This window comes from Triturus cristatus, chromosome 1_1 (assembly GCF_964204655.1).
Source record: "Triturus cristatus chromosome 1_1, aTriCri1.1, whole genome shotgun sequence".
NCBI classification, from domain to species: domain Eukaryota; kingdom Metazoa; phylum Chordata; class Amphibia; order Caudata; family Salamandridae; genus Triturus; species Triturus cristatus.
In genome coordinates, this window is record NC_140579.1 from 165082642 (window position 1) to 166236074 (window position 1153433).

The window sequence follows — 1153433 nt, forward strand, 5'->3', positions numbered from 1 at the left end:
CTTACGAAACTGCTTGAATAGAGGCACGCTCCAGGACGTGTGCTGAGTATGCCCATCTTACAAAACTGCTTGAATAGAGGCACGCTCGAGGACATGTGCCGCCTATGTCCATCCTACAAAACTGCTTAAATAGCAGCACGCTCGAGGACATGCGCTGACTTTGCCCATCATACAAAACTGCTTGAATAGTGGCACGCCCGCAGACATGTGCTGACTATGACCATCTTACAAAACTGCTTGAATAGCGGCACACTCAAGGACATGTGCTGACTATGACCATCTTACATGTGCCGACTATGACCATCTTACACAACTGCTTGAATAGCGGCATGCTCGAGGACATGTAGTGACTATGACCATCTTACAAAACTGCTTTTATAGAGGCACGCTCAACGACATGCGCTGAATATGACCATCTTACAAAACTGCTTGAATAGTGGCACGCCCGCAGACATGTGCTGACTATGACCATCTTACAAAACTGCTTGAATAGCGGCACACTCAAGGACATGTGCTGACTATCACCATCTTACATGTGCCGACTATGACCATCTTACAAAACTGCTTGAATAGCGGCACACTCATGGATATGTGCTGACTATGACCATCTTACAGGTGCTGACTATGACCATCTTACACAACTGCTTGAATAGCGGCGCGCTCGAGGACATGTGCTGAGTATGACCATCTTACAAAATTGCTTGAATAGCGGCACACTCGAGGACATGTGTTGACTACAACCATCTTACATTTGCTGACTATGACCATCTTACACAACTGCTTGAATAGCGGCACGCTCGAGGACATGTGCTGACTAAGACCATCTTACAAAACTGCTTGAATAGCGGCACGCTCGAGGACATGTGCTGACTTTGCCCATCATACAAAACTGCTTGAATAGTGGCACTCCCGCAGACATGTGCTGACTATGACCATCTTACAAAACTGCTTGAATAGCGGCACACTCAAGGACATGTGCTGACTATGACCATCTTACATGTGCCGACTATGACCATCTTACACAACTGCTTGAATAGCGGCATGCTCGAGGACATGTAGTGACTATGACCATCTTACAAAACTGCTTTTATAGAGGCACGCTCGACGACATGCGCTGAATATGACCATCTTACAAAACTGATTGAATAGCGGCACACTCGAGGACATGTGCTGACTACGACCATCTTACATTTGCTGACTATGACCACCTTACAAAACTGCTTGAACAATGGCACGCTCGAGGACATGTGCTGACTATGACCATCTTACAAAACTGCTTGAATAGCAGCACGCTCGAGGACATGAGCTGACTATGCCCACCTTACAAACCAGGTTGATTAGAGGCACGCTCGAGGGCATGTGCTGACTATGGCCATGTTACAAAACTGCTTGAATAGCGGCACACTCGAGTACATGTGCTGACTATGACCATCTTACATGTGCTGACTATGACCATCTTACACAACTGCTTGAATAGCAGCACGCTCGAGGACATGTGCTGACTAAGGCCTTCTTACAAAATTGCTTGAATAGAGGCACGCTCGAGGACATGGGCTGACTATGCCCCACTTACAAAACTGCTTGAATAGAGACACGCTCGAGGACATGCAATGACTATGCCCATCTTCCAAAACTGCTTGAATAGCGCACCCTTGAGGACATGCGCCGACTATGCCCATCTTACAAAACTGCTTGAATAGCGGCGCGCTCGAGGACATGTGCTGAGTATGACCATCTTACAAAATTGCTTGAATAGAGGCACGCTCGACGACATGTGCTGACTATGACCATCTTACAAAACTGCTTGAATAGCGGCACACTCGAGGACATGTGTTGACTACGACCATCTTACATTTGCTGACTATGACCATCTTACACAACTGCTTGAATAGCGGCACGCTCGACGACATGTGCTGACTAAGACCATCTTACAAAACTGCTTGAATAGCGGCACGCTCGAGGACATGCGCTGACTATGCCCATCTTCCAAAACTGCTTGAATAGCGCACCCTCGAGGACATGCACCGACTATGCCCATCTTACAAAACTGCTTAAATATCAGCACGCCCGAGGACATGCGCTGACTTTGCCCATCTTACAAAACTGCTTGACTAGCGGTACGCTCGAGGACATGTTCTGACTATGCCCATCTTACGAAACTGCTTGAATAGAGGCACGCTCCAGGACATGTGCTGAATATGCCCATCTTACAAAACTGCTTGAATTGAGGTACGCTCGAGGACATGTGCCGCCTATGTCCATCTTACAAAACTGCTTAAATGGCAGCACGATCGAGGACATGCGCTGACTTTGCCCATCATACAAAACTGCTTGAATAGTGGCACGCCCGCAGACATGTGCTGACTATGACCATCTTACAAAACTGCTTGAATAGCGGCACACTCAAGGACATGTGCTGACTATGACCATCTTACATGTGCCGACTATGACCATCTTACACAATTGCTTGAATAGCGGCATGCTCGAGGACATGTAGTGACTATGACCATCTTACAAAACTGCTTTTATAGAGGCACGCTCGACGACATGCGCTGAATATGACCATCTTACAAAACTGCTTGAATAGTGGCACGCCCGCAGACATGTGCTGACTATGACCATCTTACAAAACAGCTTGAATAGCGGCACACTCAAGGACATGTGCTGACTATGAACATCTTACATGTGCCGACTATGACCATCTTACAAAACTGCTTGAATGGCGGCACACTCGAGGACATGTGCTGACTACGACCATCTTACATGTGCTGACTATGACCATCTTACAAAACTGCTTGAATAATGGCACGCTCGAGGACATGTGTTGACTATGCCTACCTTACAAAACAGCTTGATTGGAGGTACGCTCAAGGGCATGTGCTGTCTATGACCATGTTACAAAACTGCTTGAATATCGGCACTCTCGAGGACATGTGCTGACTATGCTTATCTTACAAAACTGCTTGTATAGCGGCACGCTCGAGTACATGTGCTGACTATGACCATCTTACATGTGCTGACTATGACCATCTTACACAACTGCTTGAATAGCGGCACGCTCGAGGACATGTGCTGACTAAGGCCATCTTACAAAACTGCTTCAAGAGCGGCACGCTCGAGGACATCGGCTGAGTATGCTCCTCTTACAAAACTGCTTGAATAGAGGCACGCTCGAGGACATGCAATGACTATGTCCATCTTCCAAAACTGCTTGAATAGCGTACCCTCGAGGACATGCGCCGACTATGCCCATCTTACAAAACTGCTTAAATAGCAGCACGCTCGAGGACATGCGCTGACCTTGCCCATCTTACAAAACTGCTTGACTAGCAGCACACTCGAAGACATGTTCTGACTTTGCCAATCTTACAAAACTGCTTGAATAGAAGCACACTCGAGGACATGTGCTGAGTATGTCCATCATACAAAACTGCTTGAATAGAGGCATGCTCGAGGACATGTTCTGACTATGACCATCTAACAAAACTGCTTGAATAGCGGCATGCTCGTGGACATGTGCTGATTATGACCATCTTACAAAACTGCTTGAATAGCGGCACGCTCGAGGACATGTGCTGACTATGACCATCTTACAAAACTGCTTGAATAGCGGCACACTCAAGGACATATGCTGACTATGACCATCTTGCATGTGCTGACTATGACCATCTTACACAACTGCTTGAATAGCGGCGCGCTCGAGGACATGTGCTGACTATGACCATCTTACAAAATTGCTTGAATAGAGGCACGCTCGACGACATATGCTGACTATGACCATCTTACAAAACTGCTTGAATAGTGGCATGCTCGAGGACTTGTGCTGACAATGACCATCTTACATGTGCTGACTATGACCATCTTACAAAACTGCTTGAATAGCGGCACACTCGAGGACATGTGCTGACTACGACCATCTTACATTTGCTGACTATGACCATCTTACAAAACTGCTTGAATAATGGCACGCTCGAGGACATGTGTTGACTATGACCATCTTACAAAACTGCTTGAATAGCGACACGCTCGAGGACATGAGCTGACTATGCCTACCTTACAAAACAGCTTGATTAGAGGCACGCTCGAGGGCATGTGCTGTCTATGACCATGTTACAAAACTGCTTGAATATCGGCACTCTCGAGGACATGTGCTAACTATGCTTATCTTACAAAACTGCTTGTATAGCGGCACGCTCGAGTACATATGCTGACTATGACCATCTTACATGTGCTGACTATGACCATCTTACAAAACTGCTTGAATTGAGGTACGCTCGAGGACATGTGCCGCCTATGTCCATCTTACAAAACTGCTTAAATAGCAGCACGATCGAGGACATGCGCTGACTTTGCCCATCATACAAAACTGCTTGAATAGTGGCACGCCCGCAGACATGTGCTGACTATGACCATCTTACAAAACTGCTTGAATAGCGGCACACTCAAGGACATGTGCTGACTATGACCATCTTACATGTGCCGACTATGACCATCTTACACAATTGCTTGAATAGCGGCATGCTCGAGGACATGTAGTGACTATGACCATCTTACAAAACTGCTTTTATAGAGGCACGCTCGACGACATGCGCTGAATATGACCATCTTACAAAACTGCTTGAATAGTGGCACGCCCGCAGACATGTGCTGACTATGACCATCTTACAAAACAGCTTGAATAGCGGCACACTCAAGGACATGTGCTGACTATGACCATCTTACATGTGCCGACTATGACCATCTTACAAAACTGCTTGAATGGCGGCACACTCGAGGACATGTGCTGATTACGACCATCTTACATTTGCTGACTATGACCATCTTACAAAACTGCTTGAATAATGGCACGCTCGAGGACATGTGTTGACTATGCCTACCTTACAAAACAGCTTGATTAGAGGCACGCTCAAGGGCATGAGCTGACTATGCCTACCTTACAAAACAGCTTGATTAGAGGCACGCTCGAGGGCATGTGCTGTCTATGACCATGTTACAAAACTGCTTGAATATCGGCACTCTCGAGGACATGTGCTGACTATGCTTATCTTACAAAACTAGTTGTATAGCGGCACGCTCGAGTACATGTGCTGACTATGACCATCTTACATGTGCTGACTATGACCATCTTACACAACTGCTTGAATAGCGGCACGCTCGAGGACATGTGCTGACTAAGGCCATCTTACAAAACTGCTTGAATAGCGCACCCTCGAGGACATGCGCCGACTATGCCCATCTTACAAAACTGCTTAAATAGCAGCACGCTCGAGGACATGCGCTGACCTTGCCCATCTTACAAAACTGCTTGACTAGCAGCACACTCGAAGACATGTTCTGACTTTGCCAATCTTACAAAACTGCTTGAATAGAAGCACACTCGAGGACATGTGCTGAGTATGTCCATCATACAAAACTGCTTGAATAGAGGCATGCTCGAGGACATGTTCTGACTATGACCATCTAACAAAACTGCTTGAATAGCGGCATGCTCGTGGACATGTGCTGATTATGACCATCTTACAAAACTGCTTGAATAGCGGCACGCTCGAGGACATGTGCTGACTATGACCATCTTACAAAACTGCTTGAATAGCGGCACACTCAAGGACATATGCTGACTATGACCATCTTGCATGTGCTGACTATGACCATCTTACACAACTGCTTGAATAGCGGCGCGCTCGAGGACATGTGCTGACTATGACCATCTTACAAAATTGCTTGAATAGAGGCACGCTCGGCGACATGTGCTGACTATGACCATCTTACAAAACTGCTTGAATAGTGGCATGCTCGAGGACTTGTGCTGACAATGACCATCTTACATGTGCTGACTATGACCATCTTACAAAACTGCTTGAATAATGGCACGCTCGAGGACATGTGTTGACTATGACCATCTTACAAAACTGCTTGAATAGCGGCACACTCGAGGACATGTGCTGACTACGACCATCTTACATTTGCTGACTATGACCATCTTACAAAACTGCTTGAATAATGGCACGCTCGAGGACATGTGTTGACTATGACCATCTTACAAAACTGCTTGAATAGCGACACGCTCGAGGACATGAGCTGACTATGCCTACCTTACAAAACAGCTTGATTAGAGGCACGCTCGAGGGCATGTGCTGTCTATGACCATGTTACAAAACTGCTTGAATATCGGCACTCTCGAGGACATGTGCTGACTATGCTTATCTTACAAAACTGCTTGTATAGCGGCACGCTCGAGTACATATGCTGACTATGACCATCTTACATGTGCTGACTATGACCATCTTACACAACTGCTTGAATAGCGGCACGCTCGAGGACATGTGCTGACTAAGGCCATCTTACAAAACTGCTTCAAGAGCGGCACGCTCGAGGACATCGGCTAAGTATGCTCCTCTTACAAAACTGCTTGAATAGAGGCACGCTCGAGGACATGCAATGACTATGCCCATCTTCCAAAACTGCTTGAATAGCGCACCCTCGAGGACATGCGCCGACTATGCCCATCTTACAAAACTGCTTAAATAGCAGCACGCTCGAGGACATGCGCTGACCTTGCCCATCTTACAAAACTGCTTGACTAGCAGCACACTCGAAGACACGTTCTGACTTTGCGAATCTTACAAAACTGCTTGAATAGAGGCACACTCGAGGACATGTGCTGAGTATGTCCATCATACCAAACTGCTTGAATAGAGGCATGCTCGAGGACATGTTCTGACTATGACCATCTTACATGTGCTGACTATGACCATCTAACAAAACTTCTTGAATAGCGGCATGCTCGTGGACATGTGCTGATTATGACCATCTTACAAAACTGCTTGAATAGCGGCACGCTCGAGGACATGTGCTGACTATGACCATCTTACAAAACTGCTTGAATAGCGGCACACTCAAGGACATATGCTGATTATGACCATCTTACATGTGCTGACTATGACCATCTTACACAACTGCTTGAATAGCGGCGCGCTCGAGGACATGTGCTGACTATGACCATCTTACAAAATTGCTTGAATAGAGGCACGCTCGACGACATGTGCTGACTATGACCATCTTACAAAACTGCTTGAATAGTGGCATGCTCGAGGACTTGTGCTGACAATGACCATCTTACATGTGCTGACTATGACCATCTTACAAAAGTGCTTTTATAGAGGCATGCTCGAGGACAAGTGATGACTATGACCATTTTACAAAACTGCTTGAATAGTGGCACTCTCGAGGACATGTGCTGACTATGACCGTCTTACACACTGCTTGAATAGTGGCATGCTCGAGGACTTGTGCTGACAATGACCATCTTACATGTGCTGACTATTACCATCTTACAAAAGGGCTTTTATAGAGGCACGCTCGAGGACAAGTGATGACTATGACCATTTTACAAAACTGCTTGAATTGTGGCACTCTCGAGGACGTGTGCTGACTATGACCATCTTACATGTGCTGACTATGACCATCTAACAAAACTGCTTGAATAGCGGCATGTTCGTGGACATTTGCTGATTATGACCATCTTACAAAACTGCTTGAATAGCGGCACGCTCGAGGACTTGTGCTGACTATGACCATCTTACAAAACTGCTTGAATAGCGGCACACTCATGGACATGTGCTGACTATGACCATCTTACAGGTGCTGACTATGACCATCTTACACAACTGCTTGAATAGCGGCGCGCTCGAGGACATGTGCTGAGTATGACCATCTTAAAAAATTGCTTGAATAGAGGCACGCTCGACGACCTGTGCTGACTATGACCATCTTACAAAACTGTTTGAATAGCGGCACACTCCGAGACATGTGTTGACTACGACCATCTTACATTTGCTGACTATGACCATCTTACACAACTGCTTGAATAGCGGCACGCTCGAGGACATGTGCTGACTAAGACCATCTTACAAAACTGCTTGAATAGCGGCACGCTCGAGGACATGCGCTGACTATGCCCATCTTACAAAACTGCTTGAATAGAGGCACGCTCGAGGACATGTTCTTACTATGCCCATCTTTCAAAACTGCTTGAAAAGAGGCACGCTCGAGGACATGTGCTGAGTATGCCCATATTACAAAACTGCTTGAATAGAGGCACGCTCGAGGACATGCACCGCCTATGCACATCTTACAAAACTGCTTAAATAGCAGCACGCTCGAGGACATGCGCTGACTTTGCCCATCATACAAAACTGCTTGAATAGTGGCACTCCCGCAGACATGTGCTGACTATGACCATCTTACAAAACTGCTTGAATAGCGGCACACTCAAGGACATGTGCTGACTATGACCATCTTACATGTGCCGACTATGACCATCTTACACAACTGCTTGAATAGCGGCATGCTCGAGGACATGTAGTGACTATGAGCATCTTACAAAACTGCTTTTATAGAGGCACGCTCGACGACATGCGCTGAATATGACCATCTTACAAAACTGATTCAATAGCGGCACACTCGAGGACATGTGCTGACTACGACCATCTTACATTTGCTGACTATGACCATCTTACAAAACTGCTTGAATAATGGTACGCTCGAGGACATGTGCTGACTATGACCATCTTACAAAACTGCTTGAATAGCAGCACGCTCGAGGACATGAGCTGACTATGCCCACCTAACAAACCAGGTTGATTAGAGGCTCGCTCGAGGGCATGTGCTGACTATGACCATGTTACAAAACTGCTTGAATAGCGGCACACTCGAGGACATGTGCTGACTATAACCATCTTACATGTGCTGACTATGACCATCTTACACAACTGCTTGAATAGCAGCACGCTCGAGGACATGTGCTGACTAAGGCCATCTTACAAAACTGCTTGAATAGAGGCACGCTCGAGGACATGGGCTGACTATGCCCCTCTTAGAAAACTGCTTGAATAGTGGCACGCTCGAGGACATGCAATGACTATGCCCATCTTTCAAAACTGCTTGAATAGCGCACCCTCGAGGACATGCGCCGACTATGCCCATCTTACAAAACTGCTTGAATAGCGGCGCGCTCGAGGACATGTGCTGAGTATGACCATCTTACAAAATTGCTTGAATAGAGGCACGCTCGACGACATGTGCTGACTATGACCATCTTACAAAACTGCTTGAATAGCGGCACACTCGAGGACATGTGCTGACTACGACCATCTTACATTTGCTGACTATGACCATCTTACACAACTGCTTGAATAGCGGCACGCTCGAGGACATGTGCTGACTAAGACCATCTTACAAAACTGCTTGAATAGCGGCACGCTCGAGGACATGCGCTGACTATGCCCATCTTCCAAAACTGCTTGAATAGCGCACCCTCAAGGACATGCACCGACTATGCCCATCTTACAAAACTGCTTAAATATCAGCACGCTCGAGGACATGCGCTGACTTTGCCCATCTTACAAAACTACTTGACTAGCGGTTCGCTCGAGGACATGTTCTGACCATGCCCATCTTACGAAACTGCTTGAATAGAGGCACGCTCCAGGACGTGTGCTGAGTATGCCCATCTTACAAAACTGCTTGAATAGAGGCACGCTCGAGGACATGTGCCGCCTATGTCCATCCTACAAAACTGCTTAAATAGCAGCACGCTCGAGGACATGCGCTGACTTTGCCCATCATACAAAACTGCTTGAATAGTGGCACGCCCGCAGACATGTGCTGACTATGACCATCTTACAAAACTGCTTAAATATCAGCACGCTCGAGGACATGCGCTGACTTTGCCCATCTTACAAAACTACTTGACTAGCGGTACGCTCGAGGACATGTTCTGACTATGCCCATCTTACGAAACTGCTTGAATAGAGGCACGCTCCAGGACGTGTGCTGAGTATGCCCATCTTACAAAACTGCTTGAATAGAGGCACGCTCGAGGACATGTGCCGCCTATGTCCATCCTACAAAACTGCTTAAATAGCAGCACGCTCGAGGACATGCGCTGACTTTGCCCATCATACAAAACTGCTTGAATAGTGGCACGCCCGCAGACATGTGCTGACTATGACCATCTTACAAAACTGCTTGAATAGCGGCACACTCAAGGACATGTGCTGACTATGACCATCTTACATGTGCCGACTATGACCATCTTACACAACTGCTTGAATAGCGGCATGCTCGAGGACATGTAGTGACTATGACCATCTTACAAAACTGCTTTTATAGAGGCACGCTCAACGACATGCGCTGAATATGACCATCTTACAAAACTGCTTGAATAGTGGCACGCCCGCAGACATGTGCTGACTATGACCATCTTACAAAACTGCTTGAATAGCGGCACACTCAAGGACATGTGCTGACTATCACCATCTTACATGTGCCGACTATGACCATCTTACAAAACTGCTTGAATAGCGGCACACTCATGGATATGTGCTGACTATGACCATCTTACAGGTGCTGACTATGACCATCTTACACAACTGCTTGAATAGCGGCGCGCTCGAGGACATGTGCTGAGTATGACCATCTTACAAAATTGCTTGAATAGCGGCACACTCGAGGACATGTGTTGACTACAACCATCTTACATTTGCTGACTATGACCATCTTACACAACTGCTTGAATAGCGGCACGCTCGAGGACATGTGCTGACTAAGACCATCTTACAAAACTGCTTGAATAGCGGCACGCTCGAGGACATGCGCTGACTTTGCCCATCATACAAAACTGCTTGAATAGTGGCACTCCCGCAGACATGTGCTGACTATGACCATCTTACAAAACTGCTTGAATAGCGGCACACTCAAGGACATGTGCTGACTATGACCATCTTACATGTGCCGACTATGACCATCTTACACAACTGCTTGAATAGCGGCATGCTCGAGGACATATAGTGACTATGACCATCTTACAAAACTGCTTTTATAGAGGCACGCTCGACGACATGCGCTGAATATGACCATCTTACAAAACTGATTGAATAGCGGCACACTCGAGGACATGTGCTGACTACGACCATCTTACATTTGCTGACTATGACCATCTTACAAAACTGCTTGAACAATGGCACGCTCGAGGACATGTGCTGACTATGACCATCTTACAAAACTGCTTGAATAGCAGCACGCTCGAGGACATGAGCTGACTATGCCCACCTTACAAACCAGGTTGATTAGAGGCACGCTCGAGGGCATGTGCTGACTATGGCCATGTTACAAAACTGCTTGAATAGCGGCACACTCGAGTACATGTGCTGACTATGACCATCTTACATGTGCTGACTATGACCATCTTACACAACTGCTTGAATAGCAGCACGCTCGAGGACATGTGCTGACTAAGGCCTTCTTACAAAATTGCTTGAATAGAGGCACGCTCGAGGACATGGGCTGACTATGCCCCACTTACAAAACTGCTTGAATAGAGACACGCTCGAGGACATGCAATGACTATGCCCATCTTCCAAAACTGCTTGAATAGCGCACCCTTGAGGACATGCGCCGACTATGCCCATCTTACAAAACTGCTTGAATAGCGGCGCGCTCGAGGACATGTGCTGAGTATGACCATCTTACAAAATTGCTTGAATAGAGGCACGCTCGACGACATGTGCTGACTATGACCATCTTACAAAACTGCTTGAATAGCGGCACACTCGAGGACATGTGTTGACTACGACCATCTTACATTTGCTGACTATGACCATCTTACACAACTGCTTGAATAGCGGCACGCTCGACGACATGTGCTGACTAAGACCATCTTACAAAACTGCTTGAATAGCGGCACGCTCGAGGACATGCGCTGACTATGCCCATCTTCCAAAACTGCTTGAATAGCGCACCCTCGAGGACATGCACCGACTATGCCCATCTTACAAAACTGCTTAAATATCAGCACGCCCGAGGACATGCGCTGACTTTGCCCATCTTACAAAACTGCTTGACTAGCGGTACGCTCGAGGACATGTTCTGACTATGCCCATCTTACGAAACTGCTTGAATAGAGGCACGCTCCAGGACATGTGCTGAATATGCCCATCTTACAAAACTGCTTGAATTGAGGTACGCTCGAGGACATGTGCCGCCTATGTCCATCTTACAAAACTGCTTAAATGGCAGCACGATCGAGGACATGCGCTGACTTTGCCCATCATACAAAACTGCTTGAATAGTGGCACGCCCGCAGACATGTGCTGACTATGACCATCTTACAAAACTGCTTGAATAGCGGCACACTCAAGGACATGTGCTGACTATGACCATCTTACATGTGCCGACTATGACCATCTTACACAATTGCTTGAATAGCGGCATGCTCGAGGACATGTAGTGACTATGACCATCTTACAAAACTGCTTTTATAGAGGCACGCTCGACGACATGCGCTGAATATGACCATCTTACAAAACTGCTTGAATAGTGGCACGCCCGCAGACATGTGCTGACTATGACCATCTTACAAAACAGCTTGAATAGCGGCACACTCAAGGACATGTGCTGACTATGACCATCTTACATGTGCCGACTATGACCATCTTACAAAACTGCTTGAATGGCGGCACACTCGAGGACATGTGCTGACTACGACCATCTTACATGTGCTGACTATGACCATCTTACAAAACTGCTTGAATAATGGCACGCTCGAGGACATGTGTTGACTATGCCTACCTTACAAAACAGCTTGATTGGAGGTACGCTCAAGGGCATGTGCTGTCTATGACCATGTTACAAAACTGCTTGAATATCGGCACTCTCGAGGACATGTGCTGACTATGCTTATCTTACAAAACTGCTTGTATAGCGGCACGCTCGAGTACATGTGCTGACTATGACCATCTTACATGTGCTGACTATGACCATCTTACACAACTGCTTGAATAGCGGCACGCTCGAGGACATGTGCTGACTAAGGCCATCTTACAAAACTGCTTCAAGAGCGGCACGCTCGAGGACATCGGCTGAGTATGCTCCTCTTACAAAACTGCTTGAATAGAGGCACGCTCGAGGAAATGCAATGACTATGTCCATCTTCCAAAACTGCTTGCATAGCGCACCCTCGAGGACATGCGCCGACTATGCCCATCTTACAAAACTGCTTAAATAGCAGCACGCTCGAGGACATGCGCTGACCTTGCCCATCTTACAAAACTGCTTGACTAGCAGCACACTCGAAGACATGTTCTGACTTTGCCAATCTTACAAAACTGCTTGAATAGAAGCACACTCGAGGACATGTGCTGAGTATGTCCATCATACAAAACTGCTTGAATAGAGGCATGCTCGAGGACATGTTCTGACTATGACCATCTAACAAAACTGCTTGAATAGCGGCATGCTCGTGGACATGTGCTGATTATGACCATCTTACAAAACTGCTTGAATAGCGGCACGCTCGAGGACATGTGCTGACTATGACCATCTTACAAAACTGCTTGAATAGCGGCACACTCAAGGACATATGCTGACTATGACCATCTTGCATGTGCTGACTATGACCATCTTACACAACTGCTTGAATAGCGGCGCGCTCGAGGACATGTGCTGACTATGACCATCTTACAAAATTGCTTGAATAGAGGCACGCTCGACGACATATGCTGACTATGACCATCTTACAAAACTGCTTGAATAGTGGCATGCTCGAGGACTTGTGCTGACAATGACCATCTTACATGTGCTGACTATGACCATCTTACAAAACTGCTTGAATAGCGGCACACTCGAGGACATGTGCTGACTACGACCATCTTACATTTGCTGACTATGACCATCTTACAAAACTGCTTGAATAATGGCACGCTCGAGGACATGTGTTGACAATGACCATCTTACAAAACTGCTTGAATAGCGACACGCTCGAGGACATGAGCTGACTATGCCTACCTTACAAAACAGCTTGATTAGAGGCACGCTCGAGGGCATGTGCTGTCTATGACCATGTTACAAAACTGCTTGAATATCGGCACTCTCGAGGACATGTGCTAATTATGCTTATCTTACAAAACTGCTTGTATAGCGGCACGCTCGAGTACATATGCTGACTATGACCATCTTACATGTGCTGACTATGACCATCTTACAAAACTGCTTGAATTGAGGTACGCTCGAGGACATGTGCCGCCTATGTCCATCTTACAAAACTGCTTAAATAGCAGCACGATCGAGGACATGCGCTGACTTTGCCCATCATACAAAACTGCTTGAATAGTGGCACGCCCGCAGACATGTGCTGACTATGACCATCTTACAAAACTGCTTGAATAGCGGCACACTCAAGGACATGTGCTGACTATGACCATCTTACATGTGCCGACTATGACCATCTTACACAATTGCTTGAATAGCGGCATGCTCGAGGACATGTAGTGACTATGACCATCTTACAAAACTGCTTTTATAGAGGCACGCTCGACGACATGCGCTGAATATGACCATCTTACAAAACTGCTTGAATAGTGGCACGCCCGCAGACATGTGCTGACTATGACCATCTTACAAAACAGCTTGAATAGCGGCACACTCAAGGACATGTGCTGACTATGACCATCTTACATGTGCCGACTATGACCATCTTACAAAACTGCTTGAATGGCGGCACACTCGAGGACATGTGCTGATTACGACCATCTTACATTTGCTGACTATGACCATCTTACACAACTGCTTGAATAGCGGCACGCTCGACGACATGTGCTGACTAAGACCATCTTACAAAACTGCTTGAATAGCGGCACCCTCGAGGACATGCACCGACTATGCCCATCTTACAAAACTGCTTAAATATCAGCACGCCCGAGGACATGCGCTGACTTTGCCCATCTTACAAAACTGCTTGACTAGCGGTACGCTCGAGGACATGTTCTGACTATGCCCATCTTATGAAACTGCTTGAATAGAGGCACGCTCCAGGACATGTGCTGAGTATGCCCATCTTACAAAACTGCTTGAATTGAGGCACGCTCGAGGACATGTGCCGCCTATGTCCATCTTACAAAACTGCTTAAATAGCAGCACGCTCGAGGACATGCGCTGACTTTGCCCATCATACAAAACTGCTTGAACAGTGGCACGCCCGCAGACATGTGCTGACTATGACCATCTTACAAAACTGCGTGAATAGCGGCACACTCAAGGACATGTGCTGACTATGACCATCTTACATATGCCGACTATGACCATCTTACACAACTGCTTGAATAGCGGCATGCTCGATGACATGTAGTGACTATGACCATCTTACAAAACTGCTTTTATAGAGGCACGCTCGACGACATGCGCTGAATATGACCATCTTACAAAACTGCTTGAATAGTGGCACGCCCGCAGACATGTGCTGACTATGACCATCTTACAAAAGAGCTTGAATAGCGGCACACTCAAGGACATGTGCTGACTATGACCATCTTACATGTGCCGACTATGACCATCTTACAAAACTGCTTGAATAGCGGCACACTCGAGGACATGTGCTGACTACGACCATCTTACAAAACTGCTTGAATAGCGACACGCTCGAGGACATGAGCTGACTATGCCTACCTTACAAAACAGCTTGATTAGAGGCACGCTCGAGGGCATGTGCTGTCTATGACCATGCTACAAAACTGCTTGAATATCGGCACTCTCGAGGACATGTGCTGACTATGCTTATCTTACAAAACTGCTTGTATAGCGGCACGCTCGAGTACATATGCTGACTATGACCATCTTACATGTGCTGACTATGACCATCTTACACAACTGCTTGAATAGCGGCACGCTCGAGGACATGTGCTGACTAAGGCCATCTTACAAAACTGCTTCAAGAGCGGCACGCTCGAGGACATCGGCTAAGTATGCTCCTCTTACAAAACTGCTTGAATAGAGGCACGCTCGAGGACATGCAATGACTATGCCCATCTTCCAAAACTGCTTGAATAGCGCACCCTCGAGGACATGCGCCGACTATGCCCATCTTACAAAACTGCTTAAATAGCAGCACGCTCGAGGACATGCGCTGACCTTGCCCATCTTACAAAACTGCTTGACTAGCAGCACACTCGAAGACATGTTCTGACTTTGCCAATCTTACAAAACTGCTTGAATAGAGGCACACTCGAGGACATGTGCTGACTATGTCCATCATACCAAACTGCTTGAATAGAGGCATGCTCGAGGACATGTTCTGACTATGACCATCTTACATGTGCTGACTATGACCATCTAACAAAACTTCTTGAATAGCGGCATGCTCGTGGACATGTGCTGATTATGACCATCTTACAAAACTGCTTGAATAGCGGCACGCTCGAGGACATGTGCTGACTATGACCATCTTACAAAACTGCTTGAATAGCGGCACACTCAAGGACATATGCTGATTATGACCATCTTACATGTGCTGACTATGACCATCTTACACAACTGCTTGAATAGCGGCGCGCTCGAGGACATGTGCTGACTATGACCATCTTACAAAATTGCTTGAATAGAGGCACGCTCGACGACATGTGCTGACTATGACCATCTTACAAAACTGCTTGAATAGTGGCATTCTCGAGGACTTGTGCTGACAATGACCATCTTACATGTGCTGACTACGACCATCTTACAAAAGTGCTTTTATAGAGGCACGCTCGAGGACAAGTGATGACTATGACCATTTTACAAAACTGCTTGAATAGTGGCACTCTCGAGGACATGTGCTGACTATGACCGTCTTACACACTGCTTGAATAGTGGCATGCTCGAGGACTTGTGCTGACAATGACCATCTTACATGTGCTGACTATTACCATCTTACAAAAGGGCTTTTATAGAGGCACGCTCGAGGACAAGTGATGACTATGACCATTTTACAAAACTGCTTGAATTGTGGCACTCTCGAGGACGTGTGCTGACTATGACCATCTTACATGTGCTGACTATGACCATCTAACAAAACTGCTTGAATAGCGGCATGCTCGTGGACATTTGCTGATTATGACCATCTTACAAAACTGCTTGAATAGCGGCACGCTCGAGGACTTGTGCTGACTATGACCATCTTACAAAACTGCTTGAATAGCGGCACACTCATGGACATGTGCTGACTATGACCATCTTACAGGTGCTGACTATGACCATCTTACACAACTGCTTGAATAGCGGCGCGCTCGAGGACATGTGCTGAGTATGACCATCTTAAAAAATTGCTTGAATAGAGGCACGCTCGACGACATGTGCTGACTATGACCATCTTACAAAACTGTTTGAATAGCGGCACACTCGAAGACATGTGTTGACTACGACCATCTTACATTTGCTGACTATGACCATCTTACACAACTGCTTGAATAGCGGCACGCTCGAGGACATGTGCTGACTAAGACCATCTTACAAAACTGCTTGAATAGCGGCACGCTCGAGGACATGCGCTGACTATGCCCATCTTACAAAACTGCTTGAATAGAGGCACGCTCGAGGACATGCGCTGACTATGCCCATCTTCCAAAACTGCTTGAATAGCGCACCCTCAAGGACATGCACCGACTATGTCCATCTTACAAAACTGCTTAAATAGCAGCACGCTCGAGAACATGTGCTGACTTTGCTCATCTTACAAAACTGCTTGACTAGCGGTACGCTCGAGGACATGTTCTTACTATGCCCATCTTACAAAACTGCTTGAAAAGAGGCACGCTCGAGGACATGTGCTGAGTATGCCCATATTACAAAACTGCTTGAATAGAGGCACGCTCGAGGACATGCACCGCCTATGCACATCTTACAAAACTGCTTAAATAGCAGCACGCTCGAGGACATGCGCTGACTTTGCCCATCATACAAAACTGCTTGAATAGTGGCACTCCCGCAGACATGTGCTGACTATGACCATCTTACAAAACTGCTTGAATAGCTGCACACTCAAGGACATGTGCTGACTATGACCATCTTACATGTGCCGACTATGACCATCTTACACAACTGCTTGAATAGCGGCATGCTCGAGGACATGTAGTGACTATGAGCATCTTACAAAACTGCTTTTATAGAGGCACGCTCGACGACATGCGCTGAATATGACCATCTTACAAAACTGATTGAATAGCGGCACACTCGAGGACATGTGCTGACTACGACCATCTTACATTTGCTGACTATGACCATCTTACAAAACTGATTGAATAATGGTACGCTCGAGGACATGTGCTGACTATGACCATCTTACAAAACTGCTTGAATAGCAGCACGCTCGAGGACATGAGCTGACTATGCCCACCTAACAAACCAGGTTGATTAGAGGCACGCTCGAGGGCATGTGCTGACTATGACCATGTTACAAAACTGCTTGAATAGCGGCACACTCGAGGACATGTGCTGACTATAACCATCTTACATGTGCTGACTATGACCATCTTACACAACTGCTTGAATAGCAGCACGCTCGAGGACATGTGCTGACTAAGGCCATCTTACAAAACTGCTTGAATAGAGGCACGCTCGAGGACATGGGCTGACAATGCCCCTCTTAGAAAACTGCTTGAATAGTGGCACGCTCGAGGATATGCAATGACTATGCCCATCTTCCAAAACTGCTTGAATAGCGCACCCTCGAGGACATGCGCCGACTATGCCCATCTTACAAAACTGCTTGAATAGCGGCGCGCTCGAGGACATGTGCTGAGTATGACCATCTTACAAAATTGCTTGAATAGAGGCACTCTCGACGACATGTGCTGACTATGACCATCTTACAAAACTGCTTGAATAGCGGCACACTCGAGGACATGTGCTGACTACGACCATCTTACATTTGCTGACTATGACCATCTTACACAACTGCTTGAATAGCGGCACGCTCGAGGACATGTGCTGACTAAGACCATCTTACAAAACTGCTTGAATAGCGGCACGCTCGAGGACATGCGCTGACTATGCCCATCTTCCAAAACTGCTTGAATAGCGCACCCTCAAGGACATGCACCGACTATGCCCATCTTACAAAACTGCTTAAATATCAGCACGCTCGAGGACATGCGCTGACTTTGCCCATCTTACAAAACTACTTGACTAGCGGTACGCTCGAGGACATGTTCTGACTATGCCCATCTTACGAAACTGCTTGAATAGAGGCACGCTCCAGGACGTGTGCTGAGTATGCCCATCTTACAAAACTGCTTGAATAGAGGCACGCTCGAGGACATGTGCCGCCTATGTCCATCCTACAAAACTGCTTAAATAGCAGCACGCTCGAGGACATGCGCTGACTTTGCCCATCATACAAAACTGCTTGAATAGTGGCACGCCCGCAGACATGTGCTGACTATGACCATCTTACAAAACTGCTTGAATAGCGGCACACTCAAGGACATGTGCTGACTATGACCATCTTACATGTGCCGACTATGACCATCTTACACAACTGCTTGAATAGCGGCATGCTCGAGGACATGTAGTGACTATGACCATCTTACAAAACTGCTTTTATAGAGGCACGCTCGACGACATGCGCTGAATATGACCATCTTACAAAACTGCTTGAATAGTGGCACGCCCGCAGACATGTGCTGACTATGACCATCTTACAAAACTGCTTGAATAGCGGCACACTCAAGGACATGTGCTGACTATCACCATCTTACATGTGCCGACTATGACCATCTTACAAAACTGCTTGAATAGCGGCACACTCATGGATATGTGCTGACTATGACCATCTTACAGGTGCTGACTATGACCATCTTACACAACTGCTTGAATAGCGGCGCGCTCGAGGACATGTGCTGAGTATGACCATCTTACAAAATTGCTTGAATAGCGGCACACTCGAGGACATGTGTTGACTACAACCATCTTACATTTGCTGACTATGACCATCTTACACAACTGCTTGAATAGCGGCACGCTCGAGGACATGTGCTGACTAAGACCATCTTACAAAACTGCTTGAATAGCGGCACGCTCGAGGACATGCGCTGACTTTGCCCATCATACAAAACTGCTTGAATAGTGGCACTCCCGCAGACATGTGCTGACTATGACCATCTTACAAAACTGCTTGAATAGCGGCACACTCAAGGACATGCGCCGACTATGCCCATCTTACAAAACTGCTTGAATAGCGGCGCGCTCGAGGACATGTGCTGAGTATGACCATCTTACAAAATTGCTTGAATAGAGGCACGCTCGACGACATGTGCTGACTATGACCATCTTACAAAACTGCTTGAATAGCGGCACACTCGAGGACATGTGCTGACTACGACCATCTTACATTTGCTGACTATGACCATCTTACACAACTGCTTGAATAGCGGCTCGCTCGAGGACATGTGCTGACTAAGACCATCTTACAAAACTGCTTGAATAGCGGCACGCTCGAGGACATGCGCTGACTATGCCCATCTTCCAAAACTGCTTGAATAGCGCACCCTCAAGGACATGCACCGACTATGCCCATCTTACAAAACTGCTTAAATATCAGCACGCTCGAGGACATGCGCTGACTTTGCCCATCTTACAAAACTACTTGACTAGCGGTACGCTCGAGGACATGTTCTGACTATGCCCATCTTACGAAACTGCTTGAATAGAGGCACGCTCCAGGACGTGTGCTGAGTATGCCCATCTTACAAAACTGCTTGAATAGAGGCACGCTCGAGGACATGTGCCGCCTATGTCCATCCTACAAAACTGCTTAAATAGCAGCACGCTCGAGGACATGCGCTGACTTTGCCCATCATACAAAACTGCTTGAATAGTGGCACGCCCGCAGACATGTGCTGACTATGACCATCTTACAAAACTGCTTGAATAGCGGCACACTCAAGGACATGTGCTGACTATGACCATCTTACATGTGCCGACTATGACCATCTTACACAACTGCTTGAATAGCGGCATGCTCGAGGACATGTAGTGACTATGACCATCTTACAAAACTGCTTTTATAGAGGCACGCTCAACGACATGCGCTGAATATGACCATCTTACAAAACTGCTTGAATAGTGGCACGCCCGCAGACATGTGCTGACTATGACCATCTTACAAAACTGCTTGAATAGCGGCACACTCAAGGACATGTGCTGACTATCACCATCTTACATGTGCCGACTATGACCATCTTACAAAACTGCTTGAATAGCGGCACACTCATGGATATGTGCTGACTATGACCATCTTACAGGTGCTGACTATGACCATCTTACACAACTGCTTGAATAGCGGCGCGCTCGAGGACATGTGCTGAGTATGACCATCTTACAAAATTGCTTGAATAGCGGCACACTCGAGGACATGTGTTGACTACAACCATCTTACATTTGCTGACTATGACCATCTTACACAACTGCTTGAATAGCGGCACGCTCGAGGACATGTGCTGACTAAGACCATCTTACAAAACTGCTTGAATAGCGGCACGCTCGAGGACATGTGCTGACTTTGCCCATCATACAAAACTGCTTGAATAGTGGCACTCCCGCAGACATGTGCTGACTATGACCATCTTACAAAACTGCTTGAATAGCGGCACACTCAAGGACATGTGCTGACTATGACCATCTTACATGTGCCGACTATGACCATCTTACACAACTGCTTGAATAGCGGCATGCTCGAGGACATGTAGTGACTATGACCATCTTACAAAACTGCTTTTATAGAGGCACGCTCGACGACATGCGCTGAATATGACCATCTTACAAAACTGATTGAATAGCGGCACACTCGAGGACATGTGCTGACTACGACCATCTTACATTTGCTGACTATGACCATCTTACAAAACTGCTTGAACAATGGCACGCTCGAGGACATGTGCTGACTATGACCATCTTACAAAACTGCTTGAATAGCAGCACGCTCGAGGACATGAGCTGACTATGCCCACCTTACAAACCAGGTTGATTAGAGGCACGCTCGAGGGCATGTGCTGACTATGGCCATGTTACAAAACTGCTTGAATAGCGGCACACTCGAGTACATGTGCTGACTATGACCATCTTACATGTGCTGACTATGACCATCTTACACAACTGCTTGAATAGCAGCACGCTCGAGGACATGTGCTGACTAAGGCCTTCTTACAAAATTGCTTGAATAGAGGCACGCTCGAGGACATGGGCTGACTATGCCCCACTTACAAAACTGCTTGAATAGAGACACGCTCGAGGACATGCAATGACTATGCCCATCTTCCAAAACTGCTTGAATAGCGCACCCTTGAGGACATGCGCCGACTATGCCCATCTTACAAAACTGCTTGAATAGCGGCGCGCTCGAGGACATGTGCTGAGTATGACCATCTTACAAAATTGCTTGAATAGAGGCACGCTCGACGACATGTGCTGACTATGACCATCTTACAAAACTGCTTGAATAGCGGCACACTCGAGGACATGTGTTGACTACGACCATCTTACATTTGCTGACTATGACCATCTTACACAACTGCTTGAATAGCGGCACGCTCGACGACATGTGCTGACTAAGACCATCTTACAAAACTGCTTGAATAGCGGCACGCTCGAGGACATGCGCTGACTATGCCCATCTTCCAAAACTGCTTGAATAGCGCACCCTCGAGGACATGCACCGACTATGCCCATCTTACAAAACTGCTTAAATATCAGCACGCCCGAGGACATGCGCTGACTTTGCCCATCTTACAAAACTGCTTGACTAGCGGTACGCTCGAGGACATGTTCTGACTATGCCCATCTTACGAAACTGCTTGAATAGAGGCACGCTCCAGGACATGTGCTGAATATGCCCATCTTACAAAACTGCTTGAATTGAGGTACGCTCGAGGACATGTGCCGCCTATGTCCATCTTACAAAACTGCTTAAATGGCAGCACGATCGAGGACATGCGCTGACTTTGCCCATCATACAAAACTGCTTGAATAGTGGCACGCCCGCAGACATGTGCTGACTATGACCATCTTACAAAACTGCTTGAATAGCGGCACACTCAAGGACATGTGCTGACTATGACCATCTTACATGTGCCGACTATGACCATCTTACACAATTGCTTGAATAGCGGCATGCTCGAGGACATGTAGTGACTATGACCATCTTACAAAACTGCTTTTATAGAGGCACGCTCGACGACATGCGCTGAATATGACCATCTTACAAAACTGCTTGAATAGTGGCACGCCCGCAGACATGTGCTGACTATGACCATCTTACAAAACAGCTTGAATAGCGGCACACTCAAGGACATGTGCTGACTATGAACATCTTACATGTGCCGACTATGACCATCTTACAAAACTGCTTGAATGGCGGCACACTCGAGGACATGTGCTGACTACGACCATCTTACATGTGCTGACTATGACCATCTTACAAAACTGCTTGAATAATGGCACGCTCGAGGACATGTGTTGACTATGCCTACCTTACAAAACAGCTTGATTGGAGGTACGCTCAAGGGCATGTGCTGTCTATGACCATGTTACAAAACTGCTTGAATATCGGCACTCTCGAGGACATGTGCTGACTATGCTTATCTTACAAAACTGCTTGTATAGCGGCTCGCTCGAGTACATGTGCTGACTATGACCATCTTACATGTGCTGACTATGACCATCTTACACAACTGCTTGAATAGCGGCACGCTCGAGGACATGTGCTGACTAAAGCCATCTTACAAAACTGCTTCAAGAGCGGCACGCTCGAGGACATCGGCTGAGTATGCTCCTCTTACAAAACTGCTTGAATAGAGGCACGCTCGAGGACATGCAATGACTATGTCCATCTTCCAAAACTGCTTGAATAGCGTACCCTCGAGGACATGCGCCGACTATGCCCATCTTACAAAACTGCTTAAATAGCAGCACGCTCGAGGACATGCGCTGACCTTGCCCATCTTACAAAACTGCTTGACTAGCAGCACACTCGAAGACATGTTCTGACTTTGCCAATCTTACAAAACTGCTTGAATAGAAGCACACTCGAGGACATGTGCTGAGTATGTCCATCATACAAAACTGCTTGAATAGAGGCATGCTCGAGGACATGTTCTGACTATGACCATCTAACAAAACTGCTTGAATAGCGGCATGCTCGTGGACATGTGCTGATTATGACCATCTTACAAAACTGCTTGAATAGCGGCACGCTCGAGGACATGTGCTGACTATGACCATCTTACAAAACTGCTTGAATAGCGGCACACTCAAGGACATATGCTGACTATGACCATCTTGCATGTGCTGACTATGACCATCTTACACAACTGCTTGAATAGCGGCGCGCTCGAGGACATGTGCTGACTATGACCATCTTACAAAATTGCTTGAATAGAGGCACGCTCGACGACATATGCTGACTATGACCATCTTACAAAACTGCTTGAATAGTGGCATGCTCGAGGACTTGTGCTGACAATGACCATCTTACATGTGCTGACTATGACCATCTTACAAAACTGCTTGAATAGCGGCACACTCGAGGACATGTGCTGACTACGACCATCTTACATTTGCTGACTATGACCATCTTACAAAACTGCTTGAATAATGGCACGCTCGAGGACATGTGTTGACTATGACCATCTTACAAAACTGCTTGAATAGCGACACGCTCGAGGACATGAGCTGACTATGCCTACCTTACAAAACAGCTTGATTAGAGGCACGCTCGAGGGCATGTGCTGTCTATGACCATGTTACAAAACTGCTTGAATATCGGCACTCTCGAGGACATGTGCTAACTATGCTTATCTTACAAAACTGCTTGTATAGCGGCACGCTCGAGTACATATGCTGACTATGACCATCTTACATGTGCTGACTATGACCATCTTACAAAACTGCTTGAATTGAGGTACGCTCGAGGACATGTGCCGCCTATGTCCATCTTACAAAACTGCTTAAATAGCAGCACGATCGAGGACATGCGCTGACTTTGCCCATCATACAAAACTGCTTGAATAGTGGCACGCCCGCAGACATGTGCTGACTATGACCATCTTACAAAACTGCTTGAATAGCGGCACACTCAAGGACATGTGCTGACTATGACCATCTTACATGTGCCGACTATGACCATCTTACACAATTGCTTGAATAGCGGCATGCTCGAGGACATGTAGTGACTATGACCATCTTACAAAACTGCTTTTATAGAGGCACGCTCGACGACATGCGCTGAATATGACCATCTTACAAAACTGCTTGAATAGTGGCACGCCCGCAGACATGTGCTGACTATGACCATCTTACAAAACAGCTTGAATAGCGGCACACTCAAGGACATGTGCTGACTATGACCATCTTACATGTGCCGACTATGACCATCTTACAAAACTGCTTGAATGGCGGCACACTCGAGGACATGTGCTGATTACGACCATCTTACATTTGCTGACTATGACCATCTTACAAAACTGCTTGAATAATGGCACGCTCGAGGACATGTGTTGACTATGCCTACCTTACAAAACAGCTTGATTAGAGGCACGCTCAAGGGCATGAGCTGACTATGCCTACCTTACAAAACAGCTTGATTAGAGGCACGCTCGAGGGCATGTGCTGTCTATGACCATGTTACAAAACTGCTTGAATATCGGCACTCTCGAGGACATGTGCTGACTATGCTTATCTTACAAAACTAGTTGTATAGCGGCACGCTCGAGTACATGTGCTGACTATGACCATCTTACATGTGCTGACTATGACCATCTTACACAACTGCTTGAATAGCGGCACGCTCGAGGACATGTGCTGACTAAGGCCATCTTACAAAACTGCTTGAATAGCGCACCCTCGAGGACATGCGCCGACTATGCCCATCTTACAAAACTGCTTAAATAGCAGCACGCTCGAGGACATGCGCTGACCTTGCCCATCTTACAAAACTGCTTGACTAGCAGCACACTCGAAGACATGTTCTGACTTTGCCAATCTTACAAAACTGCTTGAATAGAAGCACACTCGAGGACATGTGCTGAGTATGTCCATCATACAAAACTGCTTGAATAGAGGCATGCTCGAGGACATGTTCTGACTATGACCATCTAACAAAACTGCTTGAATAGCGGCATGCTCGTGGACATGTGCTGATTATGACCATCTTACAAAACTGCTTGAATAGCGGCACGCTCGAGGACATGTGCTGACTATGACCATCTTACAAAACTGCTTGAATAGCGGCACACTCAAGGACATATGCTGACTATGACCATCTTGCATGTGCTGACTATGACCATCTTACACAACTGCTTGAATAGCGGCGCGCTCGAGGACATGTGCTGACTATGACCATCTTACAAAATTGCTTGAATAGAGGCACGCTCGGCGACATGTGCTGACTATGACCATCTTACAAAACTGCTTGAATAGTGGCATGCTCGAGGACTTGTGCTGACAATGACCATCTTACATGTGCTGACTATGACCATCTTACAAAACTGCTTGAATAATGGCACGCTGGAGGACATGTGTTGACTATGACCATCTTACAAAACTGCTTGAATAGCGGCACACTCGAGGACATGTGCTGACTACGACCATCTTACATTTGCTGACTATGACCATCTTACAAAACTGCTTGAATAATGGCACGCTCGAGGACATGTGTTGACTATGACCATCTTACAAAACTGCTTGAATAGCGACACGCTCGAGGACATGAGCTGACTATGCCTACCTTACAAAACAGCTTGATTAGAGGCACGCTCGAGGGCATGTGCTGTCTATGACCATGTTACAAAACTGCTTGAATATCGGCACTCTCGAGGACATGTGCTGACTATGCTTATCTTACAAAACTGCTTGTATAGCGGCACGCTCGAGTACATATGCTGACTATGACCATCTTACATGTGCTGACTATGACCATCTTACACAACTGCTTGAATAGCGGCACGCTCGAGGACATGTGCTGACTAAGGCCATCTTACAAAACTGCTTCAAGAGCGGCACGCTCGAGGACATCGGCTAAGTATGCTCCTCTTACAAAACTGCTTGAATAGAGGCACGCTCGAGGACATGCAATGACTATGCCCATCTTCCAAAACTGCTTGAATAGCGCACCCTCGAGGACATGCGCCGACTATGCCCATCTTACAAAACTGCTTAAATAGCAGCACGCTCGAGGACATGCGCTGACCTTGCCCATCTTACAAAACTGCTTGACTAGCAGCACACTCGAAGACACGTTCTGACTTTGCGAATCTTACAAAACTGCTTGAATAGAGGCACACTCGAGGACATGTGCTGAGTATGTCCATCATACCAAACTGCTTGAATAGAGGCATGCTCGAGGACATGTTCTGACTATGACCATCTTACATGTGCTGACTATGACCATCTAACAAAACTTCTTGAATAGCGGCATGCTCGTGGACATGTGCTGATTATGACCATCTTACAAAACTGCTTGAATAGCGGCACGCTCGAGGACATGTGCTGACTATGACCATCTTACAAAACTGCTTGAATAGCGGCACACTCAAGGACATATGCTGATTATGACCATCTTACATGTGCTGACTATGACCATCTTACACAACTGCTTGAATAGCGGCGCGCTCGAGGACATGTGCTGACTATGACCATCTTACAAAATTGCTTGAATAGAGGCACGCTCGACGACATGTGCTGACTATGACCATCTTACAAAACTGCTTGAATAGTGGCATGCTCGAGGACTTGTGCTGACAATGACCATCTTACATGTGCTGACTATGACCATCTTACAAAAGTGCTTTTATAGAGGCATGCTCGAGGACAAGTGATGACTATGACCATTTTACAAAACTGCTTGAATAGTGGCACTCTCGAGGACATGTGCTGACTATGACCGTCTTACACACTGCTTGAATAGTGGCATGCTCGAGGACTTGTGCTGACAATGACCATCTTACATGTGCTGACTATTACCATCTTACAAAAGGGCTTTTATAGAGGCACGCTCGAGGACAAGTGATGACTATGACCATTTTACAAAACTGCTTGAATTGTGGCACTCTCGAGGACGTGTGCTGACTATGACCATCTTACATGTGCTGACTATGACCATCTAACAAAACTGCTTGAATAGCGGCATGTTCGTGGACATTTGCTGATTATGACCATCTTACAAAACTGCTTGAATAGCGGCACGCTCGAGGACTTGTGCTGACTATGACCATCTTACAAAACTGCTTGAATAGCGGCACACTCATGGACATGTGCTGACTATGACCATCTTACAGGTGCTGACTATGACCATCTTACACAACTGCTTGAATAGCGGCGCGCTCGAGGACATGTGCTGAGTATGACCATCTTAAAAAATTGCTTGAATAGAGGCACGCTCGACCACCTGTGCTGACTATGACCATCTTACAAAACTGTTTGAATAGCGGCACACTCCGAGACATGTGTTGACTACGACCATCTTACATTTGCTGACTATGACCATCTTACACAACTGCTTGAATAGCGGCACGCTCGAGGACATGTGCTGACTAAGACCATCTTACAAAACTGCTTGAATAGCGGCACGCTCGAGGACATGCGCTGACTATGCCCATCTTACAAAACTGCTTGAATAGAGGCACGCTCGAGGACATGTTCTTACTATGCCCATCTTACAAAACTGCTTGAAAAGAGGCACGCTCGAGGACATGTGCTGAGTATGCCCATATTACAAAACTGCTTGAATAGAGGCACGCTCGAGGACATGCACCGCCTATGCACATCTTACAAAACTGCTTAAATAGCAGCACGCTCGAGGACATGCGCTGACTTTGCCCATCATACAAAACTGCTTGAATAGTGGCACTCCCGCAGACATGTGCTGACTATGACCATCTTACAAAACTGCTTGAATAGCGGCACACTCAAGGACATGTGCTGACTATGACCATCTTACATGTGCCGACTATGACCATCTTACACAACTGCTTGAATAGCGGCATGCTCGAGGACATGTAGTGACTATGAGCATCTTACAAAACTGCTTTTATAGAGGCACGCTCGACGACATGCGCTGAATATGACCATCTTACAAAACTGATTCAATAGCGGCACACTCGAGGACATGTGCTGACTACGACCATCTTACATTTGCTGACTATGACCATCTTACAAAACTGCTTGAATAATGGTACGCTCGAGGACATGTGCTGACTATGACCATCTTACAAAACTGCTTGAATAGCAGCACGCTCGAGGACATGAGCTGACTATGCCCACCTAACAAACCAGGTTGATTAGAGGCTCGCTCGAGGGCATGTGCTGACTATGACCATGTTACAAAACTGCTTGAATAGCGGCACACTCGAGGACATGTGCTGACTATAACCATCTTACATGTGCTGACTATGACCATCTTACACAACTGCTTGAATAGCAGCACGCTCGAGGACATGTGCTGACTAAGGCCATCTTACAAAACTGCTTGAATAGAGGCACGCTCGAGGACATGGGCTGACTATGCCCCTCTTAGAAAACTGCTTGAATAGTGGCACGCTCGAGGACATGCAATGACTATGCCCATCTTTCAAAACTGCTTGAATAGCGCACCCTCGAGGACATGCGCCGACTATGCCCATCTTACAAAACTGCTTGAATAGCGGCGCGCTCGAGGACATGTGCTGAGTATGACCATCTTACAAAATTGCTTGAATAGAGGCACGCTCGACGACATGTGCTGACTATGACCATCTTACAAAACTGCTTGAATAGCGGCACACTCGAGGACATGTGCTGACTACGACCATCTTACATTTGCTGACTATGACCATCTTACACAACTGCTTGAATAGCGGCACGCTCGAGGACATGTGCTGACTAAGACCATCTTACAAAACTGCTTGAATAGCGGCACGCTCGAGGACATGCGCTGACTATGCCCATCTTCCAAAACTGCTTGAATAGCGCACCCTCAAGGACATGCACCGACTATGCCCATCTTACAAAACTGCTTAAATATCAGCACGCTCGAGGACATGCGCTGACTTTGCCCATCTTACAAAACTACTTGACTAGCGGTTCGCTCGAGGACATGTTCTGACCATGCCCATCTTACGAAACTGCTTGAATAGAGGCACGCTCCAGGACGTGTGCTGAGTATGCCCATCTTACAAAACTGCTTGAATAGAGGCACGCTCGAGGACATGTGCCGCCTATGTCCATCCTACAAAACTGCTTAAATAGCAGCACGCTCGAGGACATGCGCTGACTTTGCCCATCATACAAAACTGCTTGAATAGTGGCACGCCCGCAGACATGTGCTGACTATGACCATCTTACAAAACTGCTTGAATAGCGGCACACTCAAGGACATGTGCTGACTATGACCATCTTACATGTGCCGACTATGACCATCTTACACAACTGCTTGAATAGCGGCATGCTCGAGGACATGTAGTGACTATGACCATCTTACAAAACTGCTTTTATAGAGGCACGCTCGACGACATGCGCTGAATATGACCATCTCACAAAACTGCTTGAATAGTGGCACGCCCGCAGACATGTGCTGACTATGACCATCTTACAAAACTGCTTGAATAGCGGCACACTCAAGGACATGTGCTGACTATCACCATCTTACATGTGCCGACTATGACCATCTTACAAAACTGCTTGAATAGCGGCACACTCATGGATATGTGCTGACTATGACCATCTTACAGGTGCTGACTATGACCATCTTACACAACTGCTTGAATAGCGGCGCGCTCGAGGACATGTGCTGAGTATGACCATCTTACAAAATTGCTTGAATAGCGGCACACTCGAGGACATGTGTTGACTACAACCATCTTACATTTGCTGACTATGACCATCTTACACAACTGCTTGAATAGCGGCACGCTCGAGGACATGTGCTGACTAAGACCATCTTACAAAACTGCTTGAATAGCGGCACGCTCGAGGACATGCGCTGACTTTGCCCATCATACAAAACTGCTTGAATAGTGGCACTCCCGCAGACATGTGCTGACTATGACCATCTTACAAAACTGCTTGAATAGCGGCACACTCAAGGACATGCGCCGACTATGCCCATCTTACAAAACTGCTTGAATAGCGGCGCGCTCGAGGACATGTGCTGAGTATGACCATCTTACAAAATTGCTTGAATAGAGGCACGCTCGACGACATGTGCTGACTATGACCATCTTACAAAACTGCTTGAATAGCGGCACACTCGAGGACATGTGCTGACTACGACCATCTTACATTTGCTGACTATGACCATCTTACACAACTGCTTGAATAGCGGCACGCTCGAGGACATGTGCTGACTAAGACCATCTTACAAAACTGCTTGAATAGCGGCACGCTCGAGGACATGCGCTGACTATGCCCATCTTCCAAAACTGCTTGAATAGCGCACCCTCAAGGACATGCACCGACTATGCCCATCTTACAAAACTGCTTAAATATCAGCACGCTCGAGGACATGCGCTGACTTTGCCCATCTTACAAAACTACTTGACTAGCAGTACGCTCGAGGACATGTTCTGACGATGCCCATCTTACGAAACTGCTTGAATAGAGGCACGCTCCAGGACGTGTGCTGAGTATGCCCATCTTACAAAACTGCTTGAATAGAGGCACGCTCGAGGACATGTGCCGCCTATGTCCATCCTACAAAACTGCTTAAATAGCAGCACGCTCGAGGACATGCGCTGACTTTGCCCATCATACAAAACTGCTTGAATAGTGGCACGCCCGCAGACATGTGCTGACTATGACCATCTTACAAAACTGCTTGAATAGCGGCACACTCAAGGACATGTGCTGACTATGACCATCTTACATGTGCCGACTATGACCATCTTACACAACTGCTTGAATAGCGGCATGCTCGAGGACATGTAGTGAGTATGACCATCTTACAAAACTGCTTTTATAGAGGAACGCTCGACGACATGCGCTGAATATGACCATCTTACAAAACTGCTTGAATAGTGGCACGCCCGCAGACATGTGCTGACTATGACCATCTTACAAAACTGCTTGAATAGCGGCACACTCAAGGACATGTGCTGACTATCACCATCTTACATGTGCCGACTATGACCATCTTACAAAACTGCTTGAATAGCGGCACACTCATGGATATGTGCTGACTATGACCATCTTACAGGTGCTGACTATGACCATCTTACACAACTGCTTGAATAGCGGCGCGCTCGAGGACATGTGCTGAGTATGACCATCTTACAAAATTGCTTGGATAGCGGCACACTCGAGGACATGTGTTGACTACAACCATCTTACATTTGCTGACTATGACCATCTTACACAACTGCTTGAATAGCGGCACGCTCGAGGACATGTGCTGACTAAGACCATCTTACAAAACTGCTTGAATAGCGGCACGCTCTAGGACATGCGCTGACTTTGCCCATCATACAAAACTGCTTGAATAGTGGCACTCCCGCAGACATGTGCTGACTATGACCATCTTACAAAACTGCTTGAATAGCGGCACACTCAAGGACATGTGCTGACTATGACCATCTTACATGTGCCGACTATGACCATCTTACACAACTGCTTGAATAGCGGCATGCTCGAGGACATGTAGTGACTATGACCATCTTACAAAACTGCTTTTATAGAGGCACGCTCGACGACATGCGCTGAATATGACCATCTTACAAAACTGATTGAATAGCGGCACACTCGAGGACATGTGCTGACTACGACCATCTTACATTTGCTGACTATGACCATCTTACAAAACTGCTTGAACAATGGCACGCTCGAGGACATGTGGTGACTATGACCATCTTACAAAACTGCTTGAATAGCAGCACGCTCGAGGACATGAGCTGACTATGCCCACCTTACAAACCAGGTTGATTAGAGGCACGCTCGAGGGCATGTGCTGACTATGGCCATCTTACATTTGCTGACTATGACCATCTTACACAACTGCTTGAATAGCGGCACGCTCGAGGACATGTGCTGACTAAGACCATCTTACAAAACTGCTTGAATAGCGGCACGCTCGAGGACATGCGCTGACTATGCCCATCTTACAAAACTGTTTGAATAGCGGCACACTCGAAGACATGTGTTGACTACGACCATCTTACATTTGCTGACTATGACCATCTTACACAACTGCTTGAATAGTGGCACGCTCGAGGACATGTGCTGACTAAGACCATCTTACAAAACTGCTTGAATAGCGGCACGCTCGAGGACATGCGCTGACTATGCCCATCTTACAAAACTGCTTGAATAGAGGCACGCTCGAGGACATGCGCTGACTATGCCCATCTTCCAAAACTGCTTGAATAGCGCACCCTCAAGGACATGCACCGACTATGTCCATCTTACAAAACTGCTTAAATAGCAGCACGCTCGAGAACATGTGCTGACTTTGCTCATCTTACAAAACTGCTTGACTAGCGGTACGCTCGAGGACATGTTCTTACTATGCCCATCATACAAAACTGCTTGAAAAGAGGCACGCTCGAGGACATGTGCTGAGTATGCCCATATTACAAAACTGCTTGAATAGAGGCACGCTCGAGGACATGCACCGCCTATGCACATCTTACAAAACTGCTTAAATAGCAGCACGCTCGAGGACATGCGCTGACTTTGCCCATCATACAAAACTGCTTGAATAGTGGCACTCCCGCAGACATGTGCTGACTATGACCATCTTACAAAACTGCTTGAATAGCGGCACACTCAAGGACATGTGCTGACTATGACCATCTTACATGTGCCGACTATGACCATCTTACACAACTGCTTGAATAGCGGCATGCTCGAGGACATGTAGTGACTATGAGCATCTTACAAAACTGCTTTTATAGAGGCACGCTCGACGACATGCGCTGAATATGACCATCTTACAAAACTGATTGAATAGCGGCACACTCGAGGACATGTGCTGACTACGACCATCTTACATTTGCTGACTATGACCATCTTACAAAACTGCTTGAATAATGGTACGCTCGAGGAAATGTGCTGACTATGACCATCTTACAAAACTGCTTGAATAGCAGCACGCTCGAGGACATGAGCTGACTATGCCCACCTAACAAACCAGGTTGATTAGAGGCACGCTCGAGGGCATGTGCTGACTATGACCATGTTACAAAACTGCTTGAATAGCGGCACACTCGAGGACATGTGCTGACTATAACCATCTTACATGTGCTGACTATGACAATCTTACACAACTGCTTGAATAGCAGCACGCTCGAGGACATGTGCTGACTAAGGCCATCTTACAAAACTGCTTGAATAGAGGCACGCTCGAGGACATGGGCTGACTATGCCCCTCTTAGAAAACTGCTTGAATAGTGGCACGCTCGAGGACATGCAATGACTATGCCCATCTTCCAAAACTGCTTGAATAGCGCACCCTCGAGGACATGCGCCGACTATGCCCATCTTACAAAACTGCTTGAATAGCGGCGCGCTCGAGGACATGTGCTGAGTATGACCATCTTACAAAATTGCTTGAATAGAGGCACGCTCGACGACATGTGCTGACTATGACCATCTTACAAAAATGCTTGAATAGCGGCACACTTTAGGACATGTGCTGACTACGACCATCTTACATTTGCTGACTATGACCATCTTACACAACTGCTTGAATAGCGGCATGCTCGAGGACATGTGCTGACTAAGACCATCTTACAAAACTGCTTGAATAGCGGCACGCTCGAGGACATGCGCTGACTATGCCCATCTTCCAAAACTGCTTGAATAGCGCACCCTCAAGGACATGCACCGACTATGCCCATCTTACAAAACTGCTTAAATATCAGCACGCTCGAGGACATGCGCTGACTTTGCCCATCTTACAAAACTACTTGACTAGCGGTACGCTCGAGGACATGTTCTGACTATGCCCATCTTACGAAACTGCTTGAATAGAGGCACGCTCCAGGACGTGTGCTGAGTATGCCCATCTTACAAAACTGCTTGAATAGAGGCACGCTCGAGGACATGTGCCGCCTATGTCCATCCTACAAAACTGCTTAAATAGCAGCACGCTCGAGGACATGCGCTGACTTTGCCCATCATACAAAACTGCTTGAATAGTGGCACGCCCGCAGACATGTGCTGACTATGACCATCTTACAAAACTGCTTGAATAGCGGCACACTCAAGGACATGTGCTGACTATGACCATCTTACATGTGCCAACTATGACCATCTTACACAACTGCTTGAATAGCGGCATGCTCGAGGACATGTAGTGACTATGACCATCTTACAAAACTGCTTTTATAGAGGCACGCTCGACGACATGCGCTGAATATGACCATCTTACAAAACTGCTTGAATAGTGGCACGCCCGCAGACATGTGCTGACTATGACCATCTTACAAAACTGCTTGAATAGCGGCACACTCAAGGACATGTGCTGACTATCACCATTTTACATGTGCCGACTATGACCATCTTACAAAACTGCTTGAATAGCGGCACACTCATGGATATGTGCTGACTATGACCATCTTACAGGTGCTGACTATGACCATCTTACACAACTGCTTGAATAGCGGCGCGCTCGAGGACATGTGCTGAGTATGACCATCTTACAAAATTGCTTGAATAGCGGCACACTCGAGGACATGTGTTGACTACAACCATCTTACATTTGCTGACTATGACCATCTTACACAACTGCTTGAATAGTGGCACGCTCGAGGACATGTGCTGACTAAGACCATCTTACAAAACTGCTTGAAGCGGCACGCTCGAGGACATGCGCTGACTTTGCCCATCATACAAAACTGCTTGAATAGTGGCACTCCCGCAGACATGTGCTGACTATGACCATCTTACAAAACTGCTTGAATAGCGGCACACTCAAGGACATGCGCCGACTATGCCCATCTTCCAAAACTGCTTGAATAGCGCACCCTCAAGGACATGCACCGACTATGCCCATCTTACAAAACTGCTTAAATATCAGCACGCTCGAGGACATGCGCTGACTTTGCCCATCTTACAAAACTACTTGACTAGCGGTACGCTCGAGGACATGTTCTGACTATGCCCATCTTACGAAACTGCTTGAATAGAGGCACGCTCCAGGACGTGTGCTGAGTATGCCCATCTTACAAAACTGCTTGAATAGAGGCACGCTCGAGGACATGTGCCGCCTATGTCCATCCTACAAAACTGCTTAAATAGCAGCACGCTCGAGGACATGCGCTGACTTTGCCCATCATACAAAACTGCTTGAATAGTGGCACGCCCGCAGACATGTGCTGACTATGACCATCTTACAAAACTGCTTGAATAGCGGCACACTCAAGGACATGTGCTGACTATGACCATCTTACATGTGCCGACTATGACCATCTTACACAACTGCTTGAATAGCGGCATGCTCGAGGACATGTAGTGACTATGACCATCTTACAAAACTGCTTTTATAGAGGCACGCTCGACGACATGCGCTGAATATGACCATCTTACAAAACTGCTTGAATAGTGGCACGCCCGCAGACATGTGCTGACTATGACCATCTTACAAAACTGCTTGAATAGCGGCACACTCAAGGACATGTGCTGACTATCACCATCTTACATGTGCCGACTATGACCATCTTACAAAACTGCTTGAATAGCGGCACACTCATGGATATGTGCTGACTATGACCATCTTACAGGTGCTGACTATGACCATCTTACACAACTGCTTGAATAGCGGCGCGCTCGAGGACATGTGCTGAGTATGACCATCTTACAAAATTGCTTGAATAGCGGCACACTCGAGGACATGTGTTGACTACAACCATCTTACATTTGCTGACTATGACCATCTTACACAACTGCTTGAATAGCGGCATGCTCGAGGACATGTAGTGACTATGACCATCTTACAAAACTGCTTTTATAGAGGCACGCTCGACGACATGCGCTGAATATGACCATCTTACAAAACTGCTTGAATAGTGGCACTCCCGCAGACATGTGCTGACTATGACCATCTTACAAAACTGCTTGAATAGCGGCACACTCAAGGACATGTGCTGACTATGACCATCTTACATGTGCCGACTATGACCATCTTACACAACTGCTTGAATAGCGGCATGCTCGAGGACATGTAGTGACTATGACCATCTTACAAAACTTCTTTTATAGAGGCACGCTCGACGACATGCGCTGAATATGACCATCTTACAAAACTGATTGAATAGCGGCACACTCGAGGACATGTGCTGACTACGACCATCTTACATTTGCTGACTATGACCATCTTACAAAACTGCTTGAACAATGGCACGCTCGAGGACATGTGCTGACTATGACCATCTTACAAAACTGCTTGAATAGCAGCACGCTCGAGGACATGAGCTGACTATGCCCACCTTACAAACCATGTTGATTAGAGGCACGCTCGAGGGCATGTGCTGACTATGGCCATGTTACAAAACTGCTTGAATAGCGGCACACTCGAGTACATGTGCTGACTATGACCATCTTACATGTGCTGACTATGACCATCTTACACAACTGCTTGAATAGCAGCACGCTCGAGGACATGTGCTGACTAAGGCCTTCTTACAAAATTGCTTGAATAGAGGCACGCTCGAGGACATGGGCTGACTATGCCCCTCTTACAAAACTGCTTGAATAGAGACATGCTCGAGGACATGCAATGACTATGCCCATCTTCCAAAACTGCTTGAATAGCGCCCCCTTGAGGACATGCGCCGACTATGCCCATCTTACAAAACTGCTTGAATAGCGGCGCGCTCGAGGACATGTGCTGAGTATGACCATCTTACAAAATTGCTTGAATAGAGGCACGCTCGACGACATGTGCTGACTATGACCATCTTACAAAACTGCTTGAATAGCGGCACACTCGAGGACATGTGCTGACTACGACCATCTTACATTTGCTGACTATGACCATCTTACACAACTGCTTGAATAGCGGCACGCTCGACGACATGTGCTGACTAAGACCATCTTACAAAACTGCTTGAATAGCGGCACGCTCGAGGACATGCGCTGACTATGCCCATCTTCCAAAACTGCTTGAATAGCGCACCCTCGAGGACATGCACCGACTATGCCCATCTTACAAAACTGCTTAACCCCTTCAGTGCCCGCCCCTTTCCCCACCCAGTGCCGGCCGTTGCATTAGCGGGCGGGGTCTATGACGAGCTGGACTCGTCATGGGCACAGCGCCACCGCGACCCATGACGAGTCCAGCTCGTCATGGGCACTGAAGGGGTTAAATATCAGCACGCCCGAGGACATGCGCTGACTTTGCCCATCTTACAAAACTGCTTGACTAGCGGTACGCTCGAGGACATGTTCTGACTATGCCCATCTTACGAAACTGCTTGAATAGAGGCACGCTCGACGACATGCGCTGAATATGACCATCTTACAAAACTGCTTGAATAGCGGCACACTCGAGGACATGTGCTGACTACGACCATCTTACATTTGCTGACTATGACCATCTTACAAAACTGCTTGAATAATGGCACGCTCGAGGACATGTGCTGACTATGCCCACCTTACACACCAGGTTGATTAGAGGCACGCTCGAGGGCATGTGCTGACTATGACCATGTTACAAAACTGCTTGAATAGCGGCACTCTCGAGGACATGTGCTGACTATGACCATCTTACATGTGCTGACTATGACCATCTAACAAAACTGCTTGAATAGCGGCATGCTCGTGGACATGTGCTGACTATGACCATCTTACAAAACTGCTTGAATAGCGGCACACTCAAGGACATATGCTGACTATGACCATTTACATGTGCTGACTATCACCATCTTACACAACTGCTTGAATAGCGGCGCGCTCGAGGACATGTGCTGACTATGACCATCTTACAAAATTGCTTGAATAGAGGCACGCTCGACGACATGTGCTGACTATGACCATCTTACAAAACTGCTTGAATAGTGGCATGCTCGAGGACTTGTGCTGACAATGACATGTGCTGACTATGACCATCTTACAAAAGTGCTTTTATAGAGGCACGCTCGAGGACTTGTGCTGACAATGACATGTGATGACTATGACCATTTTATAAAACTGCTTGAATAGAGGCACCCTCGAGGACATGTGCTGACTATGACCGTCTTACAAAACTGCTTGAATAGTGGCATGCTCGAGGACTTGTGCTGACAATGACCATTTTACATGTGCTGACTATGACCATCGTACAAAAGTGCTTTTATAGAGGCACGCTCGAGGACAAGTGATGACTATGACCATTTTACAAAACTGCTTGAATAGTGGCACTCTCGAGGACACGTGCTGACTATGACCATCTTACATGTGCTGACAATGACCATCTAACAAAACTGCTTGAATAGCGGCATGCTCGTGGACATGTGCTGATTATGACCATCTTACAAAACTGCTTGAATAGCGGCACGCTCGAGGACTTGTGCTGACTATGACCAACTTACAAAACTGCTTGAATAGCGGCACACTCAAGGACATGTGCTGACTATGACCATCTTACAGGTGCTGACTATGACCATCTTACACAACTGCTTGAATAGCGGCGCTCTCGAGGACATGTGCTGAGTATGACCATCTTACAAAATTGCTTGAATAGAGGCACGCTCGACGACATGTGCTGACTATGACCATCTTACAAAACTGCTTGAATAGCGGCACACTCGAGGACATGTGTTGACTACAACCATCTTACATTTGCTGACTATGACCATCTTACACAACTGCTTGAATAGCGGCACGCTCGAGGACATGTGCTGACTAAGACCATCTTACAAAACTGCTTGAATAGCGGCACGCTCGAGGACATGCGCTGACTATGCCCATCTTACAAAACTGCTTGAATAGAGGCACGCTCGAGGACATGCGCTGACTATGCCCATCTTCCAAAACTGCTTGAATAGCGCACCCTCGAGGACATGCACCGACTATGTCTATCTTACAAAACTGCTTAAATAGCAGCACGCTCGAGAACATGCGCTGACTTTGCCCATCTTACAAAACTGCTTGACTAGCGGTACGCTCGAGGACATGTTCTTACTATGCCCATCTTACAACACTGCTTGAATAGAGGCACGCTCGAGGACATGTGCTGAGTATGCCCATATTACAAAACTGCTTGAATAGAGGCACGCTCGAGGACATGCGCCGCCTATGCACATCTTACAAAACTGCTTAAATAGCAGCACGCTCGAGGACATGCGCTGACTTTGCCCATCATACAAAACTGCTTGAATAGTGGCACTCCCGCAGACATGTGCTGACTATGACCATCTTACAAAACTGCTTGAATAGCGGTACACTCAAGGACATGTGCTGACTATGACCATCTTACAAGTGCCGACTATGACCATCTTACACAACTGCTTGAATAGCGGCATGCTCGAGGACATGTAGTGACTATGACCATCTTACAAAACTGCTTTTTTAGAGGCACGCTCGACGACATGCGCTGAATATGACCATCTTACAAAACTGCTTGAATACCGGCACACTCGAGGACATGTGCTGACTATGACCATCTTACATTTGCTGACTATGACCATCTTACAAAACTGCTTGAATAATGGCACGCTCGAGGACATGTGCTGGCTATGACCATCTTACAAAACTGCTTGAATAGCAGCACGCTCGAGGACATGAGCTGACTATGCCCACCTTACAAACCAGGTTGATTAGAGGCACGCTCGAGGGCATGTGCTGACTATGACTATGTTACAAAACTGCTTGAATAGCGGCACTCTCGAGGACATGTGCTGACTATGCTTATCTTACAAAATTGCTTGTATAGTGGCACACTCGAGGACATGTGCTGACTATGACCATCTTACATGTGCTGACTATGACCATCTTACACAACTGCTTGAATAGCAGCACGCTCGAGGACATGTGCTGACTAAGGCCATCTTACAAAACTGCTTGAATAGCGGCACGCTCGAGGACATGGGCTGACTATGCCCCTCTTACAAAACTGCTTGAATAGAGGCACGCTCGAGGACATGCAATGACTATGCCCATCTTCCAAAACTGCTTGAATAGCGCACCCTCGAGGACATGCGCCGACTATGCCCATCTTACAAAACTGCTTGAATAGCGGCGAGCTCGAGGTCATGTGCTGAGTATGACCATCTTACAAAATTGCATGAATAGAGGCACGCTCGACGACATGTGCTGACTATGACCATCTTACAAAACTGCTTGAATAGCGGCACACTCAAGGACATGTGCTGACTACGACCATCTTACATTTGCTGACTATGACCATCTTACACAACTGCTTGAATAGCGGCACGCTCGAGGACATGTGCTGACTAAGACCATCTTACAAAACTGCTTGACTAGTGGCACGCTCGAGGACATGCGCTGACTATGCCCATCTTACAAAACTGCTTGAATAGAGGCACGCTCAAGGACATGTGCTGACTATGCCCATCTTCCAAATCTGTTTGAATAGCGCACCCTCGAGGAAATGCAGCGACTATATCCATCTTTCAAAACTGCTTAAATAGCAGCACGCTCGAGGACATGCGCCGACTTTGCCCATCTTACAAAACTGCTTGACTAGCGGTACGCTCGAGGACATGTTCTTACTATGCCCATCTTACAAAACTGCTTGAATAGAGGCACGCTCGAGGACATGTGCTGAGTATGCCCATATTACAAAACTGCTTGAATAGAGGCACGCTCGAGGACATGCGCCGCCTATGCCCATCTTACAAAACTGCTTAAACAGCAGCACGCTCGAGGACATGTGCTGACTTTGCCCATCATACAAAACTGCTTGAATAGTGGCACTCCCGCAGACATGTGCTGACTATGACCATCTTACAAAACTGCTTGAATAGAGGCACACTCAAGGACATGTGCTGACTATGACCATCTTACACAACTGCTTGAATAGCGGCACGCTTGAGGACATGTGCTGACTAAGACCATCTTACAAAACTGCTTGAATAGCGGCACGCTCGAGGACATGCGCTGACTATGCCCATCTTACAAAACTGCTTGAATAGAGGCACGCTCGAGGACATGCGCTGACTATGCCCATCTTCCAAAATGTTTGAATAGCGCACCCTCGAGGACATGCACCGACTATGTCCATCTTTCAAAACTGCTTAAATAGCAGCACGCTCGAGGACATGCGCTGACTTTGCCCATCTTCCAAAACTGCTTGACTTGCGGTATGCTCAAGGACATGTTCTTACTATGCCCATCTTACAAAACTGCTTGAATAGCGGCACGCTCGAGGACATGTGCTGAGTATGCCCATATTACAAAACTGCTTGAATAGAGGCACGCTCGAGGACATGCGCCGCCTATGCCCATCTTACAAAACTGCTTAAACAGCAGCACGCTCGAGGACATGTGCTGACTTTGCCCATCACACAAAACTGCTTGAATAGTGGCACTCCCGCAGACATGTGCTGACTATAACCATCTTACAAAACTGCTTGTATAGCGGCACACTCAAGGACATGTGCTGACTATGACCATCTTACATGTGCCGACTATGACCATCTTACACAACTGCTTGAATAGCGGCATGCTCGAGGACATGTAGTGACTATGACCATCTTACAAAACTGCTTTTATAGAGGCACGCTCGACGACATGCACTGAATATGACCATCTTACAAAACTGCTTGAATAGCGGCACACTCGAGGACATGTGCTGACTACGACCATCTTACATTTGCTGACTAAGACCATCTTACAAAACTGCTTGAATAATGGCACGCTCGAGGACATGTGCTGACTATGACCATCTTACAAAACTGCTTGAATAGCGGCACGCTCGAGGACATGAGCTGACTATGCCCACCTTACAAAACAGGTTGATTAGAGGCACGCTCGAGGGCATGTGCTGACTATGACAATGTTAAGAAACTGCTTGAATAGCAGCACTCTCGAGGACATGTGCTGACTATGCTTATCTTACAAAACTGCTTGTATAGCGGCACGCTCGAGGACATGTGCTGACTATGACCATCTTACATGTGCTGACTATGACCATCTTACACAACTGCTTGAATAGTGGCACGCTCGAGGACATGGGCTGACTATGCCCCTCTTACAAAACTGCTTGAATACAGGCACGCTCGAGGACATGCAATGACTATGCCCATCTTCCAAAACTGCTTGAATAGCGCACCCACAAGGACATGCGCTGACTATGCCCATCTTACAAAACTGCTTAAATAGCAGCACGCTCAAGGACATGCACTGACCTTGCCCATCTTACAAAACTGCTTGACTAGCAGCACACTCGAGAACATGTTCTGACTATGCCCTTCTTACAAAACTGCTTGAATAGTGGCACGCTCGAAGACATGTGCTGACTATGCCCATCATACAAAACTGATTGAATAGAGGCATGCTTGAGGACATGTGCTGACTATGACCATCTTACAAAACTGCTTGAATAGCGGCACAATCGAGGACATGTGCTCACTATGACCAACTTACAAAACTGCTTGAATAGAGGCATGCTCGAGGACATGTGCTGACTATGCCCATCTTACAAAACTGATTGAATAGCAGCACACTCCAGGACATATGGTGACTATGACCATATTACATGTGCTGACTATGACCATATTACAAAACTGCTTGAAAAGCGGCACGCTCTAGGACATCTATTGACTATGACCATCTTACAACACTGCTTGAATAATGGTACGCTCGAGGACATTTGCTGACTATGACCATCTTACAAAACTGCTTTTATAGAGGCACACTCGATGACGTGTGCTGACTATGACCATCATACACAACTGCTTGAATAGCGGCACGCTCGAGGACTTGTGCTGACAATTACCATCTTACATGTGCTGACTATGACCATCTTACAAAAGTGCTTTTATAGAGGCACGCTCAAAGACAAGTGATGACTATGACCATTTTACAAAACTGCTTGAATAGTGGCACTCTCGAGGACATGTGCTGACTATGACCGTCTTACAAAACTGCTTGAATAGTGGTATGCTCGAGGACTTGTGCTGACAATGACCATCTTACATGTGCTGACTATGACCATCTTACAAAAGTGCTTTTATAGAGGCACGCTCGAGGACACGCGATGACTATGACCATTTTACAAAACTGCTTGAATAGTGGCACTCTCGAGGACATGTGCTGACTATGACCATCTTACATGTGCTGACTATGACCATCTAACAAAACTGCTTGAATAGCGGCATACTCGTGGACATGTGCTGATTATGACCATCTTACAAAACTACTTGAATAGCGGCACGCTCGAGGACTTGTGCTGACTATGACCATCTTACAAAACTGCTTGAATAGCGGCACACTCATGGATATGTGCTGACTATGACCATCTTACAGGTGCTGACTATGACCATCTAACACAACTGCTTGAATAGCGGCGCGCTCGAGGACATGTGCTGAGTATGACCATCTTACAAAATTGCTTGAATAGAGGCACGCTCGACGACATGTGCTGACTAAGACCATCTTACAAAACTGCTTGAATAGCGGCACGCTCGAGGACATGCGCTGACTATGCCCATCTTACAAAACTGCTTGAATAGAGGAACGCTCGAGGACATGCGCTGACTATGCCCATCTTCCAAAATTGTTTGAATAGCGCACCCTCGAGGACATGCACCGACTATGTCCATCTTTCAAAACTGCTTAAATAGCAGCACGCTCGAGGACATGCGCTGACTTTGCCCATCTTCCAAAACTGCTTGACTAGCGGTACGCTCGAGGACATGTTCTTACTATGCCCATCTTACAAAACTGCTTGAATAGAGGCACGCTCGAGGACATGTGCTGAGTATGCCCATATTACAAAACTGCTTGAAAAGAGGCACGCTCGAGGACATGCGCCGCCTATGCCCATCTTACAAAACTGCTTAAACAGCAGCACGCTCGAGGACATGTGCTGACTTTGCCCATCATACAAAACTGCTTGAATAGTGGCACTCCCGCAGACATGTGCTGACTATGACCATCTTACAAAACTGCTTGAATAGCGGCACACTCAAGGACATGTGCTGACTATGACCATCTTACATGTGCCGACTATGACCATCTTACACAACTGCTTGAATAGCGGCATGCTCGAGGACATGTAGTGACTATGACCATCTTACAAAACTGCTTTTATAGAGGCACGCTCGACGACATGCACTGAATATGACCATCTTACAAAACTGCTTGAATAGCGGCACACTCGAGGACATGTGCTGACTACGACCATCTTACATTTGCTGACTAAGACCATCTTACAAAACTGCTTGAATAATGGCACGCTCGAGGACATGTGCTGACTATGACCATCTTACAAAACTGCTTGAATAGCGGCACGCTCGAGGACATGAGCTGACTATGCCCACCTTACAAAACAGGTTGATTAGAGGCACGCTCGAGGGCATGTCTGACTATGACAATGTTAAAAAACTGCTTGAATAGCGGCACTCTCGAGGACATGTGCTGACTATGCTTATCTTACAAAACTGCTTGTATAGCGGCACGCTCGAGGACACGTGCTGACTATGACCATCTTACATGTGCTGACTATGACCATCTTACACAACTGCTTGAATAGCGGCACGCTCGAGCACATGTGCTGACTAAGGCCATCTTACAAAACTGCTTGAATAGTGGCACGCTCGAGGACATGGGCTGACTATGCCCCTCTTACAAAACTGCTTGAATACAGGCACGCTCGAGGACATGCAATGACTATGCCCATCTTCCAAAACTGCTTGAATAGCGCACCCTCGAGGACATGCGCTGACTATGGCCATCTTACAAAACTGCTTAAATTGCAGCACGCTCGAGGACATGCACTGACCTTGCCCATCTTACAAAACTGCTTGACTAGCAGCACACTCGAGAACATGTTCTGACTATGCCCATCTTACAAAACTGCTTGAATAGAGGCACGCTCGAGGACATGTGCTGAGTATGCCCATCATACAAAACTGCTTGAATAGAGGCATGCTCGAGGACATGTGCTGACTATGACCATCTTACAAAACTGCATGAATAGCGGCACACTCGAGGACATGTGCTCACTATGACCAACTTACAAAACTGCTTGAATAGAGGCATGCTCGAGGACATGTGCTGACTATGCCCATCTTACAAAACTGATTGAATAGCAGCACACTCCAGGACATATGGTGACTATGACCATATTACATGTGCTGACTATGACCATCTTACAAAACTGCTTGAAAAGCGGCACGCTCTAGGACATCTATTGACTATGACCATCTTACAACACTGCTTGAATAACGGTACGCTTGAGGACATTTGCTGACTATGACCATCTTACAAAACTGCTTTTATAGAGGCACACTCGATGACATGTGCTGACTATGACCATCTTACACAACTGCTTGAATAGCGGCACGCTCGAGGACTTGTGCTGACAATGACCATCTTATAAAAGTGCTTTTATAGAGGCACGCTCGAGGTCAAGTGATGACTATGACCATTTTACAAAAATGCTTGAATAGTGGCACTCTCGAGGACATGTGCTGACTATGACCGTCTTACAAAACTGCTTGAATAGTGGCATGCTCGAGGACTTGTGCTGACAATGACCATCTTACATGTGCTGACTATGACCATCTTACAAAAGTGCTTTTATAGAGGCACGCTCGAGGACAAGTGATGACTATGACCATTTTACAAAACTGCTTGAATAGTGGCACTCTCGAGGACATGTGCTGACTATGACCATCTTACATGTGCTGACAATGACCATCTAACAAAACTGCTTGAATAGCGGCATGCTCGTGGACATGTGCTGATTATGACCATCTTACAAAACTGCTTGAATAGCGGCACGCTCAAGGACTTGTGCTGACTATGACCATCTTACAAAACTGCTTGAATAGCGGCACACTCATGGATATGTGCTGACTATGACCATCTTACAGGTGCTGACTATGACCATCTTACACTACTGCTTGAATAGCGGCGCGCTCGAGGACATGTGCTGAGTATGACCATCTTACAAAATTGCTCGAATAGAGGCACGCTCGACGACATGTGCTGACTATGACCATCTTTCAAAACTGCTTGAATAGCGGCACACTCGAGGACATGTGTTGACTACGACCATCTTACATTTGCTGACTATGACCATCTTACACAACTGCTTGAATAGCGGCACGCTCGAGGACATGTGCTGACTAAGACCATCTTACAAAACTGCTTGAATAGCGGCACGCTCGAGGACATGCGCTGACTATGCCCATCTTACAAAACTGCTTGAATAGAGGCACGCTCGAGGACATGCGCTGACTATGCCCATCTTCCAAAACTGCTTGAATAGCGCACCCTCGAGGCCATGCACCTACTATGTCCATCTTACAAAACTGCTTAAATAGCAGCACGCTCGAGAACATGCGCTGACTTTGCCCATCTTACAAAACTGCTTGACTAGCGGTACGCTCAAGGACATGTTCTTACTATGCCCATCTTACAAAACTGCTTGAATAGAGGCACGCTCAAGGACATGTGCTGAGTATGCCCATATTACAAAACTGCTTGAATAGAGGCACGCTCGAGGACATGCGCCGCCTATGCACATCTTACAAAACTGCTTAAATAGCAGCACGCTCGAGGACATGCGCTGACTTTGCCCATCATACAAAACTGCTTGAATAGTGGCTCTCCCGCAGACATGTGCTGACTATGACCATCTTACAAAACTGCTTGAATAGCGGCACACTCAAGGACATGTGCTGACTATGACCATCTTACATGTGCCGACTATGACCATCTTACACAACTGCTTGAATAGCGGCATGCTCGAGGACATGTAGTGACTATGACCATCTTACAAAACTGCTTGAATAGCGGCGCGCTCGAGGACATGTGCTGAGTATGACCATCTTACAAAATTGCTTGAATAGAGGCACGCTCGACGACATGTGCTGACTATGACCATCTTACAAAACTGCTTGAATAGCGTTACACTCGAGGACATGTGTTGACTACGACCATCTTACATTTGCTGACTATGACCATCTTACACAAAAGCTTGAATAGCAGCACGCTTGAGGACATGTGCTGACTAAGACCATCTTACAAAACTGCTTGAATAGCGGCACGCTCGAGGACATGCGCTGACTATGCCCATCTTACAAAACTGCTTGAATAGAGGCACGCTCGAGGACATGCGCTGACTATGCCCATCTTCCAAAATTGTTTGAATAGCGCACCCTCGAGGACATGCACCGACTATGTCCATCTTTCAAAACTGCTTAAATAGCAGCACGCTCGAGGACATGCGCTGACTTTGCCCATCTTCCAAAACTGCTTGACTAGCGGTACGCTCGAGGACATGTTCTTACTATGCCCATCTTCCAAAACTGCTTGAATAGAGGCAAGCTCGAAGACATGTGCTGAGTATGCCCATATTACAAAACTGCTTGAATAGAGGCACGCTCGAGGACATGCGCCGCCTATGCCCATCTTACAAAACTGCTTAAACAGCAGCACGCTCGAGGACATGTGCTGACTTTGCCCATCATACAAAACTGCTTGAATAGTGGCACTCCCGCAGACATGTGCTGACTATGACCATCTTACAAAACTGCTTGAATAGAGGCACACTCAAGGACATGTGCTGACTATGACCATCTTACATGTGCCGACTATGACCATCTTACACAACTGCTTGAACAGCGGCATGCTCGAGGACATGTAGTGACTATGACCATCTTACAAAACTGCTTTTATAGAGGCACGCTCGACGACATGCGCTGAATATGACCATCTTACAAAACTGCTTGAATAATGGCACGCTCGAGGACATGTGCTGACTATGACCATCTTACAAAACTGCTTGAATAGCGGCACGCTCGAGGACATGAGCTGACTATGCCCACCCTACAAAACAGGTTGATTAGAGGCACGCTCGAGGGCATGTGCTGACTATGACCATGTTAAAAAACTGCTTGAATAGCGGCACTCTCGAGGACATGTGCTGACTATGCTTATCTTACAAAACTGCTTGTATAGCGGCACGCTCGAGGACATGTGCTGACTATGACCATCTTACATGTGCTGACTATGACCATCTTACAAAACTGCTTGAATAGCGGCACGCTCCAGGACATTGGCTGACCATGCCCCTCTTACAAAACTGCTTGAATACAGGCACGCTCGAGGACATGCAATGACTATGCCCATCTTCCAAAACTGCTTGAATAGCGCACCCTCGAGGACATGCGCCGACTACGCCCATCTTACAAAACTGCTTAAATAGCAGCACGCTCGAGGACATGCACTGACCTTGCCCATCTTACAAAACTGCTTGACTAGCAGCACACTCGAGAACATGTTCTGACTATGCCCATCTTACAAAACTGCTTGAATAGAGGCACGCTCGAGGACATGTGCTGAGTATGCCCATCATACAAAACTGCTTGAATAGAGGCATGCTCGAGGACATGTGCTGACTATGACCATCTTACAAAACTGCTTGAATAGCGGCACACTCGAGGACATGTGCTCACTATGACCAACTTACAAAACTGCTTGAATAGAGGCATGCTCGAGGACATGTGCTGACTATGCCCATCTTACAAAACTGATTGAATAGCAGCACACTCCAGGACATATGGTGACTATGACCATATTACATGTGCTGACTATGACCATCTTACAAAACTGCTTGAAAAGCGGCACGCTCTAGGACATCTGCTGACTATGACCATCTTACAACACTGCTTGAATAACGGTACGCTCGAGGACATGTAATGACTATGACCATCTTACAAAACTGCTTTTATAGAGGCACACTCGATGACATGTGCTGACTATGACCATCTTACACAACTGCTTGAATAGCGGCACGCTCGAGGACATGTGCTGACTATGACCATCTTACAAAACTGATTTTATAGAGGCACACTCGATGACATGTGCTGACTATGACCATCTTACACAACTGCTTGAATAGTGGCACGCTAGAGGACATGTGCTGACAATGACCATCTTGCAAAACTGCTTCAATAGCGGTACGCACGAGGACTTGTGCTGACAATGACCATCTTACATGTGCTGACTATGACCATCTTACAAAACTGCTTACATTGCGGCAAGCTCGAGGACATGCGCTGACTATGACCATCTCACAAAATTGCTTGAATACCGGCACGCTTAAGGACATGTGCTGACTAAGACCATCTTACAAAACTGCTTTTATAAAGGCACGCTCAATGACATGTGCTGACTAGGACCATCTTATAAAACTGCTTGAATAGCGGCACGCTCGAGGACATATGCTGACTATGCTTATCTTACAAATTGCTTGCATAGCGGCACGCTCGAGGACATGTGCTGACTATGACCATCTTACAAAACTGCTTGAATAGCGGCACACTCATGGATATGTGCTGACTATGACCATCTTACAGGTGCTGACTATGACCATCTTACACAACTTCTTGAATAGCGGCGCGCTCGAGGACATGTGCTGAGTATGACCATCTTACAAAATTGCTCGAATAGAGGCACGCTCGACGACATGTGCTGACTATGACCATCTTACAAACCTGCTTGAATAGCGGCACACTCGAGGACATGTGTTGACTACGACCATCTTACATTTGCTGACTATGACCATCTTACACAACTGCTTGAATAGCGGCACGCTCGAGGACATGTGCTGACTATGCCCATCTTACAAAACTGCTTGAATAGAGGCACGCTCGAGGACATGCGCTGACTATGCCCATCTTCCAAAACTGCTTGAATAGCTCACCCTCGAGGACATGCACCTACTATGTCCATCTTACAAAACGGCTTAAATAGCAGCACGCTCGAGAACATGCGCTGACTTTGCCCATCTTACAAAACTGCTTGACTAGCGGTACGCTCGAGGACATGTTCTTACTATGCCCATCTTACAAAACTGCTTGAATAGAGGCACGCTCAAGGACATGTGCTGAGTATGCCCATATTACAAAACTGCTTGAATAGAGGCACGCTCGAGGACATGCGCCGCCTATGCACATCTTACAAAACTGCTTAAATAGCAGCACGCTCGAGGACATGCGCTGACTTTGCCCATCATACAAAACTGCTTGAAAAGTGGCACTCCCGCAGACATGTGCTGACTATGACCATCTTACAAAACTGCTTGAATAGCGGCACACTCAAGGACATGTGCTGACTATGACCATCTTACATGTGCCGACTATGACCATCTTACACAACTGCTTGAATAATGGCACGCTCGAGGACATGTGCTGACTATGACCATCTTACAAAACTGCTTGAATAGCAGCACGCTCGAGGACATGAGCTGAATATGACCATCTTACAAAACTGATTGAATAGCGGCACACTCAAGGACATGTGCTGACTATGACCATCTTACATTTGCTGACTATGACCATCTTACAAAACTGCTTGAATAATGGCACGCTCGAGGACATGTGCTGACTATGACCATCTTACAAAACTGCTTGAATAGCAGCACGCTCGAGGACATGAGCTGACTATGCCCACCTTACAAACCAGGTTGATTAGAGGCACGCTCGAGGGCATGTGCTGACTATGACCATGTTACAAAACTGCTTGAACAGCGGCACACTCGAGGACATGTGCTGACTATGACCATCTTACATGTGCTGACTATGACCATCTTACACAACTGCTTGAATAGCAGCACGCTCGAGGACATGTGCTGACTAAGGCCATCTTACAAAACTTCTTGAAGAGAGGCACGCTCGAGGACATGGGCTGACTATGCCCCTCTTACAAAACTGCTTGAATAGAGGCACGCTCGAGGACATGCAATGACTATGCCCATCTTCCAAAACTGCTTGAATAGCGCACCCTCGAGGACATGCGCCGACTATGCCCATCTTACAAAATTGCTTGAATAGCGGCGCGCTCGAGGACATGTGCTGAGTATGACCATCTTACAAAATTGCTTGAATAGAGGCACGCTCGACGACATGTGCTGACTATGACCATGTTACAAAACTGCTTGAATAGCGGCACACTCGAGGACATGTGCTGACTACGACCATCTTACATTTGCTGACTATGACCATCTTACACAACTGCTTGAATAGCGGCACGCTCGAGGACATGTGCTGACTAAGACCATCTTACAAAACTGCTTGAATAGCGGCACGCTCAAAGACATGCGCTGACTATGCCCATCTTACAAAACTGCTTGAATAGAGGCACGCTCAAGGACATGCGCGGACTATGCCAATCTTCCAAAACTGCTTGAATAGCGCACCCTCGAGGACATGCACCGACTATGTCCATCTTACAAAACTGCTTGACTAGCGGTACGCTCGAGGACATGTTCTTACTATGCCCATCTTACAAAACTGCTTGAATAGAGGCACGCTCGAGGACATGTGCTGAGTATGCCCATATTACAAAACTGCTTGAATGGAGGCACGCTCGAGGAAATGCGCCGCCTATGCCCATCTTACAAAACTGCTTAAACAGCAGCACGCTCGAGGACATGTGCTGACTTTGCCCATCATACAAAACTGCTTGAATAGTGGCACTCCCGCAGACATGTGCTAACTATGACCATCTTACAAAACTGCTTGAATAGAGGCACACTCAAGGACATGTGCTGACTATGACCATCTTACATGTGCCGACTATGACCATCTTACACAACTGCTTGAACAGCGGCATGCTCGAGGACATGTAGTGACTATGACCATCTTACAAAACTGCTTTTATAGAGGCACGCTCGACGACATGCGTTGAATATGACCATCTTACAAAACTCCTTGAATAATGGCACGCTCGAGGACATGTGCTGACTATGACCATCTTACAAAACTGCTTGAATAGCGGCACGCTCGAGGACATGAGCTGACTATGCCCACCTTACAAAACAGGTTGATTAGAGGCACGCTCGAGGGCATGTGCTGGCTATGACCATGTTAAAAAACTGCTTGAATAGCGGCACTCTCGAGGACATGTGCTGACTATGCTTATCTTACAAAACTGCTTGTATAGCGGCACGCTCGAGGACATGTGCTGACTATGACCATCTTACATGTGCTGACTATGACCATCTTACAAAACTGCTTGAATAGCGGCACGCTCGAGGACATTGGCTGACCATGCCCCTCTTACAAAACTGCTTGAATACAGGCACGCTCGAGGACATGCAATGACTATGCCCATCTTCCAAAACTGCTTGAATAGCGCACCCTCGAGGACATGCGCCGACTACGCCCATCTTACAAAACTGCTTAAATAGCAGCACGCTCGAGGACATGCACTGACCTTGCCCATCTTACAAAACTGCTTGACTAGCAGCACACTCGAGAACATGTTCTGACTATGCCCATCTTACAAAACTGCTTGAATAGAGGCACGCTCGAGGACATGTGCTGAGTATGCCCATCATACAAAACTGCTTGAATAGAGGCATGCTCGAGGACATGTGCTGACTATGACCATCTTACAAAACTGCTTGAATAGCGGCACACTCGAGGACATGTGCTCACTATGACCAACTTACAAAACTGCTTGAATAGAGGCATGCTCGAGGACATGTGCTGACTATGCCCATCTTACAAAACTGATTGAATAGCAGCACACTCCAGGACATGTGGTGACTATGACCATATTACATGTGCTGACTATGACCATCTTACAAAACTGCTTGAAAAGCGGCACGCTCTAGGACATCTGCTGACTATGACCATCTTACAACACTGCTTGAATAACGGTACGCTCGAGGACATGTGCTGACTATGACCATCTTACAAAACTGCTTTTATAGAGGTACGCTCGATGACATGTGCTGACTATGACCATCTTACACAACTGCTTGAATAGCGGCACGCTCGAGGACATGTGCTGACTATGACCATCTTACAAAACTGATTTTATAGAGGCACACTCGATGACATGTGCTGACTATGACCATCTTACACAACTGCTTGAATAGTGGCACGCTAGAGGACATGTGCTGACAATGACCATCTTGCAAAACTGCTTCAATAGCGGTACGCACGAGGAATTGTGCTGACAATGACCATCTTACATGTGCTGACTATGACTATCTTACAAAACTGCTTGAATTGCGGCAAGCTCGAGGACATGCGCTGACTATGACCATCTCACAAAATTGCTTGAATACCGGCACGCTTAAGGACATGTGCTGACTAAGACCATCTTACAAAACTGCTTTTATAGAGGCACGCTCAATGACATGTGCTGACTAGGACCATCTTATAAAACTGCTTGAATAGCGGCACGCTCGAGGACATATGCTGACTATGCTTATCTTACAAATTGCTTGTATAGCGGCACGCTCGAGGACATGTGCTGACTATGACCATCTTACATGTGCTGACTATGACCATCTTACACAACTGCTTGAATAGCGGCACGCTTGAGGACATGTGCTGACTAAGGCCATCTTACAAAACTGCTTGAATAGCGGCACGCTTGAGGACATGGGCTGACTATGCCCCTCTTACAAAACTGCTTGAATAGAGGCACGCTCGAGGACATGCAATGACTATGCCCATCTTCCAAAACTGCTTCAATAGCGTACCCTCGAGGACATGCGCCGGCTATGCCCATCTCACAAAACTGCCTAAATAGCAGCACGCTCGAGGACATGCACTGACATTGCCCATCTTACAGAACTGCTTGACTAGCAGCACACTCGAGGACATGTTCTAACTATGCCCATCTTACAAAACTGCTTGAATAGAGGCACGCTCGAGGACATGTGCTGAGTATGCCCATCATACAAAACTGCTTAAATAGAGGCATGCTCGAGGACATGTGCTCACTATGACCATCTTACAAAACTGCTTGAATAGAGGCATGCTCGAGGACATGTGCTGACTATGCCCATCTTACAAAACTGAGTGAATAGCAGCACACTCAAGGACATATGGTGACTATGACCATATTACATGTGCTGACTATGACCATCTTACACAACTGCTTGAAAAGCGGCACGCTCAAGGACATCTGCTGACTATGACCATCTTACAACACTACTTGAATAACGGCACGCTCGAGGACATGTGCTGACTATGACCATCTTACAAAACTGCTTTTATAGAGGCACTCTCGATGACATGTGCTGACTATGACCATCTTAAACAACTGCTTGAATAGCGGCACGCTCGAGGACATGTGCTGACTATGACCATTTTACATGTGCTGACTATCATAATCTTACAAAACTGCTTGAATAGTGGCACGCTAGAGGACATGTGCTGACAATGACCATCTTGCAAAACTGCTTCAATAGCGGTACGCACGAGGACATGTGCTGACAATGACCATCTTACATGTGCTGACTATGACCATCTTACAAAACTGCTTGAATTGCGGCAAGCTCGAGGACATGCGCTGATTATGACCTTCTCACAAAATTGCTTGAATAGCGGCACGCTTAAGGACATGTGCTGACTACGACCATCTTACAAAACTGCCTTTATAGAGGCACGCTCGATGACATGTGCTGACTAGGACCATCTTACAAAACTGCTTGAATAGTGGCACGCTCGAGGACATATGCTGACTATGACCATCTCACGTGTGCTGACTATGACCATCTTACAAAACTGCTTAAATAGCGGCACACTCGAGGACATGCGCTGACGTTGCCCATCTTATAAACTGCTTGACTAGCGGCATGCTCGAGGACATGTGCTGACTATGACCATCTTACAAAACTGCTTTTATAGAGGCACGCTTGACGACATTTGCTGACTATGACCATCTTACAAAACTGCTTGAATAGCAGCACACTCGAGGACATGTACTGACTACGACCATCTTACATTTGCTGACTATGACCATCTTACAAAACTGGTTGAAGAGCGGCACACTCGAGGACATGTGCTGACTATAACCATCTTATAAAACTGCTTGAATAGTGGCACGCTCGAGCACATGTGCTGACTATGCCCATCTTACAAAACTGCTTGAAAGAGGCAGGCCTGAGGACATGTGCTGATTATGCCCATCTTACAAAACTGCTTGAATGGAGGCACACTCGAGGACATGCGCTGACTATGCCCATCTTCCAAAATTGTTTGAATAGCGCACCCTCGAGGACATGCACCGACTATGTCCATCTTTCAAAACTGCTTAAATAGCAGCACGCTCGAGGACATGCGCTGACTTTGCCCATCTTCCAAAACTGCTTGACTAGCGGTACGCTCGAGGACATGTTCTTACTATGCCCATCTTCCAAAACTGCTTGAATAGAGGCACGCTCGAAGACATGTGCTGAGTATGCCCATATTACAAAACTGCTTGAATAGAGGCACGCTCGAGGACATGCGCCGCCTATGCCCATCTTACAAAACTGCTTAAACAGCAGCACGCTCGAGGACATGTGCTGACTTTGCCCATCATACAAAACTGCTTGAATAGTGGCACTCCCGCAGACATGTGCTGACTATGACCATCTTACAAAACTGCTTGAATAGCGGCACACTCAAGGACATGTGCTGACTATGACCATCTTACATGTGCCGACTATGACCATCTTACACAACTGCTTGAATAGCGGCATGCTCGAGGACATGTAGTGACTATGACCATCTTACAAAACTGCTTTTATAGAGGCACGCTCGACGACATGCACTGAATATGACCATCTTACAAAAGTGCTTGAATAGCGGCTCACTCGAGGACATGTGCTGACTACGACCATCTTACATTTGCTGAGTAAGACCATCTTACAAAACTGCTTGAATAATGGCACGCTCGAGGACATGTGCTGACTATGACCATCTTACAAAACTGCTTGAATAGCGGCACGCTCGAGGACATGAGCTGACTATGCCCACCTTACAAAACAGGTTGATTAGAGGCACGCTCGAGGGCATGTGCTGACTATGACAATGTTAAAAAACTGCTTGAATAGCGGCACTCTCGAGGACATGTGCTGACTATGCTTATCTTACAAAACTGCTTGTATAGTGGCACGCTCGAGGACATTTGCTGACTATGACCATCTTACATGTGCTGACTATGACCATCTTACACAACTGCTTGAATAGCGGCACGCTCGAGCACATGTGCTGACTAAGGCCATCTTACAAAACTGCTTGAATAGTGGCACGCTCGAGGACATGGGCTGACTATGCCCCTCTTACAAAACTACTTGAATAGCGCACCCTCGAGCACATGCGCTGACTATGCCCATCTTACAAAACTGCTTAAATAGCAGCACGCTCGAGGACATGCACTGACCTTGCCCATCTTACAAAACTGCTTGACTAGCAGCACACTCGAGAACATGTTCTGACTATGCCCATCTTACAAAACTGCTTGAATAGAGGCACGCTAGAGGACATGTGCTGAGTATGCCCATCATACAAAACTGCTTGAATAGAGGCATGCTCGAGGACATGTGCTGACTATGACCATCTTACAAAACTGCTTGAATAGCGGCACACTCGAGGACATGTGCTCACTATGACCAACTTACAAAACTGCTTGAATAGAGGCATGCTCGAGGACATGTGCTGACTATGCCCATCTTACAAAACTGATTGAATAGCAGCACACTCCAGGACATATGGTGACTATGACCATATTACATGTGCTGACTATGACCATCTTACAAAACTGCTTGAAAAGCGGCACGCTCTAGGACATCTATTGACTATGACCATCTTACAACACTTCTTCAATAACGGTACGCTCGAGGACATTTGCTGACTATGACCATCTTACAAAACTGCTTTTATGGAGGCACACTCGATGACATGTGCTGACTATGACCATCTTACACAACTGCTTGAATAGCGGCACGCTCGAGGACTTGTGCTGACAATGACCATCTTACATGTGCTGACTATGACCATCTTACAAAAGTGCTTTTATAGAGGCACGCTCGAGGACAAGTGATTACTATGACCATTTTACAAAACTGCTTGAATAGTGGCACTCTCGAGGACATGTGCTGACTATGACCGTCTTACGAAACTGCTTGAATAGTGGCATGCTCGAGGACTTGTGCTGACAATGACCATCTTACATTTGCTGACTATGACCATCTTACAAAAGTGCTTTTATAGAGGCACGCTCGAGGACAAGTGATGACTATGACCTTTTTACAAAACTGCTTGAATAGTGGCACTCTCGAGGACATGTGCTGACTATGACCATCTTACAAAACTGCTTGAATAGCAGCACGCTCGAGGACTTGTGCTGACTATGACCATCTTACAAAACTGCTTGAATAGCGGCACACTCATGGATATGTGCTGACTATGACCATCTTACAGGTGCTGACTATGACCATCTTACACAACTTCTTGAATAGCGGCGCACTCGAGGACATGTGCTAAGTATGACCATCTTACAAAATTGCTCGAATAGAGGCACGCTCGACGACATGTGCTGACTATGACCATCTTACAAAACTGCTTGAATAGCGGCACACTCGAGGACATGTGTTGACTACGACCATCTTACATTTGCTGACTATGACCATCTTACACAACTGCTTGAATAGCGGCACGCTCGAGGACATGTGCTGACTAAGACCATCTTACAAAACTGCTTGAATAGCGGCACGCTCGAGGACATGCGCTGACTATGCCCATCTTACAAAACGTCTTGAATAGAGGCACGCTCGAGGACATGCACTGACTATGCCCATCTTCCAAAACTGCTTGAATAGCGCACCCTCGAGGACATGCACCTACTATGTCCATCTTACAAAACTGCTTAAATAGCAGCACGCTCGAGAACATGCGCTGACTTTGCCCATCTTACAAAACTGCTTGACTAGCGGTACGCTCGAGGACATGTTCTTACTATGCCCATCTTACAAAACTGCTTTAATAGAGGCACGCTCAAGGACATGTGCTGAGTATGCCCATATTACAAAACTGCTTGAATAGAGGCACGCTCGAGGACATGCGCCGCCTATGCACATCTTACAAAACTGCTTAAATAGCAGCACGCTCGAGGACATGCGCTGACTTTGCCCATCATACAAAACTGCTTGAATAGTGGCACTCCCGCAGACATGTGCTGACTATGACCATCTTACAAAACTGCTTGAATAGCGGCACACTCAAGGACATGTGCTGACTATGACCATCTTACATGTGCCGACTATGACCATCTTACAAAACTGCTTGAATAGCTGCACGCTCGAGGACATGAGCTGAATATGACCATCTTACAAAACTGATTGAATAGCGGCACACTCAAGGACATGTGCTGACTACGACCATCTTACATTTGCTGACTATGACCATCTTACAAAACTGCTTGAATAATGGCACGCTCGAGGACATGTGCTGACTATGACCATCTTACAAAACTGCTTGAATAGCAGCACGCTCGAGGACATGAGCTGACTATGCCCACCTTACAAACCAGGTTGATTAGAGGCACGCTCGAGGGCATGTGCTGACTATGACCATGTTACAAAACTGCTTGAATAGCGGCACACTCGAGGACATGTGCTGACTATGACCATCTTACATGTGCTGACTATGACCATCTTACACAACTGCTTGAATAGAAGCACGCTCGAGGACATGTGCTGACTAAGGCCATCTTACAAAACTTCTTGAATAGAGGCACGCTCGAGGACATGGGCTGACTATGCCCCACTTACAACACTGCTTGAATAGAGGCACGCTCGAGGACATGCAATGACTATGCCCATCTTCCAAAACTGCTTGAATAGCGCACCCTTGAGGACATGCGCCGACTATGCCCATCTTACAAAACTGCTTGAATAGCGGCGCGCTCGAGGACATGTGCTGACTATGACCATGTTACAAAACTGCTTGAATAGCGGCACACTCGAGGACATGTGCTGACTACGACCATCTTACATTTGCTGACTATGACCATCTTACACAACTGCTTGAATAGCGGCACGCTCGAGGACATGTGCTGACTAAGACCATCTTACAAAACTGCTTGAATAGCGGCACGCTCAAAGACATGCGCTGACTATGCCCATCTTACAAAACTGCTTGAATAGAGACACGCTCGAGGACATGCGCGGACTATGCCCATCTTCCAAAACTGCTTGAATAGCGCACCCTCGAGGACATGCACCGACTATGTCCATCTTACAAAACTGCTTGACTAGCGGTACGCTCGAGGACATGTTCTTACTATGCCCATCTTACAAAACTGCTTGAATAGAGGCACACTCGAGGACATGTGCTGAGTATGCCCATATTACAAAACTGCTTGAATGGAGGCACGCTCGAGGAAATGCGCCGCCTATGCCCATCTTACAAAACTGCTTAAACAGCAGCACGCTCGAGGACATGTGCTGACTTTGCCCATCATACAAAACTGCTTGAATAGTGGCACTCCCGCAGACATGTGCTAACTATGACCATCTTACAAAACTGCTTGAATAGTGGCACACTCAAGGACATGTGCTGACTATGACCATCTTACATGTGCCGACTATGACCATCTTACACAACTGTTTGAACAGCGGCATGCTCGAGGACATGTAGTGACTATGACCATCTTACAAAACTGCTTTTATAGAGGCACGCTCGACGACATGCGCTGAATATGACCATCTTACAAAACTGCTTGAATAATGGCACGCTCGAGGACATGTGCTGACTATGACCATCTTACAAAACTGCTTGAATAGCGGCACGCTCGAGGACATGAGCTGACTATGCCCACCTTACAAAACAGGTTGATTAGAGGCACGCTCGAGGGCATGTGCTGACTATGACCATGTTAAAAAACTGCTTGAATAGCGGCACTCTCGAGGACATGTGCTGACTATGCTTATCTTACAAAACTGCTTGTATAGCGGCATGCTCGAGGACATGTGCTGACTATGACCATCTTACATATGCTGACTATGACCATCTTACAAAACTGCTTGAATAGCGGCACGCTCGAGGACATTGGCTGACCATGCCCCTCTTACAAAACTGCTTGAATACAGGCACGCTCGAGGACATGCAATGACTATGCCCATCTTCCAAAACTGCTTGAATAGCGCACCCTCGAGGACATGCGCCGACTACGCCCATCTTACAAAACTGCTTAAATAGCAGCACGCTCGAGGACATGCACTGACCTTGCCCATCTTACAAAACTGCTTGACTAGCAGCACACTCGAGAACATGTTCTGACTATGCCCATCTTACAAAACTGCTTGAATAGAGGCACGCTAGAGGACATGTGCTGAGTATGCCCATCATACAAAACTGCTTGAATAGAGGCATGCTCGAGGACATGTGCTGACTATGACCATCTTACAAAACTGCTTGAATAGCGGCACACTCGAGGACATGTGCTCACTATGACCAACTTACAAAACTGCTTGAATAGAGGCATGCTCGAGGACATGTGCTGACTATGCCCATCCTACAAAAGTGATTGAATAGCAGCACACTCCAGGACATATGGTGACTATGACCATATTACATGTGCTGACTATGACCATCTTACAAAACTGCTTGAAAAGCGGCACGCTCTAGGACATCTGCTGACTATGACCATCTTTCAACACTGCTTGAATAACGGTACGCTCGAGGACATGTGCTGACTATGACCATCTTCCAAAACTGCTTTTATAGAGGCACACTCGATGACATGTGCTGACTATGACCATCTTACACAACTGCTTGAATAGCGGCACGCTCGAGGACATGTGCTGACTATGACCATTTTACATGTGCTGACTATGACAATCTTACAAAACTGCTTGAATAGTGGCACGCTAGAGGACATGTGCTGACAATGACCATCTTGCAAAATTGCTTCAATAGCGGTACGCACGAGGACTTGTGCTGACAATGACCATCTTACATGTGCTGACTATGACCATCTTACAAAACTGCTTGAATTGCGGCAAGCTCGAGGACATGTGCTGACTATGACCATCTCACAAAATTGCTTGAATAGCGGCACGCTTAAGGACATGTGCTGACTAAGACCATCTTACAAAACTGCTTTTATAGAGGCACGCTCGATGACATGTGCTGACTAGGACCATCTTATAAAACTGCTTGAATAGCGGCACGCTCGAGGACATATGCTGACTATGCTTATCTTACAAATTGCTTGTATAGCGGCACGCTCGAGGACATGTGCTGACTATGACCATCTTACATGTGCTGACTATGACCATCTTACACAACTGCTTGAATAGCGGCACGCTCGAGGACATGTGCTGACTAAGGCCATCTTACAAAACTGCTTGAATAGCGGCACGCTCGAGGACATGGGCTGACTATGCCCCTCTTACAAAACTGCTTGAATAGAGGCACGCTCGAGGACATGCAATGACTATGCCCATCTTCCAAAACTGCTTCAATAGCGTACCCTCGAGGACATGCGCCGGCTATGCCCATCTCACAAAACTGCCTAAATAGCAGCACGCTCGAGGACATGCACTGACCTTGCCCATCTTACAAAACTGCTTGACTAGCAGCACGCTCGAGGACATGTGCTGAGTATGCCCATCATACAAAACTGCTTAAATAGAGGCATGCTCGAGGACATGTGCTCACTATGATCATCTTACAAAACTGCTTGAATAGAGGCATGCTCGAGGACATGTGCTGACTATGCCCATCTTACAAAACTGAGTGAATAGCAGCACACTCAAGGACATATGGTGACTATGACCATATTACATGTGCTGACTATGACCATCTTACACAACTGCTTGAAAAGCGGCACGCTCAAGGACATCTGCTGACTATGACCATCTTACAACACTACTTGAATAACGGCACGCTCGAGAACATGTGCTGACTATGACCATCTTACAAAACTGCTTTTATAGAGGCACTCTCGATGACATGTGCTGACTATGACCATCTTAAACAACTGCTTGAATAGCGGCACGCTCGAGGACATGTGCTCACTATGACCATTTTACATGTGCTGACTATCATAATCTTACAAAACTGCTTGAATAGTGCCACGCTAGAGGACATGTGCTGACAATGACCATCTTGCAAAACTGCTTCAATAGCGGTACGCACAAGGACATGTGCTGACAATGACCATCTTACATGTGCTGACTATGACCATCTTACAAAACTGCTTGAATTGCGGCAAGCTCGAGGACATGCGCTGACTATGACCTTCTCACAAAATTGCTTGAATAGCGGCACGCTTAAGGACATGTGCTGACTACGGCCATCTTACAAAACTGCCTTTATAGAGGCATGCTCGATGACATGTGCTGACTAGGACCATCTTACAAAACTGCTTGAATAGTGGCACGCTCGAGGACATATGCTGACTATGACCATCTCACGTGTGCTGACTATGACCATCTTACAAAACTGCTTGAATAGTGGCACGCTCAAGGACTTGTGCTGACAATGACCATCTTACAAAACTGCTTGAATAGCGGCACTCTCGAGGACATGTGCTGACTATGCGTATATTACAAAACTGCTTGTATAGCGGCACGGTCGAGGACATGTGCTGACTATGACCATCTTGCATGTGCTGACTATGACCATCTTACACAACTGCTTGAATAGCGGCACGCTCGAGGACATGTGCTGACTAAGGCCATCTTACAAAACTACTTGAATAGCGGCACGCTCGAGGACATGGGCTGACTATGCCCCTCTTACAAAACTGCTTGAATAGAGGCACGCTCGAGGACATGCGCTAAATATGCCCATCTTCCAAGACTGCTTGAATAGCGCACTCTCGAGGACATGCGCCAACTATGCCCATCTTACAAAACTGCTTAAATAGCGGCACACTCGAGGACATGCGCTGACGTTGCCCATCTTATAAACTGCTTGACTAGCGGCATGCTCGAGGACATGTGCTGACTATGACCATCTTACAAAACTGCTTTTATAGAGGCACGCTTGACGACATTTGCTGACTATGACCATCTTACAAAACTGCTTGAATAGCAGCACACTCGAGGACATGTACTGACTACGACCATCTTACATTTGCTGACTATGACCATCTTACAAAACTGGTTGAAGAGCGGCACACTCGAGGACATGTGCTGACTATAACCATCTTATAAAACTGCTTGAATAGTGGCACGCTCGAGCACATGTGCTGACTATGCCCATCTTACAAAACTGCTTGAATAGGAGCACGCTCGAGGACATGTGCTGACTATGCCCATCTTACAAAACTGCTTGAAAGAGGCAGGCTTGAGGACATGTGCTGATTATGCCCATCTTACAAAACTGCTTGAATAGAGGCACACTCGAGGACATGTGCTGACTATGCCCATCTTACAAAACTGCTTGAATAGAGGCACGCTCGAGGACATGTGCTGACTATGAAAATCTTACAAAACTGCTTGAATATGACCATCTTACGCAACTGCTTGAATAGCGGCAATGTTGGACTTGACCCTTTTTGCAGGGTCATCCCTGAAATTTTTACCTTCCTCCTGTATTTTTTCTGACCTGTTGTTGGCTGTTCTATGACTCTGGGCACTTTAACACTGCGGATCAGTGCTAAAGTGCATATGCTCTCCCTACTGTAAAATGTATATGTTGGATGGATTCCATGATTGGCTTATTTGGTTTACTGTCAGACCCCAGTAAAGTGCACCAGGAGTGCCCAGGGTTGGTAAATACAAGTGCTGTTGGTGGGCTTGCAGCACTGGTTGTGCCACCCACAGAAGCGGCCTGGTAAAATGTGTCTAAGGTCTGCCATTGCAGAACCTGCATGCAGTCTGGTACTGTCATGCTGACTGGGCAAGTGCACCCACTTGCCAGTCCCTAAACCTTCCCATAACTTCATATTAGTCACCCCTATGGTAGGCCCAAAGGCAGGGTGCATTGTAAGCATAAGGTAGGACAAGCCCTGATGTGTGTGGCATGTCCTAATAGTGAATTACAGTCATTTTCATTTGTCACTATTGTAAGGCTACCTGATCTCCATAGGCCAGAATGGGCTGTTAGAATTGTTACATTCTATGATCCTAACAGACCCAGAGAACATGGTAGAAATTCGAGTTCAGTATGCCTGAACTGAGAATAATAAAATACATCTTTTAGTAAAGTTTATTTTAATATTCTGTGTTTGCAAATACCACTTTTAGAAAGCTGGTATTTGCTTGCCTAACCATTTCAGCCCACCTCTGCTAGGATGTGTATCTGCTGTCTGGTTTCTGTGAGTGACAGGGCTGGGGAATTCCAGGAGACAGGCTGGGGCAGCCCGGTGGTGAATAGAGAGATGTACATCCAGATGGGTGGGAGGAGTACACCTGGACTCTGAATAGGGCTGAGCTCTGCCACCACAATGCTGGCTCCACCTCCTGTGGAGCGGCTGATGTCTCTGCCCTGCACCCTAAATAGAAAGTCAGAGTCATGTCAAAAAAGTGCTCAGGAACTGGTTTGGACTGGGCGAAGGCCCTTCTACCCCAGAGGAACAAAGGATTTAGGGGTATAAGTATTGGGACCCTGCTCCCAAGAAATTAGATCCTGCTTGACAAGAAGAACCTCTGCCTGAGGAGAAGGAACTGAGAAAGCTGTAAGGAGGAGTACTGTCCCTGACCTGGGGGATTGGCCTGCAGTGGTTGCCTTGCTGCTGAAGGAGAGGAGAAAGACTACAAAGACTTTATTTTAACTTGTGCTTAAAAAGATCTCCAAGGGCCTGAGTAGAGCTGGCCTCCTGTTAAGAAGTCCCAGGAACAAAAGGACTTCACCCCCAGCTTCCCCCTGAACTCTGCTGTGTGAGTTCTGTCCCTCCTAGAGTGCTGGAACCAGTTGTGGGGCCTCTGGGAGCTGTGCCTGCTGTTGGGAAGCTGGCCAAGAAGAAAGAAATCAAAGATCTCCACTTTTTCATGCACAGCTCGCTTAGCGAGAAAATTTCCGTCGCACCGCTCGTTAGCATGCAGAATTTTATCGCTGAGGACAACGTCGCAGAGCCTGCTACCGCTGAGCCCGATCAGCGCTGGGAAAATCATCGCACCACTCGTTAGCGGACCGAATTTGATCGCTACCAGCCCAAGATGCGCCCTCCGCCTGTTAGCGGGCAGAATTCTATCGCTGCGAACATCGTCACAGAGCCTGCTGCCGCTGAGCCCGATCAGTGCTGGGAAAATCATCGCACCGCTCGTTAGCGGACCGAATTTGATCGCTCCAGCCAAGATCCACACTGCGCCTGTTAGCGGGAAGAATTCTATCGCTGCAAACTTTGTCTCAGAGCCTGCCGCTGCTGTGTGAAATCGTCGCAGAACAAGCCAAAATCATCGCACCGTTAGCGTGAGTAACTTTATCGCTGCAAAAATCGTCACAGGCTCAATCAAGATAACCGCTCGTGAAATTGTCGCCCCGCTCATTAGCGGGCCGAATTTTGTTGCATTGTGCCTTAGCGAGTAAATTTCTACCGGATAAGCTACACCTTGATTTTCAACACTGAAGTGCCGCTAGGAACTTTTTATCGCATCATAAGGTACTGTGGGTTAAAACGGACGCTAAGGTGAGTGATTTTGTCGCTAACCTAAGAACTCTTTCTAAAATCATATTCTTGAACTGTGTATGTCATTTTTGTTGTTATTTGGTCTTGTGCTCAGCCTTTATATAAAAGATCACTATTTTTTATATAAATCTAGTGTGGTGTCCATTTGTGGTGTTGTCACTGGGTTACTGTATGTGGTCACAAATGCTTAATCTATAACGCTCTGAGATAAGCCTTGTCTGCTCGCGCCAAGCTACCTAGAGGGTGAGCAGGGGTTATTTTAGGAGTGTAACCCCTTACCCTGACTAGAGGAGAGGGTCCCTGCTTGTCACAAGTACTTACCTGTGCCAACCAGAGATCCCCAATTTTAACATTGGTGGTCAGCGGTGAGGAGCCTGTATTTGCATTTGTGATTCATGTACAGTGATTGGTGAACACCACTTAGTGAGTTCAGACCATAACGCAGCTACATACTTTTACTTTTTGGTTGCCAAGAAATCTCCAGTTTTTTAAATCATGCCTGGTTCAGTCATTGTGGAAAAGGCAGCTTTTATTTCTAGGCCCACTATGAGTCATAAAATGGGACTATTATATCTGACCGAGTTTACTTTCTTGTACTCTGCACTTTGTATAATGCCTTGCACTATATGCACTTTAGATCGCGGTCACCCAGCCCGATATCGGGAATGCCATCAACAGGGACTTTTTTGTTTCGGTCTGAGTTGCTCTTTTGCACCTTGCATTTTATAAAATGTTTTGTACCTCATTACATATTAGGTCTCGGTTTACTGCTTTGATATCAGAAATATTACATACCGGGATCCTCTTGGTACTTGACTCTGTAGGCTTTTTTTGTATTTGGTTTTTTATACAATATTTATGGTGGTTATTGGAAAAAATAAGGACTACTTGTACTTGAATGCACTTGCTCATTTGCACATCGTATTTTATATAATGTTTCTGTATACATTGTATTTTAAGGTCATGGTCATAGGGTTTGACACCAGGAATGCTTTAGCTTTTTTTAACTGTATAAATGAAATGCATTGTTGTATGATATGATCGCTTTTATGGCATTAAGTTGTCGAATAAAGCATTCTTGACTTGAAAAGGCAGCATCTGTGATCTCTGACCTTGAAGGAGTAGAATGGGAAGAGGAAAAATTAGAGGACTACACATTAGCCCTGAAGGGCTTCTGCAAAGAGTTTGGAGATTCCCCGACTGGGTGCAGAAACAAAGCCCAATTCCAAAAGGCGCTGAGGGCCTGGATTGAGTCCCGATCACAGGAGGAGGCAGACATAATTGAACTAGCAGTAAGCATCCATAGCTTTGGCAGAGGCCTGTCGCCAGAGGAGTTGGCGGACAGGAAAGAAACCCGAGCACATGAAATAGAGATGGCAAAATTGAATGGGGAGTTGGAAAGCAAAAAGCTGGCTCTGGAAGAAAAGAAAAGGCAAATGGAGCATGACTTGATTATGAGGGAACTTGACTTAGAGCTCGAGAGGCTTGAGACCATGAGTGTCTCAGCCCAGCAACAAGAAATGTGTGTAGCTCAGAGATTGAGCTTTGCTGAGTGGGAGGAGGAATCCAGCTCAGATGGTGGCAGCAATATTGAATTTTCTAGTGCTGAGAGAGTAGTACACACACACAGAGATGTTGCGCCTGACTTGAAGGAGGGGGTTAACATACACCAGGAGGTTCAAGGACATGAGGTAGCTCCAGTAGTGCGCAGTGTCCCTGAGGGGAATAGGGTAACTGGCGCAGGGGTTCATGGTCCTAGTGGTGGGAGGGACACTCTACTGACTCTAGATGAGAGGTGCAGGGAGAGGGGTTCCCCCAAAATTAAAGTCCTGGGATGTGAGTGTGAAGACTGCCCAGAAGAGTGTGGGTTGTGTGACAGAGACAGTCAGATACTGTCTTGCCAGTCTCAGGAGAGTGGTGTGGAGTACGTGTGCGAGGCACTGGATGGTGAGATGAAGGATAGTTTGGTTAACCCTGCTAGGGGGCTGTGTGATCCAATTGTGGGAGAGCATATTATAAGTCCCTGTTTTCCAGAGCTATGCCAACACTTGTGGGAGAGTGAGTTCTCTGACCGCAGGGAGCTCACATTGGAGGCAGACCTTTTGGTGGAGTCCAGAGGGTCTGGAAAGGCATTGGAGAGTGATCTCAAGATGAGTGGTTCAGGTATCTTCAAACCCAGTGTGGTGGAAGGGGCTCAGAGTAGCCCAACTAGGTCCTGTAGTAGTGAGAGGGGTGTAGGGCCTCACGTCCTGTCTTTAAGGGGAAGGAGTGAGAATGGGTTATGTCCCGGCAGTGCCCAACCTCAGTCTCAGAGCCTGGATGGTTCTTTAAGGGAACACCAGGTGGGGAGCCTAGTCTGTCCTGAGGGGCTGCCCATTGTGCGGGATCCCCTAGTGTCTGGTGAACGGGGAGTGTCTGTAAGCAGGCCTCCATCAGTTCTGGTGTCTGGCAGTACCGCTCCAGTTGGGAGGGTGCAGAAGTGCAGAGTGAGGGGTGAGAGGGGGAAAGAGTCCCCAGTGGAAGAACCAGTGGGTCAGGGGCCAGCCAGAAGGGCTGCGTCCCCAGTAAATGACCATGGTGACACCACTTCTGTCCTGGGGGATCTTTGCGCACTGTCAGATGGACAGGGGTTGGGAGATCTGCACCAGGCAGACTGTCACACGACACATGAGTTATGTGTCACCCTCCGGGGGGGCATGCGTGCTCCCCGGGAAGTCCTGGTGCGCCAGAGGAGCGTTCAACCGAATGGGTTGTCCCAGGGTTGGGAAGCCAGGTTCAGGTGTTGTCTGACCTGAAGGGTGGGACAACTCTAATCAGTGTCCTGACCCATGTTGCTTCTAGGGGTACCACTCCCGTTGGGAGTGTGCAGTACTCTGGAAGGGGGTACAGAGGGAGGGAGTCCTCGCCTCTAACTCCGGTGCAGCCTGAGGGTTTAGACCCTAGGTTGGAGAGCCAGGTTCAGGTGTTGTCTGACCTGGAGGGAGGGACATCTGTAATAAGCGTCCTGACCCTTGTTGCTTCTTGGTATACCACTCCAGGTGGGAGGGTACAGTCATCTGGAAGGAGGTGCAGAGGGAGGGAGTCCTCGCCCCTGACCCCGGCTCAACTGAAGGGTTTAGACCCTAGGTTGGAGGGCCAGGTTCAGGGTGTCCCCCCTGACCTGGACGCCCAGTTGCAGGATAGAACCCCTGAACTGGTGGGCGAATTGCGCAGGACACCTGCCACAGGTGCCCTGGCAATTCTGGAAGGGGGTGCCACTCCAAGTGGGAGGGTACAGAGCCCCAATGAAGAGGACAGGGTGTGGGAGAGGCCACCCCAGTCTTCAGTCCAGCTGCCGGGAACAGGCCTGGGGCTGGTGGGTCAGTGCCAGGATGTCATACCGGACCTGACAGGAGGGAGAATGGACAAAGGTTGCCAAGCACCTATGGCTACTGCCCCCCGCTCCCTGGCGCCACAGAGGTTTGAGAGCCCTGAGAGGCATACGGCCTGGGTCTCATCCCTGACTACTGTCAGTGGCCACTGTAACATTTTGCTGTCTGTCTGTTGGGACACACCTGTGAGCCAGTTACGGTTAGGTGCTGCACAGGTGGTGTCCACCGGTGAGGAGAAGGGTTCCCCATGGATTGGCTTGGTGGGCCCTGAGAGTGTGGACAGAGGGATTCCAATAGGTTCAGATTGGCATAGAACTGGAGTCTGCCCCTGCAGTTGCGGGCCAGGTCCTTGTTCTATCGCCCGAAGCAGGGAAGCCCATCACGGTGGTGATTGGGCTACCCTGCGTTTTGGCTGGAAGGGGGTGGTGTTGGACTTGGCCCTTTTTGCAGGGGCATCCCTGAAATTTTTACCTTCCTCCTGTATTTTTTCTGACCTGTTGTTGGCTGTTCTATGACTCTGGGCACTTTACCACTGCGGATCAGTGCTAAAGTGCATATGCTCTCCCTACTGTAAAATGTATATGTTGGTTGGATTCCATGATTGGCTTATTTGGTTTACTGTCAGACCCCAGTAAAGTGCACCAGGAGTGCCCAGGGTTGGTAAATACAAATGCTGCTGGTGGGCTTGCAGCACTTGTTGTGCCACCCACAGAAGCGGCCTGGTAAAATGTGTCTAAGGTCTGCCATTGCAGAACCTGCATACAGTCTGGTACTGTCATGCTGACTGGGCAAGTGCACCCACTTGCCAGTCCCTAAACCTTCCCTTAACTTCATATTAGTCACCCCAATGGTAGGCCCAAAGGCAGTGTGCATTGTAAGCATAAGGTAGGACAAGCGCTGATGTGTGTGGCATGTCCTAATAGTGAATTACAGCCATTTTCGTTTTCACTATTGTAAGGATACCTGTTCTCCATAGGCCAGAATGGGCTGTTAGAATTGTTACATTCTATGATCCTAACAGACCCAGGGAACATGGTAGAAATTCGAGTTCAGTATGCGTGAACTGAGAATAATAAAATACATCTTTTAGTAAAGTTTATTTTAATATTCTGTGTTTGCAAATACCACTTTTAGAAAGCTGGTATTTGCTTGCCTAACCATTTCAGCCCGCCTCTGCTAGGATGTGTATCTGCTGTCTGGTTTCTGTGAGTGACAGGGCTGGGGAAGTCCAGGAGACAGGATGGGGCAGCCCGGTGGTGAATAGAGAGATTTACATCCAGATGGGTGGGAGGCGTACACCTGGACTCTGAATAGGGCTGAGCTATGCCACCACAATGCTGGCTCCACCTCCTGTGGAGCGGCTGATGTCTCTGCCCTGCACCCTGAATAGAAAGTCAGAGTCATGTCAACAAAGTGCTCAGGAACTGGTTTGGACTTGGCGAAGGCCCCTCTACCCCAGAGGAACAATGGATTTAGGGGTATAAGTATTGGGACCCTGCTCCCACGAAATTAGATCCTGCTTGACAAGAAGAACCTCTGCCTGAGGAGAAGGAACTGGGAAAGCTGTAAGGAGGAGTACTGTCCCTGACCTGGGGGATTGGCCTGCAGTGGTTGCCTTGCTGCTGAAGGAGAGGAGAAAGACTACAAAGACTTTATTTTAACTTGTGCTTAAAAAGATCTCCAAGGGCCTGAGTAGAGCTGGCCTCCTGTTAACAAGTCCCAGGAACAAAAGGACTTCACCCCCAGCTTCCCCCTGAACTCTGCTGTGTGAGTTCTTCCCCTCCTAGAGTGCTGGAACCAGTTTTGGGGCCTCTGTGAGCTGTGCCTGCTGTTGGGAAGCTGGCCAAGAAGAAAGAAATCAAAGATCTCCACTTTTTCACGCACAGCCGGCTTACCGAGAAAATTTCCGTCGCACCGCTCGTTAGCGTGCAGAATTTTTTCGATAGCAGCCCAAGATCTGCGCTCCGCCTGTTAGCGGGCAGAATTCTATCGCTGTGAACATCGTCGTAGAGCCTGCTGCCGCTAAGCCCGATCAGCGCTGGGAAAATCATTGCACCGCTTGTTAGCGGACCGAATTTGATCGCTACCAGCCCAAGATCCACGCTTCGCCTGTTAGCGGGAAGAATTCTATCGCTGCGAACTTCGTCGCAGAGCCTGCCGCTGCTGTGTGAAATCGTTGCAGAGCAAGCCAAGATCATCGCACCGCTCGTTAGCGTGAGTAATTTTATCGCTGCGAAAATCGTCGCAGAATCAACCAAGATAACCGCTGGTGAAATTGTAGCCCCGCTCGTTAGCGGGCCGAACTTTGTCGCATTGTGTCTTAGCGAGTAAATTTCTACCGGATAAGCTACACCTTGATTTTCAACGCTGAAGAGCCGCTAGGAACTTTTTATCGCATCATAAGGTACTGTGGGTTGAAACGGACACTAAGGTGAATGATTTTGTCGCTAATCTAAGAACTCTTTCTAAAATCATATTCTTGAACCTTGTATGTCATTTTTGTCGTTATTTGGTCTTGTGCTAAGCCTTTATATAAAAGATCACTATTTTTGACATAAATCTAGTGTCGAGTCCATTTGTGGTGTTGTCACTGGGTTACTGTATGTGGTCACAAATGCTTAACCTAGAACGCTCTGAGATAAGCCTTGTCTGCTCGCGCCAAGCTTCCTAGAGGGAGCAGGGGTTATTTTAGGAGTGTAACCCCTTACCCTGACTAGAGGAGAGGGTCCCTGCTTGTCACAAGTACCTACCTGTGCCAACCAGAGATCCCCAATTTTAACACGCACGCTCGTGGACATGTACTGACTATGACCATCTTACAAAACTGCTTGAATATCGGCATGCTCGAGGACATGTGCTGACTATGCCTATCTTACAAAACCGCTTTTATAGAGGCTCCCTCGAGGACAAGTGCTGACTATGACCATTTCACAAAAATGCTTGAATATTGGCACACTCGAGGACATGTGCTGACTATGCCCATCTTACAAAACTGCTTGAAAAGCGGCACGCTCAAGGACATCTGCTGACTATGACCATCTTTCAAAACTGCTTGAATAACGGCACGCTAGAGGACATGTGCTGACTATGACCATCTTCCAAAACTGCTTTTATAGAGGCACACTAGATGACATGTGTTGACTATGACCATCTTACAAAACTGCTTGAAAAGTGGCACGCTCAAGGACATCTGTTGACAATGACCATCTTACAAAACTGCTTGAATAACGGCACGCTCGAGGACATGTGCTGACTATGACCATCTTACAAAACTGCTTTTATAGAGGCACACTCAATGACATTTGCTGACTATGACCATTTTACAAAACTGCTTGAATAGCGGCATGCTCGAGGACATGTGCTGACTATGACCATCTTGCAAAACTGCTTCAATAGCGGCACGCTCGAGGACATGTGCTGACCATGACCATCTTGCAAAACTGCTTCAATAGCGGCACGCTCGAGGACATGTGCTGACCATGACAATCTTACATGTGCAGACTATGACCATCTTACAAAACTGCTTGAATTGTGGCAAGCTCGAGGACATGCGCTGACTATGACCATCTCACAAAATTGCTTGAATACCGGCACACTTAAGGACATGTGCTGACAAGGACCATCTTACAAAACTGCTTGAATAGTAGCACACTCGGGGACATGTGTTGACTATGACCATATTAAAAAACTGCTTGAATAGCGGCACGCTCAGGGCATGCGCTGACTATGCCCATCCTACAAAACTGAATAGCGGCATGCTCGAGGACATGTGCTGACTATGACCATCTTACATGTGCTGACTATGACCATCTTACACAACTGCTTGAATAGCGGCATGCTCGAGGACATGTGCTGACTATGACCATCTTACAAAACCGCTTTTATAGAGGCACCCTCGAGGACATGTGCTGAGTATGCCAATCTTACAAAACCGCTTGAATAGAGGATCGCTCGAGGACATGTGCTGAATATGACCATCATACAAATCTGCTTGAATAGAGGCACGCTCGAGGACATGTGCTGACTATGCCCATCTTACAAAACTGCTTGAATAGCAGCACACTCAAGGACATGTGCTGACTATGACCATCTTACATGTGCTGACTATGACCATCTTACACAACTGCTTGAACAGCGGCACTCTCGAGGACATGTGCTGACTATGACCATTGTGAGAAATTGGCCTGGCATATGCTGTTCCTAGTGATAGGGACACCTTGCACCAGTCCAATTCGACTCTTACTGATGTTAGGTTTAAGACAACCTTTAAAGAAAGCTATCCTAGTGGTAGCTGTGGAGAGCAGTCTTCAGGCTAAGTCTTGAAGGAGTGTTAAGCTTATTGTTTTACCATAATAACCTCTTGAATAACCAAATGAAAGAGTAGCCCACAAAGGTATATATATAAAATATATGTATTTATTCTAGACAGAATCCCACAGTCACTTTATGTGGCTAGTGGCAAAGTTACACTTCAATCAAGCATTTATTATTTTTTTTTTGTTTAAGAATTTTATTAAGTTTTCAGAAAGAAACAAAACACAAAAAAATACATAAGAATACCGTCAATCAGGATTTCAAAAATATATACCTACATAGTATAAAAATCAAGTAATAAGAGCAAAAGTTCAAAATAGTAAGGATAGAAAAAAGAAAAGATAAGAAAGGAAAAAAAAAAAAAAAAGAGCGAAAGAGAAGGAAGAAAGAAATGAAGAGCGAAATTAAGGAATAGAAAAAATTAGAAATGTCCTAAGACTATGTAAGCAACCAGATAGAAGAAGAAAGATCAAAGTTAGGGAGAATGAGCGCATGAAGAAAGATAAGAAGTAAATGGTAACCAGAGAAGATCAGATTTGATTTTTTGTGAGAGGAGAGAAGAGGAGACAGAGGCAATGCGATGTTCATCACATATAAAATTCCACCACGTTAATAATGAAATTTTCAAAGTATCTTTCCATGAAGATAAAATAACTTTGAATCCCAATGCAATAAAAAGATCAAACAATAAAGAAATAGGAGTGGAATCATCCAATTCAGGTGATGAGGAACCAAGCAGAACATTATGAAAAGATAAACTCAAATTACAATTAAAGATGTTCATGCATTTTGCCCAAACCGACTCCCAAAACTTCATAACATTGGAACAATCATAAAGAAGATGTCTCAAAGTGCCAGTATAATTAGAACAAGACCAGCATAATGGAGACGAGGTGGGGGAAAACTGGGATATACAAACAGGAGTAATAAGAGCTCTATTGTAAATAAAATACAAGGATTGAGTTATACGAGCAGCAGCAGAGACTTTAAATAACTTAGACCATAGTTTGTCCCATACATCGATAGTAAATGAAAGGGATAGGTCTAATTCCCAAGCAAGTTCAGTGGAAGATTTAGGCCTCTCGGTTGAGTGAGATAACAACAATTTATAGACAAGGGCCGCTTTAGGTATATGCAGAGAAAATATACTATAAAGGGGTGTGGGAGGTGTAAGGGAAGGCATTGATATAGGTACGTCAAAGGAAGATAATTGGGATTGTAAGGCGGCTGAAATTAAAAGATATTCAGCACGGTATGAGTCAGGTAACTGAAATCGTGTTTGCAAATCAAGGAAGGGAATAATAGAATGCTGAAGGATTAATTGGTGTACGAAAATAATACCCTTCTCCTTCCAATGTTTGTAGTAGAATGATTTGCCTTTGTATCGAAGAAATTTATTATACCAAATCGTGGAAGAAAGAAAACATTGAAAAGGAGTTAAACCTTTAATAAACGTATTATATAGTACATTTTGGGAATATTTTATAATCGGATTATTAGAAATAAAAGTACAATTGGACATGTAAATCACATTTTGAAAAGAAAAGTCCTTTAGGGAGGATCGTTCAAAAGTAATCCATCTGGGAATGGGAGTATTCGCAAAATCGAAGGATAAAGCGAAGGATTGTTTGATAAGAAAGGCTGAGTGATAAGCCTTAAAATCAGGAAAGCGTATTCCACCTTCGGACTTCGGACGTTGGAGTTTTGCAAGGGCAATACGTGGGTGCTTCTTATTCCATAAACATTTTATACAAATAGAATTGACTTGCAAAAAATACCTAAGAGGAAAGCGAATGGGCAACATAGACAATATGTAAAGGACATGAGGGACAATCATCATTTTTATAGTGTCTAACCTGCCCCACCAAGAAAGAAACAACGGGGACCATGAAAGTAACAGCGACTGAATTTTAGTAATTAATGCTGCAAATGTAGACTTTATTGTGGCAGGTATGGATGCAGAAAACCAAATACCGAGGTATTTAATTTTTGTTGGACACCAAGTAAAATTAGAATTATGAAACATATAATGAGAGCATAACGAGTTCAGGGGTAGAACTTCTGTTTTAGATAGGTTTAGTTTATACCCAGAAATGCTGGAATATAATCGAACCTCATCCAAGAAGGAAGGAAGGGATGTGAGAGGATTGGACATACAGATCAAAATATCATCAGCATGAGCTGATAATTTAATTTCAACCGAGTTGTGAATAAAGCCAGAAACATGAGCATTAACCCGAATACGCTCAAGGAAGGGTTCAAGGCAAAGAACAAATAACAAGGGGGAGAGAGGGCAGCCTTGACGAGTCCCACGAGCTAACAGAAAGGACTTAGAAAAGTGATTATTCACAAAAATACTGGCTCGGGGACAGGAGTATAATAATTTAATATAAGAAATAAAAGTTGGACCAAAACCAAACCACTTAAGGGTTCTAAACATAAATTGCCAATTAATACGGTCAAAGGCCTTTTTCGGCATCTAAGGATAACGCTGCAAGAGGAGACTTAAATTTCTGTGCATGCGAAATAATATTCGCAAACATTCGAGCATTATCTGCTGCTAATCTACCCTTAATAAAACCAACCTGATCAGTCTTAACCAATAGTGGGAGAAGACTCTCAAGACAGGTAGCAAGAATCTTTGCGAATATCTTACAGTCATAATTAATCAATGAAATAGGGCGGAAATTTTTACATAGTGAATGATCCTTATCAGGTTTAGGGATAATGATTATTAAGGCATCCATAAAGGATCCAGAAGCCTTAGCCTCACAAATTAAGGAATTAAACAGCGTCATAAATTTAGGGACACATATCGATGCAAAGACGGAATAAAATTCGACCGAAAAGCCATCCGGTCCTGGAGACTTTGATTTTTTTAAGGAATTAATGGCATTATTAATTTCTTGAACGGTAATTGCACCCTCCAGGGCTTCAAATTCATATGGCAAAGAAGGAGGAGAGGGAAGGCCTGAAAAAAAAATATCAAAGTTTTGATCGGAGGGGTTCGTATCATCAGAGTAAAGGGCCTCATAATAGTCATGAAAAATATTAGCAATATCATCGTCTGAGGACACTAGGCGTTTAGTGGATTCATTTAAAATAGGGCCAATATTTTTACGTTCAGATTTGATTTTTAAAGAAGTAGCTAACATCTTACCAGCCTTATTCTGGCCACCATGGTATTTGGATTTAATTTTGAGGAGAATATTACAGGCTTCCACTGTCGCCAGTTTATTAAGCTCGGACTTGGCCTTAATGAGGTCGTGAAGTACCAAAGGTGATTTAGAGGTAAAATAGTTATGCTCCAGTCTCTTAAGCTGTTGTAGCAAAGCTAAGTATTCATTACGAGCAATTTTCTTTTTCTTGGAAACATAAGAAATAGTAAATGCTCGAAATGAGGCCTTAAAAGCATCCCAATTATTGGAAACAGAGGTTGCTAGGGGATCATTGAACATAAAGAATTCTTTAGCAAAGGAGTTAGCTTCTTTTATAAAAGTAGAATCCGACAATAAAACATTATTAAGTTTCCAACGAGAACATTTTTGGGAGGTTAATGACAGGTCTAAAACAGAAAGAACTGGAGCATGATCTGAAATAAAAATTGACCCAATCTCCGCAGATTGAATAGATGGGACCATGGATTTACTAACCAGAATATAATCAATCCTAGAACGTGTATGGTGAACATTGGAAAAAAACGTAAATTCAAGAGAGTCTGGGTTACATGTCTTCCAAACATCAAATAGAGGACGAGAGGCAATGGCCGACTGAAACGCTTTATGGGATCTGTCAGGATGAAACTTAGATTGAGATTGTCTATCTGAAAATGGGTCTAACCATTGGTTAAAATCACCAGCAATAACAATATTGGGGCAGTCGAAGGAGGAGAGTAGAACCTTGATATCTTGCCAGAATTTGGGGTCAGGCTTGACTGGGCCATAAATATTCAATAAAATCAAATCTTTGCCTTGTATAACTGTCCTGGCCATTACCCATCGTCCCTCAGCGTCATTTTGTGTAGAAACAATTTGCACAGATAAAGATTTATGAAACAATATAGCAACACCCCCTTTTTTACTGGAAGCAGGGGAATACACAACTTGACCTACCCATTGTCGTTTTAGCTTAAGTGATTCTGCTTCATTACAATGTGTTTCTTGAATGAAAGATACCTGAGAGTTTAATTTGGATAAATGGGAAAGTACCTTTTGTCTTTTGACGGGGTTGCCCAGACCACGAACATTCCACGTAACAAAATTACACATATTGAGGGAACGGAGGTGAACAATACGGAATAAGATGATACACTTCAGGAAGACATCTAAAAAAAAAGAGACACCAAAATTGATCAAAACAAGATGTGGAAAAAGAATATACAATAGGATAGAACACAATTCTAAAAAACAGACGCAATAAACAAAACATTGTCAGAATAATAATAGGACATACTGATGGAAAGAGTGAAAAGGAAAAAGAAAAAAAAATAGGAAATAGAGAAAGAAGAATAAGAAGATAGATCAAGGAAAGATATCCAGATCTAAAGAAAAACAACGATAAAGACAGATGCATGGGGCATAACAGCACCAACAAGAGATGGAGCGACAGAAAAAAAGGATAAGAATATAACACCAAGAAACAGCCGCATTAAAAGGTAGAACAAAAGGACACAAAGGGATTAAGTAGATGATGGAGAGCCAGATATAGAACGTGAAGACAGGTTTTGAAGAAAAGACTTCAGTTTAAGAGGGTCATCAAAAGACCGAGTGGTGCCTTCATGAGTGATTTTACACAGACACGGATGAAGAATGCCATAGCGAATATGCAATTGTCTCATGAGAGGACGAAGTGCCAGAAATTCCTTCCTTCTCGCATTGGTAGCATTAGATACGTCCTGTGAAATAAAGATGTTATAACCGTACCAAGTGAGATGACGCTTCACTTTGGCAGCTGAGAGAACACGCATTAGGTCCGTGAATTCCAAAAACAGCATGATGATACCTCTAGGCTTAGAAGCATTAGGTTGAAAACGACCAAGTCTGTGTGCATGCTGAATGTTCAAAACAGGCTCCGGGGAAATATTTAGAAGTTCAGTCAGAAATTTCCTCAAGAAGAGAAGTAAATCAGGACCCTCCAAATTTTCTGGCAAGCCATAAAGGCGTAGGTTGTTACGCCGATTGCGATTTTCCAAGTCCTCGGTGTGGAGCTTAAGGCGTTGAATTTCTTGTTCCATACTTGGAATTTTGGTGGAGATATCCTGCATATCACTAATACGTTGCTCCATATCAAACACCTTAGCTTCCATAGATATCCACCTGTCCTCAATTAATTGTAGTTTCTCATTAGTAGTGGCCATAAAAGATTTAAGACCCCTCACCTCGTCTAAAATAGTATCCAGGACAGGATGCTGAGAGGAAAGAATGGGAGATGGAGGGTCATTTTTGGCTCTTTTGGGCTTGGTACCTGATGAAACTGCTCTAGCCGAAGTAGAAGCCTCACTGGCCATCATGAGACGGTAAGGCGGACGAGAGGTGGTCTTCAACAAAGATTTCTGCCTGCCCATCCATCAGAAAGATACACCAAATAGAAGACGTCACCCTCCGTCAGCACTCTAGAAGTAATTAGCAGACATAGGCAAAACAGTCTCGCAATACGCCAAGTAAGTCACCAGAAGGCGAGGAAATGTGACATTGAGGGGATGAGTACATCGGCCGCCGCCATCCAAGGCAATTCAAAAATTAATAGTGGAAATAATTATGCTGCACGTGAGGCCTGTGGTAATTAAAAGAGGAGCATAGCACTTGTACACGACAGAACATGGTAGCAGACTGAAGAAACAGTTCATAAGGCAGTGTGGCGAGGAAAAAAAAATAACAATATAGAGTTCAGAGGAGGAAAAACGATGAAAAAACGTTGCCGCGCGCTCAAATTGTACAGCGCCGGATTACCTCACGATGTTCAGCATCCTTGCGAAGTGCCATCTCAAAATGGCGGCCGCTTCATCTCCAGCGCTGAAGAAATCACCGCCACAGCCACCGGGTCCGCGAGAAGAGATTACAGGGTCGGAACGGACGAAATCACCGCACCGACCATTCGTCTCCCACAAGCCAGCCGCAAAAGGTGTCCATATGTGAAGAGAGGCTGAAAATAACAAAAGACCCCCGCGGTTGAGCGGAGCTCAGAAGTCCGCCGCCATCTTCTCGTGGCGCGAGACCACGCCCCCAATCAAGCATTTATAAACACAATAAATAGCACATAAATCAATGGGCCCTGGGGGGGACCAAACCATATACTAAAACAGTGGTATAAGAACCACGACAATTCTACAGGCAATGCCTAGGGCATTCAGGATCGCCTGCCCCTTCAGAATCCACCCACAGTTATGAGGAAGGGGACCCACGGGAGACGCGTGCAGTGCAAAGAGCTGCTATCGGGATCGCAATGTTAGCCTATGGAGAATGTTGCGGTTTGAAATAAATAGATTAAAAACACTTCTAGCAGGAGTACAAAGTTAAAACTTTAGACTTAAGCTTTTGAGATGCCCACAACCCCGAGAGTACCGAGGTACCACTGTTACCTGCCCCAGGGAAGCCGGGTGCATAGGTCGTTTCTGCTGTCGGGTCGCGGGCTGATTTTCAATGGGAAAATAGTCAAAAGTTCTGCTAGCCAAAAGCGTCGCTGATGCCGTGAAGATCAACGATGTGAAGAATGTAGAGAAGAACCTAAAAGCAGAGGGGACAGAGTCTGGGTCACGGCAAAGTGACCAGGAGGCTCAAAGCAAGGAGTCCTTCGATGTCGGGTGCTTCAGGTGAGAGGTGCTGTTGCTTGGATCTGCAGCCACGGGCTCTGGGAGGCTTCAAGGGAGGCCAGCTTCCGGAGGGCGACTGTCCTACGCCGGATGAGGGTCGCTGCGGTGTTAGTGTCCGGATTGGATCCACTAAGCCTTGGCAAACGCAACCCACGAAGAAAAAACAAATCAGCTACACTGCAGACTCACGAGGTCTGGAAGAGGTCTCCTTCAAGGAGACTGTAGAGCAGGCCTGGAGCAACCAGGGGAACTCTTGTTTTCCAAGATAGACCTCCGCTAGGGCCCACAAGTCGAGAGACAAGGGACCGTGGGAGGCGGCAATTTGGAGTGCGTAAAAGGGCACCCACGGGCCACCGGAGGGGGCTAGGGTGCTGGTCTTTGGCACAATTGCTGTAGAGTGGTTGGCTCGTAAACGGGCCAAAGCACAACTTCCCCACTGGTCAGGGTCGTGTGCTATGCAAGAAGAGGCTGGGGTCTCGGGGTATTGGGGATCTCGGCACCCACGCGGTCCACGGTGCCCAAACTTCTTGAGCACACTCACTGGCCTCTGGGATGCGCTGAAAACCCACCTCAAGGGTTCTGGAAGGCGTCGAAGTTCATGAGAGCAGCGGAGTTCCAACTGGGTCACTTGCAGTGTTTCAGGTGCCTGCCAAGCAGGGGGATAACTCCTTTATCCCAAGGGAGATTTCTTCAGTCAGCTGGGCAGCAGCTTGTCGAAGGTCGGTTCAGTAAAGTTCCAAATTAATCTGAGGCTCTGGGGCCACGTTATTCACCTTTATCCCCAAGATTAGGGGAGTGTCCAGAGTAGTGTCCACCAATGGCTGGTGAGGCGGGAAAGGGTGGCTACACCCTCTCCCCTTTGTGTGGTTCCCGCCTGGGCGAGGGGCAGGATGCCCCTGAACCGGTTCCAAGCGGTGTATGCAGAATTAGGTCTCTGCAGCTGCCTACGTGCAACTCTGAAAGGACATTTGGTGCACCCACCCTGTTCCAATCCACATTATCCTGTCTGGGGAGATGCTAGCACCTCCCTGCCACAGGTGCCCTATTGTCCAGCTGGCGAGGCTGGGGTTTTCCCCAGCAACAGCCAGCCAGGGTCGTGTAGGTGGCGGGCAGTAGCCATTTTGTGTAACTTGTGTACTTTTAAATTGGTGTCTAAATTCTACCGCTTTTCCCATAGCGCCCTTCTAGCAAGGGGGAATCGTACCCTCATGCCCATGGCTGGACTGGGGGTATGATTCCTACATGTTTGACACCAAACACGATATGGTTCTGTGTAGCCATTCTCAAGTTATCGCGATATCGCAATAGACTTATAATGCGGTTAAGAGTATATGGTATGGCTACACTACAAACAACCCAGTAACGACTTTACGAAGGTTGCAGAGAGGCCCTACTCATGTAGGGGTCCCCCCACACACATACCTCAGCACCCTGCCCTGTAGGATTACCAGGGCCTGCTATAGGGGTGACCTATGCGAGTATATGTGTTGTAATGGGGTGGGATATAGGGTACCTATATCCCTGTAAGGGGTGCTAGCACCACCTTACCCAGACTACAGTAGTGGTCTGGTGGTGTCAGTTTGTATGGCTGTCCCAGGGTGGCACAATAAGTGCTGCAGCCCTGGTAGGCCTACTGGGGGACCCATGCCCTGGGTACCTAGGGTACCATCTACAAGGGACTGGTAGGGCATGCCCAGCATCCAATTAGGTTTGTACCTAGAGTACTCACATCAGTTTTAGGGAGAAAGCAGATAGGCTGGGGTCCTGGATAGCAGGATCCGAGCCAGACTAGTCAAAAACCACTCAAATACCAGGCAAAAAGTTGGGGGCAACCATTAGTCAGAATCCACTCTCCTACAACCATCTTACAAAACTGCTTGAATAGCGGCACACTCGAGGAGACGTGCTGACTGTGACCATCTTACATGTGCTGACTAAGACCATCTTACAAAACTGCTTGAATAGCGGCACGCTCGAGGAGATGCGCTGACTATGGCCATCTTCCAAACTGCTTGAATAGCGCACTCTCGATTACATGCGCCAACTATGCCCATCTTACAAAACTGCTTAAATAGCAGCACACTCAAGGAAATGCGCTGTCTTTGCCCATCTTAAAAAACTGCTTGACTAACGGCATGCTCGAGGACATGTTCTGACTATGACCATCTTACAAAACAGCTTGACAGTCGGCACGCTCGAGGAAATGTGCTGACTATGACCATCTTACAAAACTGCTTTTATAGAGGCACGCTCAATTACATTTGCTGACTATGACCATCTTACAAAACTGCTTGAATAGCAGCACACTTGAGGACATGTACTGACTACGACCATCTTACATTTGCTGACTATGACCATCTTACAAAACTGGTTGAATAGAGGCACGCTCGAGGACATGTGCTGACTATAAACATCTTATAAAACTGCTTGAATAGTGGCACGCTCGAGTACATGTGCTGACTATGAACATCTTACAAAACTGCTTGAATAGCGGCACACTCAAGGACATGTGCTGACTATCACCATCTTACATGTGCTGACTATGACCATCTTACAATTGCTGACTATGACCATCTTACACAACTGCTTGAATAGAGGCATGCTCGAGGACATATGGTGACTATGACCATCTTATAAAACTGCTTTTATAGAGGCACACTCGACGACAGGTGCTGGCTATGACCATCTTACAAAACTGCTTGAATAGAGGCACGCTTGAGGACATGTGCTGACTATGACCATCTTACGAAACTGCTTGAATAGCGGCACACCCAAGGACATGTGCTGACTATGACCATCTTACATGTGCTGACTATGACCATCTTACAAAACTGCTTGAATAGCGGCACGCTCGAGGACATGTGCTGACTATGAACATCTTACAAAACTGCTTGAATAGCGACACACTCAAGGACATGTGCTGACTATGAACATCTTACATGAGCTGACTAGGACCATCTTACAAAACTGCTTGAATAGCGGCATGCTCGAGGACATGCGGTGACTATGCCTTGTTACAAAACTGCGTGAATAGCGGCAAGCTCGAGGACATGTGCTGACTATACTCATCTTACTAAGCTGCTTGAATAGCGGCATGCTCAAGTACATGCTCTGACTATGCCCATCGTACAAAACTGCTTGAATAGAGGCATGCTTGAGGACATGTGCTGACTATGACCATCTTACAAAACTGCTTGAATAGCGGCACGCTCGAGGGTAAGTAAGTAAGTAAGTAATTTTATTAGCATAGTTACTTAAAACCATTGCTATACAAAGTTGATTAAGAACAGGTATGGTAAAAATACAAAAATACAATTCTAGGTAAAAACAGAATAAAATTGCGCGCTTCATGTTAGTAGGGTTATTTCTTCTTTCTCGGTTTCCTCATGAGTTCGTATGGTCAATAATGTCAGTCGACAAGCAGTGTTAAGTCGATGATACAGGGACCGTTATAGATTAATTTTTGGCATCTTTTTTTCCACTGCCTTCATACATTTTACAAAGCTGCAATTCATGCGAGGATCGTGGGAAGAAAAGCAAACAAGAACTGCCTTTCTACGTGTGCGGATCCCTTGCTGATTAAAGTGGTGTTTCAACAAGTGTTTTCATTCATCACGTAGTTTCTCACAAGAGCAGATCAAGTGCAGCATATCCTCTTGCCCCAAACCACATAGCCGACAAAGAGGATCAGCTTTTGTTTTGATCCAGATTGGAAGATTTTGAATGCAGGGGAGCAGGCCCAGCCTGTACTTTAAAAAGCACATTTTGGTGGATTTAGAATATCCCTCGCCAAAATAGTACTGTGGTGCCTTCTTTGAATACGAATTTAGGATCATCCAGCCATGCGTTCTTTTGGAAAGGGTTGCCTTGTCTTGAACCCATGATAGCTGTTTGATCGATTTTTTGACCAGTTTTTTGAAGGTTGTGTGGTTTGCTGGGGTATCCCAGAGCTGCTCTAATCCAGTGTTCTTCAGGCTGTCCCGTAGGAACTTGGCTGCTGCTGAGGACGGGTGTTGGGCTAACTCCATCCACAAATATTCATTTGATGTTCCTTGTATCGATTTCCTCACTTTGTCCCAGGCTATCATGTAGGCTCCCTGCCTTGCCAGGATCTGTTGGTCAATGCCAAATTCAAGCCTAATTTGAGCTGGTGAGGTTTGCTTGGGCAAGCTGAAGATGATTCTGTAGGCAGCTGTTATTGTATTATCAAGGGTCTTGGCGTCTCTTCCTCTAAGCACCTCGCTCCCGTAGGTAATCGTTGGGAGAAGTTTAGCGCGGATTACTTGCGTCAAGGGCAGGAGAGACGGGCCAGAAAGTTTGTTGTTTAGAGATTTTAGCGAAATTGCCAAAGATATCCCTTTCCCTCGAATGCTCGTTCTTTGGGCGGAAAACTGCCCTCCGTTATCAATCTTCACTCCTAGATATTTATATATTGGCGTGTCTCCGATTCTTATTTTATCCCAGTACCATGATGTTGATTTGTTTCTTTTCTTGCTGATGGTCATTGACTGGGTTTTCTCCAGGTTTATTGTAAGCTCATTTTTACTTGAATAGCATTGTGTTGCATTCAGGAGGTGCTGAAGTCCTACCTTGGTATAGCTTATAAGGACGATATCGTCAGCATAAGGTAGGCAAGGTAGTTGCAGTCCTCCTAATTTGGGGGCGTGGGAGTTGCAGCCATTTAAAATGGGGACAAGGTCGCTTAGGAACAGATTAAATAGGGTGGGGGCCAGGACGCAGCCTTGTTTCAGGCCCTTGTTGGTCGGTATGCGCCTGGACAGGACGGATCCATCCCCCACCTTTATCTGTACCCAGGTCTCTGTATGGAGGTTGATTAGCAGGTTCAAAAGGGGTCTAGGTATCCCCCAATCATTTAGTTTAGACCATAAAAGGTTCCGGTTTATATGGTCAAAAGCAGCCTTGTAGTCAATGAAGCAGAAGTGTATGGGCATTTTGTTAGATTCTGCCTTGTCTATTAGCATGCCCATGCTCAAGATGTTCGTCATTGTCCCTACTGCTTTGGCAAAGCCAGTCTGGTTTGCTGGGATTAAGGATCTCTCTGTTGCCCAGGCCATCAGCTCTTCTAGTAGGATGCCTGCAAAATATTTTGCCTCATTGTCAATTAAAGCCACCAGTCGATAGTTTTGAGGGAAAGCCTTGTCTCCTGCCTTGTGAATTGGGGAGATAATTGAGCCCTTCCAGGAGCTTGGCAGGATGTTATAGTATCTTATCTCCAGAAAAAGCGGTTCCAGGGCTGCTGCCCAGCCTGCCACATCTTGTTTATAGAGAATTGGCGGGATTCCATTCGGCCCTGGTGCTCCCTCTCTTCTTCCCTTCTTGATTAAACGCTGAATGGTGTTTTGTAAGTTCAGCAGATTCTCTCTATCATTTTGAATCTGCCCTTCTGTATAATTTGTGTTGTTGCTCATTAGAGATTTTTGAGTGTCAAACTCATGGTCCTGGTTATGTCCCGCAGCCTGGTGAAAATGGCTGCCAAGATAGTTTGCCCATTTGTCCTCTGAGATGTTAGATGAGACCCCATGGTGCATGGGTCTTATAAATGAGTTTATTTATTTCCAGAACCTTGCCCCGTCATTCTGTTTGATGTCAGAGTGTAGTCTCTCCCATAGGTTGTCCTCAGCGGATTTGTTTGCTTCCCATTTTGATTTTTTCAGTGTTAATTTTAATTTCCGTAGTTGATCACGCTTTGCTAGGTTCGTAGGATTCTGTTGAAGTTCTCTCATTGTGCGATAGATTGAGGTTTTTATGCCTCTGATTTTTCCTTTATGTTCTTGGGAGAATTTGCTCGATCTTTCATTGCTTAATTGTGGTTGTATTTTAGGTCTTGTAGCGTACATGGACATAGTATTTGTAAAATGTTCCCAATTTGTGATTTCGCTGTATCTAGTACAGCTCCCAAAATGCTGTTTTGCTCTTTCCACTAAGGCTCCGTCTATTACTGCTGAATACTTAATTTTTTTGAAGTTGACGGTATGGGTTAACTCTTTTGGTTCTTTCGAGAGTTCAAAATTGGGTTTTGCAATCTTAAAGATGGTTTCTTGGGGGCAGTGATTGCTGTCTCCGCTACGAACTATCTGATATGATTTTAAAAACTGAAATAATAGTAATGAAATGAAGGTATAGTCTAAAATGCTGCTTACTCTTGTTGAATGAAAAGTTGCAGCTGGGGGATTGTCTCCAGATGTCCTTCCATTTAAGGCCCTGATGTTGAAATGTACCAGATCTTCCAGAATCTTATTACCTAGCTTTGTTTGATTGGAAATCTGTGAAATCGCTTGTCTAGGAATGTCCCAGATTGCATTTTGAATTTGTGGGTCAACTTCTTGCGTGGCGCCCATGAGGTTGAGGTGGAAGTCCCCAGTGAGAATAACGTTTGTTGTAGGTCTTTCCCTAATGCAAGACTCCATGAAGCTGCAAAGGTTTTTAGCTTCTTTTCTTTTCTTTCTCGGGTGAATGTAGACGTTGATTAGAGTAATATCATTTTCGGTGGAGCCTATTATAAGTTGTGGCAGATGAATATTTACCGCCAACAAGGCTGTGAGAGTTGGGCCAACTTCTTTTGCCGTCAAAATGCTTGTGGCTGCTATATAAGTTGCTAGGCCACCTTGAAGGTGCCCGTATTTAGCTGTCCTTTTTGCAGCGGAGAAAAAGCGTGAGTAGCCATGAAGATGCGGGGGGTCTGCAAGCCATGTTTCTTGGAATGCCACGACGTCGAAGTTCCTGATGTATGTCATAAACTCTGAGTCTGATATTTTGGAGGCCAAGCCATTAATATTCCATGAGCATGTTCTTAATGAGTCGTGTGCGGCCTCCCCTGGATTGAGGCCGGTTTGTCATTCGTTGTTATTTAAAGTTCTGGCTATCCATCTTGGGTCGGGCAGTCCCGATGATTGTATGTGTTCGTCTACTATACGTCGGGCACTGTCATTATATTGATCAACCTTATTGCCCTCTGGCCCTGCCGCGCCTCTCAGGACCGGATTTCTGAGGCTTTTCGTAATAGTTAATTCTGCCTCTTTTTTCACCGGGGCAAGAATTTCAGGGTATCTAGGCTTTACGTATGGTTTTATTGTGATTCCCCAGTTTTTAAAGGTTTCAGCCTCAGCATATATTTTTTGTGAGATTGCCAAGGTTGTCCAAGTTGCTTTTTTTTTTCTCTTCCTGTGTGCTCATCGACTACAAATTCAATGGATACCAGGTCTGAGCTTTTTACTTCTGCCAAAGAGGTGACATGAGATAGCAGTCGTAGGATGTTACCCCTATTCAGTATGTCATGTCTTCCTTGCGAGCAGTAGTTCGGGTTGAACCAAACGACGCCTGTTGTATGTCCTTGTACGCTTGTCTGCTCGCTCTCTGTTTTTAGTTGGCTGGATCACATATCCTCTACTAGTCTTTTTACAGTTGTTTTCATTTGGCAAGAATTAGGTGCAGTGATTCTTAGCTCTCGGCCAGGTGTTTGGCTTCGTACCAGAGACTCAGCGATTCTTTGTTCATTTGACAGTCCTCCCTCTTTTTTGCAGGGGCTGAGTCGCATGTCCTCTACTAGTCGTATTGCATTTGTATTCGCCTGATTTGCGTTGAGTGCAGTTACTCTTAAGTCACGACTAATAGTATGCTTGTTCAATGCTAGTTGCCCGGCCGGGTGGCACATTTCGCCGGGCCTGGAGGTGTTGCGTGTAAAATCCGCTGACCCTATAGTAGATGTTGTTTCTTCTTCTCTCTTCGTGGACGGTGCTTCTTGGGTTATTATCAGTGAATTACTTGCTGGCTGCCCTATGCCTGTCTCTGCCTTTTTTGATCCTTGATTATTCCCAGGCTTCGCACCCCAAGTGTGTTCTTGGTTTTTTATTTGCTGTAAGTTGGTGCCGTGCTGTCTGCCACTTTTTTGTGCCTGATTCGCGCAGGATTCAAGGAAAATATTGCGAGCTTCACCGGTTTGGGGATGTAAATTTTGTGTTCCTGTTTCAAGCTCTTTTTGTATGCGAATCCCAGGTGGTTCCGTGATTTTTGTTTTGGGCTTAATATAACACCCCGTCTTAGTAGGAGTTTTTGCCTTAGTGGGAGTCTCAGATGTACTGATGGCTTCCTCAATTTCCGGTGGGCACAAGCAATGCTCGGATTGAGCTGCGCCTTGTTCCATAGTTGGAACATTCCCAAAGAGGTGCATAAAGCCTTTACGTTGAGAGACAATTTTGTGTTTCCTGCCTTTGCGTTTTTTTGCTCGTCTTTGTTTGGCGTTCGTTTTTGGGCTTGCTTTTTCTTCCTCAGAGTTTGCAGAGAGTGGAATTTCTGTTGTTCCGGATTCACAGATCCCTGTACTTATTGGGATTATAGATGGAGGTGCTCTTAATTTGCAATTGCCTTGTCTGTTGCTCACCGGCGTTTCTTTAATCCTTGAGTTGTTTGTGTCAGCCACAAAGGAGCTGTTACGAGGGTTGCATTGTTTGCACTTGGATGGCTTTCTAAGCTGTGTGCACAGATTGCTCAATATTGTCGGTAAAGTTGCCAATTTGTCAATGATTGGGCCGCATCCGCACCCTTCTTTAGTATTCCCAAATCCTTGATTCGGCTGAGCCAGTTTGTTTTGAAGAAGCGTGTTTAGCGTGCCCAACTTCCCGTCAATGGCAACCACAAATACAGCCAGTGTGTCAAGTAGCGTCAATTGAGTGTCCATTTTATCCGATTGATAGTTGAGGGCTTCTACTAAGAGTTGCATTGTTTTAAGCAGACTGCACCAGGCATTTTCGTGCTTTGGGATTTCATCATGATTGTCAGAAATTGTGGGGCTTTTTTGACCCATCTTTGGTGCCTCCTCATCCGTCACTGGATGTTCATGTGAGATGTCGCTTATTGTGATAGGCGTATTCAGCATTTTGATGATTGACTTGCTTTTGCCTTTGTCTTGAGTATATGCAGCTAGTAGATCTTCCCACTCTTCCTTTCCCAGGAGTGAGGATATTTCTATTGCCTCAAGTGGCGAAGTTGATGACCTATCTGTGCGGGCCATGTTCTTCCCAGGCCTTGACATGCTATCATGATCCATTACTTGTTCAATTTGAGTTAGGTTTTGATTTCTCAGAATTGGATCATTTATTTCCCAGCGCTTCTTTTTGGTATTTACATTTGCGTAGTTGTAGTTGCTGGGATGCTTAATTTGTTCTTTGTTTTTTGCTATACAGTTCATAGAACCGTTGGCTTCGTCTCCAGTACCAAATGTATTGCCCTCGCAAGAGGTTTCATTGGGATAAGTGCGGGGGTCTGTGAAGCTTTTGTGGAGTATATTTGTTGGCTCATCTTTTTTATTGCTGTTATTTGCCCTATGCACTTGGATCAGATTTGCTTCTAAGAGAATTTTTGTTCCTGGCTGAAACCCTTTGGTTATCGCGCCCCTTGTGATGCAGCTTTTATCACGCTGAGGGGTTGATGTCACTTGTAATGGCCCCCTAGCCGTAGGGCAGGGGCTTCCGTTGCTGTTATTGACTGGCTGTAAGCCAGAGTGCTGCGCGGGCTGAGTAGGCTGAGATGGTTCGATGGGTTGCTGTAAACCTAGAGATTCATTGGTGTTTGAGAGTAGTGTGTCCACCGCATTTTAAAAAAAATGAAACTTTGTGTAGATTTTCGGTTGGAGCAATGCAAGACTGGTTTTTGTTCTGCTGCTCTTTTTTTCCTGTGTCAGTTGCTCGCTACGCGGGCTATTAGAATTGATGTTTGTTAAGTCAATTAATGGGCCTTCCTTCTGGGTTGTTTGCCTGGATTTAGTCAGTGGCTTTTCTCTTATTCCATCAAGCTCTTTCTGCGATGTTTTACATTTCTTTGTGCGTTTGTTTGCCCCCCCTTTGTTCGTGGGGCAACCGCGAATACGCCCTGATCTCATATCACCAGGGCTGTCCGGCCGTCTGAAACATGTCAAAAGATGCCCAAAAACAAACAGCCAGGGGAATGTGGTATTAGTTGATGCTTTGCTACACCACCTCAGAGGACCGAGCAGTTTGAATGGTGCTTAGCAGTTAGCTTGACAAATACCCCTCAGTGGTATCAGTGGTATCAGACCACCTATCTACAACCAGGGCTGCTAGTGCCTTAGTTCGCTGCTCCTCTCTGCTCCTCCTGCTCTAGTTTGCCCCCTCTGCCGATTTTTTACATACTCCTCAACTCGCTTCCAATGACTGAGCGCGAGGGTAGAGGCAAAGACCCTCTTTGCTGCTCAAATGAGAAAGTTTCGCTGCGCTGCGCTCCCCCCTTTGTGCTCACCGTAAGTACAGTTTCACCGCTGTGCCTCCTCCATCTCCAGGCTCTGGTACTCAATCGCAGGTGGCAGCACAGGGGGAAGAGGGCCAATATCTGAAGTTCCCAAGGCTTGGGGAGCCTAAAGCCTGGGGGGTTCGTGGGTTGCTTGCAGCGAGAACGGCGGAAACGTTTTTTGCCTGCGGTTTCGCTGTGGTTTTCTGGCGATCACGGGGGGCAGCTCACTAGTGCCCTCCGCCACTGGTGAAAAGGTCGAGTGCAGGCTGGGCCCCCACACCAAGTTTTGCGGCTGATGTATGGCTGTAGAGGCGGCTTACGATGGCGACTATAGCTGATTGGTTTGTCTGTGGCTGTAACTGCTTAGTGGCCGCTTAATGCAAGTGCTGTTGCTGGTTCTACGGGGCGATGGTGCTACAGCTCTAAGCAGCAGTGATTGACAGCAGCTAGCGGTATTGGTAGAGGGCATGTGCTGACTATGACCATCTTACAAAACTGCTTGAATAGCGGCACGCTCGAGGACATCTGCTGACTATGAACATCTTACAAAACAGCTTGAATAGCGGCACGCTCAAGGACATGTGCTGACTATGACCATCTTACAAAACTGCTTGAATAGCGACACACTCAAGGACATGTGCTGACTATGAACATCTTACATGTGCTGACTAGGACCATCTTACAAATCTGCGTGAATAGCGGCAAGCTCGAGGACATGTGCTGACTATGCTCATCTTACTAAACTGCTTGAATAGCGGCACGCTCAAGTACATGCTCTGACTATGCCCATCGTACAAAACTGCTTGACTAGCGGCACGCTCGAGGACATGTACTGACTAAGACCATCTTACATTTGCTGACTATGACCATCTTACAAAACTGGTTGAATAGCGGCATGATGTGGACATGTGCTGACTATAACCATCTTATAAAACTGCTTGAATAGTGGCACGCACGAGGACATGTGCTGACTATGAACACCTTACAAAACGGCTTGAATAGCGGCACAGTCAAGGACATGTGCTGACAATGACCATCTTACATGTGCTGACTATGACCATCTTACAATTGCTGACTATGACCATCTTACACAACTGCTTGAATAGCGGCATGCTCGAGGACATATGGTGACTATGACCATCTTACAAAACTGCTTTTATAGAGGCACACTCGACGACAGGGCGGTGCTTCTTGGGTTATTATCAGTGAATTACTTGCTGGCTGCCCTATGCCTGTCTCTGCCTTTTCTGATCCTTGATTATTCCCAGGCTTCGCACCCCAAGTGTGTTCTTGGTTTTTTATTTGCTGTAAGTTGGGGCCGTGCTGTCTGCCACTTTTTTGTGCCTGATTCGCGCAGGATTCAAGGAAAATATTGCGAGCTTCACCGGTTTGGGGATGTAAATTTTGTGTTCCTGTTTCAAGCTCTTTTTGTAAGCGAATCCCAGGTGGTTCCGTGATTTTTGTTTTGGGCTTAATATAACACCCCGTCTTATTAGGAGTTTTTGCCTTAGTGGGAGTCTCAGATGTACTGATGGCTTCCTCAATTTCCGGTGGGCACAAGGCATGCTCGGATTGAGCTGCGCCTTGTTCCATAGTTGGAACATTCCCAAAGAGGTGCATAAAGCCTTTACGTTGAGAGACAATTTTGTGTTTCCTGCCTTTGCGTTTTTTTGCTCGTCTTTGTTTGGCGTTCGTTTTTGGGCTTGCTTTTTCTTCCTCAGAGTTTGCAGAGAGTGGAATTTCTGTTGTTCCGGATTCACAGATCCCTGTACTTATTGGGATTATAGATGGAGGTGCTCTTAATTTGCAATTGCCTTGTCTGTTGCTCACCGGCGTTTCTTTAATCCTTGAGTTGTTTGTGTCAGCCACAAAGGAGCTGTTACGAGGGTTGCATTGTTTGCACTTGGATGGCTTTCTAAGCTGTGCGCACAGATTGCTCAATATTGTCGGTAAAGTTGCCAATTTGTCAATGATTGGGCCGCATCCGCACCCTTCTTTAGTATTCCCAAATCCTTGATTCGGCTGAGCCAGTTTGTTTTGAAGAAGCGTGTTAGCGTGCCCAACTTCCCGTCAATGGCAACCACAAATACAGCCAGTGTGTCAAGTAGCGTCAATTGAGTGTCCATTTTATCCGATTGATAGTTGAGGGCTTCTACTAAGAGTTGTATTGTTTTAAGCAGACTGCACCAGGCATTTTCGTGCTTTGGGATTTCATCATGATTGTCAGAAATTGTGGGGCTTTTTTGACCCATCTTTGGTGCCTCCTCATCCGTCACTGGATGTTCATGTGAGATGTCGCTTATTGTGATAGGCGTATTCAGCATTTTGATGATTGACTTGCTTTTGCCTTTGTCTTGAGTATATGCAGCTAGTAGATCTTCCCACTCTTCCTTTCCCAGGAGTGAGGATATTTCTATTGCCTCAAGTGGCGAAGTTGATGACCTATCTGTGCGGGCCATGTTCTTCCCAGGCCTTGACATGCTATCATGAGCCATTACTTGTTCAATTTGAGTTAGGTTTTGATTTCTCAGAATTGGATCATTTATTTCCCAGCGCTCCTTTTTGGTATTTACATTTGCGTAGTTGTAGTTACTGGGATGCTTAATTTGTTCTTTGTTTTTTGCCATACAGTTCATAGAACCGTTGGCTTCGTCTCCAGTACCAAATGTATTGCCCTCGCAAGAGGTTTCATTGGGATAAGTGCGGGGGTCTGTGAAGCTTTTGTGAAGTATATTTGTTGGCTGATCTTTTTTATTGCTGTTATTTGCCCTATGCACTTGGATCAGATTTGCTTCTAAGAGAATTTTTGTTCCTGGCTGAAACCCTTTGGTTATCGCGCCCCTTGTGATGCAGCTTTTATCACGCTGAGGGGTTGATGTCACTTGTAATGGCCCCCTAGCCGTAGGGCAGGGGCTTCCGTTGCTGTTATTGACTGGCTGTAAGCCAGAGTGCTGCGCGGGCTGAGTAGGCTGAGATGGTTCGATGGGTTGCTGTAAACCTAGAGATTCATTGGTGTTTGAGAGTAGTGTGTCTGCCGCATTTTTAAAAAAATGAAACTTTGTGTAGATTTTCGGGTGGAGCAATGCAAGACTGGTTTTTGTTCTGCTGCTCTTTTTTACCTGTGTCAGTTGCTCGCTACGCGGGCTATTAGAATTGATGTTTGTTAAGTCAATTAATGGGCCTTCCTTCTGGGTTGTTTGCCTGGATTTAGTCAGTGGCTTTTCTCTTATTCCATCAATCTCGTTCTGCGATGTTTTACATTTCTTCGTGCGTTTGTTTGCCCCCCTTTGTTCGTGGGGCAACCGCGAATACGCCCTGATCTCATATCACCAGGGCTGTCCGGCCGTCTGAAACATGTCAAAAGATGCCTAAAAACAAACAGCCAGGGGAATGTGGTATTGGTTGATGCTTTCCTACACCACCTCAGAGGACCGAGCAGTTTGAATGGTGCTTAGCAGTTAGCTTGACAAATACCCCTCAGTGGTATCAGTGGTATCAGACCACCTATCTATAACCAGGGCTGCTAGTGCCTTAGTTCGCTGCTCCTCTCTGCTCCTCCTGCTCTAGTTTGCCCCCTCTGCCGATTTTTTACAAACTCCTCAACTCGCTTCCAATGACTGAGCGCGAGGGTAGAGGCGAAGACCCACTTTGCTGCTCAAATGAGAAAGTTTCGCTGCGCTGCGCTCCCCCCTTTGTGCTCACCGTAAGTACAGTTTTACCGCTGTGCCTCCTCCATCTCCAGGCTCTGGTACTCAATCGCAGGTGGCAGCACAGGGGGAAGAGGGCCAATATCTGAAGTTCCCAAGGCTTGGGGAGCCTAAAGCCTGGGGGGTTCGTGGGTTGCTTGCAGCGAGAACGGCGGAAACGGTTTTTGCCTGCGGTTTCGCTGTGGTTTTCTGGCGATCACGGGGGGCAGCTCACTAGTGCCCTCCGCCACTGGTGAAAAGGTCGAGTGCAGGCTGGGCCCCCACACCCCGTTTTGCGGCTGATGTGTGGCTGTAGAGGCGGCTTACGATGGCGGCTATAGCTGATTGGTTTGTCTGTGGCTGTAACTGCTTAGTGGCCGCTTAATGCAAGTGCTGTTGCTGGTTCTACGGGGCGATGGTGATAAAGCTCTAAGCAGTAGTGATTGACAGCAGCTAGCGGTATCGGTAGAGGGCATGTGCTGACTATGACCATCTTACAAAACTGCTTGAATAGCGGCACGCTCGAGGACATCTGCTGACTATGAACATCTTACAAAACAGCTTGAATAGCGGCATGCTCAAGGACATATGCTGACTATGACCATCTTACAAAACTGCTTGAATAGCGACACACTCAAGGACATGTGCTGACTATGAACATCTTACATGTGCTGACTAGGACCATCTTCCTCCTCCTTCAGTCCCGCCCCCCCTCCCTGCCCATTGGCCACCCCGCTCCCGCCTCCCGCTGACCCTCCCTCCCGGCTCCTTATTTATGACGCCCCCTCAGCGACCGCGCAGCGGACGCGCGCAGCGGGAGCGCCGACTGAGCGCCGAAGGTGCGCCAAAGGTAAGCCCGTCTGCGCCCGTCCGCGCCTGGACCGCGCCCAGCGCCAGACCCCCTGGTCCCCGCGCCCGCCAGCCCCCCCAAAGGACCTACGACTTCGCTACGCTCATCGCACTCAAAACCGCCCGAGCCCCCGGTTGCTACCGAGCGTCCCCGCGACGCACCCATGGACCCTTCGCCTGCCGATCCTGCAACTTCTCTTGCCTCCAAACAAGCACCACGCCCACCAAGACGGACAACAGCAACCACCTCATGTGCATCCTGCTCAACACCCGCTCCGTCCACAGACACGCCGTGGAACTCTGGAACCTCCTCGACACTGCATCTCCAGACGTCGCCTTCCTCACGGAAACCTGGATGAACGACTCTTCAGCCCCCGACATCGCCATTGCCATCCCGGACGGCTACAAGATCATCAGGAAGGATCGCGTCAACCAGACTGGAGGAGGCATCGCCATCGTACACAAGAGCACCATTCGCATCTCGACTGACTCCATCGACGTATTCAACGCCGCCGAATACCTGCACTTCCAGATCCACACCAACCCCAAGACTACCCTCAGAGGCACCCTCATCTACAGACCCCCGGGACCACGCGCACAGTTCTGCGAAGACATCGCCGACTTCATCAGCCCTCATGCCCTCCCCTCCGCCGACTACATCCTCCTCGGGGACCTCAACTTCCACCTGGAGAGCAACAATGACCGCAACACCACCGCCCTGCTGGATAACCTCGCCAACCTCGGACTTCAGCAACTGGTCAACACCCCCACCCACTTCGCCGGCCACACGCTCGACCCACTCTTCTCGTCCAGCAAGCACGTCACCTTCAGCCACTCCACCGGACTTCACTGGACCGACCACAGCTGCGTCCATTTCAGCTTCAGAAAGAACACGGTCCACCATCACCCGAAGCAGGCTCCCCACAGAAACTGGAGCAAGATCACCGCCGACCAGCTCGCCACCTCCCTCAGCCAGAGCCCACCTGTCAGGACCACGGACCCTAACACAGCTGCCCTCGACCTCACGCAGTGGCTGACCTCCTGCGCCGACGACCTCGCGCCACTGAAGAACCCCCTCACCAGGCCCAGAAGCAAGAAGGCCCCCTGGTTCACCGACGAACTTAAGGACTCCAAGAAGGCCTGCCGCACCCTCGAGAAGGCCTGGCTCCTCAACAAGACCGCCGACAACAGAACAGCACTGAAACTCGCCACTCGCAGACATCACCAGCTCATCCGCACCACCAAGAAGAAATCTCTGCGGGAACGACTGGACAAGAACGCCCATGACAGCAAGGAGCTCTTCAACATCGTCAAGGAGTTCTCCAACCCCAGCACCGGCAACAACGACATCACTCCCTCACAGGACCTCTGCGACTCCCTCGCCTCGTACTTCCACCGCAAGATCGCCAACATCCACAACAGCTTCGACATTTCACCCCCGCACCCATCGGTCGTACCTTCGCACCCCGCCGCCACCCTCCAGACATGGACCGAGGTGACCCCCGAAGACACGTCACGCATGATGAACACCATCCACTCCGGATCTCCGACCGACCCGTGCCCCCATCATGTTTTCAACAAGGCAGCCTCTACCATCGCACCCCACCTCCGAGACATCATCAACACCTCCTTCAACACAGCAACTTTCCCGGAGAGCTGGAAGCACGCCGAACTCAGCGCTCTGCTGAAGAAACCAACAGCGGACCCGACCGACCTCAAGAACTTCCGCCCCATCTCGCTCCTTCCTTTCCCCACCAAAGTCATCGAGAAGGTCGTCAACAAGCAACTGGCAGCCTTCCTCGAGACGAACGGATCCCTCGACCCATCACAGTCCGGATTCAGAGCCAACCACAGCACCGAGACCGCCCTCATCGCAGCCACCGACGACATCCGAGCCCTGCTCGACAACGGCGAAACAGCGGCACTCATCCTCCTAGACCTCTCCGCAGCATTTGACACTGTCTGCCACCGCACACTAGTCCAACGCCTCAACGACACCGGCATCCAAGGGAAGGCTCTGGAATGGATCATCTCATACCTCTCCGGCAGAACACAGAGAGTACGCCTCCCTCCGTTCCGCTCCGAGGCCACCGAAGTCATCTGCGGCGTCCCGCAAGGATCGTCGCTCAGCCCCACTCTCTTCAACATCTACATGAAACCCCTCGCTGCCATCGCACGCCAACACAACCTCAACATAATTTCCTACGCCGATGACACCCAGCTAATTCTCTCCCTCACCAGAGACCCCGACACCGCCAAAGCCAGCCTGCACGAAGGGATGACAGACGTCGCTGAATGGATGAACATCAGCCGCCTGAAACTGAACACGGACAAGACAGAAGTCCTCATCCTGGGACCATCACCCTCCGCATGGGACGACTCCTGGTGGCCCCCGGCACTAGGCACCGCACCTGAACCGACGGACCACGCACGCAACTTGGGCGTCATACTGGACTCCTCCCTATCGATGACCAGACAAGTCAACGCCGTCTCCTCAGCTTGCTTCCACAACCTCCGCATGCTCCGAAAGATCTTCCGATGGATCCCAACCGAGACCAGGAAGACGGTCACCCACGCTCTCGTCACCAGCAGACTAGACTACGGAAACACCCTCTACGCCGGTACTACGGCCAAGCTTCAGAAAAGACTTCAGCGTATTCAGAACGCCTCCGCCCGACTCATCCTGGACGTCCCCCGACGCAGCCACATCTCGTGCCACCTGAGAGACCTGCACTGGCTCCCGGTCAACAAGAGGATCACGTTCAGACTCCTCACCCACGCACACAAGTCCCTCCACGACCTAGGCCCAGGGTACCTCAACAGCCGCCTCACCTTCAACACGCCCACCCGCCGGCTACGTTCCGCTAACCTCGCCCTCGCCGTCGTCCCTCGCATCCAGAGAGCCACCGCTGGAGGAAGGTCATTCTCCTACCTGGCAGCTAAGACTTGGAACTCCCTACCCGTCCACCTGCGGATGACCCAGGACCACCTGGCCTTCAGGAAACAGCTCAAGACCTGGCTGTTCGAGCAGTAGCAGACCCCCTTCCCCAAGCGCCTTGAGACCCTTACGGGTGAGTAGTGCGCGATATAAGTTCCATGATTGATTGATTGATTGATCTTACAAAACTGCGTGAATAGCGGCAAGCTCGAGGACATGTGCTGACTATGCTCATCTTACTAAACTGCTTGAATAGCGGCACGCTCAAGTACATGCTCTGACTATGCCCATCGTACAAAACTGCTTGACTAGCGGCACGCTCGAGGACATGTACTGACTAGGACCATCTTACATTTGCTGACTATGACCATCTTACAAAATTGGTTGAATAGCGGCACGATGTGGACATGTGCTGACTATAACCATCTTATAAAACTGCTTGAATAGTGGCACGCAGAAGGACATGTGCTGACTATGAACACCTTACAAAATGGTCTGAATAGCGGCACAGTCAAGGACATGTGCTGACAATGACCATCTTACATGTGCTGACTATGACCATCTTACAATTGCTGACTATGACCATCTTACACAACTGCTTGAATAGCGGCATGCTCGAGGACATATGGTGACTATGACCATCTTACAAAACTGCTTTTATAGAGGCACACTCGACGACAGGTGCTGACTATGACCATCTTACAAAACTGCTTGAATAGAGGCACGCTCGAGGACATGTGCTGACTACGACCATCTTACATTTGCTGACTATGACCATCTTACAAAACTGGTTGAATAGCGCACGCTCGAGGACATGTGCTGACTATAACCATCTTATAAAACTGCTTGAATAGTGGCACACACGAGGACATGTGCTGACTATGAACATCTTACTAAACTGCTTGAATAGCGGCACACTCAAGGACATGTGCTGACTATGACCATCTTATATGTGCTGACTATAACCATCTTACAATTGCTGACTATGACCATCTTAAACAACTGCTTGAATAGCGGCATGCTCGAGGACATATGGTGACTATGACCATCTTACAAAACGGCTTTTATAGAGCCACGCTCGACGACAGGTGCTGACTATGACCATCTTACAAAACTGCATGAATAGAGGCACGCTCGAGGACATGTGCTTACTATGACCATCTTACGAAACTGCTTGAATAGCGGCACACCCAAGGACATGTGCTGACTATGACCATCTTACATGTGCTGACTATGACCATCTTACAAAACTGCTTGAATAGCGGCACGCTCGAGGACATGTGCTGACTATGAACATCTTACAAAACAGCTTGAATAGAGGCACGCTCAAGGACATGTGCTGACTATGAACATCTTACATGTGCTGACTAGGACCATCTTACAAAACTGCTTGAATAGCGGCATGCTCGAGGACATGCGGTGACTATGCCCATGTTACAAAACTGCGTGAATAGCGGCAAGCTCGAGGACATGTGCTGACTATGCTCATCTTACTAAGCTGCTTGAATAGCGGCATGCTCAAGTACATGCTCTGACTATGCCCATCGTACAAAACTGCTTGACGAGTGGCACGCTCGAGGACCTGTTCTTACTATGCCCATCTTACAAAACTGCTTGAATAGAGGCATGCTTGAGGACATGTGCTGACTATGACCATCTTACAAAACTGCTTGAATAGCGGCACGCTCGAGGGCATGTGCTGACTATGACCATCTTACAAAACTGCTTGAATAGCGGCACACTCGAGGACATGTGCTGACTATGACCATCTTACGAAACTGCTTGAATAGCGGCACGCTCAATGACATGCGCTGACTATGCCCATCTTACAAAACTGCTTGAATAGAGGCACGCTCGAGGACATGTGCTGACTATGCCCAGCTTCCAAAACTGCTTGAATAGCGCACCCTCGAGGACCTGCGCCGACTATGCCCATCTTACAAAACTGTTGAATAGCGGCACACTCAAGGACCTGTGCTGACTATGAATATCTTACATGTGCTGACTATGACCACCTTACCTGTGCTGACTATGACCATCTTACACTTGCTGACTATGACCATCTTACACAACTGCTTGAATAGCGGCATGCTCGAGGACATATGGTGACTATGACCATCTTTCAAAACTGCTTTTATAGAGGAACGCTCGATGACAGGTGCTGACTATGACCATCTTACAAAACTGCTTCAATAGCGGCACGCTCAAAGACATCTGCTGACAATGAACATCTTACAAAACAGCTTGAATAGCGGCACGCTCAAGGACATGTGCTGACTATGACCATCTTACAAAACTGCTTGAATAGCGACACACTCAAGGACATGTGCTGACTATGAACATCTTACATGTGCTGACTAGGACCATCTTACAAAACTGCGTTAATAGCGGCAAGCTCGAGGACATGTGCTGACTATGCTCATCTTACTAAACTGCTTGAATAGCGGCACGCTCAAGTACATGCTCTGACTATGCCCATCGTGCAAAACTGCTTGACTAGCCACACGCTCGAGGACATGTTCTGACTATGCCCATCTTACAAACCTGCCTGAATAGAGGCACGCTCGAGGACATGTGCTGACTATGCCCATCTTACAAAACTGCTTGAATAGAGGCACACTTGAGGACATGTGCTGACTATGCCCATCTTACAAAACTGCTCGAATAGAGGCAAACTCGAGGACATGTGCTGACTATACCCATCTTACAAAACTGCTTGAATAGCGGCACGCTCGAGGACATGTGCTGACTATGCCCATCTTACATCTTACAAAACTGCTTGAAAAGCAGCACGCTAGATGACATGTGCTGACTATGACCATCTTACAAAGCTGCTTGAATAGAGGCATGCTCGAGGACATGTGCTGACTATGACCATCTTACAAAACTGATTGAATAGCGGCACACTCAAGGACATATGGTGACTATGACCATCTTACATATGCTGACTATGACCATCTTAAAAAACTGCTTGAAAAGCAGCACACTCAAGGACATCTGCTGACTATGACCATCTTACAAAACTGCTTGAATAACGGCACGCACGAGGACATGTGCTGACTATGACCTTCTTCCAAACTGCTTTTATAGAGGCACACTCGATGACATGTGCTGACTATGACCATCTTACAAAACTGCTTGAATAGCGGCACGCTCGAGGACATGTGCTGACTATGACCATTTTACTTGTGCTGACTATGACCATCTTACAAAACTGCTTGAATAGTGGCACGCTCGAGGACATGTGCTGACAATGACCATGTTGAAAAACTGCTTCAACAGCGGCATGCTCGAGGACATGTGCTGACTATGCCCATCTTACAAAACTGCTTGAATAGAGGCACGCTCGAGGACATGTGCTGACTATGACCATCTTACAAAACTGATTGAATAGAGGCACGCTCGAGGACATGTGCTGACTATGCCCATCTTACACAACTGATTGAATAGCGGCATACTCAAGGACATGTGGTGACTATGAACATCTTACATGTGCTGACTATGACCATCTTACAAAACTGCTTGAATAGAGGCACGCTCGAGGACATGTGCTGACTATGCCCATCTTACAAATCTGCTTGAATAGCGGCACGCTCGAGGACATGTGCTGACTATGCCTATCTTACACATCTGCTTGAATAGAGGCACGCTCGAGGACATGGGCTGACAAATGACCATCTTACAAAACTGCTTGAATAGAGGCATGCTCGAGGACATGTGCTGACTATGCCCATCTTACAAAACTGATTGAAAAGCGGCACGCTCAAGGACATCTGCTGACTATGACCATCTTACAAAACTGCTTGAATAACGGCACGCTCGAGGACATGTGCTGACTATGACCATCTTACAAAACTGCTTTTATAGAGGCACACTCGATGACATGTGCTGACTATGACCATCTTACAAAACTGCTTGTAAAGCGGCACGCTCAAGGACATCTGCTGACTATGACGACCTTACAAAACTGCTTTTATAGAGGCACGCTCGATGATATGTGCTGACTAGGACCATCTTACAAAACTGCTTGAATAGCAGCACGCTTAAGGACATGTGCTGACTATGAACATTTTACGTGTGCTGACTATGCCCATCTTACAAAACTGTTGAATAGCGGCACACTCAAGGACATGTGCTGACTATGAATATCTTACATGTGCTGACTATGACCACCTTACCTGTGCTGACTATGACCATCTTACACTTGCTGACTATGACCATCTTACACAACTGCTTGAATAGCGGCATGCTCGAGGACATATGGTGACTATGACCATCTTACAAAACTGCTTTTATAGAGGAACGCTCGATGGCAGGTGCTGACTATGACCATCTTACAAAACTGCTTGAATAGCGGCACGCTCGAGGACATCTGCTGACAATGAACATCTTACAAAACAGCTTGAATAGCGGCACGATCAAGGACATGTGCTGACTATGACCATCTTACAAAACTGCTTGAATAGCGACACACTCAAGGACATGTGCTGACTATGAACATCTTACATGTGCTGACTAGGACCATCTTACAAAACTGCGTGAATAGTGGCAAGCTCGAGGACATGTGCTGACTATGCTCATCTTACTAAACTGCTTGAATAGCGGCACGCTCAAGTACATGCTCTGACTATGCCCATCGTACAAAACTGCTTGACTAGCGGCACGCTCGAGGACATGTTCTGACCATGCCCATCTTACAAACCTGCCTGAATAGAGGCACGCTCGAGGACATGTGCTGACTATGCCCATCTTACAACACTGCTTGAATAGAGGCACACTTGAGGACATGTGCTGACTATGCCCATCTTACAAAACTGCTTGAATAGAGGCAAACTCGAGGACATGTGCTGACTATACCCATCTTACAAAACTGCTTGAATAGCGGCACGCTCGAGGACATGTGCTGACTATGCCCATCTTACATCTTACAAAACTGCTTGAAAAGCAGCACGCTAGATGACATGTGCTGACTATGACCATCTTACAAAGCTGCTTGAATGGAGGCATGCTCGAGGACATGTGCTGACTATGACCATCTTACAAAACTGATTGAATAGCGGCACACTCAAGGACATATGGTGACTATGACCATCTTACATATGCTGACTATGACCATCTTAAAAAACTGCTTGAAAAGCAGCACACTCAGGGACATCTGCTGACTATGACCATCTTACAAAACTGCTTGAATAACGGCACGCTCGAGGACATGTGCTGACTATGACCTTCTTCCAAACTGCTTTTATAGAGGCACACTCGATGACATGTGCTGACTATGACCATCTTACAAAACTGCTTGAATAGCGGCACGCTCGAGGACATGTGCTGACTATGACCATTTTACTTGTGCTGACTATGACCATCTTACAAAACTGCTTGAATAGTGGCACGCTCGAGGACATGTGCTGACAATGACCATCTTGAAAAACTGGTTCAACAGCGGCATGCTCGAGGACATGTGCTGAATATGACCATCTTTCAAAACTGCTTGAATAGCGGCACGCTCGAGGACATGTGCTCACTATGACCATCTTATAAAACTGCTTGTATAGAGGTACGCTCGAGGACATGTTCTGACTATGCCCATCTTAAACAACTGGTGGAATAGCGGCATGCTCGAGGACAAGGGCCTACTATGCCTATCTTACAAAACTGCGTGAATAGCGGCACGCTCGAGCACATGTGCTGACTATGCCCATCTTACAAAACTGCTTGAATAAACGCACGCTCGAGGACATGTGCTGACTATGCCCATCTTACAAAACTGCTTGAATAGAGGCAGGCTTGAGGACATGTGCTGACTATGATCATCTTACAAAACTGCTTAAATAGCGGCACGCTCGAGGACATGTTCTGACTATGCCCATCATACAAACCTGCCTGAATAGAGGCACGCTCGAGGACATGTGCTGACTATGCCCATCTTACAAAACTGCTTGAATAGAGGCATGCTTGAGGACATGTGCTGACTATGCCCATCTTACAAAACTGCTTGAATAGAGGCACGCTCGAGGAAATGTGCTGACTATACCCATCTTACAAAACTGCTTGAATAGCGGCACGCTCGAGGACATGTGCTGACTATGCCCATCTTACATCTTACAAAACTGCTTGAAAAGCGGCACGCTTGAGGACATGTGCTGACTATGACCATCTTACAAAACTGCTTGAATAGAGGCATGCTCGAGGACATGTGCTGACTATGACCATCTTACAAAACTGATTGAATAGCGGCACACTCAAGGACATATGGTGACTATGACCATCTTACATATGCTGACTATGACCATCTTAAAAAACTGCTTGAAAAGCAGCACGCTCAAGGACATCTGCTGACTATGACCATCTTACAAAACTGCTTGAATAACGGCACGCTCGAGGACATGTGCTGACTATGACCTTCTTCCAAACTGCTTTTATAGAGGCACACTCGATGACAAGTGCTGACTATGACCATATTACAAAACTGCTTGAATAGCGGCACGCTCGAGGACATGTGCTGACTATGACCAACTTGAAAAACTGCTTCAACAGCGGCATGCTCGAGGACATGTGCTGAATATGACCATCTTTCAAAACTGCTTGAATAGCGGCACGCTCGAGGACATGTGCTCACTATGACCATCTTATAAAACTGCTTGAATAGAGGTACGCTCGAGGACATGTTCTGACTATGTCCATCTTAAACAACTGGTGGAATAGCGGCTTGCTCGAGGACATGGGCCTACTATGCCTATCTTACAAAACTGCGTGAATAGCGGCACGCTCGAGCACATGTGCTGACTATGCCCATCTTACAAAACTGCTTGAATAAACGCACGCTCGAGGACATGTGCTGACTATGCCCATCTTACAAAACTGCTTGAATAGAGGCAGGTTTGAGGACATGTGCTGACTATGATCATCTTACAAAACTGCTTGAATAGCGGCACGCTCGAGGACATGTTCTGACTATGCCCATCTTACAAACCTGCCTGAATAGAGGCACGCTCGAGGACATGTGCTGACTATGACCATTTTACTTGTGCTGACTATGACCATCTTACAAAACTGCTTGAATAGTGGCACGCTCGAGGACATGTGCTGACAATGACCATCTTGAAAAACTGCTTCAATAGCGGCACGCTCGAGGACATGTGCTGAATATGACCATCTTTCAAAACTGCTTGAATAGCGGCACGCTCGAGGACATGGGCTTACTATGCCTACCTTACAAAACTGCGTGAATAGCGGCACGCTCGAGCACATGTGCTGACTATGCCCATCTTACAAAACTGCTTGAATAGAGGCACACTCGAGGACATGTGCTGACTATGCCCATCTTACAAAACTGCTTGAATAGAGGCAGGCTTGAGGACATGTGCTGACTATGCCCATCTTACAAAACTGCTTGAATAGCGGCACGCTCGAGGACATGTGCTGACTATGCCCATCTTACAAAACTGCTTGATTAGAGAGGCACGCTCGAGGACATGTGCTGACTATGACCATCTTACAAAACTGCTTGAATAGAGGCATGCTCGAGGACATGTGCTGACTATGCCCATCTTAAACAACTGCTGGAATAGCGGCATGTTCGAGGACATGGGCTTACTATGCCTATCTTACAAAACTGCGTGAATAGCGGCACGCTCGAGCACATGTGCTGACTATGCCCATCTTACAAAACTGCTTGAATAGAGGCACACTCGAGGACATGTGCTGACTATGCCCATCTTACAAAACTGCTTGAATAGAGGCAGGCTTGAGGACATGTGCTGACTATGCCCATCTTACAAAACTGCTTGAATAGCGGCACGCTCGAGGACATGTGCTGACTATGCCCATCTTACAAAACTGCTTGAATAGAGAGGCACACTCGAGGACATGTGCTGACTTTGACCATCTTACAAAACTGCTTGAATAGAGGCATGCTCGAGGACATGTGCTGACTATGCCCATCTTACAAAACTGCTTGAATAGCAGCACGCTCGAGGACATGTGCTGACTATGCCCATCTTACAAAACTGCTTGAATAGAGGCACGCTCGAGGACATGTGCTGACTATGACCATATTACAAAACTGATTGAATAGAGGCACGCTCGAGGACATGTGCTGACTATGCCCATCTTACACAACTGATTGAATAGCGGCATACTCAAGGACATGTGGTGACTATGAACATCTTACATGTGCTGACTATGACCATCTTACAAAACTGCTTGAATAGAGGCACGCTCGAGGACATGTGCTGACTATGCCCATCTTACAAATCTGCTTGAATAGCGGCACGCTCGAGGACGTGTGCTGACTATGCCTATTTTACACATCTGCTTGAATAGAGGCACGCTCGAGGACATGGGCTGACAAATGACCATCTTACAAAACTGCTTGAATAGAGGCATGCTCGAGGACATGTGCTGACTATGCCCTTCTTACAAAACTGATTGAAAAGCGGCACGCTCCAGGACATCTGCTGACTATGACCATCTTACAAAACTGCTTGAATAACGGCACGCTCGAGGACATGTGCTGACTATGACCATCTTACAAAACTGCTTTTATAGAGGCACACTCGATGACATGTGCTGACTATGACCATCTTACAAAACTGCTTGTAAAGCGGCACGCTCAAGGACATCGGCTGACTATGACAACCTTACAAAACTGCTTTTATAGAGGCACGCTCGAAGATATGTGCTGACTAGGACCATCTTACAAAACTGCTTGAATAGCAGCACGCTTAAGGACATGTGCTGACTATGACCATTTTACGTGTGCTGACTATGACCATCTTACAAAACTGCTTGAATAGCGGCACACTCGAGGTCATGTGCTGACTATGACAATCTTACGTGTGCTGACTATGACCATCTTACAAAACTGCTTGAATAGTGGCACACTCAAGGACGTGTGCTGAATATGACCATCTTTCAAAACTGCTTGAATAGTGGCACGCTCAAGGACACGTGCTCACTATGACGATCTTACAAAACTGCTTGAACAGCGGCACGCTCGAGGACATGTGCTGACTATGACCATCTTACAAAACTGCTTGAATAGCAGCACGCTCGAGGAGACGTGCTGACTATGACCATCTTACATGTGCTGACTAAGACCATCTTACAAAACTGCTTGAATAGTTGCACGCTCAAGGACATGCGCTGACTATGCCCATCTTACAAAACTGCTTGAATAGAGGCATGCTCGAGGACATGTGCTGACTATGCCCACCTTACACAACTGATTGAATAGCGGCATACTCAAGGACATGTGGTGACTATGAACATCTTACATGTGCTGACTATGACCATCTTACAAAACTGATTGAATAGAGGCAAGCTCGAGGACATTGGCTGACAAATAACCATCTTACAAAACTGATTGAATAGAGGCATGCTCGAGGACATGTGCTGACTATGCCCATCTTACAAAACTGCTTGAAAAGCAGCACGCTCAAGGACATCTGCTGACTATGCCCATCTTACAAAACTGCTTTTATAGAGGCACACTCGATGACATGTGCTGACTAGGACCATCTTACAAAACTGCTTGAATAGCGGCACGCTTGAGGACATGTGCTGACTATGACCATTTTACGTGTGCTGACTATGACCATCTTACAAAACTGCTTGAATAGTGGCACGCTCGAGGACATGTGCTGACAATGACCATCTTGCAAAACTGCTTTTATAGAGGCACGCTCGATGATATGTGCTGACTAGGACCATCTTACAAAACTGTTTGAATAGCGTCACGCTCGAGGTCATGTGCTGACTATGACAATCTTACGTGTGCTGACTATGACCATCTTACAAAACTGCTTAAATAGTGGCACACTCGAGGATGTGTGCTGACTATGACCATCTTACAAAACTGCTTTTATAGAGGCACACTCGATGACATGTGCTGACTAGGACCATCTTACAAAACTGCTTGAATAGCGGCACGCGCAAGGACATGTGCTCACTATGACCATCTTACACAACTGCTTGAACAGCGGCATGCTCGAGGACATGTGCTGACTATGACCAACTTACAAAACTTCTTGAATAGTGGCACGCTCGAGGACATGCGCTGACTATGCCCATCTTACAAAAGTGCTTGAATAGAGGCACGCTTGAGGACATGCGCTGATTATGCCCATCTTCCAAACTGCTTGTATAGCGCACTCTCGAGGACACGCGCCAACTATGCCCATCTTACAAAACTGATTGACTAGCGGCATGTTCGAGGACATGTTCTGAATATGACCATCTTACAAAACAGCTTGATAGTCGGCACGCTCGAGGACATGTGCTGACTATGACCATCTTACAAAACTGCTTGAATAGAGGCACGCTTGAGGACATGTGCTGACTATGCCCATCTTACAAAACTGCTTGAATAGCGGCACGCTCGAGGACATGTGCTGACAATGCCCATCTTACAAAACTGCTTGAATAGAGGCACGCTCGAGGACATGTTCTGACTATGCCCATCTTACAAAACTGCTTGAATAGAGGCACGCTTGAGGACATGTGCTGACTATGCCCATCTTACAAAACTGCTTGAATAAAGGAACGCACGTGGACATGTGCTGACTATACCCACCTTACAAAACTGCTTGAATAGCAGCACGCTCGAGGACATGTGCTGACTATGCCCATCTTACAAAACTGCTTGAATAGAGGCACGCTCGAGGACATATGCTGACTATGACCATCTTATAAAACTGCTTGAATAGAGGCATGCTCGAGGACGTGTGCTGACTATACCCATCTTACAAAACTGATTGAATAGCGGCACACTCAAGGACATATGGTGACTATGACCATCTTTCATATGCTGACTATGACCATCTTACAAAACTGCTTGAAAAGCAGCACGCTCAAGGTCATCTGCTGACTATGACCATCTTACAAAACTGCTTGAATAACGGCACGTTCGAGGACATGTGCTGATTATGACCATCTTACAAAACTGCTTTTATAGAGGCACACTCGATGACATGTGCTGACTATGACCATCCTACAAAACAGCTTGAATAGCGGCACGTTTGGGGACATGTGCTGACTATGCCCATCTTACAAAACTGCTTCAATAGCGGCACGCTCGAGGACATGTGCTCACTATGACCATCTTACAAAACTGCATGAAAAGAGGCACGCTCGAGGACATGCGCTCACTATGCCCAGCTTACAAAACTGCTTGAATAGCAGCACGCGCAAGGACATGTGCTGACTATGCCCATCTTACAAAACTGCTTGTATGGAGGCTCACTCGAGGACGTGCGCTGCCTATGCCCATTCTACAAAACTGCTTGAATAGCTGCACGCTCGAGTAAATGCGCTGACTATGCCCATCTTACAAAACTGCTTGAATAGAGGCAGGCTCGAGGACATGCGCTGACTATGCCCATCTTACAAAACTGCTTATAAATCGGCACGCTGAAGGACATGTGCTGACTATGACCATCTTACAAAAGTGCTTGAATAGCGGCACACTCGAGGACATGTGCTGACTATGACCATCTTACATGTGCTGACTATGACCATCTTATACAACTGCTTGAACTGCGGCACACTCGAGGACATGTGCTGACTATGACCATCTTACAAAACTGCTTGAATAGCGGCACACTCGAGGACATGCGCTGACTATGCACATCTTACAAAAGTGCTTGAATAGAGGCACGCTCGAGGACATGGGCTGACTATGGCCATCTTCCAAACTGCTTGAATAGCGCACTCTCGAGGACATGCGCCAACTATGCCCATCTTACAAAACTGCTTATTAGCGGCACACTCGAGGACATGCGCTGACTTTGCCCATCTTAGAAAACTGTTTGACTAGCAGCATGCTCGAGGACATGTTCTGACTATGACCATCTTACAAAACAGCTTGATAGGCGGCACGCTCGAGGACATGTGCTGACTATGACCATCTTACAAAACTGCTTGAATAGCAGCACACTCGAGGACATGTGCTGACTATGACCATCTTACATGTGCTGACTATGACCATCTTACAATTGCTGACTATGACCATCTTACACAACTGCTTGAATAGCGGCATGCTCGAGGACATATGGTGACTATGACCATCTTACAAAACTGCTTTTATAGAGGCACGCTGGACGACAGGTGCTGACTAGGACCATCTTACAAAACTGCTTGAATAGAGGCACGCTCGTGGACATGTACTGACTATGACCATCTTACGAAACTGCTTGAATAGCGGCACACCCAAGGACATGTGCTGACTATGACCATCTTACAAAACTGCTTGAATAACGGCACGCTCGAGGACATGTGCTCACTATGACCATCTTACAAAACTGCACGAAAACAGGCACGCTCGAGGACATGCACTCACTATTCCCAGCTTACAAAACTGCTTGAATAGCAGCACGCTCAAGGACATGTGCTGACTATGCCCATCTTACAAAACTGCTTGTATGGAGGCTCACTCGAGGACATGCGCTGCCTATGCCCATTCTACAAAACTGCTTGAATAGCTGCACGCTCGAGGAAATGCGCTGACTATGCCCATCTTACAAAACTGCTTGAATAGAGGCACGCTCGAGGACATGCGCTGACTATGCCCATCTTACAAAACTGCTTGAATAGCGGCACGCTCGAGGACATGTGCTGACTATGACCATCTTACATGTGCTGACTATGACCATCTTACACAACTGATTGAACAGCGGCACGCTCGAGGACATGTGCTGACTATGACCATCTTACAAAACTGCTTGAATAGCGGCACACTCGAGGACATGCGCTGACTATGCACATCTTACAAAAGTGCTTGAATAGAGGCACACTCGATGAAATGTGCTGACTATGACCATCTTACAAAACTGCTTGAAAAGCGGCAAGCTCAAGGACATCTGCTTACTATGACCATCTTACAAAACTGCTTGAATAACGGCACGCTCGAGGACATGTGCTGTTTATGACCATCTTACAAAACTGCTTTTATAGAGGCACACTCGACGACAGGTGCTGACTAAGACCATCTTACAAAACTGCTTGAATAGAGGCACGCTCGTGGACATGTGCTGACTATGACCATCTTCCGAAACTGCTTGAATAGCGGCACACCCAAGGACATGTGCTGACTATGACCATCTTACATGTGCTGACAATGACCATCTTACAAAACTGCTTGAATAGCGGCACGCTCGAGGACATGTGCTGACTATGAACATCTTACAAAACAGCTTGAATAGCGGCACGCTCAAGGACATGTGCTGAGTATGACCATCTTACAAAACTGCTTGAAAAGCGACACACTCAAGGACATGTGCTGACTATGAACATCTTACATGTGCTGACTAGGACCATCTTACAAAACTGCGTGAATAACGGCAAGCTCGAGGACATGTGCTGACTATGCTCATCTTAATAAGCTGCTGGAATAGCAGCATGCTCAAGTACATGCTCTGACTATGCCCATCGTACAAAACTGCTGACGAGCGGCACACTCGAGGACATGTTCTGACTATGTCCATCTTACAAAACTGCTTGAATAGAGGCACGCTTGAGGACATGTGCTGACTATGCCCATCTTTCAAAACTGTTTGAATAGAGGCACGCTCGAGGACATGTGCTGACTATACCCATCTTACAAAACTGCTTGAATAGCGGCACGCTCGAGGACATGTGCTGACTATGCCCATCTTACAAAACTGCTTGAACAGAGGCACGCTCGAGGAGATGTGCTGACTATGACCATCTTACAAAACTGCTTTAATAGAGGCATGCTCGAGGACATGTGCTGACTAAGCCCATCTTACAAAACTGATTGAATAGCGGCACACTCAACGACATATGGTGACTATGACCATCTTACATGTGCTGACTATGACCATCTTACAAAACTGCTTGAAAAGCGGCACGCTCAAGGACATCTTCTTACTATGACCATCTTATAAAACTGCTTGAATAACGGCACGCTCGAGGACATGTGCTGACTATGCCCATCTTACAAAACTGCTTGAATAGCGGCACGCTCGAGGACATGTGCTGACTATGCCCATCTTACAAAACTGCTTGAATAGAGGCACGCTCGAGGACATGTTCTGACTATGCCCATCTTACAAAACTGCTTGAATAGAGGCACGCTCGAGGACATGTGCTGACTATGCCCATCTTACAAAACTGCTTGAATAGCGGCACACCCAAGGACATGTGCTGACTATGACCATCTTACAAAACTGCTTGAATAACGGCACGCTCGAGGACATGTGCTCACTATGACCATCTTACAAAACTGCACGAAAACAGGCACGCTCGAGGACATGCGCTCACTATTCCCAGCTTACAAAACTGCTTGAATAGCAGCACGCTCAAGGACATGTGCTGACTATGCCCATCTTACAAAACTGCTTGTATGGAGGTTCACTCGAGGACATGCGCTGCCTATGCCCATTCTACAAAACTGCTTGAATAGCTGCACGCTCGAGGAAATGCGCTGACTATGCCCATCTTACAAAACTGCTTGAATAGAGGCACGCTCGAGGACATGCGCTGACTATGCCCATCTTACAAAATTGCTTGAATAGCGGCACGCTCGAGGACATGTGCTGACTATGACCATCTTACATGTGCTGACTATGACCATCTTACACAACTGATTGAACAGCGGCACGCTCGAGGACATGTGCTGACTATGACCATCTTACAAAACTGCTTGAATAGCGCCACACTCAAGGACATGCGCTGACTATGCACATCTTACAAAAGTGCTTGAATAGAGGCACACTCGATGAAATGTGCTGACTATGACCATCTTACAAAACTGCTTGAAAAGCGGCAAGCTCAAGGACATCTGCTTACTATGACCATCTTACAAAACTGCTTGAATAACGGCACGCTCGAGGACATGTGCTGATTATGACCATCTTACAAAACTGCTTTTATAGAGGCACACTCGACGACAGGTGCTGACTAAGACCATCTTACAAAACTGCTTGAATAGAGGCACGCTCGTGGACATGTGCTGACTATGACCATCTTCCGAAACTGCTTGAATAGCGGCACACCCAAGGACATGTGCTGACTATGACCATCTTACATGTGCTGACAATGACCATCTTACAAAACTGCTTGAATAGCGGCACGCTCGAGGACATGTGCTGACTATGAACATCTTACAAAACAGCTTGAATAGCGGCACGCTCAAGGACATGTGCTGAGTATGACCATCTTACAAAACTGCTTGAAAAGCGACACACTCAAGGACATGTGCTGACTCTGAACATCTTACATGTGCTGACTAGGACCATCTTACAAAACTGCGTGAATAACGGCAAGCTCGAGGACATGTGCTGACTATGCTCATCTTAATAAGCTGCTGGAATAGCAGCATGCTCAAGTACATGCTCTGACTATGCCCATCGTACAAAACTGCTGACGAGCGGCACACTCGATGACATGTGCTGACTAGGACCATCTTACAAAACTGCTTGAATAGCGGCACGCGCAAGGACATGTGCTCACTATGACCATCTTACACAACTGCTTGAACAGCGGCATGCTCGAGGACATGTGCTGACTATGACCAACTTACAAAACTTCTTGAATAGTGGCACGCTCGAGGACATGCGCTGACTATGCCCATCTTACAAAAGTGCTTGAATAGAGGCACGCTTGAGGACATGCGCTGATTATGCCCATCTTCCAAACTGCTTGTATAGCGCACTCTCGAGGACACGCGCCAACTATGCCCATCTTACAAAACTGATTGACTAGCGGCATGTTCGAGGACATGTTCTGAATATGACCATCTTACAAAACAGCTTGATAGTCGGCACGCTCGAGGACATGTGCTGACTATGACCATCTTACAAAACTGCTTGAATAGAGGCACGCTTGAGGACATGTGCTGACTATGCCCATCTTACAAAACTGCTTGAATAGCGGCACGCTCGAGGACATGTGCTGACAATGCCCATCTTACAAAACTGCTTGAATAGAGGCACGCTCGAGGACATGTTCTGACTATGCCCATCTTACAAAACTGCTTGAATAGAGGCACGCTTGAGGACATGTGCTGACTATGCCCATCTTACAAAACTGCTTGAATAAAGGAACGCACGTGGACATGTGCTGACTATACCCACCTTACAAAACTGCTTGAATAGCAGCACGCTCGAGGACATGTGCTGACTATGCCCATCTTACAAAACTGCTTGAATAGAGGCACGCTCGAGGACATATGCTGACTATGACCATCTTATAAAACTGCTTGAATAGAGGCATGCTCGAGGACGTGTGCTGACTATACCCATCTTACAAAACTGATTGAATAGCGGCACACTCAAGGACATATGGTGACTATGACCATCTTTCATATGCTGACTATGACCATCTTACAAAACTGCTTGAAAAGCAGCACGCTCAAGGTCATCTGCTGACTATGACCATCTTACAAAACTGCTTGAATAACGGCACGTTCGAGGACATGTGCTGATTATGACCATCTTACAAAACTGCTTTTATAGAGGCACACTCGATGACATGTGCTGACTATGACCATCCTACAAAACAGCTTGAATAGCGGCACGTTTGGGGACATGTGCTGACTATGCCCATCTTACAAAACTGCTTCAATAGCGGCACGCTCGAGGACATGTGCTCACTATGACCATCTTACAAAACTGCATGAAAAGAGGCACGCTCGAGGACATGCGCTCACTATGCCCAGCTTACAAAACTGCTTGAATAGCAGCACGCGCAAGGACATGTGCTGACTATGCCCATCTTACAAAACTGCTTGTATGGAGGCTCACTCGAGGACGTGCGCTGCCTATGCCCATTCTACAAAACTGCTTGAATAGCTGCACGCTCGAGTAAATGCGCTGACTATGCCCATCTTACAAAACTGCTTGAATAGAGGCAGGCTCGAGGACATGCGCTGACTATGCCCATCTTACAAAACTGCTTATAAATCGGCACGCTGAAGGACATGTGCTGACTATGACCATCTTACAAAAGTGCTTGAATAGCGGCACACTCGAGGACATGTGCTGACTATGACCATCTTACATGTGCTGACTATGACCATCTTATACAACTGCTTGAACTGCGGCACACTCGAGGACATGTGCTGACTATGACCATCTTACAAAACTGCTTGAATAGCGGCACACTCGAGGACATGCGCTGACTATGCACATCTTACAAAAGTGCTTGAATAGAGGCACGCTCGAGGACATGGGCTGACTATGGCCATCTTCCAAACTGCTTGAATAGCGCACTCTCGAGGACATGCGCCAACTATGCCCATCTTACAAAACTGCTTATTAGCGGCACACTCGAGGACATGCGCTGACTTTGCCCATCTTAGAAAACTGTTTGACTAGCAGCATGCTCGAGGACATGTTCTGACTATGACCATCTTACAAAACAGCTTGATAGGCGGCACGCTCGAGGACATGTGCTGACTATGACCATCTTACAAAACTGCTTGAATAGCAGCACACTCGAGGACATGTGCTGACTATGACCATCTTACATGTGCTGACTATGACCATCTTACAATTGCTGACTATGACCATCTTACACAACTGCTTGAATAGCGGCATGCTCGAGGACATATGGTGACTATGACCATCTTACAAAACTGCTTTTATAGAGGCACGCTGGACGACAGGTGCTGACTAGGACCATCTTACAAAACTGCTTGAATAGAGGCACGCTCGTGGACATGTACTGACTATGACCATCTTACGAAACTGCTTGAATAGCGGCACACCCAAGGACATGTGCTGACTATGACCATCTTACAAAACTGCTTGAATAACGGCACGCTCGAGGACATGTGCTCACTATGACCATCTTACAAAACTGCACGAAAACAGGCACGCTCGAGGACATGCACTCACTATTCCCAGCTTACAAAACTGCTTGAATAGCAGCACGCTCAAGGACATGTGCTGACTATGCCCATCTTACAAAACTGCTTGTATGGAGGCTCACTCGAGGACATGCGCTGCCTATGCCCATTCTACAAAACTGCTTGAATAGCTGCACGCTCGAGGAAATGCGCTGACTATGCCCATCTTACAAAACTGCTTGAATAGAGGCACGCTCGAGGACATGCGCTGACTATGCCCATCTTACAAAACTGCTTGAATAGCGGCACGCTCGAGGACATGTGCTGACTATGACCATCTTACATGTGCTGACTATGACCATCTTACACAACTGATTGAACAGCGGCACGCTCAAGGACATGTGCTGACTATGACCATCTTACAAAACTGCTTGAATAGCGGCACACTCGAGGACATGCGCTGACTATGCACATCTTACAAAAGTGCTTGAATAGAGGCACACTCGATGAAATGTGCTGACTATGACCATCTTACAAAACTGCTTGAAAAGCGGCAAGCTCAAGGACATCTGCTTACTATGACCATCTTACAAAACTGCTTGAATAACGGCACGCTCGAGGACATGTGCTGTTTATGACCATCTTACAAAACTGCTTTTATAGAGGCACACTCGACGACAGGTGCTGACTAAGACCATCTTACAAAACTGCTTGAATAGAGGCACGCTCGTGGACATGTGCTGACTATGACCATCTTCCGAAACTGCTTGAATAGCGGCACACCCAAGGACATGTGCTGACTATGACCATCTTACATGTGCTGACAATGACCATCTTACAAAACTGCTTGAATAGCGGCACGCTCGAGGACATGTGCTGACTATGAACATCTTACAAAACAGCTTGAATAGCGGCACGCTCAAGGACATGTGCTGAGTATGACCATCTTACAAAACTGCTTGAAAAGCGACACACTCAAGGACATGTGCTGACTATGAACATCTTACATGTGCTGACTAGGACCATCTTACAAAACTGCGTGAATAACGGCAAGCTCGAGGACATGTGCTGACTATGCTCATCTTAATAAGCTGCTGGAATAGCAGCATGCTCAAGTACATGCTCTGACTATGCCCATCGTACAAAACTGCTGACGAGCGGCACACTCGAGGACATGTTCTGACTATGTCCATCTTACAAAACTGCTTGAATAGAGGCACGCTTGAGGACATGTGCTGACTATGCCCATCTTTCAAAACTGTTTGAATAGAGGCACGCTCGAGGACATGTGCTGACTATACCCATCTTACAAAACTGCTTGAATAGCGGCACGCTCGAGGACATGTGCTGACTATGCCCATCTTACAAAACTGCTTGAACAGAGGCACGCTCGAGGAGATGTGCTGACTATGACCATCTTACAAAACTGCTTTAATAGAGGCATGCTCGAGGACATGTGCTGACTAAGCCCATCTTACAAAACTGATTGAATAGCGGCACACTCAACGACATATGGTGACTATGAACATTTTACATGTGCTGTCTATGACCATCTTACAAAACTGCTTGAAAAGCGGCACGCTCAAGGACATCTTCTTACTATGACCATCTTATAAAACTGCTTGAATAACGGCACGCTCGAGGACATGTGCTGACTATGCCCATCTTACAAAACTGCTTGAATAGCGGCACGCTCGAGGACATGTGCTGACTATGCCCATCTAACAAAACTGCTTGAATAGAGGCACGCTCGAGGACATGTTCTGACTATGCCCATCTTACAAAACTGCTTGCATAGAGGCACGCTCGAGGACATGTGCTGACTATGCCCATCTTACAAAACTGCTTGAATAAAGGCACGCACGTGGACATGTGCTGACTATACCCACCTTACAAAACTGCTTGAATAGCGGCACGCTCGAGGACATGTGCTGACTATGCCATCTTACAAAACTGCTTGAATAGAGGCACGCTCGAGGACATATGCTGACTATGACCATCTTATAAAACTGCTTGAATAGAGGCATGCTCGAGGACGTGTGCTGACTATACCCATCTTACAAAACTGATTGAATAGCGGCACACTCAAGGACATATGGTGACTATGACCATCTTTCATATGCTGACTATGACCATCTTACAAAACTGCTTGAAAAGCAGCACGCTCAAGGTCATCTGCTGACTATTACAAAAGTGCTTGAATAGAGGCACGCTCGAGGACATGGGCTGACTATGGCCATCTTCCAAACTGCTTGAATAGCGCACTCTCGAGGACATGCACCAACTATGCCCATCTTACAAAACTGCTTATTAGCGGCACACTCGAGGACATGCGCTGACTTTGCCCATCTTAGAAAACTGTTTGACTAGCAGCATGCTCGAGGACATGTTCTGACTATGACCATCTTACAAAACAGCTTGATAGGCGGCACGCTCGAGGACATGTGCTGACTATGCCCATCTTAGAAAACTGCTTGAATAGAGGCAAGCTCGAGGACATGCGCTGACTATGCCCATCTTACAAAACTGCTTATAAATCGGCACGCTGAAGGACATGTGCTGACTATGACCATCTTACAAAAGTGCTTGAATAGCGGCACACTCGAGGACATGTGCTGACTATGACCATCTTACATGTGCTGACTATGACCATCTTATACAACTGCTTGAACTGCGGCACGCTCGAGGACATGTGCTGACTATGACCATCTTACAAAACTGCTTGAATAGCGGCACACTCGAGGACATGCGCTGACTATGCACATCTTACAAAAGTGCTTGAATACAGGCATGCTCGAGGACATGGGCTGACTATGGCCATCTTCCAAACTGCTTGAATAGCGCACTCTCGAGGACATGCGCCAACTATGCCCATCTTACAAAACTGCTTAAATAGCGGCACACTCGAGGACATGTGCTGACTTTGCCCATCTTAGAAAACTGTTTGACTAGCAGCATGCTCGAGGACATGTTCTGACTATGACCATCTTATAAAACAGCTTGATAGGCGGCACGCTCGAGGACATGTGCTGACTATGACCATCTTACAAAACTGCTTGAATAGCAGCACACTCGAGGACATGTGCTGACTATGACCATCTTACATGTGCTGACTATGACCATCTTACAATTGCTGACTATGACCATCTTACACAACTGCTTGAATAGCGGCATGCTCGAGGACATATGGTGACTATGACCATCTTACAAAACTGCTTTTATAGAGGCACGCCGGACGACAGGTGCTGACTAGGACCATCTTACAAAACTGCTTGAATAGAGGCACGCTCGTGGACATGTGCTGACTATGACCATCTTACGAAACTGCTTGAATAGCGGCACACCCAAGGACATGTGCTGACTATGACCATCTTACAAAACTGCTTGAATAACGGCACGCTCGAGGACATGTGCTCATTATGACCATCTTACAAAACTGCACGAAAACAGGCACGCTCGAGGACATGCGCTCACTATTCCCAGCTTACAAAACTGCTTGAATAGCAGCACGCTCAAGGACATGTGCTGACTATGCCCATCTTACAAAACTGCTTGTATGGAGGCTCACTCGAGGACATGCGCTGCCTATGCCCATTCTACAAAACTGCTTGAATAGCTGCACGCTCGAGGAAATGCGCTGACTATGCCCATCTTACAAAACTGCTTGAATAGAGGCACGCTCGAGGACATGCGCTGACTATGCCCATCTTACAAAACTGCTTGAATAGCGGCACGCTCGAGGACATGTGCTGACTATGACCATCTTACATGTGCTGACTATGACCATCTTACACAACTGATTGAACAGTGGCACGCTCGAGGACATGTGCTGACTATGACCATCTTACAAAACTGCTTGAATAGCGGCACACTCGAGGACATGCGCTGACTATGCACATCTTACAAAAGTGCTTGAATAGAGGCACACTTGATGAAATGTGCTGACTATGACCATCTTACAAAACTGCTTGAAAAGTGGCAAGCTCAAGGACATCTGCTTACTATGACCATCTTACAAAACTGCTTGAATAACGGCACGCTCGAGGACATGTGCTGATTATGACCATCTTACAAAACTGCTTTTATAGAGGCACACTCGACGACAGGTGCTGACTAAGACCATCTTACAAAACTGCTTGAATAGAGGCACGCTCGTGGACATGTGCTGACTATGACCATCTTCCGAAACTGCTTGAATAGCGGCACACCCAAGGACATGTGCTGACTATGACCATCTTACATGTGCTGACAATGACCATCTTACAAAACTGCTTGAATAGCGGCACGCTCGAGGACATGTGCTGACTATGAACATCTTACAAAACAGCTTGAATAGCGGCACGCTCAAGGACATGTGCTGAGTATGACCATCTTACAAAACTGCTTGAAAAGCGACACACTCAAGGACATGTGCTGACTATGAACATCTTACATGTGCTGACTAGGACCATCTTACAAAACTGCGTGAATAACGGCAAGCTCGAGGACATGTGCTGACTATGCTCATCTTAATAAGCTGCTGGAATAGCAGCATGCTCAAGTACATGCTCTGACTATGCCCATCGTACAAAACTGCTGACGAGCGGCACACTCGAGGACATGTTCTGACTATGTCCATCTTACAAAACTGCTTGAATAGAGGCACGCTTGAGGACATGTGCTGACTATGCCCATCTTTCAAAACTGTTTGAATAGAGGCACGCTCGAGGACATGTGCTGACTATACCCATCTTACAAAACTGCTTGAATAGCGGCACGCTCGAGGACATGTGCTGACTATGCCCATCTTACAAAACTGCTTGAACAGAGGCACGCTCGAGAAGATGTGCTGACTATGACCATCTTACAAAACTGCTTTAATAGAGGCATGCTCGAGGACATGTGCTGACTAAGCCTATCTTACAAAACTGATTGAATAGCGGCACACTCAACGACATATGGTGACTATGACCATCTTACATGTGCTGACTATGACCATCTTACAAAACTGCTTGAAAAGCGGCACGCTCAAGGACATCTTCTTACTATGACCATCTTATAAAACTGCTTGAATAACGGCACGCTCGAGGACATGTGCTGATTATGACCATCTTACAAAACTGCTTTTATAGAGGCACACTCGATGACATGTGCTGACTATGACCATCCTACAAAACAGCTTGAATAGCGGCACGTTCGGGGCGATGTGCTGACTATGCCCATCTTACAAAACTGCTTGAATAGCGGCACGCTCGAGGACATGTGCTCACTATGACCATCTTACAAAACTGCAAGAAAAGAGGCACGCTCGAGGACATGCGCTCACTATGCCCAGCTTACAAAACTGCTTGAATAGCAGCACGCTCAAGGACATGTGCTGACTATGCCCATCTTACAAAACTGCTTGAATAGAGGCACGCTCGAGGACATGCGCTGACTATGCCCATCTTACAAAACTGCTCATAAATCGGCACGCTGAAGGACATGTGCTGACTATGACCATCTTACAAAAGTGCTTGAATAGCGGCACACTCGAGGACATGTGCTGACCATGACCATCTTACATGTGCTGACTATGACCATCTTACACAACTGCTTGAACAGCGGCACACTCGAGGACATGTGCTGACTATGACCATCTTACAAAACTTCCTGAATAGCGGCACACTCGAGGACATGCGCTGACTATGCACATCTTAAAAAAGTGCTTGAATAGAGGCACGCTCGAGGACATGGGCTGACTATGCCCATCTTCCAAACTGCTTGAATAGCGCACTCTCAAGGACATGCGCCAACTATCCCCATCTTACAAAACTGCTTAAATAGCGGCACACTCGAGGACATGCGCTGACTTTGCCCATCTTAAAAAACTGTTTGACTAGCAGCATGCTCGAGGACATGTTGAGACTATGACCATCTTACAAAACAGCTTGATAGGCGGCACGCTGGAGGACATGTGCTGACTATGACCATCTTACAAAACTGCTTGAATAGCAGTACACTCGAGGACATGTACTGAATACGACCATCTTACATTTGCTGACTACGACCATCTTACAAAACTGGTTGAATCGCGGCACACTCAAGGACATGTGCTGACTATGACCATCTTACATGTGCTGACTATGACCATCTTACAATTGCTGACTATGACCATCATACACAACTGCTTGAATAGCGGCATGCTCGAGGACATATGGTGACTATGACCATCTTACAAAACTGCTTTTATAGAGGCACGCTGGACGACAGGTTCTGACTAGGACCATCTTACAAAACTGATTGAATAGAGGCACGCTCGTGGACATGTGCTGACTATGACCATCTTACGAAACTGCTTGAATAGCGGCACACCCAAGGACATGTGCTGACTATGACCATCTTACATGTGCTGACTATGACCATCTTACAAAACTTCTTTTATAGAGGCACACTCGATGACATGTGCTGACTATGACCATCTTACAAAACTGCTTGAATAGCGGCACGCTCGAGGACATGTGCTGACTATGACCATTTTACGTGTGCTGACTATGACCATCTTACAAAACTGCTTGAAAAGCGGCACGCTCAAGGACATCTGCTTACTATGACCATCTTACAAAACTGCTTGAATAACGACACGCTCGAGGACATGTGCTGATTATGACCATCTTACAAAACTGCATTTATAGAGGCACACTCGACGACAGGTGCTGACTAGGACCATCTTACAAAACTGCTTGAATAGAGGCACGCTCGTGGACATGTGCTGACTATGACCATCTTACGAAACTGCTTGAATAGCGGCACACCCAAGGATATGTGCTGACTATGACCTTCTTACATGTGCTGACATTGACCATCTTACAAAACTGCTTGAATAGCGGCACGCTCGGGGACATGTGCTGACTATGAACATCTTACAAAACAGCTTGAATAGCGGCACGCTCAAGGACATGTGCTGAGTATGACCGTCTTACAAAACTGCTTGAAAAGTGGCACACTCAAGGACATGTGCTGACTATGAACATCTTACATGTGCTGACTAGGACCATCTTACAAAACTGCGTGAATAGCGGCAAGCTCGAGGACATGTGCTGACTATGCTCATCTTACAAAACTGCTTGAATAGAGGCAGGCTTGAGGACATGTGCTGACTATGCCCATCTTACAAAACTGCTTGAATAGCGGCACGCTCGAGGACATGTGCTGACTATGCCCATCTTACAAAACTGCTTGAATAGAGAGGCACGCTCGAGGACATGTGCTGACTACGACCATCTTACAAAACTGCTTGAATAGAGGCATGCTCGAGGACATGTGCTGACTATGCCCATCTTACAAAACTGCTTGAATAGCGGCACGCTCGAGGACATGTGCTGACTATGCCCATCTTACAAAACTGCTTGAATAGAGGCACGCTCGAGGACATGTGCTGACTATGACCATCTTACAAAACTGCTTGAATAGAGGCATGCTCGAGGACATGTACTGACTGTGCCCATCTTACACAACTGATTGAATAGCGGCATACTCAAGGACATGTGGTGACTATGAACATCTTACATGTGCTGACTATGACCATCTTACAAAACTGCTTGAATAGAGGCACGCTCGAGGACATGTGCTGACTATGCCCATCTTACAAATCTGCTTGAAAAGAGGCACGCTCGAGGACATGGGCTGACAAATGACCATCTTACAAAACTGCTTGAATAGAGGCATGCTCGAGGACATGTGCTGACTCTGCCCATCTTACAAAACTGCTTGAAAAGCGGCACGCTCAAGGACATCTGCTGACTATGACCATCTTACAAAACTGCTTGAATAACGGCACGCTCGAGGACATGTGCTCAATATGACCATCTTACAAAACTGCTTTTATAGAGGTACACTCGATGACATGTGCTGACTATGACCATCTTACAAAACTGCTTGAAAAGCGGCACGCTCAAGGACATCTGCTGACTATGACCATCTTACAAAACTGCTTGAATAGCGGCACGCTTAAGGACATGTGCTGACTATGACCATTTTACATGTGCTGACTATGACCATCTTCCAAAACTGCTTGAATAGTGGCACGCTCGAGGACATGTGCTGACAATGACCGTCTTGCAAAACTGCTTTTATAGCGGCACGCTCGATGATATGTGCTGACTAGGACCATCTTACAAAACTGCTTGAATAGCGGCACGCTCGAGGACGTGTGCTGAATATGACCATCTTTCAAAACTGCTTGAATAGTGGCACGCTCAAGGACACGTGCTCACTATGACCATCTTACACAACTGCTTGTACAGCGGCACGCTCGAGGACATGTGCTGACTATGACCGTCTTACAAAACTGCTTGAATAGCGGCACACTCGAGGAGACGTGCTGACTATGACCATCTTACATGTGCTGACTAAGACCATCTTACAAAACTGCTTGAATAGTGGCACGCTCAAAGACATGCGCTGACTATGCCCATCTTACAAAACTGCTTGAATAGAGGCATGCTCGAGGACATGTGCTGACTATGCCCATCTTACACAACTGATTGAATAGCGGCATACTCAAGGACATGTGGTGACTATGAACATCTTACATGTGCTGACTATGACCATCTTACAAAACTGATTGAATAGAGGCACGCTCGAGGACATGCGCTGACTATGCCCATCTTACAAAACTGCTTGAATAGAGGCACGCTCGAGGACATGCGCTGACTATGCACATCTTACAAAACTGCTCATAAATCGGCACGCTGAAGGACATGTGCTGACTATGACCATCTTACAAAAGTGCTTGAATAGCGGCACACTCGAGGACATGTGCTGACTATGACCATCTTACATGTGCTGACTATGACCATCTTACACAACTGCTTGAACAGCGGCACGCTCGAGGACATGTGCTGACTATGACCATCTTACAAAACTTCCTGAATAGCGGCACACTCGAGGACATGCGCTGACTATGCACATCTTAAAAAAGTGCTTGAATAGAGGCACGCTCGAGGACATGGGTTGACTATGCCCATCTTCCAAACTGCTTGAATAGCGCACTCTCGAGGACATGCGCCAACTATCCCCATCTTACAAAACTGCTTAAATAGCGGCACACTCGAGGACATGCGCTGACTTTGCCCATCTTAAAAAACTGTTTGACTAGCAGCATGCTCGAGGACATGTTGAGACTATGACCATCTTACAAAACAGCTTGATAGGCGGCACGCTGGAGGACATGTGCTGACTATGACCATCTTACAAAACTGCTTGAATAGCAGTACACTCGAGGACATGTACTGACTACGACCATCTTACATTTGCTGACTACGACCATCTTACAAAACTGGTTGAATCGCGGCACACTCAAGGACATGTGCTGACTATGACCATCTTACATGTGCTGACTATGACCATCTTACAATTGCTGACTATGACCATCATACACAACTGCTTGAATAGCGGCATGCTCGAGGACATATGGTGACTATGACCATCTTACAAAACTGCTTTTATAGAGGCACGCTGGACGACAGGTTCTGACTAGGACCATCTTACAAAACTGATTGAATAGAGGCACGCTCGTGGACATGTGCTGACTATGACCATCTTACGAAACTGCTTGAATAGCGGCACACCCAAGGACATGTGCTGACTATGACCATCTTACATGTGCTGACTATGACCATCTTACAAAACTTCTTTTATAGAGGCACACTCGATGACATGTGCTGACTATGACCATCTTACAAAACTGCTTGAATAGCGGCACGCTCGAGGACATGTGCTGACTATGACCATTTTACGTGTGCTGACTATGACCATCTTACAAAACTGCTTGAAAAGCGGCACGCTCAAGGACATCTGCTTACTATGACCATCTTACAAAACTGCTTGAATAACGACACGCTCGAGGACATGTGCTGATTATGACCATCTTACAAAACTGCATTTATAGAGGCACACTCGACGACAGGTGCTGACTAGGACCATCTTACAAAACTGCTTGAATAGAGGCACGCTCGTGGACATGTGCTGACTATGACCATCTTACGAAACTGCTTGAATAGCGGCACACCCAAGGACATGTGCTGACTATGACCATCTTACATGTGCTGACAATGACCATCTTACAAAACTGCTTGAATAGCGGCACGCTCGGGGACATGTGCTGACTATGAACATCTTACAAAACAGCTTGAAGAGCGGCACGCTCAAGGACATGTGCTGAGTATGACCGTCTTACAAAACTGCTTGAAAAGTGGCACACTCAAGGACATGTGCTGACTATGAACATCTTACATGTGCTGACTAGGACCATCTTACAAAACTGCGTGAATAGCGGCAAGCTCGAGGACATGTGCTGACTATGCTCATCTTACAAAACTGCTTGAATAGAGGCAGGCTTGAGGACATGTGCTGACTATGCCCATCTTACAAAACTGCTTGAATAGCGGCACGCTCGAGGACATGTGCTGACTATGCCCATCTTACAAAACTGCTTGAATAGAGAGGCACGCTCGAGGACATGTGCTGACTACGACCATCTTACAAAACTGCTTGAATAGAGGCATGCTCGAGGACATGTGCTGACTATGCCCATCTTACAAAACTGCTTGAATAGCGGCACGCTCGAGGAAATGTGCTGACTATGCCCATCTTACAAAACTGCTTGAATAGAGGCACGCTCGAGGACATGTGCTGACTATGACCATCTTACAAAACTGCTTGAATAGAGGCATGCTCGAGGACATGTACTGACTGTGCCCATCTTACACAACTGATTGAATAGCGGCATACTCAAGGACATGTGGTGACTATAAACATCTTACATGTGCTGACTATGACCATCTTACAAAACTGCTTGAATAGAGGCACGCTCGAGGACATGTGCTGACTATGCCCATCTTACAAATCTGCTTGAAAAGAGGCACGCTCGAGGACATGGGCTGACAAATGACCATCTTACAAAACTGCTTGAATAGAGGCATGCTCGAGGACATGTGCTGACTATGCCCATCTTACAAAACTGCTTGAAAAGCGGCACGCTCAAGGACATCTGCTGACTATGACCATCTTACAAAACTGCTTGAATAACGGCACGCTCGAGGACATGTGCTCAATATGACCATCTTACAAAACTGCCTTTATAGAGGTACACTCGATGACATGTGCTGACTATGACCATCTTACAAAACTGCTTGAAAAGCGGCACGCTCAAGGACATCTGCTGACTATGACCATCTTACAAAACTGCTTGAATAGCGGCACGCTTAAGGACATGTGCTGACTATGACCATTTTACATGTGCTGACTATGACCATCTTCCAAAACTGCTTGAATAGTGGCACGCTCGAGGACATGTGCTGACAATGACCGTCTTGCAAAACTGCTTTTATAGAGGCACGCTCGATGACATGTGCTGACTAGGACCATCTTACAAAACTGCTTGAATAGCGGCACGCTCGATGACATGTGCTGACTAGGACCATCTTACAAAACTGCTTGAATAGCGGCACGCTCGAGGACGTGTGCTGAATATGACCATCTTTCAAAACTGCTTGAATAGTGGCAAGCTCAAGGACACGTGCTCACTATGACCATCTTACACAACTGCTTGTACAGCGGCACGCTCGAGGACATGTGCTGACTATGACCGTCTTACAAAACTGCTTGAATAGCGGCACACTCGAGGAGACGTGCTGACTATGACCATCTTACATGTGCTGACTAAGACCATCTTACAAAACTGCTTGAATAGTGGCACGCTCAAAGACATGCGCTGACTATGCCCATCTTACAAAACTGCTTGAATAGAGGCATGCTCGAGGACATGTGCTGACTATGCCCATCTTACACAACTGATTGAATAGCAGCATACTCAAGGACATGTGGTGACTATGAACATCTTACATGTGCTGACTATGACCATCTTACAAAACTGATTGAATAGAGGCACGCTCGAGGACATGCGCTGACTATGCCCATCTTACAAAACTGCTTGAATAGAGGCACGCTCGAAGACATGCGCTGACTATGCCCATCTTACAAAACTGCTCATAAATCGGCACGCTGAAGGACATGTGCTGACTATGACCATCTTACAAAAGTGCTTGAATAGCGGCACACTCGAGGACATGTGCTGACTATGACCATCTTACATGTGCTGACTATGACCATCTTACACAACTGCTTGAACAGCGGCACGCTCGAGGACATGTGCTGACTATGACCATCTTACAAAACTTCCTGAATAGCGGCACACTCGAGGACATGCGCTGACTATGCACATCTTAAAAAAGTGCTTGAATAGAGGCACGCTCGAGGACATGGGTTGACTATGCCCATCTTCCAAACTGCTTGAATAGCGCACTCTCGAGGACATGCGCCAACTATCCCCATCTTACAAAACTGCTTAAATAGCGGCACACTCGAGGACATGCGCTGACTTTGCCCATCTTAAAAAACTGTTTGACTAGCAGCATGCTCGAGGACATGTTGAGACTATGACCATCTTACAAAACAGCTTGATAGGCGGCACGCTGGAGGACATGTGCTGACTATGACCATCTTACAAAACTGCTTGAATAGCAGTACACTCGAGGACATGTACTGACTACGACCATCTTACATTTGCTGACTACGACCATCTTACAAAACTGGTTGAATCGCGGCACACTCAAGGACATGTGCTGACTATGACCATCTTACATGTGCTGACTATGACCATCTTACAATTGCTGACTATGACCATCATACACAACTGCTTGAATAGCGGCATGCTCGAGGACATATGGTGATTTTGACCATCTTACAAAACTGCTTTTATAGAGGCACGCTGGACGACAGGTTCTGACTAGGACCATCTTACAAAACTGATTGAATAGAGGCACGCTCGTGGACATGTGCTGACTATGACCATCTTACGAAACTGCTTGAATAGCGGCACACCCAAGGACATGTGCTGACTATGACCATCTTACATGTGCTGACTATGACCATCTTACAAAACTTCTTTTATAGAGGCACACTCGATGACATGTGCTGACTATGACCATCTTACAAAACTGCTTGAATAGCGGCACGCTCGAGGACATGTGCTGACTATGACCATTTTACGTGTGCTGACTATGACCATCTTACAAAACTGCTTGAAAAGCGGCACGCTCAAGGACATCTGCTTACTATGACCATCTTACAAAACTGCTTGAATAACGACACGCTCGAGGACATGTGCTGATTATGACCATCTTACAAAACTGCATTTATAGAGGCACACTCGACGACAGGTGCTGACTAGGACCATCTTACAAAACTGCTTGAATAGAGGCACGCTCGTGGACATGTGCTGACTATGACCATCTTACGAAACTGCTTGAATAGCGGCACACCCAAGGACATGTGCTGACTATGACCATCTTACATGTGCTGACAATGACCATCTTACAAAACTGCTTGAATAGCGGCACGCTCGGGGACATGTGCTGACTATGAACATCTTACAAAACAGCTTGAATAGCGGCACGCTCAAGGACATGTGCTGAGTATGACCGTCTTACAAAACTGCTTGAAAAGTGGCACACTCAAGGACATGTGCTGACTATGAACATCTTACATGTGCTGACTAGGACCATCTTACAAAACTGCGTGAATAGCGGCAAGCTCGAGGACATGTGCTGACTATGCTCATCTTACAAAACTGCTTGAATAGAGGCAGGCTTGAGGACATGTGCTGACTATGCCCATCTTACAAAACTGCTTGAATAGCGGCACGCTCGAGGACATGTGCTGACTATGCCCATCTTACAAAACTGCTTGAATAGAGAGGCACGCTCGAGGACATGTGCTGACTACGACCATCTTACAAAACTGCTTGAATAGAGGCATGCTCGAGGACATGTGCTGACTATGCCCATCTTACAAAACTGCTTGAATAGCGGCACGCTCGAGGACATGTGCTGACTATGCCCATCTTACAAAACTGCTTGAATAGAGGCACGCTCGAGGACATGTGCTGACTATGACCATCTTACAAAACTGCTTGAATAGAGGCATGCTCGAGGACATGTACTGACTGTGCCCATCTTACACAACTGATTGAATAGCGGCATACTCAAGGACATGTGGTGACTATGAACATCTTACATGTGCTGACTATGACCATCTTACAAAACTGCTTGAATAGAGGCACGCTCGAGGACATGTGCTGACTATGCTCATCTTACAAATCTGCTTGAAAAGAGGCACGCTCGAGGACATGGGCTGACAAATGACCATCTTACAAAACTGCTTGAATAGAGGCATGCTCGAGGACATGTGCTGACTATGCCCATCTTACAAAACTGCTTGAAAAGCGGCACGCTCAAGGACATCTGCTGACTATGACCATCTTACAAAACTGCTTGAATAACGGCACGCTCGAGGACATGTGCTCAATATGACCATCTTACAAAACTGCTTTTATAGAGGTACACTCGATGACATGTGCTGACTATGACCATCTTACAAAACTGCTTGAAAAGCGGCACGCTCAAGGACATCTGCTGACTATGACCATCTTACAAAACTGCTTGAATAGCGGCACGCTTAAGGACATGTGCTGACTATGACCATTTTACATGTGCTGACTATGACCATCTTCCAAAACTGCTTGAATAGTGGCACGCTCGAGGACATGTGCTGACAATGACCGTCTTGCAAAACTGCTTTTATAGAGGCACGCTCGATGATATGTGCTGACTAGGACCATCTTACAAAACTGCTTGAATAGCGGCACGCTCGAGGACGTGTGCTGAATATGACCATCTTTCAAAACTGCTTGAATAGTGGCACGCTCAAGGACACGTGCTCACTATGACCATCTTACACAACTGCTTGTACAGCGGCACGCTCGAGGACATGTGCTGACTATGACCGTCTTACAAAACTGCTTGAATAGCGGCACACTCGAGGAGACGTGCTGACTATGACCATCTTACATGTGCTGACTAAGACCATCTTACAAAACTGCTTGAATAGTGGCACGCTCAAAGACATGCGCTGACTATGCCCATCTTACAAAACTGCTTGAATAGAGGCATGCTCGAGGACATGTGCTGACTATGCCCATCTTACACAACTGATTGAATAGCGGCATACTCAAGGACATGTGGTGACTATGAACATCTTACATGTGCTGACTATGACCATCTTACAAAACTGATTGAATAGAGGCATGCTCGAGGACATGTGCTGACTATGCCCATCTTACAAATCTGCTTGAGTAGCGGCACGCTCGAGGACATGTGCTGACTATGCCTATCTTATAAATCTGCTTGAATAGAGGCACGCTCGAGGACATGGGCTGACAAATGACCATCTTACAAAACTGCTTGAAAAGCGGCACGCTCAAGGACATCTGCTGACTATGACCATCTTACAAAACTGCTTGAATAACGGCACGCTCAAGGACATGTGCTGACTATGACCATCTTACAAAACTGCTTTTATAGAGGCACACTCGATGACATGTGCTGACTAGGACCATCTTACAAAACTGCTTGAATAGCGGCACGCTTGAGGACATGTGCTGACTATGACCATTTTACGTGTGCTGACTATGACCATCTTACAAAACTGCTTCAATAGTGGCACGCTCGAGGACATGTGCTGACAATGACCATCTTGCAAAACTGCTTTTATAGAGGCACGCTCGATGATATGTGCTGACTAGGACCATCTTACAAAACTGCTTTAATAGCGTCACGCTCGAGGTCATGTGCTGACTATGACAATCTTACGTGTGCTGACTATGACCATCTTACAAAACTGCTTGAATAGTGGCACACTCGAGGACGTGTGCTGACTATGACCATCTTACAAAACTGCTTTTATAGAGGCACACTCGATGACATGTGCTGACTAGGACCATCTTACAAAACTGCTTGAACAGCGGCACGCTCGAGGACATGTGCTGACTATGACCATCTTACAAAACTGCTTGAATAGCGGCACACTCGAGGAGACGTGCTGACTATGACCATCTTACATGTGCTGCCTAAGACCATCTTACAAAACTGCTTGAATAGTGGCACGCTCAAAGACATGCGCTGACTATGCCCATCTTACAAAACTGCTTTTATAGAGGCACACTCGATGACATGTGCTGACTAGGACCATCTTACAAAACTGCTTGAATAGCGGCACGCTTGAGGACATGTGCTGACTATGACCATTTTACGTGTGCTGACTATGACCATCTTACAAAACTGCTTGAATAGTGGCACGCTCGAGGACATGTGCTGACAATGACCATCTTGCAAAACTGCTTTTATAGAGGCACTCTCGATGATATGTGCTGACTAGGACCATCTTACAAAACTGCTTGAACAGCGCACGCTCGAGGACATGTGCTGACTATGACCATCTTACAAAACTGCTTGAATAGCGGCACACTCGAGGAGACGTGCTGACTATGACCATCTTACATGTGCTGACTAAGACCATCTTACAAAACTGCTTGAATAGTGGCACGCTCAAAGACATGCGCAGACTATGCACATCTTACAAAACTGCTTGAATAGAGGCATGCTCGAGGACATGTGCTGACTATGCCCATCTTACACAACTGATTGAATAGCGGCATACTCAAGGACATGTGGTGACTATGAACATCTTACATGTGCTGACTATGACCATCTTACAAAACTGATTGAATAGAGGCATGCTCGAGGACATGTGCTGACTATGCCCATCTTACAAATCTGCTTGAATAGCGGCACGCTCGAGGACATGTGCTGACTATGCCTATCTTACAAATCTGCTTGAATAGAGGCACGCTCGAGGACATGGGCTGACAAATGACCATCTTACAAAACTGCTTGAAAAGCGGCACGCTCAAGGACATCTGCTGACTATGACCATCTTACAAAACTGCTTGAATAACGGCACGCTCGAGGACATGTGCTGACTATGACCATCTTACAAAACTGCTTTTATAGTGGCACACTCGATGACATGTGCTGACTAGGACCATCTTACAAACCTGCTTGAATAGCGGCACGCTTGAGGACATGTGCTGACTATGACCATTTTACGTGTGCTGACTATGACCATCTTACAAAACTGCTTGAATAGTGGCACGCTCGAGGACATGTGCTGACAATGACCATCTTGCAAAACTGCTTTTATAGAGGCACGCTCGATGATATGTGCTGACTAGGACCATCTTACAAAACTGCTTGAATAGCGTCACGCTCGAGGATCATGTGCTGACTATGACCATCTTACAAAACTGCTTGAATAGCGGCACACTTGAGGAGACGTGCTGACTATGACCATCTTACATGTGCTGACTAAGATCATCTTACAAAACTGCTTGAATAGTGGCACGCTCGAGGACATGCGCTGACTATGCCCATCTTACAAAAGTGCTTGAATAGAGGCACGCTTGAGGACATGCACTGACTATGCCCATCTTCCAAACTGCTTGTATAGCGCACTCTCGAGGACATGCGCCAACTATGCCCATCTTACAAAACTGCTTGACTAGCGGCATGCTCGAGGACATGTTCTGAATATGACCATCTTACAAAACAGCTTGATAGTCGGCACGCTCGAGGACATGTGCTGACTATAACCATCTTACAAAACAGCTTTTATAGAGGCACGCTCGACGACATTTGCTGACTATGACCATCTTACAAAACTGCTTGAATAGCAGCACACTCGAGGACATGTAGTGACTACGACCATCTTACATTTGCTGACTATGACCATCTTACAAAACTGGTTGAATAGCGGCACGCTCGAGGACATGTGCTGACTATAACCATCTTATAAAACTGCTTTAAAAGTGGCACGCTCGAGTACATGTGCTGACTATGCCAATCTTACAAAACTGCTTGAATAGAGGCACGCACGTGGACATGTGCTGACTATACCCATCTTACAAAACTGCTTGAATAGAGAGGCACGCTCGAGCACATGTGCTGACTACGACCATCTTACAAAACTGCTTGAATAGAGGCATGCTCGAGGACATGTGCTGACTATGCTCATCTTACTAAGCTGCTTGAATAGCGGCCAGCTCAAGTACATGCTCTGACTATGCCCATCTCACAAAACTGCTTGACTAGCGGCACGCTCGAGGACATGTTCTGACTATGCCCATCTTACAAAACTGCTTGAATAGAGGCACGCTTGAGGACATGTGCTGACTATGCCCATCTTACAAAACTGCTTGAATAGAGGCACGCACGTGGACATGTGCTGACTATACCCATCTTACAAAACTGCTTGAATAGCGGCACGATCGAGGACATGTGCTGACTATGCCCATCTTACAAAACTGCTTCAATAGCGGCACGCTCGAGGACATGTGCTGACTATGCCCATCTTACAAAACTGCTTGAATAGAGAGGCACGCTCGAGCACATGTGCTGACTACGACCATCTTACAAAACTGCTTGAATAGAGGCATGCTCGAGGACATGTGCTGACTATGCCCATCTTACAAAACTGCTTGAATAGCGGCACGCTCGAGGACATGTGCTGACTATGCCCATCTTACAAAACTGCTTGAATAGAGGCACGCTCGAGGACATGTGCTGACTATGACCATCTTACAAAACTGCTTGAATAGAGGCATGCTCGAGGACATTTGCTGACTATGCCCATCTTACACAACTGATTGAATAGCGGCATACTCAAGGACATGTGGTGACTATGAACATCTTACATGTGCTGACTATGACCATCTTACAAAACTGCTTGAATAGAGGCACGCTCGAGGACTTGTGCTGACTATGCCCATCTTACAAATCTGCTTGAATAGCGGCACGCTCGAGGACATGTGCTGACTATGCCTATCTTACAAATCTGCTTGAATAGAGGCACGCTCGAGGACATGGGCTGACAAATGACCATCTTACAAAACTGCTTGAATAGAGGCATGCTCGAGGACATGTGCTGACTATGCCCATCTTACAAAACTGCTTGAAAAGCGGTACGCTCAAGGACATCTGCTGACTATGACCATCTTACAAAACTGCTAGAATAACGGCACGCTCGAGGACATGTGCTGAATATGACCATCTTACAAAACTGCTTTTATAGAGGCACACTCGATGACATGTGCTGACTATGACCATCTTACAAAACTGCTTTAAAAGCGGCACGCTCAAGGACATCTGCTGACTATGACCATCTTACAAAACTGCTTGAATAACGGCACGCTCGAGGACATGTGCTGACTATGACCATCTTACAAAACTGCTTTTATAGAGGCACGCTCGATGATATGTGCTGACTAGGACCATCTTACAAAACTGCTTGAATAGCGGCACGCATAAGGACATGTGCTGACTATGACCATTTTACGTGTGCTGACTAGGACAATCTTACAAAACTGCTTGAATAGCGGCACGCTCGAGGTCATGTGCTCACTATGACAATCTTACGTGTGCTGACTATGACCATCTTACAAAACTTCTTGAATAGTGGCACACTCGAGGACGTGTGCTGAATATGACCATCTTTCAAAACTGCTTGAATAGTGGCACGCTCAAGGACACGTGCTCACTATGACCATCTTACACAACTGCTTGTACAGCGGCACGCTCGAGGACATGTGCTGACTATGACCATCTTACAAAACTGCTTGAAAAGCGGCACACTCGAGGAGACGTGCTGACTATGACCATCTTACATGTGCTGACTAAGACCATCTTACAAAACTGCTTGAATAGTGGCACTCTCAAAGACATGCGCTGACAATGCCCATCTTACAAAACTGCTTGAATAGAGGCATGCTCGAGGACATGTGCTGACTATGCCCATCTTACACAACTGATTGAATAGCGGCATACTCAAGGACATGTGGTGACTATGAACATCATACATGTGCTGACTATGACCATCTTACAAAACTGATTGAATAGAGGCACGCTCGAGGACATGTGCTGACTATGCCCATCTTACAAATCTGCTTGAATAGCGGCACGCTCGAGGACATGTGCTGACTATGCCTATCTTACAAATCTGCTTGAATAGAGGCACGCTCGAGGACATGTTCTGACTATTCCCATCTTACAAAACTGCTTGAATAGAGGCACGCTTGAGGACATGTGCTGACTATGCCCATCTTACAAAACTGCTTGAATAGAGGCACGCATGTGGACATGTTCTGACTATACCCATCTTACAAAACTGCTTCAATAGCGGCACGCTCAAGGACATGTGCTGACTATGCACATCTTACAAAACTGCTTGAATAGAGAGGCACGCTCGAGGACATGTGCTGACTACGACCATCTTACAAAACTGCTTGAATAGAGGAATGCTCGAGGACATGTGCTGACTATGCCCATCTTACAAAACTGCTTGAATAGAGGCACGCTCGAGGACATGTGCTGACTATGCCCATCTTACAAAACTGCTTGAATAGAGGCACACTCGATGACATGTGCTGACTAGGACCATCTTACAAAACTGCTTGAATAGCGGCACGCTTGAGGACATGTGCTGACTATGACCATTTTACGTGTGCTGACTATGACCATCTTACAAAACTGCTTGAATAGTGGCACGCTCGAGGACATGTGCTGACAATGACCATCTTGCAAAACTGCTTTTATAGAGGCACTCTCGATGATATGTGCTGACTAGGACCATCTTACAAAACTGCTTGAACAGCGCACGCTCGAGGACATGTGCTGACTATGACCATCTTACAAAACTGCTTGAATAGCGGCACACTCGAGGAGACGTGCTGACTATGACCATCTTACATGTGCTGACTAAGACCATCTTACAAAACTGCTTGAATAGTGGCACGCTCAAAGACATGCGCAGACTATGCACATCTTACAAAACTGCTTGAATAGAGGCATGCTCGAGGACATGTGCTGACTATGCCCATCTTACACAACTGATTGAATAGCGGCATACTCAAGGACATGTGGTGACTATGAACATCTTACATGTGCTGACTATGACCATCTTACAAAACTGATTGAATAGAGGCATGCTCGAGGACATGTGCTGACTATGCCCATCTTACAAATCTGCTTGAATAGCGGCACGCTCGAGGACATGTGCTGACTATGCCTATCTTACAAATCTGCTTGAATAGAGGCACGCTCGAGGACATGGGCTGACAAATGACCATCTTACAAAACTGCTTGAAAAGCGGCACGCTCAAGGACATCTGCTGACTATGACCATCTTACAAAACTGCTTGAATAACGGCACGCTCGAGGACATGTGCTGACTATGACCATCTTACAAAACTGCTTTTATAGTGGCACACTCGATGACATGTGCTGACTAGGACCATCTTACAAACCTGCTTGAATAGCGGCACGCTTGAGGACATGTGCTGACTATGACCATTTTACGTGTGCTGACTATGACCATCTTACAAAACTGCTTGAATAGTGGCACGCTCGAGGACATGTGCTGACAATGACCATCTTGCAAAACTGCTTTTATAGAGGCACGCTCGATGATATGTGCTGACTAGGACCATCTTACAAAACTGCTTGAATAGCGTCACGCTCGAGGATCATGTGCTGACTATGACCATCTTACAAAACTGCTTGAATAGCGGCACACTTGAGGAGACGTGCTGACTATGACCATCTTACATGTGCTGACTAAGATCATCTTACAAAACTGCTTGAATAGTGGCACGCTCGAGGACATGCGCTGACTATGCCCATCTTACAAAAGTGCTTGAATAGAGGCACGCTTGAGGACATGCACTGACTATGCCCATCTTCCAAACTGCTTGTATAGCGCACTCTCGAGGACATGCGCCAACTATGCCCATCTTACAAAACTGCTTGACTAGCGGCATGCTCGAGGACATGTTCTGAATATGACCATCTTACAAAACAGCTTGATAGTCGGCACGCTCGAGGACATGTGCTGACTATAACCATCTTACAAAACAGCTTTTATAGAGGCACGCTCGACGACATTTGCTGACTATGACCATCTTACAAAACTGCTTGAATAGCAGCACACTCGAGGACATGTAGTGACTACGACCATCTTACATTTGCTGACTATGACCATCTTACAAAACTGGTTGAATAGCGGCACGCTCGAGGACATGTGCTGACTATAACCATCTTATAAAACTGCTTTAAAAGTGGCACGCTCGAGTACATGTGCTGACTATGCCAATCTTACAAAACTGCTTGAATAGAGGCACGCACGTGGACATGTGCTGACTATACCCATCTTACAAAACTGCTTGAATAGAGAGGCACGCTCGAGCACATGTGCTGACTACGACCATCTTACAAAACTGCTTGAATAGAGGCATGCTCGAGGACATGTGCTGACTATGCTCATCTTACTAAGCTGCTTGAATAGCGGCCAGCTCAAGTACATGCTCTGACTATGCCCATCTCACAAAACTGCTTGACTAGCGGCACGCTCGAGGACATGTTCTGACTATGCCCATCTTACAAAACTGCTTGAATAGAGGCACGCTTGAGGACATGTGCTGACTATGCCCATCTTACAAAACTGCTTGAATAGAGGCACGCACGTGGACATGTGCTGACTATACCCATCTTACAAAACTGCTTGAATAGCGGCACGATCGAGGACATGTGCTGACTATGCCCATCTTACAAAACTGCTTCAATAGCGGCACGCTCGAGGACATGTGCTGACTATGCCCATCTTACAAAACTGCTTGAATAGAGAGGCACGCTCGAGCACATGTGCTGACTACGACCATCTTACAAAACTGCTTGAATAGAGGCATGCTCGAGGACATGTGCTGACTATGCCCATCTTACAAAACTGCTTGAATAGCGGCACGCTCGAGGACATGTGCTGACTATGCCCATCTTACAAAACTGCTTGAATAGAGGCACGCTCGAGGACATGTGCTGACTATGACCATCTTACAAAACTGCTTGAATAGAGGCATGCTCGAGGACATTTGCTGACTATGCCCATCTTACACAACTGATTGAATAGCGGCATACTCAAGGACATGTGGTGACTATGAACATCTTACATGTGCTGACTATGACCATCTTACAAAACTGCTTGAATAGAGGCACGCTCGAGGACTTGTGCTGACTATGCCCATCTTACAAATCTGCTTGAATAGCGGCACGCTCGAGGACATGTGCTGACTATGCCTATCTTACAAATCTGCTTGAATAGAGGCACGCTCGAGGACATGGGCTGACAAATGACCATCTTACAAAACTGCTTGAATAGAGGCATGCTCGAGGACATGTGCTGACTATGCCCATCTTACAAAACTGCTTGAAAAGCGGTACGCTCAAGGACATCTGCTGACTATGACCATCTTACAAAACTGCTAGAATAACGGCACGCTCGAGGACATGTGCTGAATATGACCATCTTACAAAACTGCTTTTATAGAGGCACACTCGATGACATGTGCTGACTATGACCATCTTACAAAACTGCTTTAAAAGCGGCACGCTCAAGGACATCTGCTGACTATGACCATCTTACAAAACTGCTTGAATAACGGCACGCTCGAGGACATGTGCTGACTATGACCATCTTACAAAACTGCTTTTATAGAGGCACGCTCGATGATATGTGCTGACTAGGACCATCTTACAAAACTGCTTGAATAGCGGCACGCATAAGGACATGTGCTGACTATGACCATTTTACGTGTGCTGACTAGGACAATCTTACAAAACTGCTTGAATAGCGGCACGCTCGAGGTCATGTGCTGACTATGACAATCTTACGTGTGCTGACTATGACCATCTTACAAAACTTCTTGAATAGTGGCACACTCGAGGACGTGTGCTGAATATGACCATCTTTCAAAACTGCTTGAATAGTGGCACGCTCAAGGACACGTGCTCACTATGACCATCTTACACAACTGCTTGTACAGCGGCACGCTCGAGGACATGTGCTGACTATGACCATCTTACAAAACTGCTTGAAAAGCGGCACACTCGAGGAGACGTGCTGACTATGACCATCTTACATGTGCTGACTAAGACCATCTTACAAAACTGCTTGAATAGTGGCACTCTCAAAGACATGCGCTGACAATGCCCATCTTACAAAACTGCTTGAATAGAGGCATGCTCGAGGACATGTGCTGACTATGCCCATCTTACACAACTGATTGAATAGCGGCATACTCAAGGACATGTGGTGACTATGAACATCATACATGTGCTGACTATGACCATCTTACAAAACTGATTGAATAGAGGCACGCTCGAGGACATGTGCTGACTATGCCCATCTTACAAATCTGCTTGAATAGCGGCACGCTCGAGGACATGTGCTGACTATGCCTATCTTACAAATCTGCTTGAATAGAGGCACGCTCGAGGACATGTTCTGACTATTCCCATCTTACAAAACTGCTTGAATAGAGGCACGCTTGAGGACATGTGCTGACTATGCCCATCTTACAAAACTGCTTGAATAGAGGCACGCATGTGGACATGTTCTGACTATACCCATCTTACAAAACTGCTTCAATAGCGGCACGCTCAAGGACATGTGCTGACTATGCACATCTTACAAAACTGCTTGAATAGAGAGGCACGCTCGAGGACATGTGCTGACTACGACCATCTTACAAAACTGCTTGAATAGAGGAATGCTCGAGGACATGTGCTGACTATGCCCATCTTACAAAACTGCTTGAATAGAGGCACGCTCGAGGACATGTGCTGACTATGCCCATCTTACAAAACTGCTTGAATAGAGGCACGCTCGAGGACATGTGCTGACTATGACCATCTTACAAAACTGCTTGAATAGAGGCATGCTCGAGGACATGTGCTGACTATGCCCATCTTACACAACGGATTGAATAGCGGCATACTCAAGGACATGTGGTGACTATGAACATCTTACATGTGCTGACTATGACCATCTTACAAAACTGCTTGAATAGAGGCACGCTCGAGGACATGTGCTGACTATGCCCATCTTACAAATCTGCTTGAATAGCGGCACGCTCGAGGACATGTGCTGACTATGCCTATCTTACAAATCTGCTTGAATAGAGGCACGCTCGAGGACATGGGCTGACAAATCACCATCTTACAAAACTGCTTGAATAACGGCACGCTCGAGGACATGTGCTGAATATGACCATCTTACAAAACTGCTTTTATAGAGGCACACTCGATGACATGTGCTGACTATGACCATCTTACAAAACTGCTTTAAAAGCGGCACGCTCAAGGACATCTGCTGACTATGACCATCTTACAAAACTGCTTGAATAGAGGCACGCTCGAGGACATGTGCTGACTATGCCCATCTTACAAATCTGCTTGAATAGCGGCACGCTCGAGGACATCTGCTGACTATGACCATCTTACAAAACTGCTTGAATAACGGCACGCTCGAGGACATGTGCTGAATATGACCATCTTACAAAACTGCTTTTATAGAGGCACACTCGATGACATGTGCTGACTATGACCATCTTACAAAACTGCTTTAAAAGCGGCACGCTCAAGGACATCTGCTGACTATGACCATCTTACAAAACTGCTTGAATAACGGCACGCTCGAGGACATGTGCTGACTATGACCATCTTACAAAACTGCTTTTATAGAGGCATGCTCGATGATATGTGCTGACTAGGACCATCTTACAAAACTGCTTGAATAGCGGCACGCATAAGGACATGTGCTGACTATGACCATTTTACGTGTGCTGACTAGGACCATCTTACAAAACTGCTTGAATAGCGGCACGCTCGAGGTCATGTGCTGACTATGACAATCTTACGTGTGCTGACTATGACCATCTTACAAAACTGCTTGAATAGTGGCACACTCGAGGATGTGTGCTGAATATGACCATCTTTCAAAACTGCTTGAATAGTGGCACGCTCAAGGACACGTGCTCACTATGACCATCTTACACAACTGCTTGAATAGTGGCACTCTCAAAGACATGCGCTGACAATGCCCATCTTACAAAACTGCTTGAATAGAGGCATGCTCGAGGACATGTGCTGACTATGCCCATCTTACACAACTGATTGAATAGAGGCACGCTCGAGGACATGTGCTGACTATGCCCATCTTACAAATCTGCTTGAATAGCGGCACGCTCGAGGACATGTGCTGACTATGCCTATCTTACAAATCTGCTTGAATAGAGGCACGCTCGAGGACATGGGCTGACAAATGACCATCTTACAAAACTGCTTGAATAGAGGCATGCTCGAGGACATGTGCTGACTATGCCCATCTTACAAAACTGCTTGAAAAGAGGCACGCTCAAGGACATCTGCTGACTATGACCATCTTACAAAACTGCTTGAATAATGGCACGCTCGAGGACATGTGCTGACTATGACCATCTTACAAAACTGCTTTTATAGAGGGACACTCGATGACATGTGCTGACTAGGACCATCTTACAAAACTGCTTGAATAGCGGCACGCTTGAGGACATGTGCTGACTATGACCATTTTACGTGTGCTGACTATGACCATCTTACAAAACTGCTTCAATAGTGGCACGCTCGAGGACATGTGCTGACAATGTCCATCTTGCAAAACTGCTTTTATAGAGGCACGCTCGATGATATGTGCTGACTAGGACCATCTTACAAAACTGCTTGAATAGCGTCACGCTCGAGGTCATGTGCTGACTATGACAATCTTACGTGTGCTGACTATGACCATCTTACAAAACTGCTTGAATAGTGGCACACTCGAGGACATGTGCTGACTATGACCATCTTACAAAACTGCTTTTATAGAGGCACACTCTATGACATGTGCTGACTAGGACCATCTTACAAAACTGCTTGAACAGGGGCACGCTCGAGGACATGTGCTGACTATGACCATCTTACAAAACTGCTTGAATAGCGGCACACTCGAGAAGACGTGCTGACTATGACCATCTTACATGTGCTGACTAAGATCATCTTACAAAACTGCTTGAATAGTGGCACGCTCGAGGACATGCGCTAGCTATGCCCATCTTACAAAAGTGCTTGAATAGAGGCACGCTTGAGGACATGCGCTGACTATGCCCATCTTCCAAACTGCTTGTATAGCGCACTCTCGAGGAGATGCGCCAACTATGCCCATCTTACAAAACTGCTTGACTAGCGGCATGCTCGAGGACATGTTCTGAATATGACCATCTTACAAAACAGCTTGATAGTCGGCACGCTCGAGGATATGTGCTGACTATAACCATCTTACAAAACTGCTTTTATAGAGACACGCTCGACGACATTTGCTGACTATGACCATCTTACAAAACTGGTTGAATAGCGGCACGCTCGAGGACATGTGCTGACTATAACCATCTTATAAAACTGCTTGAAAAGTGGCACGCTCGAGTACATGTGCTGACTATGCCAATCTTACAAAACTGCTTGAATAGCGGCATGCTCAAGTACATGCTCTGACTATGCCCATCGCACAAAACTGCTTGACTAGCGGCACGCTCGAGGACATGTTCTGACTATGCCCATCTTACAAAACTGCTAGAATACAGGCACGCCTGCGGACATGTGCTGACTATGCCCATCTTACAAAACTGCTTGAATAGAGGCACGCACGTGGATATGTGCTGACTATACCCATCTTACAAAACTGCTTGAATAGCGGCACGCTCGAGGACATGTGCTGACTATGCCCATCTTACAAAACTGCTTGAATAGAGGCACGCTCGAGGACATGTTCTGACTATGCCCATCTTACAAAACTGCTTGAATAGAGGCACGCTTGAGGACATGTGCTGACTATGCCCATCTTACAAAACTGCTTGAATAGAGGCATACACGTGGACATGTGCTGACTATACCCATCTTACAAAACTGCTTGAATAGCGGCACGCTCGAGGACATGTGCTGACTATGCCCATCTTACAAAACTGCTTGAATAGAGGCACGCTCGAGGACATATGCTGACTATGACCATCTTATGAAACTGCTTGAATAGAGGCATGCTCGAGGACATGTGCTGACTATACCCATCTTACAAAACTGATTGAATAGCGGCACACTCAAGGACATATGGTGACTATGACCATCTTTCATGTGCTGACTATGACCATCTTACAAAACTGCTTGAAAAGCATCACGCTCAAGGTCATCTGCTGACTATGACCATCTTACAAAACTGCTTTTATAGAGGCACACTCGATGACATGTGCTGCCTATGACCATCCTACAAAACAGCTTGAATAGCGGCACGTTCGGGGACATGTGCTGACTATGCCCGTCTTACAAAACTGCTTGAATAGCGGCACACTCGAGGACATGTGCTCACTATGACCATCTTACAAAACTGCACGAAAAGAGGCACGCTCGAGGACATGCTCTCACTATGCCCAGCTTACAAAACTGCTTGAATAGCAGCACGCTCAAGGACATGTGCTGACTATGCCCATCTTACAAAACTGCTTGTATGGAGGCTCACTCGAGGACATGCGCTGCCTATGCCCATTCTACAAAACTGCTTGAATAGCTGCACGCTCGAGGAAATGCGCTGACTATGCCCATCTTACAAAACTGCTTGAATAGAGGCACGCTCGAGGACGTGCGCTGACTATGCCTATCTTACAAAACTGCTTATAAATCGGCACGCTGAAGGACATGTGCTAACTATGACCATCTTACAAAAGTGCTTGAATAGCGGCACACTCGAGGACATGTACTGACTATGACCATCTTACATGTGCTGACTATGACCATCTTAAACAACTGCTTGAACAGCGGCACGCTCGAGGACATGTGCTGACTATGACCATCTTACAAAACTGCTTGAATAGCGGCACACTCGAGGAGATGCGCTGACTATGACCATCTTACATGTGCTGACTAAGACCATCTTACAAAACTGCTTGAATAGCGGCATGCTCGACGACATGCGCTGACTATACCCATCTTACAAAAGTGCTTGAATAGAGGCACGCTCGAGGACATGGGCTGACTATGCCCATCTTCCAAACTGCTTGTATAGCGCACTCTCGAGGACATGCGCCAACTATGCCCATCTTACAAAACTGCTTGACTAGCGGCATGCTCGAGGACATGTTCTGAATATGACCATCTTACAAAACAGCTTGATAGTCGGCACACTCAAGGACATGTGCTGACTATAACCATCTTACAAAACTGCTTTTATAGAGACACGCTCGACGACATTTGCTGACTATGACCATCTTACAAAACTGCTTGAATAGCAGCACACTCGAGGACATGTACTGACTACGATCATCTTACATTTGCTGACTATGACCATCTTACAAAACTGGATAATAGCCGCATGCTCGTGGACATGTGCTGACTATAACCATCTTATAAAACTGCTTGAAAAGTGGCACGCTCGAGTACATGTGCTGACTATGCCAATCTTACAAAACTGCTTGAATAGCGGCAAGCTCGAAGACATGTGCTGACTATGCTTATCTTACTAAGCTGCTTGAATAGCAGCATGCTCAAGTACATGCTCTGACTATGCCCATTGCACAAAACTGCTTGACTAGCGGCACGCTCGAGGACATGTTCTGACTATGCCCATCTTACAAAACTGCTTGTATAGAGGCACGCTTGAGGACATGTGCTGACTATGCCCATCTTACAAAACTGCTTGAATAGAGGCATGCACGTGGACATGTGCTGACTATACCCATCTTACAAAACTGCTTGAATAGCGGCACGCTCGAGGACATGTGCTGACTATACCCATCTTACAAAACTGCTTGAATAGAGGCACGCTCGAGGACATATGCTGACAATGACCATCTTATAAAACTGCTTGAATAGAGGCATGCTCGAGGACATGTGCTGACTATACCCATCTTACAAAACTGATTGAATAGCGGCACACTCAAGGACATATGGTGACTATGACCATCTTTCATGTGCTGACTATGACCATCTTACAAAACTGCTTGAAAAGCAGCACGCTCAAGGTCATCTGCTGACTATGACCATCTTACAAAACTGCTTGAATAACGGCACGCTCGAGGACATGTGCTGATTATGACCATCTTACAAAACTGCTTTTATAGAGGCACACTCGATGACATGTGCTGACTATGACCATCCTACAAAACAGCTTGAATACCGGCACGTTCGGGGACATGTGCTGACTATGCCCGTCTTACAAAACTGCTTGAATAGCGGCACGCTCGAGGACATGTGCTCACTATGACCATCTTACAAAACTGCACGAAAAGAGGCACGCTCGAGGACATGCGCTCACTATGCCCAGCTTACAAAACTGCTTGAATAGCAGCACGCTCAAGGACATGTGCTGACTATGCCCATCTTACAAAACTGCTTGTATGGAGGCTCACTCGAGGACATGCGCTGCCTATGCCCATTCTACAAAACTGCTTGAATAGCTGCACGCTCGAGGAAATGCGCTGACTATGCCCATCTTACAAAACTGCTTGAATAGAGGCACGCTCGAGGACATGCGCTGTCTATGCCTATCTTACAAAACTGCTTATAAATCGGCACGCAGAAGGACATGTGCTGACTATGACCATCTTACAAAAGTGCTTGAATAGCGGCACACTCGAGGACATGTGCTGACTATGACCATCTTACATGTGCTGACTATGACCATCTTACACAACTGCTTGAACAGCGGCACGCTCGAGGACATGTGCTGACTATGACCATCTTAAAAAACTGCTTGAATAACGGCACACTCTAGGAGATGTGCTGATTATGACCATCTTACATGTGCTGACTAAGACCATCTTACAAAACTGCTTGAATAGCGGCACGCTCGAGGACATGCGCTGACTATGCCCATCTTACAAAAGTGCTTGAATAGAGGCACGCTCGAGGACATGGGCTGACTATGCCCATCTTCCAAACTGCTTGAATAGCGCACTCTCGAGGACATGCGCCAACTATGCCCATCTTACAAAACTGCTTAAATAGCGGCACACTCGAGGACATGCGCTGACTTTGCCCATCTTACAAAACAGCTTGATAGGCGGCACGCTCGAGGACATGTGCTGACTATGACCATCTTACAAAACTGCTTGAATAGCAGCACACTCGAGGACATGTACTGACTACGACCATCTTACATTTGCTGACTACGACCATCTTACAAAACTGGTTGAATAGCGGCACACTCAAGGACATGTGCTGACTATGACCATCTTGCAAAACTGCTTTTATAGAGGCACGCTCGATGATATGTGCTGACTAGGACCATCTTACAAAACTGCTTGAATAGCGTCACGCTCGAGGTCATGTGCTGACTATGACAATCTTACGTGTGCTGACTATGACCATCTTACAAAACTGCTTGAATAGTGGCACACTCGAGGACGTGTGCTGACTATGACCATCTTACAAAACTGCTTTTATAGAGGCACACTCTATGACATGTGCTGACTAGGACCATCTTACAAAACTGCTTGAACAGGGGCACGCTCGAGGACATGTGCTGACTATGACCATCTTACAAAACTGCTTGAATAGCGGCACACTCGAGAAGACGTGCTGACTATGACCATCTTACATGTGCTGACTAAGATCATCTTACAAAACTGCTTGAATAGTGGCACGCTCGAGGACATGCGCTAGCTATGCCCATCTTACAAAAGTGCTTGAATAGAGGCGCGCTTGAGGACATGCGCTGACTATGCCCATCTTCCAAACTGCTTGTATAGCGCACTCTCGAGGAGATGCGCCAACTATGCCCATCTTACAAAACTGCTTGACTAGCGGCATGCTCGAGGACATGTTCTGAATATGACCATCTTACAAAACAGCTTGATAGTCTGCACGCTCGAGGATATGTGCTGACTATAACCATCTTACAAAACTGCTTTTATAGAGACACGCTCGATGACATTTGCTGACTATGACCATCTTACAAAACTGCTTGAATAGCAGCACACTCGAGGACATGTACTGACTACGACCATCTTACATTTGCTGACTATGACCATCTTACAAAACTGGTTGAATAGCGGCACGCTCGAGGACATGTGCTGACTATAACCATCTTATAAAACTGCTTGAAAAGTGGCACGCTCGAGTACATGTGCTGACTATGCCAATCTTACAAAACTGCTTGAATAGCGGCAAGCTCGAGGACATGTGCTGACTATGCTTATCTTACTAAGCTGCTTGAATAGCGGCATGCTCAAGTACATGCTCTGACTATACCCATCGCACAAAACTGCTTGACTAGCGGCACGCTCGAGGACATGTTCTGACTATGCCCATCTTACAAAACTGCTAGAATAGAGGCACGCCTGCGGACATGTGCTGATTATGTCCATCTTACAAAACTGCTTGAATAGAGGCACGCACGTGGATATGTGCTGACTATACCCATCTTACAATACTGCTTGAATAGCGGCACGCTCGAGGACATGTGCTGACTATGCCCATCTTACAAAACTGCTTGAATAGAGGCATGCACGTGGACATGTGCTGACTATACCCATCTTACAAAACTGCTTGAATAGCGGCACGCTCGAGGACATGTGCTGACTATGCCCATCTTACAAAACTGCTTGAATAGAGGCACGCTCGAGGACATATGCTGACTATGACCATCTTATAAAACTGCTTGAATAGAGGCATGCTCGAGGACATGTGCTGACTATACCCATCTTACAAAACTGATTGAATAGCGGCACACTCAAGGACATATGGTGACTATGACCATCTTTCATGTGCTGACTATGACCATATTACAAAACTGCTTGAAAAGCAGCACGCTCAAGGTCATCTGCTGACTATGACCATCTTACAAAACTGCTTGAATAACGGCACGCTCAAGGACATGTGCTGATTATGACCATCTTCCAAAACTGCTTTTATAGAGGCACACTCGATGACATGTGCTGCCTATGACCATCCTACAAAACAGCTTGAATAGCAGCACGTTCGGGGACATGTGCTGACTATGCCCGTCTTACAAAACTGCTTGAATAGCGGCACGCTCGAGGACATGTGCTCACTATGACCATCTTACAAAACTGCACGAAAAGAGGCACGCTCGAGGACATGCTCTCACTATGCCCAGCTTACAAAACTGCTTGAATAGCAGCACGCTCAAGGACATGTGCTGACTATGCCCATCTTACAAAACTGCTTGTATGGAGGCTCACTCGAGGACATGCGCTGCCTATGCCCATTCTACAAAACTGCTTGAATAGCTGCACGCTCGAGGAAATGCACTGACTATGCCCATCTTACAAAACTGCTTGAATAGAGGCACGCTCGAGGACATGCGCTGACTATGCCTATCTTACAAAACTGCTTATAAATCGGCACGCTGAAGGACATGTGCTAACTATGACCATCTTACAAAAGTGCTTGAATAGCGGCACACTCGAGGACATGTGCTGACTATGACCATCTTACATGTGCTGACTATGACCATCTTACACAACTGCTTGAACAGCGGCACGCTCGAGGACATGTGCTGACTATGACCATCTTACAAAACTGCTTGAATAGCGGCACACTCGAGGAGATGTGCTGACTATGACCATCTTACATGTGCTGACTAAGACCATCTTACAAAACTGCTTGAATACCGGCACGCTCGAGGACATGCGCTGACTATGCCCATCTTACAAAAGTGCTTGAATAGAGGCACGCTCGAGGACATGGGCTGACTATGCCCATCTTCCAAACTGCTTGTATAGCGCACTCTCGAGGACATGCGCCAACTATGCCCATCTTACAAAACTGCTTGACTAGCGGCATGCTCGAGGACATGTTCTGAATATGACCATCTTACAAAACAGCTTGATAGTCGGCACGCTCGAGGACATGTGCTGACTATAACCATCTTACAAAACTGCTTTTATAGAGACACGCTCGACGACATTTGCTGACTATGACCATCTTACAAAACTGCTTGAATAGCAGCACACTCGAGGACATGTACTGACTACGATCATCTTACATTTGCTGACTATGACCATCTTACAAAACTGGATAATAGCCGCATGCTTGAGGACATGTGCTGACTATAACCATCTTATAAAACTGCTTGAAAAGTGGCACACTCGAGTACATGTGCTGACTATGCCAATCTTACAAAACTGCTTGAATAGCGGCAAGCTCGAAGACATGTGCTGACTATGCTTATCTTACTAAGCTGCTTGAATAGCGGCATGCTCAAGTACATGCTCTGACTATGCCCATTGCACAAAACTGCTTGACTAGCGGCACGCTCGAGGACATGTTCTGACTATGCCCATCTTACAAAACTGCTTGAATAGAGGCACGCTTGAGGACATGTGCTGACTATGCCCATCTTACAAAACTGCTTGAATAGAGGCATGCACGTGGACATGTGCTGACTATACCCATCTTACAAAACTGCTTGAATAGCGGCACGCTCGAGGACATGTGCTGACTATGCCCATCTTACAAAACTGCTTGAATAGAGGCACGCTCGAGGACATATGCTGACAATGACCATCTTATAAAACTGCTTGAATAGAGGCATGCTCGAGGACATGTGCTGACTATACCCATCTTACAAAACTGATTGAATAGCGGCACACTCAAGGACATATGGTGACTATGACCATCTTTCATGTGCTGACTATGACCATCTTACAAAACTGCTTGAAAAGCAGCACGCTCAAGGACATATGGTGACTATGACCATCTTTCATGTGCTGACTATGACCATCTTACAAAACTGCTTGAAAAGCAGCACGCTCAAGGTCATCTGCTGACTATGACCATCTTACAAAACTGCTTGAATAATGGCACGCTCGAGGACATGTGCTGATTATGACCATCTTACAAAACTGCTTTTATAGAGGCACACTCAATGACATGTGCTGACTATGACCATCCTACAAAACAGCTTGAATACCGGCACGTTCGGGGACATGTGCTGACTATGCCCGTCTTACAAAACCGCTTGAATAGCGGCACGCTCGAGGACATGTGCTCACTATGACCATCTTACAAAACTGCACGAAAAGAGGCACGCTCGAGGACATGCGCTCACTATGCCCAGCTTACAAAACTGCTTGAATAGCAGCACGCTCAAGGACATGTGCTGACTATGCCCATCTTACAAAACTGCTTGTATGGAGGCTCACTCGAGGACATGCGCTGCCTATGCCCATTCTACAAAACTGCTTGAATAGCTGCACGCTCGAGGAAATGCGCTGACTATGCCCATCTTACAAAACTGCTTGAATAGAGGCACGCTCGAGGACATGCGCTGACTATGCCTATCTTACAAAACTGCTTATAAATCGGCACGCTGAAGGACATGTGCTGACTATGACCATCTTACAAAAGTGCTTGAATAGCGGCACACTCGAGGACATGTGCTGACTATGACCATCTTACATGTGCTGACTATGACCATCTTACACAACTGCTTGAACAGCGGCACGCTCGAGGACATGTGCTGACTATGACCATCTTACAAAACTGCTTGAATAGCGGCACACTCTAGGAGATGTGCTGATTATGACCATCTTACATGTGCTGACTAAGACCATCTTACAAAACTGCTTGAATAGCGGCACGCTCGAGGACATGCGCTGACTATGCCCATCTTACAAAAGTGCTTGAATAGAGGCACGCTCGAGGACATGGGCTGACTATGCCCATCTTCCAAACTGCTTGAATAGCGCACTCTCGAGGACATGCGCCAACTATGCCCATCTTACAAAACTGCTTAAATAGAGGCACACTCGAGGACATGCGCTGACTTTGCCCATCTTACAAAACAGCTTGATAGGCGGCACGCTCGAGGACATGTGCTGACTATGACCATCTTACAAAACTGCTTGAATAGCAGCACACTCGAGGACATGTACTGACTACGACCATCTTACATTTGCTGACTACGACCATCTTACAAAACTGGTTGAATAGCGGCACACTCAAGGACATGTGCTGACTATGACCATCTTACATGTGCTGAATATGACCATCTTACAATTGCTGACTATGACCATCTTACACAACTGCTTGAATAGCGGCATGCTCGAGGACATATGGTGACTATGACCATCTTACAAAACTGCTTTTATAGAGGCACGCTCGACGACAGGTGCTGACTAGGACCATCTTACAAAACTGCTTGAATAGAGGCACGCTCGTGGACATGTGTTGACTATGACCATCTTACGAAACTGCTTGAATAGCGGCACACGCAAGGACATGTGCTGACTATGACCATCTTACATGTGCTGACTATGACCATCTTACAAAACTTCTTGAATAGCGGCACGCTCGAGGACATGTGCTGACTATGAACATCTTATAAAACAGCTTGAATAGCGGCACACTCAAGGACATGTGCTGACTATGACCATCTTACAAAACCGCTTGAAAATCGACACACTCAAGGACATGTGCTGACTATGACCACCTTACCTATGCTCACTAAGACCATCCTACAAAACTGCTTGAATAGTGGCACGTTCGGGGACATGTGCTGACTAGGACCATCTTACAAAACTGCGTGAATAGCGGCAACCTCGAGGACATGTGCTGACAATGCTCATCTTTATAAGCTGCTTGAATAGCGGCATGCTCAAGTACATGCTCTGACTATGCCCATTGTACAAAACTGCTTGACGAGCAGCACGCTCGAGGACATGTTCTGACTATGCCCATCTTACAAAACTGCTTGAATAGAGGCACGCTTTAGGACATGTGCTGACTATGCCCATCTTACAAAACTGTTTGAATAGAGGCACGCTCGAGGACATGTGCTGACTATACCCATCTTAAAAACTGCTTGAATAGCGGCACGCTCAAGGACATGTGCTGACTATGCCCATCTTACAAAACTGCTTGAATAGAGGCACGCTCGAGGAGATTTGCTGACTATGACCATCTTAGAAAACTGCTTTAATAGAGGCATGCTCGAGGACATGTGCTGACTAAGCCCATCTTACAAAACTGATGGAATAGCGGCACACTCAAGGACAAATGGTGACTATGAATATCTTACATGTGCTGACTATGACCATCTTACAAAACTGCTTGAAAAGTGGCACGCTCAAGGACATCTGCTTACTATGAGCATCTTACAAAACTGCTTGAATAACGGCACGCTCGAGGACATGTGCTGATTATGACCATCTTACAAAACTGCTTTTATAGAGGCACACTCGATGACATGTGCTGACTATGACCATCTTACAAAACTGCTTGAATAGCGGCACGATCGAGGACATGTGCTGACTATGACCATTTTACGTGTGCTGACTATGACCATATTACAAAACTTCTTAAAAAGCGGCACGCTCAAGGACATCTGCTTACTATGCCCATCTTACAAAACTGCTTGAATAACGGCACGCTCGAGGACATGTGCTGATTATGACCATCTTACAAAACTGCTTTTATAGAGGCACAATCGACGACAGGTGCTGACCAGGACCATCTTACAAAACTGCTTGAATAGAGGCACGCTCGTGGACATGTGCTGACTATGACCATCTTACGAAACTGCTTGAATAGCGGCACACCCAAGGACATGTGCTGACTATGACCATCTTACATGTGCTGACTATGACCATCTTACAAAACAGCTTGAATAGCGGCACGCTCAAGGACATGTGCTGACTATGACCATCTTACAAAACTGCTTGAAAAGCGACACACTCAAGGACATGTGCTGACTATGAACATCTTACATGTGCTGACTAGGACCATCTTACAAAACTGCGTGAATAGCGGCAAGATCGAGGACATGTGCTGACTATGCTCATCTTAATAAGCTGCTTGAATAGCAGCATGCTCAAGTACATGCTCTGACTATGCCCATCGTACAAAACTGCTTGACGAGCGGCACGCTCGAGGACATGTTCTGACTATGTCCATCTTACAAAACTGCTTGAATAGAGGCACGATTGAGGACATGTGCTGACTATGCCCATCTTACAAAACTGCTTGAATAGCGGCACGCTCGAGGACATGAGCTGACTATACCCATCTTACAAAACTGCTTGAATAGCGGCACGCTCGAGGACATGTGCTGACTATGCCCATCTTACAAAACTGCTTGAATAGAGGCACGCTCGAGGAGATGTGCTGACAATGACCATCTTACAAAACTGCTTAAACAGCAGCACGCTCGAGGACATGTGCTGACTTTGCCCATCATACAAAACTGCTTGAATAGTGGCACTCCCGCAGACATGTGCTGACTATGACCATCTTACAAAACTGCTTGAATAGCGGCACACTCAAGGACTTGTGCTGACTATGTCCATCTTACATGTGCCGACTATGACCATCTTACACAACTGCTTGAACAGCGGCATGCTTGAGGACATGTAGTGACTATGACCATCTTACAAAACAGCTTTTATAGAGGCACTCTCGACGACATGCGCTGAATTTGACCATCTTACAAAACTGCTTGAATAATGGCACGCTCGAGGACATGTGCTGACTATGACCATCTTACAAAACTGCTTGAATAGCGGCACGCTCGAGGACATGAGCTGACTATGCCCACCTTACAAAACAGGTTGATTAGAGGCACGCTCGAGGGCATGTGCTGACTTTGACCATGTTAAAAAACTGCTTGAATAGCGGCACTCTCGAGGACAGGTGCTGACTATGCTTATCTTACAAAACTGCTTGTATAGCGGCACGCTCGAGGACATGTGCTGACTATGACCATCTTACATGTGCTGACTATGACCATCTTACTCAACTGCTTGAATATCGGCACGCTAGAGGACATGTGCTGACTAAAGCCATCTTACAAAACTGCTTGAATAGCGGCACGCTCGAGGACATTGGCTGACTATGCCCCTCTTACAAAACTGCTTGAATACAGGCACGCTCGAGGACATGCAATGACTATGCCCATCTTCCAAAACTGCTTGAATAGCGCACCCTCGAGGACATGCGCCGACTACGCCCATCTTACAAAACTACTTAAATAGCAGCACGCTCGAGGACATGCACTGACCTTGCCCATCTTACAAAACTGCTTGACTAGCAGCACACTCGAGAACATGTTCTGACTATGCCCATCTTACAAAACTGCTTGAATAGAGGCACGCTCGAGGACATGTGCTGAGTATGCCCATCATACAAAACTGCTTGAATAGAGGCATGCTCGAGGACATGTGCTGACTATGACCATCTTACAAAACTGCTTGAATAGCGGCACACTCGAGGACATGTGCTCACTATGACCAACTTACAAAACTGCTTGAATAGAGGCATGCTCGAGGACATGTGCTGACTATGCCCATCTTACAAAACTGATTGAATAGCAGCACACTCCAGGACATATGGTGACTATGACCATATTACATGTGCTGACTATGACCATCTTACAAAACTGCTTGAAAAGCGGCACGCTCTAGGACATGTGCTGACTATGACCATCTTACAACACTGCTTGAATAACGGTACGCTCGAGGACATGTGCTGACTATGACCATCTTACAAAACTGCTTTTATAGAGGCACACTCGATGACATGTGCTGACTATGACCATCTTGCAAAACTGCTTCAATAGCGGTACGCACGAGGACTTGTGCTGACAATGACCATTTTACATGTGCTGACTATGACCATCTTACAAAACTGCTTGAATTGCGGCAAGCTCGAGGACATGCGCTGACTATGACCATCTCACAAAATTGCTTGAATAGCGGCACGCTTAAGGACATGTGCTGACTAAGACCATCTTACAAAACTGCTTTTATATAGGCACGCTCGATGACATGTGCTGACTAGGACCATCTTACAAAACTGCATGAATAGCGGCACGCTCGAGGGCATATGCTGACTATGCTTATCTTACAAATTGCTTGTATAGCGGCATGCTCGAGGACATGTGCTGACTATGACCATCTTACATGTGCTGACTATGACCATCTTACACAACTGCTTGAATAGCGGCACGCTCGAGGACATGTGCTGACTAAGGCCATCTTACAAAACTGCTTGAATAGCGGCACGCTCGAGGACATGGGCTGACTATGCCCCTCTTACAAAACTGCTTCAATAGCGTACCCTCGAGGACATGCGCCGACTATGCCCATCTTACAAAACTGCCTAAATAGCAGCACGCTCGAGGACATGCACTGACCTTGCCCATCTTACAAAACTGCTTGAATAGAGGCACGCTCGAGGACATGTGCTGAGTATGCCCATCATACAAAACTGCTTAAAGAGAGGCATGCTCGAGGACATGTGCTCACTATGACCATCTTACAAAACTGCTTGAATAGAGGCATGCTCGAGGACATGTGCTGACTATGCCCATCTTACAAAACTGATTAAATAGCAGCACACTCAAGGACATATGGTGACTATGACCATATTACATGTGCTGACTATGACCATCTTACACAACTGCTTGAAAAGCGGCACGCTCAAGGACATCTGCTGACTATGACCATCTTACAACACTACTTAAATAACGGTACGCTCAAGGACATGTGCTGACTATGACCGTCTTACAAAACTGCTTTTATAGAGGCACACTCGATGACATGTGCTGACTATGACCATCTTAAACAACTGCTTGAATAGAGGCACGCTCGAGGACATGTGCTGACTATTACCATTTTACATGTGCTGACTATGATAATCTTACAAAACTGCTTGAATAGTGGCACGCTAGAGGACATGTGCTGACAATGACCATCTTGCAAAACTGCTTCAATAGCGGTACGCACGAGGACATGTGCTGACAATGACCATCTTACATGTGCTGACTATGACCATCTTACAAAACTGCTTGAATTGCGGCAAGCTCGAGGACATGCGCTGACTATGACCATCTCACAAAATTGCTTGAATAGCGGCACGCTTAAGGACATGTGCTGACTACGACCATCTTACAAAACTGCCTTTATAGAGGCACGCTCGATGACATGTGCTGACTAGGACCATCTTACAAAACTGCTTGAATAGTGGCACGCTCGAGGACATATGCTGACTATGACAATCTCACGTGTGCTGACTATGACCATCTTACAAAACTGATTGAATAGTGGCACGTTCAAGGACTTGTGCTGACAATGACCATCTTACAAAACTGCTTGAATAGCGGCACTCTCGAGGACATGTGCTGACTATGCGTATATTACAAAACTGCTTGTATAGCGGCACGCTCGAGGACATGTGCTGACTATGACCATCTTGCATGTGCTGACTATGACCATCTTACACAACTGCTTGAATAGCGGCACGCTCGAGGACATGTGCTGACTAAGGCCCTCTTACAAAACTGCTTGAATAGCGGCACGCTCGAGGACATGGGCTGACTATGCCCCTCTTACAAAACTGCTTGAATAGAGGCACGCTCGAGGACATGCAATGACTATGCCCATCTTCCAAAACTGCTTGAATAGCGCACCCTCGAGGACATGCGCCGACTATGCCCATCTTACAAAACTGCTTTTATAGCAGCACGCTCGAGGACATGCGCTGACCTTGCCCATCTTACAAAACTGCTTGACTAGCAGCACACTTGAGGACATGTTCTGACTATGCCCATCTTAAAAAACTGCTTGAATAGAGGCACGCTCGAGGACATGTGCTGAGTATGCCCATCATACTAAACTGCTTGAATCGAGGCATGCTCGAGGACATGTGCTGACTATGACCATCTTACAAAACTGCTTGAATAGCGGCACAATCGAGGACATGTGTGGAATATGCCCATCTTACAAAACTGCTTAAATAGTGGCACACTCGAGGACATGTGCTCACTATGACCATCTTACAAAACTTCTTGAATAGAGGCATGCTCGAGGACATGTGCGGACTATGCCCATTTTACAAAACTGATTGAATAGAGGCATGCTCGAGGACATGTGCTGACTATGCCCATCCTACAAAACTGTTTGAATAGCGGCATTTTCGACGACATGCACTGACTATGCCCATCTTACAAAACTGCTTGACTAGTGGCACGCTAGAGGACATGTTCTGACTATGCCCATCTTACAAAACTGCTTGAATAGAGGCATGATTGAGGACATGTGCTGAGTGTGCCCCTCTTACAAAACTGCTTTAAAAGAGGCATGTACGAGGACATGTGCTGACTATGACCAACTTACAAAACTGCTTGAATAGCGGCACCGTCAAGGACATGTACTGAATATGCCCATCTTACAAAACTGCTTGAATAGCGGCACACTCAAGGACATGTGCTGACTATGCCCATCTTACATAACTGCTTGAATAGCGGCACACTCAAGGACATGTGCTGACTATGACAATCTTACATGTGCTGACTATGACCAACTTACACAACTGCTTGAATAGCGGCACGCTCGAGGACATGTGCTGACTATGACCATCTTACAAAACTGCTTGAATAGCGACATGCTCGAGGACATGTGCTGACTATGACCATCTTACAAAACCGGTTGAATAGAGGATCGCTTGAGGACATGTGCTGAAGATGACCATCATACAAATCTGCTTGAATAGAGGCACGCTTGAGGACATGTGCTGACTATGCCCATCTTACAAAACTGCTTGAATAGCGGCACACTCAAGGACATGTGCTGACTATGACATCTTACATGTGCTGACTATGCCCATCCTACAAAACTGTTTGAATAGCGGCATTTTCGACGACATGCACTGACTATGCCCATCTTACAAAACTGCTTGACTAGTGGCACGCTAGAGGACATGTTCTGACTATGCCCATCTTACAAAACTGCTTGAATAGAGGCATGATTGAGGACATGTGCTGAGTGTGCCCCTCTTACAAAACTGCTTTAAAAGAGGCATGTACGAGGACATGTGCTGACTATGACCAACTTACAAAACTGCTTGAATAGCGGCACCGTCAAGGACATGTACTGAATATGCCCATCTTACAAAACTGCTTGAATAGCGGCACACTCAAGGACATGTGCTGACTATGCCCATCTTACATAACTGCTTGAATAGATGCACACTCAAGGACATGTGCTGACTATGACAATCTTACATGTGCTGACTATGACCAACTTACACAACTGCTTGAATAGCGGCACGCTCGAGGACATGTGCTGACTATGACCATCTTACAAAACTGCTTGAATAGCGACATGCTCGCGGACATGTGCTGACTATGACCATCTTACAAAACCGGTTGAATAGAGGATCGCTTGAGGACATGTGCTGAAGATGACCATCATACAAATCTGCTTGAATAGAGGCACGCTTGAGGACATGTGCTGACTATGCCCATCTTACAAAACTGCTTGAATAGCGGCACACTCAAGGACATGTGCTGACTATGACATCTTACATGTGCTGACTATGACCATCTTACAAAACTGCTTGAATAGTGGCACACTCGAGGAGACGTGCTGACTATGAACATCTTACATGTGCTGACTAAGACCATCTTACAAAACTGCTTGAATAGCGGCACGCTCGAGGACATGCGCTGACTATGCCCATCTTACAAAAGTGCCTGAATAGAGGCACGCTCGAGGACATGCGCTAAATATGCCCATCTTCCAAGACTGCTTGAATAGCGCACTCTCGAGGACATGCGCCAACTATGCCCATCTTACAAAACTGCTTAAATAGCGGCACATTCGAGGACATGCGCTGACTTTGCCCATCTTAAAAAACTGCTTGACTAGCGGCATGCTCGAGGACATGTGCTGACTATGACCATCTTACAAAACTGCTTTTATAGAGGCACGCTCGACGACATTTGCTGACTATGACCATCTTACAAAACTGCTTGAATAGCAGCACACTCGAGGACATGTACTGACTACGACCATCTTACATTTGCTGACTATGACCATCTTACAAAACTGGTTGAAGAGCGGCACACTCGAGGACATGTGCTGACTATAACCATCTTATAAAACTGCTTGAATAGTGGCACGCTCGAGCACATGTGCTGACTATGCCCATCTTACAAAACTGCTTGAATAGGGGCACGCTCGAGGACATGTGCTGACCATACCCATCTTACAAAACTGCTTGAAAGAGGCAGGCTTGAGGACATGTGCTGATTATGCCCATCTTACAAAACTGCTTGAATAGAGGCACACTCGAGGACATGTGCTGACTATACCCATCTTACAAAACTGCTTGAATAGAGGCACGCTCGAGGGCATGTGCTGACTATGAAAATCTTACAAAACTGCTTGAATATGACCATCTTACGCAACTGCTTGAATAGCGGCAATGTTGGACTTGACCTTTTTTGCAGGGTCATCCCTGAAATTTTTACCTTCCTCCTGTATTTTTTCTGACCTGTTGTTGGCTGTTCTATGACTCTGGGCACTTTACCACTGCGGATCAGTGCTAAAGTGCATATGCTCTCCCTACTGTAAAATGTATATGCTGGATGGATTCCATGATTGGCTTATTTGGTTTACTGTCAGACCCCAGTAAAGTGCACCAGGAGTGCCCAGGGTTGGTAAATACAAGTGCTGCTGGTGGGCTTGCAGCACTGGTTGTGCCACCCACAGAAGCGGCCTGGTAAAATGTGTCTAAGGTCTGCCATTGCAGAACCTGCATTCAGTCTGGTACTGTCATGCTGACTGGGCAAGTGCACCCACTTGCCAGTCCCTAAACCTTCCCATAACTTCATATTAGTCACCCCTATGGTAGGCCCAAAGGCAGGGTGCATTGTAAGCATAAGGTAGGACAAGCCCTGATGTGTGTGGCATGTCCTAATAGTGAATTACAGCCATTTTCATTTGTCACTATTGTAAGGCTACCTGATCTCCATAGTCCAGAATGGGCTGTTAGAATTGTTACATTCTATGATCCTAACAGACCCAGGGAACATGGTAGAAATTCGAGTTCAGTATGCCTGAACTGAGAATAATAAAATACATCTTTTAGTTAAGTTTATTTTAATAATCTGTGTTTGCAAATACCACTTTTAGAAAGCTGGTATTTACTTGCCTAACCATTTCAGCCCACCTCTGCTAGGATGTGTATCTGCTGTCTGGTTTCTGTGAGTGACAGGGCTGGGGAATTCCAGGAGACAGGCTGGGGCAGCCCGGTGGTGAATAGAGAGATGTACATCCAGATGGGTGGGAGGAGTACACCTGGACTCTGAATAGGGCTGAGCTCTGCCACCACCATGCTGGCTCCACCTCCTGTGGAGCGGCTGATGTCTCTGCCCTGCACCCTAAATAGAAAGTCAGAGTCATGTCAACAAAGTGCTCAGGAACTGGTTTGGACTGGGCGAAGGCCCCTCTACCCCAGAGGAACAAAGGATTTAGGGGTATAAGTATTGGGACCCTGCTCCCAAGAAATTAGATCCTGCTTGACAAGAAGAACCTCTGCCTGAGGAGAAGGAACTGAGAAAGCTGTAAGGAGGAGTACTGTCCCTGACCTGGGGGATTGGCCTGCAGTGGTTGCCTTGCTGCTGAAGGAGAGGAGAAAGACTACAAAGACTTTATTTTAACTTGTGCTTAAAAAGATCTCCAAGGGCCTGAGTAGAGCTGGCCTCCTGTTAAGAAGTCCCAGGAACAAAAGGACTTCACCCCCAGCTTCCCCCTGAAGTCTGCTGTGTGAGTTCTGTCCCTCCTAGACTGCTGGAACCAGTTGTGGGGCCTCTGGGAGCTGTGCCTGCTGTTGGGAAGCTGGCCAAGAAGAAAGAAATCAAAGATCTCCACTTTTTCACGCACAGCTGGCTTAGCGAGAAAATTTCCGTCGCACCGCTCGTTAGCGTGCAGAATTTTATCGCTGAGGACAACGTCGCAGAGCCTGCTGCTGCTGAGCCCGATCAGCACTGGGAAAATCATCGCACCACTCGTTAGCGGACCGAATTTGATCGCTACCAGCCCAAGATGCGCCCTCCGCCTGTTAGCGGGCAGAATTCTATCGCTGCGAACATTGTCGCAGAGCCTGCTGCCGCTGAGCCCGATCAGTGCTGGGAAAATCATCGCACCGCTTGTTAGCGGACCGAATTTGATCGCTACCAGCCAAGATCCACGGTGCGCCTGTTAGCGGGAAGAATTCTATCGCTGCAAACTTCGTCTCAGAGCCTGCCGCTGCTGTGTGAAATCGTCGCAGAACAAGCCAAAATCATCGCACCGATCGTTAGCGTGAGTAATTTTATCACTGCAAAAATCATCACAGACTCAACCAAGATAACCGCTCGTGAAATTGTCGCCCCGCTCATTAGCGGGCCGAATTTTGTCGCATTGTGCCTTAGCGAGTAAATTTCTACCGGATAAGCTACACCTTGATTTTCAACACTGAAGTGCCGCTAGGAACTTTTTATCGCATCATAAGGTACTGTGGGTTAAAACGGACGCTAAGGTGAGTGATTTTGTCGCTAACCTAAGAACTCTTTCTAAAATCATATTCTTGAACTGTGTATGTCATTTTTGTTGTTATTTGGTCTTGTGCTCAGCCTTTATATAAAAGATCACTATTTTTGATATAAATCTAGTGTGGTGTCCATTTGTGGTGTTGTCACTGGGTTACTGTATGTGGTCACAAATGCTTAATCTATAACGCTCTGAGATAAGCCTTGTCTGCTCGCGCCAAGCTACCTAGAGGGTGAGCAGGGGTTATTTTAGGAGTGTAACCCCTTACCCTGACTAGAGGAGAGGGTCCCTGCTTGTCACAAGTACTTACCTGTGCCACCCAGAGACCCCCAATTCTAACATTGGTGGTCAGCGGTGAGGAGCCTGTATTTGCATTTGTGATTCATGTACAGTGATTGGTGAACACCACTTAGTGAGTTCAGACCATAACGCAGCTACATACTTTTACTTTTTGGTTGCCAAGAAATCTCCAGTTTTTTAAATCATGCCTGGTTCAGTCATTGTGGAAAAGGCAGCTTTTATTTCTAGGCCCACTATGAGTCATAAAATGGGACTATTATATCTGACCGAGTTTACTTTCTTGTACTCTGCACTTTGTATAATGCCTTGCACTATATGCACTTTAGATCGCGGTCACCCAGCCCGATATCGGGAATGCCATCAACAGGGACTTTTTTGTATCGGTCTGAGTTGCTCTTTTGTACCTTGCATTTTATAAAATGTTTTGTACCTCATTACATATTAGGTCTCGGTTTACTGCTTTGATATCAGAAATATTACATACCGGGATCCTCTTGGTACTTGACTCTGTAGGCTTTTTTTGTATTTGGTTTTTTATACAATATTTATGGTGGTTATTGGAAAAAAAAAGGACTACTTGTACTTGAATGCACTTGCTCATTTGCACTTCGTATTTTATATAATGTTTCTGTATACATTGTATTTTAAGGTCATGGTCATAGGGTTTGACACCAGGAATGCTTTAGCTATTTTTAACTGTATAAATGAAATGCATTGTTGTATGATATGATCGCTTTTATGGCATTAAGTTGTCGAATAAAGCATTCTTGACTTGAAAAGGCAGCATCTGTGATCTCTGACCTTGAAGGAGTAGAATGGGAAGAGGAAAAATTAGAGGACTACACATTAGCCCTGAAGGGCTTTTGCAAAGAGTTTGGAGATTCCCCGACTGGGTGCAGAAACAAAGCCGAATTCCAAAAGGCGCTGAGGGCCTGGATTGAGTCCCGATCATAGGAGGAGGCAGACATAATTGAACTAGCAGTAAGCATCCATAGCTTTGGCAGAGGCCTGTCGCCAGAGGAGTTGGCGGACAGGAAAGAAACCCGAGCACATGAAATAGAGATGGCAAAATTGAATGGGGAGTTGGAAAGCAAAAAGCTGGCTCTGGAAGAAAAGAAAAGACAAATGGAGCATGACTTGATTATGAGGGAACTTGACTTAGAGCTCGAGAGGCTTGAGACCATGAGTGTCTCAGCCCAGCAACAAGAAATGTGTGTAGCTCAGAGATTGAGCTTTGCTGAATGGGAGGAGGAATCCAGCTCAGATGGTGGCAGCAATATTGAATTTTCTAGTGCTGAGAGAGTAGTACACACACACAGAGATGTGGCGCTTGACTTGAAGGAGGGGGTTAACATACACCAGGAGGTTCAAGGACATGAGGTAGCTCCGGTAGTGCGCAGTGTCCCTGAGGGGAATAGGGTAACTGGCGCAGGGGTTCATGGTCCTAGTGGTGGGAGGGACACTCTACTGACTCTAGATGAGAGGTGCAGGGAGAGGGGTTCCCCCAAAATTAAAGTCCTGGGATGTGAGTGTGAAGACTGCCCAGAAGAGTGTGGGTTGTGTGACAGAGACAGTCAGATACTGTCTTGCCAGTCTCAGGAGAGTGGTGTGGAGTACGTGTGCGAGGCATTGGATGGTGAGGTGAAGGATAGTTTGGTTAACCCTGCTAGGGGGCTGTGTGATCCAATTGTGGGAGAGCATATTATAAGTCCCTGTTTTCCAGAGCTATGCCAACACCTGTGGGAGAGTGAGTTCTCTGACCGCAGGGAGCTCACATTGGAGGCAGACCTTTTGGTGGAGTCCAGAGGGTCTGGAAAGGCATTGGAGAGTGATCTCAAGATGAGTGGTTCGGGTATCTTCAAACCCAGTGTGGTGGAAGGGGCTCAGAGTAGCCCAACTAGGTCCTGTAGTAGTGAGAGGGGTGTAGGGCCTCACGTCCTGTCTTTAAGGGGAAGGAGTGAGAATGGGTTATGTCCCGGCAGTGCCCAACCTCAGTCTCAGAGCCTGGATGGTTCTTTAAGGGAACATCAAGTGGGGAGCCTAGTCTGTCCTGAGGGGCTGCCCATTGTGCGGGATCCCCTAGTGTCTGGTGAACGGGGAGTGTCTGTAAGCAGGCCTCCATCAGTTCTGGTGTCTGGCAGTACCGCTCCAGTTGGGAGGGTGCAGAAGTGCAGAGTGAGGGGTGAGAGGGGGAAAGAGTCCCCAGTGGAAGAACCAGTGGGTCAGGGGCCAGCCAGAAGGGCTGCGTCCCCAGTAAATGACCATGGTGACACCACTTCTGTCCTGGGGGATCTTCGCGCACTGTCAGATGGACAGGGGTTGGGAGATCTGCGCCAGGCAGACTGTCACACGACACATGAGTTATGTGTCACCCTCCGGGGGGGCATGCGTGCTCCCCGGGAAGTCCTGGTGCACCAGGGGAGCGTACAACCGAATGGGTTGTCCCAGGGTTGGGAAGCCAGGTTCAGGTGTTGTCTGACCTGAAGGGTGGGACAACTCTAATCAGTGTCCTGACCCATGTTGCTTCTAGTGGTACCACTCCAGTTGGGAGTGTGCAGTACTCTGGAAGGGGGTACAGAGGGAGGGAGTCCTCGCCTCTGACCCCGGTGCAGCCTGAGGGTTTAGACCCTAGGTTGGAGAGCCAGGTTCAGGTGTTGTCTGACCTGGAGGGAGGGACATCTGTAATAAGCGTCCTGACCCTTGTTGCTTCCTGGTATACCACTCCAGGTGGGAGGGTACAGCCATCTGGAAGGGGGTGCAGAGGGAAGAAGTCCTCGCCCCTGACCCCGGCTCAACTGAAGGGTTTAGACCCTAGGTTGGAGGGCCAGGTTCAGGGTGTCCCCCCTGACCTGGACGCCCAGTTGCAGGATAGAACCCCTGAACTGGTGGGCGAATTGCGCAGGACACCTGCCACAGGTGCCCTGGCAATTCTGGAAGGGGGTGCCACTCCAAGTGGGAGGGTACAGAGCCCCAATGAAGAGGACAGGGTGTGGGAGAGGCCACCCCAGTCTTCAGTCCAGCTGCCGGGAACAGGCCTGGGGCTGGTGGGTCAGTGCCAGGATGTCATACCTGACCTGACAGGAGGGAGAATGGACAAAGGTTGCCAAGCACCTAGGGCTACTGCCCCCCGCTCCCTGGCGCCACAGAGGTTTGAGAGCCCTGAGAGGCATACAGCCTGGGTCTCATCCCTGACTACTGTCAGTGGCCACTGTAACATTTTGCTGTCTGTCTGTTGGGACACACCTGTGAGCCAGTTACGGTTAGGAGCTGCACAGGTGGTGTCCACCGGTGAGGAGAAGGGTTCCCCATGGATTGGCTTGGTGGGCCCTGAGAGTGTGGACAGAGGGATTCCAATAGGTTCAGATTGGCATAGAACTGGAGTCTGCCCCTGCCCTTGTTCTATCGCCCGAAGCAGGGAAGCCCATCACGGTGGTGATTGGGCTACCCTGCGTTTTGGCTGGAAGGGGGTGGTGTTGGACTTGGCCCTTTTTGCAGGGGCATCCCTGAAATTTTTACCTTCCGCCTGTATTTTTTCTGACCTGTTGTTGGCTGTTCTATGACTCTGGGCACTTTACCACTGCGGATCAGTGCTAAAGTGCATATGCTCTCCCTACTGTAAAATGTATATGTTGGTTGGATTCCATGATTGGCTTATTTGGTTTACTTTCAGACCCCAGTAAAGTGCACCAGGAGTGCCCAGGGTTGGTAAATACAAATGCTGCTGGTGGGCTTGCAGCACTGGTTGTGCCACCCACAGAAGCGGCCTGGTAAAATGTGTCTAAGGTCTGCCATTGCAGAACCTGCATACAGTCTGGTACTGTCATGCTGACTGGGCAAGTGCACCCACTTGCCAGTCCCTAAACCTTCCCTTAACTTCATATTAGTCACCCCTATGGTAGGCCCAAAGGCAGGGTGCATTGTAAGCATAAGGTAGGACAAGCGCTGATGTGTGTGGCATGTCCTAATAGTGAATTACAGCCATTTTCGTTTTCACTATTGTAAGGATACCTGTTCTCCATAGGCCAGAATGGGCTGTTAGAATTGTTACATTCTATGATCCTAACAGACCCAGGGAACATGGTAGAAATTCGAGTTCAGTATGCCTGAACTGAGAATAATAAAATACATCTTTTAGTAAAGTTTATTTTAATATTCTGTGTTTGCAAATACCACTTTTAGAAAGCTGGTATTTGCTTGCCTAACCATTTCAGCCCGCCTCTGCTAGGATGTGTATCTGCTGTCTGGTTTCTGTGAGTGACAGGGCTGGGGAATTCCAGGAGACAGGCTGGGGCAGCCCGGTGGTGAATAGAGAGATTTACATCCAGATGGGTGGGAGGCGTACACCTGGACTCTGAATAGGGCTGAGCTATGCCACCACAATGCTGGCTCCACCTCCTGTGGAGCGGCTGATGTCTCTGCCCTGCACCCTGAATAGAAAGTCAGAGTCATGTCAACAAAGTGCTCAGGAACTGGTTTGGACTGGGCGAAGGCCCCTCTACCCCAGAGGAACAATGTATTTAGGAGTATAAGTATTGGGACCCTGCTCCCAAGAAATTAGATCCTGCTTGACAAGAAGAACCTCTGCCTGAGGAGAAGGAACTGGGAAAGCTGTAAGGAGGAGTACTGTCCCTGACCTGGGGGATTGGCCTGCAGTGGTTGCCTTGCTGCTGAAGGAGAGGAGAAAGACTACAAAGACTTTATTTTAACTTGTGCTTAAAAAGATCTCCAAGGGCCTGAGTAGAGCTGGCCTCCTGTTAACAAGTCCCAGGAACTAAAGGACTTCACCCCCAGCTTCCCCCTGAACTCTGCTGTGTGAGTTCTGCCCCTCCTAGAGTGCTGGAACCAGTTTTGGGGCCTCTGTGAGCTGTGCCTGCTGTTGGGAATCTGGCCAAGAAGAAAGAAATCAAAGATCTCCACTTTTTCACGCACAGCCAGATTAGCGAGAAAATTTCCGTCGCACCGCTCGTTAGCGTGCAGAATTTTTTCGCTAGCAGCCCAAGATCCGCGCTCCGCCTGTTAGCGGGCAGAATTCTATCGCTGCGAACATCGTCGTAGAGCCTGCTGCCGCTGAGCCCGATCAGCGCTGGGAAAATTATCGCACCGCTTGTTAGCGGACCGAATTTGATCGCTACCAGCCCAAGATCCACGCTTCGCCTGTTAGCGGGAAGAATTCTATCGCTGCGAACTTCGTCGCAGAGCCTGCCGCTGCTGTGTGAAATCGTTGCAGAACAAGCCAAGATCATCGCACCGCTCGTTAGCGTGAGTAATTTTATCGCTGCGAAAATCGTCGCAGAATCAACCAAGATAACCGCTGGTGAAATTGTCGCCCCGCTCGTTAGCGGGCCGAATTTTGTCGCATTGTGTCTTAGCGAGTAAATTTCTACCGGATAAGCTACACCTTGATTTTCAACGCTGAAGAGCCGCTAGGAAATTTTTATCGCATCATAAGGTACTGTGGGTTGAAATGGACGCTAAGGTGAATGATTTTGTCGCTAATCTAAGAACTCTTTCTAAAATCATATTCTTGAACCTTGTATGTCATTTTTGTCGTTATTTGGTCTTGTGCTAAGCCTTTATATAAACGATCACTATTTTTGACATAAATCTAGTGTCGAGTCCATTTGTGGTGTTGTCACTGGTTTACTGTATGTGGTCACAAATGCTTAACCTATAACGCTCTGAGATAAGCCTTGTCTGCTCGCGCCAAGCTTCCTAGAGGGTGAGCAGGGGTTATTTTAGGAGTGTAACCCCTTACCCTGACTAGAGGAGAGGGTCCCTGCTTGTCACAAGTACCTACCTGTGCCAACCAGAGATCCCCAATTTTAACAGGCACGCTCGTGGACATGTACTGACTATGACCATCTTACAAAACTGCTTGAATATCGGCATGCTCGAGGACATGTGCTGACTATGCCTATCTTACAAAACCGCTTTTATAGAGGCTCCCTCGAGGACAAGTGCTGACTATGACCATTTTACAAAAATGCTTGACTATTGGCACACTCGAGGACATGTGCTGACTATGCCCATCTTACAAAACTGCTTGAAAAGCGGCACGCTCAAGGACATCTGCTGACAATGACCATCTTTCAAAACTGCTTGAATAACGGCACGCTAGAGGACATGTGCTGACTATGACCATCTTACAAAACTGCTTTTATAGAGGCACACTAGATGACATGTGTTGACTATGACCATCTTACAAAACTGCTTGAAAAGTGGCACGCTCAAGGACATCTGTTGACAATGACCATCTTACAAAACTGCTTGAATAACGGCATGCTCGAGGACATGTGCTGACTATGACCATCTTACAAAACTGCTTTTATAGAGGCACACTCGATGACATTTGATGACTATGACCATTTTACAAAACTGCTTGAATAGCGGCACGCTCGAGGACATGTGCTGACTATGACCATTTTACGTGTGCTGACTGTGACCATCTTACAAAACTGCTTGAATAGTGGCACGCTCGAGGACATGTGCAGACTATGACAATCTTACAAAACTGCTTGAATTGTGGCAAGCTCGAGGACATGCGCTGACTATGACCATCTCACAAAATTGCTTGAATACCGGCACACTTAAGGACATGTGCTGACTATGACCAGCTTAAAAAACTGCTTGAATAGCGGCACGCTCGGGGCCTGCGGTGACTATGCCCATCCTACAAAACTGTTTGAATAGCGGCATGCTCGAGGACATGCGCTGACTATGCCCATCTTACAAAACTGCTTGAATAGCGGCACGCACGAGGACATGCGCTGACTATGCCCATCTTACAAAACTGCTTGACTAGCGGCACGCTCGAGGACATGTTCTGACTATGCCCATCTTACAAAACTGCTTGAATAGAGGCATGATTGAGGACATCAGGATTTCAAAAATATATACCTACATAGTATAAAAATCAAGTAATAAGAGCAAAAGTTCAAAATAGTAAGGATAGAAAAAAGAAAAGATAAGAAAGGAAAAAAAAAAAAAAGAGCGAAAGAGAAGGAAGAAAGAAATGAAGAGCGAAATTAAGGAATAGAAAAAATTAGAAATGTCCTAAGACTATGTAAGCAACCAGATAGAAGAAGAAAGATCAAAGTTAGGGAGAATGAGTGCATGAAGAAAGATAAGAAGTAAATGGTAACCAGAGAAGATCAGATTTGATTTTTTGTGAGAGGAGAGAAGAGGAGACAGATGCAATGCGATGTTCATCACATATAAAATTCCACCACGTTAATAATGAAATTTTCAAAGTATCTTTCCATGAAGATAAAATAACTTTGAATGCCAATGCAATAAAAAGATCAAACAATAAAGAAATAGGAGTGGAATCATCCAATTCAGGTGATGAGGAACCAAGCAGAACATTATGAAAAGATAAACTCAAATTACAATTAAAGATGTTCATGCATTTTGCCCAAACCGACTCCCAAAACTTCATAACATTGGAACAATCATAAAGAAGATGTCTCAAAGTGCCAGTATAATTAGAACAAGACCAGCATAATGGAGACGAGGTGGGGGAAAACTGGGATATACAAACAGGAGTAATAAGAGCTCTATTGTAAATAAAATACAAGGATTGAGTTATACGAGCAGCAGCAGAGACTTTAAATAACTTAGACCATAGTTTGTCCCATACATCGATAGTAAATGAAAGGGATAGGTCTAATTCCCAAGCAAGTTCAGTGGAAGATTTAGGCCTCTCGGTTGAGTGAGATAACAACAATTTATAGACAAGGGCCGCTTTAGGTATATGCAGAGAAAATATACTATAAAGGGGTGTGGGAGGTGTAAGGGAAGGCATTGATATAGGTACGTCAAAGGAAGATAATTGGCATTGTAAGGCGGCTGAAATTAAAAGATATTCAGCACGGTATGAGTCAGGTAACTGAAATCGCGTTTGCAAATCAAGGAAGGGAATAATAGAATGCTGAAGGATTAATTGGTGTACGAAAATAATACCCTTCTCCTTCCAATGTTTGTAGTAGAATGATTTGCCTTTGTATCGAAGAAATGTATTATACCAAATCGTGGAAGAAAGAAAACATTGAAAAGGAGTTAAACCTTTAATAAACGTATTATATAGTAAATTTTGGGAATATTTTATAATCGGATTATTAGAAATAAAAGTACAATTGAACATGTAAATCACATTTTGAAAAGAAAAGTCCTTTAGGGAGGATCGTTCAAAAGTAATCCATCTGGGAATGGGAGTATTCGCAAAATCGAAGGATAAAGCGAAGGATTGTTTGATAAGAAAGGCTGAGTGATAAGCCTTAAAATCAGGAAAGCGTATTCCACCTTCGGACTTCGGATGTTGGAGTTTTGCAAGGGCAATACGTGGGTGCTTCTTATTCCATAAACATTTTATACAAATAGAATTGACTTGCAAAAAATACCTAAGAGGAATGCGAATGGGCAACATAGACAATATGTAAAGGACATGAGGGATAATCATCATTTTTATAGTGTCTAACCTGCCCCACCAAGAAAGAAACAACGGGGACCATGAAACTAACAGCGACTGAATTTTAGTAATTAATGCTGCAAATGTAGACTTTTTTGTGGCAGGTATGGATGCAGAAAACCAAATACCGAGGTATTTAATTTTTGTTGGACACCAAGTAAAATTAGAATCATGAAACATATAATGAGAGCATAACGAGTTCAGGGGTAGAACTTCTGTTTTAGATAGGTTTAGTTTATACCCAGAAATGCTGGAATTTAATCGAACCTCATCCAAGAAGGAAGGAAGGGATGTGAGAGGATTGGACATATAGATCAATATATCATCAGCATAAGCTGATAATTTAATTTCAACCGAGTTGTGAATAAAGCTAGAAACATGAGCATTAACCCGAATACGCTCAAGGAAGGGTTCAAGGCAAAGAACAAATAACAAGGGGGAGAGAGGGCAGCCTTGACGAGTCCCACGAGCTAACAGAAAGGACTTAGAAAAGTGATTATTCACAAAAATACTGGCTCGGGGACAGGAGTATAATAATTTAATATAAGAAATAAAAGTTGGACCAAAACCAAACCACTTAAGGGTTCTAAACATAAATTGCCAATTAATACGGTCAAAGGCCTTTTTCGGCACCTAAGGATAACGCTGCAAGAGGAGACTTAAATTTCTGTGCATGCGAAATAATATTCGCAAACATTCGAGCATTATCTGCTGCTAATCTACCCTTAATAAAACCAACCTGATCAGTCTTAACCAATAGTGGGACAAGACTCTCAAGACGGGTAGCAAGAATCTTTGCGAATATCTTACAGTCATAATTAATCAATGAAAAAGGGCGGAAATTTTTACATAGTGAATGATCCTTATCAGGTTTAGGGATAATGATTATTAAGGCATCCATAAAGGATCCAGAAGCCTTAGCCTCACAAATAAAGGAATTAAACAGCGTCATAAGTTTAGGGACACATATCGATGCAAAGGAGGAATAAAATTCGACCGAAAAGCCATCCGGTCCTGGAGCCTTTGATTTTTTAAAGGAATTAATGGCATTATTAATTTCTTGAACGGTAATTGCACCCTCCAGGGCTTCGAATTCATATGGCAAAGAAGGAGGAGAGGGAAGGCCCGAAAAAAAAATATCAAAGTTTTGATCGGAGGGGTTCGTATCATCAGAGTAAAGGGCCTCATAATAGTCATGAAAAATATTAGCAATATCATCGTCTGAGGACACTAGGCGTTTAGTGGATTCATTTAAAATAGGGCCAATATTTTTACGTTCAGATTTGATTTTTAAATAAGTAGCTAACATCTTACCAGCCGTATTCTGGCCACCATGGTATTTGGATTTAATTTTGAGGAGAATATTACAGGCTTCCACTGTCGCCAGTTTATGAAGCTCGGTCTTGGCCTTAATGAGGTCGTGAAGTACCAAAGGTGATTTAGAGGTAAAATAGTTATGCTCCAGTCTCTTAAGCTCTTTTTCTTGGAAACATAAGAAATAGTAAATGCTCGAAATGAAGCCTTAAAAGCATCCCAATTATTGGAAACAGAGGTTGCTAGGGGATCATTGAACATAAAGAATTCTTTAGCAAAGGAGTTAGCTTCTTTTATAAAAGTAGAATCCGACAATAAAACATTATTAAGTTTCCAACGAGAACATTTTTGGGAGGTTAATGACAGGTCTAAAACAGAAAGAACTGGAGCATGATCTGAAATAAAAATTGACCCAATCTCCGCAGAATGAATAGATGGGAGCATGGATTTACTAACCAGAATATAATCAATCCTAGAACGTGTATGGTGAACATTGGAAAAAAACGTAAATTCAAGAGAGTCTGGGTTACATGTCTTCCAAACATCAAATAGAGGACGAGAGGCAATGGCCGACTGAAAGGCTTTATGGGATCTGTCAGGATGAAACTTAGATTGAGATTGTCTATCTGAAAATGGGTCTAACCATTGGTTAAAATCACCAGCAATAACAATATTGGGGCAGTCGAAGGAGTAGAGTAGAACCTTGATATCTTGCCAGAATTTGGGGTCAGGCTTGACTGGGCCATAAATATTCAATAAAATAAAATCCTTGCCTTGTATAACTGTCCTGGCCATTACCCATCGTCCCTCAGCGTCATTTTGTGTAGAAACAATTTGCACAGAAAAAGATTTATGAAACAATATAGCAACACCCCCTTTTTTACTGGAAGCAGGGGAATACACAACTTGACCTACCCATTGTCGTTTTAGCTTAAGTGATTCTGCTTCATTACAATGTGTTTCTTGAATGAAAGATACCTGAGAGTTTAATTTGGATAAATGGGAAAGTACCTTTTGTCTTTTGACGGGGTTGCCCAGACCACGAACATTCCACGTAACAAAATTACACATATTGAGGGAACGGAGGGGAACAATACGGAATAAGATGATACACTTCAGGATGACATCTAAAAAAAAAGAGACACCACAATTGATCAAAACAAGATGTGGAACAAGAATATACAATAGGATAGAACACAATTCTAAAAAACAGACGCAATAAACAAAACCTTGTCAGAATAATAATAGGACATACTGATGGAAAGAGTGAAAAGGCAAAAGAAAAAAAAATAGGAAATAGAGAAAGAAGAATAAGAAGATAGATCAAGGAAAGATATCCAGATCTAAAGAAAACCAACGATAAAGACAGATGCATGGGGCATAACAGCACCAACAAGAGATGGAGCGACAGAAAAAAAGGATAAGAATATAACACCAAGAAACAGCCGCATTAAAGGTAGAACAAAAGGACACAAAGGGATTAAGTAGATGATGGAGAGCCAGATGTAGAACGTGAAGACAGGTTTTGAAGAAAAGACTTCAGTTTAAGAGGGTCATCAAAAGACCGAGTGGAGCCTTCATGAGTGATTTTACACAGACACGGATGAAGAATGCCATAGCGAATATGCAATTGTCTCATGAGAGGACGAAGTGCCAGAAATTCCTTCCTTCTCGCATTGGTAGCATTAGATACGTCCTGTGAAATAAAGATGTTATGACCGTACCAAGTGAGATGACGCTTCACTTTGGCAGCTGAGAGAACACGCATTAGGTCCGTGAATTCCAAAAACAGCATGATGATACCTCTAGGCTTAGAAGCATTAGGTTGAAAACGACCAAGTCTGTGTGCATGCTGAATGTTCAAAACAGGCTCCGGGGAAATATTTAGAAGTTCAGTCAGAAATTTCCTCAAGAAGAGAAGTAAATCAGGACCCTCCAAATTTTCTGACAAGCCATAAAGGCGTAGGTTGTTACGCCGATTGCGATTTTCCAAGTCCTCGGTGTGGAGCTTAAGGCGTTGAATTTCTTGTTCCATACTTGGAATTTTGGTGGAGATATCCTGCATATCACTAATACGTTGCTCCATATCAAACACCTTAGCTTCCATAGATATCCACCTGTCCTCAATTAATTGTAGTTTCTCATTAGTAGTGGCCATAAAAGATTTAAGACCCCTCACCTCGTCTAAAATAGTATCCAGGACAGGATGCTGAGAGGAAAGAATGGGAGATGGAGGGTCATTTTTGGCTCTTTTGGGCTTGGTACCCGAAGAAACTGCTCTAGCCCAAAGTAGAAGCCTCACTGGCCATCATGAGACGGTAAGGCGGACGAGAGGTGGTCTTCAACAAAGATTTCTGCCTGCCCATCCGTCAGAAACATACACCAAATAGAAGACGTCACCCTCCGTCAGCACTCTAGAAGTAATTAGCAGACATAGGCAAAACAGTCTCGCAATACGCCAAGTAAGTCACCAGAAGGCGAGGAAATGTGACATTGAGGGGATGAGTACATCGGCCGCCGCCATCCAAGGCAATTCAAAAATTAATAGTGGAAATAATTATGCTGCACGTGAGGCCTGTGGTAATTAAAAGAGGAGCATAGCACTTGTCCACGACAGAACATGGTAGCAGACTGAAGAAACAGTTCATAAGGCAGTGTGGCGAGATAGAGTTCAGAGGAGGAAAAACGATGAAAAAACGTTGTCGCGCGCTCAAATTGTACAGCGCCGGATTACCTCACGATGTTCAGCATCCTTGCGAAGTGCCATCTCAAAATGGTGGCCGCTTCACCTCCAGCGCTGAAGAAATCACCGCCACAGCCACCGGGTCCGCGAGAAGAGATTACAGGGTCGGAACGGGCGAAATCACCGCACCGACCCTTCATCTCCCACAAGCCAGCCGCAAAAGGTGTCCATATGTGAAGAGAGAGGCTGAAAATAACAAAAGACCTCCGCGGTCGAGCGGAGCTCAGAAGTCCGCCGCCATCTTCTCGTGGCGCGAGACCACGCCCCCCAATCAAGCATTTATAAACACAATAAATAGCACAGAAATCAATGGGCCCCGGGGGGGGACCAAACCATATACTATAACAGTGGTATAAGAACCACGACAATTCTACAGGCAATGCCTAGGGCATTCAGGATCACTTGCCCCTTCAGAATCCACCCACAGTTATGAGGAAGGGGACCCACGGGAGACGCGTGCAGTGCAAAGAGCTGCTATCGGGATCGCAATGTTAGCCTACGGAGAATTTCGCGGTTTGAAATAAATAGATTAAAAATACTTCTAGCAGGAGTACAAAGTTAAAACTTTAGACTTAAGCTTTTGAGATGCCCACAACCCCGAGAGTACTGAGGTATCACTGTTACCTGCCCCAGGGAAGCCGGGTGCATAGGTCGTTTCTGCTTTCGGGTCGCGGGCTGATTTTCAATGGGAAAATAGTCAAAAGTTCTGCTAGCCAAAAGCGTCGCTGATGCCGTGAAGATCAACGATGTGAAGAATGTAGAGAAGAACCTGAAAGCAGAGGGGACAGAGTCTGGGTCACGGCAAAGTGACCAGGAGGCTCAAAGCAAGGAGCCCTTCGATGTCGGGTGCTTCAGGTGAGAGGTGCTATTGCTTGGATCTGCAGCCACGGGCTCCGGGAGGCTTCAAGGGAGGCCAGCTTCCGGAGGGCGACTGTCCCACGTTGGATAAGGGTTGCTGCGGTGTTAGTGTCCGGATTGGATCCACTAAGCCTTGGCAACCACAACCCACAAAGAATAAACAAATCAGCTACAGTGCAGACTCACGAGGTCTGGGAGAGGTCTCCTTTAAGGAGACTGTAGAGCAGGCCTGGAGCAACCAGAAGAACTCTTGTTTTTCAAGATAGACCTCCGCTAGGGCCCACAAGTTGAGAGACAAGGGACCGTGGGAGGCGGCAATTTGGAGTGCATAAAAGGGCACCCACGGGCCACCGGAGGGGGCTAGGGTGCTGGTCTTTGGCACAATTGCTATAGAGTTGTTGGCTCATAAACGGGCCAAAGCACAACTTCCCCACTGGTCAGGGTCGTGTGCTATGCAAGAAGAGGTTGGGGTCTTGGGGTATTGGGGTTCTCGGCACCCACGCGGTCCACGGTGCCCAAACTTGTTGAGCACACTCACTGGCCTCTGGGATGCGCTGGAAACCCACCTCAAGGGTTCTGGAAGGCGTCAAAGTTCATGAGAGCAGCGAAGTTCCAACCAGGTCACTTGCAGTGTTTCAGGTGCCTGCCAATCTGGGGGATAACTCCTTTATCCCAAGGGAGATTTCTTCAGTCAGCTGGGCAGCAGCTCATCAAAGGTCGGTTCTGTAAAGTTCCAAATTAATCTGAGGCTCTGGGGCACGTTATTCACCTTCATCCCCAAGATTAGCGGAGTGTCCAGAGTAGTGTCCACCAATGGCTGGTGAGGCGGGAAAAGGTGGCTACACCCTCTCCCCTTTGTGTGTTTCCCGCCTGGGCGAGGGGCAGGATGCCCCTGAACCGGTTCCAAGCGGTGTATGCAGAATTAGGTCTCTGCAGCTGCCTACGTGCAACTCTGAAAGGACATTTGGTGCACCCACCCTGTTCCAATCCACATTATCCTGTCTGGGGAGATGCTAGCACCTCCCTGCCACAGGAGCCCTATTGTCCAGCTGGCTAAGCTGGGGTTTTCCCCAGCAACAGCCAGCCAGGGTCGTGTAGGTGGCGGGCAGTAGCCATTTTGTGTAACTTGTGCACTTCTAAATTGGTGTCTAAATTCTACCGCTTTTCCCATATCGCCCTTCTAGCAAGGGGGAATCGTACCCTCATGCCCATGGCTGGACTGGGGGTATGATTCCTACATGTTTGACACCAAACACGATATGGTTCTGTGTAGCCATTGTCAAGTTATCGCGATATCGCAATAGACTTATAATGCGGTTAAGAGTATATGGTATGGCTATACTACAAACAACCCAGTAACGATTTTACGAAGGTTGCAGAGAGGCCCTACTCATGTAGGGGTCCCCCCTCACACATACCTCAGCACCCTGCCCTGTAGGATTACCAGGGCCTGCTATAGGGGTGACCTATGAGAGTATATGTGTTGTAATGGGGTGGGATATAGGGTACCTATATCCCTGTAAGGGGTGCTAGCACCACCTTACCCAGACTACAGTAGTGGTCTGGTGGTGTCAGTTTGTATGGCTGTCCCAGGGTGGCACAATAAGTGCTGCAGCCCTGGTAGGCCTACTGGGGGACCCATGCCCTGGGTACCTAGGGTACCATCTACAAGGGACTGGTAGGGCATGCCCAGCATCCAATTAGGTGTGTACCTAGAGTACTCACATCATGTTTAGGGAGAAAGCAGATAGGCTGGGGTCCTGGATAGCAGGATCCCAGCCAGACTAGTCAAAACCCACTCAAATACCAGGCAAAAAGTTGGGGGCAACCATTAGTCAGAATCCACTCTCCTACAACCATCTTACAAAACTGCTTGAATAGCGGCACACTCGAGGAGACGTGCTGACTATGACCATCTTACATGTGCTGACTAAGACCATCTTACAAAACTGCTTGAATAGCGGCACGCTCGAGGACATGCGCTGACTATGCCCATCTTCCAAACTGCTTGAATAGCGCACTCTCGAGGACATGCGCCAACTATGCCCATCTTACAAAACTGCTTAAATAGCGGCACACTCGAGGACATGCGCTGTCTTTGTCCATCTTAAAAAACTGCTTGACTAACGGCATGCTCGAGGACATGTTCTGACTATGACCATCTTACAAAACTGCTTTTATAGAGGCACGCTCAATGACATTTGCTGACTATGACCATCTAACAAAACTGCTTGAATAGCAGCACACTTGAGGACATGTACTGACTACGACCATCTTACATTTGCTGACTATGACCATCTTACAAAACTGGTTGAATAGAGGCACGCTCGAGGACATGTGCTGACTATAACCATCTTATAAAACTGCTTGAATAGTGGCACGCTCGAGTACATGTGCTGACTATGAACATCTTACAAAACTGCTTGAATAGCGGCACACTCAAGGACATGTGCTGACTATGACCATCTTACATGTGCTGACTATGACCATCTTACAATTGCTGACTTTGACCATCTTACACAACTGCTTGAATAGAGGCATGCTCGAGGACATATTGTGACTTTGACCATCTTATAAAACTGCTTTTATAGAGGCACGCTCGACGACAGGTGCTGGCTATGACCATCTTACAAAACTGCTTGAATAGAGGCACGCTTGAGGACATGTGCTGACTATGACCATCTTACGAAACTGCTTGAATAGCGGCACACCCAAGGACATGTGCTGACTATGACCATCTTACATGTGCTGACTATGACCATCTTACAAAACTGCTTGAATAGCGGCACGCTCGAGGACATGTGCTGACTATGAACATCTTACAGAACAGCTTGAATAGCGGCACGCTCAAGGACATGTGCTGACTATGACCATCTTACAAAACTGCTTGAATAGCGACACACTCAAGGACATGTGCTGACTATGAACATCTTACATGAGCTGACTAGGACCATCTTACAAAACTGCTTGAATAGCGGCATGCTCGAGGACATGCGGTGACTATGCCCATCTTACAAAACTGCGTGAATAGCGGCAAGCTCGAGGACATGTGCTGACTATGCTCATCTTACTAAGCTGCTTGAATAGCGGCATGCTCTAGTACATGCTCTGACTATGCCCATCGCACAAAACTGCTTGACTAGCAGCACGCTTGAGGACATGTTCTGACTATGCCCATCTTACAAAACTGCTTGAATAGAGGCACGCTTGAGGACATGTGCTGACTATGCCCATCTTACAAAACTGCTTGAATAGAGGCACGCTCGAGGACATGTGCTGACTATACCCATCTTACAAAACTGCTTGAATAGCGGCACGCTCGAGGACATGTGCTGACTATGCCCATCTTACAAAACTGCTTGAATAGAGGCACGCTTGAGGACATGTGCTGACTATGACCATCTTACAAAACTGCTTGAATAGAGGCATGCTCGAGGACATGTGCTGACTATGCCCATCTTACAAAACTGATTGACTAGCGGCCCACTCAAGGACATATGCTGACTATGACCATCTTACAAAACTGCTTGAATAGCAGCACGCTCAAGGACATGTGCTGACTATGCTCATCTTACAAAACTGCTTGTATAGAGGCTCACTCGAGGACATGCGCTGCCTATGCCCATCTTACAAAACTGCTTATAAATCGGCACGCTGAAGGACATGTGCTGACTATGACCATCTTACAAAAGTGCTTGAATAGCGGCACACTCGAGAACATGTGCTGACTATGACCATCTTACATGTGCTGACTATGACCATCTTACACAACTGCTTGAACAGCGGCACGCTCGAGGACATGTGCTGACTATGACCATCTTACAAAACTGCGTGAATAGCGGCACACTCGAGGAGACGTGCTGACTATGACCATCTTACATGTGCTGACTAAGACCATCTTACAAAACTGCTTGAATAGAGGCACGCTCAAGGACATGCGCTGACTATGCCCATCTTCCAAACTGCTTGAACAGCGCACTCTCGAGGACATGCGCCAACTATGCCCATCTTACAAAACTGCTTAATAGTGGCACACTCGAGGACATGCGCTGACTTTGCCCATCTGAAAAAACTGCGTGACTAGCGGCATGCTCGAAGACATGTTCTGACTATGACCATCTTACAAAACAGCTTGATAGGCGGCACGCTCGAGGACATGTGCTGACTATGACCATCTTACAAAACTGCTTTTATAGAGGCACACTCGATGACATTTGCTGACTATGACCATCTTACAAAACTGCTTGAATAGCAGCACACTCGAGGACATGTACTGACTATGACCATCTTACATTTGCTGACTATGACCATCTTACAAAACTGGTTGAATAGCGGCACGATCGAGGACATGTGCTGACTATGACCATCTTACAAAACTGCTTGAATAGCGACACACTCAAGGACATGTGCTGACTATGAACATCTTACATGAGCTGACTAGGACCATCTTACAAAACTGCTTGAATAGCGGCATGCTCGAGGACATGCGGTGACTATGCCCATCTTACAAAACTGCGTGAATAGCGGCAAGCTCGAGGACATGTGCTGACTATGCTCATCTTACTAAGCTGCTTGAATAGCGGCATGCTCTAGTACATGCTCTGACTATGCCCATCGCACAAAACTGCTTGACTAGCAGCACGCTTGAGGACATGTTCTGACTATGCCCATCTTACAAAACTGCTTGAATAGAGGCACGCTTGAGGACATGTGCTGACTATGCCCATCTTACAAAACTGCTTGAATAGAGGCACGCTCGAGGACATGTGCTGACTATACCCATCTTACAAAACTGCTTGAATAGCGGCACGCTCGAGGACATGTGCTGACTATGCCCATCTTACAAAACTGCTTGAATAGAGGCACGCTTGAGGACATGTGCTGACTATGACCATCTTACAAAACTGCTTGAATAGAGGCATGCTCGAGGACATGTGCTGACTATGCCCATCTTACAAAACTGATTGACTAGCGGCCCACTCAAGGACATATGCTGACTATGACCATCTTACAAAACTGCTTGAATAGCAGCACGCTCAAGGACATGTGCTGACTATGCTCATCTTACAAAACTGCTTGTATAGAGGCTCACTCGAGGACATGCGCTGCCTATGCCCATCTTACAAAACTGCTTATAAATCGGCACGCTGAAGGACATGTGCTGACTATGACCATCTTACAAAAGTGCTTGAATAGCGGCACACTCGAGAACATGTGCTGACTATGACCATCTTACATGTGCTGACTATGACCATCTTACACAACTGCTTGAACAGCGGCACGCTCGAGGACATGTGCTGACTATGACCATCTTACAAAACTGCGTGAATAGCGGCACACTCGAGGAGACGTGCTGACTATGACCATCTTACATGTGCTGACTAAGACCATCTTACAAAACTGCTTGAATAGAGGCACGCTCAAGGACATGCGCTGACTATGCCCATCTTCCAAACTGCTTGAACAGCGCACTCTCGAGGACATGCGCCAACTATGCCCATCTTACAAAACTGCTTAATAGTGGCACACTCGAGGACATGCGCTGACTTTGCCCATCTGAAAAAACTGCGTGACTAGCGGCATGCTCGAAGACATGTTCTGACTATGACCATCTTACAAAACAGCTTGATAGGCGGCACGCTCGAGGACATGTGCTGACTATGACCATCTTACAAAACTGCTTTTATAGAGGCACACTCGATGACATTTGCTGACTATGACCATCTTACAAAACTGCTTGAATAGCAGCACACTCGAGGACATGTACTGACTATGACCATCTTACATTTGCTGACTATGACCATCTTACAAAACTGGTTGAATAGCGGCACGATCGAGGACATGTGCTGACTATAACCATCTTATAAAACTGCTTGAATAGTGGCACGCACAAAGACATGTGCTGACTATGAACATCTTACACAACAGTTTGAATAGCGGCACGCTCAAGGACATGTGCTGACTATGACCATCTTACATGTGCTGACTAGGACCATCTTACAAAACTGCTTGAATAGCGGCACGCTCGAGGACATGTGCTGACAATGAACATCAATCAAAACGGCTTGAATAGCGGCATGCTCGAGGACATGCAGTCACTATGCCCATGTTACAAAACTGCGTGAATAGCGGCAAGCTCGAGGACGTTTACTGACTATGCTCATCTTACTAAGCTGCTTGAATAGCGGCATGCTCAAGTACATGCTCTGACTATGCCCATCATACAAAACTGCTTGACGAGTGGCACGCTCGAGGACACGTTCTGACTATGCCCATCTTATAAAACTGCGCATAGTCAGCACATGTCGGCTTGAATAGCGGCACGCTCGAGGACATGCGCTGACCATGCCCATCTTACAAAACTGCTTGAATAGCGGCATGCTCGAGGACATGTGCTGACTATGACCATCTTATAAAACTGCTTGAATAGCGGCACGCTCGAGGACATGTGCTAACTATGACCATCTTACGAAACTGCTTGAATAGCGGCACGCTCGAGGACATGCGCTGACTATGCCCATCTTACAAAACTTTCTTGAATAGAGGCATGCTCGAGGACATGTGCTGACTATGCCCAGCTTCCAAAACTGCTTGAATAGTGCAGCCTCGAGGACATGCGCCGACTATGCCCATCTTACAAAACTGTTGAATAGCGGCACACTCAAGGACATGTGATGACTATGCCCATCTTACAAAACTGCCTGAATAGAGGCACGCTCGAGGACATGTGCTGACTATACCCATCTTACAAAACTGCTTGAATAGCCGCACGCTCGAGGACATGTGCTGACTATGCCCATCTTACATCTTACAAAACTGCTTGAAAAGCGGCACGCTCGAGGACATGTGCTGACTATGACCATCTTACAAAACTGCTTGAATAGAGGCATGCTCGAGGACATGTGCTGACTATGCCCATCTTACAAAACTGATCGAATAGCGGCACACTCAAGGACATATGGTGACTATGACCATCTTACATGTGCTGACTATGACCATCTTAAAAAACTGCTTAAAAAGCAGCATGCTCAAGGACATCTGCTGACTATGACCTTCCTCCAAACTGCTTTTATAGAGGCACACTCGATGACATGTGCTGACTATGACCATCTAACAAAACTGCTTGAATAGTGGCACGCTCGAGGACATGTGCTGACTATGACCATTTTACTTGTGCTGACTATGACCATCTTACAAAACTGCTTGAATAGCGGCACGCTCGAGGACATGCGCTGACTATGCCCGTCTTATAAAAGTGCTTGACAAGAGGCACGCCCGAGGATATGCGCTGACTATGCCCATCTTCCAACCTGCTTGAACAGCGCACTCTCAAGGACATGCGCCAACTATGCCCATCTTACTAAACTGCTTAAATAGCGGCACACTCGAGGACATGCGCTGACTTTGCCCATCTTAAAAAACTGCTTGACTAGCGGCATGCTCGAGGACATGTTCTGACTATGACCATCTTACAAAACAGCTTGACAGTCGGCACGCTCGAGGAAATGTGCTGACTATGACCATCTTACAAAACTGCTTTTATAGAGGCACGCTCAATGACATTTGCTGACTATGACCATCTTACAAAACTGCTTGAATAGCAGCACACTTCAGGACATGTACTGACTACGACCATCTTACATTTGCTGACTATGACCATCTTACAAAACTGGTTGAATAGAGTCACGCTCGAGGACATGTGCTGACTATAAACATCTTATAAAACTGCTTGAATAGTGGCACGCTCGAGTACATGTGCTGACTATGAACATCTTACAAAACTGCTTGAATAGCGGCACACTCAAGGACATGTGCTGACTATCACCATCTTACATGTGCTGACTATGACCATCTTACAATTGCTGACTATGACCATCTTACACAACTGCTTGAATAGAGGCATGCTCGAGGACATATGGTGACTATGACCATCTTATAAAACTGCTTTTATAGAGGCACACTCGACGACAGGTGCTGGCTATGACCATCTTACAAAACTGCTTGAATAGAGGCACGCTTGAGGACATGTGCTGACTATGACCATCTTACAAAACTGCTTGAATAGCGGCATGCTCGAGGACATGCGGTGACTATGCCCATCTTACAAAACTGCGTGAATAGCGGCAAGCTCGAGGACATGTGCTGACTATGCTCATCTTACTAAGCTGCTTGAATAGTGGCATGCTCAAGTACATGCTCTGACTATGCCCATCGCACAAAACTGCTTGACTAGCGGCACGCTTGAGGACATGTTCTGACTATGCCCATCTTACAAAACTGCTTGAATAGAGGCACGCTTGAGGACATGTGCTGACTATGCCCATCTTACAAAACTGCTTGAATAGAGGCACGCTCGAGGACATGTGCTGACTATACCCATCTTACAAAACTGCTTGAATAGCGGCACGCTCGAGGACATGTGCTGACTATACCCATCTTACAAAACTGCTTGAATAGAGGCACGCTTGAGGACATGTGCTGACTATGACCATCTTACAAAACTGCTTGAATAGAGGCATGCTCGAGGACATGTGCTGACTATGCCCATCTTACAAAACTGATTGAATAGCGGCCCACTCAAGGACATATTGTGACTATGACCATCTTACATGTGCTGACTATGACCATCTTACAAAACTGATTGAAAAACGGCACGCTCAAGGTCATCTGCTGACTATGACCATGTTACAAAACTGCTTGAATAACGGCACGCTCGAGGACATGTGCTGATTATGACCATCTTACAAATCTGCTTTTATACAGGCACACTCGATGACATGTGCTGACTATGACCATGGTACAAAACTGCTTGAATAGCGGCACGTTCGGGGACATGTGCTGACTATGCCCATCTTACAAAACTGCTTGAAAAGCGGCACGCTCGAGGACATGTGCTCACTATGACCATCTTACAAAACTGCTTGAATAGCAGCACGCTCAAGGACATGTACTGACTATGCTCATCTTACAAAACTGCTTGTATAGAGGCTCACACGAGGACATGAGCTGCCTATGCCCATCTTACAAAACTGCTTATAAATCGGCACGCTGAAGGACATGTGCTGACTATGACCATCTTACAAAAGTGCTTGAATAGCGGCACACTCGAGGACATGTGCTGACTATGACCATCTTACATGTGCTGACTATGACCATCTTACACAACTGCTTGAACAGCGGCACGCTCGAGGACATGTGCTGACTATGACCATCTTACAAAACTGCGTGAATAGCGGCACACTCGAGGAGATGTGCTGACTATGACCATCTTACATGTGCTGACTATAACCATCTTATAAAACTGCTTGAATAGTGGCACGCACGAGGACATGTGCTGACTATGACCATCTTACAAAACTGCTTGAATAGCGGCATGCTCGAGGACATGCGGTGACTATGCCCATCTTACAAAACTGCGTGAATAGCGGCAAGCTCGAGGACATGTGCTGACTATGCTCATCTTACTAAGCTGCTTGAATAGCGGCATGCTCAAGTACATGCTCTGACTATGCCCATCGCACAAAACTGCTTGACTAGCGGCACGCTTGAGGACAAGTTCTGACTATGCCCATCTTACAAAACTGCTTGAATAGAGGCACGCTTGAGGACATGTGCTGACTATGCCCATCTTACAAAACTGCTTGAATAGAGGCACGCTCGAGGACATGTGCTGACTATACCCATCTTACAAAACTGCTTGAATAGCGGCACGCTCGAGGACATGTGCTGACTATGCCCATCTTACAAAACTGCTTGAATAGAGGCACGCTTGAGGACATGTGCTGACTATGACCATATTACAAAACTGCTTGAATAGAGGCATGCTCGAGGACATGTGCTGACTATGCCCATCTTACAAAACTGATTGAATAGCGCCCCACTCAAGGACATATGGTGACTATGACCATCTTACATGTGCTGACTATGACCATCTTACAAAACTGATTGAAAAGCGGCACGCTCAAGGTCATCTGCTGACTATGACCATGTTACAAAACTGCATAAATAACGGCACACTCGAGGACATGTGCTGATTATGACCATCTTACAAATCTGCTTTTATACAGGCACACTCGATGACATGTGCTGACTATGACCATGCTACAAAACTGCTTGAATAGCGGCACGTTCGGGGACATGTGCTGACTATGCCCATCTTACAAAACTGCTTGAAAAGCGGCACGCTCGAGGACATGTGCTCACTATGACCATCTTACAAAACTGCTTGAATAGCAGCACGCTCAAGGACATGTGCTGACTATGCTCATCTTACAAAACTGCTTGTATAGAGGCTCACTCGAGGACATGCGCTGCCTATGCCCATCTTACAAAACTGCTTATAAATCGGCACGCTGAAGGACATGTGCTGACTATGACCATCTTACAAAAGTGCTTGAATAACGGCACACTCGAGGACATGTGCTGACTGTGACCATCTTACATGTGCTGACTATGACCATCTTACACAACTGCTTGAACAGCGGCACGCTCGAGGACATGTGCTGACTATGACCATCTTACAAAACTGCGTGAATAGCGGCACACTCGAGGAGACGTGCTGACTATGACCATCTTACATGTGCTGACTAAGACCATCTTACAAAACTGCTTGAATGGAGGCACGCTCAAGTACATGCGCTAACTATGCCCATCTTCCAAACTGCTTGAACAGCGCACTCTCGAGGACTTGCGCCAACTATGCCCATCTTACAAAACTGCTTAATAGTGGCACACTCGAGGACATGCGCTGACTTTGCCCATCTTAAAAAACTGCGTGACTAGCGGCATGCTCGAGGACATGTTCTGACTATGACCATCTTACAAAACAGCTTGATAGGCGGCACGCTCGAGGACATGTGCTGACTATGACCATCTTACAAAACTGCTTTTATAGAGGCACACTCGGCTTGATTAGCGGCATGCTCGAGGATATGCACTGACTATGCCCATGTTACAAAACTGCGTGAATAGCGGCAAGCTCAAGGACGTGTGCTGACTATGCTCATCTTACTAAGCTGCTTGAATAGCGGCATGCTCAAGTACATGCTCTGACTATGCCCATCATACAAAACTGCTTGACGAGTGGCACGCTCGAGGACACGTTCTGACTATGCCCATCTTACAAAACTGCTTGAATAGCGGCACGCTCGAGGACATGTGCTAACTATGACCATCTTAGGAAACTGCTTGAATAGCGGCACGCTCGAGGACATGCGCTGACTATGCTCATCTTACATAACTTTCTTGAATAGAGGCATGCTCGAGGACATGTGCTGACTATGCCCAGCTTCCAAAACTGCTTGAATAGCGCACCCTCGAGGACATGCGCCGACTATGCCCATCTTACAAAACTGCTGAATAGCGGCACACTCAAGGACATGTGATGACTATGCCCATCTTACAAAACTGCTTGAATAGAGGCACGCTCGAGGACATGTGCTGACTTAACCCATCTTACAAAACTGCTTGAATAGCGGCACGCTCGCGGACATGTGCTGACTATGCCCATCTTACATCTTACAAAACTGCATGAAAAGCGGCACGCTCGAGGACATGTGCTGACTATGACCATCTTACAAAACTGCTTGAATAGAGGCATGCTCGAGGACATGTGCTGACTATGCCCATCTTACAAAACTGATTGAATAGCGGCACACTCAAGGACATATGGTGACTATGACCATCTTACATGTGCTGACTATGACAATCTTAAAAAACTGCTTGAAAAGCAGCATGCTCAAGGACATCTGCTGACTATGACGATCTTACAAAACTGCTTGAATAACGGCACGCTCGAGGACATGTGCTGACTATGACCTTCCTCCAAACTGCTTTTATAGAGGCACACTCGATGACATGTGCTGACTATGACCATCTTACAAAACTGCTTGAATAGTGGCACGCTCGAAGACATGTGCTGACTATGACCATTTTACTTGTGCTGACTATGACCATCTTACAAAACTGCTTGAATAGCGGCACGCTCGAGGACATGCGCTGACTATGCCCGTCTTATAAAAGTGCTTGAATAGAGGCATGCCCGAGGAGATGCGCTGACTATGCCCATCTTCCAAACTGCTTGAACAGCTCACTCTCAAGGACATGCGCCAACTATGCCCATCTTACTAAACTGCTTAAATAGCGGCACACTCGAGGACATGCGCTGACTTTGCCCATCTTAAAAAACTGCTTGACTAGCGGCATGCTCGAGGACATGTTCTGACTATGACCATCTTACAAAACTGCTTGAGTAGCGGCACGTTCGTGGACATGTGCTGACTATGACCATCGTACAAAACTGCTTGAATAGCAGCACACTCGAGGACATGTACTGACTAAGACCATCTTACATTTGCTGACTATGACCATCTTACAAAATTGGTTGAATAGCGGCACGATCGAGGACATGTGCTGACTATAACCATCTTATAAAACTGCTTGAATAGTGGCACGCACGAGGACATGTGCTGACTATGACCATCTTACAAAACTGCTTGAATAGCGGCACGCTCGAGGACATGTGCTGACTATGAACATGTTACAAAACAGCTTGAATAGCGGCACGCTCAAGGACATGTGCTGACTATGACCATCTTACAAAACTGCTTGAATAGCGACACACTCAAGGACATGTGCTAAATATGAACATCTTACATGTGCTGACTAGGACCATCTTACAAAACTGCTTGAATAGCGGCATGCTCGTGGACATGCGGTGACTATGCCCATCTTACAAAACTGCGTGAATACCGGCAAGCTCGAGGACATGTGCTGACTATGCTCATCTTACTAAGCTGCTTGAATAGCGGCATGCTCAAGTACATGCTCTGACTATGCCCATCGCACAAAACTGCTTGACTAGCGTCACGCTTGAGGACATGTTCTGACTATGCCCATCTTACAAAACTGCTTGAATAGAGGCACGCTTGAGAACATGTGCTGACTATGCCCATCTTACAAAACTGCTTGAATAGAGGCACGCTCGAGGACATGTGCTGAATATACCCATCTTACAAAACTGCTTGAATAGCGGCACGCTCGAGGACATGTGCTGACTATGCCCATCTTACAAAACTGCTTGAATAGAGGCACGCTTGAGGACATGTGCTGACTATGACCATCTTACAAAACTGCTTGAATAGAGGCATGCTCGAGGACATGTGCTGACTATGCCCATCTTACAAAACTGATTGAATAGCGGCCCAGTCAAGGACATATGGTGACTATGACCATCTTACATGTGCTGACTATGACCATCTTACAAATCTGATTGAAAAGCGGCACGCTCAAGGTCATCTGCTGACTATGACCATGTTACAAAACTGCTTAAATCACGGCACGCTCGAGGACATGTGCTGATTATGACCATCTTACAAATCTGCTTTTATACAGGCACACTCGATGACATGTGCTGACAATGACCATCTTACAAAACTGCTTGAATAGAGGCATGCTCGAGGACATGTGCTGACTATGCCCATCTTACAAAACTGATTGAATAGCGGCCCAGTCAAGGACATATGGTGACTATGACCATCTTACATGTGCTGACTATGACCATCTTACAAAACTGATTGAAAAGTGGCACGCTCAAGGTCATCTGCTGACTATGACCATGTTACAAAACTGCTTAAATAACGGCACGCTCGAGGACATGTGCTGATTATGACCATCTTACAAATCTGCTTTTATACAGGCACACTCGATGACATGTGCTGACTATGCCCATTTTACAAAACTGCTTGAATAGCAGCACGCTCAAGGACATGTGCTGACTATGCTCATCTTACAAAACTGCTTGTATAGAGGCTCACTCGAGGACATGTGCTGCCTATGCCCATCATACAAAACTGCTTATAAATCGGTACGCTGAAGGACATATGCTGACTATGACCATCTTACAAAAGTGCTTGAATAGCGGCACACTTGAGGACATGTGCTGACTATGACCATCTTACATGTGCTGACTATGACCATCTTACACAACTGCTTGAACAGCGGCACGCTCGAGGACATGTGCTGACTATGACCATCTTACAAAACTGCTTGAATAGCAGCACGCTCAAGGACATGTGCTGACTATGCTCATCTTACAAAACTGCTTGTATAGAGGCTCACTCGAGGACATGTGCTGCCTATGCCCATCATACAAAACTGCTTATAAATCGGTACGCTGAAGGACATATGCTGACTATGACCATCTTACAAAAGTGCTTGAATAGCGGCACACTTGAGGACATGTGCTGACTATGACCATCTTACATGTGCTGACTATGACCATCTTACACAACTGCTTGAACAGCGGCACGCTCGAGGACATGTGCTGACTATGACCATCTTACAAAACTGCGTGAATAGCGGCACACTCGAGGAGACGTGCTGACTATGACCATCTTACATGTGCTGACTAAGACCATCTTACAAAACTGCTTGAATAGAGGCACGCTCAAGGACATGCGCTGACTATGCCCATCTTCCAAACTGCTTGAACAGCGCACTCTCGAGGACATGCGCCAACTATGCCCATCTTACAAAACTGCCTAATAGTGGCACACTCGAGGACATGCGCTGACTTTGCCCATCTTAAAAAACTGCGTGACTACCGGCATGCTCGAGGACATGTTCTGACTCTGACCATCTTACAAAACAGCTTGATAGGCGGCACGCTCGAGGACATGTGCTGACTATGACCATCTTACAAAACTGCTTTTATAGAGGCACACTCGATGACATTTGCTGACTATGACCATCTTACAAAGCTGCTTGAATAGAAGCACACTCGAGGATATGTACTGACTACGACTATCTTACATTTGCTGACTATGACCATCTTACAAAACTGGTTGAATAGCGGCACGATCGAGGACATGTGCTGACTATAACCATCTTATAAAACTGCTTGAATAGTGGCACGCACGAGGACATGTGCTGACTATGAACATCTTACAAAACTGCTTGAATAGCGGCACACTCAAGGACATGTGCTGACAATGACCCTCTTACATGTGCTGACTATGACCATCTTGCAATTGCCGACTATGACCATCTTACACAACTGCTTGAATAGCGGCACGCTCGAGGACATATGGTGACTATGACCATCTTACAAAACTGCTTTTATAGAGGCACGCTCGACGACAGGTGCTGACAATGACCATCTTACAAAACTGCTTGAATAGCAGCATGCTCGAGGACATGTGCTGACTATGACCATCTTACGAAACTGCTTGAATAGCGGCACTCTCGAGGACATGTGCTGACTATGAACATCTTAAAAAACAGCTTGAATAGCGGCACGCTCAAGGACATGTGCTGACTATGACCATCTTACATGTGCTGACTAGGACCATCTTACAAAACTGCTTGAATAGCGGCACGCTCGGGGCATGTGCTGACAATGAACATTAATCAAAACAGCTTGAATAGCGGCTTGCTCAAGGACATGTGCTGACTATGAACATCTTACATGTGCTGACTAGGACCATCTTTAAAAACGGCTTGAATAGCGGCATGCTCGAGGACATGCAGTGACTATGCCCATGTTACAAAAATGCGTGAATAGCGGCAAGCTCGAGGACGTGTGCTGACTATGCTCATCTTACTAAGCTGCTTGAATAGCGGCATGCTCAAGTACATGCTCTGACTATGCCCATCATACAATACTGCTTGACGAGTGGCACGCTCGAGGACACGTTCTGACTATGCCCATCTTACAAAACTGCTTGAATAGCGGCACACTCGAGGACATGTGCTGACTATGACCATCTTACAAAACTGCTTGAATAGCGGCACGCTCAAGGACATGTGCTAACTATGACCATCTTAGGAAACTGCTTGAATAGCGGCACGCTCGAGGACATGCGCTGACTATGCCCATCTTACAAAACTTTCTTGAATAGAGGCATGCTCGAGCACATGTGCTGACTATGCCCAGCTTCCAAAACTGCTTGAATAGCGCACCCTCGAGGACATGCGCCGACTATGCCCATCTTACAAAACTGTTGAATAGCAGCACACTCAAGGACATGTGATGACTATGCCCATCTTACAAAACTGTTAGAATAGAGGCACGCTCGAGGACATGTGCTGACTATACCCATCTTACAAAACTGCTTGAATAGCGGCACGCTCGAGGACATGTGCTGACTATGCCCATCTTACATCTTACAAAACTGCTTGAAAAGCGGCACGCTCGAGGACATGTGCTGACTATGACCATCTTACAAAACTGCTTGAATAGAGGCATCCTCGAGGACATGTGCTGACTATACCCATCTTACAAAACTGATTGAATAGCGGCACACTCAAGGACATTTGGTAACTATGACCATCTTACATGTGCTGACTATGACCATCTTAAAAAACTGCTTGAAAAGCAGCATGCTCAAGGACATCTGCTGACTATGACGATCTTACAAAACTGCTTGAATAACGACACGCTCGAGGACATGTGCTGACTATGACCTTCCTCCAAACTGCTTTTATAGAGGCACACTCGATGACATGTGCTGGCTATGACCATCTTCCAAAACTGCTTGAATAGTGGCACGCTCGAGGACATGTGCTGACTATGACCATTTTACTTGTGCTGACTATGACCATCTTACAAAACTGCTTGAATAGCGGCACGCTCGAGGACATGCGCTGACTATGCCCGTCTTATAAAAGTGCTTGAATAGAGGCACGCCCGAGGACATGCGCTGACTATGCCCATCTTCCAAACTGCTTGAACAGCGCACTCTCAAGGACATGCGCCAACTATGCCATCTTACTAAACTGCTTAAAGAGCGGCACACTCGAGGACATGCGCTGACTTTGCCTATCTTTAAAAACTGCTTGACTAGCGGCATGCTCGAGGACATGTTCTGACTATGACCATCTTACAAAACTGCTTGAGTAGCGGCACATTCGTGCACATGTGCTGACTATGACCATCGTACAAAACTGCTTGAATAGCAGCACACTCGAGGACATGTACTGACTACGACCATCTTACATTTGCTGACTATGACCATCTTACAAAACTGGTTAAATAGCGCACGCTCGAGGACATGTGCTGACTATAACCATCTTACATGTGCTGACTATAACCATCTTACAATTGCTGACTATGACCATCTTAAACAACTGCTTGAATAGCGGCATGCTCGAGGACATATGGTGGCTATGACCATCTTACAAAACGGCTTTTATAGAGCCACGCTCGACGACAGGTGCTTACTATGACCATCTTACGAAACTGCTTGAATAGAGGCACACCCAAGGACATGTGCTGACTATGACCATCTTACATGTGCTGACTATGACCATCTTACAAAACTGCTTGAATAGCGGCACGCTCGAGGACATGTGCTGACTATGCCCATCTTCCAAACTGCTTGAACAGCGCACTCTCGAGGACATGCGCCAACTATGCCCATCTTTCAAAACTGCTTAAATAGTGGCACACTCGAGGACATGCGCTGACTTTGCCCATCTTAAAAAACTGCGTGACTAGCGGCATGCTCGAGGACATGTTCTGACTATGACCATCTTACAAAACAGCTTGATAGGCGGCACGCTTGAAGACATGTGCTGACTATGCCCATCTTACAAAACTGCTTTTATAGAGGCACACTCGATGACATTTGCTGACTATGACCATCTTACAAAACTGCTTGAATAGCAGCACACTCAAGGACATGTACTGACTACGACCATCTTACATTTGCTGACTATGACCATCTTACAAAACTGGTTGAATAGCGGCACGATCGAGGACATGTGCTGACTATAACCATCTTATAAAACTGCTTGAATAGTGGCACGCACGAGGACATGTGCTGACTATGAACATCTTACAAAACTGCTTGAATAGCGGCACACTCAAGGACATGTGCTGACAATGACCCTCTTACATGTGCTGACTATGACCATCTTACAATTGCCGACTATGACCATCTTACACTACTGCTTGAATAGCGGCACGCTCGAGGACATATGGTGACTATGACCATCTTACAAAACTGCTTTTATAGAGGCAGGCTCGATGACAGGTGCTGACAATGACCATCTTACAAAACTGCTTGAATAGCGGCATGCTCGAGGACATGTGCTGACTATGACCATCTTACGAAACTGCTTGAATAGCGGCACTCTCGAGGACATGTGCTGACTATGAACATCTTACAAAACAGCTTGAATAGCGGCACGCTCAAGGACATGTGCTGACTATGACCATCTTACATGTGCTGACTAGGACCATCTTGCAAAACTGCTTGAATAGCGGCACGCTCGAGGACATGTGCTGACAATGAACATCAATCAAAACAGCTTGAATAGCGGCACGCTCAAGGACATGTGCTGACTAGGAACATCTTACATGTGCTGACTAGGACCATCTTAAAAAACGGCTTGAATAGCGGCATGCTCGAGGACATGCAGTGACTATGCCCATGTTACAAAACTGCATGAATAGCGGCAAGCTCGAGGACGTGTGCTGACTATGCTCATCTTACTAAGCTGCTTGAATAGCGGCATGCTCGAGGACATGTGCTAACTATGACCATCTTACGAAACTGCTTGAATAGCGGCACGCTCGAGGACATGTGCTGACTATGCCCAGCTTCCAAAACTGCTTGAATAGCGCACCCTCGAGGACATGCGCCGACTATGCCCATCTTACAAAACTGTTGAATAGCGGCACACTCAAGGACATGTGATGACTATGCCCATCTTACAAAACTGCTTGAATAGAGGCACGCTCGAGGACATGTGCTGACTATACCCATCTTACAAAACTGCTTGAATAGCGGCACGCTCGAGGACATGTGCTGACTATGCCCATCTTACATCTTACAAAACTGCTTGAAAAGCGGCACGCTCGACGACATGTGCTGACTATGACCATCTTACAAAACTGCTTGAATAGAGGCATGCTCGAGGACATGTGCTGACTATGCCCATCTTACAAAACTGATTGAATAGCGGCACACTCAAGGACATATGGTGACTATGACCATCTTACATGTGCTGACTATGACCATCTTAAAAAACTGCTTGAAAAGCAGCATGCTCAAGGACATCTGCTGACTATGACGATCTTACAAAACTGCTTGAATAACGGCACACTCGAGGACATGTGCTGACTATGACCTTCCTCCAAACTGCTTTTATAGAGGCACACTCGATGACATGTGCTGACTATGACCATCTTACAAAACTGCTTGAATAGTGGCACGCTCGAGGACATGTGCTGACTATGACCATTTTACTTGTGCTGACTATGACCATCTTACAAAACTGCTTGAATAGCGGCACGCTCGAGGACATGCGCTGACTATGCCCGTCTTATAAAAGTGCTTGAATAGAGGCACGCCCGAGGACATGCGGTGACTATGCCCATCTTCCAAACTGCTTGAACAGCGCACTCTCAAGGACATGCGCCAACTATGCCCATCTTACTAAACTGCTTAAATAGCGGCACACTCGAGGACATGCGCTGACTTTGTCCATCTTAAAAAACTGCTTGACTAGCGGCATGCTCGAGGACATGTTCTGACTATGACCATCTTACAAAACTGCTTTTATAGAGGCACGCTCGCCGACATTTGCTGACTATGACCATCTTACAAAACTGCTTGAATAGCAGCACACTCGAGCACATGTACTGACTAAGACCATCTTACATTTGCTGACTATGACCATCTTATGAAATTGGTTGAATAGCGGCACGATCGAGGACATGTGCTGACTATAACCATCTTATAAAACTGCTTGAATAGTGGCACGCACGAGGACATGTGCTGACTCTGAACATCTTACGAAACAGCTTGAATAGCGGCACGCTCAAGGACATGTGCTGACTATGACCATCTTACAAAACTGCTTGAAAAGCGGCACGCTCATGGACATCTGCTGACTATGACCATCTTACGAATCTGCTTGAATAACGGCATGCTCGAGGACATGTGCTGACTATGACCATCTTACGAAACTGCTTGAATAGCGGCACTCTCGAGGACATGTGCTGACTATGAACATCTTACAAAACAGCTTGAATAGCGGCACGCTCAAGGACATGTGCTGACTATGACCATCTTACATGTGCTGACTAGGACCATCTTAAAAAACGGCTTGAATAGCGGCATGCTCGAGGACATGCAGTGACTATGCCCATGTTACAAAACTGCATGAATAGCGGCAAGCTCGAGGACGTGTGCTGACTATGCTCATCTTACTAAGCTGCTTGAATAGCGGCATGCTCGAGGACATGTGCTAACTATGACCATCTTACGAAACTGCTTGAATAGCGGCACGCTCGAGGACATGCGCTGACTATGCCCATCTTACAAAACTTTCTTGAATAGAGGCATGCTCGAGAACATGTGCTGACTATGCCCAGCTTCCAAAACTGCTTGAATAGCGCACACTCGAGGACATGCGCCGACTATGCCCATCTTACAAAACTGTTGAATAGCGGCACACTCAAGGACATGTGATGACTATGCCCATCTTACAAAACTGCTTGAATAGAGGCACGCTCGAGGACATGTGCTGACTATACCCATCTTACAAAACTGCTTGAATAGCGGCACGCTCGAGGACATGTGCTGACTATGCCCATCTTACATCTTACAAAACTGCTTGAAAAGCGGCACGCTCGAGGACATGTGCTGACTATGACCATCTTACAAAACTGCTTGAATAGAGGCATGCTCGAGGACATGTGCTGACTATGCCCATCTTACAAAACTGATTGAATAGCGGCACACTCAAGGACATATGGTGACTATGACCATCTTACATGTGCTGACTATGACCATCTTAAAAAACTGCTTGAAAAGCAGCATGCTCAAGGACATCTGCTGACTATGACGATCTTACAAAACTGCTTGAATAACGGCACGCTCGAGGACATGTGCTGACTATGACCTTCCTCCAAACTGCTTTTATAGAGGCACACTCGATGACATGTGCTAACTATGACCATCTTACAAAACTGCTTGAATAGTGGCACGTTCGAGGACATGTGCTGACTATGACCATTTTACTTGTGCTGACTATGACCATCTTACAAAACTGCTTGACTAGCGGCACGCTCGAGGACATGCGCTGACTATGACCATCTTACAAAACTGCTTTTATAGAGGCACGCTCGCCGACATTTGCTGACTATGACCATCTTACAAAACTGCTTGAAAAGCAGCACACTCGAGGACATGTACTGACTAAGACCATCTTACATTTGCTGACTATGACCATCTTACAAAATTGGTTGAATAGCGGCACGATCGAGGACATGTGCTGACTATAACCATCTTATAAAACTGCTTGAATAGTGGCACGCACGAGGACATGTGCTGACTATGAACATCTTACGAAATAGCTTGAATAGCGGCACGCTCAAGGACATGTGCAGACTATGACCATCTTACAAAACTGCTTGAAAAGCGGCACGCTCATGGACATCTGCTGACTATGACCATCTTACGAATCTGCTTGAATAACGGCATGCTCGAGGACATGTGCTGACTATGACCATCTTACGAAACTGCTTGAATAGCGGCACTATCGAGGACATGTGCTGACTATGAACATCTTACAAAACAGCTTGAATAGCGGCACGCTCAAGGACATGTGCTGACTATGACCATCTTACATGTGCTGCCTAGGACCATCTTGCAAAACTGCTTGAGTAGCGGCACGTTCGTGCACATGTGCTGACTATGACCATCGTACAAAACTGCTTGAATAGCAGCACACTCGAGGACATGTACTGACTACGACCATCTTACATTTGCTGACTATGACCATCTTACAAAACTGGTTAAATAGCGCACGCTCGAGGACATGTGCTGACTATAACCATCTTACATGTGCTGACTATAACCATCTTACAATTGCTGACTATGACCATCTTAAACAACTGCTTGAATAGCGGCATGCTCGAGGACATATGGTGGCTATGACCATCTTACAAAACGGCTTTTATAGAGCCACGCTCGACGACAGGTGCTTACTATGACCATCTTACGAAACTGCTTGAATAGAGGCACACCCAAGGACATGTGCTGACTATGACCATCTTACATGTGCTGACTATGACCATCTTACAAAACTGCTTGAATAGCGGCACGCTCGAGGACATGTGCTGACTATGCCCATCTTCCAAACTGCTTGAACAGCGCACTCTCGAGGACATGCGCCAACTATGCCCATCTTACAAAACTGCTTAAATAGTGGCACACTCGAGGACATGCGCTGACTTTGCCCATCTTAAAAAACTGCGTGACTAGCGGCATGCTCGAGGACATGTTCTGACTATGACCATCTTACAAAACAGCATGATAGGCGGCACGCTCGAGGACATGTGCTGATTTTGCCCATCTTACAAAACTGCTTTTATAGAGGCACACTCGATGACATTTGCTGACTATGACCATCTTACAAAACTGCTTGAATAGCAGCACACTCGAGGACATGTACTGACTACGACCATCTTACATTTGCTGACTATGACCATCTTACAAAACTGGTTGAATAGCGGCACGATCGAGGACATGTGCTGACTATAACCATCTTATAAAACTGCTTGAATAGTGGCACGCACGAGGACATGTGCTGACTATGAACATCTTACAAAACTGCTTGAATAGCGGCACACTCAAGGACATGTGCTGACAATGACCCTCTTACATGTGCTGACTATGACCATCTTACAATTGCCGACTATGACCATCTTACACTACTGCTTGAATAGCGGCACGCTCGAGGACATATGGTGACTATGACCATCTTACAAAACTGCTTTTATAGAGGCAGGCTCGATGACAGGTGCTGACAATGACCATCTTACAAAACTGCTTGAATAGCGGCATGCTCGAGGACATGTGCTGACTATGACCATCTTACGAAACTGCTTGAATAGCGGCACTCTCGAGGACATGTGCTGACTATGACCATCTTACATGTGCTGACTAGGACCATCTTGCAAAACTGCTTGAATAGCGGCACGCTCGAGGACATGTGCTGACAATGAACATCAATCAAAACAGCTTGAATAGCGGCACGCTCAAGGACATGTGCTGACTAGGAACATCTTACATGTGCTGACTAGGACCATCTTAAAAAACGGCTTGAATAGCGGCATGCTCGAGGACATGCAGTGACTATGCCCATGTTACAAAACTGCATGAATAGCGGCAAGCTCGAGGACGTGTGCTGACTATGCTCATCTTACTAAGCTGCTTGAATAGCGGCATGCTCGAGGACATGTGCTAACTATGACCATCTTACGAAACTGCTTGAATAGCGGCACGCTCGAGGACATGCGCTGACTATGCCCATCTTACAAAACTTTCTTGAATAGAGGCATGCTCGAGGACATGTGCTGACTATGCCCAGCTTCCAAAACTGCTTGAATAGCGCACCCTCGAGGACATGCGCCGACTATGCCCATCTTACAAAACTGTTGAATAGCGGCACACTCAAGGACATGTGATGACTATGCCCATCTTACAAAACTGCTTGAATAGAGGCACGCTCGAGGACATGTGCTGACTATACCCATCTTACAAAACTGCTTGAATAGCGGCATGCTCGAGGACATGTGCTGACTATGCCCATCTTACATCTTACAAAACTGCTTGAAAAGCGGCACGCTCGACGACATGTGCTGACTATGACCATCTTACAAAACTGCTTGAATAGAGGCATGCTCGAGGACATGTGCTGACTATGCCCATCTTACAAAACTGATTGAATAGCGGCACACTCAAGGACATATGGTGACTATGACCATCTTACATGTGCTGACTATGACCATCTTAAAAAACTGCTTGAAAAGCAGCATGCTCAAGGACATCTGCTGACTATGACGATCTTACAAAACTGCTTGAATAACGGCACACTCGAGGACATGTGCTGACTATGACCTTCCTCCAAACTGCTTTTATAGAGGCACACTCGATGACATGTGCTGACTATGACCATCTTACAAAACTGCTTGAATAGTGGCACGCTCGAGGACATGTGCTGACTATGACCATTTTACTTGTGCTGACTATGACCATCTTACAAAACTGCTTGAATAGCGGCACGCTCGAGGACATGCGCTGACTATGCCCGTCTTATAAAAGTGCTTGAATAGAGGCACGCCCGAGGACATGCGGTGACTATGCCCATCTTCCAAACTGCTTGAACAGCGCACTCTCAAGGACATGCGCCAACTATGCCCATCTTACTAAACTGCTTAAATAGCGGCACACTCGAGGACATGCGCTGACTTTGTCCATCTTAAAAAACTGCTTGACTAGCGGCATGCTCGAGGACATGTTCTGACTATGACCATCTTACAAAACTGCTTTTATAGAGGCACGCTCGCCGACATTTGCTGACTATGACCATCTTACAAAACTGCTTGAATAGCAGCACACTCGAGCACATGTACTGACTAAGACCATCTTACATTTGCTGACTATGACCATCTTACGAAATTGGTTGAATAGCGGCACGATCGAGGACATGTGCTGACTATAACCATCTTATAAAACTGCTTGAATAGTGGCACGCACGAGGACATGTGCTGACTCTGAACATCTTACGAAACAGCTTGAATAGCGGCACGCTCAAGGACATGTGCTGACTATGACCATCTTACAAAACTGCTTGAAAAGCGGCACGCTCATGGACATCTGCTGACTATGACCATCTTACGAATCTGCTTGAATAACGGCATGCTCGAGGACATGTGCTGACTATGACCATCTTACGAAACTGCTTGAATAGCGGCACTCTCGAGGACATGTGCTGACTATGAACATCTTACAAAACAGCTTGAATAGCGGCACGCTCAAGGACATGTGCTGACTATGACCATCTTACATGTGCTGACTAGGACCATCTTAAAAAACGGCTTGAATAGCGGCATGCTCGAGGACATGCAGTGACTATGCCCATGTTACAAAACTGCATGAATAGCGGCAAGCTCGAGGACGTGTGCTGACTATGATCATCTTACTAAGCTGCTTGAATAGCGGCATGCTCGAGGACATGTGCTAACTATGACCATCTTACGAAACTGCTTGAATAGCGGCACGCTCGAGGACATGCGCTGACTATGCCCATCTTACAAAACTTTCTTGAATAGAGGCATGCTCGAGAACATGTGCTGACTATGCCCAGCTACCAAAACTGCTTGAATAGCGCACCCTCGAGGACATGCGCCGACTATGCCCATCTTACAAAACTGTTGAATAGCGGCACACTCAAGGACATGTGATGACTATGCCCATCTTACAAAACTGCTTGAATAGAGGCACGCTCGAGGACATGTGCTGACTATACCCATCTTACAAAACTGCTTGAATAGCGGCACGCTCGAGGACATGTGCTGACTATGCCCATCTTACATCTTACAAAACTGCTTGAAAAGTGGCACGCTCGAGGACATGTGCTGACTATGACCATCTTACAAAACTGCTTGAATAGAGGCATGCTCGAGGACATGTGCTGACTATGCCCATCTTACAAAACTGATTGAATAGCGGCACACTCAAGGACATATGGTGACTATGACCATCTTACATGTGCTGACTAGGACCATCTTAAAAAACTGCTTGAAAAGCAGCATGCTCAAGGACATCTGCTGACTATGACGATCTTACAAAACTGCTTGAATAACGGCACGCTCGAGGACATGTGCTGACTATGACCTTCCTCCAAACTGCTTTTATAGAGGTACACTCGATGACATGTGCTAACTATGACCATCTTACAAAACTGCTTGAATAGTGGCACGCTCGAGGACATGTGCTGACTATGACCATTTTACTTGTGCTGACTATGACCATCTTACAAAACTGCTTGACTAGCGGCACGCTCGAGGACATGCGCTGACTATGACCATCTTACAAAACTGCTTTTATAGAGGCACGCTCGCCGACATTTGCTGACTATGACCATCTTACAAAACTGCTTGAAAAGCAGCACACTCGAGGACATGTACTGACTAAGACCATCTTACATTTGCTGACTATGACCATCTTACAAAATTGGTTGAATAGCGGCACGATCGAGGACATGTGCTGACTATAACCATCTTATAAAACTGCTTGAATAGTGGCACGCACGACGACATGTGCTGACTATGAACATCTTACGAAATAGCTTGAATAGCGGCACGCTCAAGGACATGTGCAGACTATGACCATCTTACAAAACTGCTTGAAAAGTGGCACGCTCATGGACATCTGCTGACTATGACCATCTTCCGAATCTGCTTGAATAACGGCATGCTCGAGGACATGTGCTGACTATGACCATCTTACGAAACTGCTTGAATAGCGGCACTATCGAGGACATGTGCTGACTATGAACATCTTACAAAACAGCTTGAATAGCGGCACGCTCAAGGACATGTGCTGACTATGACCATCTTACATGTGCTGACTAGGACCATCTTGCAAAACTGCTTGGATAGTGGCACGCTCGAGGACATGTGCTGACAATGAACATCAATCAAAACAGCTTGAATAGCGGCACGCTCAAGGACATGTGCTGACTAGGAACATCTTACATGTGCTGACTAGGACCATATTAAAAAACGGCTTGAATAGCGGCATGCTCGAGGACATGCAGTGACTATGCCCATGTTACAAAACTGCATGAATAGCGGCAAGCTCGAGGACGTGTGCTGACTATGCTCATCTTACTAAGCTGCTTGAATAGCGGCATGCTCGAGGACATGTGCTAACTATGACCATCTTACGAAACTGCTTGAATAGCGGCACGCTCGAGGACATGCGCTGACTATGCCCATCTTACAAAACGTTCTTGAATAGAGGCATGCTCGAGGACATGTGCTGACTATGCCCAGCTTCCAAAACTGCTTGAATAGCGCACCCTCGAGGACATGCGCTGACTATGCCCATCTTACAAAACTGTATAATAGCGGCACACTCAAGGACATGTGATGACTATGCCCATCTTACAAAACTGCTTGAATAGAGGCATGCTCGAGGACATGTGCTGACTATACCCATCTTACAAAACTGCTTGAATAGCGGCACGCTCGAGGACATGTGCTGACTATGCCCATCTTACATCTTACAAAACTGCTTGAAAAGCGGCACGCTCGAGGACATGTGCTGACTATGACCATCTTACAAAACTGCTTGAATAGAGGCATGCTCGAGGACATGTGCTGACTATGCCCATCTTACAAAACTGATTGAATAGTGGCACACTCAAGGACATATGGTGACTATGACCATCTTACATGTGCTGACTATGACCATCTTAAAAAACTGCTTGAAAAGCAGCATGCTCAAGGACATCTGCTGACTATGACGATCTTACAAAACTGCTTGAATAACGGCAGGCTCGAGGACATGTGCTGACTATGACCTTCCTCCAAACTGCTTTTATAGAGGCACACTCGATGACATGTGCTGACTATGACCATCTTACAAAACTGCTTGAATAGTGGCACGCTCGAGGACATGTGCTGACTATGACCATTTTACTTGTGCTGACTATGACCATCTTACAAAACTGCTTGAATAGCAGCACGCTCGAGGACATGCGCTGACTATGCCCGTCTTATAAAGGTGCTTGAATAGAGGCACGCCCGAGGACATGCGGTGACTATGCCCATCTTCCAAACTGCTTGAACAGCGCACTCTCAAGGACATGCGCCAACTATGCCCATCTTACTAAACTGCTTAAATAGCGGCACACTCGAGGACATGCGCTGACTTTGTCCATCTTAAAAAACTGCGTGACTAGCGGCATGCTCGAGGACATGTTCTGACTATGACCATCTTACAAAACTGCTTTTATAGAGGCACGCTCGCCGACATTTGCTGACTATGACCATCTTACAAAACTGCTTGAATAGCAGCACACTCGAGGACATGTACTGACTAAGACCATCTTACATTTGCTGACTATGACCATCTTACAAAATTGGTTGAATAGCGGCACTATCGAGGACATGTGCTGACTATAACCATCTTATAAAACTGCTTGAATAGTGGCACGCATGAGGACATGTGCTGACTATGAACACCTTAAAAAACGGCTTGAATAGCGGCACACTCAAGGACATGTGCTGACAATGACCATCTTACATGTGCTGACTATGACCATCTTACAATTGCTGACTATGACCATCTTACACAACTGCTTGAATAGCGGCATGCTCGAGGACATATGGTGACTATGACCATCTTACAAAACTGCTTTTATAGAGGCACGTTTGACGACAGGTGCTGACTATGACCATCTTACAAAACTGCTTGAATAGAGGCACGCTCGAGGACATGTGCTGACTACGACCATCTTACATTTGCTGACTATGACCATCTTACAAAACTGGTTGAATAGCGCACGCTCGAGGACATGTGCTGACTATAACCATCTTATAAAACTGCTTGAATAGTGGCACACTCGAGGACATGTGCTGACTATGAACATCTTACAAAACTGCTTGAATAGCGCACGCTCGAGGACATGTGCTGACTATAACCATCTTACATGTGCTGACTATAACCATCTTACAATTGCTGACTATGACCATCTTAAACAACTGCTTGAATAGCGGCATGCTCGAGGACATATGGTGGCTATGACCATCTTACAAAACGGCTTTTATAGAGCCACGCTCGACGACAGGTGCTTACTATGACCATCTTACGAAACTGCTTGAATAGAGGCACACCCAAGGACATGTGCTGACTATGACCATCTTACATGTGCTGACTATGACCATCTTACAAAACTGCTTGAATAGCGGCACGCTCGAGGACATGTGCTGACTATGCCCATCTTCCAAACTGCTTGAACAGCGCACTCTCGAGGACATGCGCCAACTATGCCCATCTTACAAAACTGCTTAAATAGTGGCACACTCGAGGACATGCGCTGACTTTGCCCATCTTAAAAAACTGCGTGACTAGCGGCATGCTCGAGGACATGTTCTGACTATGACCATCTTACAAAACAGCATGATAGGCGGCACGCTCGAGGACATGTGCTGACTATGCCCATCTTACAAAACTGCTTTTATAGAGGCACACTCGATGACATTTGCTGACTATGACCATCTTACAAAACTGCTTGAATAGCAGCACACTCGAGGACATGTACTGACTACGACCATCTTACATTTGCTGACTATGACCATCTTACAAAACTGGTTGAATAGCGGCACGATCGAGGACATGTGCTGACTATAACCATCTTATAAAACTGCTTGAATAGTGGCACGCACGAGGACATGTGCTGACTATGAACATCTTACAAAACTGCTTGAATAGCGGCACACTCAAGGACATGTGCTGACAATGACCCTCTTACATGTGCTGACTATGACCATCTTACAATTGCCGACTATGACCATCTTACACTACTGCTTGAATAGCGGCACGCTCGAGGACATATGGTGACTATGACCATCTTACAAAACTGCTTTTATAGAGGCAGGCTCGATGACAGGTGCTGACAATGACCATCTTACAAAACTGCTTGAATAGCGGCATGCTCGAGGACATGTGCTGACTATGACCATCTTACGAAACTGCTTGAATAGCGGCACTCTCGAGGACATGTGCTGACTATGAACATCTTACAAAACAGCTTGAATAGCGGCACGCTCAAGGACATGTGCTGACTATGACCATCTTACATGTGCTGACTAGGACCATCTTGCAAAACTGCTTGAATAGCGGCACGCTCGAGGACATGTGCTGACAATGAACATCAATCAAAACAGCTTGAATAGCGGCACGCTCAAGGACATGTGCTGACTAGGAACATCTTACATGTGCTGACTAGGACCATCTTAAAAAACGGCTTGAATAGCGGCATGCTCGAGGACATGCAGTGACTATGCCCATGTTACAAAACTGCATGAATAGCGGCAAGCTCGAGGACGTGTGCTGACTATGCTCATCTTACTAAGCTGCTTGAATAGCGGCATGCTCGAGGACATGTGCTAACTATGACCATCTTACGAAACTGCTTGAATAGCGGCACGCTCGAGGACATGCGCTGACTATGCCCATCTTACAAAACTTTCTTGAATAGAGGCATGCTCGAGGACATGTGCTGACTATGCCCAGCTTCCAAAACTGCTTGAATAGCGCACCCTCGAGGACATGCGCCGACTATGCCCATCTTACAAAACTGTTGAATAGCGGCACACTCAAGGACATGTGATGACTATGCCCATCTTACAAAACTGCTTGAATAGAGGCACGCTCGAGGACATGTGCTGACTATACCCATCTTACAAAACTGCTTGAATAGCGGCACGCTCGAGGACATGTGCTGACTATGCCCATCTTACATCTTACAAAACTGCTTGAAAAGCGGCACGCTCGACGACATGTGCTGACTATGACCATCTTACAAAACTGCTTGAATAGAGGCATGCTCGAGGACATGTGCTGACTATGCCCATCTTACAAAACTGATTGAATAGCGGCACACTCAAGGACATATGGTGACTATGACCATCTTACATGTGCTGACTATGACCATCTTAAAAAACTGCTTGAAAAGCAGCATGCTCAAGGACATCTGCTGACTATGACGATCTTACAAAACTGCTTGAATAACGGCACACTCGAGGACATGTGCTGACTATGACCTTCCTCCAAACTGCTTTTATAGAGGCACACTCGATGACATGTGCTGACTATGACCATCTTACAAAACTGCTTGAATAGTGGCACGCTCGAGGACATGTGCTGACTATGACCATTTTACTTGTGCTGACTATGACCATCTTACAAAACTGCTTGAATAGCGGCACGCTCGAGGACATGCGCTGACTATGCCCGTCTTATAAAAGTGCTTGAATAGAGGCACTCCCGAGGACATGCGGTGACTATGCCCATCTTCCAAACTGCTTGAACAGCGCACTCTCAAGGACATGCGCCAACTATGCCCATCTTACTAAACTGCTTAAATAGCGGCACACTCGAGGACATGCGCTGACTTTGTCCATCTTAAAAAACTGCTTGACTAGCGGCATGCTCGAGGACATGTTCTGACTATGACCATCTTACAAAACTGCTTTTATAGAGGCACGCTCGCCGACATTTGCTGACTATGACCATCTTACAAAACTGCTTGAATAGCAGCACACTCGAGCACATGTACTGACTAAGACCATCTTACATTTGCTGACTATGACCATCTTACGAAATTGGTTGAATAGCGGCACGATCGAGGACATGTGCTGACTATAACCATCTTATAAAACTGCTTGAATAGTGGCACGCACGAGGACATGTGCTGACTCTGAACATCTTACGAAACAGCTTGAATAGCGGCACGCTCAAGGACATGTGCTGACTATGACCATCTTACAAAACTGCTTGAAAAGCGGCACGCTCATGGACATCTGCTGACTATGACCATCTTACGAATCTGCTTGAATAACGGCATGCTCGAGGACATGTGCTGACTATGACCATCTTACGAAACTGCTTGAATAGCGGCACTCTCGAGGACATGTGCTGACTATGAACATCTTACAAAACAGCTTGAATAGCGGCACGCTCAAGGACATGTGCTGACTATGACCATCTTACATGTGCTGACTAGGACCATCTTAAAAAACGGCTTGAATAGCGGCATGCTCGAGGACATGCAGTGACTATGCCCATGTTACAAAACTGCATGAATAGCGGCAAGCTCGAGGACGTGTGCTGACTATGCTCATCTTACTAAGCTGCTTGAATAGCGGCATGCTCGAGGACATGTGCTAACTATGACCATCTTACGAAACTGCTTGAATAGCGGCACGCTCGAGGACATGCGCTGACTATGCCCATCTTACAAAACTTTCTTGAATAGAGGCATGCTCGAGAACATGTGCTGACTATGCCCAGCTTCCAAAACTGCTTGAATAGCGCACACTCGAGGACATGCGCCGACTATGCCCATCTTACAAAACTGTTGAATAGCGGCACACTCAAGGACATGTGATGACTATGCCCATCTTACAAAACTGCTTGAATAGAGGCACGCTCGAGGACATGTGCTGACTATACCCATCTTACAAAACTGCTTGAATAGCGGCACGCTCGAGGACATGTGCTGACTATGCCCATCTTACATCTTACAAAACTGCTTGAAAAGCGGCACGCTCGAGGACATGTGCTGACTATGACCATCTTACAAAACTGCTTGAATAGAGGCATGCTCGAGGACATGTGCTGACTATGCCCATCTTACAAAACTGATTGAATAGCGGCACACTCAAGGACATATGGTGACTATGACCATCTTACATGTGCTGACTATGACCATCTTAAAAAACTGCTTGAAAAGCAGCATGCTCAAGGACATCTGCTGACTATGACGATCTTACAAAACTGCTTGAATAACGGCACGCTCGAGGACATGTGCTGACTATGACCTTCCTCCAAACTGCTTTTATAGAGGCACACTCGATGACATGTGCTAACTATGACCATCTTACAAAACTGCTTGAATAGTGGCACGTTCGAGGACATGTGCTGACTATGACCATTTTACTTGTGCTGACTATGACCATCTTACAAAACTGCTTGACTAGCGGCACGCTCGAGGACATGCGCTGACTATGACCATCTTACAAAACTGCTTTTATAGAGGCACGCTCGCCGACATTTGCTGACTATGACCATCTTACAAAACTGCTTGAAAAGCAGCACACTCGAGGACATGTACTGACTAAGACCATCTTACATTTGCTGACTATGACCATCTTACAAAATTGGTTGAATAGCGGCACGATCGAGGACATGTGCTGACTATAACCATCTTATAAAACTGCTTGAATAGTGGCACGCACGAGGACATGTGCTGACTATGAACATCTTACGAAATAGCTTGAATAGCGGCACGCTCAAGGACATGTGCAGACTATGACCATCTTACAAAACTGCTTGAAAAGCGGCACGCTCATGGACATCTGCTGACTATGACCATCTTACGAATCTGCTTGAATAACGGCATGCTCGAGGACATGTGCTGACTATGACCATCTTACGAAACTGCTTGAATAGCGGCACTATCGAGGACATGTGCTGACTATGAACATCTTACAAAACAGCTTGAATAGCGGCACGCTCAAGGACATGTGCTGACTATGACCATCTTACATGTGCTGCCTAGGACCATCTTGCAAAACTGCTTGAGTAGCGGCACGTTCGTGCACATGTGCTGACTATGACCATCGTACAAAACTGCTTGAATAGCAGCACACTCGAGGACATGTACTGACTACGACCATCTTACATTTGCTGACTATGACCATCTTACAAAACTGGTTAAATAGCGCACGCTCGAGGACATGTGCTGACTATAACCATCTTACATGTGCTGACTATAACCATCTTACAATTGCTGACTATGACCATCTTAAACAACTGCTTGAATAGCGGCATGCTCGAGGACATATGGTGGCTATGACCATCTTACAAAACGGCTTTTATAGAGCCACGCTCGACGACAGGTGCTTACTATGACCATCTTACGAAACTGCTTGAATAGAGGCACACCCAAGGACATGTGCTGACTATGACCATCTTACATGTGCTGACTATGACCATCTTACAAAACTGCTTGAATAGCGGCACGCTCGAGGACATGTGCTGACTATGCCCATCTTCCAAACTGCTTGAACAGCGCACTCTCGAGGACATGCGCCAACTATGCCCATCTTACAAAACTGCTTAAATAGTGGCACACTCGAGGACATGCGCTGACTTTGCCCATCTTAAAAAACTGCGTGACTAGCGGCATGCTCGAGGACATGTTCTGACTATGACCATCTTACAAAACAGCATGATAGGCGGCACGCTCGAGGACATGTGCTGATTTTGCCCATCTTACAAAACTGCTTTTATAGAGGCACACTCGATGACATTTGCTGACTATGACCATCTTACAAAACTGCTTGAATAGCAGCACACTCGAGGACATGTACTGACTACGACCATCTTACATTTGCTGACTATGACCATCTTACAAAACTGGTTGAATAGCGGCACGATCGAGGACATGTGCTGACTATAACCATCTTATAAAACTGCTTGAATAGTGGCACGCACGAGGACATGTGCTGACTATGAACATCTTACAAAACTGCTTGAATAGCGGCACACTCAAGGACATGTGCTGACAATGACCCTCTTACATGTGCTGACTATGACCATCTTACAATTGCCGACTATGACCATCTTACACTACTGCTTGAATAGCGGCACGCTCGAGGACATATGGTGACTATGACCATCTTACAAAACTGCTTTTATAGAGGCAGGCTCGATGACAGGTGCTGACAATGACCATCTTACAAAACTGCTTGAATAGCGGCATGCTCGAGGACATGTGCTGACTATGACCATCTTACGAAACTGCTTGAATAGCGGCACTCTCGAGGACATGTGCTGACTATGACCATCTTACATGTGCTGACTAGGACCGTCTTGCAAAACTGCTTGAATAGCGGCACGCTCGAGGACATGTGCTGACAATGAACATCAATCAAAACAGCTTGAATAGCGGCACGCTCAAGGACATGTGCTGACTAGGAACATCTTACATGTGCTGACTAGGACCATCTTAAAAAACGGCTTGAATAGCGGCATGCTCGAGGACATGCAGTGACTATGCCCATGTTACAAAACTGCATGAATAGCGGCAAGCTCGAGGACGTGTGCTGACTATGCTCATCTTACTAAGCTGCTTGAATAGCGGCATGCTCGAGGACATGTGCTAACTATGACCATCTTACGAAACTGCTTGAATAGCGGCACGCTCGAGGACATGCGCTGACTATGCCCATCTTACAAAACTTTCTTGAATAGAGGCATGCTCGAGGACATGTGCTGACTATGCCCAGCTTCCAAAACTGCTTGAATAGCGCACCCTCGAGGACATGCGCCGACTATGCCCATCTTACAAAACTGTTGAATAGCGGCACACTCAAGGACATGTGATGACTATGCCCATCTTACAAAACTGCTTGAATAGAGGCACGCTCGAGGACATGTGCTGACTATACCCATCTTACAAAACTGCTTGAATAGCGGCATGCTCGAGGACATGTGCTGACTATGCCCATCTTACATCTTACAAAACTGCTTGAAAAGCGGCACGCTCGACGACATGTGCTGACTATGACCATCTTACAAAACTGCTTGAATAGAGGCATGCTCGAGGACATGTGCTGACTATGCCCATCTTACAAAACTGATTGAATAGCGGCACACTCAAGGACATATGGTGACTATGACCATCTTACATGTGCTGACTATGACCATCTTAAAAAACTGCTTGAAAAGCAGCATGCTCAAGGACATCTGCTGACTATGACGATCTTACAAAACTGCTTGAATAACGGCACACTCGAGGACATGTGCTGACTATGACCTTCCTCCAAACTGCTTTTATAGAGGCACACTCGATGACATGTGCTGACTATGACCATCTTACAAAACTGCTTGAATAGTGGCACGCTCGAGGACATGTGCTGACTATGACCATTTTACTTGTGCTGACTATGACCATCTTACAAAACTGCTTGAATAGCGGCACGCTCGAGGACATGCGCTGACTATGCCCGTCTTATAAAAGTGCTTGAATAGAGGCACGCCCGAGGACATGCGGTGACTATGCCCATCTTCCAAACTGCTTGAACAGCGCACTCTCAAGGACATGCGCCAACTATGCCCATCTTACTAAACTGCTTAAATAGCGGCACACTCGAGGACATGCGCTGACTTTGTCCATCTTAAAAAACTGCTTGACTAGCGGCATGCTCGAGGACATGTTCTGACTATGACCATCTTACAAAACTGCTTTTATAGAGGCACGCTCGCCGACATTTGCTGACTATGACCATCTTACAAAACTGCTTGAATAGCAGCACACTCGAGCACATGTACTGACTAAGACCATCTTACATTTGCTGACTATGACCATCTTACGAAATTGGTTGAATAGCGGCACGATCGAGGACATGTGCTGACTATAACCATCTTATAAAACTGCTTGAATAGTGGCACGCACGAGGACATGTGCTGACTCTGAACATCTTACGAAACAGCTTGAATAGCGGCACGCTCAAGGACATGTGCTGACTATGACCATCTTACAAAACTGCTTGAAAAGCGGCACGCTCATGGACATCTGCTGACTATGACCATCTTACGAATCTGCTTGAATAACGGCATGCTCGAGGACATGTGCTGACTATGACCATCTTACGAAACTGCTTGAATAGCGGCACTCTCGAGGACATGTGCTGACTATGAACATCTTACAAAACAGCTTGAATAGCGGCACGCTCAAGGACATGTGCTGACTATGACCATCTTACATGTGCTGACTAGGACCATCTTAAAAAACGGCTTGAATAGCGGCATGCTCGAGGACATGCAGTGACTATGCCCATGTTACAAAACTGCATGAATAGCGGCAAGCTCGAGGACGTGTGCTGACTATGATCATCTTACTAAGCTGCTTGAATAGCGGCATGCTCGAGGACATGTGCTAACTATGACCATCTTACGAAACTGCTTGAATAGCGGCACGCTCGAGGACATGCGCTGACTATGCCCATCTTACAAAACTTTCTTGAATAGAGGCATGCTCGAGAACATGTGCTGACTATGCCCAGCTACCAAAACTGCTTGAATAGCGCACCCTCGAGGACATGCGCCGACTATGCCCATCTTACAAAACTGTTGAATAGCGGCACACTCAAGGACATGTGATGACTATGCCCATCTTACAAAACTGCTTGAATAGAGGCACGCTCGAGGACATGTGCTGACTATACCCATCTTACAAAACTGCTTGAATAGCGGCACGCTCGAGGACATGTGCTGACTATGCCCATCTTACATCTTACAAAACTGCTTGAAAAGTGGCACGCTCGAGGACATGTGCTGACTATGACCATCTTACAAAACTGCTTGAATAGAGGCATGCTCGAGGACATGTGCTGACTATGCCCATCTTACAAAACTGATTGAATAGCGGCACACTCAAGGACATATGGTGACTATGACCATCTTACATGTGCTGACTAGGACCATCTTAAAAAACTGCTTGAAAAGCAGCATGCTCAAGGACATCTGCTGACTATGACGATCTTACAAAACTGCTTGAATAACGGCACGCTCGAGGACATGTGCTGACTATGACCTTCCTCCAAACTGCTTTTATAGAGGTACACTCGATGACATGTGCTAACTATGACCATCTTACAAAACTGCTTGAATAGTGGCACGCTCGAGGACATGTGCTGACTATGACCATTTTACTTGTGCTGACTATGACCATCTTACAAAACTGCTTGACTAGCGGCACGCTCGAGGACATGCGCTGACTATGACCATCTTACAAAACTGCTTTTATAGAGGCACGCTCGCCGACATTTGCTGACTATGACCATCTTACAAAACTGCTTGAAAAGCAGCACACTCGAGGACATGTACTGACTAAGACCATCTTACATTTGCTGACTATGACCATCTTACAAAATTGGTTGAATAGCGGCACGATCGAGGACATGTGCTGACTATAACCATCTTATAAAACTGCTTGAATAGTGGCACGCACGACGACATGTGCTGACTATGAACATCTTACGAAATAGCTTGAATAGCGGCACGCTCAAGGACATGTGCAGACTATGACCATCTTACAAAACTGCTTGAAAAGTGGCACGCTCATGGACATCTGCTGACTATGACCATCTTCCGAATCTGCTTGAATAACGGCATGCTCGAGGACATGTGCTGACTATGACCATCTTACGAAACTGCTTGAATAGCGGCACTATCGAGGACATGTGCTGACTATGAACATCTTACAAAACAGCTTGAATAGCGGCACGCTCAAGGACATGTGCTGACTATGACCATCTTACATGTGCTGACTAGGACCATCTTGCAAAACTGCTTGGATAGTGGCACGCTCGAGGACATGTGCTGACAATGAACATCAATCAAAACAGCTTGAATAGCGGCACGCTCAAGGACATGTGCTGACTAGGAACATCTTACATGTGCTGACTAGGACCATATTAAAAAACGGCTTGAATAGCGGCATGCTCGAGGACATGCAGTGACTATGCCCATGTTACAAAACTGCATGAATAGCGGCAAGCTCGAGGACGTGTGCTGACTATGCTCATCTTACTAAGCTGCTTGAATAGCGGCATGCTCGAGGACATGTGCTAACTATGACCATCTTACGAAACTGCTTGAATAGCGGCACGCTCGAGGACATGCGCTGACTATGCCCATCTTACAAAACGTTCTTGAATAGAGGCATGCTCGAGGACATGTGCTGACTATGCCCAGCTTCCAAAACTGCTTGAATAGCGCACCCTCGAGGACATGCGCTGACTATGCCCATCTTACAAAACTGTATAATAGCGGCACACTCAAGGACATGTGATGACTATGCCCATCTTACAAAACTGCTTGAATAGAGGCATGCTCGAGGACATGTGCTGACTATACCCATCTTACAAAACTGCTTGAATAGCGGCACGCTCGAGGACATGTGCTGACTATGCCCATCTTACATCTTACAAAACTGCTTGAAAAGCGGCACGCTCGAGGACATGTGCTGACTATGACCATCTTACAAAACTGCTTGAATAGAGGCATGCTCGAGGACATGTGCTGACTATGCCCATCTTACAAAACTGATTGAATAGTGGCACACTCAAGGACATATGGTGACTATGACCATCTTACATGTGCTGACTATGACCATCTTAAAAAACTGCTTGAAAAGCAGCATGCTCAAGGACATCTGCTGACTATGACGATCTTACAAAACTGCTTGAATAACGGCAGGCTCGAGGACATGTGCTGACTATGACCTTCCTCCAAACTGCTTTTATAGAGGCACACTCGATGACATGTGCTGACTATGACCATCTTACAAAACTGCTTGAATAGTGGCACGCTCGAGGACATGTGCTGACTATGACCATTTTACTTGTGCTGACTATGACCATCTTACAAAACTGCTTGAATAGCAGCACGCTCGAGGACATGCGCTGACTATGCCCGTCTTATAAAGGTGCTTGAATAGAGGCACGCCCGAGGACATGCGGTGACTATGCCCATCTTCCAAACTGCTTGAACAGCGCACTCTCAAGGACATGCGCCAACTATGCCCATCTTACTAAACTGCTTAAATAGCGGCACACTCGAGGACATGCGCTGACTTTGTCCATCTTAAAAAACTGCGTGACTAGCGGCATGCTCGAGGACATGTTCTGACTATGACCATCTTACAAAACTGCTTTTATAGAGGCACGCTCGCCGACATTTGCTGACTATGACCATCTTACAAAACTGCTTGAATAGCAGCACACTCGAGGACATGTACTGACTAAGACCATCTTACATTTGCTGACTATGACCATCTTACAAAATTGGTTGAATAGCGGCACTATCGAGGACATGTGCTGACTATAACCATCTTATAAAACTGCTTGAATAGTGGCACGCATGAGGACATGTGCTGACTATGAACACCTTAAAAAACGGCTTGAATAGCGGCACACTCAAGGACATGTGCTGACAATGACCATCTTACATGTGCTGACTATGACCATCTTACAATTGCTGACTATGACCATCTTACACAACTGCTTGAATAGCGGCATGCTCGAGGACATATGGTGACTATGACCATCTTACAAAACTGCTTTTATAGAGGCACGTTTGACGACAGGTGCTGACTATGACCATCTTACAAAACTGCTTGAATAGAGGCACGCTCGAGGACATGTGCTGACTACGACCATCTTACATTTGCTGACTATGACCATCTTACAAAACTGGTTGAATAGCGCACGCTCGAGGACATGTGCTGACTATAACCATCTTATAAAACTGCTTGAATAGTGGCACACTCGAGGACATGTGCTGACTATGAACATCTTACAAAACTGCTTGAATAGCGCACGCTCGAGGACATGTGCTGACTATAACCATCTTACATGTGCTGACTATAACCATCTTACAATTGCTGACTATGACCATCTTAAACAACTGCTTGAATAGCGGCATGCTCGAGGACATATGGTGGCTATGACCATCTTACAAAACGGCTTTTATAGAGCCACGCTCGACGACAGGTGCTTACTATGACCATCTTACGAAACTGCTTGAATAGAGGCACACCCAAGGACATGTGCTGACTATGACCATCTTACATGTGCTGACTATGACCATCTTACAAAACTGCTTGAATAGCGGCACGCTCGAGGACATGTGCTGACTATGCCCATCTTCCAAACTGCTTGAACAGCGCACTCTCGAGGACATGCGCCAACTATGCCCATCTTACAAAACTGCTTAAATAGTGGCACACTCGAGGACATGCGCTGACTTTGCCCATCTTAAAAAACTGCGTGACTAGCGGCATGCTCGAGGACATGTTCTGACTATGACCATCTTACAAAACAGCATGATAGGCGGCACGCTCGAGGACATGTGCTGACTATGCCCATCTTACAAAACTGCTTTTATAGAGGCACACTCGATGACATTTGCTGACTATGACCATCTTACAAAACTGCTTGAATAGCAGCACACTCGAGGACATGTACTGACTACGACCATCTTACATTTGCTGACTATGACCATCTTACAAAACTGGTTGAATAGCGGCACGATCGAGGACATGTGCTGACTATAACCATCTTATAAAACTGCTTGAATAGTGGCACGCACGAGGACATGTGCTGACTATGAACATCTTACAAAACTGCTTGAATAGCGGCACACTCAAGGACATGTGCTGACAATGACCCTCTTACATGTGCTGACTATGACCATCTTACAATTGCCGACTATGACCATCTTACACTACTGCTTGAATAGCGGCACGCTCGAGGACATATGGTGACTATGACCATCTTACAAAACTGCTTTTATAGAGGCAGGCTCGATGACAGGTGCTGACAATGACCATCTTACAAAACTGCTTGAATAGCGGCATGCTCGAGGACATGTGCTGACTATGACCATCTTACGAAACTGCTTGAATAGCGGCACTCTCGAGGACATGTGCTGACTATGAACATCTTACAAAACAGCTTGAATAGCGGCACGCTCAAGGACATGTGCTGACTATGACCATCTTACATGTGCTGACTAGGACCATCTTGCAAAACTGCTTGAATAGCGGCACGCTCGAGGACATGTGCTGACAATGAACATCAATCAAAACAGCTTGAATAGCGGCACGCTCAAGGACATGTGCTGACTAGGAACATCTTACATGTGCTGACTAGGACCATCTTAAAAAACGGCTTGAATAGCGGCATGCTCGAGGACATGCAGTGACTATGCCCATGTTACAAAACTGCATGAATAGCGGCAAGCTCGAGGACGTGTGCTGACTATGCTCATCTTACTAAGCTGCTTGAATAGCGGCATGCTCGAGGACATGTGCTAACTATGACCATCTTACGAAACTGCTTGAATAGCGGCACGCTCGAGGACATGCGCTGACTATGCCCATCTTACAAAACTTTCTTGAATAGAGGCATGCTCGAGGACATGTGCTGACTATGCCCAGCTTCCAAAACTGCTTGAATAGCGCACCCTCGAGGACATGCGCCGACTATGCCCATCTTACAAAACTGTTGAATAGCGGCACACTCAAGGACATGTGATGACTATGCCCATCTTACAAAACTGCTTGAATAGAGGCACGCTCGAGGACATGTGCTGACTATACCCATCTTACAAAACTGCTTGAATAGCGGCACGCTCGAGGACATGTGCTGACTATGCCCATCTTACATCTTACAAAACTGCTTGAAAAGCGGCACGCTCGACGACATGTGCTGACTATGACCATCTTACAAAACTGCTTGAATAGAGGCATGCTCGAGGACATGTGCTGACTATGCCCATCTTACAAAACTGATTGAATAGCGGCACACTCAAGGACATATGGTGACTATGACCATCTTACATGTGCTGACTATGACCATCTTAAAAAACTGCTTGAAAAGCAGCATGCTCAAGGACATCTGCTGACTATGACGATCTTACAAAACTGCTTGAATAACGGCACACTCGAGGACATGTGCTGACTATGACCTTCCTCCAAACTGCTTTTATAGAGGCACACTCGATGACATGTGCTGACTATGACCATCTTACAAAACTGCTTGAATAGTGGCACGCTCGAGGACATGTGCTGACTATGACCATTTTACTTGTGCTGACTATGACCATCTTACAAAACTGCTTGAATAGCGGCACGCTCGAGGACATGCGCTGACTATGCCCGTCTTATAAAAGTGCTTGAATAGAGGCACTCCCGAGGACATGCGGTGACTATGCCCATCTTCCAAACTGCTTGAACAGCGCACTCTCAAGGACATGCGCCAACTATGCCCATCTTACTAAACTGCTTAAATAGCGGCACACTCGAGGACATGCGCTGACTTTGTCCATCTTAAAAAACTGCTTGACTAGCGGCATGCTCGAGGACATGTTCTGACTATGACCATCTTACAAAACTGCTTTTATAGAGGCACGCTCGCCGACATTTGCTGACTATGACCATCTTACAAAACTGCTTGAATAGCAGCACACTCGAGCACATGTACTGACTAAGACCATCTTACATTTGCTGACTATGACCATCTTACGAAATTGGTTGAATAGCGGCACGATCGAGGACATGTGCTGACTATAACCATCTTATAAAACTGCTTGAATAGTGGCACGCACGAGGACATGTGCTGACTCTGAACATCTTACGAAACAGCTTGAATAGCGGCACGCTCAAGGACATGTGCTGACTATGACCATCTTACAAAACTGCTTGAAAAGCGGCACGCTCATGGACATCTGCTGACTATGACCATCTTACGAATCTGCTTGAATAACGGCATGCTCGAGGACATGTGCTGACTATGACCATCTTACGAAACTGCTTGAATAGCGGCACTCTCGAGGACATGTGCTGACTATGAACATCTTACAAAACAGCTTGAATAGCGGCACGCTCAAGGACATGTGCTGACTATGACCATCTTACATGTGCTGACTAGGACCATCTTAAAAAACGGCTTGAATAGCGGCATGCTCGAGGACATGCAGTGACTATGCCCATGTTACAAAACTGCATGAATAGCGGCAAGCTCGAGGACGTGTGCTGACTATGCTCATCTTACTAAGCTGCTTGAATAGCGGCATGCTCGAGGACATGTGCTAACTATGACCATCTTACGAAACTGCTTGAATAGCGGCACGCTCGAGGACATGCGCTGACTTTGTCCATCTTAAAAAACTGCGTGACTAGCGGCATGCTCGAGGACATGTTCTGACTATGACCATCTTACAAAACTGCTTTTATAGAGGCACGCTCGCCGACATTTGCTGACTATGACCATCTTACAAAACTGCTTGAATAGCAGCACACTCGAGGACATGTACTGACTAAGACCATCTTACATTTGCTGACTATGACCATCTTACAAAATTGGTTGAATAGCGGCACTATCGAGGACATGTGCTGACTATAACCATCTTATAAAACTGCTTGAATAGTGGCACGCATGAGGACATGTGCTGACTATGAACACCTTAAAAAACGGCTTGAATAGCGGCACACTCAAGGACATGTGCTGACAATGACCATCTTACATGTGCTGACTATGACCATCTTACAATTGCTGACTATGACCATCTTACACAACTGCTTGAATAGCGGCATGCTCGAGGACATATGGTGACTATGACCATCTTACAAAACTGCTTTTATAGAGGCACGTTTGACGACAGGTGCTGACTATGACCATCTTACAAAACTGCTTGAATAGAGGCACGCTCGAGGACATGTGCTGACTACGACCATCTTACATTTGCTGACTATGACCATCTTACAAAACTGGTTGAATAGCGCACGCTCGAGGACATGTGCTGACTATAACCATCTTATAAAACTGCTTGAATAGTGGCACACTCGAGGACATGTGCTGACTATGAACATCTTACAAAACTGCTTGAATAGCGCACGCTCGAGGACATGTGCTGACTATAACCATCTTACATGTGCTGACTATAACCATCTTACAATTGCTGACTATGACCATCTTAAACAACTGCTTGAATAGCGGCATGCTCGAGGACATATGGTGGCTATGACCATCTTACAAAACGGCTTTTATAGAGCCACGCTCGACGACAGGTGCTTACTATGACCATCTTACGAAACTGCTTGAATAGAGGCACACCCAAGGACATGTGCTGACTATGACCATCTTACATGTGCTGACTATGACCATCTTACAAAACTGCTTGAATAGCGGCACGCTCGAGGACATGTGCTGACTATGCCCATCTTCCAAACTGCTTGAACAGCGCACTCTCGAGGACATGCGCCAACTATGCCCATCTTACAAAACTGCTTAAATAGTGGCACACTCGAGGACATGCGCTGACTTTGCCCATCTTAAAAAACTGCGTGACTAGCGGCATGCTCGAGGACATGTTCTGACTATGACCATCTTACAAAACAGCATGATAGGCGGCACGCTCGAGGACATGTGCTGACTATGCCCATCTTACAAAACTGCTTTTATAGAGGCACACTCGATGACATTTGCTGACTATGACCATCTTACAAAACTGCTTGAATAGCAGCACACTCGAGGACATGTACTGACTACGACCATCTTACATTTGCTGACTATGACCATCTTACAAAACTGGTTGAATAGCGGCACGATCGAGGACATGTGCTGACTATAACCATCTTATAAAACTGCTTGAATAGTGGCACGCACGAGGACATGTGCTGACTATGAACATCTTACAAAACTGCTTGAATAGCGGCACACTCAAGGACATGTGCTGACAATGACCCTCTTACATGTGCTGACTATGACCATCTTACAATTGCCGACTATGACCATCTTACACTACTGCTTGAATAGCGGCACGCTCGAGGACATATGGTGACTATGACCATCTTACAAAACTGCTTTTATAGAGGCAGGCTCGATGACAGGTGCTGACAATGACCATCTTACAAAACTGCTTGAATAGCGGCATGCTCGAGGACATGTGCTGACTATGACCATCTTACGAAACTGCTTGAATAGCGGCACTCTCGAGGACATGTGCTGACTATGAACATCTTACAAAACAGCTTGAATAGCGGCACGCTCAAGGACATGTGCTGACTATGACCATCTTACATGTGCTGACTAGGACCATCTTGCAAAACTGCTTGAATAGCGGCACGCTCGAGGACATGTGCTGACAATGAACATCAATCAAAACAGCTTGAATAGCGGCACGCTCAAGGACATGTGCTGACTAGGAACATCTTACATGTGCTGACTAGGACCATCTTAAAAAACGGCTTGAATAGCGGCATGCTCGAGGACATGCAGTGACTATGCCCATGTTACAAAACTGCATGAATAGCGGCAAGCTCGAGGACGTGTGCTGACTATGCTCATCTTACTAAGCTGCTTCAATAGCGGCATGCTCGAGGACATGTGCTAACTATGACCATCTTACGAAACTGCTTGATTAGCGGCACGCTCGAGGACATGCGCTGACTATGCCCATCTTACAAAACTTTCTTGAATAGAGGCATGCTCGAGGACATGTGCTGACTATGCCCAGCTTCCAAAACTGCTTGAATAGCGCACCCTCGAGGACATGCGCCGACTATGCCCATCTTACAAAACTGTTGAATAGCGGCACACTCAAGGACATGTGATGACTATGCCCATCTTACAAAACTGCTTGAATAGAGGCACGCTCGAGGACATGTGCTGACTATACCCATCTTACAAAACTGCTTGAATAGCGGCACGCTCGAGGACATGTGCTGACTATGCCCATCTTACATCTTACAAAATTGCTTGAAAAGCGGCACGCTCGACGACATGTGCTGACTATGACCATCTTACAAAACTGCTTGAATAGAGGCATGCTCGAGGACATGTGCTGACTATGCCCATCTTACAAAACTGATTGAATAGCGGCACACTCAAGGACATATGGTGACTATGACCATCTTACATGTGCTGACTATGACCATCTTAAAAAACTGCTTGAAAAGCAGCATGCTCAAGGACATCTGCTGACTATGACGATCTTACAAAACTGCTTGAATAACGGCACACTCGAGGACATGTGCTGACTATGACCTTCCTCCAAACTGCTTTTATAGAGGCACACTCGATGACATGTGCTGACTATGACCATCTTACAAAACTGCTTGAATAGTGGCACGCTCGAGGACATGTGCTGACTATGACCATTTTACTTGTGCTGACTATGACCATCTTACAAAACTGCTTGAATAGCGGCACGCTCGAGGACATGCGCTGACTATGCCCGTCTTATAAAAGTGCTTGAATAGAGGCACGCCCGAGGACATGCGGTGACTATGCCCATCTTCCAAACTGCTTGAACAGCGCACTCTCAAGGACATGCGCCAACTATGCCCATCTTACTAAACTGCTTAAATAGCGGCACACTCGAGGACATGCGCTGACTTTGTCCATCTTAAAAAACTGCTTGACTAGCGGCATGCTCGAGGACATGTTCTGACTATGACCATCTTACAAAACTGCTTTTATAGAGGCACGCTCGCCGACATTTGCTGACTATGACCATCTTACAAAACTGCTTGAATAGCAGCACACTCGAGCACATGTACTGACTAAGACCATCTTACATTTGCTGACTATGACCATCTTACGAAATTGGTTGAATAGCGGCACGATCGAGGACATGTGCTGACTATAACCATCTTATAAAACTGCTTGAATAGTGGCACGCACGAGGACATGTGCTGACTCTGAACATCTTACGAAACAGCTTGAATAGCGGCACGCTCAAGGACATGTGCTGACTATGACCATCTTACAAAACTGCTTGAAAAGCGGCACGCTCATGGACATCTGCTGACTATGACCATCTTACGAATCTGCTTGAATAACGGCATGCTCGAGGACATGTGCTGACTATGACCATCTTACGAAACTGCTTGAATAGCGGCACTCTCGAGGACATGTGCTGACTATGAACATCTTACAAAACAGCTTGAATAGCGGCACGCTCAAGGACATGTGCTGACTATGACCATCTTACATGTGCTGACTAGGACCATCTTAAAAAACGGCTTGAATAGCGGCATGCTCGAGGACATGCAGTGACTATGCCCATGTTACAAAACTGCATGAATAGCGGCAAGCTCGAGGATGTGTGCTGACTATGCTCATCTTACTAAGCTGCTTGAATAGCGGCATGCTCGAGGACATGTGCTAACTATGACCATCTTACGAAACTGCTTGAATAGCGGCACGCTCGAGGACATGCGCTGACTATGCCCATCTTACAAAACTTTCTTGAATAGAGGCATGCTCGAGAACATGTGCTGACTATGCCCAGCTTCCAAAACTGCTTGAATAGCGCACCCTCGAGGACATGCGCCGACTATGCCCATCTTACAAAACTGTTGAATAGCGGCACACTCAAGGACATGTGATGACTATGCCCATCTTACAAAACTGCTTGAATAGAGGCACGCTCGAGGACATGTGCTGACTATACCCATCTTACAAAACTGCTTGAATAGCGGCACGCTCGAGGACATGTGTTGACTATGCCCATCTTACATCTTACAAAACTGCTTGAAAAGCGGCACGCTCGAGGACATGTGCTGACTATGACCATCTTACAAAACTGCTTGAATAGAGGCATGCTCGAGGACATGTGCTGACTATGCCCATCTTACAAAACTGATTGAATAGCGGCACACTCAAGGACATATGGTGACTATGACCATCTTACATGTGCTGACTAGGACCATCTTAAAAAACTGCTTGAAAAGCAGCATGCTCAAGGACATCTGCTGACTATGACGATCTTACAAAACTGCTTGAATAACGGCACGCTCGAGGACATGTGCTGACTATGACCTTCCTCCAAACTGCTTTTATAGAGGCACACTCGATGACATGTGCTAACTATGACCATCTTACAAAACTGCTTGAATAGTGGCACGCTCGAGGACATGTGCTGACTATGACCATTTTACTTGTGCTGACTATGACCATCTTACAAAACTGCTTGACTAGCGGCACGCTCGAGGACATGCGCTGACTATGACCATCTTACAAAACTGCTTTTATAGAGGCACGCTCGCCGACATTTGCTGACTATGACCATCTTACAAAACTGCTTGAAAAGCAGCACACTCGAGGACATGTACTGACTAAGACCATCTTACATTTGCTGACTATGACCATCTTACAAAATTGGTTGAATAGCGGCACGATCGAGGACATGTGCTGACTATAACCATCTTATAAAACTGCTTGAATAGTGGCACGCACGAGGACATGTGCTGACTATGAACATCTTACGAAATAGCTTGAATAGCGGCACGCTCAAGGACATGTGCAGACTATGACCATCTTACAAAACTGCTTGAAAAGTGGCACGCTCATGGACATCTGCTGACTATGACCATCTTACGAATCTGCTTGAATAACGGCATGCTCGAGGACATGTGCTGACTATGACCATCTTACGAAACTGCTTGAATAGCGGCACTATCGAGGACATGTGCTGACTATGAACATCTTACAAAACAGCTTGAATAGCGGCACGCTCAAGGACATGTGCTGACTATGACCATCTTACATGTGCTGACTAGGACCATCTTGCAAAACTGCTTGGATAGTGGCACGCTCGAGGACATGTGCTGACAATGAACATCAATCAAAACAGCTTGAATAGCGGCACGCTCAAGGACATGTGCTGACTAGGAACATCTTACATGTGCTGACTAGGACCATCTTAAAAAACGGCTTGAATAGCGGCATGCTCGAGGACATGCAGTGACTATGCCCATGTTACAAAACTGCATGAATAGCGGCAAGCTCGAGGACGTGTGCTGACTATGCTCATCTTACTAAGCTGCTTGAATAGCGGCATGCTCGAGGACATGTGCTAACTATGACCATCTTACGAAACTGCTTGAATAGCGGCACGCTCGAGGACATGCGCTGACTATGCCCATCTTACAAAACGTTCTTGAATAGAGGCATGCTCGAGGACATGTGCTGACTATGCCCAGCTTCCAAAACTGCTTGAATAGCGCACCCTCGAGGACATGCGCTGACTATGCCCATCTTACAAAACTGTATAATAGCGGCACACTCAAGGACATGTGATGACTATGCCCATCTTACAAAACTGCTTGAATAGAGGCATGCTCGAGGACATGTGCTGACTATACCCATCTTACAAAACTGCTTGAATAGCGGCACGCTCGAGGACATGTGCTGACTATGCCCATCTTACATCTTACAAAACTGCTTGAAAAGCGGCACGCTCGAGGACATGTGCTGACTATGACCATCTTACAAAACTGCTTGAATAGAGGCATGCTCGAGGACATGTGCTGACTATGCCCATCTTACAAAACTGATTGAATAGTGGCACACTCAAGGACATATGGTGACTATGACCATCTTACATGTGCTGACTATGACCATCTTAAAAAACTGCTTGAAAAGCAGCATGCTCAAGGACATCTGCTGACTATGACGATCTTACAAAACTGCTTGAATAACGGCACGCTCGAGGACATGTGCTGACTATGACCTTCCTCCAAACTGCTTTTATAGAGGCACACTCGATGACATGTGCTGACTATGACCATCTTACAAAACTGCTTGAATAGTGGCACGCTCGAGGACATGTGCTGACTATGACCATTTTACTTGTGCTGACTATGACCATCTTACAAAACTGCTTGAATAGCAGCACGCTCAAGGACATGCGCTGACTATGCCCGTCTTATAAAGGTGCTTGAATAGAGGCACGCCCGAGGACATGCGGTGACTATGCCCATCTTCCAAACTGCTTGAACAGCGCACTCTCAAGGACATGCGCCAACTATGCCCATCTTACTAAACTGCTTAAATAGCGGCACACTCGAGGACATGCGCTGACTTTGTCCATCTTAAAAAACTGCGTGACTAGCGGCATGCTCGAGGACATGTTCTGACTATGACCATCTTACAAAACTGCTTTTATAGAGGCACGCTCGCCGACATTTGCTGACTATGACCATCTTACAAAACTGCTTGAATAGCAGCACACTCGAGGACATGTACTGACTAAGACCATCTTACATTTGCTGACTATGACCATCTTACAAAATTGGTTGAATAGCGGCACTATCGAGGACATGTGCTGACTATAACCATCTTATAAAACTGCTTGAATAGTGGCACGCATGAGGACATGTGCTGACTATGAACACCTTAAAAAACGGCTTGAATAGCGGCACACTCAAGGACATGTGCTGACAATGACCATCTTACATGTGCTGACTATGACCATCTTACAATTGCTGACTATGACCATCTTACACAACTGCTTGAATAGCGGCATGCTCGAGGACATATGGTGACTATGACCATCTTACAAAACTGCTTTTATAGAGGCACGTTTGACGACAGGTGCTGACTATGACCATCTTACAAAACTGCTTGAATAGAGGCACGCTCGAGGACATGTGCTGACTACGACCATCTTACATTTGCTGACTATGACCATCTTACAAAACTGGTTGAATAGCGCACGCTCGAGGACATGTGCTGACTATAACCATCTTATAAAACTGCTTGAATAGTGGCACACTCGAGGACATGTGCTGACTATGAACATCTTACAAAACTGCTTGAATAGCGGCACACTCAAGGACATGTGCTGACTATGACCATCTTACATGTGCTGACTATAACCATCTTACAATTGCTGACTATGACCATCCTAAACAACTGCTTGAATAGCGGCATGCTCGAGGACATATGGTGACTATGACCATCTTACAAAACGGCTTTTATAGAGCCACGCTCGACGACAGGTGCTGACTATGACCATCTTACAAAACAGCTTTTATAGAGCCACGCTCGACGACAGGTGCTGACTATGACCATCTTACAAAACTGCTTGAATAGAGGCACGCTCGAGGACATGTGCTTACTATGACCATCTTACGAAACTGCTTGAATAGAGGCACACCCAAGGACATGTGCTGACTATGACCATCTTACATGTGCTGACTATGACCATCTTACAAAACTGCTTGAATAGCGGCACGCTCGAGGACATGTGCTGACTATGAACATCTTACAAAACAGCTTGAATAGAGGCACGCTCAAGGACATGTGCTGACTATGAACATCTTACATGTGCTGACTAGGACCATCTTACAAAACTGCTTGAATAGCGGCATGCTCGAGGACATGCGGTGACTATGCCTTGTTACAAAACTGCGTGAATAGCGGCAAGCTCGAGGACATGTGCTGACTATGCTCTTTTTACTAAGCTGCTTGAATAGCGGCATGCTCAAGTACATGCTCTGACTATGCCCATCGTACAAAACTGCTTGACGAGTGGCACGCTCGAGGACCTGTTCTGACTATGCCCATCTTACAAAACTGCTTGAATAGAGGCATGCTTGAGGACATGTGCTGACTATGACCATCTTACAAAACTGCTTGAATAGCGGCACGCTCGAGGGCATGTGCTGACTATGACCATCTTACAAAACTGCTTGAATAGCGGCACGCTCGAGGACATGTGCTGACTATGACCATCTTACAAAACTGCTTGAATAGCGGCACGCTCGAGGACATGCGCTGACTATGCCCATCTTACAAAACTGCTTGAATAGAGGTACGCTCGAGGACATGTGCTGACTATGAATATCTTACATGTGCTGACTATGACCATCTTACCTGTGCTGACTATGAACATCTTACACTTGCTGACTATGACCATCTTACACAACTGCTTGAATAGCGGCATGCTCGAGGACGTATGGTGACTATGACCATCTTACATAACTGCTTTTATAGAGGAACGCTCGATGACAGGTGCTGACTATGACCATCTTACAAAACTGCTTGAATAGCGGCACGCTCGAGGACATCTGCTGACTATGACCATCTTACAAAACTGCTTGAATAGCGACACACTCAAGGACATGTGCTGACTATGAACATCTTACATGTGCTGACTAGGACCATCTTACAAAACTGCGTGAATAGCGGCAAGCTCGAGGACATGCGCTGACTATGCTCATCTTACTAAACTGCTTGAATAGCGGCACGCTCAAGTACATGCTCTGACTATGCCCATCGTACAAAACTGCTTGACTAGCGGCACGCTCGAGGACATGCACTGACTAAGACCATCTTACATTTGCTGACTATGACCATCTTACAAAACTGGTTGAATAGCGGCACGATCGAGGACATGTGCTGACTATAACCATCTTATAAAACTGCTTGAATAGTGGCACGCACGAGGACATGTGCTGACTATGAACACCTTACAAAACGGCTTGAATAGCGGCACAGTCAAGGACATGTGCTGACAATGACCATCTTACATGTGCTGACTATGACCATCTTACAATTGCTGACTATGACCATCTTACACAACTGCTTGAATAGCGGCATGCTCGAGGACATATGGTGACTATGACCATCTTACAAAACTGCTTTTATAGAGGCACACTCGACGACAGGTGCTGACTATGACCATCTTACAAAACTGCTTGAATAGAGGCACGCTCGAGGACATATGCTGACTACGACCATCTTACATTTGCTGACTATGACCATCTTACAAAACTGGTTGACTAGCGCACGCTCGAGGACATGTGCTGACTATAACCATCTTATAAAACTGCTTGAATAGTGGCACACTCGAGGACATGTGCTGACTATGAACATCTTACAAAACTGCTTGAATAGCGGCACACTCAAGGACATGTGCTGACTATGACCATCTTACATGTGCTGACTATAACCATCTTACAATTGCTGACTATGACCATCTTAAACAACTGCTTGAATAGAGGCATGCTCGAGGATATATGGTGACTATGACCATCTTACAAAACGGCTTTTATAGAGCCACGCTCGACGACAGGTGCAGACTATGACCATCTTACAAAACTGCTTGAATAGAGGCACGCTCGAGGACATGTGCTTACTATGACCATCTTACGAAACTGCTTGAATAGCAGCACACCCAAGGACATGTGCTGACTATGACCATCTTACATGTGCTGACTATGACCATCTTACAAAACTGCTTGAATAGCGGCACGCTCGAGGACATGTGCTGACTATGAACATCTTACAAAACAGCTTGAATAGAGGCACGCTCAAGGACATGTGCTGACTATGAACATCTTACATGTGCTGACTAGGACCATCTTACAAAACTGCTTGAATAGCGGCATGCTCGAGGACATGCGGTGACTATGCCCATGTTACAAAACTGCGTGAATAGCGGCAAGCTCGAGGACATGTGCTGACTATGCTCATCTTACTAAGCTGCTTGAATAGCGGCATGCTCAAGTACATGCTCTGACTATGCCCATCGTACAAAACTGCTTGACGAGTGGCACGCTCGAGGACCTGTTCTTACCATGCCCATCTTACAAAACTGCTTGAATAGAGGCATGCTTGAGGACATGTGCTGACTATGACCATCTTACAAAACTGCTTGAATAGCGGCACGCTCGAGGGCATGTGCTGACTATGACCATCTTACAAAACTGCTTGAATAGCGGCACGCTCGAGGACATGTGCTGACTATGACCATCTTACAAAACTGCTTGAATAGCGGCACGCTCGAGGACATGCGCTGACTATGCCCATCTTACAAAACTGCTTGAATAGAGGCACGCTCGAGGACATGTGCTGACTATGCCCAGCTTCCAAAACTGCTTGAATAGCGCACCCTCAAGGACCTGCGCCGACTATGCCCATCTTATAAAACTGTTGAATAGCGGCACACTCAAGGACATGTGCTGACTATGAATATCTTACATGTGCTGACTATGACCACCTTACCTGTGCTGACTATGACCATCTTACACTTGCTGACTATGACCATCTTACACAACTGCTTGAATAGCGGCATGCTCGAGGACACATGGTGACTATGACCATCTTACAAAACTGCTTTTATAGAGGAACGCTCGATGACAGGTGCTGACTATGACCATCTTACAAAACTGCTTGAATAGCGGCACGCTCGAGGACATCTGCTGAAAATGAACATCTTACAAAACAGCTTGAATAGCGGCACGCTCAAGGACATGTGCTGATTATGACCATCTTACAAAACTGCTTGAATAACGACACACTCAAGGTCATGTGCTGACTAAGACCATCTTACATTTGCTGAATATGACCATCTTACAAAACTGGTTGAATAGCGGCACGATCGAGGACATGTGCTGACTATAACCATCTTATAAAACTGCTTGAATAGTGGCACGCACGAGGACATGTGCTGACTATGAACTCCTTACAAAACGGCTTGAATAGCGGCACAGTCAAGGACATGTGCTGACAATGACCATCTTACATGTGCTGACTATGACCATCTTACAATTGCTGACTATGACCATCTTACACAACTGCTTGAATAGCGGCATGCTCGAGGACATATGGTGACTATGACCATCTTACAAAACTGCTTTTATAGAGGCACACTGGACGACAGGTGCTGACTATGACCATCTTACAAAACTGCTTGAATAGAGGCACGCTCGAGGACATATGCTGACTACGACCATCTTACATTTGCTGACTATGACCATCTTACAAAACTGGTTGACTAGCGCACGCTCGAGGACATGTGCTGACTATAACCATCTTATAAAACTGCTTGAATAGTGGCACACTCGAGGACATGTGCTGACTATGAACATCTTACAAAACTGCTTGAATAGCGGCACACTCAAGGACATGTGCTGACTATGACCATCTTACATGTGCTGACTATAACCATCTTACAATTGCTGACTATGACCATCTTAAACAACTGCTTGAATAGAGGCATGCTCGAGGACATATGGTGACTATGACCATCTTACAAAACGGCTTTTATAGAGCCACGCTCGACGACAGGTGCTGACTATGACCATCTTACAAAACTGCTTGAATAGAGGCACGCTCGAGGACATGTGCTTACTATGACCATCTTACGAAACTGCTTGAATAGCAGCACACCCAAGGACATGTGCTGACTATGACCATCTTACATGTGCTGACTATGACCATCTTACAAAACTGCTTGAATAGCGGCACGCTCGAGGACATGTGCTGACTATGAACATCTTACAAAACAGCTTGAATAGAGGCACGCTCAAGGACATGTGCTGACTATGAACATCTTACATGTGCTGACTAGGACCATCTTACAAAACTGCTTGAATAGCGGCATGCTCGAGGACATGCGGTGACTATGCCCATGTTACAAAACTGCGTGAATAGCGGCAAGCTCGAGGACATGTGCTGACTATGCTCATCTTACTAAGCTGCTTGAATAGCGGCATGCTCAAGTACATGCTCTGACTATGCCCATCGTACAAAACTGCTTGACGAGTGGCACGCTCGAGGACCTGTTCTTACCATGCCCATCTTACAAAACTGCTTGAATAGAGGCATGCTTGAGGACATGTGCTGACTATGACCATCTTACAAAACTGCTTGAATAGCGGCACGCTCGAGGGCATGTGCTGACTATGACCATCTTACAAAACTGCTTGAATAGCGGCACGCTCGAGGACATGTGCTGACTATGACCATCTTACAAAACTGCTTGAATAGCGGCACGCTCGAGGACATGCGCTGACTATGCCCATCTTACAAAACTGCTTGAATAGAGGCACGCTCGAGGACATGTGCTGACTATGCCCAGCTTCCAAAACTGCTTGAATAGCGCACCCTCGAGGACCTGCGCCGACTATGCCCATCTTATAAAACTGTTGAATAGCGGCACACTCAAGGACATGTGCTGACTATGAATATCTTACATGTGCTGACTATGACCACCTTACCTGTGCTGACTATGACCATCTTACACAACTGCTTGAATAGCGGCATGCTCGAGGACACATGGTGACTATGACCATCTTACAAAACTGCTTTTATAGAGGAACGCTAGATGACAGGTGCTGACTATGACCATCTTACAAAACTGCTTGAATAGCGGCACGCTCGAGGACATCTGCTGACAATGAACATCTTACAAAACAGCTTGAATAGCGGCACGCTCAAGGACATGTGCTGATTATGACCATCTTACAAAACTGCTTGAATAACGACACACTCAAGGTCATGTGCTGACTATGAACATCTTACATGTGCTGACTAGGACCATCTTACAAAACTGCGTGAATAGCGGCAAGCTCGAGGACATGTGCTGACTATGCTCATCTTACTAAACTGCTTGAATAGCGGCACGCTCAAGTATATGCTCTGACTATGCCCATCGTACAAAACTGCTTGACTAGCGGCACGCTCGAGGACATGTTCTGACTATGCCCATCTTACAAACCTGCCTGAATAGAGGCACGCTCGAGGACATGTGCTGACTATGCCCATCTTACAAAACTGTTTGAATAGAGGCACACTTGAGGACATGTGCTGACTATGACCATCTTACAAAACTGCTTGAATAGAGGCACGCTCGAGGACATGTGCTGACTATGCCCATCTTACATCTTACAAAACTGCTTGAAAAGCAGCACGCTAGAGGACATGTGCTGACTATGACCATCTTACAAAGCTGCTTGAATAGAGGCATGCTCGAGGACATGTGCTGACTATGACCATCTTACAAAACTGATTGAATAGCGGCACACTCAAGGACATATGGTGACTATGACCATCTTACATATGCTGACTATGACCATCTTAAAAAACTGTTTGAAAAGCAGCACACTCAAGGACATCTGCTGACTATGACCATCTTACAAAACTGCTTGAATAATGGCACGCTCGAGGACATGTGCTGACTATGACCTTCTTCCAAACTGCTTTTATAGAGGCACACTCGATGACATGTGCTGACTATGACCATCTTACAAAACTGCTTGAATAGCGGCACGCTCGAGGACATGTGCTGACTATGACCATTTTACTTGTGCTGACTATGACCATCTTACAAAACTGCTTGAATAGTGGCACGCTCGAGGACATGTGCTGACAATGACCATCTTGAAAAACTGCTTCAACAGCGGCATGCTCGAGGACATGTGCTGAATATGACCATCTTTCAAAACTGCTTGAATAGCGGCACGCTCGAGGAAATGTGCTCACTATGACCATCTTTCAAAATTGGTTGAATAGCAGCACGATCGAGGACATGTGCTGACTATAACCATCTTATAAAACTGCTTGAATAGTGGCACGCACGAGGACATGTGCTGACTATGAACACCTTACAAAACGGCTTGAATAGCGGCACACTCAAGGACATGTGCTGACAATGACCATCTTACATGTGCTGACTATGACCATCTTACAATTGCTGACTATGACCATCTTACACAACTGCTTGAATAGCGGCATGCTCGAGGACATATGGTGACTATGACCATCTTACAAAACTGCTTTTATAGAGGCACGCTCGACGACAGGTGCTGACTATGATCATCTTACAAAACTGCTTGAATAGAGGCACGCTCGAGGACATGTGCTGACTACGACCATCTTACATTTGCTGACTATGACCATCTTACAAAACTGGTTGAATAGCGCACGCTCGAGGACATGTGCTGACTATAACCATCTTATAAAACTGCTTGAATAGTGGCACACTCGAGGACATGTGCTGACTATGAACATCTCACAAAACTGCTTGAATAGCGGCACACTCAAGGACATGTGCTGACTATGACCATCTTACATGTGCTGACTATAACCATCTTACAATTGCTGACTATGACCATCTTAAACAACTGCTTGAATAGCGGCATGCTCGAGGTTATATGGTGACTATGACCATCTTACAAAACGGCTTTTATAGAGCCACGCTCGACGACAGGTGCTGACTATGACGATCTTACAAAATGGCTTTTATAGAGCCACGCTCGACGACAGGTGCTGACTATGACCATCTTACAAAACTGCTTGAATAGAGGCACACTCGAGGACATGTGCTTACTATGACCATCTTACAAAACTGCTTGAATAGAGGCACACCCAAGGACATGTGCTGACTATGACCATCTTACATGTGCTGACTATGACCATCTTACAAAACTGCTTGAATAGCGGCACGCTCAAGGACATGTGCTGACTGTGAACATCTTACAAAACAGCTTGAATAGAGGCACGCTCAAGGACATGTGCTGACTATGAACATCTTACATGTGCTGACTAGGACCATCTTACAAAACTGCTTGAATAGCGGCATGCTCGAGGACATGCGGTGACTATGCCTTGTTACAAAACTGCGTGAATAGCGGCAAGCTCGAGGAAATGTGCTGACTATGCTCATCTTACTAAGCTGCTTGAATAGCGGCATGCTCAAGTACATGCTCTGACTATGCCCATCGTACAAAACTGCTTGACGAGTGGCACGCTCGAGGACCTGTTCTGACTATGCCCATCTTACAAAACTGCTTGAATAGAGGCATGCTTGAGGACATGTGCTGACTATGACCATCTTACAAAACTGCTTGAATAGCGGCACGCTCGAGGGCATGTGCTGACTATGACCATTTTACAAAACTGCTTGAATAGCGGCACGCTCGAGGACATGTGCTGACTATGACCATCTTACGAAACTGCTTGAATAGCGGCACGCTCGAGGACATGCGCTGACTATGCCCATCTTACAAAACTGCTTGAATAGAGGCACGCTCGAGGACCTGCGCCGACTATGCCCATCTTACAAAACTGTTGAATAGCGGCACACTCAAGGACATGTGCTGACTATGAATATCTTACATGTGCTGACTATGACCATCTTACCTGTGCTGACTATGACCATCTTACACTTGCTGACTATTACCATCTTACACAACTGCTTTAATAGCGGCATGCTCGAGGACATATGGTGACTATGACCATCTTACAAAACTGCTTTTATAGAGGAACGCTCGATGACAGGTGCTGACTATGACCATCTTACAAAACAGCTTGAATAGCGGCACGCTCAAGGACATGTGCTGACTATGACCACCTTACAAAACTGCTTGAATAGCGACACATTCAAGGACATGTGCTGACTATGAACATCTTACATGTGCTGACTAGGACCATCTTACAAAACTGCGTGAATAGCGGCAAGCTCGAGGACATGTGCTGACTATGCTCATCTTACTAAACTGCTTGAATAGCGGCACGCTCAAGTACATGCTCTGACTATGCCCATCGTACAAAACTGCTTGACTAGCGGCACGCTCGAGGACATGTACTGACTAAGACCATCTTACATTTGCTGACTATGACCATCTTACAAAACTGGTTGAATAGCGGCACGATCGAGGACATGTGCTGACTATAACCATCTTATAAAACTGCTTGAATAGTGGCACGCACGAGGACATGTGCTGACTATGAACACCTTACAAAACTGCTTGAATAGCGGCACACTCAAGGATATGTGCTGACAATGACCATCTTACATGTGCTGACTATGACCATCTTACAATTGCTGACTATGACCATCTTAAACAACTGCTTGAATAGCGGCATGCTCGAGGACATATGGTGACTATGACCATCTTACAAAACGGCTTTTATAGAGCCACGCTCGACGACAGGTGCTGACTATGACCATCTTATAAAACTGCTTGAATAGAGGCACGCTCGAGGACATGTGCTTACTATGACCATCTTACGAAACTGCTTGAATAGCAGCACACCCAAGGACATGTGCTGACTATGACCATCTTACATGTGCTGACTATGACCATCTTACAAAACTGCTTGAATAGCGGCACGCTCGAGGACATGTGCTGACTATGAACATCTTACAAAACAGCTTGAATAGAGGCACGCTCAAGGACATGTGCTGACTATGAACATCTTACATGTGCTGACTAGGACCATCTTACAAAACTGCTTGAATAGCGGCATGCTCGAGGACATGCGGTGACTATGCCCATGTTACAAAACTGCGTGAATAGCGGCAAGCTCGAGGACATATGCTGACTATGCTCATCTTACTAAGCTGCTTGAATAGCGGCATGCTCAAGTACATGCTCTGACTATGCCCATCGTACAAAACTGCTTGACGAGTGGCACGCTAGAGGGCCTATTCTGAATATGCCCATCTTACAAAACTGCTTGAATAGAGGCATGCTTGAGGACATGTGCTGACTATGACCATCTTACAAAACTGCTTGAAAAGCAGCACGCTAGAGGACATGTGCTGACTATGACCATCTTACAAAGCTGCTTGAATAGAGGCATGCTCGAGGACATGTGATGACTATGACCATCTTACAAAACTGATTGAATAGCGGCACACTCAAGGACATATGGTGACTATGACCATCTTACATATGCTGACTATGACCATCTTAAAAAACTGCTTGAAAAGCAGCACACTCAAGGACATCTGCTGACTATGACCATCTTACAAAACTGCTTGAATAACGGCACGCTTGAGGACATGTGCTGACTATAACCTTCTTCCAAACTGCTTTTATAGAGGCACACTAGATGACATGTGCTGACTATGACCATCTTACAAAACTGCTTGAATAGCGGCACGCTCGAAGACATGTGCTGACTATGACCATTTTACTTGTGCTGACTATGATCATCTTACAAAACTGCTTGAATAGTGGCACGCTCGAGGACATGTGCTGACAATGACCATCTTGAAAAACTGCTTCAACAGCGGCATGCTCGAGGACATGTGCTGAATATGACCATCTTTCAAAACTGCTTGAATAGCGGCACGCTCGAGGACATGTGCTCACTATGACCATCTTACAAAATTGGTTGAATAGCGGCACGATCGAGGACATGTGCTGACTATAACCATCTTATAAAACTGCTTGAATAGTGGCACGCACGAGGACATGTGCTGACTATGAACACCTTACAAAACGGCTTGAATAGCGGCACACTCAAGGACATGTGCTGACAATGACCATCTTACATGTGCTGACTATGACCATCTTACAATTGCTGACTATGACCATCTTACACAACTGCTTGAATAGCGGCATGCTCGAGGACATATGGTGACTATGACCATCTTACAAAACTGCTTTTATAGAGGCACGCTCGACGACAGGTGCTGACTATGATCATCTTACAAAACTGCTTGAATAGAGGCACGCTCGAGGACATGTGCTGACTACGACCATCTTACATTTGCTGACTATGACCATCTTATAAAACTGGTTGAATAGCGCACGCTCGAGGACATGTGCTGACTATAACCATCTTATAAAACTGCTTGAATAGTGGCACACTCGAGGACATGTGCTGACTATGAACATCTCACAAAACTGCTTGAATAGCGGCACACTCAAGGACATGTGCTGACTATGACCATCTTACATGTGCTGACTATAACCATCTTACAATTGCTGACTATGACCATCTTAAACAACTGCTTGAATAGCGGCATGCTCAAGGTTATATGGTGACTATGACCATCTTACAAAACGGCTTTTATAGAGCCACGCTCGACGACAGGTGCTGACTATGACCATCTTACAAAACGGCTTTTATAGAGCCACGCTCGACGACAGGTGCTGACTATGACCATCTTACAAAACTGCTTGAATAGAGGCACGCTCGAGGACATGTGCTTACTATGACCATCTTACGAAACTGCTTGAATAGAGGCACACCCAAGGACATATGCTGACTATGACCATCTTACATGTGCTGACTATGACCATCTTACAAAACTGCTTGAATAGCGGCACGCTCGAGGACATGTGCTGACTGTGAACATCTTACAAAACAGCTTGAATAGAGGCACGCTCAAGGACATGTGCTGACTATGAACATCTTACATGTGCTGACTAGGACCATCTTACAAAACTGCTTGAATAGCGGCATGCTCAAGGACATGCGGTGACTATGCCTTGTTACAAAACTGCGTGAATAGCGGCAAGCTCGAGGAAATGTGCTGACTATGCTCATCTTACTAAGCTGCTTGAATGGCAGCATGCTCAAGTACATGCTCTGACTATGCCCATCGTACAAAACTGCTTGACGAGTGGCACGCTCGAGGACCTGTTCTGACTATGCCCATCTTACAAAACTGCTTGAATAGAGGCATGCTTGAGGACATGTGCTGACTATGACCATCTTACAAAACTGCTTGAACAGCGGCACGCTCGAGGGCATGTGCTGACTATGACCATCTTACAAAACTGCTTGAATAGCGGCACGCTCGAGGACATGTGCTGACTATGACCATCTTACGAAACTGCTTGAATAGCAGCACGCTCGAGGACATACGCTGACTATGCCCATCTTACAAAACTGCGTGAATAGAGGCACGCTCGGGGACCTGCGCCGACTATGCCCATCTTACAAAACTGTTGAATAGCGGCACACTCAAGGACATGTGCTGACTATGAATATCTTACATGTGCTGACTATGACCATCTTACTTGTGCTGACTATGACCATCTTACACTTGCTGACTATTACCATCTTACACAACTGCTTGAATAGCGGCATGCTCGAGGACATATGGTGACTTTGACCATCTTACAAAACTGTTTTTATAGAGGAACGCTCGATGACAGGTGCTGACTATGACCATCTTACAAAACTGCTTGAATAGCGGCACGCTTGAGGACATCTGCTGACTATGAACATCTTACAAAACAGCTTGAATAGCGGCACGCTCAAGGACATGTGCTGACTATGACCATCTTACAAAACTGCTTGAATAGTTACACACTCAAGGACATGTGCTGACTATGAACATCTTACATGTGCTGACTAGGACCATCTTACAAAACTGCGTGATCAGCGGCAAGCTCGAGGACATGTGCTGACTATGCTCATCTTACTAAACTGCTTGAATAGCGGCACGCTCAAGTACATGTTCTGTCTATGCCCATCGTACAAAACTGCTTGACTAGCGACACGCTCGAGGACATGTACTGACTAAGACCATCTTACATTTGCTGACTATGACCATCTTACAAAACTGGTTGAATAGTGGCACGATCAAGGACATGTGCTGACTATAACCATCTTATAAAACTGCTTGAATAGTGGCACAGTCAAGGACATGTGCTGACAATGACCATCTTACATGTGCTGACTATGACCATCTTACAATTGCTGACTATGACCATCTTACACAACTGCTTGAATAGCGGCATGCTCGAGGACATATGGTGACTATGACCATCTTACAAAACTGCTTTTATAGAGGCACACTCGACGACAGGTGCTGACTATGACCATCTTACAAAACTGCTTGAATAGAGGCACGCTCGAGGACATGTGCTGACTACGACCATCTTACATTTGCTGACTATGACCATCTTACAAAACTGGTTGACTAGCGCACGCTCGAGGACATGTGCTGACTATAACCATCTTATAAAACTGCTTGAATAGTGGCACACTCGAGGACATGTGCTGACTATGAACATCTTACAAAACTGCTTGAATAGCGGCACACTCAAGGACATGTGCTGACTATGACCATCTTACATGTGCTGACTATAACCATCTTACAATTGCTGACTATGACCATCTTAAACAACTGCTTGAATAGCGGCATGCTCGAGGACATATGGTGACTATGACCATCTTACAAAACGGCTTTTATAGAGCCACGCTCGATGACAGGTGCTGACTATGACCATCTTACAAAACTGCTTGAATAAAGGCACGCTCGAGGACATGTGCTTACTATGACCATCTCACGAAACTGCTTCAATAGCAGCACACCCAAGGACATGTGCTGACTATCACCATCTTACATGTGCTGACTATGACCATCTTACAAAACTGCGTGAATAGCGGCAAGCTCGAGGACATGTGCTGACTATGCTCAACTTACTAAACTGCTTGAATAGCGGCACGCTCAAGTACATGCTCTGACTATGCCCATCGTACAAAACTGCTTGACTAGCGGCACGCTCGAGGACATGTTCTGACTATGCCCATCTTACAAACATGCCTGAATAGAGGCACGATCGAGGACATGTGCTGACTATGCCCATCTTACAAAACTGCTTGAATAGAGGCACACTTGAGGACACGTGCTGACTATGCCCATCTTACAAAACTGCTTGAATAGAGGCACGCTCGAGGACATGTGCTGACTATACCCATCTTACAAGACTGCTTGAATGGCGGCACGCTCGAGGACATGTGCTGACTATGCCCATCTTACATCTTACAAAACTGCTTGAAAAGCAGCACGCTAGAGGACATGTGCTGACTATGACCATCTTACAAAGCTGCTTGAATAGAGGCATGCTCGAGGACATGTGCTGACTATGACCATCTTACAAAACTGATTGAATAGCGGCACACTCAAGGACATATGGTGACTATGACCATCTTACATATGCTGACTATGACCATATTAAAAAACTGCTTGAAAAGCAGCACACTCAAGGACATCTGCTGACTATGACCATCTTACAAAACTGCTTGAATAACGGCACGCTCAAGGACATGTGCTGACTATGACCTTCTTCCAAACTGCTTTTATAGAGGCACACTCGATGACATGTGCTGACTATGACCATCTTACAAAACTGCTTGAATAGCGGCACGCTCGAGGACATGTGCTGACTATGACCATTTTATTTGTGCTGACTATGACCATCTTACAAAACTGCTTGAATAGTGGCACGCTCGAGGACATGTGCTGACAATGACCATCTTGAAAAACTGCTTCAACAGCGGCATGCTCGAGGACATGTGCTGAATATGACCATCTTTCAAAACTGCTTGAATAGCGGCACGCCTGAGGACATGTGCTCACTATAACCATCTTATAAAACTGCTTGAATAGAGGTACGCTCGAGGACATGTTCTGACTATGCCCATCTTAAACAACTGGTGGAATAGCGGCATGCTCGAGGACATGGGCTTACTATGCCTATCTTACAAAACTGCGTGAATAGCGGCACGCTCGAGCACATGTGCTGACTATCCCCATCTTACAAAACTGCTTGAATAGAGGCAGGCTTGAGGACATGTGCTGACTATGCCCATCTTACAAAACTGCTTGAATAGCGGCACGCTCGAGGACATGTTCTGACTATGCCCATCTAACAAACCTGCCTGAATAGAGGCACGCTCGAGGATTTGTGCTGACTATGCCCATCTTACAAAACTGCTTGAATAGAGGCACGCTTGAGGACATGTGCTGACTATGCCCATCATACAAAACTGCTTGAATAGAGGCAGGCTTGAGGACATGTGCTGACTATACCCATCTTACAAAACTGCTTGAATAGCGGCACGCTCGAGGACATGTGCTGATTATGCCCATCTTACATCTTACAAAACTGCTTGAAAAGCGGCACGCTCGAAGACATGTGCTGACTATGACCATCTTACAAAACTGCTTGATTAGAGGCATGCTCGAGGACATGTGCTGACTATGACCATCTTACAAAACTGATTGAATAGCAGCACACTCAAGGACATATGGTGACTATGACCATCTTACATATGCTGACTATGACCATCTTAAAAAACTGCTTGAAAAGCAGCACGCTCAAGGACATCTGCTGACTATGACCATCTTACAAAACTGCTTGAATAACGGCACGCTCGAGGACATGTGCTGACTATGACCATCTTACAAAACTGCTTGAATAGCGGCACTCTCGAGGACATGTGCTGACTATGACCATCTTTCAAAACTGCTTGAATAGCGGCACGCTCGAGGACATGTGCTGACTATGAACATCTAACAAAACAGCTTGAATAGCGGCACGCTCAAGGACATGTGCTGACTATGACCATCTTACAAAACTGCTTGAATAGCGACACACTCAAGGACATGTGCTAAATATGAACATCTTACATGAGCTGACTACGACCATCTTACAAAACTGCTTGAATAGCGGCATGCTCGAGGACATGCGGTGACTATGCCCATCTTACAAAACTGCGTGAATAGCGGCAAGCTCGAGGACATGTGCTGACTATGCTCATCTTACTAAGCTGCTTCAATAGCGGCATGCTCAATTACATGCTCTGACTATGCCCATCGCACAAAACTGCTTGACTAGCGGCACGCTTGAGGACATGTTCTGACTATGCCCATCTTACAAAACTGCTTGAATAGAGGCACGCTTGAGGACATGTGCTGACTATGGCCATCTTACAAAACTGCTTGAATAGAGGCACGCTCGAGGACATGTGCTGACTATACCCATCTTACAAAACTGCTTGAATAGCGGTACGCTCGAGGACATGTGCTGACTATGCCCATCTTACAAAACTGCTTGAATAGCGGCACGCTTGAGGACATCTGCTGACTATGAACATCTTACAAAACAGCTTGAATAGCGGCACGCTCAAGGACATGTGCTGACTATGACCATCTTACAAAACTGCTTGAATAGTTACACACTCAAGGACATGTGCTGACTATGAACATCTTACATGTGCTGACTAGGACCATCTTACAAAACTGCGTGATCAGCGGCAAGCTCGAGGACATGTGCTGACTATGCTCATCTTACTAAACTGCTTGAATAGCGGCACGCTCAAGTACATGTTCTGTCTATGCCCATCGTACAAAACTGCTTGACTAGCGACACGCTCGAGGACATGTACTGACTAAGACCATCTTACATTTGCTGACTATGACCATCTTACAAAACTGGTTGAATAGTGGCACGATCAAGGACATGTGCTGACTATAACCATCTTATAAAACTGCTTGAATAGTGGCACAGTCAAGGACATGTGCTGACAATGACCATCTTACATGTGCTGACTATGACCATCTTACAATTGCTGACTATGACCATCTTACACAACTGCTTGAATAGCGGCATGCTCAAGGACATATGGTGACTATGACCATCTTACAAAACTGCTTTTATAGAGGCACACTCGACGACAGGTGCTGACTATGACCATCTTACAAAACTGCTTGAATAGAGGCACGCTCGAGGACATGTGCTGACTACGACCATCTTACATTTGCTGACTATGACCATCTTACAAAACTGGTTGACTAGCGCACGCTCGAGGACATGTGCTGACTATAACCATCTTATAAAACTGCTTGAATAGTGGCACACTCGAGGACATGTGCTGACTATGAACATCTTACAAAACTGCTTGAATAGCGGCACACTCAAGGACATGTGCTGACTATGACCATCTTACATGTGCTGACTATAACCATCTTACAATTGCTGACTATGACCATCTTAAACAACTGCTTGAATAGCGGCATGCTCGAGGACATATGGTGACTATGACCATCTTACAAAACGGCTTTTATAGAGCCACGCTCGATGACAGGTGCTGACTATGACCATCTTACAAAACTGCTTGAATAAAGGCACGCTCGAGGACATGTGCTTACTATGACCATCTCACGAAACTGCTTCAATAGCAGCACACCCAAGGACATGTGCTGACTATCACCATCTTACATGTGCTGACTATGACCATCTTACAAAACTGCGTGAATAGCGGCAAGCTCGAGGACATGTGCTGACTATGCTCAACTTACTAAACTGCTTGAATAGCGGCACGCTCAAGTACATGCTCTGACTATGCCCATCGTACAAAACTGCTTGACTAGCGGCACGCTCGAGGACATGTTCTGACTATGCCCATCTTACAAACATGCCTGAATAGAGGCACGATCGAGGACATGTGCTGACTATGCCCATCTTACAAAACTGCTTGAATAGAGGCACACTTGAGGACACGTGCTGACTATGCCCATCTTACAAAACTGCTTGAATAGAGGCACGCTCGAGGACATGTGCTGACTATACCCATCTTACAAGACTGCTTGAATGGCGGCACGCTCGAGGACATGTGCTGACTATGCCCATCTTACATCTTACAAAACTGCTTGAAAAGCAGCACGCTAGAGGACATGTGCTGACTATGACCATCTTACAAAGCTGCTTGAATAGAGGCATGCTCGAGGACATGTGCTGACTATGACCATCTTACAAAACTGATTGAATAGCGGCACACTCAAGGACATATGGTGACTATGACCATCTTACATATGCTGACTATGACCATATTAAAAAACTGCTTGAAAAGCAGCACACTCAAGGACATCTGCTGACTATGACCATCTTACAAAACTGCTTGAATAACGGCACGCTCAAGGACATGTGCTGACTATGACCTTCTTCCAAACTGCTTTTATAGAGGCACACTCGATGACATGTGCTGACTATGACCATCTTACAAAACTGCTTGAATAGCGGCACGCTCGAGGACATGTGCTGACTATGACCATTTTATTTGTGCTGACTATGACCATCTTACAAAACTGCTTGAATAGTGGCACGCTCGAGGACATGTGCTGACAATGACCATCTTGAAAAACTGCTTCAACAGCGGCATGCTCGAGGACATGTGCTGAATATGACCATCTTTCAAAACTGCTTGAATAGCGGCACGCTCGAGGACATGTGCTCACTATAACCATCTTATAAAACTGCTTGAATAGAGGTACGCTCGAGGACATGTTCTGACTATGCCCATCTTAAACAACTGGTGGAATAGCGGCATGCTCGAGGACATGGGCTTACTATGCCTATCTTACAAAACTGCGTGAATAGCGGCACGCTCGAGCACATGTGCTGACTATCCCCATCTTACAAAACTGCTTGAATAGAGGCAGGCTTGAGGACATGTGCTGACTATGCCCATCTTACAAAACTGCTTGAATAGCGGCACGCTCGAGGACATGTTCTGACTATGCCCATCTAACAAACCTGCCTGAATAGAGGCACGCTCGAGGATTTGTGCTGACTATGCCCATCTTACAAAACTGCTTGAATAGAGGCACGCTTGAGGACATGTGCTGACTATGCCCATCATACAAAACTGCTTGAATAGAGGCAGGCTTGAGGACATGTGCTGACTATACCCATCTTACAAAACTGCTTGAATAGCGGCACGCTCGAGGACATGTGCTGATTATGCCCATCTTACATCTTACAAAACTGCTTGAAAAGCGGCACGCTCGAAGACATGTGCTGACTATGACCATCTTACAAAACTGCTTGATTAGAGGCATGCTCGAGGACATGTGCTGACTATGACCATCTTACAAAACTGATTGAATAGCAGCACACTCAAGGACATATGGTGACTATGACCATCTTACATATGCTGACTATGACCATCTTAAAAAACTGCTTGAAAAGCAGCACGCTCAAGGACATCTGCTGACTATGACCATCTTACAAAACTGCTTGAATAACGGCACGCTCGAGGACATGTGCTGACTATGACCATCTTACAAAACTGCTTGAATAGCGGCACTCTCGAGGACATGTGCTGACTATGACCATCTTTCAAAACTGCTTGAATAGCGGCACGCTCGAGGACATGTGCTGACTATGAACATCTAACAAAACAGCTTGAATAGCGGCACGCTCAAGGACATGTGCTGACTATGACCATCTTACAAAACTGCTTGAATAGCGACACACTCAAGGACATGTGCTAAATATGAACATCTTACATGAGCTGACTACGACCATCTTACAAAACTGCTTGAATAGCGGCATGCTCGAGGACATGCGGTGACTATGCCCATCTTACAAAACTGCGTGAATAGCGGCAAGCTCGAGGACATGTGCTGACTATGCTCATCTTACTAAGCTGCTTCAATAGCGGCATGCTCAATTACATGCTCTGACTATGCCCATCGCACAAAACTGCTTGACTAGCGGCACGCTTGAGGACATGTTCTGACTATGCCCATCTTACAAAACTGCTTGAATAGAGGCACGCTTGAGGACATGTGCTGACTATGGCCATCTTACAAAACTGCTTGAATAGAGGCACGCTCGAGGACATGTGCTGACTATACCCATCTTACAAAACTGCTTGAATAGCGGTACGCTCGAGGACATGTGCTGACTATGCCCATCTTACAAAACTGCTTGAATAGAGGCACGCTTGAGGACATGTGCTGACTATGACCATCTTACAAAACTGCTTGAATAGAGGCATGCTCGAGGACATGTGCTGACTATGCCCATCTTACAAAACTGATTGAATAGCGGCCCACTCAAGGACATATGGTGAATATGACCATCTTACATGTGCTGACTATGACCATCTTACAAAACTGATTGAAAAGCGGCATGCTCAAGGTCATCTGCTGACTATGACCATGTTACAAAACTGCTTGAATAACGGCACGCTCGAGGACATGTGCTGATTATGACCATATTACAAATCTGCTTTTATACACGCACACTCGATGACATGTGCTGACTATGACCATGCTACAAAACTGCTTGAATAGCGGCACGTTCGGGGACATGTGCTGACTATGCCCATCTTACAAAACTGCTTGAAAAGCGGCATGCTCGAGGACATGTGCTCACTATGACCATCTTACAAAACTGCTTGAATAGCAGCACGCTCAAGGACATGTGCTGACTATGCTCATCTTACAAAACTGCTTGTATAGAGGCTCACTCGAGGACATGCGCTGCCTATGCCCATCTTACAAAACTGCTTATAAATCGGCACGCTGAAGGACATGTGCTGACTATGACCATCTTACAAAAGTGCTTGAATAGCGGCACACTCGAGGACATGTGCTGACTATGACCATCTTACAAGTGCTGACTATGACCATCTTACACAACTGCTTGAACAGCGGCACGCTCGAGGACATGTGCTGACTATGACCATCTTACAAAACTGCGTGAATAGCGGCACACTCGAGGAGACGTGCTGACTATGACCATCTTACATGTGCTGACTAAGACCATCTTACAAAACTGCTTGAATAGAGGCACGCACGCTCAAGGACATGCGCTGACTATGCCCATCTTCCAAACTGCTTGAACAGCGCACTCTCGAGGACATGCGCCAACTATGCCCATCTTACAAAACTGCTTAATAGTGGCACACTCGAGGACATGCGCTGACTTTGCCCATCTTAAAAAACTGCGTGACTAGCGGCATGCTCGAGGACATGTTCTGACTATGACCATCTTACAAAACAGCTTGATAGGCGGCACGCTCGAGGACATGTGCTGACTATGACCATCTTACAAAACTGCTTTTATAGAGGCACACTCGATGACATTTGCTGACTATGACCATCTTACAAAACTGCTTGAATAGCAGCACACTCGAGGACATGTACTGACTACGACCATCTTACATTTGCTGACTATGACCATCTTACAAAACTGGTTGAATAGCGGCACGATCGAGGACATGTGCTGACTATAACCATCTTATAAAACTGCTTGAATAGTGGAACGCACGAGGACATGTGCTGACTATGAACATCTTACAAAACTGCTTGAATAGCGGCACACTCAAGGACATGTGCTGACAATGACCCTCTTACATGTGCTGACTATGACCATCTTACAATTGCCGACTATGACCATCTTACACAACTGCTTGAATAGCGGCACGCTCGAGGACATATGGTGACTATGACCATCTTACAAAACTGCTTTTATAGAGGCACGCTCGACGACAGGTGCTGACAATGACCATCTTACAAAACTGCTTGAATAGCGGCATGCTCGAGGACATGTGCTGACTATGACCATCTTACGAAACTGCTTGAATAGCGGCACTCTCGAGGACATGTGCTGACTATGAACATCTTACAAAACAGCTTGAATAGTGGCACGCTCAAGGACATGTGCTGACTATGACCATCTTACATGTGCTGACTAGGACCATCTTACAAAACTGCTTGAATAGCGGCATGCTCGAGGACATGTGCTGACTATGACCATCTTACAAAACTGCTTTTATAGAGGCACACTCGATGACATTTGCTGACTATGACCATCTTACAAAACTGCTTGAATAGCAGCACACTCGAGGACATGTACTGACTACGACCATCTTACATTTGCTGACTATGACCATCTTACAAAACTGGTTGAATAGCGGCACGATCGAGGACATGTGCTGACTATAACCATCTTATAAAACTGCTTGAATAGTGGAACGCACGAGGACATGTGCTGACTATGAACATCTTACAAAACTGCTTGAATAGCGGCACACTCAAGGACATGTGCTGACAATGACCCTCTTACATGTGCTGACTATGACCATCTTACAATTGCCGACTATGACCATCTTACACAACTGCTTGAATAGCGGCACGCTCGAGGACATATGGTGACTATGACCATCTTACAAAACTGCTTTTATAGAGGCACGCTCGACGACAGGTGCTGACAATGACCATCTTACAAAACTGCTTGAATAGCGGCATGCTCGAGGACATGTGCTGACTATGACCATCTTACGAAACTGCTTGAATAGCGGCACTCTCGAGGACATGTGCTGACTATGAACATCTTACAAAACAGCTTGAATAGTGGCACGCTCAAGGACATGTGCTGACTATGACCATCTTACATGTGCTGACAAGGACCATCTTACAAAACTGCTTGAATAGCGGCATGCTCGAGGACATGCAGTGACTATGCCCATGTTACAAAACTGCGTGAATAGCGGCAAGCTCGAGGACGTGTGCTGACTATGCTCATCTTACTAAGCTGCTTGAATAGCGGCATGCTCAAGTACATGCTCTGACTATGCCTATCATGCAAAACTGCTTGACGAGTGGCACGCTCGAGGACACGTTCTGACTATGCCCATCTTACAAAACTGCTTGAATAGCGGCACGCTCGAGGACATGTGCTGACTATGACCATCTTACAAAACTGCTTGAATAGCGGCACGCTCGAGGACATGTGCTAACTATGACCATCTTACAAAACTGCTTGAATAGCGGCACGCTCGAGGACATGCGCTGACTATGCCCATCTTACAAAACTTTCTTACATAGAGGCATGCTCGAGGACATGTGCTGACTATGCCCAGCTTCCAAAACTGCTTGAATAGCGCACACTCAAGGACATGTGATGACTATGCCCATCTTACAAAACTGCTTGAATAGAGGCACGCTCGAGGGCATGTGCTGACTATACCCATCTTACAAAACTGCTTGAATAGCGGCACGCTCGAGGACATGTGCTGACTATGCCCATCTTACATCTTACAAAACTGCTTGAAAAGCGGCACGCTCGAGGACATGTGCTGACTATGACCATCTTACAAAACTGCTTGAATAGAGGCATGCTCGAGGACATGTGCTGACTATGCCCATCTTACAAAACTGATTGAATAGCGGCACACTCAAGGACATATGGTAACTATGACCATCTTACATGTGCTGACTATGACCATCTTAAAAAACTGCTTGAAAAGCAGCATGCTCAAGGACATCTGTTGACTATGATGATCTTACAAAACTGCTTGAATAACGGCACGCTCGAGGACATGTGCTGCCTATGACCTTCCTCCAAACTGCTTTTATAGAGGCACACTCGATGAGTGTGCTGACTATGACCATCTTACAAAACTGCTTGAATAGTGGCACGCTCGAGGACATGTGCTGACTATGACCATTTTACTTGTGCTGACTATGACCATCTTACAAAACTGCTTGAATAGCGGCACGCTCGAGGACATGCGCTGACTATGCCCGTCTTATAAAAGTGCTTGAATAGAGGCACGCCCGAGGACATGCGCTGACTATGCCCATCTTCCAAACTGCTAGAACAGCGCACTCTCAAGGACATGCGCCAACTATGCCCATCTTACTAAACTGCTTGAATAGTGGAACGCACGAGGACATGTGCTGACTATGAACATCTTACAAAACTGCTTGAATAGCGGCACACTCAAGGACATGTGCTGACAATGACCCTCTTACATGTGCTGACTATGACCATCTTACAATTGCCGACTATGACCATCTTACACAACTGCTTGAATAGCGGCACGCTCGAGGACATATGGTGACTATGACCATCTTACAAAACTGCTTTTATAGAGGCACGCTCGACGACAGGTGCTGACAATGACCATCTTACAAAACTGCTTGAATAGCGGCATGCTCGAGGACATGTGCTGACTATGACCATCTTACGAAACTGCTTGAATAGCGGCACTCTCGAGGACATGTGCTGACTATGAACATCTTACAAAACAGCTTGAATAGTGGCACGCTCAAGGACATGTGCTGACTATGACCATCTTACATGTGCTGACTAGGACCATCTTACAAAACTGCTTGAATAGCGGCATGCTCGAGGACATGTGCTGACTATGACCATCTTACAAAACTGCTTTTATAGAGGCACACTCGATGACATTTCCTGACTATGACCATCTTACAAAACTGCTTGAATAGCAGCACACTCGAGGACATGTACTGACTACGACCATCTTACATTTGCTGACTATGACCATCTTACAAAACTGGTTGAATAGCGGCACGATCGAGGACATGTGCTGACTATAACCATCTTATAAAACTGCTTGAATAGTGGAACGCACGAGGACATGTGCTGACTATGAACATCTTACAAAACTGCTTGAATAGCGGCACACTCAAGGACATGTGCTGACAATGACCCTCTTACATGTGCTGACTATGACCATCTTACAATATCCGACTATGACCATCTTACACAACTGCTTGAATAGCGGCACGCTCGAGGACATATGGTGACTATGACCATCTTACAAAACTGCTTTTATAGAGGCACGCTCGACGACAGGTGCTGACAATGACCATCTTACAAAACTGCTTGAATAGCGGCATGCTCGAGGACATGTGCTGACTATGACCATCTTACGAAACTGCTTGAATAGCGGCACTCTCGAGGACATGTGCTGACTATGAACATCTTACAAAACAGCTTGAATAGTGGCACGCTCAAGGACATGTGCTGACTATGACCATCTTACATGTGCTGACTCGGACCATCTTACAAAACTGCTTGAATAGCGGCATGCTCGAGGACATGCAGTGACTATGCCCATGTTACAAAACTGCGTGAATAGCGGCAAGCTCGAGGACGTGTGCTGACTATGCTCATCTTACTAAGCTGCTTGAATAGCGGCATGCTCAAGTACATGCTCTGACTATGCCTATCATGCAAAACTGCTTGACGAGTGGCACGCTCGAGGACACGTTCTGACTATGCCCATCTTACAAAACTGCTTGAATAGCGGCACGCTCGAGGACATGTGCTGACTATGACCATCTTACAAAACTGCTTGAATAGCGGCACGCTCGAGGACATGTGCTAACTATGACCATCTTACGAAACTGCTTGAATAGCGGCACGCTCGAGGACATGCGCTGACTATGCCCATCTTACAAAACTTTCTTACATAGAGGCATGCTCGAGGACATGTGCTGACTATGCCCAGCTTCCAAAACTGCTTGAATAGCGCACACTCAAGGACATGTGATGACTATGCCCATCTTACAAAACTGCTTGAATAGAGGCACGCTCGAGGGCATGTGCTGACTATACCCATTTTACAAAACTGCTTGAATAGCGGCACGCTCGAGGACATGTGCTGACTATGCCCATCTTACATCTTACAAAACTGCTTGAAAAGCGGCACGCTCGAGGACATGTGCTGACTATGACCATCTTACAAAACTGCTTGAATAGAGGCATGCTCGAGGACATGTGCTGACTATGCCCATCTTACAAAACTGATTGAATAGCGGCACACTCAAGGACATATGGTAACTATGACCATCTTACATGTGCTGACTATGACCATCTTAAAAAACTGCTTGAAAAGCAGCATGCTCAAGGACATCTGTTGACTATGACGATCTTACAAAACTGCTTGAATAACGGCACGCTCGAGGACATGTGCTGCCTATGACCTTCCTCCAAACTGCTTTTATAGAGGCACACTCGATGACATGTGCTGACTATGACCATCTTACAAAACTGCTTGAATAGTGGCACGCTCGAGGACATGTGCTGACTATGACCATTTTACTTGTGCTGACTATGACCATCTTACAAAACTGCTTGAATAGCGGCACGCTCGAGGACATGCGCTGACTATGCCCGTCTTATAAAAGTGCTTGAATAGAGGCACGCCCGAGGACATGCGCTGACTATGCCCATCTTCCAAACTGCTAGAACAGCGCACTCTCAAGGACATGCGCCAACTATGCCCATCTTACTAAACTGCTTAAATAGTGGCACACTCGAGGACATGCGCTGACTTTGCCCATCTTAAAAAACTGCTTGACTAGCGGCATGCTCGAGGTCATGTTCTGACTATGACCATCTTACAAAACTGCTTGAGTAGCGGCACGTTCGTGGACATGTGCTGACTATGACCATCGTACAAAACTGCTTGAATAGCAGCACACTCGAGCACATGTACTGACTAAGACCATCTTACATTTGCTGACTATGACCATCTTACAAAATTGGTTGAATAGCGGCACGATCGAGGACATGTGCTGACTATAACCATCTTATAAAACTGCTTGAATAGTGGCACGCACGAGGACATGTGCTGACTATGAACACCTTACAAAACGGCTTGAATAGCGGCACACTCAAGCACATGTGCTGACAATGACCATCTTACATGTGCTGACTATGACCATCTTACAATTGCTGACTATGACCATCTTACACAACTGCTTGAATAGCGGCATGCTCGAGGACATATGGTGACTATGACCATCTTACAAAACTGCTTTTATAGAGGCACACTCGACGACAGGTGCTGACTATGACCATCTCACAAAACTGCTTGAATAGAGGAACGCTCAAGGACATGTGCTGACTACGACCATCTTACATTTGCTGACTATGACCATCTTACAAAACTGGTTGAATAGCGCACGCTCGAGGACATGTGCTGACTATAACCATCTTATAAAACTGCTTGAATAGTGGCACCCTCGAGGACATGTGCTGACTATGAACATCTTACAAAACTGCTTGAATAGCGGCACACTCAAGGACATGTGCTGACTATGACCATCTTACATGTGCTGACTATAACCATCTTACAATTGCTGACTATGACCATCTTAAACAACTGCTTGAATAGCGGCATGCTCGAGGACATATGGTGACTATGACCATCTTACAAAACGGCTTTTATAGAGCCACGCTCGACGACAGGTGCTGACTATGACCATCTTACAAAACGGCTTTTATAGAGCCACGCTCGACGACAGGTGCTGACTATGACCATCTTACAAAACTGCTTGAATAGAGGCACGCTCGAGGACATGTGCTTACTATGACCATCTTACGAAACTGCTTGAATAGAGGCACACCCAAGGACATGTGCTGACTATGACCATCTTACATGTGCTGACTATGACCATCTTACAAAACTGCTTGAATAGCGGCACGCTCGAGGACATGTGCTGACTATGCCCATCTTCCAAACTGCTTCAACAGCGCACTCTCGAGGACATGCGCTGACTTTGCCCATCTTAAAAAACTGCGTGACTAGCGGCATGCTCGAGGACATGTTCTGACTATGACCATCTTACAAAACAGCTTGATAGGCGGCACGCTCGAGGACATGTGCTGACTATGACCATCTTACAAAACTGCTTTTATAGAGGCACACTCGATGACATTTGCTGACTATGACCATCTTACAAAACTGCTTGAATAGCAGCACACTCGAGGACATGTACTGACTACGACCATCTTACATTTGCTGACTATGACCATCTTACAAAACTGGTTGAATAGCAGCACGATCGAGGACATGTGCTGACTATAACCATCTTATAAAACTGCTTGAATAGGGGCATGCATGAGGACATGTGCTGACTATGAACATCTTACAAAACTGCTTGAATAGTGGCACACTCAAGGACATGTGCTGACAATGACCCTCTTACATGTGCTGACTATGACCATCTTACAATTGCCGACTATGACCATCTTACACAACTGCTTGAATAGCGGCACGCTTGAGGACATATGGTGACTATGACCATCTTACAAAACTGCTTTTATAGAGGCACGCTCGACGACAGGTACTGACAATGACCATCTTACAAAACTGCTTGAATAGCGGCATGCTCGAGGACATGTGCTGACTATGACCATCTTACGAAACTGCTTGAATAGCGGCACTCTCGAGGACATGTGCTGACTATGAACATCTTACAAAATAGCTTGAATAGCGGCACGCTCAAGGACATGTGCTGACTATAACCATCTTACATGTGCTGACTAGGACCATCTTACAAAACTGCTTGAATAGCGGCATGCTCGAGGACATGTGCTGACAATGAACATCAACCAAAAACAGCTTGAATAGCGGCACGCTCAAGGACATGTGCTGACTATAACCATTTTACTTGTGCTGACTATGACCATCTTACAAAACTGCTTGAATAGTGGCAAGCTCGAGGTCATGTGCTGACAATGACCATCTTGAAAAACTGCTTCAACAGCGGCATGCTCGAGGACATGTGCTGAATATGACCATCTTTCAAAACTGCTTGAATAGCGGCACGCTCGAGGACATGTGCTCACTATGACCATCTTACAAAATTGGTTGAATAGCGGCACGATCGAGGACATGTGCTGACTATAACCATCTTTTAAAACTGCTTGAATAGTGGCACGCACGAGGACATGTGCTGACTATGAACACCTTACAAAACGGCTTGAATAGCGGCACACTCAAGGACATGTGCTGACAATGACCATCTTACATGTGCTGACTTTGACCATCTTACAATTGCTGACTATGACCATCTTACACAACTGCTTGAATAGCGGCATGCTCGAGGACATATGGTGACTATGACCATCTTACAAAACTGCTTGAATAGAGGCACGCTCGATGACATGTGCTGACTACGACCATCTTACATTTGCTGACTATGACCATCTTACAAAACTGGTTGAATAGCGCACGCTCGAGGACATGTGCTGACTATAACCATCTTATAAAACTGCTTGAATAGTGGCACACTCGAGGACATGTGCTGACTATGAACATCTCACAAAACTGCTTGAATAGCGGCACACTCAAGGACATGTGCTGACTATGACCATCTTACATGTGCTGACTATAACCATCTTACAATTGCTGACTATGACCATCTTAAACAACTGCTTGAATAGCGGCATGCTCGAGGTTATATGGTGACTATGACCATCTTACAAAACGGCTTTTATAGAGCCACGCTCGACGACAGGTGCTGACTATGACCATCTTACAAAACGGCTTTTATAGAGCCACGCTCGACGACAGGTGCTGACTATGACCATCTTACAAAACTGCTTGAATAGAGGCACGCTCGAGGACATGTGCTTACTATGACCATCTTACGAAACTGCTTGAATAGAGGCACACCCAAGGACATGTGCTGACTATGACCATCTTACATGTGCTGACTATGACCATCTTACAAAACTGCTTGAACAGCGGCACGCTCGAGGACATGTGCTGACTGTGAACATCTTACAAAACAGCTTAAATAGAGGCACGCTCAAGGACATGTGCTGACTATGAACATCTTACATGTGCTGACTAGGACCATCTTACAAAACTGCTTGAATAGCGGCATGCTCGAGGACATGCGGTGACTATGCCTTGTTACAAAACTGCGTGAATAGCGGCAAGCTCGAGGAAATGTGCTGACTATGCTCATCTTACTAAGCTGCTTGAATAGCGGCATGCTCAAGTACATGCTCTGACTATGCCCATCGTACAAAACTGCTTGACGAGTGGCACGCTCGAGGACCTGTTCTGACTATGCCCATCTTACAAAACTGCTTGAATAGAGGCATGCTTGAGGACATGTGCTGACTATGACCATCTTACAAAACTGCTTGAATAGCGGCACGCTCGAGGGCATGTGCTGACTCTGACCATCTTACAAAACTGCTTGAATAGCGGCACGCTCGAGGACATGTGCTGACTATGACCATCTTACGAAACTGCTTGAATAGCAGCACGCTCGAGGACATGCGCTGACTATGCCCATCTTACAAAACTGCGTGAATAGAGGCACGCTCGAGGACCTGCGCCGACTATGCCCATCTTACAAAACTGTTGAATAGCGGCACACTCAAGGACATGTGCTGACTATGAATATCTTACATGTGCTGACTATGACCATCTTACCTGTGCTGACTATGACCATCTTACACTTGCTGACTATTACCATCTTACACAACTGCTTGAATAGCGGCATGCTCGAGGACATATGGTGACTATGACCATCTTACAAAACTGCTTTTATAGAGGAACGCTCGATGACAGGTGCTGACTATGACCATGTTACAAAACTGCTTGAATAGCGGCACGCTCGAGGACATCTGCTGACTATGAACATCTTACAAAACAGCTTGAATAGCGGCACGCTCAAGGACATGTGCTGACTATGACCATCTTACAAAACTGCTTGAATAGTTACACACTCAAGGACATGTGCTGACTATGAACATCTTACATGTGCTGACTAGGACCATCTTACAAAACTGCGTGATCAGCGGCAAGCTCGAGGACATGTGCTGACTATGCTCATCTTACTAAACTGCTTGAATAGCGGCACGCTCAAGTACATGCTCTGACTATGCCCATCGTACAAAACTGCTTGACTAGCGGCACGCTCGAGGACATGTACTGACTAAGACCATCTTACATTTGCTGACTATGACCATCTTACAAAACTGGTTGAATAGTGGCACGATCGAGGACATGTGCTGACTATAACCATCTTATAAAACTGCTTGAATAGTGGCACGCACGAGGACATGTGCTGACTATGAACACCTTACAAAACGGCTTGAATAGCGGCACAGTCAAGGACATGTGCTGACAATGACCATCTTACATGTGCTGACTATGACCATCTTACAATTGCTGACTATGACCATCTTACACAACTGCTTGAATAGCGGCATGCTCAAGGACATATGGTGACTATGACCATCTTACAAAACTGCTTTTATAGAGGCACACTCGACGACAGGTGCTGACTATGACCATCTTACAAAACTGCTTGAATAGAGGCACGCTCGAGGACATGTGCTGACTACGACCATCTTACATTTGCTGACTATGACCATCTTACAAAACTGGTTGACTAGCGCACGCTCGATGACATGTGCTGACTATAACCATCTTATAAAACTGCTTGAATAGCGGCACACTCAAGGACATGTGCTGACTATGACCATCTTACATGTGCTGACTATAACCATCTTACAATTGCTGACTATGGCCATCTTAAACAACTGCTTGAATAGCGGCATGCTCGAGGACAAATGGTGACTATGACCATCTTACAAAACGGCTTTTATAGAGCCACGCTCGATGACAGGTGCTGACTATGACCATCTTACAAAACTGCTTGAATAGAGGCACGCTCGAGGACATGTGCTTACTATGACCATCTTACGAAACTGCTTCAATAGCAGCACACCCAAGGACATGTGCTGACTATGACCATCTTACATGTGCTGACTATGACCATCTTACAAAACTGCGTGAATAGCGGCAAGCTCGAGGACATGTGCTGACTATGCTCATCTTACTAAACTGCTTGAATAGCGGCACGCTCAAGTACATGCTCTGACTATGCCCATCGTACAAAACTGCTTGACTAGCGGCACGCTCGAGGACATGTTCTGACTATGCCCATCTTACAAACATGCCTGAATAGAGGCACGCTCGAGGACATGTGCTGACAATGCCCATCTTACAAAACTGCTTGAATAGAGGCACACTTGAGGACATGTGCTGACTATGCCCATCTTACAAAACTGCTTGAATAGAGGCACGCTCGAGGACATGTGCTGACTATACCCATCTTACAAGACTGCTTGAATAGCGGCACGCTCGAGGACATGTGCTGACTATGCCCATCTTACATCTTACAAAACTGCTTGAAAAGCAGCACGCTAGAGGACATGTGCTGACTATGACCATCTTACAAAGCTGCTTGAATAGAGGCATGCTCGAGGACATGTGCTGACTATGACCATCTTACAAAACTGATTGAATAGCGGCACACTCAAGGACATATGGTGACTATGACCATCTTACATATGCTGACTATGACCATATTAAAAAACTGCTTGAAAAGCAGCACACTCAAGGACATCTGCTGACTATGACCATCTTACAAAACTGCTTGAATAGCGGCACGCTCGAGGACATGTGCTGACTATGACCATTTTACTTGTGCTGACTATGACCATCTTACAAAACTGCTTGAATAGTGGCACGCTCGAGGACATGTGCTGACAATGACCATCTTGAAAAACAAAGTTCAAAGTTCAAAGTTCAAAGTCAAAGCTTTATTTCGATAAAAAGTCATTATCATAAAAGCAGCTCAGTGTATAAAAAGTTACAGTTAAGAACAACAGTAATAAATTTAAAAAGATTTTATATCTCTGTTCCAACATTTAGGAAGGGCAATAGTTTCAAAAAATGTTTGTTCAGTTAAACTAGCCAACTAGTTGGTTAAATTTTAGAGGTTAAACAATTATGGCAGCATTTTCAGTTTAAGAAATTTTTCTAACAAAGAATTAAACAGATTGTTTTAGCTTTTTGGCTCGGATAGCCCAAGCCCAGGATAGAAACTTGGCTAGGGCGCAAGCATAGGGTACGCTACTGTCCGAAATAAGTATCCTGATTGCCACATCATGACTCCTAGTCCCCAGCTGACGGCATAGGTTTTTGAGCCAGACCCTCCTTGGAGTAGCATATTCGCCGCACACAAACATAAAATGTGCTAATGTTTCCGGTTTAACAAGACACGATGGGCATAGCTCAGACATTTCCATACAGGATTTCCATCTTTTAGTAAAGGTATTAAGTGGTAAGGTTCCCATTCTAAATCTAAAATACAAGGCCCTATCAAAGGGTTTTCCAATTGCATCCAGGTACAGTTCCCGCCTGGGGCAGTCTTTGAACCTCAGAAAGTCCTCTGTTAGCCTGCCCAGGGAGGTGCTAGAGTTTCTTTGAGAACAAATCCAGTCCCAATAAAGCTTTTTAAGTGTTTGCTTTGGGGGTGAAGTTCTACTTAGCCATGATTCAAGTTGACCCAACTTAATTAATAAGTTTTTCATGTCTTTTAGCCATTTGATTTTATACCAGCTTGGTGATGACATAATTTCCTTGAGGCCTCTGGCATATCCGCTTAGTTCTTCTACCCGCCAAATACGGGCCCATAATAATAAAGGGCGAAATTTCGTGATTTCGCCAATCTGGGTACAGCCAAGGTCCATGAATAAAGGAAGTGTCGGGGTGCCTTGTGGAAGGGACATTATTTCTCTGCAGAATTTGTTCTCGGATCTCTGCAGAGCGTCAGTGGACGAAAAGCCCCAGAGTTCCGCCCCATAAAGGGCAGAGCTAACTCCTTTAGCTGTGTAAATCTCAAGGACTGTTCCTATAGGCCTTGTTGTACTGGAACGTTGCTCTCTTAATAGGGCACCTGTAATCCTTTTGTGGCTCAACAGCATTTTATCTAGGTGTGGCGTCCAGTCCATTTTATCCGAAAGGCATATCCCAAGGTAATCAAAGACCTTTACCCTTTCCAAAAGCTCAGCGTTTAGGTTGGGGGAACGCACATGTTGTTTCGGTGGATTGAGGACAAGGTACTTCGTTTTGTTAGTATTTATTACCAGACCTCGTTTGGTACAAAATGATTGGAAATTGTCCAAAAGTCTCTGGAGTCCCATTGGGGTTTTGGAGATTAAAAGCGTATCATCCGCGAAGAGGAGGGTCGGTATGCGTTCGCCAGCCAGGGATGGCTCGTCAGATGGATGTTTGAGGAGATGCTCAACCACCCCATTGATGTAGAGAGAGAAAAGGGTGGGAGCCAGAACACATCCCTGGCGGACTCCTCTCTCGACCGGAATACTGCCCGTTTTCTCCCCTCCAGGGCCCCACCTGACCTGGGCAAAGCTGTCCTGGTGTAGTCTGACTAATAGGGATAGTAGATAATGTGGCAGCCCCATGTCAGCAAGTACTTTCCATAATAGGTCCCTAGGTACAAGGTCAAAGGCAGTCTTTAAATCGATAAACGCGAGATAAAGACTGCCCTTGCCTATAACCACAACCTTCCAATATACCATCATGAGCCTGAATGCCTGCTCAATCGTTCCAGTACCCACTCTAAAACCTGCCTGGAAGTCGGAAAGGATTTTATTTTCTTCTACCCAATTTAGAATTCTAAGTAACAGGACTTTGCAGACAACTTTTTGGCTGGTATCTAACAAGCTGATTGGCCTATAGTTAGATGGGTCATCCCTCGAACCTTTCTTATGGATGGGGACCACCTCCGCCCCTTTCCACGATGAGGGAATAGGGGCACCCCTACAGATGGCAACAAGAAGGGAGTGGATCAATTTGCCCCATTTGGTGCTATCGGATTTTAGCAGGTCCCCGGGAATCCCATCAGGTCCGGCCGCTTTTTGTGGAATGATAGAGCTTATTGCGTATTCCACTTCCTTTAGCGTAAAATCAAAGTCAGTGGGGCAGAGTGCATAGTTTGTGGTAGGCAGGGATATAGCAGACCCTCTCCCGTTGGAGCCGTCCTGGCAGGAGTAGAGTTTGGAGAAGTGGTCCTCCCACACCTGGCTTGAGATGTTACAGGTTAGCAGATCACTGTCTGGTCTGTTACGTGCCCTTATAGTGTCCCAAAAATATTTAGAGTCTTTTTTTAGGCTGGCTTCTTTAAGGGTTAACCAGTAGGCATCTTCCCACTCCCTTTTGGCCAACCACAAGACCTTTTTATATTCCCTTCTAGCTATTTGAATTGATAAGGGGGACTTCCCTTTAACTGCCTCAATTAGACATGTCTTGGCCTTTCTGCATGATGCAGAATACCAGTCGTGTCTGCCTTTGGGTTTGGTTAGAGGTTTGGTTTTCCCTATAATCCCTTTTACCCAGAAAAGGTCCCCTATAGTTTTTATGGCTACTTCGTAGATAGTTGTTACCTTATCTGCTGCCATAAATAAATCTATGGAGCTGATTACATCTTGTGTGCCATTAATCACCTCTTCAATAGTGGACAATTTATTAGTATTACACAAGATCTTATTCCACTTAAGGCGTCTTCCACAAGAGGAGACAGTAATCTCCTGTGGACAGCTCGGTGGTGCTAGCGGCGCTCTGGTAGACCAAGAATTCATTAGGGTTAGGGAAAGTGAGTTATGATCACTCTCTATGGTAGGAATAACAACCATATCGATGACCGAACTCCAGAGCCCCCGGTCCAGCAGAATATAGTCTATCCTTGTGGAGTGACCAACTCTGTTGAACGTTGGGGCACCCATCTGATCAGAACGTGTGCGGCCATTGGCTGCTCTTAATCCAAACTCTAATGTAAGTGCATTAAGCTGTATTGCACTGCGAGTCCAGCGCTTAATGGGTGGGATAGAGAGGATGGGAATACCCCACCTACTGTCCTCTTCTCCTAAATCGGGTATTCCTTCTAGGGGGAGTGGCTCATATGTGCAGTTGAAATCTCCTGCTATTATGATATGGCCAGGTTCGTTATGGTCCCCTAATTGGGCCTCAAGTTCCGCTACTGTTGGTGAGATGCACCCATTTTTGGAGCCTCTAACGTAGACATCGTAGAGATCTACAAGTAGTCCCCCACGTTGGCCCGATAGAGAGATACCAAGGATGTCTGGGTTTCCTGCCTTTTTTATGGTTATCCGACAGTTGAGCGAAATGCTTACCCAGATGATAAGCCCCCCTGATGGCCGCCCCTTCCCTGCCTTAGGTTTTACAGCTGGTGTATAAAATGTGACAAACCCGACACGGTGCAGTGGCTCAGTGATCCAGGTCTCTTGGAATACACAAATCTTGTGGGCGTCAATCAGGACGTTCCACTCCGGGAGGCCTAATTTCCTAGAGATCCCCGCAAGGTTTCAACTAAGAATTTTTATCTCGCCATGTGTTGGATCACCGTCGGGGATGGTAATAATTTTAGAATTTGGTGGGTCTACACTGTCCCTAGTAAATATGTGGGCAAGTGGTATTAGGGGTGCCTCTGTTGGGGATTCGGAACATATAGGGAGAGATGTGGCTGGCGGAACATCCTCCATATCGTTATCGGTGATAGTGAGATTTATATCTGGACCTTCCATGAAGTTAAGTCAGTCTACCTCATCTAGCACACAGTATCTATTTGGATGAGCGAATTGTGAATACGAGGGGTCGAAAGATGAAGGCAAGTCCTGCCATGGCTGTTGCCAATGATGGTTAGCGAATTGTGGAGGCTGAAGGGGTTGCTGCCACTGCTGAGCAGCCTGATATAGGGGTGGTAGATGTTGAAAAGGTTGTTGCCACTGAAGACTAGCATGATGTGGGAATAAAGATGAGAATTGTGGTGGTTGTTGCCAGTGTTTAGTGGTATGTTGCGGGGGATACACAGACCCTCTGTTAGTTGGAAAAGTAGGCCGATGGGGATTTAGTCTTGGCGGGATGGGAAGGAAATAAGACAAAGGGAGTGGATTGATTTGGGTAGCAGGACCACTATTGGGTGTATTGCATATGTAGCTGGCTGCCCCTATATCCCTAAAGTTAACTGTAATTACATCCCCTGCTATTGTTTTCTTACTCCTGCCCACCCAGTCCCCTCTACGCACTGTAAGAATTTCACCACTCATATTGCTAGGTAAAGGTTTGTGTAGTTGAAGCCACTGAGCACATTTGTTTTTTAGCTCTACAAAGGTTTCTTTTACTCCCTCCTTCAGTGGGGGAACGGCTGTCAGCACAACCACAAAAGGAGAGACTTCCGGTGGCAGGCTAATTGACTTAAAGCGCGCCTGCTTTGGCTTAGAGCCTTCGGGCTTGTTTGTAGAATGAGGAGCTACAGGGTTAGTAGACTTTCCTGTGAGATCTTTTGCTTGTAAGTTGGTAGTTTTATTTCCACCAGCAGATTGTTGCAAAGCCGAAGTAGGACCCACCGCCTTCGGAGTAGATAGGGGTGGGGATTGAGCAGAAGTATTCCCTGTTTGGGACAGGTGTAATACAGCTGAATCCTTGGTAGCTGATGGTGTTTTTGCCTTGTTAGATGCATCTTTAGGGGGCTTGACGCAAGGTGAAGGTTTGGGAAGCGTTTCTTTAATCCCTTGTGGCTGAATAGACCCAGGCCCATTCATCTTATTAGGCCATTTCGAAGTTATTAGCGACGTGAGTCTGTCAAGTTTGGAGATTAAAGGCTTTATTTGCGCTGCTATTGTGGCCTCAAGGTCCAGTTTAAGATCTGTTACCATGTTTTCAACCCAGCAGGGTATGCCTGACGCCAGGTGCGGGGTAGGCGATATCAAGTTGTGATTCCTTGCTTCAGCTTTAGGTTTTTCCTTAGACTTGGTCTTGGACGCCACCTTTGTAGGAATAGTAACCCTGCCCCCAGTGTCGATAGGTACAGAAAGTGTTCCTTTGTCCATTTGCCCATCTAGGCTTGGCTTCGTCTTTTCAGATGTCTGGCAGACTTCTAGATCTGGGGTAGCCTCAAGATCAACATAAGACGGATCCGAGTCAGATTGGGTGACTGACAAATCGACAACGTTCGGAACTGTGAATTCGCCAGCGGTGGTCAAGGGTAGGGGTAAGGAACAATTAATCAAAGCTTGCTGGGAGGGTGAATTTGCGTTTGCAAGAGAGCCCAAGGAAGAGCGCTTAGCGTTCATGAGGTCCAAGGAAACTCTTTTTTCCAGCAATATAATACTTTTATCGATGGTCTCATTCACCCGTGAAATAAAAAGATCTATAGGTCCAGTCACTTGTGCTACCGCCATGGCTTTTTTAGTACAGCTTCTAGTTCTATTGCGCATAGTTGACATCTGTGGTGCTGGGTCAGATGCAAGAAGGGGCCTCTCAAAAGCGGTAGATGATAGGGCTAGGAGGCGGGCACTATGTGTTTATAAAAGAGATGGAAATCACAGTTCCGCCTACCTTGCCAACGGATGAAGGGCGAGGATACAGGGGTTCAGGGCCAGGGCCGTCCTCTGCCTTCCTTGAACGGCCTTAAACGCCCCGGCCTTTGCCCCGCGCGCGTCCCGCATGCGCGTTGCTGCCACAGCTTATCTAAGGAGAGGTCAAGTGGAGAGGGCGGGAAGAGGACCAGCTGTGACCGATCCGCGCCGCTAGGCACGCTGGTCCTCGCAGTCCCGCCTCTGACCTTGGTGACCAGCTGTTGGTTTCCAGGAAGCGCGTTGGTGTTCATGCACGTCGAGGGACAGGAGGCTAAGTCCACAGTAACCAAAATCTTTGCCTACGAGCGGCTCCCGCGAAGCGGGGGCCGCGAGGCGTGGCGAAGTGGCCGGAGAGCAACAGGAATCAGGAGCAGCGCTCCAAACAGTAAGGGACCCTGGATGGCCAGCTGGAGGTGTCTGGGGATGATGCGGGTCTTCTTGTTGTCACGGGCAGCGTTGCCGGCCAGCTCCAGGATCTCAGCGGTCAGCGTAAATACCTATCCAACTCGCTGTTCGGGCGTCTGCTAGGTGCAACCTTCAACGCTGTAAACTGAGCAGCTCAGTTTTCTGTTTCTACCGAGCCAATTGCTGCTAATCCCTATTGCCATCTTGAAAAACTGCTTCAACAGCGGCATGCTCGAGGACATGTGCTGAATATGACCATCTTTCAAAACTGCTTGAATAGCGGCACGCTCGAGGACATGTGCTCACTATGACCATCTTATAAAACTGCTTGAATAGAGGTACGCTCGAGGACATGTTCTGACTATGCCCATCTTAAACAACTGGTGGAATAGCGGCATGCTCGAGGACATGGGCTTACTATGCCTATCTTACAAAACTGCGTGAATAGCGGCACGCTCGAGCACATGTGCTGACTATGCCCATCTTACAAAACTGCTTGAATAGAGGCACGCTCGAGGACATGTGCTGACTATGCCCATCTTACAAAACTGCTTGAATAGAGGCAGGCTTGAGGACATGTGCTGACTATGCCCATCTTACAAAACTGCTTGAATAGCGGCACGCTCGAGGACATGTTCTGACTATGCCCATCTAACAAACCTGCCTGAATAGAGGCACGCTCGAGGATTTGTGCTGACTATGCCCATCTTACAAAACTGCTTGAATAGAGGCACGCTTGAGGACATGTGCTGACTATGCCCATCTTACAAAACTGCTTGAATAGAGGCAGGCTTGAGGACATGTGCTGACTATACCCATCTTACAAAACTGCTTGAATAGCGGCACGCTCGAGGACATGTGCTGATTATGCCCATCTTACATCTTACAAAACTGCTTGAAAAGCGGCACGCTCGAAGACATGTGCTGACTATGACCATCTTACAAAACTGCTTCATTAGAGGCATGCTCGAGGACATGTGCTGACTATGACCATCTTACAAAACTGATTGAATAGCAGCACACTCAAGGACATATGGTGACTATGACCATCTTACATATGCTGACTATGACCATCTTAAAAAACTGCTTGAAAAGCAGCACGCTCAAGGACATCTGCTGACTATGACCATCTTACAAAACTGCTTGAATAACGGCACGCTCGAGGACATGTGCTGACTATGACCATCTTACAAAACTGCTTGAATAGCGGCACGCTCGAGGACATGTGCTGACTATGACCATCTTTCAAAACTGCTTGAATAGCGGCACGCTCGAGGACATGTGCTGACTATGAACATCTAACAAAACAGCTTGAATAGCGGCACGCTCAAGGACATGTGCTGACTATGACCATCTTACAAAACTGCTTGAATAGCGACACACTCAAGGACATGTGCTAAATATGAACATCTTACATGAGCTGACTACGACCATCTTACAAAACTGCTTGAATAGCGGCATGCTCGAGGACATGCGGTGACTATGCCCATCTTACAAAACTGCGTGAATAGCGGCAAGCTCGAGGACATGTGCTGACTATGCTCATCTTACTAAGCTGCTTCAATAGCGGCATGCTCAAGTACATGCTCTGACTATGCCCATCGCACATAACTGCTTGACTAGCGGCACGCTTGAGGACATGTTCTGACTATGCCCATCTTACAAAACTGCTTGAATAGAGGCACGCTTGAGGACATGTGCTGACTATGGCCATCTTACAAAACTGCTTGAATAGAGGCACGCTCGAGGACATGTGCTGACTATACCCATCTTACAAAACTGCTTGAATAGCGGCACGCTCGAGGACATGTGCTGACTATGCCCATCTTACAAAACTGCTTGAATAGAGGCACGCTTGAGGACATGTGCTGACTATGACCATCTTACAAAACTGCTTGAATAGAGGCATGCTCGAGGACATGTGCTGACTATGCCCATCTTACAAAACTGATTGAATAGCGGCCCACTCAAGGACATATGGTGAATATGACCATCTTACATGTGCTGACTATGACCATCTTACAAAACTGATTGAAAAGCGGCACGCTCAAGGTCATCTGCTGACTATGACCATGTTACAAAACTGCTTGAATAACGGCACGCTCGAGGACATGTGCTGATTATGACCATATTACAAATCTGCTTTTATACAGGCACACTCGATGACATGTGCTGACTATGACCATGCTACAAAACTGCTTGAATAGCGGCACGTTCGGGGACATGTGCTGACTATGCCCATCTTACAAAACTGCTTGAAAAGCGGCACGCTCGAGGACATGTGCTCACTATGACCATCTTACAAAACTGCTTGAATAGCAGCACGCTCAAGGACATGTGCTGACTATGCTCATCTTACAAAACTGCTTGTATAGAGGCTCACTCGAGGACATGCGCTGCCTATGCCCATCTTACAAAACTGCTTATAAATCGGCACGCTGAAGGACATGTGCTGACTATGACCATCTTACAAAAGTGCTTGAATAGCAGCACACTCGAGGACATGTGCTGACTATGACCATCTTACATGTGCTGACTATGACCATCTTACACAACTGCTTGAACAGCGGCACGCTCGAGGACATGTGCTGACTATGACCATCTTACAAAACTGCGTGAATAGCGGCACACTCGAGGAGACGTGCTGACTATGACCATCTTACATGTGCTGACTAAGACCATCTTACAAAACTGCTTGAATAGAGGCACGCTCAAGGACATGTGCTGACTATGCCCATCTTCCAAACTGCTTGAACAGCGCACTCTCGAAAACATGCGCCAACTATGCCCATCTTACAAAACTGCTTAATAGTGGCACACTCGAGGACATGCGCTGACTTTGCCCATCTTAAAAAACTGCGTGACTAGTGGCATGCTCGAGGACATGTTCTGACTATGACCATCTTACAAAACAGCTTGATAGGCGGCACGCTCGAGGACATGTGCTGCCTATGACCATCTTACAAAACTGCTTTTATAGAGGCACACTCGATGACATTTGCTGACTATGACCATCTTACAAAACTGCTTGAATAGCAGCACACTCGAGGACATGTACTGACTACGACCATCTTACATTTGCTGACTATGACCATCTTACAAAACTGGTTGAATAGCGGCACGATCGAGGACATGTGCTGACTATAACCATCTTATAAAACTGCTTGAATAGTGGAACGCACGAGGACATGTGCTGACTATGAACATCTTACAAAACTGCGTGAATAGCGGCACACTCAAGGACATGTGCTGACAATGACCCTCTTACATGTGCTGACTATGACCATCTTACAATTGCCGACTATGACCATCTTACACAACTGCTTGAATAGCGGCACGCTCGAGGACATATGGTGACTATGGCCATCTTACAAAACTGCTTTTATAGAGGCACGCTCGACGACAGGTGCTGACAATGACCATCTTACAAAACTGCTTGAATAGCGGCATGCTCGAGGACATGTGCTGACTATGACCATCTTACGAAACTGCTTGAATAGCGGCACTCTCGAGGACATGTGCTGACTATGAACATCTTACAAAACAGCTTGAATAGTGGCATGCTCAAGGACATGTGCTGACTATGACCATCTTACATGTGCTGACTAGGACCATCTTACAAAACTGCTTGAATAGCGGCATGCTCGAGGACATGCAGTGACTATGCCCATGTTACAAAACTGCGTGAATAGCGGCAAGCTCGAGGACGTGTGCTGACTATGCTCATCTTACTAAGCTGCTTGAATAGCGGCATGCTCAAGTACATGCTCTGACTATGCCCATCATACAAAACTGCTTGACGAGTGGCACGCTCGAGGACACGTTCTGACTATGCCCATCTTACAAAACTGCTTGAATAGCGGCACGCTCGAGGACATGTGCTGACTATGACCATCTTACAAAACTGCGTGAATAGCGGCACACTCAAGGACATGTGCTGACAATGACCCTCTTACATGTGCTGACTATGACCATCTTACAATTGCCGACTATGACCATCTTACACAACTGCTTGAATAGCGGCACGCTCGAGGACATATGGTGACTATGACCATCTTACAAAACTGCTTTTATAGAGGCACGCTCGACGACAGGTGCTGACAATGACCATCTTACAAAACTGCTTGAATAGCGGCATGCTCGAGGACATGTGCTGACTATGACCATCTTACGAAACTGCTTGAATAGCGGCACTCTCGAGGACATGTGCTGACTATGAACATCTTACAAAACAGCTTGAATAGTGGCACGCTCAAGGACATGTGCTGACTATGACCATCTTACATGTGCTGACTAGGACCATCTTACAAAACTGCTTGAATAGCGGCATGCTCGAGGACATGCAGTGACTATGCCCATGTTACAAAACTGCGTGAATAGCGGCAAGCTCGAGGACGTGTGCTGACTATGCTCATCTTACTAAGCTGCTTGAATAGCGGCATGCTCAAGTACATGCTCTGACTATGCCCATCATACAAAACTGCTTGACGAGTGGCACGCTCGAGGACACGTTCTGACTATGCCCATCTTACAAAACTGCTTGAATAGCGGCACGCTCGAGGACATGTGCTGACTATGACCATCTTACAAAACTGCTTGAATAGCGGCACGCTCGAGGACATGTGCTAACTATGACCATCTTACGAAACTGCTTGAATAGCGGCACGCTCGAGGACATGCGCTGACTATGCCCATCTTACAAAACTTTCTTACATAGAGGCATGCTCGAGGACATGTGCTGACTATGCCCAGCTTCCAAAACTGCTTGAATAGCGCACCCTCGAGGACATGCGCCGACTATGCCCATCTTACAAAACTGTTGAATAGCGGCACACTCAAGGACATGTGATGACTATGCCCATCTTACAAAACTGCTTGAATAGAGGCACGCTCGAGGACATGTGCTGACTATACCCATCTTACAAAACTGCTTGAATAGCGGCACGCTCGAGGACATGTGCTGACTATGCCCATCTTACATCTTACAAAACTGCTTGAAAAGCGGCACGCTCGAGGACATGTCTGACTATGACCATCTTACAAAACTGCTTGAATAGAGGCATGCTCGAGGACATGTGCTGACTATGCCCATCTTACAAAACTGATTGAATAGCGGCACACTCAAGGACATATGGTAACTATGACCATCTTACATGTGCTGACTATGACCATCTTAAAAAACTGCTTGAAAAGCAGCATGCTCAAGGACATCTGCTGACTATGACGATCTTACAAAACTGCTTGAATAACGGCACGCTCGAGGACATGTGCTGCCTATGACCTTCCTCCAAACTGCATTTATAGAGGCACACTCGATGACATGTGCTGACTATGACCATCTTACAAAACTGCTTGAATAGTGGCACGCTCGAGGACATGTGCTGACTATGACCATTTTACTTGTGCTGACTATGACCATCTTACAAAACTGCTTGAATAGCGGCACGCTCGAAGACATGCGCTGACTATGCCCGTCTTATAAAAGTGCTTGAATAGAGGCACGCCCGAGGACATGCGCTGACTATGCCCATCTTACAAACTGCTTGAACAGCGCACTCTCAAGGACATGCGCCAACTATGCCCATCTTACTAAACTGCTTAAATAGCGGCACACTCGAGGACATGCGCTGACTTTGCCCATCTTAAAAAACTGCTTGACTAGCGGCATGCTCGAGGTCATGTTCTGACTATGACCATCTTACAAAACTGCTTGAGTAGCGGCACGTTCGTGGACATGTGCTGACTATGACCATCGTACAAAACTGCTTGAATAGCAGCACACTCGAGGACATGTACTGACTAAGACCATCTTACATTTGCTGACTATGACCATCTTACAAAATTGGTTGAATAGCGGCACGATCGAGGACATGTGCTGACTATAACCATCTTATAAAACTGCTTGAATAGTGGCACGCACAAGGACATGTGCTGACTATGAACACCTTACAAAACGGCTTGAATAGCGGCACACTCAAGGACATGTGCTGACAATGACCATCTTACATGTGCTGACTATGACCATCTTACACAACTGCTTGAATAGCGGCATGCTCGAGGACATATGGTGACTATGACCATCTTACAAAACTGCTTTTATAGAGGCACACTCGACGACAGGTGCTGACTATGACCATCTTACAAAACTGCTTGAATAGAGGAACGCTCAAGGACATGTGCTGACTACGACCATCTTACATTTGCTGACTATGACCATCTTACAAAACTGGTTGAATAGCGCACGCTCGAGGACATGTGCTGACTATAACCATCTTATAAAACTGCTTGAATAGTGGCACCCTCGAGGACATGTGCTGACTATGAACATCTTACAAAACTGCTTGAATAGCGGCACACTCAAGGACATGTGCTGACTATGACCATCTTACATGTGCTGACTATAACCATCTTACAATTGCTGACTATGACCATCTTAAACAACTGCTTGAATAGCGGCATGCTCGAGGACATATGGTGACTATGACCATCTTACAAAACGGCTTTTATAGAGCCACGCTCGACGACAGGTGCTGACTATGACCATCTTACAAAACGGCTTTTATAGAGCCACGCTCGACGACAGGTGCTGACTATGACCATCTTACAAAACTGCTTGAATAGAGGCACGCTCGAGGACATGTGCTTACTATGACCATCTTACGAAACTGCTTGAATAGAGGCACACCCAAGGACATGTGCTGACTATGACCATCTTACATGTGCTGACTATGACCATCTTACAAAACTGCTTGAATAGCGGCACGCTCGAGGACATGTGCTGACTATGCCCATCTTCCAAACTGCTTGAACAGCGCACTCTTGAGGACATGCGCCAACTATGCCCATCTTACAAAACTGCTTAAATAGTGGCACACTCGAGGACATGCGCTGAGTTTGCCCATCTTAAAAAACTGCGTGACTAGCGGCATGCTCGAGGACATGTTCTGACTATGACCATCTTACAAAACAGCTTGATAGGCGGCACGCTCGAGGACATGTGCTGACTATGACCATCTTACAAAACTGCTTTTATAGAGGCACACTCGATGACATTTGCTGACTATGACCATCTTACAAAACTGCTTGAATAGCAGCACACTCGAGGACATGTACTGACTACGACCATCTTACATTTGCTGACTATGACCATCTTACAAAACTGGTTGAATAGCAGCACGATCGAGGACATGTGCTGACTATAACCATCTTATAAAACTGCTTGAATAGGGGCATGCACGAGGACATGTGCTGACTATGAACATCTTACAAAACTGCTTGAATAGTGGCACACTCAAGGACATGTGCTGACAATGACCCTCTTACATGTGCTGACTATGACCATCTTACAATTGCCGACTATGACCATCTTACACAACTGCTTGAATAGCGGCACGCTTGAGGACATATGGTGACTATGACCATCTTACAAAACTGCTTTTATAGAGGCACGCTCGACGACAGGTGCTGACAATGACCATCTTACAAAACTGCTTGAATAGCGGCATGCTCGAGGACATGTGCTGACTATGACCATCTTACGAAACTGCTTCAATAGCGGCACTCTCGAGGAAATGTGCTGACTATGAACATCTTACAAAATAGCTTGAATAGCGGCACGCTCAAGGACATGTGCTGACTATAACCATCTTACATGTGCTGACTAGGACCATCTTACAAAACTGCTTGAATAGCGGCATGCTCGAGGACATGTGCTGACAATGAACATCAATCAAAACAGCTTGAATAGCGGCACGCTCAAGGACATGTGCTGACTATGAACATCTTACATGTGCTGACAAGGACCATCTTAAAAAACGGCTTGAATAGCGGCATGCTCGAAGACATGCAGTGACTATGCCCATGTTACAAAACTGCTTGAATAGAGGCATGCTCGAGGACATGTGCTGACTATGCCCATCTTACAAAACTGATTGAATAGCGGCACACTCAAGGACATATGGTAACTATGACCATCTTACATGTGCTGACTATGACCATCTTAAAAAACTGCTTGAAAAGCAGCATGCTCAAGGACATCTGCTGACTATGACGATCTTACAAAACTGCTTGAATAACGGCACGCTCGAGGACATGTGCTGCCTATGACCTTCCTCCAAACTGCTTTTATAGAGGCACACTCGATGATATGTGCTGACTATGACCATCTTACAAAACTGCTTGAATAGTGGCACGCTCGAGGACATGTGCTGACTATGACCATTTTACTTGTGCTGACTATGACCATCTTACAAAACTGCTTGAATAGCGGCACGCTCGAGGACATGCGCTGACTATGCCCGTCTTATAAAAGTGCTTGAATAGAGGCACGCCCGAGGACATGCGCTGACTATGCCCATCTTCCAAACTGCTTGAACAGCGCACTCTCAAGGACATGCGCCAACTATGCCCATCTTACTAAACTGCTTAAATAGCGGCACACTCGAGGACATGCGCTGACTTTGCCCATCTTAAAAAACTGCTTGACTAGCGGCATGCTCGAGGTCATGTTCTGACTATGACCATCTTACAAAACTGCTTGAGTAGCGGCACGTTCGTGGACATGTGCTGACTATGACCATCGTACAAAACTGCTTGAATAGCAGCACACTCGAGGACATGTACTGACTAAGACCATCTTACATTTGCTGACTATGGCCATCTTACAAAATTGGTTGAATAGCGGCACGATCGAGGACATGTGCTGACTATAACCATCTTATAAAACTGCTTGAATAGTGGCACGCACGAGGACATGTGCTGACTATGAACACCTTACAAAACGGCTTGAATAGCGGCACACTCAAGGACATGTGCTGACAATGACCATCTTACATGTGCTGACTATGACCATCTTACAATTGCTGACTATGACCATCTTACACAACTGCTTGAATAGCGGCATGCTCGAGGACATATGGTGACTATGACCATCTTACAAAACTGCTTTTATAGAGGCACACTCGACGACAGGTGCTGACTATGACCATCTTACAAAACTGCTTGAATAGAGGAACGCTCAAGGACATGTGCTGACTACGACCATCTTACATTTGCTGACTATGACCATCTTACAAAACTGGTTGAATAGCGCACGCTCGAGGACATGTGCTGACTATAACCATCTTATAAAACTGCTTGAATAGTGGCACACTCGAGGACATGTGCTGACTATGAACATCTTACAAAACTGCTTGAATAGTGGCACACTCAAGGACATGTGCTGACTATGACCATCTTGCATGTGCTGACTATAACCATCTTACAATTGCTGACTATGACCATCTTAAACAACTGCTTGAATAGCGGCATGCTCGAGGACATATGGTGACTATGACCATCTTACAAAACGGCTTTTATAGAGCCACGCTCGACGACAGGTGCTGACTAGGACCATCTTACAAAACGGCTTTTATAGAGCCACGCTCGACGACAGGTGCTGACTATGACCATCTTACAAAACTGCTTGAATAGAGGCACGCTCGAGGACATGTGCTTACTATGACCATCTTACGAAACTGCTTGAATAGAGGCACACCCAAGGACATGTGCTGACTATGACCATCTTACATGTGCTGACTATGACCATCTTACAAAACTGCTTGAATAGCGGCACGCTCGAGGACATGTGCTGACTATGCCCATCTTCCAAAACTGCTTAAATAGTGGCACACTCGAGGACATGCGCTGACTTTGCCCATCTTAAAAAACTGCGTGACTAGCGGCATGCTCGAGGACATGTTCTGACTATGACCATCTTACAAAACAGCTTGATAGGCGGCACGCTCGAGGACATGTGCTGACTATGACCATCTTACAAAACTGCTTTTATAGAGGCACACTCGATGACATTTGCTGACTATGACCATCTTACAAAACTGCTTGAATAGCAGCACACTCGAGGACATGTACTGACTACGACCATCTTACATTTGCTGACTATGACCATCTTACAAAACTGGTTGAATAGCAGCACGATCGAGGACATGTGCTGACTATAACCATCTTATAAAACTGCTTGAATAGGGGCACGCACGAGGACATGTGCTGACTATGAACATCTTACAAAACTGCTTGAATAGTGGCACACTCAAGGACATGTGCTGACAATGACCCTCTTACATGTTCTGACTATGACCATCTTACAATTGCCGACTATGACCATCTTACACAACTGCTTGAATAGCGGCATGCTCGAGGACATATGGTGACTATGACCATCTTACAAAACTGCTTTTATAGAGGCACGCTCGACGACAGGTGCTGACAATGACCATCTTACAAAACTGCTTGAATAGCGGCATGCTCGAGGACATGTGCTGACTATGACCATCTTATGAAACTGCTTGAATAGCGGCACTCTCGAGGACATGTGCTGACTATGAACATCTTACAAAACAGCTTGAATAGCGGCACGCTCAAGGACATGTGCTGACTATGACCATCTTACATGTGCTGACTAGGACCATCTTACAAAACTGCTTGAATAGCGGCACGCTCGAGGACATGTGCTGACAATGAACATCAATCAAAACAGCTTGAATAGCGGCACGCTCAAGGACATGTGCTGACTATGAACATCTTACATGTGCTGACAAGGACCATCTTAAAAAACGGCTTGAATAGCGGCATGCTCGAGGACATGCAGTGACTATGCCCATGTTACAAAACTGCGTGAATAGCGGCAAGCTCGAGGACGTGTGCTGACTATGCTCATCTTATTAAGCTGCTTGAATAGAGGCATGCTCAAGTACATGCTCTGACTATGCCCATCATACAAAACTGCTTGACGAGTGGCACGCTCGAGGACACGTTCTGACTATGCCCATCTTACAAAACTGCTTGAATAGCGGCACGCTCGAGGACATGTGCTGACTATGACCATCTTACAAAACTGCTTGAATAGCGGCACGCTCGAGGACATGTGCTAACTATGACCATCTTACGAAACTGCTTGAATAGCGGCACGCTCGAGGACATGCGCTGACTATGCCCATCTTACAAAACTTTCTTGAATAGAGGCATGTTCGCGGACATGTGCTGACTATGCCCAGCTTCCAAAACTGCTTGAATAGCGCACCCTCGAGGACATGCGCCGACTATGTCCATCTTACAAAACTGTTGAATAGCGGCACACTCAAGGACATGTGATGACTATGCCCATCTTACAAAACTGCTTGAATAGAGGCAGGCTCGAGGACATGTGCTGACTATACCCATCTTACAAAACTGCTTGAATAGCGGCACGCTCGAGGACATGTGCTGACTATGCCCATCTTACATCTTACAAAACTGCTTGAAAACCGGCACGCTCGAGGACATGTGCTGACTATGACCATCTTACAAAACTGCTTGAATAGAGGCATGCTCGAGGACATGTGCTGACTATGCCCATCTTACAAAACTGATTGATTAGCGGCACACTCAAGGACATATGGTGACTATGACCATCTTACATGTGCTGACTATGACCATCTTAAAAAACTGCTTGAAAAGCAGCATGCTCAAGGACATCTGCTGACTATGACGATCTTACAAAACTGCGTGAATAACGGCACGCTCGAGGACATGTGCTGACTATGACCTTCCTCCAAACTGCTTTTATAGAGGCACACTCGATGACATGTGCTGACTATGACCATCTTACAAAACTGCTTGAATAGTGGCACGCTCGAGGACATGTGCTGACTATGACCATTTTACTTGTGCTGACTATGACCATCTTACAAAACTGCTTGAATAGCGGCACGCTCGAGGACATGCGCTGACTATGCCCGTCTTATAAAAGTGCTTGAATAGAGGCACGCCCGAGGACATGCGGTGACTATGCCCATCTTCCAAACTGCTTGAACAGCGCACTCTCAAGGACATGCGCCAACTATGCCCATCAAACTAAACTGCTTAAATAGCGGCACACTCGAGGACATGCGCTGACTTTGCCCATCTTAAAAAACTGCTTCACTAGCGGCATGCTCGAGGACATGTTCTGACTATGACCATCTTACAAAACTGCTTGAGTAGCGGCACGTTCGTGGACATGTGCTGACTATGACCATCGTACAAAACTGCTTTTATAGAGGCACGCTCGCCGACATTTGCTGACTATGACCATCTTACAAAACTGCTTGAATAGCAGCACACTCGAGGACATGTACTGACTAAGACCATCTTACATTTGCTGACTATGACCATCTTACAAAATTGGTTGAATAGCGGCACAATCGAGGACATGTGCTGACTATAACCATCTTATAAAACTGCTTGAATAGTGGCACGCACAAGGACATGTGCTGACAATGACCATCTTACATGTGCTGACTATGACCATCTTACAATTGCTGACTATGACCATCTTACACAACTGCTTGAATAGCGGCATGCTCGAGGACATATGGTGACTATGACCATCTTACAAAACTGCTTTTATAGAGGCACGCTCGACGACAGGTGCTGACTATGACCATCTTACAAAACTGCTTGAATAGAGGCACGCTCGAGGACATGTGCTGACTACGACCATCTTACATTTGCTGACTATGACCATCTTACAAAACTGGTTGAATAGCGCACGCTCGAGGACATGTGCTGACTATAACCATCTTATAAAACTGCTTGAATAGTGGCACACTCGAGGACATGTGCTGACTATGAACATCTCACAAAACTGCTTGAATAGCGGCACACTCAAGGACATGTGCTGACTATGACCATCTTACATGTGCTGACTATAACCATCTTACAATTGCTGACTATGACCATCTTAAACAACTGCTTGAATAGCGGCATGCTCGAGGACATATGGTGACTATGACCATCTTACAAAACGGCTTTTATAGAGCCACGCTCGACGACAGGTGCTGACTATGACCATCTTACAAAACGGCTTTTATAGAGCCACGCTCGACGACAGGTGCTGACTATGACCATCTTACAAAACTGCTTGAATAGGGCACGCTCGAGGACATGTGCTTACTATGACCATCTTACGAAACTGCTTGAATAGAGGCACACCCAAGGACATGTGCTGACTGTGACCATCTTACATGTGCTGACTATGACCATCTTACAAAACTGCTTGAATAGCGGCACGCTCGAGGACATGTGCTGACTATGAACATCTTACAAAACAGCTTGAATAGAGGCACGCTCAAGGACATGTGCTGACTATGAACATCTTACATGTGCTGACTAGGACCATCTTACAAAACTGCTTGAATAGCGGCATGCTCGAGGACATGCGGTGACTATGCCTTGTTACAAAACTGCGTGAATAGCGGCAAGCTCGAGGACATGCGCTGACTATGCTCATCTTACTAAGCTGCTTGAATAGCGGCATGCTCAAGTACATGCTCTGACTATGCCCATCGTACAAAACTGCTTGACGAGTGGCACGCTCGAGGACCTGTTCTGACTATGCCCATCTTACAAAACTGCTTGAATAGCGGCACGCTCGAGGGCATGTGCTGACTATGACCATCTTACAAAACTGCTTGATAGGCGGCACGCTCGAGGACATGTGCTGACTATGACCATCTTACAAAACTGCTTTTATAGAGGCACACTCGATGACATTTGCTGACTATGACCATCTTACAAAACTGCTTGAATAGCAGCACACTCGAGGACATGTACTGACTACGACCATCTTACATTTGCTGACTATGACCATCTTACAAAACTGGTTGAATAGCGGCACGATCGAGGACATGTGCTGACTATAACCATCTTATAAAACTGCTTGAATAGTGGAACGCACGAGGACATGTGCTGACTATGAACATCTTACAAAACTGCGTGAATAGCGGCACACTCAAGGACATGTGCTGACAATGACCCTCTTACATGTGCTGATTATGACCATCTTACAATTGCCGACTATGACCATCTTACACAACTGCTTGAATAGCGGCACGCTCGAGGACATATGGTGACTATGACCATCTTACAAAACTGCTTTTATAGAGGCACGCTCGACGACAGGTGCTGACAATGACCATCTTACAAAACTGCTTGAATAGCGGCATGCTTGAGGACATGTGCTGACTATGACCATCTTACGAAACTGCTTGAATAGCGGCACTCTCGAGGACATGTGCTGACTATGAACATCTTACAAAACAGCTTGAATAGTGGCACGCTCAAGGACATGTGCTGACTATGACCATCTTACATGTGCTGACTAGGACCATCTTACAAAACTGCTTGAATAGCGGCATGCTCGAGGACATGCAGTGACTATGCCCATGTTACAAAACTGCGTGAATAGCGGCAAGCTCGAGGACGTGTGCTGACTATGCTCATCTTACTAAGCTGCTTGAATAGCGGCATGCTCAAGTACATGCTCTGACTATGCCCATCATACAAAACTGCTTGACGAGTGGCACGCTCGAGGACACGTTCTGACTATGCCCATCTTACAAAACTGCTTGAATAGCGGCACGCTCGAGGACATGTGCTGACTATGACCATCTTACAAAACTGCGTGAATAGCGGCACACTCAAGGACATGTGCTGACAATGACCCTCTTACATGTGCTGACTATGACCATCTTACAATTGCCGACTATGACCATCTTACACAACTGCTTGAATAGCGGCACGCTCGAGGACATATGGTGACTATGACCATCTTACAAAACTGCTTTTATAGAGGCACGCTCGACGACAGGTGCTGACAATGACCATCTTACAAAACTGCTTGAATAGCGGCATGCTCGAGGACATGTGCTGACTATGACCATCTTACGAAACTGCTTGAATAGCGGCACTCTCGAGGACATGTGCTGACTATGAACATCTTACAAAACAGCTTGAATAGTGGCACGCTCAAGGACATGTGCTGACTATGACCATCTTACATGTGCTGACTAGGACCATCTTACAAAACTGCTTGAATAGCGGCATGCTCGAGGACATGCAGTGACTATGCCCATGTTACAAAACTGCGTGAATAGCGGCAAGCTCGAGGACGTGTGCTGACTATGCTCATCTTACTAAGCTGCTTGAATAGCGGCATGCTCAAGTACATGCTCTGACTATGCCCATCATACAAAACTGCTTGACGAGTGGCACGCTCGAGGACACGTTCTGACTATGCCCATCTTACAAAACTGCTTGAATAGCGGCACGCTCGAGGACATGTGCTGACTATGACCATCTTACAAAACTGCTTGAATAGCGGCACGCTCGAGGACATGTGCTAACTATGACCATCTTACGAAACTGCTTGAATAGCGGCACGCTCGAGGACATGCGCTGACTATGCCCATCTTACAAAACTTTCTTACATAGAGGCATGCTCGAGGACATGTGCTGACTATGCCCAGCTTCCAAAACTGCTTGAATAGCGCACCCTCGAGGACATGCGCCGACTATGCCCATCTTACAAAACTGTTGAATAGCGGCACACTCAAGGACATGTGCTGACTATACCCATCTTACAAAACTGCTTGAATAGCGGAACGCTCGAGGACATGTGCTGACTATGCCCATCTTACATCTTACAAAACTGCTTGAAAAGCGGCACGCTCGAGGACATGTGCTGACTATGACCATCTTACAAAACTGCTTGAATAGAGGCATGCTCGAGGACATGTGCTGACTATGCCCATCTTACAAAACTGATTGAATAGCGGCACACTCAAGGACATATGGTAACTATGACCATCTTACATGTGCTGACTATGACCATCTTAAAAAACTGCTTGAAAAGCAGCATGCTCAAGGACATCTGCTGACTATGACGATCTTACAAAACTGCTTGAATAACGGCACGCTCGAGGACATGTGCTGCCTATGACCTTCCTCCAAACTGCTTTTATAGAGGCACACTCGATGACATGTGCTGACTATGACCATCTTACAAAACTGCTTGAATAGTGGCACGCTCGAGGACATGTGCTGACTATGACCATTTTACTTGTGCTGACTATGACCATCTTACAAAACTGCTTGAATAGCGGCACGCTCGAGGACATGCGCTGACTATGCCCGTCTTATAAAAGTGCTTGAATAGAGGCACGCCCGAGGACATGCGCTGACTATGCCCATCTTCCAAACTGCTTGAACAGCGCACTCTCAAGGACATGCGCCAACTATGCCCATCTTACTAAACTGCTTAAATAGCGGCACACTCGAGGACATGCGCTGACTTTGCCCATCTTAAAAAACTGCTTGACTAGCGGCATGCTCGAGGTCATGTTCTGACTATGACCATCTTACAAAACTGCTTGAGTAGCGGCACGTTCGTGGACATGTGCTGACTATGACCATCGTACAAAACTGCTTGAATAGCAGCACACTCGAGGACATGTACTGACTAAGACCATCTTACATTTGCTGACTATGACCATCTTACAAAATTGGTTGAATAGCGGCACGATCGAGGACATGTGCTGACTATAACCATCTTATAAAACTGCTTGAATAGTGGCACGCACAAGGACATGTGCTGACTATGAACACCTTACAAAACGGCTTGAATAGCGGCACACTCAAGGACATGTGCTGACAATGACCATCTTACATGTGCTGACTATGACCATCTTACAATTGCTGACTATGACCATCTTACACAACTGCTTGAATAGCGGCATGCTCGAGGACATATGGTGACTATGACCATCTTACAAAACTGCTTTTATAGAGGCACACTCGACGACAGGTGCTGACTATGACCATCTTACAAAACTGCTTGAATAGAGGAACGCTCAAGGACATGTGCTGACTACGACCATCTTACATTTGCTGACTATGACCATCTTACAAAACTGGTTGAATAGCGCACGCTCGAGGACATGTGCTGACTATAACCATCTTATAAAACTGCTTGAATAGTGGCACCCTCGAGGACATGTGCTGACTATGAACATCTTACAAAACTGCTTGAATAGCGGCACACTCAAGGACATGTGCTGACTATGACCATCTTACATGTGCTGACTATAACCATCTTACAATTGCTGACTATGACCATCTTAAACAACTGCTTGAATGGCGGCATGCTCGAGGACATATGGTGACTATGACCATCTTACAAAACGGCTTTTATAGAGCCACGCTCGACGACAGGTGCTGACTATGACCATCTTACAAAACGGCTTTTATAGAGCCACGCTCGACGACAGGTGCTGACTATGACCATCTTACGAAACTGCTTGAATAGAGGCACACCCAAGGACATGTGCTGACTATGACCATCTTACATGTGCTGACTATGACCATCTTACAAAACTGCTTGAATAGCGGCACGCTCGAGGACATGTGCTGACTATGCCCATCTTCCAAACTGCTTGAACAGCGCACTCTTGAGGACATGCGCCAACTATGCCCATCTTACAAAACTGCTTAAATAGTGGCACACTCGAGGACATGCGCTGACTTTGCCCATCTTAAAAAACTGTGTGACTAGCGGCATGCTCGAGGACATGTTCTGACTATGACCATCTTACAAAACAGCTTGATAGGCGGCACGCTCGAGGACATGTGCTGACTATGACCATCTTACAAAACTGCTTTTATAGAGGCACACTCGATGACATTTGCTGACTATGACCATCTTACAAAACTGCTTGAATAGCAGCACACTCGAGGACATGTACTGACTACGACCATCTTACATTTGCTGACTATGACCATCTTACAAAACTGGTTGAATAGCAGCACGATCGAGGACATGTGCTGACTATAACCATCTTATAAAACTGCTTGAATAGGGGCATGCACGAGGACATGTGCTGACTATGAACATCTTACAAAACTGCTTGAATAGTGGCACACTCAAGGACATGTGCTGACAATGACCCTCTTACATGTGTTGACTATGACCATCTTACAATTGCCGACTATGACCATCTTACACAACTGCTTGAATAGCGGCACGCTTGAGGACATATGGTGACTATGACCATCTTACAAAACTGCTTTTATAGAGGCACGCTCGACGACAGGTGCTGACAATGACCATCTTACAAAACTGCTTGAATAGCGGCATGCTCGAGGACATGTGCTGACTATGACCATCTTACGAAACTGCTTGAATAGCGGCACTCTCGAGGAAATGTGCTGACTATGAACATCTCACAAAATAGCTTGAATAGCGGCACGCTCAAGGACATGTGCTGACTATAACCATCTTACATGTGCTGACTAGGACCATCTTACAAAACTGCTTGAATAGCGGCATGCTCGAGGACATGTGCTGACAATGAACATCAATCAAAACAGCTTGAATAGCGGCACGCTCAAGGACATGTGCTGACTATGAACATCTTACATGTGCTGACAAGGACCATCTTAAAAAACGGCTTGAATAGCGGCATGCTCGAGGACATGCAGTGACTATGCCCATGTTACAAAACTGCTTGAATAGAGGCATGCTCGAGGACATGTGCTGACTATGCCCATCTTACAAAACTGATTGAATAGCGGCACACTCAAGGACATATGGTAACTATGACCATCTTACATGTGCTGACTATGACCATCTTAAAAAACTGCTTGAAAAGCAGCATGCTCAAGGACATCTGCTGACTATGACGATCTTACAAAACTGCTTGAATAACGGCACGCTCGAGGACATGTGCTGCCTATGACCTTCCTCCAAACTGCTTTTATAGAGGCACACTCGATGATATGTGCTGACTATGACCATCTTACAAAACTGCTTGAATAGTGGCACGCTCGAGGACATGTGCTGACTATGACCATTTTACTTGTGCTGACTATGACCATCTTACAAAACTGCTTGAATAGCGGCACGCTCGAGGACATGCGCTGACTATGCCCGTCTTATAAAAGTGCTTGAATAGAGGCACGCCCGAGGACATGCGCAGACTATGCCCATCTTCCAAACTGCTTGAACAGCGCACTCTCAAGGACATGCGCCAACTATGCCCATCTTACTAAACTGCTTAAATAGCGGCACACTCGAGGACATGCGCTGACTTTGCCCATCTTAAAAAACTGCTTGACTAGCGGCATGCTCGAGGTCATGTTCTGACTATGACCATCTTACAAAACTGCTTGAGTAGCGGCACGTTCGTGGACATGTGCTGACTATGACCATCGTACAAAACTGCTTGAATAGCAGCACACTCGAGGACATGTACTGACTAAGACCATCTTACATTTGCTGACTATGGCCATCTTACAAAATTGGTTGAATAGCGGCACGATCGAGGACATGTGCTGACTATAACCATCTTATAAAACTGCTTGAATAGTGGCACGCACGAGGACATGTGCTGACTATGAACACCTTACAAAACGGCTTGAATAGCGGCACACTCAAGGACATGTGCTGACAATGACCATCTTACATGTGCTGACTATGACCATCTTACAATTGCTGACTATGACCATCTTACACAACTGCTTGAATAGCGGCATGCTCGAGGACATATGGTGACTATGACCATCTTACAAAACTGCTTTTATAGAGGCACACTCGACGACAGGTGCTGACTATGACCATCTTACAAAACTGCTTGAATAGAGGAACGCTCAAGGACATGTGCTGACTACGACCATCTTACATTTGCTGACTATGACCATCTTACAAAACTGGTTGAATAGTGCACGCTCGAGGACATGTGCTGACTATAACCATCTTATAAAACTGCTTGAATAGTGGCACACTCGAGGACATGTGCTGACTATGAACATCTTACAAAACTGCTTGAATAGCGGCACACTCAAGGACATGTGCTGACTATGACCATCTTACATGTGCTGACTATAACCATCTTACAATTGCTGACTATGACCATCTTAAACAACTGCTTGAATAGCGGCATGCTCGAGGACATATGGTGACTATGACCATCTTACAAAACGGCTTTTATAGAGCCACGCTCGACGACAGGTGCTGACTATGACCATCTTACAAAACGGCTTTTATAGAGCCACGCTCGACGACAGGTGCTGACTATGACCATCTTACAAAACTGCTTGAATAGAGGCACGCTCGAGGACATGTGCTTACTATGACCATCTTACGAAACTGCTTGAATAGAGGCACACCCAAGGACATGTGCTGACTATGACCATCTTACATGTGCTGACTATGACCATCTTACAAAACTGCTTGAATAGCGGCACGCTCGAGGACATGTGCTGACTATGCCCATCTTCCAAACTGCTTGAACAGCGCACTCTCGAGGACATGCGCCAACTATGCCCATCTTACAAAACTGCTTAAATAGTGGCACACTCGAGGACATGCGCTGACTTTGCCCATCTTAAAAAACTGCGTGACTAGCGGCATGCTCGAGGACATGTTCTGACTATGACCATCTTACAAAACAGCTTGATAGGCGGCACGCTCGAGGACATGTGCTGACTATGACCATCTTACAAAACTGCTTTTATAGAGGCACACTCGATGACATTTGCTGACTATGACCATCTTACAAAATTGCTTGAATAGCAGCACACTCGAGGACATGTACTGACTACGACCATCTTACATTTGCTGACTATGACCATCTTACAAATCTGGTTGAATAGCAGCACGATCGAGGACATGTGCTGACTATAACCATCTTATAAAACTGCTTGAATAGGGGCACGCACGAGGACATGTGCTGACTATGAACATCTTACAAAACTGCTTGAATAGTGGCACACTCAAGGACATGTGCTGACAATGACCCTCTTACATGTGCTGACTATGACCATCTTACAATTGCCGACTATGACCATCTTACACAACTGCTTGAATAGCGGCATGCTCGAGGACATATGGTGACTATGACCATCTTACAAAACTGCTTTTATAGAGGCACGCTCGACGACAGGTGCTGACAATGACCATCTTACAAAACTGCTTGAATAGCGGCATGCTCGAGGACATGTGCTGACTATGACCATCTTACGAAACTGCTTGAATAGCGGCACTCTCGAGGACATGTGCTGACTATGAACATCTTACAAAACAGCTTGAATAGCGGCACGCTCAAGGACATGTGCTGACTATGACCATCTTACATGTGCTGACTAGGACCATCTTACAAAACTGCTTGAATAGCGGCACGCTCGAGGACATGTGCTGACAATGAACATCAATCAAAACAGCTTGAATAGCGGCACGCTCAAGGACATGTGCTGACTATGAACATCTTACATGTGCTGACAAGGACCATCTTAAAAAACGGCTTGAATAGCGGCATGCTCGAGGACATGCAGTGACTATGCCCATGTTACAAAACTGCATGAATAGCGGCAAGCTCGAGGACGTGTGCTGACTATGCTCATCTTACTAAGCTGCTTGAATAGAGGCATGCTCAAGTACATGCTCTGACTATGCTCATCATACAAAACTGCTTGACGAGTGGCACGCTCGAGGACACGTTCTGACTATGCCCATCTTACAAAACTGCTTGAATAGCGGCACGCTCGAGGACATGTGCTGACTATGACCATCTTACAAAACTGCTTGAATAGAGGCACGCTCGAGGACATGTGCTAACTATGACCATCTTACGAAACTGCTTGAATAGCGGCACGCTCGAGGACATGCGCTGACTATGCCCATCTTACAAAACTTTCTTGAATAGAGGCATGTTCGCGGACATGTGCTGACTATGCCCAGCTTCCAAAACTGCTTGAATAGCGCACCCTCGAGGACATGCGCCGACTATGCCCATCTTACAAAACTGTTGAATAGCGGCACACTCAAGGACATGTGATGACTATGCCCATCTTACAAAACTGCTTGAATAGAGGCAGGCTCGAGGACATGTGCTGACTATATCCATCTTACAAAACTGCTTGAATAGCGGCACGCTCGAGGACATGTGCTGACTATGCCCATCTTACATCTTACAAAACTGCTTGAAAACCGGCACGCTCGAGGACATGTGCTGACTATGACCATCTTACAAAACTGCTTGAATAGAGGCATGCTCGAGGACATGTGCTGACTATGCCCATCTTACAAAACTGATTGATTAGCGGCACACTCAAGGACATATGGTGACTATGACCATCTTACATGTGCTGACTATGACCATCTTAAAAAACTGCTTGAAAAGCAGCATGCTCAAGGACGTCTGCTGACTATGACGATCTTACAAAACTGCGTGAATAACGGCACGCTCGAGGACATGTGCTGACTATGACCTTCCTCCAAACTGCTTTTATAGAGGCACACTCGATGACATGTGCTGACTATGACCATCTTACAAAACTGCTTGAATAGTGGCACGCTCGAGGACATGTGCTGACTATGACCATTTTACTTGTGCTGACTATGACCATCTTACAAAACTGCTTGAATAGCGGCACGCTCGAGGACATGCGCTGACTATGCCCGTCTTATAAAAGTGCTTGAATAGAGGCACGCCCGAGGACATGCGGTGACTATGCCCATCTTCCAAACTGCTTGAACAGCGCACTCTCAAGGACATGCGCCAACTATGCCCATCTTACTAAACTGCTTAAATAGCGGCACACTCGAGGACATGCGCTGACTTTGCCCATCTTAAAAAACTGCTTCACTAGCGACATGCTCGAGGACATGTTCTGACTATGACCATCTTACAAAACTGCTTGAGTAGCGGCACGTTCGTGGACATGTGCTGACTATGACCATCGTACAAAACTGCTTTTATAGAGGCACGCTCGCCGACATTTGCTGACTATGACCATCTTACAAAACTGCTTGAATAGCAGCACACTCGAGGACATGTACTGACTAAGACCATCTTACATTTGCTGACTATGACCATCTTACAAAATTGGTTGAATAGCGGCACAATCGAGGACATGTGCTGACTATAAACATCTTATAAAACTGCTTGAATAGTGGCACGCACAAGGACATGTGCTGACAATGACCATCTTACATGTGCTGACTATGACCATCTTACAATTGCTGACTATGACCATCTTACACAACTGCTTGAATAGCGGCATGCTCGAGGACATATGGTGACTATGACCATCTTACAAAACTGCTTTTATAGAGGCACGCTCGACGACAGGTGCTGACTATGACCATCTTACAAAACTGCTTGAATAGAGGCACGCTCGAGGACATGTGCTGACTACGACCATCTTACATTTGCTGACTATGACCATCTTACAAAACTGGTTGAATAGCGCAGGCTCGAGGACATGTGCTGACTATAACCATCTTATAAAACTGCTTGAATAGTGGCACACTCGAGGACATGTGCTGACTATGAACATCTCACAAAACTGCTTGAATAGCGGCACACTCAAGGACATGTGCTGACTATGACCATCTTACATGTGCTGACTTTAACCATCTTACAATTGCTGACTATGACCATCTTAAACAACTGCTTGAATAGCGGCATGCTCGAGGACATATGGTGACTATGACCATCTTACAAAACGGCTTTTATAGAGCCACGCTCGATGACAGGTGCTGACTATGACCATCTTACAAATCGGCTTTTATAGAGCCACGCTCGACGACAGGTGCTGACTATGACCATCTTACAAAACTGCTTGAATAGGGCACGCTCGAGGACATGTGCTTACTATGACCATCTTACGAAACTGCTTGAACTCCAAAACTTTGGAACCTCTTGCCACTAGCCATCAAAACTGCCCCGAATCTGATGAGCTTCCGCAGGCTCTTGAAAACATGGCTGTTTAATCAGTAAGAGGATGACTTGATGATAGATTCCAGTTGCTCTACAGCGCCGAGACACCTTCGGGTATTTGTCGCGCTATAAAAGTTGCGTAAATAAATAAAAATAAATAAATAAATAAATAGAGGCACACCCAAGGACATGTGCTGACTGTGACCATCTTACATGTGCTGACTATGACCATCTTACAAAACTGCTTGAATAGCGGCACGCTCGAGGACATGTGCTGACTATGAACATCTTACAAAACAGCTTGAATAGAGGCACGCTCAAGGACATGTGCTGACTATGAACATCTTACATGTGCTGACTAGGACCATCTTACAAAACTGCTTGAATAGCGGCATGCTCGAGGACATGCGGTGACTATGCCTTGTTACAAAACTGCGTGAATAGCGGCAAGCTCGAGGACATGCGCTGACTATGCTCATCTTACTAAGCTGCTTGAATAGCGGCATGCTCAAGTACATGCTCTGACTATGCCCATCGTACAAAACTGCTTGACGAGTGGCACGCTCGAGGACCTGTTCTGACTATGCCCATCTTACAAAACTGCTTGAATAGAGGCATGCTTGAGGACATGTGCTGACTATGACCATCTTACAAAACTGCTTGAATAGCGGCACGCTCGAGGGCATGTGCTGACTATGACCATCTTACAAACCTGCTTGAATAGCGGCACGCTCGAGGACATGTGCTGACTAGGACCATCTTACGAAACTGCTTGAATAGCGGCACGCTCGAGGACATGCGCTGACTATGCCCATCTTACAAAACTGCTTGAATAGAGGCACGCTCGAGGACCTGCGCCGACTATGCCCATCTTACAAAACTGTTGAATAGCGGCACACTCAAGGACATGTGCTGACTATGAATATCTTACATGTGCTGACTATGACCATCTTACCTGTGCTGACTATGACCATCTTACACTTGCTGACTATGACCATCTTACACAACTGCCTGAATAGCAGCATGCTCGAGGACATATGGTGACTATGACCATCTTACAAAACTGCTTTTATAGAGGAACGCTCGATGACAGGTGCTGACTATGACCATCTTTCAAAACTGCTTGAATAGCGACACACTCAAGGACATGTGCTGACTATGAACATCTTACATGTGCTGACTAGGACCATCTTACAAAACTGCGTGAATAGCGGCAAGCTCGAGGACATGTGCTGACTATGCTCATCTTACTAAACTGCTTGAATAGCGGCATGCTCAAGTACATGCTCTGACTATGCCCATCGTACAAAACTGCTTGACTAGCGGCACGCTCGAGGACATGTACTGACTAAGACCATCTTACATTTGCTGACTATGACCATCTTACAAAACTGCTTGAATAGCGGCACAGTCAAGGACATGTGCTGACAATGACCATCTTACATGTGCTGACTATGACCATCTTACAATTGCTGACTATGACCATCTTACACAACTGCTTGAATAGAGGCACGCTCGAGGACATGTGCTGACTACGACCATCTTACATTTGCTGACTATGACCATCTTACAAAACTGGTTGACTAGCGCACGCTCGAGGACATGTGCTGACTATAACCATCATATAAAACTGCTTGAATAGTGGCACACTCGAGGACATGTGCTGACTATGAACATCTTACAAAACTGCTTGAATAGCGGCACACTCAAGGACATGTGCTGACTATGACCATCTTACATGTGCTGACTATAACCATCTTACAATTGCTGACTATGACCATCTTAAACAACTGCTTAAATAGCGGCATGCTCGAGGACATATGGTGACTATGACCATCTTACAAAACGGCTTTTATAGAGCCACGCTCGACGACAGGTGCTGACTATGACCATCTTACAAAACTGCTTGAATAGAGGCACGCTCGACGGCATGTGCTTACTATGACCATCTTACGAAACTGCTTGAATAGCAGCACACCCAAGGACATGTGCTGACTATGACCATCTTACATGTGCTGACTATGACCATCTTACAAAACTGCTTGAATAGCGGCATGCTCGAGGACATGTGCTGACTATGAACATCTTACAAAACAGCTTGAATAGAGGCACGCTCAAGGACATGTGCTGACTATGAACATCGTACAAAACTGCTTGACGAGTGGCACGCTCGAGGACCTGTTCTGACTATGCCCATCTTACAAAACTGCTTGAATAGAGGCATGCTTGAGAACATGTGCTGACTATGACCATCTTACAAAACTGCTTGAATAGCGGCACGCTCGAGGGCATGTGCTGACTATGACCATCTTACAAAACTGCTTGAATAGCGGCACGCTCGAGGACATGTGCTGACTAGGACCATCTTACGAAACTGCTTGAATAGCGGCACGCTCGAGGACATGCGCTGACTATGCCCATCTTACAAAACTGCTTGAATAGAGGCACGCTCGAGGACCTGCGCCGACTATGCCCATCTTACAAAACTGTTGAATAGCGGCACACTCAAGGACATGTGCTGACTATGAATATCTTACATGTGCTGACTATGACCATCTTACCTGTGCTGACTATGACCATCTTACACTTGCTGACTATGACCATCTTACACAACTGCCTGAATAGCGGCATGCTCGAGGACATATGGTGACTATGACCATCTTACAAAACTGCTTTTATAGAGGAACGCTCGATGACAGGTGCTGACTATGACCATCTTTCAAAACTGCTTGAATAGCGACACACTCAAGGACATGTGCTGACTATGAACATCTTACATGTGCTGACTAGGACCATCTTACAAAACTGCGTGAATAGCGGCAAGCTCGAGGACATGTGCTGACTATGCTCATCTTACTAAACTGCTTGAATAGCGGCATGCTCAAGTACATGCTCTGACTATGCCCATCGTACAAAACTGCTTGACTAGCGGCACGCTCGAGGACATGTACTGACTAAGACCATCTTACATTTGCTGACTATGACCATCTTACAAAACTGCTTGAATAGCGGCACAGTCAAGGACATGTGCTGACAATGACCATCTTACATGTGCTGACTATGACCATCTTACAATTGCTGACTATGACCATCTTACACAACTGCTTGAATAGAGGCACGCTCGAGGACATGTGCTGACTACGACCATCTTACATTTGCTGACTATGACCATCTTACAAAACTGGTTGACTAGCGCACGCTCGAGGACATGTGCTGACTATAACCATCTTATAAAACTGCTTGAATAGTGGCACACTCGAGGACATGTGCTGACTATGAACATCTTACAAAACTGCTTGAATAGCGGCACACTCAAGGACATGTGCTGACTATGACCATCTTACATGTGCTGACTATAACCATCTTACAATTGCTGACTATGACCATCTTAAACAACTGCTTAAATAGCGGCATGCTCGAGGACATATGGTGACTATGACCATCTTACAAAATGGCTTTTATAGAGCCACGCTCGACGACATGTGCTGACTATGACCATCTTACAAAACTGCTTGAATAGAGGCACGCTCGAGGACATGTGCTTACTATGACCATCTTACGAAACTGCTTGAATAGCAGCACACCCAAGGACATGTGCTGACTATGACCATCTTACATGTGCTGACTATGACCATCTTACAAAACTGCTTGAATAGCGGCATGCTCGAGGACATGTGCTGACTATGAACATCTTACAAAACAGCTTGAATAGAGGCACGCTCAAGGACATGTGCTGACTATGAACATTTTACATGTGCTGACTAGGACCATCTTACAAAACTGCTTGAATAGCGGCATGCTCGAGGACATGCGGTGACTATGCCCATGTTACCAAACTGCGTGAATAGCGTCAAGCTCGAGGACATGTGCTGACTATGCTCATCTTACTAAGCTGCTTGAATAGCGGCATGCTCAAGTACATGCTCTGACTATGCCCATCGTACAAAACTGCTTGACGAGTGGCACGCTCGAGGACCTGTTCTTACTATGCCCATCTTACAAAACTGCTTGAATAGAGGCATGCTTGAGGACATGTGCTGACTATGACCATCTTACAAAACTGCTTGAATAGCAGCACGCTCGAGGGCATGTGCTGACTATGACCATCTTACAAAACTGCTTGAATAGCGGCACGCTCGAGGACATGTGCTGACTATGACCATCTTACGAAACTGCTTGAATAGCGGCACGCTCGAGGACATGCGCTGACTATGCCCATCTTACAAAACTGCTTGAATAGAGGCACGCTCGAGGACATGTGGTGACTATGCCCAGCTTCCAAAACTGCTTGAATAGCGCACCCTCGAGGACCTGCGCCGACTATGCCCATCTTACAAAACTGTTGAATAGCGGCACACTCAAAGACATGTGCTGACTATGAATATCTTACATGTGCTGACTATGACCACCTTACCTGTGCTGACTATGACCATCTTACACTTGCTGACTATGACCATCTTACACAACTGCTTGAATAGCGGCATGCTCGAGGACATATGGTGACTATGACCATCTTACAAAACTGCTTTTATAGAGGAACGCTCGATGACAGGTGCTGACTATGACCATCTTACAAAACTGCTTGAATAGCGGCACGCTCGAGGACATCTGCTGACAATGAACATCTTACAAAACAGCTTGAATAGCGGCACGCTCAAGGACATGTGCTGACTATGACCAAGATACAAAACTGCTTGAATAGCGACACACTCAAGGACATGTGCTGACTATGAACATCTTACATGTGCTGACTAGGACCATCTTACAAAACTGCGTGAATAGCGGCAAGCTCGAGGACATGTGCTGACTATGCTCATCTTACTAAACTGCTTGAATAGCGGCACGCTCAAGTACATGCTCTGACTATGCCCATCGTACAAAACTGCTTGACTAGCGGCACGCTCGAGGACATGTTCTGACTATGCCCATCTTACAAACCTGCCTGAATAGAGGCACGCTCGAGGACATGTGCTGACTATGCCCATCTTACAAAACTGCTTGAATAGAAGCACACTTGAGGACATGTGCTGACTATGTCCATCTTACAAAACTGCTTGAATAGAGGCACGCTCGAGGACATGTGCTGACTATACCCATCTTACAAAACTGCTTGAATAGCGGCACACTCGAGGACATGTGCTGACTATGCCCATCTTACATCTTACAAAACTGCTTGAAAAGCAGCACGCTAGAGGACATGTGCTGACTATGACCATCTTACAAAGCTGCTTGAATAGAGGCATGCTCGAGGACATGTGCTGACTATGACCATCTTACAAAACTGATTGAATAGCGGCACACTCAAGGACATATGGTGACTATGACCATCTTACATATGCTGACTATGACCATCTTAAAAAACTGCTTCAAAAGCAGCACACTCAAGGACATCTGCTGACTATGACCATCTTACAAAACTGCTTGAATAACGGCATGCTCGAGGACATGTGCTGACTATGACCTTCTTCCAAACTGCTTTTATAGAGGCACACTCGATGACATGTGCTGACTATGACCATCTTACAAAACTGCTTGAATAGCGGCACGCTCGAGGACATGTTGTCGTAAAGTCAGTGGTTACAGAACACAAGTTTGCCACTAACCTCGGAAAGCAGCCTTCGGGAGCGATGGAGCGTGGTTTGTCCCCCCTCGACCCTGAGGCACAGACCCTCACAGAGCAATAACTACACTGCTGCGCGGGAATGCCCCCCGGGGAAAAGGGAAGTGGATAAAATAAGAAAGGTTGCTGCGATATCTTCTGATCCTGTGTCTGGGAGGAATTCTGTCTCTCAGCAAGGGACCTCCCGGGAAGGAACTATAGAGGAACGAGAAACAACAGAGAGGTAAGTACGCACTGCCCACCCCCGTCGATTTCACAGCTCTAAGGTATGTTGTGCTCCTGAAACGCGCGACTTACTAAGGCTTGCAGCAGCAACAGCTATAAAGAAATCAAGTTCAACAGGAATGTACTGCAGACCTAGAGTGGATTGCGCACTAAATTCTCAGGACAGTACTGTAGTATAGTTCTTTCCCCCCACACTGTTACGTCACAGTAGGTAAGGGATAGCAATACAGCTTCCAAGATCAATGTTCGGTGCAACTCTAAAAGGCAGCAGACTTCTGGGCACAAAGAAAAGACCACGAGCAGGTCTCTGGCGGGTCACGGAAACAGAAGGAAGCAGGCCAGAATCCTGGTTCCCACTCTACTCAGTCATCTACGGCTGTCATCCAAGAGGCGCCACAAACACCCCTAGGCGTCGAGCGGGCTTTCGGGATACGGGAAGGAAATGACTTTGGAAACGCGACGTGGAATCTCCGCTGGGCAAGGTTTTATCGGTCCACAGGGGCGGAGCTTCGTCGTTGAGCAAAATCCAGCGGGGAATACCATCCGCTACGAGTCCGTTGAAATTTATTGACAAGCACTGAACCCTGGGAAAGGGAAGTGCTTTATCGGTTTCCGACTATCCCGCCGGGTACTACTTCCGGTTCGTGTCTGAGGGCTTGCTGGGAGTTGTAGTTTACGGTGCCGTTGCGTGCCGCTACTACCCCTTACGCGCCCTGCATAGCCAAACGCGCTCTGGACTCTGGACGCGCTGAGGGACGAATTCTTGATGCGCGCCGCGCCCTGGCCTTTCCCTGCAGCAATCGCGACAGAGCCCCCTCTCGAGGACTGCCGTCTCGGCGGTCGGCCTGGCTTTCCTGGATTTTGAGCATGAAATCTTGTCACTAACAGGGGGCAATGTAGATTACTAGCAGGTTCCCAGGTTCGATCCTCCACCCCGTAACCTTCCCAGTCGATTAGGTACTGCACCCGCCCTCTAACTAAGCGAGAGTCCAGTATGGCTCTCACTTCGTATTCCTCTTGACCATCTATTTCAATAGGGGCTGGATGAGAGGGAATTCTCATAGTGCTAGGACATGGTTTCAGTAAGGAGACGTGAAATACTGGGTGTAAATGCCAGGCACGGGGAAGTGCCAATCGCAGAGCAACTGGGTTAATGACTTCCTCAACTTCATACGGCCCTATGTATTTGGGTGACAGTTTACCCCCTCCCTTCAGATGTAGGTTCTTAGTAGACAGCCAAACCTTGTCTCCTGTTTGATACGGTGGCTCAGGGCTTCTGTTTTTGTCTGCGAAGCGCTTGTGGGCGTCTTGAGCTTTCTGTAATTGGTTCTTTGCTTCTGTCAGCACTGTTCGAAGATGAGCATGATGTTCTTGAATGGTAGGATGTTTGGAGACCACAGGCCAATCGAAGGGAAGCATGTTTGGATGAAACCCTGACAGACAGAAGAAGGGTGAACAACCCAGGGTGGTGTGTTCAGCGTTGTTATATGCAAACTCTGCTGTCCAAATCAGGGGGTACCAGTCTGATGTGTTTTGTAAGGTAAAACACCGCAGATATTGCTCCAAAGATTGATTTAATCGTTCTGTTTTGCCGTCAGTTTGTGGGTGGTAACTGGTGGACAACCGCGCATCTATCTTCATGGTGGAGCAAAGTGCCTTCCAAAAACGCGAAGTAAACTGAGTACCCCGGTCAGTGATGAGAACTCTGGGAAGTCCATGGGCACGGACTACATGTTGTAAGAAGGTGACCGCCAGTTCAGAAGACGTTGGAAGTTTCTTCAGCGGAATGAAGTGACCCATCTTAGTCAGGTGGTCTATGAGTACAAGAATGACGGTGTACCCTTTGCAGGGAGGCAGTTCTACAATAAAGTCCATAGAGACTGTGTGCCACGGAAGAGGAGGACTAGGAATGGGTCGCAAAAGGCCTGCGGGTTTCGAGTGACACGCTTTGCTTTGAGCGCAAACTGAACAGGTACGTATGTATTCTTGCGTGTCTTTATGCAGTGAGGGCCACCAAAAGGACCTTTTCAAGGTCGCTATCGTCTTCTGTTCTCCCAAATGCCCTCCGAGGGTGGAATCATGAACCCAAGCCAATGCCTGGTTTTGAAGGGTGACCAAGGGAACATACAAGGCATGCTTGTGATATGCCAGATGTTCGTGGATTAGCCGATTCTCGGGGTCTTCGTCCACCCATTGTTGAAGATTCACGTTGGCCAGGGCTGTTTGGATCTCTTCAAGAAAGGACTGCGACAGGAAAGTGGCACCGAGCATCTCAGAAAAGGCCTGTTGGGGTAAGATGGTAGGAGGTTCCGTTACTTCCGTTGACCCCTCTGCTGTTTCGTCTTGCCGAGATAAAGCATCCGCCTTACCGTTCTGAAGACCGGGCTTGAATTTGATGACAAAGTCATAATCAGAAAAGAAAAGAGACCATCGAAGTTGTCAGGGTGTTAAGGCTTTGGCTGTTTTGAGGAATAACAAGTTTCTGTGATCCGTATACATTTCCACCGTGTGGTGAGCCCCCAGAAGATAATGCCTCCACTCTTCGCAGGCCCTCTTGATAGCTAGGAGTTCCTTGTCCGTGATTGAGTAGTTTACCTCACTAGGGGTGAGTTTTTTCGAATAGAAGGCTACCGGGTGAAGTTGTCCTGTTGTCGGATGACGCTGTGACAATATCCCACCCAAGGCATGTTGTGAGGCATCCGTTTCGAGAATGAAGGGCAGTCGGGAATCCGGATGACGCAGGATGGGTGCCTGAGTGAATCTTTGTTTCAAATCCTCAAAAGCGTGGTCTGCTTCTTCGTTCCACACGAAGGGAGTATTCTTCCGCAAAAGACGGGTTATGGGGTGGATTACTTTGGAGAAGTCTTTAATGAACCGTCTGTAGTAATTCGCAAACCCAAGGAAGCTCTGCACGGATTTCACATTGATAGGTGCCTTCCATTGGGTTATTGCGGAGACCTTTGCCATATCCATCTGGAAGCCCCGGGCGTTGATGATATACCCTAAAAAAGCTACTTCGGGCGCATGAAAAACACATTTCTCCAACTTGGCGTAGAGAGAGTGTTGTTGAAGGCGTTCCAGCACAGTTCTCACATGTACGATATGTTCCGAGAGGTTTGAGGAATAGATGAGAATATCATCAAGATAGACAATGCATATAGAATCCAGTAAGCCACGCAATACCTCGTCCATAAAAAACTGGAATGCTGCTGGGGCGTTGCACAGTCCGAAGGGCATCACTTGGTACTCAAACAACCCATACTTGGTCCGAAAAGCGGTTTTCCATTCATCTCCGGTTCTGACTCGTACCAAGTGATATGCCCCTCGAAGATCCAGTTTGGTATAGACATGAGCCCCCTTCAGTTGATCGAGTAACACTGGTATCAATGGTAACGGATACCTGTTTTTTACGGTGATTTTGTTGAGGGCTCTATAGTCGATGCAGGTTCTCAACTCGTCACAATCCTTTTTTGTTATAAAAAAGAGAGGGGATGAGGCAGGGGAGGAGGAGTGTCGTATGAATCCTGACGCTAGGTTATCATCCAGGTATTTTTTGAGATACATATTTTCGGGTTCGGTAAGGGCGTAAACTCGACTACAAGGAATGTCAGCTCCAGGCAATAAATCTATGCGGCAATCGTACGGCCGATGAGGTGGTAGTCGGGTGGCCTTTTGTTTGTCAAAGACTGTCTGAAACGCCTGGTACTCCTCGGGAAGAGGGGCTGAGTAACACGGGGCCACAGTTTCTACCCCTGATGCTAGGTACTCAGCTTGAGTATGTAGAATAGACTCACCAGACGAGGTAGGTTTCGTACAATGAGTTCTGCAGAATTCAGAGGACAAGGAAATAGTACGATGAGCCCATCGTATAACAGGATCGTGCAGCGTTAACCATGGCATGCCCAAGATCAATCAAAAATGAGGGGCGTCGATGAGATCGAAGCATATGATTTCGTAATGTTCTTCGGTGATTTTCATCTCCAAGGGAATGGTCTGATAACGGACAGGCCCCGAAGTCAACGCCTTCCCATCCACTGCTCTTACCAAGGTAGGAGTCTTTTTCTGGACATAGGAGACTCCTATATTTCTTGCATATTGCTGATCCATGAAATTTCCAGTCGCTCCTGAATCAAGCAGAGCAGGTACTCGTATGGGCGACTCCGTTGTAACCCACAGCGTGACATCCACGTTCATGTGGGCAACAGAGGGCTGGATGGTGTTGGCTAAAACAAAAGGGATCGTACTCTTTTCAGAACCCAAGACGGAGATCCCGTCCTGACTTGGGTTTAGAAGTTTTCCGCTTCTTGTTGGATGGAGGCTTGTGACTTGAATGCAGGCCCTCTCTCCGGACCCTTGGTTCGGGCCCTACACTCTCTTATAAAGTGTCCTCCTTTTCCACAATACAGGCATAATTTTTGTAGTCTTCGTTTTTCTCTTTCTTCTGGGGTCAATGGACCCCGGAGTCCTCCAATTTGCATGGGTTCTGACCCGTCGGAGCCTTTGGGACGTTCTTCTGCTGACGGCCGAAGTCGAGGTAAAATCACCCGAGATTCTCCTCTACCCTTATCCCCTTTTCTCTCTAGTAGCCTATGGTCCAGTTGTACTGTTAGTTCGATTAACTCTTCACACGCTGGGGGCAGCTGGACTACTTGAGACAGGACGTCCTTTAATTCTCCCCGAAGCCCCTGATAGAACAACGAGGTACGCTTTTCTTGGGGCCATGTCGTTTCCACCACGAGCCGGTTAAAGGTAGTTATATAAGTGAGGAGATCCTGAGACCCCTGTCGTAGTGTCATGAGTTTGTGATCTAAGGAAAGCATATGAGTTTTTCGATCAAACAATTTTCTCAATTCACCACAGAAATCCTGGAAATTGTGAAGCACCGGATCGTCCCGTTCCATTAAGGGAATTGTCCAGTTTGAGGCGTTCCCTCCCATATAGGACATCATAAACGACGTTTTGGAAGTGTCTTCTTGAAACACCATTGGTTTACACAAGAAATGGAGTCGGCATTGATGTATGAATGTTTCGAATTTCTTAGGATCCCCATAGAAACGTTCTGGTGCGGCTAGGGGGATTCCAGAATTTTGAATTACATGGACTGTTGGGATGGGGCTAACACTGGCTGGCGAAGCTGCGGGTGAAGTAAACGGGCCTGTACCCTTGGGCCCCTCCCCTCGGGAGGAAATGGGCGGGGGTAAAGTCCAATCTTTAATATAGGACCCTCTCCCTGTAGTTGCGGGGGTGCTAGTTCTGGAGAGCCCCGCCACTTCTCTACGTAGTGTTCCCATTTCACTCCTAAGCTCTTGAGTCTCCCTACGGGATGTCTGTACTTCTTGCTGAAGAGCGTTGAGGCTCTCCAGCAGTGAGGACATGACTGCAGCCGTGTCCATCGCTCAGGCAGGCTTATTCCTTGGGCTTGTCAATCTGTCGTAAAGTCAGTGGTTACAGAACACAAGTTTGCCACTAACCTCGGAAAGCAGCCTTCGGGAGCGATGGAGCGTGGTTTGTCCCCCCTCGACCCTGAGGCACAGACCCTCACAGAGCAATAACTACACTGCTGCGCGGGAATGCCCCCGGGGGAAAAGGGAAGTGGATAAAATAAGAAAGGTTGCTGCGATATCTTCTGATCCTGTGTCTGGGAGGAATTCTGTCTCTCAGCAAGGGACCTCCCGGGAAGGAACTATAGAGGAACGAGAAACAACAGAGAGGTAAGTACGCGCTGCCCACCCCCGTCGATTTCACAGCTCTAAGGTATGTTGTGCTCCTGAAACGCGCGACTTACTAAGGCTTGCAGCAGCAACAGCTATAAAGAAATCAAGTTCAACAGGAATGTACTGCAGACCTAGAGTGGATTGCGCACTAAATTCTCAGGACAGTACTGTAGTATAGTTCTTTCCCCCCACACTGTTACGTCACAGTAGGTAAGGGATAGCAATACAGCTTCCAAGATCAATGTTCGGTGCAACTCTAAAAGGCAGCAGACTTCTGGGCACAAAGAAAAGACCACGAGCAGGTCTCTGGCGGGTCACGGAAACAGAAGGAAGCAGGCCAGAATCCTGGTTCCCACTCTACTCACAGTACGGCTGTCATCCAAGAGGCACCACAAACACCCCTAGGCGTCGAGCGGGCTTTCAGGATACGGGAAGGAAATGACTTTGGAAACGCGACGTGGAATCTCCGCTGGGCAAGGTTTTATCGGTCCACAGGGGCGGAGCTTCGTCGTTGAGCAAAATCCAGCGGGGAATACCATCCGCTACGAGTCCGTTGAAATTCATTGACAAGCACTGAACCCTGGGAAAGGGAAGTGCTTTATCGGTTTCCGACTATCCCGCCGGGTACTACTTCCGGTTCGTGTCTGAGGGCTTGCTGGGAGTTGTAGTTTACGGTGCCGTTGCGTGCCGCTACTACCCCTTACGCGCCCTGCATAGCCAAACGCGCTCTGGATTCTGAAAGCGCTGAGGGACGAATTCTTGATGCGCGCCGCGCCCTGGCCTTTCCCTGCAGCAATCGCGACACATGTGCTGACTATGACCATTTTACTTGTGCTGACTATGACCATCTTACAAAACTGCTTGAATAGTGGCACGCTCGAGGACATGTGCTGACAATGACCATCTTGAAAAACTGCTTCAACAGCGGCATGCTCGAGGACATGTGCTGAATATGACCATCTTTCAAAACTGCTTGAATAGCGGCACGCTGGAGGACATGTGCTCACTATGACCATCTTATAAAAATGCTTGAATAGAGGTACGCTCGAGGACATGTTCTGACTATGCCCATCTTAAACAACTGGTGGAATAGCGGCATGCTCGAGGACATGGGCTTACTATGCCTATCTTACAAAACTGCGTGAATAGCGGCACGCTCGAGCACATGTGCTGACTATGCCCATCTTACAAAACTGCTTGAATAGAGGCATGCTCGAGGACATGTGCTGACTATGCCCATCTTACAAAAATGCTTGAATAGAGGCAGGCTTGAGGACATGTGCTGACTATGCCCATCTTACAAAACTGCTTGAATAGCGGCACGCTCGAGGACATGTTCTGACTATGCCCATCTTACAAACCTGCCTGAATAGAGGCACGCTCGAGAACATGTGCTGACTATGCCCATCTTACAAAACTGCTTGAATAGAGGCACGCTTGAGGACATGTGCTGACTATGCCCATCTTACAAAACTGCTTGAATAGAGGCACGCTCGAGGACATGTGCTGACTATACCCATCTTACAAAACTGCTTGAATAGCGGCACGCTCGAGGACATGTCCTGACTATGCCCATCTTACATCTACAAAACTGCTTGAATAGCGGCACGCTCGAGGACATGTGCTGACTATGACCATCTTACAAAACTGCTTGAATAGAGGCATGCTCGAGGACATGTGCTGACTATGACCATCTTACAAAACTGATTGAATAGCGGCACACTCAAGGACATATGGTGACTATGACCATCTTACATATGCTGACTATGACCATCTTAAAAAACTGCTTGAAAAGCAGCACGCTCAAGGACATCTGCTGACTATGACCATCTTACAAAACTGCTTGAATAAGGGCACGCTCGAGGACATGTGCTGACTATGACCTTCTTCCAAACTGCTTTTATAGAGGCACACTCGATGACATGTGCTGACTATGACCATCTTACAAAACTGCTTGAATAGCGGCACGCTCGAGGACATGTGCTGACTATGACCATTTTACTTGTGCTGACTATGACCATCTTACAAAACTGCTTGAATAGTGGCACGCTCGAGGACATGTGCTGACAATGACCATCTTCAAAAACTGCTTCAATAGCGGCATGCTCGAGGACATGTGCTGAATATGACCATCTTTCAAAACTGCTTGAATAGCGGCACGCTCGAGGACATGGGCTTACTATGCCTACCTTACAAAACTGCGTGAATAGCGGCACGCTCGAGCACATGTGCTGACTATGCCCATCTTACAAAACTGCTTGAATGGAGGCACGCTCGAGGACATGTGCTGACTATGCCCATCTTACAAAACTGCTTGAATAGAGGCAGGCTTGAGGACATGTGCTGACTATGCCCATCTTACAAAACTGCTTGAATAGCGGCACGCTCGAGGACATGTGCTGACTATGCCCATCTTACAAAACTGCTTGAATAGAGAGGCACGCTCGAGGACATGTGCTGACTATGACCATCTTACAAAACTGCTTGAATAGAGGCATGCTCGAGGACATGTGCTGACTATGCCCATCTTAAACAACTGCTGGAATAGCGGCATGCTCGAGGACATGGGCTTACTATGCCTATCTTACAAAACTGCGTGAATAGTGGCACGCTCGAGCACATGTGCTGACTATGCCCATCTTACAAAACTGCTTGAATAGAGGCACGCTCGAGGACATGTGATGACTATGCCCATCTTACAAAACTGCTTGAATAGAGGCAGGCTTGAGGACATGTGCTGACTATGCCCATCTTACAAAACTGCTTGAATAGCGGCACGCTCGAGGACATGTGCTGAATATGCCCATCTTACAAAACTGCTTAAATAGAGAGTCACGCTCGAGGACATGTGCTGACTATGACCATCTTACAAAACTGCTTGAATAGAGGCATGTTCGAGGACATGTGCTGACTATGCCCATCTTACAAAACTGCTTGAATTGCGGCACTCTCGAGGACATGTGCTGACTATGCCCATCTTACAAAACTGCTTGAATAGAGGCACGCTCGAGGACATGTGCTGACTATGACCATCTTACAAAACTGCTTGAATAGAGGCATGCTCGAGGACACGTGCTGACTATGCCCATCTTACACAACTGATTGAATAGCGGCATACTCAAGGACATGTGGTGACTATGAACATCTTACATGTGCTGACTATGACCATCTTACAAAACTGCTTGAATAGAGGCACGCTCGAGGACATGTGCTGACTATGCCCATCTTACAAATCTGCTTGAATAGCGGCACGCTCGAGGACATGTGCTGACTATGCCTATCTTACACATCTGCTTGAATAGAGGTACGCTCGAGGACATGGGCTGACAAATGACCATCTCACAAAACTGCTTGAATAGAAGCATGCTCGAGGACATGTGCTGACTATGCCCATCTTACAAAACTGCTTGAAAAGCGGCACGCTCAAGGACATCTGCTGACTATGACCATCTTACAAAACTGCTTGAATAACGGCACGCTCGAGGACATGTGCTGACTATGACCATCTTACAAAACTGCTTTTATAGAGGCACACTCGATGACATGTGCTGACTATGACCATCTTACAAAACTGCTTGAAAAGCAGCACGCTCAAGGACATCTGCTGACTATGACGACCTTACAAAACTGCTTGAATGACGGCACGCTCGAGGACATGTGCTGACTATGACCATCTTACAAAACTGCTTTTATAGAGGCACGCTCGATGATATGTGCTGACTAGGACCATCTTACAAAACTGCTTGAATAGCAGCACGCTTAGGGACATGTGCTGACTATGACCATTTTACGTGTGCTGACTATGACCATCTTACAAAACTGCTTGAATAGTGGCACGCTCGAGGACATGTGCTGACGATGACCATCTTTCAAAACTGCTTTTATAGAGGCACGCTCGATGATATGTGCTGACTAGGACCATCTTACAAAACTGCTTGAATAGCGGTACGCACGAGGTCATGTGCTGACTATGACAATCTTACGTGTGCTGACTATGACCATCTTACAAAATTGCTTGAATAGTGGCACAATCGAGGACGTGTGCGGAATATGACCATCTTTCAAAACTGCTTGAATAGTGGCACGCTCAAGGACACGTGCTCACTATGACCATCTTACACAACTGCTTGAACAGCGGCACGCTCGAGGACATGTGCTGACTATGACCATCTTACAAAACTGCTTGAATAGCAGCACACTCGAGGAGACGTGCTGACTATGACCGTCTTACATGTGCTGACTAAGACCATCTTACAAAACTGCTTGAACAGTGGCACGCTCGAGGACATGCGCTGACTATGCCCATCTTACAAAACTTCTTGAATAGAGGCATGCTCAAGGACATGTGCTGACTATGCCCACCTTACACAACTGATTGAATAGCGGCATACTCAAGGACATGTGGTGACTATGAACATCTTACATGTGCTGACTATGACCATCTTACAAAACTGATTGAATAGAGGCACGCTCGAGGACATGGGCTGACAAATGACCATCTTACAAAACTGCTTGAATAGAGGCATGCTCGAGGACATGTGCTGACTATACCCATCTTACAAAACTGCTTGAAAAGCGGCACGCTCAAGGACATCTGCTGACTATGACCATCTTACAAAACTGCTTGAATAACGGCACGTTCGAGGACATGTGCTGACTATGACCATCTTAAAAACTGCTTTTATAGAGGCACACTCGATGACATGTGCTGACTAGGACCATCTTACAAAACTGCTTGGATAGAGGCACGCTTGAGGACATGTGCTGACTATGACCATTTTACGTGTGCTGACTATGACCATCTTACAAAACTGCTTGAATAGTGGCACACTCGAGGACGTGTACTGACTATGACCATCTTACAAAACTGCTTTTATAGAGGCACACTCAATGACGTGCTGACTAGGACCATCTTACAAAACTGCTTGAATAGCGGCACGCTCAAGGACACGTGCTCACTATGACCATCTTACACAACTGCTTAAACAGCGGCACGCTCGAGGACATGTGCTGACTATGACCATCTTACAAAACTGCTTGAATAGCGGCACACTCGAGGAGACGTGCTGACTATGACCATCTTACATGTGCTGACTAAGATCATCTTACAAAACTGCTTGAATAGTGGCACGCTCGAGGACATGCGCTGACTATGCCCATCTTACAAAAGTGCTTGAATAGAGGCACGCTTGAGGACATGCGCTGACTATGCCCATCTTTCAAACTGCTTGTATAGCGCACTCTCGAGGACATGCGCCAACTATGCCCATCTTACAAAACTGCTTGACTAGCAGCATGCTCGAGGACATGTTCTGAATATGACCATCTTACAAAACAGCTTGATAGTCGGCACGCTCGAGGACATGTGCTGACTATGACCATCTTACAAAACTGCTTGAATAGAGGCACGCTTGAGGACATGTGCTGCCTATGCCCATCTTACAAATCTGCTTGAATAGCGGCACGCTCGAGGACATGTGCTGACTATGCCCATGTTACAAAACTTTGAATAGAGGCACGCTCGAGGACATGTTCTGACTATGCCCATCTTACAAAACTGCTTGAATAGAGGCACGCTTGAGGACATGTGCTGACTATGCCCATCTTACAAAACTGCTTGAATAGAGGCACGCACGTGGACATGTGCTGACTATACCCATCTTACAAAACTGCTTGAATAGCGGCACGCTCGAGGACATGTGCTGACTATGCCCATGTTACAAAACTGCTTGAATAGAGGCACGCTCGAGGACATATGCTGACTATGACCATCTAATAAAACTGCTTGAATAGAGGCATGCTCGAGGACGTGTGCTGACTATACCCATCTTACAAAACTGATTGAATAGCGGCACACTCAAGGACATATGGTGACTATGACCATCTTTCATATGCTGACTATGACCATCTTACAAAACTGCTTGAAAAGCAGCACGCTCAAGGTCATCTGCTGACTATGACCATCTTACAAAACTGCTTGAATAACGGCACGTTCGAGGACATGTGCTGATTATGACCATCTTACAAAACTGCTTTTATAGAGGCACACTCGATGACATGTGCTGACTATGACCATCCTACAAAACAGCTTGAATAGCGGCACGTTCATGGACATGTGCTGACTATGCCCATCTTACAAAACTGCTTGAATAGCGGCACGCTCGAGGACATGTGCTGACTATGCCCATCTTACAAAACTGCTTGAATAGCGGCACGCTCGAGGACATGTGCTGAATATGCCCATCTTACAAAACTGCTTAAATAGAGAGTCACGCTCGAGGACATGTGCTGACTATGACCATCTTACAAAACTGCTTGAATAGAGGCATGTTCGAGGACATGTGCTGACTATGCCCATCTTACAAAACTGCTTGAATTGCGGCACTCTCGAGGACATGTGCTGACTATGCCCATCTTACAAAACTGCTTGAATAGAGGCACGCTCGAGGACATGTGCTGACTATGACCATCTTACAAAACTGCTTGAATAGAGGCATGCTCGAGGGCATGTGCTGACTATGCCCATCTTACACAACTGATTGAATAGCGGCATACTCAAGGACATGTGGTGACTATGAACATCTTACATGTGCTGACTATGACCATATTACAAAACTGCTTGAATAGAGGCACGCTCGAGGACATGTGCTGACTATGCCCATCTTACAAATCTGCTTGAATAGTGGCACGCTCGAGGACATGTGCTGACTATGCCTATCTTACACATCTGCTTGAATAGAGGTACGCTCGAGGACATGGGCTGACAAATGACCATCTCACAAAACTGCTTGAATAGAAGCATGCTCGAGGACATGTGCTGACTATGACCATCTTACAAAACTGCTTTTATAGAGGCACGCTCGATGATATGTGCTGACTAGGACCATCTTACAAAACTGCCTGAATAGCAGCACGCTTAGGGACATGTGCTGACTATGACCATTTTACGTGTGCTGACTATGACCATCTTACAAAACTGCTTGAATAGTGGCACGCTCGAGGACATGTGCTGACGATGACCATCTTTCAAAACTGCTTTTATAGAGGCACGCTCGATGATATGTGCTGACTAGGACCATCTTACAAAACTGCTTGAATAGCGGTACGCACGAGGTCATGTGCTGACTATGACAATCTTACGTGTGCTGACTATGACCATCTTACAAAATTGCTTGAATAGTGGCACAATCGAGGACGTGTGCGGAATATGACCATCTTTCAAAACTGCTTGAATAGTGGCACGCTCAAGGACACGTGCTCACTATGACCATCTTACACAACTGCTTGAACAGCGGCACGCTCGAGGACATGTGCTGACTATGACCATCTTACAAAACTGCTTGAATAGCAGCACACTCGAGGAGACGTGCTGACTATGACCGTCTTACATGTGCTGACTAAGACCATCTTACAAAACTGCTTGAACAGTGGCACGCTCGAGGACATGCGCTGACTATGCCCATCTTACAAAACTTCTTGAATAGAGGCATGCTCAAGGACATGTGCTGACTATGCCCACCTTACACAACTGATTGAATAGCGGCATACTCAAGGACATGTGGTGACTATGAACATCTTACATGTGCTGACTATGACCATCTTACAAAACTGATTGAATAGAGGCACGCTCGAGGACATGGGCTGACAAATGACCATCTTACAAAACTGCTTGAATAGAGGCATGCTCGAGGACATGTGCTGACTATACCCATCTTACAAAACTGCTTGAAAAGCGGCACGCTCAAGGACATCTGCTGACTATGACCATCTTACAAAACTGCTTGAATAACGGCACGTTCGAGGACATGTGCTGACTATGACCATCTTAAAAACTGCTTTTATAGAGGCACACTCGATGACATGTGCTGACTAGGACCATCTTACAAAACTGCTTGGATAGAGGCACGCTTGAGGACATGTGCTGACTATGACCATTTTACGTGTGCTGACTATGACCATCTTACAAAACTGCTTGAATAGTGGCACACTCGAGGACGTGTACTGACTATGACCATCTTACAAAACTGCTTTTATAGAGGCACACTCAATGACGTGCTGACTAGGACCATCTTACAAAACTGCTTGAATAGCGGCACGCTCAAGGACACGTGCTCACTATGACCATCTTACACAACTGCTTAAACAGCGGCACGCTCGAGGACATGTGCTGACTATGACCATCTTACAAAACTGCTTGAATAGCGGCACACTCGAGGAGACGTGCTGACTATGACCATCTTACATGTGCTGACTAAGATCATCTTACAAAACTGCTTGAATAGTGGCACGCTCGAGGACATGCGCTGACTATGCCCATCTTACAAAAGTACTTGAAGAGAGGCACGCTTGAGGACATGCGCTGACTATGCCCATCTTTCAAACTGCTTGTATAGCGCACTCTCGAGGACATGCGCCAACTATGCCCATCTTACAAAACTGCTTGACTAGCAGCATGCTCGAGGACATGTTCTGAATATGACCATCTTACAAAACAGCTTGATAGTCGGCACGCTCGAGGACATGTGCTGACTATGACCATCTTACAAAACTGCTTGAATAGAGGCACGCTTGAGGACATGTGCTGCCTATGCCCATCTTACAAATCTGCTTGAATAGCGGCACGCTCGAGGACATGTGCTGACTATGCCCATGTTACAAAACTTTGAATAGAGGCACGCTCGAGGACATGTTCTGACTATGCCCATCTTACAAAACTGCTTGAATAGAGGCACGCTTGAGGACATGTGCTGACTATGCCCATCTTACAAAACTGCTTGAATAGAGGCACGCACGTGGACATGTGCTGACTATACCCATCTTACAAAACTGCTTGAATAGCGGCACGCTCGAGGACATGTGCTGACTATGCCCATGTTACAAAACTGCTTGAATAGAGGCACGCTCGAGGACATATGCTGACTATGACCATCTTATAAAACTGCTTGAATAGAGGCATGCTCGAGGACGTGTGCTGACTATACCCATCTTACAAAACTGATTGAATAGCGGCACACTCAAGGACATATGGTGACTATGACCATCTTTCATATGCTGACTATGACCATCTTACAAAACTGCTTGAAAAGCAGCACGCTCAAGGTCATCTGCTGACTATGACCATCTTACAAAACTGCTTGAATAACGGCACGTTCGAGGACATGTGCTGATTATGACCATCTTACAAAACTGCTTTTATAGAGGCACACTCGATGACATGTGCTGACTATGACCATCCTACAAAACAGCTTGAATAGCGGCACGTTCATGGACATGTGCTGACTATGCCCATCTTACAAAACTGCTTGAATACCGGCATGCTCGAGGACATGTGCTCACTATGACCATCTTACAAAACAGCACAAAAAGAGGCACGCTCGAGGACATGCGCTCACTATGCCCAGCTTACAAAACTGCTTGAATAGCAGCACGCTCAAGGACATGTGCTGACTATGCCCATCTTACAAAACTGCTTGTATGGAGGCTCACTCGAGGACATGCGCTGCCTATGCCCATTCTACAAAACTGCTTGAATAGCTGCACGCTCGAGGAAATGCGCTGACTATGTTCATCTTACAAAACTGCTTGAATAGAGGCACGCTCGAGGATATGCGCTGACTATGCCCATCCTACAAAACTGCTTATAAATCGGCACGCTGAAGGACATGTGCTGACTATGACCATCTTACAAAAGTGCTTGAATAGCGGCACACTCGAGGACATGTGCTGACTATGACCATCTTACATGTGCTGACTATGACCATCTTACACAACTGCTTGAACAGCGGCACGCTCGAGGACATGTGCTGACTATGACCATCTTACAAAACTGCTTGAATAGCGGCACACTCGAGGACATGCGCTGACTATGCACATCTTACAAAAGTGCTTGAATAGAGGCACGCTCGAGGACATGGGCTGACTATGGCCATCTTCCAAACTGCTTGAATAGCGCACTCTCGAGGACATGCGCCAACTATGCCCATCTTACAAAACTGCTTAAATAGCGGCACACTCGAGGACATGCGCTTACTTTGCCCATCTTAAAAAACTGTTTGACTAGCAGCATGCTCGAGGACATGTGCTGACTATGACCATCTTACAAAACTGCTTGAATAGCAGGACACTCGAGGACATGTACTGACTACGACCATCTTACATTTGCTGACTACGACCATCTTACAAAACTGGTTGAATAGCGGCACACTCAAGGACATGTGCTGACTATGACCATCTTACATGTGCTCACTATGACCATCTTACAATTGCTGACTATGACCATCTTACACAACTGCTTGAATAGCGGCATGCTCGAGGACATATGGTGACTATGACCATCTTACAAAACTGCTTTTATAGAGGCACGCTGAACGACAGGTGCTGACTAGGACCATCTTACAAAACTGCTTGAATAGAGGCACACTCGTGGACATGTGCTGACTATGACCATCTTACGAAACTGCTTGAATAGCGGCACACCCAAGGACATGTGCTGACTATGACCATCTTACAAAACTGCTTGAATAACGGCACGCTCGAGGACATGTGCTCACTATGACCATCTTACAAAACTGCACGAAAAGAGGCACGCTCGAGGACATGCGCTCACTATGCCCAGCTTACAAAACTGCTTGAATAGAGGCACGCTCAAGGACATGTGCTGACTATGCCCATCTTACAAAACTGCTTGTATGGAGGCTCACTCGAGGACATGCGCTGCCTATGCCCATTCTACAAAACTGCTTGAATAGCTGCACGCTCGAGGAAATGCGCTGACTATGCCCATCTTACAAAACTGCTTCAATAGAGGCACGCTCGAGGACATGCGCTGACTATGCCCATCTTACAAAAGTGCTTCAATAGCGGCACACTCGAGGACATGTGCTGACTATGACCATCTTACATGTGCTGACTATGACCATCTTACACAACTGCTTGAACAGCGGCCCGCTTGAGGACATGTGCTGACTATGACCATCTTACAAAACTGCTTGAATAGCGGCACACTCGAGGACATGCGCTGACTATGCACATCTTACAAAAGTGCTTGAATAGAGGCACGCTGGAGGACATGGGCTGACTATGCCCCTCTTCCAAACTGCTTGAATAGCGCACTCTCGAGGACATGCGCCAACTATGCCCATCTTACAAAACTGCTTAAATAGCGGCACACTCGAGGACATGCGCTGACTTTGCCCATCTTAAAAAACTGTTTGACTAGCAGCATGCTCGAGGACATGTTCTGACTATGACCATCTTACAAAACAGCTTGATAGGCGGCACGCTCGAGGACATCTGCTGACTATGACCATCTTACAAAACTGCTTGAATAACGGCACGTTCGAGGACATTTGCTGATTATGACCATCTTACAAAACTGCTTTTATAGAGGCACACTCGATGACATGTGCTGACTATGACCATCCTACAAAACAGCTTGAATAGCGGCACGTTCGGGGACATGTGCTGACTATGCCCATCTTACAAAACTGCTTGAATAGCGGCACACTCGAGGACATGTGCTCACTATGACCATCTTACAAAACTGCACAAAAAGAGGCACGCTCGAGGACATGCGCTCACTATGCCCAGCTTACAAAACTGCTTGAATAGCAGCACGCTCAAGGACATGTGCTGACTATGCCCATCTTACAAAAATGCTTGCATGGAGGCTCACTCGAGGACATGCGCGGCCTATGCCCATTCTACAAAACTGCTTGAATAGCTGCACGCTCGAGGAAATGCGCTGACTATGCTCATCTTACAAAACTGCTTGAATAGAGGCACGCTCTAGGATATGCGCTGACTATGCCCATCTTACAAAACTGCTTATAAATCGGCACGCTGAAGGACATGTGCTGACTATGACCATCTTACAAAAGTGCTTGAATAGCGGCACACTCGAGGACATGTGCTGACTATGACCATCTTACATGTGCTGACTATGACCATCTTACACAACTGCTTGAACAGCGGCACGCTCGAGGACATGTGCTGACTATGACATCTTACAAAACTACTTGAATAGCGGCACACTCGAGGACATGCGCTGACTATGCACATCTTACAAAAGTGCTTGAATAGAGGCACGCTCGAGGACATGGGCTGACTATAGCCATCTTCCAAACTGCTTGAATAGCGCACTCTCGAGGACATGTGCCAACTATGCCCATCTTACAAAACTGCTTAAATAGCGGCATACTCGAGGACATGCGCTGACTTTGCCCATCTTAAAAAACTGTTTGACTAGCAGCATGCTCGAGCACATGTGCTGACTATGACCATCTTACAAAACTGCTTGAATAGCAGCACACTCGAGGACATGTACTGACTACGACCATCTTACATTTGCTGACTACGACCATCTTACAAAACTGGTTGAATAGCGGCACACTCAAGGACATGTGCTGACTATGACCATCTTACATGTGCTCACTATGACCATCTTACAATTGCTGACTATGACCATCTTACACAACTGCTTGAATAGCGGCATGCTCGAGGACATATGGTGACTATGACCATCTTACAAAACTGCTTTTATAGAGGCACGCTGAACGACAGGTGCTGACTAGGACCATCTTACAAAACTGCTTGAATAGAGGCACGCTCGTGGACATGTGCTGACTATGACCATCTTACGAAACTGCTTGAATAGCGGCACACCCAAGGACATGTGCTGACTATGACCATCTTACAAAACTGCTTGAATAACGGCACGCTCGAGGACATGTGCTCACTATGACCATCTTACAAAACTGCACGAAAAGAGGCACGCTCGAGGACATGCGCTCACTATGCCCAGCTTACAAAACTGCTTGAATAGCAGCACGCTCAAGGACATGTGCTGACTATGCCCATCTTACAAAACTGCTTGTATGGAGGCTCACTCGAGGACATGCGCTGCCTATGCCCATTCTACAAAACTGCTTGAATAGCTGCACGCTCGAGGAAATGCGCTGACTATGTCCATCTTACAAAACTGCTTGAATAGAGGCACGCTCGAGGACATGCGCTGACTATGCCCATCTTACAAAACTGCTTATAAATCGGCACGCTGAAGGACATGTGCTGACTATGACCATCTTACAAAAGTGCTTGAATAGCGGCACACTCGAGGACATGTGCTGACTATGACCATCTTACATGTGCTGACTATGACCATCTTACACAACTGCTTGAACAGCGGCCCGCTTGACGACATGTGCTGACTATGACCATCTTACAAAACTGCTTGAATAGCGGCACACTCGAGGACATGCGCTGACTATGCACATCTTACAAAAGTGCTTGAATAGAGGCACGCTGGAGGACATGGGCTGACTATGCCCCTCTTCCAAACTGCTTCAATAGCGCACTCTCGAGGACATGCGCCAACTATGCCCATCTTACAAAACTGCTTAAATAGCGGCACACTCGAGGACATGCGCTGACTTTGCCCATCTTAAAAAACTGTTTGACTAGCAGCATGCTCGAGGACATGTTCTGACTATGACCATCTTACAAAACAGCTTGATAGGCGGCACGCTCGAGGACATGTGCTGACTATGACCATCTTACAAAACTGCTTGAATAGCAGCACACTCGAGGACATGTACTGACTACGACCATCTTACATTTGCTGACTACAACCATCTTACAAAACTGGTTGAATAGCGGCACACTCAAGGACATGTGCTGACTATGACCATCTTACATGTGCTGACTATGACCATCTTACAATTGCTGACTATGACCATCTTACACAACTGCTTGAATAGCGGCATGCTCGAGGACATATGGTGACTATGACCATCATACAAAACTGCTTTTATAGAGGCATGCTGGACGACAGGTGCTGACTAGGACCATCTTACAAAACTGCTTGAATAGAGGCACGCTCGTGGACATGTGCTGACTATGACCATCTTACGAAACTGCTTGAATAGCGGCACACCCAAGGACATGTGCTGACTATGACCATCTTACAAAACTGCTTGAATAACGGCACGCTCGAGGACATGTGCTCACTATGACCATCTTACAAAACTGCACGAAAAGAGGCACGCTCGAGGACATGCGCTCACTATGCCCAGCTTACAAAACTGCTTGAATAGCAGCACGCTCAAGGACATGTGCTGACTATGCCCATCTTACAAAACTGCTTGTATGGAGGCTCACTCGAGGACATGCGCTGGCTATGCCCATTCTACAAAACTGCTTGAATAGCTGCACGCTCGAGGAAATGCGCTGACTATGCCCATCTTACAAAACTGCTTGAATAGAGGCACGCTCGAGGACATGCGCTGACTATGCCCATCTTACAAAACTGCTTATAAATCGGCACGCTGAAGGACATGTGCTGACTATGACCATCTTACAAAAGTGCTTGAATAGCGGCACACTCGAGGACATGTGCTAACTATGACCATCTTACATGTGCTGACTATGACCATCTTACACAACTGCTTGAACAGCGGCCCGCTTGAGGACATGTGCTGACTATGACCATCTTACAAAACTGCTTGAATAGCGGCACACTTGAGGACATGCGCTGACTATGCACATCTTACAAAAGTGCTTGAATAGAGGCACGCTGGAGGACATGGGCTGACTATGCCCCTCTTCCAAACTGCTTGAATAGCGCACTCTCGAGGACATGCGCTAACTATGCCCATCTTACAAAACTGCTTAAATAGCGGCACACTCGAGGACATGCGCTGACTTTGCCCATCTTAAAAAACTGTTTGACTAGCAGCATGCTCGAGGACATGTTCTGACTATGACCATCTTACAAAACAGCTTGATAGGCAGCACGCTCGAGGACATGTGCTGACTATGACCATCTTACAAAACTGCTTGAATAGCAGAACACTCGAGGACATGTACTGACTACGACCATCTTACATTTGCTGACTACGACCATCTTACAAAACTGGTTGAATAGCGGCACACTCAAGGACATGTGCTGACTATGATCATCTTACATGTGCTCACTATGACCATCTTACAATTGCTGACTATGACCATCTTACACAACTGCTTGAATAGCGGCATGCTCGAGGACATATGGTGACTATGACCATCTTACAAAACTGCTTTTATAGAGGCACGCTGAACGACAGGTGCTGACTAGGACCATCTTACAAAACTGCTTGAATAGAGGCACGCTCGTGGACATGTGCTGACTATGACCATCTTACGAAACTGCTTGAATAGCGGCACACCCAAGGACATGTGCTGACTATGACCATCTTACAAAACTGCTTGAATAACGGCACGCTCGAGGACATGTGCTCACTATGACCATCTTACAAAACTGCACGAAAAGAGGCACGCTCGAGGACATGCGCTCACTATGCCCAGCTTACAAAACTGCTTGAATAGAGGCACGCTCAAGGACATGTGCTGACTATGCCCATCTTACAAAACTGCTTGTATGGAGGCTCACTCGAGGACATGCGCTGCCTATGCCCATTCTACAAAACTGCTTGAATAGCTGCACGCTCGAGGAAATGCGCTGACTATGCCCATCTTACAAAACTGCTTGAATAGAGGCACGCTCGAGGACATGCGCTGACTATGCCCATCTTACAAAAGTGCTTGAATAGCGGCACACTCGAGGACATGTGCTGACTATGACCATCTTACATGTGCTGACTATGACCATCTTACACAACTGCTTGAACAGCGGCCCGCTTGAGGACATGTGCTGACTATGACCATCTTACAATTGCTGACTATGACCATCTTACACAACTGCTTGAATAGCGGCATGCTCGAGGACATATGGTGACTATGACCATCTTACAAAACTGCTTTTATAGAGGCATGCTGGACGACAGGTGCTGACTAGGACCATCTTACAAAACTGCTTGAATAGAGGAACGCTCGTGGACATGTGCTGACTATGACCATCTTACGAAACTGCTTGAATAGCGGCACACCCAAGGACATGTGCTGACTATGACCATCTTACAAAACTGCTTGAATAACGGCACGCTCGAGGACATGTGCTCACTATGACCATCTTACAAAACTGCACGAAAAGAGGCACGCTCGAGGACATGCGCTCACTATGCCCAGCTTACAAAACTGCTTGAATAGCAGCACGCTCAAGGACATGTGCTGACTATGCCCATCTTACAAAACTGCTTGTATGGAGGCTCACTCGAGGACATGCGCTGGCTATGCCCATTCTACAAAACTGCTTGAATAGCTGCACGCTCGAGGAAATGCGCTGACTATGCCCATCTTACAAAACTGCTTGAATAGAGGCACGCTCGAGGACATGCGCTGACTATGCCCATCTTACAAAACTGCTTATAAATCGGCACGCTGAAGGACATGTGCTGACTATGACCATCTTACAAAAGTGCTTGAATAGCGGCACACTCGAAGACATGTGCTAACTATGACCATCTTACATGTGCTGACTATGACCATCTTACACAACTGCTTGAACAGCGGCCCGCTTGAGGACATGTGCTGACTATGACCATCTTACAAAACTGCTTGAATAGCGGCACACTTGAGGACATGCGCTGACTATGCACATCTTACAAAAGTGCTTGAATAGAGGCACGCTGGAGGACATGGGCTGACGATGCCCCTCTTCCAAACTGCTTGAATAGCGCACTCTCGAGGACATGCGCCAACTATGCCCATCTTACAAAACTGCTTAAATAGCGGCACACTCGAGGACATGCGCTGACTTTGCCCATCTTAAAAAACTGTTTGACTAGCAGCATGCTCGAGGACATGTTCTGACTATGACCATCTTACAAAACAGCTTGATAGGCAGCACGCTCGAGGACATGTGCTGACTATGACCATCTTACAAAACTGCTTGAATAGCAGAACACTCGAGGACATGTACTGACTACGACCATCTTACATTTGCTGACTACGACCATCTTACAAAACTGGTTGAATAGCGGCACACTCAAGGACATGTGCTGACTATGACCATCTTACATGTGCTCACTATGACCATCTTACAATTGCTGACTATGACCATCTTACACAACTGCTTGAATAGCGGCATGCTCGAGGACATATGGTGACTATGACCATCTTACAAAACTGCTTTTATAGAGGCACGCTGAACGACAGGTGCTGACTAGGACCATCTTACAAAACTGCTTGAATAGAGGCACGCTCGTGGACATGTGCTGACTATGACCATCTTACGAAACTGCTTGAATAGCGGCACACCCAAGGACATGTGCTGACTATGACCATCTTACAAAACTGCTTGAATAACGGCACGCTCGAGGACATGTGCTCACTATGACCATCTTACAAAACTGCACGAAAAGAGGCACGCTCGAGGACATGCGCTCATTATGCCCAGCTTACAAAACTGCTTGAATAGAGGCACGCTCAAGGACATGTGCTGACGATGCCCATCTTACAAAACTGCTTGTATGGAGGCTCACTCGAGGACATGCGCTGCCTATGCCCATTCTACAAAACTGCTTGAATAGCTGCACGCTCGAGGAAATGCGCTGACTATGCCCATCTTACAAAACTGCTTGAATAGAGGCACGCTCGAGGACATGCGCTGACTATGCCCATCTTACAAAAGTGCTTGAATAGCGGCACACTCGAGGACATGTGCTGACTATGACCATCTTACATGTGCTGACTATGACCATCTTACACAACTGCTTGAACAGCGGCCCGCTTGAGGACATGTGCTGACTATGACCATCTTACAAAACTGCTTGAATAGCGGCACACTCGAGGACATGCGCTGACTATGCACATCTTACAAAAGTGCTTGAATAGAGGCACGCTGGAGGACATGGGCTGACTATGCCCCTCTTCCAAACTGCTTGAATAGCGCACTCTCGAGGACATGCGCCAACTATGCCCATCTTACAAAACTGCTTAAATAGCGGCACACTCGAGGACATGCGCTGACTTTGCCCATCTTAAAAAACTGTTTGACTAGCAGCATGCTCGAGGACATGTTCTGACTATGACCATCTTACAAAACAGCTTGATAGGCGGCACGCTCGAGGACATCTGCTGACTATGACCATCTTACAAAACTGCTTGAATAACGGCACGTTCGAGGACATTTGCTGATTATGACCATCTTACAAAACTGCTTTTATAGAGGCACACTCGATGACATGTGCTGACTATGACCATCCTACAAAACAGCTTGAATAGCGGCACGTTCGGGGACATGTGCTGACTATGCCCATCTTACAAAACTGCTTGAATAGCGGCACGCTCGAGGACATGTGCTCACTATGACCATCTTACAAAACTGCACAAAAAGAGGCACGCTCGAGGACATGCGCTCACTATGCCCAGCTTACAAAACTGCTTGAATAGCAGCACGCTCAAGGACATGTGCTGACTATGCCCATCTTACAAAAATGCTTGCATGGAGGCTCACTCGAGGACATGCGCGGCCTATGCCCATTCTACAAAACTGCTTGAATAGCTGCACGCTCGAGGAAATGCGCTGACTATGCTCATCTTACAAAACTGCTTGAATAGAGGCACGCTCTAGGATATGCGCTGACTATGCCCATCTTACAAAACTGCTTATAAATCGGCACGCTGAAGGACATGTGCTGACTATGACCATCTTACAAAAGTGCTTGAATAGCGGCACACTCGAGGACATGTGCTGACTATGACCATCTTACATGTGCTGACTATGACCATCTTACACAACTGCTTGAACAGCGGCACGCTCGAGGACATGTGCTGACTATGACATCTTACAAAACTACTTGAATAGCGGCACACTCGAGGACATGCGCTGACTATGCACATCTTACAAAAGTGCTTGAATAGAGGCACGCTCGAGGACATGGGCTGACTATGGCCATCTTCCAAACTGCTTGAATAGCGCACTCTCGAGGACATGTGCCAACTATGCCCATCTTACAAAACTGCTTAAATAGCGGCACACTCGAGGACATGCGCTGACTTTGCCCATCTTAAAAAACTGTTTGACTAGCAGCATGCTCGAGCACATGTGCTGACTATGACCATCTTACAAAACTGCTTGAATAGCAGCACACTCGAGGACATGTACTGACTACGACCATCTTACATTTGCTGACTACGACCATCTTACAAAACTGGTTGAATAGCGGCACACTCAAGGACATGTGCTGACTATGACCATCTTACATGTGCTCACTATGACCATCTTACAATTGCTGACTATGACCATCTTACACAACTGCTTGAATAGCGGCATGCTCGAGGACATATGGTGACTATGACCATCTTACAAAACTGCTTTTATAGAGGCACGCTGAACGACAGGTGCTGACTAGGACCATCTTACAAAACTGCTTGAATAGAGGCACGCTCGTGGACATGTGCTGACTATGACCATCTTACGAAACTGCTTGAATAGCGGCACACCCAAGGACATGTGCTGACTATGACCATCTTACAAAACTGCTTGAATAACGGCACGCTCGAGGACATGTGCTCACTATGCCCAGCTTACAAAACTGCTTGAATAGCAGCACGCTCAAGGACATGTGCTGACTATGCCCATCTTACAAAACTGCTTGTATGGAGGCTCACTCGAGGACATGCACTGCCTATGCCCATTCTACAAAACTGCTTGAATAGCTGCACGCTCGAGGAAATGCGCTGACTATGCCCATCTTACAAAACTGCTTGAATAGAGGCACGCTCGAGGACATGCGCTGACTATGCCCATCTTACAAAACTGCTTATAAATCGGCACGCTGAAGGACATGTGCTGACTATGACCATCTTACAAAAGTGCTTGAATAGCGGCACACTCGAGGACATGTGCTGACTATGACCATCTTACATGTGCTGACTATGACCATCTTACACAACTGCTTGAACAGCGGCCCGCTTGAGGACATGTGCTGACTATGACAATCTTACAAAACTGCTTGAATAGCGGCACACTCGAGGACATGCGCTGACTATGCACATCTTACAAAAGTGCTTGAATAGAGGCACGCTGGAGGACATGGGCTGACTATGCCCCTCTTCCAAACTGCTTCAATAGCGCACTCTCGAGGACATGCGCCAACTATGCCCATCTTACAAAACTGCTTAAATAGCGGCACACTCGAGGACATGCGCTGACTTTGCCCATCTTAAAAAACTGTTTGACTAGCAGCATGCTCGAGGACATGTTCTGACTATGACCATCTTACAAAACAGCTTGATAGGCGGCACGCTCGAGGACATGTGCTGACTATGACCATCTTACAAAACTGCTTGAATAGCAGCACACTCGAGGACATGTACTGACTACGACCATCTTACATTTGCTGACTACAACCATCTTACAAAACTGGTTGAATAGCGGCACACTCAAGGACATGTGCTGACTATGACCATCTTACATGTGCTGACTATGACCATCTTACAATTGCTGACTATGACCATCTTACACAACTGCTTGAATAGCGGCATGCTCGAGGACATATGGTGACTATGACCATCTTACAAAACTGCTTTTATAGAGGCATGCTGCACGACAGGTGCTGACTAGGACCATCTTACAAAACTGCTTGAATAGAGGCACGCTCGTGGACATGTGCTGACTATGACCATCTTACGAAACTGCTTGAATAGCGGCACACCCAAGGACATGTGCTGACTATGACCATCTTACAAAACTGCTTGAATAACGGCACGCTCGAGGACATGTGCTCACTATGACCATCTTACAAAACTGCACGAAAAGAGGCACGCTCGAGGACATGCGCTCACTATGCCCAGCTTACAAAACTGCTTGAATAGCAGCACGCTCGAGGAAATGCGCTGACTATGCCCATCTTACAAAACTGCTTGAATAGAGGCACGCTCGAGGACATGCGCTGACTATGCCCATCTTACAAAACTGCTTATAAATCGGCACGCTGAAGGACATGTGCTGACTATGACCATCTTACAAAAGTGCTTGAATAGCGGCACACTCGAGGACATGTGCTAACTATGACCATCTTACATGTGCTGACTATGACCATCTTACACAACTGCTTGAACAGCGGCCCGCTTGAGGACATGTGCTGACTATGACCATCTTACAAAACTGCTTGAATAGCGGCACACTCGAGGACATGCGCTGACTATGCACATCTTACAAAAGTGCTTGAATAGAGGCACGCTGGAGGACATGGGCTGACTATGCCCCTCTTCCAAACTGCTTGAATAGCGCACTCTCGAGGACATGCGCCAACTATGCCCATCTTACAAAACTGCTTAAATAGCGGCACACTCGAGGACATGCGCTGACTTTGCCCATCTTAAAAAACTGTTTGACTAGCAGCATGCTCGAGGACATGTTCTGACTATGACCATCTTACAAAACAGCTTGATAGGCAGCACGCTCGAGGACATGTGCTGACTATGACCATCTTACAAAACTGCTTGAATAGCAGAACACTCGAGGACATGTACTGACTACGACCATCTTACATTTGCTGACTACGACCATCTTACAAAACTGGTTGAATAGCGGCACACTCAAGGACATGTGCTGACTATGACCATCTTCCATGTGCTGACTATGACCATCTTACAATTGCTGACTATGACCATCTTACACAACTGCTTGAATAGCGGCATGCTCGAGGACATATGGTGACTATGACCATCTTACAAAACTGCTTTTATAGAGGCACGCTGGACGACAGGAGCTGACTAGGACCATCTTACAAAACTGCTTGAATAGAGGCACGCTCGTGGACATGTGCTGACTATGACCATCTTACGAAACTGCTTGAATAGCGGCACACCCAAGGACATGTGCTGACTATGACCATCTTACAAAACTGCTTGAAAAGCGCAACACTCAAGGACATGTGCTGACTATGACCACCTTACCTATGCTCACTAAGACCATCCTACAAAACTGCTTGAATAGTGGCACGGTCCGGGACATGTGCTGACTAGGACCATCTTACAAAACTGCGTGAATAGCGGCAAGCTCGAGGAAATGTGCTGACTATGCTCATCTCAATAAACTGCTTGAATAGCGGCATGCTCAAGTACATGCTCTGACTATGCCCATCGTACAAAACTGCTTGACGAGCGGCACGCTCGAGGACATGTTCTGACTATGCCCATCTTACAAAACTGCTTGAATAGAGGCACACTTGAGGACATGTGCTGACTATGCCCATCTTACAAAACTGCTTGAATAGCAGCACGCTCGAGGACATGCGCTGCCTATGCCCATTCTACAAAACTGCTTGAATAGCTGCACGCTCGAGGAAATGCGCTGACTATGCCCATCTTACAAAACTGCTTGAATAGAGGCACGCTGGAGGACATGGGCTGACTATGCCCCTCTTCCAAACTGCTTGAATAGCGCACTCTCGAGGACATGCGCCAACTATGCCCATCTTACAAAACTGCTTAAATAGCGGCACACTCGAGGACATGCGCTGACTTTGCCCATCTTAAAAAACTGTTTGACTAGCAGCATGCTCGAGGACATGTTCTGACTATGACCATCTTACAAAACAGCTTGATAGGCGGCACGCTCGAGGACATGTGCTGACTATGACCATCTTACAAAACTGCTTGAATAGCAGCACACTCGAGGACATGTACTGACTACGACCATCTTACATTTGCTGACTACGACCATCTTACAAAACTGGTTGAATAGCGGCACACTCAAGGACATGTGCTGACTATGACCATCTTACATGTGCTGACTATGACCATCTTACAATTGCTGACTATGATCATCTTACACAACTGCTTGAATAGCGGCATGCTCGAGGACATATGGTGACTATGACCATCTTACAAAACTGCTTTTATAGAGGCACGCTGGACGACAGGTGCTGACTAGGACCATCTTACAAAACTGCTTGAATAGAGGCACGCTCGTGGACATGTGCTGACTATGACCATCTTACGAAACTGCTTGAATAGCGGCACACCCAAGGACATGTGCTGACTATGACCATCTTACAAAACTGCTTGAATAGCTGCACGCTCGAGGACATGTGCTGACTATGAACATCTTACAAAACAGCTTGAATAGCGGCACGCTCAAGGACATGTGCTGACTATGACCATCTTACAAAACTGCTTGAAAAGCGACACACTCAAGGACATGTGCTGACTATGACCACCTTACCTATGCTCACTAAGACCATCCTACAAAACTGCTTGAATAGTGGCACGGTCGGGGACATGTGCTGACTAGGACCATCTGACAAAACTGCGTGAATAGCGGCAAGCTCGAGGAAATGTGCTGACTATGCTCATCTTAATAAACTGCTTGAATAGCGGCATGCTCAAGTACATGCTCTGACTATGCCCATCGTACAAAACTGCTTGACGAGCGGCACGCTCAAGGACATGTTCTGACTATGCCCATCTGACAAAACTGCTTGAATAGAGGCACACTTGAGGACATGTGCTGACTATGCCCATCTTACAAAACTGCTTGAATAGCAGCACGCTCGAGGACATGTGCTGACTATGCCCATCTTACAAAACTGCTTGAATAGAAGCACGCTCGAGGAGATGTGCTGACTATGACCATCTTACAAAACTGCTTTAATAGAGGCATGCTCGAGGACATGTGCTGACTAAGCCCCTCTTACAAAACTGATTGAATAGCGGCACACTCAAGGACATATGGTGACTATGACCATCTTACATGTGCTGACTATGACCATCTTATAAAACTGCTTGAAAAGCGGCACGCTCAAGGACATCTGCTTACTATGACCATCTTACAAAACTGCTTGAATAACGGCACGCTCGAGGACATGTGCTGATTATGACCATCTTACAAAACTTCTTTTATAGAGGCACACTCGATGACATGTGCTGACTATGACCATCTTACAAAACTGCTTGAATAGCGGCACGCTCGAGGACATGTGCTGACTATGACCATTTTACGTGTGCTGACTATGACCATCTTAAAAAACTGCTTGAAAAGCGGCACGCTCAAGGACATCTGCTTACTATGACCATCTTACAAAACTGCTTGAATAACGGCACGCTCAACGACATGTGCTGATTATGACCATCTTATAAAACTGCTTTTATAGAGGCACACTCGACGACAGGTGCTGACTAAGACCATCTTACAAAACTGCTGGAATAGAGGCACGCTCGTGGACATGTGCTGACTATGACCATCTTACGAAACTGCTTGAATAGCGGCACACCCAAGGACATGTGCTGACTATGACCATCTTACATGTGCTGACAATGACCATCCTACAAAACTGCTTGAATAGCGGCACGCTCGAGGACATGTGCTGACTATGAACATCTTACAAAACAGCTTGAATAGCGGCACGCTCAAGGACATATGCTGAGTATTACCATCTTACAAAACTGCTTGAAAAGCGACACACTCAAGGACATGTGCTGACTATAAACATCTTACATGTGCTGACTAGGACCATCTTACAAAACTGCGTGAATAACGGCAAGCTCGAGGACATGTGCTGACTATGCTCATCTTAATAAGCTGCTTGAATAGCGGCATGCTCAAGTACATGCTCTGACTATGCCCATCGTACAAAACTGCTTGACGAGCGGCACACTCGAGGACATGTTCTGACTATGTCCATCTTACAAAACTGCTTGAATAGAGGCACGCTTGAGGACATGTGCTGACTATGCCCATCTTTCAAAACTGTTTGAATAGAGGCACGCTCGAGGACATGTGCTGACTAAACCCATCTTACAAAACTGCTTGAATAGCGGCACGCTCGAGGACATGTGCTGACTATGCCCATCTTACAAAACTGCTTGAACAGAGGCACGCTCGAGGAGATGTGCTGACTATGACCATCTTACAAAACTGCTTTAATAGAGGCATGCTCGAGGACATGTGCTGACTAAGCCCATCTTACAAAACTGATTGAATAGCGGCACACTCAAGGACATATGGTGACTATGACCATCTTACATGTGCTGACTATGACCATCTTACAAAACTGCTTGAAAAGCCGCACGCTCAAGGACATCTCCTTACTATGACCATCTTATAAAACTGCTTGAATAACGGCACGCTCGAGGACATGTGCTGATTATGACCCTCTTACAAAACTGCTTTTATAGAGGCACACTCGATGACATGTGCTGACTATGACCATCTTACAAAACTGCTTGAAAAGCAGCACGCTCATGGTCATCTGCTGACTATGACCATCTTACAAAACTGCTTGAATAACGGCACGCTTGAGGACATGTGCTGATTATGACCATCTTACAAAACTGCTTTTATAGAGGCACACTCGATGACATGTGCTGACTATGCCCATTCTACAAAACTGCTTGAATAGCTGCACGCTCGAGGAAATGCGCTGACTATGGCCATCTTACAAAACTGCTTGAATAGAGGTACGCTCGAGGACATGCGCTGATTATGCCCATCTTACAAAACTGCTTATAAATCGGCACACTGAAGGACATGTGCTCACTATGACCATCTTACAAAAGTGCTTGAATAGCGGCACACTCGAGGACATGTGCTGACTATGACCATCTTACATGTGCTGACTATGACCATCTTACACAACTGCTTGAACAGCGGCACGCTCGAGGACATGTGCTGACTATGACCATCTTACAAAACTGCTTGAATAGCAGCACACTCGAGGACATGCGCTGACTATGCACATCTTAAAAAAGTGCTTGAATAGAGGCATGCTCGAGGACATGGGCTGACTATGCCCATCTTCCAAACTGCTTGAATAGCGCACTCTCGAGGACATGCGCCAACTATGCCCATCTTACAAAACTGCTTAAATAGCGGCACACTCGAGGACATGCGCTGACTTTGCCGATCTTAAAAACTGTTTGACTAGCAGCATGCCCGAGGACATGTTCTGACTATGACCATCTTACAAAACAGCTTGATAGGCGGCACGCTCGAGGACATTTGCTGACTATGACCATCTTGCAAAACTTCTTGAATAGCAGTACACTCGAGGACATGTACTGACTATGACCATCTTACATTTGCTGACTACGACCATCTTACAAGACTGGTTGAATCGTGGCACACTCAAGGACATGTGCTGACTATGACCATCTTACATGTGCTGACTATGACCATCTTACAATTGCTGACCATGACCATCTTACACAACTGCTTGAATAGCGGCACACTCGAGGACATGTGCTGACTATGACCATCTTACATGTGCTGACTATGACCATCTTACACAACTGCTTGAACAGCGGCACTCTCGAGGACATGTGCTGACTATGACCATCTTACAAAACTGCTTGAATAGCGGCACACTCGAGGACATGCGCTGACTATGCACATCTTACAAAAGTGCTTGAATAGAGGCACGCTGGAGGACATGGGCTGACTATGCCCCTCTTCCAAACTGCTTGAATAGCGCACTCTCGAGGACATGCGCCAACTATGCCCATCTTACAAAACTGCTTAAATAGCGGCACACTCGAGGACATGCGCTGACTTTGCCCATCTTAAAAAACTGTTTGACTAGCAGCATGCTCGAGGACATGTTCTGACTATGACCATCTTACAAAACAGCTTGATAGGCGGCACGCTCGAGGACATGTGCTGACTATGACCATCTTACAAAACTGCTTGAATAGCAGCACACTCGAGGACATGTACTGACTACGACCATCTTACATTTGCTGACTACGACCATCTTACAAAACTGGTTGAATAGCGGCACACTCAAGGACATGTGCTGACTATGACCATCTTACATGTGCTGACTATGACCATCTTACAATTGCTGACTATGACCATCTTACACAACTGCTTGAGTAGCGGCATGCTCGAGGACATATGGTGACTATGACCATCTTACAAAACTGCTTTTATAGAGGCACGCTGGACGACAGGTGCTGACTAGGACCATCTTACAAAACTGCTTGAATAGAGGCACGCTCGTGGACATGTGCTGACTATGACCATCTTACGAAACTGCTTGAATAGCGGCACACCCAAGGACATGTGCTGACTATGACCATCTTACAAAACTGCTTGAATAACGGCACGCTCGAGGACATGTGCTCACTATGACCATCTTACAAAACTGCACGAAAAGAGGCACGCTCGAGGACATGCGCTCACTATGCCCAGCTTACAAAACTGCTTGAATAGCAGCACGCTCAAGGACATGTGCTGACTATGCCCATCTTACAAAACTGCTTGTATGGAGGCTCACTCGAGGACATGCGCTGCCTATGCCCATTCTACAAAACTGCTTGAATAGCTGCACGCTCGAGGAAATGCGCTGACTATGCCCATCTTACAAAACTGCTTGAATAGAGGCACGCTCGAGGACATGCGCTGACTATGCCCATCTTACAAAACTGCTTATAAATCGGCACGCTGAAGGACATGTGCTGACTATGACCATCTTACAAAAGTGCTTGAATAGCGCACACTCGAGGACATGTGCTAACTATGACCATCTTACATGTGCTGACTATGACCATCTTACACAACTGCTTGAACAGCGGCCCGCTTGAGGACATGTGCTGACTATGACCATCTTACAAAACTGCTTGAATAGCGGCACACTCGAGGACATGCGCTGACTATGCACATCTTACAAAAGTGCTTGAATAGAGGCACGCTGGAGGACATGGGCTGACTATGCCCCTCTTCCAAACTGCTTGAATAGCGCACTCTCGAGGACATGCGCCAACTATGCCCATCTTACAAAACTGCTTAAATAGCGGCACACTCGAGGACATGCGCTGACTTTGCCCATCTTAAAAAACTGTTTGACTAGCAGCATGCTCGAGGACATGTTCTGACTATGACCATCTTACAAAACAGCTTGATAGGCGGCACGCTCGAGGACATGTGCTGACTATGACCATCTTACAAAACTGCTTGAATAGCAGCACACTCGAGGACATGTACTGACTACGACCATCTTACATTTGCTGACTACGACCATCTTACAAAACTGGTTGAATAGCGGCACACTCAAGGACATGTGCTGACTATGACCATCTTACATGTGCTGACTATGACCATCTTACAATTGCTGACTATGACCATCTTACACAACTGCTTGAATAGCGGCATGCTCGAGGACATATGGTGACTATGACCATCTTACAAAACTGCTTTTATAGAGGCACGCTGGACGACAGGTGCTGACTAGGACCATCTTACAAAACTGCTTGAATAGAGGCACGCTCGTGGACATGTGCTGACTATGACCATCTTACGAAACTGCTTGAATAGCGGCACACCGAAGGACATGTGCTGACTATGACCATCTTACAAAACTGCTTGAATAACGGCACGCTCGAGGACATGTGCTCACTATGACCATCTTACAAAACTGCACGAAAAGAGGCACGCTCAAGGACATGCGCTCACTATGCCCAGCTTACAAAACTGCTTGAATAGCAGCACGCTCAAGGACATGTGCTGACTATGCCCATCTTACAAAACTGCTTGTATGGAGGCTCACTCAAGGACATGCGCTGCCTATGCCCATTCTACAAAACTGCTTGAATAGCTGCACGCTCGAGGAAATGCGCTGACTATGCCCATCTTACAAAACTGCTTGAATAGAGGCACGCTCGAGGACATGCGCTGACTATGCCCATCTTACAAAACTGCTTATAAATCGGCACGCTGAAGGACATGTGCTGACTATGACCATCTTACAAAAGTGCTTGAATAGCGCACACTCGAGGACATGTGCTAACTATGACCATCTTACATGTGCTGACTATGACCATCTTACACAACTGCTTGAACAGCGGCCCGCTTGAGGACATGTGCTGACTATGACCATCTTACAAAACTGCTTGAATAGCGGCACACTCGAGGACATGCGCTGACTATGCACATCTTACAAAAGTGCTTGAATAGAGGCACGCTGGAGGACATGGGCTGACTATGCCCCTCTTCCAAACTGCTTGAATAGCGCACTCTCGAGGACATGCGCCAACTATGCCCATCTTACAAAACTGCTCAAATAGCGGCACACTCGAGGACATGCGCTGACTTTGCCCATCTTAAAAAACTGTTTGACTAGCAGCATGCTCGAGGACATGTTCTGACTATGACCATCTTACAAAACAGCTTGATAGGCGGCACGCTCGAGGACATGTGCTGACTATGACCATCTTACAAAACTGCTTGAATAGCAGAACACTCGAGGACATGTACTGACTACGACCATCTTACATTTGCTGACTACGACCATCTTACAAAACTGGTTGAATAGCGGCACACTCAAGGACATGTGCTGACTATGACCATCTTACATGTGCTGACTATGACCATCTTACAATTGCTGACTATGACCATCTTACACAACTGCTTGAATAGCGGCATGCTCGAGGACATATGGTGACTATGACCATCTTACAAAACTGCTTTTATAGAGGCACGCTGGACGACAGGTGCTGACTAGGACCATCTTACAAAACTGCTTGAATAGAGGCACGCTCGTGGACATGTGCTGTCTATGACCATCTTACGAAACTGCTTGAATAGCGGCACACCCAAGGACATGTGCTGACTATGACCATCTTACAAAACTGCTTGAAAAGCGACACACTCAAGGACATGTGCTGACTATGACCACCTTACCTATGCTCACTAAGACCATCCTACAAAACTGCTTGAATAGTGGCACGGTCGGGGACATGTGCTGACTAGGACCATCTTACAAAACTGCGTGAATAGCGGCAAGCTCGAGGAAATGTGCTGACTATGCTCATCTTAATAAACTGCTTGAATAGCGGCATGCTCAAGTACATGCTCTGACTATGCCCATCGTACAAAACTGCTTGACGAGCGGCACGCTCGAGGACATGTTCTGACTATGCCCATCTTACAAAACTGCTTGAATAGAGGCACACTTGAGGACATGTGCTGACTATGCCCATCTTACAAAACTGCTTGAATAGCAGCACGCTCGAGGACATGCGCTGCCTATGCCCATTCTACAAAACTGCTTGAATAGCTCCACGCTCGAGGAAATGCGCTGACTATGCCCATCTTACAAAACTGCTTGAATAGAGGCACGCTCGAGGACATGCGCTGACTATGCCCATCTTACAAAACTGCTTATAAATCGGCACGCTGAAGGACATGTGCTGACTATGACCATCTTACAAAAGTGCTTGAATAGCGGCACACTCGAGGACATGTGCTAACTATGACCATCTTACTTGTGCTGACTATGACCATCTTACACAACTGCTTGAACAGCGGCCCGCTTGAGGACATGTGCTGACTATGACCATCTTACAAAACTGCTTGAATAGCGGCACACTCGAGGACATGCGCTGACTATGCACATCTTACAAAAGTGCTTGAATAGAGGCACGCTGGAGGACATGGGCTGACTATGCCCCTCTTCCAAACTGCTTGAATAGCGCACTCTCGAGGACATGCGCCAACTATGCCCATCTTACAAAACTGCTCAAATAGCGGCACACTCGAGGACATGCGCTGACTTTGCCCATCTTAAAAAACTGTTTGACTAGCAGCATGCTCGAGGACATGTTCTGACTATGACCATCTTACAAAACAGCTTGATAGGCGGCACGCTCGAGGACATGTGCTGACTATGACCATCTTACAAAACTGCTTGAATAGCAGCACACTCGAGGACATGTACTGACTACGACCATCTTACATTTGCTGACTACGACCATCTTACAAAACTGCTTGAATAGCGGCACACTCGAGGACATGTGCTCACTATGACCATCTTACAAAACTGCTTGAATAGCGGCACGCTCGGGGACATGTGCTGACTATGGCCATCTTAAAAAACTGCTTGAATAGCGGCACGCTCGAGGGCATACGCTGACTATGCCCATCCTACAAAACTGTTTGAATAACGGCATTCTCGACGACATGCACTGACTATGCCCATCTTACAAAACTGCTTGAATAGCGTAAGCTCGAGGACATACACCGACTATGCTTATCTTACAAAACTGCTTGAATACCAGCACGCGCGAGGACATGTGCTGACTACGACCATCTTACAAAACTGCTTAGGGACGCTCGACGACATTTGCTGACTATGACCATCTTACAAAACTGCTTGAATAGCAGCACACTCGAGGACATATACTGACTACGACCATCTTACATTTGCTGACTATGACCATCTTACAAAACTGGTTGAATAGCGGCACGCCCGAAGACATGTGCTGACTATAACCATATTATAAAACTGCTTGAATAGTGGCACGCTCGAGGACATGTGCTGAATATGGACATCTTACAAAACTGCTTGAATAGTGGCACACTCAAGGACATGTGCTGACTATGACCATCTTACATGTACTGACTATGACCATCTTACAATTGCTGACTATGACCATCTTACACAACTGCTTGAATAGCGGCATGCTCGAGGACATATGGTGACTATGACCATCTTACAAAACTGCTTTTATAGAGGCACGCTCGACGACAGGTGCTGACTATGACCATCTTACAAAACTGCTTGAATAGAGGCCCGCTCCAGGACATGTGCTGACTATGACCATCTTACCAAACTGCTTGAATAGCGACACACTCAAGGACATTTGCTGACTATGAACATCTTACATGTGCTGACTAGGACCATCTTACAAAACTGCTTGAATAGCGGCATGCCCGAGGACATGCAGTGACTATGCCCATCTTACAAAACTGCTTGAATAGCGGCAAGCTCGAGGACTTGTGCTGACTATGCTCATCTTACTAAGCTGCTTGAATAGCTGCATGCTCAAGTACATGCTCTGACTATGCCCATCATACAAAACTGCTTGACTAGCGGCACGCTCGAGGACATGTTCTGACTATGCCCATCATACAAAACTGCTGGAATAGAGGCACGCTCGAGGACATGTGCTGACTATACCCATCTTACAAAACTGCTTGAATAGCAGAACGCTCGAGGACATGTGCTCAATATGCCCATCTTACAAAACTGCTTGAATAGAGGCACGCTCGAGGACATACACCGACTATGCTTATCTTACAAAACTGCTTGAATACCAGCACGCGCGAGGACATGTGCTGACTATGACCATCTTACAAAACTGCTTAGGGACGCTCGACGACATTTGCTGACTATGACCATCTTACAAAACTGCTTGAATAGCAGCACACTCGAGGACATGTACTGACTACGACCATCTTACAAAAGTGATTGAATAGCGGCACACTCAAGGACATACGGTGACTATGACCATCTTACATGTGCTGACTATGACCATCGTACAAAACTGCTTGAAAAGCGGCACGCTCAAGGACATCTGCTGACTATGACCATCTTACGAAACTGCTTGAATAACGGTATGCTCGATGACATGTGCTGACTAGGACCATCTTACAAAACTGCTTGAATAGTGGCACGCTCGAGGACATGTGCTGACTATGAACATCTTACAAAACTGCTTGAATAGCGGCACACTCAAGGACATGTGCTGACTATGACCATCTTACATGTGCTGACTATGACCATCTTTCAATTGCTGACTATGACCATCTTACACAACCGCTTGAATAGCGGCACACTCAAGGACATGTGCTGACTATGACCATCTTACATGTGCTGACTATGACCATCTTACAATTGCTGACTATGACCATCTTACACAACCGCTTGAATAGCGGCATGCTCGAGGACATATGGTAACTATGACCATCTTACAAAACTGCTTTTGTAGAGGCACGCTCGACGACAGGTGCTGACTATTACCATCTTACAAAACTGCTTGAATAGAGGCACGCTCGAGGACATGTGCTGACTATGACCATCTTACGAAACTGCTTGAATAGCGGCACACCCAAGGACATGTGCTGACTATGACCATCTCACATGTGCTGGCTATGACCATCTTACAAAACTGCTTGAATAGCGGCACGCTCAAGGACATGTGCTGACTATGAACATCCTACAAAACAGCTTGAATAGCGGCACGCTCAAGGACATGTGCTCACTATGACCATCTTACAAAACTGCTTTAATAGCGACACACTCAAGGACATGTGCTGACTATGAACATCTTACATGTGCTGACTAGGACCATCTTACAAAACTGCTTGAATAGCGGCATGCTGGAGGACATGCGGTGACAATGCCCATCTTACAAAACTGCGTGAATAGCGGCAAGCTCGAGGACATGTGCTGACTATGCTCATCTTACTAAGCTGCTTGAATAGCAGCATGCTCAAGTACATAGTCTGACTATGCCCATCGTACGAAACTGCTTGACTAGCGGCACGCTCGAGGACATGTGCTGACTATACCCATCTTACAAAACTGCTTGAATAGCAGAACGCTCGAGGACATGTGCTGAATATGCCCATCTTACAAAACTGCTTGAAGAGAGGCACGCTCGAGGACATACACCGACTATGCTTATCTTACAAAACTGCTTGAATACCAGCACGCGCGAGGACATGTGCTGACTATGACCATCTTACAAAACTGCTTAGGGACGCTCGACGACATTTGCTGACTATGACCATCTTACAAAACTGCTTGAATAGCAGCACACTCGAGGACATGTACTGACTACGACCATCTTACAAAAGTGATTGAATAGCGGCACACTCAAGGACATACGGTGACTATGACCATCTTACATGTGCTGACTATGACCATCGTACAAAACTGCTTGAAAAGCGGCACGCTCAAGGACATCTGCTGACTATGACCATCTTACGAAACTGCTTGAATAACGGTATGCTCGATGACATGTGCTGACTAGGACCATCTTACAAAACTGCTTGAATAGTGGCACGCTCGAGGACATGTGCTGACTATGAACATCTTACAAAACTGCTTGAATAGCGGCACACTCAAGGACATGTGCTGACTATGACCATCTTACATGTGCTGACTATGACCATCTTTCAATTGCTGACTATGACCATCTTACACAACCGCTTGAATAGCGGCACACTCAAGGACATGTGCTGACTATGACCATCTTACATGTGCTGACTATGACCATCTTACAATTGCTGACTATGACCATCTTACACAACCGCTTGAATAGCGGCATGCTCGAGGACATATGGTAACTATGACCATCTTACAAAACTGCTTTTGTAGAGGCACGCTCGACGACAGGTGCTGACTATTACCATCTTACAAAACTGCTTGAATAGAGGCACGCTCGAGGACATGTGCTGACTATGACCATCTTACGAAACTGCTTGAATAGCGGCACACCCAAGGACATGTGCTGACTATGACCATCTCACATGTGCTGGCTATGACCATCTTACAAAACTGCTTGAATAGCGGCACGCTCAAGGACATGTGCTGACTATGAACATCCTACAAAACAGCTTGAATAGCGGCACGCTCAAGGACATGTGCTCACTATGACCATCTTACAAAACTGCTTTAATAGCGACACACTCAAGGACATGTGCTGACTATGACCATCTTACATGTGCTGACTATGACCATCTTTCAATTGCTGACTATGACCATCTTACACAACCGCTTGAATAGCGGCACACTCAAGGACATGTGCTGACTATGACCATCTTACATGTGCTGACTATGACCATCTTACAATTGCTGACTATGACCATCTTACACAACCGCTTGAATAGCGGCATGCTCGAGGACATATGGTAACTATGACCATCTTACAAAACTGCTTTTGTAGAGGCACGCTCGACGACAGGTGCTGACTATTACCATCTTACAAAACTGCTTGAATAGAGGCACGCTCGAGGACATGTGCTGACTATGACCATCTTACGAAACTGCTTGAATAGCGGCACACCCAAGGACATGTGCTGACTATGACCATCTCACATGTGCTGGCTATGACCATCTTACAAAACTGCTTGAATAGCGGCACGCTCAAGGACATGTGCTGACTATGAACATCCTACAAAACAGCTTGAATAGCGGCACGCTCAAGGACATGTGCTCACTATGACCATCTTACAAAACTGCTTTAATAGCGACACACTCAAGGACATGTGCTGACTATGAACATCTTACATGTGCTGACTAGGACCATCTTACAAAACTGCTTGAATAGCGGCATGCTGGAGGACATGCGGTGACAATGCCCATCTTACAAAACTGCGTGAATAGCGGCAAGCTCGAGGACATGTGCTGACTATGCTCATCTTACTAAGCTGCTTGAATAGCAGCATGCTCAAGTACATAGTCTGACTATGCCCATCGTACGAAACTGCTTGACTAGCGGCACGCTCGAGGACATGTGCTGACTATACCCATCTTACAAAACTGCTTGAATAGCAGAACGCTCGAGGACATGTGCTGAATATGCCCATCTTACAAAACTGCTTGAAGAGAGGCACGCTCGAGGACATACACCGACTATGCTTATCTTACAAAACTGCTTGAATACCAGCACGCGCGAGGACATGTGCTGACTATGACCATCTTACAAAACTGCTTAGGGACGCTCGACGACATTTGCTGACTATGACCATCTTACAAAACTGCTTGAATAGCAGCACACTCGAGGACATGTACTGACTACGACCATCTTACAAAAGTGATTGAATAGCGGCACACTCAAGGACATACGGTGACTATGACCATCTTACATGTGCTGACTATGACCATCGTACAAAACTGCTTGAAAAGCGGCACGCTCAAGGACATCTGCTGACTATGACCATCTTACGAAACTGCTTGAATAACGGTATGCTCGATGACATGTGCTGACTAGGACCATCTTACAAAACTGCTTGAATAGTGGCACGCTCGAGGACATGTGCTGACTATGAACATCTTACAAAACTGCTTGAATAGCGGCACACTCAAGGACATGTGCTGACTATGACCATCTTACATGTGCTGACTATGACCATCTTACAATTGCTGACTATGACCATCTTACACAACCGCTTGAATAGCGGCACACTCAAGGACATGTGCTGACTATGACCATCTTACATGTGCTGACTATGACCATCTTACAATTGCTGACTATGACCATCTTACACAACCGCTTGAATAGCGGCATGCTCGAGGACATATGGTAACTATGACCATCTTCCAAAACTGCTTTTGTAGAGGCACGCTCGACGACAGGTGCTGACTATTACCATCTTACAAAACTGCTTGAATAGAGGCACGCTCGAGGACATGTGCTGAATATGACCATCTTACGAAACTGCTTGAATAGCGGCACGCTCAAGGACATGTGCTGACTATGACCATCTCACATGTGCTGGCTATGACCATCTTACAAAACTGCTTGAATAGCGGCACGCTCAAGGACATGTGCTGACTATGAACATCTTACAAAACAGCTTGAATAGCGGCACGCTCAAGGACATGTGCTCACTATGACCATCTTACAAAACTGCTTGAATAGCGACACACTCAAGGACATGTGCTGACTATGAACATCTTACATGTGCTGACTAGGACCATCTTACAAAACCGCTTGAATAGCGGCATGCTGGAGGACATGCGGTGACAATGCCCATCTTACAAAACTGCGTGAATAGCGGCAAGCTCGAGGACATGTGCTGACTATGCTCATCTTACTAAGCTGCTTGAATAGCGGCATGCTCAAGTACATAGTCTGACTATGCCCATCGTACGAAACTGCTTGACTAGCGGCACGCTCGAGGACATGTGCTGACTATACCCATCTTACAAAACTGCTTGAATAGCAGAACGCTCAAGGACATGTGCCGAATATGCCCATCTTACAAAACTGCTTGAATAGAGGCACGCTCGAGGACATGTGCTGACTATGACCATCTTACAAAACTGCTTGAATAGAGGCACGCTCGAGGACATGTGCTGACTATGCCCATCTTACAAAAGTGATTGAATAGCGGCACACTCAAGGACATACGGTGACTCTGACCATCTTACATGTGCTGACTATGACCATCGTACAAAACTGCTTGAAAAGCGGCACGCTCAAGGACATGTGCTGACTATGACCATCTTACGAAACTGCTTGAATAACGGCATGCTCGAGGACATGTGCTGACTATGACCATCTTACAAAACTGCTTGAATAGTGGCATGCTCGAGGACATGTGCTGACAATAACCATCTTGCAAAACTGCTTCAATAGCGCCACGCTAGAGGACATGTGCTGACTATGACAATCATACATGTGCTGACTATGACCATCTTACAAAACTGCTTGAATTGCGGCAATCTCGAGGACATGCGCTGACTATGACCATCTCACAAAATTGCTTGAATAGCGGCACGCTTAAGGACATGTGCTGACTATGACCATCTTACAAAACTGCTTTTATAGAGGCACGCTCGATGACATGTGCTGACGAGGACCATCTTACAAAACTGCTTGAATAGCGGCACGCTCAAGGACATATGCTGACTGTGACAATCTTACGTGTGCTGACTATGACCATCTTACAAAACCGCTTGAAAAGCGGCACGCTCAAGGACATCTGCTTACTATGACCATCTTATAAAACTGCTTGAATAACGGCACGCTCGAGGACATGTGCTGATTATGACCATCTTACAAAACTGCTTTTATAGAGGCACACTCGATGACATGTGCTGACTATGACCATCTTACAAAACTGCTTGAATAGCGGCACGCTCGAGGACATGTGCAGACTATGACCAGTTTACGTGTGCTGGCTATGACCATCTTACAAAACTGCTACAATAGCGGCAGGCTCGAGGACATGTGCTGACTATGACCATCTTACATGTGCTGACTATGACCATCTTTCAAAACTGCTTGAATTGTGGCAAGCTCGAGGACATGCGCTGACAATGACCATCTCACAAAATTGCTTGAATAGCGGCACGCTTAAGGATATGTGCTGACTATGACCATCTTACAAAACTGCTTTTATAGAGGCACGCTCAAAGACATGTGCTGACTAGGACCATCTTACAAAACTGCTTGAATAGCGGCACGCTCAAGGACATATGCTGACTATGACCATCTTACGTGTGCTGACTATGACCATCTTACAAAACTGCTTGAATAGTGGCACGCTCGAGGACTTGTGCTGACAATGACCATCTTACAAAACTGCTTGAATAGCGGCACACTCGAGGACGGGTGCTGAATAAGACCATCTTTCAAAACTGCTTGAATAGCGGCACGCTCGAGGACATGTGCTCACTATGACCATCTTACAAAACTGCTTGAATAGCGGCACGCTCGGGGACATGTGCTGACTATGACCATCTTAAAAAACTGCTTGAATAGCGGCACGCTCGAGGGCATACGCTGACTATGCCCATCCTACAAAACTGTTTGAATAACGGCATTCTCGACGACATGCACTGACTATGCCCATCTTACAAAACTGCTTGAATAGCGTAAGCTCGAGGACATACACCGACTATGCTTATCTTATAAAACTGCTTGAATACCAGCACGCGCGAGGACATGTGCTGACTATGACCATCTTACAAAACTGCTTAGGGACGCTTGACGACATTTGCTGACTATGACCATCTTACAAAACTGCTTGAATAGCAGCACACTCGAGGACATATACTGACTACGACCATCTTACATTTGCTGACTATGACCATCTTACAAAACTGGTTGAATAGCGGCACGCCCAAAGACATGTGCTGACTATAACCATATTATAAAACTGCTTGAATAGTGGCACGCTCGAGGACATGTGCTGAATATGGACATCTTACAAAACTGCTTGAATAGTGGCACACTCAAGGACATGTGCTGACTATGACCATCTTACATGTACTGACTATGACCATCTTACAATTGCTGACTATGACCATCTTACACAACTGCTTGAATAGCGGCATACTCGAGGACATATGGTGACTATGACCATCTTACAAAACTGCTTTTATAGAGGCACGCTCGACGACAGGTGCTGACTATGACCATCTTACAAAACTGCTTGAATAGAGGCCCGCTCCAGGACATGTGCTGACTATGACCATCTTACCAAACTGCTTGAATAGCGACACACTCAAGGACATTTGCTGACTATGAACATCTTACATGTGCTGACTAGGACCATCTTACAAAACTGCTTGAATAGCGGCATGCCCGAGGACATGCGGTGACTATGCCCATCTTACAAAACTGCTTGAATAGCGGCAAGCTCGAGGACATGTGCTGACTATGCTCATCTTACTAAGCTGCTTGAATAGCGGCATGCTCAAGTACATGCTCTGACTATGCCCATCGTACAAAACTGCTTGACTAGCGGCACGCTCGAGGACATGTTCTGACTATGCCCATCATACAAAACTGCTGGAATAGAGGCACGCTCGAGGACATGTGCTGACTATACCCATCTTACAAAACTGCTTGAATAGCAGAACGCTCGAGGACATGTGCTGAATATGCCCATCTTACAAAACTGCTTGAATAGAGGCACGCTCGAGGACATACACCGACTATGCTTATCTTACAAAACTGCTTGAATACCAGCACGCGCGAGGACATGTGCTGACTATGACCATCTTACAAAACTGCTTAGGGACGCTCGACGACATTTGCTGACTATGACCATCTTACAAAACTGCTTGAATAGCAGCACACTCGAGGACATGTACTGACTACGACCATCTTACATTTGCTGACTATGACCATCTTACAAAACTGGTTGAATAGCGGCACGCCTGAAGACATGTGCTGAATATAACCATATTATAAAACTGCTTGAATAGTGGCACGCTCGAGGACATGTGCTGAATATGAACATCTTACAAAACTGCTTGAATAGTTGCACACTCAAGGACATGTGCTGACTATGACCATCTTACATGTACTGACTATGACCATCTTACAATTGCTGACTATGACCATCTTACACAACTGCTTGAATAGCGGCATGCTCGAGGACATATGGTGACTATGACCATCTTACAAAACTGCTTTTATAGAGGCACGCTCGACGACAGGTGCTGACTATGACCATCTTACAAAACTGCTTGAATAGAGGCCCGCTCGAGGACTTGTGCTGACTATGACCATCTTACGAAACTGCTTGAATAGCGGCACACCCAAGGACATGTGCTGACTATGACCATCTCACATGTGCTGACTATGACCATCTTACAAAACTGCTTGAATAGCGGCACGCTCAAGGACATGTGCTGATTATGAACATCTTACAAAACAGCTTGAATAGCGGCACGCTCCAGGACATGTGCTGACTATGACCATCTTACCAAACTGCTTGAATAGCGACACACTCAAGGACATTTGCTGACTATGAACATCTTACATGTGCTGACTAGGACCATCTTACAAAACTGCTTGAATAGCGGCATGCTCGAGGACATGCGGTGACTATGCCCATCTTACAAAACTGCTTGAATAGCGGCAAGCTCGAGGACATGTGCTGACTATGCTTATCTTACTAAGCTGCTTGAATAGCGGCATGCTCAAGTACATGCTCTGACTATGCCCATCGTACAAAACTGCTTGACTAGCGGCACGCTCGAGGACATGTTCTGACTATGCCCATCATACAAAACTGCTGGAATAGAGGCACGCTCGACGACATGTGCTGACTATACCCATCTTACAAAACTGCTTGAATAGCAGAACGCTCGAGGACATGTGCTGAATATGCCCATCTTACAAAACTGCTTGAATAGAGGCACGCTCGAGGACATGTGCTGACTATGACCATCTTACAAAACTGCTTGAATAGAGGCATGCTCGAGGACATGTGCTGACTATGCCCATCTTACAAAACTGATTGAATAGCGGCACACTCAAGGACATACGGTGACTATGACCATCTTACATGTGCTGACTATGACCATCTTACAAAACTGCTTGAAAAGCGGCACTCTCAAGGACATCTGCTGACTATGACCATCTTACAAAACTGCTTGAATAATGGCACGCTCGAGGACATGTGCTGACTATGACCATCTTACAAAACTGCTTTTACAGAGGCACACTCGATGACATGTGCTGACTATGACCATCCTACAAAACTGCTTGAATAGCGGCACGCTCGAGGACATGTGCTGACTATGACCATTTTACGTGTGCTGACTATGACCATCTTACAAAACTGCTTGAATAGTGGCAGGCTCGAGGACATGTTCTGACAATGACCATCTTGCAAAACTGCTTCAATAGCGGCACGCTCGAGGACATGTGCTGACTATGACCATCATACATGTGATGACTATGACCATCTTACAAAACTGCTTGAATTGCGGCAATCTCAAGGACATGCGCTGAGTATGACCATCTCACAAAATTGCTTGAATAGCGGCACGCTTAAGGACATGTGCTGACTATGCCCATCTTACAAAACTGCTGATATAGAGGCACGCTCGATGACATGTGCTGACTAGGACCATCTTACAAAACTGCCTGAATAGTGGCACGCTCGAGGACATGTGCTGAATATGAACATCTTACAAAACTGCTTGAATAGCGGCACACTCAAGGACATGTGCTGACTATGACCATCTTACATGTGCTGACTATGACCATCTTACAATTGCTGACTATGACCATCTTACACAACCGCTTGAATAGCGGCATGCTCGAGGACATATGGTAACTATGACCATCTTACAAAACTGCATTTATAGAGGCACGCTCGATGACAGGTGCTGACTATTACCATCTTACAAAACTGCTTGAATAGAGGCACGCTCGAGGACATGTGCTGACGAGGACCATCTTACGAAACTGCTTGAATAGCGGCACACCCAAGGACATACGGTGACTATGACCATCTTACATGTGCTGACTATGACCATCTTACAAAACTGCTTGAAAAGCGGCACGCTCAAGGACATCTGCTGACTATGACCATCTTACAAAACTGCTTGAATAATGGCACGCTTGAGGACATGTGCTGACTATGACCATCTTACAAAACTGCTTTTACAGAGGCACACTCGATGACATGTGCTGACTATGACCATCTTACAAAACTGCTTGAATAGCGGCACGCTCGAGGACATGTGCTGACTATGACCATTTTACGTGTGCTGACTATGACCATCTTACAAAACTGCTTGAATAGTGGCAGGCTCGAGGACATGTTCTGACAATGACCATCTTGCAAAACTGCTTCAATAGCGGCACGCTCGAGGACATGTGCTGACTATGACCATCATACATGTGATGACTATGACCATCTTACAAAACTGCTTGAATTGCGGCAATCTCAAGGACATGCGCTGAGTATGACCATCTCACAAAATTGCTTGAATAGCGGCACGCTTAAGGACATGTGCTGACTATGACCATCTTACAAAACTGCTGATATAGAGGCACGCTCGATGACATGTGCTGACTAGGACCATCTTACAAAACTGCCTGAATAGTGGCACGCTCGAGGACATGTGCTGACTATGAATATCTTACAAAACTGCTTGAATAGCGGCACACTCAAGGACATGTGCTGACTATGACCATCTTACATGTGCTGACTATGACCATCTTACAATTGCTGACTATGACCATCTTACACAACCGCTTGAATAGCGGCATGCTCTAGGACATATGGTAACTATGACCATCTTACAAAACTGCTTTTATAGAGGCACGCTCGACGACAGGTGCTGACTATTACCATCTTACAAAACTGCTTGAATAGAGGCACGCTCGAGGACATGTGCTGACTATGACCATCTTACGAAACTGCTTGAATAGCGGCACACCCAAGGACATGTGCTGACTATGACCATCTCACATGTGCTGGCTATGACCATCTTACAAAACTGCTTGAATAGCGGCACGCTCAAGGACATGTGCTGACTATGAACATCTTACAAAACAGCTTGAATAGCGGCACGCTCAAGGACATGTGCTCACCATGACCATCTTACAAAACTGCTTGAATAGCGACACACTCAAGGACATGTGCTGACTATGAACATCTTACATGTGCTGACTAGGACCATCTTACAAAACTGCTTGAATAGCGGCATGCTGGAGGACATGCGGTGACAATGCCCATCTTACAAAACTGCGTGAATAGCGGCAAGCTCGAGGACATGTGCTGACTATGATCATCTTACTAAGCTGCTTGAATAGCGGCATGCTCAAGTACATAGTCTGACTATGCCCATCGTACGAAACTGCTTGACTAGCGGCACGCTCGAGGACATGTGCTGACTATACCCATCTTACAAAACTGCTTGAATAGCAGAACGCTCGAGGACATGTGCTGAATATGCCCATCTTACAAAACTGCTTGAATAGAGGCACGCTCGAGGACATGTGCTGACTATGACCATCTTACAAAACTGCTTGAATAGAGGCACGCTCGAGGACATGTGCTGATTATGCCCATCTTACAAAAGTGATTGAATAGCGGCACACTCAAGGATATACGGTGACTATGACCATCTTACATGTGCTGACTATGACCATCGTACAAAACTGTTTGAAAAGCGGCACGCTCAAGGACATCTGCTGACTATGACCATCTTACGAAACTGCTTGAATAACGGCATGCTCGAGGACATGTGCTGACTATGACCATCTTACAAAACTGCTTGAATAGTGGCACGCTCGAGGACATGTGCTGACAATGACCATCTTGCAAAACTGCTTCAATAGCGCCACGCTAGAGGACATGTGCTGACTATGACAATCATACATGTGCTGACTATGACCATCTTACAAAACTGCTTGAATTGCGGCAATCTCGAGGACATGCGCTGACTATGACCATCTCACAAAATTGCTTGAATAGCAGCACGCTTAAGGACATGTGCTGACTATGACCATCTTACAAAACTGCTTTTATAGAGGCACGCTCGATGACATGTGCTGACGAGGACCATCTTACAAAACTGCTTGAATAGCGGCACGCTCAAGGACATATGCTGACTGTGACCATCTTACGTGTGCTGACTATGACCATCTTACAAAACTGCTTGAATAGTGGCACGCTCGAGGACTTGTGCTGACAATAACCATCTTACAAAACTGCTTGAATAGCGGCACACTCGAGGACGGGTGCTGAATATGACCATCTTTCAAAACTGCTTGAATAGCGGCAATCTCGAGGACATGTGCTCACTGTGACCATCCTACAAAACTGCTTGAATAGCGGCACGCTCGGGGACATGTGCTGACTATGATCGTCTTAAAAAACTGCTTGAATAGGGCAAGCTCGAGGACATACGCCGACTATGCTTATCTTACAAAACTGCTTGAATACCAGCACGCTCGAGGACATGCGCTGACTATGCCCATCTTACAAAACTGCTTGACTAGTGGCACGCTAGACGACATGCTCTGAGTATGCCCATCTTACAAAACTGCTTGAATAGAGGCATGATTGAGGACATGTGCTGAGTGTGCCCATCTTACAAAACTGCTTGGAAAGAGGCATGCGCGAGGACATGTGCTGACTATGACCATCTTACAAAACTGCTTGAATAGCGGCACGCTCAAGGACATGTGCTGAATATGCTCATCTTACAAAACTGCTTGAATAGCGGCACACTCAAGGATATGTGCTGACTATGCCCATCTTACAACGCTGCTTAAAAAGCAGCACACTCGAGGACATGTGCTGACTATAACTATATTACAAAACTGCTTGAATAGTGGCACGCTCGAGGACATATGCTGACTATGACCATCTTACAAAACAGCTTGAATAGCGGCACACTCAAGGACATGTGCTGACTATGACCATTTTACATGTGCTGACCATGACCATCTTACACAACTACTTGAATAGCGGCACGCTTGAGGACATGTGCTGACTATGACCATCATACAAAACTGCTTTTATAGAGGCACGCTCGACGACATGTGCTGACTATGACCATCTTACAAAACTGCTTGAATAGCAGCACACTCGAGGACATGTGCTGTGTATGACCATCTTACATTTGCTGACTATGACCATCTTACAAAACTGCTTGAATAGCGGCGCGCTCGAGGACATGTGGTGACTATGACCATCTTACAAAACTGCTTGAATAGCGGCACGCTCGAGGACATGTGCTGACTATGACCATCTCACGAAACCCCTTGAATAGCGGCACGCTCAAGGACATGCACTGACTAAGCCCATCTTACAAAACTGCTTGAATAAAGGCACGCTCGAGGACATGCGCTGACTATGCCCATCTTCCAAAACTGCTTGAATAGCGGCACACTCGAGGACATGCACTGACTATGCCCATCTTACAAAACTGCTTGAATAGCGGCATGCTCAAGGACATGTGCTGACTATGACCATCTTACAAAACTGCTTGAATAGCGGCATGCTCAAGGACATGTGCTGACTATGACCACCTTACCTATGCTCACTAAGACCATCCTACAAAACTGCTTGAATAGTGGCACGTTCGGGGACATGTGCTGACTAGGGCCATCTTACAAAACTGCGTGAATAGCGGCAAGCTCGAGGACATGTGCTGGCTATGCTCATCTCAATAAGCTGCTTGATTAGCGGCATGCTCAAGTACATGCTCTGACTATGCCCATCATACAAAACTGCTTGACGAGCGGCACGCTCGAGGACATGTTCTGACTATGCCCATCTTACAAAACTGCTTGAATAGAGGCACGCTTTAGGACATGTGCTGACTATGCCATCTTACAAAACTGTTTGAATAGAGGCACGCTCGAGGACATGTGCTGACTATACCCATCTTACAAAACTGCTGGAATAACGGCACGCTCGAGGACATGTGCTGACTATGCCCATCTTACAAAACTGCTTGAATAGAGGCACGCTCGAGGAGATGTGCTGACTATGACCATCTTAGAAAACTGCTTTAATAGAGGCATGCTCGAGGACATGTGCTGACTAAGCCCATCTTACAAAACTGATTGAATAGCGGCACACTCAAGGACATATGGTGACTATGACCATCTTACATGTGCTGACTATGACCATCGTACAAAACTGCTTGAAAAGTGGCACGCTCAAGGACATCTGCTTACTATAACCATCTTACAAAACTGCTTGAATAACGGCACGCTCGAGAACATGTGCTAATTATGACCATCTTACAAAACTGCTTTTATAGAGGCACACTCGATGACATGTGCTGACTATGAGCATCTTACAAAACTGCTTGAATAGCGGCACGCTCAAGGACATGTGCTGACTATGACCATTTTACGTGTGCTGACTATGACCATCTTACAAACCTTCTTGAAAAGCGGCACGCTCAAGGACATCTGCTTACTATGACCATCTTACAAAACTGCTTGAATAACGGCACGCTCGAGGACATGTGCTGATTATGACTATCTTACAAAACTGCTTTTATAGAGGCACAATCGACGACAGGTGCTGACTAGGACCATCTTACAAAACTGCTTGAATAGAGGCACGCTCGTGGACATGTGCTGACTATGACCATCTTACGAAACTGCTTGAATAGCGGCACACCCAAGGACATGTGCTGACTATGACCATCTTACATGTGCTGACTATGACCATCTTACAAAACTGCTTGAATAGCGGCACGCTCGAGGACATGTGCTGACTATGAACATCTTACAAAACAGCTTGAATAGCGGCACGCTCAAGGACATGTGCTGACTATGACCATCTTACAAAACTGCTTGAAAAGCGACACACTCAAGGACATGTGCTGACTATGAACATCTTACATGTGCTGACTAGGACCATCTTACAAAACTGCGTGAATAGCGGCAAGCTCGAGGACATGTGCTGACTATGCTCATCTTAATAAGCTGCTTGAATAGCGGCATGCTCAAGTACATGCTCTGACTATGCCCATCGTACAAAACTGCTTGACGAGCGGCACGCTCGAGGACATGTTCTGACTATGCCCATCTTACAAAACTGCTTGAATAGAGGCATGCTTGAGGACATGTGCTGACTATGCCCATCTTACAAAACTGTTTGAATAGAGGCACGCTCGAGGACATGTGCTGACTATACCCATCTTACAAAACTGCTTGAATAGCGGCACGCTCGAGGACATGTGCTGACTATGCCCATCTTACAAAACTGCTTGAATAGAGGCACGCTCGAGGAGATGTGCTGACAATGACCATCTTACAAAACTGCTTTAATAGAGGCATGCTCGAGGACATGTGCTGACTGAGCCCATCTTACAAAACTGATTGAATAGCGGCACACTCGATGACATGTGCTGACTATGACCATCTTACAAAACTGCTTGAATAGCGGCAGGCTCGAGGACATGTGCTGACTTTGACCATTTTACGTGTGCTGGCTATGACCATCTTACAAAACTGCTTCAATAGCGGCACGCTCGAGGACATGTGCTGACTATGACCATCTTACATGTGCTGACTATGACCATCTTTCAAAACTGCTTGAATTGCGGCAAGCTCGAGGACATGCGCTGACAATGACCATCTCATAAAATTGCTTGAATAGCGGCACTCTTAAGGATATGTGCTGACTATGACCATCTTACAAAACTGCTTTTATAGAGGCAAACTCGAAGACATGTGCTGACTAGGACCATCTTACAAAACTGCTTGAATAGCGGCACGCTCAAGGACATATGCTGACTATGACCATCTTACGTGTGCTGACTATGACCATCTTACAAAACTGCTTGAATAGTGGCACGCTCGAGGACTTGTGCTGACAATGACGATCTTACAAAACTGCTTGAATAGCGGCACACTCGAGGACGGGTGCTGAATAAGACCATCTTTCAAAACTGCTTGAATAACGGCACGCTCGAGGACATGTGCACACTATGACCATCTTACAAAACTGCTTGAATAGCGGCACGCTCGGGGACATGTGCTGACTATGACCATCTTAAAAAACTGCTTGAATAGCGGCACTCTCGAGGGCATGCGCTGACTATGCCCATCCTACAAAACTGTTTGAATAACGGCATTCTCTACGACATGCACTGACTATGCCCATCTTACAAAACTGCTTGAATAGCGTAAGCTCGAGGACATACACCGACTATGCTTATCTTACAAAACTGCTTGAATACCAGCATGCGCGAGGACATGTGCTGACTATGACCATCTTACAAAACTGCTTAGGTACTCTCGACGACATTTGCTGACTATGACCATCTTACAAAACTGCTTGAATAGCAGCACACTCGAGGACATGTACTGACTACGACCATCTTACATTTGCTGACTATGACCATCTTACAAAACTGGTTGAATAGCGGCACGATCGAAGACATGTGCTGACTATAACCATATTATAAAACTGCTTGAATAGTGGCACACTCGAGGACATGTGCTGAATATGAACATCTTACAAAACTGCTCGAATAGTGGCACACTCAAGGACATGTGCTGACTATGACCATCTTACATGTACTGACTATGACCATCTTACAATTGCTGACTATGAACATCTTACGAAACTGCTTGAATAGCGGCACACCCAAGGACATGTGCTGACTATGACCATCTCACATGTGCTGACTATGACCATCTTACAAAACTGCTTGAAAAGCGGCACGCTCAAGGACATGTGCTGACTATGACCATCTTACAAAACTGCTTGAATAGTGGCAGGCTCGAAGACATGTTCTGACAATGACCATCTTGCAAAACTGCTTCAATAGCGGCACGCTCGAGGACAAGTGCTGACTATGACCATCATACATGTGCTGACTATGACCATCTTACAAAACTGCTTGAATTGCGGCAATCTCAAGGACATGCGCTGAGTATGACCATCTCACAAAATTGCTTGAATAGCGGCACGCTTAAGGACATGTGCTGACTAAGACCATGTTACAAAACTGCTTATATAGAGGCACGCTCGATGACATGTGCTGACTAGGACCATCTTACAAAACTGCTTGAATAGCGGCACGCTCGAGGACATGTGCTGACTATGAACATCTTACAAAACTGCTTGAATAGCGGCACACTCAAGGACATGTGCTGACTATGACCATCTTACATGTGCTGACTATGACCATCTTACAATTGCTGACTATGACCATCTTACACAACCGCTTGAATAGAGGCATGCTCGAGGACATATGGTGACTATGACCATCTTACGAAACTGCTTGAATAGCGGCACACCCAAGGACATGTGCTGACTATGACCATCTCACATGTGCTGGCTATGACCATCTTACAAAACTGCTTTTATAGAGGCACGTTCGACGACATGTGCTGACTATGACCATCTTACGAAACTGCTTGAATAGCGGCACACCCAAGGACATGTGCTGACTATGACCATCTCACATGTGCTGGCTATGACCATCTTACAAAACTGCTTGAATAGCGGCAAGCTCAAGGACATGTGCTGACTATGAACATGTTACAAAACAGCTTGAATAGCGGCACGCTCAAGGACATGTGCTCACTATGACCATCTTACAAAACTGCTTGAATAGCGACACACTCAAGGACATGTGCTGACTATGAACATCTTACATGTGCTGACTAGGACCATCTTACAAAACTGCTTGAATAGCGGCATGCTGGAGGACATGCGGTGACAATGCCCATCTTACAAAACTGCGTGAATAGCGGCAAGCTCGAGGACATGTGCTGACTATGCTCATCTTACTAAGCTGCTTGAATAGCGGCATGCTCAAGTACATGCTCTGACTATGCCCATCGTACGAAACTGCTTGACTAGCGGCACGCTCGAGGACATGTGCTGACTATACCCATCTTACAAAACTGCTTGAATAGCAGAACGCTCGAGGACATGTGCTGAATATGCCCATCTTACAAAACTGCTTGAATAGAGGCACGCTCGAGGACATGTGCTGACTATGACCATCTTACAAAACTGCTTGAATAGAGGCACGCTCGAGGACATGTGCTGACTATGCCCATCTTACAAAAGTGATTGAATAGCGGCACACTCAAGGACATACGGTGACTATGACCATCTTACATGTGCTGACTATGACCATCTTACAAAACTGCTTGAAAAGCGGCACGCTCAAGGCAAGGACATCTGCTGACTATGACCATCTTACGAAACTGCTTGAATAACGGCATGCTCGAGGACATGTGCTGACAATGACCATCAAGCAAAACTGCTTCAATAGCGCCACGCTAGAGGACATGTGCTGACTATGACAATCATACATGTGCTGACTATGACCATCTTTTATTGCGGCAATCTCGAGGACATGCGCTGACTATGACCATCTCACAAAATTGCTTGAATAGCGGCACGCTTAAGGACATGTGCTGACTATGACCATCTTACAAAACTGCTTTTATAGAGGCACGCTCGATGACATGTGCTGACGAGGACCATCTTACAAAACTGCTTGAATAGCGGCACGCTCAAGGACATATGCTGACTGTGACCATCTTACAAAACTGCTTGAATAGCGGCACACTCGAGGACGGGTGCTGAATATGACCATCTTTCAAAACTGCTTGAATAGCGTCAATCTCGAGGACATGTGCTCACTGTGACCATCTTACAAAACTGCTTGAATAGCGGCACGCTCGGGGACATGTGCTGACTATGACCGTCTTAAAAAACTGCTTGAATAGCGGGACGCTAGAGGGCATGCGCTGACTATGCCCATCCTACAAAACTGTTTGAATAGCGGCATTCTAGACGACATGCACTGACTATGCCCATCTTACAAAACTGCTTGAATAGGGCAAGCTCGAGGACATACGCCGACTATGCTTATCTTACAAAACTGCTTGAATACCAGCACGCTCGAGGACATGCGCTGACTATGCCCATCTTACAAAACTGCTTGACTAGTGGCACGCTAGACGACATGTTCTGAGTATGCCCATCTTACAAAACAGCTTGAATATAGGCATGCTCGAGGACATGTGCTGACTATGGCCATCTTACAAAACTGCTTGAATAGAGGCATGCTCGAGGACATGTGCTGAATATGCCCATCTTACAAAACTGCTTAAATAGCAGCACACTCGAGGACATGTGCTGATTATGACCATCTTACATGTGCTGACTATGCTCATCTTACAAAACTGCTTGAATAGACGCATGCTCGAGGACACGTGCTGACTATGACCATCTTAGAAAACTGCTTGAATAGTGGCACGCTCGAGGACATGTGCTGACTACGACCATCTCACAAAACTGCTAGAATAGAGGCACGCTCGAAGACATGTACTGACCATGCCCATCTTACAAAACAGCTTGATTAGAGGCACGCTCGAGGGCATGTGCTGACTATTACCATCTTACAAAACTGCGTGAATAGCGGCACTCTCCAGGCATGTGCTGACTATGCTCATCTTACAAAACTGCTTGTATAGCGGCACGCTCGAGGACATGTGCTGACTATGCCCATGTTACAAAACTGCTTGAATAGCGGTAACACTCAAGGACTTGTGCTGACTATGACAATCTTACATGTGCTGACTATGACCATCTTACACAACTGCTTGAATAGCGGCAAGCTCGAGGACATTTGCTGACTAAGACCATTTTACAAAACTGCTTGAATAGCGGCACGCTCGAGGACATGCGCTGACTATGCCCATCTTACAAAACTGCTTGAATAGCGGCATTCTCGACGACATGCACTGACTATGCCCATCTTACAAAACTGCTTGAATAGGGCAAGCTCGAGGACATACGCCGAATATGCTTATCTTACAAAACTGCTTGAATACCAGCACGCTCGAGGACATGCGCTGACTATGCCCATCTTACAAAACTGCTTGACTAGTGGCACGCTAGACGACATGTTCTGAGTATGCCCATCTTACAAAACTGCTTGAAAAGAGGCATGCGCGAGGACATGTGCTCACTATGACCATCTTACAAAATTGCTTGAATAGCGGCACGCTCAAGGACATGTGCTGAATATGCTCATCTTACAAAACTGCTTGAATAGCGGCACACTCAAGGATATGTGCTGACTATGCCCATCTTACAACGCTGCTTAAAAATCAGCACACTCGAGGACATGTGCTGACTATAACTATATTACAAAACTGCTTGAATAGTGGCACGCTCGAGGACATATGCTGACTATGACCATCTTACAAAACAGCTTGAATAGCGGCACACTCAAGGACATGTGCTGACTCTGACCATTTTACATGTGCTGACCATGACCATCTTACACAACTACTTGAATAGCGGCACGCTTGAGGACATGTGCTGACTATGACCATCTTACAAAACTGCTTTTATAGAGGAACGCTCAATGACATGTGCTGACTATGCCCATCTTCCAAAACTGTTTGAATAGCGCACCCTCGAGGACATGCGCCGACTATGCCCATCTTACAAAACTGCTTAAATAGCAGCATGCTCGAGGACATGCGCTGACTTTGCCCATCTTACAAAACTGCTTCACTAGCGGCACGCTCGAGGACATGTTCTGACTATGCCCATCTTACAAAACTGCTTGAATAGAGGCACGCTCGAGCACATGTGCTGACTATGCCGATCTTACAAAACAGCTTGAATATAGGCATGCTTGAGGACATGTGCTGACTATGGCCATCTTACAAAACTGCTTGAATAGAGGCATGCTCGAGGACATGTGCTGAATATGCCCATCTTACAAAACTGCTTAAATAGCGGCACACTCGAGGACATGTGCTGATTATGACCATCTTACATGTGCTGACTATGGCTATGTTACAAAACTGCTTGAATAGAGGCATGCTCGAGGACACGTGCTGACTATGACCATCTTACAAAACTGCTTGAATAGTGGCACGCTCGAGGACATGTGCTGACTACGACCATCTTACAAAACTGCTAGAATAGAGGCACGCTCGAAGACATGTACTGACCATGCCCATCTTACACAACAGCTTGATTAGAGGCACGCTCGAGGGCATGTGCTGACTATTACCATCTTACAAAACTGCTTGAATAGCGGCACTCTCGAGGACATGTGCTGACTATGCTCATCTTACAAAACTGCTTGTATAGCGGCACGCTCGAGGACATGTGCTGACTATGCCCATGTTACAAAACTGCTTGAATAGCGGTAACACTCAAGGACATGTGCTGACTATGACAATCTTACATGTGCTGACTATGACCATCTTACACAACTGCTTGAATAGCGGCAAGCTCGAGAACATTTGCTGACTAAGACCATCTTACAAAACTGCTTGAATAGCGGCACGCTCGAGGACATGCGCTGACTATGCCCATCTTACAAAACTGCTTGAATAGAGGTATGCTCGAGGACATGTGCTGACTATGCCCATCTTCCAAAACTGCTTGAATAGCGCACCCTCGAGGACATGCGCCGACTATGCCCATCTTACAAAACTGCTTAAATAGCAGCACGCTCGAGGACATGCGCTGAGTATGACCATCTTACATTTGCTGACTATGACCATCTTACACAACTACTTGAATAGCGGCACACTTGAGGACATGTGCTGACTATGACCATCATACAAAACTGCTTGAATAGCGTCACACTCGAGGACATGTGCTGACTATGACCATCTTACAAGTGCTGACTAGGACCATCTTACATTTGCTGACTATAACCATCTTACAAAACTGCTTGAATAGCGGCACACTCGAGGAGATGTGCTGACTATGCACATCTTACAAAACTGGTTGAATAGTGGCACGCTCGAGGACATGTGCTGACTATGACCATCTTACAAAACTGCTTGACTAGAGGCACAATCAAGGACATGTGCTGACTATGACCATCTTACAAAACTGCTTGAATAGCAGCACGCTCGAGGACATGTGCTGAATATGCCCATCTTACAAAACTGTTTGAATAGCGGCATGCTCGAGAACATGTGCGAGCTATGACCATCTTACAAAACTGCTTTTATAGAGGCACGCTCGAGGACATGTGCTGACTATAACTATATTACAAAACTGCTTGAATAGTGGCACGCTCGAGGACATTTGCTGACTATGACCATCTTACAAAACAGCTTGAATAGCGGCACACTCAAGGACATGTGCTGACTATGACCATTTTAAATGTGCTGACCATGACCATCTTACACAACTACTTGAATAGCGGCACGCTTGAGGACATGTGCTGACTATGACCATCTTACAAAACTGCTTTTATAGAGGCACGCTCGATGACATGTGCTGACTATGACCATCTTACAAAACTGCTTGAATAGCAGCACACTCGAGGACATGTGCTGTGTATGACTATCTTACATTTGCTGACTATGACCATCTTACAAAACTGCTTGAATAGCGGCACGCTCGAGGACATGTGGTGACTATGACCATCTTACAAAACTGCTTGAATAGCGGCACGCTCGAGGACATGTGCTGACTATGACCATCGCACGAAACCGCTTGAATAGCGGCACGCTCAAGGACATGCGCTAACTATGCCCATCTTACAAAACTGCTTGAATAAAGGCACGCTCGAGGACATGCGCTGACTATGCCCATCATCCAAAACTGCTTGAATAGCGGCACACTCGAGGACATGCACTGACTATGCCCATCTTACAAAACTGCTTGAATAGCGGCATGCTCGAGGACATGTGCTGACTATGACCGTCTTACAAAACTGCTTGAATAGCGGCATGCTCAAGTACATGCCCTGACTATGCCCATCGTACAAAACTGCTTGACTAGCGGCACCCTCAAGGACATATCCTGACTATGCCCATCTTACAAAACTGCTTGAATAGTGGCACCCTCAAGGACATGTGCTGACTATGCCCATCTTACAAAAGTCTTTGATTAGCGGCACGCTCGAGGACATGTGCTGCCTATTCCCATTCTACAAAACTGCTTGAATAGCGGCAGGCTCGAGGACATGCGCTGACTATGCCCATCTTACAAAACTGCTTGAATAGAAGCACGCTTGAGGACATGTGCTGAGTATGCCCATATTACAAAACTGCTTGAATAGAGGCATGCTCGATGACATGTGCTGACTATGACCATCTTACAAAACTGCTTAAATAGCGGCACGCTCGAGGACATGTGCTGAATATGCCCATCTTACAAGACTGGTTGAATAGCAGCATGCTCGAGGACATGTGCTAACTATGACCATCTTACAAAACTGTTTTTATAGAGACACGCTCGAGGACATGTGCTGACTATGACCATCTTACAAAAGTGCATGAATAGCGGCACACTCGAGGACATGTGCTGACTACGGCCTTCTTACAATTGCTGACTATGACCATCTTACAAAACTGCTTAAATAGCGGCACGCTCGAGGACATGTGCTGAATATGCCCATCTCACAAGACTGCTTGAATAGCGGCATGCTCGAGGACATGTGCTAACTATGACCATCTTACAAAACTGTTTTTATAGAGACACGCTCGAGGACATGTGCTGACTATGACCATCTTACAAAAGTGCATGAATAGCGGCACACTCGAGGACATGTGCTGACTACGGCCTTCTTACAATTGCTGACTACGACCATCTTACAAAACTGCTTTTATAGAGGCAGGCTCGAGGACAAGTGCGGAGTATGACCATCTTACATGTGCTGACTATGACCATCTTACTAAACTGCTTTAATAGAGGCACGCTCGAGGATATGTGCTGACTATTACAATCTTACATGTGCTCACTATGACCATCTTACAAAACTGCTTTTATAGAGGCACGCTCGAGGACATGTGCTGACTATGACCATCTTACACAACTGCTTGAATAGCCAAAAGTTCGAGGACATGTGCTGACTATGACCATCTTACAAAACTGCTTAATAGCCGCACGCTAGTGGACATGTGCTGACTACGACCATCTTACAAAACTGCTTGAATAGTGGCACGCTCGAGGACATGTGCTGACTACGACCATCTTACAAAACTGCTAGAATAGAGGCACGCTCGAAGACATGTACTGACTATGCCCATCTTACAAAACAGCTTGATTAGAGGCACGCTCGAGGGCATGTGCTGACTATTACCATCTTACAAAACTGCTTGAATAGCGGCACTCTTGAGGACATGTGCTGACTATGCTCATCTTACAAAACTGCTTGTATAGCGGCAGGCTCGAGGACATGTGCTGACTATGCCCATGTTACAAAACTGCTTGAATAGCGGTAACACTCAAGGACATGTGCTGACTATGACAATCTTAGATGTGCTGACTATGACCATCTTACACAACTGCTTGAATAGCGGCAAGCTCGAGGACATTTGCTGACTAAGACCATCTTACAAAACTGCTTGAATAGCGGCACGCTCAAGGACATGCGCTGACTATGCCCATCTTACAAAACTGCTTGAATAGAGGTACGCTCGAGGACATGTGCTGACTATGCCCATCTTCCAAAACTGCTTGAATAGCGCACCCTCGAGGACATGCGCCGACTATGCTCATCTTACAAAACTGCTTAAATAGCAGCATGCTCGAGGACATGCGCTGACTTTGCCCATCTTACAAAACTGCTTCACTAGCGGCACGCTCGAGGACATGTTCTGACTATGCCCATCTTCCAAAACTGCTTGAATAGAGGCACGCTTGAGCTCATGTGCTGACTATGCCGATCTTACAAAACTGCTTGAATATAGGCATGCTCGAGGACATGTGCTGACTATGGCCATCTTACAAAACTGCTTGAATAGAGGCATGCTCAAGGACATGTGCTGAATATGCCCATCTTACAAAACTGCTTAAATAGCGGCACACTCGAGGACATGTGCTGATTATGACCATCTTACATGTGCTGACTATGGCCATCTTACAAAACTGCTTGAATAGAGGCATGCTCGAGGACACGTGCTGACTATGACCATCTTACACAACTGCTTGAATAGTGGCACGCTGGAGGACATGTGCTGACTACGACCATCTTACAAAACTGCTAGAATAGAGGCACGCTCGAAGACATGTACTGACCATGCCCATCTTACAAAACAGCTTGATTAGAGGCACGCTCGAGGGCATGTGCTGACTATTACCATCTTACAAAACTGCTTGAATAGCGGCACTCTCGAGGACATGTGCTGACTATGCTCATCTTACAAAACTGCTTGTATAGCGGCACGCTCGAGGACATGTGCTGACTATGCCCATGTTACAAAACTGCTTGAATAGCGGTAACACTCAAGGACATGTGCTGACTATACCCATCTTACAAAACTGCTTGAATAGAGGTACGCTCGAGGACATGTGCTGACTATGCCCATCTTCCAAAACTGCTTGAATAGAGGTACGCTCGAGGACATGTGCTGACTATGCCCATCTTCCAAAACTGCTTGAATAGCGCACCCTCGAGGACATGCGCCGACTATGCCCATCTTACAAAGCTGCTTAAATAGCAGCACGCTCGAGGACATGCGCTGAGTATGACCATCTTACATTTGCTGACTATGACCATCTTACAAAACTGCTTGACTAGCGGCACGCTCGGGGACATGTTCTGACTATGCCCATCTTACAAAACTGCTTGAATAGAGGCACGCTCGAGCACATGTGCTGACTATGCCAATCTTACAAAACAGCTTGAATAGAGGCATGCTCGAGGACATGTGCTGACTATGGCCATCTTACAAAACTGCTTGAATAGAGGCATGCTCGAGGACATGTGCTGACTATGGCCATCTTACAAAACTGCTTGAATAGAGGCATGCTCGAGGACACGTGCTGACTATGGCCATCTTACAAAACTGCTTGAATAGATGCATGCTCGAGGACATGTGTTGACTGTGACCACCTTACAAAACTGCTTGAATAGCGGCACGCTCGAGGACATGTGCTGACTATGACCATCTTACAAAACTGATTAAATAGCGGCACACTCGAGGACATGTGCTGATTATGACCATCTTACATGTGCTGACTATGGCCATCTTACAAAACTGCTTGAATAGCGGCATGCTCGAGGACATGTGCTGACTATGACCATCTTATAAAACTGCTTTAATAGAGGCACGCTCGAGGACATGTGCTGACTATGACCATCTTACAAAACTGCTTGAATAGCGTCACACTCGAGGACATGTGCTGACTATGACCATCTTACAAGTGCTGACTAGGACCATCTTACATTTGCTGACTATAACCATCTTACAAAACTGCTTGAATAGCGGCACACTCGAGGAGATGTGCTGACTATGCCCATCTTACAAAATTGGTTGAATAGTGGCACGCTCGAGGATATGTGCTGACTATGACCATCTTACAAAACTGCTTGACTAGAGGCACAATCAAGGACATGTGCTGACTATGACCATCTTACAAAACTGCTTGAATAGCAGCACGCTCGAGGACATGTGCTGAATATGCCCATCTTACAAAACTGTTTGAATAGCGGCATGCTCGAGAACATGTGCGAGCTATGACCATCTTACAAAACTGCTTTTATAGAGGCACGCTCAAGGACATGTGCTGACTACGACCATCTTACAAAAGTGCATGAATAGCGGCACACTGGAGGACATGTGCTGACTACGACCATCTTACAATTGCTGACTATGACCATCTTACAAAACTGCTTGAATAGCGTGACGCTCGAGGACATGTGCTGACTATGACCATCTTACAAAACTGCTTGAATAGAGCCACGCTCGTGGACATGTGCTGACTATGACCATCTTACAAAACTATTTGAATAGCGGCACGCTCGAGGATATATGCTGACAATGACAATCTTACAAAACTGCTTGAATAGCGGCACGCTCTAGAACATGTGCAAAGCATGCCCATCTTTCAAAACCGCTTGAATAGAGGCACGCTTGAGGGAATGTGTTGACTATGACCATCTTACAAAACTGCTTGAATAGAGGCACACTCGAGGACATGTGCTGACTACGACCATCTTACATGTGCTGACTACAACCATCTTACAAAACTGCTTGAAAAGCCGCATGCCCGAGGTCATGTGCTGACTATGCCCATCTTACAAAACTGTTTGATTAGCGGCACGCTAAAGGACATGCGCTGACTATGCCCATCTTACAAAACTGCTTGAATAGTGGCACACTCGAGGACATGCGCTGACCATGCCCATATTACAAAACTACTTGAATAGAGGCACGCTCGAGACATGCGCTGACCATGCCCATCTTACATAACTGCTTGAATAGCGGCACACTCGAGGACATGGGCTGACCATGCCCATCTTACAAAACTGCGTTAATAGCGGCACGCTCGAGGACATGTGCTGACTATGCCCATCTTACAAAACTGCTTTTATAGCAGCTTGCTCGAGAACATGCGCTAACTATGCCCATCTTACAAAACTGCTTGAATAGCGGCACGCTCAAGGACATGCACTGACTATGCCCATCTTTCAAAACTGCTTGACTAGAGGCACGCTCAAAGGGATGCGCTGACTATGCCCATCTTACCAAAATGCTTGACTAGAGGCACGCTCGAGGACATGCTCTGACTATGCCTATTTCACCATACTGCTTGAATAGAGGCACGCTCAAGGCCATGTGCTGACTATGACCATCTTACAAAACGTCTTGAATAGAGGCACGCTTGAGATTATGTGCTGACAATGCCCATCTTACAAAACTGCTTGAATAGCGGTACGCTCGAGGATATGTGCTGACAATGCCCATCTTTCAAAACTGCTTCAATAGCGGCACGCTCGAGGACATGCGCTGACTATGCCCATCTTACAAAACTGCTTGAATAGCGGTACGCTCGAGGACATTCGTTGACTATACCCCTCTTACAAATCTGATTGAATAGAGGCACGCTCGAGGACATGCACTGACAATGCCCATCTTACAAAACTGTTTGAATAGCGGCACACTTCAGGACATGCGCTGACTTTGCCTGTCTTAAAAAACTGCTTGAATAGCGGCTCGCTCGATGAAATGTGCTGACTCTGCCCATCTTACAAAACTGCTTAAATAGTGGCGCGCTCGAGAACATGTGCTCACGATGACCATCTTACAAAACTGCTTGAAAAGAGGCACGCTCGAAGACATGTTCTGACTATGGCCATCATACAAAACTGCTTGATTAGCGGGAGGTTCGAGGACATTTGCCTTCTATGCCCATCTTACAAAACTGCTTGAAAAGACTCACGCTCAAGGACCTGTGCTGACTATGCCCATCTTACAAAACTGCTTGAATAGCGGCACCCTCAAGGACATGTGCTGACTATGCCCATCTTACAAAAGTCTTTGATTAGCGGCACGCTCAAGGACATGTGCTGCCTATGCCCATTCTACAAAACTGCTTGAATAGCGGCAGGCTCGAGGACATGCGCTGACTATGCCCATCTTACAAAACTGCTTGAATAGAAGCACGCTCGAGGACATGTGCTGAGTATGCCCATATTACAAAACTGATTGAATAGAGGCATGCTCGATGACATGTGCTGACTATGACCATCTTACAAAACTGCTTAAATAGCGGCACGCTCGAGGACATGTGTTGAATATGCCCATCTTACAAAACTACTTGAATAGCGGCATGCTAGAGGACATGTGCTAACTATGACCATCTTACAAAACTGTTTTTATAGAGACACGCTCGAGGACATGTGCTGACTATGACTATCTTACAAAAGTGCATGAATAGCGGCACACTCGAGGACATGTGCTGACTACGACCTTCTTACAATTGCTGACTATGACCATCTTACAAAACTGCTTGAAAAGTGGCACGCTCGAGGACATGTGCTGACTATGACCATCTTACAAGACTGCTTGAATAGTGTGACACTCGAGGACATGTGCTGACTATGACCATCTTACAAAACTGCTTGAATAGCGTCACACTTGTGGACATGTTCTGACTATGACCATCTTACAAAACTATTTGAATAGCGGCACGCTCGAGAACATGTGCAAAGTAAGCCCATCTTACAAAACCGCTTCAAAAGAGGCACACTCGAGGGCATGTGTTGATTATGATCATCTTACAAAACTGCTTGAATAGAGGCACGCTCGAAGACATGTTCTGACTATGGCCATCTTACAAAACTGCTTGATTAACGGGAGGTTCGAGGACATTTGTCTTCTATGCCCATCTTACAAAACTGCTTGAATAGCCTCACGCTCAAGGACATGTGCTGTCTATGCCCATCTTACAAAACTGCTTGAATAGCGGCACCCTCAAGGACATATGCTGACTATGCCCATCTTACAAAAGTCTTTGATTAGCGGCACGCTCGAGGACATGTGCTGCCTATGCCCATTCTACAAAACTGCTTGAATAGCGGCAGGCTCGAGGACATGCGCTGACTATGCCCATCTTACAAAACTGCTTGAATAGAAGCACGCTTGAGGACATGTGCTGAGTATGCCCATATTACAAAACTGCTTGAATAGAGGCATGCTCGATGACATGTGCTGACCATGACCATCTTACAAAACTGCTTAAATAGAGGCACGCTTGAAGACATGTTCTGACTATGCCCATCTTACAAAACTGCTTGAATAGAAGCACGCTTGAGCACATGTGCTGAGTATGCCCATATTACAAAACTGCTTGAATAGAGGCATGCTCGATGACATGTGCTGATTATGACCATCTTACAAAACTGATTAAATAGCGGCACGCTCGAGGACATGTGCTGAATATGCCCATCTTACAAAACTGCTTGAATAGCGGCATGCTCGAGGACATGTGCTAACTATGACCATCTTACAAAACTGTTTTTATAGAGACACGCTCGAGGACATGTGCTGACTATGACCATCTTACAAAAGTGCATGAATAGCGGCACACTCGAGGACATGTGCTGACTACGGCCTTCTTACAATTGCTGACTATGACAATCTTACAAAACTGCTTGAAAAGTGGAACGCTCGAGGACATGTGCTGACTATGACCATCTTACAAAACTGCTTGAATAGCGCCACGCTTGTGGACATGTGCTGACTATGACAATCTTACAAAACGATTTGAATAGCGGCATGCTCGAGAACATGTGCAAAGTAAGTCCATCTTACAAAACCGCTTGAATAGAGGCACACTCAAGGGCATGTGTTGACTATGATCATCTTACAAAACTGCTTGAATAAAGGCACGCTTGAGGACATGTGCTGACTACGACCATCTTACATGTGCTGACTACAACCATCTTCCAAAACTGCTTGAAAAGCGGCACGCCCGAGGTCATGTGCTGACTATGCCCATCTTACAAAACTGCTTGATTAGCGGCACACCTCGAGGACATGCACTGACTATGCCCATCTTACAAAACTGCTTGAATAGCGGCACGCTCGAGGACATGCGCTGACCATGCCCATCTTACATAACTGCTTGAATAGCGGCACACTCGAGGACATGCGCTGACCATGCCCATATTACAAAACTACTTGAATAGAGACACGCTCGAGGACATGCGCTGACCATGCCCATCTTACAAAACTGCTTGAATAGCAGCACACTCGAGGACATGGGCTGGCCATGCCCATCTTACAAAACTGCATTAATAGCGGCACGCTGGAGGACATGTGCTGACTATGTCCATCTTACAAAACTGCTTGAATAGCGGCACACTCAAGGATATGTGCTGACTATGCCCATCTTACAACGCTGCTTAAAAAGCAGCAGACTCGAGGACATGTGCTGACTATAACTATATTACAAAACTGCTTGAATAGTGGCACGCTCGAGGACATATGCTGACTATGACCATCTTACAAAACATCCTGAATAGCGGCACACTCAAGGACATGTGCTGACTATGACCATTTTACATGTGCTGACCATGACCATCTTACACAACTACTTGAATAGCAGCACGCTTGAGGACATGTGCTGACTATGACCATCTTACAAAACTGCTTTTATAGAGGCACGCTCGACGACATGTGCTGACTATGACCATCTTACAAAACTGCTTGATTAGCAGCACACTCGAGGACATGTGCTGTGTATGACCATCTTACATTTGCTGACTATGACCATCTTACAAAACTGCTTGAATAGCGGCACGCTCGAGGACGTGTGGTGACTATGACCATCTTACAAAACTGCTTGAATAGCGGCACGCTCGAGGACATGTGCTGACTATGACCATCTCACGAAACCGCTTGAATAGCGGCATGCTCAAGTACATGCCCTGACTATGCCCATCGTACAAAATTGCTTGACTAGCGGCACCCTCAAGGACATGTGCTGACTATGCCCATCTTACAAAACTGCTTGAATAGTGGCACCCTCAAGGACATGTGCTGACTATGCCCATCTTACAAAAGTCTTTGATTAGCGCCACGCTCGAGGACATGTGCTGCCTATGCCCATTCTACAAAACTGCTTGAATAGCGGCAGGCTCGAGGACATGCGCTGACTATGCCCATCTTACAAAACTGCTTGAATAGAAGCACACTTGAGGACATGTGCTGAGTATGCCCAAATTACAAAACTGCTTGAATAGAGGCATGCTCGATGACATGCGCTGACTATGACCATCTTACAAAACTGCTTAAATAGCGGCACGCTCGAGGACATGTGCTGAATATGCCCATCTTACAAGACTGGTTGAATAGCGGCATGCTCGAGGACATGTGCTAACTATGACCATCTTACAAAACTGTTTTTATAGAGACACGCTCGAGGACATGTGATGACTATGACCATCTTACAAAAGTGCATGAATAGCGGCACACTCGAGGACATGTGCTGACTATGGCCTTCTTACAATTGCTGACTATGACCATCTTACAAAACTGCTTCAATAGCGGCACGCTCGAGGACATGTGCTGAATATGCCCATCTCACAAGACTGCTTGAAAAGCGGCATGCACGAGGACATGTGCTAACTATGACCATCTTACAAAACTGTTTTTATAGAGACACGCTCAAGGACATGTGCTGACTATGACCATCTTACAAAAGTGCATGAATAGCGGCACACTCGAGGACATGTGCTGACTACGGCCTTCTTACAATTGCTGACTACGACCATCTTACAAAACTGCTTTTATAGAGGCAGGCTCGAGGACAAGTGCGGAGTATGACCATCTTACATGTGCTGACTATGACCATCTTACAAAACTACTTTTATAGAGGCACGCTCGAGGATATGTGCTGACTATGACCATCTTGCATGTGCTCACTATGACCATCTTACAAAACTGCTTTTATAGAGGCACGCTCGAGGACATGTGCTGACTATGACCATCTTACACAACTGCTTGAATAGCCAAATGTTCGAGGACATGTGCTGACTATGACCATCTTACAAAACTGCTTAATAGCCGCACGCTAGTAGACATGGGCTGACTACGACCATCTTCCAAAACTGCTTGAATAGAGGCACGCTCGAAGACATGTACTGACTATGCCCATCTTACAAAACAGCTTGATTAGAGGCACGCTTGAGGGCATGTGCTGACTATTACCATCTTACAAAACTGCTTGAATAGCGGCACTCTCAAGGACATGTGCTGACTATGCTCATCTTACAAAACTGCTTGTATAGCGGCACGCTCGAGGACATGTGCTGACTATGCCCATGTTACAAAACTGCTTGAATAGCAGTAACACTCAAGGACATGTGCTGACTATGACAATCTTACATGTGCTGACTATGACCATCTTACACAACTGCTTGAATAGCGGCAAGCTCGAGGACATTTGCTGACTAAGACCATCTTACAAAACTGCTTGAATAGCGGCACTCTCGAGGACATGCGCTGACTATGCCCATCTTACAAAACTGATTGAATAGAGGTACGCTCGAGGACATGTGCTGACTATGCCCATCTTCCAAAACTGTTTGAATAGCGCACCCTCGAGGACATGCGCCGACTATGCCCATCTTAAAAAACTGCTTAAATAGCAGCATGCTCAAGGACATGCGCTGACTTTGCCCATCTTACAAAACTGCTTCACTAGCGGCACGCTCGAGGACATGTTCTGACTATGCCCATCTTACAAAACTGCTTGGATAGAGGCACGCTCAAGCACATGTGCTGACTATGCCGATCTTACAAAACAGCTTGAATAGAGGCATGCTCGAGGACATGTGCTGACTATGGCCATCTTACAAAACTGCTTGAATAGAGGCATGCTCGAGGACATGTGCTGAATATGCCCATCTTACAAAACTGCTTAAATAGCGGCACACTCGAGGACATGTGCTGATTATGACTATCTTACATGTTCTGACTATGGCCATCTTACAAAACTGCTTGAATAGAGGCATGCTCGAGGACACGTGCTGACTATGACCATCTTACAAAACTGCTTGAATAGTGGCACGCTCGAGGACATGTGCTGACTACGACCATCTTACAAAACTGCTAGAATAGAGGCACGCTCGAAGACATGTACTGACCATGCCCATCTTACAAAACAGCTTGATTAGAGGCACGCTCGAGGGCATGTGCTGACTATTACCATCTTACAAAACTGCTTGAATAGCGGCACTCTCGAGGACATGTGCTGACTATGCTCATCTTACAAAACTGCTTGTATAGCGGCACGCTCGAGGACATGTGCTGACTATGCCCATGTTACAAAACTGCTTGAATAGCGGTAACACTCAAGGACATGTGCTGACTATGACAATCTTACATGTGCTGACTATGACCATCTTACACAACTGCTTGAATAGCGGCAAGCTCGAGGACATTTGCTGACTAAGACCATCTTACAAAACTGCTTGAATAGCGGCACGCTCGAGGATATGCGCTGACTATGCCCATCTTACAAAACTGCTTGAATAGAGGTACGCCCGAGGACATGTGCTGACTATGCCCATCTTCCAAAACTGCTTGAATAGCGCACCCTCGAGGACATGCGCCGACTATGCCCATCTTACAAAACTGCTTAAATAGCAGCACGCTCGAGGACATGCGCTGACTTTGCCCATCTTACAAAACTGCTTGACTAGCGGCACGCTCGGGAACTTGTTCTGACTATGCCCATCTTACAAAACTGCTTGAATAGAGGCACGCTCGAGCACATGTGCTGACTATGCCGATCTTACAAAACAGCTTGAATAGAGGCATGCTCGAGGACATGTGCTGACTATGGCCATCTTACAAAACTGCTTGAATAGAGGCATGCTCGAGGACATGTGCTGACTATGGCCATCTTACAAAACTGCTTGAATAGAGGCATGCTCGAGGACACGTGCTGACTATGGCCATCTTACAAAACTGCTTGAATAGATGCATGCTCGAGGACATGTGTTGACTGTGACCACCTTACAAAACTGCTTGAATAGCGACACGCTCGAGGACATGTGCTGACTATGACCATCTTACAAAACTGATTAAATAGCGGCACACTCAAGGACATGTGCTGATTATGACCATCTTACATGTGCTGACTATGGCCATCTTACAAAACTGCTTGAATAGCGGCATGCTCGAGGACATGTGCTGACTAAGACCATCTTATAAAACTGCTTTGATAGAGGCACGCTCGAGGACATGTGCTGACTATGACCATCTTACAAAACTGCTTGAATAGCGTCACACTCGAGGACACGTGCTGACTATGACCATCTTACAAGTGCTGACTAGGACCATCTTACATTTGCTGACTATAACCATCTTACAAAACTGCTTGAATAGCGGCACGCTCGAGGAGATGTGCTGACTATGCCCATCTTACAAAACTGCTTGAATAGTGGCACGCTCGAGGACATGTGCTGACTATGACCATCTTACAAAACTGCTTGACTAGAGGCAAAATCAAGGATATGTGCTGACTATGACCATCTTACAAAACTGCTTGAATAGCAGCACGCTCGAGGACATGTGCTGAATATGCCCATCTTACAAAACTGTTTGAATAGCGGCATGCTCGAGAACATGTGCGAACTATGACCATCTTACAAAACTGCCTTTATAGAGGCACGCTCGAGGACATGTGCTGACTACGACCATCTTACAAAAGTGAATGAATAGCGGCACACTGGAGGACATGTGCTGATTACGACCATCTTACAATTGCTGACTATGACCATCTTACAAAACTGCTTGAATAGCGTGACGCTCGAGGACATGTGCTGACTATGACCATCTTACAAAACTGCTTGAACAGAGCCACGCTCGTGGACATGTGCTGACTATGACCATCTTACAAAACTATTTGAATAGCGGCACGCTCGAGGATATATGCTGACTATGACAATCTTACAAAACTGCTTGAATAGCGGCACGCTCTAGAACATGTGCAAAGCATGCCCATCTTTCAAAACCGCTAGAATAGAGGCACGCTTGAGGGCATGTGTTGACTATGACCGTCTTACAAACTGCTTGAACAGAGGCACACTCGAGGACATGTGCTGACTACGACCATCTTACATGTGCTGACTACAACCATCTTACAAAACTGCTTGAAAAGCCGCACGCCCAAGGTCATGTGCTGACTATGCCCATCTTACAAAACTGTTTGATTAGCGGCACGCTAAAGGACATGAGCTGACTATGCCCATCTTACAAAACTGCTTGAATAGTGGCACGCTCGAGGACATGCGTTGACCATGCCCATATTACAAAACTACTTGAATAGAGGCACGCTCGAGACATGCGCTGACCATGCCCATCTTACATAACTGCTTGAATAGCGGCACACTCGAGGACATGGGCTGACCATGCCCATCTTACAAAACTGCGTTAATAGCGGCACGCTCGAGGACATGTGCTGACTATGCCCATCTTACAAAACTGCTTGTATAGCAGCTTGCTCGAGGACATGCTCTGACTATGCCTATCTCACCATACTGCTTGAATAGAGGCACGCTCAAGGCCATGTGCTGACTATGACCATATTACAAAACGTCTTGAATAGAGGCACGCTTGAGATTATGTGCTGACAATGCCCATCTTACAAAACTGCTTGAATAGCGGTACGCTCTAGGACATGTGCTGACAATGCCCATCTTACAAAACTGCTTCAATAGCGGCACGCTCGAGGACATGCGCTGACTATGCCCATCTTACAAAACTGCTTGAATAGCGGTACGCTCGAGGACATTCGTTGACTATGCCCCTCTTACAAATCTGATTGAATAGAGGCACGCTCGAGGACATGCACTGACTATGCCCATCTTACAAAACTGTTTGAATAGCGGCACACTTGAGGACATGCGCTGACTTTGCCCGTCTTACAAAACTGTTTGAATAGCGTCACGCTCGAGGTCATGTGCTCACAATGAGCATCTTACATGTGCTGATTATGACCATCTTACAAAACTGCTTGAATAGCGGCATGCTTGAGGACATGTGCTGACTATGCCCATCTTACAAAACTGCTTGAATAACGGCTCGCTCGAGGACAGGTGCCAACTATCACCATCTTACAAAACTGCTTGAATAGCCGCACGCTCGAGGACATGTGCTGACTATGCCGATCTTACAAACTGCTTTTACAGCGGCACGCTCGAGGACATACAATGACTATGCCCATCTTACAAAACTGCTTGAACAGCGGCACACTCAAGGACCTGTGCTGAGTATGATCATCTTACATGTGCTGACTTTGACCATCTTACACAACTGCTTGAATAGCGGCAAGCTCGAGGACATGTGCTGAATATGACTATCTTACAAAACTGCTTGAATAGCGGCATGCTCAAGGACATGTGCTGACTATGACCATCTTATAAAACTGCTTTAATAGAGGCACGCTCGAGGACATGTGCTGACTATGACCATCTTACAAAACTGCTTGAATAGCGTCACACTCAAGGACATGTGCTGACTATGACCATCTTACAAGTGCTGACTAGGACCATCTTACATTTGCTGACTATAACCATCTTACAAAACTGCTTGAATAGTGGCACGCTCGAGGACATGTGCTGACTATGACCATTTTAAGAAACTGCTTGAATAGCGGCACGCTCGAGAACATGTGCTGACTATGACCATCTTACAAAACTGCTTGAATAGCGGCACGCTTGTGGACATGTGCTGAGTATGACCATCTTACAAAACTACTTGAATAGCGGCATGCTCGAGGATATGTGCTGAGTATGCCCATCTTACAAAACCGCTTGAATAGAGGCACGCTCTAGGACATATGTTGACTATGACCATCTTACAAAACTGCTTGAATAGCGGCATGCTAGAGGACATGCGCTGACTATGCCCATCTTACATATGCTGACTACGACCATCTTACAAAACTGCTTGAAAAGCAGCACGCTCAAGGACATGCGCTGACTATGCCCATCTTACAAAACTGCTTGAATAGCGGCACGCTCGAGTGCATGCGCTGACTATGCCCATCTTACAAAACTGCGTGAATAGCGGCACTCTTGAAGACATGCGCTGTCTATGTCCATCTTACAAAACTGCTTGACTAGAGGCACAATCAAGGACATGTGCTGACTATGACCATCTTACAAAACTGCTTGAATAGCCACACCCTCGAGGACATGTGCTGAATAGGCCCATCTCACAAAACTGTTTGAATAGCGGCATGCTCGAGAACATGTGCGAACTATGACCATCTTACAAAACTGCTTGTTAGACCTGTCAGCCCTAGGGTGGTCTCCCCCTCTATTTTTGATCGTGCCTCATTTTTTTCCACTCTCATTTTTATGTTGGACTTAGATCTCCGGGTGCCTTTTCATTGCCAATCAGTGTTAAGGTGCAGGTGCTCCCTTCTCCCAAGATGGCTGCCACAGGCCCCTGCTACTGCAGAGTGGTCTTCATTAGTAGCACCCTAGCTGCCAGGAGCTGGCTGGAACCCCACAACAATGTTGCGACACCAGCCCGCCTTTTTTGTCCCATAGGTAGAATGGGGAAGCTCCTGGAATGTGCTGGAACCTTCTAGAAGGGAGGTGTGGTTTTTACTTTTGCCGCCTTGGATAGTGGTCACCTGACCTAGGGCTACTTAAGTGAGGGAGGGAACTTTTTCTAGTTAGTTGGCCAGTTGGGGTAAAGCAGACCTGGAGAATCCACGCAGGAGTTTTAGGCGGTAGGGCCTAGCCAGGGACTTATGCCTCTGAAAGTGACAGGACTTAGGTACTGCCTTTTAAGTGAGTGAGGGATCCTGTACAGCCCACTGATCTAGCCCAGCGGTAGGAGGACCCAGGGGCCATCTGCCAAACCTGACTAGGAAGGACCTAGTCACCAACTCAATCCCTACCCCTAAGAAACAGAACCCCTAAGGGCGCCAGAGACATCTGCGCCAGTAAGAAGGCTGAAACTAAATGCTAGAACTGCATGCTGAAACTGAAGGCTGAAACTAAATGCTAGAACTTCATGCTGAAACTGAATGCTGAAACCCAACGCTGGAACTTCATGCTGAATCTGAATGCTGAAACCTAATGCTGAAGCTCCCTATTGAAACCTAAGCTGAAAGTGATTCCCCTCCGTGGGATTGCCCCCCTTGCTGCTAGACTGCCGCGTACAAGGGGACCAAGTGCTTAAGGCCTGATCATTACGAGTAGCGATGTATTCTCAAGTTCTGCTCTGAAGTGATTGATGCTTAATTATTACGAGTAGCGCTGTATTCTGAAGTTCTGCTCTGAAGTGCTTGATGCTTAATTATTACGAGTAGCGCTGTATTCTTAAGGTCTGCTCTGAAGTGCCTCATGCTTGTTTATTACGAGTAGCGCTAAGTTCTCACGTCCTACTCTGAAGTGCTTAGTGCCTGGTTATTACGAGTAGCGCTGAGTCCTCAAGTTCTGCGCGTAAGCGCTAGTAGTCTTCCATGTGTGGCACTACGTTTTCCAGCCCTATTTTAAAGTGCTGATAATCGCTAGATACCGCGCAAGGTACCCACGGCAGATTGAAACGCTAGTGGTGGGAGGGGCGCAGCGCGCTGGTTAACCGCTGTGTTCACCGTTCCCCCAGGTTCGCCAGGTATTGCCAATGGAACTATGATGAGTTGCTGATGAATCTGACGCTAATGTATTCAGGTACTGCATGGTGCATCATAATGAATTGCTGGTGAATCTGACACTAATGTATTCAGGTACTGCCAAGGGCACAATAATGAAATGCTGGTGAACCTACTGTAATGCCCATTGCCATCTCATGAACTGCGTTTGCATCTAACTGCTTAGATAAACTTGTTTGATTTTCATTGAACCTACTGTTTGGCGTCCATTATTGTGTGCGTTTCCTGCTTCAGGGGGATGAGTGTGCTGTATGGTCGCTTTACACTTAAGCCTTCGGGTGCCCAACCGCTCGAGTCACGTTGCCCCCTTAGGGCCCGGTGACCCCCGGTCTTACACTGCTTTTATAGACTGCTCGAGGACATGTGCTGACTATGACCATCTTACAGAAGTGCATGAATAGCGGCGCACTGGAGGACATGTGCTGACTACGACCATCTTACAATTGCTGACTATGACCATCTAACAAAACTGCTTGAATAGCGTGACGCTCGAGGACATGTGCTGACTATGACCATCTTACAAAACTGCTTGAATAGCGCCACGCTCGTGGACATGTGCTGACTATGACCATCTTACAAAACTATTTGAATAGCGGCACGCTCGAGGATATATGCTGACTATGACAATCTTACAAAACTGCTTGAATAGCGGCACGCTCGAGAACATGTGCAAAGCATGCCCATCTTACAAAACTGCGTTAATAGCGGCACGCTGGAGGACATGTGCTGACTATGCCCATCTTACAAAACTGCTTGAATAGCGGAACGCTCGAGGACATGCGCTGACTATGCCCATCTTACAAAACTGCGTGAATAGCGGCACGCTTGAAGACATGCGCTGACTATGTCCATCTTACAAAACTGCTTGACTAGAGGCACGCTCGAGGACATGCTCTGACTATGCCCATCTTACAAAACTGCTTGACTAGAGGCACAATCAAGGACATGTGCTGACTAGGACCATCTTACAAAACGTCTTGAATAGAGGCACGCTGGAGGACATGTGCTGACTATGACCATTGTGAGAAGTTGGCCTGATATATGCTGTCCACTAGTTATAGTGGGCACCTTGTACCAGTCCAACCAACCACTTATGGTGATAGGTTAAAGACAACCTTTATTGAAAGCTATCCTAGTGGTAGCTATGGAGAGCAGCCTTCAGGCTGAGTCTTGAAGGAATGTAAAGCAGCTTGTTTTACCAGTCTATAATCTCCTGAATGACTAAATGAAAGGACAACCACACCAGGTATATATATAAAATATATGTATTTAAGATAAAACACACCCCTCTAGTCTCTTTATGAGGCTGGAGTTCGAAGTACTTAAGTTACAAGTCAGTATTCAACAGTAAAAGCACAAATACACGTTTGGACCCTAGGGGCGTACCAAACCATATACCAATAAAGTGGTATAAGAACCACGACTGAACTAGACACAAGGCCTAAAGCCTGTAGAAGTGCTTGGACCACAAGGAACCACCCAAGGTTGCAATTCAGGGGACCCACGGGGGACGCGTGCAGTGTGAGAACACAGCTGCAAATCGCTGTTAACTTCTATGGGGAAAGTCGCAGTTGGAAATTAAGAGTTTAAGGACACTTAGAGGATGGCTACGAGTGAACCCTTTTGGACTTAGAGGTGTCTAGGGCCAACACCCATGGGAGCACCAGAGTACTCGAGTTACCTCACCCAGGGAAGCCGGGTGCATAGGTGTCTTTTGGTGTCGGGTCGCGTCGCTGTTTTCAATGGAAGCTGGCCAAGAAGTGCTACTGCGGTGAAGAGGAGAAGTGTCTGGAGAGATCCAAGCCTGGATCGACGATGGAAGGGACCTGAAAGCAGAGGGGACAGAGTCTGGGTCACTTACCAGTGACCAGGGGCACGATAGTCCAATGCCCACAGATGTCGGGTGCTTCAGGTGAGTTGACGGGTGTCTTGATTCTTCAGCCACGAAGTCCAGGAGGTGTCAACGATGACCAGGAGCTGGATTCGAGCTGTCCCACAAAGTCTGTCGAGTGCTGCGGTGTCGGCGATCAGATTGGACACAACAAGCCTTGGCAACAGCAGGTCACATGAAAATAGAAAAAGGACGTCGTTGCAGTCCAGCAAGGACTGGGGGACTCGCCCTGTGAGGGTAAGTCGGGGCACATCTGGAGAAACCAGGAAAGCCCAATCAGAAGAGGAGTTGCCTTTGTGGGGACCCACTAGCCAACGGGCTAGCGATCGCAAAGGAGCCTCAAGCGGTCGCACTTGAAACTGGCCCACGGGTCACTCGTGAAGTGGAGGCCAGAGATCTTCATGCAGGCGGTACCCAAGGCAGGGGCTACTCAAAGACCAAAGCACAACTTCAAAGAAGACCAGGAAGATGATGGATTGGCAAAAGATCACGGTGTACAGGGGTCACGGTTCCACGTCACCCACGATAGCCACGGGCCTCAGCTTTGCTGGGGACTCAGGGTAGCCTTGGGGAAGTCTGGAAATCCACCTCTGGTGATGCAAAGGCTTCGGCATCTGTCGGGAGCTTCAGAGTTGCAGACCGGACAGTTGCTTCTTTGGTGCCTGCCTAGCAGCGGAATCACTCCTTGACCCCAAGGGAGATTTCTTCAGTCTTCTAGCGGAAATAGAAAGTCGAAGGTCCAGGATATATGTTGCAGAGTTTCGTCAGGGTAATCCAAAGTCTCAAGGACTGTGTTACCATACTTATACTAAGTTTGGGGGTTGGACATACTCTAGGGACCCACCTATGGGAGGGTTTGGAAAGAGGGGTGGTTACACCCATTTCCTTTGTCCAGTTTCACACCAGAGCAGGGGCAGGTAGCCCCTGCAACCGGTTTGAGCTGGACTATGCACAGGGACACCAAGTGTGCCCCCAGTGCAGGACTTCAAAGCACCAGAGAGTGCTCCCGCCTATCCCCAATACACATCTGCCTGTCTGGGGAGGTGGTTACACCTCCCTCGTACAGGAAACCTATTGTCCAGGCCTCCCCTGCCGGAGTTTCTGTCAGCAGCAGGAGGCCAGACCCGTGTGTGTGGCAGTGGCATCCATTTTGTGATGCCAGGGCTGTAGAAAGTCCTAACGGGTTAGACAAGTGTGAACTTGTCTCTCCCTCTAGAAGGGTGGAATGCACCCTCTGCCGCCAGAACTGGTTAGGGGTAGTATTCCAAAGCGTTTGACACCAATCATGACAAGTTTCCATGCAGCCAATCCAAAGTTAGCATTTACCACAAGGTTATAATGCACTTAAGAGTATATGATCAGGCTGCACCACAGACAGCATCAGAGGAGGTACTCCGAATGCTGCAGAGGGGCTCTGCTCATGCAAGGGTACCCTCTCACATAAAAAACAAGCACTCTGCCTTCAGGATTGTTAAGGCCTGCCATAGGAGTGACTTATAGGTTTTATAAGTGTGTGCAATGGTAGTGATATAGGTAGCCTATACCACAGTAAGGGGTGCAGCAGACCTGTGGTGTCATTTTGGAGTGCTTCCCAGGGGTGGCATAATACATGCTTCAGCTCCTGGTAGGCCTCTGAGGTACCTATGCCCTAGGTACATAGTATACCATATACTAGGGGCTTATAAGGCACTCCAGAATCCAATTAGAGATGTACCTAATGTACATGGAATCCATTTTAGAGAGGAAGCAGCTAGGCTGGAGTCCTGATTAGCAGGGCCACAGCCAGACTAAGGTTGAAAAACAATGAAACACCAGAAATAAGTGTGGGTACCCATGTGAAGCAGATTCTACTCTCCTACAACCATCTTACAAAATGTCTTGAATAGAGGCACGCTCGTGGATATGTGCTGACTATGCCCATCTTACAAAACTGCTTCAATAGCGTCACGCTCGATGATATGTGCTGACTATGCCTATCTTACCAAACTGCTTGAATAGCGGGACACTCAAAGACATGTGCTGACTATGACCATCTTACATGTGCTGACTATGACCATCTTACAAAACTGCTTGAATAGCAGCACGCTTGAGGACATGTGCTGACTATGCCTATCTCACAAAACTGCTTGAATAGAGGCAGGCTGGAGGACATTCGCTGACTATGCCGGTCTTACAAAACTGTTTGAATAGCGGCACACTTGAAGACATGCGCTGACTTTGCCCGTCTTACAAAACTGCTTGAATAGCGGCTCGCTCGAGGACATGTTCTGACTCTGCCCGTCTTACAAAACTGCGTGAATAGCGTCACGCTCGAGGACATGTGCTCACAATGAGCATCTTACATGTGCTGATTATGACCATCATACAAAACTGCTTGAATAGCGGCACGCTTGAGGACAGGTGCTGACTATCACCATCTTACAAAACTGTTTGAATAGCCGCACGCTCGAGGACATGTGCTGACTATGCCCATCTTACAAACTGCCTGTACAGCGGCACGCTCGAGGACATGCGCTGACTATGCCCATCTTACAAAACTGCTTGAACAGCGGCACACTCAAGGACATGTGCTGACTATGACCATCTTACATGTGCTGACTATGACTATCTTACAAAAGTGCTTGAATAGTGGCATGCTCGAGGACATGTGCTGACTATGACCATCTTACAAAACTGCTTTAATAGAGGCATGCTCGAGGACATGTGCTGACTATGACCATCTTACAAAACTGCTTGAATAGCGGCACACTCGAGGACATGTGCTGACTATGACCATCTTACATGTGCTGACTATGACCATCTTACATTTGCTGACTATGACCAGCTTACAAAACTGCTTGAATAGTGGCACGCTCGAGGACATGTGCTGACTATGACCATCTTACAAAACTGCTTGAATAGCGTCACGCTCGAGAACATGTGCTGACTAGGACCATCTTACAAAACTGATTGAATAGCGGCCCGAATGTGGACATGTGCTGACTATGACCACCTTACAAAACTACATGAATAGCGGCACACTCGAGGATATGTGCTGACTATGACCATCTTGCAAAACTGCATGAATAGCGGCACGCTCGAGAACATGTGCTGATTATGCCCATCTTACAAAAGTGCTTGAATAGAGGCACGCTCTAGGACATGTGTTGACTATTACCATCTTACAAAACTGCTTGAATAGAGGCACACTCGAGGACATGTGCAGAGTATGCCCATCTTACAAAACTGCTTGAATAGAGGCACGCTTGTGGACATGTGCTGACTACGACCATTTTACATATGCTGACTATGACCATCTTACAAAACTGCTTGAAAAGCAGCACGTTTGAGGACATGCGTTGACTATGCCAATCTTACAAAAATGCTTGAATAGCGGCACGCTCGAGGACATGCGCTGACCATGCACTTCTTACAAAACTGCTTACATAGCGGCACGCTTGAGGACATGCGCTGAGCATGCCCATATTACAAAACTGCTTGAATAGAGGCACGCTCGAGGACATGCGCTGACCATGCCCATCTCACAAAACTGCTTGAATAGCGGCACGCTCGACCACATGCATTGACCATGCCCATCTTACAAAACTGCTTGAATAGCGGCACGCTGTTGGACATGCGCTGACTATGTCCATCTTAAAAACCTGCTTGAATAGCAGCACGCTCAAGGACATGCGCTGACTATGCCCATCTTACAAAACTGATTGAATAGCGGCACGGTCGAGGACATGCGCTGACTATGCCCATCTTACAAAACTGCTTGAATAGCGGCACGGTCGAGGACATGCGCTGACTATGCCCATCTTACAAAACTGCTTGAATAGCTGCACACTCGAGGACATGCACTGACTATGCCCATCTTGCGAAACTGCTTGACTAGAGGCACGCTCAAGGACATGCTCTGACTATGCCCATCTTACAAAACTGCTTGACTAGAGGCACGCTCGTGGACATGCTCTGACTATGCCTATTTTACAAAAGTGCTTGAATAGAGGCACACTCAAGGACATGTGCAGACTATGACCATCTTACAAGACTGCTTGAATAGCGGCACCCTCAAGAACATGTGCTGACTATGACCATCTTACAAAACTGCTTGAATAGCAGCTCGCTTGTGGACATGTGCTGACTATGACCATCTTACAAAACTACTTGAATAGCGGCACGCTCGAGGATATGTGCTGACTATGACCATCTTACAAAACTGCTTGAATAGCGGCACACTTGTGGACATGTACTGACTATGAACATCTTACAAAACTACTTCAATAGCGGCACGCTCGACGATATGTGCTGACTATAACCATCTTGCAAAACTGCTTGAATAGCGGCACGCTCGAGAACATGTGCTAAGTATGCCGATCTTACAAAACCGCTTGAATAGAGGCACGCTCGAGGACATGTGTTGACTATGACCATCTTACAAAACTGCTTGAATAGAGGCACACTCAAGGACATATGCTGAGTATGCCCATCTACAAAACTGCTTGAATAGAGGCACGCTTGAGGACATGTGCTGACTACGACCATCGTACATATGCTGACTACGACCATCTTACAAAACTGCCTGAAAAGCGGCACGCTCGAGGACATGCACTGACTATGCCCATCTTACAAAACTGCTTGCATAGCGGCACGCTCGAGGACATGCGCTGAGCATGCCCATATTACAAAACTGCTTGAATATAGGCACGCTCGAGGACATGCGCTGACCATGCCCATCTTACAAAACTGCTTGAGTAGCGACACTCTCGAGGACATGCGTTGACCATGCCCATCTTACAAAACTGCTTGAATAGCGGCACGCTCGAGGACATGCGCTGACTATGCCCAACTTGCAAAACTGCTTGAATAGCAGCACGCTTGAGGACATGCACTGACTATGCCCATCTTACAAAACTGCTTGAATTGGGGCACGTTTGAAGACATGCGCTGACTAGACTCATCTTACAAAACTGCTTGAATAGCTGCACGCTCGAGGACATGCGCTGACTATGCCCATCTTACGAAACTGCTTGACTAGAGGCACGCTCAAGGACATGCTCTGACTACGCCTATCTTACAAAACTGCTTGCATAGAGGCACGCTCAAGGACATGTGCTGACTATGACCATCTTACATGTGCTGACTTCGACCATCTTACATTTGCTGACTATGACCATCTTACAAAACTGCTTGAATAGCGTTACGCTCGAGAACATGTGCTGACTATGACCATCTTACAAAACTGCTTGAATAGCGGCACGCTGATGGACATGTGCTGACTATGACCACCTTACAAAACTACATGAATAGCGGCACGCTCGAGGATATGTGCTGACTATGACCATCTTGCAAAACTGCTTGAATAGCGGCACGCTCGAGAACATGTGCTGAGTATGCCCATCTTACAAAAGTGCTTGAATAGAGGCACGCTCGAGGACATGTGTTGACTATGACCATCTTACAAAACTGCTTGAATAGAGGCACACTCGAGGACATGTGCTGAGTATGCCCATCTTACAAAACTGCTTGGATAGAGGCACGCTTGAGGACATGTGCTGACTACGACCATCTAACATATGCTGACTATGACCATCTTACAAAACTGCTTGAAAAGCGGCGCGCTCGAGACATGCGCTGTCTATGCCAATCTTACAAAACTGCTTGAATAGCGGCACGCTCGAGGACATGCGCTGACCATGCACTTCTTACAAAACTGCTTACATAGCGGCACGCTCGAGGACATGCGCTGAGCATGCCCATATTACAAAACTGCTTGAATAGAGGTACGCTCGAGGACATGCGCTGACCATACCCATCTTACAAAACTGCTTGAATAGCGGCACGCTCGAGGACATGTGTTGACCATGCCCATCTTACAAAACTGCTTGAATAGCGGCACGCTGTTGGACATGCGCTGACTATGTCCATCTTAAAAACCTGCTTGAATAGCGGCACTCTCAAGGACATGCGCTGACTATGCCCATCTTACAAAACGTCTTGAATAGAGGCACGCTTGAGGACATGTGCTGACTATGCCCATTTTACAAAACTGCTTCAATAGCGGCACGCTCGAGGATATGCACTGACTATGCCCATCTTACCAAACTGCTTTAATAGAGGCACACTCAAAGACATGTGCTGACTATGACCATCTTACATGTGCTGACTATGACCATCTTACAAAACTGCTTGAATAGCAGCACGGTTGAGGACATGTGCTGACTATGCCTATCTCACAAAACTGCTTGAATAGGGGCACACTCAAGGACATGTGCTGACTTTGCCCATCTTACTAAACTGCTTGAATAGAGGCACGCTCAAGGACATGTGCTGACTATGCCCATCTTACAAAACTGCTTCAATAGTGGCATGCTCGAGGACATGCGCTGACTATGCCCATCTTACAAAACTGTTTGAATAGCGGTACGCTAGAGGACATTCGCTGACTATGCCCATCTTACAAAACTGATTGAATAGAGGCACGCTCGATGACATGCGCTGACTCTGCCCGTCTTACAAAACTGCTTGAATAGCGGCTCGCTGGAGGACATGTGCTGACTCTACCCGTCTTACAAAACTGCTTGAATAGCGGCACGCTCGAGGACATGTGCTCACAATGAGCATCTTACATGTGCTAACTATGACCATCTTACAAAACTGCTTGAATAGCGGCACGCTTGAGAACATGTGCTGACCATCCCCATCTTACAAAACTGCTTGTATAGTGGCACGCTCGAGGACATGCACTGACTGTGCCCATCTTACAAAACTGCTTGAACAGCGGCACACTCAAGGACATGTGCTGACTATGACCATCGTACATGTGCTGACTACGACAATCTTACACAACTGCTTGAATAGTGGCACGCTCGAGGACATGTGCTGACTATGACCATCTTTCAAAACTGCTTTTATAGAGGCACGCTCGAGGACATTGTGCTGGCTATGACCTTCTTACAAAACTGCTTGAATAACGGCACACTCGAGGACATGTGCTGACTTTGACCATCTTACATATGCTGACTAAGACCATCTTACAAAACTGCTTGAATAGCTGCACTCTCGAGGACATGCGCTGACTATGCCCGTCTTACAAAATTGGTTGAATAGAGGCACGCTCGAAGACATGTGCTGACTATGCCCATCTTCCAAAACTGCTTGAATAGCGCACCCTTGAGGACATGCACCGACTATGCCCATCTTACAAAACTGCTTGAATAGCTGCACACTCGAGGACATGCGCTGACTATGCCCATCTTACAAAACTGTTTGACTAGCGGCCCGCTCGAGGACATGTGCTGACTATGACCATCTTACAAGACTGCTTGAATAGCGGCACGCTCAAGAACATGTGCTGACTATGACCATCTTACAAAACTGCTTGAATAGCAGCTCGCTTGTGGACATGTGCTGACTATGACCATCTTACAAAACTACTTGAATAGCAGCACGCTCGAGGATATGTGCTGACTATGACCATCTTACAAAACTGCTTGAATACCGACACACTTGTGGACATGTACTGACTATGAACATCTTACAAAACTACTTCAATAGCGGCACGCTCGAGGATATGTGCTGACTATGACCATCTTGCAAAACTGCTTGAATAGCGGCACGCTCGAGAACATGTGCTAAGTATGCCGATCTTACAAAACCGCTTGAATAGAGGCACGCTCGAGGACATGTGTTGACTATGACCATCTTACAAAACTGCTTGAATAGAGGCACACTCAAGGACATGTGCTGAGTATGCCCATCTTACAAAACTGCTTGAATACAGGCACGCTTGCGGACATGTGCTGACTACGACCATCTTACATATGCTGACTACGACCATCTTACAAAACTGCCTGAAAAGCGGCACGCTCGAGGACATGCACTGACTATGCCCATCTTACAAAACTGCTTGAATAGCGGCACACTCGAGGACATGCGCTGACCATGCACATCTTACAAAACCGCTTGAAAAGAGGCACGCTCGAGGACATGCGCATCTTACAAAACTGCTTGAGTAGCGACACTCTCGAGGACATGCGTTGACCATGCCCATCTTACAAAACTGCTTGAATAGCGGCACGCTGGAGGACATGCGCTGACTATGCCCATCTGAAAAAACTGCTTGAATAGCGGCACGCTCGAGGACATGCGCTGACTATGCCCATCTTGCAAAACTGCTTGAATAGCAGCACGCTTGAGGACATGCACTGACTATGCCCATCTTACAATACTGCTTGAATTGGGGCACGTTTGAAGACATGCGCTGACTATGTCCATCTTAAAAACCTGCTTGAATAGCGGCACTCTCAAGGACATGCGCTGACTATGCCCATCTTACAAAACGTCTTGAATAGAGGCACGCTTGAGGACATGTGCTGACTATGCCCATTTTACAAAACTGCTTCAATAGCGGCACGCTCGAGGATATGCACTGACTATGCCCATCTTACCAAACTGCTTTAATAGAGGCACACTCAAAGACATGTGCTGACTATGACCATCTTACATGTGCTGACTATGACCATCTTACAAAACTACTTAAATAGCAGCACGGTTGAGGACATGTGCTGACTATGCCTATCTCACAAAACTGCTTGAATAGGGGCACACTCAAGGACATGTGCTGACTTTGCCCATCTTACTAAACTGCTTGAATAGAGGCACGCTCAAGGACATGTGCTGACTATGCCCATCTTACAAAACTGCTTCAATAGTGGCATGCTCGAGGACATGCGCTGACTATGCCCATCTTACAAAACTGTTTGAATAGCGGTACGCTAGAGGACATTCACTGACTATGCCCATCTTACAAAACTGATTGAATAGAGGCACGCTCGATGACATGCGCTGACTCTGCCCGTCTTACAAAACTGCTTGAATAGCGGCTCGCTGGAGGACATGTGCTGACTCTACCCGTCTTACAAAACTGCATGAATAGCGGCACGCTCGAGGACATGTGCTCACAATGAGCATCTTACATGTGCTAACTATGACCATCTTACAAAACTGCTTGAATAGCGGCACGCTTGAGAACATGTGCTGACCATCCCCATTTTACAAAACTGCTTGTATAGTGGCACGCTCGAGGACATGCACTGACTGTGCCCATCTTACAAAACTGCTTGAACAGCGGCACACTCAAGGACATGTGCTGACTATGACCATCGTACATGTGCTGACTACGACAATCTTACACAACTGCTTGAATAGTGGCACGCTCGAGGACATGTGCTGACTATGACCATCTTTCAAAACTGCTTTTATAGAGGCACGCTCGAGGACATTGTGCTGGCTATGACCTTCTTACAAAACTGCTTGAATAACGGCACACTCGAGGACATGTGCTGACTTTGACCATCTTACATATGCTGACTAAGACCATCTTACAAAACTGCTTGAATAGCTGCACTCTCGAGGACATGAGCTGACTATGCCCGTCTTACAAAATTGGTTGAATAGAGGCACGCTCGAAGACATGTGCTGACTATGCCCATCTTCCAAAACTGCTTGAATAGCGCACCCTTGAGGACATGCACCGACTATGCCCATCTTACAAAACTGCTTGAATAGTTGCACACTCGAGGACATGCGCTGACTATGCCCATCTTACAAAACTGTTTGACTAGCGGCCCGCTCGAGGACATGTGCTGACTATGACCATCTTACAAGACTGCTTGAATAGCGGCACGCTCAAGAACATGTGCTGACTATGACCATCTTACAAAACTGCTTGAATAGCAGCTCGCTTGTGGACATGTGCTGACTATGACCATCTTACAAAACTACTTGAATAGCAGCACGCTCGAGGATATGTGCTGACTATGACCATCTTACAAAACTGCTTGAATACCGACACACTTGTGGACATGTACTGACTATGAACATCTTACAAAACTACTTCAATAGCGGCACGCTCGAGGATATGTGCTGACTATGACCATCTTGCAAAACTGCTTGAATAGCGGCACGCTCGAGAACATGTGCTAAGTATGCCGATCTTACAAAACCGCTTGAATAGAGGCACGCTCGAGGACATGTGTTGACTATGACCATCTTACAAAACTGCTTGAATAAAGGCACACTCAAGGACATGTGCTGAGTATGCCCATCTTACAAAACTGCTTGAATAGAGGCACGCTTGCGGACATGTGCTGACTACGACCATCTTACATATGCTGACTACGACCATCTTACAAAACTGCCTGAAAAGCGGCACGCTCGAGGACATGCACTGACTATGCCCATCTTACAAAACTGCTTGAATAGCGGCACACTCGAGGACATGCGCTGACCATGCACATCTTACAAAACTGCTTGCATAGCGGCACGCTCGAGGACATGCGCTGAGCATGCCCATATTTCAAAACCGCTTGAAAAGAGGCACGCTCGAGGACATGCGCATCTTACAAAACTGCTTGAGTAGCGACACTCTCGAGGACATGCGTTGACCATGCCCATCTTACAAAACTGCTTGAATAGCGGCACGCTGGAGGACATGCGCTGACTATGCCCATCTGAAAAAACTGCTTGAATAGCGGCACGCTCGAGGACATGCGCTGACTATGCCCATCTTGCAAAACTGCTTGAATAGCAGCACGCTTGAGGACATGCACTGACTATGCCCATCTTACAATACTGCTTGAATTGGGGCACGTTTGAAGACATGCGCTGACTATGTCCATCTTAAAAACCTGCTTGAATAGCGGCACTCTCAAGGACATGCGCTGACTATGCCCATCTTACAAAACGTCTTGAATAGAGGCACGCTTGAGGACATGTGCTGACTATGCCCATTTTACAAAACTGCTTCAATAGCGGCACGCTCGAGGATATGCACTGACTATGCCCATCTTACCAAACTGCTTTAATAGAGGCACACTCAAAGACATGTGCTGACTATGACCATCTTACATGTGCTGACTATGACCATCTTACAAAACTGCTTAAATAGCAGCACGGTTGAGGACATGTGCTGACTATGCCTATCTCACAAAACTGCTTGAATAGGGGCACACTCAAGGACATGTGCTGACTTTGCCCATCTTACTAAACTGCTTGAATAGAGGCACGCTCAAGGACGTGTGCTGACTATGCCCATCTTACAAAACTGCTTCAATAGTGGCATGCTCGAGGACATGCGCTGACTATGCCCATCTTACAAAACTGTTTGAATAGCGGTACGCTAGAGGACATTCACTGACTATGCCCATCTTACAAAACTGATTGAATAGAGGCACGCTCGATGACATGCGCTGACTCTGCCCGTCTTACAAAACTGCTTGAATAGCGGCTCGCTGGAGGACATGTGCTGACTCTACCCGTCTTACAAAACTGCTTGAATAGCGGCACGCTCGAGGACATGTGCTCACAATGAGCATCTTACATGTGCTAACTATGACCATCTTACAAAACTGCTTGAATAGCGGCACGCTTGAGAACATGTGCTGACCATCCCCATTTTACAAAACTGCTTGTATAGTGGCACGCTCGAGGACATGCACTGACTGTGCCCATCTTACAAAACTGCTTGAACAGCGGCACACTCAAGGACATGTGCTGACTATGACCATCGTACATGTGCTGACTACGACAATCTTACACAACTGCTTGAATAGTGGCACGCTCGAGGACATGTGCTGACTATGACCATCTTTCAAAACTGCTTTTATAGAGGCACGCTCGAGGACATTGTGCTGGCTATGACCTTCTTACAAAACTGCTTGAATAACGGCACACTCGAGGACATGTGCTGACTTTGACCATCTTACATATGCTGACTAAGACCATCTTACAAAACTGCTTGAATAGCTGCACTCTCGAGGACATGAGCTGACTATGCCCGTCTTACAAAATTGGTTGAATAGAGGCACGCTCGAAGACATGTGCTGACTATGCCCATCTTCAAAAACTGCTTGAATAGCGCACCCTTGAGGACATGCACCGACTATGCCCATCTTACAAAACTGCTTGAATAGTTGCACACTCGAGGACATGCGCTGACTATGCCCATCTTACAAAACTGTTTGACTAGCGGCCCGCTCGAGGACATGTGCTGACTATGACCATCTTACAAGACTGCTTGAATAGCGGCACGCTCAAGAATATGTGCTGACTATGACCATCTTACAAAACTGCTTGAATAGCAGCTCGCTTGTGGACATGTGCTGACTATGACCATCTTACAAAACTACTTGAATAGCAGCACGCTCGAGGATATGTGCTGACTATGACCATCTTACAAAACTGCTTGAATACCGACACACTTGTGGACATGTACTGACTATGAACATCTTACAAAACTACTTCAATAGCGGCACGCTCGAGGATATGTGCTGACTATGACCATCTTGCAAAACTGCTTGAATAGCGGCACGCTCGAGAACATGTGCTAAGTATGCCGATCTTACAAAACCGCTTGAATAGAGGCACGCTCGAGGACATGTGTTGACTATGACCATCTTACAAAACTGCTTGAATAGAGGCACACTCAAGGACATGTGCTGAGTATGCCCATCTTACAAAACTGCTTGAATAGAGGCACGCTTGCGGACATGTGCTGACTACGACCATCTTACATATGCTGACTACGACCATCTTACAAAACTGCCTGAAAAGCGGCACGCTCGAGGACATGCACTGACTATGCCCATCTTACAAAACTGCTTGAATAGCGGCACACTCGAGGACATGCGCTGACCATGCACATCTTACAAAACTGCTTGCATAGCGGCACGCTCGAGGACATGCGCTGAGCATGCCCATATTACAAAACCGCTTGAAAAGAGGCACGCTCGAGGACATGCACATCTTACAAAACTGCTTGAGTAGCGACACTCTCGAGGACATGCGTTGACCATGCCCATCTTACAAAACTGCTTGAATAGCGGCACGCTGGAGGACATGCGCTGACTATGCCCATCTGAAAAAACTGCTTGAATAGCGGCACGCTCGAGGACATGCGCTGACTATGCCCATCTTGCAAAACTGCTTGAATAGCAGCACGCTTGAGGACATGCACTGACTATGCCCATCTTACAATACTGCTTGAATTGGGGCACGTTTGAAGACATGCGCTGACTAGATTCATCTTACAAAACTGCTTGAATAGCTGCACGCTGGAGGACATGCGCTGACTATGCCCATCTTACGAAACTGCTTGACTAGAGGCACGCTCAAGGACATGCTCTGACTACGCCTATCTTACAAAACTGCTTGAATAGAGGCACGCTCAAGGGCATGTGCTGACTATGACCATCTTACATGTGCTGACTATGACCATCTTACATTTGCTGACTATGACCGTCCTACAAAACTGATGAATAGCGGCACGCTCAAGGACATGTGCTGACTATGACCATCTTACAAAACTGCTTGAATAGCGTTATGCTCGAGAACATGTGCTGACTATGACCATCTTACAAAACTGCTTGAATAGCGGCACGCTTGTGGACATGTGCTGACTATGACCACCTTACAAAACTACAGAATAGCGGCACGCTCGAGGATATTTGCTGACTATGACCATCTTGCAAAACTGCTTGAATAGCGGCACGCTCGAGAACATGTGCTGAGTATGCCCATCTTACAAAAGTGCTTGAATAGAGGCACGCTCGAGGACATGTGTTGACTATGACCATCTTACAAAACTGCTTGAATAGAGGCACACTCGAGGACATGTGCTGAGTATGCCCATCTTACAAAACTGCTTGAATAGAGGCACGCTTGAGGACATGTGCTGACTACGACCATCTTACATATGCTGACAATGACCATCTTACAAAACTGCTTGAAAAGCGGCGCGCTCGAGGACATGCGCTGTCTATGCCAATCTTACAAAACTGCTTGAATAGCGGCACGCTCGAGGACATGCGCTGACCATGCACTTCTTAGAAAACTGCTTACATAGCGGCACGCTCGAGGACATGCGCTGAGCATGCCCATATTACAAAACGGCTTGAATAGAGGTACGCTAGAGGCCATGCACTGACCATGCCCATCTTACAAAAATGCTTGAATAGCGGCACGCTCGAGGACATGTGTTGACCATGCCCATCTTACAAAACTGCTTGATTAGCGCACCCTTGAGGACATGCACCGACTATGCCCATCTTACAAAACTGCTTGAATAGTTGCACACTCGAGGACATGCGCTGACTATGCCCATCTTACAAAACTGTTTGACTAGTGGCCCGTTCGAGGACATGTTCTGACTTTGCCCATCTTACAAAACTGCTTGAATAGAGGCACGCTCGAGGACATGTGCTGACTATGCCCATCTTAAAAAACTGCGTGACTAGCGGCCCGCTCGACAACATGTTCTGACTTTGCCCGTCTTGCAAAACTGCTTGAATAGCGGCACACTTGAGGAGTTGCGCTGACTATGCCCATCTTACAAAACTGCTTGAATAGCAGCACGCTCTAGGACATGTGCCGAGTATGCCCATCTTACAAAAATGGTTGAATAGCGGCACGCTCGAGAACATGCGCTGACTATGCCCATCTTATAAAACTGCTTGACTAGAGGCACGCTCGAGGACATGTGCTGAGCATGCCCATATTACAAAACTGCTTGAATAAAGGTACGCTCGAGGACATGCGCTGACCATGCCCATCTTACAAAAGTGCTTGAGTAGCGGCACTCTCGAGGACATGTGTTGACCATGCCCATCTTACAAAACTGCTTGAATAGCGGCACGCTGGAGGACATGCGCTGACTATGCCCAGCTGAAACAACTGCTTGAATAGAGGCACGCTCGAGGACATGCGCTGACTATGCCCATCTTGCAAAACTGCTTGAATAGCAGCACGCTTGAGGACATGCACTGACTATGTCCATCTTACAAAACTGCTTGAATTGGGGCACGTTTGAAGACATGGGCTGACTAGACTCATCTTACAAAACTGCTTGCATAGCTGCACGCTCGAGGACATGCTCTGACTATGCTCATCTTACAAAACTGCTTGACTAGAGGCACGCTCAAGGACATGCTCTGACTATGCCCATCTTACAAAACTGCTTGACTAGAGGCACGCTCAAGGACATGCTCTGACTACGCCTATCTTACAAAACTGCTTGAATAGAGGCACGCTCAAGGACATGTGCTGACTATGACCATCTTACAAAACGTCTTGAATAGAGGCGCGCTGGAGGACATGTGCTGACTATGACCATTGTGAGAAGTTGGCCTGATATATGCTGTCCACTAGTTATAGTGGGCACCTTGTATCAGTCCGAAAAACCCCTTATGGTTAAAGACAACCTTTATTGAAAGCTATCCTAGTGGTAGCTATGAAGAGCAGCCTTCAGGTCCAGGATATATGTTGCAGAGTTTCATCCAGGGTAATCCAAAGTCTCAAGCACTTGGTTCCCATACTTATACTAAGTTTGGGGGTTGGACATACTCTAGGGACCCACCTATGGGAGGTTTTGGAAAGAGGGGAGGTTACACCCATTTCCTTTGTCCAGTTTAACACCAGAGCAGGGGCAGGTAGCCCCTGCAACCGGTTTGAGCTGGACTATGTACAGGGACACCAAGTGTGCCCCCAGTGCAGGAATTCAAAGCACCAGAGAGTGTTCCCGCCCAGCCCCAATACACATCTGCCTGTCTGGGGAGTTGGTTACACCTCCCTGGGACAGGAAACCTTTTGTCCAGGCCTCCCCTGCCGGAGTTTCTGTCAGAAGCAGGAGGCCAGACCCGTGTGTGTCGCAGCGACATCCATTTTGTGATGCCAGGGCTGTAGAAAGTCCTACCGGGTTAGACCAGTGTGAACATGTCTCTTCCTCTAGAAGGGTGGAATGCTACCTCCACCGCCAGAACTGGTAGGGGGTAGTATTCCAAAGCGTTTGACACCAAACACGACATGTTGCCATGCAGCCAATCGAAAGTTAGCATTTACCACGAGGTTATAATGCACTTAAGAGTATATGATCAGGCTGCAACTTCAAACAGCATCAGAGGAGGTACTCCGAACGCTGCAGAGGGGCTCTGCTCATGCAAGGGTACCCTCTCACATAAAAACCAAGCACTCTGCCTTCAGGATTGTTAAGGCCTGCCATAGGAGTGACTTATAGCTTTTATATGTGTGTGCAATGGTAGTGATATAGGTAGCCTATACCACAGTAAGGGGTGCAGACACCACCTTACCCAGGCTGAAGTAGCAGACCTGTGGTGTCATATTGGAGTGTTTCCCAGGGGTGGCATAGTACATGCTCCAGCCCCTGGTGGGCCTCTGAGGTACCTATGCCCTAGGTACATAGTATACCATATACTAGGGGCTTAAAAGGCACTCCAGAATCCAATTACAGATGTACCTAATACACATGGAATCCATTTTAGAGAGGAAGCAGCTAGGCTGGGTTCCTGATTGGCAGGGCTACAGCCAGACTAAAGTCGAAAAACAATGAAACACCAGCAAAAAGTGGGGGTACGAATGTGAAGCAGAACCTACTCTCCTACAACCATCTTACAAAACGTCTTGAATAGAGGCACGCTGGAGGACATGTGCTGACTATGCCCATCTTACTAAACTACTTCAATAGCGGCACGTTCGAGGATATGCACTGACTATGCCCATCTTACCAAACTGCTTGAATAGCGGCACACTGAAAGACATGTGCTGACTATGACCATCTTACATGTGCTGACTATGACCATCTTACAAAACTGCTTCAATAGCGGCACGCTCGAGGACATGCGCTGACTATGCCCATCTTACAAAACTGTTTGAATAGCGGTCCGCTAGAGGACATTCGCTGACTATACCCATCTTACAAAACTGACTGAATAGAGGCACGCTCGATGACATGCACTGACTCTGCCCGTCTTACAAAACTGCTTGAATAGCGGCTCTCTCGAGGACATGCACTGACTATGCCCATCTTACAAAACTGCTTGAATTGGGGCACGTTTGAAGACATGCGCTGACTAGACTCATCTTACAAAACTGCTTGAATAGCTGCACGCTCGAGGACATGCGCTGACTATGCTCATCTTACTAAACTGCTTGACTAGAGGCACGCTCAAGGACATGCTCTGACTATGCCCATCTTACAAAACTGCTTGACTAGAGGCACGCTCAAGGACATGTGCTGACTATGACCATCTTATATGTGCTGACTATGACCATCTTACATTTGCTGACTATGACCATCTTACAAAACTGTTGAATAGCGGCACGCTCGAGGAGATGTGCTGACTATGTCCATCTTACAAAACTGCTTGAATAGCGTTACGCTCGAGAACATGTGCTGACTATGACCATCTTACAAAACTGCTTGAATAGCGGCACGCTTGTGGACATGTGCTGACTATGACCACCTTACAAAACTACATGAATAGTGGCACGCTCGAGGATATGTGCTGACTATGACCATCTTGCAAAACTGCTTGAATAGCGGCACGCTCGAGAACATGTGCCGAGTATGCCCATCTTACAAAAGTGCTTGAATAGAGGCACACTCGAGGACATGTGTTGACTATGACCATCTTACAAAACTGCTTGAATAGAGGCACACTCGAGGACATGTGCTGAGTATGCCCATATTACAAAACTGCTTGAATAGAGGCACGCTTGAGGACATGTGCTGACTACGACCATCTTACATAGGCTGACTATGACCATCTTACAAAACTGCTTGACTAGAGGCACGCTCGAGGACATGTGCTGAGCATGCCCATATTACAAAACTGCTTGAATAGAGGTACGCTCGAGGACATGCGCTGACCATGCCCATCTTACAAAAGTGCTTGAGTAGCGGCACTCTCGAGGACATGCGTTGACCATGCCCATCTTACAAAACTGCTTGAATAGCGGCACGCTGGAGGACATGCGCTGACTATGCCCAGCTGAAACAACTGCTTGAATAGAGGCACGCTCGAGGACATGCGCTGACTATGCCCATCTTGCAAAACTGCTTGAATAGCAGCACGCTTGAGGACATGCACTGACTATGTCCATCTTACAAAACTGCTTGAATTGGGGCACGTTTGAAGACATGCGCTGACTAGACTCATCTTACAAAACTGCTTGCATAGCTGCACGCTCGAGGACATGCGCTGACTATGCTCATCTTACAAAACTGCTTGACTAGAGGCACGCTCAAGGACATGCTCTGACTACGCCTATCTTACAAAACTGCTTGAATAGAGGCACGCTCAAGGACATGTGCTGACTATGACCATCTTACAAAACGTCTTGAATAGAGGCGCGCTGGAGGACATGTGCTGACTATGACCATTGTGAGAAGTTGGCCTGATATATGCTGGCCACTAGTTATAGTGGGCACCTTGTATCAGTCCGAAAAACCCCTTATGGTTAAAGACAACCTTTATTGAAAGCTATCCTAGTGGTAGCTATGGAGAGCAGCCTTCAGGTCCAGGATATATGTTGCAGAGTTTCATCCAGGGTAATCCAAAGTCTCAAGGACTGGGTTCCCATACTTATACTAAGTTTGGTGGTTGGACATACTCTAGGGACCCACCTATGGGAGGTTTTGGAAAGAGGGGCGGTTACACCCATTTCCTTTGTCCATTTTAACACCAGAGCAGGGGCAGGTAGCCCCTGCAACCGGTTTGAGCTGGACTATGTACAGGGACACCAAGTGTGCCCCCAGTGCAGCAATTCAAAGCACCAGAGAGTGTTCCCGCCCAGCCCCAATACACATCTGCCTGTCTGGGGAGTTGGTTACACCTCCCTGGGACAGGAAACCTTTTGTCCAGGCCTCCCCTGACGGAGTTTCTGTCAGAAGCAGGAGGCCAGACCCGTGTGTGTCGCAGCGACATCCATTATGTGATGCCAGGGCTGTAGAAAGTCCCACAGGGTTAGACCAGTGTGAACATGTCTCTTCCTCTAGAAGGGTGGAATGCTACCTCCACCGCCAGAACTGGTAGGGGGTAGTATTCCAAAGCGTTTGACACCAAACACGACATGTTGCCATGCAGCCAATCGAAAGTTAGCATTTACCACGAGGTTATAATGCACTTAAGAGTATATGATCAGGCTGCAACTTCAAACAGCATCAGAGAAGGTACTCCGAACGCTGCAGAGGGGCTCTGCTCATGCAAGGGTACCCTCTCACATAAAAACCAAGCACTCTGCCTTCAGGATTGTTAAGGCCTGCCATAGGAGTGACTTATAGCTTTTATATGTGTGTGCAATGGTAGTGATATAGGTAGCCTATACCACAGTAAGGGGTGCAGGCACCACCTTACCCAGGCTGAAGTAGCAGACCTGTGGTGTCATTTTGGAGTGCTTCCCAGGGGTGGCATAATACATGCTCCAGCCCCTGGTGGGCCTCTGAGGTACCTATGCCCTAGGTACATAGTATACCATATACTAGGGGCTTAAAAAGCACTCCAGAATCCAATTACAGATGTACCTAATACACATGGAATCCATTTTAGAGAGGAAGCAGCTAGGCTGGGTTCCTGATTGGCAGGGCTACAGCCAGACTAAAGTCGAAAAACAATGAAACACCAGCAAAAAGTGGGGGTACCCATGTGAAGCAGAACCTACTCTCCTACAACCATCTTACAAAACGTCTTGAATAGAGGCACGCTGGAGGACATGTGCTGACTATGCCCATCTTACAAAACTACTTCAATAGCGGCACGCTCGAGGATATGCACTGACTATGCCCATCTTACCAAACTGCTTGAATAGCGGCACACTGAAAGACATGTGCTGACTATGACCATCTTACATGTGCTGACTATGACCATCTTACAAAACTGCTTCAATAGCGGCACGCTCGAGGACATGCGCTGACTATGCCCATCTTACAAAACTGTTTGAATAGCGGTACGCTAGAGGACATTCGCTGACTATACCCATCTTACAAAACTGACTGAATAGAGGCACGCTCGATGACATGCGCTGACTCTGCCCGTCTTACAAAACTGCTTGAATAGCGGCTCTCTCGAGGACATGTGCTGACTCTGCCCGTCTTACAAAACTGCTTGAATAGCGGCACGCTCGAGGACATGTGCTCACAATGAGCATCTTACATGTGCTGACTATGACCCTCGTACAAAACGGCTTGAATAGCGGCACGCTTGAGAACATGTGCTGACTATGCCCATCTTACAAAACTGCTTGTATAGCGGCACGCTCGAAGACATGCGCTGACTGTGCCCATCTTACAAAACTGCTTGAACAGCGACACACTCAAGGACATGTCCTGACTATGACCATCTTACTTGTGCTGACTACGACGATCTTACACAACTGCTTGAATAGTGGCACGCTGGAGGACATGTGCTGACTATGCCCATCTTACAAAACTACTTCAATAGCGGCACGCTCGAGGATATGCACTGACTATGCCCATCTTACCAAACTGCTTGAATAGCGGCACACTGAAAGACATGTCCTGACTATGACCATCTTACTTGTGCTGACTACGACGATCTTACACAACTGCTTGAATAGTGGCACGCTCGAGGACATGTGCTGACTATGACCATCTTACAAAACTGCTTGAAAAGCGGCATGCTCGAGGAAATGTGCTGACTATTACCATCTTACAAAACTACTTGAATAATGGCACACTCGAGGACATGTGCTGACTATTATCATCTTACATATGCTGACTAAGACCATCTTACAAAACTGCTTGAATAGCTGCACCCTCGAGGACATGCGCTGACTATGCCCATCTTACAAAATTGGTTGAATAGAGGCACGCTCGAAGACATGCACCGACTATGCCCATCTTACAAAACTGCTTGAATAGCTGCACACTCGAGGACATGCGCTGACTATGCCCATCTTCCAAAACTGTTTGACTAGCGGCCCGCTCAAGGACATGTTCTGACTATGCCCATCTTACAAAACTGCTTGAATAGAGGCATGCTCGAGGACATGTGCTGAGTGTGCCCATCTTGCAAAACTGCTTGAATAGCGGCTCGCTTGAGGACATGCACTGACTATGCCCATCTTACAAAACTGCGTGAATAGCAGCACGCTCGAGGACATGTGCTGAGTATGCCCATCTTACAAAACTGGTTGAATAGCGGCACGCTCGAGGACATGCGCTGACTATGCCCATCTTATAAAACTGCTTGACTAGAGGCACGCTCGAGGAGATGCGCTGACTATGCCCATCTTACAAAACTGCTTGAATAGCAGCACGCTTGAGGACATGTGCTGACTATGCCTATCTCACAAAACTGCTTGAATAGGGGCACACTCAAGGACATGTGCTTACTATGCCCATCTTACTAAACTGCTTGAATAGAGGCACGCTCAAGGACATGTGCTGACTATGACCATCTTACAAAATGTCTTGAATAGAGGCACGCTCGAGGACATGTGCTGACTATGCCCATCGTACAAAACTGCTTGTATAGCGGCACGCTCGAAGACATGCGCTGACTGTGCCCATCTTACAAAACTGCTTGAACAGCGGCACACTCAAGGACATGTCCTGACAATGACCATCTTACATGTGCTGACTACGACCATCTTACACAACTGCTTGAATAGTGGCACGCTCGAGGACATGTGCTGACTATGACCATCTTACAAAACTGCTTGAAAAGCGGCATGCTCGAGGACATGTGCTGACTATTACCATCTTACAAAACTGCTTAAATAATGGCACACTCGAGGACATGTACTGACTATTATCATCTTACATATGCTGACTAAGACCATCTTACAAAACTGCTTGAATAGCTGCACCCTCGAGGACATGCGCTGACTATGCCCATCTTACAAAATTGGTTGAATCGAGGCACGCTCGAAGACATGTGCTGACTATGCCCATCTTCCAAAACTGCTTGAATAGCGCACCCTTGAGGACATGCACCGACTATGCCCATCTTACAAAACTGCTTGAATAGCAGCACGCTTGAGGACATGTGCTGACTATGCCTATCTCACAAAACTGCTTGAATAGGGGCACACTCAAGGACATGTGCTTACTATGCCCATCTTACTAAACTGCTTGAATAGAGGCACGCTCAAGGACATGTGCTGACTATGACCATCTTACAAAATGTCTTGAATAGAGGCACGCTCGAGGACATGTGCTGACTATGCCCATCGTACAAAACTGCTTGTATAGCGGCACGCTCGAAGACATGCGCTGACTGTGCCCATCTTACAAAACTGCTTGAACAGCGGCACACTCAAGGACATGTCCTGACTATGACCATCTTACATGTGCTGACTACGACCATCTTACACAACTGCTTGAATAGTGGCACGCTCGAGGACATGTGCTGACTATGACCATCTTACAAAACTGCTTGAAAAGCGGCATGCTCGAGGACATGTGCTGACTATTACCATCTTACAAAACTGCTTAAATAATGGCACACTCGAGGACATGTGCTGACTATTATCATCTTACATATGCTCAGCGAGCGAGTGAGCAGTGAGAGGCGGCGGAGAAAGCACCTACCTGGGACCTGCTGGCAGCGTTTCTCTTCACCCACGCTGTCAGCCTTGCTGCTGCCGGCTGAAATCTACGGCATTGCGGGACCCTGGGACTACACTTCCCAGCCTCCTAAACGCTAACGGGGCACTTCCGCCCGCCGTCGCGCCAGGAGGCGTTGAAAAGCGCGACCCTTCCTCCGCGTCGCGGGACGCGCGCGGGCGGCGCCGGGCTGAGCCCGGGCAGAGGGCGGGCCGTCTGTGGCCGTCAGGGGACGGAAGAGGCCGGGCTGGGCCACCCCCTTTGCATCAACAGATAATTACTGGAAACATGGGGAAACGTACAACGAAGTCTACATTCGTAGACACTGCTGCCCCTATTGAGCCATCTACGTCGATAGATTCATTGTTGGCCAACGCTCTCACTATGGTCAGCAATGAGATTGCTGATACCGAACGTAGACTGTCTTTTGGATTCCCTACCACCACAACTTTGCCATGTTCACAATCTCCCAAGGCTTTATCTAATCTGGGCCTCCCCCTCTCCCCTACAGTAACGGTTATTAAACCAACTATTCATGTTGACACTCTAACTTCTACTACTGCTGTAACCGACTGTTTAGCGGAGCCTGAACTAGATAAAATGCCATGCTCCAACAAACTTATAAGGGAGAAACGCCAGAGAGGCCCAGTGAAATGTTTAATAAATAAAAGGAAACAATTAGGTCGTTGTAAAAATCAACCTACGCCACAGAGCATGTGGAACAAAGACAAAGATTGTGAAATAGTTATATCAAGTGCCATTGAGGACTTACCACTTTCCCCATTACCATCGGTTGAAGGATCTGAGAGACCTATCACCCTCACACGAGGATTAGAGTCTCCAGCCACGGACAAAAGCATTTGTGGGGTTTCTATGCCATTTAAGGAGAGCAGTGATAATACAGTCAGCACTCAGACTGAGTCCATCGATCAAAATACTTTATCTAAATTTAATGGCAATTTGATAGAAACTATTGTTGATACTATTTTTAAACAAGTTGAAATTCAAATAGTTAAACAATTTAATACTGTTTTTAAGAGATTGGATAAAATCGAAAACCTTGTCAAAAAAGAGGAAATCAAAAGGAAAGGCACTATTAACCTAGATGTTGTCCGAGGCGAGAAAATTATGAGTAAATTGGAATCCTTATGTAATGGTCTGAGGGAGGGGGGCTCGACTGCCGTTGCTGATTCTGGCCGTGGAAATATGCAAGGCCCAACTGTCGCCAAAACTGTCCTATTTAGCGGCACCCCAGCCAATAGTCAATCTGTATTGCCTATGGGCCCAGATCACGATCCCTCTGGTGCAGTAGGAACAGTAAGGACTGGTACTTCAATTTCGGATGCCAAGGTTACCACCACCCCGCTAGCCTCCTCAACAGACAGGACAGGCATTACTTTGGATGGCGTAAGCACTAGCGGAGGTACATCAGTAAGAAACAGACCCACCAATAATCTAGGGCCATCACTCCACTTACCCCCAGAAGCTTGCCCATATGTTTTAGTGCTAGCAGGCGTGACTGCTCTTAAAGAAGGCCAAAGCGAGTCATGGGTACAATTACACAATAAATGTATCAACTGGCTGACAAAACATAAAGGGGCAAGATGGGACATCTCAAATGAGATTATATTAACTCGTAGGGTAAGTTGGGTGGGCCCACAACAGAAAAATATCAGTGGGGACTGTATAGTGATTAACTTTAGACATCCGAATTTTGTAAGATTTTTCATGGACACACATAACACCCATGTTAGCCCATTTACTGCAATAAGCCTTCACCCACTGGGTTATTTTTATAGGCCCCCCCACAGACTATTTCAAACGGTTTCTAATACCATCCCTACATCTAACAGATTCTCTGCCTTATCGGACTTAGGAAGTCTAGACTGACAACCATTAACACTCCCTACTATATTGGATACGGTCATCAGTATAGTGCCCCTGGATACGGCAAATCCCATATGTATTCACAAATCCTGCCCAGATAGATTAGCTCCCCCACATGTAGTTTGTTCAGACCCTCCTACTGCCCCTATTTTTTCCACCACTATTCCATTTATCGACACTCTAAGTGTTATCAGTTGGAATATTGCTGGGCTCCCAGGTAAGATGAAAATCCAAGAATGGGTTACCTGGATAAGTAACTTTGATGTGGTAATGTTACAAGAAATATGGTGCACATGCACTCAATTATTGGAGGGTTTCTTTTGCCACAATCTCATTGTACCATCTCCTGCTTTGGGGCGTCCAAGTGGTGGTCTATCTATCTGGGCAAAAATATCTAAGGACGTGAAAATTGAACCTTTACACGTGGTTAGTAAAACTTTGATAGCCGTGAAATATGCTGCAAGGTTAAAGATTTGTTTTATAAATTTTTATAATAATGATTTTGTTAACCATCCTAACCCCACCTTTTTAGAATTGTTTAAGTTCATCGACGAAGTTGCGAATGGTGAAAAATATGGTCTATTTGATGGTATCTGTGTTGGCGGGGACTTTAATGCTCATATTCATTCTACATCTCCGCCCTGTAGACGAGGCTCTGAACTATTGGATCTTTTACATAGCAGAGACCTAGACGATGTTATGGGTTATTGTGGAACCGCTGAGGGAAAGGTACCGGTCCCCACGTACATTGGCCGTGGTTGCTTAACCACGATTGACTATATGTTTACCTCTTCCCTCCTTAGCGAAGTGCTACTTAAGTCTGAGGTTGTCAGCAGCCCATATAGCGACCATCTGCCATTAGTAATCCATCTCAAATCTATTAAAAAACCTGTAGGCCCATATGAGGTTGGAGCTCAAAATATTACTGTATCTACAGATAGGCTTAGGATTGCCTGGAGAGGGATTGACAACCGAGAGATCCTAACTAATGTGATGAAGAATAATCCCCTGTTGATCTCCAATTGCCTAACACTTGGTGGCCCCGATATTATTAAATCCTTCTGTGATCTATGTATAGTTATAAAAAGGGCAATCTCCAGACCAGTAACAGAACATAACATAAATAATCAAAGATGGTTCGATACCAATTGTTCGAGGGCCAATAGAGAATTTAGGAAAGCTTTGGAAGCTAAACCCCGAGATGTATCCCTCGTCAGTTCATTACGTTTTAAATACAAACAGGTTTTAAAAGTTAGAACTGAAGAGCTCCTAATAAGCCATTGGGATAATCTCACTAAAGCAATTGCCCTAAAAGATTCGACTGGTTTCTGGAGAGAAGTAAAAAGCTTGAGAGCCCTGGGAAGCAATATCACCCCGATAAACTGTAACATCACAGGAGACTCATGGGTCATCCATTTTTCAAAGCTTTATGCTGCAGCTGGAGATCAAACTGAGGATAATTTCCCAGATAATACCATAGTCATAACATTAGAGGAGGTGGAGGAAGCCATCGCAAATAGTGCTGGCAATAAGGCCCCCGGTCCGGATGGTTTGTCCAACGACCAGATAAAATCAAACACATGCTTTTGGGCCCCCTTACTCTGTAATCTTTTTAATAACCTGAGTAAGGAATCCATCCCTCCGACATGGTCTTGTAGTACTATTGTACCCATCTTTAAAAAGGGAAATAGGTTGGACCCGGGGTGTTACCGACCAATATCCTTGATCGATAACACCCTGAAGGTCCTTGGCAGGGTCCTATTTGATAAAATAAGTACCTGGGCAGACGAAAATTCTATTATCCACCGTTGTCAGCTTGGCTTCAGGAGCAAGCTTGGCACGGTGGAACAATGTTTAAACCTTAACCTCATAATGGCCAAATACACGAGAGCTAAACAATCCCCTTTGTATTTTGGCTTTATGGACCTAAGCTCAGCATTTGATTTCGTTAACCGCTCTCGCTTATGGTCCATTCTTCTAAATTATGGTTTAGATGAACCCTTAGTCCATTTTTTGGCCAACCTCCATCGCAACCTGAAAGCCCGAGTTCGATTAAACAACGACGGTGAGGTTTCAAATGAGATTTTAATTGGCAAGGGGGTGAGACAGGGCTGTGTCTTGGCCCCCTTGCTTTTTATTTTATACATCAATGAATTAACTCATTCCCTATGCAATTTGACTAAGGACGTTCCTATCATCAACAAGAAACCTATCCCGGCGTTACTCTACGCGGATGATGCGGTCCTTATGGGCCGCACTCCGAATGCTCTGCGTATTTTAATATCGGGATTTGTTAATTATATGTCCGATTTAGGGCTGTGCACTAACTTCAACAAATCTTTTATAATGACTTGCGGCCCTAAAAACTATAAAATCTCAAAGATTGTGATAGGTCCAAATATTCTAAAAAGCACTTGCACTTTTCCTTACCTGGGTCTGTTATTCTCTAATAGTGGCTCGTGGCAACCACATGTTGCGATGGGGAGAAATAAACTTTCGAAATCGATCAACTCCATTACCTCCCTACGCCAACCACGCCAGGCCAATGTGGTTCTTAGCTTACTACAAATCTACCGAACTCAATGTCTCCCAACTGGAACATATGGTGCTGAAGTTTGGGGGTTTTCAAACTGTACAGAACTACAGAGAGAAGAGAACAGATTTTGCTGAAAGATCCTGGGGGGAATTATTAGTGCACCGACCCTTGTATGTCACAATGAATTAAAACTGCAATATGTTGAGGATTTTATAAGAGCGAGACCTGCATTATTTTGGATAAGGATCTGGCAAAACCCGGCAGCTTCCCTGACCCGTGAGATCATTTTAGATTGTTTGAAAAGTGACAATGTCGGTCTAATCCCATGGATCAATGCGGTAGAAAGGAGCCTTGTGAGCGTCAATTACGGTCATCTTTTCACATACCCTGACAGGATTGACAGCTCCCATAAAAACTTGGTGAGAAGGGCACTCTATCAGCATTTTTACAATGAAAGGGAAAGAGCAGACTCCGTGAAACAATCTACAATTGATTATTTACTAATCCGGGAACCACACACTGAATCTCTGACGTCTCCCCAGTTCTATTTATGTAAAAAACTGGGCAGATGGACCAGATTTTTATTATTTAGATTCAGGGACAGGAGCATCATAAACCTTATCTGCTTTGCACTGGGTTACATCAAAAATTCGGAAAAACTACACTGTCCCTGTGACCATGGTGGAACCCAGAGTATGCTCCATTTTATTTTCGGCTGTGGTTTTTACATGAAATTTACAAGACATTATCTAATTCCATACTGTAGGAAACATGACTTGATCGACCACAACCTTGCCTATAGACATTTTTTAATGCTGGGATCAGATGAATTAATTTTTAGAGTTAGTAGCTTTCTCAAAGCCATTGTACGTTCGCGCAGGTCGCTGAAAATTGATTAATTTTGTTTAGACATTCACTTTGCACTTTAAAGCATGTCTTGCTCAATTTAATACATTGTACCTGTTTTGCCTTCATAAAATTAATAGCTATTTTCTATGCATAATTTTATACATCGTTGTATGATGGCCTTATGCACAGCCCAGTCAGAAGGATATTTGTGTTTTCATTGTTGTTTTTATAAATTATTTTCTTACTTGTAATAAGTTGTGGCCCAAAATTGTAGTATTTAATGTGTATTTTAAAAGTTTTGTTTTTGTGCTTTTATGGATGGATCTTCTGAAATCCGAATAAAGTCTATTTGAATTGAATTGAATCTTACATATGCTGACTAAGACCATCTTACAAAACTGCTTGAATAGCTGCACCCTCGAGGACATGTGCTGACTATGCCCATCTTACAAAATTGGTTGAATCGAGGCACGCTCGAAGACATGTGCTGACTATGCCCATCTTCCAAAACTGCTTGAATAGCGCACCCTTGAGGACATGCGCTGACTATGCCCATCTTACAAAACTGTTTGACTAGCGGCACGCTCAAGGACATTTGCTGACTATGCCCATCTTACAAAACTGCTTGAATAGAGGCACGTTCGAGGACATGTGCTGAGTGTGCCCATCTTGCAAAACTGCTTGAATAGCGGCTCGCTTGAGGACATGCGCTGACTATGCCCATCTTACAAAACTGCTTGAATAGCAGCACGCTCGAGGACATGTGCTGAGTATGCCCATCTTACAAAACTGGTTGAATAGCGGCACGCTCGAGGACATGCGCTGACTATGCCCATCTTATAAAACTGCTTGACTAGAGGCACGCTCGAGGAGATGCGCTGACTATGCCCATCTTACAAAGCTGCTTGAATAGCAGCACGCTTGAGGACATGTGCTGACTATGCCTATCTCACAAAACTGCTTGAATAGGGGCACACTCAAGGACATGTGCTGACTATGCCCATCTTACTAAACTGCTTGAATAGAGGCACGCTCAAGGACATGTGCTGACTATGACCATCTTACAAAATGTCTTGAATAGAGGCACGCTCGAGGACATGTGCTGACTATGCCCATCTTACAAAACTGCTTGAATAAAGGGAACGCTCGAGGACATGTGCTGACTATGCCCATCTTACAAAACTGCTTCAATAGCGGCACGCTCGAGGACATGCGCTGACTCTGCCCGTCTTACAAAACTGCTTGAATAGCGGCACGCTTGAGGACATGCACTGACTATGCCCATCTTACAAAACTGCTTGAATTGGGGCACGTTTGAAGACATGCGCTGACTAGACTCATCTTACAAAACTGCTTGAATAGCTGCACGCTCGAGGACATGCGCTGACTATGCTCATCTTACTAAACTGCTTGACTAGAGGCACGCTCAAGGATATGCTCTGACTATGCCCATCTTACAAAACTGCTTGACTAGAGGCACGCTCAAGGACATGTGCTGACTATGACCATCTTATATGTGATGACTATGACCATCTTACATTTGCTGACTATGACCATCTTACAAAACTGTTGAATAGCGGCACGCTCGAGGAGATGTGCTGACTATGTCCATCTTACAAAACTGCTTGAATAGCGTAACGCTCGAGAACATGTGCTGATTATGACCATCTTACAAAACTGCTTGAATAGCGGCACGCTTGTGGACATGTGCTGACTATGACCACCTTACAAAACTACATGAATAGCGGCACGCTCGAGGATATGTGCTGACTATGACCATCTTGCAAAACTGCTTGAATAGCGGCACGCTCGAGAACATGTGCCGAGTATGCCCATCTTACAAAAGTGCTTGAATAGAGGCACACTCGAGGACATGTGTTAACTATGACCATCTTACAAAACTGCTTGAATAGAGGCACACTCGAGGACATGTGCTGCGTATGCCCATCTTACAAAACTGCTTGAATAGAGGCACGCTTGAGGACATGTGCTGACTACGACCATCTTACATAGGCTGACTATGACCATCTTACAAAACTGCTTGAAAAGCGGCACGCTCGAGGACATGCGCTGACTATGCCAATCTTACAAAACTGCTTGAATAGCGGCACGCTCGAGGACATGCACTGACCATGCACTTCTTACAAAACTGCTTTCATAGCGGCACGCTCGAGGACATGCGCTGAGCATGCTCATATTACAAAACTGCTTGAATAGCGGCACGCTCGAGGACATGCACTGACCATGCACTTCTTACAAAACTGCTTGAATAGCAGCACGCTTGAGGACATGCACTGACTATGCCCATCTTACAAAACTGCTTGAATTGGGGCACGTTTGAAGACATGCGCTGACTAGACTCATCTTACAAAACTGCTTGAATAGCTGCACGCTCGAGGACATGCGCTGACTATGCTCATCTTACGAAACTGCTTGACTAGAGGCACGCTCAAGGACATGCTCTGACTATGCCCATCTTACAAAACTGCTTGACTAGAGGCACGCTCAAGGACATGTGCTGACTATGACCATCTTATATGTGCTGACAATGACCATCTTACATTTGCTGACTATGACCATCTTACAAAACTGTTGAATAGCGGCACGCTCGAGGAGATGTGCTGACTATGTCCATCTTACAAAACTGCTTGAATAGCGTTATGCTCGAGAACATGTGCTGACTATGACCATCTTACAAAACTGCTTGAGTAGCGGCACGCTTGTGGACATGTGCTGACTATGACCACCTTACAAAACTACATGAATAGCGGCACGCTCAAGTATATGTGCTGACTATGACCATCTTGCAAAACTGCTTGAATAGCGGCAAGCTCGAGAACATGTGCCGAGTATGCCCATCTTACAAAAGTGCTTGAATAGAGGCACGCTCGAGGACATGTGTTGACTATGACCATCTTACAAAACTGCTTGAATAGAGGCACATTCGAGGACATGTGCTCAGTATGCCCATCTTACAAAACTGCTTGAATAGAGGCACGCTTGAGGACATGTGCTGACTACGACCATCTTACATAGGCTGACTATGACCATCTTACAAAACTGCTTGAAAAGCGGCACGCTCGAGGACATGCGCTGACTATGCCAATTTTACAAAACTGCTTGAATAGCGGCACGCTCGAGGACATGCACTGACCATGCACTTCTTACAAAACTGCTTTCATAGCGGCACGCTCGAGGACATGCGCTGAGCATGCCCATATTACAAAACTGCTTGAATAGAGGTACGCTCGAGGACATGCGCTGACCATGCCCATCTTACAAAACTGCTTGAATAGCGGCACGCTCGAGGACATGTGTTGACCATGCCCATCTTACAAAACTGCTTGAATAGCGGCACGCTGTTCGACATGCGCTGACTATGTCCATCTTAAAAACCTGCTTGAATAGCGGCACGATCAAGGACATGCGCTGACCATGCCCATCTTACAAAACGTCTTGAATAGAGCCACGCTTGAGGACATGTGCTGACTATGCCCATTTTACAAAACTGCTTCAATAGCGGCACGCTCGAGGATATGCACTGACTATGCCCATCTTACCAAACTGCTTGAATAGCGGCACACTCAAAGACATGTGCTGACTATGACCATCTTACATGTGCTGACTATGACCATCTTACGAAACTGCTTGACTAGAGGCACGCTCAAGGACATGCTCTGAGTATGCCCATCTGAAAAAACTGCTTGAATAGCGGCGCGCTCGAGGACATGCGCTGACTATGCCCATCTGAAAAAACTGTTTGAATAGCGGCACGCTCGAGGACATGCGCTGACTATGCCCATCTTGCAAAACTGCTTGAATAGCAGCACGCTTGAGGACATGCACTGACTATGTCCATCTTACAAGACTGCTTGAATTGGGGCACGTTTGAAGACATGCGCTGACTAGACTCATCTTACAAAACTGCTTGAATAGCTGCACGCTCGAGGACATGTGCTGACTATGCTCATCTTACGAAACTGCTTGACTAGAGGCACGCTCAAGGACATGCTCTGAGTATGCCCATCTTACAAAACTGCTTGACTAGAGGCACGCTCAAGGACATGCTCTGACTACGCCTATCTTACAAAACTGCTTGAATAGAGGCACGCTCAAGGACATGTGCTGACTATGACCATCTTACAAAACGTCTTAAATAGAGGCGCGCTGGAGGATATGTGGTGACTATGACCATTGTGAGAAGTTGGCCTAATATATGCTGTCCACTAGTTATAGTGGGCACCTTGTATCAGTCCAAACAACCCCTATGGTTAAAGACAACCTTTATTGAAAGCTATCCTAGTGGTAGCTATGGAGAGCAGCCTTCAGGTCCAGGATATATGTTGCAGAGTTTCATCCAGGGTAATCCAAAGTCTCAAGGACTGGGTTCCTATACTTATACTAAGTTTGGGGGTTGGACATACTCTAGGGACCCACCTATGGGAGGTTTTGGAAAGAGGGGCAGTTACACCCATTTCCTTTGTCCAGTTTAACACCAGAGATGGGGCAGGTAGCCCCTGCAACCGGTTTGAGCTGGACTATGTACAGGGACACCAAGTGTGCCCCCAGTGCAGGAATTCAAAGCACCAGAGAGTGTTCCCGCCCAGCCCCAATACACATCTGCCTGTCTGGGGAGTTGGTTACACCTCCCTGGGACAGGAAACTTTTTGTCCAGGCCTCCCCTGCCGGACTTTCTGTTCAGAAGCAGGAGGCCAGACCCGTGTGTGTCACAGTGGCATCCATTTTGTGATGCCAGGGCTGTAGAAAGTCCTACCGGGTTAGACCAGTGTGAACATGTCTCTTCCTCTAGAAGGGTGGAATGCTACCTCCACCGCCAGAACTGGTAGGGGGTAGTATTCCAAAGCGTTTGACTCCAAACACGACATGTTGCCATGCAGCCAATCGAAAGTTAGCATTTACCGCGAGGTTATAATGCACTTAAGAGTATATGATCAGGCTGCAACACAAACAGCATCAGAGGAGGTACTCCGAACGCTGCAGAGGGGCTCTGCTCATGCAAGGGTACCCTCTCACATAAAAACCAAGCACTCTGCCTTCAGGATTGTTAAGGCCTGCCATAGGAGTGACTTATAGCTTTTATATGTGTGTGCAATGGTAGTGATATAGGTAGCCTATACCACGGTAAGGGGTGCAGGCACCACCTTACCCAGGCTGAAGTAGCAGACCTGTGGTGTCATTTTGCAGTGCTTCCCAGGGGTGGCATAATACATGCTCCAGCCCCTGGTGGGCCTCTGAGGAACCTATGCCCTAGGTGCATAGTATACCATATACTAGGGGCTTAAAAGGCACTCCAGAATCCAATTACAGATGTACCTAATGTACATGGAATCCATTTTAGAGAGGAAGCAGCTAGGCTGGGTTCCTGATTGGCAGGGCTACAGCCAGACTAAGGTCGAAAAACAATGAAACACCAGCAAAAAGTGGGGGTATCCATGTGAAGCAGATCCTACTCTCCTACAACCATCTTACAAAACGTCTTGAATAGAGGCACGCTGGAGGACATGTGCTGACTCTGCCCATCTTACAAAACTGCTTCAATAGCGGCACGCTCGAGGATATGCACTGACTATGCCCATCTTACCAAACTGCTTGAATAGCGGCACACTGAAAGACATGTGCTAAGTATGACCATCTTACATGTGCTGACTATGACCATCTTACAAAACTGCTTGAATAGCAGCACGCTTGAGGACATGTGCTGACTATGCCCATCGTACTAAACTGCTTGAATAGAGGCACGCTCAAGGACATGTGCTGACTATGACCATCTTACAAAATGTCTTGAATAGAGGCACGCTCGAGGACATGTGCTGACTATGCCCATCTTACAAAACTGCTTGAATAGCGGTACGCTCGAGGACATGTGCTGACTATGCCCATCTTACAAAACTGCTTCAATAGCGGCACGCCCGACGACATGCGCTGACTATGCCCATCTTACAAAACTGTTTGAATAGCGGTACGCTAGAGGACATTCGCTGACTATGCCCATCTTACAAAACTGATTGAATAGAGGCACGCTCGATGACATGCGCTGACTCTGCCCGTCTTACAAAACTGCTTGAATAGCGGCACGCTCGAGGACATGTGCTCACAATGAGCATCTTACATGTGCTGACTATGACCCTCGTACAAAACGGCTTGAATAGCGGCACGCTTGAGAACATGTGCTGACTATGCCCATCTTACAAAACTGCTTGTATAGCGGCACGCTCGAGGACATGCGCTGACTATGCCCATCTTACAAAACTGCTTGAACAGCGGCACACTCAAGGACATGTCCTGACTATGACCATCTTACATGTGCTGACCACGACCATCTTACACAACTGCTTGAATAGTGGCACGCTCGACGACATGTGCTGACTATGACCATCTTACAAAACTGCTTGAAAAGCGGCATGCTCGAGGACATGTGCTGACTATTACCATCTTACTAAACTGCTTTTATAGAGGCACGCTCGAGGACATTGTGCTGACTATGACCATCTTACAAAACTGCTTGAATAATGGCACACTCGAGGACATGTGCTGACTATGACCATCTTACATATGCTGACTAAGACCATCTTACAAAACTGCTTGAATAGCTGCACTCTCGAGGACATGCGCTGACTATGCCCATCTTACAAAATTGGATGAATAGAGGCACGCTCGAAGACATATGCTGACTATGCCCATCTTCCAAAACTGCTTGAATAGCGCACCCTTGAGGACATGCACCGACTATGCCCATCTTACAAAACTGCTTGAATAGCTGCACACTCGAGGAAATGCGCTGACTATGCCCATCTTACAAAACTGTTTGACTAGCGGCACGCTCAAGGACATTTGCTGACTATGCCCATCTTACAAAACTGCTTGAATAGAGGCACGCTCGAGGACATGTGCTGAGTGTGCCCATCTTGCAAAACTGCTTGAATAGCGGCTCGCTTGAGGACATGCGCTGACTATGCCCATCTTACAAAACTGCTTGAATAGCAGCACACTCGAGGACATGCGCTGACTATGCCCATCTTATAAAACTGCTTGACTAGAGGCACGCTCGAGGAGATGCGCTGACTATGCCCATCTTACAAAACTGCTTGAATAGCAGCACGCTTGAGGACATGTACTGACTATGCCTATCTCACAAAACTGCTTGAATAGGGGCACACTCAAGGACATGTGCTGACTATACCCATCTTACTAAACTGCTTGAATAGAGGCAGGCTCAAGGACATGTGCTGACTATGACCATCTTACAAAATGTCTTGAATAGAGGCACGCTCGAGGACATGTGCTGACTATGCCCATCTTACAAAACTGCTTGAATAAAGGGAACGCTCGAGGACATGTGCTGACTATACCCATCTTACAAAACTGCTTCAATAGCGGCACGCTCGAGGACATGCACTGACTCTGCCCGTCTTACAAAATGGCTTGAATAGCAGCACGCTCGAGGACATGTGCTCACAATGAGCATCTTACATGTGCTGACTAAGACCATCTTAAAAAACTGCTTGAATAGCGCCACGCTTGAGAACATGTGCTGACTATGCCCATCTTACAAAACTGCTTGTATAGCGGCACGCTCGAGGACATGCGCTGACTATGCCCATCTTACAAAACTACTTGAACAGCGGCACACTCAAGGACATGTGCTAACTATGACCATCTTACATGTGCTGACTATGACCATTTTACACAACTGCTTGAATAGTGGCACGCTCGAGGACATGTGCTGACTATGACTATCTTACAAAACTGCTTGAATAGCGGCATGCTCGAGGACATGTGCTGACTATTACCATCTTACAAAACTGCTTTTATAGAGGCACGCTCGAGGACATTGTGCTGACTATGACCATCTTACAAAACTGCTTGAATAATGGCACACTCGAGGACATGTGCTGACTATGACCATCTTACATATGCTGACTAAGACCATCTTACAAAACTGCTTGAATAGCTGCACTCTCGAGGACATGCGCTGACTATGCCCATCTTACAAAATTGGTTGAATAGAGGCACGCTCGAAGACATGTGCTGACTATGCCCATCTTCCAAAACTGCTTGAATAGCGCACCCTTGAGGACATGCACCGACTATGTCCATCTTACAAAACTGCTTGAATAGCTGCACACTCGAGGACATGCGCTGACTATGCCCATCTTACAAAACTGTTTGACTAGCGGCCCGCTCAAGGACATGTTCTGACTATGCCCATCTTACAAAACTGTTTGACTAGCGGCCCGCTCAAGGACATGTTCTGACTATGCCCATCTTACAAAACTGCTTGAATAGAGGCACGCTCGAGGACATGTGCTGAGTGTGCCCATCTTGCAAAACTGCTTGAATAGCGGCTCGCTTGAGGACATGCGCTGACTATGCCCATCTTACAAAACTGCTTGAATAGCAGCACGCTCGAGGACATGTGCTGAGTATGCCCATCTTACAAAACTGGTTGAATAGCGGCACGCTCGAGGACATGCGCTGACTATGCCCATCTTATAAAACTGTTTGACTAGAGGCACGCTCGAGGAGATGCGCTTACTATGCCCATCTTACAAAACTGCTTGAATAGCAGCACGCTTGAGAACATGTGCTGACTATGCCTATCTCACAAAACTGCTTGAATAGGGTCACACTCAAGGACATGTGCTGACTATGCCCATCTTACTAAACTGCTTGAATAGAGGCACGCTCAAGGACATGTGCTGACTATGACCATCTTACAAAATGTCTTGAATAGAGGCACGCTCGAGGACATGTGCTGATTATGCCCATCTTACAAAACTGCTTGAATAAAGGGAACGCTCGAGGACATGTGCTGACTATGCCCATCTTACAAAACTGCTTCAATAGCGGCACGCTCGAGGACATGCGCTGACTCTGCCCGTCTTACAAAACTGCTTGAATAGCGGCTCGCTCGAGGACATGTGCTGACTCTGCCCGTCTTACAAAACTGCTTGAATAGCCGTACGCTCGAGGACATGTTCTCACAATGAGCATCTTACATGTGCTGACTATGACCATCTTACAAAACTGCTTGAAAAGCGGCACGCTTGAGAACATGTGCTGACTATGCCCATCTTACAAAACTGCTTGTATAGCGGCACGCTCGAGGACATGCGCTGACTATGCCCATCTTACAAAACTGCTTGAACAGCGGCACACTCAAGGACATGTCCTAACTATGACCATCTTACATGTGCTGACTACGACCATTTTACACAACTGCTTGAATAGTGGCACGCTCGAGGACATGTGCTGACTATGACTATCTTACAATACTGCTTGAATAGCGGCATGCTCGAGGACATGTGCTGACTATTAACATTTTACAAAACTGCTTTTATAGCGGCACGCTCGAGGACATTGTGTTGACTATGACCATCTTACATATGCTGACTAAGACCATCTTACAAAACTGCTTGAATAGCTGCACTCTCGAGGACATGCGCTGACTATGCCCATCTTATAAAATTGGTTGAATAGAGGCACGCTCGAAGACATGTGCTGACTATGCCCATCTTACAAAACTGTTTGACTAGCGGCCCGCTCGAGGACATATTCTGACTATGCCCATCTTACAAAACTGCTTGAATAGCGACACGCTTGAGGACATGCGCTGACTATGCCCATCTTACAAAACTGCTTGAATAGCAGCACGCTGGAGGACATGTGCTGAGTATGCCCAACTTACAAAACTGGTTGAATAGCGGCACGTTTGAGGACATGCGCTGACTATGCCCATCTTATAAAACTGCTTGACTAGAGGCACGCTCGAAGACATGCACTGACTATGCCCATCTTACAAAACTGCTTGACTAGAGGCACGCTCAAGTACATGCTCTGACTATGCCTATCTTACAAAACTGCTTGCATAGAGGCACTCTCAAGGACATGTGCTGACTATGACAATCTTACAAAACGTCTAGAATAGAGGCACGCTGGAGGACATGTGCTGACTATGACCATTATGAGAAGTTGGCCTGATATATGCTGTCCACTATTTATAGTGGGCACCTTGTATCAGTCCAAATAACCCCTTATGGTTAAAGACAACCTTTTTTGAAAGCTATCCTAGTGGTAGCTATGGAGACCAGCCTTCAGGCTAAGTCTTGAAGGAATGTAAAGCAGCTTGTTTTTCCAGTCTATAATCTCTTGAATGACCAAATGAAAGGACAACCACACCAGGTATATATTTAAAATATATGTATTTAAGATAAAACACACCCCTCTAGTCTCTTTATGAGGCTGGAGTTCGAAGTACTTAAGTTACAAGTCAGTATTCAACAGTAAAAGCACAAATACACGTTTGGGCCCTAGGGGTGAACCAAACTGTTAGACCAGGCACCATTGGCGTGGGTCTCCCTTCCATTTTTGTTGTTGTCTCATGTGGTTTTGCTGGTGTTAGATGCTTTGGGCACTGTGCCACTGCTGTCCAGTGCCACAGTGCAAGTGCTCCCTACTGTAAATGAATGTATTGATTAGTGATTCCATGATTGACTGATTTTGTTTACTTGTCAGACCCTAGTATAGTGCACTAAGTGTGTCCAGGGCTTGTAAATCCAAATGCTGCTGGTGGGCTTGCAGCACTGGTTGTGCCACCCACAGAAGCAGCCTTGTTAAAATGTGTCTGCCATTGCAGAGCATGCGTGCAGTCTGGTACTGTCATGCTGACTGGGCAAGTGCACCCACTTGCCAGTCCCTAAACCTTCCCTTTTCTTCATATCAGACACCCCTATGGTAGGCCCAAGGGCAGAGTGCATTGTAAGTATAAGGCAGGACATGCCCTGATGTGTGTGGCATGTCCTAATAGTGAATTACAGCCATTTTCGTTTTTTCACTATTGCAACGCTACCTGTTCTCCATAGGCCAGAATGGGCTGTTAGATTATTAAATGTTTATAATCTTAACTGACTCAGAGAACATGGTAGGAATTCGAGTTTAGTACGCCTGAACTCAGAATGGTAAAATACATCTTTTAGTGAAGGTGGTTTTAACATTCTGTGTTTGAAAATACCACTTTTAGAAAGTAGGTATTTTCTTGCCTAACCTTTCAAGCCTGCCTCTGCTAGGTTGTGTATTCCTTTGTCTGGAACCTGAAGAAACTGAGGAGAGAATATCCCTAAGCTGAACTGCTGCTTGGGGGATTGGGCTGCAGTGGTTTGCCTGACTGCCAAAGGAAGGAGAAGAGACTTTCTGTGCTTATTTCAACTTGTAAGGATCTCCAAGGGCTTGGAACAGAGCTTGCATCCTGCTGAAGTCTCAGGGACAACAGACTTCAACCCCCAGCTCCCCAGAGTTCTTTTGAAGTGCCTGCTGCTGTTTTGGGCCTTCTGAGGGACTGCGCGTCGCAAGGAGCTGGAAGCGCGACTCAACGAAGCCGAAGCGTGTCGCTGTCGCTGCTTCTGCCGTCGCACTTCTGAACAAGGGTGTCGCCGCTGGAGTTGTCGCACTGCACCGCATCGAGGAAAGCGCCTCGCATCCCAAGAGAAGCGCGCTGCCGTCGGAGCTGCTGCCGTCGCATTTCTGAACAAGGATGTCGCCGCTGTAGTTGTCGCATTGTGCGGAAGCTTCACGCAAACTGGGAGAAGAGTGTCGCAGCTGAAGCTGTTGCCGTCGCACTTCTGAACAAGGGTGTCGCCGCTGCAGTCCACGCATCGAACCGAGAACTTCTCGCATCCCCGGAGAAGCGTGCCGCATCTGGAATATCTTCACGTGTTTATTTCTTTGCACCAGAACTTTGTCGCATTGCCATCGCTGCAACATTGCTTGTCGTGGAAGCGCAACGCATCGTAAGGTACATTGACGCAAATTATCGCATCTTAAGAACTGAAGTGAACTAAGCTAAAAACTACCATCTTAAAGTAATAGTATTGGGTTTTTTGTCGTTTATTGTCTTGTGGTAAATCTATATAAAGTATACTTATTTTTTATATAAAACCTGCGTGGTGTCCATTTGTAGTGTTGTCACTGGATTACTGTATGTGGTCACAAATGCTTTACACACTGCCTCTGAGATAAGCCTGTCTGCTCATGCCAAGCTACCAAGGGGGTGAGCAGGGGTTATTGTAGGAGTGTACCCCCTTACCCTGACTAGAGGCAAGGGTCCCTATTTGTCACAAGTACCTACCTGTGTGTTAGACCTGGCACCTTGGCGTGAGTCTCCCTTCCACTTTTTGTTGCTGTGCCTCATGTGTTTTGGTGGTGTTAGCTGCTCAAAGCACTGTGCCACTGCCAACCAGTGCCACAGTGCAAGTGCTCCCTGTATAAAATGTATATGTTGGTTGGATTCCATGATAGGCTTATTTGGTTTACTGCCAGACCCAAGTAAAGTGCACCAGGAGTGCCCAGGGCTTGTAAATCCAAATGCTGCTAGTGGGCTTGCATCACTCGTTGTGCCACCCACATAAGCAGCCTTGTAAAATAAGTCTAAGGTCTGCCATTGCAGAACCTGCGTGCGGTCTGGTACTGTCATGCTGACTGGGCAAGTGCACCCACTTGCCAGTCCCTAAAACCTTCCCTTTACTTCATGTGAGTCACCCCTATGGTAGGCCCAAGGGCAGGGTGCATTGTAAGCATACGGTAGGACAAGCCCTGATGTGTGTGGCATGTCCTAATAGTGAATTACAGCCATTTTCGTTTTTCACTATTGCAAGGCTACCTGTTCCCATAGGCCAGAATGGGCTGTTAGAATTGTTACATTCTATGATCCTAACAGACCCAGGGAACATGGTAGAAATTCGAGTTTAGTATGCCTGAACTCAGAATAATAAAATACATCTTTTAGTAAAGTTTATTTTAATATTCTGGTTTTGCAAATACCACTTTTGGAAAACTGGTATTTGCTTGCCTAACCATTTCAGCCCGCCTCTGCTATGATGTGTATCTGCTGTCTGGTTTCTGTGAGTTACAGGGCTGGGGGAATCCAGAGGGCGGGGCTAGGTAGCCTGGTGGTGAATAGAGAGATTTACATCCAGATGGGTGGGAGGAGTGCACCTGGACTCTGAATAGGGCTGTGCTCTGCCACCACAATGCAGGCTCCACCTCCTGTGGAGCGTCTGATGTCTCTGCCCTGCACCCTGAATGGAAAGTCAGAGACATGTCAACAAAGTGCTCAGGAACTGGTTCTGGCTGGGCAAAGGCCCCTCTACCCCAGAGGAACAAAGGAATTAGGGGTATAAGTATTGGGACCCTGCTCCCAAGAAATTAGATCCTGCTTGACAAGAAGAAACCTCTGCCTGAGGAGAAGGACCTGGGAAAGCTGTAAGGATGAGTACTGTCCCTGACCTGGGGGATTGGCCTGCAGTGGTTGCCTTGCTGCTGAAGGAGAGGAGAAAGGCTACAAAAAGACTTTGCTTTAACTTGTGCTTAAAAGATCTCCAAGGGCCTGAGTAGAGCTGGCCTTCTGTTAAGAAGTCCCAGGAACAAAAGGACTTCACCCTCAGCTTCCCCCTGAACTCTGCTGTGTGAGTTCTGCCCTTCCTACAGTGCTGGATCCAATTGTGGGGCCTCTGGAAGTTGTGCCTGCTGTTGGGAAGCTGACCAAGAAGAAAGAAGCCAAGGATCTCCACTTTTTTTCATGCACAGCCGGCTTAGCGAAAACATTTCCGTCGCACCGCTCGTTAGCATGCAGAATTTTATCGCTGCGAACATCGTCGCAGAGCCTGCTGCCACTGAGCCACATCATCGCTGGTGAAATCGTCGTCCCGCTCGTTAGAGGGCCGAATTTGATTGCTGCGGACATCGTCGCAGAGCCAGCCAAGATCCCCGCTCCGCTCGTTAGTGGGCAGAATTCTATCACTGCGAACATCATCGCAGAGCCTGCCGCTGCTGGGTGAAATCGTCGCAGAGCCAGCCAAGATCATGGCACCGCTCGTTAGCGTGCCGAATTTTATCGCTGCGAATTTTGTCGCAGAGCCAACTAAGATCAGCGCTGGTGAAATTGCCGCCCCGCCCGTTAGTGGGCCGAATTTTGTCGCATCGTGCCTTAGCGAGTAAATTTCTACCGGAAAAGCTACGCCTTGAAACCCATACAAGTATCGCCTCACTCTCCATACAGATCGGATTCGTCGCCCACCCCTGCTGCATGCCGCAGGGTTGTCGCATCGTCTCCCTGAAGAACCAGGCTGAATTAGGCCTGGCGGCACAGGATGCGCCTGAAATCTTCTGAGTTCGCCTGCTTAATTGTACAGAGACACGGAAACACTCTGTTGGCATAGGAACTTCAATGTATTAGCTGCAGCTAGGTACAGTTGTCCTAGAAGTACATCAGTGGTCGGTTCTCAGGAGACTGCCACTTCAATCCGTGGCTCACAGTCTTTTATAGTGCTTAAATCCCCTAAAGCAACAACGCCCTCAATGTGCAAAACATGTCAACCACTAGCAAACATTCCTTTTACAAGATACAGGATAACAGGTAATAGAAATTCCTTCCCTAGGGTTGTGTTCTCTACCTGACCCTATAGGCCAGGTGGCATGAGCATTCCTAAGTTTAATTAATTTACAACAGGACGTGTTTGCGTGATGCAGGTGGTGATTCGTAAAACAAAGGGAAGGCAGAGAAGGATCACCAAGGGTCAATAGATGGTTATCACGGAAATTAGTTGCTTCGAGCCGGGTCCCAGAATGCATTTTGCTCAGAGAGAAAGGAAAAAAGGTCATTGAACATGTTACAGTTCAGTGTATGGAGAAACGCTACGAAGGTCGTCGGCGCCTGAGTAAAGGGCAACATCACAATGGTGTCAATATGCAAGATGGAGCCATAATCAAATTTCCTCAGACCCTCCTTTTGCCATTACTCAGGCAAAAACACACAGGCTGTTGTTAATCAGAATCGACTTCAATAGCCATGAAATCTACAAGCTGTTGTTGCAGCATTATTTTCGTGTTCTCTGCTTTCTGGGATACAGGATTTGGAACACTCAGGGTGGCGCAAAGCCCGCATATAGCGGGACCACATTGTAGGCAAAGGCAACATGAGAAGAGAATAGCCAAAGTCGATCCGACAAAGGTAAGAATCTTCCATCCCCATGTAGACAGTAGTCCCCCAAACCATCCCATCAGAGACCAATTCCCTTCATCCTGGTGAACGGACTCAGCGATCTTATGTAGCTTAGAGATGGCTTGGTATACTGTAGGGGCGTTGTTTGGAATATAAATGCAACAGCTAGATCCGATCAATTTGCATACGCCCCCACGGTCAGCAAGAATAATATCTAATACCATCCTGTTCTGAAGCGCGACAAGGCGGTCAGCAACAAGTTCTGCAGTGAGATTACTCAAAGCTCCAGCTGTTTCATTGACAGTGGCTTCTACAACTCGAATTAGTTGTCTTATGTCTCTACTGTTGGCTATTGGGCCCCAGAATGGAAGGAGTCCTTTCAAGACATCTCCGACTTCTTGAACTGACGTATCCTGGTCAGACACCACCCTTCTTTTCTGTAAATGATGCATGGCATCCACTATATATGTAGGGGGCAACAACCAAGCGATATAACAAGTGCCTCTCCAATTACCAGGTAGAGAAGTGTAAGCCTTATTTCCACACACGAAGTATGTATTACGTGAGGGAACCATGCGGGGCCAATCTGTCCCATTCAAGGTCACAATATGCTGGCATTTGCTTGTACCTTTATATTCTAACCCTCCTTTCCTAATACAGAATGGTGCTTGTCCAGGTACCACTAGAAAAGTTTGTCCTTTTCGAGAGGTTTTATTAGAGGGCAGGAAATACAAATCCGTAGATCTGGTTTGGCGATCAGCATATTCTGACTTCTCACTATCCGTCCCATATATCCTTTTTCTGTCCCACCAACATAAATGGTATAGATGTACTCCTAAGCTTCTTACGTCTCGGGTATCACCATCTCCAGAAAATACCCAACTGGCACTCAATTCCCACCATGCACTACAAGAACTATTAAATGAAAAAGGAAGGGTAATGTATGTTATTCCAGTATTCACCGAACTTGGCAGAAGACCACAAACCCAACAGTTCGTCGCATTAGTAGCCAATTGATGTTGGTGTAGCATAGAAACAAATGTGTTGTTACGGAATTCACTCCTTCTCGACTCAACATGAGGGGGTAGAGTGACATGTGTATGCATTTCAACGGTAACTTTGGGAATGGGCTGCGTAAAAATTACATGTAGTCCCGATCCTATGCTAGACAATATAATACACATTAAAATCAATATTATTAAAGCCACCACAAAACGATTATGCAATAATTTACAATGCTTCGTGCTTGTTGTTTGTATTTTGTCCATTCCCTTTCGAACAGTCATTTCCATCTCTAAATGTTGCCCGTGACGGGAGGTTGCTTCACTCAGCTGTGATTGTCTGTAGTTCTTTTTATTTTCCTACAAGTCCCACAGGCCTAGAGCCACACCTTTGGTCACAATTCTGAGACTACGATCACGGCCCTGCAACATGTGGAAATCGGGATAAAGACAAAGTCAATGAGGTACTACTGAGGTATTCTTGTTCAATCTGGGCCTCAAATCGTACCTCCGGGAACCAGGTACAGTTTGTTCTGGGAAAAAGAGATGTGGTTCAGTAGGGTCCAACTCCAATGCCGGTGGTATTGCTGCTTGGGCGACCTCGTCGTCTTTTCCTTCTGATCTGGCAGTCTAGGCGTGAATCGCTAAATGGTCCATATCTTGGTATCCTTTCGCTTTCAGAATCGCCAATTTGTTTGCGAACCCACTGATCATAAGGCAATGGTAGGGGCACTTTCTTGCAATGTATCCCATGTACCCAGTTCTTTTTGCCCACCACCTTCACTGCAGTACGCGTCGTTAACAGTACTTGATGAGGTTCTCTCCAGCGAGGTTCCAAGTTCTTCGACCTCTGAAAGTTTTTAATGCAGACCCAATCTCCAGGTCGTATGGTATGACCAGGATCAGTTGAAGCCTGAGGCAAAGTATCTTGTACCTGTTGGTGAAGGACACGTAATTTAGTGATGAGATCATGCAAATAGTCAATTAACAATGGATGCTCTATCTCGGAGTATTTCTTCGGCCTTGGGACTCCCCAAACATTTGCAGGGCGTCCAAATACAACCTCATAAGGACTAAGCTCCATACGGGAATGGGTGGCTGTTCTAGTGGATAAAAAAGCCAAGGGCAGAGCATCAGGCCAAGCAAGACCCGTGCTGGCTTGTATCTTCGCGAGTTTAAGCTTAAGAGTGCCTTATAGCATTCTACCAAACCCGCTGACTGAGGATGGTTCGCTGTGTGGAACTTTTGTCTTATGCCAAGGCCTGCACATACTTTCTGCATGATCTGACTAGGGGTGGGCGGAATTTGCGAAATTAACTTTCGCAAATTATCGCGAAAATGTTTAAAATTATCGCAAACAAGCGGAAATATCGCGAAGATGCGGAAGTTTTTTTCCGGCATGTTCGCGAGATTTTCTGCATGGTTGCGGGTCGCCAACTTACCCATGTGGTTGCTTGAGGGCGCGGCCATCTTGTTTTGAGTTGTCTCGCGGTGCATGATCGCGAGAATAAAGAAGTGATCGCGCGACGCATGACGTCACTGTGGGCGCGAACTGTCGCGAGACAGCGCAAATGGCTAAAAACAATACAACATCTCATGGAGAACACGACCGGATCAAGAAAACTTGTCGGCGAACGCAGGGATTCAGGTAAGGCGATCGCGCGCGCGCGAGAATGTATTAATTTACAGCGCGAGCAACAAACAAATTATCGCTAAGCTGCGGAAACCGGAAATTTTGACATTTTCGCGCTCTCCGCGGAACGCGAAAATGTCAAATTATCGCAATTTCCGCGAACGGAACGAAATTTTCGCCCAGGCCTAGATCTGACCCACAAATTCACTTCCGTTGTCACTCCAAATAATTCTGGGTCACCCAAATCTCGGCAGAAACTCCTTCAAAAGGACTTTTGCCGTGGATAGAGCAGTATTATCTTTCAGGGGATAGGCCTCTATCCATCGGGAGAAGGCACATACCACAACAAGAACATACTTCAGATTGTTACATCGTTCCATGTGAATGTAATCTATTTGCAACACCTCAAAAGGGTACTTTGGGGGAGCAAAGTGACCTGCCGGTGTTGGTGTTCCCTTCCCCGGGTTATGCATCAAGCATATAATACAATGCTTAACCAGATTGTCTGCACATTTAGATATCCCCACATTCTGCCATACCGGAGCCAGAAGTTTGCATATACTTTTAGCGCTAATGTGGGCTGGACCATGCGCCATGGTAACTACTGGGAGTACATAAGCATCTGGTAACAACCAGCGTTGATGTTCTGACAAGTCTGTCCAGCACCCTGTCACATCCAACCTTCCTATACTCTCTTTCCACTTACTTAATTCTTTCTCTGTGGCTTCTGCCTGGATCGTTTTCACACTGTCCACAGTATTCTCACACATCCCTCCTTGTGTAACCCATCTAGCAGAGCCCGCAACATACATGCGGCTTGTAGTGTCTCTAGCCGTCTCTTTCGCTATCCGGTCTGCAAAAGCATTTCCTTGACCTACATCATCAGTAATCTTCTTATGTGCACTACACTTCACAATCGCTATCTGAGTGGGCAAGGTGAGCGATTCAAGAAGGTCATTTACCAATTGGCCATGCTGTATCTTAGTGCCATGGGATGTGAGAAACCCTCTTTCCTTCCACAGGCGGCCAAAACTATGGGCCACTCCAAACGCATACTGACTATCAGTATACACATTCACTCTTTCCCTTTCAGCCAACACACAAACTCTAGTCAGTGCTATCAATTCAGCTGCCTGAGCTGAATTATGCATAATACGCGCTGTTTCCACAACGGTGTACAAGGTACTGACTGCATAGGCTGAGGTCGTTTCACCATTGGGAAGCTTAAAACAAGAACCGTCCACCCATAGGATCCCATCCGGGTCCGGGAGTGGAGTATCCTTTAAATCAACTCTGCCTCTTGTCTCTTCCTCCGTGCGGAGGAAACAATCATGCTGCTCCTGAGTACCGTTTTCTACTGGAATTGGCAGCAATGTCGCCGGGTTCAAGGTATTACATCGCTTAATGTGTATGTGACTAGCCAAGAGCGTCAACTCGTACCCCGAAAGGCGGGCACTCGTGAGGTGTTGAGTCTTCGTTCTATTTAGGAGGGTGTCTACTGCATGCGGCACCATGACAATGAGGGTATTATCTAATACCAATCCAGCAGACTGGCGAATGGAAACGGCTGCGGAGGCTGTAGCCCTCAAACAGCTAGGTAACGCCTTGGCCACTGGATCTAACGTGGCCGAAAAATAGGCACAGGGACGTTGCTTGCCCCCAAATCGTTGCGTTAAAACTGATAAAGCGCAACCTTCTTTCTCATGAACATAGAGTGTGAAAGGCTTACTGTAATCAGGAGTACCTAACACAGGGGCAGAGCACAAGGCAGTACGTAAATCAGTGAAACTTTTCTGACATTCCGCAGTACATGGAAGCGGGTGTGGTGTATCTTTAAGAGTGAGTGCCAACAAGGGTTTCGCCAGAAGGGAAAAATTGGGGATCCATTGTCTACAATAAGAGGTAATACCTAAGAAGGCACGCACCTCTTTTTGCGTACATGGAATAGGCATTTGGGCAATTGCTTGAATACGTTCTGGGGTCAATCGCCGTCCCTCCTTTGACAAGAGATGACCTAGATAGGTAACCTCTTGGCAGCAATAATGCAATTTTGACGGTGAAACCTTGTGGTGGTGGTCAGATAAGTGGTGTAACAGTGAAATAGTAGCCTTTTTACAAGTATCCTCAGAATCTGCTGCAACCAACAGGTCATCCACATATTGAATGAGAGTGGCACCTGGTGGTAAAGACATAGTATCGAGCTGTGATTTTAATGCTTGACTGTAAATGGAGGGGCTCTCACAATACCCTTGAGGAACCCGTTTGAACCGGAAGCTTTGGCCTGCTAAGGAGAAGCCAAAAATATCCCTACTTTCCTCAGCAATGGGAATGCTGAAGAAAGCATTTTTTAGGTCAATGACAGAAAACCAGGAGGCTGAGGCAGGTATCATTGTCAATTGGGCATTGATATCCGGGCCAACAGGGAATTGAGGTACTACAATCTTGTTGACCTCTCTGAGATCAATCACAAAATGATAGACAGGTGGCTGAGAAGGGTCGGTTCGTTTAAAAACAGGCAGAACAGGGCTATTGCATACATTTCCCCTAGTCTCTTCAACCACACCATTTTGTACCAAATCATGAACTATAGTCAAAAGAGCTTTTTCGCCGTCACTGGAAATTCTATACTGTGGAATGCGAGGAAATTTAACATTAGGCTTGAGGGTAACAATGTAGGGCAGGATCCGCAGGAGGCCCACATCATTGGGGCCGGTGGCCCAGAGGGTGGCGGGAAGAGACTGTAATTCAGGGGGAAGCTGGTCTTTAGACAAATACATCGGTGAGGTCAATTTCTTACCTAAGGTAAGACGTACACCAGAAGGGGAACAGTGTAATGTCGCATACAATCTCTTCAATAAATCCAAACCCAGCAAATTTTCGCCACAACCAGTTGTTAAAAGGAGTGGGGCCTCCAATTTGTAAGGACCTATGGAAATGGGCAAAGGGCGTGAAACTGGATTTTGAACTGGGGCGCCAGAAAACCTACAGAAACATTTGTACAGCCAGACAAAGGTGCCCCAGGGAGTTTAGAGTGAATTATAGAACTCTTCGTCGCACCAGTGTCTAATAGGAATGGCTCTGTAACACCTAGTGCTACAACATCAACTTAAGGTCCACTTTGGTCCACTGGAACTGATACTACTCCCTCACTTTGTCCATGGCTGTCCTAGCTAGATTGGAAATTCTGACTCTCATCTTCGGTATAATAATCATCATTATAATAGTTGGTAGACTGAACAGTTGGCTGATCAAAATAATTTGTGGAGTTTCCAGGGGGCATGGAACGTTGCTTATTAGGCGATGTACCTCGTCCTCTACCTCTGGGTGCTGACTGATAACCACCCCGGCCTCGTGACCCGGGAATGCCGCCCGTACGCTGTAACAAAACCGGGCAATTATACTTTAAATGGCCTTCTTCTTTACAGTAAGCGCATTGATTTTGGCCCAGTGGGGGTCGGGGAACAAAAGGCCCAGACCTCTGCAACTGTCTCTGAAATTGTTGAGGTGGCTGAAATTCACATTGGGCAGGGCGAGGGGGATAAGCTTGTTGCAAAAGAACTTTTGTTTTCAGCTCTTTAGTCTTTTTATCAAGTTTCTCTCTTTCCTCTTTATCCCTGTTTTCATAATACTGAGCAGTAGACACAAATTTGTCTACAAACAGTCGTTGGCCACCTTCCGTGCTCATATCCTGACCACTATGATCAATAAACGTCTCCTCAAAACGAGTAAAGAAATCAGAGACGCTTTCATCCGCTTTCTGCTTACAAGGTGTTAACTTATCCCAATTAACTCGCAGAGGGGGCATCATAGTTTTCAGTAAGGCAATGATCCTAGCTGGGAGTTCTGCAATTAAAGCCTCAGGTTTGGCACCACCCACTTGGAGTCTGTCCGCGGCAAGTATGGCAGCCCAATCACCCCCCCAATTCCCCGGGATGGTCCTCCTTCCGAATCCTAGCCCATAATGGTTGTGGGACCACATTACCCATTAGCATGTCTATATCGGTCAAATTCATAATACATGCATCAACAGTTTGGGACATCTCTTTGTAGTACCCAGCAGGATTGTTACGGGGGTCCGGTAAGGACTGTTTAAGGGCCAATACCTCAGACCGTTTCCAAGGAACGTGTACCCACACACGTTGAAAGTGAGCTGGTATAAGAGGATTACCACCCTGAGCTGCAACCTCCTCTCTCCACACTGGGGGAACCTCTCTCATAGGCTAGTGTTTTAACTTTCGTCTAGCAGAGGAATCACGTTCTGCCAAAGACCGACAAACAAACATCATTCTAAAGGTGACAAGCGTTCTTACCGCGTCCTCAACCTCTGCGCCCACAATCAGCCCTTTACCAAACTCGGCCTGAACATCTAGCAGGCCCTGAGGGACTGGTCCCAATCCCATATCCTCCCACTCTTGACCTAAAATGTTACACATATGATCAAAAACATATCTCTGCGTCGGTGCCTCCCACTGCTGAAAGGTGTCCTTAATATCTTGCATACTATACTGGGAGCCATTCGTAATCCACCTTCGGGCAAGAAGATCTAACACTTCCCGTTCATCTGGACCTGGGAGCTGACTACGAGTTTGTCTACGAGGAGAAACAGGGGTCATTTTAAGTGTCCCAAAGAGAGGGGACAAAAGGCCTGAAACAGTATCAACCATTCGCCTCCGAACGGAGGGAGAATTCGTCATTATGACAGGAGACAGAATATTAGGCGGGGCAGAAGAGGGAGTAATAGGTGCAAAAGGAGACGAAGGTAAGGGAGAGCCAGGTAATACCGGAAGAGGCTGTGATGGGGGTGCAGGAACCGATTGAGGAGCGACAGGTGGAACAACAGGTGGGACAGGTGGTAATAATAAAGGTGCATTTGCCCCTGGCACAGGCTGTAGTGCAAAAGGTACATTAGACCCCTGGGCATAGGGCGGGGGTAACCTCAACAGATGGGACATTAAGGGATCCTTCTCAGGGACCACATTCTTTTCTGTAGGGGAAATTGGCAACACTGGATAACATTTATCTCCTGCCATACGACGTTGCCTATCTGAAACCTGAATCGCATGATCGGTCTCATTATTTTCAAACTGTTGGGCAGCTTGTATAACAGACATATCCCTCCTATCTCTTTTAGCTTGTTTTATTTCTTTCTGTTTGGCCTCCTTACACCATAAGCGGAAAGAGTCAAACATAGCCGGCCGGGCTTTACGTTTAAACAAAGTTCCCTCCAAATTTTCTAAGATATTGAGCTCAAAACAGCCATTCTGCGGCCACCGTAAAACACCATCTTTCCTAGTATAGCGAACCCAAGCCTCATTAAAGGCTATGGGACCAATACCATATTTAGAATATACTTCATAAGTGGGAGTCCCGGCCGGAGGAATTGGACAAGAGTCCTCCAGTCGGGAATCCCTATCGCAACAACAACAACACCATCTTCTAAACTTACTGAAACCAGGCATCGCTATTACACTAGTTTCCTCACAAACTTCAAGGGGTTAATTAGTCACTTTATAGTACAAAAACTGCACTCACCCCTCGGTTTCGGCTTTTGCAAAAGTCGAACAAAGGCAAAGGAGTGGCCACTATACTTAACTTAACCAGATGTTTTCATACGCCAACAGAGGTCCGTCTAATGTCTCGCGATACCAATCATCATCGAAGGAGCCAAAGCATGGCGGCAGTCAGGGCAGAAGGTCTTCACAGCCGTTGGAAAGGAGAAGCCACACTGTAAAAACCTTCGGTCCACTTACGACATGCAGGGGTCGATCACGTGGTGCGCGTCCTCCGGAATTTCCTTGCGGGGCTCCTCACGATCCTCGGGCTGGACCCACGACCACTGAAGCCGCCTCAGAGAGGGCACCATCTGAAGAACCAGGCTGAATTAGGCCTGGCGGCGCAGGGTACGCCTGAAATCTTCTGAGTTCGCCTGCTTAATTGTACAGAGACACGGAAACACTCTGTTGGCATAGGGACTTCAATTTATTTGCTGCAGCTAGGTACAGTTGTCCTAGAAGTACATCAGTGGTAGGTTCTCAGGAGACTGCCACTTCAATCCGTGGCTCACAGTCTTTTATAGCGCTTAAATCCCCTAAAGCAACAACGCCCTCAATGTGCAAAACATGTCATCCACTAGCAAACATTCCTTTTACAAGATACAGGATAACAGGTAATAGAAATTCCTTCCCTAGGGTCGTGTTCTCTACCTGACCCTATAGGCCAGGTGGCATGAGCATTCCTAAGTTTAATTAATTTACAACAGGACGTGTTTGCGTGATGCAGGTGGTGATTCGTAAAACAAAGGGAAGGCAGAGAAGGATCACCAAGGGTCAATAGATGGTTATCACGGAAATTAGTTGCTTCGAGCCGGGTCCCAGAATGTACTTTGCTCAGAGAGAAAGGAAAAAAGGTCATTGAACATGTTACAGCTCAGTGTACGGAGAAACGCTACGAAGGTCGTCGGCGCCTGAGTAAAGGGCAACATCACAATGGTGTCAATACGCAAGATGGAGCCGTAATCAAATTTCCTCATCCCCAGGGTCTCAGGACTGACGCCGTTGCTTGTTTTTCGACGCCTGTGCGCCGCCAAGAACTTTTATCGCATCACCAGGTACTGTTGGCTAAAAGTGACGCTAAGGTGGATGATTTTGTCGCTAAACTAAGAACTCTTTTTGAAACCATATTCTTGAACTGTGTATGTCATTTTTGTCATTATTTGGTCTTGTGCTAAGTCTTTACATAAAAGATCACTATTTTTTATATAAATCTAGTGTGGTGTCCATTTGTGGTGTTGTCACTGAGTTACTGTATATGGTCACAAATGCTTAACCTATAACGCCTCTGAGATAAGTCTTGTCTGCTCGCGCCAAGCTACCTAGAGGGTGAGCAGGGGTTATTTTAAGAGGGTAATCCCCTTATCCTGACTAGAGGAGAAGGTCCCTGCTTGTCACAAGAACCTACCTGTGCCAACCAGAGACTCCCAAATCTAACACTGTGCCAACTAGAGACCCCCAAATCTAACATTGGTGGTCAGCGGTGAGGATTCTGGACTTGCATTTGTGACTTATTTACAGTGATTGGTGAACACTACTTAGTGAGTGCAGACCATAACGCAACCACATACTTTTTGGATTTTCTATTTTTGAAAGATGCCAAATTCAGTTGTCATGGAGAGAGCAGAATCTGAAGCCTCTATTGATTGTGAATGGGAAGAAGAGAGGCTGGAAAGCTACAAAGTATCACAGCTGAAATACTTCTGCAAGAAATTTACTGTTTCCGCTTCTGGGTTCAGAGTGAAGGAAGAGTTCTACAAGGCGCTGAGGGCCTGGGTAGAAGCAAGGAAAAACCCTGAGATTGAAGAGGGGGATGACCATGCAGATGTACAGCTGGACGGGCCAGTGGGCCAAGGAGGAAGGAAAGTACCTTCCCCCGCAGGTAGCAGTGCTTCTTCTGGCAAGAGTCTGTCTCCAGAGGAGTTGGAGGACAGAGAAATCGAGGAGGCACAAAATGGAGATGACCAAGTTCAAGGTGGACAGGCAACTGGAGTTAGAAAATAGATTAGACATAGAGGAAAAAAGGTTACAGTTTGAGCATGAAAAGGTTTTGAGGGAGTTGGAGTTTAAAACCAAGAGTTTAGAGGTTACTCCCTCTTGTGGCAGCGTACCGTCAGTGCCTGTGGAAACTAGAGTATACATTCCCAAAGATGTGGTGAAAGAATTTTATAAAAATGATGATATTGGGCAGTGGTTCAGAGCCTATGAGGTAGCCATGTCTTCCCACCGGGTCCCTGAGAGAGATTGGGGAGCGGGGTTGTGGGGAAGGTTCCTTAGTGAAGGGTGGGACACACTGTTAGACTTGCCTTCTGAAGTCCAAAATTCATACAGCCACATGAAAGATGCATTAATGTCTAGGTATGGTTTGACCCCTGAACTCTATAGACAGAGGTTCAGGAAATGCAAGAAGTTAGAAAACAGTACCTGGGTAGAATATGTCACTTTCTTTTGCAGAGCATTGGATGGTTGGGTGAAGGGCAGCAAGGTTAATGATTTTCAAGGTCTCTTTGATTTGATTGCATGGGAGCACTTTTCTGATAATTGTTTTCCAGAGCTGCGCCAGCATCTGATAGATAGCAAGCTGACTAACCCTAGGAAGCTTGCTGAAGAGGCGGACCGCTGGGTTAGCACCAGGGTCCACAAGGGTCACATGAGAGACTCAGCCAAAGGTGGGCAGGGTCCCCAGCAGAAGAGTGGGGGGGACAAGGGTAAACAGAAGGAGTTCCGCAAAGGGCCCCAAAGTAGTCCCCAAGGGAAAGGTTCCCAGCCTCCCCCTGAGAGAAAGCAGGGGGTCCCGACAGGTAGTCCTGTTCCACAGGGGCCCCTGAAATGCTACAAATGTGGCGACCTGGGTCATAAGGCGAATGATCCCAGGTGCCGCCTATTTGGAAAGACAGCACCCGCTGGTGCTCCGCCCCGGCAGATGGCTAGTGTAGCCTTTGGGGAGGAGATTGATGTCCAAGGTGGGATGGGTCCCGCAGAGATGTCCCTTGTCTCTTTAGGAGACTGTGAGGTGGTCCCAGGGACCCAACTGCCCAGGAACACTAAGAAATATGGGCAGTGGGTGACCATCAATGGTCACAAGGTGAAGGCTCTTAGAGATACAGGAGCCAGTGTGACAGCTGTCAAGTGTCACCTGGTGTCTCAAGAGCAGATTGTCCCTCATGCATTTTGCCAATTTGTTGCCGCTGACAACACAGAGAGTGTAGGAGAGTAGGATCTGCACTTATGTTGCCCCCGTTTTTTTTCTGATGTTAACACTGGTTTCTGGCTATTATCTGGCTGGGTCCCTGCTAATCAGGGCCCCAGTCTCTCTGTTCTCTCTAAACAACTTGGAGTACATATTAGATGCACTAGTGATTGGATACTGTGGTACCTTATGAGCCCCTAGTATATTGTACCTTGGGTACCAAGGGCATAGGTACTTCACAGGCCAACCAGGGGCTGAAGCATGTATTATGCCACCCCTGGGAAGCAGACTAAATTTGACACCACAGGCCTGCTACTGCAGCCTGGGTGAGGTAGTGTTAGCACTCCTCACTGAGGTATAGGTTCCTATATCTCACCTTACACACACATATAAACCTATCAGTCACCCCTAAGGCCGGCCCTATCAATCCTGAAGGCAGGGTGCTTGGTTTACAATGTGAGGGGGTGCCTCTGCCTGAGCAGGGCCCCTCTGCACCTGGCAGAGTCTATTCTCTGTGGCTGTTTGTGGACGCGGTTAAACCATATACTCTTAACTGCATTATAACCTAGCAGTAAATGCTAAGTTTGGAATGACTGCATCAAAACATGTCGTGTTTGGTGTCAAACAACTTGGAATCATACCCCCACACCAGTAACTGGTGTGGGAGTATGATCCCACCCTTCTAGAGGGGAAGACATGTACCTACTGTGGAAACACGGTAGAAATCTGAAAGAGCCCTGGCATCACAAAATGGATGCCACCAGCACAGACACTGGGCTGCCCTCCTGCTGCTGACTGAAACTCGCAGTGGAGGAGGCCCAACAATAGGCATCCTGTCACAGGAAGGTGTAACCACCTTCCAGACAGGATTTAGTGAATTGGGGCTGGGTGGGTGCACTCCTAGAGTGCTTTGATGTCCTGCACTGGGAGAGCAGTAGGCTCCTCTGTGCATATGCCAGCTCAAACCGGTTCAGGGGCTACCTGCCCCTGCTCTGGCGTGAAACTGGACAAAGGGAAGTGGGTGTAACCACCCACTCCCCTGACCTTCCCAGAGGAGTGGTCATAGAGCTAGTCCCTCCCTTTCCTTTAGTATAAGATAGGGAAACCTTGCCATTGCAAATCAGATATTCCTGGACGACGCTCTACAAGAAGAATCCTGGCCCTTCAATGTTCCACTACCATTGGAAGATTGAAGAATCTCCCTTGGAGTCAAGGAGTGACTCCCCTGCTTGGCAGGCACCAAAAACTTGAATCAACGGTCGCAAACTTTCCCGCTCCCGCTGGAGTCTGAAGTCAGTCAGTAGATTTCCTGACTTCTCGACAGGCATTGTGAGTCCCCAGCAAAGCTGAGGTGAGTGGACCCCACGAGTGATGAGGAACAGCAATACCCGGGTACAGTGCACTATTGTCAAGTGCAACCCCTTCACGATGTTCGACGAACTTGTGCATTGGACCACGTATGGTACAAGCCTCCAGCAGGATTTCCCTCGAAAATTAGAGGCCTACCTTGTCCTGAGTGACCGTGGGCTCCTGTGAAGCGAATCCTCATGAGGCGTCTTCACGATCCCTTGCAAGCTGGCTTGTGGGTCCCCTGAAGACTTTCTCATCAAACCAAAGGGCTCCTCTGGTTGCACCAGGCCTGCCCTGACTTACCTTTGCTGGGTAAGTCCCTCAGACCTTGCTGGTCTGCACCGCTGACTTTATTCACTTTCCATGAGACTTGCTGTTGCCAAGGCTTGTTGGCTCCAATCCGGTTGCCAACACTTCAGTAAGCTGCAGACTTTGTGGGACACTTCGAATCCAGCTCCTGGTCATCGTTGATGCCTCCTGGACCTCGTGGCTGAAGAGTCAAAACACCCTTGATCACCTGAAATCACCTGACTTCCGTGGGCATCCATCTTCCTGGCCCCGGGTCACTGGCAAGTGACTGTGAACACTGTCACTTCTGGTTTCAGGTCTTCTTCATCCTGAATCCAGCCTTGGATTCCACCGGACACTTCTCCAGTCTTCACAAGCAGCAAAACCTCTTCGGCTTTCATTGAAAACGACGACGCGACCCGACACCAAAAGACACCTATGCACCCGGCTTCCCTGGGTGAGGTAACTCGTGCACTCCAGTGCTCCTGTGGGTGTTGGCCCTCGAACTACTTACCTTGTAAGTGGCTTGCTTGTAGACTCTCTAGAAGTACCATAAAACTTTAAAATTCCAACCGCGACTTGCTCCATTGAAATCAATAGGGAACCTGTGGCTGTGTTCTCACACTGCACGTGTCTCCCGTGGGTCCTTTACTTACCTGCCTTGGGTGGATTAGTGAGGCCCCAGCGATTCTACAGGCCCTAGGCCTTTTCCCCTTGCAAGATGACATTCCTAAACCTCTTTTTGAGTATATGGTCTGGTACGCCCCTAGGGCCCCAGGCATATTTGTGCTTAACTTATTGTGAAACGTTGGTATTTGCATATGTTCCTGACTTCTAATCTCATAAAGAGATTAGTAGAGTGTGTCTAGTAATAAATACATATATATTTGATATATATACCTGTGTGGTGTCCTTTCATTTGGTAATTCAAGAGATTATAAGGTAAAACAAGCTGCTTTACATTCCTCTGAGACTTAGCCTGAAGGCTGCTCTCCACAGCTACCACTAGGATAGCTTCCTTTAAAAGGTTGTCTTAAACCTATCTACCATAAGAGTCGAATTGGACTGGTGCAAGGTGGCCACTAAAACTAGTGACCAGCATATGCCAGGCCAACTTCTCACAGAGAGCCATTGTCCAATGGCTCAGGTTCCCTTTGAGTGTGGGGGGTCTCTGGTACTCTTCAGGCAGCTGTGAGGCCCGCCATGCCTGTTGACTGTTTGTTGGGGAAGCTCACCTTGGGGAAAGGTGGAGAAGAGTACTCACCTGGAGATGTTGGGTCTGCCTGACTGGACGTGCGTGACCACCCGGTCAATGGCAGCCAGAAGGGGTGCTCAAGAGGACCTGGAGCCTGAGAGGGAGGTCCAGGAACCTGCCTTAGAGAGAAGAGGCCGGGGGCATGGGAAACCGGCCCCCGAAGTTCCCATGGCCCAGGAGGAGGTAGACCCTGAGGGGGATGCCCTGGAGCCTACCGGGGAGCAAGTAGCTGAACTGGGGGACCTGCCTGAGCTGACCCATTGGCAGCAAGAAGAAGGCCCCTCCAGGGAAGAATTCTGCAGGGAGCAGAGAGAATGCCCTTCTCTTGAGAGTTTGCGGCGACAGGCTGCAAGCCAGGCAGTAGCTGATCAGTCAGGATCACATTGGATTTACTGGGAGAATGGTCTCCTGTATAGTGAGCCTTGGGTTGCTGAACCTGGGTCAGCCCGTGTGCTGGTGGTACCCCAGAGTTTCAAAGCCTTCCTACTGGGGCTGGCTCATGATGTGCCGTTAGCAGGACATTTGGGACAGGACAAGACCTTTGAAAGGCTTGTCACTCACTTTCATTGGCCCCAAATGCGCAAGCATTCAGACACCCATTGCAGGACCTGTCAGACTTGCCATGCAAGTGGAAAGAGTGGGAGAAAGCAGAAGGCTCCTCTCCAGCCATTCCCTGTGGTCAGTACCCCCTTTGAGCGGGTGGGGATTGACATTGTGGGGCCACTGGACCCCAAGACAGCCATGGGCAACAGGTTCATCCTGGTCTTGGTGGACCATGCCACCCGGTACCCAGAAGCCATACCTCTGAGGACAGTAACGGCCCCCGTGGTGGGACGAGCACTGATGGGAATTTTCTCCCGAGTGGGATTCCCTCGCGAGGTAGTGTCTGACCGGGGAACCAACTTCATCTCTAAGTATATGAAGTCCCTGTGGGAGGAGTGTAGGGTAACTTACAAGTTCACCACTCCTTACCCCCCCAAGGAAACGGGTTGGTTGAAAGGTTTAACCGAACCCTGAAAGGCATGATAATGGGTCTTGAGGAACCCATGAGGCGTAAGTGGGACGTCTTCTTGCCATGCCTACACTTTGCATACCGTGAGGTGCCACAGAAATCTCTAGGGTTCAGTCCCTTTGAGCTGCTCTATGGACACCCAGTCAGAGGACCTCTGAGTCTGGTCAAGGAAGGCTGGGAGCAATCTCCCAGGAAACCTCCCAGGATGTATATAGCTTCATGCTGGCCTTCAGGAACCAGACTAGGTGTTTCAGGCAACTCGCTTAGGTGAATCTGGAAGCCAGCCAGGAGGAGATGAAGCGATGGTATGACTAGAATGCCACTCTGGTAGAGCTTCAGCCTGGTCAGAAAGTGTGGGTCATGGCCCCAGTGGAGCCCTGCGCGCTCCAAGATAAGTGGCCCGGACTGTTTGAGGTTGTCGAGCGCAAGAGTCCAGTTACCTACTTGGTGGACTTGCGGTCTCCCAGGAACCCCTTGAGGGTCCTGCATGTCAACCGCCTTAAGCCCCATTTGGAGAGGTCCGAAGTGGGCATGCTCTTAGCAACAGATGCTGGAATGGAGGAGGAGACTGAACCTCTTCCTGACCTCCTGTCTGCAACAGAGCAAGATGGGTCAGTGGATGGTGTTAACCTCTCTTCCACCCTGACCCCTGAGCAACAGAATGACTGCCGCCAGTTGCTGGGACAGTTTTCTGACCTGTTCTCCCTGGTTCCTGGTATCACAGATTGGTGTGTCCATGATGTGGATACAGGAGACAGCTTACCTGTGAAACTTACAGGGTAACTGACAGGGTGAGGGCTTGCATCAAAGCTGAGGTCTCAAAGATGCTTGCGCTAGGGGTGATTGAGTCCTCTAGCAGTCCTTGGGCCAGCACAGTGGTCTTGGTCCCAAAGGCTGCAGCGCCGGGTGCCACACCTGAACTCCGGTTCTGTGTGGACTAACGAGGGCTCCATTTGGTCACGAAGACTGACGCGCACCCCATCCCCAGAGCTGATGAGCTCATTGATCGGCTAGGGGCTGCACGGTACCTCAGCACTTTTTCATTTAACATCTGGGTACTAGCAGATCACCTTGACTGATGGGCCAAAGGAGAGGTCAGCATTCTCCACATCAGATGGGCATTTCCAGTTCCTGGTTATACCGTTTGTGATGAAGAATGCCCCTGCCACCTTTCAGAGGTTGGTCAACAGGTGTTGGTTGGACTGGATGAGTTCAGTGCCGCCTACCTGGATGACATCGCAGTGTTCAGCGCCAGTTGGGAAGAACATCTGCACCACCTCTGGGAAGTGTTGTTGGCACTGCGGAAGGCAGGCCTCACGATCAAGGTGAGTAAGTGCCAGATCGGGTAGGGTTCTATGGTGTACTTGGGACACCAAGTTGGGAGCGGCCAGGTGGCGCCCCTACAGCCCAAGATTGAAACCATCCTGGCTTGTGAACCCCCCAAAACCCAGACAGAGGTGAGAGCCTTTTTAGGACTCACAGGGTACTACAGGAGGCTTGCCAAGGGGTATGGCAACATTGTTGCACCCTTGACAGAGCTGACTTCCAGGAAGCAGTCCAAGAAAGTGATTTGGACTGACACCTGTCAGAAAGCTTTTGAGGCACTGAAAGCTGCCATGTGCACGGCGCCCCTGCTCCTGGCACCCAACTTCTACAAAGAGTTTATCATTCAGACAGACGCTTCAGAGCATGGTGTGGGGGCTGCTTTGTCACAGATGAATGAGGAGGGCCTAGATCAACCTGTAGCCTTCATCAGTAGGAGGCTACTTCCACGGGAACAGAGGTGGAGTGCTTTTGAGCGTGAAGCATTTGCTGTGGTCTGGGCATTGAAGAAGCTGAGACCCTACCTGTTTGGGACTCACTTCCGGGTTCAGACAGACCACAGGCCCCTCAGATGGTTAATGCAGATGAGGGGTGAGAATCCAAAGCTGTTGAGGTGGTCCATTTCCCTACAGGGTTTGGACTTTACGGTGGAACACCGCCCGGGTACAGAACACGCCAACGCTGATGGTCTGTCCAGATTTTTTCGCCTTAGTGATGAGAACTCCTAGGAGGTAGGGTAGTTCTCCCCACATTTCAGCTGGAGAGAACACGTGTTAGACCTGGCACCATTGGCGTGGGTCTCCGTTCCATTTTTGCTGCTGCCTCATGTGTTTTTGCTCGTGTTAGATGCTTTGGGCACTGTGCCACTACTGTCCAGTGCCACAGTGCAAGTGCTCCGTACTGTAAATGAATGTATTGATTAGTGATTCCATGATTGACTGATTTGGTTTACTTGTCAGACCCTAGTATTCTTTTCTATTTCCTTTTCTTCATCTCAGACACCCCTATGGTAGGCCCATGGGCAGGGTGCATTGTAAGTATAAGGTAGGACATGCCCTGATGTGTGTGGCATGTCCTAATAGTGAATTACAGCCATTTTCGTTTTTCACTATTGCAAGGCTACCTGTTCTCCATAGGCCAGAATGGGCTGTTAGATTATTACATGTTTATAATCTTAACTGACTCAGAGAACATGGTAGAAATTCGAGTTTAGTATGCCTGAACGCAGTATGGTAAAATACATCTTTTAGTGAAGGTGGTTTTAACATTCTGTGTTTGAAAATACCACTTTTAGAAAGTAGGCATTTTCTTGCCTAACCTTTCAAGCCTGCCTCTGCTAGGTTGTGTATTCCTTTGTCTGGTTTCTGTGAGTGACAGGGCTGGGGGATTCCAAGAGACAGGATGAGTCAGCCCAGTGGTGAATAGAGAGATCTGCATCTAGATGGGAGGGAGGTGTGAGAAGTTGGCCTAGCATATGCTGGTCACTAGTTATAGTGGCCACCTTGCACCAGTCCAATTCGACTCTTATGGTAGATAGGGGGAACAGTCAATAAACATAGTGATCCACCCACAAATGTCAAAATTTCCCCAGATAAAGTGTAGAACCCCACAATGGTGGAAGGTACACACTAGTTGTTTAAATACCCCTCACACACCAAAAGGGCCCTTGGTGTCATGCTTCATCATAGGGTCTTCCCGCCCCTCTACGGGACGGGGCGTGCTACGACCTACGTGTACGTGGGAGCACTGATTTTGTGAGACAACTATGTGTTTTGATAGGGTGTGAGAGGAAGGGTCGGGGGTGAATAGAGAAAGTGAGATAAAAAATACCTGGCTCGTCGGTCTAAAAAATTTTGGCAGCCATTAATCCCTTTGAAGGGTTAAGCAACACCGACCCCGGTCCTAACAATGCAGACTGGGATGAGTTAGCCAATCTAAGAAAGACCCAAATAAAAAACGCTCTTCATGGCTTATTAATGACAGAGTATTTACGAGCAAATGCGGCCCCCCAGGGTCTAATAGTCCGCAACGAACCATACATTTTCCAACATGACAAAGTTTTCAAACGCGATTGGTCACTAATCTCGTGGCACTGTACCCGGGATTGGTTGGTCCTCATTATAAAAACAGCCACAAGACTCACTCAGGAACTCAAGATTGATATTCAAAATTTGGAAGTACGACTAAAAGCTTACATTTCCCCAAGTATCCTCAAGAAACGGCTGGAGGAATTGAATCAAGAGATTACCGAATTTGAAATGACACTGAAACAGAGCAAATACAATAAGCTGAAGAAGGATACATCACGCTTCAGCCATGAACAGGTGTACCCTTACACGCGTGACGACTACGTTGCAAAGAATCAGGACTATAATTCTGACGGTGATACCTCCGATACCGGCTCCGACAATTCTAACTCGAGCAGAGGAAGCGGGAGACGTTACAACAGAGGAAGGGATAACCAAAACCAGCGACCTTTTTACCCAAGAGGGAGAGGCTGGAATGGCTATCAAGGACCACCTCAATATCCACCCTTTATGTATGGACCTCAACCGATGATGGGGGGACCATTCCCCCACTGGATACCACCCCCACAGGAATATGATTATAACTATCAACCTCCACCGCCTTTTTTAGGGGCACGTCAAGGACCCCGAAGAGGCCGGAACAGAGGAACTCACAACGTCCATTGGTCCACGCCAGAAATCGAGACCCCTCGAGTATCAACCAGAAGCATGACCAGCAGCGTACCATCACTGCCATCGACCAGCCGAAAGTGAGTTTAGTGGTGAATTTGACCAACCTGACATTAACATCAACCCAGAAAAAGGTCCTAGAAAAAGGACTGGGTTTTGTACCCACCAATCGTTTTGATAAATTCAAAGCCTGCTCAGAAATGACCGAATTCATTCGAAAATTGAAACTGAAGGCATTCTTCAAAGACCAACCCGTAGAGATGGATGACAATGACACAGGATTACGTAATAAATCCACCTTCGTCCCTCCTGACTCTTCACTCCCTGTTGAACTCCTGGCCTTTGAGAAGGCAGTGATGAGAGAAATCCAGGGTTTAACAACTAACTGCACAACCTTCCAGAATACATCAAAGGTAGAGAAAGAGGCAATACATCAACTATCCATGAACCAAGATATCGTAATTAAACCTGCGGATAAGGGAGGAGCCATCGTACTTCAGTCAGCAGAAAATTACGACAATGAATGCAGAAAACTTCTAGAAGACCATAGGAACTATGGCATCCTGCATGATGACCCCACAGAATCCATTAGGGTCAGAATTACGTCCATGGTGGAAGAGGCAGTGACCCACAACTGGATATCCAAGAAAGAGGCGGAATTCCTGATCAACAAATGCCCGAGGATCCCCTATTTCTATACTATCCCAAAGATTCACAAGAATCTGGATCACCCCCCAGGACGACCTATAGTTTCCGGAATTAATTCTCTCTTGGAACCTCTCTCTAAGTTTGCAGACGCATTCCTTCGTCCCTTGGTACAGGCGACTAGTACATACTTGCGTGACACCAAGGCAGTGTTACAACTACTGAAGGATATCGAGTTCGACCCCACAAAGAACCTCCTCATGGGACTTGATGTGGAAAGTTTGTACACAAGTCTGCCTCACGATGAAACCATGGCCATCATCGAGGAAGTTCTTTTCACCATGAGTTGGGACTACCAGACACCTCGTAGTGTAGTGTTGGAATGTATCTCACTGGCACTCACCAAAAATTTCTTTATGTATGCAAACACTTTCTATGAACAACGACACGGTACCAGCATGGGAAGCACATTTGCTCCAAGTCTGGCAGGCCTCTATGTCCATCACCTGGAAACAAATAAAATCCTGGATAACATCAACCCTTTCCTGCATCACATCAAGGTTTGGAAGAGATACATCATTGATGTCCTGGTAATATGGGAAGGTGACAGTGTCTCAGCCGAATCCTTTTTAGTTTGGCTCAACCAACAGAATACTTTCCTCAGATTCACACACACATTATCTAATGAGAACCTGGTGTTTCTAGATTTGAACATCTACCCGGAAGATGGCATACTGAAGACAACTACACACTTCAAAGTAACAGCCAAAAACTGTCTGCTATTATTTAACAGTTTTCACCACCGACATCTGAGGGAGAATCTACCGTACGGACAATTCCTCCGCTTGCGGAGGAACTGTACCGAACTACGAGATTTCAAACAACAGGCCAATGATTTGCGTAGCAAGTTAATACAACGCAATTACCCTGGTAAAATAGTTGACAAAGCATTGAAGAGGGCAAAAAACAACAATAGGGAAGCCCTTTTGGAGGACAAGGTGGGAACCACCCCTGAAGAAAGACCAATATGTGTTACCACGTATAACACTCACTCCAATCAGATCACAAAAATAGTGCATAAACACTGGCGTCTCCTGAACAGTTGCGATCTCAACATCACAAAACCAATGTTCGCGCACAGGAGGGGTAAAAACTTGAGAGATATGCTCGTCTGGACAAGACCAAGGCAAATACAAAGGACCGTATCTGAATGCACACTTCCCCCTGTACAGGGACATTACCCATGTGGTAATTGCAGTACATGTCATCTTACTAACAAGAGTACACACATCAAGTTCAGGAATGGCAGCGAATGGGACCAGAGGAGCTTCACCAACTGTAACAGCAGAAATGTAATATACCTAATCACCTGGCCCTGTGGGCTAGAATATGTAGGTATGACGACAACGACAAGAGCTGTGAAAGTACGCATTGGGGAACATCGAAGTAACATTAGATGTGGTAGAAGCACAACAAAGATGTCCAACCACTACCTAACCACAACACACGGAGTGGAAGATCTAAAATGGACAGTGATAGAGCGACTGGAAGGAGAAAACGGCCTTTTCGAGAAGGAACAACGTTGGGTGTTCCGTTTGGGAACACACATCCTGGGACTTAACGATGAGATCCCATGGAACCAATTCCATCGATGAACATTAGGAATTTTGTTGTGTAATTGGAAGAACTCTGTATCATCCACATTTGCTATCTTTGTCACATATAAGGCCGACCTACTTGGTAAATTATGAGAACAGTGGTCCAAATGCCCGCATATATACTTCTTGAAGTAAAAACGCTCCACTGAACCTACTTTGGGTAAGCATGTACCAATGACTTCCCCATGCAGATAAATTTCTTTTTGTTCAGTTTTGAAAAAAGACATTAGCAACCCAGTAAGATTGAGAGCCTCTGTAATCCTTCTATCTTGACACTCTGAGGTCATGTAAGAACTAGCTCCCTGGCTAAAATCATCGCTATCTTCTTCCTCATAATGTATCCCTACTATGTAATCCGGGGAATACATGCCTCTGTCATTTCATAAAAAATAAAAATTAAACTTTTAGCTTTGGGCGCTACCTTGCACACCCGCAAAAAAAAAACCCTGTTCCTACGGAGCTAGCTTTCTCTGGAAACATCAAGAATAAGTAATTCTTTTTGTTTCCCATCATGTATCTGGTGATCTGTATTTATACCGCATTGTATGGCTCATATTTTTCTCACACCTCCTCCGCGTCACAATGTGGACTGATCTACGTAATTTCAAGACCCTTGTATAGCGTGACTGAACTAGAACTTTGTCTCTGACCCAGATGATATCCTACCATACCTCATAGGGGCTTTTCTCATTTTACTCACCGATCGACAAAACCGGATTTATTCCGGATCTGTCATACATTGTTACATCCATTGGGGTGACTTGAGTCCTTTATCTCAATTGACACATATATATAAGAGAATGGCACCTCCCCGCTATGGGCATTTCCCGTATGTTCACTTTGTTTTCTTCCACACGTGAACCCGGACACTTCCGGTTCCGGGTCATCACTGGCAGAATGAGCGTAACTCTGCCGGCAAGCGCCAGTCACTTCCTTTCGCACCAGTATCAATCAACGATACCAGTTCCACACGGTATTTAAACGGACCTTCACCATGGACTCACTTGTCCCACGGAGCCACACGGTGAGGTCGTATTTAGGAGGGCAGCGAACCCGGGAGTTGTAAGTACGGCACAGCCGAAAAAAAACCTCGTAACCATGGGAACTTTGACTTACAACTTTTTTGATGAAATCCAGAGGCAAGTACTTCATCCTCTTTCTTTTTCTCAGATAGCCTATCAGGCACTCCTACGACCCGTGTATCAGGCTCATGACGCTGTTGATAGTACAGGAATCAAGTATGTCTACCCCATTTTTGTCCTACCACAATCTAAGAGCCATCATAGTGATATTTGGACAGAATATTGGTGTATTGTTCTAGAATTTTTAGAGTGTGTGTTTTATGTTTTATGTGTGTTTTTGTTGTGTACTATCAATGTACTATTGCTTGCCCCACGTCGCACTGAGACACGTCACGCAAGCTGACTAATGATAAAAGTAGATTATTCTATCACTTTTTTTCAGGTCACTGAATGCTCACGATGGTACTGACATCTAAGCAGAGGACAAATGTCTTTATTCTTTCCCCATTTATATGTCTTTCTTTCAGGTTAATTGGCCGTGAAGACCCATTGAGGCATGATATACATTCTTTATATATAGAAATTTTTCTACTCTGCACTTTATTCACGTTATTACACAGCACTGTGAGTTTAGGGAGGGATCCTTATGGTCCTGAAGAAGAAGCTTGGGGAGCTTCGAAACATGTCGGCAGACATAGGAGGCACGGCTCATTGAGGCATACACACCTCATCCCCCCACTTTTTATTAATACCAGCTCATAGGTATATTAAAAATTTTTAGACCGACGAGCCAGGTATTTTTTATCTCACTTTCTCTATTCACCCCCGACCCTTCCTCTCACACCCTATCAAAACACATAGTTGTCTCACAAAATCAGTGCTCCCACGTACACGTAGGTCGTAGCACGCCCCGTCCCGTAGAGGGGCGGGAAGACCCCTATGATGAAGCATGACACCAAGGGCCCTTTTGGTGTGTGAGGGGTATTTAAACAACTAGTGTGTACTTTCCACCATTGTGGGGTTCTACACTTTATCTGGGGAAATTTTGACATTTGTGGGTGGATCACTATGTTTATTGACTGAATCTTGGGAGGACGTATCCACCTCCACCACTCAGGTTGAGTGGTACCTCTCTACTCCCCTCTTTGTTTTTCTTATAGATAGGGGGAACAGCCATTACAACGCGGTTTTTACCATGCGCAGCTTTTACATCGCATGCGTTACAACGCATGCGATGTTACAACGCAATGCCATTACAACGCAAGTCTTTACATCGACTTGCGCTAGATGGCGTGCTAACATTACAAATAGTGTAGTTTACTATCCCAACACCTTCCCTACTGTTACGTGGACTGGAGTTGGAATAGTAAATTACACTTTTCTAATGTTAGCACGCCATCTAGTGCAAATCGATGTAAAGACTTGCGTTGTAATGGCATAGCGTTGTAACATTGCATGCGTTGTAACGCATGCGATGTAACTGCACGCGTTGTAATGACACGCGTTGTAATGTCATACATCCGGTAGATAGGTTTAAGACAACTTTTTAAAGAAAGCTATCCTAGTGGTAGCTGTGGAGAGCAGCCTTCAGGCTAAGTCTCAGAGGAATGTAAAGCAGCTTGTTTTACCTTATAATCTCTTGAATTACCAAATGAAAAGACACCACACAGGTATACATATAAAATATATATGAATTTATTTCTAGACACAATACTAATCTCTTTATGAGATTAGAAGTCAGGAACATAACGAGATATCAATGTTTCACAATAAGTTAAGCACAAATATGGCTGGGGCCCTAGGGGCGTACCAGACCATATACTAAAAAAGAGGTTTAGGAAAGTCGACTTGCAGGGGGACAAGGCCTAGGGCCTGTAGAATCGCTGGGGCTTCACAAATCCACCCAAGGCAGGTAAGTAAAGGACCCACGGGAGACGCGTGCAGTGTGAGAACACAGCCGCGGGTTCCCTATTGATTTCAATGGAGCAAGTCGCGGTTTGATTTTTAAAGTTTAAGGGTACTTCTAGAGAGTCTACAAGCAAGCCACTTACAAGGTAAGTAGTTCGAGGGCCAACACCCACAGGAGCTCCGGAGTGCACGAGTTACCTCACCCAGGAAAGTCGGGTGCATAGGTGTCTTTTGGTGTCGGGTCGAGTCGTCGTTTTCTATGGAAGCCGAAGAAGTTTTGCTGCTTGTGGAGACTGGAGAAGTACCGGTGGAATCCAAGGCTGGATTCAAGATGAAGAAGACCTGAAAGCAGAAGGGACAGTGTTCACAGTCACTAACCAGTGACCCGGGGCCAGGAAGATGGATGCCTACGGAAGTCGGGTGATTTAAGGTTATCAAGGGTGTTTTGACTCTTTAGCCACAAGGTCCAGGAGGCGTCGACGACAACCAGGAGCTGGATTTGGAGTGTGCCACAAAGTCTACAGCTTACTGAGGTGTCGGCAACCGGATTGCAGCCAACAAGCCTTGGCAACAGCAAGTCTTGTGGAAAGTGAAGAAAGTCAGTGGTGCAGACCAGCAAGGTCTGAGGGACTCACCCAGTGAGGGTACCACACGTGGTCCAATGCACAAGTTCGTAGAAGGGGTTGCACTCGACAATAGTGCACGGTACCCGGGTATTGCTGTTCCTCATCACTCGTGGGTTCCACTCACCTCAACTCTGCTGGGGACTCACAATGGCCGTCGAGAAGTCAGGAAATCCACTTTCAGGGCTGCAGGGACTTCGGACTCCGGCGGGAGTGGGAAAGTTTGAGACCATTGATTCAAGTTTTTGGTGCCTGCCAAGCAGGGGAGTCACTCCTTGACTCCAAGGGAGATTCTTCAGTCTTCCAAAGGTAGTGGAACATCGAAGGGCCAGGATTCTTCTCGTAGAGCATCATCCAGGGATATCTGATTTGCAATGGCAAGGTTTCCCTATCTTATACTAACTGAAAGGGAGGGACTAGCTCTATGACCACTCCTCTGCGAGGGTCAGGGGAGTGGGGGGTTACACCCACTTCCCTTTGTCCAGTTTCGTGCCAGAGCAGGGGCACGTAGACCCTGAACCAGTTTGACCTGGCATATGCACAGAGGAGCCTACTGCTCCCCCAGTGCAGGACTTCAAAACACTCTAAGAGTGCACCCAGCCAGCCCCAATACACTAAATCCTGTCTGGAAAGTGGTCACACCTCCCTGTGACAGGATGCCTATTGTTGGGCCTCCTCCACTGTGAGTTTCAGTCAGCAGCAGGAGGGCAGGCGAGTGTCTGTGCTGGTGGCATCCACTTTGTGATGCCAGGGCTCTTTCATATTTCTACCGTGTTTCCACAGTAGGTACATGTCTTCCCCTCTAGAAGGGTGGGATCATACTCCCACACCAGTTACTGGTGTGGGGGTATGATTCCAAGTTGTTTGACACCAAACACGACATGTTTTGATGCAGTCATTCCAAAGTTAGCATTTACTGCTAGGTTATAAGGCAGTTAAGAGTATATGGTTCAACCGCGTCCACAAACAGCCACAGAGAATAGACTCTGCCGGCTGCAGTGGGGCCCTGCTCAGGCAGAGGCACCCCCTCACATTGTAAACCAAGCACCCTGCCCTCAGGATTGATAGGGCCGGCCTTAGGGGTGACTGATAGGTTTATATGTGTGTGTAAGGTGAGATATAGGAACCTATACCTCAGTGAGGAGTGGTAACACTACCTCACACAGGCTGCAGTAGCAGGCCTGTGGTGTCAGATTTAGTCTGCTTCCCAGGGGTGGCATAATACATGCTTCAGCCCCTGGTAGGCCTGTGAAGTACCTATGCCCTTGGTACCTAGGGTACCATATACTAGGGGCTCATAAGGTACCACAGTATCCAATCACTAGTGCATCTAATATGCACTCCAAGTTGTTTAGAGAGAACATAGAGACTGGGGCCCTGATTAGCGGGGACCCAGCCAGACTATAGCCAGAAACCAGTGTTAACATTAGAAAAAAAGTGGGTGCAACATAAGTGCAGATCCTACTCTCCTACACCCATCTTACAAAACTGCTTGAATAGCGGCACGCACGAGGACATGCGCTGATTATGCCCATCTTACAATACTGCTTGAATAGAGGCATGCTCGAGGAAATGTGCTGACTATGACCATATTACAAAACTGCTTGAATAGAGGCATGCTCGAGGACATGTGCTGACTATGACCATCTTACAAAACTGCTTGAATAGCGGCATGCTTGAGGACATGTGTGACTGTGACCATCTTACAAAACTGCTTTTATAGAGGCACGCTCGATGACATGTGCTGACTATGACCATCTTACAAACCAGCTTGAATAGCGGCACACTCGAAGACATGTGCTGACCATGACCATCGTACATGTGCTGATAATGACCATCTTACAAAACTGCTTGAATAGCAGCACGCTCGAGGACATGTGCTGACAATGACCATCTTACAAAACTGCAAGAATAGCGGCAGGCTCGAGCATACGTGCTGACAATGACCATCTCACAAAACTGCTTGAATAGTGGCACGCTCAAGGATATGTGCTGACTATGACCATCTTACAAACCAGCTTGAATAGCGGCACACTCGAGGACATGTGCTGACCATGACCATCGTACATGTGCTGATAATGACCATCTTACAAAACTGCTTGAATAGCAGCACGCTCGAGGACATGTGCTGACTATGACCATCTTACAAAACTGCTTGAATAGCGGCACGCTCGAGGACATGTGCTCACTATGACCATCTTACAAAACTGCTTGAAAAGAGGCACGCTCGAGGACATGTTCTGACTATGACATCTTACAAAACTGCTTGAATAGTGGCATGCTCGAGGACATGTGTGACTGTGACCATCTTACAAAACTGCTTTTATAGAGGTACGCTCGATGACATGTGCTGACTATGACCATCTTACAAAACAGCTTGAATTGCGGCACACTCGAGGACATGTGCTGACCATGACCATCTTACAAAACTGCTTGAATAACAGCACCCTCAAGGACATGTGCTGACTATGCCCATCTTACAAAACTCTTTGATTAGCAGCACGCTTGAGGACATGCGCTGCCTATGCCCATTCTACAAAACTGCTTGAATAGCGGCACGCTCGAGGACATGCGCTGACTATGCCATCTTACAAAACTGTTTGAATAGAGGCATGCTCGAGGACATGTGCTGACTATGACCATCTTACAAAACTGCTTGAATAGCGGCATGCTCGAGGACATGTGTGACTGTGACCATCTTACAAAACTGCTTTTATAGAGGAACACTCGATGACATGTGCTGACTATGACCATCTTACAAAACAGCTTGAATAGCGGCACACTCGAGGACATGTGCTGACCATGACCATCTTACATGTGCTGATAATGACCATCTTACAAAACTGCTTGAATAGCACCATGCTCGAGGACATGTGCTGACAATGACCATCTTACAAAACTGCGTGAATAGCGGCAGGCTCGAGCATACATGCTGACAATGACCATCTCACAAAACTGCTTGAATAGTGGCACGCTCGAGGACATGTTCTGACTATGGCCATCTTACAAAACTGCTTGAATAGCGGGAGGCTCGAGGACATTTGCTGACTATGCCCATCTTACAAAATTGCTTGAATAGCTGCACGCACAAAGACATGGGCTGACTATGCCCATCTTACAAAACTGCTTGAATAACGGCACCCTCAAGGACATATGCTGACTATGCCCATCTTACAAAACTCTTTGATTAGCGGCACGCTTGAGGACATGCGCTGCCTATGCCCATTCTACAAAACTGCTTGAATAGCGGCACGCTCGAGGACATGCGCTGACTATGCCATCTTACAAAACTGTTTGAATAGAGGCACGCTCGAGGACATGTGCTGAGTATGCCCATCTTACAAAACTGCTTGAATAGAGGCATGCTCGATGGTATGTGCTGACTATGACCATCTTACAAAACTGCTTAAAAAGCGTCACGCTGGAGGACATATGCTGAATATGCCCATCTTACAAAACTGCTTGAATAGCGGCACACTCGAGGACATGTGCTGACTATGACCATCTTACATGTGCTGACTATGACCATCTTACACAACTGCTTAAATGGCGGCACACTCGAGGACATGTGCTGACTATGACCATCTTACAAAACTGCTTGAATAGCGGCATGCTTGAGAACATGTGCTAACTATGACCATCTTACAAAACTGCTTTTATAGAGGCACGCTCGAGGGCATGTGCTGACTATGACCATCTTAGAAAACTGGTAGAATAGCGGCACACTCGAGGACATGTGCTGACTACGACCATCTTACATTTGCTGACTATGACCATCATACAAAACTGCTTGAATAGCGGCACGCTCGAGGACATGTGCTGACTATTACCATCTTACAAAACTACTTGAATAGCGACACGCTCGAGGATATATGTTGACTATGACCATCTTACAAAACTGCTTGAATAGCGGCACACTCGAGAACATGTGTAGAGTATGACCATCTTACAAAACCGCTTGAATAGAGGCATGCTCGAGGGCATGTGTTGACTATGACCATGTGTGAGAAGTTGGCCTGGCATATACTGTCCACTAGTTATAGGGGACACCTTGCACCAGTCCAATTCGACTCTTATGGTGATAGGTTAAAAGACAACCTTTAAAGAAAACTATCCTAGTGGTAGCTGTGGAGAGCAGCCTTCAGGCTAAGTCTTGAAGGAGTGTTAAGCTTATTGTTTTACCATAGATAACCTCTTGAATGACCAAATGAAAGAGTAGTCCACACAGGTATATAAATAAAATATATGTATTTATTCTAAGAATAATCCCACTAATCTCTTTATGAGGCTGGAGGTAAAGATACAATTCAAACAAGCATTGATAGTTACAATAAATAGCACTGGAATCATAGGGCCCCAAAAAGTGATATAAGAACCACGACAATTCTGCAGACAATGCCTAGGGCATTTAGGGTCGCTGGCCCCTTGTGAAACCACCCAAAGTAGTGAGGAAGGGGACCCACGGGAGACGCGTGCAGTGGTATAAGCTACTGTCGGGATCTCTATTAAAGCTTATGGAGAATGTCGCGCTTGAAGTTTACAAGATTAAAAACACTTCTAGCAGGAGTTCAAGTTCAAGAGTTTAGAGTTAAGCTTTTGAAGGGCCCACACCCACGAGAGTACCGAGGTACCACTGTTACCTGCCCCAGGGAAGCCGGGTGCATAGGTCGTTTTCGATGTCGGGTCGCGGGCTGATTTTCAATGGCAAAACGTGAAGAACTGCTGCTAGCCAGAAGCGTTGTCGATGTTGTGAAGATTGAAGATGTAGATCTTGAAGAGAAGGACCTGAAAGCAGAGGGGAGAGAGTCTGGGTCACGGCACAGTGACCAGGGGGCTCAGGAGAAGGACCCCTTCAATGTCGGGTGCTTCCAGGTGGAAGATGGGTAGCTTGGATCGTCAGCCACAGGGTCCAGGAGGCTTCAAAGAAGGCCAGCTTTTGGAGGGCGACTGTCCCATGAAGGATGAGGGTGGCTGCGGTGTTAGTGTCCGGATTGGATCTACTAAGCCTTGGCAACCACAACCCACAAAAGAATCACAAAACAGCTACTGGTGCAGACCCACAAGGTCTGAGCGAGGTCTCCAGTGAGGAGACTGAAGAGCAGGCCTGGAGCAACCAGGGGAACTCTTGGAAGTGAAGATTGACCTCTGCCAGGGCCCACCAGTCGAGAGACAAGGGACCACGGGAGGCAGTAATTTGGCGTGCGTAAAGATGCGCCTATGGGTCGCCGGAGCGGGCTAGGGTGTCGATCTTTGGCACAGATGATGCTGAGAGGTTGGCTCAATAATAGGCCAAAGCACAACTTCCCCACTTGTCGGGTTCATGTGCTGTGCAAGAGGTGGCCGGTGCTCTGGGGTATTGGGGATCTCGACACCCACGGGGTCCACGGTGCTGAGCTTTGCTGTGCACACTCACTGGCCTCTGGGATGCTTGGAAACCCACCTCAAGGTAGGTAAGAGTCGTTGATGTCCGTAGGAGCAGCGAAGTTCCAACTGGGTCACTTGCAGTGTTTCAGCTGCCTGACAAGCAGGGGGGTAACTCCTTTGCCCCAAGGGAGATTTCTTCATTCAGCTGTGCGGCAGCAAGTTGAAGTTCAAGTCTGTAAAGTCCAAGAATAATCTGAGGCTCTGGGGACCCTGTATTTACCTTTATCCAAGGATTAGGGGAGTGTCTAGATCAGAGCCCACCAATGAGAGTTCAGGCGGGAAAGGGTGGCTACACCCTCTCCCCTTTGTGTGTTTTCCCGCCTGGGCAGGGGACAGGATGCCCCTGAACCGGTTTGAGGTTGTGTATGCGGAAGTAGGCACTGGAGAAGCCTACGTGCAAGTCTGAAAGACATCCTATGGTGCACACACCCAGTTCCAATCCACATAGTCTATCTGGGGAGGTGGGAGCACCTCCCTGCAACAAGATCCCTATTGTCCAGCTGCCGTGGCTGGAGTTCTGCCCAGCAACAGGCAGCCAGAGTCGTATGAGTGGCGGGTAGCATCCATTTTGTACTACTTGTGCACTTTTAAATTGGTGTCTAAAATCTGCCGCTTTTACCATATCGCCCCTCTTGCAGGGGGGAATCATGCCCTCACTCCCATGGTTGGATTGGGGGTACGATTCCTACATGTTTGACACCAAACACAACATGGTTCTGTACAGCCACTCTTAAGTTATCACGCTATCGCGATTACTTATAATGCGGTTAAGAGTATATGGTATGGCTGCACTACAAACAACCCAGCAATAGCTTTACGAAGGTTGCAGAGGGGCCCTACTCAGGTAGGGGTTCCCCTTCACACATATTTCAGCACCCTGCCTTGTAGGATTAGCAAGGCCTACCTTAGGGGTGACCTATGAGGATATATGTGTTGTATGGAGTGGGATACAGGATACCTATATCCCTGTAAGGGGTGCAAGCACCACCCTACCCAGACTACAGTAGTGGTCTGGTGGTGTCAGTTAGTATGGCTGTCCCAGGGGTGGCACAATAAGTGCTGCAGCCCCTGGTAGGCCTCTGGGGGACCCATGCCCTGGGTACCTAGGGTACCATCTACAAGGGGCTGATAGGGTGTCCTCAGTATCCAATTGGGATGTACCTAGGGTACTCACATCAGTTTAGAGAGGAAGCAAATAGGCTGGGGTCCTGGATAGCAGGGCCACAGCCTGGCTAGAGTCAGAAAACAGTCAAAACATCAGCAAAAAGTTGGGGCAACTATGCAGTCGATGCCACTCTCCTACACCATGTTACAAAACTGCTTGAATAGAGGCACGCCCGAGGCCATGTGCTGACAATGCCCATCTTACAAAACTGCATGTTTAGCGGCGCACTCGAGGACATGCGCTGACTATGCCCATCTTACAAAACTGCTTGTATAGCGGCACGCTCGAGGACATGCGCTGAATATGCCCATCTTACAAAACGGTCTGAATAGTGGCACGCTCGAAAACATGCGCTAACTATGCTTATCTTACAAAACTGCTTGAACAGCGGCACGCTCAAAGACATGCGCTGACTATGCTCATCTTACAAAACTGTTTGACTAGAGGCACGCTCGAGGACATGCGCTGACTATGCCCACGGTACAAAAATGCTTGACTAGTGGCATGCTCGAGGACATGCTCTGACTATGCCTATCTCACAAAATTGCTTGACTAGAGGTGTGCTCGAGGACATGCGCTGACTATGCCCATCTTACAAAACTGCTTGAATAGCGGTACGCTCGAGGACATTTGCTGACTATGCGCATTTTACAAAACTGATTGAAAAGAGACACGCGCAAGTATATGCACTGACTATGCCCATCTTACCAAACTGCTTGAATAGCAGCACACTCGAGGACATGCGCTGACTCTGCCCGTCTTGCAAAACTGCTTGAATAGCGGCTCACTCGTGGACATGTGCTGACTCTGCCTGTCTTACAAAACTGATTTAATAGCGGCACGCTCGAGGACATGTGCTCACAATGAGCATCTTACATGTGCTGACTATGACCATCTTAAAAAACTGCTTGAATAGAGGCACGCCCGAGGTCATGTGCTGACAATGCCCATCTTACAAAACTGCTTGATTAGCGGCACGCCCAAGGACATGCGCTGACTATGCCCATCTTACAAAACTGCTTGTATAGCGGCACGCTCAAGGACATGCGCATAGTATGCCCATCTTACAAAACTGTTTGAATAGTGGCACGCTCGAAAACATGCGCTAACTATGCTTATCTTACAAAACTGCTTGAACAGCGGCACGCTCAAGGACATGCACTGACTATGCTCATCTTACAAAACTGTTTGACTAGAGGCACGCTCGAGGACATGCGCTGACTATGCCCATGGTACAAAAATGCTTGACTAGAGGCGCGCTCGAGGACATGCGCTGACTATGCCCATCTTACAAAACTGCTTGAATAGCGGTACGCTCGAGGACATTCGCTGACTATGACCATGTTACAAAACTGATTGAATAGAGGCAAGCTCAAGGACATGCACTGACTATGCCCATCTTACAAAACTGCTTGAATAGTGGCACGCTCGAGAACATGTGCTGATTATGACCATCTTACAAAACTGCTTGAAAAGAGGCACGCTCGAGGACATGTTCTGAATATGCCCATCTTACAAAACTGTTTGAATATCGGCACGCTCGAGGACATGTGCTGACTATGCCCATCTTACAAAACTGCTTGAATAGCGGCATGCTCGAGCACTTGTGCTGACTATGCCCATTTACAAAACTGCTTGAATAGCAGCAGGCTCGAGGACATGTGCTGACTATGCCCATCTTACAAAACTCTTTGAATAGTGGCACGTTCGAGGACAGGCGGTTACTATGCCCATCTTACAAAACTGCTTGAATAGCGGCACGCTCGAGGACATGCACTGATTGTGCTCATCTTACAAAACTGCTTGAATAGCAGCATGATCGAGGACATGTGCTGACTATGACCATATTACAAAACTGCTTGCATAGAGGCATGCTCGAGGACATGTGCTGACTATGACCATCTTACAAAACTGTTTGAATAGAGGCACGCTCGAGGACATGTGCTGACTATACCCATCTTACAAAACTTCTTGAATAGCGGCACACTCAAGGACATGTGCTGACTATGACCATCTTACAAAACTGCTTGAATAGCGGCACGCTCGAGGACATGTGCTGACTACGACCATCTCACAAAACTGCTTGAATAGTGGCATGCTCGAGGAAATGTGCTGACTACGACCATCTTACATGTGCTGACTACAACCATCTTACAAAACTGCTTGAAAAGCGGCAAGCCCGAGGTCGTGTGCTGACAATGCCCATCTTACAAAACCACTTGATTAGCGGCACGCTTGAGGACATGCGCTGACTAGGCCCATCTTACAATACTGCTTGAATAGCGGCACGCTCGAGGACATGCACTGACTATGCCCATCTTACAAAACTGCTTGTATAGCGGCATGCTCGAGGACATGCGCTGACTATGCCTATCTTACAAAACTGCTTGAATAGAGGCACGCTCGACAACATGAGCTAACTGTGCTCATCTTACAAAACTGCTTGAATAGCGGCATGCTCAAGGACATGCGCTGACTATGCCCATCTTACAAAACTGTTTGACTAGAGGCATGCTCGAGGACATGTGCTGACTATGCCCATGGTACAAAAATGCTTGACTAGAGGCACGCTCGAGGACATGCTCTGACTATGCCTATCTCACAAAACTGCTTGAATAGAGGCACGCTCGAAGACATGTGCTGACTATGACCATCTTACACGTGCTGCCTATGACCATCTTACACAACTGCTTGAATAGCGGCACGCTCGAGGACATGCGCTGACTATGCCCATCTTACAAAACTGCTTGAATAGCGGCACACTTGAAAACATGCGCTATCTATGCTCATCTTACAAAACTGCATGAATAGAGGCACGCTCGAGGACATGCACTGACTATGCCCATCTTCCAAAACTGCTTGAACAGCGGCACACTCAAGGACATGCGCTGACTCTGCCCGTCTTGCAAAACTGCTTGAATAGCGGCTCGCTCGAGGATATGTGCTGACTCTGCCCGTCTTACAAAACTGCTTGAATAGCGGCACACTCGAGGACATGTGCTCACAATGAGCATCTTACATATGCTGACTATGACCATCTTACAAAACTGCTTGAATAGGGGCACGCTTGAGGACATGTGCTGACTATGCCCATCTTACAAAACTGTTTGAATAGCGGCACGCTCGAGGACATGTGCTGACTATGCCCATCTTACAAAACTGCTTGAATAAAGGCACGCTCGAGGACAGGTGCTGACTATCACCATCTTACAAAACTGCTTGAATAGTCGCACGCTCGAGGAAATGTACTGACTATGCCAATCTTACAAACTGCTTGTATAGCGGCACGCTCGAGGACATGCGCTGACTATTCAATTCAATTTGTTCTTTATTCGATGGTTAAAAATCATCATAAAAGAATACACACGTTATACAATTAAAACAGTATTAAATCAAAGCAGAACATTGAATGCGTCTTTATACATACAGTAATTCATTGTTCACAATCAAGCCTCATATTTTGCTTCCTAAGCCTATAAAATATGTAACAAGGACGCCTCCTAAAAACGAGAACAAGGAAATTAATAACAAGCACAATGCAAACAACCGACCAGAACCCTAAAATTTTAAGTGGCGATAAAAATGGCCTTGACACGCCTCATGCGTATCCGCCACGCACTGCCTAAAAATTTAGCAACTCCGCAAACCATAACAGTAGAGGACGTGTCGGTACAGAGTATCCGCAGAGCCATTGAGTGGCATCTAAGGCCCAACCCCTTGCATAGTGGTTTTAGCCAAATCTTCCTGGGTACCCTATATGCTGGGCAGGCAAAAAAAAGATGCGCAACAGACTCTGTAGGTGCTGCACAACCAGGGCATGAGTTCGGTGTGCTAGCCTGCTTTTTCCACCCCGAAGTGAAGCCATAAACTGGGAGTATCCCCAACCTAACCTTTAGATAAAGTGCTCTATCGAAGGGGATCTCAATGTAATCCAAAAATGGTTCTAAACGCCTACTCCATTTGAACGACAAGAATCGCTCCGTTAAGGGACCCCCTGAGCCTCTAATGATGGTCTCTGTTTGAACCAGATCCCAATACAGGTGTTTGATCACTAATTTGGGCGGTGGGGATTGACTTTCCCAAGAGTCCCTCAGCCCCAAGTGAACAACCATCTGTCTCAGGTTGCACAACCACTTAATTTTGTTATTCGTGTTGAGCAAAATTAGTTCGTCCAAGGCAGCGGCATACTTTTGGAGCTACCTAGATCTACGGAGGCGAGCCCAAAACAACACCGGGCGTAAGCGCACTAGATCCTTGAGCGAACGCCTGCCCAGATCTGACCTCAGGGGGATTAACGGAGTGGAGGCAGGGAGGGCCACCACATCTCTCAGGAGCTTATTTTCACACCTTTCTAGCTCGGAAATGTTTTCGAACCCCCAAAGTTCGGAGCCATAAAGGGCAGACGGAAGAACCTGGCCCTCATAAATAGCTAAAGGAGGTGCTACAGGCTTACTCCTGGACTCCCGGTGTTCTCTCATAACCGCCCCAGAAACTCTTTTATAATTTAGCATCATTTTGGCCAAGTGATCTTTCCAGCTCATACAATTGTTGACCCTGATTCCCAGATAATCAAAGGAATCCACCAATTCCAGAGGCTCACCATTGAGCAAAAGGTTATTTCTAAATCTGCTAGAAGGTGCTAAGGCCATGAGCTTAGTTTTTATGGTGTTAATGATAAGACCTCTATCAGTACAAAAAGTGCTAATTCGGTTCAGGAGCCTCTGGAGGCCTGCCGGAGTCTTGGAGATCAAGATGGTATCATCCGCGAAGAGGAGAGTAGGGATTTTTTCCCCTGCCAGGGAGGGGGCGTCTGCCGGGTCCTCTCTCAGGTGGTCCACCACACCATTCACAAAGAGAGAAAACAGCGTTGGTGCCATCACACATCCCTGGCGTACACCCCTCCTCACGGGAATCCTGTCCGTCAATTGGCCTTGAGTGCCCCACCTGATCCTCGCATAGTTCCCCTCATGGAGACGCACAATGAGGCCCAGGAGGGAAGCTGGGAAACCCATCGACTCTAAGACTTCCCACAACCTTTCACGAGGGACCAGGTCGAACGCCATCCTGAGATCTATGAAAGCTAGGTATAAACTACCTTTGTTGATGGTAACTGTCTTCCAATAGATCGCAAAGAAGCGGAAGACCTGGTCCATCGTGCCCACCTTTTGGCGAAACCCTGCTTGTAGATGGGACAGCACTTGCCTCTCTTCCATCCAAGTGCCTGTCCTCAAGATGATGACCCTGCCAACCACCTTCTGTAACACGTCGATTAAACTAATCGGTCTGTAGTTGGCAGGGTCATCTTTGGCCCCTTTCTTAAATACGGTTATTACCTCTGCGCCCTTCCAAGATTCAGGGACGGGGAAACCCCTGGAAATCATGTTCATTAGTTGGGCAATAAGTTTAGCCCAGATTTCCGGGTCTTCCAGTAGGAGGTCCCCTGGTATCCCATCTGGGCCAGCAGCTTTCTTTGGGTTTAGGTGCTTAATAGCCAGCATCACCTCGGAGGCCAAAAAGGGATCCTCGATCGGCTGTAGGTGAGGGAGCCTGGTAGCGGGAGCAAGGGGGGGAAGAACCACCTCTGTCCCACTATACAATGTTGAAAAATGAGAATGCCATTGCTGGCTAGTTATGTGGTTAACTAAAGTGGGGGAGCTGCTTGCCCTGGTTTTATTGATCAGGTCCCAGAACAGCTGCGAGTTCTTCCTATTGGAAGCTGCTCTGAGATCCTGCCAATGTTGTTCATCCCACTCGCGTTTGGCCTGCGCCAAGGCCTTTGCATATTCCTTCCTTGCTACGCTAACTAAAAGCTGACTTTTTTTGCGCAAGGCAACTCTGATCTCATTTCTTTTTGTCCTGCAATGGGCCGAGTACCAAGGGTTTCTTGGTTTTATCTTAATGTTTTTGGTGTTTTCCCCACTGCCCTTTTTGTTGTGAATTAAAAAGAAGTTCCCAACTTCCTCTACTGTGTTCACATAAGCCTTTGCAAAGGACGTACCTTGGGTAGATCCAACTCCCTGATCTTGAGCCTCTATTTCTGTAGTCAAATCCACTACTAACACCCTAATCTTTTCCAGTTTCTCGGCTCGTGTTTTAACCTTATCCCATTTCAACCTGCGGTTACCCTGAATTGGAACCACCTCATTGGTGGAACGCAGGTGAGTTAACCTGCTGTCGACAGTATGCATTCCCCATCTTAACTTCATACATAACGAATTGTGGTCACTATCTTGTGAGGGTGTCACCACCACGTCTAGTAAATCACACCACAAGGTCACGTCTATTAAGATATAATCAATTCTCGACGGGCTACTAAGTCTGTTAAAAGTCATCGCACCGTCGGGATCTGAGGGAGTTCTGCCGTTAAGTGCTCGGAGGTTGTGTTCCACAGTTAAGGCATTTAACTGTATTACCTTTGAGGTCCATTTTTTTATTGGGGTTAGGGTCAAAGCCGGGATTGACCATCTGGAATCTACCTCCTCAATACCCAAGGGATCGTCTCCTGCAAGCGGCTCAAAGGTACAATTAAAATCCCCCCCACAATAATTTTGGAGGAGGATGGGCAGTTGACTAGAGCCTGATCTAAGATAGAAACTGTGCTTGATGTAATATCCCCCGAAGTCCCTCTTGAATAGATGTTAAACAAATCTGTCCTATTACCCTTGGTTGGACCCTCAAATGAAATGTGTTGGATGTCCCAGCTCTCGGAGAGATGGTTAGTAACAACCCAATTCAAAGAAATTTTTATCCATATATGTAGACCCCCAGCTGGTCTACCCCTACCACAACCTTGAGCAGGTGAAAAGAAGGTGGTATATCCATATTTGTGGATTGGGGCTATGCTCCAGGTCTCCTGGAACATGCAAACATCAAACTTCTCTATAAAAGAGTTCCACTCAGGGAGAGCCAACTTTCTTTGCAACCCCGCCACATTCCACAAAATCATGTGGATAACCTTGTTGTCTGCTACATGCATATCGGAGGCGAGGCCCAAATTCTCAACAGAGCTATGTGGAATAGGGGATTTTGTGCGGTCTACATGATGCGTTGGGCTTTGAAAAGAACAATCTACAACACTAATACACCGAGGCATGGGGGTGGTGGGGAACATAAACCTTCCAGAGTCCTGGCCTACTGATCGAGATAAGCCCGTATATCCGGGGTCCGACCCACGGGTCTCTATATGCGACTCACGGTTACTGTTCACAGGGAAACCCATAACTGTTCGTCCGGTCGAACCCTGAGAACCCAGTAAACTTCAATCGCAGTCTTCCATACCGTTTAAAACCCCAAACCGATTCACTAGCTCTAGGGGAGTGAATGGGCTCGGGTGTACCCTATTCCTCCTATTGTTCCTGTCAGATCTATAGGGCACAGAGTTCCACCTTGAGAAGTCTGTTACATGGGTTGGGTAGGGGGCTTGTGTTGGATAGCTAGACGTGGGGACTCCCAAAATATTTGGGTAAGATGGAGCCTGAGTATTTAAAGAGGAGGAAGGAAACACCAATGATCTCGGATAGAAATATGTTAGGGTGCGTGGAATAATGCGGTTAATCTCATTACCTGGATACCAATCCAGTATGTGACTAACCGCACGGGGATCTCTAAAATTCACTAAAACAATATCGCCTTCAATGTTTTTAGATCTGCCACCCAACCAGAAAAGGCGCCTAACATGCAATATCTCCCCATTAATATTGTCCTCAATTGGTCTATAGGTACTAAGCCAATGGGTAATTTTGTTTTTCAACTGGCTGTATCCTTCTCTTTTATTATTAGCCAGAGGTGGCACCCCCGTCAAAACAACCACCAGTGGCACTGCTTCAGGTGGCAAGTCAACTTGCGGCATATTGTTTGATAAATACCTGCCAGTACAGGGTCTTTCCCTCTCTTCCCGCGTAGGCCCTTTAAGTGAGATTTCATGACCTTCCCCTAAGCCGCTGGGAACGGCCTCAGTCAGGGTACTTGCAACCGTGGGAGGATGTATACTAAGTTGGTTGACAACTTGCTGGTTTAGGGTCTGGGCTATGACCTCGGTAGGAGGGGGAATGGGGATAGGTACCACCAAGCTAGATATTGAGGCATTTGGAGAGGTTTTGTTCATGAGGCTTAAAATCGAGTCCGTTATTCTGCCTATAGCGGTGTCTATAACCGCGAGCCTTTGCTCAAGACTTAATAAACTTTCGGTTATGGGTGCAATGAGAGACTTAATCAAATGACCCAAAACGTCAATTGGGGCAACCAAGGGAACAGCTGGTACTACTGGTTCAACAAGGGATGGAGATGACACAATGGAGAGCACCTCAGAATCTGGAGTAGCAGCGCTGGAGGGGTGGGCGGGTTACACGGAGAAGGCACTCCTTCCCCAGTCTCGGGTCCAGCGACCTTCAGCGCTTGTCTACCAAAGTCCAAGTAGCTAAACTTTTGTTTGGATGGTTCTCTCCCTTTCTTACGTCTTCTTTTTCTCGGTGGAGGGCCTTGCAACTTAACCACTTTAATAAGCTTGGGGCGCTTCTTAGCCTGCTTGCCATATAGAGAACAGTGTTTGTTTGGGGCCTGGGGGGAACTAGGAGGAATGTAAGTGAGATTTTCATGGCTATCATGTAGCATAAGGTCATTGAGAGTGAGAACACACTCCCCTAATGGGAGAGAGTGACTCACCTGAGGGGGATGGATAGTCTGGCTATCGGGGCTAGCACTGGTACAGTAAGAATCCAAACAAGAAGGGCCTTCAGGGGCCCTCAACTTTAAAATTTCTATGGAGCGTCGACGCTCTGACCTTCGTTTTGCTAACATGTTATCCTTTACCTCAGCAGGTGATACCCTTTTAAAATATGAATCCAGTGGTCCACATAAAATACCCCCAGACATGTCATTAGCTGAGTCATTGCAACGTTGAGACATAATTTATGAATAAGCCGGGACTTGGTATACCAATGTCAATATGGGGGGCGACTGTATTAATAACCAGGCCCGGCCCGGCCTCACTCGGCCTCTGAGGGCCTAAGAGGGCCCGCCCTTTGCCCGGGCTTAGCCCCGGTCTATGCCCCGCTCGCGTCCCGCTCGCGCGGGAGTTGGGCGTGGCTTAAGTAAAGGGGGGAGGGGTCAGGAAGAGGTCTCCAGCTGCGGGCGATCACGGTGATGCGGTGTGCCCTGGGCCTCGCAGTCCTGGCCTCTCTCCCCAATGTCCGTGGTCCGTGAATACAGGTAGTCCTCAGCGGGATAATACAGGGCGGCACACACGCATAGACCCAGGAGCCAGCAACAATGAATCCAAAAAGCGGCGCCCGCGAAGCGGGGGCCGTGAGGCAAGGAATAGGCTCAGGGGGAGGGGTCAGGAAGAGGTCTCCAGCTGCGGGCGATCACGGTGATGCGGTGTGCCCTGGGCCTCGCAGTCCTGGCCTCTCTCCCCAATGTCCGTGGTCCGTGAATACAGGTAGTCCTCAGCGGGATAATACAGGGCGGCACACACGCATAGACCCAGGAGCCAGCAACAATGAATCCAACGAGCGGCGCCCGCGAAGCGGGGGCCGCGAGGCAAGGAATAGGCTCAGGGGGAGGGGTCAGGAAGAGGTCTACAGCTGCGGGCGATCACGGTGATGCGGTGTGCCCTGGGCCTCGCAGTCCTGGCCTCTCTCCCCAATGTCCGTGGTCCGTGAATACAGGTAGTCCTCAGCGGGATAATACAGGGCGGCACACACGCATAGACCCAGGAGCCAGCAACAATGAATCCAACGAGCTGACAATGCCCATCTTACAAAACCACTTGATTAGCGGCACGCTTGAGGACATGCGCTGACTAGGCCCATCTTACAAAACTGCTTGAATAGCGGCACGCTCGAGGACATGCACTGACTATGCCCATCTTACAAAACTGCTTGTATAGCGGCATGCTCGAGGACACGCGCTGACTATGCCCATCTTACAAAACTGCTTGAATAGAGGCACGCTCGAAACATGAGCTAACTATGCTCATCTTACAAAACTGCTTGAATAGCGGCATGCTCAAGGACATGCGCTGACTATGCCCATCTTACAAAACTGTTTGACTAGAGGCATGCACGAGGACATGTGCTGACTATGCCCATGGTACAAAAATGCTTGACTAGAGGCACGCTCGAGGACATGCTCTGACTATGTCTATCTCACAAAACTGCTTGAATAGAGGCACGCTCGAAGACATGTGCTGACTATGACCATCTTACACGTGCTGCCTATGACCATCTTACACAACTGCTTGAATAGCGGCACGCTCGAGGACATGCGCTGACTATGCCCATCTTACAAAACTGCTTGAATAGCGGCACACTTGAAAACATGCGCTATCTATGCTCATCTTACAAAACTGCATGAATAGAGGCACGCTCGAGGACATGCGCTGACTATGCCCATGGTACAAAACTGCTTGAATAGAGGCACGCTCGAGGACATGCGCTGACTATGCCCATCTTACAAAACTGCTTGAATAGCGTTACGCTCGAGGACATTCCCTGACTATGCCCATCTTACAAAATTTATTGAGTAGAGGCATGCTCGAGGACATGCACTGACTATGCCCATCTTCCAAAACTGCTTGAACAGCGGCACACTCAAGGACATGCGCTGACTCTGCCCGTCTTGCAAAACTGCTTGAATAGCGGCTCGCTCGAGGATATGTGCTGACTCTGCCCGTCTTACAAAACTGCTTGAATAGCGGCACACTCGAGGACATGTGCTCACAATGAGCATCTTACATATGCTGATTATGACCATCTTACAAAACTGCTTGAATAGCGGCACGCTTGAGGACATGTGCTGACTATGCCCATCTTACAAAACTGTTTGAATAGCGGCATGCTCGAGGACATGTGCTGACTATGCCCATCTTACAAAACTGCTTGAATAGCGGCACACTCGAGGACATGTGCTCACAATGAGCATCTTACATATGCTGATTATGACCATCTTACAAAACTGCTTGAATAGCGGCACGCTTGAGGACATGTGCTGACTATGCCCATCTTACAAAACTGTTTGAATAGCGGCATTCTCGAGGACATGTGCTGACTATGCCCATCTTACAAAACTGCTTGAATAGAGGCACGCTCGAAACATGAGCTAACTATGCTCATCTTACAAAACTGCTTGAATAGCGGCATGCTCAAGGACATGCGCTGACTATGCCCATCTTACAAAACTGTTTGACTAGAGGCATGCACGAGGACATGTGCTGACTATGCCCATGGTACAAAAATGCTTGACTAGAGGCACGCTCGAGGACATGCTCTGACTATGTCTATCTCACAAAACTGCTTGAATAGAGGCACGCTCGAAGACATGTGCTGACTATGACCATCTTACACGTGCTGCCTATGACCATCTTACACAACTGCTTGAATAGCGGCACGCTCGAGGACATGCGCTGACTATGCCCATCTTACAAAACTGCTTGAATAGCGGCACACTTGAAAACATGCGCTATCTATGCTCATCTTACAAAACTGCATGAATAGAGGCACGCTCGAGGACATGCGCTGACTATGCCCATGGTACAAAACTGCTTGAATAGAGGCACGCTCGAGGACATGCGCTGACTATGCCCATCTTACAAAACTGCTTGAATAGCGTTACGCTCGAGGACATTCCCTGACTATGCCCATCTTACAAAATTTATTGAGTAGAGGCATGCTCGAGGACATGCACTGACTATGCCCATCTTCCAAAACTGCTTGAACAGCGGCACACTCAAGGACATGCGCTGACTCTGCCCGTCTTGCAAAACTGCTTGAATAGCGGCTCGCTCGAGGATATGTGCTGACTCTGCCCGTCTTACAAAACTGCTTGAATAGCGGCACACTCGAGGACATGTGCTCACAATGAGCATCTTACATATGCTGATTATGACCATCTTACAAAACTGCTTGAATAGCGGCACGCTTGAGGACATGTGCTGACTATGCCCATCTTACAAAACTGTTTGAATAGCGGCATGCTCGAGGACATGTGCTGACTATGCCCATCTTACAAAACTGCTTGAATAAAGGCACGCTCGAGGACAGGTGCTGACTATCACCATCTTACAAAACTGCTTGAATAGCCGCACGCTCGAGGACATGTACTGACTATGCCAATCTTACAAACTGCTTGTATAGCGGCACGCTCGAGGACATGCGCTGACTATGCCCATCATACAAAACTGCTTGAATAGCGACACGCTGGAAAACATGCGCTAACTATGCTCATCTTACAAAACTGCTTGAATAGCGACACGCTCAAGGACATGCGCTGACTATGACCATCTTACACAACTGTTTGAATAGCGGTCCGCTCGAGGACATTCGCTGACTATGCCTATCTTACAAAACTGATTGAAAAGAGGCACGCTCAAGGACATGCACTGACTATGCCCATTTTACAAAACTGCTTGAATAGCGGTGCGCTCGAGGATATTCACTGACTATGCCCTTTTTACAAAACTGAGTGAATAGAGGCACGGTAAAGGACATGCACTCAATTTGCTCATCTTACAAAACTGCTTGAATAGCAGCACGCTCGAGGACATGTGCTGACTACGACCATCTCACAAAACTGCTTGAATAGTGGCATGCTCGAGGAAATGTGCTGACTACGGCCATCTTACATGTGCTGACTACAACCATCTTACAAAACTGCTTGAAAAGCGGCAAGCCCGAGGTCGTGTGCTGACAATGCCCACCTTACAAAACTACTTGATTAGCGGCACGCTTGAGGACATGCGCTGACTAGGCCCATCTTACAAAACTGCTTAAATAGCGGCACGCTCGAGGACATGCGCTGACTATGCCCATCTTACAAAACTGCTTGTATAGCGGCATGCTCGAGGACATGCGCTGACTATGCCCATCTTACAAAACTGCTTGAATAGAGGCACGCTCGAAAACATGAGCTAACTATGCTCATCTTACAAAACTGCTTGAATAGCGGCATGCTCAAGGACATGCGCTGACTATGCCCATCTTACAAAATTGTTTGACTAGAGGCATGCTCGAGGACATGTGCTGACTATGCCCATCTTACAAAACTGTTTGACTAGAGGCATGCTCGAGGACATGTGCTGACTATGCCCATGGTACAAAAATGCTTGACTAGAGGCACGCTCGAGGACATGCTCTGACTATGCCTATCTCACAAAACTGCTTGAATAGAGGCACGCTCGAAGACATGTGCTGACTATGACCATCTTACACGTGCTGCCTATGACCATCTTACACAACTGCTTGAATAGCGGCACGCTCGAGGACATGCGCTGACTATGCCCATCTTACAAAACTGCTTGAATAGCGGCACACTTGAAAACATGCGCTATCTATGCTCATCTTACAAAACTGCATGAATAGAGGCACGCTCGAGGACATGCGCTGACTATGCCCATGGTACAAAACTGCTTGAATAGAGGCACGCTCGAGGACATGCGCTGACTATGCCCATCTTACAAAACTGCTTGAATAGCGTTACGCTCGAGGACATTCCCTGACTATGCCCATCTTACAAAATTGATTGAGTAGAGGCACGCTCGAGGACATGCACTGACTATGCCCATCTTCCAAAACTGCTTGAATAGCGGCTCGCTCAAGGATATGTGCTGACTCTGCCTGTCTTACAAAACTGCTTGAATAGCGGCACGCTCGAGGACATGTGCTCACAATGAGCATCTTACATATGCTGACTATGACCATCTTACAAAACTGCTTGAATAGCGGCACGCTTGAGGACATGTGCTGACTATGCCCATCTTACAAAACTGTTTGAATAGCGGCACGCTCGAGGACATGTGCTGACTATGCCCATCTTACAAAACTGCTTGAATAAAGGCACGCTCGAGGACAGGTGCTGACTATCACCATCTTACAAAACTGCTTGAATAGCCGCACGTTCGAGGACATGTACTGACTGTGCCAATCTTACAAACTGCTTGTATAGCGGCACGCTCGAGGACATGCGCTGACTATGCCCATCATACAAAACTGCTTGAATAGCGACACGCTGGAAAACATGCGCTAACTATGCTCATCTTACAAAACTGCTTGAATAGCGACACGCTCAAGGACATGCGCTGACTATGACCATCTTACAAAACTGTTTGAATAGCGGTACGCTCGAGGACATTCGCTGACTATGCCTATCTTACAAAACTGAGTGAATAGAGGCACGGTAAAGGACATGCACTGAATTTGCTTATCTTAGAAAACTGCTTGAATAGCGGCACACTCGAGGACATGCGCTGACTCTGCCTGTCTTGCAAAACTGCTTGAATAGCGGCTCACTCGAGGACATGTGCTGACTCTGCCTGTTTTACAAAACTGCATGAATAGCGGCAAGCTCGAGGACATATGCTCACAATGAGCATCTTACATGTGCTGACTATGACCATCTTACAAAACTGCTTGAATAGCGGCACGCTTGAGGACATGTGCTGACTATGCCCATCTTACAAGACTGCTTGAATACCGGCACGCTCGAGGACATGTGCTGATTATGCCCATCTTACAAAACTGCTTGAATAGAGGCACACTCGAGGACAGGTGCTGACCATCACCATCTTACAAAACTGCTTGAATAGCCGCATGCTCGAGTACTTGTGCTGACTATGCCAATCTTACAAACTGCTTGTATAGCGGCATGCTCGAGGACATGCACTGACTATGCCCATCTTAGAAAAGTGCTTGAACTGTGGCACACTCAAGGACATGTGCTGACTATGACCATCTTACATGTGCTGACTATGACCATCTTACACAACTGCTTGAACAGCGGCACGCTCGAGCACATGTGCTGACTATGACTATCTTACAAAACTGCTTGAATAGCGGCATGCTCGAGGACATGTGCTGACTATGACAATCTTACAAAACTGCTTGAATAGAGGCACGCTCGAGGACATCTGCTGACTATGACCATCTTACAAGACTGCTTGAATAGAGGCGCACTCGAGGACAAGTGCTGAGTATGATCATCTTACATTTGCTGACTATGACCATCTTACAAAACTGCTTGAATAGCGGCACGCTTGAGGACATGTGCTGACTATGACCATCTTACAAATCTGCTTGAATAGTGGCACGCTCGAGGACATGTGCTGACTAGGACCATCTTACAAAACTGCTTGAATAGCGGCATGCTCCAGAACATGTGCTGACTATGACCATCTTACAAAACTGCTTGCATAGCGGCACGCTTGTAGAAATGTGCTGGCTATGACCATCTTACAAAACTACTTGAATAGCGGCACGCTCGAGGATATGTGCTGACAATGCCCATCTTACAAAACTGCTTGATTAGCGGCACGCCCAAGGACATGCGCTGACTATGCCCATCTTACAAAACTGCTTGTATAGCGGCACGCTCAAGGACATGCGCATAGTATGCCCATCTTACAAAACTGTTTGAATAGTGGCACGCTCGAAAACATGCGCTAACTATGCTTATCTTACAAAACTGCTTGAACAGCGGCACGCTCAAGGACATGCGCTGACTATGCTCATCTTACAAAACTGTTTGACTAGAGGCACGCTCGAGGACATGCGCTGACTATGCCCATGGTACAAAAATGCTTGACTAGAGGCGCGCTCGAGGACATGCGCTGACTATGCCCATCTTACAAAACTGATTGAATAGCGGTACGCTCGAGGACATTCGCTGACTATGACCATGTTACAAAACTGATTGAATAGAGGCAAGCTCAAGGACATGCACTGACTATGCCCATCTTACAAAACTGCTTGAATAGTGGCACGCTCGAGAACATGTGCTGATTATGACCATCTTACAAAACTGCTTGAAAAGAGGCACGTTCGAGGACATGTTCTGAATATGCCCATCTTACAAAACTGTTTGAATATCGGCACGCTCGAGGACATGTGCTGACTATGCCCATCTTACAAAACTGCTTGAATAGCGGCATGCTCGAGCACTTGTGCTGACTATGCCCATTTACAAAACTGCTTGAATAGCAGCAGGCTCGAGGACATGTGCTGACTATGCCCATCTTACAAAACTCTTTGAATAGTTGCACGTTCGAGGACAGGCGGTTACTATGCCCATCTTACAAAACTGCTTGAATAGCGGCACGCTCGAGGACATGCACTGATTGTGCTCATCTTACAATACTGCTTGAATAGAGGCACGCTCGAGGACATGCGCTGACTATGCCCATCTTACAAAACTGCTTGAATAGCAGCATGATCGAGGACATGTGCTGACTATGACCATATTACAAAACTGCTTGCATAGAGGCATGCTCGAGGACATGTGCTGACTATGACCATCTTACAAAACTGCTTGAATAGAGGCACGCTCGAGGACATGTGCTGACTATACCCATCTTACAAAACTTCTTGAATAGCTGCACACTCAAGGACATGTGCTGACTATGACCATCTTACAAAACTGCTTGAATAGCGGCACGCTCGAGGACATGTGCTGACTACGATCATCTCACAAAACTGCTTGAATAGTGGCATGCTCGAGGAAATGTGCTGACTACGACCATCTTACATGTGCTGACTACAACCATCTTACAAAACTGCTTGAAAAGCGGCAAGCCCGAGGTCGTGTGCTGACAATGCCCATCTAACAAAACCACTTGATTAGCGGCACGCTTGAGGACATGCGCTGACTAGGCCCATCTTACAAAACTGCTTGAATAGCGGCACGCTCGAGGACATGCACTGACTATGCCCATCTTACAAAACTGCTTGTATAGCGGCATGCTCGAGGACATGCGCTGACTATGCCCATCTTACAAAACTGCTTGAATATAGGCACGCTCGAAAACATGAGCTAACTATGCTCATCTTACAAAACTGCTTGAATAGCGGCATGCTCAAGGACATGCGCTGACTATGCCCATCTTACAAAACTGTTTGACTAGAGGCATGCTCGAGTACATGTGCTGACTATGCCCATGGTACAAAAATGGTTGACTAGAGGCACGCTTGAGGACATGCTCTGACTATGCCTATCTCACAAAACTGCTTGAATAGAGGCACGCTCGAAGACATGTGCTGACTATGACCATCTTACACGTGCTGCCTATGACCATCTTACACAACTGCTTGAATAGCGGCACGCTCGAGGACATGCGCTGACTATGCCCACCTTACAAAACTGCTTGAATAGCGGCACACTTGAAAACATGCGCTATCTATGCTCATCTTACAAAACTGCATGAATAGAGGCACGCTCGAGGACATGCGCTGACTATGCCCATGGTACAAAACTGCTTGAATAGAGGCACGCTCGAGGACATGCGCTGACTATGCCCATCGTACAAAACTGCTTGAATAGCGTTACGCTCGAGGACATTCCCTGACTATGCCCATCTTACAAAATTGATTGAGTAGAGGCATGCTCGAGCGGTACAAAAGGGGGTGGTGATGGACGGAGCATCAGAACCAATCAAACACTCACACCCAGTCAACAGATCTGGGTTTGATCCATCACCGTTTTTTAGCTCACTCTGCCACCCCAGTTCAGACAAGGCCATATGCAAATCAGTCTGACCCTGTGCCTCATGGGAACAGTCCAGCCCGAACTGCCAAGCCATGCCTTCCCTGGACCGGAAACAAGCTTCCTAGGACCGGTTTCTGGCATTTCAGCCGTCTTCAGCCAGGCTTGCTTGAATCCAGTGGCAAAGTGAGCAAGGGACTCACGTCTGAGCATACCCTGCCAACTTATGGCGAACAAAGCGGTACAAAAGAGGGTGGTGACGGACGGCTTGGCAGTTCGGGCTGGACTGTTCCCATGAGGCACAGGGTCAAGACTGATTTGCATATGGCCATGTCTAAACTGGGGTGGTGTAGTGGGCAAAAGAACGATGGATTTAACCCAGATCTTTTGACTGGGGGAGAATGTCTGCATTGTCAGCATTCCGTCCATCATTTGTTTGTTGTAACGCTTTTCGCCCTAAGTGGGATGGGTATTCCCAGACGTGGGACCCGTGCTCACTACGCCACTGGAGTCAAGCTATCCTGGCTGATGACGGCTGATAGCCAGAAACCGGTCCTAGGATGCTTGATTCCGGTCCAGGGAAGACATGGCTTGGCAGTTCGGGCTGGACTGTTCCCATGAGGCACAGGGTCAAGACTGATTTGCATATGGCCATGTCTAAACTGGGGTGGTGTAGTGGGCAAAAGAACGATGGATTTAACCCAGATCTTTTGACTGGGGGAGAATGTCTGCATTGTCAGCATTCCGTCCATCATTTGTTTGTTGTAACGCTTTTCGCCCTAAGTGGGATGGGTATTCCCAGACGTGGGACCCGTGCTCACTACGCCACTGGAGTCAAGCTATCCTGGCTGATGACGGCTGATAGCCAGAAACCGGTCCTAGGATGCTTGATTCCGGTCCAGGGAAGACATGGCTTGGCAGTTCGGGCTGGACTGTTCCCATGAGGCACAGGGTCAAGACTGATTTGCATATGACCATGTCTAAACTGGGGTGGTGTAGTGGGCAAAAGAACGATGGATTTAACCCAGATCTTTTGACTGGGGAGAATGTCTGCATTGGCAGCATTCCGTCCATCATTTGTTTGTTGTAACGCTTTTCACCCTAAGTGGGATGGGTATTCCCAGACGTGGGACCCGTGCTCACTACGCCACTGGAGTCAAGCTATCCTGGCTGATGACGGCTGATAGCCAGAAACCGGTCCTAGGATGCTTGATTCCGGTCCAGGGAAGACATGGCTTGGCAGTTCGGGCTGGACTGTTCCCATGAGGCACAGGGTCAAGACTGATTTGCATATGGCCATGTCTAAACTGGGGTGGTGTAGTGGGCAAAAGAACGATGGATTTAACCCAGATCTTTTGACTGGGGGAGAATGTCTGCATTGTCAGCATTCCGTCCATCATTTGTTTGTTGTAACGCTTTTCGCCCTAAGTGGGATGGGTATTCCCAGACATGGGACCCGTGCTCACTACGCCACTGGAGTCAAGCTATCCTGGCTGATGATGGCTGATAGCCAGAAACCGGTCCTAGGATGCTTGATTCCGGTCCAGGGAAGACATGGCTTGGCAGGTCGGGCTGGACTGTTCCCATGAGGCACAGGGTCAAGACTGATTTGCATATGGCCATGTCTAAACTGGGGTGGTGTATTGGGCAAAAGAACAATGGATTTAACCCAGATCTTTTGACTGGGGGAGAATGTCTGCATTGTCAGCATTCCGTCCATCATTTGTTTGTTGTAACGCTTTTCGCCCTAAGTGGGATGGGTATTCCCAGACGTGGGACCCGTGCTCACTACGCCATTGGAGTCAAGCTATCCTGGCTGATGACGGCTGATAGCCAGAAACCGGTCCTAGGATGCTTGATTCCGGTCCAGGGAAGACATGGCTTGGTTCGGGCTGGACACCGGTCCTAGGATGCTTGATTCCGGTCCAGGGAAGACATGGCTTGGCAGTTCGGGCTGGACTGTTCCCATGAGGCACAGGGTCAAGACTAATTTGCATATGGCCATGTCTAAACTGGGGTGGTGTAGTGGGCAAAAGAACGATGGATTTAACCCAGATCTTTTGACTGGGGGAGAATGTCTGCATTGTCAGCATTCCGTCCATCATTTGTTTGTTGTAACGCTTTTCGCCCTAAGTGGGATGGGTATTCCCAGACGTGGGACCCGTGCTCACTACGCCACTGGAGTCAAGCTATCCTGGCTGATGACGGCTGATAGCCAGAAACCGGTCCTAGGATGCTTGATTCCGGTCCAGGGAAGACATGGCTTGGCAGTTCGGGCTGGACTGTTCCCATGAGGCACAGGGTCAAGACTGATTTGCATATGGCCATGTCTAAACTGGGGTGGTGTAGTGGGCAAAAGAACGATGGATTTAACCCAGATCTTTTGACTGGGGGAGAATGTCTGCATTGTCAGCATTCCGTCCATCATTTGTTTGTTGTAACGCTTTTCGCCCTAAGTGGGATGGGTATTCCCAGATGTGGGATCCGTGCTCACTAAGCCACTGGAGTCAAGCTATCCTGGCTGATGACAGCTGATAGCCAGAAACCGGTCCTAGGATGCTTGATTCCGGTCCAGGGAAGACATGGCTTGGCAGTTCGGGCTGGACTGTTCCCATGAGGCACAGGGTCAAGACTGATTTGCATATGGCCATGTCTAAACTGGGGTGGTGTAGTGGGCAAAAGAACGATGGATTTAACCCAGATCTTTTGACTGGGGGAGAATGTCTGCATTGTCAGCATTCCGTCCATCATTTGTTTGTTGTAACGCTTTTCGCCCTAAGTGGGATGGGTATTCCCAGACGTGGGACCCGTGCTCACTACGCCACTGGAGTCAAGCTATCCTGGCTTATGACGGCTGATAGCCAGAAACCGGTCCTAGGATGCTTGATTCCGGTCCAGGGAAGACATGGCTTGGCAGTTCGGGCTGGACTGTCCCATGAGGCACAGGGTCAAGACTGATTTGCATATGGCCATGTCTAAACTGGGGTGGTGTAGTGGGCAAAAGAACGATGGATTTAACCCAGATCTTTTGACTGGGGGAGAATGTCTGCATTGTCAGCATTCCGTCGATCATTTGTTTGTTGTAACGCTTTTCGCCCTAAGTGGGATGGGTATTCCCAGACGTGGGACCCGTGCTCACTACGCCACTGGAGTCAAGCTATCCTGGCTGATGACGGCTGATAGCCAGAAACCGGTCCTAGGATGCTTGATTCCGGTCCAGGGAAGACATGGCTTGGCAGTTCGGGCTGGACTGTTCCCATGAGGCACAGGGTCAAGACTGATTTGCATATGGCCATGTCTAAACTGGGGTGGTGTAGTGGGCAAAAGAACGATGGATTTAACCCAGATCTTTTGACTGGGGGAGAATGTCTGCATTGTCAGCATTCCGTCCATCATTTGTTTGTTGTAACGCTTTTCGTCCTAAGTGGGATGGGTATTCCCAGACGTGGGACCCGTGCTCACTACGCCACTGGAGTCAAGCTATCCTGGCTGATGACGGCTGATAGCCAGAAACCGGTCCTAGGATGCTTGATTCCGGTCCAGGGAAGACATGGCTTGGCAGTTCGGGCTGGACTGTTCCCATGAGGCACAGGGTCAAGACTGATTTGCATATGGCCATGTCTAAACTGGGGTGGTGTAGTGGGCAAAAGAACGATGGATTTAACCCAGATCTTTTGACTGGGGGAGAATGTCTGCATTGTCAGCATTCCGTCCATCATTTGTTTGTTGTAACGCTTTTCGCCCTAAGTGGGATGGGTATTCCCAGACGTGGGACCCGTGCTCACTACGCCACTGGAGTCAAGCTATCCTGGCTGATGACGGCTGATAGCCAGAATCCGGTCCTAGGATGCTTGATTCCGGTCCAGGGAAGACATGGCTTGGCAGTTCGGGCTGGACTGTTCCCATGAGGCACAGGGTCAAGACTGATTTGCATATGGCCATGTCTAAACTGGGGTGGTGTAGTGGGCAAAAGAACGATGGATTTAACCCAGATCTTTTGACTGGGGGAGAATGTCTGCATTGTCAGCATTCCGTCCATCATTTGTTTGTTGTAACGCTTTTCGCCCTAAGTGGGATGGGTATTCCCAGACGTGGGACCCGTGCTCACTACGCCACTGGAGTCAAGCTATCCTGGCTGATGACGGCCTTATAGCCAGAAACCGGTCCTAGGATGCTTGATTCCGGTCCAGGGAAGACATGGCTTGGCAGTTCGGGCTGGACTGTTCCCATGAGGCACAGGGTCAAGACTGATTTGCATATGGCCATGTCTAAACTGGGGTGGTGTAGTGGGCAAAAGAACGATGGATTTAACCCAGATCTTTTGACTGGGGGAGAATGTCTGCATTGTCAGTTCCGTCCATCATTTGTTTGTTGTAACGCTTTTCGCCCTAAGTGGGATGGGTATTCCCAGACGTGGGACCCGTGCTCACTACGCCACTGGAGTCAAGCTATCCTGGCTGATGACGGCTGATAGCCAGAAACCGGTCCTATAATGCTTGATTCCGGTCCAGGGAAGACATGGCTTGGCAGTTCGGGCTGGACTGTTCCCATGAGGCACAGGGTCAAGACTGATTTGCATATGGCCATGTCTAAACTGGGGTGGTGTAGTGGGCAAAAGAACGATGGATTTAACCCAGATCTTTTGACTGGGGGAGAATGTCTGCATTGTCAGCATTCCGTCCATCATTTGTTTGTTGTAACGCTTTTCGCCCTAAGTGGGATGGGAATTCCGAGACGTGGGACCCGTGCTCACTACGCCACTGGAGTCAAGCTATCCTGGCTGATGACGGCTGATAGCCAGAAACCGGTCCTAGGATGCTTGATTCCGGTCCAGGGAAGACATGGCTTGGCAGTTCGGGCTGGACTGTTCCCATGAGGCACAGGGTCAAGACTGATTTGCATATGGCCATGTCTAACCTGGGGTGGTGTAGTGGGCAAAAGAACGATGGATTTAACCCAGATCTTTTGACTGGGGGAGAATGTCTGCATTGTCAGCATTCCGTCCATCATTTGTTTGTTGAGGCACGCTCGAGGACATGCACTGACTATGCCCATCTTCCAAAACTGCTTGAACAGCGGCACACTCAAGGACATGCACTGACTCTGCCCGTCTTGCAAAACTGCTTGAATAGCGGCTCGCTCGAGGATATGTGCTGACTCTGCCCGTCTTACAAAACTGCTTGAATAGCGGCACACTCGAGGACATGTGCTCACAATGAGCATCTTACATATGCTGACTATGACCATCTTACAAAACTGCTTGAATAGCGGCACGCTTGAGGACATGTGCTGACTATGCCCATCTTACAAAACTGTTTGAATAGCGGCACGCTCGAGGACATGTGCTGACTATGCCCATCTTACAAAACTGCTTGAATAAAGGCACGCTCGAGGACAGGTGCTGACTATCACCATCTTACAAAACTGCTTGAATAGCCGCACGCTCGAGGACGTGTACTGACTATGCCAATCTTACAAACTGCTTGTATAGCGGCACGCTCGAGGACATGCGCTGACTATGCCCATCATACAAAACTGCTTGAATAGCGAGACGCTGGAAAACATGCGCTAACTATGCTCATCATACAAAACTGCTTGAATAGCGACACGCTCAAGGACATGCGCTGACTATGACCATCTTACAAAACTGTTTGAATAGCGGTACGCTCGAGGACATTCGCTGACTATGCCTATCTTACAAAACTGATTGAAAAGAGGCACGCTCAAGGACATGCACTGACTATGCCCATTTTACAAAACTGCTTGAATAGCGGTACGCTCGAGGATATTCGCTGACTATGCCCTTTTTACAAAACTGAGTGAATAGAGGCACGGTAAAGGACATGCATTGAATTTGCTCATCTTACAAAACTGCTTGAATAGCGGCACACTCGAGGACATGCGCTGACTCTGCCTGTCTTGCAAAACTGCTTGAATAGCGGCTCACTCGAAGACATGTGCTGACTCTGCCTGTTTTACAAAACTGCATGAATAGCGGCAAGCTCGAGGACATATGCTCACAATGAGAATCTTACATGTGCTGACTATGACCATCTTACAAAACTGCTTGAATAGCGGCACGCTTGAAGACATGTGCTGACTATGCCCATCTTACAAGACTGCTTGAATACCGGCACGCTCGAGGACATGTGCTGATTATGCCCATCTTACAAAACTGCTTGAATAGAGGCACACTCGAGGACAGGTGCTGACCATCACCATCTTACAAAACTGCTTGAATAGCCGCATGCTCGAGTACTTGTGCTGACTATGCTAATCTTACAAACTGCTTGAATAGTGGCACACTCCAGGACATGTGCTGACTACGACCATCTCACATTTGCTGACTATGACCATCTTATAAAACTGCTTTTATAGAGGCATACTCAATGACATTGTGCTGACTATGACCATCTTACAAAACTGCTTGAATAGAGGCATGCTCGAGGACATGCACTGACTATGCCCATCTTAGAAAAGTGCTTGAACTGTGGCACACTCAAGGACATGTGCTGACTATGACCATCTTACATGTGCTGACTATGACCATCTTACACAACTGCTTGAACAGCGGCACACTCGAGCACATGTGCTGACTATGACTATCTTACAAAACTGCTTTAATAGCGGCATGCTCGAGGACATGTGCTGACTATGACAATCTTACAAAACTGCTTGAATAGAGGCACGCTCGAGGACATCTGCTGACTATGACCATCTTACAAGACTGCTTGAATAGAGGCGCACTCGAGGACACGTGCTGAGTATGATCATCTTACATTTGCTGACTATGACCATCTTACAAAACTGCTTGAATAGCGGCACGCTTGAGGACATGTGCTGACTATGACCATCTTACAAATCTGCTTGAATAGTGGCACGCTCGAGGACATGTGCTGACTAGGACCATCTTACAAAACTGCTTGAATAGCGGCATGCTCCAGAACATGTGCTGACTATGACCATCTTACAAAACTGCTTGCATAGCGGCACGCTTGTAGACATGTGCTGGCTATGACCATCTTACAAAACTACTTGAATATTTGTATTTGTATTTGTATTTGTATATCGATTTGTAGAGCGCGATTGCTGCCCGACGGGCGTCCAAGCGCTAAGGATGCAGCCAGAGTGGGGAGGTACGGCGGGAGTTAGGACAGGGATTAGGTCAGGGCAGACCTAGCAAACAGAAGAGTCTTTAATTGTTTGCAGAAAGATTGCAGGTTGGGATTGCATCTCGCACGCTCGAGGATATGTGCTGACTGTGACCATCTTACAAAACTGCTTGAATAGCGGCATGCTCGAGGACATGCGCTGAGCATGCCCATATTACAAAACTGCTTGAATAGAGGCACGATCGAGGACATGAGCTGACCATGCCCATCTTACAAAACTGCTTGAATAGCAGCATGCTCAAGGACATGAGTTGACTATGCCCATCTTCGAAACTGCTTGAATAGCGGCACGCTGGAGGACACGTGCTGACTATGACCATCTTACACAATTGCTTGAATAGCGGCACGCTTGAGGACATGTGGTGATTATGACCATCTTACAAAACTGCTTGAATAGCGGCATTCTCGAGGACATGTGCTAACTATGACCATCTTACACAACTGCTTTTATAGAGGCACGCTCGAGGACATGTGCTGACTATGACCATCTTAGAAAACTGGTAGAATAGCGGCACACTCGAGGACATGTGCTGACTACGACCATCATACATTTGCTATCTATGACCATCTTACAAAACTGCTTGAATTGCGACACGCTTGAGGACATGTGCTGACTATGACCATCTTGCAAAACTGCTTGAATAGCGTGACGCTCGATGACATGTGCTGACTATGACCATCTTAAAAAATAACTTGAATAGCGGCACGCTCGAGGATTTATGCTGACTATGACCATCTTACAAAACTGCTTATATAGCGGCACACTCGAGAACATGTGCAGAGTATTCCCATCTTACAAAACCGCTTGAATAGAGGCACGCTCCAGGGCATGTGTTGACTATGACCATCTTACAAAACTGCTTGAATAGAGGCACGCTCGAGGACATGTGCTGACTACGACCTTCTTACAAGTGCTGACTACAACCATCTTACAAAACTGCTTGAAAAGCGGCACGCCCGAGGTCATGTGTTGAAAATGCCCATCTTACAAAACTGCCTGATTAGCAGCACGCTCGAGGACCTGCGCTGATTATGCCCATCTTACATAACTGCTTGAATAACGGCATGCTCGAGGACATGCGCTGACTATGACCATCTTACCTTACAAAACTGCTTGTATAGCGGCACGCTCGAGGACATGTGCTGACTATGCCCATTTTACAAAACTGCTTGAATAGCGGCATACTTGAAAACATGCGTTATCTATGCTCATCTTACAAAACTGCTTGAATAGAGGCACGCTTGAGGGCATGCGCTGACTATGCCCATGGTACAAAACTGATTGAATAGAGGCACGCTCGAGGACATGCGCTGACTATGCCCATCTTACAAAACTGCTTGAATAGCGTTACGCTCAAGGACATTTCCTGACTATGCCCATCTTACAAAACTGATTGAATAGAGGCACGCTCGAGGACATGCACTGACTATGCCCATCTTCCAAAACTGCTTGAACAGCGGCACACTCGAGGACATGCGCTGACTCTGCCCGTCTTGCAATACTGCTTGAATAGCGGCTCGCTCGAGGATATGTGCTGACTCTGCCCGTCTTACAAAACTGCTTGAATAGCGGCACGCTCGAGGACATGTGCTCACAATGAGCATCTTACATATGCTGACTATGACCATCTTACAAAACTGCTTGAATAGCGGCACGCTTGAGGACATGTGCTGACTATGCCCATCTTATAAAACTGCTTGAATAGCGGCACGTTCGAGGACATGTGCTGACTATGCCCATATTACAAAACTGCTTGAATAAAGGCACGCTCGAGGACAGGTGCTGACTATCACCATCTTACAAAACTGCTTGAATAGCCGCACGCTCGAGGACATGTGCTGACTATGCCAATCTTACAAACTGCTTGAATAGCGGCACGCTCGAAAACATGCGCTAACTATGCTCATCTTACAAAACTGCTTGAATAGCGACACGCTCAAGGACATGCGCTGACTATGCCCATCTTACAAAACTGCTTGAATAGCGGTACGCTCGAGGACATTCGCTGACTATGCCTATCTTACAAAACTGATTGAAAAGAGGCACGCTCAAGGACATGCACTGACTATGCCCATCTTACAAAACTGCTTGAATAGCAGCACACTCGAGGACATGGGCTGACTCTGCCCGTCTTGCAAACTGCTTGTATAGCGGCACGCTCGAGGACATGCGCTGACTATGCCCATCTTACAAATGTGCTTGAACAGCGGCACACTCAAGGACATGTGCTGACTATGACCATCTTACATGTGCTGACTATGACCATCTTACACAACTGCTTGAATAGCGGCACGCTCGAGGACATGTGCTGGCTATGACGATCTAACATGTGCTGACCATGCACATCTTACAAAACTGCTTGCATAGTGGCACGCTCGAGGACATGCGCTAAGCATGCCCATCTTACAAAACTTCTTGAATAGCGGCACACTCGAGGACATGCGCTGACAATGCCTATCTTAGAAAACTGCTTGAATAGAGGCACGCTCAAGGACATGTGCTGATTAGGACCATCTTACAAAACGTCTTGAATAGAGGCACGCTTGAGGACATGTGCTGACTATGACCATCTTACAAAATGCCTTGAATAGAGGCACGCTCGAGGACATGTGCTGACTATGCCCATCTTACAAAACTGCTTGAATAGAGGCACGCTCGAGGACATGTTCTGTATATGCCCATCTTACAAAACTGCTTGAATAGCGGCAGGCTCGGGGACATGTGCGGACTATGACCATCTTACAAAACTGCTTGAATAGCGGCACGCTCAAGGACATGTGCGGACTATGCCCATCTTACAAAACTGATTGAAAAGCAGCACGCTCGAGGACTTGTGCTGACTATGCCCATTTACAAAACTGCTTGAATAGCAGCTGGCTTGAGGACATGTGCTGACTATGGAGAATTGAAGAAAAAGAACCTCTTATCTGACCTATCTTATTTGTGCTGTATTAATACCTTGTACTTTACAAAAACCCCAGAATACAATGTGATTTCAAAAACATTTTCATTCTTTTTATTGTTTTTTTTTATAATATAAATAGCAAAACATTCATGTATGTTCTTTTAGCATGTAATTCATATACAGATCATACATTTCTACAATAATGTTTCCACATTAATTGAATTGCATAGACACTTATGAATTTAGAAGACAAAACAGTTTAAAAAACTTGTAAGAAAGAACCCCCAAGAAAAACAATGAGGAAGAACCATCACATTAGCATTCTCACCTAACAGTCACTCTTACATACCATCAGACATTCTACATAGAAAAAAGAAAAAAAAAATTTTTTGTTAAAAACACAGACCAACTCTGGTATGAGATCCTACTTAAGTTCTAATTTAGGAAATACATTTTGAATAGTTCTTGCTAAGTCCTGAGATAATATGATCGGGACGTTTGAGATTGAATTCTTCTATGGATCCCCCAGATGTATGGTTGGTACTCCCGGTCTACGTACGTTTCGGAGACTGTATGCAGTTTTCACGTCTCCTTCTTCAGGACCAGTATATTTTTTAGAGGTATCTTTGTCGTCTGAGCGGCAAAAAAAAAGGAGGGGTTCTCTCTATATAGGGTAACAAAATTTTTTTTTTTACATAAATAAGAACTTTGTATTACAGGCAACCATGGGCACCTAGAAGTCAGTCTGTTTAGAAAGCCAACAGCCAAAAATACTATTCTAGAACATACGAGTTACCACCCGTCATGCCAAAAGGACTCCATCCCTTTTGGAGAATTTTTAAGAATCAGGAGGAACTGCACTAACATCGCAGACTTCATGATACATGCGAAATCACTCCAAGAACGCCTCCTCCACAGAGGCTATCCTAGAAGATTGATACGTCAATCACTTAAACGGGCTAAATATTATAACAGAGATGCCCTCATCAGTAATGAACCTAAAGAGAAAATGGACAAACTTGTATGTGTGGTGGATCACTCCAACATTAATTATAAAATCAAACAGATTTTAGATAAAAATTGGAAGATCTTGAACACTAGTGAAGACACCAACTCCATACATAAACCAATAGTAGCTTTCAGAAGGAACCCTAACTTAAAAGATAAACTTGTGCATAGCAGATTCCACCAACAAAATAAGACCAGACAAACTAGCCTGGATGGCAAACCCCTACCTTCAGGTAACCACAGATGTGGTAATTGCCATGCATGTGAACACGCTATAGTCTCACAAACTTGGACATATGGCGAAAAATCAGGCAAAATACAACAAATGACCAATTGCAGGAGTTCCAATATCATTTACTTGATATTATGCCCATGTGGCCTTGGCTACATAGGGGAAACATCTAGAGAATTTCGGATGAGACTCTCGGAACACAAATCAGCCATAAGAACTAGCAAACAACAAGCACCTCTGGTCAATCATTATCTTGACCATAAACATAGGGAAACGGAAATAAAATGGCTCATCTTAGAAAAGGTCAAAACAATACCAGGTAAGGACCCAGCAAAAACCAGAAAACAACGTGAAACATTTTGGATTTTTCACTTGGACACTGTACGTAAAGGACTTAATGAGGAAATTATTTGGCTAGTTACAGAATAATCTAGGTATATTGTTTTCAAACTTTCAGATCCCTGCAACTTATTTGTCTTTTGTTGGCTTATTCTTTGATCCATACTGGTTGGTTTCATCTCTGTTTATTCTTACCAAAATTTTTTAGAAACAGCCCAGCCAGTGATATCGACACCTGATAATATTGGGTTCTTTTTATACAACAAAGGTAACTTCCCAGTAGTATCGATTTAATACTCCTGATTCCCTGTTGAAATACTGACCTCAGGCCCTTTTCATGACGTTTCTGTCACAGATCTTGAACTTACCGTGCCGTTAATTGCAGACCAGATACCCCTTACCATCTGGAACTGCCTTCTCATCAGTATCATCCCAAGATGGCGATCATCGTAGCCCTTACTGATCGTACTTCTCATGTGATTGTATACGCTATATTGCGTTATCTCTACAATACATATAAGCGTACACAGCAATATCTACTCGCATGAGCACTAATTCTTTAATTTCCCATTTTTCTTTTAAGGTTCTCTCAAAATAAGGACCAGCAATATTTACGTATGCCTCAGACCACAATGCGCGTAGGTTTGTATGTATTCTCTTTAACAATTTAATCGATATATACTTATTACTTGTCATTAATCTGACAAACTATCCACCGCTTTTCATTTTCACATACAATGTCCCTATGAGGTATCACACAGGTTTACTACTTTGTATACCATCTAAAGATGGCGACCATTGTTATCCTTTCTTTCTCATGACGTTCGTGCAACGTACTTTGGCCGTCATGTTAATTTAACGGGGAAGCATGTGACCTCGGCTCTTTCCAAATAAATACGAGGCCACCATTACCCTCGTTTCTCCGATCCGGTAGCATTGAAAACGGGAAACTCTACAAACTATGAGGTAAGGAAAGCGGCAGCCCCAGTGACCTTATCTATCTACATAGACAGAAATCTAATTCTATGTCAGGACCGGAGGCTCCGATTATGCTTCTCATTCTTTGCTTTATTCTACACAGCAGCCAATAAAATAACACCTTTTTTATTACAAACTACAAATCCCATGAATCCAATGTGTCATGATACCATAGAGACTATAACCATATAAGGTCCCGTCGAGGCAGACACCTCCTCTTTCTTTGCTGCTCCGCAGCCAGTTAAGTGCCTCTCCCTTACTGCTTTCTTATGTGGGTGGTGTATGGGTTGGATGCGCACTATATACGATAATTTGGTTATATATGTAGCGCGCTTGCTGTGATAATTATATGCTGTATTCGCGCTTGCTGTGATAATTATATGCTGTTTTGTTGAGATTTCGCTCCGCTAGAGCATCTGGCTATTTATTTCCTGACGCGCTGGTTTTTAACCGTTATCCCCCTTCTTACCGTCCCGCTGCTCGTGAGAGCGCTCGCGTCGGTGCTGCTTCGCTGGGAGCGCTTCGGCCTCCCCGGCCAGGCGCTCTGCGCCCGCGGCCTGATTCTGAGTGGAGTGGGAGTACCTGGGGCCTGAGGACGGCGCGTCTCTACTCGCGCGCGTCCTCTTTCTCTCTTCACAGGCGGCCGTCTCCGCGCATGCGCGGCGGCCATTTTTCCGATCGCGGTCCGATCGGAGTGATTGTCGGAGCGGGAAACGCTTGTTTTCAAATTTCAAAGCCCGTATTTTGTGCCCCGACTGACGCCCAGGAACAATTACACCTCGGGCTGTACAATTGTTGCATAGGCTCTGCCGAGAGACGTAGCAGGCCCTCCTTCCACTGTTATAATTAAGTTTTGGTGGCTGTTTGTGCCTGGCCTGCATGGGGTTGTTCCTCTCCCCCTGATATACTCCTCCCATCGCACAATAGCTGTGCTATAAGGAATACGAGTTACCAACACCATGGCTGAATACACTTATGAGGAGGAGTATTATGAGTCGGAACCTGCGGGTTCCTTTGAGCAAGAGCTCGTTGAAGCCTTGGATGCTGGGGTGCAGCATTCTGTCAGCTCAGCGCTGGTAAGGGCGATTGCGCCCCTGAAACGGCATTTAAATGATTACGCACAACAGCAGGGATGGCTTCCGGCTGCAAGTGCCCACCCCAAGCCAACTAGTAAGAAGGCTTCTAACCCCCACACTGAGGACTTCGCGCGGCTTTCCAGAGCCCTTGCGAATGATCACACTTATTTGGCGCGCTCGGACCAGAATGACTCTTCTCACGAAGACAAAGGGGATTCCGCGACAGACGTGGAATACGATCTAGAGGAATGCGCGCAACCTGCTAAAAAGACTAGGAAGCAGCATCATACTGAGCCCACGGCACCGCCTAGACACCTGACTTTCGACCCGTCAGATATCATCCACCCCGATTCTACGGCATGGACCCCCTTGCAGGAAGTGGCGGATTACCTTCAGTCAAACCTCAGGTGCCTTAGGTCTGAGTGCCCCAGGCCTGACCTAGCAGCCCGTGTGGCGGACACTCCAGAGGTGGACCCGACCATGATGACCTATCTTATATTCTAAAGATCCGAAAAAAGGCATTGACCGCGCTTGGCGCTCATGCCAAGATAAACTTCTAGATTTGTCGGGGCCATTGGCAAAAATTCTGGAGTTGGGCCTCCAAGCAAAGGATTCAGGGTCCCCGGTCGATCCCGATGAACTCATTGGTTGGACGCAGCGTGCGGTGTGCTTGTTGGGCAATGCCAACTGCGCCATGTCAAGTGAAAGGCGCAGAACGATCCTCCTCAAGCTCGACCCGAAATTGGCGGAATTGTCTTCCTCGGAGGCGGGTCCAGTAGCCCAGGGTCTCCTTTTCGGACAACCCTTTCTGAAAGAGCTCACTAAATTCGTGGCTACTTTCAGCGGCCTGGATAACGCGCAGGAGTCGCTGTGACGAGGCTTCCGTCCGGTTTTCGCCAGGGCCGGACGAAATCGCGGGCGGTCGTCCGGCCGAGGTCATCCCCATGGCGCCCAGCGTGGTCAACACCACAACAGAGGAGGCTACCAAGAAAATTACGCCGGAAGTTCCAACTTCTACCCCTCCAGATGAGCGCGGAACCGTTTCCGCAGAGGCAGGTTCGGTGGCAACCAAGGAAACCACCAGGAGTCAGGATCTGCAGGTGAGAATTATCCTTTGTTCGGAGGTACAGTTGGGGGGTCGCATTCAATTTTTTCTGCAGGCTTGGCAAACGCTCTCGCAGGATCCCTGGATCCTGGAAACAGTTCAAGGTTACAAATTGGAGATGTACAACACTCCCGTCCAACATTCCCCTCCCCATCCCATCCTTTTTTCCCAACTCGATCAGAGTTTTATCGCAGGAGAAATACACTCTCTTTTACAGAAAGGGGCGATTGTCGAGTCTCGACTCCACTCCCACGGTTTCCTCAGCAACGTGTTCCTGGTCGAGAAAAAAGGGGGCGGGCGCAGGTTGGTTCTGAACCTCAAAGAGTTCAATGGATGGATCGTGTATCGCCATTTCAAAATGGAAGGCGTTCATCTTCTGCGCGATCTGCTGCAGGAGGGCGATTGGATGGTCCGCCTGGACCTGAAAGACGCCTACCTAGCCATACCCATTTACGCCCCTCACCGCCGGTTTCTTCAATTTCTGTGGCAAGGAGTCTGTTACGAGTACACTGTTCTTCCTTTTGGACTTTCGTCAGCACCATGGTGCTTCACGAAACTCCTTCGTCCAGTCATGGAGTCACTGCGTTCGCGCGGAGTGAGGCTGATCGTCTATCTGGACGACGTCATTATCATGCCGCAATGTCCGCGTCTAGTGATGACTCATCTGGAGTGGGCCATTCTTCTCCTTCAAAATCTGGGTTTCATTGTGAATTCTCAGAAATCAGTTCTGGTACCCACGCAGTCTATAGAGTTTCTGGGCTTTCAGGTGGATTCCCGTACCTGCCAGCTTCTCCTTCCCGCACCCAAGATCAAAACGATCTAGAGAGAATTGAGATCGATCATGAACAAGCAGATTGTGTCCTTACGGTCCATAGTGGTGGTGGGCTTGTTGGCCTCCTCGATTCAGGCCATATTTCCGGGACCCCTTCACTACCGAGCTCTCCAAAGATTAAAGATTCAACATCTCTGCAAAGGCCTCAGCTATACCGATCAGATCCCTCTTTCAGAGGAAGCGAGGTGGGAAATGTTGTGGTGGCTCGACCACATGGAATCGTGGAATGGCAGGGCCATTTTCGGGTTCAATCCAGAGGTAGTGATAGAGTCGGACGCCAGCCGTTGGGGCTGGGGAGCCCGCTGCGGTCCGATCTCGACGGGGGGTCGTTGGTCGCCGGAAGAACTCTCCCTTCACATCAATTGTCTGGAGTTGCTGGCGGGCTCGTTCGCAATTCGCAGCCTCTCTCCGCAGACGATGAACTGCTGCATTCTTCTAAGAATGGACAACATATCGGCAGTCCGGTACGTGAACAAGCTCGGGGGTACTCGATCTCGCATCCTAGCAGAGATTGCCAAGGATTTTTGGCATTATTGCCTTCAGTACAATCTGTCAGTAGTAGCGGAGTACCTTCCGGGCCGGAAGAACGAGGTGGCCGACTGGCATTCCCGGTATCTCCGGGATTACAGCGATTGGCGCTTGCATCCTCGAGTCTTTCGGATGCTGAACCTCCTATGGGGTCCCTGTCAGTTGGACCTGTTCGCGTCACGGCTGAACAAGCAACTTCCGGATTTCTACAGCTGGCGTCCGGACCCGGAGGCACTAGCCTCGGATGCGTTTCTTCAAACCTTGCCACCAGTCCTTTGTTATGCCTTCCTGCCGTTTTTCATGATCCCCAGGGTCCTGGCCCAAGCCAGACGCCAGCGGACGGAGATGGTGCTGATAACACCCTTGTGGAGAGCTCAGGCTTGGTTTCCGATTGTTCTGGAAATGTCCTGTGCAACACCAGTTCTCCTTCCTCAGAGATGGAACCTCTTGCTAGATCCTCTCAAGGCTCCTCATCCGTTAGTGATCTCAGGCCAACTACCTCTAGTGGCGTGGCGAGTTTCAGGGACAGATGGAAGGTCCCAGGTCTTTCAGCAGACGCTTCCAACTTCATCCAGCAGGCATGGTCAGATAATACCCATAAGCGGTATTCATCAGCATGGAACAGGTGGTGTAGCTGGTGTGTTCAACGGGACGTCGATCCCACTACAGCTAATGTCTCCATGGTCATGAATTTCCTTGCTTCTCTGGCGTCATCTGGTTTTGCATATAGGACAGTAAACAATTTTAGATCCGCTATTTCCGCTGGGCATGCTCCTTTGGAGGGTAAGCCAATCGGAGAACATCCTCTGGTGTGTAAACTGCTTAGGGGTATCCAGATGGTCAAGCCCCCGTGTCCAAAATACTCTTTTGACGGTGGTCCTCCGTTTTTTGGAATCTTGGCCACCGAACGAGCTCCTGTCACGGAAACAACTTTCCGCCAAACTGGCGATGCTATTATGTTTGGTCTCGTGCAAGAGAGTTTCTGATATCAGAGCTTTAGATCTAGCGGGGCGTAAGTTCGCCCCAGAAGGGGTGACTTTCTCTATCTCCAGACGAACCAAAACCAATTCCACTTCAGTGACTTATCCGGCTTTTCCGGATAATCCCAAATTATGTGTGGTGCTATGTGTCAAAGCGTACGAGATAAGTACAGCTAGCTTCCGTTCTGATATGCAGGGTCCGCTGTTCATTGCATTGCAAAAGCCTTTTCGCCCAGTGTCATCAGCTACTTTGGCGCGTTGGCTGCGTTGGCTCATGAATGAAGCAGGCATTAATGTATCTCAGTTTGGTGCACATTCTGTGCGGGGCGCCATGGCATCTAAGTCTTTTTCCTTGGGGGTGACCCTGTCCGACATCATGAACACTGCGGATTGGTCTCATGAGTCTACTTTTAAATCATTTTATTATAAACCTATAGTGGATATCGCATCAGTGGTGGTGGCTGGGCTTTAAACAAGCATAATCAGAGCCTCCGGTCCTGACATAGAATTAAAAATTTGCGAACATTCGTGACAAGAATTTTCAATTCTATTAAGGACAACGGAGGCGAGGATTATCCCACCCGGAGTTTATGTGTCTCTTGCGATGTATATATAAATCAGTTAATGATGATTTTGGATTGCATTGTATTGCCTTCTTTATCCTCTATATTTCCCCCCCCCGTTTTATGTCTGGAAAGTTATACCTGTCAGATTGGAACATGGTTTGGGAGATTACCGTTATTACGGAACCTTTATCTTTGTTTCAGATTCCAGTGGAAAGTGAGGATCGCTTGCGGTCCAAGGAGTTCGTTGGGCATGGTTGCCCCTTCTAGATGTGGAGCTCGCTCACCTGTTGTGATCATGTGGGGTTCGTCCCGCGGAGCCGCAGTTCAAGTGTTACTTCCGGATGTTTGAGCTTGCAGAGACACTGGTTCAGGATCGCAGTTCAAGAAGGACTATTTGGTTTCAAGTTTCGGCCTTAACAGTTAATGGTCACGCAAAGAAAGAGGAGGTGTCTGCCTCGACGGGACCTTATATGGTTATAGTCTCTATGGTATCATGACACATTGGAGTCATGGGATTTGTAGTTTGTAATAAAAAAGGTGTTTTTTTATTGGCTGCTGTGTAGAATAAAGCAAAGAATGAGAAGCATAATCCTCGCCTCCGTTGTCCTTAATAGAATTGAAAATTCTTGTCACGAATGTTCGCAAATTTTTAATTGCTCACCGAAATATTTGGGCACCACGCTTTAAATGGCCTGTCCATAAAGAGCAGACATTGCGTTTCTTCTCACCCTATGACCATCTGTGCTCCTACATAATATACAGACTATGTCCGTACTTTTTAGAATGTGTGTGTATCTTGGTTTTAACTTTGTCCACCACCAAATGAACATACGCCGTGTATATATCGTTCGCAACTCTAATGTCAGAATGAACGCATTTTGTGCTCACAAGATGCACAATAGAAAGACTACCTCTAATGCCTTACATTAGGTACACTGCCGTCTTAGGACTTTTGAACTTAGAACTGATTAGGCGTATTAATAAGACACTGCGTGCACTGCTATGATGTTGACCCTTTATGTCTTTCCTGGCAATTAATTTAATCCTCGTGCACTTATGTTACTTACTGGACAAGTGTAGAAACCTAAAAAGACTAAACGACAAACTCTTGGTCTTCTTTCCTTATAGATTGCACCCTTGAGCACAGTATGCCCTTCTATCTGCCTAAGTTAAAAGGGCAAACACGCAGCTTATCCTGTTGAGGACTCCTGTACTCAAACAATTTGGGTAAGATCTTTGAGGCAGTCTACGATCAACACTGCTGAATGATCACTGTATTAATTCATCTCTGATAAACATATGATATCTTTTGTTTGCTTTTAGATGGAATTGATAAAAGTACCCTAAACAGTTTGGCCAATCATTTTCTTTATTTTCCCGAAAAAACAGAACGTAGGAATGACTATTGGTCTAATAAATCAGGATAAACAACTCTTTATGCCTGCTTATTCCTAAAATGGTGAGACATCTTTAATCCTCTGTTCTTTGAAGTAAATATTTAAGAATAATCTTATACATAAAGGTTTTATCTCTCTTTAATTTTTACTTAACAGAGTTAACCTCTAGAAATTCTTTGTGCTTATCGCACTAGTTGAAATACGGATCAGGTGTCTGGAAACCAGAGACTTCGCCAAAAATACACGTAGGCGAATATTATGCTAATACTCCTTCTCCTTCTTTTTAGTTTACGTAATACTTGGTAAATCCTTGAATATTTTGGCTCTTCATATGGCACCTTCTCTCTGTTTTGAAGCACTTTTTGGTTACTCATACCTTGGGCACTATCCCTTTTTTCCTTTTTTGCTTGTAATGTCATTAGAAACAATAAAATGATGCTGCTATAATTGTCTCTTAGCTGCAGTGGCTCTAATTAAGTAAGAGCACCCACATATAAGCTATTTTGAAAATTAATTACCCCCAGGCTATATACAAAGTTCTTATTTATGTAAAAAAAAAATGTTGTTACCCTATATAGAGAGAACCCCTCCTTTTTTTTTGCCGCTCAGACGACAAAGATACCTCTAAAAAATATACTGGTCCTGAAGAAGGAGACTTGAAAACTGCATACAGTCTCCGAAACGCACGTAGACCGGGAGTACCAACCATACATCTGGGGGATCCATAGAAGAATTCAATCTCAAACGTCCCAATCATATTATCTCAGGACTTAGCAAGAACTATTCAAAATGTATTTCTTGAATTAGAACTTAAGTAGGATCTCATACCAGAGTTGGTCTGTGTTTTTAACAAAAAATTTAAAAAAAATTCTTTTTTCTATGTAGAATGTCTGATGGTATGTAAGAGTGACTGTTAGGTGAGAATGCTAATGTGATGGTTCTTCCTCATTGTTTTTCTTGGGGGTTCTTTCTTACAAGTTTTTTAAACTGTTTTGTCTTCTAAATTCATAAGTGTCTATGCAATTCAATTAATGTGGAAACATTATTGTAGAAATGTATGATCTGTATATAAATTACATGCTAAAAGAACATACATGAATGTTTTGCTATTTATATTATTAAAAAAAAACAATAAAAAGAATGAAAATGTTTTTGAAATCACATTGTATCCTGGGATTTTTGTAAAGTACAAGGTATTAATACTGCACAAATAAGATAGGTCAGATAAGAGGTTCTTTTTCTTCAATTGTCTCTTTCCCCTCCTCTTGGACCTAAAAATATTTAGGGGAAACCTTCTGCACACATATCATGTGCTGACTATGCCCATCTTACAAAACTGCTTGAATAGCGGCACGCTCGAGGACTTGTGCTGACTATGACCATCTTACAAAACTGATTGAATAGTGGCACGCTCGAGAACATGTGCTGACTATGCCCATCTTACAAAACTGCTTGAATAGAGGCACGCTCAAGGACAGGTGCTGACTGTGACCATCTTACAAAACTGCTTGAATAGCCGCACGCTCGAGGACATGGGCTGACTATGCCCATCTGAAAAAACTGCTTGTATAGTGGCACGCTCGAGGAGATGCGCTGACTATGCCCATCTTCCAAAACTGCTTGAACAGCGACACACTTAAGGACGTGTGCTGACTATGACCATTTTACATGTGCTGACTATGACCATCATACACAACTGCTTGAATAGTGGCATGCTCGAGGACATGTGCTGACTATGACCACCTTACAAAACTGCTTTTATAGAGGCACGCTCGAGGACATTGTGCTGACGATGACCATTTTACAAAACTGCATGAAAAGAGGCATGCTCGAGGACATGTGCTGACTATGCCCATCTTACAAAACTGCTTGCTTAGAGGCACGCTTGCGGACAGGTGCTATGACCATCTTACAAACTACTTCAATAGCCGCATGCTCGAGGACATGTGCTGACTATGCTCATCTTACAAAACTGCTTGAATAGCGGATCGCTAGGAGCCATGTGCTGACTATGAACATCATAAAAAACTGCTTCAATAGCGGCACGCTCGAAGACATGCGCTGACTATGCCCATCTTACCAAACTGCTTGAATAGCGGCACTCTCTAGGACATGTGCTGAATATGCCCATCTTACAAAACTGCTTGAATAGCGGCACACTCAAGGACATGTGCTGACTATGACCATCTTACATGTGCTGACTATGACCATCTTACACAACTGCTTGAATAGCGGCTCGCTCGAGGACATGTGCTGAATATGCCCATCTTACAAAACTGCTTGAATAGCGGCAACTCAAGGACATGTGCTGACTATGACCATCTTACATGTGCTGACTATGACCATCTTACACAACTGCTTGAATAGCGGCACGCTCGAGGACATGTGCTGACTATGACCATCTTACAAGACTGCTTGAATAGCAGCACGCTCGAGAACATGTGCTTATTATGACCATCTTTCAAAGCTGCTTGAATAGCAGCATGCTCGTGGACATGCGCTGACTATGCCCATCTTACAAAACTGCTTGAACAGCGGAACACTCAAGGACAAGTGCTGACTATGAACATCTTACATGTGCTGACTATGACCATCTTACAAAACTGCTAGAATAGCGGCACGCTCAAGGAAATCTGCTGACTATGACCAGCTTACAAAACTGCTTTTATAGAGGCACGCTCGAGGACATTGTGCTGACTATGACCATCTTACTAAACTGCTTGAATAGCGGCACACTCGAGGACATGTGCTGACTATGACCATCTTACAAAACTGCTTGAATAGTGGCACGCTCGAGGACATGCGCTGACTATGCCCATCTTACATGTGCTGGATATGACCATCTTACACAACTGCTTGAATAGCGGCACGCTCGAGGACATGTGCTGACTATGACCATCTTACAAGACTGCTTGAATAGCAGCACGCTCGAGAACATGTGCTTATTATGACCATGTTTCAAAGCTGCTTGAATAGCAGCATGCTCGTGGACATGCGCTGACTATGCCCATCTTACAAAACTGCTTGAACAGCGGAACACTCAAGAACAAGTGCTGACTATGAACATCTTACATGTGCTGACTATGACCATCTTACAAAACTGCTAGAATAGCGGCACGCTCAAGGAAATCTGCTGACTATGACCATCTTACAAAACTGCTTGAATAGCAGCACACTCGAGGACATGTGCTGACTATGACCATCTTACAAAACTGCTTGAATAGTGGCACGCTCGAGGACATGCGCTGACTATGCCCATCTTACAAATCTGTTTGAATAGAGGTACTCTCGAGGACATGTGCTGACTATGACCATCTTACATGTGCTGACTATGACCATCTTACACAACTGCTTGAATAGCGGCACGCTCGAGGACATGTGCTGACTATGACCATCTTACAAGACTGCTTTTATAGAGGCACGCTCGAGGACATTGTGCTGGCTATGACCATCTTACAAACCTGCTTGAATAGCAGCACACTCATGGACATGTGCTGAGTATGCCCATCTAACAAAACCGCTTGAATAGAGGCACGCTCAAGGACACGTGCTGATTATGACCATCTTACAAAACTGCTTGAATAGAGGCACGCTCGAGGACAGGTGCTGGCTATGACCATCTTACATGTGCTGACTATGACCATCTTACAAAATTGCTTTTATAGAGGCACGCTCGAGGACATGTGCTGACTATGACGTTCTTACACAACTGCTTGAACAGTGGCACGCTCGAGGACATGTGCTGACTATGACCATCTTACAGAACTGCTTGAATAGCAGCACACTAGAGGACATGTGCTGAGTATGCCCATCGAACAAAACCGCTTGAATAGAGGCACGCTCAATGACATGTGCTGACTATGACCATATTACAAAACTGCTTGAATAGAGGCACGCTCGAGGACAGGTGCTGACTCTGACCATCTTACAAAACTGCTTAATAGCCGCACACTCGAGTACATGTGCTGATTATGACCATCTTACAAAACTGCAAGAATAGCAGCACACTCGAGGACATGTGCTGACTATGACCATCTTACATGTGCTGACCATGACCATCTTACAAAACTGCTTTTATAGAGGTACGCTCGATGACATGTGCTGACTATGACGTTCTTACACAACTGCTTGAACAGTGGCACGCTCGAGGACATGTGCTGACTATGACCATCTTGCAAAACTGCTTGAATAGCGGAACGCTCGTGGACATGTGCTGACTATGACCATCTTACAAAACTGCTTGAATAGCGGCAAGCTCGAGGACATGTGCTGACTATGACCATCTTACAAAACTGCTTGAATAGTGGCACGCTCGAGAACATGTGCTGACTATGCCCATCTTACAAAACTGCTAGAAAGACTACCTCTAATGCCTTACATTAGGTACACTGCCGTCTTAGGACTTTTGAACTTAGAACTGATTAGGCGTATTAATAAGACACTGCGTGCACTGCTATGATGTTGACCCTTTATGTCTTTCCTGGCAATTAATTTAATCCTCGTGCACTTATGTTACTTACTGGACAAGTGTAGAAACCTAAAAAGACTAAACGACAAACTCTTGGTCTTCTTTCCTTATAGATTGCACCCTTGAGCACAGTATGCCCTTCTATCTGCCTAAGTTAAAAGGGCAAACACGCAGCTTATCCTGTTGAGGACTCCTGTACTCAAACAATTTGGGTAAGATCTTTGAGGCAGTCTACGATCAACACTGCTGAATGATCACTGTATTAATTCATCTCTGATAAACATATGATCTCTTTTGTTTGCTTTTAGATGGAATTGATAAAAGTACCCTAAACAGTTTGGCCAATCGTTTTCTTTATTTTCCCGAAAAAACAGAACGTAGGAATGACTATTGGTCTAATAAATCAGGATAAACAACTCTTTATGCCTGCTTATTCCTAAGATGGTGAGACATCTTTAATCCTCTGTTCTTTGAAGTAAATATTTAAGAATAATCTTATACATAAAGGTTTTATCTCTCTTTAATTTTTACTTAACAGAGTTAACCTCTAGAAATTCTTTGTGCTTATCGCACTAGTTGAAATACGGATCAGGTGTCTGGAAACCAGAGACTTCGCCAAAAATACACGTAGGCGAATATTATGCTAATACTCCTTCTCCTTCTTTTTAGTTTACGTAATACTTGGTAAATCCTTGAATATTTTGGCTCTTCATATGGCACCTTCTCTCTGTTTTGAAGCACTTTTTGGTTACTCATACCTTGGGCACTATCCCTTTTTTCCTTTTTTGCTTGTAATGTCATTAGAAACAATAAAATGATGCTGCTATAATTGTCTCTTAGCTGCAGTGGCTCTAATTAAGTAAGAGCACCCACATATAAGCTATTTTGAAAATTAATTACCCCCAGGCTATATACAAAGTTCTTATTTATGTAAAAAAAAAATGTTGTTACCCTATATAGAGAGAACCCCTCCTTTTTTTTTGCCGCTCAGACGACAAAGATACCTCTAAAAAATATACTGGTCCTGAAGAAGGAGGCTTGAAAACTGCATACAGTCTCCGAAACGCACGTAGACCGGGAGTACCAACCATACATCTGGGGGATCCATAGAAGAATTCAATCTCAAACGTCCCAATCATATTATCTCAGGACTTAGCAAGAACTATTCAAAATGTATTTCTTGAATTAGAACTTAAGTAGGATCTCATACCAGAGTTGGTCTGTGTTTTTAACAAAAAATTTTAAAAAAATTCTTTTTTCTATGTAGAATGTCTGATGGTATGTAAGAGTGACTGTTAGGTGAGAATGCTAATGTGATGGTTCTTCCTCATTGTTTTTCTTGGGGGTTCTTTCTTACAAGTTTTTTAAACTGTTTTGTCTTCTAAATTCATAAGTGTCTATGCAATTCAATTAATGTGGAAACATTATTGTCGAAATGTATGATCTGTATATAAATTACATGCTAAAAGAACATACATGAATGTTTTGCTATTTATATTAAAAAAAAAACAATAAAAAGAATGAAAATGTTTTTGAAATCACATTGTATCCTGGGGTTTTTGTAAAGTACAAGGTATTAATACTGCACAAATAAGATAGGTCAGATAAGAGGTTCTTTTTCTTCAATTGTCTCTTTCCCCTCCTCTTGGACCTAAAAATATTTAGGGGAAACCTTCTGCACACATATCATGTGCTGACTATGCCCATCTTACAAAACTGCTTGAATAGCGGCACGCTCGAGGACCTGTGCTGACTATGACCATCTTACAAAACTGATTGAATAGTGGCACGCTCGAGAACATGTGCTGACTATGCCCATCTTACAAAACTGCTTGAATAGAGGCACGCTCAAGGACAGGTGCTGACTGTGACCATCTTACAAAACTGCTTGAATAGCCGCACGCTCGAGGACATGTGCTGACTATGCCCATCTGAAAAAACTGCTTGTATAGCGGCACGCTCGAGGTGATGCGCTGACTATGCCCATCTTCCAAAACTGCTTGAACAGCGACACACTTAAGGACGTGTGCTGACTATGACCATTTTACATGTGCTGACTATGACCATCATACACAACTGTTTGAATAGTGGCATGCTCGAGGACATGTGCTGACTATGACCACCTTGCAAAACTGCTTTTATAGAGGCACGCTCGAGGACATTGTGCTGACGATGACCATTTTACAAAACTGCATGAAAAGAGGCATGCTCGAGGACATGTGCTGACTATGCCCATCTTACAAAACTGCTTGCTTAGAGGCACGCTTGCGGACAGGTGCTATGACCATCTTACAAAACTACTTCAATAGCCGCATGCTCGAGGACATGTGCTGACTATGCTCATCTTACAAAACTGCTTGAATAGCGGATCGCTAGGAGCCATGTGCTGACTATGAACATCATAAAAAACTGCTTCAATAGCGGCACGCTCGAAGACATGCGCTGACTATGCCCATCTTACCAAACTGCTTGAATAGCGGCACTCTCTAGGACATGTGCTGAATATGCCCATCTTACAAAACTGCTTGAATAGCGGCACACTCAAGGACATGTGCTGACTATGACCATCTTACATGTGCTGACTATGACCATCTTACACAACTGCTTGAATAGCGGCTCCCTCGAGGACATGTGCTGAATATGCCCATCTTACAAAACTGCTTGAAAAGCGGCAACTCAAGGACATGTGCTGACTATGACCATCTTACATGTGCTGACTATGACCATCTTACACAACTGCTTGAATAGCGGCACGCTCGAGGACATGTGCTGACTATGACCATCTTACAAGACTGCTTGAATAGCAGCACGCTCGAGAACATGTGCTTATTATGACCATCTTTCAAAGCTGCTTCAATAGCAGCATGCTCGTGGACATGCGCTGACTATGCCCATCTTACAAAACTGCTTGAACAGCGGAACACTCAAGGACTAGTGCTGACTATGAACATCTTACATGTGCTGACTATGACCATCTTACAAAACTGCTAGAATAGCGGCACGCTCAAGGAAATCTGCTGACTATGACCAGCTTACAAAACTGCTTTTATAGAGGCACGCTCGAGGACATTGTGCTGACTATGACCATCTTACTAAACTGCTTGAATAGCGGCACACTCGAGGACATGTGCTGACTATGACCATCTTACAAAACTGCTTGAATAGTGGCACGCTCGAGGACATGCGCTGACTATGCCCATCTTACATGTGCTGGATATGACCATCTTACACAACTGCTTGAATAGCGGCACGCTCGAGGACATGTGCTGACTATGACCATCTTACAAGACTGCTTGAATAGCAGCATGCTCGAGAACATGTGCTTATTATGACCATGTTTCAAAGCTGCTTGAATAGCAGCATGCTCGTGGACATGCGCTGACTATGCCCATCTTACAAAACTGCTTGAACAGCGGAACACTCAAGGACAAGTGCTGACTATGAACATCTTACATGTGCTGACTATGACCATCTTACAAAACTGCTAGAATAGCGGCACGCTCAAGGAAATCTGCTGACTATGACCATCTTACAAAACTGCTTGAATAGCAGCACACTCGAGGACATGTGCTGACTATGACCATCTTACAAAACTGCTTGAATAGTGGCACGCTCGAGGACATGCGCTGACTATGCCCATCTTACAAATCTGTTTGAATAGAGGTACTCTCGAGGACATGTGCTGACTATGACCATCTTACATGTGCTGACTATGACCATCTTACACAACTGCTTGAATAGCGGCACGCTCGAGGACATGTGCTGACTATGACCATCTTACAAGACTGCTTGAATAGCAGCACGCTCGAGAACATGTGCTTATTATGACCATCTTTCAAAGCTGCTTGAATAGCAGCATGCTCGTGGACATGCGCTGACTATGCCCATCTTACAAAACTGCTTGAACAGCAGAACACTCAAGGACAAGTGCTGACTATGAACATCTTACATGTGCTGACTATGACCATCTTACAAAACTGCTAGAATAGCGGCACGCTCAAGGAAATCTGCTGACTATGACCAACTTACAAAACTGCTTTTATAGAGGCATGCTCGAGGACATTGTGCTGACTATGACCATCTTACAAAGCTGCTTGAATAGCGGCACACTCGAGGACATGCGCTGACAATGCCCATCTTAAAAATCTGTTTGAATAGAGGTACTCTCGAGGACATGTGCTGACTATGACCATCTTACATGTGCTGACTATGACCATCTTACACAACTGCTTGAATAGCGGCACGCTCGAGGACATGTGCTGACTATGACCATCTTACAAGACTGCTTTTATAGAGGCACGCTCGAGGACATTGTGCTGGCTATGACCATCTTACAAAACTGCTTGAATAGCAGCACACTCGAGGACATGTGCTGACTATGACCATCTTACAAAACTGCTTGAATAGTGGCACGCTCGAGGACATGCGCTGACTATGCCCATCTTACAAATCTGTTTGAATAGCGGCAACTCAAGGACATGTGCTGACTATGACCATCTTACATGTGCTGACTATGACCATCTTACACAACTGCTTGAATAGCGGCACGCTCGAGGACATGTGCTGACTATGACCATCTTACAAGACTGCTTGAATAGCAGCACGCTCGAGAACATGTGCTTATTATGACCATCTTTCAAAGCTGCTTGAATAGCAGCATGCTCGTGGACATGCGCTGACTATGCCCATCTTACAAAACTGCTTGAACAGCGGAACACTCAAGGACAAGTGCTGACTATGAACATCTTACATGTGCTGACTATAACCATCTTACAAAACTGCTAGAATAGCGGCATGCTCAAGGAAATCTGCTGACTATGACCAGCTTCCAACACTGCTTTTATAGAGGCACGCTCGAGGACATTGTGCTGACTATGACCATCTTACTAAACTGCTTGAATAGCGGCACACTCGAGGACATGTGCTGACTATGACCATCTTACAAAACTGCTTGAATAGTGGCACGCTCGAGGACATGCGCTGACTATGCCCATCTTACATGTGCTGACTATGACCATCTTACACAACTGCTTGAATAGCGGCACACTCGAGGACATGTGCTGACTATGACCATCTTACAAAACTGCTTGAATAGTGGCACGCTCGAGGACATGCGCTGACTATGCCCATCTTACATGTGCTGACTATGACCATCTTACACAACTGCTTGAATAGCGGCACGCTCGAGGACATGTGCTGACTATGACCATCTTACAAGACTGCTTGAATAGCAGCACGCTCGAGAACATGTGCTTATTATGACCATCTTTCAAAGCTGCTTGAATAGCAGCATGCTCGTGGACATGCGCTGACTATGCCCATCTTACAAAACTGCTTGAACAGCGGAACACTCAAGGACAAGTGCTGACTATGAACATCTTACATGTGCTGACTATGACCATCTTACAAAACTGCTAGAATAGCGGCACGCTCAAGGAAATCTGCTGACTATGACCATCTTACAAAACTGCTTGAATAGCAGCACACTCGAGGACATGTGCTGACTATGACCATCTTACAAAACTGCTTGAATAGTGGCACGCTCGAGGACATGCGCTGACTATGCCCATCTTACAAATCTGTTTGAATAGCGGCAACTCAAGGACATGTGCTGACTATGACCATCTTACATGTGCTGACTATGACCATCTTACACAACTGCTTGAATAGCGGCACGCTCGAGGACATGTGCTGACTATGACCATCTTACAAGACTGCTTGAATAGCAGCACGCTCGAGAACATGTGCTTATTATGACCATCTTTCAAAGCTGCTTGAATAGCAGCATGCTCGTGGACATGCGCTGACTATGCCCATCTTACAAAACTGCTTGAACAGCGGAACACTCAAGGACAAGTGCTGACTATGAACATCTTACAAAACTGATTGAATAGTGGCACGCTCGAGAACATGTGCTGACTATGCCCATCTTACAAAACTGCTTGAATAGAGGCACGCTCAAGGACAGGTGCTGACTGTGACCATCTTACAAAACTGCTTGAATAGCCGCACGCTCGAGGACATGTGCTGACTATGCCCTTCTGAAAAAACTGCTTGTATAGCGGCACGCTCGAGGAGATGCGCTGACTATGCCCATCTTCCAAAACTGCTTGAACAGCGACACACTTAAGGACGTGTGCTGACTATGACCATTTTACATGTGCTGACTATGACCATCATACACAACTGCTTGAATAGTGGCATGCTCGAGGACATGTGCTGACTATGACCACCTTACAAAACTGCTTTTATAGAGGCACGCTCGAGGACATTGTGCTGACGATGACCATTTTACAAAACTGCATGAAAAGAGGCATGCTCGAGGACATGTGCTGACTATGCCCATCTTACAAAACTGCTTGCTTAGAGGCACGCTTGCGGACAGGTGCTATGACCATCTTACAAAACTACTTCAATAGCCGCATGCTCGAGGACATGTGCTGACTATGCTCATCTTACAAAACTGCTTGAATAGCGGATCGCTAGGAGCCATGTGCTGACTATGAACATCATAAAAAACTGCTTCAATAGCGGCACGCTCGAAGACATGTGCTGACTATGCCCATCTTACCAAACTGCTTGAATAGCGGCACTCTCTAGGACATGTGCTGAATATGCCCATCTTACAAAACTGCTTGAATAGCGGCACACTCAAGGACATGTGCTGACTATGACCATCTTACATGTGCTGACTATGACCATCTTACACAACTGCTTGAATAGCGGCTCGCTCGAGGACATGTGCTGAATATGCCCATCTTACAAAACTGCTTGAAAAGCGGCAACTCAAGGACATGTGCTGACTATGACCATCTTACATGTGCTGACTATGACCATCTTACACAACTGCTTGAATAGCGGCACGCTCGAGGACATGTGCTGACTATGACCATCTTACAAGACTGCTTGAATAGCAGCACGCTCGAGAACATGTGCTTATTATGACCATCTTTCAAAGCTGCTTGAATAGCAGCATGCTCGTGGACATGCGCTGACTATGCCCATCTTACAAAACTGCTTGAACAGCGGAACACTCAAGGACAAGTGCTGACTATGAACATCTTACATGTGCTGACTATGACCATCTTACAAAACTGCTAGAATAGCGGCACGCTCAAGGAAATCTGCTGACTATGACCAGCTTACAAAACTGCTTTTATAGAGGCACGCTCGAGGACATTGTGCTGACTATGACCATCTTACTAAACTGCTTGAATAGCGGCACACTCGAGGACATGTGCTGACTATGACCATCTTACAAAACTGCTTGAATAGTGGCACGCTCGAGGACATGCGCTGACTATGCCCATCTTACATGTGCTGGATATGACCATCTTACACAACTGCTTGAATAGCGGCACGCTCGAGGACATGTGCTGACTATGACCATCTTACAAGACTGCTTGAATAGCAGCACGCTCGAGAACATGTGCTTATTATGACCATGTTTCAAAGCTGCTTGAATAGCAGCATGCTCGTGGACATGCGCTGACTATGCCCATCTTACAAAACTGCTTGAACAGCGGAACACTCAAGGACAAGTGCTGACTATGAACATCTTACATGTGCTGACTATGACCATCTTACAAAACTGCTAGAATAGCGGCACGCTCAAGGAAATCTGCTGACTATGACCATCTTACAAAACTGCTTGAATAGCAGCACACTCGAGGACATGTGCTGACTATGACCATCTTACAAAACTGCTTGAATAGTGGCACGCTCGAGGACATGCGCTGACTATGCCCATCTTACAAATCTGTTTGAATAGAGGTACTCTCGAGGACATGTGCTGACTATGACCATCTTACATGTGCTGACTATGACCATCTTACACAACTGCTTGAATAGCGGCACGCTCGAGGACATGTGCTGACTATGACCATCTTACAAGACTGCTTGAATAGCAGCACGCTCGAGAACATGTGCTTATTATGACCATCTTTCAAAGCTGCTTGAATAGCAGCATGCTCGTGGACATGCGCTGACTATGCCCATCTTACAAAACTGCTTGAACAGCGGAACACTCAAGGACAAGTGCTGACTATGAACATCTTACATGTGCTGACTATGACCATCTTACAAAACTGCTAGAATAGCGGCACGCTCAAGGAAATCTGCTGACTATGACCAGCTTACAAAACTGCTTTTATAGAGGCATGCTCGAGGACATTGTGCTGACTATGACCATCTTACAAAGCTGCTTGAATAGCGGCACACTCGAGGACATGTGCTGACTATGACCATCTTACAAAACTGCTTGAATAGTGGCACGCTCGAGGACATGCGCTGACTATGCCCATCTTACATGTGCTGACTATGACCATCTTACACAACTGCTTGAATAGCGGCACGCTCGAGGACATGTGCTGACTATGACCATCTTACAAGACTGCTTGAATAGCAGCACGCTCGAGAACATGTGCTTATTATGACCATCTTTCAAAGCTGCTTGAATAGCAGCATGCTCGTGGACATGCGCTGACTATGCCCATCTTACAAAACTGCTTGAACAGCGGAACACTCAAGGACAAGTGCTGACTATGAACATCTTACATGTGCTGACTATGACCATCTTACAAAACTGCTAGAATAGCGACACGCTCAAGGAAATCTGCTGACTATGACCATCTTACAAAACTGCTTGAATAGCAGCACACTCGAGGACATGTGCTGACTATGACCATCTTACAAAACTGCTTGAATAGTGGCACGTTCGAGGACATGCGCTGACTATGCCCATCTTACAAATCTGTTTGAATAGCGGCAACTCAAGGACATGTGCTGACTATGACCATCTTACATGTGCTGACTATGACCATCTTACACAACTGCTTGAATAGCGGCACGCTCGAGGACATGTGCTGACTATGACCATCTTACAAGACTGCTTGAATAGCAGCACGCTCGAGAACATGTGCTTATTATGACCATCTTTCAAAGCTGCTTGAATAGCAGCATGCTCGTGGACATGCGCTGACTATGCCCATATTACAAAACTGCTTGAACAGCGGAACACTCAAGGACAAGTGCTGACTATGAACATCTTACATGTGCTGACTATAACCATCTTACAAAACTGCTAGAATAGCGGCACGCTCAAGGAAATCTGCTGACTATGACCAGCTTACAACACTGCTTTTATAGAGGCACGCTCGAGGACATTGTGCTGACTATGACCATCTTACTAAACTGCTTGAATAGCGGCACACTCGAGGACATGTGCTGACTATGACCATCTTACAAAACTGCTTGAATAGTGGCACGCTCGAGGACATGCGCTGACTATGCCCATCTTACATGTGCTGACTATGACCATCTTACACAACTGCTTGAATAGCGGCACACTCGAGGACATGTGCTGACTATGACCATCTTACAAAACTGCTTGAATAGTGGCACGCTCGAGGACATGCGCTGACTATGCCCATCTTACATGTGCTGACTATGACCATCTTACACAACTGCTTGAATAGCGGCACGCTCGAGGACATGTGCTGACTATGACCATCTTACAAGACTGCTTGAATAGCAGCACGCTCGAGAACATGTGCTTATTATGACCATCTTTCAAAGCTGCTTGAATAGCAGCATGCTCGTGGACATGCGCTGACTATGCCCATCTTACAAAACTGCTTGAACAGCGGAACACTCAAGGACAAGTGCTGACTATGAACATCTTACATGTGCTGACTATGACCATCTTACAAAACTGCTAGAATAGCGGCACGCTCAAGGAAATCTGCTGACTATGACCATCTTACAAAACTGCTTGAATAGCAGCACACTCGAGGACATGTGCTGACTATGACCATCTTACAAAACTACTTGAATAGTGGCACGCTCGAGGACATGCGCTGACTATGCCCATCTTACAAATCTGTTTGAATAGCGGCAACTCAAGGACATGTGCTGACTATGACCATCTTACATGTGCTGACTATGACCATCTTACACAACTGCTTGAATAGCGGCACGCTCGAGGACATGTGCTGACTATGACCATCTTACAAGACTGCTTGAATAGCAGCACGCTCGAGAACATGTGCTTATTATGACCATCTTTCAAAGCTGCTTGAATAGCAGCATGCTCGTGGACATGCGCTGACTATGCCCATCTTACAAAACTGCTTGAACAGCGGAACACTCAAGGACAAGTGCTGACTATGAACATCTTACATGTGCTGACTATGACCATCTTACAAAACTGCTAGAATAGCGGCACGCTCAAGGAAATCTGCTGACTATGACCAGCTTACAAAACTGCTTTTATAGAGGCACGCTCGAGGACATTGTGCTGACTATGACCATCTTACAAAGCTGCTTGAATAGCGGCACACTCGAGGACATGTGCTGACTATGACCATCTTACAAAACTGCTTGAATAGTGGCACGCTCGAGGACATGCGCTGACTATGCCCATCTTACATGTGCTGACTATGACCATCTTACACAACTGCTTGAATAGCGGCACGCTCGAGGACATGTGCTGACTATGACCATCTTACAAGACTGCTTGAATAGCAGCACGCTCGAGAACATGTGCTTATTATGACCATCTTTCAAAGCTGCTTGAATAGCAGCATGCTCGTGGACATGCGCTGACTATGCCCATCTTACAAAACTGCTTGAACAGCGGAACACTCAAGGACAAGTGCTGACTATGAACATCTTACATGTGCTGACTATGACCATCTTACAAAACTGCTAGAATAGCGGCACGCTCAAGGAAATCTGCTGACTATGACCATCTTACAAAACTGCTTGAATAGCAGCACACTCGAGGACATGTGCTGACTATGACCATCTTACAAAACTGCTTGAATAGTGGCACGCTCGAGGACATGCGCTGACTATGCCCATCTTACAAATCTGTTTGAATAGAGGTACTCTCGAGGACATGTGCTGACTATGACCATCTTACATGTGCTGACTATGACCATCTTACACAACTGCTTGAATAGCGGCACGCTCGAGGACATGTGCTGACTATGACCATCTTACAAGACTGCTTGAATAGCAGCACGCTCGAGAACATGTGCTTATTATGACCATGTTTCAAAGCTGCTTGAATAGCAGCATGCTCGTGGACATGCGCTGACTATGCCCATCTTACAAAACTGCTTGAACAGCAGAACACTCAAGGACAAGTGCTGACTATGAACATCTTACATGTGCTGACTATGACCATCTTACAAAACTGCTAGAATAGCGGCACGCTCAAGGAAATCTGCTGACTATGACCATCTTACAAAACTGCTTGAATAGCAGCACACTCGAGGACATGTGCTGACTATGACAATCTTACAAAACTGCTTGAATAGTGGCACGCTCGAGGACCTGCGCTGACTATGCCCATCTTAAAAATCTGTTTGAATAGAGGTACTCTCGAGGACATGTGCTGACTATGACCATCTTACATGTGCTGACTATGACCATCTTACACAACTGCTTGAATAGCGGCACGCTCGAGGACATGTGCTGACTATGACCATCTTACAAGACTGCTTTTATAGAGGCACGCTCGAGGACATTGTGCTGGCTATAACCATCTTACAAACCTGCTTGAATAGCAGCACACTCATGGACATGTGCTGAGTATGCCCATCTAACAAAACCGCTTGAATAGAGGCACGCTCAAGGACACGTGCTGATTATGACCATCTTACAAAACTGCTTGAATAGAGGCACGCTCGAGGACAGGTGCTGGCTATGACCATCTTACATGTGCTGACTATGACCATCTTACAAAATTGCTTTTATAGAGGCACGCTCGAGGACATGTGCTGACTATGACGTTCTTACACAACTGCTTGAACAGTGGCACGCTCGAGGACATGTGCTGACTATGACCATCTTACAGAACTGCTTGAATAGCGGCACACTCAAGGACATGTGCTGACTATGACCATCTTACATGGGCTGACTAAACCATCTTACAAAACTGCTTGAATAGAGGCACGCTCGAGGACATGCGCTGACTATGCCCATCTTACAAATCTGTTTGAATAGAGGTACTCTCGAGGACATGCGCTGACTATGACAATCTTACAAAACTGCTTTTATAGAGGCACGCTCAAGGACATTGTGCTGGCTATAAACATCTTACAAACCTGCTTGAATAGCAGCACACTAGAGGACATGTGCTGAGTATGCCCATCGAACAAAACCGCTTGAATAGAGGCACGCTCAAGGACATGTGCTGACTATGACCATATTACAAAACTGCTTGAATAGAGGCACGCTCGAGGACAGGTGCTGACTCTGACCATCTTACAAAACTGCTTAATAGCCGCACACTCGAGTACATGTGCTGATTATGACCATCTTACAAAACTGCAAGAATAGCAGCACACTCGAGGACATGTGCTGACTATGACCATCTTACATGTGCTGACTATGACCATCTTACAAAACTGCTTTTATAGAGGTACGCTCGATGACATGTGCTGACTATGACGTTCTTACACAACTGCTTGACCAGTGGCACGCTCGAGGACATGTGCTGACTATGACCATCTTGCAAAACTGCTTGAATAGCGGAACGCTCGTGGACATGTGCTGACTATGACCATCTTACAAAACTGCTTGAATAGCGGCAAGCTCGAGGACATGTGCTGACTATGACCATCTTACAAAACTGCTTGAATAGTGGCACGCTCGAGAACATGTGCTGACTATACCCATCTTACAAAACTGCTTGAACAGAGGCACGCTCGAGGACAGGGCTGACTGTGACCATCTTACAAAACTGCTTGAATAGCCGCACGCTCGAGGACATGTGCTGACTATGCCCATCTTACAAAACTGCTTGTATAGCGGCAGGCTCGAGGAGATGCGCTGACTAAGCCCATCTTACAAAACTGCTTGAAAAGCGGCACACTCAAGGACGTGTGCTGACTATGACCATCTTACATGTGCTGACTATGACCATCATACACAACTGCTTGAATAGCGGCATGCTCGAGGACATGTGCTGACTATGACCACCTTACAAAACTGCTTTTATAGAGGCACGCTCGAGGACAGGTGCTGACTATGACCATCTTACAAAACTGCTTAATAGCCGCACGCTCGAGTACATGTGCTGACTATGACCATCTTACAAAACGGCAAGAATAGCGGCACACTCGAGGACATGTGCTGACTATGACCATCTTACATGTGCTGACTATGACCATCTTACAAAACTGCTTTTATAGAGGCACGCTCGAGGACATGTGCTGACTATGACGTTCTTACACAACTGCTTGAACAGTGGCACGCTCGAGAACAGGTGCTGACTATGACCATCTTACAAAACTGCTTGAATAGCGGCACGTTCAAGGACATATGCTGATTATGACCATCTTACATGTGCTGACTAAACCATCTTACAAAACTGCTTGAATAGAGGCACGCTCGAGGACATGCGCAGACTATGCACATCTTACAAATCTGTTTGAATAGAGGTACTCTCGAGGACATGCACTGACTATGACAATCTTACAAAACTGCTTTTATAGAGGCACGCTCGAGGACATTGTGCTGGCTATAACCATCTTACAAACCTGCTTGAATAGCAGCACACTCGAGGACAGGTGCTGAGTATGCCCATCTAACAAAACCGCTTGAATAGAGGCACGCTCAAGGACATGTGCTGACTATGACCATCTTACAAAAGTGCTTGAATAGAGGCACGCTCGAGGAAAGGTGCTGACTATGACCATCTTACAAAACTGCTTATTAGCCGCACGCTCGAGTACATGTGCTGACTATGACCATCTTGCAAAAATGCAAGAATAGCGGCACACTCGAGGACATGTGCTGACTATGACCATCTTACAAAACTGCATTTATAGAGGCATGCTCGAGGACATGTGCTGACTATGACGTTCTTACACAACTGCTTGAACAGTGGCACGCTCGAGACCATGTGCTGACTATGACCATCTTGCAAAACTGCTTGAATAGCGGCACGCTCGTAAACATGTGCTGACTATGACCATCTTACAAAACTGCTTGAATAGCGGCAAGCTCGAGGACATGTGCTGACTATGACCATCTTACAGAACTGCTTGAACAGTGACACGCTCGAGAACATGTGCTGACTATGCCCATCTTACAAAACTGCTTGAATAGAGGCACGCTCGAGGACAGGGCTGACTGTGACCATCTTACAAAACTGCTTGAATAGCAGCACGCTCGAGGACATGTGCTGACTATGCCCATATTACAAAATTACTTGTATAGCGGCATGCTCGAGGAGATGTGCTGACTATGCCCATCTTCCAAAACTGCTTGAAAAGCGGCACACTCAAGGACGTGTGCTGACTATGACCATCTTACATGTGCTGACTATGACCATCATACACAACTGCTTGAATAGCGGCATGCTCAAGGACATGTGCTGACTATGACCACCTTACAAAACTGCTTTTATAGAGGCACGCTCGAGGACATGTGCTGACTATGCCCATCTTACAAAACTGCATGCATAGAGGCACGCTCGCTGACAGGTGCTATGACCATCTTACAAAACTGCTTGAATAGCCGCATGCTCGAGTACATGTGCTGACTATGCTAATCATACAAAACTGCTTGTATAGCAGCACGCTTGAGGACATGCGCTTACTATGCCCATCTTACAAAACTGCTTGAACGGCGGCACTCTCAAGGACATGTGCTGACTATGATCATCTTACATGTGCTGACTATGACCATCTTACACAACTGCTTTTATAGAGGTATGCTCGAGGACATGTGCTGACTATGACGTTCTTACACAACTGCTTGAACAGTGGCACGCTCGAGAACATGTGCTGACTATGACCATCTTGCAAAACTGCTTGAATAGCGGCACGCTCGAGGACATGTGCTGACTATGACCATCTTACAAAACTGCTTGAACAGTGGCACGCTCGAGAACATGTGCTGACTATGCCCATCTTACAAAACTGCTTGATTAGCGGCACACTCGAGAACATGTGCTGAATATGCCCATCTTACAAAACTGCTTGAATAGCAGCACGCTCGTGGACATGCGCTGACTATGCCCATCTTACAAAACTGCTTGAACAGCGGAACACTCCAGGACAAGTGCTGACTATGACCAACTTACATGTGCTGACTATGACCATCTTACAAAATAGCTTGAATAGCGGCACACTCGAGGACATGTGCTGACTATGACCATCTTACAAAACTGCATTTATAGAGGTATGCTCGAGGACATGTGCTGACTATGACGTTCTTACACAACTGCTTGAACAGTGGCACGCTCGAGACCATGTGCTGACTATGACCATCTTGCAAAACTGCTTGAATAGCGGCACGCTCGTAAACATGTGCTGACTATGACCATCTTACAAAACTGCTTGAATAGCGGCAAGCTTGAGGACATGTGCTGACTATGACCATCTTATAGAACTGCTTGAACAGTGACACGCTCGAGAACATGTGCTGACTATGCCCATCTTACAAAACTGCTTGAATAGAGGCACGCTCGAGGACAGGGCTGACTGTGACCATCTTACAAAACTGCTTGAATAGCAGCACGCTCGAGGACATGTGCTGACTATGCCCATATTACAAAACTACTTGTATAGCGGCATGCTCGAGGAGATGTGCTGACTATGCCATCTTCCAAAACTGCTTGAAAAGCGGCACACTCAAGGACGTGTGCTGACTATGACCATCTTACATGTGCTGACTATGACCATCATACACAACTGCTTGAATAGCGGCATGCTCAAGGACATGTGCTGACTATGACCACCTTACAAAACTGCTTTTATAGAGGCACGCTCGAGGAGGTGTGCTGACTATGCCCATCTTACAAAACTGCATGCATAGAGGCACGCTCGCGGACAGGTGCTATGACCATCTTACAAAACTGCTTGAATAGCCGCATGCTCGAGTACATGTGCTGACTATGATCATCATACAAAACTGCTTGTATAGCAGCACGCTTGAGGACATGCGCTTACTATGCCCATCTTACAAAACTGCTTGAACGGCGGCACTCTCAAGGACATGTGCTGACTATGATCATCTTACATGTGCTGACTATGACCATCTTACACAACTGCTTTTATAGAGGTATGCTCGAGGACATGTGCTGACTATGACGTTCTTACACAACTGCTTGAACAGTGGCACACTCGAGAACATGTGCTGACTATGACCATCTTGCAAAACTGCTTGAATAGTGGCACGCTCGTAAACATGTGCTGACTATGACCATCTTACAAAACTGCTTGAATAGCGGCAAGCTCGAGGACATGTGCTGACTATGACCATCTTACAAAACTGCTTGAACAGTGGCACGCTCGAGAACATGTGCTGACTATGCCCATCTTACAAAACTGCTTGATTAGCGGCACACTCGAGAACATGTGCTGAATATGCCCATCTTACAAAACTGCTTGAATAGCAGCACGCTCGTGGACATGCGCTGACTATGCCCATCTTTCAAAACTGCTTGAACAGCGGAACACTCCAGGACAAGTGCTGACTATGACCAACTTACATGTGCTGACTATGACCATCTTACAAAATAGCTTGAATAGAGGCACGCTTGAGGACATGTGCTGACTATGACCATCTTACAAAACTGCTAGAATAGCGGCACGCTCAAGGAAATGTGCTGACATGTGAAGAAAAGGCAAGCAAGCAGTTCACAAATAATAACATGTCTCTGCAGTGTTGTGTGAAAAAAGCAACAAAAGTGGCAAGATGGCTTTCTAAAAGCTAACACGCTTATGCTAACATTGCAATGTATGTATCTAAATTGCTACCTTCACTACAGTGTAGTGTAGGGGGTTGTGCTTGGGGTAGTGTTTTAGGGTTTAGGGTAGTGCAGTGGTGTTTGTTTAGTGTAGGGTGTTGTACTGGGGGTACTGTTTTAGAGTTTAGGGGAGAGCAGTGATGTTTGGGTAGTGTAGTGGGTCATGCTGGGGGTAGTGTTTTAGTGTTTAGGGTAGTGCAGTGGTGTTTGAGTAGTGAAGGGGGTAGTGTTTTAGGGTTTAGGGTAGTGCAGTGGTGTTTGTGTAATGTAGGGGGTTGTGCTGGGCTGTAATGTTTTAGGGTTTAGCATAGTGCAGTAGTGCTTGGTTAGGTGTAGGGGTCATGTTTTAGGGTTTAGGGTAGTGCAGGGGTGTTTGAGTATTGTAGGCGTAGTGCTGGGGGTCATGTTTTAGGGTTTACGGTAGTTCAGTTATGTTTGGGTAGTGTAGGGGGTCATGCTGGGGGTAGTGTTTTAAGGTTTAGGGTAGTGAAATTGTGTTTGGGTAGTGTAGGGTGTACTGCTGGGGGTAGTGTTTTAGGGTTTATGGTAGTGCCGTGGTGCTTGTGTAGTGTAGGAGGTCATGCTGGGGGTAGTGTTTTAGGGTTTACTGTAGTCTAGTGGTGTTGGGTAGTGTAGGGGGTACTGCTGGGGGTAGTGTTTTAGGGTTTAGGGTAGTGCAGTGGTGTTTGTGTAGTGTAGGGGATCGTGCTGGGCGGTAGTGTTTTAGGGTTTAGCATAGTGCAGTGGTGTTTGGGTATTGTAGGGGTAGTGCTGGGGGTAGTGTTTTAGGGTTTACGGTAGTGCAGTGGTGTTTGGGTAGTGTAGGAGGTCATGCTGGGGGTAGTGTTTTAGGGTTTAGGGTAATGCAGTAGGTTAGTGCAGTGCTGTTTGTGTAGTGTAGGGGGTCATGCTGGGGTAGTTTTTTCGGGTTTAGGGCAGTGCATTGAAGTGGTGTTTGGGTAGTGTAGGGGGTCGTGCTGGGGGTAGTGTTTCAGGTTTTAGGGTAGTGCAGTGAAGTTTGGGTAGGGTAGGGGTTTGTGCGTGGGTAGATTTAGGATTTAGGGTAGTGCAGTCGTGTTCGGGTAGTGTAGGGGATCATGCTTTGGTTAGTGTTTAAGGGTTTAGGGTAGTGCAGTGGTGTTTGTGTAGTGTAATGGGTCATGCTGAGGGAAGTGTCTTAGGGTTTAGGGTAGCACAGTGGTGTTCGGGTAGAGTAAGGGGTCGTGCTGGGGTTAGTGTTTTAGGGTTTAGGGTAGTGCAGTAGTGTTTGTGTAGTGAAGGGGGTAGTGTTTTAGGGTTTAGGGTAGTGCAGTGGTGTTTGTGTAGTGTAGGGGGTCATGCTGGGCTGTAGTGTTTTAGGGTTTAGCATAGTGCAGTGGTGCTTGTTTAGGTGTAGGGGGTCCTGTTTTAGGGTTTAGGGTAGTGCAGTGGTGTTTGAGTATTGTAGGGGTAGTGTTGGGGGTAGTGTTTTAGGGTTTACGGTAGATCAGTTATGTTTGGGTAGTGAAGGGGGTCATGCGGGGGTAGTGTTTTAGGGTTTAGGGTAGTGCAGTTGTGTTTGGGTAGTGTAGGGTGTACTACTGGGGGTAGTGTTTTAGGGTTTATGGTAGTGCCGTGGTCCTTGTGTAGTGTAGGGGGTCATGCTGGGGGTAGTGTTTTAGGGTTTACTGTAGTGCAGTGGTGTTGGGTAGTGTAGGGGGTACTGCTGGGGGTAGTGTTTTAAGGTTTAGGGTAGTGCAGTGTTGTTTGGGTAGTGAAGGGGGTAGTGTTTTAGGGTTTAGGGTAGTGTAGTGGTGTTTGTGTAGTGTAGGAGATCGTGCTGGGCGGTAGTGTTTTAGGGTTTAGCATAGTGCAGTGGTGTTTATGTAGTGTAGGGGGTCGTGTTTTAGGGTTTAGCATAGTGCAGTGGTGTTTGGGTATTGTAGGGGTAGTGCTGGGAGTAGTGTTTTAGGGTTTACAGTAGTGCAGTGGTGTTTGGGTGGTGTAGGGGGTCATGCTGGGGGTAGTGTTCTAGGGTTTAGGGTAATGCAGTAGGGTAGTGCAGTGGTGTTTGTGTAGTGTAGGGGGTCATGCTGGGGTAGTGTTTTAGGGTTTAGGGTAGTGCAGATGGTTCTTGCATAGTGTAGGGGGTCATGCTGGGGTAGTTTTTTTGGGTTTAGGGCAGTGCATTGCAGTGGTGTTTGGGTAGTGTAGGGGGTCATGCTGGGGGTAGTGTTTCAGGTTTTAGGGTAGTGCAGTGGTGTTTGGGTACGGTAGGGGTTTGTGCGTGGGGGGATTTAGGATTTAGGGTAGTGCAGTGGTGTTCGGGTAGTGTAGGGGATCATGCTGGGAGTAGTGTTTCAGGTTTTAGGGTAGTGCAGTGGTGTTTGGGTAGGGTAGGGGTTTGTGCGTGGGGGGATTTAGGATTTAGGATAGTGCAGTGGTGTTCGGGTAGTGTAGGGGATCATGCTGTGGTTAGTGTTTAAGGGTTTCAGGTAGTGCAGTGGTGTTTGTGTAGTGTAATGGGTCATGCTGGGGGAAGTGTCTTAGGGTTTAGGGTAGCGCAGTGGTGTTCGGGTAGAGTAAAGGGTCGCGCTGGGGGTAGTGTTTTAGGGTTTAGTGTAGCGCAGTGGTGTTTGTATAGTATAGGGGGTCATGCTGGGGTAGATTTAGGGTTTAGGGTAGCGCAGTAGTGTTTGTGTAGTGAAGGGGGTCGTGCTGGGAATAGTGTTTTAGGGTTTTGGGTAGTGCTGTGGTGTTTGGGTAGTGCAGGGGGTCGTGCTGGGGTAGTGCTTTAGGGTAGTGCAGTGGTGTTTGGATAGTGTAGTAGGTCATGCTAGGGATAGTGTTTTAGGGTTTAGGGTAGTGCAGTAGGGAAGTGCTGTGGTGTTTGTGTAGTGTAGGGGGTCATGCTGGGGGGAGTGTTTTAGGGTTTAGGGTAGTGCAGTGGTGTTTGTGTACTGTCGGGGCTCATGCTGGGGGTAGTGTTTTAGGGTATAGGGCAGTGCAGTGGTGTTTGTGTAGTATAGGGGGTCGTGTTTTAGGGTTTAAGGTAGTGCAGTGATATTTGTGTAGTGTAGGGGGTCAAGCCGGGGGCAGTGTTTTAGGGTTTAGGGCAGTGCAGTGGTGTTTGTGTAGTGAAGGGGGTCGCGCTGGGGGTTGTGTTTTAGGGTTTAGGGTAGTGCTGTGGTGTGTGCGTAGTGTAGGGGGTCATGCTGGGGGTAGATTTAGGGTTTAGTGTAGTGCAGTGGTGTTTGTGTAGTGTAGGGGGTCGTGCTTTAGGGTTTAGGGTAGTGCAGTCGTGTTTGTGTAATGTAGGGGGACATGCTGGTGTAGTGTTTTAGGGTTTAGGGTAGTGCAGTGGTGTTTGTGTAGTGTAGGGGGTCACATTTTAGGGTTTAGGGTAGTGCAGTGGTGTTTGTGTAGTGTAATGGGTCATGCTGAGGGAAGTGTCTTAGGGTTTAGGGTAGCACAGTGGTGTTCGGGTAGAGTAAGGGGTCGTGCTGGGGTTAGTGTTTTAGTGTTTAGGGTAGTGCAGTAGTGTTTGTGTAGTGAAGATGGTAGTGTTTTAGGGTTTAGGGTAGTGCAGTGGTGTTTGTGTAGTGTAGGGGGTCATGCTGGGCTGTAGTGTTTTAGGGTTTAGCATAGTGCAGTGGTGCTTGTTTAGGTGTAGGGGGTCCTGTTTTAGGGTTTAGGGTAGTGCAGTGGTGTTTGAGTATTGTAGGGGTAGTGTTGGGGGTAGTGTTTTAGGGTTTACGGTAGTGCAGTTATGTTTGGGTAGTGAAGGGGGTCATGCGGGGGTAGTGTTTTAGGGTTTAGGGTAGTGCAGTTGTGTTTGGGTAGTGTAGGGTGTACTACTGGGGGTAGTGTTTTAGGGTTTATGGTAGTGCCGTGGTGCTTGTGTAGTGTAGGGGGTCATGCTGGGGGTAGTGTTTTAGGGTTTACTGTAGTGCAGTGGTGTTGGGTGGTGTAGGGGGTACTGCTGGGGGTAGTGTTTTAAGGTTTAGGGTAGTGCAGTGTTGTTTGGGTAGTGAAGGGGGTAGTGTTTTAGGGTTTAGGGTAGTGCAGTGGTGTTTGTGTAGTGTAGGAGATCGTGCTGGGCGGTAGTGTTTTAGGGTTTAGCATAGTGCAGTGGTGTTTATGTAGTGTAGGGGGTCGTGTTTTAGGGTTTAGCATAGTGCAGTGGTGTTTGGGTATTGTAGGGGTAGTGCTGGGAGTAGTGTTTTAGGGTTTACAGTAGTGCAGTGGTGTTTGGGTGGTGTAGGGGGTCATGCTGGGGGTAGTGTTCTAGGGTTTAGGGTAATGCAGTAGGGTAGTGCAGTGGTGTTTGTGTAGTGTAGGGGGTCATGCTGGGGTAGTGTTTTAGGGTTTAGGGTAGTGCAGATGGTTCTTGCGTAGTGTAGGGGGTCATGCTGGGGTAGTTTTTTTGGGTTTAGGGCAGTGCATTGCAGTGGTGTTTGGGTAGTGTAGGGGGTCATGCTGGGAGTAGTGTTTCAGGTTTTAGGGTAGTGCAGTGGTGTTTGGGTAGGGTAGGGGTTTGTGCGTGGGGGGATTTAGGATTTAGGGTAGTGCAGTGGTGTTCGGGTAGTGTAGGGGATCATGCTGTGGTTAGTGTTTAAGGGTTTCGGGTAGTGCAGTGGTGTTTGTGTAGTGTAATGGGTCATGCTGGGGGAAGTGTCTTAGGGTTTAGGGTAGCGCAGTGGTGTTCGGGTAGAGTAAAGGGTCACGCTGGGGGTAGTGTTTTAGGGTTTAGGGTAGCGCAGTGGTGTTTGTATAGTATAGGGGGTCATGCTGGGGTAGATTTAGGGTTTAGGGTAGCGCAGTAGTGTTTGTGTAGTGAAGGGGGTCGTGCTGGGAATAGTGTTTTAGGGTTTTGGGTAGTGCTGTGGTGTTTGGGTAGTGCAGGGGGTCGTGCTGGGGTAGTGCTTTAGGGTAGTGCAGTGGTGTTTGGATAGTGTAGTAGGTCATGCTAGGGATAGTGTTTTAGGGTTTAGGGTAGTGCAGTAGGGAAGTGCTGTGGTGTTTGTGTAGTGTAGGGGGTCATGCTGGGGGGAGTGTTTTAGGATTTAGGGTAGTGCAGTGGTGTTTGTGTACTGTCGGGGCTCATGCTGGGGGTAGTGTTGTAGGGTATAGGGCAGTGCAGTGGTGTTTGTGTAGTATAGGGGGTCGTGTTTTAGGGTTTAAGGTAGTGCAGTGATATTTGTGTAGTGTAGGGGGTCAAGCCGGGGGCAGTGTTTTAGGGTTTAGGGCAGTGCAGTGGTGTTTGTGTAGTGAAGGGGGTCGCGCTGGGGGTTGTGTTTTAGGGTTTAGGGTAGTGCTGTGGTGTTTGCGTAGTGTAGGGGGTCATGCTGGGGGTAGATTTCGGGTTTAGTGTAGTGCAGTGGTGTTTGTGTAGTGTAGGGGGTCGTGCTGGGGGTTGTGTTTTAGGGTTTAGGGTAGTGCAGTCGTGTTTGTGTAATGTAGGGGGACATGCTGGTGTAGTGTTTTAGGGTTTAGGGTAGTGCAGTGGTGTTTGTGTAGTGTAGGGGGTCATATTTTAGGGTTTAGGGTAGTGCAGTGGTGTTTGGGTAGTGTAGGGTGTCATGCTGGGGGTAGTGTTTTAGGGTTTAGGGTAGTGCAGTGGTGTTTGTGTAGTATTGGGGGTACGTCTGGGGGTACTATTTTAGCGTTTAGGGTAGTACAGTGGTGTTTGGGTAGTTTAGGGGTAGTGCTGGGGTAGTGCTGGGGTAGTGTTTTAGGGTGTAGGGTAGTACAGTGGTGTTTGGGAAGTGTAGAGGGTTGTGCTGGGGGTAGTGTTTAAGGGTTTAGGGTACTGCAGTGGTGTTTGTGTAGTGTAGGGTTTCATGCTGGGGTAGTGTTTTAGGGTGTAGGGTAGTACAGTGGTGTTTGTGTAGTGAAGGGGGTTGTGCTCTGGATAGTGTTTTAGTGTTTAGGTTAGTGAAGTGGTATTTATGTAGTATAGGGGCTCGTGCTGGGGGTAGATTTAGGGTTTAGGGCAGTGCAGTGGTGTTTGTGTAGTGTAGGGGGTCATGTTTTAGGGTTTTATTGTAGTACAGTGGTGTTTGGGTAGTCTAGGGGGTTGTGCTGGGGAAAGTGTTTTAGTGTTTAGGGTAGTGCAGTGTTGTTTGTGTAGTGTAGGGGGTCATGTTTTACGGTTTAGGGTAGTGCAGTGGTGTTTTGGTAGTGCAGGGGGTCTTGCTGGGGGTTGTGTTTTAGGGTTTAGGGTAGTGCAGTGGTGTGAGAAGTTGGCCTGGCATATGCTGGTCACTAGTTATAGTGGCCACCTTGCACCAGTCCAATTCGACTCTTGGTAGATAGGTTTAAAGACAACCTTTTAAAGAAAGCTATCCTAGTGGTAGCTGTGGAGAGCAGCCTTCAGGCTAAGTCTCTGAGGAATGTAAAGCAGCTTGTTTTACCTTATAATCTCTTGAATTACCAAATGAAAAGACACCACACAGGTATATATATCAAATATATATGTATTTATTTCTAAATATACTCTACTAATCTCTTTATGAGATTAGAGCCAGGTAAACATTCAAAAGATCAACAGTTCTCAATAAATTAGGCACAAATATGGCTGTAGCCCTAGGGGCGTACCAGACCATATACTAAAATAGTGGTTTAACAAACTCGACTTGCAAAAGCAAGAGGCCTAGGGCCTTGGGAATCGCTGGGGCTTCACTTCTGCAGTGTTAGCAGGTAAGTAATCAGCCCACAGGAGACGCGTGCAGTGTCTAAACACACACGCAGGTTTTCAATGCGTTGCAAATGCAAATGTCGCGGTTTGTATTTTACAGTTCTAGGGCACTTCGCAAAAGTCAACAGGCAAGCAACTTACAGGGTAAGTATTTCGAGAGCCAACACACACTTGGGCACCGGAGTGCACGAGTTACCTCACCCAGGGAAGCCGGGTGCATAGGTGTCCTTTGGTGTCGGGTCGCGATGCTGTTTCCAATGGAGATCACTGGATACTTGCTGCTTGTGACGACTGGAGAGGTGTCCGTTCGAATTCGACGATGGATTGGAGGTGCAGAAGACCTAGAAATTGAGGGGACAGAGTTCAGAGTCACTTGCCAGTGACCGGTGGCCAGCAAGATAGATGACCACAGCTGTCGCGTCTCTTCAGGTCGGTGATGGTGTTTTGTCTCTTCGCTCATGAGGTCCAGGAAGGCTCGACGATGACCAGCAGCTGGATTCGGGGGGTACTACAATGTCTGCAGCTGCCGACGGTGTCAGCACCCGGATTGGAGCCAACAAGCCTTGGCAGCCGCAAGTCTTGTGTGGAGTGATGATTGGCAATGGTGCAGACCAGCAAGGTCTGATGGACTTACCCAGCGAGGGTAAGTGAGGGCAGTCCCAGGGCAACCAGGCGAGCCCTTGGAACTGATGTGGAAGTCTTTAGGTGAGTCACTAGCCAACAGGCAAGCAACTGCGAAGACGCCTTTGCAGGAAAAGTTTAACAACAGCCCACGGTCACTCGGGATGGGGTAGGCTGCTGAAATTCGGCACTAGACCGGCTAGGGACTTGGACAACAAGTGTTCTAAAGCACAACTTCGTTAGACGTAGTTTAGGGCTTGCACTTGAAATCAGTGCACGATTCCCTGGTATTGCTGTTCCTCATCACTCGTGGGGTCCAGATGCCACAGCTTCGCTGGGGACTCAAAATGGCCGTCGAGAGGTCAGGAAATCTGCTTCAAGGGAAGTAGGGACTTCGGGCTCCGGCGGGAGCGCAAAAGTTTGCAACCGTTGTAGAGAGTTTTGGTGCCTGCCAAGCAGGGGAGTCACTCCCTGACTCCAAGGGAGATTCTTCAGTCTTCCAGAGATAGTGGAACGTCGAAGGGCCAGGATTCTTCTTAGTTGAGCGTCGTCCAGGTGTAATCTAAATTGCATTGGCAATGTGTGGTATCTTATAGTGAAAAGATGGGAGGGACTAGCTCTATGACCACTCCTCTAGGAGGGTCAGGGTAGTGGGTGGTTACACCCACTTCCCTTTGTCCAGTTTCGCGCCAGAGCAGGGGCAGGTAGCCCCTGAACCTGTTTGAGCTGGCATATGCCTACTGCTCCCCCAGTGCAGGACTTCAAAGCACTCTAAGAGTGCACCCACCCAGCTCCAATACACTAAATCCTGTCTGGGAGGTGGTGACACCTCCCTGTGACAGGAAACCCTTTGTTGGGCTCCCTCCACTGCGAGTTTCGGTCAGCAGCAGGAGGGCAGCCCGGTGTCTGTGCTGGTGGCATCCATTTTGGGATGCCAGGGATCTAGATGATTTCTACCGTGTAGTACAGTGTGTACATGTCGTCCCCTCTAGAAGGGTGGGATCCTACTCCCACACCAGTTACTGGTGTGGGGGTAGGATTCCAAGTTGTTTGACACCAAACACGACATGTTTTGATGCAGTCATTCCAAAGTTAGCATTTACCGCGAGGTTATAATGCACTTAAGAGTATATGGTTTAACCGCATCCACAAACAGCAGCAGAGAATAGACTCTGCCAGCTGCAGAGGCGTCCTGCTCAGGCAGAAGCACCCCCTCACATAGTAAACCATGCACCCTGCCCTTGTGATTGATAGGGCCTACCATAGGGGTGACTGATAGGTTTATATGTGTGTGTATGGTGAGATATAGGAACCTATACCTCTGTGAGGAGTGCTAACACTACCTCACACAGGCTGCAGTAGCAGGCCTGTGGTGTCAGATTGTGAGTGCTTCCCAGGGGTGGCATAATACATGCTGCAGCCTCTGGTAGGCCTGAGAAGTACCAATGCCCTAGGTACCTAAGGTACCATATAATAGGAGCTCATAAGGTACGACAGTATCCAATCACTAGTGCATCTAATATGCACACCAAGTTGTTTAGAGAGATCAGTTAGACTGGGGCCCTGATTAGCAGGGACCCAGCCAGACTATAGCCAGAAACCAGTGTATACATCAGGAAAAAAGTGGGGGCAACACAAGTGCAGATCCTACTCTCCTACACAACCCCCCCCCCAAACGCAGGGACATTAAACTAACCTTGACCAGTTGAGTCTTCATGTTCTAAGTGGAAATACCTTGAGAGTCCATCTGCATTGGCATGTTGGGTCCCAGGTCTATGTTCCACTGTATAGTCCATCCCCTGTAGGGAAATGGACCACCTGAGCAGTTTAGGATTTTCACCTTTCATCTGTTTGAGCCATAGGAGGGGCTTATGGTCAGTCTGAACTATGAAGTGAGTGCCAAACAAGTATGGCCTCAGCTTCTTCAGGGCCCAAACCACAGCAAAGGCCTCCCTCTCAATAGCTGACCAACGTTTCTCTCTAGGGGTCAGCCTTCTGCTTATAAAAGCTACTGGCTGGTCTTGACCTTCATTATTAAGTTGAGACAGTACAGCTCCCACACCCAGCTCTGAAGCATCTGTTTGGACAATGAACTTCTTTTTGTAATCTGGACTCTGTAAGATGGGGGCAGTGCACATTGCGTGCTTGAGGTCATCAAATGCCTTTTGACAGCTAGCTGTCCACTGAACCTTTTTTGGCATTTTCTTGGAGGTAAGATCATTTAAGGGGGTCACTATAGATCCATATCCCTTAACAAACCTCCTGTAATACCCAGTCAGGCCCAAGAAGGCTCTCACCTGTGTCTGGGTGGTTGGAGCTACCCAGTCCATTATGGTCTGGATCTTGCTCTGCAATGGTTGAACCTGACCCCCACCTACATGGTGGCCCAGGTACACAACCTGACTCTGCCCTATCCGGCACTTAGTGGCCTTGATAGTGAGGCCTGCTTTCTGCAGGGCCTCCAGTACATTCCTGAGGTGGACCAGGTGATCCTGCCAGGTGGAACTATAGACAGCAATATCATCAAGATATGCTGAGCAATAGGTTTCCATACCAGTCAGAACTTTATTCACCAACCTCTGAAATGTGGCAGGTGCATTCTTCAAACCAAAGGGCATTACCACAAAGTGATAGTGCCCACCAGGGGTCAAAAATGCTGTTTTAGCCTTGGCATCATCAGCTAACTTGATTTTCCAATAGCCTGCTGTAAGGTCAAATGTACTGAGATACTTGGCTGAGGCCAAAGTGTCTACTAGTTCATCTGCCCTTGGTATGGGGTAGGCATCAGTCCTGGTGACTGCATTGAGGCCCCTGTAGTCAACACAAAACCTCATCTCTTTCTTACCGCCCTGGGTGTGAGGTTTTGGGGACAAATACTACTGGGCTAGCCCAAGGGCTATCTGAGGGCTCAATAACACCTAGCTCCAACATTTTCTGGACTTCAGTCCTGATACAGTCCCTGACATGGTCAGGTTGCCTGTAGATTTTACTCTTTACAGGCAGACTGTCTCCAGTGTCCACCTCATGGGTGCACCAGGAAGTCTGACTTGGGGTCAGGCTAAACATATGTCTAAACTGCTGTAGCACTTGTCTACATTCAGTTTGTTGATGTTCAGTGAGGCTGCTTGCCAAAGCAACACCATCAACTGACCCATCTTCAGGGTTCTGTAAGAGCAGGTCAGGGAGAGGGTAACTCTCCTCCTCCTGGTCCTCATCAGTTGCCATGAGCAAGCTCATGTCAGCCCTGTCCACATATGCTTTAAGTCTGTTGACATGGAGCACCCTAAGGGGGCTCCTGGGAGTGCCAAGATCTACCAAGTAGGTGACCTCTCCCTTCTTTTCAACAATTGTATGGGGGCCACTCCATTTGTCCTGGAGAGCTGCTGGGGGCACAGGCTTCAACACCCACACTTTCTGGCCTGGCTGGTAAACAGTCAAGACAGCCTTTTGGTCATGCCAAGCTTTCTGGAGTTCTTGGCTTGCCTCAAGGTTTTTACTGGCCTTCTTCATGTACTCAGCCATCCTGGAGCGGAGACCAAGTACATAGTCCACTACATCTTGTTTGGGAGGTTTGAGAGGTAACTCCCATCCCTCTTTCACCAGACATAATGGTCCTCTAACAGGGTGCCCAAACAGAAGTTCAAAAGGGCTGTAGCCAACCCCCTTCTGAGGAACCTCCCTGTATGCAAACAGAAGGCAGGGAAGTAAAAGGTCCCATTTTCGCCTAAGCTTCTCTGGGAGTCCTTTAATCATTCCCTTTAGGGTTTTGTTGAATCTCTCAACTAACCCATTGCATTGTGGGTGATAGGCAGTAGTGAATTTGTAGTTTACACCACACTCCTTCCACATTGCAGTTAGATATCCTGACATAAAGTTAGAACCTCTGTCAGAGATGACCTCCTTTGGGAAACCCACTCTGGAGAAAACTCCAATGAGGGCTCTTGCTACCACAGGAGCTGTGGTAGTCCTTAGGGGTATAGCCTCTGGATACCTGGTGGCATGATCCACTACCACCAGTATAAATCTGTGCCCAGATGCTGTTGGTGGGTCAAGGGGACCAACAATGTCAATCCCTACCCTTTCAAAGGGAACCCCCACCACAGGGAGTGGTATCGGGGGGCCTTTGTGGTGCCACCTGTCTTGCCACTGGCTTGACAAGTGACACAGGAGCGACAAAACTCCTTTGTGTCTTCAGACATGTGTGGCCAATGAAAATGTGGTACAAGCCTGTCCCAGGTCTTGTTTTGGCCCAAGTGTCCTGCCAATGGGATATCATGTGCTAGGGTCAAGAGGAACCCCCTAAACTTCTGAGGAATTACCAGCCTCCTGGTGGCTCCAGGGGTAGGATCTCTAGCCTCAGAATATAGGAGCCCCTCATCCCAATAAACCTTATGGGACCCACTAGCACTCCCAGCAGCCTCGGCAGCAGCCAGATGTCTGAGGGGTTCAAGAGTGGAGCAGCACTGTTGCTCTTTGCTCAGATCTTCCCTGGAAGGGCACCCTGCCCCCAAGAACTCAACCTGACCAGGCTCAAGTTCCTCTGGGGCAGTTCCTTCTACAGGTTCTGCTTCTCCTCCCTCAGGAGGGGAATCTGAGATCTGAGACAGAGGGGAAGGCCCAGCCTTAACCCTACTGCTCTTCCTCTTGGGTAGCACCTGGTCCATAGTTTCAGGATCCAGAGCTGGTTCAGCTTTATGCATTTTGGCTTGTGATCTGGTCACAGCAAATACCTCTGCAGGTATGCCCAACATCTCAGCATGAGTCCATAATTCTACTTCAGACCAGGCTGAAGTCTCTAGATCATTGCCCAACAAACATTCGACAGGGAGGTCTGCACTGACTACTACCTTTTTGAGGCCAGTTACCCCTCCCCAGGAGAAATTCACAACTGCCAGGCTATGGTTGGTCCTGGTGTTGCTTGCATTGGTTACCTGGTACATTTTACCCAGGATGATCTGTGTAGGGTCCACTAGGTCCTCTGCCACCATGGTGACACTAGCACCTGTGTCCCTAAATGCCAAAGCCTGTTTGACATTTATGATAGGCTGCTGTTTGTATTTGCCCAGATTACTGGGGCTCACTAGGAAGGACATATCAAGGTCTCCCTCACAAACTAGCATTGCCTGTGTTGGTACTCTGACTAGGCCAGAGTCCACATCAGAACCCAGGGTCAACCCTACTACACCCTTATTCTGAGTATTACCTCCACCACTTGCTGTACTAGGGGGAACAGTTGCCTTAGGGGCTGGAGTGGTGGTGGTTTGGTCTTTGGACTTTGTACAGTCAGAAGTCCAGTGCCCTTTCTGTTTACAGAATTTGCAACAGGGCTTCTTTTGGCCTTTTCCCTTTGCATATTGTGACTCCCCACCAGATGCAGATTTTTGGGGCCCTTGTGAAGACTTCTGATCTTTAGATTTATCCCCACCCTTATCAGAGCCTTTAGGATCTTGCTTCTTAGTGTCACCACCTTGGTTCTGGTTTTTCTGCCTCACCCTGGTTCTGACCCATTTGTCTGCCTTCTTTCCCAATTCTTGGGGAGAGGTCAGATCAGAGTCTACCAGGTACTGATACAACAACTGGTTCTGGCAGTTATTAAGGATCTGTTCTCTCATTATAAGATTATACAATCCCTTAAAATCAGTTACTCTACTACCCACCAGCCAACCTTCTAGAGCCTTGGTTGCACAATCAACAAAGTCAGTCCAATCCTGAGTCTGTGCTTTCTGGGTGTCTCTGAACTTCAACCTGTACTGTTCAGTGGTTAAGCCAAACCCATCTATCAAAGCACTCTTCAGGGCTTCATAATCATTAGCATCCTCTTCTCTAACAGTGAGGAGCTTGTCTCTCCCTTTGTCTGAAAAGGAGAGCCACAAGATTGCTGCCAACTGTTTCTGGGGGACCTGTTGAACTTTACAGGCCCTCTCCATAGCAGTTATCCATTTGTGGATATCATCCCCACTCTGGTAGGGAGGAACAACCTTGGACAGGTTCCTATGATCTGGCATGTAATCTCTGCCTCTAGGGACACTGTTGATTCCACCAGGGGCATCTAACCCCTCCTTCTTTGAAGCTCTTTGGAGCTCGAAGGCTTCCCTATCTAAGGTCAATTGCTTGGTTCTGAGGGCAAGCCTAGCTTCCTCATACTGGAGCATCTTGAACCTTCTTTCAGAGGAGGTCCCCCTGGGAAAGTTGGAGTTCCTCTGTGGAATAGATTCTCTTCCAGAGTGATATGACCTGTCAGAGTCCCTTGAGAGGGACCTAGTCCTGTCTCCCACTCTGTCAGCTCTCTTAGGGAGATTTCCTCTATTCTCTTCAGACCCTTCTGGGTCTGGCCCTTCACCCACAGAGTCCAGGTCATCTTGATTGTCATCATCAGACCCAGAGACTATGTGTGACCCACCCCCTGATGCAGGCCCACTAGCTCCTAGAGCTTGTCTCAGGTCATCTGCTACTAACAGATCTATCAGGTGTTGTGATGAGGGACTCCTGCCCACCCTCAGATTTCTTTCAAAGCATAAGGCCTTCAGTTCAGTGTAGGCTATATCTTTGTACTGAGATGGGGTGGACCCACTGGCTCCACCATGGTGAGACAAATAGAGATTTTCTGGTAAAACAATGGCAAACTGGAATCCCACACGCTGCCCACCAATGTGAGAAGTTGGCCTGGCATATGCTGGTCACTAGTTATAGTGGCCACCTTGCACCAGTCCAATTCGACTCTTGGTAGATAGGTTTAAAGACAACCTTTTAAAGACAGCTATCCTAGTGGTAGCTGTGGAGAGCAGCCTTCAGGCTAAGTCTCTGAGGAATGTAAAGCAGCTTGTTTTACCTTATAATCTCTTGAATTACCAAATGAAAAGACACCACACGGGTATATATATCAAATATATATGTATTTATTTCTAAATATACTCTACTAATCTCTTTATGAGATTAGAGCCAGGTAAACATTCAAAAGATCAACAGTTCTCAATAAATTAAGCACAAATATGGCTGTAGCCCTAGGGGCGTACCAGACCATATACTAAAATAGTGGTTTAACAAACTCGACTTGCAAAAGCAAGAGGCCTAGGGCCTTGGGAATCGCTGGGGCTTCACTTCTGCAGTGTTAGCATGTAAGTAATCAGCCCACAGGAGACGCGTGCAGTGTCTAAACACACACGCGGGTTTTCAATGCGTTTCAATGGCAAATGTCGCGGTTTGTATTTTACAGTTCTAGGACACTTCGCAAAAGTCAACAGGCAAGCAACTTACAGGGTAAGTATTTCGAGAGCCAACACACACTTGGGCACCGCAGTGCATGAGTTACCTCTCCCAGGGAAGCCGGGTGCATAGGTGTCCTTTGGTGTCGAGTCGCGATGCTGTTTCCAATGGAGATCACTGGATACTTGCTGCTTGTGACGACTGGAGAGGTGTCCGTTCGAATCCGACGATGTATTGGAGTTGCAGAAGACCTAGAAATTGAGGGGACAGAGTTCAGAGTCAGTTACCAGTGACCGGTGGCCAGTAAGATCGATGACCACAGCTGTCGCGTCTCTTCAGGTCGGTGATGGTGTTTTGTCTCTTCGCTCATGAGGTCCAGGAAGGCTCGACGATGACCAGCAGCTGGATTCGGGAGGTCCTACAATGTCTGCAGCTGTCAACGGTGTCGGCACCCTGATTGGAGCCAACAAGCCTTGGCAGCCGCAAGTCTCTTGTGGAGTGAAGATTGGCAATGGTGCAGACCAGCAAGGTCTGATGGACTTACCCAGCAAGGGTAAGTGAGGGCAGGCCCAGGGCAACCAGGCGAGCCCTTGGAATTGATGTGGAAGTCTTTAGGTGAGTCACTAGCCAACGGGCAAGCAACCGCGAAGACGCCTTTGCAGGAAAAGTTTAACAACAGCCCACGGTCACTCGGGACGGGGTAGGCCGCTGAAATTTGGTACTAGACCTGCTAGGGACTTGGACAACAAGTGGTCTAAAGCACAACTTCGTTGGACGTAGTTTAGGGCTTGCACTTGAAATCAGTGGACGGTTCCTTGGTATTGCTGTTCCTCGTCACTCGTGGGGTCCAGATGCCACAGCTTCGCTGGGATCTCAAAATGGCCGTCAAGAGGTCAGGAAATCCACTTCAGGGGACGCAGGGACTTCAGGCTCCAGCGGGAGCGGTAAAGTTTGCAACCGTTGTAGAGAGTTTTGGTGCCTACCAAGCAGGGGAGTCACTCCTTGACTCCAAGGGAGATTCTTCAGTCTTCCAGAGATAGTGGAACGTCGAAGGGCCAGGATTCTTCTTAGTTGAGCGTCATCCAGGTGTAATCTAAATTGCATTGGCAATGTGTGGTATCTTATAGTGAAAAGATGGGAGGGACTAGCTCTATGACCACTCCTCTAGGAGGGTCAGGGTAGTGGGTGGTTACACCCACTTCCCTTTGTCCAGTTTCGCGCCAGAGCAGGGGCAGGTAGCCCCTGAACCGGTTTGAGCTGGCATATGCACAGAGGAGCCTACTGCTCCCCCAGTGCAGGACTTCAAAGCACTCTAAGAGTGCACCCACCCAGCTCCAATACACTAAATCCTGTCTGGGAGGTGGTGACACCTCCCTGTGACAGGAAACCCTTTGTTGGGCTCCCTCCACTGCGAGTTTCGGTCAGCAGCAGGAGGGCAGCCCGGTGTCTGTGCTGGTGGCATCCATTTTGGGATGCCAGGGCTCTAGATGATTTCTACCGTGTAGTACAGTGTGTACATGTCGTCCCCTCTAGAAGGGTGGGATCCTACTCCCACACCAGTTACTGGTGTGGGGGTAGGATTCCAAGTTGTTTGACACCAAACACGACATGTTTTGATGCAGTCATTCCAAAGTTAGCATTTATCGCGAGGTTATAATGCACTTAAGAGTATATGGTTTAACCGCATCCACAAACAGCAGCAGAGAATAGACTCTGCCAGCTGCAGAGGGGTCCTGCTCAGGCAGAAGCACCCCCTCACATAGTAAACCATGCACCCTGCCCTTGGGATTGATAGGGCCTACCATAGGGGTGACTGATAGGTTTATATGTGTGTGTATGGTGAGATATAGGAACCTATACCTCTGTGAGGAGTGCTAACACTACCTCACACAGGCTGCAGTAGCAGGCCTGTGGTGTCAGATTGTGAGTGCTTCCCAGGGGTGGCATAATACGTGCTGCAGCCCCTGGTAGGCCTGAGAAGTACCAATGCCCTAGGTACCTAAGGTACCATATAATAGGGGCTCATAAGGTACCACAGTATCCAATCACTAGTGCATCTAATATGCACACCAAGTTGTTTAGAAAGATCAGTTAGACTGGGGCCCTGATTAGCAGGGACCCAGCCAGACTATAGCCAGAAACCAGTGTATACATCAGAAAAAAAGTGGGGGCAACACAAGTGCAGATCCTACTCTCCTACACAACCCCCCCCCCAAACGCAGGGACATTAAACTAACCTTGACCAGTTGAGTCTTCATGTTCTAAGTGGAAATACCTTGAGAGTCCATCTGCATTGGCATGTTGGGTCCCAGGTCTATGTTCCACTGTATAGTCCATCCCCTGTAGGGAAATGGACCACCTGAGCAGTTTAGGATTTTCACCTTTCATCTGTTTGAGCCATAGGAGGGGCTTATGGTCAGTCTGAACTATGAAGTGAGTGCCAAACAAGTATGGCCTCAGCTTCTTCAGGGCCCAAACCACAGCAAAGGCCTCCCTCTCAATAGCTGACCAACGTTTCTCTCTAGGGGTCAGCCTTCTGCTTATAAAAGCTACTGGCTGGTCTTGACCTTCATTATTAAGTTGAGACAGTACAGCTCCCACACCCAGATCTGAAGCATCTGTTTGGACAATGAACTTTTTTTTGTAATCTGGACTCTGTAAGATGGGGGCAGTGCACATTGCCTGCTTGAGGTCATCAAATACCTTTTGACAGCTAGCTGTCCACTGAACCTTTTTTGGCATTTTCTTGGAGGTAAGATCATTTAAGGGGGTCACTATAGATCCATATCCCTTAACAAACCTCCTGTAATACCCAGTCAGGCCCAAGAAGGATCTCACCTGTGTCTGGGTGGTTGGAGCTACCCAGTCCATTATGGTCTGGATCTTGCTCTGCAATGGTTGAACCTGGCCCCCACCTACAAGGTGGCCCAGGTACACAACCTGACTCTGCCCTATCTGGCACTTAGTGGCCTTGATAGTGAGGCCTGCTTTCTGCAGGGCCTCCAGTACATTCCTGAGGTGGACCAGGTGATCCTGCCAGGTGGAACTATAGACAGCAATATCATCAAGATATGCTGAGCAATAGGTTTCCATACCAGTCAGAACTTTATTCACCAACCTCTGAAATGTGGCAGGTGCATTCTTCAAACCAAAGGGCATTACCACAAAGTGATAGTGCCCACCAGGGGTCGAAAATGCTGTTTTAGCCTTGGCATCATCAGCTAACTTGATTTTCCAATAGCCTGCTGTAAGGTCAAATGTACTGAGATACTTGGCTGAGGCCAAAGTGTCTATTAGTTCATCTGCCCTTGGTATGGGGTAGGCATCAGTCCTGATGACTGCATTGAGGCCCCTGTAGTCAACACAAAACCTCATCTCTTTCTTACCGCCCTGGGTGTGAGGTTTTGGGACAAGTACTACTGGGCTAGCCCAAGGGCTATCTGAGGGCTCAATAACACCTAGCTCCAACATTTTCTGGACTTCAGTCCTGATACAGTCCCTGACATGGTCAGGTTGCCTGTAGATTTTACTCTTTACAGGCAGACTGTCTCCAGTGTCCACCTCATGGGTGCACCAGGAAATCTGACTTGGGGTCAGGCTAAACATATGTCTAAACTGCTGTAGCACTTGTCTACATTCAGTTTGTTGATGTTCAGTGAGGCTGCTTGCCAAAGCAACACCATCAACTGACCCATCTTCAGGGTTCTGTGAGAGCAGGTCAGGGAGAGGGTCACTCTCCTCCTCCTGGTCCTCATCAGTTGCCATGAGCAAGCTCATGTCAGCCCTGTCCACATATGCTTTAAGTCTGTTGACAAGGAGCACCCTAAGGGGGCTCCTGGGAGTGCCAAGATCTACCAAGTAGGTGACCTCTCCCTTCTTTTCAACAATTGTACGGGGGCCACTCCATTTGTCCTGGAGAGCTGCTGGGGCCACGGGCTCCAACACCCACACTTTCTGGCCTGGCTGGTAAACAGTCAAGACAGCCTTTTGGTCATGCCAAGCTTTCTGGAGTTCTTAGCTTGCCTCAAGGTTTTTACTGGTCTTCTTCATGTACTCAGCCATCCTGGAGCGGAGACCAAGTACATAGTCCACTACATCTTGTTTGGGAATTTTGAGAGGTAACTCCCATCCCTCTTTCACCAGACATAATGGTCCTCTAACAGGGTGCCCAAACAGAAGTTCAAAAGGGCTGTAGCCAACCCCCTTCTGAGGAACCTCCCTGTATGCAAACAGAAGGCAGGGAAGTAAAAGGTCCCATTTTCGCCTAAGCTTCTCTGGGAGTCCTTTAATCATTCCCTTTAGGATTTTGTTGAATCTCTCAACTAACCCATTGCATTGTGGGTGATAGGCAGTAGTGAATTTGTAGTTTACACCACACTCCTTCCAATTTGCAGTTAGATATCCTGACATAACGTTAGAACCTCTGTCAGAGATGACCTCCTTTGGGAAACCCACTCTGGAGAAAACTCCAATGAGGGCTCTTGCTACCACAGGAGCTGTGGTAGTCCTTAGGGGTATGGCCTCTGGATACCTGGTGGCATGATCCACTACCACCAGTATAAATCTGTGCCCAGATGCTGTTGGTGGGTCAAGGGGACCAACAATGTCAATCCCTACCATTTCAAAGGGAACCCCCACCACAGGTAGTGGTATCAGGGGGGGCTTTGTGGTGCCACCTGTCTTGCCACTGGCTTGACAAGTGACACAGGAGTGACAAAACTCCTTTGTGTCTTCAGACATGTGTGGCCAATGAAAATGTGGTACAAGCCTGTCCCAGGTCTTGTTTTGGCCCAAGTGTCCTGCCAATGGGATATCATGTGCTAGAGTCAAGAGGAACCCCCTAAACTTCTGAGGAATTACCAGCCTCCTGGTGGCTCCAGGGGTAGGATCTCTAGCCTCAGAATATAGGAACCCCTCATCCCAATAAACCTTATGGGACCCACTAGCACTCCCAGCAGCCTCAGCAGCAGCCAGCTGTCTGAGGGGTTCAAGAGTGGAGCAGCACTGTTGCTCTTTGCTCAGATCTTCCCTGGAAGGGCACCCTGCCCCCAAGAACTCAACCTGACCAGGCTCAAGTTCCTCTGGGGCAGTTCCTTCTACAGGTTCTGCTTCTCCTCCCTCAGGAGGGGAATCTGAGATCTGAGACAGAGGGGAAGGCCCAGCCTTAACCCTACTGCTCTTCCTCTTGGGTAGCACCTGGTCCATAGTTTCAGGATCCAGAGCTGGTTCAGCTTTATACATTTTGGCTTGTGACCTGGTCACAGCAAATACGTCTGCAGGTATGCCCAACATCTCAGCATGAGTCCATAATTCTACTTCAGACCAGGCTGAAGTCTCTAGATCATTGCCCAACAAACATTCGACAGGGAGGTCTGCACTGACTACTACCTTTTTGAGGCCAGTTACCCCTCCCCAGGAGAAATTCACAACTGCCAGGCTATGGTTGGTCCTGGTGTTGCTTGCATTGGTTACCTGGTACATTTTACCCAGGATGATCTGTGTAGGGTCCACTAGGTCCTCTGCCACCATGGTGACACTAGCACCTGTGTCCCTAAATGCCAAAGCCTGTTTGACATTTATGATAGGCTGCTGTTTGTATTTGCCCAGATTACTGGGGCTCACTAGGAAGGACATATCAAGGTATCCCTCACAAACTAGCATTGCCTGTGTTGGTACTCTGACTAGGCCAGAGTCCACATCAGAACCCAGGGTCAACCCTACTACACCCTTATTCTGAGTATTACCTCCACCACTTGCTGTACTAGGGGGAACAGTTGCCTTAGGGGCTGGAGTGGTGGTGGTTTGGTCTTTGGACTTTGTACAGTCAGAAGTCCAGTGCCCTTTCTGTTTACAGAATTTGCACCAGGGCTTCTTTTGGCCTTTTCCCTTTGCAGATTGTGACTCCCCACCAGATGCAGATTTTTGGGGCCCTTGGGAAGACTTCTGATCTTTAGATTTATCCCCACCCTTATCTGAGCCTTTAGAATCTTGCTTCTTCGTGTCACCACCTTGGTTCTGGTTTTTCTGCCTCACCCTGGTTCTGACCCATTTGTCTGCCTTCTTTCCCAATTCTTGGGGAGAGGTCAGATCATAGTCCACCAGGTACTGAAGCAACAACTGGTTCTGGCATTTTTTAAGGATCTGTTCTCTCATTATAAGATTATACAATCCCTTAAAATCAGTTATTCTACTACCCACCAGCCAACCTTCTAGAGCCTTGGTTGCACAATCAACAAAGTCAGTCCAATCCTGAGTCTGTGCTTTCTGGGTGTCTCTGAACTTCAACCTGTACTGTTCAGTGGTTAAGCCAAACCCATCTATCAAAGCACTCTTCAGGGCTTCATAATCATTAGCATCCTCTTCTCTAACAGTGAGGAGCTTGTCTCTCCCTTTGTCTGAAAAGGAGAGCCACAAGATTGTTGCCCACTGTTTCTGGGGGACCTGTTGAACTTTACAGGCCCTCTCCATAGCAGTTATCCATTTGTGGATATCATCCCCACTCTGGTAGGGAGGAACAACCTTGGACAGGTTCCTATGATCTGGCATGTGATCTCTGCCTCTAGGGACACTGTTGCTGCCACCAGGGGCATCTAACCCCTCCTTCTTTGAAGCTCTTTGGAGCTCGAAGGCTTCCCTATCTAAGGCCAATTGCTTGGTTCTGAGGGCAAGCCTAGCTTCCTCATACTGGAGCATCTTGAACCTTCTTTCAGAGGAGGTCTCCCTGGGAAAGTTGGAGTTCCTCTGTGGAATAGATTCTCTTCCAGAGTGATATGACCTGTCAGAGTCCCTTGAGAGGGACCTAGTCCTGTCTCCCACTCTGTCAGCTCTCTTAGGGAGATTTCCTCTATTCTCTTCAGACCCTTCTGGGTCTGGCCCTTCACCCACAGAATCCAGGTCATCTTGATTGTCATCATCAGACCCAGAGACTATGTGTGACCCACCCCCTAATGCAGGCCCACTAGCTCCTAGAGCTTGTCTCAGGTCATCTGCTACTAACAGATCTATCAGGTGTTGTGATGAGGGACTCCTGCCCACCCTCAGATTTCTTTCAAAGCATAAGGCCTTCAGTTCAGTGAAGGCTATATCTTTGTACTGAGATGGGGTGGACCCACTGGCTCCACCATGGTGAGACATACTAGTGTTGTGCAGTGTTGTACTACCTACACTAGTTGAGGCCTACTGAACCTAGCTTGAGCTGTAGCAAGGGTGTGCTTGTCCCTTCACAAACAGCTCTAAGTTCAGTAGAACTTATTGATACTAGCTTGACTTTATATGTACCTTGAGTACCTTAAGTGGTTTTCAGTTAGGAATTCAAATAGAGATTTTCTGGTAAAACAGTGGCAAGCTGGAATCCCACACGCTGCCCACCAATGTGAGAAGTTGGCCTGGCATATGCTGGTCACTAGTTATAGTGGCCACCTTGCACCAGTCCAATTCGACTCTTGGTAGATAGGTTTAAAGACAACCTTTTAAAGAAAGCTATCCTAGTGGTAGCTGTGGAGAGCAGCCTTCAGGCTAAGTCTCTGAGGAATGTAAAGCAGCTTGTTTTACCTTATAATCTCTTGAATTACCAAATGAAAAGACACCACACGGGTATATATATCAAATATATATGTATTTATTTCTAAATATACTCTACTAATCTCTTTATGAGATTAGAGCCAGGTAAATATTCAAAAGATCAACAGTTCTCAATAAATTAGGCACAAATATGGCTGTAGCCCTAGGGGCGTACCAGACCATATACTAAAATAGTGGTTTAACAAACTCGACTTGCAAAAGCAAGAGGCCTAGGGCCTTGGGAATCGCTGGGGCTTCACTTCTGCAGTGTTAGCAGGTAAGTAATCAGCCCACAGGAGACGCGTGCAGTGTCCAACACACACTTGGGTACCAGAGTGCACGCGTTACCTCACCCAGGGAAGCCGGGTGCATAGGTGTCCTTTGGTGTCGGGTCGCGATGCTGTTTCCAATGGAGATCACTGGAAACTTGCTGCTTGTGACGACTGGAGAGGTGTCCGTTCGAATACGACGATGGATTGGAGTTGCAGAAGACCTAGAAATTGAGGGGACAGAGTTCAGAGTCACTTGCCAGTGACCGGTGGCCAGCAAGATAGATGACCACAGCTGTCGCGTCTCTTCAGGTCAGTGATGGTGTTTTGTCTCTTCGCTCATGAGGTCCAGGAAGGCTCGACGATGACCAGCAGCTGGATTCCGGAGGTCCTACAAAGTCTGCAGCTGTCGACGGTGTCGGCACCCGGATTGGAGCCAACAAACCTTGGCAGGCGCAAGTCTCGTGTGGAGTGAAGATTGGCAATTGTGCAGACCAGCAAGGTTTGATGGACTTACCCAGCGAGGGTAAGTGAGGGCAGGCCCAGAGCAACCAGGCGAGCCCTTGGAATCGATGTGGAAGTCTTTAGGTGAGTCACTAGCCAACGGGCAAGCAACCGCAAAGATGCCTTTGCAGGAAAAGTTTAACAACAACCCACGGTCACTCGGGATGGGGTAGGCCGCTTCAATTCGGTACTAGACCTGCTAGGGACTTGGACAACAAGTGGTCCAAAGCACAACTTCGTTGGACGTAGTTTAGGGCTTGCACTCGAAATCAGTGCACGGTTCCCTGGTATTGCTGTTCCTCGTCACTCGTGGGGTCCAGATGCCACAGCTTCGCTGGGGACTCAAAATGGCCGTCGAGAGGTCAGGAAATCCACTTCAGGGGACGCAGGGATTTCGGGCTTCGGCGGGAGCGGTAAAGTTTGCAACCGTTGTAGAGAGTTTTGGTGCCTGCCAAGCAGGGGAGTCACTCCTTGACTCCAAGGGAGATTCTTCAGTCTTCCAGGGATAGTGGAACGTCGAAGGGCCAGGATTCTTCTTAGTTGAGCGTCGTCCAGGTGCAATCTAAAGTGCATTGGCAATGTGTGGTATCTTATAGTGAAAAGATGGGAGGGACTAGCTCTATGACCACTCCTCTAGGAGGGTCAGGGTAGTGGGTGGTTACACCCACTTCCCTTTGTCCAGTTTCGTGCCAGAGCAGGGGCAGGTAGCCCCTGAACCGGTTTGAGCTGGCATATGTACAGAGGAGCCTACTGCTCCCCCAGTGCAGGACTTCAAAGCACTCTAAGAGTGCACCCACCCAGCTCCAATACACTAAATCCTGTCTGGGAGGTGGTGACACCTCCCTGTGACAGGAAACCCTTTGTTGGGCTCCCTCCACTGCGAGTTTCGGTCAGCAGCAGGAGGGCAGCCCGGTGTCTGTGCTGGTGGCATCCATTTTGTGATGCCAGGGCTCTAGATGATTTCTACCGTGTAGTACAGTGTGTACACGTCGTCCCATCTAGAAGGGTGGGATCCTACTCCCACACCAGTTACTGGTGTGGGGGTAGGATTCCAAGTTGTTTGACACCAAACACAACATGTTTTGATGCAGTCATTCCAAAGTTAGCATTTACCGCGAGGTTATAATGCACTTAAGAGTATATGGTTTAACCGCATCCACAAACAGCAGCAGAGAATAGACTCTGCCAGCTGCAGTGGGGTCCTGCTCAGGCAGAAGCACCCCCTCACATAGTAAACCATGCACCCTGCCCTTGGGATTGATAGGGCCTACCATAGGGGTGACTGATAGGTTTATATGTGTGTGTATGGTGAGATATAGGAACCTATACCTCTGTGAGGAGTGCTAACACTACCTCACACAGGCTGCAGTAGCAGGCCTGTGGTGTCAGATTGTGAGTGCTTCCCAGGGGTGGCATAATACATGCTGCAGCCCCTGGTAGGCCTGTGAAGTACCAATGCCCTAGGTACCTAAGGTACCATATACTAGGGGCTCATAAGGTACCACAGTATCCAATCACTAGTGCATCTAATATGCACACTATGTTGTTTAGAGAGATCAGTTAGACTGGGGCCCTGATTAGAAGGGACCCAGCCAGACTATAGCCAGAAACCAGTGTATACATCAGAAAAAAAGTGGGGGCAACACAAGTGCAGATCCTACTCTCCTACAAGTGGTGTTTGGGTACTGTAGAGGGTAATGCTGGGGGTAGTGTTTTAGGGTTTAGGGTAGTGCAGTAGGGTAGTGCAGTGGTGTTTGTGTAGTGTAAGGGGTCATACTGGGCGTACTGGGGGTAGTGTTTTAGGGTTTAGAGTAGTGCAGTTGTGTTTCGGTAGTGTGGGCTGTACTCCTGGGGGTAGTGATTAAGGGTTTAGGATAGTGCAGTGGTGTTTGTGTAGTGTAGGGGGTCATGTTGGGGGTAGTGGTTTAGGGAAGTGCAGTGGTGTTGTGTAGTGTTGGGGGTACTTCTGGGGGTAGTGTTTTAGGGTTTAGGGTAGTGCAGTGGTGTTTGTGAAGTATTGGGGGTAGTTCTGGGGGTAGTGTTTTAGGGTTTAGGGTAGTGCAGTGGTATTTGAGTAGTGTAGGGGTAGTGCTGGGGGTAGTGTTTTAGGGTTTAGGGTAGTTCAGTGGTGTTTGGGTAGTGAAGGGGGTTGTGCTGGGGGTAGTGTTTCAGAGTTTATGGTAGTGCAGTGGTGTTTGTGTAGTGTAGGGGGTCACGCTGGGGGTAGTGTTTTTGGGTTTAGGGTAGCGCAGTGGTGTTTGTGTAGTACATGGGGTCGCTCAGGGGGTAGTGTTTTAGGGTTTAGGGTAGCGCAGTGGTGTTTGTGTAGTGTAGGGGACATGCTGGGGTAGTGGTTTAGGGTTTAGGGTAGTGCAGTGGTGTTTGGGTAGTGTAAGGGGTTGTGCTGGGGTGGTGTTTTAGTGTTTAGGGTAGTGCAGTGTTGTTTGTGTAGTGTAGGGTGTCATGTTTTAGAGATTAGGGTAGTGCTGTGGTGTTTGAGTATTGCAGGGGGCTGTGCTGGGGGTAGTGTTTTAGGGTTTAGGGTAGTGCAGTAGTGTTTGGGTAGTGTAGGGGGTCATGTTGGGGGTAGTGTTTTAGGGTTTAGGGAAGTGCAGTAGGGTAGTGCAGTGGTGTTTGTGTAGTGTAGGGGGTCATGCTGGGGGTAGTGCTTTAGGGGTTTAGGGTAATGCAGTTGTGTTTGGATAGTTTAGGGTGTACTGCTGGGTTTAGTGTTTTAGGGTTTAGGATAGTGCATTGGTGTTGTGCAGTGGTGTTTGTGTAGTGTAGGGTGTCATGCTGGGGTTTATGTTTTAGGATTTAGGGTAGTGCAGTTTTGTTTGGGGAGTGTACAGTGGACTGCTGGGGGTAGTCTTTTAGGGTTTATGGTAGTGCCATGGTGCTTGTGTAGTGTAGGGGTCATGCTGGGGGTAGTGCTTTAGAGTTTATTGTAGTGCAGTGGTGTTGGGTAGTGTAGGGGGTTGTGCTGGGGGTAGTGTTTTAGGTTTTAGGGTAGTGCAGTTATGTTTGGTTAGTGTAGGGTGTCATGCTGGGGGTAGTGTTGTATGGTTTAGAGTAGTGCAGTGGAGCTTGTGTAGTGTAGGGGGTTATGCTGGGGGTAGTGTTTTAGGGTTTAGGGCAGTGCAGTGGTGTTTGGGTAGTGTAGGGAGTAGTACTGGGGGTACTGTTTTAGAGTTTAGGGTAGAGCAGTGATGTTTGGGTAGTGTAGTGGGTCATGCTGTGGGTAGTGTTTAGGGTAGTGCAGTGGTGTTTTTGTATTGAAGGGGGTAGTGTTTTAGGGTTTAGGGTAGTGCAGTGGTGTTTGTGTAGTGTAGGGGGACGTGCTGGGCGGTAGTGTTTTAGGGTTTAGCATAGTGCAGTGGTGTTTGTGTAGTGTAGGGGGTCGTGTTTTAGGGTTTAGGGTAGTGCAGTGGTTTTTGGGCATTGTAGGGGTAGTGCTGGGGGTAGTGTTTTAGGGTTTACGGTAGTGCAGTTATGTTTGGGTGGTGTGGGGTGTACAGCTGGGGGTAGTGTTTTAGGGTTTATGTGAGTGCCGTGGTGCTTGTGTAGTGTAGGGGGTCATGCTGGGGGTAGTGTGTTAGGGTTTACTGTAGTGCAGTGGTGTTTGATAGTGTAGGGGCGACTGCTGGGGGTAGTGTTTTAGGGTTTAGTGTAGTGCAGTGGTGTTTGTATAGTGAAGGGGTAGTGTTTTAGGGTTTAGGGTAGTGCAGTGGTGTTTGTGTAGTGTAGGGGGTCGTGCTGGGCAGTAGTGTTTTAGGGGTTAGCATAGTGCATTGATGTTTGGGTATTGTAGGTGTAGTGCTGTGGGTAGTGTTTTAGGGTTTACGGTAGTGCAGTGGTGTTTGGGTAGTGTAGGTGGTCATGCTGGGGGTAGTGTTTTAGGGTTTAGGGTAGTGCAGTAGGGTAGTGCAGTGGTGTTTGTGTAGTGTAGGGGGACATGCTGGGGTAGTGTTTTAGGGTTTAGGGTAGTGCAGTGGTGTTTGGATAGTGTAGGGGTAGTGCTTAGTGTTTTAGTGTTTATGGTAGTGCAGTCTTGTTTGTGTAGTGTAGGGGGTCATGTTTTAGGGTTTAGGGTTGTGCAGTGGTGTTTGGGTAGTGCAGGGGGTCATGCTGGGGGTAGTGTTTTAGGGTTTAGGGTAGTACAGTGGTGTTTGGGTAGTGTAGGGGGTCACGCTGGGGGTAGTGTTTTATTGTTTTGGGTAGTGCAGTAGGGTAGTGCAGAGGTGTTTGTGTAGTGTAGAGGGTCTTGCTAGGGGTAGTGTTTTAGGGTTTACTGTAGTGCAGTTGTGTTTGTGTAGTGTAGGGGGCCATGAAGGGGGTAGGGTTTTAGGGTTTAGGGTAGTGCAGAGGTGTTGGGTACTGTAGGGGTAGTGCAAGTAGTAGTGTTTTAGGGTTTAGGGTAGTGCAGTTGTGTTTGGGTAGTGTAGGGTGTACTGATGGGGGTAGTGTTTTAGGGTTTTGGGTAGTGCAGTGGTGATTGTGTAGTGTAGGGGGTTATGTTTTAGGGTTCAGGGTAGTGCAGTGGTGTTTGGGCAGTGCAGGGGGTCATGTTTTAGGGTTTAGGGTAGTGAAGAGGTGTTTGGGTAGTGCAGGGGGTCATGCTGGGGGAGTGTTTTAGGGTTTAGGGTAGAGCAGTGGTGTTTGAGTAGTGTAGGGGTCATGCTAGGGGTAGTGTTTTAGGGTTTAGGGTAGTGCAGTGGTGTTTGAGTAGTATTGGGGGTAGTTCTGGGAGTAGTGTTTTAGCGTTTATGGTAGTGCAGTGGTGTTTGGGTTGTGTAGGGGCAGTGCTGGGGGTAGTGTTTTAGGGTTTACGGTTGTGCAGTGATGTTTGGCTAGTGAAGGAGGTCATGCTGGGGGTAGTGTTTTAGGATTTAGCGTAGTGCAGTTGTGTTTGGGTAGTGTAGGGTGTACTGCTGGGGGTAGCGTTTTAGGGTTTATGGTAGTGCCGTGGTGTTTGTGTAGTGTAGGTGGTCATGCTGGGGTTAGTGTTTTAGGGTTTAGTGTAGTGCAGTGGTGTTGGGTAGTGTAGGGTGCACTGCTGGGGGTAGTGTTTTAGGGCTTAGGGTAGTGCCATGGAGTTATGTGAAGTGTTAGGGGGCATGCTGGGAGTAGTGTTTTAGGGTTTAGGGTAGTGCAGTTGTGTTGGGTAGTGAAGGGGGTACTTCTTTGGGTAGTGTTTTAGGGTTTAGGGTAGTGCAGTGGTGTTTGTGTAGTATTGGGGTAGTTCTGGGGGTATTGTTTTAGGGTTTAGGGTAGTGCAGTGGTGTTTGGGTAGTGTAGGGCTACTTCTGGGGGTCGTGTTTTAGGGTTTAGGGTAGTGCAGTGGTGTTTGTGCCGTGTAGGGGTCGTGCTGGGGGTAGTGTTTTAGGGTTTAGGGTAGTGCAGTGGTGTTTGTGTGGTTTGGGGGGTCATGCTGTAATAAGTGTTTTAGGGTTTATGGTAGTGCCATGGTGCTTGTGTAGTGTAGGGGTCATGCTGGGGGTAGTGCTTTAGAGTTTATTGTAGTGCAGTGGTGTTGGGTAGTGTAGGGGGTTGTGCTGGGGGTAGTGTTTTAGGTTTTAGGGTAGTGCAGTTATGTTTGGTTAGTGTAGGGTGTCATGCTGGGGGTAGTGTTGTATGGTTTAGAGTAGTGCAGTGGAGCTTGTGTAGTGTAGGGGGTTATGCTGGGGGTAGTGTTTTAGGGTTTAGGGCAGTGCAGTGGTGTTTGGGTAGTGTAGGGAGTAGTACTGGGGGTACTGTTTTAGAGTTTAGGGTAGAGCAGTGATGTTTGGGTAGTGTAGTGGGTCATGCTGTGGGTAGTGTTTAGGGTAGTGCAGTGGTGTTTTTGTATTGAAGGGGGTAGTGTTTTAGGGTTTAGGGTAGTGCAGTGGTGTTTGTGTAGTGTAGGGGGACGTGCTGGGCGGTAGTGTTTTAGGGTTTAGCATAGTGCAGTGGTGTTTGTGTAGTGTAGGGGGTCGTGTTTTAGGGTTTAGGGTAGTGCAGTGGTTTTTGGGCATTGTAGGGGTAGTGCTGGGGGTAGTGTTTTAGGGTTTACGGTAGTGCAGTTATGTTTGGGTGGTGTGGGGTGTACAGCTGGGGGTAGTGTTTTAGGGTTTATGTGAGTGCCGTGGTGCTTGTGTAGTGTAGGGGGTCATGCTGGGGGTAGTGTGTTAGGGTTTACTGTAGTGCAGTGGTGTTTGATAGTGTAGGGGCGACTGCTGGGGGTAGTGTTTTAGGGTTTAGTGTAGTGCAGTGGTGTTTGTATAGTGAAGGGGTAGTGTTTTAGGGTTTAGGGTAGTGCAGTGGTGTTTGTGTAGTGTAGGGGGTCGTGCTGGGCAGTAGTGTTTTAGGGGTTAGCATAGTGCATTGATGTTTGGGTATTGTAGGTGTAGTGCTGTGGGTAGTGTTTTAGGGTTTACGGTAGTGCAGTGGTGTTTGGGTAGTGTAGGTGGTCATGCTGGGGGTAGTGTTTTAGGGTTTAGGGTAGTGCAGTAGGGTAGTGCAGTGGTGTTTGTGTAGTGTAGGGGGACATGCTGGGGTAGTGTTTTAGGGTTTAGGGTAGTGCAGTGGTGTTTGGATAGTGTAGGGGTAGTGCTTAGTGTTTTAGTGTTTATGGTAGTGCAGTCTTGTTTGTGTAGTGTAGGGGGTCATGTTTTAGGGTTTAGGGTTGTGCAGTGGTGTTTGGGTAGTGCAGGGGGTCATGCTGGGGGTAGTGTTTTAGGGTTTAGGGTAGTACAGTGGTGTTTGGGTAGTGTAGGGGGTCACGCTGGGGGTAGTGTTTTATTGTTTTGGGTAGTGCAGTAGGGTAGTGCAGAGGTGTTTGTGTAGTGTAGAGGGTCTTGCTAGGGGTAGTGTTTTAGGGTTTACTGTAGTGCAGTTGTGTTTGTGTAGTGTAGGGGGCCATGAAGGGGGTAGGGTTTTAGGGTTTAGGGTAGTGCAGAGGTGTTGGGTACTGTAGGGGTAGTGCAAGTAGTAGTGTTTTAGGGTTTAGGGTAGTGCAGTTGTGTTTGGGTAGTGTAGGGTGTACTGATGGGGGTAGTGTTTTAGGGTTTTGGGTAGTGCAGTGGTGATTGTGTAGTGTAGGGGGTTATGTTTTAGGGTTCAGGGTAGTGCAGTGGTGTTTGGGCAGTGCAGGGGGTCATGTTTTAGGGTTTAGGGTAGTGAAGAGGTGTTTGGGTAGTGCAGGGGTCATGCTGGGGGAGTGTTTTAGGGTTTAGGGTAGAGCAGTGGTGTTTGAGTAGTGTAGGGGTCATGCTAGGGGTAGTGTTTTAGGGTTTAGGGTAGTGCAGTGGTGTTTGAGTAGTATTGGGGGTAGTTCTGGGAGTAGTGTTTTAGCGTTTATGGTAGTGCAGTGGTGTTTGGGTTGTGTAGGGGCAGTGCTGGGGGTAGTGTTTTAGGGTTTACGGTTGTGCAGTGATGTTTGGCTAGTGAAGGAGGTCATGCTGGGGGTAGTGTTTTAGGATTTAGCGTAGTGCAGTTGTGTTTGGGTAGTGTAGGGTGTACTGCTGGGGGTAGCGTTTTAGGGTTTATGGTAGTGCCGTGGTGTTTGTGTAGTGTAGGTGGTCATGCTGGGGTTAGTGTTTTAGGGTTTAGTGTAGTGCAGTGGTGTTGGGTAGTGTAGGGTGCACTGCTGGGGGTAGTGTTTTAGGGCTTAGGGTAGTGCCATGGAGTTATGTGAAGTGTTAGGGGGCATGCTGGGAGTAGTGTTTTAGGGTTTAGGGTAGTGCAGTTGTGTTGGGTAGTGAAGGGGGTACTTCTTTGGGTAGTGTTTTAGGGTTTAGGGTAGTGCAGTGGTGTTTGTGTAGTATTGGGGTAGTTCTGGGGGTATTGTTTTAGGGTTTAGGGTAGTGCAGTGGTGTTTGGGTAGTGTAGGGCTACTTCTGGGGGTCGTGTTTTAGGGTTTAGGGTAGTGCAGTGGTGTTTGTGCCGTGTAGGGGTCGTGCTGGGGGTAGTGTTTTAGGGTTTAGGGTAGTGCAGTGGTGTTTGTGTGGTTTGGGGGGTCATGCTGTAATGAGTGTTTTAGGGTTTAGGGGAGTGCAGTGGTGTTTGTGTAGTGTAGGGGGTCATGTTGGGGGTAGTGGTTTAGGGAAGTGCAGTGGTGTTGGGTAGTGTTGGGGGTACTGCTGGGGGTAGTGTTTTAGGGTTTAGGGTTGTGCAGTGGTGTTTGTGAAGTATTGGGGGTAGTTCTGGGGGTAGTGTTTTAGGGTTTAGGGTAGTGCAGTGGTATTTGAGTAGTGTAGGGGTAGTGCTGGGGGTAGTGTTTTAGGGTTTAGGGTAGTTCAGTGGTGTTTGGGTAGTGAAGGGGGTTGTGCTGGGGGTAGTGTTTTAGGGTTTAGGGTAGTGCACTGGTGTTTGTGTAGTGTAGGGGGTCATGTTGGGGGTAGTGTTTTAGGGTTTAGGGTAGTGCAGTGGTGTTTGTGTAGTGTAGGGGGTCGCGCTGTGGGTTGTGTTTTAGGGTTTAGGGTAGTGCAGTCGTGTTTGTGTAGTATAGGGGGACATTCTGGGGTAGTGTTTTAGGGTTTAGGGTAGTGCAGTGGTGTTTGGGTAGTGCAGGGGTCATGCTGGGATTAGTGTTTTAGGGTTTAGGGTAGTGTAGTGGTGTTTGGGTAGTGTAGGGGTTGTGCTGGGGGTAGTGTTTTAGGGTTTACGGTAGTGCAGTTATGTTTGGGTAGGGTAGGGGGTCATGCTGGGGGTGGTGTTTTAGAGTTTAGGGTAGTGCAGTTGTGTTTGGGTAGTGTAGGGTGTACTGCTGGGGGTAGTGTTTAAGGGTTTATTATAGTGCCGTGGTGTTTGTGTAGTGTAGGGGGTCATGCTGGGGGTAGTGTTTTAGGGTTTAGTGTAGTGCAGTGGTGTTGGGTAGTGTAAGGGGTTGTGCTGGGGGTCATGTTTTAGGGTTTAGGGTAGTGCAGTGGTGTTTGGGTAGTGTAGGGGGTTGTGCTGGGGGTAGTGTTTTTGTGTTTAGGGTAGTGCAGTTTTGTTTGTGTAGTGTATTGGGTCATGTTTTACGGTTTAGGGTAGTGCAGTGGTGTTTGGGTAGTATAGGGTGTTGTGCTGGGGGTAGTGTTTAGGGTAGTGCAGTGTTGTTTGTGCAGTGTAGGGGGTCATGTTTTATGCTTAGGGTAGTGCAATGGTGTTTGGGTAGTGCAGTGGGTCATGCTGGGGGTAGTGTTTCATGGTTTAGGGTAGTGCAGTAGTGTTTGGGTAGTGTAGGGGGTCATGCTGGATATAGTGTTTTAGGGTTTAGGGTAGTACAGTAGGGTAGTGCAGTGGAATTTGTGTATTGTAAGGGGTCACGCTGGGGGTAGTGTTTTAGGGTTTAGGGTAGTGCAGTTGTGTTTGGGTAGTGTAGGGTGTACTGATGGGGTAAATGTTTTAGGGTTTAGGGTAGTGCCGTGGTGTTTGTGTAGTGTAGGGGGTACTGCTGGGGGAAGTGTTTTAGCATTTAGTGTAGTGCAGTGGTGTTTGGGCAGGGTAGGGGTAGTGCTAGGGGTAGTGTTTTAGGGTTTATGGTAGTACAGTTATGTTTGGGTAGTGTAGGGGGTCATGCTGGGGGGGTGTTTTAGAGTTTAGGGTAGTGCAATTGTGTTTGGGTTGTGTAGGGTGTACTGCTGGGGTTAGTGTTTAAGGGTTTTTTATAGTGCTGTGGTGTTTGTGTAGTGTAGAGGGTCATGCTGGGGGTAGTGTTTTAGGGTAGGGTCAGGCTCTGCTGTTACTTTTGGCCTAGCTTCTTAGCGCGTCGCTCCTCAGCGCTGTATTTTAACTTAATGTGCTTTTTACCAGCGTTTATTTTCTTTTGTGCTTTGCTGCTTGGCCTGGGGGCAAGGGTCTCCACTTACCTGCATTTAAACAGTTGATGCACCGCCGTTTTGGCGGGTCCGGGTCCCGAGGGGGCATATCGATTCAACTTTGGCCGCCATTTTGGATTGGGGCTGTTGGCGCTTTTGCGGGCGCCATCTTAGAGCGTCCTGACGCTCGCTTCAGTCCAGGGGACGCCTATTTAAAGTCGTCCTCTCCGCGCAGCGGGATCGCGCAGCCGGGACGCCGTCGCGTGGCCGGAGTCGTGCCAGAGTCCTGCCCGTCTGCGCCCGTCCGCGCTAAGGACGCGCGGGACTCTGGCCAGGCCCTGCTGGTACGAGGTGCGGCTGGTTATTTCCAGCCATGTTGACTTACTCTTGTGACACCCTGCGTGACTTGGGTCGCCGGACTGCTGGCTGTAGCCTACCCCTCCTACATCCATTGGACGGTCCCTATCATTGTGTGGGCTGTCAGTGGTTTTTGGAGCAAGCTACTTCGATTGCCCCCACACGTCCGGTGGTAGCCGTTTGCTACACCTGCCCGGAGCATGTTCTCCGCATTTTTAGTTTTAATGCTAGGTCTCTGGTGTCACATTATCAGGCAGTATTTGACCTGTTGCAGGATGAAAGCCCGGACATCGTGGCTATCACCGAGACATGGCTGAAAGACGAGGACGCAGCCATTATTAATCTGGCATTCCCCCCTGACTATACAGTCCGTACCCTTAATCGATCTTCTAGGGGAGGGGGAATTGCCCTGGCCATTCGTTCTAGTCTTACTTGCTCCTGGACCGCACTGACCATTGCGGGATGTGAAAGTGCGCTGTTTAAGATTCTGGTTACTCCACACTTTTCACTCTCGGGGATGGTGGTCTATCGTCCCCCAGGGAGCGAGGCGGCGTTTCGCGCCGCTTTCCCGGATGTGGTTAGCTCCTTGGTGGTGGGGTGTCCCAATTTTTCGATTCTGGGGGACCTTAATCTCCATTTCGATAGACCCAACCTACCCGCGGTCAGTGGCATACTCACGGATTTGGAGGCCTTACAGCTGCTGCAGCTTGTTCAGCAGCCCACCCACATCGGGGGCCATACGCTAGATCCCTTCTTCACCAATCTGACAGATGCTTCTGTCACTGCCGTCTCGCCCCTGGGTTGGACTGATCACTCTTTGGTCGCCATTAGTACCCCTTTATCAGGTAGGACTGTCATCCCTCCTGCTAAGCTGATCGTAAGGCGGCATTGGGGCAAATTACGGTTGGAAGATCTGCACCGTGTCCTCGCTGCAGAGCCATTAGATCCGTTTGTAACTGTTGATTCAGGTTACGATGGGTTCTGCGCGTGGATCTCCAAAGCGCTAGATGCGCTCATTCCACTCACCGCCTGTAAGACCAGTGCCAGAGAATCTAGCCCATGGTACGATGGCGCCCTACGTGCGCTCAAGGGCAGTTGCAGGCGCGCAGAGAGGGCTTGGCAGAAGGCGTACGATTCGGGGAAAAAAGCTATCTATCTCGCCTCCGTCAAAGTATACCATCGGGCTGTGTGCCGTGCTCGGGCATTGTATTATACTGCCGAAGTCGGCAACAGCTCTAACCCCTCGAAAACTATTTTCAAATTGTTGAAGGATCTTCTAGCTAAACGCCCCGATGCTCCGACGACGGGCTCTACTGCTCATTGTGAGGCTCTTGCGGTGTTCTTTCAGGAAAAGGTCCAAAACATCTATACGACCTTTCCATCCACAGGACCCCCAGTTGAGTCTCCGATTTCCATCTGTGGAGACACAGCTCTGCACTCGCTTCCCCTGTTGACATTGGAAGGGTTTAACATCTTGGCAAAGCAGGTGAAATCTGGGTCCCCCGCCGACCCTCTCAGTTCGGCTCTCTTTAGAGATGAGTCGTTCGTGGGTCGGACCGTGGTACACTCCCTGATCAACATCTCATTGGAGTCGGGCACGGTCCCCCTTAGCTGGAAGCGGGCGATGGTTTCCCCCATCCTAAAGAAGCCCTCATTGGACCCAGACAAGCCTGAAAACTATCGGCCTATCTCTTTGCTTCCCTGGCCTACCAAAGTAATGGAGGCCCATGTCAACAAAGTTCTCTCGGCCCACCTCACCCAGTTTAACATCTTGGATCCCACCCAAAATGGCTTCCGTGCTGGTCACAGCACGGAGTCTGCCCTTCTCTCCATGGCTGAACACCTTCGCACAGTGATGGATGCGGGGCAGACAGCGGCGCTCGTTTTATTAGATCTGAGCGCCGCGTTCGACACCGTGTCCCATCCCATCCTGTTGCATCGCCTGGAGGAGGTTGGGCTGGGTGGCTCGGCCCTCCAGTGGTTTCGCTCTTTCCTGAACGATCGTTTCTTTAGCGTTGCGTTGCCACCGTACCAGTCCCAATTCCTTCCTCTGAGACAGGGGGTCCCGCAAGGCTCCTCGCTGAGTCCCACGCTTTTCAATCTGTATGTGAGACCGCTGGCTGAGATCGTCAAGCAATGGGACATGACTATGGTCTCGTATGCTGACGATACTCAGCTAGCGGTGACTATCAGCGGGGATGCGGATCGGGATGCCCCCAGGTTTCAGAGTGGACTTAGGGCGGTGGCAAGCTGGATGAAGAACAACTGTCTCCAGCTCAACGCGAAGAAAACCGAGATCATGATCGTGGGCTGGAAGGCGGAACTGTGGGGGGACAAGTGGTGGCCCATTGAACTGGGGCCGGTCCCTCTCCCGGTCACTGAACTTAGGAATCTGGGAGTGTGGATGGATCCCGCTCTCAGTTACGAGGGCCACTCGAAGAAAATCGCGGCCGGCTGTTTTGGCATCTTGCGGTCGCTGAGGCCCATTCTTAAGTTCTTTGACCGTGGTACCAGGCAGCTGATAGTCCAGGCCACGGTATTATCCCGCCTGGACTATGCCAGCTCGCTTTTGGTAGGGACCAACATGGCGGAGACTACCCGCCTTCAACGAGTGCAGAATGCCGCGGCTAGAGCCATTGTAGGCTTACCCCGAAGGAGCACTGTCTCAGGCGTCTTGAGATCCTTGCATTGGCTCCCCATTAAATCACGCATCCAGTTCAAGGTGCTGTGCTTGGCGTTCAAGATCTTGAGGGGAGTAGGTCCGCCAATTCTCGCTGACCTCCTGTCGTGGTATGTTCCTTCCCGCGCTTTGAGATCGGGAAGCCAAGCGCTCGCGGTGGTCCCCCGATACAGGCTGTGTCGGGCTGGTGGTCGCTCTTTTCGGGTGAGGGCGGCTGAACTCTGGAATTCCCTCCCAGTGGACTTGCGGCTACTGACTGACCTCTTGGCCTTTCGCAAAGCTCTGAAAACGTTTCTTTTTAATTAGATCTTTTATCTGTGTTGTGTTTCTGCTATCGGTTGCACTTTGCCTGCCATGCGCCAGGACGCCCCTTGGCTGGGGCAGCTGTGCGCAATACAAAAGTGCATAACATAACATAACATAACAGTGGTGTTTGGGTAGTGTAGGGGGTTCTGCTGGGGGTAGTGTTTTAGTGTTTAGGGTAGTGCAGTGTTTTTGTGTAGTGTAGGGGGTCATGTGTTATGCTTAGGGTAGTGCAATGGTGTTTGGGTCGTGCAGTGGGTCATGCTGGGGGTAGTGTTTTATGGTTTAGGGTAGTGCAGTAGTGTTTGGGTAGTGTAGGGGGTCATGCTGGATATAGTGTTTTAGGGTTTAGGGTAGTGCAGTAGGGTAGTGCAGTGGTGTTTGTGTATTATAAGGGGTCACGCTGGGGGTAGTGTTTTAGGGTTTAGGGTAGTGCAGTTGTGTTTGGGTAGTGTAGGGTGTACTGATGGGGAAATGTTTTAGGGTAGTGCCGTGGTGTTTGTGTAGTGTAGGGGGCCATGCTGGGGGTAGTGCTTTAGGGTTTAGGGTAGTGCAGTGGTGTTTGTGTAGTGTAGGGAGTCATGCTGGGGGAAGTGTATTAGCATTTAGGGTAGTGCAGTGGTGTTTGGGCAGGGTCGGGGTAGTGCTGGGGTAGTGTTTTAGGGTTTACGGTAGTGCAGTTATGTTTGGGTAGTACTGGGGGTAGTTCTGGGGATAGTGTTTTGGGTTTAGGGTAGTGCAGTGGTGTTTGGATCGTGTAGGGGTAGCGCTAGGGGTAGTGTTTTAGTGTTTAGGGTAGTGCAGTGGTGTTTGGGTAGTGTAGGGGTTCGTGCTGTTGGTAGTGTTTTAGGGTTTATGGTAGTGCAGTGGTGTTTGTGTAGTGTAGGGGGTCTTGCTGAGGGTAGTGGTTTAGGGTTTAGGGTAGTGCAGTGGAGTTTGGGTAGTGTAGGGGGTCATGCTGGGGGTAGTGTTTTAGGGTTTAGGGTAGTGCAGTGGTGTTTGTGTAGTGTAGGGGGTCATGCTGGGGTAATTTTTTAGGGTTTACGGTAGAGCAGTTGTTTTTGGGTAGTATAGGGGTCGTTCTGGGGGTAGTGTTTTTGGGTTAAGGGTAGTGCAGTGGTGTTTGTGTGGTCTGGGGGGTCGTGCTGGGGTAAAAGTTTTAGGGTTTAGGGTAGTGCAGTAGTGTTTGGATAGTTTAGGGGGTTGTGATAGGGACAGTGTTTTGGGGTTTAGGGTAGTGCAGTGGTGTTTGTGTAGTGTAGGGTGTTGTGCTGGGGGTAGTATTTTAGGGTGTAGGGTAGTGCAGTGGCGTTTGTGTAGTGTAGGGGGTTGTGCTGGGGTAACAGTAGGGTTTAGGGTAGTGCAATGGTGTTTGTGTAGTGTAGGGGGACGTGCTGGGCGTAGTGTTTTAAGGTTTAGGGTAGTGCTGAGGTGTTTGTGTAGTGTAGGGGGTAGTGGTTTAGGGTTTAGGTTAGCACCATAGTGTTTGTGTAGTGTAGGGGCTTGTGCTGGGGGTAATGTTTTAGGGTTTAGGGGAGTGCAGTGGTGTTTGGGTAGTGTAGGGGTTCATGTTTTAGGGTTTAAGGTAGTGCAGTGGTGTTTGGGTAGTGTAGGGGTTGTCCTGGGGCCAGGGGTTTAGTGTTTAGTGCAGTGTTGTTTGTGTAGTGTAGGGTTCATGTTTTAGGGTTTAAGGTAGTGCAGTGGTGTTTGTGTAGTGTAGGGGGTCATGCTGGTGGTAGTGATTTAGGGTTTAGTGTAGTGCAGTGGTGTTGGGTAGTGTAGAGGTAATGCTGGGGTAGTGCTTTAGGGTTTAGGGTAGTGCAGTGGTGTTTGGATAGTGTAGGACGTCATGCTGCGGATAGTGTTTTAGGGTTTAGGGTAGTGCAGTGGTGTTGGGTAGTGTAGGGGTACTGCTGGGGTAATGCTTTAGGGTTTAGGGTAGTGCAGTAGGGTAGTGCAGTGGTGCTTGTGTAGTGTAGGGGGTCATGCTGGGGGTAGTGTTTTAGGGTTTAGGGTAGTGCAGTGGTCTTTGTGTAGTGTAGGGGCTCATGCTGGGGGTAGAGTTTTAGGGTTTAGGGCAGTGCAGTGGTGTTTGTGTAGTGTAGGGGGGTCGCGCTGGAGGTTGTGTTTTAGGGTTTAGGGTAGTGTAGTGGTGTTTGTGTAGTGTAGGGGGTCATGCGCTGGGGGTAGGTTTAGGATTTAGTGTAGTGCAGTGGTGTTTGTGTAGTGTAGGGGGTCGCGCTGTGGGTTGTGTTTTAGGGTTTAGGGTAGTGCAGTCGTGTTTGTGTAGTATAGGGGGACATTCTGGGGTAGTGTTTTAGGGTTTAGGGTAGTGCAGTGGTGTTTGGGTAGTGCAGGGGTCATGCTGGGATTAGTGTTTTAGTGTTTAGGGTAGTGCAGTGGTGTTTGGGTAGTGTAGGGGGTCATGCTGGGGGTAGTGTTTTAGGGTTTAGGGTAGTGCAGTGGTGTTTGGGTAGTGTAGGGGTAGTGCTGGGGGTAGTGTTTTAGGGTTTACGGTAGTGCAGTTATGTTTAGGTAGTGTAGGGGGTCATGTTGGGGGTGGTGTTTTAGAGTTTAGGGTAGTGCAGTTGTGTTTGGGTAGTGTAGGGTGTACTGCTGGGGGTAGTGTTTAAGGGATTATTATAGTGCCGTGGTGTTTGTGTAGTGTAGGGGGTCATGCTGGGGGTAGTGTTTTAGGGTTTAGTGTAGTGCAGTGGTGTTGGGTAGTGTAGGGGGTGGTGCTGGGGGTCATGTTTTAGGGTTTAGGGTAGTGCAGTGGTGTTTGGGTAGTGTAGGGGGTTGTGCTGGGGGTAGTGTTTTAGTGTTTAGGGTAGTGCAGTGTTGTTTGTGTAGTGTAGGGGTCATGTTTTATGCTTTGGGTAGTGCAATGGTGTTTGGGTAGTGCAGTGGGTCATGCTGTGGGTAGTGTTTTACGGTTTAGGGTAGTGCAGTAGTGTTTGGGTAGTTTAGGGGGTCATGCTGGATATAGTGTTTTAGGGTTTAGGGTAGTACAGTAGGGTAGTGCAGTGGAATTTGTGTATTGTAAGGGGTCACGCTGGGGGTAGTGTTTTAGGGTTTAGGGTAGTGCAGTTGTGTTTGGGTAGTGTAGGGTGTACTGATGGGGAAAATGTTTTAGGGTTTAGGGTAGTGCCGTGGTGTTTGTGTAGTGTAGGGGGTCATGCTGGGGGTAGTGGTTTAGGGTAGTGCAGCGGAGTTGGGTAGTGTAGGGGGTACTGCTGTGGGAAGTTTTTTAGCATTTAGGGTAGTGCAGTGGTGTTTGGGCAGGGTAGGGGTAGTGCTAGGGGAAGTGTTTTAGGGTTTACGGTAGCGCAATTATGTTTGGGTAGTAGTGGGGGTAGTTCTGGGGATAGTGTTTTGGGTTTAGGGTAGTGCACTGGTGTTTGGGTCGTGTAGGGGTAGTGCTGGGGGTAGTGTTTTAGTGTTTAGGGTAGTGCAGTGGTGTTTGGGTAGTGTAGGGGGTCGTGCTGGTGGTAGTGTTTTAGGGTTTATGGTAGTGCAGTGGTGTTTGTGTAGTGTAGGGGGTCATGCTGGGGGTAGTGTTTTAGGGTTTAGTGTAGTGCAGTGGTGTTGGGTAGTGTAGGGGGTGGTGCTGGGGGTCATGTTTTAGGGTTTAGGGTAGTGCAGTGGTGTTTGGGTAGTGTAGGTGGTTGTGCTGGGGGTAGTGTTTTAGTGTTTAGGGTAGTGCAGTGTTGTTTGTGTAGTGTAGGGGGTCATGTTTTATGCTTTGGGTAGTGCAATGGTGTTTGGGTAGTGCAGTGGGTCATGCTGGGGGTAGTGTTTTACGGTTTAGGGTAGTGCAGTAGTGTTTGGGTAGTGTAGGGGGTCATGCTGGATATAGTGTTTTAGGGTTTAGGGTAGTACAGTAGGGTAGTGCAGTGGAATTTGTGTATTGTAAGGGGTCACGCTGGGGGTAGTGTTTTAGGGTTTAGGGTAGTGCAGTTGTGTTTGGGTAGTGTAGGGTGTACTGATGGGGAAAATGTTTTAGGGTTTAGGGTAGTGCCGTGGTGTTTGTGTAGTGTAGGGGGTCATGCTGGGGGTAGTGGTTTAGGGTAGTGCAGCGGAGTTGGGTAGTGTAGGGGGTACTGCTGTGGGAAGTTTTTTAGCATTTAGGGTAGTGCAGTGGTGTTTGGGCAGGGTAGGGGTAGTGCTAGGGGAAGTGTTTTAGGGTTTACGGTAGCGCAATTATGTTTGGGTGGTAGTGGGGGTAGTTCTGGGGATAGTGTTTTGGGTTTAGGGTAGTGCACTGGTGTTTGGGTCGTGTAGGGGTAGTGCTGGGGGTAGTGTTTTAGTGTTTAGGGTAGTGCAGTGGTGTTTGGGTAGTGTAGGGGGTCGTGCTGGTGGTAGTGTTTTAGGGTTTATGGTAGTGCAGTGGTGTTTGTGTAGTGTAGGGGGTCTTGCTGGGGGTAGTGGTTTAGGGTTTAGGGTAGTGCAGTGGAGTTTGGGTAGTGTAGGGGGTCATGCTGGGGGTAGTGTTTTAGGGTTTAGGGTAGTGCAGTGGTGTTTGTGTAGTGTAGGGGGTCATGCTTGGGTAGTGTTTTAGGGTTTACGGTAGAGCAGTCGTTTTTGGGTAGTGTAGGGTGTACTGCTGGGGGTAGTGTTTGTAGGTTTATGGTAGTGCCATGGTGTTGGGTAGTGTAGGGGTAGTGCTGGGAGTAGTGTTTTTGGGTTTAGGGTAGTGCAGTTATGTTTGGGTAGTGTAGAGTGTCGTGCTGGGGGTAGTGTTTTAGGGTTTAGGGTAGTGCAGTGGCGTTTGGGTAGTGCAGGGGTAGTGCTGATGGTAGTGTTTTAGGGATTAGGGTAGTGCAGTGGTGTTTGGGTAGTGCAGGGGTCATGCTGGGATTAGTGTTTTAGGGTTTAGGGTAGTGCAGTGGTGTGTAGGGGGTCATGCTGGGGGTAGTGCTTTAGGGTTTAGGGTAGTGCAGTGGTGTTTGGGTAGTGTAGGGGGTCATGCTGGGGAGGGGGTTTAGAGTTTAGGGTAGTGCAGTTGTGTTTGGGTCGTGTAGGGTGTACTGCTGGGGGTAGTGTTTAAGGGTTTATTATAGTGCTGTGGTGTTTGTGTAGTGCAGAGGGTCATGCTGGGGGTAGTGTTTTAGGGTTTTAGTGGTGTGCAGTGGTGTTGGGTAGTGTAGGGGGTTGTGCTGGGGGTCATGTTTTAGGGTTTAGGGTAGTGCAGTGGTGTTTGGGTAGTGTAGAGGGTTGTGCTGGGGGTAGTGTTTTAGTGTTTAGGGTAGTGCAGTTTTGTTTGTGTAGTGTAGGGGGTCATGTTTTACGGTTTAGGGTAGTGCAGTGGTGTTTGGGTAGTATAGGGGGTTGTGCTGGGGGTAGTGTTTTAGTGTTTAGGGTAGTGCAGTGTTGTTTGTGTAGTGTAGGGGGTCATGTTTCATGCTTAGGGTAGTGCAATGGTGTTTGAGTAGTGCAGTGGGTCATGCTGGGGGTAGTGTTTTATGGTTTAGGGTAGTGCAGTAGTGTTTGGGTAGTGTAGGGGGTCATGCTGGATATAGTGTTTTAGGGTTTAGGGTAGTGCAGTAGGGTAGTGCAGTGGTGTTTGTGTATTGTAAGGGGTCACGCTGGGGGTAGTGTTTTAGGGTTTAGGGTAGTGCAGTAGGGTAGTGCAGTGTTGTTTGTGTAGTGTAGGGGGACATGCTGGGGTAGTGTTTTAGGGTTTAGGGTAGTGCAGTGGTGTTTTGATAGTGTAGGGGGTAGTGCTTAGTGTTTTAGTGTTTATGGTAGTGCAGTGTTGTTTGTGTAGTGTAGGGGGTCATGTTTTAGGGATTAGGGTTGTGCAGTGGTGTTTGGGTAGTGCAGGGGGTCATGCTGGGGGTAGTGTTTTAGGGTTTAGGGTAGTACAGTGGTGTTTGGGTAGTGTAGGGGGTCACGCTGGGGGTAGTGTTTTATTGTTTAGGGTAGTGCAGTAGGGTAGTGCAGAGGTGTTTGTGTAGTGTAGAGGGTCTTGCTGGGGGTAGTGTTTTAGGGTTTACTGTAGTGCAGTTGTGTTTGGGTAGTGTAGGGTGTACTGCTGGGGGTATTGTTTTAGGGTTTATGGTAGTGTCGTTGTGTTTGTGTAGTGTAGGGGGTCATGAAAGGGGTAGGGTTTTAGGGTTTAGGGTAGTGCAGAGGTGTTGGGTACTGTAGGGGTAGTGCAAGTAGAAGTGTTTTAGGGTTTTGGTTAGTGCAGTGGTGATTGTGTAGTATAGGGGGTTATGTTTTAGGGTTTAGGGTAGTGCAGTGGTGTTTGGGCAGTGCAGGGGGTCATGTTTTAGGGTTTCGGGTAGTGCAGAGGTGTTTGGGTAGTGCAGGGGGTCATGCTGGGGGAGTGTTTTAGGGTTTAGGGTAGAGCAGTGGTGTTTGAGTAGTGTAGGGGTCATGCTAGAGGTAGTGTTTTAGGGTTTAGGGTAGTGCAGTGGTGTTTGAGTAGTATTGGGGGTAGTTCTGGGAGTAGTGTTTTAGCATTTATGGTAGTGCAGTGGTGTTTGGGTTGTGTAGGGGCAGTGCTGGGGGTAGTGTTTTAGGGTTTACGGTTGTGCAGTGATGTTTGGCTAGTGAAGGGGGTCATGCTGGGGGTAGTGTTTTAGGGTTTAGCGTAGTGCAGTTGTGTTTGGGTAGTGTAGGGTGTACTGCTGGGGGTAGCGTTTTAGGGTTTATGGTAGTGCCGTGGTGTTTGTGTAGTGTAGGAGGTCATGCTGGGGGTAGTGTTTTAGGGTTTAGTGTAGTGCAGTGGTGTTGGGTAGTGTAGGGTGCACTGCTGGGGGTAGTGTTTTAGGGCTTAGGGTAGTGCCATGGTGTTATGTGCAGTGTTAGGGGTCATGCTGGGAGTAGTGTTTTAGGGTTTAGGGTAGTGCAGTTGTGTTGGGTAGTGAAGGGGGTACTGCTGGGGTAGTGTTTTAGGGTTTAGGGTAGTGCAGTGGTGTTTGTGTAGTATTGGGGTAGTTCTGGGGGTATTGTTTTTGGGTTTAGGGTAGTGCAGTGGTGTTTGGGTAGTGTAGGGCTAGTTCTGGGGGTAGTGTTTTAGGGTTTAGGGTAGTGCAGTGGTGTTTGTGCCGTGTAGGGGTCGTGCTGGGGGTAGTGTTTTAGGGTTTAGGGTAGTGCAGTGGTGTTTGTGTGGTTTGGGGGTGTGAGATGGATTAAGCCACGCCCTATTTACAACACTAAGTTAGCATTACCGAAATCATAGTTAACAAGCAAGCTTGTCGTTTCTGCTGCGCTGCACACAACACTGTTGTTATGTGTTATTCATTTTAGTAATGCTGACTCAACTTTGCCTTACAGGATAACAAACTGTTGTTTCACATTCTTAACCGTGAAATGTGCCCTTGGTCTGTACATCATGCAAAGAACGCGTCTGGGTCACTAGATGGTACAGAGTGTTGTATTTAGATTGATCGTACCACTTGTTAGACATATCATGCATACAGCTGCCAATATTTGAAGGACGAGCGTCTTTAATATTGCAGAACAGTTTGGTTTTACATTCATTCGAACAAGAAGAGCTGATGCATGCTGTGAGAGCTGATCCTTTGATGTGATTCTACTAAGCTGATCTATACGGTATGGGGTCCCCCCTGTTAGCCTAAGAGACCTTCTAATAGTCTAATAATAATAATGTATTAGATTATAGTGAAAGGAGTGTGGCCGTTTACCACTGTCATTAATAGTATGATTGCTCCTTTCATTCTATATGGTATTATAATAATGCTAATGATTCTGATCTGTATTGTTAGTCTGCTAGTGTTAGCCAAAGTACTGCATCTTAGGACGCGAGGTTTATAAAATAAACTCTTTAAACTTTACCGTGTCTGTATTATTATGTTGTGGACTAATAAATAAGTACGAACAGGTATTTCGGATTCCCACCACTCCTGAGAAATATCTAAGTCGCTTGTTCTAGTTTGTCTATACATTGGGACCACCTAGCTAGATCTAGGTTAACGAATGAGATTCTAAGCTAGTCGGATAAGGGGTTCTGGGTTCTGAGGGGAGTTTTCTGGTACACCACAATTCTCTGAGGTCCTGGTCTCCTGCGCATAGTTCTGTGCAAAAGCAGAATCCCTGCAACATGGCGCACCTAACGTTTGGTCTTAACGTCTGAGACGCTTTAGTAGTGCTGATTTTAGTCCACAACTACCCTCACTCTCGTTTCCGGAAAACTTGAGTGACGGTTTAACCTACCTAGGTTTAGACTAAAGGTTCTATCAAGCTTGAAAATCAAAAAGGTTATAATTTTTTAGCCCAAGTGCTACTGTGTAAATCGTTGTTATTCTTTAAGGAGTCCTTATGGTGGTTAATATTCCCGCTCATAGTAGGGTTCCTCTGCGCACTCATCTGAGGGCGTATGGGGTACCTGATGACGGGATGTCCGTAGTCTTTGTGGTCAGTGCTGATACCACCTACCCGTATGAGTTGTTTTACTCATGGGTGACCTTTGCGGAGGTGGATACAGACGATAATTTGTTCCACGAATATACAGCCTCGGCTGTACCTGCGGCTTATGCCCCATATCGGACTCTGGAAATTCCTATTTCTGCCTGGCAGCATACAATTTGGTTTAATGGCGCCCTCCCCCATGAGGTCGTATCGGCGAGAATGGGCCCGTTGTCAATTGCAGGGGCTACATGGCCGGTACTGGCCGGATATACTCCACACCCACGCTACATGACGATAGGCGTGGGTGATTTACGAACACTACACACAGCCCTGATTACGGTCCATAGGGCTTTAGTGCAGTATGTGTCACGCACAGTTCAGGTGGGAGCACCTGCGGTTGCTGGACATGGGGCGGATCACCATCACGCGGTGGTGATAAGCCCTGTTATGGTTAACGCGGTTATCGGCAAGTGCCCCCTCAGTAAGGATGAATTTCCTTATTGGCTTGCAGAAAAATTTGATCAATTAGAAGCCGTGTTTCCAAACACTACACCTGTGGATAAACACAGGATACTCACCATTACTTTGCCGAAAGACCTGGTCCCTGAGCTTGTTGATTGTGACAATTGGGGCAAGGTCTTTGCTGCGACATATTCGAAGTGCTACGGCACTCCGTCTATGGCTGTACTACCCTCCGTCATCAAGAAAGTTCAAGAAAGTCATGGTGCGGAGGCAGCTATTGAGTTGGGAATGAGGCTTGTCGACAGTTTCGATGTGGTTTGTTCCATGGTAATGGGCAACCTCAAAGGAGATGCCATGCAGTTCCAAGTTGGCAATATGCTGGAGCTTCTGGCTGATGAAGACAAGCCTCGGCAGTTCGCAAAAATTATTGCGAAAGCCTACAGGATGGTTGGACGTAGTGCTTTAGGTGTAAAACCCACCATCAAAATTCCAGATGTAGTGCAACAAACTAAGGTGAGTTCGTCTACAAAAGACGAAAAGCCCAACTTTCCTAAACAAAGTTGGCGAGACAAAAAACAAGAGAAGCAGCAACAGAAACAGGTTTCTCGTCCTGCCTCACCAGTTCAGTCGTATAGTGAACGCACTTATGATTTGCACGATCGTACTCGTATTAAGCCACCTGATAGGTTTCAGGTTTCTGAACAACGCTCTCCTCGTTCTTCACAGGAAACATCGACTTCGCACTCTGGTGGTGAGGATCGAGGAAGAGGACGGGGCACTCAAGGTCGAGAACAGCCCCGCCAGACAGACGGTAAAGGCAAGCAAGAAGACGCTGCCAGACCACGTCCACCGTTTCAGAAAAAGAAAGTTGCTGCTATCTCAGCGAGATATGCCTCAGATGGTCAGGACACAGCTTCGGAACCTGACATGGGCACTAACGCTGCTAGACAGCGCGGCGGAGGTTACAGTAGTGCGGGAAGCATTGCGTCCATTTCTGGAGGCGACAGCAACTGACATATATGTGACAGTTGAAACTGCTGATACTCGCGTAGCCCCCCCAGAAAGATTATTTGAAATAGTCCTTAATATTGAGGGTGACATACAACGCAAAATTAAAGGGGTTTTTTGGGATAATCTTACCACCACATATGATATTCTTTTGGCGGAGAAAGATTGGCCTCCGGCTTTCATTTTGGACGCCCCTAGGGGCGAGGAAGTTATACTTCCTTCCTTTGGGCACGCAGTGCCCATGGAGGAGTCTACTAGGTTGGCCGGGGAGTGGGCACAGGTGCTTGCGCCTGCGTTATATCGTAATCAGGTTGGCTGGGATAAATGTTCTCCCAATCACGAGATTCCATTGCGATCCGATCCCCAGCCTCAACCCCAATATCCCATGCGTCGCGAGGCTAGAACTCACGTCGCGTCAATCCTTGAACAATTGGAATATCAAGGAGTAATTGAGACATGTGTGTCACCCATGAATAATCCTTTATTCACTGTAACGAAGCCTGACGGATCGTACCGCCTAGTTTTGGATTACCGGCATTTAAACTCACATTGCCGGACGTGCGCGGTACAAAATACTCATAGTTCGGCTCTCGTGGATAGTCTTGTGAGAAAACGTTTCAAAACTACGCTTGACTTATCCAATGGCTTTTATTGCCATAACCTGGCCCCTCTTAGTTATGAGTGGACAGCATTCACCTCGGGGGGCAAACAAAAATTGTTCAAGAGGCTCCCGATGGGCTATAAGAACAGCCCTGGAGTTTTTGCCGCTCGCGTGGTCTCTCTCTTGGAGATGGTAGACCCAGAAGCATACTCGTATGTCGACGACATCTATCTGACGGACGACGAGTTGCTTCCACACCTTGCTCGTGTGGATAACATAGTGACTATGTTTGCAGACTTCGGTTACAAGTTTAACTTTAAGAAGTCGCACATTGCTGAATTTACAGTGTTGTTCTTGGGGTACGAACTCAATAATGAAGGTCGAGGCTTGGCACCGCAGTTCCTTGAGAAATGCGCAAACCTTCGTATCCCTATGACATTGAAAAATTACAATCCTTGCTGGGTTTTCTGAATTTCGGTCCATCCTACATTCCTGATTATGCCCAGCGTATCAAGACACTTTATGCCTTGACACAACCAACTTATACCAGATCTTGCTGGCTGCCAGAGCACACGTTGGCATTATATACTTTGCAAACTGATCTTCTTACAGCTAAATATCTAAAAACTCGTGACAACCACACCAACCTGGTCATTAGAATTGTTCCAGGCGCGGAAGGTTTCACATACTTAACGTTCAATGAGGGTGACACAGTCCCCATTGCTTACAAATCTCATCTGTACACTTCGGCTGAGCTGCGATTTTCCACTGTTGAAAAAGTCTTGACAGCAGTTCAGATGGCGATCCTGAAAGAACGAGCGCTATCACAAGGAAAGCGCATGCTGGTGGTAACACCGTTTCCTGCTCTAGAAGCAGTCACTAAGGCTAGTGTACCAAATTCTAAGGCTTTGCATCCAAGGTGGATACAATGGGCAACCTCCTTGGCTTCGCCTGACGTCGAATACATCTTTGACGCGGCGTTGCAGACTCAGGAGAGTTTGGAGTATGAATTCGTTCATCCTGCTCCGCAGTCATTGCGCCCCATCGAGGAATACCATTGTGTCATATACACTGACGGGTCGGCGCAACCGGCAACTGGATCAAGGCACGCTTATTCAGCGGCTTGCGCAATTGTAGTCGGTACTTTCGTGAATGGAGAGTTCAAATCTGATGCAGTGCATACGCAGTCATTGGGTGATTGTACCGCGCAACTGGAGGAGCTTCGTGCTCTAGTGCTTGCACTTGAGTTTGCTGATCACAGAGTCACTACTCTTATAGTGAGTGACTCTTACTATTGTGTTCAATCTTACAACGACAATATACTTTTTTGGATTATGAATGGTTTTCGTGATTCCAAAGGTTGCTCAGTAAAGCATAAAACAATTTGGGCTCGAGTGTCAGAACTCAAAGGGAGTTTGCCACTTGTGGATGTAATTCACACTCTTGGTCACCAACGAGTTGGTGTCCATGCTGTCGGTAACAGTTTGGCTGACGAGGCAGCCAAAACAGCAGTGGCGACATATTTAGTAGCAGCAGTTACAAGATCAAAATCTAAGATAGATGCTGACATCTTAGCAGCTATTGCTGCTTCTGAGACAGGGACAAACTTCCCTAGAGGTTTCCCTTCTCGATACTATTATCACTTAAGTCCTGATAACGTCCCATTAGTGAGAATTAACGACGTTGGTGATAGATTAATTCCCAACGCGGACTACAGACCAAATCTGATAACAGCTGCCCATGAAGGTGTTGCGTCTGCGCATGCTGGAGTGTCAGCAACTGTCTCTCTTTTGCAGCAACGTTACTGGTGGTACGGTTTGTATAAACAAGCGCGGGCTTATGTACTTAATTGTGACATTTGCCAGCAGATCAAACCTTCTTCTGTTGCGCGGCCGCCGCCAACGCAGCTGCATATATCTAATCAACCATTAGCGTGTGTTTATTTAGATCACTGCGGTTCTTTTACCTCTGATACTGCGTACAAGTACATCTTGGTTGCAGTGGATTCGTGCACACGTTTTCTGTGGGTGTGACCACAAAGGAGTGCTGATGCCAGGACTGTCATCAAAGCATTGCGTGTCTTTATAGGGAGTTTTGCGTGTGGTACCCTTCACTCTGATCAGGGCCCGGCGTTCGCCTCTAAGGCTTACACAGAGGCAATGAGAAGTTTGGGGGTCCAAGTCAAATTTTCGTCTCCATACCGGCCTGAGGGCAATAGTGTTGTGGAGCGGATGAACCGTGACCTAAAGCAATCATTGACAGCCAAGGTGTTAGGTACAGGCCGGAACTGGCTTGCCCACTTGTATGACGTCCAACGTGCACTTAATAATCTCCCTAGAAGGTCTCTGGGTGGGCGGACCCCGAACATGATGCTCTTTGGAGTGAGAATGTTTGTTCCGGACCTTGATGGTCTAGACATGGCGGCAGCTGCCGCGCCTTTTGACCTCGATGACCACTGTGCTGTATTACAGAATCTACAAGAAGCAAGAGACACTCTAGCAAAGGAACACGTGCCCTCTACATCTGAAGAAGCGCTCCTGATTCCGGTGGTCGGCTGGCTGCCTCGAGTTGGTGATCTGGTCCGTGAGAAGGTGGAGAACAAGAAGGAGTTTGGCCCCTCTTATCATGCACCAGTCCCGGTGCTTGGTGTATTGGGTACACGTACAGTTTTACCACCACCTCCTGGTCGCAAAGAAAAAAGGTACATTTCAATTGAAAATGTCAAGCTACACAGGGTGGCCAATTCTCCATAGTATGACACCTTCGGTTTCCTGCCCTTCGATGCTGAGAAACTCTGTTGTGGTGCCACCCTCTATCATCGTGCCTGAGGTTTCCGTTGAGATGATCACAGTTAATGATCAGCCACCTACTGCTGGTCGTTTGCCCGCTGATCCTGAGTATGCTTATCCTACAGAAGTCGCTTTGCCCCTTTTAAATACAACAACACTTGCCCAGTCCCAGTCTTCCTTTGAAACTGAATCATTGACTTCCACTGTCCCTTCCAAAATCTCTATATTTTTTGCCTGGTTCAAGAGACATTTTTTGGTTGCACCTTGGACTTACATCTGGATGGTGCTGATTTGTATTTTTTTATTCATGACAATTGGCTTTGTGGTAGTGTTTTTTAGACTTATCAATGGACACTACCTGAATGAACGTTCTACAATTCAATTAATTGATGGAACTTTGGCCCCCCATTCCTCATCACACATCATGAAAAGAGACCAGACGTTTGTGAACATCACCGCCTGGCCTGTACGTGATGGGATTGCTTGGGATGCGGTGAACTTTCAAATTCATGGTCCCACCGAAGTTATTAATGTGCCAACTGTTTTTCGTGTTTCTATGGGTGATGTAGTTAAACAAAACATCCGCTCAGATGATTGGGATGTACAAGCAATAGAAGCACTGTTTTCTGATTTAAAATATTATGCTGCATTTGATGCTGAAGATCTATATTTAAATACTGCGAACTATGATGAGCAGTTTTGTTTTCAACATTATGGCACACATTTCCTACACAGAGCAAATACTTTTAGAAATTTTGTTAATTTCACACAATGGGAACATTTTCCTGTCCCTATGCCCGGCAGCTCTGCCACGTTATTGAAAAAATTCACATACTTTTCGGATTTTAGTGTGTCAAACCCTGAGTCTTTTTATTTTAAGGTAGCGAGAGAACCCACTTCTAAGGTCAGACTGACACACACAAAATTATTATATTCCAAATCCTTTATGGAGGAATTGGCTATTGGAGGTTATGACGTATGGAAAGCTACTATCGATCTTAAATCGGTTTGGGGAACTAAACCGTGGCAGGTACAAGGAACAGAAGCTTTGCATCGTGCCTGTCTTATCCCTAACCATATGTTATTTTTAAATTCGTCTATTTTTCAGACCACCTGTTTTGGATTGGCTATATCTAAAAAATTAATTTCCCCCTCGATCCCTGATCTGGGTGCTTATCCTGGTTGGGAAAATCACTCAGATCTGTCCCTTACTAGGTCGCTTGTTTCCAATGGCACCTTCAATATTTCAACATTGAATCCTGAGGGTTGGTTGGTATGGCAAACAGGCTCAGATTCCTGTCAACGTCGATTTCTGGATTTGACTCCGGGGTATACACAACTTAGGGTTGACCCTCGTTTCACATCTTCACACACGGTGACTACCTACTCTGTAGGTAAGTTATGTCAGTCATGGCTGCAACATTCCACGTTAACTTCAGTTAAACTTCATTTGTCACGTTTAAATGAAAAAATAGATTTGAATGATTTCATTAAGGGTCCTGTAAATGGTAGATCTAAACGATGGGCTTATGCTATTTACAATGAAATTTGGAAGTTGTCGCAAATTGAGGCTGCTTCTAGACTGCGTGCTATTGACCAGGCCAATATGGAAAAAGTATTGGCTGTGATAGATAATAGTATTAATACGTTGTCTTCTAGAATTTATACATTAGATAATATTGTTTCTTCTGTCGTAGACATTGTGCAAGATGATGTATCTGTGTTGTATCATGGTCAAAATCAGTTGCGTTCAATTATGCAGTTTGCATGGACATTGCAAACGTTAAAGGCAGGGAAAGTCCCTTGGGATTACATGAATATTTCATCATTGTTCCTTCCGTTTACTTTGACTGAAAAACAGCAGTTCATGTCCATGAAAGATGCTACTTATGCATTGCTGCACATTGAAAAATTAGAACCTTTACCTTTTTCTGTGGCTGAGTTAAATTCCGCCGTGTGGTTAGTTCACGGATTAGTAACTTTACCGTTCAGTTTGTTCAAGTTTAGTTCGTGCATGAAACACTATGCTATCGGCAGATATGAACAACTTGGTGATGCGTTTCTGCATGAAGTTTGGTCACTTCCGTTCACTTACAGATGCGTGAGGGATGGCAAGGAAGTTTACTTAAAAGGTGAAGAATGCAATTCCGCTCCTGATCACTCTGTTGTTTGCAGACATATACAATTACATGGCGCTTGCAATATACACGCTCCTAATTTAGCTTGTGTCCTAAAGGGGATTCCAATGCCAGTTATAACGTCTTCTTTTAAGCTGCTTGCCAACGGTAGTTATTTGCTTTTAAATAGTGAAGCTTGCTGTGGGATGCTAGTGGGTATTCCTTACATAGTGACTGTTTCACAAAAAGTAGTTTGCTGTAATAACGTCCTTTTCCCGCCCCCGCAATGCCGACTCGACATATCCATCTGGCCAGCGATTCCAACCTTGAACGCAGAGTTCAATAGGATGAGCAGAATAAGGGCTCTTTTGTCTAAAAAAAGAGGTTGTGTTGACTTCATCCCGTGAAACATTTCTTCTTAATGTTGCAAACACACGCACTGAGGTACAAGCTCTTTTAAATACCGACCTCCCCCTCCATTTTGGAACCTTGATTCAAACTATCTTTAATGCTTCGTCTACGACTGGCCTTGTTCATTTTTTTAAAATTGTGGGCTCCGGCCTCGTGACATCTTTTCAGACTGTTTTTGGTGTGATCCCCGCATTTTTACATTCTATTTTTTCAAGTGTCTTCGGAGGGTTCCCCTTGCTCCTCGCTTTGGTGGCTGGGATCCTCTTGTTGATTTGCGCACTTCGATATGGCTGCACACCGGGAGTTGCAAGACAGAATGCTGCGCTTGCTCCATCTTCGGAGCCGGATGCTTGATTTCTACGGCACCTTACCACTGGCGGTATTAAGCGTCAAGTATGGATTGTCTTTCCGGTTTCCCTTTTTTACGTGTGTGCAACCTGTTTTTCATTGCCTATATTGTCCCTTCCAATGGGCTCTGGACTTGTGCCTGTCAAACTTGGCGTCACCTGACCCGGATTTTGATGAACTAATGTGTCCCTTAGTGGCTCATGAAGTCGACTGTTCTGGTGTCGGGTTTATGGCTTTGAGTGCGGCACACGGAGTCCTTGGAAACTGGGATATCGGAGAGGCAGCTATTGATTTCCTTGAAAGGAGTTATATTGAGGAGACTGACAGTTGTCCTATCATGGTGCTGGATGCTCCGATAATTGATGAACATGTATGTTCCTTTCCCTTGCTCAACTGGATGGCAGATGCTTTTGCGGAACGCGCCAATGATTTCCTCTTGGAAGCAGTCGCAACTTACGGTGCATATACCTTCATGGATTGACTGATTGACATTGTCAATGCAGCTTGCATCCAGAATTGTTAAATTTCTACGAAAGTTTTGCTTACTTTTCTACCACATCATTTTTCATTTTCTAAACAAACATTTTTTTTATTCTCGGACTTTACACTTACCTTATATGCCCTGGAGTCCGTTCTAAATCACTTGAACTCTGCGTTCTTGATAAGTGTATCCCTATTGGTTAGTGCTCCGATCATGGGGGGGTGTGAGATGGATTAAGCCACGCCCTATTTACAACACTGAGTTAGCATAACCGAAATCATAGTTAACAAGCAAGCTTGTCGTTTCTGCTGCGCTGCACACGACACTGTTGTTATGTGTTATTCATTTTAGAAATGCTGACTCGACTTTGCCTTACAGGATAACAAACTGTTGTTTCACATTCTTAACCGTGAAATGTGCCCTTGGTCTGTACATCATGCAAAGAACGCGTCTGGGTCACTAGAAGGTACAGAGTGTTGTATTTAGATTGATCGTACCACTTGTTAGACATATCATGCATACAGCTGCCAATATTTGAAGGACGAGCGTCTTTAATATTGCAGAACAGTTTGGTTTTACATTCATTCGAACAAGAAGAGCTGATGCATGCTGTGAGAGCTGATCCTTTGATGTGATTCTACTAAGCTGATCTATACGGTATAAGGGTCCCCCCTGTTAGCCTAAGAGACCTTCTAATAGTCTAATAATAATAATGTATTAGATTATAGTGAAAGGAGTGTGGCCGTTTACCACTGTCATTAATAGTATGATTGCTCCTTTCATTCTATATGGTATTATAATAATGCTAATGATTCTGATCTGTATTGTTAGTCTGCTAGTGTTAGCCAAAGTACTGCATCTTAGGACGCGAGGTTTATAAAATAAACTCTTTAAACTTTACCGTGTCTGTATTATTATGTTGTGGACTAATAAATAAGTACGAACAGGTATTTCAGATTCCCACCACTCCTGAGAAATATCTAAGTCGCTTGTTCTGGTTTGTCTATACATTGGGACCACCTAGCTAGATGTAGGTTAACGAATGAGATACTAAGCTAGTCGGATAAGGGGTTCTGGGTTCTGAGGGGAGTTTTCTGGTACACCACAATTCTCTGAGGTCCTGGTCTCCTGTGCATAGTTCTGTGCAAAAGCAGAATCCCTGCAACAAGGGGTCATGCTGTAATAAGTGTTTTAGGGTTTAGGGGAGTGCAGTGGTGTTTGTGTAGTGTAGGGGGTCATGTTGGGGGTAGTGGTTTAGGGAAGTGCAGTGATGTTGGGTAGTGTTGGGGGTACTGCTGGGGGTAGTGTTTTAGGGTTTAGGGTTGTGCAGTGGTGTTTGTGAAGTATTGGGGTAGTTCTGGAGGTGGTGTTTTAGGGTTTAGGGTAGAGCAGTGGTATTTGAGTAGTGTAGGGGTAGTGCTGGGGGTAGTGTTTTAGGGTTTAGGGTAGTTCAGTGGTGTTTGGGTAGTGAAGGGGGTTGTGCTGGGGGTAGTGTTTTAGGGTTTAGGGTAGTGCACTGGTGTTTGTGTAGTGTAGGGGGTCACACTGGGGGTAGTGTTTTAGGGTTTAGGGTAGTGCAGTGGTGTTTGTGTAGTGTAGGGGGTCACACTGTGGGTTGTGTTTTAGGGTTTATGGTAGTGCAGTCGTGTTTGTGTAGTATAGGGGGACATTCTGGGGTAGTGTTTTAGGGTTTAGGGTAGTGCAGTGGTGTTTGGGTAGTGCAGGGGTCATGCTGGGATTAGTGTTTTAGGGTTTAGGGTAGTGCAGTGGTGTTTGGGTAGTGTAGGGGGTCATGCTGGGGGTAGTGTTTTAGGGTTTAGGGTAGTGCAGTGGTGTTTGGGTAGTGTAGGGGTAGTGCTGGGGTAGTGTTTTAGGGTTTACGGTAGTGCAGTTATGTTTGGGTAGTGTCGGGGGTCATGCTGGGGGTGGTGTTTTAGAGTTTAGGGTAGTGCAGTTGTGTTTGGGTAGTGTAGGGTGTACTGCTGGGGGTAGTGTTTAAGGGTTTATTATAGTGCCGTGGTGTTTGTGTAGTGTAGGGGGTCATGCTGGGGGTGGTGTTTTAGGGTTTAGTGTAGTGCAGTGGTGTTGGGTAGTGTAGGGGGTTGTGCTGGGGGTCATGTTTTAGGGTTTATGGTAGTGCAGTGGTGTTTGGGTAGTGTAGGGGGTTATGCTGGGGGTAGTGTTTTTGTGTTTAGGGTAGTGCAGTTTTGTTTGTGTAGTGTAGGGGGTCATGTTTTACGGTTTAGGGTAGTGCAGTGGTGTTTGGGTAGTATAGGGGGTTGTGCTGCGGGTAGTGTTTAGGGTAGTGCAGTGTTGTTTGTGTAGTGTAGGGGGTCTTGTTTTATGCTTAGGGTAGTGCAATGTTGTTTGGGTAGTGCAGTGGGTCATGCTGGGGGTAGTGTTTCATGGTTTAGGGTAGTGCAGTAGTGTTTGGGTAGTGTAGGGGGTCATGCTGGATATAGTGTTTTAGGGTTTAGGGTAGTACAGTAGGGTAGTGCAGTGGAATTTGTGTATTGTAAGGGGTCACGCTGGGAGTAGTGTTTTAGGGTTTAGGGTAGTGCAGTTGTGTTTGGGTAGTGTAGGGTGTACTGATGGGGAAAATGTTTTAGGGTTTAGGGTAGTGCCGTGGTGTTTGTGTAGTGTAGGGGGTACTGCTGGGGGAAGTGTTTTAGTATTTAGGGTAGTGCAGTGGTGTTTGGGCAGGGTAGGGGTAGTGCTAGGGGTAGTGTTTTAGGGTTTAGGGTAGTGCAGTCGTGTTTGTGTAGTATAGGGGGACATTCTGGGGTAGTGTTTTAGGGTTTAGGGTAGTGCAGTGGTGTTTGGGTAGTGCAGGGGTCATGCTGGGATTAGTATTTTAGGGTTTAGGGTAGTGCAGTGGTGTTTGGGTAGTGTAGGGGGTCATGCCGGGGGTAGTGTTTTAGGGTTTAGGGTAGTGCAGTGGTGTTTGGGTAGTGTAGGGGTAGTGCTGGGGTAGTGTTTTAGGGTTTACGGTAGTGCAGTTATGTTTGGGTAGTGTAGGGGGTCATGCTGGGGGTGGTGTTTTAGAGTTTAGGGTAGTGCAGTTGTGTTTGGGTAGTGTAGGGTGTACTGCTGTGGGTAGTGTTTAAGGGTTTATTATAGTGCCGTGGTGTTTGTGTAGTGTAGGGGGTCATGTTGGGGGTAGTGTTTTAGGGTTTAGTGTAGTGCAGTGGTGTTGGGTAGTGTAGGGGGTTGTGCTGGGGGTCATGTTTTAGGGTTTAGGGTAGTGCAGTGGTGTTTGGGTAGTGTAGGGGGTTGTGCTGGGGTAGTGTTTTTGTGTTTAGGGTAGTGCAGTTTTGTTTGTGTAGTGTAGGGGGTCATGTTTTATGGTTTAGGGTGGTGCAGTGGTGTTTGGGTAGTATAGGGGGTTGTGCTGCGGGTAGTGTTTAGGGTAGTGCAGTGTTGTTTGTGTACTGTAGGGGGTCATGTTTTATGCTTAGGGTAGTGCAATGGTGTTTGGGTAGTGCAGTGGGTCATGCTGGGGGTAGTGTTTCATGGTTTAGGGTAGTGCAGTTGTGTTTGGGTAGTGTAGGGTGTACTGATGGGGGAAATGTTTTAGGGTTTAGGGTAGTGCAGTGGTGTTTGGGCAGGGTAGGGGTAGTGCTAGGGGTAGTGTTTTAGGGTTTATGGTAGTGCAGTTATGTTTGGGTAGTAGTGGGGGTAATTCTGGGGATAGTGTTTTGGGTTTAGGGTAGTGCACTGGTGTTTGGGTCGTGTAGGGGTAGTGCTAGGGGTAGTGTTTTAGTGTTTAGGGTAGTACAGTGGTGTTTGGGTAGTGTAGGGGGTCGTGCTGGGGGTAGTGTTTTAGGGTTTATGGTAGTGCAGTGGTGTTTGTGTAGTGTAGGGGGTCTTGCTGGGGGTAGTGGTTTAGGGTTTAGGGTAGTGCAGTGGAGTTTGGGTAGTGTAGGGGGTCATGCTGGTAGTAGTGTTTTAGGGTTTATGGTAGTGCAGCGGTGTTTGTGTAGTGTAGGGGGTCATGCTGGGGTTGTGTTTTAGGGTTTACGGTAGAGCAGTTGTTTTTGGGTAGTGTAGGGTGTACTGCTGGGGGTAGTGTTTTTGGGTTTAGGGTAGTGCAGTGGTGATTGTGTAGTGTAGTGGGTCATGTTTTAGGGTTTAGGGTAGTGCAGTGGTGTTTGGGTAGTGCAGGGGTAGTGCTGGTGGTAGTGTTTTAGGGTTTAGGGTAGTGCAGTGGTCATGCTGGGATTAGTGTTTTAGGATTTAGTGCAGTGGTGTGTAGGGGGTCATGCTGGGGGTAGTGTTTTAGGGTTTAGGGTAGTGCAGTGGTGTTTGGGTAGTGTAGGGGTAATGCTGGGGGTAGTGTTTTAGGGTTTACGGTAGTGCAGTTATGTTTGGGTAGTGTAGGGGGTCATGCTGGGGGGGTGTTTTAGAGTTTAGGGTAGTGCAGTTGTGTTTGGGTTGTGTAGGGTGTACTGCTGGGGGTAGTGTTTAAGGTTTTTTTTTATAGTGCTGTGGTGTTTGTGTAGTGTAGAGGGTCATGTTGGGGGTAGTGTTTTAGGGTTTAGTGTAGTGCAGTGGTGTTGGGTAGTGTAGGGGGTTGTGCTGGGGGTCATGTTTTAGGGTTTAGGATAGTGCAGTGGTGTTTGGGTAGTTTAGGGGGTTGTGCTGGGGGTAGTGTTTTAGTGTTTAGGGTAGTGCAGTGTTTTTGTGTAGTGTAGGGGGTCATGTTTTATGCTGAGGGTAGTGCAATGGTGTTTGGGCCGTGCAGTGGTCATGCTGGGGGTAGTGTTTTATGGTTTAGGGTAGTGCAGTAGTGTTTGGGTAGTGTAGGGGGTCATGCTGGATATAGTGTTTTAGGGTTTATGGTAGTGCAGTAGGGTAGTGCAGTGGTGTTTGTGTATTGTAAGGGGTCGCGCTGGGGGTAGTGTTTTAGGGTTTAGGGTAGTGCAGTTGTGTTTGAGTAGTGTAGGGTGTACTGGTGGGGGAAATGTTTTAGGGTAGTGCCGTGGTGTTTGTGTAGTGTAGGGGGTCATGCTGGGGGTGGTGTTTTAGGGTTTAGGGTAGTGCAGTGGTGTTTGTGTAGTGTAGGGGGTCATGCTGGGGGAAGTGTATTAGCATTTAGGGTAGTGCACTGGTGTTTGGGCAGGGTCGGGGTAGTGCTGGGAGTAGTGTTTTAGGGTTTACGGTAGTGCAGTTATGTTTGGGTAGTACTGGGGGTAGTTCCGGGGATAGTGTTTTGGGTTTAGGGTAGTGCAATGGTGTTTGGGTCATGTAGGGGTAGCGCTAGGGGTAGTGTTTTAGTGTTTAGGGTAGTGCAGTGGTGTTTGGGTAGTGTAGGGGGTCGTGCTGTTGGTACTGTTTTAGGGTTTATGGTAGTGCAGTGGTGTTTGTGTAGTGTAGGGGGTCTTGCTGAGGGTAGTGGTTTAGGGTTTAGGGTAGTGCAGTGGAGTTTGGGTAGTGTAGGGGGTCATGCTGGGGGTAGTGTTTTAGGGTTTAGGGTAGTGCAGTGGTGTTTGTGTAGTGTAGGGGGTCATACTGGGGTAATTTTTTAGGGTTTACGGTAGAGCAGTTGTTTTTGGGTAGTATAGGGGTCGTTCTGGGGGTAGTGTTTTTGGGTTAAGGGTAGTGCAGTGGTGTTTGTGTGGTCTAGGGGGTCGTGCTGGTGTAAAAGTTTTAGGGTTTAGGGTAGTGCAGTAGTGTTTGGATAGTTTAGGGGGTCGTGCTGGGCATAGTGTTTTAGGGTTTAGGGTAGTGCTGAGGTGTTTGTGTATTGTAGGGGGTAGTGGTTTAGGGTTTAGGTTAGCACCATGGTATTTGTGTAGTGTAGGGGCTTGTGCTGGGGGTAATGTTTTAGGGTTTAGGGGAGTGCAGTGGTGTTTGGGTAGTGTAGGGGTTCGTGTTTTAGGGTTTAAGGTAGTGCAGTGGTGTTTGGGTAGTATAGGGGTTGACCTGGGGGCAGGGGTTTAGTGTTTAGTGCAGTGTTGTTTGTGTAGTGTAGGGTTCATGTTTTAGGGTTTAAGGTAGTGCAGTGGTGTTTGTGTAGTGTAGGGGGTCATGCTGGTGGTAGTTATTTAGGGTTTAGTGTAGTGCAGTGGTGTTGGGTAGTGTAGAGGTAATGCTGGGGTAGTGCTTTAGGGTTTAGGGTAGTACAGTGGTATTTGGATAGTGTAGGACGTCATGCTGGGGATAGTGTTTTAGGGTTTAGGGTAGTGCAGTGGTGTTGGGTAGTGTAGGGGTACTGCTGGGGTAGTGCTTTAGGGTTTAGGGTAGTGCAGTAGGGTAGTGCAGTGGTGCTTGTGTAGTGTAGGGGTCATGCTGGGGGTAGTGTTTTAGGGTTTAGGGTAGTGCAGTGGTCTTTGTGTAGTGTAGGGGCTCATGCTGGGGGTAGAGTTTTAGGGTTTAGGGCAGTGCAGTGGTGTTTGTGTAGTGTAGGGGGTCGCGCTGGAGGTTGTGTTTTAGGGTTTAGGGTAGTGGTGTTTGTGTAGTGTAGGGGGTCATGTTGGGGGTAGATTTAGGGTTTAGTGTAGTGCAGTGATGTTTGTTTAGTGTAGGGGGTCGCGCTGTGGGTTGTGTTTTAGGGTTTAGGGTAGTGCAGTTGTGTTTTTGTAGTATAGGGGGACATTCTGGGGTAGTGTTTTACGGTTTAGGGTAGTGCAGTGGTGTTTGGGTAGTGCAGGGGTCATGCTGGGATTAGTGCTTTAGGGTTTAGGGTAGTGCAGTGGTGTTTGGGTAGTGTAGGTGGTCATGCTGGGAGTAGTGTTTTAGGGTTTAGGGTAGTGCAGTGGTGTTTGGGTAGTGTAGGGGTAGTGCTGGGGGTAGTGTTTTAGGGTTTACGGTAGTGCAGTTATGTTTAGGTAGTGTAGGGGGTCATGCTGGGGATGGTGTTTTAGAGTTTAGGGTAGGGCAGTTGTGTTTGGGTAGTGTAGGGTGTACTACGGGGGTAGTGTTTAAGGGTTTATTATAGTGCCGTGGTGTTTGTGTAGTGTAGGGGGTCATGCTGGGGGTAATGTTTTAGGGTTTAGTGTAGTGCAGTGGTGTTGGGTAGTGTAGGGGTGGTTCTGGGGGTCATGTTTTAGGGTTTAGGGTAGTGCAGTGGTGTTTGGGTAGTGTAGGGGGTTGTGCTGGGAGTAGTGTTTTAGTGTTTAGGGTAGTGCAGTTTTGTTTGTGTAGTGTAGGGGTCATGTTTTACGGTTTAGGGTAGTGCAGTGGTGTTTGGGTAGTATAGGGGGTTGTGCTGGGGGTAGTATTTAGGGTACTGCAGTGTTGTTTGTGTAGTGTAGGGGGTCATGTGTTATGCTTAGGGTAGTGCAATGGTGTTTGGGTAGTGCAGTGGGTCATGCTGGGGTTAGTGTTTTATGGTTTAGGGTAGTGCAGTAGTGTTTGGGTAGTGTAGAGGGTCATGCTGGATATAGTGTTTTAGGGTTTAGGGTAGTACAGTAGGGTAGTGCAGTGGAATTTGTGTATTGTAAGGGGTAGTGTTTTAGGGTTTAGGGTAGTGCAGTTGTGTTTGGGTAGTGTAGGGTGTACTGATGGGGAAAATGTTTTAGGGTTTAGGGTAGTGCCCTGGTGTTTGTGTAGTGTAGGGGGTCATGCTGGGGGTAGTGGTTTAGGGTAGTGCAGCGGAGTTGGGTAGTGTAGGGGGTACTGCTGGGGGAAGTTTTTTAGCATTTAGGGTAGTGCAGTGGTGTTTGGGCAGGGTAGGGGTAGTGTTAGGGGAAGTGTTCTAGGGTTTACGGTAGCGCAATTATGTTTGGGTAGTAGTGGGGGTAGTTCTGGGGATAGTGTTTTGGGTTTAGGGTAGTGCACTGGTGTTTGGGTCGTGTAGGGGTAGTGCTAGGGGTAGTGTTTTAGTGTTTAGGGTAGTGCAGTGGTGTTTGGATAGTGTAGGGGGCCGTGCTGGGGGTAGTGTTTTAGGGTTTATGGTAGTGCAGTGGTGTTTGTGTAGTGTAGGGGGTCTTGCTGGGGGTAGTGGTTTAGGGTTTAGGGTAGTGCAGTGGAGTTTGGGTAGTGTAGGGGGTCATGCTGGGGGTAGTGTTTTAGGGTTTAGGGTAGTGCAGTGGTGTTTGTGTAGTGTAGGGGGTCATGCTTGGGTAGAGTTTTAGGGTTTACGATAGAGCAGTTGTTTTTGGGTAGTGTAGGGTGTACTGCTGGGGTAGTGTTTGTGGGTTTATGGTAGTGCCATGGTGTTGGGTAGTGTAGGGGTAGTGCTGGGAGTAGTTTTTTTGGGTTTAGGGTAGTGCAGTTATGTTTGGGTAGTGTAGAGTGTCGTGCTGGGGGTAGTGTTTTAGGGTTTAGGGACGTACAGTGGCGTTTGGGTAGTGCAGGGGTAGTGCTGATGGTAGTGTTTTAGGGTTTAGGGTAGTGCAGTAGTGTTTAGGTAGTGCAGGGGTCATGCTGGGATTAGTGTTTTAGGGTTTAGGGTAGTGCAGTGGTGTGTAGGGGGTCATGCTGGGGGTAGTGTTTTAGGGTTTAGGGTAGTGCAGTGGTGTTTGGGTAGTGTAGGGGTAGTGCTGGGGGTAGTGTTTTAGGGTTTACGGTAGTGCAGTTATGTTTGGGTAGTGTAGAGGGTCATGCTGGGGGGGGGTTAGAGTTTAGGGTAGTGCAGTTGTGTTTGGGTCGTGTAGGGTGTACTGCTGGGGGTAGTGTTTAAGGGTTTATTATAGTGCTGTGGTGTTTGTGTAGTGTAGAGGGTCATGCTGGGGGTAGTGTTTTAGGGTTTAGTGTAGTGCAGTGGTGTTGGGTAGTGTAGGGGGTTTTGCTGGGGGTCATGTTTTAGGGTTTAGGGTAGTGCAGTGGTGTTTGGGTAGTGTAGGGGGTTGTGCTGGGGGTAGTGTTTTAGTGTTTAGGGTAGTGCAGTTTTGTTTGTGTAGTGTAGGGGGTCATGTTTTACGGTTTAGGGTAGTGCAGTGGTGTTTGGGTAGTATAGGGGGATGCGCTGGGGGTAGTGTTTTAGTGTTTAGGGTAGTGCAGTGTTGTTTGTGTAGTGTAGGGGGTCATGTTTTATGCTTAGGGTAGTGCAATGGTGTTTGGGTAGTGCAGTGGGTCATGCTGGGGGTAGTGTTTTATGGTTTAGGGTAGTGCAGTAGTGTCTGGGTAGTGTAGGGGGTCATGCTATATATAGTGTTTTAGGGTTTAGGGTAGTGCAGTAGGGTAGTGAAGTGGTGTTTGTGTATTGTAAGGGGTCACGCTGGGGGTAGTGTTTTAGGGTTTAGGGTAGTGCAGTTGTGTTTGGGTAGTGTAGGGTGTACTGATGGGGGAAATGTTTTAGGGTTTAGGGTAGTGCCATGGTGTTTGTGTAGTGTAGGGGGTCATGCTGGGGGTAGTGTTTTAGGGTTTAGGGTAACGCAGTGGTGTTTGTGTAGTGTAGGGGGTCATGCTGGGGGAGGTGTTTTAGCATTTAGGGTAGTGCAGTGGTGTTTGGGCAGGGTCGGGGTAGTGCTGGTTGTAGTGTTTTAGGGTTTACGGTAGTGCAGTTATGTTTGGGTAGTAGTGGGGGTAGTTCTGGGGATAGTGTTTTGGGTTTAGGGTAGTGCAGTGGTGTTTGGGTTGTGTAGGGGTAGTGCTAGGGGTAGTGTTTTAGTGTTTAGGGTAGTGCAGTGGTGTTTGGGTAGTGTAGGGGGTCATGCTGGGGGAAGTGTATTAGCATTTAGGGTAGTGCAGTGGTGTTTGGGCAGGGTCGGGGTAGTGCTGGGGGTAGTGTTTTAGGGTTTACGGTAGTGCAGTTATGTTTGGGTAGTACTGGGGTAGATCTGGGGATAGTGTTTTGGGTTTAGGGTAGTGCAGTGGTGTTTGGGTCGTGTAGGGGTAGCGCTAGGGGTAGTGTTTTAGTGTTTAGGGTAGTGCAGTGGTGTTTGGGTAGTGTAGGGGGTTGTGCTGTTGGTAGTGTTTTAGGGTTTATGGTAGTGCAGTGGTGTTTGTGTAGTGTAGGGGGTCTTGCTGAGGGTAGTGGTTTAGGGTTTAGGGTAGTGCAGTGGAGTTTGGGTAGTGTAGGGGGTCATGCTGGGGGTAGTGTTTTAGGGTTTAGGGTAGTGCAGTGGTGTTTGTGTAGTGTAGGGGGTCATGCTGGGGTAATTTTTTAGGGTTTACGGTAGAGCAGTTGTTTTTGGCTAGTATAGGGGTCGTTCTGGGGGTAGTGTTTTTGGGTTAAGGGTAGTGCAGTGGTGTTTGTGTGGTCTAGGGGGTCGTGCTGGTGTAAAAGTTTTAGGGTTTAGGGTAGTGCAGTAGTGTTTGGATAGTTTAGGGGGTTGTGATAGGGGCAGTGTTTTGGGGTTTAGGGTAGTGCAGTGGTGTTTGTGTAGTGTAGGGTGTTGTGCTGGGGGTAGTATTTTAGGGTGTAGGGTAGTGCAGTGGCGTTTGTGTAGTGTAGGGGGTTGTGCTGGGGTAACAGTAGGGTTTAGGGTAGTGCAGTGCAGTGGTGTTTGTGTAGTGTAGGGGGTCGTGCTGGGCATAGTGTTTTAGGGTTTAGGGTAGTGCTGAGGTGTTTGTGTATTGTAGGGGGTAGTGTTTTAGGGTTTAGGGTAGTGCAGTGGTGTCTGAGTAGTGTAGGGGATTGTGCTGGGGTAGATTTAAGGGTTTAGGTAGTGGAATGGTGTTTATGTATTGTAGGGGGTTGTGCTGGGGGTAGTGTTTTAGGGTTTATGGTAGTGCAGTGGTGTTTGTGTAGTGTAGAGGGGAGTGTTTTAGGGTTTACGGTAGTTCAGTGGTGGTTGTGTAGTGTAGGGGGTCGTGTTTTAGGGTTTAGGCAAGTGCAGTGGTGTTTTGGTAGTGTAAGGGGTTATGCTGGGGTAGTGTTTTAGGGTTTAGGGTAGTGCAGTGGGGTTTGGGTAGTGTAGGGGTTGTGCTGGGTTAGTGTTTTAGGGTTTAGGGTAGTGCAGTGGTGTTTGGGTAGTGTAGGGGGTCGTGTTTTAGGGTTGAGGGTAGTGCAGTGGTGTTTTGGTAGTGTAGGGGGTTATGCTGGGGGGAGAAATAGAGTTTAGGTTAGTGCAGTGGTGTTTGGGTACTGTAGGGGGTCATGCTGGGGGTAGTTTTTTAGGGTAGCACATTGGTGTTTGGGTAGTGTAGGCGGTCGTGCTGGGGGTAGTGTTTTAGGGTTTAGGGTAGAGCAGTGGTGTATGGGTAGTGTAGGGGGTCGTGCTGGGGGCAGTGTTTTAGGGTTTAGGGTAGCGCAGTGTGGTTTGGGTAATGTAGGGGGTAGTGCTGGGGTAGTGTTTTGGGGTTTAGGGTAGCGCAGTGGTATTTTGGTAGTGTAGGGGGTCATGCTGGGGGTAGTGTTTTAGGGTTTAGGGTAGCGCAGTGGTATTTAGGTAGTGTAGGAGGTAGTACTTGGGGTAGTGTTTTAGGGTTTAGGGTAGCACAGTGGTGTTTGTGTAGTGTTGGGGGTAGTGCTGGGGTTAGTGTTTTAGGGTAGCGCAGTGGTGTTTGTGTAGTGTAGGGGGTCATGCTGGGGGTAGTGTTTTAGGGTGTGGTGTAGTGCAGTGGTGTTTGGGTAGTGTAGGGGGTCATGCTGGTGGTAGTGTTTTAGGGTTTAGGGTAGTGCAGTGGTGTTTGTGTAGTGTAGGGGGTCATGCTGTGGGTAGATTTAGGGTTTAGGGTAGTGCGGTGGTGTTTGGGTAGTGTAGGCGATCGTCGTGCTGGGGGTAGTGTTTTACGGTTTAGGGTAGTGCAGTGATGTCTTGGTAGTTTAGGGGGTCGTGCTGGGGTAGTGTTTTAGGGTTTAGCGTAGTACAGTAGTGTTTGGGTAGTGTAGGGGGTTATGCTGGGGTATTGTTTTAGTGTTTAGGGTAGAGCAGTGGTGTTTGTGTAGTGGGCAGCGCATGCGCTGCGTCGCTAGGTGAGACCTAAACAGCATTGCACCAAGATGGCTGCCAACACTTCCTGGATTGAAGTGTTGGCAGCCAATTAGAGCCAATCTCTTGCTTGTGTAGTTAGGTGCCGCCCAGATATATAAAGATTTTCCTTTTATATCTCAAAAACTACTAAACTGATTTGCACCATTTAAAAAAAGGACGCTTTCTGAACCAAGCACTACCTTTTTGCCAAATTTGGTGTAATTCCGTTCAGCAGTTCGAGCTGTAGCCGTATCTAAAGTTTCCTATGGGAAATGCTTTTTCGACCTCTTTTTTAAAAAATATCTCAGGAACTACTGAACGGATTTACACCATTTAACAAAAAGGTCTCTTTCTGAACCAAGGGCTGCCTTTTTGCCAAATTTAGTGTAATTCCGTTCAGCAGTTCGAGCTGTAGCCGTGTCTAAAGTTTCCTATGGAAAATAACATGGAAAAAACACGTTTTGGGACTCCCCTTTTTTCTCGGCCAATGCTTGGCAAATCACCACGAAATGTTCAGGATTGGAGCTGACCGGAGCGGGCCATAAGTTTTGAAAATTTCGCAAAGATTCGTCAACCGGCGCCAAAGTTATTGGGAAAACAAAAACCGTGTTTCCTATGGAAACTAGGTCCTAACTATAACTATCTACTGGCGACCGCCAGAAGATTATATATATATATTATCTACTGGCGGTCGCCAGTAGATAGTTATAGTTAGGACCGTGTTTCTCAAAATTCTATTTTGAATAACTTTGGCGCCCGTTGACGAATCCTTGCGAAATTTTCAAAACTAATGGGGCGCTCCGCTCAGCTCCTACCCTGAAATTCTCGGGGGGATTCGTCAAGCGGGGGCCGAGAAAAAAGGGGGGTCCCAAAACGCGTTTTCCCATAGGACCTTTAGTCGAAGGTACAGCCCGAACGGCTGAACAGAATTACTTGAAATTTGGCAAAGAGGTAGTCCTCAGGTCAGGGATGTGCCTTTTGCATATATGGAGTCAATCTGTTCAGTAGTTCCTGAGAAAATCAAAAGTAAAATCATATATATATCTGGGCGGAGCCTAACCACACATCTCATTGTGAGATCTGATTGGCTGTCAGTACTTCATCCAAGAAGTGTTGGCAGCCATCTTGGGACCAATATACATGACAGCACCTCATTAAAAAGCATTGCAGTTAATACAAGGTTTTAAGACTTTAGTTACATTATAAATCATTTGTTGATGGTACCATACTCATTTTAGGAATTGTGGTATGTTCTAAGGTGATTTTACCATATGAAAAAGCCTTCTGCTGGGATATCATGAATCATGTTTGAGAGAAAACTATTTTCACATGCTTTTCCCACAGAGGTTTGGAAGATGATCTATAAGCTAAACTGAGAGCATATTTTCTGTAAATTCACATTATCTTTCTCAGTCATGTGAGGATGAAGTCTGACATTCTCAGTAAAACATGTACGTCCAACAAGGGCAGATACTGTCAGTTGATTCCTTTGTGTTCTACTGCAGCTTCCCAGAGTGTTCCAAAGAACAACTAGAGCGCTAACAGTCTTACTTATGACAAAGTTATGGCACACCTGAAGCCATCTTGATTGGAATAAAGTGGTAACATTTAAAACATTTCATTTAAAAAGGAACACAATGAGAGGGTTCATTTTGCCATAGAATGTATGATTAGTGCTGCAGAAAGAAAAATTAGGGCACATTTTGAGTGACTTCTCAAATCCTCTTCTATTTCATTAAAGGATTCTGACAAGCAGACTGAAACATGCACTTTCAATACCAGCAGCAGACTTCCCTGGTGAGCAGTAGCTTTACTACAGTGATCTAATGAGCAACTAGAGTGCTAACATTCTGAATTTATGGCAAATGTGTGACACATCTGAATGCCTTCTTCATTGAATCAAAGTAAAAAACTGACAGTATGCCTACTGAGGAGACTGCAGTAAATGAGGAAATTAGGAAACTTCATAACAAGTCTCCCAAGATGGCCACCAGAGACAAAAGAGCCCAAATGTAGCACAAATATCACCGAGATGTAGCCCAAGTATAGCCCAATGACAGAAATCCCAGAGTGTTTTAAAGAACAACTAGAGCGCTAACAGTCTTACTTATGACAAAGGTATGGCACACTTGAAGCCATCTTGATTGGAATAAAGTGGTAACATTTAAAACATTTAATTTGCAAAGGAACAAAATGAGGGGGTTCATTTTGCCATGGAAATTATGATTAGTGCTGCAGAAAGAACACTTAGGGCACATTTTGACTTCTCAAATCCTCTTCTATTTCATTAAAAAGTTCTGACATGCAGACTGAAACATGCACTTTGAATACCAGCAGCAGACTTCCCTGGTGAGCAGTAGCTTTGCTACAGTGATCTAATGAGGAACTAGAGTGCTACCATTCAGAATTTATGGCAAATGTGTCACATCTGAATGCCTTCTTGATGGAACCAAAGTAAACAAGCATTGAAAATGCAATAGGTCTCGCCCTCGTTTAAGTTAAAGCAATTCTGTTTATAATTAGGTGGCTTTTTAGCTTTGCTTTTATTAGTGTTTTTCAAACTTTCATATACATACCATGCATATGTATGCATATATGTATATGTTTGCATGAATTTATATTTATATAGATATGCAGATTATATGTTTATATATGTATATATATACACATACATATATATATAAATGAATATGCATATATATGCATATATATATGTGCATATGTGTGCATGTACAGAGAGGTAGAGAGGTAGAGGTGTATAGGTAGAGGTGTAGAGGTAGAGGTGTAGAGGTAGAGAGGTAGAGGTAGAGAGGTAGAGAGTAGTAGAGAGAGAGGTAGAGAGGTAGAGAGTAGAGAGCTAGTAATAGAGAGTAGAGAGTGAGTAGTAGAGAGTAGTAGAGAGTAGTAGAGAAAGTATCAGAGAGTGAGTAGTAGAGAGTAGTAGAGAGTGAGTAGTAGAGAGTGAGTAGGAGAGAGTGAGTATTAGAGAGTGAGTAGTAGAGAGTAGTAGAGAGTGAGTAGTAGAGTGAGTAGTAGAAAGTGGTAGAGAGTAGTAGAGAGTGAGTAGTAGAGAGTAGTAGAGAGTGAGCAGTAGAGAGTGAGTAGTAGAGAGTAGTAGAGTGAGTAGCAGAGTGAGTAGTAGAGAGCAGTAGAGAGAGAGTAGTAGAGAGTGAGTAGTAGAGAGTAGTAGAGAGTGAGTAGTAGAGAGTGGTAGAGAGAGTAGTAGAGAGTGAGTAGTAGTGAGTAGTAGAGAGTGAGTAGTAGAGAGAGAGTAGTAGAGAGTAGTAGAGTAGTAGAGCGTGAGTAATAGAGAGCGAGTAGTAGAGAGTAGTGGAGTAGTAGAGAGTAAGTAGTAGAGAGTAGTAGAGAGTGAGTATTAGAGTGAGTACTAGAGAGTAGTAGAGAGCGAGTAGCAGAGAGCAAGTAGTAGAGAGTGTGTAGTAGAGAGTGAGTAGTAGAGAGTGAGTAGTAGAGAGAGTAGTAGAGAGTGAGAAGTAGAGAGAGTAGTAGAGAGTGAGTAGTAGAGTGAGTAGTAGAGAGTAGTTGAGAGTGAGTAGTAGAGAATCAGTAATGGAGAGTGAGCAGTAGAGAGTAGTAGAGAGTGAGTAGTAGAGAGTGAGTAGTAGAGAGTGAGTAGTACAGAGTGAGTAGTAGAGAGTAGTACAGAGTGAGTAGTATAGAGTGGTAGAGTGAGTAGTAGAGAGTGAGTAGTAGAGAGTGAGTAGTAGAGAGAGAGTAGTAGAGTAGTAGAGAGTGAGTGGTAGAGAGTAGGAGAGAGTAGTAGAGTGAGTAGTAGAGCATAGTAGAGAGTGAGTAGTAGAGCGAGTAGTAGAGAGTAGTAGAGTAGTAGAGAGTGAGTAGTAGAGAGTGAGTAGCAGAGAGAGTAGTAGAGAGTGAGTAGTAGAGAGTGAGTAGTAGAGAGTAGTAGAGAGCGAGTAGTGGAGAGTGAGTAGTGGAGAGTGAGTAGTAGAGAGCGAGTAGTAGAGAGTGAGTAGTAGAGAGTGAATAGTAGAGAGTGAGTAGTAGAGAGAGAGTAGTAGAGAGTGAGTAGTAGAGAGTAGTAGAGTGAGTAGTAGAGAGTGAGTAGTAGAGAGTAGTAGAGAGAGAGTAGTAGAGAGAGAGTAGTAGAGAGTGAGTAGTAGAGAGTAGTAGAGTGAGTAGTAGAGAGTGAGTAGTAGAGAGTAGTAGAGAGAGAGTAGTAGAGAGAGAGTAGTAGAGAGTGAGTAGTAGAGAGAGAGTAGAAGAGTAGTAGAGAGTGAGTGCTAGAGAGCAGCAGAGAGTAGTAGAGTGAGTAGTAGAGAGTGAATAGTAGAGAGTGAATAGTAGAGAGTAGTAGAGAGAGAGAGTAGTGGAGAGTGTAGTAGAGAGTGAGTAGTAGAGAGTAGTAGAGAGAGAGTAGTAGAGAGAGAGTAGTAGAGAGAGAGTAGTAGAGAGAGAGTAGTAGAGAGTAAGTAGTAGAGAGAGAATAGAAGAGTAGGAGAGTGAGTGCTAGAGAGCAGCAGAGAGTAGTAGAGAGTGAGTAGTAGAGAGTGAGTAGTAGAGAGTGAATAGTAGAGAGTAGTAGAGAGAGTAGTAGAGAGTGTAGTAGAGAGTGAGTAGTAGAGAGTAGTAGCGAGTGAGTAGTAGAGAGTGGTAGAGAGTAAGTAGTAGAGTAGTAGAGAGTGAGTGGTAGAGAGTAGTAGAAAGTAGTAGAGTGAGTAGTAGAGAGTGAGTAGTAGAGAGTGAAGAGTAGAGAGTAGTAGAGAGTGAGTAGTAGAGAGTAGTAGAGCGTGAGTAGTAGAGTAGTAGCGAGTGAGTAGTCGAGAGTGAGTAGTAGAGTAGTAGAGAGTGAGTAGTTGAGAGTGAGTAGTAGAGAGTGAGTAGTAGAGAGTAGTAGAGTAGTAGAGAGTGAGTAGTAGAGAGTGAGTAGTAGAGAGTGAGTAGTAGAGAGTGAGTAGTAGAGAGTGAGTAGTAGAGAGAGAGTAGTAGAGAGTCAGTAGTAGAGTAGTAGAGATTAGTCAGTCAGTGTCAAGTCAATGTCAGTCAGTGTCAGTCAGTCAGTGTCAGTCAATGTCAGTCAATGTCAGTCAGTCAGTGTCAGTCAATCAGTGTCAGTCAGTGTCAGTCAGTCAGTGTCAGTCAGTCAGTGTCAGTCAATCAGTGTCAGTCAATCAGTGTCAGTCAGTGTCAATCAGTGTCAGTCAGTCAGTGTCAGTCAGTCAGTGTCAGCTAGAGCAGCTCTGCTGACTTGGTTCTCTGGCTCTAAAGCAGCTCTGCTGACCTGGTTCTCTCTCTCTAAAGCAGCTCTGCTGACCTGGTTTCTCTGGCTCTACAGCAGGTCTGCTGACCTGGTTCTCTGGCTCTAGAGCAGCTCTGCTGACCTAGTTCTTATGCTACAGAGCAGCTCTGCTGATCTAGTTCTCTGGCTCTACAACAACTCTGCAGACCTGGTTCTCTGGCTCTAAAGCAGCTCCGTTGACCCAGTTCTATGGCTCTGAAGCAGTTCTGCTGACATGGTTCTCTGGCTCTATAGAAGCTCTGCTGACCTGGTTCTTTCCCTCTAAAGCAGCTCTACTGACCTTGTTTCTCTGGCTCTGCAGCAGCTCTGCTGACCTGGTTCTCTGACTCTAGAGCAGCTCTGTTGACCTGGTTCTTAGGCTCTAGAGCAGCTCTACTGACCTGGTTCTCTGGCTCTAAAGCAGCTCTGCTGACCTGATTCTATGGCTCTAAAGCAGCTCTGCTGATTTGGTTCTCTGGCTCGAGAGTAGGTCTGCTGACCTGGTTCTCTGGCTCTAAAGTAGCTCTGCTAACCTGGTTCTCTGGCTCTAAAGCAGCTCTGCTGGCCTGGTTCTCTGGCTCTAAAGCAGCTCTGCTGACCTGGTTCTCTCCCTCTAAAGCAGCTCTGCTGAACTGGTTTCTCTGGCTCTACAGCAGCTCTGCTGACCTGGTTCTCTGACTCTAGAGCAGCTCTGCTGACCTAGTTCTTAGGCTCTAGAGCAGCTCTGCTGACCTGGTTCTCTGGCTCTACAGCAGCTCTGCTAACCTGGTTTTCTGCACTCACGACGCACGCACCCGACTTCGCGAAAATATATTTAAAAATAATATAAGTTTCTTATAAGTACAAATATATTATTTTGATGAATATCTTACATAATCTCTTGCCTTAATATGTATATTAAAGACATATACATATCATTTTGGAACATACATTTTTTTTGCAGGAGTCGCGCACCCAGCGTGCCCCAGCACGTATATGATGTCACGCGGGACCCGCAAGCACGCAAACATCTCGTACCGTAATGCGCATGTGTCGCGAATGCACGGGAGCAGGAGTCGCAGACTAGTCGCATACCAATCGCGCATATCACGTGATATTAAATGTATATGATGTAACTGAAAAGCACACAGCCGTCGCACACCATACGTGGATCCTTCATGACTTTTCTAAAATGGCGGCTAGAATGTGTACACTTTGAGTGCGCGACTGCGAAAAAAATGTGAATTTTGTTTTTTAAAGAAAATGATATAAATATATTAAAACAAAAAATGAAAACAAGAACATTAATCAATATTTCAGTTTTAATTAAAAAATGTTTTTTGCAATTTTCAGAAAAATATGTTATTTAATGAATAAAATATTTATAAATAAACAGTTAAAAAACTGTAGAAAATCAGTACAAAAAAATAGATATAACTACTATCACACTTAAAAGTTAGCATTTAAAAAACCTTTGAAATTCACTGAAAAAAAACATAGGTTGCAGAGACGTTATAGTTAGAAATTAGCATTTAAAAAACCTTAGAAATTCACAGAAAAAACCATAAGTTTCAGGGGTGTTATAGTTAGCTGCCCATTTCACTCGTATAAAACCATAGAAATTCCTCCGTTATAGTTAGTTCTGCTAACTATAACTCACGAGCCCGCAATGCACTGCTGATGATGTCACATATTGCATCATTCATGACATGGTCAGTGACATCACTGATGACATCTCAAATGACATCACTGATGACATCATCCACTTGACAATCCGATACACCACATCATACACTAGTATAACCTTTCATCACTCACTGTAAAATACAGAGTACCATATTTGAAACCATTGACACACCAATGCCAGTTACTACATACCCACTCACTGATTCCTAAGTCTACACACACAACTACCCATTCAACAACAGAATCATCTATACATGCAGTCATTAATTAATAGAACACTATCAAATGCACTTATACACATATATAGACATTGACACATCAGCAGTCATCTTAGTCGGTTATGCAGTCATCCTACTCACCCATGAAAATAATTTATCGCACTTAAATTTACTCACTTACACAATTATCCAATGATACCTCATTTATTCAAACACATAGTAACTCATCGTTAATATGTTAAAAAAGCACCATTACAATTATACACTCATTCATAAATTTACTCTCACAATCACTGACTCTTACACAACTTATTTATATACACCAACACTCACATACAATGCCTTTTATTATTCTACTTTGTTGAAGATGTACAACTAAAACATATATTCGCTCACCAACACACAAATAAATACACTCAGTCACCCAAACAACTGTTTCCACATGCACTCTTAAACCCATATACCTAGTCAAGCAACCATTCACACATCTATGCATAGAGTTACACACACCCCATCCAACCACACACAAACTCAGTGTCCCATACAAATACTCACCCAACTAATCAATAACTAATATACACACTCATGTAGTTAGTGACCAACTGAGGCAGCATGTTATACAACAACAGAGACAGTGCTGCACACATTCACATAGTTTAGTTACTAATCCATGTATTAAGTGAGACACTTTTAATTACTCACTTAAAAAGACAGTCAGACAACTACTAAATCCTCCATCCAGACAGTTATATATCCACTCAATCTTCAATACAGATTGGTATATATATAATACATATTTAAATTTCAAACTAAACCACATTCAGTGGATGATGTCATCAGTGATGTCATCAGTGATGTCATTTGAGATGTCATCAGTGATGTCATCAGTGATGTCACTGACCATGTCATGAATGATGCAATATGTGACATCATCAGCAGTGCATTGCGGGCGCGTGAGTTATAGTTAGCAGAACTAACTATAACGGAGGAATTTCTATGGTTTTGTACGAGTGAAATGGGCAGCTAACTATAACACCCCTGAAACCTATGGTTTTTTCTGTGACTATATATATATATCTGCTGGCAATATCCTCGTGCGGACGCGCACAGATAGGACCACGGACACTGAATATGCTGTTGCCGATATATGGTGCTTTATTTTAAGGAAAGGTGCAGTCTCAGACGCGTTCCGGACACGGACTGTGTCCTTGATCACTTGGCGACATATTGAAAACCGGGAAATTTAAACAACATAGCACTTCCGGTTCACGGTATCGGCAGATACATAAACATGAAAGAAATCCTCCACATTATTTTACATACTTAAAGGAAGCCTCACTGTTATTACAGCAAATGGCTACAAATTAAATGCGAAAAATAAATGCACATTACCATTAATAATTGATTTATAAAACAAAGCAATTTAGAGATCTAAAAATAGAATCCAAACATTTCCGTTTTGTATCAAATGCACAAATGCACATATGTCAGATCATTCTGTTTTGTACCTGCGCCCATCACTATGGCATCTAAATGAAATGTGCACATACATTAATGTAAACTTCTACAGGTCGAAAGTTCATTTCTTATGCCTAAGCAACTTCATACGGCACTTGTGTGATGTGCAAATATGCTAATGTAAACTAATACAGGAGGTAGTGATGAATATTTGATCTATATTTAACATGTGCAAATATGCTACACAACGATACAGCATATAACCGATATAAATACAATATAGCTAAAACAACAGTTTTTTAAATAAATTAAAAAGCTTATTGCTAGTATACCTAAAATACATATTTGGTTGTAATTTTAGCAGCAGTATATCGTTATGTCTACTGTAAGCAGAACAAGATTTTATATGACTAAAATGTCCTGACAGATGTGCAAATACACAATATTGGAATTGATGAGCCAAATAAAAAGAAATGAAATTGTCATGCCTACACGCTATCGATAAAGTGCTATTGGTGTGAGGGGTGTAAAATATATAGGATATGTGCAAAACAGTGCTTAAAAATAAATAAAAAAACGAATCCCAAAATGGATCAAGCAGCGAATATCATTGTGGACTGGAGTACAAATACTATAAATAGCTATTCATAATAATGTAGCTCCAATACAATTCTTTGCCATATGTGACCCAAATATTAAATAAATAAATAAATAAAAGGATCTATGTTGGGTTGGAGAAGACAATGTATGGCACAGTTAGCATAAGGACAAAGCATATCTATGCTGTCAAGACCATCATAAATAAAGCAAACAATACTTCTGAGGGGAGACTGAGATAATCAAACGGATACAGGTGGCATGATAGTCGCTGCCCCTCTTTATAGGAAATTATGTAAATCTTCCCCTGTATTCAGTCCAGTCGGGTACTTAGTGTCTAACTCTATTATGTATTTAGTTTCTAGTTGACGCAGCTGTTTTTCTCGATTCCCACCTCTTGTTGAAGGGTACTGTATCTATTACAAAATATTGTAGACATTTTAAGTTGTTCTCATGCACAGCTTTAAAGTGTCTTGCAACTGGATATGCTGGATCAGAATTTACAATCGCACGGAGGTGCTGCAATATACGCATATGTACCTGAAGTTTTGTGCTTCCAACATAGCATAGGTCACTACTACACCTAAGTACATATACAGCATGGTCGGTCTTACATGTGTAGTGTTCTCTTAATGAATACTCAGAACCTGAAAAAAGTGTTTTTTATGTAGAGGTATTGATGCCAAATGTGCAGGCTCTACATGAGCTAGACCTTACAAAACCTTTTTTCGGAGTAAGCCAATTAATAGACTTTGTATTCTCTGGACTGTTTTATTCTCTGGACTGTTTTTAACTAGATCGTTTCGCATAGAGTAGGCTTTTCGAAATGTCACAGTAGGACTGGGAGGGAGCACCTTTTTAAGGGTCAGATCTGTAATAACTATTGGCCATTCTTTTTTAATTATTGCTGTAATTGCTTTGGCTTGTTTGCTATATTTGGTCACCAGTCTGAGCTCATCTCCCTCATCCTGTGTTTTTCTGTCCATATCAATGTTGGTATTGGTAGTCTCTCTATTTGGATCTAGTAGAGTTGTCCTGTCATTCATATTTGCTTTTCTCCTAGCTATATCCAGCTTCTTATAGACGTACCCTCTTGCCTCTAACCGTTTCTTTGTTAGTTCCTGATGATAGTCACGGGCTTCCTCTGTACTACAGGCTCTATGAGTCCGCAAAAATTCCCCATACGGAATGCTAGCTATTGTATGAGGGGGATGAAAACTTTTGGCATGTAGAACCGAGTTTCCTGATGTAGGCTTTCTATAGAGGCTAGTTTCTATTTTGCCTTGTTTGGCTTGCACAGTAATGTCTAAAAAGTTGGCGCTGGTTTTATCAATATGGGCAGTAAACTGCAGATTCAAATCATTAATATTGATCGAATCGACAAAAATCTGGGTCTGATCTTTAGTTCCCCTCCAAATGACAAAAATATCGTCGATATATCTCCACCATTTTATAATGTGCTCAGACCATTCTTTGGCGTGCCGGACCATGAGGACATGCTCCTCCCACCAGCCCACATACAAGCAAGCGTAGCTTGGGGAGAAGCATGGCCCCATGGCCACACTCCCAATTGTTGGAATACAGTGTTATTGAACATAAATACATTGTTGAATAAACACCACTTGGTCGTACACAACAACATCTGATTGTGACAATACGTTTGAATCGGTCTTTTCCCCAAATAGTATCCCACTGCCTTGAGTCCATCCTCATGGGCTATACTCGTGTATAAGGCAGTGATGTCCATAGTCAGAAAGAGGTATTCATCTGACCACTCTGTGTTGCTAAGTTGGAATAAAAAATCCGTAGTATCTTTTATGAAGGTTGGCAACTGTGTCACAAAGTCTTGAAGGTAAACATCAATATACTTCGATGTATTTTCAAAAGTACTTTTTATAGATGAGACAATTGGTCTGCCTGGAACAGGCAGTGTCCCTTTATGTACTTTTGGTATAAAGTATATATTGGGCAGTACAGGGAAATCATTGTTTAAAAAATAAAATTCGTCTTTAGAAATTAATCCTTCCCTTTTCCATTTGCTAAGGTCATCTTTATAGTTCTTCTGAATTTTTTTCACATTCATCAAAGTGCTTTTGCAATAGCTGTAGCGGTGTCTAAAGTTTCCTATGGAAAAAACATGTTTTGGGACTCCCCTTTTTTCTCGGCCCCTGCTTGGCAAATCACCCCGAAATTTTCAGGATAGGAGCTGACCGGAGCGGCCCATAAGTTTTGAAAATTTCGCGAAGATTTGTCAACCGGCGCCAAAGTTATTGGGAAAACAAAAAACGCTTTTGCTTTGGAAACTTGGTCCTAACTACAACTATCTACTGGCGACCGCCAGTAGAATTAATATATATATATATATATCCAAAAATGGGTTGGCTGTTCCCGAGCCACTTGAATGGCGGGCACACGGCAGGGGTAGCCACCCCCGAATACACCAATCAATCCACTGCGTCTCACTTTCCCATTCACGGGGCGAAAGAACAGACACTGGAGCTGTGGCCACAATCCAAAAATGTGTTTATTTCAACACTAGGTCCGACGCGTTTCGGAGTTTACTTACACTCCTTTCTCACGGGCAACAGACTGTGTTTGTTTCTCATTATTAAAGTGCCAGTGCCGGTCACGTGCTGTAGACATAGTAAAAATACACCACGTATTTTTCACAAATCAATTCTCAATCAGATGGTTAATGGTATGATCGAAATAAACAAAGGTATTTGGAAAATTAATCATTGTTAATGCGCTACGTTATTGCACCATTTCGTAGTATTTCATGTTTGGATTTGAACAAAAGAAACTTTATCAACTCGCCTGTGCATGAACAACCAAATATTGGAGTGCAGCTAGGCACGCTTATTTTACATTAGCAACAACAAGTTTCTTTTGTTCAAATCCAAACATGTAATACTACGAAATGGTGCAATAACGTAGCGTAGCGCATTAACAATGATTAATTTTCCAAATACCTTTGTTTATTTCGATCATACCATTAACCATCTGATTGAAAATTGATTTGTGAAAAATACGAGGTGTAGTATTTTTACTATGTCTACAGCACGTGACCGGCACTGGCACTTTAATAATGAGAAACAAACACAGTCTGTTGCCCGGTAGAACCGAGGCACAAGAAAGCAGTGAAACAAGCACGCAAAAAGGGGGCTGGATAGAAACACCCTGACCCCCTAGGCCTGTTCAGGGGGTCCCACAAGGACCCCCAAGACCAAAATTTGTTTTTTTTAATTCTAATTAGCACCCGGGGGGCCAAGTTCCGGGGCAATATATTATAGTAATGGGGGGCCCAGAGGCTTTTCTGAAATATGTGGGAGGCTCTCAGCCCCCCCAGCCCCGGAGACCGCCACCACCGGGGCTTTAAAAAACATGGGTGGGGGGCTGCAAGGCCCCCCAAGCCCCGAGGACCGCCACCTCCGAGGCTTTATGCTAATATATACGGGGGGCTCACAGCTGCCACCCCCTGGGGCTTGTGTTCTAAAAAAAAAAAAAACCTGTGTGGGGAGCTCAAGCTATTCAAATTGGGGGGTCCGTGATGGACACCCCAGCCCCGGGGCCCACCACCCCCGGGGGCTTTGGAAATGGTGAGAGGGGGGCAGCGCGGCCCCCCTCCTGGAGCCCTTGATGGCCCTGGGGACCGCCACCCCCCAGGGCCGGCTCCTGCAGTGTCCCGGGGTGCCCACCCCGGGACACTATAGTTTGCTATGGCAGGGCGGGAGCCTCGTGGCTCCCGCCCTGCCATAGCAAACTGCTTTGGTATTTGGAAGAGAGAGCAGGAAACCTGCTCTCTCTTCCAAATACCAAAGACGATTGCTTTTCCACATGGGGAGCTTCATCTTCGCAGCTCCCCATGTGGAAAAGCAATGCCGGCTCCCGCAGGACGTGGAGAGCCGGCGAGACCGTGGGGGGATTGGGGACTCCCCCCCCCACGGTCCCCAACGGAGAGGGCCAGCCCCGGGGGATGGGGTCCCCGGGGCCATACATGGCCTAAGGAGGGGGACAAAGCAGCCACCCTCCTAAATTTTAAAGAAACAAAAAAAAAAAGGCCAGGCCCCAGGGGATGGGTCCCCGGGCCCAATTATGGCCTTGGGAGGGGGGCCACGTTGCCCCCTTCAAAAATAATATTTAAAAAAAAAAAAAAAGGGGTCAGGCCCTCTGGGATGGGCTCCCCAGGGCTAAAATATTAGGAAAAGAAGGCGGGCCACACAGCCCCCCTTCTTAAAACAAAAAAAGATGAAAAAGACCGGCATCGCGTCGGAGGCCACGCCCCCTTCTTGCAGCACTCTGCAAACGCGCCCCCTGCGTTTGCAGATGGGGAACAAATTCCCCTTGAATAGTGGTAGTCCCTGGGGGCCAACTAGCCCGCCAGGAACCTACAGTATGCGCCAGGGGCTGCGTTGCAAAGAGGTGTTCTGAGGCCAGTTCTGTGGCGCTTAATGGAGGTAGCTTGTGGGCTAGTTGCGCCCCAGGGACCCTCAGGATTCAAGGGGAGTTAATCCCCTAACTTAAAACGTGCCACGGGGCGTGTTTGTACAGTGGTGAGGGTCCCTGGGGGCCAACTAGCTCACCAGGTACCTTCAGTAAGCGCCACGGAGCTGCGTTGCAGAGTACTGTAAAAAGGGGCATGGCCTCTGAACACCTCTCTGCAATGCAGCTCTCTGGCGCATATTGGAGGTACCTGGTGGACTAGTTGGCCCCCAAGGACCCTCAGGATTGAGGAGGAATTAATTCTTCAACTTAAAACGCGCCACAGGGCGTGTTTGCAGACATGTCACCTCAGGCCACGCCCCCTTCCTTCACCATTGTGCAAACGCGCCCCGTGGCGAGTTGTAAGTTGGGGAATTAATTCTCTTTCAATACTGAGGGTCCCTGAGGGCCAACTAGCCCACCAGGTACCTCCAGTATGCGCCACGGAGCTGAGTTGCAGACAGGTGTTCAGTGATCACGCCCCTTTTTACACCTCTCCGCAACGCAGCTCTGTGGCGCTTACTGGAGGTACCTAGTGGGCTAGTTTGGGGACTTTATCCCCCAAATTAAACCGGCCACAGGGCGTGTTTGCACACGTCAGCTCAGCCCCCCCTCCCTTCACCAGTGTGCAAACGCGCCCTGTGGCAGTTTTAATCCCCCTGCCCTATTATGTACTAGGGGCTTTCAGAGGAGGTCATTCTAATCACATGGGTACCCCAACGCATAGTGTTCCCTAGTGTATGTAGGTGTTTTAGCTGTATTCTAAGTGTCTTTTAGCATAGCACTGGCTCTAGGACTGGTTAGTCAGAGTCAGTTACCACTTGTACCCATCTGAATTTTTTTTTAAAACTGCACCAAAACCCAAACACTTATAAATTACCCCGGGCACTCTCCTTGCAGTACTCTAATCATTCAGTCACTACCCAAGTACTCATGCACTGAGCCAGGCCTTAGCACATGGACTGCTTCAAACGCCTATCCACTATGCATGCAGTCCTCTAACCACCTACACACTTGTCTTTCACACCTTCAATTCCCCAGTAAGTATCCATACACTTCCAGCAAACACCCTGTCACTCCCCTTGCACTCCTCTAGTGACCCATTCAGCACCATGTACTAATCCATTCACTGCGCTAAAACCTAAACACTTATAAATTCACCCAGGCACTCTCCTTGCAGTGCTCTAATCATTCAGTCAGTACCGAAGTACTCATGCAGTGACCCTGACAAAAAACAAAGTTTCAATATTTTAAAAAACATTTTTATTTCCATTTATATTAAAAATATATAATGTAATTTTAAAAATATGTAGAAATAAACAGTTAAAAAACTGTAGAAAATCTGTACCAAAAAAATATATATAACTATTATTACATTTAAAAATTATCATTTAAAAAACCTTTGAAATTCACAGAAAAAAACATAGCTTTCAGGGCTGTCATAGTTAGCTGGACATTTCACTCGTACAAAACCATTGAAATTCCTCCGTTATAGTTAGTTCTGCTAACTATAACTCGTGCGCCCGCAATCCACTGCTGATGATGTCACATATTACATCATTCATGACATGGTCAGTGACATCACTGATGACATCACTGATAGCATCATCCACGTGACAATCAGATACACATCATACACTAGTATAACCTTTCACTCACTGTAAAATACAGAGTACCATATTTGAATTCATTGACCCACCAATACAAGTTTCTAAAAACCCACTCAGTGATTCTTAGATCTACTCACACATCTAATCACTTACCTATAGATTCACTCATACATGCTGTCAATGATCAATAGAACACTATCAAATATACTTATACACCTATATCGACATTACACACCAGCACACATCCTATTCACTTACGCAGTCATCCTACTCACTTATGGAAACAATGGATCATACTTACATTTAGTCAGCTACACACTTATACAAACACCACTTCATTTATTCATATAGATAGTAACTCATAGTTAGTGTGTTATGAAATCACTATTACAAGTATACAGTTATCCATACAGTCACTCATACAATCTCTGAGTCTTATGTATACTTATTTATATACAACTGTCACCTACACTGCCTTTAATTTTTCTAGTTTGCTGGACATGTACCATTGATAGATATATTTGCTCATCACCACACCCATAAAGATATTCACTCACCCAAACAACTGTTATAACATGTAGTCTTAACCTCATATACCTACTGAATCAACTATTCACACATCTTTGGGAAGTCACACCCCCGCACCGAACTACACACACATTCACTCTCCCATACAAATACTCAGTTAACTAATCAATAACTAATATAGACTTTCACGTAGCTTGTAACCAACTGGTGCAGCAGTTTACACAACAACTGACAAAGTGACACAGATATTCACACAGTTTAGTCACTATCCAATATATTTAGTTAGACACTATAAATGAGTCAAGTAAACAGTCAATCACACTGCTACTAAATCCTCCATCCAGGCATTTATATATCCACTCATTCTTCAATGCAGATTGCTATATATATATATAATACATATTTAAATAACGAACCAAACCACATTCACTGGATGATATCATCAGTGATGTCATTTGAGATGTCATCAGTGATGCCATCAATGAGGTCACTGACCATGTCATGAATGATGTAATATGTGACATCATCAGCAGTGGATTGCGGGCGCGCGAGTTATAGTTAGCAGAACTAACTATAACGGAGGAATTTCAATGGTTTTGTAAGAGTGAAATGTCCAGCTAACTATAACAGCCCTGAAACCTATGGCTATTTCAGTGAATTTCTAAGGTTTTTTAAATGTTAATTCCTAACTATAACATGTCTGAAACCTATGGTTTTTTCAGTGAATATATATCTATATCTATCTATATATATATATATATATATATATATATATATATGTTCAAACAAAGAATCCAGTACAAGTAGAGGCTGTCATGTAGGGTGGTCCTCGCTCAGGGTGCTGGAAACCCTGTAACATGCACACAAAATTTCTAACGTTCCAGAAAGGAGCAAGGACACCTTGAAAGTTGCAGTGTATGACTTTAGTGACTGCACCAGCAACGCGTTTCAGCTTACGCCTTGGTCACGCGTGTGTATATATATAAAAATGCTCTATACCTACTGATATAAATTTTGACAGAAGTTATAATGGTTTCTATTACAGAGAAATCGATCGATTGTGAATTGTAAAATAATTGAACACTATGTTCTTATTGAAAAATTATTCAATTGACAATGTCCGACGATAGAATATTATATTTATTACGCAATGTGAACACTATGTTCTAATTGGATGTTTAGAATGACATGCCTTATGTATATCTAGGTGAAAACTTTTCTGCATTTAACAAAGTTTGGCAAACACATTGAGATCAAGGGTAATATCTATATAGTTCAAAGTGAAGTCCCATGTTTATGTTTAGTAGCAAACTGTGTTGGCAATTGTCTAAGCGATGATGTAATTGGTCAGCTTATATAAGGTTAATGATTGGTCCTGCGCGTCATGTGATCAAGACTGCCGTGGGCAGTCGAAACGCGTCAGGCTGAGCTGAGCACTTGCTTGAAAATGCACTATGCACTTTAATTTGCACCGTCAATAAAAATAAACTATTTTCCACGAAGTGGTCCGTACCTGCTTTCTTTGGATCCCATCGGATTGTTCCAGGACTTGTGGCTGTTCTATATATATATATATATATATATATATATATTCAGCCAAACTTCTCCAAGAAAAGCAGTCGACGCCGTGTCTGTGCAAAAATTGAGTTTAATGTCAGCTGAAAATGCTAGACGCGTTTCGCCTGACCTGCAGGCTTGTTCACTAGCAAGTTGATAAAGTTTTTCGTGACTATTTAACAGTATGCATGTGATCAAGTCACATGGTGAAGCTACTACAATAGAACTGGACAACAGACTCGTAGTTGGTAAAGTGCAACCTTACAAAAAGGAAAATTCCGAATTGTAAATGACCACAGTACAATAAAGCTGTTACAAAATAAAACAACATCAATGTCCTTTACATATTTTTAAATTCAACATATGTGCTAGCACTCCCAGTGTGTTATTAACAGGTAGTGGTTAAACTTAACGCTTAAGTAGTGCCGTTAACCACGACGTTGTATACCAGCATACGCCATAAGGATGGCATCAATGCATGTAAATATTTTTTGGGTACCCGTCAGGCGAAATACTGGCACCATACACAAATGCTTCTCAAAATGATCACCATCTGTCTTGAGAATAACTATTTTTTGTTCAATGGGGAGCTATACCACCAGATTTGACACAGACACGGCGTCGACTGCTTTTCTTGGAGAAGTTTGGCTGAATATTGTGACCGTGTTTGGGAGGTCTCTCGTCGACGCGCCCTTCGTTCTGGAGGCAACGGGTGTTCCCATTCACCTGTGGAACATATATATATATATATATATATATATATATATATATATTCCAATCGAACTTGCTCCGCAATTGAAGATACCCACACAACGCTATGTTTCAACCTTCTTTATTCGGGAGGCAGCAGCGGACTCAGGGAGGACCTCACAGCGCAATGTTACACCACTTGCCTACGCGTTTCGAGAGTCAATCTCTTCCTCATGGCATGGTGTTGGTCGGGAGAGTGGAAGCATGGCCATTGATTTTGCACAGGTGATAAGCAGGTCTTAATCCCGCCCCAGTGGGCGTGTTTGTTGCAAAGCACCCTGGTAGATGTGGTCCAGAGTAATAATGAAGGTCCATAGTGGGTGCCATTACCATCAACCCCTTAGTGATTCTTGCCCATCGGGTCGCCGGCTGTCCCCTTCCGAGTTCGTTGCTGTAGTGATGCCCCTGCGAACAGGTACGTTGTTCCGTGTCTCGTGCCTCAGTTGTGGCACACGGATCTGCGGCGAGCAGCGGGGTTATCTTCGTGACCCTAGCTGGCCACACATATTCCAATCGAACTTGCTCCGCAATTGAAGATACCCACACAACGCTATGTTTCAACCTTCTTTATTCGGGAGGCAGCAGCGGACTCAGGGAGGACCTCACAGCGCAATGTTACACCACTTGCCTACGCGTTTCGAGAGTCAATCTCTTCCTCATGGCATGGTGTTGGTCGGGAGAGTGGAAGCATGGCCATTGATTTTGCACAGGTGATAAGCAGGTCTTAATCCCGCCCCAGGGGCAGGGGCATCACTACAGCAACGAACTCGGAAGGGGACAGCCGGCGACCCGATGGGCAAGAATCACTAAGGGGTTGATGGTAATGGCACCCACTATGGACCTTCATTATTACTCTGGACCACATCTACCAGGGTGCTTTGCAACAAACACGCCCACTGGGGCGGGATTAAGACCTGCTTATCACTTGTGCAAAATCAATGGCCATGAAACTTCATAACAAATAAATCTCCCAAGATGGCCACCAGAGACAAAAGAGCCCAAATGCAGCAAAAATATCACCCAGATGTAGCCCACATGAAGCACAATGACAGAAGTGTGCAAAACACTTTTTATTTTTTGTGATTTGCAGTTTTATATATTGCAGACTTGTCAGGTATTGGAGTGCTTTACATGAGCATTGGTTACATCACACAAGAACAAATTCATTTTGGTTGTAGACATGGGGAGATTAAGTGATTTGACTAGAATCACAGAATGTCAAGCTGAAGCAGAAACTCCAACCTGGTTCCCCAGTTGCAAAGTCTGCAGCTCTGGAAGTAACACCACATCCTCTCCCCTAAGTGCAACATTTAATCAAGTGGTCAACTGGATATAAAAACATAAAGATAACCAATAATTTAAAGTGCTTTGTCGCTATTTGAAAACTCAGAAAATATGTCCTCATTTTAGTTTTTTAGAGCACTAACCATAATTCTGATGCAAATAAGACCCTCTCATATATGTAATTTCTAAAGGAAATGCTCTAGGTATTACAGTTTTGATTACATCAAGATGACGTTCCACACTTTTGTAATAAATATAGAATGTTAGCAATCTAGTTGTTCATTAGGATACTGTTGAGAGGCAGAGGCCAGGGGCACGGACTCTGAAAATTGAAGGCAGGTAGGAGGGAGCAGAGGCAACAATTTCACCACACTGGGCAGGCAGGAAGGGCAGTGGCAGCACAACAGACTATGGAGGGCAGTGGAAAGGGGGCAGGGGCATCAAACCAACAATACAGGACTGGCAAGAGAGGCTGTGGCAATATAATAGACCATTGTAGGCAGAAGGAAGAGGCAGTGGTAGTACAACCATACATGCCAACAGACCCGATTCAGCCAGGAAACATTCAATGTTTTTAAGCTCAAATGGGCTTTATTTGATCTGTCTCCTGTCTACAATCGCCTCTTTTTCAATGTAACTCAAAGGGGAAAATCAATACCCCAATTTTTTTTCAAAATCTCCCTCTTACCAAGTTCAAAATGTTGACAAGTATGGTACATTGGATCATGGAAGGCAGGAGGAATTGGGGTAGGGACATGGACTCGGATAACAGAGGACAGGAGGGACACGGAGAGGTGCACCAAACTGACCCTACAGGGCAGGCATCAGGGTTTGCAGCGACACACAATACACCACACAGGCCATGCGGGACGGAAGTGCAGCACAACAATCCATAGAAAGCAATAGGAAGGGGACAGGAACATGGACAACAGAGAACAGAGGAGAAAGAGGCAATGGTAGCTAGCTGACCATAATGGACAGACAGGAGAGAAAGCTGCAGCATAACAAACCATAAAGGGCAGGAGGACAGATCAGGGGCATTACAATGGAACAGACAAGCCAGGAGGGAGGGAATAGGGGTCTGCACATGGAAACAGAGGGCTGGGGGGATGGGGGCAGGGCAGGAGCAGCAAGATGACCATGGAGGTCAGGCAGGATGGGCACTAGAAGCAAGACACACCATGGAGAGCAACAGTGAGACTATGATGGCATACACACAGACCATGGAGGGAAGGTGGGAGGGGGTCAGGGGCAGCTAGCTGACCACACAGGGAAGGTGGGAGGGGCCGTGGCAGCACAGAAGACCATTCATGGCAAGCAGGAGGGTTAGTGGTAGCACAATGGCTATGATGGGAAAGAAGGAGGGTGCAGGGGCATGCACAAAGGATCATGGAGGATAGAAGGGAGGGTCAGGACCTGGACACAGACAAGAGAGTTCAGGGGAAGGGGCCTCACAACAGACCACGTGGGGCAGGCAGGAGGAGCAGTTGCAGCACAACAGACAAGGGAGGGCAGAAGGGTGTGGCAGTAAAATGGACCATGGATGACAGGAGGAAGGGGATAGGGGCATGGAATGTGGACAGGCAGGGTGGAGGTGGCAGGGACAGGTTACAGTCATCTGACAATGCTAGGCAGGAGGGAGGGGAGTGGCAGCTCAACAGAACACTCAGAGTAGATAGGAGTGGCAGGTCCATGGAACATGGTGGGCAAAAAGGATGGAGCAGGGGCATGCACAAAGACATCGGAGGGCAGGGGGAAGGAGTATAGGGGCAGTAAGCTAAGCACAGAGGCTAAGCAGGAGGTCAATGATGGGGCATAGAATTGGGCAATGGAGAGCAGGAGGAGTGGACTGGTACATCATGCTAAATGGAGGGCAGTGGCAGCACATCAGACCATGCATGGCAGGAGGGAGGAGGCTAGTCCATGGATTCAGACAACAGAGGATAGGGAGGAGGTGGATGGGGCAGCAAGCTAACTGTTCAGAGAAGGTGGGTATTAGGAACTTTATTGTTTTTAAAATGTGTGTCTGTGCGAACTACTTAAAATATGAACAAGTATGCAGCATAATCTCACTTTTATTCAGGAAGAAGAGGACGTTTGTGACTGTGACTCCGGGCTCACTTGGCAGAAACACCCCCTGACGCTCCACCCCCATCGCAAAATGTAATGCCCGTGAAAAGGGTAGGTGGACGCAGTGTTATATAGAACATAGTCCTGAGAGCACGATTGAGAATGAAAACTAGATGTAGTATATGGTATAAACTATGCACCAAAAAGTGTGATATAAGATGAACCGGGGCGTGAAATATAATATGCAATACATTGTGCGCAATGACAGATTCATTGGAGAGCGCGAGATAGCAAAGGGCTGTAATAAGGGAGCAGGGACATGGACTTGGACAATGGATGGCTAGGAGGAGGGAAGGCAAGAGCAGCAAGCTTGGGTGGGGGCAGCACAATGCCAGGCCCTGCTACCAACCCCCCACCATCCATTGTGATATGCATCTTACTTAACGTTTAAAAAAAAAACTAGAAATTTGCTGAAAAAAACAAAGATTACAGGAACGGTATAGTTAGACTCAGATTTCACTCATACACAACCAGTGAAATTCAGCAGTTATAGTTACCTGAGCTAACTATAACTTATGCCCCCGCAATGTACTGCTAATGACCTCAGACATTACATCATTCATGACATGGTCAGTTTCATCACTCATGACATCACTCATGACATCTCTAATGAGCTGTGAATGGAATGGAACTATAATCGCTAGAACTTTATTTAGGGATAGGGTGTGTATATTAACACCCCTTTTTTTCCTTTTCTTTCGTGTAAGAACCATTATAATATGCAACGTGCCCAGATTAATATGGCCGATAGACTTTCACTTTAACCCGTTCCGTGCTCATGACGGAACCACTCCGTCATGAGCCACGGGTGCCGTGTGCTCATGACGGAGTGGTTCCGTCATGCTGCGGCCGTTGGCGGCCGCTCCGTCCTCGCGGCGCTAATTCCCCGCCTGTGCGGGCGATTAGCGCCGTGGGCGGAGTCATGACGGAACCACTCCGTCATGAGCACAGCTCAACCGTGACTCATGACGGAGTGGTTCCGTCATGAGCACGGCGCCACCGCAGTGCCCCCAAACCCCCCCCCCCCAGCGCCGCCGCGGAATTCCCGCCGCGGCGAAGGGGTTAAAGTAATGTGTAGTCCATTGTTTATGTTGATGTTTGCAATTCTAAGTATGTTTATTATGAATGTCACATTGACGAACATACAGGTATGGCGGTCACGGGGCAAGATATGCTGAAATGACATTGTGTGCATATTAACACTTATTATCTTTTCTTTATTGTATCAATTCCTGAATTTTCACATCGTGACCAGGCTAATATGACCGCCAGCTTTTTGGATTAAAGTAATGCACTTCTGATGACGTCACATATTACATCACTCATGACATGGTTAGTGACATCACTGATGACATCATCTACGTGATCATCTGATGCACCTCCTCACACCCTAAAATACAGACTACCATTCTCGAAACCATAGACACACCAATACTAATACAACTACAATATTCTGTGCACTATGCATGCAGACCTCTAATCAGCTACATAGCTTTGATACAGTCTTTTAAATACTCAGTTAGTACCTATGCAGTCTAGGAATCCTTCTGTCTGTCCCATGCACTTCCCCATTCAACCATGCAGCACTATCTACGTATCCTATCACTCTGCCAATACCTAAGCACTAATAAATTTAGCCTGCACTCTCTTTGCAGCACTGAAATTACTCCAGTTATTAGTCACATACTTAAGGAATGGCCTAGCCACTAACACAAGTGCAGGTACAATATTTTGTACACTATGCATTCAGGCCTCTAACCAGCTATACACTATTGATACGCTCTTCTAAATAGCCAGTTAGTACCTATGCAGTCTAGGAATCCATCTGTCTGTCCAATGCACTTCTCCATTCATCCATCCAGCACTATCTACGTATCCTATCACTCCACCAATACCTAAGCACTTATAAATTCAGCACACACTTTCTTTGCAACACTGAAATTACTCCAGTTATTAGTCGTATATTTAAGGAATGGCGTAGTCAGAAACACAAGTGCAGGTACAATATTTTGTACACTATGCATGCACACCTCTAACCAGCTACAAACTATTGATACACTCTTCGAAATACCCAGTTAGTACCTATGCAGTGTAGGAATCCTCCTGTCTGTCCCATGCATTTCTCCAATCAACCATCTAGCACTATCTACTTATCCTATTACTCCACCAATACCTAAGCACTTATAAATTCACTATCCACTCTGTTTGTAATACTGTCATTATTCTAATTACTAGTCATGAACTTATGGAATGGCCTAGCTACTAACACAAGTACATCTATAATATTTTGTGCACTATCCAAGCAGACCATTAACTAGCTACATACTATTGATACACTCTTCTAAATACCCAGTTAGTACTCATGCAGTGTAGGAATCGTCCAGTCTGTCCCATGCACTTCTTTAATCACTTATCTACCACTATCTACTTATCCTATCACTCCACCAATACGTAAGCACTTATAAATTAAGTGTTCACTCTGTTTGCACACTGCCATCATTCCAGTTACTAGTGGTATTCTTATAAAATGACCTAGGCACCAACACAAGTACACAAAAAATATTCTGTGCATAATCCCTACAAATCTCTAAGCAGATACATACTATTGGTCCACTCCATTAAATACTGAAGTAGTACCCATGCAGCGTAGGATACCTCCTGTCAGTCTCATGCAATTCTTCAATCACTCATCCAGCACTATGTTCTTATTGTATCAGTCTGCCATAGATAGCACTCATGGGGCAGATTTACAAGTACCCTGCGCTACCAGTACGTCACTTTTTGTAACGTAGTGATGGCGCCAGGCACTCCTTCATATTTACAAGGAGAGGAAAAGCCACCCTGCGTGTTCTTTCCTCTCCTTGTAAATACGACCCCTTCAAACACAGAACTTTGCGTTGAAGGGGCGTCCCATAGGTGTTGCTGTGGGTGTTCCCACGCAACACCCATAGAACAAGACACATCTCCAGATTTATGAGAAATCGTAAATCTGGAGATGTGTGTGAATGCTGCGCCATCCTAGAGTTGGTGTAGCAAGGCGCAACGAGGAGAATTGTTTTAATTTCTCCTCATTTTTTCCTCTTTCAATGCATGCTGCATTCCACAGCATACATTGAAAGAGGAAAATGCCTTTACTGATTGTTTTTGTGCAGGAAGGTGTCCCTGGAAGGTCTTCACACGACACAGACATCCTTGCACCATGGTGCAAGGGTGCCTGTGTCATCGCATGGCTGCAGTTTGTGCAGCAGTGCAGAGGGAAGCACAGAGTTGCAACATATTCATGTACATATGTCACATCCCTGTGCTTCGTAACTGCCACAGTGCAGTGCAGCTAAAGAGCTTGCAGTGTCACGCTGCAGTACTTCCTCATAAATCTTCACCTATAAATTAACCATACACTACTAATGCATTCTTTCAGTCAATCATGCTGTATGCATATATTCAACAAAACTTTCACACATTACCTTGCAATTATAACGTATTTCTGTTTGTTTATTCTCACAATTTAGTAGATCGTTGTAATGCAGAAATAATGATGACAGTAGAGAAAACGTTAGAAGCAGGACACTTTAATGAATAAAATACACAACACCTAAAATGTCCTCAATGGAGTAGAGATACCAGGAAGGCTTGTGAGGATGTATGCACCTTGACAAAATAAAGATGGGTAGGAAGTCGAAACTCCGGCAATGGATAGCTCCATGGCTACTGCCTGATGCAACAAAGGAGGATTTTCAAACCCAATTAGCCTACCAGCTATCTTCGATCCACAGACCACAGCATATTCACTCTTTACTTAGCAGAGTACAACAGATTTTGCGGTATATTAAACCAACAACTATGCTTATTCTTCTGGAACCTCCTTGACCTGGGCCTCCAAGTTGAAAAGAACTTCCTTTAAAAAAAAATATTTTTAATAAATCTTTTTATTGAACATTCGCGACATGAAGGTACAAATTCATAAATCAGTAAAGGGGTCTACAGTGTAACGGAGTCTATATACAGATATAACAGCATGATTCATTGGAAATCACAGGGTCAGGGGATCATCATCATCACGGGGAGGAGTGCAGATATCGCCACGGTATGTATTTCATGGGGCCCATACCTTAGCCCATTTACAGGGGCATCCCGAGCCACATAAACTCTTTTCTTTTAGCATACACCAGTCGAGATCTCTCTCCCAATCTGTGGCTGTGGGTGGGTGTGAGGCTCCCCAGAGCAGCGCAATAATTCTCTTGGCGATCATACAGCCAAGTGTAACCCATTGCATAGTATATGTGTTGAGGTCGGTAGGTTCCCATATGTTAAGGAGGCATCTGGGCGCTTCTGGTTTGATTTCTACCCCTAATGCTTCGCTCATAATTGTGTGTATGCTGCGCCAATATTCCTGGATCAGCGTGCAATGCCACAAAGTGTGCATGAATGTGGCCAACTGTGTACATCCCCTCCTACAAGAGCCGTCTGTTAGTCCCCCCATGTGCACCAACTGAGGACCAGTTATGTAAATTCTATGAAGGATCTTTAATTGCACCATTCTTAGTCGTGCCGGGATAGCAACTGTTCTGGGAGAGGAAATTGCGTCCTGCCAGGTTTCATCATCTAATTAAATTCCGTCCTCAGTCCATTTATTTCGTAGTGTTACTAGGGGATTGTCCATATTGTTAATGAGTTTCCAGTATGTCAGGGAAACGACCCTGTCAGGCAAGTAGCCATCCAGCAGTCTGTCCTCTAGCGGGGAGGTATCCGGTGGTGTAGCGTGACTGGGAAATACCGTTAGTAGCGCATGTCTAATTTGCAGGTACTGATAAAGCTCGGAGTCCGCCAGGGCATATTGGGTTTGGAGAGTGTTAACGGGTTTCATGCCCTCTGGGCACCAGAGATCCTTAACTTGAGAGATGCCTATCAGATCCCATTTCTCAAACCCTTTTGAGTTTCACATATACCCAAGTTGCTGTGAGTCCCACAGAGGCGTAGCGAGAGTCAACTTTTTGTGCCAACCAATCGACTTAGATGCAGAGTGCCAGATTTTGACTGTGTGGCTGGTGGGGTCGGTGAGTGGGAATCTGCCTGGTGTAGAGTACAGCGCCCGGGAGAAGGTCCCTTTAGGCAGAAGCCACCGATCCATGAGGAATCCCGGGTTGTCAGGTCGACCATATGTACAGTGATAAATAGCTGTTAGATGTGCAGCCCAATAGTATTTTTTAAGATTGGGTAAACCGATTTCGCCGTCATACCAGCTAAGTGTCAGCTTGTTTAGAGCGATGCGCGGTCTCCCTCCCCAAAGGAAGTCTCGCAGGAGCCCTTCAAGATCTTTAAAAAACAAGTTTGGGACGGGGCGGCTGAATTCTGTAGGGCGTAGAGGAAACAGGGTAACAACATCATTTGAAATAACTCTGATTTGCCCAATAATGAGAGGGGTAGTGACTTCCAGTTTGTTATATCTCGCCTGAGCCTCTGCATTGGGGGAACCAAGTTGCGGGTGTAGCGGACAGTGGGATTGAGAGAAATTAATATACCTAAATATTTGAAGCCTTCTGACACCACCGGAATAAAGCAGTTTCGGGGTAGGGGGGGGCTTCCCCCCAGAGGACATATATGGATGATTTTTTCCAATTGACGCAAAACCCAGAATACTTGCCAAAAATGTCTAGTATGTCAAAGACTGCTATCAAGGAACTTCTAGGGGACGTGAAATATAGCAGAATTTAGTCCGCGTATAGGGAGATCCCGTCCTCCCAGTCCGCCGACCAACGCATGCCCCAGATCATCACATCCTTACGGATCCAAGCCGCAAGAGGTTCAAGGGCCAAAGTGAACAGTAAGGGAGAAAGAGGGCATCCCTGACGGGTCCCTCGGCTGAGTGTGAAGGGCTCTGACTTCCTATTATTCACTACAATCTGGGCCATCGGCGCGCTTTATAACAGTCGCACCCAGCGGCAGAAATTCGGCCCAATACCTAGTTTGGCAAGCACTACAAAAAGATAAGGCCATTCCAGGGTATCAAATGCCATAGTTGCATCAAGGGAAACTATAATGGCATTCTCACGTATCGTCGACACTCTTCCCAGGACCCTGTGCAATCTGCGCAGGTTAAGAGCAGTGTGAGCAGTGTTTCTCTTAGGCATGAATCCTGATTGATCCGGGTGCACCAGATTCCCGATCACCTTGATCAGCCTCGTAGCGAGTACTTTTGCTAAAATTTTGGGTTCTGCATTTAATAGTGATATAGGCCGATAGGAGGTGCACTCCGTTTTGGGTCTCCCTTCCTTGTGGATTGTAACATCAGCAGTTAGGGCACTATCTATAAATGTTCGGTCAGTGTCCGATAGGGTAGGGAGGGAAATATCTTTAATAAGATCAGAGAAATCTGCCTCCGGGTATGGTGCCACCGATCTATATACTGTCTGGAAGTGAGCTGCAAATTGGTTAGCTATGTCTTAGGGATCTGTTACGGAGGACACGTCAGTACCTTTCAGTTCGGGTACGAGTCTACTAGCATGCTCCTACTTATCCAGCCAGGCGAGTAATTTGCCCATCTTGTCACCCCAGTCATATATCCGACCCAATCTATCCTGCCCCATCAATTTGGCCCGGTCAGTGACCAGTGCCCGATATTCATCCTGACGCAGACGGAGTGCGTGAAGGGCTTAGGGTGTGGCGTTTAAGCTGACCTCCTGTTCTAGACGATAGAGCTCCTGTTCTATGTCGGAGATGTCTTTCACCCTATCCTTTTTGGAACCCGCAACTAGGGAAAGGGCCTGACCTTGGACCACCGTTTTGAAAGCTTCTCATAATATTTGGGGGGACTCTACAGTGCATTCGTTCTCCCGAAAATAATCGTCAATGGATTTATTTAGGTCTTTCCGTATTTTGGGGTTTTTAAGATAGCAGGGATTTATAGGGGCAACGCGTCCCACTTGTGTGTGGTCTAGAACTATGCGGACCCATAGGGGGGAATGGTCAGAAATACCTCTAGCAAGGTGTCGTATTTCATGAATAGCAGTGATTTGTGGAGTCGGGACAATTATGTAATCAAGGCGGGAAAGGCTGTTATGGGCCCCTGAACGAAAAGTGTGCTGATCCTTGTCTGGATTGTACGCTCTCCAGCTATCGACCAGCCCCATCGCTTCCAAGAAACCGGAGAAAGTTTGTGCAGCTTGTGGAGTTGTATGAGGGGGTTGTCTGTCTAGTAAGCCCGATATGATTGAAATAAAGTCGCCTCCGAGCACCAGGTGTCCATCAGGCAGCGTTAGGAGTAAGGCACTTAGGTCAGTGAATGTTACTCCCCGCAACCCCGGAGGTGCATATATTGACATGAAAGTGATGGCTCGGCCCTCCCAAGAGCCCGTGATCCCGATATATCTGCCCCAATCATCTACATACGTTGAGGTGAGTGAAAGAGGAAATATCTTCTTTTGCATTATACCAACACCCCTAGAGCTAGATGTAAAGCCTGCGTGTGCAACCATCGAGTAGCCCCATCTGTGCATCGCTTTGCACGTGTTACCAATGAGGTGGGTTTCCTGAAGTAACACAATGTCCGGTGACAGTCTCTTAATATATTGCTATACCACACTTCTCTTAATCTTGTCCCCCAAGCCGTTAACATTCCAGCTTAATATTTTGACTTCCTTAATACACTGCACTCCCATTGGTAAGTAGGCAAATCCCTCCCAATAACATTCCAATTATGCATGGTACCGTCGAGATAACACAAAGAAACAACAATAAACAAAAAAAAAACACAATCCCTCCCAACATCCCCCCACCCTGCTGCCCTGCACTCCGGGCTCAAAACTGCCCATAATTCTTAAATGCAGAGTGCCTGTTGCCCAACTATTCAACTATAAGAAGAACACGGGGAGGCCGAAGGGCCCCGGTGCCCCCCTTCCTACCATTATAGAGTTCCGGTGCAGTACATGATGGATATCAGGCCACAGAATATGAAAGTCTTCAATACTTCGGCGGAAAGTTCGATTTCAACAGGAGCCAAAAAGTGGAGGCCCGTGGTCTGCCGGGCTGAGAAAGCTGGTTATTCAAAGTCATCAAAGTATTTTTCACGAGGGGTCGTCGCATTTTTCAATGGTCTGTAGAGTTCTTTTCCGGTGAGGTTCTAAGGTCGTCCAGCCAGTCAGATGCCCCCTCTGGTAGGTCAAAGAAGAGAGTTTTCCCTTCGATCTCAACTCTCAGGCACGCAGGAAAGAGCATGGCATATTTGAGACCTTTTTTCCTCAGTCTGTGCTTAACATCAAGGAAGGAACGTCGCCGCATTTGCACTGCCCGGGTGAAGTCAGGGAAGAAAGTGATTTCCGAGGCGTTTAGGCGGATCGGAGGGGCGACCCTTACTGCTTGTAATATCGTGTCTTTGTAATTAAGCAGCCGGGCCAGTATTGGACCGGGGGGGGGGCCCTCTGGCTTCGGGCGACAACCGGGCTCTCTGTGTGCTCTTTCGATCATAAACAATTTGGAGAGGCCCTTTGGCTGCAGCTTTGTCGTAATAAGATCTTCAATAAACAGATCAGTAGCGGGCCCCTCCAATTTCTCCGGCACGCCAAGAACGCAGATATTATTGCATCTCAGGCGCCCTTCATAGTCGTCCAGTTTGTCCTCCACATGCTTACGGAATGTTCGTAGTTCCCCCACATCTCTTTGTAGTTGCAAAGTGTCTTCCACGAGGCTAGCGGTGGTGAGCTCCAACTGCTTGACCTTCTCTCTGTACTTTGCGAGATCAGCCCTGATTAATGTCACTTCCGAGGAGAGGGTGTCAATAGACGTGCGGACCCTGTGATGGCCGCCATTAAGTCTGTCATGGTGGGCTCAGTTGGGTCGCGCTCGACTCCGCCCTGTGGCTTGTCACCATCCACCCTTCGCTCCGGCAGGACCGCCTTCGGGCAGGCGTAGCGGTCAAGCTTGCTTTGCTGGGTGACCGGGGGCCCCTAACGTTAGACATAGTGAGGGTATTGTTGTATCCCCAGGAGGAGAGGTAGACTGCCCAGCAATCAGGATAGCCAAAAAAAAAACAAAGCCCGTTCACCCAAGCACCAGCGAGAGTCAATAAGCGAAAGGCCAGCCAGTAAGGGCGCCCAGCGGGTGATTGGTTGTGTGGGTGCTGCTGCCAGTTCCTGCAGTGATTGTCACACACTCTTTAGGCTGCGGGGACTCTCTCAGCCGCGAATCAGCAACCCTCCTCAGGATTATGCAGTTCAAGGATGACCGGGCAGAGGGGGGGGGGAGATGAGTCACCACACTGAAGGGCAGTGTCAGCCGAAAGCGCTGGCATTATATGAAGAAGAAATTCCTGCCCCACCTGCCCGCAGCGCAGCCCCTCCGACTCACCCCACTGCGCTGAAGAATACGTCCGGGCGGCCCACAGCTGCAGAAATCACTTTTGGAAGTCATGGCACAATCTTATCGTATCTCAGGGGCTCCAAATCACTTCTACGGCCAGTCAGTGCCCTCAGCTAAAATGCAGACCCACAAGGATGTTCAATGGCCTCAGGAACACCTTGCGGTGGATGCAGCCGTGCTGGGACCACACACACACCCTCAGGCTGCACCGCAGTGTCTCAGAGATGGCCGCAGATGACTCCCGGCGAGCCGCGGTCACGCGACACCAAATACCGCACCGTTCAGCAGGCAGAGACCCACCCGGGGCTCTGGCCCTGCTGACGGGCCCTGGCATCGGTGGTGCGGGTTTGACCCACAGTTGTCAGGCGGGAGGCCAGGTTGCGGGACGTCACTCTCGCCGCCTCAGTAGTTGCGGAAGGTGGAGGCGAGCGCCACCCCCCAATTTTCTCCGCTTCTCCACGTTAGAGGGGGAGAGGAGGCTGTCCCCTCCCTCGATGTCCGCGGCGGCTGGCTCCACAAATTGAGACCCCGGCTGTTAAGGGCAGAGGGCCGCAGACGTTGGAGGATATTTACTCCGGTCTCCTGTGTCCGGATTCGGTCAGGATTTTGGCCGTGAACGCCGCTTCTCTTCCGACACTGATTCCACACACCGTGGAATTCGGATCGTTATTTCGGATAGACGAGGTGGAAGGGGAACTCCGGAGAGACCCTAGAGAGCGGCCATGCTGTTTTGCCACGAAGCCACGCCCCCTACCTTGCAATTATAGTTCTTTCTTTAACCAGATAAGGTAGTTCTGACAAGAACTTTTTTTTTCTTCTTTTTTTCTTTTGTATTTTTTTTGTGAACAATTTTGTATTTTTTTTAGTTTTTTCAAAAAATGAACCAAACAAAGAACGAATAAGACAGGAAACATTTGGAATTACTCATCATTCCAAAAACAAAAAAACAAAAAAAATAACGATGGTTGCGTTGCGCAGCACAAACTGCATCCACCGACTGCTCACCGAAGCATATAAGTTTCTTACACTTCACGCAGTGTTGCTCGAGAAAGGCGAATTCTGGCCTAATGTCCATTGCAGGTTTCCTGAGGACGCTCCAGATGTACTTGCCACAGCAAGTGAGAGGTTCAAAGCAGCTCGCCTCATTTCCTCCCAAGCAAGATTGAGAGGATGTGTGGTCCGGAGATGCTTGTACATTGAAACAGTGCCACAAGAGTATTTTTTTCATTTTTTTCGCATTTACTTTCTTCTCTCCAGGTGGAAAAGTGAAGAATTTCCACACAACAGATTCCAGCCTATGTGTACGTGGTGCCTCCTGCAAGAATTCTTCTTCAGAAGATACTTCCTCCTGCTGCTGCTGCTGTCCAGATGCCATTTTGTTTGATATTTTTGGAAAAACACCCAAAAAAAAAGCAAAAAGGGTTCTTGAAGGAAAAGAGATGTCTCTCTAAAGATGCTCCAACAAGAATGATTAAAATGGGTGGGGTCCTTCAATAGTTACAGTGGGAAATGTTAGGAACCAATGAAATCTTTTTTTTTTTAGATCACATGGGATCCGCGTACTCTGCGCTCACAAAGCACGCACCCGACGTGACTTCGCGAAAATCGATTTAAAAATAATATAAGTTTATTATAAGTACAAATATATTATTTTTATGAATATCTTAGATAGTCTCTTGCCCTAATATGTATATTAAACACACATACATATCATTTTAGAACATAAAAAAAATTTGCGGGAGTCGCGCACCCAGCGTACCCCAGCACGTATATGACGTCACACGGGACCCGCCACCGCACAAGGGTCGCGTACCGTAATGCGCATGTGTCGCGAATGCGTGGGAGCAGGAGTTGCGGACTGGTCGCATACCATCACGTAATATTAAGGTGCCGATCACGATCCGGTAAAAAATTACCCCGTGCGACTCGTATCCGGTCTTTTTACCGTACGAATCGTACAAGTGCCGTACGAACTGGCAATCACGATTCGCATGGTAAAAAGTCCATACGAACCGCATTGGGAATCATTCCCCACACGTCCTCGGGTCGGAAAATGTGTCCGACACGTCCTCGGACGATTTACCTTACAAACGTGAAAAGTCAAGTCCGACCGAGGAATCACGATCCATCCCGTGCGTCCGAGTTTACAACCGTATGGAAAAAACACCGTCCGCACCGAACTCCTATAGCAACCATGGAGACATGTGCCCGCATACGCGCCCAACACTCCCCCCAGCCCCCGTACCCCCCGTGTATGTACACCCCCACCCGTCTAGGTACACCCCAGTACGTTCGAGTCCTACCCCCACCCCTGTACGTGTCGAACCACCGTGTATGTACACCCCAGTACGTTCGAGTCCTACCCCCACCCCTGTACGTGTCGAACCCCCACCGTGTATGTACACCTCAGTACGTTCGACTCGTACCCCCACCTGTACGTGTCGTACCACCGTGTACCCACACCCCAGTACGTTCGAGTCCTACCCCCACCTGTACGTGTCGTACCACCGTGTACCCACACCCCAGTACGTTCCAGTCGTACCCCCACCCCTGTACGTGTCGTACCACCGTGTACCCACACCCCAGTACGTTCGAGTCCTACCCCCACCCCTGTACGTGTCGTACCACCGTGTACCCACACCCCAGTACGTTCCAGTCGTACCCCCACCCCTGTACGTGTCGTACCACCGTGTACCCACACCCCAGTACGTTCCAGTCGTACCCCCACCCCTGTACGTGTCGTACCACCGTGTACCCACACCCCAGTACGTTCCAGTCGTACCCCCACCCCTGTACGTGTCGTACCACCGTGTACCCACACCCCAGTACGTTCGAGTCCTACCCCCACCCCTGTACGTGTCCTACCCCCGTGTACCCCCACCCCAGTACGTTCCAGTCGTACCCCCACCCCTGTACGTGTCGTACCACCGTGTACCCACACCCCAGTACGTTCCAGTCGTACCCCCACCCCTGTACGTGTCGAACCACCGTGTATGTACACCCCAGTACGTTCGAGTCCTACCCCCACCCCTGTACGTGTCGAACCCCCACCGTGTATGTACACCCCAGTACGTTCGACTCGTACCCCCACCTGTACGTGTCGTACCACCGTGTACCCACACCCCAGTACGTTCCAGTCGTACCCCCACCCCTGTACGTGTCGTACCACCGTGTACCCAGTACGTTCGAGTCCTACCCCCAACACAACCTCCTAAGTACGGAGCGCACCCCAGGCCCCAACATCACAACCGCATGTACGAGTCGTATCAAGCCACCCACAAGGACAGCACCGTACAACCAAATGGCCCATGTACACACCGTACACACGCTCAAAACGCACGGACACAACCAGGACAAAACAAAACAACACAACTTTACACCATTCGAATGGCACAAAGCCACTAAACATGGCCAACAAACACTAAAACAACACCTTCACTGACCTGCAACTGCCAAAAACAAACAGAGGCCCAATACACCACCACTCCTTATAACCAACCCACCCAAAATTCAAACACAGCCACACCCACCAATGGACCAATAAAAAGGGCCCACACACACAAACCATGAGCCTTTGCAACAGACCCACTGCTGCCAGACCCCACAGACAACCCACAGCACCAGACCTCAACCTTTACTACACCTTACACTTGCACACCTTCACACAACCACCTTCACAAACACACCCTCATCACATTCACACACACACACACCTGCACAACCACACCCACACACCCACAACCATCCACACACCACCCCCACCATCCACACCCCCCCCCACCATCCACACCCCTCATCATGCCCACTACCAAGAATCCAAAGTTCAGTAACCGAGAGATGGAGGTTCTTGTTGATCAAATCCTCAGAGTCGAGCCACAGATCTTTGGAACATTGGTCAGAAACACCAGCCAGGCAGCAAAAACAGCCATGTGGCAGACCATCGTCGATGCTGTGAATGCTGTTGCGGACACCAGACGGACCAGGCAGGAATGCCAGAACAGGTGGTACGATCTGCGGAGGAGGGTCCGAGCCAAGAGGCAGGATGAACACGACCAGGCCAACGCCACCGGAGGAGGGCCCTCCCGCAGACCCGTACACTACCATCCCTGGGAGGAGAGGGTGATGGCCATACTGCCGGTGGAGGCAGTCGAAGGATTAGAAGGACTCCGAGACCCGGGTGAGTACACAAACAACGCACCTCACATGGGGGGAACGGCATCCACAACCAACATCACTAACAGGCACGCAACCACCACAAGCCATCGCATGACTCAACCACACTCCATGAGCACGCACATGCCACTGCTGCCACCATGCCCCATGCCCCATGCACCCAGCTGGACAATGTCAAGTCACAGGCCACAGAAGACAACAACACATGACACGGTAACCCGGATGGCGGGAGGCTGGGCCCCAAAAAGCACATAGTGCAACTCAGAAGCAGACAACAATTCACTCTACCCATATGGCCTAGGTCACAGCCAGACAAACAGTGTGTCCCAACACAGGAATGACTTGCCAGCAAATGGCGGACGCCTTGCATCAACACATGGGGGTGAAGGCACTGTTTTGCACATGACAGCAGCTAATGAACAGCCAACATTGTGAAAGAGTGGCAGCACACACCACCACAGCAGCAGCGCACAGACACACATCACACCCAATGGGTGCCTGGAGATCAGAAACAAACTCACATCAACAAGCCAAGGGCCACTCAAAGATCTGCTAACAGTGTGTGCCCAGGAAGCTGGGCCGAGGTGACAGAGGGTGACACACGGAGGGAGGGAGAGGGGGACACAGAGGGAGGGAGAGGGGGACACAGAGGGAGGGAGAGGGGGACAGAGAGGGAGGGAGAGGGGGACAGAGAGGGAGGGAGAGGGGGACAGAGAGGGAGGGAGAGGGGGACAGAGAGGGAGGGAGACGGACAGAGGGAGGAGGCTGACACACGGAGGGAGGGAGAGGGGGACACAGAGGGAGGGAGAAGGCGACAGAGAGGGAGGGAGAGGGGGACAGAGAGGGAGGGAGACGGACAGAGGGAGGAGGCTGACACACGGAGGGAGGGAGAGGGGGACACAGAGGGAGGGAGAAGGCGACAGAGAGGGAGGGAGAGGGGGACAGAGAGGGAGGGAGACGGACAGAGGGAGGAGGCTGACACACGGAGGGAGGGAGAGGGGGACACAGAGGGAGCGAGACACAGGGAGAGCTAATCAGCCGTGTTGCGTGTGTGAATGTCTGCTCGTCAGCAGGTAGACTGCGTGCATGTAGACAAGGGTGGCCAGTGCCAGAACCCCCCCTCTTCACCATGGCAAAACACAGGGCCATGTCACAACCTGTTCACGAGCACAAGGACAGCTACCTGGATCATATAAGTGTGTGGATCCACTCCATGTGCACATGTACAGTGCTACACGGAAGGCGCCAATGCATGGCTCGCCACACCTGCCCACTCCACTGCTGACTGCAGTCACACTTGACGCAGCAAGTAAGACTGTGCCACACATAGTTAAAGGGGCCAAAGAGGTGCCCAAGGGACACACCCATGCACAAGTGCACTGTGAGTGGAATGCAAGACCGATCCTAATTCCAAGAGGAAATGTGCCAACTTTGAAACTGATGAAACATGGATGTTGCATGGACCAAAATTAACATTGTCTCTCTCACACACAGGTCAACGTCGTGGTGCACCCCCCAACACTGGGGGGAACACTCACAGGACCCGGATCTGCAGGAGCCCGATCCCACCGGCAGCGACCACTCTCACCACTCTGCGGATGACCTCGACCGACCTGGCCCCTCTGGTGTCCAACCACCTGCAGCACCTGCGTCAGGTACAACTGTGCCAACCACCACCCCCACTCCTGCCACATCCCAGGAGACACCCAGGATCCCTGCCCCAACACCACAATGCAGCCAGGCTCGCCAGGAGGGACACGGTGTCCCGGGCACCCAGGAGGAGGCAGGCGACAACGCCAATGCCACCCCTCAGGGGTCCCGGAGACCCCATGTGCCCACAAGTGCAGGCCAGGTGCAAGTGGGCAGGGGTGGTGGGAGTGGAGGACGGCGGAGGCGCGAGCCTGACCAGTTGGCTGGGGATCCGGTATTTTCCCATGTCCGTAACATCCTGGACTCATACCGGCAGGACACCACGGGCATGGCCCAGGTTGTGTCCGTCCTCGAGGGGATCAAGGCCCAGCAGGCCCAGCAACATGCGGAGCTAATTGCCTGTCTACTGGTACACCAACGGAGGATGGAGGACAGACAGGCTGAGCAAGTGACGGCATTCCAGGGGATTCACGCTACACTCCGTCGGATGGCCGACACCATGGCCGACCCTCCCTGTGCCAGAAGGCGGAGAACATCACCACCCACAGGGAGGGATCAGGAGGAGGAGGAGGAAACATCCGACGGAGCATCCCAGACGTCGTCATGGCCTGCTGCTGAGGTTCCCCGCAGGAGGCCGGGTCGTCCACGGAAAGGACCGTGAGGGTGGCTGCTACATCACCATCTCCCAGGACACCTGGCCTGGCACCTGGCCCACTGGAGCAACAGCATCACAGCATCAAGAGACATTCTCTGCCACATGGCCCTGCTGGTCACTGGCTGACCAATGTTGACAAAGACTGTGGCATGGACTCTGAGGATTTCCAATGGCAAGGACACCAACTTCCCTACTGAACTTTGGATTCCATAATCCCGGAAAGCCCCTCACTTTGTCCCCCCCCCCAATAATAAATCACACTATGAAGAGTAGATGCCTGCTGGTAGCATTATTACCTAACATGTGTCTTGTAAAGTCTAAACATGCCTGAGTCATCTTTTCTCTTCAACCATCCACACCCTGGGGCCTGAGTCTGGCACAGGACACATGGGTCACAGTGTATTAGGCAAGACAGACATGGAGCACCATACACACCCGTGATGGGCACAACCAGCTGAGGGGGTGGCCGAACAACCGTGCTGACACACACATTGAGTACACCAACAGTCATGCGCAGAGGTCAGGGATCCAGTCCAGTGTCCTGGGGGGCACCCAGGTATGTGTAGACAGGTGGCAGAACCATGTCCTGCAAGCTTGAGTCCGGTGGATGCAGAGAATGGGGGCCTGGCCAACGTTGGATGCATGGGGATGGCACATGTCACAATACCCACGCAGTCATGGACATAATGCCCAATACACAGTCTCAGCCCACACACACAGCTTGCATCTTGCCACTCGACACATTGACACATAGCCACAATCAGGGAATACCATGCCAGACATGCAGGATGCACCGTGCCAACACACCAGCATTGACTGAGAAGAGGCACCTTGGAGGCATAGGGACACCTTTATTAGTCATGTATTCGGGATTGCAGAGGCAACTCGAAGTACACATGAACACATCATGTGGAGTGACATGTGGGTCCAACACTGGCACCCCCCTTCTGCAGCACAAATGCGTGATAGCCATGGAACTGGCACACAAGCGTCGGCTAACAGCTAAATACCCACAGCTGCACACGGAGAGCCTGCCATACACCATAGATCCGCTGATGTGGAAGTCCCACACCATGTCAAGCCAATGCTAACCGTATGTGTCCGAGGGCAGTGTCACACACATTGATGCCATCATCACAATCCACTATCCCATCACTGATGACTGTCAACCAGGCAGACCATCTATTCAGGTGTACACAGCTGCATGTCGTGTCCCATGGGGATGCGACATGGCTGCAGAGGAACAACACATCGACAGGGGCAGTGTGCATACATCGTGAACAACTGCCACAACCAATACACCCCAGATGCATCCCTTACCCCATGGAGACTTCCAAACGTGTCCGTAACGCTGAGTCAGCCCACGATGTCATGTCCATGAGGAATAGCAGTGGCACAACAATGCAACCAGCAAACGGCATGCGCAGGTACCTGGGGAAGAGAGAGACACAAGAAGTCAGCCACAAATAACACAGCCACTTGCATGTGCATTTACTCGACACATGTATGGATGACAACATGCTAGGTCATCATTGTGACTGGGGAAATACTACCATCACTGCCACCATCACTCCAGTGACACACCCACACACACCTCTGACTCACGTGCCATACATGCAGGTGGAGACACACATCACAACGCATGCCACACGGGGACCAATGCGTGCACACTCAGACACTGGTACTCACCACTAAGCAAAGAAGTCGCGTATGAGCCGAGTCCGGATGTCCTCTTGCGGCTCCACATCCTCCACATCACTAGCCCCATTGCCAAGCCCTTCGTCCTTCACGGGTGGATGGTCCTCGTCATGTTGATTCAGGATGAGTGGCACAGCTCTTTCAACTGCCATGTTGTGCAGCATGCAGCAGACCATGAAGATCTTGCAGACCTTCGCCGGGGCATAAGGGAGTGCACCACCGGTCTTGTGGAGGCACCGGAATCGGCTCTTCAGCATGCCAAACGTCCTCTCTATCACTCGCCTTGTCCGGTCATGGGCGGTGTTGTAGCGGAGCTGGGCCGGCGTGATGGGGTTGCGGAGAGGTGTCAGCAGCCAAGGCATGTTGGGATAGCCAGCGTCCCCTACATGGGAAGCACATGGTCATCGTTAGAAGTGGTGAAGCGGTCGTGCTGGTAGGCTATACAGAATACAGGACAGACAGACTGTACCCACCAACAACACATGCCCGTTCGTTGCGCAGCTGCATCATCATATCAGGCATCCCGCTACGCCTCATGATGTAGGCATCGTGTGCTGATCCTGGAAAACGAGCACAGACATGTGAAATCACCATGTTGGACAGACACACCACAAGGGCATTGATGGAGTGGTAGTGCTTCCGATTGCGATACGCCACCTCCCGTGCGTGTGGTGGTACCAAAGCTACATGTGTCCCATCTATGGACCCAATGACATGGGGCATCCCTCCCAGGGCATAGAATCCACGCTTGACCTCAGTCATCTGTTCAGGGGTTGGGAACTTGATGAAGTCATCCAGGTGAATCAACATGGCCTCCAAGAAATCATGCAGCACACCGCTGAACATGCTCTGGGACATGCCACCAACATGAGCTATGGTATTTTGGAAGGTACCCGTGGCAAGAAAATGTAGGGCAGCCATTACCTTCAGCTGGGGTGTCAGTGCCGTAGGATACCTGTGCTGCGGTTGCAGGTGTGGTGCCAGTCTCGCCGTCAGCTCCAGAATCAACAGTTGGGTGAATCGGTAGAGCCGGATCCTGTCATTCTCCTACATGGCAGCCAAGTCTGGAATTCTTCGGGCAAGAGGCGGCGCTCTGCAGTAATTTGGAAGTGACAAGGAAGAGTGAGTGCACTACGACAACAACTCATGTCTACTGAGCACATGTAAATCTGGCAATACACACATGCTACATAGGGAGTCAGGTATGTGCTACATGGGCAGGATACGTATGGATGCAAGGTGACACTCCTTCCAAGACCCAGCTACACACGGAGATTGAGAACCTCCCCATGCCACGCCATGGGAATAGCTGTGTCCCAGTGCAAGTGAACAGCCAGACGCAAGACAGGAGTGACATACACCCACACATCAGCAGAAGTAGGATGCCGATTGCCGAGACTGGTAGCGGAACACCGGAGCCACAGGTCACATGACATTACACTAGGCCTGCCCACACACCTTGCCATGAAGGTGCACATGTCATGACTCACCACACATTCCTTGTGAGGATGCTGACATGGCCTTGTCACGCTACTCCGTGTCCCATGCATACATGTGCACCTCACATCCGATAACACATGTGGCATGGTGTGCGGAACAGTGTGCAATGACAATCTACACACAGACACATGTTGGTTGCTGCAACGGCTGCAGCTTTTGAGGGTGCTACAACATCAACCTGATGGAAATCCCGCACACATAAATGACATAGTCACATTGTGCACTGTGGGTAGTGACAAGTCATGTGTCATAACCCCTGTACCGGGCATCATGGGACACTTCTGTGTGTTGGTGTCCGTGCCATGCCAGTGACGCTCACCCCAAGTGCGCAGTACGACATGCACACATGTCAAAGGAGTCAAGGGCATGCCTGGCACACATTGCACCGTCACACAGTACACCTATACACATCTCATCATACATCTGGTGCCTTCTCCACTCAGGAGTCATGTTCCACATCACAGCCTGTCACACCTGTGCCCCACACATGTAGTAATGCACAGACGATGCCTTGATGTCCATTCCTGGACAAGTATGTCCATCCATGGACAAGTATGTCCATCCATGGACAAGTATGTCCGCCCTATTCCTACCTGTGTGTCGCCTATCACCACTGTGATGTGTAAAAACCGCCGTACTGCTGCTAAGAGGGCCTGTGTATGTTCCCAAATCACTGTGGGAGTGGTGCCGTATGTGTACCCATCGTGATGGCGAGCGTACAGGCATTTGTACGGTCCGTACCACTACGAGTACGCATACGCGTGCAGACCCATAGTGATAGTGAGCGTAGATGCGTGTGTACGGTCCGTACCACTACGAGTACGCATACGCGTGCAGACCCATAGTGATAGTGAGCGTAGATGCGTGTGTACAGTCCGTACCACTACGAGTACGCATACGCGTGCAGACCCATACTGATAGTGAGCGTAGATGCGTGTGTACGGTCCGTACCACTACGAGTACGCATACGCGTGCAGACCCATAGTGATAGTGAGCGTAGATGCGTGTGTACGGTCCGTACCACTACGAGTACGCATACGCGAGGACACCCATAGTGATAGGGCCGTACACACGCATCTACGCTCACTATCACTATGGGTCTGCACGCGTATGCGTACTCGTAGTGGTACGGGCCGTACACACGCATCTACGCTCACTATCACTATGGGTCTGCACGCGTATGCGTACTCGTAGTGGTACGGGCCGTACACACGCATCTACGCTCACTATCACTATGGGTCTGCACGCGTATGCGTACTCGTAGTGGTACGGGCCGTACACACGCATCTACGCTCACTATCACTATGGGTCTGCACGCGTATGCGTACTCGTAGTGATAGTGAGCGTACATGCGAGTGTACGGCCCGTACCACTACGAGTACGCATACGCGAGGACACCCATAGTGATAGTGAACGTAGGCATGCATGTACGGGCCGTTGCAATGCATTTGGGGTGCCCTAGGGCCCCGAAACGCACCGTACCTGTGTGTGATGCGCCAAATTACATAGGGGACAAGTATTAAGGCCTACATGCATGCTGGTTGTCATGGAGACCAAGTTCAAATTTCGAATTTGTTCTGGAAGGTGCACAGCAGAAGTCAGTTGGAATTCTTCTACTTTGTTGCAATGTGTTTGTGGGGCTGACATCATGCAGGAGAATGAAACCGATAGAGAACCCACAGACTGCTAGGTTTCAAGGGATTGGTGGAAACATAGGATGCAAATGTGAGTGACCAATCACTCTGTACTCCTGTGCATGAGACTGGGCAGAAGGGCACATATAAGGCAGCCAGGTCCCATGAGGGAGTACTTGCCTGCACATCTTTGCATTCGTCGACCCAGCTGCTGCTACTGATTCCCTGGAACCATGTCAAGGGCTGTGGAGAGGACACAGCCATTCACCCTGGAGGAGAACATGGCTCTGCTGGATGTGATCCTCCCACAGTACTCCATGCTGTATGGGCGACCAGGGTATCAGGTGAGTGCATAGGCCACTGGCACAGACTGTCCCTATGTTGTGACTGTGACTTCAGGCATTGTGTCCTGGTGTGACACACATGCCATGTACTGTAGGGGGAGTCCCGGGGGGGGGGGGTGCCTGATGTCTCCCAGCAGTGCCCTGAGACAGGAGGGGTGTGTGCCTATCACTAACAGCAGTGCCCTGAGACAGGAGGGGCGGATGCAGAGTCCTCCCAGCAGTGCCCTGAGACAGGAGGGGTGGGGGCCTATCACTAACAGCAGTGCCCTGAGACAGGAGGGGTGGATGCAGAGTCCTCCCAGCAGTGACCTGAGACAGGAGGGGTGGGGGCCTATCACTAACAGCAGTGCCCTGAGACAGGAGGGGTGGGTGTGGAGTCCTCACAGCAGTGCCCTGAGACAGGAGGGGTGGGTGTGATGCACAGTGTGAGCCTTGATCATTGATTGTGACATTGCCATCATTCCACCTGTGTACCCACTATGGCACGTACTGCTTTTTCCCTCACCAGGGGATGATGTCCCTATGACAAAGGTGCAATGCGTTGACTGCATGACATGCCTTGTTGTAACCAGCTAATTTGTACTCATATGTCTCTCTGTGACATGTGGCTGGTGTATTGATGTGGTGTCACTTGTTCTTCCTCACAGGTAGGCGCCACTGCCAAGGAGCAGATCTGGCTGACCGCCATCAGTGCCGTGAGGGGTGTGGATGGTCGGAGGCGGAGCCTGCCCCAGGTGAGGAAACGCTGGCAGGATATCCGGTGCTGGACGCGGAGGATTGCACGGCTCCTGCTGGGGGACTCACCTGAGAGCCACAAGAACCGCGGCCGCCGCCGTCTGAGCCACCTCCACAGGTGTGTGCTGCCGGTGGTCTTTCCAGACCTGGAGAGGCACTTACAGGCGATGCAGCAGCCGGAAGGGGGTAGGTACATGTGTGTTTGTTGTGTGTCACCGGCATTTGTAAGGGCACAGTAGCATGAATTGACTGGCAGGGTTTAAAGGTGCTGTGCAGATCCTGTTTGCCCCAGTATAGCGCTGCGCCCCTGCCACCCTTCCCCTCCTTGCAATGTGTTCCCTGGTCTGTGTGTAGTCACTCCTTCACAAGGTAATGTAGGCTGGCGCTTTGTCCACGAGAACAATGACTGTAGCATCATGTGTGGGGGTGGTGTGTAACAGGTTGTGGGACCTTGCCTGTGCACTGTCAAGTTCACTGCATGTGGGTTCCATGTCAGTTGGCACTGATGCTGACTCCAGACATGGGAGTTGGTCTCTCATGTGTCATGCCTTACAGCGCGCATGTCCTATGTAGTGGCCTGTGACATGATGTGCATGAGTGTGCGATACGCATAGTGCAGGGATGGTGACGTGTGTTGCAGTCATTACCATTCAGTAGCATGTAGTTGCGTGCCCACTACTGTCCCCTGGGGCACCTTTTCCTTAGTGGTGTATGTGTCATCATAAACGTGGACACTCTCAGTGTCTACAGCGTAGGTTGTGCTCTGTGCCATTGTCCCCTGTCACCATGTATATAGACGTGCTATTTTGTACAGGTGTCCACTGTGCAGCCTGACCTGATTGTCCTTCTTCATACTCACAGTTGCCAGTGCCTGTGTGTCTTGTTATACTCATCTGAGGATGGGCACTGGTACCTCATTATTTGTACAGGCGCACCTTGGCTGTTTGGCGTCCAATCTTGCATTTTGCCTGCCCCTGTGTTTATCACCCAGACTATGAGATGTTGGTGCCACCTGTGTCTCAACAATTTGCCTCGTGTAGGGGTTTGTTGGGGCGGGCAATGCCTATGTGTCAAATCCTGATTTCTACTTGCTGGGTCTGGGCAGTGTGTGATGTTTGTCTGGACACACACGCAAGGTGCAGTGACCGAGTCATGTTGGGCATGTTTTCAGCATTACCTATGCAGCATGTGTCTCAAGTTCATGGATATGGTCCCTGGTCATCGGTATTTTCACCGACGCTGTGTGGTGCAGATGCAGTGCTGGATTGTCCCAGGGCCTTGGTGCTATGTCAGACTACGTTTCCTGTCTTTAGCTATTGTCTCATGCTCTCCATGGTGTTTCAGTGGCATGGTGGCTCAACCAACTGTGTGTTTCATGCCCTACATCGGTACCTTGTTTAGTAGATGTTAGGGATCTTCCTTTTCAGGCTATGCAGTGTTACCTATGTAGATTGGACTCATGTGACTGATGTGTACAGCTGTCTGATTAATTTCTGTCTCTCCACCCTGCCCACAGCATCGTCGGGGGACACAGAGGGAGACATGGACACAGGCAAGGCGGAGGGACCGAGCACCAGTGCCAGCCGTGACATCGGGGCTGGCACATCGAGTGGGACAGAGGTGGAGGATAGTGCGGCCGAGGACCTGTCGACTGGCACGTCAGAATACGAAGCTGACAGGTCCGAGGAGGATGTCTCCGAGTGGGCGGTGGCTGCACCAGCAGCTGACAGCGGAACAACACCTCGCACCGCCCCCTCAGTTCCCATCAGCCGCCTCCCACTTGCTCGTGTCCCTTCCCAGCGTGCCCGGTCACCGCATGTCTCCTTCCGGCCAGGCACCGCACCCCCTGCCCCTGTCTCCACTGCTGCCGCCAATGCTGAGTCTGTGGACATCCAGCGGCAACTGCAGGTTGGTCAGGCTGCGATCCTTAATGTCCTCCATGCCCACGGGAAAACCCTCACCAACATCGAGGCATTCTTGGAGGGCATTCATTCATCGCAGGCTGACCAACGCAACTTGCTGAGGTCCATAGACTCCACACTGACTGCAGCAGTGGGTCTCCTGCAGCGCGACCTCCCCCCACCTACCCCTGCCCCATCCACACTTCCCACTCCCATGCCTGTCCCACGTACACCCAGACGTCGGCATGCACCCACATCAACAGACACAGGCACCACACCAGCAGGGAAGGTCCACCGCACTCCTCCTGACACGCACACACAGGGTGAGGTAGGCACACCCACTGGGTCGGGGGGCAAACGTGTGACACGCAGCCATAGTGGGAGTCCGCATTCCACCCAGTCCACTCCCTCCAAATCCCCTCCCCTCAGCTCTCCTGGCCACATCTCCCCCAAGGACTCCTTCATGGCCGCTCTGTCCCTGAGCCCCACAGTTACACCACCACGCAAGCGGTCAAGGAAGTCCTCGGTCAGGGTGGTTGAGTCTCCCCCCCTGTCTCCACCCTCCCCCGGTGGCGCTGCGACCCATCCCTCTGACCCCCCCCCCCCCTCCTTGGGGCCTGAGGTCCCTTCGGGTGCAGGGGAGTCCCTGGAGGACCTTGCTAAGGTGTGTAGTGCCATCCTGGCCTCCGCCTTTGGCCATGACACACCCCCTGTGGTTGAGTCCTCCATCCCTGCACCCACAACGCCGCCCCTTTGCCCTGATGTCCCTGCGGTGCCTGGTGCTTCCCCCCCCCCTGATGCCCTCACCAGTATGGAAGACGATGCCATTTGACTGTGAGGCAAGGTAGGGGACACGCATCCCACTGTGTCCCCCATCCAGCTGCGAATCATTGACTGCCCTATGGGCTTTGTGAATATTGAACTGCCTGCGATCCACGGACATTGTGCTCATGCTGAATAAAGCTTAATTTTGTTTTCATTATCACACTACTGCTATGCTGGTATTGGTGTTGGTGGGGCTGCTACATGGTTTTGGGTGGTGTTTAAGGGTTTGGGTGTGTGGGATATGTAGTAGTGTTCTGCTCATTGGGGGGGACCCTGGGATCTGTGTGCCATCACAAGGTGTTGGCTAACTTCCTTTGGTCATGTAAGCAGTTACTGCATGGTGCAATTGTCCCAGGGTGTATTCCTTCCTCTGTGTACCCAGATTTCTTCCCTGCAGGGTGTTCACAATGCTTAGCGCAGAGCAGTGTCTACATGAGCTGTGTGTGTGACAGAGCCCTTCTACTTTGGCCATGCATGCATGGCCATGTCTCCACCTGCAACAATCGTGGCATCCTTGGTGATCACTGTACTTGTGTGTGGAGTCTGTTGACATGAGTTCATGGGGACATGTTCCCTTGTAGGCAGTATGGATGTGGGTAATTCCGGCCTCACACACATGTGTTACACCCCTCCTGTCTCTGGGCACTGCTGGGAGGACTCCACACCCACCCCTCCTGTGTCTGGGCACTGCTGGGAGGACTCTGCACACACCCCTCCTGTCTCTGGGCACTGCTGGGAGGACTCCACACCCACCCCTCCTGTCTCTGGGTACTGCTGGGAGGACTCTGCACACACCCCTCCTGTCTCAGGGCACTGCTGGGAGTGATAGGCACACACCCCTCCTGTCTCTGGGCACTGCTGGGAGGACTCTGCACCCACCCCTCCTGACTCTGGGCACTGCTGGGCGGCCTCTGCACACAGCCCTCCTGCCTCTGGGCACTGCTGGGAGGACTCTGCACCCACCCCTCCTGTGTCTGGGCACTGCTGGGAGGACTCCACACCCACCCCTCCTGTGTCTGGGCACTGCTGGGAGGACTCTGCACACACCCCTCCTGTCTCTGGGCACTGCTGGGAGTGATAGGCACACACCCCTCCTGTGTCTGGGCACTGCTGGGAGGACTCCACACCCACCCCTCCTGTGTCTGGGCACTGCTGGGAGGACTCTGCACACACCCCTCCTGTGTCTGGGCACTGCTGGGAGGACTCTGCACACACCCCTCCTGTCTCAGGGCACTGCTGGGAGTGATAGGCACACACCCCTCCTGTCTCTGGGCACTGCTGGGAGGACTCTGCACCCACCCCTCCTGTGTCTGGGCACTGCTGGGAGGACTCCACACCCACCCCTCCTGTGTCTGGGCACTGCTGGGAGGACTCTGCACACACCCCTCCTGTCTCTGGGCACTGCTGGGAGGACTCTGCACACACCCCTCCTGTCTCAGGGCACTGCTGGGAGTGATAGGCACACACCCCTCCTGTCTCTGGGCACTGCTGGGAGGACTCTGCACCCACCCCTCCTGTCTCTGGGCACTGCTGGGAGGACTCCACACCCACCCCTCCTGTGTCTGGGCACTGGTGGGAGGACTCTGCACCCACCTCCTGTCTCTGGGCACTGCTGGGAGGACTCTGCACACACCCCTCCTGTCTCTGGGCACTGCTGGGAGGACTCTGCACACACCCCTCCTGTCTCAGGGCACTGCTGGGAGTGATAGGCACACACCCCTCCTGCCTCTGGGCACTGCTGGGTGGACCCTGCACACACACCTCCTATTTCTGGATATGTACGCTTGGAACATACACGGTGGGGGTGCGCTCCATGCATTCGAGGTGAGGGTACGAGTCTAGTTACACTGGTGTGGTGGGGGTACGGTCCGTGAGTCCGCGGGTGGGGGTACGGGTCGTACTTACACTGTTGGGGTGGGGGGTACGCTCCTTGCATACGCGGGTGAGGGTTCGAGTCGTACTTACACTGTTGGCATGGGGGGTATGCTCCATGCATACGCGGGTGGGGGTACGGGTCGTACTTACACTGTTGGGGTGGGGGGTACGCTCCTTGCATACGCGGGTGAGGGTTCGAGTCGTACTTACACTGTTGGCATGGGGGTACGCTCCATGCATACGCGGGTGGGGGTACGGGTCGTACTTACACTGTTGGGGTGGGGGGTACGCTCCTTGCATACGCGGGTGAGGGTACGGGTCGTACTTACACTGTTGGGGTGGGGGTACGGTCCGTGAGTCCGCGGGTGGGGGTACGGGTCGTACTTACACTGTTGGGGTGGGGGTTACCCTCCTTGCATACGCGGGTGGGGGTACGGGTCATACTTACACTGTTGGGGTGGGGGTACGGTCCGTGAGTCCGCGGGTGGGGGTACGGGTCGTACTTACACTGTTGGGGTGGGGGTACGCTCCATGCTTACGCGGGTGGGGGTACGGGTCGTACTTACACTGTTGGGGTGGGGGGTACGCTCCTTGCATACGCGGGTGGGCGTACGGGTCGTACTTACACTGTTGGGGTGGGGGTACGCTCCGTGAGTCCGCGGGTGGGGGTACGGGTCGTACTTACACTGTTGGGGTGGGGGGTACGCTCCTTGCATACGCGGGTGGGGGTACGGGTCGTACTTACACTGTTGGGGTGGGGGTACGGTCCGTGAGTCCGCGGGTGGGGGTACGGGTCGTACTTACACTGTTGGGGTGGGGGGTACGCTCCTTGCATACGCGGGTGAGGGTACGGGTCGTACTTACACTGTTGGGGTGGGGGGTACGCTCCTTGCATACGCGGGTGGGGGTACGGGTCGTACTTACACTGTTGGGGTGGGGGGTACGATCCTTGCATACGCGGGTGAGGGTACGGGTCGTACTTCCACTGTTGGCATGGGGGGTACGCTCCATGCATACGCGGGTGTGGGTACGGGTCGTACTTACACTGTTGGGGTGGGGGTACGCTCCATGCATACGGGGTGGGGGTAGGGTCCGTACATATCCGTCCCCACGCTATGTGATGCTTGTGCGGGCCGTACCCAGGCCTTTGCCACGTGGGTACGATCCGTCCCGCCATTGTTGGGGTGACGTGTGTGTGGGCGTGGTACGACTCGTACCCACGCTCTTCAGGCGTGGGTACGGGACGTACCTGTCTGGTTGTGTTGCCGGTTCGCGTGGTGACGGACTTCCGTTGTGGCGGTCGCTGGCTTATCAGGACACGCCCCCACCCCCTCGTGGTGACCAGGGCATGGGAGTCAGGTATGTCCAGGCCATATGTGGTGTGTGACTTATGTGGTTGTTTTGTGGCCTGCCCTGGTCGTGCCACCCCCACCCACCCCACTTTCCCCCCTCCCTTAGTTATTCTGACCTTCTGCGGCGTCTGCGTCGTAACCTGTAGAGGAGGTGGACTGCTATGAGGGCAGGAATGACTCGTAGGTTCGGGTCCATGTCTGTCCGTCGCGTACTGGTACTCCTTGATCGCGTCGTCCTGTCGCGTAAGGGTCCTCCTTGATCGCGTCGTCCTGTCGCGTACGGGTCCTCCTTGGTCGCGTCGTCCTGTGTGTCCGTCGCGTACTGGTCCTCCTTGTTCGCGTCGTCGTCTGTCCGTCGCGTACTGGTGGTCCTTGTTCGCGTCGTCCTGATTTCCCGGCAGTTTTTGGCTGCCGGAAAATATTCACCGTGCGGGGTGACGTCGGTGCGAATCGTAATTCCTGGGTCGTGAATGGCTGGCTGCGAGCGTCCCGACGTCAGGTCGGCGCTTTTCCGGATCGCATTGGTAGGTTTTTTTTGGTCGGTCGGGCTTTTTTACGATTCGTACGGTAATGGTGTACCCGTGCGAATCGTAATTCCTTGTTTGTAAAAATTGACGACCGGGTACGCGTCGGACGGAGTTTATGCTCCGTCCGACGGTTCGTACCCGGTTTTTGCCGGATCGTGATCGGCACCTAAATGTATATGATGTAACTGAAAAACACGCAGCCGTCGCATACTGTACGCGGATCCTTGACAACATTTCTAAAATGGCGGCTAGAATCCGCGCACCCACCGTGATGTGTACGCTTTGGGTGCGCGACTCCGAAAAAAGTAAAAAAGAAAATAATATAAATATATTGCAAGAAAAAAATTAAACAATATTTCGGTTTTAATTTAAAAAAAATTTTTTTGCAATTATCAGAAAAATATATGTTATTTAATGAATAACATATTTATAAATAAACAGTTAAAAACTGTAGAAAATCAGTACAACAAATAGGTATAACTACTATTACACTTAAAAATTAGCATTTAAAAAACCTTTGAAATTCACTGAAAATAACCATAGGTTTCAGAGACGTTATAGTTCGAAATTAGCATTTAAAAAACCTTAGAAATTCACAGAAAAAACCATAGGTTTCAGGGGTGTTATAGTTAGCTGGACATTTCACTTGTACAAAACCATAGAAATTCCTCCGTTCTAGTTAGTTCTGCTAACTATAATTCGCGCGCCCGCAATGCACTGCTGATGATGTCACATATTACATCATTCATGACATGGTCAGTGACATCATTGATGACATCATCCACGTGACAATCTGATACCTCATCATACACTAGTATAACCTTTCATCACTCACTGTAAAATACAGAGTACCCTATTTGAAACCATTGACACACCAATACCAGTTACTATGTACCCACTCACTGATTCCTAAGTCTACACACACAACTACCCATTCAACAACAGAATCACTTATACATGTAGTCACTAATTAATAGAACACTATCAAATGCACTTATACACATATATAGACATTGACACATCAGCAGTCATCTTAGTCGGTTATGCAGTCATCCTACTCACTCATGAAAAGAATTAATCACACTTACATTTACTCACTTACACAACTATACACACAACACCTCATTTATTCAAACACATAGTAAGTCATAGATAATATGTTAAAAAATCACCATTACAATTATACACTAATTCATATAGTTACTCGCACGATCACTGACTCTTACACAACTTATTTATATACACCAACACTCACATACAATGCCTTTTATTATTTTACTTTGTTGAAGATGTACAACTAAAACATATATTCGCTCACCAACACACAAATAAATACACTCAGTCACCCAAACAACTGTTTCCACATGCACTCTTAACCCCTTTGGTGCCCGCCCCTTTCCCCGCCCTGTGCCGCCCGTTACATTAGCGGGCGGGGTTTGTGACGAGCTGGACTCGTCATGGGCACAGCGCCACCGCGGCCCATGACGAGTCCAGCTCGTCACGGGCACCGAAGAGGTTAAACCTATACACCTAGTCAATCAACCATTCACACATCTATGCATAGAGTTACACACACCCCATTCAACCACACACAAACTCAGTGTCCCATATAAATACTCACCCAACTAATCAATAACTAATATACACACATGTAGTTAGTGACCAACTGATGCAGCATGTTATACAACAACAGAGACAGTGATGTACACCTCATAAAGTTTAGTTACTAATCCATGTATTAAGTGAGACACTTTTAATTACTCACTTAAACAGACAGTCAGACAACTACTAAATCCTCCATACAGACAGTTATATATCCACTCAATCTTCAATACAGATTGGTATATATATAATACATATTTAAATTTCAAACTAAACCACATTCACTGGATGATGTGATCAGTGATGTCATTTGAGATGTCATCAGTGATGTCACTGACCATGTCATGAATGATGTAATATGTGACATCATCAGCAGTGCATTGCGGGCACGCGAGTTATAGTTAGCAGAACTAACTATAACGGAGGAATTTCTATGGTTTTGTACGAGTGAAATGTCCAGCTAACTATAACACCCCTGAAACCTATGTTTTTTTCTGTGAATATATATATATATATATATATATATATATATATATATATATATATATATATATATATATATATATATATCCTGCCACAAATGCTCCACTCCAGACCAGAGACCCTTGAAAGGTAGTGTATGCGCCGGAAGAGCACCTGGCTCGTAAATTACACAAAGTTCCTTCGTGATGCGAAATAATGCACTCTCAGGACACGCATCCAATTTGCAGTTCAGTAATATTCAATCCGCTTCTTCATTATGCGTTTCGGCTGTGAAGTGTGCTCACACATGTAAGCAAGGCTTCACAGCCGGAACTAGTAACGAAGAAGTGGATTAAATATTTCTGAATTGCAAATTGGATGCGTGTCCTGAGACTGCATTATTTCGCATCGCGAAGGAACTTTATATATTTACACATATATATTAGATCTTATTTTTTGGTGATATGTTGATCCTTGGTATGAATGATTGAAAGTTGGTTTGTGAAGTTACCCAAGGGGGAATGTCTTTTTTGACTTATTGTCCGGTTGGTGCCCTGCCCCTTTGGAATAGGAGGGCCCCTTTGGTTTTGTTGGGATGCAGGATCTGGACCAAGCGCAAAGCAGGCCTAGAGAAGCCTAATGTGCCCCACTTTGAAAATCAACTTTATTTTTCAAAAGCCGTTGTGTGAATAACTCTGATAGGGAAAAATAAAACATATTGCAAAGTTCAGATTCACGTGCTCTCTGCTAGCCACTATTAGGTCTAATTCTGAAGGTTTTCAAAATTAATTGTCACAGTGGAAAACTCATAATTTATTGCCACTACTATCAATTCTGTTTTGTTTTGTGTATTTTATGTGAGAACAGCTTCTGTTCTGGGAAATGTTTTAAAGGATCTTTTTCCATTGGTCAAGTTCTAGGTCCTTAGATTGTGCTACTAGTTTGTGTATAATAGGCGGCCGAATACATTTTCCTGAAGAAAACCCACACACTATCATAACTGATGTAGATCTGTGTTGTAAGAGGGGTAGTTCCTAATTCAAGTTCAGGATTAGGGTTTTTCTCTGTCTGCCTTGATACTTTCCCTGTGTTACATAGTTTTTGAACAGCACAGGTGCACAATTTCCTTTGACACCTTGCGCTGTGGAAAGTAGCTGGATGTAGATGGTCATCAGCAATGTGTGGCTTTTTCCAGTAGAAGGGGCACAACATAACTGTCTGTTGTTAAGCCCTTCAGCCTTTTCAGTTCAACTTAGATTAGAAGGCTGGCAGGTAGTGCACAGTCCCAAATAAGGGTCCTCCAAAGCAGGCTCCTGATATTGTGTCTGTGTTAGTGCATGTCAGTGTGTAAGAGATATCAGTGTGTATTTTTATTATGGCTGATTTCTGTGTATTTTCAACCTAACTGTGATTTTCCAGACTTGCTCCATTACAATTTATTAATGAGAAACAGAAAGGAGCTGCACTTATTATCATTTTCCTCTAGAAATACAGTCCTATGTTTTGGCTCAGCTTAAATTTTAGGATGGTGTCACATACAGTGGCCCAGATTTACGAGTATTTGACATCATACAGCACAGCAACCAAAGTTGCTGCTCTGTCATGCTTCAGAGGAAGAGAAAAAATTGGCCAATGTCTACTAAGATATGGTGCATTTTTTCTCTCCCTCTCCTCTGACACATTTTTGGCTGCTGTGCACTAATGCACACACGTTTGTGCCATAGTGCCAGGATGTGTGTGTGTGTCCTATAAAGCATAGACGTGTACTGGAAGGTTACCCTTCTAGTACAAAACTTGTCCTTTAAGACTTTTCTCACATTGTATGTGTGCTGTACAATGCCGCACACATGCAAAGATGAAAAAATGAGGAGTAATGAAAACACTTCTCCTCATTACGCCTGCTTCAAGGGGGCATAAGGTTTGGCACATAGCCCTGTCTATTTATGTGAGCATGTGTCAGAGTACCAGATGCGGCCGCTGAGAATCCTAGTATGGCCGACAAGGAAGAACCAATAAGTCAAACAGACAGCGCACTAAATGTCAGTGGTGACGTGTACCTACTTCTCAGAAAATAAAGAGCGGAGCTTACAACTTGATGAGAGTGCGGAACAGCTGTGCGATGTGGAGATAATCGGAGATCGTACAGGGAAGGAGACTTGGAAGAAGGAAGGAGGAAAGCAGCAAGCGGAGACTTTTCGTAAAGAGAAACCCCAACCGGTGAGAGTAGAACCTACAGAAGACCTAAACATTCAAGTGGGGAAAGACGGTGTGGTTACTCGAGCGTGGCATTGGGAGAGATGCCCTGAGGACCTGACCACTGTGGCTCGACCTTTGGGCCACGGCTTAAGGCAAGTGCTGCATTACCCTATTTTCACTTGTTTAAGGGGTTTGTGAAGGTGGTGGGTTGAAGAAATAGAGGTGCCCTCCTCTCTGCAACCAAGCTTTCCTCTAATGAGCACTCACAACACAACCCCGAATGGTTGAATCATGACGATGTTGGTGACGGGTCTTTTTATCCCTAGTATAAAATAGGCAACTCAGGTTCTCTTTATCTTCCTAAGGGTCATCGGTATTAATTGTGAAAAGAGAGGAAGATAGAACCAGCATCTAGAGCTCTCGTGAAGTGTCGAGCTCACTACGCCACTGGAGGCAAGCTATCCTGGCTGAAGAGGGGTGAAACCCCGAAACCGGTCCTAGGAAGCTTGATTCCGGTCCAAGGAAGACATGGCTTGGCAGTTCGGGCTGGACTGTTCCCGTGAGGCACAGGGTCAAGACTGATTTGCATATGGCCATGTCTGAACTGGGGAGGCGTGGTGAGCAAAATAACGATGGATTAAACCCAGATCTGTGACTGGGGGTGAAGGTTTTGCCATTGTGCAACATTCCGTCCATCATCTTGTGTGTTTTGCTGTTCGCCCTATGTGGAAAGGGTATGCCCAGACGTGGGTCCCTTGCTCACTACGCCACTGGAGTCAAGCTATCCTGGCTGAAGAGGGGTGAAACCCCGAAACCGGTCCTAGGATGCTTGATTCCGGTCCAAGGAAGACATGGCTTGGCAGTTTGGGCTGGACTGTTCCCGTGAGGCACGGGGTCAAGACTGATTTGCATATGGCCATGTCTGAACTGGGGTGGCGTGGTGAGCAAAATAACGATGGATTAAACCCAGATCTGTGATTGGAGGTGAATGTTTTGCCATTGTGCAACATTCCGTCCATCATCTTGTGTATTTTGTTGTGAAGTGACCCGTGACATCTCTCCACGGGACATTAGTTTATTCTGAACAACTGAGACTATATATTCATAAAGATCCGGAAAGCAAGTAAACCTAATTCCCCAAAAAAGGAACAAAATAAAGAAAGACTTATCTATTCAATACTTTGGTGTCTTATGCTCTCTATCCCAGAAATTACAGAGTAGATAGGGCATTGCGTCAAACCCCATGTGTGGTTGCATCGGAATGTCCATGTACCATACATGGAATGCCTCCTTGACGTAAAGTAACACAAAGTAGTGCAACTTTGCATTACTTTGGTGAACTTTCCAACACAAATCCCGGTTTGCATTGGATAGTATATCTCCAAAACACTTTGTGCCGGGTTTGCCTTACTTTTGTAGTTAGTAAATCTGGGCCAGGATCCCCCAACATGCTGTTCTTCAAGTGTTCCTTCTGCTTCCAGACTTTCATCTTCCAACTGGTTAGATATAAGCAATCATAAAATGTTTCCAATATTTCACAGCACCTGTGAAATAAGAGTTTTAATACAACTCAATTTGTATCCAATAAAAGCACCAAAAGATTACTTTGTTACCTTTTGACCTTTCCTCGCTACCCTGACTATAATACAGAGCAAACAGAGTGGTTGCATCAGCCTCCATCTGATGATCCTCCTGTGCCCATCATGTGTCTGCCACATGGCTGGGCAACCCTATAATATTTGAGATGCGAGAACTCTGGCTCCATAGTGGGCTGTGTTGCAAGGCCCAAGGCAGATCCACCCTTTAAGAATTAGAACTAAAGTTTACAAATAGCATCTTTCTTCCTTAGAAGTAAGTTCTCACCTATACCTTTTCTCAATCACTTGGGATTTTAGGCCTCCAGTGGTGCCCTATCTTGTGTCACTTACTTACCACTCTAAATAGCAAAGGAAAACTGTGTAATGGTGGCTTGAGCCAGCCTAGTGCTGTCCTGTACTGGCTTTCATGATTCAGCCCCTTCCTTCCATAATTTAAGCTAACCATTTCCTCTTTGTTGAGGAATGCATTTGGAAAAACAAGTTTCTATTTTGAAGAATTCACACATTGCTCATTAGGTTCTAAAAACTAATAGCAAGGCCCAATCTTTAATAATCTTAATAGTGTGTAATTGTTTTTCCTAAATGTAATGTTCTGATGGGATACCCTTGCTGTCATCATCTGAACCAACTCCCCGACATTGCTAAGTCTTTCCTTTGTACATTATCTTCTCTAACTCAACTGATTTATTCAGAGTGTGGTCTTAAGCTGTTTGGTTTACTTTGTCACATATATATCACATGCTGACAGGCCTATTCCTCCTCTCCATGTAGAACCACGTTTGGGGGCGCTAGATTAAACATGAACAATGATGTCTTCATGAACCCATCCTTTCCCACTCAGCATAGAATTGATGTCAGTGACAGTCACTGAGTTCACCGAGCTGGTGATTCATGGGATAGGGCGTATGGCTGCTTGTGATTGACATAGGACTCAGACTTGGGCTCTGGGAGGTTTATAACTGACAGCTCTCAGCCTAAATTTCATCAGTGCAGCTGGACTGTTGGACTGTTAGACTTCTAAAGCCCTATCAGATTTGTGTTCAGATAAAGCTGGATACCTTCTACCTAACTAAGCATGTCCTGTGTCAACTTCCCCTTATTTCCTACTCCCAAAGTAACTTGTTCCCAACCATAAACTTGACCTGTAAACATAAAAAAAACTATTTACCACACGCAACTCAGAAAAGCCCCTACCTGCCTCTGACTTTTCTGACCCCCCCCCAACCTAGGGCTTCATAGGAGGATACATTGTAATGTTCACCCCCCTCTATAATCTCCTTACCCTGTACCAGGAATATCTCCATCCCTTAGTGAGACAATCGCACCCCATCTTCCCTGCAAAAGTCCACTGCAGCGTACCTTAACTCCGTATGTTCTACTCTCCCAGTACACTCCTTCTCGCAAAAGCCTCTTGTACCTGATAACTTTTCCCCTGCATTGTCTATTGTTGCAGTCCTCTTGCCGCCCCCCACTGTCTCCTGGGAAATAAGCAACTCCCCGACCAGATGATACACGTTCCCCATCACTGGTGTTTACCTGCCAAAAAGGAACCTTACCATTTCCTGCCCAAACAGGGGAAAGCCCCTTACTCACCTCAGTCCTCTACTCCCAGGGAAATAACAGCAAAAACACTTAATCTTTTTAAGGCATCCCTGCGAACGCATTCCACCTTTCCTCCGCCAAACTGTAATCTCTCTGTGACCGATCTAGGCAAACCTGTTCTTTTCCAACGCCACAACGCACCGACCATTTACAACGGAAACCCCACTATCCATGCAGACATATCCTCCAATGCAGGCCTCACCACTGTACCTGAAAAGACACAAGCGTAAATATATGCACACAAGCTGTCCCCAACGTTGACTCTCCTCACTAACTGTATAGCAAAACCGGCAGCTCTCCCTCGCCCCAATCTCACAAACCTGCCCTTTTTCCAGCCCTGATTTGCTGCATCCATTGATTCCCTGGACCGAAAAGGATGAATATCATAAACGCCCGGGGCCTCCCTAAATATGATGTCCTACGCATAAACCTCCATAGTTGCGCTGCAGACCTCTTGTTGTCTTAAAACCTCCAGAAAAAACTCCCCCTTTTTTATCAGGCCCCTTCTTACGATGAGCAGCCCCATATCACCATGCATGCTTCACCCCCCTGCTGCCTGATCCCTATTATCCCATCATTCACCTGGCTGTCCCTTCCTACTCGGCAATTCCAGAACCCAGGAGGGCCCCGGGACCCTACATAGCGCCAACTCTGGAAACCATACCTTAGCCCCAATAATCCTGCGACTCATCTGCATGTGAAAACAGGCTTATCTATAACCTAGGCCAATTGTTTCCTCAATCGTAGCCCAGTCTCCTTCTCTCCACCCCCCACCCTGCACCTGCCCCCTTCACCTGCCAAGGGGGCATACCCTTGCAATGACTTGTCCCATGAAAACCATCCCTGCCACCTTGCCTGCAGTAGTGCCCTCCAACTATCCTTCCCTCACACCCTGTACAGCAACTACCTCCCTCTCCCACCTGTATAATCTCTCCTAAGCCCCTCTCTAAAAGGTTCCCCTATGCTTATTCCTGCGCTCTCTGGGTACTACCACCCAAGACCCTACCTGGCTTGACACCCAATATTGTGTTTCAGACAACATAATACCGACCCTCATCTTTACTCGAGTACCTGTGCAAAACTCAGGTATTGCATATCGACCACTTGCATCGCTGCCATGTTGCCCTCTATTTTTACCCACGTTGTTCGACCCCCCCCAAGCAACCTCGCAAACTTTTTGCCACCTGTGCAAATCCTCCTCATCCCGGCTGACCGGCACATATCATGTTGTGTCAACGTAAAGCCCGGTCACGACCTTCTCCATCACCTAATAGCGTCCTTCCTGTCCGTACAACCCTACATGCGACTTTACACTGTCCTGATAGGCCCCTGTACGTTTCTACCCCCCACTTCCCGTCACGCCTGCATGTCGTCCACCACCATCACCTTGTGTAGCTTCTTCTCCATCGGTAGGCACGCCTCCCTCACCTCCGAGTCACAATCACTACCCAGAAATGACAACACTGCACTTGGACCTTGTGGCTCCTCTGGTGCCAAGTGGACCCCCAATGATCTCTTGCAAACTTGTCAGCTGTTGCTTACAGTCCGTCGCAACGGGTTGGCCCTCCCAGGAAGACGTCATCAAGGTAGTGTGTCACTGTCTCTTTTCCCTACTGCCTGAAAAGCCCATTGCAAAAGACGCTGAGACCCTCACAAGCATGCACATGATACAGTGAAGCCCCTTGCTAGTGCTTTGTCTACACTGATTTAAGACCTTCACCATATGCAACTTTTCCATCTGTAGGTGTGCCTCCATCACCTTCGAGTCAAAATCAATACCCAGAAATGACAACACCATACTCAGACCGTGTGTCTTCTCTGGTGCCCAGGGGACCTCAATTGCCCCATGAGCTCTTGTAAACTGGTCAGCTGTTACCGCCTGTCCGTTGAACCGGGCTGGTCCACCAGGAAGAAGTCGTCAAGGTAGTGTGTCACTGCCTCTTTTCCATCTGCTACGGACAGCCCCTTGCCAAAAGAAGCTGAAACGCTCAAAACCAGCACCGTATACTGCTCAGCCCATTGTTAGCGCTTTGTCCACACTTGTTTACCCTTCACCATATACAGCTTCTTCTCTATCGGTAGGTGTGCCTCCATCACCTCCGAGTCCAAATCAATACCCAGAAATGACAGCACCGTACTTGGACCTTGTGTCTTCTCTGGTGCCAAGGGAAAATTCCCAATTGCCACATGAGCTCTTTTAAACTTGTCAGCTGTTACTGACAGTCCTCAGAACCGGGTTGCCCCCCCAGGAAGAAGTCGTCAAGGTAGTGTGTCACCATCTCTTTTCTCGTATGCCCCGAAAGGCCCCTTGCAAAAAGAAGCTGAAACGCTCACACCTGCACAGGATATGTACCATCCTATTGGTAGCACTTTGTCCACACTTATTTGACCAGAAGTAAATGCTGTGCCACTGAAAATCTTCGGGGTGTACCGGTAGAAAAATGTAAGCAGACTTCATGTCATTTTGCCCTCGAGGCCCCTGTTCCTACCCCAGTCCTCAGGTTATGTCAATTGACCAATCTGATCTTGATATAATTTCTTCAACTATCAAACCTGACCTGCCGCTCCCCTCAGCTATGAACTATTGTTGCCTCCCCCAAACTTGTCCCGGTTCCTTTTTTGGGGGGAGGGAGCTTAACTTCTATTGGCGAGCTCATCCCAAACTTGTATGCCCCTCTGCATCTGGCATTCCCTAAGTCCTTCTTCACTTCATTAAGCCCTTCATCCTGCACTACCATCTTGCTTGTACTCCCTGACTGTAAGTTGTCCACCCCCGTCGTACCAAGGCCCCTTGTAGCCAGCCAGACACCTACCTTACACCCACACCTACTGAGGCAGCATCTTACCGTTAGGGATAGTATGCCAGCCATTGCTCTATGCATGGCTGTTTGCAGGGTGTACAAACCTTTTCCTATGTTGCCCTTTGCTCCCCTTCCCCTGCTATTCCCTGTTTCGTGTCCCCCCTTTTTTTTTTTGCTGAGTCCCTTGTACTCCCTTGAGCCCAATCCTCTTATTAAAAACGCCGTAGGACTCCTGTACTCCACCCTGGGTTCATCTGAGTAATCTCCCCCATACACCTCTGAAGGGTGCTTCTGAAAAACCTAACAGAGGGTGGTATACGAACGGAAAACCACTGGCCGTGCAATAAGACTTCCACAACCTGAATGCCCCCTTAGGTCTTTGGCAATTCCACTTCTTCCACCTTCGCACTCTCTTTCGTCCTAATTTCCCAGTAGTGCAACCTCTCTACGAAACTTCCTTCTCCAACACTTTTCTTTCACCTCCCACGTGTTGTAAGGTCCGCACCGCTTCGTGGCTCCCCCATATGTCTGCCCTTAGCGCTGTACCGCGTGTCTCTCTTTGTCCTCCCCTACCTGCACCCCTTCGCTGTTGTGATCTTCTGTTTTTGTGTAGTCTTTACCAGCCGTTGTCTCCCTCCCCTCGCCCTGTCAATGTCCTACCCGCTGCCTTTTGATCCCTCCCATCCCCATTTGCGTCCTTATACGCTCCTGTCCCCGCTGACCTTTGCCGTTGCGAGTCCTTACAATGAAATTCTCTCTTGCGCCCGTACCTGGTGTCAAGGTCGGTGACCAGCCTGGATTGTGCCCCCTAACCAGTCGTCCCTAGATTCCATCACGTTGTCCTGGGCCGGCCGCTTTCTTTTCGACCTGAGATGGACTATGCACATTGTTATTATGTCCCCCCACCCCCCTTTTTTTTTCTCTCCACCCCTTTCTCCTGCTATGAAACTGCTCATCCAAGTTTTAACTTGAATATCTCTGGGCAAACCTCCCTTCTGATCTCCCGCTGTCCCTGTGGTCGCATCGACCCATTGGGGGTTGTTGTCCCACCGCTAACTCCTCTGCTCACAGTTTTATTACGTCATGTCAATCCCTCGATGTTCCGGCTGTCCGCTCCTGACACTCTTGGTCACGTGGAGCCGCATGCGACTCACCCGAGACCGTTACCTCCCACGCCTGCTGCCCCTTAATTCAACGTAAGGTCCGGCAGGAGTGGTAATGGCCCCACCCCGTTCTACGCCGGGCCCCCGTGACCTGTTCCCCGTCTTCCCCCTCCCCCTGTTTCCTACTCTCCTAGTGGCTGTGGTCGATCCCCTTGCAACCCTTCCCCCTTCCACCCCTGCCTGAGCCTCCCTGAGGCCGCCCCCCCTGACTACACCCCCCCTTTGGGCCTCAAGCGCTTCACCCCCCACCTTTCCAGGTTGCCCCTCACCCCTCCTATCCAAACCTGCTCTTTATCCCTCACTGTCTCCTAGGGCTTGCTCCCCCCTCCGCAAACCCACCTGATCCCCCACTCCCTGTTTTTGGTTTCCTGCTCTAAAGCTGGCTGTGCCCCCCTCCCATCGCTGCTGGAGGACACCCAAGCCCAGCTATTGGCTGTGGGGCCTCCCCCCCACCTACCCCCCAGGGAGATGCCAACATCTTCCCACCACCTTTTGATGCTTTGGCGCTAGGGGAGGGGTTCTCCACCAGCCTCCTTATCTGTAACCCCCGCCTGCTCCCCTCGTGCAATTGAGTGCGGGCGCCCTGGCCCCCATTTCGCAGCGTTACACATGCGGCCGCATTGCAGCACGGTTGCATCCGCACACCCCTCCTCGCCACACCACGTTGCCTCAGCATACACATGAGCCCCGCTGTCTAACTCACGCGTGCGGCCGCCCTACCACGCAGCCATGCCGCACGTCCCACTTTGCCTTTTTACCCCATTGTCACAATAAGCCCCAAGCAATGCGCTATACCACACACGGCTGCGGCTGCTCTGCATCGCGGCCGCACGCACTCACCGGTTCCTCATCACCCTCATCATCCTGGAACAAGTATTGCAGGGCTCCGACCACGTGCAAAGGAGGCTCCAGGTGATGGAGCAAGGACTCGTATAAAAGAGACTTGCTCGGAAGCAATGCTCTCAAATAACTCGTAACACTATTAATCATGTCTGTAAAGACTAATATGCACCACATTCCATATAACTTGCTTAGAGGATGCTTGCATATGTGTCTTACTAACAAGTAACCCAAGAGAAACTTAAAATGGCTGCTAATGCGGGAATTTGCACTGCGCATGCGTCAACTGCATCTATACAGGATGACGGACTAAAGATTGGAGGGAACTTTCTGCTTCTGCGCACTTGCTTCTAAAATGGCCGCTTGAAGGCTCACATGCTAAGCATCTGCCTTGCTGAAACTAAAACATACTATTTACTAAATGCTAATGCAGGAAGACCTATTATAAGTAAATGGGATTAGAGTAGAGATAGGTGGTATACAGTGAAATCATTTTATTTTGATTTTAACATGTTTCTTTTTGACCTCTCTATTAGTTTGTATTTGGGCCTCTGAGCGATGCTAAAGTCTATACATCACATGACTCCTCTCGCAGGCGCAGTGACAACCAGCCAGAAGCCATGAGGGTGTGCTTGGATCCCGTCCAATGCCGCGTTCGCAACATGTCCTGGGAAAGTGATGGACATCCTGCAGGATGAACAAGACAACTGTCAAATATATTCTTTTTATTGATAAGATGTGAAATGCGGGTGGGAAATAAAGCTTGGGAAAATAAATTAAGGGGCGGGACCACTGAATAACGAACTAGAAAATTGTTAAAACTTAGCATGGTGTGATGATCATCCCCCCTTCCCTGTCCAATCAGAATTAGGAGTTTAATAAATTTGAAACATTTAGGGGTGGTACATGCCATTAGAAAAGTATAATTGAGGTAGTTTAGTTAGTTAGATGCAGATGGTGATGCTGATGTGTATGCTGCTGCTCGTGTTGCGGAAATGCTGAGAGACTGGGATGCTGTCCGAGAGCTGATCCAATACTGAAGAAGAATTGAATTGCAGAACTTAGAGCCAAAATGTAATTAATTAGAAGATGATCGTGGAAGAATCAAGGAGGGAAATAAGGCAAAGAATTAGAAAAAGATCATGAAAGAATCGAGAAGGAAGATAGTGTCAGAGACGGGTGCGATGCAGGCGTCGGATCTAGAACAGGTCATCTATCCTGTCCCTGAAATCTGTCCTGAAACCTCTGTCACCTGAGCTGTCCCAGGGGACCCTTCAAACACCTTGGCCAAGGGGTTGGTTTCCACACCATTCTAGGTAATTATAATTCTGTGTAGTATGTCATTGTACTGCTCTCTCTATTTTTTTCCTCTCCAAGTACTGTCATTGTAATAATATTGTTTAGATGATTTTACTGACATATTTGATGGATTGATTTTCCTTCCTTGGAGAAAACGGTGTACGAATTGTATTTTGCTTTGGCTCACATAAATTTGACTAGATAAACATTTAAACTCTTCCCTAGTCTGTGGCTATTTAAAATAATCAATTTACGTCATTTCACCTTATACTAGCTTAACTAAAAGGTCCATTGACCAGAGGAGAGTACTCTTTGATTCAGAAAAGATATTATTAGAAAATGTAAATGTAAATTAAACTTAAAGGCATATCACTACAAATTGACCCCAGCGGTACTTTACCAGCTTATGTGAATGTGTGTTTATGGGCCCAGGTGAGTATGTGGTTTGTTTGAGTATCTCTAGCTGGTAACCCGCTGGATCAGTTTTTCTGGTAGCAGAGCTATGGTTTTTTATTAATTAGTTAGGTGATAAAGATCGACATTTGAGTTATGGATTATGTATTAACAAACCTGTTTGTATTTTGTTTTATATTGTCTGGAAATTCCCGGGAATATTGAATAGCGGGTGATTAATGGAAGCCACTTTGCAGTGAGGTTACTCGTCTGTTGGAATAGCACTGAAAAGCTATGCAGGGCTGACAGTTCTGACTTAGGGATTATTTTTCGGATAAAAGTAAGAGTGATTGATAGCAAAAGAGTTCACTGGTGAAACTTTGGTCTTATATCACCTAGAAAGGGTAATACCAAAAGAGTAGCAGGTTCGTCGGAGCTTGGGTGAAGAGTAAGCGGAAGAGTTTTACTCGTAGTGTGTGAAGAGTAAGCGGAAAGGTTTACTCACAGTAAAAGAAAATCGACTATTCTTTGGTTTTAGCAGAGCAGTCAGAGTAGCGAATGTTTCTATGTCGTTATTAATGAAATTTGTATGAAAATTGTAAGAAAATAAGTTTTCATGTTACCTTGTAAAGGAGGGGTCAGTTGCTGGCATTGCACTGACGTTACAGAGGGCCGCACTGGGATTGGTTGAAGCAGCGGGCGTGTGACTGATGCGAAATTGAGGGGTCAGTAGTAAGGAGTGATACTGACGTCACAGAAAGGCTGCGCTAGTATTGGCTAGACGAATAGTGTGAGCCTGAGTTTGATCGGTCTAACGAATAGAAGCCGCGCTGGGATTGGTCAAACCTCAAGTGTAAAAGAGAATCTAATTGGTTGTCAGAATAGAAGCTGTAATAGTATTGGACAGTGGAGCTTGTATGTGGAAATACGATCCAACACTAATAGGGAATCGCCCAGACAGGAGATATTTAGGGTTTGCCAGAGACGAATATATAAAAAGATCTTCATCTAAAATGTACGGAAAAAAGAGAAAGATGTCATTTAAGCAGAAAATTACAAATTATTTTAAGAAGGTTAAAACCATTAAGACTAGAGAGGGAATTCTTATCCCTCCCCCGAAAACGCCCGCATCATTCATGATAATGGAAAGAGGTTATCATACCTGTGTATGGTTAGAAAATTGGATAGAATATACTAAAAGTGATGGAGTGTTAGCTTTCCAAGAGAATGGCACCTTCAATGGAAGGATACTACATAATTTGAGAATGCGAATGAATGAATTAGAGCCCAGACCTAGATTAACACAGTATGAGGCTCTAGAAGAATGGGAAACTGAGACATTTGAGCGCGACAGACCTAGAAGTAGTAGAAGTTACAGAGGATTTTTCCCTAGACAGATGCGCGAATCACGATAGCCAGATGAAACAATGGAGACAAGCAATGGTAACAGAAGGACTGTATCCTGTATTAATGGCAGAGGAACAGTCAGAAGGCAAGTGTACAGAGAAAACCAGACATTTGACAATGACAGGTTGTGGGGAATCAGAAGATGAGTTCATGGAGGACATTTTAACGAAAAACCCTCCACCATATCACGAAGGAACCAGTAGAACTACTCCTAGTGCCCGTTTTGGGAACACATTTGGTTCCGCAAGTCATACATGTGCCAATGAATGGAAGGGTACTTCAGGAGAAGGAAAGAGAAGCAATAAATAAAAATAGGGAAGAACTAATACAGAAAATACCTCAATTGAATACACACCCTGAAGCACTGACTATACCAGTGACCATAGGTCCGGTTTTTCCATTGTATGGGGATAAAACGATCTGTCACAAACCATCAATCATGACCACAGCTATAATTGAGTCTAGAAAAGATAATAATTGATGATCAAGGCAGTGAGTGCGATTCGGTAATATCATTGATGGATTTACCAATAAGAGGGCAGATAAATGAAACCCCAAAAAGAGTTACACCTAGTTGTTCAAAAGAAATACGATTAGAAACCTCAGCAGTTAAGAATCCCACAATAGTATCTCCACAAGAATTAGAAAGATGGGCGCAGGGAATAGATAAGCCAAAACAGCCGCTAAATATTTTAGATATTTACAAATTAAGAGTGGAATTGGAAGAGATGATAGCTGGAAATGTGGGACTGGATCGATTGAATGCCTACAGCGAAGAAGAATTGCTGTTTATTTGTAGAAGTATTACTAGAAACACGAAGATATTACATGAGAAACTGACAGAACTAGCCTCCGAAATGGGGATTGAGATAGGGATATCAAATGTATTGCAGAAACCATATAGAGCAGAATTTAGTGATAAGGATTTGGAAAACATGAATGTGTCAGGGAGAAAATTACAGATTAAGGAATTAATTAACATTTTGCAAAAATGGGGAGATGTAGATAAATGAAAAGCCAGGTGGATGAGGAAAAGGAGGAAGCACAGGCAAATCGAACAACTTCAGAAATTTTATTGAAAGAAACAGGAAAGGTAAAAAGATTGTGCCCAATGAGAGAAGTCCCTGGAGGAGGATATGTACATGTTCCATGGACTAGACAAGATATTTTGTCATTTACTAAGGATTTCCCGAGGTTAAGAGAAAAACCAGTTGAATGGTATCGGCAAGTTGATAGGTTTGTAAAGGTTTCTAAGGTTTTGTTGAAGGATTTGGATAGTATGTTTGACATAGTGGTACCTGCTGATTTATGAACAGAATGCAAAATTACAGTTGATTGGCCTAGTGATCAGTACCCGAGAGATGAGAAAACAGGGGCCCCTTCAGAAGAGGTAATGAAGAAATATCACCAGGTGATTACCTTCTTGAAAGGGAAAATCCCTCCAAAGGAAACAGATTGGGTAAAGATAGATAGGAGCGCACAAGACATAAATGAGACTGTACATGCCTATTATGAGCGTCTACTGCAAGTATTCAAGCAGTATAGTGGATTTGAGAACATCGGAGATTAGGACATGGGACATTTTGTGTATCGTTTTGTATCAGGGTTAAGACCAGAAATCTGGCAAATGATTCAGCAGCACATGTTGTGCTGGCAGGCAAAGCCGATCAATGAGATTCTTAAGTATGCCAAGTACTGCGGAGATGCCATAGATAATAGACGCAAAAAGTTAGAAGAAAAGGTAATGTGGGCCCAAGTGAAATTAGCAGAACAGTCAGAACTTAAACTAAACAGTCAGACAGGGGATCAAGGGAAAGGACAAGGCCAGAATGAAAATAATGGGGGAAACCAAAGAGTGAGTAGAGAGGAGGCAAAGAAGAAGTTTTCCTTTCATGGGTGCGGAAAATTGGGGCATTGGAAAAACGAGTGTAAAAATATTCAGAATAATATTGGCTCAAATCAAAATTTAAATCCACAGACGCAGAATGAATTGATAATGAGTCAGCCACAGCAGGTGGTAAATCAGCAGAGTCAGTTGCCACCTGCCCCTATGCCAAATTTTGTGAACAGAGCCAAGTACAGTGCGGACATCGGATTTCAAGGAGGATGTGATGAGACACAGAATAGTTATCTTAACGACAATGACGGTGCCTGAGGGGAGAGGAAAAGGAGTGCATACTTGGCGCATCCTTACCGGTAGATCAGTCAGGTCCATATATTGATGGTAAAGTAGAAGGAAAAGATATTACCTTTTTGCTGGACACTGGTGCTACCCGTTCTACTGTGAGAACAGCAAACATTCCAAACCTACCCCTCTCTGGAAAAGCGATCCAAGTAGTGGGCGTTTCAGATTAACAGATTAGAACACCTATTACAAAACCAATGGAGGTGCGTATTGGCAATTTTAGGGAAATGCATAAGTTTGTGGTATGTGACTCTAGTCCAGTAAACGTACTAGGAAGAGACCTATTGTGCAAAATGAATTGCACCATATTTTGCACACCGGATGGTGTTGCAATTCAGACCCCCAATGAAGACGGAGTCTACAAAATCATGTTCGCTAAACAAGGCACAGAGGTAGACGAGATGTATTCCTTAATGACAAAAGACAATTTACCAGATGAATTAAAAGCAACCGTAAATCCTGATGTGTGGGATTTTACAGAAAAGGAAGTAGGGTTAATGGCAAAAATAGACCCAGTGAAGGTGACTGTGAAGGAAGGTGCAGTTTATCCAAACACTTGACAATACAAAATGAGTCCTGAAGTCAAAGCTGGTGTTGCATCACAAATTGATCGAATGTTTAAAAAAGGCATTCTGAAAGAAATAATGAGCAGTCCCTGTAATTCACCAATAATTGGCATTAAAAAACCTAGTGGGAAATACAGGATAGTTCAAGATTTAAGACAGATTAATAAGATTGTCGTGCCTTGTTGCCTTGTAGTGCTCAATTTAGCAGTTATTCTGTATCAGATACCATGGAAGGCAGAATGGTTTACTGTAATTGATCTATGCCAAGCCTTTTTCTCCATTCCATTACAACCAGACAGTCAGTATCTCTTTTCATTTAAGTTTGAGGACCGTATTTTAGTATGGACTCGAGTTCCTCAAGAGTATACAGAAAGTCCTACAATCAGAATTGTCTAGAAACCTTAGTAGTGCCCAGGAAGTCAGTTCTAGTCCAATACATTGATGACTTGTTAGTCGCATCAAAAACAAGAGATGACTGTGTTACTGATTCGATTGCTTTGTTGAATCACTTGGCTGATGGTGGACATAAAGTGTCCCCAGAGAAATATCAATTTTGCAGGACAGGAGTCAGATATCTAGGACATCAAATAGAACGAGGAGTGAGGAAAGTGACCCCTGAAAGAATAAAGATAATAAAACAAATGCAGTTACCACAAACCCAGAGAGAGAATAGAATGTTCCTTGGAGTGGTAGAATGCTGTAGACAGTGGATTGTAGGCTTTTCTCTACTAGCCAAATCCTTACTACAAATGACAAAGAAAGGAGCAAAGGATCCAATAGAATGGGATTATGAAAGCATGGAAGCCTTTGTGAGGTTACAAAATTGTGTGTGTGAAGCCCCTGCCTTAGGTATGCCAGATTACACAAAAGAGTTTGCACTATTCTGTTGTGTGAGAGAAAGTTGTGCACTCTCAGTTTTAACACAAAGACATGGTTTGATGAGATGTCCAGTAGCATACTTCTCTGCTACTTTGGATCCTGTAGCATTAGCGTTACCTGGTTGTTTGAAAGCAGTAGCTGCAACTAGTATGAGTCTGGAACAAAGTGAATCAATTGTGATGGGACATGCTGTAAAAGTGTATGTCCCACATTCAGTTGAGATTCTTTTAACAAGAACTCAAACACAGTACCTCACTCCCAGTCGGATGACTAGGTACGAAAGAATCATATTGGGAGCTGAAAGTGTGTCAATAGTCAGGTGCCCTGTATTAAATCATGCTACCTTATTGCTAGATGTACGAAGAGAGGAGGTGTCAGATGAAGTTGAGCATGACTGTTTTTATGTGACTTAACTGTGTACTAAACCCCGTCCAGACATTCAGGAAGAGCCTCTGAAAAATGCTGAACATGAGCTATTTGTAGATTGCTCGTGTTAAGACATGAGGAGGGAGGATTAAGTGCTGCTTACGCAGTGTGCACATTGGCCGGAACAGTTGAAGCATCCTATTTACCCAGAGTCAAATCTGCACAAGTAGCCGAATTGATAGCTTTGATTAAAGCCTGCAAAATTGGGAAAAATTGGAAAGGAACCATTTTTACTGATAGCCAGCATGGTTATGGGGTTGTGCATGATTGTGGTCAGCTTTGGATGCAGAAGGATTTCATGACTTCATCAGGATCCCCAATTAAAAATGGAAAATTTGTGAAAGAACTACTTGAAGCAATACAATTGCCAAAAGAAGTGGCAGTGGTCAAATGTCCTGCACATCAGTCAGCAGATGACTATGTGACAGCTGGTAATAAGTATGCTGACCAGGTTGCCCAGTATTGTGCCAGAAATAAATTGGCAGTGAACAAGAAAATTGAAACAAGTGGAATTAGCTGCCAACTTATGTTACTCTCCGGAATAGAAACATGGGAAGAAGTAAGACAACTACGGGATCAAGTGGAAATGAGTGAAAGAGAAGAATGGATAAACATAGGATGCCAGAGGAGGACAGAGGATGATGGGTGGATTTATCTGGGTGGCAGGCTAGTAATGCCAGATTGTCTGCTTTCACAGATGGCCAGAATGTGTCATGAAGATACACACATAGGTAGGGACGCCATGATCAGACTCTTTAGACAGGATTGATTTAATCTAAAGTTCAGGAATGTCGCAGAGAGTCTATGCCAGAGATGCCTAACCTGTCAACAAATGAATCCAGGCAGGAAAACAGTGGTCAGTTGTGGAAGAATTGGAAAGGCAGAAGGACCATTTGTAAGGTTGCAGGTAGACTTCATACAATTACCAACTTGCAGGGTATTGAAGTACGTCCTTGTCATAGTTTGCTTATTCTCACGGTGGGTGGAAGCATACCCTACTAGAAGAAATGACAGCATAACAGTCGTCAAACTACTGTTGAGGGAATTAATTTCACGATTTGGTTTTCCAGTAACTTTGGAATCAGATAGAAAGTCTCATTTTAATAATGAAATAATTTAATTAATCTGTGTAGCGTTTAAAATTGAACATAAACGGCACTGGGCATATCACCCAGAGGCTTCTGGAGTGGTTGAACAAATGAATGGCACAATAAAGGCAAGATTGGCAAAGGTATGTGCATCCACACAGCTGGAGTGGCCTGATGCTTTACCTCTTGTTCTGATGGGACTCAGAAGTATTCCTGACAGAAATACAGGATTGAGTCCCCATGAAATTCTCATGGGAAGAGCAATGAGACAAGCATGTATACCAGGACACAAACTGTTGAATATATCTGATGATCTGGTATTAGACTATTGCAAAGGATTGGCTGACCTAGTGCGTTCTGTCTCTCACCAGGTTGGAGAGGATGCAGTTGCCAGGCTGCCAATTCAAGCACATGATCTGAATACCGGTGACTGGATGGTGGTGAAGAATCACACTTGAGAGTCGTGCCTAGCACTCAGGTGGGAAAAACCACATCAGGTTATACTGGTTACAACAACAGCAGTACAATGTGCAGGTTTGCCTAACTGGATTCACGCAAAGCATACTAAAAGAGTACCAGCGCCTGACGAAGAAGGACCACAACTGACTCATGCAGTTGAGGCCGCTGAAGGTTGTGCAGCTGAAGGATCTAGGATTTCAGATCCTGAAGTAGCTGACCAAGAACAACCGAGGACAAGTCAAGACGACTGGATACCAGTGGTTGACATACCCGAAGTGATTGTAAAAACAAGAAGCAGAACCAGGTTAGAGAGACAGGAAAATAGAGAGGGCCAGATAGGCGTAGAAGAACAAGCTCAGGGAAGGGAAAATCAAACTGTTGGAGATCCTGAGCAGGATTAGACAAGGAAAGAACAATATACTCAGACAGAGGTGAACGAAAACGTTCACGGATCTGAGGAGGGACAGCTAGGTCTAGAAGAACACGTTCAGGCTGCAGAAAACCAAAGTGCAGTAAGACCTGAGCAGGACCAGTTAGGAGAAGAAAAACAAGTTCAGGTGGAAGAAAAGGAGCAAATAGAAATAAAACCTGAACAGGGTCAGAAAAGGAAAGAAGAACATGTCCAGGCAGATGAGGCTACAGCTATAAGTCCTGGACAAGGACAGACAGAGAGGGATTCTGAAGATGAAGATAATCAAATTGTGCCACAACTTAACGAAAATAAAAGAACACTCAAAGAAAGTGACAGTGCAGTACAAGCAAAAAGGGTCAGAAGAGGTGATAACTGGCCAGGTGGTGTTAAAAGGTTAAAATATCACTTCAGAACAGTAAGTGAAGAACCTGAAGAAGTAAACAAAGTCACTAGCCAGACTGGGCAATCAACTAGTAGGCCTCAACGGAGAAGTCAAAGACTTATGATATTAAATAATAAGTTCAAAGGTCCTGAATGGACTTACGTGATTTTTGACGAATTCGAGAATTTAGATTTAAATTAAGAAAGTGATGAAGAAAAAATTGCAGAACAGATTGACGAAGAAGTGAGATCCACTTGAAAATCCCAGAATTAAAAATCCCATAGGCAAATTAGAAGTAAAGAAGAGAAATCTTCTTAGTCCAAAATGGCTGATGATAGGGTTGTTGGAAGAGCAGAACGAAATTGTATAAAGAAATATTGTAAAATATGTGTATGTAGTATATTTTTAGTACTCATAAGTTGGTTAATATTAACAGTGGCCATCCCTTATTTGATGGTGACAGAAAAGAGAAATAACACAACACTAATGAAAAAGTAGCTAACATTAAAGGAGATAGAGTAGCATTAGAAGAATCAGATGAGTCAAATATTAAAGATAGAGTAGCATTAGGAGCACCAGATGAATTAGACTTACACCACACTGTGACAAACAATGACACTGCTTTAAATGTATTTACAAAGTTATTAGTGCAATATGTAGACACTATGGAAGTCAGTGATTGTTATGTATGTATGAAATTACCTGCATCAGTAGCAGAAGGTGTAACATATCACCATTTACCATTAACATATGGTATTTCATGTAGTATTTTGTCAAGTTTATTTTATAGAACAGGAAAATTACAGTATTATTATTCTAACTTAGATGTGATTTTTTCAGAGGTTCCTATTCGAAAGAGTATGAACCCAGTTCTTAGTACTAAGGATGCATTGTTTATGGGTGAATATTTTCTAACCATGAAAACAATAGATATAGCTGAAGCGCATAAGCACAACTTAACATGTACATGACACAAAAAAATATATATTTTTGAATTTAGTAGAGGAAAGGAGACAGGACTTCCAAAGAAAGGCTTCTGAAAAGAAACCTCAGACTCCTCAATGGGCTGAGAAGGAGGATGTTTATACAGCTGGCAAGACTCATGCTGCGATGTCCTTGGATTTTGAAAAGAAAGGGAAGATCTGCCTCCATAAGTTAAAGACTGACTATAACAATGCATTCATTGGTTCCAGTGTATGTGAACATAATTTCTTAGTTATCGGGGGATGGGGACTAAAAGGTGGAACAGACCCAGAATTTCCGAGAGTTTATTACGTGTGTGGGAATAAAGCCTTTTTTAGGCTGCCTGCACATTGGTACGGGAGTGGCTATTTTAGAATAGTATTCCCGAAAGTGTACCATGTGAAAAGAATCACTGGAAGCAATGAAGACACAAAGGAACTAACACGTATCAAGAGATCTAGTTTTTCAAAAATAGTAGGTGATATATTTAGTGTATTGATACCTTCAGTGGGAGTAATTCTAAATTCACGGAAAATTTGTCAGTTATCTACAGCAGTTGATCGTCTATCGACTGATACTGCTGGGGGTTTCTTAATGATCAATACAGAAATGGTTGCAATTAGGTCAATGGCAAAAGTGGGCGGAGTCTGTAAAATGCTGAAAGCGGAACATTGTTAAAAGTGTTGAAATTGGAGGATACATTAAAAATATTACGAAATTGGAGGAAGATTTGAAACCACTGGAGTTTGACAGTGTATGGAAGAAATTAACCAATAGTATTACTACCATAGGGAGCTGGTTTACTAATATAGGTAAGAGTATTATAGGTCAAATAATACTACTGATACTTGGAATAACAATGATGGTTTTAGCAATAATGATATGGCGCAAACGCTGTAAGAAAAGAAAAAGATATGAAGTGAACGAAAAGGGAAAGAAAAGGAAGTATGATGAAATTCAGTTGGAAGAAACGAAGGGAGATTTATACAAAAAGATGAAGAATTTACAATACAATAATGAAGAAGGAGATGAAAAGACTGAAAAGGCAGAAAAGGCAGTTGAGATGTGCTAAAGTTGGCATCTGATTTGGTGATAGGTAAATTGGTGATGGCACAAATTCCATCAGAGAGGGGATTGATGGAGCAAGGACTCATATAAAAGAGACTTGCTCAGAAGCAATGCTCTCAAATAACTCGTAACACTGTACTAATCATGTCTGTAAAGACTAATATGTATCACATTCCATATAATTAGCTTAGAGGAAGCTTGCATATGTGTCTTACTAACAAGTAACCCAAGAGAAACTTAAAATGGCTGCTAACGTGGGAATTTGCACTGCGCATGCGTCAACTGCATCTATACAGGATGACGGACTAAAGATTGGAGGGAACTTTCTGCTTCTGCGCACTTGCTTCTAAAATGGCCGCTTGAAGGCTCACATGCTAAGCATCTGCCTTGCTGAAACTAAAACATACTATTTACTAAATGCTAATGCAGGGAGACCTATTATAAGTAAATGGGATTAGAGTAGAGATAGGTGGTATACAGTGAAATCATTTTATTTTGATTTTAACATGTTTCTTTTTGACCTCTCTATTAGTTTGTATTTTGGCCTCTGAGCGATGCTAAAGTCTATACATCACATGACTCCTCACGCAGGCGCAGTGACAACCAGCCAGAAGCCATGAGGGTGTGCTTGGATCCCGTCCAATGCCGCGTTCGCGACATTTCCTGGGAAAGTGATGGACATCCTGCAGGATGAACAAGACAACTGTCAAATATATTCTTTTTATTGATAAAGATGTGAAATGCGGGTGGGAAATAAAGCTTGGAAAAATAAATTAAGGGGCGGGACCACTGAATAACAAACTAGAAAATTGTTAAAACTTAGCATGGTGTGATGATCATCCCCCCTTGCCTGTCCAATCAGAATTAGGAGTAATTCAGGATCCAGATCGCCGGTGGTCCCATACTTGCTTTCAAAGCGCGGTTCACCAACTCCCTGAATTGACCTACGCACAAGCCACCCTGTCCAATAAAAGATAACCTTACCCCCAGTTGATGGGCCCTAGTCCTGACAGACCCTGAAAAGAAATTCTTCAAACGGCGAACATATGAGTGCCCTATCACCCAAACATGTTGATCTTCCTGGTGCGAAGAGTGAACTAGCGCCACCATTTCTGTTGCTCGCCAGAAGCTCGCCGTCCGACGCTCTCCTGTTTGCTCCTGTGGTTTGTGAGTGTGAACGAGTGTAGGCTTCCCCTCTGAGTCACAGGATGAAGAAACTGTGAATGACGTGGAAACAAGAGAGCCAAGGTAAATGCCTTGCCACGCTGGCATGCAGCACACAATTACAAAAACTGCACCTAGCACTATCTGATAGTGAAATATACCCCTCTCTCTGAGTCACAGGAAGAAGGGAAACAACCCATTGCACACTCAAAAACGGACAGTCACACCATGCTAGAGCATGTGCAGCTGCACATATCTCTTGTAACAGTTAGAGGACCACCTACCGATCCTCTTGAGATGCTCGTCCCCCAGCCCTCTTGCTGCTGCTTCAGTGGCTGCCCCTATCCTGAAAGAATGAGTCCCGAAGTCGGCAGTGTCTAGCCGGGCATTCTTCAATGCCAGAAGCATGACTCTCCTGAACTGGAATACCGTGAGTAGTGACCCGTCCCCATGTATCAAGAGAGGCCCTCTCGTGGTTTGTGCCCGTTGGGCCATAAAGGCCTCAAGCCTGTAAACAGGGCAGCATGAAGTGTCCCCTGCCCTGTGTAATACTATGCTCTCTCCCCTACCATCTTGATCAGTTTTTGACTTTAGGATGGAAATCCCCCAAGAAGAAACAAAAAGACCAAAACGCCCCTTCGTAAGCACTTCTGGTTCTGGGCGCTAGGCTAGCTGCCACGAGGTTCGATACTCGGGGGCACCAAGCTGCAAAAGCTGTTCTGGGAAAGGTGTTGGGTGCACTGCTGCCTCTGGGATGTGTGACCTGAAAGCCTGCATTTTAAAACGAGACAATGCATCAGCCGCGTGGTTCAGAATACCTGACACGTGTTTAGCTTTAAAAAGGACATTCAATTTCATGCATTGCAACACAATCTCCTTCAACAAACGCAGCATCATGCCGCATTTAGCCGTTTGGCTATTTATGCATTCTACTACTGCCATGTTGTCAGACCAGAATATTACAGACTGGTTTTTTAGTCCCTCCACCCATACAGTCAGCGCCACTAGAATTGGAAAAAGCTCTAGGAAGTTTGTTAGTGGTGAGCCCAGATTTCCTACACCAATCTGGCCATCGCTGAGCTACCCACTCGCACCCCAGGATGGCCCCGAATCCCTCGCTACCTGCAGCGTCAGTCATTAGTCCTAGCTCCGGGCTGGACCTAAGTGGGCTGGGCCACACCACTCTCCCATTAAAGTCACGCAAGAATGCTTTCCAAATCAACATGTCCTGCCTGACTTCACCGGACAGCCTGGTGTGATGATGCTTCTCACTGAGGCCTGACATGTGCGATGGTGCGGGAAAATGGGCGCGCCATTGGGATTCTGCGTAGTGCGAAATTCAATTGCCCTACCACCTGCTGTAACTGGTGCAGCGTAACCTTATCTTTGTTGAGGCAGTGTTGCAACTCCACCCCGAAATCTTTGACTTTGTCAGCTGGTAATCTCGAGACCCCTTGGAGAGAATCTAGTTCAATCCCCAGGAATTCAATCGCTGTGCTTGGTCCCACTGTCTTACTGGGTGCCAGAGGCACACTGAACTCTTGCATCAAGGTGCAAAACTTTGACAATGCTGCCCCGTATTCCCCAGAGTCTGGTGCCCCCAGAAAAAGAAAATCATCCAGGTAATGTAGCACCCATTGATGCCCTGACTCCCTCCTGAATGCCCACTCTAAAAAGGAGCTAAACTTCTCAGAGTAGGCGCAGGACACTGAGCAACCCATTGGCATACATTGGTCCACGTAGTACTTTCCCTGAAATTGGAAGCCCAGCAAGTAAAAATCTGCAGGGTGGACCGGTAGCAATCTAAACGCGGACTCAATGTCGGCCTTTGCCAGAAAAGCTCCCTGACCTAGCGACCTGAGCATGTCAACCGCTTGGTCAAACAATGCATATTTTACACTACAAAGTGTGTCGGAGATGGCATCATTCACTGAACTGCCCCTTGGTGCAGAAAGATTGTGTATCAGTCTGAATTCGCCTGGCGCTTTCTTAGGTACTACCCCTAGAGGTGAACAAACGAAATCCTTCATTGGGACGTCATCAAAAGGCCCCGCCACCCTACCCAGGCTTACTTCCTTGAGGATCTTTGCTGTTGCTATGTCTACATTAGACCTAACTGAAAGCTGGTTCCGGCAGTGTGGCACCCCGTTGTAGCCCTGGGCTGGTATCCTGAAACCTTCAACAAACCCCTCCCTGATCGTCCTGGCTGCTTCGGGGCAATTGTATGATTCTAACCAAGGTATCATGGTGCTAACGTTAACTGGGGATCTAGCCTTTCCTAAAAGTAAATTGCTATTCTTGCCCCCTTTAACCCTGGATTTTTTGTGACACCTGGACTCGGGGTGGGATGCGTTACCACAATAACCACAGGAATGCTTGAACCTACATGTGCCTGGCGCTCTACTGCAAGTTCTCTTGTTAAAATCAAAACAGACGCCTTTTTTACCAGTGTTCCTTGTCTTCCCCGTGACCCCCCCGTGTTACCAGTGGGGCCTGTTTTAAAGGGCTGGAACCGAACTTTGTCAGGTACCTGCCCCCGCCCATTATCCGCTGATTCCTGTACCAAATGTCTCAAATGAATAAACATGTCGGTCTGGTTCCATCTTAGAATTGGATCCTGTGCTTTTGCCCTCCTAAACTCTTTGTCATATTCTTTCCACCCATCACCTCCCTGTGTGGCATGGGCGACGGTGATCCTATTCTGATAACATGCCATCTCAGATCCCACCTCTGGGAAGCGCTCTAACATGATGGCCATGAATATAGTGAAGCCCTGTATCCAATTGGCCAGGTTCTTCTCTACTCTGTATTTCAGGATTATGTTTGACCATTCTTTGTGATGTGTCCTTTCCTTGTTCTTCTTAGCCTCTTCCCTTTCTGCCTCATCTATCAAGAGGGAAAACATGCTAACATATTCCCCCTTCCAAATCTTTTCCTTAGTCTCTTTAGACAAATGCCGCCCCAACTGTTCCCTCCCGGAGCGCATCTCCCCCAAGCCTAGCGGAGGCAGTGTCGCCCTTGTACCTGCTGGTGCTGTCTTGCATGCGTCTGTGTTCTTCGCGTCGCTGTTACCAGGACACCTTCGCCACCGGGGACCGGTGCTGTGGCAACGGGTGTTGCACCCCCTGCCGGTATTGCCGGCACCTCACTTGGCCTCCCGTTTCCTAGCTCAGCCATCAATTTTTTCACCCTTTCAATGGCATCGCCCCCCCCGGATGTCGCCCCTGCGGAGTGAGACCAGTTCCCCACCATCTCCAGCCAAGGGAGTACTACCGCCAGATTGGCGGCTGTGTCAGGCAGAGCTGGCGTGGCTCCCCCTGTCCCATCCCCGAGGGGGAGGGCAGGGACAACAGCCTGGTCCTCAGTGGGCCCCACGGGCACTGCACCACTTGGGCTACCTTTGCCCAGGGGGCCCGGCGTGTCTGCAGGTGGAACTGCATCACCTGAGCCCCCCTCGCCCTGAGGGCTTGGCGTAGGTGCAGGTGCACCTCTCGGTGCCACCCCTGCCCCTTTCCCACAAGGCCTGCGCCTGTTCCTCTTTGGCGGTGGCGGGGAGTAGGTTTTTGGTGGGACAATAGGCCGCCTACCTCTCCCTTCTGGCACCTCTGGACCCTCCACCTTATCCTGTAACCTGTTGAGGGTCTGTCCCATAACCTGGACTTGCTGCATTAAAGCCTCCAGCAAAACGTCCGTGCATGACCGCTTCTCGTTCCGCCGAACCGGAGGGGCCATGGCGAAAGATGCTAATTCATATGGGACCTGCCTGCACGTGTAAACCGTAGCCCCAGATAGATGACCGTGTCACCTCTTACCTTCAAGAAACAGCAGCCCCCAGCCAACCCTTGCACCCATGCAACCAGAGCCACGACCTACTGGCTAACCCAGTAGGCTCAGGTGAGCCGCCCGCTCAAACCCTTTGTGGCTCCCAGAAGCGATAAGATGCTGGCTAGCCGGTGCCGCCCAAGCAAGTCCCTCCAGTGACCACCAGCGACCTTTTGAGCCAGGCACAGTCTTGTCCTCCCCGGAATGCGTGCTGTGACTGTGCAAACAACAAATAAAGCCGGTTTCGCTGCGCGAAGCCCTACCTGTTTGTTACCTAACAACTTCTAATCTCTGTTAGCCCCTGCACCCTGGCCCCACGTGCCCTGAAACACTACACAGCTAGCTGACGGCTTAAAAAATGCGCCGGTACTGAAAGGTTCATACACGTGACTAACGAATGTGGCCTGAGTGAAGGACAAAAAAGACCCCCGCCACGTTATCCTGCTGCAATTCCTTCCTTGCTGCCCCACTCCCTCTTGGGGCACTCACGCTTCAGCCCGATTATAACTCGCTCACGTGCTGCAGGGGAAGCGCTTGCGCTTTAACTCGTAGCGCTCTCCCAATTACTGCGCTGCAGACCCCCAGCAACACTTACCCTGGGCACAGCACTCCTAAATATTTCCCAACCGTACTGAAGGAAATACCATTTGCCTACGTGGGATGAGGAGCCTGAGATACTGCAGCCAGCAGATGAGATAGAAGTTAGTGCTGCAAAAACAGAGCATCGTGAGCACCACGCTGAAGTGCGGGTGCAGCCAAGAGGGTGGAGTGCCCAACCAAGAGGGATGGGAAAGGTTGGCAACACAACAACGGCCGTGTGCACCATGTATAGGGATGATGGGTTATATTCGAGTTGCCTTTGGCATAGCTGAAATTCACGGAAACGTCTTACAGTCTCTTCGAAAATCAACAGAGGGATGAAAGCTGAACAAGTTTGTGAGCCTACATGGATAACATTGGCTAGTCGGGGGAAGGATGAAGGCCCCTGGCTGAAAGAAGGCAGCACAGACCACCCAGGACAGACACGGGAAGGTCTTTTCCTCCCTTAAACCCCAGCAGCAGCACCAGGCAGGCCTCCAGGTGTACACAAGCTGACAGACGCACTGCCGCTCTACGAGTCAAAGTGTGTGGGGGAGGGTTAATTTTTCTGGCTGCTCCCTTGCATCAACCGATGAAAGAGGGGAGCACAAATCTACCCACGCACCTCACAGCGCTGTTGTATCTTCACCTTGTAGTTGTAGTTTCACTCTGTAGTTGTAGGCCAACGTGAAGCCGTACAACCCCCACCTAGCGGTGCACTGCTATGAAAACTTCAAAATATTCTAAAGGTGGGGGATCCATGGTTAGAAGTATCCATCAAAAGTGCTGACATTTTAGCTAGAAAAACTTTGCATGTTGACATTTTCAGCCCCTACTTATAACGTTACAGAACACTTAAAGCCATAAAATGCAGAATTGTGATTCCTGAAAAGCAGGACTGACTGAAGGCGTCCGTGTCACACAAGAGGATGCGCTACTTGCCGACTAGGTAAAACATTTTTAATAAGAAAGATTTTGTTTTTGAAGTTCAACCTTTGTCTTGGCAGCAATCAGACGTTAATTACTGAAGTGGGGATCACATTTCATGTGGAGTTACAGATGCGGGGCCCTATGGCACATCACCACCTATAACCCCACGCCTCTGTGTCAAGCTCTGAAGCAGCGACAGGAACAAAATAACTCGCCTGAACCTTGAAAATGAACAGGAAGTCTTACTCCTGGCGCCTCTGCATGGTCAGTGACTGGCTACCGCCCTCCCCCTATGACCACACCACCCCCGGACACAGCACCTAGACGTGGTATCTTTGGAAGGCGGGAGGTCAAGAGACCCCCCGGCCGTATTTATTAAGTACAAAAACAATAAATTTTAAATTTGCATGATAAACAGTTATACAAAAATTCAGCAGGACATTAGATACATTATTGTCAACAGGTGTGAGTGACTATCCTTAACAAAGACTCTAATACAGATTGTTTCCTAACCGAGTCTAACATCCTCCTCTGCATTTTTGTATACTAACATTTCTGGGCCATATGGCAAGGTCGCTAACCGGTGTCAGGTCCTACTAGCTGCGCCTCCCCTACAGGTGTGCGCATGCGCAGCCGGGCCCGGTAATTACCCGGTCCACGCCGTGAACTTCATTTACCCACTAAAGGAGGGCCCTTACTCTGCGCCATCCGGTGACGTCATGAGTATGCGCGCGGGGTGGCTACCAGCCTAAGGAAAGCGTGACTCCCCAACCCGCGCCCCTTTGAAGCACCAGTTACCTTGCCCCTGAAGTTCTAGGAGGGGCCAATGGCCCCTCCCCCTGGGCGGGCACCTCCGTAGGATGATGCCCGCCCCCTCAGACCTTCAAATAGTTGCTCACCGGTCATGACCTTACCGCATGCCCCCATACCTAATAAATACGACGACCTATGGGAGAAAATTCTAAAGGACAACTACACTGTCTAAAATCACACGTCATGTATAACACCATAAAGCTACAAGGGAAAGAAAAGGCCTAAACACGACTGCATCAGTTACACATAATACAGTATCATTCACTACCTTGGGAGAAAAAGGCCTACAAGAAAGCATAGTCAAGAACATAACTGCACAATACCATATTGATCACTACAATGGGAGAAAAAGTCCTAAAAGAAAACCTCATCAGAAACTAACATCTCATAACAGTTTCACACGCCCAATGCCCGCTAGTTGGACTAGCAACGCATCAACCACGTACTCCAGGGATGGTGGGTGGGGAAAATTTACCGCCCTGAGCGCCAGGGCACGTCCGATGTGGGGGAGCGTCCAGGGAACAAGGGGGTCACCTGGGCGCTCCCCGACGCTTTATCCCCCCAGAGGCCCGCCCCCCTCCCCTCCGACCCGGATGTCGATTAACGTCATCCGGGTCACGTAGGCAGCCAATCGGTGGTAGGGCGCGCCCCCAGTGAACACGCCCCACCACCGAGAAGTCCGGGGGAGGTCGCCGCACTGCCATGCAGGCGGAGGGGCCAAGAGCCCCCCCTTTCCACATGGTCAGTGACTGGCTACCGCCCTCCCCCTATGACCACACCACCCCCGGACACAGCACCTAGACGTGGTATCTTTGGAAGGCGGGAGGTCGAGAGACCCCCCGGCCGTATTTATTAAGTACAAAAACAATAAATTTTAAATTTGCATGATAAACAGTTATACAAAAATTCAGCAGGACATTAGATACATTATTGTCAACAGGTGTGAGTGACTATCCTTAACAAAGACTCTAATACAGATTGTTTCCTAACCGAGTCTAACATCCTCCTCTGCATTTTTGTATACTAACATTTCTGGGCCATATGGCAAGGTCGCTAACCGGTGTCAGGTCCTACTAGCTGCGCCTCCCCTACAGGTGTGCGCATGCGCAGCCGGGCCCGGTAATTACCCGGTCCACGCCGTGAACTTCATTTACCCACTAAAGGAGGGCCCTTACTCTGCGCCATCCGGTGACGTCATGTGTATGCGCGCGCGGGGTGGCTACCAGCCTAAGGAAAGCGTGACTCCCCAACCCGCGCCCCTTTGAAGCACCAGTTACCTTGCCCCTGAAGTTCTAGGAGGGGCCAATGGCCCCTCCCCCTGGGCGGGCACCTCCGTAGGATGATGCCCGCCCCCTCAGACCTTCAAATAGTTGCTCACCGGTCATGACCTTACCGCCACAGGCCAGCATTGTTAACCGACGATCTGGCCTCCCCCTCTACCCAGACCTAAACCAGGAGCGCGCTTATTTTGCAAATCCCTCCAACCAGGCCCAGACATTATTAGACCACAAGACGTTCGCTGCCTCCGTCAAGTGCACCCCGTCCCTCAAGTAAAAATGCTCGCCCCAGATACACCCATGTGGAATCGTCTGCAACTGGGGGGTCCGAAATAATTTGTCCAACTGTGTGTTGACCCTCCGTACCAAGTGATTCAACGCCCTGACCGAGACCCCCCCTCGCCACTGCCACCGAGGAATAAGTTGCGACCAAACTACTGTGGAACCCGGGCAAGCCCTGGCCACCCACCCCGCAGTGGAAATGATCTCCTCAATAAGCACGCGCCTCCCCAATTTTGCCAAATCATTCTCCCCCAGGTGAAGTATCACCACTGACGGGGGGGGCGCTGCTGAGCTAAGAGTCCCTGGAAAAAATTCCGAAACTGGCTGAGGCATAAACCCCCCCTCCCGAAAAATGATATATCCAACCCCTTTTGCGCTGCACTCGTCCTACGGTCTCCTGAAAGAAAAACATGTTCCGCACGCCTAACATAAGAGTGGCCCACAATCCAAGTCACCAATTTCTTGTGTCCTCCGTGCTGTGCCGATGTTGGTCGTTGTCGCCCGGTGACGAGTTCCTCCCCTGCGTGACAGGTTTGAGAAACTGCAAAAAACCAGAAACATACCGGGCGTGAGCACCATCCTGTCACAACATGTCAATTCGTACATAACTCTTGTAACGTTCAGACGACCATCTCCCCAGTGTCTTCACATTCTCCACTGAGAGACCCCTCGCCACTGCCTCGGTTGCTGCCCCAATCCTAAATGAGTGGGTGCCGAATTCCCTTGGATCGAACCCCGCCAGACTGACCGTTAGCTCCAAGACTCGCCTAAACTGGTACCTAGTCAATGGTGTACCATCGGCGTGACACAGCAGTGTGTCCCCCGCCGTGCACTCCCGCTGCCTGCAGAAAGCCTCCACGTGAGAAACCGGGCAGCAGGGGTTGGCCCGCGCCCGATGGAGCACTATGGTGTGACCCCGAGAGTCCTGATCGGTTTTTGATCTCTGAATTGTTATTCTCATAACGTCCTCCCTGATCTCAACCCCGGCCCACCGTAGTCCCCCCACTCTATCAGCTTTTGACCCAGCAACTAATTCCCCAACCCTCAAAGCCCCATAGAAGGCCAGGGAAAATGCCGCCTTGAACAAGATAACCTCCCACTGGGAGCTTCAAACACTGTGCAGCGCCCCCAATAAGGCCGTCAGCCGTGTCAGTCCAATGGGCCTTCTCCTATCGCCCTGGTAACCCTGTAAACGGCGCCAACCCCTCAAGGCCTTGCGCACCAGAAAGGTGTTAGTGGGATCTCGCACACCCTTACCCTGCGCAAAGAAGGAGACCGCCGCCCTATGTCTGTTCGCAGTCGCCACTGAGCGCCCTTCCCTGTGCATCGATTCTAGGTAAGCTGCAAAGCTGTCCTCCCCTCCTGGGCCCACCTAGCCTCCCATTCCTGCCCCAAAAACGCCCGGTAAGACAAAAACGCCCCTTCGTAAGCTGTCTTGGTCCTAGGGGCTAAGCTAGCAACCACGAGGTCCTGTAATCTGGGGCACCAATCTGCCAAAGTACTGCCGGGAATTGCGCCGGCTTGGGATCTGCCGCTGGAAGATGTTCCCTGAAAACCTGCATTTTAAAGCGAGAAAGGGAGTCAGCTGCATTATTGAGGACGCCAGGGACATGCTTGGCTCTGAAAACCACATTCAATTTTAAGCATTGCAACACAATCTCCTTCAGTAAACGGAGTATGAATGGACAGCGTGCCCCCTGCTGATTTATGCATTCCACAACCGTCATGTTATCCGACCAGAACACCACGGATTGGTTGCATAAGTGTTCCGGCCAGACCATCAATGCTACCCATATCGGGAAGAGCTCCAGAAAGCCAATATTGGTGGTCAGTCCCTGTGTCCTCCATTCTGCTGGCCACCGCTGGGCGACCCACCTGGTACCCAGAATGGCGCCAAAGCCGGTACTCCCAGCAGCGTCCGTCCATAAGCCCAATTCCGCCGATGTGGAGGGAGGACCTGGCCACACTACTCTGCCATTAAAATCCTCCAGGAATGCCATCCAAATAAGCATATCCTGGCGAATCTCAGATGACAACCTCGTGTGGTGATGTTTCTCCCGTAGCCCTTTCATAGCTTGGGCAATAGAGCGTGAAAAAGGGCGTGCCATTGGGATGACCCGGAGCGCAAAATTCAATTGCCCCACCACCTCCTGTAGCTGTTGCAATGTAACCTTGTCCTTGCGTAGGCATTGACGTAGGGCTGCTCTAAAGCTAGATACCTTGGCCATGGGTAACCTGAAGCATCCCTCCACGGAATCAATTTCGATACCAAGGAATTCCAAACAGGTGGACGGGCCCACCGTTTTTCCCGGCGCTAGCGGGACCCCAAAAGCCCGCATGAGCACGCAAAATTCCTGCAACGCCCAAGCACACTCCTGAGATCCCGCCGCACCTAAGAAAAGGAAATCGTCCAGATAATGCATAACCTGCCGGTGGCCCGTCACCTCTCTCATGACCCATTCCAAAAATGAGCTAAACGCCTCAAAGTAAGCACATGAGATAGAACAGCCCATGGGCATACATTTATCCATATAAAACTTGCCATCGAAAGTGAAACCTAAGAGATGGTGGTCCAGAGGATGGACTGGGAGGAGGCGGAAGGCAGATTCTATGTCTGATTTTGCCATCAATGCCCCTGGCCCCAGCGCCCGCAATAAATCAACTGCCTAGTCAAATGAGGCATACTTTACACTACAAATCCCCTCATAAATCGCATCATTCAGTGACGCACCTCTCGGTGCCGACAGGTTGTGAATCAATCTGAACTCCCCTCTCTCTTTTTTGGGTACTACCCCTAGTGGAGAACACACAAAATCGGGGACCGGCACCTTCTGGAAAGGGCCAGCTATCCTACCCAGGGACAGTTCCTTGCTAATCTTAGCAGCCACCACTGAGGGGTTATGTTGCACCGACAGTTGATTCCTGCAATGTGCGCTACCTGTGTAGCCCCCTGCCGGGATCCTAAAACCTTGAGAAAAACCTTCCTGCAGTAGAGTGGCCGCTGTGTGATTCGGGTACCTATTCAACCAAGGGATCATTGCCAAAACATCTATAGGGGTTGGTATATCCAGAATAACTGAACTACACTGGCTTCCCCCTCCCCCTCTGACTGTGGTTGCCCTGCTTGGACCTGCAAGATAACTCGGGGTGGGAGGGATGACCGCAGACTGAACATGCATGTCTGAATTTACAGGTGCCAGGGGCCCTCGTGCAGGTGCGCTTATTAAAATCCCAACACACCCCTTTCCTCTCATACCCCCCCCTGCCCCTACCCGGGACCTCGCTCCCCTGAGCCGCCCGAAAGGGGTGCTGAGGTCTGGTGGAGTACCCCCTAACCGCACTGGTGGACTGCAGTGGGGCAGAGCTCCCTGAGAACTGCCTATGCCATGACACAGAGTCAACCTTGTCCCATGTCAATGATGTGTCAAATTCCTTAGCTTTCCTGAAATTGACATCATACTCCTTCCAGGCATCCCCCAGGTACTGCTCGCTCCACCCCACAATCCTACTCTGGTAGCAAGCCAATGGCGCCTGCACATTAGGGGGCCGTTCGGCCATGATGGTCGTGAATACTGCGAAAGCCCTAACCCAATTGAGCAAAGTTTCCTCCACCCTAAATCTAGCACACTGTGCCCTCCATTCACTTGGATACATCCACTCCTTTAGTGTCTTTGCCTGTTCCATCTCCCTGTGATCCAGTAGCAATGAAAAAATGTAAATATATTTTCCCGCCCAAATCAATTCTTTCGTTGCTTGGGACACATGTTGTGCCAAATTCTCACTCCTAGAGGGCAATGACCCATCACCCAAGAGGGGCAGGGCCACCTCCTTACCATTTTCCTGCGCCGCGGCCGGTTGACCACCATCTGCCTTCGGTTGGGCGGGGCTGGAACCTGCAAGTGAAGAAGAGGAGGGAACCGCAGCTCTATCCGCTGCCGCTGCTGATTTAATCTTTTCTACCAACTGTGCTGCTTCTGCAGCATGATCTGATGACGCTGGTAACACGCCCCCCTTTTTTAGCCATGGCAATAAAGCCGCTATTTGGGATGCCAATTCAGGCGGGACCGAGTCCGGGTTGTCCGCTGGGACTACCGGCGCCCCAGGGGGCGTGGCCGGTGGCACCGGTATGGCAGGCGACGGAGTGACCGGCGGCGGCAGGCCCGGCACTGGGATCGGTACCACGGGCGGGGGAGCAGGCCCCACAGGAGGTAGCGCCGGCGGCATAGCAGGAGCTGGTGTAACGGGCGCCGGGACTACCAGCACAGGTATAAGCGCTACCGGAACCGCGGATGCGGGTGGAATTGAACTCGGTACTACTGGGGCTGGGGCACTGCACCTGCGCTTCTTTGCCTTAGATGTCTTGTGCGGGCTAGCAAAATCCCCTCTTGGCAAGGGTGCCTTCCGCTGCCGCGCGGGCCTGCCTGAGGGGACTGGGGGATCAGTAAACCTTTCATTCATGCGGGCCTCCAATTCATCCACTTTACTCAATCTCCTATTAATGCTGTTCATCTCCTGCATCATGGCCTGCATCATAGCCTCCATCCTGGACCCCCCTTCACCACCCATCGACCCCGGCATGACTTGGGTGCACCGCCCTACACTAATACCCTAATACAGGCGTAAGTATGCTTATTACCTTCACCAGATGGAGGATATACAGGGGGTTGTAAGCACCATGCAACCGTAACCGCAACGCCCCGGCTTATCCGGTTTGTCAGGGATGAGTAAACTCTAACGTAGACCCACCCGGCGGCTACCAGAAGCAATGCAATGCGAGCCCCCCGCTCTCCTCTTACCGTTCAAGATCCGGCGCACTCTCAGCCGGAATTTCGCCCGCGACCACACCGATATCCACCAGTCCGTTCGCAACGTGAAATACAAGAATGCAGCGTTCACGTGCCTAAAATAGAGAATGCATTAATACACACTAGTGTTAAATACAAACAATTGGTGAAAGCGGACTGCACCACGCTTAGAAAAGGTATGTAGCTTGAACTTTTACTTCCCCCCCACTGCCCTTGGCTGTTGCCCCTACCTCAGCAATCTCACAAGCAGTTGGTGAAAGCAAACTGAACACGCCCCACCACCGAGAAGTCCGGGGGAGGTCGCCGCACTGCCATGCAGGCGGAGGGGCCAAGAGCCCCCCCTTTCCATTCCCGACGAAAGCCAATGCTTTGCTGCGCATTCACACGCCCCTCCTCTGGAATATTGTTGGGGCTCGAGCCCCAGTGACGCTCAGAAGTAAGAGCCTGTGCCTGGGAACCATTTCCCTTTGAGGCCATCCTGCTTATGGGAAGTCCCCCGCCCGTTTAAGGTCAGTTCTATACACGAATATCGACTGACTCTAACCACGGTCCTAACATAGATGGCAAAAATAGACACAATTACGTTTTATTATTGAATACAAATTCTCTCCTATCGGTATTTTGCTATGGGGACGAGGGTTAGTCGCTATTTGAAATTAGAAATGAATGCCATATGGGCATGACAAACAAGCATTGGCATAACCAATAGGTCTCGCTTTTGGGACCTTATAAGTATTTAGTTATGCAGCACAATATCCTTGGTGCAACAATATCAACTGTTGCATGGCTAAACACTTACAAGGTCCCAAAGGCGAGACCTATTGGCCATGCCATGTAACCCATCAAATAAAACCATAATTTTGCCATGGTCAACATTAGACTGTTTTGTCAATGCCCAAACCGACATTAAAATCAGAAGTTACCTGATGAATGTAAATATTAAATAAGGATGGTAAGTAGTTAATCCTTAGGAAAATCTTTAAATATTCATGATGGAAGGAAAGACAAGTGTTGCATGGCTAACCACTTATATGGTCCCTAAGGTGAGACCTATTGGCTATGCCAATGCTCGTTGTAGTTGGATCGATGGCAGTTACAGCAGCACTAGTGTTAATAGTTATACCAGTACTAGTAGCAGTATCACTAGTCATAGTAATAAGGATGGTAATGGTAATGGTAATGGTAAAAGTATTTCTAAAGCGCTATCATTCATCCCAAAGGATATCATGGCGCTAAGATTAAACAATGTACAGAGAGCTGACATAGGTCGGTGATGGTTTTAATGAGTGTTAGGGAACAACATAGTTTTGAGCTTTTTTCTAAAGGTAAGGTAGCCGTCAGTAAGTCTTAAATCTATTGATAGGTTGTTCCATAAGTTTGCAGCTAAATATGAGAAGGCACGGCCTCCCATCCTGGCCTTCTTTATACGGGTGGTTACCGCTCTTGGGGTGAATTGAGATCTAAGATTTCTATTTGGTACATAGAAATTGATTCTATTTTTTAGGATAGTCGGGCCAGTATCATGCAGTACTCTGTGAGTGATGCACAGCATTTTGAAAGAGGCTCTTTCTCTCATTGGCAGCCAGTGTAAGGCTCTCAAGCAGCTTGCAGCGGAGTCATATTTTCTTTTGTTACATACGGCTTTTGCTGCCGCATTCTGAACAAGCTGTAACTTTGAAAATAGGTAATCCGCCATGCCGACGAATAGGGAATTCCCACAATCAAGTCTACTGATTAATAGTGACTGAACTAGGATCTTTCTGCATTCCAGGGGAATCCAGGGAAACAATCTTCGTAGCATTTTCAGTAGCGCGAAGCCTTTACCGCAAATGGTAGTTACGTGGTTTTTTATTGACAATGCATTGTCAATGTAGACTCCCAGATTCCTCGCCGTCTGAGTTGGTTTGGGGGGTGTACCAAGACTGTTGGGCCACCAAGTGTCATCCCAAAGCTGTTGGGAACCGCCGAACAATAGAATCTCCGATTTGTCGGCATTTAATTTCAGGCAATGATTGTGCATCCAACTAGATAGTTCAGTGAGGCAGTTGAGCAGTCTGTTTTTGGAGCCTTCTTCACCATTTAAGGCAATCATTAGTTGCGTATCATCTGCATATGAGCAGATGTTAACGCCCCACTTCTTCCCAATGGTGGCTAACGATGAAACATAAACATTGAATAGTGTTGGGCTTAGTGATGCCCCCTGTGGTACACCATACTTGATCTTTCGAGGAGTGGAGGTATAGCTGCCTAGTCGAACAGATTGCGATCTGTCGAATAGAAAAGAGTTAAACCAAGTCAGGGCTTTTCCCTGTATTCCTTTTGCAGCTAACATTCTTGATAAAAGGTTGTGGGATACGGTATCAAAAGCCGCTGATAAGTCTAACAATATCAGGGCCACCGTTTTACCCACATCAACCTGGTTTCTGATGTCATCCAGTACTGCCAGAAGAGTTGTCTCGGTACTGTTGTTAGACCTAAAGCCCGTCTGCGAAACATCGAGCAAGTTATTAGTTTCCCAAAAATTTGACAGTTGTTTGTTCACCAATTTCTCCAACACCTTTGAGAGGTATGGCAACTGCGAGATGGGCCGGTAGTTGGCTGGATTGTTTATGTCCGCACCTGCTTTTTTTAGGATACACTTATCAGAAGTGATGCGACCACTATAGTACTAGTGATACTAATAACAGCAGTATGATTAGTTGTTGGAGTAAAAGTTGTCTTACTTCTACCGATGATTCTTTGAACATGTTGTTGGTCATCTGTACTTTACATTTCGCAGAGTTTGAAAACAGTTGTGGAAATGCTAGTTTTGCCAGTTCTATTCCCTTCGCCTCCAAAAGAAGGAGCACTTCATCAATGTAACAGTCTGTAATATAAAAGCTGGTACCGTGTGTTTGGATTCCCTGGTATTAAAGCATATGTTGCTAGCCGCGTAGGCAAGGGCCAGGAGAGAACGTAACATTTATGTCTGTGCTAGGGCTGGTCTGGGAAACACAAGATGTAGTCACATTCACTTTCAGAACAGACGCGGCCCCAGACTCCTCAAAGAGATCTAGTGAAAGTTTCAGCCCCCTATGGGCGTCATGTAGGTGCAATAAAAGGCCTTCTTTACAAAATGGCATAGTGTGCACAGTGCCTGGCATAAGAGTGCCCCTGAGCTCACCATAAGATCTTTACAAACTCCTCATGGCCTGGGTCAAAATCAGCGTGAAATATGAGCGCAATCAATAACTCTGAAATAATTCAATGTAAAAAAATCACTTATTCCTTGGAATTCTGGATAAATGAGAGGTCACTTCTGAAGGTAAGTGAACGGCCTGAGTACTAGCACCGGGACGAATAGTAGTGTGGGGAGTAGTAGAAGTAGTTTGAGGGGAAGAGGTGGGATCGAGAGGAGGTTTTACACTCAGCGTGGGTTCCGTCGTCAGGTGTTTGGGGGTCCTTTGTTTGAACGTGAAACAAAACTGCTCAAGTTAGCATGTACATTGAAGAAAAAAGGGGAAGCGGGAAGAAGGTGAAAACGAACAGGAAAGATCAGGCAAACAAGCATTGCTTAAAAGCGGATGTCCATTCTCAGCGAGTGTGCTCAGACAGAGTGCAGGGCGGCCGTGTAAGTGCCACGGCCGCCCGTGAAAGTGAAACTGATCGCGATAAAGTGAACATGAACAAAGGGGGGCGGGAAGAAGGGGAACACGAACAGGAAAGATTAAAGAGCAAGGAGGTGGAGGAGAATGAAAAGGAAAATTAATCTGACGAGGAGGGAGTGGGAGAAGGGATGGGGTAGGGGAGGGGATTCACGCACTGTAAGGCTGTAAGGCTTAATGAGTCATTACAGAAAGCCAGATGGCAGCTGTGCACGTTCACACGCGCGTAACCGCATGCTTGAGGCCAGCAAAAGCCTTTGGTAACACTTTGAAAACCCAGTTACTAAATGTCTCGCCAGAGCAGCGCATGCACTGGCTCAGACGAGACCTAAAAACGGGAAGAGCAAGAAAACTGTGAAATGTGTCTTTGGGGTGATAGAGCATGACCCCTGGAGTCGTGTGTGTGCACATGTGGTCTCCAAGTGATTTAGGACCACTCACTAGGCAGCGATCACAGATGCCTGGCACAGATGGGTTGGCGGGGCGTGAGACCTCACCACATGCTCACGTGAGATGCCGCAGGCCTTAGGGCTATGGTCATCTTATTTTTATTTTTTTAATGCACTCTTTTGTTGCTGCGTAATTCTCAGCAGGACTCATGAGAGAACCACATGCCACTGTGCATTTTTCTTTGCAGAGGGCACTGGACAGGCAACAGGAGTTCTATAGAGAAAGTAGCGCAAGGCAACCCCCTAAGGTTAAATCTCTTCTCTTCCAAAGACACTTCCAAAACTAATACACCACTTTTCATGTCCCTCAATGAAGTTCTTTCATTATTGTAAATTTGTAATTTATGCCTGTTCAATCTTCATCCTATTGTGTTTTTTTGTGTTTTTTGTGTGACTGCCATATTTGACCTTTTCTTGTTCCTCGTTTGTGTCTGTAACGTGTAAATATATAATATTCTCCTCATGTAACATACTTGGTTCTATTGTGAAGCGCTCTGACACCTTTGGTTTAAGTCCACGCTATATAAAAATGCATTGAATAAATAAATAAATAAATAAAAAGAATAAATAAGGTGGGGAACAGAGCAGAGAACCTCCTTAGCATGCAAGCTCCACGTTTTGTAGGCGCCTCCCGCTTTATTTCACGGGTAACTGTTTTTTTTTTTCTATCTCAGTTTTCATTACAAACAGAGCGCTGCATTATAGATCCACAGTAGGAAGTTGATCGCAAAATACATAGTCAGGTCAAGCCCCCCCATATTTTCAATTTAGGTGATAAAAGCAAAGCAATGGCATTCTTCAGATTCCATATTTGAACCTTTTCACTGCCAGGCTGTTTGTGTGCATCTGTGCCAGAGTCCTTTTTTCTTATTTTGTAAAAATCGGCATTAGATTGTTCAAGCGCACGTCTTTAGTCTCTTTGTGCACCACATCAAAGTGTTGTTTTTTTCACCACATTCAGGGTTTAATTTGGTGCAAAAGTTGCAACAGTATCTCACTGCACCCGGAAGATATACTGAAAATGAGAAGATATCCTCATTATTTTTTTACAGATTTGCTCATTAGTGTATTGCATTTTCCCAGAAAACACAGATAGCAAGCATTTATCTGGATTCTGCAAATAACAAATTTGTGTGGCTCTTCCTAGGGAATTATCATTTTTAGGCTCCACCCTAAAGACGTCATTTATATACATTTATACACATACATGTCATTTATATTCAAAGTTTGATCTAACCCATTAACATGTGTGGTACATTTAAATGAATTAATAGTATGTAATCACTGGGATCACTAAGGGTTCACACATACGTGTATTAGGTTGATCAGTAGACTGATGTAATCATATTCATTACATATTCACGTTTAGTAATGATTGTTTGCTTTCCACTGATTTACAATACTGAATCCATTTTATTCTCAAATTCACTTAGCTTGATATTAGGCTTTAGCTTAAAATGTTTGTTTTAATGCTGCCAGTTTGCTGCTTTCTCTCCTGTGTAGGTGTAATATTGTGCTTCTCGTTAGCTAGAGAAAGGCTTTAGACTGCGGATAGTGAGGCATGGGAGAGAAAAGTTGACAGCGATTGTGGAGCAATGATGGCGAAAGAAAACCGGTTTATGGTTGTTGGAAACGGATAGCGTGGTGCAGAGCGGGTGGGCCAAACTCCAGAGGAAATGTGCTAAGCATCCACGCAATACACACAGGTGACACACAAGGCACACTCCAAAAAGAGACGCTACGCCAGATTGTGTAATAATAACTCTTGTATTGTAGGAACACAAGGTATTTTCAGTAATCTCTATACTGCGCCAACCGGCGCCAAGGCAATATTTACAGGGGAGAGTATATACATGGCAGGGCCAATCAGGCCCCTGCCAGAACCAGTGCGACATACACAGAAAATGACGTTAAGTCCATCAGCCTCAATTCTTGCAATAAAAACACATCAGGGCGTAACATTAGGCATTAGGCCGGAACACCTGCAATAAAACATCATGGCATCACCATATGCATACACGATATGAATGACCCCTGAGGCAGGAACGCTGTAAGGGGAAAACATTAGGTATCCACCTGTGGGCATAAACATATGTCGCCAGGCCTCGGGAGAAGAGGAGGGGTACGAGGCAACCCTCATTGATGACAGCTTTCCACCTCTCCTGCAGGGTGCTGGCGGCCCCTTTAACGCCGGCTGGCTCATCGCGGACGAAGTAACACCCCCTGTGACGTCAGCGGCAGGGAACCAATCAGCCGCGTCCATCCCCCGTAAGACGGAAGCCCGCGAGGAAGCCAGCGCGAAAGCCCATGGAGGAGAGTCAGGAGTAGCGGAGAAGGCGAGCGAGGAGAAGAGCGGAGAGCGAGAGGCGGTGGTCGGTAGCGGAGCGAAGTACGGGTACGACGGAGGAGGTGGAGCAGTCCGGAAGAGGTGACTCGGAGGTCCATACCAGCCGGGACGGAAGAGGTGCAGAGCCAGGAGGCCAACTTCACGGCATCTCGCCCCGCCACACGCCCGGAGGAGTGTGGCTGGGAAAGGTACGGGGCCGGATCCTGGGGCTACTGTCCACAAGGGGAGGGAGTTAAAGAGGGAGGATTTTGTGTGGGGAGGTCACGGGGTGTCTTGAGGGGGAGGTTTGGGGTATTTTTTTTTCCTTTTCTCTGTGTGTTCCCAGTACCCGAAACACTCACAGAGCTTCCCCCCCCTTGATCACGTGTGTACAGTACGGTGACGGACCCCCGGTGACCCTTCACTTCCCTTTCCCCCTCAAATCCCTGACGTATCAGGATAATCACCTAACCCCTGATCTTACCTTCCCTTTTCACATTCCGCTGAGGCAAAACCCCACCAGAAACGGGACCCCGCCGAGGTGAAGATAACCGAGACGGACAAGACACCATCCTGACCGGGACACCTACTTGTGGGACTGCAACCTCCGCCTTCCACCATCTTGAGAGGGAGAAAGAAAAGAGCACATCCGGACACTGTGTTTCCAATAAAATCTCAACACTATCAATTCGTCTAGTGGCGTTCTTATCAGAGACCCGGAGGGGATAGCGCCTAGGTGACAAGTGGCGAGCCAGATAGGAACTGTTGGATCGTGAACCACCACCCGATACAGGATGGATGCCTTCATACACCAAATGAAGGAAAGCCAGACGAAGATGGAGTGGGCAATAGAGCGGAGTTCCTCCCAGGCTGAAGCAGATCGGGCTGTGTTCACTTCGGCCATCCAAACACAAGCCGATAACCTGGTAAAACTGGCCGAAGGACAAAATCTTCTCGTGGCCTCCCTGGGTCAGGTCAGAGCGGCCGCGCCTCCGGGAACAGTGGTCCCCCTTCAGAAGCTCATCCCAGGGGAAGATCCGTTGGCCTTCTTTCTCAATTTCGAAAGGGCCGCCCGTGCTAGTGCTTGGGCAGGAGAGAGGTGGCCCTTTTACCTTGCCCCTTTGTTAGTTGGAGAAGCACAAGCGGCCTATCAGGCCGTAAATAAAGATGGGACCGCTACCTATGCACTTGTGAAACAATATATCCTGGACCGGCTTGGAGTAGACGAAGAGACTCACCGCTTACGGTTCAGGCAGGAACGCGGGGCTCCTGGGGACATCCCCAAGACTCTTTTTTTTAAGTTGAAGGAGGCGGCTGATCTGTGGCTAAAACCCCAAGAGGCCAACATGGAGGACGTGATGAATAAGATTTATCTTGAACAGTTCCTTGAAGCCCTCCCCTACTCGAGTCAGCGCTGGTTAAAACAACACGCTGGGTTATCCTTGGAACAGGCCGTAGAGATGGCCACATCATATGCTAGAGCTCAAAGTCGACCCAACCCCAAAGAACCAGAACGGCCCCTAAAGCATGTGTCCCAAGGAAGGGGTGACCGGAAGCCGGCTAAACCCGTCCCAGAGCCCGTACGGTCCCGAGGAGCCCGGCCAGACCCTATCCCTTTCTCGGGGCCCCAATGTTATGACTGTGGGGAATGGGGACACATAGCCCGCTTTTGCAGAAAGAAGAGGGAGAAAGAGGAGGAACCCATGGATGTGAGCTATGCACCCCACTCCCTCCTGTTTGCTCAAGAAACGGGTCCCGTCTTTTATGTGAGTGTAAAGATACAGGGAAAAGGGGTACGAGCCCTATTGGATTCAGGCTGTAAGCACTCAGTAGCCAGGCAAGAGCTCATTCACCACTCCTGGGTCCTACCGGGTAAAAGGGTGGGTATCAGGTGTGTCCACGGGGAGGTTAGAGACTACCCTCTGGCTACCATCCAGCTCCAAACACCCACAGGGGCCCGCATGGATGCAATAGTAGGGGTCCTTCCACACCTTCCTGAACCTGTCATCATAGGGACCGATAACCCCTGTTTTTCCGCTATGATGCAGGAGGTGCTCAGTTCCCCGGCCTGTCGTCAGGTCTCGGTGTTGACCCCAGAACCGTGGGCTAAGGATACTCACTTCCGTACTGCCCAATTGAACGACGCCAGTCTTGTCAATGCCTGGAACAAAGCCCGGGCAGATCAGGACCAAATGGCTAGAGTCTACCCCACTTTTGTTGAACGTAATGGCCTCCTCTATCGGTTAGCTAAGGAAGACGCCCCTCTTCAGTTAATAGTTCCCTCAGACTTTAGGGATCAAATACTTTTTTTCGCCCATGCCCACCTTTTGGCGGGGCATGTTGGGGCAGAAAAAACAGGACAAGCCATTCTGCAACACTTCTTCTGGCCTGGGATATATGCTCAGATACAAAGGTATTGTCAGGAATGTCACATCTGCCAACGGCGCAATCCATATGTACCGCCTGCCGTCCCCTTGCAGCCTCTCCCCATCATAGGGAAACCGTTCGACAGACTAGGAATGGACTTGATAGGTCCCTTGCCCAAATCCAGTAGAGGACATCAATACGCCCTAGTCTTGGTGGACTATGCGACTCGCTATCCCGAGGCTTTCCCCCTTAGAGCAGCTACGTCCACGGCTATAGCTCAGCGCCTGGTGGAAGTATTTTCGAGGATGGGTTTCCCAAGGGAGGTAGTCACTGATCAGGGCACCCCGTTTGTATCCAAACTTATGAAGCAGGTCTGTCTCCAGCTCAACATCCGACACATAAAAACATCGGTGTACCATCCCCAGACAGATGGGTTAGTTGAGCGCTATAATGGAAGCCTTAAACTAACCCTGAAAAAACTTCTGTCTGGAGACGGAAGAAACTGGGACCAACTGTTACCTTTGGCCTTGTTTGTGTTAAGGAGCCAGACCCAGTCCAGCTTGGGGGCTTCCCCATTCGAGCTCCTCTTTGGTCGGAAACCCCGAACTCTACTGGAGATAACAAAAGACAGCTGGGAGCAAGAAGGGAAACAAGAAGCAGAGGCTCTGCTTGATTACACCCGCCAGTTGCAGTCCCGACTCCATAAACTGAGGACCCTTTCCCATGAACACCTAGCCGTCGCCCAAACTAAACAAAAGCACTTTTATGATAAGGGAAAAAAATGGAGGACGCTCGATGTAGGGGACTGGGTCCTGGTGTTGTTACCCATTTCTGCTCAGAAAATGAAGAAGGAGTGGCAAGGTCCCTTCCAGGTCATTAAGAAGGTGGGTAGGACCTCTTACGTTCTACAGATATCGCGCACAAAGACCCAATTGTATCACATAAACATACTAAAAAAATGGTTAGGAAAGCCTCCGAGTACACCCCTAACTGTCTCCTTTACCGCACCTCTGGCGCATACCGTCAGGGACCTTCCTGTCAATCCCGATTTGCCCCCTCATCAAAGGGAGGCTATAGACTCTCTCCTCCTTCGGTTTTCAAGTGTATTTTCCGATCTACCGGGGAGAACCCACTTAGCTGAACACACTATCCCCACCCCCGTAGGGGTTACCGTCAAACAAAAACCCTATCGGATACCTGAGGCACGGCGGGCGGCCTTCCAGACAGAAGTACAACAGATGCTAAAAACCGGAGTGATCATTCCCTCTCATAGCAACTGGTGTTCCCCCGTAGTCTTGGTGCCGAAACCGGACGGAAGTATCCGGTTTTGCATAGACTTCCGTGCCGTCAATAGGGTCTCCAAGCAAGATGCTTACCCACTTCCTAGGGTCGACGAACTAGTTGAGCGCCTTGGTGAGGCCAAATACATAACCACTATCGACCTCACCAAGGGGTATTGGCAGATTCCCCTAGCTCCTGCCGACCAAGAGAAAACAGCCTTCTCGACTCCCTCAGGACACTTCCAGTTTACTGTCCTCCCTTTTGGCCTACATGGGGCTCCGGCCACCTTTCAACGGGCCATGGATACCCTACTAAAACAACATCTTCCTTATGCTTCTGCCTACCTAGACGACATAGTTGTCTTTAGTAAAACGTGGCCAGAGCACCTCCGACATCTGGGCAGTATACTGGAAAGTATAAAAGAAGCAGGCTTCCACATCAACGCAAAGAAATCCCGGGTGGCATTTCAACAAGTGAAATATCTGGGTTTTCTACTTGGGGACGGTAACATTAAACCTCAGGCAGACAAGGTTGCGGCGGTTCAGGCTTTGCTGTACCCCAGAACCAAAAGGGATCTTAGGGCATTTTTGGGGTTGGTAGGTTACTACAGGAGATTTATCCCCCAATTCGCCAATCTGGCTGGTCCCCTCACTGATCTCCTCCGCAAGACCCAGACTTCTCCCCGCCTACGGGCGCCTACGGCCCTGGAGTCTACTGCTTTCCAGGCTCTCAAAGATGCTCTCACCTCCTCCCCAGTGTTAGTGACCCCTGACTTTCAGAAACCCTTTATCCTGCAGACGGATGCATCTGGGGTTGGGATAGGGGCAGTGCTCTCCCAAGAGGATTCGGAGGGCTGCGAGCGTCCTATTTTATACATTAGTAGGAAGCTTTTCCCCCGAGAGCAGGCTTACTCCACAGTGGAGAAGGAGTGTTTGGCCGTACGTTGGGGGGTGGAGAAATTGCGCTATTACTTGGAAGGCAGATCCTTTATCCTCTTTACGGACCATGCCCCTTTGACCTGGCTTCAGCGTAACAAAGGCCACAACGAGCGCATCCTCCGCTGGTTCTTGGCATTACAGCCTTATCGCTTTGAGGTACGACATCGGAAAGGGCTGGATCAGGGGAATGCGGACTTTCTCTCCCGATACCCCATTTCCCCCGATCGGGAAAATCCGGGGTTGGGGATGTGTCGCCAGGCCTCGGGAGAAGAGGAGGGGTACGAGGCAACCCTCATTGATGACAGCTTTCCACCTCTCCTGCAGGGTGCTGGCGGCCCCTTTAACGCCGGCTGGCTCATCGCGGACGAAGTAACACCCCCTGTGACGTCAGCGGCAGGGAACCAATCAGCCGCGTCCATCCCCCGTAAGACGGAAGCCCGCGAGGAAGCCAGCGCGAAAGCCCATGGAGGAGAGTCAGGAGTAGCGGAGAAGGCGAGCGAGGAGAAGAGCGGAGAGCGAGAGGCGGTGGTCGGTAGCGGAGCGGAGCGAAGTACGGGTACGACGGAGGAGGTGGAGCAGTCCGGAAGAGGTGACTCGGAGGTCCATACCAGCCGGGACGGAAGAGGTGCAGAGCCAGGAGGCCAACTTCACGGCATCTCGCCCCGCCACACGCCCGGAGGAGTGTGGCTGGGAAAGGTACGGGGCCGGATCCTGGGGCTACTGTCCACAAGGGGAGGGAGTTAAAGAGGGAGGATTTTTGCTTTTGTGTGGGGAGGTCACGGGGTGTCTTGAGGGGGAGGTTTGGGGTATTTTTTTTTCCTTTTCTCTGTGTGTTCCCAGTACCCGAAACACTCACAGAGCTTCCCCCCCCTTGATCACGTGTGTACAGTACGGTGACGGACCCCCGGTGACCCTTCACTTCCCTTTCCCCCTCAAATCCCTGACGTATCAGGATAATCACCTAACCCCTGATCTTACCTTCCCTTTTCACATTCCGCTGAGGCAAAACCCCACCAGAAACGGGACCCCGCCGAGGTGAAGATAACCGAGACGGACAAGACACCATCCTGACCGGGACACCTACTTGTGGGACTGCAACCTCCGCCTTCCACCATCTTGAGAGGGAGAAAGAAAAGAGCACATCCGGACACTGTGTTTCCAATAAAATCTCAACACTATCAATTCGTCTAGTGGCGTTCTTATCAGAGACCCGGAGGGGATAGCGCCTAGGTGACAACATAGTAGGCATGAAGCATTCTCATTAGGGTAAAACGGTAGGCAACATCACATTAGGCATTAGCAGATGCATAAGGCATTACTCTCGAGCCTGAACCTGTGGGCATAAAAATTAGGTAGAGCTCCTGAGGCAGAACACCAACGCTGTAGCCTTAGGGAAAAGAACCCATTCGTCTTATAAACACATGCATTAGGCATAAGGCATTATCACATGTATAAATCACATCATGTAGTCCCTCGGGCCTAATCGTATTAGCATAGGGCACATTCGCCTGCACTGCAAGCATTAGGGGTGAAGCATTGGGCAGGATCACAGCATACCCTGGGGCATAAGTACATTGGAAGGGGGTCTAAACCATGAGCAACACATTCCTGTAAATATAGTCACTCCCCAACAATTAGCAGTCCCAGTCAGTACAGTACCGGGGACGTGGGCACCCCTCTTCTGGGACTCCCGAAATTAAGCAGAAGTAATGTTGCCCCCAAGAGTACTGGCCCGTGGAATCCCCCTCCGGGATTCTAGCATTCAATAATGCCCACAAAAGACCACGGGCACCACGGAGCAATGGGGTGCCCCACTCGGGAGCTCCGAAAAGGAAAATGCCCTCCAAAGCGTTGCAGCGGCCCGCAGGTATGGCGCCGCTGGGGAAAGCAGACACTCGGGGCCACCACGATCTTTAAACTGCAGGCCCCACTCATCGGGCTCTCTCTGGCGTCCCCAGGCAGCTGTTCCTCTCGCTGGCGGGAGGCGGCTGCTCTCACCGGGACTCTTCTCGGGCTGGGCTGGTGCGGCGGTGCTCTCCCCTCCAACACGCGAGCCCCGCCCTCCTCGGGGCACATCTCCGGACTTCACCCGGGCCCCCACCTGGGACCCAGGACTTCGATCTGGAGCCTGCGGGCTCCAGGTGGCGCAGGCTTCACATGGGGCTCTCCTCTGCTCACGGGGAGCCCCGCCAATGTCAGCACCTCGCCGGATTTCACCCGGGCCCCCTCCTGAAACCCGGGACTTCTAGGCAGGGCTCGCAGGGTTCTCCCTCTTTTTCTCCAGGGAGCCCCCCACCACGGAGCGAAGTCTCCGCCGAGTCTTGGGGCTGGGCCAGCGCGGGGTAGGCTCCCGCCTGGCTTCCAGATCACTTCTTCCCCTTCCGGGTTGCCGCTGGCAGAGCGGCGGCCCGCTTCTCGTCCGCACCCCGGGCGTCAGCAGTGAGTCCGAGCAGTCTTAAAGCGCGGGGTAGGCTCCCGCTTGTATTGGCAATACACTCGCGGGGTGGCCACCCGCTGGGTTTCTAATTAGGCTGGAACGTGGGGTGGGCACCCGCGACAGTCAGTAAAGCGCCGCCATTATGCGGGGTGGGCACCCGCTGTAAAAATAAAGTACCCAGGTGACAGAAACACGGGGTGGGCTCCCGCTCTCTTTTTAAATAAACAGCTCTCCCAGGCCTCACAGCGCCGCAGGTGTCACTCGCCCCTCCCTCCTTCTGGGGCAGTGAAATATAGCTCTAGGAAGCCCCACAGCTCCAGGGTCCAGAAACAGCGCTCTCTTCTTCTGGCGGCTCGAATATAGCGCTCACGAGGCGCTAGGGTGCAGGCAGGCAGCCAGGGACCCACCCCAGCACATAGCGCCCACACGCCTCACCTCCTGGGAGTGCAGTCCAGTCCCATATAGCGCTCACCTTACGCAGGGCATGCGGTCAGGGTCCCACGAGGTGCTAGGGTGCAGGTAGGGAGCACAGGCCAGTCCAGTATAGCGCTCCTCTTATCCAGGCGCTAGGTAGCAGAGCAGCAGGCACCACTGGGCAAGATCAGCAGTCAGTGGGTACTCATCAGAACAGGGCTGTAGGTCCTAGGAACCATCATCCTCTGCAATGTGGCACTCCTTCTGATACAGCAGCCTCCACTCCAGCAGCGGGGCTCTCACTAGCTCTGTGGACAGCAGAGGGGTTACAGTTGTGCACAGGGGCCCGCACACAGGCCCAGGTGTCGGTACCTCCTGGCAGTAGGTCCCCTTACGTTCAGGTCCACGCTCTGACTGAGCACATGGCAGCCCAGCTCCGCCTACCAGACAGTGCCAGAAGCTTCTAGAAGCGTCTGGGGAAACTGGTTCTAACTGGTTCAGGGGAGGTGTGGAGCACCCTGGGTGCCAGGCTTCCCTCCAAAAGCTGGGGTTGCTGGGAAATAACAACTAGACTGGTAACCCAGCTCAGTCAGGCGGCACAACCACACATCCCTGGCATCCATTTTAAAAGTGAATTGTGAAAGTCAGTCTGCACACGCCATTTCACTGCACGTCTTATGGCATCTCACACCACACATGGCCTATACCTTTCTCTACCATGGGGGAGATACAGGTGCGTACACCATTGCACAGCATTTCACATAACAGGTTGCTTCCCATAGAAGCGAAAAAATTCAGGGAAAAGGGCCAAGTCCAACAATGGCGTACCAGGAGGATGCTACATGCAAGGACAACACGTGTACCTCATTGTGAGGAGATGGGCAATTAGGGGGTATGTCGGCTCTCAAATGTAGTTATGGAAATGGTTCCCAGTGGTGGGACCAAGATATGGATGTTCTGGAAACTGTCAGGTGTACTTTTAAATGGTGTTTCATAGTTAATTTGAGATACTTTGTGCCGACTTTGAGAGGGAGCAGATCTCTCTCCTGAGTTTTTCGAGTGTAATGCTGAACACTCTTCCATTTCTTTCGAACGTCTACTAAAGATCGAACCCATACTGACACCTTCTTTTTATTTATTTTATTCAATCCATAGCATTTGACAACACATATTTAATACATAATTGTTCATGGTCATGACAAACATAGATCGCAAAAGAACATAGAAACAGGACAGCGAATACAGGAAACATTTTACCTAGATCATACAATTAATTCAGAGGTTCTATCATTGGGCCCCAGATCTGCATACCCAATTGTTTCTGCTTCATTGACTTAAGATGGTAAAGACTATACTCCAAATTAAAAATGTTATAAAATGTAGCCCGTCACATCTCAAACGTAGGGGCGTCCCGCTGCAACCAAACTGATGCAATACATAACCATGCCACCACAGCTACAATAAATATAATTTATCTGAATTTATATGTCGGCTGACCAATTTGTAGATTATCCCCAACCCCCATCAGCATTATATCCTTGTCATATAAATTTGAAGCCCTAAAATTTCCGACAAGAACTGGTCTATTTGAAGCCTTAATTGCTGAACCAAATTGCAATCGAAAAACACATGCACAATGCTAGCTCTTTCCATAATACATCTAAAGCACTTCCCATCATTAGAGCCCCCCCACTTCATCATCCTCTCAGGTGTATGATACAAATCAAATAACGTCTTGTAGTGTTGGACTTTCAGATTCGCCAATAACAGAATCTGCCCTACCAATTGATTGCTGCACATAATCGCCTTCCTGGCCCAACCGTTCACTCCATTTAACAGTTTGTGCAGCCATGTCATCTAGTTGTGTCTCAATTAATATAGCATACAATACCCCTAGCCGTACCCTCCCTCTAATTACGTCCACCATCGAGGAAGTGGTTATTCCCTCGCCCATGTGATGTTTAAATAAGAAATCCCGAACTTGCAGATATTAAAAAAATTCCTATTGTTGGAGTCCATATCTATCATCTAACCCTGAAAATGAATCTAATAATGAATCATAGAGATCTCCTAATTGTCTAATACCTTTAGCCCTCCAACTCTGCATTCTAAAGTCCAAAAATATAGCGGGGAAAATAGATGACGCATTGAACGGAGTATAATAACTAAACCGTGAGATGTCTAACATTTTCCGTACCGATTTCCAGACCTTATACACTGCGAGCACTACCTTAAAACGAGTTTTTTTTAAAGTAACTTGGTTCATAAAACTTGACTAAGAAGTTTCTAGCTTCTAATCCTAACAACATCTGATATATTGACGGTGATTCCGCTATCAACTCATCTTCACCTGTCAACAATATCCATATGTTTTGAAGTATACATACATAAAAATAAAAGGTAAAATTAGGAACCACCCCCCCCCCCCCCGATCGTATGGTAACATCATATATTTAAACGCCCGTCTCGCTTTCCTTTGTACCCATATAAACCTATCACAGATAGATTGGACTCCCTGAAGTTGTATTTTGGTGAATTCCTGCAGAACCGCCCTAAAGTAATACATAACTCTAGGAAGGATAATCATCTTAAGCACATTGCATCTTCCCACCATCGTGAGATGCAAGCATTCAAAATGATCTAGCTGCTTTTTGATCCCGTGAACAATACTACCCCAATTCACTTCTATCAAATCCTGCAAAGACATTCTAACTTTAATGCCTAGATATGTGGCTTCGTCAACTACCCGTACATCGCCTGGCCATGCTAACTTAGTACATACAATCTGTGTTTTAGAGGCATTTAACTTATAACCTGAAACCTCACCAAATATATCAGCTAATCTTTCTATCTCTATTACGGCTTGCGCAGGGTCTGAAGATGCCACCGCTATGTTGTCTGCATATGCTAAAACGCGTACCTGATACTGTCCACAACTCATAGATTTGATATGCTCATTCTGCTCCAACATAACCAAGAAAGGGTTAATTTATATTGCAAGTAACAGTGGAGAGCACAGACACCCCTGTCTTGTTCCCCTGCTTATACAAAATTACTTTGATTCCCTACCCATTACGCAGATCCTAGCTCGTGGTGACTTTTACAAACTTTGTATAGCGCCAATATAGCCCTGCCCAAATCCTGTCTCCCGCATAATGACCCATAAAAATGACCATGACACACGATCAAGCGCTTTTTCCGCGTCTAGAACAATAAGCCCAAACTTCCTATGATTTACATTGGCATAATCAATAAGAGAAACTACTCTGTTGATATGGTTAACCGTACTTCTGCCAGGTATAAATCCGTGTTGATAAATAGACACCAAAGGTGTGATAACTTGCGCCAACCTATTGGCAAGTTTTTTCGCATAAATTTTGCCATCTGCATTTAACAAAGAGATTGGTCTATATGCTCCTGGTAGATTTGGGGGCTTATCTTTCTTTTGGAACACCACTATATTAGCCTCTTCCCATGATGCAGGTGGATTCCCTGCTTGCGCCTCTTGAAATGTGATCAACATATCTGTTTTGAAAGCTTGAAAGAGTGATCGATAAAGCTCAAGAGGAAGCTTATCCGGTCCTGCCGCTTTACTCCTCGCCAATGGCCCCATTGCCTCCTTCAACTCCTCCATAGTAATTGTCGCGTCTAATAACAGCTGTTGTTCTTGACTTAACTCAGCTAGGTTCAATTGTTGACAAAAGTTCTCTATATCCCGCTCATTAACATCACTTTGCTTATACAATTCTTGATCAAAATTGTAAAATACCCCCAATATCCCCTCCAGCGTTTCAACCGTATTGCCAGCTGTGTCCAACATCGCCCTTATTTTCTGTGAAGACTGTCTAACTCTTAACCTTTGTGCTAGACATCGTCCTTTAGCTTCCCCATATTCGTATCCATCTTGTTTATACAGCTTATATTGATAGGCAATTTCCTTACACCATATCGCATCAATTTTGGCTTTACAACAAGCAATCTTAGTTTGTATTTTCCTGAACTCTTGTCCCCACCTAAGCACCTGTATCAGCTCTTGTTCCTGATTCCTTAAATCTTCCAGGAGCCGCTGTATCAGAGTTTGTCCTAATTTCTGTTTAGCCAATCCATAACTTTAAGGGCATCCCATACTATCGCGCTAGAGGAAGTTCCCCTATTTACCTCCAGAAATTGAGAGACCCAGCTCAACATATGATAAATAAATTCCTTCTCCATTAAAAGTTTCCTATTAAACGAAAACACCCTGCAATCTTTCACCGGACTGAAGCTATAGACATCTAAAAGTAGTGAACAGTGATCTGTGGTTATCCAAGGCCATACCCGCATTTTTTCACCAACAATGTATAATCTAGACATAAACACATAATCGAGTCTCACTAATTTATGATGGGGATATGATTAGAAAGTATAGCCAGGATCCGGATCATTTAAGACCGCCCATACATCTAATAATCCATGATCTTCTAACAACTGCCTTAATGCTTTAAAAACCTTAGGATTCTCACCCATATATTTGTAATTGTCATCATCTAACTGATGTCCATCTGCATGCATATTAAAATCCCCACAGAATATCAAAGGGGTATCTCACAGTGCCAATTCTATATTTAAATTCTCTACTATAACAGCTTCATCGAAGTTTGACCCATATATTGTACAAATTGTCACATTGTTGCCACCAATAATACACTCGACAATCGCCCATCTACCATAGTTGTCTGTCCTTTCCCTCCCAGTCCCAGAAATGTCGCCACGTGCAAGAATAGCAACCCCCCTACTAGTAATAGTCTGGCTGGTTGCAGCCAATAGCGTATATCCGAGCTCATTCTAACACCCTACACTTAACCCAAGGTATACGAGTCTCTTGAATGCACAATATATCAGGTTTCATTAAGCGCAAATTAGCAGCAACCCGTCTCCTCTTATTAATATTATTTAAGCCACATACGTTAAATGAACATGTACGTACTCCACTAACAGCCATTTTGCCCAGTATATTTTACCAGTTTCACTGTCAACCTGTTTATCTTTTCTACACACATTTTTATATTAATTACATTTGCAGATATGACCTTGCTATAAACTTTATATAGATTTTTTTTTAATACCCCCCTGCCTACCCATCCCACCCTCGTGCCCCAACTCGTCTCCCCCACTCAACACCCACGTGCCCCTCTCTAACCCCTCAATCACCCCCCACCCTTTCCCCAAAACATCGGCAATAGGGCGTATAGCCCTGTGATGGAAGGTGAGTATACCACCTTGTGTTCAACAACCCCACCAACATATACCTAGTTATTGATAGTCAACATAAAGTATTTACAACCTTATAGGAGGACACTATCTGAATAGCCTTAACTTTAAATTAAAAAAAAATCAATGCTTCCTCCTAATCCCCTTATACAATTGTTTATAACCAGGAAAAAAAACCAACAAAAAAACACTTTTTCCAATAATAACAGGTCTTTTTTCACAAAGTCGTCAAATATTCCTTAGCTTGCACCTCCGAAATGAAGGTACGCGTTTTCCCTTTACACAGAACTTTCAAGGTGGCAGGATTTAACAAAAAAGCCTGTGCTCCTTTTGCCTGGAAAGGAGTAATTAATTGGCGCAACTGCCATCTCTTCTCGACAGTATAATGGCAATAATCAGGCCTAACAAAAAGTTGCAAGCCTTTCCCCATCCTCTTTTTACCAGGCCATGCCAAATCATATACAGCCTGTCGAACAAAAAAAGTATTCAAGGAGATCAAGATTGCCCGTGGCCACTGTTCCAGTTGTCCCCCTTTTGCCAGTCATTGCTTGAAAGGAAACCTGTTCACCCTTTGGACTGCCACAGCCCAGTTCCACTCCTTCAGTTCAGGGAAAGCTTCTGAGAACAGTTCCACCACAAACCTACGAACATCCTGTCCCTCAACCCCCTCTTGCACTCGTAATATTCTAACATTATTTCTGCGAAGCCTATTCTCCAAGTCCACAAGCTTAATCTGTACATCCTCTTTGTGGGCGTTTATTACCTCTGTAGCCCCCTTCTATTCATTGAAATTCATGTCTCGACTTCAGCTATTCTCTATGTGAATTCATTGAATGTTTTGGCCATCCTTCTGACAATGTTTTGAAACTTGCGACAAGCCGTGTGGGTTTTCAAATTCTCAGTCCGAGTGTCTATCCTATGATCTAACATACACCGGTAGATTGATTCCAGGGAGATTTCTTTTTCTGGTCCTACTGTTATCCCACCCACAGCTTGGTCGGTAAGGTTAGCGTCTTCAGGAGTCATTTCACCTGACAAAGTAAAATTTCAGTGCGGAGTCTTTATCGCTTCTGACTCAGCACCCCTATCCTTAGTTGTTTTTTTGCTTACGGACAGTGGGTAGTTCTGAATTTTCGTCATCAGGGTTTGTACTATTCGGATCGCCACCCAGACTTATTATTGAGTCCTCCCAGGAGCCTGATTTACGTCCTATCCCACCATCGTCTTCAGACATATGCGAGGGTTCGGAAAGAGAAAAAAACTTCTCCCCTGAGTCAGCTTCCTTATTACTAGCATCAGTGCCATTGGCTGTTGCCCCAGACTCTGGTTCCATTACTTCAGGCACCTAATCCTCCTCATGGAGCCCAACTGCCATCTCTTTTCCCCCGGCCTCTATACCTGCTGCTCCCATAGTGGCCAGATTATCACATTTACCCCATTCAGATTCAGATACTACTTGGCTCTGCATAGTAGCCTTTCCCAATATGTCCTCTCCCTGCTTGACATCACTATCAGCATTGCTGTTACCACCATCTGCATTTTCCACCAATGCTGATTTGAATGCATTCAAGGTTGATTGCTTTTTCTTAGTAGCCACCTGAAATATCTGTGGTATTTTCTTACTCAGTGATCCTTGATCTCCTCCCATAGCTCCTTCTGATCCCTCTAGGAGAGCTCTAACATTGCAGCCTGCAAGCGCTGCTCTAGTCCCTGCCCTGACTTCCATAGTGGCTCTGGTTTTTCCTCCCCGGGCTGCTTTAGGGGGCATGTTGAATTACAAGAAGATTTTATCAGGGCTGTCCACCAGTGCACGTAGCTGAAAACACCTACTTCAAAATACCAGGAGAATCCACTAATATGCACCCCACGTTCAACTTCGCGGGCACCACTGTTGCGTGCTCCTCCAAGCTCCTTCGAGCAGCCCTGCTGCTAACACTGCTGCTGACAATTTCTTCACCGAGCGGAGGGACCACAACACCACCTTGCAAAGTTGCTTGCTCTCCTGCAGATATCATTGCTAACCGACTGCGCTCCACTCTCTTGAAATCTCAAACGCACAGGTGCACTCTGCAGGCGAGCGTGTGCGACCCCGCCACATAGAGCCTCCGCACGGTACGTCCACCAAACTCCACCACAAGCGGTATCTGACCGCTCTCATGAAGTCCTGCTAACACCAAGCAGGAGAGGACGGATAGGGTGCCAAATTACATCTATGTTGCCTCCACTGCTGCCCCGGTAAACCGACACCACCCAGAGGTGCCTAGCTGCTCGCCGATGCCTGTCTGCTCCACTCCTCCGCTCCGGCCCCAAGCGCCACAGGTGAACACCACAGGTGAGCGTGCCTTACCCTGCTGAGGCGTCCCTTTCCATGGCGTGTCCGTTAGATTCCACGATTGTGTGAGATGCCGCGAAAACTTTTACAGAAAGATTTTTTTACCCTATAGAATTTAGTCCGTGCTTCATCTTTCCGTAGTCCAAAGCATATCGCACTATTATCTCTGACCTGCTACACAACAAATTAAAGGGTGGTGAACACATAGGAGCTCCTCACACACACACGTCCAGCCAATGGACGCCATCTTGCCCCACCCCATACTGACACCTTCTATGCTTCCCTTTTAGAAATCCCTTTCATAATTCTCCGTCTTAGCTTATGTTCAGTTTATAAAGGGAAGTATTCTTTATAGGACACCTGATCACATCAATGTGTTTCCTCCGCATTGTGACAGTTACTATTTTGTATCTCATTTTATTACGACTTAATTTACTGGAGCATTTCAGCCTCTGGACTGTATTGTTATATTTTTAAAATCTCTTCCTGCTTTGCATATATCCTTGTTGGATTAATGTTTTACACTAAACCTTCAAGGTTAAGATAACTTATTCTTGGTCTCCATTGTAAAGCCGCATTGGTATTACAGAGATATAAATGTATTTCTGAGGTTAGCTCCCTCACAATGCTTCACATTGACAATCAAAGGTCCATACAACCAGTAGGGGAATTTGTTTGATGATTTCACTAAGAGATTGAGGTTTATATATCAACGCTTCATCATTAGCCCAGATCACAAGATTGTTTCTGAATTAATTTTTGTGGTGTACTTTTCATTTGATGACATATCAAATGAAGCTTTGTGGAAAGTATAAGACTACATATTTACACAATTCTGTGAATCCTAAGAAACGTATTGGTGAGAGTCAGACAACCCTTGCCCTGACTTCCTGGCCAGCCGATGATTCTAAACATGACATTTGTCAGAGTTGGAAAAAGGTTTTTAACCAAAACCCGGCAATTCCCCCCAGTCTCCCTCACATTGGAACATATCCATGCCAAGGCTTGACCACCATCCTGGTTCCTCTGGGGCTCCTTAGTGTGTGGTACCAGACTTTTATAGGTTTTCCATTAAATTAAAGCTTCCGCATGCGATAAACTGTATGCAGTGCATTTTAGTTAATTTGGAGAGCAACTGCAAGCAAAATACTAGTTACGAGGGTACCTGTCTTTTGGTAACAGGTGTCATCCCAGGACAATATGGAAAACTACCACAACAGTATATTTCCAATATCTAAATATTCTAAGGTTTATATCACTGGGTATCTGACCTCCCTCACTCTGATTGGCTGGGTGGGATATCATGCTGAACTTGTTTCTCGGATTTTCAACATTGTTTTCAACTAAACATAGTAGTTCCTTTTCACATATGCTCGCACAAGAATATATGCCTCTTAAGACGTGAGACCTAACATCCAAAGTTACTACACTTCTCCAATAAAACAGAACTTGTGTGTGCAGGCCTATTGGAAAGGACAGGGATAGGCCAAAATTGTGACCAAGTGAAGACTACAGTAGCACCATATTGACTTCACATGGCCACACATTTGGATCGTTCCTTTCAACTACGATAGGCTCAGCCAGACGTGAGGCGCTGTTTTTACTGGTAGAAGTGTGGGAACACTGGGTGGTCAGAATTTTGTTTTTCTTCACGAAAAAACAACCAGGTATTCCTAGTATTCCTGTTGCCTTAGACATCAATGCTTTCTTACACATGTAGAAGATGATGGGGAAAATAAGTTGCTTAGGTAGGTAGGATTGGGAGGAGTCCAGTGAACAGAAACATGTGTATGAGTGTGAATCTATGGTTTAGAGCAGGTGTCGCCAACCAGTCAATGGAGAGTTACCAGTAGCTCATCGAGACCTTAAGTGTAGCTCCCAGCCTTGAGTTCATTTTTAAATAAGAACGTGGTCAACCATTTGTTTTATATGAAAACCTTCACCCACCAACCTAGTAGGTGGCATGCTTCATCATCGGGTCCCACCCAAGGTGCCGAGTGCACCTCGGGTGTGCTTCGATGCCTGAATTACAGCGGAGCAGGTTTTTTGTGAGTGCAAAGTGGTGCTGTGAAAGTGAAGTTTAAAAACTGTCCATTGGGTCCCTTTTGAATAAAGGTATCTTTTTAATGGTGGGCCCTCTGGCAGTGTTAAAAATGGAGAGAATCGCATATGTGTAGAGTTTAAATTATGTCTCTAATATCCAGTTGGGGTGCTGCACACTGCTGGTCACGTAAATTACACCTGACCATCACGTCTATTCACATAGACACTATCACATAGGTCCTGAAAAAAGCCAGCATACGTATTAGTCTGGCTGAAACATGTAGACCTTTTACTACAAGATATTAGGTACATAATTTAGAAACAGCAGGCCTCTTACTGCCAGCAGACACTGGGCCATATTTATAACTGAAGAATAGTCATTTATTTTTTAAACAAGAGAAATTTAAATTGAAGAAAAACATTTCTATGAAAAGTTAAGTCTTTATGTTTGTCTCCACTTTCAAAAAAGCCAATTATATCTTAGTGCTTTATGAAGCATGTGTTTTTTCACATCAAATTCTTAACCTTTAAAACAATGGCTGTATTTTTCTAATATTGATATGGCAACATGTCTGCAGGTCACTAGGAGCAACACACCTGCTGTTTGTAAATATGACACTTGGAAATTTAAATCATGAGTTTTAAGGAATCCATCTAAACATAAAGTTAACTCTTCAGTTTAATTTTCTCCCATTTCAAAGTGTTGGCTCTACCCACTGTAGACATCTGGCTCCCAGTGACTAGTAGACACGGTGTCATATTTAGAAGTGAAAAATACAGTCATTATTTTAAGTGGTGGAAATTTATACTGCAGAAAAATGTTCAGTTTTATGAATATGGTTGCAGAACATTTTTCTGCCCGTTGTATGTTTGTGTTATACATGTAACTGTATATCAAAATGGTAGAATTCCCACCATATTTTCACAAATCTTCAGTTTTATGATGCTCAAAGGCCTTCTATGGGCGTGCAACTCTGGAAGACATACCGTACATGTGTGTGAAAATATCTGAATATATGTGAAAAAAGCTGGAGCCTCTTCAGGTCCCCCAGGCCCAAGATGCACAGCCAATGAAAATTAATTAATACAATCAACAAGTTCCAGTAGTTTCTTCCTTTTTAATCCTTCTTAATCATTGGGTAATCATTTTTTAATCCGTACATTTTTATCATTCCAAATTTCAACATATCAGTTCACAGAGATGCCTGTAAAACACACTGCTATATGAATTATATCACTACATGTAAGACGCAAAACTATACAGGATTATAAAACCAACCCATTGAATACATACATAAAACGATGAGGATTTCACAATAATATCATAAAATATAACCTGGTGATTGGTGCGAAGTGATTATAACTTACAAAATGTCATCAGATAATACATCTCTACTCCTCATCCTCGCCAGGTTGTGTCATGGAGCAGCCCAGGTCGATATGGAAGGCTTGATACAACCATAGCAACTCTTTGGTATTCAACCTTCTTCTCTTCCGCAGCCCAGAACTACTGCAAGTCCTGTGCCATCTGCAGGCTGCCCGGGGTCCACGAAGGAGACCCACTAAAAGGACGGCCTATTTGGTGCCACAAGAGGCACAGGAGGCAGCCTCCCAGTGTTTGGGACCCTCAGGGGTCCAGGTGTGCTGCATCACTTCTGGGGAGAGGGGGGTGGGGGGTGGGGGATGATGTACATATACCTCTCCCCGCCCTCTGGGCGCCCTCTTTGCCCACGCCGTTTGGACGTGTCCCCGGGATTCGTGCTTATGCGGTGAGTGCTGTCCCCCCCCCCCCTTCCCCGAGGTTGGGCACCTGTGCCCAGCCCCCACCGTGGTTGCAACCGCCATGGGGGGGGGGGCAGCTCCCGGGGGACAAGGGTTGAGGTACCCCTTCCCTGTTCGTGGCCGGCGCTGTGACCGGGGAGTGGGCATTTAGTAATGGCGGGCCCAGAGCAATTTGTAGGCGCCGGTCCATCCCAGGCCCCAGGATCGCCGCTGATGCTGGTCGCGGGGGCTCTGGCCCGCGTGGTATCGCAATGGGGGGAATAGCGAGCCTTCTGAGCCTCCATCCGGTTATTGCCTGCTGGTAGCTCACGACACGCAGGGGGATGTGGTCCCCACCAGCAGGCCATTTTCTAGGCCCTGACCCCCACGCCTGCCTCCGCCTACCTCTCGGGAGGAGAGGCACAGGGTTGCACTCGCAGGAGTGTAAGGAGCAAGACGGGACTGTGGCGGGGGGAGCCCACCTGTTTTCGGTTGCGGCTAGTTAAGCAGAACAAACCGGGCCTTCGCGATCTCCCCCAGCCCCCGGTCTTACCCGACTGGTCCACGGTGCCTTTTCCGGTGTAGCAGAAGGCTCCGTCCACAGCTTTCCTGCTGCTCGTGGTGCCTGCAGCAGCGCGACCCCTCCATGACACTTTCCCGGCCCGCGGTTCACCCAGGAGTGGGCCAGTGAGGCACTGGTCGGACCTGGTCAGCTGCGCATTGCTTTGGGGGGCGGCGCTTCGTTACCCTGCTCTACTCTACTTTAGTTTAGTTCAGGTCCGGCCACCAGCATTCATCGGCGCCCCCGTGCCAAATGCACACGGGGCGGGTGCAATCTCTCCTGTCTGAAGCTCTGTTATTCAAACATCGCTTAGAGGGGGAGGCTTAATGCTTTATGAGTTCGTTACTTTCCGCCTCTCGACTTAGCATACCCTGCGCGAGGGGAGGAGAGCGGTCATGTCAGTCTCTTCCCATGTCCTGTGTTCCCTGCCTGCATGTCTTTCTTTGTGCCTTCTTGAAGTAAGGGGCAAGCTGGTTGTAATTCAAAGGAGAGATTTATTAAGACATACAGAGAGCCGTCCCAAGCACCGCCAAGGCACTGAAGGCAACTGTCGCTCTGCACATTCAAAGTCAGCCAAAGATAACATTCTTAATGACATCATAAAATATAGCCATTCCATTGACTGGAACACATCACCACACCTCCCCCCTTTAACAAGATAAGAGAAAAAGAGGAGAAGAAGTGAAAAGAGTAAAAGAGAGAAAAAAAACATAAGATTCAATATAAACGCAAATTGAATAAACTTAAACATAATCTTGCAACTTTCGTGGTCTTGCACAAATCCTAGAAATTTTCCTAACACTATCTTCCCCCACAGTTTTCGGTTTGATTTTAATGACCTCATGGGGAATACAAGGATCTCTTGCCACACCCGAAGTGCTCCACCAATTCCCATTGGACAATTTCACTTCTTTTTTTCGCATGTCAACAATCTGTAGCAAATCAAGGAATATGGAAAAACCTTTTCTCACTGAGACTGGATTTTTGATTCTAACCCAGTCTCATACACTGAGCTTGTGTGTGCTTCTTGTGGAGGGGAATTTACAAGATTTGGAAGAGACTTCATTTGAGGTTTTTCTCGCAGAATCCCACGTACACCTCATGTCGCAACCAAGATGAAATGATTTGACCATCCAAAAGGGGTAAACTTGAGAGGAAGCTATTCTACCTCTCATCATTTCAAAGGGTGAGAAGTTGGTAGCCACATGGGGTGAAGTGCGATAAGACCATACCAGATCCTTTACAGCTTGAAAGACACAGGACCTGGATCTAAAAGCCGCTTGTACACATTCCACTACTACTCTGTTGAACCTTTCAGTCTTCCCATTACTCTGAGGATGGTAAAGTGGGGTCCTTGTGTGTTTGATGTTACAAGAATGTAAAAATGAAGTCATTTAGTGAGAGACAAATTGAATGCCGTTATCGGTGAGGATTTCCTCTGGGTAACCTTCCCTACGAAAAATGGTATCTAAGCAATTGATGACACTTTTAGAATCTGGCACTGAAATAGGTTCAACCTCTACCCACCTTGATAAGTGGTCAATAAGAACTAAACAATATTTCGAGTTTGAAGGAAGAATATGAAAAGGCCCAAGAAAGTCCATGCCCAGTTTTTGCCAGGCTCTGCTAGGAGAAGGTACGGGAAAATCAACAGTACCCTCAAGTACTAGAACTTTGTCACTGGAGTTGCATCGTGAACACTGCTTCACTAATTCATCAATTTGTGTGTCCATTCTGGGCCATCAAAAATCATTCCTGACTTTCCTCTTAGTAATGGTTGCACCAAGATGACCTGAATGTGCAGCAAGAATGATCTTCTCTCGATAACAAGAAGGAGGAATGAGTTTATCCCCTCTGACAACTTTTCCGTCTTCCACTGAGAGTTCATCATTAACCTTCCAGTACATCTGAAGATTATATGAAAGACACTTCTCCCTCGGCCAACCTTTCTTGATCAAAGAAATGACTTCCTTGAGAATAGGATCTTTGCTGATCTGTGCGACCCAGTCAACTTCTGCAAAAGATAAATTGTCCTGATTAATTACAGCAATGAAGCATTCTTCTACCTCAGTTTCCCATTCTTGCTCATCTGTGTCCTGAACAGGAAGTCTCGACAGACAATCTGCCCTGCAGTTCTTTCCTCCAGGGATATATTCTACAGTGAAGCTAAACTCCAACAGCTTTGTAGACAAGCGTGCCAGACGAGCTGTGGTGCGTTTGATTTTCTTCCCTGAAAGAATGTCAACCAAGGGGCGATGATCCGTTCTGAGAATGAAAGATCTACCCCACACATATTGCTTAAATTTTTCAATGCTCCATACACAAGCCAGAAGTTCTTTTTCAATTACCGAATATTTCCTTTGAACAGGACGAATCGTCCTGGATGCAAATCCAACAGTATCCTCTCTTCCGTTGGAGCGTTGTGAAAGGACGGCTCCCAAACCATACTCAGAAGCATCTACCGTGACAATCGTTGGTTTCCCTTCAACAAAAGCTTGTAAAGCAGGAACTTGCACTATATGTTTCTTGATGTTTTGGAAACCTTTTTCACACTCGTCAGACCATACAAAAGTCGATCCTTTCTTTAACAGCGCCCTAAAACACTCTGTTGTCTTAGCAAAATCCTTCATAAATTTAGAATAAAATTTGCATAGTCCAAGAAAGGACATAAGTTGTTCTTCATTTTGAGGAGGGGGCGCATCAATTATATTTTTTATGAGACCCGGTCTGGGTCTGATGCCATGTTCGGAAATTATATGTCCAAGATACTCAATTTCTTTAACTTTTAAAGTACATTTGTTTTTTTGTAGAGTGACTCCTCTATTTGCTAGGAAACTAAACACTTGGTCAAGAACAGAATCGTGCTCAGCTTCGCTTTGACTGAAAATTAATATATCGTCTTGAAAAACAACAACATTAGGGTTATTTTGAAACATTTCAGTCATCAACCTTTGGAATATGGCAGCAGCCGAAGCAAGCCCAAAGGGAAGACGACAAAATTGAAATACCCCGTCTGGGGTGACAAAAGCTGTGAAGTGTCGGGACTGAGGATGTAGTTCGACTTGATGGTAGGCCGCCTTAAGATCAAGTTTGGTGTACCATGAAGAGGAACCTACTTTACAGATAAGATCTTCAATGCTTGGTAGGGGAAACCCGTCAACCCAAATAGCTTCGTTAAGGCTCCTCAAGTCCACACACATCCTCAAATCCCCAGACCTCTTCTTGGCTAAAACAATGGGCGAAAGCCAAAGAGTAGATTCAACTTTTTCAATTATGCCTTGGTTGCACAATGATTCTAGATGTTTTGATAGATCACCTCTAATTGACAAAGGAACGTTCCTGAGTTTATATTTGATGGGAGTAACATTCTCTTTTATTTTGATAAAATGTTGGAAATTCGTAAATTTCCCTAGACGATCTTCAAAAATGTTACTGTATTTTTGTTCCCAGTGAGTGACAGATAGCGAATTGACACCCTTATCAGAATCAGACTGACTAGTGTGAACCTGAGGGTCAATGAAAACTGGATTAGCTAATCCTGGTTTAATGATGAGACCAAACTCGGCTTGGTAAATAAGGCCGAGGACATTTATCCCACGCCTGGCTACATATACTTTTCCATTGATTACTTTTCCAAAAACACTTATATCTGCCCAGAAATACCCAATTAAATCTTTTTTACTTCCTTCAAAGGCTACCGTGAGAATGTCAGGAGGAAGTAGACTCTTAGTGGACCTGAATTTCAAGTACTTCTCATGAGAAATGATCGTTATACGTGCTCCAGTGTCTACCAGAAGTTGTATGTGGTTACTATCAATTGTTACATCAACGTCAGGGTCAGGAATATGTTGTGTGGTGCCTTTCTCCGAGCAACTTCTGACAACAACATACTCTTGATTAGTGACGTCATCAGAACATTCTTCTACTGTTTGTTCACTAGAATCATTAAGAACACAACCCACACCTCTTCTGTTTCCACTCATACAAACTTTTGCAAAGTGGCCCATTTTACCACATTGACCACATTGTTGATTCAAGGCGGGACAGTTTCTAAAGGATGACACATGCGTATTAGACCCACATCTGTAACAATTTACTCTGTAGTTGTACTGCCTATTAGGCGTAAAAGCTTTCCCGCCTCTAAACGGTCTGAAATTTCTCCCCCCCAGATATAGTAAACCCTCTACAAGAGCTAGAAGAAAAAGGGATAGAAGAAGAGGGTTTAGCAGACACAGCACCAGAAACAGTGACATTAGATAGAGCATATTCAAGTTGTTTAGCATCATCCATTGATCTTTCGATGCTCTTTGCAATGTCAACAGCTTCATCTAAAGTGGGATCTTTGCAGGTAAGTAATCTTTGTTGTATTTTTTTTGCAATGACATCGTGCAACCAGTTGATCTCGGACAAGTTGAGATGTGAAATTATCAAATTCATACTTTGCAGCTAGAACTTGTAACGCAGTAATGAAAGTGTTTATACTTTCATTGGGTTTTTGTGTTCTTGTAAAGAAATTGTATCTGTGTACAACGTTTTTAGTTTTTGTAAAATACTTGTCTAACTGTAGAACTGCTGTTTCAAATTCATCAGGATCTTGACCTTCAGGTGGTTCATAAGGAGGAAGATGATCAAAAACGTTCTGTCCTTCAACACCCAAGTGATAGTACATCAGATTTTTTTTTCTTTCTGGTCTATATCTTTGAGCATCGATAGCACCTAAATATGGTTTGAATGACCTAATCCACAACTTCCATTCAAGTTGTGGTTCTCCAGGTTCTTGTAAGAAAGGTGCTGGCGGTGTGAAACTTTGCATTTTTGCAACTAAAGATGAATCACGTTGAGGAAATGAAGAGAAGAAAGAAGAAAGAAAAAAATAAATAAATAAGCAAGATGGAAAAAGCTTACTAAAAATGAATATGGAATTAGCATAAAATCTTTGTAGAAAGTAGGAACTGCGTGAAATACGAAGTAATGCTGTGCACATCAGCGAAGTAAACTGAACACAACTGACATGCAACCTCGAAAGTGTCACAAGAATGATCATTGAAAATTTGTACCTCCATAACCTGTAAGTGTATCACTCAAATTATTCTTCCTTAAGTTTATATATTTTTTTTAGGTCTACAGAAACTGTGTATGCCAGTGCAGAAGTTGCCAGATTTTGCTTTCAAATTGACTGACACACAACAGCTGTGCGTGTCAGCGCAAAACGAGTTCTCAAACAGATTGCAAAACGATTTGCAGAGCGTTTCTGCTCCGTAGTATCCTGTTGCTGTGGAAACTTGAAAAATGCCGTCTGCGTGTGACGCACGAAAGCTATGCGCGTCAGTGTAATAATGCGCCTGCGTTGCTGCCAGCTGACTTCACGTATCTTGAGGAATGAATTCTACTTGCGCCTAGAGATCAGGTAAAGAATTCTCTCACGCTAGAGCGCGCGCTGAAATGTCTGTTAAAATTGATGCCGTGACCCCCAAATCCGTCAGCTTTGATTCACGAAGTCTTTTCGAAGTTCAAGGTGACTCGGGGTAAATAAAAAAAACACAGGCACGGCTCTCTGTCTCTGCGAAGTCTCACTAAAAATAGAATATGCCCCAGAATGAGAAAAAAAAAATTACTCACAGTTGGCTGAAGGGCAGGGACTCAAAGACACTTCAATTTCGCAAAAGAAGCAAGAAACGAAACGGTACTGGAAACTTTGAAGTCTTGCAAGAGGTTCAATTCGTGTCGTAAAGCTTCGCGGTAGAGTCCAATATAAAACGTGTAGACACGCATCCCATCTCCTGTCGCCAGTGAAGTAAGGGGCAAGCTGGTTGTAGTTCAAAGGAGAGATTTATTAAGACATACAGAGAGCCGTCCCAAGCACCGCCAAGGCACTGAAGGCAACTGTCGCTCTGCACATTCAAAGTCAGCCAAAGATAACATTCTTAATGACATCATAAAATATAGCCATTCCATTGACTGGAACACATCACCACACTTCTTTCACGTCACTGCCAGAGGAGCATACCGGGAGGGGTGCACCGAGGTTCAACCCTGGGGTCTGTCGGACGCGGGGGAACAGTCGGGCTGTGTCGATTTATGTCAGTACAGCCACATTCGGTGCCAGGACAGCTCTTGTGTGAGCACGCTTACTACACAAGGGGGTGCCACGCTCACTGAGTATTTGGGGACACAGCAGACCTACACGGGAGCGTAGGGTAGTACCTGAACATGCGCCACTTGGGCGACTCACTCGGCATGCCGTCTTCGCTTGTTTTCAAGCATGGCCGTTCTATTGTGCTACCTCCCCCTGGGGGTGCACTTCGCAGCGTGTTGCCTGGGCCTCAGTTGTGTTTAGGGCAGGCTGGGGGCCATCAGGTCGGGGGCAGGTAGAAGTACTTTAAATATTAGGGAGGGGAAGCCGAGTGGGGCGGGTAAAACTGTCTCTGCAAGTGCAAGTTATATCATTCCCTGACTCGTCAACAGTTTGGGGTCGGTTCGAGGGCAATTAATTGTGGGGAAAAGACCTCAAGCTGGTGGATTCTCCACTTTCCACCTTATTCGTCCTTCAGCAGTTTATTCGACTCTCAAGTTCGTTCTCCTTCCCCAAGGGTCGAGCACAGCATTGGCGCCTCAAGCAATGTAGGCCACCAGGTGGCACTGCAGCACTGTTTTCCAATGCTAAGCCTGAAAGAATAGGAAATGTGAGGGATATTATATGTATTCAATGTCCTTTTTGGGTGGGTGCGACACGGTTTTACCAAACTCGTGCCAGAGGACAACAGAACAGACCAATGCCATATTGGATTCAAACAGTGTTTTACGGGGGGAATCTTGGGTAAAACTTGAGCAGGTGTTCATGGACTACATCGTACACGTCAGTTTACTTCAACGAACGGAAATATTGTGGAGGGAGATGGGTGCTCTGTAAGCATAGTTCTGACATATCCTGGCAGGCTATGAGGTAAGCAACCTTTTCTAATAATGGGAATTTGTCCGGAAAGCCTTGAAAGTCAGTCTGTGCACTAGGCTGGGTGGTGGTGGTGACATTGGGGTAGAGCACGGTTTGGTGGCAGCTCGTATTGTGGATGTCGCTAGCATCTTGCATCCACTCAGTCTGCCTTATCTTGCTGCAGACTGTCAGCGCACCCTTTTCAGTGGCTCAGACTGTTTCCGGGCATTGCGTCCTGGGTGAGCCTCAGCCAGAGAGAAGGGCCCTGGTCAGAGGACTAAGCGTGTGTCAGAAGGCCTGTCCACTGGTTTCCCGCGTGCCCATCTATGGTACTTATGGGGAGAGGCCTTGTGCGTAGAACCCTGCGCTCCTGGGTCAGGGGCATTGGGATGGGGTTCATGGTAAGCAAGAATTACACAGCGGCTAAGGATCAGTGTTCAGCATCCCCCAAGCTCTCCCTCGGTGCCAACTGATTGATTTATCTCCAGCATGAATTGCAGATTGAAAGTGAATAAAGTCTTAGATGTTATAGCTCAACGGGATAAACAGTTACTAAATGCATAGACAGGAAAAAGAGTAGGGGATGGTTGAAAGGGATGACAATTATAAAAGGGTAGGTTAGCAGAAAGCTTGACTCTTTTAAAAGTGGAAGTTTCAGTGGCTCGAGTGTGTATGTTTTGTCACTTGGGATCCTAGGTGATTTCTGCTGGCAGTTCTGAGGTAAGGGGCAGAATTGCATTTTAGGCACTATGGGGCTACATTGCCAGGCAGTGTGAACCAGGCCTCAGTGGGTGCCACGCCGCTGCAGCTCGTCAGGGGCATGAAGTAGCCTGAACAGCGGCACTGTTACGGCCTGAATCGATTTCCCAGGGTGACTTCTTCAGAGGCACAATGCTTTGGCCGGTCAGCAGGTATTAGTGGTGTTGGGGGCCTGGTATAGTCTGAATTGTCACACTTGCACAAGCTCAGGGTTAGTAGTTGTGAGGTTACGATGATTTGCAGCACGGCAGTAGCTAGGTGTGGGGCTAACTGAAGTGACCGCCTGAGGTGAGTCTTGGCATATAGTTGCACAACTGTCCTGCAGCAGGATGCAGCAAGTGAGGCAGTCGGGCCTACAAGGGGCTTGGGAAGTCCCCAGGAGGGTCTCTGACATTGTAGGCCAAGGTATTGCACCAAGGAGGTGACAGGATAGAAGACTTACTTGGTTGGGCCAAATTCGCAGCGCACTATTTGTAAATTCTCTTGGTGATGCCACACTGTGAGAAAGTTACCCATGGACTTTAATTAAGGTTGCAGTGTTGCAGGAGTACAGATCTGGCTGCAAAGATAGAGGTCACAAAATACCAGACGGCAGCAAACCAAGCTAAGCTCTATTTTGCAGTAGGGTTATGCAGTGGTAAGTGCTGCAAGCAGGCGCCGAGAGATGGGTCCCTCAATACCATCCTTAATCTTAACCTGGGCCCACTGGTGATCCACAATTTTAACCGTTGCGTCAGGCTTTATATGTACAGCCTCCTTGAGTTAAACCTCAATGGAGAATGTCATCCCAGAACTTTAATAGTGCTGCAATTGTCCACTCTGCTAAAATACAGTATCTAGTAACCTGTGCAATATTTGTCAGGGTGGTTCCGGGCGCTCGGCACTGTCACTTAATTTTATAATGGCGCTTGGGGACAGTCTGCCACAAGTAGGCGCTGTCTGTCTTTTAGAGACAACCACAACAAAAGGGTGGTGATGTGATAGGATTGGCAGCACGGCAGGGGCAACGTGTGGTGCGAACGAAAGGGGCTGCCTGCCGCCAGCCCTGGCTTACAGGTATACAAATCAAGCACGCGACATTTGGAATCTGTGGGGCTGTGGGCACAGCTGGGCTGCGAGTAGGTCAACCATAGTGAGGTGTTGCATGTCTTCTCCTGCTCAGGTTTCAAAACAAGGGGTAGTTACTTGGGCATGCTCCTTGCTGTAATCAGCGCGCAAATCGAATGCATGTTTATGTAAGAGCATGGTATACCACAAGAACAGCATATTACATACATCCTCCAGTACCTCCAAGATACAGGCTCGCCCAGTTCTCACACTCCCTGTGGAGGGCTAGAAATTCCGGGGGATACAAAGCGAACCAGGGCATGGTTGGTTCAGCACCAAGGGTCAATGTTGGCCAGCAGGTAGGGTTACCTGGGCTAGGTCTATAGCAAGAAAGCAGGAGGGGCTGTGTATGGGTCACCCCACAGAGGGTGCAGTGACTGCAATAGTGGGCACATTACGAACCTCCCCTCAATCCAGATTGTCTCCATCCATGAGTTCGCCATGTTATAGGATGCTTCAATTAAACAACATTCCCTGCCCGGACAACCATAGTTACGTGGGGGAGGAAGCTGACTTCTAGCAGGGGTGCTGCTGTCCCACAATGGGGGGGAACAAGGTGTTTATAGCACTAATGGCTACAATGTTGAGGCAAGGCCATTATTCAAGCGAAGCTAGGTAGCTGGAATTATAGTGGAAGGGATACGCTATTTCACAATAAATGTGAGCTCACGTGGGGAATGATTGGGTTTGTCAGCCGCTCTAATGAGAATGACTATTGGATTAAAAGCATAGTTGGCAAACTAGGAGTGAACTGCTAAACAGCTTGGGCCTCACTTGTTATACAATGCAGGTGTCTGTGAGCACCGACACGTTACCAGCGGGGGGAAACACCACACTGTCCCAGGTAACAGGACCAGCAGTCCGGGGCATTTAGGTTCAGGGTAAATAGAGGGATGTTCTAACCCTGTATTGGACTTGCCACATTGTTGCGCTTGAAAGACTGTGGGAATGTCTCCGGACAAAGTTGTGCTCGCATTTTGTTATTTCAGCAAGGGGACTGGTGCCTACAGTGTCCTTGCATTTTGAAGTTATAGAAAGAAAAGAACTGTAAAGGAATAGCAGTGCATGAACTGGGCACACTTCACAGTAAAGCCAGCAATTATGAAGAATTGGTGGGTGTCAGATATTATTTGCATAATATCAGGGAACTGCAGCTATGTTCCAACAGTGGGAGGATTGTGACTGTCATGCTTTTATTCACAGATTACTATACATTTTAGACAATAGGGTTTTGTAACCTGTAGGGGGAAGGACTCGATCAACTGTCACCCTCCCAGTAGAGTCACAGTGATACATACTTTTCAGTCGAACTACACATGTGCTTCAACCATGAACTGACAGATATATCTCTGCCCACATTATCTTAAGTTGTATCACAACATCACCATCTTCAGACTCGGGCCATTGTTATTTGGTGAAGCAGCAGCAGGGCACAGACCTTGGGGCCGGCAGTCGCTGCCCATATACCTCCTCCATCCTAGCCCACACTTAGTCCATTCCGCCTTGACTCCACTGTTGGACTGGTTGACACAATAGCCTCTTACTGGAATCATCTCTTTTGACACATATTGGCACATTCGGGCCATGTATTGTTTTTCTTCGCACGAGGGCCTGCAATTGGTTTGGCGGGTTTCTACAGGAAGGGCACGCATGTGTGCTGTTCCTGGAGTAGCTAGGTCCAAGAAGTAAGGCAAGTGGGGTCCTGGCGGGATACTGAGAATCTTAAACGTGACACTGTTGTCATCGGGTCCACTCACATTGGTACTATTTTCACCCTGGGGAATGAAGACAGGGTTGTACAATATTTCCTACACGTGGGTGGGGGATGCCCTCCACATCCTAGCTCCTTCTATGCTATCCAGGGGACGAAGGCAGTTCACTAATAATGAACACTGTTATCAAGTTTGGATCCCCACTTACAGGATTAGCACCTGATTGGGAAAAGTGTTCTGGATGCGGTGCCAGAGGATACCGGCCATTTGGGGGTATCAACTAATTGATTTACGCAGGGTGAAGATAGGGGGTATGGAAAAAGTACCTGATAGAGGTACGGCAGAGCAGGATATGTGGCAGGCAGCATTTGGTGCCAGGCAGCAATGGGTGCCATATAATAGTCCCCTATTAACATACAGGTAGTAAAGGTCAATAGCCTGTCTAGGGGGCAGGCGCAGTAGAGGCCAGGCGGCGCTTAGCGCTGGACTGGGCCAGCACCAATACGTTCAGTTGGGGCTGTGGTTGTACTCAGGCATAACTTAAAGTGGATTAGAGACCCCTACATGTCCTTTCCTGCTCCCAGCAACAGCCCAATCTGGGGCTGAGTATTCCACACCTCCCGTTCTCAACATCCACTTGTATGCTTCCAGGTTACCATAGCAGTAGTTCGGCAGGGGGTCACTCATGCCAGGGTGGGGACAATAGCAGGGTGACTCAGCATCTTTGATCGCTTGCAGACGGTGATGAACGTGCAGGCAATAGGAAACAAAAGGGCAGGCAAGTTATGCGTATGACTTCCCAAAGGCCTCCACTAGCCAAGAACACTGGCCCTGTGTACACCTTTGTCTCTCCTGGGGAAGAGGGATCTGTTGCAAGAGATAAAGTCCTCCAGGTGTAAGTTAGGCAACAATTGGGGGCATGTGCGTTAGGCATGCTTGCCTAGTCCACGGGGTTTTGAAAAACATGGGGCTTCACCTGCTAAAAGTGGCCTTGGACTTGTTTGCTGGACCGGGGAGAGGCCCGGGTATCAGCTGGATGTAGGTAAAGATGCCTACCCTTGACCAGAGGGGGCATGGACAGGTTTGCTGGACCTGGAGCGGGGCTCGAGCAAGCAGGATGTAGGTAAAAAGGCTTAGGTGCAAACTGGAGTGTATAGAAAGGTGTGCAGTGCTCAATTAAGGGTGTTAGCAACCCAGCATTTCTTTATTTGGCCAGGATCAATGGTTGGTATATGGCCTTTCATGTGTCTTCAGGGTGGCACGAGGGGCGGAAGGCAGGAATCGGAGACAGGTGTTGTTTCCACCACTGAGTTAATTCGGTTTGGGGGCCTAGGCTAGGGCTGGAACAGCTTGCAGTAGATAGCTGTGTCACTGACCGGGGGGAGTGCCTCCTTCCCTAACAGTGGGACATACACTTAAGAAGCAATGAGTTGTCTTTCCTGGGTAGGAAGGCACTGCTGTAAGACATGAAGTCCTCCATGCGTAAGATATGTGGGGGGGGGATTCCTCCTCCTAATATTGGGTCATACACCTGGGAGGGAATAATCTGGCATCTCTGGGGAGAAGGGCACTGCTTCAAGCATTGACGGTCACCATGTGTAAGGAGCAACCAGCTGGGGAGCTGTGAGATATGGTAGTCTGAGATAACGCCCCGGCGGGTGTGGCAGGGCGCACAATCAAGGGAAGCCATGGAGGTCTCTCGCAGGAAGGTTAACAGCGCCATGAGGAAATTCACTGAGCAAAGGGGGTTTTGGCTTCATCCGTCATGGGTTACTGCACACTAAGGCCACAGGGTGTTTTGATGAAGACTAGGTACACCTGTCCAGAGTGGGTATGGACATGTTCTTACTTGATCTGGGGGAGGCCTTAGAGACAGCAGGGTGTAAGTAATAAAGGCTAGCTTGGTGGGGGGCTCTGGGGTGACGGTGGCCACACCCAGAGCTGTGGCGGAGTTACAGGGCGATCCAGAGGCTGTAAGGTACATACGGATACCCCCTGCAGGAGCACAACAAGAGTGCAAAGGCCAAATATCAACAGGGAGGTCCTTGCGTTGGACCCTGGAGGAGCAACGGCGCCCCGTTAGTCCTACAGGCGGTTGTGGACCTGAGCAACCGGGGGCTGCCTGGCAGGCTCCGCCCCCTCATGGGGCGTGAGCAAAGGGGTTGGCAGTTGGCCCACCGGTGGGAGGGGTCTCCCCTACCCAAAAATATGGCAAACACCGTTGGGCAGGGCCACAGTGTCATTTGGCTCATCAGGTGGCAGGCGGCGAGGGGCTGCCTGCCTTGGGATCGCCCTTAAGATAACCCACCAATGTTGGCATATTTGTAATGCTAATAAACCTGCAGCAATTTTCTCCTCAAAGAAGGTGTCTTGTCTTGTCTGCTCTAGGAGAATGCTGTATGGGGGGAGGGTGAGTGCCGATATTGGCACTATGTCTATTCCACAATGCCGCAAAGGGTCTTAAGGCCACCTCTGCTACTCCCACTCCTCCTTAGGCCCCCTCGTGCAGAGTCAAATAGGTTGCATCCAAAAGGTAAGGTGTTCTGTTTATTTCGTATGTTTTCACTCGTATGAGGGGTTGTGCTATTGTAATTTCTGAACGCCGCATCTGTCTCCCAACACCTCTCTCAGCACATACAAACAAATAGATGACATTAGGGATAGCACTAAGACACTCCATGCTTCAGAATGGACTAGATTTCAATCTCAGTGGCATCTGGATGAGCTGGGTTTATTGGTTGAAGTAATCATCCCTATCATTTTCATTGTTGTTTTATATTTTCTATTAAAATTAATAATGTGCATCATCCTATGCACTTGCACAAATAAAGGCACTTTGAATATCTTTTCGCTTGCCAACTTTGAGGATGATGAGGACAGTGATAATAAAGATGTAAAAGCAGAAACTTTGAGACAAGAAGGGGGGGCTGAGAAAACATAAGCATGTATTCCTGTTGCCTTAAATACTAATGCTTATTTTCACATGTACAGCATAGCCTCATTTTCAATATTGGCAAACAGAAGTGAGATTTTAATAAAATAATAAATTTCGAAGTATGTTTGTATCTATAGCTTCAATTCAAGGTCTTCTAAAATGCTCTCCCTGAGAAGACCGTATAAGAACTTCTTTAAAATTGCATGCATTTTAGTGTTACATGCTCCAGCTGGCTCTTTGAGGAAGAGCACTGGTCGGCTGTAATGAAAGCTGTCACCTTACTAGGTGCTGTGACTTTTGCTATTTTTGCATTAAACGCATGTTAGACTTTTAGGTCTCCTGTAGAACAAATTATTTGCCTTCAGTAACACTCTTTCTGGTGGATAATCTATCTAACTGCAGATTTTTCGACTGTAGAATAAGCCCAGGTGACAGACTGGACCTTGAAGATTTAAACAGCATTGCTCCTGCATTACAATAGACGGCATCATTGATTTTGTCTGCCCCAGAAGTGACAATGAAGCTGCAAAGAAGCTCCACCCCTGCACGTCTATGACAATTTCTTTGTAGTCTTTGTCCGCGCCTTTAGACGTGGAGCCATTAGTGTGCAGATCTCTAGTTTGGAACTGTTTTAGATGGGGAAAAGGGAGGGTGGTGAGGAATCTGCAGTTAAATAGAGCAACCACCAGAAAGAGCATTACCAAAGGTAAGTAACTTGTTCTTCTGAATGCTCTTCTGATGGATACTTCTAACCCACGAATTAGACACCTGTAGAATAGATACCAAAGCAGTACCATCCAAAGGTGGGAAGGTCAAAGGAATGGAGACTAAATGAAAAGTCCTGCAGAACCATGCAGGCGAAATTACCTTGCTGCTGGACCTTGCTGTCAAGACAGTAGTGCTTTGTGAATGTCTGCACCGGTGCCCACATTGCAGCCTGGTAGGTATCAAGGACAGACAACCCTCATGCCAATGTAGTAGTAGCAACCTTGGCCCTGGTGTTATTGGATATCAGACCTGCAGGAGGCTGCTTCTTGGTCATAATATAGCAGGTCTTGATGCAGAATATTATCTAACTGAACAGGTTACTTTTCTGCACAGCCTTCGCTTTCTTTGTCCCAGAAACCCCCACAAAGATCCGATCATCCACTTTATGGGCTTGGTACCCTTGTGGGTCTAACCAATTGAAGACGTCTTTAGATAGGTGAAGGGGAGCAAAGAACGCAGGTAGAAGGATCGACTGCCTAAAGTGGAAAGAAGTCACAACCATTGGTAAAAAGACCGCCTGAATCCTCAGCACCAAATTGTCTGGAAAGAAGGTGGCGCAGAATGCGTGTACTGAACGTGCCTGCCATTCACTCATACAATGAGCTGATGTAATCACAATGCGTAAGACAGTTTTCAGAGTCAAGAGATGCAGCAAGCAACTACGTACTCAAATTTTTGCACATATAAGAAAAGTCAAGACCAAGCTTCCACTGGGGTTCACAAATGGTTAGGGAGGGAACACATTTCAAACCTTTAATAATCTGCATTACAGCTGGTTAGTTAAATAAGGATAGTTGAGAAGAAAGACCTAAAAAGAAGACAAATTACCTGTTACAGTGCCCACTGCAAGGCGTTGATGCCCTGACCCCAGTGTATTTGCTTTGACCCCTAAAACAAGATAAAACTGGCCAATCCCCAATTGCGGCATTTAACTTTAAAATAGAGGATATAGTAAATGGTGCAGGAAATACACCAATGGCATGTAAAGATAAATGTCACCTGTGTAATGCAGAACATATGTTGTGGTATCCACTAGGCTGGCAAATGAAACATAGCTTCAGGTGTCCCTGTGTAGCATGAATCCTAGAGATTTCAAACTACAAGCAAACCAGTTGAAATAACCTTTTTTGACAGGAAATAATCCTACATTTAAATATTAAATGTCACCCCCCAAGCAGGCATGTACCTATAGTGCCTAGCCCCCAAACACTATTTCCTATAGGAAAGGCTGTAGCTGTCGTTTGAGAGAAACTAAAGTTCAGAATAAAATTATAACTATGCTAACTTAGATTTGCGATAAGCTACTGGTTTAATTCAAATTCTATTTTTAATGTTTTGTAACCAATTCAGTGGTGAAGTTGTATTTTAAATAAATATTTAGGAAAAGTAACTTTTAAAAAGTCTGACTTTGTCTTCCTGAACCTCCAGAAATCTAGTTAGCATTAGACTACAAGCAGAGGACCCGTCTGTGCTTCCCTTTAATGAAGTGTGAAAATGCTCCCAGAGCAAGAATAATGGCTTAGGCCTTTTGGCAGGAAGACCTGGGGGCGAGGTGTGCGACACATATCAGCTCATGAATTGCAACTGGGGAGGGGTCATAAATGTACTTCACTCGAAAGGGACCAGGGTGTGGCCTTCCAATTCATAGTTAAGTGCAAAGGGAGACCTGGGGGAAGAGAGGCCTTTGTATCTTGGGCCCTTTGAAGCCAGTGTGGCACCAGCCAGCTGGAAGGGGGAACTGGTCCTAGAAGCAGCTTGGTGTAGGTGAGGAGGAAGGGACTTCTCATTTCCCTAAACTAAAAAACCTGTGGCTGGCACAGAAACTACCTCCAGGTAAGGTCTGATCCTGGGAGCCTTAGGAGTTGCTCAAGAAACTATGAAAAGTTGAAACATAGAAAATGTTTGGACTTCTAAGACCTACAGGGCTTAGGGTGGAACTTTGGGGCAACAGTGGCCGATATTGAAAGGACTTTGTTAAATACAGCATCCTCCAGCAGGTCGCTGGAGGATTGCGAGCTCTATAGAACAGATTAAAGGCCTGATTTAGATATTGGCCGATGGGATACTCCATCACAAACGTAACAGATATTCTTTCCGCTGTATTAGAATTGCATTATATGCAATGGCACTTGTAAAACAGTGAAAGGGATATCTGTCACATTTGTGATGGAATATCACATCTGCCAAGATCTAAATCAGGCCCTTGGTCCGAAGATAGAAATCCTGACCAAATGAAAGCATGAAAAGTATCCATGTGAGGACTTCGGCAGCCACGAAATTTGAATGTCCTTCGCTCTGAGCTTTTCCTGTCAAAACCAGTGGTTTCAGCGGGACCTCATGCAGGATTTCAATTTCAGAGATTTAGCTTGAAAGTGAAATCTTTGACTTGGATGATCCGCTTTTATCTGACATTAGCACCATTGTGGTCTGCCTGAAATCACGCCTAGGTCCCAGTCAACTGTGAACAGTGACTACTGATTTTGACTCTTTTGCTTGGTGCTTTTTGCCTTACATCAGTGGTTTTTATGGTTTAAATCTTTTATTGAATTTTCTTCAACATGTAACAAGACCAACCGCTCCAGGCAGGCAGTGCAGTATAGCTAGTGGTAAACAGTAGCAATATGGATATAAGAATGATATGAGCCGAGCATGTCGAAAATAAACAAATAACAATAAATGAAATTTATACTTCCCTCCCTCCTCCCCCCGCCCCATCCCTCGTCCACCAGGGAAATAAACAGTATAGAGCTAGTTTGAGTGTCCGGGATGTTGGGCAACTTCATGGTTCTGTTCGCGGTGGATCAGAAAGGCGTAGTAGTCTCAGGTACCTGGGGCATAAGAGTTAGCGGAATTCCGATGTAAAAAGAGATATGAAGGGTTGCCATAGCTCTCTGAAGTCGGATCCTCTACCCGCTAGCGTAAGTGTTAATTTCTCCATGCCCAAGGCATGCCACAAGCGGTGCAGCCAGCCTGTGAAGATAGGAATTTGGGGAGTACGCCAGTGTGTCAATATGTTCTGGAAAGCGGAGCCTATTGCAATGGCTATCAAACGGCCTCTTCTGGATTTGAGTGGGTACGTGAGGGGATTAGACAGCCCCAACAAGATATATGCAGGGAATCTTGGAAGCTGGGTTTCTAAGTGAGTGTCTATCTCATCAAGAATCTGCTTCCAGTATGGTTGAACATGTTCACAGTCCCATAAAAGATGAGTCAGAGTCCCCACCTTCCCGCAGCTCCTCCAACAATCAGTGCTTTGCTTTGGGTCATATTGGTGTATTCGTTCAGGTGTATAATACCAAGATGTGGCTAGTTTTGTCATCGTCTCAGTGAGTCCCGAATGGTATGCTGAATGTCGGGCCCTGTAATAAATACCCTCCCATTCCTTATGTGACAGGGATCTGCCCAGCTCCCGCTCCTACCGCTCTCGACCAGCATTGTAAATATGTTTGTCCTTCGTTAACATTATTTTATAAAGGTCTGAGATGAGTTTTTTGTCGGATGTGCGGGTGATGAGCCATTTTTCGTAGGTGGTCAAGAAGCGGTGTGCTCCAGATTTGACATGTGGATGGAGGGCCCAGTGGTGGATCTGCAGGTAGTGCAGACGTTCCGCTTCCGTGAGGCCAAACTCAGCTTTGAGCTGTGGGAATGACATCATCCCGTCTAGGTCAAATAGGTGACCCAGTGAGTGACATTCTGTGGCCCGCCACTCTGAGAACGCCTTTGCCTCCATGCCCGGTTGAAAATCTGGGTTATCGAACAATGGAGTGAGGGGAGAGAGGAAGGTGGTTAGATTATACTTGATATTAGTGTGATCCCAGGCTTCCTGTGTTGTGCGAGTGATATAGGATGCATATAGATTGGGTGGCCTGTGATGCTTCAGGAGAAAAGGCAATCTCTGTAGGGGTGTGGCAGCCACGGCTTGGTCTTGAAATAGCCAGCATTTCTCAGATTCTGGGCGGTACAATTCCACTAAGTATTGCAGTTGTGTGGCATAAAGGTAAAGTTGAATATCAGGGACCCCCAGAACTCCTTCCTCCGGTGGGAGGATCGCTATGGCATGTTTAAGCCGAGGTTTACGGCCTTGCCATATGAATTGTGCAAGCTCAGACTGAATCGGTTTAATCCAGCCAATGGGGGCAGAGAGGCAAAGTCTGAAATAAATATAGGATCTGGGGGAGGATAGTCATTTTAAAAGCAGCTATCCTTCCAAGCCAGGAGAGCAGGTGATGCTTCCATTGGTTCAGTTCCTTGCGTATAAGTGAGCGTAATTTAGCATAGTTGATATCGACTGTAGATGGGATAGTGGGGCCTAAGTGTATGCCTAAGTATGAGACTGATTTTGACGCCCATTGAAGGGAGTGTTCTTCCTGAAGGCGATTTAGGGTGTATGGAGATAGCAAGAGGTTGAGCGCTTCCGATTTGTCCAAGTTAATTTTAAACCCTGAGGCTGATGCAAAACTATTCATTTCGGTAAAAAGGGATCTCAAAGCAGGAACTGGGTCTGAAAGAGAGATTAAGATATTGTCTGCGTATAGGCTGACGGTATGTGTGTCCCCACCAAATTTGATACCGGTTATAAGAGGGTTACGTTTAATCCGCAGGGCTAGGGGTTCCATGTATAAGGCAAATAGGAGAGGGGAAAGAGGACATCCCTGCCTAGTGCCCCTGCTAATAGGAAACCGCGAGGATGTATACCCATTAACCCGGACCGTGGCTTTAGGGAAGTGGTAGCAGTTAAGGATCTGGGTGCGTAGTTTCTCCCCCATTCCCACCTGCGTAAGGACTTGCTCTAAGTATGTCCAATGGACCCTATCGAAGGCCTTCTCGGCATCAATTGTAAGCAACATGTACTCTCCTTGCGTCCGAGTGGCCTTCTCAATCAAATGAAGAACCCTTTTGGTGTAGTCACTCGTTTGGCGCTGCGGGATAAATCCAGCTTGTTCCGGTTCTACCAAGGTGGGCATATATGGTGCCAGACGAGAGGCGAGTATGCTTGTGTACAGTTTGTGATCTATATTAAGAAGGGATATCGGCCTATATGCTCCACAAGACGTTTTATCTTTACCGGGTTTGGGAATGAACACTATAGAGGCTTCGAGCATTTCGTCTGGTATCGCCCCCACTTGCTCGAAGGAATTGAATAATTTTGTCAGTAGAGGGGCTAACGGGGCAGAATGTCTTATAGAAAGCTGCTGAGTAGCCATCAGGCCCTGAGGATTTGCCCAATTTAAGATGTGAAATAGCTGCAATAACTTCTTCAATTCTGACATCCCTAAGTGTTCGGCCTGTGCTGGCATGAGGGAGGGTATGCCTGCCTCTGCTATATAGTCAGTACTAAAGGAGAAATTTAGGCGCTGACCTGAACAGAGATGTGCGTAAAAAACACGGAAGGTCTCCATTATTTTGGAGTCCTCCGTAGTCGACCCACCGCCGTCTGTACAAATAGCTGAGACACTCTGATTCGGTCTAGCCTCTAAGTTTGTGTGCTAGCAGACGACCGCATTTTTCCCCTCCGGTGTAGATGGAGTGACGCAGTCGAAGGGCTGCAAATTCCGCTCTATCCTGGTCTAGGGCTGCCAGCTGTTGCCTCACTGTGCGCAATTGGCGCCAGATTCCATGTGCCCCCGTTCTCTGATGCATTTGTTCGAGCTCTTGTACCTGTTGGGTGAGGTCAGCTCTCTTGAGACTACGCTCGGCATTTTCCGCCGTAGCAATGGCCACAAATTCCCCGCGAATGAAAGGAAAGTAATCTGCTGCAAAGGTACTTGAACGCTCGGAGAACAGGTCTAAAAACCCAGCACTGAGGGAAACAAGAAATATAAGGCTGCATGAGAAGGGGAAAAACACAGCGAGGTAAGCAACATTATTAAATCTAACAGACCAATAGTGCAACACAAAGATAATGGAAGCACCTAGAACTCGGACAGACTGACTCATCTGAAGGGCTGAGGCCTGGCCTGCAGCTTCAGAGGCAGGCGCGAGACAGGGCAGGGCAAGGCTAGCCAGTCAGGCAAGGGCTCTAGTAATAATTTAAATTATTATGGCCGGTGAGTGTCGGACGATCCTTCTCAGTCTCCGGCGTGGCTGGGGCCTGGGATGCCCCACCACACAAGTCACGCGCACTTTAATTGCATGACAAATTCAATGGAATTGGTCACCAGCCCCACCCTGGACTTGCGCAGACGTGGAGCCAACTGCGCAGCGCGCACGCACCCACCCACCATTTAACTAATGAAGAGCTCTGTCTCAGAGGCTCGGGGCCCGCGCGTGCGCACTGCGTAGTTGAACTTGCGCACCATTTAATTCAGTACTGATTAACACTGTGAAGAGCGGCAGCCTCTGAGGCCCAGCCGAGGCCCGGGTATGCTCAGCGCACCATTTAATTAATGAAGAGCTTCTGAGGGCCGGCCGGAGCCCCGGCTGTGCGGCTGTGCATCATTTAATTTATTAAGAGGTCGGGCGTGCCACCATCATGATGAAGAGGCTTCGCGCTTGCTGGCTCTGAGTGACGGGGCCCCTGGAGCGCGGGGCCCCCACACAACGCGGTGGCTGTGTTACATCCCTGACCTCATGTTCAGTAGCCTCTGAGCTAGCATTAGGAAGGTAGTGGATGGCCCAGGTGCCAGTACACCCTGATACCCTCAGATAACACAAATAGAGGTGGGGGGGCACCAGCAGGGATGGTGCTACGTGCCAGGGCCGACTTTAGCGCTGTTGGCACCCGGTGTGACAATCATTTTTGGTGCCCCCGCACCCCATGATTGCCTCCTTGGATTCTCTCACTACCATAGGGCAAAAGTGCCCCTCATCTCTCCTATCATAAGTTATTGCTAAATACAGCACTCCCCTGAGGTCAGCGCCCCCCTCCCAGGTCAGCGCCCAGTGCGGCCGCACCAGTTGCACTGCCCTAAAGCCGGCCTTGCTGCTTGCTAACAGTGCTGCTTGCTACTAGTACAGGGCAATGGTATCAACTGTGGATGATCCTCCAGTGCTAAGGGTGTCAGCAGAGGCATTAGGATGACGTGAACCGGCATAGACCATGGGGCCATGGTGGAAGTATGTACCAGAATTGGTATGGTGAAGTTAACCAGACAGACTGTGCTATAGAGGGAGGCAGTAGCTCGGCTGGAGGCTCCTGTGGTTTTTTGGGACAGAAGAAATCAATCTATCCATCAATCATTACTTTATTTGATTTTAAAAATAAAATCATACAAGTGCAGCAAAAAATAGAACAACACAATTATACAGCAAGGCAAAAATATAAATATTAACATAAAATGTCATAAAAACGCCAAAGCCGGATCAACATTGACTACCCCTGTCAAACTGATCTGTAAACCCCCCTAAGAAACATGGGACACATTATAACAGATTTCATGAGAAGCTAAAAGTTGTAGATATAAAAAAGAACGGTCTAGTCTGATAAAAAAATGAGGATAAAAAAGAGGTTTTAAAAACGTATACCGAAGAGTTTTATAACAAGCATTTGCAATGCAATCGGTCTTGCCTTTGGGAGGGACCTTATATGTATTTAGCTATGCAGCACATTAGCCTGGGTGCTGAATCATCAACTGCTCTTTAACATGGAGGCAAAGTAAGCACCAAACTGCGTGACACGCCAGGTATGGGAACACATGGAGAGAAATATTGCCTTTCAGCGGGAAATGGTATAGTCCAAAGCTCTGTTTTTAATATAAAATCAGGGCCTTCTGTGATAATATCACTGAAAATACAAGATTTGAAAAAAAATATTAGTGTCTACGGGTGCTCTTGGAAAACAATTTCAATAGACTGGAATCTAGAGAACGCTAAAGTGATTCTGGTATTTTACTGACCTCTGCTGGTCATTTTCTATCAAGAAAACTAAATAGAGGCAGTTGCCAGAATTTTTTTTAAAAAGGAAGTCCCTCAGCAGAAAGCAATTCTAGTATTTTACTGGTCGTTTTCTCCCAAAACAGTTAAATAGAGGCAGTTGAACAGAAAAAAGTCCCTAAGTGGAACCATACAAGTGCTGGGCTGATCTCCAGAGCCCACAAAGTACATACACAAATAAGTATATACACAAATAAGTATATACACAAGAGGTCTTATAAGAGGCCTTAACTTTAGGAACACCATTTTTAAAGACCGCAAACATGTAAAAATATCATAGTCTTTTCAAAATTCAAAAAGTTCATTTCATTGACCTGTAGAACTATTTCACCTTAGTAAATCAAATTATAGCAGTGCATTCAGAAGTAATTTTTTTTAAAGTGATGGCTTTCAAACATGAATTTAGAAACATTCATGCTTCCTACACTCCCACCCTGACAAGAGTGCCATTAGTGATTACATCCAAGCACAGGAGATGGTTTTGTACAGCACATAACCTGAAGTCATGTATTTTGAGGTCCTCTTATGTGTGATAACGAAGAAAAAGGAGGGAAATTGAAATAAAACAATTGCCCAGGGTCACACAATTTGGTCAAGTGGAAAAGCTGGGGGATTCAGCCCATGTTTTCTGGTTTCACATTGCTCAATTGAGTTCAGCCAGTAGATATACATGCTTTGCTTCCTCTACACCCACTTTACACCCCCCACCCCGCTGGTATCAGTGCTGCCCTCGGACACAACAAAGACCAAACTTTGTGGCCCCCGAGAAAATGTTTGTGAGCACCCTTGACCTAATGGAACCAACCTACTCAATACTAACGATTCATAGAGCAAGCAGCACCTATATACAATTTACTATAATAGTGCATAGCGTGCAAAGAGCGTACAAGTAAGAGATTACATCAAAATATCTGTGGCAGAATATGGTTATTTGCAAAAGACAAGGGGGAAATCAATCTTACAATTGTCCTAAGGCCATGTCAGATGGTACCCCAAAAAGGTCTGCTTGTCATCCTATAAGTTATGTAGCTCACTGATCCCAGTTCTTTAGCTTGGTAGCGCTGTTAGGGTACTATAACTATACCCATGCCTCAGACATTACTAAGCTCACAACAGTTCTTTGCTTTTTTGCAGACACCAGCAAACTTTAAAGATACCATATCGAAATAATAAAACATACAAGCAATGCTCTACAAAACGCTGTATCCAACTTTCTCCAACCAAGACATCAATCCCAACTATCTAGGGAATAAAAACAGTATTAACACCATTAGTCATCAAAGAAGACATTAGATATGAATGCCAAATGCATGAGTTTTTCACTATACTACACATCACTTTGTGGAAATAGAAAAACGTTTATCGTCTAACTAGTCCATCAGTTTGTGTTTTATTTTCAAGAAAATAAATGAAAGACATTTCACATAAAAGTGTTAGAAACAAACTTGTACTGAATGAATGCATCAAGCTAACCGCATAACTGATTAACCTCAACAGCGCAAGATGCAGATTACACAGTGGATTTGTAATATAATAAGAGTTTACAAATGGTACTACAGACCGAGGAGTGAACGGAAGTCCACTTCTAATTGTATGCACATTGAGAGGGGTAAGACGATGATAGCTGTACGTGCTAGATGGAGAGCATGCCTTATTTGCCACATAATGCACAGTGATGCGAGTCCTGTGAGGAAGTGCCTCCCATCATGCGATCTTCCCCGATACTCGCAGGTCCCTCTGGGACAGTGCACTCATCTTTATTTGCATAGGGGGCGTCCCCTTTACAGGAGCAAAAGAAATACCGAGGGCACAGGGTGGTTTTTCACGACTTCTGGCCTCTAGATCATTAGTTAATAAAATAATCATACACCATGTCAGGCTGTTAACATACAGAGTTTGCACGTAAATATGTATAACATAAATTCTCCCTTTCTCAGTCTTGGGGAGCGGGTAATACAAGTGAAACCCACATGGCTTACATAGGTTACCGTTTTATAATCAGTATTAATACATAGAAATGCATAGCTTGCACATTCAAAGTGTGGTAGTGAATGAATGTGAGCAGGACGGTCCGTATCCTGATGCCAGGGTCCTAGCGTACAGGCACTGTATTCTGCATGCACTTTACGTGTTCCTTTGGACGTAAAGCAGTAACATCAAAGAAACATCCCTTACCATTTAGCACACGGGGAGAAGGGGACGTGGAAGATAAACTGGGAAGCAAACGATAGTCCAAAAGCGAAAGGAAGATTTAATGTTGGTGACCTTGTCAAATGAAGTGAAGCGGCTGTCCTTTTTACTTTTATTTCCTCTTTTGAGGAGAAAGAAAATCTGCCCAGTGAGGCTGAAAAGCTGGAGGCGGATGTGCACTGTGATGCTACAACTAGAAGTTCTTCGATGTCACACTGCAAGAACTCCCATATTGAACAAGCCCGCGAGTGGTGCGCGCGCGCCACAGTGAGCGATCTGTTTTCAATTATCCGGCCCGTGTCTGGGCACGATAATTGAAAACAGATGTGGCCTGTGTGGGTAACCGACACCAATAGGCCGTGGGCGGAGCAAAGGCGGGACATGCACCCGCCTTTGCCCAATTGCATGCGGTCTTTCTCAGAAAGACGCACGCAAAGCCCAGTTGCCCTGTAACGAAAGCTGACCACACGCACAAGCGTGTGGTCAGCTTTCAGAAGCCCCTACAAGAAGTCTCGTGCTGTGCGAGCAGAGCTGCGCACTGCAACGCTAGGCGCGAGACCTAAAAAGTACATAGCAGTACAATGTGCAAGGTATCACATTTAGAGAAAAGATCACAAGTACATGGTGGTGGATCACAATACTTATACCAGGTACCTTCGGGATAGAGCAACTGATAGAAAAGACCCAATCTAAAAAAAAAGTCAAGTGACGACGCTGATGAGTAGGGATTTCAAAAAGAAGATAAGTCTCTATACAGGGCACCGTTTTGATCAACAAAAAAAATTCAGTAGAGGGATTTGGCTAGTACTTGAGATTCCCATTCAGCTGTCGTTCTTTGACAAAAGCACGCTTTTAGCAATACAACATCTTTTTTGTTAATGCTTAGAGGATTAAAATATAACTCCGGCCTCCTTAAAAATCTCTCTAATATACACCAGCCAGGGAATATAACACGTTATCCAATTTCATACAATATAAAATGATTACCCTATTCAAAATTAGAGCAGCCTTTAACCAAACAGCACACCATAACACAAGGGGTCGCAACTGAATGCAATCCACAATGTAACTCATACCTAGCTCTTCATGTATTATTTCACTTGGGGTATATTGCCTCACCCCTAAAAGACTCCAAGTATTTATTCTCTGCTACCCTTAGAGGATCTAGATTTGAATAACCCCAAATCTCACAATCAAAGGTAGAGATGGGGATACATTTTGCTTTATAAACCTCCAACATGAGTCACAGAAGTCGATTGAAAGATTTCCATAAAACCATTATAGCGCAACTACTGCCTTCTATACTGTAATCATAAATTAGCAGACTTAATCAGGAGGACCAAGCGGATACAGAGCACCAACCTAAGGGGATACAGAATCCCAATCTATGGGGATACATCAACACTACTAGCATTTTGGAGGAGGTCTTGCGAGCAGCTTATCAGTCTTCACCAGTAAAGTCAGTTGGGCATTTCCAAGCCGTTAGAGTCAGAACCGAAGAGTTCCCCTGTTGGAAGGCGGACCCCGAGGAGTCGGTGCGACCACCAAGGGGGGGGGGCCCTCACACTGCACGAAGTAGCCGAGCGCTGCCGAGAAGTCTCCTGAGAGATCCTTCTCCTATCACGTCCTAGCACAGTAACACCACCACACAGGACTCAAGGAGGTTGTCTTGTGACAAGCAATTCTTTATCAGCAATAAAAAGGTTACGAGGTCAATATTTACACGAAGGGATCGAGGGATCCACCAAAAGTCTCAGTGTCTCTTTGGAAGGGTCGGGGTAGCGGGACAGTCTTTGGCAGGAATGCGGTACGAGGGTACCTGGGGCCCAGTTCTTATCCTCAAGCTGGAGGACCTCCGGATCTCGGAGGGGTTGAGCCGCGACGGCGTCAGCAGGGCTCTGGCGTACAGTTCGTGGAGAGCCGCGATCCAATCAGCAGGGCTCTCAAGATGGTTTCTGCTCAGCTCGAGCCGCGACGTCGTCAGCAGGGCTCCGAGGGAGGTTTCAGCGAGGTTGGGCCGCGACGGCGTCAGCAGGGCTCCGATGTTCCAGGTGGTTCAGAAAGGGTTCACAGGAAGGAGCCGCGACGCAGTCAGCAGGGCTCGTGATGGTTCCGACAAGAGTTCTTCTCCGTAGGGTCAGCCGCGATTCAATCAGCAGGGCTCTCGACTCCGGGATACAACTGCCGAGCTGTGGTGGGGTCGCCCCAGATATAGGTCTGGAGCCCTTTGATGTCCGGACCTATGCGCCCGAGGGGGCGGAGTGGCCGGGTGGAGGTGGCCAGACGCCCAGCAGGAGAGGCGCCAGGCCCATGGGAGTTGCAGGGCGATCACACCTCGAGAGGGGAGGACAGTTGGGGGTCCCATCGATACTGTCCTCCGCCGGGGGCGATGAATGGTTCCTGCGGCACCCCCTGGCTAGTTCGTGGTGCCTCGATGTCGGGGCTTCGCTGGGGTCGAGGCCGGGTTGAGCGGGGTCGCGCCGGCTGGTGCACGGTGTGACGTGGATGCCAACAAGATGGCGGAGCCACGAGGAGTATGCGTCCACGTGCAGCTCCGGGTGAAGGGCCTTGGTGCAGTTCAGACGGGTGGCCCGTGACGGCCGGGGCGGGGAACGGGCACAATCCAGGGGGTTACGGACCACGCCACGAGGCCGGGTCCAACAGGCGTCCCCCCCAGCCGAAGGCATGGAGAGTCACCCATCTCCTTGGGGATTCTCCTCGTCAAGGCGGAAGAAGCGGGACAGGCCGTCGGCGTTGGCGTGGTCATTGCCGGGCCGGTGTTCGACGTCAAAGTCCATCCCTTGTAGCGAGATGGACCACCGCAGCAGCTTGGGGTTCTCGCCCCGCATTTGCATTAGCCATTGCAAGGGCCGGTGGTCGGTCTGGACCCGGAAGTGGGTGCCAAAGAGGTAGGGCCGGAGCTTCTTGAGGGCCCACACCACAGCGAAGGCCTCACGCTCAATAGTGCTCCAGCGTTGCTCTCGGGGCAGTAGTCGTCGGCTGATGAAGGCCACTGGTCGGTCGAGCCCCTTTTCGTCGGCTTGGGATAGGACGGCCCCGATCCCATACTCGGAGGCGTCCGTCTGTACCACGAACTCCTTCTGGTAGTCCGGGGCCTGCAGCACCGGAGCAGTACACATGGCTGTCTTTAGGGTGTCGAAGGCTGTTTGGCAGCGGGGTGTCCAGTGTACCTTCTTGGGCTGCTTTTTGGACGTTAACTCTGTGAGGGGGCCAACAATGCTCCCATAGTCCCGGATAAACCGCCGGTAGTATCCGGTGAGGCCCAGGAAGGCCCGGACAGCGGTCTGGGTAGTGGGGGGTTCCCAGGTCTGGATGGCATCTATCTTTGCTTGGAGGGGGGCCACCTGCCCGCTCCCCACTTGATGGCCCAGGTAGGTCACGGATCCGTGGCCGATTTGGCATTTGCTGGCCTTGATTGTGAGCCCGGCCCGCTGAAGGGCGGCCAGGACGGCCTTCAGGTGGAGAAGGTGCTCAGCCCAGTGGTTGCTGTACACGGCAATGTCATCTAAGTAGGCCGCGCTGAAGGCCTCAAGCCCGGCCAAAACCTTGTTCACCAGTCTTTGGAAGGTGGCCGGGGCGTTCTTCATTCCGAAGGGCATCACCCGAAAGTGGTAATGCCCATCCGGGGTCGAAAAGGCGGATCTTTCTTGGGCGCCGGGGGTGAGCTGGATTTGCCAGTACCCGGCGGTGAGGTCCAGCGTGCTCAAGTAGCGAGCGGCCCCTAGGCGGTCGATGAGTTCGTCGGCCCGGGGTATCGGGTGTGCGTCTGTCTTGGTTACTGCATTCAGGGCCCGGTAGTCCACGCAGAATCGCAACTCCGGGGGGTGACCGGGAGCTGCGGCCTTGGGCACCAGGACGACAGGGCTGGCCCACGGGCTGTCGGAAGGCTCGATGACCCCCAGGGCCAGCATCTTCGCTACTTCGGCCTGGATGCAGGCCCGCACTCGGTCAGGCACCCGGTAGGCTCTGTGTCGTATGGGGGGGCTCTCCCCGGTGTCAACATCGTGGACGCACCAGTGGGTCACCCCCGGGGTGAGAGAGAAGAGGGCTGCGTAGTCCCGCAGTAATTGCTGGCAGTCGTTGCGCTGTTCCGGGGTCAGGGACGAGGCGAGTTGGACCCCTTCGATCGATCCATCGTGAATGTCGGATTGCAAGAGGTCGGGCAAGGGCTCGGAGTCGTCCTCGCCCCCTTCGTCAGTCGCCAGCAGCAGGCTCAGTTCGGTCCGGGCGAAGTGGGGTTTTAGCCTGTTAGCATGTAGGACCCGGAGGGGGTTCCGGGGGGACTCCAGATCGACCAGGTAGGTGACGGGACTTTTCTTCTCCACCACCTTGAAGGGCCCGGTCCACTTGTCCTGGAGGGCGCCGGGTTCGACCGGGGCCATGACCCATACTTTCTGTCCTGGCTCGAATTCTATAGTAGAGGTGTTGCGATCGTACCACCGCTTCATGTCCTCCTGGCTGGCCTCGAGGTTGGCTTCGGCCATGGCTCGGAACCTGCGGGTCTGGTTTCGGAGGGTCAGGAGGTATCGGTAGACGTCAGGAGGGGCTCCTCGGGGCTTCATCTCCCAGCCCTCCTTGACCAGGCTGAGCGGTCCGCGGACCGGGTGTCCATACAATAGTTCAAACGGGCTGAACCCCAGGGACTTCTGCGGGACCTCCCGATAGGCAAACAGGAGGCAGGGCAGCAGGACATCCCATTTCCGCCTGAGGGGTTCTTCCAGGCCCTGGATCATCCCTTTTAATGTTCGGTTGAACCGCTCAACCAGTCCGTTCCCCTGAGGGTGATAGGGGGTCGTGAACTTGTATGTGACCCCGCACTGTTGCCACAGAGACCGCATGTACCTGGAGATAAAGTTCGTTCCGCGGTCGCTCACCACTTCGCTGGGGAATCCCACTCGGGAGAAGATCCCCATCAAGGCCCGGCCTACCACAGGGGCCGTTATAGTTCTTAGCGGGACCGCCTCCGGGTACCTGGTGGCGTGGTCCACGAGGACCAGGATGAAGCGGTGGCCCAGGGCGGTTTGGGGGTCCAGGGGTCCCACAATATCGATCCCGACCCGTTCGAACGGGGTGCTGACGGCTGGAAAGGGCTGGAGGGGGGCCTTGACCCGACCCCCCGTCTTTCCGCTGGCTTGGCAGGTCTGGCAGGACCGGCAGTGGTTGTCCACATCTCTCCGCATCCGGGGCCAGTAGAAGTGGGTCACCAGACGACTGTACGTTTTGTCTTGCCCCAAGTGTCCGGCGAGGGGCACATCATGGGCCAGGTGGAGAAGGAACTCCCGGAAGCGGAGGGGGACCACCAACACGCGGCTGGCCCCGAGTTCTGCTACTTTCTGTTCACTGTACAACAGGCCCTCGGTCCAGAAGATCCAGTGGGTGCCGGTCTGGTCACCGTTGGCTTGCGCGGTCGCCTGTTGTCGGACCCCTTCGAGAGAGGGACAGGACTGTTGTTCTTGCTGGAACTGCTCTCGGGTGGGGCCCCCTTCGTGTCGCCATTGTGTCAGCTCGGGGAGGGCGCTCGGAGAAGCCATCTCTTCGGGGGAGGATTCGCTGGGTCCAGGGTCGGTGTCCGCCTCCTCCTCGCTGCTGGTGGGAGGGGGTGTGAGCCCCTCGGGCTGGGCGGTCCCGGAGGTCGAGGATGAGCGGGGGGCCTGGGCGGTCATGGACCGGGTGATGGCGCAGGCCCAATCAGCCAGTCCCAACATTCGGAGGTGCTCTCGTCGCTCTACTTGAGCCCAGGGGGAACTTTCCAAGTCGTTCCCCAGGAGGCAGTCGACCGGGGCGTCGTCGCGCACTGTCACCTTCAGCAGGCCCGTCACCCCTCCCCACTCGAAGGGGACCAGGGCCATCTGGCATAGGCTTTCACTGTTGTCGGCCGTCCGTACGGGGCACAGCACATTCGGTAGAATCTGCCCAGGGGTCACCAGGTGGCAGCGGACAGCGGTGATACTGGCGCCTGTGTCACGAAGGGCTTCGGCCCGTTGTCCATTGACCGTGACCTGCTGCCGGTACTTCTGGGTGTTGGTTGGGATGGGGGTGCAGGGTACCATCTCTCGGCTACCCAGGCAGACCAGGGACATGGCTGCCGGCTCCCACTCAGTGTTCTCTCGGTCGAGGGCCTCCTCTTCCTCTTCTCCTCCCCCCAAGGCGGCGGCTGTCAGCTGCCGGGGCGGGTGCCCGCCGGCCCCGTTTCTTCGGTTCAGAGGGCAGGCCGAAACGCTGGCAAAGTGTCATGTTTGTTGGCAGCCGTAGCAGGTCACTGGCGGCCGTGGTCCGGGTCGGGCCAGGCCCACCTTTCGGGCTAGGCTCGGGGAGAGATGTGGCTGCGGTGGCCCTCGAGGGGGGCTCCTGGGGGCCCCGGCGGGAGGGTCTCGGTTCCTGTTCGGCCCTCCCCCCCCACCGCGCTGGCGGGGGGGTCCGTTGGGGTTCCTCTGGTACTCCCCCATTGAGTTCCGGGGGACCCGGGAGTTGACCCATCGATCGGCCTCGAAGGCAAGTTTTCGCGGGTCGGTCATTTTGCTGTCGAGGAGGTGCTGTCTCAGTTCCACGAAGCAATTGTTGGAAAGGTGTTCCCACACGATGAGGTCGACCAGCTGCCCGTAGGTGGTTACTTTGCTCCCTTTGATCCACCCTTCTAGGGCCCGACTGAAAAAGTCCACATATTCCACCCATGTGGTACCCGGGATTTTCTTGCAGTCTCTGAACCGCTGGCGGTACATTTCCGCTGTTAGCCCGTAGCGGGTGAGCAGGGCCTCCTTCATGTGATCGTAGGAGGTCATCACCTCCTCCGGTAGCTGGAGCAGCGTGTCCCGCCCCTCACTCAGGAACCGCCCCCACAGGCCCGCGCCCCAGTCCTTTCGGGGCACCCGATGAGAGGTCATGGCCACCTCGTAGGCCTTGAACCATTGTTGGATGTCGTCATTCTTGTAATACTCCTTGACGACTTCTTTCGGGATATGTACCTTGGCCTCGGAAGGCGGTAGAGTGTCTCTAGTACCGGGGGTGTCAGTCCCTCCGTTCTTGGCCTTGATCTCGAGCTCCTTGAGACTGCGCTCGTGCTCAAGAGTTAGTTTCTTTTCCTCCAACTCCCGGTGTCGTCTCTTCTCCTCTATCTCTTCTTGAAGGCGCAGCTGCTCTAGGGCCAGTTTCTTTTCTGCCAGCTGGAGTTCACCGTCCAGCCGCAGTCGGGCGAGCTCTAGCTCGTGGCTCCGGACCTTTTCCCGCTCTCGTATTTCTTCTTCGGAGAGGCCGGTTTCTAGGCTCTTTCTTCCTCCGGTTGCCGGAGTCCGTGCGGTTGCTGCGGTCTCAGTCAGGGGCAAGGGCCCTTCTTCCTGGGAGGGGCCTGCCCCGGCCTCCAACCATGCCCTCAGAGCTTTCTGCATCTCCTCTTTGGTACCTAGGCTGGTGGTTGCAATGCCTTTGTCTTTGCAGAACTGTTTCAATTCTTTGTGCGTATATTCTTCCAGCCGTTCGGGCTGGAACTCCATTGTCGCGTTGTTTTCCTGGCTGCTCATGATGCTGTTCGTTTGGATGGGTAGCTAGTGGGTACTGGCTGGTACGTACTGCGTTCGGCTCGGATCCCGTCGCTGGCCACCAAATGTTGGAAGGCGGACCCCGAGGAGTCGGTGCGACCACCAAGGGGGGGGGCCCTCACACTGCACGAAGTAGCCGAGCGCTGCCGAGAAGTCTCCTGAGAGATCCTTCTCCTATCACGTCCTAGCACAGTAACACCACCACACAGGACTCAAGGAGGTTGTCTTGTGACAAGCAATTCTTTATCAGCAATAAAAAGGTTACGAGGTCAATATTTACACGAAGGGATCGAGGGATCCACCAAAAGTCTCAGTGTCTCTTTGGAAGGGTCGGGGTAGCGGGACAGTCTTTGGCAGGAATGCGGTACGAGGGTACCTGGGGCCCAGTTCTTATCCTCAAGCTGGAGGACCTCCGGATCTCGGAGGGGTTGAGCCGCGACGGCGTCAGCAGGGCTCTGGCGTACAGTTCGTGGAGAGCCGCGATCCAATCAGCAGGGCTCTCAAGATGGTTTCTGCTCAGCTCGAGCCGCGACGTCGTCAGCAGGGCTCCGAGGGAGGTTTCAGCGAGGTTGGGCCGCGACGGCGTCAGCAGGGCTCCGATGTTCCAGGTGGTTCAGAAAGGGTTCACAGGAAGGAGCCGCGACGCAGTCAGCAGGGCTCGTGATGGTTCCGACAAGAGTTCTTCTCCGTAGGGTCAGCCGCGATTCAATCAGCAGGGCTCTCGACTCCGGGATACAACTGCCGAGCTGTGGTGGGGTCGCCCCAGATATAGGTCTGGAGCCCTTTGATGTCCGGACCTATGCGCCCCAGGGGGCGGCGTGGCCGGGTGGAGGTGGCCAGACGCCCAGCAGGAGAGGCGCCAGGCCCATGGGAGTTGCAGGGCGATCACACCTCGAGAGGGGAGGACAGTTGGGGGTCCCATCGATACTGTCCTCCGCCGGGGGCGATGAATGGTTCCTGCGGCACCCCCTGGCTAGTTCGTGGTGCCTCGATGTCGGGGCTTCGCTGGGGTCGAGGCCGGGTTGAGCGGGGTCGCGCCGGCTGGTGCACGGTGTGACGTGGATGCCAACAAGATGGCGGAGCCACGAGGAGTATGCGTCCACGTGCAGCTCCGGGTGAAGGGCCTTGGTGCAGTTCAGACGGGTGGCCCGTGACGGCCGGGGCGGGGAACGGGCACAATCCAGGGGGTTACGGACCACGCCACGAGGCCGGGTCCAACATCCCCTATCTGAGCAAATATCTGTCCTCCAGGAGAGGCTTGCCAAAGGCTATCCTCAAAGGAGGCTCTGACGTTTTTCCTCTGCATCTAATTTTTATTCCTAACTGAGGGTGAAGGCAGCGTCAAAGTTAGCTCTGTGACCCTACTAGTGTCACTTCATGATTGGCAATCAAGACAAAGGAGTCAGTACCGTGGTAGGCATTGGCTTCCTTGGAAGCAGTGCTAAGGTTTGAGCCTGTGGAAGCATGGAGCTGGGAAGCATCAGGAGGAGGAGGGGAGCTGTTGTAATTGCCAGCCCCTTAATATCAGAGCCACCATTGGTGAGTGGCTCCAAGGAATAAGGGTCCGTCCTGAAGATCTGTATATAACATTGGCGTCATCCTTAAATGTGTATAATGGATTGTCTATAGGCATCGACCTGGGAAGGGTCAACAGATTAATTGTCTCTGAAAATGAGGAAGAGACCAACATTGCAGAGTCTCCGAATGTTCAGATAGGTAATATCAACTTACAATACCAGTCTTCGGGAGTTAAGATCAGTAAAGCATCAACAGTGCATCACCAGCGGCACAAGGGCGGCTGGGTGCAGGGTGCAAGTTCGAGGTCGGGCACATAATACAAATCAATGCGGAATGGGGCAATCGGACAGAGGCAGGTAAGTAGCAGCGGCTGGGGGGGGGGCAATCTCCAGAGGTTGAAACAAGCACTGGGCAGGGTCCAAAGCAGTACCAACACTACACCACCAGCGGGACAAGGGCGGCCGGGTGCAGGGTGCCAACACAGAGTAGGGGGCCAAATGTACAGCAATAGAGAAAGGCAAAATTGGAAAGGGGCCTGCAGGCTCAGGCCAGGAGAAGGGACGAAAGAACCCAACCGCTGCAGAGGTAAGTTGCGATGCTCGGGATGTAGGGACACCTTTGGATCTCTTCACCAAGTCCCAGGGCATACGAATGCAGGGTGTCTGTTGGTGTCAGAAACAGCTTACGGGAGCAGGTCACAGTTGAGGGGTCAACCCATGATGGACTCAGGATCTCGAGCACCGGGGAACCTCACTGGAACCAGTGGGCCACTTAGACTCAGACCGGAGGCATTGGGTGCAGAAGTGTAACCGGGAGCAGGGTTTCGCAGTTCTTCAGGTCACAGAGGCCTTTACTTGAGGATAGTTACTTTTTAAAAGGTGCGCTGTTCTCGGGAGATTTTGATCTTGGTTAAAGGCAGGCAGTCCTACAATGGTTTGGTGGTGGCTGGGCTGCAGGACAAGTCTTATTTTGGTGCAGGATCATATGGGGCGGCAGACATGCTGGTAGGGCTAGGGCAAAGTCAGTAGTTTTCTGGAGTCTGCTGGTGCGGCTCTGTAGTGTCCAGCTCTTTGTAGGTTGTCAGGAACTGAAGTTCAGGGTCTGGAGATATGACCGAAGTACTAGATTATGGGGTGTTACAAGGGAGTAACAGGTAATGGCCAATGGCCCCCTTATCTGGAGTGTCTACACCCCTATTTTGCCCACCTCCTGTGGGAGGGGGACATAGTCCTAGACCTGATTGGAAAAGTCCCACCATCTTAAAGATGGTGGGCATTGAAAAGTGTACTTCACCTCACCTTCAGCACCTGAGGGTAGAGTTGGCAAAGGGGGTCACACTCCCTATTCTTTCTATGTTTTCCGGCCTCTCATTCTGCCAAAAAAGAGGGGTGAGGACAGGAAGGGGGCCTGCTCCTTCTAACAGGAGATGCTGGGGTTGCATTACAAAGGTGGCAAGGCCTTTGAAGCTCCTGGCCACAGATAGCTCTTCCTGACCAGGGGGAGGTGTGAACACCTCCACCCAGGAAAGGCATTTTTCTCAGCCCCAGAGCACGCAGGCACTCTCCCCATGAGGTCAGAACACTGTTTAGTGGTAGCAGGCTGCTTAGGCCAGTCGGTGACCACACTAAGGGTTTGTAGGTTTCAAGGGACCCCGCTAAGGGGTCCTTTGTTTGCAATTTCTAATATATCTGACACTGGAATCAGTGCAGGTTTATTATGCTGAGAGGTTTGGTACCAAACATCCCATACTTCAGTGAAGCCATCATGGAGCTGGAGAACTTATAATGACAAGTGTCCAGTCCATGTACTTATTATGGCTTCCCTGGTCACTTACAATATCCAGGAATTAAAAAAATATTGCAAGAATATCTCCCTCACAGGAGATATAGTGCACCCTGCCTTAGAGCTACAGCCTGGCCTGCTAGAGGGGTGTCTTACCTACATCTCATGCAGTGTATGTGGGCATAGCACACAGGGATGTATGCCATATCGACTCTTCAGTTTTGTCTGCACCAAGACAAGCAGGTTGCAGTACCACTGTGCATGTGCTTGGTGAGGGGTCTCTTAGGGTGGCACAATTCGTGCTGCGGCCCTTAGGGACCCTCTTTAGTCACAAGACCTTTGGTACCAGGGGCACCTTTTCCTAGGGACTTATATGTGAGCTAAAGTGGTAGCAATGGGTATGTGACTCAGTCTTGAATAGTTGACACCACACAACTATTATATGACTTATTGCATAGTCTTTATATTGTACAATCATCAAATAAAAATAAAAAATACTGAAAGAAGTCTCAAGCTTCGAAGTTATCACAACACCTTTTCCTCTGCAGGGCCTTTGGAGTTCCTGTCTGTCGGATCCCTCGACAGTACGAAGAAAACCAGGTAAGTCACTAATCTTCTTAGGGCTATATACTAGCGGGTTAGTTAGCATGGTGGTCTCTTCTCTTTCTTCTTGGGCTTTTGTGGGATTAGTAGGAAGTGGGGGAGTGCCCTTGACAAGAGGACCCATGCTCCCAGAGAAAGAATAACAACCACAAAAAACAAGAAACAAAAGGGAAAAAAAGGGGTCGGCAACAGACACCAACAACCTGGAGTAATGAGGCAGGAAAGAAGCACTGGGGCTGCAGGTTAGGCATTTTCTCCTACTTTTGGTAGATAATTCCACCTCACAGCGACTTAAATTCTGCTTACCCCTCAGCCCGCACACTTCCACCTCGTAGTTTACCTGCTCCCTTAGGGGCTCAACTTAGGAGCCGTGCAGGCACCTGGTGAAGCCATGTCCCTCCTGGGACTTGGCGAGGATCAGGAGCCAACCGGCAGACAGGGGACGTTGACTCTCCCTCCGGCGTCCTCGCAGTCTTCCCCTGGCTCTCCTTGGATTCTCTTCTCCGGCTGTTCGGATTCTTTAGGGTCTGTCTTCCAATCGACCGCTTCGTTCGACTTCCCGCGACATGGTCTTCCATTCTCTACTCCTTCCTCCGACGATGCTGGTCGCTTATTGCTTTCTTCCTGCGTCCAGATGCTCCGCGGAGGTCCTTGGCTCCTCCACCTCAGCCTTACTTCCTGTTTTGACAGAGCAGGCCAGGAAACGTAGTGGGCTCCAACTTCTGGGTTATCAGGTCCTTGACAAGGTACAGTTTAGGGAAGGAGCTTTGGCACAGGGGACCTGGTTGGCAGGGGCCCTGCGCACTTCCAGTCGAAATTACATCATTTTCCAGGCAAAAAGTGAAGGCTAACTATGCCCATATGAGGCAGTTTCATACACTCACTTTGTGCCATGCCAAAGTCACTGCATATAAATATGTAAGTATTCCCTACAGCAGGCCCTAAGGCAGGGTGCATTATATTTGTTAGGACATATCTGCATGAGCAGATATGCCCTTGTGATGTCTAGTTCTATTACTAGATATTGCAAGTGAACAGGGAAGCCATCTCAAAGGTATGTACTGGACACTGGTCAAAACGAGTTACCCAGCTACATAATGGCTTCACAGAAACATATGGTGTTTGGTATTAAACACCGTGTCTTAATAAATCCCTACTGATGCCAGTATTGGATTTAGTATGACAGACACCCAGAGAGCCCCTTAGAGGTGCCCCCTGAACCTTACTAGTCTTATAGTGTGCTGACTTACTTCTGGTATTATTCCGCCTCCCACCATAGATGAGTGGCTGAACCCCGGTAGGTGACAGACAGCGCTCTCTATGGTAAAGAAGCAATGCCTGCTCCGGAGAAGATGTGATCACCTCTTCCAGCAGGATGGCTAATGGATCTGCTTACCAGGCCAGAGGCCTCAAAGCCTCTGATGCCTTTGATATGCAACCCTGGCTTCCTCCAGAGCTGGAGAATGCCACTCCTGCACTGAGGACCATTTGGCACCAGGACTGGTGGGAAATTAGCTATGCAGTAGGTGTGTTGCACCACCAGGCTAGTCACACCCCTAAGGTGGGCTACCTGATGTGCTCCACGAAAGAAGGGTTCCACCATCTTGTTTTTGGTGGAATTAGGAACTCTGGGACAGGGTTATACCCACTCCCCACAGGAAGTGGTCATATAGGGGGTGTAGTGACCCTAGGAGTAAGTAGCCCTTTGGCAACTAACCTTCACTCCCCTTAATGCCCCTAAGTTTAGTATTTAGGTGACCCCCTGACACCAGGAACTTAAATTCATCTGCTTGAAAGAAGAAGAAGGACAAAGAAGAGCTGAAGACGTGATAACTGTGGACCAGCATCAATCTAGGCGCAAAACCCTGCCTGACTGCGGCTCTCCTGACAATCACTGAGTCGTCCAGAAGCAGAACAGCATCCCCAAACCCTTAGAGGTCCACCCAGCACTTCCTCAACCCTGCAACATCTCCCTTGGAGTAGAGGAGCCACTTCATGGAGCAGCAGCCACCGGCTGCAGCTGTCCGGAAAAGCGTTCTGTCGACCCCCGGGCACACCGAGAGTGCAGCACCCCAGCAAGAGGCCTTCATGCTCCAGGATATCAGATCCATCTCCCTACCAAGTTTGAAGACATCAGAACCCCCAGGAGCCACCCTACACCAATACAGAAGGCACTGGACCCAGTAGCAAGCACCGAGGCTTGTTTGTGTTCAGTCGGAACACCACCGCCGCCAAAACTTACCTACACGTCAAGGAACTCCGAGAGAGGCCCTGCTGTTTTTCCTTTCCCTTTTCTGCAGATACACCAAGAACCATAGGAGCCTCTAACTCACTGACCAGCTGGGCAAAATACCTCTGCACCAGGGCTTCCCAACCCAGGCTCATGTAAACGGACGGTGTGGTTCTGAGACCCTCAAATTCAAGCCCACCCTTGGGTTCTACTGGACTGGTCCCGCAGTCCCACTTGCAGCATTTTCTTATAGGTACTTTTCCCCCTTTAGCAGGTAGCGTTGGAAGCTACCACTGTGTAAAGCACCTCTGCACCCAGACACCCTAGGGCAGGTAAACATGAACTGTTGGTGCTTTCTTGGACCTTGACGCCTACTTACCTTAATTCCATAAGAAAAGTCCTGTAAGTCGTCTGCAAGTGTACCTATGCAGTGAATGTTTCTCCCACAGGTTAACGTTACCGCTTTCAAGGCTCATGCCTAAAATCTGACAGCTTTCATTTTCTACTGTTTTTACTGTAAAATTTGATACGGTATAAAGTACTTACCCGAGTCTGATGATCTTGGTGTCTAAAATCATAAAAAATATATATGTTATATTTCTAAATGAGTCTCGAGTTACTTCTTGAGAGTGTGTCTTATTTATTGACTCTCGGTGTACAATCAATGCTTTACACTACCCTCTGATAAGCCTAAACTGCTCGCCCACACTACCACAAAAGAGAGCATTTGGGATTATTCATTTAAACCCTGTAAACCAATAAGGGTTGTCTGGACTTTCTACATAGTGTACCTCATTTTGGTACACTACATAAAAAGCCACCTCCCTACAGTGTACCTATACAGTGTATGTTTCTCCCAAAGGATAGCATTACCGTTGCCGAGGCTCATACCTCAAATCCGTTATTTGACTGTATTTTTCTAATACTACAAAAAACTATAATTCCGAAAGTACTAACCTGTGAGAAAGTGCCCTCTTCCTGCATGGTTGCTGCCACGTTTTGCTGAACTGCTGAGGTACTTTGACTGAGCGTGCTCTGGGCTCCTGCCAATCAGGTACCCAGGGCCGATGTTCTTTCCCTAAAATTGCATTGAAGACCAAACCCAATTGGCACTCTCTGGCCACAGGTCAGCCCCTGGAAAATGGTACCACAGGTACCCAGGGCACTGTGACCAGGGAAGTCCTCTAATGGCTGCAGCACTTATTGTGCCACCATTAGAGGCCCTGTACCTTCATACTCGCACACTGCCTTTGTAGGCTGCATGTTTTGGTGCAGAACAAAGTGAAGAGTCGACATGGCACACATGCCTTTGTGGCATGCCTACAACCCACTGCCCTGGCATAGATCAGCCACCCCTCTAGCTGGATGCACTATTTGTTTTTTAAACAAACTTTATTGAGCATTTGTTCATGAAAACATACGGACAGTAATATGTGCCAAGAAACATATAATCATACCCATGACTTATCTAGCAAGTTCATTTGTGCCAGCGGTCATTCCATTAATCTCTTCTCTTTCTGGCATAGGGCCCTACCCTTGAGTTCACAATCCGATACATTGCACGACCAGTCTTTGTGTCCATGCCGATATTCTTTTAACTTATTCGGCGGTTAGGATATAATACAATGACTCATGTGGCATGCAATGCCTCTGTCCACTTCCTACCTAAAGGCCACCCCTTGCTCTCCCTACTCTCCCCTCCCCCGCCAGGCATGTCTTGAATTACCTACGCTAATGTTCCCCTAAAGTCTGTCCACTCAGAAATCCTATGCTCCACTCAACCTTCAGGTATCTATTAGTTGGATGGCACTTCCACTCCTTCCTTCTCCATTCCATCCCTTCCATGCCGTTTAAGTCATGCTACTCTATGATGCAGACTCTTGCGAGTTTCCCTGCCGCTCTTCATCCATGGCTTTTTCTGGTTGCTTGAGTTGCATTACCACCGACTCCCACACCTCTAGTGCCTTCTTAGTTCCATTGCGCCTGGCCTCTCTAAGTCGTACTCCCCCTCGTACCCTACCCACCGCTCAAACTCTTTCTTCCATCTGCCTGTGAGGGGGACTCCCTGCACCTTCCGATGACTGGTGATATCCCTTTTTGAAAGTATAATACCCAGGTCCTGAAATTTACTTGTGATCTTATTCCTAGAGGTGTGAGGAAATCAATGGAGCAGGCAGTACCCTAGAGACATGGTCACCTCCCTTTCCGTCACTTCAGCAGCAAGGACGTCCGTCACTTCCCTTCAGAACTTCCCTATCTCTGGGCAACTCCAAAACATATGGAGAAACTCCTCTCCCTCCTCTAAACAGCGGGCACATGTCGCATTTGTCGTGTTGAAGTACCTGTTAATACACCCTGGAGTAAAATACGCCCTGTGGAATACGTAGAAGTTCACCAATTGAAATCTAGTATTCCTAGTGACCTTCCTGACACGCTCCGTCAGTTCATCCCAAATCTTCTCCTCCATGGCCTCCCCAGGTCTTCCTCCCACCTCTGCTGCAACACAGTAAGGGCCGGGAGAGTCGCCCAACTAAGTCTCCTGTATAAGCAGGTGACTGCCTTAATTGTCCTCGCTGCGGACACCACATATTAGCAGCCTTCAGACAGAGGTGGCTCAGCCATCCTGGCTCCCCAGTGTCCCCGTACCGCTGCCGTTAAGGCCGTGTGAAGTGAAAAGTCTCCTCTTGGTATTTCACATATCTCACTAAATGTGTCAAAGGGTAAGAGAGTACCATCCTTGTACAGCAACTCCACTGTAGTTACCCCTACAGTCGCCCAGGTCTCCAATCATCTCCAGACCGCCCTGTGCGGTAGAGCCATACACATTGACAATGGGATTTACGGTGTATATGGGCGCCGGATGTTAGCCCTCTGTAGACCCCTAGCCCAACATTTGCAGACCACTTGTACTTCCGTAGTCAGTCCCCTTTCCTGAATGGGCAATCGCAGTATTATTCTTGAGAGGAGGTCCAGGCTCAGGCTTTCATCCCCATGCCCCGCCGTACCACTTGTCTGACTTGCCACCCATTTCGTGAGCCATTGCATCTGGGCTGCTATGTAATAATACTCAAAGTCTGAGACTGCCAAACCTCCCTCCGACTTTGGTCTCATTAGTGTTTTCAAGGCTACTTTACGCCTCCTAGCTCCCCACAGGAATTCTGTTACCATTGTTCAGAGCTGCCTAAACCGCTCTGCCGGAATCCACACCGGTAACACCCCGAATACAAATAAAAGTCTCAGGAGTGTCACCATTTTGAAGATATCCTTCCTGCTAACGATAGGGGGAGTGATCCCCAGACCTCAAAGCTGGCCTTTGTTCCTCTAATAACTTACCCACATTACCCTCTAACAGATCCTCTCGATCATGATAAACTTGGACCCCTAAGTATTAGAAGCATCTACCTTCCCACACTATCCCCTCCACAGCCTGAGGTCTATCTCACCCCTTTCTGGTGGGAAACAGACACGACTTTCTCCAATTGACCTTGAGGCCTGCCAACTTCTCCAATGCCATCAACAGTTCCATGGCTCCATATTTCTAAGGAAGAGCAACAAGTCATCAGCATATAATGCTATAAGATGGGTTGGGCCTTCCACCTCCAGCCCTTGATATTAGTTTACCATCCTGGCTTTAGCGGCCAGTGGCTCCATGATCAGAGTGGACAACAGGAGCGAAAGAGGACACCCCTGCTGTGTTCCCCTCTCCACCCCATAGCTATTAAAGATAATCTTACCCGTCGTGACTTGGGCCTTTGAATCAGAATAGAGCAGTGCCATCCATGCCACAAACTCTGACCCCAGGCCGAATGTCCGCATCACCCGGAACAAGTACGGCGATTTGAGGCTGTCAAATGCCTTTTCTACGTTGACAGCAAAGATAGCAGCCTCCTCTCTGTAGTATGTGTCTGCTTCCAAAATTCGCTTCAGTCTTCTCACATTTATCGCCGAGTTCCGGGTTGGAATGAACCCCGTTTGATCCGGATGTATAAGGACCGTCATATGTGGCAGAAGTCCTGTGGCCAATATTTTACTTAAAATTTTATAATCGATATTGAGCATAGAGAGAGGCCTAAAGGCTGTCTTTTCAGATACCTATTTCCCTGGCTTGAGCAACTGAACTATTAAGGCTTCCCTCGTGGTCCCCAGGAGTTTCCCCCTTTGTTTTTGCCGCATTGTATAGCTCTAGCAACCGGGGTCCCAGCAGGTCTACATATGTGGCGTAAAATTCAACAGGAAACTCATCTGTCCCTGGTGTTTTGTTCCTAGCCATAGCCTTAATGCCACTTCTCACCTCCCGCAGTTTTATTTCTCTCCCCAGTGCATCCGCCTCTTCCTCAGGGATCGCCGGCAATTCAACACTGCCCAAATAAGCATCAAGGTCCTCTGTGGTGGGAGACACCCTACTTTTGTACAAGCCTTTGTAGTAATCACAGAATAAACCATTAATATCCTGCTGACGATAGCAAACCTCCCCCTGCTCATCTCTCAGTTCCAATATTCTAGTGCCAAGAAACTGCTGGTGAACGTGCGCTTTAGAAATTATTTTAACATAACATAACAATTTTACAAATCCCCTTTTGGTCGGGTTGGCCAGCCAAGCTAATAATGCACCAGGCCTATCCCTTTCAGCATGCACCCTTGTCATGTATTCCTTGTAATCGAAGCAGCGTAATCGCTCCACATGCTCCGCCACTTCCTCCTTGGCTGCTAGCAACTCGTCCTGTTTGTCTATATTCTCTGGTCTTTCCCTTTTGATGCCTCTCAGGCGCTGCTCTGCTAGCAAAGTGTCAGACAGCAGAGTCCTGCTCACCCCACCATCTCGGAAATACACCTGCCTCCAATTACCACCTTAAATGCTTCCCACTCCATGCTGGGACTCGAGGCCGTACCTGCATTTGCTGCAAAGTATTGCTCAATAGCCGTCCTGATCATACCCTGGAACCCCTGATCTTCCAGTGTTTCTGGTCTGAGGGGCCATGTGGGAATGCACGTTCTGACCCTGGCCCAGCCCAGTCCAATCAATAGTGGGTTGTGGTCTGGGACCGTTCGTGCCAGATACTCACTAGTCTGCACGCACTCATGTACATCTGGAGTGCACAATATGGCATCTAACCTGACGTGCAATTCATGCATATTGTTGGACCCGGCCTCATAACATGGCTTTACTGGTCCCCACACCACCTAACCTGGTGCCGGCAGCCCCAATCCCCCGGCCTCACCAAGCCTTTCCACCAAGAACACACGCACTCGACCCGGACATCCTCGTCCATGGCCTCTTTCCTTTCGGCCACCCCGGGCCCGCGTGCCCACTTCATGCACTAAGATGGCCGCCCGTCCCCAGCGCGACCCGGGCCTAGAGGCGCCACTCCGGCTGGAGGACATCACGCTTCCAGGGGTTGAGAGAGGGAGGAGCAGTTTCTATCGCACCTCTGAACTCCCCTGGGACGATGGGTTTCGATCGGCCCTCCGGCCTCCCTGAAGGCTGGCTCCACGCCTGCTGGGTGTCTGGGACTCCTCCCGACCCAGCTCTGAAAGGATCAAAAGACAATGGCAGGAAACCCCGACAAGCGACCCCCAGGTGACAAGACCCCTGCCTGCACAGACTCCGGACATCAAAGAGGGGTCGACCTATAACAAGGGGTGCTCTGGGACTGTCCGGCAGATTCGACGCTGGAACAACGAGAGCCTGCTGACGCGGTCGCGGCTCCTGGAACTTAGAACTAACTGAGCCCTGCTGAGTGACTCGCGGCTCCCTGAAGATCGTAAGACCTCCGAACTGCACCTGAGCCCTGCTGAGTGACTCGCGGCTCCCTGAAGATCGTAAGACCTCCGAACTGTACCTGAGCCCTGCTGAGTGACTCGCGGCTCCCTGAAGATCGTAAGACCTCCGAACTGCACCTGAGCCCTGCTGAGTGACTCGCGGCTCCCTGAAGATCGTAAGACCTCCGAACTTGTACTTGAGCCTGCTGAGTGACTCGCGGCTCCCTGAAGATCGTAAAACCTCCGAACTGGTACCTGAGCCCGCTGAGTGACTCGCGGCTTCCACAGACTCCACTGGTCCCGCCGGACCCCACGACAACTAGCCTACCCCCCAGCTCGAGGATTGTGAGCTGTGCGCCGGGTACATCCTTACCTTGAGCCTTTGTGCCAAAGACTGTCCCGCTACCCCCTATCCCTTCCGAGACTCATTGAGCCCGCGCTCTCCTTGTACATATTTGCAGTGCTAACCTGTTTGATAAAGATTGATTCCTAAGGACGCACGGTGTGGTGTTTCTGTGTCGTGTGGTGCCAGAGGTACGATCCTCGATCCAAGATTTCTCCTCCTGAGGAGTCTCCCGCCAGTGCCCGGCTACGATACTTTGAGGGTGGGTCTCAGGGTAGTCAGGACCCCCTTTCCGGGCTCCTCTGAGGTCGCCGTCTAACATTGGTGGCAAGCGACGGGATTCGGGCCCATCACCGAGAGATCGTACTGTGAACGACGGACGCACTACCAACAAAGATGGCAGAAGGAAACACCATGATCCCCGCAGAAATCAACGCCAACAGGGTGTTCCAGGTGGAACAACTAGAGGAATACACACACAAAGAACTAAAGCAATTCTGCAAAGAACTTAGAATCGCTACCACCGGTCTCAACACCAAGGAAGATTTGCAGAAAGCACTGAAAGCCTGGGTGGATACCGGGGCCTCCCGCCCGGAAGACACGGGGGAGCGCCCCGACGAGGCCGAACCCTCCCAAGGCGAAAGCAGCAGCAATCAGGTGCGAAGCATCGTACCAGACGGGGGCCTGTCCCCGGAGGAACTCGCGGACAGAGAGAGAAGCCGCAATCACGAACTCGAGCTAGCTAAACTCAAAATCGAAGGCGAATTAAAGTTAGCAGAGAAAAAGCTAGCAGTAGAGCAAATGCGCGTGCAAGGCGAGCTAGAAGAGAAGAAGCTCCAACGGGAACACGAAGGAAGGAAGCTCCAACTGGAGCACGAACGCAGCTTGAAGGAAATCGAACTCAAGGCCAGAAGTGAGGAAGGGAGGCCCCCGGGAAACCGAGAGGCGACCTCCCCAGCGGAACAGAAGGTCCACATCCCCAAGGATGTGGTCAAGGAATATTATAAAAACGATGACATTCAGCAATGGTTCAGGGCCTACGAGGTCGCCATGACCTCCCATCGGGTCCCGCAGAAGGACTGGGGGGCAGGGTTGTGGGGACGGTTTCTGAGCGAAGGAAGAGACACCCTGCTCGACCTACCCCTCTCTCTGCAGACCTCCTACAGCCACATGAAAGAGGCTCTACTCACAAGGTACGGTCTCACCCCCGAGATGTACCGTCAGCGATTCCGGGACTGCAGGAAAATCCCGGGCACCACCTGGGTAGAATATGTAAACTTTTTTAGTCGGGCCTTCGATGGGTGGGTCAAGGGCAGCAAGGTCACCACCCTTGAGGAACTCACCGACCTCCTATTGTGGGAACACCTGGCTGCGAACTGCTTTGTGGAACTACGCCAGCATCTGCTTGACAGCAAACTCACCGATCCCAGGAAGCTGGCGGTGGAAGCAGACCGCTGGACCAACACCAGGGTTACCCGGGGCATGGTAGGAGAATACCCCCGAGCCAGTCAGGGACCACCCCGCCAGAGAGGAGGGGGGAACCAGGGAGGCCAGAGAGAGTCCCAGCCTAGTCCCCCGAAGACCCAATCTCCACCTTTCCCAGCGCCCCCCCCACCAGTAACCGGACCCCCCGGGAGACGGGGACACAGGGTAACCGTCACTTGTTTCCGTTGCCAGAAGCCCGGGCACTACGCCAATGACCCAGAGTGCCCCATGGCCACCCAAAACACCCCTGCAAGACAGATAGCCAACGTAGCTCTAGGGGAGGAGGTTGAGGAAACCGGGGAGTGGGAACCCGCAGCCATGGCCCTAGTATCCCTGGGAGATAGGGAGATGGTCCCTGGTAGCCTCCTGCCCTCCAACACGAAGAAATACGGGCAGCTCGTTAAGATCAATGGCCACCAAATAGAGGCCCTGCGGGACACCGGGGCCAGCATCACCGGTGTCCTCAGGCACTTAGTCCCCGAGGAGCAGATCCTCCCCAACGTCTTTTGCCCAGTCATTTCCGCCGATAATAGAGAGAGTATTTGTCAGGTAGCTCTGGTGCCGTTTGAGTGGGGTGGAGTGATAGGTAAACTGAGGGTTGCCGTAAGAACCTCCCAGCCGGTCGACTGCCTCCTAGGGAACGACCTGGAGAGTTCTCCCTGGAAGCACGTCGAACGCAAGGCCCACCTAGAGATGATGGGGCTCCCCGAGTGGGTGTGCGCCACCACCCGATCTATGTCAGCCCGACTCACCCCCCTGGGAGAAGTCGAAGACGCCCCGACCGAAGAAGTCAGAGCAGTAACCCCCGAGGGTCCTCCCGTCCCCCCATCGGAGGGGCCCGTCGCCAGCGACGAGCCCTCCCTGTCCGACACCGCCCCGGTCCCTGAGTTAGGCGATCTACCCGAGTTGGCCCAATGGCGCCACGAGGGTGGGCCCACCCGGGAGGAGTTTTGCCAGGAGCAAGCCACCTGTCCTTCCCTGGTCGGACTGCGGCGCCAGGCCGAGGGCCAAGCCGCAGGCGACCAAACTGGCACGCACCAAATTTATTGGGAGAGTAGCCTTTTGTATAGTGAGCAGAAGTCGGTGGAGCTGGGATCCGTACGGGTGCTGGTGGTACCCCTCCGCTTCCGAGACTTCCTCCTGGGCTTAGCCCACGACGTCCCCCTTGCCGGCCACCTGGGTCAAGACAAGACCTACAGCCGTCTCGTGACCCATTTTTACTGGCCTAAGATGAGAGCAGCCGTAGAAGCCCACTGCAAGTCCTGTCCCACGTGCCAGGCTAGCGGGAAGAGTGGGGGGAAGCGCAAGGCTCCCCTCCAACCCTTCCCGGTCGTCAGTACCCCCTTTGAACGAGTCGGGATCGACATCGTGGGGCCCCTGGACCCCCCCACCTCCCAAGGTCACCGTTTTATCCTGGTCCTGGTGGATCACGCCACCCGCTACCCTGAGGCGATCCCCCTACGCACCGTCACGGCCCCCGTAGTGGGCCGGGCCCTGATGGGGATCTTTTCCCGGGTAGGGTTCCCCCGCGAGGTCGTGAGCGATCGCGGCACTAATTTTATCTCGAGGTACATGACGTCCCTGTGGCAACAATGTGGAGTGTCCTACAAATTCACTACCCCGTACCATCCCCAAGGGAACGGCCTAGTAGAGAGGTTTAACCGGACTCTGAAAGGGATGATCACCGGCCTAGAAGAGCCCCTCCGGCGTAAGTGGGACGTCCTGCTCCCCTGCCTCTTGTTCGCTTACCGAGAGGTCCCCCAGAAGTCCCTAGGGTTCAGCCCGTTTGAGTTGCTCTATGGACACCCCGTCCGAGGTCCCCTCAGCTTGGTTAAGGAAGGGTGGGAGGCGACACCCCAGACCACCCCACGAGATGTGTTCCACTATGTTCTGACCCTCCGGAACCAGACCAGGAAGTTCCGAGCACTGGCCGAGGCCAACCTAGAGACAAGCCAAGAAGAGATGAAGCGCTGGTACGACCAGAATGCCACTCTGGTCGAGTTCCAGCCGGGCCAACAAGTATGGGTCATGGCTCCCGTGAAGCCAGGCGCCCTCCAGGACAGGTGGACCGGGCCCTACAAAGTGATTGAGCGGAAGAGTCCAGTCACATACTTGGTGGACGTCCAGTCGCCTCGGGATCCCCTCCGGGTCCTTCACGTGAACCGCCTCAAGCCTCACTTCGTGCGGACAGAACTAAGCCTCCTGCTGGCCACCGATGACGGGGCCGAAGATGAGTCCGATCCCCTCCCGGACCTCCTGTGTGTCAAGGAGCAGGATGGCTCCGTGGAGGGAGTGAATCTCTCCCCAGCCCTCACTGCCCAGCAACAAGAGGACTGTCGCCAGCTACTAGGACAATTTGCCGACCTCTTCTCCCTGATCCCCCGAGTCACCGACTGGTGTGTCCATGACGTGGACACCGGGGACAGCCCGCCGGTGAGACACCGAGCCTACCGGGTCCCCGACCGGGTCCGGTCCTGCATTCAAGCTGAAGTCTCAAAGATGTTGACCATGGGAGTGATCGAGCCATCTGACAGTCCCTGGGCCAGCCCCGTGGTCCTGGTCCCGAAGGCAGCGGCCCCCGGTGTCGCCCCCGAGCTCCGGTTCTGTGTGGACTACCGGGGGCTCAATGACGTCACCCGAGCCGATGCCCACTGTTAGACGGCGACCTCAGAGGAGCCCGGAAAGGGGGTCCTGACTTCCCTGAGTCCCACCCGTGTAGTATTGTAGCCGGGCACTGGCGAGAGATTCCCCAGGGGGAGGAATCTCGCAACTAGGATCGTACTTCTGGCACCACACGACACAGAGAGGCCACCCTGGGTATTCTCAGAAACAAGCTTTATCAAATAGGTATCACTGCAAATATGTACAAGGTGAGCACGGCTCAAGAGTCTCGGACAGGTAGGGGGTAGCGGGACTGTCTCTGGTAACGGTTCCAAGCAGGGACGTATCCGGCGCACAGCTCACAATCCTCGAGCTGGGGGGATACGTGGTCGGAGTCGGGGTCTGGCGGGACCGTGAGAGTCTGGGGGAGCCGCGAGTCACTCAGCGGGCGCAGGTACAGGTTCGGAGGTCTTTACGATCTTCAAGGAGCCGCGAGTCACTCAGCAGGGCTCAGGTACAAGTTCGGAGGTCTTACGATCTTCCGGGAGCCGCGAGTCACTCAGCAGGGCTCAGGTACAAGTTCGGAGGTCTTACGATCTTCAGGGAGCCGCGAGTCACTCAGCAGGGCTCAGGTACAAGTTCGGAGGTATTACGATCTTCAGGGAGCCGCGAGTCACTCAGCAGGGCTCAGGTGGGTTCAAGTTCCAGGAGCCGCGACCACGTCAGCAGGCTCTCGTTGTTCCAGCGTCGAATCTGCCGGACAGTCTCAGAGCACCCCTTGTTATAGGTCGACCCCGCTTTGATGTCCGGAGTCTGCGCAGGCAGGGGTCTTGTCACCTGGGGGCCGCTTGTCGGGATTTCCTGCTATTGTCTTTTGATCCTTTCAGGGCCGGGTCGGGAGGAGTCCCAGACACCCAGCAGGCGCGGAGCCAGCCCGCAGGGAGGCCGGAGGGCCGATCGAAACCCATCGTCCCAGGGGAGTTCAGAGGTGCGATAGAAACTGCTCCTCCCTCTCTCATCCCCTGGAAGCGTGATTTCCTCCAGCCGGAGTGGCGCCTCGAGGCCCGGGTCGCGCTGGAGCCGGCGGCCATCTTGTTGCAGGGAGTGGGCACGCGGGCCCGATGTGGCCGAAAGGAGAGAGGCCATGGACGGGGATGTCCGGGGTTGGTGCGGGTGTCCTGGGGGGGAAAGGTCGGCTGGGCCGCGTGCTTGGGCTGCAGGCACCAGGTTGCAGTGGTGCGGGGGCACGGAGGGCCATTCTACGAGGCCGGGTCCAACACGCGTCCCCCCCAGCTGAAAGCCGGAGAGAACTGCCCATCACCTTGGGGGGTTCTCTTCGCTGAGGCGGAAGAACCGGGAGAGGCCGTCAGCGTTGGCGTGGTCCGTACCAGGGCGGTGTTCTACGGTGAAGTCCATTCCCTGGAGGGAGATTGACCACCGCAGTAGCTTGGGGTTTTCTCCTCGCATCTGCATGAGCCATCGCAAGGGCCGATGGTCAGTTTGGACCCTGAAATGAGTGCCGAACAGGTAGGGTCGTAGTTTTTTGAGGGCCCAGACCACGGCAAAGGCTTCGCGCTCTATGGTGCTCCACTTCTGTTCTCGGGGTAGCAGCCGCCGACTGAGGAAGGCGACGGGCTGGTCTAGGCCTTGATCATTCACTTGGGACAGGACGGCCCCAATGCCATGCTCGGAGGCATCGGTCTGGACTATGAACTCCTTGGTGTAGTCGGGAGCCTGGAGGACGGGGGCGGTGCACATGGCCTTTTTTAGAGCATCGAAAGCTTCCTGGCAGGCAGCCGTCCATTGCACCTTCTTTGGCTGTTTTTTAGACGTGAGTTCAGTGAGAGGGCCGACCAGGCTGCCATACCCCCGAATGAATCGGCGGTAGTAGCCCGTGAGTCCCAGAAAGGCTCGGACTTCCGTTTGGGTGATGGGTGGGTCCCAGGCCAGGATGGCGTCGATCTTTGGCTGTAGAGGGGCGACCTGGCCACTCCCGACTTGGTGCCCCAGGTAGACTACTGATCCTTGCCCGATCTGGCACTTGCTGGCTTTTACGGTGAGGCCTGCCTGGCGCAGGGCGGTTAGCACCCTCCGGAGGTGCTGGAGGTGCTCACTCCACTCTGAACTGAAGACAGCGATGTCGTCCAGATAGGCCGCGCTGAACTGTTCTAGCCCGGCCAGGACCCTATTTACCAGTCTCTGGAAAGTGGCCGGGGCATTTTTCATCCCGAAGGGCATCACGCGGAAGCGGTAGTGCACATCGGGGGTGGAGAAAGCAGACCTCTCCTTGGCCCCTTCGGTGAGCGCAATCTGCCAGTAGCCGCAGGTGAGGTCGAAAGTGCTGAGGAACCGGGCGGCCCCTAGTCGGTCAATGAGCTCGTCGGCTCGTGGAATGGGGTGGGCATCGGCTTGGGTAACGTCATTGAGCCCCCGGTAATCCACGCAGAACCGGAGCTCGGGGGCGACACCGGGGGCTGCTGCCTTCGGAACCAGGACCACGGGGCTGGCCCAGGGACTGTCAGAGGGCTCGATCACCCCCAGGGTCAACATCTTCGAGACTTCAGCTTGAATGCAGGACCGGACCCGGTCAGGAACCCGGTAGGCTCGGTGTCTCACCGGCGGGCTGTCCCCGGTGTCCACATCGTGAACACACCAGTTGGTGACCCGGGGGGTCAGGGAGAAGAGGTCGGAAAATTGTCTGAGGAGCTGGCGGCAGTCCGCTTGTTGCTGGGCAGTGAGGGCTGGGGAGAGGTTCACCCCCTCCACGGAGCCATCCTGCTCCTTGACACACAGGAGGTCCGGGAGGGGATCCGACTCATCTTCGGCTCCGTCATCGGTGGCCAGCAGGAGGCTCAGTTCTGTCCGCACGAAGTGAGGCTTGAGGCGGTTCACGTGCAGGACCCGGAGGGGATCCCGAGGCGACTGGACGTCCACCAAGTAGGTGACTTGACTCTTCCTCTCAACCACTTTGTAGGGCCCAGTCCATCGGTCCTGGAGAGCGCCAGGCTTCACGGGGGCCATGACCCACACCTGCTGGCCCGGCTGGAACTCGACCAGAGTAGCATTCTGGTCGTACCAGCGCTTCATTTCTTCTTGACTCGCCTCCAGGTTGGCCTCGGCCAGTTCTCGGAACCTCCTGGTCTGGTTCCGGAGGGCCAGGACATATTGGAACACATCTCGGGGGGTGGTCTGGGGTGCTGCCTCCCACCCTTCCTTAACCAAACTGAGGGGACCTCGGATGGGGTGCCCATAGAGTAATTCAAACGGGCTGAACCCTAAGGACTTCTGGGGGACCTCCCGGTAAGCGAACAAGAGGCAGGGGAGCAGGACGTCCCACTTACGCCGGAGGGGCTCTTCTAGGCCAGCGATCATCCCTTTCAAAGTCCTATTAAACCTCTCTACTAGGCCGTTCCCTTGGGGATGGTACGGGGTGGTGAACTTATAGGACACCCCACATTGTTGCCACAGGGACGTCATATACCTTGATATAAAATTAGTTCCGCGATCGCTCACGACCTCGCGGGGGAAACCCACCCTGGAAAAGATCCCCATCAGGGCCCAGCCCACCACGGGGGCCGTAATGGTGCGCAGGGGAATAGCCTCTGGATAGCGGGTGGCGTGGTCTACTAGGACCAAGATGAAACGGTGACCTTGGGAGGTGGGGGGGTCCAGTGGCCCCACGATGTCGATTCCGACTCGTTCGAAGGGGGTACTGACGACCGGGAAGGGTTGGAGGGGAGCCTTGCGCTTCCCCCCACTCTTCCCACTGGCTTGGCACGTGGGGCAGGACTTGCAGTGTGCCTCTACCGCTGCTTTCATCTTAGGCCAATAAAAATGGGTCACGAGACGGCTGTAGGTCTTGTCCTGACCCAGGTGACCGGCGAGGGGGACATCGTGGGCTAAGCCCAGGAGGAAATCCCGGAAGCGGAGGGGTACCACCAGTACCCGTCCGGATCCCAGCTCCACTGATTTCTGCTCACTATACAGGATGTTATTCTCCCAATAGATTCGGTGCGTTCCGGTCTGGTCACCTGCGGCTTGGCCCTCGGCCTGGCGCCGCAGCCCGACCAGGGAAGGACAGGTGGCTTGCTCCTGGCAAAATTCTTCCCGGGTGGGCCCGCCCTCGTGGCGCCAATGGGCCAACTCGGGTAGATCCCCCAACTCGGGGACCGGGGCGGGGTCCGATGGTGCGGGTTCGCCGCTGGCGACGGACCCTTCCGATGGGGGAACGGGAGGACCCTCGGCGGGGACGGTACGGGCTTCTTCGACCGGGGTGCCCTCGACTTCTCTCCGGGGAGTGAGTCGGGCTGTCATAGATCGGGTGGTGGCACACACCCACTCGGGGAGTCCCATCATCCCTAGGTGGGCTTTGCGCTCTACGTGCTTCCAGGGAGAACTCTCCAGGTCGTTCCCTAAGAGGCAGTCGACCGGCTGGGAGGTTCTTACGGCCACCTTGAGTTTACCTATCACCCCTCCCCACTCAAATGGCACCAGGGCTACCTGACACATACTTTCCCTATTGTCGGCAGATATTACGGGGCAAAAGACATTGGGGAGGATCTGCTCCTCGGGAACTAGGTGCCTGAGGACACCGGTGATACTGGCCCCGGTGTCCCGCAGGGCCTCTACCTGGTGGCCATTGATCTTGACGAGCTGCCCATATTTCTGTGTGTTGGAGGGTAGGAGGCTACCAGGGATCATTTCCCTATCTCCCAGGGATACTAGGGCCATAGCGGCGGGTTCCCACTCCTCGGCTTCCTCAACCTCCTCCCCCAGGGCTACGTTGGCTATCTGTCTCGCAGGGGTGACTTGGGTGGCCATGGGGCATTCTGGGTCATTGGCGTAGTGCCCGGGTTTCTGGCAACGAAAACATGTGACGGTCACCCGGTGTCCTCGTCTCCCAGGGGGCCCTGTGACTGGTGGGAGGGGCGCCGGGAAAGGTGGAGGTGGTGTCTTCGGGGGGCTAGGCTGGGACTCTCTCGGCCCTCCCTGGTTCCCTCCCCCTCTCTGGCGGGGCGGTCCCTGACTGGTTCGGGGGGACCCGGGTGTTGGTCCAGCGGTCGGCCTCCACAGCCAGCTTCCGGGGATCTGTGAGCTTGCTATCCAGCAGATGTTGACGTAGCTCTACGAAGCAGTTCGCAGCCAGATGTTCCCATAACATGAGATCAGTGAGTTCGGCAAGGGTGGTGACCTTGCTGCCCTTGACCCACCTATCGAAGGCCCGACTAAAAAAGTTTACATACTCCACCCAGGTGGTGCCCGGGATCTTCCTGCAGTCCCGGAACCGTTGGCGGTACATTTCTGGGGTGAGGCCGTATCTTGTGAGGAGAGCCTCTTTCATGTGGCTGTAGGAGGTCTGCAGGGAGAGGGGTAGGTCGAGCAGGGTGTCCCTTCCTTCGCTCAGAAACCGCCCCCACAATCCCGCCCCCCAGTCCTTCTGTGGAATCCGATGAGAGGTCATGGCGACCTCGTAGGCCCGAAACCATTGCTGAATGTCATCGTTTTTATAATATTCTTTGACCACATCCTTGGGGATGTGGACCTTCTGTTCCGCAGGGGGGGGCCGTCTCTCGGTTCCCCGAGGGCCTCCCGTCCTCATTTCGGGCCTTGAGCTCGAGTTCTTTTAAGCTGCGTTCGTGCTCTAGTTGGAGCTTTCTTCCTTCGTGCTCCCGTTGGAGCTTCTTTTCTTCCAGTTCGCCTTGTACGCGCATTTGCTCTACCGCTAGTGCGACCCGGGCCTAGAGGCGCCACTCCGGCTGGAGGACATCACGCTTCCAGGGGTTGAGAGAGGGAGGAGCAGTTTCTATCGCACCTCTGAACTCCCCTGGGACGATGGGTTTCGATCGGCCCTCCGGCCTCCCTGAAGGCTGGCTCCACGCCTGCTGGGTGTCTGGGACTCCTCCCGACCCAGCTCTGAAAGGATCAAAAGACAATGGCAGGAAACCCCGACAAGCGACCCCCAGGTGACAAGACCCCTGCCTGCACAGACTCCGGACATCAAAGAGGGGTCGACCTATAACAAGGGGTGCTCTGGGACTGTCCGGCAGATTCGACGCTGGAACAACGAGAGCCTGCTGACGCGGTCGCGGCTCCTGGAACTTAGAACTACCTGAGCCCTGCTGAGTGACTCGCGGCTCCCTGAAGATCGTAAGACCTCCGAACTGCACCTGAGCCCTGCTGAGTGACTCGCGGCTCCCTGAAGATCGTAAGACCTCCGAACTGTACCTGAGCCCTGCTGAGTGACTCGCGGCTCCCTGAAGATCGTAAGACCTCCGAACTGCACCTGAGCCCTGCTGAGTGACTCGCGGCTCCCTGAAGATCGTAAGACCTCCGAACTTGTACTTGAGCCTGCTGAGTGACTCGCGGCTCCCTGAAGATCGTAAAACCTCCGAACTGGTACCTGAGCCCGCTGAGTGACTCGCGGCTTCCACAGACTCCACTGGTCCCGCCGGACCCCACGACAACTAGCCTACCCCCCAGCTCGAGGATTGTGAGCTGTGCGCCGGGTACATCCTTACCTTGAGCCTTTGTGCCAAAGACTGTCCCGCTACCCCCTATCCCTTCCGAGACTCATTGAGCCCGCGCTCTCCTTGTACATATTTGCAGTGCTAACCTGTTTGATAAAGATTGATTCCTAAGGACGCACGGTGTGGTGTTTCTGTGTCGTGTGGTGCCAGAGGTACGATCCTCGATCCGAGATTTCTCCTCCTGAGGAGTCTCCCGCCAGTGCCCGGCTACGATACTTTGAGGGTGGGTCTCAGGGTAGTCAGGACCCCCTTTCCGGGCTCCTCTGAGGTCGCCGTCTAACACATATGTGAAAAAAATGAATTGTCTCTGGTACCCTGGTGCTGTGCCCTCTAGGAGTCTATTAGTCCCCACTGAAGCTGCCAATTCTTTCTTGCAACCGTGGTGCTACAAATCGGCGAGTCCGGTAGCGGGAGGTGGGATCGGTCTAGGTTTATCTCATCTATACAATTATAGTCATCCCCTAAAAGCGCTGATCCCGTCAGAGCATGGGAAAGTGTTCTAGAAAGAGTTGCGAAGAAAGCAGCCTGTTTTACGTTCGGGCCGTGTATACTTCCTATTGTATTATCTCTCTGAACTGCTTAATACATTGGAAGGGAACCACTGCCCTCACCTACACCAGTGCTCCTCTGGCGAATACAGAGTAGGTTGTGTAGTATATCTGGCCCTACCAACGGCGCTGCACTGCGGCTCCCTCTTTTGCATTTATGTGCGTCTCCTGCAGCATTGCAATTTGCACCGCTCTACGCACTAAGAACACGCGCACTTTGTGGCGCTTCGTCATGGAGTGCATCCTTGTACATTCCAGGAGATACACCTGAAGTCTATGGTGGATCCCATTGCATGGGCACTGAGATGTCATTTCCTAGGTTCTTGCCCCAGACACGCCTGGCCCCCATTAAACACATCAAAACAACTTAACTTCCCAACTCCCCTTTCCATGGACAGGTAGAAGTAGTCCCCCCCCCAACCAAACACTAAAACTGTTCTTCTGGTTGTGTGGTTGTAGTGGCTGCCACCTCGCCCCCAGAGCAGCATGATCTACCCTATAGTTTTATAACACTCTTCAAATAAACCTTCCATATGTGGCTAGTCCTCATAATGTGTCATACATGTAGTGGGAAGGGTAATTACTATCAATCAGTCAGGGTTTGTAAAGCTCAGCTGCTTCACACATAAGGGTCTCGAGGCGGTGTGGGATTCATGCTGCTGGATCATGCTGCTTGTTGGTTGAACAGCGAGGTCTTGTGGTCCTTCCTGAACTGCTGGAGCGATGGGGAGGCTCTGAGGTGCAGGGGGAGGGTTTTCAGGTCTTCACTGCCAGGTGGGAGAAGTAGCGGCCTCCACTGTTTTATCAGCGGCTGCATTGGGTGGCTGCTAGGGAGATGGTTCTGGAACATATTTTCCTGGTAGGTTGGTGGAAATTCAATCGTTCATTAAGGTATGCTGGTCCTTCATTGTGTAGTCCAGGGAAGACACGGCTTGGCAGTTCGGGCTGGACTGTTCCCATGAGGCACAGGGTCAAGGCTGATTTGCATATGGCCATGTCTGAACTGGGGTGGTGTGGTGAGCAAAAAAACGATGGATTTAGGCCCAGATCTCTGTACTGGGGTGAATGTATGACATCGTTCTGCATTCTGTCCATCAACTGTTGTTTTTGCAAGAAAATAAAAATGACACATCAAAATCTTTCAGCAGCCGCCACTGCTGATTGTCTTCTTTTTTTCCCTACCCACTGCTAGCCTCGCCCGCTGCATTGCAAGCAAAATGAAGAGAATTCGAGTACACAAATCTGGTTATTCGAAACGAAAGAGAAAGGTGGCTCAGCAGGCTTTCGTAGTGTCACAGGAAGGAGCAATCCTGAACTTTATAACCCAAGGGAAACCTAAAGATGGAGAATCCTCTGGCCAGAGTACTGCTGATGCACTAGGTAAAACAGGCGCTGACGACCATAAAGAACAAAAAAATGATGATATCCATGAGCAGAATGATACTCATGAGCAGACCAATGAAAATAAACAAGGTGACTCTGAAATTGATACAAACATGCAGCAATTACCAACTCAGGATGAGGATTATTACAAAAGACCCTCAGACAGAGAAACTGAAACATCATTCATCGGTCCATCAACATCTTGCATTCTGAAGGAGGTTCAGAGTTTACAGACGGATGATGCTGGTATTGAAGAGGAAGCCAAAGAGCAAGACCATGTTACAGACCCGTGTTCTGAATATGATTTATGTGATTGGAGGGATCCTACTTCGTGGCCGAACTCTCTTACGGACGCGCAACGTGTTTTTCTTGTTGAAAGGGGTCCATCCAGAGACCCAGATTCTAAAACAAAGTATCCAAGTGATGAGCACTCAAAAAGTGAACGTCGTTTTTCTGTTACCATGTTACTGGTCATCTAACGCCTTTTCTGGACGTTTTATTAAAACACCTTCCTGAGCTCCGCCCCGCCCGGACTCCCTCTTCCGGGGCCCCCTACCTGCGCTCCCTGCACAGGGCCACCATGAGCCTAGAGCCGCCCCTGCTGGGAGTCCTCTGCACTCACCCCTCATTTGTAAGGGCACTGCTGGGAGTCATCTGCACCCATCCCTCATGTGTTTGGGCACTGCTGGGAGTCCTCTGCACCCACCCCTCATATGTCTGGGCACTGCTGGGAGTCCTCTGCACCCACCCCTCATGTGTCTGGGCACTGATGGTAGTCCTCTGCACCCACCCCTCATATGTCTGGGCACTGATGGTAGTGATATGCACCCACCCCTCATATGTCTGGCACTGCTGGGAGTCCTCTGCACCCACCCTCATGTGTCTTGGCACTGCTGGTAGTGATATGCACCCACCCCTCATATGTCTGGGCACTGCTGGTAGTGATATGCACCCACCCCTCATATATCTGTGCACTGCTGGGAGTCCTCTGCACCCACCCCTCATATGTCTGGGCACTGCTGGGAGGCCACTGCACCCACCCCTCATATGTCTGGGCACTGATGGTAGTGATATGCACCCACCCCTCGTATGTCTGTGCACTGCTGGGAGTCCTCTGCACCCACCCCTTATGTGTCTGGGCACTGCTGGTAGTGATATGCACCACCCCTCATATGTCTGGGCACTGCTGGGAGTCCTCTGCACCCACCCTTAATTTGTCTGGGCACCGCTGGGAGTCCTCTGCACCCACCCCTCATTTGTCTGGGCACTGGTGGGAGTGATATGCACCCAACCCTCATGTGTCTGGGCACTGCTGAGAGTCCTCTGCACCCACCTCTCATGTGTCTGGGCACTGATGGTAGTCCTCTGCACCCACCCCTCATATGTCTGGGCACTGCTGGGAGGCCACTGCAGCCACCTCTCATGTGATGTCCACTGCTGGGAGTCCTCTGCACCCACCCCTCATATGTCTGGGCACTGATGGTAGTGATATGCACCCACCCCTCATATGTCTGAGCACTGCTGGGAGTCCTCTGCACCCACCCCTCATTTGTGTGGGCACTGGTGGGAGTGATATGCACCCACCCCTCATGTGTCTGGGCACTGCTGGGAGTCCTCTGCACCCACCCCTCATGTGTCTGGGCACTGCTGGGAGTCCTCTGCACCCACCCCTCATATGTCTGGGCACTGCTGGGAGTCCTCTGCACCCACCCCTCATGTGTCTGGGCACTGATGGTAGTCCTCTGCACCCACCCCTCATATGTCTGGGCACTGCTGGTAGTGATATGCACCCACCCCTCATATGTCTGTGCACTGCTGGGAGTCCTCTGCACCCACCCCTCATATGTCTGGGCACTGCTGGGAGGCCACTGCACCCACCCCTCATGTGTCTGTCCACTGCTGGGAGTCCTCTGCACCCACCCCTCATATGTCTGGGCACTGATGGTAGTGATATGCACCCACCCCTCATATGTCTGGGTACTCCTGGGAGTCCTCTGCACCCACCCCTCATTTGTCTTGGCACTGGTGGGAGTGATATGCACCCACCCCTCATGTGTCTGGGCACTGCTGGGAGTCGTCTGCACCCAACCCTCATGTGTCTGGGCACTGCTGGGAGTCCTCGGCACCCACCCCTCATATGTCTGGGCACTGCTGGGAGTCCTCTGCACCCACCCCTCATGTGACTGGGCACTGATGGTAGTCCTCTGCACCCACCCTTCATATGTCTGGGCACTGCTGGGAGGCCACTGCACCCACCCCTCATGTGTCTGTCCACTGCTGGGAGTCCTCTGCGCCCACCCCTCATTTGTCTGGGCACTGCTGGGAGTCTTCTGCACCCACCCCTCATATGTCTGGGCACTACTGAGAGTCCTCTGCACCCACCCCTCATTTGTCTGGGCACTGCTGGGAGTCCTCTGCACCCACCCCTCATTTTTCTGGGCACTGGTGGGAGTGATATGCACCCACCCATCATGTGTCTGGGCACTGCTGAGAGTCCTCTGCACCCACCTCTCATGTGTCTGGGCACTGATGGTAGTCCTCTGCTTCCACCCCTCATATGTCTGGGCACTGCTGGGAGGCCACTGCAGCCACCCCTCATGTGTCTGTCCACTGCTGGGAGTCCTCTGCACCCACCCCTCATATGTCTGGGCACTGATGGTAGTGATATGCACCCACCCCTCATATGTCTGAGCACGGCTGGGAGTCCTCTGCAGCCACCCCTCATTTGTCTGGGCACTGGTGGGAGTGATATGCACCCACCCCTCATGTGTCTGGGCACTGCTGGGAGTCCTCTGCACCCACCCCTCATGTGTCTGGGCACTGCTGGGAGTCCTCTGCACCCACCCCTCATATGTCTGGGCACTGCTGGGAGTCCTCTGCACCCACCCCTCATGTGTGTGGGCACTGATGGTAGTCCTCTGCACCCACCCCTCATATGTCTGGGCACTGCTGGTAGTGATATGCACCCACCCCTCATATGTCTGTGCACTGCTGGGAGTCCTCTGCACCCACCCCTCATGTGTCTGGGCACTGCTGGTAGTGATATGCACCACCCCTCATATGTCTGGGCACTGCTGGGAGTCCTCTGCACCCACCCCTCATTTGTCTGTGCACTGCTGGGAGTCCTAAGCACACACCCCTCATTTGTCTTGGCACTGGTGGGAGTGATATGCACCCACCCCTCATGTGTCTGGGCACTGCTGGGAGTCCTCTGCACCCACCCCTCATGTGTCTGGGCACTGATGGTAGTCCTCTGCACCCACCCCTCATATGTCTGGGCACTGCTGGGAGTCGTCTGCACCCACCCCTCATTTGTCTGGGCACTGCTGGGAGTCCTCTGCACCCACCCCTCATTTGTCTGGGCACTGGTGGGAGTGATATGCACCCACCCCTTATGTGTCTGGGCACTGCTGGGAGTCCTCTGCACCCACCCCTCATGTGTCTGGGCACTGATGATAGTCCTCTGCACCCACCCCTCATATGTCTGGGCACTGCTGGGAGGCCACTACACCCACCCCTCATGTGTCTGTCCACTGCTGGGAGTCCTCTGCACCCACCCCTCATATGTCTGGGCACTGATGGTAGTGATATGCACCCACCCCTCATATGTCTGGGCACTGCTGGGAGTCCTCTGCACCCACCCCTCATTTGTCTGGGCACTGGTGGGAGTGATATGCACCCACCCCTCATGTGTCTGGGCACTGCTGGGAGTCCTCTGCACCCATCCCTCATGTGTCTGGGCACTGCTGGGAGTCCTCGGCACCCACCCCTCATATGTCTGGGCACTGCTGGGATTCCTCTGCACCCACCCCTCATGTGACTGGGCACTGATGGTAGTCCTCTGCACCCACCCCTCATATGTCTGGGCACTGCTGGGAGGCCACTGCGCCCACCCCTCATGTGTCTGTCCACTGCTGGGAGTCCTTTGCGCCCACCCCTCATTTGTCGGGGCACTGCTGGGAGTCTTCTGCACCCACACCTCATATGTCTGGGCACTACTGGGAGTCCTCTGCACCCACCCCTCATTTGTCTGGGCACTGCTGGGAGTCCTCTGCACCCACCCCTCATTTGTCTGGGCACTGGTGGGAGTGATATGCACCCACCCCTCATGTGTCTGGGCACTGCTGAGAGTCCTCTGCACCCACGTCTCATGTGTCTGGGCACTGATAGTAGTCCTCTGCACCCACCCCTCATATGTCTGGGCACTGCTGGGAGGCCACTGCAGCCACCCCTCATGTGTCTGTCCACTGCTGGGAGTCCTCTGCACCCACCCCTCATATGTCTGGGCACTGATGGTAGTGATATGCACCCACCCCTCATGTGTCTGTCCACTGCTGGGAGTCCTCTGCACTTACCCCTCATTTGCCTGGGCACTGCTGGGAGTCATCTGCACCCATCCCTCATGTGTTTGGGCACTGCTGGGAGTCCTCTGCACCCACCCCTCATATGTCTGGGCACTGCTGGGAGTCCTCTGCACCCACCCCTCATGTGTCTGGGCACTGATGGTAGTCCTCTGCTCCCACCCCTCATATGTCTGGGCACTGATGGTAGTGATATGCACCCACCCCTCATATGTCTGGCACTGCTGGGAGTCCTCTGCACCCACCCTCATGTGTCTTGGCACTGCTGGTAGTGATATGCACCCACCCCTCATATGTCTGGGCACTGCTGGTAGTGATATGCACCCACCCCGCATATGTCTGTGCACTGCTGGGAGTCCTCTGCACCCACCCCTCATGTCTGGGCACTGCTGGGAGGCCATTGCTCCCACCCCTCATATGTCTGGGCACTGATGGTAGTGATATGCACCCACCCCTCGTATGTCTGTGCACTGCTGGGAGCCCTCTGCACCCACCCCTCATGTGTCTGGGCACTGCTGGTAGTGATATGCACCACCCCTCATATGTCTGAGCACTGCTGGGAGTCCTCTGCACCCACCCCTCATTTGTCTGGGCACTGCTGGGATTCCTCTGCACCCACCCCTAATTTGTCTGGGCACTGGTGGGAGTGATATGCACCCACCCCTCATGTGTCTGGGCACTGCTGGGAGTCCTCTGCACCCACCCTCATGTGTCTGGGCACTGATGGTAGTCCTCTGCACCCACCCCTCATATGTCTGGGCACTGCTGGGAGGCCACTGCACCCACCCCTCATGTGTCTGTCCACTGCTGAGAGTCCTCTGCACCCACCCCTCATATGTCTGGGCACTGATGGTAGTGATATGCACCCACCCCTCATATGTCTGGGCACTGATGAGAGTCCTCTGCACCCACCCCTCATTTGTCTGGGCGCTGGTGGGAGTTATATGCACCCACCCCTCATGTGTCTGGGCACTGCTGGGAGTCCTCTGCACCCACCCCTCATATGTCTGGGTACTGCTGGGAGTCCTCTGCACCCACCCCTCATGTGTCTGGGCACTGATGGTAGTCCTCTGCACCCACCCCTCATATGTCTGGGCACTGCTGGTAGTGATATGCACCCACCCCTCATATGTCTGGGCACTGCTGGTAGTGATATGCACCCACCCTTATATGTCTGTGCACTGCTGGGAGTCTTTTGCACCCAACCCTCATATGTCTGCGCACTGCTGGGAGGCCACTGCACCCACCCCTCATATGTCTGTGCACTGCTGGGAGTCCTCTGCACCCACCCCTCATGTGTCTGGGCACTGCTGGTAGTGATACGCACCACCCCTCATATGTCTGGGCACTGCTGGGAGTCCTCTGCACCCACCCCTCATATGTCTGGGCACTGCTGGGAGTCCTCTGCACCCACCCCTCATATGTCTGGGCACTGCTGGGAGGCCACTGCACCCACCCCTCATATGTCTGGGCACTGATGGTAGTGATATGCACCCACCCCTCATATGTCTGGGCACTGCTGGGAGTCCTCGGCACCCACCCCTCATTTGTCTGGGCACTGCTGGGAGTTATATGCACCCACCCCTCATGTGTCTGTCCACTGCTGGGAGTCCTCTGCACCCACCCCTCATGTGTCTGGGCACTGCTGGGAGGCCACTGCACCCACCCCTCATGTGTCTGTCCACTGCTGGGAGTCCTCTGCACCCACCCCTCATGTGTCTGGGCACTGCTGGGAGTCCTCTGCACCCACCCCTCATATGTCTGGGCACTGCTGGGAGTCCTCTGCACCCACCCCTCATATGTCTGGGCACTGCTGGGAGGCCACTGCACCCACCCCTCATATGTCTGGGCACTGATGTTAGTGATATGCACCCACCCCTCATATGTCTGGGCACTGCTGGGAGTCCTCTGCACCCACCCCTCATTTGTCTGGGCACTGCTGGGAGTCCTCTGCACCCACCCCTCATGTGTCTGGGCACTGATGGTAGTCCTCTGCACCTACCCCTCATATGTCTGGGCACTGCTGGGAGGCCACTGCACCCACCCCTCATGTGTCTGTCCACTGATGGGAGTCCTCTGCACCCACCCATCATTTGTCTGGGCACTGCTGGGAGTCCTCTGCACCCACCCCTCATGTGTCGGGGCACTGATGGTAGTCCTCTGCACCCACCCCTTATGTGTCTGGGCACTGCTGGGAGTCCTCTGCACCCACCCCTCATTTGTCTGGGCACTGATGGTAGTCCTCTGCACCCACCCCTCATGTATCGGGGCACTGATGGTAGTCCTCTGCACCCACCCCTCATATATCTGGGCACTGCTGGGAGTCCTCTGCACCCACCCCTCATTTGTCTGGGCACTGCTGGGAGTCCTCTGCACCCACCCCTCATATGTCTGGGCACTGCCGGGAGGCAACTGCACCCACCCCTCATGTGTCTGTCCACTGCTGGGAATCCTATGCACCCACCCCTCATATGTCTGGGCACTGATGGTAGTGCTATGCACCCACCCCTCATATGTCTGAGCACTGCTGGGAGTCCTCTGCACCCACCCCTCATTTGTCTGGGCACTCGTGGGAGTGATATGCACCCACCCCTCATGTGTCTGGGCACTGCTGGGAGACCTCTGCACCCACCCCTCATGTGTCTGGGCACTGCTGGGAGTCCTCTGCACCCACCCCTCATGTGTCTGGGCACTGCTGGAAGTCCTCTGCACCCACCCCTCATATGTCTGGGCACGGCTGGGAGGCCACTGCACCCACCCCTCATATGTCTGGGCACTGATGGTAGTGATATGCACCCACCCCTCATATGTCTGGGCACTGCTGGGAGTCCTCTGCACCCACCCCTCATTTGTCTGGGCACTGCTGGGAGTCCTCTGCACCCACCCCTCATTTGTCTGGGCACTGGTGGGAGTGATATGCACCCACCCCTCATGTGTCTGGGCACTGCTGGGAGTCCTCTGCACCCACCCGTCATGTGTCTGGGCACTGATGGTAGTCTTCTGCACCCACCCCTCATGTGTCTGGGCACTGCTGGGAGTTGTCTGCACCCACCCCACATATGTCTGGGCACTGCTGGGTGTCCTCTGCACCCACCCCTCATATGTCTGGGCACTGCTGGGAGGCCACTGCACCCAACCCTCATGTGTCTGTCCACTGCTGGGAGTTCTCTGCTCTCACCCCTCATTTGTCTGGGCACTGCTGGGAGTCATCTGCACCCATCCCTCATGTGTTTGGGCACTGTTGGGAGTCCTCTGCACCCACCCCTCATGTGTCTGGGCACTGATGATAGTCTTCTGCACCCACCCCTCATATGTCTGGGCACTGATGGTAGTGATATGCACCCACCCCTCATATGTCTGGGCACTGCTGGTAGTGATATGCACCCACCCCTCATATGTCTGTGCACTGCTGGGAGTCCTCTGCACCCACCCCTCATATGTGTGGGCACTGCTGGGAGGCCACTGCACCCACCCCTCATATGTCTGGGCACTGATTGTAGTGATATGCAACCACCCCTCATATGTCTGTGCACTGCTGGGAGTCCTCTGCACCCACCCCTCATCTGTCTGGGCACTGCTGGTAGTGATATGCACCACCCCTCATATGTCTGGGCACTGCTGGGAGTCCTCTGCACCCACCCCTCATATGTGTGGGCACTGCTGGGAGGCCACTGCACCCACCCCTCATATGTCTGGGCACTGATTGTAGTGATATGCAACCACCCCTCATATGTCTGTGCACTGCTGGGAGTCCTCTGCACCCACCCCTCATGTGTCTGGGCACTGCTGGTAGTGATATGCACCACCCCTCATATGTCTGGGCACTGCTGGGAGTCCTCTGCACCCACCCCTCATATGTCTGGGCACTGCTGGGAGGCCACTGCACCCACCCCTCATGTGTCTGTCCACTGCTGGGAGTCATCTGCACCCACCCCTCATATGTCTGGGCACTGATGGTAGTGATATGCACCCACCCCTCATATGTCTGGGCACTGCTGGGAGTCCTCTGCACCCACCCCTCATGTGTCTGGGCACTGATGGTAGTCCTCTGCACCCACCCCTCATATGTCTGGGCACTGCTGGGAGGCCACTGCACCCACCCCTCATGTGTCTGTCCACTGCTGGGAGTCCTCTGCACCCACCCCTCATTTGTCTGGGTACTTCTGGGAGTCTTCTGCACCCACCCTTCATGTGTCTGGGCACTGCTGGGAGTCCTCTGCACCCACCCCTCATATGTCTGGGCACTGCTGGGTGTCCTCTGCACCCACCCCTCATATGTCTGGGCACTGCTGGGAGGCCACTGCACCCACCCCTCATGTGTCTGTCCCCTGCTGGGAGTCCTCTGCACTCACCCCTCATTTGTAAGGGAACTGCTGGGAGTCATCTGCACCCATCCCTCATGTGTTTGGGCACTGCTGGGAGTCCTCTGCACCCACCCCTCATATGTCTGTGCACTGCTGGGAGTCCTCTGCACCCACCCCTCATGTGTCTGGGCACTGATGGTAGTCCTCTGCACCCACCCCTCATATGTCTGGGCACTGATGGTAGTGATATGCACCCACCCCTCATATGTCTGGCACTGCTGGGAGTCCTCTGCACCCACCCTCATGTGTCTTGGCACTGCTGGTAGTGATATGCACCCACCCCTCATATGTCTGGGCACTGCTGGTAGTGATATGCACCCACCCCTCATATATCTATGCACTGCTGGGAGTCCTCTGCACCCACCCCTCATATGTCTGGGCGCTGCTGGGAGGCCACTGCACCCACCCCTCATATGTCTGGGCACTGATGGTAGTGATATGCACCCACCCCTCGTATGTCTTTGCACTGCTGGGAGTCCTCTGCACCCACCCCTCATGTGTCTGGGCACTGCTGGTTGTGATATGCACCACCCCTCATATGTCTGGGCACTGCTGGGAGTCCTCTGCACCCACCCCTCATTTGTCTTGGCACTGCTGGGAGTCCTCTGCACCCACCCCTCATTTGTCTGGGCACTGGTGGGAGTGATATGCACCCACCCCTCATGTGTCTGGGCACTGCTGAGAGTCCTCTGCACCCACCTCTCATGTGTCTGGACACTGATGGTAGTCCTCTGCACCCACCCCTCATATGTCTGGGCACTGCTGGGAGGCCACTGCAGCCACCCCTCATGTGTCTGTCCACTGCTGGGAGTCCTCTGCACCCACCCCTCATATGTCTGGGCACTGATGGTAGTGATATGCACCCACCCCTCACATGTCTGAGCACTGCTGGGAGTCCTCTGCACCCACCCCTCATTTGTGTGGGCACTGGTGGGAGTGATATGCACCCACCCCTCATGTGTCTGGGCACTGCTGGGAGTCCTCTGCACCCAACCCTCATGTGTCTGGGCACTGCTGGGAGTCCTCTGCACCCACCCCTCATATGTCTGGGCACTGCTGGGAGTCCTCTGCACCCACCCCTCATGTGTCTGGGCACTGATGGTAGTCCTCTGCACCCACCCCTCATATGTCTGGGCACTGCTGGTAGTGATATGCACCCACCCCTCATATGTCTATGCACTGCTGGGAGTCCTCTGCACCCACCCCTCATATGTCTGGGCACTGCTGGGAGGCCACTGCACCCACCCCTCGTATGTCTGGGCACTGCTGGTAGTGATATGCACCCACCCCTCATATGTCTGTGCACTGCTGGGAGTCCTCTGCACCCACCCCTCATGTGTCTGGGCACTGCTGGTAGTGATATGCACCACCCCTCATATGTCTGGGCACTGCTGGGAGTCCTCTGCACCCACCCCTCATTTGTCTGGGCACTGGTGGGAGTGATATGCACCCACCCCTTATGTGTCTGGGCACTGCTGGGAGTCCTCTGCACCCACCCCTCATGTGTCTGGGCACTGATGGTAGTACTCTGCACCCACCCCTCATATGTCTGGGCACTGCTGGGAGGCCACTGCACCCACCCCTCATGTGTCTGTCCACTGCTGGGAGTCCTCTGCACCCACCCCTCATATGTCTGGGCACTGATGGTAGTGATATGCACCCACCCCTCATATGTCTGGGCACTGCTGGGAGTCCTCTGCATCCACCCCTCATTTGTCTGGGCACTGGTGGGAGTGATATGCACCCACCCCTCATGTGTCTGGGCACTGCTGGGAGTCATCTGCACCCAACCCTCATGTGTCTGGGCACTGCTGGGAGTCCTCGGCACCCACCCCTCATATGTCTGGGCACTGCTGGGAGTCCTCTGCACCCACCCCTCATGTGACTGGGCACTGATGGTAGTCCTCTGCACCCACCCCTCATATGTCTGGGCACTGCTGGGAGGCCACTGCACCCACCCCTCATGTGTCTGTCCACTGCTGGGAGTCCTCTGCGCCCACCCCTCATTTGTCTGGGCACTGCTGGGAGTCTTCTGCACCCACCCCTCATATGTTTGGGCACTACTGGGAGTCCTCTGCACCCACCCCTCATTTGTCTGGGCACTACTGGGAGTCCTCTGCACCCACCCCTCATTTTTCTTGGCACTGGTGGGAGTGATATGCACCCACCCCTCATGTGTCTGGGCACTGCTGAGAGTCCTCTGCACCCACCTCTCATGTGTCTGGGCACTGATGGTAGTCCTCTGCACCCACCCCTCATATGTCTGGGCACTGCTGGGAGTCCTCTGCATCCACCCCTCATTTGTCTGGGCACTGGTGGGAGTGATATGCACCCACCCCTCATGTGTCTGGGCACTGCTGGGAGTCATCTGCACCCAACCCTCATGTGTCTGGGCACTGCTGGGAGTCCTCGGCACCCACCCCTCATATGTCTGGGCACTGCTGGGAGTCCTCTGCACCCACCCCTCATGTGACTGGGCACTGATGGTAGTCCTCTGCACCCACCCCTCATATGTCTGGGCACTGCTGGGAGGCCACTGCACCCACCCCTCATGTGTCTGTCCACTGCTGGGAGTCCTCTGCGCCCACCCCTCATTTGTCTGGGCACTGCTGGGAGTCTTCTGCACCCACCCCTCATATGTTTGGGCACTACTGGGAGTCCTCTGCACCCACCCCTCATTTGTCTGGGCACTACTGGGAGTCCTCTGCACCCACCCCTCATTTTTCTGGGCACTGGTGGGAGTGATATGCACCCACCCCTCATTGGTCTGGGCACTGCTGAGAGTCCTCTGCACCCACCTCTCATGTGTCTGGGCACTGATGGTAGTCCTCTGCACCCACCCCTCATATGTCTGGGCACTGCTGGGAGGCCACTGCAGCCACCCCTCATGTGTCTGTCCACTGCTGGGAGTCCTCTGCACCCACCCCTCATATGTCTGGGCACTGATGGTAGTGATATGCACCCACCCCTCATATGTCTGAGCACTGCTGGGAAACCTCTGCACCCACCCCTCATTTGTCTGGGCACTGGTGGGAGTGATATGCACCCACCCCTCATGTGTCTGGGCACTGCTGGGAGTCCTCTGCACCCACCCCTCATGTGTCTGGGCACTGCTGGGAGTCCTCTGCACCCACCCCTCATATGTCTGGGCACTGCTGGGAGTCCTCTGCACCCACCCCTCATGTGTCTGGGCACTGATGGTAGTCCTCTGCACCCACCCCTCATATGTCTGGGCACTGCTGGTAGTGATATGCACCCACCCCTCATATGTCTGTGCACTGCTGGGAGTCCTCTGCACCCACCCCTCATGTGTCTGGGCACTGCTGGTAGTGATATGCACCACCCCTCATATGTCTGGGCACTGCTGGGAGTCCTCTGCACCCACCCCTCATTTGTCTGGGCACTGGTGGGAGTGATGTGCACCCACCCCTCATGTGTCTGGGCACTGCTGGGAGTCCTCTGCACCCACCCCTCATGTGTCTGGGCACTGATGGTAGTCCTCTGCACCCACCCCTCATATGTCTGGGCACTGCTGGGAGTCCTCTGCACCCACCCCTCATTTGTCTGGGCATTGCTGGGAGTTCTCTGCACCCACCCCTCATTTGTCTGGGCACTGGTGGGAGTGATATGCACCCACCCCTTATGTGTCTGGGCACTGCTGGGAGTCCTCTGCACCCACCCCTCATGTGTCTGGGCACTGATGGTAGTCCTCTGCACCCACCCCTAATATGTCTGGGCACTGCTGGGAGGCCACTACACCCACCCCTCATGTGTCTGTCCACTGCTGGGAGTCCTCTGCACCCACCCCTCATATGTCTGGGCACTAATGGTAGTGATATGCACCCACCCCTCATATGTCTGGGCACTGCTGGGAGTCCTCTGCACCCACCCCTCATTTGTCTGGGCACTGGTGGGAGTGATATGCACCCACCCCTCATGTGTCTGGGCACTGCTGGGAGTCCTCTGCACCCACCCCTCATGTGTCTGGGCACTGCTGGGAGTCCTCGGCACCCACCCCTCATATGTATGGGCACTGCTGTGATTCCTCTGCACCCACCCCTCATGTGACTGGGCACTGATGGTAGTCCTCTGCACCCACCCCTCATATGTCTGGGCACTGCTGGGAGGCCACTGCACCCACCCCTCATGTGTCTGTCCACTGCTGGGAGTCCTCTACGCCCACCCCCATTTGTCGGGGCACTGCTGGGAGTCTTCTGCACCCACCCCTCATATGTCTGGGCACTACTGGGAGTCCTCTGCACCCACCCCTCATTTGTCTGGGCACTGCTGGGAGTCCTCTGCACCCACCCCTCATTTGTCTGGGCACTGGTGGGAGTGATACGCACCCACCCCTCATGTGTCTGGGCACTGCTGAGAGTCCTCTGCACCCACCTCTCATGTGTCTGGGCACTGATGGTAGTCCTCTGCACCCACCCCTCATATGTCTGGGCACTGCTGGGAAGCCACTGCAGCCACCCCTCATGTGTCTGTCCACTGCTGGGAGTCCTCTGCACCCACCCCTCATATGTCTGGGCACTGATGGTAGTGATATGCACCCACCCCTCATATGTCTGAGCACTGCTGGGAGTCCTCTGCACCCACCCCTCATTTGTCTGGGCACTGGTGGGAGTGATATGCACCCACCCCTCATGTGTCTGGGCACTGCTGGGAGTCCTCTGCACCCACCCCTCATGTGTCTGGGCACTGCTGGGAGTCCTCTGCACCCAGCCCTCATATGTCTGGGCACTGCTGGGAGTCCTCTGCACCCACCCCTCATGTGTCTGGGCACTGATGGTAGTCCTCTGCACCCACCCCTCATATGTCTGGGCACTGCTGGTAGTGATATGCACCCACCCCTCATATGTCTGTGCACTGCTCGGAGTCCTCTGCACCCACCCCTCATATGTCTGGGCACTGCTGGGAGGCCATTGCACCCACCCCTCATATGTCTGGGCACTGCTGGTAGTGATATGCACCCACCCCTCATATGTCTGTGCACTGCTGGGAGTCCTCTGCACCCACCACTCATGTGTCTGGGCACTGCTGGTAGTGATATGCACCACCCCTCATATGTCTGAGCACTGCTGGGAGTCCTCTGCACCCACCCCTCATTTGTCTGGGCACTGCTGGGAGTGATATGCACCCACCCCTCATATGTCTGGCACTGCTGGGAGTCCTCTGCACCCACCCTCATGTGTCTTGGCACTGCTGGTAGTGATATGCACCCACCCCTCATATGTCTGGGCACTGCTGGTGGTGATATGCACCCACCCCTCATATATCTGTGCACTGCTGGGAGTCCTCTGCACCCACCCCTCATATGTCTGGGCACTGCTGGTAGTGATATGAACCACCCCTCATATGTCTGAGCACTGCTGGGAGTCCTCTGCACCCACCCCTCATTTGTGTGGGCACTGCTGGGAGTGATATGCACCCACCCCTCATATGTCTGGCACTGCTGGGAGTCCTCTGCACCCACCCTCATGTGTCTTGGCACTGCTGGTAGTGATATGCACCCACCCATCATATGTCTGGGCACTGCTGTTAGTGATATGCACCCACCCCTCATATATCTGTGCACTGCTGGGAGTCCTCTGCACCCACCCCTCATATGTCTGGGCACTGCTGGGAGGCCACTGCACCCACCTCTCATATGTCTGGGCACTGATGGTAGTGATATGCACCCACCCCTCGTATGTCTGTGCACTGCTGGGAGTCCTCTGCACCCACCCCTCATTTGTCTGGGCACTGCTGGTAGTGATATGCACCACCCCTCATATGTCTGGGCACTGCTGGGAGTCCTCTGCACCCACCCCTCATTTGTCTGGGCACTGCTGGGAGTCCTCTGCACCCACCCCTCATTTGTCTGGGCACTGGTGGGAGTGATATGCACCCACCCCTCATGTGTCTGGGCACTGCTGAGAGTCCTCTGCACCCACCTCTCATGTGTCTGGACACTGATGGTAGTCCTCTGCACCCACCCCTCATATGTCCGGGCACTGCTGGGAGGCCACTGCAGCCACCCCTCATGTGTCTGTCCACTGCTGGGAGTCCTCTGCACCCACCCCTCATGTGTTTGGGCACTGCTGGGAGTCCTCTGCACCCACCCCTCACATGTCTGAGCACTGCTGGGAGTCCTCTGCACCCACCCCTCATTTGTGTGGGCACTGGTGGGAGTGATATGCACCCACCCCTCATGTGTCTGGGCACTGCTGGGAGTCCTCTGCACCCAACCCTCATGTATCTGGGCACTGCTGGGAGTCCTCTGCACCCACCCCTCATATGTCTGGGCACTGCTGGGAGTCCTCTGCACCCACCCCTCATGTGTCTGGGCACTGATGGTAGTCCTCTGCACCCACCCCTCATATGTCTGGGCACTGCTGGTAGTGATATGCACCCACCCGTCATATGTCTGTGCACTGCTGGGAGTCCTCTGCACCCACCCCTCATATGTCTGGGCACTGCTGGGAGGCCACTGCACCCACCCCTCTTATGTCTGGGCACTGCTGGTAGTGATATGCACCCACCCCTCATATGTCTGTGCACTGCTGGGAGTCCTCTGCACCCACCCCTCATGTGTCTGGGCACTGCTGGTAGTGATATGCACCACCCCTCATATGTCTGGGCACTGCTGGGAGTCCTCTCCACCCAACCCTCATTTGTCTGGGCACTGGTGGGAGTGATATGCACCCACCCCTCATATGTCTGGGCACTGCTGGGAGTCCTCTGCACCCACCCCTCATGTGTCTGGGCACTGATGGTAGTCCTCTGCACCCACCCCTCATATGTCTGGGCACTGCTGGGAGGCCACTGCACCCACCCCTCATGTGTCTGTCCACTGCTGGGAGTCCTCTGCACCCACCCCTCATTTGTCTGGGTACTTCTGGGAGTCTTCTGCACCCACCCTTCATGTGTCTGGGCACTGCTGGGAGTCCTCTGCACCCACCCCTCATATGTCTGGGCACTGGCGGGAGTGATATGCACCCACTCCTCATGTGTCTGGGCACTGCTGGGAGTCATCTGCACCCAACCCTCATGTGTCTGGGCACTGCTGGGAGTCCTCTGCACCCACCCCTCATATGTCTGGGCACTGCTGGGAGTCCTCTGCACCCACCCCTCATGTGTCTGGGCACTGATGGTAGTCCTCTGCACCCACCCCTCATATGTCTGGGCACTGCTGGTAGTGATATGCACCCACCCGTCATATGTCTGTGCACTGCTGGGAGTCCTCTGCACCCACCCCTCATATGTCTGGGCACTGCTGGGAGGCCACTGCACCCACCCCTCGTATGTCTGGGCACTGCTGGTAGTGATATGCACCCACCCCTCATATGTCTGTGCACTGCTGGGAGTCCTCTGCACCCACCCCTCATGTGTCTGGGCACTGCTGGTAGTGATATGCACCACCCCTCATATGTCTGGGCACTGCTGGGAGTCCTCTGCACCCAACCCTCATTTGTCTGGGCACTGGTGGGAGTGATATGCACCCACCCCTCATATGTCTGGGCACTGCTGGGAGTCCTCTGCACCCACCCCTCATGTGTCTGGGCACTGATGGTAGTCCTCTGCACCCACCCCTCATATGTCTGGGCACTGCTGGGAGGCCACTGCACCCACCCCTCATGTGTCTGTCCACTGCTGGGAGTCCTCTGCACCCACCCCTCATTTGTCTGGGTACTTCTGGGAGTCTTCTGCACCCACCTTTCATGTGTCTGGGCACTGCTGGGAGTCCTCTGCACCCACCCCTCATATGTCTGGGCACTGCTGGGTGTCCTCTGCACCCACCCCTCATATGTCTGGGCACTGCTGGGAGGCCACTGCACCCACCCCTCATGTGTCTGTCCCCTGCTGGGAGTCCTCTGCACTCACCCCTCATTTGTAAGGGCACTGCTGGGAGTCATCTGCACCCATCCCTCATGTGTTTGGGCACTGCTGGGAGTCCTCTGCACCCACCCCTCATATGTCTGGGCACTGCTGGGAGTCCTCTGCACCCACCCCTCATTTGTGTGGGCACTGGTGGGAGTCCTCTGCACCCACCCCTCATATGTCTGGGCACTGATGGTAGTGATATGCACCCACCCCTCATATGTCTGGCACTGCTGGGAGTCCTCTGCACCCACCCTCATGTGTCTTGGCACTGCTGGTAGTGATATGCACCCACCCCTCATATGTCTGGGCACTGCTGGTAGTGATATGCACCCACCCCTCATATATCTGTGCACTGCTGGGAGTCCTCTGCACCCACCCCTCATATGTCTGGGCGCTGCTGGGAGGCCACTGCACCCACCCCTCATATGTCTGGGCACTGATGGTAGTGATATGCACCCACCCCTTGTATGTCTGTGCACTGCTGGGAGTCCTCTGCACCCACCCCTCATGTGTCTGGGCACTGCTGGTTGTGATATGCACCACCCCTCATATGTCTGGGCACTGCTGGGAGTCCTCTGCACCCACCCCTCATTTGTCTCGGCACTGCTGGGAGTCCTCTGCACCCACCCCTCATTTGTCTGGGCACTGGTGGGAGTGATATGCACCCACCCCTCATGTGTCTGGGCACTGCTGAGAGTCCTCCGCACCCACCTCTCATGTGTCTGGACACTGATGGTAGTCCTCTGCACCCACCCCTCATATGTCTGGGCACTGCTGGGAGGCCACTGCAGCCACCCCTCATGTGTCTGTCCACTGCTGGGAGTCCTCTGCACCCACCCCTCATATGTCTGGGCACTGATGGTAGTGATATGCACCCACCCCTCACATGTCTGAGCACTGCTGGGAGTCCTCTGCACCCACCCCTCATTTGTGTGGGCACTGGTGGGAGTGATATGCACCCACCCCTCATGTGTCTGGGCACTGCTGGGAGTCCTCTGCACCCAACCCTCGTGTGTCTTGGCACTGCTGGGAGTCCTCTGCACCCACCCCTCATATGTCTGGGCACTGCTGGGAGTCCTCTGCACCCACCCCTCATGTGTCTGGGCACTGCTGGGAGGCCACTGCACCCACCCCTCGTATGTCTGGGCACTGCTGGTAGTGATATGCACCCACCCCTCATATGTCTGTGCACTGCTGGGAGTCCTCTGCACCCACCCCTCATGTGTCTGGGCACTGCTGGTAGTGATATGCACCACCCCTCATATGTCTGGGCACTGCTGGGAGTCCTCTGCACCCACCCCTCATTTGTCTGGGCACTGGTGGGAGTGATATGCACCCACCCCTTATGTGTCTGGGCACTGCTGGGAGTCCTCTGCACCCACCCCTCATGTGTCTGGGCACTGATGGTAGTCCTCTGCACCCACCCCTCATATGTCTGGGCACTGCTGGGAGGCCACTGCACCCACCCCTCATGTGTCTGTCCACTGCTGGGAGTCCTCTGCACCCACCCCTCATATGTCTGGGCACTGATGGTAGTGATATGCACCCACCCCTCATATGTCTGGGCACTGCTGGGAGTCCTCTGCACCCACCCCTCATTTGTCTGGGCACTGGTGGGAGTGATATACACCCACCCCTCATGTGTCTGGGCACTGCTGGGAGTCATCTGCACCCAACCCTCATGTGTCTGGGCACTGCTGGGAGTCCTCGGCACCCACCCCTCATATGTCTGGGCACTGCTGGGAGTCCTCTGCACCCACCCCTCATGTGACTGGGCACTGATGGTAGTCCTCTGCACCCACCCCTCATATGTCTGGGCACTGCTGGGAGGCCACTGCACCCACCCCTCATGTGCCTGTCCACTGCTGGGAGTCCTCTGCGCCCACCCCTCATTTGTCTGGGCACTGCTGGGAGTCTTCTGCACCCACCCCTCATATGTTTGGGCACTACTGGGAGTCCTCTGCACCCACCCCTCATTTGTCTGGGCACTGCTGGGAGTCCTCTGCACCCACCCCTCATTTTTCTGGGCACTGGTGGGAGTGATATGCACCCACCCCTCATGTGTCTGGGCACTGCTGAGAGTCCTCTGCACCCACCTCTCATGTGTCTGGGCACTGATGGTAGTCCTCTGCACCCACCCCTCATATGTCTGGGCACTGCTGGGAGGCCACTGCAGCCACCCCTCATGTGTCTGTCCACTGCTGGGAGTCCTCTGCACCCACCCCTCATATGTCTGGGCACTGATGGTAGTGATATGCACCCACCCCTCATATGTCTGAGCACTGCTGGGAGTCCTCTGCACCCACCCCTCATTTGTCTGGGCACTGGTGGGAGTGATATGCACCCACCCCTCATGTGTCTGGGCACTGCTGGGAGTCCTCTGCACCCACCCCTCATGTGTCTGGGCACTGCCGGGAGTCCTCTGCACCCACCTCTCATATGTCTGGGCACTGCTGGGAGTCCTCTGCACCCACCCCTCATGTGTCTGGGCACTGATGGTAGTCCTCTGCACCCACCCCTCATATGACTGGGCACTGCTGGTAGTGATATGCACCCACCCCTCATATGTCTGTGCACTGCTGGGAGTCCTCTGCACCCACCCCTCATGTGTCTGGGCACTGCTGGTAGTGATATGCACCACCCCTCATATGTCTGGGCACTGCTGGGAGTCCTCTGCACCCACCCCTCATTTGTCTGGGCACTGGTGGGAGTGATGTGCACCCACCCCTCATGTGTCTGGGCACTGCTGGGAGTCCTCTGCACCCACCCCTCATGTGTCTGGGCACTGATGGTAGTCCTCTGCACCCACCCCTCATATGTCTGGGCACTGCTGGGAGTCCTCTGCACCCACCCCTCATTTGTCTGGGCACTGCTGGGAGTCCTCTGCACCCACCCCTCATTTGTCTGGGCACTGGTGGGAGTGATATGCACCCACCCCTTATGTGTCTGGGCACTGCTGGGAGTCCTCTGCACCCACCCCTCATGTGTCTGGGCACTGATGGTAGTCCTCTGCACCCACCCCTCATATGTCTGGGCACTGCTGGGAGGCCACTACACCCACCCCTCATGTGTCTGTCCACTGCTGGGAGTCCTCTGCACCCACCCCTCATATGTCTGGGCACTGATGGTAGTGATATGCACCCACCCCTCATATGTCTGGGCACTGCTGGGAGTCCTCTGCACCCACCCCTCATTTGTCTGGGCACTGGTGGGAGTGATATGCACCCACCCCTCATGTGTCTGGGCACTGCTGGGAGTCCTCTGCACCCACCCCTCATGTGTCTGGGCACTGCTGGGAGTCCTCGGCACCCACCCCTCATATGTCTGGGCACTGCTGTGATTCCTCTGCACCCACCCCTCATGTGACTGGGCACTGATGGTAGTCCTCTGCACCCACCCCTCATATGTCTGGGCACTGCTGGGAGGCCACTGCACCCACCCCTCATGTGTCTGTCCACTGCTGGGAGTCCTCTGCGCCCACCCCTCATTTGTCGGGGCACTGCTGGGAGTCTTCTGCACCCACCCCTCATATGTCTGGGCACTACTGGGAGTCCTCTGCACCCACCCCTCATTTGTCTGGGCACTGCTGGGAGTCCTCTGCACCCACCCCTCATTTGTCTGGGCACTGGTGGGAGTGATACGCACCCACCCCTCATGTGTCTGGGCACTGCTGAGAGTCCTCTGCACCCACCTCTCATGTGTCTGGGCACTGACGGTAGTCCTCTGCACCCACCCCTCATATGTCTGGGCACTGCTGGGAAGCCACTGCAGCCACCCCTCATGTGTCTGTCCACTGCTGGGAGTCCTCTGCACCCACCCCTCATATGTCTGGGCACTGATGGTAGTGATATGCACCCACCCCTCATATGTCTGAGCACTGCTGGGAGTCCTCTGCACCCACCCCTCATTTGTCTGGGCACTGGTGGGAGTGATATGCACCCACCCCTCATGTGTCTGGGCACTGCTGGGAGTCCTCTGCACCCACCCCTCATGTGTCTGGGCACTGCTGGGAGTCCTCTGCACCCACCCCTCATATGTCTGGGCACTGCTGGGAGTCCTCTGCACCCACCCCTCATGTGTCTGGGCACTGATGGTAGTCCTCTGCACCCACCCCTCATATGTCTGGGCACTGCTGGTAGTGATATGCACCCACCCCTCATATGTCTGTGCACTGCTCGGAGTCCTCTGCACCCACCCCTCATATGTCTGGGCACTGCTGGGAGGCCATTGCACCCACCCCTCATATGTCTGGGCACTGCTGGTAGTGATATGCACCCACCCCTCATATGTCTGTGCACTGCTGGGAGTCCTCTGCACCCACCACTCATGTGTCTGGGCACTGCTGGTAGTGATATGCACCACCCCTCATATGTCTGAGCACTGCTGGGAGTCCTCTGCACCCACCCCTCATTTGTCTGGGCACTGCTGGGAGTGATATGCACCCACCCCTCATATGTCTGGCACTGCTGGGAGTCCTCTGCACCCACCCTCATGTGTCTTGGCACTGCTGGTAGTGATATGCACCCACCCCTCATATGTCTGGGCACTGCTGGTAGTGATATGCACCCACCCCTCATATATCTGTGCACTGCTGGGAGTCCTCTGCACCCACCCCTCATATGTCTGGGCACTGCTGGTAGTGATATGAACCACCCCTCATATGTCTGAGCACTGCTGGGAGTCCTCTGCACCCACCCCTCATTTGTGTGGGCACTGCTGGGAGTGATATGCACCCACCCCTCATATGTCTGGCACTGCTGGGAGTCCTCTGCACCCACCCTCATGTGTCTTGGCACTACTGGTAGTGATATGCACCCACCCCTCATATGTCTGGGCACTGCTGGTAGTGATATGCACCCACCCCTCATATATCTGTGCACTGCTGGGAGTCCTCTGCACCCACCCCTCATATGTCTGGGCACTGCTGGGAGGCCACTGCACCCACCCCTCATATGTCTGGGCACTGATGGTAGTGATATGCACCCACCCCTCGTATGTCTGTGCACTGCTGGGAGTCCTCTGCACCCACCCCTCATGTGTCTGGGCACTGCTGGTAGTGATATGCACCACCCCTCATATGTCTGGGCACTGCTGGGAGTCCTCTGCACCCACCCCTCATTTGTCTGGGCACTGCTGGGAGTCCTCTGCACCCACCCCTCATTTGTCTGGGCACAGGTGGGAGTGATATGCACCCACCCCTCATGTGTCTGGGCACTGCTGAGAGTCCTCTGCACCCACCTCTCATGTGTCTGGACACTGATGGTAGTCCTCTGCACCCACCCCTCATATGTCCGGGCACTGCTGGGAGGCTACTGCAGCCACCCCTCATGTGTCTGTCCACTGCTGGGAGTCCTCTGCACCCACCCCTCATATGTCTGGGCACTGATGGTAGTGATATGCACCCACCCCTCACATGTCTGAGCACTGCTGGGAGTCCTCTGCACCCACCCCTCATTTGTGTGGGCACTGGTGGGAGTTATATGCACCCACCCCTCATGTGTCTGGGCACTGCTGGGAGTCCTCTGCACCCAACCCTCATGTGTCTGGGCACTGCTGGGAGTCCTCTGCACCCACCCCTCATATGTCTGGGCACTGCTGGGAGTCCTCTGCACCCACCCCTCATGTGTCTGGGCACTGATGGTAGTCCTCTGCACCCACCCCTCATATGTCTGGGCACTGCTGGTAGTGATATGCACCCACCCGTCATATGTCTGTGCACTGCTGGGAGTCCTCTGCACCCACCCCTCATATGTCTGGGCACTGCTGGGAGGCCACTGCACCCACCCCTCGTATGTCTGGGCACTGCTGGTAGTGATATGCACCAACCCCTCATATGTCTGTGCACTGCTGGGAGTCCTCTGCACCCACCCCTCATGTGTCTGGGCACTGCTGGTAGTGATATGCACCACCCCTCATATGTCTGGGCACTGCTGGGAGTCCTCTGCACCCAACCCTCATTTGTCTGGGCACTGGTGGGAGTGATATGCACCCACCCCTCATATGTCTGGGCACTGCTGGGAGTCCTCTGCACCCACCCCTCATGTGTCTGGGCACTGATGGTAGTCCTCTGCACCCACCCCTCATATGTCTGGGCACTGCTGGGAGGCCACTGCACCCACCCCTCATGTGTCTGTCCACTGCTGGGAGTCCTCTGCACCCACCCCTCATACGTCTGGGCACTGATGGTAGTGATATGCACCCACCCCTCATATGTCTGGGCACTGCTGGGAGTCCTCTGCACCCACCCCTCATTTGTCTGGGCCCTGGTGGGAGTGATATGCACCCACCCCTCATGTGTCTCGGCACTGCTGGGAGTCATCTGCACCCAACCCTCATGTGTCTGGGCACTGCTGGTAGTCCTCTGCACCCACCCCTCATATGTCTGGGCACTGCTGGGAGGCCACTGCACCCACCCCTCATGTGTCTGTCCACTGCTGGGAGTCCTCTGCGCCCACCCCTCATTTGTCTGGGCACTGCTGGGAGTCTTCTGCACCCACCCCTCATATGTTTGGGCACTACTGGGAGTCCTCTGCACCCACCCCTCATTTGTCTGGGCACTGCTGGGAGTCCTCTGCACCCACCCCTCATTTTTCTGGGCACTGGTGGGAGTGATATGCACCCACCCCTCATGTGTCTGGGCACTGCTGAGAGTCCTCTGCACCCACCTCTCATGTGTCTGGGCACTGATGGTAGTCCTCTGCACCCACCCCTCATATGTCTGGGCACTGCTGGGAGGCCACTGCAGCCACCCCTCATGTGTCTGTCCACTGCTGGGAGTCCTCTGCACCCACCCCTCATATGTCTGGGCACTGATGGTAGTGATATGCACCCACCCCTCATATGTCTGAGCACTGCTGGGAGTCCTCTGCACCCACCCCTCATTTGTCTGGGCACTGGTGGGAGTGATATGCACCCACCCCTCATGTGTCTGGGCACTGCTGGGAGTCCTCTGCACCCACCCCTCATGTGTCTGGGCACTGCTGGGAGTCCTCTGCACCCACTCCTCATATGTCTGGGCACTGCTGGGAGTCCTCTGCACCCACCCCTCATGTGTCTGGGCACTGATGGTAGTCCTCTGCACCCACCCCTCATATGTCTGGGCACTGCTGGTAGTGATATGCACCCACCCCTCATATGTCTGTGCACTGCTGGGAGTCCTCTGCACCCACCCCTCATGTGTCTGGGCACTGCTGGTAGTGATATGCACCACCCCTCATATGTCTGTGCACTGCTGGGAGTCCTCTGCACCCACCCCTCATGTGTCTGGGCACTGCTGGTAGTGATATGCACCACCCCTCATATGTCTGGGCACTGCTGGGAGTCCTCTGCACCCACCCCTCATTTGTCTGGGCACTGGTGGGAGTGATATGCACCCACCCCTCATGTGTCTGGGCACTGCTGGGAGTCCTCTGCACCCACCCCTCATATGTCTGGGCACTGCTGGGAGTCCTCTGCACCCACCCCTTATGTGTCTGGGCACTGCTGGGAGTCCTCTGCACCCACCCCTCATGTGTCTGGGCACTGATGGTAGTCCTCTGCACCCACCCCTCATATGTCTGGGCACTGCTGGGAGGCCACTACACCCACCCCTCATGTGTCTGTCCACTGCTGGGAGTCCTCTGCACCCACCCCTCATATGTCTGGGCACTGATGGTAGTGATATGCACCCACCCCTCATATGTCTGGGCACTGCTGAGAGTGCTCTGCACCCACCCCTCATTTGTCTGGGCACTGGTGGGAGTGATATGCACCCACCCCTCATGTGTCTGGGCACTGCTGGGAGTCCTCTGCACCCACCCCTCATGTGTCTGGGCACTGCTGGGAGTCCTCGGCACCCACCCCTCATATGTCTGGGCACTGCTGGGATTCCTCTGCACCCACCCCTCATGTGACTGGGCACTGATGGTAGTCCTCTGCACCCACCCCTCATATGTCTGGGCACTGCTGGGAGGCCACTGCACCCACCCCTCATGTGTCTGTCCACTGCTGGGAGTCCTCTGCGCCCACCCCTCATTTGTCGGGGCACTGCTGGGAGTCTTCTGCACCCACCCCTCATATGTCTGGGCACTACTGGGAGTCCTCTGCACCCACCCCTCATTTGTCTGGGCACTGCTGGGAGTCCTCTGCACCCACCCCTCATTTGTCTGGGCACTGGTGGGAGTGATACGCACCCACCCCTCATGTGTCTGGGCACTGCTGAGAGTCCTCTGCACCCACCTCTCATGTGTCTGGGCACTGATGGTAGTCCTCTGCGCCCACCCCTCATATGTCTGGGCACTGCTGGGAAGCCACTGCAGCCACCCCTCATGTGTCTGTCCACTGCTGGGAGTCCTCTGCACCCACCCCTCATATGTCTGGGCACTGATGGTAGTGATATGCACCCACCCCTCATATGTCTGAGCACTGCTGGGAGTCCTCTGCACCCACCCCTCATTTGTCTGGGCACTGGTGGGAGTGATATGCACCCACCCCTCATGTGTCTGGGCACTGCTGGGAGTCCTCTGCACCCACCCCTCATGTGTCTGGGCACTGCTGGGAGTCCTCTGCACCCACCCCTCATATGTCAGGGCACTGCTGGGAGTCCTCTGCACCCACCCCTCATGTGTCTGGGCACTGATGGTAGTCCTCTGCACCCACCCCTCATATGTCCGGGCACTGCTGGTAGTTATATGCACCCACCCCTCATATGTCTGTGCACTGCTCGGAGTCCTCTGCATCCACCCCTCATATGTCTGGGCACTGCTGGGAGGCCATTGCACCCACCCCTCATATGTCTGGGCACTGCTGGTAGTGATATGCACCCACTCCTCATATGTCTGTGCACTGCTGGGAGTCCTCTGCACCCACCACTCATGTGTCTGGGCACTGCTGGTAGTGATATGCACCACCCCTCATATGTCTGAGCACTGCTGGGAGTCCTCTGCACCCACCCCTCATTTGTCTGGGCACTGCTGGGAGTCCTCTGCACCCACCCCTCATTTGTCTGGGCACTGGTGGGAGTGATATGCACCCACCCCTCATGTGTCTGGGCACTGCTGGGAGTCCTCTGCACCCACCCCTCACGTGTTTGGGCACTGATGGTAGTCCTCTGCACCCACCCCTCATATGTCTGGGCACTGCTGGGAGGCCACTGCACCCACCCCTCATGTGTCTGCCCACTGCTGGGAGTCCTCTGCACCCACCCCTCATATGTCTGGGCACTGATGGTAGTGATATGCATCCACCCCTCATATGTCTGGGCACTGCTGGGAGTCCTCTGCACCCACCCCTCATTTGTCTGGGCACTGGTGGGAGTGATATGCACCCACCCCTCATGTGTCTGGGCACTGCTGGGAGTCCTCTGCACCCACCCCTCATGTGTCTGGGCACTGCTGGGAGTCCTCGGCACCCACCCCTCATATGTCTGGGCACTGCTGGGACTCCTCTGCACCCACCCCTCATGTGACTGGGCACTGATGGTAGTCCTCTGCACCCACCCCTCATATGTCTGGGCACTGCTGGGAGGCCACTGCACCCACCCCTCATGTGTCTGTCCACTGCTGGGAGTCCTCTGCGCCCACCCCTCATTTGTCTGGGCACTGCTGGGAGTCTTCTGCACCCACCCCTCATGTATCTGCGCACTGCTGGGAGTCCTCTGCACCCACCCCTCATATGTCTGGGCACTGCTGGGAGTCCTCTGCACCCACCCCTCATATGTCTGGGCACTGCTGGGAGGCCACTGCACCCACCCCTCATATGTCTGGGCACTGATGGTAGTGATATGCACCCACCCCTCATATGTCTGGGCACTGCTGGGAGTCCTCTGCACCCACCCCTCATTTGTCTGGGCACTGCTGGGAGTTATATGCACCCACCCCTCATGTGTCTGTCCACTGCTGGGAGTCCTCTGCACCCACCCCTCATGTGTCTGGGCACTGCTGGTAGGCCACTGCACCCACCCCTCATGTGTCTGTCCACTGCTGGGAGTCCTCTGCACCCACCCTCATGTGTCTGGGCACTGCTGGGAGTCCTCTGCACCCACCCCTCATATGTGTGGGCACTGCTGGGAGTCCTCTGCACCCACCCCTCATATGTCTGGTCACTGCTGGGAGGCCACTGCACCCACCCCTCATATGTCTGGGCACTGATGTTAGTGATATGCACCCACCCCTCATATGTCTGGGCACTGCTGGGAGTCCTCTGGAACCCACCCCTCATTTGTCTGGGCACTGCTGGGAGTCCTCTGCACCCGCCCCTCATGTGTCTGGGCACTGATGGTAGTCCTCTGCACCCACCCCTCATATGTCTGGGCACTGCTGCGAGGCCACTGCACCCACCCCTCATGTGTCTGTCCACTGCTGGGAGTCCTCTGCACCCACCCCTCATTTGTCTGGGCACTGCTGGGAGTCCTCTGCACCCACCCGTCATGTATCTGGGCACTGATGGTAGTCTTCTGCACCCACGTGTCTGGGCACTGCTGGAAGTTGTCTGCACCCACCCCACATATGTCTGGGCACTGCTGGGTGTCCTCTGCATCCACCCCTCATATGTCTGGGCACTGCTGGGAGGCCACTGCACCCAACCCTCATGTGTCTGTCCACTGCTGGGAGTTCTCTACACTCACCCCTCATTTGTCTGGGCACTGCTGGGAGTCATCTGCACCCATCCCTCATGTGTTTGGACACTGTTGGGAGTCCTCTGCACCCACCCCTCATGTGTCTGGGCACTTATGATAGTCTTCTGCACCCACCCCTCATATGTCTGGGCACTGATGGTAGTGATATGCACCCACCCCTCATATGTCTGGGCACTGCTGGTAGTGATATGCACCCACCCCTCATATGTCTGTGCACTGCTGGGAGTCCTCTGCACCCACCCCTCATATGTCTGGGCACTGCTGGGAGGCCACTGCACCCACCCCTCATATGTCTGGGCACTGATTGTAGTGATATGCAACCACCCCTCATATGTCTGTGCACTGCTGGGAGTCCTCTGCACCCACCCCTCATGTGTCTGGGCACTGCTGGTAGTGATATGCACCACCCCTCATATGTCTGGGCACTGCTGGGAGTCCTCTGCACCCACCCCTCATTTGTCTGGGCCCTGCTGGGAGTCCTCTGCACCCACCCCTCATTTGTCTGCGCACTGGTGGGAGTGATATGCACCCACCCCTCATGTGTCTGGGCACTGCTTGGAGTCCTCTGCACCCACCCCTCATGTGTCTGGGCACTGATGGTAGTCCTCTGCACCCACCCTCATATGTCTGGGCACTGCTGGGAGGCCACTGCACCCACCCCTCATGTGTCTGTCCACTGCTGGGAGTCCTCTGCACCCACCCCTCATATGTCTGGGCACTGATGGTAGTGATATGCACCCACCCCTCATATGTCTGGGCACTGCTGGGAGTCCTCTGCACCCACCCCTCATGTGTCTGGGCACTGATGGTAGTCCTCTGCACCCACCCCTCATATGTCTGGGCACTGCTGGGAGGCCACTGCACCCACCCCTCATGTGTCTGTCCACTGCTGGGAGTCCTCTGCACCCACCCCTCATTTGTCTGGGTACTTCTGGGAGTCTTCTGCACCCACCCTTCATGTGTCTGGGCACTGCTGGGGGTCCTCTGCACCCACCCCTCATATATCTGGGCACTGCTGGGTGTCCTCTGCACCCACCCCTCATATGTCTGGGCACTGCTGGGAGGCCACCGCACCCACCCCTCATGTGTCTGTCCCCTGCTGGGAGTCCTCTGCACTCACCCCTCATTTGTAAGGGCACTGCTGGGAGTCATCTGCACTCATCCCTCATGTGTTTGGGCACTGCTGGGAGTCCTCTGCACCCACCCCTCATATGTCTGGGCACTGCTGGGAGTCCTCTGCACCCACCCCTCATGTGTCTGGGCACTGATGGTAGTCCTCTGCACCCACCCCTCATATGTCTGGGCACTGATGGTAGTGATATGCACCCACCCCTCATATGTCTGGCACTGCTGGGAGTCCTCTGCACCCACCCTCATGTGTCTTGGCACTGCTTGTAGTGATATGCACCCACCCCTCATATGTCTGGGCACTGCTGGTAGTGATATGCACCCACCCCTCATGTGTCTGGGCACTGCTGAGAGTCCTCTGCACCCACCTCTCATGTGTCTGGGCACTGATGGTAGTCCTCTGCACCCACCCCTCATATGTCTGGGCACTGCTGGGAGGCCACTGCAGCCACCCCTCATGTGTCTGTCCACTGCTGGGAGTCCTCTGCACCCACCCCTCATATGTCTGGGCACTGATGGTAGTTATATGCACCCACCCCTCATATGTCTGAGCACTGCTGGGAGTCCTCTGCACCCACCCCTCATTTGTCTGGGCACTGGTGGGAGTGATATGCACCCACCCCTCATGTGTCTGGGCACTGCTGGGAGTCCTCTGCACCCACCCCTCATGTGTCTGGGCACTGCCGGGAGTCCTCTGCACCCACCTCTCATATGTCTGGGCACTGCTGGGAGTCCTCTGCACCCACCCCTCATGTGTCTGGGCACTGATGGTAGTCCTCTGCACCCACCCCTCATATGACTGGGCACTGCTGGTAGTGATATGCACCCACCCCTCATATGTCTGTGCACTGCTGGGAGTCCTCTGCACCCACCCCTCATGTGTCTGGGCACTGCTGGTAGTGATATGCACCACCCCTCATATGTCTGGGCACTGCTGGGAGTCCTCTGCACCCACCCCTCATTTGTCTGGGCACTGGTGGGAGTGATGTGCACCCACCCCTCATGTGTCTGGGCACTGCTGGGAGTCCTCTGCACCCACCCCTCATGTGTCTGGGCACTGATGGTAGTCCTCTGCACCCACCCCTCATATGTCTGGGCACTGCTGGGAGTCCTCTGCACCCACCCCTCATTTGTCTGGGCACTGCTGGGAGTCCTCTGCACCCACCCCTCATTTGTCTGGGCACTGGTGGGAGTGATATGCACCCACCCCTTATGTGTCTGGGCACTGCTGGGAGTCCTCTGCACCCACCCCTCATGTGTCTGGGCACTGATGGTAGTCCTCTGCACCCACCCCTCATGTGTCTGTCCACTGCTGGGAGTCCTCTGCACCCACCCCTCATATGTCTGGGCACTGATGGTAGTGATATGCACCCACCCCTCATATGTCTGGGCACTGCTGGGAGTCCTCTGCACCCACCCCTCATTTGTCTGGGCACTGGTGGGAGTGATATGCACCCACCCCTCATGTGTCTGGGCACTGCTGGGAGTCCTCTGCACCCACCCCTCATGTGTCTGGGCACTGCTGGGAGTCCTCGGCACCCACCCCTCATATGTCTGGGCACTGCTGTGATTCCTCTGCACCCACCCCTCATGTGACTGGGCACTGATGGTAGTCCTCTGCACCCACCCCTCATATGTCTGGGCACTGCTGGGAGGCCACTGCACCCACCCCTCATGTGTCTGTCCACTGCTGGGAGTCCTCTGCGCCCACCCCTCATTTGTCGGGGCACTGCTGGGAGTCTTCTGCACCCACCCCTCATATGTCTGGGCACTACTGGGAGTCCTCTGCACCCACCCCTCATTTGTCTGGGCACTGCTGGGAGTCCTCTGCACCCACCCCTCATTTGTCTGGGCACTGGTGGGAGTGATACGCACCCACCCCTCATGTGTCTGGGCACTGCTGAGAGTCCTCTGCACCCACCTCTCATGTGTCTGGGCACTGATGGTAGTCCTCTGCACCCACCCCTCATATGTCTGGGCACTGCTGGGAAGCCACTGCAGCCACCCCTCATGTGTCTGTCCACTGCTGGGAGTCCTCTGCACCCACCCCTCATATGTCTGGGCACTGATGGTAGTGATATGCACCCACCCCTCATATGTCTGAGCACTGCTGGGAGTCCTCTGCACCCACCCCTCATTTGTCTGGGCACTGGTGGGAGTGATATGCACCCACCCCTCATGTGTCTGGGCACTGCTGGGAGGCCTCTGCACCCACCCCTCATGTGTCTGGGCACTGCTGGGAGTCCTCTGCACCCACCCCTCATATGTCTGGGCACTGCTGGGAGTCCTCTGCACCCACCCCTCATGTGTCTGGGCACTGATGGTAGTCCTCTGCACCCACCCCTCATATGTCTGGGCACTGCTGGTAGTGATATGCACCCACCCCTCATATGTCTGTGCACTGCTCGGAGTCCTCTGCACCCACCCCTCATATGTCTGGGCACTGCTGGGAGGCCATTGCACCCACCCCTCATATGTCTGGGCACTGCTGGTAGTGATATGCACCCACCCCTCATATGTCGGTGCACTGCTGGGAGTCCTCTGCACCCACCACTCATGTGTCTGGGCACTGCTGGTAGTGATATGCACCACCCCTCATATGTCTGAGCACTGCTGGGAGTCCTCTGCACCCACCCCTCATTTGTCTGGGCACTGCTGGGAGTGATATGCACCCACCCCTCATATGTCTGGCACTGCTGGGAGTCCTCTGCACCCACCCTCATGTGTCTTGGCACTGCTGGTAGTGATATGCACCCACCCCTCATATGTCTGGGCACTGCTGGTAGTGATATGCACCCACCCCTCATATATCTGTGCACTGCTGGGAGTCCTCTGCACCCACCCCTCATATGTCTGGGCACTGCTGGTAGTGATATGAACCACCCCTCATATGTCTGAGCACTGCTGGGAGTCCTCTGCACCCACCCCTCATTTGTGTGGGCACTGCTGGGAGTGATATGCACCCACCCCTCATATGTCTGGCACTGCTGGGAGTCCTCTGCACCCACCCTCATGTGTCTTGGCACTACTGGTAGTGATATGCACCCACCCCTCATATGTCTGGGCACTGCTGGTAGTGATATGCACCCACCCCTCATATATCTGTGCACTGCTGGGAGTCCTCTGCACCCACCCCTCATATGTCTGGGCACTGCTGGGAGGCCACTGCACCCACCCCTCATATGTCTGGGCACTGATGGTAGTGATATGCACCCACCCCTCGTATGTCTGTGCACTGCTGGGAGTCCTCTGCACCCACCCCTCATGTGTCTGGGCACTGCTGGTAGTGATATGCACCACCCCTCATATGTCTGGGCACTGCTGGGAGTCCTCTGCACCCACCCCTCATTTGTCTGGGCACTGCTGGGAGTCCTCTGCACCCACCCCTCATTTGTCTGGGCACTGGTGGGAGTGATATGCACCCACCCCTCATGTGTCTGGGCACTGCTGAGAGTCCTCTGCACCCACCTCTCATGTGTCTGGACACTGATGGTAGTCCTCTGCACCCACCCCTCATATGTCCGGGCACTGCTGGGAGGCTACTGCAGCCACCCCTCATGTGTCTGTCCACTGCTGGGAGTCCTCTGCACCCACCCCTCATATGTCTGGGCACTGATGGTAGTGATATGCACCCACCCCTCACATGTCTGAGCACTGCTGGGAGTCCTCTGCACCCACCCCTCATTTGTGTGGGCACTGGTGGGAGTGATATGCACCCACCCCTCATGTGTCTGGGCACTGCTGGGAGTCCTCTGCACCCAACCCTCATGTGTCTGGGCACTGCTGGGAGTCCTCTGCACCCACCCCTCATATGTCTGGGCACTGCTGGGAGTCCTCTGCACCCACCCCTCATGTGTCTGGGCACTGATGGTAGTCCTCTGCACCCACCCCTCATATGTCTGGGCACTGCTGGTAGTGATATGCACCCACCCGTCATATGTCTGTGCACTGCTGGGAGTCCTCTGCACCCACCCCTCATATGTCTGGGCACTGCTGGGAGGCCACTGCACCCACCCCTCGTATGTCTGGGCACTGCTGGTAGTGATATGCACCAACCCCTCATATGTCTGTGCACTGCTGGGAGTCCTCTGCACCCACCCCTCATGTGTCTGGGCACTGCTGGTAGTGATATGCACCACCCCTCATATGTCTGGGCACTGCTGGGAGTCCTCTGCACCCAACCCTCATTTGTCTGGGCACTGGTGGGAGTGATATGCACCCACCCCTCATATGTCTGGGCACTGCTGGGAGTCCTCTGCACCCACCCCTCATGTGTCTGGGCACTGATGGTAGTCCTCTGCACCCACCCCTCATATGTCTGGGCACTGCTGGGAGGCCACTGCACCCACCCCTCATGTGTCTGTCCACTGCTGGGAGTCCTCTGCACCCACCCCTCATACGTCTGGGCACTGATGGTAGTGATATGCACCCACCCCTCATATGTCTGGGCACTGCTGGGAGTCCTTTGCACCCACCCCTCATTTGTCTGGGCCCTGGTGGGAGTGATATGCACCCACCCCTCATGTGTCTCGGCACTGCTGGGAGTCATCTGCACCCAACCCTCATGTGTCTGGGCACTGCTGGGAGTCCTCGGCACCCACCCCTCATATATCTGGGCACTGCTGGGAGTCCTCTGCACCCACCCCTCATGTGACTGGGCACTGATGGTAGTCCTCTGCACCCACCCCTCATATGTCTGGGCACTGCTGGGAGGCCACTGCACCCACCCCTCATGTGTCTGTCCACTGCTGGGAGTCCTCTGCGCCCACCCCTCATTTGTCTGGGCACTGCTGGGAGTCTTCTGCACCCACCCCTCATATGTTTGGGCACTACTGGGAGTCCTCTGCACCCACCCCTCATTTGTCTGGGCACTGCTGGGAGTCCTCTGCACCCACCCCTCATTTTTCTGGGCACTGGTGGGAGTGATATGCACCCACCCCTCATGTGTCTGGGCACTGCTGAGAGTCCTCTGCACCCACCTCTCATGTGTCTGGGCACTGATGGTAGTCCTCTGCACCCACCCCTCATATGTCTGGGCACTGCTGGGAGGCCACTGCAGCCACCCCTCATGTGTCTGTCCACTGCTGGGAGTCCTCTGCACCCACCCCTCATATGTCTGGGCACTGATGGTAGTGATATGCACCCACCCCTCATATGTCTGAGCACTGCTGGGAGTCCTCTGCACCCACCCCTCATTTGTCTGGGCACTGGTGGGAGTGATATGCACCCACCCCTCATGTGTCTGGGCACTGCTGGGAGTCCTCTGCACCCACCCCTCATGTGTCTGGGCACTGCTGGGAGTCCTCTGCACCCACTCCTCATATGTCTGGGCACTGCTGGGAGTCCTCTGCACCCACCCCTCATGTGTCTGGGCACTGATGGTAGTCCTCTGCACCCACCCCTCATATGTCTGGGCACTGCTGGTAGTGATATGCACCCACCCCTCATATGTCTGTGCACTGCTGGGAGTCCTCTGCACCCACCCCTCATGTGTCTGGGCACTGCTGGTAGTGATATGCACCACCCCTCATATGTCTGTGCACTGCTGGGAGTCCTCTGCACCCACCCCTCATGTGTCTGGGCACTGCTGGTAGTGATATGCACCACCCCTCATATGTCTGGGCACTGCTGGGAGTCCTCTGCACCCACCCCTCATTTGTCTGGGCACTGGTGGGAGTGATATGCACCCACCCCTCATGTGTCTGGGCACTGCTGGGAGTCCTCTGCACCCACCCCTCATATGTCTGGGCACTGCTGGGAGTCCTCTGCACCCACCCCTCATTTGTCTGGGCACTGCTGGGAGTCCTCTGCACCCACCCCTCATTTGTCTGGGCACTGGTGGGAGTGATATGCACCCACCCCTTATGTGTCTGGGCACTGCTGGGAGTCCTCTGCACCCACCCCTCATGTGTCTGGGCACTGATGGTAGTCCTCTGCACCCACCCCTCATATGTCTGGGCACTGCTGGGAGGCCACTACACCCACCCCTCATGTGTCTGTCCACTGCTGGGAGTCCTCTGCACCCACCCCTCATATGTCTGGGCACTGATGGTAGTGATATGCACCCACCCCTCATATGTCTGGGCACTGCTGAGAGTCCTCTGCACCCACCCCTCATTTGTGTGGGCACTGCTGGGAGTGATATGCACCCACCCCTCATATGTCTGGCACTGCTGGGAGTCCTCTGCACCCACCCTCATGTGTCTTGGCACTACTGGTAGTGATATGCACCCACCCCTCATATGTCTGGGCACTGCTGGTAGTGATATGCACCCACCCCTCATATATCTGTGCACTGCTGGGAGTCCTCTGCACCCACCCCTCATATGTCTGGGCACTGCTGGGAGGCCACTGCACCCACCCCTCATATGTCTGGGCACTGATGGTAGTGATATGCACCCACCCCTCGTATGTCTGTGCACTGCTGGGAGTCCTCTGCACCCACCCCTCATGTGTCTGGGCACTGCTGGTAGTGATATGCACCACCCCTCATATGTCTGGGCACTGCTGGGAGTCCTCTGCACCCACCCCTCATTTGTCTGGGCACTGCTGGGAGTCCTCTGCACCCACCCCTCATTTGTCTGGGCACTGGTGGGAGTGATATGCACCCACCCCTCATGTGTCTGGGCACTGCTGAGAGTCCTCTGCACCCACCTCTCATGTGTCTGGACACTGATGGTAGTCCTCTGCACCCACCCCTCATATGTCCGGGCACTGCTGGGAGGCTACTGCAGCCACCCCTCATGTGTCTGTCCACTGCTGGGAGTCCTCTGCACCCACCCCTCATATGTCTGGGCACTGATGGTAGTGATATGCACCCACCCCTCACATGTCTGAGCACTGCTGGGAGTCCTCTGCACCCACCCCTCATTTGTGTGGGCACTGGTGGGAGTGATATGCACCCACCCCTCATGTGTCTGGGCACTGCTGGGAGTCCTCTGCACCCAACCCTCATGTGTCTGGGCACTGCTGGGAGTCCTCTGCACCCACCCCTCATATGTCTGGGCACTGCTGGGAGTCCTCTGCACCCACCCCTCATGTGTCTGGGCACTGATGGTAGTCCTCTGCACCCACCCCTCATATGTCTGGGCACTGCTGGTAGTGATATGCACCCACCCGTCATATGTCTGTGCACTGCTGGGAGTCCTCTGCACCCACCCCTCATATGTCTGGGCACTGCTGGGAGGCCACTGCACCCACCCCTCGTATGTCTGGGCACTGCTGGTAGTGATATGCACCAACCCCTCATATGTCTGTGCACTGCTGGGAGTCCTCTGCACCCACCCCTCATGTGTCTGGGCACTGCTGGTAGTGATATGCACCACCCCTCATATGTCTGGGCACTGCTGGGAGTCCTCTGCACCCAACCCTCATTTGTCTGGGCACTGGTGGGAGTGATATGCACCCACCCCTCATATGTCTGGGCACTGCTGGGAGTCCTCTGCACCCACCCCTCATGTGTCTGGGCACTGATGGTAGTCCTCTGCACCCACCCCTCATATGTCTGGGCACTGCTGGGAGGCCACTGCACCCACCCCTCATGTGTCTGTCCACTGCTGGGAGTCCTCTGCACCCACCCCTCATACGTCTGGGCACTGATGGTAGTGATATGCACCCACCCCTCATATGTCTGGGCACTGCTGGGAGTCCTTTGCACCCACCCCTCATTTGTCTGGGCCCTGGTGGGAGTGATATGCACCCACCCCTCATGTGTCTCGGCACTGCTGGGAGTCATCTGCACCCAACCCTCATGTGTCTGGGCACTGCTGGGAGTCCTCGGCACCCACCCCTCATATATCTGGGCACTGCTGGGAGTCCTCTGCACCCACCCCTCATGTGACTGGGCACTGATGGTAGTCCTCTGCACCCACCCCTCATATGTCTGGGCACTGCTGGGAGGCCACTGCACCCACCCCTCATGTGTCTGTCCACTGCTGGGAGTCCTCTGCGCCCACCCCTCATTTGTCTGGGCACTGCTGGGAGTCTTCTGCACCCACCCCTCATATGTTTGGGCACTACTGGGAGTCCTCTGCACCCACCCCTCATTTGTCTGGGCACTGCTGGGAGTCCTCTGCACCCACCCCTCATTTTTCTGGGCACTGGTGGGAGTGATATGCACCCACCCCTCATGTGTCTGGGCACTGCTGAGAGTCCTCTGCACCCACCTCTCATGTGTCTGGGCACTGATGGTAGTCCTCTGCACCCACCCCTCATATGTCTGGGCACTGCTGGGAGGCCACTGCAGCCACCCCTCATGTGTCTGTCCACTGCTGGGAGTCCTCTGCACCCACCCCTCATATGTCTGGGCACTGATGGTAGTGATATGCACCCACCCCTCATATGTCTGAGCACTGCTGGGAGTCCTCTGCACCCACCCCTCATTTGTCTGGGCACTGGTGGGAGTGATATGCACCCACCCCTCATGTGTCTGGGCACTGCTGGGAGTCCTCTGCACCCACCCCTCATGTGTCTGGGCACTGCTGGGAGTCCTCTGCACCCACTCCTCATATGTCTGGGCACTGCTGGGAGTCCTCTGCACCCACCCCTCATGTGTCTGGGCACTGATGGTAGTCCTCTGCACCCACCCCTCATATGTCTGGGCACTGCTGGTAGTGATATGCACCCACCCCTCATATGTCTGTGCACTGCTGGGAGTCCTCTGCACCCACCCCTCATGTGTCTGGGCACTGCTGGTAGTGATATGCACCACCCCTCATATGTCTGTGCACTGCTGGGAGTCCTCTGCACCCACCCCTCATGTGTCTGGGCACTGCTGGTAGTGATATGCACCACCCCTCATATGTCTGGGCACTGCTGGGAGTCCTCTGCACCCACCCCTCATTTGTCTGGGCACTGGTGGGAGTGATATGCACCCACCCCTCATGTGTCTGGGCACTGCTGGGAGTCCTCTGCACCCACCCCTCATATGTCTGGGCACTGCTGGGAGTCCTCTGCACCCACCCCTCATTTGTCTGGGCACTGCTGGGAGTCCTCTGCACCCACCCCTCATTTGTCTGGGCACTGGTGGGAGTGATATGCACCCACCCCTTATGTGTCTGGGCACTGCTGGGAGTCCTCTGCACCCACCCCTCATGTGTCTGGGCACTGATGGTAGTCCTCTGCACCCACCCCTCATATGTCTGGGCACTGCTGGGAGGCCACTACACCCACCCCTCATGTGTCTGTCCACTGCTGGGAGTCCTCTGCACCCACCCCTCATATGTCTGGGCACTGATGGTAGTGATATGCACCCACCCCTCATATGTCTGGGCACTGCTGAGAGTCCTCTGCACCCACCCCTCATTTGTCTGGGCACTGGTGGGAGTGATATGCACCCACCCCTCATGTGTCTGGGCACTGCTGGGAGTCCTCTGCACCCACCCCTCATGTGTCTGGGCACTGCTGGGAGTCCTCGGCACCCACCCCTCATATGTCTGGGCACTGCTGGGATTCCTCTGCACCCACCCCTCATGTGACTGGGCACTGATGGTAGTCCTCTGCACCCACCCCTCATATGTCTGGGCACTGCTGGGAGGCCACTGCACCCACCCCTCATGTGTCTGTCCACTGCTGGGAGTCCTCTGCGCCCACCCCTCATTTGTCGGGGCACTGCTGGGAGTCTTCTGCACCCACCCCTCATATGTCTGGGCACTACTGGGAGTCCTCTGCACCCACCCCTCATTTGTCTGGGCACTGCTGGGAGTCCTCTGCACCCACCCCTCATTTGTCTGGGCACTGGTGGGAGTGATACGCACCCACCCCTCATGTGTCTGGGCACTGCTGAGAGTCCTCTGCACCCACCTCTCATGTGTCTGGGCACTGATGGTAGTCCTCTGCACCCACCCCTCATATGTGTGGGCACTGCTGGGAAGCCACTGCAGCCACCCCTCATGTGTCTGTCCACTTCTGGGAGTCCTCTGCACCCACCCCTCATATGTCTGGGCACTGATGGTAGTGATATGCACCCACCCCTCATATGTCTGAGCACTGCTGGGAGCCCTCTGCACCCACCCCTCATTTGTCTGGGCACTGGTGGGAGTGATATGCACCCACCCCTCATGTGTCTGGGCACTGCTGGGAGTCCTCTGCACCCACCCCTCATGTGTCTGGGCACTGCTGGGAGTCCTCTGCACTCACCCCTCATATGTCAGGGCACTGCTGGGAGTCCTCTGCACCCACCCCTCATGTGTCTGGGCACTGATGGTAGTCCTCTGCACCCACCCCTCATATGTCCGGGCACTGCTGGTAGTTATATGCACCCACCCCTCATATGTCTGTGCACTGCTCGGAGTCCTCTGCATCCACCCCTCATATGTCTGGGCACTGCTGGGAGGCCATTGCACCCACCCCTCATATGTCTGGGCACTGCTGGTAGTGATATGCACCCACTCCTCATATGTCCGTGCACTGCTGGGAGTCCTCTGCACCCACCACTCATGTGTCTGGGCACTGCTGGTAGTGATATGCACCACCCCTCATATGTCTGAGCACTGCTGAGAGTCCTCTGCACCCACCCCTCATTTGTCTGGGCACTGCTGGGAGTCCTCTGCATCCACCCCTCATTTGTCTGGGCACTGGTGGGAGTGATATGCACCCACCCCTCATGTGTCTGGGCACTGCTGGGAGTCCTCTGCACCCCCCCTCACGTGTTTGGGCACTGATGGTAGTCCTCTGCACCCACCCCTCATATGTCTGGGCACTGCTGGGAGGCCACTGCACCCACCCCTCATGTGTCTGCCCACTGCTGGGAGTCCTCTGCACCCACCCCTCATATGTCTGGGCACTGATGGTAGTGATATGCATCCACCCCTCATATGTCTGGGCACTGCTGGGAGTCCTCTGCACCCACCCCTCATTTGTCTGGGCACTGGTGGGAGTGATATGCACCCACCCCTCATGTGTCTGGGCACTGCTGGGAGTCCTCTGCACCCACCCCTCATGTGTCTGGGCACTGCTGGGAGTCCTCGGCACCCACCCCTCATATGTCTGGGCACTGCTGGGACTCCTCTGCACCCACCCCTCATGTGACTGGGCACTGATGGTAGTCCTCTGCACCCACCCCTCATATGTCTGGGCACTGCTGGGAGGCCACTGCACCCACCCCTCATGTGTCTGTCCACTGCTGGGAGTCCTCTGCGCCCACCCCTCATTTGTCTGGGCACTGCTGGGAGTCTTCTGCACCCACCCCTCATGTATCTGCGCACTGCTGGGAGTCCTCTGCACCCACCCCTCATATGTCTGGGCACTGCTGGGAGTCCTCTGCACCCACCCCTCATATGTCTGGGCACTGCTGGGAGGCCACTGCACCCACCCCTCATATGTCTGGGCACTGATGGTAGTGATATGCACCCACCCCTCATATGTCTGGGCACTGCTGGGAGTCCTCTGCACCCACCCCTCATTTGTCTGGGCACTGCTGGGAGTTATATGCACCCACCCCTCATGTGTCTGTCCACTGCTGGGAGTCCTCTGCACCCACCCCTCATGTGTCTGGGCACTGCTGGTAGGCCACTGCACCCACCCCTCATGTGTCTGTCCACTGCTGGGAGTCCTCTGCACCCACCCTCATGTGTCTGGGCACTGCTGGGAGTCCTCTGCACCCACCCCTCATATGTCTGGGCACTGCTGGGAGTCCTCTGCACCCACCCCTCATATGTCTGGGCACTGCTGGGAGGCCACTGCACCCACCCCTCATATGTCTGGGCACTGATGTTAGTGATATGCACCCACCCCTCATATGTCTGGGCACTGCTGGGAGTTATATGCACCCACCCCTCATGTGTCTGTCCACTGCTGGGAGTCCTCTGCACCCACCCCTCATGTGTCTGGGCACTGCTGGTAGGCCACTGCACCCACCCCTCATGTGTCTGTCCACTGCTGGGAGTCCTCTGCACCCACCCTCATGTGTCTGGGCACTGCTGGGAGTCCTCTGGAACCCACCCCTCATTTGTCTGGGCACTGCTGGGAGTCCTCTGCACCCGCCCCTCATGTGTCTGGGCACTGATGGTAGTCCTCTGCACCCACCCCTCATATGTCTGGGCACTGCTGCGAGGCCACTGCACCCACCCCTCATGTGTCTGTCCACTGCTGGGAGTCCTCTGCACCCACCCCTCATTTGTCTGGGCACTGCTGGGAGTCCTCTGCACCCACCCGTCATGTATCTGGGGGCACTGATGGTAGTCTTCTGCACCCACCCCTCATGTGTCTGGGCACTGCTGGGAGTTGTCTGCACCCACCCCACATATGTCTGGGCACTGCTGGGTGTCCTCTGCATCCACCCCTCATATGTCTGGGCACTGCTGGGAGGCCACTGCACCCAACCCTCATGTGTCTGTCCACTGCTGGGAGTTCTATACACTCACCCCTCATTTGTCTGGGCACTGCTGGGAGTCATCTGCACCCATCCCTCATGTGTTTGGACACTGTTGGGAGTCCTCTGCACCCACCCCTCATGTGTCTGGGCACTTATGATAGTCTTCTGCACCCACCCCTCATATGTCTGGGCACTGATGGTAGTGATATGCACCCACCCCTCATATGTCTGGGCACTGCTGGTAGTGATATGCACCCACCCCTCATATGTCTGTGCACTGCTGGGAGTCCTCTGCACCCACCCCTCATATGTCTGGGCACTGCTGGGAGGCCACTGCACCCACCCCTCATATGTCTGGGCACTGATTGTAGTGATATGCAACCACCCCTCATATGTCTGTGCACTGCTGGGAGTCCTCTGCACCCACCCCTCATGTGTCTGGGCACTGCTGGTAGTGATATGCACCACCCCTCATATGTCTGGGCACTGCTGGGAGTCCTCTGCACCCACCCCTCATTTGTCTGGGCCCTGCTGGGAGTCCTCTGCACCCACCCCTCATTTGTCTGCGCACTGGTGGGAGTGATATGCACCCACCCCTCATGTGTCTGGGCACTGCTTGGAGTCCTCTGCACCCACCCCTCATGTGTCTGGGCACTGATGGTAGTCCTCTGCACCCACCCTCATATGTCTGGGCACTGCTGGGAGGCCACTGCACCCACCCCTCATGTGTCTGTCCACTGCTGGGAGTCCTCTGCACCCACCCCTCATATGTCTGGGCACTGATGGTAGTGATATGCACCCACCCCTCATATGTCTGGGCACTGCTGGGAGTCCTCTGCACCCACCCCTCATGTGTCTGGGCACTGATGGTAGTCCTCTGCACCCACCCCTCATATGTCTGGGCACTGCTGGGAGGCCACTGCACCCACCCCTCATGTGTCTGTCCACTGCTGGGAGTCCTCTGCACCCACCCCTCATTTGTCTGGGTACTTCTGGGAGTCTTCTGCACCCACCCTTCATGTGTCTGGGCACTGCTGGGGGTCCTCTGCACCCACCCCTCATATGTCTGGGCACTGCTGGGTGTCCTCTGCACCCACCCCTCATATGTCTGGGCACTGCTGGGAGGCCACCGCACCCACCCCTCATGTGTCTGTCCCCTGCTGGGAGTCCTCTGCACTCACCCCTCATTTGTAAGGGCACTGCTGGGAGTCATCTGCACTCATCCCTCATGTGTTTGGGCACTGCTGGGAGTCCTCTGCACCCACCCCTCATATGTCTGGGCACTGCTGGGAGTCCTCTGCACCCACCCCTCATGTGTCTGGGCACTGATGGTAGTCCTCTGCACCCACCCCTCATATGTCTGGGCACTGATGGTAGTGATATGCACCCACCCCTCATATGTCTGGCACTGCTGGGAGTCCTCTGCACCCACCCTCATGTGTCTTGGCACTGCTTGTAGTGATATGCACCCACCCCTCATATGTCTGGGCACTGCTGGTAGTGATATGCACCCACCCCTCATATATCTGTGCACTGCTGGGAGTCCTCTGCACCCACCCCTCATATGTCTGGGCACTGCTGGGAGGCCACTGCACCCACCCCTCATATGTCTGGGCACTGATGGTAGTGATATGCACCCACCCCTCGTATGTCTGTGCACTGCTGGGAGTCCTCTGCACCCACCCCTCATGTGTCTAGGCACTGCTGGTAGTGATACGCACCACCCCTCATATGTCTGGGCACTGCTGGGAGTCCTCTGCACCGACCCCTCATTTGTCTGGGCACTGCTGGGAGTCCTCTGCACCCACCCCTCATTTGTCTGGGCACTGGTGGGAGTGATATGCACCCACCCCTCATGTGTCTGGGCCCTGCTGGGAGTCCTCTGCACCCACCCGTCATATGTCTGGGCACTGATGGTAGTCTTCTGCACCCACCCCTCATGTGTCTGGGCACTGCTGGGAGTTGTCTGCACCCACCCCACATATGTCTGGGCACTGCTGGGTGTCCTCTGCACCCACCCCTCATATGTCTGGGCACTGCTGGGAGGCCACTGCACCCAACCCTCATGTGTCTGTCCACTGCTGGGAGTTCTCTACACTCACCCCTCATTTGTCTGGGCACTGCTGGGAGTCATCTGCACCCATCCCTCATGTGTTTGGACACTGTTGGGAGTCCTCTGCACCCACCCCTCATGTGTCTGGGCACTGATGATAGTCTTCTGCACCCACCCCTCATATGTCTGGGCACTGATGGTAGTGATATGCACCCACCCCTCATATGTCTGGGCACTGCTGGTAGTGATATGCACCCACCCCTCATTTGTCTGTGCACTGCTGGGAGTCCTCTGCACCCACCCCTCATATGTCTGGGCACTGCTGGGAGGCCACTGCACCCACCCCTCATATGTCTGGGCACTGATTGTAGTGATATGCAACCACCCCTCATATGTCTGTGCACTGCTGGGAGTCCTCTGCACCCACCCCTCATGTGTCTGGGCACTGCTGGTAGTGATATGCACCACCCCTCATATGTCTGGGCACTGCTGGGAGTCCTCTGCACCCACCCCTCATTTGTCTGGGCCCTGCTGGGAGTCCTCTGCACCCACCCCTCATTTGTCTGGGCACTGATGGTAGTCCTCTGCACACACCCTCATATGTCTGGGCACTGCTGGGAGGCCACTGCACCCACACCTCATGTGTCTGTCCACTGCTGGGAGTCCTCTGCACCCACCCCTCATATGTCTGGGCACTGATGGTAGTGATATGCACCCACCCCTCATATGTCTGGGCACTGCTGGGAGTCCTCTGCACCCACCCCTCATGTGTCTGGGCACTGATGGTAGTCCTCTGCACCTACCCCTCATATGTCTGGGCACTGCTGGGAGGCCACTGCACCCACCCCTCATGTGTCTGTCCACTGCTGGGAGTCCTCTGCACCCACCCCTCATTTGTCTGGGTACTTCTGGGAGTCTTCTGCACCCACCCTTCATGTGTCTGGGCACTGCTGGGAGTCCTCTGCACCCACCCCTCATATGTCTGGGCACTGCTGGGAGGCCACCGCACCCACCCCTCATGTGTCTGTCCCCTGCTGGGAGTCCTCTGCACTCACCCCTCATTTGTAAGGGCACTGCTGGGAGTCATCTGCACCCATCCCTCATGTGTTTGGGCACTGCTGGGAGTCCTCTGCACCCACCCCTCATATGTCTGGGCACTGCTGGGAGTCCTCTGCACCCACCCCTCATGTGTCTGGGCACTGATGGTAGTCCTCTGCACCCACCCCTCATATGTCTGGGCACTGATGGTAGTGATATGCACCCACCCCTCATATGTCTGGCACTGCTGGGAGTCCTCTGCACCCACCCTCATGTGTCTTGGCACTGCTGGTAGTGATATGCACCCACCCCTCATGTCTGGGCACTGCTGGTAGTGATATGCACCCACCCCTCATATATCTGTGCACTGCTGGGAGTCCTCTGCACCCACCCCTCATATGTCTGGGCACTGCTGGGAGGCCACTGCACCCACCCCTCATATGTCTGGGCACTGATGGTAGTGATATGCACCCACCCCTCGTATGTCTGTGCACTGCTGGGAGTCCTCTGCACCCACCCCTCATTTGTCTGGGCACTGGTGGGAGTGATATGCACCCACCCCTCATGTGTCTGGGCACTGCTGAGAGTCCTCTGCACCCACCTCTCATGTGTCTGGGCACTGATGGTAGTCCTCTGCACCCACCCCTCATATGTCTGGGCACTGCTGGGAGGCCACTGCAGCCACCTCTCATGTGATGTCCACTGCTGGGAGTCCTCTGCACCCACCCCTCATATGTCTGGGCACTGATGGTAGTGATATGCACCCACCCCTCATATGTCTGAGCACTGCTGGGAGTCCTCTGCACCCACCCCTCATGTGTGTGGGCACTGGTGGGAGTGATATGCACCCACCCCTCATGTGTCTGGGCACTGCTGGGAGTCCTCTGCACCCACCCCTGATGTGTCTGGGCACTGCTGGGAGTCCTCTGCACCCACCCCTCATATGTCTGGGCACTGCTGGGAGTCCTCTGCACCCACCCCTCATGTGTCTGGGCACTGATGGTAGTCCTCTGCACCCACCCCTCATATGTCTGGGCACTGCTGGTAGTGATATGCACCCACCCCTCATATGTCTGTGCACTGCTCGGAGTCCTCTGCACCCACCCCTCATATGTCTGGGCACTGCTGGGAGGCCATTGCACCCACCCCTCATATGTCTGGGCACTGCTGGTAGTGATATGCACCCACCCCTCATATGTCGGTGCACTGCTGGGAGTCCTCTGCACCCACCACTCATGTGTCTGGGCACTGCTGGTAGTGATATGCACCACCCCTCATATGTCTGAGCACTGCTGGGAGTCCTCTGCACCCACCCCTCATTTGTCTGGGCACTGCTGGGAGTGATATGCACCCACCCCTCATATGTCTGGCACTGCTGGGAGTCCTCTGCACCCACCCTCATGTGTCTTGGCACTGCTGGTAGTGATATGCACCCACCCCTCATATGTCTGGGCACTGCTGGTAGTGATATGCACCCACCCCTCATATATCTGTGCACTGCTGGGAGTCCTCTGCACCCACCCCTCATATGTCTGGGCACTGCTGGTAGTGATATGAACCACCCCTCATATGTCTGAGCACTGCTGGGAGTCCTCTGCACCCACCCCTCATTTGTGTGGGCACTGCTGGGAGTGATATGCACCCACCCCTCATATGTCTGGCACTGCTGGGAGTCCTCTGCACCCACCCTCATGTGCCTTGGCACTACTGGTAGTGATATGCACCCACCCCTCATATGTCTGGGCACTGCTGGTAGTGATATGCACCCACCCCTCATATATCTGTGCACTGCTGGGAGTCCTCTGCACCCACCCCTCATATGTCTGGGCACTGCTGGGAGGCCACTGCACCCACCCCTCATATGTCTGGGCACTGATGGTAGTGATATGCACCCACTCCTCGTATGTCTGTGCACTGCTGGGAGTCCTCTGCACCCACCCCTCATGTGTCTGGGCACTGCTGGTAGTGATATGCACCACCCCTCATATGTCTAGGCACTGCTGGGAGTCCTCTGCACCCACCCCTCATTTGTCTGGGCACTGCTGGGAGTCCTCTGCACCCACCCCTCATTTGTCTGGGCACTGGTGGGAGTGATATGCACCCACCCCTCATGTGTCTGGGCACTGCTGAGAGTCCTCTGCACCCACCTCTCATGTGTCTGGACACTGATGGTAGTCCTCTGCACCCACCCCTCATATGTCCGGGCACTGCTGGGAGGCCACTGCACCCACCCCTCATGTGTCTGCCCACTGCTGGGAGTCCTCTGCACCCACCCCTCATATGTCTGGGCACTGATGGTAGTGATATGCATCCACCCCTCATATGTCTGGGCACTGCTGGGAGTCCTCTGCACCCACCCCTCATTTGTCTGGGCACTGGTGGGAGTGATATGCACCCACCCCTCATGTGTCTGGGCACTGCTGGGAGTCCTCTGCACCCACCCCTCATGTGTCTGGGCACTGCTGGGAGTCCTCGGCACCCACCCCTCATATGTCTGGGCACTGCTGGGACTCCTCTGCACCCACCCCTCATGTGACTGGGCACTGATGGTAGTCCTCTGCACCCACCCCTCATATGTCTGGGCACTGCTGGGAGGCCACTGCACCCACCCCTCATGTGTCTGTCCACTGCTGGGAGTCCTCTGCGCCCACCCCTCATTTGTCTGGGCACTGCTGGGAGTCTTCTGCACCCACCCCTCATGTATCTGCGCACTGCTGGGAGTCCTCTGCACCCACCCCTCATATGTCTGGGCACTGCTGGGAGTCCTCTGCACCCACCCCTCATATGTCTGGGCACTGCTGGGAGGCCACTGCACCCACCCCTCATATGTCTGGGCACTGATGGTAGTGATATGCACCCACCCCTCATATGTCTGGGCACTGCTGGGAGTCCTCTGCACCCACCCCTCATTTGTCTGGGCACTGCTGGGAGTTATATGCACCCACCCCTCATGTGTCTGTCCACTGCTGGGAGTCCTCTGCACCCACCCCTCATGTGTCTGGGCACTGCTGGTAGGCCACTGCACCCACCCCTCATGTGTCTGTCCACTGCTGGGAGTCCTCTGCACCCACCCTCATGTGTCTGGGCACTGCTGGGAGTCCTCTGCACCCACCCCTCATATGTCTGGGCACTGCTGGGAGTCCTCTGCACCCACCCCTCATATGTCTGGGCACTGCTGGGAGGCCACTGCACCCACCCCTCATATGTCTGGGCACTGATGTTAGTGATATGCACCCACCCCTCATATGTCTGGGCACTGCTGGGAGTCCTCTGGAACCCACCCCTCATTTGTCTGGGCACTGCTGGGAGTCCTCTGCACCCGCCCCTCATGTGTCTGGGCACTGATGGTAGTCCTCTGCACCCACCCCTCATATGTCTGGGCACTGCTGCGAGGCCACTGCACCCACCCCTCATGTGTCTGTCCACTGCTGGGAGTCCTCTGCACCCACCCCTCATTTGTCTGGGCACTGCTGGGAGTCCTCTGCACCCACCCGTCATGTATCTGGGGGCACTGATGGTAGTCTTCTGCACCCACCCCTCATGTGTCTGGGCACTGCTGGGAGTTGTCTGCACCCACCCCACATATGTCTGGGCACTGCTGGGTGTCCTCTGCATCCACCCCTCATATGTCTGGGCACTGCTGGGAGGCCACTGCACCCAACCCTCATGTGTCTGTCCACTGCTGGGAGTTCTATACACTCACCCCTCATTTGTCTGGGCACTGCTGGGAGTCATCTGCACCCATCCCTCATGTGTTTGGACACTGTTGGGAGTCCTCTGCACCCACCCCTCATGTGTCTGGGCACTTATGATAGTCTTCTGCACCCACCCCTCATATGTCTGGGCACTGATGGTAGTGATATGCACCCACCCCTCATATGTCTGGGCACTGCTGGTAGTGATATGCACCCACCCCTCATATGTCTGTGCACTGCTGGGAGTCCTCTGCACCCACCCCTCATATGTCTGGGCACTGCTGGGAGGCCACTGCACCCACCCCTCATATGTCTGGGCACTGATTGTAGTGATATGCAACCACCCCTCATATGTCTGTGCACTGCTGGGAGTCCTCTGCACCCACCCCTCATGTGTCTGGGCACTGCTGGTAGTGATATGCACCACCCCTCATATGTCTGGGCACTGCTGGGAGTCCTCTGCACCCACCCCTCATTTGTCTGGGCCCTGCTGGGAGTCCTCTGCACCCACCCCTCATTTGTCTGCGCACTGGTGGGAGTGATATGCACCCACCCCTCATGTGTCTGGGCACTGCTTGGAGTCCTCTGCACCCACCCCTCATGTGTCTGGGCACTGATGGTAGTCCTCTGCACCCACCCTCATATGTCTGGGCACTGCTGGGAGGCCACTGCACCCACCCCTCATGTGTCTGTCCACTGCTGGGAGTCCTCTGCACCCACCCCTCATATGTCTGGGCACTGATGGTAGTGATATGCACCCACCCCTCATATGTCTGGGCACTGCTGGGAGTCCTCTGCACCCACCCCTCATGTGTCTGGGCACTGATGGTAGTCCTCTGCACCCACCCCTCATATGTCTGGGCACTGCTGGGAGGCCACTGCACCCACCCCTCATGTGTCTGTCCACTGCTGGGAGTCCTCTGCACCCACCCCTCATTTGTCTGGGTACTTCTGGGAGTCTTCTGCACCCACCCTTCATGTGTCTGGGCACTGCTGGGGGTCCTCTGCACCCACCCCTCATATGTCTGGGCACTGCTGGGTGTCCTCTGCACCCACCCCTCATATGTCTGGGCACTGCTGGGAGGCCACCGCACCCACCCCTCATGTGTCTGTCCCCTGCTGGGAGTCCTCTGCACTCACCCCTCATTTGTAAGGGCACTGCTGGGAGTCATCTGCACTCATCCCTCATGTGTTTGGGCACTGCTGGGAGTCCTCTGCACCCACCCCTCATATGTCTGGGCACTGCTGGGAGTCCTCTGCACCCACCCCTCATGTGTCTGGGCACTGATGGTAGTCCTCTGCACCCACCCCTCATATGTCTGGGCACTGATGGTAGTGATATGCACCCACCCCTCATATGTCTGGCACTGCTGGGAGTCCTCTGCACCCACCCTCATGTGTCTTGGCACTGCTTGTAGTGATATGCACCCACCCCTCATATGTCTGGGCACTGCTGGTAGTGATATGCACCCACCCCTCATATATCTGTGCACTGCTGGGAGTCCTCTGCACCCACCCCTCATATGTCTGGGCACTGCTGGGAGGCCACTGCACCCACCCCTCATATGTCTGGGCACTGATGGTAGTGATATGCACCCACCCCTCGTATGTCTGTGCACTGCTGGGAGTCCTCTGCACCCACCCCTCATGTGTCTAGGCACTGCTGGTAGTGATACGCACCACCCCTCATATGTCTGGGCACTGCTGGGAGTCCTCTGCACCGACCCCTCATTTGTCTGGGCACTGCTGGGAGTCCTCTGCACCCACCCCTCATTTGTCTGGGCACTGGTGGGAGTGATATGCACCCACCCCTCATGTGTCTGGGCCCTGCTGGGAGTCCTCTGCACCCACCCGTCATATGTCTGGGCACTGATGGTAGTCTTCTGCACCCACCCCTCATGTGTCTGGGCACTGCTGGGAGTTGTCTGCACCCACCCCACATATGTCTGGGCACTGCTGGGTGTCCTCTGCACCCACCCCTCATATGTCTGGGCACTGCTGGGAGGCCACTGCACCCAACCCTCATGTGTCTGTCCACTGCTGGGAGTTCTCTACACTCACCCCTCATTTGTCTGGGCACTGCTGGGAGTCATCTGCACCCATCCCTCATGTGTTTGGACACTGTTGGGAGTCCTCTGCACCCACCCCTCATGTGTCTGGGCACTGATGATAGTCTTCTGCACCCACCCCTCATATGTCTGGGCACTGATGGTAGTGATATGCACCCACCCCTCATATGTCTGGGCACTGCTGGTAGTGATATGCACCCACCCCTCATTTGTCTGTGCACTGCTGGGAGTCCTCTGCACCCACCCCTCATATGTCTGGGCACTGCTGGGAGGCCACTGCACCCACCCCTCATATGTCTGGGCACTGATTGTAGTGATATGCAACCACCCCTCATATGTCTGTGCACTGCTGGGAGTCCTCTGCACCCACCCCTCATGTGTCTGGGCACTGCTGGTAGTGATATGCACCACCCCTCATATGTCTGGGCACTGCTGGGAGTCCTCTGCACCCACCCCTCATTTGTCTGCGCACTGGTGGGAGTGATATGCACCCACCCCTCATGTGTCTGGGCACTGCTCGGAGTCCTCTGCACCCACCCCTCATGTGTCTGGGCACTGCTGGGAGTCCTCTGCACCCACCCCTCATGTGTCTGGGCACTGATGGTAGTCCTCTGCACCCACCCTCATATGTCTGGGCACTGCTGGGAGGCCACTGCACCCACCCCTCATGTGTCTGTCCACTGCTGGGAGTCCTCTGCACCCACCCCTCATATGTCTGGGCACTGATGGTAGTGATATGCACCCACCCCTCATATGTCTGGGCACTGCTGGGAGTCCTCTGCACCCACCCCTCATGTGTCTGGGCACTGATGGTAGTCCTCTGCACCTACCCCTCATATGTCTGGGCACTGCTGGGAGGCCACTGCACCCACCCCTCATGTGTCTGTCCACTGCTGGGAGTCCTCTGCACCCACCCCTCATTTGTCTGGGTACTTCTGGGAGTCTTCTGCACCCACCCTTCATGTGTCTGGGCACTGCTGGGAGTCCTCTGCACCCACCCCTCATATGTCTGGGCACTGCTGGGAGGCCACCGCACCCACCCCTCATGTGTCTGTCCCCTGCTGGGAGTCCTCTGCACTCACCCCTCATTTGTAAGGGCACTGCTGGGAGTCATCTGCACCCATCCCTCATGTGTTTGGGCACTGCTGGGAGTCCTCTGCACCCACCCCTCATATGTCTGGGCACTGCTGGGAGTCCTCTGCACCCACCCCTCATGTGTCTGGGCACTGATGGTAGTCCTCTGCACCCACCCCTCATGTCTGGGCACTGCTGGTAGTGATATGCACCCACCCCTCATATATCTGTGCACTGCTGGGAGTCCTCTGCACCCACCCCTCATATGTCTGGGCACTGCTGGGAGGCCACTGCACCCACCCCTCATATGTCTGGGCACTGATGGTAGTGATATGCACCCACCCCTCGTATGTCTGTGCACTGCTGGGAGTCCTCTGCACCCACCCCTCATTTGTCTGGGCACTGGTGGGAGTGATATGCACCCACCCCTCATGTGTCTGGGCACTGCTGAGAGTCCTCTGCACCCACCTCTCATGTGTCTGGGCACTGATGGTAGTCCTCTGCACCCACCCCTCATATGTCTGGGCACTGCTGGGAGGCCACTGCAGCCACCTCTCATGTGATGTCCACTGCTGGGAGTCCTCTGCACCCACCCCTCATATGTCTGGGCACTGATGGTAGTGATATGCACCCACCCCTCATATGTCTGAGCACTGCTGGGAGTCCTCTGCACCCACCCCTCATGTGTGTGGGCACTGGTGGGAGTGATATGCACCCACCCCTCATGTGTCTGGGCACTGCTGGGAGTCCTCTGCACCCACCCCTGATGTGTCTGGGCACTGCTGGGAGTCCTCTGCACCCACCCCTCATATGTCTGGGCACTGCTGGGAGTCCTCTGCACCCACCCCTCATGTGTCTGGGCACTGATGGTAGTCCTCTGCACCCACCCCTCATATGTCTGGGCACTGCTGGTAGTGATATGCACCCACCCCTCATATGTCTGTGCACTGCTCGGAGTCCTCTGCACCCACCCCTCATATGTCTGGGCACTGCTGGGAGGCCATTGCACCCACCCCTCATATGTCTGGGCACTGCTGGTAGTGATATGCACCCACCCCTCATATGTCGGTGCACTGCTGGGAGTCCTCTGCACCCACCACTCATGTGTCTGGGCACTGCTGGTAGTGATATGCACCACCCCTCATATGTCTGAGCACTGCTGGGAGTCCTCTGCACCCACCCCTCATTTGTCTGGGCACTGCTGGGAGTGATATGCACCCACCCCTCATATGTCTGGCACTGCTGGGAGTCCTCTGCACCCACCCTCATGTGTCTTGGCACTGCTGGTAGTGATATGCACCCACCCCTCATATGTCTGGGCACTGCTGGTAGTGATATGCACCCACCCCTCATATATCTGTGCACTGCTGGGAGTCCTCTGCACCCACCCCTCATATGTCTGGGCACTGCTGGTAGTGATATGAACCACCCCTCATATGTCTGAGCACTGCTGGGAGTCCTCTGCACCCACCCCTCATTTGTGTGGGCACTGCTGGGAGTGATATGCACCCACCCCTCATATGTCTGGCACTGCTGGGAGTCCTCTGCACCCACCCTCATGTGCCTTGGCACTACTGGTAGTGATATGCACCCACCCCTCATATGTCTGGGCACTGCTGGTAGTGATATGCACCCACCCCTCATATATCTGTGCACTGCTGGGAGTCCTCTGCACCCACCCCTCATATGTCTGGGCACTGCTGGGAGGCCACTGCACCCACCCCTCATATGTCTGGGCACTGATGGTAGTGATATGCACCCACTCCTCGTATGTCTGTGCACTGCTGGGAGTCCTCTGCACCCACCCCTCATGTGTCTGGGCACTGCTGGTAGTGATATGCACCACCCCTCATATGTCTAGGCACTGCTGGGAGTCCTCTGCACCCACCCCTCATTTGTCTGGGCACTGCTGGGAGTCCTCTGCACCCACCCCTCATTTGTCTGGGCACTGGTGGGAGTGATATGCACCCACCCCTCATGTGTCTGGGCACTGCTGAGAGTCCTCTGCACCCACCTCTCATGTGTCTGGACACTGATGGTAGTCCTCTGCACCCACCCCTCATATGTCCGGGCACTGCTGGGAGGCTACTGCAGCCACCCCTCATGTGTCTGTCCACTGCTGGGAGTCCTCTGCACCCACCCCTCATATGTCTGGGCACTGATGGTAGTGATATGCACCCACCCCTCACATGTCTGAGCACTGCTGGGAGTCCTCTGCACCCACCCCTCATTTGTGTGGGCACTGGTGGGAGTGATATGCACCCACCCCTCATGTGTCTGGGCACTGCTGGGAGTCCTCTGCACCCAACCCTCATGTGTCTGGGCACTGCTGGGAGTCCTCTGCACCCACCCCTCATATGTCTGGGCACTGCTGGGAGTCCTCTGCACCCACCCCTCATGTGTCTGGGCACTGATGGTAGTCCTCTGCACCCACCCCTCATATGTCTGGGCACTGCTGGTAGTGATATGCACCCACCCGTCATATGTCTGTGCACTGCTGGGAGTCCTCTGCACCCACCCCTCATATGTCTGGGCACTGCTGGGAGGCCACTGCACCCACCCCTCGTATGTCTGGGCACTGCTGGTAGTGATATGCACCAACCCCTCATATGTCTGTGCACTGCTGGGAGTCCTCTGCACCCACCCCTCATGTGTCTGGGCACTGCTGGTAGTGATATGCACCCTGCCTCATATGTCTGGGCACTGCTGGGAGTCCTCTGCACCCAACCCTCATTTGTCTGGGCACTGGTGGGAGTGATATGCACCCACCCCTCATATGTCTGGGCACTGCTGGGAGTCCTCTGCACCCACCCCTCATGTGTCTGGGCACTGATGGTAGTCCTCTGCACCCACCCCTCATATGTCTGGGCACTGCTGGGAGGCCACTGCACCCACCCCTCATGTGTCTGTCCACTGCTGGGAGTCCTCTGCACCCACCCCTCATACGTCTGGGCACTGATGGTAGTGATATGCACCCACCCCTCATATGTCTGGGCACTGCTGGGAGTCCTCTGCACCCACCCCTCATTTGTCTGGGCCCTGGTGGGAGTGATATGCACCCACCCCTCATGTGTCTCGGCACTGCTGGGAGTCATCTGCACCCAACCCTCATGTGTCTGGGCACTGCTGGGAGTCCTCGGCACCCACCCCTCATATATCTGGGCACTGCTGGGAGTCCTCTGCACCCACCCCTCATGTGACTGGGCACTGATGGTAGTCCTCTGCACCCACCCCTCATATGTCTGGGCACTGCTGGGAGGCCACTGCACCCACCCCTCATGTGTCTGTCCACTGCTGGGAGTCCTCTGCGCCCACCCCTCATTTGTCTGGGCACTGCTGGGAGTCTTCTGCACCCACCCCTCATATGTTTGGGCACTACTGGGAGTCCTCTGCACCCACCCCTCATTTGTCTGGGCACTGCTGGGAGTCCTCTGCACCCACCCCTCATTTTTCTGGGCACTGGTGGGAGTGATATGCACCCACCCCTCATGTGTCTGGGCACTGCTGAGAGTCCTCTGCACCCACCTCTCATGTGCCTGGGCACTGATGGTAGTCCTCTGCACCCACCCCTCATATGTCTGGGCACTGCTGGGAGGCCACTGCAGCCACCCCTCATGTGTCTGTCCACTGCTGGGAGTCCACTGCACCCACCCCTCATATGTCTGGGCACTGATGGTAGTGATATGCACCCACCCCTCATATGTCTGAGCACTGCTGGGAGTCCTCTGCACCCACCCCTCATTTGTCTGGGCACTGGTGGGAGTGATATGCACCCACCCCTCATGTGTCTGGGCACTGCTGGGAGTCCTCTGCACCCACCCCTCATGTGTCTGGGCACTGCTGGGAGTCCTCTGCACCCACTCCTCATATGTCTGGGCACTGCTGGGAGTCCTCTGCACCCACCCCTCATGTGTCTGGGCACTGATGGTAGTCCTCTGCACCCACCCCTCATATGTCTGGGCACTGCTGGTAGTGATATGCACCCACCCCTCATATGTCTGTGCACTGCTGGGAGTCCTCTGCACCCACCCCTCATGTGTCTGGGCACTGCTGGTAGTGATATGCACCACCCCTCATATGTCTGTGCACTGCTGGGAGTCCTCTGCACCCACCCCTCATGTGTCTGGGCACTGCTGGTAGTGATATGCACCACCCCTCATATGTCTGGGCACTGCTGGGAGTCCTCTGCACCCACCCCTCATTTGTCTGGGCACTGGTGGGAGTGATATGCACCCACCCCTCATGTGTCTGGGCACTGCTGGGAGTCCTCTGCACCCACCCCTCATATGTCTGGGCACTGCTGGGAGTCCTCTGCACCCACCCCTCATTTGTCTGGGCACTGCTGGGAGTCCTCTGCACCCACCCCTCATTTGTCTGGGCACTGGTGGGAGTGATATGCACCCACCCCTTATGTGTCTGGGCACTGCTGGGAGTCCTCTGCACCCACCCCTCATGTGTCTGGGCACTGATGGTAGTCCTCTGCACCCACCCCTCATATGTCTGGGCACTGCTGGGAGGCCACTACACCCACCCCTCATGTGTCTGTCCACTGCTGGGAGTCCTCTGCACCCACCCCTCATATGTCTGGGCACTGATGGTAGTGATATGCACCCACCCCTCATATGTCTGGGCACTGCTGAGAGTCCTCTGCACCCACCCCTCATTTGTCTGGGCACTGGTGGGAGTGATATGCACCCACCCCTCATGTGTCTGGGCACTGCTGGGAGTCCTCTGCACCCACCCCTCATGTGTCTGGGCACTGCTGGGAGTCCTCGGCACCCACCCCTCATATGTCTGGGCACTGCTGGGATTCCTCTGCACCCACCCCTCATGTGACTGGGCACTGATGGTAGTCCTCTGCACCCACCCCTCATATGTCTGGGCACTGCTGGGAGGCCACTGCACCCACCCCTCATGTGTCTGTCCACTGCTGGGAGTCCTCTGCGCCCACCCCTCATTTGTCGGGGCACTGCTGGGAGTCTTCTGCACCCACCCCTCATATGTCTGGGCACTACTGGGAGTCCTCTGCACCCACCCCTCATTTGTCTGGGCACTGCTGGGAGTCCTCTGCACCCACCCCTCATTTGTCTGGGCACTGGTGGGAGTGATACGCACCCACCCCTCATGTGTCTGGGCACTGCTGAGAGTCCTCTGCACCCACCTCTCATGTGTCTGGGCACTGATGGTAGTCCTCTGCACCCACCCCTGATATGTGTGGGCACTGCTGGGAAGCCACTGCAGCCACCCCTCATGTGTCTGTCCACTGCTGGGAGTCCTCTGCACCCACCCCTCATATGTCTGGGCACTGATGGTAGTGATATGCACCCACCCCTCATATGTCTGAGCACTGCTGGGAGCCCTCTGCACCCACCCCTCATTTGTCTGGGCACTGGTGGGAGTGATATGCACCCACCCCTCATGTGTCTGGGCACTGCTGGGAGTCCTCTGCACCCACCCCTCATGTGTCTGGGCACTGCTGGTAGTCCTCTGCACCCACCCCTCATATGTCAGGGCACTGCTGGGAGTCCTCTGCACCCACCCCTCATGTGTCTGGGCACTGATGGTAGTCCTCTGCACCCACCCCTCATATGTCCGGGCACTGCTGGTAGTTATATGCACCCACCCCTCATATGTCTGTGCACTGCTCGGAGTCCTCTGCATCCACCCCTCATATGTCTGGGCACTGCTGGGAGGCCATTGCACCCACCCCTCATATGTCTGGGCACTGCTGGTAGTGATATGCACCCACTCCTCATATGTCCGTGCACTGCTGGGAGTCCTCTGCACCCACCACTCATGTGTCTGGGCACTGCTGGTAGTGATATGCACCACCCCTCATATGTCTGAGCACTGCTGAGAGTCCTCTGCACCCACCCCTCATTTGTCTGGGCACTGCTGGGAGTCCTCTGCATCCACCCCTCATTTGTCTGGGCACTGGTGGGAGTGATATGCACCCACCCCTCATGTGTCTGGGCACTGCTGGGAGTCCTCTGCACCCACCCCTCACGTGTTTGGGCACTGATGGTAGTCCTCTGCACCCACCCCTCATATGTCTGGGCACTGCTGGGAGGCCACTGCACCCACCCCTCATGTGTCTGGGCACTGCTGGGAGTCCTCTGCACCCACCCCTCATATGTCTGGGCACTGATGGTAGTGATATGCATCCACCCCTCATATGTCTGGGCACTGCTGGGAGTCCTCTGCACCCACCCCTCATTTGTCTGGGCACTGGTGGGAGTGATATGCACCCACCCCTCATGTGTCTGGGCACTGCTGGGAGTCCTCTGCACCCACCCCTCATGTGTCTGGGCACTGCTGGGAGTCCTCGGCACCCACCCCTCATATGTCTGGGCACTGCTGGGACTCCTCTGCACCCACCCCTCATGTGACTGGGCACTGATGGTAGTCCTCTGCACCCACCCCTCATATGTCTGGGCACTGCTGGGAGGCCACTGCACCCACCCCTCATGTGTCTGTCCACTGCTGGGAGTCCTCTGCGCCCACCCCTCATTTGTCTGGGCACTGCTGGGAGTCTTCTGCACCCACCCCTCATGTATCTGCGCACTGCTGGGAGTCCTCTGCACCCACCCCTCATATGTCTGGGCACTGCTGGGAGTCCTCTGCACCCACCCCTCATATGTCTGGGCACTGCTGGGAGGCCACTGCACCCACCCCTCATATGTCTGGGCACTGATGGTAGTGATATGCACCCACCCCTCATATGTCTGGGCACTGCTGGGAGTCCTCTGCACCCACCCCTCATTTGTCTGGGCAGTGCTGGGAGTTATATGCACCCACCCCTCAAGTGTCTGTCCACTGCTGGGAGTCCTCTGCACCCACCCCTCATGTGTCTGGGCACTGCTGGTAGGCCACTGCACCCACCCCTCATGTGTCTGTCCACTGCTGGGAGTCCTCTGCACCCACCCTCATGTGTCTGGGCACTGCTGGGAGTCCTCTGCACCCACCCCTCATATGTCTGGGCACTGCTGGGAGTCCTCTGCACCCACCCCTCATATGTCTGGGCACTGCTGGGAGGCCACTGCACCCACCCCTCATATGTCTGGGCACTGATGTTAGTGATATGCACCCACCCCTCATATGTCTGGGCACTGCTGGGAGTCCTCTGGAACCCACCCCTCATTTGTCTGGGCACTGCTGGGAGTCCTCTGCACCCGCCCCTCATGTGTCTGGGCACTGATGGTAGTCCTCTGCACCCACCCCTCATATGTCTGGGCACTGCTGCGAGGCCACTGCACCCACCCCTCATGTGTCTGTCCACTGCTGGGAGTCCTCTGCACCCACCCCTCATTTGTCTGGGCACTGCTGGGAGTCCTCTGCACCCACCCGTCATGTATCTGGGCACTGATGGTAGTCTTCTGCACCCACCCCTCATGTGTCTGGGCACTGCTGGGAGTTGTCTGCACCCACCCCACATATGTCTGGGCACTGCTGGGTGTCCTCTGCATCCACCCCTCATATGTCTGGGCACTGCTGGGAGGCCACTGCACCCAACCCTCATGTGTCTGTCCACTGCTGGGAGTTCTATACACTCACCCCTCATTTGTCTGGGCACTGCTGGGAGTCATCTGCACCCATCCCTCATGTGTTTGGACACTGTTGGGAGTCCTCTGCACCCACCCCTCATGTGTCTGGGCACTTATGATAGTCTTCTGCACCCACCCCTCATATGTCTGGGCACTGATGGTAGTGATATGCACCCACCCCTCATATGTCTGGGCACTGCTGGTAGTGATATGCACCCACCCCTCATATGTCTGTGCACTGCTGGGAGTACTCTGCACCCACCCCTCATATGTCTGGGCACTGCTGGGAGGCCACTGCACCCACCCCTCATATGTCTGGGCACTGATTGTAGTGATATGCAACCACCCCTCATATGTCTGTGCACTGCTGGGAGTCCTCTGCACCCACCCCTCATGTGGCTGGGCACTGCTGGTAGTGATATGCACCACCCCTCATATGTCTGGGCACTGCCGGGAGTCCTCTGCACCCACCCCTCATTTGTCTGGGCCCTGCTGGGAGTCCTCTGCACCCACCCCTCATTTGTCTGCGCACTGGTGGGAGTGATATGCACCCACCCCTCATGTGTCTGGGCACTGCTTGGAGTCCTCTGCACCCACCCCTCATGTGTCTGGGCACTGATGGTAGTCCTCTGCACCCACCCTCATATGTCTGGGCACTGCTGGGAGGCCACTGCACCCACCCCTCATGTGTCTGTCCACTGCTGGGAGTCCTCTGCACCCACCCCTCATATGTCTGGGCACTGATGGTAGTGATATGCACCCACCCCTCATATGTCTGGGCACTGCTGGGAGTCCTCTGCACCCACCCCTCATGTGTCTGGGCACTGATGGTAGTCCTCTGCACCCACCCCTCATATGTCTGGGCACTGCTGGGAGGCCACTGCACCCACCCCTCATGTGTCTGTCCACTGCTGGGAGTCCTCTGCACCCACCCCTCATTTGTCTGGGTACTTCTGGGAGTCTTCTGCACCCACCCTTCATGTGTCTGGGCACTGCTGGGGATCCTCTGCACCCACCCCTCATATGTCTGGGCACTGCTGGGTGTCCTCTGCACCCACCCCTCATATGTCTGGGCACTGCTGGGAGGCCACCGCACCCACCCCTCATGTGTCTGTCCCCTGCTGGGAGTCCTCTGCACTCACCCCTCATTTGTAAGGGCACTGCTGGGAGTCATCTGCACTCATCCCTCATGTGTTTGGGCACTGCTGGGAGTCCTCTGCACCCACCCCTCATATGTCTGGGCACTGCTGGGAGTCCTCTGCACCCACCCCTCATGTGTCTGGGCACTGATGGTAGTCCTCTGCACCCACCCCTCATATGTCTGGGCACTGATGGTAGTGATATGCACCCACCCCTCATATGTCTGGCACTGCTGGGAGTCCTCTGCACCCACCCTCATGTGTCTTGGCACTGCTTGTAGTGATATGCACCCACCCCTCATATGTCTGGGCACTGCTGGTAGTGATATGCACCCACCCCTCATATATCTGTGCACTGCTGGGAGTCCTCTGCACCCACCCCTCATATGTCTGGGCACTGCTGGGAGGCCACTGCACCCACCCCTCATATGTCTGGGCACTGATGGTAGTGATATGCACCCACCCCTCGTATGTCTGTGCACTGCTGGGAGTCCTCTGCACCCACCCCTCATGTGTCTGGGCACTGCTGGTAGTGATACGCACCACCCCTCATATGTCTGGGCACTGCTGGGAGTCCTCTGCACCGACCCCTCATTTGTCTGGGCACTGCTGGGAGTCCTCTGCACCCACCCCTCATTTGTCTGGGCACTGGTGGGAGTGATATGCACCCACCCCTCATGTGTCTGGGCACTGCTGGGAGTCCTCTGCACCCACCCGTCATATGTCTGGGCACTGATGGTAGTCTTCTGCACCCACCCCTCATGTGTCTGGGCACTGCTGGGAGTTGTCTGCACCCACCCCACATATGTCTGGGCACTGCTGGGTGTCCTCTGCACCCACCCCTCATATGTCTGGGCACTGCTGGGAGGCCACTGCACCCAACCCTCATGTGTCTGTCCACTGCTGGAAGTTCTCTACACTCACCCCTCATTTGTCTGGGCACTGCTGGGAGTCATCTGCACCCATCCCTCATGTGTTTGGACACTGTTGGGAGTCCTCTGCACCCACCCCTCATGTGTCTGGGCACTGATGATAGTCTTCTGCACCCACCCCTCATATGTCTGGGCACTGATGGTAGTGATATGCACCCACCCCTCATATGTCTGGGCACTGCTGGTAGTGATATGCACCCACCCCTCATTTGTCTGTGCACTGCTGGGAGTCCTCTGCACCCACCCCTCATATGTCTGGGCACTGCTGGGAGGCCACTGCACCCACCCCTCATATGTCTGGGCACTGATTGTAGTGATATGCAACCACCCCTCATATGTCTGTGCACTGCTGGGAGTCCTCTGCACCCACCCCTCATGTGTCTGGGCACTGCTGGTAGTGATATGCACCACCCCTCATATGTCTGGGCACTGCTGGGAGTCCTCTGCACCCACCCCTCATTTGTCTGGGCCCTGCTGGGAGTCCTCTGCACCCACCCCTCATTTGTCTGCGCACTGGTGGGAGTGATATGCACCCACCCCTCATGTGTCTGGGCACTGCTCGGAGTCCTCTGCACCCACCCCTCATGTGTCTGGGCACTGCTGGGAGTCCTCTGCACCCACCCCTCATGTGTCTGGGCACTGATGGTAGTCCTCTGCACCCACCCTCATATGTCTGGGCACTGCTGGGAGGCCACTGCACCCACCCCTCATGTGTCTGTCCACTGCTGGGAGTCCTCTGCACCCACCCCTCATATGTCTGGGCACTGATGGTAGTGATATGCACCCACCCCTCATATGTCTGGGCACTGCTGGGAGTCCTCTGCACCCACCCCTCATGTGTCTGGGCACTGATGGTAGTCCTCTGCACCTACCCCTCATATGTCTGGGCACTGCTGGGAGGCCACTGCACCCACCCCTCATGTGTCTGTCCACTGCTGGGAGTCCTCTGCACCCACCCCTCATTTGTCTGGGTACTTCTGGGAGTCTTCTGCACCCACCCTTCATGTGTCTGGGCACTGCTGGGAGTCCTCTGCACCCACCCCTCATATGTCTGGGCACTGCTGGGAGGCCACCGCACCCACCCCTCATGTGTCTGTCCCCTGCTGGGAGTCCTCTGCACTCACCCCTCATTTGTAAGGGCACTGCTGGGAGTCATCTGCACCCATCCCTCATGTGTTTGGGCACTGCTGGGAGTCCTCTGCACCCACCCCTCATATGTCTGGGCACTGCTGGGAGTCCTCTGCACCCACCCCTCATGTGTCTGGGCACTGATGGTAGTCCTCTGCACCCACCCCTCATATGTCTGGGCACTGATGGTAGTGATATGCACCCACCCCTCATAAATCTGGCACTGCTGGGAGTCCTCTGCACCCACCCTCATGTGTCTTGGCACTGCTGGTAGTGATATGCACCCACCCCTCATGTCTGGGCACTGCTGGTAGTGATATGCACCCACCCCTCATATATCTGTGCACTGCTGGGAGTCCTCTGCACCCACCCCTCATATGTCTGGGCACTGCTGGGAGGCCACTGCACCCACCCCTCATATGTCTGGGCACTGATGGTAGTGATATGCACCCACCCCTCGTATGTCTGTGCACTGCTGGGAGTACTCTGCACCCACCCCTCATTTGTCTGGGCACTGGTGGGAGTGATATGCACCCACCCCTCATGTGTCTGGGCACTGCTGAGAGTCCTCTGCACCCACCTCTCATGTGTCTGGGCACTGATGGTAGTCCTCTGCACCCACCCCTCATATGTCTGGGCACTGCTGGGAGGCCACTGCAGCCACCTCTCATGTGATGTCCACTGCTGGGAGTCCTCTGCACCCACCCCTCATATGTCTGGGCACTGATGGTAGTGATATGCACCCACCCCTCATATGTCTGAGCACTGCTGGGAGTCCTCTGCACCCACCCCTCATTTGTGTGGGCACTGGTGGGAGTGATATGCACCCACCCCTCATGTGTCTGGGCACTGCTGGGAGTCCTCTGCACCCACCCCTGATGTGTCTGGGCACTGCTGGGAGTCCTCTGCACCCACCCCTCATATGTCTGGGCACTGCTGGGAGTCCTCTGCACCCACCCCTCATGTGTCTGGGCACTGATGGTAGTCCTCTGCACCCACCCCTCATATGTCTGGGCACTGCTGGTAGTGATATGCACCCACCCCTCATATGTCTGTGCACTGCTGGGAGTCCTCTGCACCCACCCCTCATATGTCTGGGCACTGCTGGGAGGCCACTGCACCCACCCCTCATGTGTCTGTCCACTGCTGGGAGTCCTCTGCACCCACCCCTCATATGTCTGGGCACTGATGGTAGTGATATGAACCCACCCCTCATATGTCTGGGCACTCCTGGGAGTCCTCTGCACCCACCCCTCATTTGTCTTGGCACTGGTGGGAGTGATATGCACCCACCCCTCATGTGTCTGGGCACTGCTGGGAGTCGTCTGCACCCAACCCTCATGTGTCTGGGCACTGCTGGGAGTCCTCGGCACCCACCCCTCATATGTCTGGGCACTGCTGGGAGTCCTCTGCACCCACCCCTCATGTGACTGGGCACTGATGGTAGTCCTCTGCACCCACCCTTCATATGTCTGGGCACTGCTGGGAGGCCACTGCACCCACCCCTCATGTGTCTGTCCACTGCTGGGAGTCCTCTGCGCCCACCCCTCATTTGTCTGGGCACTGCTGGGAGTCTTCTGCACCCACCCCTCATATGTCTGGGCACTACTGGGAGTCCTCTGCACCCACCCCTCATTTGTCTGGGCTCTGCTGGGAGTCCTCTGCACCCACCCCTCATTTTTCTGGGCACTGGTGGGAGTGATATGCACCCACCCATCATGTGTCTGGGCACTGCTGAGAGTCCTCTGCACCCACCTCTCATGTGTCTGGGCACTGATGGTAGTCCTCTGCTTCCACCCCTCATATGTCTGGGCACTGCTGGGAGGCCACTGCAGCCACCCCTCATGTGTCTGTCCACTGCTGGGAGTCCTCTGCACCCACCCCTCATATGTCTGGGCACTGATGGTAGTGATATGCACCCACCCCTCATATGTCTGAGCACGGCTGGGAGTCCTCTGCAGCCACCCCTCATTTGTCTGGGCACTGGTGGGAGTGATATGCACCCACCCCTCATGTGTCTGGGCACTGCTGGGAGTCCTCTGCACCCACCCCTCATGTGTCTGGGCACTGCTGGGAGTCCTCTGCACCCACCCCTCATATGTCTGGGCACTGCTGGGAGTCCTCTGCACCCACCCCTCATGTGTCTGGGCACTGATGGTAGTCCTCTGCACCCACCCCTCATATGTCTGGGCACTGCTGGTAGTGATATGCACCCACCCCTCATATGTCTGTGCACTGCTGGGAGTCCTCTGCACCCACCCCTCATGTGTCTGGGCACTGCTGGTAGTGATATGCACCACCCCTCATATGTCTGGGCACTGCTGGGAGTCCTCTGCACCCACCCCTCATTTGTCTGTGCACTGCTGGGAGTCCTAAGCACACACCCCTCATTTGTCTTGGCACTGGTGGGAGTGATATGCACCCACCCCTCATGTGTCTGGGCACTGCTGGGAGTCCTCTGCACCCACCCCTCATGTGTCTGGGCACTGATGGTAGTCCTCTGCACCCACCCCTCATATGTCTGGGCACTGCTGGGAGTCGTCTGCACCCACCCCTCATTTGTCTGGGCACTGCTGGGAGTCCTCTGCACCCACCCCTCATTTGTCTGGGCACTGGTGGGAGTGATATGCACCCACCCCTTATGTGTCTGGGCACTGCTGGGAGTCCTCTGCACCCACCCCTCATGTGTCTGGGCACTGATGGTAGTCCTCTGCACCCACCCCTCATATGTCTGGGCACTGCTGGGAGGCCACTACACCCACCCCTCATGTGTCTGTCCACTGCTGGGAGTCCTCTGCACCCACCCCTCATATGTCTGGGCACTGATGGTAGTGATATGCACCCACCCCTCATATGTCTGGGCACTGCTGGGAGTCCTCTGCACCCACCCCTCATTTGTCTGGGCACTGGTGGGAGTCATATGCACCCACCCCTCATGTGTCTGGGCACTGCTGGGAGTCCTCTGCACCCATCCCTCATGTGTCTGGGCACTGCTGGGAGTCCTCGGCACCCACCCCTCATATGTCTGGGCACTGCTGGGATTCCTCTGCACCCACCCCTCATGTGACTGGGCACTGATGGTAGTCCTCTGCACCCACCCCTCATATGTCTGGGCACTGCTGGGAGGCCACTGCGCCCACCCCTCATGTGTCTGTCCACTGCTGGGATTCCTCTGCACCCACCCCTCATGTGACTGGGCACTGATGGTAGTCCTCTGCACCCACCCCTCATTTGTCGGGGCACTGCTGGGAGTCCTCTGCACCCACCCCTCATTTGTCTGGGCACTGGTGGGAGTGATATGCACCCACCCCTCATGTGTCTGGGCACTGCTGAGAGTCCTCTGCACCCACGTCTCATGTGTCTGGGCACTGATAGTAGTCCTCTGCACCCACCCCTCATATGTCTGGGCACTGCTGGGAGGCCACTGCAGCCACCCCTCATGTGTCTGTCCACTGCTGGGAGTCCTCTGCACCCACCCCTCATATGTCTGGGCACTGATGGTAGTGATATGCACCCACCCCTCATGTGTCTGTCCACTGCTGGGAGTCCTCTGCACTCACCCCTCATTTGCCTGGGCACTGCTGGGAGTCATCTGCACCCCTCCCTCATGTGTTTGGGCACTGCTGGGAGTCCTCTGCACCCACCCCTCATATGTCTGGGCACTGCTGGGAGTCCTCTGCACCCACCCCTCATGTGTCTGGGCACTGATGGTAGTCCTCTGCTCCCACCCCTCATATGTCTGGGCACTGATGGTAGTGATATGCACCCACCCGTCATATGTCTGGCACTGCTGGGAGTCCTCTGCACCCACCCTCATGTGTCTTGGCACTGCTGGTAGTGATATGCACCCACCCCTCATATGTCTGGGCACTGCTGGTAGTGATATGCACCCACCCCGCATATGTCTGTGCACTGCTGGGAGTCCTCTGCACCCACCCCTCATGTCTGGGCACTGCTGGGAGGCCATTGCTCCCACCCCTCATATGTCTGGGCACTGATGGTAGTGATATGCACCCACCCCTCGTATGTCTGTGCACTGCTGGGAGCCCTCTGCACCCACCCCTCATGTGTCTGGGCACTGCTGGTAGTGATATGCACCACCCCTCATATGTCTGAGCACTGCTGGGAGTCCTCTGCACCCACCCCTCATTTGTCTGGGCACTGCTGGGAGTCCTCTGCACCCACCCCTAATTTGTCTGGGCACTGGTGGGAGTGATATGCACCCACCCCTCATGTGTCTGGGCACTGCTGGGAGTCCTCTGCACCCACCCTCATGTGTCTGGGCACTGATGGTAGTCCTCTGCACCCACCCCTCATATGTCTGGGCACTGCTGGGAGGCCACTGCACCCACCCCTCATGTGTCTGTCCACTGCTGAGAGTCCTCTGCACCCACCCCTCATATGTCTGGGCACTGATGGTAGTGATATGCACCCACCCCTCATATGTCTGGGCACTGATGGGAGTCCTCTGCACCCACCCCTCATTTGTCTGGGCGCTGGTGGGAGTTATATGCACCCACCCCTCATGTGTCTGGGCACTGCTGGGAGTCCTCTGCACCCACCCCTCATATGTCTGGGTACTGCTGGGAGTCCTCTGCACCCACCCCTCATGTGTCTGGGCACTGATGGTAGTCCTCTGCACCCACCCCTCATATGTCTGGGCACTGCTGGTAGTGATATGCACCCACCCCTCATATGTCTGGGCACTGCTGGTAGTGATATGCACCCACCCTTATATGTCTGTGCACTGCTGGGAGTCTTTTGCACCCAACCCTCATATGTCTGCGCACTGCTGGGAGGCCACTGCACCCACCCCTCATATGTCTGTGCACTGCTGGGAGTCCTCTGCACCCACCCCTCATGTGTCTGGGCACTGCTGGTAGTGATACGCACCACCCCTCATATGTCTGGGCACTGCTGGGAGTCCTCTGCACCGACCCCTCATTTGTCTGGGCACTGCTGGGAGTCCTCTGCACCCACCCCTCATTTGTCTGGGCACTGGTGGGAGTGATATGCACCCACCCCTCATGTGTCTGGGCACTGCTGGGAGTCCTCTGCACCCACCTGTCATGTATCTGGGCACTGATGGTAGTCTTCTGCACCCACCCCTCATGTGTCTGGGCACTGCTGGGAGTTGTCTGCACCCACCCCACATATGTCTGGGCACTGCTGGGTGTCCTCTGCATCCACCCCTCATATGTCTGGGCACTGCTGGGAGGCCACTGCACCCAACCCTCATGTGTCTGTCCACTGCTGGGAGTTCTCTACACTCACCCCTCATTTGTCTGGGCACTGCTGGGAGTCATCTGCACCCATCCCTCATGTGTTTGGACACTGTTGGGAGTCCTCTGCACCCACCCCTCATGTGTCTGGGCACTTATGATAGTCTTCTGCACCCACCCCTCATATGTCTGGGCACTGATGGTAGTGATATGCACCCACCCCTCATATGTCTGGGCACTGCTGGTAGTGATATGCACCCACCCCTCATATGTCTGTGCACTGCTGGGAGTCCTCTGCACCCACCCCTCATATGTCTGGGCACTGCTGGGAGGCCACTGCACCCACCCCTCATATGTCTGGGCACTGATTGTAGTGATATGCAACCACCCCTCATATGTCTGTGCACTGCTGGGAGTCCTCTGCACCCACCCCTCATGTGTCTGGGCACTGCTGGTAGTGATATGCACCACCCCTCATATGTCTGGGCACTGCTGGGAGTCCTCTGCACCCACCCCTCATTTGTCTGGGCCCTGCTGGGAGTCCTCTGCACCCACCCCTCATTTGTCTGCGCACTGGTGGGAGTGATATGCACCCACCCCTCATGTGTCTGGGCACTGCTGGGAGTCCTCTGCACCCACCCCTCATGTGTCTGGGCACTGATGGTAGTCCTCTGCACCCACCCTCATATGTCTGGGCACTGCTGGGAGGCCACTGCACCCACCCCTCATGTGTCTGTCCACTGCTGGGAGTCCTCTGCACCCACCCCTCATATGTCTGGGCACTGATGGTAGTGATATGCACCCACCCCTCATATGTCTGGGCACTGCTGGGAGTCCTCTGCACCCACCCCTCATGTGTCTGGGCACTGATGGTAGTCCTCTGCACCCACCCCTCATATGTCTGGGCACTGCTGGGAGGCCACTGCACCCACCCCTCATGTGTCTGTCCACTGCTGGGAGTCCTCTGCACCCACCCCTCATTTGTCTGGGTACTTCTGGGAGTCTTCTGCACCCACCCTTCATGTGTCTGGGCACTGCTGGGGGTCCTCTGCACCCACCCCTCATATGTCTGGGCACTGCTGGGTGTCCTCTGCACCCACCCCTCATATGTCTGGGCACTGCTGGGAGGCCACCGCACCCACCCCTCATGTGTCTGTCCCCTGCTGGGAGTCCTCTGCACTCACCCCTCATTTGTAAGGGCACTGCTGGGAGTCATCTGCACTCATCCCTCATGTGTTTGGGCACTGCTGGGAGTCCTCTGCACCCACCCCTCATATGTCTGGGCACTGCTGGGAGTCCTCTGCACCCACCCCTCATGTGTCTGGGCACTGATGGTAGTCCTCTGCACCCACCCCTCATATGTCTGGGCACTGATGGTAGTGATATGCACCCACCCCTCATATGTCTGGCACTGCTGGGAGTCCTCTGCACCCACCCTCATGTGTCTTGGCACTGCTTGTAGTGATATGCACCCACCCCTCATATGTCTGGGCACTGCTGGTAGTGATATGCACCCACCCCTCATATATCTGTGCACTGCTGGGAGTCCTCTGCACCCACCCCTCATATGTCTGGGCACTGCTGGGAGGCCACTGCACCCACCCCTCATATGTCTGGGCACTGATGGTAGTGATATGCACCCACCCCTCGTATGTCTGTGCACTGCTGGGAGTCCTCTGCACCCACCCCTCATGTGTCTGGGCACTGCTGGTAGTGATACGCACCACCCCTCATATGTCTGGGCACTGCTGGGAGTCCTCTGCACCGACCCCTCATTTGTCTGGGCACTGCTGGGAGTCCTCTGCACCCACCCCTCATTTGTCTGGGCACTGGTGGGAGTGATATGCACCCACCCCTCATGTGTCTGGGCACTGCTGGGAGTCCTCTGCACCCACCCGTCATATGTCTAGGCACTGATGGTAGTCTTCTGCACCCACCCCTCATGTGTCTGGGCACTGCTGGGAGTTGTCTGCACCCACCCCACATATGTCTGGGCACTGCTGGCTGTCCTCTGCACCCACCCCTCATATGTCTGGGCACTGCTGGGAGGCCACTGCACCCAACCCTCATGTGTCTGTCCACTGCTGGGAGTTCTCTACACTCACCCCTCATTTGTCTGGGCACTGCTGGGAGTCATCTGCACCCATCCCTCATGTGTTTGGACACTGTTGGGAGTCCTCTGCACCCACCCCTCATGTGTCTGGGCACTGATGATAGTCTTCTGCACCCACCCCTCATATGTCTGGGCACTGATGTAAGGTGATATGCACCCACCCCTCATATGTCTGGGCACTGCTGGTAGTGATATGCACCCACCCCTCATATGTCTGTGCACTGCTGGGAGTCCTCTGCACCCACCCCTCATATGTCTGGGCACTGCTGGGAGGCCACTGCACCCACCCCTCATATGTCTGGGCACTGATTGTAGTGATATGCAACCACCCCTCATATGTCTGTGCACTGCTGGGAGTCCTCTGCACCCACCCCTCATGTGTCTGGGCACTGCTGGTAGTGATATGCACCACCCCTCATATGTCTGGGCACTGCTGGGAGTCCTCTGCACCCACCCCTCATTTGTCTGGGCCCTGCTGGGAGTCCTCTGCACCCACCCCTCATTTGTCTGCGCACTGGTGGGAGTGATATGCACCCACCCCTCATGTGTCTGGGCACTGCTGGGAGTCCTCTGCACCCACCCCTCATGTGTCTGGGCACTGCTGGGAGTCCTCTGCACCCACCCCTCATGTGTCTGGGCACTGATGGTAGTCCTCTGCACCCACCCTCATATGTCTGGGCACTGCTGGGAGGCCACTGCACCCACCCCTCATGTGTCTGTCCACTGCTGGGAGTCCTCTGCACCCACCCCTCATATGTCTGGGCACTGATGGTAGTGATATGCACCCACCCCTCATATGTCTGGGCACTGCTGGGAGTCCTCTGCACCCACCCCTCATGTGTCTGGGCACTGATGGTAGTCCTCTGCACCTACCCCTCATATGTCTGGGCACTGCTGGGAGGCCACTGCACCCACCCCTCATGTGTCTGTCCACTGCTGGGAGTCCTCTGCACCCACCCCTCATTTGTCTGGGTACTTCTGGGAGTCTTCTTCACCCACCCTTCATGTGTCTGGGCACTGCTGGGAGTCCTCTGCACCCACCCCTCATATGTCTGGGCACTGCTGGGAGGCCACCGCACCCACCCCTCATGTGTCTGTCCCCTGCTGGGAGTCCTCTGCACTCACCCCTCATTTGTAAGGGCACTGCTGGGAGTCATCTGCACCCATCCCTCATGTGTTTGGGCACTGCTGGGAGTCCTCTGCACCCACCCCTCATATGTCTGGGCACTGCTGGGAGTCCTCTGCACCCACCCCTCATGTGTCTGGGCACTGATGGTAGTCCTCTGCACCCACCCCTCATATGTCTGGGCACTGATGGTAGTGATATGCACCCACCCCTCATATGTCTGGCACTGCTGGGAGTCCTCTGCACCCACCCTCATGTGTCTTGGCACTGCTGGTAGTGATATGCACCCACCCCTCATGTCTGGGCACTGCTGGTAGTGATATGCACCCACCCCTCATATATCTGTGCACTGCTGGGAGTCCTCTGCACCCACCCCTCATATGTCTGGGCACTGCTGGGAGGCCACTGCACCCACCCCTCATATGTCTGGGCACTGATGGTAGTGATATGCACCCACCCCTCGTATGTCTGTGCACTGCTGGGAGTCCTCTGCACCCACCCCTCATATGTCTGGGCACTGCTGGGAGGCCACTGCACCCACCCCTCATATGTCTGGGCACTGCTGGTAGTGATATGCACCCACCCCGCATATGTCTGTGCACTGCTGGGAGTCCTCTGCACCCACCCCTCATGTCTGGGCACTGCTGGGAGGCCACTGCTCCCACCCCTCATATGTCTGGGCACTGATGGTAGTGATATGCACCCACCCCTCGTATGTCTGTGCACTGCTGGGAGCCCTCTGCACCCACCCCTCATGTGTCTGGGCACTGCTGGTAGTGATATGCACCACCCCTCATATGTCTGAGCACTGCTGGGAGTCCTCTGCACCCACCCCTCATTTGTCTGGGCACTGCTGGGAGTCCTCTGCACCCACCCCTAATTTGTCTGGGCACTGGTGGGAGTGATATGCACCCACCCCTCATGTGTCTGGGCACTGCTGGGAGTCCTCTGCACCCACCCTCATGTGTCTGGGCACTGATGGTAGTCCTCTGCACCCACCCCTCATATGTCTGGGCACTGCTGGGAGGCCACTGCACCCACCCCTCATGTGTCTGTCCACTGCTGAGAGTCCTCTGCACCCACCCCTCATATGTCTGGGCACTGATGGTAGTGATATGCACCCACCCCTCATATGTCTGGGCACTGATGGGAGTCCTCTGCACCCACCCCTCATTTGTCTGGGCGCTGGTGGGAGTTATATGCACCCACCCCTCATGTGTCTGGGCACTGCTGGGAGTCCTCTGCACCCACCCCTCATATGTCTGGGTACTGCTGGGAGTCCTCTGCACCCACCCCTCATGTGTCTGGGCACTGATGGTAGTCCCCTGCACCCACCCCTCATATGTCTGGGCACTGCTGGTAGTGATATGCACCCACCCCTCATATGTCTGGGCACTGCTGGTAGTGATATGCACCCACCCTTATATGTCTGTGCACTGCTGGGAGTCTTCTGCACCCAACCCTCATATGTCTGCGCACTGCTGGGAGGCCACTGCACCCACCCCTCATATGTCTGTGCACTGCTGGGAGTCCTCTGCACCCACCCCTCATGTGTCTGGGCACTGCTGGTAGTGATACGCACCACCCCTCATATGTCTGGGCACTGCTGGGAGTCCTCTGCACCGACCCCTCATTTGTCTGGGCACTGCTGGGAGTCCTCTGCACCCACCCCTCATTTGTCTGGGCACTGGTGGGAGTGATATGCACCCACCCCTCATGTGTCTGGGCACTGCTGGGAGTCCTCTGCACCCACCTGTCATGTATCTGGGCACTGATGGTAGTCTTCTGCACCCACCCCTCATGTGTCTGGGCACTGCTGGGAGTTGTCTGCACCCACCCCACATATGTCTGGGCACTGCTGGGTGTCCTCTGCATCCACCCCTCATATGTCTGGGCACTGCTGGGAGGCCACTGCACCCAACCCTCATGTGTCTGTCCACTGCTGGGAGTTCTCTACACTCACCCCTCATTTGTCTGAGCACTGCTGGGAGTCATCTGCACCCATCCCTCATGTGTTTGGACACTGTTGGGAGTCCTCTGCACCCACCCCTCATGTGTCTGGGCACTTATGATAGTCTTCTGCACCCACCCCTCATATGTCTGGGCACTGATGGTAGTGATATGCACCCACCCCTCATATGTCTGGGCACTGCTGGTAGTGATATGCACCCACCCCTCATATGTCTGTGCACTGCTGGGAGTCCTCTGCACCCACCCCTCATATGTCTGGGCACTGCTGGGAGGCCACTGCACCCACCCCTCATATGTCTGGGCACTGATTGTAGTGATATGCAACCACCCCTCATATGTCTGTGCACTGCTGGGAGTCCTCTGCACCCACCCCTCATGTGTCTGGGCACTGCTGGTAGTGATATGCACCACCCCTCATATGTCTGGGCACTGCTGGGAGTCCTCTGCACCCACCCCTCATTTGTCTGGGCCCTGCTGGGAGTGCTCTGCACCCACCCCTCATTTGTCTGCGCACTGGTGGGAGTGATATGCACCCACCCCTCATGTGTCTGGGCACTGCTGGGAGTCCTCTGCACCCACCCCTCATGTGTCTGGGCACTGATGGTAGTCCTCTGCTCCCACCCTCATATGTCTGGGCACTGCTGGGAGGCCACTGCACCCACCCCTCATGTGTCTGTCCACTGCTGGGAGTCCTCTGCACCCACCCCTCATATGTCTGGGCACTGATGGTAGTGATATGCACCCACCCCTCATATGTCTGGGCACTGCTGGGAGTCCTCTGCACCCACCCCTCATGTGTCTGGGCACTGATGGTAGTCCTCTGCACCCACCCCTCATATGTCTGGGCACTGCTGGGAGGCCACTGCACCCACCCCTCATGTGTCTGTCCACTGCTGGGAGTCCTCTGCACCCACCCCTCATTTGTCTGGGTACTTCTGGGAGTCTTCTGCACCCACCCTTCATGTGTCTGGGCACTGCTGGGGGTCCTCTGCACCCACCCCTCATATGTCTGGGCACTGCTGGGTGTCCTCTGCACCCACCCCTCATATGTCTGGGCACTGCTGGGAGGCCACCGCACCCACCCCTCATGTGTCTGTCCCCTGCTGGGAGTCCTCTGCACTCACCCCTCATTTGTAAGGGCACTGCTGGGAGTCATCTGCACTCATCCCTCATGTGTTTGGGCACTGCTGGGAGTCCTCTGCACCCACCCCTCATATGTCTGGGCACTGCTGGGAGTCCTCTGCACCCACCCCTCATGTGTCTGGGCACTGATGGTAGTCCTCTGCACCCACCCCTCATATGTCTGGGCACTGATGGTAGTGATATGCACCCACCCCTCATATGTCTGGCACTGCTGGGAGTCCTCTGCACCCACCCTCATGTGTCTTGGCACTGCTTGTAGTGATATGCACCCACCCCTCATATGTCTGGGCACTGCTGGTAGTGATATGCACCCACCCCTCATATATCTGTGCACTGCTGGGAGTCCTCTGCACCCACCCCTCATATGTCTGGGCACTGCTGGGAGGCCACTGCACCCACCCCTCATATGTCTGGGCACTGATGGTAGTGATATGCACCCACCCCTCGTATGTCTGTGCACTGCTGGGAGTCCTCTGCACCCACCCCTCATGTGTCTGGGCACTGCTGGTAGTGATACGCACCACCCCTCATATGTCTGGGCACTGCTGGGAGTCCTCTGCACCGACCCCTCATTTGTCTGGGCACTGCTGGGAGTCCTCTGCACCCACCCCTCATTTGTCTGGGCACTGGTGGGAGTGATATGCACCCACCCCTCATGTGTCTGGGCACTGCTGGGAGTCCTCTGCACCCACCCGTCATATGTCTGGGCACTGATGGTAGTCTTCTGCACCCACCCCTCATGTGTCTGGGCACTGCTGGGAGTTGTCTGCACCCACCCCACATATGTCTGGGCACTGCTGGGTGTCCTCTGCACCCACCCCTCATATGTCTGGGCACTGCTGGGAGGCCACTGCACCCAACCCTCATGTGTCTGTCCACTGCTGGGAGTTCTCTACACTCACCCCTCATTTGTCTGGGCACTGCTGGGAGTCATCTGCACCCATCCCTCATGTGTTTGGACACTGTTGGGAGTCCTCTGCACCCACCCCTCATGTGTCTGGGCACTGATGATAGTCTTCTGCACCCACCCCTCATATGTCTGGGCACTGATGGTAGTGATATGCACCCACCCCTCATATGTCTGGGCACTGCTGGTAGTGATATGCACCCACCCCTCATATGTCTGTGCACTGCTGGGAGTCCTCTGCACCCACCCCTCATATGTCTGGGCACTGCTGGGAGGCCACTGCACCCACCCCTCATATGTCTGGGCACTGATTGTAGTGATATGCAACCACCCCTCATATGTCTGTGCACTGCTGGGAGTCCTCTGCACCCACCCCTCATGTGTCTGGGCACTGCTGGTAGTGATATGCACCACCCCTCATATGTCTGGGCACTGCTGGGAGTCCTCTGCACCCACCCCTCATTTGTCTGGGCCCTGCTGGGAGTCCTCTGCACCCACCCCTCATTTGTCTGCGCACTGGTGGGAGTGATATGCACCCACCCCTCATGTGTCTGGGCACTGCTGGGAGTCCTCTGCACCCACCCCTCATGTGTCTGGGCACTGCTGGGAGTCCTCTGCACCCACCCCTCATGTGTCTGGGCACTGATGGTAGTCCTCTGCACCCACCCTCATATGTCTGGGCACTGCTGGGAGGCCACTGCACCCACCCCTCATGTGTCTGTCCACTGCTGGGAGTCCTCTGCACCCACCCCTCATATGTCTGGGCACTGATGGTAGTGATATGCACCCACCCCTCATATGTCTGGGCACTGCTGGGAGTCCTCTGCACCCACCCCTCATGTGTCTGGGCACTGATGGTAGTCCTCTGCACCTACCCCTCATATGTCTGGGCACTGCTGGGAGGCCACTGCACCCACCCCTCATGTGTCTGTCCACTGCTGGGAGTCCTCTGCACCCACCCCTCATTTGTCTGGGTACTTCTGGGAGTCTTCTGCACCCACCCTTCATGTGTCTGGGCACTGCTGGGTGTCCTCTGCACCCACCCCTCATATGTCTGGGCACTGCTGGGAGGCCACCGCACCCACCCCTCATGTGTCTGTCCCCTGCTGGGAGTCCTCTGCACTCACCCCTCATTTGTAAGGGCACTGCTGGGAGTCATCTGCACCCATCCCTCATGTGTTTGGGCACTGCTGGGAGTCCTCTGCACCCACCCCTCATATGTCTGGGCACTGCTGGGAGTCCTCTGCACCCACCCCTCATGTGTCTGGGCACTGATGGTAGTCCTCTGCACCCACCCCTCATATGTCTGGGCACTGATGGTAGTGATATGCACCCACCCCTCATATGTCTGGCACTGCTGGGAGTCCTCTGCACCCACCCTCATGTGTCTTGGCACTGCTGGTAGTGATATGCACCCACCCCTCATGTCTGGGCACTGCTGGTAGTGATATGCACCCACCCCTCATATATCTGTGCACTGCTGGGAGTCCTCTGCACCCACCCCTCATATGTCTGGGCACTGCTGGGAGGCCACTGCACCCACCCCTCATATGTCTGGGCACTGATGGTAGTGATATGCACCCACCCCTCGTATGTCTGTGCACTGCTGGGAGTCCTCTGCACCCACCCCTCATGTGTCTGGGCACTGCTGGTAGTGATATGCACCACCCCTATATGTCTGGGCACTGCTGGGAGTCCTATGCACCCACCCCTCATTTGTCTGGGCACTGCTGGGAGTCCTCTGCACCCACCCCTCATTTGTCTGGTGTTAGAAAGGATAGACGGACCGGGAGGGTCGGCCGGGGTCAGGAGGAGAGGTCTCCGGGGAGAGCCGTCTCCAGCGATCGTACAGACAAGTAACTTCCCCCCCACAGACAGATACCACACACGGATAAGGTTCAGTGTTCTTTATAAGCACTTCTTAAGGTACGGTTGAATGGTACAAGGAGGTCTGGACTCAGGGGTCCCCTCGATTCAAGTCTCTCAAAGTAGGGTAAGGGGTAGCGGGACAGTCTGTCTACCAGTCAGGTAGTTTGGATGAGATGATGATTAGCTCACAATCCTCGAGCTTAGTTGGTGCGGGCCGCGGCAGCGCCAGCAGGTCCCGGAAAGATGGTCGATGGACGGTCCGCGGCAGCGCCAGCAGGTCCCGGTGAGGATGGTCGTTACAACGGGCCGCGGCAGCGCCAGCAGGTCCAGGAAAGATGGTCGATGTACGGTCCGCGGCAGCGCCAGCAGGTCCCGGTGAGGATGGTCGTTACAACGGGCCGCGGCAGCGCCAGCAGGTCCCGACGAGGATGGATGTTGTAGAAGGCCGTGGCAGCGCCAGCAGGCAGGACGATGGTTCACAAGAGCGGGCTACGGCAGCGCCAGTAGTCCGTCAAGGCTGAGTTCTCTCGGTGTCTCTCGACTCCAGGATACAACTGCCTTCCTGCTCCGGAGTTGCCCCAGTTATAGGGCAGGCGCTCTTTGATGTCCGGACCCTCGCACTTGGAGGTCGGAGGGCCCGGGATGAAGGTGTCCAGACACCCAGCAGGGGGTGGAGCCAGCGCCTGGGGGAGTTGGAGGCGATCGGCACCTGGCGGGGGAAGAGCTCTTGACACTTCGTCCTCCCATTGACCTGCCAAGTGGTCCGCTCACCTCCCGGGTGGAGGGTGGTGCCGGGATGTCGGGGCCGGTCAGGCCCGGGGTTAGGGTCGGGGCGAGGCCACGCGGCCTCGTGGTGCAGGGCCCAAGATGGTGGCTTGAACCGGCCGGGGGAGCCGGTGGGGCTGGGCCCCGTGATGAGTAGAGGTCCGAGGGCAGAAGATCCGTCGGGAGACGGGGTACGGGTGCTTTTCGTGGGTTATGCCTGGTGGGCCGGAGCTCGGGCCCTGTCGTGCGGGGAGGGAGCAAGCCCTTCGTGTGGCCTGTCCAACATGCGTCCCCCCCAGCTGAAGGCGGGGAGAGTCACCCATCTCCTTGGGGACTCTCTTCGTCGAGGCGGAAAAAGCGGGACAGGCCATCCGCGTTGGCGTGGTCTTGGCCTGGTCGGTGCTCCACAGTGAAGTCCATTCCCTGCAGGGAAATGGACCAGCGCAAGAGTTTTGGGTTCTCCCCCCGCATCTGCATCAGCCACTGCAGGGGTCGATGGTCGGTTTGTACCCGGAAGTGGGTACCGAAGAGATAGGGCCGGAGCTTTTTGAGGGCCCACACCACTGCGAAGGCCTCCCTCTCGATGGTGCTCCAGCGCTGTTCTCGGGCCAGGAGACGTCGACTGATGAAGGCCACCGGCTGGTCATGACCTTCGGGGTTTAACTGAGAAAGGACGGCTCCGATGCCGTGGTCGGAGGCGTCGGTCTGTACCATGAATTCCCGACTGTAATCGGGGGCCTGGAGCACAGGGGCGGTGCATAGAGCGGCCTTCAGCTTCTCGAAGGCCGCTTGACAATCGGGGGTCCAGTTAATCCGCTTCGGCTGGTTCTTGGACGTGAGACCCGTGAGGGGCCCCACGATGCTGCCGTAGTCCTTCACGAACCGCCGGTAGTAGCCGGTGAGCCCCAAGAAGGCTCGGACCTCGGTCTGGGTGACGGGGGGCTGCCAGGACTGGATGGCAGCAATCTTAAGTTGTAGCGGGGCCACCAGCCCGCTTCCCACTTGGTGCCCAAGGTAGGTCACAGACCCTTGGCCAATTTGGCACTTGCCGGCCTTAATTGTGAGGCCGGCCCGCTGGAGGGCCTGTAGGACCTCTCGGAGGTGACGGAGGTGGTCGGGCCAGTGGTGGCTGTATACAGCGATATCGTCCAGGTAGGCAGCGCTGAACTCTTCGAGCCCCGCCAAGACCTGGTTCACGAGGCGTTGAAACGTGGCGGGGGCATTCTTCATGCCGAAGGGCATGACCTTGAATTGGTAGTGGCCATCGGGGGTAGAGAAGGCTGACCGTTCCTGAGCCCTGGGTGTGAGGCCGATCTGCCAGTAGCCCGCTGTTAGGTCGAAGATACTGAGGTAGCGGGCGGCCCCCAGCCGGTCGATCAGCTCGTCTGCTCGGGGGATCGGATGAGCGTCGGTCCGGGTGACAGCGTTCAAGCCCCGGTAGTCGACGCAGAATCTCAGTTCAGGTGCGGTGCCGGGGGCAGCGGCTTTGGGGACCAATACAACCGGACTGGCCCAGGGACTGTCCGAGGGCTCGATGACCCCGATTGTGAGCATCTTGGCCACCTCCTCCTGTATGCAGGCCCGTACCCGATCTGGTACGCGGTAGGCCCGGTGTCGGACAGGGGGACTGTCCCCGGTGTCCACGTCGTGCAAACACCAAGGGGTGACCCCGGGGGTGAGGGAGAACAGGGTAGCGAACTGCAGCAGGAGGTTCCGGCAGCCCTGGCGTTGCTCCGAAGTGAGGGCGTCAGAGAGCCGGACCCCGTCCACGGAGCCGTCATTCTCCTGAGTCTTCAGAAGATCCGGGAGGGGTTCGGAGTCTTCCTCTGCCCCACTGTCCGTAGCCATCAGGAGGCTGAGTTCTGAGCGCACAAAGTGTGGTTTGAGTCGGTTGGTGTGGAGGACCCGAAGGGGGTTCCGGGAGGTCCCCAGGTCGATGAGGTAAGTGACGGGGCTTTTGCGCTCCACCACTTTGAAGGGCCCCGTCCACTTATCTTGCAAGGCACATGGTTCGGTGGGGGACATCACCCATACTTGTTGTCCAGGCTCGAACTCAACGGAGGAGGCATTGTGATCATACCACTTCTTCATGTCCTCCTGGCTGGCCTCGAGGTTCGCCTTGGCCATCTCCCTGAAGCGCCGGGTCTGATTGCGTAGGGCCAGGAGGTATTTGAAGACGTCTGGAGGGGTCTTTAGGGGGGCCATCTCCCAACCTTCTTTTACTAGGCTGAGGGGCCCTCGCACAGGGTGCCCGTACAGGAGTTCGAAAGGGCTAAAACCGAGGGACTTCTGGGGAACTTCGCGGTAGGCGAAGAGGAGGCACGGGAGTAGTACATCCCACTGGCGACGGAGGGGCTCTTCCAATCCCCCAATCATCCCCTTGAGGGTGCGGTTAAAACGCTCCACTAGTCCGTTCCCTTGGGGGTGATAGGGGGTCGTGAATCTGTAGGTGACCCCGCATTGTTGCCAGAGGGACTTCATGTATTTGGATATAAAGTTCGTGCCTCGGTCGCTGACGACTTCTCGGGGGAAGCCTACCCGGGAGAAGATCCCCATTAGGGCCCGGCCAACCACCGGAGCTGTCACGGTCCGTAGGGGCACCGCCTCGGGGTAGCGGGTGGCATGGTCCACCAGTACTAAGATGAACCTGTGTCCTTGTGCCGTGCGGGGGTCCAGAGGCCCCACGATGTCTATCCCCACCCTCTCGAACGGGGTGGTGACCACAGGGAAGGGTTGCAGAGGGGCTTTCAGCTTCCGACCACTCTTCCCGCTGGCTTGGCATGTGGGGCAAGATCGGCAGTGGTTCAGGACGTCGTTCCTCATCTTCGGCCAGAAAAAGTGGGTCACTAGGCGGCTGTACGTTTTATCTTGGCCCAGGTGTCCAGCCAGGGGGACATCGTGGGCCAGGTTGAGCAGAAAGTCTCTGAAGCGGAGAGGTACCACCAGTACTCGACCGGCCCCCAGCTCGGCGATTCTTTGCTCGCTGTATAGCAGGTCGTTATCCCAGTAGACCCAGTGAGTTCCGGTGGAGTCCCCTGCGTTCTGGGCGCTGGCTTGTTGGCGGAGTCCCTCGAGGGAGGGACAGGTCTTTTGTTCCTGGCGGAACTGTGCTTGGGTGGGCCCCCCCTCTTGACGCCACTGAGCCAGGTCAGGAAGGTCCTGGGGTTGCGCGTCCCCTTCGGCCGTCGGGTCTGGGAGGCTGGCCTCGTCGTTGTCTTCTACTGGGGCGACTGGGGGCAGAGGTGCTGGCCATTCTGGTTCTTCTGCTCGAGGGACGGCACGGGCGGCCATGGACCGGGTGGTTACGCAGGCCCAGTCCGGGAGGCCCAGCATCCCCAGGTGCTCTCTTCTCTCAACGGTGGCCCACGGGGAACTCTCGAGGTCATTCCCTAGGAGGCAGTCCACGGGGGCATCGTCCCGGACCGTCACCTTCAACAGGCCGGAGACCCCTCCCCATTCGAATGGAACGCAGGCCATTTGACACATACTTTCAGAGTTGTCTGCCGAGCGGACGGGGCAGAGAATGTTCGGCAGGATCTGCTCGGGCTTCACCAGGTGACAGCGGACGGCCGTCACACTGGCGCCTGTGTCACGCAAGGCCTCGGCTCGCTGTCCATTAATGGTCACCACTGACCGTATTTCCTGGTGTTAGCGGGTAGGGGAGCCCGCGGGACCATGTCTCTTCCCCCTAAGCACGCCAGGACCATGGCGGCCGGTTCCCACTCTTGCTGGGCCGGCTCATACTCCTCTGGTTCCTCCAATGATCGCTCTTCCCCCAGGGCGGCGGCAGCTACCTGGCGGGGCTTGGGTGTTTGGTTCTGCGGGCAGCTCGGGTCATTGGCGTAGTGGCCGACTCGCTGGCATCGGTGGCACGTGACGTTGGCTCTGACCCCAGGACGCCACGGGGGGTTGCCCCGACCGGCCGGAGCCGGGATGCTGGCCACGGGTGTTGCGGGCAAGGCGTCTCTCCCTCGCCCCTGGCCCCCTCCTCCTCCCCGAGGACGGTGCTGGCCTTGGTTGTTTCTGTTCTGTTCGTGTGGCCCCCTCCGGCCCACTCGGGTGCTTTCCCATCGGTCAGCTTCGGCGGCGAGCTGCCGGGGGTCAGTCAGCTTACTGTCGAGGAGGTGCTGCCTGAGCTCGACGAAGCAGTTGTTCGACAGGTGCTCCCATACCATCAGGTTAAAGAGTTGTTCGTAGGTGGTGACCTGGCTCCCCTTTATCCAACCCTCGAAGGCACGGCTGAAATAGTTCACGTATTCTACCCAAGTTGTACCTGGGATCCGGGTGCAATCTCTGAACCTCTGGCGGTACATCTCGGGTGTGAGGCCGTAGCGGGTGAGGAGGGCAGCCTTCATGTGGTCGTAGGACGACATTTGGTGATCTGGGAGCTGCAGTAGGGCATCGCGCCCCTCGTTGATAAACCTCCCCCAGAGTCCAGCTCCCCAATCACTCCGGTCGATCCGGTGGGAGGTCATGGCGATCTCGTAGGCTTTAAACCACTGTTGTATGTCGTCTTCTCGGACATACTCGCGGACAACATCCTTGGGGATGTGGACTTTTTTCTCGATTGGCCCCGGGGTGTGTGGTCGCTCAGGCACCCCCAGTTCTTTATTCTGTTTCCGAAGTTCTATTTCGGCCAGTTTGCGCTCGTGCTCGAGCGTTATTTTTTTCTCCTCCAGCTCTCTCTGTCTCTGCTTCTCTTCTCGTTCATCTCGGAGCCGCATGTGCTCGAGGTTGAGTTTCTGTTCGGCTAACTTGAGTTCCCCATCCATCTTGAGTCGTGCCATTTCCAACTCGTGCAATCTGGTTCTTTCTCTTTCTCGGATCTCCTCCTGCGAGAGGCCCGTTCCCTGCTCCTCGGGAGCCGTGGCGTTCCCCTCTGGTGTGATGCTGCTTTGGTCGGAGGGTCCGGCGACCCCAGTTTCTGTCCACGTCTCTAGGGCGTGCTTTAGATCATCTTTGGTACTCAGGCCGGTGGTAGCAATGCCAAGTTCTATGCAGAATTGTCTCAGTTCGCGGTGGTTGTATTCTTCTAATTTATCCATTTGGAATTTCTCGGTGGAGTTGCTATCTTTGGCTGACATCGTGTTGTTGTCGTGGGGTGAGCTACTCTCTGTACGATTACGCGTTGATTCGGATCGCGCCGCTGGCCACCAATGTTAGAAAGGATAGACGGACCGGGAGGGTCGGCCGGGGTCAGGAGGAGAGGTCTCCGGGGAGAGCCGTCTCCAGCGATCGTACAGACAAGTAACTTCCCCCCCACAGACAGATACCACACACGGATAAGGTTCAGTGTTCTTTATAAGCACTTCTTAAGGTACGGTTGAATGGTACAAGGAGGTCTGGACTCAGGGGTCCCCTCGATTCAAGTCTCTCAAAGTAGGGTAAGGGGTAGCGGGACAGTCTGTCTACCAGTCAGGTAGTTTGGATGAGATGATGATTAGCTCACAATCCTCGAGCTTAGTTGGTGCGGGCCGCGGCAGCGCCAGCAGGTCCCGGAAAGATGGTCGATGGACGGTCCGCGGCAGCGCCAGCAGGTCCCGGTGAGGATGGTCGTTACAACGGGCCGCGGCAGCGCCAGCAGGTCCCGGAAAGATGGTCGATGTACGGTCCGCGGCAGCGCCAGCAGGTCCCGGTGAGGATGGTCGTTACAACGGGCCGCGGCAGCGCCAGCAGGTCCCGACGAGGATGGATGTTGTAGAAGGCTGCGGCAGCGCCAGCAGGCAGGACGATGGTTCACAAGAGCGGGCTACGGCAGCGCCAGTAGTCCGTCAAGGCTGAGTTCTCTCGGTGTCTCTCGACTCCAGGATACAACTGCCTTCCTGCTCCGGAGTTGCCCCAGTTATAGGGCAGGCGCTCTTTGATGTCCGGACCCTCGCACTTGGAGGTCGGAGGGCCCGGGATGAAGGTGTCCAGACACCCAGCAGGGGGTGGAGCCAGCGCCTGGGGGAGTTGGAGGCGATCGGCACCTGGCGGGGGAAGAGCTCTTGACACTTCGTCCTCCCATTGACCTGCCAAGTGGTCCGCTCACCTCCCGGGTGGAGGGTGGTGCCGGGATGTCGGGGCCGGTCAGGCCCGGGGTTAGGGTCGGGGCGAGGCCACGCGGCCTCGTGGTGCAGGGCCCAAGATGGCGGCTTGAACCGGCCGGGGGAGCCGGTGGGGCTGGGCCCCGTGATGAGTAGAGGTCCGAGGGCAGAAGATCCGTCGGGAGACGGGGTACGGGTGCTTTTCGTGGGTTATGCCTGGTGGGCCGGAGCTCGGGCCCTGTCGTGCGGGGAGGGAGCAAGCCCTTCGTGTGGCCTGTCCAACATCTGGGCACTGGTGGGAGTGATATGCACCCACCCCTCATGTGTCTGGGCACTGCTGAGAGTCCTCTGCACCCACCTCTCATGTGTCTGGGCACTGATGGTAGTCCTCTGCACCCACCCCTCATATGTCTGGGCACTGCTGGGAGGCCACTGCAGCTACCCCTCATGTGTCTGTCCACTGCTGGGTGTCCTCTGCACCCACCCCTCATATGTCTGGTCACTGATGGTAGTGATATGCACCCACCCCTCATATGTCTGAGCACTGCTGGGAGTCCTCTGCACCCACCCCTCATTTGTGTGGGCACTGGTGGGAGTGATATGCACCCACCCCTCATGTGTCTGGGCACTGCTGGGAGTCCTCTGCACCCACCCCTCATATGTCTGGGCACTGCTGGGAGTCCTCTGCACCCACCCCTCATGTGTCTGGGCACTGATGGTAGTCCTCTGCACCCACCCCTCATATGTCTGGGCACTGCTGGTAGTGATATGCACCAACCCCTCATATGTCTGTGCACTGCTGGGAGTCCTCTGCACCCACCCCTCATATGTCTGGGCACTGCTGGGAGGCCACTGCACCCACCCCTCGTATGTCTGGGCACTGCTGGTAGTGATATGCACCCACCCCTCATATGTCTGTGCACTGCTGGGAGTCCTCTGCACCCACCCCTCATGTGTCTGGGCACTGCTGGTAGTGATATGCACCACCCCTCATCTGTCTGGGCACTGCTGGGAGTCCTCTGCACCCACCCCTCATTTGTCTGGGCACTGCTGGGAGTCCTCTGCACCCACCCCTCATTTGTCTGGGCACTGGTGGGAGTGATATGCACCCACCCCTTATGTGTCTGGGCACTGCTTGGATTCCTCTGCACCCACCCCTCATGTGTCTGGGCACTGATGGTAGTCCTCTGCACCCACCCCTCATATGTCTGGGCACTGCTGGGAGGCCACTGCACCCACCCCTCATGTGTCTGTCCACTGCTGGGAGTCCTCTGCACCCACCCCTCATATGTCTGGGCACTGATGGTAGTGATATGCACCCACCCCTCATATGTCTGGGCACTGCTGGGAGTCCTCTGCACCCACCCCTCATTTGTCTGGGCACTGGTGGGAGTGATATGCACCCACCCCTCATGTGTCTGGGCACTGCTGTGAGTCGTCTGCACCCACCCCTCATGTGTCTGGGCACTGCTGGGAGTCGTCGGCACCCACCACTCATATGTCTGGGCACTGCTGGGAGTCCTCTGCACCCACCCCTCATGTGACTGGGCACTGATGGTAGTCCTCTGCACCCACCCCTCATATGTCTGGGCACTGCTGGGAGGCCACTGCACCCACCCCTCATGTGTCTGTCCACTGCTGGGAGTCCTCTGCGCCCACCCCTCATTTGTCTGGGCACTGCTGGGAGTCTTCTGCACCCACCCCTCATATGTCTGGGCACTACTGGGAGTCCTCTGCACCCACCCCTCATTTGTCTGGGCACTGCTGGGAGTCCTCTGCACCCACCCCTCATTTTTCTGGGCACTGGTGGGAGTGATATGCACCCACCCCTCCTGTGTCTGGGCACTGCTGAGAGTCCTCTGCACACACCTCTCATGTGTCTGGGCACTGATGGTAGTCCTCTGCACCCACCCCTCATATGTCTGGGCACTGCTGGGAGGCCACTGCAGCCACCCCTCATGTGTCTGGGCACTGATGGTAGTGATATGCACCCACCCCTCATATGTCTAAGCACTGCTGGGAGTCCTCTGCACCCACCCCTCATTTGTCTGGGCACTGGTGGGAGTGATATGCACCCACCCCTCATGTGTCTGGGCACTGCTGGGAGTCCTCTGCACCCACCCCTCATGTGTCTGGGCACTGCTGGGAGTCCTCTGCACCCACCCCTCATATGTCTGGGCACTGCTGGGAGTCCTCTGCACCCACCCCTCATGTGTCTGGGCACTGATGGTAGTCCTCTGCACCCACCCCTCATATGTCTGGGCACTGCTGGTAGTGATATGCACCCACCCCTCATATGTCTGTGCACTGCTGGGAGTCCTCTGCACCCACCCCTCATGTGTCTGGGCACTGCTGGTAGTGATATGCACCACCCCTCATATGTCTGGGCACTGCTGGGAGTCCTCTGCACCCACCCCTCATTTGTCTGGGCACTGGTGGGGGTGATATGCACCCACCCCTCATGTGTCTGGGCACTGCTGGGAGTCCTCTGCACCCACCCCTCATGTGTCTGGGCACTGATGGTAGTCCTCTGCACCCACCCCTCATATGTCTGGGCACTGCTGGGAGTCCTCTGCACCCACCCCTCATGTGTCTGGGCACTGATGGTAGTCCTCTGCACCCACCCCTCATATGTCTGGGCACTGCTGGTAGTGATATGCACCCACCCCTCATATGTCTGTGCACTGCTGGGAGTCCTCTGCACCCACCCCTCATGTGTCTGGGCACTGCTGGTAGTGATATGCACCACCCCTCATATGTCTGGGCACTGCTGGGAGTCCTCTGCACCCACCCCTCATTTGTCTGTGCACTGCTGGGAGTCCTAAGCACACACCCCTCATTTGTCTTGGCACTGGTGGGAGTGATATGCACCCACCCCTCATGTGTCTGGGCACTGCTGGGAGTCCTCTGCACCCACCCCTCATGTGTCTGGGCACTGATGGTAGTCCTCTGCACCCACCCCTCATATGTCTGGGCACTGCTGGGAGTCGTCTGCACCCACCCCTCATTTGTCTGGGCACTGCTGGGAGTCCTCGGCACCCACCCCTCATATGTCTGGGCACTGCTGGGATTCCTCTGCACCCACCCCTCATGTGACTGGGCACTGATGGTAGTCCTCTGCACCCACCCCTCATATGTCTGGGCACTGCTGGGAGGCCACTGCACCCACCCCTCATGTGTCTGTCCACTGCTGGGAGTCCTCTGCGCCCACCCCTCATTTGTCGGGGCACTGCTGGGAGTCTTCTGCACCCACCCCTCATATGTCTGGGCACTACTGGGAGTCCTCTGCACCCACCCCTCATTTGTCTGGGCACTGCTGGGAGTCCTCTGCACCCACCCCTCATTTGTCTGGGCACTGGTGGGAGTGATACGCACCCACCCCTCATGTGTCTGGGCACTGCTGAGAGTCCTCTGCACCCACCTCTCATGTGTCTGGGCACTGATGGTAGTCCTCTGCACCCACCCCTCATATGTCTGGGCACTGCTGGGAGGCCACTGCAGCCACCCCTCATGTGTCTGTCCACTGCTGGGAGTCCTCTGCACCCACCCCTCATATGTCTGGGCACTGATGGTAGTGATATGCACCCACCCCTCATATGTCTGAGCACTGCTGGGAGTCCTCTGCACCCACCCCTCATTTGTCTGGGCACTGGTGGGAGTGATATGCACCCACCCCTCATGTGTATGGGCACTGCTGGGAGTCCTCTGCACCCACCCCTCATGTGTCTGGGCACTGCTGGGAGTCCTCTGCACCCACCCCTCATATGTCTGGGCACTGCTGGGAGTCCTCTACACCCACCCCTCATGTGTCTGGGCACTGATGGTAGTCCTCTGCACCCACCCCTCATATGTCTGGGCACTGCTGGTAGTGATATGCACCCACCCCTCATATGTCTGTGCACTGCTGGGAGTCCTCTGCACCCACCCCTCATATGTCTGAGCACTGCTGGGAGTCCTCTGCACCCACCCCTCATTTGTCTGGGCACTGGTGGGAGTGATATGCACCCACCCCTCATGTGTCTGGGCACTGATGGTAGTCCTCTGCACCCACCCCTCATATGTCTGGGCACTGCTGGGAGTCCTCTGCACCCACCCCTCATGTGTCTGGGCACTGATGGTAGTCCTCTGCACCCACCCCTCATATGTCTGGGCACCGCTGGTAGTGATATGCACCCACCCCTCATATGTCTGTGCACTGCTGGGAGTCCTCTGCACCCACCCCTCATGTGTCTGGGCACTGCTGGTAGTGATATGCACCACCCCTCATATGTCTGGGCACTGCTGGGAGTCCTCTGCACCCACCCCTCATTTGTCTGTGCACTGCTGGGAGTCCTAAGCACACACCCCTCATTTGTCTTGGCACTGGTGGGAGTGATATGCACCCACCCCTCATGTGTCTGGGCACTGCTGGGAGTCCTCTGCACCCACCCCTCATGTGTCTGGGCACTGATGGTAGTCCTCTGCACCCACCCCTCATATGTCTGGGCACTGCTGGGAGTCGTCTGCACCCACCCCTCATTTGTCTGGGCACTGCTGGGAGTCCTCGGCACCCACCCCTCATATGTCTGGGCACTGCTGGGATTCCTCTGCACCCACCCCTCATGTGACTGGGCACTGATGGTAGTCCTCTGCACCCACCCCTCATATGTCTGGGCACTGCTGGGAGGCCACTGCACCCACCCCTCATGTGTCTGTCCACTGCTGGGAGTCCTCTGCGCCCACCCCTCATTTGTCGGGGCACTGCTGGGAGTCTTCTGCACCCACCCCTCATATGTCTGGGCACTACTGGGAGTCCTCTGCACCCACCCCTCATTTGTCTGGGCACTACTGGGAGTCCTCTGCACCCACCCCTCATTTGTCTGGGCACTGGTGGGAGTGATACGCACCCACCCCTCATGTGTCTGGGCACTGCTGAGAGTCCTCTGCACCCACCTCTCATGTGTCTGGGCACTGATGGTAGTCCTCTGCACCCACCCCTCATATGTCTGGGCACTGCTGGGAGGCCACTGCAGCCACCCCTCATGTGTCTGTCCACTGCTGGGTGTCCTCTGCACCCACCCCTCATATGTCTGGGCACTGATGGTAGTGATATGCACCCACCCCTCATATGTCTGAGCACTGCTGGGAGTCCTCTGCACCCACCCCTCATTTGTCTGGGCACTGGTGGGAGTGATATGCACCCACCCCTCATGTGTCTGGGCACTGCTGGGAGTCCTCTGCACCCACCCCTCATGTGTCTGGGCACTGCTGGGAGTCCTCTGCACCCACCCCTCATATGTCTGGGCACTGCTGGGAGTCCTCTACACCCACCCCTCATGTGTCTGGGCACTGATGGTAGTCCTCTGCACCCACCCCTCATATGTCTGGGCACTGCTGGTAGTGATATGCACCCACCCCTCATATGTCTGTGCACTGCTGGGAGTCCTCTGCACCCACCCCTCATATGTCTGGGCACTGCTGGGAGGCCACTGCACCCACCCCTCATATGTCTGGGCACTGCTGGTAGTGATATGCACCCACCCCTCATATGTCTGTGCACTGCTGGGAGTCCTCTGCACCCACCACTCATGTGTCTGGGCACTGCTGGTAGTGATATGCACCACCCCTCATATTTCTGGGCACTGCTGGGAGTCCTCTGCACCCACCCCTCATTTGTCTGGGCACTGCTGGGAGTCCTCTGCACCCACCCCTCATTTGTCTGGGCACTGGTGGGAGTGATATGCACCCACCCCTCATGTGTCTGGGCACTGCTGGGAGTCCTCTGCACCCACCCCTCATGTGTCTGGGCACTGATGGTAGTCCTCTGCACCCACCCCTCATATGTCTGGGCACTGCTGGGAGGCCACTGCACCCACCCCTCATGTGTCTGCCCACTGCTGGGAGTCCTCTGCACCCACCCCTCATATGTCTGGGCACTGATGGTAGTGATATGCACCCACCCCTCATATGTCTGGGCACTGCTGGGAGTCCTCTGCACCCACCCCTCATTTGTCTGGGCACTGGTGGGAGTGATATGCACCCACCCCTCATGTGTCTGGGCACTGCTGGGAGTCCTCTGCACCCACCCCTCATGTGTCTGGGCACTGCTGGGAGTCCTCGGCACCCACCCCTCATATGTCTGGGCACTGCTGGGACTCCTCTGCACCCACCCCTCATGTGACTGGGCACTGATGGTAGTCCTCTGCACCCACCCCTCATATGTCTGGGCACTGCTGGGAGGCCACTGCTCCCACCCCTCATGTGTCTGTCCACTGCTGGGAGTCCTCTGCGCCCACCCCTCATTTGTCTGGGCACTGCTGGGAGTCTTCTGCACCCACCCCTCATGTATCTGCGCACTGCTGGGAGTCCTCTGCACCCACCCCTCATATGTCTGGGCACTGCTGGGAGTCCTCTGCACCCACCTCTCATATGTCTAGGCACTGCTGGGAGGCCACTGCACCCACCCCTCATATGTCTGGGCACTGATGGTAGTGATATGCACCCACCCCTCATATGTCTGGGCACTGCTGGGAGTCCTCTGCACCCACCCCTCATTTGTCTGGGCACTGCTGGGAGTTATATGCACCCACCCCTCATGTGTCTGTCCACTGCTGGGAGTCCTCTGCACCCACCCCTCATGTGTCTGGGCACTGCTGGGAGGCCACTGCACCCACCCCTCATGTGTCTGTCCACTGCTGGGAGTCCTCTGCACCCACCCCTCATGTGTCTGGGCACTGCTGGGAGTCCTCTGCACCCACCCCTCATATGTCTGTGCACTGCTGGGAGTCCTCTGCACCCACCCCTCATATGTCTGGGCACTGCTGGGAGGCCACTGCACCCACCCCTCATATGTCTGGGCACTGATGTTAGTGACATGCACCCACCCCTCATATGTCTGGGCACTGCTGGGAGTCCTCTGCACCCACCCCTCATTTGTCTGGGCACTGCTGGGAGTCCTCTGCACCCACCACTCATGTGTCTGGGCACTGGTGGTAGTCCTCTGCACCCACCCCTCATATGTCTGGGCACTGCTGGGAGGCCACTGCACCCACCCCTCATGTGTCTGTCCACTGCTGGGAGTCCTCTGCACCCACCCCTCATTTGTCTGGGCACTGCTGGGAGTCCTCTGCACCCACCCCTCATGTGTCGGGGCACTGATGGTAGTCCTCTGCACCCACCCCTTATGTGTCTGGGCACTGCTGGGAGGCCACTGCACCCACCCCTCATGTGTCTGTCCACTGCTGGGTGTCCTCTGCACCCACCCCTCATTTGTCTGGGCACTGATGGTAGTCCTCTGCACCCACCCCTCATATATCTGGGCACTGCTGGGAGTCCTCTGCACCCACCCCTCATTTGTCTGGGCACTGCTGGGAGGCAACTGCACCCACCCCTCATGTGTCTGTCCACTGCTGGGAGTCCTATGCACCCACCCCTCATATGTCTGGGCACTGATGGTAGTGCTATGCACCCACCCCTCATATGTCTGAGCACTGCTGGGAGTCCTCTGCACCCACCCCTCATTTGTCTGGGCACTCGTGGGAGTGATATGCACCCACCCCTCATGTGTCTGGGCACTGCTGGGAGTCCTCTGCACCCACCCCTCATGTGTCTGGGCACTGCTGGGAGTCCTCTGCACCCACCCCTCATATGTCTGGGCACTGCTGGGAGTCCTCTGCACCCACCCCTCATGTGTCTGGGCACTGATGGTAGTCCTCTGCACCCACCCCTCATATGTCTGGGCACTGCTGGTAGTGATATGCACCCACCCCTCATATGTCTGTGCACTGCTGGGAGTCCTCTGCACCCACCCCTCATATGTCTGGGCACTGCTGGGAGGCCACTGCACCCACCCCTCATATGTCTGGGCACTGCTGGTAGTGATATGCACCCACCCCTCATATGTCTGTGCACTGCTGGGAGTCCTCTGCACCCACCACTCATGTGTCTGGGCACTGCTGGTAGTGATATGCACCACCCCTCATATGTCTGGGCACTGCTGGGAGTCCTCTGCACCCACCCCTCATTTGTCTGGGCACTGGTGGGAGTGATATGCACCCACCCCTCATGTGTCTGGGCACTGCTGGGAGTCCTCTGCACCCACCCCTCATGTGTCTGGGCACTGATGGTAGTCCTCTGCACCCACCCCTCATATGTCTGGGCACTGCTGGGAGGCCACTGCACCCACCCCTCATGTGTCTGCCCACTGCTGGGAGTCCTCTGCACCCACCCCTCATATGTCTGGGCACTGATGGTAGTGATATGCACCCACCCCTCATATGTCTCGGCACTGCTGGGAGTCCTCTGCACCCACCCCTCATTTGTCTGGGCACTGGTGGGAGTGATATGCACCCACCCCTCATGTGTCTGGGCACTGCTGGGAGTCCTCTGCACCCACCCCTCATGTGTCTGGGCACTGCTGGGAGTCCTCGGCACCCACCCCTCATATGTCTGGGCACTGCTGGGACTCCTCTGCACCCACCCCTCATGTGACTGGGCACTGATGGTAGTCCTCTGCACCCACCCCTCATATGTCTGGGCACTGCTGGGAGGCCACTGCACCCACCCCTCATGTGTCTGTCCACTGCTGGGAGTCCTCTGCGCCCACCCCTCATTTGTCTGGGCACTGCTCGGAGTCTTCTGCACCCACCCCTCATGTATCTGTGCACTGCTGGGAGTCCTCTGCACCCACCCCTCATATGTCTGGGCACTGCTGGGAGTCCTCTGCACCCACCCCTCATATGTCTGGGCACTGCTGGGAGGCCACTGCACCCACCCCTCATATGTCTGGGCACTGATGGTAGTGATATGCACCCACCCCTCATATGTCTGGGCACTGCTGGGAGTCCTCTGCACCCACCCCTCATTTGTCTGGGCACTGCTGGGAGTTATATGCACCCACCCCTCATGTGTCTGTCCACTGCTGGGAGTCCTCTGCACCCACCCCTCATGTGTCTGGGCACTGCTGGGAGGCCACTGCACCCACCCCTCATGTGTCTGTCCACTGCTGGGAGTCCTCTGCACCCACCCCTCATGTGTCTGGGCACTGCTGGGAGTCCTCTGCACCCACCCCTCATATGTCTGGGCACTGCTGGGAGTCCTCTGCACCCACCCCTCATATGTCTGGGCACTGCTGGGAGGCCACTGCACCCACCCCTCATATGTCTGGGCACTGATGTTAGTGATATGCACCCACCCCTCATATGTCTGGGCACTGCTGGGAGTCCTCTGCACCCACCCCTCATTTGTCTGGGCACTGCTGGGAGTCCTCTGCACCCACCCCTCATGTGTCTGGGCACTGATGGTAGTCCTCTGCACCTACCCCTCATATGTCTGGGCACTGCTGGGAGGCCACTGCACCCACCCCTCATGTGTCTGTCCACTGATGGGAGTCCTCTGCACCCACCCCTCATTTGTCTGGGCACTGCTGGGAGTCCTCTGCACCCACCCCTCATGTGTCGGGGCACTGATGGTAGTCCTCTGCACCCACCCCTTATGTGTCTGGGCACTGCTGGGAGTCCTCTGCACCCACCCCTCATTTGTCTGGGCACTGATGGTAGTCCTCTGCACCCACCCCTCATGTATCTGGGCACTGATGGTAGTCCTCTGCACCCACCCCTCATATATCTGGGCACTGCTGGGAGTCCTCTGCACCCACCCCTCATTTGTCTGGGCACTGCTGGGAGTCCTCTGCACCCACCCCTCATATGTCTGGGCACTGCTGGGAGGCAACTGCACCCACCCCTCATGTGTCTGTCCACTGCTGGGAATCCTATGCACCCACCCCTCATATGTCTGGGCACTGATGGTAGTGCTATGCACCCACCCCTCATATGTCTGAGCACTGCTGGGAGTCCTCTGCACCCACCCCTCATTTGTCTGGGCACTCGTGGGAGTGATATGCACCCACCCCTCATGTGTCTGGGCACTGCTGGGAGACCTCTGCACCCACCCCTCATGTGTCTGGGCACTGCTGGGAGTCCTCTGCACCCACCCCTCATGTGTCTGGGCACTGCTGGAAGTCCTCTGCACCCACCCCTCATATGTCTGGGCACGGCTGGGAGGCAACTGCACCCACCCCTCATATGTCTGGGCACTGATGGTAGTGATATGCACCCACCCCTCATATGTCTGGGCACTGCTGGGAGTCCTCTGCACCCACCCCTCATTTGTCTGGGCACTGCTGGGAGTCCTCTGCACCCACCCCTCATTTGTCTGGGCACTGGTGGGAGTGATATGCACCCACCCCTCATGTGTCTGGGCACTGCTGGGAGTCCTCTGCACCCACCCGTCATGTGTCTGGGCACTGATGGTAGTCTTCTGCACCCACCCCTCATGTGTCTGGGCACTGCTGGGAGTTGTCTGCACCCACCCCACATATGTCTGGGCACTGCTGGGTGTCCTCTGCACCCACCCCTCATATGTCTGGGCACTGCTGGGAGGCCACTGCACCCAACCCTCATGTGTCTGTCCACTGCTGGGAGTTCTCTGCTCTCACCCCTCATTTGTCTGAGCACTGCTGGGAGTCATCTGCACCCATCCCTCATGTGTTTGGGCACTGTTGGGAGTCCTCTGCACCCACCCCTCATGTGTCTGGGCACTGATGATAGTCTTCTGCACCCACCCCTCATATGTCTGGGCACTGATGGTAGTGATATGCACCCACCCCTCATATGTCTGGGCACTGCTGGTAGTGATATGCACCCACCCCTCATATGTCTGTGCACTGCTGGGAGTCCTCTGCACCCACCCCTCATATGTGTGGGCACTGCTGGGAGGCCACTGCACCCACCCCTCATATGTCTGGGCACTGATTGTAGTGATATGCAACCACCCCTCATATGTCTGTGCACTGCTGGGAGTCCTCTGCACCCACCCCTCATGTGTCTGGGCACTGCTGGTAGTGATATGCACCACCCCTCATATGTCTGGGCACTGCTGGGAGTCCTCTGCACCCACCCCTCATATGTCTGGGCACTGCTGGGAGGCCACTGCACCCACCCCTCATGTGTCTGTCCACTGCTGGGAGTCATCTGCACCCACCCCTCATATGTCTGGGCACTGATGGTAGTGATATGCACCCACCCCTCATATGTCTGGGCACTGCTGGGAGTCCTCTGCACCCACCCCTCATGTGTCTGGGCACTGATGGTAGTCCTCTGCACCCACCCCTCATATGTCTGGGCACTGCTGGGAGGCCACTGCACCCACCCCTCATGTGTCTGTCCACTGCTGGGAGTCCTCTGCACCCACCCCTCATTTGTCTGGGTACTTCTGGGAGTCTTCTGCACCCACCCTTCATGTGTCTGGGCACTGCTGGGAGTCCTCTGCACCCACCCCTCATATGTCTGGGCACTGCTGGGTGTCCTCTGCACCCACCCCTCATATGTCTGGGCACTGCTGGGAGGCCACTGCACCCACCCCTCATGTGTCTGTCCCCTGCTGGGAGTCCTCTGCACTCACCCCTCATTTGTAAGGGAACTGCTGGGAGTCATCTGCACCCATCCCTCATGTGTTTGGGCACTGCTGGGAGTCCTCTGCACCCACCCCTCATATGTCTGGGCACTGCTGGGAGTCCTCTGCACCCACCCCTCATGTGTCTGGGCACTGATGGTAGTCCTCTGCACCCACCCCTCATATGTCTGGGCACTGATGGTAGTGATATGCACCCACCCCTCATATGTCTGGCACTGCTGGGAGTCCTCTGCACCCACCCTCATGTGTCTTGGCACTGCTGGTAGTGATATGCACCCACCCCTCATATGTCTGGGCACTGCTGGTAGTGATATGCACCCACCCCTCATATATCTATGCACTGCTGGGAGTCCTCTGCACCCACCCCTCATATGTCTGGGCGCTGCTGGGAGGCCACTGCACCCACCCCTCATATGTCTGGGCACTGATGGTAGTGATATGCACCCACCCCTCGTATGTCTTTGCACTGCTGGGAGTCCTCTGCACCCACCCCTCATGTGTCTGGGCACTGCTGGTTGTGATATGCACCACCCCTCATATGTCTGGGCACTGCTGGGAGTCCTCTGCACCCACCCCTCATTTGTCTGGGCACTGCTGGGAGTCCTCTGCACCCACCCCTCATTTGTCTGGGCACTGGTGGGAGTGATATGCACCCACCCCTCATGTGTCTGGGCACTGCTGAGAGTCCTTTGCACCCACCTCTCATGTGTCTGGACACTGATGGTAGTCCTCTGCACCCACCCCTCATATGTCTGGGCACTGCTGGGAGGCCACTGCAGCCACCCCTCATGTGTCTGTCCACTGCTGGGAGTCCTCTGCACCCACCCCTCATATGTCTGGGCACTGATGGTAGTGATATGCACCCACCCCTCACATGTCTGGACACTGCTGGGAGTCCTCTGCACCCACCCCTCATTTGTCTGGGCACTGGTGGGAGGGATATGCACCCACCCCTCATGTGTCTGGGCACTACTGGGAGTCCTCTGCACCCAACCCTCATGTGTCTGGGCACTGCTGGGAGTCCTCTGCACCCACCCCTCATATGTCTGGGCACTGCTGGGAGTCCTCTGCACCCACCCCTCATGTGTCTGGGCACTGATGGTAGTCCTCTGCACCCACCCCTCATATGTCTGGGCACTGCTGGTAGTGATATGCACCCACCCCTCATATGTCTATGCACTGCTGGGAGTCCTCTGCACCCACCCCTCATTTGTCTGGGCACTGCTGGCAGGCCACTGCACCCACCCCTCGTATGTCTGGGCACTGCTGGTAGTGATATGCACCCACCCCTCATATGTCTGTGCACTGCTGGGAGTCCTCTGCACCCACCCCTCATGTGTCTGGGCACTGCTGGTAGTGATATGCACCACCCCTCATATGTCTGGGCACTGCTGGGAGTCCTCTGCACCCACCCCTCATTTGTCTGGGCACTGGTGGGAGTGATATGCACCCACCCCTTATGTGTCTGGGCACTGCTGGGAGTCCTCTGCACCCACCCCTCATGTGTCTGGGCACTGATGGTAGTACTCTGCACCCACCCCTCATATGTCTGGGCACTGCTGGGAGGCCACTGCACCCACCCCTCATGTGTCTGTCCACTGCTGGGAGTCCTCTGCACCCACCCCTCATATGTCTGGGCACTGATGGTAGTGATATGCACCCACCCCTCATATGTCTGGGCACTGCTGGGAGTCCTCTGCATCCACCCCTCATTTGTCTGGGCACTGGTGGGAGTGATATGCACCCACCCCTCATGTGTCTGGGCACTGCTGGGAGTCATCTGCACCCAACCCTCATGTGTCTGGGCACTGCTGGGAGTCCTCGGCACCCACCCCTCATATGTCTGGGCACTGCTGGGAGTCCTCTGCACCCACCCCTCATGTGACTGGGCACTGATGGTAGTCCTCTGCACCCACCCCTCATATGTCTGGGCACTGCTGGGAGGCCACTGCACCCACCCCTCATGTGTCTGTCCACTGCTGGGAGTCCTCTGCGCCCACCCCTCATTTGTCTGGGCACTGCTGGGAGTCTTCTGCACCCACCCCTCATATGTTTGGGCACTACTGGGAGTCCTCTGCACCCACCCCTCATTTGTCTGGGCACTACTGGGAGTCCTCTGCACCCACCCCTCATTTTTCTGGGCACTGGTGGGAGTGATATGCACCCACCCCTCATGTGTCTGGGCACTGCTGAGAGTCCTCTGCACCCACCTCTCATGTGTCTGGGCACTGATGGTAGTCCTCTGCACCCACCCCTCATATGTCTGGGCACTGCTGGGAGGCCACTGCAGCCACCCCTCATGTGTCTGTCCACTGCTGGGAGTCCTCTGCACCCACCCCTCATATGTCTGGGCACTGATGGTAGTGATATGCACCCACCCCTCATATGTCTGAGCACTGCTGGGAGTCCTCTGCACCCACCCCTCATTTGTCTGGGCACTGGTGGGAGTGATATGCACCCACCCCTCATGTGTCTGGGCACTGCTGGGAGTCCTCTGCACCCACCCCTCATGTGTCTGGGCACTGCTGGGAGTCCTCGGCACCCACCCCTCATATGTCTGGGCACTGCTGGGAGTCCTCTGCACCCACCCTCATGTGACTGGGCACTGATGGTAGTCCTCTGCACCCACCCCTCATATGTCTGGGCACTGCTGGGAGGCCACTGCACCCACCCCTCATGTGTCTGTCCACTGCTGGGAGTCCTCTGCGCCCACCCCTCATTTGTCTGGGCACTGCTGGGAGTCTTCTGCACCCACCCCTCATATGTTTGGGCACTACTGGGAGTCCTCTGCACCCACCCCTCATTTGTCTGGGCACTACTGGGAGTCCTCTGCACCCACCCCTCATTTTTCTGGGCACTGGTGGGAGTGATATGCACCCACCCCTCATGTGTCTGGGCACTGCTGAGAGTCCTCTGCACCCACCTCTCATGTGTCTGGGCACTGATGGTAGTCCTCTGCACCCACCCCTCATATGTCTGGGCACTGCTGGGAGGCCACTGCAGCCACCCCTCATGTGTCTGTCCACTGCTGGGAGTCCTCTGCACCCACCCCTCATATGTCTGGGCACTGATGGTAGTGATATGCACCCACCCCTCATATGTCTGAGCACTGCTGGGAGTCCTCTGCACCCACCCCTCATTTGTCTGGGCACTGGTGGGAGTGATATGCACCCACCCCTCATGTGTCTGGGCACTGCTGGGAGTCCTCTGCACCCACCCCTCATGTGTCTGGGCACTGCTGGGAGTCCTCGGCACCCACCCCTCATATGTCTGGGCACTGCTGGGAGTCCTCTGCACCCACCCCTCATGTGACTGGGCACTGATGGTAGTCCTCTGCACCCACCCCTCATATGTCTGGGCACTGCTGGGAGGCCACTGCACCCACCCCTCATGTGTCTGTCCACTGCTGGGAGTCCTCTGCGCCCACCCCTCATTTGTCTGGGCACTGCTGGGAGTCTTCTGCACCCACCCCTCATATGTTTGGGCACTACTGGGAGTCCTCTGCACCCACCCCTCATTTGTCTGGGCACTACTGGGAGTCCTCTGCACCCACCCCTCATTTTTCTGGGCACTGGTGGGAGTGATATGCACCCACCCCTCATGTGTCTGGGCACTGCTGAGAGTCCTCTGCACCCACCTCTCATGTGTCTGGGCACTGATGGTAGTCCTCTGCACCCACCCCTCATATGTCTGGGCACTGCTGGGAGGCCACTGCAGCCACCCCTCATGTGTCTGTCCACTGCTGGGAGTCCTCTGCACCCACCCCTCATATGTCTGGGCACTGATGGTAGTGATATGCACCCACCCCTCATATGTCTGAGCACTGCTGGGAGTCCTCTGCACCCACCCCTCATTTGTCTGGGCACTGGTGGGAGTGATATGCACCCACCCCTCATGTGTCTGGGCACTGCTGGGAGTCCTCTGCACCCACCCCTCATGTGTCTGGGCACTGCTGGGAGTCCTCGGCACCCACCCCTCATATGTCTGGGCACTGCTGGGAGTCCTCTGCACCCACCCTCATGTGACTGGGCACTGATGGTAGTCCTCTGCACCCACCCCTCATATGTCTGGGCACTGCTGGGAGGCCACTGCACCCACCCCTCATGTGTCTGTCCACTGCTGGGAGTCCTCTGCGCCCACCCCTCATTTGTCTGGGCACTGCTGGGAGTCTTCTGCACCCACCCCTCATATGTTTGGGCACTACTGGGAGTCCTCTGCACCCACCCCTCATTTGTCTGGGCACTACTGGGAGTCCTCTGCACCCACCCCTCATTTTTCTGGGCACTGGTGGGAGTGATATGCACCCACCCCTCATGTGTCTGGGCACTGCTGAGAGTCCTCTGCACCCACCTCTCATGTGTCTGGGCACTGATGGTAGTCCTCTGCACCCACCCCTCATATGTCTGGGCACTGCTGGGAGGCCACTGCAGCCACCCCTCATGTGTCTGTCCACTGCTGGGAGTCCTCTGCACCCACCCCTCATATGTCTGGGCACTGATGGTAGTGATATGCACCCACCCCTCATATGTCTGAGCACTGCTGGGAGTCCTCTGCACCCACCCCTCATTTGTCTGGGCACTGGTGGGAGTGATATGCACCCACCCCTCATGTGTCTGGGCACTGCTGGGAGTCCTCTGCACCCACCCCTCATGTGTCTGGGCACTGCTGGGAGTCCTCGGCACCCACCCCTCATATGTCTGGGCACTGCTGGGAGTCCTCTGCACCCACCCCTCATGTGACTGGGCACTGATGGTAGTCCTCTGCACCCACCCCTCATATGTCTGGGCACTGCTGGGAGGCCACTGCACCCACCCCTCATGTGTCTGTCCACTGCTGGGAGTCCTCTGCGCCCACCCCTCATTTGTCTGGGCACTGCTGGGAGTCTTCTGCACCCACCCCTCATATGTTTGGGCACTACTGGGAGTCCTCTGCACCCACCCCTCATTTGTCTGGGCACTACTGGGAGTCCTCTGCACCCACCCCTCATTTTTCTGGGCACTGGTGGGAGTGATATGCACCCACCCCTCATGTGTCTGGGCACTGCTGAGAGTCCTCTGCACCCACCTCTCATGTGTCTGGGCACTGATGGTAGTCCTCTGCACCCACCCCTCATATGTCTGGGCACTGCTGGGAGGCCACTGCAGCCACCCCTCATGTGTCTGTCCACTGCTGGGAGTCCTCTGCACCCACCCCTCATATGTCTGGGCACTGATGGTAGTGATATGCACCCACCCCTCATATGTCTGAGCACTGCTGGGAGTCCTCTGCACCCACCCCTCATTTGTCTGGGCACTGGTGGGAGTGATATGCACCCACCCCTCATGTGTCTGGGCACTGCTGGGAGTCCTCTGCACCCACCCCTCATGTGTCTGGGCACTGCTGGGAGTCCTCTGCACCCACCCCTCATATGTCTGGGCACTGCTGGGAGTCCTCTGCACCCACCCCTCATGTGTCTGGGCACTGATGGTAGTCCTCTGCACCCACCCCTCATATGTCTGGGCACTGCTGGTAGTGATATGCACCCACCCCTCATATGTCTGTGCACTGCTGGGAGTCCTCTGCACCCACCCCTCATGTGTCTGGGCACTGCTGGTAGTGATATGCACCACCCCTCATATGTCTGGGCACTGCTGGGAGTCCTCTGCACCCACCCCTCATTTGTCTGGGCACTGGTGGGAGTGATGTGCACCCACCCCTCATGTGTCTGGGCACTGCTGGGAGTCCTCTGCACCCACCCCTCATGTGTCTGGGCACTGATGGTAGTCCTCTGCACCCACCCCTCATATGTCTGGGCACTGCTGGGAGTCCTCTGCACCCACCCCTCATTTGTCTGGGCACTGCTGGGAGTCCTCTGCACCCACCCCTCATTTGTCTGGGCACTGGTGGGAGTGATATGCACCCACCCCTTATGTGTCTGGGCACTGCTGGGAGTCCTCTGCACCCACCCCTCATGTGTCTGGGCACTGATGGTAGTCCTCTGCACCCACCCCTCATATGTCTGGGCACTGCTGGGAGGCCACTACACCCACCCCTCATGTGTCTGTCCACTGCTGGGAGTCCTCTGCACCCACCCCTCATATGTCTGGGCACTGATGGTAGTGATATGCACCCACCCCTCATATGTCTGGGCACTGCTGGGAGTCCTCTGCACCCACCCCTCATTTGTCTGGGCACTGGTGGGAGTGATATGCACCCACCCCTCATGTGTCTGGGCACTGCTGGGAGTCCTCTGCACCCACCCCTCATGTGTCTGGGCACTGCTGGGAGTCCTCGGCACCCACCCCTCATATGTATGGGCACTGCTGTGATTCCTCTGCACCCACCCCTCATGTGACTGGGCACTGATGGTAGTCCTCTGCACCCACCCCTCATATGTCTGGGCACTGCTGGGAGGCCACTGCACCCACCCCTCATGTGTCTGTCCACTGCTGGGAGTCCTCTGCGCCCACCCCCATTTGTCGGGGCACTGCAGGGAGTCTTCTGCACCCACCCCTCATATGTCTGGGCACTACTGGGAGTCCTCTGCACCCACCCCTCATTTGTCTGGGCACTGCTGGGAGTCCTCTGCACCCACCCCTCATTTGTCTGGGCACTGGTGGGAGTGATACGCACCCACCCCTCATGTGTCTGGGCACTGCTGAGAGTCCTCTGCACCCACCTCTCATGTGTCTGGGCACTGATGGTAGTCCTCTGCACCCACCCCTCATATGTCTGGGCACTGCTGGGAAGCCACTGCAGCCACCCCTCATGTGTCTGTCCACTGCTGGGAGTCCTCTGCACCCACCCCTCATATGTCTGGGCACTGATGGTAGTGATATGCACCCACCCCTCATATGTCTGAGCACTGCTGGGAGTCCTCTGCACCCACCCCTCATTTGTCTGGGCACTGGTGGGAGTGATATGCACCCACCCCTCATGTGTCTCGGCACTGCTGGGAGTCCTCTGCACCCACCCCTCATGTGTCTGGGCACTGCTGGGAGTCCTCTGCACCCACCCCTCATATGTCTGGGCACTGCTGGGAGTCCTCTGCACCCACCCCTCATGTGTCTGGGCACTGATGGTAGTCCTCTGCACCCACCCCTCATATGTCTGGGCACTGCTGGTAGTGATATGCACCCACCCCTCATATGTCTGTACACTGCTCGGAGTCCTCTGCACCCACCCCTCATATGTCTGGGCACTGCTGGGAGGCCATTGCACCCACCCCTCATATGTCTGGGCACTGCTGGTAGTGATATGCACCCACCCCTCATATGTCTGTGCACTGCTGGGAGTCCTCTGCACCCACCCCTCATGTGTCTGGGCACTGCTGGTAGTGATATGCACCACCCCTCATATGTCTGAGCACTGCTGGGAGTCCTCTGCACCCACCCCTCATTTGTCTGGGCACTGCTGGGAGTGATATGCACCCACCCCTCATATGTCTGGCACTGCTGGGAGTCCTCTGCACCCACCCTCATGTGTCTTGGCACTGCTGGTAGTGATATGCACCCACCCCTCATATGTCTGGGCACTGCTGGTGGTGATATGCACCCACCCCTCATATATCTGTGCACTGCTGGGAGTCCTCTGCACCCACCCTCATGTGTCTTGGCACTGCTGGTAGTGATATGCACCCACCCCTCATATGTCTGGGCACTGCTGGTGGTGATATGCACCCACCCCTCATATATCTGTGCACTGCTGGGAGTCCTCTGCACCCACCCCTCATATGTCTGGGCACTGCTGGTAGTGATATGAACCACCCCTCATATGTCTGAGCACTGCTGGGAGTCCTCTGCACCCACCCCTCATTTGTGTGGGCACTGCTGGGAGTGATATGCACCCACCCCTCATATGTCTGGCACTGCTGGGAGTCCTCTGCACCCACCCTCATGTGTCTTGGCACTGCTGGTAGTGATATGCACCCACCCATCATATGTCTGGGCACTGCTGTTAGTGATATGCACCCACCCCTCATATATCTGTGCACTGCTGGGAGTCCTCTGCACCCACCCCTCATATGTCTGGGCACTGCTGGGAGGCCACTGCACCCACCTCTCATATGTCTGGGCACTGATGGTAGTGATATGCACCCACCCATCGTATGTCTGTGCACTGCTGGGAGTCCTCTGCACCCACCCCTCATGTGTCTGGGCACTGCTGGTAGTGATATGCACCACCCCTCATATGTCTGGGCACTGCTGGGAGTCCTCTGCACCCACCCCTCATTTGTCTGGGCACTGCTGGGAGTCCTCTGCACCCACCCCTCATTTGTCTGGGCACTGGTGGGAGTGATATACACCCACCCCTCATGTGTCTGGGCACTGCTGAGAGTCCTCTGCACCCACCTCTCATGTGTCTGGACACTGATGGTAGTCCTCTGCACCCACCCCTCATATGTCCGGGCACTGCTGGGAGGCCACTGCAGCCACCCCTCATGTGTCTGTCCACTGCTGGGAGTCCTCTGCACCCACCCCTCATGTGTTTGGGCACTGCTGGGAGTCCTCTGCACCCACCCCTCACATGTCTGAGCACTGCTGGGAGTCCTCTGCACCCACCCCTCATTTGTGTGGGCATTGGTGGGAGTGATATGCACCCACCCCTCATGTGTCTGGGCACTGCTGGGAGTCCTCTGCACCCAACCCTCATGTATCTGGGCACTGCTGGGAGTCCTCTGCACCCACCCCTCATATGTCTGGGCACTGCTGGGAGTCCTCTGCACCCACCCCTCATGTGTCTGGGCACTGATGGTAGTCCTCTGCACCCACCCCTCATATGTCTGGGCACTGCTGGTAGTGATATGCACCCACCCGTCATATGTCTGTGCACTGCTGGGAGTCCTCTGCACCCACCCCTCATATGTCTGGGCACTGCTGGGAGGCCACTGCACCCACCCCTCGTATGTCTGGGCACTGCTGGTAGTGATATGCACCCACCCCTCATATGTCTGTGCACTGCTGGGAGTCCTCTGCACCCACCCCTCATGTGTCTGGGCACTGCTGGTAGTGATATGCACCACCCCTCATATGTCTGGGCACTGCTGGGAGTCCTCTGCACCCAACCCTCATGTATCTGGGCACTGCTGGGAGTCCTCTGCACCCACCCCTCATATGTCTGGGCACTGCTGGGAGTCCTCTGCACCCACCCCTCATGTGTCTGGGCACTGATGGTAGTCCTCTGCACCCACCCCTCATATGTCTGGGCACTGCTGGTAGTGATATGCACCCACCCGTCATATGTCTGTGCACTGCTGGGAGTCCTCTGCACCCACCCCTCATATGTCTGGGCACTGCTGGGAGGCCACTGCACCCACCCCTCGTATGTCTGGGCACTGCTGGTAGTGATATGCACCCACCCCTCATATGTCTGTGCACTGCTGGGAGTCCTCTGCACCCACCCCTCATGTGTCTGGGCACTGCTGGTAGTGATATGCACCACCCCTCATATGTCTGGGCACTGCTGGGAGTCCTCTGCACCCAACCCTCATTTGTCTGGGCACTGGTGGGAGTGATATGCACCCACCCCTCATATGTCTGGGCACTGCTGGGAGTCCTCTGCACCCACCCCTCATGTGTCTGGGCACTGATGGTAGTCCTCTGCACCCACCCCTCATATGTCTGGGCACTGCTGGGAGGCCACTGCACCCACCCCTCATGTGTCTGTCCACTGCTGGGAGTCCTCTGCACCCACCCCTCATTTGTCTGGGTACTTCTGGGAGCCTTCTGCACCCACCCTTCATGTGTCTGGGCACTGCTGGGAGTCCTCTGCACCCACCCCTCATATGTCTGGGCACTGGCGGGAGTGATATACACCCACCCCTCATGTGTCTGGGCACTGCTGGGAGTCATCTGCACCCAACCCTCATGTGTCTGGGCACTGCTGGGAGTCCTCTGCACCCACCCCTCATATGTCTGGGCACTGCTGGGAGTCCTCTGCACCCACCCCTCATGTGTCTGGGCACTGATGGTAGTCCTCTGCACCCACCCCTCATATGTCTGGGCACTGCTGGTAGTGATATGCACCCACCCGTCATATGTCTGTGCACTGCTGGGAGTCCTCTGCACCCACCCCTCATATGTCTGGGCACTGCTGGGAGGCCACTGCACCCACCCCTCGTATGTCTGGGCACTGCTGGTAGTGATATGCACCCACCCCTCATATGTCTGTGCACTGCTGGGAGTCCTCTGCACCCACCCCTCATGTGTCTGGGCACTGCTGGTAGTGATATGCACCACCCCTCATATGTCTGGGCACTGCTGGGAGTCCTCTGCACCCAACCCTCATTTGTCTGGGCACTGGTGGGAGTGATATGCACCCACCCCTCATATGTCTGGGCACTGCTGGGAGTCCTCTGCACCCACCCCTCATGTGTCTGGGCACTGATGGTAGTCCTCTGCACCCACCCCTCATATGTCTGGGCACTGCTGGGAGGCCACTGCACCCACCCCTCATGTGTCTGTCCACTGCTGGGAGTCCTCTGCACCCACCCCTCATTTGTCTGGGTACTTCTGGGAGTCTTCTGCACCCACCTTTCATGTGTCTGGGCACTGCTGGGAGTCCTCTGCACCCACCCCTCATATGTCTGGGCACTGCTGGGTGTCCTCTGCACCCACCCCTCATATGTCTGGGCACTGCTGGGAGGCCACTGCACCCACCCCTCATGTGTCTGTCCCCTGCTGGGAGTCCTCTGCACTCACCCCTCATTTGTAAGGGCACTGCTGGGAGTCATCTGCACCCATCCCTCATGTGTTTGGGCACTGCTGGGAGTCCTCTGCACCCACCCCTCATATGTCTGGGCACTGCTGGGAGTCCTCTGCACCCACCCCTCATTTGTGTGGGCACTGGTGGGAGTCCTCTGCACCCACCCCTCATATGTCTGGGCACTGATGGTAGTGATATGCACCCACCCCTCATATGTCTGGCACTGCTGGGAGTCCTCTGCACCCACCCTCATGTGTCTTGGCACTGCTGGTAGTGATATGCACCCACCCCTCATATGTCTGGGCACTGCTGGTAGTGATATGCACCCACCCCTCATATATCTGTGCACTGCTGGGAGTCCTCTGCACCCACCCCTCATATGTCTGGGCGCTGCTGGGAGGCCACTGCACCCACCCCTCATATGTCTGGGCACTGATGGTAGTGATATGCACCCACCCCTCGTATGTCTGTGCACTGCTGGGAGTCCTCTGCACCCACCCCTCATGTGTCTGGGCACTGCTGGTTGTGATATGCACCACCCCTCATATGTCTGGGCACTGCTGGGAGTCCTCTGCACCCACCCCTCATTTGTCTGGGCACTGCTGGGAGTCCTCTGCACCCACCCCTCATTTGTCTGGGCACTGGTGGGAGTGATATGCACCCACCCCTCATGTGTCTGGGCACTGCTGAGAGTCCTCTGCACCCACCTCTCATGTGTCTGGACACTGATGGTAGTCCTCTGCACCCACCCCTCATATGTCTGGGCACTGCTGGGAGGCCACTGCAGCCACCCCTCATGTGTCTGTCCACTGCTGGGAGTCCTCTGCACCCACCCCTCATATGTCTGGGCACTGATGGTAGTGATATGCACCCACCCCTCACATGTCTGAGCACTGCTGGGAGTCCTCTGCACCCACCCCTCATTTGTGTGGGCACTGGTGGGAGTGATATGCACCCACCCCTCATGTGTCTGGGCACTGCTGGGAGTCCTCTGCACCCAACCCTCGTGTGTCTGGGCACTGCTGGGAGTCCTCTGCACCCACCCCTCATATGTCTGGGCACTGCTGGGAGTCCTCTGCACCCACCCCTCATGTGTCTGGGCACTGCTGGGAGGCCACTGCACCCACCCCTCGTATGTCTGGGCACTGCTGGTAGTGATATGCACCCACCCCTCATATGTCTGTGCACTGCTGGGAGTCCTCTGCACCCACCCCTCATGTGTCTGGGCACTGCTGGTAGTGATATGCACCACCCCTCATATGTCTGGGCACTGCTGGGAGTCCTCTGCACCCACCCCTCATTTGTCTGGGCACTGGTGGGAGTGATATGCACCCACCCCTTATGTGTCTGGGCACTGCTGGGAGTCCTCTGCACCCACCCCTCATGTGTCTGGGCACTGATGGTAGTCCTCTGCACCCACCCCTCATATGTCTGGGCACTGCTGGGAGGCCACTGCACCCACCCCTCATGTGGCTGTCCACTGCTGGGAGTCCTCTGCACCCACCCCTCATATGTCTGGGCACTGATGGTAGTGATATGCACCCACCCCTCATATGTCTGGGCACTGCTGGGATTCCTCTGCACCCACCCCTCATTTGTCTGGGCACTGGTGGGAGTGATATGCACCCACCCCTCATGTGTCTGGGCACTGCTGGGAGTCATCTGCACCCAACCCTCATGTGTCTGGGCTCTGCTGGGAGTCCTCGGCACCCACCCCTCATATGTCTGGGCACTGCTGGGAGTCCTCTGCACCCACCCCTCATGTGACTGGGCACTGATGGTAGTCCTCTGCACCCACCCCTCATATGTCTGGGCACTGCTGGGAGGCCACTGCACCCACCCCTCATGTGTCTGTCCACTGCTGGGAGTCCTCTGCGCCCACCCCTCATTTGTCTGGGCACTGCTGGGAGTCTTCTGCACCCACCCCTCATATGTTTGGGCACTACTGGGAGTCCTCTGCACCCACCCCTCATTTGTCTGGGCACTGCTGGGAGTCCTCTGCACCCACCCCTCATTTTTCTGGGCACTGGTGGGAGTGATATGCACCCACCCCTCATGTGTCTGGGCACTGCTGAGAGTCCTCTGCACCCACCTCTCATGTGTCTGGGCACTGATGGTAGTCCTCTGCACCCACCCCTCATATGTCTGGGCACTGCTGGGAGGCCACTGCAGCCACCCCTCATGTGTCTGTCCACTGCTGGGAGTCCTCTGCACCCACCCCTCATATGTCTGGGCACTGATGGTAGTGATATGCACCCACCCCTCATATGTCTGAGCACTGCTGGGAGTCCTCTGCACCCACCCCTCATTTGTCTGGGCACTGGTGGGAGTGATATGCACCCACCCCTCATGTGTCTGGGCACTGCTGGGAGTCCTCTGCACCCACCCCTCATGTGTCTGGGCACTGCCGGGAGTCCTCTGCACCCACCTCTCATATGTCTGGGCACTGCTGGGAGTCCTCTGCACCCACCCCTCATGTGTCTGGGCACTGATGGTAGTCCTCTGCACCCACCCCTCATATGTCTGGGCACTGCTGGTAGTGATATGCACCCACCCCTCATATGTCTGTGCACTGCTGGGAGTCCTCTGCACCCACCCCTCATGTGTCTGGGCACTGCTGGTAGTGATATGCACCACCCCTCATATGTCTGGGCACTGCTGGGAGTCCTCTGCACCCACCCCTCATTTGTCTGGGCACTGGTGGGAGTGATGTGCACCCACCCCTCATGTGTCTGGGCACTGCTGGGAGTCCTCTGCACCCACCCCTCATGTGTCTGGGCACTGATGGTAGTCCTCTGCACCCACCCCTCATATGTCTGGGCACTGCTGGGAGTCCTCTGCACCCACCCCTCATTTGTCTGGGCACTGCTGGGAGTCCTCTGCACCCACCCATCATTTGTCTGGGCACTGGTGGGAGTGATATGCACCCACCCCTTATGTGTCTGGGCACTGCTGGGAGTCCTCTGCACCCACCCCTCATGTGTCTGGGCACTGATGGTAGTCCTCTGCACCCACCCCTCATATGTCTGGGCACTGCTGGGAGGCCACTACACCCACCCCTCATGTGTCTGTCCACTGCTGGGAGTCCTCTGCACCCACCCCTCATATGTCTGGGCACTGATGGTAGTGATATGCACCCACCCCTCATATGTCTGGGCACTGCTGGGAGTCCTCTGCACCCACCCCTCATTTGTCTGGGCACTGGTGGGAGTGATATGCACCCACCCCTCATGTGTCTGGGCACTGCTGGGAGTCCTCTGCACCCACCCCTCATGTGTCTGGGCACTGCTGGGTGTCCTCGGCACCCACCCCTCATATGTCTGGGCACTGCTGTGATTCCTCTGCACCCACCCCTCATGTGACTGGGCACTGATGGTAGTCCTCTGCACCCACCCCTCATATGTCTGGGCACTGCTGGGAGGCCACTGCACCCACCCCTCATGTGTCTGTCCACTGCTGGGAGTCCTCTGCGCCCACCCCTCATTTGTCGGGGCACTGCTGGGAGTCTTCTGCACCCACCCCTCATATGTCTGGGCACTACTGGGAGTCCTCTGCACCCACCCCTCATTTGTCTGGGCACTGCTGGGAGTCCTCTGCACCCACCCCTCATTTGTCTGGGCACTGGTGGGAGTGATACGCACCCACCCCTCATGTGTCTGGGCACTGCTGAGAGTCCTCTGCACCCACCTCTCATGTGTCTGGGCACTGATGGTAGTCCTCTGCACCCACCCCTCATATGTCTGGGCACTGCTGGGAAGCCACTGCAGCCACCCCTCATGTGTCTGTCCACTGCTGGGAGTCCTCTGCACCCACCCCTCATATGTCTGGGCACTGATGGTAGTGATATGCACCCACCCCTCATATGTCTGAGCACTGCTGGGAGTCCTCTGCACCCACCCCTCATTTGTCTGGGCACTGGTGGGAGTGATATGCACCCACCCCTCATGTGTCTGGGCACTGCTGGGAGTCCTCTGCACCCACCCCTCATGTGTCTGGGCACTGCTGGGAGTCCTCTGCACCCACCCCTCATATGTCTGGGCACTGCTGGGAGGCCATTGCACCCACCCCTCATATGTCTGGGCACTGCTGGTAGTGATATGCACCCACCCCTCATATGTCTGTGCACTGCTGGGAGTCCTCTGCACCCACCACTCATGTGTCTGGGCACTGCTGGTAGTGATATGCACCACCCCTCATATGTCTGAGCACTGCTGGGAGTCCTCTGCACCCACCCCTCATTTGTCTGGGCACTGCTGGGAGTGATATGCACCCACCCCTCATATGTCTGGCACTGCTGGGAGTCCTCTGCACCCACCCTCATGTGTCTTGGCACTGCTGGTAGTGATATGCACCCACCCCTCATATGTCTGGGCACTGCTGGTAGTGATATGCACCCACCCCTCATATATCTGTGCACTGCTGGGAGTCCTCTGCACCCACCCCTCATATGTCTGGGCACTGCTGGTAGTGATATGAACCACCCCTCATATGTCTGAGCACTGCTGGGAGTCCTCTGCACCCACCCCTCATTTGTGTGGGCACTGCTGGGAGTGATATGCACCCACCCCTCATATGTCTGGCACTGCTGGGAGTCCTCTGCACCCACCCTCATGTGTCTTGGCACTACTGGTAGTGATATGTACCCACCCCTCATATGTCTGGGCACTGCTGGTAGTGATATGCACCCACCCCTCATATATCTGTGCACTGCTGGGAGTCCTCTGCACCCACCCCTCATATGTCTGGGCACTGCTGGGAGGCCACTGCACCCACCCCTCATATGTCTGGGCACTGATGGTAGTGATATGCACCCACCCCTCGTATGTCTGTGCACTGCTTGGAGTCCTCTGCACCCACCCCTCATGTGTCTGGGCACTGCTGGTAGTGATATGCACCACCCCTCATATGTCTGGGCACTGCTGGGAGTCCTCTGCACCCACCCCTCATTTGTCTGGGCACTGCTGGGAGTCCTCTGCACCCACCCCTCATTTGTCTGGGCACTGGTGGGAGTGATATGCACCCACCCCTCATGTGTCTGGGCACTGCTGAGAGTCTTCTGCACCCACCTCTCATGTGTCTGGACACTGATGGTAGTCCTCTGCACCCACCCCTCATATGTCCGGGCACTGCTGGGAGGCCACTGCAGCCACCCCTCATGTGTCTGTCCACTGCTGGGAGTCCTCTGCACCCACCCCTCATATGTCTGGGCACTGATGGTAGTGATATGCACCCACCCCTCACATGTCTGAGCACTGCTGGGAGTCCTCTGCACCCACCCCTCATTTGTGTGGGCACTGGTGGGAGTGATATGCACCCACCCCTCATGTGTCTGGGCACTGGTGGGAGTCCTCTGCACCCAACCCTCATGTGTCTGGGCACTGCTGGGAGTCCTCTGCACCCACCCCTCATATGTCTGGGCACTGCTGGGAGTCCTCTGCACCCACCCCTCATGTGTCTGGGCACTGATGGTAGTCCTCTGCACCCACCCCTCATATGTCTGGGCACTGCTGGTAGTGATATGCACCCACCCGTCATATGTCTGTGCACTGCTGGGAGTCCTCTGCACCCACCCCTCATATGTCTGGGCACTGCTGGGAGGCCACTGCACCCACCCCTCGTATGTCTGGGCACTGCTGGTAGTGATATGCACCAACCCCTCATATGTCTGTGCACTGCTGGGAGTCCTCTGCACCCACCCCTCATGTGTCTGGGCACTGCTGGTAGTGATATGCACCACCCCTCATATGTCTGGGCACTGCTGGGAGTCCTCTGCACCCAACCCTCATTTGTCTGGGCACTGGTGGGAGTGATATGCACCCACCCCTCATATGTCTGGGCACTGCTGGGAGTCCTCTGCACCCACCCCTCATGTGTCTGGGCACTGATGGTAGTCCTCTGCACCCACCCCTCATATGTCTGGGCACTGCTGGGAGGCCACTGCACCCACCCCTCATGTGTCTGTCCACTGCTGGGAGTCCTCTGCACCCACCCCTCATACGTCTGGGCACTGATGGTAGTGATATGCACCCACCCCTCATATGTCTGGGCACTGCTGGGAGTCCTCTGCACCCACCCCTCATTTGTCTGGGCCCTGGTGGGAGTGATATGCACCCACCCCTCATGTGTCTCGGCACTGCTGGGAGTCATCTGCACCCAACCCTCATGTGTCTGGGCACTGCTGGGAGTCCTCGGCACCCACCCCTCATATATCTGGGCACTGCTGGGAGTCCTCTGCACCCACCCCTCATGTGACTGGGCACTGATGGTAGTCCTCTGCACCCACCCCTCATATGTCTGGGCACTGCTGGGAGGCCACTGCACCCACCCCTCATGTGTCTGTCCACTGCTGGGAGTCCTCTGCGCCCACCCCTCATTTGTCTGGGCACTGCTGGGAGTCTTCTGCACCCACCCCTCATATGTTTGGGCACTACTGGGAGTCCTCTGCACCCACCCCTCATTTGTCTGGGCACTGCTGGGAGTCCTCTGCACCCACCCCTCATTTTTCTGGGCACTGGTGGGAGTGATATGCACCCACCCTTCATGTGTCTGGGCACTGCTGAGATTCCTCTGCACCCACCTCTCATGTGTCTGGGCACTGATGGTAGTCCTCTGCACCCACCCCTCATATGTCTGGGCACTGCTGGGAGGCCACTGCAGCCACCCCTCATGTGTCTGTCCACTGCTGGGAGTCCTCTGCACCCACCCCTCATATGTCTGGGCACTGATGGTAGTGATATGCACCCACCCCTCATATGTCTGAGCACTGCTGGGAGTCCTCTGCACCCACCCCTCATTTGTCTGGGCACTGGTGGGAGTGATATGCACCCACCCCTCATGTGTCTGGGCACTGCTGGGAGTCCTCTGCACCCACCCCTCATGTGTCTGGGCACTGCTGGGAGTCCTCTGCACCCACTCCTCATATGTCTGGGCACTGCTGGGAGTCCTCTGCACCCACCCCTCATGTGTCTGGGCACTGATGGTAGTCCTCTGCACCCACCCCTCATATGTCTGGGCACTGCTGGTAGTGATATGCACCCACCCCTCATATGTCTGTGCACTGCTGGGAGTCCTCTGCACCCCCCCCTCATGTGTCTGGGCACTGCTGGTAGTGATATGCACCACCCCTCATATGTCTGGGCACTGCTGGGAGTCCTCTGCACCCACCCCTCATTTGTCTGGGCACTGGTGGGAGTGATATGCACCCACCCCTCATGTGTCTGGGCACTGCTGGGAGTCCTCTGCACCCACCCCTCATATGTCTGGGCACTGCTGGGAGTCCTCTGCACCCACCCCTCATTTGTCTGGGCACTGGTGGGAGTGATATGCACCCACCCCTTATGTGTCTGGGCACTGCTGGGAGTCCTCTGCACCCACCCCTCATGTGTCTGGGCACTGATGGTAGTCCTCTGCACCCACCCCTCATATGTCTGGGCACTGCTGGGAGGCCACTACACCCACCCCTCATGTGTCTGTCCACTGCTGGGAGTCCTCTGCACCCACCCCTCATATGTCTGGGCACTGATGGTAGTGATATGCACCCACCCCTCATATGTCTGGGCACTGCTGAGAGTCCTCTGCACCCACCCCTCATTTGTCTGGGCACTGGTGGGAGTGATATGCACCCACCCCTCATGTGTCTGGGCACTGCTGGGAGTCCTCTGCACCCACCCCTCATGTGTCTGGGCACTGCTGGGAGTCCTCGGCACCCACCCCTCATATGTCTGGGCACTGCTGGGATTCCTCTGCACCCACCCCTCATGTGACTGGGCACTGATGGTAGTCCTCTGCACCCACCCCTCATATGTCTGGGCACTGCTGGGAGGCCACTGCACCCACCCCTCATGTGTCTGTCCACTGCTAGGAGTCCTCTGCGCCCACCCCTCATTTGTCGGGGCACTGCTGGGAGTCTTCTGCACCCACCCCTCATATGTTTGGGCACTACTGGGAGTCCTCTGCACCCACCCCTCATTTGTCTGGGCACTGCTGGGAGTCCTCTGCACCCACCCCTCATTTGTCTGGGCACTGGTGGGAGTGATACGCACCCACCCCTCATGTGTCTGGGCACTGCTGAGAGTCCTCTGCACCCACCTCTCATGTGTCTGGGCACTGATGGTAGTCCTCTGCACCCACCCCTCATATGTCTGGGCACTGCTGGGAAGCCACTGCAGCCACCCCTCATGTGTCTGTCCACTGCTGGGAGTCCTCTGCACCCACCCCTCATATGTCTGGGCACTGATGGTAGTGATATGCACCCACCCCTCATATGTCTGAGCACTGCTGGGAGTCCTCTGCACCCACCCCTCATTTGTCTGGGCACTGGTGGGAGTGATATGCACCCACCATTCATGTGTCTGGGCACTGCTGGGAGTCCTCAGCACCCACCCCTCATGTGTCTGGGCACTGCTGGGAGTCCTCTGCACCCACCCCTCATATGTCTGGGCACTGCTGGGAGTCCTCTGCACCCACCCCTCATGTGTCTGGGCACTGATAGTAGTCCTCTGCACCCACCCCTCATATGTCCGGGCACTGCTGGTAGTTATATGCACCCACCCCTCATATGTCTGTGCACTGCTCGGAGTCCTCTGCATCCACCCCTCATATGTCTGGGCACTGCTGGGAGGCCATTGCACCCACCCCTCATATGTCTGGGCACTGCTGGTAGTGATATGCACCCACTCCTCATATGTCTGTGCACCGCTGGGAGTCCTCTGCACCCACCACTCATGTGTCTGGGCACTGCTGGTAGTGATATGCACCACCCCTCATATGTCTGAGCACTGCTGGGAGTCCTCTGCACCCACCCCTCATTTGTCTGGGCACTGCTGGGAGTCCTCTGCACCCACCCCTCATTTGTCTGGGCACTGGTGGGAGTGATATGCACCCACCCCTCATGTGTCTGGGCACTGCTGGGAGTCCTCTGCACCCACCCCTCACGTGTTTGGGCACTGATGGTAGTCCTCTGCACCCACCCCTCATATGTCTGGGCACTGCTGGGAGGCCACTGCACCCACCCCTCATGTGTCTGCCCACTGCTGGGAGTCCTCTGCACCCACCCCTCATATGTCTGGGCACTGATGGTAGTGATATGCATCCACCCCTCATATGTCTGGGCACTGCTGGGAGTCCTCTGCACCCACCCCTCATTTGTCTGGGCACTGGTGGGAGTGATATGCACCCACCCCTCATGTGTCTGGGCACTGCTGGGAGTCCTCTGCACCCACCCCTCATGTGTCTGGGCACTGCTGGGAGTCCTCGGCACCCACCCCTCATATGTCTGGGCACTGCTGGGACTCCTCTGCACCCACCCCTCATGTGACTGGGCACTGATGGTAGTCCTCTGCACCCACCCCTCATATGTCTGGGCACTGCTGGGAGGCCACTGCACCCACCCCTCATGTGTCTGTCCACTGCTGGGAGTCCTCTGCGCCCACCCCTCATTTGTCTGGGCACTGCTGGGAGTCTTCTGCACCCACCCCTCATGTATCTGCGCACTGCTGGGAGTCCTCTGCACCCACCCCTCATATGTCTGGGCACTGCTGGGAGTCCTCGGCACCCACCCCTCATATGTCTGGGCACTGCTGGGAGGCCACTGCACCCACCCCTCATATGTCTGGGCACTGATGGTAGTGATATGCACCCACCCCTCATATGTCTGGGCACTGCTGGGAGTCCTCTGCACCCACCCCTCATTTGTCTGGGCACTGCTGGGAGTTATATGCACCCACCCCTCATGTGTCTGTCCACTGCTGGGAGTCCTCTGCACCCACCCCTCATGTGTCTGGGCACTGCTGGGAGGCCACTGCACCCACCCCTCATGTGTCTGTCCACTGCTGGGAGTCCTCTGCACCCACCCTCATGTGTCTGGGCACTGCTGGGAGTCCTCTGCACCCACCCCTCATATGTCTGGGCACTGCTGGGAGTCCTCTGCACCCACCCCTCATATGTCTGGGCACTGCTGGGAGGCCACTGCACCCACCCCTCATATGTCTGGGCACTGATGTTAGTGATATGCACCCACCCCTCATATGTCTGGGCACTGCTGGGAGTCCTCTGGAACCCACCCCTCATTTGTCTGGGCACTGCTGGGAGTCCTCTGCACCCGCCCCTCATGTGTCTGGGCACTGATGGTAGTCCTCTGCACCCACCCCTCATATGTCTGGGCACTGCTGCGAGGCCACTGCACCCACCCCTCATGTGTCTGTCCACTGCTGGGAGTCCTCTGCACCCACCCCTCATTTGTCTGGGCACTGCTGGGAGTCCTCTGTACCCACCCGTCATGTATCTGGGCACTGATGGTAGTCTTCTGCACCCACCCCTCATGTGTCTGGGCACTGCTGGGAGTTGTCTGCACCCACCCCACATATGTCTGGGCACTGCTGGGTGTCCTCTGCATCCACCCCTCATATGTCTGGGCACTGCTGGGAGGCCACTGCACCCAACCCTCATGTGTCTATCCACTGCTGGGAGTTCTCTACACTCACCCCTCATTTGTCTGGGCACTGCTGGGAGTCATCTGCACCCATCCCTCATGTGTTTGGACACTGTTGGGAGTCCTCTGCACCCACCCCTCATGTGTCTGGGCACTTATGATAGTCTTCTGCACCCACCCCTCATATGTCTGGGCACTGATGGTAGTGATATGCACCCACCCCTCATGTGTCTGGGCACTGCTGGGAGTTGTCTGCACCCACCCCACATATGTCTGGGCACTGCTGGGTGTCCTCTGCATCCACCCCTCATATGTCTGGGCACTGCTGGGAGGCCACTGCACCCAACCCTCATGTGTCTGTCCACTGCTGGGAGTTCTCTACACTCACCCCTCATTTGTCTGGGCACTGCTGGGAGTCATCTGCACCCATCCCTCATGTGTTTGGACACTGTTGGGAGTCCTCTGCACCCACCCCTCATGTGTCTGGGCACTTATGATAGTCTTCTGCACCCACCCCGAATATGTCTGGGCACTGATGGTAGTGATATGCACCCACCCCTCATATGTCTGGGCACTGCTGGTAGTGATATGCACCCACCCCTCATATGTCTGTGCACTGCTGGGAGTCCTCTGCACCCACCCCTCATATGTCTGGGCACTGCTGGGAGGCCACTGCACCCACCCCTCATATGTCTGGGCACTGATTGTAGTGATATGCAACCACCCCTCATATGTCTGTGCACTGCTGGGAGTCCTCTGCACCCACCCCTCATGTGTCTGGGCACTGCTGGTAGTGATATGCACCACCCCTCATGTGTCTGGGCACTGCTGGGAGTCCTCTGCACCCACCCCTCATTTGTCTGGGCCCTGCTGGGAGTCCTCTGCACCCACCCCTCATTTGTCTGCGCACTGGTGGGAGTGATATGCACCCACCCCTCATGTGTCTGGGCACTGCTTGGAGTCCTCTGCACCCACCCCTCATGTGTCTGGGCACTGATGGTAGTCCTCTGCACCCACCCTCATATGTCTGGGCACTGCTGGGAGGCCACTGCACCCACCCCTCATGTGTCTGTCCACTGCTGGGAGTCCTCTGCACCCACCCCTCATATGTCTGGGCACTGATGGTAGTGATATGCACCCACCCCTCATATGTCTGGGCACTGCTGGGAGTCCTCTGCACCCACCCCTCATGTGTCTGGGCACTGATGGTAGTCCTCTGCACCCACCCCTCATATGTCTGGGCACTGCTGGGAGGCCACTGCACCCACCCCTCATGTGTCTGGGTACTTCTGGGAGTCTTCTGCACCCACCCTTCATGTGTCTGGGCACTGCTGGGGGTCCTCTGCACCCACCCCTCATATGTCTGGGCACTGCTGGGTGTCCTCTGCACCCACCCCTCATATGTCTGGGCACTGCTGGGAGGCCACCGCACCCACCCCTCATGTGTCTGTCCCCTGCTGGGAGTCCTCTGCACTCACCCCTCATTTGTAAGGGCACTGCTGGGAGTCATCTGCACTCATCCCTCATGTGTTTGGGCACTGCTGGGAGTCCTCTGCACCCACCCCTCATATGTCTGGGCACTGCTGGGAGTCCTCTGCACCCACCCCTCATGTGTCTGGGCACTGATGGTAGTCCTCTGCACCCACCCCTCATATGTCTGGGCACTGATGGTAGTGATATGCACCCACCCCTCATATGTCTGGCACTGCTGGGAGTCCTCTGCACCCACCCTCATGTGTCTTGGCACTGCTTGTAGTGATATGCACCCACCCCTCATATGTCTGGGCACTGCTGGTAGTGATATGCACCCACCCCTCATATATCTGTGCACTGCTGGGAGTCCTCTGCACCCACCCCTCATATGTCTGGGCACTGCTGGGAGGCCACTGCACCCACCCCTCATATGTCTGGGCACTGATGGTAGTGATATGCACCCACCCCTCGTATGTCTGTGCACTGCTGGGAGTCCTCTGCACCCACCCCTCATGTGTCTGGGCACTGCTGGTAGTGATACTCACCACCCCTCATATGTCTGGGCACTGCTGGGAGTCCTCTGCACCGACCCCTCATTTGTCTGGGCACTGCTGGGAGTCCTCTGCACCCACCCCTCATTTGTCTGGGCACTGGTGGGAGTGATATGCACCCACACCTCATGTGTCTGGGCACTGCTGGGAGTCCTCTGCACCCACCCGTCATATGTCTGGGCACTGATGGTAGTCTTCTGCACCCACCCCTAATGTGTCAGGGCACTGCTGGGAGTTGTCTGCACCCACCCCACATATGTCTGGGCACTGCTGGGTGTCCTCTGCACCCACCCCTCATATGTCTGGGCACTGCTGGGAGGCCACTGCACCCAACCCTCATGTGTCTGTCCACTGCTGGGAGTTCTCTACACTCACCCCTCATTTGTCTGGGCACTGCTGGGAGTCATCTGCACCCATCCCTCATGTGTTTGGACACTGTTGGGAGTCCTCTGCACCCACCCCTCATGTGTCTGGGCACTGATGATAGTCTTCTGCACCCACCCCTCATATGTCTGGGCACTGATGGTAGTGATATGCACCCACCCCTCATATGTCTGGGCACTGCTGGTAGTGATATGCACCCACCCCTCATATGTCTGTGCACTGCTGGGAGTCCTCTGCACCCACCCCTCATATGTCTGGGCACTGCTGGGAGGCCACTGCACCCACCCCTCATATGTCTGGGCACTGATTTTAGTGATATGCAACCACCCCTCATATGTCTGTGCACTGCTGGGAGTCCTCTGCACCCACCCCTCATGTGTCTGGGCACTGCTGGTAGTGATATGCACCACCCCTCATATGTCTGGGCACTGCTGGGAGTCCTCTGCACCCACCCCTCATTTGTCTGGGCCCTGCTGGGAGTCCTCTGCACCCACCCCTCATTTGTCTGCGCACTGGTGGGAGTGATATGCACCCACCCCTCATGTGTCTGGGCACTGCTGGGAGTCCTCTGCACCCACCCCTCATGTGTCTGGGCACTGCTGGGAGTCCTCTGCACCCACCCCTCATGTGTCTGGGCACTGATGGTAGTCCTCTGCACCCACCCTCATATGTCTGGGCACTGCTGGGAGGCCACTGCACCCACCCCTCATGTGTCTGTCCACTGCTGGGAGTCCTCTGCACCCACCCCTCATATGTCTGGGCACTGATGGTAGTGATATGCACCCACCCCTCATATGTCTGGGCACTGCTGGGAGTCCTCTGCACCCACCCCTCATGTGTCTGGGCACTGATGGTAGTCCTCTGCACCTACCCCTCATATGTCTGGGCACTGCTGGGAGGCCACTGCACCCACCCCTCATGTGTCTGTCCACTGCTGGGAGTCCTCTGCACCCACCCCTCATTTGTCTGGGTACTTCTGGGAGTCTTCTGCACCCACCCTTCATGTGTCTGGGCACTGCTGGGAGTCCTCTGCACCCACCCCTCATATGTCTGGGCACTGCTGGGAGGCCACCGCACCCACCCCTCATGTGTCTGTCCCCTGCTGGGAGTCCTCTGCACTCACCCCTCATTTGTAAGGGCACTGCTGGGAGTCATCTGCACCCATCCCTCATGTGTTTGGGCACTGCTGGGAGTCCTCTGCACCCACCCCTCATATGTCTGGGCACTGCTGGGAGTCCTCTGCACCCACCCCTCATGTGTCTGGGCACTGATGGTAGTCCTCTGCACCCACCCCTCATATGTCTGGGCACTGATGGTAGTGATATGCACCCACCCCTCATATGTCTGGCACTGCTGGGAGTCCTCTGCACCCACCCTCATGTGTCTTGGCACTGCTGGTAGTGATATGCACCCACCCCTCATGTCTGGGCACTGCTGGTAGTGATATGCACCCACCCCTCATATGTCTGGCACTGCTGGGAGTCCTCTGCACCCACCCTCATGTGTCTTGGCACTGCTTGTAGTGATATGCACCCACCCCTCATATGTCTGGGCACTGCTGGTAGTGATATGCACCCACCCCTCATATATCTGTGCACTGCTGGGAGTCCTCTGCACCCACCCCTCATATGTCTGGGCACTGCTGGGAGGCCACTGCACCCACCCCTCATATGTCTGGGCACTGATGGTAGTGATATGCACCCACCCCTCGTATGTCTGTGCACTGCTGGGAGTCCTCTGCACCCACCCCTCATTTGTCTGGGCACTGCTGGGAGTCCTCTGCACCCACCCCTCATTTGTCTGGGCACTGGTGGGAGTGATATGCACCCACCCCTCATGTGTCTGGGCACTGCTGGGAGTCCTCTGCACCCACCCGTCATATGTCTGGGCACTGATGGTAGTCTTCTGCACCCACCCCTCATGTGTCTGGGCACTGCTGGGAGTTGTCTGCACCCACCCCACATATGTCTGGGCACTGCTGGGTGTCCTCTGCACCCACCCCTCATATGTCTGGGCACTGCTGGGAGGCCACTGCACCCAACCCTCATGTGTCTGTCCACTGCTGGGAGTTCTCTACACTCACCCCTCATTTGTCTGGGCACTGCTGGGAGTCATCTGCACCCATCCCTCATGTGTTTGGACACTGTTGGGAGTCCTCTGCACCCACCCCTCATGTGTCTGGGCACTGATGATAGTCTTCTGCACCCACCCCTCATATGTCTGGGCACTGATGGTAGTGATATGCACCCACCCCTCATATGTCTGGGCACTGCTGGTAGTGATATGCACCCACCCCTCATATGTCTGTGCACTGCTGGGAGTCCTCTGCACCCACCCCTCATATGTCTGGGCACTGCTGGGAGGCCACTGCACCCACCCCTCATATGTCTGGGCACTGATTGTAGTGATATGCAACCACCCCTCATATGTCTGTGCACTGCTGGGAGTCCTCTGCACCCACCCCTCATGTGTCTGGGCACTGCTGGTAGTGATATGCACCACCCCTCATATGTCTGGGCACTGCTGGGAGTCCTCTGCACCCACCCCTCATTTGTCTGGGCCCTGCTGGGAGTCCTCTGCACCCACCCCTCATTTGTCTGCGCACTGGTGGGAGTGATATGCACCCACCCCTCATGTGTCTGGGCACTGCTGGGAGTCCTCTGCACCCACCCCTCATGTGTCTGGGCACTGCTGGGAGTCCTCTGCACCCACCCCTCATGTGTCTGGGCACTGATGGTAGTCCTCTGCACCCACCCTCATATGTCTGGGCACTGCTGGGAGGCCACTGCACCCACCCCTCATGTGTCTGTCCACTGCTGGGAGTCCTCTGCACCCACCCCTCATATGTCTGGGCACTGATGGTAGTGATATGCACCCACCCCTCATATGTCTGGGCGCTGCTGGGAGTCCTCTGCACCCACCCCTCATGTGTCTGGGCACTGATGGTAGTCCTCTGCACCTACCCCTCATATGTCTGGGCACTGCTGGGAGGCCACTGCACCCACCCCTCATGTGTCTGTCCACTGCTGGGAGTCCTCTGCACCCACCCCTCATTTGTCTGGGTACTTCTGGGAGTCTTCTGCACCCACCCTTCATGTGTCTGGGCACTGCTGGGAGTCCTCTGCACCCACCCCTCATATGTCTGGGCACTGCTGGGAGGCCACCGCACCCACCCCTCATGTGTCTGTCCCCTGCTGGGAGTCCTCTGCACTCACCCCTCATTTGTAAGGGCACTGCTGGGAGTCATCTGCACCCATCCCTCATGTGTTTGGGCACTGCTGGGAGTCCTCTGCACCCACCCCTCATATGTCTGGGCACTGCTGGGAGTCCTCTGCACCCACCCCTCATGTGTCTGGGCACTGATGGTAGTCCTCTGCACCCACCCCTCATATGTCTGGGCACTTATGGTAGTGATATGCACCCACCCCTCATATGTCTGGCACTGCTGGGAGTCCTCTGCACCCACCCTCATGTGTCTTGGCACTGCTGGTAGTGATATGCACCCACCCCTCATGTCTGGGCACTGCTGGTAGTGATATGCACCCACCCCTCATATATCTGTGCACTGCTGGGAGTCCTCTGCACCCACCCCTCATATGTCTGGGCACTGCTGGGAGGCCACTGCACCCACCCCTCATATGTCTGGGCACTGATGGTAGTGATATGCACCCACCCCTCGTATGTCTGTGCACTGCTGGGAGTCCTCTGCACCCACCCCTCATGTGTCTGGGCACTGCTGGTAGTGATATGCACCACCCCTATATGTCTGGGCACTGCTGGGAGTCCTATGCACCCACCCCTCATTTGTCTGGGCACTGCTGGGAGTCCTCTGCACCCACCCCTCATTTGTCTGGGCACTGGTGGGAGTGATATGCACCCACCCCTCATGTGTCTGGGCACTGCTGAGAGTCCTCTGCACCCACCTCTCATGTGTCTGGGCACTGATGGTAGTCCTCTGCACCCACCCCTCATATGTCTGGGCACTGCTGGGAGGCCACTGCAGCTACCCCTCATGTGTCTGTCCACTGCTGGGTGTCCTCTGCACCCACCCCTCATATGTCTGGTCACTGATGGTAGTGATATGCACCCACCCCTCATATGTCTGAGCACTGCTGGGAGTCCTCTGCACCCACCCCTCATTTGTGTGGGCACTGGTGGGAGTGATATGCACCCACCCCTCATGTGTCTGGGCACTGCTGGGAGTCCTCTGCACCCACCCCTCATATGTCTGGGCACTGCTGGGAGTCCTCTGCACCCACCCCTCATGTGTCTGGGCACTGATGGTAGTCCTCTGCACCCACCCCTCATATGTCTGGGCACTGCTGGTAGTGATATGCACCCACCCCTCATATGTCTGTGCACTGCTGGGAGTCCTCTGCACCCACCCCTCATATGTCTGGGCACTGCTGGGAGGCCACTGCACCCACCCCTCGTATGTCTGGGCACTGCTGGTAGTGATATGCACCCACCCCTCATATGTCTGTGCACTGCTGGGAGTCCTCTGCACCCACCCCTCATGTGTCTGGGCACTGCTGGTAGTGATATGCACCACCCCTCATATGTCTGGGCACTGCTGGGAGTCCTCTGCACCCACCCCTCATTTGTCTGGGCACTGCTAGGAGTCCTCTGCACCCACCCCTCATTTGTCTGGGCACTGGTGGGAGTGATATGCACCCACCCCTTATGTGTCTGGGCACTGCTTGGATTCCTCTGCACCCACCCCTCATGTGTCTGGGCACTGATGGTAGTCCTCTGCACCCACCCCTCATATGTCTGGGCACTGCTGGGAGGCCACTGCACCCACCCCTCATGTGTCTGTCCACTGCTGGGAGTCCTCTGCACCCACCCCTCATATGTCTGGGCACTGATGGTAGTGATATGCACCCACCCCTCATATGTCTGGGCACTGCTGGGAGTCCTCTGCACCCACCCCTCATTTGTCTGGGCACTGGTGGGAGTGATATGCACCCACCCCTCATGTGTCTGGGCACTGCTGGGAGTCGTCTGCACCCACCCCTCATGTGTCTGGGCACTGCTGGGAGTCGTCGGCACCCACCACTCATATGTCTGGGCACTGCTGGGAGTCCTCTGCACCCACCCCTCATGTGACTGGGCACTGATGGTAGTCCTCTGCACCCACCCCTCATATGTCTGGGCACTGCTGGGAGGCCACTGCACCCACCCCTCATGTGTCTGTCCACTGCTGGGAGTCCTCTGCGCCCACCCCTCATTTGTCTGGGCACTGCTGGGAGTCTTCTGCACCCACCCCTCATATGTCTGGGCACTACTGGGAGTCCTCTGCACCCACCCCTCATTTGTCTGGGCACTGCTGGGAGTCCTCTGCACCCACCCCTCATTTTTCTGGGCACTGGTGGGAGTGATATGCACCCACCCCTCCTGTGTCTGGGCACTGCTGAGAGTCCTCTGCACACACCTCTCATGTGTCTGGGCACTGATGGTAGTCCTCTGCACCCACCCCTCATATGTCTGGGCACTGCTGGGAGGCCACTGCAGCCACCCCTCATGTGTCTGGGCACTGATGGTAGTGATATGCACCCACCCCTCATATGTCTAAGCACTGCTGGGAGTCCTCTGCACCCACCCCTCATTTGTCTGGGCACTGGTGGGAGTGATATGCACCCACCCCTCATGTGTCTGGGCACTGCTGGGAGTCCTCTGCACCCACCCCTCATGTGTCTGGGCACTGCTGGGAGTCCTCTGCACCCACCCCTCATATGTCTGGGCACTGCTGGGAGTCCTCTGCACCCACCCCTCATGTGTCTGGGCACTGATGGTAGTCCTCTGCACCCACCCCTCATATGTCTGGGCACTGCTGGTAGTGATATGCACCCACCCCTCATATGTCTGTGCACTGCTGGGAGTCCTCTGCACCCACCCCTCATGTGTCTGGGCACTGCTGGTAGTGATATGCACCACCCCTCATATGTCTGGGCACTGCTGGGAGTCCTCTGCACCCACCCCTCATTTGTCTGGGCACTGGTGGGGGTGATATGCACCCACCCCTCATGTGTCTGGGCACTGCTGGGAGTCCTCTGCAACCACCCCTCATGTGTCTGGGCACTGATGGTAGTCCTCTGCACCCACCCCTCATATGTCTGGGCACTGCTGGGAGTCCTCTGCACCCACCCCTCATGTGTCTGGGCACTGATGGTAGTCCTCTGCACCCACCCCTCATATGTCTGGGCACTGCTGGTAGTGATATGCACCCACCCCTCATATGTCTGTGCACTGCTGGGAGTCCTCTGCACCCACCCCTCATGTGTCTGGGCACTGCTGGTAGTGATATGCACCACCCCTCATATGTCTGGGCACTGCTGGGAGTCCTCTGCACCCACCCCTCATTTGTCTGTGCACTGCTGGGAGTCCTAAGCACACACCCCTCATTTGTCTTGGCACTGGTGGGAGTGATATGCACCCACCCCTCATGTGTCTGGGCACTGCTGGGAGTCCTCTGCACCCACCCCTCATGTGTCTGGGCACTGATGGTAGTCCTCTGCACCCACCCCTCATATGTCTGGGCACTGCTGGGAGTCGTCTGCACCCACCCCTCATTTGTCTGGGCACTGCTGGGAGTCCTCGGCACCCACCCCTCATATGTCTGGGCACTGCTGGGATTCCTCTGCACCCACCCCTCATGTGACTGGGCACTGATGGTAGTCCTCTGCACCCACCCCTCATATGTCTGGGCACTGCTGGGAGGCCACTGCACCCACCCCTCATGTGTCTGTCCACTGCTGGGAGTCCTCTGCGCCCACCCCTCATTTGTCGGGGCACTGCTGGGAGTCTTCTGCACCCACCCCTCATATGTCTGGGCACTACTGGGAGTCCTCTGCACCCACCCCTCATTTGTCTGGGCACTGCTGGGAGTCCTCTGCACCCACCCCTCATTTGTCTGGGCACTGGTGGGAGTGATACGCACCCACCCCTCATGTGTCTGGGCACTGCTGAGAGTCCTCTGCACCCACCTCTCATGTGTCTGGGCACTGATGGTAGTCCTCTGCACCCACCCCTCATATGTCTGGGCACTGCTGGGAGGCCACTGCAGCCACCCCTCATGTGTCTGTCCACTGCTGGGAGTCCTCTGCACCCACCCCTCATATGTCTGGGCACTGATGGTAGTGATATGCACCCACCCCTCATATGTCTGAGTACTGTTGGGAGTCCTCTGCACCCACCCCTCATTTGTCTGGGCACTGGTGGGAGTGATATGCACCCACCCCTCATGTGTCTGGGCACTGCTGGGAGTCCTCTGCACCCACCCCTCATGTGTCTGGGCACTGCTGGGAGTCCTCTGCACCCACCCCTCATATGTCTGGGCACTGCTGGGAGTCCTCTACACCCACCCCTCATGTGTCTGGGCACTGATGGTAGTCCTCTGCACCCACCCCTCATATGTCTGGGCACTGCTGGTAGTGATATGCACCCACCCCTCATATGTCTGTGCACTGCTGGGAGTCCTCTGCACCCACCCCTCATATGTCTGGGCACTGCTGGGAGGCCACTGCACCCACCCCTCATATGTCTGGGCACTGCTGGTAGTGATATGCACCCACCCCTCATATGTCTGTGCACTGCTGGGAGTCCTCTGCACCCACCACTCATGTGTCTGGGCACTGCTGGTAGTGATATGCACCACCCCTCATATGTCTGGGCACTGCTGGGAGTCCTCTGCACCCACCCCTCATTTGTCTGGGCACTGCTGGGAGTCCTCTGCACCCACCCCTCATTTGTCTGGGCACTGGTGGGAGTGATATGCACCCACCCCTCATGTGTCTGGGCACTGCTGGGAGTCCTCTGCACCCACCCCTCATGTGTCTGGGCACTGATGGTAGTCCTCTGCACCCACCCCTCATATGTCTGGGCACTGCTGGGAGGCCACTGCACCCACCCCTCATGTGTCTGCCCACTGCTGGGAGTCCTCTGCACCCACCCCTCATATGTCTGGGCACTGATGGTAGTGATATGCACCCACCCCTCATATGTCTGGGCACTGCTGGGAGTCCTCTGCACCCACCCCTCATTTGTCTGGGCACTGGTGGGAGTGATATGCACCCACCCCTCATGTGTCTGGGCACTGCTGGGAGTCCTCTGCACCCACCCCTCATGTGTCTGGGCACTGCTGGGAGTCCTCGGCACCCACCCCTCATATGTCTGGGCACTGCTGGGACTCCTCTGCACCCACCCCTCATGTGACTGGGCACTGATGGTAGTCCTCTGCACCCACCCCTCATATGTCTGGGCACTGCTGGGAGGCCACTGCACCCACCCCTCATGTGTCTGTCCACTGCTGGGAGTCCTCTGCGCCCACCCCTCATTTGTCTGGGCACTGCTGGGAGTCTTCTGCACCCACCCCTCATGTATCTGCGCACTGCTGGGAGTCCTCTGCACCCACCCCTCATATGTCTGGGCACTGCTGGGAGTCCTCTGCACCCACCTCTCATATGTCTAGGCACTGCTGGGAGGCCACTGCACCCACCCCTCATATGTCTGGGCACTGATGGTAGTGATATGCACCCACCCCTCATATGTCTGGGCACTGCTGGGAGTCCTCTGCACCCACCCCTCATTTGTCTGGGCACTGCTGGGAGTTATATGCACCCACCCCTCATGTGTCTGTCCACTGCTGGGAGTCCTCTGCACCCACCCCTCATGTGTCTGGGCACTGCTGGGAGGCCACTGCACCCACCCCTCATGTGTCTGTCCACTGCTGGGAGTCCTCTGCACCCACCCCTCATGTGTCTGGGCACTGCTGGGAGTCCTCTGCACCCACCCCTCATATGTCTGTGCACTGCTGGGAGTCCTCTGCACCCACCCCTCATATGTCTGGGCACTGCTGGGAGGCCACTGCACCCACCCCTCATATGTCTGGGCACTGATGTTAGTGACATGCACCCACCCCTCATATGTCTGGGCACTGCTGGGAGTCCTCTGCACCCACCCCTCATTTGTCTGGGCACTGCTGGGAGTCCTCTGCACCCACCACTCATGTGTCTGGGCACTGGTGGTAGTCCTCTGCACCCACCCCTCATATGTCTGGGCACTGCTGTGAGGCCACTGCACCCACCCCTCATGTGTCTGTCCACTGCTGGGAGTCCTCTGCACCCACCCCTCATTTGTCTGGGCACTGCTGGGAGTCCTCTGCACCCACCCCTCATGTGTCGGGGCACTGATGGTAGTCCTCTGCACCCACCCCTTATGTGTCTGGGCACTGCTGGGAGGCCACTGCACCCACCCCTCATGTGTCTGTCCACTGCTGGGTGTCCTCTGCACCCACCCCTCATTTGTCTGGGCACTGATGGTAGTCCTCTGCACCCACCCCTCATGTATCTGGGCACTGATGGTAGTCCTCTGCACCCACCCCTCATATATCTGGGCACTGCTGGGAGTCCTCTGCACCCACCCCTCATTTGTCTGGGCACTGCTGGGAGGCAACTGCACCCACCCCTCATGTGTCTGTCCACTGCTGGGAGTCCTATGCACCCACCCCTCATATGTCTGGGCACTGATGGTAGTGCTATGCACCCACCCCTCATATGTCTGAGCACTGCTGGGAGTCCTCTGCACCCACCCCTCATGTGTCTGGGCACTGCTGGGAGTCCTCTGCACCCACCCCTCATATGTCTGGGCACTGCTGGGAGTCCTCTGCACCCACCCCTCATGTGTCTGGGCACTGATGGTAGTCCTCTGCACCCACCCCTCATATGTCTGGGCACTGCTGGTAGTGATATGCACCCACCCCTCATATGTCTGTGCACTGCTGGGAGTCCTCTGCACCCACCCCTCATATGTCTGGGCACTGCTGGTAGTGATATGCACCCACCCCTCATATGTCTGTGCACTGCTGGGAGTCCTCTGCACCCACCCCTCATATGTCTGGGCACTGCTGGGAGGCCACTGCACCCACCCCTCATATGTCTGGGCACTGCTGGTAGTGATATGCACCCACCCCTCATATGTCTGTGCACTGCTGGGAGTCCTCTGCACCCACCACTCATGTGTCTGGGCACTGCTGGTAGTGATATGCACCACCCCTCATATGTCTGGGCACTGCTGGGAGTCCTCTGCACCCACCCCTCATTTGTCTGGGCACTGGTGGGAGTGATATGCACCCACCCCTCATGTGTCTGGGCACTGCTGGGAGTCCTCTGCACCCACCCCTCATGTGTCTGGGCACTGATGGTAGTCCTCTGCACCCACCCCTCATATGTCTGGGCACTGCTGGGAGGCCACTGCACCCACCCCTCATGTGGCTGCCCACTGCTGGGAGTCCTCTGCACCCACCCCTCATATGTCTGGGCACTGATGGTAGTGATATGCACCCACCCCTCATATGTCTCGGCACTGCTGGGAGTCCTCTGCACCCACCCCTCATTTGTCTGGGCACTGGTGGGAGTGATATGCACCCACCCCTCATGTGTCTGGGCACTGCTGGGAGTCCTCTGCACCCACCCCTCATGTGTCTGGGCACTGCTGGGAGTCCTCGGCACCCACCCCTCATATGTCTGGGCACTGCTGGGACTCCTCTGCACCCACCCCTCATGTGACTGGGCACTGATGGTAGTCCTCTGCACCCACCCCTCATATGTCTGGGCACTGCTGGGAGGCCACTGCACCCACCCCTCATGTGTCTGTCCACTGCTGGGAGTCCTCTGCGCCCACCCCTCATTTGTCTGGGCACTGCTCGGAGTCTTCTGCACCCACCCCTCATGTATCTGTGCACTGCTGGGAGTCCTCTGCACCCACCCCTCATATGTCTGGGCACTGCTGGGAGTCCTCTGCACCCACCCCTCATATGTCTGGGCACTGCTGGGAGGCCACTGCACCCACCCCTCATATGTCTGGGCACTGATGGTAGTGATATGCACCCACCCCTCATATGTCTGGGCACTGCTGGGAGTCCTCTGCACCCACCCCTCATTTGTCTGGGCACTGCTGGGAGTTATATGCACCCACCCCTCATGTGTCTGTCCACTGCTGGGAGTCCTCTGCACCCACCCCTCATGTGTCTGGGCACTGCTGGGAGGCCACTGCACCCACCCCTCATGTGTCTGTCCACTGCTGGGAGTCCTCTGCACCCACCCCTCATGTGTCTGGGCACTGCTGGGAGTCCTCTGCACCCACCCCTCATATGTCTGGGCACTGCTGGGAGTCCTCTGCACCCACCCCTCATATGTCTGGGCACTGCTGGGAGGCCACTGCACCCACCCCTCATATGTCTGGGCACTGATGTTAGTGATATGCACCCACCCCTCATATGTCTGGGCACTGCTGGGAGTCCTCTGCACCCACCCCTCATTTGTCTGGGCACTGCTGGGAGTCCTCTGCACCCACCCCTCATGTGTCTGGGCACTGATGGTAGTCCTCTGCACCCACCCCTCATATGTCTGGGCACTGCTGGGAGGCCACTGCACCCACCCCTCATGTGTCTGTCCACTGATGGGAGTCCTCTGCACCCACCCCTCATTTGTCTGGGCACTGCTGGGAGTCCTCTGCACCCACCCCTCATGTGTCGGGGCACTGATGGTAGTCCTCTGCACCCACCCCTTATGTGTCTGGGCACTGCTGGGAGTCCTCTGCACCCACCCCTCATTTGTCTGGGCACTGATGGTAGTCCTCTGCACCCACCCCTCATGTATCTGGGCACTGATGGTAGTCCTCTGCACCCACCCCTCATATATCTGGGCACTGCTGGGAGTCCTCTGCACCCACCCCTCATTTGTCTGGGCACTGCTGGGAGTCCTCTGCACCCACCCCTCATATGTCTGGGCACTGCTGGGAGGCAACTGCACCCACCCCTCATGTGTCTGTCCACTGCTGGGAATCCTATGCACCCACCCCTCATATGTCTGGGCACTGATGGTAGTGCTATGCACCCACCCCTCATATGTCTGAGCACTGCTGGGAGTCCTCTGCACCCACCCCTCATTTGTCTGGGCACTCGTGGGAGTGATATGCACCCACCCCTCATGTGTCTGGGCACTGCTGGGAGACCTCTGCACCCACCCCTCATGTGTCTGGGCACTGCTGGGAGTCCTCTGCACCCACCCCTCATGTGTCTGGGCACTGCTGGAAGTCCTCTGCACCCACCCCTCATATGTCTGAGCACGGCTGGGAGGCCACTGCACCCACCCCTCATATGTCTGGGCACTGATGGTAGTGATATGCACCCACCCCTCATATGTCTGGGCACTGCTGGGAGTCCTCTGCACCCACCCCTCATTTGTCTGGGCACTGCTGGGAGTCCTCTGCACCCACCCCTCATTTGTCTGGGCACTGGTGGGAGTGATATGCACCCACCCCTCATGTGTCTGGGCACTGCTGGGAGTCCTCTGCACCCACCCGTCATGTGTCTGGGCACTGATGGTAGTCTTCTGCACCCACCCCTCATGTGTCTGGGCACTGCTGGGAGTTGTCTGCACCCACCCCACATATGTCTGGGCACTGCTGGGTGTCCTCTGCACCCACCCCTCATATGTCTGGGCACTGCTGGGAGGCCACTGCACCCACCCCTCATGTGTCTGTCCACTGCTGGGAGTTCTCTGCTCTCACCCCTCATTTGTCTGGGCACTGCTGGGAGTCATCTGCACCCATCCCTCATGTGTGTGGGCACTGTTGGGAGTCCTCTGCACCCACCCCTCATGTGTCTGGGCACTGATGATAGTCTTCTGCACCCACCCCTCATATGTCTGGGCACTGATGGTAGTGATATGCACCCACCCCTCATATGTCTGGGCACTGCTGGTAGTGATATGCACCCACCCCTCATATGTCTGTGCACTGCTGGGAGTCCTCTGCACCCACCCCTCATATGTCTGGGCACTGCTGGTAGTGATATGCACCCACCCCTCATATGTGTGGGCACTGCTGGGAGGCCACTGCACCCACCCCTCATATGTCTGGGCACTGATTGTAGTGATATGCAACCACCCCTCATATGTCTGTGCACTGCTGGGAGTCCTCTGCACCCACCCCTCATGTGTCTGGGCACTGCTGGTAGTGATATGCACCACCCCTCATATGTCTGGGCACTGCTGGGAGTCCTCTGCACCCACCCCTCATATGTCTGGGCACTGCTGGGAGTCCTCTGCACCCACCCCTCATATGTCTGGGCACTGCTGGGAGTCCTCTGCACCCACCCCTCATGTGTCTGGGCACTGCTGGGAGTCCTCTGCACCCAACCCTCATGTGTCTGGGCACTGCTGGGAGTCCTCTGCACCCACCCCTCATATGTCTGGGCACTGCTGGGAGTCCTCTGCACCCACCCCTCATGTGTCTGGGCACTGATGGTAGTCCTCTGCACCCACCCCTCATATGTCTGGGCACTGCTGGTAGTGATATGCACCCACCCCTCATATGTCTATGCACTGCTGGGAGTCCTCTGCACCCACCCCTCATATGTCTGGGCACTGCTGGGAGGCCACTGCACCCACCCCTCGTATGTCTGGGCACTGCTGGTAGTGATATGCACCCACCCCTCATATGTCTGTGCACTGCTGGGAGTCCTCTGCACCCACCCCTCATGTGTCTGGGCACTGCTGGTAGTGATATGCACCACCCCTCATATGTCTGGGCACTGCTGGGAGTCCTCTGCACCCACCCCTCATTTGTCTGGGCACTGGTGGGAGTGATATGCACCCACCCCTTATGTGTCTGGGCACTGCTGGGAGTCCTCTGCACCCACCCCTCATGTGTCTGGGCACTGATGGTAGTACTCTGCACCCACCCCTCATATGTCTGGGCACTGCTGGGAGGCCACTGCACCCACCCCTCATGTGTCTGTCCACTGCTGGGAGTCCTCTGCACCCACCCCTCATATGTCTGGGCACTGATGGTAGTGATATGCACCCACCCCTCATATGTCTGGGCACTGCTGGGAGTCCTCTGCATCCACCCCTCATTTGTCTGGGCACTGGTGGGAGTGATATGCACCCACCCCTCATATGTCTGGGCGCTGCTGGGAGTCCTCTGCACCCACCCCTCATGTGTCTGGGCACTGATGGTAGTCCTCTGCACCTACCCCTCATATGTCTGGGCACTGCTGGGAGGCCACTGCACCCACCCCTCATGTGTCTGTCCACTGCTGGGAGTCCTCTGCACCCACCCCTCATTTGTCTGGGTACTTCTGGGAGTCTTCTGCACCCACCCTTCATGTGTCTGGGCACTGCTGGGAGTCCTCTGCACCCACCCCTCATATGTCTGGGCACTGCTGGGAGGCCACCGCACCCACCCCTCATGTGTCTGTCCCCTGCTGGGAGTCCTCTGCACTCACCCCTCATTTGTAAGGGCACTGCTGGGAGTCATCTGCACCCATCCCTCATGTGTTTGGGCACTGCTGGGAGTCCTCTGCACCCACCCCTCATATGTCTGGGCACTGCTGGGAGTCCTCTGCACCCACCCCTCATGTGTCTGGGCACTGATGGTAGTCCTCTGCACCCACCCCTCATATGTCTGGGCACTTATGGTAGTGATATGCACCCACCCCTCATATGTCTGGCACTGCTGGGAGTCCTCTGCACCCACCCTCATGTGTCTTGGCACTGCTGGTAGTGATATGCACCCACCCCTCATGTCTGGGCACTGCTGGTAGTGATATGCACCCACCCCTCATATATCTGTGCACTGCTGGGAGTCCTCTGCACCCACCCCTCATATGTCTGGGCACTGCTGGGAGGCCACTGCACCCACCCCTCATATGTCTGGGCACTGATGGTAGTGATATGCACCCACCCCTCGTATGTCTGTGCACTGCTGGGAGTCCTCTGCACCCACCCCTCATGTGTCTGGGCACTGCTGGTAGTGATATGCACCACCCCTATATGTCTGGGCACTGCTGGGAGTCCTATGCACCCACCCCTCATTTGTCTGGGCACTGCTGGGAGTCCTCTGCACCCACCCCTCATTTGTCTGGGCACTGGTGGGAGTGATATGCACCCACCCCTCATGTGTCTGGGCACTGCTGAGAGTCCTCTGCACCCACCTCTCATGTGTCTGGGCACTGATGGTAGTCCTCTGCACCCACCCCTCATATGTCTGGGCACTGCTGGGAGGCCACTGCAGCTACCCCTCATGTGTCTGTCCACTGCTGGGTGTCCTCTGCACCCACCCCTCATATGTCTGGTCACTGATGGTAGTGATATGCACCCACCCCTCATATGTCTGAGCACTGCTGGGAGTCCTCTGCACCCACCCCTCATTTGTGTGGGCACTGGTGGGAGTGATATGCACCCACCCCTCATGTGTCTGGGCACTGCTGGGAGTCCTCTGCACCCACCCCTCATATGTCTGGGCACTGCTGGGAGTCCTCTGCACCCACCCCTCATGTGTCTGGGCACTGATGGTAGTCCTCTGCACCCACCCCTCATATGTCTGGGCACTGCTGGTAGTGATATGCACCCACCCCTCATATGTCTGTGCACTGCTGGGAGTCCTCTGCACCCACCCCTCATATGTCTGGGCACTGCTGGGAGGCCACTGCACCCACCCCTCGTATGTCTGGGCACTGCTGGTAGTGATATGCACCCACCCCTCATATGTCTGTGCACTGCTGGGAGTCCTCTGCACCCACCCCTCATGTGTCTGGGCACTGCTGGTAGTGATATGCACCACCCCTCATATGTCTGGGCACTGCTGGGAGTCCTCTGCACCCACCCCTCATTTGTCTGGGCACTGCTAGGAGTCCTCTGCACCCACCCCTCATTTGTCTGGGCACTGGTGGGAGTGATATGCACCCACCCCTTATGTGTCTGGGCACTGCTTGGATTCCTCTGCACCCACCCCTCATGTGTCTGGGCACTGATGGTAGTCCTCTGCACCCACCCCTCATATGTCTGGGCACTGCTGGGAGGCCACTGCACCCACCCCTCATGTGTCTGTCCACTGCTGGGAGTCCTCTGCACCCACCCCTCATATGTCTGGGCACTGATGGTAGTGATATGCACCCACCCCTCATATGTCTGGGCACTGCTGGGAGTCCTCTGCACCCACCCCTCATTTGTCTGGGCACTGGTGGGAGTGATATGCACCCACCCCTCATGTGTCTGGGCACTGCTGGGAGTCGTCTGCACCCACCCCTCATGTGTCTGGGCACTGCTGGGAGTCGTCGGCACCCACCACTCATATGTCTGGGCACTGCTGGGAGTCCTCTGCACCCACCCCTCATGTGACTGGGCACTGATGGTAGTCCTCTGCACCCACCCCTCATATGTCTGGGCACTGCTGGGAGGCCACTGCACCCACCCCTCATGTGTCTGTCCACTGCTGGGAGTCCTCTGCGCCCACCCCTCATTTGTCTGGGCACTGCTGGGAGTCTTCTGCACCCACCCCTCATATGTCTGGGCACTACTGGGAGTCCTCTGCACCCACCCCTCATTTGTCTGGGCACTGCTGGGAGTCCTCTGCACCCACCCCTCATTTTTCTGGGCACTGGTGGGAGTGATATGCACCCACCCCTCCTGTGTCTGGGCACTGCTGAGAGTCCTCTGCACACACCTCTCATGTGTCTGGGCACTGATGGTAGTCCTCTGCACCCACCCCTCATATGTCTGGGCACTGCTGGGAGGCCACTGCAGCCACCCCTCATGTGTCTGGGCACTGATGGTAGTGATATGCACCCACCCCTCATATGTCTAAGCACTGCTGGGAGTCCTCTGCACCCACCCCTCATTTGTCTGGGCACTGGTGGGAGTGATATGCACCCACCCCTCATGTGTCTGGGCACTGCTGGGAGTCCTCTGCACCCACCCCTCATGTGTCTGGGCACTGCTGGGAGTCCTCTGCACCCACCCCTCATATGTCTGGGCACTGCTGGGAGTCCTCTGCACCCACCCCTCATGTGTCTGGGCACTGATGGTAGTCCTCTGCACCCACCCCTCATATGTCTGGGCACTGCTGGTAGTGATATGCACCCACCCCTCATATGTCTGTGCACTGCTGGGAGTCCTCTGCACCCACCCCTCATGTGTCTGGGCACTGCTGGTAGTGATATGCACCACCCCTCATATGTCTGGGCACTGCTGGGAGTCCTCTGCACCCACCCCTCATTTGTCTGGGCACTGGTGGGGGTGATATGCACCCACCCCTCATGTGTCTGGGCACTGCTGGGAGTCCTCTGCAACCACCCCTCATGTGTCTGGGCACTGATGGTAGTCCTCTGCACCCACCCCTCATATGTCTGGGCACTGCTGGGAGTCCTCTGCACCCACCCCTCATGTGTCTGGGCACTGATGGTAGTCCTCTGCACCCACCCCTCATATGTCTGGGCACTGCTGGTAGTGATATGCACCCACCCCTCATATGTCTGTGCACTGCTGGGAGTCCTCTGCACCCACCCCTCATGTGTCTGGGCACTGCTGGTAGTGATATGCACCACCCCTCATATGTCTGGGCACTGCTGGGAGTCCTCTGCACCCACCCCTCATTTGTCTGTGCACTGCTGGGAGTCCTAAGCACACACCCCTCATTTGTCTTGGCACTGGTGGGAGTGATATGCACCCACCCCTCATGTGTCTGGGCACTGCTGGGAGTCCTCTGCACCCACCCCTCATGTGTCTGGGCACTGATGGTAGTCCTCTGCACCCACCCCTCATATGTCTGGGCACTGCTGGGAGTCGTCTGCACCCACCCCTCATTTGTCTGGGCACTGCTGGGAGTCCTCGGCACCCACCCCTCATATGTCTGGGCACTGCTGGGATTCCTCTGCACCCACCCCTCATGTGACTGGGCACTGATGGTAGTCCTCTGCACCCACCCCTCATATGTCTGGGCACTGCTGGGAGGCCACTGCACCCACCCCTCATGTGTCTGTCCACTGCTGGGAGTCCTCTGCGCCCACCCCTCATTTGTCGGGGCACTGCTGGGAGTCTTCTGCACCCACCCCTCATATGTCTGGGCACTACTGGGAGTCCTCTGCACCCACCCCTCATTTGTCTGGGCACTGCTGGGAGTCCTCTGCACCCACCCCTCATTTGTCTGGGCACTGGTGGGAGTGATACGCACCCACCCCTCATGTGTCTGGGCACTGCTGAGAGTCCTCTGCACCCACCTCTCATGTGTCTGGGCACTGATGGTAGTCCTCTGCACCCACCCCTCATATGTCTGGGCACTGCTGGGAGGCCACTGCAGCCACCCCTCATGTGTCTGTCCACTGCTGGGAGTCCTCTGCACCCACCCCTCATATGTCTGGGCACTGATGGTAGTGATATGCACCCACCCCTCATATGTCTGAGTACTGTTGGGAGTCCTCTGCACCCACCCCTCATTTGTCTGGGCACTGGTGGGAGTGATATGCACCCACCCCTCATGTGTCTGGGCACTGCTGGGAGTCCTCTGCACCCACCCCTCATGTGTCTGGGCACTGCTGGGAGTCCTCTGCACCCACCCCTCATATGTCTGGGCACTGCTGGGAGTCCTCTACACCCACCCCTCATGTGTCTGGGCACTGATGGTAGTCCTCTGCACCCACCCCTCATATGTCTGGGCACTGCTGGTAGTGATATGCACCCACCCCTCATATGTCTGTGCACTGCTGGGAGTCCTCTGCACCCACCCCTCATATGTCTGGGCACTGCTGGGAGGCCACTGCACCCACCCCTCATATGTCTGGGCACTGCTGGTAGTGATATGCACCCACCCCTCATATGTCTGTGCACTGCTGGGAGTCCTCTGCACCCACCACTCATGTGTCTGGGCACTGCTGGTAGTGATATGCACCACCCCTCATATGTCTGGGCACTGCTGGGAGTCCTCTGCACCCACCCCTCATTTGTCTGGGCACTGCTGGGAGTCCTCTGCACCCACCCCTCATTTGTCTGGGCACTGGTGGGAGTGATATGCACCCACCCCTCATGTGTCTGGGCACTGCTGGGAGTCCTCTGCACCCACCCCTCATGTGTCTGGGCACTGATGGTAGTCCTCTGCACCCACCCCTCATATGTCTGGGCACTGCTGGGAGGCCACTGCACCCACCCCTCATGTGTCTGCCCACTGCTGGGAGTCCTCTGCACCCACCCCTCATATGTCTGGGCACTGATGGTAGTGATATGCACCCACCCCTCATATGTCTGGGCACTGCTGGGAGTCCTCTGCACCCACCCCTCATTTGTCTGGGCACTGGTGGGAGTGATATGCACCCACCCCTCATGTGTCTGGGCACTGCTGGGAGTCCTCTGCACCCACCCCTCATGTGTCTGGGCACTGCTGGGAGTCCTCGGCACCCACCCCTCATATGTCTGGGCACTGCTGGGACTCCTCTGCACCCACCCCTCATGTGACTGGGCACTGATGGTAGTCCTCTGCACCCACCCCTCATATGTCTGGGCACTGCTGGGAGGCCACTGCACCCACCCCTCATGTGTCTGTCCACTGCTGGGAGTCCTCTGCGCCCACCCCTCATTTGTCTGGGCACTGCTGGGAGTCTTCTGCACCCACCCCTCATGTATCTGCGCACTGCTGGGAGTCCTCTGCACCCACCCCTCATATGTCTGGGCACTGCTGGGAGTCCTCTGCACCCACCTCTCATATGTCTAGGCACTGCTGGGAGGCCACTGCACCCACCCCTCATATGTCTGGGCACTGATGGTAGTGATATGCACCCACCCCTCATATGTCTGGGCACTGCTGGGAGTCCTCTGCACCCACCCCTCATTTGTCTGGGCACTGCTGGGAGTTATATGCACCCACCCCTCATGTGTCTGTCCACTGCTGGGAGTCCTCTGCACCCACCCCTCATGTGTCTGGGCACTGCTGGGAGGCCACTGCACCCACCCCTCATGTGTCTGTCCACTGCTGGGAGTCCTCTGCACCCACCCCTCATGTGTCTGGGCACTGCTGGGAGTCCTCTGCACCCACCCCTCATATGTCTGTGCACTGCTGGGAGTCCTCTGCACCCACCCCTCATATGTCTGGGCACTGCTGGGAGGCCACTGCACCCACCCCTCATATGTCTGGGCACTGATGTTAGTGACATGCACCCACCCCTCATATGTCTGGGCACTGCTGGGAGTCCTCTGCACCCACCCCTCATTTGTCTGGGCACTGCTGGGAGTCCTCTGCACCCACCACTCATGTGTCTGGGCACTGGTGGTAGTCCTCTGCACCCACCCCTCATATGTCTGGGCACTGCTGTGAGGCCACTGCACCCACCCCTCATGTGTCTGTCCACTGCTGGGAGTCCTCTGCACCCACCCCTCATTTGTCTGGGCACTGCTGGGAGTCCTCTGCACCCACCCCTCATGTGTCGGGGCACTGATGGTAGTCCTCTGCACCCACCCCTTATGTGTCTGGGCACTGCTGGGAGGCCACTGCACCCACCCCTCATGTGTCTGTCCACTGCTGGGTGTCCTCTGCACCCACCCCTCATTTGTCTGGGCACTGATGGTAGTCCTCTGCACCCACCCCTCATGTATCTGGGCACTGATGGTAGTCCTCTGCACCCACCCCTCATATATCTGGGCACTGCTGGGAGTCCTCTGCACCCACCCCTCATTTGTCTGGGCACTGCTGGGAGGCAACTGCACCCACCCCTCATGTGTCTGTCCACTGCTGGGAGTCCTATGCACCCACCCCTCATATGTCTGGGCACTGATGGTAGTGCTATGCACCCACCCCTCATATGTCTGAGCACTGCTGGGAGTCCTCTGCACCCACCCCTCATGTGTCTGGGCACTGCTGGGAGTCCTCTGCACCCACCCCTCATATGTCTGGGCACTGCTGGGAGTCCTCTGCACCCACCCCTCATGTGTCTGGGCACTGATGGTAGTCCTCTGCACCCACCCCTCATATGTCTGGGCACTGCTGGTAGTGATATGCACCCACCCCTCATATGTCTGTGCACTGCTGGGAGTCCTCTGCACCCACCCCTCATATGTCTGGGCACTGCTGGTAGTGATATGCACCCACCCCTCATATGTCTGTGCACTGCTGGGAGTCCTCTGCACCCACCCCTCATATGTCTGGGCACTGCTGGGAGGCCACTGCACCCACCCCTCATATGTCTGGGCACTGCTGGTAGTGATATGCACCCACCCCTCATATGTCTGTGCACTGCTGGGAGTCCTCTGCACCCACCACTCATGTGTCTGGGCACTGCTGGTAGTGATATGCACCACCCCTCATATGTCTGGGCACTGCTGGGAGTCCTCTGCACCCACCCCTCATTTGTCTGGGCACTGGTGGGAGTGATATGCACCCACCCCTCATGTGTCTGGGCACTGCTGGGAGTCCTCTGCACCCACCCCTCATGTGTCTGGGCACTGATGGTAGTCCTCTGCACCCACCCCTCATATGTCTGGGCACTGCTGGGAGGCCACTGCACCCACCCCTCATGTGGCTGCCCACTGCTGGGAGTCCTCTGCACCCACCCCTCATATGTCTGGGCACTGATGGTAGTGATATGCACCCACCCCTCATATGTCTCGGCACTGCTGGGAGTCCTCTGCACCCACCCCTCATTTGTCTGGGCACTGGTGGGAGTGATATGCACCCACCCCTCATGTGTCTGGGCACTGCTGGGAGTCCTCTGCACCCACCCCTCATGTGTCTGGGCACTGCTGGGAGTCCTCGGCACCCACCCCTCATATGTCTGGGCACTGCTGGGACTCCTCTGCACCCACCCCTCATGTGACTGGGCACTGATGGTAGTCCTCTGCACCCACCCCTCATATGTCTGGGCACTGCTGGGAGGCCACTGCACCCACCCCTCATGTGTCTGTCCACTGCTGGGAGTCCTCTGCGCCCACCCCTCATTTGTCTGGGCACTGCTCGGAGTCTTCTGCACCCACCCCTCATGTATCTGTGCACTGCTGGGAGTCCTCTGCACCCACCCCTCATATGTCTGGGCACTGCTGGGAGTCCTCTGCACCCACCCCTCATATGTCTGGGCACTGCTGGGAGGCCACTGCACCCACCCCTCATATGTCTGGGCACTGATGGTAGTGATATGCACCCACCCCTCATATGTCTGGGCACTGCTGGGAGTCCTCTGCACCCACCCCTCATTTGTCTGGGCACTGCTGGGAGTTATATGCACCCACCCCTCATGTGTCTGTCCACTGCTGGGAGTCCTCTGCACCCACCCCTCATGTGTCTGGGCACTGCTGGGAGGCCACTGCACCCACCCCTCATGTGTCTGTCCACTGCTGGGAGTCCTCTGCACCCACCCCTCATGTGTCTGGGCACTGCTGGGAGTCCTCTGCACCCACCCCTCATATGTCTGGGCACTGCTGGGAGTCCTCTGCACCCACCCCTCATATGTCTGGGCACTGCTGGGAGGCCACTGCACCCACCCCTCATATGTCTGGGCACTGATGTTAGTGATATGCACCCACCCCTCATATGTCTGGGCACTGCTGGGAGTCCTCTGCACCCACCCCTCATTTGTCTGGGCACTGCTGGGAGTCCTCTGCACCCACCCCTCATGTGTCTGGGCACTGATGGTAGTCCTCTGCACCCACCCCTCATATGTCTGGGCACTGCTGGGAGGCCACTGCACCCACCCCTCATGTGTCTGTCCACTGATGGGAGTCCTCTGCACCCACCCCTCATTTGTCTGGGCACTGCTGGGAGTCCTCTGCACCCACCCCTCATGTGTCGGGGCACTGATGGTAGTCCTCTGCACCCACCCCTTATGTGTCTGGGCACTGCTGGGAGTCCTCTGCACCCACCCCTCATTTGTCTGGGCACTGATGGTAGTCCTCTGCACCCACCCCTCATGTATCTGGGCACTGATGGTAGTCCTCTGCACCCACCCCTCATATATCTGGGCACTGCTGGGAGTCCTCTGCACCCACCCCTCATTTGTCTGGGCACTGCTGGGAGTCCTCTGCACCCACCCCTCATATGTCTGGGCACTGCTGGGAGGCAACTGCACCCACCCCTCATGTGTCTGTCCACTGCTGGGAATCCTATGCACCCACCCCTCATATGTCTGGGCACTGATGGTAGTGCTATGCACCCACCCCTCATATGTCTGAGCACTGCTGGGAGTCCTCTGCACCCACCCCTCATTTGTCTGGGCACTCGTGGGAGTGATATGCACCCACCCCTCATGTGTCTGGGCACTGCTGGGAGACCTCTGCACCCACCCCTCATGTGTCTGGGCACTGCTGGGAGTCCTCTGCACCCACCCCTCATGTGTCTGGGCACTGCTGGAAGTCCTCTGCACCCACCCCTCATATGTCTGAGCACGGCTGGGAGGCCACTGCACCCACCCCTCATATGTCTGGGCACTGATGGTAGTGATATGCACCCACCCCTCATATGTCTGGGCACTGCTGGGAGTCCTCTGCACCCACCCCTCATTTGTCTGGGCACTGCTGGGAGTCCTCTGCACCCACCCCTCATTTGTCTGGGCACTGGTGGGAGTGATATGCACCCACCCCTCATGTGTCTGGGCACTGCTGGGAGTCCTCTGCACCCACCCGTCATGTGTCTGGGCACTGATGGTAGTCTTCTGCACCCACCCCTCATGTGTCTGGGCACTGCTGGGAGTTGTCTGCACCCACCCCACATATGTCTGGGCACTGCTGGGTGTCCTCTGCACCCACCCCTCATATGTCTGGGCACTGCTGGGAGGCCACTGCACCCACCCCTCATGTGTCTGTCCACTGCTGGGAGTTCTCTGCTCTCACCCCTCATTTGTCTGGGCACTGCTGGGAGTCATCTGCACCCATCCCTCATGTGTGTGGGCACTGTTGGGAGTCCTCTGCACCCACCCCTCATGTGTCTGGGCACTGATGATAGTCTTCTGCACCCACCCCTCATATGTCTGGGCACTGATGGTAGTGATATGCACCCACCCCTCATATGTCTGGGCACTGCTGGTAGTGATATGCACCCACCCCTCATATGTCTGTGCACTGCTGGGAGTCCTCTGCACCCACCCCTCATATGTCTGGGCACTGCTGGTAGTGATATGCACCCACCCCTCATATGTGTGGGCACTGCTGGGAGGCCACTGCACCCACCCCTCATATGTCTGGGCACTGATTGTAGTGATATGCAACCACCCCTCATATGTCTGTGCACTGCTGGGAGTCCTCTGCACCCACCCCTCATGTGTCTGGGCACTGCTGGTAGTGATATGCACCACCCCTCATATGTCTGGGCACTGCTGGGAGTCCTCTGCACCCACCCCTCATATGTCTGGGCACTGCTGGGAGTCCTCTGCACCCACCCCTCATATGTCTGGGCACTGCTGGGAGTCCTCTGCACCCACCCCTCATGTGTCTGGGCACTGCTGGGAGTCCTCTGCACCCAACCCTCATGTGTCTGGGCACTGCTGGGAGTCCTCTGCACCCACCCCTCATATGTCTGGGCACTGCTGGGAGTCCTCTGCACCCACCCCTCATGTGTCTGGGCACTGATGGTAGTCCTCTGCACCCACCCCTCATATGTCTGGGCACTGCTGGTAGTGATATGCACCCACCCCTCATATGTCTATGCACTGCTGGGAGTCCTCTGCACCCACCCCTCATATGTCTGGGCACTGCTGGGAGGCCACTGCACCCACCCCTCGTATGTCTGGGCACTGCTGGTAGTGATATGCACCCACCCCTCATATGTCTGTGCACTGCTGGGAGTCCTCTGCACCCACCCCTCATGTGTCTGGGCACTGCTGGTAGTGATATGCACCACCCCTCATATGTCTGGGCACTGCTGGGAGTCCTCTGCACCCACCCCTCATTTGTCTGGGCACTGGTGGGAGTGATATGCACCCACCCCTTATGTGTCTGGGCACTGCTGGGAGTCCTCTGCACCCACCCCTCATGTGTCTGGGCACTGATGGTAGTACTCTGCACCCACCCCTCATATGTCTGGGCACTGCTGGGAGGCCACTGCACCCACCCCTCATGTGTCTGTCCACTGCTGGGAGTCCTCTGCACCCACCCCTCATATGTCTGGGCACTGATGGTAGTGATATGCACCCACCCCTCATATGTCTGGGCACTGCTGGGAGTCCTCTGCATCCACCCCTCATTTGTCTGGGCACTGGTGGGAGTGATATGCACCCACCCCTCATGTGTCTGGGCACTGCTGGGAGTCATCTGCACCCAACCCTCATGTGTCTGGGCACTGCTGGGAGTCCTCGGCACCCACCCCTCATATGTCTGGGCACTGCTGGGACTCCTCTGCACCCACCCCTCATGTGACTGGGCACTGATGGTAGTCCTCTGCACCCACCCCTCATATGTCTGGGCACTGCTGGGAGGCCACTGCACCCACCCCTCATGTGTCTGTCCACTGCTGGGAGTCCTCTGCGCCCACCCCTCATTTGTCTGGGCACTGCTCGGAGTCTTCTGCACCCACCCCTCATGTATCTGTGCACTGCTGGGAGTCCTCTGCACCCACCCCTCATATGTCTGGGCACTGCTGGGAGTCCTCTGCACCCACCCCTCATATGTCTGGGCACTGCTGGGAGGCCACTGCACCCACCCCTCATATGTCTGGGCACTGATGGTAGTGATATGCACCCACCCCTCATATGTCTGGGCACTGCTGGGAGTCCTCTGCACCCACCCCTCATTTGTCTGGGCACTGCTGGGAGTTATATGCACCCACCCCTCATGTGTCTGTCCACTGCTGGGAGTCCTCTGCACCCACCCCTCATGTGTCTGGGCACTGCTGGGAGGCCACTGCACCCACCCCTCATGTGTCTGTCCACTGCTGGGAGTCCTCTGCACCCACCCCTCATGTGTCTGGGCACTGCTGGGAGTCCTCTGCACCCACCCCTCATATGTCTGGGCACTGCTGGGAGTCCTCTGCACCCACCCCTCATATGTCTGGGCACTGCTGGGAGGCCACTGCACCCACCCCTCATATGTCTGGGCACTGATGTTAGTGATATGCACCCACCCCTCATATGTCTGGGCACTGCTGGGAGTCCTCTGCACCCACCCCTCATTTGTCTGGGCACTGCTGGGAGTCCTCTGCACCCACCCCTCATGTGTCTGGGCACTGATGGTAGTCCTCTGCACCCACCCCTCATATGTCTGGGCACTGCTGGGAGGCCACTGCACCCACCCCTCATGTGTCTGTCCACTGATGGGAGTCCTCTGCACCCACCCCTCATTTGTCTGGGCACTGCTGGGAGTCCTCTGCACCCACCCCTCATGTGTCGGGGCACTGATGGTAGTCCTCTGCACCCACCCCTTATGTGTCTGGGCACTGCTGGGAGTCCTCTGCACCCACCCCTCATTTGTCTGGGCACTGATGGTAGTCCTCTGCACCCACCCCTCATGTATCTGGGCACTGATGGTAGTCCTCTGCACCCACCCCTCATTTGTCTGGGCACTGCTGGGAGTCCTCTGCACCCACCCCTCATATGTCTGGGCACTGCTGGGAGGCAACTGCACCCACCCCTCATGTGTCTGGGCACTGCTGGAAGTCCTCTGCACCCACCCCTCATATGTCTGGGCACGGCTGGGAGGCCACTGCACCCACCCCTCATTTGTCTGGGCACTGCTGGGAGTCCTCTGCACCCACCCCTCATATGTCTGGGCACTGCTGGGAGGCAACTGCACCCACCCCTCATGTGTCTGTCCACTGCTGGGAATCCTATGCACCCACCCCTCATATGTCTGGGCACTGATGGTAGTGCTATGCACCCACGCCTCATATGTCTGAGCACTGCTGGGAGTCCTCTGCACCCACCCCTCATTTGTCTGGGCACTCGTGGGAGTGATATGCACCCACCCCTCATGTGTCTGGGCACTGCTGGGAGACCTCTGCACCCACCCCTCATGTGTCTGGGCACTGCTGGGAGTCCTCTGCACCCACCCCTCATGTGTCTGGGCACTGCTGGAAGTCCTCTGCACCCACCCCTCATATGTCTGGGCACGGCTGGGAGGCCACTGCACCCACCCCTCATATGTATGGGCACTGATGGTAGTGATATGCACCCACCCCTCATATGTCTGGGCACTGCTGGGAGTCCTCTGCACCCACCCCTCATTTGTCTGGGCACTGCTGGGAGTCCTCTGCACCCACCCCTCATTTGTCTGGGCACTGGTGGGAGTGATATGCACCCACCCCTCATGTGTCTGGGCACTGCTGGGAGTCCTCTGCACCCACCCGTCATGTGTCTGGGCACTGATGGTAGTCTTCTGCACCCACCCCTCATGTGTCTGGGCACTGCTGGGAGTTGTCTGCACCCACCCCACATATGTCTGGGCACTGCTGGGTGTCCTCTGCACCCACCCCTCATATGTCTGGGCACTGCTGGGAGGCCACTGCACCCACCCCTCATGTGTCTGTCCACTGCTGGGAGTTCTCTGCTCTCACCCCTCATTTGTCTGGGCACTGCTGGGAGTCATCTGCACCCATCCCTCATGTGTTTGGGCACTGTTGGGAGTCCTCTGCACCCACCCCTCATGTGTCTGGGCACTGATGATAGTCTTCTGCACCCACCCCTCATATGTCTGGGCACTGATGGTAGTGATATGCACCCACCCCTCATATGTCTGGGCACTGCTGGTAGTGATATGCACCCACCCCTCAAATGTCTGTGCACTGCTGGGAGTCCTCTGCACCCACCCCTCATATGTCTGGGCACTGCTGGTAGTGATATGCACCCACCCCTCATATGTGTGGGCACTGCTGGGAGGCCACTGCACCCACCCCTCATATGTCTGGGCACTGATTGTAGTGATATGCAACCACCCCTCATATGTCTGTGCACTGCTGGGAGTCCTCTGCACCCACCCCTCATGTGTCTGGGCACTGCTGGTAGTGATATGCACCACCCCTCATATGTCTGGGCACTGCTGGGAGTCCTCTGCACCCACCCCTCATATGTCTGGGCACTGCTGGGAGGCCACTGCACCCACCCCTCATGTGTCTGTCCACTGCTGGGAGTCATCTGCACCCACCCCTCATATGTCTGGGCACTGATGGTAGTGATATGCACCCACCCCTCATATGTCTGGGCACTGCTGGGAGTCCTCTGCACCCACCCCTCATGTGTCTGGGCACTGAGGGTAGTCCTCTGCACCCACCCCTCATATGTCTGGGCACTGCTGGGAGGCCACTGCACCCACCCCTCATGTGTCTGTCCACTGCTGGGAGTCCTCTGCACCCACCCCTCATTTGTCTGGGTACTTCTGGGAGTCTTCTGCACCCACCCTTCATGTGTCTGGGCACTGCTGGGAGTCATCTGCACCCACCCCTCATATGTCTGGGCACTGCTGGGTGTCCTCTGCACCCACCGCTCATATGTCTGGGCACTGCTGGGAGGCCACTGCACCCACCCCTCATGTGTCTGTCCCCTGCTGGGAGTCCTCTGCACTCACCCCTCATTTGTAAGGGAACTGCTGGGAGTCATCTGCACCCATCCCTCATGTGTTTGGGCACTGCTGGGAGTCCTCTGCACCCACCCCTCATGTGTCTGGGCACTGATGGTAGTCCTCTGCACCCACCCCTCATATGTCTGGGCACTGATGGTAGTGATATGCACCCACCCCTCATATGTCTGGCACTGCTGGAAGTCCTCTGCACCCACCCTCATGTGTCTTGGCACTGCTGGTAGTGATATGCACCCACCCCTCATATGTCTGGGCACTGCTGGTAGTGATATGCACCCACCCCTCATATATCTATGCACTGCTGGGAGTCCTCTGCACCCACCCCTCATATGTCTGGGCGCTGCTGGGAGGCCACTGCACCAACCCCTCATATGTCTGGGCACTGATGGTAGTGATATGCACCCACCCCTCGTATGTCTGTGCACTGCTGGGAGTCCTCTGCACCCACCCCTCATGTGTCTGGGCACTGCTGGTTGTGATATGCACCACCCCTCATATGTCTGGGCACTGCTGGGAGTCCTCTGCACCCACCCCTCATTTGTCTGGGCACTGCTGGGAGTCCTCTGCACCCACCCCTCATTTGTCTGGGCACTGGTGGGAGTGATATGCACCCACCCCTCATGTGTCTGGGCACTGCTGAGAGTCCTCTGCACCCACCTCTCATGTGTCTGGACACTGATGGTAGTCCTCTGCACCCACCCCTCATATGTCTGGGCACTGCTGGGAGGCCACTGCAGCCACCCCTCATGTGTCTGTCCACTGCTGGGAGTCCTCTGCACCCACCCCTCATATGTCTGGGCACTGATGGTAGTGATATGCACCCACCCCTCACATGTCTGAGCACTGCTGGGAGTCCTCTGCACCCACCCCTCATTTGTGTGGGCACTGGTGGGAGTGATATGCACCCACCCCTCATGTGTCTGGGCACTGCTGGGAGTCCTCTGCACCCAACCCTCATGTGTCTGGGCACTGCTGGGAGTCCTCTGCACCCACCCCTCATATGTCTGGGCACTGCTGGGAGTCCTCTGCACCCACCCCTCATGTGTCTGGGCACTGATGGTAGTCCTCTGCACCCACCCCTCATATGTCTGGGCACTGCTGGTAGTGATATGCACCCACCCCTCATATGTCTATGCACTGCTGGGAGTCCTCTGCACCCACCCCTCATATGTCTGGGCACTGCTGGGAGGCCACTGCACCCACCCCTCGTATGTCTGGGCACTGCTGGTAGTGATATGCACCCACCCCTCATATGTCTGTGCACTGCTGGGAGTCCTCTGCACCCACCCCTCATGTGTCTGGGCACTGCTGGTAGTGATATGCACCACCCCTCATATGTCTGGGCACTGCTGGGAGTCCTCTGCACCCACCCCTCATTTGTCTGGGCACTGGTGGGAGTGATATGCACCCACCCCTTATGTGTCTGGGCACTGCTGGGAGTCCTCTGCACCCACCCCTCATGTGTCTGGGCACTGATGGTAGTACTCTGCACCCACCCCTCATATGTCTGGGCACTGCTGGGAGGCCACTGCACCCACCCCTCATGTGTCTGTCCACTGCTGGGAGTCCTCTGCACCCACCCCTCATATGTCTGGGCACTGATGGTAGTGATATGCACCCACCCCTCATATGTCTGGGCACTGCTGGGAGTCCTCTGCATCCACCCCTCATTTGTCTGGGCACTGGTGGGAGTGATATGCACCCACCCCTCATGTGTCTGGGCACTGCTGGGAGTCATCTGCACCCAACCCTCATGTGTCTGGGCACTGCTGGGAGTCCTCGGCACCCACCCCTCATATGTCTGGGCACTGCTGGGACTCCTCTGCACCCACCCCTCATGTGACTGGGCACTGATGGTAGTCCTCTGCACCCACCCCTCATATGTCTGGGCACTGCTGGGAGGCCACTGCACCCACCCCTCATGTGTCTGTCCACTGCTGGGAGTCCTCTGCGCCCACCCCTCATTTGTCTGGGCACTGCTGGGAGTCTTCTGCACCCACCCCTCATGTATCTGCGCACTGCTGGGAGTCCTCTGCACCCACCCCTCATATGTCTGGGCACTGCTGGGAGTCCTCTGCACCCACCCCTCATATGTCTGGGCACTGCTGGGAGGCCACTGCACCCACCCCTCATATGTCTGGGCACTGATGGTAGTGATATGCACCCACCCCTCATATGTCTGGGCACTGCTGGGAGTCCTCTGCACCCACCCCTCATTTGTCTGGGCACTGCTGGGAGTTATATGCACCCACCCCTCATGTGTCTGTCCACTGCTGGGAGTCCTCTGCACCCACCCCTCATGTGTCTGGGCACTGCTGGGAGGCCACTGCACCCACCCCTCATGTGTCTGTCCACTGCTGGGAGTCCTCTGCACCCACCCTCATGTGTCTGGGCACTGCTGGGAGTCCTCTGCACCCACCCCTCATATGTCTGGGCACTGCTGGGAGTCCTCTGCACCCACCCCTCATATGTCTGGGCACTGCTGGGAGGCCACTGCACCCACCCCTCATATGTCTGGGCACTGATGTTAGTGATATGCACCCACCCCTCATATGTCTGGGCACTGCTGGGAGTCCTCTGGAACCCACCCCTCATTTGTCTGGGCACTGCTGGGAGTCCTCTGCACCCGCCCCTCATGTGTCTGGGCACTGATGGTAGTCCTCTGCACCCACCCCTCATATGTCTGGGCACTGCTGCGAGGCCACTGCACCCACCCCTCATGTGTCTGTCCACTGCTGGGAGTCCTCTGCACCCACCCCTCATTTGTCTGGGCACTGCTGGGAGTCCTCTGTACCCACCCGTCATGTATCTGGGCACTGATGGTAGTCTTCTGCACCCACCCCTCATGTGTCTGGGCACTGCTGGGAGTTGTCTGCACCCACCCCACATATGTCTGGGCACTGCTGGGTGTCCTCTGCATCCACCCCTCATATGTCTGGGCACTGCTGGGAGGCCACTGCACCCAACCCTCATGTGTCTGTCCACTGCTGGGAGTTCTCTACACTCACCCCTCATTTGTCTGGGCACTGCTGGGAGTCATCTGCACCCATCCCTCATGTGTTTGGACACTGTTGGGAGTCCTCTGCACCCACCCCTCATGTGTCTGGGCACTTATGATAGTCTTCTGCACCCACCCCTCATATGTCTGGGCACTGATGGTAGTGATATGCACCCACCCCTCATGTGTCTGGGCACTGCTGGGAGTTGTCTGCACCCACCCCACATATGTCTGGGCACTGCTGGGTGTCCTCTGCATCCACCCCTCATATGTCTGGGCACTGCTGGGAGGCCACTGCACCCAACCCTCATGTGTCTGTCCACTGCTGGGAGTTCTCTACACTCACCCCTCATTTGTCTGGGCACTGCTGGGAGTCATCTGCACCCATCCCTCATGTGTTTGGACACTGTTGGGAGTCCTCTGCACCCACCCCTCATGTGTCTGGGCACTTATGATAGTCTTCTGCACCCACCCCTCATATGTCTGGGCACTGATGGTAGTGATATGCACCCACCCCTCATATGTCTGGGCACTGCTGGTAGTGATATGCACCCACCCCTCATATGTCTGTGCACTGCTGGGAGTCCTCTGCACCCACCCCTTGTTGGACTTGGCCCTTCTGGCAGGTTCACCCCCGAGACTTTTCGCTTTTTATTGGTAACTTGGAGTAATGGATTTTGGTTTCTGCGCACTTTACCGCTGTGTCCCAGGGTAAAGTGCGTGCGTGTGTTGAGGTTGGCCTGCCCTCCCATAGGAATGCATGGGAGAATGTATGTGTCCCGGTAGTTCCTGATGCGTGGGGTGTGCAGGCCCGTGTTTGGTATGTGCGGACTCGTGGGAGTGAATGCTGCGCGTTGATGTGTGCGGCGTGCATGTACCTGGTGTGGAAGTGCCACTTCTAGAAGTGGGCACTTCAGTGTGCAGTCTGAAATGTGTGGCTTGTCTGGCGATTGGCTGGTGAGGTCAGGTGACGGACTAGGGAATTCCCCAGAGTCAGGAGGAGTCACCCAGTGGTGAATGGGGAATTAGCATGTAGATGGCTGGGGAGGAGTGTACCTGGGTCCTGAATAGGACAGGGATTCCCCCACACAATGCTGGCGCCGGCCCCTGTGGTGCGTCTAATGACCCTAGCCCTGCCAGTGAATAGGGAGAGGGGCTGAGCAAAACAAAGTGCTCAGGAACCTGTTGGAACTGGTTCGCCCCTTCCCTGCACCTTAGACAAAGGATTTGACTGTATAAAAATGGGGCTGTGTCCCCACAGAAGTTGTTCTCTTGCAGGATCCACTTGAGGGGGGGCCTGCTGCTGCTGGGCGCCAGGAGAGACCGCCACTGGGGACTGCCTCCCTGCTGGAGGGCCCTGTGAGCTGGCTCTGGGCCCAGCCTTTGCCCCCTGCTCTCTGGAGGACCTTTTGGTTCTTGGACATTGCTTATAGCGCCTGGGAGCGCTTCCTGGACTTTGGAGCGCTGTGCACGCTGTTTCCCTGGGCTTGTTATCTTGATAGCGCTGGGAGCGCTTTTCTGAGCCTTGCAGCGCTGCGAGCGCTGGCTCACCTTATAGCGCTGTGAAGCGCTTTGATTCAGCTTGCGGGTGCCCACCCCGCTGATTTGCGTTTGTATCGAGGGAGCTCACCCCTCTTATCGCCGGGAAGATCACCGCTGCAGCCCGGGCCGAAACCCAGGAAGTCAGGCAGCCTGCTTCAGACGTGGGCGGGACTTAAAGAGGAAGCGGACGGGAGCCTACCCCGCGCTCCTACCGCCGAACGAGGAAGTGACCGGGGCTCCCGTGAGCGGAGGGAAGCCCGCGTGGTTGCAGCCCAAGAGGAGTACCAAGGCATCCAGGCGGGAGCCCACCCCGCGCTGGACCCGGACGAGAGGAGTGCCGCCGATTGCTGCCGGTGAGTGGGGGCTCTGGGGGACCAGGAGTCTTTAGGTCAGAGCGCGTGGACGCTCTACTCACCGAAGCGGCACCGCGTCAGTTACAGAGCCTGTAGGCTCCACCGTTGGGGACACTAAGGTTACCAGCGCCCGTGAGGCTCCCAAGCAGACGGGGGCATTACTTTAGAGTTGGTGCAGGGCGCGAGGTCGCTCCAACCTAGGTGGCATTTCGTGAGGGACAGAGCGCGAATACGCTCCGACGGTCCAGGGGCATTTCTCCAGCGATCGAGTGGCCCCAGATGGCAGCGGGCCACTCCCCCCTTGCCCACAGTAACGTTTAGGGCCCTGAAAGGCTCTTGGGGACATATTGATTTCAGAGCCGGTTGAGGCTCCAGCGAAGAGCGCAGGGAACGCTCCGACCTCGGGGGCATGTTGTTTCAGAGCCGTGGAGGCTCCCGGGGCATGGTTGTTTGAGCCCAGTGAGGCTCCAACGTTGTGCTGAGCCACGAAGGCTCTAGAGGGCATATTTTTGAGTGGACAGAGCCCAGAGAGGGCTCCAGAGGCACGCAGTGCCTGAAGTTCGTTCTCCAGCTGCCCAGCACTTAGTGGGCAGCTGCAACGTTTAGGTGGTGGCCTCTGTGTTCTAGCTTGCGCAGCTTGCGCAGCCGGGCCCTGAATAGTCTGGACACAGAGCGTCCTAGCCTGGACAAGGCCAGTTGGCCTAGGGACTGCCACAGGTGGTGGCATATGAGTTCTTGCGCAATTGTTTCCTACTTACACCTCTGAATGTTTTGTGCATCATGTGTTTCCTTTGCTCTGCACCTCTGAATGTTTTCCTGCATCATGTGTAACGTTCTCTTGCCCCTACAGGTATTGTGATACGTAGGTGGTTGTTGCTTTCTCCTAGTACAGGTGGTGCTAGTGAGGTTCTAGTTCCCTGCGTGACAGTCTCCTAAGATAGTTAGGGTTACGTAGGAGGTACTTCCCCGATACCAGTGAGTACTGGTTGTGTGCTATACAGATTATATTTTTGTGCTACAGTGATTTTATATATTTCATGTGCTAAGAAGTGCTAATTCCTGACAGTGGTCCAGGTGGCCCTGTCTTGTACATAATCCCTTGTAAATTCTGCCCGTGCCTGTTGGCACATTGTAAAGTGTGTGTTCTTATCTAATGTGTTGTGTATAATACAAAGGTTATTTTTATAGAATACCTTGTGTGGAGTTTCCTTTGGGGTGGGCCTTGGGTGTTGTTGCTGGGTGCGCGCGCAAACGCTTTACACATCGCCTCAGAGATAAGCCTGACTGCTCGTGCCAAGCTACCAAGGGGGGGAGCAGGGGTTATCTTTGGCGGGTAACTTCCTTGCCCTGACTAGACTGGTGGTTTCTGCCTGGCTTTGGCGCAAGCCTCAGCCAACCGGAAATCGCCAGGTCTAACATTGGTGATCAGCGGTGGGATTTGGACTTGCGTTTGCGCTGTACCGCAGCAGCGACTGGCTACACCACAAAACTCTGCATTAGATAAACCACATTTTAGGGATTATTGTTTTGAAGTTCCTTTATTTCTTCTCCTGAAGGTATCATTGTGTAATTGTGTCCAGTACATTTGTCCCCCGCCCTGCGCCCAGAGTTTGGTACCTGTGTCACGTGGTGGTCAGGTTGAGGGATCAGGGGTGGTAGAAACCGCCTTACCAGTCCGAGGGGAGGGTTGGGTGTGGATGGTGTGGGGGGCACTAGACAGTGAGTGTGAGTTCTCCAGGATAGAGAGCTCACTGAAACCTTTTGTGAATTGTGTACTCCTGTGTAGCTCCAACCCCCAGGTTCCTTGTGTTGAACTCTTCTCAGGAACGTCCGCCAAAATGGAGCCTGCTTTTAACTTCTGTAGTCTGTTTAGGTACAGTAGGTTGGAGCTGGTAGGGTTCTGTGAGGAGAGGGACATAGAGGTGGGTGAATCAGATACCCAGTCCAAACTGAGGGACAACCTGATCCTTTGGCAAAAGGAGGAGTGGGAGCGAGAGCGCAGCGAGGAAGATAGGGCCCGGGCCGCACGCCGAGAGGGTGGTGGGTCTGAGGGGAGCCCTGAGGAATCTGAGGAGGAGGAAGGTTACCTGACAGGGACGCCAGTAGAGAGTGAAGACCCCATAGATAGGGAGTCCCTTGCTGGGTCCAGTGTCAGGAGCAGCACCCCATCCCTGTCCCTGTCCCCAGAGGAGTGGGTAGATAGGAGGGAAGAGAGGGAGCATCAGCTGGCCATGGAGAAGCTCAGGTTAGAGCATGCTTGGGGGATGGCGCAGCTGACTATAGAAGGGAAGAAGCTGGAGACCGAGAGGGTCTTAGCGCAGGAGAGGATAGAGGAGGCTGAGAGGGCCTTCACCAGGGAGAAATCAGCGCTGGAGAGTAGACTATCCCCTGCGCGCAGTCTTAGTTTTCTGGGCTCCCCAGGGAGGGTTGAGTCCAGTGGTGGCAGCGAGATAGATTTCAGTATAGGAAGTCCCAGTTCCCCCAGTCTGGTACCTATTTCCCGAGAGGAGGAATGTAGGTTGAGATTCAGAAACAGTAGGAAGCTGTCTCACCAGACTTGGGACGAGTTTTTGGGTGAATGTGAGGAGGCACTGGACGATTGGGCGAGTCTTAACCCGAAACGCAGTTATTCCACCATGTATGGTCTAGTTGTCAAAGAGCAGATGCTCAGGAGTTGTTGTCCCGAGCTGCGCCAACACCTGTTGGGGTATGGGTTTGCTAGTCCAGGGGGCCTCGCAGAAGAAGCAGACCATTGGGAAAGGGCCCAAGGTTCGCTAGAGTCATTAGGGTGTGACTCCAAAAGTAGTGGTTCAGGGATCTTCCAGCCCTGCGTGGTGGAAGAGGCTCCGTGTAGCCCAGCTAGGTCCCAGTATAGCGAGGAGGGTGTAGGGGCTTACGGCCTGGCTCAGTGGAGCGGGAGTAAGTGGGTGACTGAGGGTCCCCAGACGTACGAAACCCTGCCTCAGGACTTGGGTGGTTTCATGAGGGAACACCAAGTTGGGGACCTAGGCTGTCCTGTTAGCCCATTTGAGGAGGATCACCTAGTGAGTAGAGGACCGGGAGCGCCTGTAAACAGGGCTCCTGGGGTTCTAGTGTCAGGCAGTACCGCTCCGGTAGGGAGGGTACAGAAGTCCGGCGAGAGTAGTGGCATGGGGCTGTGTTCCCCGGTGGAGGAGCCAGTGGGTCAGGGACCAGCCGGTAGGGCTGAGTCTCCTAGAAGTGACCATGGCGACTACACGTCTGGCCTGGGTGATCTTCGCGCACTGTCAGGTGGACAGGGGACGGGAGATCTGCGCCAGGCAGACGGTCATGCAACATATGGGGCATATGTTACTCTCGGGGGGATGGTGTGTAAATCCCCAGAAGTCCTGGAGTGCCAGGCAATTATTCCACCGAAGGTTTTAGACCAGAGGTTGGGAGGCCAGGTTCAGGAGCAGCCTGACCTGAAGGGTCTGACTACTGTAAACAGTGTCCTGACCGGTTCGTCTTCCAGAGGGACCGCCCCAGTTGGTAGGGAGCAGGACTCTGGAAGGGGGTGCAGAGGGTGGGAGAGCCCACCTCTGACCCCGGTGCAACCTGAGGGGTTAAACCCTAGGTTGGGAGACCAGTTCTCAGGGAGGGGTCCTGAGCTGGTTGGTGAGTTATGTGACGGGGTCGCCTCTCAGAGGAAGAGAGGGCGGAACCCCAGGAGAAGAGGTAGGGGGAGGAGAGCCTCACCCGTGACTTTTGGTCAGCCTGAGGGTACGGACCCAAGGCTGGAGGATCAGTGGCAGTTTGGAACTGCCCTGATGAGGGGTAGAGTGGAAAATGGTCACTATGTGCCAGGGGTTACTACCCCCCACTCTGTAGTTAGGCAAGGACCAGTGGCGCCTAGGTGGTCTAGGGCCTGGTCCTGGCCACGGACAGCTGAGGAGTACCAGGGGGGTAGCCCAGTTGGTCCGCCGAGTTTTTTCAGAGGAAACCCTGCGAGTTCAGAGTGGCGTAAAACCGGAGAGTGTCCCTGCCGTTGCGGGCCTGCGTCCGTGTTGTATCGCCCCAAGCAGGGAAGACCATCACGGTGGTGATTGGTCTACCCTGCGTTTTGGCTGGAAGGGGGTTGTGTTGGACTTGGCCCTTCTGGCAGGTTCACCCCCGAGACTTTTCGCTTTTTATTGGTAACTTGGAGTAATGGATTTTGGTTTCTGCGCACTTTACCGCTGTGTCCCAGGGTAAAGTGCGTGCGTGTGTTGAGGTTGGCCTGCCCTCCCATAGGAATGCATGGGAGAATGTATGTGTCCCGGTAGTTCCTGATGCGTGGGGTGTGCAGGCCCGTGTTTGGTATGTGCGGACTCGTGGGAGTGAATGCTGCGCGTTGATGTGTGCGGCGTGCATGTACCTGGTGTGGAAGTGCCACTTCTAGAAGTGGGCACTTCAGTGTGCAGTCTGAAATGTGTGGCTTGTCTGGCGATTGGCTGGTGAGGTCAGGTGACGGACTAGGGAATTCCCCAGAGTCAGGAGGAGTCACCCAGTGGTGAATGGGGAATTAGCATGTAGATGGCTGGGGAGGAGTGTACCTGGGTCCTGAATAGGACAGGGATTCCCCCACACAATGCTGGCGCCGGCCCCTGTGGTGCGTCTAATGACCCTAGCCCTGCCAGTGAATAGGGAGAGGGGCTGAGCAAAACAAAGTGCTCAGGAACCTGTTGGAACTGGTTCGCCCCTTCCCTGCACCTTAGACAAAGGATTTGACTGTATAAAAATGGGGCTGTGTCCCCACAGAAGTTGTTCTCTTGCAGGATCCACTTGAGGGGGGGCCTGCTGCTGCTGGGCGCCAGGAGAGACCGCCACTGGGGACTGCCTCCCTGCTGGAGGGCCCTGTGAGCTGGCTCTGGGCCCAGCCTTTGCCCCCTGCTCTCTGGAGGACCTTTTGGTTCTTGGACATTGCTTATAGCGCCTGGGAGCGCTTCCTGGACTTTGGAGCGCTGTGCACGCTGTTTCCCTGGGCTTGTTATCTTGATAGCGCTGGGAGCGCTTTTCTGAGCCTTGCAGCGCTGCGAGCGCTGGCTCACCTTATAGCGCTGTGAAGCGCTTTGATTCAGCTTGCGGGTGCCCACCCCGCTGATTTGCGTTTGTATCGAGGGAGCTCACCCCTCTTATCGCCGGGAAGATCACCGCTGCAGCCCGGGCCGAAACCCAGGAAGTCAGGCAGCCTGCTTCAGACGTGGGCGGGACTTAAAGAGGAAGCGGACGGGAGCCTACCCCGCGCTCCTACCGCCGAACGAGGAAGTGACCGGGGCTCCCGTGAGCGGAGGGAAGCCCGCGTGGTTGCAGCCCAAGAGGAGTACCAAGGCATCCAGGCGGGAGCCCACCCCGCGCTGGACCCGGACGAGAGGAGTGCCGCCGATTGCTGCCGGTGAGTGGGGGCTCTGGGGGACCAGGAGTCTTTAGGTCAGAGCGCGTGGACGCTCTACTCACCGAAGCGGCACCGCGTCAGTTACAGAGCCTGTAGGCTCCACCGTTGGGGACACTAAGGTTACCAGCGCCCGTGAGGCTCCCAAGCAGACGGGGGCATTACTTTAGAGTTGGTGCAGGGCGCGAGGTCGCTCCAACCTAGGTGGCATTTCGTGAGGGACAGAGCGCGAATACGCTCCGACGGTCCAGGGGCATTTCTCCAGCGATCGAGTGGCCCCAGATGGCAGCGGGCCACTCCCCCCTTGCCCACAGTAACGTTTAGGGCCCTGAAAGGCTCTTGGGGACATATTGATTTCAGAGCCGGTTGAGGCTCCAGCGAAGAGCGCAGGGAACGCTCCGACCTCGGGGGCATGTTGTTTCAGAGCCGTGGAGGCTCCCGGGGCATGGTTGTTTGAGCCCAGTGAGGCTCCAACGTTGTGCTGAGCCACGAAGGCTCTAGAGGGCATATTTTTGAGTGGACAGAGCCCAGAGAGGGCTCCAGAGGCACGCAGTGCCTGAAGTTCGTTCTCCAGCTGCCCAGCACTTAGTGGGCAGCTGCAACGTTTAGGTGGTGGCCTCTGTGTTCTAGCTTGCGCAGCTTGCGCAGCCGGGCCCTGAATAGTCTGGACACAGAGCGTCCTAGCCTGGACAAGGCCAGTTGGCCTAGGGACTGCCACAGGTGGTGGCATATGAGTTCTTGCGCAATTGTTTCCTACTTACACCTCTGAATGTTTTGTGCATCATGTGTTTCCTTTGCTCTGCACCTCTGAATGTTTTCCTGCATCATGTGTAACGTTCTCTTGCCCCTACAGGTATTGTGATACGTAGGTGGTTGTTGCTTTCTCCTAGTACAGGTGGTGCTAGTGAGGTTCTAGTTCCCTGCGTGACAGTCTCCTAAGATAGTTAGGGTTACGTAGGAGGTACTTCCCCGATACCAGTGAGTACTGGTTGTGTGCTATACAGATTATATTTTTGTGCTACAGTGATTTTATATATTTCATGTGCTAAGAAGTGCTAATTCCTGACAGTGGTCCAGGTGGCCCTGTCTTGTACATAATCCCTTGTAAATTCTGCCCGTGCCTGTTGGCACATTGTAAAGTGTGTGTTCTTATCTAATGTGTTGTGTATAATACAAAGGTTATTTTTATAGAATACCTTGTGTGGAGTTTCCTTTGGGGTGGGCCTTGGGTGTTGTTGCTGGGTGCGCGCGCAAACGCTTTACACATCGCCTCAGAGATAAGCCTGACTGCTCGTGCCAAGCTACCAAGGGGGGGAGCAGGGGTTATCTTTGGCGGGTAACTTCCTTGCCCTGACTAGACTGGTGGTTTCTGCCTGGCTTTGGCGCAAGCCTCAGCCAACCGGAAATCGCCAGGTCTAACACCCCTCATATGTCTGGGCACTGCTGGGAGGCCACTGCACCCACCCCTCATATGTCTGGGCACTGATTGTAGTGATATGCAACCACCCCTCATATGTCTGTGCACTGCTGGGAGTCCTCTGCACCCACCCCTCATGTGTCTGGGCACTGCTGGTAGTGATATGCACCACCCCTCATGTGTCTGGGCACTGCTGGGAGTCCTCTGCACCCACCCCTCATTTGTCTGGGCCCTGCTGGGAGTCCTCTGCACCCACCCCTCATTTGTCTGCGCACTGGTGGGAGTGATATGCACCCACCCCTCATGTGTCTGGGCACTGCTTGGAGTCCTCTGCACCCACCCCTCATGTGTCTGGGCACTGATGGTAGTCCTCTGCACCCACCCTCATATGTCTGGGCACTGCTGGGAGGCCACTGCACCCACCCCTCATGTGTCTGTCCACTGCTGGGAGTCCTCTGCACCCACCCCTCATATGTCTGGGCACTGATGGTAGTGATATGCACCCACCCCTCATATGTCTGGGCACTGCTGGGAGTCCTCTGCACCCACCCCTCATGTGTTTGGGCACTGCTGGGAGTCCTCTGCACCCACCCCTCATATGTCTGGGCACTGCTGGGAGTCCTCTGCACCCACCCCTCATGTGTCTGGGCACTGATGGTAGTCCTCTGCACCCACCCCTCATATGTCTGGGCACTGATGGTAGTGATATGCACCCACCCCTCATATGTCTGGCACTGCTGGGAGTCCTCTGCACCCACCCTCATGTGTCTTGGCACTGCTTGTAGTGATATGCACCCACCCCTCATATGTCTGGACACTGCTGGTAGTGATATGCACCCACCCCTCATATATCTGTGCACTGCTGGGAGTCCTCTGCACCCACCCCTCATATGTCTGGGCACTGCTGGGAGGCCACTGCACCCACCCCTCATATGTCTGGGCACTGATGGTAGTGATATGCACCCACCCCTCGTATGTCTGTGCACTGCTGGGAGTCCTCTGCACCCACCCCTCATGTGTCTGGGCACTGCTGGTAGTGATACTCACCACCCCTCATATGTCTGGGCACTGCTGGGAGTCCTCTGCACCGACCCCTCATTTGTCTGGGCACTGCTGGGAGTCCTCTGCACCCACCCCTCATTTGTCTGGGCACTGGTGGGAGTGATATGCACCCACACCTCATGTGTCTGGGCACTGCTGGGAGTCCTCTGCACCCACCCGTCATATGTCTGGGCACTGATGGTAGTCTTCTGCACCCACCCCTAATGTGTCAGGGCACTGCTGGGAGTTGTCTGCACCCACCCCACATATGTCTGGGCACTGCTGGGTGTCCTCTGCACCCACCCCTCATATGTCTGGGCACTGCTGGGAGGCCACTGCACCCAACCCTCATGTGTCTGTCCACTGCTGGGAGTTCTCTACACTCACCCCTCATTTGTCTGGGCACTGCTGGGAGTCATCTGCACCCATCCCTCATGTGTTTGGACACTGTTGGGAGTCCTCTGCACCCACCCCTCATGTGTCTGGGCACTGATGATAGTCTTCTGCACCCACCCCTCATATGTCTGGGCACTGATGGTAGTGATATGCACCCACCCCTCATATGTCTGGGCACTGCTGGTAGTGATATGCACCCACCCCTCGTATGTCTGTGCACTGCTGGGAGTCCTCTGCACCCACCCCTCATATGTCTGGGCACTGCTGGGAGGCCACTGCACCCACCCCTCATATGTCTGGGCACTGATTGTAGTGATATGCAACCACCCCTCATATGTCTGTGCACTGCTGGGAGTCCTCTGCACCCACCCCTCATGTGTCTGGGCACTGCTGGTAGTGATATGCACCACCCCTCATATGTCTGGGCACTGCTGGGAGTCCTCTGCACCCACCCCTCATTTGTCTGGGCCCTGCTGGGAGTCCTCTGCACCCACCCCTCATTTGTCTGCGCACTGGTGGGAGTGATATGCACCCACCCCTCATGTGTCTGGGCACTGCTGGGAGTCCTCTGCACCCACCCCTCATGTGTCTGGGCACTGCTGGGAGTCCTCTGCACCCACCCCTCATGTGTCTGGGCACTGATGGTAGTCCTCTGCACCCACCCTCATATGTCTGGGCACTGCTGGGAGGCCACTGCACCCACCCCTCATGTGTCTGTCCACTGCTGGGAGTCCTCTGCACCCACCCCTCATATGTCTGGGCACTGATGGTAGTGATATGCACCCACCCCTCATATGTCTGGGCACTGCTGGGAGTCCTCTGCACCCACCCCTCATGTGTCTGGGCACTGATGGTAGTCCTCTGCACCTACCCCTCATATGTCTGGGCACTGCTGGGAAGCCACTGCACCCACCCCTCATGTGTCTGTCCACTGCTGGGAGTCCTCTGCACCCACCCCTCATTTGTCTGGGTACTTCTGGGAGTCTTCTGCACCCACCCTTCATGTGTCTGGGCACTGCTGGGAGTCCTCTGCACCCACCCCTCATATGTCTGGGCACTGCTGGGAGGCCACCGCACCCACCCCTCATGTGTCTGTCCCCTGCTGGGAGTCCTCTGCACTCACCCCTCATTTGTAAGGGCACTGCTGGGAGTCATCTGCACCCATCCCTCATGTGTTTGGGCACTGCTGGGAGTCCTCTGCACCCACCCCTCATATGTCTGGGCACTGCTGGGAGTCCTCTGCACCCACCCCTCATGTGTCTGGGCACTGATGGTAGTCCTCTGCACCCACCCCTCATATGTCTGGGCACTGATGGTAGTGATATGCACCCACCCCTCATATGTCTGGCACTGCTGGGAGTCCTCTGCACCCACCCTCATGTGTCTTGGCACTGCTGGTAGTGATATGCACCCACCCCTCATGTCTGGGCACTGCTGGTAGTGATATGCACCCACCCCTCATATGTCTGGCACTGCTGGGAGTCCTCTGCACCCACCCTCATGTGTCTTTGCACTGCTTGTAGTGATATGCACCCACCCCTCATATGTCTGGGCACTGCTGGTAGTGATATGCACCCACCCCTCATATATCTGTGCACTGCTGGGAGTCCTCTGCACCCACCCCTCATATGTCTGGGCACTGCTGGGAGGCCACTGCACCCACCCCTCATATGTCTGGGCACTGATGGTAGTGATATGCACCCACCCCTCGTATGTCTGTGCACTGCTGGGAGTCCTCTGCACCCACCCCTCATTTGTCTGGGCACTGCTGGGAGTCCTCTGCACCCACCCCTCATTTGTCTGGGCACTGGTGGGAGTGATATGCACCCACCCCTCATGTGTCTGGGCACTGCTGGGAGTCCTCTGCACCCACCCGTCATATGTCTGGGCACTGATGGTAGTCTTCTGCACCCACCCCTCATGTGTCTGGGCACTGCTGGGAGTTGTCTGCACCCACCCCACATATGTCTGGGCACTGCTGGGTGTCCTCTGCACCCACCCCTCATATGTCTGGGCACTGCTGGGAGGCCACTGCACCCAACCCTCATGTGTCTGTCCACTGCTGGGAGTTCTCTACACTCACCCCTCATTTGTCTGGGCACTGCTGGGAGTCATCTGCACCCATCCCTCATGTGTTTGGACACTGTTGGGAGTCCTCTGCACCCACCCCTCATGTGTCTGGGCACTGATGATAGTCTTCTGCACCCACCCCTCATATGTCTGGGCACTGATGGTAGTGATATGCACCCACCCCTCATATGTCTGGGCACTGCTGGTAGTGATATGCACCCACCCCTCATATGTCTGTGCACTGCTGGGAGTCCTCTGCACCCACCCCTCATATGTCTGGGCACTGCTGGGAGGCCACTGCACCCACCCCTCATATGTCTGGGCACTGATTGTAGTGATATGCAACCACCCCTCATATGTCTGTGCACTGCTGGGAGTCCTCTGCACCCACCCCTCATGTGTCTGGGCACTGCTGGTAGTGATATGCACCACCCCTCATATGTCTGGGCACTGCTGGGAGTCCTCTGCACCCACCCCTCATTTGTCTGGGCCCTGCTGGGAGTCCTCTGCACCCACCCCTCATTTGTCTGCGCACTGGTGGGAGTGATATGCACCCACCCCTCATGTGTCTGGGCACTGCTGGGAGTCCTCTGCACCCACCCCTCATGTGTCTGGGCACTGCTGGGAGTCCTCTGCACCCACCCCTCATGTGTCTGGGCACTGATGGTAGTCCTCTGCACCCACCCTCATATGTCTGGGCACTGCTGGGAGGCCACTGCACCCACCCCTCATGTGTCTGTCCACTGCTGGGAGTCCTCTGCACCCACCCCTCATATGTCTGGGCACTGATGGTAGTGATATGCACCCACCCCTCATATGTCTGGGCGCTGCTGGGAGTCCTCTGCACCCACCCCTCATGTGTCTGGGCACTGATGGTAGTCCTCTGCACCTACCCCTCATATGTCTGGGCACTGCTGGGAGGCCACTGCACCCACCCCTCATGTGTCTGTCCACTGCTGGGAGTCCTCTGCACCCACCCCTCATTTGTCTGGGTACTTCTGGGAGTCTTCTGCACCCACCCTTCATGTGTCTGGGCACTGCTGGGAGTCCTCTGCACCCACCCCTCATATGTCTGGGCACTGCTGGGAGGCCACCGCACCCACCCCTCATGTGTCTGTCCCCTGCTGGGAGTCCTCTGCACTCACCCCTCATTTGTAAGGGCACTGCTGGGAGTCATCTGCACCCATCCCTCATGTGTTTGGGCACTGCTGGGAGTCCTCTGCACCCACCCCTCATATGTCTGGGCACTGCTGGGAGTCCTCTGCACCCACCCCTCATGTGTCTGGGCACTGATGGTAGTCCTCTGCACCCACCCCTCATATGTCTGGGCACTTATGGTAGTGATATGCACCCACCCCTCATATGTCTGGCACTGCTGGGAGTCCTCTGCACCCACCCTCATGTGTCTTGGCACTGCTGGTAGTGATATGCACCCACCCCTCATGTCTGGGCACTGCTGGTAGTGATATGCACCCACCCCTCATATATCTGTGCACTGCTGGGAGTCCTCTGCACCCACCCCTCATATGTCTGGGCACTGCTGGGAGGCCACTGCACCCACCCCTCATATGTCTGGGCACTGATGGTAGTGATATGCACCCACCCCTCGTATGTCTGTGCACTGCTGGGAGTCCTCTGCACCCACCCCTCATGTGTCTGGGCACTGCTGGTAGTGATATGCACCACCCCTATATGTCTGGGCACTGCTGGGAGTCCTATGCACCCACCCCTCATTTGTCTGGGCACTGCTGGGAGTCCTCTGCACCCACCCCTCATTTGTCTGGGCACTGGTGGGAGTGATATGCACCCACCCCTCATGTGTCTGGGCACTGCTGAGAGTCCTCTGCACCCACCTCTCATGTGTCTGGGCACTGATGGTAGTCCTCTGCACCCACCCCTCATATGTCTGGGCACTGCTGGGAGGCCACTGCAGCTACACCTCATGTGTCTGTCCACTGCTGGGTGTCCTCTGCACCCACCCCTCATATGTCTGGTCACTGATGGTAGTGATATGCACCCACCCCTCATATGTCTGAGCACTGCTGGGAGTCCTCTGCACCCACCCCTCATTTGTGTGGGCACTGGTGGGAGTGATATGCACCCACCCCTCATGTGTCTGGGCACTGCTGGGAGTCCTCTGCACCCACCCCTCATATGTCTGGGCACTGCTGGGAGTCCTCTGCACCCACCCCTCATGTGTCTGGGCACTGATGGTAGTCCTCTGCACCCACCCCTCATATGTCTGGGCACTGCTGGTAGTGATATGCACCCACCCCTCATATGTCTGTGCACTGCTGGGAGTCCTCTGCACCCACCCCTCATATGTCTGGGCACTGCTGGGAGGCCACTGCACCCACCCCTCGTATGTCTGGGCACTGCTGGTAGTGATATGCACCCACCCCTCATATGTCTGTGCACTGCTGGGAGTCCTCTGCACCCACCCCTCATGTGTCTGGGCACTGCTGGTAGTGATATGCACCACCCCTCATATGTCTGGGCACTGCTGGGAGTCCTCTGCACCCACCCCTCATTTGTCTGGGCACTGCTAGGAGTCCTCTGCACCCACCCCTCATTTGTCTGGGCACTGGTGGGAGTGATATGCACCCACCCCTTATGTGTCTGGGCACTGCTTGGATTCCTCTGCACCCACCCCTCATGTGTCTGGGCACTGATGGTAGTCCTCTGCACCCACCCCTCATATGTCTGGGCACTGCTGGGAGGCCACTGCACCCACCCCTCATGTGTCTGTCCACTGCTGGGAGTCCTCTGCACCCACCCCTCATATGTCTGGGCACTGATGGTAGTGATATGCACCCACCCCTCATATGTCTGGGCACTGCTGGGAGTCCTCTGCACCCACCCCTCATTTGTCTGGGCACTGGTGGGAGTGATATGCACCCACCCCTCATGTGTCTGGGCACTGCTGGGAGTCGTCTGCACCCACCCCTCATGTGTCTGGGCACTGCTGGGAGTCGTCGGCACCCACCACTCATATGTCTGGGCACTGCTGGGAGTCCTCTGCACCCACCCCTCATGTGACTGGGCACTGATGGTAGTCCTCTGCACCCACCCCTCATATGTCTGGGCACTGCTGGGAGGCCACTGCACCCACCCCTCATGTGTCTGTCCACTGCTGGGAGTCCTCTGCGCCCACCCCTCATTTGTCTGGGCACTGCTGGGAGTCTTCTGCACCCACCCCTCATATGTCTGGGCACTACTGGGAGTCCTCTGCACCCACCCCTCATTTGTCTGGGCACTGCTGGGAGTCCTCTGCACCCACCCCTCATTTTTCTGGGCACTGGTGGGAGTGATATGCACCCACCCCTCCTGTGTCTGGGCACTGCTGAGAGTCCTCTGCACACACCTCTCATGTGTCTGGGCACTGATGGTAGTCCTCTGCACCCACCCCTCATATGTCTGGGCACTGCTGGGAGGCCACTGCAGCCACCCCTCATGTGTCTGGGCACTGATGGTAGTGATATGCACCCACCCCTCATATGTCTAAGCACTGCTGGGAGTCCTCTGCACCCACCCCTCATTTGTCTGGGCACTGGTGGGAGTGATATGCACCCACCCCTCATGTGTCTGGGCACTGCTGGGAGTCCTCTGCACCCACCCCTCATGTGTCTGGGCACTGCTGGGAGTCCTCTGCACCCACCCCTCATGTGTCTGGGCACTGCTGGGAGTCCTCTGCACCCACCCCTCATATGTCTGGGCACTGCTGGGAGTCCTCTGCACCCACCCCTCATGTGTCTGGGCACTGATGGTAGTCCTCTGCACCCACCCCTCATATGTCTGGGCACTGCTGGTAGTGATATGCACCCACCCCTCATATGTCTGTGCACTGCTGGGAGTCCTCTGCACCCACCCCTCATGTGTCTGGGCACTGCTGGTAGTGATATGCACCACCCCTCATATGTCTGGGCACTGCTGGGAGTCCTCTGCACCCACCCCTCATTTGTCTGGGCACTGGTGGGGGTGATATGCACCCACCCCTCATGTGTCTGGGCACTGCTGGGAGTCCTCTGCAACCACCCCTCATGTGTCTGGGCACTGATGGTAGTCCTCTGCACCCACCCCTCATATGTCTGGGCACTGCTGGGAGTCCTCTGCACCCACCCCTCATGTGTCTGGGCACTGATGGTAGTCCTCTGCACCCACCCCTCATATGTCTGGGCACTGCTGGTAGTGATATGCACCCACCCCTCATATGTCTGTGCACTGCTGGGAGTCCTCTGCACCCACCCCTCATGTGTCTGGGCACTGCTGGTAGTGATATGCACCACCCCTCATATGTCTGGGCACTGCTGGGAGTCCTCTGCACCCACCCCTCATTTGTCTGTGCACTGCTGGGAGTCCTAAGCACACACCCCTCATTTGTCTTGGCACTGGTGGGAGTGATATGCACCCACCCCTCATGTGTCTGGGCACTGCTGGGAGTCCTCTGCACCCACCCCTCATGTGTCTGGGCACTGATGGTAGTCCTCTGCACCCACCCCTCATATGTCTGGGCACTGCTGGGAGTCGTCTGCACCCACCCCTCATTTGTCTGGGAACTGCTGGGAGTCCTCGGCACCCACCCCTCATATGTCTGGGCACTGCTGGGATTCCTCTGCACCCACCCCTCATGTGACTGGGCACTGATGGTAGTCCTCTGCACCCACCCCTCATATGTCTGGGCACTGCTGGGAGGCCACTGCACCCACCCCTCATGTGTCTGTCCACTGCTGGGAGTCCTCTGCGCCCACCCCTCATTTGTCGGGGCACTGCTGGGAGTCTTCTGCACCCACCCCTCATATGTCTGGGCACTACTGGGAGTCCTCTGCACCCACCCCTCATTTGTCTGGGCACTGCTGGGAGTCCTCTGCACCCACCCCTCATTTGTCTGGGCACTGGTGGGAGTGATACGCACCCACCCCTCATGTGTCTGGGCACTGCTGAGAGTCCTCTGCACCCACCTCTCATGTGTCTGGGCACTGATGGTAGTCCTCTGCACCCACCCCTCATATGTCTGGGCACTGCTGGGAGGCCACTGCAGCCACCCCTCATGTGTCTGTCCACTGCTGGGAGTCCTCTGCACCCACCCCTCATATGTCTGGGCACTGATGGTAGTGATATGCACCCACCCCTCATATGTCTGAGTACTGTTGGGAGTCCTCTGCACCCACCCCTCATTTGTCTGGGCACTGGTGGGAGTGATATGCACCCACCCCTCATGTGTCTGGGCACTGCTGGGAGTCCTCTGCACCCACCCCTCATGTGTCTGGGCACTGCTGGGAGTCCTCTGCACCCACCCCTCATATGTCTGGGCACTGCTGGGAGTCCTCTACACCCACCCCTCATGTGTCTGGGCACTGATGGTAGTCCTCTGCACCCACCCCTCATATGTCTGGGCACTGCTGGTAGTGATATGCACCCACCCCTCATATGTCTGTGCACTGCTGGGAGTCCTCTGCACCCACCCCTCATATGTCTGGGCACTGCTGGGAGGCCACTGCACCCACCCCTCATATGTCTGGGCACTGCTGGTAGTGATATGCACCCACCACTCATGTGTCTGGGCACTGCTGGGAGTCCTCTGCACCCACCCCTCATTTGTCTGGGCACTGGTGGGAGTGATATGCACCCACCCCTCATGTGTCTGGGCACTGCTGGGAGTCCTCTGCACCCACCCGTCATATGTCTGGGCACTGATGGTAGTCTTCTGCACCCACCCCTCATGTGTCTGGGCACTGCTGGGAGTTGTCTGCACCCACCCCACATATGTCTGGGCACTGCTGGGTGTCCTCTGCACCCACCCCTCATATGTCTGGGCACTGCTGGGAGGCCACTGCACCCAACCCTCATGTGTCTGTCCACTGCTGGGAGTTCTCTACACTCACCCCTCATTTGTCTGGGCACTGCTGGGAGTCATCTGCACCCATCCCTAATGTGTTTGGACACTGTTGGGAGTCCTCTGCACCCACCCCTCATGTGTCTGGGCACTGATGATAGTCTTCTGCACCCACCCCTCATATGTCTGGGCACTGATGGTAGTGATATGCACCCACCCCTCATATGTCTGGGCACTGCTGGTAGTGATATGCACCCACCCCTCATATGTCTGTGCACTGCTGGGAGTCCTCTGCACCCACCCCTCATATGTCTGGGCACTGCTGGGAGGCCACTGCACCCACCCCTCATATGTCTGGGCACTGATTGTAGTGATATGCAACCACCCCTCATATGTCTGTGCACTGCTGGGAGTCCTCTGCACCCACCCCTCATGTGTCTGGGCACTGCTGGTAGTGATATGCACCACCCCTCATATGTCTGGGCACTGCTGGGAGTCCTCTGCACCCACCCCTCATTTGTCTGGGCCCTGCTGGGAGTCCTCTGCACCCACCCCTCATTTGTCTGCGCACTGGTGGGAGTGATATGCACCCACCCCTCATGTGTCTGGGCACTGCTGGGAGTCCTCTGCACCCACCCCTCATGTGTCTGGGCACTGCTGGGAGTCCTCTGCACCCACCCCTCATGTGTCTGGGCACTGATGGTAGTCCTCTGCACCCACCCTCATATGTCTGGGCACTGCTGGGAGGCCACTGCACCCACCCCTCATGTGTCTGTCCACTGCTGGGAGTCCTCTGCACCCACCCCTCATATGTCTGGGCACTGATGGTAGTGATATGCACCCACCCCTCATATGTCTGGCCGCTGCTGGGAGTCCTCTGCACCCACCCCTCATGTGTCTGGGCACTGATGGTAGTCCTCTGCACCTACCCCTCATATGTCTGGGCACTGCTGGGAGGCCACTGCACCCACCCCTCATGTGTCTGTCCACTGCTGGGAGTCCTCTGCACCCACCCCTCATTTGTCTGGGTACTTCTGGGAGTCTTCTGCACCCACCCTTCATGTGTCTGGGCACTGCTGGGAGTCCTCTGCACCCACCCCTCATATGTCTGGGCACTGCTGGGAGGCCACCGCACCCACCCCTCATGTGTCTGTCCCCTGCTGGGAGTCCTCTGCACTCACCCCTCATTTGTAAGGGCACTGCTGGGAGTCATCTGCACCCATCCCTCATGTGTTTGGGCACTGCTGGGAGTCCTCTGCACCCACCCCTCATATGTCTGGGCACTGCTGGGAGTCCTCTGCACCCACCCCTCATGTGTCTGGGCACTGATGGTAGTCCTCTGCACCCACCCCTCATATGTCTGGGCACTTATGGTAGTGATATGCACCCACCCCTCATATGTCTGGCACTGCTGGGAGTCCTCTGCACCCACCCTCATGTATCTTGGCACTGCTGGTAGTGATATGCACCCACCCCTCATGTCTGGGCACTGCTGGTAGTGATATGCACCCACCCCTCATATATCTGTGCACTGCTGGGAGTCCTCTGCACCCACCCCTCATATGTCTGGGCACTGCTGGGAGGCCACTGCACCCACCCCTCATATGTCTGGGCACTGATGGTAGTGATATGCACCCACCCCTCGTATGTCTGTGCACTGCTGGGAGTCCTCTGCACCCACCCCTCATGTGTCTGGGCACTGCTGGTAGTGATATGCACCACCCCTATATGTCTGGGCACTGCTGGGAGTCCTATGCACCCACCCCTCATTTGTCTGGGCACTGCTGGGAGTCCTCTGCACCCACCCCTCATTTGTCTGGGCACTGGTGGGAGTGATATGCACCCACCCCTCATGTGTCTGGGCACTGCTGAGAGTCCTCTGCACCCACCTCTCATGTGTCTGGGCACTGATGGTAGTCCTCTGCACCCACCCCTCATATGTCAGGGCACTGCTGGGAGGCCACTGCAGCTACCCCTCATGTGTCTGTCCACTGCTGGGTGTCCTCTGCACCCACCCCTCATATGTCTGGTCACTGATGGTAGTGATATGCACCCACCCCTCATATGTCTGAGCACTGCTGGGAGTCCTCTGCACCCACCCCTCATTTGTGTGGGCACTGGTGGGAGTGATATGCACCCACCCCTCATGTGTCTGGGCACTGCTGGGAGTCCTCTGCACCCACCCCTCATATGTCTGGGCACTGCTGGGAGTCCTCTGCACCCACCCCTCATGTGTCTGGGCACTGATGGTAGTCCTCTGCACCCACCCCTCATATGTCTGGGCACTGCTGGTAGTGATATGCACCCACCCCTCATATGTCTGTGCACTGCTGGGAGTCCTCTGCACCCACCCCTCATATGTCTGGGCACTGCTGGGAGGCCACTGCACCCACCCCTCGTATGTCTGGGCACTGCTGGTAGTGATATGCACCCACCCCTCATATGTCTGTGCACTGCTGGGAGTCCTCTGCACCCACCCCTCATGTGTCTGGGCACTGCTGGTAGTGATATGCACCACCCCTCATATGTCTGGGCACTGCTGGGAGTCCTCTGCACCCACCCCTCATTTGTCTGGGCACTGCTAGGAGTCCTCTGCACCCACCCCTCATTTGTCTGGGCACTGGTGGGAGTGATATGCACCCACCCCTTATGTGTCTGGGCACTGCTTGGATTCCTCTGCACCCACCCCTCATGTGTCTGGGCACTGATGGTAGTCCTCTGCACCCACCCCTCATATGTCTGGGCACTGCTGGGAGGCCACTGCACCCACCCCTCATGTGTCTGTCCACTGCTGGGAGTCCTCTGCACCCACCCCTCATATGTCTGGGCACTGATGGTAGTGATATGCACCCACCCCTCATATGTCTGGGCACTGCTGGGAGTCCTCTGCACCCACCCCTCATTTGTCTGGGCACTGGTGGGAGTGATATGCACCCACCCCTCATGTGTCTGGGCACTGCTGGGAGTCGTCTGCACCCACCCCTCATGTGTCTGGGCACTGCTGGGAGTCGTCGGCACCCACCACTCATATGTCTGGGCACTGCTGGGAGTCCTCTGCACCCACCCCTCATGTGACTGGGCACTGATGGTAGTCCTCTGCACCCACCCCTCATATGTCTGGGCACTGCTGGGAGGCCACTGCACCCACCCCTCATGTGTCTGTCCACTGCTGGGAGTCCTCTGCGCCCACCCCTCATTTGTCTGGGCACTGCTGGGAGTCTTCTGCACCCACCCCTCATATGTCTGGGCACTACTGGGAGTCCTCTGCACCCACCCCTCATTTGTCTGGGCACTGCTGGGAGTCCTCTGCACCCACCCCTCATTTTTCTGGGCACTGGTGGGAGTGATATGCACCCACCCCTCCTGTGTCTGGGCACTGCTGAGAGTCCTCTGCACACACCTCTCATGTGTCTGGGCACTGATGGTAGTCCTCTGCACCCACCCCTCATATGTCTGGGCACTGCTGGGAGGCCACTGCAGCCACCCCTCATGTGTCTGGGCACTGATGGTAGTGATATGCACCCACCCCTCATATGTCTAAGCACTGCTGGGAGTCCTCTGCACCCACCCCTCATTTGTCTGGGCACTGGTGGGAGTGATATGCACCCACCCCTCATGTGTCTGGGCACTGCTGGGAGTCCTCTGCACCCACCCCTCATGTGTCTGGGCACTGCTGGGAGTCCTCTGCACCCACCCCTCATATGTCTGGGCACTGCTGGGAGTCCTCTGCACCCACCCCTCATGTGTCTGGGCACTGATGGTAGTCCTCTGCACCCACCCCTCATATGTCTGGGCACTGCTGGTAGTGATATGCACCCACCCCTCATATGTCTGTGCACTGCTGGGAATCCTCTGCACCCACCCCTCATGTGTCTGGGCACTGCTGGTAGTGATATGCACCACCCCTCATATGTCTGGGCACTGCTGGGAGTCCTCTGCACCCACCCCTCATTTGTCTGGGCACTGGTGGGGGTGATATGCACCCACCCCTCATGTGTCTGGGCACTGCTGGGAGTCCTCTGCAACCACCCCTCATGTGTCTGGGCACTGATGGTAGTCCTCTGCACCCACCCCTCATATGTCTGGGCACTGCTGGGAGTCCTCTGCACCCACCCCTCATGTGTCTGGGCACTGATGGTAGTCCTCTGCACCCACCCCTCATATGTCTGGGCACTGCTGGTAGTGATATGCACCCACCCCTCATATGTCTGTGCACTGCTGGGAGTCCTCTGCACCCACCCCTCATGTGTCTGGGCACTGCTGGTAGTGATATGCACCACCCCTCATATGTCTGGGCACTGCTGGGAGTCCTCTGCACCCACCCCTCATTTGTCTGTGCACTGCTGGGAGTCCTAAGCACACACCCCTCATTTGTCTTGGCACTGGTGGGAGTGATATGCACCCACCCCTCATGTGTCTGGGCACTGCTGGGAGTCCTCTGCACCCACCCCTCATGTGTCTGGGCACTGATGGTAGTCCTCTGCACCCACCCCTCATATCTCTGGGCACTGCTGGGAGTCGTCTGCACCCACCCCTCATTTGTCTGGGCACTGCTGGGAGTCCTCGGCACCCACCCCTCATATGTCTGGGCACTGCTGGGATTCCTCTGCACCCACCCCTCATGTGACTGGGCACTGATGGTAGTCCTCTGCACCCACCCCTCATATGTCTGGGCACTGCTGGGAGGCCACTGCACCCACCCCTCATGTGTCTGTCCACTGCTGGGAGTCCTCTGCGCCCACCCCTCATTTGTCGGGGCACTGCTGGGAGTCTTCTGCACCCACCCCTCATATGTCTGGGCACTACTGGGAGTCCTCTGCACCCACCCCTCATTTGTCTGGGCACTGCTGGGAGTCCTCTGCACCCACCCCTCATTTGTCTGGGCACTGGTGGGAGTGATACGCACCCACCCCTCATGTGTCTGGGCACTGCTGAGAGTCCTCTGCACCCACCTCTCATGTGTCTGGGCACTGATGGTAGTCCTCTGCACCCACCCCTCATATGTCTGGGCACTGCTGGGAGGCCACTGCAGCCACCCCTCATGTGTCTGTCCACTGCTGGGAGTCCTCTGCACCCACCCCTCATATGTCTGGGCACTGATGGTAGTGATATGCACCCACCCCTCATATGTCTGAGTACTGTTGGGAGTCCTCTGCACCCACCCCTCATTTGTCTGGGCACTGGTGGGAGTGATATGCACCCACCCCTCATGTGTCTGGGCACTGCTGGGAGTCCTCTGCACCCACCCCTCATGTGTCTGGGCACTGCTGGGAGTCCTCTGCACCCACCCCTCATATGTCTGGGCACTGCTGGGAGTCCTCTACACCCACCCCTCATGTGTCTGGGCACTGATGGTAGTCCTCTGCACCCACCCCTCATATGTCTGGGCACTGCTGGTAGTGATATGCACCCACCCCTCATATGTCTGTGCACTGCTGGGAGTCCTCTGCACCCACCCCTCATATGTCTGGGCACTGCTGGGAGGCCACTGCACCCACCCCTCATATGTCTGGGCACTGCTGGTAGTGATATGCACCCACCCCTCATATGTCTGTGCACTGCTGGGAGTCCTCTGCACCCACCACTCATGTGTCTGGGCACTGCTGGTAGTGATATGCACCACCCCTCATATGTCTGGGCACTGCTGGGAGTCCTCTGCACCCACCCCTCATTTGTCTGGGCACTGCTGGGAGTCCTCTGCACCCACCCCTCATTTGTCTGGGCACTGGTGGGAGTGATATGCACCCACCCCTCATGTGTCTGGGCACTGCTGGGAGTCCTCTGCACCCACCCCTCATGTGTCTGGGCACTGATGGTAGTCCTCTGCACCCACCCCTCATATGTCTGGGCACTGCTGGGAGGCCACTGCACCCACCCCTCATGTGTCTGCCCACTGCTGGGAGTCCTCTGCACCCACCCCTCATATGTCTGGGCACTGATGGTAGTGATATGCACCCACCCCTCATATGTCTGGGCACTGCTGGGAGTCCTCTGCACCCACCCCTCATTTGTCTGGGCACTGGTGGGAGTGATATGCACCCACCCCTCATGTGTCTGGGCACTGCTGGGAGTCCTCTGCACCCACCCCTCATGTGTCTGGGCACTGCTGGGAGTCCTCGGCACCCACCCCTCATATGTCTGGGCACTGCTGGGACTCCTCTGCACCCACCCCTCATGTGACTGGGCACTGATGGTAGTCCTCTGCACCCACCCCTCATATGTCTGGGCACTGCTGGGAGGCCACTGCACCCACCCCTCATGTGTCTGTCCACTGCTGGGAGTCCTCTGCGCCCACCCCTCATTTGTCTGGGCACTGCTGGGAGTCTTCTGCACCCACCCCTCATGTATCTGCGCACTGCTGGGAGTCCTCTGCACCCACCCCTCATATGTCTGGGCACTGCTGGGAGTCCTCTGCACCCACCTCTCATATGTCTAGGCACTGCTGGGAGGCCACTGCACCCACCCCTCATATGTCTGGGCACTGATGGTAGTGATATGCACCCACCCCTCATATGTCTGGGCACTGCTGGGAGTCCTCTGCACCCACCCCTCATTTGTCTGGGCACTGCTGGGAGTTATATGCACCCACCCCTCATGTGTCTGTCCACTGCTGGGAGTCCTCTGCACCCACCCCTCATGTGTCTGGGCACTGCTGGGAGGCCACTGCACCCACCCCTCATGTGTCTGTCCACTGCTGGGAGTCCTCTGCACCCACCCCTCATGTGTCTGGGCACTGCTGGGAGTCCTCTGCACCCACCCCTCATATGTCTGTGCACTGCTGGGAGTCCTCTGCACCCACCCCTCATATGTCTGGGCACTGCTGGGAGGCCACTGCACCCACCCCTCATATGTCTGGGCACTGAGGTTAGTGACATGCACCCACCCCTCATATGTCTGGGCACTGCTGGGAGTCCTCTGCACCCACCCCTCATTTGTCTGGGCACTGCTGGGAGTCCTCTGCACCCACCACTCATGTGTCTGGGCACTGGTGGTAGTCCTCTGCACCCACCCCTCATATGTCTGGGCACTGCTGTGAGGCCACTGCACCCACCCCTCATGTGTCTGTCCACTGCTGGGAGTCCTCTGCACCCACCCCTCATTTGTCTGGGCACTGCTGGGAGTCCTCTGCACCCACCCCTCATGTGTCGGGGCACTGATGGTAGTCCTCTGCACCCACCCCTTATGTGTCTGGGCACTGCTGGGAGGCCACTGCACCCACCCCTCATGTGTCTGTCCACTGCTGGGTGTCCTCTGCACCCACCCCTCATTTGTCTGGGCACTGATGGTAGTCCTCTGCACCCACCCCTCATGTATCTGGGCACTGATGGTAGTCCTCTGCACCCACCCCTCATATATCTGGGCACTGCTGGGAGTCCTCTGCACCCACCCCTCATTTGTCTGGGCACTGCTGGGAGGCAACTGCACCCACCCCTCATGTGTCTGTCCACTGCTGGGAGTCCTATGCACCCACCCCTCATATGTCTGGGCACTGATGGTAGTGCTATGTACCCACCCCTCATATGTCTGAGCACTGCTGGGAGTCCTCTGCACCCACCCCTCATGTGTCTGGGCACTGCTGGGAGTCCTCTGCACCCACCCCTCATATGTCTGGGCACTGCTGGGAGTCCTCTGCACCCACCCCTCATGTGTCTGGGCACTGATGGTAGTCCTCTGCACCCACCCCTCATATGTCTGGGCACTGCTGGTAGTGATATGCACCCACCCCTCATATGTCTGTGCACTGCTGGGAGTCCTCTGCACCCACCCCTCATATGTCTGGGCACTGCTGGTAGTGATATGCACCCACCCCTCATATGTCTGTGCACTGCTGGGAGTCCTCTGCACCCACCCCTCATATGTCTGGGCACTGCTGGGAGGCCACTGCACCCACCCCTCATATGTCTGGGCACTGCTGGTAGTGATATGCACCCACCCCTCATATGTCTGTGCACTGCTGGGAGTCCTCTGCACCCACCACTCATGTGTCTGGGCACTGCTGGTAGTGATATGCACCACCCCTCATATGTCTGGGCACTGCTGGGAGTCCTCTGCACCCACCCCTCATTTGTCTGGGCACTGGTGGGAGTGATATGCACCCACCCCTCATGTGTCTGGGCACTGCTGGGAGTCCTCTGCACCCACCCCTCATGTGTCTGGGCACTGATGGTAGTCCTCTGCACCCACCCCTCATATGTCTGGGCACTGCTGGGAGGCCACTGCACCCACCCCTCATGTGGCTGCCCACTGCTGGGAGTCCTCTGCACCCACCCCTCATATGTCTGGGCACTGATGGTAGTGATATGCACCCACCCCTCATATGTCTCGGCACTGCTGGGAGTCCTCTGCACCCACCCCTCATTTGTCTGGGCACTGGTGGGAGTGATATGCACCCACCCCTCATGTGTCTGGGCACTGCTGGGAGTCCTCTGCACCCACCCCTCATGTGTCTGGGCACTGCTGGGAGTCCTCGGCACCCACCCCTCATATGTCTGGGCACTGCTGGGACTCCTCTGCACCCACCCCTCATGTGACTGGGCACTGATGGTAGTCCTCTGCACCCACCCCTCATATGTCTGGGCACTGCTGGGAGGCCACTGCACCCACCCCTCATGTGTCTGTCCACTGCTGGGAGTCCTCTGCGCCCACCCCTCATTTGTCTGGGCACTGCTCGGAGTCTTCTGCACCCACCCCTCATGTATCTGTGCACTGCTGGGAGTCCTCTGCACCCACCCCTCATATGTCTGGGCACTGCTGGGAGTCCTCTGCACCCACCCCTCATATGTCTGGGCACTGCTGGGAGGCCACTGCACCCACCCCTCATATGTCTGGGCACTGATGGTAGTGATATGCACCCACCCCTCATATGTCTGGGCACTGCTGGGAGTCCTCTGCACCCACCCCTCATTTGTCTGGGCACTGCTGGGAGTTATATGCACCCACCCCTCATGTGTCTGTCCACTGCTGGGAGTCCTCTGCACCCACCCCTCATGTGTCTGGGCACTGCTGGGAGGCCACTGCACCCACCCCTCATGTGTCTGTCCACTGCTGGGAGTCCTCTGCACCCACCCCTCATGTGTCTGGGCACTGCTGGGAGTCCTCTGCACCCACCCCTCATATGTCTGGGCACTGCTGGGAGTCCTCTGCACCCACCCCTCATATGTCTGGGCACTGCTGGGAGGCCACTGCACCCACCCCTCATATGTCTGGGCACTGATGTTAGTGATATGCACCCACCCCTCATATGTCTGGGCACTGCTGGGAGTCCTCTGCACCCACCCCTCATTTGTCTGGGCACTGCTGGGAGTCCTCTGCACCCACCCCTCATGTGTCTGGGCACTGATGGTAGTCCTCTGCACCCACCCCTCATATGTCTGGGCACTGCTGGGAGGCCACTGCACCCACCCCTCATGTGTCTGTCCACTGATGGGAGTCCTCTGCACCCACCCCTCATTTGTCTGGGCACTGCTGGGAGTCCTCTGCACCCACCCCTCATGTGTCTGGGCACTGCTGGGAGTCCTCTGCACCCACCCCTCATGTGTCTGGGCACTGCTGGAAGTCCTCTGCACCCACCCCTCATATGTCTGGGCACGGCTGGGAGGCCACTGCACCCACCCCTCATATGTATGGGCACTGATGGTAGTGATATGCACCCACCCCTCATATGTATGGGCACTGCTGTGATTCCTCTGCACCCACCCCTCATTTGTCTGGGCACTGCTGGGAGTCCTCTGCACCCACCCCTCATTTGTCTGGGCACTGATGGTAGTCCTCTGCGCCCACCCCTCATGTATCTGGGCACTGATGGTAGTCCTCTGCACCCACCCCTCATATATCTGGGCACTGCTGGGAGTCCTCTGCACCCACCCCTCATTTGTCTGGGCACTGCTGGGAGTCCTCTGCACCCACCCCTCATATGTCTGGGCACTGCTGGGAGGCAACTGCACCCACCCCTCATGTGTCTGTCCACTGCTGGGAATCCTATGCACCCACCCCTCATATGTCTGGGCACTGATGGTAGTGCTATGCACCCACCCCTCATATGTCTGAGCACTGCTGGGAGTCCTCTGCACCCACCCCTCATTTGTCTGGGCACTCGTGGGAGTGATATGCACCCACCCCTCATGTGTCTGGGCACTGCTGGGAGACCTCTGCACCCACCCCTCATGTGTCTGGGCACTGCTGGGAGTCCTCTGCACCCACCCCTCATGTGTCTGGGCACTGCTGGAAGTCCTCTGCACCCACCCCTCATATGTCTGAGCACGGCTGGGAGGCCACTGCACCCACCCCTCATATGTCTGGGCACTGATGGTAGTGATATGCACCCACCCCTCATATGTCTGGGCACTGCTGGGAGTCCTCTGCACCCACCCCTCATTTGTCTGGGCACTGCTGGGAGTCCTCTGCACCCACCCCTCATTTGTCTGGGCACTGGTGGGAGTGATATGCACCCACCCCTCATGTGTCTGGGCACTGCTGGGAGTCCTCTGCACCCACCCGTCATGTGTCTGGGCACTGATGGTAGTCTTCTGCACCCACCCCTCATGTGTCTGGGCACTGCTGGGAGTTGTCTGCACCCACCCCACATATGTCTGGGCACTGCTGGGTGTCCTCTGCACCCACCCCTCATATGTCTGGGCACTGCTGGGAGGCCACTGCACCCACCCCTCATGTGTCTGTCCACTGCTGGGAGTTCTCTGCTCTCACCCCTCATTTGTCTGGGCACTGCTGGGAGTCATCTGCACCCATCCCTCATGTGTGTGGGCACTGTTGGGAGTCCTCTGCACCCACCCCTCATGTGTCTGGGCACTGATGATAGTCTTCTGCACCCACCCCTCATATGTCTGGGCACTGATGGTAGTGATATGCACCCACCCCTCATATGTCTGGGCACTGCTGGTAGTGATATGCACCCACCCCTCATATGTCTGTGCACTGCTGGGAGTCCTCTGCACCCACCCCTCATATGTCTGGGCACTGCTGGTAGTGATATGCACCCACCCCTCATATGTGTGGGCACTGCTGGGAGGCCACTGCACCCACCCCTCATATGTCTGGGCACTGATTGTAGTGATATGCAACCACCCCTCATATGTCTGTGCACTGCTGGGAGTCCTCTGCACCCACCCCTCATGTGTCTGGGCACTGCTGGTAGTGATATGCACCACCCCTCATATGTCTGGGCACTGCTGGGAGTCCTCTGCACCCACCCCTCATATGTCTGGGCACTGCTGGGAGTCCTCTGCACCCACCCCTCATATGTCTGGGCACTGCTGGGAGTCCTCTGCACCCACCCCTCATGTGTCTGGGCACTGCTGGGAGTCCTCTGCACCCAACCCTCATGTGTCTGGGCACTGCTGGGAGTCCTCTGCACCCACCCCTCATATGTCTGGGCACTGCTGGGAGTCCTCTGCACCCACCCCTCATGTGTCTGGGCACTGATGGTAGTCCTCTGCACCCACCCCTCATATGTCTGGGCTCTGCTGGTAGTGATATGCACCCACCCCTCATATGTCTATGCACTGCTGGGAGTCCTCTGCACCCACCCCTCATATGTCTGGGCACTGCTGGGAGGCCACTGCACCCACCCCTCGTATGTCTGGGCACTGCTGGTAGTGATATGCACCCACCCCTCATATGTCTGTGCACTGCTGGGAGTCCTCTGCACCCACCCCTCATGTGTCTGGGCACTGCTGGTAGTGATATGCACCACCCCTCATATGTCTGGGCACTGCTGGGAGTCCTCTGCACCCACCCCTCATTTGTCTGGGCACTGGTGGGAGTGATATGCACCCACCCCTTATGTGTCTGGGCACTGCTGGGAGTCCTCTGCACCCACCCCTCATGTGTCTGGGCACTGATGGTAGTACTCTGCACCCACCCCTCATATGTCTGGGCACTGCTGGGAGGCCACTGCACCCACCCCTCATGTGTCTGTCCACTGCTGGGAGTCCTCTGCACCCACCCCTCATATGTCTGGGCACTGATGGTAGTGATATGCACCCACCCCTCATATGTCTGGGCACTGCTGGGAGTCCTCTGCATCCACCCCTCATTTGTCTGGGCACTGGTGGGAGTGATATGCACCCACCCCTCATGTGTCTGGGCACTGCTGGGAGTCATCTGCACCCAACCCTCGTGTGTCTGGGCACTGCTGGGAGTCCTCGGCACCCACCCCTCATATGTCTGGGCACTGCTGGGACTCCTCTGCACCCACCCCTCATGTGACTGGGCACTGATGGTAGTCCTCTGCACCCACCCCTCATATGTCTGGGCACTGCTGGGAGGCCACTGCACCCACCCCTCATGTGTCTGTCCACTGCTGGGAGTCCTCTGCGCCCACCCCTCATTTGTCTGGGCACTGCTCGGAGTCTTCTGCACCCACCCCTCATGTATCTGTGCACTGCTGGGAGTCCTCTGCACCCACCCCTCATATGTCTGGGCACTGCTGGGAGTCCTCTGCACCCACCCCTCATATGTCTGGGCACTGCTGGGAGGCCACTGCACCCACCCCTCATATGTCTGGGCACTGATGGTAGTGATATGCACCCACCCCTCATATGTCTGGGCACTGCTGGGAGTCCTCTGCACCCACCCCTCATTTGTCTGGGCACTGCTGGGAGTTATATGCACCCACCCCTCATGTGTCTGTCCACTGCTGGGAGTCCTCTGCACCCACCCCTCATGTGTCTGGGCACTGCTGGGAGGCCACTGCACCCACCCCTCATGTGTCTGTCCACTGCTGGGAGTCCTCTGCACCCACCCCTCATGTGTCTGGGCACTGCTGGGAGTCCTCTGCACCCACCCCTCATATGTCTGGGCACTGCTGGGAGTCCTCTGCACCCACCCCTCATATGTCTGGGCACTGCTGGGAGGCCACTGCACCCACCCCTCATATGTCTGGGCACTGATGTTAGTGATATGCACCCACCCCTCATATGTCTGGGCACTGCTGGGAGTCCTCTGCACCCACCCCTCATTTGTCTGGGCACTGCTGGGAGTCCTCTGCACCCACCCCTCATGTGTCTGGGCACTGATGGTAGTCCTCTGCACCCACCCCTCATATGTCTGGGCACTGCTGGGAGGCCACTGCACCCACCCCTCATGTGTCTGTCCACTGATGGGAGTCCTCTGCACCCACCCCTCATTTGTCTGGGCACTGCTGGGAGTCCTCTGCACCCACCCCTCATGTGTCGGGGCACTGATGGTAGTCCTCTGCACCCACCCCTTATGTGTCTGGGCACTGCTGGGAGTCCTCTGCACCCACCCCTCATTTGTCTGGGCACTGATGGTAGTCCTCTGCACCCACCCCTCATGTATCTGGGCACTGATGGTAGTCCTCTGCACCCACCCCTCATATATCTGGGCACTGCTGGGAGTCCTCTGCACCCACCCCTCATTTGTCTGGGCACTGCTGGGAGTCCTCTGCACCCACCCCTCATATGTCTGGGCACTGCTGGGAGGCAACTGCACCCACCCCTCATGTGTCTGGGCACTGCTGGAAGTCCTCTGCACCCACCCCTCATATGTCTGGGCACGGCTGGGAGGCCACTGCACCCACCCCTCATTTGTCTGGGCACTGCTGGGAGTCCTCTGCACCCACCCCTCATATGTCTGGGCACTGCTGGGAGGCAACTGCACCCACCCCTCATGTGTCTGTCCACTGCTGGGAATCCTATGCACCCACCCCTCATATGTCTGGGCACTGATGGTAGTGCTATGCACCCACGCCTCATATGTCTGAGCACTGCTGGGAGTCCTCTGCACCCACCCCTCATTTGTCTGGGCACTCGTGGGAGTGATATGCACCCACCCCTCATGTGTCTGGGCACTGCTGGGAGACCTCTGCACCCACCCCTCATGTGTCTGGGCACTGCTGGGAGTCCTCTGCACCCACCCCTCATGTGTCTGGGCACTGCTGGAAGTCCTCTGCACCCACCCCTCATATGTCTGGGCACGGCTGGGAGGCCACTGCACCCACCCCTCATATGTATGGGCACTGATGGTAGTGATATGCACCCACCCCTCATATGTATGGGCACTGCTGTGATTCCTCTGCACCCACCCCTCATTTGTCTGGGCACTGCTGGGAGTCCTCTGCACCCACCCCTCATTTGTCTGGGCACTGGTGGGAGTGATATGCACCCACCCCTCATGTGTCTGGGCACTGCTGGGAGTCCTCTGCACCCACCCGTCATGTGTCTGGGCACTGATGGTAGTCTTCTGCACCCACCCCTCATGTGTCTGGGCACTGCTGGGAGTTGTCTGCACCCACCCCACATATGTCTGGGCACTGCTGGGTGTCCTCTGCACCCACCCCTCATATGTCTGGGCACTGCTGGGAGGCCACTGCACCCACCCCTCATGTGTCTGTCCACTGCTGGGAGTTCTCTGCTCTCACCCCTCATTTGTCTGGGCACTGCTGGGAGTCATCTGCACCCATCCCTCATGTGTTTGGGCACTGTTGGGAGTCCTCTGCACCCACCCCTCATGTGTCTGGGCACTGATGATAGTCTTCTGCACCCACCCCTCATATGTCTGGGCACTGATGGTAGTGATATGCACCCACCCCTCATATGTCTGGGCACTGCTGGTAGTGATATGCACCCACCCCTCATATGTCTGTGCACTGCTGGGAGTCCTCTGCACCCACCCCTCATATGTCTGGGCACTGCTGGTAGTGATATGCACCCACCCCTCATATGTGTGGGCACTGCTGGGAGGCCACTGCACCCACCCCTCATATGTCTGGGCACTGATTGTAGTGATATGCAACCACCCCTCATATGTCTGTGCACTGCTGGGAGTCCTCTGCACCCACCCCTCATGTGTCTGGGCACTGCTGGTAGTGATATGCACCACCCCTCATATGTCTGGGCACTGCTGGGAGTCCTCTGCACCCACCCCTCATATGTCTGGGCACTGCTGGGAGGCCACTGCACCCACCCCTCATGTGTCTGTCCACTGCTGGGAGTCATCTGCACCCACCCCTCATATGTCTGGGCACTGATGGTAGTGATATGCACCCACCCCTCATATGTCTGGGCACTGCTGGGAGTCCTCTGCACCCACCCCTCATGTGTCTGGGCACTGAGGGTAGTCCTCTGCACCCACCCCTCATATGTCTGGGCACTGCTGGGAGGCCACTGCACCCACCCCTCATGTGTCTGTCCACTGCTGGGAGTCCTCTGCACCCACCCCTCATTTGTCTGGGTACTTCTGGGAGTCTTCTGCACCCACCCTTCATGTGTCTGGGCACTGCTGGGAGTCATCTGCACCCACCCCTCATATGTCTGGGCACTGCTGGGTGTCCTCTGCACCCACCGCTCATATGTCTGGGCACTGCTGGGAGGCCACTGCACCCACCCCTCATGTGTCTGTCCCCTGCTGGGAGTCCTCTGCACTCACCCCTCATTTGTAAGGGAACTGCTGGGAGTCATCTGCACCCATCCCTCATGTGTTTGGGCACTGCTGGGAGTCCTCTGCACCCACCCCTCATGTGTCTGGGCACTGATGGTAGTCCTCTGCACCCACCCCTCATATGTCTGGGCACTGATGGTAGTGATATGCACCCACCCCTCATATGTCTGGCACTGCTGGAAGTCCTCTGCACCCACCCTCATGTGTCTTGGCACTGCTGGTAGTGATATGCACCCACCCCTCATATGTCTGGGCACTGCTGGTAGTGATATGCACCCACCCCTCATATATCTATGCACTGCTGGGAGTCCTCTGCACCCACCCCTCATATGTCTGGGCGCTGCTGGGAGGCCACTGCACCAACCCCTCATATGTCTGGGCACTGATGGTAGTGATATGCACCCACCCCTCGTATGTCTGTGCACTGCTGGGAGTCCTCTGCACCCACCCCTCATGTGTCTGGGCACTGCTGGTTGTGATATGCACCACCCCTCATATGTCTGGGCACTGCTGGGAGTCCTCTGCACCCACCCCTCATTTGTCTGGGCACTGCTGGGAGTCCTCTGCACCCACCCCTCATTTGTCTGGGCACTGGTGGGAGTGATATGCACCCACCCCTCATGTGTCTGGGCACTGCTGAGAGTCCTCTGCACCCACCTCTCATGTGTCTGGACACTGATGGTAGTCCTCTGCACCCACCCCTCATATGTCTGGGCACTGCTGGGAGGCCACTGCAGCCACCCCTCATGTGTCTGTCCACTGCTGGGAGTCCTCTGCACCCACCCCTCATATGTCTGGGCACTGATGGTAGTGATATGCACCCACCCCTCACATGTCTGAGCACTGCTGGGAGTCCTCTGCACCCACCCCTCATTTGTGTGGGCACTGGTGGGAGTGATATGCACCCACCCCTCATGTATCTGGGCACTGCTGGGAGTCCTCTGCACCCAACCCTCATGTGTCTGGGCACTGCTGGGAGTCCTCTGCACCCACCCCTCATATGTCTGGGCACTGCTGGGAGTCCTCTGCACCCACCCCTCATGTGTCTGGGCACTGATGGTAGTCCTCTGCACCCACCCCTCATATGTCTGGGCACTGCTGGTAGTGATATGCACCCACCCCTCATATGTCTATGCACTGCTGGGAGTCCTCTGCACCCACCCCTCATATGTCTGGGCACTGCTGGGAGGCCACTGCACCCACCCCTCGTATGTCTGGGCACTGCTGGTAGTGATATGCACCCACCCCTCATATGTCTGTGCACTGCTGGGAGTCCTCTGCACCCACCCCTCATGTGTCTGGGCACTGCTGGTAGTGATATGCACCACCCCTCATATGTCTGGGCACTGCTGGGAGTCCTCTGCACCCACCCCTCATTTGTCTGGGCACTGGTGGGAGTGATATGCACCCACCCCTTATGTGTCTGGGCACTGCTGGGAGTCCTCTGCACCCACCCCTCATGTGTCTGGGCACTGATGGTAGTACTCTGCACCCACCCCTCATATGTCTGGGCACTGCTGGGAGGCCACTGCACCCACCCCTCATGTGTCTGTCCACTGCTGGGAGTCCTCTGCACCCACCCCTCATATGTCTGGGCACTGATGGTAGTGATATGCACCCACCCCTCATATGTCTGGGCACTGCTGGGAGTCCTCTGCATCCACCCCTCATTTGTCTGGGCACTGGTGGGAGTGATATGCACCCACCCCTCATGTGTCTGGGCACTGCTGGGAGTCATCTGCACCCAACCCTCATGTGTCTGGGCACTGCTGGGAGTCCTCGGCACCCACCCCTCATATGTCTGGGCACTGCTGGGAGTCCTCTGCACCCACCCCTCATGTGACTGGGCACTGATGGTAGTCCTCTGCACCCACCCCTCATATGTCTGGGCACTGCTGGGAGGCCACTGCACCCACCCCTCATGTGTCTGTCCACTGCTGGGAGTCCTCTGCGCCCACCCCTCATTTGTCTGGGCACTGCTGGGAGTCTTCTGCACCCACCCCTCATATGTTTGGGCACTACTGGGAGTCCTCTGCACCCACCCCTCATATGTCTGGGCACTACTGGGAGTCCTCTGCACCCACCCCTCATTTTTCTGGGCACTGGTGGGAGTGATATGCACCCACCCCTCATGTGTCTGGGCACTGCTGAGAGTCCTCTGCACCCACCTCTCATGTGTCTGGGCACTGATGGTAGTCCTCTGCACCCACCCCTCATATGTCTGGGCACTGCTGGGAGGCCACTGCAGCCACCCCTCATGTGTCTGTCCACTGCTGGGAGTCCTCTGCACCCACCCCTCATATGTCTGGGCACTGATGGTAGTGATATGCACCCACCCCTCATATGTCTGAGCACTGCTGGGAGTCCTCTGCACCCACCCCTCATTTTTCTGGGCACTGGTGGGAGTGATATGCACCCACCCCTCATGTGTCTGGGCACTGCTGGGAGTCCTCTGCACCCACCCCTCATGTGTCTGGGCACTGCTGGGAGTCCTCTGCACCCACCCCTCATATGTCTGGGCACTGCTGGGAGTCCTCTGCACCCACCCCTCATGTGTCTGGGCACTGATGGTAGTCCTCTGCACCCACCCCTCATATGTCTGGGCACTGCTGGTAGTGATATGCACCCACCCCTCATATGTCTGTGCACTGCTGGGAGTCCTCTGCACCCACCCCTCATTTGTCTGGGCACTGGTGGGAGTGATGTGCACCCACCCCTCATGTGTCTGGGCACTGCTGGGAGTCCTCTGCACCCACCCCTCATGTGTCTGGGCACTGATGGTAGTCCTCTGCACCCACCCCTCATATGTCTGGGCACTGCTGGGAGTCCTCTGCACCCACCCCTCATTTGTCTGGGCACTGCTGGGAGTCCTCTGCACCCACCCCTCATTTGTCTGGGCACTGGTGGGAGTGATATGCACCCACCCCTTATGTGTCTGGGCACTGCTGGGAGTCCTCTGCACCCACCCCTCATGTGTCTGGGCACTGATGGTAGTCCTCTGCACCCACCCCTCATATGTCTGGGCACTGCTGGGAGGCCACTACACCCACCCCTCATGTGTCTGTCCACTGCTGGGAGTCCTCTGCACCCACCCCTCATATGTCTGGGCACTGATGGTAGTGATATGCACCCACCCCTCATATGTCTGGGCACTGCTGGGAGTCCTCTGCACCCACCCCTCATTTGTCTGGGCACTGGTGGGAGTGATATGCACCCACCCCTCATGTGTCTGGGCACTGCTGGGAGTCCTCTGCACCCACCCCTCATGTGTCTGGGCACTGCTGGGAGTCCTCGGCACCCACCCCTCATATGTATGGGCACTGCTGTGATTCCTCTGCACCCACCCCTCATGTGACTGGGCACTGATGGTAGTCCTCTGCACCCACCCCTCATATGTCTGGGCACTGCTGGGAGGCCACTGCACCCACCCCTCATGTGTCTGTCCACTGCTGGGAGTCCTCTGCGCCCACCCCCATTTGTCGGGGCACTGCTGGGAGTCTTCTGCACCCACCCCTCATTTGTCTGGGCACTGCTGGGAGTCCTCTGCACCCACCCCTCATTTGTCTGGGCACTGGTGGGAGTGATACGCACCCACCCCTCATGTGTCTGGGCACTGCTGAGAGTCCTCTGCACCCACCTCTCATGTGTCTGGGCACTGATGGTAGTCCTCTGCACCCACCCCTCATATGTCTGGGCACTGCTGGGAAGCCACTGCAGCCACCCCTCATGTGTCTGTCCACTGCTGGGAGTCCTCTGCACCCACCCCTCATATGTCTGGGCACTGATGGTAGTGATATGCACCCACCCCTCATATGTCTGAGCACTGCTGGGAGTCCTCTGCACCCACCCCTCATTTGTCTGGGCACTGGTGGGAGTGATATGCACCCACCCCTCATGTGTCTGGGCAATGCTGGGAGTCCTCTGCACCCACCCCTCATGTGTCTGGGCACTGCTGGGAGTCCTCTGCACCCACCCCTCATGTGTCTGGGCACTGCTGGGAGTCCTCTGCACCCACCCCTCATATGTCTGGGCACTGCTGGGAGTCCTCTGCACCCACCCCTCATGTGTCTGGGCACTGATGGTAGTCCTCTGCACCCACCCCTCATATGTCTGGGCACTGCTGGTAGTGATATGCACCCACCCCTCATATGTCTGTGCACTGCTCGGAGTCCTCTGCACCCACCCCTCATATGTCTGGGCACTGCTGGGAGGCCATTGCACCCACCCATCATATGTCTGGGCACTGCTGGTAGTGATATGCACCCACCCCTCATATGTCTGTGCACTGCTGGGAGTCCTCTGCACCCACCACTCATGTGTCTGGGCACTGCTGGTAGTGATATGCACCACCCCTCATATGTCTGAGCACTGCTGGGAGTCCTCTGCACCCACCCCTCATTTGTCTGGGCACTGCTGGGAGTGATATGCACCCACCCCTCATATGTCTGGCACTGCTGGGAGTCCTCTGCACCCACCCTCATGTGTCTTGGCACTGCTGGTAGTGATATGCACCCACCCCTCATATGTCTGGGCACTGCTGGTGGTGATATGCACCCACCCCTCATATATCTGTGCACTGCTGGGAGTCCTCTGCACCCACCCCTCATATGTCTGGGCACTGCTGGTAGTGATATGAACCACCCCTCATATGTCTGAGCACTGCTGGGAGTCCTCTGCACCCACCCCTCATTTGTGTGGGCACTGCTGGGAGTGATATGCACCCACCCCTCATATGTCTGGCACTGCTGGGAGTCCTCTGCACCCACCCTCATGTGTCTTGGCACTGCTGGTAGTGATATGCACCCACCCATCATATGTCTGGGCACTGCTGTTAGTGATATGCACCCACCCCTCATATATCTGTGCACTGCTGGGAGTCCTCTGCACCCACCCCTCATATGTCTGGGCACTGCTGGGAGGCCACTGCACCCACCTCTCATATGTCTGGGCACTGATGGTAGTGATATGCACCCACCCCTCGTATGTCTGTGCACTGCTGGGAGTCCTCTGCACCCACCCCTCATGTGTCTGGGCACTGCTGGTAGTGATATGCACCACCCCTCATATGTCTGGGCACTGCTGGGAGTCCTCTGCACCCACCCCTCATTTGTCTGGGCACTGCTGGGAGTCCTCTGCACCCACCCCTCATTTGTCTGGGCACTGGTGGGAGTGATATGCACCCACCCCTCATGTGTCTGGGCACTGCTGAGAGTCCTCTGCACCCACCTCTCATGTGTCTGGACACTGATGGTAGTCCTCTGCACCCACCCCTCATATGTCCGGGCACTGCTGGGAGGCCACTGCAGCCACCCCTCATGTGTTTGGGCACTGCTGGGAGTCCTCTGCACCCACCCCTCACATGTCTGAGCACTGCTGGGAGTCCTCTGCACCCACCCCTCATTTGTGTGGGCACTGGTGGGAGTGATATGCACCCACCCCTCATGTGTCTGGGCACTGCTGGGAGTCCTCTGCACCCACCCCTCATGTATCTGGGCACTGCTGGGAGTCCTCTGCACCCACCCCTCATATGTCTGGGCACTGCTGGGAGTCCTCTGCACCCACCCCTCATGTGTCTGGGCACTGATGGTAGTCCTCTGCACCCACCCCTCATATGTCTGGGCACTGCTGGTAGTGATATGCACCCACCCGTCATATGTCTGTGCACTGCTGGGAGTCCTCTGCACCCACCCCTCATATGTCTGGGCACTGCTGGGAGGCGACTGCACCCACCCCTCGTATGTCTGGGCACTGCTGGTAGTGATATGCACCCACCCCTCATATGTCTGTGCACTGCTGGGAGTCCTCTGCACCCACCCCTCATGTGTCTGGGCACTGCTGGTAGTGATATGCACCACCCCTCATATGTCTGGGCACTGCTGGGAGTCCTCTGCACCCAACCCTCATTTGTCTGGGCACTGGTGGGAGTGATATGCACCCACCCCTCATATGTCTGGGCACTGCTGGGAGTCCTCTGCACCCACCCCTCATGTGTCTGGGCACTGATGGTAGTCCTCTACACCCACCCCTCATATGTCTGGGCACTGCTGGGAGGCCACTGCACCCACCCCTCATGTGTCTGTCCACTGCTGGGAGTCCTCTGTACCCACCCCTCATTTGTCTGGGTACTTCTGGGAGTCTTCTGCACCCACCCTTCATGTGTCTGGGCACTGCTGGGAGTCCTCTGCACCCACCCCTCATATGTCTGGGCACTGGCGGGAGTGATATGCACCCACCCCTCATGTGTCTGGGCACTGCTGGGAGTCATCTGCACCCAACCCTCATGTGTCTGGGCACTGCTGGGAGTCCTCTGCACCCACCCCTCATATGTCTGGGCACTGCTGGGAGTCCTCTGCACCCACCCCTTCATGTGTCTGGGCACTGATGGTAGTCCTCTGCACCCACCCCTCATATGTCTGGGCACTGCTGGTAGTGATATGCACCCACCCTTCATATGTCTGTGCACTGCTGGGAGTCCTCTGCACCCACCCCTCATATGTCTGGGCACTGCTGGGAGGCCACTGCACCCACCCCTCGTATGTCTGGGCACTGCTGGTAGTGATATGCACCCACCCCTCATATGTCTGTGCACTGCTGGGAGTCCTCTGCACCCACCCCTCATGTGTCTGGGCACTGCTGGTAGTGATATGCACCACCCCTCATATGTCTGGGCACTGCTGGGAGTCCTCTGCACCCAACCCTCATTTGTCTGGGCACTGGTGGGAGTGATATGCACCCACCCCTCATATGTCTGGGCACTGCTGGGAGTCCTCTGCACCCACCCCTCATGTGTCTGGGCACTGATGGTAGTCCTCTGCACCCACCCCTCATATGTCTGGGCACTGCTGGGAGGCCACTGCACCCACCCCTCATGTGTCTGTCCACTGCTGGGAGTCCTCTGCACCCACCCCTCATTTGTCTGGGTACTTCTGGGAGTCTTCTGCACCCACCCTTCATGTGTCTGGGCACTGCTGGGAGTCCTCTGCACCCACCCCTCATATGTCTGGGAACTGCTGGGTGTCCTCTGCACCCACCCCTCATATGTCTGGGCACTGCTGGGAGGCCACTGCACCCACCCCTCATGTGTCTGTCCCCTGCTGGGAGTCCTCTGCACTCACCCCTCATTTGTAAGGGCACTGCTGGGAGTCATCTGCACCCATCCCTCATGTGTTTGGGCACTGCTGGGAGTCCTCTGCACCCACCCCTCATATGTCTGGGCACTGCTGCGAGTCCTCTGCACCCACCCCTCATTTGTGTGGGCACTGGTGGGAGTCCTCTGCACCCACCCCTCATATGTCTGGGCACTGATGGTAGTGATATGCACCCACCCCTCATATGTCTGGCACTGCTGGGAGTCCTCTGCACCCACCCTCATGTGTCTTGGCACTGCTGGTAGTGATATGCACCCACCCCTCATATGTCTGGGCACTGCTGGTAGTGATATGCACCCACCCCTCATATATCTGTGCACTGCTGGGAGTCCTCTGCACCCACCCCTCATATGTCTGGGCGCTGCTGGGAGGCCACTGCACCCACCCCTCATATGTCTGGGCACTGATGGTAGTGATATGCACCCACCCCTCGTATGTCTGTGCACTGCTGGGAGTCCTCTGCACCCACCCCTCATGTGTCTGGGCACTGCTGGTTGTGATATGCACCACCCCTCATATGTCTGGGCACTGCTGGGAGTCCTCTGCACCCACCCCTCATTTGTCTGGGCACTGCTGGGAGTCCTCTGCACCCACCCCTCATTTGTCTGGGCACTGGTGGGAGTGATATGCACCCACCCCTCATGTGTCTGGGCACTGCTGAGAGTCCTCTGCACCCACCTCTCATGTGTCTGGACACTGATGGTAGTCCTCTGCACCCACCCCTCATATGTCTGGGCACTGCTGGGAGGCCACTGCAGCCACCCCTCATGTGTCTGTCCACTGCTGGGAGTCCTCTGCACCCACCCCTCATATGTCTGGGCACTGATGGTAGTGATATGCACCCACCCCTCACATGTCTGAGCACTGCTGGGAGTCCTCTGCACCCACCCCTCATTTGTGTGGGCACTGGTGGGAGTGATATGCACCCACCCCTCATGTGTCTGGGCACTGCTGGGAGTCCTCTGCACCCAACCCTCGTGTGTCTGGGCACCGCTGGGAGTCCTCTGCACCCACCCCTCATATATCTGGGCGCTGCTGGGAGTCCTCTGCACCCACCCCTCATGTGTCTGGGCACTGCTGGGAGGCCACTGCACCCACCCCTCGTATGTCTGGGCACTGCTGGTAGTGATATGCACCCACCCCTCATATGTCTGTGCACTGCTGGGAGTCCTCTGCACCCACCCCTCATGTGTCTGGGCACTGCTGGTAGTGATATGCACCACCCCTCATATGTCTGGGCACTGCTGGGAGTCCTCCGCACCCACCCCTCATTTGTCTGGGCACTGGTGGGAGTGATATGCACCCACCCCTTATGTGTCTGGGCACTGCTGGGAGTCCTCTGCACCCACCGCTCATGTGTCTGGGCACTGATGGTAGTCCTCTGCACCCACCCCTCATATGTCTGGGCACTGCTGGGAGACCACTGCACCCACCCCTCATGTGTCTGTCCACTGCTGTGAGTCCTCTGCACCCACCCCTCATATGTCTGGGCACTGATGGTAGTGATATGCACCCACCCCTCATATGTCTGGGCACTGCTGGGAGTCCTCTGCACCCACCCCTCATTTGTCTGGGCACTGGTGGGAGTGATATGCACCCACCCCTCATGTGTCTGGGCACTGCTGGGAGTCATCTGCACCCACCCCTCATGTGTCTGGGCACTGCTGGGAGTCCTCGGCACCCACCCCTCATATGTCTGGGCACTGCTGGGAGTCCTCTGCACCCACCCCTCATGTGACTGGGCACTGATGGTAGTCCTCTGCACCCACCCCTCATATGTCTGGGCACTGCTGGGAGGCCACTGCACCCACCCCTCATGTGTCTGTCCACTGCTGGGAGTCCTCTGCGCCCACCCCTCATTTGTCTGGGCACTGCTGGGAGTCTTCTGCACCCACCCCTCATATGTTTGGGCACTACTGGGAGTCCTCTGCACCCACCCCTCATTTGTCTGGGCACTGCTGGGAGTCCTCTGCACCCATCCCTCATTTTTCTGGGCACTGGTGGGAGTGATATGCACCCACCCCTCATGTGTCTGGGCACTGCTGAGAGTCCTCTGCACCCACCTCTCATGTGTCTGGGCACTGATGGTAGTCCTCTGCACCCACCCCTCATATGTCTGGGCACTGCTGGGAGGCCACTGCAGCCACCCCTCATGTGTCTGTCCACTGCTGGGAGTCCTCTGCACCCACCCCTCATATGTCTGGGCACTGATGGTAGTGATATGCACCCACCCCTCATATGTCTGAGCACTGCTGGGAGTCCTCTGCACCCACCCCTCATTTGTCTGGGAACTGGTGGGAGTGATATGCACCCACCCCTCATGTGTCTGGGCACTGCTGGGAGTCCTCTGCACCCACCCCTCATGTGTCTGGGCACTGCCGGGAGTCCTCTGCACCCACCTCTCATATGTCTGGGCACTGCTGGGAGTCCTCTGCACCCACCCCTCATGTGTCTGGGCACTGATGGTAGTCCTCTGCACCCACCCCTCATATGTCTGGGCACTGCTGGTAGTGATATGCACCCACCCCTCATATGTCTGTGCACTGCTGGGAGTCCTCTGCACCCACCCCTCATTTGTCTGGGCACTGCTGGTAGTGATATGCACCACCCCTCATATGTCTGGGCACTGCTGGGAGTCCTCTGCACCCACCCCTCATTTGTCTGGGCACTGGTGGGAGTGATGTGCACCCACCCCTCATGTGTCTGGGCACTGCTGGGAGTCCTCTGCACCCACCCCTCATGTGTCTGGGCACTGATGGTAGTCCTCTGCACCCACCCCTCATATGTCTGGGCACTGCTGGGAGTCCTCTGCACCCACCCCTCATTTGTCTGGGCACTGCTGGGAGTCCTCTGCACCCACCCCTCATTTGTCTGGGCACTGGTGGGAGTGATATGCACCCACCCCTTATGTGTCTGGGCACTGCTGGGAGTCCTCTGCACCCACCCCTCATGTGTCTGGGCACTGATGGTAGTCCTCTGCACCCACCCCTCATATGTCTGGGCTCTGCTGGGAGGCCACTACACCCACCCCTCATGTGTCTGTCCACTGCTGGGAGTCCTCTGCACCCACCCCTCATATGTCTGGGCACTGATGGTAGTGATATGCACCCACCCCTCATATGTCTGGGCACTGCTGGGAGTCCTCTGCACCCACCCCTCATTTGTCTGGGCACTGGTGGGAGTGATATGCACCCACCCCTCATGTGTCTGGGCACTGCTGGGAGTCCTCTGCACCCACCCCTCATGTGTCTGGGCACTGCTGGGAGTCCTCGGCACCCACCCCTCATATGTCTGGGCACTGCTGTGATTCCTCTGCACCCACCCCTCATGTGACTGGGCACTGATGGTAGTCCTCTGCACCCACCCCTCATATGTTTGGGCAATGCTGGGAGGCCACTGCACCCACCCCTCATGTGTCTGTCCACTGCTGGGAGTCCTCTGCGCCCACCCCTCATTTGTCGGGGCACTGCTGGGAGTCTTCTGCACCCACCCCTCATATGTCTGGGCACTACTGGGAGTCCTCTGCACCCACCCCTCATTTGTCTGGGCACTGCTGGGAGTCCTCTGCACCCACCCCTCATTTGTCTGGGCACTGGTGGGAGTGATACGCACCCACCCCTCATGTGTTTGGGCACTGCTGAGAGTCCTCTGCACCCACCTCTCATGTGTCTGGGCACTGATGGTAGTCCTCTGCACCCACCCCTCATATGTCTGGGCACTGCTGGGAAGCCACTGCAGCCACCCCTCATGTGTCTGTCCACTGCTGGGAGTCCTCTGCACCCACCCCTCATATGTCTGGGCACTGATGGTAGTGATATGCACCCACCCCTCATATGTCTGAGCACTGCTGGGAGTCCTCTGCACCCACCCCTCATTTGTCTGGGCACTGGTGGGAGTGATATGCACCCACCCCTCATGTGTCTGGGCACTGCTGGGAGTCCTCTGCACCCACCCCTCATGTGTCTGGGCACTGCTGGGAGTCCTCTGCACCCACCCCTCATATGTCTGGGCACTGCTGGGAGTCCTCTGCACCCACCCCTCATGTGTCTGGGCACTGATGGTAGTCCTCTGCACCCACCCCTCATATGTCTGGGCACTGCTGGTAGTGATATGCACCCACCCCTCATATGTCTGTGCACTGCTCGGAGTCCTCTGCACCCACCCCTCATATGTCTGGGCACTGCTGGGAGGCCATTGCACCCACCCCTCATATGTCTGGGCACTGCTGGTAGTGATATGCACCCACCCCTCATATGTCTGTGCACTGCTGGGAGTCCTCTGCACCCACCACTCATGTGTCTGGGCACTGCTGGTAGTGATATGCACCACCCCTCATATGTCTGAGCACTGCTGGGAGTCCTCTGCACCCACCCCTCATTTGTCTGGGCACTGCTGGGAGTGATATGCACCCACCCCTCATATGTCTGGCACTGCTGGGAGTCCTCTGCACCCACCCTCATGTGTCTTGGCACTGCTGGTAGTGATATGCACCCACCCCTCATATGTCTGGGCACTGCTGGTAGTGATATGCACCCACCCCTCATATATCTGTGCACTGCTGGGAGTCCTCTGCACCCACCCCTCATATGTCTGGGCACTGCTGGTAGTGATATGAACCACCCCTCATATGTCTGAGCACTGCTGGGAGTCCTCTGCACCCACCCCTCATTTGTGTGGGCACTGCTGGGAGTGATATGCACCCACCCCTCATATGTCTGGCACTGCTGGGAGTCCTCTGCACCCACCCTCATGTGTCTTGGCACTGCTGGTAGTGATATGCACCCACCCCTCATATGTCTGGGCACTGCTGGTAGTGATATGCACCCACCCCTCATATATCTGTGCACTGCTGGGAGTCCTCTGCACCCACCCCTCATATGTCTGGGCACTGCTGGGAGGCCACTGCACCCACCCCTCATATGTCTGGGCACTGATGGTAGTGATATGCACCCACCCCTCGTATGTCTGTGCACTGCTGGGAGTCCTCTGCACCCACCCCTCATGTGTCTGGGCACTGCTGGTAGTGATATGCACCACCCCTCATATGTCTGGGCACTGCTGGGAGTCCTCTGCACCCACCCCTCATTTGTCTGGGCACTGCTGGGAGTCCTCTGCACCCACCCCTCATTTGTCTGGGCACTGGTGGGAGTGATATGCACCCACCCCTCATGTGTCTGGGCACTGCTGAGAGTCCTCTGCACCCACCTCTCATGTGTCTGGACACTGATGGTAGTCCTCTGCACCCACCCCTCATATGTCCGGGCACTGCTGGGAGGCCACTGCAGCCACCCCTCATGTGTCTGTCCACTGCTGGGAGTCCTCTGCACCCACCCCTCATATGTCTGGGCACTGATGGTAGTGATATGCACCCACCCCTCACATGTCTGAGCACTGCTGGGAGTCCTCTGCACCCACCCCTCATTTGTGTGGGCACTGGTGGGAGTGATATGCACCCACCCCTCATGTGTCTGGGCACTGCTGGGAGTCCTCTGCACCCAACCCTCATGTGTCTGGGCACTGCTGGGAGTCCTCTGCACCCACCCCTCATATGTCTGGGCACTGCTGGGAGTCCTCTGCACCCACCCCTCATGTGTCTGGGCACTGATGGTAGTCCTCTGCACCCACCCCTCATATGTCTGGGCACTGCTGGTAGTGATATGCACCCACCCGTCATATGTCTGTGCACTGCTGGAAGTCCTCTGCACCCACCCCTCATATGTCTGGGCACTGCTGGGAGGCCACTGCACCCACCCCTCGTATGTCTGGGCACTGCTGGTAGTGATATGCACCAACCCCTCATATGTCTGTGCACTGCTGGGAGTCCTCTGCACCCACCCCTCATGTGTCTGGGCACTGCTGGTAGTGATATGCACCACCCCTCATATGTCTGGGCACTGCTGGGTGTCCTCTGCACCCAACCCTCATTTGTCTGGGCACTGGTGGGAGTGATATGCACCCACCCCTCATATGTCTGGGCACTGCTGGGAGTCCTCTGCACCCACCCCTCATGTGTCTGGGCACTGATGGTAGTCCTCTGCACCCACCCCTCATATGTCTGGGCACTGCTGGGAGGCCACTGCACCCACCCCTCAGGTGTCTGTCCACTGCTGGGAGTCCTCTGCACCCACCCCTCATACGTCTGGGCACTGATGGTAGTGATATGCACCCACCCCTCATATGTCTGGGCACTGCTGGGAGTCCTCTGCACCCACCCCTCATTTGTCTGGGCCCTGGTGGGAGTGATATGCACCCACCCCTCATGTGTCTCGGCACTGCTGGGAGTCATCTGCACCCAACCCTCATGTGTCTGGGCACTGCTGGGAGTCCTCGGCACCCACCCCTCATATATCTGGGCACTGCTGGGAGTCCTCTGCACCCACCCCTCATGTGACTGGGCACTGATGGTAGTCCTCTGCACCCACCCCTCATATGTCTGGGCACTGCTGGGAGGCCACTGCACCCACCCCTCATGTGTCTGTCCACTGCTGGGAGTCCTCTGCGCCCACCCCTCATTTGTCTGGGCACTGCTGGGAGTCTTCTGCACCCACCCCTCATATGTTTGGGCACTACTGGGAGTCCTCTGCACCCACCCCTCATTTGTCTGGGCACTGCTGGGAGTCCTCTGCACCCACCCCTCATTTTTCTGGGCACTGGTGGGAGTGATATGCACCCACCCCTCATGTGTCTGGGCACTGCTGAGAGTCCTCTGCACCCACCTCTCATGTGTCTGGGCACTGATGGTAGTCCTCTGCACCCACCCCTCATATGTCTGGGCACTGCTGGGAGGCCACTGCAGCCACCCCTCATGTGTCTGTCCACTGCTGGGAGTCCTCTGCACCCACCCCTCATATGTCTGGGCACTGATGGTAGTGATATGCACCCACCCCTCATATGTCTGAGCACTGCTGGGAGTCCTCTTCACCCACCCCTCATTTGTCTGGGCACTGGTGGGAGTGATATGCACCCACCCCTCATGTGTCTGGGCACTGCTGGGAGTCCTCTGCACCCACCCCTCATGTGTCTGGGCACTGCTGGGAGTCCTCTGCACCCACTCCTCATATGTCTGGGCACTGCTGGGAGTCCTCTGCACCCACCCCTCATGTGTCTGGGCACTGATGGTAGTCCTCTGCACCCACCCCTCATATGTCTGGGCACTGCTGGTAGTGATATGCACCCACCCCTCATATGTCTGTGCACTGCTGGGAGTCCTCTGCACCCACCCCTCATGTGTCTGGGCACTGCTGGTAGTGATATGCACCGCCCCTCATATGTCTGGGCACTGCTGGGAGTCCTCTGCACCCACCCCTCATTTGTCTGGGCACTGGTGGGAGTGATATGCACCCACCCCTCATGTGTCTGGGCACTGCTGGGAGTCCTCTGCACCCACCCCTCATTTGTCTGGGCACTGCTGGGAGTCCTCTGCACCCACCCCTCATTTGTCTGGGCACTGGTGGGAGTGATATGCACCCACCCCTTATGTGTCTGGGCACTGCTGGGAGTCCTCTGCACCCACCCCTCATGTGTCTGGGCACTGATGGTAGTCCTCTGCACCCACCCCTCATATGTCTGGGCACTGCTGGGAGGCCACTACACCCACCCCTCATGTGTCTGTCCACTGCTGGGAGTCCTCTGCACCCACCCCTCATATGTCTGGGCACTGATGGTAGTGATATGCACCCACCCCTCATATGTCTGGGCACTGCTGAGAGTCCTCTGCACCCACCCCTCATTTGTCTGGGCACTGGTGGGAGTGATATGCACCCACCCCTCATGAGTCTGGGCACTGCTGGGAGTCCTCTGCACCCACCCCTCATGTGTCTGGGCACTGCTGGGAGTCCTCGGCACCCACCCCTCATATGTCTGGGCACTGCTGGGATTCCTCTGCACCCACCCCTCATGTGACTGGGCACTGATGGTAGTCCTCTGCACCCACCCCTCATATGTCTGGGCACTGCTGGGAGGCCACTGCACCCACCCCTCATGTGTCTGTCCACTGCTGGGAGTCCTCTGCACCCACCCCTCATGTGTCTGGGCACTGCTGGGAGTCCTCTGCACCAACCCCTCATGTGTCTGGGCACTGCTGGGAGTCCTCTGCACCCACCCCTCATATGTCTGGGCACTGCTGGGAGTCCTCTGCACCCACCCCTCATGTGTCTGGGCACTGATGGTAGTCCTCTGCACCCACCCCTCATATGTCTGGGCACTGCTGGTAGTGATATGCACCCACCCCTCATATGTCTGTGCACTGCTCGGAGTCCTCTGCACCCACCCCTCATATGTCTGGGCACTGCTGGGAGGCCATTGCACCCACCCCTCATATGTCTGGGCACTGCTGGTAGTGATATGCACCCACCCCTCATATGTCTGTGCACTGCTGGGAGTCCTCTGCACCCACCACTCATGTGTCTGGGCACTGCTGGTAGTGATATGCACCACCCCTCATATGTCTGAGCACTGCTGGGAGTCCTCTGCACCCACCCCTCATTTGTCTTGGCACTGCTGGGAGTGATATGCACCCACCCCTCATATGTCTGGCACTGCTGGGAGTCCTCTGCACCCACCCTCATGTGTCTTGGCACTGCTGGTAGTGATATGCACCCACCCCTCATATGTCTGGGCACTGCTGGTAGTGATATGCACCCACCCCTCATATATCTGTGCACTGCTGGGAGTCCTCTGCACCCACCCCTCATATGTCTGGGCACTGCTGGTAGTGATATGAACCACCCCTCATATGTCTGAGCACTGCTGGGAGTCCTCTGCACCCACCCCTCATTTGTGTGGGCACTGCTGGGAGTGATATGCACCCACCCCTCATATGTCTGGCACTGCTGGGAGTCCTCTGCACCCACCCTCATGTGTCTTGGCACTGCTGGTAGTGATATGCACCCACCCCTCATATGTCTGGGCACTGCTGGTAGTGATATGCACCCACCCCTCATATGTCTGGGCACTGCTGGGAGTCCTCTGCACCCACCCCTCATATGTCTGGGCACTGCTGGGAGGCCACTGCACCCACCCCTCATATGTCTGGGCACTGATGGTAGTCCTCTGCACCCACCCCTCATGTGACTGGGCACTGATGGTAGTCCTCTGCACCCACCCCTCATATGTCTGGGCACTGCTGGGAGGCCACTGCACCCACCCCTCATATGTCTGGGCACTGCTGGGAGGCCACTGCACCCACCCCTCATATGTCTGGGCACTGATGGTAGTGATATGCACCCACCCCTCGTATGTCTGTGCACTGCTGGGAGTCCTCTGCACCCACCCCTCATGTGTCTGGGCACTGCTGGTAGTGATATGCACCACCCCTCATATGTCTGGGCACTGCTGGGAGTCCTCTGCACCCACCCCTCATTTGTCTGGGCACTGCTGGGAGTCCTCTGCACCCACCCCTCATTTGTCTGGGCACTGGTGGGAGTGATATGCACCCACCCCTCATGTGTCTGGGCACTGCTGAGAGTCCTCTGCACCCACCTCTCATGTGTCTGGACACTGATGGTAGTCCTCTGCACCCACCCCTCATATGTCCGGGCACTGCTGGGAGGCCACTGCAGCCACCCCTCATGTGTCTGTCCACTGCTGGGAGTCCTCTGCACCCACCCCTCATAAGTCTGGGCACTGCTGGGAGGCCACTGCACCCACCCCTCATATGTCTGGGCACTGATGGTAGTGATATGCACCCACCCCTCATATGTCTGGGCACTGGTGGGAGGACCCTGCACCCACCCCTCATTTGTCTGGGAACTGCTGGGAGTTATATGCACCCACCCCTCATGTGTCTGGGAACTGCTGGGAGTTATATGCACCCACCCCTCATGTGTCTGTCCACTGCTGGGAGTACTCTGCACCCACCCCTCATTTGTCTGGGCACTGCTGGGAGTCCTCTGCACCCACCCCTCATGTGTCTGGGCACTGATGGTAGTCCTCTGCACCCACCCCTCATATGTCTGGGTACTGCTGGGAGGCCACTGCACCCACCCCTCATGTGTCTGTCCACTGCTGGGAGTCCTCTGCACCCACCCCTCATATGTCTGGGCACTGATGGTAGTGATATGCACCCACCCCTCACATGTCTGAGCACTGCTGGGAGTCCTCTGCACCCACCCCTCATTTGTGTGGGCACTGGTGGGAGTGATATGCACCCACCCCTCATGTGTCTGGGCACTGCTGGGAGTCCTCTGCACCCAACCCTCATGTGTCTGGGCACTGCTGGGAGTCCTCTGCACCCACCCCTCATATGTCTGGGCACTGCTGGGAGTCCTCTGCACCCACCCCTCATGTGTCTGGGCACTGATGGTAGTCCTCTGCAACCACCCCTCATATGTCTGGGCACTGCTGGTAGTGATATGCACCCACCCGTCATATGTCTGTGCACTGCTGGAAGTCCTCTGCACCCACCCCTCATATGTCTGGGCACTGCTGGGAGGCCACTGCACCCACCCCTCGTATGTCTGGGCACTGCTGGTAGTGATATGCACCAACCCCTCATATGTCTGTGCACTGCTGGGAGTCCTCTGCACCCACCCCTCATGTGTCTGGGCACTGCTGGTAGTGATATGCACCACCCCTCATATGTCTGGGCACTGCTGGGAGTCCTCTGCACCCAACCCTCATTTGTCTGGGCACTGGTGGGAGTGATATGCACCCACCCCTCATATGTCTGGGCACTGCTGGGAGTCCTCTGCACCCACCCCTCATGTGTCTGGGCACTGATGGTAGTCCTCTGCACCCACCCCTCATATGTCTGGGCACTGCTGGGAGGCCACTGCACCCACCCCTCATGTGTCTGTCCACTGCTGGGAGTCCTCTGCACCCACCCCTCATACGTCTGGGCACTGATGGTAGTGATATGCACCCACCCCTCATATGTCTGGGCACTGCTGGGAGTCCTCTGCACCCACCCCTCATTTGTCTGGGCCCTGGTGGGAGTGATATGCACCCACCCCTCATGTGTCTCGGCACTGCTGGGAGTCATCTGCACCCAACCCTCATGTGTCTGGGCACTGCTGGGAGTCCTCGGCACCCACCCCTCATATATCTGGGCACTGCTGGGAGTCCTCTGCACCCACCCCTCATGTGACTGGGCACTGATGGTAGTCCTCTGCACCCACCCCTCATATGTCTGGGCACTGCTGGGAGGCCACTGCACCCACCCCTCATGTGTCTGTCCACTGCTGGGAGTCCTCTGCGCCCACCCCTCATTTGTCTGGGCACTGCTGGGAGTCTTCTGCACCCACCCCTCATATGTTTGGGCACTACTGGGAGTCCTCTGCACCCACCCCTCATTTGTCTGGGCACTGCTGGGAGTCCTCTGCACCCACCCCTCATTTTTCTGGGCACTGGTGGGAGTGATATGCACCCACCCCTCATGTGTCTGGGCACTGCTGAGAGTCCTCTGCACCCACCTCTCATGTGTCTGGGCACTGATGGTAGTCCTCTGCACCCACCCCTCATATGTCTGGGCACTGCTGGGAGGCCACTGCAGCCACCCCTCATGTGTCTGTCCACTGCTGGGAGTCCTCTGCACCCACCCCTCATATGTCTGGGCACTGATGGTAGTGATATGCACCCACCCCTCATATGTCTGAGCACTGCTGGGAGTCCTCTTCACCCACCCCTCATTTGTCTGGGCACTGGTGGGAGTGATATGCACCCACCCCTCATGTGTCTGGGCACTGCTGGGAGTCCTCTGCACCCACCCCTCATGTGTCTGGGCACTGCTGGGAGTCCTCTGCACCCACTCCTCATATGTCTGGGCACTGCTGGGAGTCCTCTGCACCCACCCCTCATGTGTCTGGGCACTGATGGTAGTCCTCTGCACCCACCCCTCATATGTCTGGGCACTGCTGGTAGTGATATGCACCCACCCCTCATATGTCTGTGCACTGCTGGGAGTCCTCTGCACCCACCCCTCATGTGTCTGGGCACTGCTGGTAGTGATATGCACCACCCCTCATATGTCTGGGCACTGCTGGGAGTCCTCTGCACCCACCCCTCATTTGTCTGGGCACTGGTGGGAGTGATATGCACCCACCCCTCATGTGTCTGGGCACTGCTGGGAGTCCTCTGCACCCACCCCTCATATGTCTGGGCACTGCTGGGAGTCCTCTGCACCCACCCCTCATTTGTCTGGGCACTGCTGGGAGTCCTCTGCACCCACCCCTCATTTGTCTGGGCACTGGTGGGAGTGATATGCACCCACCCCTTATGTGTCTGGGCACTGCTGGGAGTCCTCTGCACCCACCCCTCATATGTCTGGGCACTGATGGTAGTCCTCTGCACCCACCCCTCATATGTCTGGGCACTGCTGGGAGGCCACTACACCCACCCCTCATGTGTCTGTCCACTGCTGGGAGTCCTCTGCACCCACCCCTCATATGTCTGGGCACTGATGGTAGTGATATGCACCCACCCCTCATATGTCTGGGCACTGCTGAGAGTCCTCTGCACCCACCCCTCATTTGTCTGGGCACTGGTGGGAGTGATATGCACCCACCCCTCATGTGTCTGGGCACTGCTGGGAGTCCTCTGCACCCACCCCTCATGTGTCTGGGCACTGCTGGGAGTCCTCGGCACCCACCCCTCATATGTCTGGGCACTGCTGGGATTCCTCTGCACCCACCCCTCATGTGACTGGGCACTGATGGTAGTCCTCTGCACCCACCCCTCATATGTCTGGGCACTGCTGGGAGGCCACTGCACCCACCCTCATGTGTCTGTCCACTGCTGGGAGTCCTCTGCGCCCACCCCTCATTTGTCGGGGCACTGCTGGGAGTCTTCTGCACCCACCCCTCATATGTCTGGGCACTACTGGGAGTCCTCTGCACCCACCCCTCATTTGTCTGGGCACTGCTGGGAGTCCTCTGCACCCACCCCTCATTTGTCTGGGCACTGGTGGGAGTGATACGCACCCACCCCTCATGTGTCTGGGCACTGCTGAGAGTCCTCTGCACCCACCTCTCATGTGTCTGGGCACTGATGGTAGTCCTCTGCACCCACCCCTCATATGTCTGGGCACTGCTGGGAAGCCACTGCAGCCACCCCTCATGTGTCTGTCCACTGCTGGGAGTCCTCTGCACCCACCCCTCATATGTCTGGGCACTGATGGTAGTGATATGCACCCACCCCTCATATGTCTGAGCACTGCTGGGAGTCCTCTGCACCCACCCCTCATTTGTCTGGGCACTGGTGGGAGTGATATGCACCCACCCCTCATGTGTCTGGGCACTGCTGGGAGTCCTCTGCACCCACCCCTCATGTGTCTGGGCACTGCTGGGAGTCCTCTGCACCCACCCCTCATATGTCTGGGCACTGCTGGGAGTCCTCTGCACCCACCCCTCATGTGTCTGGGCACTGATGGTAGTCCTCTGCACCCACCCCTCATATGTCCGGGCACTGCTGGTAGTTATATGCACCCACCCCTCATATGTCTGTGCACTGCTCGGAGTCCTCTGCATCCACCCCTCATATGTCTGGGCACTGCTGGGAGGCCATTGCACCCACCCCTCATATGTCTGGGCACTGCTGGTAGTGATATGCACCCACTCCTCATATGTCTGTGCACTGCTGGGAGTCCTCTGCACCCACCACTCATGTGTCTGGGCACTGCTGGTAGTGATATGCACCACCCCTCATATGTCTGAGCACTGCTGGGAGTCCTCTGCACCCACCCCTCATTTGTCTGGGCACTGCTGGGAGTCCTCTGCACCCACCCCTCATTTGTCTGGGCACTGGTGGGAGTGATATGCACCCACCCCTCATGTGTCTGGGCACTGCTGGGAGTCCTCTGCACCCACCCCTCACGTGTTTGGGCACTGATGGTAGTCCTCTGCACCCACCCCTCATATGTCTGGGCACTGCTGGGAGGCCACTGCACCCACCCCTCATGTGTCTGCCCACTGCTGGGAGTCCTCTGCACCCACCCCTCATATGTCTGGGCACTGATGGTAGTGATATGCATCCACCCCACATATGTCTGGGCACTGCTGGGAGTCCTCTGCACCCACCCCTCATTTGTCTGGGCACTGGTGGGAGTGATATGCACCCACCCCTCATGTGTCTGGGCACTGCTGGGAGTCCTCTGCACCCACCCCTCATGTGTCTGGGCACTGCTGGGAGTCCTCGGCACCCACCCCTCATATGTCTGGGCACTGCTGGGACTCCTCTGCACCCACCCCTCATGTGACTGGGCACTGATGGTAGTCCTCTGCACCCACCCCTCATATGTCTGGGCACTGCTGGGAGGCCACTGCACCCACCCCTCATGTGTCTGTCCACTGCTGGGAGTCCTCTGCGCCCACCCCTCATTTGTCTGGGCACTGCTGGGAGTCTTCTGCACCCACCCCTCATGTATCTGCGCACTGCTGGGAGTCCTCTGCACCCACCCCTCATATGTCTGGGCACTGCTGGGAGTCCTCTGCACCCACCCCTCATATGTCTGGGAACTGCTGGGAGCCCACTGCACCCACCCCTCATATGTCTGGGCACTGATGGTAGTGATATGCACCCACCCCTCATATGTCTGGGCACTGCTGGGAGTCCTCTGCACCCACCCCTCATTTGTCTGGGCACTGCTGGGAGTTATATGCACCCACCCCTCATGTGTCTGTCCACTGCTGGGAGTCCTCTGCACCCACCCCTCATGTGTCTGGGCACTGCTGGGAGGCCACTGCACCCACCCCTCATGTGTCTGTCCACTGCTGGGAGTCCTCTGCACCCACCCTCATGTGTCTGGGCACTGCTGGGAGTCCTCTGCACCCACCCCTCATATGTCTGGGCACTGCTGGGAGTCCTCTGCACCCACCCCTCATATGTCTGGGCACTGCTGGGAGGCCACTGCACCCACCCCTCATATGTCTGGGCACTGATGTTAGTGATATGCACCCACCCCTCATATGTCTGGGCACTGATGGGAGTCCTCTGGAACCCACCCCTCATTTGTCTGGGCACTGCTGGGAGTCCTTTGCACCCGCCCCTCATGTGTCTGGGCACTGATGGTAGTCCTCTGCACCCACCCCTCATATGTCTGGGCACTGCTGCGAGGCCACTGCACCCACCCCTCATGTGTCTGTCCACTGCTGGGAGTCCTCTGCACCCACCCCTCATTTGTCTGGGCACTGCTGGGAGTCCTCTGCACCCACCCCTCATGTGTCGGGGCACTGATGGTAGTCCTCTGCACCCACCCCTTATGTGTCTGGGCACTGCTGGGAGGCCACTGCACCCACCCCTCATGTGTCTGTCCACTGCTGGGAGTCCTCTGCACCCACCCCTCATTTGTCTGGGCACTGATGGTAGTCCTCTGCACCCACCCCTCATGTATCTGGGCACTGATGGTAGTCCTCTGCACCCACCCCTCATATATCTGGGCACTGCTGGGAGTCCTCTGCACCCACCCCTCATTTGTCTGGGCACTGCTGGGAGTCCTCTGCACCCACCCCTCATATGTCTGGGCACTGCTGGGAGGCAACTGCACCCACCCCTCATGTGTCTGTCCACTGCTGGGAGTGCTATGCACCCACCCCTCATATGTCTGGGCACTGATGGTAGTTCTATGCACCCACCCCTCATATGTCTGAGCACTGCTGGGAGTCCTCTGCACCCACCCCTCATTTGTCTGGGCACTCGTGGGAGTGATATGCACCCACCCCTCATGTGTCTGGGCACTGCTGGGAGTCCTCTGCACCCACCCCTCATGTGTCTGGGCACTGCTGGGGGTCCTCTGCACCCACCCCTCATATGTCTGGGCACTGCTGGTAGTGATATGCACCCACCCCTCATATGTCTGTGCACTGCTGGGAGTCCTCTGCACCCACCCCTCATATGTCTGGGCACTGCTGGGAGGCCACTGCACCCACCCCTCATATGTCTGGGCACTGCTGGTAGTGATATGCACCCACCCCTCATATGTCTGTGCACTGCTGGGAGTCCTCTGCACCCACCACTCATGTGTCTGGGCACTGCTGGTAGTGATATGCACCACCCCTCATATGTCTGGGCACTGCTGGGAGTCCTCTGCACCCACCCCTCATTTGTCTGGGCACTGCTGGGAGTCCTCTGCACCCACCTCTCATTTGTCTTGGCACTGGTGGGAGTGATATGCACCCACCCCTCATGTGTCTGGGCACTGCTGGGAGTCCTCTGCACCCACCCCTCATGTGTCTGGGCACTGATGGTAGTCCTCTGCACCTACCCCTCATATGTCTGGGCACTGCTGGGAGGCCACTGCACCCACCCCTCATGTGTCTGCCCACTGCTGGGAGTCCTCTGCACCCACCCCTCATATGTCTGGGCACTGATGGTAGTGATATGCACCCACCCCTCATATGTCTGGGCACTGCTGGGAGTCCTCTGCACCCACCCCTCATTTGTCTGGGCACTGCTGGGAGTTATATGCACCCACCCCTCATGTGTCTGTCCACTGCTGGGAGTACTCTGCGCCCACCCCTCATTTGTCTGGGCACTGCTGGGAGTCCTCTGCACCCACCCCTCATGTGTCTGGGCACTGCACTGCTGGGAGGCCACTGCACCCACCCCTCATGTGTCTGTCCACTGCTGGGAGTCCTCTGCACTCACCCCTCATTTGTCTAGGCACTGCTGGGAGTCATCTGCACCCATCCCTCATGTGTTTGGGCACTGCTGGGAGTCCTCTGCACCCACCCCTCATATGTCTGGGCACTGCTGGGAGTCCTCTGCACCCACCCCTCATGTGTCTGGGCACTGCTGGGGGTCCTCTGCACCCACCCCTCATATGTCTGGGCACTGCTGGTAGTGATATGCACCCACCCCTCATATGTCTGTGCACTGCTGGGAGTCCTCTGCACCCACCCCTCATATGTCTGGGCACTGCTGGGAGGCCACTGCACCCACCCCTCATATGTCTGGGCACTGCTGGTAGTGATATGCACCCACCCCTCATATGTCTGTGCACTGCTGGGAGTCCTCTGCACCCACCACTCATGTGTCTGGGCACTGCTGGTAGTGATATGCACCACCCCTCATATGTCTGGGCACTGCTGGGAGTCCTCTGCACCCACCCTTCATTTGTCTGGGCACTGCTGGGAGGCCACTGCACCCACCCCTCATGTGTCTGTCCACTGCTGGGAGTCCTCTGCGCCCACCCCTCAGTTGTCTGGGCCCTCCTGGGAGTCTTCTGCACCCACCCCTCATGTATCTGCGCACTGCTGGGAGTCCTCTGCACCCACCCCTCATATGTCTGTGCACTGCTGGGAGTCCTCTGCACCCACCCCTCATATGTCTGGGCACTGCTGGGAGGCCACTGCACCCACCCCTCATATGTCTGGGCACTGATGGTAGTGATATGCACCCACCCCTCATATGTCTGGGCACTGCTGGGAGTCTTCTGCACCCACCCCTCATTTGTCTGGGCACTGCTGGGAGTTATATGCACCCACCCCTCATATGTCTGGGCACTGCTGGAAGTCCTCTGCACCCACCCCTCATGTGTCTGGGCACTGAAGATAGTCTTCTGCACCCACCCCTCATATGTCTGGGCACTGATGGTAGTGATATGCACCCACCCCTCATATGTCTGGGCACTGCTGGGACTCCTCTGCACCCACCCTTCATGTGACTGGGCACTGATGGTAGTCCTCTGCACCCACCCCTCATATGTCTGGGCACTAATGGGAGGCCACTGCACCCACCCCTCATGTGTCTGTCCACTGCTGGGAGTCCTCTGCGCCCACCCCCTCATTTGTCTGGGCACTGCTGGGAGTCTTCTGCACCCACCCCTCATGTATCTGCGCACTGCTGGGAGTCCTCTGCACCCACCCCTCATATGTCTGTGCACTGCTGGGAGTCCTCTGCACCCACCCCTCATATGTCTGGGCACTGCTGGGAGGCCACTGCACCCACCCCTCATATGTCTGGGCACTGATGGTAGTGATATGCACCCACCCCTCATATGTCTGGGCACTGCTGGGAGTCCTCTGCACCCACCCCTCATTTGTCTGCGCACTGGTGGGAGTGATATGCACCCACCCCTCATGTGTCTGGGCACTGCTGGGAGTCCTCTGCACCCACCCCTCATGTGTCTGGGCACTGATGGTAGTCCTCTGCACCCACCCCTCATATGTCTGGGCACTGCTGGGAGGCCACTGCACCCACCCCACATGTGTCTGTCCACTGCTGGGAGTACTCTGCACCCACCCCTCATATGTCTGGGCACTGATGGTAGTGATATGCACCCACCCCTCATATGTCTGGACACTGCTGGGAGCCCTCTGCACCCACCCCTCATTTGTCTGGGCACTGGTGGGAGTTATATGCACCCACCCCTCATGTGTCTGGGCACTGCTGGGAGTCCTCTGCACCCACCCCTCATGTGTCTGGGCACTGCTGGGAGTCCTCTGCACCCACCCCTCATATGTCAGGGCACTGCTGGGAGTCCTCTGCACCCACCTCTCATGTGTCTGGGCACTGATGGTAGTCCTCTGCACCCACCCCTCATATGTCTGGGCACTGCTGGGAGGCCACTGCACCCACCCCTCATGTGTCTGTCCACTGCTGGGAGTCCTCTGCACCCACATCTCATATGTCTGGGCACTGATGGTAGTGATATTAACCCACCCCTCATATGTCTGGGCACTGCTGGGAGTCCTCTGCACCCACCCCTCATTTGTCTGGGCACTGGTGGGAGTGATATGCACCCACCCCTCATGTGTCTGGGCACTGCTGGGAGTCCTCTGCACCCACCCCTCATGTGTCTGGGCACTGCTGGGAGTTCTCGGCACCCACCCCTCATATGTCTGGGCACTGCTGGGACTCCTCTGTACCCACCCCTCATGTGACTGGGCACTGATGGTAGTCCTCTGCACCCACCCCTCATATGTCTGGGCACTGCTGGGAGGCCACTGCACCCACCCCTCATGTGTCTGTCCACTGCTGGGAGTCCTCTGCGCCCACCCCTCATGAGTCTGGGCACTGCTGGGAGTCTTCTGAACCCACCCCTCATGTAGCTGCGCACTGCTGGGAGTCCTCTGCACCCACCCCTCATATGTCTGTGCACTGTTGGGAGTCCTCTGCACCCACCCCTCATATGTCTGGGCACTGCTGGGAGGCCACTGCACCCACCCCTCATATGTCTGGGCACTGATGGTAGCGATATGCACCCACCCCTCATATGTCTGGGCACTGCTGGGAGTCCTCTGCACCCACCCCTCATTTGTCTTGGCACTAGTGGGAGTTATATGCACCCACCCCTCATGTGTCTGTCCACTGCTGGGAGTACTCTGCGCCCACCCCTCATTTGTCTGGGCACTGCTGGGAGTCCTCTGCACCCACCCCTCATGTGTCTGGGCACTGCTGGGAGGCCACTGCACCCACCCCTCATGTGTCTGTCCACTGCTGGGAGTCCTCTGCACTCACCCCTCATTTGTCTGGGCACTGCCGGGAGTCATCTGCACCCATCCCTCATGTGTTTGGGCACTGCTGGGAGTCCTCTGCACCCACCCCTCATATGTCTGGGCACTGCTGGGAGTCCTCTGCACCCACCCCTCATGTGTCTGGGCACTGAAGATAGTCTTCTGCTCCCACCCCTCATATGTCTGGGCACTGATGGTAGTGATATGCACCCACCCCTCATATGTCAGGGCACTGCTGGGACTCCTCTGCACCCACCCCTCATGTGACTGGGCACTGATGGTAGTCCTCTGCACCCACCCCTCATATGTCTGGGTACTGCTGGGAGTCCTCTGCACCCACCCCTCATGTGTCTGGGCACTGATGGTAGTCCTCTGCACCCACCCCTCATATGTCTGGGCACTGCTGGTAGTGATATGCACCCACCCCTCATATGTCTGGGCACTGCTGGTAGTGATATGCACCCACCCTTATATGTCTGTGCACTGCTGGGAGTCTTCTGCTCCCAACCCTCATGTGTCTGCGCACTGCTGGGAGGCCACTGCACCCACCCCTCATATGTCTGTGCACTGCTGGGAGTCCTCTGCACCCACCCCTCATGTGTCTGGGCACTGCTGGTAGTGATATGCACCACCCCTCATATGTCTAGGCACTGCTGGGAGTCCTCTGCACCCACCCCTCATTTGTCGCAGCACTGCTGGGAGTCCTCTGCACCCACCCCTCATGTGTCTGGGCACTGGTGGGAGTGATATGCACCCACCCCTCATGTGTCTGGGCACTGCTGGGAGTCCTCTGCACCCACCCGTCACGTGTCTGGGCACTGATGGTAGTATTCTGCACCCACCCCTCATGTGTCTGGGCACTGCTGGGAGTCCTCTGCACCCACCCCTCATATGTCTGGGCACTGCTGGGTGTCCTCTGCACCCACCCCTCATATGTCCGGCACTGCTGGGAGGCCACGGCACCCAACCCTCATGTGTCTGTCCACTGCTGGGAGTTCTCTGCACTCACCCCTCATTTGTCTGGGCACTGCTGGGAGTCATCTGCACCCATCCCTCATGTGTTTGGGCACTGTTGGGAGTCCTCTGCACCCACCCCTCATGTGTCTGGGCACTGATGATAGTCTTCTGCACCCACCCCTCATATGTCTGGGCACTGATGGTAGTGATATGCACCCACCCCTCATATGTCTGGGCACTGCTGGTAGTGATATGCACCCACCCCTCATATGTCTGTGCACTGCTGGGAGTCCTCTGCACCCACCCCTCATATGTCTGGGCACTGCTGGGAGGCCACTGCACCCACCCCTCATATGTCTGGGCACTGATTGTAGTGATATGCACCCACCCCTCATATGTCTGTGCACTGCTGGGAGTCCTCTGCACCCACCCCTCATGTGTCTGGGCACTGCTGGTAGTGATATGCACCACCCCTCATATGTCTGGGCACTGCTGGGAGTCCTCTGCCCCCACCCCTCATTTGTCTGGGCACTGCTTGGAGTCCTCTGCACCCACCCCTCATTTGTCTGCGTACCGGTGGGAGTGATATGCACCCACCCCTCATGTGTCTGGGCACTGCTGGGAGTCCTCTGCACCCACCCCTCATGTGTCTGGGCACTGATGGTAGTCCTCTGCACCCACCCCTCATATGTCTGGGCACTGCTGGGAGGCCACTGCACCCACCCCTCATGTGTCTGTTCATTGCTGGGAGTACTCTGCACCCACCCCTCATATGTCTGGGCACTGATGGTAGTGATATGCACCCACCCCTCATATGTCTGGACACTGCTGGGAGCCCTCTGCACCCACCCCTCATTTGTCTGGGCACTGGTGGGAGTGATATGCACCCACCCCTCATGTGTCTGGGCACTGCTGGGAGTCCTCTGCACCCACCCCTCATGTGTCTGGGCACTGCTGGGAGTCCTCTGCACCCACCCCTCATATGTCTGGGCACTGATGATAGTCTTCTGCACCCACCCCTCATATGTCTGGGCACTGATGGTAGTGATATGCACCCACCCCTCATATGTCTGGGCACTGCTGGTAGTGATATGCACCCACCCCTCATATGTCTGGACACTGCTGGGAGCCCTCTGCACCCACCCCTCATTTGTCTGGGCACTGGTGGGAGTGATATGCACCCACCCCTCATATGTCTGGGCACTGCTGGGAGTCCTCTGCACCACCTCTCATGTGTCTGGGCACTGATGGTAGTCCTCTGCACCCACCCCTCATATGTCTGGGCACTGCTGGGAGGCCACTGCACCCACCCCTCATGTGTCTGTCCACTGCTGGGAGTCCTCTGCACCCACATCTCATATGTCTGGGCACTGATGGTAGTGATATTAACCCACCCCTCATATGTCTGGGCACTGCTGGGAGTCCTCTGCACCCACCCCTCATTTGTCTGGGCACTGGTGGGAGTGATATGCACCCACCCCTCATGTGTCTGGGCACTGCTGGGAGTCCTCTGCACCCACCCCTCATGTGTCTGGGCACTGCTGGGAGTTCTCGGCACCCACCCCTCATATGTCTGTGCACTGCTGGGACTCCTCTGTACCCACCCCTCATGTGACTGGGCACTGATGGTAGTCCTCTGCACCCACCCCTCATATGTCTGGGCACTGCTGGGAGGCCACTGCACCCACCCCTCATGTGTCTGTCCACTGCTGGGAGTCCTCTGCGCCCACCCCTCATTTGTCTGGGCACTGCTGGGAGTCTTCTGCACCCACCCCTCATGTATCTGCGCACTGCTGGGAGTCCTCTGCACCCACCCCTCATATGTCTGTGCACTGTTGGGAGTCCTCTGCACCCACCCCTCATATGTCTGGGCACTGCTGGGAGGCCACTGCACCCACCCCTCATATGTCTGGGCACTGATGGTAGTGATATGCACCCACCCCTCATATGTCTGGGCACTGCTGGGAGTCCTCTGCACCCTCCCCTCATTTGTCTTGGCACTGCTGGGAGTTATATGCACCCACCCCTCATGTGTCTGTCCACTGCTGGGAGTACTCTGCGCCCACCCCTCATTTGTCTGGGCACTGCTGGGAGTCCTCTGCACCCACCCCTCATGTGTCTGGGCACTGCTGGGAGGCCACTGCACCCACCCCTCATGTGTCTGTCCACTGCTGGGAGTCCTCTGCACTCACCCCTCATTTGTCTGGGCACTGCTGGGAGTCATCTGCGCCCATCCCTCATGTGTTTGGGCACTGCTGGGAGTCCTCTGCACCCACCCCTCATATGTCTGGGCACTGCTGGGAGTCCTCTGCACCCACCCCTCATGTGTCTGGGCACTGAAGATAGTCTTCTGCACCCACCCCTCATATGTCTGGGCACTGATGGTAGTGATATGCACCCACCCCTCATATGTCTGGGCACTGCTGGGACTCCTCTGCACCCACCCCTCATGTGACTGGGCACTGATGGTAGTCCTCTGCACCCACCCCTCATATGTCTGGGTACTGCTGGGAGTCCTCTGCACCCACCTCTCATGTGTCTGTGCACTGCTGGGAGTCCTCTGCACCCACCCCGCATGTGTCTGGGCACTGCTGGTAGTGATATGCACCACCCCTCATATGTCTGGGCACTGCTGGGGGTCCTCTGCACCCACCCCTCATTTGTCTAGGCACTGCTGGGAGTCCTCTGCACCCACCCCCCATGTGTCTGGGCACTGGTGGAAGTGATATGCACCCACCCCTCATGTGTCTGGGCACTGCTGGGAGTCCTCTGCACCCACCCGTCATGTGTCTGGGCACTGATGGTAGTCTTCTGCACCCACCCCTCATGTGTCTGGGCACTGCTGGGAGTCCTCTGCACCCACCCCTCATATGTCTGGGCACTGCTGGGTGTCCTCTGCACCCACCCCTCATATGTCTGGGCACTGCTGGGAGGCCACTGCACCCAACCCTCATGTGTCTGTCCACTGCTGGGAGTTCTCTGCACTCACCCCTCATTTGTCTGGGCACTGCTGGGAGTCATCTGCACCCATCCCTCATGTGTTTGGGCACTGTTGGGAGTCCTCTGCACCCACCCCTCATGTGTCTGGGCACTGATGATAGTCTTCTGCACCCACCCCTCATATGTCTGGGCACTGATGGTAGTGATATGCACCCACCCCTCATATGTCTGGGCACTACTGGTAGTGATATGCACCCACCCCTCATATGTCTCTGCACTGCTGGGAGTCCTCTGCACCCACCCCTCATATGTCTGGGCACTGCTGGGAGGCCACTGCACCCACCCCTCATATGTCTGGGCACTGATTGTAGTGATATGCACCCACCCCTCATATGTCTGTGCACTGCTGGGAGTCCTCTGCACCCACCCCTCATGTGTATGGGAACTGCTGGTAGTGATATGCACCACCCCTCATATGTCTGGGCACTGCTGGGAGTCCTCTGCACCCACCCCTCATTTGTCTGGGCACTGCTTGGAGTCCTCTGCACCCACCCCTCATTTGTCTGCGTACTGGTGGGAGTGATATGCACCCACCCCTCATGTGTCTGGGCACTGCTGGGAGTCCTCTGCACCCACCCCTCATGTGTCTGGGCACTGATGGTAGTCCTCTGCACCCACCCCTCATATGTCTGGGCACTGCTGGGAGGCCACTGCACCCACCCCTCATGTGTCTGTCCACTGCTGGGAGTACTCTGCACCCACCCCTCATATGTCTGGGCACTGATGGTAGTGATATGCACCCACCCCTCATATGTCTGGACACTGCTGGGAGCCCTCTGCACCCACCCCTCATTTGTCTGGGCACTGGTGGGAGTGATATGCACCCACCCCTCATGTGTCTGGGCACTGCTGGGAGTCCTCTGCACCCACCCCTCATGTGTCTGGGCACTGCTGGGAGTCCTCTGCACCCACCCCTCATATGTCTGGGCACTGCTGGGAGTCCTCTGCAACCACCCCTCATGTGTCTAGGCACTGATGGTAGTCCTCTGCACCCACCCCTCATATGTCTGGGCACTGCTGGGAGGCCACTGCACCCACCCCTCATGTGTCTGTCCACTCCTGGGAGTCCTCTGCACCCACATCTCATATGTCTGGGCACTGATGGTAGTGATATTAACCCACCCCTCATATGTCTGGGCACTGCTGGGAGTCCTCTGCACCCACCCCTCATTTGTCTGGGCACTGGTGGGAGTGATATGCACCCACCCCTCATGTGTCTGGGCACTGCTGGGAGTCCTCTGCACCCACCCCTCATGTGTCTGGGCACTGCTGGGAGTCCTCGGCACCCACCCCTCATATGTCTGGGCACTGCTGGGACTCCTCTGTACCCACCCCTCATGTGACTGGGCACTGATGGTAGTCCTTTGCACCCACCCCTCATATGTCTGGGCACTGCTGGGAGGCCACTGCACCCACCCCTCATGTGTCTGCCCACTGCTGGGAGTCCTCTGCGCCCACCCCTCATTTGTCTGGGCACTGCTGGGAGTCTTCTGCACCCACCCCTCATGTATCTGCGCACTGCTGCGAGTCCTCTGCACCCACCCCTCATATGTCTGTGCACTGTTGGGAGTCCTCTGCACCCACCCCTCATGTGTCTGGGCACTGCTGGGAGGCCACTGCACCCACCCCTCTTATGTCTGGGCACTGATGGTAGTGATATGCACCCACCCCTCATATGTCTGGGCACTGCTGGGAGTCCTCTGCACCCACCCCTCATTTGTCTGGGCACTGCTGGGAGTTATATGCACCCACCCCTCATGTGTCTGTCCACTGCTGGGAGTACTCTGCGCCCACCCCTCATTTGTCTGGGCACTGCTGGGAGTCCTCTGCACCCACCCCTCATGTGTCTGGGCACTGCACTGCTGGGAGGCCACTGCACCCACCCCTCATGTGTCTGTCCACTGCTGGGAGTCCTCTGCACTCACCCCTCATTTGTCTGGACACTGCTGGGAGTCATCTGCACCCATCCCTCATGTGTTTGGGCACTGCTGGGAGTCCTCTGCACCCACCCCTCATATGTCTGGGCACTGCTGGGAGTCCTCTGCACCCACCCCTCATGTGTCTGGGCACTGGTGGGACTCCTCTGTACCCACCCCTCATGTGACTGGGCACTGATGGTAGTCCTCTGCACCCACCCCTCATATGTCTGGGCACTGCTGGGAGGCCACTGCACCCACCCCTCATGTGTCTGTCCACTGCTGGGAGTCCTCTGCGCCCACCCCTCAGTTGTCTGGGCCCTCCTGGGAGTCTTCTGCACCCACCCCTCATGTATCTGCGCACTGCAGGGAGTCCTCTGCACCCACCCCTCATATGTCTGTGCACTGCTGGGAGTCCTCTGCACCCACCCCTCATATGTCTGGGCACTGCTGGGAGGCCACTGCACCCACCCCTCATATCTCTGGGCACTGATGGTAGTGATATGCACCCACCCCTCATATGTCTGGGCACTGCTGGGAGTCTTCTGCACCCACCCCTCATTTGTCTGGGCACTGCTGGGAGTTATATGCACCCACCCCTCATGTGTCTGTCCACTGCTGGGAGTACCCTGCGCCCACCCCTCATTTGTCTGGGCACTGCTGGGAGTCCTCTGCACCCACCCCTCATGTGTCTGGGCACTGCTGGGAGGCCACTGCACCCACCCCTCATGTGTCTGTCCACTGCTGGGAGTCCTCTGCACTCACCCCTCATTTGTCTGGGCACTGCTGGGAGTCATCTGCACCCATCCCTCATGTGTTTGGGCACTGTTGGGAGTCCTCTGCACCCACCCCTCATATGTCTGGGCACTGCTGGAAGTCCTCTGCACCCACCCCTCATGTGTCTGGGCACTGAAGATAGTCTTCTGCACCCACCCCTCATATGTCTGGGCACTGATGGTAGTGATATGCACCCACCCCTCATATGTCTGGGCACTGCTGGGACTCCTCTGCACCCACCCCTCATGTGACTGGGCACTGATGGTAGTCCTCTGCACCCACCCCTCATATGTCTGGGCACTAATGGGAGGCCACTGCACCCACCCCTCATGTGTCTGTCCACTGCTGGGAGTCCTCTGCGCCCACCCCTCATTTGTCTGGGCACTGCTGGGAGTCTTCTGCACCCACCCCTCATGTATCTGCGCACTGCTGGGAGTCCTCTGCACCCACCCCTCATATGTCTGTGCACTGCTGGGAGTCCTCTGCACCCACCCCTCATATGTCTGGGCACTGCTGGGAGGCCACTGCACCCACCCCTCATATGTCTGGGCACTGATGGTAGTGATATGCACCCACCCCTCATATGTCTGGGCACTGCTGGGAGTCCTCTGCACCCACCCCTCATTTGTCTGCGCACTGGTGGGAGTGATATGCACCCACCCTTCATGTGTCTGGGCACTGCTGGGAGTCCTCTGCACCCACCCCTCATGTGTCTGGGCACTGATGGTAGTCCTCTGCACCCAACCCTCATATGTCTGGGCACTGCTGGGAGGCCACTGCACCCACCCCACATGTGTCTGTCCACTGCTGGGAGTACTCTGCACCCACCCCTCATATGTCTGGGCACTGATGGTAGTGATATGCACCCACCCCTCATATGTCTGGACACTGCTAGGAGCCCTCTGCACCCACCCCTCATTTGTCTGGGCACTGGTGGGAGTGATATGCACCCACCCCTCATGTGTCTGGGCACTGCTGGGAGTCCTCTGCACCCACCCCTCATGTGTCTGGGCACTGCTGGGAGTCCTCTGCACCCACCCCTCATATGTCTGGGCACTGCTGGGAGTCCTCTGCACCCACCTCTCATGTGTCTGGGCACTGATGGTAGTCCTCTGCACCCACCCCTTATATGTCTGGGCACTGCTGGGAGGCCACTGCACCCACCCCTCATGTGTCTGTCCACTGCTGGGAGTCCTCTGCACCCACATCTCATATGTCTGGGCACTGATGGTAGTGATATTAACCCACCCCTCATATGTCTGGGCACTGCTGGGAGTCCTCTGCACCCACCCCTCATTTGTCTGGGCACTGGTGGGAGTGATATGCACCCACCCCTCATGTGTCTGGGCACTGCTGGGAGTCCTCTGCACCCACCCCTCATGTGTCTGGGCACTGCTGGGAGTTCTCGGCACCCACCCCTCATATGTCTGGGTACTGCTGGGACTCCTCTGTACCCACCCCTCATGTGACTGGGCACTGATGGTAGTCCTCTGCACCCACCCCTCATATGTCTGGGCACTGCTGGGAGGCCACTGCACCCACCCTTCATGTTTCTGTCCACTGCTGGGAGTCCTCTGCGCCCACCCCTCATTTGTCTGGGCACTGCTGGGAGTCTTCTGCACCCACCCCTCATGTATCTGCGCACTGCTGGGAGTCCTCTGCACCCACCCCTCATATGTCTGTGCACTGTTGGGAGTCCTCTGCACCCACCCCTCATATGTCTGGGCACTGCTGGGAGGCCACTGCACCCACCCCTCATATGTCTGGGCACTGATGGTAGTGATATGCACCCACCCCTCATATGTCTGGGCACTAGTGGGAGTTATATGCACCCACCCCTCATGTGTCTGTCCACTGCTGGGAGTACTCTGCGCCCAATCCTCATTTGTCTGGGCACTGCTGGGAGTCCTCTGCACCCACCCCTCATGTGTCTGTCCACTGCTGGGAGTCCTCTGCACTCACCCCTCATTTGTCTGGGCACTGCTGGGAGTCATCTGCACCCATCCCTCATGTGTTTGGGCACTGCTGGGAGTCCTCTGCACCCACCCCTCATATGTCTGGGCACTGCTGGGAGTCCTCTGCACCCACCCCTCATGTGTCTGGGCACTGAAGATAGTCTTCTGCTCCCACCCCTCATATGTCTGGGCACTGATGGTAGTGATATGCACCCACCCCTCATATGTCTGGGCACTGCTGGGACTCCTCTGCACCCACCCCTCATGTGACTGGGCACTGATGGTAGTCCTCTGCACCCACCCCTCATATGTCTGGGTACTGCTGGGAGTCCTCTGCACCCACCCCTCATGTGTCTGGGCACTGATGGTAGTCCTCTGCACCCACCCCTCATATGTCTGGGCACTGCTGGTAGTGATATGCACCCACCCCTCATATGTCTGGGCACTGCTGGTAGTGATATGCACCCACCCTTATATGTCTGTGCACTGCTGGGAGTCTTCTGCTCCCAACCCTCATATGTCTGCGCACTGCTGGGAGGCCACTGCACCCACCCCTCATATGTCTGTGCACTGCTGGGAGTCATCTGCACCCACCCCTCATGTGTCTGGGCACTGCTGGTAGTGATATGCACCACCCCTCATATGTCTGGGCACTGCTGGGAGTCCTCTGCACCCACCCCTCATTTGTCTATGCACTGCTGGGAGTCCTCTGCACCCACCCCTCATGTGTCTGGGCACTGGTGGGAGTGATATGCACCCACCCCTCATGTGTCTGGGCACTGCTGGGAGTCCTCTGCACCCACCCGTCACGTGTCTGGGCACTGATGGTAGTCTTCTGCACCCACCCCTCATGTGTCTGGGCACTGCTGGGAGTCCTCTGCACCCACCCCTCATATGTCTGGGCACTGCTGGGTGTCCTCTGCACCCACCCCTCATATGTCTGGGCACTGCTGGGAGGCCACTGCACCCAACCCTCATGTGTCTGTCCACTGCTGGGAGTTCTCTGCACTCACCCCTCATTTGTCTGGGCACTGCTGGGAGTCATCTGCACCCATCCCTCATGTGTTTGGGCACTGTTGGGAGTCCTCTGCACCCACCCCTCATGTGTCTGGGCACTGATGATAGTCTTCTGCACTCACCCCTCATATGTCTGGGCACTGATGGTAGTGATATGCACCCACCCCTCATATGTCTGGGCACTGCTGGTAGTGATATGCACCCACCCCTCATATGTCTGTGCACTGCTGGGAGTCCTCTGCACCCACCCCTCATATGTCTGGGCACTGCTGGGAGGCCACTGCACCCACCCCTCATATGTCTGGGCACTGATTGTAGTGATATGCACCCACCCCTCATATGTCTGTGCACTGCTGGGAGTCCTCTGCACCCACCCCTCATGTGTCTGGGCACTGCTGGTAGTGATATGCACCACCCCTCATATGTCTGGGCACTGCTGGGAGTCCTCTGCACCCACCCCTCATTTGTCTGGGCACTGCTTGGAGTCCTCTGCACCCACCCCTCATTTGTCTGCGTACCGGTGGGAGTGATATGCACCCACCCCTCATGTGTCTGGGCACTGCTGGGAGTCCTCTGCACTCACCCCTCATGTGTCTGGGCACTGATGGTAGTCCTCTACACCCACCCCTCATATGTCTGGGCACTGCTGGGAGGCCACTGCACCCACCCCACATGTGTCTGTCCACTGCTGGGAGTACTCTGCACCCACCCCTCATATGTCTGGGCACTGATGGTAGTGATATGCACCCACCCCTCATATGTCTGGACACTGCTAGGAGCCCTCTGCACCCACCCCTCATTTGTCTGGGCACTGGTGGGAGTGATATGCACCCACCCCTCATGTGTCTGGGCACTGCTGGGAGTCCTCTGCACCCACCCCTCATGTGTCTGGGCACTGCTGGGAGTCCTCTGCACCCACCCCTCATATGTCTGGGCACTGCTGGGAGTCCTCTGCACCCACCTCTCATGTGTCTGGGCACTGATGGTAGTCCTCTGCACCCACCCCTCATATGTCTGGGCACTGCTGGGAGGCCACTGCACCCACCCCTCATGTGTCTGTCCACTGCTGGGAGTCCTCTGCACCCACATCTCATATGTCTGGGCACTGATGGTAGTGATATTAACCCACCCCTCATATGTCTGGGCACTGCTGGGAGTCCTCTGCACCCACCCCTCATTTGTCTGGGCACTAGTGGGAGTGATATGCACCCACCCCTCATGTGTCTGGGCACTGCTGGGAGTCCTCTGCACCCACCCCTCATGTGTCTGGGCACTGCTGGGAGTTCTCGGCACCCACCCCTCATATGTCTGGGCACTGCTGGGACTCCTCTGTACCCACCCCTCATGTGACTGGGCACTGATGGTAGTCCTCTGCACCCACCCCTCATATGTCTGGGCACTGCTGGGAGGCCACTGCACCCACCCCTCATGTGTCTGTCCACTGCTGGGAGTCCTCTGCGCCCACCCCTCATTTGTCTGGGCACTGCTGGGAGTCTTCTGCACCCACCCCTCATGTATCTGCGCACTGCTGGGAGTCCTCTGCACCCACCCCTCATATGTCTGTGCACTGTTGGGAGAACTCTGCACCCACCCCTCATATGTCTGGGCACTGCTGGGAGGCCACTGCACCCACCCCTCATATGTCTGGGCACTGATGGTAGTGATATGCACCCACCCCTCATATGTCTGGGCACTGCTGGGAGTCCTCTGCACCCACCCCTCATTTGTCTTGGCACTAGTGGGAGTTATATGCACCCACCCCTCATGTGTCTGTCCACTGCTGGGAGTACTCTGCGCCCACCCCTCATTTATCTAGGCACTGCTGGGAGTCCTCTGCACCCACCCCTCATGTGTCTGGGCACTGCTGGGAGGCCACTGCACCCACCCCTCATGTGTCTGTCCACTGCTGGGAGTCCTCTGCACTCACCCCTCATTTGTCTGGGCACTGCTGGGAGTCATCTGCACCCATCCCTTATGTGTTTGGGCACTGCTGGGAGTCCTCTGCACCCACCCCTCATATGTCTGGGCACTGCTGGGAGTCCTCTGCACCCACCCCTCATGTGTCTGGGCACTGAAGATAGTCTTCTGCTCCCACCCCTCATATGTCAGGGCACTGATGGTAGTGATATGCACCCACCCCTCATATGTCTGGGCACTGCTGGGACTCCTCTGCACCCACCCCTCACGTGACTGGGCACTGATGGTAGTCCTCTGCACCCACCCCTCATATGTCTGGGTACTGCTGGGAGTCATCTGCACCCACCCCTCATGTGTCTGGGCACTGATGGTAGTCCTCTGCACCCACCCCTCATATGTCTGGGCACTGCTGGTAGTGATATGCACCCACCCCTCATATGTCTGGGCACTGCTGGTAGTGATATGCACCCACCCTTATATGTCTGTGCACTGCTGGGAGTCTTCTGCTCCCAACCCTCATATGTCTGCGCACTGCTGGGAGGCCACTGCACCCACCCCTCATATGTCTGTGCACTGCTGGGAGTCCTCTGCACCCACCCCTCATGTGTCTGGGCACTGCTGGTAGTGATATGCACCACCCCTCATATGTCTGGGCACTGCTGGGAGTCCTCTGCACCCACCCCTCATTTGTCTAGGCACTGCTGGGAGTCCTCTGCACCCACCCCTCATGTGTCTGGGCACTGGTGGGAGTGATATGCACCCACCCCTCATGTGTCTGGGCACTGCTGGGAGTCCTCTGCACCCACCCGTCACGTGTCTGGGCACTGATGGTAGTCTTCTGCACCCACCCCTCATGTGTCTGGGCACTGCTGGGAGTCTTCTGCACCCACCCCTCATATGTCTGCGCACTGCTGGGTGTCCTCTGCACCCACCCCTCATATGTCTGGGCACTGCTGGGAGGCCACTGCACCCAACCCTCATGTGTCTGTCCACTGCTGGGAGTTCTCTGCACTCACCCCTCATTTGTCTGGGCACTGCTGGGAGTCATCTGCACCCATCCCTCATGTGTTTGGGCACTGTTGGGAGTCCTCTGCACCCACCCCTCATGTGTCTGGGCACTGATGATAGTCTTCTGCACCCACCCCTCATATGTCTGGGCACTGATGGTAGTGATATGCACCCAGCCCTCATATGTCTGGGCACTGCTGGTAGTGATATGCACCCACCCCTCATATGTCTGTGCACTGCTGGGAGTCCTCTGCACCCACCCCTCCTATGTCTGGGCACTGCTGGGAGGCCACTGCACCCACCCCTCATATGTCTGGGCACTGATTGTAGTGATATGCACCCACCCCTCATATGTCTGTGCACTGCTGGGAGTCCTCTGCACCCACCCCTCATGTGTCTGGGCACTGCTGGTAGTGATATGCACCACCCCTCATATGTTTGGGCAAAGCTGGGAGTCCTCTGCACCCACCCCTCATTTGTCTGGGCACTGCTTGGAGTCCTCTGCACCCACCCCTCATTTGTCTGCGTACCGGTGGGAGTGATATGCACCCACCCCTCATGTGTCTGGGCACTGCTGGGAGTCCTCTGCACCCGCCCCTCATGTGTCTGGGCACTGATGGTAGTCCTCTACACCCACCCCTCATATGTCTGGGCACTGCTGGGAGGCCACTGCACCCACCCCTCATGTGTCTGTTCATTGCTGGGAGTACTCTGCACCCACCCCTCATATGTCTGGGCACTGATGGTAGTGATATGCACCCACCCCTCATATGTCTGGACACTGCTGGGAGCCCTCTGCACCCAACCCTCATTTGTCTGGGCACTGGTGGGAGTGATATGCACCCACCCCTCATGTGTCTGGGCACTGCTGGGAGTCCTCTGCACCCACCCCTCATGTGTCTGGGCACTGCTATGTCAGGGCACTGCTGGAAGTCCTCTGCACCCACCCCTCATGTGTCTGGGCACTGAAGATAGTCTTCTGCACCCACCCCTCATATGTCTGAGCACTGATGGTAGTGATATGCACCCACCCCTCATATGTCTGGGCACTGCTGGGACTCCTCTGCACCCACCCCTCATGTGACTGGGCACTTATGGTAGTCCTCTGCACCCACCCCTCATATGTCTGGGCACTAATGGGAGGCCACTGCAAACACCCCTCATGTGTCTGTCCACTGCTGGGAGTCCTCTGCGCCCACCCCTCATGTGTCTGGGCACTGCTGGGAGTCTTCTGCACCCAACCCTCATGTATCTGCGCACTGCTTGGAGTCCTCTGCACCCACCCCTCATATGTCTGTGCACTGCTGGGAGTCCTCTGCACCCACCCCTCATATGTCTGGGCACTGCTGAGGGGCCACTGCACCCACCCCTCATATGTCTGGGCACTGATGGTAGTGATATGCACCCACCCCTCATATGTCTGGGCACTGCTGGGAGTCCTCTGCACCCACCCCTCATATGTCTGGGCACTGCTGGGAGTCCTCTGCACCCACCCCTCATTTGTCTGGGCACTGCTGGGAGTTATATGCACCCACCCCTCATGTGTCTGTCCACTGCTGGGAGTACTCTGCGCCCACCCCTCATTTGTCTGGGCACTGCTGGGAGTCCTCTGCACCCACCCCTCATATGTCTGGGCACTGCTGGGAGGCAACTGCACCCACCGCTCATGTGTCTGTCCACTGCTGGGAGTCCTATGCACCCACCCCTCATAAGTCTGGGCACTGATTGTAGTGCTATGCACCCACCCCTCATATGTCTGAGCACTGCTGGGAGTCCTCTGCACCCACTCCTCATTTGTCTGGGCACTGGTGGGAGTGATATGCACCCACCCCTCATGTGTCTGGGCACTGCTGGGAGACCTCTGCACCCACCCCTCATGTGTCTGGGCACTGCTGGGAGTCCTCTGCACCCACCCCTCATGTGTCTGGGCACTGCTGGGAGTCCTCTGCACCCACCCCTCATATGTCTGGGCACTGCTGGGAGGCCACTGCACCCACCCCTCATATGTCTGGGCACTGATGGTAGTGATATGCACCCACCCCTCATATGTCTGGGCACTGCTGGGAGTCCTCTGCACCCACCCCTCATTTGTCTGGGCACTGCTGGGAGTTAAATGCACCCACCCCTCATGTGTCTGTCCACTGCTGGGAGTCCTCTGCACCCACCCCTCATTTGTCTGGGCACTGCTGGGAGTCCTCTGCACCCACCCCCCATGTGTCTGGGCACTGATGGTAGTCCTCTGCACCCACCCCTCATATGTCTGGGCACTGCTGGGAGGCCACTGCACCCACCCCTCATGTGTCTGTCCACTGCTGGGAGTCCTCTGCACCCACCCCTCATTTGTCTGGGCACTGCTGGGAGTCCTCTGCACCCACCCCTCATGTGTCTGGGCACTGGTGGGAGTCCTCTGCACCCACCCTCATATGTCTGGGCACTGCCGGGAGTCCTCTGCACCCTCCCCTCATATGTCTGGGCACTGCTGGGAGGCCACTGCACCCACCCCTCATGTGTCTGTCCACTGCTGGGAGTCCTCTGAACCCACCCCTCATTTGTCTGGGCACTGCTGGGAGTCCTCTGCACCCACCCCTCATGTGTCTGGGCACTACTGGGAGTCCTCTGCACCCACCCCTCATATGTCTGGGCACTGCTGGGAGTCCTCTGCACCCACCCATCTTGTGTCTGGGCACTGATGGTAGTCCTCTACACCCACCCCTCATATGTCTGGGCACTGCTGGGAGGCCCATGCACCCACCCCTCATGTGTCTGTCCACTGCTGGGAGTCCTCTGCACCCACCCCTCATTTGTCTGGGCACTGCTGGGAGTCCTCTGCACCCACCCCTCATATGACTGGGCACTGCTGGGAGTCCTCTGCACCCACCCCTCATTTGTCTGGGCACTGCTCGGAGTCCTCTGCACCCACCCCTCATGTGTCTGGGCACTGCTGGGAGTCCTCTGCACCCACCCCTCATATGCCTGGGCACTGCTGGGAGTCCTCTGCACCCACCCCTCATATGTCTGGGCACTGCTGGGAGGCCACTGCACCCACCCCTCATATGTCTGGGCACTGATGGTAGTGATATGCACCCACCCCTCATATGTCTGGGCACTGCTGGGAGGCCCCTGCACCCACCCCTCATTTGTCTGGGAACTGCTGGGAGTTATATGCACCCACCCCTCATGTGTCTGTCCACTGCTGGGAGTACTCTGCACCCACCCCTCATTTGTCTGGGCACTGCTGGGAGTCCTCTGCACCCACCCCTCATGTGTCTGGGCACTGATGGTAGTCCTCTGCACCCACCCCTCATATGTCTGGGTACTGCTGGGAGGCCACTGCACCCACCCCTCATGTGTCTGTCCACTGCTGGGAGTCCTCTGCACCCACCCCTCATGTGTCTGGGCACTGCTGGGAGTCCTCTGCACCCACCCTTCATATGTCTGGGCACTGCTGGGAGTCCTCTGAACCCACCCCTCATATGTCTGGGCACTGCTGGGAGTCCTCTGCACCCACCCCTCATTTGTCTGGGCACTGCTGGGAGTTATATGCACCCACCCCTCATGTGTCTGTCCACTGCTGGGAGTCCTCTGCACCCACCCCTCATTTGTCTGGGCACTGCTGGGAGTCCTCTGCACCCACCCCTCATGTGTCTGGGCACTGATGGTAGTCCTCTGCACCCACCCCTCATATGTCTGGGCACTGCTGGGAGGCCACTGCAACCACCCCTCATGTGTCTGTCCACTGCTGGGAGTCCTCTGCACTCACCACTCTTGTGTCTGGGCACTGATGGTAGTCCTCTGCACCCACCCCTGATATGTCTGGGCACTGCTGGGAGGCCACTGCACCCACCCCTCATGTGTCTGTCCACTGCTGGGAGTCCTCTGCACCCACCCCTCATTTGTATGGGCACTGATGGTAGTCCTCTGTACCCACCCCTCATGTGTCTGGGCACTGATGGTAGTCCTCTGCACCCACCCCTCATATGTCTGGGCACTGCTGGGAGGCCACTGCACCCACCCCTCATGTGTCTGTCCACTGCTGGGAGTCCCCTGCACCCACCCCTCATTTGTCTGGGCACTGCTGGGAGTCCTCTGCACCCACCCCTCATATGTCTGGGCACTGCTGGGAGGCCACTGCACCCACCCCTCATGTGTCTGTCCACTGCTGGGAGTCCTCTGCACCCACCCCTCCCTCATATGTCTAGGCACTGATGGTAGTGATATGCACCCACCCCTCATATGTCTGGGCACTGCTGGGAGTCCTCTGCACCCACCCCTCATTTGTCTGGGCACTGGTGGGAGTGATATGCACAAACCCCTCATGTGTCTGGGCACTGCTGGGAGTCCTCTGCACCCACCCGTCATGTGTCTGGGCACTGCTGGGAGTCCTCTGCACCCACCCCTCATATGTCTGGGCACTGCTGGGAGGCCACTGCACCCACCCCTCATATGTCTGGGCACTGATGGTAGTGATATGCACCCACCCCTCATATATATGGGCATTGCTGTGAGTCCTCTGCACCCACCCCTCATTTGTCTGGGCACTGCTGGGAGTTATATGCACCCACCCCTAATGTGTCTGTCCCCTGCTGGGAGTCCTCTGCACCCACCCCTCATTTGTCTGGGCACTGCTGGGAGTCCTCTGCACCCACCCCCCATGTGTCTGGGCACTGATGGTAGTCCTCTGCACCCACCCATCATATGTCTGGGCACTGCTGGGAGGCCACTGCACCCACCCCTCATGTGTCTGCCCACTGCTGGGAGTCCTCTGCACCCACCCCTCATTTGTCTGGGCACTGCTGGAAGTCCTCTGCACCCACCCCTCATGTGTCTGGGCACTGCTGGTAGTGATATGCACCCCCCCTCATAAGTCTGGGCACTGCTGGGAGACCTCTGCACCCACCCCTCATTTGTCTGGGCACTGCTGGGAGTCCTCTGCACCGACCCCTCATTTGTCTGCGCACTGGTGGGAGTGATATGCACCCACCCCTCATGTGTCTGGGCACTGATGGTAGTCCTCTGCACCCACCCCTCATATGTCTGGGCACTGATGGTAGTCCTCTGCACCCACCCCTCATATGTCTGGGCACTGCTGGGAGGCCACTGCACCCACCCCTCATGTGTCTGGGCACTGATGGTAGTCCTCTGCACCCACCCCTCATATGTCTAGGCACTGCTGGGAGGCCACTGCACCCACCCCTCATGTGTCTGTCCACTGCTGGGAGTCCTCTGCACCCACCCCTCATGTGTCTGGGCACTGCTGGGAGTCCTCTGCACCCACCCCTTTTATGTCTGGGCACTGCTGATAGTCCTCTGCACCCACCCCTCATATGTCTGGGCACTGATGGTAGTGATATGCACCCACCCCTCATATGTCTGGACACTGCTGGGAGTCCTCTGCACCCACCCCTCACTTGTCTGGACACTGGTGGGAGTGATATGCACCCACCCCTCATGTGTCCGTCCACTGCTGGGAGTCCTCTGCACCCACCCCTCATTTGTCTGGGCACTGCTGTGAGTCCTCTGCACCCACCCCTCACGTGTCTGGGCACTGCTGGGAGTCCTCTGCACCCACCCCTCATATGTCTGGGCACTGCTGGGAGTCCTCTGCACCCAACCCTCATGTGTCTGGGCACTGATGGTAGTCCTCTGCACCCAACCCTCATATGTCTGGGCACTGCTGGGAGGCCACTGCACCCACCCCTTATGTGTCTGTCCACTGCTGGGAGTCCTCTGCAACCAGCCCTCATTTGTCTGGGCACTGCTGGGAGTCCTCTGCACCCACCCCTCATGTGTCTGGGCACTGCTGGGAGTCCTCTGCACCCACCCCTCTTATGTCTGAGCACTGCTGGGAGTCCTCTGCACCCACCCCTCATAAGTCTGGGCACTGCTGGGAGGCCACTGCACCCACCCCTCATATGTCTGGGCACTGATGGTAGTGATATGCACCCACCCCTCATATGTCTGGGCACTGCTGGGAGTCCCCTGCACCCACCCCTCATTTGTCTGGGAACTGCTGGGAGTTATATGCACCCACCCCTCATGTGTCTGTCCACTGCTGGGAGTACTCTGCACCCACCCCTCATTTGTCTGGGCACTGCTGGGAGTCCTCTGCACCCACCCCTCATGTGTCTGGGCACTGATAGTAGTCCTCTGCACCCACCCCTCATATGTCTGGGCACTGCTGGGAGGCCACTGCACCCACCCCTCATGTGTCTGTCCACTGCTGGGAGTCCTCTGCGCCCACCCCTCATGTGTCTGGGCACTGCTAGGAGTCCTCTGCACCCACCCCTCATATGTCTGGGCACTGCTGGGAGGCCACTGCACCCACCCCTCATATGTCTGGGCACTGCTGGGAGTCCTCTGCACCCACCCCTCATTTGTCTGGGCACTGCTGGGAGTTATATGCACCCACCCCTCATGTGTCTGTCTTCTGCTGAGAGTCCTCTGCACCCACCCCTCATTTGTCTGGGCACTGCTGGGAGTCCTCTGCACCCACCCCTCATTTGTCTGGGCACTGCTGGGAGTCCTCTGCACCCACCCCTCATATGTCTGGGCACTGCTGGGAGGCCACTGCACCCACCCCTCATGTGTCTGTCCACTGCTGGGAGTACTCTGCACTCACCCCTCATATGTCTGGGCACTGATGGTAGTGATATGCACCCACCCCTCATATGTCTGGACACTGCTGGGAGCCCTCTGCACCCACCCCTCATTTGTTTGGGCACTGGTGGGAGTGATATTCACCCACCCCTCATGTGTCTGGGCACTGCTGGGAGTTATATGCACCCACCCCTCATGTGTCTGTCCTCTGCTGAGAGTCCTCTGCACCCACCCTCATTTGTCTGGGCACTGCTGGGAGTCCTCTGCACCCGCCCCTCATATGTCTGGGCACTGCTGGGAGGCCACTGCACCCACCCCTCATGTGTCTGTCCACTGCTGGGAGTACTCTGCACCCACCCCTCATATGTCTGGGCACTGATGGTAGTGATATGCACTAACCCCTCATATGTCTGGACACTGCTGGGAGCCCTCTGCACCCACCCCTCATTTGTTTGGGCACTGGTGGGAGTGATATTCACCCACCCCTCATGTGTCTGGGCACTGCTGGGAGTCCTCTGCACCCACCCCTCATGTGTCTGGGCACTGAAGATAGTCTTCTGCACCCACCCCTCATATGTCTGAGCACTGATGGTAGTGATATGCACCCACCCCTCATATGTCTGGGCACTGCTGGGACTCCTCTGCATCCACCCCTCATGTGTCTGGGCACTGAAGATAGTCTTCTGCACCCACCCCTCATATGTCTGAGCACTGATGGTAGTGATATGCACCCACCACTCATATATCTGGGCACTGCTGGGACTCCTCTGCACCCACCCCTCATGTGACTGGGCACTGATGGTAGTCCTCTGCACCCACCCCTCATATGTCTGGGCACTAATGGGAGGCCACTGCAAACACCCCTCATGTGTCTGTCCACTGCTGGGAGTCCTCTGCGCCCACCCCTCATTTGTCTGGGCACTGCTGGGTGTCTTCTGCACCCACCCCTCATGTATCTGCGCACTGCTGGGAGTCCTCTGCACCCACCCCTCATATGTCTGTGCACTGCTGGGAGTCCTCTGCACCCACCCCTCATATGTCTGGGCACTGCTGAGGGGCCACTGCACCCACCCCTCATATGTCTGGGCACTGATGGTAGTGATATGCACCCACCCCTCATATGTCTGGGCACTGCTGGGAGTCCTCTGCACCCACCCCTCATATGTCTGGGCACTGCTGGGAGTCCTCTGCACCCACCCCTCATTTGTCTGGGCACTGCTGGGAGTTATATGCACCCACCCCTCATGTGTCTGTCCACTGCTGGGAGTGCTCTGCGCCCACCCCTCATTTGTCTGGGCACTGCTGGGAGTCCTCTGCACCCACCCCTCATATGTCTGGGCACTGCTGGGAGGCAACTGCACCCACCCCTCATGTGTCTGTCCACTGCTGGGAGTCCTATGCACCCACCCCTCATATGTCTGGGCACTGATTGTAGTGCTATGCACCCACCCCTCATATGTCTGAGCACTGCTGGGAGTCCTCTGCACCCACCCCTCATTTGTCTGGGCACTGGTGGGAGTGATATGCACCCACCCCTCATGTGTCTGGGCACTGCTGGGAGACCTCTGCACCCACCCCTCATGTGTCTGGGCACTGCTGGGAGTCCTCTGCACCCACCCCTCATGTGTCTGGGCACTGCTGGGAGTCCTCTGCACCCACCCCTCATGTGTCTGGGCACTGCTGGGAGTCCTCTGCACCCACCCCTCATATGTCTGGGCACTGCTGGGAGGCCACTGCACCCACCCCTCATATGTCTGGGCACTGCTGGGAGTCCTCTGCACCCACCCCTCATTTGTCTGGGCACTGCTGGGAGTTATATGCACCCACCCCTCATGTGTCTGTCCACTGCTGGGAGTCCTCTGCACCCACCCCTCATTTGTCTGGGCACTGCTGGGAGTCCTCTGCACCCACCCCCCATGTGTCTGGGCACTGATGGTAGTCCTCTGCACCCACCCCTCATATGTCTGGGCACTGCTGGGAGGCCACTGCACCCACCCCTCATGTGTCTGTCCACTGCTGGGAGTCCTCTGCACCCACCCCTCATTTGTCTGGGCACTGCTGGGAGTCCTCTGCACCCACTCCTCATGTGTCTGGGCACTGGTGGGAGTCCTCTGCACCCACCCCTCATATGTCTGGGCACTGCCGGGAGTCCTCTGCACCCTCCCCTCATATGTCTGGGCACTGCTGGGAGGCCACTGCACCCACCCCTCATGTGTCTGTCCACTGCTGGGAGTCCTCTGCACCCACCCCTCATGTGTCTGGGCACTGCTGGGAGTCCTCTGCACCCACCCCTCATGTGTCTGGGCACTGCTGGGAGTCCTCTGCACCCACCCCTCATATGTCTGGGCACTGCTGGGAGTCCTCTGCACCCACCCCTCTTGTGTCTGGGCACTGATGGTAGTCCTCTACACCCACCCCTCATATGTCTGGGCACTGCTGGGAGGCCACTGCACCCACCCCTCATGTGTCTGTCCACTGCTGGGAGTCCTCTGCACCCACCCCTCATTTGTCTGGGCACTGCTGGGAGTCCTCTGCACCCACCCTCATATGACTGGGCACTGCTAGGAGTCCTCTGCACCCACCCCTCATGTGTCTGGGCACTGCTCGGAGTCCTCTGCACCCACCCCTCATGTGTCTGGGCACTGCTGGGAGTCCTCTGCACCCACCCCTCATATGTCTGGGCACTGCTGGGAGTCCTCTGCACCCACCACTCATATGTCTGGGCACTGCTGGGAGGCCACTGCACCCACCCCTCATATGTCTGGGCACTGATGGTAGTGATATGCACCCACCCCTCATATGTCTGGGCACTGCTGGGAGGCCCCTGCACCCACCCCTCATTTGTCTGGGAACTGCTGGGAGTTATATGCACCCACCCCTCATGTGTCTGTCCACTGCTGGGAGTACTCTGCACCCACCCCTCATTTGTCTGGGCACTGCTGGGAGTCCTCTGCACCCACCCCTCATGTGTCTGGGCACTGATGGTAGTCCTCTGCACCCACCCCTCATATGTCTGGGTACTGCTGGGAGGCCACTGCACCCACCCCTCATGTGTCTGTCCACTGCTGGGAGTCCTCTGCACCCACCCCTCATGTGTCTGGGCACTGCTGGGAGTCCTCTGCACCCACCCTTCATATGTCTGGGCACTGCTGGGAGTCCTCTGAACCCACCCCTCATATGTCTGGGCACTGCTGGGAGTCCTCTGCACCCACCCCTCATTTGTCTGGGCACTGCTGGGAGTTATATGCACCCACCCCTCATGTGTCTGTCCACTGCTGGGAGTCCTCTGCACCCACCCCTCATTTGTCTGGGCACTGCTGGGAGTCCTCTGCACCCACCCCTCATGTGTCTGGGCACTGATGGTAGTCCTCTGCACCCACCCCTCATATGTCTGGGCACTGCTGGGAGGCCACTGCACCCACCCCTCATGTGTCTGTCCACTGCTGGGAGTCCTCTGCACCCACCCGTCATTTGTCTGGCCACTGCTGGGAGTCCTCTGCACCCACCCCTCATTTGTATGGGCACTGATGGTAGTCCTCTGCACCCACCCCTCATGTGTCTGGGCACTGATGGTAGTCCTCTGCACCCACCCCTCATATGTCTGGGCACTGCTGGGAGGCCACTGCACCCACCCCTCATGTGTCTGTCCACTGCTGGGAGTCCTCTGCACTCACCACTCTTGTGTCTGGGCACTGATGGTAGTCCTCTGCACCCACCCCTGATATGTCTGGGCACTGCTGGGAGGCCACTGCACCCACCCCTCATGTGTCTGTCCACTGCTGGGAGTCCTCTGCACCCACCCCTCATTTGTATGGGCACTGATGGTAGTCCTCTGTACCCACCCCTCATGTGTCTGGGCACTGATGGTAGTCCTCTGCACCCACCCCTCATATGTCTGGGCACTGCTGGGAGGCCACTGCACCCACCCCTCATATGTCTGTCCACTGCTGGGAGTCCTCTGCACCCACCCCTCATTTGTCTGGGCACTGCTGGGAGTCCTCTGCACCCACCCCTCATATGTCTGGGCACTGCTGGGAGGCCACTGCACCCACCCCTCATGTGTCTGTCCACTGCTGGGAGTCCTCTGCACCCACCCCTCCCTCATATGTCTAGGCACTGATGGTAGTGATATACACCCACCCCTCATATGTCTGGGCACTGCTGGGAGTCCTCTGCACCCACCCCTCATTTGTCTGGGCACTGGTGGGAGTGATATGCACACACCCCTCATGTGTCTGGGCACTGCTGGGAGTTATATGCACCCACCCCTCATGTGTCTGTCCTCTGCTGAGAGTCCTCTGCACCCAACCCTCATTTGTCTGGGCACTGCTGGGAGTCCTCTGCACCCACCCCTCATATGTCTGGGCACTGCTGGGAGGCCACTGCACCCACCCCTCATGTGTCTGTCCACTGCTGGGAGTACTCTGCACCCACCCCTCATATGTCTGGGCACTGATGGTAGTGATATGCACCCACCCCTCATATGTCTGGACACTGCTGGGAGCCCTCTGCACCCACCCCTCATTTGTTTGGGCACTGGTGGGAGTGATATTCACCCACCCCTCATGTGTCTGGGCACTGCTGGGAGTCCTCTGCACCCACCCCTCATGTGTCTGGGCACTGAAGATAGTCTTCTGCACCCACCCCTCATATGTCTGAGCACTGATGGTAGTGATATGCACCCACCCCTCATATGTCTGGGCACTGCTGGGACTCCTCTGCACCCACCCCTCATGTGTCTGGGCACTGAAGATAGTCTTCTGCACCCACCCCTCATATGTCTGAGCACTGATGGTAGTGATATGCACCCACCACTCATATGTCTGGGCACTGCTGGGACTCCTCTGCACCCACCCCTCATGTGACTGGGCACTGATGGTAGTCCTCTGCACCCACCCCTCATATGTCTGGGCACTAATGGGAGGCCACTGCAAACACCCCTCATGTGTCTGTCCACTGCTGGGAGTCCTCTGCGCCCACCCCTCATTTGTCTGGGCACTGCTGGGTGTCTTCTGCACCCACCCCTCATGTATCTGCGCACTGCTGGGAGTCCTCTGCACCCACCCCTCATATGTCTGTGCACTGCTGGGAGTCCTCTGCACCCACCCCTCATATGTCTGGGCACTGCTGAGGGGCCACTGCACCCACCCCTCATATGTCTGGGCACTGATGGTAGTGATATGCACCCACCCCTCATATGTCTGGGCACTGCTGGGAGTCCTCTGCACCCACCCCTCATATGTCTGGGCACTGCTGGGAGTCCTCTGCACCCACCTGTGGAGAAGTGTGGCTCAGCGGTTAGAGGCGGCAGACCCGGAAGCTGAGATCGGTCCTGGACCAGGGTTCAATTCCCCGCCTCGGCGGGTCTTGGGCTAAAAAATTCCACGGACTCGATAATTCTCGCCCCGGTGCCTCCTCGACTCACGGGTTCACACTCTGCGACTCTGGGCAATAGCTTGCTTAATCTCCACAACGGCCCCTCGCGGCGGGATGCCTGACTTTCACCTTGTGGATACCCTGCTATCTCACAGGGGAATACCAGGACGGGTTCCCTAAGCAAGCGCCGGGAAACCCACTGCGGGTAGCTGTGCGCTATATAAGCTCAATTACATTTACATTTACATTTACATTTACCCCTCATTTGTCTGGGCACTGCTGGGAGTTATATGCACCCACCCCTCATGTGTCTGTCCACTGCTGGGAGTACTCTGCGCCCACCCCTCATTTGTCTGGGCACTGCTGGGAGTCCTCTGCACCCACCCCTCATATGTCTGGGCACTGCTGGGAGGCAACTGCACCCACCCCTCATGTGTCTGTCCACTGCTGGGAGTCCTATGCACCCACCCCTCATATGTCTGGGCACTGATTGTAGTGCTATGCACCCACCCCTCATATGTCTGAGCACTGCTGGGAGTCCTCTGCACCCACCCCTCATTTGTCTGGGCACTGGTGGGAGTGATATGCACCCACCCCTCATGTGTCTGGGCACTGCTGGGAGACCTCTGCACCCACCCCTCATGTGTCTTGGCACTGCTGGGAGTCCTCTGCACCCACCCCTCATGTGTCTGGGCACTGCTGGGAGTCCTCTGCACCCACCCCTCATATGTCTGGGCACTGCTGGGAGGCCACTGCACCCACCCCTCATATGTCTGGGCACTGATGGTAGTGATATGCACCCACCCCTCATATGTCTGGGCACTGCTGGGAGTCCTCTGCACCCACCCCTCATTTGTCTGGGCACTGCTGGGAGTTATATGCACCCATCCCTCATGTGTCTGTCCACTGCTGGGAGTCCTCTGCACCCACCCCTCATTTGTCTGGGCACTGCTGGGAGTCCTCTGCACCCACCCCCCATGTGTCTGGGCACTGATGGTAGTCCTCTGCACCCACCCCTCATATTTCTGGGCACTGCTGGGAGGCCACTGCACCCACCCCTCATGTGTCTGTCCACTGCTGGGAGTCCTCTGCACCCACCCCTCATTTGTCTGGGCACTGCTGGGAGTCCTCTGCACCCACCCCTCATGTGTCTGGGCACTGGTGGGAGTCCTCTGCACCCACCCCTCATATGTCTGGGCACTGCCGGGAGTCCTCTGCACCCTCCCCTCATATGTCTGGGCACTGCTGGGAGGCCACTGCACCCACCCCTCATGTGTCTGTCCACTGCTGGGAGTCCTCTGCACCCACCCCTCATGTGTCTGGGCACTGCTGGGAGTCCTCTGCACCCACCCCTCATGTGTCTGGGCACTGCTGGGAGTCCTCTGCACCCACCCCTCATATGTCTGGGCACTGCTGGGAGTCCTCTGCACCCACCCCTCTTGTGTCTGGGCACTGATGGTAGTCCTCTACACCCACCCCTCATATGTCTGGGCACTGCTGGGAGGCCACTGCACCCACCCCTCATGTGTCTGTCCACTGCTGGGAGTCCTCTGCACCCACCCCTCATTTGTCTGGGCACTGCTGGGAGTCCTCTGCACCCACCCTCATATGACTGGGCACTGCTGGGAGTCCTCTGCACCCACCCCTCATTTGTCTGGGCACTGCTCGGAGTCCTCTGCACCCACCCCTCATGTGTCTGGGCACTGCTGGGAGTCCTCTGCACCCACCCCTCATATGTCTGGGCACTGCTGGGAGTCCTCTGCACCCACCCCTCATATGTCTGGGCACTGCTGGGAGGCCACTGCACCCACCCCTCATATGTCTGGGCACTGATGGTAGTGATATGCACCCACCCCTCATATGTCTGGGCACTGCTGGGAGGCCCCTGCACCCACCCCTCATTTGTCTGGGAACTGCTGGGAGTTATATGCACCCACCCCTCATGTGTCTGTCCACTGCTGGGAGTACTCTGCACCCACCCCTCATTTGTCTGGGCACTGCTGGGAGTCCTCTGCACCCACCCCTCATGTGTCTGGGCACTGATGGTAGTCCTCTGCACCCACCCCTCATATGTCTGGGTACTGCTGGGAGGCCTCTGCACCCACCCCTCATGTGTCTGTCCACTGCTGGGAGTCCTCTGCACCCACCCCTCATGTGTCTGGGCACTGCTGGGAGTCCTCTGCACCCACCCTTCATATGTCTGGGCACTGCTGGGAGTCCTCTGAACCCACCCCTCATATGTCTGGGCACTGCTGGGAGTCCTCTGCACCCACCCCTCATTTGTCTGGGCACTGCTGGGAGTTATATGCACCCACCCCTCATGTGTCTGTCCACTGCTGGGAGTCCTCTGCACCCACCCCTCATTTGTCTGGGCACTGCTGGGAGTCCTCTGCACCCACCCCTCATGTGTCTGGGCACTGATGGTAGTCCTCTGCACCCACCCCTCATATGTCTGGGCACTGCTGGGAGGCCACTGCACCCACCCCTCATGTGTCTGTCCACTGCTGGGAGTCCTCTGCACCCACCCGTCATTTGTCTGGCCACTGCTGGGAGTCCTCTGCACCCACCCCTCATTTGTATGGGCACTGATGGTAGTCCTCTGCACCCACCCCTCATGTGTCTGGGCACTGATGGTAGTCCTCTGCACCCACCCCTCATATGTCTGGGCACTGCTGGGAGGCCACTGCACCCACCCCTCATGTGTCTGTCCACTGCTGGGAGTCCTCTGCACTCACCACTCTTGTGTGTGGGCACTGATGGTAGTCCTCTGCACCCACCCCTGATATGTCTGGGCACTGCTGGGAGGCCACTGCACCCACCCCTCATGTGTCTGTCCACTGCTGGGAGTCCTCTGCACCCACCCCTCATTTGTATGGGCACTGATGGTAGTCCTCTGTACCCACCCCTCATGTGTCTGGGCACTGATGGTAGTCCTCTGCACCCACCCCTCATATGTCTGGGCACTGCTGGGAGGCCACTGCACCCACCCCTCATGTGTCTGTCCACTGCTGGGAGTCCTCTGCACCCACCCCTCATTTGTCTGGGCACTGCTGGGAGTCCTCTGCACCCACCGCTCATATGTCTGGGCACTGCTGGGAGGCCACTGCACCCACCCCTCATGTGTCTGTCCACTGCTGGGAGTCCTCTGCACCCACCCCTCCCTCATATGTCTAGGCACTGATGGTAGTGATATGCACCCACCCCTCATATGTCTGGGCACTGCTGGGAGTCCTCTGCACCCACCCCTCATTTGTCTGGGCACTGGTGGGAGTGATATGCACACACCCCTCATGTGTCTGGGCACTGCTGGGAGTCCTCTGCACCCACCCGTCATGTGTCTGGGCACTGCTGGGAGTCCTCTGCACCCACCCCTCATATGTCTGGGCACTGCTGGGAGGCTACTGCACCCACCCCTCATATGTCTGGGCACTGATGGTAGTGATATGCACCCACCCCTCATATATCTGGGCATTGCTGTGAGTCCTCTGCACCCACCCCTCATTTGTCTGGGCACTGCTGGGAGTTATATGCACCCACCCCTAATGTGTCTGTCCACTGCTGGGAGTCCTCTGCACCCACCCCTCATTTGTCTGGGCACTGCTGGGAGTCCTCTGCACCCACCCCCCATGTGTCTGGGCACTGATGGTAGTCCTCTGCACCCACCCATCATATGTCTGGGCACTGCTGGGAGGCCACTGCAGCCACCCCTCATGTGTCTGTCCACTGCTGGGAGTCCTCTGCACCCACCCCTCATTTGTCTGGGCACTGCTGGGAGTCCTCTGCACCCACCCCTCATGTGTCTGGGCACTGATGGTAGTGATATGCACCCACCCCTCATATGTCTGGGCACTGCTGGGAGTCATCTGCACCCACCCCTCATTTGTCTGGGCACTGCTGGGAGTCCTCTGCACCCACCCCTCATTTGTCTGGGCACTGCTGGGAGTTATATGCACCCACCCCTCATGTGTCTGTCCACTGCTGGGAGTACTCTGTGCCCACCCCTCATTTGTCTGGGCACTGCTGGGAGTCCTCTGCACCCACCCCTCATATGTCTGGGCACTGCTGGGAGGCAACTGCACCCACCCCTCATGTGTCTGTCCACTGCTGGGAGTCCTATGCACCCACCCCTCATATGTCTGGGCACTGATTGTAGTGCTATGCACCCACCCCTCATATGTCTGAGCACTGCTGGGAGTCCTCTGCACCCACCCCTCATTTGTCTGGGCACTGGTGGGAGTGATATGCACCCACCCCTCATGTGTCTGGGCACTGCTGGGAGACCTCTGCACCCACCCCTCATGTGTCTGGGCACTGCTGGGAGTCCTCTGCACCCACCCCTCATGTGTCTGGGCACTGCTGGGAGTCCTCTGCACCCACCCCTCATATGTCTGGGCACTGCTGGGAGGCCACTGCACCCACCCCTCATATGTCTGGGCACTGATGGTAGTGATATGCACCCACCCCTTATATGTCTGGGCACTGCTGGGAGTCCTCTGCACCCACCCCTCATTTGTCTGGGCACTGCTGGGAGTTATATGCACCCACCCCTCATGTGTCTGTCCACTGCTGGGAGTCCTCTGCACCCACCCCTCATTTGTCTGGGCACTGCTGGGAGTCCTCTGCACCCACCCCCCATGTGTCTGGGCACTGATGGTAGTCCTCTGCACCCACCCCTCATATGTCTGGGCACTGCTGGGAGGCCACTGCACCCACCCCTCATGTGTCTGTCCACTGCTGGGAGTCCTCTGCACCCACCCCTCATTTGTCTGGGCACTGCTGGGAGTCCTCTGCACCCACCCCTCATGTGTCTGGGCACTGGTGGGAGTCCTCTGCACCCACTCCTCATATGTCTGGGCACTGCCGGGAGTCCTCTGCACCCTCCCCTCATATGTCTGGGCACTGCTGGGAGGCCACTGCACCCACCCCTCATGTGTCTGTCCACTGCTGGGAGTCCTCTGCACCCACCCCTCATGTGTCTGGGCACTGCTGGGAGTCCTCTGCACCCACCCCTCATGTGTCTGGGCACTGCTGGGAGTCCTCTGCACCCACCCCTCATATGTCTGGGCACTGCTGGGAGTCCTCTGCACCCACCCCTCTTGTGTCTGGGCACTGATGGTAGTCCTCTACACCCACCCCTCATATGTCTGGGCACTGCTGGGAGGCCACTGCACCCACCCCTCATGTGTCTGTCCACTGCTGGGAGTCCTCTGCACCCACCCCTCATTTGTCTGGGCACTGCTGGGAGTCCTCTGCACCCACCCTCATATGACTGGGCACTGCTGGGAGTCCTCTGCACCCACCCCTCATTTGTCTGGGCACTGCTCGGAGTCCTCTGCACCCACCCCTCATGTGTCTGGGCACTGCTGGGAGTCCTCTGCACCCACCCCTCATATGTCTGGGCACTGCTGGGAGTCCTCTACACCCACCCCTCATATGTCTGGGCACTGCTGGGAGGCCACTGCACCCACCCCTCATATGTCTGGGCACTGATGGTAGTGATATGCACCCACCCCTCATATGTCTGGGCACTGCTGGGAGGCCCCTGCACCCACCCCTCATTTGTCTGGGAACTGCTGGGAGTTATATGCACCCACCCCTCATGTGTCTGTCTACTGCTGGGAGTACTCTGCACCCACCCCTCATTTGTCTGGGCACTGCTGGGAGTCCTCTGCACCCACCCCTCATGTGTCTGGGCACTGATGGTAGTCCTCTGCACCCACCCCTCATATGTCTGGGTACTGCTGGGAGGCCACTGCACCCACCCCTCATGTGTCTGTCCACTGCTGGGAGTCCTCTGCACCCACCCCTCATGTGTCTGGGCACTGCTGGGAGTCCTCTGCACCCACCCTTCATATGTCTGGGCACTGCTGGGAGTCCTCTGAACCCACCCCTCATATGTCTGGGCACTGCTGGGAGTCCTCTGCACCCACCCCTCATTTGTCTGGGCACTGCTGGGAGTTATATGCACCCACCCCTCATGTGTCTGTCCACTGCTGGGAGTCCTCTGCACCCACCCCTCATTTGTCTGGGCACTGCTGGGAGTCCTCTGCACCCACCCCTCATGTGTCTGGGCACTGATGGTAGTCCTCTGCACCCACCCCTCATATGTCTGGGCACTGCTGGGAGGCCACTGCACCCACCCCTCATGTGTCTGTCCACTGCTGGGAGTCCTCTGCACCCACCCGTCATTTGTCTGGCCACTGCTGGGAGTCCTCTGCACCCACCCCTCATTTGTATGGGCACTGATGGTAGTCCTCTGCACCCACCCCTCATGTGTCTGGGCACTGATGGTAGTCCTCTGCACCCACCCCTCATATGTCTGGGCACTGCAGGGAGGCCACTGCACCCACCCCTCATGTGTCTGTCCACTGCTGGGAGTCCTCTGCACTCACCACTCTTGTGTCTGGGCACTGATGGTAGTCCTCTGCACCCACCCCTGATATGTCTGGGCACTGCTGGGAGGCCACTGCACCCACCCCTCATGTGTCTGTCCACTGCTGGGAGTCCTCTGCACCCACCCCTCATTTGTATGGGCGCTGATGGTAGTCCTCTGTACCCACCCCTCATGTGTCTGGGCACTGATGGTAGTCCTCTGCACCCACCCCTCATATGTCTGGGCACTGCTGGGAGGCCACTGCACCCACCCCTCATGTGTCTGTCCACTGCTGGGAGTCCTCTGCACCCACCCCTCATTTGTCTGGGCACTGCTGGGAGTCCTCTGCACCCACCCCTCATATGTCTGGGCACTGCTGGGAGGCCACTGCACCCACCCCTCATGTGTCTGTCCGCTGCTGGGAGTCCTCTGCACCCACCCCTCCCTCATATGTCTAGGCACTGATGGTAGTGATATGCACCCACCCCTCATATGTCTGGGCACTGATTGTAGTGCTATGCACCCACCCCTCATATGTCTGAGCACTGCTGGGAGTCCTCTGCACCCACCCCTCATTTGTCTGGGCACTGGTGGGAGTGATATGCACACACCCCTCATGTGTCTGGGCACTGCTGGGAGTCCTCTGCACCCACCCGTCATGTGTCTGGGCACTGCTGGGAGTCCTCTGCACACACCCCTCATATGTCTGGGCACTGATGGTAGTGATATGCACCCACCCCTCATATATCTGGGCATTGCTGTGAGTCCTCTGCACCCACCCCTCATTTGTCTGGGCACTGCTGGGAGTTATATGCACCCACCCCTAATGTGTCTGTCCACTGCTGGGAGTCCTCTGCACCCACCCCTCATTTGTCTGGGCACTGCTGGGAGTCCTCTGCACCCACCCCCCATGTGTCTGGGCACTGATGGTAGTCCTCTGCACCCACCCATCATATGTCTGGGCACTGCTGGGAGGCCACTGCAGCCACCCCTCATGTGTCTGTCCACTGCTGGGAGTCCTCTGCACCCACCCCTCATTTGTCTGGGCACTGCTGGGAGTCCTCTGCACCCACCCCTCATGTGTCTGGGCACTGATGGTAGTGATATGCACCCACCCCTCATATGTCTGGGCACTGCTGGGAGTCATCTGCACCCACCCCTCATTTGTCTGGGCACTGCTGGGAGTCCTCTGCACCCACCCCTCATTTGTCTGGGCACTGCTGGGAGTTATATGCACCCACCCCTCATTTGTCTGGGCACTGCTGGGAGTTATATGCACCCACCCCTCATGTGTCTGGGCACTGCTGGGAGTCCTCTGCACCCACCCTTCATATGTCTGGGCACTGCTGGGAGTCCTCTGAACCCACCCCTCATATGTCTGGGCACTGCTGGGAGTCCTCTGCACCCACCCCTCATTTGTCTGGGCACTGCTGGGAGTTATATGCACCCACCCCTCATGTGTCTGTCCACTGCTGGGAGTCCTCTGCACCCACCCCTCATTTGTCTGGGCACTGCTGGGAGTCCTCTGCACCCACCCCTCATGTGTCTGGGCACTGATGGTAGTCCTCTGCACCCACCCCTCATATGTCTGGGCACTGCTGGGAGGCCACTGCACCCACCCCTCATGTGTCTGTCCACTGCTGGGAGTCCTCTGCACCCACCCGTCATTTGTCTGGCCACTGCTGGGAGTCCTCTGCACCCACCCCTCATTTGTATGGGCACTGATGGTAGTCCTCTGCACCCACCCCTCATGTGTCTGGGCACTGATGGTAGTCCTCTGCACCCACCCCTCATATGTCTGGGCACTGCAGGGAGGCCACTGCACCCACCCCTCATGTGTCTGTCCACTGCTGGGAGTCCTCTGCACTCACCACTCTTGTGTCTGGGCACTGATGGTAGTCCTCTGCACCCACCCCTGATATGTCTGGGCACTGCTGGGAGGCCACTGCACCCACCCCTCATGTGTCTGTCCACTGCTGGGAGTCCTCTGCACCCACCCCTCATTTGTATGGGCGCGGATGGTAGTCCTCTGTACCCACCCCTCATGTGTCTGGGCACTGATGGTAGTCCTCTGCACCCACCCCTCATATGTCTGGGCACTGCTGGGAGGCCACTGCACCCACCCCTCATGTGTCTGTCCACTGCTGGGAGTCCTCTGCACCCACCCCTCATTTGTCTGGGCACTGCTGGGAGTCCTCTGCACCCACCCCTCATATGTCTGGGCACTGCTGGGAGGCCACTGCACCCACCCCTCATGTGTCTGTCCACTGCTGGGAGTCCTCTGTACCCACCCCTCATGTGTCTGGGCACTGATGGTAGTCCTCTGCACACACCCCTCATATGTCTGGGCACTGCTGGGAGGCCACTGCACCCACCCCTCATATGTCTGGGCACTGATGGTAGTGATATGCACCCACCCCTCATATATCTGGGCATTGCTGTGAGTCCTCTGCACCCACCCCTCATTTGTCTGGGCACTGCTGGGAGTTATATGCACCCACCCCTAATGTGTCTGTCCACTTCTGGGAGTCCTCTGCACCCACCCCTCATTTGTCTGGGCACTGCTGGGAGTCCTCTGCACCCACCCCCCATGTGTCTGGGCACTGATGGTAGTCCTCTGCACCCACCCATCATATGTCTGGGCACTGCTGGGAGGCCACTGCACCCACCCCTCATGTGTCTGTCCACTGCTGGGAGTCCTCTGCACCCACCCCTCATTTGTCTGGGCACTGCTGGGAGTCCTCTGCACCCACCCCTCATGTGTCTGGGCACTGCTGGTAGTGATATGCACCCCCCTCATAAGTCTGGGCACTGCTGGGAGACCTCTGCACCCACCCCTCATTTGTCTGGGCACTGCTGGGAGTCCTCTGCACCGACCCCTCATTTGTCTGCGCACTGGTGGGAGTGATATGCACCCACCCCTCATGTGTCTGGGCACTGATGGTAGTCCTCTGCACCCACCCCTCATATGTCTGGGCACTGATGGTAGTCCTCTGCACCCACCCCTCATATGTCTGGGCACTGCTGGGAGGCCACTGCACCCACCCCTCATGTGTCTGGGCACTGATGGTAGTCCTCTGCACCCACCCCTCATATGTCTGGGCACTGCTGGGAGGCCACTGCACCCACCCCTCATGTGTCTGTCCACTGCTGGGAGTCCTCTGCACCCACCCCCAATGTGTCTGGGCACTGCTGGGAGTCCTCTGCACCCACCCCTTTTATGTCTGGGCACTGCTGATAGTCCTCTGCACCCACCCCTCATATGTCTGGGCACTGATGGTAGTGATATGCACCCACCCCTCATATGTCTGGACACTGCTGGGAGTCCTCTGCACCCACCCCTCATTTGTCTGGACACTGGTGGGAGTGATATGCACCCACCCCTCATGTGTCTGTCCACTGCTGGGAGTCCTCTGCACCCACCCCCCATGTGTCTGGGCACTGCTGGGAGTCCTCTGTACCCACCCCTCATGTGTCTGGGCACTGATGGTAGTCCTCTGCACCCACCCCTCATATGTCTGGGCACTGCTGGGAGGCCACTGCACCCACCCCTCATGTGTCTGTCCACTGCTGGGAGTCCTCTGCACCCACCCCTCATTTGTCTGGGCACTGCTGGGAGTCCTCTGCACCCACCCCTCATATGTCTGGGCACTGCTGGGAGGCCACTGCACCCACCCCTCATGTGTCTGTCCGCTGCTGGGAGTCCTCTGCACCCACCCCTCCCTCATATGTCTAGGCACTGATGGTAGTGATATGCACCCACCCCTCATATGTCTGGGCACTGATTGTAGTGCTATGCACCCACCCCTCATATGTCTGAGCACTGCTGGGAGTCCTCTGCACCCACCCCTCATTTGTCTGGGCACTGGTGGGAGTGATATGCACACACCCCTCATGTGTCTGGGCACTGCTGGGAGTCCTCTGCACCCACCCGTCATGTGTCTGGGCACTGCTGGGAGTCCTCTGCACACACCCCTCATATGTCTGGGCACTGCTGGGAGGCCACTGCACCCACCCCTCATATGTCTGGGCACTGATGGTAGTGATATGCACCCACCCCTCATATATCTGGGCATTGCTGTGAGTCCTCTGCACCCACCCCTCATTTGTCTGGGCACTGCTGGGAGTTATATGCACCCACCCCTAATGTGTCTGTCCACTGCTGGGAGTCCTCTGCACCCACCCCTCATTTGTCTGGGCACTGCTGGGAGTCCTCTGCACCCACCCCCCATGTGTCTGGGCACTGATGGTAGTCCTCTGCACCCACCCATCATATGTCTGGGCACTGCTGGGAGGCCACTGCACCCACCCCTCATGTGTCTGTCCACTGCTGGGAGTCCTCTGCACCCACCCCTCATTTGTCTGGGCACTGCTGGGAGTCCTCTGCACCCACCCCTCATGTGTCTGGGCACTGCTGGTAGTGATATGCACCCCCCTCATAAGTCTGGGCACTGCTGGGAGACCTCTGCACCCACCCCTCATTTGTCTGGGCACTGCTGGGAGTCCTCTGCACCGACCCCTCATTTGTCTGCGCACTGGTGGGAGTGATATGCACCCACCCCTCATGTGTCTGGGCACTGATGGTAGTCCTCTGCACCCACCCCTCATATGTCTGGGCACTGATGGTAGTCCTCTGCACCCACCCCTCATATGTCTGGGCACTGCTGGGAGGCCACTGCACCCACCCCTCATGTGTCTGGGCACTGATGGTAGTCCTCTGCACCCACCCCTCATATGTCTGGGCACTGCTGGGAGGCCACTGCACCCACCCCTCATGTGTCTGTCCACTGCTGGGAGTCCTCTGCACCCACCCCCCATGTGTCTGGGCACTGCTGGGAGTCCTCTGCACCCACCCCTTTTATGTCTGGGCACTGCTGATAGTCCTCTGCACCCACCCCTCATATGTCTGGGCACTGATGGTAGTGATATGCACCCACCCCTCATATGTCTGGACACTGCTGGGAGTCCTCTGCACCCACCCCTCATTTGTCTGGACACTGGTGGGAGTGATATGCACCCACCCCTCATGTGTCCGTCCACTGCTGGGAGTCCTCTGCACCCACCCCTCATTTGTCTGGGCACTGCTGTGAGTCCTCTGCACCCACCCCTCATGTGTCTGGGCACTGCTGGGAGTCCTCTGCACCCACCCCTCATATGTCTGGGCACTGCTGGGAGTCCTCTGCACCCACCCCTCATGTGTCTGGGCACTGATGGTAGTCCTCTGCACCCAACCCTCATATGTCTGGGCACTGCTGGGAGGCCACTGCACCCACCCCTCATGTGTCTGTCCACTGCTGGGAGTCCTCTGCAACCAGCCCTCATTTGTCTGGGCACTGATGGGAGTCCTCTGCACCCACCCCTCATGTGTCTGGGCACTGCTGGGAGTCCTCTGCACCCACCCCTCATATGTCTGGGCACTGCTGGGAGTCCTCTGCACCCACCCCTCATAAGTCTGGGCACTGCTGGGAGGCCACTGCACCCACCCCTCATATGACTGGGCACTGATGGTAGTGATATGCACCCACCCCTCATATGTCTGGGCACTGCTGGGAGTCCCCTGCACCCACCCCTCATTTGTCTGGGAACTGCTGGGAGTTATATGCACCCACCCTTCATGTGTCTGTCCACTGCTGGGAGTACTCTGCACCCACCCCTCATTTGTCTGGGCACTGCTGGGAGTCCTCTGCACCCACCCTTCATATGTCTGGGCACTGCTAGGAGTCCTCTGCACCCACCCCTCATATGTCTGGGCACTGCTGGGAGGCCACTGCACCCACCCCTCAGATGTCTGGGGACTGCTGGGAGTCCTCTGCACCCACCCCTCATTTGTCTGGGCACTGCTGGGAGTTATATGCACCCACCCCTCATGTGTCTGTCCTCTGCTGAGAGTCCTCTGCACCCACCCCTCATTTGTCTGGGCACTGCTGGGAGTCCTATGCACCCACCCCTCATATGTCTGGGCACTGCTGGGAGGCCACTGCACCCACCCCTCATGTGTCTGTCCACTGCTGGGAGTACTCTGCACCCACCCCTCATATGTCTGGGCACTGATGGTAGTAATATGCACCCACCCCTCATATGTCTTGACACTGCTGGGAGCCCTCTGCACCCACCCCTCATTTGTTTGGGCACTGGTGGGAGTGATATTCACCCACCCCTCATGTGTCTGGGCACTGCTGGGAGTCCTCTGCACCCACCCCTCATGTGTCTGGGCACTGCTGGGAGTCCTCTGCACCCACCCATCATATGTCTGGGCACTGCTGGGAGTCCTCTGCACCCAACCCTCATGTGTCTGGGCACTGATGGTAGTCCTCTGCACCCACCCCTCATATGTCTGGGCACTGCTGGGAGGCCACTGCACCCACCCCTCATGTGTCTGTCCACTGCTGGGAGTCCTCTGCACCCACCCCTCATTTGTCTGGGCACTGCTGGGAGTCCTCTGCACCCACCCCTCATGTGTCTGGGCACTGCTGGGAGTCCTCTGCACCCACCCCTCATATGTCTGGGCACTGCTGGTAGTCCTCTGCACCCACCCCTCATATGTCTGGGCACTGCTGGGAGGCCACTGCACCCACCCCTCATATGTCTGGGCACTGCTGGGAGTCCTCTGCACCCACCCCTCATTTGTCTGGGAACTGCTGGGAGTTATATGCACCCACCCCTCATGTGTCTGTCCACTGCTGGGAGTACTCTGCACCCACCCCTCATTTGTCTGGGCACTGCTGGGAGTCCTCTGCACCCACCCCTCATGTGTCTGGGCACTGATGGTAGTCCTCTGCACCCACCCCTCATATGTCTGGGCACTGCTGGGAGGCCACTGCACCCACCCCTCATGTGTCTGTCCACTGCTGGGAGTCCTCTGCACCCACCCCTCATGTGTCTGGGCACAGCTGGGAGTCCTCTGCACCCACCCTTCATATGTCTGGGCACTGCTGGGGGTCCTCTGCACCCACCGCTCATATGTCTGGGCACTGCTGGGAGGCCACTGCACCCCCCCCTCATATGTCTGGGCACTGATGGTAGTGATATGCACCCACCCCTCATATGGCTGGGCACTGATGGTAGTCCTCTGCACCCACCCCTCATTTGTCTGGGCACTGCTGGGAGTTATATGCACCCACCCCTCATGTGTCTGTCCACTGCTGGGAGACCTCTGCACCCACCCCTCATTTGTCTGGGCACTGCTGGGAGTCCTCTGCACCCACCCCTCATGTGTCTGGGCACTGATGGTAGTCCTCTGCACCCACCCCTCATATATCAGAGCACTGCTGGGAGGCCACTGCACCCACCCCTCATGTGTCTGGGCACTGATGGTAGTCCTCTGAACCCACCCCTCATATGTCTGGGCACTGCTGGGAGGCCACTGCACCCACCCCTCATGTGTCTGTCCACTGCTGGGAGTCCTCTGCACCTACCCCTCATTTGTCTGGGCACTGCTGGGAGTCCTCTGCACCCACCATTCATATGTCTGGGCACTGCTGGGAGTCCTCTGCACCCACCCCTCACTTTGTCTGGGCACTGCTGGGAGGCCACTGCACCCACCCCTCATGTGTCTGTCCACTGCTGGGAGTCCTCTTCACTCACCTCTCATTTGTCTGGGCACTGCTGGGAGTCATCTGCACCCATCCCTCATATGTCTGGGCACTGCTGGGAGGCCACTGCACCCACGCCTCAAATGTCTGGGCACTGATGGTAGTGATATGCACCCACCCCTCATATGTCAGTGCACTGCTGGGAGTCCTCTGCACCCACCCCTCATATGTCTGGGCACTGCTGGGAGTCCTCTGCACCCACCCCTCATTTGTCTGCGCACTGGTGGGAGTGATATGCACCCACCCCTCATGTGTCTGGGCACTGCTGGGAGTCCTCTGCACCCACCCCTCATGTGTCTGGGCACTGATGGTAGTCCTCTGCACCCACCCCTCATATGTCTGGGCACTGCTGGGAGGCCACTGCACCCACCCCTCATGTGTCTTTCCACTGCTGGGAGTCCTCTGCACCCACCCCTCATTTGTCTGGGCACTGCTGGGAGTCCTCTGCACCCACCCCTCATGTGTCTGGGCACTTCTGGGAGTCCTCTGCACCCACCCCTCATATGTCTGGGCACTGCTGGGAGGCCACTGCACCCACCCCTCATATGTCAGGGCACTGCTGGGAGTCCTCTGCACCCACCCCTCATTTGTCTGGGAACTGCTGGGAGTTATATGCACCCAACCCTCATGTGTCTGTCCACTGCTGGGAGTACTCTGCACCCACCCCTCATTTGTATGGGCACTGCTGGGAGTCCTCTGCACCCACCCCTCATGTGTCTGGGCACTGATGGTAGTCCTCTGCACCCACCCCTCATATGTCTCGGCACTGCTGGGAGGCAACTGCACCCACCCCTCATGTGTCTGTCCACTGCTGGGAGTCCTCTGCACCCACCCCTCATGTGTCTGGGCACAGCTGGGTGTCCTCTGCACCCACCCTTCATATGTCTGGGCACTGCTGGGGGTCCTCTGCACCCACCCCTCATATGTCTGGGCACTGCTGGGAGGCCACTGCACCCACCCCTCATATGTCTGGGCACTGATGGTAGTGATATGCACCCACCCCTCATATGGCTGGGCACTGATGGTAGTCCTCTGCACCCACCCCTCATTTGTCTGGGCACTGCTGGGAGTTATATGCACCCACCCCTCATGTGTCTGTCCACTGCTGGGAGACCTCTGCACCCACCCCTCATTTGTCTGGGCACTGCTGGGAGTCCTCTGCACCCACCCCTCATGTGTCTGGGCACTGATGGTAGTCCTCTGCACCCACCCCTCATATATCTGGGCACTGCTGGGAGGCCACTGCACCCACCCCTCATGTGTCTGGGCACTGATGGTAGTCCTCTGAACCCACCCCTCATATGTCTGGACACTGCTGGGAGGCCACTGCACCCACCCCTCATGTGTCTGTCCACTGCTGGGAGTCCACTGCACCCACCCCTCATTTGTCTGGGCACTGCTGGGAGTGCTCTGCACCCACCCCTCATGTGTCTGGGCACTGCTGGGAGTCCTCTGCAACCACCCCTCATGTGTCTGGGCACTGCTGGGAGTCCTCTGCACCCACCCCTCACATGTCTGGGCACTGCTGGGAGGCCACTGCACCCACCCCTCATGTGTCTGTCCACTGCTGAGAGTCCTCTGCACTCACCCCTCATTTGTCTGGGCACTGCTGGGAGTCATCTGCACCCATCCCTCATGTGTCTGGGCACTGCTGGGAGTCCTCTGCACCCACCCCTCATATGTCTGGGCACTGCTGGGAGTCCTCTGCACCCACCCCTCATAAGTCTGGGCACTGCTGGGAGGCCACTGCACCCACCCCTCATATGTCTGGGCACTGATGGTAGTGATATGCACCCACCCCTCATATGTCTGGGCACTGCTGGGAGTCCCCTGCACCCACCCCTCATTTGTCTGGGAACTGCTGGGAGTTATATGCACCCACCCCTCATGTGTCTGTCCACTGCTGGGAGTACTCTGCACCCACCCCTCATTTGTCTGGGCACTGCTGGGAGTCCTCTGCACCCACCCCTCATGTGTCTGGGCACTGATAGTAGTCCTCTGCACCCACCCCTCATATGTCTGGGCACTGCTGGGAGGCCACTGCACCCACCCCTCATGTGTCTGTCCACTGCTGGGAGTCCTCTGCGCCCACCCCTCATGTGTCTGGGCACTGCTGGGAGTCCTCTGCACCCACCCTTCATATGTCTGGGCACTGCTAGGAGTCCTCTGCACCCACCCCTCATATGTCTGGGCACTGCTGGGAGTCCTCTGCACCCACCCCTCATATGTCTGGGCACTGCTGGGAGTCCTCTGCACCCACCCCTCATTTGTCTGGGCACTGCTGGGAGTTATATGCACCCACCCCTCATGTGATGTGTCTGTCCTGTGCTGAGAGTCCTCTGCACCCACCCCTCATTTGTCTGGGCACTGCTGTGAGTCCTCTGCACCCACCCCTCATGTGTCTGGGCACTGCTGGGAGTCCTCTGCACCCACCCCTCATATGTCTGGGCACTGCTGGGAGTCCTCTGCACCCACCCCTCATGTGTCTGGGCACTGATGGTAGTCCTCTGCACCCAACCCTCATATGTCTGGGCACTGCTGGGAGGCCACTGCACCCACCCCTCATGTGTCTGTCCACTGCTGGGAGTCCTCTGCAACCAGCCCTCATTTGTCTGGGCACTGATGGGAGTCCTCTGCACCCACCCCTCATGTGTCTGGGCACTGCTGGGAGTCCTCTGCACCCACCCCTCATATGTCTGGGCACTGCTGGGAGTCCTCTGCACCCACCCCTCATAAGTCTGGGCACTGCTGGGAGGCCACTGCACCCACCCCTCATATGTCTGGGCACTGATGGTAGTGATATGCACCCACCCCTCATATGTCTGGGCACTGCTGGGAGTCCCCTGCACCCACCCCTCATTTGTCTGGGAACTGCTGGGAGTTATATGCACCCACCCTTCATGTGTCTGTCCACTGCTGGGAGTACTCTGCACCCACCCCTCATTTGTCTGGGCACTGCTGGGAGTCCTCTGCACCCACCCCTCATGTGTCTGGGCACTGATAGTAGTCCTCTGCACCCACCCCTCATATGTCTGGGCACTGCTGGGAGGCCACTGCACCCACCCCTCATGTGTCTGTCCACTGCTGGGAGTCCTCTGCGCCCACCCCTCATGTGTCTGGGCACTGCTGGGAGTCCTCTGCACCCACCCTTCATATGTCTGGGCACTGCTAGGAGTCCTCTGCACCCACCCCTCATATGTCTGGGCACTGCTGGGAGGCCACTGCACCCACCCCTCAGATGTCTGGGGACTGCTGGGAGTCCTCTGCACCCACCCCTCATTTGTCTGGGCACTGCTGGGAGTTATATGCACCCACCCCTCATGTGTCTGTCCTCTGCTGAGAGTCCTCTGCACCCACCCCTCATTTGTCTGGGCACTGCTGGGAGTCCTATGCACCCACCCCTCATATGTCTGGGCACTGCTGGGAGGCCACTGCACCCACCCCTCATGTGTCTGTCCACTGCTGGGAGTACTCTGCACCCACCCCTCATATGTCTGGGCACTGATGGTAGTAATATGCACCCACCCCTCATATGTCTGGACACTGCTGGGAGCCCTCTGCACCCACCCCTCATTTGTTTGGGCACTGGTGGGAGTGATATTCACCCACCCCTCATGTGTCTGGGCACTGCTGGGAGTCCTCTGCACCCACCCCTCATGTGTCTGGGCACTGCTGGGAGTCCTCTGCACCCACCCATCATATGTCTGGGCACTGCTGGGAGTCCTCTGCACCCAACCCTCATGTGTCTGGGCACTGATGGTAGTCCTCTGCACCCACCCCTCATATGTCTGGGCACTGCTGGGAGGCCACTGCACCCACCCCTCATGTGTCTGTCCACTGCTGGGAGTCCTCTGCACCCACCCCTCATTTGTCTGGGCACTGCTGGGAGTCCTCTGCACCCACCCCTCATGTGTCTGGGCACTGCTGGGAGTCCTCTGCACCCACCCCTCATATGTCTGGGCACTGCTGGTAGTCCTCTGCACCCACCCCTCATATGTCTGGGCACTGCTGGGAGGCCACTGCACCCACCCCTCATATGTCTGGGCACTGCTGGGAGTCCTCTGCACCCACCTCTCATTTGTCTGGGAACTGCTGGGAGTTATATGCACCCACCCCTCATGTGTCTGTCCACCGCTGGGAGTACTCTGCACCCACCCCTCATTTGTCTGGGCACTGCTGGGAGTCCTCTGCACCCACCCCTCATGTGTCTGGGCACTGATGGTAGTCCTCTGCACCCACCCCTCATATGTCTGGGCACTGCTGGGAGGCCACTGCACCCACCCCTCATGTGTCTGTCCACTGCTGGGAGTCCTCTGCACCCACCCCTCATGTGTCTGGGCACAGCTGGGAGTCCTCTGCACCCACCCTTCATATGTCTGGGCACTGCTGGGGGTCCTCTGCACCCACCGCTCATATGTCTGGGCACTGCTGGGAGGCCACTGCACCCCCCCCTCGTATGTCTGGGCACTGATGGTAGTGATATGCACCCACCCCTCATATGGCTGGGCACTGATGGTAGTCCTCTGCACCCACCCCTCATTTGTCTGGGCACTGCTGGGAGTTATATGCACCCACCCCTCATGTGTCTGTCCACTGCTGGGAGACCTCTGCACCCACCCCTCATTTGTCTGGGCACTGCTGGGAGTCCTCTGCACCCACCCCTCATGTGGCTGGGCACTGATGGTAGTCCTCTGCACCCACCCCTCATATATCAGAGCACTGCTGGGAGGCCACTGCACCCACCCCTCATGTGTCTGGGCACTGATGGTAGTCCTCTGAACCCACCCCTCATATGTCTGGGCACTGCTGGGAGGCCACTGCACCCACCCCTCATGTGTCTGTCCACTGCTGGGAGTCCTCTGCACCTACCCCTCATTTGTCTGGGCACTGCTGGGAGTCCTCTGCACCCACCCCTCATGTGTCTGGGCACTGCTGGGAGTCCTCTGCACCCACCATTCATATGTCTGGGCACTGCTGGGAGTCCTCTGCACCCACCCCTCACTTTGTCTGGGCACTGCTGGGAGGCCACTGCACCCACCCCTCATGTGTCTGTCCACTGCTGGGAGTCCTCTTCACTCACCCCTCATTTGTCTGGGCACTGCTGGGAGTCATCTGCACCCATCCCTCATATGTCTGGGCACTGCTGGGAGGCCACTGCACCCACGCCTCATATGTCTGGGCACTGATGGTAGTGATATGCACCCACCCCTCATATGTCAGTGCACTGCTGGGAGTCCTCTGCACCCACCCCTCATATGTCTGGGCACTGCTGGGAGTCCTCTGCACCCACCCCTCATTTGTCTGCGCACTGGTGGGAGTGATATGCACCCACCCCTCATGTGTCTGGGCACTGCTGGGAGTCCTCTGCACCCACCCCTCATGTGTCTGGGCACTGATGGTAGTCCTCTGCACCCACCCCTCATATGTCTGGGCACTGCTGGGAGGCCACTGCACCCACCCCTCATGTGTCTTTCCACTGCTGGGAGTCCTCTGCACCCACCCCTCATTTGTCTGGGCACTGCTGGGAGTCCTCTGCACCCACCCCTCATGTGTCTGGGCACTTCTGGGAGTCCTCTGCACCCACCCCTCATATGTCTGGGCACTGATGGAGTCCTCTGCACCCACCCCTCATATGTCTGGGCACTGCTGGGAGGCCACTGCACCCACCCCTCATATGTCAGGGCACTGCTGGGAGTCCTCTGCACCCACCCCTCATTTGTCTGGGAACTGCTGGGAGTTATATGCACCCAACCCTCATGTGTCTGTCCACTGCTGGGAGTACTCTGCACCCACCCCTCATTTGTATGGGCACTGCTGGGAGTCCTCTGCACCCACCCCTCATGTGTCTGGGCACTGATGGTAGTCCTCTGCACCCACCCCTCATATGTCTCGGCACTGCTGGGAGGCAACTGCACCCACCCCTCATGTGTCTGTCCACTGCTGGGAGTCCTCTGCACCCACCCCTCATGTGTCTGGGCACAGCTGGGTGTCCTCTGCACCCACCCTTCATATGTCTGGGCACTGCTGGGGGTCCTCTGCACCCACCCCTCATATGTCTGGGCACTGCTGGGAGGCCACTGCACCCACCCCTCATATGTCTGGGCACTGATGGTAGTGATATGCACCCACCCCTCATATGGCTGGCCACTGATGGTAGTCCTCTGCACCCACCCCTCATTTGTCTGGGCACTGCTGGGAGTTATATGCACCCACCCCTCATGTGTCTGTCCACTGCTGGGAGACCTCTGCACCCACCCCTCATTTGTCTGGGCACTGCTGGGAGTCCTCTGCACCCACCCCTCATGTGTCTGGGCACTGATGGTAGTCCTCTGCACCCACCCCTCATATATCTGGGCACTGCTGGGAGGCCACTGCACCCACCCCTCATGTGTCTGGGCACTGATGGTAGTCCTCTGAACCCACCCCTCATATGTCTGGACACTGCTGGGAGGCCACTGCACCCACCCCTCATGTGTCTGTCCACTGCTGGGAGTCCACTGCACCCACCCCTCATTTGTCTGGGCACTGCTGGGAGTGCTCTGCACCCACCCCTCATGTGTCTGGGCACTGCTGGGAGTCCTCTGCACCCACCCCTCATGTGTCTGGGCACTGCTGGGAGTCCTCTGCACCCACCCCTCACATGTCTGGGCACTGCTGGGAGGCCACTGCACCCACCCCTCATGTGTCTGTCCACTGCTGTGAGTCCTCTGCACTCACCCCTCATTTGTCTGGGCACTGCTGGGAGTCATCTGCACCCATCCCTCATGTGTCTGGGCACTGCTGGGAGTCCTCTGCACCCACCCCTCATATGTCTGGGCACTGCTGGGAGTCCTCTGCACCCACCCCTCATAAGTCTGGGCACTGCTGCGAGGCCACTGCACCCACCCCTCATATGTCTGGGCACTGATGGTAGTGATATGCACCCACCCCTCATATGTCTGGGCACTGCTGGGAGTCCCCTGCACCCACCCCTCATTTGTCTGGGAACTGCTGGGAGTTATATGCACCCACCCCTCATGTGTCTGTCCACTGCTGGGAGTACTCTGCACCCACCCCTCATTTGTCTGGGCACTGCTGGGAGTCCTCTGCACCCACCCCTCATGTGTCTGGGCACTGATAGTAGTCCTCTGCACCCACCCCTCATATGTCTGGGCACTGCTGGGAGGCCACTGCACCCACCCCTCATGTGTCTGTCCACTGCTGGGAGTCCTCTGCGCCCACCCCTCATGTGTCTGGGCACTGCTGGGAGTCCTCTGCACCCACCCTTCATATGTCTGGGCACTGCTAGGAGTCCTCTGCACCCACCCCTCATATGTCTGGGCACTGCTGGGAGGCCACTGCACCCACCCCTCATATGTCTGGGCACTGCTGGGAGTCCTCTGCACCCACCCCTCATTTGTCTGGGCACTGCTGGGAGTTATATGCACCCACCCCTCATGTGTCTGTCCTGTGCTGAGAGTCCTCTGCACCCACCCCTCATTTGTCTGGGCACTGCTGGGAGTCCTCTGCACCCACCCCTCATATGTCTGGGCACTGCTGGGAGGCCACTGCACCCACCCCTCATGTGTCTGTCCACTGCTGGGAGTACTCTGCACCCACCCCTCATATGTCTGGGCACTGATGGTAGTGATATGCACCCACCCCTCATATGTCTGGACACTGCTGGGAGCCCTCTGCACCCACCCCTCATTTGTTTGGGCACTGGTGGGAGTGATATTCACCCACCCCTCATGTGTCTGGGCACTGCTGGGAGTTATATGCACCCACCCCTCATGTGTCTGTCCTCTGCTGAGAGTCCTCTGCACCCACCCCTCATTTGTCTGGGCACTGCTGGGAGTCCTCTGCACCCACCCCTCATATGTCTGGGCACTGCTGGGAGGCCACTGCACCCACCCCTCATGTGTCTGTCCACTGCTGGGAGTACTCTGCACCCACCCCTCATATGTCTGGGCACTGATGGTAGTGATATGCACCCACCCCTCATATGTCTGGACACTGCTGGGAGCCCTCTGCACCCACCCCTCATTTGTTTGGGCACTGGTGGGAGTGATATTCACCCACCCCTCATGTGTCTGGGCACTGCTGGGAGTCCTCTGCACCCACCCCTCATGTGTCTGGGCACTGCTGGGAGTCCTCTGCACCCACCCATCATATGTCTGGGCACTGCTGGGAGTCCTCTGCACCCAACCCTCATGTGTCTGGGCACTGATGGTAGTCCTCTGCACCCACCCCTCATATGTCTGGGAACTGCTGGGAGGCCACTGCACCCACCCCTCATGTGTCTGTCCACTGCTGGGAGTCCTCTGCACCCACCCCTCATTTGTCTGGGCACTGCTGGGAGTCCTCTGCACCCACCCATCATGTGTCTGGGCACTGCTGGGAGTCCTCTGCACCCACCCCTCATATGTCTGGGCACTGCTGGGAGTCCTCTGCACCCACCCCTCATGTGTCTGGGCACTGCTGGGAGTCCTCTGCACCCACCCCTCATATGTCTGGGCACTGCTGGGAGGCCACTGCACCCACCCCTCATGTGTCTGTCCACTGCTGGGAGTCCTCTGCACCCACCCCTCATTTGTCGGGCACTGCTGGGAGTCCTCTGCACCCACCCCTCATATGTCTGGGCACTGCTGGGAGTCCTCTGCACCCAACCCTCATAAGTCTGGGCACTGCTGGGAGGCCACTGCACCCACCCCTCATATGTCTGGGCACTGATGGTAGTGATATGCACCCACCCCTCATATGTCTGGGCACTGCTGGGAGTCCCCTGCACCCACCCCTCATTTGTCTGGGAACTGCTGGGAGTTATATGCACCCACCCCTCATGTGTCTGTCCACTGCTGGGAGTACTCTGCACCCACCCCTCATTTGTCTGGGCACTGCTGGGAGTCCTCTGCACCCACCCCTCATGTGTCTGGGCACTGATAGTAGTCCTCTGCACCCACCCCTCATATGTCTGGGCACTGCTTTGAGGCCACTGCACCCACCCCTCATGTGTCTGTCCACTGCTGGGAGTCCTCTGCGCCCACCCCTCATGTGTCTGGGCACTGCTGGGAGTCCTCTGCACCCACCCTTCATATGTCTGGGCACTGCTAGGAGTCCTCTGCACCCACCCCTCATATGTCTGGGCACTGCTGGGAGGCCACTGCACCCACCCCTCATATGTCTGGGCACTGCTGGGAGTCCTCTGCACCCACCCCTCATTTGTCTGGGCACTGCTGGGAGTTATATGCACCCACCCCTCATGTGTCTGTCCTCTGCTGAGAGTCCTCTGCACCCACCCCTCATTTGTCTGGGCACTGCTGGGAGTCCTCTGCACCCACCCCTCATATGTCTGGGCACTGCTGGGAGGCCACTGCACCCACCCCTCATGTGTCTGTCCACTGCTGGGAGTACTCTGCACCCACCCCTCATATGTCTGGGCACTGATGGTAGTGATATGCACCCACCCCTCATATGTCTGGACACTGCTGGGAGCCCTCTGCACCCACCCCTCATTTGTTTGGGCACTGGTGGGAGTGATATTCACCCACCCCTCATGTGTCTAGGCACTGCTGGGAGTCCTCTGCACCCACCCCTCATGTGTCTGGGCACTGCTGGGAGTCCTCTGCACCCACCCATCATATGTCTGGGCACTGCTGGGAGTCCTCTGCACCCAACCCTCATGTGTCTGGGCACTGATGGTAGTCCTCTGCACCCACCCCTCATTTGTTTGGGCACTGGTGGGAGTGATATTCACTCACCCCTCATGTGTCTGGGCACTGCTGGGAGGCCACTGCACCCACCCCTCATGTGTCTGTCCACTGCTGGGAGTCCTCTGCACCCACCCCTCATTTGTCTGGGCACTGCTGGGAGTCCTCTGCACCCACCCCTCATGTGTCTGAGCACTGCTGGGAGTCCTCTGCACCCACCCCTCATATAACTGGGCACTGCTGGGAGTCCTCTGCACCCACCCCTCATGTGTCTGGGCACTGCTGGGAGTCCTCTGCACCCACCCCTCATATGTCTGGGCACTGCTGGAAGGCCACTGCACCCACCCCTCATGTGTCTGTCCACTGCTGGGAGTCCTCTGCACCCACCCCTCATATGTCTGGGCACTGATGGTAGTGATATGCACCCACCCCTCATATGTCTGGGCACTGCTGGGAGTCCTCTGCACCCACCCCTCATTTGTCTGGGAACTGATGGGAGTTATATGCACCCACCCCTCATGTGTCCGTCCACTGCTGGGAGTACTCTGCAACCACCCCTCATTTGTCTGGGCACTGCTGGGAGTCCTCTGCACCCACCCCTCATGTGTCTGGGCACTGATGGTAGTCCTCTGCACCCACCCCTCATATGTCTGGGCACTGCTGGGAGGCCACTGCACCCACCCCTCATGTGTTTGTCCACTGCTGGGAGTCCTCTGCACCCACCCCTCATATGTCTGGGCACTGATGGTAGTGATATGCACCCACCCCTCATATGTCTGGGCACTGCTGGGAGTCCCCTGCACCCACCCCTCATTTGTCTGGGAACTGCTGGGAGTTATATGCACCCACCCCTCATGTGTCTGTCCACTGCTGGGAGTACTCTGCACCCACCCCTCATTTGTCTGGGCACTGCTGGGAGTCCTCTGCACCCACCCCTCATGTGTCTGGGCACTGATAGTAGTCCTCTGCACCCACCCCTCATATGTCTGGGCACTGCTGGGAGGCCACTGCACCCACCCCTCATGTGTCTGTCCACTGCTGGGAGTCCTCTGCGCCCACCCCTCATGTGTCTGGGCACTGCTGGGAGTCCTCTGCACCCACCCTTCATATGTCTGGGCACTGCTAGGAGTCCTCTGCACCCACCCCTCATATGTTTGGGCACTGCTGGGAGGCCACTGCACCCACCCCTCATATGTCTGGGCACTGCTGGGAGTCCTCTGCACCCACCCCTCATTTGTCTGGGCACTGCTGGGAGTTATATGCACCCACCCCTTATGTGTCTGTCCTCTGCTGAGAGTCCTCTGCACCCACCCCTCATTTGTCTTGGCACTGCTGGGAGTCCTCTGCACCCACCCCTCATATGTCTGGGCACTGCTGGGATGCCACTGCACCCACCCCTCATGTGTCTGTCCACTGCTGGGAGTACTCTGCACCCACCCCTCATATGTCTGGGCACTGATGGTAGTGATATGCACCCACCCCTCATATGTCTGGACACTGCTGGGAGCCCTCTGCACCCACCCCTCATTTGTTTGGGCACTGGTGGGAGTGATATTCACCCACCCCTCATGTGTCTGGGCACTGCTGGGAGTTATATGCACCCACCCCTCATGTGTCTGTCCTCTGCTGAGAGTCCTCTGCACCCACCCCTCATTTGTCTGGGCACTGCTGGGAGTCCTCTGCACCCACCCCTCATATGTCTGGGCACTGCTGGGAGGCCACTGCACCCACCCCTCATGTGTCTGTCCACTGCTGGGAGTACTCTGCACCCACCCCTCATATGTCTGGGCACTGATGGTAGTGATATGCACCCACCCCTCATATGTCTGGACACTGCTGGGAGCCCTCTGCACCCACCCCTCATTTGTTTGGGCACTGGTGGGAGTGATATTCACCCACCCCTCATGTGTCTGGGCACTGCTGGGAGTCCTCTGCACCCACCCCTCATGTGTCTGGGCACTGCTGGGAGTCCTCTGCACCCACCCATCATATGTCTGGGCACTGCTGGGAGTCCTCTGCACCCAACCCTCATGTGTCTGGGCACTGATGGTAGTCCTCTGCACCCACCCCTCATATGTCTGGGCACTGCTGGGAGGCCACTGCACCCACCCCTCATGTGTCTGTCCACTGCTGGGAGTCCTCTGCACCCACCCCTCATTTGTCTGGGCACTGCTGGGAGTCCTCTGCACCCACCCCTCATGTGTCTGGGCACTGCTGGGAGTCCTCTGCACCCACCCCTCATATGTCTGGGCACTGCTGGGAGTCCTCTGCACCCACCCCTCATGTGTCTGGGCACTGCTGGGAGTCCTCTGCACCCACCCCTCATATGTCTGGGCACTGCTGGGAGGCCACTGCACCCACCCCTCATGTGTCTGTCCACTGCTGGGAGTCCTCTGCACCCACCCCTCATTTGTCGGGCACTGCTGGGAGTCCTCTGCACCCACCCCTCATGTGTCTGGGCACTGCTGGGAGTCCTCTGCACCCACCCCTCATATGTCTGGGCACTGCTGGGAGTCCTCTGCACCCACCCCTCATAAGTCTGGGCACTGCTGGGAGGCCACTGCACCCACCCCTCATATGTCTGGGCACTGATGGTAGTGATATGCACCCACCCCTCATATGTCTGGGCACTGCTGGGAGTCCCCTGCACCCACCCCTCATTTGTCTGGGAACTGCTGGGAGTTATATGCACCCACCCCTCATGTGTCTGTCCACTGCTGGGAGTACTCTGCACCCACCCCTCATTTGTCTGGGCACTGCTGGGAGTCCTCTGCACCCACCCCTCATGTGTCTGGGCACTGATAGTAGTCCTCTGCACCCACCCCTCATATGTCTGGGCACTGCTTTGAGGCCACTGCACCCACCCCTCATGTGTCTGTCCACTGCTGGGAGTCCTCTGCGCCCACCCTCATGTGTCTGGGCACTGCTGGGAGTCCTCTGCACCCACCCTTCATATGTCTGGGCACTGCTAGGAGTCCTCTGCACCCACCCCTCATATGTCTGGGCACTGCTGGGAGTCCTCTGCCCCCACCCCTCATTTGTCTGGGCACTGCTGGGAGTTATATGCACCCACCCCTCATGTGTCTGTCCTCTGCTGAGAGTCCTCTGCACCCACCCCTCATTTGTCTGGGCACTGCTGGGAGTCCTCTGCACCCACCCCTCATATGTCTGGGCACTACTGGGAGGCCACTGCACCCACCCCTCATGTGTCTGTCCACTGCTGGGAGTACTCTGCACCCACCCCTCATATGTCTGGGCACTGATGGTAGTGATATGCACCCACCCCTCATATGTCTGGACACTGCTGGGAGCCCTCTGCACCCACCCCTCATTTGTTTGGGCACTGGTGGGAGTGATATTCACCCACCCCTCATGTGTCTGGGCACTGCTGGGAGTCCTCTGCACCCACCCCTCATGTGTCTGGGCACTGCTGGGAGTCCTCTGCACCCACCCATCATATGTCTGGGCACTGCTGGGAGTCCTCTGCACCCAACCCTCATGTGTCTGGGCACTGATGGTAGTCCTCTGCACCCACCCCTCATATGTCTGGGCACTGCTGGGAGGCCACTGCACCCACCCCTCATGTGTCTGTCCACTGCTGGGAGTCCTCTGCACCCACCCCTCATTTGTCTGGGCACTGCTGGGAGTCCTCTGCACCCACCCCTCATGTGTCTGAGCACTGCTGGGAGTCCTCTGCACCCACCCCTCATATGTCTGGGCACTGCTGGGAGTCCTCTGCACCCACCCCTCATGTGTCTGGGCACTGCTGGGAGTCCTCTGCACCCACCCCTCATATGTCTGGGCACTGCTGGAAGGCCACTGCACCCACCCCTCATGTGTCTGTCCACTGCTGGGAGTCCTCTGCACCCACCCCTCATTTCCGGGCACTGCTGGGAGTCCTCTGCACCCACCCCTCATGTGTCTGGGCACTGCTGGGAGTCCTCTGCACCCACCCCTCATATGTCTGGGCACTGCTGGGAGGCCACTGCACCCACCCCTCATATGTCTGGGCACTGATGGTAGTGATATGCACCCACCCCTCATATGTCTGGGCACTGCTGGGAGTCCTCTGCACCCACCCCTCATTTGTCTGGGAACTGATGGTGTTGGACCCGGCCTCGTAGAATGGCCCTCCGTGCCCCCGCACCACCGAAACCTGGTACCTACAGCCCAAGCCCCCGGCCCGGCCGAACCTCCCCACCAGGACACACGCACCGACCCGGACATCTCCGTCCCTGGCCTCTCCCCTTTCGGCCACCCCGGGCCCGCGTGCCCACTTCATGCACCAAGATGGCCGCCCGGCCCCAGCGCGACCCGGGCATAGAGGCGCCACTCCGGCTGGAGGACATCACGCTTCCAGGGGATGAGAGAGGGAGGAGCAGTTTCTATCGCACCTCTGAACTCCCCCGGGACGATGGGTTTCGATCGGCCCTCCGGCCTCCCTGAGGGCTGGCTCCACGCCTGCTGGGTGTCTGGGACTCCTCCCGACCCGGCCCTGAAAGGATCAAAAGACTATAGCAGGAAATCCCGACAAGCGACCCCCAGGTGACAAGACCCCTGCCTGCACAGACTCCGGACATCAAAGAGGGGTCGAACTATAACAAGGGGTGCTCTGGGGCTGTCCGGCAGATTCGACGCTGGAACAACGAGAGCCTGCTGACGTGGTCGCGGCTCCTGGAACTGGAACTCACCTGAGCCCTGCTGAGTGACTCGCGGCTCCCTGAAGATCGTAAGACCTCCGAACTTGTACCTGAGCCCTGCTGAGTGACTCGCGGCTCCCTGAAGATCGTAAGACCTCCGAACTTGTACCTGAGCCCTGCTGAGTGACTCGCGGCTCCCTGAAGATCGTAAGACCTCCGAACTTGTACCTGAGCCCTGCTGAGTGACTCGCGGCTCCCCCAGACTCTCACGGTCCCGCCGGACCCCACCTCCGACCACGTATCCCCCAGCTCGAGGATTGTGAGCTGTGCGCCGGGTACGTCCCTGCTTTGAACCGTTACCAGAGACAGTCCCGCTACCCCCTACCTTTCCGAGACTCTTGAGCCCGTGCTCACCTTGTACATATTTGCAGTGATACCTGTTTGATAAAGCTTGTTCTGAGAATACCCAGTGTGGTCCCTCTGTGTCGTGTGGTGCCAGAAGTACGATCCTAGTTGCGAGAATCCTCCCCCTGGGGAATCTCCCGCCAGTGCCCGGCTACGATACTTTGAGGGTGGGTCTCAGGGTAGTCAGGACCCCCTTTCCGGGCTCCTCTGAGGTCGCCATCTAACATTGGTGGCAAGCGACGGGATTCGGGCCCATCACCTAGAGATCGTACAGTAAACGACGGACGCACGACCAACAAAGATGGCAGAAGGAAGCGCCACGAGCTCCGCAGAAACCAACGCCAACAGAGTGTTCCAGGTGGAGCATCTGGAAGAATACACACACAAAGAGCTAAAACAATTTTGCAAAGAACTTAAAATCGCTACCACTGGCCTCAACACTAAAGAAGACTTGCAGAAAGCACTGAAAACTTGGGTGGAGACCGGGGCCTCCCGCCCGGAAGGCACGGGGGAGCGCCCCGACGAAGCCGAACCCCCCCAAAATGAAAGCAGTAGCAATCAGGTGCGAGGCATCGTACCAGACGGGGGCCTATCCCCGGAAGAGCTCGCGGACAGAGAGAGAAGCCGCAGTCATGAACTCGAGTTAGCCAAACTCAAAATCGAGGGCGAATTGAAGTTAGCGGAGAAGAAGCTAGCAGTAGAGCAAATGCGTGTACAAGGCGAACTGGAAGAAAAGAAGCTCCAACGGGAGCACGAAGGAAGAAAGCTCCAACTGGAGCACGAACGGAGCTTAAAGGAACTCGAGCTCAAGGCCCGAAATGAGGACGGGAGGCCCTCAGGGAACCGAGAGACGGCCCCCCCAGCGGAACAGAAGGTCCACATCCCCAAGGATGTGGTCAAAGAATATTATAAAAACGATGACATTCAGCAATGGTTTCGGGCCTACGAGGTCGCCATGACCTCCCATCGGATTCCACAGAAGGACTGGGGGGCGGGGTTGTGGGGACGGTTTCTGAGCGAAGGAAGGGACACCCTGCTCGACCTACCCCTATCCCTGCAGACCTCCTACAGCCACATGAAAGAGGCTCTCCTCACAAGATACGGCCTCACCCCAGAAATGTACCGCCAACGGTTCCGGGACTGCAGGAAGATCCCGGGCACCACCTGGGTGGAGTATGTAAACTTTTTTAGTCGGGCCTTCGATGGGTGGGTCAAGGGCAGCAAAGTCACCACCCTTGCCGAACTCACTGACCTCATGTTATGGGAACATCTGGCTGCGAACTGCTTCGTAGAGCTACGTCAACATCTGCTGGATAGCAAGCTCACAGATCCCCGGAAGCTGGCCGTGGAGGCCGACCGCTGGACCAACACCCGGGTCTCCCGGGGCATGGTAGGAGAGTACCCCCGAACCAGTCAGGGACCACCCCGCCAGAGAGGGGGAGGGAACCAGGGAGGGCCGAGGGAATCCCAGCCTAGCCCCCCGAAGACACCACCTCCACCTTTCCCGGCGCCCCCCCCCACCAGTAACAGGGCCCCCTGGGAGACGGGGACACCGGGTGACCGTCACCTGTTTCCGCTGCCAGAAACCCGGGCACTACGCCAATGACCCAGAGTGCCCCATGGCCACCCAAGTCACCCCTGCGAGACAGATAGCCAACGTAGCCCTAGGGGAGGAGGTTGAGGAAGCCGAGGAGTGGGAACCAGCCGCGATGGCCCTAGTATCCCTGGGAGATAGGGAAATGATCCCTGGTAGCCTCCTACCGTCCAACACACAGAAATATGGGCAGCTCGTCAAGATCAATGGCCACCAGGTAGAGGCCCTGCGGGACACCGGGGCCAGTATCACCGGTGTCCTCAGGCACCTAGTTCCCGAGGAGCAGATCCTCCCCAATGTCTTTTGCCCCGTAATATCTGCAGACAATAGGGAAAGTATGTGTCAGGTGGCCCTGGTGCCATTTGAGTGGGGAGGGGTGATAGGCAAACTCAAGGTGGCCGTAAGAACCTCCCAGCCGGTCGACTGCCTCTTAGGGAACGACCTGGAGAGTTCCCCCTGGAAGCACGTAGAGCGCAAGGCCCACCTAGGAATGATGGGACTCCCCGAGTGGGTGTGTGCCACCACCCGATCTATGACAGCCCGACTCACTCCCCGGAGAGAAATCGAGAGCACCCCGGTCAAAGTAGCCAGCACCGTCCCCGCCGAGGGTCCTCCCGTTCCCCCATCGGAAGGGTCCGTCGTCAGCGACGAACCCGCACCATCCGACCCCGCCCCGGTCCCCGAGTTGGGGGATCTACCCGAGTTGGCCCATTGGCGCCACGAGGGCGGGCCCACCCGAGAAGAATTTTGCCGGGAGCAAGCCACCTGTCCTTCCCTGGTCGGGCTGCGGCGCCAGGCCGAGGGCCAAGCCGCAGGTGACCAGACCGGAACGCACCGAATCTATTGGGAGAATAACGTCCTGTATAGTGAGCAGAAATCAGTGGAGCTGGGATCCGGACGGGTACTGGTGGTACCTCTCCGCTTCCGGGATTTCCTCCTGGGCTTAGCCCACGATGTCCCCCTCGCCGGTCACCTGGGTCAGGACAAGACCTACAGCCGTCTCGTGACCCATTTTTATTGGCCTAAGATGAAAGCAGCGGTAGAAGCCCACTGCAAGTCCTGCCCCACGTGCCAAGCCAGTGGGAAGAGTGGGGGGAAGCGCAAGGCTCCCCTCCAACCCTTCCCGGTCGTCAGTACCCCCTTCGAACGAGTCGGGATCGACATCGTGGGGCCACTGGACCCCCCCACATCCCAAGGTCACCGTTTCATCTTGGTCCTAGTGGACCACGCCACCCGCTACCCAGAGGCTATTCCCCTACGCACCATTACGGCCCCCGTGGTGGGCCGGGCCCTGATGGGGATCTTCTCCAGGGTGGGTTTCCCCCGCGAGGTCGTGAGCGATCGCGGCACTAATTTTATATCCAGGTATATGACGTCCCTGTGGCAACAATGTGGGGTGTCCTATAAGTTCACCACCCCGTACCATCCCCAAGGGAACGGCCTAGTAGAGAGGTTTAATAGGCCTTTGAAAGGGATGATCGCTGGCCTAGAAGAGCCCCTCCGGCGTAAGTGGGACGTCCTGTTCCCCTGCCTCTTGTTCGCTTACCGGGAGGTCCCCCAGAAGTCCTTAGGGTTCAGCCCGTTTGAATTACTCTATGGGCACCCCGTCCGAGGTCCCCTCAGTTTAGTTAAGGAAGGGTGGGAGGCAGCACCCCAGGCCACCCCCCGAGATGTGTTCCAACATGTCCTGGCCCTCCGGAACCAGACCAGGAGGTTCCGAGAACTGGCCGAGGCCAACCTGGAGGCGAGTCAAGAAGAAATGAAGCGCTGGTACGACCAGAATGCTACTCTGGTCGAGTTCCAGCCGGGCCAGCAGGTGTGGGTCATGGCCCCGGTGAAGCCTGGCGCTCTCCAGGACCGATGGACTGGGCCCTACAAAGTGGTCGAGAAGAAGAGCCAAGTCACCTACTTGGTGGACGTCCAGTCGCCTCGGGATCCCCTCCGGGTCCTGCACGTGAACCGCCTCAAGCCTCACTTCCAGCGGACAGAGCTGAGCCTCCTGCTGGCCACCGATGACGGGGCCGAAGATGAGTCGGATCCCCTCCCGGACCTCCTGTGTATCAAGGAGCAGGATGGCTCCGTGGAAGGAGTGAACCTCTCCCCAGCCCTCACTGCCCAGCAACAAGCGGACTGCCGCCAGCTCCTAAGACAATTTTCTGACCTCTTCTCCCTGACCCCCCGGGTCACCGACTGGTGTGTTCATGATGTGGACACCGGGGACAGCCCGCCGGTGAGACACCGAGCCTACCGGGTTCCTGACCGGGTCCGGTCCTGCATTCAAGCGGAAGTCTCGAAGATGTTGACCCTGGGGGTGATCGAGCCCTCTGACAGTCCCTGGGCCAGCCCCGTGGTCCTGGTCCCGAAGGCAGCGGCCCCCGGTGTCGCCCCCGAGCTCCGATTCTGCGTGGACTACCGGGGGCTCAATGACGTTACCCGAGCCGATGCCCACCCCATTCCACGAGCCGACGAACTCATTGACCGACTAGGGGCAGCCCGGTTCCTCAGCACATTCGACCTCACCTGCGGATACTGGCAGATTGCGCTCACCAAAGGGGCCAAAGAGCGGTCCGCTTTCTCCACCCCCGATGGGCACTACCGCTTCCGCGTAATGCCCTTCGGGATGAAAAATGCCCCGGCCACTTTCCAGCGACTGGTGAATAGAGTCCTGGCCGGGCTAGAACAGTTCAGCGCGGCATACCTGGACGACATCGCTGTCTTCAGTTCAGAGTGGAGTGAGCACCTCCAGCACCTCCGAAGGGTGCTAATCGCCCTGCGCCAGGCAGGCCTCACAGTAAAAGCCAGCAAGTGCCAGATCGGGCAAGGATCCGTGTTCTACTTGGGGCACCAGGTCGGGAGTGGCCAGGTCGCCCCGCTACAGCCAAAGATCGACGCCATCCTGGCCTGGAAACCACCCATCACCCAGACGGAGGTCCGAGCCTTTCTGGGACTCACGGGCTACTACCGAAGATTCATTCGGGGGTATGGCAGCCTTGTCGGCCCTCTCACAGAACTCACGTCTAAAAAACAGCCAAAGAAAGTGCAGTGGACGGCTGCCTGCCAGGAAGCTTTCGATGCCCTAAAAAGGGCCATGTGTACTGCCCCCGTCCTCCAGGCTCCCGACTACGCCAAGGAGTTCATAGTCCAAACCGATGCCTCCGAGCATGGCATTGGGGCCGTCCTGTCCCAAGTAAATGACCAAGGCCTAGACCAGCCCGTCGCCTTCCTCAGTCGGCGGCTGTTGCCCCGAGAACAAAGATGGAGCACCATAGAGCGCGAAGCCTTTGCCGTGGTCTGGGCACTCAAAAAGCTACGACCCTACCTGTTTGGCACCCATTTCAGAGTCCAAACTGACCATCGGCCCTTACGTTGGCTCATGCAGATGCGAGGAGAAAACCCCAAGCTACTGCGGTGGTCAATCTCCCTCCAGGGGATGGATTTCACCGTGGAACACCGCCCTGGTACGGACCACGCCAATGCTGACGGCCTCTCCCGGTTCTTCCGCCTCAGCGAAGAGAACCCCCCAAGCTGATGGGCAGTTCTCTCCGGCTTTCAGCTGGGGGGGACGCGTGTTGGACCCGGCCTCGTAGAATGGCCCTCCGTGCCCCCGCACCACCGAAACCTGGTACCTACAGCCCAAGCCCCCGGCCCGGCCGAACCTCCCCACCAGGACACACGCACCGACCCGGACATCTCCGTCCCTGGCCTCTCCCCTTTCGGCCACCCCGGGCCCGCGTGCCCACTTCATGCACCAAGATGGCCGCCCGGCCCCAGCGCGACCCGGGCATAGAGAGGCTGGAGGACATCCCGCTTCCAGGGGATGAGAGAGGGAGGAGCAGTTTCTATCGCACCTCTGAACTCCCCCGGGACGATGGGTTTCGATCGGCCCTCCGGCCTCCCTGAGGGCTGGCTCCACGCCTGCTGGGTGTCTGGGACTCCTCCCGACCCGGCCCTGAAAGGATCAAAAGACTATAGCAGGAAATCCCGACAAGCGACCCCCAGGTGACAAGACCCCTGCCTGCACAGACTCCGGACATCAAAGAGGGGTCGAACTATAACAAGGGGTGCTCTGGGGCTGTCCGGCAGATTCGACGCTGGAACAACGAGAGCCTGCTGACGTGGTCGCGGCTCCTGGAACTGGAACTCACCTGAGCCCTGCTGAGTGACTCGCGGCTCCCTGAAGATCGTAAGACCTCCGAACTTGTACCTGAGCCCTGCTGAGTGACTCGCGGCTCCCTGAAGATCGTAAGACCTCCGAACTTGTACCTGAGCCCTGCTGAGTGACTCGTGGCTCCCTGAAGATCGTAAGACCTCCGAACTTGTACCTGAGCCCTGCTGAGTGACTCGCGGCTCCCCCAGACTCTCACGGTCCCGCCGGACCCCACCTCCGACCACGTATCCCCCAGCTCGAGGATTGTGAGCTGTGCGCCGGGTACGTCCCTGCTTTGAACCGTTACCAGAGACAGTCCCGCTACCCCCTACCTTTCCGAGACTCTTGAGCCCGTGCTCACCTTGTACATATTTGCAGTGATACCTGTTTGATAAAGCTTGTTCTGAGAATACCCAGTGTGGTCCCTCTGTGTCGTGTGGTGCCAGAAGTACGATCCTAGTTGCGAGAATCCTCCCCCTGGGGAATCTCCCGCCAGTGCCCGGCTACGATACTTTGAGGGTGGGTCTCAGGGTAGTCAGGACCCCCTTTCCGGGCTCCTCTGAGGTCGCCGTCTAACAGATGGGAGTTATATGCACCAACCCCTCATGTGTCCGTCCACTGCTGGGAGTACTCTGCACCCACCCCTCATTTGTCTGGGCACTGCTGGGAGTCCTCTGCACCCACCCATCATGTGTCTGGGCACTGATGGTAGTCCTCTGCACCCACCCCTCATATGTCTGGGCACTGCTGGGAGGCCACTGCACCCACCCCTCATGTGTCTGTCCACTGCTGGGAGTCCTCTGCACCCACCCCTCATGTGTCTGGGCACAGCTGGGAGTCCTCTGCACCCACCCTTCATATGTCTGGGCACTGCTGGGAGTCTTCTGCACCCACCCCTCATACATCTGGGCACTGCTGGGAGGCCACTGCACCAACCCCTCATATGTCTGGGCACTGATGGTAGTGATATGCACCCAACCCTCATATGTCTGGGCACTGAGGGTAGTCCTCTGCACCCACCCCTCATTTGTCTGGGCACTGCTGGGAGTTCTCTGCACCCACCCCTCATGTGTCTGGGCACTGCTGGGAGTCCTCTGCACCCACCCCTCATATGTCTGGGCACTGCTGGGAGTCCTCTGCACCCACCCCTCATGTGTCTGGGCACTGATGGTAGTCCTCTGCACCCACCCCTCATGTGTCTGGGCACTGCTGGGAGGCCACTGCACCCACCCGTCATGTGTCTGTCCACTGCTGGGAGTCCTCTGCACCCACCCCTCATTTGTCTGGGCACTGCTGGGAGTCCATTGCACCCACCCCTCATGTTTCTGGGCACTGCTGGGAGTCCTCTGCACCCACCCCTCATATGTCTGGGCACTGCTGGGAGTCCTCTGCACCCACCCCTCATATGTCTGGGCACTGCTGGGAGGCCACTGCACCCACCCCTCATATGTCTGGGCACTGATGGTAGTGATATGCACCCACCCCTCATATGTCTGGGCACTGCTGGGAGTCCTCTGCACCCACCCCATATTTGTCTGGGAACTGCTGGGAGTTATATGAACCCACCCCTCGTGTCTGTCCACTGCTGGGAGAACTCTGCACCCACCCCTCATTTGTCTGGGCACTGCTGGGAGTCCTCTGCACCCACCCCTCAGGTGTCTGGGCACTGATGGTAGTCCTCTGCACCCACCCCTCATATGTCTGGGCGCTGCTGGGAGGCCACTGCACCCACCCCTCATGTGTCTGTCCACTGCTGGGAGTCCTCTGCACCCACCCCTCATGTGTCTGGGCACAGCTGGGAGTCCTCTGCACCCACCCTTCATATGTCTGGGCACTGCTGGGAGTTCTCTGCACCCACCCCTCATATGTCTGGGCACTGCTGGGAGGCCACTGCACCCACCCCTCATATGTCTGGGCACTGATGGTAGTGATATGCACCCACCCCTCGTATGTCTGGGCACTGATGGTAGTCCTCTGCACCCACCCCTCATTTGTCTGGGCACTGCTGGGAGTTATATGCACCCACCCCTCATGTGTCTGTCCACTGCTGGGAGTCCTCTGCACCCACATCTCATTTTTCTGGGCACTGCTGGGAGTCCTCAGCACCCACCCCTCATGTGTCTGGGCACTGATGGTAGTCCTCTGCACCCACCCCTCATATATCTGGGCACTGCTGGGAGGCCACTGCGCCCACCCCTCATGTGGCTGGGCACTGATGGTAGTCCTCTGAACCCACCCCTCATATGTCTGGGCACTGCTGGGAGGCCACTGCACCCACCCCTCATGTGTCTGTCCACTGCTGGGAGTCCTCTGCACCCACCCCTCATTTGTCTGGGCACTGCTGGGAGTCCTCTGCACCCACCCCTCATGTGTCTGGGCACTGCTGGGAGTCCTCTGCACCCACCCCTCATATGTCTGGGCACTGCTGGGAGTCCTCTGCACCCACCCCTCACATGTCTGGGCACTGCTGGGAGGCCACTGCACCCACCCCTCATGTGTCTGTCCACTGCTGGGAGTCCTCTGCACTCACCCCTCATTTGTCTGGGCACTGCTGGGAGTCATCTGCACCCATCCCTCATGTGTTTGGGCACTACTGGGAGTCCTCTGCACCCACCCCTCATGTGTCTGGGCACTGATTATAGTCTTCTGCACCCACCCCTCATATGTCTGGGCACGGATTGTAGTGATATGCACCCACCCCTCATATGTCTGGGTACTGCTGGTAGTGATATGCACCCACCCCTCATATGTCTGGGCACTGCTGGGAGGCCACTGCACCCACCCCTCATATGTCTGGGCACTGATGGTAGTGATATGCACCCACCCCTCATATGTCAGTGCACTGCTGGGAGTCCTCTGCACCCACCCCTCATATGTCTGGGCACTGCTGGGAGTACTCTGCACAAACCCCTCATTTGTCTGCGCACTGGTGGGAGTGATATGCACCCACCCCTCATGTGTCTGGGCACTGCTGGGAGTCCTCTGCACCCACCCCTCATGTGTCTGGGCACTGATGGTAGTCCTCTGCACTCACCCCTCATATGTCTGGGCACTGCTGGGAGGCCACTGCACCCACCCCTCATGTGTCTGTCCACTGCTGGGAGTACTCTGCACCCACCCCTCATATGTCTGGGCACTGATGGTAGTGATATGCACCCACCCCTCATATGTCTGGACACTGCTGGGAGTCCTCTGCACCCACCCCTCATTTGTCTGGGCACTGGTGGGAGGGATATGCACCCACCCCTCATGTGTCTGGGCACTGCTGGGAGTCCTCTGCACCCACCCCTCATGTGTCGGGGCACTGCTTGGAGTCCTCTGCACCCACCCCTCATATGACTGGGCACTGCTGGGAGTCCTCTGCACCCACCCCTCATTTGTCTGGGCACTGCTCGGAGTCCTCTGCACCCACCCCTCATGTGTCTGGGCACTGCTGGGAGTCCTCTGCACCCACCCCTCATATGTCTGGGCACTGCTGGGAGTCCTCTGCACCCTCCCCTCATATGTCTGGGCACTGATGGTAGTGATATGCACCCACCCCTCATATGTCTGGGCACTGGTGGGAGGCCCCTGCACCCACCCCTCATTTGTCTGGGAACTGCTGGGAGTTATATGCACCCACCCCTCATGTGTCTGGGAACTGCTGGGAGTTATATGCACCCACCCCTCATGTGTCTGTCCACTGCTGGGAGTACTCTGCACCCACCCCTCATTTGTCTGGGCACTGCTGGGAGTCCTCTGCACCCACCCCTCATGTGTCTGGGCACTGATGGTAGTCCTCTGCACCCACCCCTCATATGTCTGGGTACTGCTGGGAGGCCACTGCACCCACCCCTCATGTGTCTGTCCACTGCTGGGAGTCCTCTGCACCCACCCTTCATATGTCTGGGCACTGCTGGGAGTCCTCTGCACCCACCCCTCATTTGTCTGGGCACTGCTGGGAGTTATATGCACCCACCCCTCATGTGTCTGTCCACTGCTGAGAGTCCTCTGCACCCACCCCTCATTTGTCTGGGCACTGCTGGGAGTCCTCTGCACCCACCCCTCATGTGTCTGGGCACTGATGGTAGTCCTCTGCACCCACCCCTCATATGTCTGGGCACTGCTGGGAGGCCACTGCACCCACCCCTCATGTGTCTGTCCACTGCTGGGAGTCCTCTGCACCCACCCGTCATTTGTCTGGCCACTGCTGGGAGTCCTCTGCACCCACCCCTCATTTGTATGGGCACTGATGGTAGTCCTCTGCACCCACCCCTCATGTGTCTGGGCACTGATGGTAGTCCTCTGCACCCACCCCTCATATGTCTGGGCACTGCTGGGAGGCCACTGCACCCACCCCTCATGTGTCTGTCCACTGCTGGGAGTCCTCTGCACTCACCACTCTTGTGTCTGGGCACTGATGGTAGTCCTCTGCACCCACCCCTGATATGTCTGGGCACTGCTGGGAGGCCACTGCACCCACCCCTCATGTGTCTGTCCACTGCTGGGAGTCCTCTGCACCCACCCCTCATTTGTATGGGCACTGATGGTAGTCCTCTGCACCCACCCCTCATGTGTCTGGGCACTGATGGTAGTCCTCTGCACCCACCCCTCATATGTCTGGGCACTGCTGGGAGGCCACTGCACCCACCCCTCATGTGTCTGTCCACTGCTGGGAGTCCTCTGCACCCACCCCTCATTTGTCTGGGCACTGCTGGGCGTCCTCTGCACCCACCCCTCATATGTCTGGGCACTGCTGGGAGGCCACTGCACCCACCCCTCATGTGTCTGTCCACTGCTGGGAGTCCTCTGCACCCACCCCTCCCTCATATGTCTGGGCACTTATGGTAGTGATATGCACCCACCCCTCATATGTCTGGGCACTGCTGGGAGTCCTCTGCACCCACCCCTCATTTGTCTGGGCACTGGTGGGAGTGATATGCACACACCCCTCATGTGTCTGTGCACTGCTGGGAGTCCTCTGCACCCACCCGTCATGTGTCTGGGCACTGCTGGGAGTCCTCTGCACCCACCCCTCATATGTCTGGGCACTGCTGGGAGGCCACTGCACCCACCCCTTATATGTCTGGGCACTGATGGTAGTGATATGCACCCACCCCTCATATATCTGGGCATTGCTGTGAGTCCTCTGCACCCACCCCTCATTTGTCTGGGCACTGCTGGGAGTTATATGCACCCACCCCTAATGTGTCTATCCACTGCTGGGAGTCCTCTGCACCCACCCCTCATTTGTCTGGGCACTGCTGGGAGTCCTCTGCACCCACCCCCCATGTGTCTGGGCACTGATGGTAGTCCTCTGCACCCACCCCTCATGTGTCTGTCCACTGCTGGGAGTCCTCTGCACCCACCCCTCATGTGTCTGTCCACTGCTGGGAGTCCTCTGCACCGACCCCTCATTTGTCTGCGCACTGGTGGGAGTGATATGCACCCACCCCTCATGTGTCTGGGCACTGATGGTAGTCCTCTGCACCCACCCCTCATATGTCTGGGCACTGCTGGGAGTCCTCTGCGCCCACCCTCATGTGTCTGGGCACTGCTGGGAGTCCTCTGCACCCACCCTTCATATGTCTGGGCACTGCTAGGAGTCCTCTGCACCCACCCCTCATATGTCTGGGCACTGCTGGGAGGCCACTGCACCCACCCCTCATATGTCTGGGCACTGCTGGGAGTCCTCTGCACCCACCCCTCATTTGTCTGGGCACTGCTGGGAGTTATATGCACCCACCCGTCATGTGTCTGTCCTCTGCTGAGAGTCCTCTGCACCCACCCCTCATTTGTCTGGGCACTGCTGGGAGTCCTCTGCACCCACCCCTCATATGTCTGGGCACTACTGGGAGGCCACTGCACCCACCCCTCATGTGTCTGTCCACTGCTGGGAGTACTCTGCACCCACCCCTCATATGTCTGGGCACTGATGGTAGTGATATGCACCCACCCCTCATATGTCTGGACACTGCTGGGAGCCCTCTGCACCCACCCCTTATTTGTTTGGGCACTGGTGGGAGTGATATTCACCCACCCCTCATGTGTCTGGGCACTGCTGGGAGTCCTCTGCACCCACCCCTCATGTGTCTGGGCACTGCTGGGAGTCCTCTGCACCCACCCATCATATGTCTGGGCACTGCTGGGAGTCCTCTGCACCCAACCCTCATGTGTCTGGGCACTGATGGTAGTCCTCTGCACCCACCCCTCATATGTCTGGGCACTGCTGGGAGGCCACTGCACCCACCCCTCATGTGTCTGTCCACTGCTGGGAGTCCTCTGCACCCACCCCTCATTTGTCTGGGCACTGCTGGGAGTCCTCTGCACCCACCCCTCATGTGTCTGAGCACTGCTGGGAGTCCTCTGCACCCACCCCTCATATGTCTGGGCACTGCTGGGAGTCCTCTGCACCCACCCCTCATGTGTCTGGGCACTGCTGGGAGTCCTCTGCACCCACCCCTCATATGTCTGGGCACTGCTGGAAGGCCACTGCACCCACCCCTCATGTGTCTGTCCACTGCTGGGAGTCCTCTGCACCCACCCCTCATTTTCGGGCACTGCTGGTAGTCCTATGCACCCACCCCTCATGTGTCTGGGCACTGCTGGGAGTCCTCTGCACCCACCCCTCATATGTCTGGGCACTGCTGGGAGGCCACTGCACCCACCCCTCATATGTCTGGGCACTGATGGTAGTGATATGCACCCACCCCTCATATGTCTGGGCACTGCTGGGAGTCCTCTGCACCCACCCCTCATTTGTCTGGGAACTGATGGGAGTTATATGCACCCACCCCCTCATGTGTCCGTCCACTGCTGGGAGTACTCTGCACCCACCCCTCATTTGTCTGGGCACTGCTGGGAGTCCTCTGCACCCACCCCTCATGTGTCTGGGCACTGATGGTAGTCCTCTGCACCCACCCCTCATATGTCTGGGCACTGCTGGGAGGCCACTGCACCCACCCCTCATGTGTCTGTCCACTGCTGGGAGTCCTCTGCACCCACCCCTCATGTGTCTGGGCACAGCTGGGAGTCCTCTGCACCCACCCTTCATATGTCTGGGCACTGCTGGGAGTCTTCTGCACCCACCCCTCATATGTCTGGGCACTGCTGGGAGGCCACTGCACCCACCCCTCATATGTCTGGGCACTGATGGTAGTGATATGCACCCAACCCTCATATGGCTGGGCACTGAGGGTAGTCCTCTGCACCCACCCCTCATTTGTCTGGGCACTGCTGGGAGTTATATGCACCCACCCCTCATGTGTCTGTCCACTGATGGGAGTCCTCTGCACCCACCCCTCATTTGTCTGGGCACTGCTGGGAGTCCTCTGCACCCACCCCTCATGTGTCTGGGCACTGCATGGAGTCCTCTGCACCCACCCCTCATATGTCTGGGCACTGCTGGGAGTCCTCTGCACCCACCCCTCATGTGTCTGGGCACTGATGGTAGTCCTCTGCACCCACCCCTCATGTGTCTGGGCACTGCTGGGAGGCCACTGCACCCACCCGTCATGTGTCTGTCCACTGCTGGGAGTCCTCTGCACCCACCCCTCATTTGTCTGGGCACTGCTGGGAGTCCATTGCACCCACCCCTCATGTTTCTGGGCACTGCTGGGAGTCCTCTGCACCCACCCCTCATATGTCTGGGCACTGCTGGGAGTCCTCTGCACCCACCCCTCATATGTCTGGGCACTGATGGTAGTGATATGCACCCACCCCTCTTATGTCCGGGCACTGCTGGGAGTCCTCTGCACCCACCCCATATTTGTCTGGGAACTGCTGGGAGTTATATGAACCCACCCCTCATGTGTCTGTCCACTGCTGGGAGAACTCTGCACCCACCCCTCATTTGTCTAGGCACTGCTGGGAGTCCTCTGCACCCACCCCTCAGGTGTCTGGGCACTGATGGTAGTCCTCTGCACCCACCCCTCATATGTCTGGGCGCTGCTGGGAGGCCACTGCACCCACCCCTCATGTGTCTGAGCACTGCTGGGAGTCCTCTGCACCCACCCCTAATATGTCTGGGCACTGCTGGGAGTCCTCTGCACCCACCCCTCATGTGTCTGGGCACTGCTGGGAGTCCTCTGCACCCACCCCTCATATGTCTGGGCACTGCTGGAAGGCCACTGCACCCACCCCTCATGTGTCTGTCCACTGCTGGGAGTCCTCTGCACCCACCCCTCATTTTCGGGCACTGCTGGGAGTCCTATGCACCCACCCCTCATGTGTCTGGGCACTGCTGGGAGTCCTCTGCACCCACCCCTCATATGTCTGGGCACTGCTGGGAGGCCACTGCACCCACCCCTCATATGTCTGGGCACTGATGGTAGTGATATGCACCCACCCCTCATATGTCTGGGCACTGCTGGGAGTCCTCTGCACCCACCCCTCATTTGTCTGGGAACTGATGGGAGTCCTCTGCACCCACCCCTCATGTGTCTGGGCACTGATGGTAGTCCTCTGCACCAACCCCTCATATGTCTGGGCACTGCTGGGAGGCCACTGCACCCACCCCTCATGTGTCTGTCCACTGCTGGGAGTCCTCTGCACCCACCCCTCATGTGTCTGGGCACAGCTGGGAGTCCTCTGCACCCACCCTTCATATGTCTGGGCACTGCTGGGAGTCTTCTGCACCCACCCCTCATATGTCTGGGCACTGCTGGGAGGCCACTGCACCCACCCCTCATATGTCTGGGCACTGATGGTAGTGATATGCACCCAACCCTCATATGGCTGGGCACTGAGGGTAGTCCTCTGCACCCACCCCTCATTTGTCTGGGCACTGCTGGGAGTTATATGCACCCACCCCTCATGTGTCTGTCCACTGATGGGAGTCCTCTGCACCCACCCCTCATTTGTCTGGGCACTGCTGGGAGTCCTCTGCACCCACCCCTCATGTGTCTGGGCACTGCTGGGAGTCCTCTGCACCCACCCCTCATATGTCTGGGCACTGCTGGGAGTCCTCTGCACCCACCCCTCATGTGTCTGGGCACTGATGGTAGTCCTCTGCACCCACCCCTCATGTGTCTGGGCACTGCTGGGAGGCCACTGCACCCACCCGTCATGTGTCTGTCCACTGCTGGGAGTCCTCTGCACCCACCCCTCATTTGTCTGGGCACTGCTGGGAGTCCATTGCACCCACCCCTCATGTTTCTGGGCACTGCTGGGAGTCCTCTGCACCCACCCCTCATATGTCTGGGCACTGCTGGGAGTCCTCTGCACCCACCCCTCATATGTCTGGGCACTGCTGGGAGGCCACTGCACCCACCCCTCATATGTCTGGGCACTGATGGTAGTGATATGCACCCACCCCTCTTATGTCTGGGCACTGCTGGGAGTCCTCTGCACCCACCCCATATTTGTCTGGGAACTGCTGGGAGTTATATGAACCCACCCCTCATGTGTCTGTCCACTGCTGGGAGAACTCTGCACCCACCCCTCATTTGTCTAGGCACTGCTGGGAGTCCTCTGCACCCACCCTTCAGGTGTCTGGGCACTGATGGTAGTCCTCTGCACCCACCCCTCATGTGTCTGGGCGCTGCTGGGAGGCCACTGCACCCACCCCTCATGTGTCTGTCCACTGCTGGGAGTCCTCTGCACCCACCCCTCATGTGTCTGGGCACAGCTGGGAGTCCTCTGCACCCACCCTTCATATGTCTGGGCACTGCTGGGAGTCCTCTGCACCCACCCCTCATATGTCTGGTCACTGCTGGGAGGCCACTGCACCCACCCCTCATATGTCTGGGCACTGATGGTAGTGATATGCACCCACCCCTCGTATGTCTGGGCACTGATGGTAGTCCTCTGCACCCACCCCTCATTTGTCTGGGCACTGCTGGGAGTTATATGCACCCACCCCTCATGTGTCTGTCCACTGCTGGGAGTCCTCTGCACCCACATCTCATTTTTCTGGGCACTGCTGGGAGTCCTCAGCACCCACCCCTCATGTGTCTGGGCACTGATGGTAGTCCTCTGCACCCACCCCTCATATATCTGGGCACTGCAGGGAGGCCACTGCGCCCACCCCTCATGTGGCTGGGCACTGATGGTAGTCCTCTGAACCCACCCCTCATATGTCTGGGCACTGCTGGGAGGCCACTGCACCCACCCCTCATGTGTCTGTCCACTGCTGGGAGTCCTCTGCACCCACCCCTCATTTGTCTGGGCACTGCTGGGAGTCCTCTGCACCCACCCCTCATGTGTCTGGGCACTGCTGGGAGTCCTCTGCACCCACCCCTCATATGTCTGGGCACTGCTGGGAGTCCTCTGCACCCACCCCTCACATGTCTGGGCACTGCTGGGAGGCCGCTGCACCCACCCCTCATGTGTCTGTCCACTGCTGGGAGTCCTCTGCACTCACCCCTCATTTGTCTGGGCACTGCTGGGAGTCATCTGCACCCATCCCTCATGTGTTTGGGCACTACTGGGAGTCCTCTGCACCCACCCCTCATGTGTCTGGGCACTGATTATAGTCTTCTGCACCCACCCCTCATATGTCTGGGCACGGATTGTAGTGATATGCACCCACCCCTCATATGTCTGGGTACTGCTGGTAGTGATATGCACCCACCCCTCATATGTCTGGGCACTGCTGGGAGGCCACTGCACCCTCCCCTCATATGTCTGGGCACTGATGGTAGTGATATGCACCCACCCCTCATATGTCAGTGCACTGCTGGGAGTTCTCTGCACCCACCCCTCATATGTCTGGGCACTGCTGGGAGTACTCTGCACAAACCCCTCATTTGTCTGCGCACTGGTGGGAGTGATATGCACCCACCCCTCATGTGTCTGGGCACTGCTGGGAGTCCTCTGCACCCACCCCTCATGTGTCTGGGCACTGATGGTAGTCCTCTGCACTCACCCCTCATATGTCTGGGCACTGCTGGGAGGCCACTGCACCCACCCCTCATGTGTCTGTCCACTGCTGGGAGTACTCTGCACCCACCCCTCATATGTCTGGGCACTGATGGTAGTGATATGCACCCACCCCTCATATGTCTGGACACTGCTGGGAGTCCTCTGCACCCACCCCTCATTTGTCTGGGCACTGGTGGGAGGGATATGCACCCACCCCTCATGTGTCTGGGCACTGCTGGGAGTCCTCTGCACCCACCCCTCATATGACTGGGCACTGCTGGGAGTCCTCTGCACCCACCCCTCATTTGTCTGGGCACTGCTCGGAGTCCTCTGCACCCACCCCTCATGTGTCTGGGCACTGCTGGGAGTCCTCTGCACCCACCCCTCATATGTCTGGGCACTGCTGGGAGTCCTCTGCACCCACCCCTCATATGTCTGGGCACTGATGGTAGTGATATGCACCCACCCCTCATATGTCTGGGCACTGGTGGGAGGCCCCTGCACCCACCCCTCATTTGTCTGGGAACTGCTGGGAGTTATATGCACCCACCCCTCATATGTCTGGGAACTGCTGGGAGTTATATGCACCCACCCCTCATGTGTCTGTCCACTGCTGGGAGTACTCTGCACCCACCCCTCATTTGTCTGGGCACTGCTGGGAGTCCTCTGCACCCACCCCTCATGTGTCTGGGCACTGATGGTAGTCCTCTGCACCCACCCCTCATATGTCTGGGTACTGCTGGGAGGCCACTGCACCCACCCCTCATGTGTCTGTCCACTGCTGGGAGTCCTCTGCACCCACCCTTCATATGTCTGGGCACTGCTGGGAGTCCTCTGCACCCACCCCTCATATGTCTGGGCACTGCTGGGAGTTATATGCACCCACCCCTCATGTGTCTGTCCACTGCTGGGAGTCCTCTGCACCCACCCCTCATTTGTCTGGGCACTGCTGGGAGTCCTCTGCACCCACCCCTCATGTGTCTGGGCACTGCTGGGAGGCCACTGCACCCACCCCTCATGTGTCTGTCCACTGCTGGGAGTCCTCTGCACCCACCCGTCATTTGTCTGGCCACTGCTGGGAGTCCTCTGCACCCACCCCTCATTTGTATGGGCACTGATGGTAGTCCTCTGCACCCACCCCTCATGTGTCTGGGCACTGATGGTAGTCCTCTGCACCCACCCCTCATATGTCTGGGCACTGCTGGGAGGCCACTGCACCCACCCCTCATGTGTCTGTCCACTGCTGGGAGTCCTCTGCACTCACCACTCTTGTGTCTGGGCACTGATGGTAGTCCTCTGCACCCACCCCTGATATGTCTGGGCACTGCTGGGAGGCCACTGCACCCACCCCTCATGTGTCTGTCCACTGCTGGGAGTCCTCTGCACCCACCCCTCATTTGTATGGGCACTGATGGTAGTCCTCTGCACCCACCCCTCATGTGTCTGGGCACTGATGGTAGTCCTCTGCACCCACCCCTCATATGTCTGGGCACTGCTGGGAGGCCACTGCACCCACCCCTCATGTGTCTGTCCACTGCTGGGAGTCCTCTGCACCCACCCCTCATTTGCCTGGGCACTGCTGGGCGTCCTCTGCACCCACCCCTCATATGTCTGGGCACTGCTGGGAGGCCACTGCACCCACCCCTCATGTGTCTGTCCACTGCTGGGAGTCCTCTGCACCCACCCCTCCCTCATATGTCTGGGCACTTATGGTAGTGATATGCACCCACCCCTCATATGTCTGGGCACTGCTGGGAGTCCTCTGCACCCACCCCTCATTTGTCTGGGCACTGGTGGGAGTGATATGCACACACCCCTCATGTGTCTGGGCACTGCTGGGAGTCCTCTGCACCCACCTGTCATGTGTCTGGGCACTGCTGGGAGTCCTCTGCACCCACCCCTCATATGTCTGGGCACTGCTGGGAGGCCACTGCACCCACCCCTTATATGTCTGGGCACTGATGGTAGTGATATGCACCCACCCCTCATATATCTGGGCATTGCTGTGAGTCCTCTGCACCCACCCCTCATTTGTCTGGGCACTGCTGGGAGTTATATGCACCCACCCCTAATGTGTCTGTCCACTGCTGGGAGTCCTCTGCACCCACCCCTCATTTGTCTGGGCACTGCTGGGAGTCCTCTGCACCCACCCCCCATGTGTCTGGGCACTGATGGTAGTCCTCTGCACCCACCCATCATATGTCTGGGCACTGCTGGGAGGCCACTGCACCCACCCCTCATGTGTCTGTCCACTGCTGGGAGTCCTCTGCACCCACCCCTCATTTGTCTGGGCACTGCTGGGAGTCCTCTGCACCCACCCCTCATGTGTCTGGGCACTGCTGGTAGTGATATGCACCCCCCCTCATAAGTCTGGGCACTGCTGGGAGACCTCTGCACCCACCCCTCATTTGTCTGGGCACTGCTGGGAGTCCTCTGCACCGACCCCTCATTTGTCTGCGCACTGGTGGGAGTGATATGCACCCACCCCTCATGTGTCTGGGCACTGATGGTAGTCCTCTGCACCCACCCCTCATATGTCTGGGCACTGATGGTAGTCCTCTGCACCCACCCCTCATATGTCTGGGCACTGCTGGGAGGCCACTGCACCCACCCCTCATGTGTCTGGGCACTGATGGTAGTCCTCTGCACCCACCCCTCATATGTCTGGGCACTGCTGGGAGGCCACTGCGCCCACCCCTCATGTGTCTGTCCACTGCTGGGAGTCCTCTGCACCCACCCCTCATGTGTCTGGGCACTGCTGGGAGTCCTCTGCACCCACCCCTTTTATGTCTGGGCACTGCTGATAGTCCTCTGCACCCACCCCTCATATGTCTGGGCACTGATGGTAGTGATATGCACCCACCCCTCATATGTCTGGACACTGCTGGGAGTCCTCTGCACCCACCCCTCATTTGTCTGGACACTGGTGGGAGTAATATGCACCCACCCCTCATGTGTCCGTCCACTGCTGGGAGTCCTCTGCACCCACCCCTCAATTGTCTGGGCACTGCTGTGAGTCCTCTGCACCCACCCCTCATGTGTCTGGGCACTGCTGGGAGTCCTCTGCACCCACCCCTCATATGTCTGGGCACTGCTGGGAGTCCTCTGCACCCACCCCTCATGTGTCTGGGCACTGATGGTAGTCCTCTGCACCCACCCCTCATATGTCTGGGCACTGCTGGGAGGCCACTGCACCCACCCCTCATGTGTCTGTCCACTGCTGGGAGTCCTCTGCACCCAGCCCTCATTTGTCTGGGCACTGCTGGGAGTCCTCTGCACCCACCCCTCATGTGTCTGGGCACTGCTGGGAGTCCTCTGCACCCACCCCTCATATGTCTGGGCACTGCTGGGAGTCCTCTGCACCCACCCCTCATAAGTCTGGGCACTGCTGGGAGGCCACTGCACCCACCCCTCATATGTCTGGGCACTGATGGTAGTGATATGCACCCACCCCTCATATGTCTGGGCACTGCTGGGAGTCCCCTGCACCCACCCCTCATTTGTCTGGGAACTGCTGGGAGTTATATGCACCCACCCCATATGTGTCTGTCCACTGCTGGGAGTACTCTGCACCCACCCCTCATTTGTCTGGGCACTGCTGGGAGTCCTCTGCACCCACCCCTCATGTGTCTGGGCACTGATAGTAGTCCTCTGCACCCACCCCTCATATGTCTGGGCACTGCTGGGAGGCCACTGCACCCACCCCTCATGTGTCTGTCCACTGCAGGGAGTCCTCTGCGCCCACCCCTCATGTGTCTGGGCACTGCTGGGAGTCCTCTGCACCCACCCTTCATATGTCTGGGCACTGCTAGGAGTCCTCTGCACCCACCCCTCATATGTCTGGGCACTGCTGGGAGGCCACTGCACCCACCCCTCATATGTCTGGGCACTGCTGGGAGTCCACTGCACCCACCCCTCATTTGTCTGGGCACTGCTGGGAGTTATATGCACCCACCCCTCATGTGTCTGTCCTCTGCTGAGAGTCCTCTGCACCCACCCCTCATTTGTCTGGGCACTGCTGGGAGGCCACTGCACCCACCCCTCATGTGTCTGTCCACTGCTGGGAGTACTCTGCACCCACCCCTCATATGTCTGGGCACTGATGGTAGTGATATGCACCCACCCCTCATATGTCTGGACACAGCTGGGAGCCCTCTGCACCCACCCCTCATTTGTTTGGGAACTGGTGGGAGTGATATTCACCCACCCCTCATGTGTCTGGGCACTGCTGGGAGTCCTCTGCACTTACCCCTCATGTGTCTGGGCACTGCTGGGAGTCCTCTGCACCCACCCATCATATGTCTGGGCACTGCTGGGAGTCCTCTGCACCCAACCCTCATGTGTCTGGGCACTGATGGTAGTCCTCTGCACCCACCCCTCATATGTCTGGGCACTGCTGGGAGGCAACTGCACCCACCCCTCATGTGTCTGTCCACTGCTGGGAGTCCTCTGCACCCACCCCTCATTTGTCTGGGCACTGCTGGGAGTCCTCTGCACCCACCCCTCATGTGTCTGGGCACTGCTGGGAGTCCTCTGCACCCACCCCTCATATGTCTGGGCACTGCTGGGAGTCCTCTGCACCCACCCCTCATATGTCTGGGCACTGATGGGAGGCCACTGCACCCACCCCTCATATGTCTGGGCACTGCTCGGAGTCCTCTGCACCCACCCCTTATTTGTCTGGGAACTGCTGGGAGTTATATGCACCCACCCCTCATGTGTCTGTCCACCGCTGGGAGTACTCTGCACCCACCCCTCATTTGTATGGGCACTGCTGGGAGTCCTCTGCACCCACCCCTCATGTGTCTGGGCACAGCTGGGAGTCCTCTGCACCCACCCTTCATATGTCTGGGCACTGCTGGGGGTCCTCTGCACCCACCGCTCATATGTCTGGGCACTGCTGGGAGGCCACTGCACCCCCCCCCCTCATATGTCTGGGCACTGATGGTAGTGATATGCACCCACCCCTCATATGGCTGGGCACTGATGGTAGTCCTCTGCACCCACCCCTCATTTGTCTGGTCACTGCTGGGAGTTATATGCACCCACCCCTCATGTGTCTGTCCACTGCTGGGAGACCTCTGCACCCACCCCTCATTTGTCTGGGTACTGCTGGGAGTCCTCTGCACCCACCCCTCATGTGTCTGGGCACTGCTGGGCGTCCTCTGCACCCACCCCTCATATGTCTGGGCACTGCTGGGAGGCCACTGCACCCACCCCTCATGTGTCTGTCCACTGCTGGGAGTCCTCTGCACCCACCCCTCCCTCATATGTCTGGGCACTTATGGTAGTGATATGCACCCACCCCTCATATGTCTGGGCACTGCTGGGAGTCCTCTGCACCCACCCCTCATTTGTCTGGGCACTGGTGGGAGTGATATGCACACACCCCTCATGTGTCTGGGCACTGCTGGGAGTCCTCTGCACCCACCCGTCATGTGTCTGGGCACTGCTGGGAGTCCTCTGCACCCACCCCTCATATGTCTGGGCACTGCTGGGAGGCCACTGCACCCACCCCTTATATGTCTGGGCACTGATGGTAGTGATATGCACCCACCCCTCATATATCTGGGCATTGCTGTGAGTCCTCTGCACCCACCCCTGATTTGTCTGGGCACTGCTGGGAGTTATATGCACCCACCCCTAATGTGTCTGTCCACTGCTAGGAGTCCTCTGCACCCACCCCTCATTTGTCTGGGCACTGCTGGGAGTCCTCTGCACCCACCCGCCATGTGTCTGGGCACTGATGGTAGTCCTCTGCACCCACCCATCATATGTCTGGGCACTGCTGGGAGGCCACTGCACCCACCCCTCATGTGTCTGTCCACTGCTGGGAGTCCTCTGCACCCACCCCTCATTTGTCTGGGCACTGCTGGGAGTCCTCTGCACCCACCCCTCATGTGTCTGGGCACTGCTGGTAGTGATATGTACCCCCCCTCATAAGTCTGGGCACTGCTGGGAGACCTCTGCACCCACCCCTCATTTGTCTGGGCACTGCTGGGAGTCCTCTGCACTGACCCCTCATTTGTCTGCGCACTGGTGGGAGTGATATGCACCCACCCCTCATGTGTCTGGGCACTGATGGTAGTCCTCTGCACCCACCCCTCATATGTCTGGGCACTGATGGTAGTCCTCTGCACCCACCCCTCATATGTCTGGGCACTGCTGGGAGGCCACTGCACCCACCCCTAATGTGTCTGGGCACTGATGGTAGTCCTCTGCACCCACCCTCATATGTCTGGGCACTGCTGGGAGGCCACTGCACCCACCCCTCATGTGTCTGTCCACTGCTGGGAGTCCTCTGCACCCACCCCTCATGTGTCTGGGCACTGCTGGGAGTCCTCTGCACCCACCCCTTTTATGTCTGGGCACTGCTGATAGTCCTCTGCACCCACCCCTCATATGTCTAGGCACTGATGGTAGTGATATGCACCCACCCCTCATATGTCTGGACACTGCTGGGAGTCCTCTGCACCCACCCCTCATTTGTCTGGACACTGGTGGGAGTGATATGCACCCACCCCTCATGTGTCCGTCCACTGCTGGGAGTCCTCTGCACCCACCCCTCAATTGTCTGGGCACTGCTGTGAGTCCTCTGCACCCACCCCTCATGTGTCTGGGCACTGCTGGGAGTCCTCTGCACCCACCCCTCATATGTCTGGGCACTGCTGGGAGTCCTCTGCACCCACCCCTCATGTGTCTGGGCACTGATGGTAGTCCTCTGCACCCACCCCTCATATATCTGGGCACTGCTGGGAGGCCACTGCACCCACCCCTCATGTGTCTGTCCACTGCTGGGAGTCCTCTGCACCCAGCCCTCATTTGTCTGGGCACTGCTGGGAGTCCTCTGCACCCACCCCTCATGTGTCTGGGCACTGCTGGGAGTCCTCTGCACCCACCCCTCATATGTCTGGGCACTGCTGGGAGTCCTCTGCACCCACCCCTCATAAGTCTGTCCACTGCTGGGAGGCCACTGCACCCACCCCTCATATGTCTGGGCACTGATGGTAGTGATATGCACCCACCCCTCATATGTCTGGGCACTGCTGGGAGTCCCCTGCACCCACCCGACATTTGTCTGGGAACTGCTGGGAGTTATATGCACCCACCCCATATGTGTCTGTCCACTGCTGGGAGTACTCTGCACCCACCCCTCATTTGTCTGGGCACTGCTGGGAGTCCTCTGCACCCACCCCTCATGTGTCTGGGCACTGATAGTAGTCCTCTGCACCCACCCCTCATATGTCTGGGCACTGCTGGGAGGCCACTGCACCCACCCCTCATGTGTCTGTCCACTGCAGGGAGTCCTCTGCGCCCACCCCTCATGTTTCTGGGCACTGCTGGGAGTCCTCTGCACCCACCCTTCATATGTCTGGGCACTGCTGGGAGGCCACTGCACCCACCCCTCATATGTCTGGGCACTGCTGGGAGTCCTCTGCACCCACCCCTCATTTGTCTGGGCACTGCTGGGAGTTATATGCACCCACCCCTCATGTGTCTGTCCTCTGCTGAGAGTCCTCTGCACCCACCCCTCATTTGTCTGGGCACTGCTGGGAGGCCACTGCACCCACCCCTCATGTGTCTGTCCACTGCTGGGAGTACTCTGCACCCACCCCTCATATGTCTGGGCACTGATGGTAGTGATATGCACCCACCCCTCATATGTCTGGACACTGCTGGGAGCCCTCTGCACCCACCCCTCATTTGTTTGGGAACTGGTGGGAGTGATATTCACCCACCCCTCATGTGTCTGGGCACTGCTGGGAGTCCTCTGCACTTACCCCTCATGTGTCTGGGCACTGCTGGGAGTCCTCTGCACCCACCCATCATATGTCTGGGCACTGCTGGGAGTCCTCTGCACCCAACCCTCATGTGTCTGGGCACTGATGGTAGTCCTCTGCACCCACCCCTCATATGTCTGGGCACTGCTGGGAGGCAACTGCACCCACCCCTCATGTGTCTGTCCACTGCTGGGAGTCCTCTGCACCCACCCCTCATGTGTCTGGGCACTGCTGGGAGTCCTCTGCACCCACCCCTCATGTGTCTGGGCACTGCTGGGAGTCCTCTGCACCCACCCCTCATATGTCTGGGCACTGCTGGGAGTCCTCTGCACCCACCCCTCATATGTCTGGGCACTGCTGGGAGGCCACTGCACCCACCCCTCATATGTCTGGGCACTGCTCGGAGTCCTCTGCACCCACCCCTTATTTGTCTGGGAACTGCTGGGAGTTATATGCACCCACCCCTCATGTGTCTGTCCACCGCTGGGAGTACTCTGCACCCACCCCTCATTTGTCTGGGCACTGCTGGGAGTCCTCTGCACCCACCCCTCATGTGTCTGGGCACAGCTGGGAGTCCTCTGCACCCACCCTTCATATGTCTGGGCACTGCTGGGGGTCCTCTGCACCCACCGCTCATATGTCTGGGCACTGCTGGGAGGCCACTGCACCCCCCCCTCATATGTCTGGGCACTGATGGTAGTGATATGCACCCACCACTCATATGGCTGGGCACTGATGGTAGTCCTCTGCACCCACCCCTCATTTGTCTGGTCACTGCTGGGAGTTATATGCACCCACCCCTCATGTGTCTGTCCACTGCTGGGAGACCTCTGCACCCACCCCTCATTTGTCTGGGTACTGCTGGGAGTTATATGCACCCACCCCTCATGTGTCTGTCCTCTGCTGAGAGTCCTCTGCACCCACCCCTCATATGTCTGGGCACTGCTGGGAGGCCACTGCACCCACCCCTCATATGTCTGGGCACTGCTGGGAGTCCTCTGCACCCACCCCTCATTTGTCTGGGCACTGCTGGGAGTTATATGCACCCACCCCTCATGTGTCTGTCCTCTGCTGAGAGTCCTCTGCACCCACCCCTCATTTGTCTGGGCACTGCTGGGAGGCCACTGCACCCACCCCTCATGTGTCTGTCCACTGCTGGGAGTACTCTGCACCCACCCCTCATATGTCTGGGCACTGATGGTAGTGATATGCACCCACCCCTCATATGTCTGGACACTGCTGGGAGCCCTCTGCACCCACCCCTCATTTGTTTGGGAACTGGTGGGAGTGATATTCACCCACCCCTCATGTGTCTGGGCACTGCTGGGAGTCCTCTGCACTTACCCCTCATGTGTCTGGGCACTGCTGGGAGTCCTCTGCACCCACCCATCATATGTCTGGGCACTGCTGGGAGTCCTCTGCACCCAACCCTCATGTGTCTGGGCACTGATGGTAGTCCTCTGCACCCACCCCTCATATGTCTGGGCACTGCTGGGAGGCAACTGCACCCACCCCTCATGTGTCTGTCCACTGCTGGGAGTCCTCTGCACCCACCCCTCATGTGTCTGGGCACTGCTGGGAGTCCTCTGCACCCACCCCTCATGTGTCTGGGCACTGCTGGGAGTCCTCTGCACCCACCCCTCATATGTCTGGGCACTGCTGGGAGTCCTCTGCACCCACCCCTCATATGTCTGGGCACTGCTGGGAGGCCACTGCACCCACCCCTCATATGTCTGGGCACTGCTCGGAGTCCTCTGCACCCACCCCTTATTTGTCTGGGAACTGCTGGGAGTTATATGCACCCACCCCTCATGTGTCTGTCCACCGCTGGGAGTACTCTGCACCCACCCCTCATTTGTCTGGGCACTGCTGGGAGTCCTCTGCACCCACCCCTCATGTGTCTGGGCACAGCTGGGAGTCCTCTGCACCCACCCTTCATATGTCTGGGCACTGCTGGGGGTCCTCTGCACCCACCGCTCATATGTCTGGGCACTGCTGGGAGGCCACTGCACCCCCCCCTCATATGTCTGGGCACTGATGGTAGTGATATGCACCCACCACTCATATGGCTGGGCACTGATGGTAGTCCTCTGCACCCACCCCTCATTTGTCTGGTCACTGCTGGGAGTTATATGCACCCACCCCTCATGTGTCTGTCCACTGCTGGGAGACCTCTGCACCCACCCCTCATTTGTCTGGGTACTGCTGGGAGTCCTCTGCACCCACCCTTCATGTGTCTGGGCACTGATGGTAGTCCTCTGCACCCACCCCTCATATATCAGGGCACTGCTGGGAGGCCACTGCACCCATCCCTCATGTGTCTGGGCACTGATGGTAGTCCTCTGAACCCACCCCTCATATGACTGGGCACTGCTGGGAGGCCACTGCACCCACCCCTCATGTGTCTGTCCACTGCTGGGAGTCCTCTGCACCCACCCCTCATTTGTCTGGGCACTGCTGGGAGTCCTCTGCACCCACCCCTCATGTGTCTGGGCACTGCTGGGAGTCCTCTGCACCCACCATTCATATGTCTGGGCACTGCTGGGAGGCCACTGCACCCACGCCTCATATGTCTGGGCACTGATGGTAGTGATATGCACCCACCCCTCATATGTCAGTGCACTGCTGGGAGTCCTCTGCACCCACCCCTCATATGTCTGGGCACTGCTGGGAGTCCTCTGCACCCACCCTTCATTTGTCTGCGCACTGGTGGGAGTGATATGCACCCACCCCTCATGTGTCTGGGCACTGCTGGGAGTCCTCTGCACCCACCCCTCATGTGTCTGGGCACTGATGGTAGTCCTCTGCACCCACCCCTCATATGTCTGGGCACTGCTGGGAGGCCACTGCACCCACCCCCCATGTGTCTTTCCACTGCTGGGAGTCCTCTGCACCCACCCCTCATTTGTCTGGGCACTGCTGGGAGTCCTCTGCACCCACCCCTCATGTGTCTGGGCACTGCTGGGAGTCCTCTGCACCCACCCCTCATATGTCTGGGCACTGATGGAGTCCTCTGCACCCACCCCTCATATGTCTGGGCACTGCTGGGAGGCCACTGCACCCACCCCTCATATGTCAGGGCACTGCTGGGAGTCCTCTGCACCCACCCCTCATTTGTCTGGGAACTGCTGGGAGTTATATGCACCCAACCCTCATGTGTCTGTCCACTGCTGGGAGTACTCTGCACCCACCCCTCATTTGTCTGGGCACTGCTGGGAGTCCTCTGCACCCACCCCTCATGTGTCTGGGCACTGATGGTAGTCCTCTGCACCCACCCCTCATATGTCTCGGCACTGCTGGGAGGCAACTGCACCCACCCCTCATGTGTCTGTCCACTGCTGGGAGTCCTCTGCACCCACCCCTCATGTGTCTGGGCACAGCTGGGAGTCCTCTGCACCCACCCTTCATATGTCTGGGCACTGCTGGGGGTCCTCTGCACCCACCCCTCATATGTCTGGGCACTGCTGGGAGGCCACTGCACCCACCCCTCATATGTCTGGGCACTGATGGTAGTGATATGCACCCACCCCTCATATGGCTGGGCACTGATGGTAGTCCTCTGCACCCACCCCTCATTTGTCTGGGCACTGCTGGGAGTTATATGCACCCACCCCTCATGTGTCTGTCCACTGCTGGGAGACCTCTGCACCCACCCCTCATTTGTCTGGGCACTGCTGGGAGTCCTCTGCACCCACCCCTCATGTGTCTGGGCACTGATGGTAGTCCTCTGCACCCACCCCTCGTATATCTGGGCACTGCTGGGAGGCCACTGCACCCACCCCTCATGTGTCTGGGCACTGATGGTAGTCCTCTGAACCCACCCCTCATATGTCTGGGCACTGCTGGGAGGCCACTGCACCCACCCCTCATGTGTCTGTCCACTGCTGGGAGTCCACTGCACCCACCCCTCATTTGTCTGGGCACTGCTGGGAGTGCTCTGCACCCACCCCTCATGTGTCTGGGCACTGCTGGGAGTCCTCTGCACCCACCCCTCATGTGTCTGGGCACTGCTGGGAGTCCTCTGCACCCACCCCTCACATGTCTGGGCACTGCTGGGAGGCCACTGCACCCACCCCTCATGTGTCTGTCCACTGCTGAGAGTCCTCTGCACTCACCCCTCATTTGTCTGGGCACTGCTGGGAGTCATCTGCACCCATCCCTCATATGTCTGGGCACTGCTGGGAGGCCACTGCACCCACGCCTCATATGTCTGGGCACTGATGGTAGTGATATGCACCCAACCCTCATATGTCTGGGCACTGCTGGGAGTCCTCTGCACCCACCCCTCATTTGTCTGCGCACTGGTGGGAGTAATATGCACCCACCCCTCATGTGTCTGTCCTCTGCTGAGAGTCCTCTGCACCCACCCCTCATTTGTCTGGGCACTGCTGGGAGTCCTCTGCACCCACCCCTCATATGTCTGGGCACTGCTGGGAGGCCACTGCACCCACCCCTCATGTGTCTGTCCACTGCTGGGAGTACTCTGCACCCACCCCTCATTTGTCTGGGCACTGATGGTAGTGATATGCACCCACCCCTCATATGTCTGGACACTGCTGGGAGCCCTCTGCACCCACCCGTCATTTGTTTGGGCACTGGTGGGAGTGATATTCACCCACCCCTCATGTGTCTGGGCACTGCTGGGAGTTATATGCACCCACCCCTCATGTGTCTGTCCTCTGCACCCACCCCTCATTTGTCTGGGCACTGCTGGGAGTCCTCTGCACCCACCCCTCATATGTCTTGGCACTGCTGGGAGGCCACTGCACCCACCCCTCATGTGTCTGTCCACTGCTGGGAGTACTCTGCACCCACCCCTCATATGTCTGGGCACTGATGGTAGTGATATGCACCCACCCCTCATATGTCTGGGCACTGCTGGGAGTCCTCTGCACCCACCCCTCATTTGTCTTGGCACTAGTGGGAGTTATATGCACCCACCCCTCATGTGTCTGTCCACTGCTGGGAGTACTCTGCGCCCACCCCTCATTTGTCTGGGCACTGCTGGGAGTCCTCTGCACCCAACCCTCATGTGTCTGGGCACTGCTGGGAGGCCACTGCACCCACCCCTCATGTGTCTGTCCACTAATGGGAGTCCTCTGCACTCACCCCTCATTTGTCTGGGCACTGCTGGGAGTCATCTGCACCCATCCCTCATGTGTTTGGGCACTGCTGGGAGTCCTCTGCACCCACCCCTCATATGTCTGGGCACTGCTGGGAGTCCTCTGCACCCACCCCTCATGTGTCTGGGCACTGAAGATAGTCTTCTGCTCCCACCCCTCATATGTCAGGGCACTGATGGTAGTGATATGCACCCACCCCTCATATGTCTGGACACTGCTGGGACTCCTCTGCACCCACCCCTCACGTGACTGGGCACTGATGGTAGTCCTCTGCACCCACCCCTCATATGTCTGGGTACTGCTGGGAGTCCTCTGCACCCACCCCTCATGTGTCTGGGCACTGATGGTAGTCCTCTGCACCCACCCCTCATATGTCTGGGCACTGCTGGTAGTGATATGCACCCACCCCTCATATGTCTGGGCACTGCTGGTAGTGATATGCACCCACCCTTATATGTCTGTGCACTGCTGGGAGTCTTCTGCTCCCAACCCTCATATGTCTGCGCACTGCTGGGAGGCCACTGCACCCACCCCTCATATGTCTGTGCACTGCTGGGAGTCCTCTGCACCCACCCCTCATGTGTCTGGGCACTGCTGGTAGTGATATGCACCACCCCTCATATGTCTGGGCACTGCTGGGAGTCCTCTGCACCCACCCCTCATTTGTCTAGGCACTGCTGGGAGTCCTCTGCACCCACCCCTCATGTGTCTGGGCACTGGTGGGAGTGATATGCACCCACCCCTCATGTGTCTGGGCACTGCTGGGAGTCCTCTGCACCCACCCGTCACGTGTCTGTGCACTGATGGTAGTCTTCTGCACCCACCCCTCATGTGTCTGGGCACTGCTGGGAGTCCTCTGCACCCACCCCTCATATGTCTGCGCACTGCTGGGTGTCCTCTGCACCCACCCCTCATATGTCTGGGCACTGCTGGGAGGCCACTGCACCCAACCCTCATGTGTCTGTCCACTGCTGGGAGTTCTCTGCACTCACCCCTCATTTGTCTGGGCACTGCTGGGAGTCATCTGCACCCATCCCTCATGTGTTTGGGCACTGTTGGGAGTCCTCTGCACCCACCCCTCATGTGTCTGGGCACTGATGATAGTCTTCTGCACCCACCCCTCATATGTCTGGGCACTGATGGTAGTGATATGCTCCCACCCCTCATATGTCTGGGCACTGCTGGTAGTGATATGCACCCACCCCTCATATGTCTGTGCACTGCTGGGAGTCCTCTGCACCCACCCCTCATATGTCTGGGCACTGCTGGGAGGCCACTGCACCCACCCCTCATATGTCTGGGCACTGATTGTAGTGATATGCACCCACCCCTCATATGTCTGTGCACTGCTTGGGAGTCCTCTACACCCACCCCTCATGTGTCTGGGCACTGCTGGTAGTGATATGCACCACCCCTCATATGTTTGGGCACTGCTGGGAGTCCTCTGCACCCACCCCTCATTTGTCTGGGCACTGCTTGGAGTATTCTGCACCCACCCCTCATTTGTCTGCGTACCGGTGGGAGTGATATGCACCCACCCCTCATGTGTCTGGGCACTGCTGGGAGTCCTCTGCACCCACCCCTCATGTGTCTGGGCACTGATGGTAGTCCTCTACACCCACCCCTCATATGTCTGGGCACTGCTGGGAGGCCACTGCACCCACCCCTCATGTGTCTGTTCATTGCTGGGAGTACTCTGCACCCACCCCTCATATGTCTGGGCACTGGTGGGAGTGATATGCACCCACCCCTCATGTGTCTGGGCACTGCTGGGAGTCCTCTGCACCCACCCCTCATGTGTCTGGGCACTGCTATGTCAGGGCACTGCTGGAAGTCCTCTGCACCCACCCCTCATGTGTCTGGGCACTGAAGATAGTCTTCTGCACCCACCCCTCATATGTCTGAGCACTGATGGTAGTGATATGCACCCACCCCTCATATGTCTGGGCACTGCTGGGACTCCTCTGCACCCACCCCTCATGTGACTGGGCACTTATGGTAGTCCTCTGCACCCACCCCTCATATGTCTGGGCACTAATGGGAGGCCACTGCAAACACCCCTCATGTGTCTGTCCACTGCTGGGAGTCCTCTGCGCCCACCCCTCATGTGTCTGGGCACTGCTGGGAGTCTTCTGCACCCACCCCTCATGTATCTGCGCACTGCTGGGAGTCCTCTGCACCCACCCCTCATATGTCTGTGCACTGCTGGGAGTCCTCTGCACCCACCCCTCATATGTCTGGGCACTGCTGAGGGGCCACTGCACCCACCCCTCATATGTCTGGGCACTGATGGTAGTGATATGCACCCACCCCTCATATGTCTGGGCACTGCTGGGAGTCCTCTGCACCCACCCCTCATATGTCTGGGCACTGCTGGGAGTCCTCTGCACCCACCCCTCATTTGTCTGGGCACTGCTGGGAGTTATATGCACCCACCCCTCATGTGTCTGTCCACTGCTGGGAGTACTCTGCGCCCACCCCTCATTTGTCTGGGCACTGCTGGGAGTCCTCTGCACCCACCCCTCATATGTCTGGGCACTGCTGGGAGGCAACTGCACCCACCCCTCATGTGTCTGTCCACTGCTGGGAGTCCTATGCACCCACCCCTCATATGTCTGGGCACTGATTGTAGTGCTATGCACCCACCCCTCATATGTCTGAGCACTGCTGGGAGTCCTCTGCACCCACTCCTCATTTGTCTGGGCACTGGTGGGAGTGATATGCACCCACCCCTCATGTGTCTGGGCACTGCTGGGAGACCTCTGCACCCACCCCTCATGTGTCTGGGCACTGCTGGGAGTCCTCTGCACCCACCCCTCATGTGTCTGGGCACTGCTGGGAGTCCTCTGCACCCACCCCTCATATGTCTGGGCACTGCTGGGAGGCCACTGCACCCACCCCTCATATGTCTGGGCACTGATGGTAGTGATATGCACCCACCCCTCATATGTCTGGGCACTGCTGGGAGTCCTCTGCACCCACCCCTCATTTGTCTGGGCACTGCTGGGAGTTATATGCACCCACCCCTCATGTGTCTGTCCACTGCTGGGAGTCCTCTGCACCCACCCCTCATTTGTCTGGGCACTGCTGGGAGTCCTCTGCACCCACCCCCCATGTGTCTGGGCACTGATGGTAGTCCTCTGCACCCACCCCTCATATGTCTGGGCACTGCTGGGAGGCCACTGCACCCACCCCTCATGTGTCTGTCCACTGCTGGGAGTCCTCTGCACCCACCCCTCATTTGTCTGGGCACTGCTGGGAGTCCTCTGCACCCACCCCTCATGTGTCTGGGCACTGATGGTAGTGATATGCACCCACCCCTCATATGTCTGGGCACTGCTGGGAGTCCTCTGCACCCACCCCTCATTTGTCTGGGCACTGCTGGGAGTTATATGCACCCACCCCTCATGTGTCTGTCCACTGCTGGGAGTCCTCTGCACCCACCCCTCATTTGTCTGGGCACTGCTGGGAGTCCTCTGCACCCACCCCCCATGTGTCTGGGCACTGATGGTAGTCCTCTGCACCCACCCCTCATATGTCTGGGCACTGCTGGGAGGCCACTGCACCCACCCCTCATGTGTCTGTCCACTGCTGGGAGTCCTCTGCACCCACCCCTCATTTGTCTGGGCACTGCTGGGAGTCCTCTGCACCCACCCCTCATGTGTCTGGGCACTGGTGGGAGTCCTCTGCACCCACCCCTCATATGTCTGGGCACTGCCGGGAGTCCTCTGCACCCTCCCCTCATATGTCTGGGCACTGCTGGGAGGCCACTGCACCCACCCCTCATGTGTCTGTCCACTGCTGGGAGTCCTCTGCACCCACCCCTCATTTGTCTGGGCACTGCTGGGAGTCCTCTGCACCCACCCCTCATGTGTCTGGGCACTGCTGGGAGTCCTCTGCACCCACCCCTCATATGTCTGGGCACTGCTGGGAGTCCTCTGCACCCACCCCTCTTGTGTCTGGGCACTGATGGTAGTCCTCTACACCCACCCCTCATATGTCTGGGCACTGCTGGGAGGCCCATGCACCCACCCCTCATGTGTCTGTCCACTGCTGGGAGTCCTCTGCACCCACCCCTCATTTGTCTGGGCACTGCTGGGAGTCCTCTGCACCCACCCCTCATATGACTGGGCACTGCTGGGAGTCCTCTGCACCCACCCCTCATTTGTCTGGGCACTGCTCGGAGTCCTCTGCACCCACCCCTCATGTGTCTGGGCACTGCTGGGAGTCCTCTGCACCCACCCCTCATATGTCTGGGCACTGCTGGGAGTCCTCTGCACCCACCCCTCATATGTCTGGGCACTGCTGGGAGGCCACTGCACCCACCCCTCATATGTCTGGGCACTGATGGTAGTGATATGCACCCACCCCTCATATGTCTGGGCACTGCTGGGAGGCCCCTGCACCCACCCCTCATTTGTCTGGGAACTGCTGGGAGTTATATGCACCCACCCCTCATGTGTCTGTCCACTGCTGGGAGTACTCTGCACCCACCCCTCATTTGTCTGGGCACTGCTGGGAGTCCTCTGCACCCACCCCTCATGTGTCTGGGCACTGATGGTAGTCCTCTGCACCCACCCCTCATATGTCTGGGTACTGCTGGGAGGCCACTGCACCCACCCCTCATGTGTCTGTCCACTGCTGGGAGTCCTCTGCACCCACCCCTCATGTGTCTGGGCACTGCTGGGAGTCCTCTGCACCCACCCTTCATATGTCTGGGCACTGCTGGGAGTCCTCTGAACCCACCCCTCATATGTCTGGGCACTGCTGGGAGTCCTCTGCACCCACCCCTCATTTGTCTGGGCACTGCTGGGAGTTATATGCACCCACCCCTCATGTGTCTGTCCACTGCTGGGAGTCCTCTGCACCCACCCCTCATTTGTCTGGGCACTGCTGGGAGTCCTCTGCACCCACCCCTCATGTGTCTGGGCACTGATGGTAGTCCTCTGCACCCACCCCTCATATGTCTGGGCACTGCTGGGAGGCCACTGCACCCACCCCTCATGTGTCTGTCCACTGCTGGGAGTCCTCTGCACCCACCCGTCATTTGTCTGGCCACTGCTGGGAGTCCTCTGCACCCACCCCCCATGTGTCTGGGCACTGATGGTAGTCCTCTGCACCCACCCCTCATATGTCTGGGCACTGCTGGGAGGCCACTGCACCCACCCCTCATGTGTCTGTCCACTGCTGGGAGTCCTCTGCACCCACCCCTCATTTGTCTGGGCACTGCTGGGAGTCCTCTGCACCCACCCCTCATGTGTCTGGGCACTGGTCGGAGTCCTCTGCACCCACCCCTCATATGTCTGGGCACTGCCGGGAGTCCTCTGCACCCTCCCCTCATATGTCTGGGCACTGATGGTAGTCCTCTACACCCACCCCTCATATGTCTGGGCACTGCTGGGAGGCCACTGCACCCACCCCTCATGTGTCTGTCCACTGCTGGGAGTCCTCTGCACCCACCCCTCATTTGTCTGGGCACTGCTGGGAGTCCTCTGCACCCACCCTCATATGACTGGGCACTGCTGGGAGTCCTCTGCACCCACCCCTCATTTGTCTGGGCACTGCTCGGAGTCCTCTGCACCCACCCCTCATGTGTCTGGGCACTGCTGGGAGTCCTCTGCACCCACCCCTCATATGTCTGGGCACTGCTGGGAGTCCTCTGCACCCACCCCTCATATGTCTGGGCACTGCTGGGAGGCCACTGCACCCACCCCTCATATGTCTGGGCACTGATGGTAGTGATATGCACCCACCCCTCATATGTCTGGGCACTGCTGGGAGGCCCCTGCACCCACCCCTCATTTGTCTGGGAACTGCTGGGAGTTATATGCACCCACCCCTCATGTGTCTGTCCACTGCTGGGAGTACTCTGCACCCACCCCTCATTTGTCTGGGCACTGCTGGGAGTCCTCTGCACCCACCCCTCATGTGTCTGGGCACTGATGGTAGTCCTCTGCACCCACCCCTCATATGTCTGGGTACTGCTGGGAGGCCACTGCACCCACCCCTCATGTGTCTGTCCACTGCTGGGAGTCCTCTGCACCCACCCCTCATGTGTCTGGGCACTGCTGGGAGTCCTCTGCACCCACCCTTCATATGTCTGGGCACTGCTGGGAGTCCTCTGAACCCACCCCTCATATGTCTGGGCACTGCTGGGAGTCCTCTGCACCCACCCCTCATTTGTCTGGGCACTGCTGGGAGTTATATGCACCCACCCCTCATGTGTCTGTCCACTGCTGGGAGTCCTCTGCACCCACCCCTCATTTGTCTGGGCACTGCTGGGAGTCCTCTGCACCCACCCCTCATGTGTCTGGGCACTGATGGTAGTCCTCTGCACCCACCCCTCATATGTCTGGGCACTGCTGGGAGGCCACTGCACCCACCCCTCATGTGTCTGTCCACTGCTGGGAGTCCTCTGCACCCACCCGTCATTTGTCTGGCCACTGCTGGGAGTCCTCTGCACCCACCCCTCATTTGTATGGGCACTGATGGTAGTCCTCTGCACCCACCCCTCATGTGTCTGGGCACTGATGGTAGTCCTCTGCACCCACCCCTCATATGTCTGGGCACTGCTGGGAGGCCACTGCACCCACCCCTCATGTGTCTGTCCACTGCTGGGAGTCCTCTGCACTCACCACTCCTGTGTCTGGGCACTGATGGTAGTCCTCTGCACCCACCCCTGATATGTCTGGGCACTGCTGGGAGGCCACTGCACCCACCCCTCATGTGTCTGTCCACTGCTGGGAGTCCTCTGCACCCACCCCTCATTTGTATGGGCACTGATGGTAGTCCTCTGTACCCACCCCTCATGTGTCTGGGCACTGATGGTAGTCCTCTGCACCCACCCCTCATATGTCTGGGCACTGCTGGGAGGCCACTGCACCCACCCCTCATGTGTCTGTCCACTGCTGGGAGTCCTCTGCACCCACCCCTCATTTGTCTGGGCACTGCTGGGAGTCCTCTGCACCCACCCCTCATATGTCTGGGCACTGCTGGGAGGCCACTGCACCCACCCCTCATGTGTCTGTCCACTGCTGGGAGTCCTCTGCACCCACCCCTCCCTCATATGTCTAGGCACTGATGGTAGTGATATGCACCCACCCCTCATATGTCTGGGCACTGCTGGGAGTCCTCTGCACCCACCCCTCATTTGTCTGGGCACTGGTGGGAGTGATATGCACACACCCCTCATGTGTCTGGGCACTGCTGGGAGTTATATGCACCCACCCCTCATGTGTCTGTCCTCTGCTGAGAGTCCTCTGCACCCACCCCTCATTTGTCTGGGCACTGCTGGGAGTCCTCTGCACCCACCCCTCATATGTCTGGGCACTGCTGGGAGGCCACTGCACCCACCCCTCATGTGTCTGTCCACTGCTGGGAGTACTCTGCACCCACCCCTCATATGTCTGGGCACTGATGGTAGTGATATGCACCCACCCCTCATATGTCTGGACACTGCTGGGAGCCCTCTGCACCCACCCCTCATTTGTTTGGGCACTGGTGGGAGTGATATTCACCCACCCCTCATGTGTCTGGGCACTGCTGGGAGTCCTCTGCACCCACCCCTCATGTGTCTGGGCACTGAAGATAGTCTTCTGCACCCACCCCTCATATGTCTGAGCACTGATGGTAGTGATATGCACCCACCCCTCATATGTCTGGGCACTGCTGGGACTCCTCTGCACCCACCCCTCATGTGTCTGGGCACTGAAGATAGTCTTCTGCACCCACCCCTCATATGTCTGAGCACTGATGGTAGTGATATGCACCCACCACTCATATGTCTGGGCACTGCTGGGACTCCTCTGCACCCACCCCTCATGTGACTGGGCACTGATGGTAGTCCTCTGCACCCACCCCTCATATGTCTGGGCACTAATGGGAGGCCACTGCAAACACCCCTCATGTGTCTGTCCACTGCTGGGAGTCCTCTGCGCCCACCCCTCATTTGTCTGGGCACTGCTGGGTGTCTTCTGCACCCACCCCTCATGTATCTGCGCACTGCTGGGAGTCCTCTGCACCCACCCCTCATATGTCTGTGCACTGCTGGGAGTCCTCTGCACCCACCCCTCATATGTCTGGGCACTGCTGAGGGGCCACTGCACCCACCCCTCATATGTCTGGGCACTGATGGTAGTGATATGCACCCACCCCTCATATGTCTGGGCACTGCTGGGAGTCCTCTGCACCCACCCCTCATATGTCTGGGCACTGCTGGGAGTCCTCTGCACCCACCCCTCATTTGTCTGGGCACTGCTGGGAGTTATATGCACCCACCCCTCATGTGTCTGTCCACTGCTGGGAGTACTCTGCGCCCACCCCTCATTTGTCTGGGCACTGCTGGGAGTACTCTGCACCCACCCCTCATATGTCTGGGCACTGCTGGGAGGCAACTGCACCCACCCCTCATGTGTCTGTCCACTGCTGGGAGTCCTATGCACCCACCCCTCATATGTCTGGGCACTGATTGTAGTGCTATGCACCCACCCCTCATATGTCTGAGCACTGCTGGGAGTCCTCTGCACCCACCCCTCATTTGTCTGGGCACTGGTGGGAGTGATATGCACCCACCCCTCATGTGTCTGGGCACTGCTGGGAGACCTCTGCACCCACCCCTCATGTGTCTGGGCACTGCTGGGAGTCCTCTGCACCCACCCCTCATGTGTCTGGGCACTGCTGGGAGTCCTCTGCACCCACCCCTCATATGTCTGGGCACTGCTGGGAGGCCACTGCACCCACCCCTCATATGTCTGGGCACTGATGGTAGTGATATGCACCCACCCCTCATATGTCTGGGCACTGCTGGGAGTCCTCTGCACCCACCCCTCATTTGTCTGGGCACTGCTGGGAGTTATATGCACCCACCCCTCATGTGTCTGTCCACTGCTGGGAGTCCTCTGCACCCACCCCTCATTTGTCTGGGCACTGCTGGGAGTCCTCTGCACCCACCCCCCATGTGTCTGGGCACTGATGGTAGTCCTCTGCACCCACCCCTCATATGTCTGGGCACTGCTGGGAGGCCACTGCACCCACCCCTCATGTGTCTGTCCACTGCTGGGAGTCCTCTGCACCCACCCCTCATTTGTCTGGGCACTGCTGGGAGTCCTCTGCACCCACCCCTCATGTGTCTGGGCACTGGTGGGAGTCCTCTGCACCCACCCCTCATATGTCTGGGCACTGCCGGGAGTCCTCTGCACCCTCCCCTCATATGTCTGGGCACTGCTGGGAGGCCACTGCACCCACCCCTCATGTGTCTGTCCACTGCTGGGAGTCCTCTGCACCCACCCCTCATGTGTCTGGGCACTGCTGGGAGTCCTCTGCACCCACCCCTCATGTGTCTGGGCACTGCTGGGAGTCCTCTGCACCCACCCCTCATATGTCTGGGCACTGCTGGGAGTCCTCTGCACCCACCCCTCTTGTGTCTGGGCACTGATGGTAGTCCTCTACACCCACCCCTCATATGTCTGGGCACTAATGGGAGGCCACTGCAAACACCCCTCATGTGTCTGTCCACTGCTGGGAGTCCTCTGCGCCCACCCCTCATTTGTCTGGGCACTGCTGGGTGTCTTCTGCACCCACCCCTCATGTATCTGCGCACTGCTGGGAGTCCTCTGCACCCACCCCTCATATGTCTGTGCACTGCTGGGAGTCCTCTGCACCCACCCCTCATATGTCTGGGCACTGCTGAGGGGCCACTGCACCCACCCCTCATATGTCTGGGCACTGATGGTAGTGATATGCACCCACCCCTCATATGTCTGGGCACTGCTGGGAGTCCTCTGCACCCACCCCTCATATGTCTGGGCACTGCTGGGAGTCCTCTGCACCCACCCCTCATTTGTCTGGGCACTGCTGGTAGTTATATGCACCCACCCCTCATGTGTCTGTCCACTGCTGGGAGTACTCTGCGCCCACCCCTCATTTGTCTGGGCACTGCTGGGAGTCCTCTGCACCCACCCCTCATATGTCTGGGCACTGCTGGGAGGCAACTGCACCCACCCCTCATGTGTCTGTCCACTGCTGGGAGTCCTATGCCCCCACCCCTCATATGTCTGGGCACTGATTGTAGTGCTATGCACCCACCCCTCATATGTCTGAGCACTGCTGGGAGTCCTCTGCACCCACCCCTCATTTGTCTGGGCACTGGTGGGAGTGATATGCACCCACCCCTCATGTGTCTGGGCACTGCTGGGAGACCTCTGCACCCACCCCTCATGTGTCTGGGCACTGCTGGGAGTCCTCTGCACCCACCCCTCATGTGTCTGGGCACTGCTGGGAGTCCTCTGCACCCACCCCTCATATGTCTGGGCACTGCTGGGAGGCCACTGCACCCACCCCTCATATGTCTGGGCACTGATGGTAGTGATATGCACCCACCCCTCATATGTCTGGGCACTGCTGGGAGTCCTCTGCACCCACCCCTCATTTGTCTGGGCACTGCTGGGAGTTATATGCACCCACCCCTCATGTGTCTGTCCACTGCTGGGAGTCCTCTGCACCCACCCCTCATTTGTCTGGGCACTGCTGGGAGTCCTCTGCACCCACCCCCCATGTGTCTGGGCACTGATGGTAGTCCTCTGCACCCACCCCTCATATGACTGGGCACTGCTGGGAGGCCACTGCACCCACCCCTCATGTGTCTGTCCACTGCTGGGAGTCCTCTGCACCCACCCCTCATTTGTCTGGGCACTGCTGGGAGTCCTCTGCACCCACCCCTCATGTGTCTGGGCACTGGTGGGAGTCCTCTGCACCCACCCCTCATATGTCTGGGCACTGCCGGGAGTCCTCTGCACCCTCCCCTCATATGTCTGGGCACTGCTGGGAGGCCACTGCACCCACCCCTCATGTGTCTGTCCACTGCTGGGAGTCCTCTGCACCCACCCCTCATGTGTCTGGGCACTGCTGGGAGTCCTCTGCACCCACCCCTCATGTGTCTGGGCACTGCTGGGAGTCCTCTGCACCCACCCCTCATATGTCTGGGCACTGCTGGGAGTCCTCTGCACCCACCCCTCTTGTGTCTGGGCACTGATGGTAGTCCTCTACACCCACCCCTCATATGTCTGGGCACTGCTGGGAGGCCACTGCACCCACCCCTCTTGTGTCTGTCCACTGCTGGGAGTCCTCTGCACCCACCCCTCATTTGTATGGGCACTGATGGTAGTCCTCTGTACCCACCCCTCATGTGTCTGGGCACTGATGGTAGTCCTCTGCACCCACCCCTCATATGTCTGGGCACTGCTGGGAGGCCACTGCACCCACCCCTCATGTGTCTGTCCACTGCTGGGAGTCCCCTGCACCCACCCCTCATTTGTCTGGGCACTGCTGGGAGTCCTCTGCACCCACCCCTCATATGTCTGGGCACTGCTGGGAGGCCACTGCACCCACCCCTCATGTGTCTGTCCACTGCTGGGAGTCCTCTGCACCCACCCCTCCCTCATATGTCTAGGCACTGATGGTAGTGATATGCACCCACCCCTCATATGTCTGGGCACTGCTGGGAGTCCTCTGCACCCACCCCTCATTTGTCTGGGCACTGGTGGGAGTGATATGCACACACCCCACATGTGTCTGGGCACTGCTGGGAGTCCTCTGCACCCACCCGTCATGTGTCTGGGCACTGCTGGGAGTCCTCTGCACCCACCCCAAATATGTCTGGGCACTGCTGGGAGGCCACTGCACCCACCCCTCATATGTCTGGGCACTGATGGTAGTGATATGCACCCACCCCTCATATATATGGGCATTGCTGTGAGTCCTCTGCACCCACCCCTCATTTGTCTGGGCACTGCTGGGAGTTATATGCACCCACCCCTAATGTGTCTGTCCCCTGCTGGGAGTCCTCTGCACCCACCCCTCATTTGTCTGGGCACTGCTGGGAGTCCTCTGCACCCACCCCCCATGTGTCTGGGCACTGATGGTAGTCCTCTGCACCCACCCATCATATGTCTGGGCACTGCTGGGAGGCCACTGCACCCACCCCTCATGTGTCTGCCCACTGCTGGGAGTCCTCTGCACCCACCCCTCATTTGTCTGGGCACTGCTGGGAGTCCTCTGCACCCACCCCTCATGTGTCTGGGCACTGCTGGTAGTGATATGCACCCCCCCTCATAAGTCTGGGCACTGCTGGGAGACCTCTGCACCCACCCCTCATTTGTCTGGGCACTGCTGGGAGTCCTCTGCACCGACCCCTCATTTGTCTGCGCACTGGTGGGAGTGATATGCACCCACCCCTCATGTGTCTGGGCACTGATGGTAGTCCTCTGCACCCACCCCTCATATGTCTGGGCACTGATGGTAGTCCTCTGCACCCACCCCTCATATGTCTGGGCACTGCTGGGAGGCCACTGCACCCACCCCTCATGTGTCTGGGCACTGATGGTAGTCCTCTGCACCCACCCCTCATATGTCTGGGCACTGCTGGGAGGCCACTGCACCCACCCCTCATGTGTCTGTCCACTGCTGGGAGTCCTCTGCACCCACCCCTCATGTGTCTGGGCACTGCTGGGAGTCCTCTGCACCCACCCCTTTTATGTCTGGGCACTGCTGATAGTCCTCTGCACCCACCCCTCATATGTCTGGGCACTGATGGTAGTGATATGCACCCACCCCTCATATGTCTGGACACTGCTGGGAGTCCTCTGCACCCACCCCTCACTTGTCTGGACACTGGTGGGAGTGATATGCACCCACCCCTCATGTGTCCGTCCACTGCTGGGAGTCCTCTGCACCCACCCCTCATTTGTCTGGGCACTGCTGTGAGTCCTCTGCACCCACCCCTCATGTGTCTGGGCACTGCTGGGAGTCCTCTGCACCCACCCCTCATATGTCTGGGCACTGCTGGGAGTCCTCTGCACCCACCCCTCATGTGTCTGGGCACTGATGGTAGTCCTCTGCACCCAACCCTCATATGTCTGGGCACTGCTGGGAGGCCACTGCACCCACCCCTCATGTGTCTGTCCACTGCTGGGAGTCCTCTGCAACCAGCCCTCATTTGTCTGGGCACTGCTGGGAGTCCTCTGCACCCACCCCTCATGTGTCTGGGCACTGCTGGGAGTCCTCTGCACCCACCCCTCTTATGTCTGGGCACTGCTGGGAGTCCTCTGCACCCACCCCTCATAAGTCTGGGCACTGCTGGGAGGCCACTGCACCCACCCCTCATATGTCTGGGCACTGATGGTAGTGATATGCACCCACCCCTCATATGTCTGGGCACTGCTGGGAGTCCCCTGCACCCACCCCTCATTTGTCTGGGAACTGCTGGGAGTTATATGCACCCACCCCTCATGTGTCTGTCCACTGCTGGGAGTACTCTGCACCCACCCCTCATTTGTCTGGGCACTGCTGGGAGTCCTCTGCACCCACCCCTCATGTGTCTGGGCACTGATAGTAGTCCTCTGCACCCACCCCTCATATGTCTGGGCACTGCTGGGAGGCCACTGCACCCACCCCTCATGTGTCTGTCCACTGCTGGGAGTCCTCTGCGCCCACCCCTCATGTGTCTGGGCACTGCTAGGAGTCCTCTGCACCCACCCCTCATATGTCTGGGCACTGCTGGGAGGCCACTGCACCCACCCCTCATATGTCTGGGCACTGCTGGGAGTCCTCTGCACCCACCCCTCATTTGTCTGGGCACTGCTGGGAGTTATATGCACCCACCCCTCATGTGTCTGTCCTCTGCTGAGAGTCCTCTGCACCCACCCCTCATTTGTCTGGGCACTGCTGGGAGTCCTCTGCACCCACCCCTCATATGTCTGGGCACTGATGGTAGTGATATGCACCCACCCCTCATATGTCTGGACACTGCTGGGAGCCCTCTGCACCCACCCCTCATTTGTTTGGGCACTGGTGGGAGTGATATTCACCCACCCCTCATGTGTCTGGGCACTGCTGGGAGTCCTCTGCACCCACCCCTCATGTGTCTGGGCACTGAAGATAGTCTTCTGCACCCACCCCTCATATGTCTGAGCACTGATGGTAGTGATATGCACCCACCCCTCATATGTCTGGGCACTGCTGGGACTCCTCTGCACCCACCCCTCATGTGTCTGGGCACTGAAGATAGTCTTCTGCACCCACCCCTCATATGTCTGAGCACTGATGGTAGTGATATGCACCCACCACTCATATGTCTGGGCACTGCTGGGACTCCTCTGCACCCACCCCTCATGTGACTGGGCACTGATGGTAGTCCTCTGCACCCACCCCTCATATGTCTGGGCACTAATGGGAGGCCACTGCAAACACCCCTCATGTGTCTGTCCACTGCTGGGAGTCCTCTGCGCCCACCCCTCATTTGTCTGGGCACTGCTGGGTGTCTTCTGCACCCACCCCTCATGTATCTGTGCACTGCTGGGAGTCCTCTGCACCCACCCCTCATATGTCTGTGCACTGCTGGGAGTCCTCTGCACCCACCCCTCATATGTCTGGGCACTGCTGAGGGGCCACTGCACCCACCCCTCATATGTCTGGGCACTGATGGTAGTGATATGCACCCACCCCTCATATGTCTGGGCACTGCTGGGAGTCCTCTGCACCCACCCCTCATATGTCTGGGCACTGCTGGGACTCCTCTGCACCCACCCCTCATGTGTCTGGGCACTGAAGATAGTCTTCTGCACCCACCCCTCATATGTCTGAGCACTGATGGTAGTGATATGCACCCACCACTCATATGTCTGGGCACTGCTGGGACTCCTCTGCACCCACCCCTCATGTGACTGGGCACTGATGGTAGTCCTCTGCACCCACCCCTCATATGTCTGGGCACTAATGGGAGGCCACTGCACCCACCCCTCATGTGTCTGGGCACTGATGGTAGTCCTCTGCACCCACCCCTCATATGTCTGGGCACTGCTGGGAGGCCACTGCACCCACCCCTCATGTGTCTGTCCACTGCTGGGAGTCCTCTGCACCCACCCCTCATGTGTCTGGGCACTGCTGGGAGTCCTCTGCACCCACCCCTTTTATGTCTGGGCACTGCTGATAGTCCTCTGCACCCACCCCTCATATGTCTGGGCACTGATGGTAGTGATATGCACCCACCCCTCATATGTCTGGACACTGCTGGGAGTCCTCTGCACCCACCCCTCACTTGTCTGGACACTGGTGGGAGTGATATGCACCCACCCCTCATGTGTCCGTCCACTGCTGGGAGTCCTCTGCACCCACCCCTCATTTGTCTGGGCACTGCTGTGAGTCCTCTGCACCCACCCCTCATGTGTCTGGGCACTGCTGGGAGTCCTCTTCACCCACCCCTCATATGTCTGGGCACTGCTGGGAGTCCTCTGCACCCACCCGTCATGTGTCTGGGCACTGATGGTAGTCCTCTGCACCCAACCCTCATATGTCTGGGCACTGCTGGGAGGCCACTGCACCCACCCCTTATGTGTCTGTCCACTGCTGGGAGTCCTCTGCAACCAGCCCTCATTTGTCTGGGCACTGCTGGGAGTCCTCTGCACCCACCCCTCATGTGTCTGGGCACTGCTGGGAGTCCTCTGCACCCACCCCTCTTATGTCTGGGCACTGCTGGGAGTCCTCTGCACCCACCCCTCATAAGTCTGGGCACTGCTGGGAGGCCACTGCACCCACCCCTCATATGTCTGGGCACTGATGGTAGTGATATGCACCCACCCCTCATATGTCTGGGCACTGCTGGGAGTCCCCTGCACCCACCCCTCATTTGTCTGGGAACTGCTGGGAGTTATATGCACCCACCCCTCATGTGTCTGTCCACTGCTGGGAGTACTCTGCACCCACCCCTCATTTGTCTGGGCACTGCTGGGAGTCCTCTGCACCCACCCCTCATGTGTCTGGGCACTGATAGTAGTCCTCTGCACCCACCCCTCATATGTCTGGGCACTGCTGGGAGGCCACTGCACCCACCCCTCATGTGTCTGTCCACTGCTGGGAGTCCTCTGCGCCCACCCCTCATGTGTCTGGGCACTGCTAGGAGTCCTCTGCACCCACCCCTCATATGTCTGGGCACTGCTGGGAGGCCACTGCACCCACCCCTCATATGTCTGGGCACTGCTGGGAGTCCTCTGCACCCACCCCTCATTTGTCTGGGCACTGCTGGGAGTTATATGCACCCACCCCTCATGTGTCTGTCCTCTGCTGAGAGTCCTCTGCACCCACCCCTCATTTGTCTGGGCACTGCTGGGAGTCCTCTGCACCCACCCCTCATATGTCTGGGCACTGATGGTAGTGATATGCACCCACCCCTCATATGTCTGGACACTGCTGGGAGCCCTCTGCACCCACCCCTCATTTGTTTGGGCACTGGTGGGAGTGATATTCACCCACCCCTCATGTGTCTGGGCACTGCTGGGAGTCCTCTGCACCCACCCCTCATGTGTCTGGGCACTGAAGATAGTCTTCTGCACCCACCCCTCATATGTCTGAGCACTGATGGTAGTGATATGCACCCACCCCTCATATGTCTGGGCACTGCTGGGACTCCTCTGCACCCACCCCTCATGTGTCTGGGCACTGAAGATAGTCTTCTGCACCCACCCCTCATATGTCTGAGCACTGATGGTAGTGATATGCACCCACCACTCATATGTCTGGGCACTGCTGGGACTCCTCTGCACCCACCCCTCATGTGACTGGGCACTGATGGTAGTCCTCTGCACCCACCCCTCATATGTCTGGGCACTAATGGGAGGCCACTGCAAACACCCCTCATGTGTCTGTCCACTGCTGGGAGTCCTCTGCGCCCACCCCTCATTTGTCTGGGCACTGCTGGGTGTCTTCTGCACCCACCCCTCATGTATCTGTGCACTGCTGGGAGTCCTCTGCACCCACCCCTCATATGTCTGTGCACTGCTGGGAGTCCTCTGCACCCACCCCTCATATGTCTGGGCACTGCTGATGGGCCACTGCACCCACCCCTCATATGTCTGGGCACTGATGGTAGTGATATGCACCCACCCCTCATATGTCTGGGCACTGCTGGGAGTCCTCTGCACCCACCCCTCATATGTCTGGGCACTGCTGGGACTCCTCTGCACCCACCCCTCATGTGTCTGGGCACTGAAGATAGTCTTCTGCACCCACCCCTCATATGTCTGAGCACTGATGGTAGTGATATGCACCCACCACTCATATGTCTGGGCACTGCTGGGACTCCTCTGCACCCACCCCTCATGTGACTGGGCACTGATGGTAGTCCTCTGCACCCACCCCTCATATGTCTGGGCACTAATGGGAGGCCACTGCAAACACCCCTCATGTGTCTGTCCACTGCTGGGAGTCCTCTGCGCCCACCCCTCATTTGTCTGGGCACTGCTGGGTGTCTTCTGCACCCACCCCTCATGTATCTGTGCACTGCTGGGAGTCCTCTGCACCCACCCCTCATATGTCTGTGCACTGCTGGGAGTCCTCTGCACCCACCCCTCATATGTCTGGGCACTGCTGAGGGGCCACTGCACCCACCCCTCATATGTCTGGGCACTGATGGTAGTGATATGCACCCACCCCTCATATGTCTGGGCACTGCTGGGAGTCCTCTGCACCCACCCCTCATATGTCTGGGCACTGCTGGGAGTCCTCTGCACCCACCCCTCATTTGTCTGGGCACTGCTGGGAGTTATACGCACCCACCCCTCATGTGTCTGTCCACTGCTGGGAGTACTCTGCGCCCACCCCTCATTTGTCTGGGCACTGCTGGGAGTCCTCTGCACCCACCCCTCATATGTCTGGGCACTGCTGGGAGGCAACTGCACCCACCCCTCATGTGTCTGTCCACTGCTGGGAGTCCTATGCACCCACCCCTCATATGTCTGGGCACTGATTGTAGTGCTATGCACCCACCCCTCATATGTCTGAGCACTGCTGGGAGTCCTCTGCACCCACCCCTCATTTGTCTGGGCACTGGTGGGAGTGATATGCACCCACCCCTCATGTGTCTGGGCACTGCTGGGAGACCTCTGCACCCACCCCTCATGTGTCTGGGCACTGCTGGGAGTCCTCTGCACCCACCCCTCATGTGTCTGGGCACTGCTGGGAGTCCTCTGCACCCACCACTCATATGTCTGGGCACTGCTGGGAGGCCACTGCACCCACCCCTCATATGTCTGGGCACTGATGGTAGTGATATGCACCCACCCCTCATATGTCTGGGCACTGCTGGGAGTCCTCTGCACCCACCCCTCATTTGTCTGGGCACTGCTGGGAGTTATATGCACCCACCCCTCATGTGTCTGTCCACTGCTGGGAGTCCTCTGCACCCACCCCTCATTTGTCTGGGCACTGCTGGGAGTCCTCTGCACCCACCCCCCATGTGTCTGGGCACTGATGGTAGTCCTCTGCACCCACCCCTCATATGTCTGGGCACTGCTGGGAGGCCACTGCACCCACCCCTCATGTGTCTGTCCACTGCTGGGAGTCCTCTGCACCCACCCCTCATTTGTCTGGGCACTGCTGGGAGTCCTCTGCACCCACTCCTCATGTGTCTGGGCACTGGTGGGAGTCCTCTGCACCCACCCCTCATATGTCTGGGCACTGCCGGGAGTCCTCTGCACCCTCCCCTCATATGGCTGGGCACTGCTGGGAGGCCACTGCACCCACCCCTCATGTGTCTGTCCACTGCTGGGAGTCCTCTGCACCCACCCCTCATGTGTCTGGGCACTGCTGGGAGTCCTCTGCACCCACCCCTCATGTGTCTGGGCACTGCTGGGAGTCCTCTGCACCCACCCCTCATATGTCTGGGCACTGCTGGGAGTCCTCTGCACCCACCCCTCTTGTGTCTGGGCACTGATGGTAGTCCTCTACACCCACCCCTCATATGTCTGGGCACTGCTGGGAGGCCACTGCACCCACCCCTCATGTGTCTGTCCACTGCTGGGAGTCCTCTGCACCCACCCCTCATTTGTCTGGGCACTGCTGGGAGTCCTCTGCACCCACCCTCATATGACTGGGCACTGCTGGGAGTCCTCTGCACCCACCCCTCATTTGTCTGGGCACTGCTCGGAGTCCTCTGCACCCACCCCTCATGTGTCTGGGCACTGCTGGGAGTCCTCTGCACCCACCCCTCATATGTCTGGGCACTGTTGGGAGTCCTCTGCACCCACCCCTCATATGTCTGGGCACTGCTGGGAGGCCACTGCACCCACCCCTCATATGTCTGGGCACTGATGGTAGTGATATGCACCCACCCCTCATATGTCTGGGCACTGCTGGGAGGCCCCTGCACCCACCCCTCATTTGTCTGGGAACTGCTGGGAGTTATATGCACCCACCCCTCATGTGTCTGTCCACTGCTGGGAGTACTCTGCACCCACCCCTCATTTGTCTGGGCACTGCTGGGAGTCCTCTGCACCCACCCCTCATGTGTCTGGGCACTGATGGTAGTCCTCTGCACCCACCCCTCATATGTCTGGGTACTGCTGGGAGGCCACTGCACCCACCCCTCATGTGTCTGTCCACTGCTGGGAGTCCTCTGCACCCACCCCTCATGTGTCTGGGCACTGCTGGGAGTCCTCTGCACCCACCCTTCATATGTCTGGGCACTGCTGGGAGTCCTCTGAACCCACTCCTCATATGTCTGGGCACTGCTGGGAGTCCTCTGCACCCACCCCTCATTTGTCTGGGCACTGCTGGGAGTTATATGCACCCACCCCTCATGTGTCTGTCCACTGCTGGGAGTCCACTGCACCCACCCCTCATTTGTCTGGGCACTGCTGGGAGTCCTCTGCACCCACCCCTCATGTGTCTGGGCACTGATGGTAGTCCTCTGCACCCACCCCTCATATGTCTGGGCACTGCTGGGAGGCCACTGCACCCACCCCTCATGTGTCTGTCCACTGCTGGGAGTCCTCTGCACCCACCCGTCATTTGTCTGGCCACTGCTGGGAGTCCTCTGCACCCACCCCTCATTTGTATGGGCACTGATGGTAGTCCTCTGCACCCACCCCTCATGTGTCTGGGCACTGATGGTAGTCCTCTGCACCCACCCCTCATATGTCTGGGCACTGCTGGGAGGCCACTGCACCCACCCCTCATGTGTCTGTCCACTGCTGGGAGTCCTCTGCACTCACCACTCTTGTGTCTGGGCACTGATGGTAGTCCTCTGCACCCACCCCTGATATGTCTGGGCACTGCTGGGAGGCCACTGCACCCACCCCTCATGTGTCTGTCCACTGCTGGGAGTCCTCTGCACCCACCCCTCATTTGTATGGGCACTGATGGTAGTCCTCTGTACCCACCCCTCATGTGTCTGGGCACGGATGGTAGTCCTCTGCACCCACCCCTCATATGTCTGGGCACTGCTGGGAGGCCACTGCACCCACCCCTCATGTGTCTGTCCACTGCTGGGAGTCCTCTGCACCCACCCCTCATTTGTCTGGGCACTGCTGGTAGTCCTCTGCACCCACCCCTCATATGTCTGGGCACTGCTGGGAGGCCACTGCACCCACCCCTCATGTGTCTGTCCACTGCTGGGAGTCCTCTGCACCCACCCCTCCCTCATATGTCTAGGCACTGATGGTAGTGATATGCACCCACCCCTCATATGTCTGGGCACTGCTGGGAGTCCTCTGCACCCACCCCTCATTTGTCTGGGCACTGGTGGGAGTGATATGCACACACCCCTCATGTGTCTGGGCACTGCTGGGAGTTATATGCACCCACCCCTCATGTGTCTGTCCTCTGCTGAGAGTCCTCTGCACCCACCCCTCATTTGTCTGGGCACTGCTGGGAGTCCTCTGCACCCACCCCTCATATGTCTGGGCACTGCTGGGAGGCCACTGCACCCACCCCTCATGTGTCTGTCCACTGCTGGGAGTACTCTGCACCCACCCCTCATATGTCTGGGCACTGATGGTAGTGATATGCACCCACCCCTCATATGTCTGGACACTGCTGGGAGCCCTCTGCACCCACCCCTCATTTGTTTGGGCACTGGTGGGAGTGATATTCACCCACCCCTCATGTGTCTGGGCACTGCTGGGAGTCCTCTGCACCCACCCCTCATGTGTCTGGGCACTGAAGATAGTCTTCTGCACCCACCCCTCATATGTCTGAGCACTGATGGTAGTGATATGCACCCACCCCTCATATGTCTGGGCACTGCTGGGACTCCTCTGCACCCACCCCTCATGTGTCTGGGCACTGAAGATAGTCTTCTGCACCCACCCCTCATATGTCTGAGCACTGATGGTAGTGATATGCACCCACCACTCATATGTCTGGGCACTGCTGGGACTCCTCTGCACCCACCCCTCATGTGACTGGGCACTGATGGTAGTCCTCTGCACCCACCCCTCATATGTCTGGGCACTAATGGGAGGCCACTGCAAACACCCCTCATGTGTCTGTCCACTGCTGGGAGTCCTCTGCGCCCACCCCTCATTTGTCTGGGCACTGCTGGGTGTCTTCTGCACCCACCCCTCATGTATCTGCGCACTGCTGGGAGTCCTCTGCACCCACCCCTCATATGTCTGTGCACTGCTGGGAGTCCTCTGCACCCACCCCTCATATGTCTGGGCACTGCTGAGGGGCCACTGCACCCACCCCTCATATGTCTGGGCACTGATGGTAGTGATATGCACCCACCCCTCATATGTCTGGGCACTGCTGGGAGTCCTCTGCACCCACCCCTCATATGTCTGGGCACTGCTGGGAGTCCTCTGCACCCACCCCTCATTTGTCTGGGCACTGCTGGGAGTTATATGCACCCACCCCTCATGTGTCTGTCCACTGCTGGGAGTACTCTGCGCCCACCCCTCATTTGTCTGGGCACTGCTGGGAGTCCTCTGCACCCACCCCTCATATGTCTGGGCACTGCTGGGAGGCAACTGCACCCACCCCTCATGTGTCTGTCCACTGCTGGGAGTCCTATGCACCCACCCCTCATATGTCTGGGCACTGATTGCAGTGCTATGCACCCACCCCTCATATGTCTGAGCACTGCTGGGAGTCCTCTGCACCCACCCCTCATTTGTCTGGGCACTGGTGGGAGTGATATGCACCCACCCCTCATGTGTCTGGGCACTGCTGGGAGACCTCTGCTCCCACCCCTCATGTGTCTGGGCACTGCTGGGAGTCCTCTGCACCCACCCCTCATGTGTCTGGGCACTGCTGGGAGTCCTCTGCACCCACCCCTCATATGTCTGGGCACTGCTGGGAGTCCTCTGCACCCACCCCTCATTTGTCTGGGCACTGCTGGGAGTCCTCTGCACCCACCCCTCATATGTCTGGGCACTGCTGGGAGTCCTCTGCACCCACCCCTCATTTGTCTGGGCACTGCTGGGAGTTATATGCACCCACCCCTCATGTGTCTGTCCACTGCTGGGAGTACTCTGCGCCCACCCCTCATTTGTCTGGGCACTGCTGGGAGTCCTCTGCACCCACCCCTCATATGTCTGGGCACTGCTGGGAGGCAACTGCACCCACCCCTCATGTGTCTGTCCACTGCTGGGAGTCCTATGCACCCACCCCTCATATGTCTGGGCACTGATTGTAGTGCTATGCACCCACCCCTCATATGTCTGAGCACTGCTGGGAGTCCTCTGCACCCACCCCTCATTTGTCTGGGCACTGGTGGGAGTGATATGCACCCACCCCTCATGTGTCTGGGCACTGCTGGGAGACCTCTGCACCCACCCCTCATGTGTCTGGGCACTGCTGGGAGTCCTCTGCACCCACCCCTCATGTGTCTGGGCACTGCTGGGAGTCCTCTGCACCCACCCCTCATATGTCTGGGCACTGCTGGGAGGCCACTGCACCCACCCCTCATATGTCTGGGCACTGATGGTAGTGATATGCACCCACCCCTCATATGTCTGGGCACTGCTGGGAGTCCTCTGCACCCACCCCTCATTTGTCTGGGCACTGCTGGGAGTTATATGCACCCACCCCTCATGTGTCTGTCCACTGCTGGGAGTCCTCTGCACCCACCCCTCATTTGTCTGGGCACTGCTGGGAGTCCTCTGCACCCACCCCCCATGTGTCTGGGCACTGATGGTAGTCCTCTGCACCCACCCCTCATATGTCTGGGCACTGCTGGGAGGCCACTGCACCCACCCCTCATGTGTCTGTCCACTGCTGGGAGTCCTCTGCACCCACCCCTCATTTGTCTGGGCACTGCTGGGAGTCCTCTGCACCCACCCCTCATGTGTCTGGGCACTGGTGGGAGTCCTCTGCACCCACCCCTCATATGTCTGGGCACTGCCGGGAGTCCTCTGCACCCTCCCCTCATATGTCTGGGCACTGCTGGGAGGCCACTGCACCCAGCCCTCATGTGTCTGTCCACTGCTGGGAGTCCTCTGCACCCACCCCTCATGTGTCTGGGCACTGCTGGGAGTCCTCTGCACCCACCCCTCATGTGTCTGGGCACTGCTGGGAGTCCTCTGCACCCACCCCTCATATGTCTGGGCACTGCTGGGAGTCCTCTGCACCCACCCCTCTTGTGTCTGGGCACTGATGGTAGTCCTCTACACCCACCCCTCATATGTCTGGGCACTGCTGGGAGGCCACTGCACCCACCCCTCATGTGTCTGTCCACTGCTGGGAGTCCTCTGCACCCACCCCTCATTTGTCTGGGCACTGCTGGGAGTCCTCTGCACCCACCCTCATATGACTGGGCACTGCTGGGAGTCCTCTGCACCCACCCCTCATTTGTCTGGGCACTGCTCGGAGTCCTCTGCACCCACCCCTCATGTGTCTGGGCACTGCTGGGAGTCCTCTGCACCCACCCCTCATATGTCTGGGCACTGCTGGGAGTCCTCTGCACCCACCCCTCATATGTCTGGGCACTGCTGGGAGGCCACTGCACCCACCCCTCATATGTCTGGGCACTGATGGTAGTGATATGCACCCACCCCTCATATGTCTGGGCACTGCTGGGAGGCCCCTGCACCCACCCCTCATTTGTCTGGGAACTGCTGGGAGTTATATGCACCCACCCCTCATGTGTCTGTCCACTTCTGGGAGTACTCTGCACCCACCCCTCATTTGTCTGGGCACTGCTGGGAGTCCTCTGCACCCACCCCTCATGTGTCTGGGCACTGATGGTAGTCCTCTGCACCCACCCCTCATATGTCTGGGTACTGCTGGGAGGCCACTGCACCCACCCCTCATGTGTCTGTCCACTGGTGGGAGTCCTCTGCACCCACCCCTCATGTGTCTGGGCACTGCTGGGAGTCCTCTGCACCCACCCTTCATATGTCTGGGCACTGCTGGGAGTCCTCTGAACCCACCCCTCATATGTCTGGGCACTGCTGGGAGTCCTCTGCACCCACCCCTCATTTGTCTGGGCACTGCTGGGAGTTATATGCACCCACCCCTCATGTGTCTGTCCACTGCTGGGAGTCCTCTGCACCCACCCCTCATTTGTCTGGGCACTGCTGGGAGTCCTCTGCACCCACCCCTCATGTGTCTGGGCACTGATGGTAGTCCTCTGCACCCACCCCTCATATGTCTGGGCACTGCTGGGAGGCCACTGCACCCACCCCTCATGTGTCTGTCCACTGCTGGGAGTCCTCTGCACCCACCCGTCATTTGTCTGGCCACTGCTGGGAGTCCTCTGCACCCACCCCTCATTTGTATGGGCACTGATGGTAGTCCTCTGCACCCACCCCTCATGTGTCTGGGCACTGATGGTAGTCCTCTGCACCCACCCCTCATATGTCTGGGCACTGCTGGGAGGCCACTGCACCCACCCCTCATGTGTCTGTCCACTGCTGGGAGTCCTCTGCACTCACCACTCTTGTGTCTGGGCACTGATGGTAGTCCTCTGCACCCACCCCTGATATGTCTGGGCACTGCTGGGAGGCCACTGCACCCACCCCTCATGTGTCTGTCCACTGCTGGGAGTCCTCTGCACCCACCCCTCATTTGTATGGGCACTGATGGTAGTCCTCTCTACCCACCCCTCATGTGTCTGGGCACTGATGGTAGTCCTCTGCACCCACCCCTCATATGTCTGGGCACTGCTGGGAGGCCACTGCACCCACCCCTCATGTGTCTGTCTACTGCTGGGAGTCCTCTGCACCCACCCCTCATGTGTCTGTCTACTGCTGGGAGTCCTCTGCACCCACCCCTCATTTGTCTGGGCACTGCTGGGAGTCCTCTGCACCCACCCCTCATATGTCTGGGCACTGCTGGGAGGCCACTGCACCCACCCCTCATGTGTCTGTCCACTGCTGGGAGTCCTCTGCACCCACCCCTCCCTCATATGTCTAGGCACTGATGGTAGTGATATGCACCCACCCCTCATATGTCTGGGCACTGCTGGGAGTCCTCTGCACCCACCCCTCATTTGTCTGGGCACTGGTGGGAGTGATATGCACACACCCCTCATGTGTCTGGGCACTGCTGGGAGTCCTCTGCACCCACCCGTCATGTGTCTGGGCACTGCTGGGAGTCCTCTGCACCCACCCCTCATATGTCTGGGCACTGCTGGGAGGCCACTGCACCCACCCCTCATATGTCTGGGCACTGATGGTAGTGATATGCACCCACCCCTCATATATCTGGGCATTGCTGTGAGTCCTCTGCACCCACCCCTCATTTGTCTGGGCACTGCTGGGAGTCCTCTGCACCCACCCCCCATGTGTCTGGGCACTGATGGTAGTCCTCTGCACCCACCCATCATATGTCTGGGCACTGCTGGGAGGCCACTGCAGCCACCCCTCATGTGTCTGTCCACTGCTGGGAGTCCTCTGCACCCACCCCTCATTTGTCTGGGCACTGCTGGGAGTCCTCTGCACCCACACCTCATGTGTCTGGGCACTGATGGTAGTGATATGCACCCACCCCTCATATGTCTGGGCACTGCTGGGAGTCCTCTGCACCCACCCCTCATTTGTCTGGGCACTGCTGGGAGTCCTCTGCACCCACCCCTCATTTGTCTGGGCACTGCTGGGAGTTATATGCACCCACCCCTCATGTGTCTGTCCACTGCTGGGAGTACTCTGTGCCCACCCCTCATTTGTCTGGGCACTGCTGGGAGTCCTCTGCACCCACCCCTCATATGTCTGGGCACTGCTGGGAGGCAACTGCACCCACCCCTCATGTGTCTGTCCACTGCTGGGAGTCCTATGCACCCACCCCTCATATGTCTGGGCACTGATTGTAGTGCTATGCACCCACCCCTCATATGTCTGAGCACTGCTGGGAGTCCTCTGCACCCACCCCTCATTTGTCTGGGCACTGGTGGGAGTGATATGCACCCACCCCTCATGTGTCTGGGCACTGCTGGGAGACCTCTGCACCCACCCCTCATGTGTCTGGGCACTGCTGGGAGTCCTCTGCACCCACCCCTCATGTGTCTGGGCACTGCTGGGAGTCCTCTGCACCCACCCCTCATATGTCTGGGCACTGCTGGGAGGCCACTGCACCCACCCCTCATATGTCTGTCCTCTGCTGAGAGTCCTCTGCACCCACCCCTCATTTGTCTGGGCACTGCTGGGAGTCCTCTGCACCCACCCCTCATATGTCTGGGCACTGATGGTAGTGATATGCACCCACCCCTCATATGTCTGGACACTGCTGGGAGCCCTCTGCACCCACCCCTCATTTGTTTGGGCACTGGTGGGAGTGATATTCACCCACCCCTCATGTGTCTGGGCACTGCTGGGAGTCCTCTGCACCCACCCCTCATGTGTCTGGGCACTGAAGATAGTCTTCTGCACCCACCCCTCATATGTCTGAGCACTGATGGTAGTGATATGCACCCACCCCTCATATGTCTGGGCACTGCTGGGACTCCTCTGCACCCACCCCTCATGTGTCTGGGCACTGAAGATAGTCTTCTGCACCCACCCCTCATATGTCTGAGCACTGATGGTAGTGATATGCACCCACCACTCATATGTCTGGGCACTGCTGGGACTCCTCTGCACCCACCCCTCATGTGACTGGGCACTGATGGTAGTCCTCTGCACCCACCCCTCATATGTCTGGGCACTAATGGGAGGCCACTGCAAACACCCCTCATGTGTCTGTCCACTGCTGGGAGTCCTCTGCGCCCACCCCTCATTTGTCTGGGCACTGCTGGGTGTCTTCTGCACCCACCCCTCATGTATCTGTGCACTGCTGGGAGTCCTCTGCACCCACCCCTCATATGTCTGTGCACTGCTGGGAGTCCTCTGCACCCACCCCTCATATGTCTGGGCACTGCTGATGGGCCACTGCACCCACCCCTCATATGTCTGGGCACTGATGGTAGTGATATGCACCCACCCCTCATATGTCTGGGCACTGCTGGGAGTCCTCTGCACCCACCCCTCATATGTCTGGGCACTGCTGGGACTCCTCTGCACCCACCCCTCATGTGTCTGGGCACTGAAGATAGTCTTCTGCACCCACCCCTCATATGTCTGAGCACTGATGGTAGTGATATGCACCCACCACTCATATGTCTGGGCACTGCTGGGACTCCTCTGCACCCACCCCTCATGTGACTGGGCACTGATGGTAGTCCTCTGCACCCACCCCTCATATGTCTGGGCACTAATGGGAGGCCACTGCAAACACCCCTCATGTGTCTGTCCACTGCTGGGAGTCCTCTGCGCCCACCCCTCATTTGTCTGGGCACTGCTGGGTGTCTTCTGCACCCACCCCTCATGTATCTGTGCACTGCTGGGAGTCCTCTGCACCCACCCCTCATATGTCTGTGCACTGCTGGGAGTCCTCTGCACCCACCCCTCATATGTCTGGGCACTGCTGAGGGGCCACTGCACCCACCCCTCATATGTCTGGGCACTGATGGTAGTGATATGCACCCACCCCTCATATGTCTGGGCACTGCTGGGAGTCCTCTGCACCCACCCCTCATATGTCTGGGCACTGCTGGGAGTCCTCTGCACCCACCCCTCATTTGTCTGGGCACTGCTGGGAGTTATACGCACCCACCCCTCATGTGTCTGTCCACTGCTGGGAGTACTCTGCGCCCACCCCTCATTTGTCTGGGCACTGCTGGGAGTCCTCTGCACCCACCCCTCATATGTCTGGGCACTGCTGGGAGGCAACTGCACCCACCCCTCATGTGTCTGTCCACTGCTGGGAGTCCTATGCACCCACCCCTCATATGTCTGGGCACTGATTGTAGTGCTATGCACCCACCCCTCATATGTCTGAGCACTGCTGGGAGTCCTCTGCACCCACCCCTCATTTGTCTGGGCACTGGTGGGAGTGATATGCACCCACCCCTCATGTGTCTGGGCACTGCTGGGAGACCTCTGCACCCACCCCTCATGTGTCTGGGCACTGCTGGGAGTCCTCTGCACCCACCCCTCATGTGTCTGGGCACTGCTGGGAGTCCTCTGCACCCACCACTCATATGTCTGGGCACTGCTGGGAGGCCACTGCACCCACCCCTCATATGTCTGGGCACTGATGGTAGTGATATGCACCCACCCCTCATATGTCTGGGCACTGCTGGGAGTCCTCTGCACCCACCCCTCATTTGTCTGGGCACTGCTGGGAGTTATATGCACCCACCCCTCATGTGTCTGTCCACTGCTGGGAGTCCTCTGCACCCACCCCTCATTTGTCTGGGCACTGCTGGGAGTCCTCTGCACCCACCCCCCATGTGTCTGGGCACTGATGGTAGTCCTCTGCACCCACCCCTCATATGTCTGGGCACTGCTGGGAGGCCACTGCACCCACCCCTCATGTGTCTGTCCACTGCTGGGAGTCCTCTGCACCCACCCCTCATTTGTCTGGGCACTGCTGGGAGTCCTCTGCACCCACTCCTCATGTGTCTGGGCACTGGTGGGAGTCCTCTGCACCCACCCCTCATATGTCTGGGCACTGCCGGGAGTCCTCTGCACCCTCCCCTCATATGGCTGGGCACTGCTGGGAGGCCACTGCACCCACCCCTCATGTGTCTGTCCACTGCTGGGAGTCCTCTGCACCCACCCCTCATGTGTCTGGGCACTGCTGGGAGTCCTCTGCACCCACCCCTCATGTGTCTGGGCACTGCTGGGAGTCCTCTGCACCCACCCCTCATATGTCTGGGCACTGCTGGGAGTCCTCTGCACCCACCCCTCTTGTGTCTGGGCACTGATGGTAGTCCTCTACACCCACCCCTCATATGTCTGGGCACTGCTGGGAGGCCACTGCACCCACCCCTCATGTGTCTGTCCACTGCTGGGAGTCCTCTGCACCCACCCCTCATTTGTCTGGGCACTGCTGGGAGTCCTCTGCACCCACCCTCATATGACTGGGCACTGCTGGGAGTCCTCTGCACCCACCCCTCATTTGTCTGGGCACTGCTCGGAGTCCTCTGCACCCACCCCTCATGTGTCTGGGCACTGCTGGGAGTCCTCTGCACCCACCCCTCATATGTCTGGGCACTGTTGGGAGTCCTCTGCACCCACCCCTCATATGTCTGGGCACTGCTGGGAGGCCACTGCACCCACCCCTCATATGTCTGGGCACTGATGGTAGTGATATGCACCCACCCCTCATATGTCTGGGCACTGCTGGGAGGCCCCTGCACCCACCCCTCATTTGTCTGGGAACTGCTGGGAGTTATATGCACCCACCCCTCATGTGTCTGTCCACTGCTGGGAGTACTCTGCACCCACCCCTCATTTGTCTGGGCACTGCTGGGAGTCCTCTGCACCCACCCCTCATGTGTCTGGGCACTGATGGTAGTCCTCTGCACCCACCCCTCATATGTCTGGGTACTGCTGGGAGGCCACTGCACCCACCCCTCATGTGTCTGTCCACTGCTGGGAGTCCTCTGCACCCACCCCTCATGTGTCTGGGCACTGCTGGGAGTCCTCTGCACCCACCCTTCATATGTCTGGGCACTGCTGGGAGTCCTCTGAACCCACTCCTCATATGTCTGGGCACTGCTGGGAGTCCTCTGCACCCACCCCTCATTTGTCTGGGCACTGCTGGGAGTTATATGCACCCACCCCTCATGTGTCTGTCCACTGCTGGGAGTCCTCTGCACCCACCCCTCATTTGTCTGGGCACTGCTGGGAGTCCTCTGCACCCACCCCTCATGTGTCTGGGCACTGATGGTAGTCCTCTGCACCCACCCCTCATATGTCTGGGCACTGCTGGGAGGCCACTGCACCCACCCCTCATGTGTCTGTCCACTGCTGGGAGTCCTCTGCACCCACCCGTCATTTGTCTGGCCACTGCTGGGAGTCCTCTGCACCCACCCCTCATTTGTATGGGCACTGATGGTAGTCCTCTGCACCCACCCCTCATGTGTCTGGGCACTGATGGTAGTCCTCTGCACCCACCCCTCATATGTCTGGGCACTGCTGGGAGGCCACTGCACCCACCCCTCATGTGTCTGTCCACTGCTGGGAGTCCTCTGCACTCACCACTCTTGTGTCTGGGCACTGATGGTAGTCCTCTGCACCCACCCCTGATATGTCTGGGCACTGCTGGGAGGCCACTGCACCCACCCCTCATGTGTCTGTCCACTGCTGGGAGTCCTCTGCACCCACCCCTCATTTGTATGGGCACTGATGGTAGTCCTCTGTACCCACCCCTCATGTGTCTGGGCACGGATGGTAGTCCTCTGCACCCACCCCTCATATGTCTGGGCACTGCTGGGAGGCCACTGCACCCACCCCTCATGTGTCTGTCCACTGCTGGGAGTCCTCTGCACCCACCCCTCATTTGTCTGGGCACTGCTGGTAGTCCTCTGCACCCACCCCTCATATGTCTGGGCACTGCTGGGAGGCCACTGCACCCACCCCTCATGTGTCTGTCCACTGCTGGGAGTCCTCTGCACCCACCCCTCCCTCATATGTCTAGGCACTGATGGTAGTGATATGCACCCACCCCTCATATGTCTGGGCACTGCTGGGAGTCCTCTGCACCCACCCCTCATTTGTCTGGGCACTGGTGGGAGTGATATGCACACACCCCTCATGTGTCTGGGCACTGCTGGGAGTTATATGCACCCACCCCTCATGTGTCTGTCCTCTGCTGAGAGTCCTCTGCACCCACCCCTCATTTGTCTGGGCACTGCTGGGAGTCCTCTGCACCCACCCTGGGAGTCCTCTGCACCCACCCCTCATATGTCTGGGCACTGCTGGGAGGCCACTGCACCCACCCCTCATGTGTCTGTCCACTGCTGGGAGTACTCTGCACCCACCCCTCATATGTCTGGGCACTGATGGTAGTGATATGCACCCACCCCTCATATGTCTGGACACTGCTGGGAGCCCTCTGCACCCACCCCTCATTTGTTTGGGCACTGGTGGGAGTGATATTCACCCACCCCTCATGTGTCTGGGCACTGCTGGGAGTCCTCTGCACCCACCCCTCATGTGTCTGGGCACTGAAGATAGTCTTCTGCACCCACCCCTCATATGTCTGAGCACTGATGGTAGTGATATGCACCCACCCCTCATATGTCTGGGCACTGCTGGGACTCCTCTGCACCCACCCCTCATGTGTCTGGGCACTGAAGATAGTCTTCTGCACCCACCCCTCATATGTCTGAGCACTGATGGTAGTGATATGCACCCACCACTCATATGTCTGGGCACTGCTGGGACTCCTCTGCACCCACCCCTCATGTGACTGGGCACTGATGGTAGTCCTCTGCACCCACCCCTCATATGTCTGGGCACTAATGGGAGGCCACTGCAAACACCCCTCATGTGTCTGTCCACTGCTGGGAGTCCTCTGCGCCCACCCCTCATTTGTCTGGGCACTGCTGGGTGTCTTCTGCACCCACCCCTCATGTATCTGCGCACTGCTGGGAGTCCTCTGCACCCACCCCTCATATGTCTGTGCACTGCTGGGAGTCCTCTGCACCCACCCCTCATATGTCTGGGCACTGCTGAGGGGCCACTGCACCCACCCCTCATATGTCTGGGCACTGATGGTAGTGATATGCACCCACCCCTCATATGTCTGGGCACTGCTGGGAGTCCTCTGCACCCACCCCTCATATGTCTGGGCACTGCTGGGAGTCCTCTGCACCCACCCCTCATTTGTCTGGGCACTGCTGGGAGTTATATGCACCCACCCCTCATGTGTCTGTCCACTGCTGGGAGTACTCTGCGCCCACCCCTCATTTGTCTGGGCACTGCTGGGAGTCCTCTGCACCCACCCCTCATATGTCTGGGCACTGCTGGGAGGCAACTGCACCCACCCCTCATGTGTCTGTCCACTGCTGGGAGTCCTATGCACCCACCCCTCATATGTCTGGGCACTGATTGCAGTGCTATGCACCCACCCCTCATATGTCTGAGCACTGCTGGGAGTCCTCTGCACCCACCCCTCATTTGTCTGGGCACTGGTGGGAGTGATATGCACCCACCCCTCATGTGTCTGGGCACTGCTGGGAGACCTCTGCTCCCACCCCTCCTGTGTCTGGGCACTGCTGGGAGTCCTCTGCACCCACCCCTCATGTGTCTGGGCACTGCTGGGAGTCCTCTGCACCCACCCCTCATATGTCTGGGCACTGCTGGGAGTCCTCTGCACCCACCCCTCATTTGTCTGGGCACTGCTGGGAGTCCTCTGCACCCACCCCTCATATGTCTGGGCACTGCTGGGAGTCCTCTGCACCCACCCCTCATTTGTCTGGGCACTGCTGGGAGTTATATGCACCCACCCCTCATGTGTCTGTCCACTGCTGGGAGTACTCTGCGCCCACCCCTCATTTGTCTGGGCACTGCTGGGAGTCCTCTGCACCCACCCCTCATATGTCTGGGCACTGCTGGGAGGCAACTGCACCCACCCCTCATGTGTCTGTCCACTGCTGGGAGTCCTATGCACCCACCCCTCATATGTCTGGGCACTGATTGTAGTGCTATGCACCCACCCCTCATATGTCTGAGCACTGCTGGGAGTCCTCTGCACCCACCCCTCATTTGTCTGGGCACTGGTGGGAGTGATATGCACCCACCCCTCATGTGTCTGGGCACTGCTGGGAGACCTCTGCACCCACCCCTCATGTGTCTGGGCACTGCTGGGAGTCCTCTGCACCCACCCCTCATGTGTCTGGGCACTGCTGGGAGTCCTCTGCACCCACCCCTCATATGTCTGGGCACTGCTGGGAGGCCACTGCACCCACCCCTCATATGTCTGGGCACTGATGGTAGTGATATGCACCCACCCCTCATATGTCTGGGCACTGCTGGGAGTCCTCTGCACCCACCCCTCATTTGTCTGGGCACTGCTGGGAGTTATATGCACCCACCCCTCATGTGTCTGTCCACTGCTGGGAGTCCTCTGCACCCACCCCTCATTTGTCTGGGCACTGCTGGGAGTCCTCTGCACCCACCCCCCATGTGTCTGGGCACTGATGGTAGTCCTCTGCACCCACCCCTCATATGTCTGGGCACTGCTGGGAGGCCACTGCACCCACCCCTCATGTGTCTGTCCACTGCTGGGAGTCCTCTGCACCCACCCCTCATATGTCTGGGCACTGCCGGGAGTCCTCTGCACCCTCCCCTCATATGTCTGGGCACTGCTGGGAGGCCACTGCACCCAGCCCTCATGTGTCTGTCCACTGCTGGGAGTCCTCTGCACCCACCCCTCATGTGTCTGGGCACTGCTGGGAGTCCTCTGCACCCACCCCTCATGTGTCTGGGCACTGCTGGGAGTCCTCTGCACCCACCCCTCATATGTCTGGGCACTGCTGGGAGTCCTCTGCACCCACCCCTCTTGTGTCTGGGCACTGATGGTAGTCCTCTACACCCACCCCTCATATGTCTGGGCACTGCTGGGAGGCCACTGCACCCACCCCTCATGTGTCTGTCCACTGCTGGGAGTCCTCTGCACCCACCCCTCATTTGTCTGGGCACTGCTGGGAGTCCTCTGCACCCACCCTCATATGACTGGGCACTGCTGGGAGTCCTCTGCACCCACCCCTCATTTGTCTGGGCACTGCTCGGAGTCCTCTGCACCCACCCCTCATGTGTCTGGGCACTGCTGGGAGTCCTCTGCACCCACCCCTCATATGTCTGGGCACTGCTGGGAGTCCTCTGCACCCACCCCTCATATGTCTGGGCACTGCTGGGAGGCCACTGCACCCACCCCTCATATGTCTGGGCACTGATGGTAGTGATATGCACCCACCCCTCATATGTCTGGGCACTGCTGGGAGGCCCCTGCACCCACCCCTCATTTGTCTGGGAACTGCTGGGAGTTATATGCACCCACCCCTCATGTGTCTGTCCACTTCTGGGAGTACTCTGCACCCACCCCTCATTTGTCTGGGCACTGCTGGGAGTCCTCTGCACCCACCCCTCATGTGTCTGGGCACTGATGGTAGTCCTCTGCACCCACCCCTCATATGTCTGGGTACTGCTGGGAGGCCACTGCACCCACCCCTCATGTGTCTGTCCACTGCTGGGAGTCCTCTGCACCCACCCCTCATGTGTCTGGGCACTGCTGGGAGTCCTCTGCACCCACCCTTCATATGTCTGGGCACTGCTGGGAGTCCTCTGAACCCACCCCTCATATGTCTGGGCACTGCTGGGAGTCCTCTGCACCCACCCCTCATTTGTCTGGGCACTGCTGGGAGTTATATGCACCCACCCCTCATGTGTCTGTCCACTGCTGGGAGTCCTCTGCACCCACCCCTCATTTGTCTGGGCACTGCTGGGAGTCCTCTGCACCCACCCCTCATGTGTCTGGGCACTGATGGTAGTCCTCTGCACCCACCCCTCATATGTCTGGGCACTGCTGGGAGGCCACTGCACCCACCCCTCATGTGTCTGTCCACTGCTGGGAGTCCTCTGCACCCACCCGTCATTTGTCTGGCCACTGCTGGGAGTCCTCTGCACCCACCCCTCATTTGTATGGGCACTGATGGTAGTCCTCTGCACCCACCCCTCATGTGTCTGGGCACTGATGGTAGTCCTCTGCACCCACCCCTCATATGTCTGGGCACTGCTGGGAGGCCACTGCACCCACCCCTCATGTGTCTGTCCACTGCTGGGAGTCCTCTGCACTCACCACTCTTGTGTCTGGGCACTGATGGTAGTCCTCTGCACCCACCCCTGATATGTCTGGGCACTGCTGGGAGGCCACTGCACCCACCCCTCATGTGTCTGTCCACTGCTGGGAGTCCTCTGCACCCACCCCTCATTTGTATGGGCACTGATGGTAGTCCTCTCTACCCACCCCTCATGTGTCTGGGCACTGATGGTAGTCCTCTGCACCCACCCCTCATATGTCTGGGCACTGCTGGGAGGCCACTGCACCCACCCCTCATGTGTCTGTCTACTGCTGGGAGTCCTCTGCACCCACCCCTCATGTGTCTGTCTACTGCTGGGAGTCCTCTGCACCCACCCCTCATTTGTCTGGGCACTGCTGGGAGTCCTCTGCACCCACCCCTCATATGTCTGGGCACTGCTGGGAGGCCACTGCACCCACCCCTCATGTGTCTGTCCACTGCTGGGAGTCCTCTGCACCCACCCCTCCCTCATATGTCTAGGCACTGATGGTAGTGATATGCACCCACCCCTCATATGTCTGGGCACTGCTGGGAGTCCTCTGCACCCACCCCTCATTTGTCTGGGCACTGGTGGGAGTGATATGCACACACCCCTCATGTGTCTGGGCACTGCTGGGAGTCCTCTGCACCCACCCGTCATGTGTCTGGGCACTGCTGGGAGTCCTCTGCACCCACCCCTCATATGTCTGGGCACTGCTGGGAGGCCACTGCACCCACCCCTCATATGTCTGGGCACTGATGGTAGTGATATGCACCCACCCCTCATATATCTGGGCATTGCTGTGAGTCCTCTGCACCCACCCCTCATTTGTCTGGGCACTGCTGGGAGTCCTCTGCACCCACCCCCCATGTGTCTGGGCACTGATGGTAGTCCTCTGCACCCACCCATCATATGTCTGGGCACTGCTGGGAGGCCACTGCAGCCACCCCTCATGTGTCTGTCCACTGCTGGGAGTCCTCTGCACCCACCCCTCATTTGTCTGGGCACTGCTGGGAGTCCTCTGCACCCACCCCTCATGTGTCTGGGCACTGATGGTAGTGATATGCACCCACCCCTCATATGTCTGGGCACTGCTGGGAGTCCTCTGCACCCACCCCTCATTTGTCTGGGCACTGCTGGGAGTCCTCTGCACCCACCCCTCATTTGTCTGGGCACTGCTGGGAGTTATATGCACCCACCCCTCATGTGTCTGTCCACTGCTGGGAGTACTCTGTGCCCACCCCTCATTTGTCTGGGCACTGCTGGGAGTCCTCTGCACCCACCCCTCATATGTCTGGGCACTGCTGGGAGGCAACTGCACCCACCCCTCATGTGTCTGTCCACTGCTGGGAGTCCTATGCACCCACCCCTCATATGTCTGGGCACTGATTGTAGTGCTATGCACCCACCCCTCATATGTCTGAGCACTGCTGGGAGTCCTCTGCACCCACCCCTCATTTGTCTGGGCACTGGTGGGAGTGATATGCACCCACCCCTCATGTGTCTGGGCACTGCTGGGAGACCTCTGCACCCACCCCTCATGTGTCTGGGCACTGCTGGGAGTCCTCTGCACCCACCCCTCATGTGTCTGGGCACTGCTGGGAGTCCTCTGCACCCACCCCTCATATGTCTGGGCACTGCTGGGAGGCCACTGCACCCACCCCTCATATGTCTGGGCACTGATGGTAGTGATATGCACCCACCCCTTATATGTCTGGGCACTGCTGGGAGTCCTCTGCACCCACCCCTCATTTGTCTGGGCACTGCTGGGAGTTATATGCACCCACCCCTCATGTGTCTGTCCACTGCTGGGAGTCCTCTGCACCCACCCCTCATTTGTCTGGGCACTGCTGGGAGTCCTCTGCACCCACCCCCCATGTGTCTGGGCACTGATGGTAGTCCTCTGCACCCACCCCTCATATGTCTGGGCACTGCTGGGAGGCCACTGCACCCACCCCTCATGTGTCTGTCCACTGCTGGGAGTCCTCTGCACCCACCCCTCATTTGTCTGGGTACTGCTGGGAGTCCTCTGCACCCACCCCTCATGTGTCTGGGCACTGGTGGGAGTCCTCTGCACCCACCCCTCATATGTCTGGGCACTGCCGGGAGTCCTCTGCACCCTCCCCTCATATGTCTGGGCACTGCTGGGAGGCCACTGCACCCACCCCTCATGTGTCTGTCCACTGCTGGGAGTCCTCTGCACCCACCCCTCATGTGTCTGGGCACTGCTGGGAGTCCTCTGCACCCACCCCTCATGTGTCTGGGCACTGCTGGGAGTCCTCTGCACCCACCCCTCATATGTCTGGGCACTGCTGGGAGTCCTCTGCACCCACCCCTCTTGTGTCTGGGCACTGATGGTAGTCCTCTACACCCACCCCTCATATGTCTGGGCACTGCTGGGAGGCCACTGCACCCACCCCTCATGTGTCTGGGCACTGCTGGGAGTCCTCTGCACCCACCCCTCATGTGTCTGGGCACTGCTGGGAGTCCTCTGCACCCACCCCTCATGTGTCTGGGCACTGCTGGGAGTCCTCTGCACCCACCCCTCATATGTCTGGGCACTGCTGGGAGGCCACTGCACCCACCCCTCATATGTCTGGGCACTGATGGTAGTGATATGCACCCACCCCTCATATGTCTGGGCACTGCTGGGAGGCCCCTGCACCCACCCCTCATTTGTCTGGGAACTGCTGGGAGTTATATGCACCCACCCCTCATGTGTCTGTCCACTGCTGGGAGTACTCTGCACCCACCCCTCATTTGTCTGGGCACTGCTGGGAGTCCTCTGCACCCACCCCTCATGTGTCTGGGCACTGATGGTAGTCCTCTGCACCCACCCCTCATATGTCTGGGCACTGCTGGGAGGCCACTGCACCCACCCCTCATATGTCTGGGCACTGCTGAGGGGCCACTGCACCCACCCCTCATATGTCTGGGCACTGATGGTAGTGATATGCACCCACCCCTCATATGTCTGGGCACTGCTGGGAGTCCTCTGCACCCACCCCTCATGTGTCTGGGCACTGATGGTAGTCCTCTGCACCCACCCCTCATATGTCTGGGTACTGCTGGGAGGCCACTGCACCCACCCCTCATGTGTCTGTCCACTGCTGGGAGTCCTCTGCACCCACCCCTCATGTGTCTGGGCACTGCTGGGAGTCCTCTGCACCCACCCTTCATATGTCTGGGCACTGCTGGGAGTCCTCTGAACCCACTCCTCATATGTCTGGGCACTGCTGGGAGTCCTCTGCACCCACCCCTCATTTGTCTGGGCACTGCTGGGAGTTATATGCACCCACCCCTCATGTGTCTGTCCACTGCTGGGAGTCCTCTGCACCCACCCCTCATTTGTCTGGGCACTGCTGGGAGTCCTCTGCACCCACCCCTCATGTGTCTGGGCACTGATGGTAGTCCTCTGCACCCACCCCTCATATGTCTGGGCACTGCTGGGAGGCCACTGCACCCACCCCTCATGTGTCTGTCCACTGCTGGGAGTCCTCTGCACCCACCCGTCATTTGTCTGGCCACTGCTGGGAGTCCTCTGCACCCACCCCTCATTTGTATGGGCACTGATGGTAGTCCTCTGCACCCACCCCTCATGTGTCTGGGCACTGATGGTAGTCCTCTGCACCCACCCCTCATATGTCTGGGCACTGCTGGGAGGCCACTGCACCCACCCCTCATGTGTCTGTCCACTGCTGGGAGTCCTCTGCACTCACCACTCTTGTGTCTGGGCACTGATGGTAGTCCTCTGCACCCACCCCTGATATGTCTGGGCACTGCTGGGAGGCCACTGCACCCACCCCTCATGTGTCTGTCAACTGCTGGGAGTCCTCTGCACCCACCCCTCATTTGTCTGGGCACTGCTGGGAGTCCTCTGCACCCACCCCTCATATGTCTGGGCACTGCTGGGAGGCCACTGCACCCACCCCTCATGTGTCTGTCCACTGCTGGGAGTCCTCTGCACCCACCCCTCCCTCATATGTCTAGGCACTGATGGTAGTGATATGCACCCACCCCTCATATGTCTGGGCACTGCTGGGAGTCCTCTGCACCCACCCCTCATTTGTCTGGGCACTGGTGGGAGTGATATGCACACACCCCTCATGTGTCTGGGCACTGCTGGGAGTTATATGCACCCACCCCTCATGTGTCTGTCCTCTGCTGAGTCCTCTGCACCCACCCCTCATTTGTCTGGGCACTGCTGGGAGTCCTCTGCACCCACCCCTCATATGTCTGGGCACTGCTGGGAGGCCACTGCACCCACCCCTCATGTGTCTGTCCACTGCTGGGAGTACTCTGCACCCACCCCTCATATGTCTGGGCACTGATGGTAGTGATATGCACCCACCCCTCATATGTCTGGACACTGCTGGGAGCCCTCTGCACCCACCCCTCATTTGTTTGGGCACTGGTGGGAGTGATATTCACCCACCCCTCATGTGTCTGGGCACTGCTGGGAGTCCTCTGCACCCACCCCTCATGTGTCTGGGCACTGAAGATAGTCTTCTGCACCCACCCCTCATATGTCTGAGCACTGATGGTAGTGATATGCACCCACCCCTCATATGTCTGGGCACTGCTGGGACTCCTCTGCACCCACCCCTCATGTGTCTGGGCACTGAAGATAGTCTTCTGCACCCACCCCTCATATGTCTGAGCACTGATGGTAGTGATATGCACCCACCACTCATATGTCTGGGCACTGCTGGGACTCCTCTGCACCCACCCCTCATGTGACTGGGCACTGATGGTAGTCCTCTGCACCCACCCCTCATATGTCTGGGCACTAATGGGAGGCCACTGCAAACACCCCTCATGTGTCTGTCCACTGCTGGGAGTCCTCTGCGCCCACCCCTCATTTGTCTGGGCACTGCTGGGTGTCTTCTGCACCCACCCCTCATGTATCTGCGCACTGCTGGGAGTCCTCTGCACCCACCCCTCATATGTCTGTGCACTGCTGGGAGTCCTCTGCACCCACCCCTCATATGTCTGGGCACTGCTGAGGGGCCACTGCACCCACCCCTCATATGTCTGGGCACTGATGGTAGTGATATGCACCCACCCCTCATATGTCTGGGCACTGCTGGGAGTCCTCTGCACCCACCCCTCATATGTCTGGGCACTGCTGGGAGTCCTCTGCACCCACCCCTCATTTGTCTGGGCACTGCTGGGAGTTATATGCACCCACCCCTCATGTGTCTGTCCACTGCTGGGAGTACTCTGCGCCCACCCCTCATTTGTCTGGGCACTGCTGGGAGTCCTCTGCACCCACCCCTCATATGTCTGGGCACTGCTGGGAGGCAACTGCACCCACCCCTCATGTGTCTGTCCACTGCTGGGAGTCCTATGCACCCACCCCTCATATGTCTGGGCACTGATTGTAGTGCTATGCACCCACCCCTCATATGTCTGAGCACTGCTGGGAGTCCTCTGCACCCACCCCTCATTTGTCTGGGCACTGGTGGGAGTGATATGCACCCACCCCTCATGTGTCTGGGCACTGCTGGGAGACCTCTGCACCCACCCCTCATGTGTCTGGGCACTGCTGGGAGTCCTCTGCACCCACCCCTCATGTGTCTGGGCACTGCTGGGAGTCCTCTGCACCCACCCCTCATATGTCTGGGCACTGCTGGGAGGCCACTGCACCCACCCCTCATATGTCTGGGCACTGATGGTAGTGATATGCACCCACCCCTCATATGTCTGGGCACTGCTGGGAGTCCTCTGCACCCACCCCTCATTTGTCTGGGCACTGCTGGGAGTTATATGCACCCACCCCTCATGTGTCTGTCCACTGCTGGGAGTCCTCTGCACCCACCCCTCATTTGTCAGGGCACTGCTGGGAGTCCTCTGCACCCACCCCCCATGTGTCTGGGCACTGATGGTAGTCCTCTGCACCCACCCCTCATATGTCTGGGCACTGCTGGGAGGCCACTGCACCCACCCCTCATGTGTCTGTCCACTGCTGGGAGTCCTCTGCACCCACCCCTCATTTGTCTGGGCACTGCTGGGAGTCCTCTGCACCCACCCCTCATGTGTCTGGGCACTGGTGGGAGTCCTCTGCACCCACCCCTCATATGTCTGGGCACTGCCGGGAGTCCTCTGCACCCTCCCCTCATATGTCTGGGCACTGCTGGGAGGCCACTGCACCCAGCCCTCATGTGTCTGTCCACTGCTGGGAGTCCTCTGCACCCACCCCTCATGTGTCTGGGCACTGCTGGGAGTCCTCTGCACCCACCCCTCATGTGTCTGGGCACTGCTGGGAGTCCTCTGCACCCACCCCTCATATGTCTGGGCACTGCTGGGAGTCCTCTGCACCCACCCCTCTTGTGTCTGGGCACTGATGGTAGTCCTCTACACCCACCCCTCATATGTCTGGGCACTGCTGGGAGGCCACTGCACCCACCCCTCATGTGTCTGTCCACTGCTGGGAGTCCTCTGCACCCACCCCTCATTTGTCTGGGCACTGCTGGGAGTCCTCTGCACCCACCCTCATATGACTGGGCACTGCTGGGAGTCCTCTGCACCCACCCCTCATTTGTCTGGGCACTGCTCGGAGTCCTCTGCACCCACCCCTCATGTGTCTGGGCACTGCTGGGAGTCCTCTGCACCCACCCCTCATATGTCTGGGCACTGCTGGGAGTCCTCTGCACCCACCCCTCATATGTCTGGGCACTGCTGGGAGGCCACTGCACCCACCCCTCATATGTCTGGGCACTGATGGTAGTGATATGCACCCACCCCTCATATGTCTGGGCACTGCTGGGAGGCCCCTGCACCCACCCCTCATTTGTCTGGGAACTGCTGGGAGTTATATGCACCCACCCCTCATGTGTCTGTCCACTGCTGGGAGTACTCTGCACCCACCCCTCATTTGTCTGGGCACTGCTGGGAGTCCTCTGCACCCACCCCTCATGTGTCTGGGCACTGATGGTAGTCCTCTGCACCCACCCCTCATATGTCTGGGTACTGCTGGGAGGCCACTGCACCCACCCCTCATGTGTCTGTCCACTGCTGGGAGTCCTCTGCACCCACCCCTCATGTGTCTGGGCACTGCTGGGAGTCCTCTGCACCCACCCTTCATATGTCTGGGCACTGCTGGGAGTCCTCTGAACCCACCCCTCATATGTCTGGGCACTGCTGGGAGTCCTCTGCACCCACCCCTCATTTGTCTGGGCACTGCTGGGAGTTATATGCACCCACCCCTCATGTGTCTGTCCACTGCTGGGAGTCCTCTGCACCCACCCCTCATTTGTCTGGGCACTGCTGGGAGTCCTCTGCACCCACCCCTCATGTGTCTGGGCACTGATGGTAGTCCTCTGCACCCACCCCTCATATGTCTGGGCACTGCTGGGAGGCCACTGCACCCACCCCTCATGTGTCTGTCCACTGCTGGGAGTCCTCTGCACCCACCCGTCATTTGTCTGGCCACTGCTGGGAGTCCTCTGCACCCACCCCTCATTTGTATGGGCACTGATGGTAGTCCTCTGCACCCACCCCTCATGTGTCTGGGCACTGATGGTAGTCCTCTGCACCCACCCCTCATATGTCTGGGCACTGCTGGGAGGCCACTGCACCCACCCCTCATGTGTCTGTCCACTGCTGGGAGTCCTCTGCACTCACCACTCTTGTGTCTGGGCACTGATGGTAGTCCTCTGCACCCACCCCTGATATGTCTGGGCACTGCTGGGAGGCCACTGCACCCACCCCTCATGTGTCTGTCCACTGCTGGGAGTCCTCTGCACCCACCCCTCATTTGTATGGGCACTGATGGTAGTCCTCTGTACCCACCCCTCATGTGTCTGGGCACTGATGGTAGTCCTCTGCACCCACCCCTCATATGTCTGGGCACTGCTGGGAGGCCACTGCACCCACCCCTCATGTGTCTGTCTACTGCTGGGAGTCCTCTGCACCCACCCCTCATTTGTCTGGGCACTGCTGGGAGTCCTCTGCACCCACCCCTCATATGTCTGGGCACTGCTGGGAGGCCACTGCACCCACCCCTCATGTGTCTGTCCACTGCTGGGAGTCCTCTGCACCCACCCCTCCCTCATATGTCTAGGCACTGATGGTAGTGATATGCACCCACCCCTCATATGTCTGGGCACTGCTGGGAGTCCTCTGCACCCACCCCTCATTTGTCTGGGCACTGGTGGGAGTGATATGCACACACCCCTCATGTGTCTGGGCACTGCTGGGAGTCCTCTGCACCCACCAGTCATGTGTCTGGGCACTGCTGGGAGTCCTCTGCACCCACCCCTCATATGTCTGGGCACTGCTGGGAGGCCACTGCACCCACCCCTCATATGTCTGGGCACTGATGGTAGTGATATGCACCCACCCCTCATATATCTGGGCATTGCTGTGAGTCCTCTGCACCCACCCCTCATTTGTCTGGGCACTGCTGGGAGTCCTCTGCACCCACCCCCCATGTGTCTGGGCACTGATGGTAGTCCTCTGCACCCACCCATCATATGTCTGGGCACTGCTGGGAGGCCACTGCAGCCACCCCTCATGTGTCTGTCCACTGCTGGGAGTCCTCTGCACCCACCCCTCATTTGTCTGGGCACTGCTGGGAGTCCTCTGCACCCACCCCTCATGTGTCTGGGCACTGATGGTAGTGATATGCACCCACCCCTCATATGTCTGGGCACTGCTGGGAGTCCTCTGCACCCACCCCTCATTTGTCTGGGCACTGCTGGGAGTCCTCTGCACCCACCCCTCATTTGTCTGGGCACTGCTGGGAGTTATATGCACCCACCCCTCATGTGTCTGTCCACTGCTGGGAGTACTCTGTGCCCACCCCTCATTTGTCTGGGCACTGCTGGGAGTCCTCTGCACCCACCCCTCATATGTCTGGGCACTGCTGGGAGGCAACTGCACCCACCCCTCATGTGTCTGTCCACTGCTGGGAGTCCTATGCACCCACCCCTCATATGTCTGGGCACTGATTGTAGTGCTATGCACCCACCCCTCATATGTCTGAGCACTGCTGGGAGTCCTCTGCACCCACCCCTCATTTGTCTGGGCACTGGTGGGAGTGATATGCACCCACCCCTCATGTGTCTGGGCACTGCTGGGAGACCTCTGCACCCACCCCTCATGTGTCTGGGCACTGCTGGGAGTCCTCTGCACCCACCCCTCATGTGTCTGGGCACTGCTGGGAGTCCTCTGCACCCACCCCTCATATGTCTGGGCACTGCTGGGAGGCCACTGCACCCACCCCTCATATGTCTGGGCACTGATGGTAGTGATATGCACCCACCCCTTATATGTCTGGGCACTGCTGGGAGTCCTCTGCACCCACCCCTCATTTGTCTGGGCACTGCTGGGAGTTATATGCACCCACCCCTCATGTGTCTGTCCACTGCTGGGAGTCCTCTGCACCCACCCCTCATTTGTCTGGGCACTGCTGGGAGTCCTCTGCACCCACCCCCCATGTGTCTGGGCACTGATGGTAGTCCTCTGCACCCACCCCTCATATGTCTGGGCACTGCTGGGAGGCCACTGCACCCACCCCTCATGTGTCTGTCCACTGCTGGGAGTCCTCTGCACCCACCCCTCATTTGTCTGGGCACTGCTGGGAGTCCTCTGCACCCACCCCTCATGTGTCTGGGCACTGGTGGGAGTCCTCTGCACCCACCCCTCATATGTCTGGGCACTGCCGGGAGTCCTCTGCACCCTCCCCTCATATGTCTGGGCACTGCTGGGAGGCCACTGCACCCACCCCTCATGTGTCTGTCCACTGCTGGGAGTCCTCTGCACCCACCCCTCATGTGTCTGGGCACTGCTGGGAGTCCTCTGCACCCACCCCTCATGTGTCTGGGCACTGCTGGGAGTCCTCTGCACCCACCCCTCATATGTCTGGGCACTGCTGGGAGTCCTCTGCACCCACCCCTCTTGTGTCTGGGCACTGATGGTAGTCCTCTACACCCACCCCTCATATGTCTGGGCACTGCTGGGAGGCCACTGCACCCACCCCTCATGTGTCTGGGCACTGCTGGGAGTCCTCTGCACCCACCCCTCATGTGTCTGGGCACTGCTGGGAGTCCTCTGCACCCACCCCTCATATGTCTGGGCACTGCTGGGAGGCCACTGCACCCACCCCTCATATGTCTGGGCACTGATGGTAGTGATATGCACCCACCCCTTATATGTCTGGGCACTGCTGGGAGTCCTCTGCACCCACCCCTCATTTGTCTGGGCACTGCTGGGAGTTATATGCACCCACCCCTCATGTGTCTGTCCACTGCTGGGAGTCCTCTGCACCCACCCCTCATTTGTCTGGGCACTGCTGGGAGTCCTCTGCACCCACCCCCCATGTGTCTGGGCACTGCTGGGAGGCCACTGCACCCACCCCTCATATGTCTGGGCACTGCTGGGAGGCCACTGCACCCACCCCTCATGTGTCTGTCCACTGCTGGGAGTCCTCTGCACCCACCCCTCATTTGTGTGGGCACTGCTGGGAGTCCTCTGCACCCACCCCTCATGTGTCTGGGCACTGGTGGGAGTCCTCTGCACCCACCCCTCATATGTCTGGGCACTGCCGGGAGTCCTCTGCACCCTCCCCTCATATGTCTGGGCACTGCTGGGAGGCCACTGCACCCACCCCTCATGTGTCTGTCCACTGCTGGGAGTCCTCTGCACCCACCCCTCATGTGTCTGGGCACTGCTGGGAGTCCTCTGCACCCACCCCTCATGTGTCTGGGCACTGCTGGGAGTCCTCTGCACCCACCCCTCATATGTCTGGGCACTGCTGGGAGTCCTCTGCACCCACCCCTCTTGTGTCTGGGCACTGATGGTAGTCCTCTACACCCACCCCTCATATGTCTGGGCACTGCTGGGAGGCCACTGCACCCACCCCTCATGTGTCTGTCCACTGCTGGGAGTCCTCTGCACCCACCCCTCATTTGTCTGGGCACTGCTGGGAGTCCTCTGCACCCACCCTCATATGACTGGGCACTGCTGGGAGTCCTCTGCACCCACCCCTCATTTGTCTGGGCACTGCTCGGAGTCCTCTGCACCCACCCCTCATGTGTCTGGGCACTGCTGGGAGTCCTCTGCACCCACCCCTCATATGTCTGGGCACTGCTGGGAGTCCTCTGCACCCACCCCTCATATGTCTGGGCACTGCTGGGAGGCCACTGCACCCACCCCTCATATGTCTGGGCACTGATGGTAGTGATATGCACCCACCCCTCATATGTCTGGGCACTGCTGGGAGGCCCCTGCACCCACCCCTCATTTGTCTGGGAACTGCTGGGAGTTATATGCACCCACCCCTCATGTGTCTGTCTACTGCTGGGAGTACTCTGCACCCACCCCTCATTTGTCTGGGCACTGCTGGGAGTCCTCTGCACCCACCCCTCATGTGTCTGGGCACTGATGGTAGTCCTCTGCACCCACCCCTCATATGTCTGGGTACTGCTGGGAGGCCACTGCACCCACCCCTCATGTGTCTGTCCACTGCTGGGAGTCCTCTGCACCCACCCCTCATGTGTCTGGGCACTGCTGGGAGTCCTCTGCACCCACCCTTCATATGTCTGGGCACTGCTGGGAGTCCTCTGAACCCACCCCTCATATGTCTGGGCACTGCTGGGAGTCCTCTGCACCCACCCCTCATTTGTCTGGGCACTGCTGGGAGTTATATGCACCCACCCCTCATGTGTCTGTCCACTGCTGGGAGTCCTCTGCACCCACCCCTCATTTGTCTGGGCACTGCTGGGAGTCCTCTGCACCCACCCCTCATGTGTCTGGGCACTGATGGTAGTCCTCTGCACCCACCCCTCATATGTCTGGGCACTGCTGGGAGGCCACTGCACCCACCCCTCATGTGTCTGTCCACTGCTGGGAGTCCTCTGCACCCACCCGTCATTTGTCTGGCCACTGCTGGGAGTCCTCTGCACCCACCCCTCATTTGTATGGGCACTGATGGTAGTCCTCTGCACCCACCCCTCATGTGTCTGGGCACTGATGGTAGTCCTCTGCACCCACCCCTCATATGTCTGGGCACTGCTGGGAGGCCACTGCACCCACCCCTCATGTGTCTGTCCACTGCTGGGAGTCCTCTGCACTCACCACTCTTGTGTCTGGGCACTGATGGTAGTCCTCTGCACCCAGCCCTGATATGTCTGGGCACTGCTGGGAGGCCACTGCACCCACCCCTCATGTGTCTGTCCACTGCTGGGAGTCCTCTGCACCCACCCCTCATTTGTATGGGCGCTGATGGTAGTCCTCTGTACCCACCCCTCATGTGTCTGGGCACTGATGGTAGTCCTCTGCACCCACCCCTCATATGTCTGGGCACTGCTGGGAGGCCACTGCACCCACCCCTCATGTGTCTGTCCACTGCTGGGAGTCCTCTGCACCCACCCCTCATTTGTCTGGGCACTGCTGGGAGTCCTCTGCACCCACCCCTCATATGTCTGGGCACTGCTGGGAGGCCACTGCACCCACCCCTCATGTGTCTGTCCACTGCTGGGAGTCCTCTGCACCCACCCCTCCCTCATATGTCTAGGCACTGATGGTAGTGATATGCACCCCCCCCTCATATGTCTGGGCACTGCTGGGAGTCCTCTGCACCCACCCCTCATTTGTCTGGGCACTGGTGGGAGTGATATGCACACACCCCTCATGTGTCTGGGCACTGCTGGGAGTCCTCTGCACCCACCCGTCATGTGTCTGGGCACTGCTGGGAGTCCTCTGCACCCACCCCTCATATGTCTGGGCACTGCTGGGAGGCCACTGCACCCACCCCTCATATGTCTGGGCACTGATGGTAGTGATATGCACCCACCCCTCATATATCTGGGCATTGCTGTGAGTCCTCTGCACCCACCCCTCATTTGTCTGGGCACTGCTGGGAGTTATATGCACCCACCCCTAATGTGTCTGTCCACTGCTGGGAGTCCTCTGCACCCACCCCTCATTTGTCTGGGCACTGCTGGGAGTCCTCTGCACCCACCCCCCATGTGTCTGGGCACTGATGGTAGTCCTCTGCACCCACCCATCATATGTCTGGGCACTGCTGGGAGGCCACTGCACCCACCCCTCATGTGTCTGTCCACTGCTGGGAGTCCTCTGCACCCACCCCTCATTCGTCTGGGCACTGCTGGGAGTCCTCTGCACCCACCCCTCATGTGTCTGGGCACTGCTGGTAGTGATATGCACCCCCCTCATAAGTCTGGGCACTGCTGGGAGACCTCTGCACCCACCCCTCATTTGTCTGGGCACTGCTGGGAGTCCTCTGCACCGACCCCTCATTTGTCTGCGCACTGGTGGGAGTGATATGCACCCACCCCTCATGTGTCTGGGCACTGATGGTAGTCCTCTGCACCCACCCCTCATATGTCTGGGCACTGATGGTAGTCCTCTGCACCCACCCCTCATATGTCTGGGCACTGCTGGGAGGCCACTGCACCCACCCCTCATGTGTCTGGGCACTGATGGTAGTCCTCTGCACCCACCCCTCATATGTCTGGGCACTGCTGGGAGGCCACTGCACCCACCCCTCATGTGTCTGTCCACTGCTGGGAGTCCTCTGCACCCACCCCCCATGTGTCTGGGCACTGCTGGGAGTCCTCTGCACCCACCCCTCATATGTCTGGGCACTGATGGTAGTGATATGCACCCACCCCTCATATGTCTGGACACTGCAGGGAGTCCTCTGCACCCACCCCTCATTTGTCTGGACACTGGTGGGAGTGATATGCACCCACCCCTCATGTGTCCGTCCACTGCTGGGAGTCCTCTGCACCCACCCCTCATTTGTCTGGGCACTGCTGTGAGTCCTCTGCACTCACCCCTCATGTGTCTGGGCACTGCTGGGAGTCCTCTGCACCCACCCCTCATATGTCTGGGCACTGCTGGGAGTCCTCTGCACCCACCCCTCATGTGTCTGGGCACTGATGGTAGTCCTCTGCACCCAACCCTCATATGTCTGGGCACTGCTGGGAGGCCACTGCACCCACCCCTCATGTGTCTGTCCACTGCTGGGAGTCCTCTGCAACCAGCCCTCATTTGTCTGGGCACTGATGGGAGTCCTCTGCACCCACCCCTCATGTGTCTGGGCACTGCTGGGAGGCCACTGCACCCACCCCTCATATGTCTGGGCACTGATGGTAGTGATATGCACCCACCCCTCATATGTCTGGGCACTGCTGGGAGTCCCCTGCACCCACCCCTCATTTGTCTGGGAACTGCTGGGAGTTATATGCACCCACCCTTCATGTGTCTGTCCACTGCTGGGAGTACTCTGCACCCACCCCTCATTTGTCTGGGCACTGCTGGGAGTCCTCTGCACCCACCCCTCATGTGTCTGGGCACTGATAGTAGTCCTCTGCACCCACCCCTCATATGTCTGGGCACTGCTGGGAGGCCACTGCACCCACCCCTCATGTGTCTGTCCACTGCTGGGAGTCCTCTGCGCCCACCCCTCATGTGTCTGGGCACTGCTGGGAGTCCTCTGCACCCACCCTTCATATGTCTGGGCACTGCTAGGAGTCCTCTGCACCCACCCCTCATATGTCTGGGCACTGCTGGGAGGCCACTGCACCCACCCCTCAGATGTCTGGGGACTGCTGGGAGTCCTCTGCACCCACCCCTCATTTGTCTGGGCACTGCTGGGAGTTATATGCACCCACCCCTCATGTGTCTGTCCTCTGCTGAGAGTCCTCTGCACCCACCCCTCATTTGTCTGGGCACTGCTGGGAGTCCTATGCACCCACCCCTCATATGTCTGGGCACTGCTGGGAGGCCACTGCACCCACCCCTCATGTGTCTGTCCACTGCTGGGAGTACTCTGCACCCACCCCTCATATGTCTGGGCACTGATGGTAGTAATATGCACCCACCCCTCATATGTCTGGACACTGCTGGGAGCCCTCTGCACCCACCCCTCATTTGTTTGGGCACTGGTGGGAGTGATATTCACCCACCCCTCATGTGTCTGGGCACTGCTGGGAGTCCTCTGCACCCACCCCTCATGTGTCTGGGCACTGCTGGGAGTCCTCTGCACCCACCCATCATATGTCTGGGCACTGCTGGGAGTCCTCTGCACCCAACCCTCATGTGTCTGGGCACTGATGGTAGTCCTCTGCACCCACCCCTCATATGTCTGGGCACTGCTGGGAGGCCACTGCACCCACCCCTCATGTGTCTGTCCACTGCTGGGAGTCCTCTGCACCCACCCCTCATTTGTCTGGGCACTGCTGGGAGTCCTCTGCACCCACCCCTCATGTGTCTGGGCACTGCTGGGAGTCCTCTGCACCCACCCCTCATATGTCTGGGCACTGCTGGTAGTCCTCTGCACCCACCCCTCATATGTCTGGGCACTGCTGGGAGGCCACTGCACCCACCCCTCATATGTCTGGGCACTGCTGGGAGTCCTCTGCACCCACCCCTCATTTGTCTGGGAACTGCTGGGAGTTATATGCACCCACCCCTCATGTGTCTGTCCACCGCTGGGAGTACTCTGCACCCACCCCTCATTTGTCTGGGCACTGCTGGGAGTCCTCTGCACCCACCCCTCATGTGTCTGGGATCTGATGGTAGTCCTCTGCACCCACCCCTCATATGTCTGGGCACTGCTGGGAGGCCACTGCACCCACCCCTCATGTGTCTGTCCACTGCTGGGAGTCCTCTGCACCCACCCCTCATGTGTCTGGGCACAGCTGGGAGTCCTCTGCACCCACCCTTCATATGTCTGGGCACTGCTGGGGGTCCTCTGCACCCACCGCTCATATGTCTGGGCACTGCTGGGAGGCCACTGCACCCCCCCCTCATATGTCTGGGCACTGATGGTAGTGATATGCACCCACCCCTCATATGGCTGGGCACTGATGGTAGTCCTCTGCACCCACCCCTCATTTGTCTGGGCACTGCTGGGAGTTATATGCACCCACCCCTCATGTGTCTGTCCACTGCTGGGAGACCTCTGCACCCACCCCTCATTTGTCTGGGCACTGCTGGGAGTCCTCTGCACCCACCCCTCATGTGTCTGGGAACTGATGGTAGTCCTCTGCACCCACCCCTCATATATCAGAGCACTGCTGGGAGGCCACTGCACCCACCCCTCATGTGTCTGGGCACTGATGGTAGTCCTCTGAACCCACCCCTCATATGTCTGGGCACTGCTGGGAGGCGACTGCACCCACCCCTCATGTGTCTGTCCACTGCTGGGAGTCCTCTGCACCTACCCCTCATTTGTCTGGGCACTGCTGGGAGTCCTCTGCACCCACCCCTCATGTGTCTGGGCACTGCTGGGAGTCCTCTGCACCCACCATTCATATGTCTGGGCACTGCTGGGAGTCCTCTGCACCCACCCCTCACTTTGTCTGGGCACTGCTGGGAGGCCACTGCACCCACCCCTCATGTGTCTGTCCACTGCTGGGAGTCCTCTTCACTCACCCCTCATTTGTCTGGGCACTGCTGGGAGTCATCTGCACCCATCCCTCATATGTCTGGGCACTGCTGGGAGGCCACTGCACCCACGCCTCATATGTCTGGGCACTGATGGTAGTGATATGCACCCACCCCTCATATGTCAGTGCACTGCTGGGAGTCCTCTGCACCCACCCCTCATATGTCTGGGCACTGCTGGGAGTCCTCTGCACCCACCCCTCATTTGTCTGCGCACTGGTGGGAGTGATATGCACCCACCCCTCATGTGTCTGGGCACTGCTGGGAGTCCTCTGCACCCACCCCTCATGTGTCTGGGCACTGATGGTAGTCCTCTGCACCCACCCCTCATATGTCTGGGCACTGCTGGGAGGCCACTGCACCCACCCCTCATGTGTCTTTCCACTGCTGGGAGTCCTCTGCACCCACCCCTCATTTGTCTGGGCACTGCTGGGAGTCCTCTGCACCCACCCCTCATGTGTCTGGGCACTTCTGGGAGTCCTCTGCACCCACCCCTCATATGTCTGGGCACTGATGGAGTCCTCTGCACCCACCCCACATATGTCTGGGCACTGCTGGGAGGCTACTGCACCCACCCCTCATATGTCTGGGCACTGATGGTAGTGATATGCACCCAACCCTCATGTGTCTGGGCACTGCTGGGAGTCCCCTGCACCCACCCCTCATTTGTCTGGGAACTGCTGGGAGTTATATGCACCCACCCCTCATGTGTCTGTCCACTGCTGGGAGTACTCTGCACCCACCCCTCATTTGTCTGGGCACTGCTGGGAGTCCTCTGCACCCACCCCTCATGCGTCTGGGCACTGATAGTAGTCCTCTGCACCCACCCCTCATATGTCTGGGCACTGCTGGGAGGCCACTGCACCCACCCCTCATGTGTCTGTCCACTGCTGGGAGTCCTCTGCGCCCACCCCTCATGTGTCTGGGCACTGCTGGGAGTCATCTGCACCCACCCTTCATATGTCTGGGCACTGCTAGGAGTCCTCTGCACCCACCCCTCATATGTCTGGGCACTGCTGGGAGGCCACTGCACCCACCCCTCATATGTCTGGGCACTGCTGGGAGTCCTCTGCACCCACCCCTCATTTGTCTGGGCACTGCTGGGAGTTATATGCACCCACCCCTCATGTGTCTGTCCTGTGCTGAGAGTCCTCTGCACCCACCCCTCATTTGTCTGGGCACTGCTGGGAGTCCTCTGCACCCACCCCTCATATGTCTGGGCACTGCTGGGAGGCCACTGCACCCACCCCTCATGTGTCTGTCCACTGCTGGGAGTACTCTGCACCCACCCCTCATATGTCTGGGCACTGATGGTAGTGATATGCACCCACCCCTCATATGTCTGGACACTGCTGGGAGCCCTCTGCACCCACCCCTCATTTGTTTGGGCACTGGTGGGAGTGATATTCACCCACCCCTCATGTGTCTGGGCACTGCTGGGAGTTATATGCACCCACCCCTCATGTGTCTGTCCTCTGCTGAGAGTCCTCTGCACCCACCCCTCATTTGTCTGGGCACTGCTGGGAGTCCTCTGCACCCACCCCTCATATGTCTGGGCACTGCTGGGAGGCCACTGCACCCACCCCTCATGTGTCTGTCCACTGCTGGGAGTACTCTGCACCCACCCCTCATATGTCTGGGCACTGATGGTAGTGATATGCACCCACCCCTCATATGTCTGGACACTGCTGGGAGCCCTCTGCACCCACCCCTCATTTGTTTGGGCACTGGTGGGAGTGATATTCACCCACCCCTCATGTGTCTGGGCACTGCTGGGAGTCCTCTGCACCCACCCCTCATGTGTCTGGGCACTGCTGGGAGTCCTCTGCACCCACCCATCATATGTCTGGGCACTGCTGGGAGTCCTCTGCACCCAACCCTCATGTGTCTGGGCACTGATGGTAGTCCTCTGCACCCACCCCTCATATGTCTGGGCACTGCTGGGAGGCCACTGCACCCACCCCTCATGTGTCTGTCCACTGCTGGGAGTCCTCTGCACCCACCCCTCATTTGTCTGGGCACTGCTGGGAGTCCTCTGCACCCACCCATCATGTGTCTGGGCACTGCTGGGAGTCCTCTGCACCCACCCCTCATATGTCTGGGCACTGCTGGGAGTCCTCTGCACCCACCCCTCACGTGTCTGGGCACTGCTGGGAGTCCTCTGCACCCACCCCTCATATGTCTGGGCACTGCTGGGAGGCCACTGCACCCACCCCTCATGTGTCTGTCCACTGCTGGGAGTCCTCTGCACCCACCCCTCATTTGTCGGGCACTGCTGGGAGTCCTCTGCACCCACCCCTCATGTGTCTGGGCACTGCTGGGAGTCCTCTGCACCCACCCCTCATATGTCTGGGCACTGCTGGGAGTCCTCTGCACCCACCCCTCATAAGTCTGGGCACTGCTGGGAGGCCACTGCACCCACCCCTCATATGTCTGGGCACTGATGGTAGTGATATGCACCCACCCCTCATATGTCTGGGCACTGCTGGGAGTCCCCTGCACCCACCCCTCATTTGTCTGGGAACTGCTGGGAGTTATATGCACCCACCCCTCATGTGTCTGTCCACTGCTGGGAGTACTCTGCACCCACCCCTCATTTGTCTGGGCACTGCTGGGAGTCCTCTGCACCCACCCCTCATGTGTCTGGGCACTGATAGTAGTCCTCTGCACCCACCCCTCATATGTCTGGGCACTGCTTTGAGGCCACTGCACCCACCCCTCATGTGTCTGTCCACTGCTGGGAGTCCTCTGCGCCCACCCCTCATGTGTCTGGGCACTGCTGGGAGTCCTCTGCACCCACCCTTCATATGTCTGGGCACTGCTAGGAGTCCTCTGCACCCACCCCTCATATGTCTGGGCACTGCTGGGAGGCCACTGCACCCACCCCTCATATGTCTGGGCACTGCTGGGAGTCCTCTGCACCCACCCCTCATTTGTCTGGGCACTGCTGGGAGTTATATGCACCCACCCCTCATGTCTGTCCTCTGCTGAGAGTCCTCTGCACCCACCCCTCATTTGTCTGGGCACTGCTGGGAGTCCTCTGCACCCACCCCTCATATGTCTGGGCACTGCTGGGAGGCCACTGCACCCACCCCTCATGTGTCTGTCCACTGCTGGGAGTACTCTGCACCCACCCCTCATATGTCTGGGCACTGATGGTAGTGATATGCACCCACCCCTCATATGTCTGGACACTGCTGGGAGCCCTCTGCACCCACCCCTCATTTGTTTGGGCACTGGTGGGAGTGATATTCACCCACCCCTCATGTGTCTGGGCACTGCTGGGAGTCCTCTGCACCCACCCCTCATGTGTCTGGGCACTGCTGGGAGTCCTCTGCACCCACCCATCATATGTCTGGGCACTGCTGGGAGTCCTCTGCACCCAACCCTCATGTGTCTGGGCACTGATGGTAGTCCTCTGCACCCACCCCTCATATGTCTGGGCACTGCTGGGAGGCCACTGCACCCACCCCTCATGTGTCTGTCCACTGCTGGGAGTCCTCTGCACCCACCCCTCATTTTCGGGCACTGCTGGGAGTCCTCTGCACCCACCCCTCATGTGTCTGGGCACTGCTGGGAGTCCTCTGCACCCACCCCTCATATGTCTGGGCACTGCTGGGAGGCCACTGCACCCACCCCTCATATGTCTGGGCACTGATGGTAGTGATATGCACCCACCCCTCATATGTCTGGGCACTGCTGGGAGTCCTCTGCACCCACCCCTCATTTGTCTGGGAACTGCTGGGAGTTATATGCACCCACCCCTCATGTGTCCGTCCACTGCTGGGAGTACTCTGCACCCACCCCTCATTTGTCTGGGCACTGCTGGGAGTCCTCTGCACCCACCCCTCATGTGTCTGGGCACTGATGGTAGTCCTCTGCACCCACCCCTCATATGTCTGGGCACTGCTAGGAGGCCACTGCACCCACCCCTCATGTGTCTGTCCACTGCTGGGAGTCCTCTGCACCCACCCCTCATATGTCTGGGTACTGATGGTAGTGATATGCACCCACCCCTCATATGTCTGGGCACTGCTGGGAGTCCCCTGCACCCACCCCTCATTTGTCTGGGAACTGCTGGGAGTTATATGCACCCACCCCTCATGTGTCTGTCTACTGCTGGGAGTACTCTGCACCCACCCCTCATTTGTCTGGGCACTGCTGGGAGTCCTCTGCACCCACCCCTCATGTGTCTGGGCACTGATAGTAGTCCTCTGCACCCACCCCTCATATGTCTGGGCACTGCTGGGAGGCCACTGCACCCACCCCTCATGTGTCTGTCCACTGCTGGGAGTCCTCTGCGCCCACCCCTCATGTGTCTGGGCACTGCTGGGAGTCCTCTGCACCCACCCTTCATATGTCTGGGCACTGCTAGGAGTCCTCTGCACCCCCCCCTCATATGTCTGGGCACTGCTGGGATGCCACTGCACCCACCCCTCATGTGTCTGTCCACTGCTGGGAGTACTCTGCACCCACCCCTCATATGTCTGGGCACTGATGGTAGTGATATGCACCCACCCCTCATATGTCTGGACACTGCTGGGAGCCCTCTGCACCCACCCCTCATTTGTTTGGGCACTGGTGGGAGTGATATTCACCCACCCCTCATGTGTCTGGGCACTGCTGGGAGTTATATGCACCCACCCCTCATGTGTCTGTCCTCTGCTGAGAGTCCTCTGCACCCACCCCTCATTTGTCTGGGCACTGCTGGGAGTCCTCTGCACCCACCCCTCATATGTCTGGGCACTGCTGGGAGGCCACTGCACCCACCCCTCATGTGTCTGTCCACTGCTGGGAGTACTCTGCACCCACCCCTCATATGTCTGGGCACTGATGGTAGTGATATGCACCCACCCCTCATATGTCTGGACACTGCTGGGAGCCCTCTGCACCCACCCCTCATTTGTTTGGGCACTGGTGGGAGTGATATTCACCCACCCCTCATGTGTCTGGGCACTGCTGGGAGTCCTCTGCACCCACCCCTCATGTGTCTGGGCACTGCTGGGAGTCCTCTGCACCCACCCATCATATGTCTGGGCACTGCTGGGAGTCCTCTGCACCCAACCCTCATGTGTCTGGGCACTGATGGTAGTCCTCTGCACCCACCCCTCATATGTCTGGGCACTGCTGGGAGGCCACTGCACCCACCCCTCATGTGTCTGTCCACTGCTGGGAGTCCTCTGCACCCACCCCTCATTTGTCTGGGCACTGCTGGGAGTCCTCTGCACCCACCCCTCATGTGTCTGGGCACTGCTGGGAGTCCTCTGCACCCACCCCTCATATCTCTGGGCACTGCTGGGAGTCCTCTGCACCCACCCCTCATGTGTCTGGGCACTGCTGGGAGTCCTCTGCACCCACCCCTCATATGTCTGGGCACTGCTGGGAGGCCACTGCACCCACCCCTCATGTGTCTGTCCACTGCTGGGAGTCCTCTGCACCCACCCCTCATTTGTCGGGCACTGCTGGGAGTCCTCTGCACCCACCCCTCATGTGTCTGGGCACTGCTGGGAGTCCTCTGCACCCACCCCTCATGTGTCTGGGCACTGCTGGGAGTCCTCTGCACCCACCCCTCATATGTCTGGGCACTGCTGGGAGTCCTCTGCACCCACCCCTCATAAGTCTGGGCACTGCTGGGAGGCCACTGCACCCACCCCTCATATGTCTGGGCACTGATGGTAGTGATATGCACCCACCCCTCATATGTCCGGGCACTGCTGGGAGTCCCCTACACCCACCCCTCATTTGTCTGGGAACTGCTGGTAGTTATATGCACCCACCCCTCATGTGTCTGTCCACTGCTGGGAGTACTCTGCACCCACCCCTCATTTGTCTGGGCCCTGCTGGGAGTCCTCTGCACCCACCCCTCATGTGTCTGGGCACTGATAGTAGTCCTCTGCACCCACCCCTCATATGTCTGGGCACTGCTTTGAGGCCACTGCACCCACCCCTCATGTGTCTGTCCACTGCTGGGAGTCCTCTGCGCCCACCCTCATGTGTCTGGGCACTGCTGGGAGTCCTCTGCACCCACCCTTCATATGTCTGGGCACTGCTAGGAGTCCTCTGCACCCACCCCTCATATGTCTGGGCACTGCTGGGAGGCCACTGCACCCACCCCTCATATGTCTGGGCACTGCTGGGAGTCCTCTGCCCCCACCCCTCATTTGTCTGGGCACTGCTGGGAGTTATATGCACCCACCCCTCATGTGTCTGTCCTCTGCTGAGAGTCCTCTGCACCCACCCCTCATTTGTCTGGGCACTGCTGGGAGTCCTCTGCACCCACCCCTCATATGTCTGGGCACTACTGGGAGGCCACTGCACCCACCCCTCATGTGTCTGTCCACTGCTGGGAGTACTCTGCACCCACCCCTCATATGTCTGGGCACTGATGGTAGTGATATGCACCCACCCCTCATATGTCTGGACACTGCTGGGAGCCCTCTGCACCCACCCCTCATTTGTTTGGGCACTGGTGGGAGTGATATTCACCCACCCCTCATGTGTCTGGGCACTGCTGGGAGTTCTCTGCACCCACCCCTCATGTGTCTGGGCACTGCTGGGAGTCCTCTGCACCCACCCATCATATGTCTGGGCACTGCTGGGAGTCCTCTGCACCCAACCCTCATGTGTCTGGGCACTGATGGTAGTCCTCTGCACCCACCCCTCATATGTCTGGGCACTGCTGGGAGGCCACTGCACCCACCCCTCATGTGTCTGTCCACTGCTGGGAGTCCTCTGCACCCACCCCTCATTTGTCTGGGCACTGCTGGGAGTCCTCTGCACCCACCCCTCATGTGTCTGAGCACTGCTGGGAGTCCTCTGCACCCACCCCTCATATGTCTGGGCACTGCTGGGAGTCCTCTGCACCCACCCCTCATGTGTCTGGGCACTGCTGGGAGTCCTCTGCACCCACCCCTCATATGTCTGGGCACTGCTGGAAGGCCACTGCACCCACCCCTCATGTGTCTGTCCACTGCTGGGAGTCCTCTGCACCCACCCCTCATTTCCGGGCACTGCTGGGAGTCCTCTGCACCCACCCCTCATGTGTCTGGGCACTGCTGGGAGTCCTCTGCACCCACCCCTCATATGTCTGGGCACTGCTGGGAGGCCACTGCACCCACCCCTCATATGTCTGGGCACTGATGGTAGTGATATGCACCCACCCCTCATATGTCTGGGCACTGCTGGGAGTCCTCTGCACCCACCCCTCATTTGTCTGGGAACTGATGGTGTTGGACCCGGCCTCGTAGAATGGCCCTCCGTGCCCCCGCACCACCGAAACCTGGTACCTACAGCCCAAGCCCCCGGCCCGGCCGAACCTCCCCACCAGGACACACGCACCAACCCGGACATCTCCGTCCCTGGCCTCTCCCCTTTCGGCCACCCCGGGCCCGCGTGCCCACTTCATGCACCAAGATGGCCGCCCGGCCCCAGCGCGACCCGGGCATAGAGGCGCCACTCCGGCTGGAGGACATCACGCTTCCAGGGGATGAGAGAGGGAGGAGCAGTTTCTATCGCACCTCTGAACTCCCCCGGGACGATGGGTTTCGATCGGCCCTCCAGCCTCCCTGAGGGCTGGCTCCACGCCTGCTGGGTGTCTGGGACTCCTCCCGACCCGGCCCTGAAAGGATCAAAAGACTATAGCAGGAAATCCCGACAAGCGACCCCCAGGTGACAAGACCCCTGCCTGCACAGACTCCGGACATCAAAGAGGGGTCGAACTATAACAAGGGGTGCTCTGGGGCTGTCCGGCAGATTCGACGCTGGAACAACGAGAGCCTGCTGACGTGGTCGCGGCTCCTGGAACTGGAACTCACCTGAGCCCTGCTGAGTGACTCGCGGCTCCCTGAAGATTGTAAGACCTCCGAACTTGTACCTGAGCCCTGCTGAGTGACTCGCGGCTCCCTGAAGATCGTAAGACCTCCGAACTTGTACCTGAGCCCTGCTGAGTGACTCGCGGCTCCCCCAGACTCTCACGGTCCCGCCGGACCCCACCTCCGACCACGTATCCCCCAGCTCGAGGATTGTGAGCTGTGCGCCGGGTACGTCCCTGCTTTGAACCGTTACCAGAGACAGTCCCGCTACCCCCTACCTTTCCGAGACTCTTGAGCCCGTGCTCACCTTGTACATATTTGCAGTGATACCTGTTTGATAAAGCTTGTTCTGAGAATACCCAGTGTGGTCCCTCTGTGTCGTGTGGTGCCAGAAGTACGATCCTAGTTGCGAGAATCCTCCCCCTGGGGAATCTCCCGCCAGTGCCCGGCTACGATACTTTGAGGGTGGGTCTCAGGGTAGTCAGGACCCCCTTTCCGGGCTCCTCTGAGGTCGCCGTCTAACATTGGTGGCAAGCGACGGGATTCGGGCCCATCACCTAGAGATCGTACAGTAAACGACGGACGCACGACCAACAAAGATGGCAGAAGGAAGCGCCACGAGCTCCGCAGAAACCAACGCCAACAGAGTGTTCCAGGTGGAGCATCTGGAAGAATACACACACAAAGAGCTAAAACAATTTTGCAAAGAACTTAAAATCGCTACCACTGGCCTCAACACTAAAGAAGACTTGCAGAAAGCACTGAAAACTTGGGTGGAGACCGGGGCCTCCCGCCCGGAAGGCACGGGGGAGCGCCCCGACGAAGCCGAACCCCCCCAAAATGAAAGCAGTAGCAATCAGGTGCGAGGCATCGTACCAGACGGGGGCCTATCCCCGGAAGAGCTCGCGGACAGAGAGAGAAGCCGCAGTCATGAACTCGAGTTAGCCAAACTCAAAATCGAGGGCGAATTGAAGTTAGCGGAGAAGAAGCTAGCAGTAGAGCAAATGCGTGTACAAGGCGAACTGGAAGAAAAGAAGCTCCAACGGGAGCACGAAGGAAGAAAGCTCCAACTGGAGCACGAACGGAGCTTAAAGGAACTCGAGCTCAAGGCCCGAAATGAGGACGGGAGGCCCTCGGGGAACCGAGAGACGGCCCCCCCAGCGGAACAGAAGGTCCACATCCCCAAGGATGTGGTCAAAGAATATTATAAAAACGATGACATTCAGCAATGGTTTCGGGCCTACGAGGTCGCCATGACCTCCCATCGGATTCCACAGAAGGACTGGGGGGCGGGGTTGTGGGGACGGTTTCTGAGCGAAGGAAGGGACACCCTGCTCGACCTACCCCTATCCCTGCAGACCTCCTACAGCCACATGAGAGGCTCTCCTCACAAGATACGGCCTCACCCCAGAAATGTACCGCCAACGGTTCCGGGACTGCAGGAAGATCCCGGGCACCACCTGGGTGGAGTATGTAAACTTTTTTAGTCGGGCCTTCGATGGGTGGGTCAAGGGCAGCAAAGTCACCACCCTTGCCGAACTCACTGACCTCATGTTATGGGAACATCTGGCTGCGAACTGCTTCGTAGAGCTACGTCAACATCTGCTGGATAGCAAGCTCACAGATCCCCGGAAGCTGGCCGTGGAGGCCGACCGCTGGACCAACACCCGGGACTCCCGGGGCATGGTAGGAGAGTACCCCCGAACCAGTCAGGGACCACCCCGCCAGAGAGGGGGAGGGAACCAGGGAGGGCCGAGGGAATCCCAGCCTAGCCCCCCGAAGACACCACCTCCACCTTTCCCGGCGCCCCCCCCACCAGTAACAGGGCCCCCTGGGAGACGGGGACACCGGGTGACCGTCACCTGTTTCCGCTGCCAGAAACCCGGGCACTACGCCAATGACCCAGAGTGCCCCATGGCCACCCAAGTCACCCCTGCGAGACAGATAGCCAACGTAGCCCTAGGGGAGGAGGTTGAGGAAGCCGAGGAGTGGGAACCAGCCGCGATGGCCCTAGTATCCCTGGGAGATAGGGAAATGATCCCTGGTAGCCTCCTACCGTCCAACACACAGAAATATGGGCAGCTCGTCAAGATCAATGGCCACCAGGTAGAGGCCCTGCGGGACACCGGGGCCAGTATCACCGGTGTCCTCAGGCACCTAGTTCCCGAGGAGCAGATCCTCCCCAATGTCTTTTGCCCCGTAATATCTGCAGACAATAGGGAAAGTATGTGTCAGGTGGCCCTGGTGCCATTTGAGTGGGGAGGGGTGATAGGCAAACTCAAGGTGGCCGTAAGAACCTCCCAGCCGGTCGACTGCCTCTTAGGGAACGACCTGGAGAGTTCCCCCTGGAAGCACGTAGAGCGCAAGGCCCACCTAGGAATGATGGGACTCCCCGAGTGGGTGTGTGCCACCACCCGATCTATGACAGCCCGACTCACTCCCCGGAGAGAAATCGAGAGCACCCCGGTCAAAGTAGCCAGCACCGTCCCCGCCGAGGGTCCTCCCGTTCCCCCATCGGAAGGGTCCGTCGTCAGCGACGAACCCGCACCATCCGACCCCGCCCCGGTCCCCGAGTTGGGGGATCTACCCGAGTTGGCCCATTGGCGCCACGAGGGCGGGCCCACCCGAGAAGAATTTTGCCGGGAGCAAGCCACCTGTCCTTCCCTGGTCGGGCTGCGGCGCCAGGCCGAGGGCCAAGCCGCAGGTGACCAGACCGGAACGCACCGAATCTATTGGGAGAATAACGTCCTGTATAGTGAGCAGAAATCAGTGGAGCTGGGATCCGGACGGGTACTGGTGGTACCTCTCCGCTTCCGGGATTTCCTCCTGGGCTTAGCCCACGATGTCCCCCTCGCCGGTCACCTGGGTCAGGACAAGACCTACAGCCGTCTTGTGACCCATTTTTATTGGCCTAAGATGAAAGCAGCGGTAGAAGCCCACTGCAAGTCCTGCCCCACGTGCCAAGCCAGTGGGAAGAGTGGGGGGAAGCGCAAGGCTCCCCTCCAACCCTTCCCGGTCGTCAGTACCCCCTTCGAACGAGTCGGGATCGACATCGTGGGGCCACTGGACCCCCCCACATCCCAAGGTCACCGTTTCATCTTGGTCCTAGTGGACCACGCCACCCGCTACCCAGAGGCTATTCCCCTACGCACCATTACGGCCCCCGTGGTGGGCCGGGCCCTGATGGGGATCTTCTCCAGGGTGGGTTTCCCCCGCGAGGTCGTGAGCGATCGCAGCACTAATTTTATATCCAGGTATATGACGTCCCTGTGGCAACAATGTGGGGTGTCCTATAAGTTCACCACCCCGTACCATCCCCAAGGGAACGGCCTAGTAGAGAGGTTTAATAGGCCTTTGAAAGGGATGATCGCTGGCCTAGAAGAGCCCCTCCGGCGTAAGTGGGACGTCCTGCTCCCCTGCCTCTTGTTCGCTTACCGGGAGGTCCCCCAGAAGTCCTTAGGGTTCAGCCCGTTTGAATTACTCTATGGGCACCCCGTCCGAGGTCCCCTCAGTTTAGTTAAGGAAGGGTGGGAGGCAGCACCCCAGGCCACCCCCCGAGATGTGTTCCAATATGTCCTGGCCCTCCGGAACCAGACCAGGAGGTTCCGAGAACTGGCCGAGGCCAACCTGGAGGCGAGTCAAGAAGAAATGAAGCGCTGGTACGACCAGAATGCTACTCTGGTCGAGTTCCAGCCGGGCCAGCAGGTGTGGGTCATGGCCCCGGTGAAGCCTGGCGCTCTCCAGGACCGATGGACTGGGCCCTACAAAGTGGTCGAGAAGAAGAGCCAAGTCACCTACTTGGTGGACGTCCAGTCGCCTCGGGATCCCCTCCGGGTCCTGCACGTGAACCGCCTCAAGCCTCACTTCCAGCGGACAGAACTGAGCCTCCTGCTGGCCACCGATGACGGGGCCGAAGATGAGTCGGATCCCCTCCCGGACCTCCTGTGTATCAAGGAGCAGGATGGCTCCGTGGAAGGAGTGAACCTCTCCCCAGCCCTCACTGCCCAGCAACAAGCGGACTGCCGCCAGCTCCTAAGACAATTTTCTGACCTCTTCTCCCTGACCCCCCGGGTCACCGACTGGTGTGTTCATGATGTGGACACCGGGGACAGCCCGCCGGTGAGACACCGAGCCTACCGGGTTCCTGACCGGGTCCGGTCCTGCATTCAAGCGGAAGTCTCGAAGATGTTGACCCTGGGGGTGATCGAGCCCTCTGACAGTCCCTGGGCCAGCCCCGTGGTCCTGGTCCCGAAGGCAGCGGCCCCCGGTGTCGCCCCCGAGCTCCGATTCTGCGTGGACTACCGGGGGCTCAATGACGTTACCCGAGCCGATGCCCACCCCATTCCACGAGCCGACGAACTCATTGACCGACTAGGGGCAGCCCGGTTCCTCAGCACATTCGACCTCACCTGCGGATACTGGCAGATTGCGCTCACCGAAGGGGCCAAAGAGCGGTCCGCTTTCTCCACCCCCGATGGGCACTACCGCTTCCGCGTAATGCCCTTCGGGATGAAAAATGCCCCGGCCACTTTCCAGCGACTGGTGAATAGAGTCCTGGCCGGGCTAGAACAGTTCAGCGCGGCATACCTGGACGACATCGCTGTCTTCAGTTCAGAGTGGAGTGAGCACCTCCAGCACCTCCGAAGGGTGCTAATCGCCCTGCGCCAGGCAGGCCTCACAGTAAAAGCCAGCAAGTGCCAGATCGGGCAAGGATCCGTGTTCTACTTGGGGCACCAGGTCGGGAGTGGCCAGGTCGCCCCGCTACAGCCAAAGATCGACGCCATCCTGGCCTGGAAACCACCCATCACCCAGACGGAGGTCCGAGCCTTTCTGGGACTCACGGGCTACTACCGAAGATTCATTCGGGGGTATGGCAGCCTTGTCGGCCCTCTCACAGAACTCACGTCTAAAAAACAGCCAAAGAAAGTGCAGTGGACGGCTGCCTGCCAGGAAGCTTTCGATGCCCTAAAAAGGGCCATGTGTACTGCTCCCGTCCTCCAGGCTCCCGACTACGCCAAGGAGTTCATAGTCCAAACCGATGCCTCCGAGCATGGCATTGGGGCCGTCCTGTCCCAAGTAAATGACCAAGGCCTAGACCAGCCCGTCGCCTTCCTCAGTCGGTGGCTGTTGCCCCGAGAACAAAGATGGAGCACCATAGAGCGCGAAGCCTTTGCCGTGGTCTGGGCACTCAAAAAGCTACGACCCTACCTGTTTGGCACCCATTTCAGAGTCCAAACTGACCATCGGCCCTTACGTTGGCTCATACAGATGCGAGGAGAAAACCCCAAGCTACTGCGGTGGTCAATCTCCCTCCAGGGGATGGATTTCACCGTGGAACACCGCCCTGGTACGGACCACGCCAATGCTGACGGCCTCTCCCGGTTCTTCCGCCTCAGCGAAGAGAACCCCCCAAGCTGATGGGCAGTTCTCTCCGGCTTTCAGCTGGGGGGGACGCGTGTTGGACCCGGCCTCGTAGAATGGCCCTCCGTGCCCCCGCACCACCGAAACCTGGTACCTACAGCCCAAGCCCCCGGCCCGGCCAAACCTCCCCACCAGGACACACGCACCGACCCGGACATCTCCGTCCCTGGCCTCTCCCCTTTCGGCCACCCCGGGCCCGCGTGCCCACTTCATGCACCAAGATGGCCGCCCGGCCCCAGCGCGACCCGGGCATAGAGGCGCCACTCCGGCTGGAGGACATCACGCTTCCAGGGGATGAGAGAGGGAGGAGCAGTTTCTATCGCACCTCTGAACTCCCCCGGGACGATGGGTTTCGATCGGCCCTCCGGCCTCCCTGAGGGCTGGCTCCACGCCTGCTGGGTGTCTGGGACTCCTCCCGACCCGGCCCTGAAAGGATCAAAAGACTATAGCAGGAAATCCCGACAAGCGACCCCCAGGTGACAAGACCCCTGCCTGCACAGACTCCGGACATCAAAGAGGGGTCGAACTATAACAAGGGGTGCTCTGGGGCTGTCCGGCAGATTCGACGCTGGAACAGTGAGAGCCTGCTGACGTGGTCGCGGCTCCTGGAACTGGAACTCACCTGAGCCCTGCTGAGTGACTCGCGGCTCCCTGAAGATCGTAAGACCTCCGAACTTGTACCTGAGCCCTGCTGAGTGACTCGCGGCTCCCTGAAGATCGTAAGACCTCCGAACTTGTACCTAAGCCCTGCTGAGTGACTCGCGGCTCCCTGAAGATCGTAAGACCTCCGAACTTGTACCTGAGCCCTGCTGAGTGACTCGCGGCTCCCCCAGACTCTCACGGTCCCGCCGGACCCCACCTCCGACCACGTATCCCCCAGCTCGAGGATTGTGAGCTGTGCGCCGGGTACGTCCCTGCTTTGAACCGTTACCAGAGACAGTCCCGCTACCCCCTACCTTTCCGAGACTCTTGAGCCCGTGCTCACCTTGTACATATTTGCAGTGATACCTGTTTGATAAAGCTTGTTCTGAGAATACCCAGTGTGGTCCCTCTGTGTCGTGTGGTGCCAGAAGTACGATCCTAGTTGCGAGAATCCTCCCCCTGGGGAATCTCCCGCCAGTGCCCGGCTACGATACTTTGAGGGTGGGTCTCAGGGTAGTCAGGACCCCCTTTCCGGGCTCCTCTGAGGTCGCCGTCTAACAGATGGGAGTTATATGCACCCACCCCTCATGTGTCCGTCCACTGCTGGGAGTACTCTGCACCCACCCCTCATTTGTCTGGGCACTGCTGGGAGTCCTCTGCACCCACCCCTCATGTGTCTGGGCACTGATGGTAGTCCTCTGCACCCACCCCTCATATGTCTGGGCACTGCTGGGAGGCCACTGCACCCACCCCTCATGTGTCTGTCCACTGCTGGGAGTCCTCTGCACCCACCCCTCATGTGTCTGGGCACAGCTGGGAGTCCTCTGCACCCACCCTTCATATGTCTGGGCACTGCTGGGAGTCTTCTGCACCCACCCCTCATATGTCTGGGCACTGCTGGGAGGCCACTGCACCAACCCCTCATATGTCTGGGCACTGATGGTAGTGATATGCACCCAACCCTCATATGTCTGGGCACTGAGGGTAGTCCTCTGCACCCACCCCTCATTTGTCTGGGCACTGCTGGGAGTTCTCTGCACCCGCCCCTCATGTGTCTGGGCACTGCTGGGAGTCCTCTGCACCCACCCCTCATATGTCTGGGCACTGCTGGGAGTCCTCTGCACCCACCCCTCATGTGTCTGGGCACTGATGGTAGTCCTCTGCACCCACCCCTCATGTGTCTGGGCACTGCTGGGAGGCCACTGCACCCACCCTTCATGTGTCTGTCCACTGCTGGGAGTCCTCTGCACCCACCCCTCATTTGTCTGGGCACTGCTGGGAGTCCATTGCACCCACCCCTCATGTTTCTGGGCACTGCTGGGAGTCCTCTGCACCCACCCCTCATATGTCTGGGCACTGCTGGGAGTCCTCTGCACCCACCCCTCATATGTCTGGGCACTGCTGGGAGGCCACTGCACCCACCCCTCATATGTCTGGGCACTGATGGTAGTGATATGCACCCACCCCTCATATGTCTGGGCACTGCTGGGAGTCCTCTGCACCCACCCCATATTTGTCTGGGAACTGCTGGGAGTTATATGAACCCACCCCTCGTGTCTGTCCACTGCTGGGAGAACTCTGCACCCACCCCTCATTTGTCTGGGCACTGCTGGGAGTCCTCTGCACCCACCCCTCAGGTGTCTGGGCACTGATGGTAGTCCTCTGCACCCACCCCTCATATGTCTGGGCGCTGCTGGGAGGCCACTGCACCCACCCCTCATGTGTCTGTCCACTGCTGGGAGTCCTCTGCACCCACCCCTCATGTGTCTGGGCACAGCTGGGAGTCCTCTGCACCCACCCTTCATATGTCTGGGCACTGCTGGGAGTTCTCTGCACCCACCCCTCATATGTCTGGGCACTGCTGGGAGGCCACTGCACCCACCCCTCATATGTCTGGGCACTGATGGTAGTGATATGCACCCACCCCTCGTATGTCTGGGCACTGATGGTAGTCCTCTGCACCCACCCCTCATTTGTCTGGGCACTGCTGGGAGTTATATGCACCCACCCCTCATGTGTCTGTCCACTGCTGGGAGTCCTCTGCACCCACATCTCATTTTTCTGGGCACTGCTGGGAGTCCTCAGCACCCACCCCTCATGTGTCTGGGCACTGATGGTAGTCCTCTGCACCCACCCCTCATATATCTGGGCACTGCTGGGAGGCCACTGCGCCCACCCCTCATGTGGCTGGGCACTGATGGTAGTCCTCTGAACCCACCCCTCATATGTCTGGGCACTGCTGGGAGGCCACTGCACCCACCCCTCATGTGTCTGTCCACTGCTGGGAGTCCTCTGCACCCACCCCTCATTTGTCTGGGCACTGCTGGGAGTCCTCTGCACCCACCCCTCATGTGTCTGGGCACTGCTGGGAGTCCTCTGCACCCACCCCTCATATGTCTGGGCACTGCTGGGAGTCCTCTGCACCCACCCCTCACATGTCTGGGCACTGCTGGGAGGCCACTGCACCCACCCCTCATGTGTCTGTCCACTGCTGGGAGTCCTCTGCACTCACCCCTCATTTGTCTGGGCACTGCTGGGAGTCATCTGCACCCATCCCTCATGTGTTTGGGCACTACTGGGAGTCCTCTGCACCCACCCCTCATGTGTCTGGGCACTGATTATAGTCTTCTGCACCCACCCCTCATATGTCTGGGCACGGATTGTAGTGATATGCACCCACCCCTCATATGTCTGGGTACTGCAGGTAGTGATATGCACCCACCCCTCATATGTCTGGGCACTGCTGGGAGGCCACTGCACCCACCCCTCATATGTCTGGGCACTGATGGTAGTGATATGCACCCACCCCTCATATGTCAGTGCACTGCTGGGAGTCCTCTGCACCCACCCCTCATATGTCTGGGCACTGCTGGGAGTACTCTGCACAAACCCCTCATTTGTCTGCGCACTGGTGGGAGTGATATGCACCCACCCCTCATGTGTCTGGGCACTGCTGGGAGTCCTCTGCACCCACCCCTCATGTGTCTGGGCACTGATGGTAGTCCTCTGCACTCACCCCTCATATGTCTGGGCACTGCTGGGAGGCCACTGCACCCACCCCTCATGTGTCTGTCCACTGCTGGGAGTACTCTGCACCCACCCCTCATATGTCTGGGCACTGATGGTAGTGATATGCACCCACCCCTCATATGTCTGGACACTGCTGGGAGTCCTCTGCACCCACCCCTCATTTGTCTGGGCACTGGTGGGAGGGATATGCACCCACCCCTCATGTGTCTGGGCACTGCTGGGAGTCCTCTGCACCCACCCCTCATGTGTCGGGGCACTGCTTGGAGTCCTCTGCACCCACCCCTCATATGACTGGGCACTGCTGGGAGTCCTCTGCACCCACCCCTCATTTGTCTGGGCACTGCTCGGAGTCCTCTGCACCCACCCCTCATGTGTCTGGGCACTGCTGGGAGTCCTCTGCACCCACCCCTCATATGTCTGGGCACTGCTGGGAGTCCTCTGCACCCACCCCTCATATGTCTGGGCACTGATGGTAGTGATATGCACCCACCCCTCATATGTCTGGGCACTGGTGGGAGGCCCCTGCACCCACCCCTCATTTGTCTGGGAACTGCTGGGAGTTATATGCACCCACCCCTCATGTGTCTGGGAACTGCTGGGAGTTATATGCACCCACCCCTCATGTGTCTGTCCACTGCTGGGAGTCCTCTGCACCCACCCCTCATTTGTCTGGGCACTGCTGGGAGTCCTCAGCACCCACCCCTCATGTGTCTGGGCACTGATGGTAGTCCTCTGCACCCACCCCTCATATGTCTGGGCACTGCTGGGAGGCCACTGCACCCACCCCTCATGTGTCTGTCCACTGCTGGGAGTCCTCTGCACCCACCCGTCATTTGTCTGGCCAATGCTGGGAGTCCTCTGCACCCACCCCTCATTTGTATGGGCACTGATGGTAGTCCTCTGCACCCACCCCTCATGTGTCTGGGCACTGATGGTAGTCCTCTGCACCCATCCCTCATATGTCTGGGCACTGCTGGGAGGCCACTGCACCCACCCCTCATGTGTCTGTCCACTGCTGGGAGTCCTCTGCACTCACCACTCTTGTGTCTGGGCACTGATGGTAGTCCTCTGCACCCACCCCTGATATGTCTGGGCACTGCTGGGAGGCCACTGCACCCACCCCTCATGTGTCTGTCCACTGCTGGGAGTCCTCTGCACCCACCCCTCATTTGTATGGGCACTGATGGTAGTCCTCTGCACCCACCCCTCATGTGTCTGGGCACTGATGGTAGTCCTCTGCACCCACCCCTCATATGTCTGGGCACTGCTGGGAGGCCACTGCACCCACCCCTCATGTGTCTGTCCACTGCTGGGAGTCCTCTGCACCCACCCCTCATTTGTCTGGGCACTGCTGGGCGTCCTCTGCACCCACCCCTCATATGTCTGGGCACTGCTGGGAGGCCACTGCACCCACCCCTCATGTGTCTGTCCACTGCTGGGAGTCCTCTGCACCCACCCCTCCCTCATATGTCTGGGCACTTATGGTAGTGATATGCACCCACCCCTCATATGTCTGGGCACTGCTGGGAGTCCTCTGCACCCACCCCTCATTTGTCTGGGCACTGGTGGGAGTGATATGCACACACCCCTCATGTGTCTGGGCACTGCTGGGAGTCCTCTGCACCCACCCGTCATGTGTCTGGGCACTGCTGGGAGTCCTCTGCACCCACCCCTCATATGTCTGGGCACTGCTGGGAGGCCACTGCACCCACCCCTTATATGTCTGGGCACTGATGGTAGTGATATGCACCCACCCCTCATATATCTGGGCATTGCTGTGAGTCCTCTGCACCCACCCCTCATTTGTCTGGGCACTGCTGGGAGTTATATGCACCCACCCCTAATGTGTCTGTCCACTGCTGGGAGTCCTCTGCACCCACCCCTCATTTGTCTGGGCACTGCTGGGAGTCCTCTGCACCCACCCCCCATGTGTCTGGGCACTGATGGTAGTCCTCTGCACCCACCCATCATATGTCTGGGCACTGCTGGGAGGCCACTGCACCCACCCCTCATGTGTCTGTCCACTGCTGGGAGTCCTCTGCACCCACCCCTCATGTGTCTGTCCACTGCTGGGAGTCCTCTGCACCGACCCCTCATTTGTCTGCGCACTGGTGGGAGTGATATGCACCCACCCCTCATGTGTCTGGGCACTGATGGTAGTCCTCTGCACCCACCCCTCATATGTCTGGGCACTGCTGGGAGTCCTCTGCGCCCACCCTCATGTGTCTGGGCACTGCTGGGAGTCCTCTGCACCCACCCTTCATATGTCTGGGCACTGCTAGGAGTCCTCTGCACCCACCCCTCATATGTCTGGGCACTGCTGGGAGGCCACTGCACCCACCCCTCATATGTCTGGGCACTGCTGGGAGTCCTCTGCACCCACCCCTCATTTGTCTGGGCACTGCTGGGAGTTATATGCACCCACCCCTCATGTGTCTGTCCTCTGCTGAGAGTCCTCTGCACCCACCCCTCATTTGTCTGGGCACTGCTGGGAGTCCTCTGCACCCACCCCTCATATGTCTGGGCACTACTGGGAGGCCACTGCACCCACCCCTCATGTGTCTGTCCACTGCTGGGAGTACTCTGCACCCACCCCTCATATGTCTGGGCACTGATGGTAGTGATATGCACCCACCCCTCATATGTCTGGACACTGCTGGGAGCCCTCTGCACCCACCCCTCATTTGTTTGGGCACTGGTGGGAGTGATATTCACCCACCCCTCATGTGTCTGGGCACTGCTGGGAGTCCTCTGCACCCACCCCTCATGTGTCTGGGCACTGCTGGGAGTCCTCTGCACCCACCCATCATATGTCTGGGCACTGCTGGGAGTCCTCTGCACCCAACCCTCATGTGTCTGGGCACTTATGGTAGTCCTCTGCACCCACCCCTCATATGTCTGGGCACTGCTGGGAGGCCACTGCACCCACCCCTCATGTGTCTGTCCACTGCTGGGAGTCCTCTGCACCCACCCCTCATTTGTCTGGGCACTGCTGGGAGTCCTCTGCACCCACCCCTCATGTGTCTGAGCACTGCTGGGAGTCCTCTGCACCCACCCCTCATATGTCTGGGCACTGCTGGGAGTCCTCTGCACCCACCCCTCATGTGTCTGGGCACTGCTGGGAGTCCTCTGCACCCACCCCTCATATGTCTGGGCACTGCTGGAAGGCCACTGCACCCACCCCTCATGTGTCTGTCCACTGCTGGGAGTCCTCTGCACCCACCCCTCATTTTCGGGCACTGCTGGGAGTCCTATGCACCCACCCCTCATGTGTCTGGGCACTGCTGGGAGTCCTCTGCACCCACCCCTCATATGTCTGGGCACTGCTGGGAGGCCACTGCACCCACCCCTCATATGTCTGGGCACTGATGGTAGTGATATGCACCCACCCCTCATATGTCTGGGCACTGCTGGGAGTCCTCTGCACCCACCCCTCATTTGTCTGGGAACTGATGGGAGTTATATGCACCCACCCCCTCATGTGTCCGTCCACTGCTGGGAGTACTCTGCACCCACCCCTCATTTGTCTGGGCACTGCTGGGAGTCCTCTGCACCCACCCCTCATGTGTCTGGGCACTGATGGTAGTCCTCTGCACCCACCCCTCATATGTCTGGGCACTGCTGGGAGGCCACTGCACCCACCCCTCATGTGTCTGTCCACTGCAGAGAGTCCTCTGCACCCACCCCTCATGTGTCTGGGCACAGCTGGGAGTCCTCTGCACCCACCCTTCATATGTCTGGGCACTGCTGGGAGTCTTCTGCACCCACCCCTCATATGTCTGGGCACTGCTGGGAGGCCACTGCACCAACCCCTCATATGTCTGGGCACTGATGGTAGTGATATGCACCCAACCCTCATATGTCTGGGCACTGAGGGTAGTCCTCTGCACCCACCCCTCATTTGTCTGGGCACTGCTGGGAGTTATATGCACCCACCCCTCATGTGTCTGTCCACTGATGGGAGTCCTCTGCACCCACCCCTCATTTGTCTGGGCACTGCTGGGAGTCCTCTGCACCCACCCCTCATGTGTCTGGGCACTGCTGGGAGTCCTCTGCACCCACCCCTCATATGTCTGGGCACTGCTGGGAGTCCTCTGCACCCACCCCTCATGTGTCTGGGCACTGATGGTAGTCCTCTGCACCCACCTCTCATGTGTCTGGGCACTGCTGGGAGGCCACTGCACCCACCCGTCATGTGTCTGTCCACTGCTGGGAGTCCTCTGCACCCACCCCTCATTTGTCTGGGCACTGCTGGGAGTCCATTGCACCCACCCCTCATGTGTCTGTCCACTGCTGGGAGTCCTCTGCACCCACCCCTCATGTGTCTGGGCACTGATGGTAGTCCTCTGCACCCACCCCTCATGTGTCTGGGCACTGCTGGGAGGCCACTGCACCCACCCGTCATGTGTCTGTCCACTGCTGGGAGTCCTCTGCACCCACCCCTCATTTGTCTGGGCACTGCTGGGAGTCCATTGCACCCACCCCTCATGTTTCTGGGCACTGCTGGGAGTCCTCTGCACCCACCCCTCATATGTCTGGGCACTGCTGGGAGTCCTCTGCACCCACCCCTCATATGTCTGGGCACTGCTGGGAGGCCACTGCACCCACCCCTCATATGTCTGGGCACTGATGGTAGTGATATGCACCCACCCCTCTTATGTCTGGGCACTGCTGGGAGTCCTCTGCACCCACCCCATATTTGTCTGGGAACTGCTGGGAGTTATATGAACCCACCCCTCATGTGTCTGTCCACTGCTGGGAGAACTCTGCACCCACCCCTCATTTGTCTAGGCACTGCTGGGAGTCCTCTGCACCCACCCCTCAGGTGTCTGGGCACTGATGGTAGTCCTCTGCACCCACCCCTCATATGTCTGGGCGCTGCTGGGAGGCCACTGCACCCACCCCTCATGTGTCTGTCCACTGCTGGGAGTCCTCTGCACCCACCCCTCATGTGTCTGGGCACAGCTGAGAGTCCTCTGCACCCACCCTTCATATGTCTGGGCACTGCTGGGAGTCCTCTGCACCCACCCCTCATATGTCTGGTCACTGCTGGGAGGCCACTGCACCCACCCCTCATATGTCTGGGCACTGATGGTAGTGATATGCACCCACCCCTCGTATGTCTGGGCACTGATGGTAGTCCTCTGCACCCACCCCTCATTTGTCTGGGCACTGCTGGGAGTTATATGCACCCACCCCTCATGTGTCTGTCCACTGCTGGGAGTCCTCTGCACCCACATCTCATTTTTCTGGGCACTGCTGGGAGTCCTCAGCACCCACCCCTCATGTGTCTGGGCACTGATGGTAGTCCTCTGCACCCACCCCTCATATATCTGGGCACTGCTGGGAGGCCACTGCGCCCACCCCTCATGTGGCTGGGCACTGATGGTAGTCCTCTGAACCCACCCCTCATATGTCTGGGCACTGCTGGGAGTCCTCTGCACCCACCCCTCACATGTCTGGGCACTGCTGGGAGGCCACTGCACCTACCCCTCATGTGTCTGTCCACTGCTGGGAGTCCTCTGCACTCACCCCTCATTTGTCTGGGCATTGCTGGGAGTCATCTGCACCCATCCCTCATGTGTTTGGGCACTACTGGGAGTCCTCTGCACCCACCCCTCATGTGTCTGGGCACTGATTATAGTCTTCTGCACCCACCCCTCATATGTCTGGGCACGGATTGTAGTGATATGCACCCACCCCTCATATGTCTGGGTACTGCTGGTAGTGATATGCACCCACCCCTCATATGTCTGGGCACTGCTGGGAGGCCACTGCACCCACCCCTCATATGTCTGGGCACTGATGGTAGTGATATGCACCCACCCCTCATATGTCAGTGCACTGCTGGGAGTCCTCTGCACCCACCCCTCATATGTCTGGGCACTGCTGGGAGTACTCTGCACAAACCCCTCATTTGTCTGCGCACTGGTGGGAGTGATATGCACCCACCCCTCATGTGTCTGGGCACTGCTGGGAGTCCTCTGCACCCACCCCTCATGTGTCTGGGCACTGATGGTAGTCCTCTGCACTCACCCCTCATATGTCTGGGCACTGCTGGGAGGCCACTGCACCCACCCCTCATGTGTCTGTCCACTGCTGGGAGTACTCTGCACCCACCCCTCATATGTCTGGGCACTGATGGTAGTGATATGCACCCACCCCTCATATGTCTGGACACTGCTGGGAGTCCTCTGCACCCACCCCTCATTTGTCTGGGCACTGGTGGGAGGGATATGCACCCACCCCTCATGTGTCTGGGCACTGCTGGGAGTCCTCTGCACCCACCCCTCATGTGTCGGGGCACTGCTTGGAGTCCTCTGCACCCACCCCTCATATGACTGGGCACTGCTGGGAGTCCTCTGCACCCACCCCTCATTTGTCTGGGCACTGCTCGGAGTCCTCTGCACCCACCCCTCATGTGTCTGGGCACTGCTGGGAGTCCTCTGCACCCACCCCTCATATGTCTGGGCACTGCTGGGAGTCCTCTGCACCCACCCCTCATATGTCTGGGCACTGATGGTAGTGATATGCACCCACCCCTCATATGTCTGGGCACTGGTGGGAGGCCCCTGCACCCACCCCTCATTTGTCTGGGAACTGCTGGGAGTTATATGCACCCACCCCTCATGTGTCTGGGAACTGCTGGGAGTTATATGCACCCACCCCTCATGTGTCTGTCCACTGCTGGGAGTACTCTGCACCCACCCCTCATTTGTCTGGGCACTGCTGGGAGTCCTCTGCACCCACCCCTCATGTGTCTGGGCACTGATGGTAGTCCTCTGCACCCACCCCTCATATGTCTGGGTACTGCTGGGAGGCCACTGCACCCACCCCTCATGTGTCTGTCCACTGCTGGGAGTCCTCTGCACCCACCCTTCATATGTCTGGGCACTGCTGGGAGTCCTCTGCACCCACCCCTCATGTGTCTGGGCACTGCTGGGAGTCCTCTGCACCCACCCCTCATTTGTCTGGGCACTGCTGGGAGTTATATGCACCCACCCCTCATGTGTCTGTCCACTGCTGGGAGTCCTCTGCACCCACCCCTCATTTGTCTGGGCACTGCTGGGAGTCCTCTGCACCCACCCCTCATGTGTCTGGGCACTGATGGTAGTCCTCTGCACCCACCCCTCATATGTCTGGGCACTGCTGGGAGGCCACTGCACCCACCCCTCATGTGTCTGTCCACTGCTGGGAGTCCTCTGCACCCACCCGTCATTTGTCTGGCCACTGCTGGGAGTCCTCTGCACCCACCCCTCATTTGTATGGGCACTGATGGTAGTCCTCTGCACCCACCCCTCATGTGTCTGGGCACTGATGGTAGTCCTCTGCACCCACCCCTCATATGTCTGGGCACTGCTGGGAGGCCACTGCACCCACCCCTCATGTGTCTGTCCACTGCTGGGAGTCCTCTGCACCCACCCCTCATTTGTATGGGCACTGATGGTAGTCCTCTGCACCCACCCCTCATGTGTCTGGGCACTGATGGTAGTCCTCTGCACCCACCCCTCATATGTCTGGGCACTGCTGGGAGGCCACTGCACCCACCCCTCATGTGTCTGTCCACTGCTGGGAGTCCTCTGCACCCACCCCTCATTTGTCTGGGCACTGCTGGGCGTCCTCTGCACCCACCCCTCATATGTCTGGGCACTGCTGGGAGGCCACTGCACCCACCCCTCATGTGTCTGTCCACTGCTGGGAGTCCTCTGCACCCACCCCTCCCTCATATGTCTGGGCACTTATGGTAGTGATATGCACCCACCCCTCATATGTCTGGGCACTGCTGGGAGTCCTCTGCACCCACCCCTCATTTGTCTGGGCACTGGTGGGAGTGATATGCACACACCCCTCATGTGTCTGGGCACTGCTGGGAGTCCTCTGCACCCACCCGTCATGTGTCTGGGCACTGCTGGGAGTCCTCTGCACCCACCCCTCATATGTCTGGGCACTGCTGGGAGGCCACTGTACCCACCCCTTATATGTCTGGGCACTGATGGTAGTGATATGCACCCACCCCTCATATATCTGGGCATTGCTGTGAGTCCTCTGCACCCACCCCTCATTTGTCTGGGCACTGCTGGGAGTTATATGCACCCACCCCTAATGTGTCTGTCCACTGCTGGGAGTCCTCTGCACCCACCCCTCATTTGTCTGGGCACTGCTGGGAGTCCTCTGCACCCACCCCCCATGTGTCTGGGCACTGATGGTAGTCCTCTGCACCCACCCATCATATGTCTGGGCACTGCTGGGAGGCCACTGCACCCACCCCTCATGTGTCTGTCCACTGCTGGGAGTCCTCTGCACCCACCCCTCATTTGTCTGAGCACTGCTGGGAGTCCTCTGCACCCACCCCTCATGTGTCTGGGCACTGCTGGTAGTGATATGCACCCCCCCTCATAAGTCTGGGCACTGCTGGGAGACCTCTGCACCCACCCCTCATTTGTCTGGGCACTGCTGGGAGTCCTCTGCACCGACCCCTCATTTGTCTGCGCACTGGTGGGAGTGATATGCACCCACCCCTCATGTGTCTGGGCACTGATGGTAGTCCTCTGCACCCACCCCTCATATGTCTGGGCACTGATGGTAGTCCTCTGCACCCACCCCTCATATGTCTGGGCACTGCTGGGAGGCCACTGCACCCACCCCTCATGTGTCTGGGCACTGATGGTAGTCCTCTGCACCCACCCCTCATATGTCTGGGCACTGCTGGGAGGCCACTGCACCCACCCCTCATGTGTCTGTCCACTGCTGGGAGTCCTCTGCACCCACCCCTCATGTGTCTGGGCACTGCTGGGAGTCCTCTGCACCCACCCCTTTTATGTCTGGGCACTGCTGATAGTCCTCTGCACCCACCCCTCATATGTCTGGGCACTGATGGTAGTGATATGCACCCACCCCTCATATGTCTGGACACTGCTGGGAGTCATCTGCACCCACCCCTCATTTGTCTGGACACTGGTGGGAGTGATATGCACCCACCCCTCATGTGTCCGTCCACTGCTGGGAGTCGTCTGCACCCACCCCTCAATTGTCTGGGCACTGCTGTGAGTCCTCTGCACCCACCCCTCATGTGTCTGGGCACTGCTGGGAGTCCTCTGCACCCACCCCTCATATGTCTGGGCACTGCTGGGAGTCCTCTGCACCCACCCCTCATGTGTCTGGGCACTGATGGTAGTCCTCTGCACCCACCCCTCATATGTCTGAGCACTGCTGGGAGGCCACTGCACCCACCCCTCATGTGTCTGTCCACTGCTGGGAGTCCTCTGCACCCAGCCCTCATTTGTCTGGGCACTGCTGGGAGTCCTCTGCACCCACCCCTCATGTGTCTGGGCACTGCTGGGAGTCCTCTGCACCCACCCCTCATATGTCTGGGCACTGCTGGGAGTCATCTGCACCCACCCCTCATAAGTCTGGGCACTGCTGGGAGGCCACTGCACCCACCCCTCATATGTCTGGGCACTGATGGTAGTGATATGCACCCACCCCTCATATGTCTGGGCACTGCTGGGAGTCCCCTGCACCCACCCCTCATTTGTCTGGGAACTGCTGGGAGTTATATGCACCCACCCCATATGTGTCTGTCCACTGCTGGGAGTACTCTGCACCCACCCCTCATTTGTCTGGGCACTGCTGGGAGTCCTCTGCACCCACCCCTCATGTGTCTGGGCACTGATAGTAGTCCTCTGCACCCACCCCTCATATGTCTGGGCACTGCTGGGAGGCCACTGCACCCACCCCTCATGTGTCTGTCCACTGCAGGGAGTCCTCTGCGCCCACCCCTCATGTGTCTGGGCACTGCTGGGAGTCCTCTGCACCCACCCTTCATATGTCTGGGCACTGCTAGGAGTCCTCTGCACCCACCCCTCATATGTCTGGGCACTGCTGGGAGGCCACTGCACCCACCCCTCATATGTCTGGGCACTGCTGGGAGTCCACTGCACCCACCCCTCATTTGTCTGGGCACTGCTGGGAGTTATATGCACCCACCCCTCATGTGTCTGTCCTCTGCTGAGAGTCCTCTGCACCCACCCCTCATTTGTCTGGGCACTGCTGGGAGGCCACTGCACCCACCCCTCATGTGTCTGTCCACTGCTGGGAGTACTCTGCACCCACCCCTCAAATGTCTGGGCACTGATGGTAGTGATATGCACCCACCCCTCATATGTCTGGACACTGCTGGGAGCCCTCTGCACCCACCCCTCATTTGTTTGGGAACTGGTGGGAGTGATATTCACCCACCCCTCATGTGTCTGGGCACTGCTGGGAGTCCTCTGCACTTACCCCTCATGTGTCTGGGCACTGCTGGGAGTCCTCTGCACCCACCCATCATATGTCTGGGCACTGCTGGGAGTCCTCTGCACCCAACCCTCATGTGTCTGGGCACTGATGGTAGTCCTCTGCACCCACCCCTCATATGTCTGGGCACTGCTGGGAGGCAACTGCACCCACCCCTCATGTGTCTGTCCACTGCTGGGAGTCCTCTGCACCCACCCCTCATTTGTCTGGGCACTGCTGGGAGTCCTCTGCACCCACCCCTCATGTGTCTGGGCACTGCTGGGAGTCCTCTGCACCCACCCCTCATATGTCTGGGCACTGCTGGGAGTCCTCTGCACCCACCCCTCATATGTCTGGGCACTGCTGGGAGGCCACTGCACCCACCCCTCATATGTCTGGGCACTGCTCGGAGTCCTCTGCACCCACCCCTTATTTGTCTGGGAACTGCTGGGAGTTATATGCACCCACCCCTCATGTGTCTGTCCACCGCTGGGAGTACTCTGCACCCACCCCTCATTTGTCTGGGCACTGCTGGGAGTCCTCTGCACCCACCCCTCATGTGTCTGGGCACAGCTGGGAGTCCTCTGCACCCACCCTTCATATGTCTGGGCACTGCTGGGGGTCCTCTGCACCCACCGCTCATATGTCTGGGCACTGCTGGGAGGCCACTGCACCCCCCCCTCATATGTCTGGGCACTGATGGTAGTGATATGCACCCACCCCTCATATGGCTGGGCACTGATGGTAGTCCTCTGCACCCACCCCTCATTTGTCTGGTCACTGCTGGGAGTTATATGCACCCACCCCTCATGTGTCTGTCCACTGCTGGGAGACCTCTGCACCCACCCCTCATTTGTCTGGGTACTGCTGGGAGTCCTCTGCACCCACCCCTCATGTGTCTGGGCACTGCTGGGCGTCCTCTGCACCCACCCCTCATATGTCTGGGCACTGCTGGGAGGCCACTGCACCCACCCCTCATGTGTCTGTCCACTGCTGGGAGTCCTCTGCACCCACCCCTCCCTCATATGTCTGGGCACTTATGGTAGTGATATGCACCCACCCCTCATATGTCTGGGCACTGCTGGGAGTCCTCTGCACCCACCCCTCATTTGTCTGGGCACTGGTGGGAGTGATATGCACACACCCCTCATGTGTCTGGGCACTGCTGGGAGTCCTCTGCACCCACCCGTCATGTGTCTGGGCACTGCTGGGAGTCCTCTGCACCCACCCCTCATATGTCTGGGCACTGCTGGGAGGCCACTGCACCCACCCCTTATATGTCTGGGCACTGATGGTAGTGATATGCACCCACCCCTCATATATCTGGGCATTGCTGTGAGTCCTCTGCACCCACCCCTCATGTGTCTGGGCACTGATGGTAGTCCTCTGCACCCACCCCTCATATGTCTGGGCACTGCTGGGAGGCCACTGCACCCACCCCTCATGTGTCTGTCCACTGCTGGGAGTCCTCTGCACCCACCCCTCATGTGTCTGGGCACAGCTGGGAGTCCTCTGCACCCACCCTTCATATGTCTGGGCACTGCTGGGAGTCTTCTGCACCCACCCCTCATATGTCTGGGCACTGCTGGGAGGCCACTGCACCCACCCCTCATATGTCTGGGCACTGATGGTAGTGATATGCACCCAACCCTCATATGGCTGGGCACTGAGGGTAGTCCTCTGCACCCACCCCTCATTTGTCTGGGCACTGCTGGGAGTTATATGCACCCACCCCTCATGTGTCTGTCCACTGATGGGAGTCCTCTGCACCCACCCCTCATTTGTCTGGTCACTGCTGGGAGTTATATGCACCCACCCCTCATGTGTCTGTCCACTGCTGGGAGGCCACTGCACCCACCCCTTATATGTCTGGGCACTGATGGTAGTGATATGCACCCACCCCTCATGTGTCTGGGCACTGCTGGGAGTCCTCTGCACCCACCCCTCATGTGTCTGGGCACTGCTGGGAGTCCTCTGCACCCACCCCTCATATGTCTGGGCACTGCTGGGAGTCCTCTGCACCCACCCCTCATGTGTCTGGGCACTGATGGTAGTCCTCTGCACCCACCCCTCATGTGTCTGGGCACTGCTGGGAGGCCACTGCACCCACCCGTCATGTGTCTATCCACTGCTGGGAGTCCTCTGCACCCACCCCTCATTTGTCTGGGCACTGCTGGGAGTCCATTGCACCCACCCCTCATGTTTCTGGGCACTGCTGGGAGTCCTCTGCACCCACCCCTCATATGTCTGGGCACTGCTGGGAGTCCTCTGCACCCACCCCTCATATGTCTGGGCACTGCTGGGAGGCCACTGCACCCACCCCTCATATGTCTGGGCACTGATGGTAGTGATATGCACCCACCCCTCTTATGTCTGGGCACTGCTGGGAGTCCTCTGCACCCACCCCATATTTGTCTGGGAACTGCTGGGAGTTATATGAACCCACCCCTCATGTGTCTGTCCACTGCTGGGAGAACTCTGCACCCACCCCTCATTTGTCTAGGCACTGCTGGGAGTCCTCTGCACCCACCCCTCAGGTGTCTGGGCACTGATGGTAGTCCTCTGCACCCACCCCTCATATGTCTGGGCGCTGCTGGGAGGCCACTGCACCCACCCCTCATGTGTCTGTCCACTGCTGGGAGTCCTCTGCACCCACCCCTCATGTGTCTGGGCACAGCTGGGAGTCCTCTGCACCCACCCTTCATATGTCTGGGCACTGCTGGGAGTCCTCTGCACCCACCCCTCATATGTCTGGTCACTGCTGGGAGGCCACTGCACCCACCCCTCATATGTCTGGGCACTGATGGTAGTGATATGCACCCACCCCTCGTATGTCTGGGCACTGATGGTAGTCCTCTGCACCCACCCCTCATTTGTCTGGGCACTGCTGGGAGTTATATGCACCCACCCCTCATGTGTCTGTCCACTGCTGGGAGTCCTCTGCACCCACATCTCATTTTTCTGGGCACTGCTGGGAGTCCTCAGCACCCACCCCTCATGTGTCTGGGCACTGATGGTAGTCCTCTGCACCCACCCCTCATATATCTGGGCACTGCTGGGAGGCCACTGCGCCCACCCCTCATGTGGCTGGGCACTGATGGTAGTCCTCTGAACCCACCCCTCATATGTCTGGGCACTGCTGGGAAGCCACTGCACCCACCCCTCATGTGTCTGTCCACTGCTGGGAGTCCTCTGCACCCACCCCTCATTTGTCTGGGCACTGCTGGGAGTCCTCTGCACCCACCCCTCATGTGTCTGGGCACTGCTGGGAGTCCTCTGCACCCACCCCTCATATGTCTGGGCACTGCTGGGAGTCCTCTGCACCCACCCCTCACATGTCTGGGCACTGCTGGGAGGCCACTACACCCACCCCTCATGTGTCTGTCCACTGCTGGGAGTCCTCTGCACTCACCCCTCATTTGTCTGGGCACTGCTGGGAGTCATCTGCACCCATCCCTCATGTGTTTGGGCACTACTGGGAGTCCTCTGCACCCACCCCTCATGTGTCTGGGCACTGATTATAGTCTTCTGCACCCACCCCTCATATGTCTGGGCACGGATTGTAGTGATATGCACCCACCCCTCATATGTCTGGGTACTGCTGGTAGTGATATGCACCCACCCCTCATATGTCTGGGCACTGCTGGGAGGCCACTGCACCCACCCCTCATATGTCTGGGCACTGATGGTAGTGATATGCACCCACCCCTCATATGTCAGTGCACTGCTGGGAGTCCTCTGCACCTACCCCTCATATGTCTGGGCACTGCTGGGAGTACTCTGCACAAACCCCTCATTTGTCTGCGCACTGGTGGGAGTGATATGCACCCACCCCTCATGTGTCTGGGCACTGCTGGGAGTCCTCTGCACCCACCCCTCATGTGTCTGGGCACTGATGGTAGTCCTCTGAACTCACCCCTCATATGTCTGGGCACTGCTGGGAGGCCACTGCACCCACCCCTCATGTGTCTGTCCACTGCTGGGAGTACTCTGCACCCACCCCTCATATGTCTGGGCACTGATGGTAGTGATATGCACCCACCCCTCATATGTCTGGACACTGCTGGGAGTCCTCTGCACCCACCCCTCATTTGTCTGGGCACTGGTGGGAGGGATATGCACCCACCCCTCATGTGTCTGGGCACTGCTGGGAGTCCTCTGCACCCAACCCTCATGTGTCGGGGCACTGCTTGGAGTCCTCTGCACCCACCCCTCATATGACTGGGCACTGCTGGGAGTCCTCTGCACCCACCCCTCATTTGTCTGGGCACTGCTCGGAGTCCTCTGCACCCACCCCTCATGTGTCTGGGCACTGCTGGGAGTCCTCTGCACCCACCCCTCATATGTCTGGGCACTGCTGGGAGTCCTCTGCACCCACCCCTCATATGTCTGGGCACTGATGGTAGTGATATGCACCCACCCCTCATATGTCTGGGCACTGGTGGGAGGCCCCTGCACCCACCCCTCATTTGTCTGGGAACTGCTGGGAGTTATATGCACCCACCCCTCATGTGTCTGGGAACTGCTGGGAGTTATATGCACCCACCCCTCATGTGTCTGTCCACTGCTGGGAGTACTCTGCACCCACCCCTCATTTGTCTGGGCACTGCTGGGAGTCCTCTGCACCCACCCCTCATGTGTCTGGGCACTGATGGTAGTCCTCTGCACCCACCCCTCATATGTCTGGGTACTGCTGGGAGGCCACTGCACCCACCCCTCATGTGTCTGTCCACTGCTGGGAGTCCTCTGCACCCACCCTTCATATGTCTGGGCACTGCTGGGAGTCCTCTGCACCCACCCCTCATATGTCTGGGCACTGCTGGGAGTTATATGCACCCACCCCTCATGTGTCTGTCCACTGCTGGGAGTCCTCTGCACCCACCCCTCATTTGTCTGGGCACTGCTGGGAGTCCTCTGCTTCCACCCCTCATGTGTCTGGGCACTGCTGGGAGGCCACTGCACCCACCCCTCATGTGTCTGTCCACTGCTGGGAGTCCTCTGCACCCACCCGTCATTTGTCTGGCCACTGCTGGGAGTCCTCTGCACCCACCCCTCATTTGTATGGGCACTGATGGTAGTCCTCTGCACCCACCCCTCATGTGTCTGGACACTGATGGTAGTCCTCTGCACCCACCCCTCATATGTCTGGGCACTGCTGGGAGGCCACTGCACCCACCCCTCATGTGTCTGTCCACTGCTGGGAGTCCTCTGCACTCACCACTCTTGTGTCTGGGCACTGATGGTAGTCCTCTGCACCCACCCCTGATATGTCTGGGCACTGCTGGGAGGCCACTGCACCCACCCCTCATGTGTCTGTCCACTGCTGGGAGTCCTCTGCACCCACCCCTCATTTGTATGGGCACTGATGGTAGTCCTCTGCACCCACCCCTCATGTGTCTGGGCACTGATGGTAGTCCTCTGCACCCACCCCTCATATGTCTGGGCACTGCTGGGAGGCCACTGCACCCACCCCTCATGTGTCTGTCCACTGCTGGGAGTCCTCTGCACCCACCCCTCATTTGCCTGGGCACTGCTGGGCGTCCTCTGCACCCACCCCTCATATGTCTGGGCACTGCTGGGAGGCCACTGCACCCACCCCTCATGTGTCTGTCCACTGCTGGGAGTCCTCTGCACCCACCCCTCCCTCATATGTCTGGGCACTTATGGTAGTGATATGCACCCACCCCTCATATGTCTGGGCACTGCTGGGAGTCCTCTGCACCCACCCCTCATTTGTCTGGGCACTGCTGGGAGTCCTCTGCACCCACCCCTCATGTGTCTGGGCACTGGTGGGAGTGATATGCACACACCCCTCATGTGTCTGGGCACTGCTGGGAGTCCTCTGCACCCACCCATCATATGTCTGGGCACTGCTGGGAGGCCACTGCACCCACCCCTCATGTGTCTGTCCACTGCTGGGAGTCCTCTGCACCCACCCCTCATTTGTCTGGGCACTGCTGGGAGTCCTCTGCACCCACCCCTCATGTGTCTGGGCACTGCTGGTAGTGATATGCACCCCCCCTCATAAGTCTGGGCACTGCTGGGAGACCTCTGCACCCACCCCTCATTTGTCTGGGCACTGCTGGGAGTCCTCTGCACCGACCCCTCATTTGTCTGCGCACTGGTGGGAGTGATATGCACCCACCCCTCATGTGTCTGGGCACTGATGGTAGTCCTCTGCACCCACCCCTCATATGTCTGGGCACTGATGGTAGTCCTCTGCACCCACCCCTCATATGTCTGGGCACTGCTGGGAGGCCACTGCACCCACCCCTCATGTGTCTGGGCACTGATGGTAGTCCTCTGCACCCACCCCTCATATGTCTGGGCACTGCTGGGAGGCCACTGCACCCACCCCTCATGTGTCTGTCCACTGCTGGGAGTCCTCTGCACCCACCCCTCATGTGTCTGGGCACTGCTGGGAGTCCTCTGCACCCACCCCTTTTATGTCTGGGCACTGCTGATAGTCCTCTGCACCCACCCCTCATATGTCTGGGCACTGATGGTAGTGATATGCACCCACCCCTCATATGTCTGGACACTGCTGGGAGTCCTCTGCACCCACCCCTCATTTGTCTGGACACTGGTGGGAGTGATATGCACCCACCCCTCATGTGTCCGTCCACTGCTGGGAGTCCTCTGCACCCACCCCTCAATTGTCTGGGCACTGCTGTGAGTCCTCTGCACCCACCCCTCATGTGTCTGGGCACTGCTGGGAGTCCTCTGCACCCACCCCTCATATGTCTGGGCACTGCTGGGAGTCCTCTGCACCCACCCCTCATGTGTCTGGGCACTGATGGTAGTCCTCTGCACCCACCCCTCATATGTCTGGGCACTGCTGGGAGGCCACTGCACCCACCCCTCATGTGTCTGTCCACTGCTGGGAGTCCTCTGCACCCAGCCCTCATTTGTCTGGGCACTGCTGGGAGTCCTCTGCACCCACCCCTCATGTGTCTGGGCACTGCTGGGAGTCCTCTGCACCCACCCCTCATATGTCTGGGCACTGCTGGGAGTCCTCTGCACCCACCCCTCATAAGTCTGGGCACTGCTGGGAGGCCACTGCACCCACCCCTCATATGTCTGGGCACTGATGGTAGTGATATGCACCCACCCCTCATATGTCTGGGCACTGCTGGGAGTCCCCTGCACCCACCCCTCATTTGTCTGGGAACTGCTGGGAGTTATATGCACCCACCCCATATGTGTCTGTCCACTGCTGGGAGTACTCTGCACCCACCCCTCATTTGTCTGGGCACTGCTGGGAGTCCTCTGCACCCACCCCTCATGTGTCTGGGCACTGATAGTAGTCCTCTGCACCCACCCCTCATATGTCTGGGCACTGCTGGGAGGCCACTGCACCCACCCCTCATGTGTCTGTCCACTGCAGGGAGTCCTCTGCGCCCACCCCTCATGTGTCTGGGCACTGCTGGGAGTCCTCTGCACCCACCCTTCATATGTCTGGGCACTGCTAGGAGTCCTCTGCACCCACCCCTCATATGTCTGGGCACTGCTGGGAGGCCACTGCACCCACACCTCATATGTCTGGGCACTGCTGGGAGTCCACTGCACCCACCCCTCATTTGTCTGGGCACTGCTGGGAGTTATATGCACCCACCCCTCATGTGTCTGTCCTCTGCTGAGAGTCCTCTGCACCCACCCCTCATTTGTCTGGGCACTGCTGGGAGGCCACTGCACCCTCCCCTCATGTGTCTGTCCACTGCTGGGAGTACTCTGCACCCACCCCTCATATGTCTGGGCACTGATGGTAGTGATATGCACCCACCCCTCATATGTCTGGACACTGCTGGGAGCCCTCTGCACCCACCCCTCATTTGTTTGGGAACTGGTGGGAGTGATATTCACCCACCCCTCATGTGTCTGGGCACTGCTGGGAGTCCTCTGCACTTACCCCTCATGTGTCTGGGCACTGCTGGGAGTCCTCTGCACCCACCCATCATATGTCTGGGCACTGCTGGGAGTCCTCTGCACCCAACCCTCATGTGTCTGGGCACTGATGGTAGTCCTCTGCACCCACCCCTCATATATCTGGGCACTGCTGGGAGGCAACTGCACCCACCCCTCATGTGTCTGTCTACTGCTGGGAGTCCTCTGCACTCACCCCTCATTTGTCTGGGCACTGCTGGGAGTCCTCTGCACCCACCCCTCATGTGTCTGGGCACTGCTGGGAGTCCTCTGCACCCACCCCTCATATGTCTGGGCACTGCTGGGAGTCCTCTGCACCCACCCCTCATATGTCTGGGCACTGCTGGGAGGCCACTGCACCCACCCCTCATATGTCTGGGCACTGCTCGGAGTCCTCTGCACCCACCCCTTATTTGTCTGGGAACTGCTGGGAGTTATATGCACCCACCCCTCATGTGTCTGTCCACCGCTGGGAGTACTCTGCACCCACCCCTCATTTGTATGGGCACTGCTGGGAGTCCTCTGCACCCACCCCTCATGTGTCTGGGCACAGCTGGGAGTCCTCTGCACCCACCCTTCATATGTCTGGGCACTGCTGGGGGTCCTCTGCACCCACCGCTCATATGTCTGGGCACTGCTGGGAGGCCACTGCACCCCCCCCGCATATGTCTGGGCACTGATGGTAGTGATATGCACCCACCCCTCATATGGCTGGGCACTGATGGTAGTCCTCTGCACCCACCCCTCATTTGTCTGGTCACTGCTGGGAGTTATATGCACCCACCCCTCATGTGTCTGTCCACTGCTGGGAGACCTCTGCACCCACCCCTCATTTGTCTGGGTACTGCTGGGAGTCCTCTGCACCCACCCCTCATGTGTCTGGGCACTGCTGGGCGTCCTCTGCACCCACCCCTCATATGTCTGGGCACTGCTGGGAGGCCACTGCACCCACCCCTCATGTGTCTGTCCACTGCTGGGAGTCCTCTGCACCCACCCCTCCCTCATATGTCTGGGCACTTATGGTAGTGATATGCACCCACCCCTCATATGTCTGGGCACTGCTGGGAGTCCTCTGCACCCACCCCTCATTTGTCTGGGCACTGGTGGGAGTGATATGCACACACCCCTCATGTGTCTGGGCACTGCTGGGAGTCCTCTGCACCCACCCGTCATGTGTCTGGGCACTGCTGGGAGTCCTCTGCACCCACCCCTCATATGTCTGGGCACTGCTGGGAGGCCACTGCACCCACCCCTTATATGTCTGGGCACTGATGGTAGTGATATGCACCCACCCCTCATATATCTGGGCATTGCTGTGAGTCCTCTGCACCCACCCCTCATTTGTCTGGGCACTGCTGGGAGTTATATGCACCCACCCCTAATGTGTCTGTCCACTGCTGGGAGTCCTCTGCACCCACCCCTCATTTGTCTGGGCACTGCTGGGAGTCCTCTGCACCCACCCCCCATGTGTCTGGGCACTGATGGTAGTCCTCTGCACCCACCCATCATATGTCTGGGCACTGCTGGGAGGCCACTGCACCCACCCCTCATGTGTCTGTCCACTGCTGGGGGTCCTCTGCACCCACCCCTCATTTCTCTGGGCACTGCTGGGAGTCCTCTGCACCCACCCCTCATGTGTCTGGGCACTGCTGGTAGTGATATGCACCCCCCCTCATAAGTCTGGGCACTGCTGGGAGACCTCTGCACCCACCCCTCATTTGTCTGGGCACTGCTGGGAGTCCTCTGCACTGACCCCTCATTTGTCTGCGCACTGGTGGGAGTGATATGCACCCACCCCTCATGTGTCTGGGCACTGATGGTAGTCCTCTGCACCCACCCCTCATATGTCTGGGCACTGATGGTAGTCCTCTGCACCCACCCCTCATATGTCTGGGCACTGCTGGGAGGCCACTGCACCCACCCCTCATGTGTCTGGGCACTGATGGTAGTCCTCTGCACCCACCCCTCATATGTCTGGGCACTGCTGGGAGGCCACTGCACCCACCCCTCATGTGTCTGTCCACTGCTGGGAGTCCTCTGCACCCACCCCTCATGTGTCTGGGCACTGCTGGGAGTCCTCTGCACCCACCCCTTTTATGTCTGGGCACTGCTGATAGTCCTCTGCACCCACCCCTCATATGTCTGGGCACTGATGGTAGTGATATGCACCCACCCCTCATATGTCTGGACACTGCTGGGAGTCCTCTGCACCCACCCCTCATTTGTCTGGGCACTGCTGGGAGTCCTCTGCACCCACCCCTCATGTGTCTGGGCACTGCTGGTAGTGATATGCACCCCCCTCATAAGTCTGGGCACTGCTGGGAGACCTCTGCACCCACCCCTCATTTGTCTGGGCACTGCTGGGAGTCCTCTGCACTGACCCCTCATTTGTCTGCGCACTGGTGGGAGTGATATGCACCCACCCCTCATGTGTCTGGGCACTGATGGTAGTCCTCTGCACCCACCCCTCATATGTCTGGGCACTGATGGTAGTCCTCTGCACCCACCCCTCATATGTCTGGGCACTGCTGGGAGGCCACTGCACCCACCCCTCATGTGTCTGGGCACTGATGGTAGTCCTCTGCACCCACCCCTCATATGTCTGGGCACTGCTGGGAGGCCACTGCACCCACCCCTCATGTGTCTGTCCACTGCTGGGAGTCCTCTGCACCCACCCCTCATGTGTCTGGGCACTGCTGGGAGTCCTCTGCACCCACCCCTTTTATGTCTGGGCACTGCTGATAGTCCTCTGCACCCACCCCTCATATGTCTGGGCACTGATGGTAGTGATATGCACCCACCCCTCATATGTCTGGACACTGCTGGGAGTCCTCTGCACCCACCCCTCATTTGTCTGGACACTGGTGGGAGTGATATGCACCCACCCCTCATGTGTCCGTCCACTGCTGGGAGTCCTCTGCACCCACCCCTCAATTGTCTGGGCACTCCTGTGAGTCCTCTGCACCCACCCCTCATGTGTCTGGGCACTGCTGGGAGTCCTCTGCACCCACCCCTCATATGTCTGGGCACTGCTGGGAGTCCTCTGCACCCACCCCTCATGTGTCTGGGCACTGATGGTAGTCCTCTGCACCCACCCCTCATATGTCTGGGCACTGCTGGGAGGCCACTGCACCCACCCCTCATGTGTCTGTCCACTGCTGGGAGTCCTCTGCACCCAGCCCTCATTTGTCTGGGCACTGCTGGGAGTCCTCTGCACCCACCCCTCATGTGTCTGGGCACTGCTGGGAGTCCTCTGCACCCACCCCTCATATGTCTGGGCACTGCTGGGAGTCCTCTCCACCCACCCCTCATAAGTCTGGGCACTGCTGGGAGGCCACTGCACCCACCCCTCATATGTCTGGGCACTGATGGTAGTGATATGCACCCACCCCTCATATGTCTGGGCACTGCTGGGAGTCCCCTGCACCCACCCCTCATTTGTCTGGGAACTGCTGGGAGTTATATGCACCCACCCCATATGTGTCTGTCCACTGCTGGGAGTACTCTGCACCCACCCCTCATTTGTCTGGGCACTGCTGGGAGTCCTCTGCACCCACCCCTCATGTGTCTGGGCACTGATAGTAGTCCTCTGCACCCACCCCTCATATGTCTGGGCACTGCTGGGAGGCCACTGCACCCACCCCTCATGTGTCTGTCCACTGCAGGGAGTCCTCTGCGCCCACCCCTCATGTGTCTGGGCACTGCTGGGAGTCCTCTGCACCCACCCTTCATATGTCTGGGCACTGCTAGGAGTCCTCTGCACCCACCCCTCATATGTCCGGGCACTGCTGGGAGGCCACTGCACCCACCCCTCATATGTCTGGGCACTGCTGGGAGTCCTCTGCACCCACCCCTCATTTGTCTGGGCACTGCTGGGAGTTATATGCACCCACCCCTCATGTGTCTGTCCTCTGCTGAGAGTCCTCTGCACCCACCCCTCATTTGTCTGGGCACTGCTGGGAGGCCACTGCACCCACCCCTCATGTGTCTGTCCACTGCTGTGAGTCCTCTGCACCCACCCCTCATGTGTCTGGGCACTGATGGTAGTCCTCTGCACCCACCCCTCATATGTCTGGGCACTGCTGGGAGTCCTCTGCACCCACCCCTCATTTGTCTTGGCACTAGTGGGAGTTATATGCACCCACCCCTCATGTGTCTGTCCACTGCTGGGAGTACTCTGCGCCCACCCCTCATTTGTCTGGGCACTGCTGGGAGTCCTCTGCACCCACCCCTCATGTGTGTGGGCACTGCTGGGAGGCCACTGCACCCACCCCTCATGTGTCTGTCCACTGCTGGGAGTCCTCTGCACTCACCCCTCATTTGTCTGGGCACTGCTGGGAGTCATCTGCACCCATCCCTCATGTGTTTGGGCACTGCTGGGAGTCCTCTGCACCCACCCCTCATATGTCTGGGCACTGCTGGGAGTCCTCTGCACCCACCCCTCATGTGTCTGGGCACTGAAGATAGTCTTCTGCTCCCACCCCTCATATGTCAGGGCACTGATGGTAGTGATATGCACCCACCCCTCATATGTCTGGGCACTGCTGGGACTCCTCTGCACCCACCCCTCACGTGACTGGGCACTGATGGTAGTCCTCTGCACCCACCCCTCATATGTCTGGGTACTGCTGGGAGTCCTCTGCACCCACCCCTCATGTGTCTGGGCACTGATGGTAGTCCTCTGCACCCACCCCTCATATGTCTGGGCACTGCTGGTAGTGATATGCACCCACCCCTCATATGTCTCGGCACTGCTGGTAGTGATATGCACCCACCCTTATATGTCTGTGCACTGCTGGGAGTCTTCTGCTCCCAACCCTCATATGTCTGCGCACTGCTGGGAGGCCACTGCACCCACCCCTCATATGTCTGTGCACTGCTGGGAGTCCTCTGCACCCACCCCTCATGTGTCTGGGCACTGCTGGTAGTGATATGCACCACCCCTCATATGTCTGGGCACTGCTGGGAGTCCTCTGCACCCACCCCTCATTTGTCTAGGCACTGCTGGGAGTCCTCTGCACCCACCCCTCATGTGTCTGGGCACTGGTGGGAGTGATATGCACCCACCCCTCATGTGTCTGGGCACTGCTGGGAGTCCTCTGCACCCACCCGTCACGTGTCTGTGCACTGATGGTAGTCTTCTGCACCCACCCCTCATGTGTCTGGGCACTGCTGGGAGTCCTCTGCACCCACCCCTCATATGTCTGCGCACTGCTGGGTGTCCTCTGCACCCACCCCTCATATGTCTGGGCACTGCTGGGAGGCCACTGCACCCAACCCTCATGTGTCTGTCCACTGCTGGGAGTTCTCTGCACTCACACCTCATTTGTCTGGGCACTGCTGGGAGTCATCTGCACCCATCCCTCATGTGTTTGGGCACTGTTGGGAGTCCTCTGCACCCACCCCTCATGTGTCTGGGCACTGATGATAGTCTTCTGCACCCACCCCTCATATGTCTGGGCACTGATGGTAGTGATATGCACCCACCCCTCATATGTCTGGGCACTGCTGGTAGTGATATGCACCCACCCCTCATATGTCTGTGCACTGCTGGGAGTCCTCTGCACCCACCCCTCATATGTCTGGGCACTGCTGGGAGGCCACTGCACCCACCCCTCATATGTCTGGGCACTGATTGTAGTGATATGCACCCACCCCTCATATGTCTGATCACTGCTGGGATTCCTCTGCACCCACCACTCATGTGTCTGGGCACTGCTGGTAGTGATATGCACCACCCCTCATATGTTTGGGCACTGCTGGGAGTCCTCTGCACCCACCCCTCATTTGTCTGGGCACTGCTTGGAGTCCTCTGCACCCACCCCTCATTTGTCTGCGTACCGGTGGGAGTGATATGCACCCACCCCTCATGTGTCTGGGCACTGCTGGGAGTCCTCTGCACCCACCCCTCATGTGTCTGGGCACTGATGGTAGTCCTCTACACCCACCCCTCATATGTCTGGGCACTGCTGGGAGGCCACTGCACCCACCACTCATGTGTCTGTTCATTGCTGGGAGTAATCTGCACCCACCCCTCATATGTCTGGGCACTGATGGTAGTGATATGCACCCACCCCTCATATGTCTGGACACTGCTGGGAGCCCTCTGCACCCACCCCTCATTTGTCTGGGCACTGGTGGGAGTGATATGCACCCACCCCTCATGTGTCTGGGCACTGCTGGGAGTCCTCTGCACCCACACCTCTCATGTGTCTGGGCACTGCTATGTCAGGGCACTGCTGGAAGTCCTCTGCACCCACCCCTCATGTGTCTGGGCACTGAAGATAGTCTTCTGCACCCACCCCTCATATGTCTGAGCACTGATGGTAGTGATATGCACCCACCCCTCATATGTCTGGGCACTGCTGGGACTCCTCTGCACCCACCCCTCATGTGACTGGGCACTTATGGTAGTCCTCTGCACCCACCCCTCATATGTCTGGGCACTAATGGGAGGCCACTGCAAACACCCCTCATGTGTCTGTCCACTGCTGGGAGTCCTCTGCGCCCACCCCTCATGTGTCTGGGCACTGCTGGGAGTCTTCTGCACTCACCCCTCATGTATCTGCGCACTGCTGGGAGTCCTCTGCACCCACCCCTCATATGTCTGTGCACTGCTGGGAGTCCTCTGCACCCACCCCTCATATGTCTGGGCACTGCTGAGGGGCCACTGCACCCACCCCTCATATGTCTGGGCACTGATGGTAGTGATATGCACCCACCCCTCATATGTCTGGGCACTGCTGGGAGTCCTCTGCACCCACCCCTCATATGTCTGGGCACTGCTGGGAGTCCTCTGCACCCACCCCTCATTTGTCTGGGCACTGCTGGGAGTTATATGCACCCACCCCCCATGTGTCTGTCCACTGCTGGGAGTACTCTGCGCCCACCCCTCATTTGTCTGGGCACTGCTGGGAGTCCTCTGCACCCACCCCTCATATGTCTGGGCACTGCTGGGAGGCAACTGCACCCACCCCTCATGTGTCTGTCCACTGCTGGGAGTCCTATGCACCCACCCCTCATATGTCTGGGCACTGATTGTAGTGCTATGCACCCACCCCTCATATGTCTGAGCACTGCTGGGAGTCCTCTGCACCCACTCCTCATTTGTCTGGGCACTGGTGGGAGTGATATGCACCCACCCCTCATGTGTCTGGGCACTGCTGGGAGACCTCTGCACCCACCCCTCATGTGTCTGGGCACTGCTGGGAGTCCTCTGCACCCACCCCTCATGTGTCTGGGCACTGCTGGGAGTCCTCTGCACCCACCCCTCATATGTCTGGGCACTGCTGGGAGGCCACTGCACCCACCCCTCATATGTCTGGGCACTGATGGTAGTGATATGCATCCACCCCTCATATGTCTGGGCACTGCTGGGAGTCCTCTGCACCCACCCCTCATTTGTCTGGGCACTGCTGGGAGTTATATGCACCCACCCCTCATGTGTCTGTCCACTGCTGGGAGTCCTCTGCACCCACCCCTCATTTGTCTGGGCACTGCTGGGAGTCCTCTGCACCCACCCCCCATGTGTCTGGGCACTGATGGTAGTCCTCTGCACCCACCCCTCATATGTCTGGGCACTGCTGGGAGGCCACTGCACCCACCCCTCATGTGTCTGTCCACTGCTGGGAGTCCTCTGCACCCACCCCTCATTTGTCTGGGCACTGCTGGGAGTCCTCTGCACCCACCCCTCATGTGTCTGGGCACTGGTGGGAGTCCTCTGCACCCACCCCTCATATGTCTGGGCACTGCCGGGAGTCCTCTGCACCCTCCCCTCATATGTCTGGGCACTGCTGGGAGGCCACTGCACCCACCCCTCATGTGTCTGTCCACTGCTGGGAGTCCTCTGCACCCACCCCTCATTTGTCTGGGCACTGCTGGGAGTCCTCTGCACCCACCCCTCATGTGTCTGGGCACTGCTGGGAGTCCTCTGCACCCACCCCTCATATGTCTGGGCACTGCTGGGAGTCCTCTGCACCCACCCCTCTTGTGTCTGGGCACTGATGGTAGTCCTCTACACCCACCCCTCATATGTCTGGGCACTGCTGGGAGGCCCATGCACCCACCCCTCATGTGTCTGTCCACTGCTGGGAGTCCTCTGCACCCACCCCTCATTTGTCTGGGCACTGCTGGGAGTCCTCTGCACCCACCCCTCATATGACTGGGCACTGCTGGGAGTCCTCTGCACCCACCCCTCATTTGTCTGGGCACTGCTCGGAGTCCTCTGCACCCACCCCTCATGTGTCTGGGCACTGCTGGGAGTCCTCTGCACCCACCCCTCATATGTCTGGGCACTGCTGGGAGTCCTCTGCACCCACCCCTCATATGTCTTGGCACTGCTGGGAGGCCACTGCACCCACCCCTCATATGTCTGGGCACTGATGGTAGTGATATGCACCCACCCCTCATATGTCTGGGCACTGCTGGGAGGCCCCTGCACCCACCCCTCATTTGTCTGGGAACTGATGGGAGTTATATGCACCCACCCCTCATGTGTCCGTCCACTGCTGGGAGTACTCTGCACCCACCCCTCATTTGTCTGGGCACTGCTGGGAGTCCTCTGCACCCACCCCTCATGTGTCTGGGCACTGATGGTAGTCCTCTGCACCCACCCCTCATATGTCTGGGCACTGCTGGGAGGCCACTGCACCCACCCCTCATGTGTCTGTCCACTGCTGGGAGTCCTCTGCACCCACCCCTCATGTGTCTGGGCACAGCTGGGAGTCCTCTGCACCCACCCTTCATATGTCTGGGCACTGCTGGGAGTCTTCTGCACCCACCCCTCATATGTCTGGGCACTGCTGGGAGGCCACTGCACCAACCCCTCATATGTCTGGGCACTGATGGTAGTGATATGCACCCAACCCTCATATGTCTGGGCACTGAGGGTAGTCCTCTGCACCCACCCCTCATTTGTCTGGGCACTGCTGGGAGTTATATGCACCCACCCCTCATGTGTCTGTCCACTGATGGGAGTCCTCTGCACCCACCCCTCATTTGTCTGGGCACTGCTGGGAGTCCTCTGCACCCACCCCTCATGTGTCTGGGCACTGCTGGGAGTCCTCTGCACCCACCCCTCATATGTCTGGGCACTGCTGGGAGTCCTCTGCACCCACCCCTCATGTGTCTGGGCACTGATGGTAGTCCTCTGCACCCACCCCTCATGTGTCTAGGCACTGCTGGGAGGCCACTGCACCCACCCGTCATGTGTCTGTCCGCTGCTGGGAGTCCTCTGCACCCACCCCTCATTTGTCTGGGCACTGCTGGGAGTCCATTGCACCCACCCCTCATGTTTCTGGGCACTGCTGGGAGTCCTCTGCACCCACCCCTCATATGTCTGGGCACTGCTGGGAGTCCTCTGCACCCACCCCTCATATGTCTGGGCACTGCTGGGAGGCCACTGCACCCACCCCTCATATGTCTGGGCACTGATGGTAGTGATATGCACCCACCCCTCTTATGTCTGGGCACTGCTGGGAGTCCTCTGCACCCACCCCATATTTGTCTGGGAACTGCTGGGAGTTATATGAACCCACCCCTCATGTGTCTGTCCACTGCTGGGAGAACTCTGCACCCACCCCTCATTTGTCTAGGCACTGCTGGGAGTCCTCTGCACCCACCCCTCAGGTGTCTGGGCACTGATGGTAGTCCTCTGCACCCACCCCTCATATGTCTGGGCGCTGCTGGGAGGCCACTGCACCCACCCCTCATGTGTCTGTCCACTGCTGGGAGTCCTCTGCACCCACCCCTCATGTGTCTGGGCACAGCTGGGAGTCCTCTGCACCCACCCTTCATATGTCTGGGCACTGCTGGGAGTCCTCTGCACCCACCCCTCATATGTCTGGTCACTGCTGGGAGGCCACTGCACCCACCCCTCATATGTCTGGGCACTGATGGTAGTGATATGCACCCACCCCTCGTATGTCTGGGCACTGATGGTAGTCCTCTGCACCCACCCCTCATTTGTCTGGGCACTGCTGGGAGTTATATGCACCCACCCCTCATGTGTCTGTCCACTGCTGGGAGTCCTCTGCACCCACATCTCATTTTTCTGGGCACTGCTGGGAGTCCTCAGCACCCACCCCTCATGTGTCTGGGCACTGATGGTAGTCCTCTGCACCCTCCCCTCATATATCTGGGCACTGCTGGGAGGCCACTGCGCCCACCCCTCATGTGGCTGGGCACTGATGGTAGTCCTCTGAACCCACCCCTCATATGTCTGGGCACTGCTGGGAGGCCACTGCACCCACCCCTCATGTGTCTGTCCACTGCTGGGAGTCCTCTGCACCCACCCCTCATTTGTCTGGGCACTGCTGGGAGTCCTCTGCACCCACCCCTCATGTGTCTGGGCACTGCTGGGAGTCCTCTGCACCCACCCCTCATATGTCTGGGCACTGCTGGGAGTCCTCTGCACCCACCCCTCACATGTCTGGGCACTGCTGGGAGGCCACTGCACCCACCCCTCATGTGTCTGTCCACTGCTGGGAGTCCTCTGCACTCACCCCTCATTTGTCTGGGCATTGCTGGGAGTCATTTGCACCCATCCCTCATGTGTTTGGGCACTACTGGGAGTCCTCTGCACCCACCCCTCATGTGTCTGGGCACTGATTATAGTCTTCTGCACCCACCCCTCATATGTCTGGGCACGGATTGTAGTGATATGCACCCACCCCTCATATGTCTGGGTACTGCTGGTAGTGATATGCACCCACCCCTCATATGTCTGGGCACTGCTGGGAGGCCACTGCACCCACCCCTCATATGTCTGGGCACTGATGGTAGTGATATGCACCCACCCCTCATATGTCAGTGCACTGCTGGGAGTCCTCTGCACCCACCCCTCATATGTCTGGGCACTGCTGGGAGCACTCTGCACAAACCCCTCATTTGTCTGCGCACTGGTGGGAGTGATATGCACCCACCCCTCATGTGTCTGGGCACTGCTGGGAGTCCTCTGCACCCATCCCTCATGTGTCTGGGCACTGATGGTAGTCCTCTGCACTCACCCCTCATATGTCTGGGCACTGCTGGGAGGCCACTGCACCCACCCCTCATGTGTCTGTCCACTGCTGGGAGTACTCTGCACCCACCCCTCATATGTCTGGGCACTGATGGTAGTGATATGCACCCACCCCTCATATGTCTGGACACTGCTGGGAGTCCTCTGCACCCACCCCTCATTTGTCTGGGCACTGGTGGGAGGGATATGCACCCACCCCTCATGTGTCTGGGCACTGCTGGGAGTCCTCTGCACCCACCCCTCATGTGTCGGGGCACTGCTTGGAGTCCTCTGCACCCACCCCTCATATGACTGGGCACTGCTGGGAGTCCTCTGCACCCACCCCTCATTTGTCTGGGCACTGCTCGGAGTCCTCTGCACCCACCCCTCATGTGTCTGGGCACTGCTGGGAGTCCTCTGCACCCACCCCTCATATGTCTGGGCACTGCTGGGAGTCCTCTGCACCCACCCCTCATATGTCTGGGCACTGATGGTAGTGATATGCACCCACCCCTCATATGTCTGGGCACTGGTGGGAGGCCCCTGCACCCACCCCTCATTTGTCTGGGAACTGCTGGGAGTTATATGCACCCACCCCTCATGTGTCTGGGAACTGCTGGGAGTTATATGCACCCACCCCTCATGTGTCTGTCCACTGCTGGGAGTACTCTGCACCCACCCCTCATTTGTCTGGGCACTGCTGGGAGTCCTCTGCACCCACCCCTCATGTGTCTGGGCACTGATGGTAGTCCTCTGCACCCACCCCTCATATGTCTGGGTACTGCTGGGAGGCCACTGCACCCACCCCTCATGTGTCTGTCCACTGCTGGGAGTCCTCTGCACCCACCCTTCATATGTCTGGGCACTGCTGGGAGTCCTCTGCACCCACACCTCATATGTCTGGGCACTGCTGGGAGTCCTCTGCACCCACCCCTCATTTGTCTGGGCACTGCTGGGAGTTATATGCACCCACCCCTCATGTGTCTGTCCACTGCTGGGAGTCCTCTGCACCCACCCCTCATTTGTCTGGGCACTGCTGGGAGTCCTCTGCACCCACCCCTCATGTGTTTTGGCACTGATGGTAGTCCTCTGCACCCACCCCTCATATGTCTGGGCACTGCTGGGAGGCCACTGAACCCACCCCTCATGTGTCTGTCTACTGCTGGGAGTCCTCTGCACCCACCCGTCATTTGTCTGGCCACTGCTGGGAGTCCTCTGCACCCACCCCTCATTTGTATGGGCACTGATGGTAGTCCTCTGCACCCACCCCTCATGTGTCTGGGCACTGATGGTAGTCCTCTGCACCCACCCCTCATATGTCTGGGCACTGCTGGGAGGCCACTGCACCCACCCCTCATGTGTCTGTCCACTGCTGGGAGTCCTCTGCACTCACCACTCTTGTGTCTGGGCACTGATGGTAGTCCTCTGCACCCACCCCTGATAAGTCTGGGCACTGCTGGGAGGCCACTGCACCCACCCCTCATGTGTCTGTCCACTGCTGGGAGTCCTCTGCACCCACCCCTCATTTGTATGGGCACTGATGGTAGTCCTCTGCACCCACCCCTCATGTGTCTGGGCACTGATGGTAGTCCTCTGCACCCACCCCTTATATGTCTGGGCACTGCTGGAAGGCCACTGCACCCACCCCTCATGTGTCTGTCCACTGCTGGGAGTCCTCTGCACCCACCCCTCATTTGTCTGGGCACTGCTGGGAGTCCTCTGCACCCACCCCTCATGTGTCTGGGCACTGCTGGTAGTGATATGCACCCCCCCTCATAAGTCTGGGCACTGCTGGGAGACCTCTGCACCCACCCCTCATTTGTCTGGGCACTGCTGGGAGTCCTCTGCACCGACCCCTCATTTGTCTGCGCACTGGTGGGAGTGATATGCACCCACCCCTCATGTGTCTGGGCACTGATGGTAGTCCTCAGCACCCACCCCTCATATGTCTGGGCACTGATGGTAGTCCTCTGCACCCACCCCTCATATGTCTGGGCACTGCTGGGAGGCCACTGCACCCACCCCTCATGTGTCTGGGCACTGATGGTAGTCCTCTGCACCCACCCCTCATATGTCTGGGCACTGCTGGGAGGCCACTGCACCCACCCCTCATGTGTCTGTCCACTGCTGGGAGTCCTCTGCACCCACCCCTCATGTGTCTGGGCACTGCTGGGAGTCCTCTGCACCCACCCCTTTTATGTCTGGGCACTGCTGATAGTCCTCTGCACCCACCCCTCATATGTCTGGGCACTGATGGTAGTGATATGCACCCACCCCTCATATGTCTGGACACTGCTGGGAGTCCTCTGCACCCACCCCTCATTTGTCTGGACACTGGTGGGAGTGATATGCACCCACCCCTCATGTGTCCGTCCACTGCTGGGAGTCCTCTGCACCCACCCCTCAATTGTCTGGGCACTGCTGTGAGTCCTCTGCACCCACCCCTCATGTGTCTGGGCACTGCTGGGAGTCCTCTGCACCCACCCCTCATATGTCTGGGCACTGCTGGGAGTCCTCTGCACCCACCCCTCATGTGTCTGGGCACTGATGGTAGTCCTCTGCACCCACCCCTCATATGTCTGGGCACTGCTGGGAGGCCACTGCACCCACCCCTCATGTGTCTGTCCACTGCTGGGAGTCCTCTGCACCCAGCCCTCATTTGTCTGGGCACTGCTGGGAGTCCTCTGCACCCACCCCTCATGTGTCTGGGCACTGCTGGGAGTCCTCTGCACCCACCCCTCATATGTCTGGGCACTGCTGGGAGTCCTCTGCACCCACCCCTCATAAGTCTGGGCACTGCTGGGAGGCCACTGCACCCACCCCTCATATGTCTGGGCACTGATGGTAGTGATATGCACCCACCCCTCATATGTCTGGGCACTGCTGGGAGTCCCCTGCACCCACCCCTCATTTGTCTGGGAACTGCTGGGAGTTATATGCACCCACCCCATATGTGTCTGTCCACTGCTGGGAGTACTCTGCACCCACCCCTCATTTGTCTGGGCACTGCTGGGAGTCCTCTGCACCCACCCCTCATGTGTCTGGGCACTGATAGTAGTCCTCTGCACCCACCCCTCATATGTCTGGGCACTGCTGGGAGGCCACTGCACCCACCCCTCATGTGTCTGTCCACTGCAGGGAGTCCTCTGCGCCCACCCCTCATGTGTCTGGGCACTGCTGGGAGTCCTCTGCACCCACCCTTCATATGTCTGGGCACTGCTAGGAGTCCTCTGCACCCACCCCTCATATGTCTGGGCACTGCTGGGAGGCCACTGCACCCACCCCTCATATGTCTGGGCACTGCTGGGAGTCCACTGCACCCACCCCTCATTTGTCTGGGCACTGCTGGGAGTTATATGCACCCATCCCTCATGTGTCTGTCCTCTGCTGAGAGTCCTCTGCACCCACCCCTCATTTGTCTGGGCACTGCTGGGAGGCCACTGCACCCACCCCTCATGTGTCTGTCCACTGCTGGGAGTACTCTGCACCCACCCCTCATATGTCTGGGCACTGATGGTAGTGATATGCACCCACCCCTCATATGTCTGGACACTGCTGGGAGCCCTCTGCACCCACCCCTCATTTGTTTGGGAACTGGTGGGAGTGATATTCACCCACCCCTCATGTGTCTGGGCACTGCTGGGAGTCCTCTGCACTTACCCCTCATGTGTCTGGGCACTGCTGGGAGTCCTCTGCACCCACCCATCATATGTCTGGGCACTGCTGGGAGTCCTCTGCACCCAACCCTCATGTGTCTGGGCACTGATGGTAGTCCTCTGCACCCACCCCTCATATGTCTGGGCACTGCTGGGAGGCAACTGCACCCACCCCTCATGTGTCTGTCCACTGCTGGGAGTCCTCTGCACCCACCCCTCATTTGTCTGGGCACTGCTGGGAGTCCTCTGCACCCACCCCTCATGTGTCTGGGCACTGCTGGGAGTCCTCTGCACCCACCCCTCATATGTCTGGGCACTGCTGGGAGTCCTCTGCACCCACCCCTCATATGTCTGGGCACTGCTGGGAGGCCACTGCACCCACCCCTCATATGTCTGGGCACTGCTCGGAGTCCTCTGCACCCACCCCTTATTTGTCTGGGAACTGCTGGGAGTTATATGCACCCACCCCTCATGTGTCTGTCCACCGCTGGGAGTACTCTGCACCCACCCCTCATTTGTCTGGGCACTGCTGGGAGTCCTCTGCACCCACCCCTCATGTGTCTGGGCACAGCTGGGAGTCCTCTGCACCCACCCTTCATATGTCTGGGCACTGCTGGGGGTCCTCTGCACCCACCGCTCATATGTCTGGGCACTGCTGGGAGGCCACTGCACCCCCCCCTCATATGTCTGGGCACTGATGGTAGTGATATGCACCCACCCCTCATATGGCTGGGCACTGATGGTAGTCCTCTGCACCCACCCCTCATTTGTCTGGTCACTGCTGGGAGTTATATGCACCCACCCCTCATGTGTCTGTCCACTGCTGGGAGACCTCTGCACCCACCCCTCATTTGTCTGGGTACTGCTGGGAGTCCTCTGCACCCACCCCTCATGTGTCTGGGCACTGCTGGGCGTCCTCTGCACCCATCCCTCATATGTCTGGGCACTGCTGGGAGGCCACTGCACCCACCCCTCATGTGTCTGTCCACTGCTGGGAGTCCTCTGCACCCACCCCTCCCTCATATGTCTGGGCACTTATGGTAGTGATATGCACCCACCCCTCATATGTCTGGGCACTGCTGGGAGTCCTCTGCACCCACCCCTCATTTGTCTGGGCACTGGTGGGAGTGATATGCACACACCCCTCATGTGTCTGGGCACTGCTGGGAGTCCTCTGCACCCACCCGTCATGTGTCTGGGCACTGCTGGGAGTCCTCTGCACCCACCCCTCATATGTCTGGGCACTGCTGGGAGGCCACTGCACCCACCCCTTATACGTCTGGGCACTGATGGTAGTGATATGCACCCACCCCTCATATATCTGGGCATTGCTGTGAGTCCTCTGCACCCACCCCTCATGTGTCTGGGCACTGATGGTAGTCCTCTGCACCCACCCCTCATATGTCTGGGCACTGCTGGGAGGCCACTGCACCCACCCCTCATGTGTCTGTCCACTGCTGGGAGTCCTCTGCACCCACCCCTCATGTGTCTGGGCACAGCTGGGAGTCCTCTGCACCCACCCTTCATATGTCTGGGCACTGCTGGGAGTCTTCTGCACCCACCCCTCATATGTCTGGGCACTGCTGGGAGGCCACTGCACCCACCCCTCATATGTCTGGGCACTGATGGTAGTGATATGTTCCCAACCCTCATATGGCTGGGCACTGAGGGTAGTCCTCTGCACCCACCCCTCATTTGTCTGGGCACTGCTGGGAGTTATATGCACCCACCCCTCATGTGTCTGTCCACTGATGGGAGTCCTCTGCACCCACCCCTCATTTGTCTGGGCACTGCTGGGAGTCCTCTGCACCCACCCCTCATGTGTCTGGGCACTGCTGGGAGTCCTCTGCACCCACCCCTCATATGTCTGGGCACTGCTGGGAGTCCTCTGCACCCACCCCTCATATGTCTGGGCACTGCTGGGAGGCCACTGCACCCACCCCTCATATGTCTGGGCACTGATGGTAGTGATATGCACCCACCCCTCTTATGTCTGGGCACTGCTGGGAGTCCTCTGCACCCACCCCATATTTGTCTGGGAACTGCTGGGAGTTATATGAACCCACCCCTCATGTGTCTTTCCACTGCTGGGAGAACTCTGCACCCACCCCTCATTTGTCTAGGCACTGCTGGGAGTCCTCTGCACCCACCCCTCAGGTGGCTGGGCACTGATGGTAGTCCTCTGCACCCACCCCTCATATGTCTGGGCGCTGCTGGGAGGCCACTGCACCCACCCCTCATGTGTCTGTCCACTGCTGGGAGTCCTCTGCACCCACCCCTCATGTGTCTAGGCACAGCTGGGAGTCCTCTGCACCCACCCTTCATATGTCTGGGCACTGCTGGGAGTCCTCTGCACCCACCCCTCATATGTCTGGTCACTGCTGGGAGGCCACTGCACCCACCCCTCATATGTCTGGGCACTGATGGTAGTGATATGCACCCACCCCTCGTATGTCTGGGCACTGTTAGAAAGGATAGACGGACCGGGAGGGTCGGCCGGGGTCAGGAGGAGAGGTCTCTGGGGAGAGCCGTCTCCAGCGATCGTACAGACAAGTAACTTCCCCCCCACAGACAGATATCACACACGGATAAGGGTCAGTGTTCTTTATAAGCACTTCTTAAGGTACGGTTGAATGGTACAAGGAGGTCTGGACTCAGGGGTCCCCTCGATTCAAGTCTCTCAAAGTAGGGTAAGGGGTAGCGGGACAGTCGGTCTACCAGTCAGGTAGTTTGGATGAGATGATGATTAGCTCACAATCCTCGAGCTTAGTTGGTGCGGGCCGCGGCAGCGCCAGCAGGTCCCGAAAAGATGGTCGATGGACGGTCCGCGGCAGCGCCAGCAGGTCCCGGTGAGGATGGTCGTTACAACGGGCCGCGGCAGCGCCAGCAGGTCCCGGAAAGATGGTCGATGTACGGTCCGCGGCAGCGCCAGCAGGTCCCGGTGAGGATGGTCGTTACAACGGGCCGTGGCAGCGCCAGCAGGTCCCGACGAGGATGGATGTTGTAGAAGGCCGCGGCAGCGCCAGCAGGCAGGACGATGGTTCACAAGAGCGGGCTACGGCAGCGCCAGTAGTCCGTCAAGGCTGAGTTCTCTCGGTGTCTCTCGACTCCAGGATACAACTCCCTTCCTGCTCCGGAGTTGCCCCAGTTATAGGGCAGGCGCTCTTTGATGTCCGGACCCTCGCACTTGGAGGTCGGAGGGCCCGGGATGAAGGTGTCCAGACACCCAGCAGGGGGTGGAGCCAGCGCCTGGGGGAGTTGGAGGCGATCGGCACCTGGCGGGGGAAGAGCTCTTGACACTTCGTCCTCCCATTGACCTGCCAAGTGGTCCGCTCACCTCCCGGGTGGATGGTGGTGCCGGGATGTCGGGGCCGGTCAGGCCCGGGGTTAGGGTCGGGGTGAGGCCACGCGGCCTCGTGGTGCAGGGCCCAAGATGGCGGCTTGAACCGGCCGGGGGAGCCGGTGAGGCTGGGCCCCGTGATGAGTAGAGGTCCGAGGGCAGAAGATCCGTCGGGAGACGGGGTACGGGTGCTTTTCGTGGGTTATGCCTGGCGGGCTGGAGCTCGGGCCCTGTCGTGCGGGGAGGGAGCAAGCCCTTCGTGTGGCCTGTCCAACATGCGTCCCCCCCAGCTGAAGGCGGGGAGAGTCACCCATCTCCTTGGGGACTCTCTTCGTCGAGGCGGAAAAAGCGGGACAGGCCATCCGCGTTGGCGTGGTCTTGGCCTGGTCGGTGCTCCACAGTGAAGTCCATTCCCTGCAGGGAAATGGACCAGCGCAAGAGTTTTGGGTTCTCCCCCCGCATCTGCATCAGCCACTGCAGGGGTCGATGGTCGGTTTGTACCCGGAAGTGGGTACCGAAGAGATAGGGCCGGAGCTTTTTGAGGGCCCACACCACTGCGAAGGCCTCCCTCTCGATGGTGCCCCAGCGCTGTTCTCGGGCCAGGAGACGTCGACTGATGAAGGCCACCGGCTGGTCAGGACCTTCGGGGTTTAACTGAGAAAGGACGGCTCCGATGCCGTGGTCGGAGGCGTCGGTCTGTACCATGAATTCCCGACTGTAATCGGGGGCCTGGAGCACAGGGGCGGTGCATAGAGCGGCCTTCAGCTTCTCGAAGGCCGCTTGACAATCGGGTGTCCAGTTAATCCGCTTCGGCTGGTTCTTGGACGTGAGACCCGTGAGGGGCCCCACGATGCTGCCGTAGTCCTTCACGAACCGCCGGTAGTAGCCGGTGAGCCCCAAGAAGGCTCGGACCTCGGTCTGGGTGACGGGGGGCTGCCAGGACTGGATGGCAGCAATCTTAAGTTGTAGCGGGGCCACCAGCCCGCTTCCCACTTGGTGCCCCAGGTAGGTCACAGACCCTTGGCCAATTTGGCACTTGCCGGCCTTAATTGTGAGGCCGGCCCGCTGGAGGGCCTGTAGGACCTCTTGGAGGTGACGGAGGTGGTCGGGCCAGTGGTGGCTGTATACAGCGATATCGTCCAGGTAGGCAGCGCTGAATTCTTCGAGCCCCGCCAAGACCTGGTTCACGAGGCGTTGAAACGTGGCGGGGGCATTCTTCATGCCGAAGGGCATGACCTTGAATTGGTAGTGGCCATCGGGGGTAGAGAAGGCTGACCGTTCCTGAGCCCTGGGTGTGAGGCCGATCTGCCAGTAGCCCGCGGTTAGGTCGAAGATACTGAGGTAGCGGGCGGCCCCCAGCCGGTCTATCAGCTCGTCTGCTCGGGGGATCGGATGAGCGTCGGTCCGGGTGACAGCGTTCAAGCCCCGGTAGTCGACGCAGAATCTCAGTTCAGGTGCAGTGCCGGGGGCAGCGGCTTTGGGGACGAATACAACCGGACTGGCCCAGGGACTGTCCGAGGGCTCGATGACCCCGATTGTGAGCATCTTGGCCACCTCTTCCTGTATGCAGGCCCGTACCCGATCTGGTACGCGGTAGGCCCGGTGTCGGACAGGGGGACTGTCCCCGGTGTCCACGTCGTGCAAACACCAAGGGGTGACCCCGGGGGTGAGGGAGAACAGGGTAGCGAACTGCAGCAGGAGGTTCCGGCAGCCCTGGCGTTGCTCCGAAGTGAGGGCGTCAGAGAGCCGGACCCCGTCCACGGAGCCGTCATTCTCCTGAGTCTTCAGAAGATCCGGGAGGGGTTCGGAGTCTTCCTCTGCCCCACTGTCCGTAGCCATCAGGAGGCTGAGTTCTGAGCGCACAAAGTGTGGTTTGAGTCGGTTGGTGTGGAGGACCCGAAGGGGGTTCCGGGAGGTCCCCAGGTCGATGAGGTAAGTGACGGGGCTTTTGCGCTCGACCACTTTGAAGGGACCCGTCCACTTATCTTGCAAGGCACATGGTTCGGTGGGGGACATCACCCATACTTGTTGCCCAGGCTCGAACTCAACGGAGGAGGCATTGTGATCATACCACTTCTTCATGTCCTCCTGGCTGGCCTCGAGGTTCGCCTTGGCCATCTCTCTGAAGCGCCGGGTCTGATTGCGTAGGGCCAGGAGGTATTTGAAGACGTCTGGAGGGGTCTTTAGGGGGGCCATCTCCCAACCTTCTTTTACTAGGCTGAGGGGCCCTCGCACAGGGTGCCCGTACAGGAGTTCGAAAGGGCTAAAACCGAGGGACTTCTGGGGAACTTCGCGGTAGGCGAAGAGGAGGCACGGGAGTAGTACATCCCACTGGCGACGGAGGGGCTCTTCCAATCCCCCAATCATCCCCTTGAGGGTGCGGTTAAAACGCTCCACTAGTCCGTTCCCTTGGGGGTGATAGGGGGTCGTGAATCTGTAGGTGACCCCGCATTGTTGCCAGAGGGACTTCATGTATTTGGATATAAAGTTCGTGCCTCGGTCGCTGACGACTACTCGGGGGAAGCCTACCCGGGAGAAGATCCCCATTAGGGCCCGGCCAACCACCGGAGCTGTCACGGTCCGTAGGGGCACCGCCTCGGGGTAGCGGGTGGCATGGTCCACCAGTACTAAGATGAACCTGTGTCCTTGTGCCGTGCGGGGGTCCAGAGGCCCCACGATGTCTATCCCCACCCTCTCGAACGGGGTGGTGACCACAGGGAAGGGTTGCAGAGGGGCTTTCAGCTTCCGACCACTCTTCCCGCTGGCTTGACATGTGGGGCAAGATCGGCAGTGGTTCAGGACGTCGTTCCTCATCTTCGGCCAGAAAAAGTGGGTCACTAGGCGGCTGTACGTTTTATCTTGGCCCAGGTGTCCAGCCAGGGGGACATCGTGGGCCAGGTTGAGCAGAAAGTCTCTGAAGCGGAGAGGTACCACCAGTACTCGACCGGCCCCCAGCTCGGCGATTCTTTGCTCGCTGTATAGCAGGTCGTTATCCCAGTAGACCCAGTGAGTTCCGGTGGAGTCCCCTGCGTTCTGGGCGCTGGCTTGTTGGCGGAGTCCCTCGAGGGAGGGACAGGTCTTTTGTTCCTGGCGGAACTGTGCTTGGGTGGGCCCCCCCTCTTGACGCCACTGAGCCAGGTCAGGAAGGTCCTGGGGTTGCGCGTCCCCTTCGGCCGTCGGGTCTGGGAGGCTGGCCTCGTCGTTGTCTTCTACTGGGGCGACTGGGGGCGGAGGTGCTGGCCATTCTGGTTCTTCTGCTCGAGGGACGGCACGGGCGGCCATGGACCGGGTGGTTACGCAGGCCCAGTCCGGGAGGCCCAGCATCCCCAGGTGCTCTCTTCTCTCAACGGTGGCCCACGGGGAACTCTCGAGGTCATTCCCCAGGAGGCAGTCCACGGGGGCATCGTCCCGGACCGTCATCTTCAACAGGCCGGAGACCCCTCCCCATTCGAATGGCACGCAGGCCATTTGACACATACTTTCAGAGTTGTCTGCCGAGCGGACGGGGCAGAGAATGTTCGGCAGGATCTGCTCGGGCTTCACCAGGTGACAGCGGACGGCCGTCACACTGGCGCCTGTGTCACGCAAGGCCTCGGCTCGCTGTCCATTAATGGTCACCCACTGACCGTATTTCCTGGTGTTAGCGGGTAGGGGAGCCCGCGGGACCATGTCTCTTCCCCCTAAGCACGCCAGGACCATGGCGGCCGGTTCCCACTCTTGCTGGGCCGGCTCATACTCTTCTGGTTCCTCCAATGATCGCTCTTCCCCCAGGGCGGCGGCAGCTACCTGGCGGGGCTTGGGTGTTTGGTTCTGCGGACAGCTCGGGTCATTGGCGTAGTGGCCGACTCGCTGGCATCGGTGGCACGTGACGTTGGCTCGGACCCCAGGACGCCACGGGGGGTTGCCCCGACCGGCCGGAGCCGGGGTGCTGGCCACGGGTGTTGCGGGCAAGGCGTCTCTCCCTCGCCCCTGGCCCCCTCCTCCTCCCCGAGGACGGTGCTGGCCTGGGTTGTTTCTGTTCTGTTCGTGTGGCCCCCTCCGGCCCACTCGGGTGCTTTCCCATCGGTCAGCTTCGGCGGCGAGCTGCCGGGGGTCAGTCAGCTTACTGTCGAGGAGGTGCTGCCTGAGCTCGACGAAGCAGTTGTTCGACAGGTGCTCCCATACCATCAGGTTAAAGAGTTGTTCGTAGGTGGTGACCTGGCTCCCCTTTATCCAACCCTCGAAGGCACGGCTGAAATAGTTCACGTATTCTACCCAAGTTGTACCTGGGATCCGGGTGCAATCTCTGAACCTCTGGCGGTACATCTCGGGTGTGAGGCCGTAGCGGGTGAGGAGGGCAGCCTTCATGTGGTCGTAGGACGACATTTGGTGATCTGGGAGCTGCAGTAGGGCATCGCGCCCCTCGTTGATAAACCTCCCCCAGAGTCCGGCTCCCCAATCACTCCGGTCGATCCGGTGGGAGGTCATGGCGATCTCGTAGGCTTTAAACCACTGTTGTATGTCGTCTTCTCGGACATACTCGCGGACAACATCCTTGGGGATGTGGACTTTTTTCTCGATTGGCCCCGGGGGGTGTGGTCGCTCAGGCACCCCCAGTTCTTTATTCTGTTTCCGAAGTTCTATTTCGGCCAGTTTGCGCTCGTGCTCGAGCGTTATTTTTTTCTCCTCCAGCTCTCTCTGTCTCTGCTTCTCTTCTCGTTCATCTCGGAGCCGCATGTGCTCGAGGTTGAGTTTCTGTTCAGCTAACTTGAGTTCCCCATCCATCTTGAGTCGTGCCATTTCCAACTCGTGCAATCTGGTTCTTTCTCTTTCTCGGATTTCCTCCTGCGAGAGGCCCGTTCCTCGCTCCTCGGGAGCCGTGGCGTTCCCCTCTGGTGTGATGCTGCTTTGGTCGGAGGGTCCGGCGACCCCAGTTTCTGTCCACGACTCTAGGGCGTGCTTTAGATCCTCTTTGGTACTCAGGCCGGTGGTAGCAATGCCAAGTTCTATGCAGAATTGTCTCAGTTCGCGGTGGTTGTATTCTTCTAATTTATCCATTTGGAATTTCTCGGTGGAGTTGCTATCTTTGGCTGACATCGTGTTGTTGTCGTGGGGTGAGCTACTCTCTGTACGATTACGCGTTGATTCGGATCGCGCCGCTGGCCACCAATGTTAGAAAGGATAGACGGACCGGGAGGGTCGGCCGGGGTCAGGAGGAGAGGTCTCCGGGGAGAGCCGTCTCCAGCGATCGTACAGACAAGTAACTTCCCCCCCACAGACAGATATCACACACGGATAAGGGTCAGTGTTCTTTATAAGCACTTCTTAAGGTACGGTTGAATGGTACAAGGAGGTCTGGACTCAGGGGTCCCCTCGATTCAAGTCTCTCAAAGTAGGGTAAGGGGTAGCGGGACAGTCGGTCTACCAGTCAGGTAGTTTGGATGAGATGATGATTAGCTCACAATCCTCGAGCTTAGTTGGTACGGTCCGCGGCAGCGCCAGCAGATCCCGGTGAGGATGGTCGTTACAACGGGCCGCGGCAGCGCCAGCAGGTCCCGGAAAGATGGTCGATGTACGGTCCGCGGCAGCGCCAGCAGGTCCCGGTGAGGATGGTCGTTACAACGGGCCGTGGCAGCGCCAGCAGGTCCCGACGAGGATGGATGTTGTAGAAGGCCGCGGCAGCGCCAGCAGGCAGGACGATGGTTCACAAGAGCGGGCTACGGCAGCGCCAGTAGTCCGTCAAGGCTGAGTTCTCTCGGTGTCTCTCGACTCCAGGATACAACTCCCTTCCTGCTCCGGAGTTGCCCCAGTTATAGGGCAGGCGCTCTTTGATGTCCGGACCCTCGCACTTGGAGGTCGGAGGGCCCGGGATGAAGGTGTCCAGACACCCAGCAGGGGGTGGAGCCAGCGCCTGGGGGAGTTGGAGGCGATCGGCACCTGGCGGGGGAAGAGCTCTTGACACTTCGTCCTCCCATTGACCTGCCAAGTGGTCCGCTCACCTCCCGGGTGGATGGTGGTGCCGGGATGTCGGGGCCGGTCAGGCCCGGGGTTAGGGTCGGGGTGAGGCCACGCGGCCTCGTGGTGCAGGGCCCAAGATGGCGGCTTGAACCGGCCGGGGGAGCCGGTGAGGCTGGGCCCCGTGATGAGTAGAGGTCCGAGGGCAGAAGATCCGTCGGGAGACGGGGTACGGGGGCTTTTCGTGGGTTATGCCTGGCGGGCCGGAGCTCGGGCCCTGTCGTGCGGGGAGGGAGCAAGCCCTTCGTGTGGCCTGTCCAACAGGCACTGATGGTAGTCCTCTGCACCCACCCCTCATTTGTCTGGGCACTGCTGGGAGTTATATGCACCCACCCCTCATGTGTCTGTCCACTGCTGGGAGTCCTCTGCACCCACATCTCATTTTTCTGGGCACTGCTGGGAGTCCTCAGCACCCACCCCTCATGTGTCTGGGCACTGATGGTAGTCCTCTGCACCCACCCCTCATATATCTGGGCACTGCTGGGAGGCCACTGCGCCCACCCCTCATGTGGCTGGGCACTGATGGTAGTCCTCTGAACCCACCCCTCATATGTCTGGGCACTGCTGGGACGCCACTGCACCCACCCCTCATGTGTCTGTCCACTGCTGGGAGTCCTCTGCACCCACCCCTCATTTGTCTGGGCACTGCTGGGAGTCCTCTGCACCCACCCCTCATGTGTCTGGGCACTGCTGGGAGTCCTCTGCACCCACCCCTCATATGTCTGGGCACTGCTGGGAGTCCTCTGCACCCACCCCTCACATGTCTGGGCACTGCTTGGAGGCCACTGCACCCACCCCTCATGTGTCTGTCCACTGCTGGGAGTCCTCTGCACTCACCCCTCATTTGTCTGGGCACTGCTGGGAGTCATCTGCACCCATCCCTCATGTGTTTGGGCACTACTGGGAGTCCTCTGCACCCACCCCTCATGTGTCTGGGCACTGATTATAGTCTTCTGCACCCACCCCTCATATGTCTGGGCACGGATTGTAGTGATATGCACCCACCCCTCATATGTCTGGGTACTGCTGGTAGTGATATGCACCCACCCCTCATATGTCTGGGCACTGCTGGGAGGCCACTGCACCCACCCCTCATATGTCTGGGCACTGATGGTAGTGATATGCACCCACCCCTCATATGTCAGTGCACTGCTGGGAGTCCTCTGCACCCACCCCTCATATGTCTGGGCACTGCTGGGAGTACTCTGCACAAACCCCTCATTTGTCTGCGCACTGGTGGGAGTGATATGCACCCACCCCTCATGTGTCTGGGCACTGCTGGGAGTCCTCTGCACCCACCCCTCATGTGTCTGGGCACTGATGGTAGTCCTCTGCACTCACCCCTCATATGTCTGGGCACTGCTGGGAGGCCACTGCACCCACCCCTCATGTGTCTGTCCACTGCTGGGAGTACTCTGCACCCACCCCTCATATGTCTGGGCACTGATGGTAGTGATATGCACCCACCCCTCATATGTCTGGACACTGCTGGGAGTCCTCTGCACCCACCCCTCATTTGTCTGGGCACTGGTGGGAGGGATATGCACCCACCCCTCATGTGTCTGGGCACTGCTGGGAGTCCTCTGCACCCACCCCTCATGTGTCGGGGCACTGCTTGGAGTCCTCTGCACCCACCCCTCATATGACTGGGCACTGCTGGGAGTCCTCTGCACCCACCCCTCATTTGTCTGGGCACTGCTCGGAGTCCTCTGCACCCACCCCTCATGTGTCTGGGCACTGCTGGGAGTCCTCTGCACCCACCCCTCATATGTCTGGGCACTGCTGGGAGTCCTCTGCACCCACCCCTCATATGTCTGGGCACTGATGGTAGTGATATGCACCCACCCCTCATATGTCTGGGCACTGGTGGGAGGACCCTGCACCCACCCCTCATTTGTCTGGGAACTGCTGGGAGTTATATGCACCCACCCCTCATGTGTCTGGGAACTGCTGGGAGTTATATGCACCCACCCCTCATGTGTCTGTCCACTGCTGGGAGTACTCTGCACCCACCCCTCATTTGTCTGGGCACTGCTGGGAGTCCTCTGCACCCACCCCTCATGTGTCTGGGCACTGATGGTAGTCCTCTGCACCCACCCCTCATATGTCTGGGTACTGCTGGGAGGCCACTGCACCCACCCCTCATGTGTCTGTCCACTGCTGGGAGTCCTCTGCACCCACCCCTCATATGTCTGGGCACTGCTGGGAGTCCTCTGCACCCACCCCTCATATGTCTGGGCACTGCTGGGAGTTATATGCACCCACCCCTCATGTGTCTGTCCACTGCTGGGAGTCCTCTGCACCCACCCCTCATTTGTCTGGGCACTGCTGGGAGTCCTCTGCACCCACCCCTCATGTGTCTGGGCACTGCTGGGAGGCCACTGCACCCACCCCTCATGTGTCTGTCCACTGCTGGGAGTCCTCTGCACCCACCCGTCATTTGTCTGGCCACTGCTGGGAGTCCTCTGCACCCACCCCTCATTTGTATGGGCACTGATGGTAGTCCTCTGCACCCACCCCTCATGTGTCTGGGCACTGATGGTAGTCCTCTGCACCCACCCCTCATATGTCTGGGCACTGCTGGGAGGCCACTGCACCCACCCCTCATGTGTCTGTCCACTGCTGGGAGTCCTCTGCACTCACCACTCTTGTGTCTGGGCACTGATGGTAGTCCTCTGCACCCACCCCTGATATGTCTGGGCACTGCTGGGAGGCCACTGCACCCACCCCTCATGTGTCTGTCCACTGCTGGGAGTCCTCTGCACCCACCCCTCATTTGTATGGGCACTGATGGTAGTCCTCTGCACCCACCCCTCATGTGTCTGGGCACTGATGGTAGTCCTCTGCACCCACCCCTCATATGTCTGGGCACTGCTGGGAGGCCACTGCACCCACCCCTCATGTGTCTGTCCACTGCTGGGAGTCCTCTGCACCCACCCCTCATTTGCCTGGGCACTGCTGGGCGTCCTCTGCACCCACCCCTCATATGTCTGGGCACTGCTGGGAGGCCACTGCACCCACCCCTCATGTGTCTGTCCACTGCTGGGAGTCCTCTGCACCCACCCCTCCCTCATATGTCTGGGCACTTATGGTAGTGATATGCACCCACCCCTCATATGTCTGGGCACTGCTGGGAGTCCTCTGCACCCACCCCTCATTTGTCTGGGCACTGGTGGGAGTGATATGCACACACCCCTCATGTGTCTGGGCACTGCTGGGAGTCCTCTGCACCCACCCGTCATGTGTCTGGGCACTGCTGGGAGTCCTCTGCACCCACCCCTCATATGTCTGGGCACTGCTGGGAGGCCACTGCACCCACCCCTTATATGTCTGGGCACTGATGGTAGTGATATGCACCCACCCCTCATATATCTGGGCATTGCTGTGAGTCCTCTGCACCCACCCCTCATTTGTCTGGGCACTGCTGGGAGTTATATGCACCCACCCCTAATGTGTCTGTCCACTGCTGGGAGTCCTCTGCACCCACCCCTCATTTGTCTGGGCACTGCTGGGAGTCCTCTGCACCCACCCCCCATGTGTCTGGGCACTGATGGTAGTCCTCTGCACCCACCCATCATATGTCTGGGCACTGCTGGGAGGCCACTGCACCCACCCCTCATGTGTCTGTCCACTGCTGGGAGTCCTCTGCACCCACCCCTCATTTGTCTGGGCACTGCTGGGAGTCCTCTGCACCCACCCCTCATGTGTCTGGGCACTGCTGGTAGTGATATGCACCCCCCCTCATAAGTCTGGGCACTGCTGGGAGACCTCTGCACCCACCCCTCATTTGTCTGGGCACTGCTGGGAGTCCTCTGCACCGACCCCTCATTTGTCTGCGCACTGGTGGGAGTGATATGCACCCACCCCTCATGTGTCTGGGCACTGATGGTAGTCCTCTGCACCCACCCCTCATATGTCTGGGCACTGATGGTAGTCCTCTGCACCCACCCCTCATATGTCTGGGCACTGCTGGGAGGCCACTGCACCCACCCCTCATGTGTCTGGGCACTGATGGTAGTCCTCTGCACCCACCCCTCATATGTCTGGGCACTGCTGGGAGGCCACTGCACCCACCCCTCATGTGTCTGTCCACTGCTGGGAGTCCTCTGCACCCATCCCTCATGTGTCTGGGCACTGCTGGGAGTCCTCTGCACCCACCCCTTTTATGTCTGGGCACTGCTGATAGTCCTCTGCACCCACCCCTCATATGTCTGGGCACTGATGGTAGTGATATGCACCCACCCCTCATATGTCTGGACACTGCTGGGAGTCCTCTGCACCCACCCCTCATTTGTCTGGACACTGGTGGGAGTGATATGCACCCACCCCTCATGTGTCCGTCCACTGCTGGGAGTCCTCTGCACCCACCCCTCAATTGTCTGGGCACTGCTGTGAGTCCTCTGCACCCACCCCTCATGTGTCTGGGCACTGCTGGGAGTCCTCTGCACCCACCCCTCATATGTCTGGGCACTGCTGGGAGTCCTCTGCACCCACCCCTCATGTGTCTGGGCACTGATGGTAGTCCTCTGCACCCACCCCTCATATGTCTGGGCACTGCTGGGAGGCCACTGCACCCACCCCTCATGTGTCTGTCCACTGCTGGGAGTCCTCTGCACCCAGCCCTCATTTGTCTGGGCACTGCTGGGAGTCCTCTGCACCCACCCCTCATGTGTCTGGGCACTGCTGGGAGTCCTCTGCACCCACCCCTCATATGTCTGGGCACTGCTGGGAGTCCTCTGCACCCACCCCTCATAAGTCTGGGCACTGCTGGGAGGCCACTGCACCCACCCCTCATATGTCTGGGCACTGATGGTAGTGATATGCACCCACCCCTCATATGTCTGGGCACTGCTGGGAGTCCCCTGCACCCACCCCTCATTTGTCTGGGAACTGCTGGGAGTTATATGCACCCACCCCATATGTGTCTGTCCACTGCTGGGAGTACTCTGCACCCACCCCTCATTTGTCTGGGCACTGCTGGGAGTCCTCTGCACCCACCCCTCATGTGTCTGGGCACTGATAGTAGTCCTCTGCACCCACCCCTCATATGTCTGGGCACTGCTGGGAGGCCACTGCACCCACCCCTCATGTGTCTGTCCACTGCAGGGAGTCCTCTGCGCCCACCCCGCATGTGTCTGGGCACTGCTGGGAGTCCTCTGCACCCACCCTTCATATGTCTGGGCACTGCTAGGAGTCCTCTGCACCCACCCCTCATATGTCTGGGCACTGCTGGGAGGCCACTGCACCCACCCCTCATATGTCTGGGCACTGCTGGGAGTCCACTGCACCCACCCCTCATTTGTCTGGGCACTGCTGGGAGTTATATGCACCCACCCCTCATGTGTCTGTCCTCTGCTGAGAGTCCTCTGCACCCACCCCTCATTTGTCTGGGCACTGCTGGGAGGCCACTGCACCCACCCCTCATGTGTCTGTCCACTGCTGGGAGTACTCTGCACCCACCCCTCATATGTCTGGGCACTGATGGTAGTGATATGCACCCACCCCTCATATGTCTGGACACTGCTGGGAGCCCTCTGCACCCACCCCTCATTTGTTTGGGAACTGGTGGGAGTGATATTCACCCACCCCTCATGTGTCTGGGCACTGCTGGGAGTCCTCTGCACTTACCCCTCATGTGTCTGGGCACTGCTGGGAGTCCTCTGCACCCACCCATCATATGTCTGGGCACTGCTGGGAGTCCTCTGCACCCAACCCTCATGTGTCTGGGCACTGATGGTAGTCCTCTGCACCCACCCCTCATATGTCTGGGCACTGCTGGGAGGCAACTGCACCCACCCCTCATGTGTCTGTCCACTTCTGGGAGTCCTCTGCACCCACCCCTCATTTGTCTGGGCACTGCTGGGAGTCCTCTGCACCCACCCCTCATGTGTCTGGGCACTGCTGGGAGTCCTCTGCACCCACCCCTCATATGTCTGGGCACTGCTGGGAGTCCTCTGCACCCACCCCTCATATGTCTGGGCACTGCTGGGAGGCCACTGCACCCACCCCTCATATGTCTGGACACTGCTCGGAGTCCTCTGCACCCACCCCTTATTTGTCTGGGAACTGCTGGGAGTTATATGCACCCACCCCTCATGTGTCTGTCCACCGCTGGGAGTACTCTGCACCCACCCCTCATTTGTCTGGGCACTGCTGGGAGTCCTCTGCACCCACCCCTCATGTGTCTGGGCACAGCTGGGAGTCCTCTGCACCCACCCTTCATATGTCTGGGCACTGCTGGGGGTCCTCTGCACCCACCGCTCATATGTCTGGGCACTGCTGGGAGGCCACTGCACCCCCCCCTCATATGTCTGGGCACTGATGGTAGTGATATGCACCCACCCCTCATATGGCTGGGCACTGATGGTAGTCCTCTGCACCCACCCCTCATTTGTCTGGTCACTGCTGGGAGTTATATGCACCCACCCCTCATGTGTCTGTCCACTGCTGGGAGACCTCTGCACCCACCCCTCATTTGTCTGGGTACTGCTGGGAGTCCTCTGCACCCACCCCTCATGTGTCTGGGCACTGCTGGGCGTCCTCTGCACCCACCCCTCATATGTCTGGGCACTGCTGGGAGGCCACTGCACCCACCCCTCATGTGTCTGTCCACTGCTGGGAGTCCTCTGCACCCACCCCTCCCTCATATGTCTGGGCACTTATGGTAGTGATATGCACCCACCCCTCATATGTCTGGGCACTGCTGGGAGTCCTCTGCACCCACCCCTCATTTGTCTGGGCACTGGTGGGAGTGATATGCACACACCCCTCATGTGTCTGGGCACTGCTGGGAGTCCTCTGCACCCACCCGTCATGTGTCTGGGCACTGCTGGGAGTCCTCTGCACCCACCCCTCATATGTCTGGGCACTGCTGGGAGGCCACTGCACCCACCCCTTATATGTCTGGGCACTGATGGTAGTGATATGCACCCACCCCTCATATATCTGGGCATTGCTGTGAGTCCTCTGCACCCACCCCTCATTTGTCTGGGCACTGCTGGGAGTTATATGCACCCACCCCTAATGTGTCTGTCCACTGCTGGGAGTCCTCTGCACCCACCCCTCATTTGTCTGGGCACTGCTGGGAGTCCTCTGCACCCACCCCCCATGTGTCTGGGCACTGATGGTAGTCCTCTGCACCCACCCATCATATGTCTGGGCACTGCTGGGAGGCCACTGCACCCACCCCTCATGTGTCTGTCCACTGCTGGGAGTCCTCTGCACCCACCCCTCATTTGTCTGGGCACTGCTGGGAGTCCTCTGCACCCACCCCTCATGTGTCTGGGCACTGCTGGTAGTGATATGCACCCCCCCTCATAAGTCTGGGCACTGCTGGGAGACCTCTGCACCCACCCCTCATTTGTCTGGGCACTGCTGGGAGTCCTCTGCACTGACCCCTCATTTGTCTGCGCACTGGTGGGAGTGATATGCACCCACCCCTCATGTGTCTGGGCACTGATGGTAGTCCTCTGCACCCACCCCTCATATGTCTGGGCACTGATGGTAGTCCTCTGCACCCACCCCTCATATGTCTGGGCACTGCTGGGAGGCCACTGCACCCACCCCTCATGTGTCTGGGCACTGATGGTAGTCCTCTGCACCCATCCCTCATATGTCTGGGCACTGCTGGGAGGCCACTGCACCCACCCCTCATGTGTCTGTCCACTGCTGGGAGTCCTCTGCACCCACCCCTCATGTGTCTGGGCACTGCTGGGAGTCCTCTGCACCCACCCCTTTTATGTCTGGGCACTGCTGATAGTCCTCTGCACCCACCCCTCATATGTCTGGGCACTGATGGTAGTGATATGCACCCACCCCTCATATGTCTGGACACTGCTGGGAGTCCTCTGCACCCACCCCTCATTTGTCTGGACACTGGTGGGAGTGATATGCACCCACCCCTCATGTGTCCGTCCACTGCTGGGAGTCCTCTGCACCCACCCCTCAATTGTCTGGGCACTGCTGTGAGTCCTCTGCACCCACCCCTCATGTGTCTGGGCACTGCTGGGAGTCCTCTGCACCCACCCCTCATATGTCTGGGCACTGCTGGGAGTCCTCTGCACCCACCCCTCATGTGTCTGGGCACTGATGGTAGTCCTCTGCACCCACCCCTCATATGTCTGGGCACTGCTGGGAGGCCACTGCACCCACCCCTCATGTGTCTGTCCACTGCTGGGAGTCCTCTGCACCCAGCCCTCATTTGTCTGGGCACTGCTGGGAGTCCTCTGCACCCACCCCTCATGTGTCTGGGCACTGCTGGGAGTCCTCTGCACCCACCCCTCATATGTCTGGGCACTGCTGGGAGTCCTCTGCACCCACCCCTCATACGTCTGGGCACTGCTGGGAGGCCACTGCACCCACCCCTCATATGTCTGGGCACTGATGGTAGTGATATGCACCCACCCCTCATATGTCTGGGCACTGCTGGGAGTCCCCTGCACCCACCCCTCATTTGTCTGGGAACTGCTGGGAGTTATATGCACCCACCCCATATGTGTCTGTCCACTGCTGGGAGTACTCTGCACCCACCCCTCATTTGTCTGGGCACTGCTGGGAGTCCTCTGCACCCACCCCTCATGTGTCTGGGCACTGATAGTAGTCCTCTGCACCCACCCCTCATATGTCTGGGCACTGCTGGGAGGCCACTGCACCCACCCCTCATGTGTCTGTCCACTGCAGGGAGTCCTCTGCGCCCACCCCTCATGTGTCTGGGCACTGCTGGGAGTCCTCTGCACCCACCCTTCATATGTCTGGGCACTGCTAGGAGTCCTCTGCACCCACCCCTCATATGTCTGGGCACTGCTGGGAGGCCACTGCACCCACCCCTCATATGTCTGGGCACTGCTGGGAGTCCACTGCACCCACCCCTCATTTGTCTGGGCACTGCTGGGAGTTATATGCACCCACCCCTCATGTGTCTGTCCTCTGCTGAGAGTCCTCTGCACCCACCCCTCATTTGTCTGGGCACTGCTGGGAGGCCACTGCACCCACCCCTCATGTGTCTGTCCACTGCTGGGAGTACTCTGCACCCACCCCTCATATGTCTGGGCACTGATGGTAGTGATATGCACCCACCCCTCATATGTCTGGACACTGCTGGGAGCCCTCTGCACCCACCCCTCATTTGTTTGGGAACTGGTGGGAGTGATATTCACCCACCCCTCATGTGTCTGGGCACTGCTGGGAGTCCTCTGCACTTACCCCTCATGTGTCTGGGCACTGCTGGGAGTCCTCTGCACCCACCCATCATATGTCTGGGCACTGCTGGGAGTCCTCTGCACCCAACCCTCATGTGTCTGGGCACTGATGGTAGTCCTCTGCACCCACCCCTCATATGTCTGGGCACTGCTGGGAGGCAACTGCACCCACCCCTCATGTGTCTGTCCACTGCTGGGAGTCCTCTGCACCCACCCCTCATTTGTCTGGGCACTGCTGGGAGTCCTCTGCACCCACCCCTCATGTGTCTGTCCACTGCTGGGAGACCTCTGCACCCACCCCTCATTTGTCTGGGCACTGCTGGGAGTCCTCTGCACCCACCCCTCATTTGTCTGGGCACTGCTGGGAGTTATATGCACCCACCCCTCATGTGTCTGTCCACTGCTGGGAGACCTCTGCACCCACCCCTCATTTGTCTGGGCACTGCTGGGAGTCCTCTGCACCCACCCCTCATGTGTCTGGGCACTGATGGTAGTCCTCTGCACCCACCCCTCGTATATCTGGGCACTGCTGGGAGGCCACTGCACCCACCCCTCATGTGTCTGGGCACTGATGGTAGTCCTCTGAACCCACCCCTCATATGTCTGGGCACTGCTGGGAGGCCACTGCACCCACCCCTCATGTGTCTGTCCACTGCTGGGAGTGCTCTGCACCCACCCCTCATGTGTCTGGGCACTGCTGGGAGTCCTCTGCACCCACCCCTCATGTGTCTGGGCACTGCTGGGAGTCCTCTGCACCCACCCCTCAGATGTCTGGGCACTGCTGGGAGGCCACTGCACCCACCCCTCATGTGTCTGTCCACTGCTGAGAGTCCTCTGCACTCACCCCTCATTTGTCTGGGCACTGCTGGGAGTCATCTGCACCCATCCCTCATATGTCTGGGCACTGCTGGGAGGCCACTGCACCCACGCCTCATATGTCTGGGCACTGATGGTAGTGATATGCACCCAACCCTCATATGTCAGTGCACTGCTGGGAGTCCTCTACACCCACCCCTCATATGTCTGGGCACTGCTGGGAGTCCTCTGCACCCACCCCTCATTTGTCTGCGCACTGGTGGGAGTGATATGCACCCACCCCTCATGTGTCTGGGCACTGATGGTAGTCCTCTGCACCCACCCCTCATATGTCTGGGCACTGCTGGGAGGCCACTGCACCCACCCCTCATGTGTCTGTCCACTGCTGGGAGTACTCTGCACCCACCCCTCATATGTCTGGGCACTGATGGTAGTGATATGCACCCACCCCTCATATGTCTGGACACTGCTGGGAGCCCTCTGCACCCACCCCACATTTGTCTGGGCACTGCTGGGAGTTATATGCACCCACCCCTCATGTGTCTGTCCTCTGCTGAGAGTCCTCTGCACCCACCCCTCATTTGTCTGGGCACTGCTCTGAGTCCTCTGCACCCACCCCTCATATGTCTGGGCACTGCTGGGAGGCCACTGCACCCACCCCTCATGTGTCTGTCCACTGCTGGGAGTACTCTGCACCCACCCCTCATTTGTCTGGGCACTGATGGTAGTGATATGCACCCACCCCTCATATGTCTGGACACTGCTGGGAGCCCTCTGCACCCACCCCTCATTTGTTTGGGCACTGGTGGGAGTGATATTCACCCACCCCTCATGTGTCTGGGCACTGCTGGGAGTTATATGCACCCACCCCTCATGTGTCTGTCCTCTGCACCCACCCCTCATTTGTCTGGGCACTGCTGGGAGTCCTCTGCACCCACCCCTCATATGTCTGGGCACTGCTGGGAGGCCACTGCACCCACCCCTCATGTGTCTGTCCACTGCTGGGAGTACTCTGCACCCACCCCTCATATGTCTGGGCACTGATGGTAGTGATATGCACCCACCCCTCATATGTCTGGACACTGCTGGGAGCCCTCTGCACCCACCCCTCATTTGTTTGGGCACTGGTGGGAGTGATATTCACCCACCCCTCATGTGTCTGGGCACTGCTGGGAGTCCTCTGCACCCACCCCTCATGTGTCTGGGCGCTGCTGGGAGTCCTCTGCACCCACCCATCATATGTCTGGGCACTGCTGGGAGTCCTCTGCACCCAACCCTCATGTGTCTGGGCACTGATGGTAGTCCTCTGCACCCACCCCTCATATGTCTGGGCACTGCTGGGAGGCCACTGCACCCACCCCTCATGTGTCTGTCCACTGCTGGGAGTCCTCTGCACCCACCCCTCATTTGTCTGGGCACTGCTGGGAGTCCTCTGCACCCACCCCTCATGTGTCTGGGCACTGCTGGGAGTCCTCTGCACCCACCCCTCATATGTCTGGGCACTGCTGGGAGTCCTCTGCACCCACCCCTCATGTGTCTGGGCACTGCTGGGAGTCCTCTGCACCCACCCCTCATATGTCTGGGCACTGCTGGGAGGCCACTGCACCCACCCCTCATGTGTCTGTCCACTGCTGGGAGTCCTCTGCACCCACCCCTCATTTGTCGGGCACTGCTGGGAGTCCTCTGCACCCACCCCTCATGTGTCTGGGCACTGCTGGGAGTCCTCTGCACCCACCCCTCATATGTCTGTGCACTGCTGGGAGTCCTCTGCACCCACCCCTCATAAGTCTGGGCACTGCTGGGAGGCCACTGCACCCACCCCTCATATGTCTGGGCACTGATGGTAGTGATATGCACCCACCCCTCATATGTCTGGGCACTGCTGGGAGTCCCCTGCACCCACCCCTCATTTGTCTGGGAACTGCTGGGAGTTATATGCACCCACCCCTCATGTGTCTGGGCACTGATAGTAGTCCTCTGCACCCACCCCTCATATGTCTGGGCACTGCTGGGAGGCCACTGCACCCACCCCTCATGTGTCTGTCCACTGCTGGGAGTCCTCTGCGCCCACCCCTCATGTGTCTGGGCACTGCTGGGAGTCCTCTGCACCCACCCTTTATATGTCTGGGCACTGCTAGGAGTCCTCTGCACCCACCCCTCATATGTCTGGGCACTGCTAGGAGGCCACTGCACCCACCCCTCATATGTCTGGGCACTGCTGGGAGTCCTCTGCACCCACCCCTCATTTGTCTGGGCACTGCTGGGAGTTATATGCACCCCCCCTCATGTGTCTGTCCTCTGCTGAGAGTCCTCTGCACCCACCCCTCATTTGTCTGGGCACTGCTGGGAGTCCTCTGCACCCACCCCTCATATGTCTGGGCACTGCTGGGAGGCCACTGCACCCACCCCTCATGTGTCTGTCCACTGCTGGGAGTCCTCTGCACCCACCCCTCATTTGTCGGGCACTGCTGGGAGTCCTCTGCACCCACCCCTCATGTGTCTGGGCACTGCTGGGAGTCCTCTGCACCCACCCCTCGTATGTCTGGGCACTGCTGGGAGGCCACTGCACCCACCCCTCATATGTCCGGGCACTGATGGTAGTGATATGCACCCACCCCTCATATGTCTGGGCACTGCTGGGAGTCCTCTGCACCCACCCCTCATTTGTCTGGGAACTGATGGGAGTTATATGCACCCAACCCTCATGTGTCTGTCCACTGCTGGGAGTACTCTGCACCCACCCCTCATTTGTCTGGGCACTGCTGGGAGTCCTCTGCACCCACCCCTCATGTGTCTGGGCACTGATGGTAGTCCTCTGCACCCACCCCTCGTATATCTGGGCACTGCTGGGAGGCCACTGCACCCACCCCTCATGTGTCTGGGCACTGATGGTAGTCCTCTGAACCCACCCCTCATATGTCTGGGCACTGCTGGGAGGCCACTGCACCCACCCCTCATGTGTCTGTCCACTGCTGGGAGTGCTCTGCACCCACCCCTCATGTGTCTGGGCACTGCTGGGAGTCCTCTGCACCCACCCCTCATGTGTCTGGGCACTGCTGGGAGTCCTCTGCACCCACCCCTCACATGTCTGGGCACTGCTGGGAGGCCACTGCACCCACCCCTCATGTGTCTGTCCACTGCTGAGAGTCCTCTGCACTCACCCCTCATTTGTCTGGGCACTGCTGGGAGTCATCTGCACCCATCCCTCATATGTCTGGGCACTGCTGGGA